Here is a 1153433-nt window from a genome sequence, read left to right as displayed (position 1 = left end):
ATTGCAACAGCTGGAGGGTTGAAGTTTGAAGACCCATGTAATAGAGCAATTTTAAACATATTTAGTGTGGCTTTTTTTTTTAACCACTACACCACAGGAGCGTTTTTTTTTTTAATTCTTTAAAAGCAATAATTAAAAAATAAGTTATATAAGTTACCTATTGTAATTTTACTGACTTGAGGAACATAGTTATCATGTTAGACTCAACACAAGGCAAATAACATAAACACGCCCCTCTATATAGTAATGTCCCCTGCATTGCCCAACACACACAAAAATAAACCATACTCTCCTATTCCTGGCATGGTGCGAGCCCTTCTATCTTCTGGCTCCTCTCTTCTTCAGCCTGTGAGCTGCAGGGACCGATTCTCCAGCAGGTGCGATGATGTCATATCACTCTGCCTACTGAAGAGATCATGTCCAGGCCCTGCTGGGAGAGAAGATGGCTGCCATGCTGATGTCCAGGGGGGTGGCTGGCTGCCTGGGCTGGTAATGGGTGCCCAGCGAAGTGAGGTCCAGGGAAGGGGGGAGTGGCAGCATAGGTGGGTTATAGGTGCCATGCTAAACGGGGTTGGAAGGGGGGGTGCACCAGTGCTCCCTAGTGGTGGCCCGGCTTACCCGCCACCAGAAATGGTCTTGCTTCATTATTTATTTTATTTATTTATTTATATTTTTTCTATGTGACTATACCAGGGGTGTCAAACTCAAACACACAGTGGGCCAAAATAAAAAAATTGGACAAAGTCGCGGGCCAACCTTGATGGTTATTGAACCGCGAATGCGGCGGTCCTGGCACTGTCAGAGTAGCGTGCGGTGTTCCTGGCACTGCCAGTGGTGTGCATGATAAATGACATGATAAATTGCTATGATATGATTGATTAAACCCAAACCCATGTTATAGCCCCCCCATATTGCCCCATGTTCTAGCCAACCCAACCAAAATTGGCCCACATATTAGCCAGCCCTCCCAATAGTCCCTTAATAGTAGCCAGCCCCCCCCCAAGTGTCTCATATAGTAGCCAGCCTTCCCCAATAGTATCATATAGTAGCCAGCCCTCCCCTGTGGTCTCAAATAGTAGCCAGCCCTCCCCATAGTCTCTTATATAATAGCTAGCCCTCCCCAATAGTCTTTTATAGTAGCCAGCCCACCCTGTAGTCTCATATAGTAGCCATCCCTCCCCCAATAGTCTCATATAGTAGCCAGCCCTCCCAATAGTCTCTTATATAGTAGCCAATCACCCCCCCCCCCCCATAGTCTCTTATATAGTAGCCAGCCCTCTCCAGTAGTCTCATATAGTAGATAGGCCTCCCCCATAGTCTCATATAGTAGCCAGCCCTCCCTTATAGTTTCTTATACAGTAGCCATGGTGGGTCAGATGTAATTCCAACTCTGAATTGCCAGGCGGGCCCAAAAAAAAAATGGCACCACGGGCCAGAGTTTGACATGCCTGGACTATACTATGTAATCACTTGGACAGTATACTGCAATACTAACAGACCTCAGATCACAAATGTAATGTAGTATATAGAGATGAGCAAACCGGGTTCGGGTTCGAGTCCATACGAACCTGAACCATCGGCCTTTGATTAGCTGGGGCTGCTGAACTTGGATAAAGCTCTAAGGTTGTCTGGAAAACAAGGATATAGTCAATGACTATATCCATGTTTTCCACATAGCCTTAGGGCTTTATCCAACTTCAGCAGCCACCGCTAATCAAATGCCAAAAGTTTAGGTTTGGATAGACTCGAGCATGCTCGAGGTTCGCTCATCTCTAGTAGTGTACTGTTCTGTTATACTCTGCCTGCCTATGCCAAAGCATAATAAAACTCCTATCATGGAGCCCAGAGAGACCTTCAGAATGGCCCTGGCTGCCATGAACCATTAAGCACCCACTGGCTGTATTCACACACTGTCAAAATGATGGGTATTTTTATTAAAGGGCCGTCATTTAATGGGAAATAACAGCCATGTGTGAACATATACCTCTATAAAGAACTTCTGCAACACAGTTAAGAGTTAAAAGCGGTCAGGTGTGATACCTGGTGGTTAACTTTGCCAATGCCATGATTGCTATTGACTATGGCATATAAGAGGGTAATTGGCCAGCATCAGAGTAATCTCAATTGCTGTCTGCTGAACATGGCAGCTTGCATCCATGGGGTATAGAGAAGCTCTTCTCCTGAGCTCAACCCACATGTCATTATTGCCCACATACATATGCGCAATATTAAAATTAACAGGTTATACATCTCCAAATTTAGCTCAATTAAAAAAAACATAAACATACTTTCAATATTTTGACTAATTGGAATTGGAATTTTTTTTTTATTTTGAATTATGTCTTTTATTCTGCAGGTTTTCACATACAATTCTCTCTACTTTTGAATAAAAAGAGAAAAAGATTATGTCTTCAGAGAAGAAAAAGGTGGATTTAACGTATGAAGAGTTATTTAAAGAGGCATGTTGGCCAACAATGATGATCTGGGAGAGAATCAACCATGCGTATACATCTGATTCTCCCCCGACGGACTGGGGACATCAAAAAGGGGACTATGGCTTTCAATGTTGGAGTTTTAATTCTCACAATGAAAACTATACTGTGGTTTGGGACACTGATCGCTCCTACTGGAAGGTGGAAACACCGCTTGGATTATGTTTGTTCTTTATTGGACCTCTCTTTATTGATAAATCAAAGAAGGGCTTGTCCGTACCTCCGATATTTACGGTTGTTAACTCCGACACAGATGTCTTAAAGCCTGCCCAAGAGTTAAAGGTGGCAGAACAAATGACGAAAATTCTCAAGTTTGTTAATAAACCTAAATAAAAATCGAAATAGGTATTTATGATATCAGGAGCATATTTAGATTCAGACTTAGCAACTTATAGTTAAACCAAGAGCTATTTCTTTAAGCAAGCTGAGATAGTTATTCCCAACTGAGTATTTATTCCGATTCCGATGAGCTTTTGATAATATAATAGGGATATCAACAAGTGTAGGGACATTATTAAATGTTACTAGCTTTCTTTCTTTCCCTGGAGTCTCTTGTGTTATCCTAATTCTTATATTTGCACTGTTTTCAAATGTGGGCCCCAGAGTGTTGGATCTTGGTGTTTACATATAAAAATAGATTTTTTTTACCCATAAGTCACTGCTGACAGAGTATTGAGAATGTGACATCTAATATGTTTGGGTTATATTAAAACGAAGTGTAGTGTATGAAATGAATGACATATGTGAAAAAGCCTTGATTATTTTAAACTACTTAATATCTTTTTTTTTTTCAGTTCGTTTCCCTTTACGCACTTGAAGGTTTTTTCTTTTTGCCGCATTCAGTAATGGATGACAAATATGGATGCTGCTTTATGCCATGGCAGAATTTATATCCTTTTGACTTATATAAAAAAGTGGTGTTGACAATATTTTGGAGTGTGTTATAATGAAGCCCACTGTAACACGTAGTGTGAACTCAGTCTTCCTAACATTTATCAAAACAATTACTTGAACTGCTTAATCTTACCTAGCTTTTGTACTTTTTTTTTTCTTTATTTTGTATGTGGTCCAAAATTTGTATCTCTGTACAAGCAAATAAACTGTTTCCGTGTGTCCTTTGTCTTATTTATTTCACATTGTCCGCAAGAAATGTCAGGTTCCTAGCTGCAGCATGATAGAAGCAGTGCAATAAGGATAACCGTGTGATTGGATTGATTACATGGCGGACATGAAGAGTGTCTAAAAGAGCCTACTATCAATGCATTCTTCTCCAAGCCCAAACCCCTCTGCATTTGACTCCGGATGGCTGAAGAAGTTGGATACTGCCTTAGGGAGTCCTAAAAAAAATGGATATACAAGGGTGTTGCTAGTGTATACACCTTTCACAAAAGCCTGCACTCTAAGTAAAAGTGGTCATGCAGTGGTACCTAAGTTTTGTCACTAGATGTCGCTAGTATGTATATTGTATGCTTAAGTTTTGCACAACTGTAGTACCCAAGGGGTTATTGTTGTTTGTGATCTTTGCACCAATGAGAGCTCTTTCCTCTTTTCTACCTCTTTTCTCCTTCTTTGCTCTGCTCAACCCAGGTAACAAGATCTGGGGCTTGTGTCACCCTCTAGGATGGGTCAACCGACACTGGTGGGCAATAGGTGGTGTAAAGACTAAAGAAGTCAAAACACGGGGACAAGTATTCTCTACTCTAAAGTATTCTACTCGTAAAGTTCAAACATCCATGAAGAGAAAAGATGAGGGCACTCACCATATGTTGTGATCTTCTTCCTTTATTTCGTCTTTATACATGCATAAAAGTTGCTGGCTACATCGCGCTTAGCGTGGACAACAGACACCCACTAGACCAGGTAACAGCTGTTTCACCCGCATGCGCGCTTCTACAGATCTACTCGTAAAGTTCCAGCAGAGCACAGTACTACATTCGGTTGGGACTCTCTCAACATCCTCCTCTCTACTTCTCTGAACTTAATTTACTTCTCAGCACGCAACTCAGCCAGCATGACTATTCCGCCTCTCAAGCTCTCAGCACCAGTCTTGTCAGTCAAGTCCAAAGTATATTGTCAAGTCAGAAGTCCATAGTATATCACTGTATTAAGTATTTCTAAATTAAAAGAGTTTATTTATACTGACAGGACTCAGTGATTATTGTTTAACCCCTTAAGGACAGAGCCTGAAATGGCCTTAAGGACAGAGACATTTTCTGAATATGACCTGTGTCACTTTATTCATTAATAACTTCGGGATGCTTTTACCTATCCGGCTGATTATGAGATTGTTTTCTCGTGACATATGGTACTTTACATTTCTGGTAAATTGGAGTCGATACTTATAACGAATCTTTATGAAAAAACCCAAAATAACTTGAAAATTGTGAAAAAAATGCATTTTTCCAACTTTGAAACTTTTCTGCTTATACAGAAAATGGTTATGCCACATAAATTATATATTAAATAGCATAAGCAACATGTCTACTTTATGATGGCGGCATTTATTAAACTATTTTTCATTTTTTTTAGACAATAGAAAGCTTAAAACATTAGCAGCAATTTTCCAAATTTTCAGTAAAATTTCAAAATCAGATATTTTTAGGGACCTGTTCAGGTTTAAAGTGTATTTGAGGGGACTGTATGTTAGAAAGCCCCACAAAGCACCCCATTTCAGAAAATGCACCCCCCCAAACTCTGCAAAAGCACATCCCAAAGTTTTTTAACCGTTAAACCCTGCAGTTAATAGAAATACCCCATATGTGGCCCTATTGCATTGTTTGACGCAACCACAAGCCTCAGATATAAAGGAGCACCTAGTGAATTTCAACGCCTCCGTTATATTTGGTCATTTTTGACTATACCACTTCAGGTTGGCAGAGGCTCTGGGGTTCCAAAACATAAAAAACACCCCTAAAGGGACACAATTTAGAAAACTGCACCCCTCAAGGAATGTAACAAGGGGTGTGGTGAGCATTTGGACCCCACAGGTGCTTCACAGATTGTCAGAACAATGTGGCGTGAAAAAAGAAAAATGTATTTTTTACACTATAACGTTCTAGTCTTCAATTTTTCATTTTCACAATAGGATAAAAGGGAAAAAAAAACAAAAAGCGTGTAGCGCAGTTTCTCCCGAGTACAGAAATACCCCACATGTGGACATAAAGTGCCAAGCGGGCGCAGGACGAGCCTCCAAAGGGAAGGAGCGCCAATTGGCTTTTGGAAGCTGAATTTCACTGGAATGGATTTCAAGGGCCATGTCGCATTTACAGAGCCCTCGTGCTGCCAAGACACTTGAAACCCCCCACAAGTGACCCCATTCTGGAAACTACACCCCTCAAGGAATCTAACAAGGGGTGCAGTGAGCATATGGACCCCACTGGAGACGGGCACAAATGTAGAACAATGTTACGTGAAAGGGAAATTTTTCATTTTTTCACTTTCACGGCACAAATGTGCCCGTCATCAAGGGGTCCATATCCTCACTGCACCCCTTGTTAGATTCCTTGAGGGGTATAGTTTCCAGAATGGGGTCACTTGTGGGGGGTTTCCAGTGTTTTGGCAGCACGAGGGCTCTGTAAATGCGACATGGCGTTCATCATCCTTTCTGGCCGAATCCAGCCTCCAAAATCCAAATGGCGCTCCTTCCCTTCGGAGGCTTGCCCTGCGTCCACATGGCACTTTATGTCCACATGTGGGGTATTTACGGACTCGGGGGAAATTGCTCTACACATTTTGTGTTTTTTTTTTCACTTTTAACCCCTTGTGAAAATGAAAAATGTAAGGCTAAACCAACACTATAGTGTAAAAAATGTAATATTTCATTTTCACGCCACATTGTTCCACATTTGTGCCCGTCACCAGTGGGGTCCATATGCTCACTACACCCCTTGTTACATTCCCTATGGGGTGTAGTTTCCATAATGGGGTCACTTGTGGGGGGTTTCAACTGACTTGGCAACACAAGGGCCTTTTAAATACAACATGGCCCTCGAAATCCATTCCATTCCAAATCCAGCCTCCAAAAACCAAATGGTGCTCCTTCCCTTTGGAGGCTTACCCTGCACCCGTATGGCGCTTTATGTCCACATGTGGGGTATTTTCGTGCTCAGGGGAAATTGCTCTACACATTTACTCTTTGTATCTTTTAACCCCTTGTGAAAATGAAAAAATCAAGACAAGATCAATGATTTAGTGTAAAAATTAAGCATTTTTTACACTAAATGTTGGTCTAGCCTTGATTTTTCCCATTTCCATAAGAGGTTAAAAAAGAAAATGAACACAAAATGTGTAGAGTAATTTCCCCTGAGTACGAAAATACCCCACATGTGGACATTATGTGCCATATGGGCTCAGGGCAAGCGACCAAAGGGACAGAGCACCATTTAGAGGCTGGAATGGAGGATGGAGGCCATGTCGCAATTACAAAGCTCCTGTGCTGCCAGAACAGTATAAACCCCCCGCAAGTGACCCCTGTCTGGAAACTACACCCCATAAGGAATCTAACAAGGGGTGCAGTGAGCATATGGACCCCACTAGTGACGGGCAAATTTGTCGAACATGTGCAAGGAAAATAAAAAATACAATTTTTTTCATTTCCACGTCCCAAATGTGGCCGTCACCTGGGGACCATATCCCCGCTGCCCCCTTGTTAGATTCCTTATGGGGTGTAGTTTCCAGAATGGGGTCACTTGTGGGGGGTTTCTACTGTTCTGGCCGCACAGAGGCTTTGTAATTGCATCATGGCAAGTCTTTAATGGGATTGGCGGCCATACCTATTTAGCTGGGGAAAAGGGACCATTCTAATTTATTTGGGGGTATTAGGCAAATTATTAGTTTATAAGGTTGAAAATGACAGGTGTCCATCAAATTCAACCTGTGTTGATTCAGAGGAAGGCAAAAACTCCTCGTAAGGCAGACGACAGTAGCCTCATCACAGGGAAAAAATTCGTTCCTGACTCCATAATGGCAATCAGAATAATCCCTGGATCAATGTGACCCCTGAAATAGGAATAAGGGACAGAATTTAGAAAATGTAGAACTCCGATGATGTGTGGTATGCCTTGAAGCGATCCAGTATGCAGAGGCCGGGGTGATCAGGACAGGTGTCACACTGGAAAATGGTGTCCTTCCTGATCCCCCTGTTACGCCACATTCTGCACTTCTTCTGGGGTCTCCTGTTTTCCAGTGTGAGGGACGTCACCTGTAAAATGTTGTCCTGGTGCAATACGGGGTCTTTCATATCCAAAAGCGCTGGGTCCGCTCCATGGCTGCTAAATATAAGGGCTCTTATTACTGGTAAACCATCTTTTTACCCCAAAGCAAATGTTCAGTGTATAATATACACTGGTCAGCCGCTAGGGGGCAGTAGAATGGAGATGGCGGAGATGGCCGAAGATGGGGGTGACTGAAAAGCCCGAAGAGCCGAAGATTCCCGACAAAGACCGAACGAACCCGGAAGTGGAGGCGACGAGGAGAAGAGGACGCGCGGGACCGCGAATCTTTGATCCGGAGGCCAAGATCAGGTGGGTATAGTGCACTACACTATACACACACCTGTTCTGCACCCCTTTAACTGCTAGATCGCCGTGATGGGCCGGCCGGTACTTGGGGGTGGCACCGGCGCCATCTTTGTTGGGGACAGTAATGACGATTGGTGCTGTCCCGGACCCAGCTGTATTAGGCTGCTATCGGCTGATCTGTATTGATCAGCCGATAGCAGCGATCGTCGGCACGGGGGGTTAACCACCCCCCGTGCGGACGAGTAGAGATGGCCTGCTATACATTATAGCAGGCCATCTTCCCCGATCGCTGTGTGTGAACATCGGGCGTTACGTCCATTTGCGCTAAGTAGCTGGGCACAGGGGTGTAAATTTACGCCCGATGTCGTTAAGGGGTTAAACACCTACATATTAATCGCACCCTCCTTGGGTCATCTCCCTTTTCTGTGGGTGGCGGTACCGATAGTCCGGACTACCCTGAGGGACCCTCTCACAGCCCGGCAGGGCATGACCACAGGGGAAAGGGTATAGCCAGCCTCAATAAAATAAAAGCAGGTGTGCCACCATACCTGTGTGCCCAACTGGCACTGGCGTCACAACAACTTAACTTCTGGCTGAGCTATATCCCGACCAACCACTACTGTAGTGGAGTCACACTTCACCATCTAGCAATTGACTGGTCGAGCCTCACACTGAGGCTGCACCAAATATCCATGTGTTTTGTTTTGGTAGTTCTAGGGTGGCATCCAACTTTGCCAGCCACTGGGAGTCAAATGCAGCACGCTCAGGTTTGGAGAACGTCGCTAAACCTGAACAGTTTGAGGCAAAGGGATAAACACAGGCAAGCTGAAGAAGTCCATTGCAGGGTAACTGCAATATTCAGGAATGACTGCTGATTATCAGGCAAGAGTCAGAAGACCCTTTCTTGTTCAAATAGGCCTTCAGAATTTAATTACATGGCTACGCCAAGTGTTCACTTAAGAGGCATAAACATCAGTGACTCATAGGGGTAGAGTGTAAAACATCTAGGACTGTGTGCCAAGACATTTTTATCTAATAACTTTCACAGCATACAATATAAATACAACAAATGTATAAATATACAAACACATAAGCCAATGTAAATATAGAGAGAATTACACATTGGGATTTGGATGTGTTGAAACGTGGCATGTGATCCAATGATTTTAAAATTAAATTAATTTTCATAAACCCACATTTATTATAACCCTGAAGATATTTCGTGCAAAGCGAATAAAGTAAAATCTTGTTTTGTGAGGTGTTGCAATAAATTGAATGTGTGCCTATCACTGAAAATCTGCAAGCATATTAGGTTTGGACTATGACTTAGAAAACAACAGACATCCAATGAATAAACAGCAAGTCAGCATCCAAGGCTTCGTCACATGGCACATTTGGCTTGGTGCTAGTAATGTTCCAAATTTTCAGTAACCAATCAGTTTGGAATTCTTTTGAAGTTTAGGTTCCACCTCACTATAAACTGCTTCAACAGCAAATAAGGTACAACTCAAATGTACCTTGAAATGGGTCATAAAAATGCTGTGAAATGCAAGAAATCTTGAAATTTAACATATTAATAAATGTTATCAGGCCATTGGGCATGGGGCTATTAGTTTAAAAGTTGTTTTTTAGGACAATAACTGCATCACCTGCCGAATGGACCCTAGGACAGATTTTGGATTAAAAGCAGCTATCTGAAGGTACAAGCGGGTTTTTTTTTTGGGGGGGGGGGGGGTTATATTGTAGGTGCAGAGTGGCTTTGAGGTCACTATAGTAACATGGTAAATGAGCAGCAATCGTACGACCAGGGCTGCATTAACAGTTCTGTGCTTTAACCAGCTGCACATCCCCCAGAACACGGCCTAGAACATGGCCAGGGCTGCTTGAATAGTACTGTGCTTTAAAGTGACTCTGTAGCGACAATTTGCCTCCCCTAAACTGCTGTGCAGTCGGATAGCTGCTTTTAATCCAAGATCTGTCCTGGGGTTCCTTCGGCAGGTGATGTAGTTATTGTCCTAAAAACAACGTTTAAACTTGCAGCCCTGTGTCAAATTGGCATGGTATAGAGTGTCTGTGCCCTAGGCCTGCACCGCCTGTCCGTCCCTCCTCCCTGCCCTCCTCATCATTAGGAATTCCCCAGGCAGGATCTCTTCTATTCATCACTCGTGTGAACACTGCAGATGTGTTGGATTGTTAAGGCACCTGTGCAGTGTTCAGACAAGTGATGATTAGGAGAAATCCTGCCTGGGGAATTTCCAATGATGAAGAGGGTAGGGAGGAGGGATGGAGAAATGGTGCTGGCCTAGGGCACAGACACTGTAGGCCATGCAAATTTGACACAGGGCTGTAGATTTAAACGTTGTTTTTAGGACAATAACTGCATCACTTGCTGAATCGACCCCAGGACAGGTCTTTGATTAAAAGCAGCTATCTGACAGTACAAGTGGTTTGGGGGGGCGGGGGGAGGGGCAGATTGTGGATAAGCAGCCGTCAGCTACACTTGGAGAACATATCACCTAGAACAGACTTGATTTAGCTTGATTTCCTACAGCTGGCCCACTGACAGAGCTGAGCTTGTATATAGGCGGGTAGGAGGTGTTATAAAAGTGCAGCGCCTAAGGTGAACTAAGATATGACATGGGGCAAGTTCAGTGGACAGCCCAACCCGTTCATCAGGGGCGCTACATGCAGCAGTGACATAGACTCTTCTCTGACTGTAAAGATGCAGCATGCAAAATTCTATAAATATCAATGTTTGCCCGCGACTTTGTCCAATTTTTTACATTTTGTCTTACTATGTATTTGAGTTTGACACCCCTGCCCTAGAACACAAGGATGTGTGGCAACCACCATGTGGCTGTGTGCTTTTTTGTAACCTTGCAAAGGCAAAAGGCATCATGCCATCACTAATGGGATGCACATATAGTACTTTATACTGTACTTAGCGACTGATACAAAATTGCTACCCTACAAATTCAAGTTTTGTTTAGTTATAGTTTATGAACAAACAGTGAGTGATGGCCCAATAGATAATGAATTTACTTGCTTCAAACCTGAAAATCTGCATTCTGAAGCAGAACCTTTTGTCATGTGTTGTAAAACTCATAGATTTTATGCCAACGATGGTCATATGACAGGTCATGGCTGAATATTGCTGGATTCTGTTGAATGGCATGAAAGACCTGCCCCTACGGTGATGGTAGGAAGGAGATTTACCCTTCAGTCAAACTCTACGTCAAACATTTGTGGGAAATTAACAGAAAACACTCCTCTTTGTCCACCATGACTTGGCTTTGAAAGTGGAATTGATAATGTAGTCATTACGCAGTCTTCAGATTTTTCCAACTTGTGTTTTTTTTCCTTTTTCCTTTTTTTCTATCATTTTCTTTTCTCTAGTATTATATGTATAATATGTATTTGTATTGTATGGTTATACACTTTCCTTTCTAGTATACTTAATGTCAAAGCATATAGTACGTTAAATCCCAGAGTCATTTGGTATGCATCTAAGTTACAGTTATTACAGGCATGTAACTATATTATATTCTCAAGTCACTTGTTTCTATTGTGTTTCACAAGTCACCTGTTAGTCTTTATTGAGTTATCTAATGGAATTAAAAGAGAACATGAACTGTACAGCTGTATAGGTCATAAATAAATAAGGGTCCAACTACTGTAACTTCTTTTGATCATGATAAAAGAGGTCCCTTGTACCTGGAATGAATGGAGTGCTTGGCCATATACTACTTCCTAACTAATTGCAGTGGATAACGGGCAATTTTATATCCAGTTATTGTCAATATACAATGCAAGAACATCTATATAATGCAAGAACAGCAATGTTACAGTACACTTCTATCGAGTTTTGCATGTGCCCTCGAATTTGGACAAAGCTATAATATATCTACCGTAGACCATTATGGGTCCCTACTGTAAGGCAGCATGCCTACAAAGGTTTTTAGGAGACAACATTGAAAGTTATGGTTTGTACTGAGCTTCATAGGAAGACACACATAGTGTCTTAACACATCTGTGTGCATGAGAGCTTACTGTATTATATTCTCTCTTAGGTCACACTTTCTAGTAGACTCGTGGTGGATCCTCTTGAAGGGTTTTCTCAAAGATCTTGAGCTGTTAGATATTCAGATGAATGCTTGTGACACACACATCATTATGATTAAAAAAAGAGGAAAATACTGTATGAACAAAACTGTTAAAAAATAATTTATTTACAAACAAAAACATATTCCAACAATTTTCACAGTAACTAATGAGTCTCCCTGATATATGTGATATGCAGATACTTGCATATATATATATATACAGATAGTGATAGACCTTCTTACAACTTTTTAATTTTTTTTTGCAAGATTGGACCCACAATGGCAACCTCTATAAAGTTAACCTTCCTCGGATATAGAATTTTTAGAAATTAGAGTATTTTTTTTTTTTTAGAAATTAAGAAATTAATGTTTTTTATTCTGAAAGTATTGTAATCATGTGCTTAGCTCTTCTAGCTGAAATTTGCCCATCGTTCTGTCATGTGAGGTGATAAGCCTTATGATCAGCAACCTCAAGCTGGATTGCAAAATGTGCCAGTTTCCAAATTCTTCAACTTTTTTTTAAATCCCTTTCATGAAGCTTTACTGTGGACCGGCTCCAAATCAACACCCATCATCCCCCCTCCGCCATCTACACACCCTCCATATAAGCCAGTAGCAACCCAGAGTTTATTGAGATTACAACATGTGTTTGTGACGGTTCTCCATACAAATTTATAGACAATCTACAAAAATAAAGTAACTTATACAAAACCCCAGACTGCTGTTTAAATAACCTTTCTTTTTTTTCTCTTTAATGCTAGGAGCTTAACCAATACATAACCAAATACACTCAGGTGATAAAGGTTTGTCCTCAGTTCACTTATAATATAGAAAGAAAATATTGACCACATAGAGCATCGCTCATTGTTACGAAAATGTATGAGACCTGACATGTGAACAAAAAACAAAGCCAGGAACTTTAAAGTCAAGTTCAAATACAGTAGCGTAGATACAGTTTTGATTCATGTGTATAGTCAAAGCCAGAGTCGATCCTACATAAGAATTATGCCGTTTCTGGATGGAGATTCCCAACTAACTCCAAGTCCCAGTTTACTAGAGCTGGAAACTGGGCTGTGATTGGTTGCTATGGGCAGTTTACACAAGTTTATATTTTACACACTTTGATAAATCTGGGCTAAGGTAGCTAGAAGAGATGAGCACAACTCAAGCATGCTCAAGTCCAGTCGTTTGATATTCAAATACTGGTGACTGAGAAAGTATGGCTGAATCCATGTTTTCCAGGCAGCCTTAGGGTTGCATTCAACTTCTTCAGCCACTGGTGTTCAAATACTGAACAATTGTGTTCATCTCTAGTATCTAGTTTCTTGTTCAGTGCTACGACTGCAGAAGTGCATGCGACCATAGAGTCCAGTGACTGTCCTGTGCACAGTGTGATCTCACGTCACGAGGCCAAGTCCACCGGAGACTTTGGAAACAACAGGAGGTTGTTTTGCCAATCCTGGAAAGCCCCTTTAATGTCTTAATATTTTTAAACATACAACACTTCCTGGTCTCTTTAGTTTGCCCTTATAATTTTTATTTATTTTTATCTTTGATACATGATTATCCCAATTATATTTAAATTAACCTCTTAAAGGAGAAGTCCGGTGAAAAATTTTATTAAAGTATTTTAATACCACCCAAAAATTATACAAATCTCCAACATACACTTATTACAGGAAATGCACCTAAAGTGTTTTTCTCCCTGCACTTACTACTGTATCAAGGCTTCACTTCCTGGAAAAAATGGAGATGTCACGACCTGACTCCCAGAGCTGTACCGTTGTGGCTGGAGATGGCAGGGGGATGTTCAGTGTCAGCTCTTTCAATTTCCTACTCTCCCGGTGTCCCCACTGCCCCCCCCGGCGGAACCTTCTCAGATGTCCCCTGGGTGGCCGCTGCTGCTGTCTTTCTCTCCTCCACCCAGGACTCCACTACTCACATTCCCCTTGCAGTGGCTGCAGGGACATCTCTCCGCTGGGATGTGAGTAGTGGAGTCCCGAGCAGGGGAGATAAAGACAGCAGCGGTGGCTGCCTGGGGGACATCTGAGGTGGTGTCCCAGGCCGGATGGGCATTGGGCACACAAGGGAGAGTGTGGGGAGTTGGCTTTCTGGGGGGGAGAGTAGGAAGGGGTCCTGGTGGGTAGCAGCAAATTGGGGGAGAGCAGGTGGGGGCTCCTATGTGGTAAACGACACACTGGGGGAGAAAAAGGGGGGTCCCGGTGGAAATCGGTACACTGGGGAAGAGCGGGTTGGGGGTCCCAGTGAGGAGCGGCACACTGGGGGAGAGCAGGGGGGGTCCCGGTGGGAAGTGGCACACAGGGGGAGAACTGCGGCAGGGCGATCAGGAGGGGGACAGAGCTAACACTGACCCTCCTCCTGCCATCTCCAGCAGCCACAGCCTGTGCAGCTCTGGGAGTCAGGTTGTAACATCACCATGTTATCCAGGAAGTGAAGCCTTGATGCAGTAGTAAGTGCAGGAAAAAAAACACTTTATAAGCATTTCCCGTAATAAGTGTATATTGCTGATTTGTATAACTTTTGGGGGGCAATACAATACTTTAATAAAAAGAAAATTAATTTTCATTTTTCAAATTTCGTTTTTTTTCTCCCTGTGTTTAAAAGGCCATAGCACTTATTTTTTACGCCAATAATTGTACTTTGCAATGAAAGACTTAATTCTTGAATAAAATATGCTGCCAAACAAAAAATTTTTTATATGTGTGGTAACATTGAAAATAATAGTATTAATAATGGTAGGCTCTCCAGAAGTTATATATTTTGTTTATATAATGTTAAAAATAAAATAAAAATACAATAAAAATACAAATCCCAATACCAATTATGTAAACAATATATAAAATATAAAAAATGCATGTAAAGTATTAAAAAAAAAAAATACATAAGACTATCTATATCCTATTTGCTGCAATGCAGGGCTCTTGCATGCGGTGTATACAGTCTCTGAGTTCCTGATTTCAAATGTTTATTGAAATTGCCGCTTTTAACATATATATATATATATATATATATATATATATATATAATAAAACAGGGGGTGTCTCTATTATTTGGCAGAAAAAAGGAAGGTTTTTATTGTGTGTACACCGGGGGGAGTATATATATGGTAAGAGCTTGCACCTGTGGGTTGCTGTTGCACTTTCTGTACTTTTGTCTCGATTATTTGGACCAAATCCTATTGGTAAGCAAAATTACTGATAATACATGTCCTCATAATATAGTGTGGTTATAATATGGTGGGTGACCACCACTCACTGCTCCTGTAGTCCCAAAGGACGTGGGTAGTTGTTGACTCTGGAATAAATGCTGGAGCCGGCAACGACTTTGCATCTGTAGATGTTGGCTATGTATGTGTGGCAGGATCACGCGCTGTCAGGTAGCGTTCACCTCGCCCCATTGACCCCTTTGGTCTATGGGGCTATGTCATTTTTTGCTCCATGATCCTTACTTTTCATCAGTACCTTGTTCGCGTGTATGAGACTTTTTGATCACTTTTTATTACAATTTTTCTGGATTTGAGGCAACCAAAAATGCACAATTTTGCACTTTGGAATTTTTTTGCACTTACGCTGTTAACCGTGCGAGATCAGGAATGGGATAATTTAATAGTTCGGGCATTTATGCACGTGGCGATACCAAATATGTTTATTTTTTTTATTTATTTTTATTTATTAAATGGTAAAGGGGATTAAAACTTTTATTAAAGGAGGGGATTTTTTATTAATAAAAACATTTTTTTTTTGTTTTTACACACACATTACAAATCACAAATGGCTGGACCTGTTTGGTGAATTGTGGATTTCCATATATTGTGATGAATGTGAAAAATAATAAATAATAAAATAGTTCAGTTTACAGTATTAGTAAGTGTACTCACTGCCCTAAATCACACACTGAGCCTGTATATGCCTATGGTCACATGCTCCTCCATGTTGGCCAACCTATGGACAGACTAACCACAGAGCAGGGCAGCACAGCCTGGGAGTCTGATTTTAGCTCTATGAGGAGCTAAGTTTGTGATTATAGCTTCTGATAACATACTCCCTAAAGCAGTGTGTAAAGCTAGGGAAATTTTCAAGATATGCTCTCTAGATTGATCTCTTGTTTGCTGTTATAGTACTAGAGACTATGGATTATAAACTGTTTACCCACTGTGTTAGCCATGGCAATAAAACTACAGACAGGTAAAGTGAACTATATTGATTATTACTAGAGATGAGTGAACCTCGAGCATGCTCGAGTCAATCCGAACCCGAACTTTCGGCTTTTGATTAGCGGTGGCTGCTGAAGTTGGATAAAGCCCTAAGGCTATGTGGAAAACATGGTTGACCACATTAGTCTGGTAGCAGTAGCACTGTCAAGGATATGGTGTTTTTACAAAAGAAGCTGGGGTCATCACCAGGAAAACAGACAGGATAAGATTAGTCCATGCATGTGCAGATCAAGCAGCTGAGTGGTGCATGTGCCAACCTTGTTGTTATAGAGTAGCACATGCTCGGTAATGTCAGTGCAACCACTGCAGCCATCATGTTTCAGAGCATTGTCCACCTTGGTTCTATGATGTAAGGAGATACATGGAAAATCTAGTGAAATCCAAAACAGAGGGAGAGTACACCAACTTACTTTTACTGGATTCACAGCTTATACTGCTTAGATCTGCTCTATAATGTCCAACAAGCTACTGCTTCCGAGTGAGTGGTAAAGAGATGTAGTTAAACAGGATTACCTCTAGTGTGCCTGTGCAATTTATGGGAGACATCATGGAGATGATGCTCTATTTACTAGATAGCAGTAACCAAAAATTAACAAAAATTACAAATGATATCTGTAGAAATCTGGGATAAAAATCCATATACAAGGTAAATAATGAACAGAAATAATGCTACTCTTCATGCGTACTCACATACACACACACACACACACACACCAGCTTATCTTGACAAATTACATGAAAAAACAGTTGAACTACAAGATTTCAATTAAGTATATATTAAAGTATGACCACAAGGTGACCACTAGACCAAATATTGGAAACTGGCCAAAATGAAATATCAGCATAGATGGTGGAGTATTACATTTTAGGTATACCCTGGAGTTACCACAGGTAGAATTGAAATACTTTCTGGGCATTTCTGATTGATACTGCCTGCCTGAGTGGGCCCAGGAGCCACAGCCCCCCCCCCCCCCGCCCCCCCTTATTTCGCTACTGGTGTAACTAATCTCTGTTTAGAACACCCACAGGAGATGGGTGGAGTGCAAGCCAACAGAACGTAGCCACCTTCAGAGCAGGAACAAGATTATAGAAGTGAATATCCTCTTAATGTGGACTGGAGACGGTTAACCTCCTAAAATGCCATACAGTGCCATGATCACAGCATCTGACCCAGTGCAGACTCAGGATATAGTGGTAGCCACTTGGTAGAACTAGATTAGAGATTCTCTGGCAGAGCCAGGACAAAGCCAATTTACTGCACAACAGACTGTGCTGGTAGGGAAGCACACTGGACTAGGCTTAGACCTTCTCCTAGTTTGTTAACCACACTTAAAGTTGTAAACAGCAATGGCAGAACTGGCCTTAAAATGAACCTGACACGATTTCCATCTTAATCTATGCTGTTATTATTGTGCACAGAAGTTTTAGCATTAAAAGTAACTCCATAAGAATTGGCCTCACAGCATGGTTGATTTTAACTCAGCTTCAAATGCTACTGTCATCTGTGTGCAGGCTCAGTTAATGATTGACAGCATGATTGTGCAGGACCATCCACTGGCCGGAATAAGAAAATACTGGTTATTTGGAATCATTTACCCCAGCACTATGCATCAGTCTACTTATTCCTGCATAATATAATGTCCACAAATGTGCAATGTTACAGGGTGGAGTGTTGGAGCTGAAGGGCAGGTTTAAGTCTGTTATTTAGCAGGTTTGTTTAAGGAAATAGGTTTCAGAATGATGTGTAGAATTGGTTATTACCAACACACAGGCCTTAGAATTACCAAAATTGTCTTCAAATTTGCTAAATTTACCACAGTGTATTAGACTTAGGGATGGTCCGAACCTGCCAAGGTTGGGGTTCGTACGAACCTGAACTCTCGGCAATGATTCCCGCTGTCTTCCACCTCCGTGAAGAGGGTGGATACAGCCGGAGGACCGCCTGGAAAACTGGGATACAGCCTATGGCTATGGCTGTATCCCAGTTTTCCAGGCAGTCCTTTGGCTGTATCCACCCTCTCCACGGAGCAGGCAGACAGCGGGAATCATTGCCAAGAGTTCAGGTTCGTACGAACCCGAACCTCGGCAGGTTCGGACCATCCCTAATCAGACTGATTGCTCTATTCTAGTCTAGTTTAGTTAAGTTTACATCATCAAAATTGTGGCACATTTCTTGGCTTATTTAGGCCACCTCCCCTTTGCTGAGGCCACACCCCTATTGTTGTGCCTAGCAACAAAGTTGTGAAAAGTGTAAAAAAAAAAAAAAACTCATAATACATGTGGTACAATTCAAGCAAGACAGTTTATTTGACTTCCCCAGTAAACTGCCACATTCACGATTGCAAAGCTGAGGGCCATTGTCTTGAAAACAAAATTATCATCAATGACAAGAATAAAAAATTCTGCAAGATCAGGTTTGTTAGTAAAGGATGATCTATAGTGCTAAGATATTTTGTAGCTAGAAGTTTATTTGCAACTTTATTAGTGTCAGTGGAGTACAAAGCATGGAATCTGGACTGCAAGAAACACATTTGAGAGTACTTAGACATTTAAGCCCCTATTACATGGGGTGATCAGCGCTCGCTTGCTCCTCGTTCCACCCCACCAGTAAGCTGGGAAGGGGTGTGGGCAATCATTAAATTGTCTGGTGTGGCAGTGTTATCCAGTCACAGTATGGCGGTGTTATCAAGTCACAGTGGTATTGGTCAGGTCTGGTGGTGGTAAATGTGACGCCTGGAGCTATTACCTACCAATCTACCCATCCTGGGGTCAGAACTCCTGCAGACAATATGCAGACTGCTCTCATCATTGATTCAATGTGGAATTTTTTTTACGTTTGAAGCAGTTAAAAAACACAAAAACGTGATTCAGACAATGTTTCTACATGTAGAGAAATGCATGTGGCCGAAACCACGCTCCCCAAGATGGGGCGTCTTCAGGTTTAGTGCCTAGGGCAGCAACAGCTGGTAATATGGCCCTGAACATGCCTTGAGGATGGGGAGCATACACCTAAGCTATACAATTTTACAGCTTTATTAGACCATTTCAATAATACCCTGAGACTACAATAAAGCCTTAATGAAGGCAAGCTCCATTAGTTGTAAGGAATCCATGCAATGGCTTATTGGGCCCATATTAGAGCTCTGTGCAGTGATGTTATACTGTAGGTAGCAATGAAAAAATAAAATCATGACATATTTTAAAAGGATAAGTCAACCAGCCTTGTGACCTTTTACGTTTTACATTTAGGACATGAGGCCACCGTTAACATCATACACTGTTAGCTTTAGTCTATTTGACTTTCATGTAACAAAGGCTTTTCTAGGACAGTGCAATAGCTGTTTTTGTGTTCTCTGTTCATTCCCAGTGCAGGCACAGTATATAGCATTGCTGATAAAAGAGAAGGAGAGGTCTTATAAAGTAACGTGTGTTTGAACCTCACTCCAAGAGATAATGTTTGATCAGTGTTGCAACGTCGTCACACACAGACATCTAAAAATCAAGGTATATCCTCAGTACAAAAGAGGGAGGTGGTCAGCCGAAGGAGGAGCTTGGCTCTAATTTATTAAATGTCCACATCACAGCAAATATCAGCAAATGTGACCCAGATTGCTGCCTCTTTCCTTCAAGCCACTCTGCAGCTGCAACATCTACCCCTTCCTGCTCCTCCAGGGCTGAACTGCTCCACAAGGCCCTAAACATGACACGGATTTTGTCTGTTTTTAGGGCGGCCAAGGCAGGGATTCTCAATGCGACTGCCCAGCATCACTGCGGCTTTGCAAAGCCCGGTCTCCGCTTCATGAGTGTTAAGGTATCAATATTTCGTTTTAAACTCCCTTAAAGTTTCCTTTTTTATTGTATGTTACATTGTTTTTAATATTACATAGATAATGTATAAGGCTACAGTTAAACAATTAAACAGAAGAAGCCTTACCTAACTATCATGCTGGGTTATGTAAGTTTTAGTGACATTGTCCATGTGTGAATAAGAGCATCAAAATTGTTATTACTGGCTGGTGAGTGCCGCAATTTCTTTTTCTTTTCTCATTGATTTATTTCTGGGTAGATACAGTAAGGTCTCATCGTCATAGCATTTTTTTCTGTAAAGCTGTCTTGGGAAACTTCTCTCGTTTCCCAGGACTGGATCCAGCTTTTCCCAGTACCCGGGAAGGAGCGGCACAGAATGGCAGAGATAACAAAGCGTTTTGCTTCGTCAATTCTGTAAATTCGCTTATCTCTAATTCTGATTTAGGGAAAGGAAAATACCCCTTGATTTCAGTGCACTCATCCCCACAATGTTTGAAAGCAGATCTGTATGTGGACAGAAAGCTGCAGTAAGACTTGGAAGTATATGGTTCATTTTGCGATCCGGGCTCCATATACTTTAATCCCTTTTTAGAAGTGCACTGTCCATGATTCGTTAAGATCTTTAATGTGGATTTCACAAAACTTGGCAAACTAGAGACAAATGTAGATACATGAGGTTTGGAAAATGCTAATTTGAAGGGGAACAGGGTGCATGGCTCATTTTCACATCTGCAGCATATCTATGATCTTGAGGAATCCGTATGGATTTTGGAGGTAGATTCAGATTTTACAAAAGTCATAAAAGAATCACTATCTAATATCAGATTTTTTTTAATTTTATTTGTATTTTAAGGGTCTCCCTGAACTTATATAAATACTAAACTAAAAATATAATATATATTGGTGCCCAATCTTTAAGCCGTATAATTAATATCAGATCTTGGGGTGCAATTCTTGCTTACATGCCTTCTCACCTTTCATGTGATACAGTGCCATCCTTTCAGTAGTGGCTGTACCTGGTATTGCATCTTGCCCCAGTGATTGGGATAAGCTGCTGTACTAGGGACATGCTATTGTATGGAGATCCCAGCAATCTGATATTCATTTTTAAATATTTAAGTCCTGGATATGGCATCTAAGTAAATATATAGTATAGTATTAGTAGATACTAGCACCAATAAAGATATAGTACTGCATATATATATATATATATATATATATATATATATATATATATATATATATATATATATATTCTGTGGGTTGCTCTTAGGACAGTATTGTTGGGTAATGCCTGTATATTTGCATAGTTGATGTACTATATAGTAAAGATAAAGACTGATTATCCCCTGGTCACAATATCATTCAGCACTGTGTCCTTTCTGTTGGGGTCAAAGTAAGATTGGATGAATTTGAATAAATTTGCTTGACACAGCATTCCTGTAGAAGAAAAGGTCAAGGCCACATTTGGGTGGGGGGAAAGGCGACTATACAGGTTAAAATTTTCCATTGTGCTGACTATACACTCCGAAACATATTCCCTCTCATGCACAGTAAACGTTGTAAATGTTTAACAAGAGAGTTTTATTTATTGGTAACGAAAATTCAAGTATAAATCTTCCTGAGTGTGTTGGGTATAGCACTCATAGACATGGGTGCATTATAAATACATATTCCACAGTGTTGTACAGAGATCCGAATAACCCATAGCACACAATGTAAAGACCGGCAAAAGCCACACTTTACTTTGTCTAAACTGTCAGTGTTGTGTGGCCGCTATTCAATGAAGTGTATGCAGAGTGTGTACACTCCGGACAGGATTCCATCACAATCAATGTAATCAGCAATTTCATTAAATGTCGGCCGTGGCAACTACGGACATTGTTTAATGAAATTATACGTTGTTTGAACATAGCCTTACGTAGTGTATTTTTGGAGTGTGGGGAACTACCTGAAAGGACAATGTAACAATTCAGTCTTTTGGGCTGTTTTTGAGGCATAAATGGGTGAAAAGATGAACAAAAAACAAACCAACTTCAAGATGTGCACAACAAGAGAATGCTTTGTTATGTTTTGAAAAATTTTGAAAAATTCCTAATAAAAACTTATTGAACAGGAAAAATGCCTGAAAAAAAAAAACTAAACAAAGCCTCATGCAAAAAATGTCTAAAAATGTGGATTAAGAAATCAAATGACAATATAGCCTAACACTCCTAAGGAATACTGACTATATGGTGCTAGTATGTGTGTGCCAGAGACAAAGTTACAAATAATGAGAGTCTTTGTACAGCACTGTGGTATATGTTGATGCTATATGAGAAGTAAAATTGTTGCATGCTCTATTAGATGCCATGTTGCTATGATAGTCTTAGCTAGAAGTATTGTTTCTAGTAAGGAAAAGGGTTCTGGAGGGACTCTGTGTGACAGTGTAGGATAAATGCACATATATACATGCACTAATAATCATGTATATATCATATATCTAATTAATGCATTACATATACATCTGTACATATGAATGCAATGCAAACACAATATTAATTCTGCCATCTAACACAAGAATTGAACTCTTTTTATTCAGGCACAGACTGCCAATTTAGTTCTGGAAGATGGAACAAAAATCAGAGGATATTCCTTTGGGCACCCAGCATCAGTAGCTGGAGAAGTCATCTTTAACACTGGACTGGGCGGGTAAGTTGTGGTTGTGTTGTATTTTTTATGATGCTTTTATATGGGCCGATTAACGGCAACAAGTGTTCCTAGAAACGTTCATTCAGCGGATAATCGGCCCAGTGTAAAAGTGACAGCGCTCAGGGGAAACGTCTGCTCAATGGCTGACATGTGGGGAATCCTATAGCCTATTAATAATCAAAAGTGTGTTACCCATTTTTTTAGTCATGGCACAGATTAGAATTTTATTAATATTGTAAGTAAAATAAATAAATTATATATATCTAAATCTATCTATCTATCTATCTATCTATCTATCTATCTTATTTATATCTATCTATCTATCTATCTATCTATCTATCTATCTAATTTATATCTATCTATCTATCTATCTATCTATCTATCTATCTATCTATCTATCTATCTATCTATCTTTTTTTGCATCTAATGACAAACCCAGACCTACTATAGTATTATCCATTACACTTTTAATCTAGAGCTACTCACTCACTATATTATCTTGCCTTGTACCTTCAGATATGTGGAAGCTATAACAGACCCAAGCTACCGTGGACAAATTCTTACTCTTACTAACCCGATCATAGGAAATGGAGGAGCACCTGACACCAAAGCATTGGATTCCTATGGTCTTATGAAATACATTGAGTCAGAGAACATTCAGGTCAGTGCTGCTATGATATTTGCTTTACCTTTCTCCTGTATTCATTTCACCCCTGTGAACCTGTCCTCTATTTCTGTGTATTGACATAGTGCCTAGACTAACACTATCCCATGTGTATCAGTCTGTATGTCCTCCTCCTGATCACATGCACATGTAGTGTAACATTAACAGATATTTCTTTCAGTAATATTCTTAGAATCAGTAGCCGATATGATCAATACACAATCATTTCTTTGTCTTCTAGGTGTCTGGTTTACTGGTCTTGGACTACAGCCATGAATACAATCACTGGGGAGCAGTTAAGTCGCTCTCGGAGTGGCTACATGAAGAAAAGGTTTGTAGTGAATTATTATACTAGGTTCATTGGTAGGACAAACCAAAATGCGCTGCAAAAAGAAGATGACTTCCCTAAGGTCAATTTTATCATAGCTTAAAGAGGTATTCCCATCTAAGAAAGTTGTCCCATAGGCATAGGATAGGGGATAACTTGCTGATCTGTTTGGTCCCCACGATCTTGAAAATGGAGACCCAAGTCTCCTGTAAGAACTTCAGGTGCCTCAGGTTCTGCACGTGCCACTCCATCCATTCTCTATGGGAGCTGGTAGAGACATCTAAATACTGTTCTCCACTGGCTCTGCAGCTAACATAATAAATGAATAGAGTGGAGGCATGATGAAGTTCTTTCTATAAATTCATTATTGGAGTCATGAAGAAAGCTTAGAACAGTGGGCAGATGTTTCTGCCAGTTCCTATAGAGAATGAATTGAGGTTTGGCACACATACACGACCCACCACTCTGTTCTGATGGGAGACTGGGGTCTCTGTTCTTTAGATGAGGATGGGGGGGGGCAGTGGCGTAGCTACCATGGAGACAGATCACACAGCTGCTATGGGGCCGGTGCGATAATGGAGGCCCCAGCAGAGCATGGTTTCATTCCATGGCACTAGCTACTGATTGCAGAGCTGCACGCATAGCGTGCCGCCACCAGCTCTCCATCCTCCAGGCCGCACAGCATGTACCACCACCCCTTCAGTGGCCAGAGGCCCCCCCCCCCGAATACAGTGTTACACAACAGCTGCCTGCCACCAGCACACCCCCTGACCACAGAGCTGCACAGCCCCTGCCATCCACAACTTTCCTTCCCCCACTGTCGGACCATGGAGCCACACAGGGTCCCGAACACCGTGCCACCAGCACCCCCTGGGGGGAGACAGTGGGTCTTAACATTCATGTGTTTAGGACCAACTTCTGATTATGGCTTAAAGTGTTATTGTCACCCCCTTTACTCTATGTGCACTTCTCCGTGCCATTTACAAGCTTAGATGCCACACTATATATATATATATATACACATGTATAAAATGTGTCTGTGTCTTCTTTCTGCTCATTTCATCGGTAGACAGTGTCTCCTAGGCGAGGCTTCACAGCAGCAGGCCATCTCTCTCTCTTGGGGCCCAACAGGCGTGAAGCCCTGCCTAGGTGATATTGTCAACCAGTGCGGAGAACTGCACATAGAGTAAGGGGGGTGACAGGGTCACTTTAAAGATCATAGCTTCAGCCCACACCCTGCCTTATTGCATAAAGTTGTTTGGAATCCTCTAAAATGCATCCCATACACTATAAAATATTTACTTAGTAAAGTATTCTCATAGACTTCCCTTACTACCCAGATTTATTTCCTAAATTTAGTAAATTACTTTATTTTCCTCAAAATGTCAAAAACGCAGCAAAACAAGTATCACGGCTCAGTCTGCCGGGGTACCTTGGGCAATACTTTCCTTTCTCTTAGATGAAAATGAGCAATTTTCAAGCTCACTTGAGAAGTAAACATAAGAAATATCATTTATCATTCCGAAATAAACCGAACAGGTTTATACTGAGATCAGCCATCTGTTTGTACAATATCACCATCTAGTGGACGTGCTGTGCTAGTGCAGTAGGATTTGTAATACCTTGTACCAGACTGGCTCTATAGCAAAGATCTAAATAGGTCTCCTATTAAGGCTCCTTTCTCAGAGGGCCCCATAGCAGCTGGATGGTTTGTCTCTTTGATATGTATCCCCATTGAATACATGTTCCTTTTGACACCTTTCACCTCTATTAGAATGAACAACACACATTTTGTTAGGTACTCGGTTTTTCATTGAGGTAGAAAGGTGGGTAAATATGAATGTATTTTTCACGTGCAGTGATATTATATGCAGTGAATATCATATCCACTATAGTATGACGTGACATATCTTCTCTACTTGTTAGGTTCCTGCGCTTTGTGGAATTGATACCAGAATGTTGGCAAAAAAAATTCGGGACAAGGTGAGTTGAAAGGGTCATCTGCTTGAAACAATTCTCTGAATGATAAACTGAACACGAGGTGTCCTGATGCTGGAACCTCCAGAAATCATTAATAATCTACTGGAGAACAGGCACAAATGCTCAGCTCCTCTGTATTGCGACCACACAGAGAGAATTGAGTACTTAATACCTGCAAATTGTCAAAAAGTTTAAAGAGGAGAAGTTTTCTTTCAAATCAACTGGTTTCAGAAAGTATAGATTAGATATTTATATAGATTTGTAAATCACTTCTATTTTAAAAACCTTCTGTCTGCCAGTACTTATTAGCTGCTGTATGTCCTGCAGGAAGTGGTATTAACCTTTCAGTCTGACACAGTGCTCTCTGCTGCCACCTCTGTCCGATACAGGAACGGTCCAGAGCGGTAGCGAATGCCCATAGAAAAGCTCTCCTTCTGTGGACAATGTCTGTCTCCGACAGAGATGTCAGCAGAGGGCATTATGTCAGACTAAAAAGAATACACCACTTCCTGCAGGGCATACAGCAGATAATAAGTATGGGAAAACGTAAAATATTTAAATAGAAGTAAATTAAAAATCTATATAACTTTCTGACACCAGTTGATTTGAAAGAAAAAGATTTTTGCCGGAGTACCCCTTTAAGCCACATCTCAGTCCCTGGCTTGTATCGTCCATCGTCCATGCAGCTCCAATATTTATAGGATGGTTTTGCGACTATAAACTCTCAGAATTTTTTTCAGCCTACTCTATTCTACTATCTTTTACACAAATTACTCCTGTAATGGTTTTAATGGATCAGAATAAAGGTGACGTTTTATCTAGTCAAATGCACTACACACAGTTTTTCTGCTGAATTCCTGGACACTTCAACAGAGTCTGGGATGAAAAGGAGGTATAGAGCTTAAGAGGATTTTTTCAGCCATTACCCATTCTAATATCCCCCTATGAAACCCCAAATCTCCATCTGTATACTCGATAATAAAGGTAGTGTATATCTCAGCAGTTACCCATATGGTGTTCTGACAAAGTTTATATTATTCCATTCCAATCTGTTATTCAAAGAAGCCCCTGTAGGAGGTTGTGCCACCATTAGCCACTTTGATAACCCTCTGAGGAACCCCAAATAAGCCAAACGGCCCTAGCCAGCCGCGGACAACCACGAAGATGTTCCCTGTACTAGATACATGCACACAGAACAAGACAGACAGACAAACAAACAAACACACAGAAAAGCGGATAGTCAAACAAGCAAGGTCAGAACGGTCAGGTAACAAAGTCAAGCAAGCATAGGGAGTTACAACGGGGATCGCAGGAATAGACAGGGGGAGCTGGGACCAGGGTATAAAACCTAATAGCCAGCCCTGGGAGACTGGCTTTAGTTTCTTTAATGAGGATCAAGAGCCCGGCCTGGATCCCCATTGGACCGGTGCTCTGATCCTCTAGGTACAGACAGGTGGGGAAGAACATCAATCATACAGACTTGCTCAGCTGCGGCAATCGTGGCTGGGAGAGTTTAGTGGTAACTCTTGCATTGTTGGATGCTGAGAAGTAATCGGGTGTGTCACACGGAAGCAAAAAACAGGCCCAGTTCACACCAGGCTACTGCACATTACTGACATTGGTCTTTATCTCAGCCTTTACCTCAGTTATAGCTATATTACCTTGGGGGAAAAAAGTCTCAAAAAGTTATTTGTAAGAACTTCATTTATTACATTTATAGATGTTTATTCCTATGCTAGTAGCGAACTCCCAACACTGGTATGGTAGGATACCAGAATTATAACCAATACCTTTTTCTTCTCAAGGGCACAGTACTGGGTAAAATTGAATTTGAGGGACAGCCAGTGGAACTTGTGGATCCCAACAAGAGGAACCTAATTGCAGAAGTATCAACTAAGGTGAGAAAATGTGAAACTTAACTATTTGTAGAATCATTTTGGGATCTATCTATCTATCTATCTATCTATCTATCTATCTATCTATCTGTCTGTCTGTCTGTCTATATCCCAAGAAGTCGCAGCACATCCAAATAGTGAAAAAACTTGTGATTTTTATTTCATAGTAACGATATCAGCCAGTGCAACGTTTCTGTCTCATCACGAAACCTATCTATCTATTTATCTATCTATCTATATCTATCTATCTATCTATCCATTCTATCCATCTATCTATCTATCTATCTATCTATCTATCTATATCTATCTATCCATTCTATCCGTCTGTCTGTCTATCTATCTATCTATCTATCTATCTATCTATCTCATATCTATCTATCTATCCATTCTATCCGTCTATCTATCTATCTATCTATCTATCTATCTATCTATCTATCTATCTATCTATCTTTTGTATATAACAGGGTACAGTGTGCATTACACGACATAGCTGCAAGTATGATTAAGTAGACCCTGCAACTTCATTCCAGTGATCAGTGAGGGTCTGGGCTTTTGGTCCACCACATCTAAGTTCTGATCTGTTATAATGATAAACCTGAAGATGTTAACAAGTGAAACCGCTCTTTAAATAATGATCCCCATTTGGCATCTGCAATGAAATACAGAAGTATTGAGAACCTTGGATGCTGATTGGGAACATTTCAGTGATTCTGATTGCAATCATTTTACTCACAATATTTGCACCTGTACAGACAATAGAAATGACTTGTCAAGTTTGATTTCATAAATTACTGAAGTTCCTAGATATAACTAATCTGTGTGGTGAATGTAGCAGAGCTGACTTCAATATTAGTTTTTATGTTAGAATTTATGACTTTGTCCAGTGTCCACCATACAGTTACAGTCTGTAGAAGATGTACACGGCTAGTTGGTTTCTCTCCCATTAGGTTAGGTTGTGGTCTCTGATTGTGATGTTGTCTCCTAAAGATTATCACCAGACCATGGTTGGGGCTCAATCAGGACTTTGGACAATACACAGACACTGGTTCCCATGCAATAGTCTTTTATACTCAGTGACACTTTCTGAATATACAACATCCTCACTCAATAGCTCATGGCTTCTGTGCACCAATCAGCCCCGCCAGCCCACCCCTCCTAATGAATCTTTATCTGGCACTCTGCTGTGATGGGCATCGGAGTGACATCCCTGCAGGGTACTGTGCCTATAAGGGAAGTCAGGGCAGATTAGTGCACTGAGGTCTGTAACCAAACCCCCAGTGCACCAAGCCACCTAATGTACATTTGTAAGTTTAGGGCAGGGTGGCGACTGGCTAGCGAGAGCTAGTTGTATAACCAAATTGGTTACGCCTTAGTGATGCTCTCATCAATAGGAACTTAACCCCTTTGGTCCAAAACCTGGACCTCCCAGTGGAGCATGAATGGCCTATAAGCCTCCACACATCTTAAAAGTAGTACTTCAGAAATTTAATTTTTAATTAACTGGTATCAGAAAGTTATAAAGATTTCTAAATTACTTGTATTTTAAAATCTTCAGCTTTCTTTTACTTAACAGCTGCTGTATGTGCTGCAGGAAGAGGTGTTTTCTTTCCAGTCTGACACAGTGCTCTCTGCTGCCACCTCTGTATGTGTCAGGAACTGACCAGAGCAGTAGCAAACTCCCATAGAAAACCACTCCGGCTCTGAACAGTTACTGACACAAACAGAGGTGGCAGCAGAGAGCCCTGTGTCAGACTGGAAAAAAAATGCCACTTCCTGCAGGACATACAGAAGCTGTTAAGGACTGGAAGACAAAATTTTAAATAGAAGTAATTTACAAATCGTTATAACTTTCTGACACCAGTTGATTACATCTTTTTTTTTCCCCTAAAAAGTACCCCTTTAATGAAGCTCCCCTCAAGATCCCAAAGCACATAATTTATATAGTTAAAGGTCAAACAATGAATAGGTAAAAGTTAGCTCATTATGTGCCTAAGCCTTAAGGAAAAAAAAAAAGACAATTCCTCCTAAGTGTATCATCTTCTAATTTCTTCTGATCCTGCAAATTCTTGCATTTTGTTGTGACGGAGTTTCTGAAGGCTGTCCATCCAATTATCTCCATGTTACAATTCCCCTAATGACAGCGCCAGGTCGTGTAATTTAATGGTCTATTAGGGAGTGAAGCTGTCAGGATAAGTTAAGAAGCTGACACATTTCCAGGTGATCTGGGACACAACAGGAGGAATATTTCATAACTCCAATTTGAAGGCTTTAAAAGCCATCTCATCAAATAAAGTTGACAATAATGAAATTTACCATTGGCAACAATTAGTGAACACAGTAATCTGTCTGCTTCAGTGAGAAACAGACGCTTAATATGAGCCAGCATGAGGTACCTTTCTTTTCAGCAAGAGCCAGAAATTGATTTTTTAACATCTGCTTCTGCCTCTTTCATTAACGCTCTGTTCACACCAATAAAATAGTCTCCGGATGTTTTTGTTGATGTTCTCTGTAGGAGCTTATTAGATGTGGATATTCTATATTGAAGAGCTGGAGAACCACATGTAAATTTAACAAGTGATGTGAAGCCTTTAGGTATCGAAAAATAAAACATCCTTCAAAGATCTTGTTAGACTGAATCAAATGAACATTGTTGTTACTAACAATCCAATGAGACAACCGGAGAAATGCTTTCCGTATGTTCGGTTTGGGTGTATGGACATCTTATGTTGGGGAGTCCTCACCCAGATATCTTCTTGTAAACAGAGCATCACTTTAAAGTGTGCTCCTGCTCTGGAGGATTCGGCACTATTATGTACATATAAAGTACCTGTCAACTTTATAGGTAGTGCACCACGTCTTTCCTAAGGTGCTCCACACTATGGTAACTAGTACGGGAGGGAAAGAAGGAGTTCTTACGCCTGTACTTTTTATGGTTCCCTATACTTTCAGCATCAAAGATAGAAGTTATTGCTAAAATTTGCCTAGCAGCCAAGTAATGCATACAGAACTGCTCAAGCATACAGCATTTCACTGGCTCAAGCATACAACATATCAGATGCAGGGACTCCTATCTTTAACAAGCGTCCCTGCTACTGTACATAGTTTCCATAGTTCGTTAGACCAATAGTGTAGAACAGTGTAAGTAACTATGTCTACACATCATCGCTCACATGTAGTTAACACTTAGGGCCCTATTACACGGGACGATTATCGTGCAGAAAATCATTATATCGTTCGGATTAAAATTATATTTCTTCCTGTGTAATTGCAGGCAACGATCGAAAAAAAGTTTGTGTGTAGTTGATCGTTCATTTAGATCAGACTCTAAAATGATTGTTAATCGTTCGTTAACCGTTCACTGTAATTCCACATTCATTTGCTGTAATTCCGCATTTGTTCACTAATCGTGCAGTTAAATTCCAAATGGTTCCTTCTTTTGCTGGGATCAGATGGAGCAAACAATTGTAGTAACGATGTTGTAACGATCATAACTTACGACTGTCGTTCTGTGTAGTATGGTGAACAATTTCAGGTTAACGTTTAAAAATCTTGTTTATGGTTAATTGCTAGTCGTTAAAAATTGCAAGGCCTGCTGCAAGGCCTCGAGAGGTGGTGGCAACATCTGTATTGGTATATGGTGTCATCTGAATAGGTGCTATAGAATTTCATGTTATGTGTTCTGCTCCTGCAGCTTACCCTGGTGATATAATTTGACTGAAAGGGAATTTCAACTGTAGATCACATGGGAGTAAACTAATGAGCAGCCGGTCTGTATTTATAAGACAGGATGTCCAGCTCAAACAACTGCCAATCAAGTTGGCTTGGTGCAAAGTTATAGTAAAGAGGACATATCTGTTGTCGATCATACAACAACCTGTGGCTTCCAATAGCGATAGAGCCACATACAGAATGCTAAAGAAACCATATGCAATACCGAGAATGTCTTTCATTGGGCGTAAAGGGAGATTTTACTACCATATCATAAACCACTTTAGAAATTATGGTTATGCAGCATCAGGTTGAGTGTGCCTACGGTTTGCCAATACCTATACCTGATACTGCCATAGCAGATTTATAGTATAAGAGTTGCCACAATGGTCACTCTTGCACTGTGTCAGCCAAGTTTTTCCCCCATCTATCCTAGTTGGAGATGGCTACTTTTAAAGCATTTAAAGGGTCCTCAAACCTGGTTGCTCACCAACATATGTTTTGAATTAATCACGGACATTGTTGCAATTTGCAACAATGGCCGTGATTAATTCAAAAAAATACTTTCAATGGAAAATGGAATGGGATCCTGGCCGGAGTTTATACACATAGTTTACAATCCGGCTGGGATCCCTAGCGGCTGCAGGGAAAACTGACATGTCAGTTTTGTGCGGCCTCTATTCATTGAATGATCCGGACAGATCACACAAGGGAGAGTGCTGCTCTCTGGTGAATTCAATAGAATTGAACTTTATCCAGGCCGGTACTGCAGTATCGTCTGGAATAAACTTCACTGACACCGGCCGTTTTGCGACCGTTTTCTGCACAATTTTGCCTGATAAAACTACAGTAAAAGGGATAAAACTAATATTCACATAGGGTAGATGCACCTGAAATCCTTACATTGGATTTGGAATGTATACAGGAAATTGGAAAAGACAATCAATGAAGGATAAAATAGGGATTACTTTATAAAGTAATTTTCTTGTATTTCTTTTAAGGCTGTAAAAGTATATGGCAAAGGAAACCCTGTTAAAATTGTGGCTGTGGACTGTGGAGTGAAACACAACATCATCCGACAACTGGTAAAAGTAAGTCGCAATTTGAACTCTACTCAGTGGAAAAATCTGAATAAAATCTAGCATTATTTTTACTATTTGTGAGATTGAGGGGGAATCTGACAGCTCTGTATCATGTCTACAGCTGCAGACATGGGCAGATAGTTGATATGGATAACTAATGATACCTTTTACTTATCCAATGGCTGTTTGCAAAGTTATAAAATCATGTTTTCCTTCTAAGCTCAAGAGTCACAGAGGCTATTCTGAGGTGCAGCATCCCTCCCTGTCTTGCATTATTGATGCTGGAAGCCAAATGCTGTAGACCAATCATGGAGGGAAGGATGGGGGAGGAAAGGGACATGCATGCTGCAGCTCAGTACAGTTGCTATGACAGAAAGAAAATATGACTTTGAAAAATGCCATTTGGTAACATACTACATATATTCTTTATCTCCCCATGAACTATCTGCCCATATCTGCACCTCTGTGCATAATATAGTGCTCACTTTACTAAATGAGGAATTTCCTTTTACAATGTGAATTTAATTTAAAAAGAAAGCAATTTATTAACCTGGTTGTAAATGTTATGTTCTCAATTCAGAGAGGAGCAGAGGTGAACCTGGTTCCCTGGAATCACGACTTCACAAAAATGGAATACGATGGTCTCTTGCTTACAAGTGGACCCGGAAACCCAGAACTGGCCCAGCCTCTAATCCAGAATCTGAAGAAGGTTGGTGATTATTTTGGATGGTTTGCAAACCCTCTATAACAGCTTATTCTAAAACGTATGTGCGATGAATAACTGATTGTCCTTTTCTTGTTTAGGTTTTCAGTAGTGACCGCACTGAACCAGTGTTTGGTATCTGTATGGGGAATGAGATTGCAGCTTTAGCAGCTGGTGCCAAGACCTACAGGTTACCTATGGCTAACAGGTATGCAAATAGGTTAAAGTGCTACTGTCACTTTAAAAAACTTTTGTGATATCACACAGACATGTCAAAAGTTTTGATTGGTAAGGGTATGGGTATTCTGGCCCTCACTGATTGCTAAATGGGGCTAGGAGTGCTTCACTACTGCTCTCCTCTTCTCACTGCAGGTGATGTACTCTATAGATCTACCATACAATCTATATCCTGAGATGGGAAGAGCAGTGAGCTGGACAGCAAAGTGCTTAGTCATCCCCCTTTCCTGCCTTTATCTAGTGGATGATGGGGGTCTGTACCCCCAGACCCCAATCAAAACTTTGGATATGTATGTGTGATGTAAAAAAAAAATTAAAAGTACAACAGCAACCTACAGGTGCAAGTGCTTACCTTGCACACTCCCCCAGCATACACACAATAAAAATCTGCTCTATAGATATTTAAAAAAATTAGGATCTTAGCAAACCATTTGATCAAACATAATGTACCATGTCACCATGTTAAGGTGTCCTCAGAGACATGGTCCTACTCTAGCATTCTCACACTAGCAATTGCCTCTCCTGGGCTAACAATAAGCCTACAACTGGGCAGATAAGATCCAAATAATCTCTTTTATAGCACATACAGGACATGGATGTAGTGCAAGCCAACAGAAGGTAGCCACATTCCCTACATGCAACAGAAAAAAGTCAGCACCACTCCTATGTCTCTGTTCACACTGTAGGTTGCCTGCTGCATGCAGCTAAAGTACAGACAAAAAGTGCAACAGCAACCTACAGGTGCAAGTGCACACTTCCCGGTACTTCAGCCACATGCAGCGTGCAACCTACAGTGTGCTTTTTTCTGATGTATGTGTAACATGTCAGATTCATTTTGGCAAAAAAATGTACAAATAAAGAATGGGAAGTAAGTCCTGATACCCCACCAAAAACTAGATTGTTTCCTCAATGTTTTACTGCAAAGACGTCATACCAAACACATTTGTTTAGCATAGTACATAAATTACATACACTAACTGTATATGGACCATACTTTTCAGGGGGCAGAATCAGCCTGTAATGAACACAATGAATGGACAGGCCTTCATCACCGCTCAGAATCATGCATATGGAGTAGATAGCAAATCTCTACCTGCCGGCTGGAAACCACTCTTTGTAAATATAAATGATCAGAGCAATGAGGTGAGAAATATCTCTGAGCCTAAAAATGCTTATCAGTAAAAATCAGTTTTGGGTTTTTAGAACTAGCTATTGTTTTACAGGGCATCATGCATGAGACCAAACCAATCTTCACTGCCCAGTTCCACCCTGAGGCCAACCCTGGACCTGTTGACACTGAGGTAAAGTATATGATACATGATGGTATACCACTGTATAAAGTAGATAATAATCAATTAGCCAGAACACACTAGACATTTAGAATCATATTTTCTCTTACGTTTCCAGTTCCTGTTTGACGTCTTCCTATCAATGATAAAGAAGGGTAAAGGCACCACCCTGGCCTCCGTCATGCCCAAACCTGCCCTACAATCTAAGAGAATTGATGTAAGAAAAAGCCGAATTTATACTGAGAATATCACTGGCAGAAATAATAAGTTTCAGTAAAATCATTACATGCCTGGATTAGCTTCACTTTTCATTTCTTGTTATTTAAAGTTTTATGAATTGTGAATGGATTGTCATTACGAGAAATCATATTTCAATCCATTCTAAATGAAAGGCTTCTTAATGAACTACCCCGTCTCGATGGGAGCATTACAGTACATTATAATGTCACCCTGTTACTTCTCTGATTTGTAGGTATCTAAAGTCCTCATCTTGGGTTCTGGAGGTCTCTCCATTGGACAAGCTGGAGAATTTGATTATTCTGGATCTCAGGCTGTCAAAGCTATGAAAGTAAGTCAACTACTTCAAGCTTATTCAGCATTGTGGGAAGCTTACAGTATTTATATTCCCTATAGGTATTTTTACTCATTTCACAATATATATCTCATGCAAGGAGGTATATTTCTATCACAAATTCACAAAATAAAAACGTAGACTCATGCCCTGGTGTACAGAACAGATATAACCTCTGTAGTTTATCACATTTAGTTTTTTCATTTAGCTTTTAAGACAAAGCCAGGAATAAGTTTAAAAAGTGGGGAGATTTAATATGGCCAATGATAGCATAGCTCCTACTCCTCACTGCTATGCCATGACATAGTGCTGATAAAAATGCACTGAACATGCTGGCACAGACAAAGGAAGCTGTTAGAAAAGCTGTTTTCAGAAGAAAACAAATAATAGCTTATCCACAGGATAGGCTATCAATAGTTGATTGTCAGGTTGCCAACTCCCAGCTCCCATGCCGATCAGCTGTAAGGAAGTCAGAAGCAGTTGGTCGTGTTCCTTGTGTAGTGGTGTCACCGGGGGTACTCCAGCCTGAGCTCTTATTCACTTCAGTTGGAGCTAAGGCAGCAGTACCCTGTTTTTTCTGGACAACCCCTTTAACTGTTCTTCCCATCATGTAACTCTCTTTATGCGAATAAAAGAAAAAACACTGCTGCATTGCGATTTATTTGTACTGTTCAGATAGATTACTTTTAATACAGTATTGGTGTATCATGTGTTTAACAGGAGGAAAATGTGAAAACTGTCCTCATGAACCCCAACATCGCCTCTGTCCAGACCAATGAGGTGGGCATCAAGCAGGCTGACACAGTCTACTTCCTACCTATCACACCACAATTTGTCACTGAGGTTATTAAAACAGAGAGACCAGATGGCATCATCCTGGGAATGGGTGGGCAGACTGCCCTGAACTGCGGTAAGTATAACATATTAAGACATTTTAAGATATGTAACCTGGGTAGCTAAAAAAAAAGATAAAACAAATGAATAAACTATTAATAAACTAACTAAATCAACCTGTCACCTTTTTAATCTTTCATCTTAAAGCGAATGTACCACTAGGTACATCGTTTTGTGTTTTTTTATATGTACAGACCAGCGCAGTGGTGCCGGTGCCACAGTCCTTTTTTTGAGCCGCCGCCCTGTTCCTGCTCATGGCGCTGGTCTATTCCTGAGCACCAGCCCGGCATTAAGCACTGGAGGCGGGCCAGCTGGACCCCAGTGTGACAAAACCCCCTTCCCTCTATGAGGCGGTTCCATTAGAATCCATTAGCCGGGTCACAGAGGGGAGGGAATATCGCCTCATTGGCGGGCGGCGGGCCCCAGTGCTTCATGCCGGGCTGGTGCTCAGGAATAAACCAGCGCCATGCGGATCTGGAAGGCAGTTCAAAAAAACGGACTGCAGCGCTGAAATTCTTGAACCGGCGCTGTTCTGTTCATGTAAAAAGATCTTGTTACTGATTTTATAGAATTTCGTTTTTTTAATATAATATTATATAATATTTTAATATATATCAGCCACGCCTTCTCTTGTTTTCTGTCAAAAAATGCTTTTATCATTAATGGACAGTGTCATTTCTCTGGCACTGCTGCGGTCCACCACTGTAGTATGTACTGTATAACCTTTTTACATAACATACGATAACACACAGGAACACAGCTCTTATACTAATTTCTTACCATCCCAGGAGTGGAACTCTTCAAACGTGGTGTACTAAAGGAGTATGGAGTTCGAGTATTGGGAACATCAGTGGAATCCATCATGTTTACAGAAGACAGGCAGCTTTTCTCTGACAAACTAAATGAGATTAATGAACCCATCGCCCCAAGCTTTGCTGTAGAATCGGTAAGAGGGCTTCAATCCATCAAAGGATCAATATAAGGGCATTCTTTAAAGGGAAACTATCAGCAGATTAGAAGCATCTAAGCTGCTGATATGTCCTTGTAGTGCACAGGGCGCTGAGGATTAAGGTAATTTTCTTATCTTTTCTTCATCCTCTGTGCCATTCTCAGGACAATAGTAGTTGATTCATATGCTAATTAGGTGTGCACTGATTCTCTCCGGGCAGCTCACACCTCCTAATGAATGTTAGCAGAGCAAAACACCGCCCCAGTATTCAGTAGGAGGTATGGGCAGGCAGGGGTGGATCTGTGCCCTTAAAGGGGTATTCCCCCCAAGAGCTAAAAAAATGAAATGCTCCCAAACCTAGCTGGTCTTCCTCACCAAGTCCCCCTGAGTATTTTGAGTTGTCTCCCATCTTTCTAGCTGCTGCCGTTCCTGAGTTACAACTTTTTTTAAAACATGGTCTATATCCAAGATAGGAAACTACATTTCCCATCATGCAATGCTTCTGCCTGATGATGGTGAAGTAGCAGAGCTGAAACAATGAAGGAGATGATGACAGTGTAGCAGAGCTGAGATGGCTGCGTCGGTGTAGCAAAGCTGAGTTGGAAGTGACGGTGTAGCAGAGCTGAGATGGCTGTGTCGGTGTAGCAAAGCTGAGTTGGAAGTGACGGTGTAGCAAAGCTGAGTTGGAAGTGACAGTGTAGCAGAGCTGAGTTGGCGGGGACGGTGTAGCAGATCTGAGTTGGGGACGCCGGTGTAGCAGAGCTGAGTTGGCGGGGACGCCGGTGTAGCAGAGCTGAGTTGGCGGGGACGCCGGTGTAGCAGAGCTGAGTTGGCGGGGACGCCGGTGTAGCAGAGCTGAGTTGGCGGGGACGGTGTAGCAGATCTGAGTTGGAGGGGACGCCGATGTAGCAGAGCTGAGTTGGCGGGAACGCCGGTGTAGCAGAGCTGAGTTGGCGGGGACGCCGGTGTAGCAGAGCTGAGTTGGCGAGGACGCCGGTGTAGCAGAGCTGAGTTTGCGGGGACGCCGGTGTAGCAGAGCTGAGTTGGGGATGCCGATGTAGCAGGGGATGCCGGTGTAGCAGAGCTGAGTTGGGGACGCCGGTGTAGCAGAGCTGAGTTGGGGACGCCGGTGTAGCAGAGCTGAGTTGGCGGGGACGCCGGTGTAGCAGAGCTGAGTTGGCGGGGACGCCGATGTAGCAGAGCGGAGTTGGCGGGGACGCCGGTGTAGCAGAGCTGAGTTGGCGGGGACGCCGGTGTAGCAGAGCTGAGTTGGCGGGGACGCCGGTGTAGCAGAGCTGAGTTGGCGGGGACGCCGGTGTAGCAGAGCTGAGTTGGCGGGGACGCCGGTGTAGCAGAGCTGAGTTGGCGGGGACGCCAGTGTAGCAGAGCTGATTTGGGGATGCCGGTGTAGCAGAGCTGAGTTGGGGATGCGGGTGTAGCAGAGCTGAGTTGGCGGTGATGCGGGCGATTGCGAGGGACGGAGCTTGTCGCGGGGGGCGGAGCTAGTTGCGGGTGATTGCGGGGGGCGGAGCTAGTCGCGGGCGATTGCGGGGGGCGGGGCTTGCCGTGGGCACTTGCGGGGGGCGGAGCTTGCCGGGGGCGGGTTGCCGCGGGTGAGTGTGGAGGCTATGCCGCAGGTGAGTGAGCGTTGCCACGGGTGATGGGGGGTGATGGGGGGTGATGGGGGGTGATGGGGGGGGCTGTGTGCTGTGGGTGAGTGCTGGACGGTGCGCCCGGGAGGCTCTGGACACGGGGTGAGCTCTGGGCTGGGGGTGACCGGGTGGCTGCTGTTAGAGAGGGATGCAGTCACAGCTGCGCTGATCACTGTCTCCCTCTGTAACAGCAGCCACCACATCAGCGTTCTCAGTCACTTCACTGTGCTGGGACTGAGGACACGTGATGCCGACACCGAGGGTGGGGGCCAGGAGCAGGGAGCGTGTGGGTGTGGACTGAGGTCTGATGATTCTCTGCAATCCATGGAGGTGAATGCAGCTGGATAACAGCAAAACTGTGCAGAATCCATACTAACTTTATATTGGAAAGATGGAAAGCTACAGGTGGGCAGCGTATTAATGCAAAAATAATTTTGGGGGGAATACCCCTTTAAGTGCACCAAAACACTTCATTGGCATATGAAATGAATGGCATAAGAAACACCTTCATCCTCAGCGCCCTGTGCGTTACATATCTGAACATATCTGCAGGTTAGGTGCTGCTAATCTGCTTTAAACTAATAGCATCTATCTAACTAGTTCCTCAATACTGTTCTGATTCATTGTGTCTACCCATAACAGTCACAGAGCAGAAGTAAGGACTGTACAAGAGTATGTAGATTTATTACTGGGCTCAATACTAGCTTTATTAATTTGCCTATAAGTAGCTCCCCTTGGTGGCAGCTGAAATTGAACAGAATTTTATCATTTAAAGAGGCCTGAGGTATTTTCTCCTTCTATATGAAGCCACTGCTCCATGGATTTGGGCACTATCCTTTTCTAAGTCTCCACCACTAGCAATCAGAGTAAATATTTTTAGTGTCCAGTATGTCAGTAACAGCCCAACTATGTCCATAGGCTATCAAGGGGAAGATAACTTTGCTCTCAACGGCACTGTGAACCTGAGGCAGTCCCCATTGTAAACTTATCTGTGGTGACTGCCCAGTTGACAGTCTTACCTGCGGTAAGCTGGCTAGTCTCTTTGATTGTTCGGGCATCACTACCTGCAATAACAGTGAATTGGCTGCATTATTGAGCCAGCACCAGTGGCGTAGCTACCATAGAGGCAGGGTAGGCAGTTGCTATGGGGCACGTGCAGGAGGGGGGCCCAGTGGAGAAGGTAAGAGCGAGTGTCCTTCTGCTTAACCCCTTATGTACTGCTGTATGTAAGTGACCCAGTGTCTACTTACATACTGCAACACAAAAAAATAAGGTTAACAAGCAGAAGACAAAGAGATCTCCTCTGGTAACCTCTGACCTCTGTTCTCCAGCTGCGGCCATCAAGTAGGAAAATGTGCAGAGCTCCGTGCAGAGGTCAGGGGTTATCAGCGCACCAGCAGTAAAGCAGATATAGCCTGGACTTTTGAACATTGGGTCACTTACACATTGCAGTACATAAGGGGTTAAGCAGAAGGTAGTCTGCTCCTGCACCTATGTATTTAACCATAAGGGCTCCTAATGGGCCCTTATAGGTAAAAACAGTGGACTGTCATAGCAAGCAGCCATTGGCTCTCTGTTCTGCCAGTCACTCTTGTAGCTGCCACCAGGATTCTGCCTCTGGCCACAAAAGATTTAATATTTTTGGCCACATCACAGAGCAAATGCTCTCTCTCTCTCTCTCTCTCTCTCTCTATATATATATATATATTGTTTTGTGTTGTACGTAGAGGAGGGGGCCCCTTGTTATGGGACTCCGTCAATCCATGCTTCATGGACATCTGTGTTTCCTGGTTAGTTGATGCATGACTCTTTCTTGAAAATATAGCAACATATAGGTAGCAGTTGATAAAGGACTAGAATAATTAATACAAAATCATATAGTGGTCATGTAAAGTTTACGTAATAATATTTCATCATTCTTTTACATTCTGTTCATTATCTTAATATTAACAATGTCAAAGAAATAACAGAAAAATACTAATATACAAATATTTTTTGCTTTTAGATTAAAGATGCTCTGGATGCAGCTGACAAAATCGGCTATCCTGTCATGATTCGATCGGCTTACGCTTTAGGTGGTCTGGGGTCAGGTCTTTGTCCTGATAAGGAAACACTCACAGACCTGGGAACAAAGGTAAAAGAGTGGGCCCTTGAAGTCAGGGGAAATTAGCCAGAAAGTGTTCCATTCAAATCTATGAAATCTCCAGAGTATCCTGAGTACTCGGTGTACTGGCTTAATGGACCAAGGTGATGGTGCAGACTGCAAATGCTCAGAGACCATATTAGAAGTGAATGGAATAGAAAAGGATAGAGTTTTAGAACGACACAATCAGACATTCTGAAAAGAAGTTTCAAAGAAGTGTAGAAATAAGTTTATCATTGGAAAAAATATCTATATTATATGATTATTGGAGGTAAATCTGTGACTCCGGGCGATGTGCCTTCTATACACATTATGCAATTTATTGAGCAGTATCACATACTGAAAACAATTTGCAGGGTGAGCACAGGGCATATTGTATATGGAAAAGTGACAATAGTGGCAAATTATTGTATTTTATATGTATAGGGTAAGGGGTTAACTTACAGCATTATTCATGTTTGTAATGATTTATTGTGTTTTCAAAGATGGTTCCTTTTATTTTATTTTCAAGGCCTTGGCAATGACAAACCAGATTTTGGTAGAGCGTTCAGTTGTGGGATGGAAGGAGATCGAGTATGAGGTGGTAAGAGATGCAGCAGATAACTGTGTCACCGTCTGCAACATGGAAAATGTGGACGCAATGGGAGTCCACACAGGTAACTGCTATGTTTCACTATACTAGAGAAGTGGCTTATTAAGGTAAAAATATACTGCTTATGAGCTAATGAGGTTTTCCGATGATGAAACCGATTTTCAACTGACTAATAATTTAGTAATTCAGCCAACTCTTATCTTTCTTCAACCATACCTTCTTAACAAAAATCCTGCCCACCACACTTTCCCACACAGTGGGAGGGAGATAGAGCTGGCTGAATTTCAGACTAGAGTGTAAAACAGAAACATGAAGTAAATTACTGAGTGTGCTAGACAAGAAATGTTGCAATAAACACATGACAGAGTTTGACAGTTTGCATTAAGAAAAGCATAAAAGGTAGTAAAATATTTTTATTTAGCAATATATCTTCAGATGTTAGACAGTTGGAAATAGGTTTCATCATTAGAAATCCCCTTTTGAGAGGCAATGGTGATGACCCATTGCTGACACAGTATGCCATTGCTTTTAGATTGATGGAAGTCTGACTGCACAGTACTATTCACTTCAATAAAGCTCCAGAGGGTGGTGGATAGTGCCAGTGGGCAGACAATGGTTGAAGGAGCTACAGTTCTCAAGATTAGTGAGAATATCCCATTACTTCTGAGATGGGAATGCCCTATGAATACTGCAGCTTGCAGTTTTGCTTGGAAATGGCGCCAGAACTGCACTACAGTGACCCATAGAGTGCTTCTGTATTATGCATCACATGCCCTAAAAGTACAATTTGGCTGCTGCATAAATGTACATTTTATTGTTTTCATAATTACTTTCTTGGGTTTTAATGATATTTCTAGATTTCAGCATTTGTATGAAAAGGAAATGTAATTTCACGCTTATAGTAATGACAAAACACATATATGATCATATGGTACTACCTGTACACAGCCTGATAAACTGTATTTAATGGTGTATTTTTTACCTTTCTGTATCTCAAGTTGCATCATCTTAATAGCAGCAGAACCCAAAGAACTAAACGTACAATTAAAGGGAACCTGTCACCAAGACAATGGTATCTAATCTATAGCCATCATGTTATAGAGCAGGAATAGCTGGGCGGATTGATATATATCAATCCATCAATCAAAGAGTCCAGTGGGTGGTGTCTCTCAATGGACTGGACTCTTTAGCTCGGAAAGATCAGAGATTTCAATCAATAAATTACAAGTCATACTGAATATTTTTCCATAAAAATATATACAGTATTAGGCTATGTTCACACTACGCATATTTGAGGCTGTATGTTTGAGGCTGTATAGCAACCAAAACAAGGAGTGGATTGAAAACACAGAAAGGCTCTGTTCACATAATGTTGTAATTGAGTGGATGGCCGTCATTTAATGGCAAATATTTGCTGTTATTTTAAAACAACGGCTGTTGTATTGAAATAATGGCCGTTATTTACTGTTATATGGCGGCCATCCACTCAATTTCAACATTGTGTGAACAGATCCTTTCTGTGTTTTCAATCCACTCTTAGTTTTGGTTGTATGAGGACCTGACATGAGGACCAAATACAGCCTCAAATATACATAGTGGGAACCCAGCCTTAATGTGTTCATCTCCTTCTCCTCTATAACATGATGCTGAAAGCTTAGGTAGCGTTTTCATGGTGACGGGTTCCCTTTAAGGTTCTTATGCACTAATAACTGTTGGCCAAACAATTGTATGGCCGACAGCTATCTTTTCCATTATCCCCGTATCAGGGCCGGCTCCAGCTTTTTGTGGGCCCTTGGGCGACAGAGCCTCGGCGGGCCCCTTTGAGGAGCAAATCATGGAGAGACAGGTGAGAAAAGATTTGCAGCAAAAGAAACATGCGGCTGCTGCATATCTTTCTCCTCCTGTATCTCCTGATCTCTCCTGCATGCAGCTCCTGCTGTGTGTGTGTGTGTGTATGTGTATATATACAAGCGCACACACACAGAGCAGGAGCTGTATACAGGAGAACTAGCAGCACCAGCATGATTATATATATATATATATATATATATATATATATATAAACATGGTGAGACCCCTAGTTCTCCTATATACAGGTCCTGCAGTGATATACAGTGTATATATATATATATATATATATATATATATATATATATACATACACACTGAACATCACTGCAGGACCTGTATATAGGAGAACTAGGGGTCTCACCATGTTTATATGATAGAGACAGAGAGACAGAGAGAGATAGAAGATAGATAGATAGTTAGATAGATAGATAGATAGGAGATAGATAGATAGATAGATAGATAGATAGATAGATAGATAGATACATAGATAGATACAGATATCTAGTTGTTTTGTGTAGAGAGGTCCTGCTGTAACATATATATATCCTGCTGTAATAGATATATATATATATATATATATATATATATATATATATATATTACAGCAGGACCTCTATACACAAAACAACTAGAAACCAGCACATACAGAACACTTAGTTTGCAGAGCCTACCGTGCTGCCCTCTATCAGGTCAGGTGTCCGATCACATGACCCGTGACATCATCAAAGGTCCTACACACTCAAAGGTCCTTTCCTACTCGGCTGTAGGGAAGATTTGTGAAGGAAGACAGGTGCCCGGGGGCCCCAGTATGTATCGGCGTGGCCCCTAACTGTCACATGCGGCCTCTAGGGGCCCAGTCCCCTTTGTTACTACACTTTTTTTTCTTTTTTACTAACAAAAAAATGTAGTAACAAACGGGAGTGGGCCCCTAGAGGAGCTGTGGGCCCCGGCATTGGCCCTAGTTAGCCGGGTGCTGACGCCGGCCCTGCCCCGTATACATTTCCATGCCAAGTGTTCCTGTATTCTCTATGAGAGGGTGTAAGTCACCACCAGACTACTCTGGTGGAGGCTTATCTCTCAATCTCTCAAAGAATCTCCACCAATGTCCTCTGTTGGTGTAGACTTGAGAGGCCCCATACATGTTATACTAGAGAAGTTGGATACCGCCGTAGGGAGTCCTGGAAAACATGGATACAGCCACAGGCTGTATCGATGTTTTCCTGGCAGTCCTAGGGCTGCATCCAACTTCTCCAGCTGCCAGGAGTCAAATTCTAAGTGTTCAGGTTCAGACAAATGCTGCCAAACCCAAACTTTCAACATTCAGATAACTATTTCATTGCCTATATTAAATTATAGTTAATTTTCCTTTTGAATGGTTGTATTTAGGCCATACAATATGCATAAACATATTGGAAATTTGGGAAATTTTTAACTTTGTTAGATATATATATCACTAACAGATTTCTTCTTTATTAAACAGGGGACTCGATTGTTGTAGCTCCTGTTCAGACTCTGTCCAATGAAGAGTGCCAGATGTTGAGGGCCGTTTCTATCAAAGTTGTTCGACACTTGGGCATTGTTGGTGAATGTAATATCCAGTTTGCTTTGCATCCTACTTCACTGGAATACGTCATCATTGAAGTGAATGCCCGCTTGTCCCGTAGCTCTGCTTTAGCTTCTAAAGCCACTGGGTAAGATTTAAGTTAATAAAGATACTGTATATAAATGTAATTTAGACAGTTTTCTCTTACATTATGGGGATATTGAATACCTACTCTTTACAGGTACCCGCTAGCCTTTATTGCTGCTAAAATTGCCTTGGGAATACCTCTGCCAGAGATTAGGAACGTTGTCTCTGGAAAAACCACGGCTTGCTTTGAGCCCAGCCTGGACTACATGGTGACTAAAATACCCCGCTGGGATTTGGATCGCTTCCATGGCGCCTCAGGATTGATTGGCAGCTCAATGAAGAGTGTTGGAGAAGTAAGTTTGTATATGTAATTTTCTCCATCTTATGATCTTGACGTCAATGCTGTCAATTATATACTCTCATGATGTAATGGGATTAATCCTGCTATCATTTGAAAAGTTGTCAAAAGTTTGATCAGTTAGAATCTGGGTGCTCAGACACCATTGATCACTAGAACAAGTGGGGAGAAGCATTTGGTTAGATGCTTCTCCATATTTCTCCTCACCGCAGGAGACAGAATCTATAGAAGGTTTATTGAACCCAGGCCTTAGCACCAAGGCTCCCCATGCACTTAAAGTAGAACACATTCGCTCAGTTGATCACTGGCTGTAGCAATATCCGGTGTCTTGGCCAAAGTAGCCAAATAAGTCCAATTGGGACATGGGGTAAATATACTTTTCAAAGTCCCCAGCAGTACATGAATTTTTGTAAAAAGCCAGATGAACCCTTTAACTTTGGAGATCCAAAGTGAAATTGTAAGGATGCAGGATCTGGCAACCATTATTAAATGGAAAAGGATGGAACATTTATAAAGTACTGTGAAACTTTCATCATGATTGAGAAGGAAGAGCAAAAGCTCACGTTTCATTGACAGATATGTGACCAGGCTGTTTATCAGCTTAACCTTGTCCCAGAAGGGGTAAACAAGGACAGGGTCTGAAGGCGTGGAAACTTGTTCCCTCTTCGAATCCGCACTTTCAGCATGCAGAATCAATGTGAATAATGGAAGTACATAAAGTTTTTTTAGTCCTCTAAACCACAACAGTCCTATCTTACCAGTTAAAATGGTTACCTGTACAGGTCGTAATCATATCCTAATCTGGCCAAGATTTGGACAGTAATAAATTAATTTAATATAATCATAAATAGCGCATGATATAAATATTCATCAACAAAAGATAAAAACATATATACGCATTCCTATAGTTATCAAAAATGAGGATTAATACATGGAACATTAAATAAATGCACATAAAGGTTCAATACACAGATAAATAAATAAATAGAAATAAAAATAAAAAATAAACAATAGAAAAATGAGTCAAAAAAAAAAAAAAAAAAAAAAGTCTCTTTAAAATGAGCGGTACCGCTGGGTACCGGCCGGTTGCGAAGTAATATTGCTTATACCTTTAATTGTAAGCTACTAATTCCACTCTAGTTGCAGTTCAGTTTAGAGGGTGGTCTTGGACTTGTAGTCCTTCCAGGTACATATCAAGACTCGGACTGATAGTCTTTTTTAACGTGTTTTACAGACACCCTTTTTAGACTAATAGTCCTCCCGAGTCATCAAAGTGTGGTCTGCTTTGTTAGATCAGTAATGATATTTTACGCAAACAGTGATATCAGACACAAACTTATGGCGTTTGTAGCGCCTCTCACCCGTCCCGAGGTGGCTGGTGGTATCGCTTCTTCCCTCTCTGCTATCAGCTCGCAACGGCCATATGAGGTTAGCGGCTAGTGTAGCGATCCCGCAGCGCGTCCTCGTGGTTCTGAGGATACCTTCGCGGGCAATGGTACAGCCTCGATCTCGTCACAGATGACTCCATCCGGGACAGGGTTGTAAAGATGGTTGTGGTATTCCAAATGGCAAGTGTCCAGATGGTACAATACAATCGGGGGGCCCCCCAGAGGGACAATGGGTCAAGAGTAGGTCCCAAAAAAAAAAAAAAAAAAAAAAAAAAAAAAAGGAAAAAATAATGTTCGGTTTAAAATCACAATAACTAATCTGATGTAGCATTAGTCTGTATAATTGCCATATGCGTTTCAAGGTTCTCAATGTTTAACCTCTTCGTCAGGTCATGGCTATCGGTCGCACATTTGAAGAAAGTTTCCAGAAGGCACTACGAATGTGTCATCCATCAGTAGATGGCTTCACCCCAAATCTTCCAATGAACAAACAATGGGCAGCAGATGCCAACCTGAGGAAAGAAATGGCAGAACCCACCAGCACCCGTGTGTACAGCATGGCCAAGGTAATAAGGGAGGGTTGTAATAAAGGGAACTAATGACATAATAGAGCATTTCCGAGAAAGAACTGTTATTACCATCGATAGGTAAATGTTGTGTATTGGTTTATACTAGGCACTGGAAACAGGAATTCCCATAGATGAGATCAACAAACTTACAGCCATTGACAAGTGGTTCCTTTACAAGATGCAAGGTATTCTGAACATGGAGAAGACCCTGAAAAACAGCAAGAGGTAGGATCAATGCATCTTTGCTAATCTTTATAACGGGTTCTAAATCCTTAAACTGTATTTCTAAAAATGGGGTCTAAAGAATTTTTTTCACCTGGTGGGGGAAAAAAAAAATCAATGTTCACCACTGCTAGAGGGCTGCCTTTCTTAGGGCATGTTCGCACTGCTTATAAGGGAGAGGCTTTTGGTTTGGAAATTGTATCGATTTCTGCATGAAAAACCATACGGCATTACCTTTAAAAACTTAATCCCAATTGACTTTAATGGGGTCACTGCACTGCCTGCATTTCCTGCAGATTATGAAGTTCTGTCAGCTTGTATCAGCAAGTACTGAGGTCCTATGCTCTTCCAGCTTTACTTCCGCTTCCAGCAACAACTGTACTGTAGGATTCTACCATGGAGAAAATCATGGAAAAAGGAAAAAACAGCATATACCTAATTTACCACATTGGCAGTTTTTAGGGTAAATCCTGCCCCTGGCCAAAGAGGGGTCCCATTGTTCAGACCCCAACTGATCAACTTGTGTGGATAGGGCATAACTTCTACAGATAGTAATATCCCTTACAGACAAAAATATTCTAAAGTAACATTTGGAAGCATTATGATTTGGTGACAGACTATCAGAAATAAAAATAAACTGTCTATAGACGACTCTATGCAAACAAGTCATAATTAGCTTCCTGTGAAGCCAAGTAAGATATTGTCTTTTAAGCCTAAAAATTATATTTTCATACTTCATGGCGGAAAGAAATGATACAGAGCTAGACTATTTCACTGAAACAAGGCTAGAATACGTTACAAGTGAGGCACTCCTCCAACATCCTAATGCTGTTAAAATATGTTTTTCTTGTATTGGGTACTACTGAGAGTACATTCCTGAATCAGCAGATGCAGGAACAGGTGGCAGGCTCTTTACAATTGGTGGTAGTAGACCAAACCGCCTCCACTGATTTACTGCAAAAGCACAAATAATTCACTTAACCTCATCAGCGCTTGGCAGTCGGGAAGATTAATACTGGCCAGTGTGATAAAAAAGCGATAAGCAGGCAGTACGGCAAGTGAGCTGCGGAAAATGGTGAGTGCCCGGTAATATTGGTACCAGCCTGATACATTTCATTACAGCGACAAGAAGAGCTTAGAAAGGAATTGTGTTATAGAGGAAAGCATCGTCCGCTTTCCAGAGATCAGATATGAAAAGCATGTTAACTAACACACACTCACCGCCAATGAAATAAAGATTTTAAAGCAAGTGATTACAGTTTTGCTGCAGGCGATTTCTGGTTGTTATTGCTGATGTTTATGTAACAGAATAAAACATTCCGCTCATATGATTTCAATGGATAGGAAACAGAAATCACATACATTTCTATAATAATTCACCATATCTGAGTGTTAGGTACACAATAATGGGGGGGAGGGGGGGGAGGGGGGGTTCTCATGATCTTAATGGAAACCAGTCAAATTGAAAATGCAGTCTATTCTGCAGGCAGGATGTTATAGAGCAGGAAAAGATTCATATAATGTTTTGCAGGAAAAGATTCAGTATCACTTAGTAGAATTCTAGTTATCTGAATTCCTACTCATTCTGACCTTAGAAGTCCAGTGGGCGGTCCTATGGTAGTCTTTCCTTTTTAGGTTAAATACAAAGAAACTGTCAGTCACTGAGTAGGACCGCCCACTGGACTCTTAAACCCCAAATGAGCAAGGAATTAGATCAATAAATGACTAATTGTTTTGCACAAAACTATATATATATATATATATATATATCTGCTAAGCTTCTCCTGCTCTATAACATGCTGCCTGAATAGATTACATGTCTAATGTGACATGTTCCCTTTAAATAAGGCCAAATAATGTGCATTATTTATCTTGGTATTTTGGAACTCTGAAAGAAAACATGCTTAACCCCTAGAGACATCTTTGTACAGTAGTCACTTTTGGGCCTTATTCCAAACCATATAACATTTTACAGTGAAAAGGTGATATGGTGCAATAAGGGGAGATGGAACTTGTCTGTCAGTTTAACCTGCTCTGGGTAGTTTAACTCATTACATTCCCTGGTTAAATCCTGACCACAGATATAGATCAACTGGTGTCACTTACCACATCGGGAGTGCAGTATGTATCCATGGCAGTCGTGGGCCTTCTGAAGGCATGGCTGTATAGATTGTCTGTCAGCGTTAGGCTACGTCAAAGATAGAGAAAAGGCAGCTGATTTCGCTATTTTAAAAAACGTACGTTTTTGCCACGATTTAATGACTACTATGGCAATGCATTGAAGTCAATGGGAAGACCGACATCCAATGCACACTATGTATATCAAAAAGTTACTTATAATAAAAAAATGGTATTAATAAGTTATTGCATTTTCTTTCATTATCTCTCCAAAAAAAGAGTTAATAAAAGTTAATCAGTTACATGAATCCTTAAATGGCACCACTAAAAAGGAACATTTGTCCCACAAAAAACAAGCCTTCATATGGCTGTCTAAAAAAAAAAGTTATGGCTCTTGGAGGGTGACAATGAAAAAACTAGACATCATTAAAGATTAAAATAGGTTAGTTACTAAGGGGTTAAACACCTGTAGTGAATTTTTGGAAATGTCAATGCATGTAAAAATGCATGCTATTCCAGAAAAAAAAAGTTTCCTTCAAATTACCGGTGTCAGAAAGTGCCAGAGATTTGTAATTTACTTCTACAAAAAAATTCCCAGTTCTCCGTAACTTATCAGCTGCTGTATGTCCTGCAGGAAGTGGTGTCTTCTTTCCAGTCTTACACAGTGCTCTCTGCTTCCACCTGTCAGTGACAGAAACTTTCATCAGTAGCAAATCCCCATAGAAAACCTCTCCTGCTTTCCAGACTGCAAAGAATACACCACTTCCTTCAGGACATACAGTAGAAGTAAATTACAAGTCTCTGACACTTTCTAGCACCAGTTAATTTGAAAGAATCTTTTTTTTTTTTTTTTTTTTGCTGGAGTACCCCTTTAAATATTTGCACCTTGAGTGCAATGGCAGTGTGGCTGTTGCTCAAGTGATCTATAGGAAATTCCTAGGGGAGAAGGAGACAGCTGGTCCAATCCCAATAGCTAAGACAGCACCAAAAAAACAAGATGGGAGTCAAGCACTCCTACAGCTATGTAATACAGAATAGTAACTCACCAGAAGGAAAAATAGTGTTTCAGGTAGTTAATTAAATATAATGCTATTTTAATGGTCCCAAAATTTTGGACCACAATGCTTGGTGACGGGGTACACTGCAAGTGAGGCGCTAAGGGGTATACCATAACCACTTGTTCTTTAGTGCACTGTCTTTTATTATATCAAGGATGAAAAACCAGTATGGTAGCTTGTACTATGTTCTTCCTATATATCTCTTCAGCTCTGCATTTTTCCCCTCTTCCTCCATTTAAGATGACGATAATTTGTTCGTAAATCTGAGGGTGTTTTTTAGTGTCCATATAAAAAGCAGAGGGATAGATAACAGTAAATCTGTGCGCCTGGCTGTATATTATCCTCAGATGTTTGCTGACTCTCTTTGACCTTTCACAGTTTACGAGGTTTCGCCGAGCTTCCCTTGTTGCGTCTGCTATGATCATGAGTTCTTGACTGATTGTTTTGTTTTTTATCTGGCCACAAGGGGGCATTGCAGACTCAGATAAGGAAAAATAATTGGAAATTTGTATTTGGAAAGTAAAAAACAGTGTTGGACTTTATTTTGTATATGATAATCAATTACATGGTTGACTACAATTATTTCTAATATGTCTTTCTTGTGTGCATTCTCTCATCTGTACAGTAGACTTGACAATAGATTATATTCAGAGAAAAATATCTTCCGTAATATACTTTAGAGGATCATTTTAGTGGCCTCTTCCGCATTTAGATGTTTTATTATTAGACTTTTCATAAAAACCATCAGTAAACCTTGTACTTGAAAATCATATTTAGCTTGAAGGCTTGGGAAGCTTCCAAACCTTAAAGAGTGTAGACACGGCTAAGGAGTAATGTGTTTTACCCTACACCAGAATGGAAAAGAGACATCTAGATAACAGAGGAATAGGGATCTCTATTGTGTACAGGGGGTCTTGGTCTCTTTGTTCTCACTGTAGTGCAGGAGCTGAACAGTTGTTGGTACTCCGCTAATCAACTATTGATATCAGTTGTTTTATCCTGAAAAACCTCTATAATCCATATTATGGCGTCTAAAGGGGATATTCTAAGACTAAGGCTATGTTCACACAACGTAAGTTCAGTATTATTCACGGCTGTTTAAACAACGGCCGTGATTAATACTGAATTTACACTGTGCTGCCCTCTATGGAATCCCAGTCAGAGTGTATACACATAGGGGGACATTTATTAAGTCCGACGTTTATGTAGACTGCCTCTACACAAATCCCGTGCGCTCCGGTGCGCACGGGCGAAAACCTATGCCAGCTGAGGACTGGAGTAGGTTTTTAGCGTATCTTTTGGCGGAACGAATGGTGAATCTCGCGGACTCTGAGTCCGCGCCCTCCATTTCGCCCCCTTCACACCCCCTCCCCGCCCTCTGGCGTAGCCGGTGGAAAGTGCCGTTTTGCAAATAATTTATTCAGCCATTTGCGAATAAAATCATGCGCAAATCTGCACTTTCCACCGAAAAAAAAATGTACGCCCGTTGATACATGTCCCTCATAGTATACACTCCGGCCAGGACCCCTAGCGGCGCTGCAAAAAACTGACATGTCATTTTTCTGCGGCTGCTATTCAATGAATACGACTCCAGTTGCATGCTCCATTGAGTGCAGCGGCGAACTTGAGGGCGCGCACGGATCCGAATTCAACTGCTATGAAGATCATCATGATGGTACTGCAGTGCCGGCTGGGATGATCTTCTCTGACACCAGCCATTCCGTGACCAGGCCGGGTCACGGAACGGCCGGTGACATACAACGTGTAAACATGGCCTAAAAGTAGATAAAAAGAGAATATCTAGATGATTGGTGGGGGTCCAACTGCTGGAACCCCTGCTGATCATGAGGACTGAGGTCAAAGGTCCCTCACGTAAATGGAGCATCAGCCACCACTTCATTGACTGTCTATGGGACTTCAAAACATAGCTGAGTTCAGAGCTTGCCAATGGTCAGAACTCCTATAGAAAATGAAGTGGTGGTTAAGTATGGACTCCAACACTTCCTTCACTCAGAGAACACTACAAAGAGAAGAAGCAGAGGCGCCACGTGTAATCCGCAAACTGGCAAAGAGGGGGCACAGGTGGTGAGAGAATCGCACACTCACCTGATCAGGGCCGGCGTCAGCATAGGGCTTACCTGGGCAAGTGCCGGGGCCCCAGTGCCTCCAGGGGCCCAGAGAGGTGAGGGCCTGGTGTTCTGATGTTCAACCCACTCACTGTAGTGTAGGGTGAGTGTTGAACATCAGAAGACAAAGGAGAAAGAGCAGGACCTGCCAGTGTCCTGCAGAGAGAGGGATAAAGGACTTGATTACATGATTGGAAGGTCCTCAACCTAATTATACAGTGTGGAGACCAGCCTGGCAGAGAGGAAGAGGGAGAAGACTTAGCTGTAATTACTGTGTGTGTGTTGATTCTAATGGAGCCGCATCCCAGAGGGGAAGGAAGATCGTCCCACTGGGGGCTGACAGGCCTGCCTTTAGTGCTTCATGCCTGGCCGCTGCTCAGGAATAAACTGGTGCTATGCACAGGAACCATGCCACGGTTCAAGAAAAGGACCGTGCCACCAGCATCCCTGCACCAGTGCCGGTCTATTAATGTAATAGACCGGCACTGGTGGTACATTCGCTTTAACTTGTCACCACAAAATTTCAGTACTTGGGGCCCCACCTAAATTTTTGCCCGGGGCTACACCTAGTCTAAAACTGGCCCTGGGTTTGATTGACAGCGCTGTATAGGCAATGCGTTAAAAATAGTAGTGCCTTCTATTGGGTCAGCGCTCCAATGTCTTCATTACGTTGGACATTTGCAGTACCGAGTTGCCCAATCCGTGTTGTACTGTGCAATGAAGACGTCGGAGAGCTGAGGCGATAGAAAGCTCACCTTGTAGTAACGTATTGCTAATACAGCGCTGGCACGCTTGGTGACTGTGACTACTTGGCCTACAGACAACACCCAAATGACTAGTTGGTTCACATTTACATACAGCGTGGAGATTTTTCAAAGTAAGCTTGTGGGTTATACCGGGCAGGGGCGCTGGCTACTTGTTTATGTTTGGGAAGTGTGCTGGGTGATGTATTAGCATGTTTGCTGTACACTTATTTTTTTTTTGCTGATTGGGTCGCACCATTAGGTCACCTTGTCATCCCCTTATTTTCGGGGTCACTTTTCCAACCATGAATGATTATCCAAAATGGACCAATACAATAGACATTTTATCAAACATACTTTACAAATCTGACCCTCTATATCACATACATGTTCTCCGATCTAATGGTATCCGCTCATGGAATAGCCGTCTACTTGAGCTGTAATTGTGTAGTCTAAACCCAGTCCACACGTATATCACAATATCAAAGTTTGTTTCTTGTAGGCGGCATAGATGTATCTGCATAAGATGTATAATTGATACGTTTCTTAGTATTTAAGGACGGGCAGAAAATGTCTTTAGTGATATTTATTTAAAGCTCAAAAAAACGTCTCGGTTGGATGTTGCCGGGTGTACATTGTACTATGGCCTGTGTAGCCTTTTTGGATGATTAGCCATGTCACAAATCCATGCGATGAAAAGGACAAGGAGGCGTGAGGGGCATAGAATTATGTCTGGGTGATTGGGATGCGTCACGCATCCGTCCGGTGCCTCGCTTCGCTCCCTCTGCTCCTTCTGACAGGTGAAAACTTACTCATTAAGAGGAATTTTATTCATCCTCCTTTTATCATGTATTATTGAACACGGCATGCAAGGAGTGCAGGAACTTTCAAAGAGGAGCAGAGCAAAATCTTAAGCAAACATCAAGCATGCTTGAAATATACGAATAGAGGGGGCCATATTTTATAAAAAAGTGAAAACAACCAATATATATAATATAATAGTCATCAGAATACTATAGCATATAAAAGGACTTCTTTTTGGGCTTATAATTAATCCATAAATTGTTCAAATGATTGTACTTGATGGGATGAGATGTAGTTTAAAAATATGATATATGTTTTTTTAGTGAATCTGTTCCTGAGGAAACATTGCGGCGCGCCAAGCAGATTGGGTTCTCAGACCGATATATTGGGAAGTGTCTGGGCCTGACCGAAGCTCAAACCAGAGAACTCAGGCAGAATAAGAATGTCAAGCCATGGGTCAAGCAGGTATGTACCTTCTGCATTATAAAACATAGGCATGTAACATTGGTTATCAGTAGTATGCAATGTAAATATGGTGCTACACATATCAATGAAGTAGTTTATAATGATCGTATTACAGAATTCCTGTAAGATTTTAAGCATGTGCTCCATTGTACATATGTGCCACTATCTTAGATTGCAAACAGGAAGTGACCCAAAAGTTTTTTTGTACTCCCAAAAGCACACACACATCTATTTCATACACGCACGCATACATACACATTACAGATTCATGTATACATATTACAATCATATACGGTACACACACAGTACACACCAACATACATACATCAATCATAATGGTAAAGGGACTTTGATAAGGGCTGTATAGTGACATATCTGACTGGGCAAGCTTGTCTCCAGAATGACAGGTCTTCTAGCCCAATAGTGTGCCTTGTTATACTGCAAAACATTGGTTTGTGGAACTTCACGAAAAGTTCTAAATCAGGTTTGTTTTGTGGAGGCCCCACCTTACAACCTACAGGACTTGAAGGATCTGCTGCTTACATTTTAGTAATGAGACACTTTTACAAAACTCCATACTCCTCAGGTTAGAGTTCTGTGGCCCAAGGGGGATCTACACAGTATAAGTGCACATACACATTACTCACACAAGCATATGTACACATTACACACATATAGATACATATAGCTCATATTACACACAAGTATACACATGTTTAACACACAGACATACACATTACACACATATAGCTCATATTACACACAAGTATACACACACATTCAACACACAGACATACACATTACACACCTTAATCTTACACAAGTACATGCATTAGACACTTTACACACAAACACACATAAGCGACACCCATATATATATATACATTACACATACAGAGGTAAGGGGGGTAAAATATGCTTTATGACACCAGTTGATTAAAAAAAAAACTCTATGCAGTACCCCTTTAATATTAAGGAATCGAGATGAGCAAACCTTGATCACGCTCAGGTTCGTCCAAACCCGAATATGCGACATTTAATTACTGGGGGCTAAAGAAGTTGGATGCAGCTCTAAGCAATCCTGGAAACCATGGATGCAACCTATGGCCTATGGCTGTCTACATGTTTTCCAGGCATCCACATTCCTCAGCCACTGGTAATCAAATGCCCCAACGCTCTGGTTCTCTAATAAGGATCTATGCTGTACTTTTCTCCTTTGAGATAAAGATTATTAGGATGCCTGCAATAGACATGAGTTATAACAGCTATCGGGATTGAAGGTATGGGATAAATGGCATAAAAACCCCTGATAACATTTGCTGACCAATTCCATCGTCAGCCCTTTGATAAGCACTGTGTATTCTAGTATAATTATAAACATAAAATAATGGGAAAGGTATTGTGCCATTTATACAGACTTAGTTTGGTTTCATGCGGGGTCCTTTGGCAAGGCTAAGGGTCATATGCCCTGAAGGACGTTAAGGACATTGCTAAAAACAATAACTAATGGCTTACATTTACAACCCTGTGAAGACAGATTACATTAACACAATATTTACACACTGGAATTGAATAGGAAAAATTGGACGTGGCCGAGAATTTAAATGATCTCCAAGCCTATATTAAAATGCAAGGGAGGAAGAATTCAGCATAAAACAAGAACCATGACACCACGGTCATACTTTGAAGCTACTGGTTGTCACATCAGGGAAAAAAACGTAAAGATTTCGTATACATTAGTTTTTAATCTCTCTGAACCTGTCAATACAGCTTCTTGACAGTAGTAAAACAGGAGACTTCAGAAACTCAGCGATTAATCTGAGAGAACAGTCATGTCCTTTTATTCCCTAAACATTAGCATTCTATAATGTCTACTGGATAGGGATTTTCTGGGCATTTTACATTGATCTGCCCCTAGGAAAGTCCATCAATGGCTGATTCGAATGGTAACAGTAACCAAGATCCACCACTACACAATAAATGGAACCATCTGCTTCCAGTCGGATTTGTTGTGCATATGCCACAGCTATGGTTCTGATGATTGGCTGTTGGCAGCCCACCGATCAGAAACTTGGTGGATAGGCCATCAATAGAGATGAGTGAACCTGGAGCAAAGACTTTACCCATGTTTTCCAGGACTCCCTAGGGCTGCATCCAACTTCTTCAGCCACTGCTAATCTAATGCCGCACACTCGGGTTTTGACAAACCCAAGTGTACTCAAGGTTTGCTAATCTCTACTAATAAAGAAAAAACTAGAACTCACTTTAACTCATTCCCATGATGATCAACTGGAGCAACTGTCTATCTCTGCTTCTGCAGCCCAGGAGCTCAGCTTAATTGAGATGTGCAGAGACATCATTGGGCTGCCTATGCCGGGCTACAGATGTAGTCAGTGAGCTTTCAGCCGCTTGTACACTGTAGCCCTAAAACAGCATGAGGCTTAAAGGCGTGAATGGGATGTCAATGGCTCCAATCTACAATAAAACCTTAAAATGGATCCATGTCCATGGTGCTTGCCCGGAGATCAGGGATGCTGGTCCAAAAATACAGGACGTGTGCCCCTTAATGCCTGGTGCTAGCAATGCCACTAGCAGGTGTAGACTGAATTTTGGGGCCTCAAGAGTCTCTGCCAGCACAACCCATCTGTCATTTGCCAGATTGACAACCCAACCCCTCTACAGGTCACACCCAAGGAGATAGATAGCAATAAGTATTGTCAGCAGAATTGCTGTGTGACTTAGATGCCCTGACAACTACTGGCCTGAGTTGCAGTGGGCCTTATGTCTACTCCACCTTATACTCTGCTGTATCCTATGATGGCACATGGTTATGAGGCTTGCCAAGTCCAGCACAGTATACAATATTGATAAAGATATCTCTCTCTCTATTTTTTGTATTTCCGATCAGAAGTCATTTCAGATCTATAAGCCTCTCTGCCAGAATCCTCTTATTGTTTAAACCAATCAGATCCCTAAACAAAAGCACAAATGGAGAATTCTGCCTTGGATTATATTACTATTAAAATCTTGATATTTTTATATCATCTGACAGATTAACCTGCTTTTTGTCAGGCAATTTCATTTCCCATTTCCATCATTCCTTATTTCTACCACAAAGCAATTTCCACGCTGTTCTTTGAGAGCTCCCATTGAAACGGTGGCGTTCCGCTGAAGTGGCAATTAAACAGTATATAAAAACCTGTAATCACGAAACATCAGGAGCTGACCTGGTTTAAACATGCAGCATCTGGCTCTAAAAAACTAGCCTCGCAGCCATCTCCCGAGGTGCTAACATTGTTTTATGGGCTAATACTTTATTTTAAGTGCCCCATTATTACCAAAGTGATTCTGCATTCATGGCAGGCTCCTCTATTTTAATGAAGTTATTTGGTATGCGCCGATGTAGCAGGATGCAATGTACGCTTGATCCTGTCATTTGCCATGAGGTAATAGAATTCTAGTTTCAGCTAATTAATGCGACACTCTTTCATTGCTGGACAGCTAGCCACAGACAGGGCGGTGTGGTCTACGGCCGATCCTTCTATTATACAACGTTTTTTTATTTCATGTGTTACAGTGCCATAACTATTAATAAGCTACGTAATAGGTTTATTTTATTGCCACAATATTATTCATTATTCTTACCGTTTTTATTAATTACCTGTTATTTATGTCATACTAACATATTCGCCATTAGAAAAAAGCTATAGACTTGGATTAGATGAATATATAAATCACTGCCTAATATTGTTATATAAACCCCCAAGTATTTCTATTAGAATTGCTGTGAATGTTCCATTATTATTGTGTCTACAATACAGTATATCCATGTTGTAAATGCAGCGACTGCCTTCCCATTGTTGCTAGTTCTCATTAAATAGGTATAAAAAATTGAATTTGTGTACAAGAAAGGAAAGTTTCATATAAATGTAATTTAAAGTGAATTCAGCAGGGTTAAACTGGCATGTATACTGTAGATGGTGTTTGGTGTACTTTAGATATAAAATAAGTGGATGTAATATACTGTGTGCCACCGCATATCATTTTTAATACCCTGTTGTTTTTTTCATCTAAATCCTGCTCTTTCTCTGCATGGTGTTTTTGTCCATGTTGACTTTAATGGAAAAGTTCACCAATGCAGAATAAAGCATTTTATGCATACCATTGCTTACATCATTAAATAGTGGCCAGTCATAGACACGTTTCTTTTTGGGGATTTTTATTTTTTCTTTTTTTATCTAAAATCCCCTATTTAAACCAGAGCTTGCTTAGCTGTTTCTGTAACTCCCAAATGCTAAATTTTCTAAAAGTCATTTGCAAGGAAAACATCAGACAGACCCCATTGAAGCACGGTGGGTCCAGCGAGCAGTGTGTTGTCTGGCATGTGGCTGATCTAGTGTCAGTGATGGGACAGAACAGTGGTACAGTTGGTACAGAGTCCATAATCCAAATGAAGTGGCTTCAACTCCAAAGAGTGTTAAAAAACTTAACTTCATTAAACACGAAAGGCATGCAAAAATGCAATGTGCTTCAAGGGTTGCATGTGATGCCTTGTGGTGCTTTGGCATTGGCAGACATTGGTGTCTTTCTTGTGTGTTTTGTCCAATAAATTTCAAGTTTGAAAGCCCTGTCGAGCTGCAAGTACTTAATTGGACTATTGGACTGTCTACTGCACCTGCAACTTTATTTACAGTAGCATGCTTCAGAGATGTGGCCCGATCCTTATTACGTTATAAGAAGTCAGTGGACTCATTTTCTTTTGTCTTTTAATACAATAGTTAGTGGCATTGTTAGTATTAGTGTCATTGTGTACATCCACAGTCTAAAAAGAAATTGCATCTATTTTCAGATTGATACATTGGCTGCTGAATATCCTGCAATAACAAACTACCTCTACCTCACCTACAATGGACAGGTAACTATGGGCAATCTGGTGCCCTGATTTTCACATCAGTTGACTATTTATTGGGAAAAAAAAAATCAATAATCAATTATATGAAACAGGTTTAGATCTAGTTAGATCTACTAGATCTACAGTAAGGCTACGTTCATACAGAGCAAAAGGGGCGGATTACGCGAGGAAATATTTCCGCCTGAAATCAACTGACGCTGAATTCCCAGCAGAATATAAGCAGAATGTAAGCAGAATCCCTGCGTATTCCGCTTGGAAAGTGTTCAGCTCGTAATCAGCTCTTGACAAATTCAGCGCGGAATACTCAAGGAATCCGCGCTGAATCCGCATGCATTCAGCGCTGAAATTCAGCGAGTATTTGGCGAGTAAACTAGACTATACCAGAATATATACTAGAATCCTCCTCCCCCCCTTTTTTCCCCATTTCCGCGCTAATTCAGCGCGTAATTTCCGCTTGTATTAAGCTTGTATTCCGCGCTGAATACGCGCGTATTCTGCGCTGAAACAGAAAATCAGAGCCCCCTTGGTTTGTATAGGCTTCCGCTAGCGGAAGAATGAACATGTTCATTCTTCTGGCGGAAAGCGGATTAGTTCAGTGCAGAAATTCCACCGTGTGAACTGCAGAGGAGAATTTCCATTCAACACAATGGAAATTAGCTCTGCACCTATTTTAACGTCTGAAATTTCAGCGCTGATTCAGCGCAGAAATTCAGCTGCTTTTGCCCTGTGTGAACGAGCCCTAAATAGGAATACTGGTAATCAATATGAGCCTGGTCAAAGGCCAGCTAGACTGTAACTATAAGTAGTGATGAGCGAACATGTTTGTAAATGTTCGTTTCTTTGTACGAACATGACGCTAATTGTTTGTGTTCTTCGATCACAAACAATTTGTTAGATGGTTGGAATGGTCATAACGAACATTTTCAAACATATTCCAACTTGCGAATGTACGCAACTGCGTAATTTATGCTTTGCATCTGATAATCTGTAATCATGTTCGTAACTCTATACCGAAACGTACGCAATCTCTACGCAGTGCAAATGAAATGCTTATGCACCTGCTTAATTTATGCTTTGCTCATGTGCGTAGAACAAAATGTACGCTTCTACTGAATGTTCGTTTTTTGTGAATGTTCAGCGAACATGAACCGATCACGATAATTTTTTTTTTTATGTTTGTGTTCGGGATCCGAACCGAAAATCGGGATGTTCGCTCATCACTACTATTAAGTATTTCAAACATACAGTATTTTACCTTTTAGCTAAATGGGCTACAGTCATTGAGTCCTTTTACACAGGCTGATTATTGGTAAGCAGCATGGCCAGGAACCCTGATTTAGGGGCCTATTCCATGGAGCGATAATAGGCCGAATCGGCCCAATTCAGCTGATTATCGCTTGGTGGAATAGAGAAAATGATCAGCCAATGATCGTGTCACCGCTGATCGTTTATTTAGGCCCAAACCTAAAATCATCGGTCACCCACCGCGCACTTCGTGAAATAGCAGTGCGCGGCGGGCGATTGACGATTTGAGAAGCACCAAACAATACCTAGCAGGGCTTCTCCTCTGCTCCATCTTCCTCCCTGGTCCCGCAGCACAACATCAGCTTCTGAGCAATCATACCGCTCAGCCAATCACTGGCTGGGACCGCAGCGGCCAGTGATTGGTTGAGCGGTATGATTGCTCAGTCAGGCCGCTCCGGAGTTGATGCTGCGCCGCGGGAACCAGGGGAGGAAGACGGAGCTGAGGAGAAGCCCTGCTAGGTAATGTATGGTGCAAGGGCTGCAAGGACATCGGTAACAATGTCCCTGCAGCCCTCGCTAAATGATCATCGGGCTGAGGAATAGGCCCAGTAAACGAGCACCGATCTAGCAGATCGGCGCTCGTTTACACTGTTGATCGGGCCCTTACCCTAGATTCGGCCTGTAAAAAAGAGTCAATGATTAGCCAATGAACGAGGAAACACCCCTTCATCGGCTGAGTGAATCTTTTGTGCGGCCATAAAAATTATCATTATTTTCTGCCCATCTCACAGTCTAAACAGGGTATGTGCAGCTAATACCAATGCATTTAAATGGCTACGTGAATGATTCAGCAATGGTTTGTTCGGGCCGGCCACACAATTCGAGCGTTGTAAAGTCTCAGCAAAGGTGTGCGGATCTTACTGATCAGCCCTCATTTGCTACCTACCATTGGACCATGTAAAAGGCCCATCCTTGCCCACTCTCATAGGTAACAAATTACATGTTTAAGACTATCTCTAAATGTAATACAATATTGGTTTAAAGAGGTATTCCACTCCAACATAACTTTTCATATGTTACTACCTATGGTGAGACTAACAATTCATTCCATACTTGTTATTGTCTATTCAGTCTCATTCTCTCATTTCTGAGCTACTGCTTTCTGCTAAGTACACAAAAATTTTTTGTGTGAGTTTTTCTCTCCGTCTCCTCCTCCTGCTTCCTTCTCCCTTTTGAGACGGTTTATGTAAACAAATCCCTATCTGCAACTTTGTAGCTTCTTTGTAATGCTGGGACGATTAATCACAATGAGTTCATCAGCAACTTGACTTCAGACTAACCCTCCTAGCATTACAAAGAAGCTACAATGTTGCAGATAAAGCCTGCCAGGGATTTGTTTACATCAGCTGTCTCAGCAAAAAGCAGCAGCTGAGAATTGAGGGAAGGAGACTGGATAGATAATAATAAGTATAGAAGCAATTGTTAGTCTCACCATGGGCAGCAAAATAAAAAGTTATGTTTGAGTGGAATACCCCTTTAATAAAAAACAACAACAAAACAAATAAGAGTTGAACTGAGTAGACTTCAATGTTGCTTTTTATGATCCATATATCTTTGCTATGGTTAATGCTTTTACCCATTTCTACTTCAGGAACATGACATAAAGTTTGATGACCATGGAATGATGGTTCTAGGCTGTGGCCCGTATCATATAGGTACTGTATCAGTCCTTCTATCCTTTCATGTCTATAATAAACAGTTAATAAAAACACAAGTAGAGAAATTGGACTACAAATAAGGCCAACTCAGCTTAAGGCATATGTTTGCTGTTACAGTCAACTAATACACTGATGTGATAATAGACTCTGTAGTGGATTCCCTAGTAATTAGAAATTCATCGGGCATCACTGACTATAGATCAGAGATTTCTTTAATCTGAACCACAACTCTGTTCGATTGCAGCAAACAACTCCTTGTTTTATGTCTAGCAATACTTTTTCCTATATACTTGGGCAACACTGAAATAAAAGCTGCATAATAAGTTCACCATCATAAGTAGCTTAAAAATCTTACAATTATGCGGCCATTAGCCAATACATGTGGGCCCTGTTTAATCCACCTATTGCAGTGGAAACATGGGACTGCACCCTTATATCTAGTAATATGAAAGGGGATAAAGGTTAGGTTAGATTATGGATTACTTCGTGAGATTAAGAGGTGATATAAAACCATGTAAAAACAACCTTGAAATTAAATGTTTTATGATAAAAACTTGATATAGATTTTAGAGTATTTTCCATTCCAAATACTGTAGTTTATTGAATTTTCAAATAAAGAAGGAACATGACATACAATAGAAGTATCAAATAACATTGATACATTATTGTGCGAAATCAGCAAAATTAATAACAATATCAAACAAAATAATAAACAGCATTTGTCCCATATTAGCAGCTGAAATACCTAATGGGGGTAATCATTAGAAATGGATGCATCACATACCACCTATTCAAATTAGTTCCTTAACAGAGTATTCCACACTGGAGAGATACCTGACTTATGACACATGTAACATGGGATATAGCCTAAGATTTAGAATAAAAGAGATTGGCCACATTGAAACCATTCCTCCTACTGCTAAACAATCTCCAAACCACGCGACTTTAGCCACCCTCCCCATTTGGCTGAGAAGGACTTGTTGGACTCGCTCCTACATTTATTTTAAAGGAGGTGTCATCATCACAACCCCTTCTGTAAAGATCAACTGATTACAGCAGTATACTATATAGTATATGTTTATAATATATAATTAAAATGGGAGTCCTTCTTTACATTGGCTCTCCACTTTGGCTAATGGGGTGTTTCACAAAATTGGGCTCTCCTATATGACATCACTGCACTCTAATAGGGTCTATGGAAGGAGACTGTCCTTATGGGACAAATACTTTCATATTTCTACATTTTTTATGTTTACAATAGGCAATTATAGCAATAGAATAGAAAATACCTCTTTATCAGAAGTAGATGTCATCTAGAAACCAACAAAGACATATGTATAGCTGGAGAACTGCAGTGAGGCATTGAACTCCAGACTGCTAGGATGAAAGATGTGTATTAAATGTGGCACCTGTAGAGATGGGAATTGGACCTGCCTAGTCTTAAATTTAATACCTACCTCCAATTTTATAAAGTCTAAATTTCGTGTTGAGTTCTATAATGCAGAGTCAAGTGCTATCTCTATTGTTTCCTTTCTCTGTCTGACTTTTTGTAAGAAAGGTAGACACTCTCTTACAATGCTTATTCATTATGGAGCCGCTTCCTGATAGCCTGACTTGACTTGATACATAATTAATTGTTATTATTATCAGAACTGTTGCTTAGAATATTAAATGGAAACCTAAAACGGGACGTACAGTATCGCGCCACCAGTTCTCTATAAATGCGTCTTATCAAGGTGATCATTAATCATGTACCGCAACCTCCATTGGATGTGCAGAATTACTTATTTATTGCGCAAGTATGTAATGTAAACCTAAACGTACTTCTATTAAAAAAATATAATCCTGACATGGAAATAATGACAGCTGTGAGTCCTATTAAAACTTCCCTCAATGGAACCCCATGTATGCAAGATTTTTACTTTTTTTTTTTTTTTACTGAGTTCCAAATAAAGCAAGGCAGAAGTTTAACTGAATATGCTGGATCAATGTTCTTCTTTCATGAAAGATTTTTAAAAATTTGTACCTGAAAGTGGAAGACCCTTTTTATGAGGTGGAGTCATGTGTGGTTTTCCAAAAATTAGGGATGAGACTTTAGTGAAAGAAGAACATGAAAAGCAGCTCTCTGATGCCATCTTCTAAAAAGTAGGTTTCCCTTCATTTCAATGCTTGACTAAGAACATGACTGGAAATTTCATAAGCCAAGCCAGAAACTTTCTCAGAAGCAGAAGTTACCCATCTGTAGACAGCTGTTTTGGGGTTGGCATAATGCTGTGGGACTAAAGGGGTAATGCCTTTCCTTGAGAAGAGCACTATTAGGCTATGTTCACACAACGTATATTTTCGTAAAACTACGGCTGTTGTTGCCGAGTGCAACAATGGCGGTGGTTATTATGAAAATATACGTAATATTGCCCTCTATGGGGCAATCCGCCCAAAGAATTGACATGTCGTAATCCGTATGGATGGAAATTTCCACCATGTGCACTAATGCGTGGAATGCGTAGAAAACAACGGGAGCCAAGACTGCTCAAATTTTGAGCGGATTCCGCACACATTTTGCTGCAGAATCCAATCGAAATTCTGCGAGAAATTCCACGAGAATTGCTCATTGTGCATATACCCTAAGTCCAACACAATGGTTATGGAGCAGATTGCATTGAGGCCAAGAAGCTTCCAGTTTTACCTCTGTTGGTAATCGGGAGTAGTCCAGAAATTGTGATATGTAGAAAAGAAAGTAATGAGACTGAAGCTAGTTAGGCCAGAACTAGTTAGGTAACACCAAACTTTTCCTAAACCTGCGCATTAAGATAAGGAAGTGTAGAAAATCAATTTAATGGAAAAACAGTGACCTATTTGAGCCTTGGGGTAGACAACATGTCATTGGTACCTAGCAAATTAATATACTATATTCTAATGAATACTATCTCACATAATACAATCTCCTCAGCCTTAGCCGTAGATTCAAAAGAAATACATTATAATGCAAAAGATTATAAGGTTTCCAGGCAAAAAAAACCTAAATGTCATTAACTTTTAATAAGTGAGATAGCTCTCATACTAGACTAATCTCTGCTTGCCGACAAAAGAGTTTTAACCTCAATGATTCATGAACGGCTTCCCTCCTTGGGTTCTATTTCCCATTTATACAGATAATTGTCTAGGGCTCCTCAACCTTTAATGAGACACATTTTCAGCACTGGTGAGATACAGTTATGAACAGACAATAAGCAGACATCTGGCTAAACACACCAGCTCTGCATGCACAGGTGGCTTAAGCATTTGTGCAGGTTAACCCTTTTAGTTAACACAGATAAATCCCAGTTTTTTATGTCAGGAAACAAACATTTCCTACTGCTTTAGGGTACTGCTTCACATGTACTGGATTCGCAGCGCATTTCACGCTGTGAGTTTGCAGCAAAATTCGCTGCGAATCCTGGTACAGTAAAGTTAAATGGGTCACATACCCGCAGTAGAATTTTCATTCCGCTGCCAGTATGTGACCCGGCCCCTATAACCCCCCGCAGCCCATCGCTTGCAGCCGCGCCCAGAGCATACTTTACCTGCTCAGTGCCACGGCTGCATGTGAGGGTCCAGGCTCCCGCCGTTCCGCATCAGCCAATCAGCGTCACATGCAGCCACAGCGCCGAGCAGGTAATGTATGCTCTGGGCGCGGGCTGCGGGGGGGTTAAAGGGGCCAGGTCATATACTGGCAGCAGAATGAAAATTCCACTGCGGGTATGTGACCCATTTAACTTCACAGTACCAGGATTCGCAGCGGATTTTGCTGCAAATTTGAAGCGTTAAATTTGCTGCGAATCCGGTACGTGTGAAGCTACCCTTATGGTGAGAAATTCGCATACTTAAACAATTCTTAATAATTTGATTTGACCAGTCAGCTGTTCAGCTTCCACAGGTGAGTCCATCATGTAACTGATAAACATTTCTGCTGCAGGTTAAGAGGTTGCTTAAAGAGGTTATTGGAGTAGCAGAAAATCATTACCTTTCCTCACTCTCACTTGGACATTCCAAGGTCCATATTACATGGCATGATGCCTAGTGTAAGCGAGCGCCAATCTGCTAGATTGGTGCTTGCTTACTGAGCCTATTACAGGGCTCGACAATGGTGAAGCAAGAGCTATCATTAGCAATGTCCATGCAGCCCTTGTATTTAAAGGGGTATTCCCCCCAAGGGCTAAAAAAATGAAATGCTCCCAAACCTGGCTGGTCTTACTCACCAAGCCCCCCTGAGTATTTGGAGCCGTCTCCCATCTTTCTAGCTGCTTCCTTTCCTGAGTTACAAGTTTTTCTAAAAGACGTTCTATATTCAAGATAGGAAACTACATTTCCCATCATGCAATGCTTCTGCCTGATGAATGGCGATGTAGCAGAGCTGAGATGGCAATGTAGCAGAGCTGAGAGAGAGATGAAGCAGAGCTGAGAGAGAGATGTAGCAGAGCTGAGAGAGAGATGTAGCAGAGCTGAGATAGCAATGTAGCAGAGCTGAGATGGCAATGTAGCAGAGCTGAGAGAGATGTAGCAGAGCTGAGATGGCAATCTAGCAGAGCTGAGAGAGAGATATAGCAGAGCTGAGAGAGAGATGTAGCAGAGCTCAGAGGGGGGGCGGATGTCGGGTGGCCCGGCGCTCTACTTGGGGGGGGGCTACAGTCACCGGGTGAGCTGCATGGGGGGGTTTGAGCCGATTTATAGTGGTCGGGCCGCCGGGAGATCACGCGGGTTAGTTGTGGGCAGGTGGGTGAACGTCGGCTGCGGTGGGCTCTACAATGGGGGGGACGGGGGGACCGCCGGCAGACAGACAAGGGATCGTGCTGGGGGACGGGGGGAACTTCGCTCACCGGGCAGGTGGCGGCTGCAGGGCCGGGCGAAAGATCGTGCACCTGGGGGCTGGATACGGGGCTGCTGGATACCGGGTGAGCTCTGAGCGGGGGGCGGGCGGCACCGGGAGATCGCGCCGGGGGGCTGCGCTCACTGGGTTAGTTGTGGGCAGGTGGGTGAGCGCCGGCTGCCGTGGGCTCTACAATGGGGGGGACGAGGGGACCGCGGGCGGACGGACACGGACAAGAGATTGTGCTGGGGGACGGGGGGAACTTCGCTCACCGGGCAGGTGGCGGCTGCAGGGCCGGGCGGAAGATCGTGCACCTGGGGGCTGGATACGGGGCTGCTGGATACCGGGTGAGCTCTGAGCGGGGGGCGGGCGGCACCGGGAGATCGCGCGGGGGGGGCTGCGCTCACTGGGTTAGTTGTGGGCAGGTGGGTGAGCGCCGGCTGCCGTGGGCCTCTACAATGGGGGGACCGCGGGCGGACGGACACGGACAAGAGATCATGCAGGGGGATGGCGGGAACTTCGCTCACCGGGCGGGTGGCGGCTACAGGGCCGGGCGGAAGATCGTGCACTGGGGGCTGGATACGGGGCTGCTGGATACCGGGTGAGCTCTGAGCGGGTGGGGCGGGCGGCACAGGGAGATCGAACACCGCCACAGGATCGCACTGGGGGAGGGGGGCTGCACTGACCAGGTGAGCTGCGGCCGGGTGGTGATGGGGGTCAGCTGCAGAGCCCAGAGATCGGGAGGTGGTGCGGCTGCACACTCACGGGTGAGCTCCGGGCAGTTGGGGGGGGGGGGGCATGGGGCTGGGCGGACGGCCACCGGAGATCACGGGGGGCTCGCGGTCAGCCACCGGGGCGCAGGGGATACAGGTTGTGGGGCAGATGAGCTCCAGGGATGAAGGGGGGGAGGCACACAGTGGGGTGAGCTTGGGGGGGTACTCTCTGCTGTCAGAGAGGGTGACAGTGCTCAGCAGCAGCAGCTGCTGTCACTGTGTCAGTGTCCTTCCTCTCTTCAGTGTGCTGGGTAGAAGCGCTAACCTGGCCCATTGAAGAGACTGAGGACACGTGATGCCGTCTCGGAGGGTGCGGGCCAGGAGCAGGGAGCGTGTCGGAGTGGACTGAGAGCTGATGATTCTATGCAATCCGTGGGGGTGGATGTACCTAGATAACAGCAAAACTGTGCAGAATCCGTAATAAATTTATATTGGAAAGATGGAAAGCTACGGGTGGGCAACGTATTAATGCAAAAATAATTTTGGGGGGAATACCCCTTTAAGTGTAAAATAATAAACATACATACATACCTGTCCTGTCTCCCCGGTGTTCTCATTGCTTCCGACTGCTGTTGGCAGCCGCAGCTGGGACTTCAGAGCTGGTCTCTGAAGTGACAGACCTCTCAGCTAATCATTGGCCATGGTGCTATCCCGTTTCGGCATTTATCAAGAATGCTGCACCTGTAGTTTGTTGTTACCAGAGTTTTTGCTGAAAACACCCCAATAGTGTGCATCTGTTTAGTGATCACACTTTTATGACATCAGCATGTCCTACACTTTTTTTTTTTTTTTTTTACCAACAACCTTTGAAATAAGTAGGGATCCACTTGCCAGTGCAACTTCAGCAACACTTTTGAACTGTTTCACAATTCTATTCTCACAGTAGATATGTATATTTTCCATTTACACCCACATTCTCCATTGTTTAGGCAGCAGTGTCGAGTTTGATTGGTGTGCAGTTTCCAGCATCCGTACCCTGCGCCAGCTCGGCAAGAAGACTGTGGTGGTGAACTGCAACCCTGAGACTGTCAGCACAGACTTTGATGAATGCGACAAACTTTACTTTGAGGAGCTGTCACAGGAAAGAATTTTGGATGTTTTCCAATTGGAAGTGAGTATTTCAAGTTCCATTATGTTGAAAATTTCCGCTTGAAATTATGGTAAGATGAAAATGTGATGTTATTACCATTAGAGCTTTACTGTTTAAAAAATGTAATACACGCTAAGCAGATTTTTTTTTTTTTTTACATTAAAAGTTTTATTGTTATAACAGCAGAATTAAAAAGTAGGTTGTACATCAGTGGTTATGGGTCACAGCCCAACATGGAACAAGTAATAGTTTTACCGACAGATATGAAATCCAACCAACTTAGACTTACATGTGTAACCATAATTATGTTGTAATATAACAAACAAAATATAAAATATAAAAGAATAAAGAAGAGGAAAAAAAGAAAAGGAAAAGGAGGAGGAGAGGGATAAAACCGGAGGGGGAAGGGTATGGGTAATATATCTCACAATTAAATAGCCCAATTTGTTTATTTATCAGCGAGCCATGAAGAAAAATTGGAACCTAAGCAGATTATTAATGTTTTTACGGACCTACTTTATATAAGGCTAGTCATCATGTAGTTGTATACAGCTCATTGACTAAATAATAATTTTATCAGTTCTCATATAAATGTATGTATATTCAGAAGACAAGATCCCCCAAAGCCTGACAATACAGGACACCTCACCGGGCTAGCTCACCAAATGACTTTCCATGATAATATCTAGGCCGCGTGCGTCCAGCCAACTGTGTTACAGCAACATTGGAATCCCTAACTAAATTCAAGGAAAGAGAAGGACATATCAATAGATTTATATATAGACATTGTCCAATACATGTAATTAAATATGATTTAGTACTGTTGACCAGGCCACATTATATGTGGTGGAGAAAAAGAGAAGATTGATATGACCCATATTTATTTAATTTATCACTAGCAATGTGATGGCTGCATCATCTCAGTAGGAGGGCAGATACCAAACAATTTGGCAGTGCCTCTGTACAAGAACGGAGTGAAGATCATGGGCACCAGCCCACTGCAAATTGATAGAGCTGAAGACCGTTCCATATTCTCCGCAGTCCTGGATGAACTTCAGATTGCCCAAGCACCATGGAAAGCAGTCAACTCTCTGGTAATGCTGATATTTCTATTATTACGTACTCATTGGCTACATGTCCAGTTTCATAGGAGGTAATGTCCGTGTGTGAAGTCGAGCTTGCATTACCCATAATTGAACTCATTATTTTGCCTTTGATAGGATGATGCTCTGCAGTTTACAAAGACTGTTGGCTACCCATGCTTACTACGTCCTTCCTATGTGCTCAGGTAATTCTGGAATTGCTGGATACTATGTAGCTTCCCTGCTATAGTAATACAATCTTCCTAAATACATATATAATCTCTTGTACTTCTAGTGGTTCAGCAATGAACGTGGTGTATGGAGAAGAAGAACTAAAGAACTTCCTATATGAAGCCACACGAGTGTCACAAGTAAAAAAAAATTGTTTAGGCCCAGTTTCACAGAAGAGTTTTACATGTGCATTTTTGCTTCCTTTTTTGTTATATGTAAACATACTTACCTCCCTCTCTCCCTCAATGCTCCTGCTGTAAGATCTTCAGGTCTCAGCTACCCTTCTGTTCTGCTAGCTTCCAATGATGTCAAAGGATGATCACAAATGATCACAAAGGATGTTATTGAAAGCTGCCAGAAAAAGACAAGAATATCTGACAGCAGGAGCAGTGGGTGAGTAAGGAAGGTAAGTATGCACTTGTGTATTTGGTAAATGCATATTAGACTAGATTTCTGGGAAAATAGGCAGCAAATCAGCACAAAATCTGCATGGATTTTACCTTTACCACTGAGATAAATTGACACACAGCATATCCGCACTGCAGGTTAATTTCTGTGTGTAGACGAGATGTTAAAAATCCCATTTACTTTGTGGAATTTACATTTGCTGTGTGAATTTGTGCATCTATCTGCACTAAATCAGTCTAGTGTGTGTTTAACCTAAGGCTCTGTACAGCCTGTGATGTATACTAGACCATGAAACAATGCCCATAGAAGTCATTGGGTCCTGTAAAGGGGTACTTTGGACATTTAAATTTTTTAATATTGTGCTGTTGCTGCATAGAAAACAACAAAAAGCCCACACTGCTATTTCTGACAGATTTGTCTCAACGGTGACAGTCTGCTTAGCCAATCACTGCAATCAGTCAGTCAGTGATTGGGTACTGGGCAGTTCTTGTCTTAGAAGCAGGAAGAAGTGGGGCCTGAGTATGACCTATTAATTTTTACACCAACTCCAGCCATAAACAAACATTTGACAACCCCTTTAGAACTATTATGTCCTAGAGGAGGAGGAAAGTCATATACCTGAAAGTCACAAAAAATGACTGTACAAGTTTAATATAAGTAGTAGCAGCACTGATGTTCAAACCATATTATAAGATAAAATATTACTAGAAAGTAGCTGGAAATACCCAAAATGTGTGAATGGTTTGCATTGGGATATCTTCAATTAAACTGTTATATATAATTCATAATCTATTGGCAGCAAAATGTTCACATCTTGCCAGCTCTTAGGGTAATGTTCCTTGTCTTCATATTATGCCTCCCTTTGGCATGAGTAGGGGGTTTCATGTATTTAAAGAACATCCTGTGAAGTTTTAACGCAGAAGATGAAAGTATCTTTAAACACTCTCAAGGTAGTTAGGAGGAAGAGAAGTATTTATGTGGAAGTAGGTTTGATCTGAGAAAGACTTAGAGTCAGTGATGCAGGCTCTCAGCTATGGGAGATTGACAAGATTAACCATCAGAAGATCTGTGAAAGGAGAAGGCAGCTTTCCCAAGGAACATCTGGGAACTCTATTTTACAGTTATGTAGGCCTTTAAAGCGTAACTGTCATTTCAGGGCCATTTTTCTGAAAACATTAAATATCAACAGTACAAGTGATTTTAAGAAACTCTGTAATAGGTTTTATGTACTAAAAGAGTTTCCTTCTGTAGTGAAAAAAAACATCTCCCAGCCTCCCCCCTCACATCAAATGAAGCAGGATTTCTGTCTCCATTATGTGGCTATGGAGAGGGGAGGGGCTGTTAGGAGTGATTGAGCACGGAGCAGTCCTGCAAAGCACAACACCCTGCAATCTTCTCTCAGTAAGTTCATAGATGAGCACTGACCTTTCTGACACCTGAATTTAGCGTTTTAGGTGCCCAGAGAGTCTACAAACAGCTGACCTTCATGTCACCTCTTCCTGCTCCCTCATCTCCCTCGGCTCCTCCCCCCTTCATAGGCTTACAATGGAGAGAGCAGAGCCCGTCTTCACTGGCTTCTCTGTAATGAAGACGTGTTTGCCTGATAATGCACAGATAAGAAGTCGGGGGGGGAGGGGGAGGCTGGGAGATTGCTTCTTGAGTACAGAAGGAGGCTTTTTTGGCTGATGAAACCTATTACAGAGTTTCTTAAAATCGCTTATACTACTGATTTCTGCAATAAAAAAAAAACATGACAGTTACGCTTTAAATTGTGTTTTTAGCAAGAATCTTTCAGCAAGAATATTTTCATATTTCAGCTGTGTTTTCTAATTTTATCTGAAGATTAAACTTTTTTTGAATATTGTCTTTACAGGAGCACCCAGTGGTGATCACCAAGTTTGTTCAGGGGGCACGAGAGGTGGAGATGGATGCTGTTGCAAAAGAAGGCCGTGTAAGTAGTTATGATTGTCTACTATATATATATATATATATATATATATATATACACATACATATATATTAGAGATGAGCGAGTAGTGAAATATTGGACTTTCCAGAATTCGAATCAAATAGGCACCAATATTCGACTATTCAAATGAGTATTCGATCCCATTATAGTCTATGGGAAAAAAATTTGCACACTTGGAAATCAAAATTCGACCACTTGGAGGTCACCAAGTCCCCCATGAAACCTCCCTAAATGATGCAAACACCACCGGAATGACACTGGGACATTAGGGGGAGCATGCCTGGGTGCACCCAACACCCCAAAATCACAGTATAATGCCACTCTCCGCAGCTGCGAAGGAAAAATATTTGCAAACGCTTTACGAACATTTATAGCAATGTTCACACATTTCGTTCGTATTTCTTGCGCAGTATTACATACATGATTCCAATGTGCGTCCGCAGAGCGTCATGTTATTCGCGCGTAATGCTGTACGAACGTTACTGGAACAGTATGTATGATGTGTCTTTTTCTGGGCTACTGGAGCAATATGTATCACGTGCCTTTTACTGGACTACTGAAACAGTGTATATCAGGTGCCCTTAGTGGGCTACTGGAACAATATGTATAACATGCCCTTAGTGGTGTTAAACAGGGACACTATAAGTCACTTGTAAACACAGGGTACTGGAATGAATACACTTGCTGATACTGCTGCTGCTGCTGTTATCATCTATTTCTTAGCACAGAGAAGTGCTTTGGATTCAGATATGACTTTTTCGCTTGATCTTAGCCCTGAAAAGGACTTTTGGGTTGTGTAGTAAGCCTGCCTAAAGGCCCTATTCCACGGAACGATCATCGTTCGTATTCGGCCGATATCGGCCGCTACGGACGATAATCGTCCAGTGGAATAGAGTGCAACGATCAGCCGACATCGTTCATGTCGGCTGATCGTTGCAGTCGCTTATTTTTCAACATGTTGAAAAACAAGCGACTGATATAGCAGCGATCTGCTGCCGGCGCTCCATTGAATAGGAGCATCGGCAGCAGACGCTGCTATATCCTATGGGCTGCCCGGACGATCAGCGATCCCCCGGGCAGCCCCCCCGAAGCTCCCCGCCGCCCCCTTCCGCACTCACCCGCTCGCTGCAGCCGCGTTGAATAGGGGGGAGCTGAGAGCGCTCGTTTGCTCCTCTAAACGACCTGTGGAATAGGGGCATAAGGGCCCTATTCCACCGGACGATTATCGTTCAGATTATCGTTAAATCGTTCGAATCTAAACGATAATCGTTTGGTTGAAATGCAGTTAATGATTAACGACTGAACGAGAAATCGTTGATCGCTTTATAAGACCTGGACCTATTTTTATCGTTGCTTGTTCGCAAAACGTTCGCACATCGTTCGCATTGAATAAGACATTGTTCAGTCGTTCGCTATAGATACGAACGCAATAGCGAATAAATAGCGAAGAAAAAACGATCGCAATTACGATCATAAGTAACGATTATCGTTCCATGGAAATGAGTGAACGTTTTCAGGTCTTTCGCAATAGCGGTAGTTTGAGATTGTTAATCGTTAACGATTATGCAAACGATAATCGTCCGGTGGAATAGGGCCCTAACCAAAAACGCTACTAAAACCTATCTCTCCCTGCTCCAAGATCTCTCCCTGGCTAGGTTGAAAGCTCATCTGCGGTCAAGAGGCGGGAGCCAAGTATTTAAGATTCAAGGTCATGTGGTTCAGCCATCCAATGAGGGTAGACGCTGTTTTCGCGCTGCTTGCGTACTCCCAGGGTCCCTCACGGCCTCCCTGCATGGTCACTGGATTAAAAAAGCGCCAACTGCAATGGGAGGACTTTTGAATGTTTCCATCTTATTCGCCTCACTCCTCGAGTGAATTCGAATCTTTCGAATACCACAATATTCGATCGAATACTTACTCGATCGAATCGTATTTGCTCATCTCTAATATATATATATATATATATATATATATATATATATATATATATATATATGTATATACATTTTTTATTTATTTATTTAAGTATATATTGAGTATTAGGTATATTGGTAAACTGTTTTGATATTTTTAAGCTTTTAGGACTTCTAATATCCTGTATTTAACCATTTAAATCCCTCTGCCAAAATTGAGAGGATGACCCTAGTGTGGAAAACATTGTGCAGAATTCTTATGGGAAATTGAAGCAACTCTTTAATCATTGTGACTTATATTCCTTGCAACAATTTTTATAACTTATATTTATTAAGTTGATATCAAATGCATTTCATCCATATAGGATAACAGAAAATTTTTCTGTAAAAAAAAAAAAAAAAAAGTCTTACATTTAACCTATGTGTAGTTTTCACCTCTTCTGATATAAGAATCTGGAACATAGGGCATAGTGCATGATTTCAGCTGACACACATTGATGTAGTCCATGTAGTCATAAGCTCTCGTCATTCCAGCTCACTAACTGCTCGCCAGGCGTCGAGTCCTGATAGTTATCCAAATGGAGCTGCTACATTTGCGGTGGTTGTGTAATTACACGGATTCTTACAGTTTTGAAAGCCTGATTAGGGAAAACAGACTGAGAGCCTAAGTGCAGCTTTCGGATTGCCAGGTGGACGCCCATGTAGAGGGGTTGCATAATGAAATGGATAGTCAGTTTTTAATAGGTATTATTTTCATTTGTATAGGTCATTTGTCATGCTATTTCAGAGCATGTGGAAGATGCTGGAGTTCACTCAGGAGATGCTACTCTTATGATTCCCACTCAGACAATCAGCCAGGGGGCAATAGAGAAGGTAAGGTGATATTTATTGTCTTGCAATAGAGCAAATTACAATCTAATGTGTACTACGCAAACTCAGTCTAAATATGCATTGATGCTAGATGCTTAGTGGGTCAACTGAACATCTGGCAGTCACCAGTCGTACACACTTATTCTTATGCTTATCAGGACAGTCTCCCATGGTGTCAAAGCACCTCTATACAACACCTCTTCTCAACCCTGTTTAACATATCCAAGTTAGAAGTATAGAAAGTAGAAAAGTAGTTTCCTGCTACTTTTCTACTATCTGGATTTCTGTTGGACTGTATCACCTTGTGGAATATGGGTTTGTTGACTATGGGGCTGCGGCCTTGGTTGATTGTTACATCATACTTGTATAATGGTTGTAGTTATACACAACCTAACCAGGTGAGCGCACACCTACAGCAATATATGACCTATATGTCACCCAATGAGGCGCTGAGCCTGTTTGTTCTTTTATACCTTGCAAGAAGTAAGACCTTTATAGAGGCAATGGAACCATGGGCATATAGGCATGGCCAAATTATAGTTGGTGGGGGCCACCATAATGTTATACCATATGGCATCTGCAACCCCTGCAATATATGTCAATGACAAGTGATCAAATAAACTATTTTCAATGAATACTGCATCTTTTAGCTGCTGTAGGACTACACACTAGGAGTTGGATCCTGGAATACATACACACTATAGGTGATGGGTAATCTGTAATTCTTGAGCATAAGCTTGAGAACACTGTATGGCCTTCTAGGCATTACTGACCTCAGCCAAAGTTATTAACAATTTAATCTCCAAATTGACCATTTAGGCTGTGGTCACGAACGGGATTCCAACGAATTCCACACTGTAAGCTCCGCAGCGGAATTCCCTGTGGTTCTGTATCCTGTCATTCCGTATGTGTTTACATACGCGCATGTAAAGCCATGCCCCTCTTAACTCACCGCTGCCGGGGAATACTTTACCCATCAGCATTGCGGCCTGCATCTGTGGCTTTCGACTCCCCTGACATCCTGCTCAGCCAATAAGTTGCTGCGGCGGGACAGCGTGTGCTTAGACAATACATGTAAGTCTGCATACTCATGGGGGTAGAGAGTAAGCGATTTTATTGTTATTATCCACCTAATTTTTAGTACTGTAGCACACCAGGCCAAGAAGGATGAGATTATTGAGTTTTCATCTTTAAAATACATGTTTATAATAATTAGATAATACATCTAATATAATATACATTTATTTTCCATTAATATAAATGACAGTAATTGAACACTTTCTCTCAATGTTCATCGCCAAAGCTTTACCTCTAGCGTTAATGTGATCACTAAGCAATCTAAGCACTACAGCTCAATTACTTTCCCACATTGATTGTTTCTCATTCGTGCTGTCATCTACCCCACGTTACGGTCAGCAGAAGACGGCACAATATTATTCTGCTTTTCATTTAACAATCACAGTTTATTTAACGTCCCCCGGCCACACAGAGTGATGGCAGGAATAATGACATTTAAATTATAGACTGAGGGAGCCAACAGATGTATTCTGACTTTAACAGATGTTCTGGACTTTACCCATGACACAGCTACTTGGCACTGATAAACCAACCTCTTAAAAATGTAAGCTGCATGCAATCCTGCCAATATAAATTATAGTTATCATCCGAAACATGATAATCCAGACTCTAGTCAGTTTATCTGGAGAGTAAGTTCCAAAAGACATTAGTGATATATAGGGCATGTTCACATTATGAAATTGCAAACAGATTTCAGCACGTTATCTACTCATATTCCACTCCAAAATCCATATGGTTTTCGCCCATAAGCCATGAACTGTTATTTTTGGCGGAATCCGACTGATAGTTTATATAGCGCATATTTTTCTTTTTTTCTGTAGTAGTAATGGGTGCGGCTCACAAACTTCTCAAGAGGCACGAGGTTAACTACAATTGCTTTACCTTCACCGACCAATACAAATAGATAAAAATAACAAAACTGTATAGTCCTGAAGATACCGCTATAATAATAAGTATGATATATATAATGGGTATACAGGATTGAAGAATTCAGAAGGGCTGATGCGCATACCTACCCCCCCCCCCCTCCCCCGCCTCACAGCATCTCAGGCCATCTCCAGTAGCATTGCCCACCCCCAAAAATATCACTACAGTAACCCAACAGTGCCTGCTGTCCTTATGTTTACCTTGCCTGGTATAGTTCCCTTGGCTTTCACTCTCCTGACTCCCCGGCGCATGAGCTGGGAGAACAAAAGCCGGGGGACTACACCAGGCAGTAACACTCTGAACACTGTCAGCAGCACTCTAAACCTTACATTAAGGGGGCCCCAATAACCCTGTACGACGTAAATGCAGTGTTTAGAGTGCTGCTGACACTCTGAACTTAGCATTTATTGAGCAGCTCAGACGCTCTGATGTGGGCCATTCAGAGCTCTTTAGTAGGCCGGATGAGGCGCGCGAACCATACAATGCCCAGGTCTGCTACAGTATATTAAAGTTGTTATTTTTTATTATGTTCAGAAGTGATGCCTGATTGAATTCGGCTGTTTATCCATTATATATTATTATATTGACCTTTTGAACTTAACATACTTAACATGATACATAACATACTTAACATGATACTTATCGGTATCTTGAGTAGGGTTGAGCAAACCTGTCAAAATGTTTGGGTTTGGCACTGTTAGCCAAACCCGAACACTCTGCGTTTAATTCCCTGTTGCAGCATAAGTCGGATGCCACCCTAGGGCTGCCAGGAGAACATGAATACAGTCTGTGGCTGTATACATTTCTTCCAGGACTCCCTAGGGCGGCATCTAACTTCTACAGCAGCAGGGAATCAAACGCAGAGTGTCCAGGTTTGGCTAACAGTGCCGAACCTAAACATTTTGATGGGTAGCTCAACACTAATCTTAAGTACTATATACTCTGGGATTTGAAAAATGTGCAGAAAAAAAGCTTAATGATAAGTCACATATTGGCGTGTCTATGTAAATTCTGTGAGGAAATCTGTCATTCAAAAATAAATAAATAAAATGTTTGACATGTCATAGAGACATGCCAAAGTTTTGATTGATCTGGGTGCTGAGACCACCAATGATTACTAGGACAAGATGGCAGAAGTCCTCAGCTTAGTGCTTGTCTCCTCCCTGGAGGAGACAGTCTCCATAGATATACTATAGAAGCCATCTCCTATCGCAAGTAAAGACATAGGGAGAAAAGCACTTAGCTCAGGGTCTCAGTGCTTAGGCCCTGATCAAAATTTTTATATCTCTATGACACATTAAGAATTTACACCAGACCATAGACAGTAATCCGAATCTTGCAGAGAAATTCTCTATATCCCCCTATGAAATTGCAGAAATACTGAAAAATCCCATTCTCTATATGACTGGGTACATGGGCCCTAAAGATTATAGTTTGTGTCTCAACCAACACATGCATTAAAATCTGATATAGACAGAGCTATAGTTTTGGTTGAATTACAGTAAAATTGGGTCTTGAAAAGTGGTACTTGAATACATTTCTTTTCTGTAATTTGCAGGTGAAAATTGCAACCAAGAAAATTGCAAATGCTTTTGCCATTTCTGGACCTTTCAATGTGCAGTTCCTTGTCAGAGGAAATGATGTTCTGGTAAGTACATGAAATCGTACATACAGTGACACAATAGGGGGCTGCATGTTAAAATGATATATATTACAAAGTGTTAATGCCAACATGCTGTTACATTCATCCATTTTATAACAAACCCAGTTTGTGTATACATGTCCCATGTAGTGTTGGAACAGAATTCATGCAACACAATTATAATTATTAATGTGAATCTGTCACTGGGTTTATTCCACCTTAAATGAGGGCAGCATAAACTAGTGACAGAAATGCTGAACAGATTACTTACATCATTTTATTCAGCCGTTCTCCTAATATGCAGGAGAATAGGATTCTTGCAGCATCCCTCCCCCGCCCTCCAGCTGCTGAATGACAGTTGACTGCCTATACACCACATGGATCGATAACTGCCAATCAGCAACTAGTGAGGACTACTGGGCTCACACACATAATGGAGAGCACTACTTATTGTCGATGTTATTCAGGAGGATATCTCTGCATCAGCTGCACAGAATAATGTAGGTGATACATCATTCTGCTTAGCTTCTCTGTCACTAGTTTTTGCTACCCTGAGATAGGACAGCCTAAACCAGCTGACACAGTCTCTTTAATGATGTCCATCAAAAATAGTCTGTAAAATATGGTATGCAAACAGACTAATTCTCTATACTGTTCTGTCAAAAACATGACTGACCCATTTGTAAGGCCCCTTTCAGGACTTGCAAATGCAGGCATAATGTGGACCCATTGATTTATATGTATAGGCATACACATATCCATACGGGATCCATGTTGCAAAAGAAATTAGCAAGCCATTGTGCAGCAGAATCACCTATGGTGAATGAAGGGCAAATTTGGACAGCTACGGATGTAGCTGTGTGTCCAAGGCTACGGGTAGAACTATAAATGTTTGAATCAGGCCTAAGTCAATGTGATCTGCCAGGATTACGTCATAACCAGCCATGGCTCCACTAAGAATGGAAATCATGACCGTATTGTAGGTAAAGCCAAAGATAGAAGTGACGCAGTTGGGATATTCAGCAAAGTAAAGATTCACAAAGCAGTACAAGTTCCTGAGCTTCTGTACATTTCAGTATACGCTCGTGCGTATATTATAATAAATCCAGCAGTGTTTAGACCACCCCACACCAAGCCCCAATAACTTTTTTATGCTTTTATATTTAAACCAGCAAAAAGAGATTTTTTTGGCGCAAACAGGAACTCGCACAAAAAAATTTGAAACTTTTCTACACCAAACTGCAGGCTTAGGGGGGGGGTCTATTGAATAAGAAATGGTGGCAAAAAGAACCCAGCACTCACCAAGTAGTTCTGCTAATTTATTACAGTACAGTAGACATCAGGTACAGTAAGGATGCCGATGAAGGGCATACTTTGCCAAAACACGTCCTTAATGTACCTGATGTCTACTGCACTGTAATAAATTTGCAGAACTACTTGGTGAGTGCCAGGTCCTTTCTACTACCTATCTGGATTACCATTACCATGGGCACCACCACTCAAGAGTGTGCCGTCCTCTCACATCTACCTATTGAATTAGAGAAACATGGTTTACAGGATTTGCCATCAACTTTAAAGTTTATAGTAAAATAAAGTAAACACATCAAAACACTGTGTATTCCTAAAGCAGTTCTAAAACAGAGAGTGAGCTAAGATGTGATAGCCCATTAGAGAATGCGATTGTATGCACGTACACATAGGTGATCTTGGTGTTGGATAATGTTGCCCCTTATATGAAGACTAAACATGAAAGCTGTATAATAAATGTGCTCACAAGCCTCCATCCACAATCCTTTATTTAAATATCAGAAACCAGTAACAATTAGTGTGACGGGGGGCCATCTGTACGCAGACGAATGCCTTTCTGCATTACTGTGTATTTATAGAAAATTATTTCATTAGAGGAGGATTTTTTTTTTTGGCAGTTAAATAGTTGTCAATCAGATTGTGACTGGCGTCAAAAAAAAAAAAAAAAAAGATAAAAAGATATTTCCTTTGACGTTTTGGGAGGAATCAGTAAATTGTGGGACAATCTTTACAGGTAGTCAGACATTATTTATTAAGAATAATTACAATACTCATTTATTAAGGCTAGATAGCCAAGTAACATTCAAGTTCTCAAACACTCACTTGTGAGATCTGGAAGTCTTTTAAGATAATCTTAATTTACAAAGCAATCTAGTTCCATGTTGCTTCCTCCTCCTGTGTCTGCAGACAGCTGTATGTGGGCTGCCTGCATAATACCAGCTTCTCGGCGCTCCGACACTACACTATTGATCTGTCAATCAGAATTCTGTGAGGAACTTGACAAGGCATTGATAAGAAAAGAGCCCCTATCAGAATATATAATACAGTAATACCAGGGTGCTGTCACAAAGGGAACGTGTCACCTGTCACTGTGTGCGTTGGTGTTAGATACCGATCAGAATCCTATAGGTGCTTGTTTGTTTTCTGTAAAAGGTTCTGTTTAAAGTGACAGAGTATAAAAAAACATGTTTATGTTATATACATATACACAGTTTGTATATGTATATAAGTCCCACTGGTGGTCTTGCTGCCCCTGGGGTCAGGTGTTATAGGAGAATCTTCTCTTATTTCCTCTATGCAGTGTAACTCAGCTAAGCCAATGACAAGTCTCAAGTGTTTAAAGGGAATCTGACAGCTCTATATCAGAGCTGTAGATAAGGGCAGGATAGCTCATAAGGAAATAAAACAAATGCTACCTATTCCTTTGAGGGCGTTCTGACCTGCAGCATACATGCCTACATACAAGTCTGATTTACACTGTTAGGCTATGTTCACAGAACGTATGTTTTACATAAAACAACAACGAACGTGATTTATGAAAAACAAGTTGTATTTGATTGAATGGAATCCCAGCCGGAGCGTATACACACAGTATACGCTCCGGCCGGGATTCCATCCGACCGAGCAAGAAACTGACATGTCAGTTTTCTGCGGCTGCTATTCATTTAATAAGGGCCACAGAGACATGTCAGTTCACACAATGCAGAGTGCGGTTCCAGCTGCACACCCCATTGTGTGCAGCGGTGAATTGGCCCTAAATGAAGATCATCCGGCCAATACTACAGTACCGGCTGGGATGATCTTCAGTAACACCGGCCATTCTGTGACTCGGCCGGGTTACAGAATGGCTGATGTTATACGTAGTGTGAACCCGACCTTACTGTGCAACAACCGTAGAATGAGAATTAGAAATATAAGCGTAAGGAATCCTATAGATCTATAGATGTTTCCTAGGACTGGTCCTTATGAGGAATATACAATGTAACAGCCAAAACAGTCAATTTGATATTAATAAAGCTTTAGTTTCCAGAAAGTCACAATAACATTTTCAAGAAGGTTCAATTTCTGACATTGTTAGTAGGTTCCATTAGCGGTCTAGAGGGGCTAGGAAATTGCGGACTTTAATTCCTACTCCAGCAGTAGATAAAGGATACATTTTATTTTAGGAAATACATTTACTACCCAGAGAAGTGTAAGCACTGAAGCTCTAAAATTACAGACTCAAATGGTTGTGGTAGCCTCTATGAAACACAAGTATTATATATGAAATAGGTTGGATACTCTAGACGACAGCAAATGGTGCAGATTGATCCAAAGTGATCATATTTTTTTCCGCAGAACCAATCATAGAATCATTATACTCAGAACATGTTGACCCACCAGGAAATTATTAGATTTAAAGGCCGTACTGCTTTTTAAGAAAACTTATTGCTCAAAACCTTTACCAGTACCTTAGTGAGTGACTACACAAGATGAACTGCATTTGTCATCAGTTAATTTGGACTATTTCATTATAGGTAATTGAATGCAACCTTAGAGCCTCCCGTTCCTTCCCGTTTGTGTCCAAGACCCTAGGGCTTGACTTTATTGATGTAGCCACCAAAGTCATGATTGGAGAGAAAATTGATGAGGGCCCTCTCCCAACATTAGAGAGCCCCATCGTCCCAGCCGATTATGTTGGCATCAAGGTAAGCAGCTAAGAGGGGTACTGTACATTTAGAGGGTAATACTGATCTGTGTCCATGCTAATAATCATTCCTCTCAATACAGGCACCAATGTTCTCCTGGCCACGCTTGAGAGGAGCTGATCCAATTCTGCGCTGTGAGATGGCATCCACTGGAGAGGTAAATTTAGTTTCATAGACCAGTGCCAGGATTGTTATTGGATTATTTATCCATTTTAACCCTAATGGGTACAATGTTTAAGCCAAAAATTGAAATTGTCCACTTATAAATGCACTTATCTTCTAAAAACAACAAAAAAAAAACAAAAAAAAAATAAGAAACAAAAAAAAACAAAAAACATTCACATTTACATAAGTGATAGATATTGGAGGAAATAAGGGATAGCTGACAATTTTTTGTAATGGGATAGCTCTTTTAAGCCATAGAAAGGTCCCATCTGAGTTTCCTTTGGGGATGATTTTACTGTATTGGAGAAATTCAGACACATAAAAGTTCAAAGTAGGAAATAAATCTGAACAAATAAGCATTCCGAATGAACGGCAAAGAACTGTAAAGCACTAAGTTCTATCACATATAATCCTAGTAAGTAACTTTAGACTTCTAGACTTAGATAAAGGGAGCAGTGAATATGAAAGCAATATGCAACGAACCAAGGGATGAATGATCCCAACATGGGATGTAGCAGACTCACTGTCTTAAAAGACATAAAAGTGAAGTTTGATTTGGGAGATGTAAGAAGTCAGAGGATGCAGAATAAAAGACAAACAACTAAAACTGCTCTTTCCTCATTATAAAATGAGAAAACATTTTGTAAAAACTTCTCTGATTGTGTTTCTGGAAAAACATATACACTGGTAATAAACTGTGTCAAAATACTGTATACATAGCAATTTACAATAGAGAATGTACATGTAGACATGTAGGGATAAACTCAAACATTACAGAGCAACAAATTAATTGACAACCCTCTTCCCAGGTACTTATGCTTGATCAGCAGCCTGAGCGTTGGAAATTTAATGAAAAGCCCAGCGCTCAGGCTGCTATTGAAGTGTGAGTGGCTGGGAAGAGGGCAGAGGCAGCGTGACTACATGTTGCTGTGCCCTCTGCCCTCATGCCTAGTTACTCCGCACAGGGAGGGATGAAGGATTACATTGTCTGCAATGGTTAACTGGAACGTGGGCACAATTCCAATTGAAAAGAAATGAAGTTCATCTGGCTTATACTGCAGTACCAGCCAGATTGAATTTCACAGACAGTGGCTGTTTTGTGACACGGCCATGTCACAGAATGGCCACTGTCTTACAGCATGTGAATGTGGCCATAAAGTGCATCTGACTGTATGAGGTATCATGTCCCAAAGAACTGGCGCATGAGAGTTGGAGGTTGGGGTTATATAAACTTTTAGATTCATTGTCATTTGCTGTGTGTAACCCCTTTCCATTCTGCACTATTCAGGTGGCTTGCTTTGGACAAAACATCTACTCTGCCTTCCTGAAGGCCATGATCTCTACAGGTTTCAAACTGCCCCAAAAGGGAATTCTTATTGGAATCCAGGTCAGTATTATAAGACTTAATTATTCTGTAATATGTTCATAGTGTAAACAGCAACTAGCAGTGGGAAAAAAACCATGAACCTAGATATATGGAGAGCACCAGTTTTCTATAGATCTGTAGCAGGAGGACCAAAATTAAGAATCTTATATTTGAAGGAGGGAGGGAGAATACCGCCCTGGGACCGCCTAGAAAATGCTTCAAAAACATGGATACAGCTAGGGCTGTACATTAATACTTGTAAATATTTATTTTGTCAGTTTATTTTTAAGAAGTGTTTTAAGAGTAACTGTTAAAGGGTCGTCTGCAAAGTCAGCCTTTCATACACCACACATTCTTATGGCACATAGTTTAGTTATCCATTTAGCCACTTTACATTGTGTTTAGATTTTTTTTATGTCATCCCCATAAAAGGTAATTTTGTTACATTTATAATAAAACCATGTACATGTGACAAGGCTTTTCTTTATAAAATAGTGGCTGGATTAAAATGTTTCATTGTTCTATATGATGTGTGTGCTATATAATCTAAACATAACAGGTAGTATAATTTGTAGACTAATTTTTCTCTCTATTTATTGTAGCATTCTTTCCGTCCCCACTTCCTTGGCACTGCCCAGCAGCTCAAAGAGGAAGGATTCAAGGTAGAGAAGGATTTTCCTTTTCTAGCCTATAAAACATGTGCATCTGTTTAATACGTTCTACCTTCATTGCCTATAGGGCAACATTTCAAGGTTTTTTGTAGAGTATATTCATGTATTGTTTAGCGAGATAGACAGACTGACATACAGGTTTGTATATTATATGTATCTGAGCTAATACACTTATCTCTTGTTTATTGAAATACTAACATATTTAAATTTAATATTTGATATTTGATATTTAATTTATTGTTTTATATTTTATATTCCATCAATTTCCTTTCCTATTTTCAGCTCTACGCTACTGAGGCCACTGCAGATTGGCTCAATGCAAATGATGTTCCTGCTACAGCTGTTGCTTGGCCATCCCAGGAGGGACAGTCCAGCGCTCCCTCAATCAACAAGTATGTCCCTGACACCTAATAATTGCTGATTTCTGATTACATATGTAATATGTAATTAATCTTTTCTAACCCAAATGTCAGACAGACATGTGGAATATTTATATGAATATTTATATGTATATTATACCACAAAATAGTAGTCATACAGTTACCAAATATTACTACTGTGCAAGGAGGAATTAAATTGCCATCGGCAACAACGGCCATACTTTCTGCGGAGTGGAACACTGCCTCTGCCTCAATGGGATCTCGGCCAGAGCGTATACACATCGTATACGCTCCGGCCAGGATCCCGTGCAACGCCACAAAGAACTGACATGTCAGTTTTCTGCGGCCGCAATTCAATGAATTGCTGCCGTAGGAAAACCTGTCAGTTCACACAGTGAAGTGAGTGGCTCCGGCCGGGGTCACGGAACGGCCGGTCTCATACGTAGTGGGAACATAGCCTTAAAGAGGAAAATTATCTGTAGGTTCAGGGACGATTCTAAGAGTCCTATTAGACTTAGCGATTTTTAACGATTAGCTGTTAATGATAATTGATTGCAAGCGAGATAATTTATTGTTACACAGAGCGATAATCGTTAGTTCTGATTATCACTTACTACCAACATTTACGCCATCTGATCCCAGCAAAAGAAGGAATGATTTGGAATTATGCTACGTTTACACGGAACGATAATTCGCCCAATCGTACGATTAACGATGTCGGAGTAATGTTTTTTTTTCATAACGATCAGCATTTAGACGGTACGATATATTATACGGAAATTCGTTTTGCGATCGTTTTGCAATCGCTTAAAGCCTATCTCACACATTGGTTAAATCGGCGAACGAATGTTCACATGGAACGATCTGTGAATTTTTTGCGAACGATCAACGACGATTTGAGAACCTGTTGAAAGATCAATCGTTGATCGTTCGCTGCGTTTACACGTACGATTATCGTTCGAATTCGACCGTTATCATGCGAATTTGCACAATTATCGTTCCGTGTAAATGCAGCATTACAGTAAACAATTAATGAATTTTGATTAGAGATAATGAAAATGATTAGTGAACGATTAACAATGATTTTAGGATCAGATCTAAATCAACAATTAACGACGCACAAACTATTTTTCGATCTTTGCCTGCAATTACACGGGACGATTCTCTATATGGCCCTAAGCTTCCTACTGTCTGATGCAATACCTGAAGTGGTGCCCACACCGTCCCATTAGCACCCCCCAATCCCACCAAACCTATTGAAAATCAAAAATAAGGTGTGTATGCAGAACACCTGCAGCTTATAATAATAGTGCACACACAGTCCAGCTCCACCATAAATTGCCATGTTCCAGCACTACCTTCCATCCTTGGTGAGGAAAAGATTAAAAAAAAGTTTTTAAAGTTTCCAATTTCACGAGTGTGTAACCAATTCTTCAATCTTTATTGTTTCACACTACCATTACACCTTGTGCTCCATATAAAGGGGCAGTGATCACTTGTAGTGTAAGGCTATGTTCACACTACGTATATGTCCGGCCGTAGTTCGTTAGAGATAATGAAAATGATTGAAACTACGGCTGAAACTACGGCCGTGTGAAAAATAGACATGCGGGTAAATTGCGAACATACGCCCGCAGTACAGTTATGCTTCCATAGCTTGTTTCAAAGCACTCTGAAGCAGGTCATTTACTTGGAAATCTTCGCCCAGCCCAGTAAACCACACAGAACCTTTTAATACAAAAATCAAGTTCGATTTGGCTGAAAAAAGTATTCCGTACGGGGCCGCATTGAAATCCACGGCCGTGAGTTGGAACAGTTCCGGCCGCAAACAATGGTCTTGTTCTTTTTTCACGGCACCGTATACGATCCAACCGTAGGCTCATACGTAGTGTGCACTGTGCGGGCGTATATCGTATACTTTCCAGGGTACGCTTCAACCTCATAACTACGGACGTATATTTGTGGTTCGCACTACGGCCGGACATATACGTAGTGTGAACATAGCCTAATGATGTGTGAAGCATATAACAATACCTGCAGAGTGTTTGCAGTCCTGACTTCCTTACATTGTATGTCTGTGTCCAGCTGTCATTTGCAGGTGATGGGGTCAATGAAGTCAGTAGTGTGTAGCAGACAGTATAATTTATGGCCGCTCCAAAAATCATGCCGTACTTACAAATGCCGCAAATGACTCTGTGTAGGTCCCACAATGCAGAATTTTTTTTCTTACACATTATATCAAGAGACATTGCACTGCTAAGGTACTGTATTTAAGCCCTTACTGGTATATTTATTTATTTCAAGGCAAGATTTGTTTTAGATATACAACTGGATCCTGTGCTATTATTTATTTTGTCAATGCTAAATTTTCACTTTTTTTTGCTTATCATACTGTTCTTTTTACAGGTTGATCAAGGAAGGAAACATTGATATGGTCATTAACTTGCCAAACAGCAATACAAAGTATGTGCGCGATAACTTTATGATCAGGAGGACCGCCGTGGACAGTGGAGTTGCTCTACTCACCAACTTCCAGGTGAGTCCCAGTTATTTATACAGACATATAAATGTAAAGCCGCCACACACATAGGATAGCTCTCATCTGAACAATCGCACACTTAACTCCCAGGGTAAGGCCATGTTTACATAGCGTAAGACAGCGGCCATTCTGTGACCCGGCCGAGTCACAGAACGGGCGGTGTCAGAGAAGATCATCCCGGCCTGTACTGCAGTATCGGCCGAATGATCTTCACGTCTGCTGAATTAGGATGCGGGCGCATATCGTATACGCTCCGGCCGGGATCCCATGCGGTGCCGCAAAGAACTGACATGTCACGGGTCACTGAATGGCCCGTCTGTTAAGTAATGTGAACATAGCCTTAAAGTGATTGTACCACCAGGCCCAGGCTGAAGCACTGGAGGCGGGCCGACCCACCCTTAGTGGGAGGAAACCCTAGCCCCTCTATGATAGGGTTCCTTTGATTCTAATGGAGTCACGTCGTGGAAAGGCTGGGGTTTCTTCCTACTGCGGGTGGGTCGGCCCGCCTCCAGTGCTTCAGCCTGGGCCTGGTGGTACAGTCACTTTAAATGACTTGTAAATGGAGTAATGTTTGCTTTAACTATTGATGACCTATTCTCAGTTTAGGCTATCAAATTTAAAAGGTGAATGGGAGTCAGGCTCCTGGCACCCCTGCCAATCATGCTGCAGACTCTTCAGTGTTTACCACCCCTTGTTCTACGATTGCTATACTGTGTGCTGCAGCATTTTCCCATTCAAATGTTAATAGCTCCATTGTGGTATCACACCTTCTGATTGCAACATAACAATGCCCCTTTGTGACATCACAATTCTGCATTGTTATATGCCCCATGGTGACATCATGACTCAAAATTGTAGCATCATAGTGCCCTATTCTGACATTACAGTTTCGTAGCAGTGAAGTACTGCAGCATTCAAGTGTAAAGAGATTGCAAGACAAGCATGAAGATTTTTATCATGTCAGATCAGTAGGGTTTCTATCTCCACCTCTTCATTCCAGCTCTCATTCCTATCGTCATCTCTCATTCCATAGCCTGTGGGAATTATAGAAACATCTGAACCTCCCTGCTTTAGATTATAGATGCTAGAGTAAAGGACAGGTATGGCTAGCTTCTCCATAGTTCACCCCTTGACTAATAGGTGGGGATCCCATAGGCAGGACTCCTTTCATCAAACATGCTATGATATAAATGATTTTCATCATGGTTCCTCTTTAACCTTGTACTGCAGATCACACCAGATGTGTGATCAGTAGAGGTGAGCGGACCATGAACCCAAACACTCTGCATTTGATTACCAGATGCTGAAGAAATTACATGAAATCCATGTTTTGGATATCCATGTTTTCCAGGACTCCCTAGGGCTGCATCCAACTTCTTCAGTACCGGAATTTATATTCAGAGTGTTCGGATTTGCGGTTCGCTCATCTCTAGTGATCGGGCTAGTCCCAGTATCTTGAGTGTAAATTTAGTTTTGGTGCATAAATTACTTATATAACTATATACTTACTTTTATAACCATCTGACTCAGCTGCCATTGAACCACAGGCTTCATGTTAGATCTAATAATTCAATAGCAGCTGCCTTTGATTTACATGAATATACATTTGCTTTTAGTGCATATGACCTGACTATATTTTGTCTGTAAATGAACACTATTACATTGTGGACAGCTATACAAGGGTAAAAGTGCGCTGTACATTTCACCTACTCCTTGTTCTCATTTAATTTGAACATTTACTTCCCCAGACTTTGCTACATCAACCATTCATTTCTCATATTATGGGAACTCTATAAAATGTTTCTCTCACACTCCAGTAAATGAACATTTAATCAATATAACTTACTGTGCCGCTAACAATTCAGATGCAGCGTATTAATGCTGTCAGGTCAGCCAAATAGCACATTCAGAATTCCCAATGGACTACGTAACTTTAAATTATGTTTTTTTTTGGGTCCTGGTAATTTGTTATCATGAACTTTACATATATTTTCTAGGTGGTCAAATTGTTTGCTGAGGCTATGAAATATTCCGGAGACCTGGATGCTAAGAGTCTCTTCCACTACAGACAATTTGGGGGCGGCAAGTCCTCATAAGGAGCCCAATTCTGATGCAGCTTTCCAAACCTGAATGAGATCTTTTGTTGATCATTTGTTTACTTTCAATTGTTTTACCTTGTCTTAAGAAGACACCAAGATGTCACTTAGATTATGTCTTTGAGGTTTTAAACCTATAAAATCTCAACTCTGCTGTTATAAAAATAATTATATATTTGTTTAAAAATTTCTTAACGTTAAACATGATTTGTAATTTAGATTTACCCCTACATTTTCTATGCCACCATGAAATGTAAAATCATATATGTAGGCCATCACATTATACATAGTCACATCTTAATCCTAGCCTTGTTCTAGGGCTATTATAAGGATCAGGCATCACCAAAGTAAAAAATCGACAACATATCCACCACCCATATAGTAAACGGCAGCTCATTAGGAACATCACTGATAAGGCTGTGGAGTATCACGAACACTTTGGATATGATCTTCTCAGACGTTTGGGCATTTTGTCCAGAAAGCTGGAGTTTGAAAGGTGAACAATGAACATCTAAGTTCAAAAATCTAATCTGTGATTGGTTATATACTATTGGCCCAACATGGCCCAATGGAGGAGATTATAAGTATTTTTGATAGGCAACTCGACAAGTTCTAGAAATGTTTTTGAAACTGTAAAGCCTACATATATGATCTAAGGTACAAGTAGACCAAAGGAAAAAGTCAATCCTACACATAAAAAAAAAAAAAAAAAAGAAACTGAACTGTTGGGTTATTCGGCTAGAACCAAAGTCGTCAGTAAGTGGCACTCAGCTTGGACTCTGTAACATACAGTATAAATCACCTACTGTAACAGTGCCAACTGCTTTTTAGGGACACAGGACTATATACTGAACTTATACAGTATATATAAATATATACCTTGTGATGATGAGCCTTTTCAATGTTAAAGACAAACTTTATGAACATGATTGTACCAAAGAAACAAATAGTAAATGACGGAGGATCTTAATAACTAAATATGAAGAAATAAAGCAGCTGAGTCTTTTTCAACACAATGTCTCCTGTTTATTTTATTTATTTATTTTTTTTACAAGAATCGCTATATCAGAAACACTGATCCCTATAACATATAATTTTTAATCATGTGCCATTAAAGTCTATGTCAAAGAATTAGTAACAACAAGTAGAAAAGGATTACAACAAGTAAAGTCCGCTTGTACCCCAATTTTTATGCCTGTATATACAAGAAAGCAACAAGAACAATGGAGCTTGAGCTCAGGATAAAAGTCTGTGTGATGTGATCCTTATCATACTAACATCAAATGATCACAGTTGAGGACTTTGTTATGTCCAGATTAAACACTCCCCCCCCCTGCAAAAAAAAAAAAAAATAGGATCAGTTCTACAGCAATCATGTGCCAGCACATTTCTCCTTAAAATATTGGTTCATCAAGGGGGATTGGTAAGGGACACAAAAGAGAAAAACATACAGTGAACATTGCTGCCTTTTTCCTTTTTTAATTGTTAAAACAGTAGCCCGGCATAAATGACAGATATATTGCCAATGATGTCACCCTGGAGACACGTAGATAGGTATGCGGGCCCAAAGGGGGCCCTGTCAACTTGCAGATCAGATCCAAACACATCCTTACACAGAGCCCGAACTTACATTCAACCGCAAAGGAGCCAATGCGATCAAAAACTTTTGACATGTCTAATGTCACAATAGAACCACTTATACCACCCCTCTCACGTGGTATATTGCAACGGAACTGATACCTCCTCCTCTCCTTTGCTAAATAAACAATACATCGAGTTCCAATTTCCAATGGTCCTCTGTTTTTTCAGTCAGCCACCTTTACCATCTCAGGTCTGTTGGAGTATGGAAATTGTATTATGTATTTATTTCTCATTTACAGATTTGTTTATTCAGCGGGGTTTATATTATCACCGTGTACACATATCACAGGTCCTGCTTGCTTGTTTACTGTGTTAATTCTATATTAATTTATAACTCAAATTTTCTACTGAAATTAATGATATTGGAATTACTGGTGTGCAGCAATGTTATTAGTCATCCTTCAGCTTGACAGTGTGCTCATCAGAATGGAGTGTGAGCATCTTGTATGTGTTTATTTTCCATTGCATATATAGCACCAGCATATTCCAGTGACTGACAACATTCACATCGGTTTTTAAGAAGCTATAGGGATTAAAACAAAAAAACTAAAAACTTTTAAATTTGTGGCCAACCCCATTTAGTGACAGTATCTGCTACGAATATTGTGCATCTGTCCGAGAAAATAAACAACGAATGTGCAATTTAGGCAGGATACTGTGACATCCCTTACAGCTACAATTCTAGTTCTGCCTCTTATTGAACTCAGCACAGCTTCTCCAATTTAATCTCTGTCGTAGTATTCACAGAACAGTGCTACCTAGAAGCAGATATCAACAGAAATTGTATTTTGTTCATTAACATCCAACGCACAATTGAGTTGTCTTGTTGCATTAGCCTCTAAGGCCTCTGATTAATGATTCTTCCAGAAACACTCACTTTCTCCAAACTTTTTCAACACCTTGTGAATTAATGACCATTTACTTCAAAAATATTTAATCTCAAACATCTACTTTTTCACTGTTCTTTTTAATCCCCCGACAAGTTTTCCGGCAGAACCTCCCATACCGTCTCTTATTCTATGCTTTATGCATTACAGTATAATCATTGTATACAATATACGATATTTCTGTAGTGGGTATTCATAGAAATATCTGCAAGGCACCATACAAGAGACAAAAAATAGTGCTGCTGGAATTATGAGCCTCCCAAAACATGTTATGAGGCTCTTTCTGAGCACCAAATGAGAGAGGATGAGATCCTTGTTCCGAGCTCCAAGCAGCTGCTGTCGGCCCTTGAACTGCGCAGTAGTCCTCTCTGATAATGGAAGCTGATATTATACCAAGGACAATCCGAGCTCTGAATAAAGCTAATGTTCTCTAATTACACCCCAAAGTGCTATCGCTCGGCAGACTGTGCCAGATACCCACAGCTGCAGGTGCCAGGCTCTAACACAATCAGCCAGATAAAGCTTCCTAATTACACCCGACATTACGTTGCTGCTAATGGGATGCCATTGACTCAGATCACTTGTTCTGTCTTTCCCTGCTTTGTCTTTCGGCTATATTGCCTACTTGCCTATGAGCGTCGCCAGCCCGTATCCTGCTCTCTTAGACAAAGAGACTTTGTTCTGCAAACCTAGTAGGGCATGAAATGCAGCTGAAGATAAGCTTTGGCCACCTGGAACCAGTTCACCCCTGAAGAATAGCATTTTTTTTAAAAGCTGTGATGACAAGTGCTACCAATGTTTAATCTGTTAATTCCAAAACTTACTGTAGAATGATTTGTTGTGTTATACTGTATTCTAATAATGACAGTGGGTAGCAATAGAGTTCATGAAGGTAGCAATCACAGCCAGGCATACATGTCTTATGGGCCAATGGGCCAATCTCATGCTTTATGGTAATTTGTGAAGGTAAAATAGTATATCACGCTTAATGCATAACAATATGCTAGACTAAATACTAACACCATGTTATATGTACTTCATTTTTAAAGGGAAACTATCAGCAGGTGACATCTCCCTATAGCACACAGTGCACTGAGGATGAAAGTCAGGGCCCTAGTACACAGACAGATTTATCTGACAGATTCTAAAATCCAAAGCCTGGAATGGATTTGACAAGAGGAGAAATCTCAGTCTTTCCTTTATGACCTGTTCTCTGTTTATAGTCTGTTCCTGGCTTTGGCTGCAATGATCTGTCAGATAAATCTGTGTTGGAGTTTATTTCTTATGCTAATAAGTCTTTTTGGTGCAATGGGAGTGGGACTACGATCCCCAGTGCACCAATCCTCCTCTGGTTGGCCCGCCCTCCTAATGAATATCACCAAACTGAGCCAGCCAGGCCAGATCGGTTCACTGAGGGCAGTAGTTGCACCCCCAGTGCATCAAAACGCATAAGGATTTAACTGCGAAAAGCATTAAAAAATGACGCCCAGGTTGAAGTTAAGAAACACACCGTTTTCTGCAGCCGCTATTGAATAGCGGCCTCAGAAAACCTTTCAGTGCACACAATGGAGCATGCAGCTCTGGCCGCACGCTCCATTGTTTGCAGCGGGGAATTCGGATGCGGGCGCACACTGATGCGCCCCCATCCGAATTCAGCGGCAGTGAAGATCATCCAGCTGGGATGATCTTCTCTGACGCCGGACATTCCGTGACCCGGCCGGTGTTTTATTATGTGGGAACATATCCTATAATAATAGTGTGCCTGTGCCTATAATAATAGTGTATCCTATAATAATAAGTGCATACACAATTCAGTTCCACTATAAATCCCCTTGTATAAGCACTACCTTCCATCCTTGGTGAAGACAAGACAGAAAAAGTTTTAAAGTTTCCAATTCTTCAATCATTATTGCCTCACAAAGAATAAAAACACCTGACAGGAAAGAGTCAATGCATTATGACTACCTATTGTGATCTTATTCATGGTCATACTACTATTACACCTTGTGCTCCATATAAAGGGTTGGTGATCACTTGTAGTGTAGGGATGTGTGAAGCATATAACAATACCTGCAAAGTGTTTGTAGTCCTGACTTTCTTTCATTTTATGTCTGTGTCCAGCTATTATTTGCAGGTCATGGGGTCAATGAAGTCAGTGTTGTGTAGCAGATAGTATAATTTATGGCCACTCCATAAAACATGTCACCCCTACAAATCTACCACCTAATTAATAAACTAATTTTGCCTCATGACAGAGATGGCCCTGTACGCTCCTTATGGACTGCTGCAGAAACACCTATTTAAATGAAATAGATACATGGTAGAGTAAAAATATATCAAAAATCTAACTGAAGGGGCAACATAACGGTCAACGACATAGAAGGGGTTAACACCAGTAGTTAGATAGTACACCCTACACCTATCACACTGGAACAAATATAGCTTCCTTGGCATCCTGCCTGTTAGATGTTCTTTGAATAGCGTTGAGAATCACTAAATTAAAGCAAGTGCCTATCAATTTGTTTTCATGGTTTATTTTTACTGCAAACAGCAAAATGCTCACTTCTCTTGTTCCCTACTATATGGAAGTAAGCTTTAGAGTTTTGTAAAACTAGGTGTTTTATTCTCATTAAAGTCTCCTAGCTGGAAGCAAAATAAACTTTCATTGTCAGTTTGATCTGATGAAAATTCTCCTTTCCCATGATTACTAAAATGACCAATGTTCATTCACATAATGGGGTTGCAAAGTCCCAGAGCAAGCATGAAACTTCTCAGGGGTAGGCCCTCCTAAATGGCCATCCATGGCAGGTTTTTGTGGGAATCTTGATGAAAGCTGCATATTTCCACACAGTCCGAGTGGTGACAGGGAGCCCTGGAATACACTCCTGCAAATCTTTGTTCAGATGAGCAAATGGACAGTATTCCGGGAAAAAGTAACTTTTCCCATATGCACAGGATAGGGGAAAAGTAGAAGATCTCTGAATACCCCACCGGCTCTGTTATGAATAGAGCCCTGGGACAGCATGTGACCCCGGCTATATTCATTCCTATGGAGCATCGTAAAGAGCCGAGTACGCCGGAAGAGCATTGTACCAAAACATGCACAGTTTGGTTCTGGTAAACATATCCTATGGCTCAACGCTTGGTTAAGTAGGAGCAAACAACTTTCATGAGACATTAATGTAATTGTTACAAGACAAATAAATCAGTGAGAAACACATGGCAGCCAACCAAACGGCTAAAGGGCTGCTCCCATGTAACTTAAAGGGATATACCCAACTGAAACACTTGCACAGTAAGTGTCCCCTAGAAGTGGATTCGATCTCTGGGACCTGCACCTATGTTCGGATCAAGGACTCCCAGCCACCTCCAGCCTGTAAATGTTCTAGATAGGTATACCCTATTAATGGACTTGAGGCCCTATTACACCAAGTGATTATTGGCCGTATTTGGCTGATTATTGGCTGTGACTGATCATAATCGCTTGATGTAATAGGTAATGATAAAAGGTAACGATCAGCCGGCATGCAAAATGTTGAAAGACAACGATCCCACTAGCGGCGGTCTGCTGGCCATCACTCCGTGCTCTCCCATGGACTACCTGGACGATCTAATATCGTCCTGACAGCTTGTCCCACAACTCCCCACGGCCATCCTGCTTGCTGTCTGTGCATGTAATAGCACCGGCAGCGAGCAGGGAATGAGGAACAAGTTAGACAGGTAGGCTCTTGCACAGGGGCGTAACTAGGATTCATTGGGCCCCATAGCAAGAAATTAGTCCTGGGACACGGGGGAGGGGGGTTGGCTCTGGGACACTAGGGGGGTGGGGGTGTCTCTGGGACACTGTACTGGGGAGGGCAGGTGCTTCTAGGGACACTGCATGGTGGGTGGGTGCTGCAGGGAACGCTGTAGGGAGGTGGGGGCTGCTGTACAGGAGGTGGGGGTGCTGTACACATACCTCCCAACTTTTGCAAAGAGCAAAGAGGGACATGTGCGCCGCGGTCCCCATAGCCACGCCCCCATAGCGGGCCTCCATAGCCACGCCCCCATAGTGACCCTCCATAGCCACGCTTCCATAGCGACCCTCCATAGCCACGCCCCCTAAGCGACCCTCCATAGCCACTCCCCTACAGTCACCACATGCTGCTGACTGAATAGTGCCCCATACAGTATCCAATCCCCCCAAAAATGCCCGATATAGTATCCAATCCCCCATTATAGTGCCCCACATAGTATCCAATCCCCCCAATAGTGCCCCACATAGTATCCAATCCCCCAATAGTGCCACACATAGTATCCAATCCCCATATAGTGCCCACATAGTATCCAATCCCCATATAGTGCCCCACATAGTAGCCAATCCCCATATAGTGCCCCACATAGTAGCCAATCCCCCATAGAGTGCCCCGCATAGTAGCCAATCCCCCATATAGTGCCCACATAGTAGCCAATCCCCCATATAGTGCCCCGCATAGTAGCCAATGCCCCCATATATGCCCTACATAGTAGCCAATGCCCCATATAGTGCCCACATAGTAGCCAATGCCCCCATATATGCCCCACATAGTAGCCAATTCCCCTATATAGTGCCCCACATAGTAGCCAATCCCCCCATATATGCCCCACATAGTAGCCAATGCCCCATATATGCCCCACATAGTAGCCAATCCCCCCATATAGTGCCCCACATAGAATCCAATCCCCCATATAGTAGCCAATCCCCCCATATAGTGCCCCACATAGTAGCCAATCCCCCCATATAGTGCCCCACATAGAATCCAATCCCCCATATAGTAGCCAATCCCCCCATATAGTGCCCCATATAGTAGCCAATCCCCCATATAGTGCCCCACATAGTAGCCAATCCCCCCATATAGTGCCCCACATAGTAGCCAATTCCCCCATATAGTGCCCCACATAGTATCCAATGCCTCATATAGTGCCCCACATAGTATCCAATGCCTCATATAGTGCCCCACATAGTAGCCAATCCCCCCATATAGTGCCCCACATAGTAGCCTTTCCCCCCACATAGTGCCCCACATAGTAGCCAATCCCCCATATAGTGCCCCACATAGTAGCCAATCCCCCCATATAGTGCCCACATAGTAGCCAATTCCCCCATATAGTGCCCCACATAGTATCCAATGCCTCATATAGTGCCCCACATAGTATCCAATGCCTCATATAGTGCCCCACATAGTAGCCAATACCCCCATATAGTGCCCCACATAGAATCCAATCCCCCATATAGTAGCCAATGCCCCCATATAGTGCCCAACATAGTAGCCAATCCCCATATAGTGCCCACATAGTAGCCAATGCCCCTATATAGTGCCCCACATAGTAGCCAATCCCCATATGGTGCCCACATAGTAGCCAATGCCCTATATAGTGCCCCACATAATAGCCAATCCCCCCATATAGTGGCCCACATAGTAGCCAATCCCCCCATATAGTGCCCCACATAGTAGCCAATCCCCCCATATAGTGCCCCACATAGTAGCCAATCCCCATATAGTGCCCCACATAGTAGCCAATCCCCCCATATAGTGCCCCACATAGTAGCCAATCCCCCATATAGTGCCCCATATAGTAGCCAATCCCCCATATAGCGCCCCACATAGTAGCCAATGCCCCCATATAGTGCCCACATAGTAGCCAATCCTCCATATAGCGCCCCATATAGTAGCCAATCCCCCTATATAGTAGCCAATCCCCCATATAGCGCCCCACATAGTAGCCAATCCCCCCATTTGTGTGGCCCAACCAGAAAAACAATAAACCAGTAACTCACCTGTCCGCCGGTCCCAGCAGCTCATCTCCCGGCAGAGCGCGCAGTCCCGTCATCCTCCGGGGCAGGCAGCGGGGTATACAGACACTGACTGTACCGGAAGTGATTCATGATGGAGGCTGCAGGTCACTTCCAGTACAGTCAGTGTCTGTATACCCCGCTGCCCGCCCTGGAGGATGACGGGAGTGCGCGCTCTTCCAGGAGAGGAGCTGCTGGGGCCGGCGGACAGGTGAGTTACTGGTTTATTGTTCTTTTGGTGGGGCCACATATAATGCGGGACACTGGGTGCTATTCCGGGACCGCGGGACAGCACCCCGAAAACGGAACTGTCCCGTGGAATTCGAGACGGTTGGGAGCTATGGCTGTACAGGAGGTGGGGGGCTGCTGGGGGGCTGTACGGGAGGCGCTGTACAGGAGGTGGAGGCTGCAGGAGACACACAGGAGGCGGGGGCGCAGGGGATGCTGTACGGGAGGTAGAGGGATGCACGGGATGCTGTAAGGGGGGCGGGGCCGCAGGGGCTGCTGTACAGGGGCTGCTGGGGACACTGTGTGATTGGCAAGGCCGGAAGACATTGGCTCCTGACCCTGTCAATCACAGCCCTGCATTTAGCTGTGAGCGCTCACCAGGAGCGCTCACAGGTAAAGTCTCTTCGTTCGGATGGGCATTTGAAGCACCCGGGAGGGCCGCTCAGCGGCCGGGTGCTGCAAGTGTCCATTACAGGATCCAGCACCGGGCCCCCTGATGTGGCGGGCCCCATAGCAGCCACTACGGCGGTAGTTCCGCCACTGCTCTTGCATACTCCTCAGCATCGGCCCATGTAATAGGGCTTTTAGACGCCCCTACTGTGGTGGTTGCTCGGAATATAGCTCATATAGTTGTACTGTCGTGATGCCAGTGCCAGAGGGGCACACAGGTATGGGGGCACACCTGCTTTTATTTTAGAGAAGCTGGCTATATCCTTTCTGCTGTGGTCGGTGACCGGCCTGGTTGCAAGGGGGTAAATTGGGCGCTTATCATGGTGGTCGGGAGTGGAATTGTGACCCACCCGGACTATCGGTACTGTCACCCACAGAAAGGGGAGATAACCCATACTGTGTATGTGCCAGAACAATAATCACTAATTCCTGTTACCATATATAAATCTTCTTTACTGATAGAATACTTTGTACAATAGCTGATAGCAGACTTTAGATGTGACAAAACAGAATCTGCGCTGAGACCCTCTAGGGTAAAAGACCTGGTTATGTAAGCTTCTAGCAACTTTGCTCTATCCAGTTCAGTTCCTCTTGTTATTAGGATACTGTCTTGCACTGTTAGAGATGTTCACGGCATGAGTTGGGGTGAGCTCTGTCCTCTCCTTTAGTGGTTAAAAACTGCATAGTGAGTAGATGTGCTGATTTCAAGAAACTGGTGTCTGCATCTCTCATGTGCGTTTATTCACTACCACCGACTAGACTACACTGCACACTAACTAGGTGTCGGGACCTAGCAAAGCCAAGGCCCAGCTGGACTACAGCAGGGACCGTCCTATCTTGTGTCTTTTGTCCACCAAGACTTACCAAGGTAAGACTCACTAAGTGTGGGCGTGTACTTCCTCTTCCCATGTGATAACTTCCTACAGGAGGTGTAATGTCCCTTGTGAGTGGTGGAGAAGAAAGTGCGAAGAAAAAGGAACACAGAGATAGGTGAAGAGAAAAGAGGGCTCTCATTGGTGAGCAAATTATAACAAACAATAACCCCCTAGTTACTACAGCTTTGCAATATACAAGTACATTTACATACAGTAGTGACATCTACTAGCAAAACTTAGGTACTACTTCATTACCACAAGGCAAAAGGTAAAAGCTGGACGGCACCACTACAGATCCACAGCAGAGATGAATCCCGGTGAACCACCAATCACGATCAGTCCAGGTGGTGCTCAATCAGAAAACAGATACACACAAAGTCCAACTGTATAAGCAATACGATGGCACTCACCAGCTACATGGAAAATTCCGGCTTTATTAGGCAGACATGGTGCAGGGGAGCAAAAGATCAGGCGACCGGTTTCACGGCAAGACGCAGCTTTGTCAAGCCCTGACAAATGCATTTTTATCATAAAAAAGCAGTTGGAAGCTCACCCCCCTGTCCCCATGGTTCTCTTATGGAGAGGGGAGGGGTTGGGGGAGGTGAGGCACCAAAACAGGACAGCAAAGAGTTAATTTACAGCTACATTACAGGGCTATCTCCTCTGAAGTCAGCACTGACCTCTCTGACCTCTGAATAGCAGCTTTCACACAGGTCCCGCTGTGTAATCCTTTGTTCTCTGTTCTCTCCTGGCGACTAATCTCCCTCCTATTGATTTCTGCAGGACGGACTTGGATTAAGAGCGTTTTGGTTTAAGAGCTCACAGTTTTTAAAAATTGCGACTTGGTTTAAGAGTATTTCTTTGGTTAAGGAGATCCCTGCTCTGGGTGGGAGGGCGAATGGGGGAGGGGAATGGTCTGCATAGCGGGGACTACAGCACTGTACTCTGACCCAGGATGTCTCCCTCACCTTTCAAATAATAGCAGATCTACTTCAGACTGGGGCTTGCACCAGGGGACAGGACGGTGGAGGTAATCTCTCCATAACTGTAACCCCTCTCTCCCCAGACAGAGAGGGGTTACTGCATGTAAGAAAGCACCCGAAGTGAATCGCAGTGTAATGGCAGGGTGCGCATGACAGGGATAGTCTGACTAGCAGGGTAAGAGTAAGTGGTTGCTGTGGAGACAGAGTAGGGTGAAATGCAGGGCAAGGGGAGGGGACAGAGGTTATAAGAGGCAAATGAAGCATGGGGGTAGTCAGTGTGAGCTGGTTGGTGAAAGTTAACACTTACCACAGCCATGTCGGACTTGGAAGCACTTCTCCAGCAGGTCAGGGAGACGGCTTTGCAGCGAGGGCCCAAATCGCTTACACAGCAACTGCTTGGGGGGATTCACCTGCACCTGAGGCTCCTGCAGGTGCATCTGGGAGGAGGGCCCGGGCTAGGAGGTCCCGGCCGCCGGCTCGGCTGAGCCCAGAAGTTACGCCGTGCGTCCAGTGCAGCAGGAGGAGCCCCGTTAGGGACCCTGCGGCCTCTCCGGCGGCTTCTCCATCCCCTGCCTGTACCGCCAGGAATCCCTGACAGCGAATGGAGGCGGCTGCGCCGGGGGAGCGACCTGCGCTCACCCCCACCCCTGGTCGGCGCGGTCTGAGGAGATCGGAGGTGGCTTCCCCTGCTGCTGAAGTTCCGGGAACAGGGCGGGTTCGGCGCGGATTGAGGAGGGTAAGTGGATCCCCTTCGCCTGCTCATTTGTGGCTCCGTTGATGGATTGCGGCTCCGTTGGTGGATTTGTGTGTTTCCCCCTTGGGCTTGGTCCCCTAGAAGGAAACAGGCAAGTTTAGGCTCATCCATCATTTATCGCACCCAGCGGGTGGGTCGGTCAATGATGGCATTGATCCGACTCTTTGTGCGGTGTCCTACACGTCGTTCGATGCTGCGTTGCGGTGGGTTCAGCTGTATGGCAGAGGTTGCCTGCTGGCGAAAACTGACATCGAGGCGGCGTTCCAGCTATTGCCGGTCCACCTGGACAGTTTTCGCATGCTGGGCTGTAGGTGGCAGGGACAGTACTTTATGGATCTGTGCCTCCCCATGGGATGTGCGATCTCATGCGCATATTTTGAACAGTTTACTACATTTTTGGAGTGGGTGGTGCAGCAGGAGGTGCAGGTGGAGTCTGTACTCCACTACCTTGATGACTTTCTGTTCTTGGGCTCGGCTGGGTCACGGGTGTGCACGATATTGCTCAGGACTATGGAGCGGGTGGCTTTGGCTTTTGGGGTGCCTTTGGCTCCTGAAAAAAACAAGGGCCCGGCTACGGTTATCAAGTTTCTAGGGATCAAAATTGATACCGAGCTCATGGAGTGCAGGCTGCTGGCGGAGAAGCTGTATGAGTTGGTGGGGGCAGTTGAGGACGCCTGTCTGTGGCGGAAACTTCGTCTGTGGGAGGTGCAGTCACTGTCGGGTCGCCTCAACTTTGCATGCCGGATCATGCCCATGGGGCAGGTCTTCTGCATGCGGTTGGCTGCTGCGGGGGTTAAGGGCCCGCACCATTACGTCCGGTTGCCTGGGGAGTTGCGGGAGGACTTGGAGATTTGGAGGTTTTTTTTGACAGCTTACAATAGGAGGTCTGTGATGATGGCGAGTGTGGTTTTGAACAGGGACATGGAGTTGTTTACCGACGCTTTGGGTAGTTTTGGATTTGGAGCATACTTTCAGGGACATTGGTGTGTGGGTAGCTGGCCAGAGGCATGGAAGGAAACAGGGTTAGTGCGTAATTTGACTCTGCTGTAACTTTTTAGTGGTGGCAACAGTGGTGTGGGGGGACATGTTCCGGAACCATAGAGTCCGTTTCTTTTGTGATAATCTGGGGGTGGTTCAGGCCATCAATGCGCAGACGGCGGATTCCCGCTGGTAGTGCGCCTGCTTCGGCAATCGGTGCTTAGGGGTTAGAACTGAATGCTCATATCACTGCTGTGCATGTGCTGTGCATGTGTGTATAATGGGGAAGCGAGCAACGGCCTGTCAGGTCAGCGCTTGCTTGCCTGCCCCTTGTTCCCAGCTCACTGTCTGTGCGTGTAATAGCAGTTGGAGGGGCCGTAGGGAGCAGCAGGAAGGGGTGCCTGGATGATCTTTAGATTTTGATATTTTTAAACATGTTGAAAGACCACGATCAGCCAACATCGTGCATGTCAGCTCATCGAATTTTGTTAACATGCGCTATTACATTGAACGATTATCAGCTGCAATGGCTGATAATTGGTCAAATATGGCCGACAATCGTTTGGTGTAATAGGGCCTTTACCCTCCTTGTTTTTCTTCAGCTCTGGACACTGCCTCACTCCTGTGAAGTTTGCTGGAAGACTCGACCATAGAAGACACCAAAACCTTTATCAGACAAATTCCAGAACATTTTAAGCAAATTTTAAATTTACAATGTGGTGCAATTGTTGTTAAAAAGCAGAACTCCCTGACCAGCGAATCATTGTCCCCTGAGGGTACAAACCCACACACCGTATACGCAGCAGATACGCAACAAATACGCAGCAGATTTGATGGTGAAGATTTGATGCTGTGTTCAGTTATTTAGATCTAATCTGCTGCGTATTTGCTGCGTGTTTGCTGCGTATTTGCTGCGTATCGCAGCAGTAAATACGCTGCTTATACGGTGTGTGGGTTTATACCCTGAAGGTACTTGGTGACTGTATGTGTTGACGATTACATTGTAGAATTGCTGAATGGAAAGTCCATAGTCATAAATCTTTTTGACAACATTTTGACAGAACAAAAGGGTGGTTAAGCTTGTAGACATGGAAATCAATGGCAAATTGCCCTGAACCATAACTTTTTTATGCGACAGAACTTCTGATGTCTATCATTGTTTATCATTAGAACATCTCTCCAAAAGTTGCGGTTTATACTAATGAAGTGTCATTGTTGTTATAAGTTTAAAAATTTAAGTAAACTTAAGTAAATTTAAAGTAGTAAATTTAAGTAGATGTGATATAAAGCATATTTGCAATTTACATTTATTTATTTAGTTAGTTATCATGCTGTAAAACAAAGCTATACTTACCAGAAATCCAGGTCCAGTCTCCTGAAGGCAAATTTTTAGACATGCACTTGTTGAAAGAAGAGACTAAACGCAGGAATTCCTGCCAGTACAGAGAGTCAAAGCTAAATGTGTACGTCAATCGCATTACTGTCCTCTCTCTGAGTGTACAGATGAGCAAGACCTCCTGTGTTTAGTCTCTTTTTTTTTCAAAGGCCTGTGTTTCCCATGATAACTAAAAAAAAAATTTATGTAAATTGGAAACTTACTTTATTTTATATCCCCTGTTGATTTAGATTTTGAAAATAATAACGACTGTGACACTTTAAGATCGAACAATCTATCAGTCATGTCTGTTAATATATTGTTCATCACAAGGCAGTGTTACTGAAATAGTTAGTATTTATGAAGTGGAAAGAACCAAAATTTCTGTTATTGAATAAATGAAAAGAGGTTTTTCATTCAGGACATTTTTTTAAAAGCCCTATTAGAAAAACACATTGTGCTTCATCTGTTAAGACCAAACCAGAGGTAATTACTCTACAAAAACAACTTACTGGAGAGAAAGACTGTAGGAAGGAGGCAGTGAGAGGCGGCGCTGCCTGTGTTCCTTTTTATCTCCACAAGAAGACTGGAAGTGTGCTAAGCTATCTACCATCATGAGAGAAAAAAATCCTATTAACATTAATTGGAGGATTTTAACTCCTCAAAGAAACGGTAATTGAATTGCATTGTCTTCTAAGTGATTAGGATTAATTGCTTCCGCCGTATCACTTTTCTGTTCATTATCTTCTGTAAGTGGGACAATTTTCTTGTTTCGCAGAGTTCATCCATCTAATACAAACCCTCCTGCTGGCCGTGTGCCGTCTGCCAAGGCAACAGTAACAGTGTCTGTCCAAGACCTGCGGAAGACTCACACGTGGCTCCCTGTAATATTGCTATTTACTTACTGGGGAATAGGGTCTTACAAAAGAATTGTTGTTTTGTCTTTGGAGATGCTGTAACATATGTATACTCTACAGTCACTCACAACTGCTCTTCTAAACAAAATAACTTAAACTACAAGGTTAAAGGCGTATTCCCATTAATGTTTGTGACAGGGATGGGGAACCATCGACCCTCCAGTTATTGCAAAACTACAATTTACATTGTGCCTGGAATTGTAGTTTTAAAACAGCTGGATCGCCAAAGGTTCCCCATCCCTGGTTTATGGCATGCCTATTGAAAGTTACCAGAACAGTGTACTAGAATAGATATATAGAGCAGGCTGAGAAGCTATAAGAAGTTGACAGTCCCCACAAATCTGTTACTGGGAGAATGTAGGGACCACAGAGTTTAGGTGGTTATCTAACAGACAATCCCATAGAACTCTGGGGGAGAGTGCTGTCTTAGGGCAATTTCACGCTGCGAATTTGCACCGAAATACGCTGCGGATCCCTTGCCTGTCATTTTCAATGAGAAGACTCAGATTACATACTTACAGTGGGATTGACATCCTGCTGCGAGTATGCAAGTGGCAGCCCCCTAAACCCCTACCAGCCAGAGCATACATTACCTGCTCTACGCTCTGGTTTGCTTCAGGGGTTCCCGGCTCAACGTCCCGCTCAGCCAATCAGTGTGCTACCCCGCCGCAGCTACTGATTGGCTGAGCGGGACATCCAGACGCAGGGAGCCCCCAAAGCAAGCTGGCACGTGGAGCAGATAAAGTATGCTCTGGCCGACGGGGGGTTAAGAGGGCTGCCACTTGCATACTCGCAGCAGGATGTCAATCCCGCTGCAAGTATGTAATCTATTTGAAAATGACAGGCAAGGGATCCTCAGCGGATTTTGCTGCAAATTCGCAGAGTGAAATTCGCTGTGGATCCGGTGTGTGTATCTAGCCTTAGGGCCAGTTCACACTGAGTAAACAGAGCGTAATCCCACGGAATCCCACCGCACTCAGTGTGCTGCTTTGAGCGAATGGGAGAGAGCACGCTCGTCTGATTCCTCTCCTCTCCGCTCAAAGAACTAATATGTTAGCACCATGAGCGGAGAGCGGCGGCAGCGGACAAGAGCGCGCCCTCTCATTCACTCAAAGCAGCACACTGAGCGTGGCGAGATTCCGAGGCGGAGAGCTCCGCAGCGGAATTACGCTGTGTTTTCTCACGGTGAACTGGCCCTTATAGTAAGAATGTTCTTTGTTGCCAATAGCAGCCAATCAGATCATGGCTTTCATTTTACCAGAGAACATTAATATTCAAATGCTGAACTGTGAATGGTTGCTATGAGCAAAAAAAGAACATTATTACAATAAGACTGCTTATTACTTACTATACAATAAGACTGCTTATTACTTACTATTGCAGACTGTACCAGCAGAATACTGATCTTACAGTACGTATAGTACTATGAAGTATAGTACTATAGTATTGCAGTGTACTACATAAGCATTCAAAAGATTTCTTGTACATGTTTTCTCAGAGGAAAATGTATATCACAGACATGTCTAAAGTTTTGTTCAGTCTTGGTCTGAGTATTCTGATAACTACTGATAGCAGCTAGGGGCTGCTCGGTAAAGAAAAGGGTCACATCGTGCCCCCCCTCTATACCCCCTTAACGCCACCACTACGCAAATGTACATTGTGGTGCGGAAAGGGGTTAAGTCAATAAGTGGAATAGGTGGAACGCATGAGCCAAATGAAGGTAGCCACTCACCTCACATGGGACTTGTGAAGTTTTTCTAGTGACAAATAAAAAAACAAAAACACATGACCTGTGCAAAGTATAACACACATATCAATTTTGTCTGAAGTGTCAACTTAGTTATAATTAATAATTCAAACTAATGTTTTTAAACATACACAACCCCTAGCACTTTTTTTTAACACTGTTACATTGATCATATATCATATTGATTGGTGTCTCTTTAAACACAACCTTTTGCAGATTTGTTATGCGCCTGATAAACTGTCCCCCATTTTCCCTCCACCCTCTTCTGGCAGTCGTATGTGTTACACCAGATGTTAGATAATCGAAGCTAATTATCCTTACATCTGGTTTTCTTAGAGATTGATTACCTAACATTTCAACCTCAACCAATTCCTTTTGTTTTCTTCCTGCTTTATTTCTTTTGTCTTCTTATATCCTGCTCATTTCTTTTTATCATTCCATATGAGAAATTTATACAATCTGTTAAAAGAAGCTGGTCCTTTGTTTTTATTAATTTATTGATAACTGGGTGTTTCTAGTTATCGGCATTTCCCTATCTAGACTTTTCAGTTTTCAATAGAAAGGAAACAAGCAGAGAACTATACAAAACAGCAAAGTGCTGGGAAATACAAATATTTAAACTCATCTACTTTAACTGTTTTTGACAAAAACGGCCTTAAAGTGTCCCTTTCACTTGAGAAAATTTTTGACATGTCATAGAGCCGTGACGGCAAACCTATGACACGCGTGTTAGCACCGACATACGCAGCCATAGCCACTGACACGTGGCTGCCATGCGGACGCATACAGAGAGGTATGTGGCCGCATGCAAGCTCCAAAACAGCCCTGCGGCCTTACAGTGCGGCCTGACCCCACCACGTATTCTCTGCCCCATGTACCGCCTGGATGCAGCTACTGTGATGTCACCTGGCACAGTAGCTATGTACGGCCGGCCACAGCAGTGCCGCGCTCCAGCCCTGTCTTGCTCCTGCCATCAGTGTGGTCTTCCGGCGCCACAGCCTGCATTCTGGACTGCAACAGTATTGTAAGTGTTTGTGGGGAGGGATGGGGGTTGGGTGATTGGTGTCAGGGGATGGGTCAGGTGCGGTAGTGTGTGTAGGGATGGGGCAAGGTGGGGTATTGCATCTGTGGGGATGGGGTCAGGTGGGGTAGTGTGTGTGTGTGGGGGGATGGGGTCAGGTGGGGTAGTGTGTGTGTGTATGGGGGGATGTCAGGTGGGGTACTGTGCGTAGGGATGGGGGTCAAGTGGGGTTGTGTGTATGTGTGTGTGGATGAGTCAGGTGGGGTAGTGTATGGGGAGGGATGTGGTCAGGTGGGGTTGTGTGTGTGAAAGGGTCAGGTAGGGTAGTGTATGGGGAGGGATTGGGTCAGGTGGGGTTGTGTGTGTGTGGGAGGATCAGGTAGGGTAGTGTATAGTGTATGCAATCCTTGATGATGTATGCAATCCTTGATCAACCGATCGAGGGTGCATACCATTGTGGGAGATGTGTGCATGTTGCTGGTTTGGAAGCCCAGATCCTGGATCTAAATGAGCAGCTGCGACGTTTGAGATACATTGGCAAACTGGAAAGGAGTCTGCTGCTCACTGAGCAAGCGCTCCAAGGGGTAGATGGGGGAGAGAGTGATAGTATGGAAGTACAGGAGGAAGAGGCAAGTAGTTGGGTCACAGTTAGAAAACGGGGTAGAGGGAAGAGTGTGAGGGAGACCAGTCATGATCTGGCACACCACAACAAGTTTGCCAAATTGGCGGATGAGGGGGATGTTGATTCAGGGGTGGCATTGCTGCAGCAGGACACTGCCTCTGAAAGCCAGGGGGGTGTCTGCTCCAGTAAGGTGGGAAACAGGAGTTCAGGGCAGGCCAGGCAGGTACTGGTAGTGGGGGACTCAATTATTAGGGGGACAGACAGGGCAATCTGTCACAAAGACCGGGATCGTCGAACGGTGTGTTGCCTTCCTGGCGCTCGAGTTCGTCACATCGCGGATTGGGCTGACAGATTACTGGGAGGGGCTGGCGATGACCCAGCAGTCATGGTGCACATTGGCACCAATGATAAAAATGATAATGGGTTAGAACAGTTACTAGTGACAAGAGGAAAGGGAATATGGACAAACATAATAAATGTATGTATACTAATGCTCGAAGCCTCACTAATAAAGCTGAGGAATTAGAACTCATAATGGTTGAAGAGAAATATGATATAGTGGGGATAAGCGAGACATGGCTGGATGAGAGTTATGACTGGGCTGTTAATATCCAGGGTTATAGTCTATTCAGAAATGACCGTAAAAATAGGAAAGGGGGAGGGGTCTGTCTATATGTTAAATCATGCCTTAAGCCCATTCTGCGGGAGGATATAAGTGATGATAATGTGGAATCTCTTTGGGTAGAAATAAGGGGAGGGACGAAGAATAATAAAATTCTTATAGGACTGAGTTATAAACCTCCAAGTATAGTGGAAGAGTCAGAAAATCTTCTTATAAGACAAATAGATGCGGCAGCGAAGCAGGGGGAAGTCATTATTATGGGGGACTTGCAGCTCCAGGAAGGGAAGCGTGTTTTTGGTCATAGTAAAAGATAATTACCTTTCCCAACTAGTACAGGAACCAACAAGAGGGGGGGGGCCCTTCTGGACCTGATCTTATCCAATAGGCCAGACAGAATATCAAAAATAGAGGTGGGGGGTCACCTAGGTAATAGTGACCATAATATAGTAAGTTTTCAATTATCCTTCAATAAAATAATTAGCAGAGGGGCTACAAAAACATAAAATTTCAGGAAAGCTAATTTCCAAAAACTAAGAGAGGACCTTGGGAACATAGACTGGGACAATGCCTTCAGAAATAAAAGTACACAAGAGAAATGGAACATATTTAAGAGCATCCTGGGTAAATCATGTGAACGGCACATACCATATGTGAATAAAAGTAGTAGAAATAAGAGAAATCCAATGTGGTTAACTTCAGCTGTAAGGGGTGCAATAAATGATAAGAAACAAGCATTCAGACTACTAAAACAAGAAGGTAGTGGGGAAGCATTGAGCAACTATAGACAGAAGAATAGAATGTGTAAAAAGCAAATAAAAGAAGCAAAAATAGCAACAGAAAGAAGGATAGCCACAGAAAGTAAAACGAATCCCAAAATGTTCTTAACTTATATAAACAACAAAAGACTTAAAACTGAAAATGTTGGTCCCCTCAAAAATAATCTGGGTGTAATGGTGGAGGGGGAAGAGGAAAAGGCCAATCTACTAAATACATTCCTCTCTACTGTATTCACAGAGGAGAATCCCATAACAGACGACATGACTAGGGATAATATAAATCCTCCCATAAATCTCACCTGCCTAACACAACAATAAGTGGGGAGACGCCTTAAAAACATTAAAATCCATAAGTCACCGGGCCCAGAAGGTATCCATCCTAGAGTTTTGCAAGAATTAAATACTGTGTTAGACAGACCGTTATTCCTAATATTTAAAGATTCTATTACGACAGGGATTGTTCCACAGGACTGGCGCATAGCTAATGTGTTACCAATATTCAAGAAGGGGTCAAGGAGTGATCCTGGAAACTACAGGCCCGTAAGTCTAACATCTATAGTAAGTAAAGTATTTGAGGGGTTTGTAAGAGATGCCATACTGGTGTATCTTAATGAAAACAATCTTATGACGCAGCACCAGCATGGATTTATGAGGGATCGATCCTGTCAGACTAATCTGATCGGCTTCTATGAAGAGGTAAGTTATAGACTGGACCTGGGGGAGGCTGTGGATGTTGTGTATCTGGACTTTTCAAAGGCATTTGATACTGTGCCGCATGAAAGGTTGGTCAACAAAATGAGAATGCTGGGACTCGGGGAAAACGTATGCAAATGGGTAAGTAACTGGTTGTGTGATAGAAAACAGAGGGTGGTCATTGATGGAACATATTCAGATTGGGTTTTAGTTACTAGTGGGGTACCACAGGGGTCAGTGTTGGGTCCACTTCTTTTTAATATTTTTATTAATGATCTTGTTGAGGGGCTACAGAACAGAATCTCCATTTTTGCAGATGATACTAAACTGGGTAACGTAATCAGTAAAGAGGAGGATAATATCATATTACAGAGGGATTTGGAGAAGCTAGAGGCTTGGGCGGTGAAATGGCAAATGAAGTTTAATGTGGATAAATGTAAGGTTATGCACTTGGGCCATAGAAATAATAAGTACAGTTATGTGCTAAATAATAAAACACTGGGTAAAACTACTTCCGAAAAGGACCTGGGGGTATTGGTGGACAGTAAACTCAACTTTAGTGATCAGTGCCAGGCAGCAGCTGCCAAGGCTAATAAAATAATGGGATGCATCAAAAGAGGTATAGATGCTAAAGATGAGAACATAGTTTTGCCTCTTTATAAATCACTGGTCAGACCACATATGGAATACTGTGTACAGTTTTGGGCACCAGTATATAAGAAGGACACAGCTGAACTAGAGCGGGTGCAGAGGAGGGCAACAAAGGTCATTAAGGGAATGGGTGGGTTACAGTACCAGGAGAGGTTATCAAGCTTGGGGTTATTTACGCTAGAAAAAAGACGTCTTAGGGGCGATCTGATCACAATGTACTAGAGGAAAGAAGATTTTATCATCAGCATCGACGCGGGTTCTTTACTGTACGAGCGGTAAGACTGTGGAACTCTCTGCCACATGATGTTGTCATGGCCGATTCATTAAATAAGTTCAAGGGAGGCCTGGATGCTTATCTTGAACAATATAATATTACAAGTTATGGGCATTAGATTTCCGGTGATACGTTGGTCCAGGGATTGTTCTGGTTGCCATTGGAGTCGGGGGGGGGGGGGGGGGAGTTTTCTCCCTGTGGTGGGGTGGTTGTCGTCTGCCTCGTGGGGGTTTTTGCCTTCCCTGGATCAACACAGTAGGGTTTCCCTAGGTTGAACCTGATGGACTCTTGTCTTCTTTCAACCTTATTTACTATGTTACTATAGGGAGGGATGGTGGTCAGGTGGGGTATTGTGTGTGTGTGGAATGGTCAGGTAGGGTAGTGTATGGGGAGGGATGGGGATCAGGTGGTGTAGTGTGTGTGTGGTTTGTAGTTTACTTCACACAATAATTATTTTTTGGTTTATTAAGTACAGTTATATATTACAATCACATACTTTTGTTATTTAAACTATAAATATCGCAAAATTATGGTGTTTTTTCTTGCAGTGACACACCATTTGAATTATACTTTTTTTGCCGAATGCTGACACACCAAGCTCAAAAGGTTGCCCATCACTGTCATCACATGTCAAAAGTTTTGATAAGTCACGGTCTGTGTGGTATCCCATCACGGGTGTTTTTTGTATGACACCTGTGGCAAAACTCCTCTACTCAAAAGTCAGGTGGTGATGAAGGTATTAATTAGTTTCACCACCAGCTGTCAGTGTTTTGTATGAAAAATTGTATATATATTGCACAGCTGTAGTGAACACAGGGTTACTGCTCTGTCTGTATTGTTTAATTTTATTGTCTAATAGAGATACTTGTTTCTCTTCTGCCTATCCCTATTCTTTTCTCTTTGCATACATTCTTCTCCACCACTCACGGGGGCTTTCACATATCCCTGTAGTAAGTAGTCACTTGGTGGAAGGAAGTGTAAGTTAGTTTCCCTCTGATTCTCGTAGGAGGAGGATACACACAGAGTAGGCATCCCTGCTGCAGTTAAGCCAGGGCCTGGCTTTGCCATGACCCCTGTCCGGGCCAGTCCAGCTGTGCTGAAGAGTAAGAGACACACGTGTATGAAGCAACTAGAGACACTCCATTTCTTCAGTCTATCAACTATGTCAACTATGCAGTTTTAGACCTTACAAGGAGTACAAGTCAGGGATCAACCCAGCCCATGCCGAGAAACTCTCTATACAGTGCAGGGCAGTATCCTAGGACAGAGAAACTGACCCGGATAGAGCAAAGCCGTTTACTGTGCGAGTTCAAGAATGTGATCATTTAACCCTTAAGGTCAAAGCGAATTTTCATTTTCACGCTTTTGCTTTTTCCACTTTAGGTTTAAAAGGCCATAGCGCTTGCATTATTATGCGCTGAATCAGTATTGGAAAATACAGTTTTAAAATTTAGTCATGGAGTATGGGGAAAATGTTTTAACTTTGTTTCTTTCTATTGATTCAAGCACATCCACTTCCATCCTCTGGTTGAACTTAATGGACCTATATCTTTGTTTAACTTAGTACTTATGTAACATGTCTATCTATACAACCTAGCACAAGGTTCCAAAAAATCTTCACTGTGACACGGACAGAGTACAGATTTTCTACTTCAAAGAAGTAGAATCTAAATAGTTATCATTTCTTTGCAGTAATTTCCTATAAATTTTGTAAACCTGTTTTCTCTAGGCTAATCATTGTAGTTTCTTAACGCATATGTAGATAAGAAGAATGAGTGGCACAGATAACTTCAATGGTTGTTTAACGTTAAACGGCCATTGAAATTGTTGGCGAGTAGCATTCGTTTTTTGTATCTACATATGTGTTATTTATTTACTACATGGTTGGAGTTAAGGGTCACAAATGTTGCCCAATATATATCCCATTGAACTTGCTGCTCCTGCAATGGTGTTGATCTATTATGAGAGGCAGGACCCCAATGATAGTAGTCCCGGGATTAATTCTATTGCACGATATTGTTTCACAATAAAGAATGCTACAACATATCTTCATGCTGTAGATCATAGGAGTGACTGTAGTAGTGATGAGAGACAATTACATACAGTTACTTACAGGTTGTCATGGCCGCGGCGGCGTCCCGTGCTCCGGGACGCCGCCGCAACCGCCATCCAGCTCAGGCAGCTGCCGGGGTCCTGGTGCAGGGACCCGGCGCTGCGGTCTGTTCGGCCCCAGGGGGCGCCTCACCTCGTCCCGCTCCTCCTTCCATCTGTGCCGGCCGGCGCGCGCGTCCCCGCCGCCTAGGGCGCGCGCGCGCCGGCTGTCTCAGATTTAAAGGGCCAGTCCGCCCCTAATTGGTAGTTGCACCCAATCACTCCCTATAAATCCCAGCATGCCCTATCCCCTGTGTTGGAGCCTCTACATGCTTCCCATAGCGTTTGGCCCAGCTCCCTGTTGTTCCTGATACCTGTCCGCTACCTGGTCCCTAGTCCTTGTTCCTGACTCCTGTCCGCTACCCAGTCCCTACTTCTAGTCCCTGGTTCCTGCTTCCCGTCTCTCTGCTGTTCCTGTGTTCAGCCTGTCATCTGCGGTACGCTTACACGCCACTGTCAGTACCTGCTCCTGTCACGCCTCGCCTGCCGTCACCAGCAACCAAGCCAGGGGTAGCGACCTGGGGGTCGTCTGCCGCAGCAAGTCCATCCCGCTTTGCGGCGGGCTCTGGTGAAAACCAGCGGCCCCTTAGACTCCGCTCCCTGGTGAGGTTTGTGCCATCGCTGGTGCTGGTCCAGTGGATCCACTACTCCAGGCGTTACAGTAGGCTCCAACCATGGATCCCGGCGAGGTGCCTGATCTCCGTGACGTCGCCAGAGTGGTCGCTCAACAGGCTCAACAGATCCAGCAGCAGTCGCAGCAAATCCAGCAATTGACTGCCGCCCTACAGCAGCATACTACAGGCCAGCGCCCACCACCACCTGCAACCACCTCGGGACTTCGATTGGCCCTCCCGAATAAATATGGAGGCGATCCCAAGTTGTGCAGGGGATGCCTGACTCAATGCACAATGCATATTGAACTGTTAAGTAGTCAGTTTCCCACCGAGCGCTCTAAAGTGGCCTTTATCATCAGCCTATTGGAGGGTAGAGCTCTGGCCTGGGCCACGCCACTGTGGGACCGTGATGATCCTGTTGCTGCCAATCTCCGGGCCTTCCTGGCCGAGTTTCGCTCCGTCTTTGAGGAACCTGCCCGTGCCACCTCAGCCGAGACTGCTCTTCTCAACCTCTCTCAAGGGAGCTCCTCTGTCGGTGACTACGCCATCCAGTTCCGCACCCTGGCAGCTGAATTGGACTGGAACGAGGCCGCCCTAATAGCCACCTTCAAGAAGGGTCTATCCAGCCGAGTGAAAGACGTACTCTCCGCCCGCGATCTTCCTCCTACTCTAAACGAGCTTATCTTACTGGCTACCAGAGTCGACAACCGGTTTTCCGAGAGAGAGGAGGAGGTCCGGCAGGAACGACGACTGAGCCTGCCCCGTCGCCTTCCTCGGCTGGCACCGGTGTTCCAGAGTCCCGTTGCTCCCATACTCCAGTCGCCTCCAGAAGTCCCTATGCAGGTGGAACGAGCTCGCCTGACGACTGATGAGAGAGCCCGCCGCATAGAGCTGAATCTCTGTCTCTATTGCGGTGGTGCAGATCACTACCGGCAGAGATGTCCCCAACGTCCTCAGCGTCCGGGAAACGCTCGCACCTAGGTCCGGTGGGAGAGGCCTCCCTAGGTGTGAATGCCACCTCTCCAAGGTTGACTATACCCGTCTCCATCCAGACACCTTCAGGGCAAGTTTTCCAGACTTCTGCCCTCATCGACTCTGGCTCTGCTGGCAGTTTCATCTCTGCTTCTTTGGTCCAAAGATGGCGGCTACCCGTGATCCAGCTAGCCCAACCCCGGTCTATCTCTTCGTTACGGGGGAGATTCTTACCGAAACTGTGCACTGCCAGACGGCACCCCTAGCCCTCCGGGTGGGCGCCTTACATCAGGAGAGGATCTCCTTCTATGTCTTGAGCCATTCCTCCTCTAACATCCTGCTGGGCCTTCCTTGGCTGCAATTTCATACCCCTAAGCTGGACTGGAGAACTGGGGAGGTTCTCAGCTGGGGCCAGGACTGTCATGGCCGGTGTCTGAGATCTCCTCAACCCAAGTGCTCTGCGAGGTCTCCTGCTTGTGTCAAGCCTCTAGCCGGTCTACCAGAGGACTACCAAGATTTCGGTGATGTTTTCTCGGCCAAGGAGGCGGACTCTCTACCACCTCATCGGGCCTATGATTGCCCTATAGACCTTCTTCCCGGGGCATCTCCTCCACGTGGTCGGGTATACCCTCTCTCTGTGCCCGAGACTGAAGCCATGTCCTCCTACATCCGGGAGAACTTACAAAAGGGCTTCATTCGTAAATCCACGTCTCCCGCTGGCGCAGGATTCTTCTTTGTCCAGAAGAAGGACGGTTCCCTTCGCCCATGCATAGACTACCGGGGCTTGAATAAGGTGACTGTTAAGAACCGCTATCCTCTTCCACTTATTCCTGAACTATTCGACCGTCTTCGTGGAGCTAGGATCTTCTCCAAGCTGGATCTCAGGGGAGCGTATAACTTGATCCGTATTCGTAAAGGAGACGAATGGAAGACCGCTTTCAACACCAGAGATGGGCACTACGAATACCTGGTCATGCCATTCGGCCTATGTAATGCCCCAGCGGTCTTCCAGGAATTCGTGAACGACATCTTCCGAGACCTCCTCTATGTCTGCGTCATTGTCTATTTGGACGACATTTTGGTCTTCTCCCCGGATCAGCAGACTCATGTGGCACAAGTGCGTCAGGTCCTCCGAAGACTACGGGCCAACCATTTATACGCCAAGCTTGAGAAGTGTGTTTTCCATCAGCGCAGTCTTCCATTTCTTGGCTATATCGTCTCCGACCAGGGTCTACAAATGGATCCGGCCCAGCTCTCAGCTGTCCTCCAATGGCCACGCCCTGTGGGACTTAGAGCAATCCAGCGTTTCCTTGGATTCGCCAACTATTATCGGCAATTCATCCCTCACTTTTCTACCCTGGTCGCACCCATCGTGGCTCTCACTAAAAAGAAGGCGGACCCCAGACGTTGGCCTCAAGAGGCCGAACAAGCCTTCAATAGCCTCAAGTCTGCCTTTGCTTCTGCTCCTGCCCTAGTCCGCCGGGATGTCTCCAGGCCGTTTTCTCTCGAGGTCGATGCTTCTTCTGTGGGCGCAGGAGCCGTTCTCTCGCAAAGGGACACAGCAGGCAAGACCAGAACCTGCGGGTTCTTTTCTAGGACTTTCTCCCCTGCCGAGAGGAACTATACTATTGGGGACCGTGAACTCCTGGCCATTAAGTTGGCACTGGAGGAGTGGCGTCATCTACTAGAGGGGGCTAAACACCCCGTTAACATCTACACGGACCACAAGAACCTCCTCTACCTCCAGTCGGCTCAACGCCTCAATCCCCGGCAGGCCAGGTGGTCTCTCTTCTTCTCTCGGTTCAACTTTACCATCCATTTTCGTCCAGCCGAGAGGAACCTAAAGGCCGATGCATTATCCCGAGCATCCGATGTCATGGGGCAAGAGGAATCTCCTCGTCACATCATACCTCCCGACCGCCTAGTACCAGTTGCTACTTCTGCTCTGCAGAGACTGCCCCCCGGGAAGACTTATGTGCGCCCCGCGCTCCGTAAACGCATCTTGAAGTGGGGGCATTCCTCTTTGGTGGCCGGGCATCCAGGAACTCAAAAGACTGGGCAATTGATCTCCCGTCACTACTGGTGGCCCAATCTCCTCCAGGATGTCAAGGATTTTGTGGCTTCCTGTGCAGTCTGTGCCAGGAATAAGTCCCCCCGTCAAAGACCTGCCGGCCTACTTTTGCCCTTGCCAGTCCCGGACCATCCCTGGCACCACATTGGGATGGATTTCATCACCGACCTACCACCATCTGCCGGCAATACTGTTATTTGGGTGGTGACGGACCGCTTCTCTAAAATGGCTCACTTCGTGGCTCTTCCTGGCCTACCCTCTGCTCCTCGTCTGGCTCAGTTGTTCTTCCGACACATCTTCCGCCTGCATGGACTTCCTCTTCACATTGTGTCCGACCGAGGCTCTCAATTTGTCTCTAAGTTTTGGCGTGCCCTCTGCTCGCAGCTCCAAGTAAAGCTGGACTTCTCATCAGCCTACCATCCCCAGTCTAACGGGCAAGTGGAGAGAGTCAATCAGATCCTGGGTAACTACCTACGGCATTTTGTGTCCAGCCGCCAAGACAACTGGTCCGACCTCCTTCCATGGGCGGAATTCTCCTATAACCATCTGGACTCGAGTTCCACAGGCAAGTCTCCTTTCTATGTGGTCTACGGGCATCACCCTCGTCCTCCTCTGCCTCTCTCTCCATCCTCTGGGGTCCCAGCCGTGGAGGAGCTGTTATCTGACCTGCAGTCGATCTGGGAACAAACTCGACAGTCCTTACTCAAAGCCTCAGAACGCATGAAGGACCAGGCTGATAAGAAGAGGAGACCTGCCACAAATTTTCGTCCAGGTGACAAAGTCTGGCTCTCGGCCAAATATGTTCGACTCAAGATTCCCAGCTACAAGTTGGGTCCCCGATTCCTTGGTCCTTTTTCGGTGCTGAAACGCATAAACCCTGTCACCTACAAACTCCACCTGCCCCCTACTATGCGGATTCCGAACGCCTTCCATGTCTCCCTCTTGAAGCCTGTGGTCCTCAACCGGTTCTCCGATCAGTCCCCGTTCTCTGTTCCACAAGCCGTCTCAGACGACGTCTACGTTGTTAAAGATATTCTGGCCATGAAAACCGTCAGAGGGAGACATTTCTTCCTGGTGGACTGGAGAGGATTTGGTCCGGAGGAGAGGTCCTGGGAACCCGAGGCTAACATCCTGGATAAAGATCTCATCAAGGGGTTCCTGCAGGCAAGAAAGAGGGGGAGGCCAAAGGGGGGGGGTACTGTCATGGCCGCGGCGGCGTCCCGTGCTCCGGGACGCCGCCGCAACCGCCATCCAGCTCAGGCAGCTGCCGGGGTCCTGGTGCAGGGACCCGGCGCTGCGGTCTGTTCGGCCCCGGGGGGCGCCTCACCTCGTCCCGCTCCTCCTTCCGTCTGTGTCGGCCGGCGCGCGCGTCCCCGCCTCCGAGGGCGCGCGCGCGCCGGCTGTCTCAGATTTAAAGGGCCAGTCCGCCCCTAATTGGTAGTTGCACCCAATCACTCCCTATAAATCCCAGCATGCCCTGTCCCCTGTGTTGGAGCCTCTACATGCTTCCCATAGCGTTTGGCCCAGCTCCCTGTTGTTCCTGATACCTGTCCACTACCTGGTCCCTAGTCCTTGTTCCTGACTCCTGTCCGCTACCCAGTCCCTACTCCTAGTCCCTGGTTCCTGCTTCCCGTCTCTCTGCTGTTCCTGTGTTCAGCCTGTCAAATATGCCATGCAATATGCAACCCAATGCCACCAGTGGTACTGGGAAGAGCCGGGTGCCAGTGGTCCCGGAGCGTCAAAATTGACGCTCCTGGACTGGGCGGCAGCAGGCTGGTAAGATTTAGGCTGGGGAGGGCCTAAACCAATGGCTCTTCCCACCCTGGTGTTACCAGGCTGCTGTCGTTTGGTTTTTAACCCGGCTGGTTATAAAAATAGGGGGGACCCTTTGCGTTTTTTTTTAATTATTTATTTATTTTAAAAAAACGCATAGGGTCCCCCCTATTTTTATAACCAGCCGGGTTAAAAACCAAACGACAGCAGCCTGGTAACACCAGGGTGGGAAGAGCCATTGGTTTAGGCCCTCCCCAGCCTAAATCTTACCAGCCTGCTGCCGCCCGGTCCAGGAGCGCCAATTTTGACGCTCCGGGACCACTGGTGGCATTGGGTACTGGGGTAATAATAGGGGGTTAGGGTTAGCCATTTTATACCGGCTAACACTAGGCCCCAACTTAGTAATGGATTCCGTCTATTAGACGGCTTCCACTACTAAGTCTATAAAATAAAGAAATAAAGACAAGACACAAGTTAAAAAATTTTTTTATTCAAATAAAAACACCCCCACACCCCTCATTGACCATTTTATTAAAAAAAAACATTAAAAAAACGCTGGTCATCGACGTAGTCCACGGAATCCGACGTAATCCACAGGATACCGATATCTGAAAAACAAAAAGGGAGAAACACACAAAAAACACACAAACAGGAGCACAACACCCATCATTGTGAGCGGTGTTGTGCACCTTACAGTATGCAGCATCTTTACAGATCGCTGCTTACAGTCTGGCCCCCAAGGGGTTAAGGGAGGATGTATTGCATCCCCCTTAACCCCTTGGGGGCCAGACTGATGTCAGACTGCACCCATCCCAGCAAGGAAGGGGTTAACTGCCCCCCCCTTCCTTGCTGGGAGGGGTGCAGTGCTGGGGAGGGGGTGGGGAGAGCTCTATACTCACCCCGATGTGTCCGCTTCGCTGGTCCGCAGCACAATAAAGTGACTGTACTGCGGACCGGCTCATTATATGTGCGCTGAGCCGATCAGCCAATCAGCTGAGCGCACATATAATTCTAAATGTTTCTTCTAATAATGCTATTGTGATAACATAATTAGAAGAAAAATTTGATGTTTTCATTAAAGTAAAGTGATGATTAGTACAGAATGCTCTTTTGCCGGCAATATGAATTAACGGCTTATGGAGCTTCCTGTACTAATTAATATTTAATTAATAAAACACATTTTCGATTAAATAAATTCAGTTTCGTTGTTCAATAATTTAATTCTAACGAATCCATCATTGTGCAATTAAATATACTGTCAAAAAATAAATATATATCTAAATATACATTTATTTATATATCTATTTATTTTAACAGTATATTTAATTGCAAAATGATGGATTCGTTAGAATTAAATTATTGACCAACGAAAGGGACTTTATTACAAAGAAAATGTGTTTTATTAATTTAATATATTAACTATTAGAGGCATCGGCATTCGGCATCATTGCCGGCTATTTTTGAAGTACTCCGTACGGACCGCCTGTCAATCCTCGGCCGCATGTCCAGCCGCAAACAATGGTCTTGTTAATTTTTTACGGGTCCGTTTACGATCGGGCCGTAGATTCATACATAGTGTGCACTGTGCAGCCGTATATCCTATACTTTCCAGCGTACGCATGAACCACCAAAAATACCGCCGCACAATTACAGCCGCAAATACAGCCGCACAGTTACATAGTCTGAACCTGGCCATAGGCTGGGTTCACACTACGTATATTTCAGTCAGTATTGTGGTCCTCATATTGCAACCAAAACCAGGAGTGGATTGAATACACAGAACAGCAAATCCCATTTCATAAGGCTGGTATCTCATGCTAGGATGAAATACGCATAATACAGAAGTATTTGTGCCTCAGTATAATAGCTGCATGTCCTGGATCAGCATATTGCTCTAAAATTCTATACTGATGTCTGGCTATCCTGAGCTATTCCTTGGTATACCTGTATGTTTTTCTTCCCATCCTTATTATAACTGCAATAAATGCGTAGCTGACTAGGAACTACATCTTTTGCCAGACTTCCATCTTGAAGAAATTTCATAATATTTTTTATTGTTTCCATTATCGGCTTTTTTGTTGGAGTCACGTAAACTTTCCCTTAGCCAAGTGCCACAGCCCTTAGCCAGGTGCCACAACTCAGTAAGGGCTGTAAGAACTTTCACTTATACCTGAAGAGTAATTTGAACTTTTATATTAGTTTATGTATTTGTTTTTTAAATAAAAATTACATGGTGATTAGGTAATTTTCTCCTCTGGAAAAACACATAATTAAAAATAAAATATTTTTCATTTATTTGATAGAGGTATGTTTCCCAAAGTCAAGAGGTTCATCTACTAAACAAACATTGTTTTAAGTAAATTGTGTGATTTAAAAAAAAATATATAAAGGAGCCTATACCTATCCAATCCCATGCAGCTGCCTTGTCAATGCTTCAGGTCCTCTTAGCTGCTTTCTGGTTCAAGATGATGTATGGTCCCTGCAGTAAGTACCTCACTCAGCCAATTACTAGCCTGTAAGGGGTGGCTCAGGATGTCCAGCAGACTGGACATGGGCATTGGTGGTAGTCAGGGGCGTAGCTAGGGGTTCAGTCTAGGGGGGGCGAGAAAGTCTGAGTGGGCCCCCAACCGATTTAGTTACCCATAGGGAACTTCAGCAGATGACAATGCTTTCCAAATAATAAAGGAAATATTCTACTACATTACTCATAGAGAATAGGGATTAAGAGCAGTGAAAAAGGCTTTCTACTTTTCACATATATGGCCATGTAAAATTAAAAGGGGTTATACAAGATAAGAGATTTATGAAAGGGTGTAAATATACACCTGGTGAAAACTGCCCACAGCAGCCAATCACTGCTCCTCTTATATTCTACCAGAGCCGAAAGCTGAGCTGTGAGTGGTTGCTGTGGGCAGTTTACACCAGATGTATATTTACACACTTTCATAAATCTCCCCCTTTATGTTCAATGAATAATCTCTACTATATAAACAAGATATTACTAATAATACCAGCATATACAGGACAAATAAACTGTTACACCATGACCACTACCCTCACCATACACTGACTGGATAATAGCACTATATTTTTACTGAATAACATCCACAATATAAAGGCCAATATTCTCCCTGACCATATTGAGGTAGATCAAGGTGTATACAGGTTCTGCAGTTCTTATAAGTGATCATACATAGTGCATCTACATCCAGTGACTCACAGGAGGCGGCTTCTCTGCATGAATTGCAGGTGATGTTTTTGATATTCAAAGTTGTTCACATTTTCCTTTGTTCTCCACCTGGCCATCATGAAGATTTCTCCGACTATGACTCTTCTCCATAGGATCTACTAGAGAAACATTTTAGACTCCTTGATCCAGGATCATCCTCATGTTTATACAAACTCCCCATAGTGTAGCCCCTTTTATGCAACCTCTATGCAGTATAGGTCCCTCTGTAGTGTTGCCCCCCTATGTGCAGTACACCACCCCTTTCCCAAATAGGCCTTCTCTGGGCAGTAAAGGGAAAGCATGCACAGGATGTAGAGGATGCTGGAAAAGCTGGGTGACCTCCATCATACTAAGTATTAGATGCTGGGAAAGCTGGGTGACCCCATGATACTGAGTACAAGATGATGGAAATTACCAACATCATAAGAACATAAGAACTGCACCCACCACATGATGTCGTCATGGACTTCTTTATTAATTCACAGAAAGTGACATCAAACACATTGTGGACTCCAGTGGGCAGCTGTCAGGTAGTGGTAGGATACAGTCTGTTTCGTGCTGATTGCACCTCATTAAACCTCAGGGAGTCCATTGAAGCACAATCAGCGGAAAACAGACTGTATCCTACCACTACCTGACAGCTGCCCACTGGAGTCCACAATGTGTTTGATGTCACTTTCTGTGAATTAATAAAGAAGTCCATGACGACATCATGATGCTGGGAAGCTGGCTAACCTCCATCATACATGATGCTGGGAAGCTGTGTAACCTCCATCACACATGATGCTGGGAAGCTGGGTAACCTCCATTATACATGATGCTGGGAAGCTGACTAACCTCCATCATACATGATGCTGGGAAGCTGGCTAACCTCCATTATACATGATGCTGGGAAGCTGGCTAACCTCCATTATACATGATGCTGGGAAGCTGGCTAACCTCCATCATACATGATGCTGGGAAGCTGGCTAACCTCCATCACACATGATGCTGGGAAGCTGGCTAACCTCCATTATACATGATGCTGGGAAGCTGGCTAACCTCCATCATACATGATGCTGGGAAGCTGGCTAACCTCCATCACACATGATGCTGGGAAGCTGGCTAACCTCCATCATACATGATGCTGGGAAGCTGTGTAACCTCCATTATACATGATGCTGGGAAGCTGGCTAACCTCCATCATACATGATGCTGGGAAGCTGGCTAACCTCCATTATACATGATGCTGGGAAGCTGTGTAACCTCCATTATACATGATTCTGGGAAGCTGGCTAACCTCCATTATACATGATGCTGGGAAGCTGGCTAACCTCCATTATACATGATGCTGGGAAGCTGGCTAACCTCCATCACACATGATGCTGGGAAGCTGGGTAACCTCCATTATACATGATGCTGGGAAGCTGACTAACCTCCATCATACATGATGCTGGGAAGCTGGCTAACCTCCATTATACATGATGCTGGGAAGCTGGCTAACCTCCATTATACATGATGCTGGGAAGCTGGCTAACCTCCATCATACATGATGCTGGGAAGCTGGCTAACCTCCATCACACATGATGCTGGGAAGCTGGCTAACCTCCATTATACATGATGCTGGGAAGCTGGCTAACCTCCATCACACATGATGCTGGGAAGCTGGCTAACCTCCATTATACATGATGCTGGGAAGCTGGCTAACCTCCATCATACATGATGCTGGGAAGCTGGCTAACCTCCATCACACATGATGCTGGGAAGCTGGCTAACCTCCATCATACATGATGCTGGGAAGCTGTGTAACCTCCATTATACATGATGCTGGGAAGCTGGCTAACCTCCATCATACATGATGCTGGGAAGCTGGCTAACCTCCATTATACATGATGCTGGGAAGCTGTGTAACCTCCATTATACATGATTCTGGGAAGCTGGCTAACCTCCATTATACATGATGCTGGGAAGCTGGCTAACCTCCATTATACATGATGCTGGGAAGCTGGCTAACCTCCATCATACATGATGCTGGGAAGCTGGCTAACCTCCATTATACATGATGCTGGGAAGCTGGCTAACCTCCATTATACATGATGCTGGGAAGCTGGCTAACCTCCATCATACATGATGCTGGGAAGCTGGCTAACCTCCATCACACATGATGCTGGGAAGCTGGCTAACCTCCATCATACATGATGCTGGGAAGCTGTGTAACCTCCATTATACATGATGCTGGGAAGCTGGCTAACCTCCATCATACATGATGCTGGGAAGCTGGCTAACCTCCATTATACATGATGCTGGGAAGCTGTGTAACCTCCATTATACATGATGCTGGGAAGCTGGCTAACCTCCATTATACATGATGCTGGGAAGCTGGCTAACCTCCATTATACATGATGCTGGGAAGCTGTGTAACCTCCATTATACATGATGCTGGGAAGCTGGCTAACCTCCATTATACATGATGCTGGGAAGCTGGCTAACCTCCATTATACATGATGCTGGGAAGCTGTGTAACCTCCATTATACATGATGCTGGGAAGCTGTGTAACCTCCATTATACATGATGCTGGGAAGCTGGCTAACCTCCATTATACATGATTCTGGGAAGCTGGCTAACCTCCATTATACATGATTCTGGGAAGCTGGCTAACCTCCATCACACATGATGCTGGGAAGATGGGTGACCTCAAAGTGGCAGTGACATCAGATCGCACCTGCTGCTCCTCTCTCCTCCTCAGGCAGTTTATTCTGTCAACAATAGGGTCATTATCTGACCCGCGAGTCGTGCTGGGGGCGGGGCTTATCTTAACCTCTTAAGGACATAGGACGTACCGGTACGTCCCATGTCCTCATTAGCACTTCAAAGCGGGGCCGCGCGGCGGCCCCGCTTTGAAGTGCCGCGATCCCGGGTGCCGCGTGTAGCCCGGGACCGCCGCTATTAGCGGGCACGGTCCGATCGCCGTGCCCGCTAATTAGCTAATCGGAGGCAGCTGTCAAAGTTGACAGCTGCCTCCGATTACCGGAGGCAACGTTTCCCTGGTGTCTAGTGGGGGAGATCGCTCCTCCGGGACCTTGTCCCGGAGGAGCGATCTCCGTTACTGATGCCGGCCGGGGACGCGTCCAAGATGGCGCCGTCCTCGGCTCGGCACTCGTTTGTTTCCGGCTGCAGCAGCCGAAAGCAAACGAGTGCCGATCTCATGGATCTCTGCAGCATATCTATGCTGCAGAGATCTCAATGAGAGATCACAGTGTATATACTAGAAGTCCCCCATGGGGGCTTCTAGTATATGTGTAAAAAAAAAAAAAAACGTGTTGTTAATAGTAAAAATCCCCCTCCCCTAATAAAAGTCTGAATCACCCCCCTTTTCCCAGGTTTTAAATAAAAGTAAACAAATAAATAAATAAATAAACATGTTTGGTATCGCCGCGTGCGTAATCGCCCGAACTATTAACTAATCACATTCCTGATCTCGTACGGTAAACGGCGTCAGCGCAAAAAAATCCCAAAGTGCAAAATTGCGCATTTTTGGTCGCATCAAATCCAGAAAAAATGTAATAAAAAGCGATCAAAAAGTCGTATATGCGGAATCAAGGTACCGATAGAAAGATCACATCATGGCGCAAAAAATGACACCTCACACAGCCCCATAGACCAAAGGATAAAAGCGCTATAAGCCTGGGAATGGAGCGATTTTAAGGAATGTATATTGGTTAACAACGGTTTGAATTTTTTACAGGCCATCCGATACAATATAAGTTATACATGTTATATATCGTTTTAATCGTAACGACTTGAGGAACATGCATAACAAGTCAGTTTTACCCCAGGGCGAATGGCGTAAAAACACATTTCCCCCAAATAAAAGAAATGCGTTTTTTTTTTCAATTTCACCACACTTTGAATTTTTTTCTGGTTTCGCAGTGTACTTTATGCAAAAATTCAGCCTGTAATTGCAAAGTACAATTAGTGACGCAAGAAATAAGGGGTCATGTGGGTTTCTAGGTGGAAAAATGCAAGTGCTATGACCTTTTAAACACAAGGAGGAAAAACCGAAAACGTAAAAACGAAAATGGGCCATGTCCTTAAAGGGTTAAAGGGGCGGAGCCTGTCGGGACCAACCCGAGAGATTAATTTCCCGGTAAAAACTGACTGATGGCAACTCTCCCCGCACTGTGGATAAGGCCCCCTCTGTGCAGTGCAAGATTCCCCTTCCCTTTACACACACGCACACACTCACCCGTTCTCCAGCTCTTCTGTAGCCGAGCCTCCTTTTCAAGCTTCCGGTGTAGGCAGCCAGCCTGACTTGCAGAGGCTGCCTGCACAGGAAGCGATCTCTGCTCCAGCGTGACATTCCCTTTAGCTGTGCGTGCGTCTTAAAGGCGTACGCACAACTAAAGGTCACTCAGGCCCCGGGATCTGGAACCCTTATCCCAGATCCCTTGGCAGGTTCCCGTTAAGTTGAGGGCCCAGTCACAAAAGGTGGCGGCTGTGGCCCTAAGCAGCTACTGAGGGGCAGGCCCTGGAGGCAAATTCACTTCTGTCAGTGGGCCCCCAGCCTTGGTGGGCCCGGGGGCGGCGGCCCCCCTTGCCCCCCACCTATTTTCGCTACTGGTGGTAGTGAATATGGTTATTGGTGGGGGTGGATATGGTGACGGTAGGCATGGCAAGTGGTAGGCTGGTCTCAGCTTATGGTGCTGGACGTAAGAGGGTAGCTGGAAGTGTGTGTGTGTGTGTGTGTGTGTGGGGGGGGGTAACAGCTCCTGCTGCCCTAGGCACTTGGACTGAACACACCATCAGTGTGTGTCTGCCTGGAATTCTGCTTTAGTGTAGCTTTACACTTTATTAACGCTGCGAGTCGTCTAGGTCCTGGCAGATCACTTTCACTACATACACACAGTGGTCAGAATGTCCGCTGCGTGTATGTAATTCTGCCGGCCGCTTAACCCCTTCTGTTGCCGCCCGGCTCCCGCTGAGTGGCTGCGGCAGGGCAACACACTGATTGGCCGGGTGGGAGAGCAGTACGCCGGGACCCTGTGCGGCCGGCAGAATTACATACACACACGCACATACATACACGTCATTCAGACCGCTGTGTGTATGTAGTGAAATTGATCTGCCAGGACCTAGCCGACTCGCAGCGTTATTAATGCTGCGAGTCGGTACATGTGAAGCTACCCTTTATGAGTGTCTGGGGCTGCAAAACTGCTGGTAAATTAGCAGGGGGTGGGATAACAGCTCATGGAAATAGGGGTAGAGGTGGGGGTTACAGCTCATGCTGTCCTAGGAATTTGGACTGAACACACCATCAGGGTGCGTTCACACATAGCAAGGTTGCAGCAGATTTGAGGCCATGAGTTTCACAGCAAATCCGCTGAAATACTCAGTAACTTTACAGTCTGCCACTACTTCATTCTCACAGCAGATTTTCATGCTCACTGACGGCCTGCTCAGTCAATCACTGGCTATGGTGGGACAGCTCAATGATTGACTGAGTGGACAGTGTGCAAGGACCTGGAGACTGAAGCAGGAGCGCTACAAGCGAGTGTGGGCAGGAACGTCATGTCCTAGATTCTTCCTCTAAATAGGAAGTGGCTGGGGATTATTGGACCGGAGCATCGGTAAGCAGGCATCAGCGCCAGGAGGTAAGTGCATGTTATTTTTTCAACCACCCTGGCATTTTTGTAAAAGTGTGTTTGGGGCTGCAAAACTGCTGGTAAATTTTGCACTAGATCTGATCCAGGTGGATGCAAATAAAGAATGAAATAGTTTTTTTTTTTAAACTCATTCACGTTCTGTCTTCATCAACAGTGCAAAGTAGGGGCTAACTTCTACAGTGACTTCTACAATTCCTGTTCCAAACAGCCGGAAAATTCATTCAATCCCCTCGCTCCTCATCAGCCAATCAGTGCACGGCAGCACCGGAGCCGGGAGCCTGACACAGCCTCAGCGCCGAGCAGGAAATGTATGTTTCAGGCCAGGGCTGCAGGTGGCCAGGGTTAAAGGGGCCGGGTCACATATCTGCAGCGGAATAAAAAATCCCAATGCGGGTATTTGACCCCTAGGCCTTCACTATATCAGGATCTGCTGCGGATTTCGCTGCAAACTCACAGCGTGAAATCCGCTGCGCATCCAGCACGTGTGAAGGCACCCTCCAGGTAAGGAGGGAGAGAGGAGGCATTCCAGTTTCCAGCTATCCATGAGCTTAGAAAAGCCCCTTTGACTCTTTGTACTAGAGAATAAAAGCATTTCTTTACATCCTGGAAGCACAGGTGGATAAATGAAAGGTAGCATGGCCTAACAGCATCTTACAGTGTCTGCAGTTTGGAGTGTGAATTACACCAGGCAGATTCCCTTTCAGCAGTTTTCTGTGCAGTAGAGAGTGACCCATCAGAAACCCACAAAGACACGTCGGTTTCGCAGGTTGGTTTTCCAGCTTGTGGTGACTTGGTTGGTATAGGGATGGTCCGAACCCGCCGAGTTTCGGGTTTGGATGAACCCGAACGCTCAGCATCGGAATCCCTCTGTCTGCCCGCTCCGTGCAGCGGGCGGATACAGCGGGAGGACCGCCTGGAAAACTGGGATACAGCCTATGCCTATGGCTGTATCCCAGTTTTCCAGGCGGTCCTCCCGCTGTATCCGCCCGCTGCACGGAGCGGGCAGACAGCGGAAATCATTACCGAGGGTTCGGATTCGTACGAACCCGAACCGAACTCGATTCGTACCCTCCCTAGTTGGTATGCTTACTTGGGGACCAACAGAGCTAGAATATAGGTAAAGAAAGTACAAATATTTGTTGTCCTAAGTTGTGTAGGAGTGTTGCTTATAGCTCAAATGAACTGTGCTGTGAAAGACGGCATTCATCTGGTCAATCACTGTCTACAAGGTCAAGTCAAGTCAGGTTATGGAAGGAGACGCTTTACAGAAAAAAGATGAAAAGCATGTTTAGAGACAAATATTATTGACCTTATATAAGATTGTAGAAGTCAGAGTGCTTTGTGCAGTGCAAACATCTCTTACCGTCTTTACTATGATATTAAAATGTAATTTACTAAACATGTTCAATTTAAATGAGAGATTCTCTACAAAATCACAGTCGACAGCAAATAATGACTATAATGCTGCACCAATTGAATGATTACAATACTGAGAAATACAAAGTGAATGGCAAAAAATAAATGATTATTAACCTAAAATGAATCTATCCTAAGCTTGAGTGGAAATAAACTGGAAAAATAACTCTAGGTTCAAGCTTCTATTATAACGTGTACTATTTGTGACCATAGTGACTGATTGTAAAAGCTTTTTAAGAGATATAAACAATGCTAGCCTTATTGGCTGCCCAATGGTATGGTATTTATCTAGAGGGTTTCTTAATGTTATTTTTAAGCCAAGTACCCCTTACTAAAATACATTACAATAAAGTACCCCCAAGGTGACGGTCAAAGTGCCCATTAAAATCACAGCAGGAGGTCTTCATAAGTACACTGTAGTGAAATAGCCACAGGTTGGGAGCCTAGGATGGGAAGAATAAAGGCAGTTTACAGCTCATAAAGCTATTCTGTGTTTCCTAGCTCAGATCAGACTTGTGTCTTTCCTTTAATGATTCTAAAACTTCATTTTGTAGCATTAACTTTCTAGTCCTCCAATATAAACTAATATGCTGAAATTAATATTTTGAATAAAGAAGATTTCACAAGTAATAGAAAATGTGTCCACTTTGTAAGCATTATACAAGATGCGACGTGGAATATGACGGGAATAACCAAAAAGCTAATCAAGCTTTGCCGACATGGCCAAGGGGAGTTTGCAATGTAGAGTCAAAAAGCTGGCCATAGCTGTATCCATCTTTTCCAGGCACACTTAGGGCTTTATCCAAGTTCAGCAGCCACCGCTAATCAAATGCAGCACACTTGGGTTCGGATTAAGTTAGGGTTCAGGTGAAGTTCGTATGTAATATCCGTAACAGGCCTTTGCCCTCTCTCTTTTTTTTAAATCTATCTCAGGGGTTGCCACATCTGATACACATGGTGACCTACACCAATGACTTTCTCCTCTTTATTTCAAATTCTACTCTCTCTCTCTCTCTCTCTCTCTCTCTCTAATTCATTCATTATCTAATTTTAAAATTAATTTTTCAAAATCACAAACCATGAAAATTACTCTTGCAAACTCTGCTCAGCCTCCTTTCCAATGCTTCTTTATCTTCAAATGGGGCTTCCAATATATCAAAATACCTAGGCATAAGTCTTTTTGCAGATTCCAATAACGTTTACTGAACTGTAAGTTTCTCATGCTGCTTATATGCAGAGAGATCTGTCAATCAGGGCCAGAGGACTGTGCTGAAGACCCGGATCAAAGACCTGATTTTTCCTGACCAAATAAAAATTACAGAACGGTTTCATGCTTGCCATGGTTCAAGTTTTAGGACCCCACCTATCTTGATATAGCTGGGGGAAGCACACGGCTGATTGGTTCTCTCCCTGGCTCCCTATGATCTCAGTCTTGCTGCACAAGCTAAGCTATATGATAAATCTATGAAGCTCATTTAATGCAGTGGGATGGGACCAGGGAAAGAAAGGGTCAGCTGCATGGTTCAAGGCAAGACAAGATTTCAAATGAATGGCTCACACCTTTGGCTCTGGAAAAACTCAAGGGCTTAGGGCCCTATTTCATGGAGTGATAATCAACCGAAACGGGCCGATGTGGCCGATTATCGCTCCGTGTAATAGAGACAACGATCAACCGATGAAACGATCATCGGCTGATAGTTTGTTTAAGTTTGGACCTAAAATTGCCAGGTACCGACCGCACATCACTACGCGTAAAAGTGATGCGCAGCCAACTGCTGACAATTGCCCAAACACCTGATAGCTTACCTCTCCCCGATCCTCTCTTCTGTGCTCCGCAGCTTGTTGGTCCAGGCCTGTGCCTGCTGCTGCCGCTGGGACTGGGAAGCTGTGGAGCACAGGAGAGAAGACTGGGAGCGGGGAGAGGTAAGGTATCAGGTGTTTGGACAAGGGCTGCATGGACATCACTAACAATGTCCATGCAGCCTTTACTGCCCGATTATTGGGCCATCTAATAGGTCCAGTAAACATTTACTAAATTGATCGGGCCGTAGTCGGTCCATGTAATAGTACCCTTAAGGCTCTCCTGGATGATACCAACAGCCCATGTGGTCACTTACAGCAGGTATACAAGCTAGTGTGACTGTACATGACACTACACAAGGTTTGCCGTTGTATCCATTGAGAAACAGAGGTCTGCCTAGTGGCCGAAGACACAAAGCGGTAAGACATTGTTAATTAAGCTTCTAAAGTAGTTGGTCCTTTATATTCATGCTGCAAAAAAAAGCCAAGACTACAATCCATCTTGACAGGGTTACCCTACAGCAACATTTTTGTATGGCTAATAATATGTCTTTCTTCTGGTCCTGAATTCTATGGAAGGGGTTAAAAGTCCCCGAGAACCCCACCTTATCAAGATTTCCATTTATTCAGCTCTTCCTGTAAATTGAAAAGGTGATATTATAACTAGGTACAGATGGGAAAAATGCTCCCTCAGTATATTAATGTGGACTAAAGGCAATTGCCTAATCACTTCTGTCAGAATCTATTCATATGAGCCGTTAGTAATCTATTAGGAGCCAACAGGGCTCTGCAGACCTTCACAATGGAAAGTAATTACTTTGACTTCACAAGGAACAGATTCTTTGTGGCACTTAGTATTTACATCTACTTTACAATGCTGTTCAAAACACTGGGTGTTTGCAAGCACAAAGTCTATTTTTGTATGTCGTATATATATATAATGTACATTTCTATTCAAAATTAGCCAGCCAGCATATATATATATATATCCGAATAGGAAAAACATTGATGGATCTCTTTGTCTGATAGCTGTCCTATAGGTAGAATAGCTGATCAGCGATATTGCTGTGTGTACAGCAAACAATATCAAATATTACTCATCATTCGCTTACTTGAGAGTTCACATCGCAGCAGTGATTTACACCCTGTGCCGTCATTGGCTGCAAGAAAATGTATTGAATTGCAGAGCGCTTTTGTAGACACCGATTGATGTGAATGAGTCATAAAAATAAATGATCATTCTCTTAGGATGTGCTTATTCTCTTAGGATGGGAGCATTACCAAGTCCCTATTTCTTGGCTGCCATTGTTTGTCTCCCATCACTCATTTCTCTTGGCTTGCCACCATGTGTCATGCCATATTTCTTGTGCTCTGCTCATGTAACAAAATTTTGAAGATATTATTTGCTATGTGAAAAAAAAATGATGAAGTGGGTTAAGGTATCCAAAGGTATCCACAACCACGGTAACACCTTCTTAAAAATGTTCACTTTTGTGACTGTATTTACTAATGCATATAGAATAAAAAATATGAGTTCATGTGCAAACTTATGTATCTTGATGGCCACAGTATACTGTACAAAAATGGAAGCAGGTAGAGTATGGTTGGCACCACTATGCTATGGAACAGTGTTGCTATATGGGAAAGACACAGATTCCGCTTGTGGAGGTTCTCCCAGTAAGTGAAACAGTATCTTGCATAAAACAATTTAGACCATAAGCATGGGGCACTCACCAATCTTCAGTCTGAAGATTGGTGAGTGCCCCATGCTTATGGTCTAAATTGTTTTATACTGTACAAAAAACCATGGCTGAGATTTATTAGAGTGTATAAAACAGAAACTGATATAGACTGGCTACAGCAACCAAGTAAAAAAAAAAGTCTTTTGAGCACAGAAAGAGGCTTTTCTGCCTAATAAAACCTTATTACAAAGTTTCTAAAAATCGCTTGTACTACTGATTTATGCAAAAAAACAAACAAAAACATGACAGTTACACTTTAAAGATAACATCTTCATCCACCCACCCACATGTAGACAGCTTTTGGTGACCAATTTTGCTCCTCTTGCAGTCTATGAAAGCCCCCCCCCTTCAGTTAGCAGATCACCCCCTTTTAGCCCAGCTTTTTTTTTTTAGCAAATTTTCAGGAACATCAGGCACATCAGAAAAAAAAGAAATCAGAAGAACAGATCAGAGGGTCATATACAGCAATACAAATATTTGTTTTACAAAAAAATACTCAGTAGGAGGGTTATTCAGAGGGTCAGATTGTAAAAAAAAAATTATGAAAGAAACATTTTAGGCTAAAAGAGGGGCAATAACAAGGTTACATTATACTTCGGAAGGCAATGGCAAACGGCCAACAGTTACCTGGTTGAGAAGGGGAGGAGATGAATCCAAGGGGGAATGGGGGTTCCATGGATTGTAAACTGACAGACACAAGTTATGGGTTTAATACAATAAAATTACAGACATGAACTGGACCAGAGGCAGTGGAAAGTAAAAAAGTAAGAGATGGCGGGGTGGGGCGGTAATCCACCTAAGGCTGCATTCACATGCTCTGTGTTCCGCACGGAACACGGACGTGGAATGCCTGCAACAGACTTCTCCCCTGCCCGGGCAGCATCTGTGATAATTTGTGATGCTGGGAGCGGAAGAACTGTACAGATATGCGCAGCTGTAAAGACAGAGCCGCGTGGCTGATTCATTACAGCGCGGTGCATATCTATACAGTTTCCCCGCTCCCAGCATTTTATCACAGATGCTGCCCGGGCGGGGGAAAAAGTCCGTTACAGGCATTCCACGTCCGTGTTCCGTGCAGAACACGGAACCATTAATGCAGCCTTAGGAAACCAAATTCATTTAAACTTAGGAAGGGTTTCCAGTTCTAGATAACTAGTTTTCTCCAACTGTGATAGTTGGGAAACCTTTTGTACTCACTGAGGAAAAGGCAGGGGTTCAATATTTTTCAAGTAAAGGAATTAAAGGAATTATCCAAAAAGCAGAAAAGGTCCTATCAGTTCTGTTTTCTGGAGGTAACCTTCTTCCCTCCGGCTGTCTCAGATATTAACTTCCAAGGCAATAGTGGGGAGGGCGCATGTTGGAACCCTGCAATATTGGGCAGCTATTGAAGTGGTATTGGGCAGCTATTGAACATCTCATGGAACATTCTCCCACCCACCCCCACTCTTGTCTTAGAAATTATCATCCAAGACAGAAAGAGGCAAGAAGTAGAGTTCCGGGGGAGAACAGGTAGGATCTTTTCTGTTCTCTGATAAACCCCTTTAAAAATGTCACTGCTAAACAAAGTTGTAACCAGAGAAGGGCTTGCAGTGAGATCCAGAGGGTGGAGACATACTTTGTTCTTTAACCATATCTGCTTATATGTTCTGCACTCCACATTTCATGAGATAGAACCATGAATTCTGTGTAAAAAAAAAAAACGTTGCACCAAACCAGGTGAATATCTGTTATCTGTGCCCTCTCTATCCTACACAAAACCCTACTTGTTCTCTCGTTCTGGAGAGACCAACAGGGGAAAGATATCTTTCAATCTATTAGACAAAAGTCTGGCATATAATTATAGCTCTACTTGGCCATGTAAGCAGTTTGGGATATGTTTTCTAGCTGATAGCTCCCCTTTAAAAGGGTACACCAGCAAAAATCTTTTTCTTTCAAATCAACTGGTTTCAAATAGAGGTAAATTACAAATCTGTATAAGGGTGCCTTCACACCTAACGGATCCGCAGCGGATTTTCATGCTGCGAGTTTGCAGCGAAATCAGCTGCGGATCCTGTACTGTGAAGCTCCATGGGTCCCATATACGCAGCGGAATCGCTGCCTGCATGGGACCCGGCCTGCAGCTTACAGCCCCGGCCCCCTTAAACCCCAGCACACCCGACCGCCACCCCGACCCCCGCACACCCGATCGCCGTGGCTGTGTGATGCTCCCGGCTCCCCTGCACGGCAGCACTGATGCTGATGGGCAGCAAGGGAAGTCGGGAGCATCACACAGCCATGGCCTGAGCAGGTGATGTATGTTCTGGGCTGCGAGGCTGCGATCGGGCATGCGCGGGGGGGGGGGGCGGTGCGGGGGTTTAAGGGGGCCGGGGCTGTAAGCTGTGGGCGGGCGGCAGCGGCGCAGGGGTTAAAGGGGCCGGGTCCCATGCAGGCAGCGGATCCGCTGCGTGTATGGGACCCGTTGAGCTTCACAGTACAGGATCCGCAGCTGATTTTGCTGCAAACTCGCAGCATGAAAATCCGCTGCGGATCCTGTAGGTGTGAACGCACCCTAAGGCTAGGTTCACATTACGTAAGTCTCCGGCCGTAGCACGCTCTGTGAATAAGCGGCCGGAGATTTACATAGTTTGCGTACAATGGAAAGTATACGATCTACGGCTGCACAGTTCACACTACGTAAGAACTTACGCCTGCATCATATGCGGCGCCGTAAAAAATGAAACAGACCATTGTTTCGGGACGGAAATGCTGTTACTTACGCCCGTAGCGTAACATTTGGTCCCGTACGGAGTGGTGATTTCTTCTTTTTTACACTATGATTTGCCGATCCAAAAGGTTCTGTGGGGTGTCCGGGGCTAGCCGAAGATATCCAAGTAAAATACCGCTGTCAGATCGCTACGTAGCCGGCCGCAACTTGCATAAATCCTGGCCGGAGTTTTACACGTATATGTCCGGCCGCGAAAAATATGCGGCCGGACATATATGTAGTGTGAACATAGTCTCAGGCTGGGTTCAAACTGCGTTTTTGCAATCCATCTTTTTTCATCCATTTTTTACAAAAAATGGATGAAAAGAACAAATGCATTTGTGTGCATTGTGTGTTAATCCGTTTTTTCAAAACGGATGTGTTGACACTACTTTGTGTCCGTTAAAAAAATGGATCCGTTTTGATCCTTTTTTTTTATAATGGAAGTCAATGGAAAAACGGATCAAAACGGATGCACACAAAAAAACGGATAGCAAAAAAATGCATTGTGAACCCAGACTAACCTTCTAAAATCAGTTGATTTGAAAGAAAAAGATTTTTGCCGGAGTACCCCTTTAAGTCAGGCAACCTCTTTAACCCCTTAACGACATCGGGCGTAAATTTACGCCCTGATGCCGGTAAGGGAGTTCAGAGCGGGGCCGCGCGGCGGCCCCGCTCTGAACCGCGCCGGTCCCGGGTGCCGCGTGTAGCCCGGGACCGTAGGTATTAGCTGGCACGGTCCGATCGCCGTGCCCGCTAATACAGTAATCGGATGCAGCTGTCAAAGTTGACAGCTGCATCCGATTACCGGACGCAGCGTCATCCCTGGTGTCTAGTGGGGAGATCGCTCCTCCGGGATGTTATCCCGGAGGAGCGATCTCCGTAAATGAAGCCGGCCGGGGACTGCTCCAAGATGGCGCCGTCCCCGGCTCGGCACTCGTTTACTTCCGGCTGCAGCAGCCGGAAGTAAACGAGTGCCTATCTCATGGATCTCTGCAGCATATCTATGCTGCAGAGATCTCAATGAGAGATCAAAGCACTTATACTAGAAGTCCCCCAGGGGGGCTTCTAGTATAAGTGTAAAAGTTAAAAAAAAAATGTTGTTAATAGTAAAAATCCCCCTCCCCTAATAAAAGTCTGAATCACCCCCCTTTTCCCAGGTTATAAATAAAAGTAAATAAATAAATAAATAAATAAACATGTTTGCTATCGCCGCGTGCGTAATCGCCCAAACTATTAATTATTCATATTCCTGATCTCGCACGGTAAATAGCGTCAGCGCAAAAAAATCCCAAAGTGCAAAATTGCGCATTTTTGGTCGCATCAAATCCAGAAAAATTGTAATAAAAAGCGATCAAAAAGTCGTATATGCGCAATCAAGGTACCGATAGAAAGAACACATCATGGCGCAAAAAATGACACCTGACACAGCCCCATAGACCAAAGGATAAAAGCGCTATAAGCCTGGGAATGGAGCGGTTTTAAGTGTCGTATATTTGTTGACAATGGTTTAAATTTTTTACAGGCCATCCGATACAATATAAGTTATACATGTTACATATCGTTTTAATCGTAACGACTTGAGGAACATATATAACAAGTCAGTTTTACCCCAGGGCGAATGGCGTAAAAACACATTTCCCCCAAATAAACAAAATGCGTTTTATTTTTCAATTTCATCACACTTTGAATTTTTTTCTGGTTTCGCAGTGTACTTTATGCAAAAATTCAGCCTGTCATTGCAAAGTACAATTAGTGACGCAAAAAATAAGGGGTCATGTGGGTCTCTAGGTGGAAAAATGCAAGTGCTATGGCCTTTTATGCACAAGGAGGAAAAACCGAAAACGCAAAAATCGAAATTTGCTCTGTCCTTAAAGGGTTAAGGGGGTAAAGGAAACCTGTCACCTCTTTCATGCTGCCTGAGCCATGGGGTTTCTCCCTGGTGGCTTCCACCTGCCCTGTCTGGCATTGACTAATAGGTATATCCTGATGCCCAAACAAGAAAGATCTATCAATTAAGGCTGATATGGTGGGGAGAAGCTGCCAGGGACTGCCCTGATGACAGTTGAATGATGAAAGTCGTGCAACTGCCTCAAAGTTAAACTACTAAAAGGACGGACTAGATAGACAATGTGGTCTTTTTCTGTAGACCATTTTCATCTATGATAAGACAGGTTCCCTTTAAACAGTCTGCTCTGTTGACCAGTTTTAAAAATCCTCAAGCTTACATGGGTTAAATTGATAAAAACTGCACTGTGTACAATATGGAAATTAATTTTGCTATGCAAACCTTGATATGCATAAATGATTGCCAAGCACTTATCACCCGAGGAAAGCGATTTGCTGTGTGTGTCTCCAACTTCAGAACATGTCCATGTCCCTTCAACTCACAGCTGGAAAGGAAATATTGAACTTATTAAAAAAGGAGCAAATCTAGCAGAAGTCAAATAAAAGTTTGACATAAACCCTTTCTAACCTTTCGTATTCTATTAGGTTCTGTACAGCTAAAGAATTCATTGCGGCCTTGGATGTTTTAATACCCTGAAAGGATTGCGCACCGCATGGATTTTTCAAGATCAGATGTTCTCTCACTTCCCACACAGGTGACTTAATAACGGAGACGGCGTGAGGAAATATTAACCTCTGCCGAGTGCAGTATATAGTAAAACATTTTTTTTTTTTTTTTTCATTTTAAATTAGATTAGAACAGCACTTATAAGTAGCAAGTAATTGTATTTTACATAAAACACCATCTATTTTGCACTTTTCCTACACATGCTGTACTGTAATTTTCAAAATGTATGAAAACATCTCCGAAGATTCCATTTATTTTAATATACTGGAGGGAAAGTTCGAAGGCAGCTATTTTACTTGAAACTGGGAGTACACGCTACCAAGAAAGTTATGTACATTGAATCTATGATCAGTTATGAGAACAAACCTTTCTCTGTGACCTTTAAGAGGGTACTCCAGCGGGAAAAAAAAAATCTTTCAAATCTGACACAGTGCTCACTGCTGCCATCTCTGTCTGTGACTGGAACTGTCAAGAGCAGCTGCAAATGCCCATAGAAAACCACCTCCTGCAGGACATACAGCAGCTAAAAGGTAATGGAAGACTTGATATTTTTTTTTAATAGAAGAAAATTACAAATTCTAGCACTAGTTGATATGAATTTATTTATTTTTTTTTTTTTTTTGCTGGAGTACCCCTTTATCTATCAGGAGAATAGGGGCATGAGATATCTGCTTGCCTATTTCAAATGGCTGTCAGCAGGCACTTTCCCACCATAGATATTGGGGCTGATTTACTAAGATTGTCTGGATTTCAAGAACCCTACACCTCAGGCTTTTAGTCTTCAGGTACTGGAAGATTTGAATTTTTTAATACAAGTAAATTACAAATCTTTGCCACTTTCTGACATGAGTTGAAATCAGTCTAGTACTAGCTGCAACCCAATTTAAATGATCAAAGGCCTTTTCAGCATCGATTTCCAATAAATGCGGGGGCTTCCAGCTGCCTCCCATAACAAGACTGTTCTCAGGTTGGTGACTGGTGATCTTCCTGCTACGAATCCCACCTGGTGGGAAGCAATGAGGGTGGGCAGTAAGAAGGCCAGTTTATCTACCATAATTTTAGACAGAATCTTGATGTCCTGATTTATCAAAGAGATAGAACGATATGAGGTGGGATTAGGAGGGTCTTTACTGGAGATGAGTGAACCTTTCAAAAGTTCAGTTCGACAGGTTTGCTACACTTTAATTCTAAACCAAACGTTAACAAACCGCATTAACCCTTTGAGGACCAGGCCCAAAATGACCCAGTGGACCGCGCAAATTTTGATCTTTGCGCTTTCGTTTTTTCCTCCTCCCCTTCTAAGAGCTCTAGCACTCTCAGTTTTCTATCTACAGGCCATGTAAGTGCTTGTTTTTTACAGGAATAGTTGTACTGTGTAATGGCGTCTTTCATTTTACCATAACATGTATGATGGAATCCCAAATATATTATTTATGAAAATATAAATAGGTGAAATCGTAAAAAAGAATGCAATATGGTAACTTTTGGGGGGTTCCTATGTCTATGTAATGCACTATATGGTAAAAGTGACATGATACCATTATTCTATAGGTCAGCCCAAACACAACCATATGCAGGTTACACAGATTCTCTAATGTTATATATAATAAAATCCTTTTTTTTTGGCAATTATTAATAAAATGGGCCTATTGTGACACTTATAACAGCTTTATTTTTTCACCTATGGGGCTGTATGGGGTGTCAATTTTTCCACCATGATCTCTAGTTTTTATTAATACCATATTTGGGAAGATCGGATGTTTTGATCACTTTTTATTAATTTTTTTTATATATAATGTAACATAAAATCGGTAATTCGCGCACTTTTTTCCCTCTTTTCGTCTGCGCCGTTCAACGTTTGCAATGATGCTTGTTATATTTTAATAGATCGGACAATTACGCACGCTACGGTATATTATATGTTTATTTATTTTTATATGTTTTATTTATATAATGGGAAAGGGGGGTGATTTAAACTTTTATTGGGGGAGGGGCTTTGGGGTAGTGTGTGTTAGTGATTTTAACTTTTTTTTTAATACATTTTAAGTCCCTTTGGGGGACTTGTACATACATTAGTTTCATTTTCTACCCTGATCATTGTTATGCCATAGGCATTGCATTGATCAGTGTTATTGGCCCTCTGCTCATTGAGCCTGTCTGTGCAGGCTCAGTGAACAGATCGCTACTTAAATTGCTAGTGAAATGATGCTACTTAAAGGCCTCCTATTATTTGGAGCAGGCAGCAGAATATGCCGCAAAAAGCCTGCCGATGGCTGTCCATTCGGGCGCTCGCAGGAGACGGAGTTCTACCAGCTCGGCGTTTGGCTGCATACACTTACAATGCAGACAAATGCCAAGCCAGAAGAAATCTGTCTCCCACACACACCCTAATGTCTGCCAGCAGGATTTTTGTGGTGTATCCTGCCACCTGCTTCAAGTGATAGGCACCCATTAAGTAGCATCATTTTGAGATATGCAATTCTCATCAAATACTGTAAAGGGTTAAACAAAGCTGATGTTTTAATAAGAAACTGAACACAAGAACTAGGGGCCATAATCTGAGGTTATTGAGGAAAGATCAAAAGTAACAGGAGAAAATATTACTTTACAGACAGAGTTATAAATACTTGGAACAAATTTCCAGCAAATGTGGTTGGTAAATCTACAGCAAAAAAAAATGTAAACCTGCCTGGAATAAACACATATCTATCGTAGGATAATAAGGGAAATACTAAAAGAGCAGACTAGATAGACCATTTGGCCTTTTTCTGCCACTATATTTCTAGACTATCTTTCTAAGTTTCCATAGTACAATGAACAAAAAGCAAAAACCCATGCAGTTCACAAGATGACCAGAAGAGGGAAGCATACAATGATTCCTTTCTAACTGTAAAAGTCCCAGAAAACAATCCTTGTCTGGAAAAATTTTAAAATTAGTGAAAAGTTTGCTCATTCCACGTTTTACTGATGGCAAATATGCTATTATGGACTGAGATAAAAAAAAAAAAGGATCCCTATTCCGACATTTTAGCCTCTATAAAAATAAAAATTCTAATTAAAATGATAAAGTATTCTCTTTGGAGTTAAGATTTTCCTAGGGTTTTATAAGTAATTTTTAGAGCAGTAATTAGTATATATATATATATATATATATATATATATATATATATATATATATATATATATGTTTTTATTTTGTCTATAAAGAAAATAATGACTAAGCAAGCATGATGTGTATACCATGTAACAAACACAGATATAGCATCTTAATAGCAAACCATCTAAACTATGGGCGTCAAACTCACGCGCTTCAGCTGTTGCAAAACTACAATTCCCATCATGCCTGGCCAGCCAAAGCTTTATCTGTTCAGGCATGATGGGAATTGTGGTTTTGCAACAGCTGGATGGCCGTGAGTTTTACACTTGTAATCTAAACCATCAGTATCACATTTGAATCCTATAAAAAGGTCTGCACACTAAGGAACTAAAAGCTAATTTATATAGTGCAACTCATTAGATTGCATACAATGATAATTGCTATGCCATAGGCATAGCATTGATCAGTGTTATAGGCGTTCTGCTGATTGAGCCTGCCTGTGGCAGACTCAATTAGCAGAGCACTGATCGGACCGCACAGAGGAAGATAAAAGACCTCCAGTGGTCCGTGGTCTCGATCGGTAAGTGAGAGAAGCTACACCTGTCACTTAAATGTGATCCCTGCAGCCTGTCATTAACAGTGAGGTCCCGTCTACTGACTACAGCCAGGGCCGGATTAAAGGGAGGGCACCCGGGGCCCCAACCATATAGGGGCCCCCACCAGCCTAAACCCGGAAGTAGGGATCCGAGTTCAGGCTGGTGCATCTACAGTGGGGAAACTCCATCCGGCGCCGCTCTGCCTCACAGGAGCTGTCAGGCATGGCGCTCTCCTGTGTCCAGTGGCCGCTAGACACAGGAGAGCACGTTGCCTGACAACTCCTGTGAGACAGAGCGTTGCAAGTCTAGTCTGTTGCAAGCTACATTCTGGGGGTAACCCACATACCTACTCACTTTACTGTTTGGGACTTTATGAGTTGGAAAAAGGGAAGGAAGTTGCTGAAAAAGTGCGGAGCCTAAGCTCTTTGTCTGGCAGGTTCTGAAGAGATGAATTGTAGCTGCAAGAAATTATCCCAGTGGTCTGGGCTGTATGGAGAGGAAATGGAAAGTAATGCCTCAGATCAAAGAAGACGTCACCTGTGATTTGCTGAATGACATTTCTTTTGTATTTTTTAAAAAATTATTCTGTAGGGGGTGCCCCGAGTTTATATATATATATATAATATATAAAAAAAAAAGTTAGGCTATATTGTTTTAAGCCCTAATACCCACACTGCTTCTCCCTCGCAAAATCCCCCCATTAATTGATCAATGTTTTTCCACATGTTCAAAAATCAAAGGCCACTAGTGACCAATGGCTGATACAGCCTCATAATAGGTTCTGTAAGCAAGCGCCAATCTAGCAGAACGGCATTACATACCCAGGATATCAGGCTGTGTAATATGGCCCTTACACAGTGGGTAAGAGCACACAGAAAGTGCTGGGTTCTCACATTGCGTTATTAATACAAACACAATGTGAGAACACACCCTGATACTCAGCCGTCCCCACTCCTGTCTCTAGGGCCTTGCATCTTCCTCTGCACTGCAGCCTCTAGGGACCATCACGTGCATAACAGAGGAGGATGCTGAGCCATACAGCCAGGAAAAAGGAGGGGTCTGTGCTAAGTCGCCTACAGTAAGCTGCCATCTGTATAGATCGCAGTATAGTATATTTTTGGGGGCGGGGCGGGGCGGGGGAGTGGGGGCCTCCAACAAAATTGTTGCCTGGGGCCTCCACCAACCTTAATCCCTGTCTACAGCCGTCCACCACCTGCTTTGAAGTGCGCTCTGCTCCGGATCACTCTTCATGTACATGTGCGTCATAGGTCGTCTAGGGGTTAAAAGAGCTGGTGCTTTCTAAATTCCTAGAAAATGGGAAACACTCTTCTTACATGGTGTTACCAGCTTTTTCAGGATATAATGCATGATATAATGCATGAAAAGTCCACTTGGTAGTTAAGGAGTCATTCCAACATATACGAGAGTATCACTTTGTATATTATAATAAACCAACAAAAATCTTTATTGAAATTTCATAAAATTTCTTTGGCGTCTAACTTGTAATCCAAATCAGACTTACAGTGCAAATTTCTGACTAGTGGCGTGCAGCAAAGGGAAGAGAACGTCTTTTGCAAACATCTGGTGTAGAAATTATACTTTGTAAACAATGTTGGAAAACAATTTAAGGTGTAATACAGGAATATATATATATATATATATATATATATTTTTTATTGGTGCTGGAAATTGTAGTGCCAACCAGAAACAAGGCATTACACAGGCCCTTTACATTAAGGGGCAAGTCAACTGGTTTCAGAAAGTTTTATAGATTTGTAAATTATGTCTATTTAAAATCTTTCCAGTCTTAGGCTATGTTCACACAACGTCATCCCGGCCGGGGTGTATACACGTAGGGGGAGATTTATGAAAGGGTGTAAATATACACCTGGTATAAACTGCCCACAGCAACAAATCACAGCTCCTGTTATATTCTACCAGAGCTGAAAGCTGAGCTGTGATTGGTTGCTCTGGGCAGTTTACACTAGGTGTATATTTACACCCTTTCATAAATCTCCCCCATAGTATACACTCTGGCCGTGATCGCTAGCGGCCCCGCAAAAACTGACATGTCAGTTTTCTGTGGCCGCTATTCATTGATTAGCTGCTGCAGAGAACCTGTCAGCTCACACATGCAGCGCGCGGCTCCGGGCGCATGTTCCATTGTGTGCAGCGAAGAATTCGGATGCGGGCACACAGGGTGCACCCACATCAGAATTCAGCAGAGCATAGAATGTTTTGACACTGGTTGATTTTAAAGAAAAAAACATTTTGCTGGAGTTCCCCTTTAAGAAGAACCATTTAAGCTCTCGTGGTAACTTTATAAAGCATCAATATATCCCAAAAAAAGAACCTTATAGGGAACAATAAAATAAAAATTTTATTGTCAGCTAAAATATATGAAAAAAAACCTATGAAAAATCATATAAATTACTGTAAACAAAGAGAAGTTGAAACTTGATCACAGCAGAGAAGAAAAATAAAAAGATAAAATAAAAAGATAAAGGTTGCCCTTTTTAACCCCTAGGCGACCTAGGACGTACCGGTACGTCCTGGAAGTCTGTCCCCAGACGACCTTGGATGTACCGGTATGTCCTGAGCTATGAAGCGCGCTCCGGAGCGGAGCGCGCTTCATAGCAGGTGGGGGCCGGCTGCAATCAGCAGCTGGCACCTCACCGTTAATGGCACGCTGCAGCGCGATCACCAGGATCCTTAAATCCTTAAACGCCTCCATACAGACAGCTGCTCATGCATCCCTCCATACAGACTGCTGTTCATGCCCCACCACACAGACTACAGCTCATAGCCCCCATACTGTTCTTCATTCCCGGCACCTCACAAACACCTTACGCTACCCTCACTACCCACACTTCTTTCCGTGTTGTGTTCCTTTAAGTAATTTTTAACACTCTTTGTGGCATCACCCAAAACCATATGGCCACTTGCCACCACAAGTGGGCATGGCTTAGTCTGCATGCAGTCATTGCACTAATTATAATCTTTAGTGGGTTGCAGAATACGCTGTCAAAATACTTTCCTGTGTAAGGAGCACGGCACAGGTTTTTTGACAGGGCTAATTGCTAAAGATTATGATTATTACCCTTTAAAAATTGCAGCTTAAAAAAATTGCCTTTTTACTGTTGCTCCCCACTTAGTGCCCCACCCCCACATTATTGCTGCTCTGTGGTGATAAAAGACCCCTGCCTGCTGTCAAGGAGGCTCCTAGGGTTTTTTCTCCAATGTGTATTTCCCATCTCAGGTGACACATGACACAAATCTTTAGAGCAGGGGTAGGGAACTTTGGCTCTCTAGCTGTAGCAAAACTACAACTCCCATCATACCTGGATAGATAAAGCTTTAGCTTTGGCTGTCCAGGCATGATGGGAGTTGTAGTTTTGAAACAGCTGGAGAACCATGGTTCCCTACCCTTGCTTTAGACTGCACACACACTCACACAATTTACTTTTACAATTCCCCCCCCCCCATCTTTGAATCCCATTAAAAACAAATGAGGCATCAGGCTGAAAGCACGCAGTGATATTTCTTTTCTTGTTTCTTTCTGTCGTGGACTGAAGATTCAAGTCCAAAACCACACCGCGCTCTTACTGCAAAGCTTGGTGCGTTACCTTGAACTGCAGTGACTTTGCGTTGTGATTTTTGCAATGCGGTTATAACAGGTGACAGATATGTAAATACATTGGGAGATAGGATCGTAATCTATCTAGTAGTAAATCATAGCAACCAATCAGAGCTTGTTAAGTTTGGCTCTAGTTGGTTGCTATGGGACAAAACCACAGATTTACTAGTAGACAGTTATTATTAATCTTCCCAGTAGTGATGCGTCTTCTCTGTTACATAATGCGATGCAGACCACCACATTGTACACCTGAGGCCGCACACATAAAGAAACACTGGGGGAAAATGATCAAACTGGTGTAAAGTAGAACTTGCTCAGTTGCCCGTAGCAACCAATCAGATTTCACCTTTCATTCCTTACAGACTCTTTGGAAAATGAAAGGTGGAATTTGATTGGTTGCTAGGGGCAACTGAGCCAGTTTCACTTGTACACTATGTTTGATAAATCTCCCCACTGTCACTAATATACCATTATTTCACCATTGTGTCTATTTACATTATATTTCCCATGACCCCCCATAGGACATCATGTGATTACAGCTCTTGTAATAGAGAAAGATTAGTATCATAATTGACCAAAGCAACCAATCAGATCATTGCTTCAGTTGTCAAACCTATAAGCACTTATCCGATTGGCTGCCACAATCATTGAACATAGCAACCAATCAGATCATTGCTTCAAGTGCCAAACCTATAAACACTAATCTGATTGGCTGCCACAATCATTGAACATAGCAACCAATCAGATCATTGCTTCAATTGTAAAACCTATAAGCTCTAATCTGATTGGCTGCCAAAGTAGTAAGAAAAACAAAGTGATGTCACAATGCCTCTTGTTGACATGACAACATCTCAAGGAAACAAAGATCAGATATACAGATCACATACACAGCCTGCTGCCACCAGAGAAACCACACCCCAAAATATACATCATAGGAGCGTCCTCCATCTACTGATACAAAGGCAACTCCACCTGGGACGTGATTGGAACAACATCCTACATGTGAATGCTGGAGTGCCACAGGATGGAGACCACTGAACCATAATACAGGTGGGACTGTGTGCAAGGTGTGGTGGGGATGAATGGTGAAGACAATGGGAAAAGTATAACATCTATTATGTTGTTTTCTAATAAAGGGATTAAATGCTGTTTCTTTGCGTTGTTACTGGATATGACTGTACTCTGAATATACCAGGTATGGTTATGGACACATCCATAATAACCTTCATTCTTGTATCCATGTTACACACACACACATGTATTAGTCATTGACATAAACCAGATTTTTAATTAAAAGGTTCGCTGGAAATAACAATGTTATAAAATGAGAGCTGGGCTCTGATTGGTTGCTATGGGAACGACTGTCGTTCTGTTAAACAGTGTTGATACACTTCCCATATGTTTCTTCTTTTTTTAAAGATGCCGAACACAGGAGAGAGAATGATCCTGGGGCAAAGGCTACAGGTGACGTCTATCTAACATTACTATAGGGGGATTGGGCAATTCTGCTCCAGTGTTGGACTGGGGTATCTGGGGCCCACCAGAGGAAATGATCCTGGGGGCCCACCAATGAAAAAACAGTGAGAAACTACATGTCAGTTAGTGTTAGTGCAGGTTCTAAAGCTAGGGGCCCACCGTAGGATCCTCTGGTGGGCCAGTCCGACACTGCTCTGCTCTGAACACTGGTTGCCTTAAGTTTGTATCAATGTTATTTATTAGAGGAATATGTGGTCAACAAAGCTTATGTGCTGGGGTAGCCATAATATAAGTTTTGCTAAATTTGTTGGGCAAAATAAAAAAAAAAAAAACCTCCTGATAAATACATTATTTGGAAAAAGAATACAGAATACCACAACTAAAGATGGTACACAATCTAGGGTTTCCCTTTGTAACACACTGTATTGCCAGGAATGAAAATCTAATAAAAGTCCTGGGACAAGTTACTATCGCCTAAGGGAAATACTCCAGCTAGGGATAAAGACTATTATACTTCCCATCATAAAAAAGGAAGATCTGGAGCAGATGACTAAAGCCAGCTGAAGCCGAAGACTGTTATCATATCTGTCATTTTTCACAACAGGCTATCTTCCAAATATTGCACATGTGAATGTTGTAAGCTGTGTGATAGTTGTGGATTATGTCTGTGATCATGTGCTAGAAGTAGCTGTAAATTTCATTCTGCATGAAGATGCAGTTGCCAGAAAGAAAGTTGAACAACAAAGAAGACCTGGGATAAATGACTACCGTCCTTGGGTAAGAAGCCATCTGAAGACGAAGACTCACATATCCACTATTTCTCACAACATGCTATCTTCCAAATATTGCACATGTGAATGTTGTATGATGTATGATAGTTGTGGCCTATGTCTGTGATCATGTGCTAGAAGTAGTTGTGGATTTCTTTCTCCTAGAAGATGCAGTGGCCTAAAATAAAATTGAATAAAAATGAAGACCTGGAACAGATGACTACACTCCTTTGGCAAGAAGTCATCTGAAGATGAAGACTGCTATCATTTCCATCATTTCTAACCACAGGCTATCTTCCAAATATTGCACATGTGACTGTTGTATGCTGTATGAAAGTTGTGGCTTATGTCTGTGATCATGTGCTAGAAGTAGCTGTGGATTTCTTTCTGCAAGAAGATGCAGTGGCCAAAAGGAAGACTAAACAAGAAGACCTGAGACAGAGGACTACCCTCCTTCAGCTAAAGATGAAGACTGGTATGCTACCCATCATTTCTCACCACAAGCTATCTTCCAAATATTGCGCATTTGAATGATTTATGCTGTATGAAAGTTGAGCATTATGTTTGTGATCATGTGCTAGAAGTAGCTGTGGATTTCTTTCTGCAAGAAGATGCCGTGGCCAGAAAGAAAGCTGAACAAAACAGAGGGCTTAGGATAGATGGCTACCCTCCTTTGGCAAGAAGACATCTGAAGTTGAAGACTAACATATCCGCTATTTCTAACCACAGGCTATCTTCCAAATTTTGCACATGTGAATGTTGTATGCTGTATGATAGTTGTGGCTTATGTCTGTCATCATGTGCTAGAAGTAGCTGTGGATTTCTTCTGCAAGAAGATTCAGTGGTCAGAAAGAAAACTGGACAACAAAGAAGACCTGGGACAGATGACTACTTCCTTGGGCAGGAAGCTATTTAAAGACGAAGACTGCTATCATATCCTCTATTTCTCACCACAGGCTATCTTCAAAATATTGCGCATGTGAATGTTGTCTGCTGTTTGATAGTTGTGGCTTATGTTTGTGATCATGTGCTAGAAGTAGCTGTGGATTTTTTTCTGCAAGAAGATGCAGTGGCCAGAAGGAAGACTAAACAAGAAGACCTGGGACAGAGGACTACCCTCCTTCATCTAAAGTTGTATGCTACCCATCATTTCTCACCACAGGCTATCTTCCAAATATTGCGCATGTGAATGTTGTATGCTGTATGAAATTGTGGCCTTTGTCTGTTATCATGTGCTAGAAGTAGCTGTGGATTCCTTTCTGAAAAAAGATGCAGTGGCCAGTAAGAAAACTGGATAAAAAAGAAGAAGCCTTCTAAAGACGAAAATTGCTATCTTCCAAATATTGCACATGAGAATGTTGTATGCTGTATGATAGTTGTGGCTTACGTCTGTGATCATGTGCTAGAAGTAGCCGTGGATCTCTTTGTATAAGAAGATGCAGCAGCCAGAAAGAAAATTGAACAACAAAGAAGACCTTGGACATTTGACTACCCGACTAAGACTTCGACTAAGACTGTTACCATCAGCCTCTGTGTGGCTGATGGGTGTGATCTTGTTCTACGGGTAGCTGCTTTTTTTTTTTTTTTTTTTTTTTTAAATCAAATGATGTATTGGAAGGATAAAAATATGTTAACACATTATATTTGTCATTTATGGGCAAGATGTTAGCTACAGGTGAAGGCTGTTATCATGCCTATATTTTCTTACCTGTATCTGCATTTTGTACATATGTATAAATTTTGGGTGTTCTATATAAGTAAAATAAGAGATTATGTCCTATATAAAGCAATACATGTGGTTGTGTAGATTTGGCTGTGTTCTGTTGAAAGATCTCACCATCTTTTAATGCTTCTCTTTCATTGTGAGCTGAAGAGAGAAACTGGGCTCTGGAGGACACATATGACACATGGAAGCTTCTCTGGTGTTCCTGGGACTCCGGACCTTAATGACAAATTGAACACAAGAACAAAGGGACACAGTATGAGGTTAGTTGGGGAAAGATCAGAAGCGATATTATAATATATTACTTTACTGAAAAGTTAGTAGATGCTGGGAACAGCCTCCAAGCAGATGTGGTTAGAAAATGTAATGTAACTGAATGTAAACCTGCCTGGAATTTACATATAGCTATCCTAGGATAATAATGAATTGAATAATAGAAAGACAGACTAGATGGACTAGTTGGCCTTTTTCTGCTGACAATCTTCTATGTTCCACACAGTAAATTCATACAGGAGGATGGTGGAGCAGTATCTGGAGCTTGGATTCCCACGCAGCTATGACTGTCCAGTCAGAAGTGGTTGTTCAGCCAAGTGTGATGGAAGAAGATCTGAAGCTCTTGAGATGCACTCCTACTATCAAGAAAGATGCTGGGTTATTTGTAAATTAAAACTATTGAACGTCTTATTTTTGTAATTTGTTTTATTGAATCTGACTTAAAGGGGTAGTCCACCCAAAAAATTTTTCTTTCAAATCAACTGGTGCCATAAAGTGCCAGAGATTTGTAATTCACTTCTATTAAAAAATCTTAAGTCTTCCAGTACTTATCAGCTGCTGTTTGTCCAGCAGAAAGTGGTGTTTTCTTTCCAGTCTGACACAGCGCTCTCTGCTGCCACCTCTGTCCATGTCAGGAACTGTCCAGAGCAGTAGCAAATCCCCATAGAAAACCTCTCCTGCTCTCTAGACTGTAAATAATACAACTTCCTGTTGGGCATACAACAGCTGATAAGTACTGGAAGGCTTGAGATTTTTTAATAGAAGTAAATTACAAATCTCTGGCACTTCATGGCAGCAGTTGATTTGAAAGAAATTTTTTTGGGGTGGACTACCCCTTTAAGCTGATGAACATGGCAGAATTTTTTGTAATGTTTTCAAAAACTTTCATTTCACTATCTATATTATAAAATAATCCTGAGATCTTCAGTTTTGTTTGCCTGGTTTAACCCTTTGAGGACCAGGCCCAAAATGACCCAGTGGACCGCGCAAATTTTGATCTTAGTGCTTTCGTTTTTCCCTCCTCCCCTTCTAAGAGCTCTAGCACTCTCAGTTTTCTATCTACAGGCCATGTAAGTGCTTTTTTTTTACAGGAATAGTTGTACTGTGTAATGGCGTCTTTCATTTTACCATAACATGTATGATGGAATTCCAAATATATTATTTATGAAGATATAAATAGGTGAAATCGTAAGAAAGAATGCAATATGGTAACGTTTGGGGGGTTCCTGTGTCTACGTAATGCACTATATGGTAACAGCGACATGACACTATTATTCTATAGGTCAGCCCGAACACAACCATATGCAGGTTACACAGATTCTCTAATGTTATATATATTTTTTTTTATGAAATCCTTTTTTTTGGCAATTAAATATTAATAAAATGGGCCTATTGTGACGCTTATAACGGTTTTATTTTTTCACCTATGGGGCTGTATGGGGTGTCATTTTTTCCGCCATGATCTCTAGTTTTTATTAATACCATATTTGTGAAGATCGGACGTTTTGATCACTTTTTATTGATTTTTTTTAATATATAATGTAACATAAAATCGGTAATCTGCGCACTTTTTCCCCTCTTTTCGTGTACGCCGTTTACCGGTCGCAATGACGCTTGTTATATTTTAATAGATCGGACAATTACGCACGCTACGGTATATTATATGTTTATCTATTTATTCATTTTTATATGTTTTATTTATATAATGGGAAAGGGGGGTGATTTAGACTTTTATTGGGGGAGGGGTTTTGGGGTAGTGTAATAGTGTTTTGAACTTTTTTTTTTTTACACTTTTGAAGTCCCTTTGGGGGACTTGTACATACATTAGTTTGATTTCTACACTGATGAATGCTATGCCATAGGCATAGCATTGATCAGTGTTATCGGCGATCTGCTCATTGAGCCTGCCTGTGCAGGCTTAGAGTAGCAGATCGCCGATCGGACCGCACGGAGGCAGGTGAGAGACCTCCAGCAGTCCGTTTTACCGATCGGGACCCCCGCAGTCACACTGCGGGGGTCACGATCGGTAAGTGACAGGGGACTCCCCCTGTCACTTACACTTAAACGCTGCGGTCGCGCCGCGATCGCGGCGTTTAAGGGGTTAATGACACGCGGCAGCGCGATCGCTGCAGCTTGTCATTACCGGTGAGGTCCCGGCTGCTCACTGCAGCCGGCCCCCACCTCCTATGAACCGCGCTCCGCTCCGGAGCGCGCTTCATAGCGGGAATAACACCCATGACGTAAGGTTACGTCATGGGTCGTCTGGGGACAGACTTCCATGACGTAACCCTACGTCCAGGGTCGTCTAGGGGTTAAAGGTCCCAATATACTTTAAACTTCAGTTGGCAGTACCTGCCACCAGTATAAGGTGTATGGGTGTCTCCCAACTGACCATTGAAAGATTATTAACCGTCATCTCCACAAAGAGAACAAAGGATCGTTTGGCCAAATGTTCCTGTGTTTAGGGAGTATGGGAAAGATAACTGCCGGCTGAACATTCGCTCGACCTTCAGTTATTGAAGGTGTATGGCCACCCTGAGATGAAGCTGAGACTTCTTGTTCTGCACAGGTCATTTCTCAGCAGTGCTCTTTTTATCAACACAGATGGGAGAACAGTGATAGGTGTAACAGCAGAAATCACTGACGCTAAATGCATACCTCCCAACTTTTGCTGGAAGGAAAGAGGGACAGTCAAGGCAATGGGCCACGCCCCCTATAGACACGCCCCCATAGCCACACCTCCATAACCGCATCACCTATTACCATTATATAGGAAACAAATTTTACCACCAGATCTTCACCACATAGTGACTTATCCCCCCTTATACCATTACTACATAACATCCACTATACACAGAGCAGTTCTCTCCCTCAGCACTGACCATATAGCGGTAGATGAGGCTGTATACCTGCTGTCCTTATAGGTGATTATATTGCAGTTATTCAGTGACTCACAGGGGACGTCTTCTCTTGTTGATCACTTTTGTGGTTCTTCGCCATCATGCACGGCCATCTTGAAAACCTCTCCGGCCATCTGCGAGACAAACATTTTAGGCTCCTCTCTCCAGTATCATCCTCATCTGCTTCACAGTAACTCTCTGTGCCCATATGGTACAGACCCCTCTGTGCCTCCATATCCCACTGTAGTAACCCCCATCTCCCCATAGGACACACTGTAGTAGCCCCCATCTCCCCCACACACTGTAGCAATCCCCCCTCTCCCTAGTAAATCCCCCGTAGTAATCCCCCATTTGTTAATCCCCCTGTAGTAATCCCCCCTCACTTTGTTAATCCCAGTGTAGTAATCCCCCCTCTCATCATAGGTCCCAGTGTAGTAATCCCCCCTCTCATCATAGGTCCCAGTGTAGTAATCCCCCCTCTCATCATAGGTCCCAGTGTAGTATCCCCCCCCCCCCATCATAGGTCCCAGTGTAGTATCCCCCCCATCATAGGTCCCAGTGTAGTAATCCCCCCCATCATAGGCCCCAGTGTAGTAATCCCCCCCATCATAGGTCCCAGTGTAGGAATCCCCCCCATCATAGGTCCCACTGTAGTATTCCCCCCATCATAGGTCCCAGTGTAGTATCCCCCCCCATCATAGGTCCTAGTGTAGTATCCCCCCATCATAGGTCCCAGTGTAGTATCCCCCCATCATAGGTCCCAGTGTAGTATCCCCCCATCATAGGTCCCAGTGTAGTATTCCCCCCCCCATCATAGGTCCCAGTGTAGTATCCCCCCCATCATAGGTCCCGGGGTAGTAATCCCCCCCCATCATAGGTCCCAGTGTAGTAATCCCCCCTCTCATCATAGGTCCCAGTGTAGTAATCCCCCCTCTCATCATAGGTCCCAGTGTAGTAATCCCCCTCTCATCATAGGTCCCAGTGTAGTAATCCCCCCTCTCATCATAGGTCCCAGTGTAGTAATCCCCCCCCCCATCATAGGTCCCAGTGTAGTAATCCCCCCTCTCATCATAGGTCCCAGTGTAGTAATCCCCCCTCTCATCATAGGTCCCAGTGCAGTATCCCCCCCCATCATAGGTCCCAGTGTAGTATCCCGCCCCCCATCATAGGTCCCAGTGTAGTAATCCCCCCCATCATAGGTCCCAGTGTAGTAATCCCCCCCATCATAGGTCCCAGTGTAGTAATCCCCCCCATCATAGGTCCCACTGTAGTATTCCCCCCCATCATAGGTCCCAGTGTAGTATCCCCCCCCATCATAGGTCCCAGTGTAGTATCCCCCCATCATAGGTCCCAGTGTAGTATCCCCCCATCAAAGGTCCCAGTGTAGTATTCCCCCCCATCAGAGGTCCCAGTGTAGTATCCCCCCCCCATCATAGGTCCCAGTGTAGTAATCCCCCCCTCATCATAGGTCCCACTGTAGTAATCCCCCCCATCATAGGTCCCAGTGTAGTATCCCCCCCATCATAGGTCCCAGTGTAGTATCCCCCCATCATAGGTCCCAGTGTAGTATTCCCCCCCCCATCATAGGTCCCAGTGTAGTAATCCCCCCTCATCATAGGTCCCATTGTAGTAATCCCCCCCATCATAGGTCCCAGTGTAGTAATCCCCCCCCATCATAGGTCCCAGTGTAGTAATCCCCCCCCATCATAGGTCCCAGTGTAGTAATCCCCCCCCCCATCATAGGTCCCAGTGTAGTAATCCCCCCCATCATATGTCCCAGTGTAGTATCCTCCCCATCATAGGTCCCAGTGTAGTATCCCCCCCTCACCATAGGTCCCAGTGTAGTATCCCCCCATCATAGGTCCCAGTGTAGTATCCCCCCCATTATAGGTCCCAGTGTATTATCCCCCCCATCATTGGTCCCAGTGTAGTATCCCCCCATCATAGGTCCCAGTGTAGTATCCCCCCCATCATAGGTCCCAGTGTAGTATCCCCCCCCTCATAGGTCCCAGTGTAGTATCCCCCCATCATAGGTCCCAGTGTAGTATCCCCCCATCATAGGTCCCAGTGTAGTAATCCCCCCTCTCATCATAGGTCCCACTGTAGTATTCCCCCCCATCATAGGTCCCAGTGTAGTATTCCCCCCAATCATAGGTCCCAGTGTAGTATTCCCCCCCCATCATAGGTCCCAGTGTAGTATCCCCCCCCCCATCATAGGTCCCAGTGTAGTATCCCCCCATCATAGGTCCCAGTGTAGTATCCCCCCCATCATAGGTCCCAGTGTAGTATCCCCCCATCATAGGTCCCAGTGTAGTATCCCCCCATCATAGGTCCCAGTGTAGTAATCCCTCCTCTCATCATAGGTGTAGTATCCCCCCATCATAGGTCTCAGTGTAGTATCCCCCCCATCATAGGTCCCAGTGTAGTATCTCCCCCATCATATGTCCCAGTGTAGTATCCCCCCATCATAGGTCCCAGTGTAGTAATCCCCCCTCTCATAATAGGTCCCAGTTTAGTATCCACCCCTCCCCCTTCCAGGCAGACCCATCCCTAATAGAAAATAATTAAAAAAAATAGACTCACCTAGTCAGGGATCAGTCACTGAGCTGTCTGTCTTCTCCCAGCTGCTGCTGTGGTCACAGGTAGTCAGGAACAGAGCAGGAGAGAGGCAGCCTGACACACAGCCCCCTGCCCCCGCAGCTCCAGCCCCGCGGCTCCTGCTTTCTTCTTCTCTCTGACCTTTCACTGACCTGTGACGTCACCAGCAGCCGCGGCAGCAAACAGGAGAGAGGAGGAGAGAAGAGGAATGCAGGTACTGTGCGGGGCTGGAGCAGAGAGCTTCCGGGGCAGCAGCTGACCTGTGTGTGAGGCTGATAAAGGGATTGATTTTGGTTCTGGTATGTCCCTTTGGTCCGCTCCTAGTCTAGTACCTTTGTTTCCTGTATAGGCCGCTTACTCTGTATTATATATAGTATACACACCCACCGGTCCTTCTTCCACTACTGGAGTAACATACAACCCTCGCAGATATATATAAAACAACTTTACTAACAACATAAAGATGACAAGGACATTATACATTATATACAAATACAATACATTACATAGAGATCACAACCACACACAGCTGCCTCCTTTCCTACCCCCCTGGATACCAAGCACCATGTGACCAATAATGTGTATGTATATACAGTATAACATATATCCAGATCCCACACCGTATCCTGGATCTATACTTACTAACAAAGCCACATCCAGCAGCCGACCACTAGTACATGTACATATAGAAACTCATGCATAAACAGCATATATATCTATAGCAACACACACTTATACCTAGAATATCTATATGTACACGTATACAGTCTACTGTGATGCTATTATACTTATATTGCTATATACACACACACAGAAGGCCACATATATTATACCTGTTCCTAAGTGCTTGTTCGTCCAGGGCCGCAGGAAAGAGAGCGAGACCTAGAGTATAACATGGTTTATATCCCCTAGGAATTGTCCCAACCCATCTATGGACTCCACCCTAAGACCACTCATATACCTTACAGTGGGGGCATGAAGAATGGTGACCAACTAGTTAAATTAGCTTCTTCCTGGACTCTGGGCCTTTGAAATGCTAATGTCCAAATGGTCTTTAGATACAGTGAGAGCTCAGTGAATGCCTGCTATCAGTATATACTATATACCTGGCACAGGTATATAGTATATGTGGTCACAGCTCCTGTAACAGAGGCTGTGTGCTCCAGAAGCTCTCTGCATGTGACTGTCTGCTCCCTGAAGCCATCTGACACTGTCAGCAGCCGCAGGGGCCGCCGACACTGTCAGATAGCTTCAGTGACGCCATGAGGGGGGGTGGCGGGACACAGGGGGGCCGTTCCGGGACAGCGGGACATCACCCGAAAATCGGGAGAGTCCCGCTTGATCCGGGACGGTTGGGAGGTATGCTAAATGTAATTGCTGGGGACCTGCTCTGGAATAGCATTGGATCTCCTGCATCAACCTGAACATCTAGGAGCTTTTATGCTATTCTTGCCCTGGCCAAATCACCTGCTGTATGCCCTGCAGAAAGTTCTGCCCTGTGGGAAGTATTTTTTTGGTGTGACACAGTGCTCATTCCTGGGTCAGGAACTGTCCAGAGCAGGACAGGTTTTCTAAGGGTATTTGCTGTATGTACAGGTTGGCAGCAGGGAGCACTGTGAGATAAATCTTGTGCATTCTTAGACTGTCTAGTCTAAATATACACTCTCTGGGGGACATTTACACCTACGCCAGTCTTAGATAAAGCCTATTTCCCATTCACCCTACAGGATTTACAAAGAGGCACCTCTTAGTGAATCTGGGGTGACCCGTGCTTGGTGCAGGAATTATACATAAATTTACATCGGTTTCTAAATATAAACCTTGATAAATGAGCCATGCCTCCTCCCCACCTTTCCACGCCCCCTGCCCACAAATCATGTGAGTAGACAGTTATTATTAATCTTCCCAGTAGTGATGCGTCTTCTCTGTTACATAATGCGATGCAGACCACCACATTGTACACCTGAGGCCGCACACATAAAGAAACACTGGGGAAAATGATCAAACTGGTGTAAAGTAGAACTTGCTTAGTTGTCCCTAGCAACCAATCAGATTTCACCTTTCATTCCTCATAGACTCTTTGGAAAATGAAAGGTGGAATCTGATTGGTTGCTAGGGGCAACTGAGCCAGTTTCACTTGTACACCATGTTTGATAAATCTCCCCACTGTCACTAATATACCATTATTTCACCATTGTGTCTATTTACATTATATTTCCCATGACCCCCCATAGGACATCATGTGATTACAGCTCTTGTAATAGAGAAAGATTAGTATCATAATTGACCAAAGCAACCAATCAGATCATTGCTTCAGTTGTCAAACCTATAAGCACTTATCCGATTGGCTGCCACAATCATTGAACATAGCAACAAATCAGATCATTGCTTCAAGTGCCAAACCTATAAACACTAATCTGATTGGCTGCCACAATCATTGAACATAGCAACCAATCAGATCATTGCTTCAATTGTAAAACCTATAAGCTCTAATCTGATTGGCTGCCAAAGTAGTAAGAAAAACAAAGTGATGTCACAATGCCTCTTGTTGACATGACAACATCTCAAGGAAACAAAGATCAGATATACAGATCACATACACAGCCTGCTGCCACCAGAGAAACCACACCCCAAAATATTCATCATAGGAGCGTCCTCCATCTACTGATACAAAGGCAACTCCACCTGGGACGTGATTGGAACAACATCCTACATGTGAATGCTGGAGTGCCACAGGATGGAGACCACTGAACCATAATACAGGTGGGACTGTGTGCAAGGTGTGGTGGGGATGAATGGTGAAGACAATGGGAAAAGTATAACATCTATTATGTTGTTTTCTAATAAAGGGATTAAATGCTGTTTCTTTGCGTTGTTACTGGATATGACTGTACTCTGAATATACCAGGTATGGTTATGGACACATCCATAATAACCTTCATTCTTGTATCCATGTTACACACACACACATGTATTAGTCATTGACATAAACCAGATTTTTAATTAAAAGGTTCGCTGGAAATAACAATGTTATAAAATGAGAGCTGGGCTCTGATTGGTTGCTATGGGAACGACTGTCGTTCTGTTAAACAGTGTTGATACACTTCCCAAATGTTTCTTCTTTTTTTTAAAGATGCCGAACACAGGAGAGAGAATGATCCTGGGGCAAAGGCTACAGGTGACGTCTATCTAACATTACTATAGGGGGATTGGGCAATTCTGCTCCAGTGTTGGACTGGGGTATCTGGGGCCCACCAGAGGAAATGATCCTGGGGGCCCACCAATGAAAAAACAGTGAGAAACTACATGTCAGTTAGTGTTAGTGCAGGTTCTAAAGCTAGGGGCCCACCGCAGGATCCTCTGGTGGGCAAGTCCGACACTGCTCTGCTCTGAACACTGGTTGCCTTAAGTTTGTATCAATGTTATTTATTAGAGGAATATGTGGTCAACAAAGCGTATGTGCTGGGGTAGCCATAATATAAGTTTTGCTAAATTTGTTGGGCAAAATAAAAAAATAAAAAACCTCCTGATAAATACATTATTTGGAAAAAGAACACAGAATACCACAACTAAAGATGGTACACAATCTAGGGTTTCCCTTTGTAACACACTGTATTGCCAGGAATGAAAATCTAATAAAAGTCCTGGGACAAGTTACTATCGCCTAAGGGAAATACTCCAGCTAGGGATAAAGACTATTATACTTCCCATCATAAAAAAGGAAGATCTGGAGCAGATGACTAAAGCCAGCTGAAGCCGAAGACTGTTATTATATCTGTCATTTTTCACAACATACTATCTTCCAAATATTGCACATGTGAATGTTGTATGATGTATGATAGTTGTGGCCTATGTCTGTGATCATGTGCTAGAAGTAGTTGTGGATTTCTTTCTCCTAGAAGATGCAGTGGCCTAAAATAAAATTGAATAAAAATGAAGACCTGGAACAGATGACTACGCTCCTTTGGCAAGAAGTCATCTGAAGATGAAGACTGCTATCATTTCCATCATTTCTCGCCACAGGATTTCTTCCAAATTTTGCACATGTGAATGTTGTATGCTGTATGATAGTTGTGGCTTATGTCTGTGATCATGTGCTAGAAGTAGCTGTGGATTTCTTCTGCAAGAAGATGCAGTGGCCAGAAGGAAGACTAAACAAGAAGACCTGAGACAGAGGGCTACCCTCCTTTAGCTAAAGATGAAGACTGGTATGCTACTTATCATTTCTCATCACAGGCTATATTCCAAATATTGCACATGTGAATGTTGTATGCTGTATGATAGTTGTGGCTTATGTCTGTCATCATGTGCTAGAAGTAGCTGTGGATTTCTTTCTGCAAGAAGATGCAGTGGCCAAAAAGAAAGCTGAACAAAACAGAGGGCCTAGGATAGATGGCTACCCTCCTTTGGCAAGAAGAAATCTGAAGTTGAAGACTAACATATCCGCTATTTCTAACCACAGGCTATCTTTCAAATTTTGCACATGTGAATGTTGTATGCTGTATGATAGTTGTGGCTTATGTCTGTCATCATGTGCTAGAAGTAGCTGTGGATTTCTTCTGCAAGAAGATTCAGTGGTCAGAAAGAAAATTGGACAACAAAGAAGACCTGGGACAGATGACTACTTCCTTGGGCAGGAATCTATTTGAAGACAAAGACTGCTTTCATATCCGTCATTTCTCACCACAGGCTATCTTCAAAATATTGCACATGTGAATGTTGTATGCTGTTTGATAGTTGTGGATTATGTCTGTGATCATGTGCTAGAAGTAGCTGTGGATTTCTTTCTGCATAAGATGCCATGGCCAGAAAGAAAGCTGAACAAATCAGAGGGCCTAGGATAGATGGCTACCCTCCTTTGGCAAGAAGACATCTGAAGTTGAAGACTAACTTATCCTCTATTTCTAACCACAGGCTATCTTCCAAATATTGCGCATGTGAATGTTGTATGCTGTATGATAGTTGTGGCTTATGTCTGTGATCATGTGCTAGAAGTAGCTGTGGATTTCTTCTGCAAGAAGATGCAGTGGCCAAAAGGAAGACGAAACGAGAAGACCTGGGACAGAGGACTACCCTCCTTCATCTAAAGATGAAGACTGGTATGCTACCTATCATTTCTCACCACAGGCTATCTTCCAAATATTGCGCATGTGAATGTTGTATGCTGTATGACAGTTGTGGCTTATGTCTGTGATCATGTGCTAGAAGTAGCTGTGGATTTCTTTCTGCAAGAAGATGCCGTGGCCAGAAAGAAAGCTGAACAAAACAGAGGGCCTAGGATAGATGGCTACCCTCCTTTGGCAAGAAGAAATCTGAAGTTGAAGACTAACTTATCCTCTATTTCTAACCACAGGCTATCTTCCAAATTTTGCACATGTGAATGTTGTATGCTGTATGATAGTTGTGGCCTATGTCTGTCATCATGTGCTAGAAGTAGCTGTGGATTTCTTCTGCAAGAAGATTCAGTGGTCAGAAAGAAAATTGGACAACAAAGAAGACCTGGGACAGATGACTACTTCCTTGGGCAGGAAGCTATTTGAAGACAAAGACTGCTATCATATCCGTTATTTCTCACCACAGGCTATCTTCAAAATATTGCGCATGTGAATGTTGTATGCTGTTTGATAGTTGTGGCTTATGTCTGTGATCATGTGCTAGAAGTAGCTGTTAATTTCTTCTGCAAGAAGATGCAGTGGCCAGAAGGAAGACTAAACAAGAAGACCTGGGACAAAGGACTACGCTCCTTCAGCTAAAGATGAAGACTGGTATGCTACCCATCATTTCTCACCACAGGCTATCTTCCAAATATTGCGCATGTGAATGTTGTATGCTGTATGAAATTGTGGCCTTTGTCTGTTATCATGTGCTAGAAGTAGCTGTGGATTCCTTTCTGAAAAAAAGATGCAGTGGCCAGTAAGAAAACTGGATAAAAAAGAAGAAGCCTTCTAAAGACGAAAATTGCTATCTTCCAAATATTGCACATGAGAATGTTGTATGCTGTATGATAGTTGTGGCTTACGTCTGTGATCATGTGCTAGAAGTAGCCGTGGATCTCTTTGTACAAGAAGATGCAGCAGCCAGAAAGAAAATTGAACAACAAAGAAGACCTTGGACATTTGACTACCCGACTAAGACTTCGACTAAGACTGTTACCATCAGCCTCTGTGTGGCTGATGGGTGTGATCTTGTTCTACGGGTAGCTGCTTTTTTTTTTTTTTTTTTTTAAATCAAATAATGTATTGGAAGGATAAAAATGTGTTAACACATTATATTTGTCATTTATGGGCAAGATGTTAGCTACAGGTGAAGGCTGTTATCATGCCTATATTTTCTTACCTGTATCTGCATTTTGTACATATGTATAAATTTTGGGTGTTCTATATAAGTAAAATAAGAGATTATGTCCTATATAAAGCAATACATGTGGTTGTGTAGATTTGGCTGTGTTCTGTTGAAAGATCTCACCATCTTTTAATGCTTCTCTTTCATTGTGAGCTGAAGAGAGAAACTGGGCTCTGGAGGACACATATGACACATGGAAGCTTCTCTGGTGTTCCTGGGGCTCTGGACCTTAATGACAAATTGAACTCAAGAACAAAGGGACACAGTATGAGGTTAGTTGGGGAAAGATCAGAAGCGATATTATAATATATTACTTTACTGAAAAGTTAGTAGATGCTGGGAACAGCCTCCAAGCAGATGTGGTTAGAAAATGTAATGTAACTGAATGTAAACCTGCCTGGAATTTACATATAGCTATCCTAGGATAATAATAAATTGAATAATAGAAAGACAGACTAGATGGACTAGTTGGCCTTTTTCTGCTGACAATCTTCTATGTTCCACACAGTAAATTCATACAGGAGGATGGTGGAGCAGTATCTGGAGCTTGGATTCCCACGCAGCTATGACTGTCCAGTCAGAAGTGGTTGTTCAGCCAAGTGTGATGGAAGAAGATCTGAAGCTCTTGAGATGCACTCCTACTATCAAGAAAGATGCTGGGTTATTTGTAAATTAAAACTATTGAACGTCTCATTTTTGTAATTTGTTTTATTGAATCTGACTTAAAGGGGTAGTCCACCCAAAAAAATTTTCTTTCAAATCAACTGGTGCCATAAAGTGCCAGAGATTTGTAATTCACTTCTATTAAAAAATCTTAAGTCTTCCAGTACTTATCAGCTGCTGTTTGTCCAGCAGAAAGTGGTGTTTTCTTTCCAGTCTGACACAGCGCTCTCTGCTGCCACCTCTGTCCATGTCAGGAACTGTCCAGAGCAGTAGCAAATCCCCATAGAAAACCTCTCCTGCTCTCTAGACTGTAAATAATACAACTTCCTGTTGGGCATACAACAGCTGATAAGTACTGGAAGGCTTGAGATTTTTTAATAGAAGTAAATTACAAATCTCTGGCACTTCATGGCAGCAGTTGATTTGAAAGAAATTTTTTTGGGGTGGACTACCCCTTTAAGCTGATGAACATGGCAGAATTTTTTGTAATGTTTTCAAAAACTTTCATTTCACTATCTATATTATAAAATAATCCTGAGATCTTCAGTTTTGTTTGCCTGGTTTAACCCTTTGAGGACCAGGCCCAAAATGACCCAGTGGACCGCGCAAATTTTGATCTTAGTGCTTTCGTTTTTCCCTCCTCCCCTTCTAAGAGCTCTAGCACTCTCAGTTTTCTATCTAAAAGCCATGTAAGTGCTTTTTTTTTACAGGAATAGTTGTACTTTGTAATGGCGTCATTCATTTTACCATAACATGTATGATGGAATTCCAAATATATTATTTATGAAGATATAAATAGGTGAAATCGTAAGAAAGAATGCAATATGGTAACGTTTGGGGGGTTCCTGTGTCTACGTAATGCACTATATGGTAACAGCGACATGACACTATTATTCTATAGGTCAGCCCGAACACAACCATATGCAGGTTACACAGATTCTCTAATGTTATATATATTTTTTTTTATGAAACCTTTTTTTTGGCAATTAAATATTAATAAAATGGGCCTATTGTGACGCTTATAACGGTTTTATTTTTTCACCTATGGGGCTGTATGGGGTGTCATTTTTTCCGCCATGATCTCTAGTTTTTATTAATACCATATTTGTGAAGATCGGACGTTTTGATCACTTTTTATTGATTTTTTTTAATATATAATGTAACATAAAATCGGTAATCTGCGCACTTTTTCCCCTCTTTTCGTGTACGCCGTTTACCGGTCGCAATGACGCTTGTTATATTTTAATAGATCGGACAATTACGCACGCTACGGTATATTATATGTTTATCTATTTATTCATTTTTATATGTTTTATTTATATAATGGGAAAGGGGGGTGATTTAGACTTTTATTGGGGGAGGGGTTTTGGGGTAGTGTAATAGTGTTTTGAACTTTTTTTTTTTTACACTTTTGAAGTCCCTTTGGGGGACTTGTACATACATTAGTTTGATTTCTACACTGATGAATGCTATGCCATAGGCATAGCATTGATCAGTGTTATCGGCGATCTGCTCATTGAGCCTGCCTGTGCAGGCTTAGAGTAGCAGATCGCCGATCGGACCGCACGGAGGCAGGTGAGAGACCTCCAGCAGTCCGTTTTACCGATCGGGACCCCCGCAGTCACACTGCGGGGGTCACGATCGGTAAGTGACAGTGGACTCCCCCTGTCACTTACACTTAAACGCTGCGGTCGCGCCGCGATCGCGGCGTTTAAGGGGTTAATGACACGCGGCAGCGCGATCGCTGCAGCGTGTCATTACCGGTGAGGTCCCGGCTGCTCACTGCAGCAGGCCCCCACCTCCTATGAAGCGCGCTCCGCTCCGGAGCGCGCTTCATAGCGGGAATAACACCCATGACGTAAGGTTACGTCATGGGTCGTCTGGGGACAGACTTCCATGACGTAACCCTACGTCCAGGGTCGTCTAGGGGTTAAAGGTCCCAATATACTTTAAACTTCAGTTGGCAGTACCTGCCACCAGTATAAGGTGTATGGGTGTCTCCCAACTGACCATTGAAAGATTATTAACCGTCGTCTCCGCAAAGAGAACACAGGATCGTTTGGCCAAATGTTCCTGTGTTTAGGGAGTATGGGAAAGATAACTGCCGGCTGAACATTCGCTCGACCTTCAGTTATTGAAGGTGTATGGCCACCCTGAGATGAAGCTGAGACTTCTTGTTCTGCACAGGTCATTTCTCAGCAGTGCTCTTTTTATCAACACAGATGGGAGAACAGTGATAGGTGTAACAGCAGAAATCACTGACGCTAAATGCATACCTCCCAACTTTTGCTGGAAGGAAAGAGGGACAGTCAAGGCAATGGGCCACGCCCCCTATAGACACGCCCCCATAGCCACACCTCCATAACCGCATCACCTATTACCATTATATAGGAAACAAATTTTACCACCAGATCTTCACCACATAGTGACTTATCCCCCCTTATACCATTACTACATAACATCCACTATACACAGAGCAGTTCTCTCCCTCAGCACTGACCATATAGCGGTAGATGAGGCTGTATACCTGCTGTCCTTATAGGTGATTATATTGCAGTTATTCAGTGACTCACAGGGGACGTCTTCTCTTGTTGATCACTTTTGTGGTTCTTCGCCATCATGCACGGCCATCTTGAAAACCTCTCCGGCCATCTGCGAGACAAACATTTTAGGCTCCTCTCTCCAGTATCATCCTCATCTGCTTCACAGTAACTCTCTGTGCCCATATGGTACAGACCCCTCTGTGCCTCCATATCCCACTGTAGTAACCCCCATCTCCCCATAGGACACACTGTAGTAGCCCCCATCTCCCCCACACACTGTAGCAATCCCCCCTCTCCCTAGTAAATCCCCCGTAGTAATCCCCCATTTGTTAATCCCCCTGTAGTAATCCCCCCTCACTTTGTTAATCCCAGTGTAGTAATCCCCCCTCTCATCATAGGTCCCAGTGTAGTAATCCCCCCTCTCATCGTAGGTCCCAGTGTAGTAATCCCCCCTCTCATCATAGGTCCCAGTGTAGTATCCCCCCCATCATAGGTCCCAGTGTAGTATCCCCCCCATCATAGGTCCCAGTGTAGTAATCCCCCCCATCATAGGCCCCAGTGTAGTAATCCCCCCCATCATAGGTCCCAGTGTAGGAATCCCCCCCATCATAGGTCCCACTGTAGTATTCCCCCCATCATAGGTCCCAGTGTAGTATCCCCCCCATCATAGGTCCTAGTGTAGTATCCCCCCATCATAGGTCCCAGTGTAGTATCCCCCCATCATAGGTCCCAGTGTAGTATCCCCCCATCATAGGTCCCAGTGTAGTATTCCCCCCCCCATCATAGGTCCCAGTGTAGTATCCCCCCCATCATAGGTCCCGGGGTAGTAATCCCCCCCCATCATAGGTCCCAGTGTAGTAATCCCCCCTCTCATCATAGGTCCCAGTGTAGTAATCCCCCCTCTCATCATAGGTCCCAGTGTAGTAATCCCCCTCTCATCATAGGTCCCAGTGTAGTAATCCCCCCTCTCATCATAGGTCCCAGTGTAGTAATCCCCCCCCCATCATAGGTCCCAGTGTAGTAATCCCCCCTCTCATCATAGGTCCCAGTGTAGTAATCCCCCTCTCATCATAGGTCCCAGTGTAGTAATCCCCCCTCTCATCATAGGTCCCAGTGCAGTATCCCCCCCCATCATAGGTCCCAGTGTAGTATCCCGCCCCCCATCATAGGTCCCAGTGTAGTAATCCCCCCCATCATAGGTCCCAGTGTAGTAATCCCCCCCATCATAGGTCCCAGTGTAGTAATCCCCCCCATCATAGGTCCCAGTGTAGTATTCCCCCCCATCATAGGTCCCAGTGTAGTATCCCCCCCCATCATAGGTCCCAGTGTAGTATCCCCCCATCATAGGTCCCAGTGTAGTATCCCCCCATCAAAGGTCCCAGTGTAGTATTCCCCCCCATCAGAGGTCCCAGTGTAGTATCCCCCCCCCCATCATAGGTCCCAGTGTAGTAATCCCCCCCTCATCATAGGTCCCACTGTAGTAATCCCCCCCATCATAGGTCCCAGTGTAGTATCCCCCCCATCATAGGTCCCAGTGTAGTATCCCCCCATCATAGGTCCCAGTGTAGTATTCCCCCCCCCATCATAGGTCCCAGTGTAGTAATCCCCCCTCATCATAGGTCCCATTGTAGTAATCCCCCCCATCATAGGTCCCAGTGTAGTAATCCCCCCCATCATAGGTCCCAGTGTAGTAATCCCCCCCCATCATAGGTCCCAGTGTAGTAATCCCCCCCCCATCATAGGTCCCAGTGTAGTAATCCCCCCCATCATATGTCCCAGTGTAGTATCCTCCCCATCATAGGTCCCAGTGTAGTATCCCCCCCTCACCATAGGTCCCAGTGTAGTATCCCCCCATCATAGGTCCCAGTGTAGTATCCCCCCCATTATAGGTCCCAGTGTATTATCCCCCCCATCATTGGTCCCAGTGTAGTATCCCCCCATCATAGGTCCCAGTGTAGTATCCCCCCCATCATAGGTCCCAGTGTAGTATCCCCCCCATCATAGGTCCCAGTGTAGTATCCCCCCATCATAGGTCCCAGTGTAGTATCCCCCCATCATAGGTCCCAGTGTAGTAATCCCCCCTCTCATCATAGGTCCCACTGTAGTATTCCCCCCCATCATAGGTCCCAGTGTAGTATTCCCCCCAATCATAGGTCCCAGTGTAGTATTCCCCCCCCATCATAGGTCCCAGTGTAGTATCCCCCCCCCATCATAGGTCCCAGTGTAGTATCCCCCCCCCCATCATAGGTCCCAGTGTAGTATCCCCCCCATCATAGGTCCCAGTGTAGTATCCCCCCATCATAGGTCCCAGTGTAGTATCCCCCCATCATAGGTCCCAGTGTAGTAATCCCTCCTCTCATCATAGGTGTAGTATCCCCCCATCATAGGTCTCAGTGTAGTATCCCCCCCATCATAGGTCCCAGTGTAGTATCTCCCCCATCATATGTCCCAGTGTAGTATCCCCCCATCATAGGTCCCAGTGTAGTAATCCCCCCTCTCATAATAGGTCCCAGTTTAGTATCCACCCCCCCCCCCCTTCCAGGCAGACCCATCCCTAATAGAAAATAATAAAAAAAAATAGACTCACCTAGTCAGGGATCAGTCACTGAGCTGTCTGTCTTCTCCCAGCTGCTGCTGTGGTCACAGGTAGTCAGGAACAGAGCAGGAGAGAGGCAGCCTGACACACAGCCCCCTGCCCCCGCAGCTCCAGCCCCGCGGCTCCTGCTTTCTTCTTCTCTCTGACCTTTCACTGACCTGTGACGTCACCAGCAGCCGCGGCAGCAAACAGGAGAGAGGAGGAGAGAAGAGGAATGCAGGTACTGTGCGGGGCTGGAGCAGAGAGCTTCCGGGGCAGCAGCTGACCTGTGTGTGAGGCTGATAAAGGGATTGATTTTGGTTCTGGTATGTCCCTTTGGTCCGCTCCTAGTCTAGTACCTTTGTTTCCTGTATAGGCCGCTTACTCTGTATTATATATAGTATACACACCCACCGGTCCTTCTTCCACTACTGGAGTAACATACAACCCTCGCAGATATATATAAAACAACTTTACCAACAACTAACAAAGATGACAAGGACATTATACATTATATACAAATACAATACATTACATAGAGATCACAACCACACACAGCTGCCTCCTTTCCTACCCCCCTGGATACCAAGCACCATGTGACCAATAATGTGTATGTATATACAGTATAACATATATCCAGATCCCACACCGTATCCTGGATCTATACTTACTAACAAAGCCACATCCAGCAGCCGACCACTATTACATGTACATATAGAAACTCATGCATAAACAGCATATATATCTATAGCAACACACACTTATACCTAGAATATCTATATGTACACGTATACAGTCTACTGTGATGCTATTATACTTATATTGCTATATACACACACAGAAGGCCACATATATTATACCTGTTCCTAAGTGCTTGTTCGTCCAGGGCCGCAGGAAAGAGAGCGAGACCTAGAGTATAACATGGTTTATATCCCCTAGGAATTGTCCCAACCCATCTATGGACTCCACCCTAAGACCACTCATATACCTTACAGTGGGGGCATGAAGAATGGTGACCAACTAGTTAAATTAGCTTCTTCCTGGACTCTGGGCCTTTGAAATGCTAATGTCCAAATGGTCTTTAGATACAGTGAGAGCTCAGTGAATGCCTGCTATCAGTATATACTATATACCTGGCACAGGTATATAGTATATGTGGTCACAGCTCCTGTAACAGAGGCTGTGTGCTCCAGAAGCTCTCTGCATGTGACTGTCTGCTCCCTGAAGCCATCTGACACTGTCAGCAGCCGCAGGGGCCGCCGACACTGTCAGATAGCTTCAGTGACGCCATGAGGGGGGGTGGCGGGACACAGGGGGGCCGTTCCGGGACAGCGGGACATCACCCGAAAATCGGGAGAGTCCCGCTTGATCCGGGACGGTTGGGAGGTATGCTAAATGTAATTGCTGGGGACCTGCTCTGGAATAGCATTGGATCTCCTGCATGAACCTGAACATCTAGGAGCTTTTATGCTATTCTTGCCCTGGCCAAATCACCTGCTGTATGCCCTGCAGAAAGTTCTGCCCTGTGGGAAGTATTTTTTTGGTGTGACACAGTGCTCATTCCTGGGTCAGGAACTGTCCAGAGCAGGACAGGTTTTCTAAGGGTATTCGCTGTATGTACAGGTTGGCAGCAGGGAGCCCTGTGAGATAAATCTTGTGCATTCTTAGACTGTCTAGTCTAAATATACACTCTCTGGGGGACATTTACACCTACGCCAGTCTTAGATAAAGCCTATTTCCCATTCACCCTACAGGATTTACAAAGAGGCACCTCTTAGTGAATCTGGGGTGACCCGTGCTTGGTGCAGGAATTATACATAAATTTACATCGGTTTCTAAATATAAACCTTGATAAATGAGCCATGCCTCCTCCCCACCTTTCCACGCCCCCTGCCCACAAATCATGTGAGTAGACAGTTATTATTAATCTTCCCAGTAGTGATGCGTCTTCTCTGTTACATAATGCGATGCAGACCACCACATTGTACACCTGAGGCCGCACACATAAAGAAACACTGGGGAAAATGATCAAACTGGTGTAAAGTAGAACTTGCTTAGTTGTCCCTAGCAACCAATCAGATTTCACCTTTCATTCCTCATAGACTCTTTGGAAAATGAAAGGTGGAATCTGATTGGTTGCTAGGGGCAACTGAGCCAGTTTCACTTGTACACCATGTTTGATAAATCTCCCCACTGTCACTAATATACCATTATTTCACCATTGTGTCTATTTACATTATATTTCCCATGACCCCCCATAGGACATCATGTGATTACAGCTCTTGTAATAGAGAAAGATTAGTATCATAATTGACCAAAGCAACCAATCAGATCATTGCTTCAGTTGTCAAACCTATAAGCACTTATCCGATTGGCTGCCACAATCATTGAACATAGCAACAAATCAGATCATTGCTTCAAGTGCCAAACCTATAAACACTAATCTGATTGGCTGCCACAATCATTGAACATAGCAACCAATCAGATCATTGCTTCAATTGTAAAACCTATAAGCTCTAATCTGATTGGCTGCCAAAGTAGTAAGAAAAACAAAGTGATGTCACAATGCCTCTTGTTGACATGACAACATCTCAAGGAAACAAAGATCAGATATACAGATCACATACACAGCCTGCTGCCACCAGAGAAACCACACCCCAAAATATTCATCATAGGAGCGTCCTCCATCTACTGATACAAAGGCAACTCCACCTGGGACGTGATTGGAACAACATCCTACATGTGAATGCTGGAGTGCCACAGGATGGAGACCACTGAACCATAATACAGGTGGGACTGTGTGCAAGGTGTGGTGGGGATGAATGGTGAAGACAATGGGAAAAGTATAACATCTATTATGTTGTTTTCTAATAAAGGGATTAAATGCTGTTTCTTTGCGTTGTTACTGGATATGACTGTACTCTGAATATACCAGGTATGGTTATGGACACATCCATAATAACCTTCATTCTTGTATCCATGTTACACACACACACATGTATTAGTCATTGACATAAACCAGATTTTTAATTAAAAGGTTCGCTGGAAATAACAATGTTATAAAATGAGAGCTGGGCTCTGATTGGTTGCTATGGGAACGACTGTCGTTCTGTTAAACAGTGTTGATACACTTCCCAAATGTTTCTCCTTTTTTTAAAGATGCCGAACACAGGAGAGAGAATGATCCTGGGGCAAAGGCTACAGGTGACGTCTATCTAACATTACTATAGGGGGATTGGGCAATTCTGCTCCAGTGTTGGACTGGGGTATCTGGGGCCCACCAGAGGAAATGATCCTGGGGGCCCACCAATGAAAAAACAGTGAGAAACTACATGTCAGTTAGTGTTAGTGCAGGTTCTAAAGCTCGGGGCCCACCGCAGGATCCTCTGGTGGGCAAGTCCGACACTGCTCTGCTCTGAACACTGGTTGCCTTAAGTTTGTATCAATGTTATTTATTAGAGGAATATGTGGTCAACAAAGCGTATGTGCTGGGGTAGCCATAATATAAGTTTTGCTAAATTTGTTGGGCAAAATAAAAAAATAAAAAAACCTCCTGATAAATACATTATTTGGAAAAAGAACACAGAATACCACAACTAAAGATGGTACACAATCTAGGGTTTCCCTTTGTAACACACTGTATTGCCAGGAATGAAAATCTAATAAAAGTCCTGGGACAAGTTACTATCGCCTAAGGGAAATACTCCAGCTAGGGATAAAGACTATTATACTTCCCATCATAAAAAAGGAAGATCTGGAGCAGATGACTAAAGCCAGCTGAAGCCGAAGACTGTTATTATATCTGTCATTTTTCACAACATGCTATCTTCCAAATATTGCACATGTGAATGTTGTATGATGTATGATAGTTGTGGCTTATGTCTGTGATCATGTGCTAGAAGTAGTTGTGGATTTCTTTCTCCTAGAAGATGCAGTGGCCTAAAATAAAATTGAATAAAAATGAAGACCTGGAACAGATGACTACGCTCCTTTGGCAAGAAGTCATCTGAAGATGAAGACTGCTATCATTTCCATCATTTCTCGCCACAGGATTTCTTCCAAATTTTGCACATGTGAATGTTGTATGCTGTATGATAGTTGTGGCTTATGTCTGTGATCATGTGCTAGAAGTAGCTGTGGATTTCTTCTGCAAGAAGATGCAGTGGCCAGAAGGAAGACTAAACAAGAAGACCTGAGACAGAGGGCTACCCTCCTTTAGCTAAAGATGAAGACTGGTATGCTACTTATCATTTCTCATCACAGGCTATATTCCAAATATTGCACATGTGAATGTTGTATGCTGTATGATAGTTGTGGCTTATGTCTGTCATCATGTGCTAGAAGTAGCTGTGGATTTCTTTCTGCAAGAAGATGCAGTGGCCAAAAAGAAAGCTGAACAAAACAGAGGGCCTAGGATAGATGGCTACCCTCCTTTGGCAAGAAGAAATCTGAAGTTGAAGACTAACATATCCGCTATTTCTAACCACAGGCTATCTTTCAAATTTTGCACATGTGAATGTTGTATGCTGTATGATAGTTGTGGCTTATGTCTGTCATCATGTGCTAGAAGTAGCTGTGGATTTCTTCTGCAAGAAGATTCAGTGGTCAGAAAGAAAATTGGACAACAAAGAAGACCTGGGACAGATGACTACTTCCTTGGGCAGGAATCTATTTGAAGACAAAGACTGCTTTCATATCCGTCATTTCTCACCACAGGCTATCTTCAAAATATTGCACATGTGAATGTTGTATGCTGTTTGATAGTTGTGGATTATGTCTGTGATCATGTGCTAGAAGTAGCTGTGGATTTCTTTCTGCATAAGATGCCATGGCCAGAAAGAAAGCTGAACAAATCAGAGGGCCTAGGATAGATGGCTACCCTCCTTTGGCAAGAAGACATCTGAAGTTGAAGACTAACATATCCGCTATTTCTAACCACAGGCTATCTTCCAAATATTGCGCATGTGAATGTTGTATGCTGTATGATAGTTGTGGCTTATGTCTGTGATCATGTGCTAGAAGTAGCTGTGGATTTCTTCTGCAAGAAGATGCAGTGGCCAAAAGGAAGACGAAACGAGAAGACCTGGGACAGAGGACTACCCTCCTTCATCTAAAGATGAAGACTGGTATGCTACCTATCATTTCTCACCACAGGCTATCTTCCAAATATTGCGCATGTGAATGTTGTATGCTGTATGACAGTTGTGGCTTATGTCTGTGATCATGTGCTAGAAGTAGCTGTGGATTTCTTTCTGCAAGAAGATGCCGTGGGCAGAAAGAAAGCTGAACAAAACAGAGGGCCTAGGATAGATGGCTACCCTCCTTTGGCAAGAAGAAATCTGAAGTTGAAGACTAACTTATCCTCTATTTCTAACCACAGGCTATCTTCCAAATTTTGCACATGTGAATGTTGTATGCTGTATGATAGTTGTGGCCTATGTCTGTCATCATGTGCTAGAAGTAGCTGTGGATTTCTTCTGCAAGAAGATTCAGTGGTCAGAAAGAAAATTGGACAACAAAGAAGACCTGGGACAGATGACTACTTCCTTGGGCAGGAAGCTATTTGAAGACAAAGACTGCTATCATATCCGTCATTTCTCACCACAGGCTATCTTCAAAATATTGCGCATGTGAATGTTGTATGCTGTTTGATAGTTGTGGCTTATGTCTGTGATCATGTGCTAGAAGTAGCTGTTAATTTCTTCTGCAAGAAGGTGCAGTGGCCAGAAGGAAGACTAAACAAGAAGACCTGGGACAAAGGACTACGCTCCTTCAGCTAAAGATGAAGACTGGTATGCTACCCATCATTTCTCACCACAGGCTATCTTCCAAATATTGCGCATGTGAATGTTGTATGCTGTATGAAATTGTGGCCTTTGTCTGTTATCATGTGCTAGAAGTAGCTGTGGATTCCTTTTTGAAAAAAAGATGCAGTGGCCAGTAAGAAAACTGGATAAAAAAGAAGAAGCCTTCTAAAGACGAAAATTGCTATCTTCCAAATATTGCACATGAGAATGTTGTATGCTGTATGATAGTTGTGGCTTACGTCTGTGATCATGTGCTAGAAGTAGCCGTGGATCTCTTTGTACAAGAAGATGCAGCAGCCAGAAAGAAAATTGAACAACAAAGAAGACCTTGGACATTTGACTACCCGACTAAGACTTCGACTAAGACTGTTACCATCAGCCTCTGTGTGGCTGATGGGTGTGATCTTGTTCTACGGGTAGCTGTTTTTTTTTTTTTTTTTTTTTTTTTTTTTAATCAAATGATGTATTGGAAGGATAAAAATATGTTAACACATTATATTTGTCATTTATGGGCAAGATGTTAGCTACAGGTGAAGGCTGTTATCATGCCTATATTTTCTTACCTGTATCTGCATTTTGTACATATGTATAAATTTTGGGTGTTCTATATAAGTAAAATAAGAGATTATGTCCTATATAAAGCAATACATGTGGTTGTGTAGATTTGGCTGTGTTCTGTTGAAAGATCTCACCATCTTTTAATGCTTCTCTTTCATTGTGAGCTGAAGAGAGAAACTGGGCTCTGGAGGACACATATGACACATGGAAGCTTCTCTGGTGTTCCTGGGGCTCTGGACCTTAATGACAAATTGAACTCAAGAACAAAGGGACACAGTATGAGGTTAGTTGGGGAAAGATCAGAAGCGATATTATAATATATTACTTTACTGAAAAGTTAGTAGATGCTGGGAACAGCCTCCAAGCAGATGTGGTTAGAAAATGTAATGTAACTGAATGTAAACCTGCCTGGAATTTACATATAGCTATCCTAGGATAATAATGAATTGAATAATAGAAAGACAGACTAGATGGACTAGTTGGCCTTTTTCTGCTGACAATCTTCTATGTTCCACACAGTAAATTCATACAGGAGGATAGTGGAGCAGTATCTGGAGCTTGGATTCCCACGCAGCTATGACTGTCCAGTCAGAAGTGGTTGTTCAGCCAAGTGTGATGGAAGAAGATCTGAAGCTCTTGAGATGCACTCCTACTATCAAGAAAGATGCTGGATTATTTGTAAATTAAAAATATTGAATATCTCATTTTTGTAATTTGTCTTATTGAATCTGACTTAAGCTGATGAACATGGCAGAATTTTTGGAAATGTTTTCAAAAATTTTCATTTCACTATCTATATTATAAAATAATTTGTTTGCCTGGTTTAAAGGTCCCAATATACCTTATACTTCAGTTGGCAGTACCTGCCACCAGTATAAGGTGTATGGGTTTCTCCCAACTGACCATTGACAGATTGTTAACCGTCGTCTCCACAAAGAGAACACAGGATCGTTTGGCCAAATGTTCCTGTGTTTAGGGAGTATGGGAAAGATAACTGCCGGCTGAACATTCGCTCGACCTTCAGTTATTGAAGGTGTATGGCCACCCTGAGATGAAGCTGAGACTTCTTGTTCTGCTCAGGTCATTTCTCAGCAGTGCTCTTTTTATCAACACAGATGGGAGGACAGTGATAGGTGTAACAGCAGAAATCACTGACGCTAAATGTAATTGCTGGGGACCTGCTGTGGAATGGCATTGGATCTCCTGCATCAACCTGAACATCTAGGAGCTTTTATGCTATTCTTGCTCTGGTCATATCACCTGCTGTATGCCCTGCAGAAAGTTCTGCCCTGTGGGAAGTATTTTTTCCAGTCTGACACAGTGCTCATTCCTGGGTCAGGGACTGTCCAGAGCAGGACAGGTTTTCTAAGGGTATTTGCTGTATGTACAGGTTGGCAGCAGGGAGCACTGAGAGATAAATCTTGTGCATTCTTAGACTGTCTAGTCTAAATATACACTCTCTGGGGGACATTTACACATACGCTAGTCTTAGATAAAGCCTAGTCCCCATTCACCCTACAGGATTTACAAAGAGGCACCTCTTAGTGAATCTGGGGTGACCCGTGCTTGGTGCAGGAATTATACATACATTTTCATTGGTTTCTAAACATAAACCTTGATAAATGAGCCATGCCTCCTCCCCACCTTTCCACGTCCCCTGCCCACCCACCATCTGAGCTGGGCATACAGCACGGAGAAGGCCAACACCCAGGGTGCATTGTTAATAAATCTTCCCCTCTGAGCATCCCCCCAGCCTCCGTGTCATAATGACTATGGAGGCTTGCCACGGAATTCCGCCAGTTTTACTCCGTGTGAATGGAGCCTAATAGCGGCAGCAGCGAGTGGGGAACAAGGAGCAAACAAGTGCTAACCGGGTAATCATCAGATCATCTGGGCAGCCTATAGGAGACAGCTGCGGTCTGCTGCCGCCGCTCCTATTATGTGGAGCGCTGGCAGCAGATTGTTGCCAGGCTGATCATTGCTGTTTCAGTCTGCTGAAAGACAAGATCATGACTAAGTCTCAGACGATAGTACCAGCTTTCCCACTCCATGCAGCTGTCTCAAAATAGATCATCACTAACCGGTAACCCAACTTTTTCAGAAATAGTCTAAAAAACAATAATCACTGAGCTGTCACCCAGATTCACAGTCTCAGCAGCAGTCTCCGAACACATTACCTAGCTACAATGCAGCTTGGCCGCTCTCAAGCAGCCGTCTCAGAATATAACATCAATGCTATGACCCAACTTTCCCAATTTCCAGACAGGCCAGTCTGGCTGCAGTCTTCTTCTTCAACACCTTCCTGTTTTTACAGCACATTAATGGAAGTAAGGGTTACTCAGTGTTACGTGGTATTAGGCAGCATTGAGCTGTCAACAGAGTACAGTAGATCATTCAAAGGTCAAATAGTGACAAAGATATGTGACAAATATGTATATTCAATAGTCCCCTTTTATCCAGTTAGTTGAAGTGCAATCCTTCTTTTACAAAATATATAAACATGTTATAGTCAAGCGTTAAGTATTTCATACCAAAACTTTTTATTGATTATTAAGTGGAAGAATGGTTGGCCAATCAAAAACCTCTGGTGATTATTAGCTTACAGTGTATTGATGTATAATTATAATGTAAATGTGCACACTGTACTCTATATGTGATATATACAATGGACTTCACAGGGTGAAGCTGGGTTAGTAGAGAGGAAAGCATAGCGTTAGTTTACTCACTGTAGCCCTCCCCCCAGCTCCTAGGAGACATTAGGTAAACACTCAGCCTTTGGTAGCTGCTCTGTCTGTTACAATAGGAAACTCATTGTTTCTCAATTCAGATTTGTCAGTTCTGTAAAACTATGGGGTGTAATGTGGAGGATGAATTTCCAAAGCAAGCAGGATGCTACAGTGAGACTGATCTCAGGTGAGTACATTCCATTCCGGTATAAAGATTTATGTAGATTTCTAAACTGCTCTATTTCCACCAAGCTGTAATATACTTCAGATTTGGCTTCCCTTTAAATGTCATGTAATAATTTACATGTATCTTTGCCAATAATTTGTATTATTAACTTATAAGTAACTTATTTACTTACTGTATATGACTTTAAGGCTATGTATCCACTAGGAACAGGCTGGCCGCCTTTCCCCAATAAAGCCCAGTCATGTGAACTTAGGCTAAAGCTGTATCTATGAATGTAATAGTATAGTATAGTATGTGATTGCAGACTGACCTATCTAGCAGCCTTTTTTATAGTTATGGAATAGCAGACACACAGGCTGTCATAAAATCTAACAGGGAAAATGTGTAGAATCTGCATTATGCTGCGTTTACACAGAGCGATAATTTGCCCAATCGATCACCTAACAATTTTGAAGCAACAATTTGTTTTTTATAACGATCAGCATTTAGACGAATAAATCGTTAGAAAAATCGCTTGAAAAATCGTTATTGCAATAGTTTTTAAGATCGCTTAAGCCCATCTCACACATAGGGTCAATCATTGAAAGACTGTTTACACAAAGCGATCTGCAAATTTTTAGCAATCGACCATGTTGAGAACATGTTGAAAGATCACAATGAACGATTTCTCGCTTATCGATTGATCGTTCACTGTGTTTATCGCTCAAATGTGATCGTTATTGCGAAAATTCGAACGATAATCGTTCTGTGTAAACGCAGCATTAGTTATTGCCTAATTAATAAAAGGTGTGCTGACACATTTCAGTCACAGAGCTGTCTTTCCCATTGGGCGGCCTAGGTTCCTGTACGCACCGAATTGTACGCTGTACGTTTTTAATTTGTTCATGATTATTTGGCGAACACGAACCGAACTGATCATAATATATATATATTTTTTTAGATTCGTGTTTGTGTTCCAAACTGAACATCAGGATATTTGCTCATCACTAGCTAGGAGCAGGGCTCTGAGTCATTGGGGCGGAGTCTACTAGGCTTTAAACAGTATCAGTTTACATTATAAAATATCTCCCCTCTTCCTGTACTATTCAGGGCCTAGTGAATAGTATACAGAGAGGGGGAGGGGATCTTGTATGATATAATTCCCGCCATGTACTCTTCAAGGCCTGACACCCATATATGCAGAGCTGGGGGTGTGGGGGTGGTATTTGTATGGGCACCAGACCTTTAACAGTACATGGAAGGGTGGGGAGTACTGTATTATATAGGAAACCCCTCTGCATACTGTTCACTAGGCCCTAAAGGGTACATGGGGTGGTGTGTGTGTGTGGGGGGGATGCGGTTTTTTAGCAGATTTGCCACTAGTGTAGTGTCAGTATAGTTCCCAACAAATGAATGTCCCGGAAATCCCTGTACTCAATATGATGGTGGTCACCAGCTTTCCCAGCATCTTATACTCAATATGATGGGGTCACCCATCTTTCCCAGTATCTTATACTCAGTATGATGGAGGTGACCCAACTTTCCCAGCATCTTGTAATCAGTATGATGATGGTCACCCAGCTTTCCCAGCATATTCTACTCAGTATGATGGGGTCACCCAGCTTTCCCAGCATCTTGTACTCAATATGATGGAGGTAACCTAGCTTTCCCAGCATCTTGTAGTCAGTATGATTGGGTTACCCAGCTTTCCAGCATCTTGTACTCAGTATGATAAAGGTGACCGAGATTTCCCAGCATCTTGTACTCAGTATGATGAGGGTCAGCCAGCTTTCCAGCATCTAGTACTCAGTGTGATGGGATCACCCAGCTTTCCCAGCATCTTTTACTCAGTATGATGGAGGTTACCCAACTTTCCCAGCATCTTTTACTCAGTATTATGGAGGTTACCCAACTTTCCCAGCATCTTGTAGTCAGTATGATGGAGGTCACCGATCTTTCCTGGCATCTTATACTCAGTATGATGGTGGTCACCCAGCTTTCCCAGCATCTTATACTCAGTATAGTGAGGGTTACCCAGCTTTCCTATCATCTTGTACTTAGTATGATGATGATCATGCAGCTTTCCCAGGGGTAACGGCACCTCAGCATAAGCAGAGTTTGGAGAGCTAAAGGTCAGGAAGGAATATGAAACCTGCGAAAAGCTGGATAACAATCTCTTATACTAAGTTAATATGCCAGGGGTCTGATACCGGTGTCTGTAATAAGCTTATACTGGGGCCTTATACTGGGGTCTGTTATATGCAGGAGGCCCGATACTGGGGTCTGTATTTTGCTGGGGGCCTGATACTGGGGTCTGTAAAATGCTGGGGACCTGATACTGTGGTCTGTATTATGCTGGGGGCCTGATACTGGGGTTTGTTTTATGCTTGGAGCCTTGTACCGAGGTCTTTAATATGCTGAAAGCCTGATACTGGGGTGTGTAATATGCTGGAGGACTTTTACTGAGGTGTGCAATATACTGGGGGCTTGATACTGGGGTCAGTAATGCCACACCCCTAATAGGTCACACACCTCTCAAAATAATTGTGAAGGGGGAGGATTCAAAGTGCCTAGGGCAGCATGAACTCTAAATACATTCCTGGCAATGAGCAATTTGCTCCTCTGTCTGTCAAATTCATTGTCTCTTGTAAGAACGGGGCCACGGATCGCACCGCATGGATGCTTACCTGTCCATGCTCCCTCTGTATACTCTTTAGTATTCCCAGTATCCCTTGCCAGGGTCGGCTCCAGGTTTTTGTGGGCTATTGGGCAACAGAGCCTCAGCAGGCTCCTCAAACATCCACTATGCACAATCACTTGAGACACCACTAACATACCCAAATACACAGTATTGACACTGACAGACTGAAACTTACTGACACTGACACACAGCACTTACAGCTACTGCTCCCTCACTATAAGGTTGAGGACCTTCGGGTCATGTGATCAGGTCCTTCACCCTTTTTTTTCTCTCTAGGTTCTGTCCCTGTGCCTTCTGATGTTCAGCCTCTCACCCAGCTCCACAGTGATAAGGCTGAACATAAGAACACCAAACCCTCTCTCCCCCTCTGGGCCCCTAGAAGTGCTGTGGGCCCTGGCACTTGCCCAGGTAAGCCCTATGCTGATGTCGGCCCTGTCCCCTGAAGCCGCCTCCAGACCATTAAGTTCCATAACCAGTGATTGGCTGAGTTAGCTGTCACTCCAAAAGTGAGAGTGACAGGCTGACGCAGTGAATTAAGGCATGATCCATCTGATGTATAAAGAACTTTTACCAAAGGAATGAAAGAATTGATAAAATAAGTGATCAGGATAGTGTGATATAAAATTTTATTAGAAGGCTTTTCCTAACTATGCTGAGACCATGGATCATTAGTCTCTCTGAGAGACGGAGAAGGGAAGAAAACAGGGAAAAGAACATGTAAAAAGCTAATTAGACTATAAACATTATTTTATGTGGCATATTTCTGACCATCTAATTTGTATGTTTTGCAGCACTTAGAGGCAATAACAAAGTGCAAAGATATGTGATTTAATGATGCAATGTGGCAGCTAACTTACTATGTTACCCCAGAGCAGGGAAAATCTTCTGTAACTATCACTGATATCCTAGAAATTCTGCTCAGCAGCTCATATTTCTCCCCTAATACAAAATGCTAATATATACGTTGAGTATTTGTGAAATGTAATACATCATATGTATGTGCTATATTACTAAACATTGCCTGGGGCAGGTAGTAAAAATGGGTGAACATGACAAATTATTCTCATACTTCCTACATCTGTCATCTAAGTAGGATACTGGTTTAGATAATAACATATATATATATATATATATATATATATATATATATATATATATATATATGTATGTATTTTTTCCCTGCTATATATTGTTAACATAAAGGCAAGACAATGTTTAATAAAATTAAAGTCAATTCAGTACATTGTAATTTCCATAGATTACAAGTTTTACAAGTATCCTGTGAACTTGAGTCTGACAAGAATACAGATGTTATATTTGGTGACTGGTTGTACATAACAGACTTTTAAAGGGGTAGTCCACCCAAAAAATTTTTCTTTCAAATCAATCTCAAAGCCTTCCAGTACTTATCAGCTGCTGTATGCCCAACAGGAAGTTGTATTATTTCCAGTCTGGAGAGCAGGAGGGGTATTCTATGGGGATTTGCTCCTGCTTTGGACAGTTCCTGACATGGACAGAGGAGGCAACAGAGAGCACTGGGTCAGACAGGAAAGAAAACACCACTTCCTGCTGGACATACATCAGCTAATAAGTACTGGAAGACTTAAGATTTTTTAATAGAAGTGAATTACAAATCTCTGGCACTTTATGGCACCAGTTGATTTGAAAGAATTTTTTTTTAGGTGGACTACCCCTTTAAATCAGGCTTGTTAGTAGCTTTTATTGAATAAAAGGAGTTTACAATAAGATTTTTACCCTAAATTGGGATATACTGTACAATTCTTATTCTATTCCGTTGCTCCACTGCAGAGATATAAGATTTAGAAATGACAGTGGTCCTTCAACATACAATATTAAAAGGTTCCAGGACGACCATTGTATGTTGCGACCAAAACTGTATGGATCCCTGGTAATTGGTTCTAAAACACCCAAAATGACAAAAAAAAAAAATATGAAGATTTAAAGGAAATTTAGCAGATAACTAATATGGATAAAGCATGGCCTTATATATAATATAAAGAGCTGGTAAAGAACAGTACAGTATTAGGCTATGTTCACACAACGTAAGTTTTGTATTAACCACGGCCGTGGTTGCAGATGTGCAACAATGGCCGTGATTAAAACACAACTTACATGCACTGCAGTTAGAGGGAATCCCCGACGGAGTGTATACACATACAGGGGATTTATCAACTTAAAATCTTCTATATTTCGACGTAAAATGGGCTGATGCAAATAAATGCAATACGCCTCTACATAAATCTGGGTACTGTCGGCGCTGCGGGAACATTTTTAAGCCCGCCGCAAAAAAACGGCAGACTTGATAAATGTGCCTCATAGTATGTACTCTGGCCGGGATCGATAGCGGCCGTACAAAAAACTGACATTTCAGATTTGTGCTGCCGCTATTCATTGAATAGCAGCCATACAAGCCTCTTAGGTCACACAATGGTGCAACTCTGGCCGCACTATCCATTGTGTGCAATGGTGAATTGGGATGCTGAACGCACAAGAATGCGCCCGCATCCCAATTCAGCACTGCAGTACTCTCCAGGAAGATCTTCACTAACACCGGCCGTTCTGTGACCCGGCCGGTGTTAAACACCGTGACCCAGTGTCATACGCCGTGTGAACATGGCTTTACACTGTACTGTAGAGAGGTGATACTAGACAGCCCATCACTGTATGCAATTCAGTAATACCGGGGTTTTACTAGTAAAATGGCCACTTTTATTGGTTGATCACTTACTTATTCACATGTGCCGCAGATCCTGTCCGTAGAATTGTATGGTGATTCTGGCCTCAAGTTACGATGGTCCAGAAAGGTCCATTGTATGTTGAAAATATTGTATCTTGAGGCCATTGTAAGTTGAGGAACCACTGTATATGCAAATTAGGAGATTAAGCCCACTGGGCATTTCCTAAAACTACAAAAGCCAAGCAATTTCCGTCCCTTTCTCTCCTAACGCCCATATACCCACAAGTACACACTCACTCTGTTACAAGAGAAAACTAAGCACTGAAAAAATAGATTGAAATAACAGTTTTATCTCTTGATTCAGAGTAAGAGGCGCTAGCAAACATGCATTCACTATGTAATATGGAGTGTACTACACAGGAACTCTCATTGACATCATTAAACAGTCACTAGATGGTGTAAATGAAGACAAAGATAGTGTTGAACAATACAACTAGCATTTGCTCTTCATCAAACCTGTCACAGTAATAATCATTGTTCCTGCAGACACATTGTAATGCCGCATTCATTTACAAGTGACATCACCATCTCCCTAAATAGGCAACAATGCTGATCTTCCATATTAGTAAAGCATGTGTTGGATATTCACTGGATGACTTTCCAAACCAACAGTTGTCTGGGGTTTAAAAAAAGTTTTCTTATGCAAATTTATCTTATTTGTTTCATATATTTTAATACATACAAATAATTTTTTTTGTATTTTTTTTCTCAAGGAGGCTGGCAGCTGCACTTGGAGTGAGTATATAGACTTTTTGTATGGTTTGTTTGCCTTTCTATCAACTTCTGTCCTGGATTACTGTTTTGATGCATGCAGTGCAGAGGGCTGTCAAATGTTTCATTGATTTTAACATACAGATAGAGTAGGTAAGAAAATGTCCACCAAGAGAGACTTGTAAAAGTTTTTAGAACATTTTCATGTTTAATGGTCACTGCACTTTCAACAAACTTCAGAAAGAGTATAAGAAATGCTATTCTTCACTTAAAGAAGCACTGTCACAAAAAAACCCTTTTGACATGTCAAAAAGACATCCCTTCGATCGGGCTTTGGCTGTCCAGACATGATGGAAATAGCTGGCAACAGCTGGAGGGCCGAAGTTTTCCCATCCCTGGTTTAGACCGTGACCATTTAGGAAAATAAACTGGAAGAAATCCACATTAAGTGCGGTCCACTTCTTGCTGTGTGTCACGTGATGAGACAAACCCATAATGCAAGTCTATGGGGCACATCTCTTCACACTGACACAGAGCGGAGATAGGGTCGCACCGCAAAACACAATGGTCTCCTTACTCATTTTACTGAGTGGTCAGGGCCTGAACACTCAGACCCTAACTGCTAAAAACTTTTAACATGTTTCTCTCACAGAAGATTTTTTTGGTGACAGGTACACTCTGACATTCCTTCCATTTCCATTTCTTTTAAAACTCATGGTTCACTAACTAAAACTTCATCATGACCTGAATCAGCCTTTCGAATACTAGAAGTTTATAGCAAGTATAGTAGAAGTGGAGGAGTGGCGGATATAAACAATAGCAGGCAGAATCTACAGGGTCCATTAGAAAGTTTTATCTATAACACCAATGCTTTAGTAGGTTGCACTGCTCAGTACTGCTCTATAATGTCTTGCCGCTTCTGAGGTTATGATATAGGAACATAGGTCCCTTTATCAGCTACTCTATACCCACTACCTCATGAACTAAAAGTGAAATTAATTTATTGAGCCTAAAATTTATATCACCAGAAATAACGTTACTCTGTTAAAACGTTAAGTTACCAGTTTAAATATTTAAAATAAGAGCTCTATTTAGTGCTGTCATAACTTGCAAGCCTACATTTGTGAATTCACATAACAGAGTTATTGGTTGAGCATGTCACTCTAAAAGCTATTGCCCCCAATTCCCCATCAAGATGGCTGAGCTTGCCCATTTATGGCATACGTAATAGTCTCTGCCTCATGTAATGTTATTAAAGTGAGCAAAGAGAAGACCATTTCAGTGTCAGCATTTCACAATAATACATTAAAATATATATTTCTAATGTGTATACCTGCTTCGAACAACTTATCCCTTAAAAGGGTTTCCTTCCAAAATAAAGTTGTGTCCTATCCTCAGGATAGGGGATAAACAACAAATTGCAGGGACATTGGGACCCCTGGTATGCCAGGAACGGGGACCCAGGTCTTCCCTAAGAACAGGACACCACTGCTCCAGTTACTCTTTAAGGGAGCTGCTTGAGATAACTGAGTACAGTACACGCCAGTACAGTACATCTCCAGCGGCTCCTGTAGAGAATGAATAGAGTGGTGGTCATCATGCAAACAGCTGCCCCAATCAAGAGTTGGATCCCTGTTCTAGAAATTGTTATCCCCTATCTTGAGAATAGGACACAGCCTGATTTTTGTATGACAACCCCTTTAAATAAATTTTCCCATATAATATGTTGTTACCTCATAATTGTGGGAAATTGCTGCTGTACAGCAACACTTGGGATCAATTTTATGATTTTAAAGCTGAGGAGGAAGTTATGTGTCTTCCCTTCCTCTTTGACGCCGGTCTGGTGCTGTTAGTCGGTGTAATCTTTAGCCAGGAACACTGTTTGGAGCCCTGCCCTGCCCCCATAGCGTCATCCAGCCCACCCACTCCATTGATTATCATTGGAGCAGACGGGCCAGATGATGCTGTGGTGGCGGGGCAGGGCTCCTAACTAGAGATGAGCGGAACTTTTGGACTTTCGATCCGAAAGCCGCTCACTCCAGTGCGATGCCTGCGATCCCGGGTGCATAGTTGCGTTCCCGGGAATCTGCGACCGCGATCTTCCAGGGAATTCAAGTTACATTCCCTGGAAATCCAGGGAATGTATCTTGAATTCCCTGGAAGATCCTGCTCGCAGATTCCTGGGAGCACAAATATGCACCCGGGATCGCAGGCATAGTAATTGAGCGAAGATGCCGTCGGACCAAAAGTCGGATGGTTCGCTCATTCCTACTCCTAACAGTGTTCCTGAGTGAAGATTACACTGACAAACAATGCGGGACCGCGGAGGAAGGTAAGATACATACCTTCCTACTCACCGTCCCTGGTGCTATAGGAGGCTCTCAGCAGGTTGGAATCGTCTAAATTGCCGATAGTTCTCCTTTAAATCCCAATTCTATGTACAGTATAATGTGTGGTATATTTTAGTCAAAGGTGGGGATTTTTGTGACCCTTTTTTGTGGCACTGGGGCAAACATTTCTAATTATAAATCAACACCCCAAAGTGCAACGGTGTGTGTAGTGAGCAATAGGTAGTGAGCCCCAGTAATGTGCAGGTCATCCTCAAGCATGGGGTTTTATTCACATTACATACACTAAACCTTAAAAATTCTTATTGGCCATAATAACCCATTGGGAGGTAGTATTTGCAGTATCACTTTGTTATAGTTTGATACAGTTGTTATCTTTTCTCTATTAAGATATTCTAAATCAAAGATATCTGTTCCGGTGACAGATTCCTCTTAGATATGCATTAGAAAGGGAGTGGAAGCAACATCATTTTAAGAAATAAAAAAGAAAAGGTTCCACAGAGCTCACCGTTCATCGTGAAACCATTTCTTTATTTATTCCAGTACAAATGACTATAATCCAGGAACCTGTATGCAGCATAGAGTTGTTTCACATATTACAAAGCAAAGTAGCATCACTTAGATTTGACAAGCTAAGAATAAATGGGGAGCACATTGTAGAATTCTAAGATCTGCACATATGTAAGTTATGTCCTGAAGAGCCTAAAATGTGTAGGATTATCTCCTATTAATATGGCCCACTAGCTATTACCTGTGGGGTATACTTTCCAGGAGGAGCAGGTAAATAAATTAACTATTTCTTCTGGGATATGGGAAATTGCTTATTGCATTCCTAAATCCCTTTTTAATTTGGTTTCAATGTTCGGTTAGTGTTATTACTAAGTAGGAAATGTATTACTTATATAACAAAAAAGGCACTTTTTCTAAAAAAACAAACAAAAAACAATCTACTTATATAATCTGAGCAATTGATACAACTGTTTTTGTCTATAACTTTAGTTTCCAAGTAATTCGCTGGAGAGTTGTCTACCACCAGGAACACTGCATAAAGGAATTATCACCTCCAAGGTAACTTTCATTAGTGTACAGAATATATATAAGGCACACATTAGCTGTAAGAGCTGTAAATGGAAAAAGAGTCTGCTAAGGATGAATGCTACATGTCACACATATCCCCTAAGAAAAAAAATGACCAGTTCTTTTCTTTGGACAACTTGTAAAAAATAATATATAATATTATTATATAAAATAATATGTTACCTAGAAAATAGTATAATTGTAATGTGATTAATCCAGGGTAGGGGATTAATTCTTAATGCTCAATGCTCTGCACTGTACTGTACATGCATTGGCTCATGAGCAGAAGGGTTGTATGAAATAGGCTAGGCTAAGCTCGTGTCATAGCTGGTGAGTAGCTGGTAATCAATAGTGATAACGTCTTATAAATGGCTCAGAGGTATGGCTGGCTGGTGTTGGCTGATCTGATCAGCACTTCAATTCAACTCTGGGGTGCTGATCGCGTACTACGGCAACCAAAAGACTTTACTCGGTGCCAGGCCCGTCCCTGTTTTGAGCTCGGCACCGCCCTTGGCTGTGTCGGTAGTCATGTTTTGTATTTATATCATATGTTTTTGCATTTGTCTGAATCCTTCTACCTCAGTAATTGATTTTATTACCGCACCCATCTCTCCCCTGCATAGATCCCTCTGGCCAATTAACAGTTAACCTTTGCTTTTTATGGACACTCTGCCATCACTTATTCGTCACGTTGTAAGCCTGGTTTCTAGGTCTATGGTCCAAAGATGTTCTGAACTAGACCCCTAACGTCCTAAAAAATACCCCCAGCTGATTAACCCTTCGCTGTCTATTAGACTAGTTCTATCTAGCATGCTCGGCATTTCCTGTGCTTTCTCTGTGTATCTTTTGGCTTTTCTGGCCCCGGCTTCTGCTCCCTGACTAACCTTGTTATCTGGCTTCCCGGAACTTTGGCAATTGGGATCGGACTATTCTCTGGACTCTTTTTTGGTACCTCTGCTGCTCATTTGGTTTGACTTCAGCTTTCTGACCATCCTCTATTGTTTGTTTGTCTAGTCTTCTGTGTTTCACATATCTCAAGTCAGGGACTGTCGCCCAGTTGCCCACAGTCACTTAGGGCTTTCAAGGGAAGTAGGCAGGGACAATGGGCAGAGACTAGTCCCTTCCCTGACTATTCCTAGTCCCTTCCCTGACTATTCACCTGCAGATTCTTGACACTAGGCCTCTATGCCAGCCACAGTAATTCTGTAAATGCAGACTGCCTCAGGCAGATCTAACTGGTCAGTGCTATGGAATAGATTGCTAATGATAATAATAATAATAATAATAATAATAATAATAATAATAATAATAATAATAATAATATTATTATTGTTATTGTTATTATTATTATTATTATTATTATTATTATTATTATTATTATTATTATGTCGTCTAGGGGAACTTAAAGAGAATCTGTACCCAAACTAGAAAAAGATTAGATGTTACTAACTATGATTAGGCTATGTTCACACATTTTTTTGCTCAGTATTTTGGTCAGTATTTTTCAACAAAAACCAGGACGAGATTGAAATTACAGAAAGACTATGTTCACACACTGTCGAAATTTAGTGGATGTCCATCATTTAATGGCAAAAAAATTGAAATTATTTGTCATTAAATGACGGCCATCCACAAAATTTCAACAGTGTGTAAACATAGCCCTTCTGTGTTTTCAATCCACTCCTGGTTTTGGTTGAAAAATACTCACCAAAAGTACTGTGTGTGAACGTAGCCTTGAATTGGTTAGCATGTTAATACAACCTTCCAAACTGGCAAACGCAAAAAAAAAAAAATAGCATGCCATGCTTCCCAATAAGAAGAAAAATAAAAAAGTTATAGGGAACAGTATAGAACTATTTTAAGCAAATTTTTAACTCTAATAAAATGAAAACTGAGCTGTAATTGATTGCTGTGGGCAGTTTACACCATAGCATACACCGAATACTAAACTCTTTCCCACAGCCACATATACTGTATATATGCCTATTTCTCATAGTGTTGAACAGCACAATTTAGAAACAAAAACAATATACTGTATACTAAAATCACAAAAATATACTGGGTAGACTTTTGTGTTATATAATGGCTGGAAGAGAAAGCAGATGCTTTTTTTGTCTAAATTTAACCTGTAACTCCCAACAGAAACTACACAGACTATTGGATCTTGGTTATTTCACGTCTGCTTTGCATTTCACCTTCAACATGAAAAGCGGCTTGTACAATGTCAAGCTGATCTTAAAGTGCCTTGATCTGTTGGATAGAAGCGCTCTCAGGTATGTTATCCTTGAGGCTGGAGACTCTGTTAGAAGCATTGTTTTTTTGGGAAAAGATCAGATCTAGTAATCATTGTACTCTTCAGAATTTATTGTAATGTTCCCAGAATGTCTAGTAGACTATTAATTGGAGGAGCCATATTGCTTTGAAGACAACATTGTATTGCCTGTGATTTACACCTTTACGGAAGTGACAGGGAGATGTCTAATGGGAGATATGTTACATTTATATAATTATTTCAATGATCCATGCAAAAATATAGTAATAACTGTTTATTTAAGTTATACAGATTGGAGTCCAAACTTTTGCTGGTGGGAATTGTAGTTTTGCCACAGCTGGAGGGCTGCAGCTTGACATCTTATCTGGGGTATAGGTGATTTCTTCATCAGAAATAACATCAACACTTGTATCAATGTACAGTCCCCATACGGGCTCAGGAAGGATTTATCCAGTTTCAACAGAAACTGCTTCCTTTCATTCACATTCACTTTTCAACCAAAGCATTAGAAACCAAAACTTCACTTACACAAAATTGGGGCATGGCCCTGCAGGGGTGATGGAAGAGGTATAAAGCTGGGTGTCATCGGCATAGAGATGGTATTGAGGGCCAAACCTGTTGATTGTCTGTCCGATGGGGGCTGTATAAAGGAAGAAGAGGAGGGGACCCACGACTGATCCCTGGGGAACCCTAACAGAGAGAGGTAAGGAGGAAGAAGTAGAGCCTGGGAACAGGGCCGTCTTAACAGAATTATGGGCCCCTGGGCAGAGGTGCGAATTGCCCCCCCCCCCCCCCCCCCCAGCGTCCGCTGCCATCAAAACCCTCTTATCTGGTAAGGTATATTGCCTATATTAGTGATTGTCATATACTGTATGTTGCACACATACAGTATATCACTATTATAGGCAATATACCTTACCACCTATTTATCTACCATATAGATACAGGTATAAAGGTGGAGCAGTAGGTAGGTGGTTATATAGCCTATAATAGTGATATATGTGTACAACCATATATATATATATATATATATATAAATATATATATATATATGTGGGGTACAGGTATATGTGGGGTATACAGGTGGTGGGTAATAGCCTAATTAATATATATTGGTGCCCCTCTATATATATGAGACATGTTGCTGTCCCTCTGCATATAGGCCATGTTGTCTCCCTGTATACTGTATAATACAGGGAGTCTGTGTATACTGTATTATACAGTATACAGGGAAACAACACGGCTTATATATAGAGAAGGGCAAAACAACATGTCTCATATATACAGAGGGGCAACAACATGACTATTATATGTGAGAACCATGTTGTTTCCCTGTATGTATACTGTATACAGGGAAACAACATGGTTATCATATATAATAGTCATGTTGTTGCCCCTCTGTATATATGAGACATGTTGTTTGGCCCTTCTCTATATATAAGCCGTGTTGTTTCCCTGTATATTGTATTATACAGTATACAGGGAGACAACAATGGAGTGATATATACACACTCAGGAATAAGATAAGTATATAATACACTGCTGTATACACTGAATGGAGATATATACACACTCAGGAGGAGGATAAGTATATAATACACTGCTGTATACACTGAATGGAGATATATATACACACTCAGGAGGAGGATAAGTGTATAATACACTGCTGTATACACTGAATGGAGATATATATACACACTCAGGAGGAGGATAAGTATATAATACACTGCTGTATACACTGAATGGAGATATATATACACACTCAGGAGGAGGATAAGTATATAATACACTGCTGTATACACTGAATGGAGATATATATACACACACTCAGGAGGAGGATAAGTATATAATACACTGCTGTATACACTGAATGGAGATATATATACACACTCAGGAGGAGGATAAGTATATAATACACTGCTGTATACACTGAATGGAGATATATATACACACTCAGGAGGAGGATAAGTATATAATACACTGCTGTATACACTGAATGGAGATATATATACACACTCAGGAGGAGGATAAGTATATAATACACTGCTGTATACACTGAATGGAGATATATATACACACTCAGAGGAGTTACACCCCTGATCCCCCCTCCGTCCCTCCCTGTTTACCAGTTCACCCACGGCCCTGTCTGCATCCCTGCAGAGAGCACTCCCATGATTAACACCTTCCCTGCCAGCTAGCCTCCCCCCTCTGGTATCAGCACATACTCACTCAGGCTTTGTGCTTCAGGCCTCCAGCTTCTCCTTCCTCTCAGGGCTCTGCTGGTGACGTCACTCTCCTGCTCCGCACGGGAATGCAGGGGGTGAGAGAGACCTCTAGTGACCGGAAGCAGAATGCAGCTTCCGGCCACAAGAGCGAGCTGTGCACAGCCCCTATCTACCAGCGCTGATCAGGAGCACTCCCAGTTAAAGGGCCAGGGAATATGACACAGGGCAGGGGCCCCCTAGGACGCATGGGCCCCCGGGCAGCCGCCTACCATGCCCAATGGGTAAGACGGCCCTGCCTGGGAAGGATACACTGAAGGAGCCGTCAGAGAGGTAGGAAGAAAACCAGAAGAGAACAGAGCCCTTAAGTCCAAGAGAGCTAAGCATGGAGAGGAGGAACTGGTGGTCTACGGTGTCAAACACTGCTGAGAGATTAAGGAGAATCAGCAAGGAGTAGTTTCCTTGTGACTTGGCCTTCAGGAGGTCATTTGACACCTTGGTGAGAGCAGTTTCAGTGGAGTGAAGGGATCGGAATCCGAACTGTAGAGGGTCGAGTCATCGGAGACATAGCGGGTTAGGTGAGAATAGACCAGACGTTCCAGGAGTTTACAAATGAAAGGCAGATTAGAGACAGGTCGATAGTTTGCTGCACAGAATGGGTCTAGAGAAGGTTTTTTCAGTAATGGGATATAATAGAGTGTTTGAATGAGGAAGGAAAGATACCAGAGAAGAGGGAGAGGTTGAGTAAGACCTAAGACTAAAGTGACTGGTGCTTGTTTTCCCTTCAACACCCTTATCACCATCTCCGGGGCAGTTCCCCTACATAAGTCTTATCCCTTGATAGCAAAAAAGAATAGAACAGCCTTCTTCTCTTGAGGTAGACGGGTATGTTGTCTACCTTTATAACATCAAAGTTTTACTGTATGTTAGAGGAACACTGAATGCAAAAAGAAAAAAACATTGTTCAGGTATTCATGAATCGCAGCCCTTAATCCTAAAAGTCTACAAATGTTCCTCCAGGACACCTAGGGACTAACACTGGAACATTCTACGCCAAGCTGTGACATGATCTTTTAAGGCCTTTTATTTGGCTTTCCTAAATGTCATAAAAAATGTCGTTTTTTTCAATAGTAATTTAGCCAGGTAAGAATAGCTGAAGTACAATTGGCTAAAGGTCTGCAAGAACTTAGGTGTCACATCACTCCCACTTAAAAAGATGTTTTAGCAGTTCTCTGTGGTGGATGCAAAGGAAAGAACAGGCTCACATGCTGGGGCTCTGCCAAAGGGCAAAGGCATCTTCCTTAACGGTATTGCCGAGATATTTAGCTGTCTGATATGGTATGAATGCCGAGATTTTGTACAAAAAAAATGGATTACTCAATCGTCTGATGTGCCTTTTCTCTAATAGTTTTGCTGATATTCAAGAAGCAAAAGTGGCTTTTTGTGCATATGAGCATCTTGACCAGAAGGGGGTGAAAGCAGAAACTGGGATGCTGCTCAAAGCTATTAAGGTAGGAGGAATGTATGAATGAACCCCAAAATACAAAAACATAGGAAAGAAGCGTTTTGTATTGTTTATAAGTTTGTGTTCCATTTCCGGCTGTTTTAGGTTGTAGCAATGGGACAGAAATAATTTTACTGTTCAGCCGTTCTTCCTTATAGATGGATATAGGCAGCTGAGGTCAGTGTAAGCTTATAACCACTATTTTTTATTTTTCTCAATTTTTTGCACTTCCATTTAATAAAACTGGATGTTACTTGTTATAGGATGCTACTTGGTTAAGGTGTTACCAGACCCATCAGTGGCAGCCAATTTGTCAGAGTAGACTGGTAGTGAAGCTATGGTTAAAGCTTGTATCCTGTGGCGCAGAGATTTATTGAGACACACAGCAGAGACCTACTATATGAATTAAGCACAGAGACAAGAAAGACATTAGTTCAATGGTTAATATAGACCTGCTCTGTGGTGTACAGCTAGTGTATCGACATTAGTAGCATTCTTGTTCCGTGATAAAGTAAGAATGCATGCACCCGGGCACATACCATGTTGTAGCTGGAAAGACATTCATTCAAGTGCCGCTTTGTGAAAAATAAGTCTGTCTCGGCTTATCTGTCTATTTTTATCACACAAGAGTGCTGGTATGGAAAGATTTTCCAACCAAAAACACCCAGCTTGATCACTGCCATGACAACAGGTTAAAGGGAGGGTGAATACTTTTCCTTGGCTACACAAGAGTGATTAAACGCTGGAAAACTGCATGAGACATTTTCTATTCTACATCTATTTTGCACATCAATGAATTTTAAAGTCACAGTATTACAGGAATTTGAATGGTGCACACCAATTCTTTTCTAATGTTTTTACGTTTAAGTTGTTTTCTTTAAATCATCTTTTTTTGTTAAAATGGTTGCCCAAAATTAGAAAAAGGGGTTCTTGTTTGAAGAACAGCTCCACTCTGCAGGCTGCATCTGGTACTGCAGCTTAGCCAAGTTTTATTGAATGCAGTGTTGCTGCAAGATGAAAACCCATAAAAAAGTGTTATAATTAGAAAATAATGTGAAACTGACACATCCTAAGCGGTCAGAAAAACCTTAGGCAACTTCACATAGCTCATTACACATACATTAGCATGTTACCTTTGATCATGCTGCATTCTCAGTTTTTTCTGTTCAGTCACAGTATCAAGAGTCAAAGAGGCGGGGCTGTGACACTAATGATGCCTTTACTCCTGTACCTCTTCTTCTTCCTTACATTACCCCCTTCCTCTATGAGTGACAAGCAGGGCTTTTAAAGATGCTTTCTGTGACAGCCTAAGACCATGTTCACACAACGTAAGTTTTGAATTAAACACTGCCATTGATACCAATTCGCAACAACGGCCGTGATTAATTCAAAACTTACATGCACTGCAGGCTGAGTTAATCCTGGCCGGAGTGTATACATATAGTATACACTCCAGCCGGCATCTCTAGTTTTGTGCGGCCACTATTCATTAAATAGCGGCTGCACAAGCCTGACAAGTCACACAATGGAGTGTGCGGCTCTTGCTGCATGCTTCATTGTCGGCTATGGTGGACTGGGATGCGGGTGCACACTGCTGCTGCAGTGCCGGCTGGGATGATCTGCACAAACATCAGCCGTTCTGTGACCCGGCCTTGTTACAGAATGGTTGTTGTTTTACGCCATGTGAATATGGCCTTAGAGACCCATCACACAATCACTAACTCTTAACAGCTCAACACTAGAGCAAAGTTAGTGCTCACATGATGGCTTCCTGAGGCCACCATTGAAGACAAGTATGGTAGCACTCCCGAGATCTATATATAAAACAGAATTAAGGCACACAAAATGTGGAATGGTTGTTTGAAGCAGCAAATCAGGTGACTTGGTAACCTGGGTTCCAAAAATTTAAGCCGTGTACTTACCTTAGCCTGTGTACACATGCACAGCTGAGTACAACTCAGATAGTAATGAGCAAACTTACCGAGTGTTTGGTTTTGTCCGAACCTGAAAGTGTACCTGTCATTATGCTTTTTAAAATCTAAATCAACAGTAGATGTAAATTAGAGCAAATTTGCAAATTACATAATTTTTTTTTTGTTATCATGCTATAAAACAAAGCTGAACTTACCAGAAATCCAGGTCCAGTCTCCTGAAGGCAGATTTTTAGTCTTGTGCTGGTTGAAAAAAGAGACTAAACACACGAAGTCTGACCTGTACAGAGAGCCATGGCTATATTTGTCCGTCACTCACATGACTGGCTTCTCTGTGAGCCCTCAGATGGCCTGGGAAACATGGGACTTCCTGTGTTTAGACTCTTTGGAGAAAAAATCTAAACACAGGAAGTGCCGTGTTTTCTATGATAACTAAACAAAAAATAATGAAGGTATATTGCAAACTTGCTTTATATCACATCTACAATTGATTTTGATTTTGAAAGTTATAAAGACAATGACACTTGAACACTCGGCATTTGACACCCAGTAGCTGAAGAAGTTGCATGCAATCCTAGAGCTGCATCCAACATTCTCAGCCATTGAGAGTCAAATGCTGAGTGTTCGAATTTGTACAAACCAGAACGTTTGGCAAGTTTGCTCACTAATAGACACTATTAAAAAGCAAAAGGTTTTGCATTGAAGCTATAGGCTGCATTTCACCTATAAATAACACATGGCCAATACTATTGCACGTTTTTTCCTAATAAGTGGACATTTGCTGTGTGACACACCACTATGCATCTGTACTGTAATGGAATCAACTTCACAGTACAGATTTTTCTGCCCAAGATTTGAAAAAAAGCCACATGACCCATAGGCCTTATTCACACGTTTCATAATCTACCGATCTGTAGGAAAGCCCAATAGACAACAATCAGTAGATTACAAGGACACAAACCAATGCCGGAAAAAAAAAGGACATGTCCTAGTGCGGACCTAGATTCTTTTTTTTTTGACAGATCCTCTCGTAAAAATCAATGAGATCCACTATTATTCACGGATTGTAACCTGTTTAGCATCCGTATTTCCATAAAGAAATATGAAGGAGTTAAAATTGACATATTGGGGGGAAAAAAGGACTTACAGAAATAGGGACGCTGTAGGTATGCCCAATCTGTAATTTATACCGGATTGTACGGGTGGATAGCGGGACGGACTTGAAAAAAGTACTGAACATGTGCATAAGGTCTTACTGATGTGTTTCTACATAAAACATACGGCAGTCAGTAAACAGTGATACACACAGTATGTATCAACACAAAATGAACAAATTACTATGTAAATCACTGCTTATGATAGTATTTGCCAGGCGGGGTGAGAGGAACTAGATGTCGCGCCACCTCAATATAGTTGATTGTACAAAATGTACATTGCCTCCATTCTCCCTTTCCAGCAATAAAGTCTAGGTGCAGCAGTTACCTCTGTTACCCCCAAATGGTAAGCCACCAAGTTTCAGTGCTTTTACTTTTGGTAAAGCAGTAAATGAAATTGGGATCAAAATCTCGTCCCAGCAGCCAGAATAGGGTTAAAGCTCATTGATTTCCCCGGCTCACTTCCTTCTCTGACTGTCTGGTTGGATTCTTGATACTGTCTGAAATGCCTGTCACTAAGTTTAACAGCAATCCACGGTCTCTTTCTAACATGTCAAACAAAGCACAGAACAATTACAGAGTTTCTGCATTTGTTGTCTTTCTCTGGCAGAAGCCAGCACTCCGATCACAGCAGGCCTGCAGCTTTTTTTTTTTTTTTTTTTTTTTTTTTTTACAGCTTTCTTTGGAGAAATAAAATATTCATTTGTGAGACATCAAGGGCACCCCCAGAGCAGGGAGCCTTGAAGTTTCCCATGTAGATTTTGCTTGCCGCTGCTTTGAAAAGTAATAGGCTTTTGCTTGTCCACATTCTTTAAAGCTGCAGTTTCCTGCTCCTAGGACTCACAAAGATCACCTTTCCATAAAAAATGTATTTTCTCTGTGGAATAGCTAAAAATGCATAGGGGCTTTGCACAGATCTGTCTTGTTTGTATTATGTACACATATTTAAATATTAAAATGTCTACTGTGTTACCATGTAAAATATATTTATATAGGGATATATACAACATTGCATTAAAAGCTATAAAAGCATAACAGCCTCTTTGTGGTCAGTAGGTGCAATAATCAGGCTATAGTCAGTAGGTTCAATAATCAGGCTATAGTCAGATGGTGCAATAATCATGTTCACACAGCGTCTTTTTTATTCATTTATTTTTGCATAAAGCAGAACATTTTGCCAAAATGACAGCCATCCAAAAATCATCTGCGAAATGACCAAAATAAGACAGATAGTCAGTAGGTGCAATAATCAGGCTATAGTCAGTAGGTGCAATAATCAGGCTATAGTCTGTAGGTGCAATAATCAGGCTATAGTCTGTAGGTGCAATAATCAGGCTATAGTCTGTAGGTGCAATAATCAGGCTATAGTCAGTAGGTGCAATAATCAGGCTATAATCAGTAGGTGCAATAATCAGGCTATAGTCAGTAGGTGCAATAATCAGGCTATAGTCAGTAGGTGAAATAATCAGGCTATAGTCAGATGGTGCAATAATCAGGCTATAGTCTGTAGGTGCAATAATCAGGCTATAGTCTGTAGGTGCAATAATCAGGCTATAGTCAGTAGGTGCAATAATCAGGCTATAGTCAGTAGGTGCAATAATCAGGCTATAGTCAGATGGTGCAATAATCAGGCTATAGTCAGTAGGTGTAATAATCAGGCTATAGTCAGTAGGTGCAATAATCAGGCTATAGTCAGATGGTGCAATAATCAGGCTATAGTCAGATGGTGCAATAATCTGGCTATAGTCTGTAGGTGCAATAATCAGGCTATGGTCAGTAGGTGCAATAATCAGGCTATAGTCAGTAGGTATAATAATCAGGCTATAGTCAGTAGGTGCAATAATCAGGCTATAGTCAGATGGTGCAATAATCAGGCTATAGTCTGTAGGTGTAATAATCAGGCTATAGTCAGTAGGTGCAATAATCAGGCTATAGTCAGTAGGTATAATAATCAGGCTATAGTCAGTAGGTGCAATAATCAGGCTATGGTCAGTTGATGCAATAATCAGGCTATGGTCAGTAGGTGCAATAATCAGGCTATGGTCAGTAGGTGCAATAATCAGGCTATAGTCAGTAGGTGCAATAATCAGGCTATAGTCAGTAGGTGCAATAATCAGGCTATAGTCAGTAGGTGCAATAATCAGGCTATAGTCAGATGGTGAAATAATCAGGCTATAGTCAGTAGGTGTAATAATCAGGCTATAGTCAGATGGTGCAATAATCAGGCTATAGTCAGTAGGTGTAATAATCAGGCTATAGTCAGTAGGTGCAATAATCAGGCTATAGTCAGATGGTGCAATAATCAGGCTATAGTCAGATGGTGCAATAATCTGGCTATAGTCTGTAGGTGCAATAATCAGGCTATGGTCAGTAGGTGCAATAATCAGGCTATAGTCAGTAGGTATAATAATCAGGCTATAGTCAGTAGGTGCAATAATCAGGCTATGGTCAGTAGGTGCAATAATCAGGCTATGGTCAGTAGGTGCAATAATCAGGCTATAGTCAGTAGGTGCAATAATCAGGCTATAGTCAGTAGGTGCAATAATCAGGCTATAGTCAGTAGGTGCAATAATCAGGCTATAGTCAGATGGTGAAATAATCAGGCTATAGTCAGTAGGTGTAATAATCAGGCTATAGTCTGTAGGTGCAATAATCAGGCTATGGTCAGTAGGTGCAATAATCAGGCTATAGTCAGTAGGTATAATAATCAGGCTATAGTCAGTAGGTGCAATAATCAGGCTATGGTCAGTTGATGCAATAATCAGGCTATGGTCAGTAGGTGCAATAATCAGGCTATAGTCAGTAGGTGCAATAATCAGGCTATAGTCAGTAGGTGCAATAATCAGGCTATAGTCAGTAGGTGCAATAATCAGGTTATAGTCAGTAGGTGCAATAATCAGGCTATAGTCAGATGGTGCAATAATCAGGCTATAGTCAGTAGGTGCAATAATCAGGCTATAGTCAATAGGTGTAATAATCAGGCTATAGTCAGTAGGTGCAATAATCAGGCTATAGTCAGATGGTGAAATAATCAGGCTATAGTCAGTAGGTGTAATAATCAGGCTATAGTCAGTAGGTGCAATAATCAGGCTATAGTCAATAGGTTTAATAATCAGGCTATAGTCAGTAGGTGCAATAATCAGGCTATAGTCAGATGGTGAAATAATCAGGCTATAGTCAGTAGGTGTAATAATCAGGCTATAGTCAGTAGGTGCAATAATCAGGCTATAGTCAGATGGTGCAATAATCATGTTCACACAGCGTCTTTTTTATTCATTTATTTTTGCATAAAGCAGAACATTTTGGCAAAATGACAGCCATCCAAAAATCATCTGCGAAATGACCAAAATAAGACGTTATGGCTTTCTTATATCAGTTTGTTTGTGGCTTTCTTACACCTAGCACTATTATGTTGGTTCTTAGAAATGGTGATATTGTCCAGTTGTTGCTCATTATGCTTCTGATTGTTTCCTGTCATTAGGATATTGGGGCCCATCTTATTTTAGGGCAATTAAAAAAAGAGAAATTCCATCAAAATGATATTTTGATGTTTGCATAATGGGTAGAGATGAGCGAATATACAGTAATAATTAAGCAAATGTATTTGTTAGCTTAGCAGTTTGCTTATCAACCAGCTGCCTTTTTAGTGCCGCTCCGTGCCGCTCCGTGCCGCTTAGGTCCTAGGTGCTGGGAAAAGCTGGATCCAGTCCTGGGAAACTAGAAGTTTCTCAGGACTGGATGCAACTTTTCCAGGCACCTGAGGAGTTAAAAGACAGACGTCTGATAAGTCAACTGCTGAGCTAATGAAACTATTTGCTTCATTATTACTATAATTATGAATTATTATATATATCTACTAATATATAAATAACTAAAAAAGCATTAGTCTGAACTCATGACCTTAAATACCTCTGCAAGAGTGGGTGAGTAATCCCATAAGGTGCCATTTTTTTCAGGTCTACAGTCCTGATTTCTATTCATTTAAAATTTTGTTCAGTTTGCACCTACTGCTTTAATAGAGGGTATAAGTTAAAACAAACCTTTTATCACTTTAATTCTGCCTAGAACAATAGTCATCGAGATGGTCTCCTGTGGTGTGGGGGAATAAGCTACCAGTGATTGCCTGATGACCTGGGCTCAGGCAGCATGAAAGTGATGACAGGCTCCTTTTTCTGCATTTTTAACTTTGTACACTATTTTACATTACTGGAAACAGTCAGCAAGTTTGTCAGACTGCTAGAGCTTTGCAGAGCTCTAATACTATACTCTAGGAGGGGGAGTTAGTTTTCCTATATTTAACAACTGTATAGTATCTAGTGTAAACACAGCATGTATGAATGAAGCCTTTAAGCAGGCTTTGTGCAGGCATATAAGTGGCAAGTGTTGCTGGTAGTCTTCAGTTCTGAAGCAGGCAGAATGTTCAGTGCAGCTCCGAGCTATAACACCGGCTTTGATTCAGTATGAGTACAAGATAAGTAATGCAATTTTCTTGAAGAGTTATACCAGTTAGAGAAGGAGATAGCAGGAGATTGCAGGGATATGCCTTTACTTTCTGGTTACTGGGGGACCTGCTAGTTAGGACATCAACCAGTCCTGGGATGGAGGGGCTACATTGGTCGTTTAGCAGAGCATCCCTTTCAAAGTTTTTTGTGATTTCCCTGGTCACACTGGCTGTGGTGGGAGCATTGTGGTCCTATTCTCTTGAATGGAGCTGTGCTACAATAACCACTGTTTGGTCACTTGAATATAATGATCAAAGGGGGTCAAAGAAGTGTAACCCACACCAATCAGAAAGGGATAACATATCTGGAATGCTCCCTTTAATATTTTATAAAGATAGTCATAACTATTATCTTTTTCATTCTGCATGGTTGTTGTATAATGGGGACTGCTGGCATGTTGCAGTGCTTATATTATATAGCCCCCCCCCCCCCCTCATTTGTCCAGAGATTGTAATACAATATGTTACAACCTGAGTTCTTGTTTAAAGCATGCTGGACTTCTTATGAATGTTCATATGTTAATGGCTCTGGAAGGATTATTAGACTCCTACTCAATCTGCTTAGCATTCAAAGCAGACCAAAGCATTGCACTAATCTACACGGTTACAACGTGGTCATATATCCCTGTAGTAAATGATCCTTTTGCATTGTTCAGTGTTCTGACTGTATAGGCATCATTGTTTCCTCAAAGTCTTACAATCGCTATACTTGGAACCTACAGAACAAAATTCTAATTGTAAATCTCAGCTATACAGCAGAATATTTTACCCGATATCTAAGCATGCTGTGTCTCCAAGCCCTAGCAGAGGAAATATATGAGCATAGTGTTCTTGCGTTTCAAAATTTGACTTCAAAGAAGTTGGTGGTTCTCGAGGGAGACCCTCCAATTTTCAGCACAAACATCCGATCTAGCCTGGATTTTACTTGCCTTATTTGCAAACCCATAGACAGTTCACGAAGATTTGAATCTATTAAGGCTTTCATTCTTTTTATGAGATAAAAGCTCAATCAATGGTATGTATCAAAATAGTCCTGCTCCAAACTGTGGGTTATGTTCTGATCTGACATCAGAGGGTCCTAAACCTGTACCTACAGTAATGTATAAAAAGACTAGTCTGTCTGAATATATCTTTCATTAATAAATATTCATACTTTTCTATTTTACTTCCATTTTATGGAAGAGAGTTAAGTTTTAACCCTGCATATTTGCAATAAAATAACCTTAAGGCTATGTTCACATTCTGTATGAGACTGGCTGCTCCCTGACCCGGCCAGGGAACGGCCGGTCTCATTAAAGATCATCCCGGCCGATACTGCAGTACTGGCCGAATGATCTTTAGCGCCGCTTAGTTCTGATGCAGGAGCATCCATGCGCGCCTGCATCAGAACTCTCCACTGCACACTATGGAGTGTGCGGCCGGAGCCGCTCGCTCCACAGTGTGCACCGACAGGGTTTTCTGTGGCCGCTATTCAATGAATAGCAGCCGCAGAAAACTGACATGTAAGTTTCTCACGGCGCCACTAGGGATCCCGGACGGAGTGTATACTATGTGTATACACTCCGGCCAGGATTCCATAGGAGGCAATGTCATGTATATTTTCGCATTAATCACGGCCGTTGTTGCAATCGGCAATCAGGGGCAGATTAACTGTACCATAGGCCCCAGTCTGATTACCAAGCCTGGGCCCCCTTACCCTACTGTACATATGGCAGCACTAGCGTGGTGTTCAAAGTACAGGATAGATAATGTCATGCTGCCCTGACCTGTGCAAAATCATGGTAAAAAAGCATACATTTTTGGCTAATCATTTCAAAATTGTATCCAGAGACCAGGGCCGTATTTACCACTAGACACCCGTGGTCCGGTGCCTAGTGCAGCACCTTGCAGGGGGCAGCACCAGGGAGCAGGGGGGGGGGTCAACTTTTTTTTAGTCTCCCACCTCCAGGTCAGACTTGCCAGTAAATCTGGTGTCTTTTTAAGTGGGGTAGGGGGGGGGAAGGTCAGGTCTGGTGTGGCAGTGTTGTTCAATTCTGGTGTGGCTGTGACGCCTGGAGCTATTACCTACCTTTTTCCTTCAGACAATATGCAGACTGCTCTAATCATTGATTCTATGAGAAAATGTATGTTTAAAGCAGTTAAAAACCATTAAAAACGCAATTCTGACAATGTTTCTACATCTAGATAAAAAGCATGTGGCCGTAAATGCACTCCCCCATGCTCCCTTAGATGGGGCGTCTTCAGGTTTAGTGCCTAGGGCAGCAGCAGCTGGTAATACGGCCCTGCCAAGGACAATACTCCACTGAAAGTATAAGGTTATGTTCACACAGCGTAAATGTACTTTGTGCGCTGTGAGACACTGCCTTATATTCTATGGGATCCTGGCCGGAGCGTATGCACATTGTATACGCTCCGGCCGGGATCCCATGGGGCGTCGCAAAAAACTGACATGTCAGTTTTCTGCGGCCGCAATTCAGTGAATTGTGGCCATAGAAACCCATGTCAGTTCACACAATAAAGCGAGCGGCTCCGGCTGCTTGCTTCATTGTGTCCTATTGGGAGTTCTGATGCGGGCGCACGCTGATGCACCCACATCAGAACACTACGGCTATAAAGATCATCCGGTCGGGTCACGGAAAGGCCGGTCCAATACGTAGTGTGAATATAGCCTAAGTCTGTTTGGTTAACCATGGGCCCCCATTGAGCTCAGGACCCCGGGCTACCACCCAAAAAAAGACCTACTATAATCCACTACTGTCTGCAAAAATGGACGTAGTTTTACAAAAATATACATAGTGTGAACATAGCCTAAAGGTGCAAATTATTCAGTAAAAAAAAATCCAATTAAGGTTTGATAGCAGAGAAGTAGTGTCCAGTATACTGAAAAGCCATAGGTAATTTACTACTAGATCTATCTAATTTGATTTAAAAGGTTGGAAACTATACAATATTTTAAACATGGTATTTATCTTTTACATTGATGTAATTGTTTAGTTGTAGCATTGTAGCACATGTACCCACTACCCTCACTCCACATAGTTCTGCCATGCCTGTGCTGCTTCTCTTGGCTCTGCTGATAGAATAAGTGTGTGCTCTCTTTCTGCCACTTAAAGGGCCAGTACGTGCACCTGAATGCTTCCTCGGCTATCACAATCAGGCAGCATTCCCAGTCCCAACACACCTAAGCAATAGGTTCCTCCTACTATTTTCCAGTGTTCATTTGTTTAGTACGTTATTAGTGTGCATGACCCTGGCTTGTTTTGTAACTCTACCTCTGCTACTGTCCTGAGCCCTGCTGTATACTAGTGTCTGAACCCTGCTCACCCCTGACTAATGAACCTGCCAACAGTGATCTCTTGTCTAGCCTTTAACTACAGGCTCTATTACACCAAGCGTATTTGGCTGACTATCAGCCGTTATGGCCAATAGTCGCTTTGTGTAATAGCTACTGATAAAAGGCAATGACCAGCCGACATGCACAATGTTGACAGATCCTTGTCTTTCAACATGTTAAAATTTTTCGACGATAATGGCGGTCTGCTGGTAGTTGCTTCATTTAGTAGGAGTGTGCCTGCTGCTATCTACTATGGGCTCCCCGGTTAATCTTTAGATCTTTACTCATTCTCTGTCGGTGTGTGCAATAGCGCCAGCAGTGAGCAGGAAATGAGGAGCAAGTGAGCGCTGACCTGAAAGGTTGGGACCTGCTTGCTCCTTACCATAGGCCCATGTAATAGAGCCTTATGAATGAATTTTGAAAGCTCAGACCATGGACATTACCTGGATTCCTCTCTCACATGACTTCTCTGAACTTTGCATGGGTGCCCTTTGGCCTGTTAGGCCTGTTGCCACCAAAACTGGGACCACCTCTAGAGTTAGTGACCTGTTGGTAACCTTAAAGCTATGTCCACATTCTGTATCAGACGGTGTCTGCCTGGATGATCCCGGACGGTACTGCAGTACTAGCCGGATGATTATTCCGGCCGCAGGATTCTGATGCGGGCGCATCAGCGCGCCCGCATCAGAACTTGCCACTGCACACTATGAACTGACATGGGTCCACATGGGATCCCGGCCGATGTGTATACGCTCCGGCCGGGATACCATTGAAGTAGAGGCAGTGTTCACATGCGCGTAAAGTACAGCCGTTGTTGCTGATGGCAACAACGGCCGTACTTTTAGGTAGTGTGAACATAGCCTCAAAGTGAACAGGTTTTGTATTCGGTTTAAAAATAGAAATGAAGGGGCAGCTACATAAGGAGGGGCCCAAAGCCAGTCCAGGTTAAACAATGGGTCCACATCTGCCAGTCATTACACAGTATTGTATTGTGATGTGGCTGATAAATTCTGAGATTCTGCTCGAGTCTAATCGTTCGACATTTGAATACTGATGGCTGCCAACTTTTTCAGCCACCGATATTCAAATGCCGAATGATCAGACTTGAGCATGCTCTAGTTGCACTCATCTCTACTCACAATACTTGTGTTGATTTTGTGTCACTATTGTATGGAATTCTGGAAGACATTGTATGACACTTACAGTATCTACGTATCAGTACACTATATTATATCTTACTATATATATATATATATATATATATATATATCTTATGCGTTAACAGGTGTGGGTTCAGATGTCTGACCTATCATACACTGTTTTATTTACCATCTATCTTCCTTTATGTATGGAAATAGCATAGATTGTGGTTCTATGCCTTTTATGCCACACTCACTAACCTCTATTGGAGCTAAGTTACGTGTCTAAAACAGCTCACTGAGCAACCACCTCCAGCCACCGCAAGATGGAATCCCTGCCCATGTCAAGTTGGGAATACCCCTTCAAGGTCATGACATAAAATATCTGAGGTGGCCTAAAAATTGTATTTAGTTTTTTTTTTCTTAGAAGTTAGATGTAACTTTGTTAAAGCATTGTATTCCAACATGAAATGAGAGACGTGATCAGATAAACTTAATAACATCTCACTGTGATTTTATTTTTGTGCCAAAACTTTCCAGACTTTTCGTTAGTTCTTCATAGGATGAGAGGGTATTGTAACATTGTAGAAACTTTTCACTGCCTTCCCCATGTGGATAATGTCACCACCATTCATTATTATTGACCACCGCTGTCTTGAACCACCGATGCATGGATGAATGATTTGGGTTTTGGTCACATTTGATTTTGTTTCCTTTTGTCTGAAAACCCTGTATGATGGTGCTAGCAGAGTTAAATTATTATCATAGTTTACCTGCTTTGTTTCTCCTTCACAGTATGTCATATACCAATGATTGAATGCCCTGGAGTTCTCCATAAAGTTAATGGAACGGGTTTTAGTAGAAGAGAATTGTTCCAGTACTCAGTTTGGCAGGCCATTCACCGTTTTTTTCTTATTTGGAGAAATCTTTTTTTCATCTTTGAGGTTATTTTTTTTCTGATCTACTGTTCTTTATTTTGTCTTTTCATTAGTCAATAGACAATTAGACAATAGGGGAGACAATCAAAAATTGTCTAGAGGTCTTTCTTGTCTATAGCAACCAGTCACAACTTTGTTATGTGGATACAGTGAGTATTTACTAGAAATAAGTGGACTTTTTGGGGGTTTGTTTGGGCTGCATCCAATTTCTTCAACCATTTGGTAATCAAATGCCAAGAGTTTGGCTTCAATCGAATCCGAATGTGCTCGAAGTCCACTAATCTCTAGTGTATACTCACTGTATCCACATAACAAAGTATTGACTGGTTGCTATAGACAATAAAGACCTCTAGACAGTTTTTGATTGTCTCCCTTTTTGTCCTTAATAAGAAACTGGCTAATATTATACAGTTGCCCCACAACTTACAACGGCCTCAGGTTACAATATTTTTAACATACTGTACAATAATCCTTTCTGGACCATCATAACTTCTAAGACTAGGAGGTTCTATTGCTGCTACTCAGTGTGAGCAAGGTCTACTTTAGGCCCTGTTCACATAGAGCAAGAGCGTTGGAATGCCGTCAGCCGCCGTTTCATAATATAGACAAAAAAGAAGAAGGAGACAGCGCTCCATGGCGAGGATCAACCAGATAAAACGAAGGGGAGGAGAAAACAAGGTAACCCTCACCTGGTAAGGTTGTGCTAGCTAGGAGGTACAACACTCAGAAGCACATGTGAGACAGACCGCAGCCACTCCCGATATCCTCCAGTGATCAATAGAGCAATGATTCCTCCAACCACAAACACACGGGTGTGAGGGCGCAGGTCCAACAAAAAAATATATAATAAAACTAAAATATGTATAAAATATATATATAAAATTTATTAAAAGACTCAACACTTTTCGGAACCGCTCCGGTTCCTTTCTCAAGAGTCAATTTTATCATTGCTGATCCTGCCAGGGCTGTGGAGGCATGCCAGTGATACATACTTACCTGTCCAGCTCCCTTGCAGATAACAGATCTCGGCCCCCTGTTCTCTACCACTATCAGTGTTTTGGAAGTACTTTGGGGCGTGCCACTCTCTCCAAAAATGGCTGCTCAGCATATAGATCCCATACTGTCTGTGCTAAGCTGCCGTTTCCGGAGAGAGCGTCACGTCACCGGATGTTTCAAAAAACACTGACAATGACAGAGAATGGGTATACCGAGATTCGGCAGCTGTGGGGACATGGGAAAGGTAAGTATGACTTTGCAGTCAATTTATCATAGACAACTTTTTTAACTGTGCGAGAATACTTTACAAATCTGAGACCTTTGAATTTCATTGCCTTAATGCAATAAAGGATGGCTGGACAGCAATTACATGAATAATTACCACAATGAAGTGTTGTGGTAACGCAATAAAATGATCATTTACTGCTATTAACTGATGCATTCACACTGCATTTTCATTGTGTTACTTCATGTGTGAACACAGTCATAAGTATGTTATCACAATAATAATTATTATCATCATGACTTTATGGTTATCCTTCCCTAATCTTTGTGGATGCTGTACCAATGACCGTGAAGAAAAGTGACAATCCACTCCCATAGCTTTCACTGTTTACAATAAACCATTCCTAGAATAAAAAAGTTCCTTCATTTATCTAAAACTGAATTTCCTATTGTGCCTTAATTCAAACCTGAAACGAGATCCCATTATAAGTCAACCCTTTAATGCTGACTGAAAGTCCAATATCCTTCCCAACTATTACATCTATGTTTCTATTTGGCTAATGTCTCTATCTGATTCACACCAACTATTGACTTCCTTCAGCCCCATAAAAGCAATATTTGGATTTAAGAATCCCAGTGCAAGAAATGGAAAGAAGCAAAGGGTGGAAAAGCAATAGATCAGCAGACACCTCATTAGAGATATTAGAAGACTTTCATGAGGTTTGTTGTAAGACAATCCCCTTAGAATTTACAGATCTCAGGTTCCTGGTGAAAACAAGGCTGGATCAGTAACAAGACTAATATCTTATAGGAGCTGTGTACAAACTTAATCAGCCACGGTGAACTGCTTAGTGCCAGCAGAGTGTATTGACACAGAATACAATCAAGGAGAAATAGAATTGAATATAGCAACACTCCCTGGCTGTTAACAGCTCTCTGCTCTGGTTATATTGCATGATTAGTATTGATCCGTGGGGAATAAGAAAAACAGCCTCTCTTGTTCCCAGATCAAAAGCAAGATGTACACTTTTATCTGCTGCCTTCACTCTTTATTAAGACGCCAGTGTTGGTGGTGGATTTAACTGCACAGACTGTGTTTATTTATCGCTCTTGTTTATACTCCCAGTGGGAACACAGAGCAAATCCGCAATCCATATAATGACTGATCCCGGCCACGTCATAACCAGTATTGAATAGGTGTGTTCACTATTTATTTGAACTGGGGGTTTGTCTATGAGTAGATTCTGCTGATCAATGCTCAGATGCTGGTATTGTCGTTCTTCTTTGTAAAAGGTAATTAAAGGTATGTTGACTTCTTTAATTGTGTGTGTTATACAGGTCTAGCAAGTCTAGCTAAAGTCGTCATGTTAGACTACATTCAGATGTGTATTTTTTTTAACCATATGTAAGAGTGAGAGATACAATGGAGAGACGTACGGGGGGTCGGGGGAAGGAACAGTGGAGCTGTTGCCCAGAGCCAGATAATAAAACCTTTGACATGTTCTAGGAACATAAACATAAAAAAGTACTGCAGCACACTGCAAATACTAAGATCTATGCATTATATTGATATTTTAATTGCAACAATATAGAAAGAATGAAGTTCTTAGCATACTAATTGATCAAATAGTGTGTACCATCCCACCATGCCAAGGGATGAGATGGACCCTAAAGTATATATCTGCCCCCTCCTGGGCTACCTTTAAACCTTAAATATTCTGGGCATGTAGGATCCAGCTCTTCCATGCTTAAATTTTCCATGAGTGCAAGATTTAAGGTGGAGGCAGCCACTCCCCCCACATATAACACAGAAATAAAAACAAAAACACCAACACATAAATACAAAAAATACAACCATGCATGAACAGGTGAAAAAAGGGCCATTTATTATTTTTATACTCAATTACGGCCATTTTCTAAACTGTGTGTGCACTGACGGTCAATACCCAAAGATTTTAATTTATCACTTTATTACATAAAAAACAGCCATTTTTTCACTTAAAGTGGCACTATAAGCAGGTTCTTCCCCGGAGAACCTGCTGATATGCCGTAGTAGCTGTGTATGTCAGTAATACACAGCCACTACTTTTAGCCCTGTCCGTTCCTGCATTGTTTCTAAAAACGCTAAATGCTCTTATGCAAATTACTAGCAAAAGAGCATTTAGGGCATTGCTTAAGCCGAGAGCATCAGTGAGCACCCCCCAACCCCCCCTCCCATCTCGCCCACTATGCATATTCATACATGCATAGTAGGCTGTATACACAGAGGCTGTGCAGGGAAGCAGGGCCGGGCACCAGACTGTCAGCCGGACCTCCAGCCCCCGGGGCACCCCTCCCCCGCAGATCAAGCAATACACTACCCCATCACCCGCTCCGGGCGCCGCCACCTCCTCCTTCACTGCTGTTATCAGCCGCTGCTTGCGGGTTCTGTGCACTGAGGACCCGCCCCCACTGGGGCTTCTGACAGTCACTCATCCTGGAGTTGTCAGCACGCACACTGCGGCTGGCAGTGCCTGGCACACCAACAGTTACACAGAGCGGCTGTAGTTGTGGCTGCTGCAGTCACCCCCTCCCTGCACCAGGCCATGTGCTCTGCCAGGTCTGGGGGGGGGCTGATCTTCTGTCCGGGCTTCTGTCAGAAGCCCCAGTGGGGGCGGGTCCTCAGTGCACAGAACCTACAAGCATCGGCTGATAACACCAGAGTGGGTGAAGGGGTAGTGTATTGCTTGATCAACGGGGGAAGGGGTACCCCAGGGGCGAGAGGTCCAGCTGCCGCTCCGGCTGCCAGTCCAGAGCCCGGCTGTGCTTCCCTGCACAGCCTCTGTGTATACATCCCACTATGCATGTATGAATATGCATAGTGGGTGGGACGGGAGGGGCAGGCTGGGTGGGGCTCGCCGATGCTCTCCGGCTTAAGCAACGCCCTAAATGCTCTTATGCTAGTAATTTGCATAAGACCATTTAGCGTTTTTAGAAACAATGCAAGGGCGTACAGGGCTAAAAGTAGTGGCTGTGTATTACTGACATACACAGCTACTACGGCATATTAGCAGGTTCTCTGGGAAAAACCTGCTGATAGTGCCGCTTTAAATACAGCCATATTTTAGTACTATTTTACAGTATTTGGCTATGTTCACACAACATTTTTTCAGCTCCGTGACATCCGTCATTTTGAATCTAAAATAACAGACGTCATTTAGCAGCCTGGCCTTCCTTTAGTGCAATGACTGGTGTTTGTACATTATTCTAGTTTGGATTACAAATTAGCCATTGGGTGTGGCTTAATTGAAAAGTCCATTGAATTTTATAGTAAAAACAGAGAAAGAACAGTGAAAAAATAAAAACTGTGTGTGAGCAACTAATAAAAAACGTCCGCTGTTTGCAAAAGACATCCGAAAATAATGATCATGTTCATTATTTTGCCGTCCGTGGTAAAAACAACCATTATTCAATACTTTCCATCGACTTCGATGCATTGCCATTGCTGTCAGTTAAATAACGGACTTTTCTAAAATATCAAAATCGGCCACCTTTTCTCTATTTTTGACATTGTGTGAACATAGCCTTACTGTGCCAGCCATATGCTTTACATACAGAATGTATTCTATTGTAACAACTCCTTTTTGGTGCATTATTATTTTTTGTCAATAAAAGTAGTAAAATTTAATTTTTTAGGGTATCCTACTCAAACATAGCCACAGATTTCATGGGATATGATAGCTTTTTTACTTTCATATGGGGTATGCTTAAAAAAAACTTAGTCCAACACCATGCACAGTGTGGTCATTGAAGATTATATGGATTTGTTTACCGCTATAACAGTGGGGTTGGAATAAATTGCCACTTGTAACTGCAGTAAATGGTTACTGAATAGAAAAGCAGCGGGAACGACTCATTACAAAAACAGGAACAAACTGTGAGAAATACATAACTGAGGTGTTCAAATAAAATTCCAGTAGGAATATTTTACCGTTGCTAGAAACCACTCTGATATAAGGTATACAGTTTACTTCACCCAATATTCATTACATAGATATAAATAATACATACTTTGGGTACCACACACTGCAAGATGTTTCTTAGGAAAAACGTTCTTCACTTTACACCTTCCAGGCAGAAAGTGAACATTGGTAAACCCATATATTGGCAGAGCTTAAATAATATTTTCCCACACTATAAAACTACCCATAGCTAAAAGTCTGTGATTTTTCTTTTGCGTTTTCAATTTGCTTCACTTAGCGCTGTCTTCAGTTCAGCACCAAGGAGAGCAGCCATGGGACATCTAATATCCTAAGCCCTGCTGTCCCTTTTCATGCTGATTGTTCCTGTGATTCCGCCCCTGGCTATATTTTGTGGAACGGCTGTAGATCATCTTGGGCATTATTTTGTTTGTATTACATTATGTGACCATATTTACAGCTTCTTTATTAAAAGTTGTACACATGAGGCACTATCATTGGGTAATAGTTACTGTGTGTAGGAAATATTAGGGTGACTAACCATTCATTGGGGGTCTATTGGAGGCTAGCTATCATGTGGCTTTAAAAGTAGGATACTACATAGTGCTAAAGTACTATACTATAACTATAGTATGGGGGCACAATGAAAATTATATCTACTACGTGCGGAAAGTTTAACAGTCTTGGGGCACAAAGGGATCACTATTACTGGTTTAGAGCTACTATTACTGGTTGAGGGCTTATGTACTGTAACTGACTATACATTTCAATACAGTCATGGCAAGTGTATTCCAGTATATAGTGAAGTATACCTTTTATTTATTAATCCAAAAAATTTCACCAACAGTGTAAAACTGTGTTCCAAATTATTTATCCCAAACTATCTATCCCAAATAAATTGATAATTGATAATTTACACTGCTTATAGAAACCAGCAAAACTCTGTGCCTTTTGCAAGTATTACACAGGATGGCTGTCGGCGCTCCTGACATGCTGCCACTGGCAAGTTTTTTATTTTTGAAGTACACTAACTTGACATATGCCAACAGGCTTACTACCAACATGCTAGATGGATACATTTGATATGTATGCACCTTAAGGCTATGGTGAAACGCTGTATAAGATCGGCTGTTCTGTGACCCATCCGGTCTCAGAAAACATCTTGATCTTTAGCATCGCAGAGTTCGGATGCGGGTGCATCTGTGCACGCCCGCATCTGAACTTCCCAATGCACACTATGGAATGTGTGGCCGGAGCTGCTCGCTCCATAGTGTGCACGGATAGGGTTTTCCGTGGCCGCTATTCAATGAATAGCGGCTGAAGAAAACTGACATGAAGGTCAAAGTCAAATTCTAGTCTATTACTGTCTAATATGGAAAGTATGGGGGTGGGATCACTTTTTCTTTGTTCATTGGCTTCAAGCTTGTGGATTCTTCTTAATCGTCTTAGACAGAGAAATACGCATACATAATCGGAGCTATTTCTTCAACGTCTTGGATGGTTATAACATCTGGCTGTTCCTCAAAGACATGTTGTTCTTCCTCCTGGAAAAATATCTATAAGCATCAAGTTAGTTTCAACCATTGATTTGACAGCCTATGATCCAGTTCCTCATAAAAAGTTGATAGAAGAAGGTAGTGGCTGGTGAATAGTAGATATCCGAGGGTAGTTGGTAATGGGGTGTATTCTGACTGGTTACATAGTTGACATAGTTGATATTCTAGATATCTAGTAAGGAGGTTACCACTTGATGTTCCAACTTTATTAGAAAAGATAAAATATATTATAAAATGGCAAATGTTAATGATTACTTAAACCTATGATTTATTCTAGATAAATTCATGTGTGAAATCACCTAGGTAATATATCCTGTTACTATACTGCACTGCAGTGTAATGCAGCGGGCACTGGTCACAAATGTATTATGTTGCTTTACATCAAATAGTTTTTTACCAATTTAAATCCAGATCACTTTCAAGAAACAGTTGATTTCCTAACAAATGCAATTTCAAAAGGTCAGGACTGGTGAAAGCGGCTTCCGCCTGAGCCCCAGAGGAAAGTACAATATCCAGGCCAAATTACAAGAGCTACCATGGTAGGTTAATGCAGTCAGCCCCATCCTCTAAACATTTACAGAGGATTCACGAGTGAATTGGATTGTCTGCAAGGGGCAACTTCATTTTCTTTTTGCCTTTACGTATCTCATGGCTAAGGATTAGTTGTATTAGGTGTCTCTGTACATTGGTATTTCTGCCTAAGATTTAAAGATACAGAGAACTTAATTTTTTTTTTGCTTTATGTCGAAGGGTTTTTACTTGTTACGTTTCTCTTTTAAATGATAGCAAAATCAACACAAATCAGTGAATATAATGCTATTCATATACAGTATCTGTATTGAAGAGGTCATTGAGAGTATGCAGCACTACATTTCCAGTCAAAACTATTGACACCATTTTAGAAAAGAGGGAGTGGATTAAACCAGGAGTGGATTAAAAACACAGAAAGGCTCTGTTCACACAATGTTGAAATTGAGTGGATGGCCGCCATTTAATGGCAAATATTTGCTGTTATTTTAGAACAAAGGCTGTTATATTGAAATAATGGCAGTTATATACTGTTATATGGCAGCCATCCACTTAATTTCAACATTGTGTGAATAGATCCTTTCTGTGTTTTTAATCCACTCCTGGTTTTGGTTGCAATACTGACTGAAATATACGTAGTGTGAACGCAGCCCCCAACTGCATATGGAATAGAGAGAGCTGCAAGTACTGTTCATAGTCAATCACTTTGAGTTAGTTATAGGCTGTGATAAATTCTAGTTAGTGGAAGATAGGGAACCACAAAAATGTATAACAGATGTAATATAGGAGTACAGCATATAGCCAATGGTTGGTCATGGCAGACATGAACCAATCTTGGCCCCATAGATATAAAGGAGTTTGCAGATCTGGGGTTCATAACATCACTCAGTTTACTTCTAAGGGCAGATTATGTGTTAGAGATGGTCTGAGACCTCAACTTTATTATGTACAGCATTGTTGGTCACTCCATTAATTCTCTTAGTACCTCAGAGGTAAGTCCTTGTCAGAGAAAGAGAAGGCTCCTTACCCTCTATGGTGCCTGAGGATAAATAAATCCTATTTTGCTTCAGACTGTTATTCTAGAAGCATAATTTGTATGCAGTCTAGAAATATTAAGAGAAGACATTATTCTAGCGTAAAGCGAATGTCATTCTACCATTGTCGTAGTCTCTTTACATTTAAATCTTATGATCTTCCTTGTACTTTCGACATAATTCCTGGACTGTCGCAGAAGTGGCTCCTTCCACCTAATAAAAGACAAGTTATTTCTGCTATTCATTCATGTCTATGTCTGTGAAATAGCTACTTGTGGCAAATGAATAGGTTAAATCTGGATCTGCCTAACTCCCATATTGTATTATATAACGACTCCAGTTCTGCATTTATATTTTATCTCTGTGCAAATTAATATATCAAGCTTAAATACCCAGCTAAATGTAAGAGCCACCATATCAAGACCTCAAAGATCTTTGCAGGTGGAATGTGCTCTCAGTATAAAGCTGAATGTGTAAAGGCCATTTTGTATAATGTCGCACACTGTCATTTAGTATTTGTACAAAATTACCACTTGGCAAAAGGCTTTGTCAGCATAATTGCAATGGAAAAAAAATATTCACCCCAATAGAAGGCATAATTATTTTCTTTGTAATTAAAATATTCTTTTATTGTAAATGATATGAATGTTCTTCTCGTCACCGTGGGCCCTTTTTTATGCAAAGCTTATCTATGATTGTCAAGAGGAGACAATGATTTCCATTTTTACATTGCAGTTTGGGTTTCTTTTGTTCTGAGTTTTCGCTTTTTTTCTTCTACTTTTCTCTGGCATCCAGAGAAGGAGGAACCTATTTGGATCATATCTGACAGAGGTGGCTTTATTGTAAAGACAGCTAAACTAGAGGGAATTTTGTTATCATCCAAGTGACACTAAAAGACTGGAAAGGTTTTACCCTTGAATGTCTAGATTCTAAAATTATTTGCCCAGCTGTTCTGCAGCTGATATGAGTCTTGTATTGCTTTCTATAGGATCTAACCATGTACTTACATATTCTGTTACTATAACAGCATATCTGTCGGATTCTAGTTAGAATTGCATTGGGGTTCAGGACACAGAAGTTTTTGGAATGTAGGCAAGTACACCAGGATGAGGCACTGCTAGCGAACATATAGATGTAGCCAACCCCATCCTGATTCCTGGCACGTTAACATTGCATACTGTACTCCCAGGGGTGTAGCTAGGATTCACAGGGCCCTATAGCAAAAAGTTTTAAGGGGCCCCCCCTCCCCTACGCACAACACAAAGCACTATATATATATATATATATATATATATATATATATATATATATATACACAGTGTATGCTCTGTGATGTGGCCAAAAAATAAAATCTCTTGTGGCCAGAGGCAGAATCCTGGCTGCAGCCACGAGAGTGACTGGCAAAGCAGAGAGCCAATGACTGCATGCTATGACAGTCCACTGTTTTTACCTATAGCGGCCCATTAGGAGCCCTTATGGTTAAATAAATACGTGCAGGAGCAGAATACCTTCTGCTTAGCCCCTTATGTACTGCAGTGTGTAAGTGACCCAATGTTCAGAAGATATCTGCTTTACTGCTCATGCATTGATAACCCCTGACCTCTTCACTGAGCTCTGCACATTTTCCTTCTTGATTGCCAGCTGTAGAACAGAGGTCATGGTTTATCAGAGCAGTGAAGCAGAGATCTCTGTCTTCTGCTTGTTAACCCTTTTTGTGTTGCAGCATATAAGTAAACATTGGATCACTTACACACTGCAGTACATAAGGGGTTAAGCAGAAGGACACATGCTCTTACCTTCTCCCCCGGGCCCCCTCCTGCATGGCCCCATAGCAACTACCTATCCTGCCCCTATGGTAGCTACATCACTGTGTACTCCTGAAGTTGAGATAAGTTATACATTTTATACTTATGTTGGCTGAACCCCTGTGGCTCACGGTGAGTCCAGCCATCGGTATAAAATGTATGGAGGTTTCCCAAGACTTCACTGAAAGATCACGTTAATGGAGATAGGGGTAAAAGCTTGGAGAAATAAGTCGCTGACATAGAAGTCTGGCAGTGGCTTATTCCTCTACCCCCATAGAGAACACAGGAACAATTGGTCATGCCAAACATTTCTGCAGCGTGTTCATAAAAATAGAGGAACAGATAGATAAATAACATTGTGGAAGAAGTTCTAGGATAATGTGTCATTTATTAATGTAAATTAACACTTAATCTAGCCTATGTGGTGAATTGGGAGGTCCTATTTAGTTTTGACAGGTATGGGTACTTTCACACTGACTAAAATCGGCGGAATTCTGTGGTGGAGCTCTCTGCCGCAGAATCCCGCCTGCCTCAGTGACCCACAGAATCGCTATGGGAGGGCTCATGCGCCTCCGCGTGCATCGCTCTCCGTTCAAAGAATTGACATGTCAATTATTTGTGTGGAGAGTGCCAGGAGCGGATGCATGCAAATTTTACTCAGTGTGAACATACCCTATCTGTGTATAAGTGTCTGTCTCCCAGCACCCCTGCTCATCATTTAGGCCACGACATACGTGCAAGAGTTTCAGTCTCTTAAGTGTTTACAATTCTTGTATACCGTAATAGAGATGGTTCCACAGTGTTGACTTGTTCAATGGGACAATGCAGTGGTACCTTGCATCACTGGCTACTAATATTGTGATTACTATGGCTCTTTCTGACATTGATTGGCAATTGTGCCGGGGTTCGCTCCCCCTCCCCACCCCCATATTTATATTAATGGCCTATCTGTTTTTACAGCCTTCATACTAAATACACTAATAAAGATAATAGGATTGATACCAGTATCAGTGTATCCGATTCTAGCATCTCTTTCCTGTTCGACATCTATTAGAATATACACATTTATTCTTGTAGTTATTCCAAAGCAATCATTTCTTGCTTGAAATAATGAATGGCTGTAATATAAGATTGAGATCATCTTAATCTAATGTGTATGCTTATAATCTGCAGGGTTTACAATGCTCCTTTCCTTCCCCCACACCATGCATTACTGTACAGATGCTGGAATATGTCAGTGCTTGGTAATCTATTTTGCCATTTATCTGTCAGATATTCTCTTTAAGGAATAGCTGATGTGTCAGTTTATGCTCCCCATGTCTATAATCCTGCCATGATTGATTGGGTGTTTGCAAAGAAAATTATGTTACCCTAGGATGTACGAGTAAGCAATGAGCTGGGGGCTAGTACAGTGACATTGCTCAGACATGTTACAACCTTATCATGATGAGCTACATGGATGCCATCATATCAGTATTGACACACATGACATTAGTCAGTCTGGGTCATGCATTTATGGAAATACAGTGTAGAGTCTATATCCTATTTTAGAAACATAGGGTAGTGTATTTTTTTTTTCAGGAATGGTTTGTAAAGCATGTGCCATATGTTTAATATATTTTCATGTCATGCTAAATATATTGTGGACCATACAACCCAAAGAACAGGTACTGTTAATTGTATTAATAGGATGCAGGATACATAAACTTTGTGTATACAGAAGGCTGATTCCATGCACATTTCTCATCAGAGGTAGGCTGTGGGGATGCATACCAATGACAGATGCCAGAATTAGAAGCATCTTTCATAAATAGGGTCCATGTTAAAAAAAAATCCTTCTTGTACACTGTATTTTTAACTGGATTTAGCACCAGGGATCATTCCTCTGCGACTGGTCCACCTGTAAAGACAGACTAATCACAGTGATCATTGGCCAGGCTAAGTGATGATACATCCTTGGCTGGATACACAACTGTCAATGCATGATTTTGCGCAGTCACAGTTTAAAGTGGTACAGTCTTCCTGTACTTTTCAGCTGCTGTATGTCCTACAGGAAGTGGTACATTCTTTCCAGTCTGACACAGTGCTCTCTGCTGCCACCTCTGTCCCTGTCAGGAACTGTTCAGAGCAGGAGAGGTTTTCTATAGGGATTGGCTACCGCTCTGGACAGTTCCTGACATGGACAGAGGTGGTGGCAGAGAACACTGTGTCAGACTGGAAAGAATGCACCACTTCAAGTACTGGAGTACTAAGAGATTTTTAAATAATAGTAAATTAAAAATCTTAATAACTTTCTGAAACCAGTTGATTTGAAATAAAAAAAGCTTTTCACCAGAGTACCCATTTAACTTCTCCATGTACACGTACAAGGGGTTGTGCTAACAGGCGCCAACCCAAGATGTGCATGGACGTAAACTTGCAGTAAGGGGTTAAATGTGATATATTATGTCTTCAAATTGTAAGAGAGTATATATATATAGAGAGAAGCATATTCCATACAGTAGGACCAAAGAAGATCTTCAAACTTGCACAATTGACACTTGGATATAAGGACTGAAACATGAGAAAACACTATCCCTCCAAAACCATGCACAGAATCTTTACTGCAACTCCTTATGCAATGCAGTATTTATCAATGCTTTAAAGTCAGAGTATAGACAGCATTATACCCATGTAGCATAGGTAGTTTTTATTTTTTATTCAACAGTCATAAAAATAATGCTCATAAAGCAGGAGTCACATTGAGGTAGTAAAGGGTGGAAAATATTTATCCCAACTTTAAACCGACTCTGTACCCACAATCCGCCCCAAAACACCCCCCCCCCCCCCCCCCGATGACCGCTTCTACCTTTGGATAGTTGCTTTTAATTCACGATCTGTCCTGGGGTCCGTACCGCAGATGATGCAGTTATTGTCCTAAAAAAACAGCTTTTAAACTTCCAGCGTTGTGTGAAATTGGCGTGGCCTAGTGTGTCTATGCCCTAGGCTTGCACCGCCCATCCGTCCCTCCTCCCCGCCCTCCTCATCATTAAGAATGCTCCAGGCCGGATTTCTCCTATTCATCACTCGTCTAAACACTGCACATGTGCTGGAACTTTATGTGCAATGTTCAGACAAGTGATGATCAGGAGAAATCCAACGTGGAGCATTCCTAATGATGAGGAGGGCGGGGAGGAGGGACGGAGAGGCGGTGCAAGCCTAGGGCACAGACACTCTAGGCCACGCCAATTTGAAACAGGGCTGCAAGTTTCAAAGTTGTTTTCTAGAACTGCATTACCTTATGGACGGACTCCAGGACAGATCTTAAAATTAAAAGCAGCTATCCGAGGGTACAAGTGGTTTTGGGGGGAAGATTGTGGGTACGGGGTCGCTTAAAGTTTTTCCTGGACAATCTCTTTAATTTTGGGGATTAAAAAACTCTGAAAATGGCCCATAGTCACTAGCTGACTACATTTAGGCCATTAAATTGATTGTGACTGCTGCCAGTATGCACCAATATATGCCATGATCCCTTTTTGACAGGGTGCTGACATATTCCTATGTTATACCAGGTTAACACAGTGTGACGCTGACCTAACTTTGTGTGGCGTTCACATTTATCAACCATGTCAATGTTCCTCTTTACACTTGTCAGCCATGATGAGTGATATCATTATTTATTATTTTTGCAATGTTTTCTTTAAAATGATAACATAACTTCCTCTATACAAGTAAAATATTCGGACACAAGAGTCCTGCAGTGACTTGATGGCCCATTTGCATTGTAACTGCGTCTCTGTGATCAATTAACTGTCTGTTTCAATTAGCAAAGTAAGAAATCACCAAGTGTCCTGGTCTCAAGGTGTCCTTGGGATGCGATGCCACATATTAGAAAGATCTACACAGAATCCACGCCACCGTGTTTCATTATCTGGAGACCAGTGCCATCTAACACAAGGGATGAAACCCTTTATGGGCAGTGATTGCTGGCAGAAGAGAGCACTGTTGGTTCTTCATTAGGAAGTGGTTGTGATGGATGAAGGGTGTAATAGATTGATACCATTCAATGAATGGAATTACTCCTGTTTATGAGGTCCATTAGTAGCAGGTCATTGCTTGCTGAATTCTATTAACCCTTAAAGGTAGCATAGATACCATAGATAGGACAGATCATGCTGCTGCTATAGGTCCATTGAAGAGAAGACCTTTGTTGGTTCTATTTATATTTCATGTTTTTGCCAGAGCATAAAGGGATAAGGGGGTAGACCTAAGGGTAATAGAACGCAAATGGGCAAACAAACAGAAGATTTTCGTATCCTGGAGTGCAAAATCAGATGCCAAAGTAGGGGGTATCTGGGGCTCATTTCCAATGCAAGTACTGTATATGGGACCCCCGGCAATTTCATATGCTGCTCACTATGGGCTATGGAGTTGCTGGGGAGTTTAAATGCATAGTAAGGCCATTGTGACATAAAATATTTTTGCAACTTTTTACACCTGTATGTTCATACAATGTAACAACAACTGCTGTTGTTTGCTGTGTCAAACAATGGCCACTGTTTGACATTTTCACCCAGATGACACAGCATTTTTTTTTTATTATTTATTTATTTAAAAAAAAAAAAAAACCGCATAGGGTCCCCCCTATTTTTATAACCAGCCGGGTTAAAAACCAAACGACAGCAGCCTGGTAACACCAGGGTGGGAAGAGCCATTGGTTTAGGCCCTCCCCAGCCTAAATCTTACCAGCCTGCCGCCGCCCGGTCCAGGAGCGCCAATTTTGACGCTCCGGGACCACTGGCACCCGGCTCTTCCCAGTACCCCTGGTGGCATTGGGTACTGGGGTAATAATGGGGGGTTAGTGTTAGCCATTTTATACCGGCTAACACTAGGCCCCAACTTAGTAATGGATTCCGTCTATTAGACGGCTTCCACTACTAAGTCTATAAAGTAAAGAAATAAAGACAAGACACAAGTTAAAACATTTTTTTATTCAAATAAAAACACCCCCACACCCCTCATTGACCATTTTATTAAAAAAAAAAAAAAAAAACAACCGCTGGTCATCGACGTAGTCCACGGAATACGACGTAATCCACAGGATACCGATAACTGAAAAACAAAAAGGGAGAAACACACAAAAAACACACAAACAGGAGCACAACACCCATCATTGTGAGCGGTGTTGTGCTCCTTACAGTATGCAGCATCTTTACAGATCGCTGCTTACAGTCTGGCCCCCAACGGGTTAAGGGAGGATGTATTGCATCCCCCTTAACCCCTTGGGGGCCAGACTGATGTCAGACTGCACCCATCCCAGCAAGAAAGGGTAAAGTGACCCCCCTTCCTTGCTGGGAGGGGTGCAGTGCTGGGGAGGGGGTGGGGAGAGCTCTATACTCACCCCGATGTGTCCTCTTCGCTGGTCCGCAGCACAATGAAGTCACTGTACTGCGGACCGGATCATTATATGTGCGCTGAGCAGGTCAGCCAATCAGCTGAGCGCACATATAATTCTAAATGTTTCTTCTAATAATGCTATTGTGATAACATAATTAGAAGAAACATTTGATGTTTTAATTAAAGTAAAGTGATGATTAGTACAGAAAGCTCTATTGCCGGCAATATGAATTAACGGCTTACTGGAGCTTCCTGTACTAATTAATATTTAATTAATAAAACACATTTTCGTTGAAATAAAATCAGTTTCGTTGTTCAATAATTTAATTCTAACAAATCCATTATTGTGCAATTAAATATACTGTCAAAAAATAAATATATATATAAATATACATTTATTTATATATATATTTATTTTTTGACAGTATATTTAATTGCACAATGATGGATTCGTTAGAATTAAATTATTGAACAACGAAAGGGACTTTATTACAACGAAAATGTGTTTTATTAATTCAATATATTAACCATGAGAGGCATCGGCATCGGCATACTGCAGAGGATCACAAACCCCGGTAATAGCAATTCATGTAAACTGTTTCCCTGCTTTCCCAGATGCATCCAGAGGTGTTTGCATCACTTTCTTAAGATTTTATTTGTTATTTTTAGTTGAACCAGATTTCCAAGTAAATGACCGTATGTTTTCAGCCGCATGTCTATTTTTTCCCACGGCCGTAGTTTCAGCCGCACATTTCCAGCCGCATAAAAAATACAGCCGCACACATACATAGTGTGAACATAGCCTTAGGCTGTAAGAATACATACATACATTGCGTGAATGGACTGTGAACAACAGCCAAGTGAATTATTTCCATGGCCGTCGGGGAACAGCATCCGTTGTGCGATACATTGTGTGCACAGTGGGCACTGTTCCCCATAGGATTCGACAATAAATGACTAACAGACAGACCATGTTGTGCCCAGTATTTCCAACTATTAGAAAGTTAATTATTTTTTTTTACCTGATTTTGCATAAAAATCAGCCTTTTTTTAACTTCTTACTTTTACTTTTTACTGCTGAAAATAATGGTCAAAAACAGTGTGTAGGTGTGGCCTAGCACTGTCACTCTCATCCATGAGGTTCTGCGGCACTCTTGCTGTGGTGTTGCAGTGATGTTTTGGAAGAAATCACACAACCCTTTTAAAAACCAAACCAATAGTCCATAGTTACATATTACTAATGGTTACCAGTTAGCAATGTTTTCTTGTACATGTTATTACATTAGTCGTCCTCTTAAATTTTCTTTTGTTCAAAGTCATCTGGCACTTGTCAGGTAATACATTTCAGGGATGCGCTTCCCATTCTTATTAGCGGGACAGTTTTGTTAAGTCAAAGACGTTGAGCTAACTTAACCTTCAATCCATAGCTGGCAGCTGCAGGAAATAAGAAGATAAATTAACATTTCTTCCCATAGCTCTTTGGCCTGCCTGTAATCGGGATATTGAGATTGATGTGTGTATTCTAGGTGTACACTGCACCTGTCTTGCCAGCCTTTAATATCGTTTCCTTGAGAGTCCCTGGTACTAAAAGAGTTAATTGGACACCTAATCATTTACATTTTTCATTTCCCAAATAGTCAAAGACCAGCGCTATGGGCAGTACAAGCTAGACTGAAAAAAGCCTATGTTATTTAGCAATCAAGTAAAATTGTCACCATCTAATTGACCTAACCAACTTCATCAATTCCAATTATATGGCAACCAGAGGCATTTAATGTTAGGTAGGGCAAGCTAATTAAATTGCAATAAATATTAGTTTGCATTCTAGTAACAGCTAGCATCTAATGAATTAACAGCTAATAGCTCATTTATTATATGCCAATTACATGCTGGTAGCAGAGAATTTAAAACTAATAGGAAAACTTTGTCCTTTTTTGTTATAAGAAATGTCCTCCAACTTTGTCCATATGTTTATTATGTTTTATTAACCTGTAAAAGATATGAAGTGTGTTGTATTGGCTAGCATGCCGTACGACAGGATTGTAGGATTAGCAAGTATTTTTTTTTTTTTTTTTTTTTTATAAAACAATAGTTTTATGATCCCTTGTGTCTCCTTTGTGATATTCCAAAAATACATTTGAAAATTATAGGATAGGTGATAAATGAACATTGGGTGGTAGCCCACTGGTTTATAGAAGGTAGATCCCCTGTTTTTCCTCATCGCACAAAAAAAAGGGCTATGGCTACCTCTTGTTGGCTTGTACTCCACTCATGTTTTGTAAGTGCTATATATAGAGATTTGGCTCCTATCTTCCCAGTTAAAGCATTGTTTAGCCCAGGAGAGGCCATTGCTAGTGTGAGAATGCTAGAGTAGAGACCATGGGGGAGATTTATCAAACTGGTGTAAAGTAGAATTGTCTTAGTTGCCCCTAGCAACCAGTCAAATTCTACCTTTCATTTTTTCAAAAATCTGAGGAATGAAAGGTGGAATCTGATTGGTTGCTAGGGGCAACTAAGACAATTCTACTTTACATCAGTTTGATAAATCTTCCCCCATGTCTGAGAGGACGCCTTAATGTGGTGACATGGTACACTCTGTTTGATCAAATAATTTGCTAAGATCCTCATTTTCTAATATCTATAGAGCAGGTTTTTATCGTGTGTATGCCAGGAGGAGTATGTACGGTAAGCCCTTGCCCCTGTAGATTGCTGTTGCACTTTCTGTTTTTTTTTTTTGTGTGTCTAAAGAAAAAAAAGATTTTAAAGTGTCACTGTCATCATAGAAAAACTTTTGACATGTTAGACATGGAAAAAGTTTTGATCGGTCCTGGTCTGAGTTTTCTGAGCTTTACTGATTGTGAGAACGAGCCGGAAGAAGACTGCACTCCTGGCGCAGTGTCATGTGATCAGTTGGGCTCTGACTGATAGTCTATGTAAGTCTATGGAACCCGATTTTACTGACATAGAGCAGGGAGGAGACCCCAAGCAGATCAGTCAGGGTCCGAACACTTAGACCCGGATCGCTAAAAACTTTTGACATGTCTCTTTGACATGTCAAAAGTTTTTCATGATGACAGGTACACTTTAAAGAATAAGGTGGTTGGTCATTCATGCTTCCACTTCCATCTTAAAGGCTTATTGGAATGCTAACGTCCTGAAAGGGAATTTGTCAGCAGATAACAAATGACTAAGGTTGTGGAGGGGGTTTCAACTATACCTGGAAATGCTGCAAGATTTAAGAGAGTTCAGGACACCTAATCAAATAATTCACTTACTAGGCAAGCAGCCATGTTCCGCACAGACCAGGAAGTTCCAGAAAGCCCCCTCTGTGATTGGTGCTCTTGGTTTTTATAATCCCCTTTCTCAAACTTTCCAGGAAGAATCTTTACCTCCCGCTTAGATTCAAGCAGACAAAGTTCAGCTTAATGTGGCCCCTCCATATACCATTAGGGATGAGCGAACCGTCGGACTTTTGGTCCGACGGCATCTTCGCTCGATTACTATGCCTGCGATCCCGGGTGCATAGTTGCGCTCCCGGGAATCTGCGGGCAGGATCTTCCAGGGATTTCCAGGGAATGTATCTTGAATTCCCTTGTGATCCGGGCCGCAGATTCCCAGGAGCGCAACTATGCACCCGGGATTGCAGGCATTGCACTGGAGTGAGCGGCTTTTGGACCGAAAGTCCGAAAGTTCCGCTCATCTCTATATACCATCCATGATAATAGTACTAGGTCATTTAATGTGTCAAAAACATACCAGATTACCAAACTATACATGTCCAGACTTCTTTGAGTTAAAGGGGATATCTGAATAAGACAAACATTTCTGTATGCCCTATTAGGATACGTGAAGTGTCAGGGAGCCCTGGGGTCCATTAAGATGGCAATCCCTTCTCTTGCCCCGCAGCCCCTGTCCCTACCTGCTTGCCCCCCTAGGCTAAACCCTAGGGCAGCAACTGGGCGACAGTCCCTAGCCTAACTAGGGATACGGGGAAGTAAACAGAACACACAGACAGGTATATACAAACAGGTCAGGCAGTCCGAGTCGGCAACAGGAGGTAACGTCAAAATCCAAATCGGCAAGCAATGGGTTAACAGAGTCCAGTCCAAGGTCGAGCACAGGAGGTATTACAGTACAAAAGCAAAAGGCAGATGCAAAGTCTAAGTCCGAGTCCAACTCACAAATACAGGCAACACAATAGAACGCTGGTGTAGCTGGAGACCAAACATACACTGGCAACTACAGGGTGTAAATCACCAGCTTAAATGCTACCAGAGCTCCCGCCCCAGCCCCTGATAGGAGCAAGGAGTCTGACAGCAGCAGGGAGATACCAATAGCAGCCAGGGAGCCCTCCCCTGTACTCAGACAGGAGCAAGCCTCAGGAGAATGCAACAACTGAAGGCTTAACCCCACGAGCACCAGAGAGGAGTCAGGAGAAGCATGAAGCCGGATGTCAGCTCCCTGTCAGCATAGTATGAAGTGTGTGAATCAGGTCAAAGGGATCGTGCGTCGGCTGGTTCTTCCAGCCGAATTCACACACAGGGAACCAACTCTAACATGAAGCTTTTAGAATGAAGTCACCTGCTTGTGGCACCCCTCTATAAAGCAGTATCAGTGGATCAGAGGCTGGATCAACAATAGTCACCTAATTTGTCAGCCAGCTTCATTATCTTCAAAAGACAGACCCTTTAACTCAATCCAATGTTGTGCTACAGGATTAAAGGGGTAGTTCACAAAAAAAATTCCTTCGAATCAACTGGTCCCAGCAAGTACCAGAGATTTGTAATTTACTTCTGTTAAAAATTCTCAAATCTTCCAGTACTGCGGTATGTCCTGCAGAAAGTTGTGTATTTTTACCTTTCTGACACAGTGCTCTCTGCTGCCACCTCTGTCCATGTCAGGAACTGTCCATAGCAGTAGCAAATCCCCATAGAAAACCTCTCCTGATCTCCAGACTGGAAAGAATACCGCTTTCTGCAGGACACACAGCAGCTGGAAGACTTGAGATTTTTTAATAGAAATTAATTACAAATCTCTGGCATTTTGGGGGGATTTTTTTTTTGTAAACTACCCCTTTACTATACACAAAATAAAGAAAGGCATACTGGTGGAACCAAAGTCATATAGACAACCATATTTGTTAGGTACAAAAGTCACTCCAGTTTCAAATTTCTCTCTGCAATCCAAGAACATAATAATACTTTGTAGTAAAACTACAGCATCATTGGCTGGTCAGCAAGCTGGATGTGCAGACCACTGGCTACATTGATTAATATGTTAATACATACATACAGGGTTAATGATTTGTAAATAGAAGTCAGTTCCTGTAAACAGATGGATTTCTTCTTTGCATTGACAGCCAGATTATCATTGACCATAACTGACAGACTATTTTTGTGTGATATCCGCTCCCATCACCAGTTCACATGGAAGTTAAGAAAATGAAATGTAACCCTCTTCAGAGAGGAACACTCACAATTTAACATCACTTATAATTAGAAACAATTTAAACCAATTTAGAACCCAGGGCCATGTAGTAACTCCACCTGTTTCTTGTTTATATACTCAGTGATAATATTTTGACTCTCATGAGCAAAATCATGAAAATAAAGTAGGAAAGAATTTGACACAAGCCATTATCTTTTCAGCTAGATTACATTAATTACAATCATTAAGCAAACACAACATCAAAGAAGGCGATAGAAGATTTTACTGAGTGCTCATAGGGCAGTCTAGGCTTTGTATAAGGTCTGGTCACATTTCACAATTTGAAAAAAAAAAAAAAAAAAAACCAAAAAACACAAAAAACACTAGCCAGATAAATATACACAAGTGACTATCACAACGGTGTTTACATGACCAAAATTCCCTCTCAATAGAAAAGTTGAAAACCTTTTATTGGCAGAAAAAGACCACCTGGTCCATCTAGTCTGCCCTTTCTCATAGCATAGATATATGTTCATTCAGTAACTGTGGAGTTGCATCTGCTGGAAGTTTGTTCCAAACCTTCACTACTCTTTCAGTAAAGTAATATTTTCTCATATTGCTTCTGATCTTTTCCCCAATTAACTTCAGATTGTGGCCCCTTATTCTTGTGTTAATTTTTTTTTCTTAATTAAAAACACTTCACTCCTGAACATTATTTAAAGTGACAATGTCATCCCCTATTTTCATTTTGACTGCTCTCCACAAGTGTAAAGGGTAAATGTTACAGCTTTCATTACTTCTTTTATATCACACCTCATGGTGCTTGTTCTGGTAAAAAGTTGTTTTTATCACCTGTGGATTGGTATATGTGGGCGGGGCCTCGCGGCTTATGTGCCACCTCGGCCCACCTCTAGCGCCACTTAGTCTCGCCCCCATCTGTGACATCATCACCACATATGCCCCGCCCCCTCAGCAGCCATTGGAAGGGCCAGCCTAAAGCTATGCGGAGATGACGTCATGGATGGGGCGGGGCTAAGTGGCGCTAGGGGCGGAGCGATGTGGCACATAAGCTGCGAGGCCCCACTCACATATACCAATCCACAGGTGACAAAAACGACTTTTTACCAGAACAAGCACCATGAGGTATAATATAAAATAAATAATGAAAGCTGTAACATTTACCCTTTGCACCTGTGGAGAGCAGTCAAAATGCAAATAGGGGGTGACAGTGTCACTTTAAGCCTTTAACACATTAAAAGATTTCAAACAAGTGCCAAGTGCCCCCTTTGCCTTATTTTCTTTAGACTATACAGATTTAGTTTTGTACAAGGGCATTCTTATCTCAAGAAGAGAAAGACTGGGCATATCAGGAGGAGGCAGGAGTTTTGTTAATTAATGTATTTGCAAAAATATTTACATTGAGCCCTAGTAGTATTACTATATGAATTAAGATGGTAATACCCCTTTAAGTCTTTCCTCATAGGTTTTATGCTTCACACCGTCCACCGCTTTTGGAGTCCATATTTGCATCTTTTCTATTTTATCAATATCTTTTTGAAGGTGATTTCTTTTGAACTGTACACAGTAGTCCCGATGTAGTCTTACTAGAGCTCTATACACTGTGGTAAAAATATCCCTTTTCCTAACTCTAACTAACCAGCCCATCATTAGATTAGCTTTCCCTACCACCTGGTTGCACTGGTGACTCATTAGGAGGTGTCAGAAATCATTGCTACTAAATCCTCCTCTTGTGAAGTCTTTGCTCACATGTATGCAGGACTACTTGTTCCTGTAGGCACAGTAATGTAGGGACTAGAAATGAGTCAGAGTCTGATAGTTTGGCAATTTAAGTTAGATACAGCAATAAGCTGTGTCCATGTTTTCCAGGATTTCCTAGGGCTGCATCCAACTTCTTCAGCCACTAGTAATCAAATACCCAATGATCAGACTAGTGTTACATGTATCTCTAGTAGAGAGAAATGCTGTAAATAGGTGCTAAATATTGTGGAGGTTATACGTATAGGCTGGCAATTACTGCACAATGTAAAAACCATGTACTATATGCCTGTTTTACAGATACTGTAAAGACTATTTTCTCTAGCAACAATTATATTTCTATAACCTAGAATATATTTAGAATGAATACTCTATATACATTCCTAAAGAGCAAGCTGACTATTCTGACACATTGATGTGATTAAGGGGGTCCCCCTCCACTATGAACCAGTATGAAAGCTGCTCTCTGAAAATGGCTCCTATTGTCAGCTTGAGAGACTGCATTTCCTTCCCAGCAACCACTACTCAAAAAGTGGGACATGTCCTGGTGAGAATGTTTTGAAGAGTGCGTCTGAACAAGGTCACCCCTGTCAATATGTTGTTTTGTGCAAATGAGAAACCTAAAGGAAAGTCTCCCATGCTGTAATGGTCTAAGTCCAATAAGGCCCCTTTCCGGTGATACGTTGATCCAGGGATTGTTTTGGTTTCCCTAGGTTGAACCTGATGGACTATGTTACTATGCATCAATACTGTCTTTCTTTCATATTGGTTTCTGTAAGGGGCTTATAGTGTGCAGCAAATTTATCCTGCAATCATAGCTGATTATTATTTAGTATTATCAAGTGAAAATCATAATACTAAAGTATTAGGCTTCTTTCACACCACATTGCTGTATGCATTAAGAAATCTCTCAATGCATATGACAAACAGTTTCATAAACCCCTATCACCCAGTGGAAGCAAAGTAGTTTTTCTAGTCTCCATTTGGGTATATATTAGGGGTCCATTTTTTCTGCTGTATTTGATACAGCAGACCTTTGTGCTATTCCATAAAACAGGATTGTGTAAAAAGTTGTATAATGCGCGCATATATATATATATATATATATATATATATATATATATATGTTACAAGGGTGGGCCAGACAGAGGAAAGAGGTGTGTTTTTCTGGGCACAGGGACACTGTACCGTATTTCATTTTTCCATATCCCGGACGCCTGCAACTTGCTTTGCCCTTCATACGGTCGCTGCATGCAGTGTGAATGTGGCTGTCTTTGTGCTCTCCCCACCATATGCGGCAACCACAGATTCTCCAGTCCAATTCCGAAGATTTTCAGCTACCGCCCTATAAAACAACACCCGGCGTATAAGACAACCTCTGACTTTTGGAGTCTATGTATGTGGCTCAAAAAGAGCACAGGCACTGGCCAAATAAGAAGTAAAACTAAGATAACACAAACCAATATAGTGGTCTACAGGACTGCAATCACTGGTAGCTCACAGGAAGAATGGGTAGGTAGGTAAATCTACAGTAAGGGCCCTATTCCACAGTAACGATAATCGGCCGGATCGGCCCCATTTGGCCCAATTCGGCCGATTATCGTTTGGTGAAATAGAGAGAACGATCAGCCGATGATCGTGTCATCGGCTGATCATTCATTTAGGGCCAGACCTAAAATCATTGTTCCCCCACTGCGCATCGCTACGGTTGAATAGCGGTGCACGGCGGGCGACCGACGATTTGACAGCAGCAGCAGCATACATTACCTGTCAGGTCTTCTTGGCGCTGTCTTCATTCCCAGGTCCTGCGCGCTCTATCTTCAGAATGGCCGGTCAGCTGACAGAGCGCTCAGCTAATCACAGGCCCGGACCGCCGCGGCCTGTGATTGGCTGAGTTTGGCCGGTCAGCTGACCGGCCATTCTGAAGATAGAGCGTGCGAGACCCGGGGAGGAAGACAGCGCGGAGAAGAAGACCTGACAGGTAATGTATGATGCTGCAAGGGCTGCAAGGACATCGGTAACGATGTCCTTGCATTACCGATGTCCTTGCAGCCCTCGCTCAACGATCATCGGGCCGCGGAATAGGCCCAGTAAACGAGCGGTGATCTAGCAGATCGCCGCTCGTTTACAACGTTGATCGGGCCCTCCTCGGCCCGTGGAATACGACCCTAACTGTATGTAAACATGTCTAGGATAAACATACATCTCTCCTACGATAATAACAAATACTAAAAGGGCAGAGTAGATGCACCAAGTTTTCTGCTGACAATCTTCTATGTTTCTATGTAATTGTCTATGGAGAGGATAATTAATCAAGCTAAGTAACCCACAGATTCGCTTGTAAGGCATTTCCACTTCCATAATTAAATCCGGTGACTAAAATCAGCTGGAAATCTCCCGGTAAGCATGTACAGTGTCTACCGAATCCACTCTCTCAGGAAAGCTAGGATACATTTACTGCATGCTTGACAACAAAGGAAATGAAAGACGACATTTCTAGTCTTGCTGTTTATGTCCTGGCTTCAGTATACTGGTTCATCAATAGCTTATGTGTGAAAATACAAGACAAAATGATGGAAATATTACAGTCCATTGTAGCCCAAGCAAGCTTGAAGTTTCAGGCCTCATTCACATGTGGTGATATTTTGTAGTCCGTACATTTCGTTTGCAGAACTCTATTATTTTTTTTTTTTGGTGGACATTACAAATGTCACATCCATAATGTCTGCAAAAAAATCGCAGATCTCATAGACTTCTGATGACTAATCCGATCTGCAGTTATGGTCTGTACTAGGACATGTCCTGTTTTTTTTTTTTTTTTTTTACCATACTGATTGTGAATCTGTAAAACTAAGGATAATGTGAATAGCCCTATAGAAATCAATTAGTGATAATTGTGGATCTGCACAAAACTAAAGAATGTGTGAATAAGGCCTATCTCTTTTTCTGGAAATATTATGTAAACCTGTGTAATACAAATGGTTAAATATAAAAGCCTAATACAACAGTACAATAGGTATAAAACCCAGCATGTTTTTAAGGGAAACTATCAGCAGGTTGAAAACATCTAACGTGCAGATATGTTCTTTTCTTACCTTCCTACATGGCACCATTTTTGGAAAATTTACAGTATATTTAATATCCTAATAGGACATTTCAGTGCACGGGAATGGGACTACGTCCTAACAATTATTCATGAGAGGAGGCGGAGTGGTGCACTGAGGGCAGTAGCCCCGCCTCCACTGCACCAAAACGCCTCATTGACATATTAAATTAAATGCTAACATACCAAAAGTGTCAATGAAGATCAAAGTAATGTACTAAATTAAAGTCTATTGAAAAATGTCAGTCTGCAGACACAATGTAAAACAATATATTCTATCCCCATTGCGGAGTATATCGTAAAAATAAATTAATCAAAATAAAAAACAACTTGTCACTTATGAAAAGTCCAATAATGGGTTAGCACTCCTTTATATGTTGATGAGTAAGTCTCCTTGGGCTGATTGCCAATAATGGAGCACGGAAGACAAGAAAATACCCCGAACCTTGAGGCAGTACACGTACGTATTGAAGTAAAAAGGGGATATCTCCAACTCTCATAAAATCAACAATTACTTTATTTATATATTCATTTAAAAAGCTGACATGTTTCAGGCATACTTGCCCTTAATCATGGCTCTAAATGACAATCAAACATGAAATTGTGTGTTATTTACACACTAGCCACTTACCTGATCCCTGCCAGCCACCACTGCCGTGAAGACTATCCCAGTTCTCTGATCTTGTTGGCTTCCTCCTGGCTCCTTTCGCAATGTGACTTTGCAGGAAATGCCCAATTTAGCTGATCACTAACTATGATGAAATAATTAATGCATAGTCTTGGCTTGTAAAGTATTGGAAACTAGGAAGAAGCTGAGGGCACAAGTGAACTGGGAGAGTTAGAGCAGCAATGATAGGGGAGAAGGAAAGGAGAGTATAGCCTGTTTATTTCTAAAAGAGCCATGGAGAATTTTTGTTGCCCAGAAAACCCATTTAGGCTAAGGTTTGCAACAACGCCTATTATTTAATGGCAGCTGCTGATCGCTTTCATTACTATGAAATCCAGGCCGGAATTTATACACACTGTATAAACTCCGGACGGGATTCCATACCTCCGTAGAAAAAACTGACACAAAAAAAACCTGAAAAGCGACCGCACAAAATTGACTGTGCAGACAATGTAAAGTGCTGCTCCGTCCGCACTTTACATTGTCTGCTATGGTTACTTGTATTGCGGGCACACCCAAATGTGCCCGCATTCCAATTCAGTGAAGTAGTGATGTTCATCCGTCCGGCACTGCAGTACCGGCCGGAGTAAACTCCACAGACAGCAGGCATTCTATAAAAGGGCCATGTCACAAAACGGGCCCTGTCTTACAACGTGGGAACGAGGCCTTAATCTGAACGCAAACTATGAAATGTTTCTTCATTGAATTTGATCATTGATGTTCTGGGGCTTTTTTTTATGTTTTAGTTTATATGGAAACCTGCTTTTTTACTTCTCAAAACCTGTTTGGTAACAGTGTTAAGGCAGTGGCTCCTGTGAGTTGTGGAAAAATAGTGCATTTCTATTTGATTTAATTGATTTGATTGATTTGATCGGGAAAGTCACACAATAAAATTCACAAATTCTTAAAGGATTGTCAAATATATCCATTATGAGCTGGGTGTTACAAGTAACAGATAAAGGTGAAACAGAATGAACAATAATGAGACGTATAGTAGAGGTGACTAATGAAGGCATACGGATGTACTGTAAGTCATAGTATTAGCTACTGTATAAGGTTCATCTTTAAACAATTTCATTAGTCATTATCACTTAGACCTCATAATGATTATCTAAATGGAAATTCATTCCCTGCTTCAGAATTTGATACTTTATGCTTGGACTAAGACTAGGAACTGATACATACAAAGACAGATGAACTCATTTGGATAATACGTCTCAGTCCTTATGATTAATATCCACAATTCCAGAAGGTTTTCTACAAAATGTCGCTCGGAGAATAGTTTGACTCCAATCTCCTGTCACAGCCATGGATCTCCTTATTGACTTCTGTACTCCGCAGGCTTCTACCAATTACATTGTACAAACATTGTCTCCTCTGTACAATTATGCATACCGTTACAACACAATGCAGACAACTGCGCTTTATGCTTAATTCATGCCTGCACAGGGCCGTTTTTGTCATTTTTCACTGTAATAATATAAACATATTTTTAAAGGGGAATAAAACTTATAATGGGAATTACCTAGTGTTTGCGGTAAAGCATGGAGCTTTGTTGAAAAGTATGACTTGTTGCAAAAAATTATTTCTATGGAAGGCAGACTGAGAAAGAAATGGAATGAAAGAAACAGTTATAGCAGGAAAAGTGGCTTAGTGAGGTTTTGTTTTTCTCAGTGGCAATTTTTCGTACATTTAATTTTTTTTATTATGTGTTTTCTGGGATGTGATGTAAGCAAAAATGCTGTTGATTGTGTGGGATTTTTTTTTCTAAATTTTTTGCAGAATTGGAAAAGTTGGTGTGTTTAAAATTTTATTTGGGGAAAAACATTTTTCCTGTGTTTTAACACAGGCTTTATCAATAGATTAGTGATAGAAGCCATGGAGTTCTAGCCAAGGCCTCGGGCTGCCAAGACTGACAACTGACACCCATGATTACGTTGCAGGGGTGCTGATCACACTCCACAGCAGGGCCCCTTCTCTAACTATCAAGAGCAGAGAAACCCTTGACTCTTGTAGTTTAACCCCTTAGATGCTGTGGTCAAATTGTGAATGTGGCATATAAGTGGTTTCTAGGCTTTTGTCAACTTATCAGCTCTAGAATGACACAATTGCTGGAATGCAGATGAATTTCTATAGCAGCAGGGGACCTAATGAAGGCCCCCAGGTATTCTATATATTTGTGCCTACCTATTTTGATGCTGGCAAGGCCTGCTGGGTTGCCCATCAACGCTATACTGACAGGATATTACACCTTACTATACTAGTAGTACAGTGTATTATATTGGTGATCTGAACATTGCATCATTTGAAACTACCCACACAAAAATTGGATACAATAAGCAGAAAAAATGGGCTTAGTTCATGAAAATACAAATAATTTTTATTATATATAATAGGTACCAATACACAAGCTGCACAAGCCGGCTTGTGCGGTGTCTGACATTATGGGTAGGTGCAATATGTTCTAAAAAGTTATAATGGCCATTTGGTCTTTGCAGCCTATGTGTTTATTGGAACGGAGGCAGTATTAGAGCATTGCGAGACTTAAAGCACCTTATATGTATATATTCCCATATAGAAAAAACGTTGTGGTTAATATATTTTACTACAGACACCTGTTTTATACTTAATTTTATTGTGGTCATACTTTTTAACTTCATTTAGTATTGGAAAAAGCTTTTCTATGTATTGGTACCTATTATATATAATAAAAATTATTTGTATTTTCATGAACTAAGCCCATTTTTTCTGCTTATTGTATCCACCATTTCCCTTGTAAAATAATTTTAAAAATGAAAAGAAAATGGCATTGATTTCCTTCCGATATTTCTTCTACTGTCCCCTCCCCATTCCCTAGTTATTAGTGTTATCAGTTTCAATGCCCAATATGGTAATCAGGGTCTAGACTGTAAGCTTAGAGGTCATTCTGACTGTCTTTGGATATTAGAGTGTATGTATCATTAAGAGGACAGTCTACACTGCTCTGATGTCGGGTTTTTCTTTCAGAGTCTGCAAGATCCACAGCAGGCTATGAGTTCCATATAATAAATCTGTACATATCAGATCTGTAATAAAGCAGTGTGCATGAGTATTCAGCATGGAAAATAAAAGTTGTATTAATGTAGAGAAATATATATTGATGGTGGAAGGATAGAACTTTACCCACTACAAAGCTTATCCTCTGGAAGTAAACAGTAGAGGTTTATATTGAACAATGCATTATACAGAATATGACATTTGTACTAAAACTGGAATAAAAAAAAAAAAAGAAAAGGTAAAGTAAAACACAAGATTGATTTTTTTGTGTTCAAATTTGTAACATATTGGTGAAATGAAGACCCTCATATGTTATGTACATGAAAAATTGAGCACTTCTATTGATTTCTTGCTAGACAGAAAAATGTGATTCATTTTAATAAGAATTAATAAAATAAATTGTCATTTCAGGTAGATTATGTAGCTAGGATGTTAATATTATTACAATTTGTGAGACAGCGGAATAAATGTGGCTAATGTGTATAAATGCTAATGGATGATCTGTTTCTTGTAGATGTGTGGCTTTGCAGTGTCCCCGCAGAAGCTGTCCATGTATTTGAGGCAGAAAAGGCCAAGTTTTGTGGAACGTGGAAGAGTTCAGCTTTATGAATTCCTGGATTTGCTTACAATGTAAGTTCTTAGCTGTATTCCCATCTCAGCAAATATATTTATACTTGTAGGGCACATCAAATATCTTAACAAATATATTCCATTCATAGCAAACTTGTCTCCTTCTCCTGATATGCTGTTCTTTCTCTCCTATTGTCTCCCATGGTTTAGGTTACTGACCACCAGGGCCGGCTCCAGCTTTTTGTGGGCCCTTGGGCGACAGAGCCTCGGCGGGCCCCTTTGAGGAGCAAATCATGGAGAGACAGGCGAGGAAAGATTTGCAGCAAAAGAAACATGCGGCTGCTGCATATCTTTCTCCTCCTGTATCTCCTGATCTCTGTGGTAGTCAGGACTCTGGAGGAGTCAGACCCAGTCACAGGATTTATATATATATATATATATATATATATCATGCTGGTGCTGCTAGTTCTCCTGTATACAGCTCCTGCTGTGTGTGTGTGTGTGTGTGTGTGTATGCATACATACGCACACACGCACACACACACACACACACACACACAGCAGGAGCTGTATACAGGAGAGCTAGCAGCACCAGCATGATATATATATATATATATATATATATATATATATATGAACATGGTGAGACTTCTAGTTCTCCTATATATAAGCCCTGCAGTGATATACAGTATATATATATATATATATATATATATATATATATATACACACACACACACACACACACACACACACACACTGAATATCACTGCAGGACCTGTATATAGGAGAACTAGAGGTCTCACCATGTTCATGAGAGAGAGAGAGAGAGAGAGAGAGAGAGAGATACAGATATCTAGTTGTTTTGTGTATAGAGGTCCTGCTGTAATATATGTATATATATATATATATATTTATATATATATATCCTGCTGTAAAAGATATATATGTTACAGCAGGACCTCTATACACAAAACAACTAGAAGCCCAGCACATACAGAACACTTAGTTTGCAGAGCCTACCGTGCTGCCCTCTATCAGGTCATGTGTCCGATCACATGACCCGTGACATCATCAAAGGTCCTTCACACTCAAAGGTCCTTTCCTACTCGGCTGTAGGGAAGATTTGTGAAGGAAGACAGGTGCCCGGGGACCCCAGTATGTATCGGTGGGCCCCTAACTGTCACATGTGGCCTCTAGGGGCCCAGTCCCCTTTGTTACTACACTTTTTTTTCTTTTTTTACTAACAAAAAAATGTAGTAGCAAACGGGACTGGGCCCCTAGAGGAGCTGTGGGCCCCGGCATTTGCCCTAGTCAGCCGGGTGCTGACGCCGGCCCTGCTGACCACCACTCTGCTCTAAAAGTAGTGGTCTGTGGTGTATGCTTATATATTTTTAAGTCCAGAACCCTTAGGATGCCTTCACAGGTAATAGTGAATTGCCCCCCTTAACCAGCAGGGGCCCGATGCATACATTACCTGGTCCATGCCCTGGCCTCCTTCTGTGGCTCCCGACTCCCTGACGTCCTGCAGAACCAATCAGTGGCTGCAGCAGGACAGTGTACTGATTGGCTGAGTGAGACGTCAGGGAGTCGGGAGCCACAGAAGCAAGCCGGAGTGCGGATTTGTAAAGTATTCACCGGGCTGCTGCGGGTTAAGGGGGTGAGCGTTTACATACTCACAGCAGAATGAAAATCCTGCTGCAAGTGTGTAATCCTATTCAAAATGACAGTGCCTGGAATCTCAGCGGATTTTGCTGCGATCTCGCAGCGTGAATTTCGCTGCAATTCACTACATGTGAAGGCACCCTTACAGTGAGTTCTCCATGACAACTTTTTACAGAGAGTTCAATAATTGTACTGCTCTTACTGTGTATGACCCGATTTATGTTGGTTTAGAAACCTTCATTTCTCTAGTTATAAAGAATGTTCCTTTGTTATAGTTACAGGTGTCTTACTTCTAAACCAGTGCTTCTCAATTCCAATCCTCAGGCCTCACCAACAGGTCATGTTTTAAAGATTTCCCATACAAAGAACACATGTGATCATACCTGATGCACTGAGTATAATTATATCACCTGTGAAATACTAAGGAAATCCTCAAAACATGACCTGTTGGTGAGGCCTGAGGACTGGAATTGAGAAGCACTGGTCTAAATAATCAAAATACTTCCGGAGCAGCGAGATTCTTGCTAAGAAATTTAGGTATATATATATTTATACGGGTTTCAAGCACTTACACTTGGTGAGTGGTGATCACCACCATTCACTAAAGCACAACGCCCACCACTTGCTCTCAACAGATTCAGCCGGGATCGCTACACCCTCCGGACACCGCTTACCGCTCCAGCCCGAGTATGTGAAAAGAAGCAACAAAAAGCAAAGAAAAAAGGGGAGCGATCTCCTTTGAGACCTAGCTATATTGCACATAAATGTAGACCATAACGTATCTCCTCACTTCTCGGAGGGGCGATGGACCTACTCTCACCCCCGAATCCCCCCACCCCCCCACCCCGTTGCCCGGAATTCTCGTCTCTTAGATGTGGCCGGACTTCACTGAAAAACAGTTACCTTAAGGGGGGAGTAGGTCCATCTACCTTCCGAGAAGTGAGTAGATACGTTATGATCTACATTTATGTGCAATATAGATGATTCTGAAAGGAGATCACTCCCCATTTTCTTTGCTTTTTGGTGCTTCTTTTCACAGGTGTCTTACTTATAATAGTGGTCTTAAGAGGCAAACAAAACCACTTTATATTTATCTGTAGCAAAGGGAAGGGCTGGTAAAGGTACAGCTAAATAATAGGATGAAGGTCATCAGTGAGTGTCATTTATTGGTGAAACTATATACTAGATTGAATGGTGAATTCTGTGCTGCAGCAGTTTTCGGAGTTTACCGATACTTCTACCAATTACTATAAAGTTAAATTAGAAGGCAAGAACTTAAAATTGTACATCATAAAATAAACATGTTAGACGTGTCACTTTTATAAGGAAATCTGCATTATGTTTCTTTCATCTACATTGACCCTTTCTGTAGTGGGAAATGGCACTGCCTCCTGATCTCCCTGCCGCACACTGTAAATCCTCATCAAGAGTCTAGTCCATCTCCTCTTTTTTCTGTCTTCCTTGTAAGTCCTGACCTTTTACAGTCAAAGCTACCATAAATCAAATAAGCCTTTATAGTGAATACGGAAGTAGAAATAAGTGTTGTTTGGTGGGACAAGAGCAAATGATGGGAACACTTATTAATTTTGTATTCACTCACAGTGCCCATGGGGAATCAAATGTGAAAATGGCTTTGAAGGGAGTTCTCTTAGCTGCTTCATCAGGTTACACATTTAGATTTGTGGATCTGGTCTGTACTCCAGTATCATCACTATGATTCATCAGTGTGCTCCAGCCTCTACTTTGATGTGTACTGTGTTATCTGCACCTTGCCCTCTCATACAATAAATGGTTGAGGTGATGCTTGGGTTGCAGAGTTGGGCCCAGCTAATGATGTAATTAGCAATATGAGGAGAGAAGGGTTATAATGAGAATATATGAATAGACTAGTAGCTGAAAATCCCTGAACTTTCCTGAGCATTAAATATTGTAATTTACAAAGTGCTCTGTAGAAGGATAGGAAATGTGTTAATTGATAGAATTAAAATCTCATTTTACAACAAGTCAAATAGATGTGGATCTGAACAGTGAGAAGCAACGAAAGCGTCTATGTCCTGACACAGAAACACAAACCTATTTTTTCTGAAATAAATTTTTCCCCATGCACACCATGCAACTTAAATCACTCCCCATGTATCCAAAAAATCCTACAAGAATGTAATAAATTCAAAGTAACATTAGTCACTACTCTTCTCTATAGGAATAATACCACCTTAATATAATGCTTTTCATTTGTAAACTAAAGTTACATAGGAGGGAATTGCACAGGAGGGAGCGAACGGCCTGGTTTTCCTCTTTTTCATGTCATTGACTGTTTACACTGATCTGATGCTCCTTGACCAGGGCTTCAGAGGCAGTATTAGAGTTGTGTGATTTAGCAGTTCTGTTTCCAAAAGCTCCAAAGCTCTGACATTTACCATCAGTAATGTTAAAGGACAACTCCCGCGGGACCCCAAAAAAAAAAAAAAAACACAGACACACACAGACACCATACTCACCATCTCTCCGGTGACGATCGCCACTCGATTCGCCCGCCGTCCGCCTCTCCGTCGCCGCCTTCCGCCATCCAGCGATGTCTCCAACTTCCGGGTCCAGGGGATGGAAAAGGCTGCCAGTGCGCTTGCGCACCGGCAGCCTTTTCATTGGCTGGAGCGCATCACATGGCTTCCAGCAAGCTCAGCCAATCAGGGCTGAGCAAGCTGGAAGCCATGTGATGCGCTCCAGCCAATGAAAAGGCTGCTGGTGCGCATGTGCACCAGCAGCCTTTTCATCCCCATTCACTTTGCATGAAGACGCCGAGGAGGAAGAAGACCCGGACCGCCCCTCGGCTCTGACGTCGTCGTCACCAGATGCCGCCCCGGAGAAGAGGACCGTGACGATCGTAATAGGTAATGTATACATTCCTTAACTTCCGGGGTGGGGGGTCGGGGGTCCGAAAGTGGGGGAAGGGGGCCAGGCCGGGTATTTAACCACATTACAAAGTTATATAACTTTGTAATGTGTGTTAAATGAGCAAAAAAAAATTTTTGTGGGAGTTGTCCTTTAAAGGACACTATAGTCGCTTGTAAGAAGGTGAGGTTGCAATTTTCCTTTCTTCTCTACAACCATGTCTTAGTGGAACCACCCAGATTGTTCATCTGGGAACCATAACTGATTCTCTTTGCGATGGAGAAACGGTACATAGTAGAATTCACAACCCTAAAATAGGTCTTACTACTTACTCCAATGAGGATGCAAGGGGACACATAAGATTGGTTCCTAAACTCTTTAACAGTCATGTAGGGAAAAACAAACATTCCAGCATCCTTACGAATCTGCCTTCATTTTATGCAAGCATGGCAAAACTTTGACTGGCGCAAAAATTAGCTGAGTCTTTATCAAGGCTTTAGAAAAGTCTTACGTAATCTACCAACAAGAATCTACTTTCAGGTACGTCCTATATTCTCCTTTCTTAAATCCTGCTGATCAGTGTGTAGTCCATCATTTTGGTGAGCAGACTGCACAGTTAGTGTTAGAAATGTATTACACAGCCTGATATCCCCGATAAGTGAGTACTGATCTACTAGATCGGCCTTACAGAGCCTATTACGCAGCTCGATTTTAGGGTAGCAATGACTGCACAGACATTGTCAGCAATATCCGTGCAGCCCTTGCTTTGGAGTAAAATAATAATATATACTTTACCTGATCATGTTTCCCTGTGTCCTCAGCTGCTGCTTTCACGTGACAGGCCGCTCAGCCAATCAGTGGCCACAATTCTGTCCTGTCTCTGCCAGTGATTGGCTGAGCTGCCTGTCACTTCAGAGACAAGAATGGAAGTGATCAGGGGATCCTAAAGACAAGGCTGGAAGACACTGGGGGAGCGTGGATAGGTAATAGCTTTTTTATTTTATACACACAATTATCAGCCGTCAGCTACGCTACCTATTATATGTAGTGATGTGTGGTCAGCTGCCAATTATTTTAAATTTGCCAATAGACAATCAGTCAATGATTGGCTCTTCGGCTGGTCATTGTCTTTATTACATAGAGTACATAGAGTAATATCAGCCTGATTCGGTCCATTATTGCTCTGTGTAATGGTGCGTTTACACAGACAAATTTATCTGACAGATCTTTGAAGCCAAAACCAGGAACAGACTATAAACAGGGATCAGGTCATAAAGGAAAGACTGGAATCTATCCTCTTTTTAAATCCATTCCTGGCTTTGGCTTCCAAAATCTGTCAGATAAATCTTTCTGTGTAAACGCACAATAAGAGGGACCTTAGTGGAAATATTTTTGCCGTGGAACATCCTGTAAAGTGTCTGGCTTACAACAATGACCAAAAAAGATACTTCACAATATTTTAGAATGATATTTGCTGAGGAAGTATTGGAAATATAACTTGTATTAACTTTTCAAAACCCAATTCGGACTCATTACAGTAAACCCACAAAAACATGAACCACACAAATAAATATATATATATATATATATATATATATATATATATATATATACATATATATGTGTATATATACAAAAATAGAAAATCACTGTGGCACTCTGAATGAAGTGAAAAAAATCTGTGGTTTATTTGCCCACAACCGCGGTGGGCAAATAAACCACAGATTTTTTTCACTTCATTCAGAGTGCCACAGTGATTTTCTATTTTTGTATATTCAAGCACCCATGGTCACAAAGGTGTTTACTGGTTGGCACCAAAAACGTTTTGGATAAAGGAGTGCTGCACTACAAATTACTTTACATATATAAATATATATATATGTATATATATATATATATATATATATATATATATATATATATATATATATAAAAACAGCTGTCCTGCTACTTAAATGATCAAACATGGCTAACTTAAGGGATAAGTTACAGTTTTTACTGCTTTGGTCAAAATCTTTGCTTTTTCAACAAAACCTTCTGGTTAGTGTTCACATATTGGAGTGCAGTTGATACTTTATGATACAACATTCGCTGCTGGAGGTAAAAAAAAAAAAAGTCCCTTAAGTGGCTGCTGGTCTCTGCTAACAGTAGCCTAGTAGCCTAGTAATACTAGACTCCACCACTATGCCTCTCCACCTTTTCCCTATAATACCCTTACTGAATGGTGGCTGCCAAACAGCTGGTAACACCCTGTGCATTTCGTTCCCAACAGGGAACTCCTCAGGGGATACATATTGCCATGGTGATGTAAACAAAGTCTGGCCTCATGGTGGAGATACCCAAACGGTATGGCTGTTGCAGGGGTTACCTTTCTGAAGTGAGTTACATACTAGGGTCTCTAGAGCATGCAATCTTTGCTGTAGCCTACACTGTGTCACTAGACCCTTGCCTCTCTCTTTCCTGAGGTGAATATATGGTTGCCTCCCAGTTAGTCCTAGAAGGTTTTTATTCATGTTTCTAGCTGCAATGTCTACTGCTGGGTACAGGCTTCTTGAAAATTTGTAGCTTGGAACTACTTGGCCATAGGCTTGGTTTGGAAAGTCCAAGGGTGAAGCTAACTGGAACATGTACAAAATTCCCTCTTTCTCCTTACTTTACACTAGTCCCTCATCAGGAAACGACAAGGAGAGAAAAGAGTTCTTCACAGGATCTAGGTTAGTCCCCATGTGACCTAAGAGTTATTCTGCAGACCCTTTCCCAAGGGAAGGCTGTGCTGTGTTTAGAGGGATGCACTAGATTGTACTAAGAGTCTCGTTTGAGGGGGTGGGTTGGCTTTTACAGTCGGTTTCAAATTACAGCCATAAATTCTCCCTATTTTTGAGTTGGCCACATTCATCCCGTGACTTATTTTGGGAGGGGCAATTAATTTTTTTTATTCATTTGAAATATGGCAATTTTTTGAAAATATGCTAAGGCCATCAAAAATAATTTTTTTCTATTTAAAAACAGGTCATAATTAATAAGAATGGACATTAATTTTTATACTTATACTAAATTATGGCCGTTTTACGGGCTGTGTGTATACTGACTGCTAGCTCATCCTAGACTTAAATGGAGCACATTATTAAATAGGGAAAACTTACTTTTTTTTTTTAATGTGTGTGAACATGGCCTTAAAACTGCAATAGTATAAAATATTCCGCCAATATGCCCTGCAGGCTTTCTAGTGGGACATTGCACAGTTTTGCAGGCTTCAGAGCTGAAATTGTCTGGAATTTCTTTTTGACCTCTTTATTGATTTGTAATCTTTATGTGTAACCTTTCATCCAGTTACTGTATAATCATCTGGTATATGAATATCTTGCTGTCTTGCTTTCTTTCTGTGAAGTGTTCAGCTAAGCTGTCAGAGGTTTTGCCCAATAACCAGAGTGTACTCCCCTTCCCTCCCTCTATGCCAGGTTATTATAGGTTCTTGTCACACAGTAAAAATCTCTTCCTATGTGACAAATACCATTCCCTTTCCAAGGGCACATTATACCTCAACATTTGCAGCAGTTCATACAGTATACAACAGCCAATTCCACAATGTTGGCTGCATTCACATGTGCCATTATGCACTGGTAGTGTGCCATATTGGAAACAAAAGCTGTAAACTTATGTTTGTAACCCACATCCCCCATAATTAACATTTGGAGAAAAATACTGTAAAAATTGCTGTAATTTGCTGAAAAAAACCCCCATACATGATGTGTACTGACATGGGGAAAAACACCCTGATACAATCTGTAACAAAGAATCATTCAATGGCAAATAATACAATCCAGTCTGCAACCATCAGAAGCCAGACTCACTCCACTGTGTGGATGGTTATGTGCATAATTCTCTGTACTTATACTATAAAACATAGGTCATACCCATAGTAACAGCTCTTGACTTGCTTGGATGATATCTGGATTTTTATATTTCAGCTGTGAACCAAGAAAGAAGTTTTCAATTCTAGATAAAAGAGTTCAAAGTACTGACAAAACACATAGAGGTTTATACCAGGTAAGACCCCACAATATTTAGTAAGCAGATTACAGTTGTATTAGATCTAATATCCCAGCAGTGCATATGGCAGGCCTACAAACAATAAAAAAAAATAATATATAAATAATAATAATAATAATAATAATAATAATAATAATAATAATAATAATAATAATAATATTTTACTAATAAAATAGTAATTAAGCCAATAATAGTTGCTTACTAAAGGATTACATAGACCTGCTATTAATGGAGAAGTCTGTCCATAACAAAATAAAATACATTACAGGCAATAGGGAATGTGTGTGTAAGGGTGTGTGTGTGTGGATATAATAAAAAATAAATACTTAACCATCCCCATACCCCCACAGCACTGCATCACCACTCACAGACCCCTGGCGGCCTCCTGCAACATCACAACCTGGCTCAGGAGCAGGGACTGACTGCGGTGGGACACCCCACACACCACTGACTGGCTGAGTGGGGCCTTCCCATCAGGTCGTGATGACACTGGAACCTGTGAGAGACTGGAGCCTGGTGGCAAGGGATGTTGGTGATGCGTCGCTGCAGGGGAAGAGATGGGTAAGTATTGATTCTTTAACCCCTTAAGGACGGCGGGCGTACATGTGCGCCCCCACCGCCTGAGACTTCGCGCATCAGGGTGTACATGTACGCCCTGCTGAGGAGCGCGCTCTGAAGCAAGCTCAGGGTGGGCCGCCCCCGATGCCACAGCAGCCTGCCATTAACCCCTTAAATGCTGCGACCGCGGCTTTTAAGTGTAAGTGACCAGAGCATATCCGGTCATTTAGCGATCGTGAACCCTGCAGCGTTTTTAATTTGTATCTGGGTGCATTATTCCATTTGGAGTTCTAATTTAAAGGGAGTTTAAATCTAAAGAGTTTTAATTTAAAGTAAATGTGTCATCAGAAAAAATCCTATTATTTTTTATTAAGTCCTATTTATGGTAAACACATTTTTAAAGTAAATTTGGTGCCACTTAAATTTTTCATATTTCTATCTATAATTTCTATCTATAATATAAAATCCTGAAATCTTGCAATTTTCATTCTCGCCACTGGGGCTTAAACTAAGCTGAGACTTCCTGTTGTGTCTGTGATGATCAGGAGAGGCTGCTGTAAAGTTATCTGTACAGCATTGCAGTGACTTGTGACACCAGTAGATAGAGAAGCTCCCTGTGGAATGACCTCTTCACAGGTCACAGGGCATAATCAGAAATGTTTTACATTCATCTCAAGGGGACACACTCTGTCTATTGTCAACTATGTCCATGAGTCTTGCTGTAAAGCATGTCACTAAACGCTATTAAGCCTAGGCAAGATGGCAGCCCCATAACAATGTACAAAAAGTGAAATAAAAAATGTTACAGTCAGAAAATAGAAACAGATTAGAATAAAAGAACAACTTTTAATATCTGTCTCTAATCAGTAAAAGAAAATGTAGGGGACGCATGTCCTTTAAACAGTAAAAAATACAAATGAAAGTCAATGATCCTATGTGATAATAGGTATTTATTCCAGCCTAATGGATGACGATTAGCTGGATGTGAATTGCATTCTATAAATGACCTTATTCCAGGTATCAGTATTAGTGTCAGACTTATGCCCGATAGTCCCTCTTGTAAATATTACATGCTGTATCCTAACCTGTCATTGTCAATTGATCTGGACACAACATTTTACAGCGCTGTCACTTTGTCCTTTAGTTTAATACCTTAGTGTAACATTAGCCTCAGAAAATTAGATAGTTACCACTTTATTGCATCCAAAACCAAATCCACAGTGGCTTTGACCAGTGAATTTTCTCTTGATTTAATTGTAAGAATCCTGCATTGTCTTTTCTCGACCTGACAATACCTGCAGCCAATCCTTTAATCAATCTTGTTTCTCACGTGGCCTTAGATGGATGATATGAGAACCTGCGCGTTGACCCCTGATGAGAAGCTGGCAAGTCATCTAAACCGGAGGTTCCAGCATGTAGACAGCTGGATGGTGCCCCAAGAGACTGTATCAATAGCACAACCCCCTACCTCCAGAAAATGCCAGCAGGTAAGATGTTCTCTATCTCAGCCATAAAGTGTCTTATGACACAAAAGCACTTTATGTGTTCATTTGTTGCACCAGCACAAAGGTTTAAAACATATGGGGGGAGATTTATCAAACATGGTGCAAAGTGAAACTGTCTCAGTTGCCTCTAGCAACCAATCAGATTCCACCTTTCATCAATATGATGTTTAAATCTTTGCGGGACTGTACCGCTACAGCTGTGTAGCTGTGTCAGTAAAGTTCAGAGAAGATTTAAAAAGTTAAATGCTCTCCTGGCAAAACATTAATACATGAAGGCTGCGCAGTCCACTGCGCAGCTTCGCGCTCCGCATAGTCAATGGATTACAGAGTGTGAGAATAAAGCGTAAGATGTCTCTCATAAGGAAGGCATTTGAGGGGCTCCGTTGTTTTTTTTTTTGCCCCCAGGAAACAACCCCAAACATCCAGCAAATGTCAATAATAAATAAAATAATGGTTAATATTTGTATGTTTACACATATGTTCCATTCAATATCAGCTGACACATGGCTAAAAACTGTGGGGTGACGACCACTGACAGTAGTTAATTTACGTGATAAAATCTTTATGAAATGGTTTTAGGAATGATTTATGTGAAAAGTAATGTTAGATGGAGTTTTGGATTCTGTGTGGACTGTGTATATAATGTTTTGTGCTTGGATAATTCCCTCTGTTCAGGTTTAGTGGATGGACTTGGGACGTTTTGCTGTGATTTCCCAGCTGTGCATTTTGCAGACGTCTGACTACATGTGATTAATCACTCTCCGAGCATTCTCCTGCCTTTGGGCCATTCTCTGCCTTAGGAAGCTAAGCAGAGACATCTTCTGTGCTGTTTTGCTGTTTATTTTTGTGTTTACAAAAATGGCACAGATTGCACCAGGCATGATGCGTCATATTGAGACATGTACAGAGACATGCGGGCCCCTATTACATATCTTGTGCTTTTTGGACATATTATTCAAAAACCACTGGAGTTGACCCTCTTTGGCAACACTAATTTTATCCAATCCTCTGTGGATGTTCTATAAGAATTTGAAGTATTTTCAAGATTGTCTGTAGGAATTTTATGCCTATTCAATCAGAAGAAAATTTATGAGGTCGTGCTTTGCTATTGAACAAGTTTGGCTTGCAGTTAATGTTCCAACTCTTTCCAAGGGATGGATGGAATTAGGTCAGTGTTCAATAATCCCACAGACTCACTCAATAACTGTTGGTCGAAGGATTGTTGAGCCTAAAATTATCTTTCCCGTCCTCCCAATTCCTGTGGGGAGGAATAAGCCTTACCTTACTCTGGTGGAGGTTTATTTGTCACTGAGAACAAAGAGGTCAGACATTGATTTCCGTTTACGTGAGTGGCAGGTTCAGCTGACAGAAATATGAAGTATATGGGGACTTTAAGTTGGGGATTGGGCATCTGATGCCTGTACTGTATGTTATCCTATCCAGCACAGATTACACAAGTACAACAGAAGCAGATCATACATGTTGCAGTTAGCAAGAAAGCACAAGAGAAAGAATGGCACATGTAAGCTATGTATTAGTGTCCCAGAATTCCCACTGGAGCAGAAACGGGCTTTAAGGCTTAAGGCTTTAAGGCTCTACACATCCTTATGGTGGACTGTTCTTAAGAAAAATTAGTATCCCTTTGACCCGCATTGAAAGGTCTCTCACTAGCCAGCCGACATCCTGTTCTGCACCAAAGAGGGTAGTATTTACTTTTGGAGAGATTTTTGGCTTGGTATAATTGAGGAAGGAGGAGCTTATCCTCCGAAACGTCCGCAGGACAACAGGTGGACGCTGGGTGAATGTTACAGCCTTGTGAGCTATTTTTGTACCAGCACCCTGAAAAAAGTACGTCTACATATGGATCTATGATCAGAGTTCGAGGATTCCTTTCTTTAAAGAGTCCGGATACATGAAGGACAGCTATCCGGAGGTGCTAAGATACCGGAGTGCAAACACCAAGTTTTTCTCACTATTATTCTGAATATGGTGTATTAAGTGGGACGCAGTGGAAGTCCTGAAGTGAGAATTTAGTGGATTATACAGTGCGGTTTTGCTGTTTCCTGTACAAGTGGCTTGGAATAATTACCCAGTCAATGTTCTAAGACTTCTAGATGGAGCGAAACACAGAATTGTGAAACCACTTTGCCAAAGTAGTGTGGGAGCTAAATGCAAATCCTTTCTTCCCAGAATTTCCAGTGGAACATAAATGGCCTTTAAGTCTCCACATACTGTATCTTTTTACTGCGGGCTCTCATTAAGGAGAACAAGTATCCTCCTATCTGACCCACAGAGAAAGGAGGAAATTCATTGCAGACCCGAAAATTGGCGAATCATAAACTCCTCAGCATCAAGGTCTGTCGGCACAAGAGAGAAAATAATTCTCTGGGGCTTTAAAAACAGACTAGGCAGCAATATCCTGGACACACTAAGCCCTCATCCAGCATGTATTACTGGGAGGGACTCACCCACATGATAAAAGTCTGAAGATAGGAGCAGGCTACAAGCTGAATATCAAGGTGTCTGAAAAGGGATAAAGATTGCAACTTGATGCTTCATACGTGCTTCCAGCTTTCTATGTTCAATCTTCACTGTTGATATTTACTCCTCAAAGGAACTAACAAATATGTATGTGCCATATAATATTTGTGAAAGAAAAAAAGTGTTCCTAAAAGTACAGTGGGAATTCCCATCATATTTTCTTTGCCTATTGTTTTAAATTACCTTGAAGAAAAAAGGAAATATTAACATTGCACTTTAATAGTATACAGTATTTTTTTATAAAAAGTCTCTATTAGGGGCATAGTATTAAGTCAAACTAATTATTTATGTCTTTTCCGCTACTTTGCGCTGAACCGTGGAGACGAGAGGGTTAAATATAAAAGCCAACATTTCCAATTAAGCTTTTATTCTCTTCCCCTCCCTCCTTTGGTTTCCATGTTTTAAATACCAGGGCACGGACCCCACATGGGTGCTAATTTCCACATTCTTGTTTTTTATTAAACAGAAAGGTCAGATGCATGAAGTGACAGACCTCTGGAGACGAATTATTTCATAAAGCTCAAACACCGAGATGTGATGTGATTATGTAATAAACTTCATTAGGCATATCAAAGGCATGGGGTACGTTCCCTGCTAAAAAGTGAATGTACATGGTTCACACCTCATGAGTTAAAATTACATCCAGGGCATTTCTCCTAAAAGTGTAGATAAATATGAGCCCATACTGACCAAAGCAGTTGCATGTGTTAATAGTGAACATTATCTTTTACCTTTTTACGTCTTCAGAACATTTTTCAAATTCTGTTTTTATAAAAACGCAGTGACAAGTCATAAACAAGGTGGCACATTTTGAATATGAGAAAATATGAACAGGTAAAAAAAAAAAGTACAACATTGGAAATATCACGTACTATACCTATTAAAGGGGTATTCCACTCAATCATGACTTTTCATATGTTGCTGCCCATGGTGAGACTAAATTTATTCCATACTTGTTTTTATCTATTTAGTCTCCTTCAACAAGTTCTGAGCTGCTGCTTTCTGCTGAAGACATGACAAAAAGTGTGTGAGCTATTCTCTCTTCTCCCCACCCCCTTTCTGAGAGGCTGATGTAAATAGGTCCCTATCTGCAACTTTGTAGCTTCTTAGTAATGCTGGGACGATTAATGGCAGTGAGTTAAGCAGCAACTTGACCTCAGAGTAACTCTCCCAGCAAAACAAAGAAGCTACAAAGTTGCAGGAATTTATTTACATCAGCTGTCTTGGGGGAAAAGGGGGGGGAGATGGAAAGAAAAGTTTAAACACAGTTTTTTGTGTCTTTAGCAGAAAGCAGAAGCTCAGAACTGGTAGAAGGAGACTGAATAAATAAGAACAAGTATGGAATTAATTGGGCAGCAACATATGAAAAATTATGTTTGAGTAGAATACCCATGTAAAGACAGTAGTATAGAGACCATACCATCAACTATAGTGGCTGTTAGATAGTTTGATGATCTTCAGTCTCATATATGTTTTCAGGATTTTTATGTGTCCAGAATATTCTTTAAAGGGGCAGACTACATTAACCATCAGCCATGGGCCATATAAAAAAAGTGTGGGCCTCCCTCTCTCCAGCCTCTGATTTTATAGCTTTTTTCCACATGGTATAAATACTGTACATAGGTTTAATACACAGTTACATAATAATCAGTGCTAAGATACACAAACAAATGTAACATAAATATTCTAATTACACAAATATGGCAAAATAAACAAGCTCACTACATAAATATGTAATAATAGAACCAAGCCTCATGGATAAATATGATAACTGGACCATTCTCAGTACATGGTTATGGCAACAGAATAAAGCTCAATGCTCAGATGCAGTAAGAGAACTAAGCACAGATTTTTAATGTATGCTATTAAATAGTAACAGGTTGATGGTCTGGACAACATAACCAAGCTTGTTAAATTGATACAATAATAAAACTAAGCTTATTACATATATAGACACTATATTAGAACCACCAAGAACTAAAATAACATAAGCAAAGGTAGTACATTTATACAGCAACAGAACTATATTCTGACCACAGAACTAAGCCCACTTCATCGATACAATGATATAAGCAAGTCCAGTACATATATTTGGTACCATAGCTCATATATATGGGAACAGATATTAGATAGATAGATAGATAGATAGATAGATAGATAGATAGATAGATAGATAGATAGAAAGATAGATAGTACTTGTACTAAGTTGATGATTACAGCTGATGATTCCAGCTGCTAAGTAGCAGATAAGAATACTCCGGATATAAGTTGACCATGTCATCCTATTCTCACTTCCCTAAGAATGACATTTACAAAGCTGTTTCCTTTCCTTCGTATATATCCTAAATTGTTGACCATCGTAGGTCAGGATAACTGTAAATAGTTAGTACATTGTCCTCTAACAGTCTGACAAATGTGTCCAAGTAGATAGCTCAGTGTGTTACTTCATTCAGATATTCACATAATGCAATCATTTACTTCTAACCACGCTGTGTGAACTATTTTCTTCTTTTGCAGACCGAAATCTGTAATGGAACTAGGCCACAGCCTCCACAAAGCCGTGAGTTAAATTATTTATCTCCAGCAGTTTTCCTGTACTTTCCTTTCATATATGCTCATTTCTTGATAATGTTACTCTCTCCTTGCTGTGGAGCATAATTCAGTGATGACAGCACTTAAGAAGCTGATAGTCGCAAGAAATGGAGAACGTTCAGCATGAGGGTTTTCATTGCTATCAAAAAACTGCTTGTTTTATGGAGAATATCTCAATTCTTGCTGTGATGTGTTTTGTGTTAGGAACAGCAGTAATTATTATTACCTTGGACAAAGGTATACCAAGGGGAGGAGCCTATGCATTTTAGGACTAATAAAAGATCAAGGTTTACGATGCACCTAAAGTCCAAAATAAAGTTTAACAGAATTGTATTGAACAAAACCCTGAAGCTTATAATGTTTCTAGGACCTGGATTAAAAGATGTTTGAGTTTTAGGCTATGTTCACACTACGTGAACGACTGGCTGTTCCGTGTTCTCTGGCAAGATCATCAACTGCAGTACCGCATCAGCGCGCGCCCGCATCAGAACCTCCCACAGCACACAATGAAGCAAGCGTCCAGAGCCACTCGCTTCATTGTGTGAACTGACATGGGTTTCTGCGGCAGCAATTCACTGAATTGTGGCCGCAGAAAACTGACATGTCAGTTATTTGCGGGTCCGCATGGGATCCCGGTCAGAGCGTAAACGATGTGTATACGCTCCGGCGGTGATTCTATAGAAATGTAGACAGTGTTCACAGGCGTACAAAGTACGGCCGTTGTTGCTGATGGCAACAACGGCCGTACTTTTATGTAATGTGAACATAGCCTTACTATTGATGGCCTATCCTCAGAGTATTACAGCCCTTTAGTTAGCTGACTAGTGAGGGTGCTGGAAGTTGGAGCCCACATATCCTAATAATATGCTATCAATTAGGGTCATTGAAAAAAACTACTTTAAAGTGTACCTTTCGTTTAGGGTTTTTTGCAGAAATCACAGAAACTTTGTAATTGGGTTTATTAGGCAAATATAACATTATCTGCATTCAAAAAGACTTTCCCCAGCCCCCCCCCTTTTCTCTCTCATTCACTGTGTGAAGCTGGTATTCAGAGGTCAGAGAGGTCAGTGCTGACATCAGAGAAGATAGCCCAGTGATGTAGCTGTAAATTAACTCTTTGTTGTCCTGTTTTGGTGCCTCATCTCCCTCTCCATAGACAATCATGAAGACAGGGGGTGGAGTTTCAAACTGCTTTTTCATTATAAAAATGCATTTTTCGGCTAATAAACCCAATTACAAAGTTACTTAAAATTGCCTGTACTATTGATTTCTGGGGGGGGAGTGGTACTTAAACGAAAGTGACACTTTAAGTTAGAACTGATTCATTTAAATACCATTATCTAATGGACTTAAAGAGTCACTGTCGTATTTTTTATTTTTTTTTTTGCAAAAATCAATAGTCCAGGCGATTTTAAGAAACTTTGTAATTGGGTTTATTAGCCAAATATGCCATTATCTTCCTTTAAAAAGCCTTTTCCCAGGACCCCCCCCTCCCTCCTCTTTTCCATCCACTGCAAAAAAATCAGGAAATTGTGACTTGTTACATCAGACTTACCCAGTCTGTTCTAGGGAGAGGGGAGGGGGGAAGGAGGGAGGTAGCGACAGCAGAAAGCAGAGAACAAAGAATTAGAGGCACTGAGCTGGGTGACAGCTGTAATCAGAGCTCAGAAAGGTCAGTGGTGACTGTCAGAGGAGATAAAGGGTGAGGTATTTGCAGATTAACTTTTTGTTGTCCTGTTCTGGTCTTTTATTTAGCTCTCTCCATAGGAGAACAATGAAGACAGGGGGGAGAGCTTCAAACTGCTTTTTCATGATAAAAATGCATTTTTCGGCTAATAAACCCAATTACAAAGTTTCTTAAAATCGCCTGGACTATTGATTTCTGCAAAAAAAAAAAAAAAAAAATTCACGACAGTGACACTTTAAATTTAAACAACTCATCTACCACTCATCCTCATCCTATTGTAACACCTCATGGACATTTAGGGTATGTCCATACTACTGAATCCCGGTGGAGCGCATGCCTCGGATTCCGCAGCTCACACTCGCTTGTGGACGCTGCAGGCCATGCACATCTCCGCTCCTCCACTAGGTTTGCCAGATTCTACTGTCTGCCCAAAGAATGAGCGGGTTCATTCTTCGGGCGGGCGGCGGAATCTGGCAAACTATAGAATGAAGTCTATGGGAGCAGCGGAGATTCGCACAGCCGCCAGCAGTCACAAGTGGGTGCGAGCTGCAGAATCTGTAGTGTGCACAAACCTTTAGGCAGAAAAGAATATATCAGCATTATGGCTGACCAAGTTAATCCCTTCATGGCAGCTGTTTACTTTGTGGCAAAAGGACACTGTAAGCAAGACGTGGCACCATGCAACAAAGGTCATATAGTGATAGATTGATTCTAGAAATGTAGCCGTTTTTTTTTTTGCTGGCCTTCACAGTAGCCAGATCTTAATCCTACAGAACATCTTTGAGTTGACGTTCTGGCAGTTTTACAGACTGACTGATCTCCATGATCATTTCCCTTTACTTAATTGAGTGGTTCTTGCCATAATGTTCTTGCTGATAACCAAATGAAACCTTTGAGAAACCTTTTAGTTTCATTATTTTTTTCTTTTCTGTACCAGGCAGTGAGTCCTCAGGGGAAGCAACCACAGATGAATCCTGGACCCTTGTAACTCCTGTACCTCAGGTTAGAAGCATGCTTGGATATTTCAAGTTACAACAAGATTCAAATTTCTAATTCAAAAACAGAAATCTTATATGAGAAGATTTTACCATGACGCGCATATAACTCTAGCATGATGGAACACTATGCCTGCAACTTTAACAGTGATATAGTGGTTTGATTCTAATGGGGCCTCGTCACAGAGGGGAGGTCAGATCATTACACTGAAGGCCAGACGGCCCGCCACCAGTGCGGTGGTTCCGAAAAAGGACCACTGCACTGGCATCCCCACATCGGCACCGGACTATTCATGTAAAGAACAAAAAAGTGATGTACCTATGGTACATTCGTTTTAAACATGTATATACTTTATTGATTTAAAACATACTGCAACAATCTCTTGGAAAAAGGCTTGTCACCAAAAAGCATTAGAGTGGGCACTGCACTTGGTTGCCACACAGCTCATATATTTACAGGTATATCTTATTTACTGTTGTAGGATTTTTTGCCCATTTATGAATGTACTCCCAATGCCCTAGATCAGGGGTACTCAACAACTTTTCGTGAAGGTCCACTTACCGGGGTCTATAGTCAGGTGAAGGTCCAAGCTGAACATCAGTAGGAAACGTGTTTGTTACTTTTCACAAAGGTTCAACTATTTACATACAGAATTACTGCTTATTATCGGGAAAACTGGCATTTTCTCTTTCTCACCACCCCCAGTACAAAGGGGGTGACTGCCCTAGTAGTATATAAACCCCCCCTGTTGCTCCCCTAGTAGTATATAGCCTCCCTGTGAGCCCTCCCCCAGTAGTATATAGCCCCCTGTGCTCTCTCCCCCAGTAGTATATAGCCCCCCTGTGCTCTCTCCCCAGTAGTATATAGCCTCCCTGTGACCTCTCCCCCTGTAGTATATAGCCTCCTGTGAGCTTTCCCCCAGTAGTATGTAGCCCCTCTGTTGCTCCCCCAGTAGTATATAGCCCCCCTGTTGCTCCCCCAGTAGTATATAGCCCCCTGTGAGCTCTCCCCCAATAGTATATAGCCCCCCCTGTTGCTCCCCCAGTAGTATATAGCCTCCCTGTGAGCTCTCCCCCAGTAGTATATAGCCCCCTGTGAGCTCTCCCCCAGTAGTATAAATCCCCCTGTGCTCTCTCCCCCAGTAGTATATAGCCCCCCCTGTGCTCTCTCCCCCTGTAGTATATAGCCCACTGTGCTCACCCCTGTAGTATATAGCCCCCCTGTGACCTCTCACCCTGTAGCATATAGCCCCCTGTGCTCACCCCTGTAGTATATAGCCCCCCTGTGACCTCTCACCCTGTAGCATTCAGCCCCCTGTGCTCACCCCTGTAGCATATAGCCCCCTGTGCTCACCCCCCTGTGTTATATAGCCCCCTGTGCTCTCCCCCTGTAGTATATAGCCCCCTGTGCTCTCCCCATGTAGTATATAGCCCCCTGTGATCTCTCCCCCATAGTATATAGCCCCTTTGTGAGCTTCCCCCAGTAGTATATAGCCCCCTGTGCGCTCTCCCCTTATACATGACCCCGAGACAAGAAAAAAACAAAAACACACAACTCACCTAGCACCTCGATCCCCCGCCGCACCTGTCTTCTTCTTTCCTCCTGGTCCGGCCCCGGCTGATACGCGCTCTCTGGGGATGTCCCGGGGATTCCCCAGCAGTGACCTCAGTGTACGCTGCCGGCCTGAACTTCCGGGAAGTGCCGGCAGCGTACACTGAGGTCACTGATGTGCGCTCTGCTGGGGAATCCCTGGGACATCCCCAGAGAGCGCGCATCAGCCGGGGGCCGGACCGGCACTGCCCCCAGCCCCACAGGCGTACTGCAACCTAAGGACAGTACGCCTATGGGGCGGGAGGCAGTGCGGCGGGAAGCGGGACACATCGGGGCCGGATCCGGGGCGGCTAGGAGGTCTGACCAGGGGTCCGGACAGCTGGCCTCTGCGGTCCGGGTTCGGACTGCGGTCCGCCAGTTGAGGACCCCTGCCCTAGATGTTAGTTGAGAGAAGGGTTGATTGTTTTGGATTTTCACTGCCCAATCCTTTTGTTTTTGAGGGATAAGTGAATGGGCATAATGTACATGTTCTGTATTGCTTTGACTGTGCAAGGATGAGCTGCTTCTTTGAGGACCAGGTGAGGGCAGCTGAATCATTATTATTATTTTTGATATATGAGTCTTATAGACTTTTAGGGGAGGATTCAACAACAGCGGTACGCCTGTCTTAGATTATGCACCTCCCCCTTTTCCTTGCCGGAATCACTAAGAGACGCCACACCAGACACCAGGGCAGCACGGCAGGTAAGCATAGGCTTACATAACATACATACATAACAGCAGCATGCTATTAAAAATTGTCTAACGCTAGATAAGCCCTATAACTCTACGTATAATAGGGTCTGTATATGCAATAAACAGAATGTACAAGACAGAACAGGTGCTCAGGGCAAAACCTGAGCACCAGCAATAAATCTCCTGTACATCTTGTTTAAAAGTTTTTTCCAGTCTTATTCCCATCTTATTTGGATATGCCATCACTTTATGATTAGTGGGATATGACCATTGGGAACTCCACCAATCCTAAAAGTGAAGGGGCCACAGCGTTAGTTTGTTGTGGAGTCACTTCTGGCCATATGCTGGACAAAAACCTACAACACATCTCCATTCTCAAGATGAAATATGCAATCACCTTATAAGACGGAAATATCCCATTGATGGATTGCTTCAAATAACTACCATAATCCCATTCCCTATATGCCTGCTCATATGTAAAGAAAAACAAGTGTGTTCTATAAGGAAATAAAATATCATCCAGAGAAAATAAACCTTTTCCTATAGCTCAGCCAACTATTGGGATTAAGTGATGAAGAAACACATATTTCTCATAATTAAAGACAAGGCTCAGGCTTATCATGGTTTGTAGACTTGGCTAGACAGAGATCAACATGGTCTGGTAAATTATTAAAAGAAACATCATTTGAATACACCTATGTTTATTGATTATTATAAAATGAACATGCAAATAACATTGTCCGGCCGCAACAGTCTCCTGTTCTCCTGATCTAGCTTGACAAATTAGAGCTCCCACAGTGACTGCCAAGTAATCAGACTGTGACAAATGCCTTACTACCAGCAATTTGTTTTCATTTTGCTGAAAATTTCCTGTGCACAACCAACAATGCATGCTTATTATTTAGTTTATCTTTATTTTTAGCAGTCTGGTTGAATCACAGCATGTCTGGTTATTATTGAAATGAATTCCATGTTCATAACTTTACAGTAAAGCGCCTTTAACCCTTAGACGACCCAGGGCGTATAGTTACGCCATGGAAGTCTGCCCCCAGACGACCTAGGGCGTAACTATACGTCCTGGGTATTTCTCCGGCTATGAAGCGCGCTCCGGAGCAGAGCGCTTCATAGCAGGTGGGGGCCGGCTGCAATCAGCAGCCGGGACCTCACCGGTAATGACACGCTGCAGCAATCGCGCGTTTAAGTGTAAGTGACAGGGACTTACCGATCAGGACCCCGGCAGTGTGACTGCGGGGGTCCCGATCTTTAAAATGGACCGCCGGAGGTCTCTCACCTGCCTCTGTGCGGTCCGATTGGCGATCTGCTGCACTGAGCCTGCACAGGCAGGCTCAATCAGCAGAGCGCCGATAACACTGATCAATGCTATGCCTATGGCATAGCAATGATCAGTGTATGAAATCAAAGTATTGAATGTAAAAGTCCCTCAAAGGGACTTCAAATATGTAAAAAAAAAAAGTTAAAAACACTAATACACTACCCCAAAGCCCCTCCCCCAATAAAAGTTGAAATCACCCCCCATCCCATTATATAAATAAAACATATAAAAATAAATAAACAAATAAACATATAATATACCGTAGCGTGCTTGCTTGTTATATTTTAATAGATCGGACAATTGTCATTGCGAACGGTGAACGTTGTAGACGAAAAGAGGGGAAAAAGTGTGCGGAGAACCGATTTTATGTTACATTATATAAAAAAAAATATTAATAAAAAGTGATCAAAACGTCCGATCTTCACAAATATGCTATTAATAAAAACTAAAGATCATGGCGGAAAAAATTACATCTCATACAGCCCCGTACGTGAAAAACTAAAACCGCTATAAGCGTCACAATAGGCCCATTTTATTAATAATTAATTGCCAAAAAAAAGGATTTCATTAAAAAAAATATATATAACTTTAGAGAATCTGTGTAACCTGCATGTGGTTGTGTTCGGGCTGACCTATAGAGTAATAGTATCATGTTGCTTTTACCATATAGTACATTACGTACACACAGGAACCCCCCAAAAGTTACCATATTGCATTCTTTTTTACGATTTCACCAATTTATATCTTCATAAATAATATATTTGGGGTTCCATCACACATGTTATGGTAGAATGAAAGATGCCATTACATAGGACAACTATTCCTGTAAAAAAACAAGCCATTATATGGCTCTGTAGATAGAAAACTGAAAGTGCTAGAGCTCTTAGAAGGGGGGAGGGAAAAACGAAAACACTAAGATCAAAATTTGCGCGGTCCACTGGGTCATTTTGGGCCTGGTCCTCAAAGGGTTAAGTAACAATCAACCATGTAGAAGTGTGAAAAGTGAATTTCTAAATTAGGGTAAATTATGCACAAAATGCGAATGCAAATTTTCTGTTTTTATACTGTAGGGATCTTCCCGGGGGATGGTGTGTTAGGACACAGTTCAGGCAGCAAACTTGGACTTAAAAACAGCTTTGGTGTTTATTTGTAGCATAAACGGTCCAGCAACGTAAATACAGCAACACCGTGCAGTGAGAATAAACAAAACAAAAAGTCCTGCCCGTCTGGGCGCTTACTAATACAACAGGTTACCTCTCTGTCACTTCACTTGGCAGGTAATATTGCAGGGTGTGCATAAGCCCCAGCTCCCAGCGAACACACCATGCAGGCTGTTCACTCCTGTCTGAGAGACTCCCCTGCACACTGAGCTCACCTTTTGCCTTCTCAGGCTGATTGGGATCAGAGCTCACCTGATCCCAAAACCCATACTGGATCGAGGGGGAGGGAATGGCAGATCCCACTACCAACCTATCCACCATTCCAGTAAATCCAGGCCCGGTAAAAATAAATAATAACTCAGCAGCATAGCACTGCTGAGCAACAGATCCCTCCTGGACTTACCATCTCACACTACGCATCAGCCTAGGTGAGATGTACACCCCCTCGAACACATCTCCAGTGACATGTCCACATATCCCCCCCCTCTTCTTCAGACCGGAGGGCTGAGCGTTTTGTCCCCACAGGCAGTGTACCCTTGATAGGGCGTCAGCATTCGCCTGTAATTTCCCTGGCCGGTGTTCCACAGTGAAATTGAAGTTTTGTAGGGACAGAAACCATCTAGTCACCCTTGCGTTTTTTTCTTTGTTAAGCTTCATCCATGTTAGGGGGGCATGGTCTGTCACTAACTTGAATCTCCTGCCTAGCAAGTAGTACTTCAGGGATTCGAGGGCCCACTTCACTGCCAGACACTCTCGCTTAACTATGGCATAGTTTTTCTCGGCCGGGGATAGCTTCCTACTTAAGTACATCACCGGGTGCTCCTCGCCATTTACGACCTGTGAGAGGACGGCACCTAACCCTGTGTTAGAGGCATCTGTCTGTACTAGAAACTCTCGCCTAAAGTCAGGGGTAACTAGCACAGGTTGTTGGCACAGGGCAGACTTAAGGCTTTGAAAAGCCTTCTCGGCCTCTGGAGTCCATGTCACCATTGCGGACTTCGCACCCTTTGTCAGGTCAGTTAGTGGGGCTGCAACTGAAGCAAAATTCGGCACAAACCTTCGGTAATAGCCCGTAATACCCAGGAAAGCTCTGACCTGTTTCTTTGTGAGGGGTTTGGGCCAATTCTGTATTGCCTCAATTTTATTTAGTTGTGGTTTCACTAACCCCCTCCCAATAATGTATCCCAGGTATTTGGCCTCCTCTAAGGCTAGTGCACACTTCTCTGCATTGATGGTTAACCCCGCATCACTTATGGCATCTAACACCGCCTGGACCTTACAGAGGTGACTTTCCCAATCAGGGCTAAAAATGACCACATCATCGAGGTAGGCAGCAGAGTAGTCCCGATGTGGTCGCAGGATCAAGTCCATCAACCTCTGAAAAGTGGCAGGGGCTCCATGTAACCCGAATGGCATTACTACATATTGGAAGAGCCCATCAGGGGTGGAGAATGCAGTCTTCTCTCTAGCCTTAGGAGTGAGTGGGATCTGCCAGTAGCCCTTAGTTAGATCGAGGGTAGTTATGTACCTGGCATTACCCATCCTTTCTATCAACTCATCTACCCTGGGCATGGGGTAGGCATCGAACTTGGAGATCTCATTTAACTTTCTAAAATCATTACAGAACCTCCAAGTTCCATTGGGCTTTGGGATTAACACAATCGGGCTGGACCACTCGCTCTGGGACACCTCAATGACTCCTAGGTCAAGCATACGTTTTACCTCGGATGATACCGCCTCCCTCCGTGCTTCTGGTATCCTATAGGGCTTAAGGTTTACTCTGCTTCTAGGCTCAGTTTCAATATGATGACTAATGAGATGCGTACGCCCTGGGAGGTCAGAAAACTTGTCTTTATTTCTCTGCAGGAACTCCTTAGCTTCCTGCTTCTGGGACACTGATAGAGTATCACCAATCCTGACCGGAGGGATTGGTGGTGACAGATGACCAACAGGATTTGTCGCCACCAAGGATTCCCTGTCTTTCCAGGGCTTGATCAAGTTTATGTGATAAACTTGAAAAGGCTTCCTTCTACCTGGTTGGTGTACCTTGTAGTTGACCTCACTGATCTTCTCTACAATTTCATAGGGACCCTGCCACTTTGCTAAGAATTTGCTTTCTACCGTGGGAACAAGTATGAGTACCCGGTCACCTGGGCTAAATGTCCTGATTCTTGCAGAACGATTGTAAATTCTGCTTTGGCCCTCTTGCGCCCTCTGGAGGTGTTCCCTTACTAGGGGCATTACAGTGGCTATACGGTCCTGCATTTGTGCTACATGCTCTATAACACTCTTGTATGGGGTGGACTCACTTTCCCATGTCTCTTTCGCTATATCCAACAAACCCCTAGGGTGACGACCATAGACTAATTCGAAGGGAGAGAACCCTGTGGACGCTTGGGGTACTTCCCTAATAGAAAACATCAGGTAAGGTAGTAAGTGATCCCAATCACGACCATCCTTTTCCACCACCTTTTTTAACATATGTTTCAGGGTTTTATTAAACCTCTCCACTAACCCGTCCGTCTGTGGGTGATATACAGAGGTTCGTAGGTGTGAGATTTTAAACAGTTTGCATAGCTCTTTCATTACCTTTGACACAAATGGGGTACCTTGGTCGGTCAAGATTTCCTTGGGGATCCCCACCCTGGAAAACATATAAAACAATTCCCGTGCAATGGTTTTAGAGGCAGTGTTTCTTAGGGGTACAGCCTCAGGATAGCGGGTCGCGTAGTCCAACACCACTAGAATGTACTGGTGTCCCCTAGCCGACTTTACAATGGGACCCACCAAGTCCATTGCGATCCGATCAAAAGGTACCTCTATGATGGGGAGTGGGACCAAAGGACTGCGAAAATGCGACACTGGAGCGCTAAGCTGACATGTGGGGCACGACTCACAGTATTTTTTTATGTCAGCATAAATCGCAGGCCAATAAAACCTCTGGAGGACTCTCTCCTGCGTTTTATCTGTCCCCAAGTGGCCCCCAAGGACATGATTATGGGCCATGTCGAGTACCTGACGCCGGTACGACTTAGGCACCAGAAGCTGTTCCACCACCTCATCATTAATCTTAGTGACTCTATATAAGAGATCATTAGTCATAGAAAAATGTGGAAATTTTTTCTCAGCTTCTGGCTCCTGAGGTACCCCATTCATAACAGTGACCTGCTCTCTAGCATTTTTGAGAGTGGGGTCCTGTAATTGTGCAGTACCAAAATTATCCCTAGACACCTCTAAGTCTGGAACATTCTGCGCAGTGGGAGGAGCCTCTTCCTCACCAGCCAGGACCTGCAAAGGAAAAGCATCATTTTCATCCTGTACATTTTTATCATTTACCGTGGGTAATGCAATAGACTTAGGGGTCTCCTCACTCCTTTCAGGGGATTGTTGTTTTCCCCATAGAGCCCAGAACAAAGGAAAATCACGCCCCAATATCACATTATGCATAAGGTTTTTAACCACACCCACTTCATACTGTACAGCGCCTAGTTCAGTCCCGACATTAGCCAGCACTATAGGGTAAACCTTTGTATCGCCATGTATGCATACCACACTCATATGTCTTGCTGGCACAAAGTCCCCAGTCACCAGGCTGGCATGCACCAGGGTGACAAGGCTTCCTGAGTCCAGCAACGCCTTAACAGGGAAGTCATTAACAGTAATGTTGCAGACTTGTGGTTCAGTCTCTAGTCCAGTGACTGCAACAAAAGACTGCTCCGCAAATAGCGACTGACGCCGGCTAGCGTCACACTCCATGGGCTCAGTGGTAAGAGGGCAATGGGCAGACATATGTCCCGTCTCATGGCATCTCCAGCACTGGATAGGGCCTGGTCTCCTTGGCAGGGAGTCCTTTTTAGGGCCACTTAGCCACCGGGGACCACCACCAGTCTTTTGCCCCTGAGACACCTCCTGAGCGCTCTTCCCTCTATCAGCACCCCTCCACACTCCCCCAATAGATGGAAGTCTCTTACCAGCTGAAGGCACAGGTCTGGCACTCCGGGGAGGTGACGGTGCTGCAGGAACATCACGGAGGTAGTCCTCGGTCGCCTGGAACCTCTCCACAAGGCTGACAAGTTCGTCGGCACTCTTAGGGTCGCCTTGTCCCACCAAGCGTTGCAGATCAGCAGGAAGTGCGCGGAGGTAGCGATCCATCACGACCCTCTCTAGGATCTGTGCAGGAGTAGAGGTGTCTGGCTCCAACCACTTTCTTGCCAAATGAATCAGGTCGTACATCTGGGACCTCGCTGACTTGTCCAGACTGTAGCTCCAGTTGCGGACTCTCCGGGCACGGACAGCAGCAGTAACTCCTAGTCGGGCGAGTATCTCTGCTCTTAGCCGAGGATAGTCCTTGACCTCTTGCTCACTGAGGTCATAGTAGGCCTTTTGAGGTTCCCCTGTTAAATAGGGAGCAATGACCTCTGCCCACTCAGGGGAGGGTAACTTTTCTCGCTCAGCCACACGCTCAAAGACAGTTAAATAGGCCTCAACATCGTCATCAGCAGTCATCTTTTGCAGCGCACGCTGCACAGCTCTTCTCACAGACAAAGTCTCTGGCGCGGCTGCTGCCACCAGCTGGGGATTAGCACCTGCAGACGCCTCCTGCTTCGCTATCAGGTGCTCAATAAGTCTCTGTTGTTGAGCCATCGCTTGTTCGTGGCGCAGATTAGCCTGCTCATGGCGCAGATTGGCGTCTGTCAGAGCCTGTTGTTGCTGTCGATTAGCCTGCTGGTGTGCAGCCAATGCCTGTTCATGGCGCAGGTTAGCAGCCTCCTGATCCTGCTTAGCGGCTGCCTGAGCCTGTTGTTGTGCGACCAACGCCTGTTGCTGTTGCAGACTCACTTGCATTAGCTGCTTCATCATTTCCTCCATGTTGCTTGACTGTTTTTGGAGTGAAGCAGCAGCCTTCACCCAGGACATACGCAGCTGTAGCCAAGTTGATGCACACCGTTGCCCCTAGCAACCGCTTTGCCCGCTCCGCAGCACCAATTGTAGGGATCTACCCGGTGGGATGGTGTGTTAGGACACAGTTCAGGCAGCAAACTTGGACTTAAAAACAGCTTTGGTGTTTATTTGTAGCATAAACGGTCCAGCAACGTAAATACAGCAACACCGTGCAGTGAGAATAAACAAAACAAAAAGTCCTGCCCGTCTGGGCGCTTACTAATACAACAGGTTACCTCTCTGTCACTTCACTTGGCAGGTAATATTGCAGGGTGTGCATAAGCCCCAGCTCCCAGCGAACACACCATGCAGGCTGTTCACTCCTGTCTGAGAGACTCCCCTGCACACTGAGCTCACCTTTTGCCTTCTCAGGCTGATTGGGATCAGAGCTCACCTGATCCCAAAACCCATACTGGATCGAGGGGGAGGGAATGGCAGATCCCACTACCAACCTATCCACCATTCCAGTAAATCCAGGCCCGGTAAAAATAAATAATAACTCAGCAGCATAGCACTGCTGAGCAACAGATCCCTCCTGGACTTACCATCTCACACTACGCATCAGCCTAGGTGAGATGTACACCCCCTCGAACACATCTCCAGTGACATGTCCACAATACTTTTAGTGGTAGCCGTGATCTACTATCTTCTCTACTACTTTTAGGAAAAACACATTTCTAGAAAAATGCTTTTGTGCAGTGTGTTTTATTGACCATTTTGGACTGATGGCAAGCTGTATGAATATAAACATTATAAATATGCCAAGTTATTTGATGCTGGAAAGCATACTATTATAATTTCAGATGTGGTATAACAATAGTAGACTAAAGAAGATTAGCCAATGGTCACAGAGGCGGGGGGGATATCGGTGTGCTAGGGGCACCAGGCCTGCCTCCAGTGCATAGAGTGGCCCTATTTTATATGAAGAAACTGGCACAGATGGCGGGAATTGTGCTAAAAAACAAACAAACAAAAAAGTAAAATCACAATAAAAAAGGCTTAAACTTCCTTTCCACATTGTTCTTCTGTTCAGCTTCGATGTCACTGTTACACACCAAAAAGGGAAAAACCCATACAGACAGAGCAAGATATTCAGAAAACAAAGAACAATATAGAAGAACTCTTGTATGAAATGGAAACGTTGGTAAGATTTTATTTTACCTACAGGGTACAGGTTAAGCTCTGTTCAATCTGGTTTTAAGACTCCATTTTCCAGAATCATGTTTTGATCTGTTTTAAAATGATCAAAATGGAAGCTTGATAGGTGCTAAAGGGTCTCATTGAGTTTTAAGGCATGAACACATCACTTATTTTTCCTGTTAAGGCCAAAAGGGTCTTAAAGAAATTCATGCCTATGCTAAAAAAAAAGGAAAAAAAAAAACTATAACAAAAGGAATATGGCCTAACAGATCCATCAAGATAATTAAATCCAGACACAACATTTTTCCCAGATTAGAGATGTGAGGTGTCCTCTTGGCCCAGAATACTATGGACGCTGCTCCTAGTCATGTCTTCTCTTTGCACAGTTTTTTGTCTACACATTGATTCCTTAGTTTCCTTACATTTTCATCAATCTCCCCAATCCTTAATATAAACTTCCCATCCTGGTCCCCTACCAGATATTTTCTGAAAAATACTAGTACAACACATAACCCCCTTCCTACAGTATTTGGTAGCACATATAGTAGGGGATGCACTTAGAAATGTAAGTTAAGAGGGAAGGGGCCCAGAGTCCCTGAGGTTTGGGCAGTTCACTATCTCAGAATGCTTTTGTGTGCAAATGAAAGCACTGCTAACAATTTAGTTATATTAAGCGATAATCTACATCTTTTACTGGCCAGGGTGAGAAGGCTCGCTGGGATCTCAACTGGAAACTGGATTACTATTTGCCAGGTTACAGAGAACGTTCTGCTACTAGACCTATGCCAGGTAGGTGGTCTTCATGAGAATATTTTCCAGTATAAATCACTGGTACTAATGACTAAAGTTTATTTCTACACTAAAAAATATCCACAGCACTCCAAAAAAGTGAATGGCAATAAGATCAGCATTAGGCTATATTCACACAATTAATTTTTTAGGTGAAAAAAAAATGCTGTTAATAATGATCATTAATGTGTTTCCTAACATCTGAAAGTAGAACCTAAGATTTGCATAGATACATAGGATGTATATGTGCATCTCAAAGAAGCACTCTAGTTTGTTTTCCCATATATTTCACACTAACCACCACTATTCCTACAGCGCCATCTGTTTCATGCCACCGCTGCTGGATCCATACATTTTATTACTGTAGATAAAAATCTTCATTTAAAGCCTTAAGGGGAACCTGTCACCCTCGTGCCGGGGTGAAGGCCGCCCAACCCCCCGCTAGAGCCCCGGATATTTACCCCATCTTGCTAAGTCCCGGGAACGGAGACTTAGCGACATGTGGTAAGTATCCGCGGCTCTAGGGGGGAAGTCGGGCGGCCTTCACCCCGGCACGGGGGGTGACAGGTTCCCTTTAAAAGGGTTTTCCGGGCAAAATAGACTGACCAGTCACTGATAATGTATGTGAATGGAAACTGAGCTGAAATTACGGGTTGCCACCGCTACACATTTATTGTGTGGTACAGGCGCTAAATAGCTTATTTGCAGGGGTGCCAGGTGCTGATTACTCTATTTTGCTCAGAAAAGGTCTTAAATTATGACACTGGGTTTAATAACTTTGTCCTCATGGAAACTTTCTTTAAAAATAAATCTTCCCATTCACCCTGCAAATAAAGAGAGAGGAAATAATGGTTCCACTAAAAGTACAGATTTTCTTGCAAAAAAAAAAAAAAAAATTGCATGAACATTAAGACTCAGAATGTTCGCTGGAGAAAGGGATTAAACGAGTGTAACCATTTTATATACGTATACCATGAAATACACACTGCAAACAGTTTTGTTGAAAGTCTTGTAAATACGCTTTAAAAACTTTTTTAATCATTTTAGCTGTTCAACAACCTCCAAAAACTATAAAAAAGAAGAGCTGTAAAGATGATGTTTTTAATAGGCTGTCGGCTCCAAGAAAGAGGTAAGAGACAGCAAATGGTCACATTGTAGCACTGATAGGAATCCAAGTATCATCTTCCTGGATCTTAAAGAGGCTTTATAGTTCTTTACTTCTTTTATTTGCAATTTACTGAACAATTCAATGAACCTGCTTATCCGAAGCCAAGTTTAATTTTTCAAATATGAAAGGTATGAAAACATTCTGTACTAAATATTGAAGGAATACCTTTGCTGTTCGCTCTGGTTTCCATGAGCTGACAGGTAAAAATCAATATGCAGGTACAGTAAGTCCCATAACCAATTTCTGCCAAGAATGGCAATCCTACACATTTTCCCTTCAATAAGCAGTACATTGGGCAGTGTAGGGCATATGTGGCCATATACTTAATGGAAAACTTTCAGCAAGTTGGAAGTATCTATCCTGCTAATATCTCTCTATACCTGGGGGTGGGACTACCACCTTCAGTGCACCGATCCGTCCCAAGCCGGCCCATCCTGCCTAATGAATATCAGCAAAGCAGGCCTGCCATGGGGTGTATTGGTGCACCAGTGAACCAAACGACTTATTAGCACAAGAATTAAACTAATAGCATGAAAACAGTGCTGAGGATGAAGAAACTAACCTTTATCCTCATACCCTGTGTGCTATAGGGAGATATCAGCAGGTTAGAACTATCTAACCTGCTCATAGTTTTCCTTTAAAGAGGTTATAAATATTATACAAAGGACATGATATTTTTACTCCTAAAAACAGCTCTACCTTTGCTTATGATGTGTTCCTGGTATTGCAGTTTGGTTCTTAAATTTTTTATAATTTCAATAACTTCTTTTGTTTAACTTAACACTATTTGTGACCGGCCAGGTCACGGAACGGACGGTCTCTGCTAAGATCCTTTTGCCCACTACTTAAGTACCGGCCGGATGATCTTTCCAGCCACGGTGTTCTAATGGGGGCGCATCAGCGCGTGCCCGCTTCAGAACTTAACACAGCACACAATGAAGCAAGCGGCCGGAGCCGCTCGCTTCACTGTGTGAACTGACACTGAATTGCGGCCGCAGAAATCTGACATGTCAGTTCTTTGCGGCACCGTATGGGATCCCGGCCGAAGCTTATACTATGTGTTTACGTTCCAGACGGGATCCCATAGCAGTAAAGGCAGTGTTCCACACCATACAACATATGGCCGTTGTTGTCGATGGCAACAACGGCCGTACTTTTACGTAGTGTGAACATAGCCTTAAAGGTTAGTAACAGATGCCCATTAATCCTGCTTCTATTCAGTTGCTGATTGACATGGCGCCACAGCTCTCCCAAAAAGCTGATAAGTGGGGGTGCTGGGTTTCAGAAATATATCAGTTGTGAGGATAGGCCACCTATCATTTCAGCCTAAAAATCCATTTAATAACTCCAAAGGTTTGACTGTTCATAGGCTCATGTAACCTAGAACAGTTTTCCCCAAGTCTAGTCCTAAAGGACCACTAACAGGTCATCTACCCCATTAAACGCAGAGAACTATAGTGTAGTTCTGCTCAAGTAAACATGCCTATGTTGTAGTTACCAGCATTGCTGGTGGCCCAGGGGTCAATGGTAAAAGGAACCCAGTGCTAAACCAGTACTGCAACCTTTGCATTTTTAGATTTGTAATGGTCTTGACATTTGGACTTCTATCAACCTGAAAATGATGGGAAAACCCCTTTAAGACACAAGAAACAAGATCCTAAATGAAATAATAAAATCCATACTGGGTAATGTAATACTCAGATGCTTGGTAATGTTTCTGACATGTTCGAGACTAGGGATGAGCGCAACTCGAGCATGTTTATCTCTATTTGATCTGTTCTCATCATTGTGTTTTAGGAGAAAAAAATTCTCATTTTGAGCCAACCCTGGGTAAAATTTTGCCACTCACTAATGTTAAAAGGACTAAGAACACTGAGTATGAGCATACTATAACGCTGTAATCATTTCTACAATAGGGTTTACTATGTATGTTGTTTTGTTTGTTTTAGGATACCATCTCCTTGTCATGCCACGTCTTGTGATGCTTACAAGCTGGGAATCGTTGAGAAGATCCAGAAAGAAAGACTAAAATGCTCAACTGCAAAACTTAATCGAAGTAAAACATCTCATGCATGTTATGCCTTGTCAACTACACTGTCAGCCAAGGTGTAAAAATCTGTGAATGTTATCCACCCATTATAGTGAAAGTGTCTTCATCTAGAAGATAACAAAATAAAGGCTGGTGTTATACAATCTAGAATGTTTGCTAATTTCTAATAATTAAACTGGAGTTAGTTCCTACCAAAATTTATTTCAAGGCTTTTACGAAAAACAGTATAATGAAGTAGCAAACTTTTTGGAAGGTAAGCCAGCAATTGAACATACATTTGTGACAATCTTTCCCCAATATCCACACAAAACTCATTGATAATTCCCCCCGCCCCACAGTTTGTGTTCCTATTTAGCTAAATAAATATTTGTGAATCGCATGCAAACCAATCTCAACAAAACAACCAAATCATTGTTCTGTAGCTACAATAGTGGAACTGTTACAGAGTAATGTTTTGTTTAACTTCTATTGTTGTGACCTATGAGTCATGGGTGAGCTGCCTGCCCTGCCCAATGGGAAAGATTGCTCTGGCATCAGTAGTGAGCTGCAATTCACGGACCACTGCATTGCAGATAGTGATCTGTGCCACAATTGCAGGTGTGCACTAGGACCTGAGCTTTTTTTTTTTTTTTCCCAACATCATCACAGCCCCATACACATGTACAGATATAAGAACAGAGCCACTGAAATGCATAGGTCCTAAGTTTTGGACAGAAATGTGGATGATTAAATAAAGCCTAACACTACTGTGACATCATCGCAATGAAACACAGGCTTAACAAGGATACAGCATTGTAGTGGCAATGTGCAACTGCAGCTCAGCTGCTGTTCACTTGAATGGGACCTGAGCTGTAGTTACACATCGCCACCGTTACAAAATGAATGAAGACAAACTGTACATTGCAACACTGAACAGCTGATGAGCGCAAGTGATGGGTGTGAGCACCCTGCCGATCCTGTGAATGACTCATCAGTAGATTTTGCCTGAAATACCGCTTTAACGGAAGTGGATTTATGTTAGAAGAACAGTCTACGTTTACATCAACAGTATTATGCAAAGTTATTGTATTTTTGTGACATCACCACAACAAAGCAAAGCCGAAGAATAAAGATTAAATCTAAGGTGACATCATATCAGCAGGCACACTATTTTAATGCCGTCACACTGTCACACACAACCTAAAATAAACTCATCAAAGCCAATGGCCCTGGCTTACCTGTATCTGATTTTGTCTCATATATAAATAATAGAGATGAGCAAACCTTGATCATGTTCGAGTCCATCCGAACCCGATCATTCAGCATTTGATTAGCGGTGGCTGCTGAAGTTGGATAAAGTCCTAAGGCTATGTGGAAAACATGGATATAGTCATTGGCTGTATCCATGTTTTCCAGACAACCTTACAGCTTTATCCAAGTTCAGCAGCCACCGCTAATCAAATGCCGAACGATCAGGTGCTCAAGGTTCGCTCATCTCTAATAAATAACAACCAATTGCCGCTCATTTTGAGAAACAAAAGCTGAGCTGTGATTGGTTACTGTCTGATTCAGACAAAAATCACACATCTTGAGAAATCTGTCCCAATCAACACTCTAATGGGGAGGAATTTCCGTTATATTCAATATGGTATGGAATGCCCCAAAAAGAGACCATTGTTTGTAGTTTACATTATTCCCAGTAAATATTGGTGCAAAAATAGTACATGTGTTATGTAAAGTTTCAAATATCAAAATCTGGCAAGTTGCAAAGCTGTTATAGTATGTTTCCTGTCTGTGCTTAACCAGTCCTCAGTGTCTACAAGCAGTACTTTGCATTAAAGGAACTAAGAAGTAAACCTCCACCAAACAGTAGTACTTCACTTGATTATGTGTTCCTGTCTGTCTGCACCACATGGAAATAAAATAAAAATAGTAAAGCATCTCCATCTTTGTGATGCCGTCAAACTGTCAATGATGTAATTATGACCCGGTCCGTCATAGGCTCATTAGTGATATCACTGTAATTCATTCTGTCATAATATCAGTCAGATAATTAAGATTCAGAATGCTGTCAGGTTAATCATTTAGATTGGGGTAGGCAGCCCTGGTGAGGTGGAGGTCTTCTGTAATAAAGCAGACACTTCAATGATTAAAATATTTGTGACCCTTCTTCTTGTAATACAGTGCCGTAAATAAGTCATTTTGTGTGCTCACTTTTTATTGTTTTCTTTTTATTTTATAATTTTCCTTTTTTATGATCTCTCTTTATAATTTTTCCAATTCAAAGCAATGTATCTGACAATAATTTATTTGGGGGTTTGTCCCACATGCAGCACATGAATAATTGCAACACTGTATGCCTAAGAATGCACCAAATTTTTACTACAGGTAACTTACCGATAAAGTTCTGTTACTACATTGATCTGCCTGAATGACTATGCCACATCCTTCTGTACCATGCTATATCCATGCCAACTGCTGCCAATCATGATCATGCTATGGGCTTCAAGAGACTGCAGACGTGTGCACTGCATTTTAGGACTTAAAGGGAAATTAACAACAGGTTAGAAGAATCTAATCTGTTATTTTCCCATAGCACCCAGGAGCTGAGGGTGAAGGTAGTTTTCTTACCTTCATCCTGCAATCTTTTATTATATTAATATGTAAATGAGGGGGTTGGGGCACATGGGGGGAGGCTACAGCCCTTGGTGTACCGTCCGCCCCGCCCTTGCTCATGAATAGTTATCCAGTGGTCTGCAGTGATGAGTGGCCAGAGTAATGTCACTGAAGGGCACTTCCTTTCATGAGGAAGGGTGGGCAGGCAGGGCAGATCTGTCCCCTCCCAGTGCACCAACTTAAAGATTTAACAAAGGCAAAGCTGAAGATGCCTTCATTCTCAGTGTCTCTGGCCTTACGAAAACATAATAGCAGATTAGATTCCCCTAAAAAGGTTGGCTACCTTTGAATAATTTTATAAAAAAGCATACTAATAAGGATAGCATAATGATGCTCCAGGATGGCCCTGGTCACCAACCACCCCATCCATACATGACTGCCTATGGATGCTCCTCAATGGACAGCAGCGCAGCCTGGCCACACAGAGATGGGGGTTGGGGGGGGGGGCAGAGCTACCTCATGGAAAAGCAATGGAGGATCATTTATGAATAAGTACCTCATTGGCCTCTCATTAGTATGCCTTTTTATTGGTTTTATTTTATTAATTGTTTTTTTGGAGGTGGATTAAAGGGGTTATCCAGCACTACAAAAACATGACCACTTTCTTCCAGAGACAGCTCCACTCTTGTCTCCAGATTGGGTGGGGTTTTCCTGCTCAGTTCCATTGACGTGAATGGAGCTTAATTGCAAACCCCACCTGAACAAGACAAGAGTCATGTTGTCTCTGGAAGAAAGTGGCCATGTTTTTGTAGCACTGGATAACCCCCTTTAACGAAATACCAGAATTCTAGCTTTTTTATCACATGCAGGATGAATAATTAATTAATTTTATTCTTTTATTGTATATGTGTTTTTTTTATGTAGAAAAAGGGAAATGAAGGGGGGATCAGGGAGTTGGGTGGTGCAATACCTTATTCTAGGCTCCCAGTGAAAAGGTTACAGCCTAGAATAAGGACCTTTAATGACCACCATAAAAAGACGTATCAATGGGCATTAAGACGCTAATATATATTATATATTTCTGTTTAAACCAAATCAAACCTCATTTGTGGCCAAAAATCCGACCAAAAAATATAGCAACACAAAAAAGCATAATTACTATTACTAATTACTAAAGCCAAAATGTGAGGTCTGTGCATCTCAAGCACATATTCATAAATGTCTAGAGACAAAATGTTCTCTTACTGGAGCACATGTAGGACAGGTCAGACATGGCCCAGAGCTTGTGCCATATAATGTAACAATATTAGAGACATTTATTATGAATTATGAGACATTTTATAGAATAACTTATTTTGTTTATTGCATCATCTAAATGAGAAATTGTCTCTCGTATTGATCCTCATACGATTTTATACCTTAACCTCACCTGTGCTTTCCTTCTTAAAATAAATGTTATCATAAACGGAACAAATTGAAAATAATAAGGAAATGTTTAAAAATGTTTCCGAGTTTTGTAGTGTTTTCCAATTATCATTCGCGCACATCTGATAGCACTCTTTACCTTACTAACAGCATTTTCCAGACATGAATGTCTGTAATATATCAGTATATCAAAATATTATTTGCGCGAGTGTCTGCATCCTTCTTGCAATAGCTGACCATAACACAATAGAGCTGTTATTCGCTAGATAAGAAACGCAGCTAATTAGAGACATAGCCGAAGATTTAAGTAAGGATTTCAGCATGTAGCATACATTATTATTTCCATTATGAAGCCTTAAAAGTGTAATTCCTCATGTGTCTCCTAACGTGATAAGAGTTAAGACTATTCCCCGCACCGATGAGGCGTAGCCGAACATGACTTGTCTGCCCAGCGTTATGATGTCATTTCTGAGAGGAACTGCAGCGCGGTCACAATAATGAAGAAGAATGGAGGCATTTGCATTTAATTGCTGTAATTTCATTAATGAATGTTTGAATAATTGTTAGGTTTCTTTCTATTGCAATTCGGAAGATTTCATTTTATGCTTTTTTAATGTGGGATGCAAGGCTAATTACTTTGTTTTTCTGAGCTGTGCAAAATCTTTAAGAGAAAATGATGGTGATGAGGGAGAGCGGTACAGGACCTTGCAGAAAATACTGGAGGGAGAACAAGAGGGTTTGAGATGGGGAGACATGTTTGTAAGGGGGATGGCTGTTTAGAACTGGTATAGGGCATGTTTACATTATGTATTGATTTTTAAAAGAAAGGCTGCTATTTTCAATTAAAACAGCGGCCATTTTTTTTAAACCTGGGTTAAAAAAAAGAAGAGCATGTCAATTAACAATGGCTGCTGTTCCAGGAACAGCTTTAGGGGAAATTTATTACAGCAAAGTTTGGGATTTTACATTGACTTTTCATATGTCCTAGAGATATGGCAAAAGAGTCCCACCGATCATCAGATACAGGTGGGTTCTTTTACACAGCCCATTAATTAGCCAATGTTAAAGGGCCAGTGATCAGCCAACAAACAAGAAATAAGTAGTCCTCTCCGTTATGTGCATGAGCCCAGTAGTCCTGGATATTCATGAAAAGCATAAAACTCCACCCACAAGCTGCTGATTGGCAGTTATCTATCCATGCTGTGTATAGGCAGTCAGCTGTCAATCAGCTGCTGGAGGTTGGGGGGAGGGGTGTGGAAAGAATCCTATTCTCCTGTATATTAGGGGAATGGCTGACCAGGATAATGTAAGTAATATACAGATCTGTTCAACATTTCTGTCACAAGTTTATGCTGCCCTCATTTGAGGTAGCATAAACCGATTGACAGATTCCCTTTAAGGCCCTATTACACGAAGCAATTATCAGCCTTACTTGGTCGACAACCGACCATTCAGGCTAATAATCGATTAGTGTAATAGGACATGTTGAAAGGTCACAATCTGCCGACATGCACAATGTTGGCTTATCATGATCTGTTAACATGTTGAAAGCTACAGATTTTTGCAGCAACGGTCCGCTGCATGTTGCCCCATGCAATAGGAGTGGTGGCAGCAGACCGCCTCTGACTTTAATAGAAAGCCCCTCCCACTGCTCCCCCTTCACTGTCTGTGCGTGTAGTAGCACAGGCAGCAAGCAGGGAATGAGGGGTAAGCGAGCGCTGACCTGACAGATAGGCGATCACTTCCCCCTTATCATTGTGCTGTGTAATACGGCTTTTATAAATACTTGAACTTTATTAATATTTAAAAAGATTAAATTAAAAAACTTCCAATCAGGGAAATTGTTTGGATAAACAATATTGCTTGGTCTAGAGTTGTTACCGCGCTAAGCCATGGCTTTACATCGACAAGTTCATAATTAACTGGGTTTTCCCGGTCAGGAATGGTATAATTATAAATATCCCTAGCATTTTGCTTTCCAGTCATCTTGCCATCTGCAGTTCATCCTTCCTATGATTTAGCTATACCTCCGCTCCATTATTATCCCAGAAGCCAGTCATTGGCACCTCCCGAGATAATCACACCTTACAGCCCTTCAGAAAGTGTTTGCCTTAGTGTCTTAAATTTTGTGTGGTATTTTTCAGGCATATGCTGTAATTTATATTTATGTAAGTGTTTGTGCCTCTTTTCAAATATATAAAGCTATTTTTGCAGATTCTTCGTCCGCTTGTAGAAATCCCTTTGTGGTACGTGTCTCTAAGTTCTCTCATAAATTGTAAGACATAAAAGGGATTTAGCTTTATATGTGCTCTGTAGCACGGCCCTCGCTCATTAATGGCATTCAATAGAGGATTTACAGGCATCGTAAAAGTTCATTGATACACAATGTGCAGCACTTGCAGGTCTAATTACAGACATTGTATTAATTACATTTGATTCTTTCCATAATGATTATCATGGAGCATGTCAATTCTCACTTCTTACCAAACTGCTGTTATTGTTAAAAAAAAAAAAAAAAAAAACACTGTCTAGCGTTGAAGGATGATTATACACAAAATTTATGAAAGCTTTTGATGAAAGTTAATTGTTAAAGGGGTAGCACCAATAAGATATTGTTTGTTGGTATGCTTTATAATGGCACATTAGTATTATAGAGGGCATCCCATTGAACCCTCTTAACCAGAGTAGTACACGTTGACCCCTGCACTTAAGAACTCAGCACATACATATATTACATGGGTACCTGCTTTTTTTTACTTAACATGTTCTTTTGGATCTAGCTGCCAGCCCTAGATCAGATAATCAGCTCTATCTGCTCTGTTATCTTCATTTCTGTAACGGCTGTGACGGTGTCCCATGCCATGAATCGGGGCCCGGCACTATGGGCGCCTCACCTGGCCACGCTCCTGTCCACTGCACCTCTTGGCGGCATGCACTGGCTGCTTTGGAATTTAAAGGGACAGAACATCACAAATTGGTGTTGCACCTAATGACCTGTCTATAAAGGTGCACTTGACCTGTCATTCCCTGTTGGAGCCTCTTCATGCTTCTTTGTGTGTGGTCTCTGGTCTCCCGTGATTCCTGCCCTTGATTCCTTCCATCTGTCTGTGGTTCCAGCCATGTCTGCTGCCCCAGTACCAGCTGTGAGTCCTGCTGTGTCCCAGCCTTCCTGCCTAAGTGTCTCCAGCTGTGCCTTGCCCGCCGCCGCTTGCAAGCCAAGCCAGGGGGAACCACCTAGGGGTAGCCTGCAGCAGCTGTCCCACCATTCTGTAAAGGACTTCCTATTGCTGCTGTACACTAGGAATTCTGTACACCAAATTATTCTCACTCCTTTAAAAGAAAAGGCAGCAGCATGACAACATTTCAACCCTCAAAATACTCTGACTAGTGTTGAATGAGTACTAAAATCTTCGAGTCGAGTATTTTTCATTGCTCAAGTGCTCGACTTGTGTAAGCAATGGGAGACTCGAGTATTTAACTGACAGAACAAAGGGTACCTGGTTAGCCCGAAAGCGACAGTCTGGCTCCCAGGGACTTAAAGGGGAAGTCCCGTTAAAATTGAAAAAAGAGAGGAAGGCGGGTAGGCACAGGAAAAAAAATAGACAAAGTAATAAACTCACCCATCCCCGTGCCTCCATAGTTCTGCTCCCAGGTCCCGCTGCCGACTGCCAGATATCATTTTCGGCTAGAATGTGGGTGTGTCACGTACCCGGCTCTTTCAGCTGTGATGTCATGGCCTGGCTGAGCAATTGCCCATTCAACCAGTAAGTAATTAGGGTAGTCTCCGACCCGTCACTCTCTCTTGTGGCTTGGCCAGTGCCCACTGAAGTTTCCTAATGCCCTTTCATGGATCAGTCTGATGAAAGGATTATGTGAATCTCTGACTTGTACCCATTTTATTATTAATATCACATATTAGTTTTCCTTTCCTCTTATTTGCACAATTTAGATAAGAACTAATAAGACGAAAGAGAAGCAGTATTCACAGTCTTTGTGTCCAGATGCAAAAACTAGAATAGCCAGAATAAACAGCTAAATGGGGAAAACACCAATAAAATATAACTTTTAATAATAATCTTTAAAATAAATAACACCCCACCCACATACAATACCACAGCCGTGGTCCTTATTATAAATCTTTTGCCAAACACCAATGTCCTGGTACTCTTTGGACTCAATTCACACTGAAACTATTAACAAGTGGATAGGAAGAAAGAATGGTACAATCTCACCCACTCCATGATCAGTCTCAGAGTTCCTTTCATCGGAGTCCAATACGATATGATGCAGGGGTACACAATCCTTCCGGGCAGTCAGGATAACTCACCCTAAAACGCCCCTACTTCGTATGTGTGTAATGTCTACCCCTACTCGCACAGGGCGGATTAGTATCATAGCAAGTGTAGTAGCTGAAGTATCATTTTAGTGGTGTTTTACTGGTTTTGATACAGCACATAGCACTTTAGCTACAGGGTAGTGCAATATTCTTTGCCCACTGGCATAGGTATTATTTATAGCACTTTAAACCTTGCATGATTTTCCTGCATGAGTCACTTTAGGATCGCCACTGTGATCTATAACTAGGAGGTACTCTCTTTGTATTGCATAGTTTGATCTTTACATATACTTACCTTTTGTTGTTTCCAATATATCCCCTGATGATATTTGGTAAGACCAATAGAAACGGGCCACGTCGGGATGTGGATATAGGGTGTATATAGGGATTGTATCCCAAAGGGGTAGCTCGGGGCAGGGGTCGCCCTTATTAGGGCGAGTGCCCCGACAGACCCTGTGCGAGTAGGGGTAGACATTACACACATACGAAGTAGGGGCGTTTTAGGGTGAGTTATCCTGACTGCCCGGAAGGATTGTGTACCCCTGCATCATATCGTATTGGACTCCGATGAAAGGAACTCTGAGACTGATCATGGAGTGGGTGAGATTGTACCATTCTTTCTTCCTATCCACTTGTTAATAGTTTCAGTGTGAATTGAGTCCAAAGAGTACCAGGACATTGGTGTTTGGCAAAAGATTTATAATAAGGACCACGGCTGTGGTATTGTATGTGGGTGGGGTGTTATTTATTTTAAAGATTATTATTAAAAGTTATATTTTATTGGTGTTTTCCCCATTTAGCTGTTTATTCTGGCTATTCTAGTTTTTGTATATGATTTACCGTGAGGGGATTAGTTTGGTCATTTGACTAAAATTGGATTATATTTTTGTGTCCAGATGGCACATGCTGAGGACTAGCTTTCTCACAGTATTGTGTTAAATAAATGCTTTAATTTAGAGGTTGATCTCCATCCATATACTCGAGTGTTACATAAGATGTCCTCTTTATTCTATAAACAGTGTATGTGGGGCATTAATGGCATTATAGAATGGTAATGCATCTCTCTCTTGCTATATAAGATTTTGGCCTTGATACATAAATTGGATCTTTAAAATCTTTGTGAAGCTGGAATACTTAGTCGAAAGTGCCTAGTGTGTGTCATTGTCGCTGCACAGCACTGCAAACACTGCCAGCACCAGACAGTCAGGAGAAATAATTCACAGGTTATTATGTCCCTAAATTGCTGGCTCTGTAAAATGACTTCTATTCTCTCACTTGTTTATTGGGTTATTCCTCTCCTCTTCAGTGAATTTTCAGTGTTGAGAGAAAAATACACCGTCTCCTGTCACCCCTCCCCTTGAATGCTCCCGGATAAATAGAAGGTCAATATATTTTTACGATACAATCCTTCTGCTCACACCAGCTATGTATGAGCCCATAAAAAATGTATAATATCGCCCTGCAAATTTATTTTCCACACCTTACTGGGGCGATGACACTTCTGAAAATGAAAGCTTTAAAGCTCAGAGGAGGGAGTTCTTTCCTTCTCGTCCTTCTGCTCTCTGTTTCTTTTTCACCTTATTCTATCAACCTCTCCACGCTCCCTACTCTTTATGCTTTCTTTGCCTTCTCTCCTTATATACTGATGTTTTTCCCCCTCGCTCTTTAGTACAGTATACTTCTAAGATCACTTTTTTTTCCATTTTATTCTCTGTTATCTCTACCCATCTATTTTCTTCTTTTTCTTCAAAGTATTATGACTGCACCTTTAGGGACCTTGGCGCAGTCCTCGATTTATAAGATACGACTGAGACCGCATTATTAGCCATGATTTGTGTTTGTTCTGTGCCTTATTTTGCGTTTGTCTGAACTCAGTCTGAACTCTGTCCTATACCTTTTACTAGGTTTATTGGTTACTGGTCACAACTCTCTGAGTTCCCACTGGTCATCTCACAGTTACCTTGGTTCTGCTCTAGTGATTGACAGCTGGGTTCTCCAATCACATCCTGGACCTGACCCCTGGTCTCCTATTTAGTGCATGAGTTCCTGCCATACCTTGCTAGCTATTTGACTAGGTTTCCTGCTATACTGTGTTATTTCCCTGGTTTTTCTGACCTTTTACTTCTGTACTCTGACTATCCTGGTTTTCTGCCTGCCCTGACCTTTTTGGCCTTGACTGTTTGGCTTTTTGACTGTTCTCTGGATCTCGTTTTTGCACTGCTGCTGTCCACACGTTGTGACCTCAGCCTGTTGACCATCCCTTCTTGTTGTCTGTCTTGTCCGTGTTATGTGTTGCACTTCACCCAGGTCAGGGACGGTCACCCTGTTGCTCGCAGTCTCTAAGGACTGTCTGAGTCAAGTAGGTAGGGACAGTTGGTAGGGACCAGTTCAGAGTTCACTGTCTGTGTCTCCCTGTCCCTATCCTGACTGATTGACACCAGCAGGTTCCTGATACAAAGTCTTTTCCTTCATAATCTTTTTAACTCTTCTTAGCTAGAGGACTTGTACCGGAACTCCCCATACTCACTGAGCTAGCACAGTGAATGTGGATGTGTCCTGGCTGTGGGTGTGTTGGTGTTCTCAGTGGTAGGTGTGTGCAATGAGAAAAGTCAGACTAGGGTGTAACTTAGAAACAACTCACAGTTCCCTAAATTGGTAGTCAAAAGGAATTATCCAGAAAAAAAGGCACCAATCTTTGACAGGAGTTCAAGCAGGTTTAGCCTTGGCTGGAGCAAGGTTACCCAACATATCTTCTCCTAGAGCTTTTATTCTCTATACCTTTTTCTTCCTGAAGAAAGCGGTAAACTGCATGGTTCACAGTTTTTCTAGTCGTTTTAGCTCTGTAGGAGAGCTCAGAGGTGGAAAAGCTAATTTTATTTTCTCACCAGTACTAGCTTCCAACAGCAGAGTACAGATCTTAAGATTTATCCCTGGAAAGCCATGATGCACTAGCCCTGACCAGAAGTACACATCAGTTCTAGTATGAAGCTATGGTGGCCTTGCTCAACGTATCTCCCCAGGCTAATCTTCTCCTTTTTTCTTTCCTCCAGCTTAACACTATGCTAGGAATGTGTCCTGGACTGACATTTTAGAAGGAGCTTTCCAGATTGTCCTGGACTGCACTCCTCTAAACTCTTCTCACAAACTATCACTTTCCCTTAACAAACTTTTCTCTTAAAGAATTTACCTTGTGTGCATGTGTTTTGGTTAATCCTTGCAATGCTCTTAGCATTCCATAGACAACCCCTACACAAAAGCATAGTTCAATGCACAAAAGGAGAAACCATAAAACATTTTGCAGCCCTCTTTTTGAATGGCCGTCATTTTGACACCAAAAGACGACCGTCTTTTGATAATTGCGGCTCTAAAGAATCTCTTGATTTGGAGGTTGAAAAAAGTTTGCCACCATACCTTTTAGGGGGAAACTAACAGCAGGTTAGAAGCCTCTAACCTAATGTGTCGTTGCCATTGAACTTCATGCTAAGAATGAACATAATTTTCTTACCTTTACGTTCAGTATCATATTTGTTTATATGTAAATTAGGTAGTTTGGGGTACTGGGAGCAGTACTACAGCCCTCAGTGGGCCTTCATATAATAAGGTGATGTCACTGTGACTTCTCATCACTGCAGAACACCAGATGAATATTTATATGGAGGGGTGGGCTAGTGCATTGGTGCATTTAGCAGTCGGGGCTGATCGGTGCTTTTATTATGGCTGCATTTCTGATGAACCAAACTTACAGTTTATTTCTAAGTAGTTTGGTTGTGTGGAACTGTAAGAGGTCCGAGCATTACATCCAGAACACAGACTGTTAACCAAGATAACAAACCTGTGTCTGTACCTCCTCTGCAGACAAATAACTTCAAAAATTAAAGCTGTGTCTTAGGGTGAAGGAACAGATTTCTGTAGGACCATTTGTATGTCACCACTTTTTTTTAGTCCTAAGAACTTTAAGCTTTCGCTCCACGTATCCAAATTAATGTTCGCTCCAAATTAATGTTCAAGATAATTATTGGCAGCTGTTATTTATCGAACAATGGCTGTTATTTTAAGTTATTCACAGAGCCTTGCATCATCTATATAAGTTTATCTAAGGATTTTACTTTGTTTCAAAGCCCTATATATTGGTGTTGGTGCTGTTGTTGTCAGAGGCCAGAGAAGGCAGAATTAAAAGTAACAATTACCGTATTATCCGGCGTTTAAGGCGACTGTAGGTATAAGATGACCCCTGACTTTCAAGAAGATTGTCAGGGGTTTGCCTTATACGCCGAAAAATGTTAACCCTTGCCTGACCACAGCCCTTATGTGGTCAGGCAGGAGTTAACTTCAGCTAACAGTTAACTTACCTGGGGCCCGTTCCCAGGCTCTGTGTGCCTCCTGCCCCGTTCCCGGCACAGGCAGTGTGACATAGCTGACTGCGGTGAGGACCTCCGAAGCTCTTCTGAGCAGCCGAGCATCTCATCAGCGAAGCATGGCTGCCAGGAAAGCTTCGAAAGAATGAAGGAGCCTTCGGGTACTTTCGGAGCCTCTGTCATTCCTCTAAAGCTTTCCTGGCAGCCGAGCATCTCCAAGGGCCGAGGACACTGGGGACTGTGATAAGGTAAGTAAATACTTTAGTATTTGACACTAAACACAAGGGCTGCACAGACATAGCTAACGATGTCTGTACAGCCCTTGCTGTCTGATAATCGGCCCATGTAATCTTAGTAAACGAGTGACGATCTAGCAGAGCGACACTTGTTTACACTTTATGATCGGGCCATATAATAGGACCCTAAAGCCAGCCCTTTTTGTTTATCCCTCTCCTTGCCCATTGTTACACTAGAGGATGCTCACCTTTTTTTTTCTATTGCTCTGAATGAAGTGAGTATCATGAATTGACAAAAAATATTAAGTCAATATATTAAATCAATGATTTCTACTTCTACCCATTCTTCCAGCTAAAAAAGAAAACTTTAGCTACCTTTATACCTAGAGTTAACCAAAAAGTATATCTTAACTCTATGTTTTCAATGTCTACACCATAGGTATGCATTCAGTGCATTTAATCTTCCTATAAGTAAAATATTTGCACCATGCTCGCATTGTATTTATGCCTAGGCCTGATAATCTTTTGTTTGCCTTCCCCGCTATATATCACAATATTGGTCTATTTTGTTCTTCTATTTTTTTTCTTCATTGCGAAATCTTTCTTTTATGACACATCAAGCTAGTTTACCTTTTTTACACTTTTTCCTCTCTTCTGTGAGTCTGTTTATCTCGCTCTTCCCATCTTTCTCCTCTGGTTTGGTTATCTTCTAGAAAACAGAAGCAGGGTCATCTGGTGTTCTGACGGAACGCAAGCAATTATAGAGCCATTGTGAGAGTATAATACTGGGGAATAGGTTCATGAAATATCATGTTGCATGCAGCTTACTGAACTGCTGAAATCACATAGCACTGCAGTAATAAGAGAATGTGATTTATAATGTCAATAGATATAATTACCTCCCTGACTACCAGAATGTGCACATATTTTAGGTGAAGGTGGGGAGGGAGGGAGTGGATCGGTAAATAAATGAATAGCTAAGCAGTCCTCTAGTGTGATGTCTCTGCATCATGGGGAAATTGGATAAAGCAGAACATGCTCTATTCCACTCCCTGTGATCTGTTCATGTGTTTCTTTATAGTGGCTGTATTAACCTCTCATACTATAAAAAACACAACAGGAAAATGCATTTATGCTTTAAGTTGTTGTAAGGGTGCAAAGGACTGTGAGAGTTTTGTTTTTACAGTATCTTTACAATAAATGTGGCATAACTGAATGAATAGCAATGTATGAGGTATGCATGGCCTCTTTAACAGACCTACTGTTCATATACTGAGGTTATTTCAGAACAACACAAATCCTATACTACTGCCTACAATACCTTTTATTTCTTCCCCTTCAAAAATATACACTATTGATTCAGTTACATTGTTAAAACAGCCATTAAAGAGACTCTTCAGCTTCTAGCAACTCTAAAAGGTTGTCCCGACTCAAGGATATACTATTACTCTGCTGTATTCTTATACAATGAAATGAGATTCCAGAACTTGTAGAAGTTTATGTGTGAATGTGGAGAAAAAGTGGTTTAGAATGACTTGTGACTTTTTGTCCTAGGCCTCATTCACATGTTCCATATATATGGCCCCAGACGGTATGCTATGGACCTAACCTCGGAAATCCCAACATTATCATTTATTATGAGGCTATGTTCACAAATCACATTATAAATCTCACTAACAAAGTAGCTAATGTTAAACCACCCTCCCTCCAAGTGTTAAAAAATGAAAAGGGGCATAGCTTGCTCAAACTGCTCAAAAGTAAACACCTTTATAAATAGTGCACACATTTTTACGCCATGGGCAAATACTATGCAATTGCCCATTTTTCTGGAACTGCAATCTTACTCCCTTCTGTCTGCCTCCTCCTTCTTACTAATATACATCTAGTAGGTTTACAAGGTGAAGCATTTATTATAGTGTAAAACACCTCTTCTCCATATGTCTTTTCTTATTTTTGCTTAGATTTTAATCTACAGCCTCTATAGTTTGCTGTGGGAGCTTTATTGTCTCTACACTTGTACACAGCCTATGTAAGGCCTGGTTTACACTTGGCAGCGTTTCCCTTCGACGCAGTAGAAGATCACCGGAAGGAAACTTCTTTGAACTGGGAGAGTTAAAAGCATCCGGCATGCTAATAGTGCTGCCGGAACGCCGTACACGCCATCAGTCAGAATGTGTCTTGCAGCGTTCTGTCGTGTGGCCTGCCCTTTGATGAAAAAAAAATAAAATAAATGAGACGAATGCAATTGATAAATGTAAACCCAGCCTAATTCTCCCCTTCTAACTGCCTTTTGTGTGCCTTTTCCTATATCGACACACTGTGTAAACTGCCCTCCAAGGATTCTCTACCTTCTGTAAACATTTTATTCTAATGTGCATATGATTTGAAAACAGAGGTGTTTCAATCTTTGGCTTTGTTCACACAACGTTTTTTCATCTCCGTTTAAAATGACGTCCGTTATTTTAAGTCTAAAATAACGGACTTCATTTAGCTGCCTGGCCTCCCCTTAGTGCAATGACTGGTGTTTGTAAATTATTTTAGTTTGGGATTACTAATTGCCCTTTGGGTGCGGCTTAATTGAAAGTCCATTGAATTTAATAGTAAAGACGGAGAAAGAACGTTGGAAAAAGAAAAATTGCATGTGAACACATAATAAAAATTGTCCGCTGTTTGCAAAAGACGTCCAAAAATAATGATCATGTTCATTATTTTGACGTCCACGGTAAAAATGTCTGTTATTTAATGCATTGTGTGCATTGGATGTTCGTCTTCCCATTTACTTCAATGCATTGCCATTGCAGTCAGTTAAATTGCGGCGAAAACGGACGTTGCTTTAAATATCAAAATTGCCCGCCTTTTCTTTATTTTTGACGTTGTGGGAACTGTATTTTTTAAATAGTGGGGGGAAAAAAACTTTTTCTCACAGTATTTTCCTTGTGCATAAATGCCATACATTTTGGATAGTGTTGCCAAGTGGTTAACTGGAGGCCTATTCTAAAGATATGCCATCACTTAAAAACAAAAAACAAAAAAAACAAAGGTGTTCAGCACAAATGCTATATTTAATGCAATAATAACAGAAAATAATTGCACTGACAAATTTACCACATTGTCACAAAATATTTTGTAAGCATCTTATTTAGCAGACGGCATTCTGGACGCAGCAAGAGGAATGAAGGTTTTATTTTCATCTCAGTAATGACAGCCACATTTTTCAGTCACTTTGATCACCTATGAGATTTAATCTTGTATAAGATTGCCTGAAGTATGGGCAACCGTACATGACACAAGATGTTATTATGTGTCACTGACTGTCGCTCTCTGATACAACACACCATTATGTAATAATGATTACACTTTTGAGGCAAATAGTAATATTTCATATCATTTAACACAGCGTTGTAAAAGAAAAGAATTTCGTTTTGTAAAAATGCATGGAAAAAAACTGTTCTTCAGAAATAGAGGTACTACAGGCAAGGTTACCTAGAGCGTTCTTTCACAGTCATTTGTTTCCCTTCTTAGAATGCTGGAGGACAATTCATGAGTTGGGGCTGGCTATCTTCAGCACCTTATTCACAGCTATCGGCCTAATATCTACTATTACGTTTCACATTTTAGGCCATTTAGTTGAATCACTACACCTGTCAGGCAGATGATGGGTTTATGGTGTTGATGTTTCTGTGAATTTCTAGTACTGGTCCATTTAACAACCAAATGAAATTGCTAGGTGTATTTATTTTATGTTCCTTAGTTTCTTTAGTTTGAATCAGTTTGATAAAGTGTGAGGTTCTGTGCAAAGTCAAGTTTTACCTAGTAGGAATAGATACAAGAAGTGATAAAACCAGATGTATCCATCTGCAAAGAACTTACAGAGTGTAAGGTGTGTATTCTAACTCAATAACCAGGCTGTAAGTGTGAGGCTTATGAGATAGTCCCTGTATCTGTATTTAACCACTACTTACATCAAGTCACTTATTGTCAGATAGTTCAACTCCACTGCAGTGACATTGTAGGTTGTAAGATTCCAGGTTTATTACAGGCAAAAATCTTGTAGAAATGCTGGTACAATGGTGTGAAAAGAATATAAAATGACCAGGGTCAACAGCCGGATACAGAAAGCTTGTAATGAACTGTAGAATAAAATGGCTGAAAAAAAGGGGGAGAGGGGAGGAGCTATAACATAACCGCTAGGGTACAGGAAGAGGTCAAACTAACAACAGGCAATGCAATATAACATCGATACTTGTCAGTGGATGAAACTAAGTCCTCAGACATGACACTTGCCATCTGAAATCTTTAGATTTCATTATATACCATCATTGGGACAATGTCCCGTACAGTCCAGAAGTTGTTCTTTAAACCTTAAAAACAAAAAAGAAACAATATGCAAACAGTAAACAACACTCAGTACAAAATCTTAAAGCCTAAGACTTGTAGCTTCAAGATGGAGAACTGTAAGAAGAAGTTCAAATAAACCCATCTTTGCATTGGGGAAGCTACAATAGGCCTACACTTCCACACTTTAATCCACAGGTGAGCTGTTCCACTGATGACACAGTTCATGGTTCATGGTAGTTAGCTATCCACCATAGGCTTAATATGGTATCACAGTCATTTATGTGACTTCCTCCTTTGGAAGAAGTACTTGTTCATTTATTTGGCGGAAGAAGGCTCTCACTGGACCACCTCTAGTCACCTTGACCTCCACCTTATGAGTCTTAACATTGTCACTAGGCACAACTTTAGTGATGAGTCCAGGTCAATAATTCTGATGGGATTCTTTATTCTGTAAAAGAATAAGGTTACTTTCTTGGAGATTAGGTTTTGAAGTCTGCTATTTGTGATGGCTTTAAAGCATGTGCATGTGCTGGATGCTCCCTTCCAGCAATGCCGAAACATGTTAGATTGATATTGAACCTGTTTCCAATGGTGTCTGTAAATGTCACTGTCATCAAAGTTGTCTGGAGGGATATAGGGATGACGTTTCTTGAGGTGCTGTCTATTTCCTGACGATACACTTCATGTTGAACACAACGGCTGATAACTTGTTCAGCATGTTAGAGGTCTGCAGCTGCAGGGTGTCCCTTACACATATGCCAACCGTGACACTATGATGTAGTGTCCTTCACAAAGCCGTGATAGATGTGAATTAATCTAGCAATAGCTCGCACAATAGATGTCCAAGTTGAGAAATGATCAAAGGGATGTGACTTCAGCTTGACCCTTAAAGTTACAGAAGTTTAGAGAGTGGAGTTTGTGGGCCTGGTTTCCTTGTCAGATTCAGGATCAACTACTGTAGCTCAAAGATGTCATTAGCAGGAGTCAGACAGGCGTCTTCGCACAAGAACTTTGGAGGAAGTGACCACATGTGATCTAAAAGGAACACAGTTCACGCAGGTCTTGTTCCTCAATCAGCTAGATTAAGTTCTATTGATATATAATGCCATTGTTCAGGAGTACAGAAGCTTCTGATGCATTCTACTCTGTTGCTGACATACATATAAAATTGTTTTGTCTGGTTATGTATATAACCAACTCTGACTTTGCTTTCAGTGTACAATATAAATAAATCAATTGTAATCTCCATTTTGTCTTGTACTTCAGCTAATTCAACTGCTAGCACAGCTGCACAAAGCACAAGTCTTGATATGGATTATGCAGGTTTTTGGGTTAGCTTAGCTATACATAGGACAGTCAAAGTCCTAGGACAGAAATCCACAGTGTGGCTCATTGTTGGCTCCTGAAATTCTGAGATAGTGGCTTCCACTGATGCATCAGAAAATATTTGGACTTCCGTTCTGGCGACAGCTGAAAGGGAGCTAGGAGCATAACAACATGGAACTCAGAGTTGCTCTAATACTTGCAGAGACCTTTTCTATTTTCCCACCTTTGTTGTTGTGGAGGGTCGAAGTCCATATTCTTAGTGGTAAGCTGTCTTAGTAGAATCTTGCTTTGTATGCTAATAAGGGCGATGAACCCAAAAGGAACATGAAACTGTTCACAACAGATAACACCCCTTGCTTGGTGAAAGCTTTGTCACGAGAAGATACTTGGAATGTGAATGTATCTTGTTCGATGTTCCACAACAACCCTAGGCTGCACAAAGGAGGGAGCATCAGAGCTGAGATCAAGATCCTTTAAGTTGTTCGTACGATCATCTGAGGGAAAGGCTTTCATTACCTCTTGACTATTGGAGATGATCTTATGAAGTCTGAGATTCGCTACAGACAGCATCTCTTCTGTCCTAATGAAAAGATTAAATGCTTCTTCATTCATGGGTAAAGATTTAAGTCCATAATTTTCATAGAATTTCTTTTTAACAAACTGACATGCATCAGAACCATACTCCTTTTCACCTTGTTGGTCTGTCCTTCCTAGTCTGTAGATTGGTACAGCAGGAGATGGGCTGTTGCTGAAGACATGCACCTTCATCTGATAATGTATTACTTCATTGTTGATGTCATTGTCTTTGTGCCATATTAACTTAACATAGCGCCTGTTCTCCTCTCTTATGATAAAGCAATGAAACAGCTGTTGGATGTCTGCCATTATTGCAACAGGCTATTGTCTTTAACAGAATAAGCAAAAGAGGAGCCCGTGGAGCTGGCAGTGTTGTCGTTTGGCTGGTCTCCTTGAGTTCAGCAATCTGTTTCTCTTATGGCTCTACTAGGCTTTGCTACCACCTAGCCAGAATCCTGCTCCACACTGATGAGGGGCAACACCCTGAAACAGCTGTATGTGGATGGTTACCTAGCCTTGGTTTATCCCTTGTCATTACATTGACTTATAGGGCCACTTAATATGGTGGTTTTGGTGATTTCCTAACAGGAGCTGCCCCTTGGCTGGGTCCTTCCCGGAGGGATATCTGGCTAGTCCTGTGTTTTGAGCCTCTTCAACGAGGCTCCACAGGCTCCTCTTTTGCATACTCATGTTTCCCAGGGGGCAATGGACCTAGGAATTCACTGCATTGAGCGCTTTCACTAGCAGCCGGCAGTGTTGTCATTTGGCTGGTCTCCCTGAGTTCAGCAATCTGTTTCTCTTAAACAGAGTAAGACACCTAGGAGGATTTTATTTAGTTTAGGGCCAGTTAAAAGCAGATTGTTGAGAGAGCTACCTTTATACCATGCACTTGAATTGAACACCACTCTGATTTGGTCAGGTTTGCTAGGGTGGTACACACCAAAGCATGGAAGGTGCCAACCTTTTTCTCCTTCCAGTAGTGGTCGTGAGAGTTCTGCGTGATCTCTGTCAAACACCTTCTGCATGAAGTGTACAAAGTGTTTTTCCATCTCTGGCTTTCTCTTCAATGTGTGCTTTAAAGAAGAAAATCTTGTAGCTACTTGCTGCAGATTGTTTGGTATGGAAGAGTAAAAGTGCTACCCAGCTGTTGGAATCACCTTAAGTGAATTCCTTATTCAAATTCTCTATCCTCTCTAGTGAATTTCAACTTGTTGTCCTCACTTGTGGTATTGAACACTGTAGTTCCTGGGCTATCATCCCAAAGTAGGCAAGTGTTCATGTTATCTTGCTCGTCATGAGGCCCCATACAGTTACTTATCTTCTCTTTCAACTGGTAATGGTGTGTGCATGCCTGATAATCAGTGCTGCAACCATTAGGCAAGATATGTGTCTTAAATGAGGATGTCTTGGTAGGCCTATTCATCTTGTCAATACATGTATTGCCTATAATAACTAGAGATGAGTGAATAGTGAAATATTGGATTTGATTGAATTTGATTCCAATAGCTCCCGATATTCGACTATTTGATTGAATATCGAATCCCATTATAGTCTATTGGAAAAAAATCCTTGGGACCTGGAAATCAAGATTCGACGAATTGGAGGTCACCAAGTCCAAGACATCTTTAGAAAGTGATGCAAACACCTCCGGAATGCATCTGGGAAAGCAGGGAAGCAGTATTACAGGAATCGGTATTACAGGGGTTAGCGATCCCTGGCAATAATGACGATTCCTGTAATGGTTAATATTTAATTAATAAAACAAAGTTTCGTTCTAAAAAAGTTATTTTCATTGTTCAATAGCTTAATTAAAAAAAATCATGCTTTTGCAATTAAGTATACTTTTAATAAAAAAATAAATATATAAATAAATATGGGGGAACCCTACACTTTTTTAAATTATTAATTTGAAGAAAAAAAAACAAACAAAAAAAAACACGTGTAGGGTTTCCCCTATTTTCATAACAAGCCAGGTTAAAAACCAAGCAAGAGCAGCCTAGTAACATCAGGGTGGGAAAGGCCATTGTTTTTGGCCCTCCCCAGCCGTAATATTACCAGCCTGCTGCCGCCTAGTCCAGGAGTGCCAATTTTGATGCTCCGGGACCACTGGCACCCGGCTCTTCCCAGTACCCCTGGTGGTATTGGGTACTGGGGTGATAATAGGGGGTTAGTGTTAGCCATTTTATACCGGCTACCACTAAGCCCTGTCTTAGTAATGAATTCCGTCTATTAGACGGCTTCCACTACTAAGTCTATATAGTAAAGAAATAAAGACATGAAACAAGTGAAAAATATTTTTTATTCAAATAAAAACAACCCCAGACCCCTTGTTGACCATTTTGTTAAAAAAAAAATCCCAACAAACGCTGGTCATCGACGTAGTCCATCGAATCCGCAGTAATCCACAGGATACCGATATCTGAAAAACAAAAAGGGAAAAACACACAAAAAAAACACTCAAACAGGAGCACAACACCCATCATTCTGAGCGGTGTTGTGCACCTTACAGTATGCAGCATCTTTACAGATTGCTGCTTACAGTGTGGCACCCAAGGGGTTAAAGGAGGTGCCATACTGAACAATCTGGCCCCCAGGGGGTTAAGTAAGGGTCCCCACTAACCCCTTGGGGGCCAGAGTGATGTCAGACAGCACCCATACCAGCAAGGAAGGGGTTAAGTGACCCCCCCCCCTTTCTTGCTGGGATGGGTGTAGTGCAGGGGGGGGAGCTTCTACTCACCCTCCGATGTGTACTATCTCCTCTCTTCTATCTTCTCTCTTCTTTCTCCTATCTTCTCTCTTCGACGATTCCCGACACACTGAGCTTAGTGTGACGGGATCGGCCCTTTATATGTCTGCTCAGCCAATCAGCCAATCAATGAGCGGACATATAAATCTAAATGTTTCTTCTAATGTTGCTATTGTGATAAAAAAAAATAGCATTACTAGAAGAAACATTTGCTGTTTTAATTAAAGTATTAATTATTACATTCAGTTCTATTATCGGCAATATGTTTTGTCAGCAACAGAGCTTCCTGTAGTAGTTTATACTTAATTTATAAAACACATTTTCGTTCTAATTAAGTTATTTTCATGGTTCAATAGCTTAATTAAAAACGAATACATACTTTTGCAATTAAATAAACTGTAAATAAATAAATATACATATTTATTTATATATTTATTTTTTTATTAACAGTATATTTAATTGCAAAAGCATGGATTTGTTTTAATTAAGCTATTGGGCAATGAAAATAACTTTTTTAGAACAAAACTTTGTTTTATTAATTAAATATTAATTATTACAGGAATCAGCATTATGCCGGGGATCGCTAACCCCGGTAATATCGTGCCCTGTAATACTGATTTCCTGCTTTCCCAGGGAGCATAATTTTTTTTAAAACAGCTAAAAAATTGTTTAGCTGTTTTAGTAAAGTTAATTTAGATTCGAATATTCGATCACATATTCTATCGAACTCGAATCTTTCGAATACCGCAGTATTCGATCGAATAGCTATTCTTTCCTTTTTTTTTTTTTTTTTTACTGACACTGAACCTCCGTTTTTTTGTACTCAGAACGTGGGCTATTATATTTAGTAGGTGGTAAACCTGGGCTAAAGGACTCAGCCTAGGAAAAGCTTGGGTCATTCTTGGATTCTAGAATGTTCCTAATAAACTCATAGAAGTAGTCAAACGGAGGAAAGGAGACTTGATTTTCTTTTTTATATCTTGAACCAACTGTAGCCCATTTTTGAATACTGTATGGCAGCTTGGAAACTACTAAGTTTATCCCACAAGCAGTGTCCAGGTAAGGTAGGTAAGCATTAGAGATGAGCGAACAGACTCAGGTCTTTACAGCTCACAGCTGTTTGGGAGAGCAAACGTCAGGCATTAAAGAATTTTCTGTTTAAACAGTTGCAGGGTTTTCCAAAGATATCTAGAAAAGATAACCAGAAATTCCAAGAGCTTAGCAACCTACTCTTGGAGCTCCAACTGGCCAGTTTGCTAGAGATGAGCGAACCGGGTTCGCGATCGAGTCGATCCGAACCTGAACTTTCGGCATTTGATTAGCGGTGGCTGCTGAACTTGGATAAAGCCCTAAGGCTATGTGGAAATCATGGATATAGTCATTGGCTGTATCCATGTTTTCCAGACAACCTTACAGCTTTATCCAAGTTCAGCAGCCACCGCTAATCAAATACCGAACGTTCGGGTTCGGATCTACTTGAACGCGAACCCGGTTCGCTCATCTCTAGTAAGCATCTGTCTTGGCCAGTTGGAGCTCCAAGAGTAGGTTGCTAAGCTCTTGGAATTTCTAGTTATCCTTTCTAGATATCTTTGGAAAACCCTGCAACTGTTTAAACAGAAAATTCTTTAATGTCTGAGGACTGCCATAGGTTTGCTCTCCCAAACAGCTGTGAGCTGTACAGACCTGAGTCTCTTTATACATTCTATGGACTGTGGGCCAGACCACTGGATCAACAGATCTAGCTCTTCTGCAGCTGTAATGCCAGGGTCAATAACTGCGGTTCTGAAAGCACTTTTCCAGCCTCTGAAGTTCTTAGACTGGTCATCAAACCTTGTTACCCTCGGCTTAGGAAGCTCATGGCAGACCATGTATCTTGAAAACTCTGACATGTCTATTCTCTCTGAGTTTGGACAAGGGATGGCTGGCTGAGTAATGCTGGAAACGGGCCGGAATCTTAGTAGCTTCCACTTCTTCCCATGCCTTTATAAGCTGCTCGCTGAACATGGAATATTTTAAAGATTATGAGCTAGAAGTGTGTTTTGAACATCTTTTAGAGATATGTTTTCTGAAGTTGCGCAATTCTTGCCTCTGTTTTAGACTTAATTTCATATATTATGTATTTTCGTTCAAAATTAAGGTGCTGGAAGCTTTGCAATTCTTCTAAACTGTCATGTGTATTGATTCTTTTCAGAATGCTCACGTATTCTTGGCTTTTCACTTTATAATGTTTATGCACTGTACAAAGTTGTTCTAGGGCTCCCTCTAGTGGTAACACAATATATTCAAAGAAATACTGGAAATATGATTCTGTAATTTTTGCTACAGATTTGGATATCTGATAAAAGTTCATGCTGCAGATTTTCAAGATTCTCTCTAACCTTAGTAGGTTTAACAGAGGGTTTATACTTGCCACTTGACTGCATACTAGGATCCATGCTTTGCAACATTTCAGAGTATCCCTCAACCATGATGCAGTGCACACAAGATGAATCTGAATTACACTGAAGAGATATAGCTGGCTGCTAGCAGGTTCTATATAGTGGAAATATGAAATGTAGCTCCCGATTCACACTCACTGGGGATCCCTTGTGACACTGCAGGTACAGTAGCTTGCTATGACTGACTGTAATAATGAAGTAGCTGAGGCTGTGTATACAGCTGTGACTGGAAGTCTGTATTCTTTTAACTATTCTGACTCAATAACCTGGCTGTAAGTGTTGGGTTTATGAGATAGTCCCATTGACTATGTTCACACTATGTTTAAAAAACAGAAAAGGCGGCCACTTTTTCTATTTCTGTTATTACCGCAATTTACTTGATTTCAATACAATGCATTAAAGTCAATGATATGACATGTCCAATGCAAACGGTGTATTAAATAATGGACATTGTCTGCACGGACGTCAAAAGAATGATCATTATTTTTGAATGTCTTTTGCAAACAACGGACATTATCCTTTAGATGTTCACACACAGGTATGGTGTGTGGTTTTCTGACATATACGGGGCCTTTGCTAACTCTGGTTACCCTGGATTTTTAACTTTCTGCCTGGGATCTACCAATCACTGAATCTGCACCCAACATATCATGTAAAATAGCAGAGTTGGGAGCTGTCAGCTACCTACTCTGCTCTTCGCTCATTCACAGGCTGCGAGCACTTCAATCCTGTTGCTTTTGAGCTGCAAGGATTTAATCCCCCGCGCATATGATGCTGGGAGAGCTGAAAGTGTTTAAACACTCACAACTCTCTCTGCATCATATTGATACAGGGGGTATATATGTAACTCAGACACTATCCATCAGATTGGGCTTGGGTGGTTTGGGTGCAGGAGATAGGACCCTCAGTGGTGTGTCTAGGTTTATGTACTGTATGTGGTCCCAGAGCTGTCCTGGGTCACACAACAGCTCCTAGTACAAATACAACATCATACTAGGTAACATTTCTGCAACTTGGTGTCGGTATGTGCAGATTCTTGATACTGCAGACCTTCCCAGCAGGTCGGAGCAGCTCACTCCACAGTGTGCACTGACAGGGTTTCCTACACCCGCTATTCACGGAATAGCGACGGCAGAAAACAGGCATGCCAGTTGTTTGTGGCGCCGATAGGGATCCTGGCCGTAGCGTATACTATGAGGACATGTACCAACGGGCGTACAGGGGTTTTTCAGCGGAAAGTGCTGATTTGCGCATTATTTTATTCGCAAATGGCTGATTTGCGAAAAAAATATGCGCAAATCGGCACTTTCCGCCGGGTACGCCGGGGGGCGGGGAGTGGGTGTGAAGGGGGCGGAACGGAGGGCGCGGACTCAGAGTCTGTGCGATTCACCATCCGTTCCGCCAAAAGATACTCCGAAAACCTACTCCAGTCCTCAGCTGGCGTAGGTTTTCGCCCGTGCACACCACAGCGCACAGGATTTATGTAGAGGCAATCCGCCTCTACATAAATCCCCGTAGCGCCGAAGATGCAGGGACATTTTTAAGTCCAGCGTAAAAAACGTCGGACTTAATAAATGTCCCCCTATGTGTATACGCTCCGGCCGGGATCTAATAAATAGCAATGCAACGTATATTCTCTTAATAATCATGGCCATTGTACAATGGCCGAGATTTTACGAAAATATACGTTGTGTGAACATAGCCTAAAGGAGATGGCTGAAACATTGCATCAGAGCTGAAATTTGCTGTTCTGCATCTAACCAAGAGAAATCCGCGGCACTCAAATCTTTGAGTGCCATGGATTTCTCTTGGTTATATACGCAAGCACCTGTGGTCGCAGGGGTGCTCACCAAGGGCACCAAACCATTTTTGTCTAAGGAGTGCTGCACTATATTCTTATCTTCTGTTTTGCATCTATCTATCTATCTATCTATCTATCTATCTATCTATCTATCTATCTTTCTGTCTACTGTGTCTATCTATCTAGTCCAAGATATGAATGCAGCACTCTAAAAAACAATATGTTGGTGCCAGAAGTCAGTACTGTGACCAAAAAGTTCTCCAATGTACAGTGCACTTCACGAGAAGAGCGCGGCACTCCAAATATAGTGTAAAAAAATGTGTTTGTTTACTCAAAAAATGCTAAGCAGTTTTCTAAGTAAATGAACACATGTTTTACGCTACTTTTGGAGTGCTGTGGTCTTCTCATGAAGAGTATCTATCTATCTATCTATCTATCTATCTATTTATCTATCTATCTTATATCTCCTGTGACATTAAGGAGCATCTCTGAGTCCCATCATTCTAAGCCTATTGGGGCTCATTACACAAAATGTGTACAGATACTGGTTACCTAACTCCATTTAATAGGCTTCTTATAAAACCCAGGGGTTAGGCGGTGGATGGTGCCATCGGCTGCTGCACCGAGGTTCTGTCGCTGGTCTGGGGGGTGGAGTGTGGAGGCGGAGAATGGTGGCAGCAGCAGACACTGTCTATGGTCAGGCTTGGGCAGTGCAGGCGCCACCAGGGTGGGGATGCTGCTCATGAGCTGCCAGTGTCAGAAGATATTATTAATTAAGTTGGCATACCATTGTGTCATTTATTGTCAATAGGAAATTATTAGTGGGGAACAGTTGGGACATTGTAAGTGAGGATATTATTACTATATGATAAACACTTATAGGGGTGCCATAGTTTGGAGAGATGAGTCACATTTGGTCGTCATGACCCTCTGATCAGAGATCTCACTGTGGGTCATAGGTGATGTCTGCATTAGTGTGTATTTCCCATGAAATAATCATGCTAGATTATTTATGACTTTGAATCGTCCGAAATGTCTTAAATTCCCCCTGGAAATAAGGCTAGAGCTATGTGGCGATTGTGGTCATGTGACATGAACATTGCAAGGTTGCACTGTAACATCACATCTAGTGATTGTCAATATGGTTGTGTTGCACATGCAACTTTTCCAGCATTGTCCTCAATACAAGTTGTATGCGACTATGACCTGCTACTCTATGATTACAACCATAATAAAGTCCCATGACAGTAAATCTCACAGATATTTTGGCTGTGTGACTTGCCAAATGCCATTTGCTGTTGTGTTACCAGAGTAGTTGTGTAGCCTATATGACAACTGGGCTCTTTCCAGGAGGAGTAAAAGAGAAACATCATCCCATAGAGTTCTAGGAATTTTTAACTGAAGAATATATTAATAGCCAAAAACTTTTATAGACCCCCTTAAAGTGATAGTCACCCCCCTTTCCAAGTTCTCAGCACCATTTTAAGCTTAAATTCTGAACATTTGATATCTTACTGTGTACGGGATTTATTGGTGGTCTCTCCCTTCAAAAATGCATGTTATTGTTCGTGGATAGTGTTGTAGGGGCGGAGCTTAATGACTGTGGTGCCTCACATCTCCTCCCACATCTAGACCGTAGGTCCTGCCCCTCTGTGACATAATCCCCGTCTTGGGCCCCCCCCCCCCACAGCCATCGGAATGGGCAGATCTAAAGGTGATGCTGTCATGGAGGAAGGGGGCCTACGGCAGCAGTGTGGGTGGGGTAAGACATTAAGAAGCAGTCAGAAATTAAGCCCCGACAGCACTGTCCACTAACAATAACATGCATTTTTGAGGGGAGAGACCACCACAAATCCTTGATACAGTAAAATATGAAATGTCCAGAATATAAGCTTAAGAATGGTGCTGAGAACTCATTATACAGAAAGGGGGTGACAATATCACTTTAAATGAAAAATGATGCTCTGTTACATCTGTTGCTGGGCACCATAGGGGATATGCTTACTCTACTGACAGACTGTCAACCATGATTGACTTAATTTATTTTAATATGTACATAAATAATTATATTGCAATTGCAGAGGATCCCATGTACAAGGTTTATGGTTGAAGGCTGCTCACAGAACTTGAAGGTGTTTCTTACCGTCTGCAGATAAGGAGCCTGTGTGATCTGCAAAATTTATGATTGCACCAAAATGCATCCTACGCTTGTAATGTAAAACTTTATCTGCTCTTCATAAATAAATATAGCGTAATATTCTCTGTTTTTAGTGCCATCAGAACGGGGGGGGGGGGGGGGAATCACCTGATTTCTTATGTGAAAATTGTCTGTGAAACTCAGATGCATATCCTTAAATACATTTGGGTAATAAATGATATTTCATGCAAAGGCTATGCAGAATGGTTAGGAGGATTTGACAGGAAACAAATGAAACCGTTATTGTTTTTGTCGTCTTCATGTGTCTCTGCTATATTTTTGGGAAGAATTGCATGTCACCCTTTTATAATATGATAAGAGGGGTTTTTAACTCAAAGCATTCCTGGAAACGAACGTGAAAAAAGGAGATTTCATTTCCAGGAATTTCATAAGTAAATCTTCTTCTTATCACTTAAGAATGGCCTGTCTATACGCAGGTTCATCACAAGCACAGTTCGACCTTCTGTTCATCGTGAATCCAGGCCGATAACTCTCCAGATCTCGGCAGTGGAACAGCAGGATAAATAACTGCGTGTAATGTGCAACATTTTCACTAATCCAAAAATGGCTACATCTGTAGGATCATCGCTTTGTGGCAGAATGGAAAAGCAGCACATTTTCTATTTCTTTCAGCTCTGTAAAATAATTGGGATATTCTGCTCATGATAGATGCGATGTTATGTCTCCTTGTTATATGTGCACACACAGCAGTGTTGGACGCAGCGGTATTCTCCGAATAATGAAGAAAAATAAAGGTTTTTCATAAAATTAGTCATGGTGTAGATGAGATTGTTACATAATCCATGCACATAAAATATTCTTTAAATTTACATGACCGGGAATCTATCATCATATCTCAGGCCTCCTCTGTAACTGTAAGGTAAGCTATTGTACGGTATGTCATAAACTGTATGTCATTTACAGTAATTAACTTAATAGTAACACTGTAGCTCATGGCAAACCCTGGTACCCATTTCCCAGCTACTGTATACATAAGGTTATCATGTGGCTGAGGAATATTTTACTTTGCACTCTAAACTGTGTTTGAGTATTTTGTATTCTTTGTATGTGCTGCTGTTTTACTTGTCACAATGTTTAACAATATACACAGAAGGATATTGTCAGTGCAAGAGTTAGTACTTCTACTATGTCTTTATCATACCCAGTCACATGTAGGGAAGTACCATGCTTTGGTCACATGATGCTCACCTAGAAGGGGTGGACCTACTTGTCACAATGCTTAACAATATACACAGAAGGATATTGTCAGTGCAAGGGTTAATACTTATACTGTGTCTTTATCATACCCAGTCACATGTAAGGAAGTAAGATGCTTTGGTCATGTGATGCTTACCTAGAAGGGGTGGACCTAAAGCAGTCCAAACCAGTCTACACATGTCTGCTATTTCAGTGCCTGCTAGTCAGACCATTTAGTCGGCTATTAAGCTTTACGCTTTCTCAGTATTCTCTGTAACAGCATATACAGGAAGAGAAAAGCAAATAGGTTGATATTACAGCTGGTTGAAGGTTGAAGTTACAGCTCCTGAAATTACCTGAGCCAAAGGAGAAGATTTTCTTTCCTGCTACAAGCAAGTCACTATTCCAGTCCACACTTCGAGGATACAGTTTATTTTCTTTAACAAACTTCTTCTAGTCATGGGTTGGAGAATCTGTTCAAGGGCCCCCTGGCAGTAACATACTCTATTAGACCTCTGGTTGGTGATGGTACTAAATGGCTTCCACATCGGTGATCATGCTTCTGTATGCATCCCTTTGGTTACTGTGTGACAGTTCTTCTGTTACAAATGTTATGTTCTTAACCAAAGCCAGACAAACTGTGAAGCTCCTCGTAGTGTTTAGGAAACCTTTTAAGTAGATTTTCAACACATAGCAACCCAGCTATAAATGCCCACTAAAGTTCTTTAAGTTAAAGATGATTTTACAGTATGGGCAAAACTACAGTTTACAGACTTCTCGAAGTATTTGTGTAGTTAACACTACTATATGGACACCTCAGTCGTCTGGAATTACAGTCTGGTCAATACCATTGTCAAGTACTAGGCAGTTCACACTGGTGGCACTATTTATAAGCTAGCACAACAGTTTGTTTATGAGTGGCTGCAAGATCCACATGTAAAAACTTGTGTTTCTAGTAGCTGAAACAGCATATTAGTAAAATAACATCCGCACACAGGAAAAGTTTTACCATATTTTATTGAATTTCATTTATATTAAATTAAAAATATATTTCTGACAGATTCATTTAACAAAAATGCAGAACAGGTTTCAAATTGTTCAGCCGAGATGGTATGGGTGGCATGACAATAAAACAAAATGATGTCGGACTACTGTCCGGAGAAAGACTATAGCCTAATGTATGAGAACAGGGTAATGCACGGATGCATAAATTTCTGAGAAACCAATATGCTCACAGCAGTTCTGCTCTTTCACAGATGGTTGAGAGTCTGTTTGAAGTTACAGGGGTCACAGGCCGCTCTGCTAGAGTTTAAACATTATGCTATTAAGTAGCTTCGGCTCATTCAGTAATTGTATCCCATTATTTCACACAAACCCATGACCTAATGTCTTAACCTAAACTGCTTCTTATTAAATTTTTTGTCTGTTCATAGTCTCTAACGATGCACTTGAGGCGATCGCAAGGTTAATCTGGTACAAACCCATGGGATCAGCCATTTTGTAAAAGTGAGATTCTCAAAGGATAACCACCTACAAGAATATACAGATGCAGCAGAGGCAACTTTGTCATTTAACCCTTTGGAGCTGTGAATATAGTACTTGTGCATTGTTATAACCATTCACTTCTATCTTTACCACATATAATGTTACATTGGAATGAATTGTACCAAATGACAAGTTTACTCTTTTACATCTGTCAATCTTAGTGCTGTTACAATGGTGCTTCAATAAACATGGGTCTACTTAATAATATTTACAAGGAATCTATGAAGGAGCAAAAGGATAATGTAAAACTTGAACGTCACGTTTTTGCATACACAACAAACAGGGAACTATTACGGAGGTAAGAGCATAAAAAGAAATAACAGTATTTTTCCCCAGTATTTTGCAACCAAAACCAGGAGTAGATTGAAAAGCTAAGTTCTAGGCTATGTTCACACACTGTTGAAATTGAGTGGATAGCCGTCATTTTCTAGCAAATAATTGGTCATAAAATAATTTGTCATTAAATGATGACCATCCACTCTATTTCAACAGTGTGTGAACATAGCCTTTCTGTGGTTTCAATCCACTGGTTTTGGTTGTAAAATACTGACCAAAATACTGAAGGAAAATACTGTGTGTGAACATAGCCTTAGGGTGGTGAACACTATTATTCTAGAAATATTTTGTGTCCGGACTCTTTTGGTCTGCAAAATTCAAGTGGCCCTGTAACTTAAAACAGATGAAACGCTACTAGGACATAGTCAATGACTTAAAAGTATGCTACCTTTACCCTCTTGTGCTACAGTATATCACACCAACAATGCATTGCTCACATATGATCTTCATGACCATAGTGACTTAAAAGGGCACTGTCACTTTTTCTATATGACAGGTACACTTTAAGGCCATGTATATTTTCATTTAACAACAGCCGTTGTTGCAGGTTTGCCGTTATTTAATGACAGCGGCCAATCGCATTGATCTCTATGGAATTCCGGACAGAGTGTATAGCTGTTGGACATGTTGAAGATTATTGCAGTGATACAGATTTGGTTGTATATAATTTAGGTGTTTAGGGTCTATATTGTGGTTCCTTATATATTCCTCATAGGTTACAAATGTGCAACAGGTTTCAAATATAATAAATTATCTTTTAGGTAATAAGCTATGGATGGTCCTCTTGTGTTATTAGAGGGTTTACCTTGTTCATCTTGACATCTTAATAAATATCATGACTGTAGCATCAGTGAGCATATCTTACTTCACTATGGACAGCATATAGCAATATCCCCTGGGTAAATTTGGATGCAAATTTACACTCAATAATACTCATAGAAACACATTTGTGTCACTTTAGAATATGTCTTCTATTGAATGAAATTTTTTTTGTTAAAAAATATAAAGAGAATTAAATATGGACTCTTTGCAACACTACAGTATATGAAATCCAGTATTCATCCCAATGTATATTTTGTCTCTTATGCAAAGCTGTCTTTCTCACTGCACTACCTATTAAGATGTAAAAGTGAAAATGCATATTGTATTTGTGTGGTCTTGGTCTATCACTGTATTCTAAGAAGAAAAGACTCTCTATGGAAAATTATGCACTTTTACTTAAACATTACTGAATATCTGGCACGCCATTCTCCACCAACAAAATGGCTATTAAAGTCAGTGGAAGTGTGCTTAGAATATTGTTTCAGAAGATCATTTTGACTGGAACCCTTAAGCCAAATTCTGTTTTATTTTCTGCTAAAAAAAAAAAAAAAAAGTGTAAAAAAACAAAGTAATAGAGATTTCACATTGTATGTTAAAAAAAATTATCAGGGGAAGATTAAATCTTTAACTGTTCCTTGCTCCCTGGAGGTTCACCTCTGGCTTTGTCTTGTCCCATAGTTATACAATCCTCCCCACTTGAAAGGAATGGGCTGAGATAGTGGGGCTATATTGTGATCATCACAAACTGGCAAAACCACACTAGAAATAGCCATTGGCTGGCCACTAAATTTAGGCATAGTTTATTCTGCATGCAATAAACGAAACATAGCATTCTTCCCACTGTCTCAGTTCGAACCTTTAAGTGGTCAGAAAATTATAGTGATAGGATGAGATAAAGCTGGATGCGAACCACCGTAAGCATTGTCATACTTTTTATGCACGGATTACTCTTTTAACATGATATTTCCTTAGCCAATACAAAAAGTGTCAAGATGTCTACTTCATTGGCAAGTATCACAACTACACATTTGGCTAAACATGATGACAAATTCTTCAGGTAAGGTGAATGTTGGAGCAATGCATTATTGAGTTCATAGGTAAAGGAGCACTGAGGTTAAAGAGCTGAAGCAGAAATCCCCAAGTAATGGTTCTTAGTTTACCTGATTGAAGGGTCTTATACAGACAGGACACCCACCACAGCCAATGAGCACTCTGTAGCGATGTCTCTAACAGTCATCATTGGTAAGTGATGCTCACAGTACAATATTTGAGCAGGAGATCTGCAGGATATCTAAATAATTGCAGGTTGTGTATATTAATTCCAAGGACCCCCATCACATGTAAATAAAAAAAAAATAGATAATCAGAGCGCAGCACTCAAAGCTGCCTTAAACTGCACTCATACAATACATAGCTATGGATCAAATCACAACAAGTACAACATTAATCAAAACTCCCTTACATAAAACTACAACATAAAGAATAAAAAGATAAGAAATAATACTATATTAAAGTTAAACAGATCCTTCATGTCTCTTCATCTGTCAAGAGGATGCTTTGGGTAATGCATTGCCCCTTGGCAGGAAAGAGGCTTACGTGCGGGGGCAGGGAACAGTCCTTCATTGTAAAAATACACAAACCAAAGGGGATTTCTGAAGCAAAAGAACAGCAGGGTTCACGCATGTGAAGAATAATCAAAGCAAGTGCAAGAATTAAGCAAGCCACGGCAACAGAATCACAAATAATGTCAAAAAGTGATACCGAGTGTGAGCAAAATAAAAGTAAAAATGAATATACAAGAATTTAAACCACCAGCTGTACATAAATATATACAAATTAACTCAAAAGAGAGCAGCTACGTTCCAAAGGAAGATGTCTTGCGGATGAAGAAAGTGCCCACCCTTATGTACAAATTCGACTAGCTGTATCTCGGACAAGCTATAAAAATACTATTCACATTTTCTTAGTAACGTACAATTGTGATTTTAGTTTTTAAGGTTTAGGCAGCTGAATAGGAGAGCAAAAGACACTTTCTAGTCATGGGAAAAAAAAATAGTACAGTTGTAGTAAGCCCCACTTCCAGTAAAGACAGTGGAATGCCGATGGGGGTCACATTGTTTCAATAGTGCAACTAAGTCCAGTAGAGTGGCACACAAATGTCAATGGGGTTGAGTATTATGGGACCATAGGTACTTCTGTGTGTGTGCTCAGTATCTAACATCTGAGTGGCACCATATTGTTCCCTAGAAGCAATGCTTCTAAGTTACAATATACTAGATAAGCCACATTTTTTCTTCTTTTAACATGGAAACCTTTGTAAGGCTGGGTTCACACTATGTATATTTGAGGCTGTATTTGGTCCTCATGTCAGGTCCTCATAGCAACCAAAACCAGGAGTGGATTGAAAACACAGAAAGGCTCTGTCTAAACAATGTTGAAATTGAGTGGATGGCCGCCATATAACGGTAAATAACTTCCATTATTTCAATATAACAGCCGTTGTTTTAAAATAACAGCACATATTTGCCATTAAATGACGTCCATCCAATCAATTACAACATTATGTGAACAGAGCCTTTCTGTGTTTTCAATCCACTCCTTGTTGTCAGGACTGTATCTTTGCGGAGCATTATGCGCCCCTCGGCCCGTGCTGTGCGGCCGAGAAGGCGCTGATTTTCTTGCATTCTGTTTCTGTGTTTTGTTTTGTAGTGTGTGAACACTGGTTATTTGCTCACCTTGAGAGACACACCCGACTTCACCTGCTGAGTTCTGTCTGGCCATGTCTGGGTTAATCTGTGTTTTGGTTCTGCTGTAACTGACAGGTCTTCCTGCCAGTGGATCTGTTTTGTTCTCAGGTGTCTGTGCTTGGAGATCAGGGGGATGGTCCAATGATGTTCTGGATCAGAACCCTGGCCTCCTATATAACTTCCTCAGTCTGGGATATCATTGCTGGTTATTGACTTAGTCTCTGCCTGCTTGAGTTCTGCTATTATCTGTCGTTTCTCAGACCCTTCTGCCTTGTGTTCTGACCATCCTTGCTAGCCACCTGCCCCTGACCATATTGCTTGTTTTTTAACTGTGCTTATTGGATTGTGATTTTGTACTTTTGCTGCCCGATTGTTGTGACCCGGACTGTCGACTATTCTTCATTGTGTTTTGTCTGTCTGTCTTGTCTTTGTGTCCCACCTAGCCAGTGCAGGGACTGCCGCCAAGTTGCTCGCCGCCATCTTAGGGTGGATTGTGGCAAGTAGGTAGAGGACAGTGGGCGGGGCTGAGCTTAGGGCTCACTGTCTTGTCTTGTCCTGCTGTCCGGTTCCTAACACTTGTTTTGGTTGCTATACAGCCTCAAACATACAGCCTCAAATATACGTAGTGTGAACATAGCCTAAGCCTGTAAATTGTACTTTTTAAAGTTCCAGTATAGGCCCATAGATTTCCATATTTGCCAAGTTACAGACAGTAAGTGTGCCTGAATCCTCAATACAAAGTCAATGCCATTTACAACTTTATCTGCCATGATTCTGCTCTGGATCGTGATTTTGGAGGGTACTGGCGCCTATCTGCTTTTCCGCCAAGCAAGTTTTTTGTGCCCCCCTTAGTGAACCCTTGCCAGAGCTTTTAGGAACTTCTGTCCACCCTGTGCAGCTCTGCCAGTCTTTGTAGAGTAAAAACTCTGTAATAGACCACCTCTTTGAGAAGACCATTATCCACATCTACCATACCATACTATGAATGATATCCATAGAAGACCACTTTTCAATGCACTTTTGGGTGGTCTTCTCAAATAGGTATGGACCTTTTTACTTAATATGCTACAGTTTCCCTAATACTTAACAACATTCAAGACACTGAAACTGGGAATAGGATAATATAGTGTATGCATGTAAAATACTTTTATTTTTTTCATCTATAACAGTGTCTTCTGTCATTTTTCATGTTACCAGATGACCCTATCTTTATCTTACTTATATAGGAAGTCTGCACTGAAGGGAGGCGATATAAAAGAATTATTTAGAGTTTTTTTCAGAGGCTCAATAGGGAGGGAACACTAAATAATATATATAGTTACACATTGTTGGTTCACTCTGGAAACATTACATAAAGCTGATGCTTTCAGACGAGGGGCTATCTGAGTCTAACTGAGACCAAGCATGGAAAGGTTAAAGTATAATTCTGCCTTAAGTGAATGGTAATGACCATAAAACTAAGATATTAAAATTATAAATCTTATTAATGAATGGTTAGAGGAAAAACAAGTATGGACATGCTTCTGATATTGAATAGTTAGGAAATTGGAACAAGGGAAACTATAAAACAATGAAGCGTTTAAATTAAGATGATTAAAATCCAAAATCTCATTATGCGCCTCTTAAAAGAGCAATCAAAAGAATAAGTGATGTGTCTGAGTTTATGTATTAATTCTACACAGAAGGAAGAGTTCTGGCAATTTTGACACCAGCAGCTTCTCCTCTGCAATATATTGGCGTCAATGTTATATCTGCGTAAACTCTCGGAAAATCAATTATGTTCTGAAGGCACAGCTGTGTGTCCTTAATTTATGGTCTGTAAGAATAGTTATGATAATTAATCAGACCTTAGAGAAATATATACAAAAAAAAACAAATTGCTCCTCATAATCAGAGTAACGTTTATCAGTGTTCCCTAGTACTGCCATGGCAGAAACATAGCCCTGGGTTCTGACATATGCCATACAAGTAGGCTCTGAAAATAATTTGGGGCATAGCAAGAACATTTAAAACATTTTACCATTAATTTTTTTTTTCTTATAAAGTCGTGAAACTCATTTCTTTCCAATATCAGTACATTAAAGAGAACCTGTCACCACTTTCACTATGGTGGTCCCCGGCAGCCTTGTTTGGGTATTAAGAGAAATCTATTAATCAAGGCCAGCATAGCAGGGTGAAGCCACAAGGGACAGCTCTGATGACTTGTAATTCAGGTGGTATGAAAGTGATCACAGGTTTCCTTCAAAGAATTGTTTTCATGCCAATATAACTTACATAGCAATCAAATGTCCACCACACAAGAAGCCAAAGGTGAACATGCATGAGTTGTAAATCTTCATTGTAAAGGTAGGGAGACGACAGAAAAAAGCTCTGGCTTCTGGGGGGGGGGGGGGGGGGGGCTTACATTGCCAGGACCACAATGCTCTATTGGGAGATGGAGCAGAAGGAGGGTCACATTATGTGGTGCCACCACCCACCCATAAGCCACAGGTGAAGGAGAGGTCTTAGTAGAGTGAGCAAGTTTCAAGGTATTCAACATAGGGGTTCCCTACTTTCAAGAAGCATGAGTAACGTATTCTATCCCTGCCCACAATAATACCCATGACAAGTATCACATCTTTATATTGGGACTTGTATTAATGATACATCTTTTGCTTTCATATTTAGCTGCCATTCCATTAGAGTTGCTGTGTTAGACTCCCATGCAGAAGATATTGCAACAATGCAGAATCTTCTCTCAGTTGTGGGAGACAATAATCGACCCATTTTACAGCAGAATTACTTAATGCTACATAATGTCATTACTTCGGCAATGCAGAGGGTACCTGCACTACATAAACACCTTCTGTTGTTCAGTTGTGTTCACCGGGGTGCACTTGACTGCTCATAGACTGTATTTATGTTGAATACAGTGCACATTTTTTTCGAAAAGTCCATTTAAGTCTGCACCTTAAGAAAGTTACACGATGGCCATGATAAGCACAGAGATTCAGTTCAACCATTCTGAAAAAAACCTTCTGACAAAGTAATTTAGTAGCAGTGAATAAGACCTTCCTTATCATAAATGATAGTAAGCAATTGGCAGTGTTAATGAAGAATATTTTATGCCCAAAAATTCGGCCAAGGTGGAAACCATGTTTTGGCACTATATCGCCTTGTATCTTGTCTTCAGTGTCAAAACTCTGAGATAGTTCACAGTCCCACACAAAGTGCTTTGGCTGGTTCGACCAGGAACTATACAATTCCATTATAAACTGCTATGTTCAGCATATGAGTCCACTAAGCAACCGAGCTGTAGAGTTGAAATTCTGACATTAGTTTCTAGCTTAGGAGCCAAATATAAAGTCCATTTTCAGCCTCCTTTAGATGTACTTTTGTTGTAGTATGGTCATTGCTTTGAATGTATTTAAAATCCATGGGTAATGTAACAAAATGTCCATTATACATGAGATCCATACTTCACTCTACTATGCGTCATTGGTATATAAAATGGATCGATCACACACTATACACAGGCGTTGTCCCATCCCTCTTCACCTGTATCATTTGGCAAATTTTATGTAAGGACCCCTAAAATTTGATATTCACATAGATCAGCTTATACATTTTCAGAATTCCATAGCCTCATCTTTAATACTGTGGTGCTTTTATCTATTCCATGGATATGTGCTCACTTTTCAGAACAACTACTTAGATTCTATATTCAAATAAAGTAGAAAAAAAAGGAAGACACATAAAAAAACAAAACAAAAACATCTGCTTAACAAATATTTCTTCTAAATTAAAGACTACATACAATATATTGCGAGAAGAAATTATAATGTTAAATTCCATCATAGTAGCTTTGTTCTTGTTTACCGGGTTTTCCGTAGCTCCTGTAAGGAATGGGATCATCCTGGAAGCAGCACAGCAACTAAGTGCAGTCTAGCAAACACTGAAGATCACTAAACCCCACAAATTTCACTATCTGACAAGAAAACATGGCGCTGAAACAAGATATGAAGACAAGTACTGACATGTAACATTTACTGACAATGTTCATCTCTGAAAACTCAAGCTGCAGGAAGACCTTAAAGTGCTTTCATGTCTGAGTACTTTCCATCCACAAACAGGAAATAGCATGGCATGAGTCGAAACACCCCCCACAAATAGGTCACTACAATGACTTTATCTTTAACTGCAGTATTTTGTCTACTATTATCCAACACCTGCCACTCATGACCCTAACCCCTTTTCCATTTTCACTAGTATACTGTCTAACCCGTTACATTATATATTATTCTATAGCTTATATTTCTAGTTACTTTCTTTGTTACAAATAATATTAATTTTTTTTCAACATTTTTAGTCTTTGTGTATACATCATTTCATTCTGCTGGTTGCCTCCATATTGCTTCATTCAAAATAAAAAAACAAAAAAGAAACAAAAAACAAAAATTTAAACATACAACAGTCTTTAAAGGACAAAGAGAACATTGTAAGTGCAAAACTGACTTTCTAGACTAAAGTCTGCGATTCCCTGCTGCGTAAAGTTTTCCTTACAGTCCATCTGCTAAGATCCCACCGGCTAGGACACCTCAGTCATCACCGTTGACATCTCTGGCTTGTCATTCGTTTCACCAGTCTAGTGTACCTCAGTTGCTGAAAGTCCTGAACTAAATTATATGGCTCCAAACACTGGTAACATCATCTTTAAAAAAAAGTTACCATATGGAAAGAAATTTTCTTTTTATGTTCTTTTTTATAATGTTTAAGAAAGTTTTTCTTGGTGCTGGTTTTAGAAAAAAAAATGATGTGGTGGCTTTATGGTTTTATAACCATGACTGAGAAAATTCAAGAAAATTATATGAAATGCACTGCTTTTATTTCTCTTTAGCTAAAATGTAGTGTGTCTCGTAAGACTGTCACCAGTAAGAATTTTAGTATAAACTTGACCTCCCAACAAATTAGAAAACTGGGTAAGTTCAATTTTATCTTTTCAGTTGACTTTACAATCAACAAAGACTGTCAAAGATGTCACATTCCATGCTGTCAAGCAACAGATGGTATTATAATCCCCATTTACACCTCGACTAAAATATTCTACTCTAAACCTTTAGCTCAAACCATACCTAAGCAACTCAAATATTCTCACATTTTAATAAAAATACAAGCTCGGTAACATGAAAACCTAACTTTAAAAACAAAACCCAAATTTATTTAGACTTTAATACCTAAATATCCTAGCAAAGTGAACCATGTCCCCTTGTCTTCTAAGCTCGCAAATTTTAATGACACTTTCTAAACAGTCACTGGGGTGTTCTGTAGAGGAAGACACGGTCAGGCTGTCAAGTTTAAGTGACTGGTACAGCAAAAGTTTTTTTGAATTTGGATTACCATAAAAATAAATGAATTACTTAAATTTGGTTCTTCTTGAAAGATGGATTTGAGCTGATATAAATACTGCAAAAAGTAAAAGATGGGTTGATCAATTGCTACAGCTTCATATGTTGTCCAGTGGTTTCTACCAGTGTCTGGTCATTTGATGACAAATTGCCAATAATGAATGAGCTGCCGGTCAAGAAGGAACATCATCAAGTGCTCTCTTTAATAAATAATAATAAAATAACCTAGCGCACTCTTTTACCTTCTTATGGGAGAGATCTGGCATTGAAAGGAAGCACACCTGAAGAAGTAAGGTGGCTATTAGAGTAGGAGGGCTCAAGGACTTTATGGGATTTCATGGGTTCCTCTTCAAATCAATAATACTGAAAGTTCTACACAACAGTGTTCCGGTGCCTGTAAGGAGGAGGGGGAAGGACAGTGCCTGGCTTCAGAGTGAACTCGGTCAGGTACTCTGGATTTTCTGCAACTACAGGCCTGATCCGTCCATTTTGCTTATAAAAGTATTTTGTGCTGTACTCATGCAGATAATCTGGGTGTTGAATGGTGCTTCTGGGAGGCAAGCTATGGTTCCAGTACTCTGGGTTGTCAAATGCCTTCTTGGCTTTTTCTGGTACAGTAAGTCCATTGTTTTTCATAAATTCAGCATTTTCCATAGGCTTGGCATAAGAATTAAAGTAAAGGTGCTCATTGACATATTCATCCTCTGATTTTGGCTGCCCACTGGGTCCATTGTGGTATTCAGGATTATCCAGAGCTTGGAGATCACCATTTTTTCTTCTTGAGACAAAAGGATTTTCTTCCACTGGGCTTAAGTAGTCTAGAAAAAAGTATAGAATTACATTTTTTGTGATAGTTGACACATGATAAAAAAAATATATATATACTTTAGGCTCGATTCACACGTTGTAAGAGTGCGGCTGTATTTGCGGCTGTAATTGTGCGGCGGTATTTTTGGTGGTTCGTGTGTATGCTTGGAAGTATAGGATATGCGGCTGCACAGTGCACACTATGTATGAATCTACGGCCCTATCGTAAACGGACCCGTAAAAAATGAACAAGACCATTGTTTGCGGCTGAATATGCGGCCGTGGATTGACAGGCGGTCCGTACGGAGTACTTCAAAAATAGCCGGCAATGATGCTGAATGCCGATGCCTCTAATAGTTAATATATTAAATTAATCAAACACATTTTCTTTGTAATCAAGACACTTTCGTTGATCAATAATTTATTTCTAACGAATCCATCATTTTGCAATTAAATATACTGTTAAAAAAATAGATATATAAATAAATGTATATTTATCTATATATTTATTTTTTGACAGTATATTGAATTGCACAATGATGGTGTTAGGGTGGTCTTCAGGTAAGACCTTCAGGTATATTGGATGGTAGCCAGATTGGAGGGGCAACTCGCGAGAAGGATGCAGACAACTCGAGATGGTTCTGAGTAGCAGCATGTTTATTGCAACAAAGTCATCATCTTTTATACCCCTTGCGGGGTGTACACCTCATTAAACATTAACCAAGAATCTTTAGGTATTTTCCATAGATGAAGTCATGTGATTATATTCGGTCATGCGCAATGTGATCAATATGAGTAAATATCTTATTTGCAGCGTAAGGGAAATTAATAAGAATAACATCCAATCGTGGTTGGTATCGATCGATTTCCCGCTAATCAGTTTGTTACTATTTATTCAATCAAGTTATCTTCAATTATGATGTCTCTGTAGCTCCCTATCTGTGCTCTGTAAACCAAAACACAGATAAGTGTCCTGAGGATGGGTCAGAGTGACCCACCCTGATAAGCAACATCAGCATTTTGTAAATCATGTGTTATTGAGAATTATATTAACACTATCCTCTCTGTGTCCCAGAATTAAACCAAAGCCCCTCATCCCTGACAATGGATTCGTTAGAAATAAATTATTGACCAACGAAACTGTATTTATTTCAACGAAAATGTGTTTTATTCATTAAATATTAATTAGTACAGGAAGCTCTATAAGCCGGTAATTCATATGCCGGCAATAGAGCATTCTGTACTAATCATCACTTTACTTTAATGAAAACATCAAATGTTTCTTCTAATTATGTTATGACAATAGCATTATTAGAAGAAACATTTAGAATTATATGTGCACTCAGCTGATTGGCTGTTCGGCTGAGCGCACATATAATAAGCCGGTCCGCAGCACAGTGACTTCATTGTGCTGCGGACCAGCGAAGAGGACACATCGGGGTGAGTATAGAGCTCTCCACCCCCTCCCCAGCACTGCACCCATCCCAGCAAGGAAGGGGGGGTCAGTTAACCCCTTCCTTGCTGGGATGGGTGCAGTCTGACATCAGTCTGGCCCCCAGGGGGTTAAGGGGGATGCAATACATCCTCCCTTAACCCCTTGGGGGCCAGACTGTAAGCAGCGATCTGTAAAGATGCTGCATACTGTAAGGTGCACAACACCGCTCACAATGATGGGTGTTGTGCTCCTGTTTGTGTGTTTTTGTGTGTTTCTCCCTTTTTGTTTTTCAGATATCGGTATCCTGGGGATTACGTCGGATTCCATGGACTACGTCGATGACCAGCGTTTTTTTAATGTTTTTTTTAATAAAATGGTCAATGAGGGGTGTGGGGGTGTTTTTATTTGAATAAAAAAATTTGTAAACTTGTGTCTTGTCTTTATTTCTTTACTTTATAGACTTAGTTGTGGAAGCCGTCTAATAGACGGAATCCATTACTAAGTCGGGGCCTAGTGTTAGCCGGTATAAAATGGCTAACACTAACCCCCTATTATTACCCCAGTACCCAATGCCACCAGGGGTACTGGGAAGAGCCGGGTGCCAGTGGTCCTGGAGCGTCAAAATTGGCGCTCCTGGACCGGGCGGCAGCAGGCTGGTAAGATTTAGGCTGGGGAGGGCCTAAACCAATGGCTCTTCCCACCCTGGTGTTACGAGGCTGCTGTCGTTTGGTTTTTAACCCGGCTGGTTATAAAAATAGGGGGGACCCTATGCGTTTTTTTTTAATTATTTATTTATTTAAAAAAAAAAACGCATAGGGTCCCCCCTATTTTTATAACCAGCCGGGTTAAAAACCAAACGACAGCAGCCTGGTAACACCAGGGTGGGAAGAGCCATTGGTTTAGGCCCTCCCCAGCCTAAATCTTACCAGCCTGCTGCCGCCCGGTCCAGGAGCGCCAATTTTGACGCTCCAGGACCACTGGCACCCGGCTCTTCCCAGTACCCCTGGTGGCATTGGGTACTGGGGTAATAATAGGGGGTTAGTGTTAGCCATTTTATACCGGCTAACACTAGGCCCCGACTTAGTAATGGATTCCGTCTATTAGACGGCTTCCACTACTAAGTCTATAAAGTAAAGAAATAAAGACAAGACACAAGTTTACAAATTTTTTTATTCAAATAAAAACACCCCCACACCCCTCATTGACCATTTTATTAAAAAAAAACATTAAAAAAACGCTGGTCATCGACGTAGTCCATGGAATCCGACGTAATCCCCAGGATACCGATATCTGAAAAACAAAAAGGGAGAAACACACAAAAACACACAAACAGGAGCACAACACCCATCATTGTGAGCGGTGTTGTGCACCTTACAGTATGCAGCATCTTTACAGATCGCTGCTTACAGTCTGGCCCCCAAGGGGTTAAGGGAGGATGTATTGCATCCCCCTTAACCCCTTGGGGGCCAGACTGATGTCAGACCGCACCCATCCCAGCAAGGAAGGGGTTAAGTGACCCCCCTTCCTTGTTGGGAGGGGTGCAGTGCTGGGGAGGGGGTGGGGAGAGCTCTATACTCACCCTGATGTGTCCTCTTCGCTGGTCCGCAGCACAATGAAGTCACTGTACTGCGGACCGGCTCATTATATGTGCGCTGAGCCGATCAGCCAATCAGCTGAGCGCACATATAATTCTAAATGTTTCTTCTAATAATGCTATTGTCATAACATAATTAGAAGAAACATTTGATGTTTTCATTAAAGTTAAGTGATGATTAGTACAGAATGCTCTATTGCCGGCATATGAATTAACGGCTTATGGAGTTTCCTGTACTAATTAATATTTAATTAAGAAAACACATTTTCGTTTAAATAAATTCAGTTTCGTTGGTCAATAATTTAATTCTAACGAATCCATCATTGTGCAATTAAATATACTGTCAAAAAATAAATATATATATAAATATACATTTATTTATATATATATTTATTTTAACAGTATATTTAATTGCAAAATGATGGAATCGTTTACATTTAATTATTGAACAATAAAAGGGACTTTATTAGACAGAAAATGTGTTTTATTAATTCAATATATTAACCATGAGAGACATCTGCTATAGTGCAGAGGATCGCAAACCCCGGTAATAGCGATTCATGTAAACTGTGTTCCCTGCTTTCCCAGATGCATCCAGAGGTGTTTCCATCACTTTCTTAACATTTTATTTGATATTTTTAGTTGAACCAGATTTCCAAGTAAATGACCGTATGTTTTGAGCCGCATGTCTATTTTTTCCCACGGCCGGAGTTTCACCCGCACATTTACAGCCGCATAAAAAATACAGCCGCACAGTTACAGCGTGTGAATCCAGCCTTATACTGTATATGCATTATATAAATATATGCTATATTTTAATGGAGTTAGACACTTTACCATTCATTTGTTTTCTATTTTTAATTATCTTACAGATATATCCTCCTTTATGTGCCCATTTTTTACTATAGGAGAAGCCTTGTCACCATGGTGCCCTATCCATATTATAGCTGAGTAAGGTGGAACATGTGTTAATAGGCATACATAGTGATAAAATTTTATACAGACATTTTTATAAAATTGATGATAAAGTGGCCAACCTCTTCCCATGTAATTTATTTGTACATTTCTATGTACTGTATGTCATCAAATCGATGTCATCCGATTAAAATAAATATTTTTGGTGGTTTCATTTATTTATGTGTGGGGAGGTTAATAAAGGACTTCTACTGCCAGTAAAAAATGGCTTCTATAGTAGCTGTAAACATATAGACCCCAAGGACCTATTTGAGAAACCTCAGAGTTGACAATGCTCATAGTTGATAAATTTAAAAGCATAATTGATAAACAAAACTAATAAGTAACATTATCATAATAGGATAAAGAATCCATAACATGAATGCTGTTGACCAACCTGACTTAGGCTTTTCTTTCATGGGAGTCATGTAACCATCTTCTCCGACAACTCCTCGTGCAGTGCGTTCCCGTACAAATGCGGTTGGGTCAGCACTGTATCTTTGCAGACTACTGTCTTCTGGAGCTCGCTCTGTAGCCTGTTTGCGGAGCGTTCCATTGCAGCATGTATCTTCAAAGACTTCAGAAGTTGCACCCTGGACTGCAGGAACTTCCGGTATGGGACAAGCAGGTGCTCTGTATGGCAGGGTCACTGATTCTTGTGTTGTGTAACCTCCATCTCGATACACAAACTGATTCTATTAAAGACACAAAAAGATGCAAAACCAGTTTTAATCTAACTTGCCATGTCACATGCTGGACTGAGTTGAATTGTTTTGTATACAAAATGTAAGTGTACAACAATGTCAAACTGAGGTTCCTTGTCCTCAAAGGAAGTAATCCTTAACACCCCCCCCCCCCCCCCATCTTAACTGCTATTTTTTTTTCTTTTTGTTATCAATAAGCGTATGTCTAATGTCCAATTTAAAAATACTTTTCACATGTTCTAGATACAGTTCAAAACTTTTAATTAATCAGGTTTGGGTGTTCAGATCCCCACCAACCACTAGAAGGGAGAAATATGAGACTGAGAACTTTTATTGGTGTCTCTCCTTAGTGTCGGAATAGACTTATTTTAGAAGTCCATCCACTGCCACTTGGACAGAGCAGGGAGAAAAATCACTTAGTGATTGCTTCTCTCTAACGTTCTACCAAATGGTGAGGTCTGCGTAACCAGCACCCTACCAATCCCAATCAAAAGTTAATGGCTCCAATTTTGATTGTCTTCTACTGGCTTTTAGGAATCCATTGCCGAGTCAAAACCTGGGCTGGGCTACCAGGATGTTCTCTAGATTTCTGTCGGATGTGTATGATTTAAGCAATTGTTTGCCTAATGTAATAGACATATGGCTCATTGACACTATGTATATGTTGGCAACCTGTCAAAGTGGGATGCCAACATATACAAGAACAGACAGGCATGGGTACCATTAACTTCAATGGCCTGAATGCAGTTCATTAACTATGTTTAAGTCATTTTGTGAATGTATGTTTTTTTCTTCAGGCTTAAAAGTGCAGCACGCCACAAGTCTAAGAAAAAAACACATATAAGCTGAGGAAATTACCTTACTATAGTAGTTAGTAACTAACTGTTCCAGTCTATGCTTGTATACTGTATACTGGCATCCAATTTTTACAAGTCGCAGACACATTTCTACCTCGGAAGTTACGTGTACCTAACCTTATCTGCAGTTTCATATGTGGGTTTTCCATTGCCAAAAACGTAGGTTTCTGAAGTTACTGTAGTCAGACTTGGCAGTAAAGGAAAACAAAAGTTTTGCTGTCACAACAGAATCACTTCAGAAAGCTACATTGTCTAGAAATGTCACTGAACAGACTTTGGAACATTTTGTCTGTCTGGCTGAAAAATCTTGGTGTTCTAAAATACCCCTGGGACACAGCCATAGTCATCACACCTGAAAGCACAGCGATGCTTTTAAAATAATTATAAATATATATATACTGTATATATATATATATATATATATATATATATATAGTATATTTTAGCCAGGAAAATGAGCAAAGATGAAGCGAGAGGGTATTACTGCCAAATCTATTTAACTGTTACACAATAACACATATATAAAGTCTGTAGAGCTCCACCATACAAGATACTACCTGTATTTACTCTAATGTATGGGGAATAAATGAAAAATGTAAAGAAAAAACTTCGGGTTCTAGTAGCAAGCTAAAGACCAATAAAGAAACAACTGAACCTCTGAGGTATTACAACATATAAATTTTATTTGTTAAAATTACACATAAATAAATAAAAAAATAATGAATAGATAAATACACAATGAACCATGGCTGACAAAATTGTTAAAAAAATGACAAACATACAATGAGGGGGCTGCTGCAGATGGACACTAGCAACTAAATAAGTAAGTAAATGATTTAAGTAAATAAATAAATAATTTAGATGAGAACAGGTGGACTAGAAGTGCTAAATACGGTGCCCAGAGATCTATGTGTAAATACTATATAATAAATACACCAAAAAGGTGCGATAGATAAATAAATAACACATGTGTCTCAATAGATGCAAAAAATAAATAAATAAATAAATGGATAAACACAATGTCCTACCATAAATAGTGGAGATCAAAAAGTGTCCACCGGCGGAGGGGAGGGGAGGGGAGGGGAGGGGACTGCCCCAATCATATGAATACGGACAAAATGGTAAGAAAAAAACCCAGGAGGTAAAATAAAAGTGATATAGATAAATATAAAAATATAAAAATAAAAATAAATATAAATATAAATATAGATATAAAGATAATAATAATGATAAATAAAAATAAAAATAAAAATAATAAATATAAAGATAAAAATAAATAATAAATAATAATAAGTAATAATAAAAAATAGTAATATATAAATAATAATGAAAAATAAAAAGAAAAAATAATAATAAAAGGAAAAATATTTGAAAAAATAATAATAAGAGAAAAAAAATAAGAAAAAAAGGAGAAAAAATCACAACCAAAAATGCAGACGTCCATAACAAACGGGTTGTAAAAAAGTATATGAGTACTCAAAAAAAGAGTCCATGTTGGAAAGTCACAACAGATGTATCCCAGGGTGTAGATAGGAAGATAAGTGATGGAGCTTTGCGATGAGAAGATCAGGCATGACAGGAAAAAGGGGACTCCCAAATGGCAGGTGTAACCAGTATTATATCTCAAGATCTAAAAGGATAAACCACAAAATTATAAATGATTAAAAATAGAACATACAATAGAGCAATATAATATAACAATACCTATGTGACTATAAAAATAAAAACATGACCCATACCCGGGCGCAGCGGTCAGAGAAAAGGTGCATAACTCAAAATTTCGTTCAGGCCATTTGGAAAGACAGTCCTAAGCCTCCAAATCCATCGGCTCTCACATTGAGCGAGGCGTTTAGCATAATTGCCTCCTCTCAATCCCATCTGTATTCTGTCGATGCCTCTTACTTTGAAACCCGTGGGGTCGCAATCATGGAAGCGCCAAAAATGTTTTGCCACAGGCTTCAAACCCTCTGGACTCTCCATGTCTGATGCTCGTGAAATGTCCCTCACGTGTTCACGAACCCTCGTCTTTAACTCTCTGGTCGTGAGTCCAACGTAGATTTTATTACAGGGGCATGTTGCATAGTACACCACCATCTTGGTTGTGCATGTTATATGTTGTGTAATTTTATAATTACACTCACCCGAGCTATCCAAAAAGTCAGTCGCTCTCTCCATATTAGGACAAGCGATGCAGTTGCCACAGGGAAAAAAACCCCATTGGGGACCCTTGGACCCAAATATCTTACCTGGGGGTTTTGCTTGATGTTCACTCTTCACTAAGATATCCCTGAGGCTCCTAGCTCTGCGTGCAGTGATTGCTGGTTGAGGGGGTAAATAGGCACGAAGCGTAGGATCTGCAAGTAGGACAGGCCAATGTTTAGCCAAACAGTGCCTCATACGCTCCCATTGGCAATGATAATTGGTGAAAAATCTTACCACTGTGTCTGACGGTTGACGATTGGCTGGTGATAGGAGTGTGGGTCGAGGAGTATTCTTAGCCCGTACATATGCTCGTTTTAAAGATCGATGACTATATCCCCGACTCAGAAAACGCTCCCTAAGTTCCTTTGCTTGTCTCTCAAAATCTTCAGTAGAGGAGCAAATTCGTCTAATGCGGAGATATTGCCCCACTGGAATAGCTCTGATCGTGGAGGGGGGATGTGAAGATGAGGCATGTAAGTATGAATTTGCTGCAGTTTGCTTCCGGAACACATCAGTCTGTATATATCCATTAGCGTCTCTGCGGAGAGTAACGTCCAAGAAATCAACGGAATCATGGCTGTACGTGTATGTGATTTTAATGTTACGGTTGTTACTGTTCAGATTTTGGATGAACAAATGCAGTTGATCCATGTTTCCCTGCCAGATCATGAAAATGTCGTCGATGTAGCGCGCCCAAAAAAGGACGCGGTCCATCGACGGCAGTCCATGATCTGACAGGAATAGGTCCCTCTCCCACAGCCCCAGGAACAAATTCGCGTACGAGGGCGCACAAGACGCCCCCATAGCGGTGCCCTGGAGCTGCAGGTAGAGGGACCCCAAAAATGAAAAAAAGTTGTGGGTAAGTGTAAACTGAAGTAGTTGACTTACCAAGTTGCCCATCCATTTTTCAATAGAACTGCTCTCCAGGAAGAACTTCACAGCGGCTATACCGTCTTCGTGCCTTATACTTGTATAGAGAGACTCCACGTCGCATGTGACCATCAGCATATTGTCTTCCAATTGGATCCCCTCTATTTTACAAAGGAAATCAGATGAATCCTTAACGTAAGATGGCAAACACTCCACAATTGGTTTAAGCAAGTGGTCAATGTACTTACTCACATTTTCAGTAAAGCTATTATTCCCCGAAATTATCGGTCTTCCTGGTGGTCTTGTTAAATTCTTGTGCACCTTCGGGAGAAGATAAAGTGTCGGAATGGTGGGGTTCTGAACTGTAAGAGCAGCGTGAAGGTCCTTGGAAATGATACCCTCATCCTCCGCCTGAGAGAGAATCTCTTCCAGGCTGCAGGTATAAGACAGCAGTGGGTTAAAAGTCAATTTACGATAACACGTATTGTCACGTAACTGGCGGAAGGCTTCAGTCTCGTACATATGTTTGGGCCATATGACAGTATTACCGCCCTTATCGGCTGGCTTGAATGTAACATCATCCATTGATCTGAGTTTTCGTATGCTGGTTCGTTGATCATGAGATAAATTGTCATGCTGAATACTGGTTGGAATTTGTGATAATTCCTGTTCAACCAGTCGTACAAAAATGTCTATGGAGGGACATAGATTCAGTGGAGGAAATTTTTGTGATTTCTTTCTTATGCATACAGGGACCTTACCTTCATCCTGAGGTTGTTGTTCTCTTAGAAGAGCATTTAAAGTGCGTAGTGCTTCCTGCTCATTTGCAGAGGGAAACAACTCTTCGCATTCATTGCGGTGATGCCATTTTTTAAACATTAGGGCCCTAGCAAAGAGATGCAGATCTTTGGTCACCGTAAAATTATCAAATTTAGCACAAGGGGAAAAGGTTAGACCCTTCTCCAAAATTGACAGATCTGTAGGAGATAATGTATGTGTAGACAAATTAATTACCTTGGGGTTGCCAGGACCACCTGTTGCTCCTCTTTGCAGGTCAGATCTCTTACGGCTTGAAGTAAATTTCTGGTCCCATTTGCGCTTAAATCTCTGTTGGGGATGATAACCAGTCGCTCCCCCGGCGTCACTCCGATCACTTATGGACGACATCGATGATACTGACATTGATCGATTTCTGGATCTAGTCACCCGTCTGGTCTGCCATTTGTACATTCTCTTTTGTTGGAAATCATTTAGATCTCTCGACAATTTCTTACTCTTTACATCTTGTATATCCTTCTCCCACGTAGCAAATTGGGAATCCATCTGTTTGCGAAACGTTTCTGCCTCTTCCTCATTCATTTTACTAGTGAGCTCTTCCTGGAGGCGTTCTAGCTCAGGATCAAGCTGTTCCAATGATCTTTTGTTAAGACCAATAAGTAATTCCATAAATTTGTGTGAACTATTAGTGCAAACCTCCTCCCATTGGGCTGTAAACATCTCATCATCGACTGGAAATGATGGGAAGACTTGTATACGTAAACCACGAGGAACTAGTTTACGTTGTATATAATTTTCCAAATAGGCTCTATTCCACCATGTTTTAGTACGTTTGTGTAAGAGCTGACTGAATGTTTTTTGTAAACCCTGCACATCTCTCTGACCGCTAGCACCCTCAGCCGTAGATTCATTGTTGAACACCTTTTCCAATTGAGATTGCCAGGACCGTTCCCTGGATTTGTAGTCCATGATACTACTGACTTAAACCACCTGTGGATAAACACAGAAATAATCAATAACACATATATAAAGTCTGTAGAGCTCCACCATACAAGATACTACCTGTATTTACTCTAATGTATGGGGAATAAATGAAAAATGTAAAGAAAAAAAAAAAAAAAAAAAAAAACTTCGGGTTCTAGTAGCAAGCTAAAGACCAATAAAGAAACAACTGAACCTCTGAGGTATTACAACATATAAATTTTATTTGTTAAAATTACACATAAATAAATAAAAAAATAATGAATAGATAAATACACAATGAACCATGGCTGACAAAATTGTTAAAAAAATGACAAACATACAATGAGGGGGCTGCTGCAAATGGACACTAGCAACTAAATAAGTAAGTAAATGATTTAAGTAAATAAATAAATAATTTAGATGAGAACAGGTGGACTAGAAGTGCTAAATACGGTGCCCAGAGATCTATGTGTAAATACTATATAATAAATACACCAAAAAGGTGCGATAGATAAATAAATAACACATGTGTCTCAATAGATGCAAAAAATAAATAAATAAATAAATGGATAAACACAATGTCCTACCATAAATAGTGGAGATCAAAAAGTGTCCACCGGCGGCCCCCACCCCAACGCACGTTTCGGCGTAGCCTTTTTCAAGGGGTACCTATCAACTGGAGGGTCGCACTATAAATACCCAAAGAGCCACTAGGAGAACCAATCACCTGACCGCCCCGCACATGAGGTGCATTACATACAATCAAGCTACCTACTCAATACTACTGCCGCTTCCAGATGCGACCGGCGTCCGCGCCTCAGGCGCAACGTGATGACGCTTGCGGTCGCATGATGGTATGATGCCTCTATGATGCGTGAATGCGCCGGTCACGTGTGCAGCGTGATGACGTGCAAACCCGATAAGTCACGTGATGTATTTGTCACGTGACATACCCGTGTGACGCGGACGCACGTAGGTCACATGTGCGGAAGAACACAGTGTGCCTACGCGCATGCGCCTCACCCGGGCAGAAGAGAGACAAAGACTACTGCCATCTATAGGCCATATGGGGATAATACACTATAATGGATAAATGAATCATAGACCAATCATACACCAATGGGCTATCTGTGAATACAATAAAGATATATATACTAGTGGACAGAATGCATTAAAGGAAGAAATATATATAAAAATAACAATAGATTAATGAAAGTAATAATAAATGAGAACAAAATAGATACAAAATCATGATAAATAAATATGCAATACAAATATAAAGTGTGAACCATACATAACCTCACTGGCCATAATCACTATAATGAATATACATACAACATAATAAATGACTAAATAAAGGGAAAAGAGTATCCCTAATAGGAAGAAAACATAATTATGGATCAAAAAAGACATAATTTAGAAACTAAAAACTATATAAATATACATATATATACACATAAGATAAGTGAGATAGAAGTGAATGAAAATAAAAATATATAAATATATAAGTATATATACGTTTAAAGTGCAGCATTTGAAAAAAACAGTGATAAAGTGCAAGTGCAATAAAGTGCAACACGTGTATAGTGCAAATTATAACACACCTACTGGTACAGCGATGAAAAAACATCACGTATCAGAGGAGTGATGTGAGACCGTGTGTAAAAAATATATATATATCTAAGTGATAATAAATGAAAAAATGGATGAATACATGAATAGAAATATGTGTATACGGATGTCATTCTATATATGGCCAGCGAGGTAAGAGGATACGCATAAAAAAATGTATACACAATATATATAAGATGAAAATGAAAAATAGAAATAGATGTAAATAAATAAATATAAATAATGAATGAAAATGGAATGTATAAAATAATATTAATAAAAATAATAATAAATAAATAAAATAAATAATGAAAGGTGATAAATGATTGATTAAAGAATAACAAAAAAAGGGGAGGGGAGGGGAGGGGAGGGGACTGCCCCAATCATATGAATACGGACAAAATGGTAAGAAAAAAACCCAGGAGGTAAAATAAAAGTGATATAGATAAATATAAAAATATAAAAATAAAAATAAATATAAATATAAATATAGATATAAAGATAATAATAATGATAAATAAAAATAAAAATAAAAATAATAAATATAAAGATAAAAATAAATAATAAATAATAAATAATAAGTAATAATAAAAAATAGTAATATATAAATAATAATGAAAAATAAAAAGAAAAAATAATAATAAAAGGAAAAATATTTGAAAAAATAATAATAAGAGAAAAAAAATAAGAAAAAAAGGAGAAAAAATCACAACCAAAAATGCAGACGTCCATAACAAACGGGTTGTAAAAAAGTATATGAGTACTCAAAAAAAGAGTCCATGTTGGAAAGTCACAACAGATGTATCCCAGGGTGTAGATAGGAAGATAAGTGATGGAGCTTTGCGATGAGAAGATCAGGCATGACAGGAAAAAGGGGACTCCCAAATGGCAGGTGTAACCAGTATTATATCTCAAGATCAATGGGCAACTTGATCTTGAGATATAATACTGGTTACACCTGCCATTTGGGAGTCCCCTTTTTCCTGTCATGCCTGATCTTCTCATCGCAAAGCTCCATCACTTATCTTCCTATCTACACCCTGGGATACATCTGTTGTGACTTTCCAACATGGACTCTTTTTTTGAGTACTCATATACTTTTTTACAACCCGTTTGTTATGGACGTCTGCATTTTTGGTTGTGATTTTTTCTCCTTTTTTTCTTATTTTTTTTCTCTTATTATTATTTTTTCAAATATTTTTCCTTTTATTATTATTTTTTCTTTTTATTTTTCATTATTATTTATATATTACTATTTTTTATTATTACTTATTATTTATTATTTATTATTTATTTTTATCTTTATATTTATTATTTTTATTTTTATTTTTATTTTTATTTATCATTATTATTATCTTTATATCTATATTTATATTTATATTTATTTTTATTTTTATATTTTTATATTTATCTATATCACTTTTATTTTACCTCCTGGGTTTTTTTCTTACCATTTTGTCCGTATTCATATGATTGGGGCAGTCCCCTCCCCACCCCGCCCCTTTTTTTGTTATTCTTTAATCAATCATTTATCACCTTTCATTATTTATTTTATTTATTTATTATTATTTTTATTAATATTATTTTATACATTCCATTTTCATTCATTATTTATATTTATTTATTTACATCTATTTCTATTTTTCATTTTCATCTTATATATATTGTGTATACATTTTTTTATGCGTATCCTCTTACCTCGCTGGCCATATATAGAATGACATCCGTATACACATATTTCTATTCATGTATTCATCCATTTTTTCATTTATTATCACTTAGATATATATATATTTTTTACACACGGTCTCACATCACTCCTCTGATACGTGATGTTTTTTCATCGCTGTACCAGTAGGTGTGTTATAATTTGCACTATACACGTGTTGCACTTTATTGCACTTGCACTTTATCACTGTTTTTTTCAAATGCTGCACTTTAAACGTATATATACTTATATATTTATATATTTTTATTTTCATTCACTTCTATCTCACTTATCTTATGTGTATATATATGTATATTTATATAGTTTTTAGTTTCTAAATTATGTCTTTTTTGATCCATAATTATGTTTTCTTCCTATTAGGGATACTCTTTTCCCTTTATTTAGTCATTTATTATGTTGTATGTATATTCATTATAGTGATTATGGCCAGTGAGGTTATGTATGGTTCACACTTTATATTTGTATTGCATATTTATTTATCATGATTTTGTATCTATTTTGTTCTCATTTATTATTACTTTCATTAATCTATTGTTATTTTTATATATATTTCTTCCTTTAATGCATTCTGTCCACTAGTATATATATCTTTATTGTATTCACAGATAGCCCATTGGTGTATGATTGGTCTATGATTCATTTATCCATTATAGTGTATTATCCCCATATGGCCTATAGATGGCAGTAGTCTTTGTCTCTCTTCTGCCCGGGTGAGGCGCATGCGCGTAGGCACACTGTGTTCTTCCGCACATGTGACCTACGTGCGTCCGCGTCACACGGGTATGTCACGTGACAAATACATCACGTGACTTATCGGGTTTGCACGTCATCACGCTGCACACGTGACCGGCGCATTCACGCATCATAGAGGCATCATACCATCATGCGACCGCAAGCGTCATCACGTTGCGCCTGAGGCGCGGACGCCGGTCGCATCTGGAAGCGGCAGTAGTATTGAGTAGGTAGCTTGATTGTATGTAATGCACCTCATGTGCGGGGCGGTCAGGTGATTGGTTCTCCTAGTGGCTCTTTGGGTATTTATAGTGCGACCCTCCAGTTGATAGGTACCCCTTGAAAAAGGCTACGCCGAAACGTGCGTTGGGGTGGGGGCCGCCGGTGGACACTTTTTGATCTCCACTATTTATGGTAGGACATTGTGTTTATCCATTTATTTATTTATTTATTTTTTGCATCTATTGAGACACATGTGTTATTTATTTATCTATCGCACCTTTTTGGTGTATTTATTATATAGTATTTACACATAGATCTCTGGGCACCGTATTTAGCACTTCTAGTCCACCTGTTCTCATCTAAATTATTTATTTATTTACTTAAATCATTTACTTACTTATTTAGTTGCTAGTGTCCATTTGCAGCAGCCCCCTCATTGTATGTTTGTCATTTTTTTAACAATTTTGTCAGCCATGGTTCATTGTGTATTTATCTATTCATTATTTTTTTATTTATTTATGTGTAATTTTAACAAATAAAATTTATATGTTGTAATACCTCAGAGGTTCAGTTGTTTCTTTATTGGTCTTTAGCTTGCTACTAGAACCCGAAGTTTTTTTTTTTTTTTTTTTTTTTCTTTACATTTTTCATTTATTCCCCATACATTAGAGTAAATACAGGTAGTATCTTGTATGGTGGAGCTCTACAGACTTTATATATGTGTTATTGATTATTTCTGTGTTTATCCACAGGTGGTTTAAGTCAGTAGTATCATGGACTACAAATCCAGGGAACGGTCCTGGCAATCTCAATTGGAAAAGGTGTTCAACAATGAATCTACGGCTGAGGGTGCTAGCGGTCAGAGAGATGTGCAGGGTTTACAAAAAACATTCAGTCAGCTCTTACACAAACGTACTAAAACATGGTGGAATAGAGCCTATTTGGAAAATTATATACAACGTAAACTAGTTCCTCGTGGTTTACGTATACAAGTCTTCCCATCATTTCCAGTCGATGATGAGATGTTTACAGCCCAATGGGAGGAGGTTTGCACTAATAGTTCACACAAATTTATGGAATTACTTATTGGTCTTAACAAAAGATCATTGGAACAGCTTGATCCTGAGCTAGAACGCCTCCAGGAAGAGCTCACTAGTAAAATGAATGAGGAAGAGGCAGAAACGTTTCGCAAACAGATGGATTCCCAATTTGCTACGTGGGAGAAGGATATACAAGATGTAAAGAGTAAGAAATTGTCGAGAGATCTAAATGATTTCCAACAAAAGAGAATGTACAAATGGCAGACCAGACGGGTGACTAGATCCAGAAATCGATCAATGTCAGTATCATCGATGTCGTCCATAAGTGATCGGAGTGACGCCGGGGGAGCGACTGGTTATCATCCCCAACAGAGATTTAAGCGCAAATGGGACCAGAAATTTACTTCAAGCCGTAAGAGATCTGACCTGCAAAGAGGAGCAACAGGTGGTCCTGGCAACCCCAAGGTAATTAATTTGTCTACACATACATTATCTCCTACAGATCTGTCAATTTTGGAGAAGGGTCTAACCTTTTCCCCTTGTGCTAAATTTGATAATTTTACGGTGACCAAAGATCTGCATCTCTTTGCTAGGGCCCTAATGTTTAAAAAATGGCATCACCGCAATGAATGCGAAGAGTTGTTTCCCTCTGCAAATGAGCAGGAAGCACTACGCACTTTAAATGCTCTTCTAAGAGAACAACAACCTCAGGATGAAGGTAAGGTCCCTGTATGCATAAGAAAGAAATCACAAAAATTTCCTCCACTGAATCTATGTCCCTCCATAGACATTTTTGTACGACTGGTTGAACAGGAATTATCACAAATTCCAACCAGTATTCAGCATGACAATTTATCTCATGATCAACGAACCAGCATACGAAAACTCAGATCAATGGATGATGTTACATTCAAGCCAGCCGATAAGGGCGGTAATACTGTCATATGGCCCAAACATATGTACGAGACTGAAGCCTTCCGCCAGTTACGTGACAATACGTGTTATCGTAAATTGACTTTTAACCCACTGCTGTCTTATACCTGCAGCCTGGAAGAGATTCTCTCTCAGGCGGAGGATGAGGGTATCATTTCCAAGGACCTTCACGCTGCTCTTACAGTTCAGAACCCCACCATTCCGACACTTTATCTTCTCCCGAAGGTGCACAAGAATTTAACAAGACCACCAGGAAGACCGATAATTTCGGGGAATAATAGCTTTACTGAAAATGTGAGTAAGTACATTGACCACTTGCTTAAACCAATTGTGGAGTGTTTGCCATCTTACGTTAAGGATTCATCTGATTTCCTTTGTAAAATAGAGGGGATCCAATTGGAAGACAATATGCTGATGGTCACATGCGACGTGGAGTCTCTCTATACAAGTATAAGGCACGAAGACGGTATAGCCGCTGTGAAGTTCTTCCTGGAGAGCAGTTCTATTGAAAAATGGATGGGCAACTTGGTAAGTCAACTACTTCAGTTTACACTTACCCACAACTTTTTTTCATTTTTGGGGTCCCTCTACCTGCAGCTCCAGGGCACCGCTATGGGGGCGTCTTGTGCGCCCTCGTACGCGAATTTGTTCCTGGGGCTGTGGGAGAGGGACCTATTCCTGTCAGATCATGGACTGCCGTCGATGGACCGCGTCCTTTTTTGGGCGCGCTACATCGACGACATTTTCATGATCTGGCAGGGAAACATGGATCAACTGCATTTGTTCATCCAAAATCTGAACAGTAACAACCGTAACATTAAAATCACATACACGTACAGCCATGATTCCGTTGATTTCTTGGACGTTACTCTCCGCAGAGACGCTAATGGATATATACAGACTGATGTGTTCCGGAAGCAAACTGCAGCAAATTCATACTTACATGCCTCATCTTCACATCCCCCCTCCACGATCAGAGCTATTCCAGTGGGGCAATATCTCCGCATTAGACGAATTTGCTCCTCTACTGAAGATTTTGAGAGACAAGCAAAGGAACTTAGGGAGCGTTTTCTGAGTCGGGGATATAGTCATCGATCTTTAAAACGAGCATATGTACGGGCTAAGAATACTCCTCGACCCACACTCCTATCACCAGCCAATCGTCAACCGTCAGACACAGTGGTAAGATTTTTCACCAATTATCATTGCCAATGGGAGCGTATGAGGCACTGTTTGGCTAAACATTGGCCTGTCCTACTTGCAGATCCTACGCTTCGTGCCTATTTACCCCCTCAACCAGCAATCACTGCACGCAGAGCTAGGAGCCTCAGGGATATCTTAGTGAAGAGTGAACATCAAGCAAAACCCCCAGGTAAGATATTTGGGTCCAAGGGTCCCCAATGGGGTTTTTTTCCCTGTGGCAACTGCATCGCTTGTCCTAATATGGAGAGAGCGACTGACTTTTTGGATAGCTCGGGTGAGTGTAATTATAAAATTACACAACATATAACATGCACAACCAAGATGGTGGTGTACTATGCAACATGCCCCTGTAATAAAATCTACGTTGGACTCACGACCAGAGAGTTAAAGACGAGGGTTCGTGAACACGTGAGGGACATTTCACGAGCATCAGACATGGAGAGTCCAGAGGGTTTGAAGCCTGTGGCAAAACATTTTTGGCGCTTCCATGATTGCGACCCCACGGGTTTCAAAGTAAGAGGCATCGACAGAATACAGATGGGATTGAGAGGAGGCAATTATGCTAAACGCCTCGCTCAATGTGAGAGCCGATGGATTTGGAGGCTTAGGACTGTCTTTCCAAATGGCCTGAACGAAATTTTGAGTTATGCACCTTTTCTCTGACCGCTGCGCCCGGGTATGGGTCATGTTTTTATTTTTATAGTCACATAGGTATTGTTATATTATATTGCTCTATTGTATGTTCTATTTTTAATCATTTATAATTTTGTGGTTTATCCTTTTAGATCTTGAGATATAATACTGGTTACACCTGCCATTTGGGAGTCCCCTTTTTCCTGTCATGCCTGATCTTCTCATCGCAAAGCTCCATCACTTATCTTCCTATCTACACCCTGGGATACATCTGTTGTGACTTTCCAACATGGACTCTTTATTTGAGTACTCATATACTTTTTTACAACCCGTTTGTTATGGACGTCTGCATTTTTGGTTGTGATTTTTTCTCCTTTTTTTCTTATTTTTTTTCTCTTATTATTATTTTTTCAAATATTTTTCCTTTTATTATAATTTTTTCTTTTTATTTTTCATTATTATTTATATATTACTATTTTTTATTATTACTTATTATTATTTATTATTTATTTTTATCTTTATATTTATTATTTTTATTTTTATTTTTATTTATCATTATTATTATCTTTATATCTATATTTATATTTATATTTATTTTTATATTTTTATATTTATCTATATCACTTTTATTTTACCTCCTGGGTTTTTTTCTTACCATTTTGTCCGTATTCATATGATTGGGGCAGTCCCCTCCCCTCCCCTCCCCTCCCCTCCCCTTTTTTTGTTATTCTTTAATCAACCATTTATCACCTTTCATTATTTATTTTATTTATTTATTATTATTTTTATTAATATTATTTTATACATTCCATTTTCATTCATTATTTATATTTATTTATTTACATCTATTTCTATTTTTCATTTTCATCTTATATATATATTGTGTATACATTTTTTTATGCGTATCCTCTTACCTCGCTGGCCATATATAGAATGACATCCGTATACACATATTTCTATTCATGTATTCATCCATTTTTTCATTTATTATCACTTAGATATATATATATTTTTTACACACGGTCTCACATCACTCCTCTGATACGTGATGTTTTTTCATCGCTGTACCAGTAGGTGTGTTATAATTTGCACTATACACGTGTTGCACTTTATTGCACTTGCACTTTATCACTGTTTTTTTCAAATGCTGCACTTTTAACGTATATATACTTATATATTTATATATTTTTATTTTCATTCACTTCTATCTCACTTATCTTATGTGTATATATATGTATATTTATATAGTTTTTAGTTTCTAAATTATGTCTTTTTTGATCCATAATTATGTTTTCTTCCTATTAGGGATACTCTTTTCCCTTTATTTAGTCATTTATTATGTTGTATGTATATTCATTATAGTGATTATGGCCAGTGAGGTTATGTATGGTTCACACTTTATATTTGTATTGCATATTTATTTATCATGATTTTGTATCTATTTTGTTCTCATTTATTATTACTTTCATTAATCTATTGTTATTTTTATATATATTTCTTCCTTTAATGCATTCTGTCCACTAGTATATATATCTTTATTGTATTCACAGATAGCCCATTGGTGTATGATTGGTCTATGATTCATTTATCCATTATAGTGTATTATCCCCATATGGCCTATAGATGGCAGTAGTCTTTGTCTCTCTTCTGCCCGGGTGAGGCGCATGCGCGTAGGCACACTGTGTTCTTCCGCACATGTGACCTACGTGCGTCCGCGTCACACGGGTATGTCACGTGACAAATACATCACGTGACTTATCGGGTTTGCACGTCATCACGCTGCACACGTGACCGGCGCATTCACGCATCATAGAGGCATCATACCATCATGCGACCGCAAGCGTCATCACGTTGCGCCTGAGGCGCGGACGCCGGTCGCATCTGGAAGCGGCAGTAGTATTGAGTAGGTAGCTTGATTGTATGTAATGCACCTCATGTGCGGGGCGGTCAGGTGATTGGTTCTCCTAGTGGCTCTTTGGGTATTTATAGTGCGACCCTCCAGTTGATAGGTACCCCTTGAAAAAGGCTACGCCGAAACGTGCGTTGGGGTGGGGGCCGCCGGTGGACACTTTTTGATCTCCACTATTTATGGTAGGACATTGTGTTTATCCATTTATTTATTTATTTATTTTTTGCATCTATTGAGACACATGTGTTATTTATTTATCTATCGCACCTTTTTGGTGTATTTATTATATAGTATTTACACATAGATCTCTGGGCACCGTATTTAGCACTTCTAGTCCACCTGTTCTCATCTAAATTATTTATTTATTTACTTAAATCATTTACTTATTTAGTTGCTAGTGTCCATCTGCAGCAGCCCCCTCATTGTATGTTTGTCATTTTTTTAACAATTTTGTCAGCCATGGTTCATTGTGTATTTATCTATTCATTATTTTTTTATTTATTTATGTGTAATTTTAACAAATAAAATTTATATGTTGTAATACCTCAGAGGTTCAGTTGTTTCTTTATTGGTCTTTAACTGTTACACAGTTAGGCTATGTTCACACAATGTTGTTTTTAAGTAAAGAATGGACGCTGATTGCAATGGAATCAGCATCTTTTCTTTACTGCAGGAGCACATTCAGGGGCAGATTAACTTTGCCATAAGCCCCGGGCTGTTCACCAAGTCTGGGCCCCCCTATCCCACTGTAACTATGGCAGCACTAGTGTGGTGTGCATAGTACAGGATAGATAATGTCATGATGCCCTGAATTGTGCAAAATTGTGGTAAAAAAGCAGCAATTTTTTGCAAATCATGGCAGAACTGTAGCCAGGAGACAGAACACAACTGAAAGTATAAATCTTTTTGAGTGGCCATGGGCCCCCCAGGAGCTCAGGGCCCCCCGCTACTGCCTGAAAAGGACCTATTATAATCTGCTACTGGGCACATTGCATTGAAGTCAATGCCGCCAGCTGTGTTCACACAGTGTTATGTTATCAATTAATTGTTATGGCTAATTAATTTGCTGGTACACCCAACGTTACCCGCAAGTCAATAGTAAAAAAAGGACGTTCCTCTGCAGGAATGTCCTAAATGCAGTTTAACAGTGTCCATTGCTATGCAACAGACACTGTTAAATGTACTGTGAACATAGCCCACCACAATTATTTTTGGACGTCTTTTGCAAACAGCGGACATTATTTTTTAGTTGTTCACACACAGGGTGGGGTTTCAAACTCAGTTTCATTGAAGTAAATGGAGCTTAATTGCAAATCACACCTGAACTGGAGACAAGAGAGGGGAAAAGCCATGTATTTGTAGTGCTGGATAACCCCTTTAAAGGCTATGTTTACACTTGTTTTCAGCTTCCTGTTGTAAACTTATAAACTGACAAAAAAAAAACGTTGTGGGAACATAGCCGAATACATAAATTTCCATACATATTTCACCTCCACTTTAGTACATTAGTGAGTAGCTCCACGGTAAACATGCCATTGTGTACACCATGTCTAGATTGTGCGGCATGATTTTGATTATATAGAATGGCATTCCTATGACATTATGCCATGGGAAGTGAATTAATCCATCACAAAATAGTTTACATGGAAACTGCAAACATACAACACTAAGGCTCATTTGTCTTGTATATAATTTACATGCCAGACCATCACCTTATTATAGCATACCACTGAATGATTTACAGTAAATGTTATATGGTGCATTGCCTTTCATAATTTCAAGTTGCCAAAAAAAATCATCACCAAGGTAACTTTCATTGGGTATAACGAGGGCAAAGATAATCTGAAATACCTTCTTCTACCCAAGCATTGTTTAAATAGAGTGCCTTATGGATCCACAGTATAGCAGCCCATACAGGTCCATAATATAGTGTTAAAGGAAACCTGTGTGGAGCCGTACAGTTTCTGTGCGTGCATAAAATGAAGTAACAAAGCTCAAATGTCTATATATATATATATATATATATATATATATATATATATATATACAAACACAAACACACACACACATTTAGGCTATGTTCACACAATGTGCTCTTTATGAAAGGAATGGCTGTTGTTTTCAGTTTATACAAAGGCTGTTCTTTTGATAATGCAATGATTTGCATTGTGTCAATGCAAACAACGGCCGTTGTATCACACAATGTATTGAACAATGACCGTTGTTTGCCGATGAAATGGCCAATGAAATAATGATCGTGTCAATTATTTCCAAATAACGGCAGGCCGTTTTTTATACGTTGTGTAGAGATGAGCGAACCTGGAGCATGCTCGAGTCCATCCGAACCCGAACTTTCGGCATTTGATTAGAGGTGGCTGCTGAACTTGGATAAAGCCCTAAGGCTATGTGGAAAAAATGGATATAGTCATTGGCTGTATCCATGTTTTCCAGACAACCTTAGAGCTTTATCCAAGTTCAGCAGCCACTGCTAATCAAATGCCGAACGCTCGGGTTAGGATCGACTCGAACCCGAACCCGATTCGCTCATCTCTAACGTTGTGTGAACATAGCTGCATAGTTGCAATTATGAATTTGTACACATTAGCTTTGTAGTGTTAAAACATCTCTAAATAGCTTAACTTTATGCCATATCCAGTACTAAAGATAGAGAGTTTGAGGTCTGGCACTTTATAAAGCTATTTAGAAATACATAGTACCAGAAACAGGCATGTGTGCAATGCAGCCATATCTCTGCTATTCCCTGCTTCCCCTACTGCTAAGTAAGGGCAACAGCAGAAAATAGCAGAGCCTTGCCCATAAATAAAAATAAATGCAGCACATCCCCTTTAAATATTTATCTTGTAAGCAAGTATTACATGTACTGTAGACATCATGATATCCTAATAGTAGCTGGAAAATATGTCAATATAACCTTAGGATTTTTCCTAAAAACTAAATTTAAAATGAAATGCTTGTTAACACTAGAAGGGTTTAAGTGACCATTACCCTTTGAATACCATTGACTATAAAGTCAGAAAATATAGATTTTTAAATAAGGTTTGCTGTATTAAATTTTATCTTCATTTATTTTGCTACTTGAACCATCAACGAGCAGCTTTCCCCAGATCTCTTCTAATTACCGAGTGGTCGAGCACACAGGGGTGTACTGTTGTAAATGAAATGGCAGTATGAATAGTTAACATGAATGTTTATTGGCAATAAATATAGCCCTGTTTACATCATGTTCCATTGCCTTGTCTAAGGTACGTTGGTATTACACAGCCAGTCCTTTCCTATTACAGAGCTGTAATAGACCATTAGGACCTTGGCTAAGACGCCCGCCTTCTCTATTTTAAAAGGTGTCCGTTATTGCAGCGATGCATTGAAGTCAATGGTATGATGGACGTCCAATGCACACAGTGTATAAAATGACGGAGGTTGTCTGCGCGCACGTCCAAATAATAATCATGACAAATTTTTGCGGACATTGGACGTTATTTTTTAGTTGTTTACAGACAGTTTTTCTTATTTCACCATCCTTTCACCGTTATTGCTATAAAGTACAATGGACTTTTCAGTTAAAGACACATCCGAAGGCCAATTAGTCCACCTACACTAGAATAATGTACCAACAGCGAAATCACAGTTGTCGTTTTGAACTCAAAATGACGGACATAATTTTTCCTTTTAAAAATTGGAGAGGAATAAATTTGTGAACATAGCCTTTTACTGTACCCTTCAACAGCTCCAATATCATGTGGGAACATATGGAGGTTTCCATGTCAAAATATGTACACATCGAACAAAAAAATAAAAAGTGGCATGCTTCATCATAAAATTCTATATTTACAGCACACCAATGGCACTTGTATGGCAGCTTGGATAGCAGCTTATATGTCCTGAGGTTACTGAACAGCCATGAGCCATCATTTCCTCCTTATTGTTTGTAAAATAATTACAAAGTATGGTAGCACATACTACCGTACTATGCACCAACATAAAGACTCCATATATACATCACATGCAGGATGAAAAGGCACACTTAAAGGGGTATTTCAGGTTTGGTTGAAAAACTTGTTGTTTTAAAGACCAAATTTAGCTCCCCAAGGAAAGAAGAAGAATGTGGCTTCTGTACCTAGTGGGAAACCATCGTAATAAATAAGCAATTCAGTTATATTACCTGTATGTTTACATGGAGACCTTTACAAACTGGAAAATATATACCTAATATAACATACTTTAAAACTACACTTCCAAGCATGCCTGAAAGGCTAGATAACACATGTTAAGGAACTCTGCTCTATACTGTATCTATGGGATTATTGTGAAGTTTTCTACACAATATTTATGCCTTAGAATACAGGTTGAGAATGTTAAATCCTTGAACGAGGAGGGATTTTTCCCATCAGTCCAGGGAGTGCAGAGTTAAAGACGGCCGTGAGTGAACAGCTTTGTCCTGTAGAGTAGTAATTAGTGTATTTGCCACAGCTTTTGATGACTTGCTGACCTACAGCCTGGGCCCAGCATCAGAAAGCAAATGACTGATTGATTCAATTACTACGCTGTCTTCCTATTCACCATCCCTTCTGTGATGATGCTGGACACTCTATATTAATGATGCTCTAGACTGTTCCTTCTAAGTCTCCTCTCATAATGAACTGTTTGATGTCTACTGTTATTTGTGCTCTGTTTATAAAGATACATAGGTGTCAAGGTGTTACGGTCATAATGCGGAATTCTTTACTAATGAATATTTGTAAAGGCTCTAGAAAGCTTGTGATGTACAAATTGTCTTCTCCATGTTTCTTTTGATAATTAAATATTCATTTGTAAATATGTTTTTTTCTCTTTGAACATTTTCCTATATTCCTCAATGACTATGTCCAATGACCATTTACCATTGTGATTTGTTTCCCTGTATCATAGTACCCATGTATACTAGTAATAGAAATGTGTTATATCTTGCTGTAATCACTAATGGTTTTATTCAGTAATGGCCTTTTTTTCTCAATTGACTTATAGCGACTCTGTACCCACAATCTGCCCCCCCCCCCCCCAAACCGCTTGTACCTTCAGATAGCAGCTTTTAATCCAAGATCTCTCCTGGGGTTCGTTCGACAGGTTATGCAGTTATTGTCCTAAAAAACTACTTTTAAATTTGCAGCCCTGTGTCAAATTGATGTGGCCTAGAGTTTCTGGGCCTTAGTCTCCGTCCCTTATATTGCTCTATCTGAGAGCAGGATATAATAGAAAGAGAGGAGCTGAGCTCTGTGATACATAGATTTATATGGTTAATAGCTGAATCTTTGAGTAAAGAACAGAGAAAATCAATACTGGACTTTTAGGAGAGACCACGGGAGTTCTGCCAACCCTATCCACACAGTCATTGACAGTACATACACAGTCTGACTCTACTTTTAAACTCTCTTTACATTACTCTGTGACACCTGACAACTACTGTATATCTCTCACATTTTAAAGGGAAACAGTCAACTCTAAATCATGTTTAAAATTCAAGGTTCAAGGAGGCAGTTCAAGTCGCAGCATATATATCCCTCAACCACCTCTGAGCCCTAGATGTCAATCAGTTGGAGCAGTGTGGAGGAGGGAGTTGGCATGCATTCTGTGGCTTTGCAACACCTCCTTTACACTTGAGCTCTAAACATAACATAGAAATAACAAATTCTATTTAAGACTTCTACGTCATATTCAGCCATATTTCTAACTGACTGCATAACAAAAAAAATCCTTGTATGGCTAAAGAAGTTGGCAATATATTTTAGGCGGCCAGATGTAAAACTAAAAGTTAATGGCGTAAATACTAAAATCTAGCATTGATACTGGAAAGAGCATGACATTGAGAGGGAGAAGGCTGGTAGATTTAAGGTTGGAGGCATGACTTTTCTATGTACCATAAAATTGTAGGTTATAATTGAATGCACCATTAGCCTCCCAGTGGTTGTTCTGATCCGTAAAAGTCAATGTGGCTATAACAATTGCCATTTTGGATTCCTTACCAAACCTCTCATGCAATGAAATTAAGTATGGAAATCTGAGATAGTAGATGAAACATAAGTCAAATGAAAAGTGAGATATAATATGGTGTCAGTATTGGAGGGATGGAGAAGGGGAATCATAATGTCAGTCATTTTGGCCAGTATAAGAGCTAAGTGTTACTGACAACATGGTGTATGGACATCATATATAAGACTAACCCAATACACCCCTACAAGAAAGAGAAAACAACCAAAGGATAAGTAAAGACATTTACAGATGAAAGGCCAATGTGGAATACTTACTCCTGACATAGGGGTGTAGGCAGGAGGAGGGCTGTGTCCAATTTCACTCTGATAGGAAAGAAAATGGGATGACGGAAATAAGAATGAAAAGAATTCATGAGCTGTATGAGCTAGTAAAAAAAAAAGCATGCAGCAAAGTGATGCCAACTCCTAGATAAGATATGGGTGTGCAAAACACTGTAATTCTAAATACTATTATATGGTCTTTCTCAAATGAAGGTTCCAGGAAACCATGTTGTTTCTTGGAGCCTAGTAAAGGTTTCTTTAGAAGACAGTAAAATCAACATCGCCTTCTTTTACAGTAACAATAGTAAACTGGTAACCAACTAAGCCTGGCATCGAGTAAGGTACAGCAATCGGAAAATCTCAGGAACATTGAGCTCCTCTGAAGTACAAGGTTGGGTTCCCCATAGTAAGAAAGACTGAAAATCACTTTTATTGGGTCCTGACAGACATGTTTTGCTAGCAAATACATCTTTCAAACATATGAATTAAGCCAAAATTTAAAATTTTACAGGTTACCAAACACACATAAAAAAAAATGAGTTCAGACTGGTTATTCTTCATGCTGCCTGAACCAGGAGTAATTAGGACAGTCCCCGCTGGTTTCTGCCTGCGCCATCGGTCTTGATTGATAACTTCCTCCCCATATCCTACAGGAAAAGATCGAGGCTGGTGGAGCAGAGTGAAGCCACCGGGTACTGCCCTGATTACTCAGGCAGCATGAAAGTGAGGACATGTTCCCTCTTAAGGGGTAAAGAGCATAGCTCATTAATTACTGATCGGGGGGTGCCCAGACATGGCATACCCACTGATAAGCTCTTCAGCTCCCACACTACACAAAGAATCGGGCTGGAGGCAATTGGCTCCATTCACAGTGTAGTGATGGCAACGTGTAAGTGTAGCTCAGCTCGCGTTCAAGTAAACAACAACTGGGCTGCAGTAACTAAGCCAGGCCACTGCACAGTGAATGGAGCTAGCTGCTTCTGTATAGTGTGTGGTATGGGCCCTGAACAGCTGATTGGTGGTTGTGCCAGAAGTTGGCACCACAACAATTAATCCAGTGGATAGGCCATCAATCTGTTTTACCTAGAAAACATCTTTAAATCTCTTAAAAACATTGATAAACATCAATTTACAATATTTAAATGTAATAGCACCAGGTGACATGACAGATATAGTATGGTCCATGTCATAATGGGTTCCTAGTAAAGCCCTCACATGTCTCAGACAATACTGCGTTTACAGCACAGTAGCGCATCCTTCCCGGCTACACGCACATCCCTCCTGGCTTCTTACACTTTGCTTATCAAGTTGGCATCATATCATATCTGTCTCATTTTACAAAATAAAGCAGGATGTTGTAGAGCATAACTCTATGTCTACTATGTCCCTGCCTCAATTACTTCTCATCCCCACGGCTCTAGGCTGACCCAATAAATGCATACCCTTATATACCTTACAGAAGAATACACTTTGTGCAATGTATTTGCACTTTCCTTTTAGCAGGTTTCCCCCTTTAAATGCTGCCCTGAAGGAGAAGTCTGGCGGGGGGGGGGGGGGGTAAAAACCAGGGGGTGTAGGGAGAATAAAAAAGACAATCTGCTTACCACTCCCAGTGACCGCGCTGCACTACATCACAGACTAATATAAGTGTAGGGATCCACACGAAACAGCTGTCACGCATTAGCAAGGTGTTGGCGTCGTAGCCCACCGAGGATGTTTGCCATGAATTTTTAAAAAGAAGTTACCAATAAAGTGCAGTTCAAGAATCGGGTGAGTGCCTACTCATTTCCTTTGCAACTACATCACAGAGCTCCCAAATCCCACTGGCTGTCATCTTCTCCCCAGTTCTGGGTACATCACAGCCAGGGTTTAACATCACAGATGGGTTGGATTTAGCCCGCTTATTCAATCAGTGACTGCATTGGTGTCCTGCCCCAGTTACTGACTGGCAGATCAGGGCATTCGTCAGCCGGGTTCTGACGCAGACAGTGGGGAGCTCAGAAGCGGGCTGCGGCTCTGTGGGGGCATGGGGACAGGTGACTATAACTTTTTTTTTATTCCCCACACCCTGCTTGAATGATTTTTTACTCCCCACCCCCAGACATCAGTGGGCAGATACCACTGATGGCATGGGCAGAGGGTAGACGCCACTAATGTCTGCACCATGTCTGTAAACGCAATAAAGCATTCCATGTTTGGCTTAACGGTGAGTGCAGCTGTTTTTTCTCTTGCAATTTCCGCTGCAATTCAGCTAGCACCACCTAGCTCCTCTTGATCCTCGTGCATGTGTTTTAGCTATCGGATTGTTATAGTGCCGGTTAACCTTCTAATTCTTGTGGACAATTTTTATTCCAATCTGTAACATGACAACATCCCCCTTGCACCTTCTTGATAAAGTGTTTAAACTCAATGTTTTTTTCTAGCTTAGCCATTACTTGGAATATACATGTGCTTGAAATGCATTGGGTTTAATTGGTTTGTCATAATTTTTCTGAATCTACAAGTACTGTGCACAGAGAAAACTCAGTGGGACGGGTGAGCATACTGTGCGTATAGGTATATCCACCTCTGGTCACAGGGCAACTACCGTATGGTATGCCTAACATCATCACATAGCCAATGCAAACATTAGGAATCCTCTAGACAGCTAATATCCCATTACAATGTTGCTATGTTATACCTTACTATTGTACACAATAGAATTAGTGATGGATGCAGAATGCCATAAAACATGTGTTGCATTGATTTAAATTTTCAAGCTTCCAAACATTTCCCATGAATGAAAACAATAGTACAGAATTGTATATTCAATATAGGTTTGTAATGCACAATATTACAAAGCTACGCCTGACAGCTTAGAAAAAAAGCTAAACTATGGGGTGATTCCGGCCATCTCCCGATTGCCTGCGCTGACAAGGTTTGAAGGCAGTAACCTATGGAACCTGTATCAACTCATCCTACAACAAACATGACAGTAATAGACATTTCCCTTAGCTTGACATTAAGATCCTGGAATACTAAGTACAGCTCCATTCACATCTAATTTATTGCTATCTCAGCTTGATGTTTTGCATTCCCTTTAATGCTTTCATGTCAAAATACAGGCCGTCCATTCCAGTACTTGGCAAATCAATATGCAGGAAAGACCACTCTTGGAATTAAAATAAGTGCTATATAATAACATGATGCACTGAATACTGCTATGGTAAAGGGATTTTCCGATAGTCATGACAAAAAAAAGAAAAAAAATTAAAGTCATGTAGGCTGGAACCAGGACACAAAAATAAACGGGGAAAAAAAAAAAACTTCACTCATACGTTAAATTTGGCATGGCTCCAGTGTCCTCCGGCTGCAAGGATGTTGTGTACAATGTGAACATGACACTGCAACCAATCACTCTTTATAAATGTAGAGAATGTGACAACTGAGGCCAGTAAAAGTACAGATTGTTTTGTTTTTTTACCTCAATTCTTGGTACAATTTTTTTTTTTAATTTACAATTAAGGCTGAGTTCACACTACGTTTTTGCAATCCGTTGCAAACAGATGAAAAGATGAATATATTTGTGTGCATCTGTTTTGATCCGTTTTTCCATTATAAAGAAATGGATCAAAATGCATACATTTTTTAACACACAGAAAAATAAGGTCAGCTACGTTTTTGTGTACGTTAAAAAAGCGGATGCATTTTGATCCGTTTTTTTTTTTTTTAAAGAATGGAAATCAATAGAAAAGCGGGTCAAAACGGATGCACACAAATGTATCTCTTTTTTCCATCTGTTTTTTGCAGTATGAATCCAGCCTAACTGAAAATATCAGTTAAGGGGTTTACCATGGAAATCCTTTTTATTGCCTATTTCCAGGCCCTGAATAGATGATTGGCAAGTTGCTTACAGCTAGCACCCTTAGGATCAGCTGTTCTGCACTGCAGTGGTGCCAACAGTAAACCCAAAGCTGGAAACCACGGCTCCGCACATTGTGTAGTGGCAGTGCCAGGTTACTGCAGTGCAGTTCCTAGTACAGTGACCCAGCATTACAATGTAAGGAGACTTCTGTACAGAGTCTAAAAAAAAAGACCTCAAGCAGAAAATCCTTTCAAGTGTTTCTTTACTCATCAAATTATTTCCCAGACAGAAGTGAGGTTTGCGCTGTCTGAAGTGTTTCTCATTTCCCTTACCACATATATTTGATAACAGTGGACGCCAAATTAAAGCTCCCCGACACCTCAAGAGCAATGTAACTCCATAATACTGAAGTAAATAGCAGCAGGGCCTTATTGGCTGGGGTTATTGCTAGATCTTTTTTAGAGCAATGGGATTTTTGTTATTGACCTTTAAGAGTTCCTACATTTGATATTTCCCAGCTCTCTTGTTGCTTTGAGTTTCTGGTGCATGGCTGAGCAGCCTCAAGACTTCAGACACTGTGCGAGAGACAATAGCCAATGCAAATAAACATTATATCAGGCTGCGCTGCTGTATAATAAACCTAATCATTTTTACTTTCTCAAGATTAATTTCCAAGTTATAATCTGCCTAAGAACATATCAAGTTGTATGTGAACCGGAAAGACACATTCCGCCATGTACAGTATGATGTTAGTATTAATTGTGGATTTTCAACAATGCAACGTTACTGAAACACAACCATAAGATGTAACTACAGCCTAATAAGAACAATACAGAGCCCATTATGTGGCTGAAATGGCTATAGACAGATTTAGATAGTAGACAGACAGACAGTTTAAAAAATACTCAGCAACACTCCACTTGTTTATCAAACATGAAAACGTGAATTTATTCCATAACACGAAGTGATATACATGACGTTTTGGTGTCTATTAAACTATTTTGGAGTGTGTTAGAGGCAAGATGACGTAGGAGACACCGAAACATCATGTATATCACTTGTAAAGTTTGCTGTACATCGTGTTATGGAATAAATTCATGTTTTCATGTTTGATCAACAAGTGAAGTGCTGCAGAGTTTTTTTTTTTTATATTAGCTAAAGTGATCTGTGGTCTGGGAACTGTCCGCTGGCATCAGAGAATCGTGAAGTGTGCTGCCTATATTGCTTAGTAGATAGATTTTAGTTATTATGTATGGGGATTGGGGGCAGCCAGGAGTGTGGTGGTATGGTTTGCTTATGGGGGGGGGGGCAGGCAAATTTTCTGCACAAGGGCTTTATGCAGTCTGTGTCAACCCCTAGATAGATAGATAGATAGATAGATAGTAGTGATGAGCGAATAGTGAGATATTCGAATATTCGATATTCGTACGAATATCCCGCGAATATTCGAATATTCGATCGAATATTCGAATGTTCGATCGAATATTCGATCCCATTAAAGTCTATGGGAACAAGTATTCGATTAGTAAAAAACATCTATTTGACCATTTGGAGGGTGAAACTGAAAGCTGGGGAATTTGAACGCTTATCGAATATTTGCGGGATATTTGTACGAATATCGAATATTCGAATATCTCACTATTCGATCGAATATCTATTTGATCGAACAGTATGCGCTCATCACTAATAGATAGATATATAGTTAAACGTTAGATAGATGTTAGAGAATAAATACGCTTAGGAATTAGATATTACATAAATAAATCAATAGACTATTAAAGGGATTGAATGTATGGGCATTGATAACTTATAGAAAAACTACACCTATATATGAACAATAGCTATACAAGATACATATTGTATACAGATGAGCAGATAGATATTGAAAAACTTTTCCCCATGCATTTTGCATGCACACGTTTTATATTCTTTGTTATAACATGTACTATAAAGACAGACCCCTCAGATTTTCTTTTTCAGGTTTTGAAGGATGGATTTCAGCGCACTCCACGTCCTGTATTGCAATGTGTGATGTGGTGTTGAGAAGTACGGGATGTCCTTGTGAACTTAATAATGGTTTTCTCACCTCCCTTGTCAGAACATGAGACTTATACAGTGTGTATTTGATTGTATAAACTTCCTGCCAGGGCTGTGACTGTGGTGTTGGATAAAATCATACTGGGGGCATAGAGCAACATGTAGAAAATAAGATGTGTTACTGGGCTTTGCAACATGTTCTCAAATATACAAAACACCATGTACAATGTATGGAGATCTGCCACTGAATGCCATAAAAGTGTCATTTACTGGATGAAAATTATGCTGTTTTACATTAAAAGAAACTAAGACAAAGGGGGGATTTATCAAACTGGTGTAAAGTGACATTTTCTTAGTTGCCCCTAGCAACCAATCAGATTCCACCTTTCATTCCTCCCATATTCTTTGAAAAATGAAAGGTGGAATCTGATTGGTTGCTAGGGGCAACTAAGACAATTCTACTTCACACCAGTTTGATAAATCTCCCCCAAAGTCTTTAAGGGACTAAATAAGGTTCAGGAGGCAAGTGTTTTTAGTAAAAAACTGACTCAAGAACAAGAGACCACTGTGAGAGGCTATTTGGTAGAAATATTAGAAGCAACGTGAGAGCATAGTACTTTACTGAAAGAGTGGTAGGTGCTTGGAACAAACTTCCAGCAGATATGGTAGGTAAATCAACAATAACTGAATTTAAACATGCCTTAAATAAACATCTATCTATCCTAAGATAATAAGAAGGGAAATACTAAAAGGGTAGACTAGATGGACCAAATGGTGTTTTTCTGCGGACATGCTTCTATGTTTCTATGATAATTGTTTTGTGTAAATGCAGCTGAAGCATAATAGGAATTGATTTTTTTTTTTCTTTCAAAAGCTGGGGACCGTAGTGAATTTGACACCTCGGCTCTACACTTTTGTTCTCCACTCTGAGACAAACTACTCAGATTAACATGATGGACACCCAGGTACACAGCTTGTTACAGTACAGTTTTAGAAGCTGTGTCTTCTAACTAGTCATGTCCTTGCACATCCATCACATGTCCAGGATGTAGTTTCTGAGAGTGACCAATTAAAGTTGCCAATGAATGACTAAAAGTGTCAAAGAAATACTAAAAATAGAACCATATCCTATGTAAGAACCTTTGTTACATGAGGACTGTATTCACATAAATGAGAATTGCTAATATCTATCTATCTATCTATCTATCTATCTATCTATCTATCTATCTATCAATGCAGCCAATTGTTTATCACACAACACAATGTATTCAACACTAGGATGAAGATATATTATTCAAATGGTAAGACATGACATCCTGCCAGCTGATAAGTTACCCCCCCCCCCCTCCCCAAGCATGCCACAATTACATTTGGAACAGTTTGTGCTTGGGGCTCCTTTAAGGTGTGCACAGCTGGCTTTGTGTGACCTATGTTATTGAACACGGAGCTGATGTCTTCAGGATAATGACAGCATTCTTTAACAACAAACAAGGATCTGTCTCTAGGGTTGCTCTTTCCAATCTGGTTTTGATCTCTTCTCTGATCAGTTGCAAATAGCAGCCAGTGCCTTTGAAATGGAGCTGGTGTTTGCTCCGGGAGGATGGGATTCGGACTTGTTTGCTTGGCCAAATCACTGGAGGGACATTTTGAGTTGTTCACTTCAAAAATGTATTTAAAAGGCAAGATTTAAGGTGCATTAGAAATACATCTTCAGGTCAGTACATTGATTTCTCTAGGATAGTCATTGGACACCCAGAGTAGTCACTGTTTTGTCACATCCATGACGCTTCCTCATTGAGTAATTTGATCCAAAGGTGGAAAGACGAAAGTGGGATTACATACATTAGTGGCATCTTCTCACAATGAGAGCTTGAATCCTCCTCTCCTACAAGACGTGTACGTTAATTACTATCGCATCACCTAGTTATTACCATAGATACATGAACATCAGAGTTATAATTCTATATGATGTCGACAACCTCCAGCAATTAATGCCAAGGATGTTCTAGACACCCAGCAGTTCAGGGACCTGGTCAAAATATTATCCTGCCTTTCACATCAATCATTACAAGGTATAAAAATCTTTTTATTTCCTGGCTGCTCATGAACTTCATAAAATAATCTGATATCATAATAAGTAGCTGGTTTTATATTCTATTAGAAAATAGTTGTAAAAGCGAAATGCTTTGTTTCGATTCTTTTTCTATGGTAGTGCTTTGTTTCTCGAGAGCTGCTTGGCTAATGATCATAGACAAAAAAAAGCTATGGTTATCCTGGCAGAATGAACTCAAGGGGGTAACTCTTAATTGAAGAAACTTGGTGTATGAAGACTAATTGGGCAATACTTCATGAAAAAAATATGCAAATTAACTTTCCTCTAAAAAGGAAAAAAAAAGTCTTAACAAAGACAAAAGAAAGAGTCATCAACCATTTTATGGCTTGGGGTCCTTTATGGGGTCCTTACTAGAGATGAGCGAACCTCGAGCATGCTCGAGTCGATCCGAACCCTAACTTTCGGCATTTGATTAGCGGTGGCTGCTGAACTTGGATAAAGCCCTAAGGCTATGTGGAAAACATGGATATAGTCATTGGCAGTATCCGTGTTTTCCAGACAACCTTAGAGCTTTATCCAAGTTCAGCTGCCACCGCTAATCAAATACCGAACGTTTGGGTTCGGATCGTCTTGAACCCGGTTCGCTAATCTCTAGTCCTTACTCCTTAAGGGTGCTGGTTGACTAGAGAGATGTCTTGTATACAACTCAGGGAAGAGGAAGGGATTCTCACTAAAGATATCCAGTGGTGCATGGAGGCTTAGAGCCCTATTACAACAACAGATTATCTGACAGATTTTTTTTTTAAAGGGAATCTGTCACACGGTGTGCCTGGGCAGAGTCCAGGACCAGGGTTTGACGGGGGCATGGGCGGGCTTTGCCCCGGAACACCGTGCAACAGGTTCCCTTTAAGCCAAAGCCAGAAGGAAAGGAGGAGAAATCTGAGTTTTTCCTTTATGGCCTGTTCCCCGTTTATAGTCCATTCCTGGCTTTGGCTTTTAGGAAATGCTCTATGGCATTTAGGGGCATATTCTTAGGTACAGATACATTGGTCTTGATAATTCCCCCCCATATGTAGAAATTTGGCAAATAATGTTACATTTTATCTGAGGCTGGTCAGCTTGGCTGGTGGCAGCATGGCCCATGGCTCTGGATCAGAAGATTGCTGTAGGGGATCGAAACGGAAATACATTTTTTCTATTGGAAATAACTATTGTGTTCAACAGGTGGGTATTTATTAACCTTAAAGAGTACCTGTCACAAAACATAACTTTTTACATGTCATTAGACACAGAAAAGGTATTAATTCCACTGGATGTCACTGCTGAGACCCTCTGGGATCAGGAGATATAGCCGGGGCAGTCCATCGATGTCCGTCTAGTTAGTCTCATAGACTATCATTGATATAATCAGCCGTAACAGACATACTGTATGAGCGGGGAGTGAATGGCACGTCTACTGTGTTCTCTCCCTGGCTGTATCTCCTGATTTCAGAGTGATACCCACTATGATTAATAACTTTTAACATGTCTGATGACAAGTCAAAAGTTATTGTTCTTGACAGTTTACTTTATGGGAAGAGACTGGCCTCTGTGTTATAACTCTACTATACAAGAAAGAACTATAAAGGAGTTCTCTATAGAATCCGAAACTAAATACTAACTATAAGCTAGCGTGAAGAAAGGTTATGTCCATATTTAGTTTTAAAAAGTGTTCCATAGGAGAATGGACACAGACTGGACTTCATGTGTTGTTGCCCAATGCTTTGTACAGCAATATAGTAGGAATATATCCCTCTAGAAGCAATCCTGCATCTTCTAGAAAAATGCAATGATTTTTTTTTCTTATTCATACATAGTCAGAAAAACCATTATGTGCATGTATGTGAGGTATATGAAGGTACAATAGGGCCCCAAAAAGCCCCTTTGTGTCCTATTATGATGCAATACAACTCAGGGGTTGCTTTATGGTCAAGGGTTGCACATTGATATCTATGTAACATATGCAACTCCATAGAGCTTTATGAAAGCAACTCTATGAAAGAACATGGTCTATTTAAGATACTGAGAAATTGACTCAATATGAATTCAAAATGACACTGACTGCATTGAACACTAAATGTTAATCCCATAGAACCCTATTAACTTATGAAATAGTTTTACTGTCTTTGACTCAGTGATTCTTAGTGGGATTATTCACACAGTTGAGTTGTGTTGGGAATATGCTATGACAATGAAGATGGAAAGTTACAATTTAGAACCGCAGGTGACGGACTGAGATTTTAAAACGATCTCCTGTTCTTACTAATAATACTGGTTGACTCCCTAACATTGAGGATCATAATACAATACTGTGTTTATATTCTGACCCATTAAAGGAAAATGGCAAGAAATAGTACGTAAAAGGCCAAAGAGTAAACATATAGGGGGTACATGTTTTACATACAATTTTGTTATTTTTTTTGCTGCTCAATGCCACGCTAGCTTGGTGGACATGGCTTGCCATGGAGAGGTGTGGCTTAATGTGTAGGGGGTGTGGCCACCAATGCACTGTATTTACTTTACCAACTTAGAGCTTATGAAGATTTCAGAAGCTAACACATGGTACAGCCTCAGGAGCACCTGGATTTATTATGAGTGTAGGTAATGTAGTCTTGATGTTACAGGGCCATTCTGAGACCGGATGGGTGTGGGAGCATGTTGTGGCATTCTGTGCAGGTGAAAACAACTCAATGTCCATTAGCTGCCCAATGTCACTGTGAAATCAGTAATATCGGGCACCTATTGATCATTGCCAACAACATGCTCTCTCCTCACAAGGAGGAAGTTGAGCCCCAAAAAGCAGAAGAGGAAGGACCTCTTTAATTTAGCCTTGTTAGAACATTACATTAGTACATTGCATGGCTTCAGATCACCATCCACATCATTGTCCACATCCTAATTGCCTTGAGTACTGAGTAACTAATAATGAGGATGGTTATTCAGAGTCATAAAATGTATCTACAGAACTTTCAAATATTATATTAAGGCTATGTTTACACAAGGTAATTTCCTCTCCGCTTTTGAAAAGGAAAAATGACATTTTTCATTTTGCGGTTAAAATTACATCCGTCATTTTGTTGTTTGGCTCCCTGTCAGTGCAATGATGTCTGTTGGACCATTCTCCTAGTGCAGTTGCAGTGATTGCCCTTTGAGTGTGTCTTTAACAGAAAAGTTCATTGAATTTAATAGTAAAAATGGTTAAAGGAAGGTGAAAAAAAAAACCGGTGTGTGAACAACTAAAAAATAACGTCCGCTTTTTGCAAAAGACATTCGAAAATAATTGTCATGATCATTTTTTTTTACTTCTGTGCATACAACGTCCGTCATTTTATACTCTGTGTGCATTGGACCTCCGTCATTCCATTGACTTCAATGCATTGCAATAACAGACGTGTTTTTAAATAGAAGGCGTCTGTCTTTTTTTTTTTTTTTTTTTTTTTTAGGTTTTGTGGACTTAGCCTAAAAGTGGCTTCAAACCGGATTTTCTTTAAATTATTTACAAGTTTCCATAATAGCTTTAAGAAACAGTATACATCTTCAAAGTCTTTCACACAAACAGCAAGGAGCCCAAGGTGACACCCCCCACCTCTCCCAATATGATGGACTAGTGTTTTTCTTGAAATTTCTTTGTGTATGAATCATGTTCCAGCTCAGTGTACATTGAAAGGAAGATCAGTTACGGACTGAAATACATCCAATTTGGCAGCTGTGCAATCTCCTGTCAGAAAGTCTGACCTTACAAACACATTGGAAAAGTGTCACAAATGCAGAAAGAAGCAGAATAAACAGTCTAAAAGAGAGGTAGTGAGCGAGCAAAAAAGGATGGAGTAGAGGCTGATGGGTAGACTCTGTCATGTCAGCTCTTCATCTTCCTGTACAAAGCGGCAATCAAGGCACATTCTGTGAATCCCAAAGAGTATCACTGAGGGTAAAGGAAGGGGTTCCTTCTAGTTCATTCCGTGAATGCAAGACACTGAAAACTAGAAATTCTTTCACTTTTTTACTGCTGAATAGCAAGCTGATGATAATTTCTTTCTCTTTCCTGCTCTATGGTGCTGCCATCTGTAATTGAGCTTCTTGTCTGGGCTTTTTTGAGTTCTGAATGGAGTTGATGAGGAACGGCAATGTAGACCGGGTCTGACTGTGCAGGAAACCTCATAAGTATTCGCCCCCCAACACCCATGCCCAGCTGTGCTGAGATAACATGCATGCCAAGCAATATATCATGTATCAGATAAACTCTTACGGGTATTAATCGTGTCTATTAGGTTGTCTTCTAAACTGTACTTTTAGGTATGTTATTTTCCAGCATTCAGCATGTTTCAGTATAAAGGTATGTGTCTGGATTTGCACTGGACAAACCCACCATAAACTTTGAAGATGTTTTGCAATTGCAATCTACATTTTTGCCGTGAATTGACACGTGGATTCACATATGGATAAGCCCTATTGTAATCCAATGGAGCACAGCCTGTTTTTTCAGTGCAGATGCCATGTGAATAATGAACATGATTTGGATTTTGAGATATGTTCATTCTACCGTGCTTGTGAATTGGGCATAAAATATCCCATCACATGCATTGTTGGCTACTGGATTGCAGACTACATACAGAATCCAAGCCTAAACCCTGACAGATTCCACCTTCTTGGTCTAATTTTTCAGAAGCAACTGTTAACATGTTTTTAAACGTTTCATATGATTTTACGCCATTCAAGAGTCTCCAAGTATTGGGGAGCTAAATGATTAAAAAAAGTATACAAATATGTTTGCAACAACATTAAGGGACAACTTTTGAGTTAGATTTTATATATGACTTTTTTTTTTTTTTTTTTACATTTTTATAAACAGTTTAAAAAACTTTGTTAATAACTTATCTGCACTTACAGAGGTCCTTACACCATAGACATTTATGTCTATGGAAAGCCCCATCTATTGTGAGAGGCATGGCTGTTTCTGCAACTGCTATTGATGTGAATAGAGAAAGCCTACCAGGATTCTGCAGTTGGCAGAAGTAATTGGATTCCATTTTCTCAATAGAGGAGGTTCATAGATAGCGACATTCTCATAAATTTTCTTACCAAGGACCAGAGTGAAAATGTCAGAACTAAGCTGTCCAAACACATGTCTGATAACATAGGCTGGATATGTGACTGATCAATAGTCAACCAGAAGGATTCTGAATAGAAGAAATTTTGGCAAGCAGCTAACTACTGTATATGTATCTATGGAGAAAAAACAACACTAACAACTCAAAAAATCAATACAAATACAGTAAAACTAAATATTATCAATAACACAATATTACCTAGACCTAAACTCATTCACTATTTACACTGCTGTAATGGGTGTTACTTTTTCTGCTGTGAGTTCTCTGGAATTGTACATTACACATGTTCTAATATAAAGTTGACATAACACCTTGTACATCCTATGGATGGTATACAGTCTCATTCTGTATACTGGTAATCAGAAATACAATATATCAGTTTATAACATGTGCTGTCCAACACTGGAGGAACCTGTGGAAAAATAAATCACTTGACTATACAGTTTCAGCACCTTGGTCAGCTCCATTACAGGATGGTTAAAATTCCGCATATAGTGGTACCTTGATTTAAGAGTAACTTGGTTTGAGAGCATTTTGCAAGAAGAGGTCAAAATTTTTCAAAATTGTAACTTGGTTTAAGAGCATTGCTTTGGATTAAGAGCTCCCTGTACTGGGTGGGAGGGCGAGTGGGGGAGGGGCATGGTCTGCATAGTGTGGTCTACAGCACTGTACTCTGACCCAGGAAGTTATTCTCACCTTCCAAATAATCCACTACAGGCTGAGGCTTGCATCAGGGAACAGGACTGTGGAGGTAATCTTTCTATAGCTGTAACCTCTCTCTCCCCAAAGAGTGCTGTATTTATGTGCCCACATTTGTCCTGCTAATTCCTTCATGCTCTCTGCAGTCTTAGTCAGCCCTTGTGTTTCTCATCCTCTCCATTCCTGCTTTAATGTGCCATCAAATACACTCAGATATACACACTGCTGCTATAATAAGCTTGTACTCAAACTCAGCTATACACACTACTGCTATAATGTGCTTGCACTTATAATCAGCTACACACACTGCTGTGTAGTTTCTGTCATTGTCCTCCTGCACAGCTCTGTGATTCTCACTTCCTGATTGGTCCATGCTGAACACACACCCTTCCCCCTTTGCTGACATGTGACAGCAACCCTGCTTCTCTATTTTAGCCTATTGTACTACACTACTGCATTATGGGGATCTGCAGTTCCATTCTGTATTATACACCACATGTTGCTTGGCTCTACTGTACAGTAACTTATACAATGACATATCCAGCTTTCTAAGTGTTTGTTTTACCTGTTATTCAGAATAAAAAAAATATTATTTTGGGGGGGTGGAACCATTTTTATGCATTTCTATGATTTCTTATGGGAAAATTTGCTTTGGTTTAAGAGTGATTTGGATTACAAGCCTGGTTCCGGAACGAATTATGCTCATAATTTAAGGCACCACTGTATAATGCTAGCGGCAGAACTATACTGGCTTTGTTGATTGATCAGTTTATAAATATTTGTCTGTAATAATTCTAGATTTTAGTGTACACTGAGTTTAAAATAACAGGTTACTTTACAGAGTCTTTCAGCTTTATGCAAATAAAGCTTATTCACTGTATAATAAAATGCTATGTTCCAGTCCTTGCCAGTTTCAAGATTTGCATTTAGTCAATAGGTCTAATACCCATCAACATATTGTCCAAAGCACATACGTTGTTAAACTGTGCCTCATATCAGACAAGCTTTTAGCCTCTGGTTGTTTCTATTCACTAACAACAAGAGATCTTAAAAAAAACATGGAGGAGCAAGAAGCTGAAAAGTTTATGACAAAGCTTAACCTTGAGCTCTATTTATAAACATTGTAGTTTGACACTTTAAAGGAGTTGTGTCCTTAAGAATAATAGGTCTATATTGATGCATTACGTGAAGTTAAACATATTTTAAATGTACAAATATTTATTTAACTATACTGTTTGAGAGATATAAACTCTTCAATCCCCCAAGTGGCTGCATTGTTTTGATAACCTATTGTCCTTGGTCACTACTGACTAAGGTGGGCCAGGCATGCTCAGCTCAAATGCAATCTCCCAGAAGTAGTGGCAGTTGATCTCCACGATACATGTAAGTAAGGAGGATTGAGGGAAAGTGTGTCCATGATTGCAACCATAGACACACTTTCCCACAATCCCCTTGCTTACATGCATAGTGGAGACTAACTACCACTACTTCTAGATTGCATTTGAGCTGAGCACCTGGCCCACCTTAGTCGGTCAAGGCCATGGACTACAAAAGGGATCACAATTTAAAGACAAGGGGAGTAATTAAATCCATGGGGGAGAAAAGCAGTACAGGAATATAAATTACTTGACTAAAAACAGCACATTTGTACTCCTTTACATATCAGCATATGGTATACACCTAATTTTACCAAACATTACTTCTTGGCACAACCCCTTTAATTAAACTAAGAACATAATAGTATCACAGATGGCTGTAAAAAGGTTAGGCTGAAAACTATTGAAACAAATTTAACAACTGAAAATTAGAAAGGCTTTCATCTTGTTTAGGCCTTTTAACATGTTGGCATAACATAAATTCCCCAATAAACTTACAGCAGTGAACCCTATCAGCCCCTCAATAACAAAGCATTTATGAGAAAAAGAGGGCCTCCAATCTGGGAAATAGGAGGACAGTTTGCATCTATTAGCCAATTTGATACAACATTACATGTTAAAAGAATCATGTCCATCTTTCTGGATGGTCGCCTATTTAGTGCCAAATAATGGCTGTCTATTGGCAATGACAGATGCAAACAATGATTATTTGTGGCCTTCATTTAGTCAGCGCTAAAGGTGTGTCCGTCTGGAAAGACAGACGCCATTTTTACCTAGTAAGAACATAGCCTACAGGTGAATAGATGCCCTAATCTTATTGTTTGCCATTTAGTAAAATAATATCTTTAAAAAAAAGTTCTTTTTTCTGTATCATATGATTTCCTAAATAACTAGTACTGTTACGTACAATGCTAACCATGCGATCACTTACTCTGTTGGAGTCGATTCGTGTCCTAGATGTATAGATTGGAGGTGGGATATTAAAGGCCTGTGGGACGAGATACTCCTCAGCATCTATCATATCTTCTAAATCTTCATCATCGAGGAGGTTTTGGAAGAATTTGCTGTGATTAGGACTGGGAAGCTTCATACGGTCATCCCCCTAGAGAAGAAAAAAAGGTATCATAGTGACCTATCTATCTCTATATCTATCTACTTAATATAGGAATTAAGAGCTAGACATTTCCACATATTCTTATAAAAGAAAGCTTTCAGTTTATTTCCATCAGAATGCACTGCAGAATACAAATAGTGTGAGTAGCCCCAGGAACACGCATTGCGAGACAGTCCCTCCAACACTGCATAATTTGATTTATTCCAGGGACATATTGACTGGATCAGAAAAGCTATGCATCAAATGCGACTATCCACATTACCGCTTCTCTTTTGCTTTATCTCTGCTTTTCTCCCTGTCTACCCCTCTTAACAGAATCAATTTCTGGACGGCATTTGACAGGGTCTGGTGATTCCTTGTGTGAGTTTTTTGGACTGTTACATTTTGACATAGTATAGAAGGAAGCAGCTGAGTACATTCACCTTCAAACTCTGTACAGCTCTGAGAAGAGAATTTTAGAACCTTATTAGTTTTCGTAGACTCCATGGGATCTTCATAGTTAATAGGGACCATTTTGTATTTTTTTTTTTTAGTAACTATTTTTACATTTCATTTTTACATTCAGAGACAGCCTATGGCAGGGCAGAGTTTTCACTGATTTCTTGTGTTCTAGACCTCAAGATCTCAGCCTGCATTGTATTAACTGCTTATTCAAGGAACAAGGGCAGCGTCTGGTTTTAGTATATGCTCTAAGATACATTAAACTAACATTAGAGAATAAATCATGCTTCTTGCTAAAATAACAAAAAGAAATGCCTATAGCTACAGTATACATCCAGGAGTTATCCCATTAAATGGAAATGAATAAATGAACAGAAAACTCTAATCTAACACTATGCCTCTCTAGTATAATTATCACCCTTACTAGTGTCACCCCCTCTGTTGTTCTGCTCTCTTTATTTTAAATCTTGTGACCATCAAGCTGTTGCATTTTATTAGACAGCATTGCAGTCTCGCTCTTGGTTACTCTACCTGCCTGGTTGCCAGAGCTCAGTATTCCTGTCTTCCTCCATTAACATAAATAGAAAGGAATCCCTTTCACATAGCTCCAGAGATCCCACTTATACTTAGTGTTTATATAATTTTCCCCTGAATTTTATTCTCTACTGCCTCCACCAATTTATCCTTCTTATGTATTTTTTATGCTACATATACTTCCTTTATACACTAATAGGCCATGTTCACACAATGTAAGTTGCACATCGGCAACAACGGCTGTGATTAAATCACAACTTACGTGCACTGCAGTTAGATGGAATAGAGTGTACAAAAAGCGGCCGAGCCGCACAAGCCTGATAGGTCACACAATAGAGAGTGCGGCTCTGGACGCACTCTTCATTGTGTGCAATGGTGAATCAGAATGCGGGCGCACACAGATGCGCCCGCATCCCAATTCAGCACAAATGAAGATCATCTGGTCGGTACTACAGTCCCTGTCGGGATGATCTTCACTGATGCAGGCTGTATTGTGGCACAGCCAGGTCACAGAACGGCCGGTGTCATACTACGTGTGAACATGGCCATAGCCTGTATATGTATAGGAAGAAAGAAAATAGCACTACATACTGTATGGAGTATACTATACATTCTCTTTCTCTCTCATTACATTATATACTTCTATGAATTTAAGTGTAGTACTCGTTCTCCCTTTTAAAAAGGCAGAATCATAGAACCACCTATAGAAAGTATATCATTTTCAAAATTCTACAAAAGTAATAAAGGCATACTCTGGTGAAAAGTTTTTCTTTCTTTTTTTTTTTTTTTTTAAATAGACTGGTATCAGAAAGTTATATAGATTTGGAATTTACTTCTATTTAAAAATCTCAAATCTTCCCATACTTATCAGCTGCTGTATGTCCTGCAGGAAGTAAAGTTTTTTCCCCCAGTCTGACAGAGTGTTCTCTACTGCCACATCTGTCCGTAGAAGTTTCCTATGCGCATTGGCTGCTACTTTGGACAGTGTCTAATGCACTATCAATATTATAATATGATCAATATTATTGTGCATGTCCAGGGTAGGGCATCAGTGTATAATCAGGGCACAGATAACCACAAGGATTTCCAGTATGAGTATGTAGGGACAGCTGCATTCCAGCAAGTGCTTTACGAGTTTATAGAGACCCAGTGGTTTGTATATAGCAGCCTGCCACTGCAGCTAAGTAGTATTCAAGTCACTTTTTTTTTTTTTGGCTGAATGAAAGTCTGTAAGGCTGTGATTTGGCTACTTTTAGTGATTTGGCTACTTTTAGCCTCAGCCAAGTTCAACCAGGTATAATCATTAAACCCCTTAGTCCTTTATATTATAGAGAGCAAAGTGTATACATTCTCAGATAATAGCGAGTTGCATTAATACAGGAATAGAAGATGTTATTGTAAATTTAGCCTTTATATATAAATCCCTCTAGAAAAAAAAGGCACTTTCTTTTTCTGATCCTTTAAAGTAAGAAGAAAATTTACATAATCCCGAAAGACACAGAAATGAATCCTATAATTATGTATCTTTAAGGAAGTCAATTAAATTGGCAGGATCTACTTAAAGACTTGCTCTACGTGCTCCTTTAAGCACAAGGCCACCTGCAAAAGGCTGGGGATGCTATGGCAATTAAGTTTTTAAAGAGTGTGACACTGCAATCCTGTATGATATCCCAGTATTATATTATCTTCCCCAGCGCACAATGGCAGTAACTCAGCATCACTGAGGACAATAGAGATATTCTAGTTCCTAGTAACAGCATGATATCTGCAATAGGAGAACAGATACAAATGTGTTAGACTAAGCACAATGAACCTGGATTATAGCAACATGAGGAGAAGAATGAAATTGTCTGATAGGTATAGGAAATAGTTTGCACATTCATGAGGCTGCAGATCCAGTCACATCCAGGACTTTGGAGGTGGAAGTCATTCCTTTGTGGATGATATCAAATTATGCTAAATTCCTATTATTTATATTTTAGTATTATTATCACAATAGACAATTCTTACACGTTTAGCAAGCTCTTTATGCACTGCTCATAGTACAGGTGCAACAATGAGTAGAAGAACTTGTTATATAATTTGTACAAATTTCTAGGATTTTTCAGGCTTTAATATAATGTTACAAAACTGTATTTTAAAAGAAAACATATCCAGCAGGTCTGACCTCATAATACACTGTACGAGGTACCATGAATTTTAGATGAGACTCCAGCGGAAACTGGAGCATCCCATTGTGATGGATTAATAGGGAGTCCTTCAGTCTCTCTAAGGAATCGTTATTTAGCTCGGATGTTTTCTAAGCAGCAGCCTGAATACTTTGGGATGAAGCTCAGCAATGGAGGCCAAGACACATAGAGTACAAGCCATATACAAATATCCACCATCTTCTATGGTTTTCAATCTACCATATCTATCTAAGCCCAGATTCACTTGCTTGCACGATTACGTCAATGCTGAATTGGGCGCAAGATGATCATTACCGTATATTGCTGCAGGAACGAACGGGTAAAAAAGTTAAATAAACTCATTAAATAAATAAATAGATATCCACCTATGGTATATTATAATGTGCCTGCATTGGTCACTGACAGGGCTATACTGTAATTTAGGGCGATTGCCACGGATGTTAAAAAGAAGTCACCATGTCAAAAAAGTTTATCAGTCATATAGGGTCATGAGGGAAGATGCTACGCATGTACACCTCCTGACCCTTTCTCCTGATCAGTCTCTATGACATATCAAAAGTTTTTTGTTTGTTTTTATGATGTTGCCAATTTAAAATCATTCCATGCACATGAATGTGGTTATTTCTATAGTGCAGAGATTTTATTTTTACAAACCCTATTCAATGCATATGAATGGTATAGTCACAACAAGTCTGCCACGTATGAATATACCCTTTTATATGAAACATTGTAGGAAGAGCCTTACCTTTATTTTTGGATTGTGTTGGACATTACACCTTATAACATCATACAGCTACTTAAAGGGAATCTGTCACTAGGTTTATGCTGCCCTCATTTAAACTAGTGACAGAAATGCTGAACAGATCTTACATCATCTGAACAGACTTAAATCATTCTGTTTATCTGTTCTTCTAATATGCAGGAGAATAGGATTCTTGCCACACCCCTCTCCCCACCCTCCAGCTACTGATTGACAGGTGACTGCCTATACACAGGATAGATAACTGCCAATCAGCAGCTGGTGGTCAGAATTTCCTGCTTCTCATAAATATTGTGGACTACTGGGCTCATGCACATAATAAAGAGGACTGCTTATTATACACGTTATTCAAGAGGATATTGATGGGCTGTCATTGTGGTAAACGTGCAAACTACTACATACTGTATATGGTCTCTTGCTAATATAATATTACACTATACAATAGCACATTATACAAGATAGAACATAGAAGTTACACAATTACATTAACTAATAAAATGGTTGATACTGTCATGGTGTAGTTTTACTGTGTTGTAAGCTTATATGTGTTACAGTATATGGTACCTGTATGACAAGGTATCTCTGAGGGTCCCTTGCCATCCTGGAAAACTCTGCAGCCAGCTCCTTAAATTTTGGTCGACTATCAGCATCAATCATCCAACCTTTAAAAAAGAAAGTCAAGTTGTCATTAATTGTTTGGGTAAATATTGGCCAATAACAATCTTATTATTTTCTAAGGGTACATTCACACTGCGCTTTTGCAGTCGTTTACGTTTTTAACTGGATACTTTTGATGTACAGAAAGATGTGGTGAACCAAGTTTTTGTGTATGCTAAAATTTTAAAAAGAAACAGATCTGTTTTAAACCTTTTTTTTATTAATAATGGAAATTAATATAAAAAATGGATACAAACAGATGCACACAATTGTGTATGTTTTTCCATGTATTTTTCTTTTATTCCCTAACCTTACAGTGTGTTTACATATAGTTATTCATTTAATATCTGATTAGTTTTTAATAATCAAACAATATGTTTTATTTATTTACACATTTAATATTTTTCTCATTACTCCCTCTCTTTAAGGACTGGTGAAATATGGTTTTAATGGGTTGGGGTGGAGATAATAATAATAATAATAATAATAATAATAATAATAATAATAATAATATACCTAGTTGTTATATTGTAATTGCACTGTTATTATATTATATTGTTTGGAATTCAGAATCTTTTATTATGCTAATAAAATAATACAAATTTAATAAAAATAGGTACAGTTACAATCTTAGTTTAATGTTTGTAAGGCTGTGTTCACACTACGTTTAACAGTCAACTGCATAGCAATGGACGCTTTTAAACTGTCGGCCACTTGGCTGCATTAAGTCCGTTCCTAACGATGTGTGAACACAGTGGGCGGCATTGCCTTGGCTTCAAGGCAATGACGCCCCTGCAGTAAAGCATGGACGTTGATTCGATTGCTATCACCGTCCATTCTTTACTAAAATATTAAGTAGTGTAAACATAACCTAAAGGATATGTGTCATCAATGTTTAGGCCGGGTTTCCACACTGTAAAACATTGGCCGGTGTCCGTGAAGATCATCCCGGCCGGTACTGATGAACTTCATTTATGTTTAATTGGGATGCAGGCGCATCCGTGTGCTCCCACATCCCAATTCACCATAGCACACAATGGAGAGTGCAGCCGGAGCTGCACTTTACATATTGTGAACATGAATAGCTGTGTGAACATGAATAGCAGCCGCACAAAACTGACATGTCAGTTTTCTGCGCAGTTGCTTGCAATCTGGAGTATACTATGTGTATACTCTCCAGTCTGCATTCCATTCATTTTCAATGCAAAGTATCTTTTGAATTAATTGAAAAAATACATTGTGTGAACGTAGCCTTAAGCAGTAACCAGAACATTAGCCTAATCCAGGAGAGGTGTGTTTGTTGATATCTGCAGGCAGAGGCATTGCTGAATCTCAGACATTTTCTGTATACTATAAACACTAAATCGATTGTATAGGAAGCCAATAAACCTATCAGTATGTTTTGCAATGTAGGAAACTGAAACTAGAGAATTGGGGGGAAAAAAAGAAAAAAAAGAAATACATTTATTCTAATGAGCACTCAACACACCTCACAACAGTAAGGCAGCATTGTTACCCTTTCCAAAGAAATACATTGTGGTCTTCTATAGCAGGGCAGGGGTAAAATCTTTCTGCCATAGCTTGCCAGGCCTTGTGGCAGAGGAGAAGTTAGTTATTTGTGCCAAGGTGAAAAACGCGTCTCTCTCCAAAACAAAGCATCACAGAAAATCATATATATCATGTACCTGCCTCCCCCCCTCTTTTTCTCCCAAGCCCCCTGTTTACTGGTGCATGTCCTTTCTGTGCTTACACTAAAAAGATAAAGTACAAAGCATTTCAAAGTATTTGCAGTGTAGCTCACAGGGATTTAACTCTTGTGCAAACGGCTTGTCTGCTTATAGATGCTCACTTAGGCCCTGAGTTGAAAACAACATTAAGCAAATGGACTTCTTTTAGTTTATTATTGGGTTGTCTATGATGTATAAGGAAAGGTGTTTTTCCCCCTTTTGTCCAACAACTTCCCTGTATTTATTATTAGACCAGAGAGGCAGAGGGTAAAGGAATTAATCCCAATGTCTTATGTTAAATGATAAACTCTGTTGAGGATGCATCACAAGTTAATCTGTCAGCTACAATTCAGGTTCCAAACTGCTGACACTGTTAGATGCTGTTAGGACAATGGACACGTGTTACTTTTCATATGTCCATCCGTGCTTCTGTAATGTAGAAAAATGCTTTAATTCTCTAGTGCAAAGAATCATAGGGGTGTTTCCAAGCCGCTGAGCACTGTAATGCCTCCTTGCTCCCTACAGCCCTATCCTTACTTGATTGACAGCCAGAAGCTGAGTTCTGCTTCTATAGCTCACCCCTGTGCACAATTTCTATCCACAGGAATAAGATTTGGAAACTCAGCTCAGGTTCCAGCTGGCTGTCAATCAAGCAGGAATAGGGATGGGAAGGGGAGGGATAAGGTATTACAGCCCTCAGCAGTTCAGGGTTCGAGAATCACTCTTCAGATCAGAGACTTAAAGTGATATTGTTAACCCCTTTTTGATCTCAGCACCAAAAGCCTACATGCTGCACATTTCATATATAACTCTATTAAACATGCTTTTCTGCAATAAACAGCTTTTCATTATTGGTTGGCACCTGCTGATGATGTCATGGGGTGGAGACTAATGCGCCCACATAGGTGAGACAATAGGGGCACAATGGCCTGAAGCCCCAACCAGGTGGCATCGCCCACTAAGCAATTTTGAGCCAAAAAAAACCAAAAGAATAAACATGTTTTATAGAGGCAAATATGAAATGTGCAGCATGTAAGCTTTTGAATGGTGCTGAGAACTGCTTATACCAACAAGGGGGTGACAGTATTTTACTTTAAGGCATTTTTGTTATTTCTGGAAGCACAGACAGATATAGTAGCACAGACAGATATGTGTCCAACATGTACAGGTAGGGGAGTTTAGCTTGTGAGCCCTTATGAGGACAGGGACTGATTTAAGTGTTGCAAAATATTCTGGTGCTACATAAATACAGAAATTATTATTATTATTATTATTATTATTATTATTATTATTATTATTATTATTAACACTTTCCCCTTAAGAAACACACAGAGATTATATTTGCCATTCTCCATGTGCCATGTACACTTCTCCATGTCTCCATTCTCCATTACAATCCTTGTAGCACAATTTTATTTTTATTTTTTTAACCTGTTTCATTACCTTTAAATCAAGCTGGTTCTGTAGGTGCTGGAATATGGGAGTATTGTTGTGAGGCTAATTTCTGCAAATATATTACTGACACTAATGCTATCTACATTTTATTGCCATATTCTAAGTTACAGCAAACTTACATAGAAGAAAATAAACCGTGTTTCCTGTAACTTTGTAATAATCTTTATTTCACCGGTGGAGACACAATGCAAGATCAGGCTTCTTTTTTCTATTGACTCCAACTGTTTGCCGTAGTGATAAATAAATCTGCAGCTCCCTGGAATCTGCTGGAGTCAGCAGGGGGCATTACAAGCCTCGGCATTCTTGTCATGAACACACACACAGGGCCCTGAGTCTCCTATTAATAAAAGGCTCATTCATTGTCACAGCCTCCTGGTACTGTCATGCAGTGGCCTTTCAGGATAAACCAGATAGGGAAAAGGGACGTCTCTAAGGGAGCCAGGCGTTAATCGCACTTAAATGAAGCCAGAAACTCGGGGGAGATTTGGCTTATAATGAGATTGAATGGACTGGAGAGACACACTTTAGGAGGGAAGCGACTCGCTCTTCTCTAATTACATTGTGGGAGACATAAGTATTATCCCCAAAATATATGTTTTGGTTGGATTGCTGTAATCCTGTATACTGCTGGAAGAGAATACAGCAGCGAGGGGTCTGATAAACCCAAGAAATCACTATGTTACATGCAATGTATGAGAGAGCCATATCATCTACCTAGTGGGGATCAACTTACTGTACTCTCACATATACTTGTGCTATGTTTATTAGATGTAGCAGTAGTGAATTTGTTATTTGGCTTAACTCCTTGTTGTGCCATAGTAATTTGATACATTATGTGTAATTGTACATAGGACTGCAGGGAAGCCAATACTTGTCTTTTTTTTAAACTTATTTATTATTGCAATTCACAAAATAAAGTAGTCACAGGAACTAAATGACAAATTCAACGCTGCCACAGTTGTATTTCTCCCTGGCCTGATAACATGTAAAGAAGCATAGGATAACATTTAGGGGCTGATTTTGTATTATTACATGTTACCATGTTCTAGGACATTAAAGGGATACTCCAGCGAAAATCTTTCAGAAAGTTATATAGATTTGTGATTTACTTCTATTTAAAAATATCAAGTAATTCCATACTTATCATCAGCTGTATGTCGTGCAGGACATGTTTTTTTTTCAGTCTGACACAGTGCTCTCTACTGCAATCTCTGTCCAAGACAGGAACTGTCCAGAGCAGGAGAGGTTTTCTATGGGGATTTGCTCCTGCTCTGGACAGTTCCAGTCTCGGACAGAGATGGCAGCAGAGAGCACTGTGTCAGACTGAAAAGAAAACATTTCCTGCAGGACATACAGCAGCTGATAAGTATGGGAAGACTGGAGATTTCTGAATAGAAGTAAATGACAAATCTATATAACTTTCTGAAACAATTCATTTAATTAAAAAATATTTTTACTGGACAACCCCTTAACATAACCAGGCTGTCATTAGACAGCTAAGGTTTAGTGTGTCAAAGCTGCCTATATTATTTCTACTTGTTCCTACCTTTTATGCTTACTAACATTTAATTTACAAGTGGCTTTGGGTGCATGTGCATGGAACTGAGGTGTGCTGTTCGCACCTACACCGATGCCATGACTGAAACCAATAGAGATGAGTCCTGGATTCAGCTCCACCAAAGTAAGTGATAGATAGATGATAGGTAGGAGATAGATAGATAGATAGATAGATAGATAGATAGATAGATAGATAGATAAAAACATATTGAGAAAACAGGCAAAATAAATGCAGGCAGCTTTGAGACATTAAATACCAGTTGCATAGAGACATGATGGTGGCTTAATGTCCCAACCTGTAGTGATAGGCTCCCTATATATAAAGATGCAATATAACACACAGTTCAGACACAGCTCATCTGGGCTCAGTGGTGCACAGCCTAAACTCCCATATCCGTCACACAGAAAGAGACATCCAGGGCCCACATTCTGCAGTGTATAGAAATCCTCACCATGAGTATGGTCAGTTTAGTGCCGAAACGTATAGGAAATATATTATATATATATGGGACCAGATGTGTGTATTTTAATAAAGATTATATTGCTGGTCCTGGATAGGTTTATATGTCTCTAGGGGCTAAATATGTTTTAAAATAATAACATCTACCTTGTTATAATTCTTAGAATAGATTCACGTTGCATGTAAGAGCTGGAGACATACAGTAACACAGAGCAAGGACACAGTACATCTACTATTTACAGAATACAGAGGGTAAATGACACCTGAATCCCTTCCTTGCTGTATCTATTTGGGAAATGTCAAATGGACAATTCACCAATTCCCTAATGTGCAAGCATATGTTTTCCAGAGATGGGTCTATGCTTCAAATGTTATCCATTGCTCCATATGTAATCGACTCAATTTCCATTGATTTATTTTCAGTTCATCTACAATTGTGTCAGACTACATGGAGATAACTAGTAATTGGGCTTTACTCTATATGGGCTCTAACTATAGCGGCCATGTTCTCAAACCATCCTTAGTTTCACTAGTAGAAACTTATTTCACTGCAGCATTATTTCACCAAAGGAAGGAAAACCTTGCTATACTTAAAATGAATCTCAAGATCCACAACCCAGCAACAGAATCAGTCCCATAGTCTCACTGCTTTTACAGTAAATAACCCACTTATGTGTTTTTCTTTATTGTAGATTGCAAGCCCTAGCAGGCAGAGGCCTCTATCCCTATATACCAGTCTGCCATTTACCTTATTCATATAACATGTTTCGACTTTCTAATGTTCTGTTTGTCATCCCTTATCGATTGTATAAGGCTCTGGAAAATAAGTAATAATAATGGATGCCGCCGTGTTACAGTTAAAGGTCCTGGGTATACACATAGTACTGTGCACACATTTTTGGCAGGTGTGGAAAAAAAAAATGCTGCACAGTAAGGCTGGGGTCACACTGTCTTTTGATAAAGATGGACGTTTTTCACAGAAAAAAAAAGATGTAGTGAGAACATAGCCTAATAGAAGTGTTAATAGTTTTTTTAAAATCTTTTACAGAATTCTGTTACTGTAGTTATTAGGTCCCCCCTCAGCCATGTCTAAAAAATATTATCCAAAAGTCTTACATATATGCAGATGTAGCCAGGGTTAACTTGATCACAATGACGCATTTAACTCAACTTTCTAATTGACTTAACATAGCTCCTTGACACAATTGTTGTTTCAGGGATCATGTTAACGCTGGCTACATCTGTATAGGGGAGGGGGGAGGAGAGAGATTAGTCGGCAGCAGAGAGCAGAGAACATAGCATTACACAGCGGGACCTGTGTGAAAGCCATATTCAGAGGTCAGAGAGGTCAGTGTTGACTTCAGAGGGTATAGCCCGTTGATGTAGCTGTAAATTAACTCTTTGTTGTCCCCTCCGCTCTCCATAAGAAAACCATGAAGACAGGAAGAGAAGCTTCAAACTGCTTTTTCATTATAAAAATGCATTTTTTGGCTAATAAACCCAATTACAAAGTTTCTTAAAATCACCTGTACTATTGATTTCTGCAAAAAAAAAAAGTAAACGACAGTGACACTAGCCAATACGACTTTTGTGGGTTCTAGATGTCAATTTTATGCTGTGTAGTTGGGGAAACGGCACTTTGTGACGGTGGTCTCAGATATAGCGATAGGAAGAATCCCAGCACTCACCAAGTTAAATTGTACTTGTTTTTTCAGTGCAAAACATCATAGGGTACAGGAGGACATGTTTCTGCACACTGTATATTCTTCATCCAAGGCCTTCATTCAAGGCTATATGCTGAACTGCATCCTCTTGTACCCTATGATGTTTTGCACTGAATAAACAAGCATAATTTAACTTGGTGAGTGCCAGGGTTCTTCCTTTTGTTAATTTTATGCTGTCCTAGTTTACAGAAGGTGACAAGGAAAGAAGAGGATCACACACCCTAATATAATCCTTGCCTTACGTGGTCTACTGATTTTTAATGAATTACGTATGTTCTATACCTTTCATAATATTTCTCTATCATGTAAATATAACACATTGACATATTTCCTACCATTACATAATGACATGTATTTAATGCAGTGAGCTGTCAGATATTCAGATGGGGATGTAGGAAGTGAGGTTTGTTAACACCTCTAGATTTCCCACGCAGACCTAATCCACAGACTGAGAACCAGTAAAACAGATGCTAGTGAACAAAATTATACATTGATAAATATAAAAAATATTTTAAAAAAAGCAGCGCAGAGCATGTGCTTCCTATCAACAACTTGGCTGTAGGAGATAGGATCATGGTCTATTATCCAGATATCCCGTTTTCAAGGATTCATTTAACAGAAGGATAATAAAATCAGCAATGCTAAGAATTAACTTACCCAATTTCACCCTTGACCTGCTCCAGGGCTATAAAATAAACTGGACGTGTCCCTTGTTGCTGCTATGGGCTACATTTTTCTGTACAAAACTGATAAAAATTCAGCATCTTTCTTGAGTTGTGAAATTCAGTCACTGATTCCTAAACCAATGACAGGTGACAGTACAGCCAGTGGGATAAAGGTTTAGCACTGAACTGCTTCCCATCCTTTATTAGACACTGTCATACTTGCTACCTGGAGTCACCACTAGGGGAGCTCACTGCATATAGATTTATACATCTTCCACTAAGTTCAGCTAATTAGCTCTGAATGCAGTCAGCTCCTTCTGGTTGGGTCTATGAAAGCTATATGGATACATATCGATATGTGAAGTATTAAAGTAGTTCACAAAAAAACAAAACACACACAAAAAAAATAAATAATCAAAAATCAACTGGTGCCAGAAAGTGCCAGAGATTTGAAATTTACTTCTACAAAAAAAACAAAAAAAAACAACTTCCAGTACTTATCAGCTGCTGTATGTCCTGCATGAAGTGGTATTTTTCCAGTCTGGAGAGCAAGAGAGGTTTTCTATGGGGATTTGGTACTACTCTGGACAGTTCCTGTTACGGACAGAGGTGGCAGCAGTGAGTACTGTGTCAGACTGGAGAAAATACACTAGTTCATGCAGGACATACAGCAGCTGATAATTACTGGTAGACCCAAGATTTTTTAATGGAAGAAATTATAAATCTCTGGCACCAGCTGATTTGAAAGAAATGTTTTCTTTTGTAAACAACCCCTTTAAAAGCACATTTACTGCAGTTTCATAGTTACAATATATGTGTAGGTATACATTATGTATTAGATGTGTGTGGGCCATTGCACCTGGAAAAAGGGGGATGCCTATGGAAGTGTGTGTGTGTGTGTGTGTGTTTGGGGGGCGGGCTAACTCCTGGGAAGGATTCACCCATGTGGGTGGTGTACGAAATGTGCTGGCTATTTGACCATGGGTGCCTAGTTTGGGGCTACAGTCTACTGGTGTGTGTTCTAATCACCAGGAGGTTTACCAGGGAGATGACTGCTGGGGGAAGGGGTGGCTGCCAGGGGGATGCTTGCATTGGGAATACATGCACTATATATAACTGCACTGTAATCACTTATGGGATATGCAGAACCTGTATAAGGGTGCCTTCACACCTACCGACTCGCAGTGTTAATAACGCTGCAAGTCGGGTAGGTCCTGGCAGATCACTGTCATTACATACCCGCAGTGGTCTGAACGACCGATGCGTGTATGTAAATCTGCCGGCCGCTTGACCCCTTCAGACCGCTGCGTTTATGTAATGACAGTGATCTGCCAGGACCTAGCCTAGTGAAGGCACCCTAAAGCTGGATCTATATGGTCACGGCTTAGGGAGAATATTGGTCTTTATATAGTGTATTTTATTTAGGGACAGTATAGTGGTTTTATCCATTCACTGTATGGTGAGGGTAGTGGTCATGGTGTGAGGGTATTATTTGTCCTGTGTATGTTGCTATTATTGGTAATATTTTGCTTATATAGTGGATTTTATTCAATGACTGTGAAGGTGTTAAACTGCATCCCTCTAGTTGTTGCAAAACTACAATTACCATCATCTTTAGACAGCTAAAGTTTTGTCTATCCAAGGAATTTTTTTGAAACAGCTGAAGGGCCGTGAGTTTGATACCCCTGGTATAGTAGTATTAGTGATATAGGTATGAGTGATTAGGTATATTTGTGATAGATAAGATGAGGTGAATAGATTCAGTATGAAATTGATATCTAGCAGCTTATCATGTATTATAGATTGTACATACTGTATGTGTATGATCCTAACATGAAGACACAACCAGCTGATACCTTGTAATAGCAAAAGCTTATTGCCTGTACCATTGTATATAGACAGAGATAGTCATGTTAAAGGGGTTCTCCAGGATTAAAGAAAACATATTGCTTTCTTCCAAAAACATTGCCATACCTGCCCCTAGGTGGATTGTGGTATTACAACCTGGCTCCATTCACTTTCAGTGGAAGTGAGCTGCACTACCATGCCCTTACTGATGAACAGAGTGGCACTGTTTCTGGAAAAAAAAAAGTCAGCTATGCTTTTCTAATCCTGGATAGCCCCTTTAATTTTTTTACAGTTATATATGTGAAATGTAGAAAGCCTTTTACACTGTTCTCAATCCCTATTGGCTAGGGATGGTCCAAACCCTCCGAGGTTCGAGTTCGTATGAACCCGAATGGCCGACATCAGATTCCCGCTGTCTGCCCGCTCCGTGGAGAGGGTGGATACAGCGGAAGGACCGCCTGGAAAACTGGGATACAGCCTATGGCTATGGCTGTATCCCAGTTTTCCAGGCGGTCCTCCCGCTGTATCCGCCCGCTGCACGGAGAGGGCAGACAGCGGGTTCATTACCGAGAGTTCGGGTTCGTACTAACCCGAAGCGAACTCGATTCGGATCATCCCTACTATTGGCTATTGGTAATGTAGCAGAATATATCCTTTATTATTTGGAAAGCATTGTCATCTGCTGAGGTCCCCTATGGGCAACATAATCGGTTGGGGGCCCACTAAGACTCACTTGCTCCCCCTAGGCTGAACCCTTACTACGCCTCTTCCAGAGGGGTTCTACAGTCCCAGCATCTACCACTTCTTGTTTTATCATGTCAGAAACATAAACCTTTCCTATGCAGATATATTATTACATTTTCGACCTATGAAATGATTGATGTTACCATTAATAAAGATGATAAACATTTGGCGGAGTTCTCTGTTAGTAGTGAAACTCATTCTAGGTTTTGGTCAAAAGATCTTGTAGAAGTTTTCATTAACACATATAAAATAGACCCAGGTACAATGATTATCATTACTTACACTTCACCATAACCATATACACGTCAATGGTGCACACAGGTGGCTGCGGGAGTCTTTCTCCTTTCTCCAGGAGGTCAGGGATTTCCCGGGTTGGAATTCCATCATAGGGCTTCCCACCAAATGTCATTAACTCCCAAATAGTGACACCTGTAAAACATACATGGCTATAACCCACACTGTCTGAAAAAGGGTTTAGCTACCAAGTAACCGCTCTCACAAGTATACATTGTAACTAGATATGAGCGAACCTCATCGGAGTCGATCCGAACCCGAACTTTCGGCATTTGATTAGCGGTGGCTGCTGAAGTTGGATAAAGCCCTAAGGCTATGTGGAAATCATGGATATAGTCATTGGCTGTATCCATGTTTTCCAGACAACCTTAGAACTTTATCCAAGTTCCGCAGCCACCGCTAATCAAATGCCGATCGTTCGGGTTTGGAACTCAAACCCGAACCCGGTTCGCTCATCTCTAATTGTAACGAATAAAGAAATAATGTACGAAGCCGGAGATCTATGAGGGTGTGCTGCGTATAACAAGAAGCAGTCAACTGGTTGGGAGCACAGATATTGCTATCACTCCAATGCTATACATTACCGAATATTAAAGGGGTTATCGAGCCAAAACCTTTTTCTTTCAAATCAACTGATATCAGAAAGTTATATAGATTTGTAATTTACTTCTATTAAAAAGTCTTCCCATAGTTATTAGCTTTTATATGTCATGCAGAAAATGTTTTATTTTCAGTCTGACACAGTGCTCTCTGCTGACATCTCTGGCCAAGAAAGGAACTTTGACTTGGTTTTCTATGAATTCCCATAGAAAACCTTTCCTGCTCTGGACAGTTCCTGTCTCAGCCAGAGATGTCAGCAGAGAGCAATGTGTCTCACTGAAAATAAAACATTTCCTGCATGACATCCAGCAGCTAATAAATATGGGAAGACTTGAGATTTTTAAATAGAAGTAAATTACAAATCTATATAACTTTCTGATATTAGTTGATTTGAAAGAAAAAGATTTCCGCGGACAACCCCTTTAACGTGGACTGGGTTAATAGCCCAATAAAAATAAATGTGCTTTAAGTTGAACCGTGATTACGGATTCACAATTACAGACAACAGGATGTGTGAATAAGACCTAAGGCTGGCATCGCACTGCCTTAAAATCCTGAAAAAACCCCAATAAAAATGCCATGGCTTTGTTTGTCTTTTTTTTGCAAAAACTCCAGTGGCCAGATGTTAGCTGGAAGTTGTTGGAAGTTTATGGTCTGCCTTACACACATAGCGTTTTTTTTTTTTTTGGTGTTGGTTTTTCTCATTTATGGCAATTTTGAGGCTCTGTGTCAGTTTTTTTCAAAACACAGCACTCTGAGGGTGTGTGGGGCTTTTTTCTCCCATAGACTTTAAATGGGATTGTTCTGGTTGCCTCCAAAACACCATTGCTGTGCTTGTTCTCCCCCCCCCCCCGGTGTTTTTGTCACTTTTTTTGGTCCAGCAGCTAGGTCATGTGATGGCAGAGGACAAAAAGTTTAGTGCACAAAAAGACCTAAACCATAAATAAGATCATTCACACATAACGTAAAAGACGCCAGAAAAAAAAGCTAAATCATGAAAAAAAGCCATGTGCCGCATTGAAAAACGCTAGACAAAAAGTGTGTGTGAGGGCACCCTAATGGGGTTATCCAGCGCTTTAAAAAACATGACCACTTTCTTCCAGTTCAGGTGTGGATTACACTGAAGTCACAAAACCCCACCAAAACTGGAGACAAGAGTGGTGCTATCTCTGGAAGAAAGTGGCCATGTTTTTGTAGTGCTGGATATACTGACAGCAGCTCCTTGTGTACCTCATAGAGCTATAATCAGGCTGCCCTCCTCCAGGCTGGGTTTGATCATTTTCTGTGGTGTTTCTGTCCATAAGATGGCCGATATGGAGGAGCATGTGACCATGCCCCACCCCCAGTGTCTTCCATAGGCATATACAGGCTCAGTGGTGGACACTGGGAGGTGGGGCATAGTCACATGCTCCACCATGTCAGCCATCTTATGTACAGAAACACCACAGAGCAGGACAGCACAGCCTGGAGGAGGGAAGCTCTATGAGGTACACAGGAAGCTGTTGTCAGTATATACAGTGAGTACACTTACCAATACTATACTATACATTAAACTATTTTACTATAAACCCCTTTAAAGTGACACTGTAACTACCAACCCACTCCAACAAACCGCTAGTACCATCCATTTAATGAGAGTAAATTATTACTGGTCGTGTCTTTTAAAGTGTTCCCGGTGCCTTGGTTAGAGCAGAAAATAAACTTTTAAACTTGCAGCACTGTGTCATACTTGTGTGACCTAAAGTGTCTGCGGTCTAGGTCTGTGATTCCTCTCCTTTCTTCCACCCCATCCTCCTCATTAGGAATGCCCCCCTATTCATTGCTGGACTAAACAGTGGTATGGTAACAGTGGTATGGTATAGCACGTGTGCACTGTTTAGACAGGAGATCAAAAGATATCCTGTCTGGGGGTGTTCTTCATGATGAGGACGGTGGGTAGGAAGAAAAGAGAGGCGTCACAGACCTGGGGCACAGACGCTCTAGGCCACAACAGTACGACACAGTGCTGCAAGTTTGAAAGTTTATTTTCTGCTCTGACCAAGGCACCGGGAACATTTTAAAAGACACAATTGGTAAGGATTTACTCTCAACAAACAGATGGTACTAGCGGTTCGGTGGGGAGGGTCGGTGGATACAGAGTCGCTTTAACAAAGAGAAGAATGAAGACATAGCTAAAGAAAGAGATGATGGGACTAAGCAAAAACAAGTTCTCTGTTATTAAATTCCAGATTACTTTTCTGCTCTACCCGATGAATAGTACTCTATAAAACCATACTCTATAGGGAGTACAATACTTGCCATAACTCCAGACATCACTTTGATGGGTGAACTTCCTGTAATGAATGCACTCCAGGGCCATCCACTTCACTGGCATCTGTATAGAGAAAATTAGACTAAGCGTATGCTATACCTGTGCACAACCTTTGATTAATGGGAATTAATGACAATCAGCAAGAAACTTTTTGCTCATTAGATTTACATAGACCTGTGTATAATAAATAGGTTATTTCTGGAAATAAATAGAGGATATACAGAAGCTGCACAAACTAATTGTGCTTGCTTTCTTTTCACAGTGATTTATTAAAAGCCTATATTGTGTTCGACTACTAGGGTTGAAGTCTTCACAGCTGAATACGAGGCCTCGTAGTTTAGAGGGCTAATAGGTGCAACAACTTACAACGTGCAAGTCTGAAACATCATTATGTGCTTTGTCTCTACTTGTATTGTAGTATGGGTGAGCCTGGAGATGTGGGCTAACAACCTGCTGAATACCTCCTTTGGGTATGTGCAAACTGAGGAAAAGGCGAGGAATTCAGCTTGAAATTCAGCTCGAAATTCAGCTTGAAATTCCTCCTGTAAAATATGTACAGAGCAAAGTCCTATTGTGTTCAATGGGTTTTCTGCTCTGTTGTTCACACTGCAGAATTTCCGAGCAGAATTTTCTGCTGTAGATCTGCTAGAGGAATCCTATAGAAGTCAATGGGGGGCTTAAATTCTGCTTGAATTCTGCCTGAAAACTTTCAGCTACAATTCCTCGAGAATTGCTCAGTGTGCAAGGGCCCACTGAGAGTAAAAGAATCCAGAGAATTTTTTTTTCTTAAAACAACAAACCTATCAAGGCAATGGAAAGTGTCAAGGAGGCGGGGTCTATTGTTCCCTGAGCCCAAGCATGGCCATGCCTTACTGTGCTGTATGCAAAGGAATGGGCATACAACACATGGAGGTATAGCAGTGCCCAGTAAATGATAGGCCAAACCTCCTTGACACTTGTTAATGACTTATTATGAGGAGGTAATGGGACTACATTTTTGGTTAGTTTCTCTGAAATAAAGTTCAGCATGTACCAAAAATACATTTGGTTTAAAGGGGAACTCCAGCAAAATGGAGGAGTGATGTGATGGAGGTATGGCTGTTTTTTGTTTTTTTTTTACACCACCCATAGACATATAAAAATAATGTATGTCCCCTGGACAAACCCCTCAAGTAATAATAATAATAATAATAATAATAATAATAATAATAATAATAATAATAATAATAATTTCAAACCAACTGCGGTCAGAACGTTATACAGATTTTTAATTTGCTTCTATTTAAACATTTTCAGTCTTCCAGTCCTTATTAGCTGCTGTACGTCCTGCAGGAAGTGGTGTATTCTTTCCAGTCTGAAACAGTGCTCTCTGCTGCCACCTCTGTCTGTGTCAGGAACTGTCCAGAGCAAGAGAAGTTTTCTATGGGTATTTGCTACTACTTCCTGACATGGACAGAGATGGCAGTAAAGACCATTGTTTTAGACTTGAAAGAATGCACCATTTCCCACAGGACCTACAGCAGCTGATAAGTACTGGAATACTGGGGATTTTTAAATAGAAGTAAATTACAAATCTATATAACTTACTGACAGAAGTTAATTTAAAGGGGAAAAAATATTTTACCAGAGTACCTCTTTAATAAATACAGAACTTTCAATAAGACCATTGTACACTTTGTCTTATGGATAATAATCTTAGGCAATAAAAAACAGCTTACTTTGCCGCCGTCTGCATTGTATTCCTTCTCATCTCCTTCTAGTAGACGGGCTAATCCAAAGTCTGTGATCTTCACATGGTTAGGAGACTTCACCAATACATTTCTGGCTGCAAGGTCTCTGTGAACCAAGCGGCGTTCCTCCAGATACATCATGCCCTGTCATACCAGAGAAAACACAAGTGTTACAGCTTGTCCTTTATAGGAATCAGGTTGTACATCTCTACACAGCATTGCTTGTAAACCTAGACAGAAAAAGCCTTGTTAATAAACATCCTTTATTCCTAGGGTTTAATGTAGCAAATATGCAGAAAATGCTAACTCATTATGCTAGGTCCATTTATATAAAATATGATGGCCATTCACTGAGTACTGTATAACGCCAAGGCATAAGTGCTTCAAAGGTGATTGTGCATTTCATTATAACATTGTGTTTAGGAGCGTTTATTTCAACACCGTTTTTTTTTGCAGAATTGGAGATAAAATGTGTCGTCTGCTGATGAGGATGTACAGAAAACAATGAAGAAAAAATATAAAATATAGTCAGAAAGAATTAAGTTGCTCTTAAATAATAATAGTAAAAAAAAGTAGCATGTTGCAAGCAGAAGCAATGTATACGCTGAAGCTTCAGGTCCATAGAGCTAGATCTGTAACTGGTCAAGACAAGAGCCCCAAATCATCTGTCTAGAGATAGATACTTTTTGGAGGAAATTCTACCTTTGTTGGGAACTTCTTGTTATGTTCTAAGACTAATCTTATGGGTTAAACATCATTACTTCCAATAGGTGGCACTAAAGAGCCACCTTTTTTTTTTCTTCTGGAGGAGAACCTGCACATTTCCCCAGGAGCACTACCTGGCCTATAAAGCTTCCCTACCAGTCATAAAGTGAGGGCAAGGTTATGTCATGTGCCATCACCTACAGATGTATTGGCGTAGTTCCTTAAAAAAAAAAAAAAGGGGGGGGGGGAGTATATATATATATATATATATATATATATATATATATATATATATATATAACCAAATGAGATTGGTGGTTATTTGATACTTTGGCATAAAATTACCCACAACAAAACACAATAATATATAAAATGTCAGATAAAAATAGTGTAATCATAAATAGTTGCATTGACAAACACATCTCTGCTGCATTTGTTTGAGCTTGTTCATATCTGGACACTCTGTATAGTATGTGAATACATCTCTAGATTCTGCACTGATAGTTTTCACATTGCATAGGTTACCCAGACATACTACACTGGTCCTTAGGTCCGTGCTGTATGTAGATGTATGTATCTTCATGTAAACCAACCTTAAGTGCCTCTCTTTGGCCATTACTATGCAGCTGCAAACTCCAGTAAGTAAATAATTGTCCCCTTCTTTGCAGTGAGCGTTCATTTAGCATAAACAGCCTCAATGCACAGAGTAAATTAATGGCACAGTCTCCCATGGCAATCCTCCAATTCTTCTCTTCTCCCTATTAATATGGTACACTCGGATGTTAAGACTGTTAGACAAGATCCATGCTCTGTGTCGGTATCCTGAGCACATTCATTTTGTTGTGAGCTGTTTGCTATTAATGAACCATCCAGGTGTCTTGACAGATAAGCCAACAATACCTCAATGCATGTCTTGTGTTCTCCCCAAAGCATTTCTCAGCTCGGCAGATCCCAGACTTGTGCTATCACAGAGTATGAAATGTACACGCTATCTAGTTACAATAACATAGCACTTTGCTTCTGACTTTCATCTCTCAGTCATAACTCTTCCACTTGTCTTATGCTACGGCGTAACGTATCTCAACGCATCCAACATCACTGTTTCCTCTGTAACAGGGTTGTCTGGAATTGTTTTATTGATGTTCAATCCACATCTGTTCTGTGGGGTCCAATACCTGTTAACAGCTTGCTTCAGCTGTAGTGCCCACATACACAAAGAACAGAGCTGGAAGCAGACAGCGCCATACATTGGGTACTGGCCATGCTGGGGTACTGCAGCTCAGCTCTCCTTGAAGTACTGTAAGTAGAAACCAAGCTGCAGTAACTCTGCATGGCCACTACGCAATGAGCAGAGCTGTCTGCTTTCAGATCTATTCTCGGTGTATGTGGCCAGTACAGATGAGTCAAACAGATGATTAACGGGGGTGCTGGGCTTCACACCCCAACTGATCAGATAATGATGACCTATCCTAAGGGCCCTATTCCACCGGACGATTATCGTTAGCATAATCGTTAACGATTAACGATCTCAAACGACCGCTATTGCGAAAGACCTGAAAATGTTCACTCATTTCCATGGAACGATAATCGTTACTTATGATCGTAATTGCGATCGTTTCTTCTTCCGTATTTCTTCGCTATTGCGTTCGTATCTATTGCGAACGACCGAACGATGTCTTATTCAATGCGAACGTTTTGCGAACGAGCAACGATAAAAATAGGTCCAGGTCTTATAAAGCGATCAACGATTTCTCGTTCGGTCGTTAATCGTTACTGCATTTCAACCGAACGATTATCGTTTAGATTCGAACGATTTAACGATAATCTGAACGATAATCGTCCGGTGGAATAGGGCCCTAAGGATAGAAGAGATCACTGTTTTCCCATATGCACACATGTGTACACATTGAATTATTTATTTATCGCAAATTCAGGCAATTGTTAATGTATGAGTTTATTGGTCTTAGTATGCCTACTAATGGTAACTGTTATTGAACAGATGTATACAGTGCATTTGGAAAGTCTTCAGACCCTTCAGTGGCAGATCAGGCTATTTATATTGGGTGTTGTTTAGAGCTCATCCTTCCCTCTCTCTTTATAATGAACTCTGCACAGGTCACAGAGCATGTTTAGAAAATTCTCCCATGGAATTCAGTAGGGTCCACTCTAGTCTATTGTGCCTATATCTATATATTATATGATACTGAATGCCATGCACCACTAGAAGCCTGTTCATATCTATCACTACCTATTTACTGGAATATTCTGTTCTAGAAACATAGAAGAAGCAGGTCAGCAGAAGACCACTGGGTCCATCTAGTCAGCCTTTTTAGTATTTCCCTTCTTATTATCTTAGAATATATGTTTATCCCAGGCAGGTTTAAATTCTGTTATTGTAGATTTACCAACCACATCTGCTGAAAGTTTGTTCTAAGTATCTACTACTCTTTCATTAAAGTAATATTTTCTCATGTTGCTTCTGATCTTTCCCCCAGATAACCTCTCACTGTGTCCTCTTGTTCTTGAGTTCAGTTTTAAAAACACTTCCCTCCTGAACCTTATTAAGTACTTAAAGGTTTCGATAATGTCCCCCTTTCTCTTCTTTCCTCCAAACTATACAGATCCAAATCCTTAAAGCGTAACTGTCATATTTTTTTTTATTGCAGAAATCCGTAGTATAAGCTATTTTAAGAATCTCTGTAATAGGTTTTATCAGCCAAAAAAGCCTCCTTCTGTACTCAAGAAGCAATCTCCCAGCCTCCCCCCCTGACTTCTTATCTGTGCATTATCAGGCAAACACGTCTTCATTACAGAGAAGCCAGTGAAGACGGGTTCTGCTCTCTCCATTCTATCCTTATGGAGGGGGGAGGGGCTGAGAGAGATGAGGGAGCAGGAAGAGGTGACATGAAGGTCAGCTGTTTCTAGACTGTCTGGGCACCTAAACCGCAGGATTCTGGGGTCAGAAAGGTCAGTGCTTATCTATGAACTTACTGAGAGAAGATTGCAGAGTGTTGTGCTTTGCAAGACTGCTCCGTGCTCAGTCACTCCTAACAGCCCCTCCCCTCTCCATAGCCACATAATGGACACAGAAATCCTGCTTCTTCTGAAGTCAGGGGGGAGGCTAGTAGATTGCTTTTTCAGTCCAGAAGGAAACTCTTTTGGTTTATAAAACCTATAACAGAGTTTCTTAAAATCGGTTGTACTGTTGATATTTAATGTTTTTTTAAAAAAAATGACCCTGAAATGACAGTTACGCTTTAAAGGGGTTGTCCAGTGTGGGGGCACTTTTTTGGGGGGAGGAGGTGGCTGAAATAAAAGACGTCCACTCACCTCCCCGGTTCCAGCGGCGGCTCACTCATCGCGTTGCTCCGGTCCCCGGTTCCCGGCTGCTTCCGGGTGTCTGATGCCGTCCGAGACGCTACGTCTCAGGGCCGCTCAGCCACTCAGTGAAGGAGGCCGGATCCGAGCGGACTTCACACGGATCCCACCTCCTTCACTGAGTGGCTGAGCGGCCCTGAGACGTAGCGTCTCGGGCGGCGTCAGACACCCGGAAGTGGCCGGGAACCGGAGACTGGAGCGCCGCGATGAGTGAGCCGCCACTGGAACCGGGGAGGTGAGTGGACGTCTTTTATTTCAGCCACCTCCTTCCCGGTCCCCCCAAAAAGTGCCCCCACACTGGACAACCCCTTTAAGTATTTCCTGATATGTTTTATGCCTCACACCCTCCACCATTTTTGTAGCTCGTCTTTGGACCCGTTCTACAATGTCCTTTCATTTCCTTATCAATATCCTATTTTCAGTGTTTTTGGTTTTGTTTTTTTTTTTAGCCAAAACACATAAAAGGCCATGAAAAAAAATTTGTTTCCATTATTTCCACCAAAAATATACTACTTGGGGCAGCAGAACGGGGTCTATATACAACTGGGGGAGCACACAGGGGGTCTATATACTACTGGGGGAGCACACAGGGGGTCTATATACTACTGGGTAGCACACAGGGGTCTATATACTACTGGTGGGGCACACAGGGGGTCTATATACTACTGGGGGAACACACAGGGGTCTATATACTACTGGTGGGGCACACAGAGGGTCTATATACTACTAGGGGAACACAGGAGTCTGTATACTACTGGTGGGGCACACAGGGGGTCTATATACTGCTGAGGCAGCACACAGGGGGTCTATATATAACTGGGGGGCAAACAGGGGTCTATATATTACTGGGGAAGCACACAGGGGGTCTATATACTACTGGAGGAGCACACAGAGGTCTATATACTACTGGTGGGGCACACAAGCGGTCTATATACTACTGGGGGAACACACAGAGGGTCTATATACTACTGGTGGGGAAGCACACAGGGGGTCTATATATAACGGGGACCACACAGGGGTCTATATATAACTGGGGAGCACACAGGGGGTCTATATATAACTGGGGGCAGCACACAAGGGGTCTATATACTGCTGGAGGAGCACACAGTGGTCTATATACTACTGGGGGAGCACACAGGGCTCTATATAATACTGGTGGAGCACACAGGGGGTCTATATACTACTGGGAGAACAACACAGGGGGTTTATATACTACTGGAGGAGCACACAGGGGTCTATATCCAAGTGGTGGAGCACACAGGAGGTCTATATCCAAGTGGGGGAGCACACAGGGGGGGCTATATACCACTGAGGGAGCACACGGGGGAGCTATATACAAGTGACGGAGCACACAGGGGGTCTATATACTAGTGGGGGAGCACACAGGGGGTATATGTAACTGAGGGCAGCACATGGGGTATATACAACTGGGACAGCACACAGGGGGTCTATATACTTTTGGGGGAGCACACGGGGGCTATATATAACTAGGGGAACACACAGGCGTCTATACACTACTGGGGGAAGCACATAAGGGGTATATACTACTAAGGGGAAGCACACAAGAGGTATATACTACTGGCGGCTGCGCACAAGGGATATATACTACTGGGGGCAGCACACAGCGGTCTATTGTTGTGGAATGCGTGTCGAGGGGGGGGTGCCCAGACATAACTTCACTTGGGGCCCCAGAAATGCCAAGACCGCCCCTGCCCATAAGGTGCATTAAGCATTGCTTGCAACACATATATATATAAATATATATATATATATATATATATATATATTTATTTTTTTTTATTTAGGTCTGGCACAACATCCTTCCTCCCAGCCATCAGGCCATCCATTATTTATCATTGACTACAATGTGATAATAGTGTCAGCTAATAGCATCAGCACATCACTGTGATGGATGTCAAGGATCATATTAATCTTTCTGTATCATGGATTTCATTGCTAAAATGGATAAAAAAAACAATGTCCCGATGACTTCAATGGTGGAAAAATTGCCATTCATTGAATGTATGGGAAGAGAAATTGAAACGCTGATATCACTTATGACAACTTTTTCATCAACAGCATCACTTTTATGGTCATTCTTCATCCTTTCTATCAAACAGGAGCATAACCTCAGCGAGAAAGGCTAAGAATGTGAATAGTGGTGGCTCCCAGTGGCTTGGATTGTGTGCACAATGTAATATCAATTATTGATGGCTGCCTATTCCCAGCCATGCACTGGGAGCTATAGAGGAAAGGTAACTGCCTGTCATATTCATGCCATTAATTATTACTACTTTACTTCCGAGGCATAACGTCACATGAGTTCTACAGTCATTAAAAAGTGTGCCCCGCGGCCGCTTTCTGAGGTGGGGCTATTAAATATTACTTGAAATGTCAGAAAAGGGGAAGTGAATCTATTTTAAAGCACTTAATCCAACAATACTGAATGATGTTGTTCTCCAGGATGCAGGAACTGTAGAAAGTACAAAGAGTACCTGTTGTTACAGTAAGGTTATAGAAGTCTGTAAGGAAGTGTACCCCAATCCGCAGCTGTGATCAATTGTCGCTGCTTCGGAGTGTCTACAACAATGCGCTCTATATGAAGCTACTAATGGAAGTGCATCACCATTTACACTGCGCTATAGACATCCTCATCTAAAAGGTCACCCCAAAAATGATGAATGTCTTCTGACTCAGAATAGCAAATAACACTTTATTACGGCATTAAAGGGGAGAGGTTAATGAGTACTTATGGGTTATAATGTATATTAAGAGGTAAGGGCCAGAAGAGTGGTGTTACTTATCCATATTAGTGATGTCAGGGATAAATCACAAAGACTTACAGCACACTTAGATTTAAAGGAGAATTCCGGGCATAATCCATTTTAAAATATGTTATTGCCCAACAAAAGTTATGAAAATTACTGATAGACACTTATTATGAGAAATGCACATATAGGCGGAGATTTATCAAAGGGTGTAAAATTTAGACAGGTGCAAACTGCCCACAGCAACCAATCACAGCTCCTCTTTCCTTTCACCAGAGCTAGAAGCTGAGCTGTGATTGGTTTCTGTGGCCAGTTTGCACCAGTCATAGTGTTTAGTGTTCAGTTTTCTGTAAAGTTGGTGACATCAGGTCACATAAACTGTCGGCTCCTGCTGCCCCAGTCCGTTTCGCCGCTGCTGCACTCTCTTCGTCCACTAAAGGGATCTAGTGTTAAGAGGATTTGCCAAACTGTTCTGGTGCCGCCCTTGGTCAGATTCAATCTCAGGTCCCAAGCACTTTAAGGTGACCACAAGTGTTGAGTGGACTTGCCAAATTGTACAGGTTCAGCAACGCCCTCCATTGCCGAATGTTTGACATTTGACTCCAAGAGGCTGGACAAGATGAATGACACCCTAGGGAGTCCTGGAAAAGATGGATACAGCCATAGGCTGGGTTCACACTACGTATATTTCAGTCAGTATTGTGGTCCTCATATTGCAACCAAAACCAGGAGTGGATTAAAAACACAGAAAGGATCTGTTCACACAATGTTGAAATTTAGTGGATGGCCGCCATTTAATGGCAAATATTTGCTGTTATTTTAAAACAACGGCTGTTATATTGAAATAATGGCCGTTATTTACTGTTATATGGCTGCTAGCCACTCAATTTCAACATTGTGTGAACAGAGCCTTTCTGTGTTTTTAATCCACTCCTGGTTTTGGTTGCAATATGAGGACCACAATACTGACTGAAATATACGTAGTGTGAACCCAGCCATAGGCTGTATCCATGTTTTCCTGGCATCCCTAGGGCAGCATCCAACTTTTCGAGCTGATGGGAGTCAAATGTCAAACATTCGGCAATGGAGGGCGTTGCTGAACCCGAACAATTTGGCAAGTCCACTCAACACTTGTGGTTGTCTTAAAGTGCTGGGGACCTGGGATTGAATCTGCACCATCTGCATAGATTTTGTATAGTTTCCCTGTGTATCCTTGCAAACTCCAAACAATACTGTTAGAATAATTTGAAATTTAAATTGACAATGTATGTACTATGCCGCAGAATATGTTCAGAGACACTATATAAATAGATTAAAAAAATTATAACTTAGAGGGGTAGCTATGATAAGTCAACCATACTATCACACAGCAAAATCATATAGGCCTTTTCTAGAATGGGCAAAATTTTATTTTTACTATTATTATTTTTATCTATCTATCTATCTATCTATCTATCTATCTATCTATCTATCTATCTATCTATCTATCTATCTATCTATCCCTTTATAATACTAGTCAGGCCTAGTGTATAATCCTCCAGTCTGTCTTATTCTACTGATTTCTCAAGGTCAGCACGCAAAGCTTTTTCATTCTGAAACATGGACTACAGGCAAGTGTAGCAGTTCAGTAGAAGAATGCTGTCAGGACGGCACAAGAAATTGTATCTGACTGATGTCTAACACAATATGGCTGTGCTGGGGGAGAAAAGAAATCATTCCTCCAACTGGTCTTATTCTGTGGTGAACACTGCCGTAATGCTGAACGTACAGAGACAGTGTCCCAAGAGACATATTGGAGCATATGCTCACAGGAGAACACGCCGCTCATCAATAAACCAATTAGGCAATGAATAGATTGACCTGCACATTAACCATCATACCCAAAACAGCTGCCCCACCATTGTGCACTGGGTTATGCCAGTTGTATGTTAATGCCTTCACTGTTAAATCTAATATTATGATGTATGATGTGTGCATTGGGCTGGGCTTACCCCATTCTTCTTTATTCCTATAATTATAGTGCTTCATTTCATACAATGGATAAAACAGTGACCCAAATTTACCAAAACTCTCCAATTCTTATACTGTATGTCATAAATTTAGACTAGACAGTCCAAACTCCTTTATCAGACACATCTCATAATAAATGTGGCCAAGACAATTTTTTTTTAGATTTTTTTTGCAATAGTAAATTTGTTCCATTATGCTTTTATTAGAGATGATTGAACTTACAGTAAGTTTGGGTTTCCGTGAACCTGATCACTCACAATTTGGATTCCTCAGCCTGGAGAAGATGGATGCAGCCCTAACGATCAATCGATCGGATTTGCGCAGACACAAACTTACTGTAAGTTCGCTCATCTCCAGTCTCTATACTGCAACTACATAACTTTTCAGCCGCAGCCTTAAAGTCAACAACATATTTGAATTTCTGACGCATGACTCCATTTATTCACACGTGTAGACTTCATTTCATGCTCGCTTAACAGGTTAGAATAACAAGCAGCATGAACATTGCAGAAGGTCATTGTTGTAAAAAAATCCATGAAAACCATGACATAGATAAAATACACATTAAGAAGAACTGTACTTTAAAAGTATCCTACTGCTATGACTTTGCAAATAAATCAGTTTGGGTGAAGCTGTGCGGAACAGTCTAAAACTATGCCAGGATTTCAAAAGCATAAAAGCCACAAGAAGGCTGCATGCATGGTGTGTTCCAGCTCAAAGCCTTCCTGGTGTCCTGTCTGGAAAAAAGGAGCCGCATTAAATGAGTAGAGGATGGGATGTGACAGGTGAAGTCGTACAGAGGTATCATGACCACACATACGGATGCAGGAAATCAGCAGGATAAACCCTGCAGGTTCCTAAAGACTTTTATCCAAAGAAGATATAATTAGAGCCCAATTATAAGTGGGTCACAATACTTTAATTCAGTCTAGTATTAATTGAGCCTAAAAGTGTATGGAGATCAAAGCATACGTTATATAAGAGGTTTTTTTTCCCTACCAATGAATACCAAATAAGTTTACTCTAGAAACTGCTAACTCTCCAGTGTTTGAAGTTTATGGATAAAAATAGTTATTTTTCTTCTTTTTTTTTTTGGTCTCGGCACGAAACCTCAAGCTCTAGCATGTATACTAATAACGTCCGGAAAGCAAAATATTTTGTGTTTTATAGAATGATGAAGGTGTTTATCTTTTTTTTTTCCTTTTGTTAGATTTTATTACAGAAGGTGGCAGTGCCCTCTGAAAATGTCTTTCCCTATTCGGTTTATGTTTGTGTCTGTGCCTGTTTATGGCTTGCTCAATAGTAATCCGAGTGTTTTATCTTACAATGGAGTTTCCTGTAAGGTTGGGATGATGGATAAATGTCTCTGCTTCCCAGTTTGGCCGTAAAATGAGCCCTGATTCTGATCCTGATACTATGGAGTCTTAAATACGGATATGCCTTAAGGAGCATCTCATTGCAGAAGTGTAAGTAAAGGTTCATGGGCTTTGGAGCAGCAGCTATATCATGATTTGTAGAAGTAATTTGTTTATTTTATGGGTAGCTATTGGTGACCTTTTAGTTAGTTATTACAGAGTTGTTTTGATTGATAGCCTCCACACCTCTACCGTGGTCTTACATGGAGGATATAAGACTCCTAATCAGAAACCTAAATAAGCCTCACAATGTGTTTGGGTCACCACATGTTATCCAGGAACCTACCCCTAACCTATCCCAGAGTCAGAGTGTTTTTTGGGCCAATTTTAATATGTAACTGGAGAAAGGCAATATTTGTAACTAGTCTGCTAAGCTTGCTCCACTAGTATAGAGAGAGCTGTGCTGCTTAATCATGTGATAAAAAGGTTAGGGGCAATTTAAAGTGGACATGTGAGCAGCTTTTGCTTACTAAAGTCAGCATCTTTTTGCTACTTATCCTAAATTAGGAGATAAAACTCTTATTTCAATCCATCGCTCCAGTGCTAAGATATAAGCTTTATATATAAGTTTTATGCAATTTAGGAGATAAAGCCCATTGGGCATTCACTGCACTGCAAAAGCCCAGCAACGTTTAGACTCTTCTTTTCTAACTAACGCTCCCATGCCTGCATGTAAATGCCCACTGTGTTTAGATTAACTGGCTGAATGTTGCTGAGTTTCCGCAGCCCTGGGGAATTTCTTGTGGGCTTTAACTCTAACTTGTATAAAACTTCTAAAGCCTATATCTCAACGCTTGAGAAACGGATTTAAATAACAATTATAGCATATTCTCCTGATTTAGGTTAAGAAGCCCTACTGTAAATTGCTTTTAATATAGTCAGCAAAAAGTTAATGACAAATCCATAAGCTACCTGTCCTTTCTATGTCACTGTATGACAGCTGCAGGGAATATTCCAATAGTACATATGTTACAGCAACTCAACCTTTGATGCCAGACCGACTACTTCAGACAAAGTATACTTAAAAGGAGTTGTCCCATTGACAACATTTACCTCCTATCCACAAGATAGATACTTAATTTATATGGGGACCACTAGATATTATAAGAATAGGGTTCCCAATGCTCCCAGCTAATGCACATTCACTTCCAGTAATGTCGATAGTATGTGTGTGTGTGTGTGAGGGGGGGGGGGGGGGGGGGGCACCGTTTTTATGATTATTGGGGGGTCCTAGCAGTCAGATGCCATTTATAAATATTTAGAAATCTTACTATTGCACTTAATTAAATGCAACTGTAATGATATTTATCTTAAAATTTTCAAGTTTGCATTCATTTTTCACTACCATGCTACAATTATGCTATACAACATACAAAGATAGATAGATAGATAGCACTTGGGTGGAGATTTATAACTGCTGCGACCCGGATGTACAACAGGGAGAAGATTCTTGCCTTCTTCATGGCGTACACCAGCCAAAACTCTTGCTTGCCTGATAGACGGGTAGGGGGGGCACGACAAAGTGGGGAGGAGGCTCGACCTCCTCCTGCGCCATATTTATCGTGATTTGTGCCCACTTGCAAACGTAAATCATAATACAAATTGACACCAGGCATAGATTTGCTGTGCCAGGCGCAAGGCCGGACAGATTTACTAAGAGACATGCACCTCTTAGTAAATCTTTCCAGGAAAAATGGGTTGGGGCTTTTTTTTAAGTACCTCAGTCTTGATAAATTTCTCCCCTAATGTTTTTAACATAAAATCATGAATATGTAATGCAAACATGATTGTTGTTTTAATTTTGTATAGCCATTCATATGTAGTTATGATAACTGGACACCGGTATATGCATTATTGCCCATTTCTTATGCCTGAAAATTTCCGTGAGAGGCGGTTGAAACGTTGCCTTTGATTTTGCTGTGCTGCACTGCTGGATAGAATAAACAACACAAGCTTTTTTGCACACTATTCCATGAGTGCTGTGGATTGTTGGTATATATGTATTAATGGAGACCTGCTTGCACCTTTTACTGGCTTTGTAGTGCTGATCCTATTAATCTATCTATCTATCTTTTTTTTAAAAAAAACGATATTTTATTAGTGGCTTATGTAATATTTGAACAAACATATTGAAAATTCTATACATATTCAAAAAGAAAGTCGCTCACAGGCAACAAAGGATTGTATGTTTACAATATCATACAGATACTATGAGCCTTTGTAATAACGTTAAAAGATATATTATCATATTCAATAAAACAGAGTCTTACCAAAAACATAAGTAGAAAAACAGTAATTTATAATATCACCTTAAAACATGGTATAGATGTCAGATATTCAAATATGCTACTGTCAGGTATGGAGTTAAAGGTATGGCCCTCATAAGAGAAACATTTAAATCTACAATGTATACTAACACGTGATTTTTATTACAATATATAATTCTTAACAAACTGCTTCAGATATATATATATATATATATATATACACTAGTAGCTCGTAACTGCTTCTGCAAGGCAAGCCTTCACATGGAAGATTAATGGTTCCTGTCCTGGACAAAGAATGGTATGCTGGTGGTTTGCAGAGGAAGCTAGAGGAAGTCACGTCCAGAAGATGTGTGAAGATAGAAAACGTTACTACTACAAGAGTCTAACGGCCTAAGCTACGCAGTAGAAAATGCATAAATGAATAGAAATTGGTGTAATCCAATTAGATCAAAGAGGAATGTAATAATGTCATATTGTAACCACCCCTATATTCTACCGTATAAATGTATGGATCAAGGAAGTAATAAAAGAAGTGTATATGGAACTTGGACCAAACTGGTTGTTGGTGTGATTTCCTGACGGCCGACACTTCCCCATTTTCCAATCTGGACATAGGCAGTTAGTTGAAGCGTGGCAGACTAAATTACCCTAATTACCTCATACCTCCCTGCCACGACACTACCAATAGAATGGAGATAATTGTCTTTAACAGAGAAAGGGAAAAGCTTAAGATATTTGGAGTGCTCCCAGAGTTCCCTTTTGGGCGGCCATGCAATACCAATCAGTGTCCTTAAATTGATTAATGACAGAGTCTCTCTCTTCTATATTAAAATCATGAATTAGAAATTGTGTCCATTTGGACATAAATGTTTTTGTTGATTTTTCTTTGGTGCGCAATACATCCAAAAGTTCCCAATGAAAGATCTCCTTCAGAGCGGAGATTACCTCAGAAATGTCTGGTAGAGTATCCAGTATCCAGTGTCTTAATAAACATTTCAGGGAAACTAATAGAGTTAAATGAATTCCTTTAGAAGTAAGTAATTTAGGAGAGGGAGTAGTAGAGTCTATATCAATAAAATGAAAAAGATAACTTAGAGGCAGAAGTGGTATGGCATGGCCCCAAATGGATAAAAGATAGAGCCGCACAGAGTCCCAAAATTCCTGCACTCGCGTGCAGGTCCAGGCACAATGAAACAAGTCTGCTTTAGGAAGTGAACATTTCGGGCAACTGTTTATGTGAGCAGTGTGGGAGTTGGAAAAAGGAATATTAAAGGCATATATAGCCTTGTGTATAAAGCGGAAATGTATTTCACGTAGAACCACATTAGGAGTGGCAGAATGCACTAGTTGAGATCCTCTCAATATTTGTTGGGTCAGATCCTCTGAAAAAATTACGGAGGACCATTTTTAAGAATAAAATTTGTCTAGATAAATTCTTTTGAGAGCGTGATCTAAGTTCTCCATATGTATGTGATAAAGAATTATGAACCGGTGGTGTTGGGAATAGATTATCAAATTCTATATCACTTTCTGCTTCTGCTATGTCCCGTACTCTGGAAGTAAGAAATTCAATTATAGAATCATATTGAGGTAAATTAAATGAAGACAATTTAAATCGTGTTCTGACGATATCCCATGATAAGAAAGTGCTGGAATTAGTATCCAGCAGATCCCCAACAGAAGAAACATGTGCACTCTGCCACTCTGGGTAGTCCAATTTGTCTGAGTCAGGTGGGTAAAGTGGTGAATGCTACAGAGGAAATCTTTTCGATAGGCAAAAGGGTAAACCATATAATTTTCGTATCGCCTTCCATGTGGCAATGGTGTCTTTAAAGATAACACTTTTCTTAATTTCTGGGGGGAGTTCTGGTAATTTAGCATGTAGCAGGGTGGGTAAAGGCCAAAATATTGGAGAAATATGATCTGTCCATAATCCAATCTTTAGCATGGCGAAAGAGAGCTGCTAAATTATATAATCTAATATCTGGGCATTGAGCGCCACCTTTAGAAGTAGGGAGACAGAGAGTGGAATAGGCAATACGAGGTCTCTTTGATTGCCAAATAAATTTAGTGAAATATGATTGGAGTAGGGAAACGTCAGAATGTTTGAGTAAAAGGGGTATTGTTTGCATTGGATGTAACAGTTTTCCAAAACACATCATTTTGATTAAGTGGGTACGGCCTAGAATTGACAATGGTAGAGATTCCCATCTCTGGAGATCTTGTTTTATTCTCTTAATTATAGGGCGATAGTTCAGGGAATATAGTGAGGAGGGAGTTCTGCCAATCTGGATTCCAAGATAAGTAATATAGGATTTAGCAATGGAGACCCCCGCAGGACCCGAAGTAGACCTCTTATGTGGAGTTAGGTAAAGAAGTTTTTATGTATATTGATTTTATGTATATGTAGACTTTTATGTATATTGATTCTATACCCAGAGAAGGAACCAAAAAATTTTAAGGCATCTAATACTGCCGGAACATGTAGATCTGGGTTATCTAAATATATTAAAGTATCATCAGCAAAGCATGTAACTTTGATGACTTGGGAACCAACCCGTATGTCTGAGAAAAAGTCAGAAGAAATAAGATATCTAGCCAGAGGCTCCATTGCCAAATTGAACAATAGAGGGGATAGGGGGCAACCCTGTCTGGTACCTTTTTGTAAGGGAAAGCTATCTGAAAGAAAACCCGGGGTATGAATTCTAGCTTTCGGAGATGTGTATATTGTGGAAATAAAATCTTTGAATTGACCTGTGATACCAAATTTTGTTAAGGTCATGTCCAGCCACTCCCAGCTGATATTATCAAAAGCCTTTTCGGCGTCAATGGCCAACAGACCTGGAGAGTGGCTGGAACGACCCCCAGATTGGACACCTGACTGGGCCGCTAGTACCGTTCTTATATTAGTGACACCAGAACGTCCTTTTATAAAGCAAACTTGATGGCTGCCTATTAGTGATGGTAGGATGTCTGCCAATCTATTGGTCATAATCTTTGCCAACAATTTTAGGTCTACATTTATTAAAGAGATTGGCCTGTAGGAATTAGGAGATGTCGGATCCTTCCCCTGTTTATGTAGTATTTTGATATATGCAGTATCTCCCGAGGGAAGCATGTGATGGTCAGTCAGAATAGTTTGGAAAGTAGAAAGAAGGGTAGGGGAGATGACAGAAGACATAGATTTATAAAATTCCGCACTATAGCTGTCAGGGCCTGGAGCTTTGTTATTTTTAAGTGTAGAGATAGTGGCAGTAATTTCCTCCAATGTGACTGGGGCGTTGAGAGAATCAAGAGAAGGTGTATCAAGAGAAGGTAGAGTTAATGACTCTAGAAAGTTCTTACCAGCAGCTAGATCAAGCCTATCTTTGGAATATAGTGAGCGGTAAAATTGTTGTAAAAGTTGTGATATGACTTTAGGATCTTTTTGTGTATTATCCGCTGTATCTTTGTGAGCAGGGATATGTGTAGTAGGTCTACGTCCTTTAGCAAGGTTAGCTAACATTTTCCCTGATTTATTACCATAGCGGAATAAACGGGATATGTATTGATCTCTATATATAGCATTGAGTTTTTCCTGTGCAATTTTGAAAGCTTGTCTAGCTGCTGTCCATTTAGATTTATTGTCATCTGTAGGGGAAGACAGAAAAAGAGTGTATGTAGAGCGCAGATCTTGGGAAAGTTGAAGATAGTTTTTACGTGCTTCACGTTTCTGGGCAGCCACATAAGAAATTATTTGGCCCCTTAGAACTGCTTTTGCAGTCTCCCAGAAAAGTATTGGGGATTGTGTATGTTGAGCATTGTTAGAATAGAGGTCTGACCACCATTTTTTTAATAGTTTGATAAATGATTCATCATTAGCTAAATGAGAAGGAAATCTCCAAATAATATCGGATCCCTTCTGAAAAATATCTCTTAATTGTAAACTAACAGGGGAGTGATCCAAAATTACTATATCATGAATTTCAGAGTCTTCTACTCTGCCAAGAGAGTCCGGTGACACTAAACAGTAGTCTATTCTTGACCAGGCAGTTTGGGAGTGAGAGTAAAAAGAGTATTCTCTACCATCTGGGTGTAGATGATGTCAAGAATCAGATAGGGAGGTAGAATTAAGGAAGTTGGATAAAATATTATCTGATGAAGTATATACAGTAGGGGTCTTAGTTTCTATCTTCAGTTGTATTAAGAACAGTATTTAGGTCTCCACCAACTATTTTAAGATTATTGTCATCTTGCAGAATGAGACTTTCCAATTTTTTTTAAAAAAATCAGGTCTCTGAGTGTTGGGACCATAAACGTTATATATGCTATATTTGCCCGCTGGAGTGTCAATAAGAAGATGACATATCCTGCCTTCATCATCTTGATATTGAGATAATACCGTACAGGCTAAATTTTTATGTGTAAGAATAACTACCCCGCCTTTACGGTTAATAGCTGGTGAACCATAAACTGCACCCACCCAAAAATGTTTGAATCTGAAATAATCCGATTCAGTTAAATGTGTTTCTTGCAATAATACTATATCGGCCCTAAGTCTCTTAAGGTGTTTCAGTATAGAAGTCCTCTTAGATTATTTTCATACAATATTAATAGAAGAGGAGGTGTTAAGAAGAGACCCTGGAAGCACAATAACATAGTGGGTAACCCTTTCAGGCAGAAAAAGAGGATAGCATGTAGCATTTTCAGACAAACTAAAGGTGATATACCTAAGAATAAAACAGTTAACAATATAAACTAAGCGAATAAAGTGAGATGTGGACTTCACCTTTTTCGTATTGTCCAATGTTCGGAGCATTCGCAAACTCCGCATTATCGAGAAGAAATAAAGAGAAAGAAACAACTGTTGGAGAGGTCACATCAACCTCCGCTCCACTAAATGATTATATATTAAAATTAAAGACATACACATTCCTACCCTCCTGAGAAATGTGTGAGTTGTCACAGGGAAGCAAATAAATAAAATAAAATAAAAGGAAGAGCCAGTATATAATGATTAGTACTTAAAGAAGTTGTACTTAAACCTAAAACCATACAAGGTGGAATTATACATACATATACATGCACACACACACACATATACATATATACATACATAAATACATACTTACACACAGACACACACACCACCACAGACTAAAGAAAATAATAATGTAGTAACAAGGTGCCCCTAATATAGTATTTAGTCAACATATATAGGACTAAATAGAGAAAAATACTCAGTTTTAATGAGCAGCATAGCGTCAAACAGAATAGAGATGGAGTTCATAATCATTCCATTTTTTCTACCGTGTCAGTAGGACTATCCAAACGTCGTCTCTTGTGCTTGTCTTGAATAGGTGGAGTGAGACCCTTTACATCTTTAAGGGAAGAAATGGCTTCCTCAGGAGAACTGTAAAGAGAGGCTGAACCATCCGATTTGAAAACTTTCAGTATGGCAGGATAAAGAAGAGCAAATCGTATTTGATTTTTTACCAATGTCGAGCAAATGTGTGCAAAAGCTTTACGTTTTTGAACCACTGCTGCGGAGTAGTCATTAAACATGAGGATTTTGTGGCCGCGAATTGCAACATCAACTGTAGATTTTTTAAAGCTTTGTAAAATGTTGTTTTTATCATTATAATTCAGATACTTGACAAACACTTGTCTGGGTTTCTGTTCCTTTTGATTTGCATCTTGCTTTTGTTTTGCTGGTGGAGGTCCCACACGGTACGCTCTTTCCACAGTAATGTGACCTGGGATACCCAAGGCTTGGGGAATTTCTAGAGAACATATAGCATGTAATTGCATAGCTGAAATGGATTCAGGTAAACCTATAATACGTAAATTGTTGCGCCTAGAGCGGTTCTCTAGATCATCAGTCTTTGTTTGCAATGAAGCTGTGACATTTATATTCTGTTGTAGTTTTATTTTTGTAGAATGTATTTCATCTTCTAACAGGCTGACTCTCTCCTGAAGTTCAGTAATCTGTGAGGTGTGCGTTGCTATATCTCCCTGTATGGTTGCTAGGGAGGAAACTATAGTGGCCTCAAGAGAGGATTTTATGTCATTTAATATCATCTTGGACACTTGAATTGCCAGTGCCTTGCAAGACATATTTAGTCCTGGTATTATGGTGTCACAGAGGTCCGGCACTGGGGTTTGTGAGGTATGTGTTTCCTCTGTGTGTGCCTCAGCAGCAGCACCTCGTGTCGGCGCCATCTTAGGTGTCCCTGTGACAGAGCTGTGAGGTAAATGAAGGAGGGCTTATGGGGAGGTGTATAACTGGTTCCCCGCTTAATGAAGTGGTGCCTCCGACTCCTCGGCACTTAGAGAAGTCAGAGATGTGGTCCGGCAGGGCCGGTAATGTCAGGAGTCAGAGCGGGGAGCGATATTATGAGCGGAGGGTGGAGGAGCTCACTCACACTGCTGCCATCCCATACGCGCCGGAACCGGAAGTCCTCTTCTATCTATCTATCTATCTATCTATCTATCTATCTATCTATCTATCTATCTATCTATCCAAGGAGAGACTAGATGGCCCAAATGGTTCAATCCTGTATAGTTCTATATCAGTAATACACATATATAATATATTTAATGTATTCAGTTGCTCTACTGTACAGAATGTTCTTAATATGGAAAGAACTATTTTTTTAATGCAAATTGAGAGCTGTATAATAATCAGTGGCTCTACCATCTCTAGTTTACAATACCCGGCTTTTATATTACAGCTGAATACTTTTACGTCCACTTATTATTAAATTATACAAAGATGCTTGAATACAGGTCTGATGGCTTTAACCGTGTAATAAACTGAAATGTATAAATCACAGGATTCCTTTCAGCTAAAACATCCAGCACAGTTGTCTTAAAAGCTCTCCTGGATATTCACTGGTAATGGCCTATCCCTGCCTATTATGTCATGTAATGTGACTATTAATGAGGGAAACGAGCTTTTGTGATTTACTATGAAATCTTTATTTAATTTCTTTCAGTTTATGGGCTCTTTGTGCAAGTATCTAAATCAATCTCACATAAGTCAGTGAAAAGCCCCAAGGGGACTGCTAGAGACCTCGATCACAAGGATAGATGGGCTATAAATACTTATTGGTCTGGGATTTAGTTGGGGTTTAGTTCTGATTGCTTGTATACAGGCTGCTGTACTGTGTTGTTTTCAGATTATTTTTTTAATACTAAGAGTAATTTAGCTCAGTCAACAAACATTTCACCTGTAAAGACAAACTGTTACCAAGCCAAGCAGAAATTTAGTATTTATGGACTAATAAGAAGCAAAAAATCCTTGTTTGATTTGCCACTGTAATGCTATGTTTCCGCAACATTCTTTTTCAGTAAAGAAAGGACGCTAATTGCAATGGAAGCAGCATCCGTTCTTTACTGCAGAGGTGGCATTGCATTAAAGTCAATACAATGCCGCTCGCTGTGTTCACACATTGTTATTTTAACACCCGTTCTTTAGAACGGGCATTAAAATAATGCACATGCCTATTACTTCAGGTTGCTGTTCAGTAAACAGCATCTGGAAATATGGCGATCCGGAAAAATGGCCATCAAAAATAGATGTGCGGTTGTGGCCTGAATGTTTAAAAAGTAGTTAACCTATAAGGATATACATAGTGTATGCCATAGTATTTCTCTTAAAGGGGTACTCCCGTGATAAAAAAGAAAACCCTTGTATATGTCACTGACCTATAAGAAAACATAACACACATTTTATGCTCACCTCTTCACACTGCCCAGGTGTCCTCCTGCAACATCTCAGGTGTCCCTATTGACTGTAGCCCCACCACATCCGAGACAGACTCGTCTTGACAGTGAGAGCCCACTTAGACATTTAGCAACTAAGAGAGTACAGCACCATTGCCAGTGAGTGGCTGAGTGGGCTATCATTGACAAGACGAGACCATCTCGGAAGTGGCGGGGCTCGGAGATGCCGCAACAGGACACCAGAAGAGTGCGGAGAGGTAAACATAAGATGTTTGGTATGTTTATTCTGTATGCAGGAATACCCCTTAAAGGGGTATTCCAAGTAAAATTAATTTTCCCACTATCAACAGGATAGGGGACAAAGTAAGAGAATACGGGGGTCTGACCTCCAAACCACCTGCGATATCCTGTGAATAGGGGACTGCCATTAGCATCATACATGACCCCAAAGATCACTGAGTCAGTCATGTACCATCAACTTGTAAACAAAAACTAAGAGCCCTGCTGGAGCTGGTGGAGAATTTGTGCAATATTTTTATTTTTTAGTTATTTTATATTATTTGCTGCAGTTACTATTGTTTCAGAAGTTCTCTAACCCCTTTTAACTTCAGTTCAATTGTCCATTAATATCTTTTAACCCTTAGACGACCCAGGGCGTATAGTTACGCCATGGAAGTCTGTCCCCAGACGACCTAGGGCATAACTGTACGCCCTGGGTGTTTCTCCCGCTATGAAGCGTGCTCCGGAGCGGAGCGAGTTTCATAGCAGGTGGGGGCCGGCTGCAATCAGCAGCCGAGACCTCACCGGCAATGACACGCTGCAGCGATCGCGCTGCCGCGTGTCATTAACTCCTTAAACGCCGCGATCGCGGCGCGACCGCGGCGTTTAAGTGTGAGTGACAGGGGGAGTCCCCTGTCACTTACTGATCGGGACCCCCGCAGTGTGACTGCGGGGGTCCCGATCGGTAAAACGGACTGCCGGAGGTCTCTCACCTGCCTCCGTGCGGTCCGATCGGCGATCTGCTGCACTGAGCCTGCACAGGCAGGCTCAATGAGCAGATCGCCGATAACACTGATCAATGCTATGCCTATGGCATAGCAATGATCAGTGTAAAAATCAAACTAATCTATGTACAAGTCCCCCAAAGGGACTTCAAATGTGTAAAAAAAAAAAAAGTTAAAAACACTATTACACTACCCCAAAACCCCTCCCCCAATAAAAGTTGAAATCACCCCCCTTTCCCATTATATAAATAAAACATATAAAAATAAATAAACAAATAAACATATAATATACCGTAGCGTGCGTAATTGTCCGATCTATTAAAATATAACAAGCGTCATTGCGAACGGTAAACGGCGTACACGAAAAGAGGGAAAAAAGTGCGCGGATTACCGATTTTATGTTACATTATATATAAAAAAAAATTAATAAAAAGTGATCAAAACGTCCGATCTTCACACATATGGTATTAATAAAAACTAGAGATCATGGCGGAAAAAATGACACCCCATACAGCCCCGTAGGTGAAAAAATAAAACCGTTTGAAGCGTCACAATAGTCCCATTTTATTTATAATTAATTGCCAAAAAAAAGGATTTCATTTAAAAAAAATATATAACATTAGAGAATCTGTGTAACCTGCATGTGGTTGTGTTCGGACTGACCTATAGAATAATAGTATCATGTCGCTGTTACCATATAGTGCATTACGTAGACACAGGAACCCCCCAAACGTTACCATATTGCATTCTTTTTTGCGATTTCACCTATTTATATCTTCATAAATAATATATTTACGAATATATAATAATATATTGTTACCTGTATTATGCCTGATGAAGAGGGGATTGCACCCTCGAAACGCGTTGCATCAAATAAAAGCCTGAATTTGACTTCACACCAGTGCCAGGAGTTCTCCTCATTCAGAGAAGTTACAGGGGAACGTGGCCGGTGTTCCAATAGGGGTGGTTGCGCCAGACAAATCCCACCAACCTCTTCTGTTTACCACTATTGTGACTGACACCGAGGATCCACTTTGGAGAATCGGAAGGTGGAAGGCAGCATCCCCCGTTGATCCAGAGCGCTTATTAGAGTCGTGCCTAATTGTGTACGACCCACTCAGATGAGCGTGCATTTGCACACATATGCATGTTTCTCCAAAGTGTGTTTTGACCTGCACATGCAGCGCCGTTTGTGTGTTTTTTTCTTTGCATGTACATAAATAATATATTTGGGATTCCATCATACATGTTATGGTAAAATGAAAGAAACCATTACAAAGTACAACTATTCCTGTAACAAATAAGCCCTTACATGGCTTGTAGATAAAAAACTGAAAGTGCTGGAGCTCTTAGAAGGGGAGGAGGGAAAAACGGAAACACTAAGATCAAAATTTGCGCGGTCCACTGGGTCATTTTGGGCCTGGTCCTCAAAGGGTTAATGCTAAACATAAGAGTCCTTCATTGAAGAAGTTACTGTAGCTAAACTTGGTGTGGTTTCCTGTATGCTGATACAGTACATTCAAGGACTTCATCTCATAAACACAGCTAAACCAAAAGAATACATACAACTTTAAGTAAAGCGTCTATTTTTAAAGTTGGCAATCATTTCTCGTATTATTTTTCGCGGCCTCTTCTGACCTATCTGTATTAGTAAATACCAGGTAATAAGAATCCTGGAACATCTTCACCTAAAGCTACATGTCATACTGTTCCTGTTATTCTTACTAATTATACACTACTCTATCTGCTGACAGCGTTTAACAGTGTAAGGACAGCCCCTCAACTGGTAACGTGCAGTTGGCTATTAAGGCTGGGTTCACACTGAGTTTTAGCAATCCGTTTTTTTATCCATTTTTTGCAAAAAAAGGATAAAAAAGGGATGAAAAAAACTGATGCATTTGTTTGCATCCGTTTTGCTTTGTTTTTCTATTGACTTCCATTATACAAAAAAGGATAAAAACTTTTTTTTCAACGTACACAAAAACTTAGTCAACCTAATTTTTTTTGTCCGTTAAAAAAATGGATCCGTTTTCTTTTTCTTTTTTTTTTTTAAATAATGGAAGTCAATGGAAAAATGGATCAAAACGGATGCACACAAATGCATGTTTTATTTATTTATGAATGAAAAAAGACGAATTGCAAAAACGGTGCTGTCCCTGGAAAAAAGCGGCCATGTTTTTGTAGCGCTGGATAACACCTTTAAATTTAAACTCTATGAAGATTTGCTACATTGCATCTGAAGAGGCTACTGACTTTGTTTTTCCATTCTCCAGACTCTTCTTACATCCTGAGTTAGCAATAGCAGTGTCTATGGAGTCCACCTCATGCTATAACTTTCACAAATATCCACTGGAGAGGAAATGTCAGTCAAAAGTCATAATTTTATTACTTCATTGATTTATTATTGATCCATCAGACCATCGGGTGTCTGTTTTATATTACATAGAAAACCTTGGTGTGATACGCTATTCTAAACCAGTTTAAGGCTATGTTGAGGCCACATTGGTTCTTCTCTGCAGTTAAGTTGCAAAGCAAGTAATAATGTTTTTCCCCAAAAAATTGTCCAGTCATCAATATATATTTATGCATATCAGCCATCTATCAGCCATGATAACCAGTTGGTTTCCATCACTGCCATCACTCAGTTTACAGTTTCGGGGCAGTTAGAAGGTTAAAACAAAAGTCAATAAGTCTGTCTGAATTATTATGCAAATGCCTGATCTGCATTACCGGTATACTCTTAGAGTCTCCTCTTCCTTTGTCATAACCTCTTCCCGATGCCTTGTAATTACAAAGGACATGTCTGCATTGTCAAGCTCCCGCACTCTTTCAAAGAAGTGTATTTAAAATGGATTACTTCTGCTCCTTAGGCAGGCGATCAATGCGGATGTGGTTCTGAATAAGTAGTGAGACGTCAGTGGACTGAGGCAGCTCTCCTCTGTGCCTTTCGAAAAATTAATTAAAAATCAATGAGGTGTGCTGCCTATTAATAGCGAATCCATGGGATTAAGAGACACGAGAAGGGATTGCTTTACACTGCTACAAGTTAGGTGGATTACACTGGGATAATAGGAATGGATATGCGAAAATATGCAGGAGTAGGAAAGAGTAATCAATCCAAATGTATGGCAAATGGGGGAGATTGGGAGGATCATATGTAATGATATCTAATGATTATGTAGATTTATTAGAGGGAACCACACACAAAATATTCATTCGCATATATATGTATATAGTTACATATTATCCAACAATTCCATCCACAAATGTACCGTACTTGGTATATCCATTTACATTATCCCAGGGTAATCCATCTAATTTGTAGCTCATATTTGCTACTATGGGAATGCCATTCATATTGGCTATGGATGTGACACATTTTGTTGCATGATACATTATAAAAGTCAGTTAAAATTAAGGCTGTTATAAACAGGTACAATTCCCACATTATATCTGACCTGTAATACAATTAAATTCTGGAAAATTTAAGTATGTGTCTCTCATTGACAATTCATAGGCCTATGCATTTTTGCAGTTTCTTAGCAGCAATTGGTAGTAGTCAAAGCCCTACTAATACTATTTGTATAAATACCGTATTTTCCGGCATATAAGAGGACTTTTTACCCCGAAAAATCTTTTCAGAAGCCGGGGGTCGTCTTATACACCGGGTATGGTCACCTCATACGGTGGAGGGGGGGCTCAAAAATGGCCGCATCTCCAGTGTATGGGGCGTCCACTGTAAAAAAAACAAACAAAAAACAGTTGACTCACCTGGGGCCCAATCCCAGCCTCCACGCATCTTCTGTCCCATTCCCGGCGCAAGCAGTGAGACGTACACTAACTGCGTCGAGGTTCCCCAAAGCTGTCCAGAGCAGCTGAGCGTCTCATCGGAAAAGCTCGGAGATGCTCCTCTGCCGGGAGAGCTTCGAAAGAATGACAAAGGCTTCGGGTACTTCCGGAGCCTCCCGAAGCCTCTGTCATTCTTCCAAAGCTCTTCCGGCAGCTGAGCGTCTCAGATGAGATGCTCAGCTGCTTGGGAGAGCTTTGGGGATCCTGGTGCAGTCAGTGTACGTCACACTGCCTGCGCCAGTAACGGGACAGAAGGCACACGGAGGTTGGGAATGGGCCCCAGGTAAGTTAACTTTTTTTTTTCTTCATTTAGCTGCAGTTAACCCCTGCCTGACCGAAACAGGGCTACAGTCAGGCAGGGGTTAACATTTTACGGCATATAAGGCAAACCCCTGACAATCTTCTCGCTGGAAAATATGGTACATGTTCTCCATTTTATATTCATTTTAGTTTTATTAATTTATATCTGCCATTTTGGGAAAACACAGAGTGTCATTCACTCTGAAAAACAGCTCAGTTCTGTATGGTGTTTACAAGTTAAACCTGCAACAGCGTGAGATCAAATTACAGTTTCACTTGCTGGAATAGCGCTTCCAAAAAGTTCCAAAAACTCTGGTGTGATGTCACGAGCAAAAAAATCCTCATACAGCCCGGACATCCTGTTTGGCAACTTAGACCTACTGTATATTTTGAAAAGTTGGTTAGCAGTTACTTCTGTTGGCAAGAATTTGCAATACTGACCTGTACGGCGGGGGTACTATTGTTGGCTATAGGAGTGAGAAAAGACCACCTACTGTTTACCAATTTATATTATTTTAGGGGATTAAGCAGTTGCATATAGTTAGTTTTCTGTATGTTGGCTTTGCATAGATGTGATCCTTGTGTATGCCAATTGCTTTCTGACCCGCCAGGTTCTTTTGTATGTATTTACTGAACACAGCATGTTTTCTTTCCAGTGTTGCTTTTTTTTCATTTCCAACAGCATCGTTGGAATGAAAACATCCTGTGATAAGTAAATATACACAAAAGAAACTGGGGGGGGGGGGGGGACCAAAGACCTATAAGAGGACACTGGGGAGCGCAGACAGGTAGGCATAGGCTTTTAAAAAAAAAAAAAAAAAAAGCATTAAATTGTGTGCCTGCCATCTTTACAAACTTGTTGCTTTACAAGAAAATTGTTTCTGTAACGAACCATATAAAAATATTGCTGTAGAGCCACATTTTATTGTTGAACATTGCTGTAATATTTTATGTAACTATAAAATTGAGCCTTTTAACAGTCATATTTCTAGCATTGTCAATCCAAAGTTCCAGTATAATGAATGGAGAATGATAAAACAGAAAACTCAAAATCACTGTTCTAGGAAAAACAGCTGATGTATATGGATTGGCTATACTGTATACTGTATGCCATAACACACAGGTGAGCAATCCATCCAAATCCGTCTTAAATTAGCGGGTGCTCCAACTTAAATGGTCACTAACTTTCAATAGGCTTTGCTTTAATAAACAGGAGCACAATTAAATCTAGAACACTGTGTAATATTACAGAAAATGGCTTTTTTTCCACTTATATTGCACCCCTCCACCTCCCAAATGTATTTTTCCCTCTGGAAAAAGTACCAAAAGTTCATCTTGAGAGGCCAACCACCACATAATCCAATAACAGTATTTAACTTTAAGGATTATATCATCTTCCAGATAAACCATATTAGGTATAATATTTAGGTTATTAGTGGTTAAGTCCTGCTACATTAATGGATAAGTGCTGCTCCCTTTTATTTATCTTAAGAGCACATGTGAGCATTTGAGCCGGTGGGTAGGACAAGTGGTGCTCTGGGGGGGCTGAGGAACATCCCCAGTGCTCTAAAGGATCTAATTTGTATACTTTTATAGAAACAAATTTCACCAAAACTGTTACAAGACTTACAAGCTTTTCACAAACCTGTAGATTTTTCCTTTTAATGTCTTGGCTGCTAGGTATCTCCCTTCCCTGCCAAAGCTGAAGGGCCTGAGTTTGACACCCTATAAATCATCAGTCTATCAACAGCACAGTGAAGGCCTGTTCAATGCACTTTTGCCAGCACTATGTCATGGTATAACAGAGAGGAGTATGTATGGTGTTGTGCTTTGATTGGCTAGAGAAGTAAGGGAGTAAGTCCTGTGTTTGTTCTATTGGCGCACAGCCTAGTCTTGGTCCTGTCCCCTAATATAGAGTGAATGAGAAATAGAAGCAGTTCACAGGGCTCGGTAACAGCAGCAAAATCATTCTGATAAAACACACAATTTTTTTATTTTATTTTTTTACTTAAACAGTAAGTTGATTTAAATTACTACAGCCACCACTCATATGTTTTTTGTACAGTTTTTGCTTTTGAGAAACATTTCAGGGATGACAGGCCAGTTTTTATATTTGATATTTATAGGCATTATGTGATACAGTGGGGCACAGTTGTAATGCCCTTATGTTTGCCCTAGATGGGAGATGGATTTTTCTCAGTGTAAAAGAACAGCAGTAAAATTACATGATCTGCCTATGGTGCAGTATGTGTGGCATGTCTGAAAAGTAACCCCTATCTAAGTCACGTTCCCCACAGGATTCTGTAGGTCACAATATGGTTAGACTTCCTTACTTTGTACTGTCAAATAGTGTGGCAGCCAAATTGTCTCCAGGGCAATGTGTGCCAAGATGTGGAACACGACCAGCTTGAGTCTGTGTGTAATGAGAGTGAACAGAGCTGCAAGGTAAATCCATCCTCTCCCTATCCACCTGCTCAGGTCTCCTCAAGCAGAATACAGCTGAACATCAAGTAACCAGTCTGTCTCCTAACACGTTTCACCCTGGAGGGGGCTCTTGGGAGTAAGGATGTGTTCTGCTTGTCTCAGCTGAATAGATACAGCTATGAACTGCAAGGCAACTGCTAAACTTAGAATTTTAGGGTCTTGTGATGCCACAGCCAGCTATTTTATCATGAATTTATGTGAAATCTTTCAATGGTAAATGAAACTAGGATCATAGCTACATAGCTAAATATAATCTACAATGGTGAAATGAAATAATAATACTAAAATAATATTTTAATGTGCTGGTAATACAAAGAACAGTGGTGCCGTGTGGTCAACTCTTTCCCTACAGGTTGGTCCTAACAGGAGTTCTTATTCCTATAGTAAGTAAGCAATCACTGATGGACCCCAGAGATGTTCTTTGAGAAAGGCTTTCCTGATCTTACAGGAGAAAATTCAATCCTGTTTGAACCTGCTTGATCCCCGTTTTGCATGGGAGACACATGGCTGAAATTTCCACATGAGCCTTTTAACACTGTGGTTTTTCCTACTGTAGACATTACAAGAAAAAAAGGCCTCCAAAATCTTTTTCCCCATGCATCTGTGATTTTATTCTTTCATTTTAAATTGATATGGGAATGTTCTTTTTTTTGTGGTTTAGGCATTTTTGTGTGCTGTTTTTTTTTTTCTCTACAATCACATGACTTAGTTGCCGGACCACAGAAAACGCCAGGAAAAAAAGGCCATACGCACAGCAATGGTGTTTTTTAGACAACCAGAATAATCCCATTGAAGTCTATAGTATAACAACGCCACAGTTTGCAAAAAAGAAAAAGAAGCCACACCCTCAGCATGCTGCATTTTGGAAAAACCAAAGAGCCTCAAAAACATTAGAGAGGAAAGAAAAACAACAACAAAAAAACTTGTGTGGGTAAGGCATTTCATAAATTTTCATTGACCTTCATCTGACATCTGGCCGAAGACGTTTTTGCAAAAAAAAAAAAAAGGCATGGCATTAAATATTGTCGTTTTCCAGCCCGTGTTATTCCCTTGCAATAAAAACTGTAAAAATCTAAAGCTATGCTAGACATCACCTTTGATGTGGAAGGAAACCAGCAAGAGTTGAAGGAACACATTAAACCCATGCAGATTTTGTCCTGGTCAAATTGAAGTCCAATGGCCCATGATCAAAAAGTAACAGCGCTAACCAATTCACATAAACAAGACATTATTGTGAGGAATTTAATGTAGTCACTTACTAGTATAACTGTATTCTGTGACGCAGGTCACCAACTAAAGAAAGCTTAGAATTGTGGACTGCAGCAATAAATAGAATGACTTCTCTGATCAGGCATTAAACTCCCATCATCATGTGACCTGCCACTCGGTGTGTTTGCAAACAAACCATTTAGAATAATGACCCAGACCTCCCTCTGTCCTGCACGCTCCCATGGGGCTCATTTAACCAAGGACATAATTGTTTTTCCCAACCTGTGTGTTTTATAATTAAGCAGTAATCCCATAGAAATAAACAGGAGCCATCTCCCTCATTAGCGGGACACAGCAGATCGCCGGGAGCCGGCGCGGTCCTAATAAAGGACGGAGTGCACTAATGAGCCCTGGTGACACATTTATTCATAGACTCACAAAGCCACACTGGTGAATTAACTCTTATACAGCTAACTAAGGATCCTTTAGCGTAATTCGGGCTAGTGAAATGTCTACTTTTCCTAGACTTCCTACATGGCGGATTTAAGGTACAGTACTAGTAAATGTCTGTTTTTTTGTAGGGAAATTAAAGCTAATTTCAAATCCACAGCATGAGCATTTTATTTCAGAAATGCTTTCAACTTTTAGCCTTTGCACCACAAAGGGTGAAATCCATCATAAAATCGCTATGTCATTTTCACTGCACCTGGGCTCGGCCTAAGGTTTGGTTCACATACAGTATTTTGAAGAATTTTCCTGATATGGGCCACAATGACAACAATACTATTTTCCATAAGATCCTTCTTGTAGAAAATTGTAAGAATGTAATTACATAATTTCTCTTTCTAGTATTTAAAAAAAATAGTAGCTACAGTATTTATGAGACTATGGGATATACACAAGCGGGCTTACATAAAGGGGTTAAAACACAACTTTATTAACACAAGTCTTGAGACCTCAGTTCCTGCCCCAACCTTTGTATGAAAATAATAACCAAGAAAAATGATTCAAACAAAAACCCCATATAGTTATAGTCTTCCTATGTGCTCTCATATAGTGTCAGGCTCCTCTATGCTCCTATACAGTACAGCATAGGTCCCTCTGTGCCCTCATATAGTGTTAGGTCCCCTCTATGACCACATGTAGTACTAGGCTCTCTTTGGTGCCCCCATAAAGTAGTTAGGCCACCTCTGTGTCATCTCATATTGTTTGGTCTTGCTATACCCCATATAGTATTAGGCCCTCACTAAGGCCTTATATTAGGCCCTCATGCAGTATTAGGCCCCCTCTGTCCCTCTTATATAATGTTAGGTCCCCTCTATGGCCACATGTAGTACTAGGCTCTCTTTGGTACCCTCATATAGTAGTTAGGCCTCCTCTGTGTCATCTCATAGTGTTTGGTCTTGCTATGCAACCATATAATATTAGGTCCACACTAAGCCCTTATATAGTATTAGGTCCTCATGTAGTATTAGGCCCCCTCTGTGCTCCCATTTAGTGGTTAGGCTCCACTATAAATAGTATTAGGCCCTTCTGGGCCTCTTTAGTGTGTTAGGCCCCATATGTATACCTATTTAGTAGTAGGCCTCCTATGTGTCCCCATATAGTGTTAGGCCACCTCTATGTCCACGTGAAAAATAAATAAAACAAAACACTGTCACCCTGCCAAGTCTTCTTGCCTCTCAGCTTTCATGCTAAAAGTGCATACATTTGAAAGCCATGCAAACTCAAAAGTTCCCAGGGGTCCCTGCTGCACAGATATCGTGGCCCACCAAAATTGGCTAAATAGATTCCCCTTCCCTCCCAGGGCCACTGTGTAGCTAAATCAGCTACACTGGCTGACACTGGACATGCCAAAATGGCCAGTGACTAGCCATAAACTAGTATTTTCAGGAGGCCCCTGCCATTAGAAAGTGTGATTGCTCATCTATCCTGCACTAACAGGGAACTGGAGTTACTTGGAGATGTCATAAGCCACAACAATGTGCTGCTTGGACATAGGTATAACCACAAACTACAAATATAAAAATAAACTTTGCTCAGACAAATTGGAAATTGTAGAAATGCTGGAGGCCATCAGAAAACATGGGAAGGTGCAACCAACTGGTTAGAGGCATAACTTGTAGCTTCTGGGTTAAAATGCAAAAGCTATAAAAGGCCCCTATATCTACCCTGTGCCATATATTATAATGCTGGTTGCTTCTTATGAGGCAGTGGTGCTTTAGGGCTCCCTCATGCCCAGGTGCAATTGCTACCTCTGGATTCCCTATACTTGCTTTTCTGCATCTGTCAGAGACACTACCGCAGATAGAACAACGAAAGGGGAAGAAACAATGTGCTTTTATGAAGCTGGTTCTTTTTCATCTGTTTATCTGACTAAGAATGCAGCAGAGGCATAAATTCCATGTATATGTACCCTATGTAGGATGTCCAGAAATTAAAGCATGGGTCTTTCTTTATTAGACAGAAACCAGCACTCTTAGAAAGCAGAGTATTGTGTCCTCCACCAGTTGCCCTCATGATGGATGGAACTAAAAGGTTGGACCATTCCCCAAGGTTTTGCCACTAGACATCACTAATAGCAGCATTCATAGAAACTTGAAGCCTTGTTGACTACATCTTGCTACCTCAACAGATAAACCACACATCAGCTTTGTATGATATCTGGTTCATGCTGGTTTTAAACATGACATCCTTTAGGATCTATGAACCGTGTTTGTACTATTTTCCAATTATACTTCTATGGCTAGAAAACAACATACCCACATAAGTTCTACTTTTACAAAATCTTTATAATTTATAAATATGAAACATACGGCTGCTGTAGGAATGTAGCTTAGTGGCAAAAAATGTGCATGTATAGAGCAATAGCGTCTAATTTATGCACCCAGAGAATACTTGTATTTAAGTACCGTATGCATATTGGCTGATCATGTAAAATCTATGCTAGTTACTATAATGAATAATAATCTGATATACACAAGTTTTCACTCTAGTAGTAAACAAACTATCCCCCCCCCCCTTTTAATGAGGAGCGTTTAGTTTATTTTTTGCATATTCAAAGTAGTTCCATGCTAAGTCATACATTTCCGTGTTCTTTCTTAGCATGTAGGAATACCCGCGGTCTTCACTTAGGGTTAAGTACTGTAATTTCCTTGAAATTCTACTGAAAGCGGACACAATTGAGTCATCACTGTCTTAATATGTAGGGACAGCTCTGCAACAAAGAGTCTAGCACTTTTTCTATAAACACTAGCAATTTGCTGGACCAGAAGGAATCCTTTTCACACCCCCCACAGCGAGAGCTCGGCTCCATGTGTTTAAACATTTCACTTGTTGCAAGCATCTGTGTTAAAATAGCAATTACTCATTGTTATATAACATTGACAGTCTCCGAGCTGCAGAATGAGGAGCGAAGGGACAAGGCAAGTCATTAATCTATTGTCATCTGAGTCAGAAAATATGGTTTGAGACCCAGCAGCAGTGTCTCATGATCATAGCCGGATGATTTCTGCTATTAGAAAATGAGACTGTGAGCTCTACAGGATAAAATCTATATCCCTAGATTTGAAATGTAACAACATTGAACTTACTTGTGCTTGTCATCCATAGAACTTTATTTTAAACATATATCTGTTAATTATAGATTTACATTTTGTTCTCAGTAAGCTGCATAAAGAGCATTGTGCTGGCTTACTTTCCTGCCACCAGTGACATAACTAAAGGTTGTGCTTAGGGCATGCTTTAACCCAGGCATAGGAGTCTAAGGGGGTCCATTTTTAAGATACACCTTTGCCTGCCACTACCTCCTGATGTCCACTGAGTAATCACTGATCACTGCTTCCTATTCCCTATCTCAACATGAAGGAAGTACCTGCCCAGCCAATTCTTGGCCACAGCATTGACCTTCTCCTAATGATTGGAAGGGTGGGTATTTCCTGAATGTTAAGACAGCACAACTACTTACTGTACAGGAGTAGGGACTCCTTTCTGTGACAGGCGTCCCTGCTCCTGTATGTAATTTCTGTTTTGCCCTTCATTAAGACAATTCTGAGGTATAAAGTGTATGTCTCAATGATCAGTGTACAGGAGCAGGGACTCCTCTCCTTGACATTTGTCCCTGCTCCTGTACATTAGGAAATAAATCAGAATAGGATTTTCCCATTTCTAGTGGAAACCCTATAAACAAATACACTGCAGTGGTACCTTGGTTTAAGAGTAACTTGAATTGAGAATGTTTTGCAAGAAGAGCTCACAGTTTTTCAAAATTGTAACTTGGTTTAAGAACATTGCTTTGGTTTAAGAGCTTCCTGTACTGAGTGGAAGGGCGACTGGGGGAACAACATGGTCTCCATAGCTTGGTCTACAGCCCTGTCCTCTGACCCAGGAACGCTCCCTCACCTTCCAAATCATGGCAGATCCATTTCAGGCAGGGGCTTGTATCAGAGGACAGGACTGTGGTGTAATCTCTCCATAGCTGTAACCCCTCTCTCCTCAGACAGATAGTGCTGCTATACTGTACCCACATCTACACTGCTCATTCCTTTATGCTCCCTGCAGTCTCTGTCAGCCCTTGTGTTTCCATTCCTGCTATAATGTGCCTGCACTTACACTCAGCTATACACACTGCTGCTATAATGCCCCTGCACTCACACTCAGCTATACACACTGCTGCTATAATCTGCCTGCACAGCTCTGTGATTCTCACTTCCTAATTGGTCCATGCTGAACACACACACCTTTCCCACTGCTGTCATGTGACCACACAGACCTCTGACAACTCTTCTATTCTAGCCTCTTGAACTATGCTACTGCATTATGGGGATCTGCAGTTTCATCCTGTATAGACAAACTGCTGCTGTTTTTTTCATTCTTATGCACTTACTATACATTATACTCTACAAGCTGATTGCTATACTGTACAGTAACTTATAATGTGACATATCCAGCTTTCTAAATGCTTGTTTCATTTGTTTTACCTGTTATTCAGAATTTAAAAAAAAAATATTATTTTTGGGGCGTGAAACCATTAGTCTGCATTTCAATGATTTCTTATGGGAAAATTTGCTTTAGTTTAAGAGTGGATTTGGATTACAAGCACAGTCCCAGAACGAATTATGCTCGTAATCCAAGGTACCACTGTATAAACAAATACACTTACACAATTGGGATATAGATGAGTACATATATCTGTTTCATGTTGATATATTGACACAGCATAAGCTAATGTAAAAGTGACATTCACCCATGATAAATCTGTATTATGAGTGCAATTTTTCAGGCCTCTTTAATCATCCATAACAAATTATTTGATTGTAATAACAAAGGTAGAACAAGAACTATAACAGACTTTAAATATATATGTAGGGAAAACACAGTGTGAGAAGCCACTGACCTGTCTCTACAGCAAGAACCAATTAACCCAGCACTACAGGTGGTGGGCTGTACAGCGAGGACATGGGGGGCATACCCTTTGGCATCTTGGCAGTTTATCTAAAATAATTACATCTTCCGATAGAAGGACTTCAGCAAAATGGTTTCATCCTGCACAGAGCAAAAACACATCTGTGCACGAGCTAGTTAGTAGTTATAAGCGGCAATTAATTCTGCTGGCAGCTACATATCGGGCAGGATGAAGAGTATACAGGGACATATGCAAAGATTAGCATGTCACACAAAATAGGCAAAGTAACCAACATTTCCTATAATTTAGTCGGGACTTATGATTGCACAATGCATGCTAAAGTAACTGCTACAAAATGTGGAAAAAAATATATATATACTTTCATCTATTAGAAGAATTGTCACCATAGAAGTTACTGTAATAGATTCCTACAATGCACTGAGGAGATATATTCAGATATTCAGAAAGAACTGTGCGGCACTGGCATATGGTGAATACCTAATTTTTTTGTGCAGTGATTAGCATAACTTAAAAAACAGTCACGCATGCTTCAGGTACACTCTAGCAAGGTTTGGCAATGCTTAGCAGCAAAGCTGGATGTACCATACCAGGTTCAATCATGGAGCCTGATCCCCAGATCAGAAAAGAGAAGAACAGGTGTAGCAGAGCTGATGATACTATAATCTGTTATCTAGGTTTTTTCATGGAGCTACAGGTAAACTTAAAGTTACATGTAAACCTAATATTGGCAATGCACAAAGGGAAGGGTTAAATGGGCACTGTCATAAATAAAAATTGACATGCCACAGGGACATTCAGTAGAGAGTAGGGTCCATCAGCACTAGACGGTCCCTTTAGTAGCACGATGTGGGGGTGAACGTTGGGGCCCACTATCTCAGTAAATGGGTGTGAATGCAAGCATGAAATAAATCCAACAGCATCCAATCTTCCAAAGAATCTTTAAATGGATCAAATTTCAGGAAATCCTGGTTTTGATCGAACTCGAAAATTCACGAATCTGCCGCATTTGATTGCTGAAGCCTTCTCGGGCTGTGGAGAAGGGGACTGGCTGGATACTGCCTGGAATTACGGGATTCAGGCTATTACCTAGGCTGAATCACGGAATTCCAGGCAGTACCCGGGCACTCTCCTCCTTCCCCAGGGACCGGGAAGGCTTCAGCAATCAAATGCAGCAGGTTCGTGAATGTTCGAGTTCGATCAAACCTAGGATTTCCCGAGGTTTGATCAACTCTACTCACAAGAAAATACCCATGTATTTGCTTGTGAGCACAATAAATACTTGAAGATTCTTTGGAAGATTTTATTTTAATGGTGGGCATGCTATAAATAACACTACGAGTGAAAGTCCCATTTTTTGGTAGAAGATTGGGTACACATATATGTGGTACTTTGCCCTCATTTTAAAGCTGATTTTGGTCCGTATTTTTAGCTAAAGCCAGAAGTGGAACAACAGTAATGAAAGGATTGGAACCGTTTCTATGTTTTGGGCCCACTCCAGTTGTAGCTAAAAGTATTGCCCAGAATAAGCCCTATAAGAAAACAATTTATATTCTTAAAATAATGAGGAAAAATATTGAGTCAACAGAATAAAAAAACCGTAACAATATTTCCAGTAAGACAGTAAAAAAAAGGACCCTTATCTTTATCTGTCCAAGACCTTAAGGCCTCATGCATGATGCGGAGCTGTGGACAGTGGTAACATGGTAGCCTGACTCCTGACTACTAAGGCTGGTTATATAATGTACATTAGGCAATCATTCACAGATGTCCCTGCTTATGTATCAATATTCTATGGAATGCTATGTCTATAGCATAGGATGCGGCGAGAAAAGAGCTGTGCAACACCATTCACAATATGTTGAGTTTACAGAAAAACATATCTGTAACCTCATACTAAAACTACATGTTTTTAATAATGATGTTTCATTCTTATTATAATGGAACTGAATCGTTTGTAAGAATAGGAAACATTAAAGCGAATGTATTACTTCGCCTAAATAGTTTATTTTTTTTGCATATAACCCATTAAGTCCTGGTGCGTAAATCCATTTTTCCAACCATTGGCTGGGTCTCCTCATCTTCGCCAATTTCTTGATCTGCAATTATTCCCGCTTGGTGTACTGGAGGTCGGCCCAGAACCCCCAGTTTGTATCCCCTTCCCCTGAGTAATGCTCCGCCTTCATCAAGGCCAGGTCTGGCCCCGTCACTGAAGGGATGAGATATTGGTGAACTGGAGTGCTGAGCCCACCTCCAGTACACACTGAGCGGGCCCAGCTGCAGAGGGAGAAACTACCGCAGATGACATTATGCAAAGTTTGCAGAAAAGTTTGAAATCAACCTTAAAGGGGTAGTTAAAAAAAAACAACTTTCAAATCAACTGGTGCCAGAAAATGCTAGGGTTTGCAATTTACTTAAATAAAAAAAAAATGAAATTGAAAACTATTAACTATCTCAAGTCTTCCAGTACTTATCAGTTGCTATATGTCCTGCAGGAAATAGTGTATTCTTTCCAGTCTGATAGTGCTCTCTGCAGCCACCTCTGTCCATGACCGGAACTGTTAAAAACAGTAGCACATCCCCATAGAAAACCCTGCTCTAGAATGGAAAACTTACAAACTTCATATAAGTTAAGTTTTTTTTTATTATTATTGTGGGGGGGGGGGGGGGGGCTTTTCAAACCTCCTTTAATAATTCCAATTGTCAATTAAGTTCCAGTTGTTGACTGGCTGGAATAAGTTGGTAATGTTGCTTGTTATACCAGCTACATAGAGTCAGATTCCTCAGATATGAGTAACTTTTCTTAGTTAAGCATCCTTTTCTAATATAAAATGTGTTTTTCCGATTTGTAGTGCACCTAGTACGTGAACAGTTAACGTGGTTAATTTACCACAAAACAAGAGTCTAAATACTTAGTGTTAAGCACAGCGGAATTAGATTTATTGTGTGTATACTGCAGTTGTTGGATAAGTAGCTTTCAAAAATCAATATTTAATTAGCTCACATACTGTTTTATTACAAGCGCCGCTGAGAATCGCAGAGTATTTTCCCTGCTGCCTTCCCAAGACACAGCTTTGGTTTCTCTGGAAACAGGCTCTAACACACCGGGATTTCACCGCGGGGACTGGACTCCCCGATCCCGGAGAAGACAGAGATGTCACACTGTTTGCATTTGATCTGAACTTGTAAACAAGTCCCAGCTTGTAGATTTTATTGTAACATAATGAGAAAAGGAAATTTTAGACAATCTCCCACCTCAAGGCTCCTTATTCTTCCTTTTGCAGACCTAACACACTCTGCAGAGCTACCACAGCTGTCAAGTTCTACGTGCTCTGTTGTCTGGCAACAGATGGGTCTTTATCTACCATTTATTAAAATGTAATTAAGATAGCAACTATATCATCAATTTTACTTTAATATCTCCAAAAATAATCTTCCTAATCTCAGAAGGGCCTTTTACCAGATCTGCAATTATTGGGCCATCTGAATTTAAACTTACTCATCCCACTGTGCCCAGAAGCTGTGTGCAAACATGGCTATACAGATTTCAATGATTCTTAAGTGTTAACAGATGCTAAACTGTTTCTGGAGATACTTTACAAACAATAGAAGGTTCTTTGTGGATTCTCCGTGGGTCTCTTTTACGCCTTTACATCATTTCGAGAACTATTAGATGGTCTTGAACATTATGGAATCATCATTGCTATCCATTTGATATTCTATTGTGCATGTTCCAGAATATCTCTCAACTGTTTAAACAATGGTGTCCTCTTTTATAGAGGGTAAATATGAAGGGTAAATAAGATGATCGCTACTAATGACCTAACCATTGAGGATTTATATGCTACTCTATGCTATAACGTAAGATGGTGTTTAATCACTTTTATTAATACTCACTTTATTCTTAATTGTGTAAATAAAGTTGCAATGTTGCTATGATACAGATAATGGACGGACATGGAAAAGGACAAGGATGTTCTAAAAAATGTTAAAAGCACCAAAACAGAGGTCCCAAAACTTTATGCAAACTTAGAGAAGACATTTTAAAGGCCCCTTTACAAAGACCTGAACTCTGTGATCGGCACTGACATGATCAATTATGTGGCCCATTCAATGCATTATTGTAACAAACAATTGCATGTAAAAGAGTGCACCAAATTTTATCCCAGTAGCCTATATTGTCTGTTTGATTGTATGCATCTTTGGACATTGCTTGTCCTGGGGTTGGCCTTATTATTTGTGCGTAAATCTTGCAGCAACTTTGGTGGACAATGTTACATTTTAAATTGTGTCATTGCCATGCTATGCCCCTTGACTGTTAGACCAAGCCTCTTTTCCTACCAGTGAGCATAAGCAAAATACTATCATCAGATACATAGGCAAAGAAGAGATGCTGGCTACAAGGGCAGAATTAGGGTCTCCCTTCTACTTTCTTTGAGCAGTTTGCTTACTGTACATTTTTTCTACCTTAAAAATTTTTATTTCTTACCTTTGCTATCTGAACACACCAGTTAAGAAGCAGTTGGGAACCAATGTTATCCTTGTGTTCATGGACGTAATCCAGAAGGCATCCATGAGGCATCAGTTGGGTGACCAGTTGGATAGTAGGACTGAGGGAGACGCCAAGTAAGCGGACCAGGTGGGGATGATCCATGCTAGCCATAATCAGTGCTTCCTAAAAGAAAAAACATGTTGTTTAGTTATTCCTAGTCACTAACACATTCTGTTACCACTGTATATATATGTTAAAGTGCCTTGAAAAGACAACACTGCTGTAAACTATACAATATAATTTTACAAAGCAGAGAAAGAAATATAATTGGATTCAGCAAAGGCATACAGCAAGTTATTTCTTTCGTTTTTTTCTTCCTTGATCTTTGGAGGGGCTAGGTGGCTACTGTATTTACAGACAACTCAACTTTTACCATACCATGAATATTGTAGGACTTTATAAGCCAAAACAATATTGCAACATGTCAGTAAAAGTGCCCCCAAAATGTAAACCACATTACAACCACTGGGTGGCAACATATAGAATAACACATAGAATAAGCTGGTCATTTTACCATACATCAGTGTCCTTCTTGACCTTTCTTTGTGGCTTAATATACCACAAACTCTGTCCCAAGATTAATAGCTTAGAAAAATATTGTGATAGTGTGTCAGGATATGTATAAGTTATATGTATCTAGGTGTGGCCAGCAAGTCGTTGTGATGTGAATTACGTGTTAAAGTGAATGGACCACCTAAAGGGAAATAATAAGATTTACATTAGAGCGGGACCCACTCTGATGATAGCACTCGAGATCAGGGCTCAAAGACAGACCAGGCCTGCTCACTATGGTGTCGATGATTAATACCCCCATAGTGTAGGTAGATATTGGGGGGGGGGGTATATAATACAATGATGATCTCCTGATGGGTGGCAAGGTGCGGAGTTTAATTATATTGGTTGTAATGGAAATCCTATGTCCATAGTCATGTCAATAGTTTGAGCGGAGGCACCCGAGATATTACAGTGAGACAGTGAGGCAGGCAGGATTTCGAGCACAGTCCACGACGTTGGTTCTGCTCAGAATTTCCGGCTGTTTTGCTCAGCGTGAATGGGCTCTTAACATAACGGCTGTTGTTTTCAGTCTTTAATGATTTTCATTAAAGCCCATGGAAACAACAGCCGATGGCTCACACAATGTATAAAATAATGGTGGCTGTACCAATGGCCCTCCTTATTGGAGGAGGGCCATTGGTTGTGGTTCTAAGTGTCAAATAACGTCTGTTTAAAATCATTGTGTGAACGTGGCCTACAATATATTATATAATTAATCAGCACACAAGTGTTGACATAAAATATGAGAACATTCAAAGTTGGGGGCATTTTAGTTTTGTAGGGAAAAAAAGAAAAAAAGAAAGAAAGAAAGAAAGAAAGAACACTCTTATAATTGCTGCATTTTACATTGCCTCCCCTATAAAAAAAAAAAAAAAAGGCAGATGTCTTGGTTCTGCACTTTTATAATAGAAAGGAAAAAAGATAGTTTAGAAAAACTGATATCGCTGAGTTGGTAAAAAGAAATCCAAATATTTGAACAGTTGTTGGGGACATAGTGAGCTCTAGGACGTGTACTGCATTATAAGAATGCCTTCTGCTACAGGGACAAAGTTTTTCTTATTAAGAATGATCTGTAACAAAAATCTCCTTAGACCTGAAGAATGATTCAGAAGTCTTAAACTCTTTATCCCGAGTTCTGCAGAAAGGTTTAATATCACGAAAATTATACACAGAGAGGGCACTGCTATCACTTTATTTATTTGCTGATTAGTTGTGGAGTTATATGTGATTTGAGCTAACATGGAAGGGGGTCCTGAGCAGCTATACATTATCTGGGAATGGAGATATCTGTGGTATAGTCTCACTCTCCAAAGAAAGTAAAGAAAAAAGTCTCTGCTGCCGTTTTTGTAAACAAATATTTATGAATTATTTCCACCTTTTCTTGTCTATTGTTCGGCTGCCATGTCCCCTGTAATAAGTAATCGAATATGTTTATAGGCACCCTACCAAAGTACAAGGGTCTAGTACTATATGGACAGTGAAACTATTTGCATAACATAGCCTCAATGGGTCTGAAGCAGAATATTAATATGTGATTGCAGTATAGCCTTCAGACGAGCAAATCACTCAAAAATTTGTTTCGCGAAGTTTGAGAATATTTGCGCTAATGTGCGAATATTTGCAAATTGCATACAAATGATTGGACGGGGCAAGGGATTAGGGAAAATCCCTTCCTCCTGCCAAAAGATAGTTCTGTAAACTAACATACAGTATGCGGCCGCCATGTTCAGTGAATTTGCAAAGTGAATCCAGCAAATTAGCACATTGCTACAAAGCGAATCAGAATTCCTTAGATTTGCTTCGCTCATCTCTAGCCTTCAGCCTAACTTTGAAGTTTAGCAAAAATATTGCATCGACCTTTTAGAAATTACCTTTTTTTTTTTTTTTTTTTACATAGGTCACTAGTAGCTGATTACCAGTGTGTCCACGACTCCACAACAGCCATGTTGGCCATAGTGAACAATCTATGAAGCCAGAAATCTCTGCACCATACATTGTATTGTGATGGTGCCAGGTACTGAAGTGAACAGGAGTTGCTCTGCAGTAACCCAGTGCAACCACTAAATAATCTAAGGAGCCAAGGATTCTTGCTCTGTCAGCCACTTAGATCTTATGCTGTGGCTGAGTAGAACAGCTGATCGGGCTGTCACTCATGAGGCAAGAGTGACAGCCCGCTCAGCCAATCACAGGCTAATAAGGAAATGGCAACATCCAATCTGTGATTAGCTGAGTGAACTCTGACTTCTGAGACAAAAGTGACAGCCCACTCAGCCAATCACAGGCTGTGGTGCTGCCCCATCCTATTCAGCCTGTGATTGGCTGAGCGGGCCTTCACCAAAGAAGATGAGGACAGGACCAGAGAGCCACCAGGAGACACCGGGGCACTGTGGACAGGGGAGAATATTTTTTTTTTTTTTTTTTTAACATGAACTGCACCATTTTGCCAAACCCCTCTAAACTTTGCAGAAAGTTTTTGTAGTGAACCAACTTTTTTTTTGCAAAGTTTAAAACGAATTTGGGTTCAGCAGGTTTGGTTCGCTCATCTCTTCCTACCACCCAGAGAGTCTTCTTAATTTGGTCAAAAAACTCACTAATACCACTTGAATTAAAGCCAAAAGTCTTTCTTTCCTTACTTTACCTATAATATTACAATGACAATAGGTAAGTTGAGTTCACCCTCCCCATGATACACATGCCTCAACAGAAATGTATTTGTGAATTATGCATAAAACTAATAGTATCACCTAACACAAAGCATATGTTGCAGTCTTTTATCGCACCAAGTTTCTTTTTTTCAAAGGTATCATAAGTTAGTTATATTTTTTATTTTAACCATAGACGCGTAGCCTTTGTTGTTGAGTATCAGGGGGTAGAAATGATTGCTATCAGAGATCCTTTTCCAGCAGCTTCTTGAAGATTGAGAAGACAGAATCACAATAACCGAACACAGAGAAGCGATTAAGCAGACACCCCATGTGGGAAGGCTCTATACACGGTGCATTGTGGACCCACAATACAGAATCATTAGCCAACACCTGGGGGACTCTTTACAGCTTCAAGTTTATGTTTATCTTCCAAGATTTTCATTACCACCTTTTCCTCACAAATAGTCACACCTTAAGTCATCAAACAGCTGGATCTTACGCCCAGCGTCAAATGAAGAGGTGCTTGATACAAGATCCAATTTGCCGAGCACTTGGCCACCTTATTTTATGAGAGCACAACACACATTTACATTTCTTTTGAAATATTGAGTTGCCTGTGTCTGATTTTTAGCACCTAATAACAGGACGGTAAAAAAAAAAAAATAGTGATAGAAAAATGATGAACGTTCATTACAATAAAACAAACTATTTAAAATTTCCCTGAAAAAAATGTGTCAGGCAGATGGTAACCAATCACAGTTCATTCTAAAAAACAAAAGATGAGCTGTGATTGGCTGCTATCTGTCTGGTGACCCATCATTTTTAACTTTTCTGTTGACCTAGCCTTTAGTGGAAGAATTTTGGGGTGTATATATAATGATTTTTAAGGCTTTTTAATTCTTTTTTTTTTTTTTTTTTTTGAGGGAATGAAGTGCAATTATAAGTATATATTAAGTAATGGCTTGTACGAAAACTGTATGACATACTATTATGTCAATTCTGCATAGTTGCTATGATGTCATAGTGCATAATTTGGTGGAAGATGGATAAACAGGTACTATAGGCAAATCTAGCATACTGTGGTATGCCTAAGGCAGTGCCTGAGATAGAGGATACATAACCTCATGCCAGCTCTACTGGAACAGTTGTCTACTGGAGACATGTTTGACTTATGTTAAACACAAAGGATACATTTTTTTTTAAATGAGATTATTCCATAAACCCACGGGAAACCTATTTTTCCATCACTCATGGGTAATATGCAGCACAATCTGCAACACGGCCGTTTTTTTTTTTTTTTTTTTTTGCAGATAATGACATACCCATTGAACTCAATTGGGAAAATCAGCAACAACTCCACAATCATTCCATGTTAGAAACTGATGCATGAAAATTTACACAGAAATGATGTGGTAATGCAGTTTGTTGAAATTTCATCCACGCTAATCCTACTATAGTTTACTATAAATTTTCCAACTATAAATCTGGATGAAAAAACAAATCTTACCAGTGGTAACATACCCTACTGATGGGCAAGTGCTTTGAACATGTCAAAATAGATGGACACATTTTTATAATGAACAAAAATCCAGATTGTATATGAAATACCTATTAAAACCCTAACAACAGTCTGTCATAAACACTTCACAATATATTGGAATGCCATGGCACGTGCTTGAAGGTTTATTAGGAAGTGGAGACATGCAAAGAGCAATCCTAAATAATAGGAAGTTCTTAAGTATAGGCTTTCAATTTCTTATTGTAGAATTCTGGCACTAATTGCTGCACTCAGAAAGCCGCAGCATACTTAGAGTTAGAGGCCTTTGTATGCTCCATTGTGATAAATGTATCAAGAGCTGCGCAGTAATTGTCTACTGTATTATATAGTCCTTTTTTATTATTGCTTTAACAGGCGCCACAAAATAAGGAAGCTTGACAGTCAGTTTTAATTTCTTTTAAGAGAAGTAAATTTTCTTTCATGTGAATATTAATTTGTTTCCTACTAGAATGTATAGGTGATAACTGTTTTCTTTGTAGGGTAGACACTATCCTCTATTACAAATGAATGGGGGAGGGGGGGATGCTAAGTTTCTAATAAGCCCTAGAATCTTGAAAATATAAATAAAAAATTAATTGAATACAGTTGCACTCATTTGGTACAGTAATACCTCGGTTTTCGAACGCTTTGGAACTTGAACTGCTTGGTATTCGAACGAAAATTTACCCAGAAGTAGTGTTTGGAATTCGAACTTTGCTCAGTTTTCGAACGTTTTTGCAAGCGTGGATGGTGGGTTGTACCTGGCGAGTTAGGCAGTGGTGAGGCTTCACATATAGTACAGTGCTGTATAAGACTGCTGGAGTGCATATACAGTGCAGTAGTAGTACAAGCAGTGCACCATCATCTCCCCTACATTACAGTGCTTGGATGGGGGGGACGCTATACAGGAAAGGATGGGTGAGGAGTTGGTGACTACTGTAATATAATTGCTGGTTCTGATGAATATTTCTTATGTTTAATGTCCTGTACAGTAGTGCTGTTCTGTACTGTACTGTAGTGATTATACTGAGCACTTATCAGTGTAATAAATGAGTATTGTAGGTAATTATTGGTGGCTGCTGGAACCAATTAATCACATTTACATTATTTCCTATGGGAAGACACTGCTCGGTTTTCAAACTGCTTGGTTCTCAAACTGCCTTCCGGAACCAATTAAGTTCGAGAACCGAGGTACCACTGTATTTGGATTGATTACTACTAAATTTTTATCAAAAGTCATAATTATAAGCATACATATTCTAAGTATTATAATAATAAATGAACTGTTCTACCTTACATGTATTTTTTTAGCACACTAAGTAAACATTCACAGTGCAGGGAGAAAATGTAACTAAACCCTTCGGCTATATTCACACAGTATATTTTTTAAGACAAGAACGGCCTTTGTTGGCGATTAAAACAATGTCCGTTCTTGCTTTAAAATAAGGTCATAATAACAGCCATTGTTCAGACACTGTATTGGACAATGGCCATTGCTTGGTATGGCCGCAGAAATAATTGGCGTGTTAATTATTTCTGGGCATTAGAGTGTGAACAATGGCCGTTGTTCTGTTTTGTTCACACAATTTACAGCCGATCTGACGGCTGTACATTGCATAGAGTTCAATGGTTAATTGGATTGCCGGTACACTCAAATGTGCCCCCAATCTGAATAAAATAAAATGATGTTCCTGCGGCCGATACTACCATATTGGTCGCAGGAACGTGTCTCTCTATACCACATCTTTAGAGTTTCTCCGTAATTTGTTTGCATTGAAAGATGTTTCTGTTTCCCCCTGACCCCTGTCCTTTTTAGGAGAATAAGTTTGTCAGTAACGAAGTTTTATGAGGCTTTATTTAGTTTAGGCTATGTTCACACATGCATTTACATTGCGATACTGCGTCATTTAATTACGGTAATGAATCATTTCATTGCCGTCCATTCATCCTTTATTGTGTTAACGCCATGGAACTCCAACGTGTGTGAATATACCCTTAGCAAGGCAGGGGTGAAACCCATAAATCTAATCTCATTAATTGAAACACCTTTTTGTCAATTAACTCTTAGAGAACTCATTAATACGAAGATTTACTTACTTCTTCTTGCACTGTCGATGTTTACTTAATGTGTAAAAAAAAAAAAAGACCCAAATGGTTGTATATTCTTAGTATACATTGTTTTTGTCTATAATTGGAATAATATTTGTCCCATATGTTATTCTTCACCAATACAGACCACATAATTCCAAAGGGTTTGATTACTTTTTCTTGCAATTGTATCTCCTCATAAGAGGAAAGGGGTCAATAGATAGGGGGAGAAAAACCCCTGTGATCATCTCATACAGGCAGGAAAGAGGAGGGGTAGATAAGTCAGTCAAGTCAGTCTACAAAGGACACTCATATAAGCCATGTTCTAGTATAGAGACAAAAAAAGAGTTTACTGTATATACTGTAGAACAATGTAGAGGTTGTAAATTCAAAAGTAAGCACATTTTTTAACTAAAATTGGAGGAAATAATGGAGGGAGGAAGGGAGGGAGGGAGGGAGGGAGGGAGGGAGGGAGGGAGGGAGGGAGGGAGGGAGTGGGTATTTAGGGGGTGGAATTTGGGTCAATGTTTTGCCAAACCAAACAGAAGGAATATTCTAGCAAGGAGATTTAGTAGATATGGAATTGATTTTTGTGATATTTATGTGAAATTGAAATATTGTTCCAAAGGTATGTATGTATGTATGTATGTATGTATGGTTTGTGTTGGTGTATTTTTAATGTTATAAACCTAATAAATAAAGATTGAAAATAAAATGGAGGAAATGTTTTTGTACCATAATAAGTAAAACCTTGAAAAAAAAGGCTTTTCAAAGGTGCCTATAGCTTTTTAGTTCCTAAGTGGTATTACCATATAGAACATAAACTGTGTAACATTACTGTATAGGTGTCATCACACCCATGAGTTTTGTTGTGTTCTGTTAATAATGGTGACAGGTGGTGGTCTGGGTGCTTTAGTTTACAACTGCCTGTTTTGTTCTTTTTCTAATCTAGCCCTTGTAACAAATGTTTACAATGGGAGAATCTAAACTGATTTTGTAATAACGTCAGTATTCATGTATTAATATTTTCTAAAAACCTTGTTTTTATATGGACATTTCTCACAATCCTTTTTAGTATGTGTAAAAGATTTTTTTTAAATATAAATATTTTTAGTATAAATTGGATAACATGCTAATTACATGCAGGAAGCAGAAATGTGCTAGAGATCTCTTTGAGAGGAAGCCAGTTCACATTTGGCAAGCCTAACTTGCTGAAAGGAAGAGTTTCTCTTAGGAATTTGCTGGGAGGATGATGTCTTTTTTTGAGTTGTAGGATGCTGGCAGCTGCATAACAAGGGCTCATTCAAGGATTTGCTTGGATATTAGTCGACAGAACGGTGCCATCCAAATCCATAGTCATTTAAATTAGGCAATTTGTGGCTGTCAGAAAGCGACTTCTAATGTGAATTAAACATATCTATGTATATTAAACAATGGGGCTAAAAAGAATCTGTCACTAAGGTATAATTCATTCTATTGGATGTCTGTAACATTCTCTAGATTAGCCAAGCTAGTGTTTACAGTTGCCCCTTCAACCCAAAAGGGCTAATATAATAACCATAACCACCGGGAGCATATTCACGTGAGTGTATATGGGGGTTATTCACTCTTTGCTATCCATCTAGGATAGATTATGTGTTATGCCTCCAATAATACTCTTTCTTCTTTATGGATTTTTTTGTAGGACATATGAGCTCCTGACAAAATAAAGAAACCGAGGCTACCCTATATAGTGTTTAGTAGCACTTTTGTGTAGAATGCTGTAACAGAATCAATTAGACTCTCTTTAGGCAATTTACAATATTAGCGATGTTCATTCAATCCTTTTAGCTATCAAGCCAAATAAAATGAATAAGATCTGTGTTTGCTCTGTGGATATGTTAGAATAAATAGTATAAAACATAAGGCGGCATTTGGTTTTGCTGTGATAAAACATATTTTGTAGATACTGCACATAAAGTGAACATACTAACTTTTATTGTCTCGGCACTTTACTATAAAGTAGGAGACAGGCCTAAATCTATCAAAACACGTCTGTCTTATGTAAAATCAATCCAAGCAGAAGGAGAAAGCATCCGACGATCAAATATTTGAAAAGAAAATAGGTATAGGAGGAGGGAAGCCAGAAGTTCCCTCTGTGCCTATCCAAGCAGTCAAACACAAGACACATGGCAGACAGCAAGCTGGAAGACAAAAAGCTGGAAAAAATTCAAAGGGTTGAATAGAAAAATACTCATGGCCATGAACAATACTCCCACTTTATAATACTGGCACTAGATATCGTACATTAAATGACTATTTCTAGAGACCTTGACTGATTGACTGATATGCTGGTGTTCCCTGTTCATGGGATCGGTGGGGGTCAGACCACCGGCGATCAGTATGCCCAGATGAGAATATCCCTTTAAGTTATGTTAACCATTTTTTGAGGTGAAAATACTGCCATATTTTGGTCTCAAAAAATGTGTGACTATAACCTTAAGAGGCTAGGATCTAGTGCATACAAGCAAACTAAAAGTAGAGTGGGGTTTGAGCTGGCACGTTAGGGTATGCATACTTTGAAGCAAGATTTTTTTCTTGCTTAAAAGGGACTGGAAAACGGAAAAAGGGACTTTTTTTTTAAAGGCTTAATAAGTTAAACTCCAGCTATGTAAAAAGTCTTCACTTTGCTCCCCTATTGGAAGTCTTGTGCTATAAAGATGTATGCATTTAACAATTCAGTACATGCATATAAATAAACTTTGTATTTGGGAAATAGTGGAGGATTAGAGAAGAGCAAAGTGATACAAGATTTGCTATGAATAGCGTTATCATTTTGCTTCGTTCTGTGAAGCAAATTCCTGCTAATTCGTTAAGGAAATTTGCAAAAAAACAAAATGGTGTCCGCACATGCTGTCTGGAACATCACTTGATTAACCATAATCCCTACCTGCAGGCCCCTCTGTGATTTCAGCACCTTCCCCTCACCTTCTATATAAGGCAGTTCGTAAACGGAGGTGGCCAGTTGTCTGTGTGTGGAGGAGAGTGCAGGATCGCAGCAGACAGTTAGAGCAGAGCAGGGAGAGACTAACACAGTGATTTAAGGACAGATAAAAGAGGATAGGAGAGCTATTGTGGATGACATCAGCACCTCCCCCTCACCTTTTATATAAGGAGGTTTGTTAAGGGAGGTGGCCAGTCGTCTGTGAGTGGGGGAGAGAGCACGATGGCAGCAGGCAGTTAGAGCAGATCAGGGAGAGACTAACAGAGTGATATAGGGACAAAGAGGAAAGGAATGGCAGAAATTGGATGATTTGCTGGCTGATTGAGTTTTTTTTAAATTGTGACTTTTCAATCTTTGACACTTTTACAACAACATGCTTTAACAAATTCGCCCTTCTGTAATAGTCCCAGTATTATAGCTACTAAAGTTTTGGCTGTTTTAATTAAATTCGTTAAGATTCGATTCGCAAATCTTAATGAGTTAGACCAGAAATATGTAGAGCTTGCAAAATGAATTTCCATCTGCTTCACTCATCCCTACTGAGGATCCTATTACAATATATTATTGTATTAAACAGTATAAACTAGGGCACTCATTTCTGTGATAAAAAATTATACAAGTGACCCTTTAACAACAAGTTATTGGGCCTAACCTTTTGTGTTATATTTTTAAAGAGCCCAAGGAAGCATTTTGTGATGTATAGTATTCTAAGGCTTATTTCAAAGGACAGCCACACTTCATAGCACATGCCGACATATTCCTAGGAAGTAAGGCGCTCCAGTCTCTGTGATATTCATGTTATACTTTAAATAATTCACTTTTACATTGTGCCAAGGGGATGAAAAGTCTCTTGGTTATAGAAACTTGACATATACTGCTAATGAGGGACATCAACAACTAGCTTCTATTGGTCTAAGCACAGATACAGTAATGTATTCTTCCTCAAGAAACATGAAAGTAGAATTTCTTAAATGCCAGAGATCCCCCTAAGAAAAGAATGTTCCCCATCATAAGGGACTACAAAACCTGTCTGCGAGATCAAATTTTAGCTTAAAAATCCACGTTACAGGACGCTTCTCAGCTGGTCAAGTCACCTGCCTCAGGCAATCCACATTATATGTTTGCTTCTATTTAATCGGAAATGTAAAGAGAATAGATGACATGCCAGGTTCCTATCAACGTCTAATGACGATGAAATGAATTTCTGTACTCCACAATATCTTTTAGTCATAACTTAGCTAGAGGGCTTGGAAAAGCATTGCAGAAGCCTAGTGGGAGTTAGAATGTTCTTACATCCCCCAAAGATGTGATCAGACGTCGAGAATGCATTTAATCTTTTAATCTTAAATTAGTTCAATCAAGTAACGAAATATCAATATTTTCCCGAGTTTTTTTCCCGTTCAGGTTTGAAAAGCAAACCTTGTCAGGGTGTAATCCATCGCTAAACTCATATATACAATCTAAATGTCACCGCCATCATGTTTTTGTAATTTATGCATAAAGTCAACTTTAGAACTAAAACTCAAAAACTTTTGAAAAAATATATGGATTTGTTTTGTTTTTTTAAAGGGAGTGGTAAGAAACAACATTTCCATTCGTTATTATTATTATTTTTTTTTTAAATTCAGACTCCACTTTTTTTTCCTGTGTTAAATTTTCTTAGGTAGCTTTGAAATATGTTCGGAATGTTGCCTAGAAACAGATAAAGAAGGAAGCAGTGACTTTGCTGGAACTCCTTAATACTGTGGAGACCTGCATTTTTACCTGAAGTCTGCGAAAGCTTGGGTGGCGTATATTGATGATGTGTCATCACCAACCCTGATTTCTCCTGGGAAGATGGCTGCCAAATCTCATCTGGATAAAGAAATTGATGGTGAAACTGGATTTTCCTTTTTTTATTGCTAAAGCAACAAAATCTTACAGGTATTTAATTATTAACTACGTGAGTACCTGGGTATTTTATCATGTCCGTTCTTCTGACAACAGATGAATCATGTTGTCTAAATATGGGTTTTACAGTTACAACATTTTTGTTTACTTCTCCAAACATTTGGCACGATAAGTGACTTTATGTGTGATCATGATCTTATATGCATGCACAGTTTATGTTATCAGGGCAGGCACTGGAACTTTGGATTTGGCTGGTGGTTATATAAAAAGAAGATTTAAAAAAATATATATATATATTTACTTCTTTTTTTGACCTGACAAGGGCACTGGACACTGGAAGGGCACTGAGAAATCACATTGAAGACTTTTTTTTTTAAACTTTTTATTTAGTTTTATTTTTCTTCTATAGTACAATAATAAAAAAGGGTATAAGAGCATACCAATATAACACACCAATATACAATTTTTCCTTATTTCCTTACCTCCATTACCCTAACCCCATCATTGGTAATTCGAAATTCCAGGTACATAACATTTATACACGGTTATCTTCCTTCAGAGGGGCGGCCCCTCCGGCACCCGAGCGCCCAAGGCACATTATACTCTATACTAATCCCATACTCCCCTTCCCTATCTACCAAATACTCTGTCTACCCTAACTATCCTAGGCTAGGGTACCGGGCGATCCCCCTAGCAGTGTCGCACAGAGCTTATGTGATTGGAGAGCCCACTAATACACAGCTATATTCTTCTTTTCATCTTTCCTCCCGTTTTCTTTTCCAAGTAGGATCATACCTTATCATAGCATATTTGAGAAAATAGCCAGTTTTACATTACCTTCTTATTTCAATCATCACTCAACCCTCTAGGGCATCTAAGCCAACTAAATGACCTTTTCCGCCCCAGAGGTAAAGTTTTACACAACACACACAATTGTGGTTTGTCCCATATCTATAATATCTTACTCGCCACATCCATTTCCATACATAATCGGTAGTGAATTACTGTTATTCCTTTCTGTAAGGATCTTTACTTTGCCATATTGCGCCATTGGCTGATTACTCAATCAGCCAATTGAAGACTTTGAAGACTTTTAGTATATCACATGAGCTCATTTCGGGCTGATTACTGGCTGAGAGTGCTTAGTGAGGGTACTTAGTAAATTTAATTATGGACAGCAGCACCAAGGAAAAGCAGGGTGGCTCCCGCACTGCTCACTCGACTGTTTCCGATGATACCCAACTCTAAATATCTTTACATATAACCAGAAATTGATGAGTGTGCAGTTCAGGAGCAGCTCTGCTATTCGCTGTTGTTGCCTGTACTATGGACAACAGCAGGGAGCAGAAGAGTGGCTCCTGCACTGCGGACATGGTTGTTTCTGATCCTCTATACCACTAACTAGCTCTTCATGGATAAGGAACCCGATGATGTTTATCTCTGGTATTGAATGAAACATACGGAGGAGATGGAACAGGGAGGCAGAGTGGAGATATGCTACACCCATACAGCTATGTACAGATTCAGCATAGTTATGGGGTAAGGATTGAGTGTATGTGGGGGTGGGGGGTGTTTGTGGGTGGGCTGTTTAGCTGTAATTTTCCATTAGAAGGAATATGAATGGGTTAATAAAGTATATTAAAAAAATGTTATAAACTGCACATTTTTTTTAAATAAGAGAAGAAAAAGAAAAAGAGAAGATAGCTACTTAATAAACCTATCATTCTTTCTTTTCTAGGTGCCCAGGTCATCATAGTCAATAGTGGTCCCTTGATAATCCTCTGGCACAAATATCTCAGAGGGGAAATGCATTGAGATGGTTTTACCTTAGTACTTTTTGGTCATTGCACTTTATTTTTGTGTTGGTGCACTGATTTAGGCAACTCTGTCTTTTTTGTAGACCTTGTGTTGTGGAAGAAGGAAAGAATAAAGCAAGAATAGTTAGTTCATGTTAGGGAGGGTCCGGATTAGATCATGCCCTATTATGATATTTGTATCCATGTTAATGTCAAACATGTGTGTGTTTTATTTGTTGGGCTTACTATTTTAAAGATTATAAATAAAGGTTACGTTTTAGAGTTTGGGTCTAATTGCAGTGACTTTTGATATTTTTTTTCTTTCATATTAACTGGTGTCAGAAAGTTCTATAGATTTTTAATTTACTTCTATTTAAAAACCTTAAAGGGGAACTCCACATAAGAAAAATGTGCTTTCTATTAAAAGTACATTAACAGTTATATAGATGTGTCTATATAATGCATTACCATATCTGTACAGTTCTGCCGCACTGGTAGCTGATAGAAATGCAGAAAGTGAAGAAAAATGGCTTCTGTGCCAATCCACATTGTCTCCTGCTCCCACTGCTCTCCCACCTTAGGAGACAAATATTCCATGTCTCTGTCTCACATTGTGTGTGTTTGCTGAGGACAGGCTGATGATGCAGACAGGGGGCAGGGCATGATGTCACAGGAGGCTGAGTGATTCACAGAGTGATTCACTGAGTTATCTCCTTAGTGATCCCCTGAGTGATTCACGATCTCTGACCGGCCAGAAGCAGCTGCATTGCAGTACTGCAGCGTATTCACAAAAATGATGCAGTACCACAAGTAAATTATGCTAAATGGCAGAGAGGATCAGAGCAAGCACTGCCAATCCCACCTGAATGAAAAATGAGGCATAAACAGTATATCCCATGTGAGATAATAAGGGATAAAATCCTCATTGTGGGGCTCAACTTCAAAGATAAAAGATGCTCGATCATATTATGTGTGTGGAAATGAAAAGAAAAAAAAATTCAAAAAGTTTTTTTACATTATTCCAATATCACCATTACAGGTAGAGAATACAGCGTGCTGTGTGGTGTTACAGGTAGAGAATACAGGGTGCTGTGTGGTGTTAAAGGTAGAGAATACAGCGTGCTGTGTGGTGTTACAGGTAGAGAATACAGCGTGCTGTGTGGTGTTACAGGTAGAGAATACAGCGTGCTGTGTGGTGTTACAGATAGAGAATACAGCATGCTGTGTGGTGTTACAGGTAGAGAATACAACGTGCTGTGTTGTGTTACAGGTAGAGAACACAGCGTGCTGTGTGGTGTTACTGGTAGAGAATACAGTGTGCTGTGTGGTGTTACTGGTAGAGAATACAGTGTGCTGTGTGGTGTTACTGGTAGAGAATACAGTGTGCTGTGTGGTGTTACAGGTAGAGAATACAGTGTGCTGTGTGGTGTTACAGGTAGAGAATACAGTGTGCTGTGTGGTGTTACAGGTAGAGAATACAGAGTGCTGTGTGGTGTTACAGGTAGAGAATACAGCATGCTGTGTGGTGTTACAGGTAGAGAATACAGCGTGTTGTGAGGTGTTACAGGTAGAGAATATAGCGTGCTGTGTGGTGTTACAGGTAGAGAATACAGCATGCTGTGTGGTGTTACAGGTAGAGAATACAGCATGCTGTGTGGTGTTACAGGTAGAGAATACAGTGTGCTGCATGGTGTTACAGGTAGAGAATACAGCGTGCTGTGTGGTGTTACAGGTAGAGAATACAGCATGCTGTGTGGTGTTACAGGTAGAGAATACAGCGTACTGTGTTGTGTTACAAGTAGAGAAAACAGTGCGCTGTGTGGTGTTACAGGTAGAGAATACAATGTGATGTGGTGTTACAGGTAGAGAATACAGCGTGCTGTGTGGTGTTACAGGTAGAGGATACAGCGTGCTGTGTGGTGTTACAGGTAGAGAATACAGCGTGCTGTGTGGTGTTACAGGTAGAGAATACAGCGTACTGTGTGGTGTTACAGGTAGAGAATACAGCATGCTGTGTGGTGTTACAGGTGGAGAATACAGTGTGCTGTGTGGTGTTAAAGGTAGAGAATACAGCGTACTGTGTGGAGTTACAGGTAGAGAATACAGCATGCTGTGTGGTGTTACAGGTAGAGAATACAGTGTGCTGTGTGGTGTTACAGGTAGAGAAAACAGTGCGCTGTGTGGTGTTACAGGTAGAGAATACAATGTGATGTGGTGTTACAGGTAGAGAATACAGTGTGCTGTGAGGTGTTACAGGTAGAGAATACAGCGTGCTGTGTGGTGTTACAGATAGAGAATACAGCATGATGTGTGGTGTTACAGGTAGAGAATACAATGTGATGTGGTGTTACAGGTAGAGAATACAGTGTGCTGTGAGGTGTTACAGGTAGAGAATACAGCGTGCTGTGTGGTGTTACAGATAGAGAATACAGCATGCTGTGTGGTGTTACAGGTAGAGAATACAGCGTGCTGTGTGGTGTTACAGGTAGAGAATACAGTGCGCTGTGTTGTGTTACATGTAGAGAATACAACGTGCTGTGTGGTGTTACAGGTAGAGAATACAGTGTGCTGGGTGGTGTTACAGGTAGAGAATACAGCGTGCTGTGTGGTGTTACAGGTAGAGAATACAGCGTGCTGTGTGGTGTTACAGGTAGAGAATACAGTGTGCTGGGTGGTGTTACAGGTAGAGAATACAGCTTGCTGTGTGGGTGAGACTACAATGAAATGATAAAGTACTGCAAATAATTCAGTAACACAATGAAACTGCAATGTGTGATCACAGCCTAGATGTTCTGCAACAGATTTGGGTGGGGAATGGGCAGGGTGGAGGACTGTGATGAACAGCTGAGGGAAAGCAATGCATTCTGGAACCTGTACTGCATTCTGGGAACTGTTCAACCAGGAAGTACAGAAACACAAAACAGAACAACCCCCCCCCCAAAAAAAAAAAAGAAAAAAAACAACAACACGATTTTTGGTAGTTTCAAAACTGGGATAGATGGGTAAGTAAAGCTATATGCTTCTGTGGAAGTTTATTTTTTTTAACCTCTACCTGGAGTTCCCCTTTAAGTCTTCCATTACTTAGCATCTTCTGTATGCCCTGCAGGAAGTGATGTATTCTTTATAGTCTAGTGCCACATCTGTCTCTAACAGGAACTGTCCAGAATAGTTGCAAATCCCCATAACAAACCTCTACTGCTTTGGACAGTTCCTGTCATATATAGAACAAATTACAATTTTTTTTAGATATATTCAAGACCCACTAAACAGTTTCCTAATCCTTCTATTGGGCCACTTTGAAAAGTTATATACTTGTGACACAACGCTACCGCCTTAGACTTTAATTATGAAAGTAATTAAAGTAAGTCATTTCAAGTATTCTGTTTATATGTCAAACCACCATTAGTTTACAAAAAAAAGGAAAAAATGTTGTTCCATCATAACATGATACACCTCTAAACGTGTCTACCTAAAAGCATGGTCTTACAAGAGTCAGGAAGACATCATGCTGAGGAGTAGAGGGGCACAAGGGAAAGAGCCTGTATAAGCCTTACACTTGTAACTAGTAATTATTTCTCAATGTCTAATGGAACGGGATCAAAAAGGTTACATAAAGTGGTGTATTAATCATAGAGAAAAAATTAGCCAGTAGCAAAACACACTTATGAGATATTTATTACGCACAATGACCTCTTATCTGGTTCACATTGTTTGCGGGTTGAGTAAAGATGATAGTGAGTAGTAGCGGGATATGATAAGAGATCACTTAATTAGCCAAGTACTTATCACCTCCTATTTATTGAACATAATTGTCTTTAGAAAGCATTTTGTGGCTTCCATAAACAGCTGATAATGCTGTCCCTTAGCAGTTAGCTGCCTTATATCTAATGCCAATTCACGTGCAGATTATAATATTATAGATATGGAAAACTTCAGCTCTTATTCTCCCCATCATGGATTTTTCCTTCCCTTCTCCTCCTTTCTGCATTCATTAGTGCATTAGTTTGGGTGGCCTTTATACTAATGAGCAGATGGTCCAACAAATAGTTGGTCACTACTGCTCACTTTTTAAATGGAAAAGCTTGGGTTTTTGCCTGGTTGACTAGTGAACAAAGTGACTGCTTTCCTTACATTCTATGGACACTGTTTTAGGCTATGGACTTTCAAGTGTGCAATCACCTCTGGTCAGTTGTCACCATGGTGTGACCCTATTGAGAACCAAGCTGTGATGTCCACCCAGTTGACATCTCTATGACATGTCAAAAGTTTTCTCTAATGACAGGAACACTTTATTGTGACCATACACCTTTATTAGCCATTAGCCTTTAGAAGCTGTTGGCTTTCCCATTCACCCTTTACACATGAATGATCGGTTCAGCCAAACGTTCATGTGTTGTGAATGAAGAGATGGGAGGTAAGCCACTGCCAGACAGTTCTGGTGGTGGCTTATCTTCCAGAACATAAAAGATTTGAACAGTAGGGATCCAACATGTCTGGTTCTTCTTTCCCTCAACATCATTTGTCGGGGGATAAACAAGAAACCTGCCTGCACCTTAGATGTTTGGGCTGTTCAACTAAAAATGGGATGTTTTCAACTGTTAGCCTGGATTTGCACAACTAAAAGGTGATATGTGCATATAGCATACATTAAAATGGGAGAAAATGTATTTGTATGTGACACCTACATTGGTGCTATACTGGGAAAATGATCTATTATTACCAGCCTGAAGTGTGAACACCATGACATCTTCCCCTGCCTTCTACCAGTGGATGTGCTACATAGTGACAATGTATTGTATATGCACATATATCCAATAAACAATCCACAAAACAAACATTATTATTATTATTATTATTATTATTATTATTATATACAGATACCTGTAATATGACCAATGAATGTTTAAACACACATCTGATTACTATTGACACACTGAAGCAAATGGAAAATTGACTGTAGGGATTTATCCAAACTAGATTTAATCCATACAGAAAAGGAGTCTTGCACACATCCAATAACTTTGCATCACAATAATCATGTTCAATACGTTCGATACATTTATGGGCAACTATTGACTGTAATAGATTTTAAATAAATGGATTGGCTAATTTAATACCAATTAACATTGAATATCGGCTTGTCCATCATTTCTAATTTTCCACCTTTTTTTTCCCTAATGCATTTGAGATGACAGCACTTTACAACAAATTAATAGGAGAATGACAAATAGAATATAGTAGTCTGACACTTTGTGAATCACAGAATTTATACAGAGGGTAGTTACTGAGTGTAGACTCTAGGTTTAGTATAGAGCATTTATAATAGTGGATTCCTAAGATGACAATCAAGAATTTAGATTGTATTTTGAAGTCAAAAAGCCACTTCACTGACTAGTAAACAGTAGCCGCAGTGGCATATATGTCAATTACATTAAAAAGAACAAAAAAAAGAGAGATTTGTTTTAGTTCAATGTCTTAGTAGCTTTTGGGCAGTGAAAGAAGAAGGTGGAAAGCTAAAAGCTATTGACTGTTTTCAAGAGACTTTTAAAGGGAAGAATGATCTATTGGTTATAATCAGGATTGAGATGGTCTTGAAAGCTTAGATGTAAAAATACAAACAGAAATAGGCAATACCAGTCTCATATGTAAGAGAAGTGGTGGTATGAGCTACTGTGTATAATGCATCTCATGAGCCCTGAAAAATGAGTACTAAATACTAAGAACTGAATCAAAAATGAGTTCATTGGATGATTAGGTGTTCCCAAGAATGCAAGTCATTGAAGGGAACCAGACATGTTTAGTATGCTTTTTTTCTGCAAGAAGCATGCTATACAGAAGGAGGAGCTAAGCAGATAATATATAGTGTTAAGGGAAAATATTAAGTATAACTTATTTATTCATTTAAATTTCTCCTTATTCGGGGTTTGGGAGTCCAGTGGGTGGTCCTAATCAGTGACTGATTGCTAGTCAAGCACATAAGTGAAAGGTTTTCACTCTCTAAGAAGGACCACCCATTGGACTCCTAAGCTTTGAATTAGCAGGAAGTTCACACTCTTTGTACAGGGTTTGGGAGTCCAGTGGGTGGTCCTAATCAGTGACTGATTGCTAGTCAAGCACATAAGTGAAAGGTTTTCACTCTCTAAGAAGGACCACCCATTGGACTCCTAAGCTTTGAATTAGCAGGAAGTTCACACTCTTTGTACAGGGTTTGGGAGTCCAGTGGGTGGTCCTAATCAGTGACTGATTGCTAGTCAAGCACATAAGTGAAAGGTTTTCACTCTCTAAGAAGGACCACCCATTGGACTCCTAAGCTTTGAATTATCAGGAAGTTCACACTCTTTATACAGGGTTTGGGAGTCCAGTGAGTGGTCCAAATGAGTGACTGATTGCTAGTGAAACAAAACAAAAAGAAAAAAGGCAGAGCGCCTCAAAGGGTGATAAGCTTTAATACCCCACAAAGGGAATATTACAGGAGACTGCTCATCTGGGTAGGTTTTGTGTAGCCACAACAACCATTAATAGTGTTAATCCGTAGTAACCAGCCGCAGCAGAAGTATGACACCGCATACTACTCGAGGGTCTGGGATAAATAGCCAAAAGGATGGAGAAAGAAAGGCTCCTTCTGCGCAGGCCTTTATTCACACACTTTCTTTCTCCATCCATTTGGCTGATTGCTAGTGAAGCACATTAGTGAAAGGTTTTCACTCTCTAAGAAGGACCACCCATTGGACTCCTAAGCTTAGAATGAGCAGGAAGTTTACACTACGTACAAAAAACAGAAAAGGCGTCTGCTTTTTCTATTTAAGAATATGTGTTATTTTACCATTATTTAATTTACTTTAATGCATTGAAGTCAATGGAATGACAGACGTCCAATGCATATGGTTATGAAATAAAGAACGTTGTCTAAAATGGACGTCTAAATAATAATCATGAAAATTATTTTTAGACATCTTTTGAAAACACCAGACGTTTTTCTTTTTTTTACCATCATTTTTACTATTAAATTAAATGGACTTAATTAAGACACAGTCAAAGGCCAATTAGTCCACCTAAACTAGAATAATGTACCAACTGCTGTCATTGCACTGACAAGCGGCCAAACAACGAAATGACGGACATCATTTTGAACTCAGTAAAAACGGAGAGGAGAAAATGTAGTGGGAACCTAGCCAGCAAGTTACATTGAATCTTTTTTTTACTCAACTCTACTTGGATCGCATTTTCCTCGGCTTTAAAATTGCAACACAAAGAAGGAAAAGTTGTGGAATTTTGGAAATCACAGGTTAGATAGAAATATTACAAGATAAAAATACCGGGAGTGGGACTGATATGAGAGTTCCTCATTCCTTCATGGCATTGCCCTAGTTGTCCCCAGACTAGTCTCTGGCTTTGATTGTTTCAACGACAAAAGCGTGACTCATGGCTGAAAAGTTTAGACCTCCGTTCCAGGCTCCATTGTTTTTTTGCTCTGCATCCTAATCTTTTGGCTTGTCCTACTTGGTGTTGCAATTTCAATTTTGAGAAAGGAACATCATACCAGTTCTTCTCCTGAGAATTTTGGTGACGGATGGCATAATGTCCGATAGCCAGAAGCCACAAGTCTTCATTACAGGTACATTTACAGCTCTGCATTAAATTGACTGTCCTAGGAGCCATTTTTCAACACCATGCTGCTCTTGCTATGGCATCTCCAGACTTGTCTCCCATTCCACACACCTTTGTCAATTTGTCATTTTTTTAAGCATGCATCATCCAGATGATCAGCTGACAAATGGGCACTTCATGTTTGTCAGCTAATCACTGGGTCTGTTAAAAGCAAGTATTTTCAATTATTGACCCATCTAATACAGCCCTTAAATGGAACCTGTCACCAAGACAATGCTATCTAATCAATTCATATCATATTATAGAGCGGGAAGAAATGAACAGATTGAGATAGATAGATAGATAGATAGATAGATACAAAATCCACAACGGAGTGCACTCTAAGTAAATGCAGTCGGAGTGCCAGCAGCTGGAGGCTGAATCTACATCTCCCCACTGTATATTCTCAAGAATTCCGCAGCACTTCCTTTAGTGAAAAATCCAAACTTGTTTATTCCATAACAGTCAAAAGATACATGCAACGTTTCTGCCTCATCACGAGGCCTTTCTCAAGCATCTCATGCCTCGTGATGAGGCAGAAACGTTGCATGTATCTTTTGACCATTATGGAATAAACAAGTTTGGATTTTTCACTAAAGGAAGTGCTGCGGAATTCTTGAGAATAGATATATAGATAGATAGATAGATAGATAGATAGATAGATAGATAGATAGATAGATCTTTGTGGGAAAATATTTTGTATAATTTATAATTTATGGCATTTGTTGAAATCTCTGCTCTTTTCATGCTAAGGAGTCCACTGAGTGATCCTATCATTGAGTGACACTGTTCACTGGACTCAATAACTCAATTTTAATCGACAAGTTACAAGTTATACTAAATCCTGTAAGTTGTTGATTAATTCTGAGATTTCAGTCAATAAGTTATACAATTAAAATATGATGCAGATAGCTTAGGGTGAAGTGTTGGTATAAATACGAGGATATGTCCAAATGAGATGGTGGGTATCTATGTAATAAGGAGCTTGGGAGTAATAATGAAGAATAATTGAATGGTAGAGTGATAATGGGCAAGGAAAAGAACAACTGGACCAAGGTGTTTGAGAAGGCATAATAGGAATCAGAGAAGAACTAAATAGTGTGTAAAATATACTTTTTAATGTTTTGTTCCCGTTTTATTAAAAAGGTAAAAATTATTCTGACTCCTCCTACAGGACAATATATTTAGCCTTGGTCTTTAGTGTCTATAACATTTTCCATTAACTTCGGTTTTCTTATAACCTATAAATTTCATCTCAGTACTCGATCACACATATGTCACCACTCCTAAACTTAATTCCAAGGCTTTCTCATCTGTATTATTCACTCCGCTAACAGCATCCTTGATACGTGCCTAAGATGATAAAACAGAAAGGGATTTGCATCACTACAAGGGATTATCATCATTCTGTGTTCTGCACAGTAAGATGGCAGCCATGTAATGCCAGTGATACCAATCGCGAGAGTCACGTGAAGACTGTAACCTGTTTCACGGAAGGAAGGGGTAATGAATCTCATTATGTGATTATGTCACCTAGCCAGACGTGTTACCTTAGAAACAGCCTCATTGTGAAGAACAGAATAGAAAATTCCGTCTCAAATTAGTCCAGTAGTTTTAGTGTAAATTGCTTGTATTGTGGACCCTGAAGGTTTGTAAAGATTTTTTTCCCCCCTAATGCTGTTCCGTTCATCTCTCTCCTGAATAGGATATCAAGCAATCTATTTACTAACACGCATTATGTCATTACAGTCATTAGGGATCCATTAGTGGGAGGTAAGGGGCGCAAAAAATGACTGCCCCATTGCCAAATTACTTTCCCTTTGCATTTTCCTTAGCGCACAATTTATCACACCATTAACCTATTCTTTGCAGCAGGATCACATCCATCTTCGGCTTTCTCGTTCCCTTTCTGGAAATGATTTTGTAGATATCTTGTAGACTGATAGCATTTAAGTTTCTAACATTTGAGATACGTATAAAGTTTAAAAGGACTTCAAATGCACTTACGGTATATCTCACAATCCTTAGACAAAGTATGTTGAGCAATTCCGAGCTATTACGATTTACCATACACAATATCTAATGTAAAACTAAATTATTTATAATAATAAATAAATAAAAAATTGTTATAATTTTCTTGCTCCACATAAGAAATGTGGCGGTCATGTTTCTGGAAAGTTTTTATTATACTAAGGGTGCCCTAGTTTCTGCTTATGATGCAGTAAACCATCTTGACATAAAACTGTGCATTAGCAGCTATATAAAGTGTCAAATATTTGGATAGATCTTTTAGTTCAAGGTGAAAAGGCAGATTTTCCGCACCCTACTCGCAATCTGATGAATCTGCTGTCACTAAGAGCTCTACATGTCAACCTGTCAATGGAACCTCTCCAGTGACCCCGAATCGCAAGTCATATGGCCTGATGTTCAGATCATAGCCATATGATGGGCAGCTTGATTGTCTTTGCTGCTTGCAGAGCAGATAATGAAAGGGCAGATGAAAGATAATTATGGACCATAAAGGCAGATTTATACAAACTGCTGGAGCAGCTAATAGAAAGAAAGCCAGTGAATGAACAGTGCGTGTTTAATGGTTGCTTGACAGTAAGTATTAAACCAGCATCCGTATCTAAATTTTCATGCACTCTTAAGAAATTGCACTTTCCAACTAAGGTGAACTGAGGATAAGACTTTTTTTTTTCTTACTTTTTATAAGCAAGTAGAGACATCAAATAGCCAACAAACGAGAGTGGATTGGCTTCACCCATCACATATGTGGAGAGGTATGCTTTTGAGAAATGCTTGCCAGCAGAAAAAAATTAGAAAATGGCCTTTAGAAAAAGCAATTCTTTGAAAAAAAAAGTTTTATTTTCTTCCTGCGCTCTATGACATTAAAAGCAGCTTCATTTTTAGCATCAATGGATTTACTAAAAGTTCAACAACTTCAATCAATTGGAGTAGATGCCACAGTATTAGCGGCAGAGAGTTATTTAAGAATTATTCGGCTACTTGGATGTTTAATGGTATTCCTTATGTGTGAACGTCATTGTTTTGTTTCCTTTATTCCTACTTAGAACAAATAAAATGTACCTTATTTTATTTAGATTGGATTTCGGGTTCATTCATATTGTGCAAATTAATAAACTGTGAATTTCGTCTACAGATAGCACTTTCAAATGATTTAATAAAAAAAAAAAAAAAAAAAAGAAAGGAGAAGTCAAGAGATTTTTTAAATCTGCCAGCCGGCAGGGGCAGGGGGATTTTGATAATAAGTATGAAATTACATGTGAGTGGCGGGACTGGCTTCTGGACCCCCCCCAGAGGGTATTTTCCCCTGAGGTGTGATGATGTCATGACTGATGGACTGGCCACTCAGCCAATTAGTGACTGGAGCAGCATCCCGCTCCAGTCACTGACTGGTTGAGTGGTCAGTCCACCATCCAGCACCAGAGATCCCAAAGCCCTGTGGGGTTCTGTCCTGACCTGTGGTCTGTCCTGCATGGGGACAGGTAAGTTCATACTTGTTATGAAATTCCGTCTGCCCCTGCCAGCTACTAAAATTTTAAAGTCCCCCGGGAGCAATAAAAAGTAGGGCAGATATTATTTTTATGACACCCTTACTCTGAATTGGGGCTGGACAACCCCTTTAAGGTCTTGCTTGGCCACCTAATGGACAAGGTCACCATTCACAGTGGAGAGGAGTGCACGGTTCTTATATGTTGGTAATAGGGTAAAGCGGGAGCACATGGCAGTAATATTACTAATTACTTACTAATAAGTTAACATAAAATGCTTGTTACTGATGATCTCTAGAAACACTTACAGGGACATTTACTAAGGAGTCTAATGTGTTCAACTAATGAGAATTGGTGTGTATTTTGTTCCAATATCTTGTGACTGAGTTATTAACATGTAGCTCTGCCATAGTTAATGTATCTAAGTAAAATATGGCAAAAATGTTGCACAAAAAGTCGCAAAAATTGCGCAAGCATATTCACCTGGTGCTGACCAGACGTAAGCCTGCACCTGTTTGTGCGACTTTTTAAAAAGTCGCAAATGATAAATTTGCCGCTAATCCCGGATTATGCGAAATTTTGGGTGAATACTCAAAACAGGCCGATTAAAAAAAGTTGCATCTAAAAAATATTAGCCTGTCGAATACTGGTTCATAAAAACACTGGTTCGAAAAATCCAAATATTCACCTAAAAATAGGCATAAAGCCTTTGATAAATTTTCCCCTTAGTGCCTTTGTTATTAGTTTGTATCCTTTTTTGTGCAAGGATTAATACAAATATATATATAATATATATATTTTTTACCACTGTCACCAAATGTCACAGTCAGCAAAGCCCTAGCCAGTCCCGGTATATCTCAAGCACAACTGATTCAATTAATAAGGTCCTTGATGCTTGAAACAACACCTGATTTGTACATGTGGGCTCTTATGAAGGATTTTTTTCATGGGGGTTGAATAATTTTGAGTCTGCAGGACTTAGTAAAAGTGACATTTAAGAGGGCATTAACATGTCCACATAAAAGTGTGACTGTCCCCTTAAATGAATTTGGATAAACCAGTTGTCAAAACTTCAATTTATATCATAATGTTTTTTTTCAATGCAGAAACCTTCACAATAGGACTATGTTCAAACAACGTCAAAAATAGAGAAAAGGCCTCAGATTTTGAAATTTAAAATAACGTCTGTTATTGCCGTGATTTAACCCATTTAGGACCAGGCTAACGTTTTTGCGTATTCGTTTTTTCCTTCTTGTGCTTAAAAGGGCATAGCAGTTGCATTTTTACACCTACAGATGTATATGAGCCCTTATTTTTTGCGTCACTAATTGTACTTTGCAATGACAGGCTGAATTTTTGCATAAAATATGCTGCAAAACCATTAAAAAATTATATGCGCGGTCCTATGGAAAAACTGACTTGTCACATATGTTCCTCAAGTCGTTACGATTATGTATAACTTTTATTGTATCTGATGGCCTATAAAAAATTCAAACCATTGTTAACAAATATATGTACCTTAAAATCGCTCCATTCCCAGGCCTATAATGCTTTTATCCTTTGGTCTATTTGGTCTTTTACGCCATGATGTGTTCTTTTTATTGGTACCTTGATTGCGCATATGCAACTTTTTGATCACTTTTTATTAAAAAATTTTCTGGATTTGATGCAACCAAAAATGCACAATTTTGCACTTTGGGATTCTTTTTTGCACTTACGCAGTTCTGGAATGTGATAAATTAATATTTTGAGTGATTACGCACGCGGCGATACCAAACAAGTTTATTTATTTATTTATAACATAGGAAAAGGGGGGTGATTCTGACTTTTATTAGGGGAGGGGGCTTTTTATTAAAAACACCACTTTTTTTTTTTTTTACACCTATACTAAAAGCCCCCCTGGGGGACTTCTAGTATAAGCACTCTGATCTCTCATACAGATCTATGCTGCATAGATATGCAGCATAGATCGATGAGATAGGCACTCGATTGCTTCCGACTGCTGCAGCCGGAAGAAACTGAATGCCGAGCCGGGATCAGCGCCTTTACGGCAAAGACCCCTGCCGGCACCAGTCACGGAGATTGGTCTCCCCACTAGACACCAGGGAAAAGCTGCTTTGAAGTCTTCAGATGCAGCTGTCAACTTTGACAGCTGCATCTGAAGACTTAATTAACGGGAATGGCGATCAAACCGTGCCCGCTAATAGCCGGCTACATGCGGCACTCGGGAACGCGGAGGTTCAGAGCGGGGTCGCCGCGCGGCCCCGCTCTGAACGCCCCCGCCGGTGCAAAGACGTACAGTTACGTCCTTGTGCAAGAAAGGGTTAACTGACTGCTATGACAATGCAGTAAAGTCAATGGAAAGACAGACGTCCAATGCACACAATGTAACGGAATAACGGACATTTTTACCACGGACGTCAAAATAAGGAAAACAGCGTAAACTGCCTCACCACGATAAGGTGGACTCATATCGAGGCAGACCCTACACTGTATATACACTATGGCCTCTCCATGGCGTATAATACGCCTATGCTCTGGGCATGCAAGATCCGTCTAATACCTGCAAAAATAATTGCATCACCTGGGTGAGACAGGTGGAGTGCACGACCAAATAGAGGCAGCCACTCCCCCAACTGGAAAACAGAAAAAAAAGGAAAAAATTGGTCAGCTCTCCTAGAACACTGTTCACACTAGGCAGGAGCACGTTGCCATGGCTGAAATTGCAAACACACAAAAATACAGAAAAATGCAACAGCTCACCGCAACAGCAAGATACAGACCCAGCAAGATACAGTCTGTATCTTGCTGTTTCGGTGAGCTGTTGCATTTTTCTGTGTTTTTGTGTGTTTGCAATTTCAGCCATGGCAACGTGCTCCTGCCTAGTGTGAACAGTGTTCTAGGAGAGCTGACCAATTTTTTCCTTTTTTTTCTGTTTTCCAGTTGGGGGAGTGGCTGCCTCTATTTGGTCGTGCACTCCACCTGTCTCACCCAGGTGATGCAATTATTTTTGCAGGTATTAGACAGATCTTGCATGCCCAGAGCATAGGCGTATTATACGCCATGGAGAGGCCATAGTGTGCATACAGTGTAGGGTCTGCCTCGATATGAGTCCACCTTATCGTGGTGAGGCAGTTTACGCTGTTTGCAATTAGTAACCAAGAGACTCATTATTTTTGTGGGAATTTTTTGGGCAGTTGGGGGGGCTGCTTTTAATTATTTTCATGTCTATGGTGGGTCTGTATCTTGCTATTGCGGTGAGCTGTTGCATTTTTCTGTGTTTTTGTGTGTTTGCAATTTCAACCATGGCAACGTGCTCCTGCCTAGTGTGAACAGTGTTCTAGGAGAGCTGACCAATTTTTTCCTTTTTTTTTCTGTTTTCCAGTTGGGGGAGTGGCTGCCTCTATTTGGTCGTGCACTCCACCTGTCTCACCCAGGTGATGCAATTATTTTTGCAGGTATTAGACGGATCTTGCATGCCCAGAGCATAGGCGTATTATACGCCATGGAGAGGCCATAGTGTACATACAGTGTAGGGTCTGCCTCAATATGAGTCCACCTTATCGTGGTGAGGCAGTTTACGCTGTTTGCAAATAGTAACCAAGAGACTCATTATTTTTGTGGGAATTTTTTGGGCAGTTGGGGGGGCTGCTTTTAATTATTTTCATGTCTATGGTGGGTCTGTATCTTGCTGTTGCGGTGAGCTGTTGCATTTTTGTGTGTTTTTGTGTGTTTGCAATTTCAGCCATGGCAACGTGCTCCTGCCTAGTGTAAACAGTGTTCTAGGAGAGCTGACCAATTTTTTCCTTTTTTTTCTGTCAAAATAATGAACATGATCATTATTTTTGGACGTCTTTTGCAAACAGCGGATGTTTTTTGTTAGTTGTTCAACACAGGTTTTCTTTTGTCACCGTTTTTTCTCCGTTTTTACTAATAAATCCAATGGTCTTTTCAGTGAAGCAGCATCCAAAGGCCAATTAGTAACCCCAAACTAGAAAAGGGAAGGCCAGGCTGCTAAACCAGGCAGCTAAATGACGTCCATTATTTTGACTGAAAATAAAGGAGACATCATTTTAAAGAGAGATGAAAAAACGTTGTGTGAACATAGTCTAAGCCCCCCATATCCATGTTTATGCTGCCCGTATCTCCTAGCCACACTGTTTCACTATTGCTGTGTAAAACCATCAAATATTTTTCAAATGTCAGTATTACACATATGGGCGCACCAATAAAAGCTTAATCTAAGCTACTTGAGAATCCCAAGGATGAGTCTCACTCAGTTTTACTGCGAGTTCTATTATGTTATTACGGCTGTAATAGAAGGAGAGATGCGGTTTGACCTTTTGAATATGAAGTTTCCCAAAGCAGTACTTGATGTATATCAATATCCCTGCTTTTCTTTAAGCTAACCTACATGGTAACAAGTGACATTTTTAGTAATGAGCCCTGTAATATGGTTGTAATGAAATCACTGTGTAAACGCTGGGCGCTGGTTGACTGTGTAACCATTTCATTATAATTTTCCAGCAAGTTGGCCGCATTCGATGACTCTTATTAGATATGCAGTAATTTCTTACTCATCCTTGGAATCCATGAAAATTACACTGTCTGGCCAGTTAAAATTACAAACTACAACATATGTTTCAACAATGAGCACAGGGCATAAATAATAATCAGATGGGAGTGTGTCTAGCCATTGTTTATACAGCAAAATGGCTTCTCTCCGCTTTCTGCGAAACACTTGTCTTACAGGCACAATACAGATCTCTGCCAGTAACTCCATCTGGTATTGTTATTCTTTCAGTGATTTGACATCTTATGTGGCTGATATTTAGTGGTCACAGAAATAATCATTTTTCAAGCTTTGGGACATCATGTGAACATCTTTGCCCATAAAAATGATGATAATAATAATAATAATAATAATAATAATAATAATAATAATAATAAAAATAATGATAATAATAATAACAACAATAATTACATAGTTAGAATAGTTACAATAAATACATAACATGCCTCGGCAGTTTGTTCTCTGGAAGTAGCCCCCACCACCACCACCACCACCTGTATGCTTGGATGAGTATGTAAGTATACAGATAGGATAAAGGAAAGATAGCGGTTGTCCAAATTAGGGTTTGTCTGACAGCTGTTTAATGTATGTCACCAGAAATGTAAAGAATCATGAGATCATAATATGTTTATACAATCCTAAAATCTTAACTTTTTCATTCTGGCCACTGGGTCTCATATAATATGCAGCAGTCTCCTCCTTATCATCACAGTCAGGATTACAGTCTATAGATAAGTACATTTACAATAGCTGAAGCTCACAGCTCAGCTTCCCCCTCCCTGTAGAATGACCACTGAAGATGTCACAGATCTTCCATTTTAGTAGACTATGTCTAGACCAAACTTTTGTTCATGGGCCTTGCTATAAAGAACATTACTAAAAACAGCTTAGGCGAGATGGCTGCCCTTATAATAATGAAATTAAAAAATTATAATAAGAAAATAGAACATAATAGTTTCAATATCTGGCTATCAATAGTTAAAAAAAATTCTAGGCAACACAGGTCCTCTAGCTGAGAAAAGTATATTCATATCCTACTTTAGTGATACAAATAGAGAACTGGATTTAGTAACGTCCAGACAATATACAAATATACTTCCTGTTCTTGATTTCACACTTCCTCTCTCTATTCCTATCTTGTACTCCCCTCAATATTTCTCATACTACTTTGCATCTGGGACAGATCACAGATACATCACAGATGATAATACATAATATATTGGTATAATTGGCCCCACCCTATTGGCTATTTAATTCCTAGTAGCAATAACAGATGCATGGAACAAAAAAAAAAAATTACAAGAATGACATGAGTGGTCACAGATTCTCTTAAAGTGACAATCTGCCCCCCCCCCCCCAAAAAAAAGCAAAAAAAAAGCATGTACCTTCAGATAGCTGCTTTTAATCCAAGATCTGTCCTGGGGTCTGTTCAGCAGGTGATGCAGTTATTGTCCTGAAAAACAACTTTTAAACTTGCAGCCTTGTGTCAAACTGCCGTGGTCTAGAGTGACTGTGCATTAGGCTGGCACAACTTCTCTGTCCCTCCTCCCCGCCCTCTTCATCATAAGGAATGCTCCCGGCAGATTTCCTGCTATTCATCACCTGTGTAAGCACGTCAAATGGGCTGGATCGTTAAGGCACCTGTGCAGTGAGGAATAGGAGAATACCTGGCTGGAGCATTCCTAATGATGAAGAGGGCATGAAGGACAGAGAGGTTGTGTCGGCCTAATGCACACCTCTAGGCCATGCCAGTTTGACACAGGGCTGCAAGTTTAAAAGTTGTTTTTAAGGACAATAACTGCATCACCTGCCGAACGGACCCCAGGACAGATCATGGATTAAAAGCAGCTATCCGAAGGTAGAAGCGGTTTGGGGGCTTTAGATTGTGGGTACAGAGTCGCTTTAAAGGACATCTAGAAGTTTTCTTGTGCTAAGTAGTAAGCTACAGCATTATATTAAGCTTAAAGACATCACATCTAGCCTTCTAGGCATATATCCCAATAGCTGTGGAACACTGTGATTCCTCATTAATGTAAAAGACTCGCTGATGGCACACTCATCATTAAAGGTTCCGCATTTTCTGAAGTGATTGATGCTGGTTCATTGTGTGTACGAAAGGGGATGATTATGTTGGAGTCACTTGTCAGATTAAACACTTCAATGCTTACAATGTATTGATTTGCACTGAATTAGAGACCACCCTGACATGAAATTATTATTTCATTATTTCCTGGAAAATAAAGGCGAGTCCATTATGCATAAAAGAAAAAGAAACATCCATGCATGGGTTTAGTGTTTGACAGGCTTTTGCTACTTAAAAGCACAGGCTCTTTATACATAAACCTACTATCTCTATGTATTGCCAGGATGGTGTGAGGTGGAGAAAAAGGCATTTAAAGATCACCTTACATTAAAGCTTAATTAACTGGAAGATGAATGGTGGCGCCAGCATCACAACTTCATAAAAAAAAAAAAAAAAAAAGGATCACAAATTTTTATTGCAAATGATGTTTGGAGTCATTAACTCCATAGTGATCAAGACAGTTGGGGGCTTGCTATCCAAGAATTTTGGATGCTCCACTCAGCCAGTCAGTGACCGGGACAGGACACTGCTGCAGTCACTGATTGGCTCTTCACTGGCGTCGGAGCCGGGTTGTGAGGTACCTCACAGCTGGGAGAAATATATATATATATATATATATATATATATATATATATTTTTTTTTTTTTTTATATATATATATATATATATATATATATGTATATATATATATATATTTATTTATTTTTTTTCCCCTAACCTCTGCCCAATATAAATTTACACCTCCAAGTCTCCTTTAACCAAATAACACAATTCTTACCTTATTTTTTCAGGGTTAATAATGGTATAGTTTTATAGTTCGGGTTTCTATGGACATAGGTAGACCAAATAAATTTCTTTTAATTTTTTTATATTTATGTTTTATTATAAAAAATATATAATCTAATCTAATCTAATATATATATATATATATATATATAGAGAGAGAGAGAGAGAGAGAGAGAGAGAGAGAGAGAGAGAGAGAGAATTCATGCTTGTTTAATTTTTTTAAGTAGGACTGTGTAATTCTTTATTACACAACCCGATCACTGGTGTAAGTAAGCGCAGATCTGCACCTAATCGAGCCTATTACATGACTAAATCGTGTAGCAAGGGCAGCAAGGAAATTGTGAGTGATTAACTGTGCCTTTACGGTGAAATAATAAACGTTCTATTATACCTTTTCACATTACTTGTGTCCTTCAGCTTCCGCCAGCTACCCTCTGAAGTGGGAGGCTGCACGGCCAATCTCTGGCCAAGATAGAAAAGTTCCAAGGAAAGTGATCGGCTCGGAAGTATGAGCGGTGGCTGCAGGTAGCAGAAGCTTTAGGGTAGCTTTACACATACCGGATCCGCAGCGGATTTCCCGCTGCCAGTTTCCACGTGGGATATGTAACCCGGCCCCTTTAACCCCCCCATCGCCCGCAACCCCCGGCCCGGAACATACTTTACCTGCTCGGCGCCGTGTGTGAGTGTCCTGGCTCCTGTTGCTCCCCATCAGCCAATCGGTGCTGCCATGCACTGATTGGCTGATGGGGAGCGAGGGGAGCCGGGAGCCTCACATACAGCCTCGGCACCAAGCAGGAAATGTATGCTCTGGGCTGGGGGCTGCAGGCTGCGGTGTGTTAAAGGGGCCGGGTTACATATCCCCAGTGGAATAAAAATTCCGCTGTGGGTATGTGACCCATTCAACTTCACACTACCAGCATCCACAGCAAATTTCGCTGCAAACTCACAGTGGCAAATCCGCTGCGGATCCGGTACCTGTGAAGCTACCCTTAAGACACTAGGGAAGCCTGGACAATTAAAGCGTAACTGTCATGTTTTTTTTTTATTGCAGAGATCAGTAGTATAAGCGATTTTAAGAAACTCTGTAATAGGTTTCATCAGCCAAAAAAGCCTCCTTCTGTACTCAAGAAGCAATTTCCCAGCCTCCCCCCCTGACTTCTTATCTGTACATTATCAGGCAAACACGTCTTCATTACAGAGAAGCCAGTGAAGACGGGTTCTGCTCTCTCCATTCTATCCTTATGGAGGGGGGAGGGGCCGAGGGAGATGAGGGAGCAGGAAGAGGTGACATGAAGGTCAGCTGTTTGTAGACTCTCTTGGCACCTAAAACGCTAAATTCAGGTGTCAGAAAGGTCAGTGCTTATCTATGAACTTACTGAGAGAAGATTGCAGGGTGTTGTGCTTTGCAGGACTGCTCCGTGCTCAGTCACTCCTAACAGCCCCTCCCCTCTCCATAGCCACATAATGGACACAGAAATCCTGCTTCATTTGATGTGAGGGGGGAGGCTGGGAGATTGCTTTTTCAGTACAGAAGGAAACTCTTTTAGTACATAAAACCTATTACAGAGTTTCTTAAAATCGCTTGTACTGTTGATATTTAATGTTTTCAGAAAAATGACCCTGAAATGAGAGTTACGCTTTAAGAATAAAGTTTATCACTTTTTTTTTTATTTAAATTCCCTCAGTCATCGGTCAGGCATTGCTATTACATGTAGTGATGCACGGCTGGTGTTTGATAATTTTTAATCTTAATATTTTCATCGGGTGACCATTGTCTTTATTAAACGGGGCAATAATCTGCCGAATCAGGCTGATTATAGCTCCATGCAATAGGGCCATCTGACGGCTCATGTAATACACTGCACTACTACTGTAGTGCAGTGTATTATGCTGACAGGCAATGTCAAAAGTTATTTTTAATGACAGTGTCTCTTAAAAGGTCCAGGTTGCTATAATGAAAAAAAAAAAAACCTCCTCCATATTCCCTTGTCCCAATCCCCCACCGCTTCTGCCCTGGTAGGACCCAGTCCAGTTCTAGCAATTTTCTGCTAGCAGTACTTTGCCAGTGTTATTTTGCTGGCCACATATATATATATATATATATATATATATATATATATATATATTTTTTTTTTTTACAGTAAATATATATTGACGCCTTGATCATTTCGGGTCTAGAGTTTGACCATGTTTTCATTTGCAAATAAATGTCGAGTTGATTTAAGAATAGAAGAAGATTGTAAGGATTTTCTAAACAATGACACAAAATTGCCCAGTTCAGAGGTCAGAAAGCATTAATGTAACACACTTACGTCCATGAATTCAGCATTGGCTTTTGGTCCTGTTGTCTCATTTAGGATTTTAATGGCCACAGGGATCTTAACTGTCTCCCCTTCAGGAACCCAGATGCCCTAGATAAGGCAAAATAATGACACCAATGTATATTGTTTTACACCATAGTAGTCAATAAAAAATAACTTCTGTAACATATATTATATAACAAATCACACTTCATTATGATGACAATTTTTACGATTCACCTACAAAAAAAGGAACATGCAGATAGTAGACATAGGCTCCATGTCACTTTTTACTCAAATCCCTCCAATCCCTCTGAAGTATTGGTATCAGTCTATGCTACTAATAAGAATAAAGATAATTTAAGCAAAAAGAAAAAGTAGAGTGTGTGCAGAGGGTGGTGGGAAATAATAAAAGATGTATACTTACTAGTCCCCTTGCACCCACAGCAATGAGTTAACAGGCTCCCAGACCCCAGCCATATATCATTTTCTCACGGCTTCCTGTTATGTCATGACCTAAGGGAAAACACCCGCTCAGCCAATCAGTGACTGCAACGGTGTACCAGCCCAGTCACTGACTGTTTGAGTGGGGAATCCATCGATTATGTGTCATTTCAGGAGGGAAAGCAGAAGGATGCTGGCAGGGGTCTGGGAGTGGAGACGCAGCACTGCAGGGAGTGGTAAGTATACATTCTCTATTATGTTCCTTACACTGTATTTTTCCCACTGGAGTTCTACTTTAATAACATGATAATAATAGACTGAAAAAATAAGTCTTTACAGGGTAAGGGTAAGTTGACACCGAGCAAATTCCCGCTGTGCTCAGTGTCCCGCTGTCAGTAAATAAGAGGGTGTGCTCTCCTCCTGCCGCAGCTCTCCACCAGCTCTCCGCCCCTCTCCTATAGATAGGCTATGGGACACTAAGACAGGCGGGATTCCGTCCGTTTAACTCAATATGAACATACCCTAATATTGTTTAATAAAAAGCTGGAGGAGGGCCATACTTTTCTTTATAAACAGCTGAACCGTCATTTCCATTTTACTTTCTGTAACCTTCACTGCCATTCTATAAACCTTTTCTTTTTATTTGTCATTGTTAAAAAATACCTATGGATGTAAACAACAGTAAATGTGAGCTGGAAGAAGCTAAGACTTAGTTTCCAATGCAATATATGGAAGGTCAGTACCTTTAAAAAAGTCTTTCTTCTCCATTTCTCTTGGGAGATAACATGTGCGATCTGTTTAGTGCTGAGCCTTGCATGAACCGCTAACTTTAAACACTTAAAATAACTGAGGGCATATTTATAACAGGTCTGAGGTTTGATGTTCTGCCATAGAGACCTCAACCTGAACTGCCCAACCTCCTGTCCTTTCTTAAGCTCATAGAGCAACAACTTGAATATCAATGAATGTTGCTACTGTACATTATTCTGAAAGCATTTTCAGCTGGTTCCACTTACTAAAGTGTATTCTGAGCAGTGGAGAAAGAAATGAACAAACCAGTTAGTTACCACTGGGTGTAATATGACTGTAGCAGACATGGAATTTTTTGCATTGATAGAATTTCATAAAATGGAGTTGCCGACTCCTAACTTTAGAAAATGATATATAGCAGCCATCATCTTGTTCTACACGTGTAGATCATGAATTCAATAAGCAAACCACCTGTCTCAATTCTGTATATGGTTAAAAACCTGGACACTTGTCTGAATCGGCATTTGCATACAGAAATATTTTGCTGTGATAAGAGCAATAAACCCCATCATAACAAAAATGCAAGTAGCAAAAGAAGATATGGATTTTGGACATTTATTTTTTTAATAAGAGTAGCTGTCATCTTCTATGTTTCTATATTTAAATAGTATTAGGGGAAAAGATGTGTCCACCCTTACCTTTCCTTTAGTTTAGTTAGCAATTTCCAATTAAACCAATTGATTTGTTTCATGCAGTTATATGTTTTATTTATATAATAGAGAAGCAAATTAAAACCCACTTTTCTTCCTCAAAAAAACAAACAAACAAAAAAAAAAACAACAACACATACTAGCTTAAAACAGACCAAATATAGACACAAATATACTATGTTTGATCTAGTAAAGATTATGGCTATGTCATAGTACGAGATTTAAACCTCTTAATGATTTTGTGGCAACAAATAAACATAATTAAAATGGGACCCTTTTTAAAACTAGCCCCATTGTGAACCCTGTTGCTTCAGTTGTCAAAAGTCCTTGGAATGATGTGTAAAATACTGTAAACTAATTTTGAACAAGATTAACTATATTAAGTACTGAGAAGCAGGAGGACATACAAATATATATTTACAGCAGATCTGTCAGCTATGACTATGCTGCCCTGTGTAAGGACACAAACAATGCATTCCTGGGAATTGTTTGCGCTGTGAAAGGGCAGTATGTTACAGCTACAGGTCCATACTGCGGGCAACCAAAACGGCACCCGAAATGTTGTGACATTTGGCTTCAAGAAGCCCTGAAAGAATGCAGAGGACTCATACTAATGCATCCATTGTATTCCTTCTCTTCCCACCTCCTGATCCTTTAGTGATTGAATGACTGCTGTGGTTATGTACACATGGAAGGTGTGGTGGCCCCCTTTATATTACTGTGGCTTAGTTCACTAATTAACCTTTAGGTGTTGGCCACATTCCTGGATGGGTGTGATTATTTGTGCTTCCTCCATGAGGTGGAACTCAAGTTGAAATGGACAAAGACAGAGGTAATTAGTGACATTTTGAAGCTAAGTGGGCAAGCGGGCACCATTGAAGGATGATTGAGTTGTCATGAGTATAGGGGAAAACCATCACAAACCAGCCAGTGTTGTTGTCCTGCAAGCAAGGGTCACTCTGAGAAAACTACTGGGCAAAGTTCCTGCTGTTTTGGCAGGTGTGGCTAGATAGGACGGTTTGACATTGTTGTTGGGGGGCCTGTGTTCTTTGGTGGCTATTAAGTCCGCTCCTTCTGCCCTTGAGTACAAGAGACTGGTGCTATTGCCTGGGACTTTAGACATCAGATTCAGCTGGTGCCTTTATAGGGTTAGGTACAGCAGTAATTATTTCCAGTAAAGTATATGTTTTCTGCTGGGATTAAAGACAAGTTTTCTTACTCCCATGTGGCCATTCAGTGACTAATACCAATATCTGCAGTACCACAGTGTCCTCCTGTATTGTACCTCTTGTGGTGCCCCCTTAACCCAGACAAAAAGTCTAGTAGTGCAGAGGAGTATAATGCCTTGCCTTCACTCTATACCCCATTACACACACAGTACATGGCAACCTGTCAATCGCTGAACTGAAGAGGGACAAAAACTCATGAATACAATGTAGTAATACTGTGGTTGTGAGTCTGGTATACTGTCTAAGCACTCTAGCCAAATGAAACATTTTTGAGCCACTTTGGCTAGTAGGAGTATGGACCTGTAGCTGTAATATGCTGGCATTAACTGGATCAGCATATCCAGTTGACACATCTATCATAGTAAGAAAAAGTGAGATCTTTTAAATAAAATGGGGATTTGGGTCAATCCAATGGACACTGATGTCTTTGGCAATATACCTGTCAAATACTGCACTCATCATCTGTCTAAAGCAGGGATGGGAAACCTTCGGCCCCCCAGCTGTGGCAAAACTACAATTCCCATTATGGGAATTGGAGTTTAGCAACAGCTGGAGGGCTGAAGGTTCCCCATCCCTGATCTAGAGTGATGTGGCTGCTGACATTTTTTTTTTTAAATATATGTTGTACAGATCACGGTCAGGAATGTGCAGTGAGCCTGGTGTGAACTGGGCCTGTTTTTACTTTTTGTCTTTTACTTTTTTTTGCCAATGCAGAAGTTACACTGCCCACTGCTAGCCTTGATTGCTGCAGCTGAGCAGTGTTTTTGAATGACAGATGCCCCTACCTGTCCGGAACCTTGAGAATCAGAGCGCCGGTCCAATAAGGATCCCGAATGGGCTCTTGATCCTCATAAATGAAAGCAGAGCCAGTTATTCCCTGCTGGCAATTAAGGTTCATACCCTGATCCCTGCTCCCCCTGTCTACTACTGTGATCCTCGTTCCTAATTCCTCTGTTTGCTTGACTCATTACCTGACCTCCTGCTAGACCTTTTTGACCATCTGTTTGATCCCTGATTTTGTACTGCGTTGTCCGTTTGGTTCTGACTTGGCTTGTTGACTTTCCTTTGTTGTGTTTTTCTGTCTGTCTTGTTCAGTGTTATGTTTATTAAGTGTAGGGCACATCTTTGTGGTTGTCTGCAGCCGACTGAGACAAGAAGGTAGGGTCAGTGGGTGGGTTCAGCCTTATGGTCCACTGTCTCGTCTTGTCTCTACCCCCCCAGTCCTGACAATTACTTAGAAGCCTTTAAAAGCATTAGCACCTGTAATACTGTGATTATACTGGCGGACAGACATAATAATCTTTATACAGAAGTGTCACTTGGGTCAATGCAAAATATGTAACAGAATCTCCTGCTTACCATGTGCCATTTATAACACTGGTGTCCTTTTATATGAAAGAGCGGCCTTTGGGTACCTTTAGGCGATAGAATTGGCAAGTGACTTCTACCTCTGTATCCCCCCATAGCTATGCCTCTGGCTTTATACTTCCACCTGAACATCACATGGACATCTCAAATGCTCTTCCAATTCTTTACATTATCCTGTGACTGTCGAAGCATCTAAAATTGCCATTATTCAGCAGAATCTATTATTATTTAGAGCTATATAATAATCTCTACTAAAATCCATCAGCATATTTATCCTGACAACAAATATGAATGTGTGCTATCGATCTGAAATAACTCATTTTGGCAAGTCAGCTGTTAATTAGAGTGGAAATGTTCAGTGTTAGTCTTAGAGAATCCGTACCCTACTGAAACAGGCACGCGGCTGAGAATATGGCTAGCCCTAGGGACACAGAGAGACGCTTGCCAGATGAATTTCAATGCTGGGTGTTTGCAGAAGGCATACAAGCAAAATGCAAACAGCTTCAGGCCAGAACATCCCCGGATAAAAAAAGTCGCTTTGTCATGTAACTAGATTGTATGCCAGGCAAAACAGGCTGGGGAGTTCACTGCCGCTTCTCCACATGCTGGGCTAAGCTGATATGGCTGCTGCTGAAATGATATCACGGATCTTGTGCCATTCAGCCACCATGTGTTCGACCCCTCTGGTTCATTTAATGTCAAATGAAAACATCCTGTGTGTAATCCAGATGACTTGCCAATGTCTGCGTGTTAACAGCATATCATAATGTACTTACTATTCTAAGACGTGAAAACATTGTAGCAGCAGTTGCCAAACAGTTATGATCTCCAACCAAATTTTAGTCTCATTGCTCATTCTAAAGGACTATATTTAATAGGTAATACCATTTTCAATAGTGATGGCATATTGCTAGACAGGACCATCCCTTTATGATGGAGAACCAACCGGCGGGGCCGATTCTGAGAGGGTACTGAATCAGGGCTGGCTGTAGTGTTTTGGACTGTCTTTCCCTACACAGTGCTGTTCTCTGCCATCCAGCTGGGCAGGAGACTAAAGCCAGCCCCATTCATTTTATAATTTGCTATAAGTGTGCAGTGTCCCACCACAGAGTCCTCTAAAGTAAGAGTATTGGTTATAGGATATATAGGATAGGATATTGTTATACTGTATTTATGTCATTTGTGTTTAAATGTATTAAATTGCCATGTACTGTTATATTCCTATGTATACCTGGCTGTGAGAGATAGCCCATACACTTTCACAAACCTACTGGTGTGGTAAGATCCTCCCTGGCTTTCATTTAGAGTTGGAGGAAGGGTAAGGGGCACCTTACCTCCCACCTTCCATTTTTTAGGCCTTGCCAATGCTACATATCCCAAAGTGTCACACTTATTACAACCTGAGGTTTTATCTGAGAGGAGAAAGTGAGTATTATTTAGTGACTATGGGTAGAAGTTGTGCAAGAGCCCTATAACACATCTAAGACCATCCAAGGCTTCAGGTCAGATCTTGAAATGTTGCAGTTGTCTGTATAGACCTGCACCTATAAGAGGACTTTGCAGTTCAGCTATTGTGAGTACATTTATTCTACATGACAACCTCTGGGAGCCAACCAGTAAGCATACCTTAGTGAAGAGACTGAGCAGTAGAATTAAGTCAAGAAAAGTTAGAGGAGATCAGAGCTTGTTTCAAGGATATGCCACTAGACACTACACAAGGTGTGTGCCCAGGGAGACATTACACTATCTGTGGACTGTGATTGCCCCATTACTGAGACTGGAGTAGTGCTCAAGCATCCAGCCATCCTACTGTCTTTGTCCCTAGTAACATTTCCTTTGGGTCCCTGCACATGTACCATACTTGCAGCATCTGGATACGAGCTGCTGACAGCTTCTGTCCTCCAGGTATGGAGAAAATGGTATGGTGCCTTCTTTGAAAGTGGGGGTAATAGCTCTGGGGCGATATGTGATACCTGAGATGAAGAGATATGATTCTGGAGAAGTTTAGACTGTATTCCTACAAACACAAATCATGGTGCTTGAAGGGCCTCTTTGCCACATATAGAACACCAGTACTATAAATGGCTTTTGGTGGGTGGGGGTCTGTAATAAGTTTCACACTGGGGCCCAGCAGCTCCAAGTTACACCTCTGCAAAGTTCTGCATCACAGCACAATATTATGAATAAGAATGCTTGCTTCTCTTTGTTATGTGTGTTATGTATGAAGTCTGAAAAGTAATTTTAATCAGATAGTCAGACCATCTGCTGTGAATTAGCTAGGAACGATAATATGCTGTAGATATGCACAGAAAGGAAATACTAGTAGACCAAGTCTATTGTTTCAAATAGATGCTGAGATTTTTCCAAGATCTTCCAAACATTGTAATACTCCTTTTATTGCTGGAACATTCTTCATTAGCATACAGTATATGGACAGATTTTGTGCTATTATTGGAACAACTTTCCCGCAATAAATCATTTCAATCAATGCACAAATCATTAGAAGCTAAGCTTTGAATAGCTGTGTGTAGGATACAGTCAGGCAATGATTATGATAATCTGCAAAGAGAAATCTCCCAACATGTCCGCTAAAACAGGTTTTCATCAGTCATAATAAAACATTTGGTTAGTATAGGAGTATTTTATTAAGCATTTTCTAAGCATTGTTGGCAGTGACATCCATACAAGAGAGGGTGGCTCAATCCCCCGTTACTGTGTTGGGTTGTGCCTTATGTTTGTTCCCCCTCCATGCACTTTTCGTGACCTTGAGCCAATTCCCCAATTTAAAAAATAAAGACCCTCTGTTGATAAAAAGCTTACACAGGTCCTAGTAACCCAACAATAAGGAGGATAGGAATTGGCATATACCAGAAAAGCAGAGTGTCTGTAGTCGCTGATCTACTCACTAGCAAGCAAAGTGTACCTGGTGTATCAAAGATGAGAAGAACAACCAGCTCCACTTTCTCCACAGCAGAAAAAAAAAAAAAAGTAAAAACATATCTAAAAAACTTCAAAGCAAGCAGTAAATTGCCTTTGATGATCCTAGACCTGGCGATATGTGTGTGCATGCTACAACTGTGTTTTACAAAAAATAAAAAAATTGAGGGAGATTAATGGGGACAAACACAATACAAACTAACTGCTTATTTCAAAATCCTCACCTTGTATACAGTGCCAAAAGCACCAGAACCCAGAATTTTGACCCTCTTAAGCTCTGTTTCCTTAAGGATCCGCAGTTGGGCTTGATTTGGTGCTGTGCCACTTGGTGTCAATGGTTCCACTAACTGAAAGAATAAAATTGCTATTAAATCATTGCATTGGAAATGAGAACAAACCATTTAGAGACGTGTCATTAACCCAGTACCCAAAATACTTCTTTACTTTGGAAACCATTTATGATACACCTCTGCCAGATAATAAAACATAAATTTTATGCACTGCAGGTCAGCAGGGGCTGCTTGAAAGGGGCTACATCCTCTTCATAGAATACATCTGATTTACATTGCTCATGTTTGATCGCACCATACTTTTCATAGCAGCTGTACTAGGTACAGCAACCTTGTCCTACATACTGTATGTCAGGGAATCTAGCAAAGCCACTATGGCAGCACACACACTGTAATACCTGACAATATAGAGGCTGCAGTGCTTGCTGTAGCACAGTGATCTCTTCAGCTGATTGATAGGGGTGTCATGAGTTGAACCCCCACTAATCTAATATTGATGGCCCACAAGGAGAGACCATCAGTTTTAATAGCCCAGATAACCTTCATACATAAACTGAGCAATGGAACAATATACAGAGATGTTTTATACACCCTGCAGCATGCCCCATGGGAGTATAAATCTGCTGGTAATGTTACTGCAATTTTTTTTGCTTAGACTGATCTTATTTATTATATTTGTTGCCCAATGCCTGAGAGCATTTTTTTTTTACCTTTATTACCATTGGTATTGTACTCTTACATTTGTCTCCACCCACCCTAGTTGCTTGGTATACACTTGCACTCTTGCATTGCGTTACCTGAGCGTTTTATCTTGTGTGTCATTTTGTGATAATAAAGATAGTATTTTTTTTTTTTTTTTTGTACATTGTCCAGCATTTTGTTGCATTTATTGCATTGGTCGGTTTTTATTTAATTTACAAATCTGAATAACTTTCTGGCACTAGTTGAATTGAAATTTTTCTCTCCTGATCACCTCTTTAACCCATAGATGAAACTGGGTCAAAGCTGTACCCATGCCATCCCAGCTGTCAATCAAAGCCAGGTACCCATTGCTTCTGTCGGGATCAGAATAGCATTAACCCTACAGATGCTGCAGTCAGTGAAAAATCTCCTCCTGTTCCCCACCAGGGCTTTGTGAAGTGATTGTAGAGTAATAGTGGTAGACATGGGTTATAGAAGCCTCAGTGAGGCCTCCGATGTTCTGGATATGGAAGTTGGTCAAGCTCTGCCCTAAGGCAGAGTCCAAAGTGATACACTGCAGGGCAGTGTATAAAATAAAATAAACACATAATCCCCATGTCTCCAATGAAAATAATTAGAGATGAGCACATTTATCAAAAGTCTGGGTTTGCACAAACCTAAATGATCATTATTTAAATCCAACTACCTGGAGAAGATGGATACAGCCCTGTTTCTAGGCAGTCCTCAGGCTGCATCCACCTTCTCCAGGCAGCGGGATTTAAATGCCAAGAATTCAAACCTGAACTCACAGAAAGTTCGCTTATCTCTAAAAATAATCAATGTAGGGGAAAAAATCCACATATTAAGTATTGCTGCAATATAATTATGACACAATTTAATGCGCACAGAGAACACCATAAATTCAAAATTAGAAAATGCTAAACTTGCCATTAATTAAATGGGGGCATTTTCCACAAGAAAATCATAAGGATATAAGCCAAATTGTACCACTAACCTAAAGAACAATATGTCATGGAAAGTTTATCTCATAATCACTTGGATAAGTTATGGCATCACAGAGCTTTAACCACATAAAGTGAGACGGGTCAGATTTGAAAAATGGGCTCTGATCCTTAAAGAGTCACTGTCATATTTTTTTTTTTTGCAGAAATAAATAGTCCAGGCGATTTTAAGAAACTTTGTAATTGGGTTTATTAGCCAAATCTGCCATTATCTGCATGTAAAAAGCCTTTTCCCAGGTCCCCCCCTCCTTCCTCTTTTTCATCCACTCTGAAAAATCTGAAAATTGTGACTTGTTGCAGGAGACGTACCCTGTCTGTTCTAGGGAGAGGGGAGGGGGGAGGAGGAAGGAGGGAGTTAGCCGGCAGCAGAAAGCAGATAACAGAGGATTACAGGCACGGAGCTGGGTGACAGCTGTAATCTGAGCTCAGACAGGTCACTGGTGATGGTCACAGAGATATCCCGTGAGGGATTTGTAGATTAACTCTTTGTTGTCCTGTTTTGGTCTTTTCTTTAGCTCTCTCCATAGGAGAACAATGAAGACAGGGGGGAGAGCTTCAAACTGCTTTTTCATGATAAAAATGCATTTTTCGGATAATAAACCCAATTACAAAGTTTCTTAAAATCGCCTGGACTATTGATTTCTGCAAAAAAAAAAAATTCACGACAGTGACACTTTAAGGCCAAATTTAACCTGGTCCTGAAGGGGTTAAGGGGCTAGTATGACTGTAAAGTCCATTGGCTGAAAAAATAAGTATCCAAAAATGAGTTTCTAATTTTAATTTTGACTGATGAAATGATCCCTATCTACTACGGTCTGACTAACACCACCCTCAACTCTACTAGAGGAAGGCAGAATATATGGTAATATTTATAACAAATAATCCATCCCTCAGGTTGACATGGAAGGTAATTATAAAGGACTCTGGAAGTTCTAAAGGATTTAATAGCAATGCAGTATTTCACCTTGTCTCCACAAGGTTAGCATCTACAGCCTCATCTGATCCGTATTCTGCATCGGAAGACTGTGTTTCTTCCTTGTCATACATAAACGCCATATAATATAGGCTGAGGTGAGCTCTGATTTTATGGCAGCGTTATGACTCGTATCTAATTTAATTTCATTATTGATTCTTTTATTTATCAATCTATTTATTTATATGGTTTAATTTTGTAATGTATTTGTGTAGAGATTACATGGTATCAGAATGTCCTTCTCCTATCACGCAGGTGACATTGGTTTTATTGTATATGAAGTTGTGATATTTTATATCTATGAAATTTATCCCTCGCCGGAGGGCAGTTTCTAGCTTTTTTATACATGTTATACTTTTTTTTATACTTATATTTTATACATGTTATACTTTTTTTTATCTATATACTTAGCTATCTATCTCTCCCCGTCTTAATATGTATATCTTGCACACAGTTTACCGGTGTCATTTCAGTAAAAAGGTGTGTGACCCAAATGCACCAAAAAATGTGCCAAACATTTTGTACACAGTTCTCAAGTAAGTCAATTCCTAGTTGTGTAACTTTAGACTGACATTCTTCTGATACCTAACTTTTATCAGTCTGCCTAAGCTACTATGATAAATCTAGGGCATGAGGAGCAAAAAGACGGTTTTAAAGGTGTTATCCAGAATTTAAAAAAGCTACTTTCTTGCAAAAACAGCACCGCTCCTGTCCTCAGGTTGTGTGTGGTATTACAATTCAGTTCCATTCACTTCTATGGAAATAAGCTGCACAACCACACCCAAACCGTGGACAGGAGAGGTGCTGTTTCCAAAATAAATCAGCATGAATATGTGTTCTTTTGGCTGGTATAGCATCTCAGAATTAAAATTGTAATTCTGAAATCCAGAAGCACAGGTAAGATTTTACATAAAGTTTGTGATCAATATTTGGCATATAGAACAGGATCATCTCCAACCATATAATTCTTATGTGCCTTAGAGATATGCCAAAACAGTACTCACTAAGCCAAAACTTCACCAGGTCTATATGCACAATATAATAGCATAATAAGAAAGTGAAGTTCTATATAGTTATATACTTGGAGTTACTTAGATCGGAAAAAAAAGACACATGTCAATTAAGGTCAAGCTTTCTCAGATTATGCATCATTCATTAATACATTATTTATAACCCTCAATGTCATTTCTTGTTAGATAAGAATATAGCCTGTTTTGGAATTCTGTCATTGTAGATGTTATCATCCTTGACTCTTTTTCGGATTTCTGCCCGGAAGTGGACCGCCCTTAGTTGATTACTCTGTATTGGCATAAATTGTATTGAAAGAATGCCATTTGAGCATATACATTTGGCTGGTATACACCAATATACTATTGCCTTAACTGTTATAACTGTAATGAATAATATAGTACAGTCACCTATGCTTTTCTATCTTTTCTATACAACTGTGGGGAAAAAAAATCTAAAAATGTGTAAATCTGTGTAAATCATGTGTAAATCTACAAAAGTTAAAAACACTAACACACTACCCCAAAACCCCTCCCCCAATAAAAGTTGAAATCACCCCCCTTTCCCGTTATATAAATAAAACATATAAAAATAAATAAACAAATAAACATATAATATACCGTAGCGTGCGTAATTGTCTGATCTATTAAATATAACAAGTGTCATTGCGAACGGTGAATGGCGTACACGAAAAGAGGGAAAAAATGCGTGGATTACCGATTTAATGTTACATTATATATATTAAAAAAATGTATAAAAAGTGATCAAAACGTCCGATCTTCACACATATGGTATTAATAAAAACTAAAGATCATGGCGGAAAAAATGACACCCCATACAGCCCCGTAGGTGAAAAAATAAAACTGTTATAAGCGTCACAATAGGCCCATTTTATTAATATTTAATTGCCAAAAAAAGGATTTCATTAAAAAAAATATAGAACATTAGAGAAACCGCGTAAACCTGCTTATAGTTGTGTTCGGACTGACCTATAGAATAATGGTATCATGTCGCTTTTACCATATAGTGCCTTACGTAGACACAGGAACCCCCCAAACGTTACCATATTGCATTCTTTTTTACGATTTCACCAATTTATATTTTTATAAGTAATAATTTTGGAATTCCATCGTACATGTTATGGTAAAATGAAAGACACCATTACACAGTACAATTATTCCTGTAAAAAACAAGCCCTTACATGGCCTGTAGATAGAAAACTGAAAGTGCTGGAGCTCTTAGAAGGGGAGGAGGGAAAAACGGAAACACTAAGATCAAAATTTGCGCGGTCCACTGGGTCATTTTGAGCCTGGTCCTCAAAAGGTTAAAAAAGTCCATTATTACTGCGATTTAACTAACTGCTCTGGCAATGTATTGAACTCAATGGAAAAACTAATGTCCAATGCACACAATGTATTGAATAACAGACATTTTTACCACAGGCTTCAAAATAATGAACAAGATCATTATTTTCGGACGTCTTTTACAAACAGCAGACGTTTTTTATTAGTTCTTCACACACAGTTTTTCTTTTGTCACTGTTCTTTCTCCATTTTTACTATTAAATTCAATAGCCTTTTCAATTAAGCCGAACCCAAAGTCCAATCAGTAAACCCAAAGTAGAATAATGTACCAACAGCAGGGAAGGCTAGACAGCTAAATGACGTCCGTTATTTTAGACTAAAAATGGCAGACGTCATTTTAAATGGAGCTGAAAAAACGTTGCATTTATGATTCCATAAAGTCTCCGTGAATAGAATCCATAGATGTGGTATGAACCTGCATTACTATATATTTTTAAAGATGTATTAATGTTTAAAGAGGGTTAAAGGGAAACTATCACCTGGTTAGAAGCATCTAAAGATTGTAAAAAAACTCAATAAAAACTATTGAACCAGAAACATCCAACCTGCTGATATCTCCATATAGCACATGGAGTTTCTTACCTTCATCTTCAGCCTGTTTTTGGTATATTAGTAGTTCATTTTACCTGCTAATGAGGCATTTTGATTAACTGGGGGCTGGTGCTCTGACATCATTCCAGCCCCTGTACACAAAAAAACCCTCATTAACATCTTAAATGAACTAATATCAATCCAAATCAAGGTGCTAAGGATCAAGGTAAGATATTTACCTTCATCCTCATTGCCACATGTGCTATAGGGAGATATCAGCAGGTTAGAAGCTTCTAACTTAATAGTTTCCCTTTAGAAAGAAAAAAAAAAGCTTAAAAATCCTTCAATGTATTGCAATATTAATTGGACGATAAGAATTTATTGTAAAACTTTAGACATTTCCTAAAGATAAAAAAAACTAAAACATTGAGCTGAAAACCTTTTGCAAACAGACAACAAACAAGACAGTAAAAAAAGCCTATGGTATAACATCAAGTACTGTACTTTATAAAACAATGGGTTACAAAAAAAAAAAAAAAAAAAAGCAATGTGACTCTGAGCGGCAATCTTTGATTGTTGCTTGGTGCTTGGTGGCAGGATCTTACCTCTGTCTCTAGAAACCTGCGCAAGGCTCTCTTCTTTTTTATGCTTTTTCTTCTAATGTAGACTGCAAAGGTTAGTCCCATGATGACTATAATAAATAACCCTCCAATAACACTTGCAGCGATCAGGGGAGTTCTAGCATTAAAAACAGAAAACACAGGATTCAGTTACATAGCTGCCAAAGCAGTGAAGACACAAAGATAAATACTATATGCAACAGGAATACTGATAGAAACAATGTATTAGACAAATAAGCCCGCAGAATTATTTTATTTTCTAAGTACTGTTCATGTTAGATAATAATAATGTTAGATAATAAAGTGTTGTCGGATGTCTAGTAGATAACACCTTGTAGTCGACTCTTTTAGGTAAATGTTTAGTTGTTGCATGTGTTTATGAGGAGTAGCTCTACTTTTGGCCATGATATAATTTGTATATGGCATCTTTCACTAGATTTCTGCCCTGAAGGCTCCTTCTCTAATTTTGAGTTGTCCCTAAGCCTGTGGGTGGAAAACAGCCTATATGATATTACCCAAATGCTCCACACATAGAGAAAAGATCATGCTCCCCTATATCTCTATAGTTTACTCTAATTAGCAGCAGCAGTAAATAGGACATTACAGAGCAGTACTGAAAAGTATAAGCCATGAGATTTCATCCCAGCACGGTACTCTTTCTGCAAGCTCTCTGTTTACTTCTGTATTTCTCCAGGTACTTTTTCTTTCCCTCTGCCCTGTTCTGACATCATAGGCTTGTATGGGCAACATGCAACCTGATATCTCAGTGAGTTTTATTGGTTGGGGTCTAAGACCCCACCACCACCAATATTTACTATAAGAATCCAGGAATAATAAGCGCTTCTCCCCATATTTTGCTTCTTGCTGTATAAAACAAGCTCCATAGACTTTCATTAGAATTTAGCTCCTGGAGAAACAGTGAGACTGGGAAATAAGCACTTAGCGGAGCACATCTCCTTATTCAATCTAGCAAACAGTGGAGGTCTCAGCATCCAGACCCCAACCAATGAAAACTTTTGACATGTCTCTGTTACATACATTTTTTTTTTAAGTGACAAGCTTCATGTAGTTAAAGCGACTCTGTACCCACAATCTGAGCCCCCCAAACCACTTGTACCTTTAGATAGCTACTTTTAATCCAAGATCTGTCCTGGGGTCCGTTCGGCAGGTGATGCAGTTATTGTCCTAAAAAACAACTTTTAAACTGGCAGCCCCGTGCTCAACGGGTGTGGCATAGTTTGCATATGCATTAGGCTAGCACAACATCTCTGTCCCTCCACCCCGCCCTCGCCATCATTAGGAATGCTCCAGACAGATTGTCTCCTATTCGTCAGCTGTGTGAATACTGAACATGGGTTGGATCGTTAAGGCACCTGTGCAATTTTCAGACAGGAGAAAATGTTCCAGTGGCATTCCTAATGATAAAGAGGGTGAGGAGGAGGGATGGAGGGGTGGTGCAAAGTTAGGTCACAGATACTTCCGTTGGCCATGGGGCTGCAAATTTAAAAGTTGTTTTTTAGGAAAATAACTGCATCACCTGCCGAACGGACCCCAGGACAGATCTTGGATTAAAAGCAGCTATCTAAAGGTACAAGTGGTTTGTGGGGGGGGGGGTAAGATTGTGGTACAGAGTCGCTTTAAGTTGTAGTAGAGTAGCAATGTGAGTAACCCTTATTACAAAAAGAGACAAGCATTGATGGATCCAAATAGCTACAAGAAATAGAGATGCAGAAGACAAAACCAAACCAAACAAAAACAAAAAAAACAACAGACGGTATTGTCTGGAGCCGGCCAGGTCCCCATCTCACTGGGCAATGTGGCTGGACCCTTGCCGACGGCATCCCTGGCAACCGGCCCAGCTGGATGCAAGAAGGGCGCTCAGTTGCTAGGGGCACGTCGGCTCATTCATTTGATGTTGCCTATATGTTTCAGCCCCCAATCACAGGCTGGGGCTGGGACTCCTGTCTCCATAAATAAACTCCTATCTCAGTCCTTACTTGCCTGCGATAGAGCCTCATACCCCGAGTGTATCTTGACTTAGTGTTCCTTCCTGATTGTTATTCTGGCTTATTCTGGCTTTTTACTTTTGACTACTCTTTGGATTTTTTTTTTTGTACCACACAGACCACTAATTGCCGGAAAAAAAAAACCTGACCTTGCTATTCTTGTGTTTTGTTTGTCTTTCCGTATTCTCTGTCACACCTGAATAGGCTAGGGACTGACGACCAGTTGTCCATTGCCATCTAGGACAGTCCAAGCAATTAGGCAGGGACAGCAGGGCAGGTGTCAGTGCCAGGAGATCACCTGTCTAGTGTCACCCAGTTCCCTAGTCCTAAGAGGTACATTATGATGAAATCATGTGCCAGTTAACTAACTCAACCCTGCTACATCTGCTATCTCGACAACTCACTATTACCAAACACAACCAGTTATTTTAAAACTTCTCACCTCTAATTTATCCTGCCATTCGATGATCAATAGAATTTAGGAGCCGCATTAGCCTGTGCTATTTACACGGATTCTAATTAACGCTTTATCCTTATGATTTTAATTAGATGTCATGGATGATGTTAAGTAGTAAAGCAGTTACATTTTATTGCAAAACCAATGTGCGCCAAAGAGAGAACGAGGGTTTTAAATACACCCACGTCTCGCCTGTGACTCAACAATGAGCAGGGCTGCAGCGGAAGCTACCAACATCAGCAGTTTTATCACTGATAAAGAAGTCTATGAAAAGTCTGCCCCACACAACAACTAATAGAGAGGTGGCTTACTATACATAAAGATAGGCAGTCAATTATCTCTTTAATAAAGCGATGCTCTGATTACAAAGACCCTGCAGTTTGCTTCCCCCGTGCATTAACTGTGCTACAGAAGGAGTACAGGGTTTTCATAGGATTACAAAGCCTTAAGAACCTCAATGGTGTAGTCTTATCTCATTACTGGATGCAGTATTAACTTAGGAAGAATGGCGTGCTAATTCAGCCCGGATACAATGCAACAAGGTGAAGAATTGCAGTCCCGATAACACTAATACTCTCCCAGCATGGGAGCTATGCCTGTGAATTACATAAACACTCAGTCAATAATGTTCATTACTGCAGTATTCTGTGGAAAAATACAAACAGAACAAGTGTTCCCATTCATTCTACATACAGCTGTGATGTCCTTCTCACGATGGACGTTGTGTGGGAGGGATAATGATGGTGTGTACTATGGTTATATAAGTATTACAACGAACAATCAACACAATTTCATCAACCTTTTGGAACAGCCGTTAAAAGAGCTAATATGTCTGCTCATAGCCAGGAAGTGGTGAGGGGCCTCAGAGAAAAAAGTAGGGCCCATTATAAAAACACCAAACCCCTAACCAACAGGAGAACTTGGTTTGTGTTTGCATCTATTTCCATTCTATGATACTTGGTTTATTCCTTTTCTGCGCTGTGACGTACAGTAATATTACAAAATGTTGAACAGATCATTCCTGCATAATAGTATGTCACAGTGAGGGAGCAATGCAAACAATAAGTATTTTTTAACTATTTATGTATTTTTTCGAGCCTGCTGGCATTTGCACCTTCTAGAAGAATCTGCAACCGTTCTGGAGAATATGGCTTCTACTATTCCTTCTACACTATCGCACACCTTTTCATATTCCAATGATGACATAAACAGAATACTGGGCTGAATAAAAGGTGGTGCTTCTTTTCTCAGCGTTCCACTTGTTGGCGATGTACAGAGATCTTATGAAGCAGAGTCTAAACGGTTAACCCGCCTAGAACTGCATACTGGAACACTGGCTCACTACTACAGAAACCACAGGATTCCCACGGACATTCTTCCAGATGAAGCCAAACCCAATCTTCACTCCAAATGCCGAATTTAAGAGGAAATTCGAACAGATTTCTAATAAATACTGCCAGGATCTCATCTTATTAAATATAGAGTTCTTACAAAAAGAGTTAGTGTCGGTCCGCAACAAAGTGCAAGAACTGGATGACACACTGAAACGGATCTGTGCTGCTGAAAGCTATACCACGTTTATGGAAAAACATCTGATCCTTATTAACAAGTTTAAGAAGGATCTGCGGGAAAGTTTCCGCCACAAGTGGTACAGAGATAGAGAGGATTACTCCATAGGCTGGGTCTACACATGGGGCGGGTGGACGCAAACACTAGCAGCACATCTGATGCCCAAGTTCAACAACAAAAAGAAAACCATGATATAGCTGATGTACCCGGGATCAGCAGTGCACACCACAGCACTGCGGACAATGCACTTCTTTATATATTTTTTTGTACATGTGCTTTCATTTTTGACATCACATACATTGAGCCAATGGTTATACTTTAAAGTCTACCCTATCAATGTTGACATCCAGCTTATATACGCGCCATAGGCCAGATCACTTGACATAACGGAAACTGGTTAGCCAGATGGTGACTCTCTGACCGACATCCCTTTCCCTAGTATACAGCTCAAGATATAAGTGCAGCAGGTACCAACTCATAGTCTACGTACCTTGATTTATGATGTAATGTCAGATCCTCCAGGCCATTATTTGAACTGTTATACGTGCTGGTCTATGTTGGCGATGTGTCCCTGTAGATGGGTGGTACACGATGAGACCCCATCTATTCATATCTTTTTATAATCACAGCACTGAACACTGCACATTGAGTTATATATTTGCACTGTAAAAATGTTTTTTTGCTGATCTTGTATCCATACATATATTTTTATCACTTCACACTATTCACACTTGTATATTGCTTTGTATTGTTTCACGTGTGATTTATTACTTTGACCAAAGTATAATGTATAGAAGGTATGTATTTCCTATCATTTATGGCTTCAGAGAGATTGAAACATTGCACTGTAATTTATTTGGCACATGCTGCAATAAAGACACACAAAAAAAGAAGAAAAAGAAGGAAAAAAAAAAAAAAAACATTTTTGTGCTCTTGCACTGATCTAAAAAACTGCCAGAATTGCAAAATCAATCTGCTAAAAAAAAAAAAACTACAAAAAAACAACCCATCACGATGCTATATCAATGAGTAAACAACATTAAAAGAGAAAACATTGTTTTATTAACTTTAATAACTAGAGATGAGCGAACCTCGAGCATGCTCGAGTTCAACCAAACCCTAGTGTTCGGCATTTGATTAGCGGTGGCTGCTGAAATTGGATAAAGCCCCAAGGCTATGTGAAAGACATGAATATAGTCATTGGCTGTATCCATGTTTTCCAGACAACCATAGAGTTTTATCCAACTTCAGCAGCCACCGTTAATCAAACGCTTGGGCATGCTCGAGGTATGTCTTTGTTTTTGTTTTGTTGTTTTTCTTATTGTGACGTTTGTCATGATACCAATTCAATACTGGGCAGTCTATGGAAGACATAATCTCATGAACAAAGAAAAAACTCAGCTCACCATAGGTGGTTTGTTGTGTGATGGTGGACGTTCAGGCAGGAGCAAGTGGAGTAGTAGCGGGCCGCACCCGGTGATAATAGTAAGAAGGAGGAGAAGATCCACAGCGTCCCAAAAAAGTTTTGTTGTCTTTATTATGAGGCATATAAAAAGTTACAAAAGATAAAAACGTAGGCCTACATGTTTCGGGGAAACACACCCCCTTGATCACGGCAGTACAGACTTTCACAGAATCACAGGTATATATGCCAAACATTTAGATGCAGTGGGGAAGGGAACGCCCCGTGGGTGGGTGTGTTTACGTATGTGATTAGACACAATTGCTAAATGCTGGACATAACACATGACTACTAGTGTGCACAATGCATATCAGACAGATGAGAGAAACATGAAAAAAAAAAAAAAAAAAAAAAACACGTTTAAAAAAACAAAAAAAAAAAAACACACACACACACAAAAAAATGTTATGTTGTTTATCTTGCCTGGTGCTCTGATTGCAACATACAATATGTTGGCAGCACAAAAAGGAAACTAAAACAAAGGATTGCTGAGCATATTGCTGATGCATCAGCCGCATCACGTTTTAACTCCCGCAAAGCCATGTCAGGGTTAACTCGACACTTTTTTGATGTCCACCAGGGGGAGTGCTGCTCTCTTCGAGTCATCCCTATAGAACGAGTGTTTAAACCAAAACGAGGAGGAGATTGGGTCCGCCTCCTACGCAAGCGAGAGGCTTTTTGGATTCTCCGCTTAGAAACCAGGACACCTAAAGGTTTAAACTTCAAAACGGACCTATCATATCTATACTGATGATTGATGTTCTGTTTATTTATTTTTTTTTATTTTTTTATTTTTTTTTGTGTGTGTGTTTTTTTTTGTTTTTTTCCCTTTTTTTTTTTTCATGTTTCTCTCATCTGTCTGATATGCATTGTGCACACTAGTAGTCATGTGTTATGTCCAGCATTTAGCAATTGTGTCTAATCACATACGTAAACACACCCACCCACGGGGCGTTCCCTTCCCCACTGCATCTAAATGTTTGGCATATATACCTGTGATTCTGTGAAAGTCTGTACTGCCGTCATCAAGGGGGTGTGTTTCCCCGAAACATGTAGGCCTACATTTTTATCTTTTGTAACTTTTTATATGTCTCATAATAAAGACAACAAAACTTTTTTTGGACGCTGTGGATCTTCTCCTCCTTCTTACTATGGAAGACATGTTGCCAATGAAAAACATCTGTCAGAGGCATCCATCACAGAAAAAGAGAATGAAAATGGATATATCTTCTTAGGCTAGCCATACTTCTGGGACTTTAATGTGCAACACATGACGAGTCAAGTTCCTAAAGAGTACGGACAATCAGATCAAAAACATACCAGACTAAACTGGTATCACTCTTTTACAGAAAAACCTATGAGTTTACACACAGTTTGGCATGATTGGCAAGATCATCTCAAACACTGGGTTCTTCAACCACGGTCAGGTGAAAAAAAATAGCACAGTTGATCAGATTTTTGGCAGTCAAAAATCTGCCTTCTGTTGCATGACTTTCAGAGAATGGTTAGCCCAAACTGTTAATTTCAGTCAACTGTTATCTTAGGTGTATTTTAGGATATGATGTGTTTAGAGACAAGTTAAAGACAACCTGTCACACCAGCCTGCTGTTGTATCAGTGGTAAGTTCTGCTGTTAAACCAGAAGTTTGGCTCTCCTTGGATAACAACCGTAATGTGTGTGGCCCCCATTGGATCCAGTGGAGGTTGCATGCATTTCAGTCTCATTATGTGTTGGTATCAAAGGAGAACTGAACTCCAAGTTTAAGAGATGAATTTGCTGCTGATCTGGTAGTATGCTAGCGTGACAGGTACACTTCAAGGCAGGGCATACAATTTTTATGCTAAAGCGGTGCCATTTAAAAATACCCATCCGACAATTAACAAGTCCTCAGGCGCGAATGCATGTGAAAAAAAAACTTTACTGTGCAGGAGTAGCATTTTTAAAAATTCTTTTTCAGGTATCTCCACTGGGGAGATGGTTTCTCATGCAGTATGAATGCAGGCAAACCTAGTAAACTGAATTGTCATTTTCTATAGAGTTTGGTCTGACACTGATTTCTCCTAGTTATACAAAGGTATGAAGGTATGTCTCTTATCTTCATTCTCTGCGTTGTTTCTGTGCACTCAGTCTTTTAAGTGCAGAGATAAGACCGTTTGGAGCACTAAGGCATCATTAAGAACACTGTCCCGTTCCCATAGTGCCGATCCGCCCCTTTTATTGATTATCAATGGGGATGGCTGGCCAGAGGCGGGTCGCATTGGTGCTGTTGAGGTGGGGCCGTGCTCCTAATGGTCTAAACGGACAGGGGGTTAAATGACTAAGTGCACAGGAAAGGCACCAAGTATAAAGGTAAGAGATGTCCCTTCATCTTCTATGCCTCCTGTGCAATAAGGGGCTATCGGCAGGTTATATGTGCCTTACCTACTTATAGTTCCCCTTTAAATTCCATTGGAAGCCAATCTGCCTATCAAAGTACTCACTCATTATTCATCTGTAATACGTTTTGTATCCAAACATTGCCTTGGTTGGATCCATGGTTTCTGTTACCTAATGGGTATCTGGAAATCCTCTGTATATTGTGTAATGATAGAGAGTATCATAGATTTCATTACATTGTGTGCAAGTGCCTCTAGTCTAGATGTTCCCAATCAAACATAGCATGGAACAATTGTCTCAAGCATCAGAACTGTATAATTAGACATTAAAAAGGAAAGAATACACATTATGTATATAGATCTCTCATATTACGGTCTGTACCATATCCAATGGTCCAGAAAATCTCTGTTGGATATTCTCTTTATGCAGTGAACTTATGAAGCATGTCTCAGTATAACATAGCGACCCCTTTAGGCGATTGCACAGTGCAAAGGTGAACAGTTCATAAGCAGAAAACCACAAACATGTTAAACATAAAGCTAGAGCGAGTTGGCAATTCGGATAACGCTTTGCATCTTAGCAACGATCTCATCAAATGGAAGCCATTTAGCAAGATGGGTGATTTTCTAAGCCTGGAAGCTGCAGCCACTGTCGAAATTCCTCTTAATGCAGTAATTTCTGATAATTGCCAGAGCGCAAATTTAGAACAACAATTTGCTGAAAAGCCACAAAGTACATTTATCTCCCTAGAACAGGTGGCAAATGTGTGCAGAAATTAGCCACAAATTAGCAGGTATTAACCTTTTAGTCACTACACTTCCAAATGTTTTAATTCGCTAAACTGAGGTATATTTCCAGTTTTATGGGTTGGCGTTTTGAGTGAAATATAGGACCATCATGCGGACAATTATTTAATCAGGATGACAAGGACAATAATAGAGCGCATAACATATTCCCAATGCCATTCCAATATGCACTCCCAATTTGGATCTGTAACGTTAAATCATATACCAGTAGGCATCCATTTATCATTTTCATATCTAATAAAAGGGCCCATATGTGCTGCAATTTCAGTGCAAAAAAGTAACCACACATTGCAGAGTTGGTTGGCTCCTTACCAAATAATAGTCATCTCAAAGTCAAATGGAACAATGCAATTGGTTGCGGTCCCAAAGCTATGGTCAAGAACTCCCATTAGATTGTGCCTTTCAACCTGCTATTTCACTATATGAAAGGTTCTTCTAAAAAAAAGGGACTTTATACTTAATTATTAATGTATTACTTTATAATTCGTAAAGCATCTGCTAGCTCTTGACACCAGAAGCAACTTGTACGAAGTTCAATAGCTAAGAAAAGAGGTTTTCTCACCTTGAGAAGAGATTGGAATTGGCAATGTATAGAAACAGTTATAGTGCTAATATATTCCACTGTGTTGAGAGTATCATTATTCATGACAAACTCTGTCACTTGTGGAGCTTACAATCTAATTGTCTCTGTATGAGACATACTACAGCCAGGAGGCCAGTTTAGTTATCAGGATATTTTCTGGAGTGTGAGGCGTGTCCAGCCTCAGTCAGTGATTGGCTAAGCAGGCACTTCCTGATGTCTTGACTTAGTTAGTGATTGGCTGGGGGTTGAGAGGAGATGACAATTTCTGCTGAAGTCTTAAAAGCAGGAAGAAGCAGTAACAAGCAAGGACTGGATGATGTCAGACTGAAAACTGTGACGGATGTATGGCTGTTTTTTTTTTTTTTTACACCACCCATAGACATATAAAAATAATGTATGTCCCCTGGTTAAACCCCTCAAGTAATAATAATAATAATAATAATAATAATAATAATAATAATAATTCAATTAATCCAATTATTTGCTCCAGCGTTATTACCACTCTAGACTGTCTGGTGCAATGGCCCAGGTGACATTCCTGTACATTTAGAATGCAGCAGGCAACCACTAGCCTCCCCAGGCAAATAGCAGAACTAGACTGGGAGCTAATAGAATGGGAGCATTTATTTTTTAACTTTGTTTTGCCCCAGGAAGTTTTTTCATAGGTTTTATTCTTATTATACAATATGTTTAATATAGGTAAAAGCTTATTTTTCAATGTTGTTCACCAACCTGTGGCTCTTGTGCTACTACAAAACTACAACCACTAAAAGTGGTTTCACTTGGGGAGTGGAAACATAAAAGTGTCCCCACTTCTGATTTTGGCTCAAAAACTGCTGTGTGTGAAACCAGCATAAAACATTGGCCTAGATGGACTAATGTGTCTGCACTACACTTCTGGTTTTTGATTCTGGTTTTGTGTCTCACAGACTTTGTGGTGCATTTACTATTCCTTTGCTCCAAGATCTGGCATATTGTGGGGGATTTTATCAAATTAGATAAATTAGGCTCCACCCCCTTCTCCAACACGGGGTAAGTTTACTTTATTATGTAAAAACAGCCATTGCCTGTCCATAATGTAAAAAACACCCCTTGCCTGGAATAGCTCTTTAAGGCTATGTTCACACACTATAAGACACCGGCCGTGCTGTGACCTGGCCAGGTCAAGGGAAAGATCATCCCGGCCAGTACCGCAGTACCGGCCGGATGATCTTTAGGGCCGCAGAGTTCTGATGCATCCGTGCGCACCCGCATGAGAACTCCCCACTGCATAGTATGGGCCGAGCGGCCGGAGCCACTCTTCTGCATAGTGTGCACTGACAAAGTTTTCTGTCCATAGTGTGCACTGACAGGTTATTCAGTGAATAGCGGCCGCAGAAAACTGACATGTCAGTTTTCTATGGCGCTGCGAGAGATCCCGGCCGGAGAGTATACTATTCGCATACGCTCTGGCAGGGATTCCATAGAGGCCAGGTAACGTATATTTTCGTATTAATCACAGCCGCTGTTGCAATCGGCAACAACGGTCATAATTTTACGAAAATATACACTGTGTGAACATAGCCTAAGGATCTAAATCTGTATAGTCTACAGAAAATGAGGGAAGCGTTTTTAATAAAAAAAAAAAAAAGCCATAAACAACATAGTTAGAGGTTAGAAGATCAGAAGCACCATGAAAAATATCATTTCACTGATAGAGCAGCAGATGCTCGGAAAAAAAACTTCCAGCAGATGTGGTAGGTAAATCTAGAGTAAATAAATGTACACCTGCCTGGGATAAATATATTTATTTATAACATAATTACATAACAAGAAAAAAAATACTATAAGGGCAAACTAGATGGACCAAATGGTCTTTTTCTACCAACAGTCTTCTATGTTTCAATGTAATCTGTTTCAATGTAATCACATTCCCAGATTTGGTATTTTTGGTGCAATGTTGGCACAGCTCTCTAAAAACGGTCTTATATGACTTCAGCCACCTTTGCTGTGAGATTTCTACAATTTTGTTAACACTTTTTTGCCAACCAAAAATTGGCTGTGGTCTTGTTAGAAGGGTGTGGCTTCTGATGAAAGGGGCATGGCTTTGTGTTTGCCAAAAATTGGGCTAAATTCTGGTGCCAATGGTTATTCTGAACCTAGATCGTTTTTATGCGCACCAACCATATTTGGTAGTTTCAGTAAACCAGGGCCATTGTGTCAGAAAAGATTTCAATGTTTGGTTCAAATCCCGAACACGAACATTAAAAAAAAAATGATCAGCTTATCTTCGACGAACATTCACAAACAAATAATAAATGTACAGTAGAAGCGTATGTATTTCGGTAAATATGTAACAGCAGAGGAATCTTTTATTTACCTGTGCATATATACACAATGAAGTGCATATATGTATCACGCAATACATGCGAGGAATGCTAGGCTGCAGCGTACAGTCAGCTGAGCAAGTCAAGATGCGAGTCTCTCCTTTTTGGCTTTGGAGAACTCAAATACATTGTGAAGATAATGGACAGGCTGGACTATGATGGATGCCTGGTTACTAAAGGGTTAAGAAATTAATCCTTTTAGTGCTTGAATGCTGCATTCTGTCACCTTCCCTACACTGACAATTTTGCAATGTTCTAAACCCTACTCTGTCATCTCTCCCTCCCTACATTGACAACTACCACTGTGAATATTGCTGGTAAACAAAATTCTGATACTATCCTTGCTCATTTCACTCTCCCAACTGAACGGCACAAGAATCAAGAAAGACAATTCGCCTCAGCGTCACGTTTTTATAGCGTGTATGTAACATACGCAATGACACTAATTGTACAGCCAATCACAGTTATGCCAATAGTGAACATGGCTACTAGACTTAACAAAAAGAATGTTCAGCAGGGCACTCACCATAAAACTTGACTTTATTTTAATCCATTAAAATTCCATTATAATATGATAGATGGCAGACCGCCAGCACCTCGAGGTAGCTTGACAGCTGTTCTGTGTGCGTCAGCACGCTTCTGACTCTTCTGGAGAAGCGTGCTGACGCACACGAAACAGCTGTCACGCTACCTCAAGGTGCTGGCGGTCTGCCGTCCATCATACTCTAATGGAATTTTAATGGATTAAAATAAAGACAAGTTTATGGTGAGTGCCCTGCTGAACATTCTTTTTAGTTTAGTGATGTTTACATGGAACCAGTTTTTCTCAGGAGTGAGCACCCCATTAGTGACATTTTACTGGCAATTATCAGCCCTTACACTGCCATAGGACTATCTTTAGTAATAGTGCCAATCGCTTTTGTTTTTGAATGAGACTTGAACATGGTTACTACATTACCCGATGTGCCCTTCCTTCCCCACACGTTCATTGGCTCTTTCAAATTATTCGAATATGTTAAAAAAAAAAGATTAATATAAACATTCCAATCATCAAACAAATTGTTCTGTTCGCCGATCATGAACAATTAGCTTCATGTTCATGTCCTACATGCTAAGTGGGTGGGGAGGAGGCACAGCATTGCGTGAAGTGAGGGGTGGCTTCCTTATGTGCAGGTATGCATTGCTGTGCCTCTTAACAGAGCAGAGATGGGGGGGAGAACCCCCATAGTATGCAGTATATAGTTGAAAAAAGATGGTATTATGTGATGCATTTTTCATTTTAAAAAATGCAAGCCAACAAAGAAATCAAAGATTTCCAATGTCATTGGGACTTTTATTTAGAAGCTTGTTCCATATTTACATTTTCTTTTACTATGTACATTTCACATATGGATCCTACTATAGAAGGTTTAATGGCTGTATGCCTCTTTCCCAATGTCACAGAGAGAAGTTGTTAAAATGTTCATTACGATATGAGATTTTAACTTTTTTTTTTTTACCAACTGCTGAGTGCAGCACCATGCTGGGATTCATAGACTAACAGCATCAGAAATGCTACAGGTTGACTAAATATACTATGGAGGAGAGAGAGGACACATTAAACCTTGCACAAATAAACTGATACGTGTAAAATTAGCTCATCCTACGGCCAAACAGGGAATCCCAATGTGGAGACGGGAAGGATATTGAGCAGACTATATTGTGTTAATGTGTTTTGTCTTTGGGGTCCAATAAACATGTGATAAAGGAAACTCGCTCATTTAACCAGAATGTCTTCTAAGGGATCCATAATTCCAGTTGATGTTTACGCGGCAGTGAAAGTATACGGCTCACAGCGGGGGACGAGGAAGACTCTCAGTTAATTAAAGCTTCAGGAGTTAAATGAGGTCTGGGTAATGAGGAGCCTAATTCATTGCATGTGCATCACTTTGCTGGGGAAGACTCATTATCGCCTCCTTTTCTAATACTGTCGGCACTCAACTTACAATGGCTACATGTTACAGTACTTTCAACATATTGTGCAATGACCTTCCCAGGGCTATTGTAGCTTGGGAGCACATTAAACAAATAATTTGACAGAAAGTCTGGATCTGTGGCACGCTGGAAAATTCAGCCAACCAGCAACCTCAAGACTTCCAGTACTTATCAGAGGCTGTATGCACTGCACGAAGTGCTCTCGGCTGACACCTCTGTCAATGTCAGGAACTGTCCAGAGCAGAGGCAAATCCCCATGGAAAAAAAAACAACAACAAAAAACTTCTCCTTCTCTAGATGGTTTCTCTCATAGAGGTGAGGTGGAAGCAAAGAGCACTTTGTCAGACTAGAAAAAAATATTCTACTTCTGTCAGAGCATGCATCAGCTAATTAGTACTGGAATAATAAGTCTTTCCAGTCTAACATGGTTCTTACTGTTGCTACCTCTGTCAGTGACAGGTACTGTCTAAAGCAGGAGATATTTTCCATGGGATGTGTTAGTGGTTTGGACAGTTCCCCTGAAAAGAATACATGACTTCCTGCATGAAAGACCTACATTTTTTAAATAGGCATTTACAAATCTGTATAACTATGATTACTATTGAGCTTGATGCTTGGTCAACCATAATGCTAGTGCTTGATCAAGCATCAGGTGATCAATCAAGCTTGATGTTCGAGCAAGCACTTCATGGTGCTAAGGTAAAGGTGGCCATACACTTTCAATTACTGACAGCTGAACTAATTTACAAAAATTTCTAATTTTTGTATATTACGCCTCTTGAAGGGATGTTTAAATGAAATATGTTAAAATTTGACAAAACAAATAAGGTTTATAATAGGTTTTTGAAAGAGATCAGCATACCAAGTTTTAATATGCCTTGCAGAAACCGATTCAATTTTTTTCATTCAAATTTTTGTATTTTTCGTCACTTAAAGGATGTTTTAACAAAATATACATAAATTTGAACGAAAAATTTAGGTTACCCAGGCACCTTCTACCAGGCAGTTTTGAAACTATTTGTATTCTGTCGAGTTATGGTCTGAAATTACAGTCAATCCAAACTGAAAACAACCTTGGCACTACTCACTCAGGCTTGCTCAATACTACTCACACCTATCTAACTCATGGCAGGGAACAAGGCTGCTATACTACGGTTCCGCTTGATTGTTTGTAACTCCATCCCGCAAAATTTGAACTTTGGTGATTGCTGTATCTTTATATCTGAAATGTTTTCAACTTACATTGGTCTTCCTGATATAAATTGGTATTGTAACTTGTGCCAAAGTACAGTGGTCCCTGTACACATTCCCGGACCCAGTTTAATGAGAAAGAGCAATCCCGACTAGCTCATGCTTTTCAGCTCTTTAATGCAAAATGAGCCATTATGCTACTTAGGTTGGCTAGACATAGAACAATTAAGAATATCTACTTGCAACCAGAACCCAACTAATTGATCATGACCCATAAATACTTCTGGATTGGCCAGGATCTTGATCTAGAACAAATGGAAATAGTAATTTTATCACAGTTTGAACTGCAATATGCAAATCTGTGTATGACTAAACTAGCCAAGCAAGTACCTATCTTTGTACGCCAGAAAACTTATAACCCACTTCTGTTATATTGATGACGTATTTATCATCCATGATATGACCATGTATGCGCTAGTTTTCTGCCCTAACTGGGTTTTCAGAAATTTCCTTGGATGGCCTATTTTTAAGAAAGATTGTTAATGTGTTATTGTTAAGCATCTGACTCTTGAGACCTGATGACCACTAGAATGATGAATTGCTTGATCCTCGGAGCATTTTGGTTCCGTCACTATTGTTCTAGACATTTGGTCTTTTTACTCACGAAGCTGTGCCTGTTTATCCAAGTAAAAGGGGATGAACTGAAGCACAAGGTACAAAAAAGAAAGGCATCCATACATATGAAGAAAACGTCGGCCAACCCTGCTGATTTTAGTAGGACATGTCAACCAACTAAAACAGGATGTGTAGGTATCCTATATTGTTCTCAGATGACATTGAGAAACAGAAGGACCTGGCATTTTAAATTTCAACTAGCTGACTCTTGTGTTTTGGGGAGAAATAAGCCCCTTTCCCCACTCAGAACATATTCAGCCAAGATGAATGTTCATGTACATGAAGTAAATGGGAGAGATAACTGTTGGCAGAATGAACGTTAAGCTGACAGCTATTGAAATTGTTTGGGCAACTCTACATGTGTACTTTTGTAAGACATAGTGGAGTTGGGTTTAAGCAAGCATTGTAGCCCAACACCATCTAGCTATTTACCATACATCTGTGTATATGTATATCATACAATAAATCATAATAATTATAATAAACATAATGATAATAATAATACTGAACAATAAAGCACAAAAATAAAGCAGGTACCTGTCTATGATTCCTATACAGTCTTTGATGCGTGGTCCTCTACAGCTGAAATTGAAGAAAAAGAAAAGAAAACATTAAATTAGCAATGAAAATACGAAAAAAAGACGACAGTGAGAAAATAAAGCAAAAAATTAACAAGGAAAAGTTAAAGAATGAAATAAGACCCAACATTACCCACAGCCAATAACCGCAAGGTTCAGCTTAGCTCACAAGTTGGATTTATTTATTTTTTTGCTTTTTCTGCAATTGTCTTTCTTGCAATATTTTTAGGTTACTTGTGTGACCTTAGCTCAGTTTATCAACTACTTCTACATAAACTTTGGATTTCCCAAACTACAAATTTAAAGGAGTAAAAAAAACACTCAGGAGAAAAAAAACTTACTACAGGGAAAAGAAACAAACTGAAAACCAGCTGCAAACAAGCACAGACCATAACACTATTATTTTCTACATTTCAAACAGAGCTTGTCATGCACAACATCTTTCATGACACGAGTCAGACTCTCGTTGAAACAAAGGGTTAACTTTCAAGTCCTTTGTCTCAGCTGTCACCAGTGACAGAAATAATTACAATGATTGGTTTTCAACCAGCAGTAAACAAAGAGAACAGGGCATAGAGGTGGCACCCTGCTCTACAAATTGGCATTAGCAGTACCAAGTAAGCTTCACCTGTGCCCGCAGGAGACCTTTCGGTGCCAAGGTCTTGTTTTTCTGCCCCTCTCTGGTTTTCTGGCTTACACAACACTGAGCCCATGATTACTACCCACAATAAGCAACGCAGATCACAGCTTATCTCCATTCGAATGGCAGCTAAATGGCCAATGCACAATTATTTTCTGTTCCGTTTCTCTATAAACTCCCAGAGCTTGAAATTGGAACTGCAGGATAGGCTGATGTAGACCAGTGCACTCAATAGAAATGAAAAGGCTTTGAAGAAAAGGCTGGAATTTCCAAATTACAAACAACCCGATTGCCTTCTGGGTACAGATCTTGAATAGACAAACACCTGGATTTTGCTTTCCAGCTCATTATAAACATTGACATTAATGAAGCATTTCCATAAAAACATATTTTTGTCTGTTCTGTCACATAGCACTAGAGAGAACATTAAAATGGCTTAAGGAAAGCTCAGAACTGCACTGCCTCGGATCTTCCCTAATGTGTCTTCATATTTCAACTCACTAACTTGATGACTCGTGTTGATGAGGGTATTCTAAGAGTGATTTTCATCCATCCTCAATTTCCTCTCTTTTAAGAAAGCTTCTACCTTGTGTAACTAAGGCTAACAACTTAACGGTCTCCAGCTTAAAGGCTTCTATCAAAGTGACTTCTTATGTGTAATGTACAGTTGGTTGATATAAAATAGATTTTCAAAGAACAACAGACATATATCAAAGCCAGGGCAACTGGAGCGTGTACACTCACCTAAGGGGATCCAATTCTAACTTCTGCTTCTACAAATAAAATTCCTGATACCAACATATTGTCACGAATGTGCAGTAGCCTGGTGTGAACTAGGCCTGTTTTTACTCTTGTGTGACACACCAGCTGGCTTCTCAACTTCCAGCAATGCAGGAGTTACACTGAGCTCTGCTAGACTTGATTGCTGCAGCTGAGCAAGTCTTTTGATTGACATATTTCTCTACCTGTCTGGAACCTTGAAGATCAAAGCGCCGGTCCAATGGGGATCTGGACCGAGCTCTTGATCCTCATAAAAGAAAGCTGAGCCAGTCCTTCTCTGCTGGCTATTAAGGTTCATAACCTGATCCTAGCTCCCCCTGTCTATTCCTGCGATCCCTGTTCCTAATTCCTCTGCTTGCTCGACCTGTTGTCTGACCTCCCGCCTGACCTTTGACTATCTGATTGTTTTTGATTTTGTACTGCACTGTCCGTTTGGTTGGCCGACTTGGCTTGTCGACTCCCCTTTGTTGTGTTTGTTTGTCTCGTTCACTTATACAGTATAGGGAATGTCTTCATGGTTGTCTGTGGCTGCCTAGGGCCGTTTGAGGCAAGTTGGTAGGGACAGTGAGTGGGTTCAGACCTAGGGCTCACTGTCTGGTTTTATTCCTACCTCCCTGTCCTGACACATATACATATTGTTCACTATACTGTGTCCATAATTGCCATGTATGTAAATTAGTTGTATCCCTATAATCATAATGTAGTATCCATTTTTTAGAAGCTGCCACTGCTCACTACTCTTTGGCCGCGAATGTGTGAGCAGCCAGTCAGCAATCACTTTAAAGGGTATTGTAGCCGAAAGCATTTACTATCTATCCACCAGTCTGTGTTCTTCCCAGGCAGGAGAAGTTTAAATGGGGTACCAGTTAAGATACTTTCAAAGTACATTGCACTGTTGGAAACAGAGATCAGTTCTGATCAGATTAAAGGGGCACAACTATTATGACAATTTTGGGACATTGTACATTAATTAGTCATTGGGATGGCATACCATGAGAGGTCTGTAAACTAGAGATGAGCGACCCTCGAGCATGCTTGAATCGATCCGAACCCGAACTTTCGGCATTTGACTAGCGGTGGCTGCTAAACTTGGATAAAGCCCTAAGGCTATGTGGAAAACATGGATATAGTCATTGGCTGTATCCATGTTTTCCAGACAACCTTACAGCTTTATCAAAGTTCAGCAGCCCCCGCTAATCAAATGCCGATCGTTCGGGTTTGGATCGAGTCGAACCCGAACCCGGTTCGCTCATCTCTACTGTAAACCTTATGTGGTTCCTGAATCTCATTTTGGTAATTCAAAATCCACTTTGATTTCCAGCTATTCTTACTTTTCATAGTACAATGTATAAAGGGAGTCTGAGATTGGACTGTGAGGAGTAATTGGCCTTAGACTGTACAATGGTTGATAGAAGACATCTAAAGAGGCTGGCCATTGAGTTGGCAGTAAGCAGAAGGGTGGTGAATGTGAAATGTGTCCTGTGGAGAACCTGTTGTTGTCTAGTATTTTAAGATGTACCTTGGAGGGAAACTGTAATCACATCCAAGCTACCTGAACTACAACTGATTTATTTTCCCCTATACCCAAATGGGAAAAGATCTATAAATCAAGGTCACTACAATGGGAAGAATCAACCTGGGACTGCTCTCATGAGTTGTGGTAAATGCAGCATTAGAGTGATGAAAGGTTTTCACTTAAAGGTTGTCTAGCTTGGAACATGGATTATCACAAGAGTAAATAGTGAGGTTATTGAGTAAAGAATGCTACAGACTTAGCTCCAGGAGGACAAATTGGTGTGTGCTGTCACTGAGTTTGTAAAGGCTGAACTGTTATCCAGCTTTGGGAACAGTCAGTTCTGGAAAAGTATATTGGATTTAAAGAGGAATTGGGCCCAAGGAGTGCTAGGCCCAAACCTGTGAGGAAAGCAATGCCAGGGCATAGATTGTAGTTTAGTGGTGAGTCAAATAAATTGGCCATCCTGAGGTCTGATCATAACTTGGTTTGTTTTGTCTGTGGACATAAGGGACAAATAGTAACAGTAGAAGGGGTAAGTGATATAGGAGTCAGTAGAGAGCTGGCTTGGATTGGGCGGTGACTTCTCTTTTTGTATTGACTATAACTCTGGTGTAAGTTGTACCCAGTTTGATCATTTTTAGGGCCACAAACTGGTAAAAAAAATTAAAAAAAGATTACCGCTCGTCAGTTCTATCTATCTGTGTGTTAAAGTATTTAACTTCATGGAAGACCTAATGGAAATCCACCCAATAGTAAGCCAGTTCTTGTTTGTTTTTTTCAACCTCATATGACAGACATGATCATTATTCTAGCAGTGTTCTTCCTTATATACTAATTATACATAAACGGCACCAGTGTGATTCTCCGAAGCATTTGAGAGCACTCATTTGTTCAGTACTCGGTTCTCATGGGCTAAAACTAAGTCTTCAATGTTCCTTGGCAAACATCTGTGTTCCTTACTTAAAACGACTTCCAAAAAAACACGGCAAAGAATGGCATAAATATAAAGGCATAATACACAAAAGGCCTCACGCTTAAAACGCGTTCTAAGAAAAAATGCTGGTGTTGTGCACTCCCAATTAAATCCCTGAAATCATGTTCAAAGCTGCTTGGGAAATGCATTAACAGTTTAGTCATGCTCTTAAAGGACCACTACATGAAAAACTTTTTTTTCCCATCTTCAATGTTATTTAATTCTTTGATGCAGCAGGTCTTGCAACAGTGCAACAGACTCTCTATAAACAGCATCTGGGAAGGTGGTAATAGTGTTATTATTTTAACTAACTTTAAATGTCATACTCACCTCTAAAACGTCCAATGCTAAAAACACAAGGATGGACTTTATGTAGAACTTCATATTACTTTACAGGTTATTTTTTGAACATTCTACAAGGTGCCTATTTTGTTGTTTGGCATAATTGGCCGGGGAAGCTGGTGGTCATACAACTGCAGTCATGATATCTGGTCATGATGCATGGGTTCGGGTGAGATTAATCGCTTGTTTATAGTGGCTCAGCTCTTCAGTTTACAGCTAGATGGACACCGTACTAGCAATAGACAATAGGTAAACTGAGCGGACAACAAAGAATCCCTACTATTTTTCACCTTTGCCTGCATTATTAATCAGATTTTTGTAATGTTACATTTAGGCCTCGTTCACACACTGAGGGGTAGATTTATTAAACTGGTGTATCGTGAAACTGGCTCAGTTGCCCCCAGCAACCAATCAGATTCCAGTTTTCATTTCTCACAGACTGTTTGGAAAATGAAAGGTGGAATCTGATTGGTTGCTAGGGGCAACTGAGCCAGTTTCACTTTACACCATGTTTGATAAATCTCCCTTTGTATTTTAACATTAAACAATGGCCATTGTTGCAGCCTTCAACATCGGCCATTGTTTAGTGACACTGATTAATCATGTTACAGTATATGGAGCCACGGCTGTAGTGTATATACATTGTATATACTGCAGCCATGGTTCTCTGCGGCCGTACAAAATGCGGGCACACTGAATTTGCCCTCGTTCCAATTCAATTAAAGTGATTTGTTCATTCGTCAGACATCAGCCGTTCATCTCAGGCATCGGCCGTTATTTGATCTGACCGTGTAAAACAACGGCCAATGTTCATACACTGTGTGAACATGGCCTTAGGCAGGAAAACCTCACATAGTACAACATATTGATAATTGATTGTTACTCTTAGATATTTGAGAGGGCCATTGGCCTTGTAGTTTTGACTGCATACAAAATTTTAGACCGCTATCATTGCATTAAATTTCTTGAAAATATCTTTTTATTTAGCTGCTTCTGCCTAGGAATCAGGTATGCACATGCTGTGTTAAGCACATGCTGATTTTAATACCAAGTAAATAGTGCTTGTGTACACAGGGCTTAACTATTTGCTTATTTATATCAGGCTGGCTGACTATTGATTTGCATAGACTTGTAAATTCCTATTTATATGTAATGTGGCTCACTTTCTTTTACAATTACTGCCAATTTACATCTACCGTCAACACAGAATCTGCTGCATGCAAGAATCTGCTAACTGGAAGTATGTAGAGAAGACTTAGGGAATAGGAAGAGGATTAGAGAACCTTCATCCCTACAAGGTCAAGTATCCAAGGACCTCTAGGCCTTCTTTTATTATCGCACTCCATTTTCCTACTCTATGTTTAGTGTAGTATTATCATAAAGTATAATATTTTCATGTATTATATAAATATAATCTGACAACTATGTAAAGTATCTGGTTTAGGAGCCCAGGAAGTGGTCTCTGTCATTAGTTAATACATATTCATGTATCCCTGTGCATACAGAGATGGCTTTCCATCACTGATTAGGACCACCCACTTGACTCCTAAGTGCAGAACAATAAAAATGGTGTGTTTTGGGGACCAGTTAAGCCAAAGAGGTAATATTGAAGTAATAAAAGGAATGGGAGGACAACGGTACCTAGAAAGAATATTACAATATTTCAATTAGGGTTATTTAGCTTAGCAAAAAGAGGGGTGACCTGCCGTATAAAAAAAACTTTGCAGTATAGAGATCTTTCCCGTGTTCTATTTCTACCCAGGACTTTATCAGTAACAAGATGACATCCTCTATGTCTAGACACTAGCACACAAGACAATTCTTTAAAAGCAGGTCATGGTGCACTCACTAAAAGAGTTTAAAATTGACTTAGTTGCATTTCTGTAGTGTAAAAATATTGCAGGGGATTTATTCGAATTGCCAGATTTGGAGTCAGGAAGAATTTATTTCTCCCTAAAATTGGCTTTTACCTCTTTTTTTCCCTCATCTTCCTCTGGATAGATCCCATAAGGGGATTGGGTATGTTCACACAATGTTTTTTTCTGGCCGTTGTTTGATACTTAAAACAATGGATGTTGTTTTGAGTATCAAATAACATCCGTGGTTAAGATGTTTCAGTGGCTGTCAGTGCAATGACGGCCACTGGAACATTATTCTAATTCAGGGGGACTGATTGACCTTTGGATGTGTCTTTAATTGAAAAGTCCATTGAAGTTAATATTAAAGATGATAAAAGGACAGGGAAAACTGTGTGTGAACAGCTAAAAAATACTGCCAGTTGTTTGCAAAAGACGTCTGCAAATAATTGTCATGATCGTTATTTTGACGTCCGCACAAACAATGCCGGTTATTTATTACACAGTGTGCATTCGGTGGCCGTCATTCCATTGATTTCAATGCATTCCATTGAGGTCAAATAAAAGGCGGTAATAATGGAGGTACATTTTGAAAAGAGAAATCAGACTTTTTTCTCTTTTTTAGTGTGGACATAGCCATTGGCTGAACTGGATAAACCTATGGGGTTTTTTTTTTCAGCCTTACAAACTATGTAACTATTTAAGTTGACAGGTTCCCTTTAAGCTAACCAGATGCATAAGAAAGTTATATTATTCAATAAAGGTAGATACAGTAACAACTCCTATGACAATAAAAGAGGAGATGGTGGTAAGATCCACCTACCATAGCCCGATTGCTGCTGATTTACACCATGTAAAAGTCCCATATGGGAATACAACATGATAGTTCGTTGCCATAAAAATAAAATGGAGAAGAACCAAACTTTTCGTAGTATAGTAATATTTTAGTAGTGGTAGAGAAAGTTCAATTTCAGCAAGAGATTATAAAGAGACTAACTTTATTTTATTCTATTTAAAAACATTCTGATCCCTCTATTATACATAATTGATAAATATTTTAGACTGGGGTCCACATGATAGATGTAAATTTATTCTAATTAGCTTCAAAGCAGAAGCATTTATCCAGCACTTTGGACAACTTATTAAAATTTCTGTTTTATGAATGCTTTCTAATGGCAACAAGTGGAGAACGTCAAACCCAGGCAATAGCATGAATAATAGTAAATTAAGAATAAATCCATTGGATCTGACTGTTCATTCAGATGCCTGTTTACTTAAAATATGTTATTAGGTTATATTTTTACATTCTCCATTTCATATTGTAGCTGTGTACAGATAATGTGGCCTACTTTAGGCTAGGCTAATTTCCTTCTCTGCACAGTTTCTTGGCAGCAGACAATATTGTGACAAGCAATAGAGAAACATCTCAGTTGGGTTAATGACCTGTAAGATATGTGTTTGTCATTCAGAGCCTGCTGAGTTTTAATTGACAACTAGGAAGAGTGGTGTGTATGCATGGATTCAGCTCACAATATCTACTGCCATATACCTGTCTTAGGTATCTTTGCATGTCCTTTATTATACCCTCCTGTTGACAGTGACTCAGAAATATCCTCATATCTGGCCCTTATAGGGCAGGTTCTACACTAATGAAGAATTGTCTTCACATACTGTATATCCAGAGATTTCTATTTTTAGATGTGGCAAACAAAAGCCTGAAACAGGTTTCTCTTATTTCCTTGAAAAGTTTCTACAAGAATTGTTTTTAAGGCTTTACTATCAAAAAGCAAAACAAAACATAAGCCTGTTAAAAGTAATTTCAATCAACATAAAACATCTCTAACTAGAGGCAATCAGAAGCCAAGCATGACATTATGGGAATTTTATTCAAGTATTGTATTGCCCCTAAAAGTTATACAAATCCCTAATATATACTTATTATTGGAAATGCTTATAAAGTGATTTTTTTCCCTGCACTTACTACTGCATCAAGGCTTCACTCCCTGGATAAAATGGTGATGTCACGAACCGACTCCCAGAGCTGTGCGGGCTGTGGCTGCTGGAGAGGTTGATGGCAGGGGGACACTGAGTGACACAGGGCACTGGAGGGACACTGAGCATCCCTCTGCCATCATCCTCTCCAGCAGCCACAGCACACACAGCTCTGAGAGTCGGGTCGTGACATCACCCTTTTATCCAGGAAGTGAAGCCTTGATGCAGTAGTAAGTGTAGGGAAAAAAATTTACCGTAATAAGTGTATATTGGTAATTTGTATATCTTTTGGGGGACAATACAATACTTTAATAAAAAAATTTGCCAGACTTCTCCTTTAGAAAACTCTTCAATATTTTTCTTTTCCACTGTTTCAAGATGGTTTCGTATGAAGAGGTCTTTTTAGCGTAATACTTGGATTTTGGATCAATTTGGTACCACCGTTGGTTTCTAAAGATGAGCACAACTCAAGCATGCTCATGGCTTGGGAAGTTGGATGCAGGCCTAGGGAGTCCTGGACAAGTTGGACACAACTAATCGCCTATGGCTGTATGCATGTTGTCCAGGACTCCAAAGGGGTGCAGCTAACTTCGTCAGACAGCAGTACTCAAACGCCAAGCGATCCACTCAAGAATGCTTGAGCCGTGCTCATCTCTACTTTTTTTCTAAGCTACTGACTTCAGTTTGGCCATATGTACAGCACTGTCAAATTGGTATCACAGTAAAATGTGTTTTCTGTAGATTAATTTCAGTATGAATGCAATTCTTAACAAGGCATGGTTATAATAGGTGTTAGTCTAGCTGGAGCCAGTGCTTTAAAGGGGACTTGTCACTCTGGCCGCCGGGGTGAAGCCTGTCCGATCCTCTGGTTGCGCCCCTTATACTTATCCCCCTGTCGAAGTCCCGGTCCCAGACCCCGTCCCGTGGCCGAGAAATCTCTGGTGAGCGCATGCACACAGGGATGAGTCCGACGCCTATTGAGAATGACTGGAGCAGTCGTTCTCATTGGGCGTCGGACTCATCTCTGGTGAGCACGTGCACGGCTTCCGATGGGGATTTCTCGGCCGCGGAATGGGGTCCGGGACTTCGAGTAAGGGGTAATTATAAGGGGTGCCACCTGGTGCTCGGGCGAGCTTCACCCCAGCAGCCGGGTGACAGGTTCCCTTTAAATCTGCCAATCCTATAGAGCATTCTCACGCAACAATGTCAGAATATACCAAGAATGGTGAATCAAAAGGGAATTAAGAATCAAAAATTGTTCTGATGATAACGGACTGCAAGTCAAGTAAACTGCAGCCAAGTACAATGCTGGTGCTCCAAACATGTTGCTCCTTAGTATGGTTGGGCTATAAAAGCACATGACCAGTTCAACTGCCATTGTTGTCTAAGGGAATTGGAAATGCAAGACTCCAGTGGGCAAAGGAGCACAAAAATGTTGATCAGTGGGAAATGGAAAACATGGCCTGGTTAGAGGAATTCAGATTTGGTGCCAGCAGCATAAATTGATCAACCCTTCTGCCAAGTATCGACTATTCAGGCTGGTGGAGGTGGCTTCATGGTTTGGGGAACATTTTTTGGCACACCCTCTGATACCTGTGCATAGACATTTGGTTAATAGGCATTGTGGCCAAGTTCATCCCTTATATGGCAACTGTTTAACCTATGTCAGAAAGACACTTTAAAATGGTTTTCTGGCCTTTAGTTAAGTTTTTCCAGGAACAAACAATGGATTGCTGCAGCCAATCGCTAGCCTTAGTGGTCACATACAAGGATAAGTCCTGCCAGGGACTACCGCACTGCGCAAGAAGTGAGCAAGCACAGGGAAAACTGATATATCTATAACAAATATTCCTATAGATTGATTTCAACACTTACTGGAAATGCTGTGAAAATTTGCTTTTGTTTTAAAGGCCAACGACGAACCATTGGCCGTTATTTTGGTATACCTAAGAAAGTAAACATTTGATGTATAAATAATGAAAAGTAATACATCTGCTTATAAACATGGATATACATAGTCTACTAAGTGAAAATGCCAAATGCATCTGTGTATATTTACTGTCTATTAGATAATGTGATAAAGCACCTCTGGATATGAAGGGAATGAACAGGAGGTTGGTGTTAGTTTTTGCGTCAGGCATGTCCCTTATCTACAAGTGATCAGGAATAAAATATCAATAATATTTTAATATTATAATATAATAATAATAAATATTTTTTAACTTTAACCCCATTTTATGATCCACAGTGCAGAATATATTTGCCTGTATTTTATCTGCACTATAATTCCTGGTTAGTTATTAAAAAGCATTTGGATTCTTCAGGCCAGTGTATGTGATGAGCTGCGCAGACATGAGATCGCCTCGCTGCTGTCTCATGCTTCTATCCCTCATGGCTCTGTTGTAATTAGATTTGTGAAAACGGTAAAAGGTCTCATTGTGAATGGCAACAGCTGTTGACATCAACGTGTTATACTGAATAATTTACTGCATTCATTTTGCTTGGAAGAAAGGCAGCCAGCGATGTCTGGCTTGTGTGGCTCTTACGATATTCCGCTACCATTTTTTTTTGCAGGATTGTGTTCACTCTCTTGCGTCTCCAGTGAAAACAAAGCATTGTTAGGTTATTTTCTGGCCAGAGAAGAGTCTCTGAGCAAGTGGAACAAGTGTATAAATAAGTTTCCTCATGTTGTCCATTTCTGGCTAGAATAGGTATTTTTTATTTTATTTTATTTTTTTATGTTATTGTTAACATTATTATGTTAACATTATAAATGTTGTTTCTACCTGCTTTTCCCAAAAGAAAAGAATATAAGATGTTAAAGTAGCCCAAATCTATTATAATCACTTGATTTATGCAGGTCTTAAACTGTCTGTATCAAAAAGTATAAAATACATTATTTTCTATTTTCCTTATAGAATTGCTTGAGCAGATTTGTAAAATCGTACTCTTTGTAAAAGTGAGATAAAGGTTTTAGAGCCAAGACAAACACTGGGACCTTTTATCTATAGACAGATAATAGGAAAAGTGTTTAGAAAAATGTGCTTATTACAGAATCAAAGATACCATATAATACCGTCGTACATCGCCAAAATAGTACAGACGTAAAACAGTAGTCTAAACTGTCCACAACAAGAACTGGTTTATAGTGATTGACCAAGATTATATTAACTTTGATTGATAAAGATTACACCTATGACCATTCTATATATCAGTTGGGTAGGTGGGACTTGGTGGAGGACCATAACATACAAAAACCACAGAAAACCACAGATTATTGATCCCATATTGCCCTTCCTATAATCCAGCTCTTCCTCAGGCGCTCCCTTAGGCTAGGTTCACACTGCGTTTTCAGCATCCGTTTAACGCATCCGTTTTTGCAAAAAACGCATGAAAAACGGATTGCAAAAAACGGATTCATTTGTGTGCATCCGTTTTTCCATTGACTTCCATTATAAAAAAAAACGGATCCGTTTTTTTTGGCGGACCAAAACGGACAAAAAACGTTGCTGACCCTATTTTTCTGGACGTTAAAAAAAACGGATCCGTTAAACGGATGCTGAAAACGCAGTGTGAACCTAGCCTTAGGAAGACACGAAACGTGCGTTAGGGTTTCTTGCACTTACAATATGGGTAAGGTGCAATACAGAGTATATTCTATAATTGTGAAGATATTTACTCACTGTGTGAGCGGGGTTGGAATAGACATAGAGACAGGACTTGGTAATACACCTTAGGATGTGAGTTACAGGTGTCTCTTCCATTTCTTTGTGAGATATACCCCCCTCTCTGCTGAGACATTGAACATTTTTACATTTGGCTCTTTAGGAGAAATTGTTTACACTATGGATATATGCGATTACAATTTATACCCATAATGCAAGTTATATGATCTTGTGCTGGAGTATTTTCCAGTGTTATGTTTTAAGGATTTTCATGTTTAAATAAAGTGAATTTTTGTATCGGCTATGATCTGGTAATTTATTGGTATACATCATTTGGAGAGTGATGTTGTTTCTGGAGGAAAGAGGGCATGTTTTCCTAAGCATGGCTAATCCTTTTAAGATGCCCCCTTTCATATAATACCATAAAAATAAATACATTTTTATGAGTACTTAAATAAACAATAGCTGCCAAATAACCATTTAAAGGGAACCTGTCACCATGAAAATGCTGTTTAATCCACCAGCATTGAGTTATAGAGGAGGAGGAGCTAAGCAGATTTATATATAGTTTTAAAGGAGTCAAGAGAGTGGTCCTAATCAGTGACCAGCAGCATTTCCCTCATCAATATACATACTGAAATACCTGTCAATCACAGATTAGGATTAGATTTCAAATAATACTTCCACCCACCAATGTATCATCTGCTCTGCTCCTCCTGTTCTATAACAAGATTCTGGTAGATCTAACTGTATTTTTATCCTTAAGGTACATTGTTACAGCAGCTACAATAATCAAAATGAGAAATACTTTGTTACAAACCTATGAGACTATGAGCCACCTACAACACTACACGTGTACTGCATTAGCATCACTGCAAAGCACGTTCAGCACCGATGTCACCTGAAGGACTATCAGCTCTTATTTCTGTCTCTGTTTCCCAGCATCCTCCTTCCATTAATAAAGGGTTTAGCTCCTCTTAACTGTGTTCTCATATGGATGACACATACGTCATGGCCGCTAATAATCAGACTGGTAGCTCTGGCACCTGGATTACTTTCCAAACGCAGCTGTCAGCACCAAGGGGACAATGTGGATATACCTCTAGATTTCCCTGCTCATTTCAAGGCTCCACTGTACAAAATGCTGAGATCATGTAAAGTAGGGCAAGGCTTGGCCTAGGAGACCTCTATTTAATCTTCAGTTGTAACAATAAGGTAAGAACTCAGCTAAACAATGTTTTTATTAGTGCTCCAGTAATTGCTGAACATTATGCCCATGTTTTGCTGTGGGTGCACATTCCAATTTAAATTGCTCAGCCCCTGCGGGACCTGATCTTACATTCCTAGAGATAGTCCTGGGACATTAAATGAGAGAAGGGGGAGAAGAGATCCTCTTGCAAAACATATTGTCTGCCCGCCACACAGTTCTATCACTCAGCTCCCGCTGAAAGGAAAGGATTATCTGAGCAATATTAAAACAAGACAAGAACAGCATATTACAAAGCCTTCACTTGCAAAGGCAGCATATTTGGCCTTGCAAGAAAGCTCTTCAATTTAGCTTATATATAATGGTGTATTCAAATCCAAGTCAACAAGCAGTTTGTATAAAGGGCTCCTGTAGTGATGCAATCAATCTTCTGTATCTGTACAGTGTTAAATTTAAAAAAAACTCGTCCTAGGCTCTTACCCATCAGTGCAGTTAGGATGGCAGGGACGGCATTCTCTGTCCTCATCTGCATATTTAAAGATGAAGCTGTGTGCTCCCTGAAGCCCTTCCGGACATTTCTCTACACAGTTCGGACCATCTTTAAAGTTGGAACATTTTGCACAGTTGTCAGGACCCTAAAAGAACAAATATATAGAAGATTTGTCAATGATGCTATTGCTGACCCAATAGATTCACAAACTGAAATGATAGTATGAATTCAACCCAACAACTATTCAACAGTAGCAGATTCACCAAATTGAATCACTTTATTGGCAGCACTCCCGTGGTTACTTTAGTGAAGATAGCTTCCATCACCCATTTGTGCAAGGTTTTAGGCCTACTCCATGTACCTGCTTTAGAAAAACCCTAAGGGTATATTCACACCAAGTAATTCAGGCGGAATTCTGCGATGGAACTTTCTGCCGCAGAATCCCGTCTGTCTCAGTGTGACACTGCTTCTCTATGGGAGAGGCAGTGACTGGTGGTGCCGTGCACTGATTGGCTGAGTGGGACCGACAGCAGCCAGGAGCCTCACATGCAGCCATGGGGCCGAGCAGGTAATGTATGCTTTTGGCGGCGGGGGGTTAACGGGGCCAGGTTACATGCAACAAAATGAAAATTCCGCTGCGGGTATGTAACCCCATTGAAGTGCCAGTACAAACATTCGCAACGGATATGGCTGCAAACTCGCAGTGTGAAATCCGCTGCGAATCCAGTATGTGTGAAACTACGCTAAGGACTGATGCAGTGCACAGATGAGTGAATAAAGTAACCAGCATTTCTTAATTATATTGCTGCCATATTGATCAAATGAAATCACGTAGTGCCACTAAATACAAGTTGCAGTGGTCGCTGAGATTAGTGGTCATTGCACAATTGTAAAATAGAGCAAATTAGAAAACTAGTAGCATCTTACAAATTCATTAGAGCAGTGCTTCTCAAACTTTTTCTACTGGAGCCTCACCCAACAGACCAAGGCAATGCCTGGGCCTCACCAGACTGACCAAGAGGATGCCTGGGCCTCACTATCTGTGGTGACAGTCCATTTAAAAGCTGAAAATGATGCTAGGGCTACCTTTCACCCATCTCCTAAACTCTATACACTAATAAATAAAGTACAAAATAAATTATTATTGTTTCTAAAATGGTGATTCTTACAAAAAGCAAAAGGACTGAAGATTATAGTTACTTTGTGAAAACTGGCTCCCCAGCTAGGCCTCACCAACAACTAGGGGGCGCCTCACTGGTGAGGCCCACCTCACAGTTTGAGAAGCACTGCATTAGAGGTACCTGGTTATGTCCCTGAAAATCCCTTTTTTTTTTTAACCTTAGAGGTCGATATGGACTGATGATGCATGCTATCATTCAGAATCAATTAGTAGCCTGGATAGGTGGTATATGTCCATTGTCTACTATGTTTAACTATTGATCTCTGCTGGAGGATGGATAACCTAATGTAACATATAGAGTGGTCAAATGCCGGATAGGCTTTACCGTAGACAGTCTAATTAAGAGGTGCACTTAAAAGGTCCTCTAAGCTATAATTAAAACTGAGATAAGGAATGGCTGAACCCTAGCTGTTTATCACTATGAGCTGAGATGCTAGGCCATTTAATACTAGGTTATTTAGTGTGTTACCCAGCACTCTCAAATAGTGAACCAGAGGCGATCTAAGGTTTCTCAGTTTTTTTTTTTATCGAAAGGTGGTGGACATTTCACTAAAAAAACAGGGACTTGTCAAAAAGTTTTTTTTTTTATTCTGGGTGTGACTGTTTAGACCCTGACCAATCAGTAGAACAAGCAAAGAGAGCAATACACTCCTTTCCCTGCTCTGTGTCTATGAGATCTGGAAGGCCATAAAATCATGTTTTGTTTATTCAGGCTAAGTGATATTGACATGGGAAAAAACGCACTGAAGAATGTTCTTTTTTTCTAATGTGATTTAAAAAAAAAAAAAAAATCAACTCATTCTAGGACATTTGTATGGGGAAGGACATCTTGCCTGAGTTGCTTTTAACAATATTTAAAAATATGCTTTACTTCAAGGTCTATGTACATAGGCACGATATATACTGGAGGAGGCTATATACACTTCTATGGGAGAGTTTTCTAGCCATGCTCTGTGACCTGTACAGTTATGCAGGGAGGGTGGTTGACTGAGCATTGGACATCACCTATTGTGTATGGCCTGAACCTTATCTATCTACTGGTGGTAACTTTTACTATAATCCTGCCAGTCATGGTACAGAGGAGACTTCTAAAAAGCAGTCTCTACAGAACAGCAAGTGTCAGCTTATTATTCAGATTAGTGAAAAGAATGAGGCCTGTAATATTTCAGGAATATTTTATAATATCGATAGTAAAATGTAAAATTAGGGGAAAAAACACCAACATTCTTAAAAATATATTTAACTAAAAATGTATGCAAAAATAGGTAATTTTCGGATGACATAGTCACTTTAAACAGATGTACAAATAACTGTATTTACCCTCAAAGACCCCAATCCTTTTTTCCCTTAGCCAGATGACAAATAATATGCTAGGCAATACAATTTTACTTCCTTTACATGATTTTAGGTTAGTAAAATAATTTTTTTTTAAAAGTACTTGAAATTTAGATTGCATTATAAGCATTGTTTAGTTCTAATCCCTTACCTGTCCATAACAAGTTGACATGCCACCATCCATCTTCTCGCATTGACTGTCACATTTGAGACAGACGGTACCATTGGCAAACTCTCGAGACTCTCTGCAGATGGAAAGAAAAGCAAAAAGTTATAACAATTTACATTCAAAGCACTGACTATAACTCTTACAAGATCTACATCAGGGGTATCAAACTATGGCCCTCCAGGTGTTGCATAACAATTTTCATCATGCCTAGACAGGTAAAGCTTTGGCGGTCCAGGCATAATGGGAATTGTAATTTTGCAACAGCTGAAGTGCTACAATTTGACAGCCCTGATCTACATGTACACTATTCATCTAGAAGTTTGAGCAACATGAGTTGTCTGTCAAGACTATAAAACCTTTGTGACCCATCTGCAAATAACGGAGTTCAGGACACGATCTAAAGACCACTTATGCATTGGACTGTTGGAAAACTCTACTAAAATCAAGAGGACCCATTAATATTGATCTAATGTATAAGGCAGGCAGTGCCATAAGACTGCTTTGTGGCCCTATTCCACCGGACGATTATTGTTTGCATAATTGTGAACGATTAACGATCTCAAATGACCGCTATTGCGAAAGACCTGAAAACGTTCACTCATTTCCATGGAACAATAATGGTTACTTATGATCGTATTTGCGATCGTTTTTTCTTCGCTATTTCTTCGCTATTGCGTTCGTATCTGCTGCGAACGACCGAACAACATCTTATTCAATGCAAACGATTTGCGAACGTTTTGTGAACGAGCAACGATAAAAATAGGTCCAGGTCTTATAAAGCGATCGACGATTTCTCGTTCGGTTGTTAATCATTAATTGCATTTCAACCAAACAATTATTGTTTAGATTTGAACGATTTAACGATAATTTGAACGATAATCGTCCGGTGGAATAGGGCCCTTAGAGAGAATGAGTACTAATAGAATGCAATTATCAGATAGGCAATTGTACCCCTTTTTATTTGCGGTTCAAATAATCACATGATCTACGTGATCAGCTGTTCCTCCACAGTGAGAAGGGTCCTTCTCATTACTCTTGCTTATTGAAGGGTATCCCAAGCAGAAGACCCTTGTATATAGTTTAGACATGCAATATGATAACTCATTTGTATGGCACCAAATGAATTTAATATTTTGCAGACACTTGGATTATCCATAGCAATACTTCATTTGGTTTCTGTTCACCAAGCTTTGCAGTAAATAAAGATGATATCAGTGTTTTGTCAGGAGAACGGTATACATGGAGCCGATCTGCATCACAATGAGAAAGGTGCAGAGAGAAGATGAAAATAAAAGGAAAGAGAGAAGAGAAGCAAGAGGCAGGGAGCAGAATCAGTAGGGACAACATGGGAAAAGAGATAAGGTGACAAGTATGATGGTAGAGAGAGGAGGAGAGGCGAGGAAGTGCCTGGGATTTGCTGTAATTAAAATGGATGATCTCTCAGGAACGAAAATTTCATTACTGCGAAAGACTGTTTATTATTATGTTGTGGGAGGAATGAGAAGAAATTGATGGTGTTTTCTTAAAGTTCATTATGGTACAGGCTGGGAAGAAAATGAATAATAAAAGGCGTTATCTGTAAACATAATGTCCATATAACCGTTACCAACAACAAATGGGTTAACTGCAAGTGGCCTTGTTTTGTGTTTAATTCCTGAGATTGCAATGAAACGCACCAAAACAATCTTTGGATAATCGCATGTATCTCGTTTTTGTGTACTCCAGGGACCCAGCTAGTCTCCCATGCAAAGGTTTAGTTCACTGCCCTAGCACTGTACTGGAGCATTCTAGGACTTAGCCCCTGGGTCAACTCCTTCTCTAGCTATATTCATGGTCTTCACATGATGGTAAAGGGAATCTGTCACTAATAGTGATGAGCGAATAGTGAGATATTCGAATATTCGATATTCGTACGAATATCCCGCGAATATTCGAATATTCGATTCCATAAAAGTCTATGGGAACAAGTATTCGATTAGTGAAAAACATCTATTTGATCATTTGGAGGGTAAAACTGGAAGCTGGGGGATTTGACGCTTATCGAATATGTATCGAATATTCGCGTGATATTCGTACGAATATCGAATATTCGAATATCTCACTATTCGATCGAATATCTATTCGATCGAACAGTATTCGCTCATCACTAGTCACTAGGTTTATACTGCCTTAAATGAGGGCAGCATAAACTAGTGACAGAAATGCTGAACATATCAGTCTATTACTTATATCATTCTGTTGAGCCATTCTCCTAATATGCAGGAGAGTAGCATTCTTGCCACGCTGCTCCTCCCACCCTCCAGCTGGTGATTGACAGTTGACAGCTTATACACAGCAAGGATAGATAACTGCCAATCAACAGCTAGTAGGCGGAGTTTTCTGCTTTTCATGAATAATGAGGACTACTGGGCTCACACAAATAATGGAGAGGACTACTTATTGTCCAAATTATTCAGGAGGATATCTCTGAATCAGATGCATAGAATAATGTAAGTTATACGTCATTCTGTTCAGCTTCTCTGTCACTAATTTATGCTACCCTTAGGGCCAGTTCACTGAGCAAATTCGGTGGAAATCGGCCTGCCTCGGTGTCAAACAGTGTGGCTATGTGAGGTCTTGTGTATCTCTGCTCTCCGTGGCCCTCTGCTCAAAGAATTGACATGAATTGAAAGAATTGAATTTGCGCGTGAGCCCTCCCATAGACAAGCTGTTTGACACTGAGGGAGGCGGGATTCCGCCGAATTTGCCCGGTGTGAACTGGCCCCCTAGATAGGACATTGGCTCCCTAGATAAGACATTGTAATTGGCCAAGAATCATCTCATGATCACGTCCTCAGCACCTCTTCATTTACTTCAGTATGTGGAGCAGCAACAACTGTTTTGCTTTTATGTACATTGCAAACACAACTACAAGCTTGGGGATACTGTTACCTATCCTGGGAGATTTTCTGATTAATATGTAAGGTAGGATAAAAACAATCAACTTTAAAAAATACTAATTTGATATAAATCATCTAGCTATGCTTTCCATCTGAGCTGTGATCCGTCAAGAGGAATCAGTACGTTTGAGTACGTTTTGTGTGTATGAAGACCAGGTTTTAGAAAACTATGTGACCTATTTACAGATCGGACCTTTCTTAACGTGTCTGTAAACACTAAATCCTGCAATGTATGGTGAAAGATTACCAGGTTTTTACAATATGATTTGCTGACAGTTACAAGATGTACAGATGTAGTCACCGCCAACGTGATTGGTATAAGGAGCTTCATAATCTACATACAGCTTTAGTGATAATGGCAGTGAATCCACAGTACTGAGTGAGCTACGATGCACATGCATCACTGCTTATTGTACATGCACAGGGAATATGTGCTCACGGATGTAATTTCTGCGGCACCCTATGCTATTGGCATAAGGTGCAATGAATAGTAAGCTGTGATGCATGTGTATACATCGCTGCTTACATAACCTGCCTGTAGCTCCCAGCGACCCTGCATTGACACACAACAGCCATGAGTTTTGCGGTGGCTACATCAGTCTATAATGTGTTTGTCCAATTGGAATCCTTACCAAAATTAGAGGTAAGGTTTGGACACATCTGTATGAATTCCTTATTTAACCCCCTGTCCCCAAAAGTGAAGGAAACATAAAGCCTTATGGTGTGCTTACACAGAGAAATTTATCTGTCAGATTTTTGAAGCCAAAGCCAGGAACAGATTATAAATAGAGAACAGGTCATAAAGAAAAGACTGAGATTTCTCATTTTCTCAAATCCATTCCTGGCTTTGACTTAAAAAAATCTGTCACATAAATCTTTCTGTGTAAACGCATCATTACTGTCATTTATCAAAACCTTTGCATGTCAACAGTTGTGATTGGCAGGTGTCTGGGTCTTCAAACTGGGGAGATCGATGGGGGTCTAAACAGATCAAATCATTTCAAACACCGAAAAGTCAAACAGCACCAAGGAACTAGGTCCAAACAGGCTCACAGGCAGTTATATGTGGATGCATGCTTGTAGGCCCACAATCCCGGTGCAGGCCTAGGATAGACTTGAAGAATGGAAGCCTTACTGGCATTGAACAGTTTCTATGACATGACAAAAAGGTTTGTTCTTGAAGAATGGTAGAGTCCACCAGCATCCGTAGTGAAAACAATCCAGGCTTTATCCTATTGTAGGATCTAGTAGAGGGTTGTGACTTTTCTACCTTATAGGTCTTTATCATGCTTTATAAAGACCTATAGGGTTGAAACGTTGCACCTCTGTACCAGATCTTATGAATAAAGCTTTGATTGTTTGTACTGCAGATGCTATTGGACCATTCTTCAAGATCAAATTTGTTATGTCGTAGAAAATTGTTAAATGCCAGTAACGCTTTTACGCCTATTCCAAAGCTATGTACATAAATAACTGTGTATATATATATTTTATGTTCATTTCTTACCCCAATTTAATGTTGCAGGATCTGACACAGGAATTCCCACGACTGAAGTATTTACAAGACAAGCACTGATCAGGTCCAGGTCCCCAACAACCAGCACTGGAGCAAAGAGGATGGCACACCATTCCCTCAGCAGCTGAAAGACATCAAGATAGACGTCAAAGCAGAAAAGACCAACAAACTCTAGATCTACAATGCATTCTATTGTATAGTCTCTTGTGTAAATATCTGAATGCCTGTTAATTACATGTGGTCTCCAGAAGATACAAACAGTTCATTATATCACTGGTAATTATATCTAAGAATGTATAATGACAATTAGACTGTAATGATGAATTAGCCTAATGGGCTGTAGGAATGTACATACCACGCTACATGTGTTATGTACTCCCTAGATCCCTAACAATAAGGGGAACCATGGTCATTCAGACCCACGCATCTTAACCCTGTGCTTTAGGAGAAGACATGAGAAGATATCAGTGGCAGCTATAAATTGGATCAATGACGGTGGTTGGATGCATTCCAATGGCTCCAATTATTGTTCTCTGTTGCTATTCTAGTGAATGAAGTATTCATCTATCTATTACACCTCATTGCTACCCAAGCTATTAGTAGTACACAGTGTATTCAACCAATAAAATTCATGCTGCAGGTGTAAATGAGACGGCGGAATCCCAGAGGGTATAAGAACATTTTACCGTCTTAACAAGGATCCTTTTTGCACATCACCAGCCATATTAATACATTGGTGCATCCAGTGCAAAGATGTAATAAGCTGTTACACGCCTTCCTAGGCATGATAACATCTTCAACATAAGAAAATGTATAAGCACGAAAGTACTCTCCAGCTCGCTTGATTACTTTTAAACCTTTATTGTATAATGTTTAAAAGGCCGACGCGTTTCGGGCTCTCTTGCCCTTATTCATGGCTCTAAACAACATGGAATACGGTGTGTTAGAACATACATATCTGCATATACAACCATGTAAGTAACAAAACAGATAAAAGAAAAAACCCACATGTAAAGCATATATACATACAGAAATGTGAATGACATGCACAAAAACAAATACATGAAATTAGTAATGTTAATATTAAAACATGCAATGTCACGTATGAATTGAAAAAAGTACTGGGATGAAAGGAAAACTAGAATGAAAATGCTAGGATAGGGAAAAAAAAAAAAAAAAAAACAAACAAAAACACCCTCTTATATGATGTGTCCTGAATGTGCCTATCCGGTTCCTACTTCATAGAAATATGTCTAGGTACTACTTGAATATGGGTTTATCTTATACCTATAGACATGTGTATGTGAAGACTGCCCGAATACACTGGTATGATGAACTTATTATATGTACAAGAGAAAACCTTGTTTGACTATCGGTTCAAATGATACCAAATGTTATTTAAAATAGCATACCTCTGTCAGGAGGTCCCGAGACGACCCATGAATTAAGAAGTCGTCACCCAAAATATAAGGGGGGACTATTCTAGACAAGATAAGATACAAACAAAAAAATATATATATATATATATATGAGAGCCATAATGCAGTTATAAACAAACAATAACATGAATAAAGATGGCAAATGTTTGTTCGATGTGTGATGATAAGATAGACTATTATTAGTTTTTGACATCTCAATTCGGTTTCTCTTCATCTGATATGCCCCACACATCTTTCTTTTCTTTTTTTCTACTGTCTGATGCTGCGTTCTAAATCGGAACGCATCACATGACTTCCCCTTGACCAGCTGCTCTCTAGCATGTGATCATCTGTGTTCCAGTTTGGAGCGCATCACATGACCTCTCTGGAGACCAGCTGCTTTCAGCACGTGATCGTTCATGGGTCCCGCCCTCATCTGCAGCTATTTAAGGATACACAGTGGTGAGCAGGCAGTTCTTGTGGCGGGGCTACTGACGCCACTCTGCTCACCTTTCTCCTTTATAATTGTAGGGCATGGACAGGGGCAAGTCTATCTTATCATCACACATCGAACAAACATTTGCCATCTTTATTCATGTTATTGTTTGTTTATAACTGCATTATGGCTCTCATATATATATATATATATTTTTGTTTGTATCTTATCTTGTCTAGAATAGTCCCCCCTTATATTTTGGGTGACGACTTCTTAATTCATGGGTCGTCTCGGGACCTCCTGACAGAGGTATGCTATTTTAAATAACATTTGGTATCATTTGAACCGATAGTCAAACAAGGTTTTCTCTTGTACATATAATAAGTTCATCATACCAGTGTATTCGGGCAGTCTTCACATACACATGTCTATAGGTATAAGATAAACCCATATTCAAGTAGTACCTAGACATATTTCTATGAAGTAGGAACCGGATAGGCACATTCAGGACACATCATATAAGAGGGTGTTTTTGTTTGTTTTTTTTTTTTTTTTTCCCTATCCTAGCATTTTCATTCTAGTTTTCCTTTCATCCCAGTACTTTTTTCAATTCATACGTGACATTGCATGTTTTAATATTAACATTACTAATTTCATGTATTTGTTTTTGTGCATGTCATTCACATTTCTGTATGTATATATGCTTTACATGTGGGTTTTTTCTTTTATCTGTTTTGTTACTTACATGGTTGTATATGCAGATATGTATGTTCTAACACACCGTATTCCATGTTGTTTAGAGCCATGAATAAGGGCAAGAGAGCCCGAAACGCGTCGGCCTTTTAAACATTATACAATAAAGGTTTAAAGGTAATCAAGCGAGCTGGAGAGTACTTTCGTGCTTATACCTTGTTGGATGCCCTTGGGTCCGGGGTTTTTTTCTCGCGTGCTCGTGGAGAGGCATACAGCCATAATAAGAACACCACATTCCATCTAAAGGGACTTTTATGTTGTGAGTGCTGACCACTCTTTGTTTTTTGCATAAGAAAATGTATAAGTGGTACTGTAGTGAAAATAATATGGCACGCACACTACATGTTGGTACTCATAGCTCTGCATGAGTGATGTACAAGGCTCAGTGCTAGATACTAAACCCTTTATATCTCTCATGCACAGCAAGGAGGGTTGGGGAAGGGAGAAGGCGTGCATGCTGCAGCTCAGCACGATCTCTATAACACTGGAGCTTGGCAGGAAAACATGTTTTCACAACTTTGCAAACAATTGTCAGCAAAGTGGCAGGCATCATTTGTATCTCTCTATAAGCTATCAGCTGTGAATGTGATATTGAGCTGGCAGATTCCCTTTAAACCATGTAATGTCCATTAATACAAAAGTATCCAGCGCTCTCTCATTCTCTGCAGAAAACCTCTTTAAAGTGACTCTGTACCCACAATCTGACCCCCCCCCCCCAAACCACTTGTACCTTTAGATAGCTGCTTTTAATTCAAGATCTGTCTTGGGGTTCGTTCGACAGGTGATGCATATATTGTCCTAAAAAACAACTTCTAAACTTGCAGCCCCCTTGCCCAACGGGCATGGCTTAGAATATCTGTGCCCTAACTTTGCACCACCCCTCCGTCCCCCCTCCCCACCCTCTTCATCATTAGGAATGCCACTGAAACATTTTCTCCTGTCTGAACATTGCACAGGTGCCTTAACAATCCAGCCCATGTGCCGTGCTGACACAGATGGGGAATAGGAAACAATCTGCCTGGAGCATTCCTAATGATGAAGAGGGTGGGGAGGAGGGACAGAGAGGGTGTGCCAGCCTAATGCATACACAATCTAAGCCACGCCCATTGGGCACAGGGCTGCAAGTTTAAAAGTTGTTTTTTAGGACAATAACTGCATCACCTGCCGAACGGACTCCAGGACAGATCTTGGATTAAAAGCAGTGGTTTGGGTGGGTCAGATTGTGGGTACAGAGTTGCTTTAATAAAGCGGATGGGAGAGCTCTGGATAATTTTTAAAGAGACTCTTTCAGCAGGTTTATGCCGTCCTATCTCATGGTAGCATAAACTAGTGACAGAGAAGCTAAATGATGTATCACTTACACTGTTCTGTGCAGCTGATGCAGAAATATACTTCAGAATAACATGGACAATAAGTAGTCTTCTCCATTATGTGCATGAGCCCAGTAGTCCTGAATATTTATGAAAAGAAAAAAACTCCGCCCACCAACTGCTGATTGGCAGATATCCATCCATGCTGTGTATAGGCAGTTATCTGTCAATCAGCAGCTGGAGGGCGGGGGATCCTATTTTTCCCATATTAGGAGAACGACTAAACAAAATGATGTAAGAAATACACCGATCTGTTCAGCATTTCTGTCATTAGTTTATGCTGCCTTCATTTAAGAAGGAATAAACCTAGTGACAGATTCCCTTTAAATACCTTTCTGGATGGTTAATACTCACTGCAATTCTCTGCTTTCCTGTTGTCTCTAATGGTGGATTTCTGGCTGGATGTCCTGAACAGTGAGGTCCAGTTGATGGTATTGTAGTAGCATAGATTGTGGTTATCAGTGATGTAGACATTTCCAGCACTGATTTCTTTAAGGGACTGAAGTTTTAGAGCTGTGAGACTCTGTTGCTTCAGGATGAGCAGTGAGATCCCACTGTGTGCAAAAAATAGATAACATTATGTTATTTATTACGTTAAGATAAAATTGATAATTTGATGCTACTATAATGTGATACGATTAACATTAAATGAACAGTCAACGTCAATATATATATATATATATATATATATATATATATATCACATTTAAAATGTCTGACACTGTTAGATAACTGTAAGGGCAATGAGACACATGCTACCGTTCATATATCATCCAATATCCAATGATTTTACTTTGTGGTGCAAAATGTCAAAGAGGCATTCCCAAGCCCCTGAACTGCTGAGGGCTGTAATGCCTCCTCACTCCCCCTCCTATCCCTATCCCTACTTGATTGACAGCTTCAGGAAGTGGTGCTCAGAACTGGGAGCTAACGGTCAATCAAGTAGGGATAAAGATGGCGGGGGTGGGGGTGGTAGAGAAAGTGTTACAGCCCTCAGCACTCCAGGAGCTTGGAGAAGCCTCTGACGCTTTACACCAGATAATAAAATAATTGGATGGATATATGAAAGGTACCATGTGTCTCGTTGCCCTTAAACCTATCTAACAGTGTCAACACATTGGGTAGATTTATGTTAAGTTCACTAGAATGATCCGACGTGTACACCACCCTGCGATGGAAGAAAACACGACTTGACAGCTGCCAGGTTGCTTTTTCCCATTCTTTGCTGAGAGCAGTTCCATATGTATAAGCCATATGCAGCTATACTTCTGGTTACTAGGGATACATTGCCTAACCACCCTAGTCTTTTGGTGCAGTTGTTAGATGCTAAAAACAAGTCTCAGATTACTGAGATCTTCATTTAAAGTATTCTAATTGAATTTAGTGTCAAAATTTACTGCAAAAATAAAAATACTTCCAGAGAAGCCCTTTAATACTTGTGTATGATCCCTGCACATCATATTTACTTGTTACCAGTCACACATAAGTTGGTCATACATGGTCATCAGCCATAACATAAAACACCTTGAGGCGTAAGAGCATGGATTATCTTGTGACAATGGTGTCTGTGAACAGTCAAGTTAGCAGTCAGAACGTCTTGGGATAGATGCCATAGGACCCATTTACAATGTACTCCACTAGCAATGAAAACTATCTCAAGTAGCTTTTTGCTTTAAGGCCCTATTACACCAAGAGATTATCGGCCATATTCTGCCTTTTATCGGCTGTTATGGCTGATAATCACTTGGTGCAATAGCTTCTGTTAAAAGGCAACAATTCTTTTTGTCAGAACACGAGTCCAATGAAACATATCAAGGCTACATTCACAAGTACTGTGTCTGCTGCAGATGTTATGCAGTGTATAACCAGATATTTTTTGTAGAGTAAGTTTAGATGACAAAGCACTTGCCTATAGCTGAAAATGATTGTCCCATATTATTCATACGTCCTATTAAAGGAGAACTCAGGGCATAAGTAAAAAATCACAAAGGGCAAGGGTTGGTGGGAACATAACAATCAAGGGACACTTACCCACCCCGTCGGTGCCCCTGCAGCAGCGCTACCACTCATGGTCCCCTGCCAGTCTCCTGTATCTCTATGTCCTGTGATATCACAACCTGACTCAGAAATTGTTGCAGTCAATGACTGGATGGGCAAGTAGTTCCTGCCGAGTCTTGACCAAACAGGAAAGGAAAAACAGGAGACTGAGGCTGGCCATGATTGGTGGTTCTACGGCTTCTGGGAAACCAGGGCCCCTGATATCCCTTGATTGATATGTTCCCGCTACCTAGTGCGCTCTTTGATCTTTTAAAATTTGCTAGGTACATACAGTATTATTTTCATTCACCGCTTCTCTGGATTTGAACACTATTGCAATAAGTGTGTAACACTACAGTTCTCCTCACTTTGTACCTACTTCTGTGTTAGGCTGAGTTCACACTGCGTTTTCAGCATCCGTTTAACGGATCCGTTTTTTTTAATGGTCAAAAAAGTAGTGTCCACAGTACTTTATTGTGCATAAAAAAAAAAAACGCATCCGTTTTGATACGCTTTTTTTATAATGGAAGTCAATGGAAAAACGGATCAAAAACGGATGCACACAAATGCATCCGTTTTTTGCAATCGTTAAACGGATGCTAAAAACGCAGTGTGAACCTAGCCTTAGGATTAAGAAAAAAAACTTTAAATCCAGGTACAGTATGAACATAGCCTTACTATTCTTTCTAGAAGTCCTTATGGTTAGTGAGTGTGTATACAGTTTTTTGCTCTTGTACTTTTATTAAGGTTTTTAGGTTTTTTTATCAGCATTTTTAGCCAAAACCAGGATCGGGACCAACACAAATAAAAAAAATATATAATGGGAAGATTTGCCCCTATTCTGTGTTTTGGACCCACTCTTGACCAAAATAATATGTGTCAACCTAGGCTTTAAATGGTCGATTAATCTTCATGCGACATGGTCTGCAGGTCACTGCTCACAGCACAGTCGCTGTATTCCGCACTACCATAATCTTGGTTTTTGTTTTTTAGACTGAAACCAATTATTCTAATTATAAAATGTATGTCAATTCTTCCAGCTACTGTTTTATCTATTTGCTACAAGCCGCAAAGTCCCCATGCAGCTTCTTTTTGGCTCAAAACTAATGTGAGGTGTCGATAATAAGAAGCGTCCGGCAAGTGTCTGATTCACTACCGATACTGCAGTTATTTAATAAGGTAGGTCAATGCTCACAGCCTGGGTTCAGTTTAGATCTATTTGCTTCCTTCCATTACCCTGTAAAGCTGAAACTACTAAAGGGGACACCTGCTATTTCAGAGAGTGCTGCCCCACGGGTGCTTTAAATAAAAAAAAATACTTCTGCCGTCACCACTCCAGACGGGAGGAGGATTGTATGAGCCAGCCTGCCAGCTCGTTGGCTACTGAGGACGTGATGTTTTATAACTTCCCAGCCAAGGCCTTCATTAAATGTGCCCCCTGCCCTTCCTTCTCAGCCTTAGTCCTGCGGAGACAAATAATTATTCTCAGCAATGGTATACAGTGTTCTGTAACCTCTGTGTGGGCACCTGCTTTCTTCTCTCTGCCATGTAGGGAGCAGGAAACTCTATTAGTAATTGCAGCGTCTGGCTAAAACAGGAGTTAATGCTAAATTGCTGAGCTGGATAAAGTGTCATGTTAAGTTACTAAGGCTTCTCCGTCATCTAGAAATACGTACATGTTAACTCCTAAAATCTTGGTGTGGTCAAGAAGGATGATTTGTTTCTAAATGTTTTTGTACCAGTCTCCACTGGCCATGTATGTGATTATACTGACTAGAAAACCAACTATTACTACTCTGCCAGGTAACCATATTCTCTCAATCCTCTTATGACAATGTGGTCACTCTTTTCCAATAATTAAAGGGGTACTCTGGTGAAAATCTTTTTCTTTCAAATCAACTGATTTAAGAAAGTTAGATAGATTTGTAATTTACTTCTATTCAAAAATTTCAAGTCTTCCCATACTTATCAGCTGATGGATGTCCTGCAGGAAGTGCTGGTTTTTTTTCTGTCTGACACAGTGCTCTCTGCTGACATCTCTGTCCAAGACAGGAACTGTCCAAAGCAGGAGAGGGTTTTCTATGGGGATTTGCTACAGCTCTGGAGAGTTCCTGTCTTGGACAGAGGTGGCAGCAGAGAGCACTGTACCAGACTGAAAAGATAACAATATTTCATGCAACACATACAGCAGCTGATAAGTATGGGACGGCTTGAAGTAAGTGACAAATCTATAGAACTTTCTGAAACCAGTTGATTTGAAAGAAAAAGATTTCTGCCGGTCCCCCTTTAAAAGCTCTGTCCTCACCTTCTATTTCATCAGACTCGGTGACATTTTCCAAATCAATAGGATAGAGATGTTAGGAAGTTTAGAAGTAGTAGTTTAGGCCGTGCTAACATGATTTGCTCACACATTCTTTGTGTACATTGGCATCCTAGTAAGGTTACATGCGGATGTATATATAAACGTAGGAGCACGAGTACCATAGATATCAATGATCCAAGCACAGTCCATTATTAACTACATTTCAGTCATTTTCTAAGTACATACTAGCTTTGCTACAGTTAAAGGTCTGAGTCAAAACACAATGGGGGAGATTTATCAAACATGGTGTAAATTGAAACTGGCCCAGTTGCCCCTAGCAACCAATCAGATTCCACTTCTCATTCCCCACAGATTCTTTGGAAAATGGAAGGTGGAATCTGATTGGTTACTAGGGGCAACTGAGCCAGTTTCACTTTACACCATGTTTGATAAATCTCCCCCAATATGTTCTGCATATGGCCTGAATATAGTCACTATTCATTTGGGACATTAAAATCAACAGGGCCTGTACATTTACATATTCATCAGTAACATATTTTAAAAGGAAAAAAAACCCATGTAAGTAAATCTGGCCTTAGCTACAGTATATTGGGTAATATAGCTAGGGCCGCACATCAGATAATTGGGGGTTAACTGCTTTGGTTTAGGCTATATTCCCACAATGTCTTTTTTTGGTGGAAAAAACAGCTGTTGTTTGATAATGGTAATAAAATAATGGATGCTATTTTACCTAAAAAAACGTTGTGGAAACATGGCTTAAAAGTAAAATGTTGTGTTTTTTTCCCTGTTATTTTTCTATGTATTCACACTGTGTTTAGGTAAAAATGGTTAAATATATTGAAAATATCAATAGGCCATCACTGATGCAACTTAGGCCATTTGTGTGCATCCGTTTTACCATTGACTTCCATTGTAAAAAAACGGATCAAACGGATCAGTTTTTTGCTGGACACAAAAAAAAAAATGTAGCTGACAATACTTTTGTGTTGGTTAAAAAAACAGATCCGTTTTGATCTGTTTTTTTTTTTTTTTTTTACAATGGAAGTCAATGGAAAAACAGATCAAAACGGATGCACACAAATGCATCAGTTTTTTTTTTTTTGCAAAAAATGGATGAAAAAAATTAATTGCAAAAATGCAGTGTGAACCTAACCTAACTGTATAGAATCAGTGGCGTAGCTACCACGAAGGCAGGGAAGGCGACTGCTATGGGGCCCTTGCAAGAAGGGGGCCCCAGAAAGCCCTGCTCTGCCTTCATGTTAGGTATGCCACTGACAGCCAACCACCGCTTCCCCCCTCCCGCAGAGGAAGAAGGACCCGCCACTGTACTCTTCAGCCCACTCACTGTAGTGCAGGGTGAGCGGGCTGCACATTAAAAGGAGAGGGACAGAGGAGCAGGACCTGCCAGGTCCTGTACACACCGAAGGAGAGGGATGAAGGACCTTATCACATGACCCAAAGGTCCTCAATACTTCTGTGTATGGATGGGCATGACGACATCAAAGGTCCTTTACACCTGTTTCTGGACACTCCATTCTAGTTAATACCCTGTGAGCTGTAAGTGCTGTGTATGTGTGTCAGTGTCTGTACATATGTGTCTGTGTATATATGTATATGTCAGTGTGTGTACATATGTGTCTGTGTAAATATGTATATGTCAGTGTGTGCACATATGTGTCTGTGTATATATCTATATGTCATAGAGTGTATGTATGTATCTGTGGGTATATGTATATGTCAGTGAATGCATGTATCTGTGGCTATATATGTATACACTGTAGTGTCTGTAACTCTTGTATATATATATATATATATATATATATATGTGTGTGTGTGTGTATGTCAGCAGTGTCTCAAATGATTGACAGGTTTGCTCCCAAAGATGTTCTACAGCAGTTTCTATTAATGCTGGCCTCTAATAAAAGAGCCCACCACTAAAAGAAAATGCTGCAGATAATATTTCTGGTTCTTATTACACTTGGGGGATGATTTCAATGTATATGGTCTATTCAAGGTGTATATGTTATCACTAGTGTAATGAAATTCCAGTGTAAATGTGTGTACCTCAGTGGTGTATTTGTATGTATGTTAATGGTGCCTCTGTGTGTGTATATATCTGCGTCATTGTGTGTGTTTGAGAGTTGGCTATCTATAGGGGGTGGCGAGGTATAGGATTAAGGGGGCCCATACAGTTTTTTGCTATAGGGCCCCATGAACAACAACAACAAAAACAAAAAAGCATGTACTCAATGACAAAAATACCTTCTTCAGATTGTTATGTGTGATTACACATGCACATGTGTATATGGTGTATGTCTTAGAGGAGACACACAGGGAGGGACATGCTTAGCTGAGTGCTATTCTGGTCTCATTTAGAGATCAGTGTGGGACTGAGCAAATAAAAACTTTCCACTTGTCTCTATGACAGTTTTTTTTTTTTTCAATGACAGTACTGCTTTAACCTAACCTTTAATAACCTTTAATAACCTAGAAACCCTTCTTCTAATGTAAATTTGCACACCAGTTTATATGCACTTTTTTCCATGTGCCTAAATGTCGGTATCAAGTTGTGTTAGCAGCTTATATGTGATGTACCTTACCTGTACAAATCTCTGCCCCCGATGCTGACCAGGTTAGAGAAGACACTAAGATCTGTCATGTTCTTTGGCCAGGACTGTATATTAAGATAACCTGAGAGGATTATAGAAGATTATCAAGTATTAAGTAGATAATAGTCATATACTCAAAGCCAAAATATATCATAAAGGCAGTGAACAAAATAACAGAGGATTCTCAATAACAACTTAAAGCATACTGTAATGTGCTATACAGTATTTGACAGATCCTCTTACCTGTTATCTCTCTGACAGTACGGAAGATATTTAGTTTCTCTGGGTTCAGTGGAGCTATATTATGGTAGGCATCACTGGAAGATTATTAAAAAAATACAAGGTTATAAATTCTCATTCTGCTCACAGTATTGTAATAAACTGTAATTCATTGCAGCAAACACAAGAGGGCGCAAGCAGGACCCAGTCTGTAGGACGTTACACAAAATCTTTACACCTGTTGTTTCATGTTAAAAGACTATAAAGCTGACAATTCAAATCATGCTCACTGTGTATTACAGTTCCATGCAAGCTTTAAGTTGCACAGACCTGTATTATTGCACCTATTGAAGCCTTAAATTTCACATGGAAGCCTGTATAGTTTTTTTTTTTGTCATATATATATATATATATATATATATATATATATATATATAATATGACAGAAAGAATTGTGCAATATTTTATCAGATACTATAATATGCAGATTAGAGATGAATGGAGCATTAAAAAATTCAGTTTGCAACAAAATTCATGAATTCAGCCACACACGCTGATGCACTGTCGGTCCTCTTCACAGGGTCACAGAATGGCCGGTGTCAAAGAAGATCCTCCCGGCTGGTACTGCAGTACCGGCCGGATGATCTTCACTTCTGCTGAATTTGAATGCGAATATGAATTCACCGCTGCACAAAATGAAGCGTGCGGCCGGAGGCGCACTCTCCGTTGTGGAAAACTGACATGTCAGTTTTCCGTTCGGCTGAATGGAATCCTGGCCGGAGTGTATACTGTGGGTATACGCTCCGACCGGGATTCCGTTAATTCAAATGGAACATATGTTTTGCATAAATCACGGCTGTTGTTGCAAATTGCAACAATGGCCGCAGTTTATGTAAAACATACATTGTGAGAACATGGCCTTATAAAGTTAGTCTATGAGGCCGTCTCTTTCACTGACACAGACATGTCAATTTTTTTAATGTAATGACAGTGGCAGTTTAATTATGTAGTTTGCTTTTTTGTCCATATATATATATATATATATATATATATATATACTAAATTTTCCCACCTAAGTTGTCCTATATTATCTTGAAATAATTATTTTTTTTTTAAACTGGAAACTATAAGACAAGTTCCATAAGCATCAGTTATCAAATTTATAGTCACCAAAAGGAACCCAAAAGGGTTTTACATTTATCCTCAATGATGATCCTCAATTTTAAAATCAAAGATTTGATTGATGGTGTTGAGAGCCCCAATGATCCTTTAAACAAGTTGTAGCTTGGCCTACTTCTGCCCATGTATTTTAGCGATGGGGGGGTCTCAGCACACGGACCCCTACCGATCTAAATGTCTGACATATCACTTTCATAGGTTATAGGTTACTTTAAATAAAATGTACATGTAATTCTGTTCGATAATGTTTGTAGATCCAACATAGTAAAATTCCACAGCTCCTTGTGGTGGTAAGGAAAACTTTATTGGTACATACAAAAATAAAAACTGATTAAAACCGCGCCGACGCGTTGCGGAGGCAACCCTCCTTAATCATGGCAATGAGTATATAACATAGTCAACCTTTATATAGTTTGTAGGATGTACCTATTCCCACTAGCCCCTCCCCCTAAGAGGTAGGAGAGAGAAAGGAACGCCCCCCTCGAAGCATGGCCGAGGAGCTATATAAAAACATGGCAAATACGTGTATTGTAAATAACAAATAGGTAATAACTGTATAGTAACAAGACGTGTAAATAATGACCAGGCAAATGAAGCAAAGAATAGCAGAGTAAAGTGGATACAGATGGATACATTTATGAAAATCCACATATCCACATATAGGTCTCTCTCATCGGACCCCACCTGTGTAGTGAAAAAGAAGTTGCAGGACATCCTGGATACAGGGCAAGAGGGAGGTTTTTTGACACCCAAACAACGTGAACACATGATGCCTGTTTTTCCTAGAGTCCCTATTTTTCATGCCCTACCCAAAACTCATAAGGGGTTTTTTCCCCCACCCCTTCGCCCGATTGTCTCGGGCATAGGCTCTTTATTAGAGCCTTTATGCATATGGCTAGACATTCTCCTACAGCCTTTGGCTACACGCAGCATAGGGTTCATCCGTGATAGCAAAAGTCTCCTTGCCACGTTGGATGAACTGCCACCCATACAGGATGCCACATGGCTGTCGTGTGATGTGGTGGCACTCTACCCATCACTGCCACATGACCTTTCCATTACTGCTTTATTATACCATCTGCATAAATACAGTAACTACAGTAATGACCTTTGTACTTACATTCTTGAGGTCACACATTTTCTACTGTCTAATAATTATTTTCAGTTTACAGACAAATTTTTTCTCCAGGTTAGGGGCTGCCCCATGGGGGCTGCTTTCTCCCCGTCGCTTGCTAATATTTACATGTCATATTGGGAGGAGGTCGTCCTGCACAATGTACACAATCCGTACCGTGGATTTATCCTCTGGTACGGTAGGTACATCGACGACCTCCTCCTGATGTGGGCGGGCGACGGGGAGAGAGCTAAGGATTTCGTTAAATACATCAATGGCAACACACTGAATTTAAAATTTACGTTTCAGCACGAAATCCATTCAATTTCTTTTCTAGATGTCTCGTTGTCCTTCAATGAGGGTAAGGTCATTAGTACACTATTCAGAAAACCCTCTGCGGGCAATGGAATACTACACGCAGACAGTAGTCACCCCAAACATGTGACCAGAAATTTCCCCATTGGGGAATTCATAAGGGCAATACGCAACTGTACGACTGAACAAGCATACCTGGCCACTGCAACGCAATTATTCAATAGATTGCGTAACAGGGGCTACAGTGTCCACACCATTAACAGAGCACGCAATATTGCTGAAAGTCATGATAGAGCATACCATCTCACAGACAGACGCAAACAAAGAAAGCATACACCTGATCAGAAACATCCACTGACCTTTTCCACACCTTTCAGTCCACAGTTTAAGGATATCCAAACCATTATTACAAAATATATACCTATCCTGTTTCAAGACAAACTGTGTGAACAAGTACTTACAGGAGGAGTTAAATGCGTAGCCAAGAAAGGTCAAACTTTAGGTAATATGTTGTCTCCATCAACACTTAAACTAGACCGCAACTCTGACAATAGGGGAAACTGGCTTAAAATGATCGGCTTCTTTAAATGCGCTGCCCCTAGATTCCCGATGTGCACCTTTACTGCCAAAAATACCTCTTTTGTGTCCCACATCATGGGGACCTCTTTTAAGATCAAGAGCTTCATTAACTGTGCTAGTACATATGTGGTGTACTTGGCGGAATGTTCCTCCTGTCATGTACAATATGTAGGGTCCACCGTGAGGAAACTTAAGGTTCGCTTTGCTGAACACATGCGTGACATTCGCTCCACAATTAGTTTCCCTGGGAACAAATCTATGTCTGGTTTATCCAGACATTTTCACCAATGTCACGAGGGCGACGCTAGTACCCTTAAAATAATAGCCATAGAAAAAGTAAATAAACCCTCAAGGGGAGGGGATTGGGTTAAGCTTCTCAGAAAAAGGGAAGCATATTGGATACTTAATCTGGCCACACGTTTCCCACAGGGCATGAATCTTAAGACAGATTTATTCTACATTTTTTGATTTTCATAAATGTATCCATCTGTATCCACTTTACTCTGCTATTCTTTGCTTCATTTGCCTGGTCATTATTTACACGTCTTGTTACTGTACAGTTATTACCTATTTGTTATTTACAATACACGTATTTGCCATGTTTTTATATAGTTCCTCGGCCATGCTTCGAGGGGGGCGTTCCTTTCTCTCTCCTACCTCTTAGGGGGAGGGGCTAGTGGGAATAGGTACATCCTACAAACTATATAAAGGTTGACTATGTTATATACTCATTGCCATGATTAAGGAGGGTTGCCTCCGCAACGCGTCGGCGCGGTTTTAATCAGTTTTTATTTTTGTATGTACCAATAAAGTTTTCCTTACCACCACAAGGAGCTGTGGAATTTTCCTATGTTGGATCTGCACATACGGGATACGGCCCGCACCTTTATTCACGTGCTCCAGCCTTCCTGAGAACCGTGCTACGTTTGCATCTCTACTCGTGTGGGGTGAGCTGATCCCCAAGTTTCATGTACCTTAATGTTTGTAGATACCTATATTGTAAAACTGGCCAATATAATTGATCATTTAGATCTCATAGAGAAGGTGGCAGTAACGGGGCAGCTCCTAGCCTCCTGTCTGGGTACAGGTTGTTACAATGTCTATGATGACATTCAATATTGTTTTATGTTTTACAATTTTAAGCCCAGCACCTATTACCATCTCTAATCCCCCTCCGGCCGGATTGAACTATTGCCCTGCAGGGGTGCATGCTCAGCTTTAATAGTTCTAAAACAACTGATTGGTGTATTGTGTAGTCAGGAGCCATTCCTCTTATTATTACTTGAGAGTCACATAGTGACAGTGACCTGTAAGGACCTTACTACCTTAGTATTCCTCAGTCATGGTATCCTAAGAGGACCTCATCATTTTGGAGCCCTTCCGCCTTCATCTAGGAGGGGAGACTGTTACAAGTGAATATATATTGTATCTCAAGGTTATTTACAAGTGCAGGCGATCGCTCTCACACACTCATTAACATGATTCATTTTAGAAACCCAACTTTTTTCTATTTGTTAAAAATCACTCAGCAATTCCTGCAAAATGAAATTCCATCTCAAGCAGGGACCCAGCTGGCAATGAGTTTACAAATCCCTAAAGTTTGACTTTTTATTTCTCTGCTAGATTGTATAATCTTTTGTTGTAAATGCCAGCAGGAAAGATGCTTTTCTCCGCCATTATTATGTCTGCATTTCAAAAAGCCGCAATGGTCCATTGTCACTGGGTTCATTATTTTTGCATCGTACGTTGTTAAAGGGGAGCACTATTAGAGATATGCCAAATTAACTTACAAATGTCTTTATCCCTTCAAAAACAGCTTTCCATTTGAAGCGGTGAGTGAGCAAGTCAAAAGACATTTTGGTTCAGGTCATACTGTATGGGCTCTGATATAAAACTTTTGAATACCCCAATAAATATTGCAATCCATATTCATTAAGTTCTTCGGTTTCTATTAGTTTAAATGTCGGTCGGTAAAATTTTTGGTTCACAAAGAATAGAAGGGGTTTGTCAATGATCAATGGAGGGAGTGGGCTGGATGACGCTGCAGTGCTCCTAAGGGTGCTCCGGAGCGGACTTTACCCAAACTAACAGTGCGGGAGGAGGAATGTAACACACATACCTTCCTCCTCTGCATCCCCAGCGCTATAGGGGGCTATCAGCAGCTTACCTGCTATAGTTCCCCTTTAAATCACAATGTCATTTACGCTTCAGTTTATGCATGTAAGTTTCTTTATGATTCCTGCTATTCTCAAATATAGTCGCATAAAGGTGAGGATAATTTATTATGCCTACATGCTTTTATTCGGTCATCATGAATACATACATGATTTGATTTCATAAAATAAATTAGGTCAAAGAGCTGATATGCTGGCAATCTGAATCCCATTATCATAACCACAGCTATACCCTTGCCTATGGATTGCTTCGCTTTGAGTATTCTTTCATATTCTGAAACAATCTAATCAAATTTGACATAATGACAGTTTTCTAACACGCGTCGACATTCATCTCCATACAAATTCATAAAGAAAGGAAGCATGTACGTTTTGGGACATAAAAAGGCATCACTCAGTTCCCGTTCTGCTTTGGCGCGCTCAGGACTCCTGAGAAAATGGACTTTTAATGACATTGCAGCTTTCAAGGTCATAATGTACAGTGCAATGAATATTCTTCCTCTACGTCAGTCTGCTAAATCAAGTCCGCCACCTGCCAGAGATTCGATTTGTTTTAATTGTGGATTTTGTCACTTCTCCGGTGAGTTACGGGCGCGCAGCTCCCGTGCCTGGGGTCCCAATATTCCCAGCAGGATCCGTCTGCTCCCATATACCAGCTTTGCTTGTCACACCTCATTACTTAATTGTAGATCAAAAGCACCTCCCAGCAGAGGCGTGCTAATGACATCCGTCCTTGTGATCCCCTCGCAGGCAGACTCTATGACGAGGTGTGACAGGGGACTCTGAGCAGGAAACAAGCTGAATGAATGTTCTTCCCCTGGGGGATCACTTTAGTAATATGGATAATTTCTTCTCTTACCATCATAGTTAGAATTATAACATAGGCACGTCAAGTAAAAATAAATAATATCATTGAAGCGGTGAGGTTGATTCATTTTATTTCTTGGCAAGTGTAAGAAGTTTTTTTTTTCTTTGCCTAGTATGTAATGATTTCTAAGTACCTGGCTTAGGGAAATAACTACATAATGCTCTCAATCCCTATAAATCTTATAACTAGTACAGTAATTATTATCATTATTACTGATAATTGTATGGTTAAATGTTAAATTCAGTATTCCGGGAGTTTTCATACTGGCCCCTGAGCATGTGGGACTGTATTCATTGTTAAAAAAAGAAAATGAATGAAAATAGTTCACTTCAATGAGCTAAGCTGCAGTAACCCAGCATGGCCACTACACGGTGTATGGAGCAACCTGCTTCTAGCACCATTCATTGTACTATCCTACATGCTACACATTTTTGTCCCCTTGTGCGCCAAAGTTATTTGTTATCAGTGTACACTACTTGGGGGACAGTTTTGCGACATGTTCATGCTTTGAGTTTTTTCTCCTAAAAAGTGAAGTGGCTAGAGTAATTTGTGTATTTCAGGATAAAAAAATAATAAATAAATAATAATAATAATAATAATAATAAATAAATAATAATAATAATAAATAATAAAAAAAAAGGTTCATTTTTGGTAATGGAAGCTACACAATAAAGACAAAGCATAAGTTGTGCCACCTTCTCACATCTTGACAAGGTTTATCATGAAGATAGAGACAAATTTACTAACAAAAGTTGCAGCAAAATAGTAAATGTATAAAAACACAGTGCAACTCAGCAAATGATAGTAAATTCCCCCAGTGCTAAGGCTCTAGTATACAGTGGACTGATGGAGTGCCAAGTATTGGACCCTTTTAACCCCTTAAGGTCAAAGCCAATTTTCGTTTTTGCACTTTTGCTTTTTCCACTTTATGTTTAAAAGGCCATAGCGCTTGCATTTTTTCACCTAGAGACTTATATGAGCCCTTATTTTTTGCTAAACCAATTGTACTTTGCAATGACAGGCATTATTTTTCCATAACATATGCTGCGAAACCGGAAAAAAATCATTTGCGCTCTGAAATTGAAAAAAAAAGGAATTTGTTTTGATTTCGGGGAATTTTGCACTTACGCTGTTCGCCCTATGGTAAAACGGACTTGTTATGTATGTTCCTCAAGCCGTTACAATTACAAAGATATAAAACATGTATAACTTTTATATTATCTGATGGCTTGTAAAAAATTCAAACCATTGTTAACAAATATATGTTCCTTAAAATTGCTCTATTCCCAGGCTTATAGCGCTTTTATCTTTTGGTCTATGGGGCTGTGTAAGGTGTAATTTTTTGCGCCATAATGTGTTCTTTCTATTGGTACCTTGATTGCGCATATGCGACTTTTTGATCACCATTTATTAATTTTTTTCTGGATTTGATGCGACCAAAAATGCGCAATTTTGCACTTTGGAATTTTTTTGCACTTACGCCGTTAACCGTGCAAGATCAGGAATGTGATTAATTAATAGTTCGGGCGATTATGCGCGCAGCTATACTAAATATGTTTATTTGTTTATTTATTTATTTATATTTATAAAATGGGAAAAGGGGGGTGATTTGGACTTTTAAGGGGGATTTTTTATTAATAAAAAACATTTTTACTTTTATTTTTACTTTAACTAGAAGCCCCCCTGGGGGAATTGTATATAGACAGCACTGATCTCTCATAGAGATCAATGCTGTGTATATACACAGCAAAGATCGATCAGATCGGTGATAGATTGCTACAGCCTGCTGCAGGCCACAGCAATCTATTGGCGAGCCAGGATCAGCGTCATTTCGACGCTGAGGCCTGGCACGGGCAGAAGAACGGATCTCCCACTAGACACCAGGGATGTGCAGTACAAAGCCTCTAAGTGCAGCTGTCAGGTTTGACAGCTGCACTTAGAGGCTTAATTAGAGGCACTGCCTGGCTGCACATATTAGCCGGGATCAGCGACGTTCAGAGCGGGGTCCCGGCAGGACCCCGCTCTGAACACCCCCCGCAGCACCATGACGTATCAGATACGTCATGGGTCGCTAAGGGGTTAAAGAAAACCTCTTACTGTTATCTCCATAATTAGACCAGCCCATATATAAAAAAATAACTCATTATTGTAACTTTACAATATCATAGCACTATAAAAAAAAAAGTGCACCCCCCCCCCCAAAAAAAAAAAAAAAAAACACCATTAATCAGTTTCAAAAATATTTTTTGTATAGCGGTTATATACATCACAACCAGAAAAAGTTATATGTACCTCAGAATGGTATGCAAACCATAACTCATTCCACAAAAAAACGAGATTGCATACAATGTCAAGAAAAAGTAAGTGAACCCTTTGATATTTCTTTCTTGCTAACTAATAAAATATGCTTTGATTGATATCTAAGTCATAGTTTTAGATTAATATAATCTAAATAACATTATTGAGCACATTGTGTTAACATCCACAATGCAGGTCAAAAAGTAAGTGGCACTTCTCAAAAAGCTAATAGGCAGAAGAAGAGGAAATTGGAAAATTTCTCTGGTGCTTTGCACACAAAGGTATAGAAGAGCTGGGAACAAATCTATTCTTCTTGAGAAAGATTGGATAGTCTGAACCCCACCTCAATGCAGAGCAGACAACTGTCAGAAGACCTCAGATGATGTGGTGTACAGATACATGAAGCAGGCTAAAAAACAAAACAAAAAAAAAAACTACAAAAGCGTTGGTAAAGATCTCTGGATACATACTGTACATTCTCTGTTAGACAAATTGGGGGAGATTTATCAAAGGGTGTAAAATTTAGTGTGGTGAAAACTGCCCACAGCAACCAATCACAGCTCAGCTTTAGGCAGTGCTGAAAGCAAAGAGGAGCTGTGATTGGTTGCTTTGGGCAGTTTGCACCAGTCTAAATTTGACACCCTTTGATAAATCTCCCCCATTGTCTACAAAGGAAGAAAATTCAGGACTGTTGCTGGAGAGCACAAAAGTCAATCTTAAATCTGGTGGGAAAGATGTTTCTTCAGAAGAACAGATTTGTCAGTCCCCAGGCTTTGTGTGCTTTTGTTTGCAAAACCCCAATGAAATTCACACTCATCTGTTTTAAGGGTAACTATCATTAGAGTCAGGCAGCCGGATGGAATCTCCACCTCTGTTCTCCACTGCTAAAGAAAGTGAAATAGGGAATTGCTGGAAGTCCCATAGACTTACATAAATTTTGCACACTGATCATTTTAGCAGCAGAGAACAGCGTTGCTGGTGTTTTGAAATGCAGTCCTGCTGTGGGGCTCAAATTTTTTGTTGTGGACTACAGTACATTATATTGGTAATACATGCAGAAATCCAGGTAATTTAAAGAGGTTGATCACCTAAAACTAACTTGTCCCCTATCCACATGGTAGGGGAAGGTAAGAGATTGCGATTAAGGGGGGAGGTGGTCTGACCTCTATACCCCTTGCCAATCTCCAGAACGGCCCTCTGGCTCCTTTTTTATGAATGCAGCCACGGGTACGGCATGTGACCCGCCGCTCTATTTATTCCTAAGGAGCCACCAGAAAGAGCAGAGTGCTATACTTATCTCTCTCCAGGGGCTCTATTCATTCTCTATGGAGCCACCGTAGAGATTCATAGGAATGAAGAAGAGCCGCAGGTCAAGTGCCGTACCCGTGGCTATATTTTTAACAAATGAGCCAGGGGGCCATTCTGGAGATTGGCACGGGGGGTCTACGGAGGTCCTGCCCCCCCCCCCCCCCCCCCCCCCACACACACACACGCGATATCTTACTTGTTCCCTATCCAAAGGACAATTAGTTTAAGGCAGACAACCTCTTTATAGCTGTATTACATGGACTGAGCAACAGTGAACTAGTACCTATCTCCTAGAACATTGATTCTTTACACAGCTTGGTGAACACAAGTGCAGCACACACAATCACTAGATTGTAAACATAGTGATACACGGTGAGACGAACTGCAATTAAAAAGTAAATGTAGGATATTTAGGACTTATATGAATTGGGGGCATAAATAGCTAAAAAGAACTGTTCACTATTTGTGGATTTGTCATTCAGTGATGGACCCAAACTCACCCATCAATGCCAGTTACAAGGAACAGAAGATTCCCATTGATCTTGGTGCAGTTTATAAACTTGTCAATGTTGTTTGAATCCACGTTCTGGGATGTCTTCAGGGATCCGGTTCCAATCCCATCACACACTAGAGAAAAGAAAGTCAAGATAGTCCAATATAATAGTCCCAATATAATCAATACCATTTAATAAAAAAAAGCCTATATAGAACTTGTAGTTCCCTTTAAATAACATATTCCCGCCAAGAAACTGCTCTTCAGTGACTTTTCCTTTGTTAGTTTCCATTCTATACAGTATATATCTTACCCCTAGTCTGCCAACCTCAACACAATGTCAGGCTGTAAAGCAGTAAACAGGTAAATTTAGCACTGAGTGGACAATTTTCTCCTAGTTCTCTAACATTATTTCAAGCATGTGATACCTTTTCATGAATTTCAATGTCTAAGCCCCATGTTCTTGTTAAGTAGGTAGCAATTTATATGTCCCGAGGGTATAATTTCTGTCTGAGAAATAGATATTTTATTTCCTGTAAAATTACAAATGCCTGTTTGCCCTCTTATGTTTCTACCAAAATGTGTGTTTTTTTACACCAAAATAGTTTAAAAGATGTATTCAGATCCTGATGGGTTGCAGAAAATGAAAACCCATGCAAATGATAGTCTCTGTACTGGGAGAAGACAGTCATGCCGGATAAAAATTGACCTAATACTTCACTGGTGCTTATATTTTATGCTTTACCGTTACCAGTTTCAGTGTAATGTAGAGACAGTAGGATCATAAAGAAACAGTCAATGCAATCTGATTAATCGAATCATAAGGGTCTTTTACACAAGTCAAATATCGTGCAAAAAAAAAAATCGCTAAAATAGTTTGAACTTGACCCCTTTGGGACCGTGCAAATTTTAGTTTTTGCGCTTTAGTTTTTTCCTCCTCATGTTTAAAAGGCTGTAGCACTTCCTTTTTGTAAAACCTACAGACCCACACAAACCCTTATTTTTTTGCGCCACTAATTGTACTTTGCAATGACATTAAATGCTCCTTAAAATTGCTCTATTCCCAGGCTTATAATGCTTTTATTCTTTGGTCTATGGGGCTGGTTGAGGTGTCATTTTTGCGCCATGATCTATACTTTCTATCAGTACCTTGATTGCGTATATGCATCTTTTTGATCGCTTTTAAAATTTTTCTAGATTTGATGTGACCAAAAATGCGCAATTTTGCACTTTGGCGGGTTTTGCGCCTACCCCATTTACCAAGCGAGATCAGGAATGTGATAATTTAATAGTTTGATAGGCGATTATGAACGCGGCGATACCAAATATGTTTATTTATTTATTTTTATTTATAAAATGGGAAAAAGGGGATGTTAATTAAATTTTTATTAGGGGAGGGTTTTTTTTTATTAATGAAAAAACTTTATTATTTTTATTTCACAGTAATTAGAAGTCCCCTGGGGGACTTCTATATACACAGCATTTATCTCCCATTGAGATCAATGCTGCGTATATAACAGAGCACCGATCCACTAGATCAGTGCTCTGTTGGTCTAGTCTGCTGCAGACCAGATCAGCAGAATACCGAGCCAGGATCAGCGTCATTCCGATGCTGATGCCTGGCCGGTAAATTAAACGGATCGCCCTTCCATGATCACAATGATCACAATGATCACAATGATGGGGACAAATAGCAATTTAGCTGACAGCTGCATCTAAATTGCTCATTAGCGGGCGCGACGATCGGATCACGCCAGCTAATAGCCACGGTCCCAGGCTATTGATAGCACCCAGGATTTCAGCAGTTCAGAGGGTGATCATCGCGCGGCCCAGCTCTGAATTCCCCTACCAACTCGAGGACGTACAGTTACGTCCTTGGTTGTGAAGGGGTTAAGCTATAATCTTCCGATGTAAATGCGGCATTGATCAAATTATGAACGTAAATATGTTTGTATGTCGTTGATGGCATCTTTTAAGCTAACCTCAAAATTATTGTTAATCATTTTCAAGTTTTTAAGTGTAAACACTCGATCACAGTGTATAGATACAAACGCAATTACAAATATTCACAGTATATAGCACATTAACAACTTTTTATAGTGATGTATCCACTCGTCTAAACGAAAAATTGAAAAGAAAAAAATCATCACTTGTCATTCATTAAATGAGCGTTTACACAATTTATCTGTACGTGTTAAAGGACCCTTAGGATGCATATTTGGTCAGAGAACTTTAAGGCTAGTGCTTAAATTTTTTGCAACTGTGAAATTACAGAAGGAGCCACTTACGGGTTGCAATGTAACCCCATTCACTTAAAGAGGACCTGTCACCCCCGTGCCGGGATGACGGGCTCCCAACCCCCCATTAGAGCACCCTATAATCACCTAATCCCGCCGGGTCCCGCTTCTGGAGATGGTCGGGGGACGGAGATATCAGTCGCTGCAGCCCGGCGCACGCGCTCCTCAGATGAGTCCTACACCCATAGAGAATGACAGGCAAGTCCAAAGCTCCATCATTCTCTATGAGCGTTGGACTCATCTGAGGAGCGCGCGCGCCGGGCTGCAGCGGCTGATATCTCCGTCACCCGACCATCTCCAGAAGCGGGACCCGGAGGGATTAGGTGAGTATAGGGGGCTCTAACGGGGGTCGGGAGCCTGTCACCCCGGCACGGGGGTTGACAGGTTCCCTTTAAATGAGAAGCAGAGTCATACAATCAGTAATCACCATGAAGCCCTAGTGTTATTTTCCCCCTTTGTTTAGGAGATCAGTTTACATTGGATAATATTGTGGGGCATTGTGGGAACATGGCCTTTAGCTTATCAGAATTCTCTGCATAACATTGTGATACATTCTTATTTATCCCAAAGTATCAAAGTATTAAGACCAAAGTATCTCTCTCAAAGACTGAGACCAACCTTTGGGACATATTCCAGCACAAGGCTTGCACATCTTAATGCCATTTTCTTCTACTTCCATCTTGTTACTTGGACAGGCACGGACACAAGAACTATCATCAACAACAAAATTATCTACAGAGCAGAATAATAAAAAAAAAAAAAAAAAACACATTTATTTCCACAAAAATACAAATTTTTGCACAATTTTTATTAATTTACTCGGGGGAAAAGGCCTGTCCTGGCTAAAGGATTGGCATCCTGTGCCAGTAAGTGACTGGCTGAGTGGCCATTCCATCAGTCGGGACGGTCCTTCCTCTCACTGCGGGCACAAGGAGAGGTAAGTTGGTACTTGTAATCAATTTCCTTCCTGCCCCTGTCTGCTGCCGGCTTTTATAATCCACCGGACTTCTTCTTTAAAAAACTCAGCAACCACCTCCTTGTTAAGGAGGTTCAAGACTGTAGTACCCATAGGGACTGGGTCAGCCTGAGTTGTCCATTAGTAGGTATTAGTAGATACTACATCTATTATTTTCAAAGACACAATTGAACTCAGAAACTTACGTGGGCATTTGTTTACACAAAAAGCTCCATACGTGTATTTGGCCTTTGGGTTTTGCTCCAGTTGAAAAGCCGTTGGATTATATATGTTGGGTTGAGGGCACTGGGTGACGCAGGAGCCACTGTCATTAAACTTCAGACAGGCCTGAGAAAAGAGAAAAGGTGAAGAATTGGAACAACTCTTTCAACCACCACGATAGTCTGCAAATTCTGCTAAATTCTTGCACAGGGCAAATAAGATAAGAATACTAATAGTTAATTCTTCCCTCCCATAACATATTTAGAACCTGTTTTTGCTCTTGTGCGTCTGCGTCTCAGGATTTAGTCCAGCTACCCCTGAGTTTGGATGACAGTAAGAACATAGAGTCTTTGCATTGAAATGAGAAGGGAGGGTGCACTCCTGCCATGTGCCCTCTGCAAGCAAATGTTCTAAAAAGTTTTATAAAAAGCAACAAGCAAAAATAAATATTTTGTTGACAGTGCTTGACAGGAGCAGGCTGAGGAGTAAAGCTGGTGACAGCAGTTAATAGCGGATGTTGCCTATATTCTCGCTGAACACACTAATGATCTGTACTTCGGAGGGCTGGCCTGCTGCTCTCCTACGCCACCCATTTAAATTCCAGCTGTGGATCGAAACTACCAATTAGGAAGTGGGGCTGCCATTCATTTCTATTGAATCTGCACAGGGGGAGGTTATCATTTTTACAAGAGAGAAACTAAGTCTGAAATCTCCCGGGAGACCAAGCTCTCCCACCATTCTCAAGCTTACACAGCCCCTTCATCTAACAGTCTCGGAAAAGTTCTTTCTCTCATAGCTTTAGTGTAGTTGACGCAATCTGAAGAGATTTTAGTCATGCATGGATACAGTGTGTAACTATTAAGTGTTTGATCCCGACTTTTCTTCTTTCGAGGGAAGCAATAATCTGCTGATTTGAATCCGCTTATTGTCTGGACGTTCTCAACTGACTAACACAGCAATTCTGATTTATTTCCTGTCGTTGCCTGATTGTGAACACATTCAGAACATCTTTGACCTTCAGTATGTAAAATAATCAGAGTATATCTTGTGTGAATGCTAAAATTCACAGAGTGTTTTAAACCCCTTTCATATTTACTAAGTAATAGTTCTGGAACTTACAAGGCTAAATGCAAAGAAAAAGCTGTATAGTACTCTGATTAACCATTCTGATCCTAAACTCTCCTCCACTCATTGCCAGTCAGATTAAGCCACTCTGTTATGGCAAATTGTGGAAACAAGGGGTTGGTTCTCCTGCAGCGGGAGACAGATGACTTCATAGGAAGACAGGAGATAGAGGAGGAGCCATGAGACTTGTGTTCTTACCTGTCTTGGAAGGGTAAGATTGGGGACTACTGCACAGTGCTACTAGTGTAGAAGGTTAGCATGGAGAGAATGTCAGCCTAGGAGAAGTAAGGATGGGGTACATGTTGCTGTAAAGGGGGGAGGGGGGTAAATGTCAATCATGGGAGAAAGGTGAGAAGGACGTGATTGTAGCTGCCACCAGGAGAAGAGATGGTTTGGGGGAAGTTCTGTTGCTAGTAAAAAAAAGGACAGGAAGGAAGCAATACTGCTGCTCTGTGGTGTTTGGTGCTTCTGGAGTGATTTTTTGCTTTACTATTGTAATTGGTTAGCAATTCCCTGCATGTATATTGTGCTTTATTCATATCTAGCAATGCTGGGTGTTTACCCTATGTTCTGGGCAGGTTTTTTGTGTTGCACTGTGATATTCGCTGCTGCTGGAGAGGTATTGTGTGCTGCACTTTCTAATGTGGTGCCTCTGAGGAGGTACACTGATATTTGGTGATTTTAAGGCGATATATTGTGTTATACTGTGCCATTTGGCATTGCAAAAATTAGCAACTTTCCAATGGTGCTGCATAGTGGTAAGTTTAGCACCGTTGAAGACATATGTTGTGCTGCACTGTGATATTTATTTAGCACTTATGCAAGTTATTTTGTGCTGTACTGTTGAATATGTCGGTTCTTCTGGGGATCTATTTCATGCTACTCTCTAGTATTTGTTTTAGAGATGTACTATGATATTTGGTGCGGATGGGGGGTATTGTGTGGCTTACTATGCTTTTTGTTTGGTGCTGCTGGAGAGGAATGTTGTGCTACGCTGTGACTGTGGTATTTAATGATGCTATGGGACATTATATGATCTTTTCTTTCAAATTATAGAGATTTTTTTTATTTCCACCTCGTATATATTTTCTTTGCAATGCATGTATACTTGTTACTTATATCTCTCACCAGTGTCGGACTGGGGTGTTTGGGGCCCACCAGAGGAAATCATCCTGGGGGCCCACCAATGAAGAACCAGTGAGAAACAACATGTCAGTCAGTGTTTCTGCAGGTTCTAAAGCTGTGGACCCATGGGATTATCCTCTGGTCCTCTGGTGGGCCAGTCCAACACTGTCTCTCATCATATACACAGAAAGTGCACCACAAAAATAGAGACAGTAGATTTCATATCCCTTTCAGGGGCAAGGAGAGGATCTAAGTGATTTTCCTATACAGCCCTTTGGGGTCACGTAAACATACAATAAATATGTAATATAAAGTTAAAATTCAGTCTTTAACCTTAAACATTATTTTTTGGAGAGTGTTAAAAAAAAGAAAAAAAGAAGAAAAAAAAAAAAGAAAAACCTGTATAAAGCGTGTGGTTGGGATTGAAGACTGCACAAAATGGTAATTTTTAAATCTGCAAAGTGTTCTTTCAGAAGCCAGAAATCATATGCATTAGCACATAAATACGTTCAACTTCTTATTTGCAAAACATATAAAATCTGCCAGGGCTAATGCATCCTGATGGTTAATACGACTCGAATTGGGAGAAATATATGAAAGAGCTAAATGAACGACTACGTTTGGAGGGAAAAATGGATGAGAAGGGAGAATCACTTGGTGTCAGAATATTAAATCACAGCTAAAAAAGGGTTGTGGTGGGTGGAAAAAAAAATGACAGACAACATACAAAGCAGTCAGTATCTTTAGGTCCTGAGCAGCCTCCAGCACATTCCCGGTGACAGCAATTACTAACATATGGTCCATAGCAGCGGCCATCACACTGCTCAGCACACACGATCTTCGTCACTAGTGGGATAGAAAGATACATGTCAGGACGCTATATAGAAACATTAAAAGACAATATACACCACATGCACTACTTATTTACTTAAAAGGGTTGCTTTAAAGGAGGAAAGACCATAGAATATACCATTAATATTACATTGGCAGGAGACCACAGCGCTTCAAACGTCATAGCCACTTTTATGTTTATCAGCACCAAACTCAACACATCGTGATGCTGCAGGACCACTACTAAAAGTACAGTGATGCCGGTACTGTATAAGTGCTAGTAAACATTGAGGGTTCTAAGGTGCCACAGTCCCTTCAAAAGTGCCACAGTCCCTTCAAACGACTGCGGCTGGAGCCACCCTGTACATTGTCTGCACTGTCAGTTTTGTGTGGCCACTATTCAATGAATAGCAGCCACACAAAACTGACATGTCAGTTTTCTATTTGACCGAATGGAATCCCAGGCCGGAGTGTAAACAGTTTGTATACACTCTGGCTGGGATTCCATAGCACACAATTTTATTTTAATTTCCAATAAATAGTGGCCGATGCAACTGTTGTTATTTATTAAAATTTTACGTTGTGTGAACTTAGCCTTAAAGTGTAGGTTTTCCATTTTTTCATTAAATTCCCTGTGACTGTGTAAGCATTGGACACCTCCATCATGCCAACTTGATGAAGGCCACACAGATGAGTCCCTTAAGAAGAGTCCCTCATGTGGCCCAGAGTGGCACATTGTGGGGGGGGGGGAAATACCATGTATATACCATTAACATACCCTGAATGTTACTTATAGATCTATAAAGTTTTTACAACATCACAACTCAGGACACACAAAAGCAATGTGTTTTGGGCCTCTTGGGCCAGTATGGGTAGAGATGAACGAATCTGACGAAAGTTCGAGTCCACACGAACCCAAATGATCAGCATTTGAATTCTGCTGCCTGGAGAAGGTGGATGCAGCGCTCACGCATTCATCATCTGATCAATGGGACAACTATTTTAGAGAAGAGTCTTCATGTATATGTATTTTGCATTTTGTACCGTTTCCTTTTTCAGGTCTGTATCAGTAATCTTTATTTTATGTTTGTTTTATGATTACCTATAACATTGAACTTTGTAATTTCTTTCTCCTGAAGCAGAATGAAGCATCCATCTATATAACATTCCTTTCCATTTTACAGGCCAAAAATCTAGATTTCTAATGTTAATGGAACTCAAACAAGAATGGTAAATATAGACTAGGCAACTCATCCAGAATAATAATTAGCCTTGAGATGCCCCAGTGCACGATGAAGAATGCAGGCGATTGCACTACAATGAAAATCCCAATTCTGCACTGAGGAGCCGGAGGGAATCAGCCCCATTTTCAGTGAAATGTTTCTGTTAATTTTACATGGTGTCCAGACGCTACAGTGATCTTGCAAACACGAGGCTGGTGGACAAATTAAATCAATATGGGAGACTTATGAACATGCAAAGTTATTAGCACAATACACAGATTTTAATTAAAGATGTTGTGTGCCGTGAAAGTGCCTGGGCGATTCTGATTGATTTGGGATGCTGTTTCAGCTATTTTCTTGCTGTTTGCACCAAAGTCTTGCTAGATGTTCCCTTATTTAATTGGATATTAACGATGCGGCTTGAAATCTCACAAGAGAAGTAACAGGTGCTGCTAACTCAGTATTCTCCGAGTGTCTCCAACACCAGACATCACATTTTATTTACCCCTTATTTACCTAGAACTGGACATTATTCAGACTAAAGAACAGTGCTAGAATAGTTCTAATGGTATAAACTACAAATGAGCAAACTTAACTTCCCGAACCAAGGTTTGTTAGATATATTTTGCAAAGTTGATTAGAAACCGGTCCAAGATGGTAGCCTCACATTTTATTTTACAGGATAGTAAAAGCTCATGTGCAAAATATTCTGCATAATTCCTTGCAGCCGGCCAATCGGCTGCAAGCTACCCCCCCTGCAACCTCACACTTTCTCCTTCACCATATGTGGTAGTGCACAGTAGTCAGCTCCTGTACAGTGAACTAAGCACATACATGTTCACTAGCTAGAGACATAGGAAGAGGTAGGGTAAGAGTGGGTTATAGAAGGTTTATTAGGTATCAGGGACAAATAAAGGATAATGTAAGGGTGAAAGTGTAAGCTGTGTAGCTGTAAAATTGTTTCTGTCCTGTCTCTATGTGTGTCGGTACACAGTGTGCACAGCTTTCCTGGGTGAAGTTAACCCTGTGAAGCACCTGTCAGGTTACATCATGTGGCCTATCCTAAAACCATGTTTGGCAACAGAAGAAGTATCATTGTACATCAGTGATCCACCAAAGTCCACCGCTCTTCTGGGTAAAGTTAACCCTGTGAAGTACCAGTCAGGTTATGTCAAGTGGCCTGACCTAAAACCATGTTTTGCAGCAGTATAAGTGTCATTGTATGCCAGTGATCAACCAACATCCACCCCTCTTCTAGGTGAAATTAGCCCTTTGAAGCACTTGTGAGTATTCCTTATGCTAATGCTTCCACCTGGTTGTTCTAGGCCATACTGGGTCCAAGAGAGTGCTGCTGATTTCACCACCTTCACCTTTCTGTCCTAGGCCCCATAGGGTCACTTATACTGTGGCTAATACAACCAAACCTTTTACAGGGCAATAAAACTTACGCATGTTTGTCTTTGGCCTTGTGAGGTCACTGAGACCACTGCTATGACGCAGTCTGTGCTTGAACTGTGGCTTTCATCTTCTGAGTGGTTTTTTTGGCTCTCTGGGATCACTTAGACGGCTGCTGCATCAACAATGTGACGTGCGTCAGATGTTGTCAAAGTTGATGTCCTGGCTGACATTTTGCAGACGCAGTTGCTTTTAATGCCTGGAATGGCGCCGTTTTTGTGGCAAAATATCCCACTAAAGTCCCACCATGTAGGTGCACGTATTGATCTGTTTTAGTGCGGTTCGTTCAAGATTCAGTTAAGAATTTGTGGCAAAGTTCAGTGAACCTGCCTAACCGAACTTTTGAAAGGTTCGCTCATCTCTAGTAAAAACATTGGTCCAGATTTAATAATAAATATGCACCAGAATTCCTGCACAATTAGCACCAAATTCTGGCTTACGTCTTATACTTATTTCTTTATTACACATATTTGTTTTGTCTTTCTTTTCCATCTCGACCAACTAAAGGAATGGGGCTTTGCTAAAAGGGGGCTTAATTTAGGATGTGACACCGTCCAACTGAACTAGAATTCTAACACGAGGTTCTAGCACAATTTAAAGCCAACTAAAAGACTACAAGGCAATCTTAGGCTATGTTCACACACTGTATCTTTTAAATTTATCATGGCCGTTGTTGCAAATTGCAACAACAGCCGTGATTAATTTAAAAGAAACATTCCATTAAATCAATGGAATCCCGGCTGGAGTATATAAACATAGTATACACTTCAGTCGGGATTGCAAGCAGCCACATGGAAAACTGACATGTCAGTTTTGTGCGCCCACTATTGAATAGTTCACAGAACTGTCAGCTCGCACAATGTAAAGTGCAGCTCCGGCCACACTTTACATTGTGAATGTAGCCAGAGAATGTATTGTTTAAAAACTAGGCAAGTCATATTGCAATAGCATCTTCTTAGCCACCTCTGTACTGCAGGAGCAACAGGAAAACACTTACGTCTCTGACACTGGTTCTCCGATGGACCCCAGCAATGCTCAGGACAAGCTTTTGGGCATTTTCCACCTAAGAGCAGTAGAGAAGAGAATAAAACCAGTTAAAATATAATGTTTTTATAAATTACAAAGCCATGAATTGCAATAACAAAATATTCTATATTTCGGTATAAAAAGAACTGAGTTTGTGTCATACTCGGCAAATGAGCGTGGCTTCAGCATAAAGGGCATTGCTTATTTTAGTGGACTAAAACATGGACATGGGGTAAGGCAAGTGGTAGGGGAATAAAACTTGTTAAATAATTGTCTTTGAACATGAGCATAGAGTTTTTTGCTACTTTAAGCTGATAAAACATACAGTCCTGAGCAGCAGAATATGGGCTGGGACCTCCACCAAACAGAAAAGGAGGGGTACCTTGTCCCCATATTGAAAAGAGCAGCAGTAAGCAGGCTGTCTGTAGCAGCAGCATCGGCAGCAGCAGTTCGATTGTCTCTCCAAATACTTCCTATGGCACTGCTAAAGCCGAGTTCTATACTGTTTCATGGTCTCAAGAAAAGGGGCAAAATATAGAGGCATTGATCAGCTGGATTTGCCAAAAAGTGATTGGTCGATTTATAAATTACACATCCTCATCATCCACTCTCTGCAGAGAGGTGGACAAATATGGAAAGGAAAATGATGTCCTTTTCCTAAGATTAAGAGGCCGTTAATAGCTGGTTGGGGGGGTTCCTTACGTTGTGTGGTGGTGGCACTGGATTACTGTAGGACAGTTCCTATTAAAGCAGATAGTAGCTGCACTGCAGTAACTCAGCACTGCCCCTGTACAGAGTGGAAGCCTCTGGATCCATACATTGTTTACAACTGGGAGGCTGTACAGAAAAGCTGAAGGTCAGGGGCTTGCTGTCTATTGATTGCTTATGCTGTGTTTAGGCCATCAGTGGGTTTTCCATGAAAAAACTCTTTACGAGAACAGCCATGAAAATTGGCGGACAAATCCCTTTAAGCATAAGTTAGTTGTTCTTTAAAGATTTTTTTTTGTACTTTTAATGTCAGAATAAAACACTTCCTAATATGTTATTGATCAACAACAGTTTCCCGCCTAACTTTTAGATGAGGCTGACAACAGGTACCATTCTAGTAATGTGTTGAAGTGATCTTTCGGTTTACAATTCCCTGTCACTGGACCATCTGTTTACTTCTATCATAAACTCATTATGGCAACATAATGCAAAATCATTTCTGTCTAACAGGACACAGTCGAGGGGGGGGGATGGGGTGGAGAGGTGCGGGGGAGTTTCCATCTGGCACAAATAATACAACTTTAATCAGTAATAAGGATAATTATTATTAGGAAGCTACTGGAGCTCGGTGCACAAACTTAATGAGTCTAAATTGATTTATAACAAAGGGGATTAGGAATGACTGCCTAGGAAAACATCAGGTTCACTCATATCTCTGCAGAAGGGCAGTCATATTATTTTGGATAAAGAATGCCAAGGTGTTCCAGAGAGAGAATACCTGTAAGAGCTTCTCTAACAAGCTAAGAGCTGAATGACTGAGAAATACAATATGTCTGAGCATACAACATACAGAAATACTTTATGTTTGTTGTTTTAAGGTAGAAAATATTTTGGAGATGAGAAAGAACGATGGCTACTCATTATGATAAAACCACTGATAGGTAAAGTATATAACATTGACTATTTCATGACAAGGAGGCCTGTTAAAGGGCCAGTTGACACCGGGTAAAGGCGGCGGAATTGACATGTCAATTCTTTGAGTGGAGAGGCGTGGAGACAGGAGGCACCCGAGCCCTCCCGTAGACAGACTATATGACACTGAGACAGGTGGGATTGTGCGGCAGAGAGTTCTGTTGTGGAATTCCGCTGCTTTTACTCTGTGTGAACTGGCCACAAGGTTGGGCTGTCTTTTGGACTGTATGGTAACCAGGAAAATGGGCAACTTTAAGAATCTGACTAACTCTGATATAGGCCAAATTCTGATGGTCAGAAAGCTTGGTCTAAACATCTCCAAATCAGCTTGCAAAGTCTTGCATATACAGTAGTAGTTAGTATTTATCAAAAGTTGTTGGAAGTGGGACAATGGGTGAACTGGAGGCAGTGTCATGGGTTCCCAAGAGTGCCTGGCAAGCAAAGTCTCACCCATCTGGATAGATTGCACAGAAGACTACTGACTACTACAGCACAAAATGCTGAAAAAGGTAATGCTGGCTATGACAGAAAGGCATTAAAAGACGCAGTGCATCATGGCATGCCAAAAAGTGCCAATGTTGACCCATCACTGAAAGCTCAAGGAGAAGATGGCCTGATTGTTTGAACGCTATTTTCTTTTACATTTCTACTTTCATGGTCGGCTTGTGTGTGTGCAATGCCTACCTAGGGAAAAGATGGCTTTAAGATCCAGTTTGTGAAAAAGGCAATATAGTGGAGTAAGTGTGATGTTCAGAGCAATATTGGGTCCTAGAATACACGTGGTTGTTACTTTAACATGTGCCACCTTTGTAAAAAAAAAAAAAAAAAAAAAAAGGTTGCAGACCAACTGTACCCCTTCATGGCAATGTTAGTCTCAAATAGCAGGAAAAAGTGCCTCGACCACACTAAAAAAATGCTATAGAATAGTTTAAGGAACATGACAAAGGGCTCATGGTGTTTACTTTACCTTTAACTTTCACAGATTTTAATCCAATTGATTATCTGCAGAATATGCTAGAAATGCCTGAGTCTGGTTTACAGAGGCACCAACTTATAAGTTAAATAACTTAAAGTGTCCCGGTCATTAGAAAAAAAAAGTTTGACATGTTGCAGAGACATCAAAAATTTCAATTGGTCCCATGATGTGTAGATAAACCAGGAGAAGCACAGAACTCCACTTTCTGCCTCCTTGCTGTCCTGATGCTTGAGATGAGCTCCAATATAACTTTATCAAGCTCATCTCATGTAGCAATATGTACAGTGAGCCGAGGAGAAAAGTACACAGGCATGTGCCTAATTTTTACTGTGTTTCTGCTATGTCCTCAGGACACCCTCCAGAAGTCTTGTGAAGTCCATACCTCGGTAGCTCAAACCTGGGAGGCCCATACTATATTCGGAAGGCAATATTGATTTTAATGTTATGGGTGATGAATGTGTAAAAGTGGTATTCTAAAAGAAAATCAGTTTGGAAGAATAATAGGCTGAATATTAAAAGCAAATACAGAGCGGCAATATAAAAATATCATTTTAGTGATAGAATGGCAGCTAAGTAATACCAAGCTGAGAGCATTGTATGTAAAAGCAGCTACATCTGGGTCTGCAGGCGATGCTCTGCCCGTCCTTGTATTACATTCTCTATTATAATTCTATGGATTCATTGCTTCCTCTTTTGTGCTGAAAGAAAATAAAGAAACGATTCTCTATCTTCCCCTCCTCTGCACTTATCTCCTGATCTCCTGCGCTGTTAGAAGGTTAATTATCAAACTGTGGAACTCACTTCAGCTTTTCTGGCTATATTACCTCATGAGACATCACACAATGCAGTTCTATCAAGTCAACGCAGTCAGCCATGCAACACTGATGTGGAAAATCAGGCAAGATATAGGTTTTTCTCTATGTCATAGAATAGATAGTTTTGTATTTGAATGAAATCAGACAAAAAGAACAAGTAAAGTTTCCAACATTGGTTTTCTAAAATGTTGCTGTAGTTCACATTCATAGACTCAGAGGCAGAAATGTAATTGAATGGAGTCTCTATTATTGCAAACACGGGGTTATCCCATGGATAATTTTCTTATCAAAAGTCAGCAGGCTAAAAGTATCTAATATGCTGATATGACCCTATAGGACACTTCATTCTTGGTGCCATTTTCAGGATATTAACAGTTTATTTAATATGCTAATTAGGTGTTTCTGTGCAACAGTCCCCCCACTCCTGACTAATATTGTTAAACTGCTAATATCTCAAAAATGGGGCAAAGGCTGAAGATAACAAACTTACCTTCATCCTCAGTGCACCGTGCCTTATAACAACATATAAGCAGGTTAGATGCTTCTAACCTGCTAATAGCTTCCCTTAAATATATGTTTATAAGGTGAATTACAGTTTCGAAACAAAATAATTTTTTAAATTTTGTGTTTCCTTGTCTCCCTCTTTGGAGCTGCTGCTTAATTCTGCAGCTGGGGTGGGCTTGGGCCAAATTTAACCTACTCTACTTCCCCCACTGGTGGTTGATAATTAACTAACTGAGAAGGAGTCTTTTCAGATATATCTCCAGTCTGCTGGCCAGTTTCTGGTCCTACACAAGCAAGGCAGAACGCTTATTCTGGTGGTTGTTCTGTTCTATAAAGAGAACTTTCTGTGTAGACAGGGACTGGGCATGTGTGTACACAACACACATGTGCACATTGCGGCACATGTTGAACACCAAGCGCCTCCATACTATATAAGTGAATGTCTTAATCATTGACTGTATCATTGTAGTCTCTTCCCTTTTTCTGGTATTACTAGCTATTGACTGAAGCTGTATACATTTCCTGCTGACCACTAAAGTTGACCAAAAAGAGGACTAGAGGGCTTATGGCCGGTTCAAAAGTCGTCCACGTCCGTTTGGTGGGAAAGGTGGAGAATGCCCAAGTACTGCCTGGAAAACAGGGATACCGCCCGTTTCACCTTCCCCACGGAACGGAAAGGCATCAGGAATCAAATGTGGAAGGTTCGAGAAGGTTCGCGTTCGATCGAGCCTAACATTTCCTGATGTTTGATCATCCCTACTTGTGACAGCAGAAGACCACCTTTGCCTTCAAGGTGCGAACGATCGTTCAGGCGGCCCCTGCCACTGCTTCCCGCTCGCAGTCTGTGTGTAATAGCACAGTGTAGTAAGTGGGTAATGAGGGCAAAGATATCATTGACCTAACAGGTGTAGTAGGGCCCTAACAAAGAACATGTGTCTGTAAAGTCCACATGGTTTGCGTTTCTCTGGCGGTGCACAGCTTAGTTGTAAACAATTAATATCTCACATAACAAGTAGAAGACAATAGAGGCACTCACCCGGTCTTGTAAAACAGATACTTTATCTTGACATTAAAAGCAGGGCATTTTCAAATGTGGCCCACAAACAAGAAACATTGGCTTAGTTTATGTTTGTTAAAAAATATATATTAGTGTATATTAGAAGTATAAAGACAAGACTTTAGCAGGTTTAGTTTTTAGAACAATGATGGAGTAAAGTGGGCGTCTAATGGATAGTTAAAGTTAGAATTCTTGTTTGGTTCCCACGAGCACTGTTAGGATTAATTTGTTTAGTGTCTCAAGGACAGAGCTACAATTTTCCTGCATAACATGCTTAGCTGCTGCATGTGTATGGGACCTAAACAGCTTCCATAGACTTAGATTGAAAGTCTGTTGAGGTGACAGAAAGAGCTGACAGAGCTAATAAAGCTGACAGAACTGAGAGAAAAGGTGCAGGGTACAGACTTTGATGACTTCAGACTGACCACTCAGATCCCGGCCAATCAAAACTTTTGAGATTTTTCTCTTACATGTCGAAAGTTTTTGTAATGGCAGTGCCCATTTAAAGGGCCCTGATTGCGAAAAATTACATAGTAATTGAGTATATAGGTCATCAGCCATAGAAAACAAAACAATCCGTATACTGAAGAAGAATATAGTCATGGTCAATTTTTTTAATTTATGTAAAACAAAAAATTAGATGATCATACTGTGTGGGCATGAAGCAGAAATATAAAGGCAATTTGCAAAGTGGTATCTGCTAACACCAGTAATTTAGCGCCTGTTTCTGACTTCAGACACTATGCTGCTACATCTCTTCAATGTTCCAACTGTCTGTAATAGCTCATTCCTCTGACTCAGCTCTGCTTGCCTTCAGAACAAGCTCCGACAGCTGAACAAATCCTGATTTCAATTCCTCTCCCTTTGTTATGATTTCTTCCCTGCCTCTCACGTTTGACCACTGCTGCCATTCACGAGAACACCAAATTTAATTTGACCAAGATGCAGACAATTTCGGTGCACCTCATGCCTCTGCAAAGGCATGGGGCAAGGCAGTGAAATCTACTGTCGCCAACTCTCACACACTCACGTACAAAAGCACATTACCTTGAAAGGACATAATTAAGTAGAACTGGGTCCAGACTGACCGACAATTCAGCCCTGATTTAATGGGTTCCCCGGCTGTGACAAACGTGTGCGCATTATTGCTGTTACTTTGCAATTTTGCAAGCGGTTGGAGTTTGTACTGCTTCAAAATAAGCTTTCTCCTGATAGTTTAGTTATTCATGGGGTTTAATCTCACACATCACTTTCAACTATTAGCCGTGTGTAATGGCTCCTGCCTCACTACTGAGGTTTTATAAGGCAACATAGCACCTTCTCTTTAGTCTTTAAATATAAACATGATTTCAAAGGAGAGAAGGCTCTCCCTCCATTTTCTCTCCTTTTTCTTTTAAAATAGCAAAAATATAGATGTTTTATCTACATGTACTTCATAATTTCTGCTTATATGAGTGACTTATGCCCCTGACTGACAGTAATAGGAATAACTTATGGGAATGCAATCTCTTGGGAAAGACAGACCCACTTAAGAAGACACACCAAGGCGTTAAGTCAAAAAATAGAGTTTTTATTTTTTTTATTTTTTTTATAAACTTGAAAACTTGCTTATAATGCAAAAAAAAGCACATAAACATACAAAAGAAAATGTTGGGCCATCTGAACTATGGCCAGTGATTGCCTAAACAGTTGTTTTCTATGTGTTGAGAGGAGACCAGACAGCTCTCAGCAGCAGAGACCATCATTTTTTTATCAAGTTTTCTTGAGGATTTTTAATGCACATACAAAAAATAAAAAAAAAACACTAATCAATAGAAAGAGTTGAGAGAAGTGTCTGTGAATTGAGTGCTTCTCCCCACTCATATTGCGAGCACCCAGACCCATTCAATCAAAGCTTAGTGTAGTGCCCCAAAACCGATGTGCACGGTTGCTGAAGTGTGTATATGTATGGTGGCACTACTATTCTCTTTATTGCAGATCTAAATTATCTGTAAACAAAGTATTAAAAATGGTGTTTCTGTGTGTATTGGTTCTATTCAAATACAACACATGCTGAAGGAGCTGAAGAGGTTACTTGTATATGTGATTGTCTAGATGTGCTTGAGAGAAAGATTGCCAGCCATCTACCTGCCTCTGGGCCTATCACAGCCCTTCAAAAGTTTTCCTTCCAGTGGCCAATCCCACGCTGAGCTACCTCAGGCTGCTCTCCATCAATAGGGATCTCCTTCGTAGCCTATACGTAGAAGTGAAATGAGCCATCTGCTCACATTTAGTCTAGCTTAGGTCCAGTTACAGTCATTTGTTGAATAGAAAAGGTTTTTTTTTCCAGGGCCTGGCCCTGTGGCCAGCACCTGAAGTAAGGTGTTCCTCTTTTCTTCTAATTCCTGAAGGGAGGCTGTAACCTTCTAAAGCTCTACCACAGGGGAGAGAACCAGACCAGTCCATATATCATTCACAAGTTTGTCTCAAGTCCTAGCAGTGTGCACAAGGACTTATCCAAAGCCGTTGGGTAAATGTTGCCGTGCCCCACCGTCACTTGCTCGGCTTCCTTGGCATAAGTTGAGAGGCTAGCTCTTCCCAATCATTAAAACCTGTGGCCCATACTACTGGACTTGCCACTCTGTGTACCTAGCCAGCATTGACAAATCAATCATAGACATGAGCATGGGTAATTCTTCTATATTCTAAGTAATCACAAGTGTAGCAAAGGTTGTCAGAATCCCCAAAACAGAGTGCCATGTGTATTGGGCAGGTCCCCTCCAGGTACTCCTCTTGACACAAGTACAAGTCTTCTCACTGCATTTCCCAGAGACTTTCCAAAACCTCAAGTATCTATCTCAGTTCATGTACCCTTGCAGGATACTCAAAACTTCTTAAAGTGAAAGCACTAGCAAAACTTAATCTCATGTGCAAAATCACGTTACCGCAACGCCTAGCTCTTGCATACGACATCTTGCACCCCTGTTTTAGCACGTCAAGATATGTCAAGTGCTTAATTTTACACTTCAAGTGTATTTATCATTTTAAAAGAAAAGTCCTGGATGTATGGACTTTTCTGCAAGAAAATTTCGAATAGGGGGTGGGGTGGGGGTGGACAGTAGCACTGAGACTGTATCAGTGCAGTCATGAATGTAGCCATAGATGATCTACAGGATAGCAGTTAGGATGCATCAGGCCGGTGAAAACCTGGAAGCATGCAAGGTGAGTAACAAAATCTTTTTGCTATTTCGGAACCAGCTGTCACTAGTCATCCTGTCTAACTCTGTGGCTAACTTACAAGCCATGTGTAACTATGCTAATGCAGCATTCTAGGTACACTTTAGGGAATTTCACACTGTTTGTCTCTTTAAATATATCCTACCAGCACTGTACAGTACATTCACATTTAAGTTTTTTATTAGGCTAAAAAGTGTTAATATGAAAGGACATGGGTCTGTGGTTTACAATTTTTCCCCATTGTTTTAAAGCATAGTTTTAATGCATACCATCTTTTTGTAACATTTTAACCCAGTTTTGCAACCCCTTTAATGATTTGGTGCCAGTGGCCAATATGAAAAGCATCCACGATAGTGGACAAATGTTACATGTGGAGTAGAGTGCTGCCCTTTATCCTCTTTTTAAATATAGGTGATCATTTGCACACATCAAACCAGTTATGTTAAATAAAACATAAATAGTATCCCGAGCTAGAACCATGAGGAGGAAAGTGAATGATGTTTTGGATGTTTTCCAAAGACACTGAGGATCTGTGGCACGTGTGAATAGCTAGATAATTGACCAATAAAAGTGGCCATTTTACTGGATGGACAGGATGTCTAGTAGAGTCTCTCTACAATACAGCATGATACTACTGCTTTTTATGTGTTCCAGGACACAGGGCCCTAGGTAAGGGCGGCTTCATTGTTTTGTTATGGGACCCTGTGTGATCTGTACAGGAGCCTGAAAATGCTCCAGCCCTCTACATAGAAAGTAATTTACAGTCTCTTCTGACTGCTGTATGCAAGGATTTGCTTTATCAATATTAGTTATCTGCTTATTTTTTCTTTAAATCTTCTTCTTTTTTAATTCATTTTTGTTAATATTTTGGGGGCTTCAGAACACATTACCAGTTTTCCATAGAGTTTTGGTCTCAAGATACAATATTTTCAACTCATAATGGCCATTCTGCAACCAAATAATATTGTAACTTGAGGGATCACTGTAAATCTCATTACATATAGGGAACAGAAATTTACAAATACTTACTTGTATTAAAGGAGCTTTGGACCTTCTTCAAAAAATAGATAGGAAAGGCAGTATACACTGTGAATGGGAAACTGTAATCTATCACTGACATTAGCAGTCACATGCACCATATGACCAATGAGGCTTGTGAGTGGCTGCAGTGTTTTGTGTAGAGACATATCTAGGGCCACTGACACTAGGCAGTCTCAACTGGTGGCAGCCCTGGATGGGGAGCAAGTGAAGGATGATTATAAGTTCTTCTTTTTCCTGCTCTTTATTGCTACCCAGTCATATTTATAAAATAGTTGTAGAACCCCATTTAAAGGATAGGACATCCATATTGGATTAGAGAGGTTTTGACTCCTGGCACACCCACTGATCAATTCATTGAAGGATCTACAGTGCTCCCATGAGCACCACATCCCCTTTATTATTTACCAGGCTTAGCTCAGGGCCTTTTGTATTCAATCAGCTGATTTGTGGAGGTGCTGGATGTTGGACCCTCACTGATCTGATATTTATCAGCATTTCTATAGAAAATAATGGAATAAAACATAATATAAAAAAAAAAAAAATAGCTATGTCCGTTTCATGCTTATGCTCCTCATTTGGTTCATTTGAGTGTGAAACGGACGTAGCTCTGTTTCTTGTAATGCATTTCATGTATGTCTGCACCCGACCTGAAATAAAGCTAATGTTTACACTGCCGTTGAGTGCCGCTGACATCACTCTGTTGCTTTAGACATATTGATGGCTGAGCACCACCGAGTGGATGACCTGCCGAGATCGCTGTCTTGGACTGGAACCATTTGTGTAAGTGTGTCCTGAGTGCCCAACTGTTTGCTTCTATGGATGAAATGAATAAGTACAAAAATATTGTAAACTCCTCAGCCACCGTGGACATTCAATACAATGTAGGTACAAGTGGCAGGGACCAGATTTATAATGGTTATCAGTAATAAGGCCTTCATAAAAAATTATCCTTTAAAGAGCATATTTTCTGAGCAGAACCATCATTTCTATCGCTGAAGCATTGTCTTTTAGCAATATAGTGCCCAGGCTTGGTAACATGGTTATACAGGCAGGTGCGCTAAATCAATATAAATGGTTTGTCCTGTTGTGTTTTACTTTTTGATATGCCCTTCTCTGGCAATAAACTGATAAGGTTACACATTGCTCTGAACTGCCGCCAGTGATATAACATGGGCTGACACTTTATACATGTACTGTCACAGCACTGCTGTAACTTGGAAAATACTAGGGCTAGAGGTCAGCTTCAGCCTGGAAATAGCCAGCCCGTCGGAAATGGTCACATGAGGAAATCCTGTAGATTTTATTAACTGTCATGTTTTATATTACAGCGTTATAAATGAAAAGATGGAGTTTACGGCAATGCATAGTAGCCTGGGAATTCTAAATATAATAGAACGTATAAGGACGGAAAAAACATAAAATGAGAGGGTGGAGGTTGTTAGAAAAGACAGGGGACCTCTCACATTATTAGACCCTTGTGTCAGACAAATCAGTGGACATTTTCTAGCTGTGAATCACCTATTATCCCCCATACAACATCATCAACCTTCCAAAGACAAGACAAATGTGAAGGTTCTGTTCTCCGCCTGTGATTGCTTTTTCTGTGACTAATTGGATCTGAAAAGCTGTGGGTTCAACTGCAAACAGCCATTTGACAAGTGAACAGTTTGCTGAGAATGTTCCCGCTATAATATGACATGCATTTGCAGATAATAAATTAGTCTGTATATCATGTTTTACTCTTCTTTGTACAGTATGTTTGCCATCTGCATCTCCTAACATATAATCACATGCCATCCTCAGCACCGGCTGATCTTTTACAGAAATGTACATTATGTTAATCTCCAGATAGCTCATTTTATACATTTGCGGCTGTGATATTCAGAAGCTTGATTATTGAAGGTTATTGGCCAGGGTATTTCTGCCTATTAAGTGTCATGAATGCAACTTTGGCGCAGTCCTCGGTGCGTAAGGTACGACCGAGACTGTGCTTTTGGCCATGATTCTGCACTTTTATGTTTGTATTTCATTTATGTCTGAACCTGGTCTGAACACTGTCTTATTCCAGCCCTTGCTGGGTGGTGATTAGCAGGCTTCCACCACACCCGTGTCCACCTGTGTAGCTCTCTGGCAGGTTCGGAGTTAAGCTTTCTTGCTCTGGTTTCTGTGATTGAGGGATCTTATAGCCAGTCAGTTTCCTTGTTGTCAGCTGTGTATGCTCTGCAGTCAGGAGGCTGCTCCAATGGGATTCTGGACCGGGCTCTGATTCACTATAAGTTGTTCTCAGTATCCCAGATCATTGCTGGTTATTCAGTATTGCTTCCCTGTCCTGTATCCCAGCTCTGCCTGCATCTGTGTTACCTCTGGTTTTCTGTCCATTGCCTTGTTTTCTGACTACCCTTGCTTGCTGCCTGCCCCTGACCATATTGCCTGTTATTCGACTACCCATTTGGATCCTGATTTTGTACTTTTGCTGCCAGACTGTTGTGACCCGGATTGCTGACCATTCTTCATTGTGTTTTGTCTGTCTGTCTTGTCTTTGTGTCCCACCTAGCCAGTGCAGGGACTGCCGCCCAGTTGCTCGCCGCCATTTTAGGGCGGAGTGTGGCAAGTAGGTAGAGGACAGTGGGCGGGGCTGAGCTTAGGGCTCACTGTCTTGTCTTGTCCTGCTGTCCGGATCCTAACAGAATAACCAGCCAAATATATACTGCCCCCCTCTGTTATGGCTACAGTCAAAGATCTTGCTACCCAAGTGGAGGGGGTGTCAGGCCTGGTGGTCAAGCTGGCCAACCAGGTTAATCAGCTAATGGACTCGGACCTTGTTACTAAAATGGAGGCTTTGTCAGTCTTGGTAGTGGACCTAGTTAAACAGGTCCAGATTCTTTCTCAAAATCAGGCTGAAGCAGTAGTAGCGCCCCCGGTGGTTGTTAAACCTTCCAAAACCACAATGTTGCTCCCTGACCGCTTTTCTGGCGACCGTGACAAATACGAGACATTCAAAAATTCTTGCCTATTATATTTTCGTCTCAACCACTTCCCTACACAGCAAGAGAAAGTGGGTATTGTTGTCTCACTGTTGCAGGGAGATCCCCAGGCTTGGGCCCTCAGGCTCTCTCCTGAGGCTGAGGAGTGGAGCAATTTAGAGAATTTTTTTCAGTCTCTAGGAGCCATCTATGCCCAACCTGATCATGTGGGCCTAGCTGAGACACATTTACTGACCATTCGTCAGGGCAAGAGACCTGTTGAGGATTATTGTGCTGAGTTTAGGCGCCATAGTATAACAACCGGGTGGTGTGAGGCCGCGCTTAAAGCACTGTTTAAGCAGGGGATATCTGATGGTATTAAGGATGCCTGGACAGGTCATCCAGAGCCACCTACCCTAAAGCAGGCCATGGCTTTGGCAGTACGCATAGACCGCAGGCTCAGGGATAGGCAAAAGGAGAAAGCAGGTCCTGACTTTTCTAAACCTTCTGTCTCTCCATCTCTCTTTTTGAAAAAACCTGTCCCTCCCCATGATTATATCGAGGATGAACCCATGCAGTTGGGAGTTATGGGCTACGAGACCAGAAGGGAACACCGGAGGCGTTATGGACTTTGCTTTTACTGTGGTGACAGTACTCATTTCATCAACTACTGCCTGAAACGTCCCCGGCGACAAGGTCATCAGCGTCCAGGTGACAACCAGGAGAGTCACCTGGGCGCACAGGTACTTCTAGGTGGTATGGATATGCATGGTTCCTCTGCTGAACCTAGTGTGAAATCTATGTGTCCAGCCAAAAATGACACTGTAATTTTGAATAATTGCAACATGGAAGCTGAGTCTGTGTCTGATGCCAGTAGCATAATTGGTGATATCGAGCCTGTCAGTGAACCTTTAGTTAGTCACCTGGATGCTTGCGCTGATGAGTGGGAGACTGACAGTGACATCTCCAGTGACATTGAAACATGTGTTGTAAGAGGTCATTTTCCACCCACTCCTGGTATGTCTAATGAGGGTCCGGTGGCCCCTCATAAAAGGGGGGGTACTGTCATGAATGCAACTTTGGCGCAGTCCTCGGTGCGTAAGGTACGACCGAGACTGTGCTTTTGGCCATGATTCTGCACTTTTATGTTTGTATTTCATTTATGTCTGAACCTGGTCTGAACACTGTCTTATTCCAGCCCTTGCTGGGTGGTGATTAGCAGGCTTCCACCACACCCGTGTCCACCTGTGTAGCTCTCTGGCAGGTTCGGAGTTAAGCTTTCTTGCTCTGGTTTCTGTGATTGAGGGATCTTATAGCCAGTCAGTTTCCTTGTTGTCAGCTGTGTATGCTCTGCAGTCAGGAGGCTGCTCCAATGGGATTCTGGACCGGGCTCTGATTCACTATAAGTTGTTCTCAGTATCCCAGATCATTGCTGGTTATTCAGTATTGCTTCCCTGTCCTGTATCCCAGCTCTGCCTGCATCTGTGTTACCTCTGGTTTTCTGTCCATTGCCTTGTTTTCTGACTACCCTTGCTTGCTGCCTGCCCCTGACCATATTGCCTGTTATTCGACTACCCATTTGGATCCTGATTTTGTACTTTTGCTGCCAGACTGTTGTGACCCGGATTGCTGACCATTCTTCATTGTGTTTTGTCTGTCTGTCTTGTCTTTGTGTCCCACCTAGCCAGTGCAGGGACTGCCGCCCAGTTGCTCGCCGCCATTTTAGGGCGGAGTGTGGCAAGTAGGTAGAGGACAGTGGGCGGGGCTGAGCTTAGGGCTCACTGTCTTGTCTTGTCCTGCTGTCCGGATCCTAACATTAAGTGTGTCTTTAGGTCACCCAGTAGCATGTAGGCACCAAACCTGATATTCCCAATCTAAATATTTATATTTATTGTAAATGTTTATATGTATTCAATAAATATTTGTACATGAGAAAGAATTTTAGGTTGGCTCCATATTTTATCCTATACTGAAAAAGCTGGAAGGGGTTCACTTTGTCATTCCATCTGTTGATGAAATATGCTTGAATATTATTATATTATTAGCAGTTGACAATTTTATCTGATATCAGAAACCACCAATGTATGTAAAGTAAGTAAAGACATTAGGGGAAATTTATTAAGAATTTTGCACCTATTTTTAGGTGAAAAATTTAATTTGTGGTCTAAGTTTTTATTTATTAACTATTTATAATCAGCCTGTTTTGAGTATTCACCAAAAAGTTTGCATAATCTGGGATTAGCAACCAATTTATTATTTGCGAATTTTTAAAAACAGGTGCAGGCCTAAGTCTGGTAAGTCCCAGGTGAATATGCTTGCACAATTTTAGTTTTTTCTGCAAGGTTTTTTGCAAATATTTACTTAGATACATTCACTATGGCAGTGCTACATTTTAATAAATCAGTCACAAGATATTGGAACAAAATATACACCAATCCCCATTAGAAGAGAGACACAAATTAGACTCCTTAGTAAATGTTCCTCAGTGTGTTTATTCCATCTAGTTTTCTAACTTGCACATGGTGAAGGGCTCCAAGTATCATGTGAAATAGTAGAAAAAAAGCACATGTCTAATCTTTCTGTTTGGTGGTTGAGGCTATGTTCACACAACATAAAACTACGGCCGTAGTTCTCGCTCTACTTAAGTACCGGCTGAGATGATTTAGCCAGAGACCGGCCGTTCAGTGACCCGGCCGGGGTCACGGAACGGCCGGTCTCATACGTAGTGTGAACATAGCCTTAACCTGTATGTTCTGGGATTTGGGCTTCATAGGGTTTGTAGTGTTGTAGGTGGGGTAAAGTCTGCATTATAGTCCACCTATTTTTCTTTGTTTTGGCTTTATTAGTAGAGTACAGTATATGCAGTTGTATTGTGGTATCCTAAAGATTTTAACTGTAATGTGCAAAGTCTTTCTGGGCAAGTGAGTGCAAAAAGTCAGTACAGGTTGCTAACTATAGTAGGTAAATATATAGAGATGTTATATCGTATGTGAACACAGGATGGATATGCTGCAGATTTTTCATAGCAGGTCGAACATTTGCATTGTATTTCAACAGAGTTAAAGGGGTACAATAAACTTACTTAGGCATTGTGGAAAAATATGTGTGGAATACATGCTGATAGTGACCTATGGTGGAGGATTTAAAGGAACTTCAGGATGCCAATCGTCAATGGGCTTTACTATAGATCTCCATATTTTTACTCCAATCTACATCTACAGTTGCATGGGAGATTGTACAACCATGGTTCAGGTACCTGAGAGCCAAGTAATAGTTTAAGCCAGAGCAGTTCCAGCATTAGGGGAAATGAGTTTTAAAATACGAGACATTTTGGGTACATCTTTAAAAAAAATTATAAATTAAAAAAAATAATAATAATAATAAAATGGATTTACCTCAATACTATTTTTGGGGGAATTTACAATTGTTCTTCAAAGATCAGAACCTTTCCATCACGTGTTAGTTCTGTTGCAGATAGTGGAAAGTTTTTTGGCAAAAGGTTAAGGTGAAAGAGATGAACTAAAAGGTCTATCAACCAAGGAAGGGAAATCCTGTCCAAGTATATCACATCAATTTGATCAAAGCCCAGGAAGGAGCGTGAGGATCTCTCTGCTATAAACCTGTTATAAATCAAATACCTAGCAATGATTTACCAGCAGCTCAGAAACCTTATCTGCAGTCCAGATTCAAGAGGCTGGAGAGTGTGTGCAAAATAATAGAGTGCTATTCTAAAGGACCAGGTGGAAAACATGATGATTTCACCAAGCCTGACCAAAAAGGAAAAGTAAAACCATATTAAGCGCCAGAAGCCACAATTTCTGATAAAGTAAAAAATGACGTCTTTAGCCGTGATATAAAAGTAAATGGTAAAGACCAATTGTCCTTATCCCCAAACCAGATGGCTTTCCAAAATTATTTCCAAAATTTAAAGTGTACTTGTCACTTTCAAAAATATTTTGACATGTCCTAGTGACATGTGAATTTTTGATTGATAGGGGTATAAGTGTTCAGACCCTAACCAATTGCTGAAACAAGATGGAAGACATGTAAGGCTAAACTTGTCATGTAGCAAAGGGCATGCACAGTGTGTACAATGTAACTGTCTGTAACAGTCATTGTAGTTCACTTCCAGCTTTACTAGAAAAATATACAGTAATATATGGTAAGAAAATGCTTAAAACAACTCATTCATTATAGGAACAATTACTTAACCTACCTGCAATAAGCTAAACAACACAAGTGTCATGACTTGAGTTGAGTTGGGGACAATGAGAGAATCGTGTAACTACAGCCCTGTCATACTTTCATGCTTTACTACTTAGTCCTATCTTGTTGTGCCTGCTTGCTCTGGATGCAATAATTACAATCTCAAAGCTGTTTGATGGAGCATTATGAGGACGCTTGGAGCTTATGTACAATATGTTTCTGGTAGAGTAGATCCCAACAATGCTTTACTGCTTTTCTCAATTCACCTTGATACACTAAATACAGAAATGTTCTGCGGACACTTGCAGAAACATGCCACTCGATACGCCATTAAGCAGCATAAGAGTCATTACACAATATTATTAGCAATAACAACAACAACCTTTGAAAGTCATTGGCGACAAATAGTAACAATAACTACTCCAAGGGACAAGCTAAGAGTTCTTATACTGTAATAAAGAAATTATACCCAATCCTAATGGGGTCATATAAAGAAATAATGAAACAATCTACAATGGGACAAACCTGTCCAGCGAGGAAATGTTTTCTAATTATCCCTGTCATTGTATCTGGAGAAGAGAGACCCACTTCATCTTAACGTACCGTATGATTACAGGCATTACAAGTAGTGTTTTTTCCCCATAATAACTGTTACAGTAAAAAGCAGATTATAAAATGTACTTCTTACTCTAATGAACATCTACATCCCTTGGACCCGATAATGTGTTCCTCTGGATCACCTTGATGGTTAGGCCTTGTGATGGGTAAGAGAGATGTTGCTTGGGCCACAAAGATTAAAGAAGAAGTCCCGCGAAAAATAACGGCCACATTGGAATCCACGGCCGTTGTTGCAGTATTACCGGCCGGAAATAATTGACATGTTCATTTTTCACGGGGCCTTAAAAACAACGGCCGTTATCTGATACGTAGTGTGAATTCAACGGCCGTAGTTACATTGCATGGCAGTCATTATAGGGAACCTCAAAACAACGGCCGTAGTTTTGCGTCGTGGTCAACGGACGTTATTTTACGTAGTGTGAACATAGCCTTAAGGTCAAAGCCAATTTTTATTTTTGCACTTTTGCTTTTTCCACTTTATGTTTAAAAGGCCATAGCGCTTGCACTTTTTCACCTAGAGACCCATATGAGCCCTTATTTTTTGCAAAACCAATTGTAATTTGCAATGAAAGGCATTATTTTTCCATAAAATATGCTGCAAAACCGGAAAAAAATCATTTGCGCTGTCAAATTGAAATAAAAAAGGAATTTGTTTTGATTTCGGGGAGTTTTGCATTTAGACCATTCGCCCTGGGGTAAAACTGACTTGTTATGCATGTTCCTCAAGTCGTTATGATTACAACGATATCTAACATGTATAACTTTTATATGATCTGATGGCCTGTAAAAAATTCAAACCATTGTTAACAAATATATGTTCCTTAAAATCGCTTCATTCCCAGGCTTATAACGCTTTTATCCTTTGGTCTATGGGGCTGTGTGAGGTGTCAGTTTTTGTGCCATGATGTTTACTTTCTATCGGTACCTTGATTACAGATATGAGACTTTTTGATTGCTTTTTATTACATTTTTTCTGGATTTGATGCGACTAAAAAATGCGCAATTTTGCACTTTGGAATTTTTTTGCGCTGACGCCGTTTACCGTGCGAGATCAGGAATGTGATTAATAGTTCGGGCAATTACACATGCGGCGATACTAAATATGTTTATTTATTTGTTTATTTATTTATTTATATTTATAAAATGGGAAAAGGGGGGTGATTTGGACTTTTATTAGGGGAGGGGATTTTTTATTAATAAAAACACTTTTTTACTTTTCTTTTTACTGTAACTGGGAGGCCCTCTGGGGGACTTGTATACACACAGCACTGATCTCTCATAGAGATAAATGCTGTTTATATACACAGCAATGATCCATCATATCGGTGATCCATTGCTCTGGCCTGCTGCAGGCCACAGCAATGTATTGCCGAGCCGGGATCAGCGTCATTGCAACGCTGAGGCCGGCACGGGCAGAAGAACAGATCCGTTCTGCCCGTACCGGGTCTCAGCGTCGCAATGAGAATGGGGGAGATCCGTCCAACTAGACACCAGGGACAGGGAGAGCACAGTATCTAAGTGCAGCTGTCAGGTTTGACAGCTGCATTTAGAGGCTTAATGGGACGGGACCCGCGCCGGCTAATAGAGGCACTCCCCGGCTATACATATCAGCTGGGAGCAGCGCCGTTCAGAGCGGGGTCCCGGCGGGACCCCTCTCTTAACACCCCCCGCGGCACCATGACCTATCAGATACGTCATGGGTCGCTAAGGGGCTAAAGCATTGTATTGCCCCCTAAAAGTTATACAAATCACCAATATACACTTATTACGGGAAATGCTTATAAAGTGCTTTTTTCCCTGCACTTATTACTGCATTAAGGCTTCACTTCCTGGATAAAATGTCACGACTCGACTCCCAGAGCTGTGCGGGCTGTGGCTGCTGGAGAGGATGATGGCAGGGGGACACTGAGGGACACAGGGCACTGGAGGGACACTAAGGATCCCTCTGCCATCATCCTCTCCAGCAGCCACAGCCCGCACAGCTCTGGGAGTCGGGTCGTGACTTCACCATTAGAAATGAGCGGAAGTTTCAGACTTTCAAACCGAAAGTGCGATGCCTGCGATCCCGGGAGCGTAGTTGTGCTCCCGGGAATCTGCGGGCGTGGATCTTCCAGGGAATTTAAGATACATTCCCTGGAAATCCAGGGAATGTATCTTGAATTCCCTGGAAGATCCTGCCCGCAGATTCCCGGGAGCGTAGTTGCATCCCAGGCATTGCAACAGAGCAAAGGTGCCGTCGGACCAAAAGTCCGACGGTTCGCTCATCTCTAATCACCATTTTATCCAGGAAGTGAAGCCTCAATGCAGTAGTAACTGCAGGAAAAAAAAAAATATTTATGTGCATTTCCTGTAATAAGTGTATATTGGGGATTTGTATAACTTTTGAGGGGCAATACAATACTTTAATAAACAATTTTGCCAGGCTAGAAAGGATGAGGGTAAAGTTCTACAATGTAAGAGCCCAAAGTAGCACACCAACAGTTAAAACTTCCTTTAATTCCCACCTACACTCTTGTATTGTGCTATATCTTGGACCTGGGACCAGAACCTCAAGAACCTGCATCCTTATGTGTGATAGATTTTTTCATGTGCTGCTTTCATATTGATTTTTATATGATTGGCATGGCAGGCATTTTCCATGGGACTTTGATATCATAGGAATTGGGAGATATAGGTGACCAACAGGACTTAAGGAGCATGCGGCATTTAATTAACTGTGGCTGAAGAAGTTAGATGCGGCCCTAAGGAGTCCCAGAAAACAATTAAAAACTACATATGAAGTACTACATGGCATGCACCACTAAAGCTATACAACATAGTCTAAAGTGGTCCAAAAGCTGTGCATTTATTAACTACAGGATGTGACCGGGAATTGTGAACTTCCAATTCACCACATCTGTTATATGGTTTGCACATCAAAATGCTTGAGTAGAGAAAATATGACCGAAATCTAAAAGGGACTTTCCAGGTGTCCCCCACAAGTAAGTTCCAGCCTATAATCAGTTTTTAGAAAATCCTAAAAAACAAATCCTAAAAAACTCTCAAGTTGCTGAACCATAGGGAGCATCAAACATTGTAAATGCAAAGCACTATGATGGTCAAGGAGCCGGTTCACAGGTCTCTTCTTCTTTGTGTATATGGAATAACCTTTCGGTAAAGTCCATTGAAGCGGGGAGCACTAATGCAGAGACGGCCTCCTTGACTTTATCTTGACTTTATATTATGTTTACTGCTCATCTTTAAATCTATGATTTTCCTGAAGCGCCTCCGTATGGTGCCCATGGGTTAGGCATGAAACAGTTGACAGATGCCCTAATTTTTAATTGTCTAAAATTGACTACCCATTATTACAAACTGCTACAATTATATGTAAATGGTCCATTGTTATATGCTGTGCACAGTTTTTGTACGCAATAAAAAATTTTATGCTTCTTTCGATTGAATCGATTTCTATTGAATCTCCAAAATGAAGAACATGATGAGACATTTAAAGGGGTTTTCCAGGATTAGATAAACATGGCTGCTTTCTCCCATTGTAATATCACACACAACCTGAGGGCAGGGCTGGCCCTGTTTTTCCAAGAAAATAGCTATATTTTTTCTAATCATGGATATTGCCTTTTAAACACAGTTAATTAATTCCATTATCTCTAAAATCAACGAATCAATTCTGAAATGTAACACCCTATTACACAGAGTGATTATCATTTAAAAATTTGCTATGATGACCAAAAATGAGTGAAAATGATCAAACGCTGATAAAGTTGTTAATCGTTGTCGTTCAACTTTAAAAATCATTGAAAAATTATTGTTGGTAGTTTGCCAGTTGTTTGCATATCTGTTCATCTGAAAAGTGGTTCACAAATAAAACATGCTGCGTGGTTTGTCCTGAGGAACGATTAGTGACCACATATTATGACACAAAAATAATCATTCAAAACAGCAATCAGTGAATGTAATAAACTCAGAATCATTAGCTAGTAAAGTGATAGATTTTACTAGCGATCGCTATATCAATAATCGCTACATATAATAGGGCCTTTAGCCCTGGTGATGCAGTGGTGTAACATCTGTTTCTTTATAAGCCAATAGTATAACATACTGCAGTTGATAATTGGTTGGTAAGGGGTTACCCAGAATTTGGGGGGGGGGGGGGAAATAACATAGCTGCTTTCTTCAAGAAACCGTGCCACTATTGTCTGCAGTTTGTTAGTGGTATTGTAGCTCAGTACAATTGAAATGAATTTACCCGTGTTGTAATCACAACACAATGGATGTTAGGCTTTTATTTATTTATTTTTTGCTTGTTTGTTTTTGTTTAATTCGGGATACCCCCTTTAAGTATGATAGTCCTTTGGCTGGTAAGCAAGTGATTATCATATACGGTAGGTACGTTTTTTTTCCTCCTAAAATGATCTCTAGCCATGCCGAAATACCCAACTAACATGCAAACATTAGCACCAGGATAGTAATTGTAATATTGTGCCCACTTACAATTTGGATTTCTGTTCATGGAGATCACTGTAGCATTAGGATTGCGGACAATGTCCTGCCAGTTAACAGTATCCGCATAACACAGGAAATCATTTCGGTCCAGATACACTCCTCCATTTAGAATCTCTAAAAAGAATAAACAAAAAAAGAAAGAATATGAAATGACAATGACTGTACCATCCTAAAGATCCATTGTGCTAGACGCCCGCAGTTCCGTTGACCTCCATTGTGTGTGGTTCACACTTTACACAGAAAGAAAGGTGAACAATAAATTGTATGTCAGGTCTATTAACCTCTTGCTATGTATCGGTGAACTTGCGGTCTCATCTCATAATCACTCTTTATTCACTTCCATGTGCAACAGACCAATAGCATACTCTTTTCTACTGATACATTCTTTAATAAAGTTTTTTTTTTTTTTACAAAATGAGAGGTAAGAAGTAGGACATTAAATATAATAAAGAACGTCTAACTATCTGCCAAGACAGGACAATGAAGCAAGAGGGATTGTATTGGCGCACAACTCACAATCTTTGTCATGGCTTCATTGAAAGTTGTTAATTAAGACTTAAAAAAAACTGAAATGTGAATTGGGAGGGGAGGAGGCGCTGTGTGCCAGAAATGCTTTTAAAATCACATGAAAGGGGAAAGAAAATATTTGTTGTGTTCTGCATCAATCTTTTGTCTTCCATATGCCATTGACATTAAGTGACATTTCTGAGATACAATTGTCAGTCTTCTTTGCTGTCAGATGTTGATCTGTACCAGAGCCGTACATAGTAGACCACTTAGACAAAACAAAAGATTTTAATTGAGGACTGAATTTAACATTTGATAATAACTTTGTATCAGAAGCCACTAAAAAACAAAAACACTCTGCATCTTGGCTCATCTATCGGCAGTGAATGTAAATAACAAAGCTTCTCATTTAAAAAAAAAAATTATATTTGGTTAAATATGGAAAAACAGTAACTGAATATGAGAAATACAAAAATGTTATTAATTTAGGAACATATAGGGGGACATTTCAGAAGGTCCCGTCTGAGGCGTACACCAGGGAGAAGGTGCAGATTCGCCCCTTCTCCCTGGCGTACGCCTGCCGTATTCCCCGACCGCGCGATGGGCAGGCAGGGGGAGCTCCGGGGGAGGTGTAAATTATGATCAATTTGGAAGCAGTGTAGATTTAGCGTGCGCCTCTTAGTGAATCTTACTGGGGAGCCTAAGTTAAGACCGGCGTACTCATACTTCATAAATCTCCCCATAACCTTGAAAGTATTGTAGCTAGATCAGAAAGCCATTCTAGGTATCAGAGTTTATGGTAGGCAAATTTTAAGGGGAATGGGTGGACAGAATTGTATGTGAGAAAAGGAGAAATATGGTTATTGGGAAGGATTATACAAAGAAGAGAGTTCAATAGGTTGGTTACAATTATATGTACCATTATGTTTTCAAGAGTTTGTATGAAGCAGCTCAGGCCTTGCCTGAGAAGAGCCGCAATCTCCAAGCTGCATAACAAGCCCATTACAAAGAATTATCACACAGCTTGATTGATATTACACAGCTTTGTTATAGAATGGATATGGGCTCTATTACACTGAGCACTGAGTTACACTGAGTTATCTGTCAAATCAGGACGATTAAGGCAGATATAACTCAGTGTAATAAAGACAATGATCAGCCAAAGAGCCGATCATCGGCTGATCGTTGTCTTTCAACATGTTTAAAAGTCATTGTCTGCCAACTACAAATTAATATGTGTAATAGCGATGCATGGCCAACAACAAGGTAAAGTAAAATAATTATTACTTAAAATAGTAATTATTAAGTAAAATAGTTATCACTTACCTGTCCACACTCCCCGGTGTCCTCCTGCCTGTTCCCTGCTCACCACAGCAGCTGCTGAAGCTTCTGAAGCAGTCTTTGGGTCAAAGAGGTATTAACTCTCAATAAGGAGAGCTCGTCATAAAGACATCTAAAGACTTAAGGACCATTGCTGCTCCATTAAGAATTCTGGGAAGAAAGGATATGCCAAATAGCTCTCATACCTCTTGAGCAAAGAGATGTCCTATCAAGTAAAGTCTCTGAACTGACAACCTGTTTAGCCAATCACTGGCTGTGGTGCTGTCCTGTTTAGGCGAGTTATTAGCTGAGCGGCCTGTCACTTCGAAGATACTGCTTAGAAGCTCTAACGGTGGCTGTGGTGAGGCGGGAATAGGCAGGACGACACCAGGGAGGTATATAAAGTAATAAAGTATATACTTACTAGGGATGGTACAAACCGAGTTCGGTTCGGGTTCGTACGAACCCAAACCCTCGGTAATGATTCCCGCTGTCTGCCCGCTCCGTGGAGCGGGCGGATACCAGCGGGAGGACCGCCTGGAAAACTGGGATACAGCCATAGCCATAGGCTGTATCCCAGTTTTCCAGGCATTCCTCCCGCTGGATCCACTCGCTCCACGGAACGGGCAGACAGCGGGAATTTTCTGCTGATCGTTCGGGTTCATACGAACCCGAACCTGGGCAGGTTCGGACCATCCCTAATACTTACCTGTATAAATACAGCTAAGTATATACTTTATTACTTTCTATTTACAGCAAGGACTCCACGAACATCAGTAACAATGCCCATCTAGCTCTTGCTACCCTTGCTGCCTATTGCCTTCTATTATTTTTTAGATGCACATAATCTCTTAGATAGGTTGACTGTGCAGCCAATTTTTGCATGTTTAAACCCTAATCATCATTTGTAATCAGGCACTAAGTCTGTGCTACATGAAGTGTGTGTGTTTTATGATGCTTCTTCCTCTTGTGTGCTAGGATAGGCATGTTGCACAAACTGCGGCACTAAACAATAGAACCCCTTCTCCCTATGTACGTATACCAGTCAATTGGGATTTACTTCTACATTGAGTACTGAGATTATTCAATATTTATATCACGTATTACAAGGAAATTAAGAAATCAAGTTCTTTTCATATTTTCCTTTGCATATCCAGCACCACAATATAGGAAGAAAAATCAGTAGAAGGATTCATATATAACAGAACATTGCTGGGGAAGGAGCCGGGATGAGATTTGCGCAGAGTACTGTAAACATTTTATTAACCTATATAGACTTTATACCCCAGAAGTGGCTCATAAAATATAAAACAGTGACAATGAACACAGAATAACTTCAAACACGTTCTGAATGCTTTTCTAAACATGACATTAATGGCAAATTGCAGTTAATATTTAATATGTCAACTCTGAATCAATTTGTCTGCTAACATCCGCTCTCATCTCTAGCATTATGGAAAGGAGAAAAAAACAAGTGGTTAAAACCCCTCTCCGCTCCAATAAACAGTTTTATATTTAATCAAGCGCATTAATATTCCGATTGCTTCAAAGCCATATTGCTTTCTGCATAAGGTAAATTAAGGCTGCTGTAGCTTAATATTGATAATAAAAAATCAAGTTATACTTTATTACCTACCAGATCATGTATAAGCAGTTTTGCAGTCATATTATATATTAATTTAATCAGGGATCCACATAATTTCTAGGAAACATATGATTGGGAATTCTGATATGTTACCATTGTAAAGAAGCTTACAGCGGAATAAATAACGGAGGGTTATTAGATACTTAATCTGGGACTGAGTTTAGGAAAGATTAAAAGCTTTAGTTTTAAGCATCAATCAGTCCAGAGATGGCCATTATTTCCTGCTTTGTGTGTTCGGTGCTGCCCCCTACTGTAAGGCACAGGTGTAAAAACAGAGGTAACCCTTTGCTGTCAAGGATATTTGGGCATCTAGCTTTGCTACTGTAGAGCCAGGTGGGATACTTTTGTATTTTGAATCTCACTTGGACAGTCATGCAGAATAGCTGTTCTATAACAGAATCAGTCAAGCACCTATTTTACAATTTACAGTATGTTGTCTCTTACAGATACAAATTCACAATTATACAATTATCCATCCTTCTAGAAAGAAGTTGATCAGAATCTAAGCATATAGGATACAGGGACCAATAACAAAGCACATTCGAAGTTCTCTGTGTGCTAACTCATATTAACATGTACCACCATTTGTAGATAGGAAGCCTTAACCAAATATTTGTAGTTAGGATGCCATTCCAACAGTGCCTTATCTTCACTGTGTCCCCATTTCCTGGTCTTCATCTTTACTCAAGGACTTGTTCCTTTAGCTTATCACTAATTCAGTTGGGAAGCTCCTTGTGTGAAGACATCACCAGGAAGTGGTGAGCAGGAAGCAACAGCAGGGAATCATGGATGGAACCTATTTTTAGGCTGGGGCTTCAGGTGTTAAAGTTATGCTGACTGGCGGCTGGCACCACCAGTCATTTTTGGGTTAAGGCTGAAGTCTCGGCCTTAATCACATCCTGGACTTCAGCCTCCATTCGACTACTTCTTTGCCTGCGATAGAGCCTCAGTACCTGAGTGTCCCTTGACCTAGCGTATATTCTGGGGTGGGGTTCACTACATAGGTAAGACAACAAGAAACCTCAATAGGAGAATATACGAACATATCCATTCCTGTAAGCTGAAAAAAGGAGCTACCAGGTTGATTAAGCATGTAAACGAGAAACATGGAGGAAACACTAAGTGTCTCAAGTTCGTAGGCTTAGAACGGGTATTCAATAAAGCCGGACAAGATAAAAATAAAATTTTATTACAAAAAGAAGCCTGACTCATACAAGAGCACAAGCCGATATAGGTCTGAATGATAAAATTGAGCTTAATATGTTTACCTAAGTCACTACTTTGTAATAAGAAATTTCATATGTGTTTGTTTTTATTCAGAGTGTAACGCCTACTGCTGTACGTCATCAGGGGTGGGTTATTAATCCCAGTACGGACAGGAGAAGCGAGGTCTGACGAAGCGCGCAAGCGCGAACCAGCTGTTACCTATCAACTAGGTGCTCGGCGTACCATGGCTAAGCCCTGTATATGTCCCGCAAGTTTTAATCATTATGCTGCAATAAAGAAGTTTACAACATAAGGGTGAGTGCCCTCCCTACGCTTCTTTTCTCGTATTGTGTAGATTATGAACTTTGTTTTTCAAGGGAGTGAGCACCAACCAGTGGTCAGAAACAACCAACGTGTGTTTTTTGTGTCCTGTCCCAAAAGGGAGAGTGGTTATATACGAACAGTGTAATGTCCTCACAGTAGTGCCGGTATTTTGCTTACTTTTTTTCTTTATACAAACACATTTATAAATTACAACTTTTTTAGCCAATTTGGGCTGGAAAACAGCTCAACCTAATCCCTTACATTGTAAGGGTTTAGTGTTAAATGATGACAAATGCAAAATAGCATTGCTGTGTCCAATAGCCCTATAGGTCAATGCCTTGGTTTCTGTCATCTTGTTCTTAAATTTTCTTTTAGCCTTCGGTTGACCCTATCTTTCCTTATATCACTTGGGAAAACTACAGCACAGGACATTGGCCAGGAAAGCCTCAGAGAGAGCTTGGGTTATATTGGAAGCTTTGCACAGAAATAAAGGCACTTCATGCAAAAATAAACATAAAAATCAATGACTTAATTTAACAAGTGACCTTTGCTTGCTACAGTCAATGATCAATACCAATTGGGAGGGATGACCAATACAAGCCAAATGCATAAAATACATGGTGAAACCAATGCAAAATCCTACAGTCCCAAATAGTTTGAAAATGAATTACAAGTAAAAAAAAAAGATAAAACTATAACATAATGTAGAGAATTTAGCATTTGCTTATTTCTGAAAATCTAAGGCCAATATGTGCAATGTGCTTCACCATTAATGATAAAAACTCAATATTAGTGGTTTCAAAATCAATGCTCCTTGCCATATTGTGTACATTAGGTTTATAAAGAGGCAACTAAGTTTTATATTGATGATTAGCTTGATTTGTGTGGTCCTGTTTTGGGTTAAACTCCTCCGTCATTTTAAGCCCCTATTACTGTACATGGGGCAACAAGAGGGAGCAAGCAAGCGCTGACCTGTCAGGTCAGTGCTTGCTTGTTCCTTGTTCCCCGCTTGCCGCTGGCGCTTTTACACATGCCAGCAGCGAGTGTGTAAGAGCTGGAGGGGGGGCCTTGTGGAACTCCAGGGGGGCTGCCTATAGAAGAAAAGTAGCCTATAGAAGAAAGTAGCGGTCTGCTGTGCTGCAGCATATCACTGCTATTGTGATCGTTGATTTTTCAACGCGTTGAAAGACAACAATCAACTGACCTCATGCATGTTGGCTGAATGTTGTCCTCTATCACACAAAATGATTATTGGCTGTAATGGCCAATGTCGGCCAAATACCAGCGATAATCGCTTCATGTAATAGGTAAAAACGTTACTTTTTATTAGTTTTTAGTAAACTTTTTACTGACCACCTTAATCTCCTATGAGTCCATCTTCAGTACAGTACATGGCATTCACAGTATATGGTGCCATAAGAAAGACCAATGCAGGAAAACAAAAAGATGCACACTGAAGTTCAAAGTCCAAAAATGAACTCCTATCAAGGAGAAAAAGGAGCCAGAACATGGAGCTGGACAATCTTTAGAAATATACGACCTGTGCAACCCTTGCTACATGAAGAGGTGCCCCTTGGCCAGTAGAGCTACTATAATTCAAATGCTGAACAATCGTGTTCCAGCATGCTCAAGTTCTGCTCATCCCTAGGCAGCATCTAGGGCCACTATCGCATGAACAATGTGGAAGTGTAGCCACTAAAGAAAATGTAACACATGGGCTTAAACTTCACACAGATAAAACAACTACAGGTAATAATACTTCATAGTTCTTATTCCCATCTTCTAAGTAGAAATGAGGATTGCCGCAGAGTAACAGGGCACTGGTTAACCAGCTGTAACCTCAGGACCCTTGAACACCAGCCTGCCGAGATACAGAGGGCTATTCATAATCATTCAGCCTTTGAAACCCTCCTCATTGCTCTGTACAGTTGATTTCCGAGTAGCTGGGCTGTGCAGATCTGAAATGTCAGGTTTGTATTAGGGGAGGACAGGGAGGGCAGCGTGCTGTAATAATCAAAATGAGGGATTTAACCTTCTATATTTCAGCTCAGTGACCACACTGCAAAGCGCATGGAAGCAGAAGCCGCATTTCAAGGTATAAGGAGCCTGAATCCCCTCTGAAAATCTGAAGCTGGAATTATGTGGGCCATTAGCTGGAAGGCAGTCATAATGGGAAGAATATTTCTGACGACATCTGGGTTTAGTGATATTTACACATTGGCATCCACATCTTGCAAATCATTTGCACATACGGTTATTTCTACACAGCCAACAATTCGGGGACTTGGTATTTACATTCCACAATCGTACAATCAAAAGGAATATTGTGTGTTCAACACCTACTGTACACCTGCCAGAGCACTGCATAAGGTCCCCGGCAATTCAACAGTAACTGTGCAAGTATTTGTAATATTCCTCTAATCAGCTCAATGTCATGCACACCAGTACCTTACAATACAGCTTGTCCTTATGAGAATATTATTAAGAATAATTTGTCTTTTCTTCTGCTACATACAATACTTACTGATTCAGGAGCAACAAAATAAGAAAGTGACTACCTAATGACGAAGATTGCAATTGCACCTGCAAGAGGGCCTAAGGGTTATCGCCCTCCAATATTTCCAGCTCTTGCATCTGATTTCCTAGCCATTCACTTCTCATTTGTTTTTAGTACTCTGATTCCTGTGGAGAGGCGAAACATACAGTAGGTCCAGGATAACAAATAGAGGAAATATTACTATAAGGTTCAGATTGGCCCACAGAGGAATCAGTGAGCCCCTGAGCTACAGAGGACCCTCTCTTGTGGCTTGCTTTAACAGAAACACAGTCATACATTGTGCCTGTGTGGCCGGCTGCCTTGCTGTGCAAGGGGCAAGATGGCAAGTCAACTTGCCACTTGTTTCCTTTGTCAGCACAGCTGTGGGCTCATATTCTCGATCCCTGGGCCCCTCTCCCAAACTCACACTGATGCTAATTCTCCACGGAAGTGTACCACCACAAAAAATATATTGGTTCCACAATATATGATAAAACAAAAGATGCAATTCAAAAGTGCAACTGGTCCTGCAAAAAACAAGCCCCCATATGGCTCTGTAGAGAGTGAAATGAAAGAGCCATGCATTCATACACCTTCTCTTCAGCTATCCCTTATTTTGTATGGTATAAGAAAACTATACTTTTTGTTAAAACATAGTTGCAGAATTCAAAATTCCACAGGAAAGATGCAATGTGTGAACCTGGCTCATGGCCTCCATTTCATTATGAAATGTATTTAAAAACAGAAGAAACCAGTGTCAAGCTGGTCCCATTTAAAGTTTATTAGGCACACTGTTGCCAGAAAATGATAGTGGTAATGGTACCACATTGGATCTGATTTATTGGATACAGAGGTTGGTAAGCATATCACTGTGCTCTAACAATGTTACAAGTTTAGGTAGGTATGTATTGGCTTGCAATCAAGCAACAGATGGAACATAAAATATAAAGTTTGTGCATATGTAACATATGGTACAAACCAAAATGTGACAGGCAGGATCACTTTGTCACAATGTCCCTGAGCAGGCCTATTTGACAAAGGCGCTGAAAACAAAAGTCTGACTTTGAATTGTTCTCCTGCCAGGAGGGAGAAGAACTACATTGAAGTAAACAGCAGTATCTTAATTCATGCCGTGAAGATGGAAATGTTGCTTTTATAATCTTTCTTGAGAAGGAACAGAAAATAATGTACTGCAACAGACCAAGTGTCATCCTAATATAGGGAACTCCATTAATATAGACAGAAAAGGAGACCGGTTATAGAAGTCAGAGCAGAGTCCCCTTAATTTCATATATATATATATATCTGGCTGCACAACCTTCACAGACTGGATATGACTGTATAGTCCAATGTGGTATTTTAGATCTACTATCGCCAGGGCTGGTTTTAGACAAAGTGCAGCACTGGGCATAATTACAGATGGGGCCCTAAATACTCAGCTTTACAGCTTTATTGAATTAAGAAGGTGCTGAACAAGGGTTGTTACCAGGGACTGAGATGAACATCTCCAAGGCATAAACACATGCACAAATATTGTAATGTACATAATTATTAACTATTACTGCTACATGCCAAGACCAGGTACAACTATACATTGACACTTACTTCTAATATGTTACAAAAACACACTCGCGGTGTTCATAGTACAGGACAGATAATGTCATAATGCCCTGACTTTGCACAAAATTTGCATAATTTGCCGTAAAAAAAGCTGTGATTTTTAGCAAATCATGGCAGAATTATAGCCAGGTGACAGTACACCACTTAAAGTATAAGTTTTTTTAGGTGGCCATGGGCCCCCTATGAGCTCAGGGCCCTGGGTTACCGCCCGAAATGGACCTATTATAATGCGCTACTGTGACAGTGACACTTTAATACAGCATATTTTCATTCTAATTTTGTTATTTTTTGTTTACAAGAGCAAAACTGAAACAAAAATATACTACAAATATAAAAAATATATGATGTCATTGATAAATTTACTGGCAATTGGCAATTACTGGCAAAGGTGAATTGCTGGTAAATGTATCAATGATTGCACACAATGCAAAAGTACAGTGCAAAATGTGGAAAAGCAGAAATACAAAAAAAAAAGGGGAACAAGCACACAGGAGGCAGGTGCCATTATCAGAAACACAGAGACCCAGAGGGGTCATGGTAGTAGTGGTGGCGGGAGCTGGATTTCCCGGAAGATGGTGCAGTGTGGGGCTCCTGGGTGTTAGGCCACGGTGGTCATCTTTGTTGCCGAGGGGCTGAGGCTGGAGGAAAACTATGTTTGTAATTTCATTCATAAGGAGATGATGTACTTTTTGGTAATTAATTGAATAAATACTCCATCTACTCAAGAATGAAATTACACGCATATGGCTGGGTTCACACTACGTATATTTCAGTCAGTATTGTGGTCCTCATATTGCAACCAAAACCAAGAGTGGATTAAAAACACAGAAAGGATCTGTTCACACAATGTTGAAATTGAGTGGATGGCCGCCATTTAATGGCAAATATTTGCTGTTATTTTAAAACAACGGCTGTTATATTGAAATAATGGCCGTTATTTACTGTTATATGGCGGCCATCCACTCAATTTCAACATTGTGTGAACAGATCCTTTCTGTGTTTTTAATCCACTCCTGGTTTTGGTTGCAATATGAGGACCACAATACTGACTGAAATATACGTAGTGTGAACCCAGCGGTGCGTTTACACTGAGAGATTTATCTGACAGATTTTTGAAGCCAAAGCCAGGAATGGATGTGAAAGGAGGATAGATCCCATTCTTTCCTATATGACCTGTTCTCTGTTTATAGTCTATTCCTGGCTTTAGCTTGAAAGATCTGTCAGATAAATCTTTCTGTGTGAACGCACCATTAGATTCCCTTCAGCCTATTATCTAATGGAAGTCTAACCAGCAACTGATCGCTCCCTGAATAGATCCATTACAGATTCGCCGTGAATACTGCTTCGCAGGATTCGCTTCACTTATCTCTTCTCTATGTGAATTAGATTTCAGCTTCTCAGGTGCAGAAAAGATACAACACTATTCAGATTGTCCAGATAATATTATGAATACAAATATAGTTCTGGCTCAATAAACAACAAAAACGTGTTAATCTAAAATGGCTATTTAACGGCAGAATTTTATCATTTTATATCTAACATACATACATACATACATGGAACAATGGATGGAGCCCTGTGGAGGAACAATGGATAGAGCCTTGTGGAAAGAACAAGAGTGGTATCTGGGAACTGTTTGCATTGAAGATGTGGTATTTTTATATATATATTGTATATGTGTCCTACCCAATGCTACCCTGGGGTGCTTCTGGTCATCAAGTGCCAAAAGGAAAGCCGGACACAAGTGTAAGCTGAAACCAACTCACTGTTCATTTTGTAAATCATCCAATTAAACCAATAATCACAAATAAACCACAAACCTACCAGCGCCCATAATATACCACACCAAACCAAACCATAATGTCTAAGCATATCACCTGACCCTCTAACTTGGTTTACTGTCCTTCTTCTAAGAGCAGTCTTGGTTGGAGCAGGGTAGCTCAAGGTGTGTGTGTGTGTGTGTGTGTGTCTTTCCCTATGGTCTCAAAAGTTGGCCCTTCTTTAATCTGGCCCATAATCCCTACGCCTATAGCCTTCTCCCTGATGCAGGACATTAGTCCATGTAATAGTTTCTTGATCTCAGAAGTAAATAAGCACATCCACTCACCATCACCATTACTGCAATTCCTAATGTAGAGAAGCCCACTTTTGTCCTAGGGTAAAACAATGGGGCCCTTGTTTAACTTTTTCCCACAGGCCAAACTTCACCTTTGTTGTTACTTACCCATAACTGACATAACTTAGCAGGTTATAGTGGGTATTAATAACTCTAAGAATCAAGTCAGCATTTTTTATGCTAGGAACTAATTTGAATATTTTGTAGAACTTTTCAAAACTGGAAACTCTTCATATACAAATACCTGCCCAGGATTCTTATACAATTGAATTGTGGAAAAAAAACGTCTTGTAGACCATTTATAAAGACCCAGTGAATAAATATATAGGTTGCAAAATCCCCTTGTGTCACCTATAAACATCGCACAGTAGTATACACAGTAGTAGAATATAAAGATAAATTACAATCATTAAGCAGCATTGTGCCACTGGGGCATTGTCCCATTATTATGAAGTTGGTCCTGTCACCTGTGCCATCTGCCAAAACTTGTTCAGTAGCCCCCCAGGGCAGATCTACAGCAGAGCTCCACTGAGTGTGTCAATGGGATGTGGATAGACACAATCCGTCTATGTTCCTACCATCTGGGCTTATACTTCTCAAGGCTTGAAATTGTACACAAGCAATTGTGGCTGATATTTGCTGGGGCAGGGAAAAACTAATTCTTAGCACGTACCGGCCTTTGAAGCAGCTGCTTTGTGGCAGGTACAATCCATTCAACCAGCTCGAAACTAATGCAAGCATGGAAGAGCTTACTATCTATTGCTTGCCTTAGGCACTGAAAGATACAGCGGCATCTCTCAATGTTGGGAACGCTGAGTTCTAAGCACAATGTGTAACATAGTCCATTGCAATGATTGGAAACTCTTGTTACACACCAGTTTTCAGAACTATTTCGAAAGGATTTGGTGTAAATCTACACAGGCCCAGTTGGCGCGTCGACTCTCATTTGGGATCCCCACGAGTGTGACATAGAAAGCTTTATCTAGGGGTAAGCTGGATTTAATTAGAGACGGGTTTGATTTACATTTATTACACAAGGATATTTCCACTCATTTATCATTTGGGCTTAATGCAGATTACTCAGTCCATAACTGGATTTCAGCTGTAAAATGCTAATGGTTATACAAAGCATAATGTATGTCCCCTAGAGTATCGCGGCACTTTCAGCTACAGCTAATCCTCTGTTTATCTATGGGATCCATAGCAGCCTAATATAACCCCTACATTCCTGCCATGTTCCATACCACATTAAGACAAGGGCATCCACCCAATATACTGGATTGAAGAGTGCGTTGTGTGTTTGTGCTGGCTGAGAACGCTGTGTACGGCATCTATCTAGCTTTATCTACCTGGCTTTTTAAATATTTATGGCCCCAATTAGTTTTATTTATTTTAATGTTTTATTACTGTCACTTTGATTTCTTTTAACCAGTTATTTAATCCACGGTAGGTTGCTAATTCCTGGTGGCAACATTGCATCTTCTCTATTACCAAGCAGTGGGTCAGTGGTTAGCACAATACCTTGGAGCACAATAGTTCTTGCAACCTTGAAATCCACTGCTTTGTTTTTAAAGTTTCCCAGTAATTGAATTTTCTGGACTTCTACAAAAACATTAACATATGAATGGGCATTGCATAGAATCGACCCCTCAGTGTATGCATGTCTGGGGATTACAAGCTGATCATGTTTCTGTTTACTATGTTGCTACTATATAATTAAAAGGAAGAAAAAAAGATAAATAATACATTTTTAATGTAGTATATATATCTACATACTGCATTTCTCGGTCATTTACATATAGCATAAGGTAGGCAAAATCACACCTTGTTACTCTATATATTATACCTAAACAATGTGATGGTTAGCACTCAAAACACATGAAAAAACGAAATGGCTCTGTGTTCAACAACATATGGCTCTATAGCTAGTGCCCATGCCTGATGTAGAGATCTATGCAGTCATGAAAGCTTGCAATTTGCTATTAAATTTACACTTAGGGCCCTATTCCACGGGACGATTATCGTTTGGATAATCGTTAAATCGTTCGGTAGGAAGCGATAATCGTTCGTTTGAAAAGCAGTTAACGATTAAACGACGAGCAAGAAAGCGTTGATCGCTTAAATGAGACCTGGACCTATTTTTATCGTTGCTCGTTCGTACATCGTTCGCAAGTCGTTCGGTGTAATAAAACATTGTTCGGTCGTTCCCTGGACGTTAGTGGGTGCAACAGCTTAATAATGAAAATCCAATTAGCTAAACAAATTGATTGACAGGGACCATACTTCCATTTAAAACTTTATTTTGCATTTTCTATTCATTATTCTATTAATTATTCAATTATTTATTTTCATTAATAAGATAGCTGTGGATTGATGGACACCACCAAATAGCTTAAATATGAAATATTAACTCTCTTCTTGCAAACACCCTGTGCATCTGACGCGGTTGAAAGTCCTGCCGCTCGTGTTCTTTTTGTAAATACAAATTTATAAAAATAAATAAATAATAAAGAAAGCATAAAAACCTTTAACATAATGGGATATATTGCATGTGAACATTTATAATATTCATACATTGCGAATGAATATAAAAGGAAAAATACACCCACCTGAGGCAGAGAGAATGAGAAAAATAAAATGACTCGCCCCACCTACTTGAACGATAATCTTTTGTTCATCGTTCCGTGGAATCACTCTAAAGCGAACGATTGTTGAGGTCAGGACGACCGCAAGAACGACTAGAATTAAAGACCATCATTCAGATGGATTGTGTGGACGTTCTACAGAAGCTCGCTAAAGCTGTCGTTTAAGATTGTTTATCGTTAATATTATCCAAATGATAATCATTCCGTGGAATAGGGACCTTATCCTTCCATTCAAAAGTATCAGGGACTGAGGACTCTCAATTACGTTTATTAAAAAAAATTAAATCGTTGATCATCTTGGGAAAATGATATCTATAAAAAAAGTGGGAAATAAAAGTTAGGAAGTGAACAAATATTTCACTTGAAATTGATGGGTAAAAAAGAGGAAATCTGACAAAAGTGAAGATTTGAGTAACTTTGACAAGGGCTGAATTGTGATGGCTAGATGACTAGATGACTGACTCAGAGCATCTCCTAAATGGCAGGTCTAGTGGGTGTTCCCAGTGTGATCTACTAAAAGCGATCCTGTTTTAACTGGGGAATACATGGCACCAGCATGCACAATGGAGAATTTCTGCAAGCCAGTGGAGCCAGTGGAGGCAGTGGAGGCAGTTCTGGGCGATATCTTACAAAGAACCCTGGGACTTGGCATTTAAGTGAATGTGACTTTGACAAGTATCACCTACCTTAACATTATGGCAACAGTGTTCTCCAATGGCAGTGGCCCCTTTTAGCGGAATAATAATAAACAAGAATGGTTAAAACATGACAAACAGTACAAGCTTGAATTGCCCTCCAAAGTCCACGGATCTCAATTGATCAAGTATCTGAGGAATGTGCCCAGAAAGAAAGTCTTGTTTATGGAGGTCCCATCTAACAACTTAAAGGACTTTAAAGATTTAATCCTAACATCTTGGCACCAGATACCACAGGTCACCTTTATGTGCCATAAAGTTAAGCCTCAATGGGTCAGAACTGATTTTGTGACACAGGGGGCACCTACAAAATGATAGATTGTGCCCACATTATCCATATGCAGTCCTGAACAGACTATACAGCTTGGTAAGCATGATCTGTACAATATTGCCCCATTCTGCAGACAGATAAGCCTTAGTGCTGTAGAATAGGTGATAAATGTTCCAACTTTCTGCGTCTAAAATATTTGCAAATCATCATTTACTGGGGAACATGAATTAAATTAAAAAATAATCTTATTTTTTTTTAAGTGTATGATTTACACATATTGATGGCTTGAATCATTGCAGCCAGGAATGTACCTTAGAGGTGGCTGCTTGACAAACAGATGGGGACTATAGCGCAATATATTCTCCACCTAGACTGTATGCCAGTTCTCTATAACAGGCTTCAGAGGCAGCGCTGGGTGCACACATCCACACAAGGACTTGCTCTAATGATAAAACAGTCTGCTTCATTACACATTCTGTTTATTCTCCTCTCCTCGGGTGGAAGAGATTCACCTACAGGGATAATTATCCTTTTAGAGTCAGGAAATGGTTTTCGGCAGAAGAGAATAAACACTGTATTGGCAATGTCTTAAGGGTGAGCAAAAATTAAAAAGCTCTCTTAAGCGCCTGTGTATATCTTAATCTTTTATCTGCAGAGATTATCTGTATCATTTATCTACATAACCTGCATTTACATAGCCAGAATGAGTCCACTATCTATCTAAGCCATGAGCTTGGTATTCGTCCAACATATTAACCCTGCTTCATTGCCATATTGTAATCCCAGTATACCAGCCACCAAGTTCCAAGAAATAAGGGTTAAGTGTAGGTGGGGGGTTGACAGTGAATTATATGTTGCAATATAGCTGAGCTGTGTTTGCAAGCATTTTCCAATTGAAGAAAATAGTTCCTGCAGTTACAAAGGCTGATTTCACATGGGCATAATACAGGTGAATTTCTGCATCCGCACTACAGCCAAATGTCCTGGCATGGTGTCAGGTCTAATGAACTGAAGCAAACAGCATCATAGTATGATTTCCATCGCAAATCTGAAAAATCTGCACCTACCATTGTTAAAAGGGTTATCTAGCACTACAAAAACATGTCCACTTTTCCCCCTCTCTTGTCTCTAGGTTGGGTGGGGTTTTAAACTCAGTTCCATTGAAGTAAATAGAGCTTAATTGCACACCACAACTAAACTGGAGACAAGAGAGGGGGGAAATATGGCCATGTTTTTGTAGCGCTGGATAAAACCCTTTAATTCTGTACTTCTGTGTCAGTAGGGTGGGCTTGGAGTTTGGTGCCAGTATCTTTCTAAGCCATCAGACACAGACTAGCCTGATAGTTTGGGATTGCACAGCATCCTATGTGTCATTGGCTGGGGTATTTTCAGATTCCTCAATGTGTGGTAAGGTTCAGAATGGACCTTTCCAACCACATAAACTTATTTACAATCAATTTCTCGCAATCAGTTTGCAATTGACACTCTGAGGTAACTCTGCAGAAGATCCAGTACTAATATTAAATCCTCCAGTCTGAAGCTGGCCATACACATTAGATGGTGGTTGGCCAAATGTCCAAAGCCTGCCCTGCCAAGTGTGCATGCTTATGTTAATGGGGAGATGGGAATAAGCCCCCACCAGACACCTCTGGCAGCAGTATATCTCCTATGAGAACAAATGATCTTTCCTCCACCATCTGCCATTAAGAACCATTTGTTTGTCAACATTAGTCCACCATTAGGCAGGTTTGGATGACCTTTTTTGTCTTACAGAGAATTTTCATAGATGATCTAATTAGACAATCTTAAAGTCTAAGTTCACATACATGAGTAGGACACATGGGTTTATATTGAATGGCTGACTCAAAAGATCAACATTTTGTAAATGAGAATGGCCAGGTGGCATCATAATTTTATTGGCTGTAACTGTTAAACAATAAAAATAAAAACATCTACCAGAAAAACTCATATAAACCACTGCTTCAACCACTTGGGGAAAGACAAATGTCTATTTTTCTCACTAGAACTGAACAAACTGGTACAAATATAGGAGGCCAAAACTTTTTTCTTTTTCAAACAAGCCACAGTGAGTGCATTTTACCATGAATACTGTTCTGGGATTACAGAAAGGGGCATCTGCTTCTAATGTCAATGTGTTAGCAATTTTTCCTGTTGCTTTTTGTGTATTTGCCCAGTCCTCACTGTAAACATTAATGCCATTTCAGAAAGCATCTGATGCATAGACCTTAATCCCTCTTCCATGTCAGCCCTTCGAATGGCCAACTTCCAACTGTTTATTCATCCACAGAATCAATTTCACTATGCTAACTTTCCAGAGACATAACATCTTCAGCTCCTTAAACCTGCCTTAAAGGGATAGTGCTCTTATCAACCATGGAACAGTATGTATGCATTTTTTAACAGATAGGTTTAAATTTACATCTATCTATCTATCTATCTATCTATCTATCTATCTATCTATCTATCTAGAAACAGGAGAAAGCCGCACATCCAAAGGTTCATGGAGCAGGTGCTGCACGGAGTCAGTCCCTTGGCTCGGGGATCCCCAAAAGTATGTCAAGATATTCCGCAGCACACCAGCATATGTGAAAAAGTGATTTATTAAAAAAAAATACAGGAAAATACAAAGCATGCGACGTTTCGATCTTCTCACAAGATAATTATCAAGCATCAATTTTCCTGTATTTTTTTGGAATAAATCACCTTTTTCACGTATGCTGGTGTGCTGCGGAATATCTTGACATATCTATCTATCTATTTATCTATCTATTTATCTTTAAGGAACAAAGATAAAAAACAAGTAAAACAATGCACATACAATAAGCACATAGATGCTAAGATATGTGGTACCATAGAACAATTGAAAAAACTGATATGACAAATAAGTTTAAAAATAAATTCTAAAAGATTGGCAGATGGAGCATATATGTGAAGACATGGTGCCACAAAGATACCTTCAGCTGGCATGTAACAGCCCTTGAACATATAATCTCTATTCATGGATGAAGGAAAAGCAACTTGCCGTCATGAGGATGTAGATGTAGTTCTGAAGTGGGATCTAGAGTGCCACACAGTAGAAGGCCTTCACATGTGATATTTGTGAGTGTCTCCCTTGTTATTTTTCCCCAGGGCATATTGGAGTACAGTGTCGACTAAGGCTTTGGTTTGCTAAGGGGGCCTTGACAACTGTTAGCCTCTTAGAATAGTAAATTAATTATGGTGTTCCTCTTGAAGGCTGCAGAAGAAAGATGCCCCTCAAAGCAGGGCAAATCAGTAACATAGGGTGTCTATGGAAGGTCCTTGCAAAAACCCAACATGGTCCAATGCTACACCTTGTAGACCCTGGCAACTAACTCTCCAACTACCCTACCCAGACCTATTATAAAACCGCCCATAAAACAGTACTATACTTTTCTTTGTAGGTGAAGTGTTTCCAGACCCTCATTCTTAAAATATATTTTTTAGAAACTTTCAGTAGACTACAAGGTTGTAATTTGCCACTTTTTTCCTGAGGTCAACAGCAATTTGATAATTCTGCTTTAACCAATACCTATATTATGAAACAATGCTCCTACAAGGGCAATCTGGAATGTTCCCACTTTATGTAAGGGCTATACCTCAATGAAAAAAACTATTCAACCACCTCAGTTATATATTTTATGATTTTGTTCCAAATCAGAACAGATTTTAATAGGAAACAAATACAAGTTCTCCATATGGTACCATCTTTTCAGCAGTCTTCAAAATATAATTTACTGTACATCAGGTCTGAGTAATTGGCTACTGCTGCATATGCTTTTCCTTATGCATCCAAATCAACCACACAACAGAATTAGCTGTGAAGTTTTCCTGACAGGATCTCTTCTTTTTTTAACAGATAAAAACGATCCAGGAACACAGATAAATCAGATCAATAAACATTAAAATGTAATAGCTCTGCAATTTCATTGACTGTAAAATGGAATAGTTTAAGAAGATCAGTCTTTACATATTGTGGTGGCAACCATTATTAGGCATGAAACAGAGGAACTGAAGCAGCACTGCTTGCCTTAACCGTAGAAAAAAATCTACCTACAGTAATGTCTTACAGGCCTCCAGCTATTTCACATATATCACAGTTAATGGACTCTAATCCTTTTAAGGCTAAGTTCACACAATGTATGAGTCACAGGATGGCAACTATTTGTGAACTTCAACTCGGACGGTACTGCAGTAATGGCTGTATGAACTTTTTTTTTAATTGGAATGCGGGCACATAACAAGTAGCCATTGCAGACAATGTAGAGTTCGGCCGAAGCCGAACTTTACATTGTCTGCACTGTCTACATTGTCTGCACTGTCTCACTGACTAGAAGAATTTCCTTTTTTCTTTCGGCTGGATTGGTTCACCTAGGCAGTTATATGCACTTTGAAAGGGCTGTAACTAGAGTTGCACAAGCACTAAAATGCTCGAGTGCTTGTTACTCGAGTCAAGCATTTTTCAATGCTCAAGTGTTCAACTCGAGTAAAGGACCCCATTAAAGTTAATAAGAAATCCATTCAACCAGGTTTACCTTGCTTTGCAGAGGGGAAGGGACTTGAAAACTTCAGAAAGTGATGGAAACTTCAAGGAAATGGAACAGCAAAACACATAGAAACATAGAAAACACAAGCTGTGCAGAGTGTGTGGGGAGGATGGGCGACCGTCAGTGTTAGAAGGTGGTCTAGTGGTATAATGGTACTGGTAAAGTGTATGTCAAATGGCTGTTTTTTGTGTCACACAAGGAGATTACTTATCCTAAAAAGGACTTCAGGATTTGTATTGGCTACTGGCCTGCTTAACTATTTAAAGGGGTTATCCAGCGCTACAAAAACATGGGCACTTTTGCCCCACTCTTGTCTCCAGTTCAGGTGTGCTAGGCCTTCCTCACATGTTTATTGGCTAATTAAAGCCACCAAATATGTGAGGAGGAGACTTGCATTTTGACCACAGCACTGCAAGGTACTTGATCGAGCATCGAGCAGTGCCAAGCAGCCCGAAGCTCACTCTAGCTAGCTGTAACTCCAAAAATAGCCAGAGGACTTTAGGCCTAGATAAAGAAGAGGCTGTTGGCTGCTCCTCACCTCCTTACACTCTTTGATAAGCCAGAACGCCAACTTCTATAAATGGGATATCCTTTTTTTTAGACGTAAAAGGTAATAGGGTGGAGCAAAACATCTCCCACCTTCTAGGGCTTTTTCCCATTATAGACCTATAGCTAGTCTATGTACATAGCTCCCTTACGTCAGGTCTACTCTTATCATAAATATACTACTAGGTAATGGCAACATTTTTACAACATGGTGATATTGATCATACACTGTCAATACAGATAACAGATACATTGCAAACACAATGAAGTACATAACACAAAAATGCCCAACATTGGGGGTACCACATATGACAACCGTTAGGCAGAGATAACAGGGAGACAAGAGATAACACGCAGTGGGACACTGCAGGGGATCTTGGCTATCTAGACTACTTTGCAAAATGTTATGTTGCTATACATATCCTTAGATGTGACTTCTAAATGTATTATATACCTGCAGCTAAATAAATGGACTGTTAAATAGGAGTTCTGTTTCCCATTGTTTATTGGTCGATCATCCTTTGGAAGGTGGAATGAAAGAGTTTCCGAGACACAACTCTTTTTTTTTTATCTCTATGTGCCAGCACTTTCCGTCCCTCCTATAAACCAAATAGCTCACTCTTGCCTGTCCACATTCATAAAGCTAAGAATCTGTAAACAAATACAAGAAAAGCCATTAACTGCGAGGGCAGGGAAAAAATCTCATTACACCACATGCAATTGAAATATATTTGCACAGGTCCATTGTTACAATTCAGTGTAAGTGACAGTCAAATTTGTTACCAGGGCAACCACTGTCACAATGGATTCTGCCATTTCCCCAAGCGCAAGTAGGGCTGTCAAAAAATAAACAGGAGCCATTAGCCCCCTACACTGCTTACATGGTTATCATGGCATGACGTTTAATGAACCTCTCAAAACTTTAACCTTTTTGCAGCACACACACAAAAAGTCTCTCCGTACGAATAATACACAATAACAGATGTATGAGATTCATCCAATTCCTGCTTTTAATGCGTGAAGTTTTAAAAAACATTACATTGATTTGTGCCAGTATTCAGGTTCTGATCGTGAACGCACAAAAAATTGAGCTCTGTGCATTTTTATTTTCTTAAAACTTTGAAAACTGGAATTTCCCCAGGGTCTCAGCTACTATATTAGGCAGCATGTACGGGCAAGTGAAGCAAGAGGTAGCAGACACAATGACTCAGGAAGGGCTTGTGCATTGCAGTCTGTAAATGGTAGACTGCACTGTGCAGAATGCGCAAGGTAGCAGGTGGATACCTGGGGGATATTCTGTTTAAATTAATCTTGGAAGCTAAAATGAAGCGCTACATCTGTTATAAGTTATAAGAACTACTAATAAATTCTGCTTTTAGTGTATGCAAAGTCTTAAATGTCTGGATGTTATTTTAAATATAATAGATATATGGTATATATTATGCTAATTGGGCTATGTTCACACTACGTATGAGTCTGGCTGTAGTGAGAATCGCGAATATACGCACGTAGTTTTGAGGTTGATGCGTTCACTTGAAAGTATACGATATACGCCCGCACAATGCACACTACGTATGAATTAACAGGCGGATCGTATACGGCGCCGTGAAAAATGAACATGACCATTGTTTGAGGACGGAAATGTTCCAACTCACGGCCGTGGATTTCCATGCGGTCCCATATGAAGTACTTATTTCAGCCAAAGTGAACTTGATTTTTCGATCCAAAAGGTTCTGTGTGGTTTATTGGGCTGGGCGAAGATTTCCAAGTAAATGACCTGCTTCAGATCGATTCGAAACAAGCTAGGGAAGAATAACTGTACTGCGGGCGTATGTTCGCGGTTCGTACGCATCCGGCCGCATGTCTATTTTTCCCACGGCCGTACTTTCAGCCGCACATGTACGGCTGCGTACGAACTACGGCCGGACTCACACGTAGTGTGTACATAGCCTAAATGTTCTGGGATCAAATCCCATCAAGGATTTCTAAGAAGTTTCTATGTCTTTCCTGTTTCAGTAGGTTTCCTTCAGTTTCCTCCCACACTCCAAAACATACAGATAGGTGACTGTGGAATATAGATTGTGAGCCACAATGGGGACAGGGACTGATTTGAGTGCTGTACAGTGCTGGGGAATATGCTGGTGCTATAAAAATAAAGGAATTATTATCTAGTATTAGATATCTTCCTGCTACCGCTACATTAAGCAGCTTTTTTATTCAGTAAACAGTTAAAGACCAGAGAGATATGCATAGATAATAGAAATGGCCAATAAGCAGATGTTATTGATGTACTTGATCAATGGACACTAGCCTACGCACTAACTGGAAAATACAGAATTCCCAGTTAAATGAAATCTTCTTCTTAGAGATCATACTGGGAACCTCCATTTTTGGTTCTATTTGTTCAAGTGTAAAACTGATCTATTTTATATTTAAACAAATGTTATATTATATTGTTATAGATAAAGTAACCATTGGCTTATGGCTTCCCTCTTCTCTGGATCAATGGGAGCTTTAGATGTTTGCTCAATACTAGTGTTGAGTGGAGAGGCAACGTTCTCTAAACCCAAATGCTCAGCATGTGACCAATGATGATTTTTACATTCACATAACCCAAGAAATTTTAAAAAAAAGTGTATACAGTGCTCTAGTGAAATTTAACATAACAACAGAACACACTAAGCAGTCGGCAAAATTGTATCCTATGTCTTTGTCTCTGCAGTGAATTTGGAGGTAAGCATCAGAGAAAGAAACTGACGTCTCTAAGGCTGGGTTCACACTACATACATGTCAGTCAGTATTGTGGTCCTCATATTGCAACCAAAACCAGGAGTGGATTAAAAACACAGAAAGGCTCTGTCCACACAATGTTGAAATTAAGTGGATGGCCGCCATGGTAAATAACTGCCATTATTTCACTATAACAGCCGTTGTTTTAAAATAACAGCAAATATTTGCCGATAAATGGCGGCCATCCACTCAATTTCAACATTGTGTGAACAGATCCTTTCTGTGTTTTCAATCCACTCCTGGTTTTGGTTGCAATATGAGGACCACAATACTGACTGAAATATACGTAGTGTGAAATATGACGTAGTGACTGAAATATGAGGACCACAATACTGACTGAAATATACGTAGTGTGAACCCAGTAAAGATGTATATTAACAAATGGATAGGCACAAACTTTTGTACCTCTGTATATATTATGAAGCGGACAAGCTGGTGTCGCCTTTTTAGTAAGAACGGTACTTTATGTAGAAGAACCTAGAAGTACATGACATGGAGTTACAGAATAATTTATCCCATCTTATCAAAATGTGCTTATCAAGAACTGCACAAACACAATCTACGGTTATCTATCTAACCCTTGTTTTCTCATGTTCATTGATCCTATCGTATTGACACAATTCTTGCTAGTTACTTGTCTATGTTGGTCTCTGTAGGCTTCTATAGACATAATTGTTAGGTCTGACCTTGCTCTTGACCTTGCCCCTATCCTTCCTCTTACATAGTTCTCCCAGATCTTTTTACTGGAGGCTAAAAGACTGATATGCAGACTGCAATGTCTCCATTGATCACCCTAAGGATCACAATCCAGCTTCTATGAAATGGGAAGCCATGAAGTGTATTCACATTTTGCATGACTGTCAAATTTAATAACTTTTTAATATAGAACATGGCCTGGAAATACTCAATAAGAGACCTCTATTTGACCAAAAATCATTGCTATTAGGAAGATACAGACAACAGTGGTTGATGGCCATCTAATGCTCCAAGACTTCTTACATCATGTCCCCCAATTATCCTGCTGACAGCAAATCTTATTCTAACGCTGATATTGCTAGGGTATTCCATGGCCACAATTTAGATCTATATCATAGCACAAATAGATATCTGAACGCCAAGCCAAGTTTCTGTCTTGTATTTCCTAAGACATAAAGAAAAAAGTTTGAAGTGCATTTCAAAGCCAGGGATGCTTAAGAAACCCATAAAAGATCTCAAAAATGGGAAGAGCCTTGGGTCTGATGGCTTTTCATCTGTCACTGCTGTTACTGCTGTCATATCTCAGTGGACAGCTAGATAGTGAATAGCCACATGGTGGCACGGTTTATTCAGCAACACCCAGTGCAAGGCATTTACTGCTTGCTAACTAATTTATAGCCGCAGAAGCAGACTTCTCTTTATTGGACCTGCATAACCTCTAGTATTCTTATTTCATAACTTTGATCACCCAGCCGGGTAGCATGGCACCATAATGGCCTGGCACTACCATCCATTGCGGTCTTTAAATAATTATTGTGTGTTCAGGTTATGGTTCATATAACATTGCAGCACTTTTGATTATTAGGAAAAACTATGTTGCCCACAGCTATGTGTACCCTACCAAGACTTTTGCCCCTTGAGGACGACACTGACACAAGTTGCAGAAATGCATTAGGAGGGGTATTACATTTTTATCCTGTCCATGGTAATAACGATTTATTGTTAATTAAAGGCATCATGGCTTTTTCTGTATTCTGACTGCATTGTTAATGAGTAGCTGTACTCACTATGTTTGATTCAGACTCCTGAGAGATATAAATGAGCTCAGTTCTATTTTTAGAGTATGGTCCTAGATGTGTTACAGTCCATGCTACAATGTGTATTTTTGGTTATGGGTCCACAAATAGTGAGATTAGAACAAAAATTATATTTTACAATACTTTTTTGCATTGGTTCAATCGCTATCATAGTTAACTATCAATGAGTATTGAGCACTTCACAAACTCTGAACAGGTGATTGGCTTTTCTTTTTTTTTTTTTCAGAAGCATCTATTCTACTTCTCATGGGCATTTTTAACTTCATTTCACTCGATTCTTTCTTTTCCCATAGCCCATCACGCTAACATCACTGTATTACCAGAATGGAGAAATGATTTGAGCTTTTGAAGTAGCTTTCATCCTATCCCTCTGAATAATATTAATCTTAAATCCCATTCCAAACTGATAGCTACCCCTTTAAAAACCACTTCTCCCACCCCTTGTGTACGGTGATCAGATCGGATTATTTCTTGCAGAGAATCCAGGCATAACACCATTATATCACTGTCATTCCAAAAATATTTCTCGTTCATTGATGCTGAAAAAGCTTTTGACAGGGTCCATTGGGGTTCTTTAACAATATGATAGAGGCTCTGGGCATGGCGAGGGTCAAGGTAGACATGTTACCTAGAATTTTATAATTTATCCAAACAGTACCCTTCACCATTACCAGGCAGATTTTTTTTTTAACAGTCTTTGGTCTTACCCACTGACACACACTGTTTTCTTGGTCCAAAATTTTCTCTCACAGATGAATACATAGGGGGAGATTTATTAAAGATGCGCCCCTGGCGAACTCCAGGGAGAATGCGTAGATTTTTGCCTTTTCCCATATGCCAGCCAAAACCTGTAAAGGCGTAAGTCAGGCAAAAATCTACACCGGCTCCAGAGCAGGTGTAGATATTTGTCCAATGTCTGCATCTAGCACAGGGCAGGCCAGCTGTACTAAATGCATGCACCCCTTAGTAAATCCAGCCCGGGAAAAGAGGGCCGGTGTTATTTAAGACTGGCTTACTCGTATGCCTGGACCTATAATACAGGTCAATATTAATCTATTTGGCTCATAACTGTCCTAGTGTCGGACTGGGGTATCTGGGGCCCACCATAGGAAATGATCCTGGGGCCCACCAATGAAGAACCAGTGAGAAACGACATGTCAGTCAGTGTTAGTGCAGGTTCTAAAGCTGTGGGCCCACTGGAGGATAGTCTGGTTCTCTAGTGAGCCAGTCCGACACTGAACTGCCCCATACAATAGGGCCTTCCCCGTTCTGACTTAGGACTCAATAGAGTATTGCTTTCTCCTTTGCATTTTTTTACGCTCTTTTCCATCTCATTCTCTTTTCCTCTTTCCTACTTTCTTTTCTTTCCTTCTAGACCATACAGACACTGGGTTCATGCTCTTTTGGGATCCCTGATAAAAAAAATTGTTAAGTAGGTTTTTTTAATATTTGGCTAATATCTTTGTGTCATTAAACGGCCTGCTTATATGGTGCTTTTCTATTGCTTTATATTCATGAATTCAAAACAGTTAGTGAACATTGATTTAAATTAAAATGCGTTGTATACAGCCCTTTAAATGAAAGTCAGTCAATAACTATCTCATTTGCTAAACTGTCTTGGAAAACATGTTAAAACAGCTAATAAAACAAGAGAACTGTATGAACACAAGTACACTAATGTAAAATGGGTCAACTTACTGTATTGTACTAAAACCTAACAACTTATAATAAAAGTTATAGTTTGTTATACACTACATCTGGACAAGGGAGCCTCATAATCCGTATCACATATTGGTTTACAATCTTCAATTAAAGTCATTGTCACATCATCATGAAAAGATATGTTGTAGCTTTCTAGAAAATTTTCGAGCCTAAAGAGTCTGTAACAGTAACCTGGAATGAACCAAAATGAACCAAAGGTTAATATCTTATTATGGTATTACTGAATTATTTATTGTACGCTTTCCCCTATACATTTTACTATTTATCTTGTATGTGTGCTATTAGCATTATGTGTAATTTATTAATGTCCTTCTGGTTTCAAGTCTCCTCTACTGAACTGGAAGACACCTGATGTCTCTTTATTGGTCTCCGAAGAGTGATAGAATTGACCTTATGGGACATCAGCTCTGAAGATTCGGTTATGAGTGTAAATAATATATAACGGTCTCTAGCGCTTTGCTTAGAGACTCACTTCATCCCTTTATATGGAGGAGGTTACAGGTCATTAGGGATCGAAACTTTAAGTGTTCGTTCTTCAGATATAGGGATTGTAAGTATTAAATTGCCTCCATAAATCATACCAAGGTCTTTGCACTCAACAGGGCTAGGAAAATGAAGTTAGCTGAGGAATGAGTGCAATAGTATGCCAGTCAGCAGCTTTTAGCTTGGTCTGCAACAATTGGACATATCAGAATACGACTGTTGACGTCATCAGAGACATGAGATATAGAGATTATTTAACTTTGTTATTATTCCATTTAAAATATCTATGGCAAGGAAAATTTTTATTTTACATCTTTATTCTCTTTTTAAATGTTTGATAAAGAAAACCCCTTAAGTGACCTTATGTTTATGGAGTGAACCCCACTGCATTGCTCTCCTGGAGTACCAGCCGAATGAACGTCACTTTTTTAAAAAAATTGTAATGCTGGCACATTCGGGTGTTCCCAGATTCCCATTAACCACAGCAGACAATGTATAGTGCAGCTGGAGCTGCACTTTACATTGTCTGCACAGTCAATTTTGTGCAGCTGCTATTCAATGAATAACAGGCGCACAAAATTGACATGTCAGTTTTTCGTGCGGCCACATGGAATCCCAGCTGGAGTATATACTGTGTGTAAACACTCCGCTGCTGTCATTAAACAATGGCCGTTGTTTAAAGATACTTTATGTTTTGTGAACTTAGCCTAAATAGTCTTTATAAAATATTTCCCACCATTTGGCTGCTGTAGAGTCTGTGTAACTCCTTTGCATGGCTGGTTGTGCTGCTGAATCTGACACATATGGGACAGTGCACTGCCCCTTCTGCCCTTCTCTTTCTAGTCTCCCTTAAACTTTTTTTTACCACTGTTATGGCTTTACGAGACAGCCCAAGCAATACTAAAAAGTGCTAATAACTTTTGATGGGTGAAAAAAAAAACCCAATCAGATGACGAAAGAACTTGTTTGATGGTTAATTCCTGGTCCTTTTATACAGGGAAGTAGCTGCCTATTTGGCTATTAATCGCTGTGTGTTATAGAGCCTCATAAAGACTGAAGGTGGTAGGAAGTTGAAATATGGAGAAGAAAGCATTGATGTTTCAGGGAGATGAGATAACACAGGCTGTACTCAATAAAAGTAAGTGCGATCTTATACAGTATATCTGTTGTCAGTCCACTGTCTGAGTCCACATGGAAAGGTAAACGATTCTTTGCTGCTCTTGGTACTATGTCCTCTCTATTGTTGCTGTTGTGCCGTGCAAGTGAGGTGGTGGCGAACTAAGGTGCTGAGCATGACAAAATGGAGCCTTTGTCACCCCCCCCCCATGCCGATGTTCTATTGTAAGATGGATCAGTTTCTGTGCAGTGTCACAACGGTGTAGGTAACTGTGAAGTGACAGGTGGACTTACATAATTTGATCAGAACGTGTGCTAAGAATCTCCTGCTCATTTTAATACATTTTGCTTTGCAGTAATACATCAATGGATAAAAAATAGATGGATAGTGTATGTCTTTAATCTTAATATTTATATTGTATATACTTTCTAATCATTTGAGAAAAATCAGAGGCTCTTATGAACTGGTATTTAGAATAGACAAGTCACCTCCAATGGATGTCCAAATCATTTCTATCAAAGAGCAATTGCACCTCTAACTCCCAGGCCAGTCTGCTGCTCAAGACATGAGGGGGGTAAAGGTCAGATTCAACAAATGGATATGATGGTGCAGAATAGTAAAATAAAGACACTGTGTACAATGATTTCTAGATTCACGCTAAGGCCATGTTCACACAAAGTATCTTTTGCATAAATCATGGCAGTTGTTGCAATTTGCAACAATGGCCATGATTTATGCAGAAGATACATTGTATGTAAATGAATGGAAACCCGGCCGGAGCGTTTACACATAGTATACATGCCAGTTTTGTGCGGACGCTATTCACTGAATAGCGGCCGCACAGACCTGTCAGTTCACACGATGGAGAGTGCCGCACTCTCCATTGTATGCAATGGTGAATTGGGATGCAGGCGCATTCCAATTCAACAGAAATGACGATCATCCGACCGATACTACAGTATCCGGGATTATCCTCACTGACACCGGCCGTTCTGTGACGCGGCCAGGTCACTGAACTACCAGTGTCATACAATGTGTGAACCCGACCTAAGTAAGCAAATAATGACATTTTATTTGAGTGTATAAACAAAGTGGGAAACCAATAAACTGGTTTTAAAATGCAAGCAACAGGGTCACTAGAACAACCCAAAGCCTACAACACAAGGGTCCTAAAGAGGTCAATATCTTATAAATTTTTATTATATGTCAGAATACAGGAATAAAATTAATAGCTATACTGAAACTATGTACTTTACATACTGCAGGATTGTATCAACTATTGGTTAAGAATGTGTGAGATGCTCTCTACTGATCACAGAGTGAAAGGAACGTGTCATCAGAACATTGCCTATTGCTTAAAGTAGACCTGTCAACAGCTTTTTGCTGGCTAGAGTAAAGGCTCTGTACAATAGAGCTTCTTCTACTAAAACCGTCGCTCCAGGGCCGACATATAGGCGTAAGAAAGTTTGTGCAAATTAGGCTGTAAAGCCCATAGGGTGATCCTCTGGGCTGCAAAAGCCCTGCAACATTGAGCTCTTTCTCTCCTAACTAATGCTCATATGTCTGCAAGCAAATGCCCTCTCTATTTAGTTTGACAGGATGAAGCCTATACTTGTTGCTTGGCCCATGCCTGTAATTCGGGAGCAAAGTTATTGATGCATGCCCCATAAGGTGACATTCCGCTGAAAGCCTCAAATTATGATTTGTGCTTGCTCCATGTGGCAAACAGATGGAAGAAAAAGATCACAGGGAGCATTCAGCCTTCTTACCTTGAATATCCATCATTACCTTTAGGCATACCACCAGAGTTGTAATGTGTCTTGCAGAAACCTATTACATTTTTTGGTTTAATTTTTTGAAAATTTCATTTAAACATCCCTTCAAGTGATAAAACATACTAAAATTAGAATTAAAAAATGCAATAGGTGCCTGCGATGGGCAGGGAGATGTAACTGAAGGGCGAACGGTCGGTATGGCCACCCTTACAGTCGTGCATCGAGCTTGAGCATCAAGCACAACACTACCCAGGACCATAAATGTTTGCCACTGGGAATGGAATACAGTAAAATAGGTTATGAGTTCAACTGGTACAACACCATAATGACTAAACAGGTTGTTCTGGAGTTTACAGAGTTGCTCTCATGATTTATTTTCCAGAGTTCTCAAGGAATGCTCTGAACAGCATAAAAAATCTCTAGCATAAAAAATACCCATATCACCTTAGTTTGATTTCATAATCTAAGCACCCGGCATCTGTCTCTAAACAGAATCAGTCTCCTTCCCCTTCTCCCATACCTATTTGCCTGTATGTATATATATATATATATATATATATATATATATATATATATATATATATATATACACACACACTTACTGGCTGTGGTAAATGACCATGTGTGGTCCACCAACACTTAGTTCATTAGGTGGACATGCACATGCTTTAAACATCTGGTGTCACACTGTGTGCATAAATGTTCTAACTCATAATGCTCCTTTTTTGTGACACGTGCAATGAATACTATGGGCCAACACAAGTAGTAGTTACTGGTTACTGGTTAAAACAAAAATAAAGAAATAAATTAGAAAAATCACCTGTCAAATTCCCTGCTACTTCAGTGTCAATGCTCCAGTGGTTGGTACTGTTGACTACTGTGGCAGAATTAGAAATACCTTCTGTATGGTTGTTAATGTATTGCCATAAATATCCCCATTATATATTATGCTTTCTATGCACTTTACTAAGCTCTTAGAATCATCTTAGCAGAAACCACCAGCATGACTTGCTTCACAGTCGGTGGTGACCTCCATATTTGTAGTACGCCATTCCTAGACTTGTTCTTTGTTAACTTCATGCTTTGAGGTTTCATGAACACTGTCAAACTACAAAGTAATGCAGGGCACACTGTAAAATTATGCTTGAAATTATAATGTTTAATCATGTCAGTGTTTGCAGAGATTATAGCAAACATAAGAGAAAGACTTTGTCACACTGATCAGCCAAACAACTTTGGTGCACATTGGGGGTTTATTGTACTCCTGTCATACAGCACGTGCTTACATGTTAGCTTTGGTTACTAGAAGCCTTTGTTACCCGGTGTTTAGATTCTGGCAAGAAAACTATTACAGATCTCTGTCTAATATAAGTTTTTTAAACATATTGTACAATGTAAATAATTCTGTTTAAAAAAAAAAAAACATAACGCATATATATATATACATATATATATATATATATATATATATATATATATTTCCTTAACTGTGGTAAATTTAAAAAATGTTTACTTTGTTAATTACTTTATTTTTTTCTTTATTAATAATAAAATTGAAATTGTACAAATCTCACCAAATATAAAGACAGCACTTCTCAAATGGATTGCTGGAGACTGTAAAAGAGAACTGCATCTTTTTACTTTGTAAACAGCCCAAAAAAGAACAAGCAAACCGAGTAGATGAAAAGGTAATGTTATCACCAGGACGCACATATTCTGCAGTTTTCATACTACTTCAAACCATGTTGCGTATTAAATCTATAAACCAGTAGAGCTGCCAAAGTTCACACCAGCCAAATTTCCTTAGTATTGTGCAATAAGACGTAGTCTTTCTTCCAAGATGAAGATTGTTGCAAAGAAGTTACTTTATTGGAAAATGCTTTTACTGGATAAAAAGGAAAGGCTACTGTTTACTAGACTTGTCTATACAACTTTGAAAGAGATGTAGTAGAGCGAAGTTTGTAATGTCTTTTGAGCAAAGTAATAACTCAGAGAGGTTTTCCTGGTATTTAATGTTTGTTGGCCTAGTCGCAGGACAGGCCATAGATGTCTGATAGATGTCAGCAATTGCAGCGTTTAAGGTAGTCATTGACAGGACAAGGACCTGTCACTGACTGATCGGGATCCCCACAGCTTGGTTTTGGGTGTTTCAATTACTTGTACAGACAGGCGGGGGTAGGCCATTAACCTCTGTCTTGTCAGATCTGCTCTCTGTACATAGAATCTGCTAATTAAAAAAAAATAATATTTTTTCTCTTACACCAATATGATACCAATAAAAACTAGAATTAATGGAGCATAAAAAGACACCCCAACCAGCCCTGAATGGGGAAAAATAAAGCACTATGACTCTTAGAAGACAAGGAGAAACATTGCTTCAACTTGACCTGGCCATCCGTGCATCAATGACTTTTGGTCATGAAGGGGTTTAGCACCTACCAGGTAAGGTTTGTTATTGACAGCTATGCTAGCTCTCCATAGAGGACCCATATTATTTAATTGAACACACCAATGTTAGTTTTTTTTTTTTATAGGTTGCCAAAAAAGTCTATTCCATCCTCCTTCACATTTGTATCTCCTTTAAAAGTGAAAGAAAAGAACAACAACCATTCACAGCCACTTCTTCATTCTTTCTGCCTTGATGCAACAGCCAAAAGGATTGGGTTAGAAGACCCCTTGTCTGAGATAGGTACAGTTACTATAGGCAGGACCTGCATTTAATAAAAAAAAATGTATTACATGTCGTGTGAATATTTTTCTAAATGGCTTAGGTGTGAACCACTTTTTCACATCACATTCACCATCCCAGAGAAGTTTTTATCCATAGGCTTTATCCAAACTGAAGTGGAAATTTGGATACTTTAGCAGCTGTCACCCCTTCTTAAGAATTGACTAATCCATTAATCTTCAGACATTACCCCCCCCCCCCATTACACATATATTTATTTATATATATTCATAAAAGATTCACAGGCAAAACAAAACGCAGTACAGGATCAAAAAAATTTAATCAGGATGCTTAAAATGCAATTACATTCATCGGGGTGTTCTGTTAGGCAGGGTATTAAAGTTGGCTTTATTCAATATCCTCCTTTTATTATAAAGCAATATTTTTCCACTCTGTAAAGCATCTGATCCCTAGGCTAATGCCACCCCCTACAAATATTAAAATAAAAAGATGCAGTAATGAAAAAATGGAGATGGGGGGGGGGGGGGGGCAGCTACTCCGCGCTCTAACACATGGAAAGGTATTTTAACCCTGTGATTTTAGCTTTGCATGGGATTTGCTTTCCTCTGTATTGTATGACATACAGATTTGTATAGTACATTGCATAACTTGTATGATGTGTAATTGTTAGAACTTAATGTTTATTTTACGTAAAAGGATATTCAGTTCTACATGAATGATCGTGGATCACAGACCAGGACACCTCTGTGTATACAGGATGCCGACCATTTTTGTAAATGTACACATGAATGCTCTTAAACGTATAAGAAAGATGACAGAGAAGATAAAAGGAAGAAAAGAGGTGTCATTTCAGTTGTGGAACATATGAGGTTAATCCTCTACAAGCCGATTCACCTCCAGAACAGTAACCGCAATCACATAATGATGAGTGAATGGTTACGCACAACTTGTGTAATTACAGAGGGAAAGTTGTGATTGCTGAAGGAACATTACGGTGACATATTTTGGTAGAAGTGAACAGAAGCTGCTGAGATCTTAAGATCTTGTTAATGTTTAAATGTAAGACTGAAAATGACACCGAGTTAATCTAATGTCACCGAGGTGAAATCTAAGATTAAATCAGTTCCTCCTATTCAAAAACCCAACCTAAGCAGCGAGGAAAATCTTGGCATTTCTTATGGTAAGTGTACAGGATATGCAGCTGAAAAATGACATATATTAACTCTTACCACTCTTTAAAGGATTGAATGAACTATATTTTAAACTAATAAATTAGCATATTTGCTTCCTATGAAAACTATTTGTCCACATTTCCCTAGTTTAGTCTAGTGTACATCCACTGGTGGACTTCCTTTTTCTCATTCTTCCTGTTCTTCTCTCCCTATGCACTAGTCTGTGACTTACTTTTGTTGATGGTATTTTACATCCTGTGAGTGTGTATCCCACATGTTAACTCCTTATCATATGTAGAGCTCTTTAAATTAATACATTAAAAAATAAAAATGTAAATTCTAGGTGTAATAAGAGTATGATAGAGTTGACTTAATTCCAAGCTACGGTGTACAGCAGGAATAGGAAGTTGATTATTATATGTACACCAGACAAGAGAAGACATGTGCCCCATTATTTTAGTGTAATTTGTGCTAAAACACTTGAAGTTAGGTATTAGAAGTCAATATGTATCACCTGTGCTTGAGGGATGTAAAGGTGTGCTGATAAGAACAAGAGACAAGACATGAAACTGGGGTGTGAGGCTGAAGCACTGGGTGCAGTCACTGCCTCAGAAGGAGAGGGGTCTGTTTAACTGAAAGGGTGCAGCAGTAAGAGACCAGTGCAATGTCTGGTCCAAGGTAGATTTGCAAAACTTGGAGAAGAAATTAGTTTCTACCTCTATTGAGTACAATTTAGGTTTGTTGGACCCGTACTCAACTCTTTGCCTCCATTCTGGATATAAAAGAACTCATTGCTGTTTACCAAGTTTGCAAGTAAAGTTCACCCATCAAGTACAGTACCTTGCAGTATGGGTAAATTGTTGTGAAGGAAATGTTTCCTGTTCTCTGTCTTTGGGCCTTTATTGTACTGGGATCTGTCTGGACACAAACCCAGGTGTACTTCTTTGCCTCATCCCTACATTTGCCTCATCCCTACATTTACTAATGTGTATCCGCCAGGATGCTGGCTGAAAAAGTGGGACACAGGACTTTCGCCATATTTATTATGTATTTTAGACACTTTGGGGGAGATTTATCAAACATGATATAAAGTAAAACTGGCTCTGTTGCCCCTAGCAACCAATCAGATTCCACCTTCTAATTTCCATAGAGCCTGTGAGGAATGAAAGGTGGAATCTGATTGGTTGCTAGGGGCAACTGAGCCAGTTTCACTTTGCACCATGTTTGATAAATCTCCCCCAATCACTCCTGGTAAGAAAAAAAGGGTGTGGTTTATTAAAAAGGGGTGGGGTCTACTTTGCACTAAAAAAAAAAAATGCCCCTGAGTCTGGCTGAAAATTCTGGTGGACTTAAGGCCATAGCTGGAGTAGAATTTGCACCAATAAAACGAGACAGTGTGACACATTTATCAAACAGCCTGATAAATTTGGCACATTTAAAGAATTGTGTAGTCTAAATCTTGCATTTTTACAGTTCTAGAAAAGGCGCCCATGTGCATTATGTCCCAGATGTAAAGACTCCCTCTGACCACCTACTAACCCTCAGCAACAACATAATTACATAGTTAATACGGCTGAAAAAAGACACATGTCCATCAAGTTCAGCCAAGGAGGGGATGGAATACAGGGAAGGGGGAGGGGTGATAGGTTCTATACATATGCATTTATATTATTTTGCTCTAAGAACTTGTTTAGGCCGGTTTTGAAGCACTCTACTGTTTTTGCTGTGACCAGATCCTGTGGTAGACTGTTCCACAGATTCACAGTTCTCATGGTAAAGAACATAGTAACTAATGAGCACCTTTTCAGGGCATAAAACAGAGACAAATAAAATGCAGATCCCTTTGAGAAAGTCAATTTGGCATATTAGATTTTTGAAGGCTATTTTTACTAAATGATCCCTAAAAATATCTACATTACTTGTGTATGACCAGCTCTCCTGGAGATACTACTGATCCTGAATAGGAAGAGTATGGTCATCAGCCTCAGCCCTTATGAAGCCAGAAAGGTAGACAGCTAAACCCAGCTATGATATGAGTAATAATAATACTTTCAAAGAAATATTTAACATTTAATGGCATTGAATGTATATATGGTGGGGGAGATGTGAGTCTGTTAGGGTCCTGTCTCATGTGAGGTCAGGCTATATGTCTACCTATCTATCAATCATCTCATATCTATCTATCTATCTATCTATCTATCTATCTTATCATATTTATCTACATCTATCAGCCTATCTATCAATTTATTTATCAATGTGATCTCTGTCTGTCTATCTATTTATCTATCTATCTATTTATCTGTGTGATCTCTGTCTATCTATCTATCTATCTATCTATCTATCTATGTGATCTCTGTCTGTCTATCTATGCTAAAACAATCACTATGCTGCTGTAATTTTTTTTTCATTCGTTCATTTTTGGCACCATTTAATTGACTTTGGATGTGCATACTACCCTTATTTTTGCAATGTACAACCCTTGTAGATCACTGTACTAGAAATAAAAGTGTGTCATTTTTCCTGGATTGTTCCCTTAAAAGAACAATTAACCAGTTAAATATATAACATTTTATAATCTACAGGAAATCTAATTCACAATGATATAAAGAAATTAATATTTTTGTATTGATTTCCATTATTAGTATATTTATACTAACAGAATACAAAATAATTTTGTAGAGGGGATTTACCAAGACTGCTATCTCCTAGGACAGTCTTAAAATTCCCCTCTTCAGTGCGCTCAGAAACTATGCATAAATCCCATGTGCACCGGAGCCTCCAGGTATGCACACAGTAAAATCAACGCCAGCCCAGACCTGGCGCTGGGGAGCCGGTGTGAATTGATGTAAATGTGACACATAAAGAGGCCACACCCTCTCTCCTAATGGCTGTGCCCACTGCCTCATACTTTCCCTACCACTCTGAAGAGATCGGTGCAGAGGGCAAGTATAAATTTTTGTGCACATTGTGCAAGATAGGGAATTCCCCGCTTAGGCCTCATTCACACATTCAGCAATTTTTCAGGACCATATATTATGTAATGTCTGCAATCATCTGCAGTCACTGACTGGCTGAGTGGCCAGCCAATCAGCCAGGTCGTAACATGTACACCCTGAAGTTCCCAGAGCCTGAAGGGGGTCCCGATGCCGATCCCGCTGCACACCGCGTGCAAAGGGAGAGGTAAGTTCATACTTGTTATCAAATTCCAAACCGCCATTGTATTACAGTGTGTGAACACAGTCTTAATCTATAAATATTATTGGCAGTAAGAATCTAAGGTTATGAGTAATGAAAGTTACATTTGCAGTTATAAACAGTGTTTAACCACAGAGCCTTTGGAGAACCCTTCTGTAAATTATAGTGTTCAGCTGAACAGCACTAAGAATTAATAGAAAGTCGAAACTCAGATCAACACAATACTATCCAGCCTGCTTAACACCTGATATACCACAATTATACATGTTACTATTAGTATCCTTGCTGCGTCGATTCACCAGCAGAATATGAGGACAGACCAGACTGTGGCAGTCTGTGACTGATAAAAGCAAGTCTGAGAGGCTGCAGCAATCCATCGAAGGAGTTCTGTATCTGCCCACAGATGTTGCTGTGCACACCATTCCTTCTGCTAGAAATGCTTAATCCAAGGAAAAACAATACCGTAACTATTACACGTATAATAATTGTAAACTAGTGTCTGAATACCAAAAATGACTCTTCAAAATTATTAAACCTCTCAATTCATTGTGGCATTGTGCAATGTGTGTTTCTAATTATTATTATTTTTTCCACTCAAGTAGCTGTATACTTGTCGAGTGATCACTTTGATGGCGCCTCAGTTACTAAGGTCTTTAGGGATCAAACTGTTTTATAACAGGTAATGATGTCCCCTCAACCAATAGACAACCATGTACATGCTTCAAGGTATCACAACAGCTATAGGTTATGTTTGCTCAACGTTTTTTTCAGCTCTGTTTAAAATTATGTCCGTCATTTTGAGTCTAAAATAGCTAATAACGGACGTCATTTAGTGGTCTAGCCTCCCTTAGTGCAATGACGGCTGTTGGTACATTATTCTAGTTTAGACTACTAATTGCCCTTTGGATGCAGCTTAATTAAAAAGTCCATTGAATTTATTAGTAAAACAGAGAAAAAATGGTGAGTAAAGAAAAACTGTGTGAACAACTAATAAAAAAATGTCTGGTGTTTGCAAAAGACGTCTGAAAATATTGATCATGTATATTATTTTGACATCCCCGGTAAAAACGTCTGTTATTCAATGCATTGTGTGCACTGGGCGTCCGTCTTCCCATTGACTTCAATACATTGCATTGCAGTCAGTTAAATCGCAGCAATACTGGACGTTTTTTAAATAGCAAAATCGGCCGCCTTTTCTCAATTTTTAACGTTGTGTGAACATAGCCATAGACAGGGTTGATTTTATGTTGCCTTTATTTGTACCATAAAAGTTATAAAATAGCACCCACTAAAGGGAACTAAAGGGACCCCAAACTACAGGCATTATGTTCTAGAGAAGGAGGAGCGGAACAGACTGATATATAGTTTTGTAGGAAATGTGTGAGTATAACTTGTCATTTATTTATGTAAACCTCTGCTCATTCTTTGCTAAACAGACAAGTAGGCAGTCCTGCTTAGTGATTTACTGTTATCTGCATATAAGCGTGTATACAGAGAGCTGTCAATCACTGAGTAGGACCGCCCACTTAGCTCTGAATGATGTAATTGAATATATGACAAGTTATACTGGAAAATTTTTCACACAATTATATATTTATCTGCTCAGTATATCTTGTTCTATAACATGCCGTCTGCAAATTAGGGTACATTTTAAACATGGCAGGTTCCCTTTAAGGGGTTAAAAGTTACTTACAAAAAATTTAAAACAACACTTTTGGATTCTTAGTGAGAAAAGTTATCTAACAGAAGATAGGGAAGATGCCTATGAGCAGGGAAGATACCCGACAGATCTATCCCCCTCCTTTCCCCAGCATCATCAGTAATTGTAATGTCCCAGTGCTGGAGAACATATCTCAGATTTGACGGCTGCTCCAAGCAGAAGCATGGCACCTGCACAGATGCTCACAGACAGGCTTGTGCCTGCAAAGCATAGAACATATCTTGAAGATCCACACTCATCACGTCTTTCTTTACATCCTCCTTATTATCAAATCACTGCTGGGTCAGCACAGGTTCAGTAAAATGAGGATCTTGTTTGAGATCAACCTGCGGCGCTGACATCTTGTCTAGCTGTGCTATTGTTTTCCAGCATATTACATTCAATTTGTTTCACTTCACTTATGCTAACGCCATATCCGTATCAGTGGTAACGTTGTAAACACCAAGCACACGTTGTCACTGAGATGTTAACATTGCAGTTATTGTTCCTTCTATTCAAACTAAGCGAGAAGTATTTTCTCATCTTCCTCCATAGACGACATCCCTCTGGGGGATTTTGGCAGCGATGTTCCATTAGAACAAAAGGATCTTGGTGTGAAACTGCAGGGGTTAGCTTCTGGGGAATGTATGGAAGTCGAGTTTTGCAAGGAAGGACGCTTGTAATTGTTTTATGAAGGGGAAATAGGTTACTGTAGACATGAGTCAAAGTAGTTTTATATAGAATAGACCTGGAGTACTATTACAAATAATTGCCTCCTTAATAGGACACAGAACAGAAGCTGACGTTGTACAAAGAGGTAAGATCAGGCTACTCAGGATACTAATTCATAAAGGTGTGTATGATTTATAGCACAGGCCAACAAGGTCCATACTGAACCATCATAAACACCTTGTTGTTAACCAAATATTGATGGTACAAACACACACATACAGAACACACACACACACACACACACACACTGACGGAAAAGAGGGTAGAAATTCTTTATTTGACAAATACTGCTTCATGCAGACATCAGCAATAAAAGCTTGATGGAAAACTTATGGAGGGTGTCCTGCTGCTGGGACCCCCAGTGATCAGCGGAAATGAGTGATTGGCTAAGTTTGGCAGTAAGGTTTTTTTTTTTTTTTTTTTTAAATAACCTGACATGCAGTACTACAGGTGCACCGCTCCACCCGTTCCTCCTTATGAATATAAGGCACTCTATAGTGATGAGGAGGTGGTGGGTGGGCAGGGCAGATTGGTGCAGTGTGGACCAGGCCACCTAATTTACATTATAATAAAATGCAGGATTAACCTAAAACAAAGCTGAGGATGAAGGTAACAAAAGTTAGTTTCCCTTTAAAGGACAACTCCGGCCAAAACTATTTTTAAATATGTTATTACTTACGGAAAGTTAGACAAATTTCTAATGTACATTAATTATGGGAAATGCACATATATGGCTATTTCCCTTAATTTAGTAGATCAGGGAGACTTCAGATTCTCTAAAAAGAGATGACGTCACGAACCAGGGGTGTAATTACAATGGATCGCCTGCAGGGGTGCACTATATATATAAAAGTCAATGAATACCATTGACTTCTATATATAGTGCGCCCCTGCTGGACATTCCATTGAAATTACAATGGATGTGTATGTACATGTAATACAGTATACAGTGTTTTTGATTGAATACATTTATGGAATACTTTGGGGAGCAAGTGTCCTTGCTCCCCAAAGTATTCCATAAATGTAATCAATCAGTACATAACAGTAAGCACGCTGCCGCCGCCAACGAACGCCCGCCGAACCGCCACTCTGGACTACGTTCAACTACTACTCTCATCAGAGAGAGTAGTAGCTGGGTTCTATCGCCGCTGCAGCCGCCGCTGATGCTGCTGATGGGTGCAGGGGGAGTCGCTCATCACTCTGCAGCTCTCATCCCCCTCTGTTCCCCCCTCCTCCTCCGGCCAAACTTTACTCTATGTGATCGCTGACTTCCCGCAGGCGCCACTCTCCGATCACGCATGCCGGCTCCCGGTGCTTCCTGTTGTCCCCGGCCGGCATGCGTGATAGGAGAGCAGCGCCGGCGGGGAGTCAGCGATCACATAGAGTAAAGTTTGGTCGGAGGAGGAGGGGGGAGCGGAGGGGGATGAGAGCTGCAATGTGATGAGCGACTCCCCCTGCACCCATCAGCAGCAGCATCAGCGGCAGCGGCGATAGAACCCAGCTACTACTCTCTCTGATGAGAGTAGTAGTTGAGCGTAGTCCAGAGCGGTGGTTCGGCAGGCGTTCGGTGGCCGCGGCGGCGTGCTTACTGTTATTTACTGATTGATTACATTTATGAAATACTTTGGGGAGCAAGGACACTAGCTTCCCAAAGTATTCCATAAATGTATTCAATCAAAAACACTGTATACCGTATTACATGTACATACACATCCATTGTAATTACAATGGAGTGTCCAGCAGGGGCGCACTATATATAGAAGTCAATGGTACTCAATTACAAGGCGATCCATTGTAATTACACCCCCGGTTCGTGACGTCATCTCTTTTAGAGAATCTGAAGTCTCCCTCAACTACTAAATTAAGGAAAATAGCCATATATGTGCATTTCCCATAATTAATGTACATTAGAAATTTGTCTAACTTTTAGTAAGTAATAACATATTAAAAAATAGTTGTGGCCGGACTTCTCCTTTAAATCATTCATTTAGTAGATCTACTGTAGGGAGGACAATAATGTAAAGTCCCCAGTTACATTTTAGACTTTAATAGAAATGTGTTATCAGACAGTACAGTACACCCTTGGTTGGCATTAGTAACATGGTGCAAGCACTATTGTTTCAATAACTATTATTAAATTCCTCTATTTTATGTGTTAGGATTTGTCAAGAGACTAATATATCGGAATTTCAAAACTGTTTATGTGGGCATGCACATGAGTTTGTAAAGGGGTACAAGGGTTGTGTACTATATTCTATGTACTTTTTGTTCTATCCTTTGTATTCTTTATAATTAGAGCTGAGCGAATTTACATTACAAACAAAGCGCTTTGTTTGCATGGCAGTATGCCGGCCGCCTTTGATTTCCGTGCCGCTCCCTGCTGCTCCACCTGGGGTGCCTGGAAAAGCTAGATCCAGTTCTGGTAAACTTCTTCCAGGACTGGATTCAGCTTTTTCTGGCACCTGGGGTGGAGCTTCAGGAAGCAGAATAGAGATCAAAGGTAGCCAGTGTATAAGCCGACTTCCAAGCTGACGAAGTGCTTCGTTTTGTTTGTAATTAGAGATGAGCGAACCTCAAGCATGCTCGAGTCCATCCAAACTCGATCGTTCGGCATTTGATTAGTGGGGCTGCTGAAGTTGGATAAAGCCCTAAGGCTATGTGGAAAACATGGATATAGTCATTGGCTGTATCCATGTTTTCCAGACAACCTTAGAGCTTTATCCAACTTAAGCAGCCACCGCTAATCAAATACCGAACGATCGGGTTCGGATGGATTCGAGCATACTCGAGGTTCGCTCATCTCTATTTGTAATGTAAATTCGCTCATCTCTAATCACAATCTTAATTAAAAATTATGAAAAAAGAGTATACATATTCACATGTTGTGCAAATAACAAATATAAAACTACAAAGTAATTTTTATAGATAAATTAGAAAACCATAAAAAGGCACAGTAACAAAAAAACCTTAGGTTTTCATTACAGACTGCATTTCACCTATACACACAAGAAACGTTTCCTCCAGTTTCAGAGAAAATCAAGAATACATAAAGATACTCATATTTGTATGTACTAGGAATTTATTGGCAGTTGGCCGCCCTGACGCATATATGCTATGTATGTATGACGCTTATATGCTATGACATGCTATGTATAGGAATATTTCCACATATGCACATTGCCACACATATACACACTGTAAGGCTATGTTTTAGTGCCAAGTGACGTTCTTGTATCGGTAATGACGGCGGCAAGTAGGTTCATCATAATTATTTGATGAAAGATGATGAGACATCTTTTTGACTGTAGTCTGGAAAGATGGACGTGAAATCCTATTGGTGGGAACATAGGCTGACACAGACATATACATAGATACACACACACAGGCACATTCACACAACACAGAACATTAGAACACATATACTGTATGCACATATTTATTCACATATAAACACTGTGACACACATACATGTATCTATGCTGCACATACAAAAACTTATACATGTTATAACACGCATACACGCTCACATTTTCTGCTGGACTTCTCTCACCAGGGGGTTGGACACAGCAGGGCAGGCTGATTCAGCCAGCAGTGAAGGGGATGTAACTTTCCTTTCCTTTCCTGCTAGACTGTTGTCTATATGTAATTCAGTCTTTTATCTGCTGGCGACCGATGGCCATCTTCTATGTAATTGACACCTTTCACCAGCAGATGGCAGACAGCATTGCAAACACGTATTAATAGTACAAAGTGTGGAGTAGGAGAGCAGCCTAGAGGAACTAAGAGATATGTGGGCACAAGGGGGTGGTTTTGACCATGTAACCTTCTCTCCTTTGTGTACGCCCCTGCATGTTTAATAATATTGCAAGTATTATTGGATAATTTAATCCATGAACCGGTTGGCCAGTTCTCAAAAAAATATATTAGTGGTGAAATAAAAAGTTGGGCTCTTATAACAGAGGACGTCATCTAAACATGACAGCCATGTTAATAGAGGCAATGGTAACATAATGTCTCATGTGAGCATTGGAGCTGGAGCTTCCCCTCATGTCTTTCTATTTTATCCGGCTAGATTGCACATTGTATTTTAGCTCTTGGTTTTGTTACAGAGGATGAGTAGTGGTTAATTCAGCAGTTCTCAGGCAGCTGATCTGCACTGAATTCTGCAAAATGTTGGCACAGCCTAGAGGACAGCTTGGGTTGCCTGGCACTTGGTCTTCTCGTGGAAGAAACGGCATTGTCTTGTAAGCTGGCATCATTGCCAGAAGCAAACTCCGTCTCACTTAAAGGGCCATTAGAAGGAAATGGAGATATAAATGTCTCAGACAAATCCACATGTGAAGATAATTATCCTCATAAACAATTCTGCCAATTTAATTCAAAGTGAACTGAAAATCAAAGACGATTCAAGAAATTGAGGAATTGCTGAACCATAGATACCATTTGCATGCAACAGAAAGATAATGAATACTTTCTGATAGACACTGTAACTGAGACACTCTAAAAAATGAGGACCGAATATGTTCATCTCACTCCTGCCGCCCAATATGCTGCTCAAATGAGCGCAGAAACAAGCCGGAGATACTACCGCGTAGACTCTCACCAGAGAAGAATCACGTCTTAAGCACCGAACAGTAGCATCTATAAGGCTCAATAGCGCATATGTACAATGTATAAAACATACATTCAAAGCAAAGGATTTCAGCACATTGACTGGTTCCATGTTCGGCCAATCTTCTCAGAGCATTACCACATTTATTATTATCCACATCTGTGAGCTTCAAAGCCAGGAACAAGCCGTCCGCACTACTAACTCCAACCTTTGTGAAGATTTGGTAGATTGACAGCTATCAAATCCAAACATAGTTTCTACAGAGGAACCGAAGGAGAATACAAGATGTGTTGTTAAGAAATGAAGCTGACAGGAAGGGTTTTATCAGAGGATTGGAACATGGGAAAGATGAGCAGATAACCGGCAGGTCTAATCACAGGTATAAACATAATAACACTAAGCCAAAGAGGGGTGATTGACACAAGTACTAACCTGAAATCCTGTAATCCCTTACAAACCTTCTACAACAGTATCCCCAAGGGCCTCTATTTACCAACATACTATGAGATCCGCACTTACAGCTCATGCTGTGCTAGAAGCAAGGACTGAATACTTCTTTGCCCATTTAAAGCCCATCTATATTTGTCACATTTTGTCTTGATTTCCTTCTTGTTATTGAACAACCAAAATGATACGTCATCAAGAAGAAACAATAATGTTACCATTGATTATCAGTGGTATTATACAGGACATACTATGCTATAGCAGAATCTGGGATCTGTATAGAATGATTAGATCTTATCCACATAATCATATATAGTTACTAATACCACCATTAATTTATTAGGACCATCAGACCATGACTAATAACACTTCCATATCCTGACTGGATCACATGACCATTATACCATGACTTGTAACACCCCCATAACTTGACTGGATAATACCACTGAACCGTCTCTTAATAACACTACCATACCATGACTGGATACTGTGATGGGATAGTAATTGGATACCATGATACCACTATCCTATTGAAAAAATAATACCCATCACCCTAATACTAAATAACACTACCATAAAGTAACTGAATAATACAACCATTCAGTTGCTTAGAAATAATTCCATATGGGTAATATCATACAGTAATATCATACATGTACTGAATAAAAAATGCTGTGAACACCAATATTTCCACTATATTAAGACTGAAAAAGGTGATCATATAATAGGTCTTTACCATACTGCAGACTGGACAAATAGATAAAATCCTGACCAAAAACAAAATACAAAAACCACAATTAAAAGCAGAATAGGGGACAAGTAGGACATTGCCGGGGCTCCAACCTCCATTGCCCCTGGGGATCTCTCTATCTGCAACCCAGCTCCTTTGTTGTGACACAAACTTTGGGTTGACGCATGACCTGTGGCTCTATTCATTCTCTATGGAGCCGCCAGAAAGACCCAAGCACAGCACTCAACTCTTTCCATAGAGCAAGAATGGAGTCGCGGGTCAAGTGACGACTTGCGGCTCCATTCATGACAAAGTTTCGGAAAGATCCCCAAAAGGGGAAGGAGGTTAGATCTGATCGGATGCCACAATCTCATACTTGTCCCCTATCCTGTATCCTGTGGATAGGGAACAACTGCTTTTAAATTGAGAAAAACCCTTTACTGTCCCATCCATAGAAAACTGGTACTCAGAACTCGTAATATATTCTTCCAAAAAAGTCAACCAGGCCCATTGATGGATTAACCTTGACAACATTGGGTGGCAGTGAGGTCCATAGTTCTATAGTAGTGATGAGCGAATACTGTTCGATCGAATAGATATTCAATCAAATAGTGAGATATTCAAATATTCGATATTCGTACAAATATCCCGCAAATATTCGACAAATATTCGATAAGCGTTCAAATCCCCCAGCTTCCGGTTTTACCATCCAAATGGTCAAATAGATGTTTTTCACTAATCGAATACTTGTTTCCATAGACTTTAATGGGATTGAATATTCGATCGAATATTTGAATATTCGTGGGATATTCGTACGAATATTGAATATTCGAATATCTCACTATTCTCTCATCACTATTCTATAGTGATCCATATTAGATTGCACCATACAGCTAATGCCCATGTAAGTGGCACATGTTGTACCCCAAATATTGTTCCATATATAGCACCTTTAGTACAGCTACATGTGTAACGCCCGGAGTAGTGGATCCACTGGACCGGCACCAGCGATGGCACAAACCTCACCAGGGAGCGGAGTCTAAGGGGCCGCTGGTTTTCACCAGAGCCCGCCGCAAGGCGGGATGGACTTGCTGCGGCAGGCGACCCCCAGGTCGCTACCCCTGGCTTGGTTGCTGGTGTCGGCAGGCGAGGCGTGGCAGGAGATGGCACAGGCAATAGTCTGCAGATGAGAGAGCACGTGACTGGCTGGACACAGGAACAGGTGGAGTGACAGGGGAACAGGAACCAGGAACAGGGACAAGGGACCAGGTAACGGACAGGACTCAGGAACAGGGACTAGGGACCAGGTAACGGACAGGACACAGGAACAACAGGGAGCTGGGCCAAACGCTATGGGAAGCATGTAGAGGCTCCAACACAGGGGACAGGGCATGCTGGGATTTATAGGGGAGTGATTGGTGCAACTACCAATTAGGAGCGCACTGCCCCTTTAAATCTGAGACAGCCGGCGCGCGCGCGCCCTAGGAGGCGGGGACGCGCGCGCCGGCCGGCACAGCGAGAGACAGGAGCGTGGAGAGGTGAGGCGCCCCCCGGGGCCGAACGTGTAGCAGCGCCGGGTCCCTGCACCGGGACCCCGGCAGCTGCATAAGATGGGAGGAGGTCGCGGCGGCGGCCCGGAGCATGGGACGCCGCCGCGGCCGTGACAGTACCCCCCCCCCCTTTGGCCTCCCCCTCTTTCTAACCTGCAGGAACCTTTTGATGAGATCTTGGTCCAGGATGTTAGCCTCGGGTTCCCAGGACCTCTCCTCAGGACCAAATCCTTTCCAGTCCACCAGGAAGAACCTTCTACCTCTGACAGTCTTCATAGCCAGAATGTCCTTAACAGCGTAGACGTCGTCAGAGACGGCTTGAGGAGCAGAGAACGAAGACCTATCGGAGAACCGGTTCAGGACCACTGGTTTTAAGAGGGAAACATGGAAGGAGTTCGGAATCCGCATAGTGGGGGGTAGGCGGAGTTTGTAGGTGACAGGGTTGATGCGTCTTAGCACCGAGAAAGGACCGAGGAATCGAGGGCCCAACTTGTAGCTGGGGATCTTGAGTCGGACATATTTGGCCGAGAGCCAGACTTTGTCACCTGGGAGAAAATTCGTGGCAGGTCTCCTCTTCTTATCAGCCTGGTCCTTCATGCGTTCCGAGGCTTTGAGTAAGGACTGTCGAGTTTGTTCCCAGATCGATTGCAGGTCAGATAACAACTCCTCCACGGCTGGGACTTCAGAGGATGGAGAGAGAGGCAGAGGAGGACGAGGATGATGCCCGTAGACCACATAGAAAGGGGACTTGCCTGTGGAAGTCGAGTCCAAGTGGTTATAAGAGAATTCTGCCCATGGGAGTAGATCGGACCAGTTGTCTTGGCGGCTTGAAACAAAATGGCGTAGGTAGTTGCCCAGAATCTGATTGACTCTCTCCACTTGCCCGTTGGTTTGAGGATGATAGGCCGATGAGAAGTCCAGCTTCACTTGGAGTTGCGAGCATAGGGCACGCCAAAATTTAGAGACAAATTGAGAGCCTCGGTCGGACACAATGTGAAGAGGAAGTCCATGCAGGCGAAAGATGTGTCGGAAGAACAACTGAGCCAGACGAGGAGCAGAGGGCAGACCAGGAAGGGCCACGAAGTGAGCCATTTTAGAAAAGCGGTCCGTCACCACCCAAATAACTGTATTGCCCGCAGATGGAGGTAGGTCAGTGATGAAATCCATCCCAATGTGGTGCCAGGGATGATCCGGGACTGGCAAGGGCAATAGTAGGCCGGCAGGTCTTAGACGGGGAGATTTATTCCTGGCACAGACTGCACAGGAAGCCACAAAATCCTTGACATCCTGGAGGAGATTGGGCCACCAGTAATGACGGGAGATCAATTGCCCGGTCTTTTGGGCTCCTGGATGCCCGGCTACCAAAGAGGAATGCCCCCACTTCAAGATGCGTTTACGGAGTGCGGGACGCACATAAGTCTTCCCGGGAGGCAGTCTCTGCAGAGCAGAAGTGGCAACTGGTACTAGGCGGTCGGGAGGTATTATGTGACGAGGAGATTCCTCTTGCCCCATGACATCGGATGCTCGGGATAATGCATCGGCCTTTAGATTCTTCTCGGCTGGACGGAAGTGGATGGTATAGTTGAACCGAGAGAAGAAGAGGGACCACCGAGCCTGCCTGGGATTGAGGCGTTGAGCCGATTGGAGGTAGAGGAGGTTCTTGTGGTCCGTGTAGATGTTAACCGGGTGTTTAGCCCCCTCTAATAGATGACGCCACTCCTCCAGTGCCAACTTAATGGCCAGGAGTTCACGGTCCCCAATGGTATAGTTCCTCTCGGCAGGGGAGAAAGTCTTAGAGAAGAACCCACAGGTTCTGGTCTTGCCTGATGTGTCCCTTTGCGAGAGAACGGCTCCTGCGCCCACAGAAGAAGCATCGACCTCGAGAGAAAACGGCCTGGAGACATCCGGGCGGACTAGGGCAGGAGCGGAGGCAAAGGCAGACTTGAGGCTATTGAAGGCTTGTTCGGCCTCTGGAGGCCAACGTCTGGGGTCCGCCTTCTTTTTAGTGAGAGCCACAATGGGTGCGACCAGGGTAGAGAAGTGAGGGATGAATTGCCGGTAATAGTTGGCGAAGCCCAGGAAACGTTGGATAGCTCTAAGTCCCACAGGGCGTGGCCATTGAAGGACAGCTGCGAGCTTGGCTGGATCCATTTGTAGGCCCTGATCGGAGACGATATAGCCAAGAAATGGAAGACTGCGCTGATGGAAAACGCACTTCTCAAGCTTGGCGTATAGATGATTGGCCCGTAGTCTTCGTAGAACCTGACGCACTTGTGCCACATGAGTCTGCTGGTCCGGGGAGAAGACCAAAATGTCGTCCAAATAAACAATGACGCAGACATAGAGGAGGTCTCGGAAGATATCGTTCACGAATTCCTGGAAGACCGCTGGGGCATTGCATAGGCCGAATGGCATGACCAGATATTCGTAGTGCCCATCCCTGGTGTTGAAAGCGGTCTTCCATTCGTCTCCCTTACGAATTCGGACCAAGTTATACGCTCCCCTGAGATCCAGCTTGGAGAAGATCTTTGCTCCACGAAGACGGTCGAATAGTTCCGGAATAAGCGGAAGAGGATAGCGGTTCTTAACGGTCACCTTATTTAAACCCCGATAGTCTATGCATGGGCGGAGGGAACCGTCCTTCTTCTGAACAAAGAAAAATCCGGCGCCAGCTGGAGACGTGGATTTGCGGATGAAGCCCTTTTGTAAGTTCTCCTGGATGTAGGAGGACATGGCTTCAGTCTCGGGCACAGAGAGAGGGTATACTCGACCACGTGGAGGAGAAGACCCAGGAAGGAGGTCTATAGGGCAATCATAGGCCCGATGGGGTGGTAGTGAGTCCGCCTCCTTGGCCGAGAAAACATCGACAAAGTCTTGGTAGTCCTCCGGTAGCCCGGATAGAGGCTTGACACAAGCAGGTGACCTTGTAGAGCACTTGGGTTGAGGAGATCTCAGACACCGGTTATGACAGTCCTGACCCCAGCTGAGAACCTCCCCAGTTCTCCAGTCCAGCTTAGGGGTATGGATTTGCAGCCAAGGAAGCCCCAGCAGGAGGTTGGAAGAGGAATGGCGCAAGACATAGAAGGAGATCTTCTCCTGATGTAAGGCTCCCACCTGGAGGACTAGGGGTGCCGTCTGGCTGTACACCGCTTCGGTAAGAACCTCCCCCGTAACCGAAGAGATAGACCGGGGTTGGGCTAGCTGGATCACGGGTAGCCGCCATCTTTGGACCAACGAAGCAGAGATGAAACTGCCAGCAGAGCCAGAGTCGATGAGGGCAGTAGTCTGGAAAACTTGCCCAGAGGGTGTCTGGATGGAGACGGGCATAGTCAACCTTGGAGAGGTGGCATTCACACCTAGGGAGGCCTCTCCCACCGGACCTAGGTGCGGGCGTTTCCCGGACGCTGAGGGCGTTGGGGACATCTCTGTCGATAGTGATCCGCGCCACCGCAATAGAGGCAGAGATTCTGGTCCAGTCGACGGTTCCTCTCATCAGTCGTCAGGCGAACACGTTCCACCTGCATAGGAACCTCTGGAAGCGACTGGGACATAGGAGCAACAGGATTCTGGAACACCGGTGCCAGCCGAGGATGGCGACGGGGCAGACTCAGACGCCGTCCTTGCCGAACCTCCTCCTCTCTCTCGGAAAACCTGGTGTAGACTCTGGTAGCCAGTAGAATAAGATCGTTCAAGGAGGTAGGCAGATCCCGGGCAGCGAGCACATCCTTCACTTGGCTGGACAGGCCCTTTTTAAAGGTGGCAATCAGAGCGGCCTCATTCCAGTCTAGTTCCGCAGCCAGGGTGCGGAACTGGATGGCGTAATCACCAACGGAGGAAGTCCCTTGGGATAAATTGAGGAGAGCAGTCTCAGCCGAAGACGCACGGGCAGGTTCCTCAAAGACCGAGCGGAACTCGTCCAGGAAGATTCGAAAATTGGCAGCAACCGGATCATTACGGTCCCATAGTGGCGTGGCCCAGGCCAGAGCTCTTCCCTCCAATAGGCTGATAATGAAAGCCACTTTAGAGCGCTCGGTGGCAAACTGACTGCTTAAAAGTTCGAAGTACATGGTGCATTGGGTCAGGAACCCTCTGCACAACTTGGGGTCACCTCCATATTTACTTGGGAGAGCCAGTCGTAGTTTTGAAGAGGCTGCCGGAGGTGATGACTGCTGAGCTGTGGTATGCTGTTGAACGGCTGCAGTCAGTTGTTGAATCAGCTGTGACTGTTGCTGAATCTGTTGAGCCTGTAGGGCGACCACTCGGGCTACCTCGCGGATATCAGGCACCTCGCCGGGATCCATGGTTGGAGCCTACTGTAACGCCCGGAGTAGTGGATCCACTGGACCGGCACCAGCGATGGCACAAACCTCACCAGGGAGCGGAGTCTAAGGGGCCGCTGGTTTTCACCAGAGCCCGCCGCAAGGCGGGATGGACTTGCTGCGGCAGGCGACCCCCAGGTCGCTACCCCTGGCTTGGTTGCTGGTGTCGGCAGGCGAGGCGTGGCAGGAGATGGCACAGGCAATAGTCTGCAGATGAGAGAGCACGTGACTGGCTGGACACAGGAACAGGTGGAGTGACAGGGGAACAGGAACCAGGAACAGGGACAAGGGACCAGGTAACGGACAGGACTCAGGAACAGGGACTAGGGACCAGGTAACGGACAGGACACAGGAACAACAGGGAGCTGGGCCAAACGCTATGGGAAGCATGTAGAGGCTCCAACACAGGGGACAGGGCATGCTGGGATTTATAGGGGAGTGATTGGTGCAACTACCAATTAGGAGCGCACTGCCCCTTTAAATCTGAGACAGCCGGCGCGCGCGCGCCCTAGGAGGCGGGGACGCGCGCGCCGGCCGGCACAGCGAGAGACAGGAGCGTGGAGAGGTGAGGCGCCCCCCGGGGCCGAACGTGTAGCAGCGCCGGGTCCCTGCACCGGGACCCCGGCAGCTGCATAAGATGGGAGGAGGTCGCGGCGGCGGCCCGGAGCATGGGACGCCGCCGCGGCCGTGACAACATGTCATATTTTCACATTTTGAAATCCCATTTTTGATGTACTGAAGAAGCTCCTAGATTTACTAAAAACAAAAGGGCACAGTATAATAAAGCTCTGTTTGTTGTCTCTTCTTACTTGGCATCTAGAAAACACAGCAAATGCTCTGGAGGGTGAGATTTGGGAAATAGATGATGATATTTGAGAAGGTGCTTTATATGTCAAAAGTGAAGCACTTTTCCACATACACGAGGTGGAAATCAGCTTTTCTATGTTTTATCTCTCTCTTTTGCTTAGAAATCAGCCTTCTGAAAAACTGATCAATACAGTACTCAATCCCCCATAGATTTTAAATGGGGGGGGGGGGGGGGTATTGAGACTAAAAAGTCTTGCACTATGCTGGTTAATGTTGCTGTTTTTCATGATAAAGTCACCTCACCTAATTTCAATAATACAGAAAAACCTTAACAACCGCAAGCTTCAACATTAAGAGAAATGAAAGTTAACATTGTAAGGTTCTCGGATTCATTGTTATATCATTGATTAGATTGAAAGACCTGTCTGAATATTGTCTGATCAATTTTCCTTGGCTAATAGGGTCAGGCAAATACTGAAGTTTAACAGTAGAATGAAGACTTTCACAGTCCATTCACAGTATCCAATGGCAGAATCAATGAAACTATTTTTTCTAAATTGCCCAAAAAGAAATCTGAAACTTTATTCCGCTATTCTAATCCAACAGGTGAAGAGGTAAAAGTTGTGCCTCATCCATGTTATGTCATCCATCATGGACATTAAAAGAACAAGACATTAGGCCAAGTAATTTTACGCTACTCACTGAAACCGAACATGCAACGTAATGATTTAATGAATCAATTACATCACGAAGCGCAATTTATACAGAAAGTAATTACAAGAGCTTTTATATATATATATGATTTGTCTTATGTACTTTAATAAAACATGACACGATGCAGATTCTTCTTAATTAGTAAATAAACCTGCTTACTTAAGGAGTTGTCATAATATAGGCATAGCACATAAGAAATGCCGTGTTCCATATATCAGGGATAGCAGACTTGATGTGACTGCTCTTTTATCTGTGTATGCAAATGATACTAAACAAATACCACTGTACGCAGATGTTGTGATTCTCCATCAGAGGAGTAATTACAAAGAAAGCAGTAAATAACAGCTTGTTCTACAAAAATTAGTGTTAAGCGCTCTTTAGAATGGTGATGTGCACTAAATGTTCAACTCCGTCAGGCAAAGCAACCTGGGAGCAATTGTAAATTTTAAAAAAGGCATACTCACTTGTCTGATACCCTACACTGCTGGTGATGCCAGGGACCCCACTGCTGAACACTTCTCATTGACATAGTGACACAACCACGAGGTGGGACAAGTAACTTACTAAGAAGGGATTTCCTGCATTATTCCTCATGATCTGGAAGCAGTATGCAGTGGCCCAAGCACCAATAGAATGTGAGTAGTGAGGGATCAGGCATGTACAGTAAGTATGCACTATGTTATATTTTTTAAGAGAACATGCCATCACTTTTATGCTACCTGAAACAGCATCTGCCTGTACCAGAAGACTAGAAGAAGAGAGCAAACGCAGGGAGAATGGCAGCAATGGGGGAGCTCGTGTGTGTGTGTGGGGGGGGGGGGGGGGGGGGGCATGTACAATAAGGGAACTACACAGGAAGGGGCCATCTACAATAGGAGGACTACACAGGAGAGGGCCATCTGCAGTAGGAGGACTACACAGAAAGGGTCCATCTACAGTAGGAGGACTACACAGGAAGGGGCCATCTACAATAGGAGGACTACACAGAAAGGGTCCATCTACAGTAGGAGGACTACACAGAAAGGGTCCATCTACAGTAGGAGGACTACACAGGAAGGGGCCATCTACAGTAGGAGGACTGCACAGAAAGGGTCCATCTACAGTAGGATGACTACACAGGAAGGGGCAATCTACAACAGGGGAACTACAGTATATAGGAGGGGGGCATTTACAATAGGAGGACTACACAGGAGAGAGCCATCCACAATAGCTGAGCTACACAGGGGGCCATCTACTAAAGGGGGACTACACAGGGATACACAGAGGATGCACTGATGCAAGTGAATTTGTCACTCTTGGGTCCTGCCATAGTGCAAGTGGGCACTGGGGGGGGGTGCAGCTCAGGGTACATTTAATCGGCCACTGTACCTTCCAGACTTGTGGCATGATATGCTGAAAAAAATCCTTCAGGTGCGTGGTCCTCCTCTGTTGTGGATGAAGGAAGGAATTCCCGACGTAGACTGCATTGTAAGTCTGTTACAGTGCAGTCAACAACGCTTCTGGGAGTTGTGTACCCCACTCACTTCATAAGGGGATAGCCCACCTGCAGGATTTCTTCACTGTATCCTGCTGTGGTCCACAAATGATAGTTACCCTTTAATAGTAAAAAATTAACAGGCTTCTGGAGAAGAAAGTTTATACCTGTAGAAAGTATATAGAAAGATCTAATCTACTTTATCAAAATATCTGTACAGATAACTTACATTATACAAGTGAGTTCACACAGATTCAGAGTATAACCTTATAGTAGCTAGTAAAATAAAAATAAAAAAGTTTCTCTAGGCTCCATTTGCCTAGTAATAAGTATTTTCCGCCCAGGCAATGTGCTCTCCAGGATGGGGATACTGCAGGCTGTACAGAACTGTGACATAATGAGGAAGCTGCATGACAATAGGCACAGTGAGGGCTGACAGCTATGCATAACCAGCAGCTCTGGATGAAATCTCATATGTTTGTTACTGGGTGTTGTTTTTCTCTTTTCCGCTACAATCTTTCTGGGCGTTAATAGCAGCTAAATGAAGGCGTTCAAAATAAAAATACATACGTGACTGGTCTCCTTTATTAGACAATGACCCCAGCAAATTGATGTACTACTGAGCCATATGTGTCGTGAGTCACGTTCAACAAAGGTTTTGAAAATGATTATTGTGTTGCCATATTGCTATTTGGTTCGGAGTTCAACCTAAAAGCAAAAGGGCAGTGAAAGGAAGTACAGGAGTACAGTGAAAGGGCTACAGGAGTTGTAAAGGGGCTTTTAGACCTGAGAATAGTAGAGCTGCAATAGAAGTGAGTACCTAGCATGTAGTAGAACTTGCATAGTAGTGTTATACATGGCAGACCTGCAGAAGTAGTGTTCGGATCATAAAAACACTGAGGAAGGTTGTGTGGTATGTAGTGGAGTTGTAGAAGGGTGGTGTGGTATGTAGTGGAGCTGTAGAAGGAGTGGTGTGGTATGTAGTGGTGGAGCTGTAGGAGGAGTGGTGTAGTATGTAGTAGAGCTGTAGAAGGAGTGGTGTGGTATGTAGTAGAGCTGTAGAAGGAGTGGTGTGGTGAGTAGTAGAGCTCTAGAAGGAGTGGTGTGGTGTGTAGTAGAGCTCTAGAAGGAGGGGTGTGGTGTGTAGTAGAGCTCTAGAAGGAGGGGTGTGGTGTGTAGTAGAGCTCTAGAAGGAGTGGTGTGGTGTAGTAGAACTGTAGAAGGAGTGGTATGTATTAGAGTTGTAGAAGGCGTGGTGTGGCTTATAGTATAACTAAAAAAGAATTGGTGCACAATGTAGACCTGTGGGGGAATTGCCTGGCAAACAGTAGAGCTGTAGAGGGAATGTCTGGCACATTGTAGACCAGGGAAAGAAGGGATGTGGTACATAGTAGATTAGAAGAAGGAGTGCTCTGCCACATAGTAGGACAGAAGCAGTGGGGTGGTATGTAGTAGAGCCACAGAGAAAATTAATGACACATAACATAGCTGAGAAATGAGTGGTGTGGAACATAAAACTGTGGAAAGATTGGTGCAGCACATACTAGAGCTGTCAATGAAGTAGCCTGGCACATAGTACAACCATACAAGGGGTGCCTGGCACATAGTAGAGCAGTAAAAGGAGTGCCTGGCACATAGTAGAACCGCATCAGGAGTGCCAGGAGTGGTGTGGTGCATAGAAGAAGATTAGTCAGAAACATGGTAAAGATGGGTAAGAAGTCATCTGGTACACAGAACTTGGAGAAAAACAGTCTGGAACACAATCTTGAAAGGGGACCAATAACCTAGGGGTGACCTGGAACATAGTATAGATGGGGAAGGAGTTGTCCAACACAGAGGAGTCCTGGTAACGGATTGATGCTGCATGTCACAAGAAGGATCGACCATCTACAATCAGAATTCTAACAACTCATTTGGAGAGGTCAAATGATGGAAATATTCACTGCACAAAGCGCTAGAGCCCTTTCAAGTAAACTAATTTGTTTTTCTTGCATCTAAAGGGTCGCAATTTCTCTCATCACTTACAGCCAGCAATATAGCAATGAATAGTTTGGCTAATTTAAGAAGGTCTGAGCACAAGATGCATGGCATATATGTGGGACAAGCATATTTTACCCAATAGATGTAATTATAAATCTTAATCATTTTCACACATTATTCCTTTTGAAGACAGACATACATTTTAATCAGTGTCTCTTTGGAATACTGGTTTATGAATTATTAATTAGCAGACGGCTCCCTCCTAAAAATATCATGAAATGCTGTTCACTCGCACAATGCATGGGGAAAAAAAAATAATAACGATAATTAAAAAATGAAAACAACTGAAAGGGAAAAAAAAAACCTCCACCTCATTAGTGGCGGGCTAAAGACATGTGATGTGAACTCCGAGTAATTAGCAAACAGCTCATTTGTAAAAGAATTTACACTTCAGTAGTCGCAGAGAAAAGAAGGCGTATGGTTTAGCACGTGTTGGAGCCTTGGCCTTGTACACATTTTTCCAAAGAAAGGCAGAACAGGTTGCCGAATGTCAGATGTTACACTTGGGACAGTCCTGTTGGGAACAGCCTTCAGATGACACCTTCAGTTTAGGAAACGAATAAACAAATTAACATGTTTAATGTAAGGTGATGAAAATAGGTCACTCATAGGAACCGGTAATAGCTCTCAGCCCCTTATAAAGAGAGACATCATCTCTATGTAAATTGGTTACTAATGAGATTAGCGATTTTACTTTTATTTTATTTTGTCTGGTCAGTGTCAGATAGAGCTGATACTTCAAAAGTATTTCTCTGCTGTGATACCTTCATTATATAAATAGAAAGGGGCTCCTTATTGTAAAAGTAGTCAAAAATAGACATTTATCTCATAACTATTGCATATCCTTAGTTATGAATGAGCAGGGACTAGACATGAGCAAATTAATGTTTTCCAGACTGATTTAAGCTTGATAATTCATCCGAGCTTTCCAGTATTCATTTCAGGCAAACTGCAATATAATGTACTGTTGCAGGTACTCCTGTCAAAGATAGGAGTACCTGTTCCTGTACACTGAGCAGTGAGTCATACACTGTATGCCTCATTAATTGCAGAGCGGCCAGCCCAGTAAATATGTACTGCTTGGAGGTAAGCAGTGGTGCTCAATGTATTACTACTTACATTCACAGCATTCTCTTCACCCAGCCCAGAGAATATTAACTGAACGGTAAAGCATACACCTGCTCCTGTTCCTGCCTCTGCTTCTGTAAGCAGTTTGTATAGTACCTCTCACAAATAGCATAGGGTGCCATGAAACATAATACAGGAACTCTTGTCCAACATCAGCAGTCCTTGCTCCTAGACACACCTATTGGCAAGACATACATTGTAAACCTTGTTGCTCAGTTCACATTATATGGTCAGATAGCATATGAAACTTAAGCTTTAGAGGTAAGTAGCAATTAAATTCACACTAAAGGTTCTCATACACCTTAGAATTTTGTTGGCTGTACCCACTGCTCACTCTTCAGCCATCAATCTAAGCTGTATGGGACTCTCCCAACCAGCGACAGATGATATAGGTGGTGGTAGGGGTCAGGCATGATGGAAAATTACAGCCCATCCCCTTTGTTTAGGGAAATATAAGCCACAGTGAGAGCTCTCCCACCGCGGCTTACCCATCTCATAGAGAATACAGGAACGCTTGGTTGTGCCCAACGTTCCTGTATATAGGGAGGACAAGCAATGAGTGAGAGAGATAACTGATGGCCAAATGATTGTTCAGCCATCAGATATTGAAGATGTTTGGACACCTTTACTGTGTGTTGGCCCAGGGAAAGTTAACTGAGCACTATGGCACACAGTATATACCTTGCAGTTCGCGCTGTGTGCAACAACAGTGACTATTTAATTTGTACAAGAAAGGTTAAGAGAATATAAAAAATAGTTCTTACTGAGTGCAGCTAAAGATATTACCTGATATTAAACATAATGGACTTAAAGGACAAGTGCCATGAAAAACTTGTTCCCAGTAATTGAAGCACATTACAAAGTTATATAACTCTGTAATATGCTTCAATCATCTATCTGCCTCCCTTCCCTGTCTTTTCCCCCCTCCACCCCCCACCAGGAAGTGTAAGAAACTCAGATACCTAATTACTGTTGTCACCGTCACCAGGCAGCTCTTTGTTGGATGAGTCATCAGCAGGAGGGCTGCCCTAGGTCCTGTTACACCAGCCTCCCCCTCCCCTCCTTGTCAGGTGACTCTGCTTGCTCAGCTTATCTTCTCTAGTGACATGAGTCATTCACTCACTGAGTCCACGGCAGCAGGAGAGAGTATGAGGGGAGGGGGGAGGCTGCCTATGTGCCTCAGTCAGTCAGAGGGAAGATAAGCATGACATGTGACAAGTGATAGCTTGCAGTTGTTCAGCCAATGGGAGCTGAGCAAGCTGAGTCACCTGACAAGGCAGAGGAGGGGGGAAGCTAGTGTAACAGGAGAAGGAGCTGAGATAAGAGCTTGGTGACGGTGATGACAGTAATCAGGTCTCCTGTGTGAGTTAGGACACTTCCTGGTGGGGGGTGGAGGGGGGGAAAGACAGGGAAGGGAGGCAGACAGGTGATTGAAGCACATTACACAGTTATATAACTTTGTAATGTGCTTCAATTACTGGGGAAAAGTTTTTAATGGCACTTGTCCTTTAAATGCACTTTTTATTTACTTATTTTTAAATGAATTTATTAGCTTTTAAGCTAGCTTGAAATTGCCAGTCTGTGTCTATTGGACTAGTTTCTGTCAGCATCCATTTTCATAACAGAACAAATGGAGACTGTCTCATTTTTCTATCCTTAGGGAGCCTTCACATGTACAGGATCTGCAGTGGATTTCATGCAGCAATCCTGTGCCTGTCATTCTGTATGGGTTTGCATACTCACAGCAGATTTTTTTCATTCTACTGTGAGTATGTAAAGCCCAAACCCCGCTGCCCAGTGAATACTTTTACCTGGCCATGTTCCGGCCTGCTTCTGTGGCTCCCAGCTCCCTGGTATCCCCCTCAGCCAATCAGTGGGTGGGGTGGGACAGTGCACTAATTGACTGAGTGGGACTTCAGGGGGCCACAGTAGCAGGCCTGAGTGTACAGGGGTAAAGTATTCACTGGATAGTGGTAGGTAAAGGGGGATGGGGGCTTTACATACTGGCAGCAGAATAAAAAAATCTGTGAAATCTGCTGCGATCCAGTATGTGTGAACCCACCCTTAGGGATAATTTTTGCACGTTGCAGGTCTTTTAAACCTTGACTGCACTATCTTGTTGCCACAGCACATATAATCAGGATTCAAAAACATCATTGCTCCTAGCCTTAGGGGCCTTTTACATGGCCAGATGCAGTGCTGCAAGCAAGTGACGATCCACAAGATCTGCTAGCAGAGCTTTTACAAGTCTGAAACAATTTTGCGGCCAAGCTGCATGAAAAACTGCTGGATTGTTGGTGCAGCCTGATAACTTCATTATAGTCGCTTTTCCACACTTTTTATTGTATAAACTACCAATGATAAGATACAATCAGTCGAAGAACAAGAGATTTTACCACTGGCCAATTATTGGCATTGAGGGTTCTTGCCTGCCAATGATTGTTATTGCTAATGTCAAATAACATACACTTTAAAGTGCCACTGTCGTTATAACTTTTAAAATCTAAACCAAAAGTGGATGTGATATAAACCAAGTTTGCAATTTATTATTATTATTATTATTATTATTATTATTATTATTATTATTATTATTATTTGTTTTTTTTTAGTTATCATGGAGAACAAGTCAGTCATGTGACTGATGGACACATTGAGCTGTGACCCTCTATACTGTCTGGAATTCCTGTGTTTAGTCTGTTTTTTTCACCCAGCACAAGTCTAAAAATCTACCTTCAGGAGACTGGACCTGGATTTCTGGTAAGTTCAGCTTTTACAGCATGATAACAACAAAAAACAATAATAAATGTAAATTGCAAACTTGCTTTATTTCACATCTAATGTTGATTTAGATTTTGAAAGTTATAACGACAGGAACACTTAAACATACAGTACACTATGGTCTTCCTTGTGAACATGAAGGCTGATAAAATGGAGGCCGACTTACAGAAATCAGGAAGTACTGAAAAGACAACTAGCCAACTCAGCACACTAAGAGTTAACTCAACATTCCTTTTTCCATTCTCAAAGGCGTTCCCGCGGGAACTTATTAATGAAATACCACTGAAATCAGCAGGACTGTGGCTGCCGCGACCAAACCAAAACATGCTTTAATGATTAGACTTCTAGTCTAATAGCCGGCTGTGCAATGCATTTGAATCCTGCAAACGTATAATTGAAAACTTTGAAGATGAGGAGGTTTAGTGTTCTAGATTTCTGTGTTCTCTGATTTGGTTTAATTACTTGGAACAATCATTTCAGCAAGCTTTTGTTTTCTGTTTCTTTCTCCATGATTTTAATGGATTATGGGAATATATTCAAAAAAAATTGCTGAACCCATGCACCTAATATTACTAGAGCAACTCTTCTGCAAGTTGCTGAGTGGGCTACAAAAGGTGCCTCTCTATTCTATGAATAATATACAAAGCAGATCTCACTAAACTCAGGTATCTCCATCATTTGTCTGCTGTATTATTTATAGTATCTGATTAGAATGGTAAATTATGCTGTTTATAGGTAGGCAGGTGACTGAGAAGGTGGGCTTCATATACAGTACATACTGTGCTAGATTTACATCTAAGAAGCCTGCGCAATGGTCCATCTAGCATCTTAAGCTTTAAGAAGGCCAAACCTTTAAGGGGTTATTCAGAGACTAAATATAAAATAAATAAATAATGAACCTTTATATATTGCTGGGAGAGGGTGAAAACAAAACAAAAAAGACACATACCTTCCTAACTCAGTCCTCCGAAAAGACATCCACCCTCATGCAGCTCTGGCTACTTCCTACTTCTAAGACAAGCTCTTCATGGTAGTGATGGTGCTCCCTGTGATGTACCACCTGACTCAGTGATTGGCTGTGCAGGCTGTCACTGCAATGAAGAGCTCTTCTCAGAAGTAGGAAATAGCTGAAGCTGTGGGAACCGAGCCAGGTATGTGTTTTATACAGTTTTTAGTCTCTGGATAACACCTTTAAGTCTGACTTTAAAATGTTTTCCTACTTTTACAAAGACATCAGGACAACAGTGCACTTTTCTCAATAAGTAGCATGGTCTGTAACCTACGGAGCAGAGCCTTGAGTGTAAGCGATAACTGGTGCCTTTGAACAACCTGGGATAAAGTATACCTGCTAAAGGTATATTTACATGCAGATGTACTAAAAAGTATGTATTCATATGTAACTAGGCACTTACAGAATATATATATATATATATATATATATATATATATATTACACACAATCTCATGGATCTAGACTTGGACTCCAATAAGAGGCACCATTAAAGATACCATTTTGCTGGACTTATTAGTATTAATCCTTCCAATTCACATAAAGAATTAATTTAAAGTGAGATCGCTAGTGCAGATAGAAGACTTGCCGAGACTAACTTACAACATTGTTTGAATTTATGTGCGCTACCAAACTGCATTAGGGTCCTGAGTTTCAGGACTATGGAGAGAGCGCTTACCAATAATTTGTTTCCTCTTGATATCAGCTACGGTTACATTGATATAAAGATGATGAAAGTCTATTTTACCCCTAGACAATAAGCCTGATGCTATGAAATTTGTCTGAAATAAGCAGAAACACACAGAAATGACTGTACATGCCTACATGTATAATGTATTTAGCCGTGTACAGCTTTGTCCTCTGGCCAGCACATCCTTTATATCGACTATACAGAAACTGCCAATCTGAAACCTCTAAATGAGAACTCCGGTATTGAACATCTCTGTTTGCAGGTCATATAAATAGCAGGAAATGTTATAATATGTAAATCAAAGGACTCTGGGCAAATGCACAGGTAAGTGAATCTCAAAGGACCCTATGTATAATTCAATCATCACAAGGTACTAAATAATTCCCATATTTACTTAATAACCTCCAGAATAGTAAGAAGCATGTTTTGCTTTCCTTATTTATAGCTTATAGTATAGGGATGGTTTTAAATTATTATTATTATTTTTATTTTTTTTGTAGTGAGACCTTTTAGCCTTCAAATTGGATCTCTGCATAGGAGCACAATTTATGTGCATGAAAAGTCTAAGCGATCATTGCCCATATCTGTTAGTCGCCTGATGCAGGAATCAATAAGTATACTCTCACCCACACAAAGGTTCCCAGATATTATTCTGAAATGATTTCTGTAGGTTTTTAATAAAGGACTCACAAAACAGCAGCAAAAAACCCAATCGAAAATGACTGGAAGCGCTTTATTGATTGCTTGAGTTGCAGGCAGACAACAAGAGGAAAAGTATCCATGAGTTTCTACCTGTCAAATGACAAACAATAAGTTTTCTGAGCAACTAATGAAGCTGACAATTCAGACGCCTACCGAATCATCCCAGACACGTGTGAGGGAGAGGGAGACGGGGGATGACTACGGTTTTTGGAAGGTCATTAAAAATACCTATATGTTACCAAGAGTACAAGGGAATTAGACAAAATACTGACCATATAGAAAGTGCTGCCTCAGCAAAAATTTCCAGATACGGAATGTATTAAAAAAACCTATTTATTAAATAAAATAATGCATACATACTAGCCCCTTCATTAGACCAAATAAGTTGCAACTTTTTGGATCTGATGAAGGGGCCAGCCCCGAAACACATTATCCTGCATGCATTCTATTATTTAATAAATTGTTTTTAATACATTCAGTATCTAGAAACATATACTATGGCAGCGACTCCTGTGTGGTCAGTATTTTATTTATTTCCCTTGCACTTTTTGTACTGGCCCCAATTTTTGGGACCATCCCGGTTTTCTGACTGACGGCAAAGCAGCCTGGCACACGGATCTGCAGTATACCACAACCTTGAGTAATATGTACTAAGGGGCTCCAAGGTGAGAGATCATAACTTAATTTCACTTTAACAACTGCCCAAAGGTATCACACGTAGGCACTGGCCTTCGCTTTTCTGCTTTTCTTTCTCTTCTATATGCTACCAAGGAATTGCATGTTAAGTATATAATAATAGTGAGGTCATGCTAATGATGACAGATGAGTATCATATTATTATAGGCTATGTTCACACTACGTATATGCCCGGCCGCATATTTTTCGCGGCCGGACATATGCGTGTAAAACTCCGGCCGGGATTTACGCAAGTTGCGGCCGGCTACGTACGGTCCGCGAACTTACGCCCGTAATGTACGTACGCTTCCCGAGCAGCGTACGTAGCGATCTGACAGCGGTATTTCGCTAGGATATCTTCGGCTAGCCCCGGACACCCCACAGAACCTTTTGGATCGGCAAATCAAAGTGTAAAAAAGATGAAATCACCACTCCGTACGGGACCGCATGTTATGCTACGGGCGTAAGCTACAGCATTTCCGTCCCGAAGCAATGGTCTGGTTAATTTTTTACGGCGCCGCATACGATCCGGGCGTAAGTTCTTACATAGTGTGAACTGTGCAGACATAGATCCTATACTTTCCATTGTACGCAAACTACGTAAATCTTACGTAGTGTGAACCTAGCCATAAAGTGTTTAATAGGGTCTGTCTCTAATCTTTGACAGTAAGTTATGATAGACAGCTGATGCCTGGCCGACATATCCCCCACACCAGTCATGGTAGAAGTAATGTAATATTACATGATGGCCATGTAATACATAGTGGGAGGGCCATTACTCCTATAGTGAAAGATGCCCATGTTAACTGGTATCTTCTCTTGCTCATATGTCCTATTAGTTAGAGCCATGGCATGGTTACCCAGGGGAAAAGTTCATTTTATTGCCCCTACCCTATAGATAGATACCTTGACCAAAGCAAAGTGGATTTTAGACATCCCATCTTGGTATTCAAAAGTAGATAAGTGGATTGATACCCCTTCCCCACGCACCCCCACGTCTACACCTCTCTGTATTAAGAAAAATAGAACTGGGTTAAAAATTATTTTATCATTTAAGTTGTCTCATTGATTATGTATTGCAATGAGTAGGAGTGAGTTGCAGGTCAGGAGACTTAGCACTGGCATCTAGGGGCTTTAAGGTATTTAGCCTTTTTTCTTTGGTCTTGAAATAGTGAGGGTGGTTGAAGCATTTCCCCCCCTTTTGCATTGCCTCTAATCCAGGTAAGGCCGTTAAAGGGGTTGTCCGGCGAAAAAAATTATTCACAGAATAACACACATTACAAAGTTATACAACTTTGTAATGTATGTTATGTCTGTGAATGGCCCCCTTCCCCGTGTCCCACCACCCCCACCCGTGTACCCGGAAGTGTGGTGCGCTATACATTACCTGTCACGTGCCGACCACGGTCTCCGATCCTCAGCAGTGACGTCTTCTTCGGGAGGCCAGCGGATCTTCCCGAGTGCTGGCCGCCCTCTGCAGCGTCATCCGAAGCTCAGCCGCGATTGGCTGAGCATAACTGTGCTCAGCCAATCGCGGCTGAGCAGCTGATGACGTGGCCGCGTCATCAGCCGCTCAGCCGCGATTGGCTGAGCATAACTGTGCTCAGCCAATCGCGGCTGAGCGGCTGATGACGCGGCCACGTCATCAGCTGCTCAGCCGCGATTGGCTGAGCACAGTTATGCTCAGCCAATCGCGGCTGAGCTTCGGATGACGCTGCAGAGGGCGGCCGGCACTCGGGAAGATCCGCCGAACTTACGAAGAAGACGTCACTGCTGACGATCGGAGACCGTGGACGACACGACATGCGGTGAGTATAATGCACCACACTTCCGGGTCTAGCGTGGGTGGGGGGAAACACGGGGAAGGGGGCCATTCACAGACATAACATACATTACAAAGTTGTATAACTTTTTAATGTGTGTTATTCTGTGAATAATTTTTTTCGCCGGACAACCCCTTTAATGTACACTACTCTGTTATATATAGTTATATGAGTAACATTAAAAGTATTTGATAAAATTCTCTAAGGCAACAAATGTACATATTAGATACACACAGTGAAACATGACTGAATCCCATTGACATGAATGAGTTTCCATGTAACAGGAAGCCTCTGCTGCAAAGGACCAGCTTGGAAGGGGTTACCTGGACCATAGGGTATTCCTGAAACTGTTTATAATACCGGACTCTCCAAATATTACTCTTTGCAAAGCCCTGGGATTAAAAAGATTGTAAAATGATTTAAACAAAGCACGAAGTAGCCAAGATTTTAATTAGCGTGTAATCCTGTGTGCAGTGCTAAACACTGAAGGATAAAGAGAGGAAGGACTTCTTATCAGTCTACTGAACTACTGTAGTCAGCTTAACCCTTTACATAGAGTTCTAAATGCTGCATAGCTTTAATCCTCACCTTGCACCGTGTTACACTTTGGATATATTTGAATTGATTTAGTATGGCACTGTTACTTGCTGCCCCTGAACCCACAGTTCTGTGATTTTCTTTCTTCTACCATTCAACCACAGACAATTATTGCAATTTTAACTGTACCATAGCACTGTGACACCTTAGCACATCCTATTAGAAATATATTGTACATCACATGCCTGTGCAACATTCACTTAATGCATCATACATTAAAATTCACAATCTTTTAAATCCTTTTTTTATTGCTGATTTTCCTTTATAGACCAATTTCAAAGTTAAAATCCTGGTTGCCTGAAGTCACCACTAGGGGGAGTTAAGGAGCCTATTGTATACTACTTTAATAAAGCATTGATCAACTTATGCTGCTGGATATATTTGATTGTCAGGTCACATTACTGCTAAGTTACGTTTGTAAAATCAGATACATGTTATATGCATAATGTATGTAATGTATCACTGCCCTTTGAATGTAGAGTTGTGACTATGTGACATTGCACACACTTTCCCACAATTCCCTTTGCTTTCATACTTAGTGGAGGCAAACTGCCAATACTTCCTGGAAAGAAACTAGAAAGCTGCAGCCTAGTGGATTTCATAAGGGAGACATAACCAATGAGAACATTTTATCAAGCCAAAACAGTCACATGGTTAATCCGTAAATATATGTCTCTTACATGCATCCAAATATGTGTGTACATTAGAAACGTGTTTAATTTCACCTAATGCATCTGTTTAGACTTATTTATCTTAAAGGGAAATCCCTTTTAATGAATTCATTGTAAAACGTCCTACTTATCATCTTCTGGCTATGTTCACAGAACATTCTCTACTTAAAATGATGTCTGTCTTTCTCAAAATGATGACTTAAAATGATTTCCGTCTCAGTGCAATGACGGCTGTTGGTACGTTATTCTAGTTTAGGTGGACTAATTGACCTTTGGATGTGTCTTTATTTAAAATGTCCATTGAATTTAATAGTAAAAACAGTGAAAGGATGGCAAGGGGAAAAAAACAAAAAGCAACTGTGTGTAAGCAACTAAAAAAATAACATCCGCTGTTTGCCAAAGACGTCCAAAAAATATTGACATGATCATTTTTTTTAAGTCCCCGCAGACAAATCCCTTTCATTTTATACACTGTGTCCATTGGGCATCCGTCATTCCATTGACTTCAGTGCATTGCATTGGAGTCAATTACATCACGGCAACAAAAGACGTCTTTTCTATTTTTTCAACGTTGTGTGAACATAGTCTCTTTTTTTTTTCTAGAGATGCGCAATTTGATAAAATTATAACTAGTATTTAATGAACGTTGACAATTTTGATACATATCTATAACAATGAATAAATCCCATGATAATTATTTGCTGTTAGCGCACATGGACATATAGCAGGTTTGATCATTTATCGCTGATTCTCTGTTTATTTGCCATCTATAACTGTGCTGGTCCCAAAAATCTAATAACATAGTTTTGTCGTAGCAGAAGCCAATATGGAGAAACCCTGCAGGAAAATCTCTTGCTGTAACTTAGAGCATGCATCATTTCATTGTTTCCAAATGAAACACAGAAGATATTGTGCTGTTACATAATGCACCAGCAGTCATTTCTTTCTCTCTGGCTCATAGCTCATACTTTTATCTTTGATTAGTTTTGCCCATGAAGATCCTTGTACCCAGGCAGACTTTCTGCCTTTACTGAGCGACAATCGATGACATAGGAAGTTGAGCATCGCTCATGTACTTATATTATCACAGAACAATTGTTGGGAGGAGTCCGTACAAAAGACGTTTTTTGCAACCCTTCGTTCTAGGCTGTTCCCTTATAGACATACATTTTTCCCTTATAGACATATATTATTCTCTTATAGACATACATTGTTGTCAGCAAATTCACAGTTCACACATCACATCTTAGGAAAGCTTAGCCTGTATAAAAGGGCCGTCAGTGACTTACCAACAAATACTTTGCTACTGTTAATGATAGGCAGGGACATAGTTAGCTTCTACTTTGCATTTGCATACATAAAATCTATGCCTTTTCTTTTTTTTTTTCTTTTTGCCAAACTGTCTCCTACTTTTTCCCTTTTCAGCCTATAGACAAAATGGTGTCTATCACAAGTCTATCACAAATCACAAGTCAAACAGTATACAGAATAGTATGTACAGTTCAGGATATCAGTGTACAAGAAAAACAGAAAGAGCAGGGCAGGAAAAATTTTAAAAAGGAAAGTAAAAAAAAAAAAAAAATAATAATAAATAGATTCTTTACTGTTAGAGCACTAAGTCCATGCAGGAGAAGGGCACTTCTAAGTGTATGTAAATAATTACATTCTAATCACATATCATATGGGCAACCAGTGCAGTTGCATAGGAGTCCAATAAGTAGGATAAGCCACTTTCATCATAAAAGCAGCATGGTTCCTGTCACCAGACATGTCTGACCGATAAAAACTTTTGACATGTCTCTCTGAGTTTGAGTGTTCAGATCTTGACTGATCAATAGAATTAGCAAGGAGAAGACCATGCTGCCGCATGGTGCGCTCCCCACTCTGTGTTAGTGAGAAAAGATGCAAACCATAGACATTCATTATGAGACCATCTTGTCACATGGCACAGAGGGCTGAGTGCCCATTGATCAGTAAGGGTCTAAAAAGTCAGTCGGGTCCGGACTAATTAAAACTTTTGACATGTCTCTCTGACAATAAAAAAAATTCCAACAGCATCCAGGAATCAGGTCCGTTTGCCAACAAGGAGAGAGAAGGGTGCACACTGAAAAGCCGGTACTCCCAATTTACCAGGAAAGTAACATCAAAATGCAAAGGATCCAACAGCATCCAATAGGAGTAGTAGTCATCAAGAGAACTTTATTGCATATTTCAGACAAGTAGCAGCAATGTTTCGACTATAAGTTGGTCTTTGTCAAGTATACTGCTATGCTGCTTTTTGTTTGGAGTATGCAATAAAGTTCTCTTGAAGCTGAGTTTACACCATGTTTTTGCAATCCATTTTTTTCATGAGGTCAACCACGTTTTGTGTCCATAAAAAAAAAAAATTGGATCCATTTTTTTTTTTTAATAATGGATGTCAGCGGAAATACTGATCAAAACGCATGCACACAGTTTTTTTCATCAGTTTTTCATCCGTTTTTTTTGCAAAAAATGGATTGCAAAAACATAGTGTGAAGCCAGTCGAAGACTACTACTCCTTTTGGATGCTGTTGGATCCTTTGCATTTTTACGTCTCTCTGACATGTAATTTGTTTTTTTTTGTTTTTTTGTGATAGTGCTGTAAAGAATTCACCAGCACGAACCAGCAGCGATCATCTCCACCTTGCTGCAGGAATGGAGACAGGGCAGGTGTTTTGAAACTGCTTGGTTTGCTGATGATGTGGCTGAGCAGCCAGTCCGCAGCCATGAGTGAGTCAGTTAAGCCAGCTCCAGTGATGCTGGGGCCAGTGATCCTATCAGCACTGCATGACTCCTGGCCACCTGACTATTGTGGAGGGACGTTTGAACAGGCAGCTTTCCTCCATATGTCCCAGTCATAGTTTACTTTGTCTGACTTTACCAGCATTTACCCTGGGTTCCTTTATCCTGTGGATGACACCTCTGCAAGTGTATCCTGACTTTGTACTTCACTCCTGACTGTGTCTGACCTCGGCTAGTGCTATAGTATTCCCGTACAGTAGGTTATTCAGATTTTTTGCTGCATTGTCTTCTCTGGCTCTGACTTCTGATGAGTTATTCATTTGGACTCTGATTGCTGGCCTTTATCCTCCCTGACTCAGCGTAGGGAGTGTCACCCAATTGGAGTCTGTCGTCTGGGTTCAGTAAGGCTTACTGTTCCCTTACGGTTGTGGGAAGGGCCTTTTTAAAGGGCACAAATAATTTTGAAAAGCATTTTTATTCTTGAATTGTATTTATTGTGGTAGAAAAACACTCTTTCCTTACACATTTTATTTTTCTTTTCTACAACCTCAACAGTTTGCTCTATGATCTGTATTTGATCCGCATAATTATTACACCAAAACAAAGATCCACAGGGGATCAAAAAAAGTGCAGGACAATCACAAATAAATATAATTGTATTCTTTATTTAGGTAATTTTAATTTAAAATACATACAAAATGAATGAAAAAATGAAAAAAGGTAAGGGGAATGAAACAGAACCAAATACATAAATTGGTGAGGGGACATAGAAAAATGTTTTATGAGGTCATATATTGCACATGCATGAGAATTAATGAAGACTAAAGTAACTGTGGCAATACAGGCACCCTCCACTGGGTATTGAATAATATAAACAGTAGTAAATAGCAGCAAAAGATAAAGTGTAAACAGTAAAAAACCTATTTAAAGCTGCAGTTGCTCAATGAGCAACACACATAGGTGAAATCACCCAAAAGTATATACAAATACAAACTAGGAGGATGCGTGTATTGCAACAAGTCCCACACACCTACTCACCCTACGCACGTTTCGCGTGGCTCGCTTTGTCAAGGGATATCCCTTCATTTATTCATTTATTCATATCCCTTGACAAAGCGAGCCACGCGAAACGTGCGTAGGGTGAGTAGGTTTTTTGGGACTTGTTGCAATACACGCATCCTCCTAGTTTGTATTTGTATATACTTTTTGGTGATTTCACCTATGTGTGTTGCTCATTGAGCAACTGCAGCTTAAAATAGGTTTTTTACTGTTTACACTTTATCTTTTGCTGCTATTTACTACTGTTTATATTATTCAATACCCAGTGGAGGGTGCCTGTATTGCCACAGTTACTTTAGTCTTCATTAATTCTCATGCATGTGCAATATATGACCTCATAAAACATTTTTCTATGTCCCCTCACCAATTTATGTATTTGGTTCTGTTTCATTCCCCTTACCTTTTTTCATTTTTTCATTCATTTTGTATGTATTTTAAATTAAAATTACCTAAATAAAGAATACAATTATATTTATTTGTGATTGTCCTGCACTTATTTTGATCCCCTGTGGATCTTTGTTTTGGTGTAATATATATTTCTATGTGCGTTCAGGACTGAACTATTTGGGCATTTTTTGTTTGGATATTGATCCGCATAATTGTAAACAGCCTATAGAGGAGGAGTTGTCCTCCATGGATTCTCTCCCACACTGAGCTGGTCTGTAACCCCCTTTCCCCCCTGTTATCTCTAAAACTGAGACACTAGAAAGCTCCGTCTGAGGTTTCATAGCTTTTAACCATTCATGTACTGCATAGCTCATAATTACTGTGAATTTTTAGAGACATATATGGGATTATACTATGATAAGCTGTCTGTGTCCACCCCTTATTGCAAAGGCTTCCAGCTTGTTATGGTTATAGCTGACCACCTGCATTCTCTGCTCGTCTCCCATAGGACTGTGTGCATTTGCCCTGATCATATCTATAAACTGAGGTACACTTCTCTCTTACAATGTGTAATTCTCAACCGTCTAGTAAGCCTGTAGGGCAGTTGTGTCTGTGCTCTAGATGTTACACTTTTAAACCTTGCAAATACTTTGCTTCACTCATTTCCGTTTAGGGGTTGCAGTTGAACTCTGTTGGGCTCGCAGAGTAATCTTATTCTGAAAGCATTACTCCTTCCCATGCCACTTCTTGTCAAATACCAGGTGATAAGGATTTAAACTACAATTAAAGTGTCCGACACAAGAGTACATGTCCCGGAGACTCAGTTAATTGAGAAATTATGTTTTCACACACACTAATGAAATTCAGATACTTCCCTAGCCCATCGATTCCCCAACACACAAAAGCTTCACAGCACATCTCCACTCGATATCTCTTTACCAATTAAGTCAAGCTGTTACCAGTCCAGTCACTGGATTATTGTAAGAAAATGTTTCCCCTGCACCACACATCACTGCTCTGAATCCAGGCAGCTCTTTATTTTCTTGGACGGTATTTTGTAGGAATTGCTGAGAATTGGGCACTGTATCAAAAGATTCGGAAACTAATAAAATAAAACTAGTCTTGTCTTGCTTTCTTTTTCCACTTCTAGGAAAGCACTGGGAAATAAAGCAGAGAAGTGGAGTATTTACTAAGATTTAATGAAAAACTGGAGACGACAAAAACCCCCACAGTCTGTAATTTTTGTAGTTTTCCACTTCTACATATACTTCTGGCACATATTTGGTAGAGTAGGTTCACACTGCAGTCCATCTATCAGATCTGTTTTTAAATGGTTTCTTTAAAAGTGCAGAAAAACATGGTCAATCTCGTTTTTGTGTACACTAAAAAAAACGGAAATTTAAAAATGCGTTAAATGGAATTCAAAAATACTGTGTGATCCTTAATTATCACCAGGAAGGGCATGGGGGAGGGGGAGGAGTGGTTGGGCGTTGTACAATACTAAAATGTGCACATGGCAGTGCAACATGATAAAGATAATAAACCAGCTATCTTACCTGTCCATGACACTGTCATTTCAGCTCGGACTGTTGCTGAGTGAACCTATCCTAAGCACTATCACTGTAACACTGCTATAGTTAAGGGGTACCTGTTAGCAGGGGATGTGAAATAAAGTATGTTTGCAGCCAGTACAGAGTGTCACGGCTCTGTGTACGCAGATGACCCAGACTTCCTGCGTTTGATCTCTCTTTTTTTTTTTTTCAACCAACACAAGATTAAAGGGCTGCCTTCAGGAGACTGGACCTGGATTTCTGATAACTATAGCTTTATTTTAGAGTATGATAACTAAAAAGAAAATAATAATTATTGTGAATTGCAAACATGCTTTTTTTATCACATCTACAATTGGTTTAGATTTTAAAAGTTATAAGGACAGTGACACTTTAAATAATTTGATCACCCATCAATAGAAAACAATTTAATGGGAGGTTGTCAACATATTTAGGCCGCCCAAACTACAGACAGCACCAAATCCTGACAAGCACCTTCATCACTGACAGCCAGAGTTTACTTTGTAATGCTGTGAAGTTTCAGAAAATATCATTTGAAACAAAGCCTGGAATGGAGGAAGTGTCCAGAAGGTGGTCCCCCTGGCTTTGCCCCACTCAGATGATCTTGATTGCCAGTTTTATTTCTATATACAAAGCTGAAAGGGGACCATTAATTAACATTAACATGATGGGAGGGGGGGGGGGGAGATCTCCTCCTGGACACTTCCCCAATCTCAAAGTTCAGTTTAAAACTAGGTTTTTCTCTGAACTGCTGCAGTGTTACTGACTGGTGTCCTGCCTCAGCCAGTGATGGTGTGGGTAGGTCCTATGGAGATATCTCATCTTAGAAGGAGCAACAAGCGGTGACCAATGGGGGACCAGAAGGCGCTGAAGGGGGAGCCTCAGGAGTCTGGAGTAGGTATTATTAACTTTTTATTAATTTTTACTGTGCCTACAGCAATATTTAAGCATTTGGGATACCCCAAGACCTAAATAAAAGAAAAAGTAAGGATGGACACATCTTAAGTTGCTTGTTGTCTGGCAGCATGAATCTGCAGACATATTCCCTTGTCAATAAAACAATTTTATATAAAACTTAAAGAACTAGAATTTTTTTTAATATACATTTGCATTGATATAATGTTTTAGGTAGTCTTATATAAAAATATGAAAAGGTTGTCCCAACATCATAGGATTAGCCAGTCCTAACCAGACATTTACCATTACCCAAGTGCCAGAGAAATCGGAGGTCCCATGAGTCTCTTGTTACAGTTCTGCCAGTTACTTAATTGTGACACATCACTTCTAAGAAGGTGAGAAAGAAAATATAAGATTCACAACAATCTGCAAAGGGAAATATTCCTCCCACCTCCAGAAAAGCCGAGAGCCAGAAACACAGGATAAGAGATAAGTGTGGAGCCAACATCTTGGCACACTGGCCGTAGACTCCTTCATATACACCTGGACTTTGTGTAAATTTTCTCTTCAAATGATAAGAAAATGTTGACTTTTTAAAAGAAACACCGGAAATTCAATTTTATTTTCTTGATAGTGTTACTTTAGTACCATATCATTGCCTGTATTTCACAGTTAATAGAGAATAAACTCTCACTTACTGGTCAGCATATTGTTAATACGTTTTAAATTAATATTATAGAGAAATAAAACAGCACCCTTAGATGTATATTGGACACTCTTGTACATGTATACACATTTGAAGTGTCCCTCTCATTTAATAAGACTTGATATGTCCTATAGATGTCAAAAGTTTTAGTCATTCATGGTCTGGGTCTTGAGGCTGCTACAATCTCTGGATATAGCCAGGAGAAGTACCTGAATATGCACTCATCTGGAAAGAGATTGCAGCAAGCCAGAAAGTAAAACACACAGCTATGCGCTTTTCCTCACTTGATGTAAAGATCAATGGCGGCCTCAACACCCAAGCCCAACTGATCAAAACCTTTAACATGTCTATGTGATATACCAAAACAAAAAGGAGCCCAACAGCACTGTACATGCTAGTTGACCAATAGGCTTAATAGGATTGTGGATGCACACTACTTTACCAGCAATCCCAAATGACAGCTTGTAGACATAGAAGGACAATGGAGTCCAACAGCATCCAGAAATGTGTATAAAGTACAAAGCTTTTATTTCATAACCGAGTATACAGCCATGCCATATTTTGGCCTAGGTTGTCTTTATATGTATTGACCAAGGCCAACTAGGTTTAAAATTCTATGCTTCATACTTGGTTATGTAATAAAAGCTTTGGATTTTTGCACATTACTGTATGCTGTTGGATTCCATTGTTCTATTATGTTTACAAGCTGGCATTTGGGGTTGCTGGTAAAATTAGTATGCATCCACACTCTTATTAAACTATTGGTCAACAACCATTTACTGTGCTGTTTGACTAGTATTTGTTTTGATATATCACATAGACACCATTTGCTCCTCTATGTCTACGTGACATGTTAAAGGATTTGTCAAATGACAATGACACTTTAAATTACACAACTAATCCTTGTGGATAATAGGTACAGCACATTTTTGCCTTTTGTTTTTAAATGCCATTTTATCAATCCTACAGTAAATAAGAAAACCAACAACATATTTAAACATATCCCACATGGGCCCATAAGCCATCCCTTTACAAACAGTATAGACCAGCTTAATACATGTAAATGTCTTATGAAATAAACCTCTCTACATACATATTGCATTTTCCTTAATTATCCTTTAATCACATCACAACCTGTTGTCTCATTCACAACCTCATTGTCCGTCTTTCTTTATCCCCAGCCAAATTCACTAGCCTCCATCTTCTCTGACTTTTACGGCAGCCATCTGTCAATAAGATTCAGTTTTCAGTCTGTTTTTGTCCCTGCTCCCGCTATCTCTTTGGCTGCCCTTTCCCACAATGACTGTGCCTTTGCTCTTTCAGTGACCCTCCTAAATCCTCAGTCATTTGTTAGTGGGTCACAGTAATAACCACTGCAGAGAATATTAGACAATGGAAACACTGTTTCAGTAGACATTCTGTTTGTCCTTATTTTCCTAAATTTCTCTATTGACTAAATCAAATAATTAAGTCCTGCCTGTGCAGATCCCCAGAAGTTCACATTGCAGACTGAGTAGTTATATGAGGCTCCCAGTGGCCTCTCCGTCTGCCGCTAGGTTTATTGTAAAACTGGCACAGCTACAGGTATATTTGCAGTACATCCATCTAGTATATTGGTTAATAACAGTGAAATAAAAAGAATATGTTAAATCTTTACAAAGGGCCTGCATTGATGCTTTCTATTTTATGTACTATACAAATTAAGTAAAGCTGAAATTGTCATTTAAAGAGAACCCTGTATTCCCCTGGCCTGCCTGTTTCAGTAAAAACATGTATTTGCAATAAAAAAAATATATATAAAGATTTTTTCCTTATAGCTCTGTGTAGTATCCCACTACTTATTTTCTTTTTTTCTTCTTACACCTTGGTAAAAGTATATCACTCTATTGTAACAGGTTAGGACAGATGACTGCTGTTCCTTACTCCAACCACTAGATGTCACACACACACACACACACACACACACACACACACACTTCCCTTTGTAGTAACTACCTTCTTTTCGTAGTTAGTTAGTGCCTGGCTACAGGCCAGGCAGGACATATATTTACTTGTTCCTACACTCCTAGGGAAACTGGAGACAAGGGAGTCTTCACCCTTGCCAAGTCGAGGAGTTATACAGCTAAAACAAGACAGTCGACCACCTTAGAATAAAGGAATGGATAACTTCAAGACTGGACCTGCAGTAGAGCACAGTGCCAGCAAGCCGCCCTCTACTGACAAGACGCACAGCTTTGTAGGAAGGGTTCTACAAGCCAGTTACACCCAGAGCAGGGACCTGGGACTTTTCTATGTGTCCAGGGGTGCGTGTTACCACTCCTGGCCACTGTGACAAGTAGCCTCCAAAACACCAGAACCCACCAGCATCTACATCACGGAGGAACGGGGCCTATGGTGCCCACTTGGCACAATCTGCAGATGATATAAGATCAGTTTTTACAGGAACAAGCCCCATGTATGATATAAAATAAGGTATGAAAACTGGTAAATTTACCTTTTACACCTGTGTAGGGAAGACAGAATGCAAAAAGGGGGTGACAGTGTCGCTTTAATGTTCAATTAATACTAGCAACAGTGTTTGAAGGTTCGTGCAAACTGACAGCTCACCCTGCATCTCTATTAAGATCAAGTGTGCAAATGTGCTCCTTAGGAGCACTGGGGGTGTTTCTCAGCCCCACAGAGCACCCCTGACCTTTCTGCCGCCTTCTTCAGTGACACCTTCTCTATGAATATTTATATATGCGTAATCATGCCGATCAGGAAGCACGCCAAACACTGGAATAATTATGCATACATAATCCGGTGGGCGGGCTGAAGGGGTGCTCTGAGGGGCCGAGAAATGTCCCCAGTGCTCCAAATGAGTATATTTGCATATTTGATCCTAATCAAACTGAACTAAAACAGTGGGGCCCACAGAGACAAGAAGCACAGAGTTGCGACTGTCAGGTATGGAGCTGCAGGGGGATAGCAGCAGGTTCTTTTACACAAACCTGCTGATTGTTCCTCTTTAAAGTGTAGTATATGGTATATATTGATGGTTTGACTTTTTAATTTTTAGGCTAATAAACGCAAAAAATTTAGCCTGTTACTGTCATCTTTCCCTCTGTATAGCCTTTACTGACTCTACAGTGATACAGGGACGTTTCTTCATGTTATCACCCATCTTACAAACATAAAAGGATATGTTCTTTCTGATTGACTGTCAATATAGGGGGTGTTCTTTTTTTTTGATCAGCAATCTAATCCCCCCTGCACCCAAAGAAAACATTCATTGTCTGAGACTCAAATGTTTATGACATTTAGATTTGAGCTTTTGTGATTTCATAAAGATATATGTAAGCATGAACATACGTAGCATGCTATGTACTAGTTGGGTAAGAAGTTCAGACACAACCATGATTATTTGTGAAAACGCCCAAATTAAAATTGCATGAAGGCGCCCATGAGTATAAAGTGTTGGGTGTCATTTTTACAGTACATCAGTTGTTTACATTTATAAAATATTTATATGAAGGTATAATATGGCTTTTTCCCATTATGATTTTGGTTTATTCAAGTTGCCAATTAGAGTTAAAAAAAAAAAAATCATGAGTGCAATGTCATCCCACATCAATCGCTACGATGTTGTGTTCTACAGGCAAAATAAATGTTCCCCTCTCTCATTTTCAGCAGGCTATTTAGGATTCTAGTCGTGTGATGGTGTCTGTCGATGACCTGTGATGCGCTGTAAACAAACTGACATTGATCCTTAGATCTCCATTAATGTCACCAGAGAAATGCAGGCTTAGGGTTCCCATTCCACGGCCTGTGACAAGCACTGAGATGAACCCCTGTGGCCATCTAGGTTCTCAGATTAACTGCAAGAAAACTTCAAGGTAACCCAGTAATTGGCAAAGCTTCACACCCACTGATTTACTTCATAGGGGATTTCATACACACAAACATAACATGTGTCCCTAACATATCTATTTAATCCTGTCTACTATATAGAGATATGTTTATCTCATAAAAGCAAAATGGTCATCCAGAAATTTTTTTTTTTAACTTTGATAGCTGAGCTTCATGATATCTATCAGAGAAATGAAAGCAAAATAAATGATTATAGTAATTGGTGAACGTTATTCCCCATTGAGTTAAGGAGAAATTACAGACTCAACAAATTATAGAATAAACAAACATGAATAATCAACAAGGTATTCCCCGTTTATTCTTTATTGCACGTTTTCAGGGGTTTTATAATGTGTTGAATTTTTTTTTCAACTTTGTCACCAGAGAAATGCCTGCAAATGGCAAGACTAGTGAAGTATGATGGATAGAACCCATATAATGGCCAATATATATATATATATATATATATATATATATATATATATGCACAAAAATGTAATATTGTAAATAGGTTATGAAATGTGATTGTATTTTTCAGGCCACGGATTTATGTTTGACTAGGGTGGTAAAAGTTTCAGCAGCATCTTCTTGGCCAATGCAGACTAGTAATTCATTGCTGAGTATCACTTTGACCTGAATCTCTACACTCCATGACTGTTTCTCTAGCCCATTGTAATATTGTCTTCTCTTTTGTACACCCAGCTAACTGGGAACAACCAACATCTTTTGCCACACTTAGTGGAAAATTATGCACTTCTTAGTGTGAATCTGTACTGGCTTCTACCTCACCAGATTTAGTAAGGGGAGGGGGGTCATATCTCTTGATATATCAGGCAGTAAAGCGGATGCCTGTTTGCCCTACTGCTGCAATCTAGGCTAGGTTTGTGTTAGTACAGATATTAGCACTAATTTCTACTACCACTGTAGAGTAAATTAGGATAAACCAAGCTTTTCCAAAGTCTAAGTCTCCAGTCATGCCCACTTTATGCCAATCTCCAACCACTCGGTGAACATGACAAAAATTTTGCAACTTTTGACAACTTTCTTATCAAGGCTTTGTTTGTCAAGTCCCACAGCTTGATTAGATCTGTATGCACTTTCTTTCTACTTGCAGACTTTACATTTCTAGATGCTGCAATGTTTTTTTTTTATAATGCAAATTTCAAGATGATTCCATAATTTGTTTCCTGTATTTGATCTGGGAAAATATATGACACCCGTGTCTGAGGAATGTTTCACAAAGCCAGAAATTTTATCTATTAAAATGAATCTGTCAGCCCATGACTGCACTGAGCTAGCAGCCATGCTGGATAGATATTAATAAAGGCATTCAGAACAGACCTTTGTTGCTGGTCTCTGTGTTTTTATATTAAATAAAAAAACAAACTTTTTGGGGGGGGCTGTCAATAGTCTCAAAGAGGTGGAGCTTATTGTTCCCTGGACTCTAGTGCCACTACACCTTATTGTGCTGTATGCCTGCCTCATGCATAATCGGCCACATATACTGTGCATAAAACACAATAAGGCGTAGGGTGCTAGGGCCCAGGGAAAGATAGGCTCTGCCTCTTTGATTTATAGCCCATATAAGGCAAAGTTCACAAATGGCAAGACAGTGGCCATTCTGTGATGTGGCCGTTCTGTGACACGGCTGTGTCGCAAAACGGCCGCTGTCTCACATGTTCAACCCGGCCAGTACTGCATCACTTCTTTTTAATCGTAATGCAGGCACATTCAGGTGTGGCCACACTCTAGCTAGCCATACCAGTTAATATAAAGTACAGCCTGAGCAATTGTCTGCACAAAATAGACATGTGAGTTTTTTGTGCAGCCACATGGAATCTCGGCCGGAGTGTATACAGTTTGTATACACTCCAGCTGGGATTCCATAGTAGTTAATGCGATTGGCCACAATGATTAAACAAAGGTATGTTCTGAATAATTTTATTGATATCTATCCAGCAATGCCTCAAGCTCGGTAGGCTTTCAGAGGTGACAGATTTATTTTAATCCTTTTTTTGTGTCATATTTGTGTTTTTTGTATTTGCCACAAAGTAGAAAAAAAAATAGTACAAACTATTAATAACTTAACGGTTTGGACTCCAGAAAGTTCAGAAACTATAGATGAAACTGCAATTGGTGTCTAGTAGTATTTAGTATTTCTTCAAACTTGTCTGTGCACAGTACTTCACTACTGTTCTTACATTTGTGGCTTATTCTTTTAGAAACGTGAGATATTTCACATACAATGCCTCCAGATTTGTGCTCTTCAGTCTAATCTTCATATATGAGTGCCATGTTTCCTCATTTCTGCCTAATAAATCTATGGTCTTAAGTGTACTTCTTAAATGGTATCATTTAGAAAATGTCAGTGCAGGATATATGCAAGTAATGTAAAGTGTATTGGTATTAGGGGTCCTTGGGCAAATCGAGTCAGCTTAGCAAGCATAAAAGCAATAATAATAAAATGTTTAATTTGTGCTGTGTTAAAGGGGATCCACTGTTTTTTTTTTTGTTTTGCTTGTTGATACCATTTTAGCAGCAGACTACTTTTCACAGGTGTAAGTTGAAGCTTCTGGCCTCCACTGCAAAATCTTGACCAGGGTTGCCCACCTTCCATTTGTCATTTATAATACTGGCAGGGTCGGACTGGGCCACCGGGTGGGCCCCTCCCCCTTTCTCCCCCCTAGTGGGCCCCTGAACAGGAGGCTCCCTGTTCAGCAGCTCCAGGCCCAACATAAGCTGCTGCAGAGTATGGCCCCTAGGACACTCCTGTCACCTCCTAACTATCCTGTCAGGGGCCCCCATGTGTCCCCCCTGTGTCCCCCCTGAACGGCCTTGAAGAGGAGAAGCCCCGGCACTTCCTGCATACAGAGCGTCTATGGGCTTCCTCTGTGCAGGGGGCAGCAGGAAAGCTGTGTGTGCTGTTATCTGTATGGACCAAGATACAGTGCAGAGAGCAGGAAGTGCCGACACAGGACGGCTGTAGGCAGAACAAAGAGAGATGAGAGAATGTGTAATGTTATCAAATGGCCTCCAGCCATCCTGGCATCCAGAGTGCAGGGGCCTGTCCCCTCCACACTGTGCAAATACTCCTTCCCCACAGCACAATAGCAACCCCCTCCCTCCAGCCCTGTATATATGCCCTCCCTCCAGCCCTGTATATATTGTCTTCCTCCAGCCCTGTATATATGCCCTCCCTCCATCCCTGTATATACCCAGGGACGATTTTAGCTTTTCTGCCACCTGAGGCGAGAACTTACATATTCTTGTAAAAGTGTCAAAAATTAGATAATCACAACTTAAAGAAAGAAAAGGCCAATCAGCCAGTCAATCATCCAGTTTCAGCCCTGGACAGTAGTGGACCTTGGTGGAACAGTGGCATAAAATATATAAACTTTCTCACAAACCACGTTCCAATCCCCCTTCAAGTACCCTTTCACCTCCCCTTGTGTGGCACCCTTTGTATTCCCATTTAGTTTAAGTGGCACCAATATTCATTTTATTTTAATGTAGACACAGAGTGACCCATCAGGCCATGTTCTCACAGCCTAAGACACTGGCTGTTCCGTGACTCAGCCGGGTCACGAAATGGCCGGTGTCAGAGAAGATCATCCCAGCCGGTACTGCAGTAGCGACCAGATGATCTTCACTGCTGCTGAATTCGAATGTGGGTGCATCCACACACGCCCACATCCGAATTTCCGGCTGCACAGAATGGAGCATACGGCCGGAGCCGCCCGCTCCATTGTGTGCACTGATCCCAGTAAATTGGTATAACTCAATAGGAGTTTACAGGCGTTTAGAGTGCCAAGTCGATGAATAATATGAACTGTGTCTTCACTGGTCCCAGTGAATTCCTATAGGCACCAAGTTACATGGTAAACTGGACACTTGGTTGACATCTCCAACAAAAAATCACCCACAATCAGCCTTCCTTTCCCGTCCTCTCCTCTTTGACCCTATATGATGCTGTTAGTCTCTCCCTGCTCTGCTCTAACTGCTCTAACTCTCCATAACCCAGTAGCAGCTCCACTAAGGATTCTGGGAACAAGAAATGTGCAGAGAAGCTCTCTTACATTATGTTGGTAAGGTAGCTTTACCTTCAAATCAGTGTTTTACTTCAAATAGGAGTTTTAGAGGAGGAGAAATATCTCCAAAAGGAAAGAATATCCATCTGTAGACAACTGTTTTAGGTTTATCGCCCTTGGTCCAACAAGAGCAGGGTGCGGGCTAGTGAAAGGCCTACTGTCATGGGACCAAGGCGATAGTGACTGTCCCTGAGCAGAAGGTCATAGTAACACAAAGATGTGTGGACAGGAGGTGGACTTTCAACTTCAGATCAGGTAACAGCTGCCCATAAAAGTCTATGCAGAGGAGATGAGGGAAATACTATAGGAGGAGACACTGTACACAGAGACTATTGAAGGCTCCAGTAAGTCTTTTATTGTCTTACTCTAATGTTTTAAGTATCTGTGTCGTTATAACTTTCAAAATCTAAATCAACAGTAGATGTGAAATAAAGCAAGTTTGCAATATACATTCATTATATTTTTTTATGTTTTCATGCTGTAAAACAAGACTGAACTTACCAGAAATCCAGGTCCAGTCTCCTGAAGGCACATTTTCTGACTTGTGCTGATCTCAATGAGAGATCAAAGTATATATACTAGAAGTCCCCCCAGGGGGCTTCTAGTATATGTGTAAAAAAAAAAAAAAGTGTTGTTTATAGTAAAAAGCCCCCTCCCCTAATAAAAGTCTGAATCACCCCCCTTTTCCCAGGTTTTAAATAAAAGTAAACAAATAAATAAATAAACATGTTTGGTATCGCCGCGTGCGTAATCGCCCGAACTATTAATTAATCACATTCCTGATCTCGCACAGTAAACGGCGTCAGCGCAAAAAAATCCCAAAGTGCAAAATTGCGCATTTTTGGTCCCATCAAATCCAGAAAAAATGTAATAAAAAGCGATCAAAAAGTCGTATATGCGCAATCAAGGTACCGATAGAAAGAAAACATCATGGCGCAAAAAATTACACCTCACACAGCCCCATAGACCCAAGAATAAAAGCGTTATAAGCCTGGGAATGGAGCGATTTTAAGGAACGTATATTTGTTAACAATGGTTTGAATTCTTTATAGGCCATCCGATACAATATAAGTTATACATGTTATATATCGTTTTAATCGTAACGTGGAACATGCATAACAAGTCAGTTTTACCCCAGCGCGAATGGCGTAAAAACAGTTCCCCCAAATAAAAGAAATGCGTTTTTTTTTTTCAATTTCACCACACTTTGAATTTTTTTCTGGTTTCGTAGTGTACCAAATGCAAAAATTCTGCCTGTCATTGCAAAGTACAATTAGTGACGCAAAAAATAAGGGCTCATATGGGTTTCTAGGTGGAAAAATGCAAGTGCTATGGCCTTTTAAACACAAGGAGGAAAAACCGAAAAACGCAAAAACGAAAATGGGCCCCGTCCTTAAGGGGTTAAAGTGTCACTGTCGTTATAACTTTCAAAATCTAAATCAACAGTACATGAGAAGTGAAGCAAGTTTGCAATTTACATTCATTATTTTTGTTGTTGTTATCATGCTTTAACCCCTTAAGGACAGAGCCTGAAATGGCCTTAATGACAGAGACAAATTTTATGAATATGACCAGTGTCACTTTAGTCATTAATACCTTCGGGATGCTTTTACCTATCCGGCTGATTCTGAGATTGTTTTCTCGTGACATATTGTACTTTACATTTCTGGTAAATTGGAGTCGATACTCATAACAAATCTTTATGAAAAAAAACCAAATAATGTGAAAAAATGTGAAAAAATGCATTTTTCCAACTTTGAAACTTTTTTGCGTATACAGAAAGTGGTTATACCACATAAATTATATATTAAATAGCATTAGCAACATGTCTACTTTATGTTGGCGGCATTTATTAAACTATCTTTCATTTTTTTTAGACGATAGGAAGCTTAAAACATTAGCAGCAAATTTCCAAATTTTCAGTAAAATTTCAAAATCAGATATTTTTAGGGACCTGTTCAGGTTTACTAACACTACGTATATTTCAGTCAGTATTGTGGTCCTCATATTGCAACCAAAACCAGGAGTGGATTAAAAACACAGAAAGGATCTGTTCACACAATGATGAAATTAAGTGGATGGCCGCCATATAACAGTAAATAACTGCCATTATTTCAATACAACAGCCGTTGTTTTAAAATAACAGCAAATATTTGCCATTAAATGTCGGCCATCCACTCAATTTCAACATTGTGTGAACAGATCCTTTCTGTGTTTTTAATCCACTCCTGGTTTTGGTTGCAATATGAGGACCACAATACTGACTGAAATATACGTAGTGTGAACCCAGCCTCAAAGTGTATTTGAGGGGCCTGTATGTTAGAAAGCCCCACAAAGCACCCCATTTCAGAAACTGCACCCCCCAAACTCTGCAAAAGCACATCCAGAAAGTGTTTTAACCCTTTAGGGGAGTCACAGAAATAAAAGCGAAGTGTGTAAGGAATTTGAAAATTTTAATTTTCTGTGCAGAGATTTTATTGTAATCCAATATTTTTCATAATTATAAACCTATTACCAGAGAAATGCACCCCAATAATTATTGCCCCGTTTCTGCAGTTTATAGAAATACCCCATATGTGACCCTATTGCGCTATTTGACGCAACCACAAGCCTCAGATATAAGGGAGCGCCTAGTGAATTTCAACGCCTCCGTTATATTTGGTCATTTCTGACTGTACCACTTCAGGTTGGCAGAGGCTCTGGGGTGTCAAAACCTAAAAAACACCCCTAAAGGGACATTATTTAGAAAACTACACCCCTCAAGGAATGTAACAAGGGGTGCGGTGAGCATCTGGACCCCACAGGTGCTTCACAGATTTTCCGAACAATATGGCGTGAAAAAAGAAAAATTTATTTTTTACACTAAAACGTTGTTCTAGCCTTCAATTTTTCATTTTCTTAAAGGGATAAGAGGCAAAAAAAGACAAAAAATGTGTAGCGCAGTTTCTCCCGAGTACAGAAATACCCCACATGTGGCGATAAAGTGCCAAGGGGGCGCAGGACGAGCCTCCAAAGGGAAGGAGCGCCAATTGGCTTTTGGAAGCTGAATTTCACTGAAAAGGATTTCAAGGGCCATGTCGCATTTACAGAGCCCTCGTGCTGCCAAGACACTGGAAACCCCCCACAAGTGATTCCATTCTGGAAACTACACCCCTCAAGGAATCTAACAAGGGGTGCAGTGAGCATATGGACCCCACTGGTGACGGGCACAAATGTGGAACAATGTGACGTGAAAGGGAAAAATTTCATTTTTTCACTTTCATGGCACAAATGTGCCCGTCATCAAGGGGTTCATATCCTCACTGCACCCCTTGTTAGATTCCTTGAGGGGAGCAGTTTCCAGAATGGGGTCACTTGTGGGGGGTTTCCAGTGTTTTGGCAGCACGAGGGCTCTGTAAATGCGACATGGCGTTCATCATCCATTCTAGCCAAATCCAACCTCCAAAATCCAAATGGCGCTCCTTCCCTTCGGAGGCTTGCCCTGTGCCCACATGGCGCTTTATGTCTACATGTGGGGTATTTACGGACTCGGGGGAAATTGCTCTACATATATTGTGTGTTTTTTTCTCTTTTAACCCCTTGTGAAAATGATAAATTCAAGGCTAAACCAACATTATAGTGTAAAAAATGTAATATTTCATTTTCACGCCACATTGTTCCACATTTGTGCCCGTCACCAGTGGGGTCCATATGCTCACTACACCCCTTGTTACATTCCTTGAGGGGTGTAGTTTCCATAATGGGGTCACTTGTGGGGGGTTTCAACTGTCTTGGCAACACAGAGGCCTTTTGAATGCAACATGGCCCCTCAAAATCCATTCCATCCAAATCCAGCCTTCAAAAACGAAATGGCGCTCCTTCCCTTCGGAGGCTTGCCCTGCGCCCATATGGCGCTTTATGTCCACATGTGGGGTATTTACGGACTCGGGGGAAATTGCGCTACACATTTTGTTTTTTTTCTCCTCTTTTAACCCCTTGTGAAAATGATATATTCAAGGCTAAACCAACATTATAGTGTAAAAAATGTAATATTTCATTTTCACGCCACATTGTTCCACATTTGTGTCCGTCACCAGTGGGGTCCATATGCTCACTACACCCCTTGTTACATTCTTTGAGGGGTGCAGTTTCCATAATGGGGTCACTTGTGGGGGGTTTCAACTGTCTTGGCAACACAGGGGCCTTTTGAATGCAACATGGCCCCTCGAAATCCATTCCATCCAAATCCAGCCTTCAAAAACCAAATGGCGCTTCTTCCCTTCGGAGGCTTACCCTGCACCCGCATGGCGCTTTATGTCCACATGTGGGGTATTTCCGTACTCAGGGGAAATTGCTCTACACATTAAATGTTTTTTTTTATCTTTTAACCCCTTGTGAAAATGAAAAAACATGACAAGATTAATATTTTAGAGTAAAAATTTTACAAAAATTACACTAAATGTTGGTCTAGCCTTGATTTTTTTCCATTTCCACAAGGGGTTAAAAAAGAAAATGAACACAAAACGTGTAGGGTAGTGTCCCCTGAGTACGAAAATACACCACATGTGGGCATAATGTGCCATATGGGCACAGGGCAAGTCACCAAAGGGACAGAGCGCCATTTAGAGGCTGGAATGGAGGATGGAGGCCATGTCGCAATTACAAAGCTCCTGTGCTGCCAGGACAGTAGAAACCCCCAACAAGTGACCCTATTCTGGAAACTACACCCCATAAGGAATCTAAGAAGGGGTGCAGTGAGCATATGGACCCCACTGGTGACGGGCACTTACGTAGAACATGTGCCGAGAAAATAAAAAATACAATTTTTTTCATTTTCACGTCCCAAATGTGGCCGTCACCAGGGGGCCATATCCCCGCTGCCCCCCTTCTTAGATTCCGTATGGGGTGTAGTTTCCAGAATGGGGTCACTTGTGGGGGGTTTCTACTGTCCTGGCCGCACAGAGGCTTTGTAATTGCATCATGGCATCCTCTAATGGGAATGGCGGCCATACCTATTTAGCTGGGGAAAAGGGACAATTCTAATTTATTTGGGGGTATTAGGCCAATTATTAGTTTATAAGGTTGAAAATGACAGGTGCCCATCAAATTCAACCTGTGTTGATCAAGAGGAAGGCAAAAACCCCTTGTGAGGCAGACGACAGTAGCCTCATCACAGGGGAAAAATTCCTTCCTGACTCCATAATGGCGATCAGAATAATCCCTGGATCAACGTGACCCCTGAAATAGGAATAAGGGACAGAATTTAGATAATGTAGAACCCCAGTGACGTGTGGTACGCCTTGAAGCGATCCAGTATGCAGAGGCCGGGGGGATCAGGACAGGTGTCACACGGGAAAATGTTGTCCTTCCTGATCCCCCTGTTACACCACACTCTGCACTTCTTCTGGGGTCTCCCTTTCTCCAGTGTGGGGGACGTCACCTGGTAAATGTTGTCCTGGTGCGATACGGGGTCCTTCATATCCAGAAGCGCTGGGTCCGCTCCATGGCTGCTAAATATTAGGGCGCTATTACTACTTCTGATATTTTCGGATCGTGCCGCAAGCTACAGGGCAGCGAGGGACTGGAAGAGGGGGTGCTGGTATAAAAGTTATCCCCGTACAGGTGGTGACCTTTATCCAGCAGTGGGAAGATCAGTTCCCGGACGATCTCCCCACTAACTCCAAGGATGGGGGGGAAGGGGGCATCTGGGGGCTGGATTCGGGTGTCCCTTCCTACATACACTCTAAGGGTACGTGCACACTGCGGAATCGCGACAGATAACCCTTCGTGCATTCCACAGCTGGCACCCACCGGCAGACTGATGCAGGCGCACGTCTCCACACGTGTGATAGACTCCATTCTATGCACGGGCGGATTCCGCTCTCTGTCCAACGTGTTCATTCTTTGGATGGACGACGGATTCCGCCCGTGCATAGAATGGAGTCTATGACACGGGTGGAGACATGCGCCCGCATCAGTCCGCCGGTGGGTGCCAGCTGCGGAATGCACAAAGGGTTATCCTTCGCCATTCCGCAGTTTGCACGTACCCGAAATCTGTAAGTGTACCCTGAGGTACTGTCACAGAGTGTGTAGAATTTCACACCATGCCGTCATCTCTTATTGGGACGGTACTGGCGGAAAAGACGTGTCTGGGGGGCAGCGTACGCTACGCTACCCCCAGACACGTCACTGGATGATGAGGATGAATGGAGGAAAGAACGATCCCCCCCATTCATCCTCACTGGCTGTTTTGGTGTCGGAGGCAATAATAACGTATCCCTCTGACGCCGAAAACACCCTGGGGGCCATCTTTATACGGGGACTAGTATATGGGGTATGTAGTGGTGTAGTGTCAAACTTTATTCAATGTAGTGTGGTGTAATGTAGTGTTTTTTACGTGTTTTTTTACAGTAAGTATAAAAAAAAAACCTACGCCAACAAAGGAGTTGCTGATAAATGCCGCAATGTGCGGCACTTATAAGCAGACCGTGGCAGTAGAATATAGAAAAAAAACACCCTACGCCAAAAAGGAGGAGTTGCTGATTAGCAGGGCACTTACGTGCGATGCTGATCAACACTCAGCGGCGATAGGGTGCGGAAAATAGAAAAAAAAAAATTTGGGAAAAAAAAATAATTTTTTTTTATATTCTGAATATCCCTGTAGCTGCTAAGTGTATTACACATATCAGCCGCTAGGGGGCAGCAGAGCGCAAAATCCGGAAAATGACGAGGCTGGAGCCGAAAATAGCCGAAAGAAGACGACGAGGACCGCCGGAAAGACCCGAAGACCGAACGGAATGACGGAGGACGCCGCGAACCCGGAAGACGCCGATCAGGAGCCCGGGACAGGTGAGTAATGTACAAATACCTGCTCTGGAACCCTCCGCTACCTAGCTGAGGGGTCCAGGGCAGGTATTTACTATTTTGTGGGACTCTGATCGCCGTGCCACCGGCCCGATCGCCGTGAACGGCCGGCCGTTCACGGTGATCGGGCCGGTGGCACGGCGATCAACATTACTTTTTACAGTAATGGCGGTCGGTGCCGTCCTCGGACAGCACCGACCGCCATTTTTTTCCGGGTCATCGGGTCACCGATGACCCGGAAAGGTTCCGATCGCCGCTATTGGCTGATCTGAATTGATCAGCCTATAGCAGCGATCGTAAGCACGGGGGGTGTTAACCACCCCCCGTGCCGAGAAGCTATGATGGCCTGCTATGATTTATAGCAGGCCATCTTCCCCGACCGCTGTGTGTGAACACGCAGCGATCGGGGAAACATCGGGCGTAAATTTACGCCCTGATGCGCTAAGTACCATGGCGCCAGGGCGTAAGTTTACGCCCGATGTCGTTAAGGGGTTAAAACAAAGCTGAATTTACCAGAAACCCAGGTCCAGTCTCCTAAAGGCAGATTTTCTGACTTTTACTGGTTGAAAAAAAACAGACTAAACACAGGAATTCCTGCCAGTGCAGAGTGTCATGGCTCAATGTGTCCATCAGTCACATGACTGCCTTCTCTCTATCAGCGCTCAGATAGCCTTGAATACATAGGACTTCCTGTTTTCTGACTGTTTCCTATTTTTTGAGAAAAAAACTGTGAGAAAACAAGAAGTGCTGTGTTTTCCATAAGAACTAAAAAAAATAAATAATAAATGTAAGTTGTAAACTTTTTAACGTTTTATATCACATCTACTGTTGATTTAGATTTTGAAACTTATAACAACAGTGACAATTTAATAGCTGCATCATTGCATAATTGGCAAGATCAGACTCCTCTTTTGTGATGCATGGTTGTATTTTGGGCAGAAGTGCATAGGAATTACAGCATGCTATAGATAAACCACTGAAAACAGTATCTGTCCCTATGTTAAACTGCTCTCAACAAAGGCAACATACCATATATGAAAGAGGATAGGGAAGGGAAAGAAGGAAAGAAGTCTGATAAGTGGAGAAAGAATAATGTTCTATATTAAATATATCAAATAAACCTTTTCTCATTTGTACTATTGATTTATTGAATGTTGTTCAGAATCAGAGGTGCACTTTAATGTAATACTAATACTCCTGACATATTGAGCATTACAGCACATGGTATTGTATCTAAAACAAATGTACCCTTTTCAGAAGTGGTTAACAGCTGAAATGTCTCAGTATAAAATATCCAATAAAAACATTCTGAGCCATCAGATTCTGGCTGCAAAATCCTTCTGCAAAGCCTGCTGAGCGTTATTAAATGAAATGCTTCTTGTATCAGTCAATTTCAGAATATCAAATATCCATCTGAAGTCCATTTTAACCAAGTAACCATCAATGCCAGAATCAAAGGACAAATCTATAGCGCTCAGTGAGTGTTTTTCATCTAGCACTCCTAAATATAAAACAGGCTTGGTCAAGAAATTGTTAATAAATGCATTGGCTGACATTTATCAAAAGAAGTGCCAAAGCCAAAACATTATATTCTAATCTCCTCCACAAATATGGCTTTGGGCAATATTCTTCTGGGTAAGACCGGGACAATGTAACCATGTTTTATTATTAGTACAAATGGACGGCCTTCTCTAGAAGACATCTGTAAAACTTAAAGGCAGTCCAGCAAAAACACCCTTTTCCCTCACTGTACCCCCCTACCTGATTGCTTATTACATTCTGATATATATATATATATATATATATATACATACAGTGGTACAGTGGTTTAAGAGTAACTTGGATTAAGAGCGTTTTGATTTAAGAGCTCACAGTTTTTCAAAATTGTGACTTGGTTTAAGAGCATTGCTTTGGTTTAAGAGCTCCCTGTACTGGGTGGGAGCGGGAGTGAGGGAGGGGCATGGTCTGTATAGCGGGGTCTACAGCCCTGTACTCTGATCCAGGAAGTCTCCCTCACCTTCCAGATCATAGCAGATCCACTACAGGCTGGGGCTTACATCAGGGGACAGGACTGTGGAGGTAATCTCTTTGTAGCTGTAACCCCTCTCTCCCTGTACAGTGAGTGCTGAATTTATGTGCCCACATCTGCCCTGCTCATTCCTTCCTGCTCCCTGCAGTCTCTGTGAGTCCTTGTGTTTCCCATCCTCGCCATTATGGGGATCTGCAGTTCCATCCTGTACCTACAAACTGCTGCTGTTTGTCAGGTTTATGCACTTACTATACATTATACACCACATGCTGATTGCTATACTGTACAGTTACTTATAATATCACATATTCAGCTGTTTCTAAATCTGTGTTTCATTTGTTTTATATGTTATTCAGAGTAAAAAAAAAAAATCATTATTTTTGGGGAACCAATTCATCAGCATTTTAATGATTTCTTATGGGAAGTTTTGCTTTGGTTTAAGAGTGGATATATACATTATCCATCCTCTACTCTGCTTATGATTAGGTGCCATCTTGACTTTTCAATTTCATACTGCTTTCCTCTTGGGGTCTGTGCTTTGCCATTAATCCCATGATGCATCAGCACTACCTCAAATAGTCAGCTATAGCCAATACTATTTCTGCCTGCTGGCAGGATATGGTGATGATTTTTAAAGGGGTTGTGTCATGAAGAAAACTATGTTCATACTTCCATACTGATGTATTATGTTAAATGATATATATTTTAAATGTACTAAAATTTCTTAAAATATATAATTTGAAAGGTATAGACTTACTAAACCCCTATGTGTCTGCTTTATTTGAATAAACTTTTGCCCTTGGTTATGGGTCACACATGTTCAGTTCAGTTACAGTCTCCTGATCTGTCCCATTAGTACTAGAAGTTTGTTTTCACTTCATAGTCAAGAAAGGGGGATTGTGGGAAATTGTTGGCACTGTTGCAAGCTATGTACGTTTCTTATATGTGTATATTATATGTTTTACACATCTAATTTTGCCTTCTTCATGACACCACCCCTTTAACTCTATATTTTTGTAAGTAAGTGACACCACTTACTTACAAATACATACTTACTTATATGTACAGACATGGAGGCTTAACAGTCAACTCCTTCACTTCATCTATTTGACAGGAGCTGTAATGATGACAAGTAACTATGATACTAGTGTCTTTATCTCCCTGGAGAGAAGGGAACTGATGTGGAAAAGTCCATGTAACTTCATCATATAGGAGGTTTTAGTAACTGAGATGGTGACCTCATTGAGAGCACAGAAGCACATGTAATTTCTGAGGGTCACCATGAGATCACATGACCAAATTGGAGAAAATAACTTTTTTGTTAGAAGGCAGAACTGAATAAAATGGTGCACAAATAAGGACATTTAAATTGTTTCATTTTGTTTTCTATATAGTATGACAACATGTTTGGCCATGCTATTATTGGATGGTCGCTTACATGGTTGCATGACATTTTTATGTACAGTAGTTAAGAGACTTACAGAATTAGGAAAAAAAAAATTATTATTTTTAAAAGCAGTGCTGTATGTGTTTCTGTCATCCATTTTTTTTTTTTTTTTTTAATACAGAGGAAGCCCTGATAGGTCATCAGTGTCTGATCAGAGGGGTACCAGAGGAGCACCCCGGCCAATCAGCTTTTTGGAAGAGTGCCCAGAAATACACAATAAATGGAGTATTAACCCTTGGCTCCATAGATTGTGTATTTGTCATGTTAACAAACCAAGTGATGAAGAAAAATATTATTTCTAATCACACCATCTCAACTGTATAGTAAATCTTCAGTAAGTAGAGAGTGAATGCACAGGAATAATTCTGTGTAATAGTCATGTACACTAAATATTGTATTTTTTCCTAAATATATAAGATTAATGAACATTGAATTTTGACAGAAAATTTTTGGATTATCTCACTGCATTGTTTCTATTCAAGAAAGGAAATAATTGAATAACAATTATGTGGGGTGTGTTATACATTCAACAAGCTAGGAAGTTTTATTTATTGGGTAATTTGAAGTCTAGTCGAATTGGATGAGAAATGTCAGCACTGAGTCTGTAGATTTCTGCAGCTAGACATTTTGCCCGCAGAGTACACCTTTAGGCTAAGTTCATACAATGTAAATGTGCCGCTATTTATTGAAAATTAAAATAGCATTGTGTCCTATGGAATCCCAGCCAAAGTGTATACACTCTGAATATGCTCCAGACGGGATTCCATGCGGCCATATAGAAAACTGACAGTGCAGACAATGTAAAGTGCGGCTCCGGACGCACTTTACATTGTAGGCTATCATGCTTTGAAATGTGGGCACACCCGAATGCGCCCCCATTCCAAATCAAAAGAAGTAAAGTTAATCTGGCCGGTGGTACTGCCATACCAGCCAGCATGAACATCACAGACAGTGGCTGTTCTGTGACACAGCCATGTTACAGAACGGCTGCTGTCATACACTGTGTGAACCTGGCCTTATACCTAACCTAATATTTTAACAATGTGTCTTAAAAATTGCAGAATGTGCTAAAGAGATAATGGTGCTATAAGGACATGCTAACAGACATGTTGGGTGGACTTACCAGTAAGATTTCTTAAACCAAGCTCCCGAAGTCCATGTTTCCCATCTTTCAGGTAGTTCAGGAAGATGGCTAAAGCATATCGGTCCTCATACAGCTTGTTTCCACGAACAATGCGCAGGTTCTCAAGTGGGAGGTAGTCAAACTGATTAAGAGCCACGAGGACATATCCTGTCACTTCTCGAATTGACTACAAGAAAAAATTAAAAAAAAACATTAGTACTAAAGAAACCAGGCTTTAACGCTCACTAATAGGTAATAACAGGTGTTGGAATTATAAATAATTATCTTTTAAAAATGTGGCAAGTTTATGAAAATTCAGTTTTCCCCAGAATTAACAGATTGTCCCCCATTTTTTCATTGTATGGTAATTGGTATGAGAATGTAAGCATAACCTTTGCCTTTTGAATGGGAGGACAATTGCTTATGGGTGCATATGCCCTGCTGGCTTAGGATCACAATGTAGGTTAGTAATTTGGAAGAAGAAGGTGGATAAGAAAATACTTGATATAACTACAGCTGAGGATGAGACCTTGAGAATAACTCAGTACAGAGCATTATCCTAACAAAGTGGCTTTTGAAGCCAACAACTTTAAAACTCTAGTACATCTCCAGAATAACCTAGATTACAATTTACAAGGAAGCTGTTGAGAAACCAGAAACCAAGCAAACTTCCAGCAGATATGTTTGGTAAATCCTCAATAACTGAAAACCTGCCTGAGATATGAGGACCATGTGGTGTTTTTTGCAGAAACAGAAGAGCAGTCAACATAAGGCCATCTTTGGTCTCCTGTAATGCTGCAGTCCCTCGCCGATAAAGGTTGATTACTGGAGTTTTTAGGGCTAGACCTGAATCGATCAACTGATCACAGAGCTTACTGTAGTGGGAAGGGAAGGTTAACAGTGAGTTTATTAGCAACTTGATTTCAGAATAGCCCTCCCAGCATTACAAAGAAGCTACAATGTTACAGATAAAGCCTGCCAGGGCTGTCTCAGAGAGGAAGGGGGAGGAAGGGGAGACAAAGAGAAAACCTCATACACAGATTTTTGTGTCTTCAGCAGAAAGCAGAAGCTCAGAACTAGGAGAAAGAGACTAAATAGATAATAACAAGTATGAAATGAATTGTTAGTGTGACCATGGGCAGCAACATATCAAAGCTATGTTTGAGTGGAATACCTCTATAACCTCTTAGATCCTGCAATCTGAAGTGACTGTGGTCATCTGAGAAATACCAATCCTCCATGTTTCTCACAGTCACCTCTGTGGCACAATTGCTGGTGTTGATAGGTTGCAATGACAGCCAGTGCCCTTCTGAAGTCCTCCACGTCTGCCATGTAAAATCTATTATTACAACCTGCCACATTCACACTGTACTAGAGAATAATAGAATTGGCAGTACACCATAACACAAAATCTTTTAATTACAAATTGCCCTATATACTTTATTATTTTATAAATAATGCATTCTATAACAGATATATTTAGGACTTTAGAATAATTTGAAATGATCCAAATAAAACTATGGCAGAAGTAATATACTGTTTTTAACTGGATCATCAATCGGATCAATTCTGAGCTCCCTGCGATATTCTACAAGGCAATATGTCAGGACAGAATATATATACATGTTGTCAGTAATAATTCTTATGGCCCTGCACTACGTGGTTTATTTTTTTTGTCTACTGGGACAATTCCATTTTTCTTGGTATGTCAGGGACAAGCCGCATCCTACTTCAGTTGTCACCTGTAAAGTGGAAATGGGTTATGGAGGCAATTAATCTTCCATTACAGATATTATGCAGAGAAGAAAATCAATGCATTCTCATGAGATTTACAGATTACTTAGCCACTTCATGTTTTATTTTATTTTCATTATCTATAGGTCACATACTACATTAGTTCCTATAATTGAAGATCTACATATGGTATAGTTTGCCCCTGTATGTTTTTCATTGTAATACATTGATAACATACTGTAATAACAATATTCTTAGGTTGAAAATAAAAGTCCTCAATATGTCCATTGGTTTGGTACTTCGAGAGCTTGTACCAAAAACAATACTTATCACCTATGCACAAAGTATATAATAAGAGTATAAGTGCAGAAGGTTTGACCACTGAGATCCCAAAAAAGCACTGGAACCCGAAATTTAACTGTGGTCATGCATGCAGGCTAATGCTCCATTAAGTGTCTATAGAATTGATGGAGATAGTTGATTGGTAGAGGTCCAAGTGGTTGGACTCCCTACAGGCACAAGTTATGAGTCACAATATGGAGATATAAAGGGGTATTTTTATCACAATTATTATCTAAAACAGTGGGTTATTATAAAGTTAAGAAACTATACAATTGGTTCTATTTACCATATTAGCTTTGTCTCCCTGCTAGGCCCAATGAGCTGTCTGTTATGTTTACAGCTAGGTCTGTGTTATCAGCGGTGGCCACTGCTCGCCCGCCTCCTCCGTCCAGCCACCTAATCTGCCGCAATCCATCTTCCCAGCCCTGTGCAGCTGTCAGGACAGGACATGGATACAGCCATAGGCCATGTTCACATAGCGTAAGAAACCGGCAGTATCAGCTTGATGATCTTCACTTCATTGTGTGCACTGACAGGTTTTCTGCAGCCGCTATTCAATGAATAGCGACTGCAGAAAACTGACATGTCCGTTTTTTGCGGGGCTGCTGGTGGTCCCGGCCGTAGTGTATACTATGGGGGAGATTTATCAAACATGGTGTAAAGTGAAACTGGCTCAGTTGCCCCTAGCAACTAATCAGATTCCACCTTTCATTCCTCACAGACTCTTTGGGAAATGAAAGGTGGAATCTGATTGGTTGCTAGGGGCAACTGAGCCAGTTTCACTTTACATCATATTTGATAACTCTCCCCTTATATGTGTATACACTCCGGCCGGGATTTCCTCTTGCTGCAGCACAATGTAAGTTGAGTATTAATCACAGCCATGTTGCAAATCGGCAACAATGGCCATGATTAATACTAGAGATGACCGAATCACTAGGAAATTCGTTTTGCAAAGCTCACGAATATTTGCATGTTCGCAAATGTTCTCATGTTTTTACAAACATGCCGCTAATTGTCCATGTTTACCAATATGAACAATTTGTTCGATAAACGGAATGGTTATAACAATCATTTGCGAATGTTTATCTTGTGATGTACGCAACTGCGTTATATTCTCAACTGCGTAATGTTCACAACTGTGAAAGTGTAAGCTAACATGTGCGTTCGCTATTGCGGCCGCCATGTTTAGCGAATTTGCGAAGCAATTCTGTGGAATTCGCGAATCGCAAAGAGGCTAATTAAACGCCCAATTCGCAGCAAAATGGAATTAGTCAGATTTGCTTCACTCATCTCTAATTAATACTTAACTTTTGTTGTGTGAACATGGCCATAGGCTGCATCCATGTTTTGTAGGCCTCCCTAAGGTGGCCTTCAACTTCTGCATCGGCGGGAAATCAAACTCTGAGTGTTCAAGTTCGGGTAGTGTTTATAAACCTGATCATTTTGACAGCCTCACTCAACACTAGTCGTACATATTCTAATTGGTAATGCTGAGTTCTTATAATTTTGTTATCTGCACTAAAATCCATAGCAAGAGTCCCATGTATTACATGTGGATTTTGTTGTGGTTTTCGGTGCAGATTTAGCCGTGGATTCACCTGCTGCAATGAATACAATATGCAGTAAAAATCTATGACATCATTGCAACACATAGAACTTTGACATGTACAGCCTGTCTATACTTTTAACCCTGTAAATTAATGTGATTTCACTTCATTTACCTCCATTCACCTGTACTTTGATGTAGAATATTCGTGGGGATTCCATAGTCATACTAGAATTATGATTTCTATGGTTTCTCAGAGTTGTAAAGTATTTTTTGATATAACACATGAATGGTGATGAGTGTAGGATGACATTCTGTAATGTTTCAGCTTGTAAATGCAGTTTCAGCTGTCAGCTCATTATAAGGTGTTGCCGCACACGCATTTCAGTCTACTGTTTCAGTTTGATATTTTATCAGGAGAAGTTTTCCATGACAATGATATTTCCATTATCCTACATCTTGTTTTATTTGACACTTAAAAAAGTTTTTTTTTTTTTTTAAATCAAATTTGCAATGTTTTCTCCAAGTGTGTAGGAAACAAATTGATTTTGCCTATGCTCCGCTTAGACATGTAAATATGTAAATGATGGGTGTTGTCAAAAAAAAGTCAGTGACAGAGGAAAGTCAGTCACTTCTCAATTATCTAAAATTTATATTATGGGAGTTACGTCAGCAAATTCACTGGACCTGAGATGCAAAAATTATGAACCAAAGCTCCTATATGCTAAGTTCAGAGAGAAAAAGTAAAAAGATTAAGGGCTGTATTGAAGAGCCTGTCTGTAAATCTCTGTGATGGGGTGCTTGTTTGCAGAGTCTTCACAATGCATGATTAGTGCCAGAGATTTGTAATTTACTTCTATTAAAATTTGTTACTGTACTTATCAGCTGCTGTATGTCCTACAGAAAGTGGTGTATTCTTTCCAATCTGGAAAATAGTTTTTTTTTATGGGGATTTGCTACTGCTCTTGACAATTCCTGTCACCAACATGAATTTGAAATCAGCATCAATTGTTGACATAATGTAAATTCTACATGGTTTGTCCCTTTGATCAATGGAAGATCGAATCTGTATGAAATCCACAGCTAAAGTGCTCCCATGGGCCATATTCGAGTTGTCTGCACATTTGCAGATAAGGGAACGTTTACATCATCTATTTGCCTCTGTGGCACAGGTATGTCAGAGAAAGGTGAGAATGGGGTTCCAACATATCTGTGCACAAAGAGACATGGGTCACATTACTTTCAATGGCCTGAACATAGTCAGTGTTCCCGCCATTAAAATACCAGGCCTGTGCCTCTCTGTGCAGGGATATGTCAGCACCCTATTTTCATTTTTGTATGTGTCTGAGCCAGGATGGACACAAATGTGATGTGGAAGAGCCCTTATTCTGGTTCTTTTCTCCCAGTTCAAGTCTATAGTTTTAAAGACATTGGGGACATTATGTAGACCATTGGTGATCCACAGCAGCCCCAAGTTGGTGCATACTACAGCTTGTACAATACAACTTATGTCTGTTTGTGGGAGTAAATTGTAGTAAATTTGGCGCATGGCCTATTCACTTCATGCTGCACCCAACTGATGAGACACACAGCAAAAATTGCACAAATGCTTTATTTGTACAACATTTTGTGTCTTTTTGCTGGGACTATGCAAGGTGCTCATTTGATAAATGTGTCCCATTAGTTTGTTGCAAATCACACATACAGTATTGTTGCAGTTTTTCATTCATTTTTATAGGAGAAAGGAGTGTATGCTGACAGAAGCTCCCTGTGTACCTCATAGAGCTTAAATCAGACTCCCCTCCCCCAGGCTGTGCTGTCCTACTCTGTGGTGAGTCTGTCCATAAGATGGCCAACATGGAGGAGCATGTGACCATGCCCCGCCCCTAGTTTCTTCCATAGGCATATACAGGCTCAGTGTTGGACACTGGGGGGCGGGGCATGGTCACTTGCTCCTCCATGTCGGCCATCTTATGGACAAACTCAGCACAGCCTGGAAGAAGGGAATCTGATATTAGTTCTATGAGGTACACAGGAAGCTGCTGTCAGTATATACAGTGACTACACTTACTATTACTGTCCACTGTACTATTTTACTATAAAGTGGCCAACTCCTTTAAAGATCTGCACATCAAAAACTGCATGTGTGTATCCAGCCAAATAGGGCAAATATGAAAGGTATGTTTCTCTGTCCTTGCAGATTTCAGCCAGTGTTATTGCTCAATGGAGCATGAGAAAGATGATCATTTAAGAAAAAAAAAAATGAACACTGGAATTTAGAGAAATGAACATGTTTTTGGAATTCCTATGCCTATTATTCATCCTTGTTACCTGAAAGTCAATAATAATCACTACAGCAAGTAGATGACCATCAATTGCACAAGCATTCATTTATATAACACTCTAAATATTTCATGCAAAACCTAAACAAGGTCAAAAAGCTTCAACTATTTTTTTACAGGATGTAAAACTAGATATAGTATAAACAGTAGTATAAAACAATCTGCTCACAGGAGGAGCCACTTCATCATGCTCCTGCTTTTCAAAGAGCTTTCTGAATGTTACATCTCAAGAGGTGCCATAGATCACATGCACGTGCCGGGCTAAGCTGTTTCATGGGATACGCTTGAGAGAAATGTAAGTTCTTGTTGGATCCATTATGCCTGCAGGGATGAGAGGCTGATGCAGGCATCACGGCTATCTGAGGAGCAGCAACATCTGGCTTTATGGTGAAAGACTGTAGATGCTGTTTGAGGCTGTTTTCTCAATCAATCTCACAGATGATCTGGGCTTTGGGGAACCGGTCCCTTGTATTGATCATATATTTTTTTTTTGTTACATTTCTCTTTCATACTGGTGATGCTTAAGACACATACTGAGAGAATCACGACACGGCTTCAATGATAGATGTAAATAAACATCAGGTCCCACAGTCTGAATGGGAATAAAACACATGCCGCCTATAGTAAAATCCCCAGCCGGGTAGGGAAGCCCTCGTGTTTATGGCCGCAAAAAGTTCAGCATGAACATACTGCTGGTTTGTTGCTTCTCATCAGAATGAAGTATCCATTCCCATCTGATGTATTCTTTCCCCTTTATCTGTAGCGTCTATGATACTGACTCTATGCAGTTCGTTTTTGTAGTTTATGATATATTCAGGCTTGGGCACAATAAAGATGACAATCCAAAAGACAGCCTGTAAGGTGGGCCCGGGGCATGTTATGTATAGGGCTACTCTTGTTCTATGTTCATCTTTGATGTTTTGTTTTGAACTGTTTATTTGATGTCGGGTGATTTATATTGCTATGCAATATGATATATTGTCACTGCCGAGGAGTACTGTCCTCTCAGTCAATCTGTTTGATTTAATATTATGAAAGTGACAAATGAAGCTAAAACCAAGAACCGGCTTTAATATGCAAATATATGATGATTTCTTGAATAGTCACCATAGGGCATTAAGATTAAGTTTTAGTCAGATAACCACTTTATCTAAAGCTGGCAATGCAGCTTAAAAAACTGACGGTCTATCTTTTGCCCGTCAGTTATCTCTCCTGTTCTCTCCATACATATGGCATGGCCGAGTGTTACTGTGTTCTCTATCAGGAGAGGTAAGCCACAGACAGAGAGCTCTGACTGTGGCTTATCTCTCCCAGAACAAAGGGGTCAGGCAGTGATTTTCCATCACACCTCATCCCCTTCTGCCCCCAACATCATCTGTTGAGAGAGCCTCATACACCTTATACTGACAGACGATCCCACCACGAGAAGCAGATATGACCGACAAAAGTATAAAGTGCATGAGGCCCTTTAAAGGGGTTTTAGTTCTATCACCATAGACACCTACCTATCTTGACAGGATAACGGATAATGGGGTCCAACAGTGGGAGGTCCTCTGATGTCAAAAACTGTCCTCTAGAATGGAAATAGAATGGCGGTGTGTACTCTCTACTGCTGATCCATTCATTGTCTATGGAACACAGAGAGTCCAGTAGTCAACTATATCAGGGGTAACAGAGATGACGAATGGATAGGTGGCCAAGTCTGTGCACTGCTTCTGTAGTCACAGTCCTATTCTCAAGGTAGTAGGGAGTCTCAGCAGTCATAAACTTGTACCCCATCTACTGAGTAGAGGATGTCTGTCTATGGTAATAGAGCCCCTTTAAGGATAGGCTGGATTCCCTTTCATGGGTCAGAAGGTTACAGGCTCTGTTACAGTTACTCTGCGTTTAGAAAAGAACCATGAAATTCCTTCAGAAAAATATTTGTTTAAAATCCTAGAAGGGCCAGGAGCCAACTCTATCACCATTCTATGTCACTACAAACATGTACAGATCAATTCCCCTCCAAAAAGCTGACATAATCCTCTAGCAGAAAACAAAATGTTTGTAGTGTAAATAGCATTTAAATGATTTCACGGTTGTTGTTTACAAGGTCATAAAATGAGATTAGCACAAAATTTAAATAATTAAAATTAATATCCTGCTCCTTTCAATGTTTTTCTTCTTTCCAATTTAGCTCCACCTGGCATCGGATAATAGATAACCTTCCCTGGCTGTTGTTTGAGAATCTGCCTTCACGAGTCACGTTCTGTGCACACGTCCTATGATAAATAGTGCGAAGCCCCAGGAGCTCCTCCTATTGCAGGATATCTTCCTTCACCTGAACACTGTGCACATTTAATTACAATGCATTTCGGACAGGGTGAGATGTGTTTTGACATTAGTAATAATGTAACAAATTTGTTTCAAAGGATGTTTTTTTTTTTTTTTTCTAGGAAACACACAGAGAAGGATTAAGCATCTGAAAACATCTACAGCTTTATCTAAATTCTTGAAGAAGCACTCCCTGATTTTTTTATTTTGTTTTTTATTATGCATCTAGTCAGCCAATATACAGTATATAATCCAGACAGTATTATATCATTTGGTTGTGATCTCATGTTTAACCCCTGGAAATTACATGTGTGTTTTTGTGCTGTTGAAGCGGTCACCGTTTCAGCCTGCAGAACCTCCTGTATGGTGAAACTACATGGATTGTTCCATACAAACTCTGTTGTTGTTGTTGTTGTTGTTATTTTCTAGCTTCTGCCAATAAGTTATAATGGATTAGATGACACTTCCTATCTTACTATCTTCAAGTCCTGGCTTAAGCTACCTACTGTATGTGATGCTGTGCTGATGCATAGTGGGATTGATAATAAATTTAAAAGTGAGAGAATCCAGTTTGATATCTGAAAGTCAGAGTCACATCACCCTGCAGCAGTAATGAAAGTTAAAGCGACTCTGTACCCACAATGTGCCCCCCCCCCAAAAAAAAAATGCTTGTACCCTTGGATAGCTGCTTTTAATCCATGATCTGCCCTGGGGTCCGTTTGGCAGTTATTGCCCTAAAAACAACTTTTAAACTTGCAGCCCTGTGTCAAATTGGCATGACCTAGAGTGTCTATGCCCTAGGCTTGCACTGCCTCTCCATCCCCCCTCCCCGCCCTCTTTACTATGAGCAATGACCTAGACAGGATTCCTCAATGACCTTCTCCTGAACAGTGCACATGTGTTGGATTGTTAAGGCCCATGTGCAATGTTTACACAGGTGAGGAATAGGAGAAATGCTGCCTGGAATATTCCTAATGGTGAAGAGGGCGAGAAGGAGGGACAGAGAGGCGTGGCAGGCCTAGGGCATAGGCACTCTAGGCCACACCAATTTGACACAGGGCTGCAAGTTTAAAAGTTGTTTTTTAGAGCAATAACTGCCTCAACTGACGATTGGACCCCAGGACAGATCTTGGATTAAAAGCAGCTATCCGAAGGTACAATTAAAAAAGAAAATCATTAGGCATAATGGTACATTCGCTTTAAGGTGACACTACACTTACACTACAGTTGCCCTAGTTAATGCTTCATCATTTGTCATATTAACCCTATTACAAGATATTCTTCGTAAATACAATCTCAATGTGGTGCCCCAGGGAAAGATCACTGCGCAGTACAGCGCACAAGAACAGAGGCACAGGAGCCGGCAGTGTGCACATAGCTTTTTCTTTTATTATTTGTACTGACTTTAGCTAAAGTAAATTAAATCAACAACTGCCCTGTGTGAACCTGACATTAAATGGATGTGCTTTGGGAGGCGGCTACAATACGGTACACAGAAAAAGTATGAAACAGCAAGATTTTTATGATAATGGATTCCACAGATATCTGTATTAGTCAATTCAGGAAAAGTAAATAAAAAATTTGAGCTTGGCTTCTTGTCCGACAGAAGTAGTTGAGAAAAGCAGCAGGTGATGCAGCCTAAAAAGCGTTGTCCAAAAATCTCCAACTCAGATGGGATTTGAAAGCATGACATAAAGCTAATCAGCATCATTTGTGAGCAGGGAGCGTACGGCTGATGCAGCGCTTCATCAGTGCTCTTTATTAGCAAACACAGAGAGGCAAAACAGACAGAGGAGAAGGAGGGGAGCAGGGTAAACCAGGTAAAAAGTACAGGAAAGGAGGTGCTTACATGGCAAAGGATTATAAAAGCAACGAGAGATCAGAAATTGATTGAAATATCTCAATTATTCTTTTTTCTACTAACCACTGCACTAGTTTGCAGGACATATGGCTTTGTTTTGGTCCAAAGTCGTAGTAGGGCTCTCATAGAAGTGCGGCACGCTATCTGGGGCAGCATGAGGGAATACCCAACAAGGTCGGGATCGGCTTTAAACATTGGCCAAAGGCACTGCGACCAGCGATTTTCATTTTGCAACATATCATGAAACAGAGCTATGATTAAGGACAAGAAGGTCTGAAACACGTCGGAATTTTAAGTATGGAAATAAAGCAATAAGAAATTTTATAAACCAGAGCTGGAGAGAATCTTGTCTTCTTTGGCTCTCTTGAAAGTGCATGACCACTCTATTCTACCTTCATAAAGTCTTATTCTACAAAAATAAAGAATTTTTATTTCTGTTGGATTCTGTGCAAATTTAACAGAAAATTAATTGGTATATTCCATTGGACTGTATCAATGGGGATATTCTTCCCTATATACACACAGAGTGTGACAGGCTGTATAGCTTTGTACTAAATGAGTAATAAACACTCAGTGAACTGCCGTAGAGGCTTAATGCTTGTCTGTCTGGGCTCTTAGAGGGGTTGTTCACTTTGGACAATTACATTTTGTTACAATGACAAACCAATCACAATCGCAGTGTTTTCAGTACTGAGCTCCTTTATCTGCAATCAGCCAGGAAGGAGTCAGGAGCCCCTCCCCCCTCAGCAAACACAGTCTGGCCCACAGAGGGTTGCATCTCCACCTAACTCCCTGGGAGACAATCTCTAACTTTTTGGGTCCATAAAATCAGATCCTAATTGATTTCAAGATTCAGTTACAGGTTCAGGTTTAGTCCGGGTACCCAAACAGGATTGTTTTTTTACTGCTTTGGCTGAACCCCTCGAACGTGAATACGCACGGATCTGCTCATGTTGTCTCAAAATTCTTTATTTAAAAAAAAAAATGATTCTCTGAACCAAAAAGCCCCTTTAAAGCAATGCTATTAGTGTATTCTTCATAGTAACTAATGTTTGCAATAAGCCCATAAACATAAAGAGGATTATGGTCTGAATGGTCACTTAATCACATAAATCAATAATACAAGTGAACATAAATAACTTTGTAACATATATTATCAGAGAAAAGTGCATTTTTCTCCCTTTATGCTCCCCCCCCCCCCCCCCCCCAAAAAAAAAACTCATAATTCACTTTTAAAAGCAACTGAAATACATCTTATGAGGTTACATGCTGCTCAAAGAATTGTATTGAGAGGGGAAAGGGAGAGGAGGAGGATTGCAGGAGAGAGACACAACCAAACAGAGGGGCTGCAGAGAGGACACATGGGCTTATAATGAGCATATGGTGAAATCCCATTCCAGAGCTTGATTGACAGGTTAGACTGCTCAGTATTGATTCATAATGTTCACCAGCTCCATGTATCCATTGGAAACTTAAGACCAATCTGTTCGAGACCAAAACTGTCTGTTTTGTCTATAGCAACCAATTACAGCTCAGCTTTTATATCTCATATTGCACTGGTAAACTGAAAGCTGAGCTGTTATTGGTTGCTATGTGCAAATCAGATAGTTTTAATCTCAGACAGATTGATAAATCCACCCGAGTGCTAGAAAAGAACAATCTCAATACCTATCATTCAATTCATGACCCTAGAAACTTCTCTGTCAAGTTTCAGTGCTTAACAGTGACACAGAGGCAGATAAGGATAGGGGGATATCGTGTGAATAATAAAAGTACAGAATCTATTAACTCTTTAGGTACAAATTGCTAATAAAAGCTGAGACCATGGCAGAATGCCTAACATTTCTGTGGGGTACAATGATTATGTCATTACTGTTCTTTAATTATGATCTGTACAGACGGTAAGGAAAGTGCGAGAGAATGGATGGAAAGAGAAAGGAGGGAGTGCGGAAAAAAGAAATGTGATTTTTATGTGTCCAGAGCCAAATAATAAAACATCACGACAAGACAAATTATTTACTTTAATCAATTTATTCCGCCGTATAGAGGGTGGCTTATGATGGACTATGCGGCCTATAGTTGGCTCTGGGTGGATATCTGTCCATGTCGCTCACAGTAACATATTGCTCTCTCAGTGACTGCACAGCCGAGGATGCAGGGAGCTGATAATGTCCCGCTATAGAGGATGAATGTCTGTATCAGACTGTGCAGTGCAGTGACAGGACAGATACTGCGCACGCTGACTGCACCTCATCCACACAGGAGCAACATCCTCAACAAATCCATCCACCCACTCAACAGCGTAATATATCAGTCATTGCTAACCATCTACGCCGGAAAACTTTTTATTCGTGTATAACCTGATAAAGTCATGGTTCAACTTCATTAGTGAACATCAATACAAAGTGACTTTAAAGGGTGTCAGGTGGATCGCATAAACCACTTATATTGACTGCATTGACCTATCACTTTAGAGGACTATCGGCTACTGAGTCAAAGCTTTATTTCTAGAACATAATGTAGCTCTTAAATCTAGAAGGACATTTTGCAGGATTCTATATGGCAAAAGGATAGAAAAGAAAAAGATGATCATTTTTCTTTTTATGAGTAAATGGTCTTTAAAAAAACTGATGAAGGTTGGGGACCATAAAAGGGTTTTCCAATGTAAATAATAACATACAGCACATTCACCTTACCAAGTCAAGCAATGGTGCTTAGGACCACTCAGGGGTTCCTATTTACTATGGCTGATGATGCGATCTCCCTGTTTCGGTGATGATGTTCTGAATATTCTGCAGCCAATACCAAAGACTGTTTTTGGTTGGAGTCATCATCAGGAGAGCAGGGAGAGCGCTTTATAAACCAAAGTAAAATGTTATCCTCTATCATGACCTCAAAATTCATAGCTTCTAAAATGGCATAAGATGCCTTTGGTTAGTGTGACTGATCTTGTCAGAAAACCCTTGAGGAGAACAAGTGGTTCCTTACTTCTTCAAGACTTATGGGTGGTATCAAAGTAAGAGTTCATGGGATATGGAATAACATGTTACTTGATGGAGATCTTACTGCCTGGACCCCCACTGATCCGAAGAACAAGGACAGAATAGTCTCTGGAATGACTGGTGATGCCTCTCTATTCATTCCCTAAGGGGCCACCAAATCGAGGTCATCCATTGGTGACTACCACATACAGAATGAATGAAGCTCTTTGGAGTGATCAGCTGATTGCCCTGGCTTTGCTCCTGGCACTTGTGGTAAATAGCTGATTTTACTATAGGAAGCTTGGCAGCAATTCAGATGGTAGTCTGTCCTAAAAAAACAACAAGAAAAAACAAAATTTGCCAGAGTTGGCTTTGCATTCTCACTCATTAAAGAGGGTCCCCAGTGCAGGGTTTCCTTCTAGACCATCCATATAGCTTTAAAAGTTATATAAACAGGGGTTGTCTTCATTAGCCAACGCCGTTAAGTCTTCCACATTTTATCAGGATGTAACCCATGTTGCAGTTTCGAAACCTCGCTGAAGGTAACTTTTCATGCAGCATGTAAATTAGCTGAAATTGAATATTTTTATCTGATTCCTACAATTCAGTATGCATCAATATTAATATTGCTCAAAAGCACTCTTCATGTTCACTAAATGAATGCAAATCCTTTCTGATTATTCAGAGAGTATAGTCTATGAATTCATTAGAATAGGTCAATAGTAATTGCTGACATCACCTCACCATTCATTTATCATTATTTAACCTAAAGTTCGTCTCTTTCCCACCTCTCATTGATCTATATGCTATAGTGTAATGTCTGGCTATAATAGGTCTTACCGTGTATTACATGCTAAGATGTTAACCACTACTTTCTGCTGTGCAAATATAAGAAGCCCTGTGTTTCTGCGGTATTATTCGATATATCGGTAATCAGCTTATTTTTTGGCCCCAAATTTTTTTAATATTAATTTTGTTATTTTGATAATTAATTTCACTGTTGTTAATTTCCGTTGCAATTTCCCATCTGTTTATTGAATTATTATCTTAGTTCTGATGCATCTGGAATTGTATCTATGTAAACAATAATAATAATTAGGCATTTATATGTAATACGCTCACAGATCAGGATATGTAATCCATGGCGTTTTTTTGTTAAATATTTGTCATCAGTTAAAAAAATGTAGTTAAAAGATTGGATAGATATGCAGTAAGTTTCCTAAACACAGTTGTATGGACACAAGCACATGCCATCCCAGACTTAAAGGGAATGTGTCACAAATGTGTCAGATACTAAAAAAAGATATTCTAATTTATTTATATTTTCTGACTGTAATTTATTTTTATTTTACTTTTTGTACATTGTTATGGGGCTACCATATTGTTTTTAACAGCATTTAATGGCATGCTTTACAGTACGACTCATGGACATAGATGACAATAGACAGATACTGTCCCCTTGAGATGAATGTGAAACATTACTGAAAGTACTCTGTGACCTTTGAAGAGGTCATGCCACAGGGAGCTGTTGTTGTTTCCTTTATCTGCTGGTGTCACATGTCTCTGCAATTCTGTACAGATCGCTTTACAGAAGCTTCTACCCTATGACCACAAACAGAACAGGAAGTCCCAGCTTAGTTTTAGCCCCAGTGGTGAAAATGAAACCTGCGAGATATTAGGATCATTTTCTAACATATAAAGCAACATGAGGAATGAGAAAAAATGTCACCAAAAATTATTTAAAAAATAAAATGTTCAGACATAATTACATTATTTAAATGATTAGTCGTTTTCTGATGACACATTCCCATGCACCTTCAATAACTGGCTGCTGAACGATCGTTCAGCCCTCAATTATGTTTGCAGCACCCAACTGCAGCTTATGTAACCCTGATCAAAGGTTTATATCATGCCTGACCACTATCACCTTTAATCGTACGGGAGATCCCCATTCATATAGATTGACGGCTGAACGGTGGGTACAGCTGTGTGCCGCTTAGGCCAGGTTTATACACTGTAAGACACCAGCCTTTCTGGTGACCCGGCCGTGTCACAGAACGGCCAGTGTCTTTGAAGACCATCCCTTTGATGAACTTCACCAGTCCACCATAGCACAAAATGGAAAGTGGAGCTCCGGCTATTCAATGAATAGCACCCGCACAAAACTGACATTTCAGTTTCCGCTGCAGCCGCTAGGGATCCCGTCCGGAGTGTATACCATGTGTATACACTTCCGCCAGGATCCCATTGACTGCAGTGCAACGTAAATTTTCTATTAATCACGGCCTTTGTTGCAAATGGGCAACAACGGCCGTGATTAACAGAAAGTAAATGTCGTGTGAATTTAGCCTTCAGGTGTATCACCTTTTTGGGTTATAAACTGCGCCCCACAAAAAATTTCAGATTGTTGCTTGAACAACCTTGTTTGCACAAAAATCTGTGCCTTTTCTGTGGCATTAGCCCCGCTCGCCTGATGGGTGGGTGGGCAGAAGGAGGTGTGGCAAGGAAGAGAAGAGGTGTGGCCTCCTCCTGCGCCTAATCATAGTTTACACCTGAAAACGGGGAAATCATGGCACAAATCTACACCTTCTCCAGAGCTGGTATACTGTAGTTTTCTGCACTCACCATGCAGTAGATGCAGATCCTGATGGATTTATTAAGAGGCATGAGATATTTATCTGACCGATTTGTGAAGCCAAAGCCAGGAACAGACTATAAACAGGGAACAGGTCATAAAGGAAAGACTGTGATTTCTCCTCTTTTCAAATCCATTCCTGGCTTTGACTTCAAAAATCTGTCAGATACATTTCTCTGTGTAAATAGACCATTAGTAAATCCAGTGGACTGCATAGTCTTGATACATTCCCTCTTTATGTTCAAATTATATGCCAGGATTATTCCTCAACACATATCTCTCACAGAAGGCTCTGACTTATGCTACTTTATAGCCACAATACTTTTTTGGCCTCCGTTGGATGAATGAAAGAGTATGGCTCAGAGGTCTACTCCTACGTACTGTACCTCAATAGAATGTGAGCGTAGCCTTATTTTACCATAGAATCCTATGATAAGTTTTCATTTATTTCCTATACATGTCAGAGAAATGTATAGCTAAGTGACATGGACTTGCACTTAAAAGTTGTATTGCATATAATACTTTATAAATGTATGTCTGATAATCTCATTGGTGCATGCTGCATTTGTTAGTCTTTTCTGGATTAATATTTTCCCCCTCTGCATGTATAGCTTCAACACACCCTGCAGTGATCAGCAGAGATTGTAACCATTCACATCTGTTCTCAGTAGGGTTCACAATCTAAATTTCATCACTCAGGCGTACATACAGTACTAGGGATAATTTCACAGGAAGCCAATTAACCTATGGGTATGTGTATTTTTTTAACAGCAAAAACTTATGCAAATATGTGGAAAACATAAAAAACTCAATGGAAATGCAATACGAATTGGAACCCTATGGTGCTGTTATGATAGGAGGAGTCCAGTAGGAGCTGTGTGACAGTAGCCATAGAGTGGATTGCTTATGCAGAATGCCCAGAATATTGGGCTGCAGTGTAACAGTTCTGCCTACCATTTTTTGTGGTTGAAATAAATTGGATTATCTGTGTTTTGTTGCAAGGTGAAGCCATGCTTATATTTTCTCCTCTTTACAACAGGAAAAACTTTATAGCTGACCTTCAAACATAATACTAGTTTGCATTAAGTCCTACTCCAGTCAGATCTATGGGGAAACTTTATCTCCCATCAGTTCCCATGACCATCAGGCTATGTTCACACAACGTCAAAAAAAGATAAAAGGCGTCTGCCTTTTCTATTTAAAAAACGTTCATTCTTGCTGTAATTTAATTGACTTCAATGCAATAAATTGAAGTAAATGGAATGACGGACATCCAATGCACACAGTGTATAAAATGATGGACGTTGTCTGTGCGAATATCAAAATAATGTTATTTTTTACATAATTTTTTAGATGTTCACACACAGTTTTTCTTTTTTTCACCATCCTTTCACCATTTTTACTATTAAATTTAATGGACTATTCCGTTAAAGGCTATGTTCACACACTATTTTTGGTCAGTATTTTCGTCAGTATTTTTCAACTAAAACCAGAAGTGGATTAAACAGCAAATAACAGCCATTATTTCAAAACAATGGCCGTTGTTTTGAAATAACAGTCATTATTTGCCATTACATGGTGGCTATCCACTACATTTCAACAAAGTGTAAACATAGCATTTCTGTGTTTTCAATCTACGCCTGGTTTTGGTTAAAAAAAACTGACCAAAATGTTGATCAAAAATATTGTGTGTGAACATAGCCAAAGGCACACCCAAATGCCAATCAGTCCACCTAAACTAGAATAATGTACAAACAGCCGTCATTGTACTAATGGACAACAAAATTGCAAAATAACGGATGTCATTTTTTCTTGAACTCCATGTCTTTTGACAGACAAGTAGAAAACAAGAAACCTGGGGTGGGGTGGTGGGGGTGGTTGTGGAGGGGTTATGAACGTCTTATAGACCACTCTAATTCAAACACCATCAACCCACCCTTCCTTTTTACTAAAATTATTAAAAGACACAAGACACGTCTGTGCAGTTAGCAGTTCCAGATGAGATATTTACGTTTTACTTACTACGTTAGGCTACGTTTACACAACATCAAAAATTTTGAAAAGGCTTTATATTTAAAAAAAAGTCCGTTTTTGCAGCGATTTAACTGACTGCAATGGCAAATCATTGAAGTCAATGAGAAGAAGGACGTCCAATTCACACAGTGTATTAAATAACGGACGTTTTTGCCGCGGACATCAAAATAATGAACACGATCATTATTTTCGGACGTCTTTTGCAAACAACAGACGTTTTTTATTAGTAGTTCACACACAGTTTTTTTTTTTGTCGCTGCTCTTTCTCCGTTTTTACTAAAATTTTTTCAATTAAGCAGAACCCAAAGGCCTATTAGTAACCCCAAACTAAAATAATGTGCAAACAGATGTCATTGCTCTAAGGGAAGGGCAGACAGCTAAATATCGTCCGTTATTTTAGGCCGTCATTAGAAAAACGGAGCTCAAAGGACGTTGTGTAAACATAGCCTAAGAATGATTATATGCATACACAAAGCTTTTCTTTTAGAGTACAAACAATTAAAGATGGTTTTGTTAACTGAATTATTTGCGTACCTACTATTAGAAAAATTTGCCTGAGCCACCAATTACAATGCAACCAACCAACTAGTATTGGTGATTGTGGGAAAATGTTTTAAATGCCTATTTCAATAAAAATAAGGTTCTGTACCAAATTGTGAAAAACTAGAGTAAGCCTGGTTGAATGTCTTGGTATAACCATCTTTAAAAGGGACTGTCTATTTTTTTTTTCTACTGGTAAACGAGTGACACCCCCCTGATAAGTAACATTTAGGGAGACTTATCCTCTGTGATGCACAATTCACTTTAAGGGTACAAACCCACACACCGTATACGCAGCAAATACGCAACAAATACGCAGCAAATACGCAGCAGTTTGATGGTGAAGATTTAATGCTGAGTTCAGTTATTTAGATCTAATCTGCTGCGTTTTTGTTGCGTATTTGTTGCGTTTTTGCTGCGTATTCGATGCGTATCGCAGCAGTAAATACGCTGTGTATACGGTGTGTGGGTTTATACCCTTAAATTTATTTATATTTAAATATATATATAAAAAAAAACACTTTTAGTGTGACGCATGAAACAAAGTTTTCTGGAATATATCAAATGGGGGGGGCGGGGATACTTTTCACAACACTACAAAATCTAACTGTAGCATGGCGGGTATGCTTCCAGTTGTACTATTTTAAGCCTCAGGTCTCTAGGCTACTTGTTGTGCACACTATACGTGCACAATGATTAAGTTGCAGCTTGTGCTCACTGAGGTGGGAGTTTGGAAACAGATCGAGTATGTGTTCTGAATTCCAACGTGGGCACTGCTCTTCCTTCCACTTTGTGACAACTGACTAGTGTTTGAAGATCACATGATCATATTGAGAAAGTGAGAATACTTGGGACTGTGGGAGTCATTGAACTGACACAGGACACTGTGTTCTATTTTGATATTCTGTTGGTTTGATTTGTGTTCAGATAGAATAACTTGTTTTCAACTACAATAATGGTTCAACAAAAGAACCTTTGCATCACATGATCAATAGGTACATGTACCAATTCTTTCATACTAAAAAGACTAAATTTGAGTAAAATATAAATAAAAGGCAAAAAAAATTCTATAAACCAATACTAGTACAAAAACTTAATATTTGTAAAAGCTAAACAAAAGGACCTTTAAGCAGCCACCTTTTTAATAATATATTCATAGAACTAGACTTCTGAAGTGTTCTTGTGCTCATTGACCTATTTATCGAAGTTCATAGGATTCATTATTATTCCACTAGTAGAATGAAAATGATCTATACACTCTAATATCTATTGATTTTGTCATAAAATAATTAATATCGAGTTGGAATAAGAAAATCCATAGAAAGTAATGATTTCCCCTTTAGCGTATGAAGACGACTATTGTGGGAATACTTTGGGGGTTCCACATGCTGAAGCTTAATTTAAAAAAAAAAAAGTAATTTCAAAGTTACTTCCCATTTATAGTGCAAATGAATGTTACTTATTAACTTCCTTCATCATCATATAAATCTCTTTAAGCTATAATATTTAGGCTATGTTCACACAACGTAACTTTCGTAAAAGTACGGCCATTTTTACAATCGGCAACAACGGCCATACTTTTTACGTAAAGCTACGGTGCTAAGCCTTCTATAGGATCCCGGCCGGAGTGTATACACATAGCCGCTTGCTTCATTGTGTGCTGTGGGGAGTTCTAATGCGGACACACTCGGATGTGCCTGCATCAGAACTCTGCAGGCCAAAAGATCATCCGGCTGGTACTGCAATGATCTTTGCAGAGACCAGGCGCTCCGTGACGGCCGGTCTCTTATGCCATGTGAACATGGCCTTAAAGCAGGGGTGTAACGAGAGGGGAGCAGGGGGGGGGGCAGCTGCCCCAGGTGCAGAGACCAGGGGGGGAGCCAGCACAGAGAGCAGGACGGCAGTGGATGAGGAAGTCCTGCCCTCTGTCAGTGTTGTGGGGATGCATGAAGGATGTTTAGCTGATCAGGAGAGGTACTTCTCATACTGTACTGTCTCCTGGCTGCTATTTAGCTATGATTTGCGCAAAATCTGTGACGGCTGTCTCCTGGTTGGCTGTTACTGTAAATGGTGAAGGACCTTGACATGTGACTATGATGTCACTGCAGGTCCTGTATGTACACTGCACTATTGAAGAAAGAAGACAGAGGTGTGTGGGAAGGGGAGGACAATCAGGGGTGACCAATCCGGGGAGGAGGTACAGGGTGCCCAGTCTGGGGAGGAGGTACAGGGTGACCAGTCTGGGGAGGAGGTACAGGGTGCCCAGTCTGGGGAGCAGGGAAAATGGGTGAGCAGTCTGGTGTGGAGAGGGGGCAAGAGTGTAGGAGGTGACCAGTCTAGTGTGGAGAGGGGGCAGGGGGTACAGGGTGACACACAAGAGAGTTGGGGTCCAGTGTCTATTTAGGGGTCCAGTTGTACATTATTCTATACTTAACCCCTCAATTACTGCTCTATCCCAATATATATCACATTTATATAAACCTTACCTACTATCTGCAGGGGAAGAGAACCTTGGCCCTTCAGCTGTCGCAAAACTACAACTCCCATTGTGCCTGGACAGCCAAAGCTTTAGCTTTGGAGAGGGCAGTAATTGAGGGGTAAAGTATAGAATAATGTACAACCAGACCCCTAAATAGACACTGGACCCCACTTCAGGTCTCTCTCCTCAAGTCCTCCCCCATCCCAGATAGCAGTGGTGTGTAGTAGTGACATGAGGAGGTCTCACTAGTTCAGTTAACGCTGCTGTTCAGCCTCTCTGAGGTTCAGTCTATTCTTGTACCTGGACCCCCTGGCCCATCCACCTGCATAGATTGTTTGGCCTCCCCGGCCTGCATAAACCCTACCTGGCATGTAAGCTATCCTTATCCTCCCCATCCTAACCCTAACATAATGTAAAAAAACGAAACACATATGCATGGGTGTAACAATAGCTGTATGACCCATAGCTGTTATGAGGACCAGAGGTTAACCCTTAGGCGACCCTGGACGTACCCGTACATCCAGGGCTGCCTCCCCGCGTTCAGAGCGGGGCCGCGCGGCGGCCAGGCTCTGAACCGCTGCGGTCCCGGGTGCCGCGTGTAGCCTGGGATCGCGGCTATTAGCGGCCACGGTGTGATTGCCTTGCCCGCTAATCAGGTAATCGGAGGCAGCTGTCAAAGATGACAGCTGCCTCCGATTACCGCCTGCAGATGATCGGTGGTGGTATAGTGGGGAGATCGCTCCTCCGGGACGTTGTCACGGAGGAGCGATCTCTGTGCCTGCTGCCGGCCGGGGACTGCTCCAAGATGGCGCCGTCCCCTACTCGGCACTCATTTGTTTTCGGCTGCAGCAGTATTACTATACAGCAAAGATCTCAATGAGAGATCTGAGTGCATATACTAGAAGTCCCCCAGGGGGGCTTCTAGTATATGTGTAAAAGTAAAAATAAAAGTATTGTTATAAGTAAAAAGCCCCCTCCCCTAATTAACCCCTTGCCTCCGCAGCCTGTTTTGGCCTTAATGACCAGGGCCTATTTTGCTAATCTGACCTGTCTCTCTTAATGTAGTTGTAACTCTGCGCTGCTTTTAATTATCATGGTTATTCTGAGATTGTTTTTTTGTGACATATTCCTCTTTATGTTTGTGGTATACTTTGGTTGATACACTCAGTAGTTTTTTGTGAAAAACACAAAATTTGCGCAAAAATTAGAAACATTTACAATCCTTTATATTCAAAATTCTCTTTTTCTGAGAAAAATAGTTATGCCACATGAATTAATTATTACTGCAACATCTACAACATGTCTACTTTATGGTGACGTCATTTGGTGAATGTCCTTTTACTAGTTAGGATGTTAGAGGGCTTCGAAATTTTGCAATGATTTTCACATTTTCAGGAAAATTTCAAATTCAGACTTTTTTAGGGACCAGTTCAGTTCTGAAGTGGAATTGTGGGGCCTGTATGTCAGTTACCCCCATAAATCCCTCCATTGTAAAAACAGCACCCCTCAACGTATTCAGAGTAATGTTTCATAAGTGTATTAACCCTTTAGGTGTTTCGCAGAAATGTAAGCAAGTTGGAGGGGAAATTTTAAATTCTCATTTTTTTGGAAGATATTCCATTTTAATCCATTTTTTTCCTCTAACACAGCAAATACTGACTGAGAAATGGAGCTCACTGTTTATTCCCCTTATTCCAATGTTTCTAGAATTCCCCCATATGTGGCCGCTGTGTGTCACCTGACTCAACCACAGGCCGCAGACCTGACAGAAGCCTTATGTATTTTGGGGGTCTTTTCTTATTTAAGGTTTTTTATAGTCATTATATCATGTCACGAAGGCCTTGGGGTGCCAAAATATTTGTGAAAGACAAGTTTACGTTTCCATCAGTACCATTGGGGGGAACATGTGACACTCTGATCATTATTTATTAAATTTTTTTGTGAGATGGTACGAATAAAAAACACAATTTAGCAGCTGTTTTTCATCTTTTTTTGTACGCCGTTTACTATACGTTGCATATGACATGTTATAGTTATTTGTCAGGTCGGTACGATTACAGTGATATCCATTTTATATAGCTGTTGTTATAGTTTATGGCATTTATACTATAAAAACTGTTTGTGTCTTGCATATTGTAAGAGTGGTAATATTTTAGTTTCTTCGCCAATGGAGTTATGTGAGGGCTTTTTTTGGGGGGGGCATAAGCTGATGCTTTTAGTGGTACACCTTTTGGGTATATGTGACGTTTTTTCTATATTTTTTAGGGTGCGGGATTAACAAAAACTTTAAATTTTTGTTAGTTTTTTATTGATTTTTTTAATGGCGTTAATCGGGTGGAAAAATTAATGTAACAGATTAATAGATGGGGTCATTACGGACGCGGCGATACCACATATGTGTTCTTTATTTATAGGGGATCATTAATAAAGGGAGGATGGGGAATGTGTATATTTATTTATGTTTATTTATTTATTTCAATTATTTTTTTATTTATTATGTATTTATTTATTTAATTTATTTATTGTAATTAAATATTTATTTATGTATGTGTGTGCTTAGTGTTTTTTTTTTTACTTTCACTTTTTCACAAATATAATGCATTACAGCACATGATCAGTGCTGTAATGCATTATATATTGAATGATCTGTCAGTGTTATACTGACAGATCATTCAAATGATCAGGTCCCTGCCTCAGTGCAGGGGCCTGATCATTAGAAATCATAGCACCCCAGACGCACTGGGAAGCGTCTGGGTTGCTATGGTTACCCTCCCGGAGTCGCGCGATTACTCGCGCGGCTCCGGGGAGGGGGGTCTCGGGAGAGGGAGCACGGGGAGGGGGGCGCCTGGAGAGGGAGAGAGCAGGCTGGGGAGGCAGAGCACGGGGAGGAGGGGGTGCGGGGTCGGCTAGGGCAGGGAGCGGGTGCCTGGGAGGAGCACAGCAGCGGCACAGCATGTGCAGCTGCCTCCTCCCAGCATCCGATCTGCAAGAAGCAGCAGATCTCCCCATAGACGCTGCGGTCGCACCGACCGCGGCGTCTATGGGGTTAACTGCCCGGGGGGAGCGCGGCCCCTCTCTGGGCAGTGGCAGCAGAAGGAGGCTTTGTGACACAGCCTCCTTCTGCTGCCCGATCTCAGCCAGGGACAGTGGGGGGAGGCAGGGAGAGCATGACGTCCAGGGACATCATGATGCAGAATGGCACTGCTTTTCATGACGTCCCTGGACGTCATATTGGGGGAAGGGGTTAAAGTCTGAATCACCCCCCTTTTCCCATGTTATAAATAAAAATAAACAAATAAATAAATAAATAAATAAATAAACATGTTTGCTATCGCCGCGTCCGTAATCGCCCGAACTATTAATTAATCACATTCCTCAATAAGAGTAATAATTCTCGGGACTGCCTCTACAGGGTTCTTTAGGAACAATAACAGGTCGTCCGCATATAATGAAATCCTGTCCCCTCCACCCCTCGCCCCAAAGCCTTCTATAAATGCATCAGATCTTATCTTAATGGCTAATGGTTCAATCCCTAGGGCGAAGAGCAGAGGGGCCAACCTGCCGAGTTCCCCTACTAAGCTTAAAGGAACTTGACAAAACACCATTTACACTAACTACTGCTCTTGGATCTTTATATAACAGCTTCACCATATTTATAAACTTATCCCCAATACCAAATCTTCTCATTGTTTCCCATAAATAGTCCCACTCCACCCTGTCAAACGCCTTAACCACGTCAGGATGGAGATAGACCAAGGACAGGATGGAGTGAGACCCCGGTATTAAGAACTGAATGCATGTTCTCATATAGCCGTCTTATGTTGAGCCTGGGGGGGTTGGGGGGTACTCCGGTCTTTCAATTAATTGGAAAAATCTGTGTTGATGCCTTTAAATTATGATTTTGTGATGTCACCGGGCTCGTTACATGTACTTGGAAAAGATTAGAGTTTTCGTTACTTAGGGATACAAATATCTAGAAATATTAAACATTTTAATGATTTAAATATTAAAAAAGGCGATAAACCTTATGGAAAAAAAATTTACATCTGGCAGAGATTGCCTCTATCTAGAGCTGATAGGATTATTTTGCTGAAATCCGTGCTTCTCCCAAGGCTGCTATATCTGTTTGCGGCGGCTCCGATCTGGTTAGAACAGTGATTTTCAACCAGTGTGCCGCGACACATGGTCGGGTGTGCCGCGGGGAAAGTTCCCCAAACTATGGTGCCCCTGTAAAACAGGAGAAAACAATGGGGGAGAGAAACCTGGGGATGGGGGAGAAACAGGGGAGAGAAACATGGGGATGGGGGAGAGAAATAGCGGAGAGAAGCAGGGGGGAGAGAAGTGTGGTGGAGCGAAGCAGGGGGGAGAGAAGTATGGTGGAGAGATGCACAGGAGAGAAGCATGGGGGAGAGAAGCACAGGAGAGAAGCAGGGGGGAGAAGTATGGTGGAGAGAAGCAGGGGAGAGAAGTATGGTGGAGAGAAGCACAGGAAAGAAGTAGGGGGGAGAAGTATGGTGGGGAGAAGAAAACAGGCCCAGGTTTCACACTGAGTATAAATACATTTAGAATCTATATTATTAACTATATGTATAATATGTACTGTTTTAGTGTCATTTTGTGCCATTTTGGTTGGTGGCGTGCCCCGGGATTTTTTAAGTATAAAAAGTGTGCCGCGGCTCAAAAAAGGTTGAAAATCACTGGGTTAGAAGACAAACATGTGAGGAGGATAAGGGTGATTTTTAATGCTCTCATTTGGGGAAGAAGAAGGGTAAGGTTAAAACTAGAGAAACTTTGTCCTCCTTGGGGAAAGGGTGGTATAGGGGTTCCTGATATAAAAAAGTATTTTTTTGGCATCACAGGTCTATTGGCTTATTAGGTCAGAGCATAATCAGCTCTTAAAATGTATAGAAGGGGAAAATTGGTGTGAACAAATGGATATTTTCCAGATATTAGAATCAGGTTGGTTAGAGGAGAGGGTGTCTCAGGAAATGATAATGATAAAGTTTCTTGTTAAAACTTGGGTCGAGCTAAAAAAGTGTTTAAAGTTGGAAGGGGTCTTGGATTTAGCACCTATTTGGGGTAATTATAATCTTCCAGAAGTGATGAAAATAGGGAGGTTAAATTCGTTACAGACAGTAGGGATAAATATAGTGGAGGATATTAGAAGAGGAAAAGGAAAGGAATTTAATCTGGAACAATGGAGTTGGTTTGATTACTATAGATTAAAAGATGCCTTAATGACCACTCTGTGTAAGAAGGGTAAAGTTTTTTCAGGTACTCATATCTTGGTGGAGAAGTTAAGAACAAATCTAATTAAAAAAAGAGAGCTTAAAACGGTATATATGTATTTAATTAATGATGCGGAGGAAGGGTTTAGATATAGGGATAAATGGCATGGAGAAATAGGATTATTAGAAGATTATCAGTGGTTAGATATAATACGTAACACCAAGACAGTATCAAAGTCAGGAGACCATAGAATAATTAAATTCAATTCAATCTTATCAATCGTATATATTACACCCCCTCATTTCTATATAAAATAAAGAGAAGAAGTGATGATAAATGCCTGAGATGTGGAGTAATGGGAGCTAGTTTCATACATATGCTATGGACCTGTGATGCTTTAAGTCAATTCTGTGAGCAAGTAATATCTCAAATTTCAAAGGATGTGAATTATGTTTTGGAGCCGTCGCCGGAGTTGGCAATATTGGGCGATACTACCGGGATTATAAAGGGGAGGAGAGTAAAGAATAAGATTATTAGAAGTTTGTTTTATGCAAGGCTGTTAATAGTTCAAAATTGGATGACATCATTTGTACCATCATTTAGGATGTGGCTTTCTTGTAGCGACAAATATGAGAAATGGCAAAAAATGGGGCAATATTAAGCTAATAATTGTGTGGTTTTTTTTTTGGCAGATTAGGAGGGGGTGGGAAATAGAGAATAAAAAAGAAATCACATTCCTGATCTCGCACGGTAAATGGCGTAAGCGCAAAAAAATCCCAAAGTGCAAAATTGCGCATTTTTAGTTGCTTCAAATTTAGAAAAAATGTAATAAAAAGCGATCAAAAAGTCGTATATGCACAATCAAGGTACTGATAGAAAGTAAACATCATGGCGCAAAAAATGACACCTCACACAGCCCCATAGACCAAAGGATAAAAGCGTTATAAGCCTGGGAATGGAGCGATTTTAAGTGACATATATTTGTTAACAATGGTTTGAATTTTTTACAGGCCATCAGATGCAATAAAAGTTATAGATGTATATCGTTTTAATCGTAACGACTTGAGGAACATATATAACAAGTCAGTTTTACCCCAGGGCGAACAGCGTAAAAACACAAACCCCCCAAATAAAAGAAATGCGTTTTTTTTTTTTTTTTCAATTTCACCACACTTTGAATTTTTTTCTGGTTTCGCAGTGTACTTTATGCATAAATTCAGCCGGTCATTGCAAAGTAAAATTACTGACGCAAAAAATAAGGGCTCATGTGGGTTTCTAGGTGAAAAAGCACAAGTACTATGGCCTTTTAAGCACAAGGAGGAAAAAATGAAAATGCAAAAATTGAAATTGACCAGGTCCTCTAAGGATTAAAGGGTTACTTCAGAGAAGGCTGGTTTTTTTTGTTCTTTCTTGTGAATAGATTGTGTTTATAAAATTATATTACTATAATATAACTTCATTAATATATATATATATATATATATATATATATATATACCAGCGGTAAGGGGCGGTATTGGCCACCCTGTGTTTAGATACTTCCATGGCTAGGACAATTTTGTAGCCATAAACCACTAGGCTTCCAACAACAAATTTCTGACAGCGTTTACTGATAACATTGGGAACATCTCTCTTCCAGCTTACTTTTTCAATATTTTTATATTTTTTCCCCTTTGCATGTATCACTTCAACATACCCTGCAGTGAGATTGCAACCATTCACATCTGTTCTCTGTGGGGTTCACAATCTAAATTCCAGAGCTTATACATGGAGTACTGGGATAAATTCACAGGAAGGCAGTTAATTTCTTAACGACGAATGACGTACATTTATGCCAACTCGTCGTCAGGGGAGTTTAGAGGGGGGCCGCGCCGAGACCCTGCTCTGAACTGCCATGAACCCTGGTGCTTTCTGCAGCCTGGGACCGGGGCTATTAGTGGACGCAGACAATCGCCGCTCACGCAAATTAAGACCGTTAAATGCAGCTGTCAAACATGACAGCTATATTTAAAAGTCTTCTGTGTGGCCTTCCCTGGTGTCTAGTGGGGGGGATCTGCCCTCCATGATGCAATTGCGGAGGGGAGATCCCTTCATCTTACCGCCCCTGGACTCAACCAGCAGACTAAACCAATAGAGCACCGATCTCATTGATGCTGTATAAAGCATACTAGACTAATCCCTATAGCTATATTAGAAGACTCCCAGGGGGACTTCTAATTACTGTACAAGTTTAAAAAAAAATAAAGTGTTTCTATTAATAAAAAAAAAAAACTCCCATAATAAAAGTCTGAATCACCCCCCCCCCCTCTTCCCATTTTATAAAAAAAAAACAAAGAAAGAAACATGTTTGGTATCACCGCATGCATAATCGCCTGATCTGTTACATTTTTTTGGTCGCATTAAATCCAGAAAAATTGTAATAAAAAGCAAACAAAAAGTCACATATACACAATCAAGGTACCAATAGAAAGAACAGATTATGGGGCAAAAAATTACACCTCACATAGCCCCATAGACCAAAGCATAAAAGCATTTTAAGCATGGTCATAGAGCAATTTTAAAAAATGGTTATTTTCTGTAAAAGGTTTTATTTTTTTTTAAAAAACATCAAATAATAAAAAAGTTATATATTGTGACAGAGTGTCTGGAGCAGTGGTAAATGGGGTATATATTTGCCCAAGATTCATCATGTTCAGTATATAATAGCAACCAGGCCATATAGTGACCACAGATCTGTAGTCTTTGAAGTTCAGATTTGGGTTGAAAAAAACAAACAAACAAACAAACAAAAAAAAACAGTTCTCAGGGCCTATGTTGCTGGAGTGGGGGAGAGAAGGGTGGGCTTCACTCCATCCGTACAGTCCGGGTTTTTGGCTGTCCAATTAATTATTCATCAGCTGTGTGAGCCTTATAACAGGCTTGGATTGCAGACACACCTTGGCTCTCACCCTGGGAACAGGTCATCTGCTTTGAGCTTTACCAGTGGTCTGCACAATACTGTTATGTTGGGTGCCTGGTATTAGGCCAACACCTGGTTAGAGAGGTAACCTGTTTATTTAGTGGTGGACAGGCATAGGCTTTTTTTTTTTTGCTTTATTTTATTTATGTACCACAAACTGCCCATAAAACTGGTCAAAATCAGTGGCATGAAACTCTTGCTGTTTGGTGTTTGCGTCTGATAATTTGTGCCTGTCTACCCAGGAGGCAACACACCCGCTACCTAATCCCTTACTGTATATGTGTATATATATATATATATATATATATATATATATAATTTTTTTTTTTTTATTTATATTTTTTTTTTTATTGCTTTGCCTATATTTTAATAATCAGTCCCTTTAAGGTTTTGCAGTTAAAGTGTAACCTTGTAACTTAAATTCTCGCAATGGCCTTAGGAGTATTTATACAATCAACTTCACATTTTCCTCTAGTCTTCCTTGCACTTCAATGTTACTAAGATAGTATTGTCACGTAACATTAGACATTAGACCACATGGGTACGATTAAGTGCATTTTTGCATGGACAAAAGGGTTTTACAATTGCCAATCAAGATGTTAAAATTGTAATATAACTGGGAGTGAAGATGAGGATAATGCATTACTGCATTTCTTTTCTAGCAGCAAACAGGTCTCCTGATGGCTGAAACAGAACTTTATTTCTGTAAGGGACTTTTTCAGGTCAGTTAGATTCCTCCTGAGGACCCCTGATGGCAGGACAATGCAGAGTTTAATGGATGAAAGTGCTACAAACAAGAAGTTGTGAGGGGCCCTCAGGAGTGCGGCCGCCACAATGCCACATGTAAAATATTAAACGTTTATATCTTTAGAAAAAATATATGTCAGACAGGGGAACTCAGTGGGAATGAACGACTCCTATTCACTGCTGTCAGAAGAAGCAGGACATCTCTGCGTAAGCTGAACAACCACACACCGTCTGCTGGGAGTTTGTGTTTCTTAAGCTACACTGCGCTCGTGCAGTCTACCCAGAATGATCAGACATAGACTACTTGGAGACATTCCTTTGCTAACCTTCGCTTTTTCACAGAAGTTTTTTTTAAAAAAAGTTTAGCTTCATCGGAGAAAATAATTAGAAAGGGGGCCTACTAGAGTAAAATGTGTTAAGTGGTCCAATGACAGCAAAAGTCACACTGATAGACAGGGACAGGTACCTGCATCATACTGAGATGGAGCAAGCGGAAAAGGACATGAAAAGAAGGGAGATAGTAAAAGGATCCAAAAGGGACAGTTGTGGGCAGAGACATGGAAATAAGAGGTAGAAAATTATTACTGTCAGCTGTCCATGATTTCCAGCCAAGTAATTGAAGCTCTGTTCTAAGTATGCCTATAAAACTACTCTTGCTTTATTTGCGACCACCATTGATCTGACTTCTTTCAACCTTGCCTAATAAGGTTGGGGTAATAACATAAGGAGGGGGGGGGGGGGGTAGTGTCACAATTTGAAAAGAATAGATAAAAATTATGCATGGACAAATGTTTCCTCTTCTGTGGCTTTCTGCTCTGGCTGGTATTGAGCAAACCTGAATTCTATACCAATGCCACAATAGGTCATATGGCAAGGGGTAATCTTTCTGATAATTCCTTTTTAATCTCCATTTATGGATCATAACTGCTTACTTTATCTTCTTGTAACAGGCCACGTAAATGGTGTTGTCCAATTGGGCCACCTATTTTAAACAACATATAATACAGTTTTTATACTTAAAGTAAAATTCCGTCCATTTTCAAAATCTGGCAAGGGCAGGGGGGAATTTGATGAGGAGTACGAACTTACCTCTCCCTGTGACCATGGTGAGTGACGGAACCAGCCTTGGATGGTTGTGATGACTTCATGACTCGGGGGAAAAGTCTTGTCCCAGATGATGGACTGGCCACTCAGCCAATCAGTGAGGTGTCAGCACCAGAGATCCCGGAGCCCAGCAGGGGTCTATAGGCTGGTCCCGACAATCACCGTGGGAAAGGGCAAAGGTAAGTTCGTACTCCTGATCAAATTCCCTCCGACCCTGCCAAATTTCAATAATGGATGGATTTCTACTTATAGGAAAAAAATTGGCGGAACCTGACCTTCAAAATGAAATATAATGCAATGATGGGTTCGATCTAGTAGAGTGAGAGCTACAGCAATCTGAACGCTACAGCATTTTTTCTGTTTTTGTCTAAACGGGGGACCTGTCATAAATCTACATTTCCTGATAAGATAAATGGAAAAAGGTTAAGCTTGTGAAATGTTAAATTTAACCAAAAATTTTGGATCACAGCTGTTATCCCTATCAATCGTGAAACAGGACCATGTAGACATGTTGCTTAATTTGTTCAAATCATGTAGCTATTCTTTGAGAAATCCTAACAGGGGAGTAGTATATTCATTAAATATGTTATGAACAACATACTAAAGGAAATTCTAACTTGCCCTGCTTCTAAGGTCATGCCATAGGTCAAATACTTTATGGGAGTACAGAACCACAGTTTATATCGATAAATTTTAGCTAACCACATACTTTTCATTATAGAATGCAACGGTTCACTAGGAAACATTCTGTTTTCTAGGTTCGTACACATGGATGGTTGCTCACTGATTTTGAACAGATGATTGCTACATGGCATTGATCTAAAGGAGGACTTTCAATCATACACAAATTACTAAATCACCCTGTCAGAGAGCAGTTCATGTTATCTGGAATAAGACTGTTATTTGTTATCACTCTATTAGTATGAAACAAAGACGCCTGCCCTTCCCGAGGTCAATAAAACAGGCTTCACGCGTTCTGCAGTATGAATAAATAACAAAAATCTCTGTTAATACGACCATTGTTCTTCTGTGGACGGCTGCCACCATCTTTATAACTGTAAAGAGGTTTTGTGTTTGTGTTGTGTTTCTTGTGCCATGTCTGCACTTGATCGCGTTTTATGATAAAAATCTAATAAAAAAGGGATTGAAACTAAAATGGAGAATTGTAAGGGACAGTATAAGATCAAGTATGTATCATTATGTACTACAAAATAGTTATCTCCACAGATAAGGGAGGAAGCCATTAAAATTCCTCAAGAAAATGTCAGACATTACAACAAATATATAGTATACTATAACTAGAGATGAGCGCAACTCAAGCATACTAGAGTCCGATCATTCAGCATTTGAGTACTTGGAACTGAAGAATTTGGATGCAGCCCTAGGGAGTCATGAAAAATATGGATACAGTCTATGGCTATATCTATGTTTTCCATGTTTTCCAGGCAGCCTTAGGGCTGCATCCAACAACTTCTGCCCCTGGTATTGAAGAGCCTAACTATTGGACTTGAGCATCTCTAATTAAAACTTTTTAATTCATTAAGCATTGGTTGACAAAAAGTTCATCAGATCTAAGAAGCCTTAAAGGGGTACTCCGGCGCTGATTTAAAAAAAAAATCAATTTAACATTGTTTTTACATTTACTATCCCTCCGGAGTCCTTCTCCATTTTTCCCGCTGTTTTCAGGTCCCTGAAGCTCCAGTTAATGGCTTAATTTTTTCTTCCTGGTTTAGGCTTTTCCATGATGCACTTTGTCTCCTGTTATGTCTAACTGACTCTGAAAAACTGTTAAATGGCTTACGGCTTTTTTAGCCAATTAGAGCTGAGCAACCTGTGTCATTTGACAAAGAAAGGCTGGCCTAACAGGGCTTAGACCTTCCTACCTCTTGATGATGTCACTGTCACAAAATGGCTACCACTGAAAAGCCTGGGGTCAACAGTCATTAGGAAAGAATGAATTTACTTCACTTCCTGGTGGGGGCTTGAGGGGGGAAAAGATAGGGAAGGGGGGCAGATAGGTGATTGAAGCATATTACAGTTATATAACTTTGTAATGTGTTTCAATTACTGGGAAAAAGCTTTTCGCTGGAGTACCCCTTTAAAACATACTTGTCACCAAAATAAACTTTATTGTTCAGGATCTGAGGATCAGACAGTGAATGATCTGGAGAGGCCGCCCTGCCCATTATAGGAACGGGACCACAGGGGACCAGGACATATATAAATATGGATTCTTTATTCTTCTATTCTCTCCCCTTCCCCTGCTAATTATGTACCTCTAGTTCCAGCTGTGTGCCGAGGACCCACCAGGAATGATGGATCCTGATTGAAGGAGAGCTCAGTAGCGAGAACGGGAGTTGCACTTAAGCTGAAGCAGCTGCTTGGTTTCCCGCAGTCCATTGAAGAATCAGTGTCCCGCCTTCCCACCCTTGGGTTTACAGTGGTTTACTAGTGGGAGTTTTGTTGCCCAGCATGGCTGGGTGAACTTGTTATAGTTTGGCATCCAATTCTGCTTTGATTGGAATCTTCTGTTTATAAACAAATAAATCCTTATATTGTGCCAATTTATGTAACCCTTAATAAACACTGCAGCCTAAGTAACCACAAAATTTTGTTGCTGGTTTTTATTTGGGAAAAGTATAAGATTATGTTTATGTTTTAAGATTATGTTGGGTCTCTGGTTACGTATGCCAAAAGAGATGTGCAGTGCTTCTCTCCCTTCTCTGTGTATACGTGAGTAAAACGACCCCACAGATGGTCACATAGAATTGTGTTGCCATCTCAGTCATGTAACACGCAGGCAAGAGCGGACTCCTCCAGGCTCATACCTCTGATCAGCCGCAGTCTAAACATTCAGATCCCAATCAATAACAACTTTTGACATGTCTATGTGACATACCAAAATTATTGGTATTTCAGCTATCCAATTTGCCTGCAGTACCAGACCTAACCTTTTAACACAAGTGGTGCTATTGCTAAATGAAAGCAGCTTATTTTTTATATTTAGTTGTAACAACAGTTAATTACTTTTTTCCCTTAATGCTCAAGGATGTGATTAATTTTTAAGGACCTTTTACATGGGTCTGTGATTGGTCATGCAAAGATTCTTATGAACATTGGTTCCAGATCATTGCTTGTAATAATCACCCGGCGATCAGTCGTCCAACCAGCAAAAACCCATTTGCTAGCACATAGTATCTATTGGGCTGGCTGAACACTTTAAATAAAATTCTCCCAAAGTCAGCAGTTTTGAATAATTATTTGACAATCATCCAATAAAAGACATATGAAGAACCTTATTTTATGAACATTCATAAGCAGGTCAGGTCAGAGAACACATGAGTGTAGTGTAGACCATTGTCTTACACTTTTCTTGTGCATTGTGGTGTGTTTCATCCTTACCTATTCATTGACTAGCTGTAACCGGTTCAATTCCTTAACTGCATAGTTTATATGAACTTTACCAGTATCTTAAGTGTATGGACAGCCTTTCCCATGTCAATAGGGAATGACGAACAATGTACGTCTATGGGAGGAGGAGGAGCTTAAATGAATGATAGTGAGAATGATTGTTCGTTCAATCCTCTTCTGATAATTGACAGGTGTAAATGAAAGAAAATGAGCACCGATCGACTTCCTATACCATGATTGCCGCTCATTACCAGCAGTTTATCTCTCTGTGTAAAAGAACGTTAAAAGATACTTGTCTGTTTCTTCTTCGAACTACTGACAAGTTTCCTTCTGTGCTATGTTAAACCTGTACTGCGCTGCCCATGTTCTTGGTTGATTGCACATCCCCATCTTAAGGTAACTGCCCTTTTGACCAATAACCCTATCTGTAAATTCTTATTAGATTTTATCTTGAAATCAATTACCCTCTCAAGTCTGTTCGGATGAACATAAGATTTTATACACATTACCTGTATATCACTATAATGGTAAATAATAGAAATTAACCTTTACAAAGCTGGGGCAATGACCCAACTCCTAGAGCTTATCTACACTTCCTATATCTCCACTGCACATAGAATATTATCCATCTACCCAGCAGCACAGTTTGGTAATTCTAATTTAAACTACTACACTTAGCAATATGAGATCAGTAATAACCCTGACCTCCTGACTTTACATGCTGCTTTCTTTTTCAACCCCATAAGCCGATAGTTGCACAAGCCATGCATGAAATTGCACAGAGTAAGGGAAATATAAGTAGTGTTGTGATTACCAGGGCTTTGACCTTTAATGTCATGGACCTCTAAATTGTTATAAATTACATGGAGTCCAAAAGGCCTACTGCTTGTTGTTCTCCCGCTGAGGTGCCTGTGTGTAGGTCGGTCGACTTCTTGTGCCAAGGATAAAACATAATGGGCACAAATTATCATAAAAATCCACATTACTCCACAAATTGGCTAAAATGTGCAAGCTCGCACAGTTGTTCCCTCACCATAATCATCCATGGTAACAATGCGGAAAATAAAACAAGCTGCTTTCAGGATAATATGTGCAATTGTTTTAGGAATAAAAGAAATGAAAGACAAACAAACTTCATGTAATATTACAAAGACTGCAGTCTGAACACATAAGAAGTGGTTTATTAGTTCCAAAACTTTTGGCTGGACGGGAATGCCCAAGGCATTCGCAGTTACCGGCATCCCAACGGAGTTCTAATGTGTCTTGCAGAAACCTTTTACATTCTTATTTTTGTATACTTAGTTTTTAACATCCCTTTAAGGGACAAAATATACAAAAATCTGATTGAAAAAATACAATAGGTTAAAGTCTGCCAAGCAGGGATCACCTGGTTAAATCCTTGGGTCTCCCAATGATTTCAATGGGGTTCCTTACGTGAATCAAGCACTTGAGTATTTTAGCGCTCTCTCAACACAAATGATCACTTATCAATTTGTTGCCGTCTTTTTGGACGACGAAGATGGCCGTCTTTACATAATTACATAAAGAACATTTCAGTACTGTATTTTGCTCTTGTCAGTAAAAAGAAATATAGTGTTAGGCTAGGTTAAAAGAAAAAGTAAGAAGTGCTTGTTCCCTTCTTGCTAACAGGGAATGCACAATTGCTTTCCTAGATGTGTGACTACTATGGCCAGCGGGTGGCTATGTGGGCTATTATTTGAGTGAAAATGAAGCTAGCATCAGGATGGCAGTGGAGAATTAGGCAGATACAGTATGTAGGGTAGGAAGGGTTATTCTTCAAAAGTACTGTATATGAAAGACATACATATACAGTACAACTATTTTGCACTAAAGAGTAATTTAACAATTTCTTAGTGACACAGCATTTAGTAATTTTTTTAGTTTACACTAAAATGAAAAAAAAAACAAAAAAAAAACAAACAAACACGTCATGGTGAATTGATAGATGTGCATATATGCATACATGGCTTGTCAACGTGCTTTGAAGGAAGGGTTGAAGGACTGTTGCAGGTAAGTTTTTGTGTCTAACAGAACAGCTGGTTAGTAAGATGCAACACTTGCTTTGATCCCAGTAGGTGATCATCACTAATCCTGATTTAGCCCTAGGTGATAATTACAGGTACATGACAGTCTTTATAAATGTATCTCATAAGCCGATATCACTGTTTTCTTTTAAGGCCCATCATCTGTCACTTTTAAAGTGGCTTCAACTGCTATGTTTTGTACAAAAATGTTCGTTCAGGGTAAACAAACTCCTTCCTGAGCCCTGTCTGGCATGATGCTGTGAGTCAGAAGACGCTGAGTGGGTGAGTGCTATGGATATGTACTCAGAGAGCTGAAAACATTTAGCATAATAGGCTGTCTGCAAGAAATTGTATCCTAGTGTTTGAAAACAAGCTTGTGTTTACATCCATGACTGCAAACACCAGGAATGAGCAATGATCCCGAACATTACTCATGGAGTTACTTCCGGGAGATAGTGGCTTCATAGTAAATAAAATTGTATACTAGAGAATTAGTCATGTCACAAGTCCTTCTCCACAATTGTATTGGTTTCCACATACGGTATCAGCATTATGCATGTATAGATGTGTCCTCCCTTACCCTTTTCCTTTAATTTATTTAAGAGATTTAATTTTTCATTAAATCAATCCAATACATGCTATCACAACACTTAAAATCACAGATGTATCACAATTATAAGACTACAAATATTATTAAGGGTGCAGAGTTCATTTCATTTCCTTACTAGAATCACGTTTAGAGGGAATCTGTCACTAGGTTTATGCCACCTTAAATTAGGGCAGCATAAACTAGTGACAGAAATGCTGAACAGATCGGTGTATTACTTACAGAATTCTTTTTATCCGTTCTCCTAATATGCAGGAGAATAGGATTCTTGCCACACCCCTCCCCTGCCCTACAGCTGCTGATTGAAAGTTTAGTGTCTATGCTCAGCAAGGTGGGCATGGTTTTCTGCTTCTCATGAATGACGAGGACTACTGGGCTCACACACATAATGGGGAGGACTGCTTTTTATCCATGGGATTCAGAAGGATATCTCTGGATCAGCTGCACAGAACAATGTTAGTGATACATCATTCTGTTCAGTTTTTCTGTCAATAGTTTATGCTACCCTTCGATAGGACAGCATAAACCTGCTGACAGAATCTCTTAAAGGCCAAAGAGGGGGAAAAAGCTACTTCTAGCAAAAGTCATAGTAATGGATGACTTTTTACTACAATTTCTCTACATGGATCACATGAAAGTTATGTTTCAATTCACAGATAAGCAGCAGAGGCACTCACCAATCATAGCAAAACATAGTTACTTTATTCCATATTCGGGAAACACATGTGGAATGGATGAGCTTACAGGCTACAGCTGTTTCCCACATCACAGTGTGCCTTTTCACGTATCTTACTGAACGATTACCCGCTCAGCCAATCAGTGACTGAGGTGGGACACCACTCCAGTCACTGACTGGCTGAGTGGGCAATCAGCTGGACCGTGATGTTGCAGCTGGAGGAGCAAGTTACATGGCATACCTGGCTTCCATCTGTAAGTGACAGCTGGCAGCCGTCAGCAGAACCTGGGACTGGTACATATATTTTGTTTATTAAATTCCGGCACCACCCTGCCTGTCTGTTTTTACTTTCATAGGACTTCTCTTTTAAGATCTAGGTTTGAGTGCCCCATACATAGACACAGGGTTGTAAATTTATTTTGACTTTAATCTTTGTATTTTAAAGATGAAACAGAAAACTTTTAGAGAATTGTGTATCCATAATATTTTCTCAACTTCTACCAGCCAACAGAGCTAATAATCTAAGTTTGGAAGAAGCTTATGAAATACCAAACATGCGAGTATAGTGAAAGTGGTCATTTATTTTTCATAGAGTGTTCCTGGTATTGCAGCTCAATGTGGCTAAGCTGTAATACCTGACACAACTCATAGACAAAAGTGCTGCTTCTGGTAAAAAAAAAAAAAATCTCTTAGAACCCTGTACACATGAAAAGAGAAAACTCATGTCCATGACAACAGTGGAAACCAATGAATGGTGCAAATGAATATATCGTCTGTAATCAATTTACATGCAGGTGCCTGACTGCTTCGTGATTGGCTGGCAGACTGGGTCTGATTTACAATGTCTGATAACAGCGCTGGGGCAGTTCTCACTGTCAGATCCATGTCCTTCAATATTTAGCTTTACTTCTCTTTGTTCTCCCATCTTGAGTCGAACAATACGTTAATTACCCGGTGAAGCGTTATAATTACTCTAACGGCTTTGCTCTTGCTTATAATTACTGCACCAACACTTTCTTTCTCATATGCTCCAATCTATACCTATTATACTGTCACCGTGAAGACACATTAACATTATAATACTGTATAATTAACTGATGAGCAATTAAATTATTCCACCACTCTTGCTTCTCTTCCCCCTAGTAGAAGCATCCAGGCTCTGTTATCTCCGTCTCTCCTCTGATTTCCTTTTAAAGAATATTTCCCTCCCTTGAAAGCAGGAAGCTTCATATAATCTTCCCTTTGTAAATCAACTAAAATGTGTTTAAGTGTTTTCCGCTTATTTGTTTGGTATTTCTTAGAGCTGACTTAAAAGCTCTTTGAAAATAAAGCGCTGCATGTGTGCTGTGGTACTTGGGGCTTATCTGGTGCCTGTATGGTATAGTGCTTTCAACCTCTAAGACTTCAACAGTTCATATAGCAATGCCACATATCCAGGCAACAGGGATGGAAAATAAACTTGCAGAATCGATAAGAAACTCTTTATAAATATGTGTTATCTATCTACTATATGTTCAATATTATGTCTTACAATACTAACATTAAATAAGAATAATAATAACAATAATAATAATAATAATAATAATAATAATAATAATAATAATAATAATATTTTGGCCTTAGATCTGACCATCATAAATTAAAGGGAACCTGTCACCTTTTTCATACTGCCCCCATAGCCTTCTAACTGCCCATTAGCCTTGATAGATGTTTTCCTATACTCAAAGAAGAAGATATCTATCCTCAAGGCTAGATATCTAGCAGAGAGCTGCCAGGGATCACACCAACTGTGGTTCAGCCAATGTGAAAATAAACAATAAAAGAGTTATAAAGACTATATGAAAAACATGTATGGTCAATTGTCTACCTATTAGACTATATAATATATATGTGTGTATATATATATATATATATATATATATATATATATATATATATATATATATAAAGCTGCGGTATCCCAGGAAAGCCCTTTTTCTTCCAGATAAAGTCTTGGTTGTTGTATGGTTGTAGTTCTGTTATTGTGTTTCATTATTTTTCTCTTACACTTTTAGTATTTCCTATGTAAATTGCTATATTCTGGACATATGGGAATACTATAACTACTCCCTACTTTGCAGAAGCCTAGTGAGAGGGGTCCATTTATTTATATAGTACTAGAGTGTATACTGTAGATGAATCTTTCTAAGGCTAGCTTTGAGTGAGGAGGTGTGTGAGGTATTTTTTAAGTCTTCCCAAACAGTTAGAGCTTAATCCTTGCATAGAACTGCCTGGGGATAAGTACCAGACTCTAGGTAGAAAAGTCATCATTCCGGTGATTGCTCTCAGACCTACTTATGGGAATACCAAACATTCTCAAAAGAATCTTCCTTCTGTAATAGGAATGACTTCATAAAGTTAAGAGGATAAGGTGCACAAGGGCCTCCTTGCATTACTGGGACCTGCATGGGCCTCAGACAGGGTCTGGAGCATTATGGCTTCCACATTATGCTTTGTGAGTACTCTCTTTCTACATGTTTAACTCCACTGGGAGCCAAGCAGTGACAATGCCTTAAGTGGAGTATTTCAGGCCTATTTTTCCTTCCATCAGCACAAGATGCAAAAAATGGGGTCAATGGAGCCTCAGTCACGAGTCTCAAAACACAGGAATAGCCAGATATCCCTCCCGGGAAGGAAAACCTGTTGCTAGAGGGTGCCTCCTAATAAGGAGATCACCCTGATATGTAGCTCCAGTCAGTTGTGAGTACTGGGACAAAACATGGAAATATCAGGGTAGCCCATTTTACAGCAAAGTTCAACTCAGTTGCAAGTATTACGACATGACAAGGGAAACACTAAAGCCAGGCATCCATTCACAAACAGCTGTTTCAGGGTATTGCCCCTCATCAGTGAGGAGTAGGATTTTGGCTAATGGGGGCAATGAATAGTAGACCAACAAAACACAACAATCACTGAGCTAAGGGAGATGAGCAAAAAAATCTATGGAGTACTAATTGATACATTGCCCCCTAAAACATTTCAATATGCAAACAAAGGAGTCCATGGAGCCTTAGTCACCAGTCTCAGAACGCGGAAGGAAACTCGAAGATTTTGGTGGGCAAATTTATGCAAAGCTTTACGGCTTCATGCACTTGATGCACTACAATGCTGTAAAAATTAAACAGCGGTGGCCTCATGCCAAGTTTTATATGGATAGGGAAGGAAGAGAGATGCCAGCTATTCACATAGCGTAATGGCACTCTTCAAGCCACATTCACTTGAAAATAGTGCAGACTTGAGTATGCTGTGTACTTAATTCCTTCACCCAAACAAATCATTGTTCTATTGTCTTGATACTGCTTATTATGTCTATTGTATATAACTGATATGATGTACTTGCAAAGTAAGGTTACAGCCATCTCTTTTGGCCTTCACAAAGGAACATGAGCTGGAAAATAAATAATTTTAACCGATATAATCCAACATAATATTTGGATTTAATCCAAGATCCACTAAAACTGTTAAATATTTCACTCCATTGGTACAAGTATCCTTATGATAAGTATGTCATCTCCCCTATTATCTGTACACCACTGAAGATCTAAATATATGTGAAATAAATAAAATGAATTAAACAAGAATACAAAAGACAGATGTGGGCATATGATAAATGACTTTTTAAGGAGGACATGGCAAGGTTCATTATATCTGACACTGGCATCTGTACACTTTGCCTAAATTGTTATTTGTAATATAGTGAATAATTTATGGAATTAACATTGTGAGTGCTATGTGGGTCACAAATTCTAATACTGTAAGCTGGATCCTGCTTGTGGTTCAACATCTGGCAGATTTAATGAGATCCTCAAAATGTAAGGAAAACAGATGTTGACTGTTCTGCCGTGTTAAGGAATTGCCCAAAAGTCTAATTGCTAAGTGGCCTTGTCAAAAGAGATCAGCAGAATCTCCAGTAATGATGACCAATAAACTCGGAACATAGAATAGCCACTATCTAAATATATATAGTTCATCATGTCACCGGTCAAATATTTTGGTTTTATTGAGCTTCCATACAGGGAAGCGGCTTTCGATTTAGCCATTTGTCTTTGAATAGTAATTGGAAAATCATAACTCAAAATGTGGCTTAATATCATTTATATGTGACATATCTTGACAACCTGAGAGCCAAGAGTAGCCATCTGAAGATAAAGCGTGGGAAAACAGATCTGAGTCATTGAATAGCACTTCCTCTGGCAGGTCAGCTATAAATCATTGAGTGATTTCTTAAGTATGAGTATAAGCTTCTATCTGTAGCTGGCTATGCTGTCCATTCTGCTATTTATGGAGTCATTAAGTCATAAACCTATCGGACATGGTGATACTAATCTGAAGTGAGATTCTAGAAGAGGCAATGACAGATTCTTATAACAATATGAGCAAGGAGACATCCCAGGAAACGGTTAATGGGTTCCCCGTCTCACTTTTCTGGAGCTCAGACGAATGGCCAACAATGTTGGTAAATAAATTGAGCAAGTAGCTATATTGCTGACAAGCTCTCTCTCTGTTCATTACCTTAGACGTGCTGGGAGATCAGAAAAACTAGTTTCCATGTTATCTAAGTGATGGAAACACTGCCTGTATCCTATCAATGCTTCACAATTGGCTGCAATCTTCTTAGGGTAATTACCTCTGAGTTACATTAGAAGCAAACCGTAATTACAAATAGCAAACCCGCTGTGAGTTTTCAGTCTTTACGAGGTGGTATGTTCATGTAAGCAAAAAGCCTAGGGACGTCCTATCTCTTCTTTAACTGCTCTCGGAGTGCCCATAAACTAAGTAAGATAGAAAAATAAAATGGTCTTTTGTCTTTTACATATACTTGCGAGGAGTTGCTTGTGGTAGAGTAGATTATAAAGTTTGCTTATTATCTTTCTTATCTACTGAAAACATTAGATTACAGTACGTTACTGCTATAAGTTTGTATATATTTAAAGCTTTTGTGTAGGACTCGTTTCAGATGGCAATGATGAGTCTAAATTGTAGGGTAAAAGGATGGTGTGACACTATAAAGGTCTTGTGTAAGAGCTCAGGTGTGCATAAAAATTATATTATATAATATTTAACCACCCTGATGGCTGAGCAGTGTCTCCGTCTTTTTGTCTTGGCATAGGGGATGTATCTGCTCTATAATGGTGACCCCCCACTACAGTCAGGCAGGACACAGGTCACTCAGCAAGGGATCAGGGCAGTAGAGTATACTCTTTATTTCATTTTTCTCTCTTATTGTTTATAGACTATTAAGGGGGCATCTACTGTATATTGTTTGAAATGTCTGCACAACACTAAGACATATGCTGTATAGCAAAGCCCAAGGACATAGGGAATAATAGACTGAGATTTTCCTATGGGAGAGTTTTCTTAGCATGCTCTGTGACCTACACAGAGGTCATTGTATAAAGAGGGAAAGGTGGAGAGCTCTGAACATTGCCTATTATGGTCCTGTCTTGATTATATACTGGTGTTACCTTTCACTGTAATCCTGTCTGTGATGATAACAAGGAAACTGCTTTAAAGCTTTCACGTTTATTGTTAGGTTTAATGGTCAGATAGAAAACTAAAAAATTTTGGGACTATTTAAAATAAAGGAAGTAAGATTAGGAAATAAAAACACAACAAAAATGATTAAAGAATAAAAGCAATAGCTTATTTTCCGATGACACATTCCTTTTAAATGTAAATTTAAAAAAGCATCAGTTGTTCTAGGAACAGAGGGATTTGAAAGATTATAGTCAGGTGTATAATTAACTAACTATACAAAATAGGCGATAAACCTCATTTTCATATGTAAGTTTAAACTCATTTGTGGAAACAGCTATGTAAGATGCTTAAAACTTGGCAAAGAACAACCAAACTCTGCTGTAAAAGTGAGATTGTGGCATACTATGTAATGTTATGGGACATAGCAAGAAGAATAGCAACAAGACACGAGATAGTTATACTTGGTGAGTCAAAAGTTTTAGGACACCATTTTATTTCAGAAACGAAAGGGAAAATGACATATCTAAATCCCCTAACAAATAATGGGCGAGGTGGCCCATCTTTTAGGCTATGTTGCTGCCATCTTAAAAGATGCCATTTAGGATCAATGGCAAGTTGAGATGATGGTCATGTAGCAAATAAAAGAAGACCAGAACAACAACATTCAGGAATGTTCCCTGTGATGCACAGCTATTTGACATGTTTAATGTCCTGTCCCTGGTGCCAAACCAGAACTAAAGGCTCCTACAAAGCCCTGATCTCAACATCAAGTGGTTCTGGGATTACATGAAAAGGCAGAAGGACTTGAGCAGCCCACATTAAGGAAAATCTATGGTATTTTCCACACCTGCATGAAAGATTTGCCCAGTACTGTAGATTTATTTGAAGAAAAAAAGGAACTAATGTAAGGGTGAACTAGATGGACCATGCAGTATTTTTCTGCTGTCAATCTTTTATGTTACTATGGTTTAATATGGAAATGATATAAATTAATTGCTGTTTGAATACTATGTAATTACTACATGACTCAGAACGGTTTCAGACAAAGCCGCCACTATTTATGTCTTAACAGCGTGATAGATGTTTGACTAATATTTCACAAAACTTGGTAAATTTGTTGTGATTTTGATTTTGATGCTCTAATCACATCCTTTCTACGCCGCTGGATCTGTAACATTGTGATACAAAGTATTCTACATCTGCCGTAAAACCTGTTCTCTGTTGGGGGAATGACATAACCAACTCAAAAACAACCAAATCTTCCACAGACCACGGAAAAGGGAAAAGTTATGTTTTAGTGAGACATCTTTGTAGAGAAAAAAGCAATAAAAAGCCAGAAAAATGGAGAGCGATCTCTTTTTCTTAATACCGACATGTAATTCTGCTAATTTCTCGGAGGGGAGATGGACCTACTCCCCCCGTCGCCTGGAACACTGATATCACTCCTTGATTTGGCTTATCTGGATAACATTTACCTTACTCTGATACTCAGACCAGGGCTCTCTGCTGTGAAGGTGGTACACACCCAGTGCTCAGCGGAAGCCGACTCCCGTGTCAATCTTACTGAAGCCGTCCGTAGCATTCTTGGAATGATTACTGTGAGATATTTAATAATGAAAAAAGCTTAATTCATTATTATATATAATTATTATTATAATATATAACTCACAGTAATCATTAAGTGTGGTACGGGCGGCTTCAGTACGATTGATACGGGAGTCGGCTTCCACTAAGCACTGGTAGTGTACCACCTTCACAGCAGAGAGCCCTGGTCTGAGTATCAGAGTAAGGTAACTGTTCTCCAGAGAAGCCAAACCAAGGAGTGATATCAGTGTTTGCAGCAAAAAGCCCTGGTCTGAGCATCAGAGAATGGAAACTGTTCTCCAGAGAAGCCAAATCAAGGAGTGATATCAGTGTTCCGGGCGACGGGGGTTAGTAGGTCCATCTCCCCTCCGAAAAGTGAGTAGAATTACATGCAATATTACATGTTTTAGAGTCGGTATTAAGAAAAAGAGATCGCTTCCCATTTTTCTGGCTTTTTATTGCTTTTTTTTCTACATATCCACACCAGAGACTTTTCCAAGGATCCAGAAGGTGTAGCGATCCCAGCTGAACTGACTGCGAGCTAATACTGGGCGTTGTACTGTAGTGAGTGGTGGAGTTCTGCCATTCACCAAGTGTAAGTGTCTTAGTTTTGGTTTTTAAGTGTATCAAGATTTTTTTCTAAAAGAGACTTGCCGCTCCCAAAGTATTTTTTCTGTTTTATTATTTAGTAAGACAGCTTTAGAATCTGTTAGCAGTACAAAGGCTTTTCAAAGGGGGCACACAAAATGTGATGACCACATAGAGTGCCACTGCTAGTACCCACAGAATTAAGTAGTGCTATTAGAAACCAATGTATATTACACTGACATGTTGGGTCCTCTAAAGAAATAAAGAGATGGAGGGGAATTTACTAAGGCTGCACCTGAAACAGACATTGCAAATGCTTTGTGCAAAGATTTGAACAGGCCTCTGCACCATGATCGCCATGGGGGACGAAAAGAGGGCCACTTGCCAAAGTCTATTAGTCTTGTGGTTACTTTATTGACAACTCTTCATAAGCACATGGGACGCGGTTGAGTGAATGAACGGGCGACAGCCTGTTTCACGTGATGACGTTCACGCTTCCTCTCGGCCCTGACGTCACTCCGTAACCTCGTCCTTTTAACAGTGTAATCATTACAAACACGTGATAATAAAAATAACGTTAAAATATAAAAAGAACAAGAATACTATCTATACCTAGAATCCAGTAAAAATTTATCTATAAGGCTGGGTTGACACTACGTACATTTCAGTCAGTATTGCGGTCCTCATATTGCAACCAAAACCAGGAGAGGATTAAAAACACAGAAAGGATCTGTTCACACAATTTTGAAATTGAGTGGATGGCTGCCATATAACAGTAAATAACTGCCATTATTTCAATATAACAGCCGTTATTTTAAAATAACAGCAAATATTTGCCAATAAATGGCGGCCATCCACTCAAATTCAACATTGTGTGAACAGAGCCTTTCTGTGTTTTCAATCCACTCCTGGTTTTGGTTGCAATATGAGAACCACAATACTGACTGACATATACGTAGTGTGAACCCAGCCTAACCATGTAGATCAGAGCGATCATTTAACTTCATCGGTCCCATAGCTTCCGTTCTCATAATTAACTCTGTCTACCTCCTCAATAGTCGTTCATGTCCATTACCACCTTCCGCGGAATTTCCTACATGTAACAATCACATGAACCTCAATTCAGATGTGTCATCTCCATGTACTAATTGCATATGCGTTATCACTTTCGGGCACCCTTTTCCAGTCCTTACTGATCGTACATGTTCTGCATACCTTTGAAATAAAGGGTGGATCGTCTTCCCAATATAGTAAAAACCGCAACTACATAACAAGGCATAAACCCCATAGGCGGTGCGGCACGTAATGAAGTCCCGTACGGTCCATTGTATGCTACCCAACCGTACCTGTTTAACATCATTAAGGTATGTACAATGGTTACTACGTCCACACTTATGATTACCTTGCAATCTCATGCTAGTAAGCCAGTTTGTGTCTTTCTATTTCTTTCCTTTATATTTTCCCCGTACCAACTCGTCACGTATCGTCTTGCATTTTCTGAATGCTAGTAATGGTCTCTGAGTTGTAAACTCCTTAAATGCTTCCTCCCCTTCTAGCAACCTCCAATGTTTGTTAATGGCTGTGCGTATTATATCATTCATGGGGCTATGTTTGAAAATTAATGCAAAGCAATCAGATTTTTGTTTTTTAACTTTCCTCTTATTAATGAGGGTTTTACGGTCCAGGTCAGCGGCCCTCTTTCTAGCCTTCTCAATAATTTCTTTAGGGTTACCACGATCCCTCAATCTTTTACTAAGGTCATCAGCTTGTTGGTGAAAGGTACTCTCAGAATTATTAATGCGACAGAGCCGTACGAACTGGCCGTACGAACTGGCCGTACGGCACCGCTCGCTTCACATGGTGTGGGTGGTAGCTACCATAACTCAACAACGTATTAGTAGCAGTGGCTTTGCGATAGCCACTAGTCATCAGCTTACCATCCACTACCTGCAGATGGACATCAAGGAAATCCAACTTGTCACCTCTGAAATTGGCTGTGAAAGACATATTAAACTGATTATGATTCATGTAGGATATGAACAGAAAAAATTCTTCCTCGGTCCCAGACCAGACTAATAGAACATCATCAATGTATCTTAAATACAGGGCTATTTTAGACACGTAGGGATTCTGTACATTAAAGATTACCTCATCCTCCAATTCTGCCAAATACAAATTAGCAAAAGTTTGTGCTACCGGCGTCCCTAACGCCGTACCAGCCCGCTGACCATACCACTGGTCAGAAAACTGGAAGGCGTTGTGCTGGAGAACAAACCCGAGCAATTCACTAATAAAGGAAACAAATTTATCATCACGTCCCACAGCTCAGCAATCCACGCCACACAGCCTGCACACCCGCATTCTGGGGGATGAGGGTGTATAGACTCTCAACGTCGACGCTGGCAAGGGATAAAACCCTCAGTCCAGTTGAATTCATCCAGGATGCTCAACAGATCTTTAGTATCCCGGAGGAACGAAGGTACATTGAGTAATAGGGGGCGCAGGACCCTGTGCAAATATTTAGAAACAGATTCAGTCACTGATTCCCCGTCCTGCCACTATCGGGCATCCGGGAGGACGCTCTAGGGACTTATGGGTCTTGGGGATCCAATACCAGTAAGGTTTGCTAGGAAACTCGACTAGTAATTTCTCAGCAAAAAGCTTGGACATCAACCCTTCCAGTTCCAGCGGGCTGGTACGGCGATAGGGACACCGGTAGCACCAACTTTTGCTAATTTTTATTTGGCAGAATTGGAGGATGAGGTAATCTTTAATGTACAGAATCCCTACGTGTCTAAAATAGCCCTGTATTTAAGATACATTGATGATGTTCTATTAGTCTGGTCTGGGACCGAGGAAGAATTTTTTCTGTTCATATCCTACATGAATCATAATCGGTTTAATATTTCTTTCACAGCCAATTTCGGAGGTGACAAGTTGGATTTCCTTGATGTCCATCTGCAGGTAGTGGATGGTAAGCTGATGACTAGTGGCTATCGCAAAGCCACTGCTACTAATACGTTGTTGAGTTATGGTAGCTACCACCCACACCATGTGAAGCGAGCGGTGCCGTACGGCCAGTTCGTACGGCTCCGTTGCATTAATAATTCTGAGAGTACCTTTCACCAACATGCTGATGACCTTAGTACAAGATTGAGGGATCGTGGTAACCCTAAAGAAATTATTGAGAAGGCTAGAAAGAGGGCCGCTGACCTGGACCGCAAAACCCTCATTAATAAGAGGAAAGTTAAAAAACAAAAATCTGATCGCTTTGCATTAATTTTCAAACATAGCCCCATGAATGATATAATACGCACAGCCATTAACAAACATTGGAGATTGCTAGAAGGGGAGGAAGCATTTAAGGAGTTTACAACTCAGAGACCATTACTAGCATTCAGAAAATGCAAGACGATACGTGACGAGTTGGTACGGGGAAAATATAAAGGAAAGAAACAGAAAGACACAAACTGGCTTACTAGAATGAGATTGCAAGGTAATCATAAGTGTGGACGTTGTAACCATTGTACATACCTTAATGATGTTAAACAGGTACGGTTGGGTAGCATACAATGGACCGTACGGGACTTCATTACGTGCCGCACCGCCTATGTGGTTTATGCCTTGTTATGTAGTTGCGGTTTTTACTATATTGGGAAGACGATCCGCCCTTTATTTCAAAGGTATGCAGAACATGTACGATCAGTAAGGACTGGAAAAGGGTGCCCGAAAGTGATAACGCATATGCGATTAGTACATGGAGGTGACACGTCTGAATTGCATGCGGTTCATGGAATTGTTGATGTAGGAAATTCCCCGGAAGATGGTAATGGACATGAACGACTATTGAGGAGGGAGACGGAGTTAATTATGAGAACGGAAGCTATGGGACCGATGGGGTTAAATGATTGCTCTGATCTACATGTTTATAGATAAATGTTTACTGGATTCTAGGTATCGCAGCAGTATAAGGATAGTATTCTTGTTTTTTTTTATATTTTAACTTTGTTTGTTTTTATTATCACGTGTTTGTAATGATGACACTGTTAAAAGGACAAGGTTACGGAGTGACGTCAGGGCCGAGAGGAACGTCATCACGCGAAACAGACTGTTGCCCGTTCATTCACTGAAGAGTTGTCAATAAAGTAACCATCTGCTTATGGAGGGGTGAGTGCCTCATCTTTAATCCTCTTTACGAAGATATTTTTGCCAAGTATCTGCTGTTATGGATCATTGAGCACCACTGAGCCCATATACTGAGGGGACTAGACGCAGTTCACATATCACGTCCGCTGTCTCCAGTAGTGCCGAGGTGGGGTTTCTTATGAGACTTTTTTGTATTATTCTTGTGCTCGTTGAAAAAAAGGCGAAACACATGAAGTCTGACCTGTACAAAGTGTCACAGCTCAATGTGTCCATCAATCACACGACTGCCTGGTCTGTGTGTTTAGACTCTTTGGGGGGGGGAGGGGAGTCTAAACACAGGAAGTTCTGTGGTTTCCATGATAATAATAAAAAAAAATGAATGTAAATAATGAAAGTAAATTTATCTTTGATAACGAATAAAAGTTGTTTTAAAGGAACGGCTGTATCGATGGTTAACTTCTCGACAGTGTGCAAATTAACCTGGCGAGTTTCTATGCCACATGTTATATCTAGGAGAAGGTTCACATGGATTGATTGGGCATGAATATGGTTGTAGCGTTTTGTTTTTCTCATTTTTTGGATATATTATTGTGTTTTTGCACTTTGGGTTTTTATCTATTGACTGATTGACTTAAATAGGGTCACCCAGCATCATAAAATGAAAACTAAGTCATGTGTTCCTACCCCAGTTTCCCTCAGCTCCTGTTCCAGCTACTTCTGGTCTCTAGTAGGTCTCTGCTCAATCCTACGTCTGAGATGAACCATCTTAGCTAGACCAGCCAATCACTGACTGAGGTGGGATACCTCAGTGGGCAAGTCCCCACCAGCATAATAAAAAATATTTTTATGGTACAGGAAACCCATTGACACCGGGCAATGCCAGGGAGCAGGTAGATTGTCGCAGCCCTGCAAATCTGTCTAGCACCAAGCCCCACCATAAAAACAAGCTTTTATTTAAAAAATTATATCTATCACATTTAGTAACATGGTTACAACATCCTAAAATGTTGAATAAAATGTTTTAATGCTTCCAGATCCAGTGGTAAGCAGCAACACTGTATGCATCACTGTCTCCACTAACTACATTCCCTGACCAGCCATTGTACCCATCCACTGTAAATGATACCAGTCACTCAATGTAATTGACAGAAGCAAACAATTCTTCTATCCACAGGAGTTTCTGCTATTAGGGTTATATATATATATATATATATATATATATATATATATATATATATATATATATATATATATTATATATTATATATATAAACAAATTACCATCCAGCCCTAGCCAAACCTTGATCAATATTTTCAGCTGTAATAAAATGGGACTTTTACATGTGTGGCTGGCAGTTGCAGCTTCATTTCATTCTAACCCTTTAAGCATTATAAATGGGAGTTACCTAGTCCTAGTGTTCTGACATTTACCCTTACTCATTGATAATATCATTACAATGTTACTTCCTTTTCATCTCTAAAGCAAGAGCAGAGGGTCTGTAACACAGTCAGGAAATGAGGACCTGGCCGAATTCCTTTTGACCACTACACAAGAACACGACAGCCCTAGCCTATTCTGCTCCAACCACTCACCCTAATCTGTGAGATGCAAGGGCAGCTTGGCAATGCTGAACACAATAGGCCAATTAATCACGGGCCCCACTGACTGGCTCTGACTGGTACCTTTGTTCCAAGTTTGCTTCGCTTGTAAGACTGTAATCACTTTAAATTCAGCTCATCCATCAGAACAGAGAACCACCTGTGTGCACAAAAGGATGGTGTCGCCATCCGCATCCTGAAGGACTAAACCCCTTCTACTCCAGAGAGAGAGAGAGAGAGAAGACAGCATCTATAGGGACGATCATCTGCCGTGTAATTGACATGGTTATTAAAGTGAACTGAAATCATGTTCCATCAAGCAATGTAATGGCTTCATTTGTTCTTTTATCTTTCTCCACATGGCTCCACCTGTATCATGCCTGCTTACCAATTGCTGCCTATTCTTTGTCAAAAGCTGACGTTAATCTTTAAAGAAACAAAATGTACTCGCTGCAGATCGTTCTTAGTCCATGTTTTAGACCTGTCATAATGAAAGGGTGCTCAGAAATCTGGTGTTTCTACAAGGATGAAAGAAGTTAGAAAACAAAGCAATGATCCGTTTTTTTTTTCTTTGTATTACATTTAACAGCAATGTGCTATCATGGTACAAGAAAAGCTTCATACGCGTTTCAAGTGCTTTGCTATAGATCATTGAACAGCCTTTGACTAACATTGGTGCATATTTAAAACCAATGATCACCGTCATAGCTATTCTAAACTGAAGTTATGCTGCACATTTTGTACTGTAGACTTTTATTTGCCTGAACACTATTCATATGTGCCATGGCCCGCGTCGCAGGGACTGGCGTTGGACCTGCTGGTGGGTTCTGGTGTTTTGGAGGCTGCTTGTCACGATGGTAAGGAGTGGTAACTCCCACCCCCGGTCACGTGGAAACTGGACCTTGGTTAGCACAGAGGTGTGGTGCGGAGTGTAGTTGCAGGTGCGACGGTATAGATAACACTTAAAGAGGTACTCCGGGCTGGGGTCCTTTTCTATGCACGGCCGGGGAGGGGGACTCCGCTATGACAGCTAAATGGCTGAGCTGCCTTGAGACGTCACAAGTAGAGTTGATCGAACCTCGGGAAATCCTAGGTTCGATCGAACTCGAACATTCACGAACCTGCCGTATTTGATTGCTGATGCTTTCCTGGTCCTTGAGGAAAGAGAAGAGTCCTCGGGTACCGCCTGGAATTCAGGGATTCAGCCTAGGTAATAGGCTGAATCCCGGAATTCAAGGGGGTACCCGGGCAGTCTCCTCCTTCTCCATGGACCGGGAAAGCTTCAGCAATCAAATGTTACAGGTCAGTGAATATTCGAGTGCAGCTAGGATTTCCCGAGGTTCGTTCAACTCTAGTCACCAGGAAGCGGTAGCCGGACGGAAGAACAGGGCGGCGCGATCTGGAACCCGGCACTGGAACCGGGGAGGTAAGTGACTGGCGCCTTCTATATCCACCCCCTTCCTGGCCGTGCACAGAAAAGAACCCCAGCCTGGAGTACCCCTTTAAAAAAAGTCAAAGAGTGGTAAATAGATAGCAAGTTGATAGAAGGATAAACAGTAGAAAGTGTCATGGACCGGACAGGAGGCCCCTCACCTAATTTAGTAAGTACTCTGCCGGTAAGTAGTGAAGTGTCTCTATAGTGTTCTGCTCTTCTTGGCCGTGGATCCTCTGGGGGGACAAAATCCAATCCTACACCTTCATCAGGTGTTTGCACTGAAATTAGTAGGATTGGATTTGGTCCCTCCAGAGGATCCACAGCCAAGAAGAGTGACGACAGGAATGTTTCAGTTCACTATGGAACTATTGTGCTGGTGCACGATATTACCGGCCGGAACACTGAACTAGCAGGAAAATTACCAGAAGACTGCACATTAAGAACAGTGAGCCATGGGTTCTCAACATGAATTCCAGCACTACTACTGCTTCGAGGGGAGACAAATAGGGTTCTGATATTTTGGATATGCAGCAAGGTTTTTCTTGGAATTCCCTCGACACGATGTTGTGTGGTCTCTTTTAATGTGGTATTGTTTCAGCAGCTTGTCTCAGCACATACATATATCTATATTGGAACATTTAAGGACTTGTAGTGAATGATGCCTCAGACAAAGGATGACTTGGAATAAATGCAGCAGGTGCTGCAGATTTATTGACTGCAGAGAAATATTATGTAAGTATGTTAAGTGGGAAGGTAGCTATGGAGAACTGGGGGTAATCAGTGCATTTTGGGAATTGTAGTACTAAGAAATAGTGAAAGGACATGGTAGGGGGCGAGTATTACATAGCCACAAAAATTTTAAAGTCAAAAACTGCCAGAGATTTAATCTCTAGTCTTCCAGTCTATCAGCTGCAAGAAGTGGTGTATTCTTTTCAGACTGAGAAAGTGCTCTCTGCTGCCAACTGTCTGTGGCAGGAAATGTCCAGAGCAGCAGCAAATCTCTATAGAAAACCTCTTCTGCTCTCCAGACTGGAAAAAAATACACCACTTCCTGTAAGACATGCAGCAGCTGATAAGTACTGGAAGACTAGAGATTTTTAATAGAAGTAAATTACAAACCTCTGGTACTGGCACCAGTTAATTAGAATTTTTATTTATTTATTTATTCTGGAATACCCCTTTAATAGGTGAACTTGAGAAAGAGTAAAGTATTTCTTCCAAAGATTTAATGAAAAGCAATGACATTTTATTTCTGATGGATGAAACACTAAGGACCGGGGAAACTCAGCTAAGCATGTTTGCCAGAGGCAGCATCTGATCGCTCATGCACAAGTATAACGTAACAGCTACAGACACACAGTGCCACCTCGGATCAAAGTGGCTTTTTGGCAGTGATAGGTGTCTTGGTTTAACACAGGAGTCATTTCCCTGGTAATTTCCAGCTTCGTTTATGTGATCTGTACTGTGATAAATGGGCAGGTGGTTCTCCTTTGTCACACACAGAAGTATTCTTATCTGTAACTTCTTGTGAAGTTACTTTGATGCCGTCAGCAAATAAAAAAAAAAAAAGTGCATTATGAATCACAATGCATGTGCTATTAAATATGGGTATTACTGAGATCTCGATAGACACGTATAGCATTCTGCTCTTCTCCTTTCACTCTGTGTTCCAAAGTTAAAAGGCTTTTAGAGAACTAAAGCTAAGGAACAATCAGTACAATGGGCTTCAAACTGCTTGCGTGTTTCTCAGAACATCGAGCTTATGGCGGCAGAAAGTCAAAATCTCCACAGCAAGCGTGCAACATAATATTAAGTGCTGTTAATTTCTACCGACATGAAGAATGGACCAAAGGCTGTCCGTTGTAGTCGTCGCTCTAAATGTACTACTCTGGCTTCTTTGTAAAGGTGGGGTTGTGAATACCTGAAATAAAAAGTCAATAAATTGGCAATTTATGGTTCTGTTAGGCAAAGGCGATGAAAGGAAGGACACTATTATTTCCTGATGAATGATCCGGGATACAATTAAATGAGCTGCCCCACTACTGTATGTGTACAAAGTGTTTAGCTTCCTATGCAGGTAGCTGCCTGGGGGGGGGGGGGGGAATAAATAATTTATATATATATATATATATATATATATATATATATATATATATATATATATATGTATGTATGTATGGAATGTATTGGAAGTCCATGAAGAATAAATAGTTCAGCTGTTTTGTCACGTGGGACCAGGTTGTTCTACAAGGGACAGTGAGCTAGTAAGACCTTACTATCCTAGGAAAGTTAGGTTGTGCTGGAGGTTGTTGTGTACAGTAGGTCCTGTTTGGGGTCAGAGATGAAATCCTTTGGCCTGGAGAGACCCAAAGATAGTTGTAGCTAGAGGTGGTTGCTCTTTAGGCCTGTTAATGGCCCAGACAATTAAAATTGAAAAATGCCCTTTTTAGAGGAACCTGTATTAAAGGCCTGGTTGGGACAATCCTGATGCTGGTTAGGGTCTGTAGAAACAACATCAACTCCCTTAACAATGCTAAGAAAAGATGTGGAAGCATACTGTACATTGCTGAAGGCTACTGTTACCAGAATAGGTCATTAACTGGATGTTTTTGGAGGGATTTGCTGTACATGATACATTTAAATTAAAGGAGTTGGCCACTTTATAGTAAAATTGTTCAGCACACAGTATTAGTAAGTGTGCTCACTGTATATACTGACAGCAGCTTCCTGTGTACCTCATGGAGCTAAAATAAAGCTCCTCTCCTCCAGGCTGTGCTGTCCTGCTCTGTGGTGAGTCTGTACATAAGATGGCTGGCATGGATGGGCATGTGACCATGCTCCACCCCCTGTGTCCTCCATAGGAATATACAGGCTCAGTGGTGGACACTGGGGAGGCAGGGCAGAGTCACATGCTCCTCCATGTCAGCCATCGTATGGACAGAATCACCACAGAGCAGGACAGCACAGTGTGCAGGAGAGAAGTCTGATTTTCGCTCTATGAGGTACACAGGACCTGTTGTCATTATATACAGTACATACACTTACTAATACTGTGCACTGAACTATTTTACTATAAAGTGGCCAACCCTTTTAAGCTTTGATATGTCAGACAGACATGTCAAAAGTTAAAGGGGTTATCCAGCGCTACATAAACATGGCCAGCGCTACAAAAACAAGCTCCATTTACTTCAATGGAACTGAGTTTCAAAACCCCACCCAAACTGGAGACGACAGTAGGGGGAAGTGGCCATGTTTCTGTAGCGCTGGATAACCCCTTTAAGGTTTGGTCAGGTTCTCAGTGCTGAGAACTTCTCCAATTGTTAATTATACCAAGGTGAATTTCCCCTACTTGACTTTATGCTCTGACCTTTGACACCTTTGCAATTAGAAAGATTGTTTTTTATGTGCAGCAACTCTTTTGCATGAGCCTTTCTGGCTCTTTGAGTTTTATATGTTTTTCAACATGCAAGGGCTATGCACTCTGTGGTATAAAAATGGTGGTGCTGGGTAAACCACGTGGCAGAGCAATTTTCTCCCCTTCTTGGTGCTTACTTCCACTGATTACAGGAAAAGGGCTCCATTATAAAGAACCTGTTGGTGCCTATATATATATATATATATATATATATATATACACTTAGGCCCATAATCGCCAGCGCTGCAGTTCTGTCTCTCTCTGCCTTTGTTGCTGGACATCCACTCAACCATTAACTTGTAGAGGGTGTATATAACATTTGCGTACTTTGCGTATCTTAAAGTGAACTTATTTATACCAAATACATTTCATCCAATTCATACATTGTACAGAAAATTCTGTATATTCTGTAGATTAACTAAATAGATCCCTGACTGCAGCTTTAAATGATATATGTATAAGAAAAGTGCCGTATCAGCAACACATCTGTAACTCAAATTGCTCAATTTGGAGAGTAGGGTTATTCAGGTGGCATAGCTGTTTAGCAGCAAGGAATTTAAAGGTAAATGCTTGCAAAGATTCCGATTGTAAGTATTCATCAGGGAGTCCTTCATACTCCCTAATGAATAATTATAGTCCCTGCTATTTGCAAAGCAGCAGCCTTAAATACTGTATGTTTAGTCTCTTGCTGAAAAACAGAGGTAATTTTTCACAGGTGTCACATTCAGATCTCCATGCTCTGAAGCTGGATCTACACGTAAGCCATGTTTTTCACATGTATTTGCTGTGAAAGCAGAACTATTCACAGTAAATCATATGTGGTTTTACAGTGAGGCTTCCAGAAGCATGGTACACTACTGCCCCACAACTGCAATCAACATTACAGCCGTATTTTCCATTTATCTTAGGGTGCGTTCAGACTACGGAAACCGCATGGAGAGTATATAGTGGATTCTGCTGCTCGCCCCTGCAACCTCCGGCTCGCATCTACGCCCATCTGATAGACTCCATTCTATGGTCAGGTGAATTCCGCCTGACCATAGAATGGAGTCTATGGGACGGTGATGCGAACAGCGGAATTTGTGGGATGTTCTCTGCGCAGATTCCTTAGTGTGAATGCGCCTTTAGGCCATGTTTAGACCTCCTGTGAGAATAGCGTTCCATGACCCGGCCGGATCATAGAACAGCCGTTCTCTGAAAAGATCCCCTTGGCAGTCAGTTTTCTACGGCGCCGCAAGGGATCCCGGACAGAGTGTATACTAGGTGTATACACTCCGTCCGGGATTCCCTCAGAAGGCAGCACAACGTGAGTTCCGTGGGAATCACGGCCGTTGTAACTTACGTTGTGTGAACATAGCCTTACTGTGTGTGAATATAGCTTTAGGCTATGTTTTCACGCAGTATTTTTGCTCAGTATTTTACTTGGTATTTTCCATAAAAACGGAGGAATGAATTGAAAACTTACTTAATGGCAAATAACAGTCCTTATTTCAAAATAATGGCTTTTATTTGTCATGAAATGGCGGCCATCCACTGAATTTCAACAGCGTGGGAACATAGCCTTTCTGTGTTTTCAATCCACTCCAGGATTTGGTTGCAAAATACTGAGCAAAATACTATTTGGGAACATAGCCTTTAAGAGTACCTGTTAAAAAGGTTACTTTTGACAAATCATCAGACATGTCAAAAGTTTTAGATCCCACCTGCTGAGACCCACTGGAATCAGGAAATATAGCTGGGACAAGGCAGCAGCAAAATCCACTTCCCGCCGCATGCTCTGTCCATTTAGTTTCATAGACAACCATAGACGAACTCAACGGTAACATAAATATGGCCAGGGAATAAATGGCATGGCTGCCGCGTTCCCTCCTGATTACAGCGGGTGTCAGCAGTGAAACCTGTTGTGATCAATAACTTGTCTGATGACACGTCAAAAGTTGTTTTTTTTTTTTACAGGTACTAAGCAATTTTATTACTCTAATTTTATTGTGGTTGTATGGTGCATGGTTTCTACAAGGCAGCATAGGCGTGCATCTTCTAGTAGAAAGATTTGTTTAGAACATGGTGTGACACATGGTGCATGTAATAGCGTATCAAAAACTCTAATTGGGGAGAATACCATCATGACAAATAGGAAAAAATGAGCCTGTTTTCTGGAAAATGCGCTTGATATTACTGGCGGCTGCTGCTATAATTCTGTATATTTTATGCTACAAGCAGCGTTTTAACAATACTTCCCCAAGGCCTCACTATCCCATAGTGGCTACAAAACTCTTTCAATTTGCAGCATTTTCATATCTGTAATCAGTGTCAGCAGTTTAGCAGGTTAAAACACACATCACGCAGTAACCCTGAAACCCTCCAAAGACCAGAACTTGACAAATAAGAAAAAAAGAGGAAGATTATTGTTTGCATTTTTTTTTCATTATTTGTTAATAATTCCTGATATTGCCAGTGTAGGCCCCATGATCATCGTTCTGCACCCACTTAAAGGGAATTTATTTTGAACCTAGAAACAAGAATAGTTTTGTTCCTTGTGATTTAAATAAGAAAGGAGAAAACATTCCGGATTCGAGTCCCATTTTATAATTTATTCCTGAAGTGATAAGAACAACTAAATGAATAAATAAAGCAAGGTGACTTTTCCCTGTTCATTTATCCTAGTAAGAATGACTGCATTTTATGCAGGACCACATAGAATGTTTTCTCATTAACCCTTTAATTCACAGCTGCATACGTAAAGTTATGCTTGTTGTGCATTGTGTTCTATTTTACTCCATTGAAGGGGTAACATTTCCACTTAAAGGGGAACTCAAAAGGCTTGTGGAATCTTATAGGCCATGCAAGTCTGCAGTGGAAAAGGAATGCAAAGTAGGAAGGCAAAGCGTGCTCTCTGGCATCACCCCTATCTGCAAGTCAATGCTTAGTTCTTTAATGAAATTTCAATAGTCAAGCAAGAATCAATCCCAGGAGGAAGAGTTACCTATTTATAGATTGCTTGTTTGGGCCATGTTCACACATTGTATTTGACTGTTAAACAACGGCCATTGTTTACCAGCACTGCTTAATTGTATGGCAATGTATGGAACAACGGCAGTGGTTTACACACCCTGTACACACTATGGCCATTGTTCTCTGCGACCGCACAAAATAATTGACAGGTCTATTGATACTGTAGGTCACTGAACAGCGGCCATACTAAATAGCCTGTGCTATTTCACAGTGTAAAGTACGGCTCCTAGCTGTACTGTGCCCACATTCCAGTTAAAATTATGTTTATCCAGCAGATACTGCAGTGTCGACCGGGTGAACATGTCAGACATATGCCGTTGTTTGACATGCCCATGTCAAACAACGGCCAATGTTAATACCCCGTGTGAACATGTTTGCCCAAAAATAAAGGCCTGTCTGCTAGCCAGCCACGACCCTACTCTACGGGGGCAAATTACAATAATGCCAAACAGCTACAGTCTACAGATGGATAAGTCTTCTTTTTGGGCTGAGCATTGACTCTGCTTCGAATAAGTGACACTAGAAAGCAAGCTTCCTCCTAAAGGAGAGCTAGTTCCCCTATTGGATAATTGCATGGCTTATAAGACTCCAAATATCTTTGACACTCTCCTCAGGAATAAAGGGGGAGATTTATCAAATATGGTGTAAAGTGAAACTGGCTCAGTTGCCCCTAGCAACCAATCAGATTCCACCTTTCATTTTCCAAAGAGTCTGTGAGGAATGAAAGGTGGAATCTGATTGGTTGCTAGGGGAAACTGAGCCAGTTTCACTTTACGCCATGTTTGATAAATCTCCCCCACAATATTACCTTTTTAGTCCCACATCTAAGGCCTCTTACACAATGCCCATTAAAGTCAATGGACAAAGAGTCACGCAAAGTTTGTAGAAAAGCCAGCCCAGTCTTTTGGGGCTTCCTAAGCATGTGTAGTGGCCGCAAACATATCCTGTGAATATGCCTCAAACCTTTATTTCTTGCCAAAACTGACTCCTAGAAGCTGAACTGATTGGTCCCAATGGGTAACAGTGTCACTTCATATGTTCCACTTGCGGTAAGCTTTCCCTTACACAGTACAATACTACCATACAATAGGTAGTTGATCTAAATCAACCACTTGTTATTTTTGTTAACACATTTTATTCTGGAGATCATTATGTTGTTTGCTGATTACAATGCAATCAAGCATTGCAACGTTTTACGCAAGGGATTGCTGAGCTGCAGAGAATAGAAGCGCCGTCTCTAGCGACTCAGACATTTAAATGAAAAATGGATTTATTAGGTTGGAACAGTGTGTGTGGGAAAGCTGCTACCTTTTACCTCTGGGAGAACTGGTGTGATTTAGACTCAGCTTAAATGATATGTGTAATGAGTTTTGTAGTTTCATTTCATCCATAATTAGACAGAGATCCCAATGAAAAGGCTGTTCTACCACACTTAATGCTCACGGAGGATCCCGGCCCAGCCTGGCTCACAGTACTTTGGTAACTTCTGTGTATGGTGCCTGTCACTGCTCAAGACACTTGTGCACTATGAGTTAAATTTTGACTTTTTTTAGGCGATAGAATGGAGGTAAAATAGCAGACTTCTTTACATGTGAATGAAGTGTAGCTCACATGTCATTCAAGCTGACAATATCTCCCCCAGTCACCTCTCTCCCCTGGGTCAGAAGCTGCGGGCACATGGCTCATGTCAGCGGGTGACAGGTTCTGCTTGTATCTACCGTATTCGACTTCCACTTTAAACTCTGCTGTTCTTATCAGCTGCCAAAACATCTGCTGGAGGAAGCTATGGAAAGCTGCTCTTTCTTCATACTTCGCAGATCCGTGTGTGCACACTACATGCATTATTTTTTTTTTTTTTTTTTTTTTTTTTTTTTTGCACTTGATTATCTTGAAAATGTAAAATGTGAAATGTTACAAAAATTCAACACAATATGCAGACCGATAGTATATTTTGAGTGTCTGACCATGTTATACATGGCTGGGTCAGGGCTGTCGGAATGGGAAATACATTCGGTTTATATCTGCCTAAAGAAGGGAGCCTACTCAGATAGATAGATACCCTAAAGGGGCATATGGTAAGATGATATAATATAAGAAATAGGCAACTAATGGCATAATATCAGTTCATATCATCCGGGAATAGTATGCAGCAGTTCCCCTTTTGACATTTTTTCATTGCTTCTTGCCAAATGGTAAATTAATATTTACCTTATTCAGTAGTTGGTGGAGCAGATTTACCATGATTAACCATTTACCAAGTGGAGATTTTTTCTTTTTGTACCATAATTCGGCATTTTTTACCTTGGCAAATTTAATGGGTACTTGTGCCATTTTGAGCTCATTTGCACCCTGTTCACTAGTTGTCACATAGGAAATGCCAAGTGCCTAATCACTGACTCAGGCAAGTTACCACTATGGTCAAAAACTGTCTGAGTAGACATTTCTATGGTCTATGGTATCGGCTAAACAATCACTTAGTAGGGACCAGCACCATTTTTTTTCCCAGCAAAGATAAGGGACACATGTACGTGTAACAATGTGTGCCATAAAAATAGTACAGATAAACAGCTTATAATTACAATATTGTAAAAATGTAAATAAAGGTTACCCGGAGGAAGCTAAGATTGCGTCCATGCTCAATGCTGGTGATTTCCAGATTCCCCATTACCACTTCACAGTTCTCATAATACTTGCGTAGGGACTTGTATTGTTGATCCAGATCAGACAAAGAGCTAAGTTTGTTCTCGGTTCCTGAACACACTAAAAGAGAAAAAGGCAAAGTGTAAGGATACATTACTGAAAGTGACAGGAATCCTAATACATAATCTATACATACAAGTCTATACATTATCCTAATAACAATCAGAGAAATTCGACGCTCTAAATTAATTTCTAGTAATAAGAAATAATTATTGCACACTTTAAAAGTCACTGTCTTAAACTTGTAGGTTAAATTCTATGTCTATTTCCATGTGACCTGTTATCAATTGTATGTGAGCCCCCCTGTCTATTTCTACCTATGACTTGACAAGTTTAGATCATGTTTCCCAGAATGCCATGATCTATCCCGGCCCACAGTGCCCCGGCACCTAGCTAGATCTGGCTTGCACTCATGCCAGCCTTAACTAAGATGAAGAAGGAGAACAAGTAATATTTAAGTATTTGTTACGATGTGGTCTTTGGATGCTCGCTTAGGGCCTGAGGCTACAGGAGGTGCAGTGATTGTTGACACACACATTTGTACATAGAGATCTATGAAAACATTCTTCAGGGAATATGTTAGTTGTATATAAATAAAGAAGATACATAAATCAATCATTTTCCTGTTGTATACTTAGAATGTATCTGTGCTTAGTTTACAAAGTCTAGTCTAGTGTGTTGACATATATCAAGATGCCACAGCACCCAAAGTCTGCTCTTTACTCGATTGCATCATCTGTTATTTTCCATCAGTGTCAGGACCCATTTATCTCTATCTGCAGCGATAACATGGCTTTGTTAATCCTGCTGTACTTGTGAGTAAAGGAAATGTTCCATTGACCCAGACGCATGCTGCCAAGTCCAGTACAGCAGACTGGCTAATGTTATTCTTTATCCTCTCTCCTGGGAAAACTTCAAACATTCCTGCCATAAGTCTTCTTCCTGGTAAGAACTGCTCTCTGGGTCACATTCATTAACCTTTTTAGTACTGCAGAGATCACCGGGGTGTCACATATGATTGGGAAGAGGAATAAAACCAGTCACATTTTGGTCTACTCAACCCCTGCATTATGGTGTGCCAAGAACTATAGGTCAATAAGTCATACCGTTTTCCTCCTTGTGATTTATTTTTATTTCAAACTTTTTTTCATCTTTAATAAGTATCAGCCAATGTCACAAACAGAACTGTCGGAGCTGTACTCAGCTTCCCCCACTCCAGCACCATCCTCGTGTTCTCTTGGCAGTCACACCTTATTGGAAGGCAGTCAGTGCACACAGATGACATTATGGTCAACATGGCAGCTAGATGCATGGTAGTCTATATACACAGGCAAAATCCTGTATGTCAGTGTACAGTTTACATTGCAGTTCCTGATTTGGTTTAGTCCAATCTCTGTTCTTGTTGACTGCCTTAATCTAATTTTTTTTTGTTCCTGGCTCCTAGATTTCATGATGCCATATACCACACTTGTGGTACATGTCCTAACCCAGACTTCTGGCTAATCCTGACTATGTTCCTGACCTTACGAAATTTATTACTATGTAACTATGTTCCTACCTAGACCTTTGGATACTATACCTGGTACCCTAGTGTTAATCCTGGATCTGACCTCCAGCTTCCTACTGAGTGAACTCATATTGTGTATTATCCCGACTGCTTACCTATATACAACATTTTTCTCCATTTTTGACCATTACTAGCTCTCATATTCTGCCTTGCCTTAATTCTCCTGGTATCTCCTAGTACCATCCAGGCCTTCTGTATCTCCTGGTTTTGCCTAAGGCCTGGTTGGTGCCCTTGGTGTCTCCTGGTTTTGTCTAAGGGCTGTTCCTGGTTGCTGCTCCTTGTATCTCTTGGTTCTGAACAAGGCCTGTTCCTCATTGCTATCCCTGAGAGCAGGAAGGATCCTACCTTCCACTTCCTTCATCTGCCCTTCTGTGTTAATGCTTTTGAAGAGGAGATGATGTGGGAGCATGTTGTGGGAGATGTGATCATTGCACGAGGGAGAAACCACGTCCACACACAATTTCCAATAGCTGCCAAATGTCCCTGTGACCTTGGTAACATTGGGCACCAATAGATCACTGCCCACAACATGCTCGCGCCCCCTCTCATCTGTGGAAGTATCCTCATGGACAGGCAGACGGAGGAAGTGGAGCGCTAGAGAGCATAAAGGGTAAGACCTTTCCTGCTCTCCCGATATCCCCATTTATTGACTTCCTGGTGTTTCTCATTCCCTGGCTAGTAACTTTTCCTACAGAAACAAATGTGTACATATAACATATATTCCATTCATACAAAATGTTTATTCCATGTTTTCTATTAAACAGCTGTATTTTCTCCCTCAGTATGCATGGTTTAGTATTGAACAATATGTTTTCTAGTATAATGTGTATTTATTTGGCTCTTCCTTTCTATATACAGTATACAGTATGTTTTTTTCCCCTTTGTTTTCACTCTTCTTTTTGGGATGCTCAACTTTCCTATTAGAAATGGACCTGACATGTAATTAAAGGAATTGATTTGCACACTTCAAACCTTGCCAAATACGTGATCTGCCATCTGTGACATCAGCTGTTCTTCCTTGAGGTCTCCCTATGCACCTGAACTTATGTTTGTAAAGGGGGGAGCCCTCCAGCAGGTGACATGCCATGAGCATAGATATGGTACATTAGCAGCACATGCACATCCCTCTGTGCACTAATCCCCAAAGCGTATAATGATTGCAGCCATCTACCTCATCATTTACCCTTGCTGCATTGAACTCTTAACAGGATCATTTGTCTCCAAATGACCTGCCGTATACAAGAGTCTTATCATAGACTGCTATCAGCTGGATTGTAACCAAGGTTGAATTTCTAACCTTTATATTTCTTCCAGTATTCTTAGAAACAGTGAAGATATGAAATGTAACCAACCTCATCTTCGGAATGCTCTTACTGCTTTAGTCATCTTTATGTTTATGTATTTACTGATACTAGTCCGTAAGTCCCTACACAGCTAATAAACTATTTCACAACACACATGGTCTGGAATCAAACATGAGGCCACCTCCCCAGCAATTCCACAAACTACTACAGCATGTCCTTGATTGTTCTGTACATATTCCAAGATTAAAGACATAAATCAACTTCTTCCCAGTGCCGTAGGAATTACACCCACTGGGGTCCTCGCTATAAGCGTCACTTCAAAAAATAGTAAGTTTGCATTTTCTAAAAAGAACACAATGGTGAATAAAAACGGATATTTTCTAAATGACTTTCATTATAACATCTATATTTTCAAAGATTCTGTTACCTATACATAGCTTTCAATCTGATTTCACAAGGCAAAAATTATAGCCCAATAATGGCAAAAAAAAAATAAAAAATGAAAACAACAGAGCTACACAAACACTGAAATAAAGAACAACATGGGAATTTCACTAATACTAAACAACCACAATGGACAGCGGCAGGTTGTAAATTTCCCCCCTGAAATGACTATGGTTTCTTATTTTCTTATTCACCTTTTTTTTTGGACAAAGGAACAAAGGAGGCAAGGACAAGGACAAAAGGGAAAAAGACAAGGAAAATGTAGTGTAAGCACAGGCCACAACTAATACAATTCAGATATTAGACAAATAAGATTGGGTGGTAAATATTCCTACTGATTCACAAAAGAAGGGACTATTGTTCTTCTCAGTGAATGCTATGGATTTGTTTCAGGTCGAATGGGACATGCATAGTTTCATTAAAATACTAATGCCTTCTTATCAAACTGGATAAGGGTATAAAACCGTCAAAGTGATGCTACTGGTCAAGTGGAATTGACACTGGATGCAGTCAGTTTATTCATTCAAAGTGACTCTCAACCTTCACAAAAACCAACATCAACCAACATATATACAAACAAATTTTTTGCAAAGTGTATATATGTATCACTGTATGAGCTCCTAGATGTCCTCAGTTTAGTTAACATATTTCATAATGTTTTCTTAAGATAATACCGTGGTAATATAATAATTTTCTGAGAACAATACAACCTCTTAGAATAAAGTTATCCAAAAAAATGGGACAAGGATTCCAGAATGCCGGCGACTGGAGCTGTCACAAGTTAATTAGCCCACACAGTAATTGCCTACATCATTTTTGACATTGCCTCAAGCCCTTGCAGAAGCTGGTAGCCTTCTGTTATCCAACATGGGAAATATGGCAGTACATGGACTAAACTCTGCTCTGTGCAGCCAGTTTATGGAAGAAACCTGATGTCGGACGGAAATGAACAGAAACATTTTCAACTGGACAGCTAGCAATGAATAAATACATCGCTGCACCCTAAATCAGATACTAATTAACGGATATAAAATGGCTATTACTTTCCATGCATGACAGCAACAGGTTAACTGGAGAAAAAATTTGAGTAAATTTTCATACAACACAGGATCTTATTTATTTTTTATTTTTACCACATGAGACTTAGTGTAAAGCAGTGTTATAAAGGAAATCTCCCCCATACTGCTTGTTTATATTGTAGGCCCGCTACATGTTGAGAGGTTTCCTGGCACCGGCTGTTGTGTGTGATTTGGAAGCTGGTTGTAGTAATTTAGTCATTTGGTGAAGATTTAGAAACATTAGGGTAGCTGAGCACAGACGGCACTCACTGTTCTCAAGGATCACTGGCTGGCACAACTATTTCTACACATGTTAAGATGACAATAACTATTTATATTTTATGTAATTGCCCCCAAAACTTTGGGCTATGTGCCACATTACAACGTCCACAATCAGAGTGTGTTAGACTGAAAGAAAAGGATGGGTGGTATCACACACCTGTTGTAGTTGCAAAATTTTCAACATGCTAAAAGATACGTGTTTGTTAACATCCACAAGCTTAGCCATACTACTGTACCATAATACTTTCTTATTGGCCATTACAGTTACCTGTTCTCAGTGAAACTCACAATATAATTTCCCCATGTCAGATATGCACCCTAAGGCAACCCATTAATATCTGTGTAACAGGTAGGAGGAAACAGGAGCACCCAAAGAGAATATAGAGGTAGCATCCACTCTCAAGACAAAGCTTACCATTGGACCACTTTGTCATAGAGGTAGCTCATGCGGTTGGTTGGTTGGTTGGTTGGTTGTTGGCTTATGGTGAGAGGTTGCAAATAGCAACATGGGTAGACCAGCTGGTTTGGCCTTGGAATTAATTTAGAAGCAGAATTTAAGTGCTGTCTAGGTTTTTACCCATTACGCATGTGTGGGATGTGGAGAAAGGGTTGAGCAATTAAAGCATACCAGGTTGCTTCCTAAGTGTCAGTTGAACTGTTATAGGCAGAGGCTGGCCTAGTGCACTATAAGACACCAGTGTAACGTACCAAGGGATCAGGCATCGGTCATAGGCTGGGGGCAAGGTAGTGTGGCCAGACACAAGAAGAATGGTTGTGGTAAGAAGGCTTGTGGTCAGCTCGGGAGAGGATTAGGTACAGAAGATCAGACTCAGGAAACAGTTTTCAAGGGTAACTAAGGATTCTTTGTTAAGTAAGTGCGGCTCATTTAAATTCGGAATTACCTGTTATTGGCTGGGGCAGGTTTATCTGTGTGCTCTGGCTCTATAAGACATGGCAAGTGAGTGCATACAGACCCTTTCAATAGGACTGGAAAGATATCTGGACTAGGTGGCACAGATTGGAGGTAATCTAGTGGCTGTACATGGTGGGAGAAGTAGTATGCTTGTGCTAGCACACCAGCAGTTTTACAATTAAACTGACCTAATGTTCCAACTGACTTTAGAGGTACGCAAACATCAAGCATGCTAGGGTTAGACCAAACGTGGACCCTCTGCATTCGATTTTCGGTGGCTGAAGAAGTTGGATGCAGCTCTAGGGAGTCCTGGAAAACATGGATACAGCCTATGACATTAATCAAATGCAAAGCATTTGGGTTTGGACAAACCCCAGCAAAGGTTCACTCATCTCTAAAGGCTGTATTAGGCTATAAAAAAGAAGAAACGTTATCCCTTCAGTCCCATAACACTGGCCTCTCTGCAGTCTGCACTTTTAAACAGCTGTCTATAGATGGGTCACTTCTCATTCTTGTCTTTTTCTGTCTTGGCTTCTTAAATCCCCAGTCATGTTCTAAAGTTTCTTTAAGGAAGCAAGCATGGATAAAAGGGATAGCTACCTCCAAAAGGTGGTAACAAAAAGTTGCTTTGCATATCCTTCTTCCCAGAATTCTCAAGGCCTATATGTCTCCACACACCTTTATGGTGCTCAGTAACATCACCCCTTCTAGCTATGTTCATTTATTTATTGTTTGTACAAATAACAGTTTAACTTGACTATATTTGCTCCACATTACTTTACTACCTGTTCCAGCAACAAACAGGTTAAAATTTCTCCATAGGCAATATAAAATATTCCGCAGTATGCGTCAACGGAGAACTATTTGACAATTCCTCATTTCCCTTTATTAAATCTAAGACGATGAGGGGAGATTTCTGTTTCATTAATTCCCTCGTTAAATGCGTTTTTTGTTTAGTGCTTTCAGCTGTGTAAGGCCCATTTATTATTGCTGCATGTTCGGAGTGTTTCACTTATTATATCATCAGATTAAACTATCCTAAATAATGAATGAGTCTAATTACTGGGAAGCTGTTAGACAGCAGAGCCGACTGCAGATAGGGTAATCCCAGGGATTACACGGCTACCTAGTATCAATTTCATAGAAAGTACTAGCTACAGACATGAATACACAGAAGATTTTATACAATTAAAAATTATATATATATATATATATATATATATATATATGTGTGTGTGTGTGTGTGTGTGTGTAAGTAGAATAGGATTTAACAGACTGTAGCAACAAAAGTAGCACTAGCAATAAAAAAGCATTAAAGCATTTACTGGTCACATTTTTCTCTTTCTCAAGGAGGTTGAGCTGTGCGTGGCTTTGCTGAAAATGGCCATGGCTTGCGTGCAACTCTGTGCACCAACAGTGTGTCTGGCATGTGGGGATGCTGGGGAGCTTAATTGATAAAAGTACCTGGGGCTGGGCAGAAAGGCATTCAGGTAGGAAGGATCCGGAGGGGTCCCACCCTCCATTCCTCCCCTTTTTTGGTGTGTTGGCTAGTTGGGGTCATAGCAGAATGGAGGGTTGACAGTGGAGTATAGCAGATATCACTGCAGCCAGGCAGGGGTCCTTAGAGTTGGAGGTCAAATTGGTGGAAGTATGAGGGGATTTTCCTAGGTACCATCCTCCTCCTCCTTTCTGGAAATTAACTAAATGGCGGTCTGGCGCATGTTGGTTTTAATGTAAGGTGCATCACCGGAGGGTCAGTGGTTGGCATGGTAGCCATATTTGGCTTGGTGTATTCGAGTCTGGCAGGGCGGCTGGGGGCAAAAACTATGTAGCTATAAGGACATTCCTCAAGGGTTACTGTTAGTATTCTTAAGAACATTTAGAAATGGTATAATCTGGATAACAATGTTGATAATTTGTATGTTGTTGTTATGTTAATAAACATTGGCTGTTGTTCCTATTATTATCCAAAACGGTGATTGTTGTGTCATTCTTAATTAAAAAAAAAAAAGGGGGGGGTAAAGGGTGGGGTGGGGAGGAAGCTTTTAAGTTACTTAATTTTGGGATTGGGAAGCACTGTATGCTAACCGTACTCTACAATACGAAAGTCATGTTATGTGATGAGACCATCGGGAAGCAAGTAAGCAGTGAAAGGACTGTGTCTTTGGCTGGTCTCAGTGATGTTGGGGACAGTCAGCCTATCAGCGCTGGGCCAATCTTAAGTGGAAGACACTCAAGTCTAACAGCTGGAGGAAGATTTATACGTGTGTCAGCTCACCGCATGAATCCCTGACTGCGTTTTCCTGAACTTTTGCTTGTTTGATGTTGGCCAAACTTTGATTTTGCACTGCAAGTTTGATCTCGAACAAAGACCTCTAGAGATTTTACTCTGGGAGTGTTGCTGTCCATGGAATGTAAGGCGTTTATGTAAATTGCGATAAACATCATCACCACTTATCTCCATGGGTCATGAAGTCAGCAATGTATAGTGCAACACTAGCTGAAAAAGAGCAGAGACTTATTTTAAAATGACAGGAATCCCTACTCTCTACTTACTTTCCAATGAACCCTGGAAAGCACATATTAAGCAGTAGGTATACACTGTACTCATATATATATATATATATATATATATATATATTTATTTTTTTATTTTTTTTCTAATGTATATAATTATATCATACGGAATACATCTAGCTGTTAGATTTGGATAAATTTTTCTCTGCCTAAATTATCTAATATTGCTCAAGGTCACAAAGATTTTATTTGGGCTTACACAGGCTGCAGTGTATATCTGGCATCTAATGGTGTTATTGACCATCCCTGTAAAACAGTATATTCACATCAGTATCTTGTATGTGGAAAATTATTACCTGGGATTTTCTCATTTTTGGTTCTAGCAGTAAGCAAAATATCTAACACTAAAGTAAAAGTGACACAACCCCTGTTTTCTGCTTTCTCCAAAGACTAGTTTCTTCTGCCCATACGTCTTGCAACCGCCTGCACAATCCTGCCTTTTCTATCTCCTTGCATTTATCTGCTCATTTATATCCTTGATTTATGGAGGCACTCTATATATGACGACAGAATCATAAATTCTGCAGGATGTCTGTGCATGGAAAATGAACCCTTTCCCTCACAGAGACACCAAGAGCACAATGGCATGAGTAAACTATCATAGCGGAGGTACAGATTCCAGCGTACAGGGCAGGAAAGAGTGTAACCACTAGTCTAAGATATATAAGGAAATATTGGGGTCACCCTGGCGTAATGATGGTATACTAACTCTATTACCTCTATAAAGCAGAATGCGAGCAGTATTGGCATCATATGATAAAAGATAGACTGTGTAATCATGTGACCTACCTAATCTCTTTTTTTTTTCTTTCTTTTTTTTTTTTAAGTGAGTGTGATATTCTTACTCACTGATCAGCCATAGCATTAATACTACGTCCCTGACATTGTGTAGTTCTGCCTTGTCCCTGTCTTCCCAAGACCCATGAAGGTGTCCTGTGGCATCTGATTTTACCCGTAGATCAGTTAAAAATCAACTAAACCTGCTATTTCTGTGGGGGCGACCAACTGTCAAAAGTATACAGAGCATTCAGTCTCTCCCCAACAGAAGTTGTTATGAGGAGAGGAAGATAGGAATGTTGGATTTGACTGCCCGATCCTGTTCTCCTAGAGATAAGCAATCACCAAAACAGTCTCTCCATTGATAACACATGAATGATTGGTAAAGTCAAATTTTTAGGGATAGGGAGACTGGGAAAGGTGGCCAAACATACATTGGGTTAATAGCTATTGAAGGTGTCCAACTTACTTCCTTTAGATTGCAAGTCAAGGCCTACATGGATTTGATTTATAGGCCTTGACATCAATTTTGGAGGCTATACCAACACCTTGAATTCCTTTCCATATTCCTCAAACTGTTCCTGAACAATGTGTGTAATGTTTCATAGACCATTATCTCGCTAAAAGAGACCGCTACAATTAGGAAATACTATTGCCATGGTCTAATACAGTGAAACAAATGTTCGTATGTCCGTAATGGAGATGAGCAAACTTCTCTAATTGAAGAAGAAATAAGATAAGGGTTTATCATAGGCAGTGTAGAGAAAACGGCATATAGTTCAGGTTCTCACAAACCTGTATGATCAGCATTTGAATCCCGCTGCCTGGAGAAGGTGGATGCAGCCCAAGGACCTCCTGGAAAATATGGATACAGCCACTTTCACGAGGCAATTGGATTTAAATGCAGAATTTTTGAGCTCATGCAAACCTGAATTTTCGGCAACTTTGCTCTTCTCTACTCAGTAATCATCTCCATGTAAGGGTATGTTCATACTACTGAATTCGACAGAACACCCACAGTGGATTCCGCAGCTTGCACCCGCTCATGGATGCTGGCAGCCGCATGTGTCTCCGCTGCTCCCATAGACTTCATTCTATGGTTTGACAGATTCCGCCATCCGCCCGAAAAATGAGCGGAATCTGTCAAACCATAGGACGAAGTCTATGGGAGGAGCAAAGTCACAAGCATCCACAAACGGGTGCGATCTGCAGAATCCGTGGCGGGTGTTCTGTCGGGATTTCGTAGTGTGCACATACCCTAACTGGACATCAAAGAGGGTTAACCAAAGATGTTACAAGCCTCACATTTTTGTCTATTCTACCTTGGGGTATTTTAATGCTGCCCACTTTCATCTGCACAATGATAAAACTATGTCTATGGGCTTTCTCTTTTCTGAAGTAATGAATCTTTGCTATCTTTCGACTCATCTGTGTTTAGCATAACAGCAATAACCAGGGAGTATTGAGATAATAGTACGCTGCTTCATCTACACAGCGTATGTTAAACTCTTATCTTATTCCTTCTTATTTAATTAGAAAAATCGTCTCTACCGTTTCTGATACACAACTAAGACAAATGGTGCAGATTGAGCAAAATATCCCGTTATCTTCTGTTAAATCAAATAATTACATCTCCGATAGACCATTGAGATTTGTGCATAGGGTAAAGCAATACATATTCCTGGTTGTCTCTGAGGATCCCAGAAAACACTCAAAGCTGCCATAAACCAACACAATATGTTTGGAACTCACACATCGCCACAATATTAATCCCACTCATTCTGATCATATTACGTAGGACACACAGGCTGACTGGCCCAGCGTAGCCGCTGAGAGAGCGACCATATATTAAGACGGGAAAATGTGCAATAGATAAGGTAACTTAGATATCTACAGGGACTTGATTTACAACATTTATTTTCAAGACAAGTTAACAGAAACAGTATTTAAATCTACAGCTTCTGGATCCCAGGCCTTAGGAAAACTCATTACACTTATCATTGCCAAAAGCTTATTGGTTCTGTGTAAGAGAGAACCCTTAATCTCTCCCCAGCTCCCGAGGCTGACTGGCCTCTCTTGTTCTCTTGCCCAGTCCAACTTATTGTTGAGTTTCATTCTCCCTGGGTCAGCATAAAACACACATCTAATCGCTCACAGTTATCTATCGCTCTGTGCTACTGTCTGAAAGAAAGCACAATATCAGCGCTGTGTATCTCTTCTCGCTCCCTCTGTGTCTGTCTATTCTTCTGCCAGAGTAAAGAACAAATCTCACCTCCTGATAATATATGTTTCCAGCATATTCCGTTTCTTTAATGCACTTGCTTCTTTCCCCCTTTCTTCTATGCTCAATAGAATTGTTTTAATGGTAAAGGAGACACCCTAAACTATATATAGTAAAGTGGCATGTAAGAGATTATCAGGTGCTCCTTGAAGAAGAATATAAAGGAAACGGACTGAATGGTTGGCTTCAAATCATAGGGGGGAAATACTATTGTGTTGAAACCAAAGGTCTAAGGTTCTGCAATAGCCCACAAGGCTTAATGGGGCAATGCACCTTTCATAGTTGGTTACATGCTTGACAACTCTTCCTCCCAAATCCCCCCTCCCAGTCCACATATACTCACATACAATCTTGCATTCATGTATTCTCAATAGGAAGAGTGGGATTAACTGACTGACTGACACCTTAGGCAGCGACTTATCTCACTTTAGTACATAAGGATGAGACATAGTGAAATCCAGCTGCCTAAACCTTCACTGCCCTAATAATCTGATACTGAAGGAAAGTCAGGAAACCTCATACACATCATATGGCTCGCTGATTCCACAGATTTTAGTAGTTTTCATCAACATTTATCTAAAATGTATAGTCACTTTTCCATTCAACTAGCCTTTGGGTACTGGTCGTATAAGGGATAATAGTGGCAAATGTGTAACTGGAGTGTTAAAGGTATATTATCACTAAATAGCTGGACTTGTCAGCTTCTCATTAAGGGTGCATGCACACTACGGAATCCGCGCTTACGACCCGCCGTGGACTCTATCGCTCATACCCGCCTGCGGCGGCGCGCATCTCCGCCCGTGGCATGAACACCATTTTATGGCTGGGACATTTCCGCCGTTCACCAAAAGAATTGACATGTCAATTCTTTCGATGGACGGCGGAATCCGTCTGTGCCTAGAATGGAGGCTATGGTACAGACGGAGATGCGCGTGCCTGTGAGAAGGGGCCAGCGACGGAATCTGCAGCGGCCTTTCCGCATGCACCCTAAATGTGCATGTGTTCATGCACCTTATAGGAGTACTCCATAAAAAAGAATGTTTTTTAATTTAACTGGTGTCAGAAAGTTATTTAGATTTTTAAATGTTTAAATTAGTTTTATTTAAAATACAGAAGTTTTTAGGTACTTATCAACTGCTGTATGCCCTGCACAAAGTTTCTTTCCTGTGTGACACGGTGCTTTCTGCTGCCACCTCTGACAGGAACTGGAACAGCAGAAAATCACCACTGAGAAAGTCTCCTGCTTTGGACAGTTCCTGACATGCACAGGGGTGGCAGAAGAGAGCACTGTGTCCGACTGAAAAGAGGAAATGTACAAATCTATATAACTTTCTGATACCAATTGATTAAAAAAACATTGAATAAGTAATTTAATAGTAATTGAGAGCAAAAGCTCTTTCCTATTTGACAACTAATAGTGGTGACACACATTATATAATAGTTGGTTAATTGTTGAACAACCGATGTGCAGACAGATACCATAACATTATTATTATTTCCAACTGAACTTTCAACCAACAAAGGTGTTTTTTTGTGGCAGGGAGCAACTTTTCTTTTTAGAAAAAAAATTTGATAATATGAACTAGACAGATTTGTCCTTTCTCCGATTTGCTTTGCTATACATAAGTCTTGCATGAAGAGGGTACGGTTGAGTCGTCCATGTTCCCATAGAGTTATGCTGATGAATTCAAATTTCCATTGCCAATGAAGGGGTTATCAGCACAGATTGTAAGTAGTGAGTACCTATCCTGACACATGGCGTCCTTGAATCTACTGGCGTCTTGCTGCAAGATGACAGGGAAGGTCAACGCATGTAATTTGACAATAATGAGTGCGCAAGAATATTAGACAGACCCTCCCCTGAGCCTTGTGCAGCTTCCAACACAACAGACGGTGAAAAATATGACACAAAGACAGTGGACAGAGCCAGAAGGGACTGTCCAGACGTCACACATATCAGTCAACCCTCTTCTTTGTCAGCCAATATAGACTTCATGCTAGGAAGCAAAAGACTGATCTATTGTTGGCTTGCTTGTGAACCAATGTACAGAAAATATGACATGAGATAATTGTGTCACCCAAAAATTCAATGATCATTTAGATCCGCGTCATTTAGGACATCCCTTTCAGTGGATAATTCACACATGTATTAATCTATGCCTCCCTTTAAAAAAGAAGTACTACAGGAGGGCAAACGCAAGAACAAATGTTTGTGTTCTTTTATTTGCCCATAGATTTATACAGTTGTACATGTTATTATATGTCTTGGTCTGCAGCATTATTACCCCGTAGCTTTTCTACTGTGAATAAATGTACAGTAGCTATTATGCCCTGTGGCAAGATTTGCCCTGGTGGTATAGTGAAAAGTTGGGAAGAAGAGCGATGGAACAGGCATAGCCTCATCGGAAGGTGGCATGACACTGGTAAAATCAGAGAGGCTAGATTGTTTATTGACTCCTTAGAGGATTTATATTCTCACTAATTTGTGGGTTCTGATTTGGACAATTGGATAGCACCACTTGCTAGCTTTCTGGTAATTTAGGAGACTCTCCAGTCTGCAAGTGGCTCTGCAGCCTATGCGAAGATAATAAGGAAAGAAGGAGTGCTGTCTGATGGGTTTTAGAACTTTCTGAGAGGGTTCACCCGATTCAACAGTAACTCATTGTTAAAGGGGAATGCCAGCCAGATCTAAAAATACAGGGCCGGCGAGGAAAGTGGGGAATGTAAAAGAATTTATACTTACTTGTCCCCGTGCCCCCACAGTGCAGCATCAGCAGCTCACTGACCGCTGCCAGGCTTCCGTTTTTCCCAGCTTTTATCATCATTATGTCCCAGCAAGAAGTACCCACTCACCCAGTTACTGACTGAGCAGGCATTTCTCAGCCAAGACATGATGTTGCATTAGTGGAAGCTGCAGGAGGACAATGGGGGTCCGTGAGTGGTTATGCAGCATTTCAGGGGCACAGGTAAGTATATATTCTTTATTATATCCCCCTACTCTCAGTCAGCCTAGCCCAGGAATTTTTGGTGACATTTTTTCTAATTTTCGATTTTTCTATCTATATTATAAAATAATCCTAAAATCTTAATGTTTTCATTTTCACCACTGGGGCTAAAACTAAGCTAAGACTTACTGCTGTGTCTATGGTGATCAAAGAAGCTGCTGTAAAGTGATCTGTACAGTATTGCAGCAACATGTGACACCAGTAGATGGAGAAGACAATAGCAGCTCCCTGTGAAACGACCTCTTCAAAGGTCACAGAGTACAATCAGTAATGTTTTACATTCATCTCAAGGGGACAGACTCAGTCTATTGTCATCAATTTCCATGAGTCTAGGTATAAAGCATGTCACTAAATACTGTTAGAACAGCTTAGGCAATATGGCAGTTCCCATAATAATGTAAAAAAAAAAAGTAAAATAAAACAAATTACAGTCAGAAAATAGAAACAGATTAGAATTAAAAAAAACATATTTTTATTTCCTTCTTAAATTAGTCAAATAAAATTTAGGTTTATAATGGGGGCAGGATTCCCGGAAGTGCAGTGATGGGTGTTCTATCTGATGGGTCTAAAGCCCCTTTTTCGAATATGTAGTAAAGGAGAATGCCGTCTGGACTTCTGTGCGTCACTACCTAATTGATTTCTTGTTTATAGGCTACAGCAGGGATTGGGAACGTTTGACTCTCCAGTTGTTGCAAAATTACAATTCCCATCATGCCTTGACAGACAAAGTTAAATCTTTGGCTGTCCAGACATGATGGAAATTGTAGTTCTGGAACGGCTGGAGGGCCGAAGGTTCCCTACCCCTGGGCTAAAGGTTACCACACCGTATATATATATATATATATATATATATATATATATATATATATATATAATGTACACCAGTATAAAGAAGACCAAACTTAGTCACAAATAGACTATGTTTGGCCTATCGAACCCTAGGGCTAAACTGTGAGTGCGCCATGATATACAGTATGTTGTAAAACCTTTTTGATGGTATCCTAACAGAAACTAAAATGTGGTGTGAACATCTCCTCTACTCATCAAAGAATTATGCAACCAAAAACTGAAATCGGCCTAGCATGCACAGTGGGCCAGGTTATAAATATTCCCAGGGATATTTATAACCTACGTCTGTAAAAGCTCGCAAGCACATGCTTAAAATAAATGAAAATGGCACACTTTAATAAAGAATAATCAAATAATGATTAAAGTGAATTAGATAATATCCGCAATCAGGAAGATCGGCTTACTCTGTATAAATACATGAATCTGTTTGATTAGTCGAGGCTAGGATTCATTATTAAAGTGGAGTTATTGATTCTGTAACAAGATTCTGCAAATTTACAAGATGGAGTTTTCAGTATGACGGTGTCTCTACAGCATGGCATGAAGTGCTGTAATCTCTATCGCACCAGTCTTTGTTAAGTTCTTTGGCAGTAATGGGTTAATTGATAGGTGATTGATGAACAGTCCGGTAAAGCAATGAATGGAGAAGTGACAGATAATAGTATCACCGGGGGCCCCGATTCTCCCAGAATGTCCCAGGTATGTCTGGTGCCTCCGCCTGGCGTTACAGATTTATTTTATCAGTGCTAGGAACTGTAGCATGAAGGGGAATCTCAGACTGCGCCCTGGCAGGAGACTCCAGAATGGGCACACGCTAATGGGAACTCTCTGGCTGGCTGACGCTAGGCTTTAAATGTTCTGTAAAATTACCGCCATGATTTCAATGTCATCGGGATGTGTTTTTATGATTATGAGCCCTGGCTGGCTTTTAATAACGTTTGGTTAAACACCTCGGAAACTGTGCTGCAGAACGATGGGTGCTGCCGAGAGAACAAATACATTTCTTCCATTTAACCCATTTGCTCTTATGAAGCGTTGATATCGGGTTACATAGTAGAGTGATTTTCATTCTAAGCATTATTCAGCCATCTTACACAAATCCCCAGGAGCAGCGACTAGTCCTGTGGTTGCTGCTCAGCAAGCAAATGTCTCATCCAGGCAAGCAAAGCAATGTATTTCTGGTGAAATCTATGATGCATGCACACTTTATACAAAGTATAGTCCTCTCTTCATCAGTCAAAAACTCCTCATCAATCACTGAAGCGAGACCTTTTATATTATGTTATCTTTATACCCTATAGTCACTGAACAAGTGGGTTCAGGCTTATGACAGGTTCCTTCTTATCTTTGCATATTTTAATCTATGGAAAAGGAGGAATTCTGCATATGTGAACATTATGGCATCTATTTGAAGCTTTCATGTTCTTACAAAAAGCATTGAGTCTTGTTCGCTACAAAGGCTTATCATATATATGTTTTAAGATTTATTAAACTGGTGTAAAGCAGAATTATCTTAGTTGTCCCTAGCAACCAATCAGATTCCACTTTTCATTCCTCCCAGATTCTTTAAAAAAATAAAAGGTGGAATCTGATCGGTTGCTAGGGGCAAATATGACAATTGTACTTTACACCAGTTTGATGAATCTCCCCCATGGTGTTGAGTTTGCCCCCCAGGAGTGGAGGGTTTGAGGTTTGTTACCCCCTTTATGCTCTTTTCTTAACCCTTGGGCCCTTGGGACAATTACTCTCACTTTCCTTACAATGCCACCTCCCAATACGAAAGAGGATTTGACCAATAAAGGCTGAGCCCCCTTTCTTTAAGGGCAGCATAATAGTTGCATGGTCTGCCTCAATGGTATGTATACCCATAGATATGGATATGTGCAGCATTTTTATTATAGACTATGTTTGCATTTAAAGGGGTTATTTGCAGGTTATCTTTACCTGTCCACGCTCCCTCACTCCCTTAGTGTCCCCCTCTGGTGTCACTGGTGTCCACCACTGACTGCAGAGCCTCCACTTCCAAGACAAACCCTTCTCGGGAGTGATAGCCCCTTCAGCCAATCACTGGCCGCGTGGCTTTCCCATCTCAGTCATTGACTTCTCAAGTTTGTCTCGGAAGTGGAGGCTCTGCAGTCAGTGGGGGACATCAAGGGAGCCTGGACAGGATAGGATAACATGTACATTGTTTTATATGCACCAGCAGCAATATATTAAACAAAGGCGACCACCAAACAACCCCTTTAATATTACCTGGACTCATCCAGCTAGTAAAGGGACTACTTCAAGATGCCCAGTTATCCCTTAACAACAGTGCTCTCTGTATTCTCTATAGGGGACTTCCAAACATTGCTAACCATTGAGCACTATGCCCCTTTGTTGTTGGGATTGGAGGTGGGGTGTTGTACATAAGATATATGGACCCCCCTTCCCAAACCAACCTCCAGAAGCTCTGAGATGCAGTGCAGTCAGCATGGCTCAAGACACCTATGACCACCTACCCAGGCATTAACTGAATCACTCCCAGTCCAGCTGCTCTCTGTGCTACACGTGGCGGTTACTCTGGATATTATCTAGTGCTCATAATATTGTGAATGTTTAGATCCCTTTAAATGGTGCTTTTACTACTTAACATACTATTTTAGTTTTCTGTCGTGGGGCCCAATTTATTTATTTATTTATTTATTTATTTTTTTTGGGGGGGGGCATAAATTCTAGTTATGCCTGTTCGAAGATAAATAATATAACCTAAACTAGCAACATGGCATCATGATTCTTGAGATATCATTGTAAGATATATTGGTCTGAATATATCCATATGCTCCTGCTTAGTGACAATCTGTGTAGTAATCTACCGGTTAATTACATTGATTAATGATATCATGTAGCAATATCATACACCCTGGTAGTGAAGATGTTAAGATGCAAGAAAGCTTGGTTATGGAGCAAATCCATCTCTTGCTGTCAGATACCAATGAAAAATGATCTCTCCTCCAATTACATTGAATAAATCAAATCTTTATCTCCACTTTCCCTGTGTAACTGTTGCATTCACCGTTCATTTAAGCCGTCAAATTCTGCTTCCGGGGGAATATCAATCCTTAAGTAGTCTGCCATATTTTTTAATAAATCTTCTAATCAAATGTACTGTAACACTTGTATTCCTGGATTGTAACGATTTTGCTTCATCTTACTACAACTGGTTCAAAAGAATCTGAAATTAACTCTTTCGGATGTAATTTTTTTTTTAAATGTTAAAAAACCTAAATACGCAGAATAGTACAATAGTTTCCATAGCAATTCCTTGATATGCTGTTATTTTTAGGATTGGTACCTTGATGTACAGTATTTTAATTCCACAAGATATTCCTTAAAGTGTATTAGTAGGTGGATTTAGGCTTTGTTCCTGTTACATTAAAGGCAAAGGCTATGTTACCACAATGACTTTTTACAGCCACCTTTTTAGACGGCCATCATTTTGGCGTCAAAAGAGATGTCCTGGGAACATAGCCATCCAATGACATATATATTCATGACATAACCATTTATGTTAAGGATAAAATATATGCAGCATGGTATAATTTTTGTAGGATGCCTCTTTGTAGAACCATGCAATATTCTATACAGTTAAAAAGGGTATATCGATGTTCAGAAATGGAATGAAAGCCAACGGGGTGTACATGGGGACCTATGGATTAATCTTATGCATATGTTGATGCAAAGTCCCAAAACCCAGGCGCCATTGCTGTTCTGTATGTATGTAGGTCAGTAAGTATTGTTGGGTATTTTGTGGATGGTAAAGTGTTTATTGTATTTTGACCACTAGGTGTCTCTCTGTATTTCCCTCTAAGGTAAAGCAAAGCTGAAGGTTTACATGTAATGGATTAATAATGTACCTGCCTAAGCACATGTTTTTCTCCTGTCTGTTGCCAGGAGAGTTGGTTAACTGGCTTATCCTTGTTAAGGTTACCTCACAGAAGTCCCTTCTCTCTACATCAGCCTATCAGAGGCCTGACTCACTGTCTCCCTATGTCCTCTCCACCAATAGGAAGCTCCCTATAGTGTGTATGTAGCAGGGAAGCAGGCCATTTCATTTATTTTTTTGGTCTTTAGTTAGTCAGTGTTAGTGAGTACCAGAGAAAGATTGATTCCTGCTGAGACACTTTCCAGGACCAGGCCAGCCAGCCAGCCAGCTAGGGCCTCATGTCGTGCACCACACTGATTCAGATCATTCAGACCATGATCTTGTCAGTTCCTTCTGTTTCTTTATACTAGCTATGGTAGGCTACTAAACCTCCAGTGAGGCTACCAAGGGACCATTCTAATTCATGCTGAGGGATTATACAGAATTTTCTCTCTTCTAAAGTTCTGCAATGTTCACCAGGAACTTCAACTAGTCAGCAGACTGAAAAGTGCAAATAAAGCCAACTTAGTCTGCTACAACTCGCTTGGACCTAAAGAACCCAAATTGCTACCTCACCCTTAAGTGGGCTTGTGTGCCTAGATTGTGTCACTCAGGGCCCTCGAACAACACTAGGCAGATCAGTCCTAGCTGTGGATACAGGTATTTTGTTTTTAGTTTTTTTTTTTAATCACAGACTCTAAAGTGGTTACAGTCCCTCCAGAGTACAATCTTGTATTGGATAGGACTCATTCACCATGGTAGCCTCCCTAACCTACAGATCACACGTCCAGACTTGGATGCCTTGGATTTTTGTTATTTGCATAGTGTATCTTGTAAAGAGCTAAATAATTTATACAGTATAATAAGGTTAACCTTAGGATCTTAGAATATCCCCCTAAGGCATGCCCTCCAACTAATGTACTTCACTCATTTTCAATAAAATATATGGAAATTCATAGAATTTTTTTTATAATAAATATGCCATATGCGAATATGCACTTAGCTCATGCCTTACTGGGTGTCAAGACTACACTTCTCATAAAGTCACTAGATGAAGCTTTCTGCAGACACTGAACAAGCAGGGGGTTCTCGGAGATGCCAACTTTTGTTATTTTACTACGCAATGTAGTTTCTAAATAAATTAGACTCCCTCTTTAAGGCTGCAGAATTGCGATTGCAGCTCTAGTCTCTAATACAGGTTGCAACTCCAACATAAGTCCAACATAAAGTAAGTTTAAAGTAAAGGAATGGGTATGGAATTTACAACTTTTAAGAAAATAAAAAGATATGTGTTTATAATTAAACTGTAAAATGGAGCTAGGAGGTTAATATAGTTTTAATATTATCTAGCTTTATTTTACTATATTACATTTAGAAGTATTCTCTCTTATAAAACTACTTTTTCTGTATGTCAAACTGAACAGCTACTAGTGTCCTCAAGATGAAGTAGACAGTATGTCAAGTCATATATAAACCTATGAAGTGAAGATAACATACACGCTTCACCTTGTCTGACCCATACTGCCAGAAAGCGGAGACCTTGTATGAACTATGGCCTTTTTTATGTAGACATACTGCGCCTTATAAGACTCAAGGTCGCGTTATATCCTTATGAAAGCAGCTCTTAATACTTTTGCTGCTTCAACTGTGTGAGATGGAAAATTAACCTTTCCATTATTCCCCAGGGAAGTTAATAGAGTCTCAGCCAGGGCCAGGAATAATGCTACCGACAATATTATTACATTGAAGAGGTAGGAAAACCTTGCCACTTACACATATAGCTGTATTTACCTGCAGTTTATGCTATGTTGTAAATGCTATAGCAATAGTATAATGATTTAGTAAATGCCTCTTTTTAAAAACAGCCTATAGTGTCATCTCAGAAGAAACCTGGCTATTTAGAACAGCTCATGATCTGTATCCCATTGCATGAATCCCAGAGATTTGAGATTTATGTGTTGCTAGGTAAGCATGTTTCTAATGTATTCATGTAGGTTAACCAAAGTGTTACGAGTGGAGGTCCATTGGCCATCTATGCATGTTGCCTCGTTCTTTCCTATTTACAACATGAGCCTATACAGGGCATGCTCTCTCTCGGAAACTTTTCCAAATGTAACAGTATGTTAACATGGGCAAAAAAGTGCTGTATTTGAGGCAGAAAACACAATAATTTCCATGTCACAAACTAATTTAATAAAAATGGGAGAAATGTGCGCAAAAGATTCTGTGTAGTTCTGGGCTAAAGTTCCAATTAAAGTTAATGGAAAATTTAGGATTGCCCTCCTCCAATCATCACTTTCAGACCTTTGGCCTGTGTGAAGCAACCATATGCAGGCATATGCAGCCATATGTTCATACCTCCTAGAAATAACAGGAGAAGGAGACCACAATGACTTTCTGTCCCCGGATATGTATAGACAGGCAATTACACTCCATGCTTCTGACCACAAGTAATTCCCAAAGGAAAGGCAAAAAAAGAATAGCTATAATTCACGTTTATGGATGTTAGAAATGATCACAAAACATAATTTGCAAAACTTATTACCCTACTTCTTTTAACCCTGTGAAAGCAGAGATCTAAATGCATTGTTCTTAAAGAGGCAATTCCAAAATTAAAATGTATCACCTATCCATGGGGTGAGTGAGAAATAGCTGATCAGCGGTAGTCTGACTACTAGGATCCTCAACGATCATAAGAAGAGGAGTACCTTGTTACCTTGTCAGTTGCCACTACAAGTAAGTAGTCACTTCCAAAGATGACCTAGCACTGTAACTTGGCTATGTCCTAAGTTCTATAGTGAGTAAATGGAGCAACATCCAAGCATACTGTACATGCTGTCGCTCCCTTCACTCGATGACACAGGATCCACATTCTCATGATAAGTCAGGTTTCAGTGGATGAATACCCAACAATCTGTTCTAAAAAAAAAAAAAAAAACACAGTTGGCACAAAAATACCTGATCAGGCCCATCATCCACACAAGCTTTCTGCTGTATGAACACTTTTGTGTTGTAAATATGCCTTAGATAACTGTTTGCAGAGCCTCTTAGTTCTTTAGACACCTCAGTCATGAACACGATCAGCCACAGGTTATCTCCCATAAGAACAAAAGTATTTGCCATGTTTAATTTCAAAATGCCAGACCCTTCTTTCCCCTGGCCTCAGCTGTCACATGAGAGTTGGAATCCCCCTATATATATTGTTTGTGTTAGTCCGAGTTGGGTTTCTCCAATATTTTTGCCTACATTCAGTTGAGATGAATAAGAATCGCTAGTGCCACATCAAATACAGGATATGATACTTGCCTAAAATGTTATTACATTTCTATCAGTTAGACTTTCCTGGTATCGCTAAACAATTTAAGACAAGAGAGCAATTGTTTCAGTGTATTGGAGATGTTCAAGGGGCACAAAGGGTAATAGAAATTCAGAGTTTATTGGTAACAGAGTAATTGTACAGGGCTATGTACTGTACTGGTGCAACTGCTATTTGTTCGCTCCGTAATGAACATTAGTTTATAGACAATGTGGCAGGATGGATGGGGAAATAGCATGATATGACCTCTGCAGTAAAAGCATCATTAACTCCTCCCTCCTTAACACACAGCAACTTTTTTATATGTTGCTTTTATGATATCCTTCACCCCAATGCAGAGATATGCTGCGATAAACATTGATTCCTTATCGTATACAGCAAATTAGTATAGGGTTAAATAAAAACCTTTCTAGAATCATAGTCTATTTCATCATATGGGGCCCCAGGGCGCCAGACGGATGTAAATTCTAATTGGAAATGGAGTGCGTGTGTTTACACGTCCTTCTATGAGGCCCTCCCTCACTTCATTAAATCATTAACTGGATGGAGCAGGTACGCGCTTTGAAGCTTATTAATTGTGACTTGTTTTTCATTATGAGATAATTGTCAGTCAGAAAACATATCAGATGAGAGGAAAAAGTTTTGATATGAAAGCTGGAGGGGTCTATTCTATTCTATGTCTAGCTAGGAACCCTCCCTACGAAGACCGACAAATAGGCAACTTTTCATTTCTATGGAAATTTAAAGGTTCAGGGTACAATACTGCAAAATACGAGCCCTTTATGGAAGATTGGGCTCTCTTTCTAGTTATACCTGCTCCCCTTCTTCCAGAAGCCACTTGTGAACTCCAAGAAACTAAGTTTAGTGAAGAGGATGGGAATTATATGTGTCTTGTTGGTTAAAACTTCTGCTATCATTGTGCACTGTGTTATACTTCTGAAATAAAGTATAGAGTTGTGATATAATTTACAGTACTTTCATTATATGTAATTTCCTAAAACAGCAATGTCCAAAACTCTTGCAAGGGTATCATCTGCTAATTTTGTAGCCACCATGTGCAGTCTGTCTGGGTTTTTTATATTGGGATTCCAGTTGGCATATATATCATTGTGGTAGAATTGTTACATGCAGTAAGTCTTAGTCCATGATCACACAACATGAAATAAAGGTAAAATACAGCCGTATTTTCAATATAATAATGCGCTCCAGTAAAGTCAATTGGAAATTGCCCGGCACTGCACACACCATGTAGAATAACCTACTGTACGTAATTGATTCTAACTGCAAAAAAAATACTAATAATTTACCACTTATAAAATGGACAGATGCACCAGATATATCACAGTGGCACAGGCATGATTTATAAATATGACAAATCTGTAAACTGACTACTCAAAGTTTGCACTGTTTATTCTAGGTTTTAACTTAGCCCAATTTTTGGACAGACTTTTTGCATATTTGTGGTGCACGGCATCGTAATTTAAACCATGTCCTTTTTTTTCCATACCATACCAGTTTAACAGTCAGTAACACATTATTGTTTTTTTTACTAAAGTTTGCTTAGTAAATGTTTCTCATGTGCCCTTAATAAATCTTGGTAATAGTCTACAGAGTTATCTATGTCACCAACAAAGCAGATGGAAACCAGGCAGAACGCTTAGTATATTTCAATGAGATCCATCATAGCTATTTTTCTTTTTCTCTTTGAATTACCATGTTTCTTTAAAAATAAGACGTACCCTGAAAATAAGACCTAGAATTATTTTGTAGGCATTTTGGAGTAGGCTTGAAATATACTATACGCCTTACTCCAAAAATAAGGCCAAGTTAAAGTCAGCTGAACAAATTCCAATCAGCATCAGCCAATCAGTGCCAGACCTGTTATGCTCCGCTGCTCAACACAAGCATCAAGGGAAGCAGGAGTGGTAAGAAAATGCAAAGTAGGGGGCATTGAATATCGGGGACGAAGGGTGCATGGGCCAGCTACAGAGGGGGAGGTATAAAGTTTGGGCACTACCTGTAGAGGGGAATATATACAGTATAGAGGAACAAATACAGAGGGGGAGGGAGGTATTCAGTATGGAGACTAACTACTCTATAGAGTGGGGCTACAGTGTAGGGGCATCTATTTTTCTCCAAAAATTAGAATTACCCCGAAAATAAGTCCTAAGCCTTTTTTGGCAAAAAAAAAAAAATAAATAATGTAATACCACATTAGCAGTTAGATCATGTGTATTAATATATTAAAATGGTGAGTATTTTCTTGTGGTGCAATTTCTCAGACTATAAAGGACTGAGACACATTAGACATTATTCAGGCTATTAGATGGCGACAGAATGTTTCAACCTTTCAGTTTTAGTATCTCAGAGGATAGACATTGCTGGTGCCTCTTTGCTAAATTCCAGATGGTCCGGTGCAGAGTGGCATTGTCTCTTTTCTGGAGCGTGCAGGATAAATCAGAGCTTTGTCAGACATTCAACCTCCAGCCTTTATTCCTGAGACAGGCAGTTACAGGGAACAGCAGCAGCCCTAAGGTGTGTTTATACAGCCACTCTGTTTCCTCCTCGCCTGTGACATATTAACTACTGCAGAAGTTTCACAGTACTTCCACGGGATAAATAATGACATCTGGAGCCCGTATTTAACTTCCATTCACAGCCTGCATACTTAGTAACTGCTGGCACCAAAGTCATATTGTGACGATTGTGCGGCTGCATCATTCACAACTAGGATTTACCTGGTGGATGATGGATCTAACTCTATCTCCAGCCCATTATACCCCTTTACTATGACTCCCACCCATTACACCCACAGGAGCCTCTCATACAGCGATATAGGGTTGGATGAACTCCGAGCTAGGATGTCTAGAGAGTAAAGGAAGTCCATTATAACAGAATATACACTAGGCATAAAGTGGGGCAGTGAAGACAACAGAACAGTCAGTTGTATCACAAGCACAGAGTAGCATGGAAGATAACAGAATAACTTAAAGGGGTTGGCCAATTTATAGTAAAATCACTCTGTGTACAGTATTAGCAACTGTACTCACAGCACTTACTGATAAAAGCTCCCTGTGCACCTCGTAGAGCTAAAATCAGACTCCCCTCCTCCAGGCTGTGCTGTCCTGCTCTGTGGTAAGTCTGTCCATAAGACTCACATGGAGGAGCATGGAGGAGCATGTGACTATGCTTCGCCCCCAGTGTTCACCACTGAGCCTGTATATGCCTATGGTGGACACAGTGGGTGGGGCATGGTCACATGCTTCTCCATGTCAGCCATCATATGTACAGAGTCACCACAGAGCAGGACAGCACAGCCTGAAGGAGGGGAGACTGATTTTAGCTCTATGGGGTACACAGGAAGCTGCTGTCAGTATATACAGTGAGTACACTTACTTATACTACACACAAAACTATTTTACTATAAAGTGGCAAACCCCTTTAATTGACCTACTGTAGATAGGCTCTCTAGTGCAGTGCTTCACCAGTGAGGCGCCCCCTAGTTGTTGGTGAAGCCCAGCTGGGGAGCCAGTTTTCACAAAACTAACTATGATCTGCACAGTCCTCCAAAATCTCAATTTTAGCAACATTATTATTTATTTCATACTTGCTTTATTATTATCTAGCGCGTGGGAGACAGGTGAAAGCTAGTCCTAGCATTATTTTCAGATTTTAAATGGACTTTCACTACAGATGGTGAGGCCTAGCATCTTCTTGGTAAGTGTGGTGAGGCCCAGGCATTGCCTTGGTCTGTTAGGTGAGGCTCCAGTAGAAATAGTTTGAGAAGCACTGCTCTAGTGTATATAGTTTCAGAATCGGAAAACTCCTTGAGGCTATGTTCAGACATGTTTTTTTTTTTTTTTTAGAAACACTGCTTTTTTTATAATAACAGACCCAAATAATTATCAAGATGATCATTTACGGACGTCCTTATAAAATAGCGTCCGTTATTGTTTGTAAACATAACCTTAAGGTGATGTTCCCCAGAAATGTAATGAAACAACTGGACAGATCACACATTTTTTGTATTAAACTTGCAGTTCTAGGAATAAATCTACCTGTGCTTTTATTTAAAATCCTCAAAGAAAGTGACAGATATCCTGTCATGAAGCCAGTAAAATAGGAAGGAATTAATCAGACATGACTTTTAATAAAAAAAAATATGTTGTTTATTTTCTCTGTATGAATTAATGGAGCTTTTGGTGAGCGGACATTAGACACAGAAGAATAAATATAAACCGTCTGATAGCACAACTGTCTGGCTTTCCCACAACAACCAATCACAGCGCTTATTAAGATATGAAAGCTGAGCTCTGATTTGCTGCTGTGGAAAAGTAAGACGGTTTGGCTGTTAGATTTTTTTTTATTGATATATGACAATAACAGAGTATTAAAGATATTAAGTATTGAGACATTGAGTATTGAGACATTGAGCCGGGCTGGCTGGGACAAAGCAAAACTTAAGGCTGGAACTGGGACAGCAGTCATGGGCTGGAACCAGGCATTCAGCAGGAATCATGGGCAGGAGCCACGGGAGAGCTGGGAACACATGATAGGAAGCATGCAGAGGCTCCAAAGGACTAGTAAGGACAGAGCAGGAATTTACAATGCAGGGATGCTGTGCAGCAGCCAATTAGTCTGGCCCTTTAAATTAAAGCAGAGCTGGTGTGCATGCTGCCTAGGAGATGGGGACATGGAAGAAGCAGCGCTGCTGGAGACTGAGGGAGAAGTTGAGAGAGGAGTCACAGCCCGGGACCACGTGTGGGAGAGTGCAGCTGCAGCTGGGGAAGAGAGCATGGCCACGGCTCGTACCTCTCACCGTGGCTGTGCTGTCCTTCTCGGCTGCAGCCGTACTTTCACTCCTAGACGCACTTGGTCGTTATTTTTAAGTTTCACCTTCACTCGTGTGACACACACTGTATTTATAAGTAAATGTAAATTAATATATGTAAACTGGAGGATTGTGCGTAGTATACAATGTTACACGCTGGATAATCTTGTATTATTGACACATGTTATCACCAATCAAAACTGATGTCTAATTAAACATATATGTATTTAAATTAACACTATAATTTATGTAACCACACTGGTGTCATGATAAATGGCGACATGATATCGGTAAAACGTTGTGTAAAGGTTGCTGTGCTGCACTTTTTTGTATTGCATTTGCTGCGATGGAATACATTTCTCACATTTTGCACATAGTTTTTTGAACGCTGTGAATTATCTATTTGCTACTTAAATTGCTCTGTGGTCAAGACTATGTCCACTGGCACCTAACTCGACCTGGTCTGTGTTGTGCTGTCCATAGCCTTCCTCTTTTATTTATTCCACCCATTTTTGATAATAAAAAGAATTCTGCTGCAATTTTTATTTTTTATTTTTTGAAAGTCACACTTCACTGTGAGAGAGAAATCAACATTTGGCTTTTTCTCTGGTCCGCGTTTCCTCCTATGGACCAGTTATATTGGAAAGTTCAGCTGTTTCCCCTTCCATCTCCCATCACTTGGACTACAGAGAGCCAGCAAGGTTTTTAGTTCTCCATTCAGTAATAGAAAATTAGTTCATGGAGTTATGATTTTCATTACAAAACAGATAAAATGGCTACAGGCAACTTAAAGGGCCCCTGTCAGCAGATTCATGTAGCCCTAACCATTGAACAGCATGAAATAAAGACTTTCTCAATACAATTATCATGTCATACATATATATTTTGGAACATGGAAGTCTTGTAACAGGGAAGAGACAATTAGTGTCTGAAGCAGGACACCACTGGGATCAGTAAATGGCTGAGAAGGCCAAAACTTCCTTCCAGTGCTGAGCAGCTAGGACCAGACACAGCTGGAGCAGCAGTATCAGGGGATTACGGCAGGTGAGTACATACCCCAGCATAAGCTCATTTAAATGTAAAAATAATTCCCCATAAATAAATATAATTTTCTAAAACTATCTCTCTCTTTCTCTACCTCTCTCTGTCTCTCAACCAGGAATGTAATTAACAAGATACTCAGCTGTGTATAGGATATTCTAAACTGTTAGCATGACATTGAATTTGTAAATGGCCCAATCACAAACCAATCCAAAAATCAATGGCGAATAAGCCTGCAGGAAGTCCCACGATTTCACTTGTTTTTGATGGGTCAGAGAACTGTTGGTTTTCCATAAATTTAATCAAGCATGCTAAATGTATTCAGAGTGGGCCACACAGAGTCAACATCACTAAACTGCTCTAGATTTTTAATAAAGCAGCAGGTCAGTATTTCCAAAGGAAGGGTTAATCTCAGATATCGACTTTCCTTCATTATAAAAGTCATGCTATTTTTATTGTAAGGCAGCTGAAAGTAATTCACACATACACCTGCACGCACAGACTACTCCTTGTATTTCATTGGATAACGTCATTTTAATACCTCTATTTTACAGCTGAAGGAAGATAACACAAAATCCACTATTCAATATGGGTGATGGTCACATGTGCCTATAAGCAATATGACTATGACTACTTCACAGTGCTCAAACCCTCCACAAAGACACAAAAACACCAGTAAGCATAGGAGAGAAAACGACCCATGGTGGTTATCACCTATTTCACTGCAGCCTGTAAAGGAACCCTGTCATCAGTTTCATGCTGCCTGAACCACAGGAAGTATAAAACTGGGGCAAGCTTCCTTTTGACAACCATCCACCCCATCGAACTTCATTGGTGCATTTTTTACCTATACAAAAAGAAAGATTCATCTATGAAGCTGAACAGCCATAGAAAGAAGCCTGCTGGGAGCGCTTTCTTGACTCAAAGCCCCATTCCTGGACATTTTCAAAACTATAATTTCTCTGCAGTGTTCCAGAGCAAATCATAGACTGTAGTGGCTCAGGTGGCATAACACGGATGACGGTTCGATATTAATGTGTCACTCTCCTCCTAGAGAAATCTTGAAGGTTTTGATCTGTCCGAGTCTGAGTGTTTAGACCTGTACCGATCATTAGAACATGCTGCAGCCCAGTCCGCGCCTAGCTAAGGGTCAGTAAAAGAATTGTGCTAGACTTATATTAGAAGCCTGAGTCATCATTTACCATAGAGCAGTCTTTTCCTAGATAGAGTGGATCGAACCTTAGGAAATCCTAGGTTCGATCGAACTCGAACATTCACGAACCTGCCGCATTTGATTACTGATGCCTTCCCGGTCCGTGCGGAAGGAGGACAGTGCAAGGGTACCGCCTGGAATTCCGGGATTCAGCCTAGGTAATTCTAGGTGGTATCCAAGCAGTCTTCCACCAATCAAATGCGGCAGGTTCGTGAATGTTCGAGTTCGGTCGAACCTAGGATCTCCCAAGGTTCGATAAACTCTAGTCACTATGACGTGAAATTTTTTTTTTTAAACCACAGTAACACTTAAAGTTATAGTAGAAATACTCTCAAGGCTAAAGGAAGTGCTTCCAAAACTGCTGTTTGGTAATGGAACTGTTTTATAAGCCTTTCCCTATTGTATTCTTTTATGTAACTCCGAAGGTGTTGACTGCACTTGTATAGGAATTTATTCAGCCTTCTAGTGTATCACACTGTGAGGAAAATGTTATTCACCATCTTAAATTGCACACAGCATTTTTAATAAATGTCTAGTACAGAAAATTTTCAAATGTAATTTCCCATTAACTGCCTTCAGCCTCTTATATGTTCTCTAAGCATACAGGAAACAGAAATATGGAAATGTTGATTATTTCTCTACAAAGTACAACGCTAAATTCCTACATAGCCATTCTGCTTTTGGAATACTCAGGCATTCTAAGTCAAACAATAAAGAACGAAGCGTACATTTCATTAAACCTCGTAGTGCCCTCTGTCTTTCTGCTGCGTTAACGCCACTAAAATTAAAAACCAACTATTAAAACTTTATATGGCCTATGTGAGCTATAAAGAAAGAAAGAGAGGGCTTTAGGGACAATTGTATGTATTGTAAGACTGTTAACTGTGTGTATTGTAAAGTTGTAAAAAAGAAACAAAAGGTAAAGTTAGTAACTTCTTGTAGGAAAAAACCCCAACATGTCAGGGACTTTATAATAGATAGAAGTTCTATGCAAGGCTCCTAATTACAGTAGCTAGAAACAAGTAGAAGAGGGCTGTTAGTAGCACCCAATACTGTAAGATGAATAGAGATGCAATATATGTAAAACACTTAGACAGATATTATTTTTCAGATACCTGGCTCTCTTTAAAAGGACCCATGATAAACTTACAGCATGAGTCCATGTTCACACAATGTATATTTTACATAAATCATGCATTTGAATGAATAAAATCCCACCCGGAGTGTAAACACATAGTATGTGCTCCGGCCGGGATTCTATTCGTCCCGGATTCCATCCGGCCGCACGACACACTGAATAGAGCCCGCAAAAGACAAGTCAGTTTAAACAATGGAGTGTGTGGCTCCACGTTCGGTGAATTATAATGCGGGCACAAAAGGGTGCGCCTGCATCCGAATTCAGCAGTAATGAAGATCATCCAGCCGATACTGGTACTGGCCAGGATGATCTTCTCTGAAGCCGGACGTTCTGTGACCCGGCCAAGTCAAAGAACGACCATTGTCTTACGCCATGTGAGCATGGCCTAAGTAGGTAGAGATTTACTGCTATGGCAGAAGAGGAGATCCTGTTCCCCTAGCTTTCTATAGCACAACCTTAGAAGCAGCAACATGAGGACATTATAGAGCAGTACGGTATAGTGCAGGCTCTAAATTTTTGCATGTCTATGTCTAACTGTAGAGAACTCTCCCCTTTCCCATCTTGTGTGCCACAATATGTAATTATGAGTTTAGATATAAGGTAGAAAAGAGCATAGTAAGAGGAAAGAGAGGCCTTTTCCTCTGATAAGATATATCACAGATACACATACAGATATATTAACCTGTACTATTGATTTTTGCAAACTCTTTGAAAAGGTTACTGACAATATAAGGTGCCATGGAAATAATTAGAAAAAATCCAATATATATTTAATTTTTCTACATCATATTACAGATAGTTCAAAATGTGAAGCAGAATACTGTCAGTTCTATCCCCATGTGTAATGTATCGCTTCCAGACTGCAATATCATGTGAATATCAAATCAGAGCAATCAAAGTTCCTGTCTAACACATATACTGACAGGTGCTAAAAAAAACTATTATAGTAAAGAAATTATGTTCCGTATGGTAGAAGGATTTGTCAGTAACACCGGTCAATGTTTACCGATCAATATTATTGTTCGATTGTTTAGGGATAGCAGCAGACGGGTTAACATTAACACCGTCTCATTTTTTCTCACCTGACAACAATCCACTTGATGTTAAAGCATCCTGACAATTGTGAGTGTGCTTGTTGATTAGTGTTGTACAATTCACTGGTTGTTACTTAATCCTGCCAACCTATTCACAGAGCAATAATGGACTCTTTGTTTGGGCTGTAATTGGATAAATCTAATTGCTACATGAAGGTAGGAAATTAAAATGGCGTCCTAAGAGACAGCTCACACACATCTCCGAGTAAATTCAATTATGGGCAGGAATGCTGGACCCAGCTCTTCTCATGCCTCTTTGACCGCGGTGGGGGCACTTCAAGGGCACTTTATACAAAAACAGGAAAATGGTTTAACTCCCGCCTAATATTCATATAATGTTATTGGATTCCTATAACATTGTGTAATGTCATTTCGATTTACCCATCCTTTAGTCCTTATTCAATTTAAGTTTCTCCTTAAGACCATACACTGTATACTGAGATAATACATGGTGCAACAATAGACACCTACTGTAATGAGCCACGGGCGTCCCTAACAACATGCCAGGCCGGTTGCTAGAAGCGCATCGGCGGCGTCCATAGTTACTGTGCAGTGGCTGGGTTCTTTCTCCCTCAGCCGGCACAACTGATTCTGTTTTGTACTTGCTGACTGGTGGCCGAAACTGCCAGTCAGCTCCATTTTGTGTACTCGGAGCAGGAGTTTCAGCCCCAATCATGTCCTAGGGCTGGGACTCCGGTCTCAATAAAATCAATACTATCACTTTGCTCTCTGCCTGTGATAGAGCCTCATACCCTTGGTTGATTCTTGACTTAGTACTTGTTCCTGACTTGTGTACCTGGTTTCCTGACTTTTGACTACCCCTTGGATTTCATTTTTTGTACCGCACAGACCGCTAGTTACCACCCAGACCTCTGACCATGACTATTTATATATTTGTGTCTGTTTGTCTTGTATTTCTTCAGTGTCTCACCTGCAAAGGATAATGACTATCTATCAGTTGTCCACTGCCGCCTAGAGCAGCTGAGGCAATTAGGCAGGGACAGCGAGGTGGGTGCCAGTGCCAGGGCATCACCTGTCCAGTGTTGTCCAGTTCCCTAGTCCTCCTAACTAAAGATTTGAAACCAACAGGGGTCTAAAAAGTCAAAAATAGTTATCCTGTTTTTTATTTCCTACTGCAGTATGAATATGGAGAAGATGTGCTATAAACTATATGTAACACTGGCTCGGATACATCAATGTCAATGTATATAAATCGGAGGTGTAGCTTGAAATTCCTAAGGAATACTTCTAAAGCAAGAGCCATATATTGTGTGCTGTAAATGTGAGTGAGTGTTATTATGAACTGTCGTACAGCAGACACTACCGTCTGCCAGGAAATTCAGCATCCAGAAAGACTGTGTCAGGCCCATGGGTCATGCTTCTGACAGTCTTACTTACTTCACACTCAATAGTATCAGTAGATTTTGTAGTCACACTACATAATAGAGAAATGAAACAAATGTAAAAAGTCCAAAAGGAACAGAAGGTAAGCACTGAATTTTTGAATGTATAGTAATAGTTTTGTATATATTAATTTGTTATTTATTTTATATGGATGACCCAGGGAATTGTTTTGTAGAACTACAATATAACCCATTGTGACCAACTGGATGTAAAATGATAATATTGGGAATTTTCTTATTGTATGAGAATCCATTCCTTACAGGGTTAAAGTGAACTTCTCATTCATTTCCTGGTTCTGTGCAGAAAGCCATAAAAAGATATCAAGAAGGGTATCAATCTCTTAATAGCTGACTATGTATTTTCCCAGAACACAGTGCCAATTGTTTACTGTTTTCATAAGGCAAACATTAGACGAATCTTCCATAAAATCATTTTGAATTAGAAAAAACACATCCACATTTTTATTCCTTTTCCGGTTTCTAAGCCCCCCAGCATGACTTGGACCTGTATATGTGGTGATGCACATTCTCTTTTCAGGTGGAACATTCTATGCATAGGATTTCCTGGGAGGGCAGACGGAAAAAGTTGCCAAGGTAACAGTGCTTCGTGCCTAAATGCTTGAACGATCACAGACCTTTCAGGTCTCCTCTGGTTTAACGTTCTCCCACAGGAAACAGGGACAGCAATGGAATTTAATAACAAGGCTTCAAGTGACATGCATAGAATTGCAGAAAATAGAACAACGTGGACATGAGGGATGGGGAGACGTGTTTGGAGATGCACATTTTGCCACAACATCAAAATGAACCTTGTTGGACTCCACTTTTCTGTTTTAATAGAAGTCTACATAGTATCGAGGTATGGGTAATAGGTACCATATTTTCCGGCATATAAGACAAATTTTTAGCTCCAAAAAATCTACTCAAAAGTCAACGGTTCTTTTATACGTCGGGTATTGTTGCCGCATACGGCAAGGGAGCTAAAAAACATCTGCATCCCCGCCGTATGCGGTGACCACTAAGATGCCTGCTCCGCAACCCCCTCCCCCTGCAGGAAACAAAAACAAATAGTCATCTCACCTGTCACCTATTCCTGGCAGCCCCTCCCTCCCGGCAGTCGCAAGTCTTCCCAGCGCAGCGTGGTTGAGAGACACTGCCTGCATCGGAAGTCCCCACAGCCTCTGTCCTTTAAGTCTTCGCTGGTGGCTGCCGGACTAGCAAGCAGCAGCCGACCGGGGCTTGAGAAGCGCAGGATGCAGCCTAAGGCCTTCCCACAGCCTCTGTCATTTAAGTCTCCGCTGGTGGCTGCCGGACTAGCAAGCAGAAGCCGACCGGGGCTTAAGGAGGGCAGGATGCAGCTTAAGGACGTGTCCACATGGTCGGGCTGGACAGCAGAGGTGACCCAGGTGGTAAGGATTGGCAGTGGCAAGGTGAAGCCCCTGCCAGTAGCTGCCAGAAGAGCGAGTGGCGATCGGAAGGAGCTTGAGGTTGGCAAGTGGCGGTCTATTGATGGGTCCCAGGAGGTCGGTTAGTCCAGCAGAGGTGACCCAGGCATCGGGCAATGGCAGTGTTAGCGTCCAGTGAAGTCACCGCTGGCAGCAGCTGGACAAGCGAGCTGTGCCCAGCGAGGGCTTGAGGAGGCTGGGTGGTGGCCTATGGACATCCCGGGGTGGCCGGACAGACAGCCATCACGGAGAGGCAGCTACACTACACTGCAAGCTCTCCTGGACCCCCAGCACCGCCACCTTTTCCAGCGTATAAGACCTCTTTTAAACCCCTGAAAGTCTTCTTAAAAGTCAGGGGTCGTCTTATATGCTGGAAAATACCATATATATGTTATTATATTGTCCATGTTATTATATGTGTCCATATTTTTCCATAAATGTTGTAGAGTTTAAAAAAAAAATAATATATATATATATATATATATATATATATATATATTCACTTTCAAGGGAACCACAATCTAACTATGACTGCACAAAAAATCCTGGAGAGGCCGTAGTTGAAAATTGTAACATACATTCCTTTGATCACTTGTGGCTTTCACTGTCCACAGTAAAGTTCCTTAGTGCTCTGTTCTAAAAGTTCTTCTCTTCTAGGTGCACAGTGTCCATGTAACCACCAGTTGATGTCCGCAGTACCCAACAGCTGATGTCCTGTGTGTGGGACAGAATTGGACATAATTCTGATCCCAGCCATTTAATCTTTAAGGAGTTACTTAGGAGGATGTGGGGTGCCATTGGAACACTGTTGGTGTCTGCCTGTCTACCCAATGTGATAGCATGATACAGATAGGTTCTCTTGGCAGCCAGGGGGCCTTACAAAGTATTGCAGTGTACTATATAAGTAATCAGAGTATTGCAAAGAAAGTCCTGTTCCATAGCGGAAATAAAAAATAAATTGAAGGTCAAAAAAAATAAAGCTTATTAAAAAAAAACATATACTTAAAAAAATATAGAGAAACTGTTTACAGTATGGTGAGTATTAAAAATATTTTAAAAAATTGATGGAAGAATTACAGTTTTTTTCCTTATAAAAAAAAGTAATTATAGTTAGTTAAATAAAACTGAAATATAATCCATCCCACAAAACAATGAAGCTATGCTGTAAGAAAAATTGTAAAATATAATATCGTGATTATTAAAAATATTTTTATAATGCAAAAGTATGAAAAAACATATTTAAAAAAATTATAATAATACTAAGTCCAGAAACTTTATCAGGACTAGTAGTTGTCATAGCTGCTGATTGACAGTTTTCCCAGTATGCATAAATCTCTGCATTGTCCGTAGCCTGACACTGTAGCAGATCTTGTACATTTTATCCCCACTTTCATGCTGGACATTAAATAGTCTGGTTGAGTTCATTGCTCTCCTGCTAATTGTAAAATGTACTTGTAAATTGAAATTTCCATTACTCCAGCCACTTAACTATAAAACACAATACAACAAACCCCGTAATCACCATTCAAATTAAATAATCGCTAATAAAAAAAAGACTTGCCACCTCACACACAAATTAACTATGTTTCCACAATGTTTCTCGTACATTTTTATGCAAGTTGGTTTTAATGAAAAGCTCTATACATAGTTTTCTCGCCTTCGATTTGTTCATAAAATGATAACTAAACCAAGGGTGATCAAGGCATTCATGCCCCAAATGAACCTTTGGAATCAGGTGGGTCAATAAATGCCCCAATTGCCCCATCATAGGATACTATAATGTTCTTTAATTCTTTCTATAGCAGGCATGAAAGGGCTGACATTTTACCTGACACCTGGCCAGGTGTGTGCCTCTGAGTTGCAGATCCAAAAGGAATAAAAAGAATACCGGAAAGTTTGGTGTTTGGTTGAAAAAGAAACATACTGTAGCTGTGTCTGCAATGTAAATATGTCAACTGGAATCAGACATAACTCCAATCCCAGGCAACTAAAGGCCCTATTACACGGGATGATCTTTGAGAGCAAGCAGGCGCCGAGAGCAAATGGGCTCCTCTTTTTCCGCTTGCTACTGGCGCTATTACACACACGCCGACAGCGAGGAGGTAAGAGTGGGAAGGGGAGGGGGGCGCAGGTAGCCCATAGGAAATAGCGGTGGTCTGCTGCAGCTCCTATTACACCAATGAAAGGCAACGATGAGCTGACATCGTTCATAACAGATGATCGTTGCCTTTTATTACACAAAACAAATTGGCCATAAATCGGCCAAATACGGCCGATGATCGCTTCGTGTAATAGGGCCTTAATCACCATGAATGCAATAGTCAATAGTTTTTGCATCATCTAGGTGGTTAGAAAGGAAGTTGCTGACTCCTTTGCATTCTGATTGGTCCCACATGTAATACCCTTGGCATCCAACAACCTAGTAGCGGAACACAGGGTATACTAAGAAACTTGTCCTGCTTATTCAAATCATATAGAAGAACTAAAATCAAAGCAAAAAAAAAAAAGGTCAAACTCAAGCCATATATGCATTTTTGGGTAAAAATTCTGCATTCCATCCTCTATAATAAAAAACAATGTGGCTCTTAGAAGGCAAGGGGAAAAATTCTAATTCCATCACCAAAAATGAGATTTTTTTTCTTTTTAGAAATTAATAGTTTAACCTAACATATGCTTATTTATGTTCAGGAGAACCCTGGCCTCTCGGCTATAGCTTCCAACACACTGTTTTGGTAAATCCTTTCTTTCTTTCTTTTAAGTGAATTGAGAACAAATAAACATAAACTAATTAAGTGCGGTTTTCACTGAAAGAATTTCAGCCGGTGCCATGGGAGGCGGACAGCCAATGCCTCATCCACCTCGAATACTTTATTCATGTCTGATCCCTTACTGAAACACTCATAATTCTTTAATATCCACACTTGAGTTTACTTCATTTGAGTTTAGACTTTTTGTAAACCTCAAGAGTAATAATAAATATAGAGAAGCTAATACTCAGGCCTCTAAGCTATTTTCAATAAGCAGCAAGATCATCTCCCAAGTTCATTGGAATATACAGTAATCCCCTCACTCCAAGGTCACTTACTACTTCTCAAGGTCCTATTTGTACTACTGGGACAGAACATGGAAAGGTCTGGGTCTATAGCCCTAAGCATTAGAATACACTACGCCATCTCCAATAATACATGATACAGCATTAAACATTGCAGGGAATTAGTGAATTAGTGGCAAATGTATTATTACTAATAAAATTATTGATATAAGACTGAAAAACAGGATTTCTTAAAACCCTTCATTAATACACAACATACATAATATAGAACAAGATGGTGATTGTATAGAATACACTTCAGAGTGGTGAACCATGGCAGAAATCTACTTCAGGGAAGGTTTAGAATTAGAGATTTACTAAGGCGCTGCTCCTCTTAGTAAATCCGGTGGGGTGAATGGGGGCAGGGCTTGATTAAAGACCAGAGTATGAATACGCCAGAATGAAAGGAGTAGTTTAGCAAAAAAAAAATAAATTTAAGAAACTTATTTCAAATCAACTGGTGCCAGAAAGTGCCAGAGATTTGTAATTTACTTCTATTAAAAAAAAATCCCAAGCCTTTCAGTCCTTATCAGCTGCTGTATGTCCTGCAGAAAGTGGTGTATTCTTTCCAGTCTTAGGCTATGTTCACACAACGTATATTTTCGTAAAATCACGGCCGTTGTACAACAGCTGTGATTATTACGAGAATATACGTTGCATTGTTGTCTATGGGATTCCGGCCAGAGCGTATTCACATAGTATACACTCTGGCCGGGATCCCTAGCGGAGCCACAACTGACATGTCAGTTTTCTGTGTCCGCTATTCATTGAATTGCGGCTGTAGAAAAACATGCAGTGCACACTATAGAGCGAGCGGCTCCGGCTGCTCGCTCCATAGTGTGCAGTGGGGAGTTCTGATGCGGGCACCCACGGATGCTCCCGCATCAGAACTCTGTGGCCATAAAGATCATCTGGCCGGAACTGCAGTACCGGCCGGGATGATCTTTTTAGAGACCGGCCGCTGGTCTCTTACGACATGTGAACATAGCCTCACATAGTGAGCTCTGCTCACACCTCTGTTCATGTCAGGAACTGTCCTGAGCCGTAGCAAATCTCCAAAGAAAACTTCTTCTGCTGTCTAGACTGGAAATACCACTTCCTGCAGGACATACTGGTATGTATGCTCTCTCTGTGTTTGCGTGGGTTTCCTCCGGGTACTCCGGTTTCCTCCCACACCCAAAAACATACAGATAGGTGAAGCGCTGCGAAATCTGTGTGCGCTATACAAATAATAAATAAATAAAATAAATAAATACATAGATTTTTGCTCCCAAAGATGATGCTCTATATCTTATTTTCAGGGGATGTCTTAGTTTTCCATGAAGATTGGAACTTCTACGGCCCTTTTTCTTTACTTTTTCAGGACTTTGAAACGTATTTTGCCATCATTATATCCATTTAGGTGTTTGTTTATTTACTATTTGTGAGTTATTATATAATTATCATAATTATCTTTGATTTACCCTCTATTATACTGCAGAAGTTTTATGAGGCATGGCATTTTTTGATTCAGATTCATCCTCCTCATCTTTAATAGCTTCACCATTGATGTAAATAACAAATAAAACCAAAATAATGTAAAAAACAGAAATGAACAGAAAATGTACTAGTAGTAGATTAGTTCTATAATGATAGTAGTAGTAGTAGTAGTAGTAGTAGTAGGTATAGTGGCGTAGTATACCTGACCTCTAGGAATTGGGTGTTAAAAGAGGAGTTCAGTGTTTCTATAGACCCACAACAAAGTAACAAGTAAATCTATCTATATACAGAATTTATTTCTCGAATGATGAATACAACAATACAAAAATGTATAAAACAACCCCAAAAAAGCTGTAACCAATCTCTGGCTTTTGACCATTGTGTCATTTCTTTTAAACAGATTTATTAATCCCCTGTGTTGCTTTGCGGATTTTATCCTCTTAGTGATAATAGATGTAATATATCATGAAAACAAATTTTTAAGAGCACATCATTACAATGATGCACGCCGGTAATAAACCCTTTCACACTCGGATGAGCTTAAATCAGTTTCTCTTTATTGATTTTTGGTCATAACATAATTTTAAAGTTCAAGTCAGTTAATAAAAAAGATTTGCTCTGGCGTATGGCTTTTGCTTTGTGCTCGTGTATTTCAGTGTCATGGTCTCATAGCGCTGAACAGGTTTGCAACCTGCAAACATGCTACATTTATGAAGTGCTGGCTGCTGATGACTGTAACGGCAAATCAGAAAACATATATACATGCTAACTATTAATGCGGATGTACCACCGATATCAGTTTTCTGATATTTACATGGAAAGAGCGTCGCCAACGGGGGGATGCTGGTTCCACTGTCCTTTTTTTGCACCCGCATATGGCTCCATTCTAATCCCAGGCAGCTGACGGGGGTGAAGCACTGGAGACAGGCCGGCCGGCCCTCAGTGGGAGGAAACCCCCGCCCCTCTATGACATGGCTCCATTGATTCTAATGGAGCTGCATCATAGAGGGGAGGGTGTTTCCTCCCTTTTGGACTGCCCCGCCTCAAGTGCTTCACCCCAGATGCTGCCTGGGATTAGAACGACGCCGTGGCAACAGCATACCCGCACCGGCAGCGCTCTATCCACATAAATATCAGAAAAGCGATATACCAGTGGTACATTTGCTTTGAAGACCTAAATATGGCCATACTCAATGTACTAGATTAAAGTCTGCTGACATTACTAATCTTAATGGGATGGGCTGACCATAATATGTGTATAGGGGATCCTGGCTGCCCAATTTTTTTGTTCCTAGGAAGACAAGTCACTAACAAAGCATTCTGGGAATGCCTCTCTTCCTACTTCTAATTCAAAAAAACATGCATTTTGGGTCAATTTCTTTGGAATTACCTCAATAGAAGTCTATGGGAGCCTCTGCATTTTATGGAGAACACCTAAGCACTCTGCAAAACCATGCACAATTGCATTCAGCAAATTAGTGACATCAGTTTATGCCACACACACCCTTTTATATTTTGCGGATCCGCTAAATACAAAGCACCATACGGCCGGATATACTGACGTATGAGTGTAGCATTAGTAAGATGTGAAGAGGGTTGCAGCTTATGTATAGGGCTTCACACAAGCATAAATGGTACATTTATCTTATACTAATGTGAATTATTGCCAATAAGGAATCGTTATATATATGTAGAAATAAGGTAAAATAATGTCCATAAATTGGACAACTATTAATTTAATACAGGGTTAAAAAATGCTGAAATAACGATAATAAAAAAAAGTTGTAAAAACAAAGTACGGCTATGTTCACACACTGTCTTCTTTTAGTAAAATAATGTCCACCATTTTAATGCAAAATAACACTGGTTTCAGTCCAACTATTTCTATTGAAATCTATGAGAAACAGCAAACAGTAGCCGTTGCTTTATGTTGCTCACGTAGATTTTTTTTTCACCGTCCTTTCATCGTCTTTTCAACTAAATCTAATGGACTTTTTAAAATTAGCCACACCCAAAAGGGCCATCATATAACTTCAATGTAATTAATGTAACAACATTGATCATTGTAAGGACGGCCGCAAGTATGTTAAACAACAGCCGTTATTTGATCATTGTGTGAACATGGCCAAAACCAGTTGAAAAAAAGTCAGCTGTACAATGCCACAAAATCAGACGATTTCCAAAAAGAAAAAAAAAAAATCAGCTGATTTTGTAAAATTGTTGATAATTTTATATCTACAGAACTGTCCAAAAAACTGCATTTGAAGATAGCCTGCAGGAGTCCCCCCCATAATCAGCACAAATTTTGTCCATAGGACGTGTACTGTATGTCAATAAAGTTTGGCTCTGCTCAAATGAGTGAGGCAGAGCTGCAATACCACAAACATCCTGTGGACAAGCGTAGCGCACGTTAGGAAATTTATATATATTTTTTTTCCTTTAATAAAATAGATAAAGCAATTGACCTTTATCTACTATGAGCATTTTATTTGCTATTACAAATTCTAACATATTCCGCAGTGCTATTTTAAATAATCGACACATGGCAGCGTATAAAAAGGCGAGGGAATAGCAAGTAGAAAGTGGCAGCAGTCGGGCAAAAGCTAAAATTTTAACAGAAAGAGCTTACCATGAAAAATGTAGATTTTATACGGCATTGTGAGCACACAGACAAATAAACCAGTGCCCTCGGGAGCGTACAATCTAGTCTAAAGCTGAAAACACACCGAGGCTGAGTTCAGTGGGTATCAGGTTGAGACCAGCAATACCCACTTCAATGGCCAGGCAATTCTTCCTCCAGCTGCACTGGCAGGCCTTTTAACTGCGGACGATAATAAACCCAAGGTTGTAAGTATAAATAAAAATGAAACTCAATTATCTTCCATTGCCAGCTCAGCAGAAAGAGACAAGGAAGGAGAGATCAGCGCATCAAACTGTTACAAATAAAAAAGGGAAGAGGCAGAGGCAAGAAAAGAGGTGGAATAAAAATAAGAAGCATTAAATCTTGCTGTCCTGCCGGGTCCCTGGTAAATGACTCTAAAGGGACAATTAAACGGCGGGAGTGAGTGGGGAGAGGAGCAGTGACCGTGGCAGGCGGCAGTCTCAGAACACATAATGAAAGATGGCAGTGATGGATCGCCAGGCTCCCGGCCATGCAAATCCATTAATGAGAGTCTCTCTCTGCGATCGCTCTGCCTTCCTATATGGATGTTGCTTGGTAAGCAGCCCCAGGACTCAATGCTCACCTGTAAACACTATAAGCGATGCACTAGGTTTATTTAGGTCACATATTCTTTACTTTAAGCTTCTTTTAGCCAATAGTTTCTTGTTCTTGTGGATACTGTTATTATTGAGGATAATGTTCTTATTTAGCACTAGTCAATGTTTAGATATATTAAAGGGGTATTCGTATCTTAGCTTGTTCTCCACTATCCATAGAATAGAAAAGTTGATCGCTGAGGGTTCGACCACTGAACCCCCCCCCCCCCATTGATCTCAAGAATGAAGACACAATTGTCCCCAGAATGAATAAGTGCCTGCATGGCCACCACAACTCCTGCTCCATTCATTCTCTATGGGCTGAACTCTGAAACACTTGGCGCCCCCATGAAAAATCAATACAGCATAGGCTTTGGTGGCCGTCAAGGCGCGGTGCCTGCCCCATTTAATGTGAGGATGATTTTGTCCGCATTCACAGTATTGGTGGGGGTTATATTGGTTGTATAGAAGATAACAGGATAGAAATACTCCTTTAACATTTACTGCAATTGTATAAATGAATAGTACTTTAGTTATGAAGCCTTACCGTATAAAAAAAGAGGAAGAGATCACTGGAGGCTTGATAATTTTTAAAAGACTCTATTCTCCCTAACGTAAAGAGGACCTGTCACCCCCAGTGACAGGGTGACAGGCTCCTGACCCCCCGTTAGAGCCCCCTATACTCACCTAATCCCGCTTCTGGAGATGGTCGGGTCACGGAGATCTCAGCCGCTGCAGCCCGGCGCGCGCGCTCCTCAGATGACTCTCCTGTCATTCTCTATGAGTGTTGGACTCATCTGAGGAGTGTGCGCGCCGGGCTGCAGCGGCTGAGATCTCCGTGACCCGACCATCTCCAGAAGCGGGAAGAAGAAGTAATGGTCAGTGCAAACAGGATAAGTCATCTGTTTATGGTAAAGTTCGGTGACAACACATACAGTATGGCTACTGTTACAGTTCTCAGAAGAGTTGTTACCCAGCTTTCTCAGGTTCTGAAAAAGTAAATGGACAGTCTTCAAATGCATAAGATTTATCACAGTCAGGCTTTGATAAATCTGGTGTTGCCGTAGACTGTTGAGTCTAAGTTCAGACCAATTATTAGTTGGCTTCCTTTCAATCACATCCATGTACCATTTTTGGCTCCTCTAGGGCATGCCCACTTTTTTGGTTGAAGCTAGACAAGTTAGCCAATGGAGGAGGGGTACACACACAAATTTTTGTGGCAGTTTTCGAAGCAGTTTTTAATTTAATTTTCTGAGCCACAGCCAGAGGCTGATCAGTAGAAAGAAGACCCTTGACATCTCTGTCAGCAGAGAGCACTAAGTCAGACTGAAAAGAAAACAACATTTTCTGCAGGACATACAGCAGCTAATAAGTATGGGAAGACTTTAGATTTTTAAATAGAAGTAAATGACAAATCTATATAACTTTCTGAAACCACTTAATTTGAAAGAATTAGATTTCCGCTGGATAACCTCTTTAAGAGTTAAGACTTCAGGAGTCCCAATAGTCTTTGACATTGTCCAATCAGCGCTCACTGTATCCACCTGTGTAGATTCACCTATTTTATAAGCTGAATGGTGACACCCAGTTGTCAATATAGCCATATGCTTCTAAAATCAACAATAGATAATTTGCACAACACAAGTTCGAAGAAAAAAAACTCCAAAATGATATTTTTATTTTATACCAGTAACAGAATTTACTAACATAGTCATGCCAGGAGAGCTTATGGGTCCTCTTTAAAAGCTCTGAAAGGAAATAGTAACATCTATGGGCAATCATATAAATACAGTTAAAAGGATTCTCTAGAGATATACGAATATCTGTCACAACAAGGAAAAAAACAGAGTGCATGGCAACACAGAAATGAGGGCTACATTTAGACTCTTAGCTATCAAAATGCCGTGTAGACTCGTATTTGCAGTTAAATATTCTAACATTATGCTAAATACTGATTTTTATTCATGACTTTTTCTACATATTGTACATACCAGTCGGGAGAGCAATTCAAAGAAGAAATCAAACGCTCGTAAGGAAAATTTGGAAAGACACAAATGAACTACACTATGTCCACCATGAGGAAATAAGTCAGGAGCTCATGAACATTAAAAGGGTGTTCTCACCATGAACATTGATGACATATAGATCAGATTAAAAGTAATGGGATTAGAAATGAACCCCCACCATTCGGACGGTAAAATCAACCATAAATACTAGTACTTGAGCTGCATTCAAAAGATGGAGAATAGAAACATACACCAAATGTTCTGCACAAAGCAGCACCTGAATGACGCTGAAGAGCAATAAGTAGCCCCCACGGCTACTGGGATTAAATACATGGATACAGCAATATATAGACTGTAGTGTAAGCTTAGAGGCAGAAAGTTGAGTAAATAGAATAGGCCTTATTGAGGAGCAAAATTATTGCTTTTATGATTAAAGGGGATATCCAGCATTAGAAAAATATGGTCACTATCTTTCATAAACAGCATCACTCTTGTCTCCAGTTTGAACCTCAGCTCCATTGAAGTGACTGGAGCTCTATTGCAAAACCCCACCCAAACTGGAGACAAGAGTGATGCTGTTTTTGGAAGATAGGGGCCAAGTTCTTCTAATGCTGGATAACCCCTTTTTAACCCTTAGCCGCACCGAGATGTACAGTAACGTTTAGGTGCCGCACTGCCGCTAAAACCGGAGATCAGAGCCTTAAATTGCATTGCGTAAAAACGAAAGCACTCAAAATTACCAAAAATCCATATTTTTTCAATTCTACCTCACCATGTATTTTATGGTCAAATAAAAGGTGTCATTACAAAGTAAAATTATTTGCACAAAAAATAAGCCATGAGAAATCAGTAGGTAAGTATGTTTTTTTTTTTTTTTAATCTGTTTTCCCCACTATGATTAATAATTAGGGCCATTGTTTTGCAACCACAGCCGATATTTACCCTTATTTTTACATTGTGGGAACATAGCCTAATAGTCCTTTTACACCAAACGATTTATCGTTCGTTCTTGCACGATAATGACGAGCGAGAAATCGTTCATTTTGATCTTTCAACATGTTCTCAAATCGACGTTGATCGTTCACAAAAAATTCACAGATTGTTCCGTGTAAAGAGTCTTTCAAAGATTTCACCTATGTGTGAGATGTGTGTGGCTTAAGCGACCGCAAAACAATCGCATAACGATTTTTCCGTACCATGTATCGTTCCGTCTAAATGCTGATCGTTATAAAAAAAAACATTGTTCATTCAAAATCGTTAATCGTGCGATCGGGCGAATTATCGCTCCGTGTAAAAGTACCATAAGTCTGAGTATTTGATAATGCTGTAGTTTCTAAGACAGAACCTATTGGTGTGGACGGTACAAGTAAGGCTATGTGCACTTCTGAGTCGGAGGCTCTATTATTGGAGACATCTGTGAAAGATTCTGTCTAAAACACTGGGAAAAAAACACAGCATGCAGCAAATCTAACAGCTCAGATGTTTTTTTTCTCTTCTTGATGGAGTAGATGAACAGAAAAAGCAAAACATATTGGAACCTCTGACAGCTATCATCCTGAAATTCGGGGTCCTGATCTTGGGAAGGTACAATAGTAAACCCCTGGATATGAAGAGAATTCTTATCACCCCTGCCTAAACTTCATGAATGATTTTTAGTATTGCTACAATATGTGTGATATGTGTAGTGTGATAATAATGCTGTGTAAAGACCAAACTAGGAAAACTATGTTTATCATACTACCACCTTATGAAAGTAGCTCTAGAGGCCCCTCGCCATCTTGTCTTGTGATGTTTATCAGTATGTCATTTATATCTGTCTTTTTATTCCACAAGTGCACAGCATTATGGAATGAGCAGCCTCTTTCAATGTATGGTTATTAGTCGTCACATCCTATTTATCACCTAATCTACATATGCAATGATGGTACAGCAAATAACCTCCTTGACTCGTAAACCAGTAGGACACAGCATTTCTTGTTCTAGCCTTTGTTTCCTTCCAAGGAAGTGATCTCTTTAACATGATTGTGCAAGCACTAGGAAATCTGCTTAAAGGCCCAATTCTGCGGAACTTTTTCGAACGATTATCGTTCATAAAATCGTTCAAACGACCGCTCATTAACGATATTCGTTCTGTGGAATAGCTGTAAACGAGCGAACGACAACAGCGAAATCGTTGAGTCGTTCACTATTTTTTTTCAACATGTCGAAAAAAAATCGTTGGTCTTTCAACAATAATTCGCTAATCTTTTCGTTGAATAAAAAATCTTTCAGTCGTTCTTGAAATGTCTACCTACATTTCCCCACGTTTTAAACGACCATGTAACGATGTAACGACCACACAAAAAAACGTTACACTACAGATATCGTTCACGTTCCCACACGTATTATGTGTTATCGTTCGCTTAAAAAAATCGTTAAGTGCTCGTTAACGAGCGGTCGTTGGAGCGAGTCTATGAACGATAATAGTTCCGTGAAATAGGGCTATAAGTTTCAATCCTAGATGTCAGAGTTACTTGCTTTGTAAGGTAATAATTAAAAAAAAACAACACTCAGATCACATAGTATTTATAATGGGTATATCATGGTGTACCGCCCAATACATAGTACATACAGTGCATACAGTTTAGCTGCATCAAGTGACTTATTATTATTATTATTATTATTATTATTATTATTATTATTATTATTATTTTTATATTTATGGATTTCATTTTTAACACTAACCAACACAATAAATCAATTTGCATGGATTTTTCATTAAGTTTTCAAACCATAGTAGTTTACAAATCTCTTTGACATAATATATTGTTTAAAACAAGATTATTATTTTTGGATAACGCTTAAGATAAAACCATTACATCAGACCAGTTCATTAATAGCACATAGAGCGGGTCTGACTGGCCCACAAGAGGATTTATCAAGCAAGGCACAATACTATGACCCTGTACCTGCCACAACATGGCACACAAGCTCCTAAACAATGCTACCATCACCTATCCCATCCCACCAAAAATATATGACTATCAAACACAAAGTGAAATGTAGTAAATCAGACCAGTCTTGGAATACTTTGCTTTGCAGATAATCTAAACACAGTAAAGGGAAACAGACAGCATGGATAAGTAAGTGCTGTCAGTTTCCAGTTACCTATTTAGCTATCTTTGTGTAGAAACTTTTATCTTGGTTTTGTGATCCATCATGTTTGTAAAAAAAAATGCTTTTTATTTTGCAGTGTCACAAAGGCATCTCTATGACACTACTGATGCCAGCCCTGCCCTCAGATCACTGCCCAGTCTCCAGGCCACCCCCCACCTCCTCTGAGAATGATTGACTGATTGACAGTCACCTCATCTTTAGCTACGTTGAAATCCTGGTGCTCATGTCTGCGAATATAGAAAGTCTATTGACTTCTTTGGTCACTTTTTAGTCTATCATTTCTCCTTTGGTTTAACTTTAGGTTAACTTAACACTTACTACTAGGGTCTCTACTAGGCCTCCCAGTATCACAGTGGTACACACACAAGTGTGCTCTTACAGGTCTGGACAACCCTTGAGTAGAGATGATCGAACAGCGGAAAATCTTAGGTTCTATAAAACTCAAACCTTTTGATTCCTGGTCCTTGGGAAGGAGGAGACAGCCCGGGTACCGCCTGGAATTCCGGGATTCAGCCTAGGTAATAGGCTTTATCCCAGAATTCCAGGCGGTCCCTGGGATGTCTCCTCCTTCCCCACAGACCGGGAAGGCATCAGGAATCAAATGCGGAAGTTTCAACAAGGTTCGAGTTCTATAGAACTTAAGATTTTCCGCTGTTTGATCATCTCTAACCTCAAGGCCTCTGAACTTGGTTTGCATGAACCTGAACATTCAGCTGTTTGATCATTCAGCTGTTTGATCATCTCTAACCTCAAGGCCTCTGAACTTGGTTTGCATGAACCTGAACATTCAGCATTTCAATCCAGGAGAAGGTAAATTCAGCCCAAAGACGTAATCGAAAACATGGATACAGCCTATTGTACCCATGTTCTCCAGGCAGTCCTCAGGTTGCATTCACCTTATCCAGGCAGCTGAATTCAAATGCTGATCGTTGGGGTTGGTGCAAACCCTAACTTTTATCAAGTTCTAGTTAAGACTACTTAACAGTTCTTCTAGGGCTATCAGAGGTTCAATCACTACTGCAAATGCGATTAGAAAAAGAACATTTTTAGGCTATGTTCACACAACAATCAATTTGCGTCCATCTTTTTGGATGGCAAAAGACGACAGTCAGTATGAAAAGACGGCAGTCTTTTGGCATAAAAATGACAGATGTTCAAAATGATGACCGCAAAACAACTTTGTGTGAACATTGCCTTAAAGTGGTTATCCAGGATTAGGATTACAATTTAGCTCCATTCATTTCAATGGAACTGTGCTGCAAAACCACCCAAACTAAGGGACAGTGCTGTTTCTGGAAGAAAGCGGACATTCTTTTCTAAGCTTGGGTAGCCCTTTTATACATGTAATAGAGTTATACGAAAATGTAATTATTAACGGTATACAATAAAAATATGCTTATTGCACAGATGTTTAGCAAGTGTATTTATACCCTAGCCACAGCTCAGGAAAATCTTGATCCCTTGGTAGGTTTGGAAACACCACTGGGAATAATCCTTTTAGTGTCAGTTTAACTGCAGATCTGCCCAGATAAATAGACTCTTGATATCATATAGTGAGATGTGACAGGTCTGCAATGGTGAATTCTAAAACCTAGAGTTGTGACATGAACAATTGGGTCTATGACAGTGACAGAAAGTGAGCTATGCCATGCCTGCGGCCGCTGCTTTTATGGCATGCCAGGGAACAATGCATTAGATACTGTAATCTTACTATACATGCCATGTAATACCAGCCACAGTATATCTAGCACCACAAATGTATGATGTATTACTTAATAAATCTGACATCAGATGTGACCATGAATGCTCAAAAGTAGCCAATGAACTAGAATAACAAGCAGGAGCTTCACATTGACATTGGCTGGTACATTGATCTCTGATAAACAAAAGAACAGTAGACTGATATTCTGTCTGGACAGCTAGTTGTTTTTAATCTTTTCTTTCCTTAACTATCTCAGATTACCAGTCATACATAAGCTCCATCACAAAAAAATTCTAAGATTGCTTTCTTCTTGATCGGGCCAAATTTCAGCTTTTCAATTATAATTGTATTTCATGTTCCTTCCGCCACTCAACAATCTTAATGTGATTTCCTTCTCCATTTCTGCCAATACCACTCACTTGGCTTTCCACCTCAGCTAATTCAAGATTTCAGTCTATTGAGTGAGAAAATAAATGGTACTTTTTTTCCCATGGATGCCAGACTCTCAAGATTTCTATTGTGTTCTATGTGAATTTAACTGTCATTACATTGTGTAGCTATTATTGCATGTTCCTGGACAGTAAGTGGCAATTTCTAATTATTTATATCTTAAAAAGTATAGAAAATGGGCATTAATCCTGACAAACTTTGATTACACTAGGTAGGTCAATATGAATAGTAATCATAATTTGGAAATTATGTGAATTTCAATGTTTTTTTTTTTTTTTGGTGTGTGTGTGTGTGTGTGTGGGAGGGGGTCTGCCTTTGCACATACTGCATAGTGCACTCACTTAACTAACATGATCTACTTCAACCAGTGACTTTTGCAGGCTGTAACGTACAGGAGCACATGGAGGGAAATAACTAGGATGCATTGGAGACCAGACAGAAATGCCAGATGGGCTGTCCTGCCCTGGAAAATACCACTTACCACAAGGAACACAAATGTTCCTACATGGTGTTATTGTCTTCTTCAGCTATATAGGATGTAGTCCAACTAAGATCCCCCAGAAGTGAACACTGGTTACTATACACCTCCTGTAATTAAAGTGATTGTTCTGGAATGACTCTAAAATGGACACCTGCTCAGAACTTGCAATTGGCAGACTCTTGAAGTCATTTGGCATGCAGGTCTTCACAGCAGCATCAACAAAGGATTACAGACAATATTTTCTTAGAAACAGAAGCACCACTTACTTGCACCATGTTTGTCAAAGTTCTGAAAACCAGTGTAAAGGAACTCAGTCATCACTTTATTGCTACCCGAACCATGAGTCAAGTGGGTGGTGCCAAGCAGCTTCCCCCTGCCCTGCTGGCCATGATGATATCCAATCAATCAAGACCGGTAAGGCAATGTGAAAAGGTGCATGAAATTGATGACAGGTTGCCTTAAAGACACACCTATGTGAAATATCAGGATCTTCCAATAGTCATTATTACTTAGAGATTCAGAGGCATAGCTTTCACTGATGCTAAATCATATTCTTAAGTGTTGTACTAAACAAACAAGACCAAACCACTGGTTTTGCTCCAACCATGTTTAATGCTTGACAAACAAGCTTATTTTTTAATGACTTGTGGACCACTAAAAGGGCTTCAAGTGTCTCAGCAAGGATATTCCTGAATGGCCTTACAAAGCCTCCAGAGCAGAGAGATGGCGGAGATGTTAAAAAAAAAAATAATTTTATATATATATATATATATATATATATATATATATATATATATATATATTTATATATACACACATGTAGCTGGGCTTAACATGAGTTGTAGCCACACTTGATCACAATAACGTGTTTAACATGAAATAACGCGTTTAAGTTGAAATTTTTCTTTTGTTTTACATTTTCCCCCAATATAACAAAATACTTAAATTATTAATATAAAACTGCCCCCCAAAAAAGCCCTATGTTTAATGGGAAAAAATGAATAAAATTAGCAGAAAAATTACTATCAGCAGGTTAGATTCAGGAGACATTGGGCAAGAAGGTATGTCTCTTACCTTCATCTCCGGCGTCGTTCTGGTAAAGTTAGTTGTTTGCTGCACATTAGACCGTTAGGAGCACTTCCCTGCCCCCATATTGATGATGCAGCCCACCCCAGGCCAGCCCACTTCATTCATTATCATTAGAAATGGGCCAGCCTGCGGGGGGCGGGGTGGTGATATGGGGGCGAGGCAGTACTCCTAGCGGTGCCCCAGTGCTCCTAATGGTCTTACCGCATGTGGAGCAAATAACTAATTGCACCAGATTACAAGGATGAAGGTAAGAGACATACCTTCATCCTCTGGGTCTCCTGCACAATAGAGAGATATCAGCAGCTTAGATTTCTCTAACCTGCTGAAAGTTCCCCTTAAAAGATTTTAAAACATTAGTCTGAAAAATAATATGGTCTCAAAATGTATCCAATTAAATTCAAACACGACTATTATTGGTTTCTAATGTTGCACAGCTCATGGGGGAAACTTGTTGGGTGGATGAAAAGTGGCTACAGACTTTTTTTTTTTTATAGCATTGTATGCATATCCCATATCATAGCCTTGCTCAATCATTGAATCATCATGTCTTTTTTTAGAGACCAGTAATGAGCCCTGTTCCCCTAAAATTATTATATTGGGGAACTGACTAAGGCTATGTGCCACCTATTGATTTTACCTATTGAGTGAAAGCTGCAGTCTACAAAGATTCCATACAACTCAATGTAATCCTCTGGACTGCAGCTGTAGATCGATAGTTTAAATCAATTAGTGGCACTACAAAAAGCTATACTGTAGCACTAGGCTTATACACCGATCGTAAAATAACACGGCATTCTAAAGCTTATAGTGCACCTACAGAATTCTCAAAAAAAAATAATAATAATAATAATTGTCTCTCAAAGTGTCAGTCCATCCCTCCACTTGAGAATTAAATAGTATCTTTCAGTATTCCAGCTCTTGCGTGAAGCCTGTTTGGCTGGATAAGCAGTTCAGTGGAACAAGTTGGGAGATGTGTGTATCTATGCCAGGCTGATATTATGACTTGCTGTGACAGAGACACTTAGGTCTCAGCTGGCTGGAACAGCAACAAACTAACGGCAACACTTACCCTGGGCGGGAAACTGTGCGCTGCGTGCTTGTAATTACATCGTATCTGCATGCAGCCCATCTATCTGCATCAGTAAGTGTATCCACTGAGATAATAGGGGAGTTTTTGCATGATGAAGCCACATTAGGGTGATACCCACCCGTCAAAGGGTATGCTCGGCTTTAACCCTTTACCGCTATTACAACAGTACACATTTAGCTCCCTTCCTCCCCTAGGACCTACATTGGATCATATCTGAATTTTTTTTTTTGTTGGCTTTAACTCTCAAGTTATTTTTTATCTACAGTTTTGGTTATATAGACAAAATGTGATCCTATGTGACAGGCCAATGGTGCACATCCTGTTGCCTCACAATGGCTTAAAATTATTTTTTTTTCTTATGTTTTCAGGATTCCTTTAAAGAGGTACTCCAGACGGGAGGCCTTTTTTTTTTTTTTACTATGACAGGCAATAGGGGTGGATGGAAACAACAACATCCACTTATCTTTCTGGTTCAAGCACTGGGGTTTGAACCGTGCTGCTTTAGTCCCTGGCCACTTCCTGGTCTGAGATGGAGCTTGAGACGTGACGCTTCAAGCACGTTCAGCCATTTGGTGGCAGAGGCGGGATCTGTGCCCCAATGCTGAAACAGGGGAGGTAACTGGATGTTGCTAGTTTCATCCAACCCCTTCCTGGCCATAATGATAAAGAGCTTCCCGCCTAGAGTTCCCCCTTAACATTTGAACAATAAATGTAAAAAAAGGCCATTAAAAAATAATAACCTTTTAAATGGACCTTAAATTTATGAAAGAAATTATTGTGAATACAAGAGAATATGTAAGTTTTAAGTGTTACTGTCGTTTCACTTAAAAAAATTAAATCAACAGTAGATGTGATATAAAACAAGTTTGCAATTTACATTCATTTTTTTTTTTTTTTTTTTAGTTATCATGGAAAACACGGCACTTCCTGCTTTCTGACTCTTTTTTTTTCCTTACAAAGTCAGAAAACATGAAGTCCTGTGTTTCCCAGGTCATCTGAGCGCTCACAGAGAGAAGGCAGCCATGGGATTGATAGCCATATTGAGCTGTCACTCTCTGTACTGGCCGGAATTCAACCAGCGCAAGTCAGAAAATCTGCCTTAAGGAGACTGGACCTGGATTTCTGGTAAGTTCAGCTTTGTTTTACAGCATGATAACAACAAAAAATAATGAATGTATATTAGAAACTTCTAATCTACTGTTGATTTAGATTTTAAAAGTTATAATGACAGAGACACTTTAATCACAGTGATATCAGTAATGGTACAGCATACAACCCCCTTTCTGCCCCATTGTGGTGTATTCACTTTCACAAGGCATGCTGTAGCTATACAAAACAAGCAACAATGTGTTCATTTGGAAAAGATTGCAACAGGCAGGGACCATTTATTTGGGTGAATGCTTGTAAAGTGAATCAACTCATCCTCAAAATTGAGTTGCTTTATGGTCAATACACTTCACTGGAGAGCTTCCTTCTAATGTTATTCTAGTCCCTATGACAAAGAAGAACTGAGAATTAAGGGCAACTAACCAGGAAAGGACATATTACCAAGGTAGCTTCACTCAATACTAGATTCTAGAAACTCATAGACTGGCCTATTTTGGGTCGTAAAGAGTAATTGTTAACACTCCTGATCTGTAGAAGAATATTTGCTTACAGTTTATATGTCATATATTATATTAAAAAAAATATAAAAAATAAAGAAAACAATTCAGTACAGTAAAGATCATGGCCTTCTCTCAAATTGTAAAGCTGCAAAAGCCTTTGTGGCCACATTCAGCCCACAGGCGGACTACTAGACAACCCTGAAATACAAGGAGAATTGGACAGAATGATATATATAATAAATATAACCTAATAACAACAGCAGCGTAATATGCCCCGAAGAGGAGATAATATTCCATCAAGGAACATTGAGACTTGAAAGACGGGAAAGCTTTCATTTTATAACAGGTAAGAACTCACAAGCTCGCTCTCTATGCCTCTCAAGACACCTGTAAAATCACATTTGACTGACAGAATGTACCGAAAAGGTCACACTTTCTTTATCACAACAGAACATAACTGGCCGTAGTGTTACATAAGGGTTAACTCCACCGGCAGCCAATAGGGTAGAAGATCACAGCGCTGCAGGACGGCAACAGATGTGAGAGGATGTGGCAGCTCCTCGGATAAGGTCTGATTGTATTAGACAGAGCACAGCCGCAAGAATAAATATTTAGAAGCAGGAGGTGGCATTGAATACATATCAAAGTGTCAGATCCCATATCAGCCAGCTGACAAGCACTCACCCATACGCCACCTCTTCTACCAGCCCCTCCCCACCCGCTGTCTCTCTGCAAATTCCAGGTTCCTATGCTAAGCTACGTCCAACCTCATCTGCTGCTGTTAATCACACATTTCCTAAAAACGCTTGAATGTGTCTAAGAAATCCTTTCTCTATTTTAACAACCCTGATTTCTACATAATACACATTGTAGCTTTAACTGCATTTGCAGTGCCAACCAAATATAGTATCACAGTACGGTTGTTCCAGCACTGTATTTTCTCTGCTATAATTTACTTTTTTTTAGGTAGGGTTCACACCATGATTTGTGCTTTCAAGACACCGATACATCAGGAAACTGTCAAAATGACATGCCTACATATCCCTGCTTGAAGAGGCACGGGCCCATTCATTTTAATGGCCCGAACGTATTCAACAAGTGTCTACATTCAAGTCGTTGTCTGAGTTTTGTTTTGGCTGCAGACATAGAGGACATGAAGTGCATATAGACATTCTAACAGATTGATATGGCCGAAACAATAGACCTGTATGCAATGCAAATAGTAAATAATCCATAGAATAAATAATGATTACCTGTCTATAGATAATGCTGGCTTAAAAGGGATTTTGCAAGACTTTAAAATTGACGTTGGTTCTATACATAGTTTCATCTGACACTCTTATCAATGAGGTTGTGACCTTTCAGCAAGCACCATGTCCTCATTGATGTTTACCAGCACAGAATTAGATTACCCGGCACATTTTGAAGTGGTTGTGCCTACCATGTTTCCTCAAAAATAAGACGCCCTCCTAAAATATACACCCCTACTAGCCTACCCTCTAGCATAAAGTAAGGCATCCTCCTGAAAATAAGGCACCCCCTACCCTAAACTAGGGCACCCCACAAAAGTAAGGCACTCCCCAAAGTAAGGCCATTCACCGCCACCCAGGTCTCACCTAATCCCCTCATGGAACTTCACTGCCAGCGCAGCAGGCAGCTTAGTCCATGGCCCCAACATCCTCCTTGTGTCCCAGCGAACAACGCCGCTGCAGTCTGACGCACAACAACGCTGCATGTCCTGATGCACATCCCGGAAGCACTTCCCTCCGGCACGTCCCACGGCGTGCCGCCACCGATCCCAGAAAGGATGTGAGTATTTCGGGGAGGTCCGGGGGTATGTCTTATTGCTGAGGCTGAGGGGGAAGAAATAAGACATACCCCGAAAATAAGACATAGTGCATGTTTTGGAGTAAAAATTAACATAAGGCACTGTCTTATTTTTGGGGAAACACAGTAGAAGTGCAGCTTAGTCCTGGAAAGCTAACTTTCTAATAAATGCCCCTGTATATTCCCACCTAGAAATAAAAGAAACCCCTTGATTAAGCAAAACTATAGTCTATTCAGTTTGTACTCAATACTTCTGTAAATGCAATTTTTCTACACTACCCTTTAATCCTCATTTTGAAATCTGCTTTTGCAGTCTGACTCTCCACCTTATATTGCACACAGCAGATGCTGCACTCTTATATTATTACTGTATGTTTATCTCAATCTACACATTGTGCTCCCCCTGCTTCCCTTGCTGTACAAGGGACCGTAACCTCATTTAGTTGTTACTGCTTTGGGAACACACATATATAGTTTTCTTTAGATAAAGAACAATCTTAGCTATGGAATAAGACAGCAGAGCTCTTTGTCTTTGGCGGAAAACAAAGCGGCTATTAGACTCCAATTAATTAGCATTGCAGTGAATAACTAATAGAGACAGACTGCAATAGGAGATTATGTTGGAAAGGTACACAATGAATGCCTACGGATGTGCCAAGAAGAGCTATGAGATTAGATGTACCATGAAAAGTGGGAGATATCATCAGTGCTGGACCTGGTCAGTGGGCAGACGCCGCAGAAAACCTAAAAAGCTGATGTTTTATGTACAACATAAGATTTCCCGATAGCCAAGCCTTTTCTAATAGAACATTTACTCCTTGGGGATGCAACAAAATAGAGAGGGAGCTGTCAACAGGACCAAAGAGGACTATCCAATAAAACTAGGTAGAAACTGTATAAGGTGTTTGGTTGATGTAAGGGAGTTTCAACATAGCCAATTCTTCATTCTTAAGAGCCATCACTAACTAGCAGTGACTTATTTATCTTTTCCTATTCAGAAACATACATACAAGACCAAACTGAGCTGCTTGATGTGATATAAAAAAAAGGGTCAGTGGAGCCCCAGTTGTGAGTCTCAAAACACAGAAATAGCCGGATATCCCTCCAGGGAGGGAAAACCTGTCTCCAGTGGGGAGATCATCAAACCAACCTCATACTGGAACATAATACCCTGGTATTGGAACATAAATAGGGAAATACCAGGGTGGCCCCTTTTGCGTCAAAGCTAACTCTGTTGCAAGTATTGCGACATGGCAAGGGTTTACCATAGCCAGGCATCCATCCACAGACAGCTGTTTTGGGGTATTGCTCCTCTTCAGTGTGGAGCAGGATTCTGGCTAACGGGTGCGGTGAAAAGTACACAGCAATAACTGAGCTCAGGGAGATCAGTGAAATCCAATGAAGTACTCACTCAAGAGTCTCCATTGATACATTGCCCCCTATAAATTTAAATATGCAAAAAAAGGGATCCATGGAGCCTCAGTTGCAAGTCTCAAAACATGGGAAAAGCCAGATATCTCTCCAAGGAAGGAAAAGCTGTTGCCTCCCAGTGGGGAGATCACTAAATCACCCTGATAGGTAGCCCCCTAAGTCCCACTCCGTTGTGAGTATTGGAAATAAATAGGGAAATACCAGGGTGGCACCTTTTGCATCAAAGTCTTACTCTGTCTACCTCCCTTGTCGCATACTTACAACAGAGTTAGAATTTTATGCAAAAGGGGCCCACTGGGAGGCACCCCTTGGCAATAGGGTTTCCTTCCCTGGCTGTACCCGTGTTTTGAGACTCACAACTGAGGCTCCACGGGCATCTTTTTTTGCATAATTAAATTTATAAGGGGCAATGTATCAATGGAGACTCTTGAGTGAGTACTTCATTAGATTTTTCTTCACTGATCTCCCTGAACTCAGTAATTGCTGTGTTTTGCCCATTTCATGACTACAACATTGGGTTAAATTTACTAAGCTATCATACTCTTAGGCAGTGCAAACCTAGATGGTCAGATGAAAAATTTGCCAGATTTATCCCTTTCCTTAAGATTGTTTGATAATAAATTGACTACATCCATAGACTGTCTAGTCTGAGCATTCACTGTCTAGTTTCAGTTTACACCAAATATTTACTGGTCTACTATAGGCAAGATTCTCATACTGTAGATTTGCTATAGCTGTTTTTTCACCTTCCTGCAATATTTGATCATATTGTGGATCATCAATGTCTTCTTTTCTACTGTTTTAGTAATGTCAAGAAAGAAATATTACTAGCGCCATTATTCCTTTTAAGTCTTAGGTAGATGCCCAGACAGCTAAAGCCTAGGGACCATAAGTGGTGCTGGTGTTGGTGCAGAAACAAGAGAAGAGCATATTTACTGTATGCCATTCTATCACACCGGCAGCCGCTTAATTTTCTGTTGTAAGCCCGGAAAATCCCTTCAAGATTGTTGAATGATCAACACTTACGCAATATTTGACATAGCGCAGACAAAAGGCTACAATGTGAAAGCTCCCAGACACTGAAATTGCCATAATAGTTACTGTCAAGTTACAAAATTCACATATCTGAACGATCATACAGACATCTGCATGAACATCTCACAGATGAAAAATTGCGAGGCATTACGTTTTCCACAGTGTTTTCTCCTGGGTCCATGGAAACTGACATCACTAATAGAAATATGCATTAGGAGTCTCCCTGTTGAGTTTTAGTGTTCATTAATACGCCCAAGCTCAAGTGGCATCACAGAAGACTCTGACAGCTTCCCGTCAGTTCGGGAGCACAGTAAGTACCTAGCCTCGTACATCAGTTCTATGGATGTTACCAACACGAAAAAGGAGATCCCAGCCTGTTGTGCCTGATTCAACATAAAGGTAACAAAATACGACACAAGCTGCTACCGACCAGAAACACATAAAACACAAAGTAAATGACGTGTTCTACAAAAAGGAAATGAATGCTGAGATTCATCTATCAGTACGGCTGTCACAAGCTGAGACTTTACTTGAGACTTCAGCTGCCGAACCCCAAGGCCTGTGCTGTTCTTGTAACACCGGGTCCCCTTTAGTCCCACAGGCCCTTTGCCCTGACAGATCTGGACACACAGAGTTTTGCAGTCTGTCAATTTTATGTTTGCTGCCCTGGAGTGACTGTCACACAAAGAGAACAATGTTAGCAGTGTGAACACGAAGTATACGCACATATATCAGGAAGAGAAAAGGCATTGTATGATATTGCAGTTGTTCTGTTATGTCATTACTAGCTATATAAAAGTTATGCTTTGCTGACACTGAATGCACCTTGAGAACCTGTAAAGCTGGATTCTCATATTCCACATATATAAGATGGCTCAAACCTGTTATTCAATGCACAAGTCATCTACGACTGTTTATACATGCACTAGTCACGGTAATGTTGCATGCAACTTTTTTCATGCCTAATAACTTGTGATGAGCAAACTTACCGAATGTTTGGGTTTATCTGAAATCCTGGAAAACATGGCTACACTCGTAGGCTGGGAGTAGTACCATCTATTAAAGGAGAAGTCCGGCAAATTTTTTTTATTAAAGTATTGTATTGCCCCCCCCCCAAAAGTTATACAAATCACCAATGTACACTTATTAGGGGAAATACTTATAAAGTGCTTATTTTCCCTGCACTTATTACTACATCAAGGCTTCACTTCCTGGATAAAATGGGATGTCACAACCCGATTCCCAGAGCTGTGTGGACTGTGGCTGCTGGAGAGGATGATAGCAGAGGGATGCTCAGTGTCCCTCCAGTGCCCTGTGTCCCTCAGTGTCCCCCTGCCATCATCCTCTCGAGCAGCCACAGCCCGCACAGCTCTTGGAGTTGGGTCGTGACATCACCATTTTATCTAGGAAGTGAAGCTGTGACGCTGTAGTAAGTGCAGGGGAAAAAATCACTTTATAAGCATTTCCTGTGATAAGTGTATATTGGTGATTTGAATAACTTTTGGGGGGCAATACAATACTTTAATAAAAAATTTCACCGGACTTCTCCTTTAATATAGCCACAGACAAAAAGTATACTCTAAGTGCCATGCAGCCCTTACTGCCTGATTATCAGGCCGTCTAACAGGTCCAGCAAATGAGAGCCAATCTAGCAGATCTAAAGTGATCAGACTGTGTAATAAAAACCTAGGGGGAGACAGCAAATTATCAATTCGTGAAAACCACAGCAATTCGCGTTCGAGGCAGATTGTCATCAAATTTCACATGGATTTCAGTAATGAATCCACTTTGAAATGTTGACCTGTGTGAACATAGCTTTTATGTTATCTATCAAAGACTTTTGATCTACAGAAATAAGAAAAGAGTTGTACAAAAAACCCATTTAGAAGGACATATACATAATGGAAGTCAATGATTTAAATGAATCCCTGTCTGCAGGATATCAAGATAAAACTGCTTTGTCTAATTGCTAGAATTACTTAATTTTGCTTGCAAATGCTGAAGGGAAACATCTAAACTGAGTAAGAGATATTAAATCACAGACAAGGCACACCAGGACCCCATGTGATTCATAGCTCTCCCTATTGTGGATTTCTTTTAGAATTATGAATAGCTTCTGCAATATGATGCCTTATTCCATACTAAATGCTTATTTTATTGCTTTAAAAAAAATAAAATTCCCGTTTCTTTTTTATTATTTGGTATTACAACGGGTTGATCTAAAAATGGCATCAATGCCCTCTAGACTGGACAGTTCTAAAATTGACCATATTTGTCAATCAGCCTGATACATTGTGATAAATCCGGTACATCAGTCTGCACTGAATTACACAATTTTAATAAATTTGGGTGACAGTGTGTTCTTTAGAAAAGTTTCAGAATTTTTTACAAATAGGAAAAGTAGACAAATGGCAAGAGAGTTCTAGCTCTATTAAAACACAAACAAAAAACCAACACCTTTTTATTGATGTCCTTTAAACCTCCAGAATACAGACGCGTTTTGGACACAGCCATTTCCTTATTCATTGCTTATCTTATAGAATGAAACAGATAGCCAATTTATAGGATCTCATCCACTAGCTGCATTTGTAAAATGGTTCAGATTTTACCAGCAAGATAAATCTGCAACATATCAGCCATGTGTGAATTTAGCCTTTAGGCTATGTTCACACATAGTATTTCCATCTGCCTTTTGGTCAGTCTTTTTGTTAACCAAAACCAGGAGTGTATTGAAACACATAAACTGTGCAAATCTTTCCATTCTAATTTTGCCCTGTAAGTTCCATTCCTGGTTTTGGTTGAAAAGACTGACCAAAAGACTGACAGAAATAATAAGTGTGAACATAGCATTAACATAAACTGTCATTTGAAACAACCTTGCAGAAATCAAAAGTACGAGCATTTCTTAGACACTCTCTAATAAGTTTTATTAGGCAAAAGATTTCCCTTCTATACTCAAATGGCTGTTTTCCAGCCCCCCCCCCCTCCCTCCATGTCCATTATAACCTATAAAGGGGGAGGGGCTGAGGGGGATGAATGAACAGGAAGAGGAAGGAACCAGCCCTGTAGTTTGGAGGCTGGGCACTGAAGATGCTGTATTCAGAGGTCAGACTGCTCAGTGCTGTGCTGCAAACTGCACAGGAAGGTTATCTCCTCTCACTGTTTACTCATCCTCCTCACCCCTCCATAGGTTATAATAGACACAGCAAACCTGACTTCACTTTGCTTCTCTGCGACAGAACAGAAGGGAGTGGGGTCTAGATTCCTGAGCTGAGCATAGGTCCCAGCATGCATCTCTAAGTAAATCCATTGGGGGGGGGTCTGACAAACTTCCTAATAAAACCTATTACAGAGTTTCTTAAAATCACTTGTACTGTTTATTCCTTCAAAGTTGTTTTAAATGACGGTTAGACCAGTGGTACATCGTTTTTCTGTTTTTACTATTAATAGACTAGCACCCTCCCCTCTAAGATGCGGCTCCATTGATTGTAATGGAGCTGCGTCATAGAGGGGAGGGTTTTCCTAGCACTGGGGGTGGGCCGGCCTGCCTCCATTGCTTCAGAACAGGCTTGTGCTCATTGACAGACTGGACCGTGATTCGAAAAAAGGACTGCGGCACCAGCCTCCCCATGCTGGCTCCAGCCTCCCCATGCTGGCTCCAGTCTATTCATTAACAGAAAAGCATTCGCTTTAAATGCATTTCCAAGGTGGTCTCAGGACATCTCATTCTATCACTTCTCATACATATTTTGTAGGCTTAAATGTGGGGTGATAAATGTGCAGAATGAAAGTAAAAATATTCTGTTGGGTTGGTCATAAACGGACATATATTCTCAACAAGTATTCAACAATTTTAAGGTTGACCTTATACATCATACCTAGGAGGCAAATGCTCTGTTTCGCTATATCTGTTTCCCTGGCCATTTATCCAGTTGGTACCTCTCTTCCACAATGTTTCCTCCTCTCTCATGTATTCCAGCTATACTCTCTCCTTCCCTTCATGTTTTATTTTTTTTTTATTTTTTTTTTTTTTTTCCTCGCTCATTGCCTATTCTGCTGCCTCTTCTTCTTGTATCCTTTTCTTCTTTCTCCCCAGCTGGGGATTTACAACAATTTGAAGTAAACCCTTCCAGGCAGCAATATTCTGAGCCTAACCTGAGCCTTCTCACTTCCAGGTCTTTCATGAATTCCTCATGTACCGAGAATATTGAGCAAGGTGACAAAAGATGTCAAACGGCCACAGATATTAAACCTCGGCTGTGCCTGCATTCAGCGGCAGCCAGCAGAAAGATCATCACATGGAGAAGAATAACCTACTGACCCACTAAGGTAATTTCTTACAATGTGCCTGAACATAATAATATGGAGAGTCCTTCAATCCATAATAGTAGTGGAGTATTCATTCATCATTATGCAAAAACCTCGGGGTACGGCGCTACCACAATACAACTCACAGAGTGGGAATAGTTTGTCAAAATTAAAGTATATAGTTCACCTGCTCAAGGCAGCAATATATACTTTACAAGAATTCACTGCAGGCAGATATATAAAGGATTCACCAGGGATTAGCTCCCAAAAGGACTGCTTTTATTGTAAGAGACGAGGACATTTAAAGGGGGGATACAATGTTTGTATTTAATAAAAAAAAAAAAAAAGGAAATAAATTACTAAAGAACATTCTGAACCTAAATCACCATTTCAGCTTTAAAGAAATGTTGCTGCCATTACAGAATTAATTTTCTCTCTTTCTTGGAATCTTGAGAAACAAATCGACCTAGTAAAGTGGTGATATGGAAGATGGGACCTGGGAGATCTAGGCAACAACCTCTTTGACATCAGTAATGTTGCACATCTTGGTTTTTGACCAACTTTTGCAGACCGGGTAAAGATCATAGTAAAGTTGGCCTATCAAGAAAAAATAATAACTATTGTAGTTTGTACTTGCATAAAACAATCATAAAAGTAACTATAAGAAAGTTTGTAATACATTGTATTCAAGAACAATAGCTATCTACTTACCCCCTATTGATTATTTACTGTCAGTTTGTTGTAAGCAAGATTGAGACAATGTGGAGTATCTGCTTATTGAGGGATTAGATTACATACTGCCCATAGAAAACTAAGGAGCATGACAAGGAGACAGAGTGAGATTGCACTTTTAAAAGTTACCTTAGCTTAAACTGCTCATTACTGCTTTATAATGCCCTCAATGCTTTTGTTGCTTCTTAAAGAGAGAATTAAGATATACTATATATATAGGGGAACAGAGTACTCTCTGTGTGCTGTGTATGGGAGATTTTATAGCATCTCTACATAAGCTGGATCTGAGCTCAGGGTGAATCTGCTATTTTCTGCAGGGGGGGGGGGGGAACTAGTGAAAAATGTCAAATACAAATCATATAATGTCCAGAAATACTAAAATTACACACAAGCGGCACATTTGTTAACATGTTTGTTAACTTGTTAACAAGCAAAATAAATTAATCGTGTTATGTCTAGTGCATGGCCTGAGGAGGTGGTGCAAGATTTAGGGATTTATAAAGCACTTTAAAAGAATCATTGTGCCCTGTTCTAACCTCTCAGGCCCTGCACCGGGCAACGCATGGGTCAGAAGGTCATAATTGGAAGAAAAAAAAAAAATATAGATATATATATATATATATATATATATATATATATATATATATATATATCTATAGATAGATAGATAGATAGATAGAGAGAGAGCAAATAAAAGGTTGATAGACGGCACTGTGTTGGCTCAAGGCTCAGGTGGGTGCACAAACTCAGGTAGCCAGACCCAGGCTTCCGAATCCACAAAGTTAAACGAGGCGGCACTCTGGTATGAAGTGAAAAAGAATTTCTTCACTTTATACTGGAGTGCCACCTTGTTCAACTACATATATATATATATATATATATATACATACACACACACACACACCTTTCATTGGGAAATACACATATAATTGTGAATAGTATATTGTATATGACAATATCTAAACAATCAGTGGCCTTATTGGCTCCTGTGCGCATCTTATAATAAGGCCAGGTTATTCCATCCTTTGTACAGTGCATTAAGAAATAAAGCATGAGTGGATGATCCTTCAAGACTAGATACTTACTCTGGGGATTTTGCAGCTTCAAAATGACACGTTACTCATTCAAGTTTAGAAAATGACAAGATACAGAATTAAAGTCATGTAAGAGACTGGCTTTACACTTTATTAAACAGGGCTCCCACAGGATATGCAGGAGGCATCTTCTGTTTCAATATTAATATTCTGTCTAAATAGTAAAAGAATTATTGAACAGTTTCTGAACAAACTGAATTTACAGTAATTTCATCCATGTGCAAATATTCTACAATGTTCTTTTATAAATGGCCGGCCTTACCTTATTAATCTGGGAAGAAGCCTGACAGGCCGATGGTTTATAGCAGGGATACATTGTATGTGTGTTCATGCATTTCTCTATTTTACACACAGTTATTCCTCATCTAAGTTTATTGGAAAGGATCTTTTAAGTGGCACTGTCATGAATCCAGGCATCTATAGGAAGTTCTGGGCTTTTCTATAATCCTTGTGAAACATCATTCAGAAGTGTTCCTCCAATCCATGGTACCAAATGGTGCAAAATGTTCATGACATTTTTCCACTAAATTCATTTTTATTTGTTTCCTAAATTGAAAATTAAAGTGGTGTAAGAATATTATACAGATTTGTAATTGACTTCTATTTAAAAATCTCAAACTTTCTAATACAGCTGCTGTATGTCCTGCAGAAAGAGGAGTTTTTTGTTTGTTTTTTCCCCAGCCTGACACAGCACTCTCTGCTACCATCCCTTAAAAAACCTCTCCTGCTCTGGACAGTTCCTGACACAGACACAGAGGTGGCAGCAGAGAGCACTGTGTTAGACTGGAAATAATACACCCACCACTTCCTGCAGGACATACAGCAGCTGATAAGTACCAGAAGACTGGAGATTTTTAAATAGAGGTGATTTGCAAATCTGTATAACTTTCTTACCGCAGTTCATTTGAAAATATATATTTTTTTACTGGAGTAACTATTTAAACAACTTTTAAAATAGTCTGAACTGAAAAATGTCCTACCCTTTTGTTGCTGTGTCACTTAATTATCTGTCTAACTCTGAGAAAAATCAGTAGAATCTGTTACACTATCTTTCTTCTCTCCTCTACCATCCCTCAGTGTTGGCGAAGGCACCATGGAGGGGATGGTAATTATGCCCAGGAGCTCAGAGTGTGAAGAGTTGGGAGAGCATACATGGAGGGCACACAGGATGTACAAAAAACACAGTTTCAATTGTATGGGCTATGTCAGAGCGCCCCCTAGGTAGGCTGTCTATGTGCATAGCTGGTCTGCAAGAGGTTACATGATTCCCTGCCTGACCAAAGAAATTTTCAGGTATACATATGTGTTGTTTAAGAGCCATCACATTCACAAGTTATCATTATGAAAAAAGGGTGATAACAAGTCACTAGTATCAAAAGAATAAAAAGAGAACATAAGTGACTGGTAATCCATATGGTTACATTTTAATATTTTGTTCCAGATTATATATAGTTAAGAGATCTTTGTAAAAAGTTCTGCATTTTATTACTTATTTTGCATTGGTCGTGAATTACAGGGTGCAATATAGCTGTAATAGGAATCAGTGAAAACCTACACCTCTACTCTCTTATCTGGTAGAACAGTCAGTGAACTGAACATCTGTATCCTATATGCTACAATAATAAGAAGTAATATTTTATTTTGAATGCACAAACGTGCAGTGTATTCACCCATTTGTTGCCTGATTTATGTCCTTCTCATGCACAGGTGCCCCTGACGTTTTTTCACCTTGGCAGCAGCTACCTGGCACTAGCTGCTAAAGTTACATTTACTCTCAACCTACATAACCTATCAGTCTCATTCCGTGGAAGTTTTATCCAGTCTTTTAGTGTTTAATACATAGTTCTATTCTCAGCCCAGGTGCATAAAGTTACATTTATCCCCATAAAATATCATTTACCATTTCACCTCCTAATCTTCAAGCTTCTCCAAATCCTTCAGTAATTTTATACAATCCTTCTCTGTGTTAATTACTTTACAGAATTTATTTGCAGATAATGAAATTCTACACTGTAAGGCCGCTACAAGGTCATTACTAGAGATGAGCGAACCGGGTTCGGGTTCCAGTCGATCCGAACCTGAACGTTCGATATTTGATTAGCGGGGGCTGCTGAACTTGGATAAAAGCTCTAAGGTTGTCTGGAAAACATGGATACAGCCAATGACTATATCCATGTTTTCCACATAGCCTTAGGGCTTTATCCAACTTCAGCAGCCACCACTAATAAATGCAGAAAGTTCGGGTTCAGATCAACTCGACCATGCTTGAGGTTCGCTCATCTCTAGTCATTACTAAATATATTAAACAGAATAGTTTACACCTATGGTACCCCATTGGTAACTCTGACACATAGGAGGCTGTTAGAGGGATTTCCCCACAAAACAAATTCATCCCTTATCTGCAGGACATGGGAGAAGTGTCTCAACCCATGTCCTTTGGTTAAATGGAGTGGCAGTCGGTCTGAAATGTGCCACTTTTATGGGCTGCATTAAAGAGGTACTCTGAATATATATATTTTTTTCTTTCAAATCAACTGGTTTTAGAAAATGATATAGATTTTTAAATTATTTCTATTCAAGTCTTCCCATACTTATCAGCTGCTGTACGTTCTGCAGGAAGTGGTGTTTTCTCTCCAGTCTGACACAGTGCTCTCTGCTGCCATCTCTGTCCATGACAGAAAATGTCCAATGCTGGACAGGTTTACTATGAAGATTTGCTACTGCTTTAAACTGTTCCTGACAAGGACAGAGTTAGCAGCAGAAAGCACTGTGTCAGATTGGAAAGAATACACCACTTCCTGCAGGACATACAGCAGCTGGAAGACTTGAGATTTTTAAATAGAAGAAAATTACAAATCTATATAACTTTGAAAGAAATTTTTTTTGCCGGCGTTTATTTCCATGCACACCTTAGAATTGGACCACTGCACCATTCAATAATTCTTTACACAGGACCCTTGTTCTCATGATCAGTAAGGTCCCAGTGATCAAACTCTCAAAAAACACTAGCATGCAGAAAAGAGAAGAATCTGCTTGTGGCTAAACCCCTTTTAGTGAAGAATAGAGCATGGTGACTTATTGGCTAGTGCTGTTGACTTGTAGCACTGGTGTCCTTGTTTTATACCAGACCAAGGACCAGATCTGTTTGGCACTTGTATGCTCTCCCCATGTTCGCATGGGGGTTTCTCCAGTTTACAGTATGTCGACATTGAAAATACATACTAAAATGGTTAACTGAGACTGTGTACCCCATTGTGGACTGTTTCAATGTATGAGTACGGTAATCTCTGTAAAGTGCTGTATATAGTAAATAAATATACCATCCTCTGTTTTCTATTATTGAAGCAGTTGTTAACTCGATTACATCTATTTTCTCAGTGTTCCCATTTTATGTGACAACCTTTCATGCGGCAAGGTATCAGGTGTCTTGGAAAAGTCAAGTTAAACAACATCTGGCTTCAGAAATCATGAAGTATTTACTGTAGAATCTACCAGACTCTGTGTATCAATCATTTGCATTTTTGAAGGTCTCAGCTTGTAGTCAGATAAAATTCCATTTCATCTAGTAAATTCCAGTACAATTTCAGCATTTTGTTAATTTATGCCCTTAAAGTTTTTTTTTTTTTTTTTAATGAAATCAACTGGTACCAGAAATGTACTTATCAGCTGCTATATGTCCTGCAGGAAGTGGTGCGTTCTTTCCAGTCTGACAAAGTGATCTCTGCTGCCACCTCTGTCTGTGCCAGGACAGGAGAGATTTTGCTACTGAGTATTTGCTACTGCTCTGGACAGTTCCTGACATGGACAGAAGTGGCAGCAGAGAGCACTGTATCAGATGGGGAACAATACACCACTTCCTGCAGGACATACAGCAGTTGTTAAATACTGAAAGGCTGGAGATTTTCAGCATTTTTGGAAATCATATTGATTTGGTATATAGCTGTCTGTATTCAATCCTTTGATGCTGCACATTGATCCTGTGTATGGATTGTCAGAATAAAGATAACATGGTTTACAACATTCCCTGTACAGTGAGGGGAAATGAAGCCTTTGAAGGTAAATAAGGAATTTTACTTTCCTAATATAAAGAACAGCAGAAAAATCTGAACAATGTAATAGATCAGTGAGATTCAGCACCATGGACAGTGGTCTGTATCATCTTTCACAGCTTCAAATAAGGAGAAGAACATAAAAACCTCATCGATCTCATTAGAATTCAACTACATGGCTAAATGATTTCAGCACAATATTCCAGGTGTTTTTTCATACAATATGATTGGAAACATTGGAAAAGTTTTTAACATTGGAAAGTTTTTAACATATTGCATTGATTACCCTAAGGCCATGTTCAGACCTTGTAAGAGACCAGCCATTCCGTGACCCGACCGGGTCACGGAACGGCAGATCTCAGAAAAGATTATCCCGGCCGGTTGACCTTTAGCGCCACAGAGTTCTGATGGGGGTGCATCAATGGGCACCCATATCAGAACTCCCCACAGCACACAATGGAGCCGCTCGCTCCATTGTGTGAACTGACAGGGTTTTTTTGCGGACGCTATTCACTGACATGTCAGTTTTCTACGGCACTGTTAGGGATCCTGGCCGGTCAGGTACTGCATGCAATAAAGAGATCATGGAGCTTCAGTCCAAGGGATCCCCACCAGTCATATATTATACTTTCATATTTTACAGAAGCAAGGGGATAGAAAGAGCACTTCATGTGTAGGAGATGCACATTATGGGGGGGGGGGGCAATTGCCCTGTGCCCAGGTAATGTGGTCACCTTAGTTGGTTGTAAGAACCATAAATACTGTTTGGGCCTCAAATATAAACTGATGCTGGTCCTTATGTCATCTACCCTCCAGTGTTGTTGCTGGCATGTATTGCACATTCAGGATCCAAAGTAAGCTGCATACTTCTGCCTCTGGGGGAGTTGGAAAAAACATCTTCTGACTGGCACTGACACTGGCACCTTTGCTTCCCCAAAGTAAACCAGCACTTCAATCAGTTATCCATAAACAATGGATCATGTGAAAAACCCATCATTTTTATTGTGGAATAAATAAAAACAATGGGGGAGATTTATTAAACATGGTGTAAAGTGAAACTAGCTCAGTTGCCCCTAGCAACCAATCAGATTCCACCTTTCATTCCTCACATATTCTTTGGAAAATGAAAGGTGGGACCTCATTGGTTGCTAGGGGCAACTGAGCCAGTTTTAATTTACACCATGTTTGATAAATCTCCCCCAATGTATTTTAAGGATCTACTGCACCTTCCATCACTTCAGGACATCCAGTGCAATATTCATGGAAGCAACCAAATGGGCAGCATGGCGGCTCAGTGGTTGGCGTTGTGATTAGCATTGTCGCCTTGAAGTGCTGTGGTTATGGCTTTGAAGTTGATCAAGGGAAACATTTACATGATGGAGTTTATATTTCCTTCCTGTGTTTGCATGGGGTCCCTGCCATACTCCAACAACCAACTAATATGATGACACTATATAAATGAATAAAAACGAATCGTATGAATAGAAGCAAACATCTAAGTGGCTTCTATATATTGCTAATTATTTAGGAATATATCCTATGTCATTTAATAGATTCAGAATTTTGCTCATTGACTTAATGAAGGTTAGTTATATGGCAGAAACCGAACATAACAAATACCTTCAAACCTCATCTATGCAGAATTTCTCTTTATTTGCAAATTCCGAGCTGTTCTCCAGAGTCACCATTATCTGCAAATTAATTCTTAGAGGAACAATGTTCCTTCCTCTTTTTATGCTTACAGCACTGTCTCTACCTAGGTGGTAGTGACACTTTGAAGAATGGAAAGACTGGGATTGTGCCAGCTGGTGCCCACAGAGGAAAGATCTGAAGAATAACTGTTGCCATGTGCAGGATAGATTATTTAGAATGGTAATTACTTCGAGCATTAATGTATTTATATTCATTACCCTTAGAATTAGATGGAGCATTATGGTTCTAATATCACTAATTCCAGATTAATGTTATTGAGAATACATTTATGAAGGATATATGAATAGCAGATATCCTCATAGTGTTAGGATGGGGAGTCTCTGCGCAAGCAGCTCGCAGTATGTGATGGGATGGGCCCTGTCCTTGGGAGCTTTGTTTACAATAGGGATTAGTGCTGCTATGGCACACTCATATGCTGTATGATCTTCAACAAGGTTTTTCTGCACCTGACAGATACAATCCCTGTCTCCCTCCTTCTCCCTTCATGACCGATTTGCTTTCTTGTTTGGGTTGCAGATAGAGACAGCCAAGCAGGTCATGTCTTCACAGGCAGGGCTTAAGGGAAGCCAATGGTCTTTTTATAATCTCACAAGTATCTAGTTTGCTTTGCCGGTGGGAAGGTGAGCGAGGAGACCTGAGCAGTGAAGAACACTTTTACCTAGTATTCATTGCAATGTCAACTGTAGTGCCATAGGTGATAAGCTGCTTGATTTGAATGTGACTTTGTATATGCATATATCATTGTGTTTTACTGTTTAGGGTAAATAAAGAAAGATACAACAAAGTACATCACACCAAATGTATATTGCAGGACCATAACCCTATAGTAACATGGAACATTTAATTGGTATACCTTTAATTAAAATAAATCAAAGATCATCAAAGTAGCAAAGATTTGCATATAACAAAAACGTGTGTGTTACGATATAAATCTGCGGGGCAAAGGAGATACAGACGTAGGCAAAATTGACAGGTCATCTCTTGAAAATTCCTATTACCTTAAATAACATCCCAATGTGTTTTCCACCACTTAAGGAACAAAAACAGGATAGCTACCACAACAACAAATGCATAACATCAATGACATGGCCCCAATTAAAAATACATCAACAACCATGTGAACATGGATAACCGCCATGGTCCTCACTGCCTCCTTCTACAGGATACCCGAGTGAGTGGTCTATCACTGGAGAAAGGAGGTTATCTTTGTTCACATGGTGGTTGATGTACATATCTTTTATTGGGCTGTGTCATTGGTCCCCATCATTAAGTGGGGGGGGGGAGAGACATACATGGTGGACACAAAGTGGAGAAAAAGATATTTGTTAGTGCAAATAAATTATTTACAAACAAGAAAGAGTTGGGTAGGGTTTTTGTTAGCCGGGGTTGTGACCCTAATGTGCCCAGTATATGTAGTAGCCACTGAGTCAGGCATCCCCTCTACTGGACGGGGTATCCCTAAGTCTAAGAGACAGTCAGATCGTAGGGAGGTTACTGTAGGCCTCAGTACAATTGGTAGAGAGGTAGGGTGCACGGTAGAGCATCATTGAGTCAGATCGCAAGATGGGCGTCTCCTAAAAAGAAGTCATAAGACTAACATAGGTACAGAGTCTACCTCTATGAGTGTGCCTGAGTCTTCTACTTTTCTGACCACATGCACTACTATATCAGTGGCCAGACCGGGGGGATAGAATCTGTACCTTTCTCATATGAAAACTCAGCCTTGCTCTATCCTACACTGACCTCCCTATGATCTCAGGGTCTCCTAGAGTTAGGGCTACCCCGTCTGGTGTAGGGGATGCCTGACCCAGCAGCTACTACATATAATTGGCAGGGCACATTAGGGTCACAACCCCGACTACCAAAAACCCTACTTCGCTATGTAACCCCTTTAAGCATCTTTTTCCAGCTCTTTTTCAAGGGACTCTTGTTTGTAAATAATGTATGTGTTATTAATGGATTTGTCCACCATGTATGTCTTTCTCTGTTTTAGTTTCATGTTGGTTAACAGACTCGTGGGGACCTATAGCATTTGGTCAATATATCTATATACTCATACGCTTTAAAAAAAAAAAAAAAAAAAAAGGACTACAGAGTACTGGTGTGTATTATAGACTAACACAATATCACATATGTCTGTCCCAAAGTGAACACAGCATGTTGTCAGCTGTGAATCAGAAATGCAGATTTGTATATTCCATTTATTGCACAGAAGACATAAACAAAGCGTGACATCCCAGAGATCTCTGCCGAGAGGCTGATGTCTGTAGATCTGGGAGAGTTTATGATATTGATGCATTTCCTGGGGCCAGCACAGGAGACCTGAGTTACTGGACTCTATCCAGTAACTGTCAACCCAATATTGTACTGTGCGCAAGAATTCCCATTTGTGCCGAGGAGTGACTGAGTTATTCCAGTTTGCTTGACCCTAAAGCACCCTGTGTGGTGAAAGTGGCTGCCAGAGTTTTGCTAATCCAGTTAATATCATTAATAATTAATATGTCCCTGTTGAAGTATAATTTAATTTACAAAGATCCTCTTTACATTTTTTTTTCCTGGATACTGTGTCAGAATTTGGAACAGTTAACCCTTTCCTAGCTGTATATTTATACTAACTACTTGTCTGTCTGCCTTGTCTGTCTGACTCCTTGTATCCTAGTTGTTTCGAAATGAAGTGCGCTTTAAACAAGGTTTCTGCTTCATTAATTTTCAGTTTTGCCTGAGCTTATGGGTGGACAGAGCCTCTATGATGGCTCCTATATAGTGTGTACACAGCGGAGGGCTCCTGATCTCTTATGTCTCCAGTAGTAGCAGTAGAGGTCAGTATAGAGCAGTACAGAACAATTTAATCAGGAATTCAGGACTGGGTAAAGGTCCTTTTACATTGAAAGATTTGTTGGCTGTGGGCGGCTGCAAGTTAGCACTGATCAGTAAGACCAGAGCTCATTTGCAGTGCCTTTATACATCCATGTATCATTCGTGCAGTTTATATATGTATATAAAATCTGTGCTGTCAGTTTCCAGGCCACACAACAGTTCATACTTACCTAGTGCGCTGCCAATATAATCTGTTCTCCGACTCTCCCATTCAGCCGCTGTGTTTTCAAGCCCCACCTTCTCTGACTGTCAATCATTCTGGAGGAGGCGATATTTTAAAGATACAGCTGCTGGACGGGAGAGCCAGGGAACAGGATTCCGTACTATAACAGTAGTACACTAAGTAAGTATGCATTGCTGTGTGATCTGGAAAATGACAGCACAGATATAGGCATATTTGTGCTGTCAGTTTGCCTTTGTCATTATCGGCCCCCCATTGCCTGTTTACACAGGAAGATATGTGGCCAATACCAATAAACTTTAAAGCCTGCTCTAATGAGACGATCAGCTGAGGACTGGTGTTTTCCCCATCCTCAGCTGATCAATGTCACTTTTACATGGGCCAATTATCGGCCACAGGAGCGTTTATTACAACTTAAGGTATACCACACACTAAAAGCTGATGTAGCAGCTCTTGTGTCTCCTTCCCTCTCTGTTTGTCCCCAACCAGAGTTGGTTGAAACTGTAAATCAAGTCAAGGCTTAGATTTAACACCTTTAGCCTGTGTAATCTATGTGTCTTTTGATTTGTAAATTACTTCTATTTCAAAATCTTAAGCCTTCCAGTACTTATCAGCTGCTGTATGTCTTGAAGTGGTGAATTCTTTCAAGTCTAACACGGTGCTCTCTGCTGCCATCTCTGTCAATGACAGGAACTGTCTAGAGCGCTAGCAAATCCCTATAGAAAACCTCTCTATTTCTTTGGTCAGTTCTTGTCATGGACAGAGGTGGCAGCAGTGAGCACCATGTTCAACTTGAAAGAATACACCACTTCCTGCAAGACATAGAGTAGTTGAAAAGTACTTGAAGGTTTAAGATTTTAAAATAAAAGTAACTTTGACACCAATTGATTTGAAAACATTTCCCTCCCCACCACCAGAGTTCCCCTTTAAGCTGCACACAAAATCAGACCATGGATGAATCAATGTACAGCCCTGGTTGAGTAATTAACTATTTTTCTCTCCTTGCTCCACATTGAGAACACAATGGGTGAACTCTTTGAGTGCCTTTTAAATCATCTTTTATCAGACGCATGTCTTTTCAGCATTTTTTTTTTTAAAGGGTGAACGGCTGAGCGAGTTCCACACATAGTGCCTGCGTTATTTGTTCATGCTACAGTATGTAAGGTGGCAGAGGAAATGACACAGGAATATTGCCTATTCTAGCATTAAATTAGAGAAACATTTGTAAATACCATTAGCATATTAACACAGCGGCGCACTTAATGCAATGATTGCTTTTTGCTCCACAAAACAGTGACACAATCTTAATTTCCAACATGGCAGGAGCTATTGTTTTATCGGTAAGAAATGTTTGTTTTTTTTTCCTTTTCTTACTCATTTCATTTTACTTGCATAATAAGCGATACAACACAACGTAGTATAAAGCATATTACTCTCGATTTGTCTCGCTCATGTTATTATGCAGTTTTTACCGAGGTAATCAAATAGCGTATTCTTTCTGACATTCTGCCTTTTCAGCATTGCCTGCCAGACTCCCACTAGACTGTGATAGGTAACAAGATGCAATTCACCATAACAGAGAGTCCAGAATCTCAGATGCTGTGTGAGCTGATTTTTTGTGACACCGCCACATAGTACTGTTCTCGCCGACACCCTGCTACTATCACATTTGGTGTGTCGCACGTGATGTCACCATTTAATCTAATATCCTCTAATATAAGTGGCAAATTAATTGTGCTCCCTCATTAAGCATCACCCAGCCATGAAACAGCTGCTTGAGAAAAGCAGTAGTACTGAGCATCACAGGAGCAGCTGCCATTCTGGTAATAATCATATGTAAAGGCATGTACAATACATAGAACAGGTCACCTCATGAGCAATTTACTATGGCCTTGAGTGTCAAATTGAAGATGAAGGAGAATTTTGCTTCGCTAATAGACAAAGACCTTCGTCATTACATTATGTCGCATTATGAGAAGTTATGCATAGGCTTGTTTGCATTGTCTAATTTTGTTCAAAAACTATTAGCATTGACTCCTTACAGAGGTTGGAGCTTTCTGCTTCTATTTGCAAAGCCGAATGATAAAATTCTGGTTGTTTACTGCCACCAATAGGGTAGTTTACTAAAGACAAACTATACAAGAACTCATAAATAAATCTATCTTGAATCAGGGGTACACTTTTGATATACTCTGCATAAATCATTAGTAATACCTAATGTAAGAAATCGGGCATATAGTATATCTTATCAGAGAAAACTGCCTTTTCTGTACTTAGGCTCCTTTTCCCCTCCCTCAAAAATTCAGATCAGCTCACTTATCCCACCCTTTTAATTCTTTATCGAAATACTTCCCCAAGTTCCTAAAATCTCTGTTTCTAAAATCCAATGTTATTGTTTTAGTATGGTATTGCATGCAGGCAGTTTGTATGTCAAACCATAAACACTGGTGGTCACTGGAACCTAAATTTTCTTTCACTCTAACTTCAGACACCCGATCCCCATTAGTAAATACTAAATCTAGAATGTTCTCTCCTCTGGTTGGTGACCTCACAAGCTTTTTTAGAAATGCCCCTGTAAGGATCTCTATTACATTCCTGCTTTTGGCTATGTTCACACTACGTAAAAGTACGGCCGTTGTTGCCATCAGCAGTGTGGAACATTTCCTACATTTCCTACATGCCTACATTTCTATGGGATCCCGGCCGGAGCGTATACACATTGTATACGCTCCGGCCGAGATCCTGTGCGGACCCGCAAATAACTGACATGTCAGTTTTCTGCGGCCGCAATTCAATGAATTGGGCCATAGGAAACCCTGTCAGTTCACACAATGAAGCGAGCGGCTCAGACCGCTTGCTTCATTGTGTGCTGTGGGAGGTTCTGATGCGCCCGCATCAGATACCTGTGGCCGAAAAGATCATCCAGCCGGTACTTAAGTACCGGCCGGGATGATCCGGGCAGAGACCAGAGGCCGGTCTCATACGTAGTGTGAACATGGCCTATAAATGTTAGTGCACAAGGGATATTCCAATCCACATCTGGCATGTTGAATTCACCCATAACTACAATGTCCCCCTTTTAATGACATTTTAGTAATTTCATCAAGACACAGGAGACACAGGAGAGAGTCCAGCAGCTTTTAGAAAACATCAGATCTTACCCTGGTGCTGAACTTACAACTTAAGCCCCTTTTACGCGACGAGAGAGAGCAAGCAAGCACCAACCTTCCCTTCTCACTGACGGCACTATTACTCGAGTCGGCAGCGAGCAGGTGAGAGATGGGGGGGGGGCAATATCGTGTAATAGGGCCTTTACACTACTCAGTACTGCTTTAAGTATAATGTAGACTTCAGAGACATCATAACAGATAATGTCTATCCACAAGCGCACGGACAACTACAAAATAGAGGTGAAGCTTGCAGAGGGGAAAACTGTTAAAAAAAAAACAAAAAAAAAACACATTCCTTCCAAAGACAAACAATACAAACACTTAAAAGGTTAACATATCTTTCTTGGCAAACAATAGTCCATGGGGACAAGCTTAGAGTTGCACAAACCTACTAGGTAAACATAATATTATAAAATGATGGAACTTCATTAACTCAAAGCCAGATAGACAAAGGTGTTGACATGAAGCACCTTTTCTATTTCTCTTTTTGTCTAGACAAGGATTGTGGGAGGCGATATCATTGAGCTCGCTCAGCCCCGCTCATAGCTGTGAACCTCTGTTATATTGCTTGACTATTTCAACAGTAGACTGGGACAATATAGCTATTTGCACTGCATATCAAGAAATTGCTTTTTTGTAGTAACATCTCAGAAGTCTGTAACAATAAGAGATATTAGATCACTGCCGATGTTATAAAGGAAGGCAGACAGTGTTACAAGCCTCTCTGGGACAGCCTGCTTTTGACATAGTCACACTGCATTTGTCTCAGACTGGGATTCACTAAGGAGCTCTGCTGTCGCAACATGCCCGCTATACTAAATTCCTAGGTCTGCCTGTGAAAGAACCTCACAGAGTTAATGTTACTTTCCATAGAGATAACACCTATGACTGTCATTGTATGTGGATACATTACAAATAGTTTAAGGGTACGTTCACACTTACCGGATCCGCAGCTGATTTCATTTAAATAACTGAACACAGCATCAAATCTGCACCATCGAATCTGCTGCGGATCTGCTGCGGATCCTGTAGGTGTGAACGCACCCAAATACAATGTACTGGCAGAATATACTGCAGATGAAGACGGGGGGAAGCTAATAGTTCATGGACCCCAATGTGAACGCATAGTTTTACCCTCTCATCTTTAGTCTTATAGATATGCGGTCTCCCGTAAATACACACAAAAACACACATTAACATCTATCTATCTATCTATCTATCTATCTATTTATCTATCTATCTATCTATCTATCTATCTATCTATCTATCTATCTATCTATTACAAGAGATGAGGCTTAGGCAGAAGCAGTGGGAAGCTGAGTGTGAGTCCGTGTAGACCTACAGTATGTACCTGTGCAGGCTGGAGTTCCAGGAGTTGAACTGTTAGGCTGCATTTACATGCCCTGTAACATCATTGTCCGGATCCGCGACCACGGACAATTTTAGGGACCATTGAAGTCAATGCAGCCATTTACATGATCCGGACATGTCCTAGTGCGGATCGCGGCACAGATCACCCCCCCCACACACACACACACACACACATACACACACACACACCGCGTTCAGCAAAGATGACAGGAGCACATGATGTGCACTCCTGTCATTGCATCTACTACTCACCTACTACCCCATGCTGACTGGCTTCTTGTTCACCAGAAGTGCCTGGACTATGCTGCCTTCCTCTCCCAGCAGCGCAGTCCAGGCCGCTTCCGCTGAGCGCATGTAGCCGGTGAGCACGGGGGAATAGTTAGATGCGATGACAGGATTGCACATCATGCTATCCTGTCATCTCTGCTGCCAGGGGTGGGTGCGGGATTTTTAACCCTTGTTGAACAGCATAGGCAGATGATTAATTGAAAGGAGAGGGTTCACACGCAGTTCTCTTCTCCTCTGCTCCTGTCAGTGCAGCATCTTGTTTTGTGATTTTACTTCTCTGACCTGTAACCTGTGTGTCACCTCTGCCCCCATCAGATATATTTGTAGGAATATGTGCAACTATTTATTTTTTTTTTTGCTTTAGTTTAAATAAATCTCTATATGAAAGTTTTAAGCAATGTCTCCTCTCAGTAAACCACACCCACTTGTCCAGCTTTGGCAAGCATGAACCAATAAGTGAGGGATTAGTACAAGGTTGGCACATGTAATTATTTTTTGGGCCAATTTTTTCGGGACAATGTAAACTCAAAACTGGTGCGCACATGCTTATACATTCATCACACCTTTATATAGTGTATGTTTTATTATTCTGATGGAATTCATCATCATCATAATACAGTGAAACCTCGAATTAAAAGTAACTTTTAAACTTTTTAACAATTTAAAAAAAACTGTAACTTGGTAAACAAGCAAGATTTCTTAATACAAGCCCCCTGTTCCCCGATCCTGATACTGTACTAGGCAAAAGGCCTCTCATTTTAACTCACTGCTACCTGATTTACTCTGCCGGTGATTGGACTCCTTCCGGCAATCCTCTGGTGCCTGCCCACATTCCCTCTGACTAGTGATGAGCGAACATCCCAATGTTCGGTTCGGATCCCGAACACGAACATAAATTTTTTTTATTTTGATTGGTTTGTGTTGGAAGAACATTTATGAGCAAATAGCGAACATACAGTAGAAGTGCACGTTTCCGTCTACGTACATGTGCAAAGTGTAAATTACACAGTTGCATACAGATTGCCTACGTTTCTGTGTAAAATTAATCACATGCGTACAGATTATCAGATGTAAAGCGTAAATTATACAGTTGCGTACATTCACAAGTTCGAATATGTTAGAAAATTATTGTTATAACTTATATTCTTTCTGATCATCGAACAAATTGTTTGTGATTGTCGAACACAAACAATTAGCACCAGGTTCGTACAAACACATGAACATGTTCGCTCATTACAGCCTCTGACCCTGAATTAACCCCTTTACGATATCTGATCCAGGCAAAACCAGCAGGATTTCAGCCACCTGGGGAGTTGTATGTGGAGAGAGAGTTAACTGATTAACCACTTCTTTACTGATACTGTATTCTTTATTGATAGAGAACATCTTACCTACCTTATTTGGGTTGTGGAACAAATCGTCTACAATTATTTCTTATTAGAAAGTTGCTTTGATATATGAGTGATTTGGATTACAAGCACATTCCCAGAATGAATTATGCTCGTAACCCAAGGTTTCACTGTAATAATTATAACAATAATAATAGCGAAAAGTTTGGACATTAGAGGATAAGGGACTAAGTTGGCACTTTCTATGAGCAGATCCTGTTTTATACGTCCCAGTAGAATTTACATAACTAAAATATATTGTTGTTGAGCTAGGTGTACAGACGGGGCGAGGTTAAAGTAATCTGCATTTTTCATTTCCTATTCTGTTCCTTAATTCCCTGACTTTTTCTGCTTTCTATTGTCCGTATGGAATCTGAATGCCGCTGCCAAGCTGGTAAATGCACCTCTCCGCTGACCATTGACAGCATCTTTACACTTCTATATTCAGACAAGGCTGCAATGGCTGAACTTTATCACAAGCCATTTGGTGCCATGCTGATAAGCTGCTCACATAGGAGACCTACTGTCCTCATAACAAAGACTCCATCTCAGTTCCCGAGATGACCAAGCAATGAGAAGAACATAGGGCAGCCGGCATCTTCACTCTTTCATATTAGATGAAGGACGGCTGTTTGTAATAAATGTGGCCTCCGCAGCATGGAAGCAAACCGCAGAGCAAGAAAAGGGACTTGGCATAATAAACAGATGGCCAAGTTGTACAAATTGTGAGTATATGAGTATATGACAAAAGAGTGTCATTACAGTAAAGCTGGACAAATTCAGCCTGTTTTTTAAAGTGCACTTGGCATTTAAAGCAGATGTACCAGTAGTACATTTGATATGGATAGAACAGCCCTGGCACTGGGAAGCCGGTGTCGTGCTCCTTCTTTTGAACTGTGGCCTAGTTCCCGCATATGGCGCCATTCTATTCCCAGGCACCGGCGGGGGTGAAGCACTGGAGGCAGGCTGGCCTGCCCCCAGTTGGCGGAAACACGCTCCCCTGTATGACGCGGCTCCATTGATTCCAATAAGTGCCCGGGAATAGAACGGCACAGTATGTGGGAACAGGGCCGTGATTCAAAAAAAGCCTACTTGCACCAGCGCCGTTCTATCTATGTAAAAATCTTAAACCGAATGTACTGCTGGTACATTCGGTTTAAATAAATTACATGTTCTTGAGACATGTCAAAAATTTTGATCAGGTAGGAACTGTTTTTTTTTTTTATCCCAACTGATCACTAGAACCAGTGGGAGAAGCGCTTGCTCAATGCGTCTATCCCTGCTAATAAATAAGGGTCTGCTCAATTTTTTTTGTTTACTTAGTCATTTAATGGCAAATAATTGCCGTTATTTTTAGAAAATTGACCATTGTTATAAAATAATGGCCATTATTTTTCATAAAATGACGGCCATCCACTAAATTTAAACAGTGTGTGAACATAGCCTTTCTGTGTTTTCAATCCACTTCTGGTTTTGGTTGCAATACGAGGACCAAACTACTGAGCAAAAATACTGTGTGTGAACCCAGCCTAAAGGGGTTAGTGTAGTTGAGGTAGTAGAATCCTCTGAGATTTAAAAAAAAAAAAAAAAAAAAAACTTCTGTAACCTGTGGTTAGAGGAGATGTCTATGGTCGTAAAGCCTCTTTAAAGCGACTCTGTACCCACAATCTGACCCCCCCCCCCAACCACTTGTACCTTTGTATAGCTGCTTTTAATCCAAGATCTGTCCTGTGGTCCGTTCGGCAGGTGATGCAGTTATTGTCCTAAAAAAAAATATTTTTAAATTTAAAGCCCGTGCCAAACGGGAGTATCTGTGCCCAAACTTTGCACCACCCCCTCCGTCCCTCCTCCCCACCCTGTTTGGCATTAGGAATGCCACTAAAACATTTTCTCCATGCTGAACATTGCACAGGGCCTTAATGATCCAGCCCATGTGCCGGGCTGCCACAGGTGGGGAATAAGAGGCAATCTGCCTGGAGCATTCCTAATGATAAAGAGGGCGGGGAGGAGGAACAGAGGTTGTGCAAAGTTTGGGCACAGGTACTCCCGTTTGGCACGGCTTCAAGTTTAAAGGTATTTTTTTAGGACAATAACTGCATTACCTGCCGAACGGACCCCAGGACAGATCTTGGAATAAAAGCAGCTATCCGAAGGTACAAGTGGTTTGGGGGGGTCAGATTGTGGGTACAGAGTCACTTTAACTCTTTCCATTTTAACATTGTGTTTCATAATAACACCAGTGTAATACAGCCACATTTCTGTTTCCATTTCACACAGACAAGTTCTCTATGGTGCTCTCAGTTTAGTCATTTGACCCACAGCCAGGTAAAGATTTGTGTTGGTAATGTGGAAGCAAACAAAGTCTTTGCTTGCACGGTGTTACTCCCAGTCACTTTTTTATTTTTATTTGATTTTACTGTTTTACAATCTTTACTCCTCTTATTTTATGTATGTATGCATTTATTTAGTCACTTCTTCATTTTATTTTATTTCATGCAAAGGTTCTAATATTCTTGACTTTCCCCAGTATATGATGACTTCTTTGATGTATCCTAGCATTTGATGGATGACTGGATTTCTACTTGGCATCATGTAAGGACAAGCGTTTGTTGGATGACTTTACTGTCAAGTAAAGATAACTGAGTGCTGGATGACTTTATCCTATGGTTGGGTGGACAGCTGGATTCCCTCTTATGCTAAGTGGAGATGTGTTGATCTGATGGACGATTGGAACACTTTCCCCATTTCTCTTTTCACAGCTGTCAGCTGGTGTCGATATGGTAAGTTATCAAATGTCATCATGGTTTCTCATGGTTGGATAACGTCCAGTTATTTTATTCCAACAATATATATATATATATATATATATATATATAGAAGATAAAGATTTGCAAGATGGCACTGTGTAGGCTCAAAGGCTCAGGTGGGTGCACGAACTCAGGTAGCCAGACCCAGGCTTCCAAATCCACAGCAAGTCAAGCGAGGCGGCACTCCAGTATAAAGTGAAGAAAATGATTTTATTCACCCATCAATGTGCAACGTTTCGATCTCTCATTGAGATCTTTTTCAAGCAATGCTTGAAAAAGATCTCAATGAGAGATCGAAACGTTGCACATTGGTGGGTGAATAAAATCATTTTCTTCACTTTATACTGGAGTGCCGCCTCGCTTGACTTGCTATATATATATATATATATATATATATATATATATATATATATATATATATATAACCAATCTGTATTTACATTTTATATATAACCAATCTGTATTTACATTTTAGCCTGAGTTAATCTTTGTATGAATTATGTATTAGATGCGTTATATTTGTATTATTATTTATTGCTTCATCCATAGTTTTTGTTTTGCACTTAGCACGTTATATAGGAGTTGACTTGCATTGTACTTGATTTATTGTGGGCTCCCTTTCTGTTCCCTGTTTCCCTCATAGGATGCTAGCTTTGGTGCCCTCAACTGACTAGTCAATTCACACAGCACAAGTTGTGTAACTTTCTCGATATAAGTCAAAGTGATGCTCAATGTTAGATAGGTGGAGGTCTCAAAGGTCAGACCCTAGCTAGTGTTGAGAGGACATTGCTGTTTGTGGTGTTTGGGGTAAAGGTGGCCATACACCTTCAATAACTGATGTCCAAACGATTGTTGGGCCGTCAGTTATATCTCCGGCCCACCACAGTAAAATATTTCAATTTTCGTTCTATTTATTTATTTATTTTTTATATTTCATCCCTTCAAGGAATGTTTAAAATAAATATACAAAAATTAGAATAACAAAATGCAATAGTTTAACTAGACAACCTTTGCTCTGCCGTGTAGGGGGCACCTGTAGAAATACACAAGTCTCTCATTGATTTAAATGTGTGAAAAATGTTTCAATCAAGTAACAAGCATTCAAGCATTTTAGAGCTTGCTTAACACTAACCCTCACCAATCTAATCCTAGGAATATGAAATAGACCATCCAGGGGCGTAGCTAGGATTCACAGGGCCCCATAGCAAAAAAATTTAAGGGGCCCCCCTCCCCTATGCACAACACAAACATATATATATATATATATATATATATATATATATATATATACTTTACTGCTGGTGCACTGATAACCCCTGACCTCTGCATGGAGCTCTGCACAATTTCCTTTCCTACTTGATTGCCAGCTGGAGAACAGAGGTTAGAGGTTATCAATGCAGTGAAGCAAAGATCTCTGTCTTCTGCTTGTTAACCCTTTTTTTGTGTTTCAGCATGTAAGTGAACATTGGGTTACTTGCACACTGCAGTACATAAGGGGTAAAGCAGAAGGACACAGGACAGCTCTTACCTCCTCCCCTGGGCCCCCTCCTGCATGGGCCCCATAGCAACTTCCTACCCTGCCTCTATGGTAGCTACGCCAATGATACCATCACTGTATCAGATGGGAATACCCCTTTAGGGTATGTTCACACTTACCGGATCCGCAGCGTATTTTCTGCTGCGGATCCGCAGCGCATTTCATTTAAATAACTGAACACAGCATCAAATCTGCACCATTAAATCTGCTGCGGATCTGCTGCAGATCCTGTAGGTGTGAACGCACCCTTAAGATATTTTAATCCACAGATAACATTGTTATTTCCAAGCAAATGAAAGAACTCTCCCACTCCAAAGAAAATTACTTTAAATCCTTATAATACACTACACTGTGAGCACCCCTGAAGAAATAACATGTACCACCTTGGGTATATATACCAAATGTATAGGTATCATCTATATAACAATTTATTTGTGACCTGGTTTTTCCTGATATGTGATTAATAAAATATACACTTATATAGTATGTGCTAAAAAAGTTTTGTGTAATAGATGTTTCAAGGCTGAAGATGTGTGCTTGGAGGCTACAACAAATCAGGTCCTCCTCCTAGCACTATACTGAATATCAGTTCCACTTCTATGTATCATCTGTAGAATACAGTATGTTTATATCTTGTTTCAGTGAAAGAGAACGCTCACAGTAAAATGTCACACTTAATTTTTTTTGTGATGTTACATTGTGTAAATTTTTCTAAAGCCATTGAATCCCATTAGCTATATAAAGTGACCTTGTGTATGTAAAGAAGCCTATCTATAGGTGTCATTTTTCCTAAGGTATTCAGACAGCACAGTAATCGCTGTACAATGGGCACTGTGCTAAGGCTTTATGAGTGTGTTAAGGTTAAAATAAAATGAGAAAAGAATGCCGTTTCTGAGATATTACATTTACATAACTTTATTGTATTGGATAATATACATTTCCATCCCTGCGTGTTTTTAAGGTCATGCAGTTTAAAGTACATGCTGTTCATTAACATTTTAATTAAATAGAATAGAATAGAAAAAGTAAGGAAACCCTAATATTGTGCAGTGAAATAGACATAGCTCTATACATTGCACAATGACAAATGGAAACTGCTGGTTCTTTTCTTCAACAAGCACTGCACATGGCAGTCGGCATCTCTGAGTGTTTAATAAAACTTTTCACACAGAGAAATAACAGATGCAACATAAGTGATGGAGTAAAATCTCATACTCTAGGGGACAGTGACAGGTACAGTATTCTTATTGGGTCTATTGGAAGAAAAAGCTCATGTCCAGCTTGTAGAGATGACCAAAACTACAGAAAGTTTGGATTTGCGAAAACCCGAATGCTCGACATTGTACTCCTATGGCTGGAGATGATGAATACAGCCCTAAGGCTGCCTGGTTAACCTAGATACTGCCTATAGTCTATGACTGTATCCATGTTTTCCAGACAGCCCTAGGGCGGCATTCAGCTTCTCCAACCACCAGGAGTCAAATGCAGAGCGTTCAAGGTTTTTCCGACACTGAACTTACTATAATATACTGTAGTTACATACATAGTTACATAGTGGCGTAGTACATAGTTAAAGGGGTAGTGCGGCGTTCAACATTTATTTACTAAATAACACACATTACAAAGTTAGACACTTGATAAAGAGACCGGACCGGTCTCGAAACGCGTTGTATCTCTGGCATAATTCTTTTAATAAATTTTATGATATTTTATATCACTATTATCTCTTGGACCTGCGCCTGTTTTACCTGTCTTGGAGTGGAGGAGGATACTGACTGTATTTAAGTGAATGGCCTCCTTCCCCATGTTCCCCCCACCCGGAAATGTGGTGCATTATACTCACAAAATTACTGTTGACCCCGGCCGCCATCTTTGGACAGTGACATCATCTTCAGGAGGCCGGGCAGCCTTCAGGACCGCTCCAGCCTTCCCTCATGCCGCCCCCCTCTGGTGAGTCATCAGCTGCTCTGCTGCGATTGTATAACTTTGTAATGTGTGTTATTTAGTGAATAAATGTTGAACGCCGCACTACCCCTTTAACATGGTTTGTTAAATCCTTGTTGTTATTGGTGAAATGGTGAGAACTCATGCAGGACTTTTTACTAGGGGGCAACTGCAATATTATCTAACAAGCAGATGGAAAATTGGTCTAAGGGACTTTCTGGGTGTTGAATTTGGACTTCAAAACAGAGGACCAGTTTTCTTTTTTTAAAAGAGAAGACTAGATGAGGAGAAGGGTAGGCACAAATACTGCAGGTTATCTAGTTCCCGTGCTGACTTCTATACTGTTCTTACCTTGCAAGATCAGTGCAAACATGATTTAACAGGACCACCACAGAGGATAAATATGTTTACAATGTGGGAGAGTTAGACATTGGAATAACTACACAGAGATTGGGCTTTTTGTACCAACAGGTACTGTCCTGGACATAGGAACATCAAGTGAGCTCTATGATTGGTTTTGGTCTATTTCAGATTGTTCTTGTGCAGATTCCCTGTTATTCCTGCATTGCTCCTACACAGTCTTATACTGTCCAGTTAGTGCTGACGATGCTAGACTGTGTAGAGGCACACTCTAAGGAAATGGTAATGCAAAGTTATCAAAGTATTTCAACTTTTTTATTAGAAGGAATGACGAACCAGACTTCGAACCAGTGATTAGACCACTAATTTGAACACAACAAGATGATAAGTACAGTATACTCCAGCACTGTTATTTTATAGGGATTGCAAGTACTCACTAAAATAAACAGGAGCTGACTGCTCTGCAAGGTGCTTTCACACATTGTGTATGGTTTGCCTTAACCTGTAAATACCGGTATGTGACCACTTTGGATTGGTGTTAAACGCAACGGATACAGTATGTCACAAATATAAAAGAAAAATCACCAAAATTCCAAATGACTCTAGATTACCGTACATACTTAGTATGACTTATTGGTGCACCTCTTATTCAGCTGAACGGTCCTGACAAAGGACTGTCTGTCGCTTAAAAACCCATGTGTTATGACAAGTTTATAAAGGGGAAATGCTGTGGCTTTCTAGATTTATGTCACAAGCCCATAAAAGAAGACAGCCAATGACCTTACCTTTTATGTCCAGTGAATTATTTGTCATAGAAAAAACATAACAATGGAAAAAAAAGGTATGCTAGATATAGAGACGATGTAAGGTATAGGGCATATAGGGATTTGTTGCACCCACAAAACTTTGAGAACCCTAAGAAGAATAAAAATATGGGAATCTGACAAAATACTGTGAAACAAAGATTGTAAACGTGACATTTCCCATCATGCCAGGGGTTTCTGCTTAAACACCAATCATTTAGGTTCCAGCAGAGCTATCGAATTGATGAACCCAACATCACTGTACCCAGTCAACGAGTTTTGCACACGTCCATACCCTTTTCTCCACCTCCAACAATACAATTGGATTTCTAGGAAAATACAAAGAATTGCTGTCTCCTAGTATCTGATGACTTTGTAAATGCAAAGAGGCCAATGTTGTGGAACAGACAGTCTAATGACATAGTGTTTAGTGTTCCCTAAAGCAGGAGACAGATGAAGGGGAACGGTGAACCGGCAACCTAAGCATAATTAAGACAAGGCTGAGTGCTTGCTGCTCTGCCATTACATTAATCTCACATCAGTGGCACCTGGGTGAAATTTATGAGATATGTAAAAGGGTCTTTCTGACTGACCTTGATAAGACAGCGTTATTTATCACGTGAGTCAGCGGCGGTAGGGTCGGAGGAGAGCCATAAAGGCAGGAGGGCATCATTATTAGGTACATTAATGCAATTATTGTGTTTGTATTTGGTGCTGACAAAGAGTCGAATGAACTATGATATCAATATAAAAGATTATGCAGCTGGTGACTGAACCATGCATATGATGTGGTAGGGATTACAGAACAGGAAAAGCTCAAAGATTTCACCTCAAATGTGCTTATGATGGGAGGGAATCTGTAGGGTACCCCCACCATTCCACAAATGATGCTCCAATGGATAGGGGAGGACTTGCTGAATTGAGAATACCCCTTTGAATTGAGCTTAAACTTTATGGGTATTAATCTATCCTAAAAATAGTCATCTAAATAGTATGGGGATAAGTAGATTTAGGATTGCTCACTTGGGAACCTTTTTCTGACATCTTCTTGTCACATCAAGACAAGCCCTTGTCAGGTGCATTAAAGTAAGGGAGGCTTTTTATTAGTTCCTCATGCTAGAGGTGGCTCCTCTTTAGGATGTTTGGATATTTGGCTAAATAGGAGCTGTCTTCATGAGACTACTCACAACTTTTTCTCCTTTGTCATTCATATGGAGATTACAGAAACCGCTATTTATGTCTATTTAACCTTAAAGGGGTAGTCCACCCAAAAAAAATTTCTTTCAAATCAACTGGTGCCATAAAGTGCCAGAGATTTGTAATTCACTTCTATTAAAAAATCTTAAGTCTTCCAGTACTTATCAGCTGCTGTGTGTCCAGCAGGAAGTGGTGTTTTCTTTCCAGTCTGACACAGTGCTCTCTGCTGCCACCTCTGTCCATGTCAGGAACTGTCCAGAGCAGTAGCAAATCCCCATAGAAAACCTCTCCTGCTCTCTAGACTGGAAATAATACAACTTCCTGTTGGGCATACAGCAGCTGATAAGTACTGGAAGGCTTGAGATTTTTTAATAGAAGTAAATTACAAATCTCTGGCACTTCATGGCAGCAGTTGATTTGAAAGAAAAATTTTTTGGGTGGACTACCCCTTTAAGGATCGATTCACACACAGAGCTCCTGTTGAAGCTCCCTCTAGCCACTTGCTCCTGAGACAAGATATCTCAGCAAGGACTACCTGCTTGGCCAGTCACTGGCCAAGGTGGAGCAACAGTGGTTAGTTGAATGGGAAGATCCTGCTCCAACATCTCATCTTGGGCACTAGAGAAAATTGCAACAGAGGTTGTGGGGACTACAGGGTACTTTATTATTATTATTATTATTATTATTATTATTATTATTATTATTATTATTATTATTCTATGCCTTATCAGAATACCTCTTATATTTCACACCAAAGTCTAGCTCTAAGTTCAGTTCAGACAAATGTTGACTGTTGGCTTATTACATCTTTCCGTATAAAAAACAAGTAGGGGGAACTTTTAAAATTTCTGTTCAACAGGACATGTGGAAAGTTTACAAGAGTTTTGGTGTTTGGAAGGTTCAACCTATTCGGATGAAGACTTAACAGGGAAACTTTTGCTCATACACTGTATGCCTCTCGGTAACGGATGCTTCTTGGTAACAGACTGCATGCTGCCATTGTGTAATTCAAAGTGTGTATGGAGGTTTGCAGCCTGTTGCTAAGTACAGAATAGTAAATGCCATACCGTAAATCTCAGCAGAGGGAACTTTTCTATTAAAAGTCTCTTATGGTCTTCAATCAGTATGTTCTGTCTAGGTATCACAGTGTAGTTTGCAGACTAAATATTGCACCATCTTTCCAGAGACATCTTTAAGCAAATTTACCTCTCTGCAAAAGAAGCCAAAAATCTTTTATAGTTTGATCTTGGCTCCATTATCAGCCCACAGGAAGTAACAAGGCCGTAGGGAGTATTTCTTTTTTGGAAAGTTCCATAGTGAACACCGTGAATAGACTTCTGTGCTCCAGCGTAACCTTACCCGAGGAAAGGGCAGCAAAGCAAAGGCCTGACAGTTAAATGTAGCATACTATGATCTTCACAGCGACGATAGGTTGTGAGGGCTTTTATAGCAAATCCTCTATGTACTAGTTTTTGCCTTTAACAAGGCAGACAGGAAACAATAACAAGCGACTGGGATTTGTGCTTCCAGCCCAGACAAATTCTAGAGGTTTATTTCACAGAGCAGTTTGGAAGCCAAGCCGTGATACACGCAGCTCTCTGCTTGTTACTCCGTAACAGCAGATTCAACAGAGTGAATCAGAGGGTTACTGAGAATTGACCCGGCTTAGTTTCTTGGATCTAAAATGTTAGAAGTAAAGTCTTTCCATTCTCTTGTTGTCCTGTGAACTTCATGGAACAAAGTAAAAGAAAATACATATGTAACGTACAATGTTTACCAGCAGACCAGTATTGTACTGCTACAGTCCCTTTGCTTTGTTGAAAATGGAGAAGAGAAGAACAATGCAACTCATCCTTCCATTATAAAGGGCGTATAATGCATCAGTTTACATCATAAGATTGTGACCTTCATGGATCTTTATCTAAGGCTTACTACTTACATAGCTAACAATTGGCTTTGTTTAAACCGTCTGGCAAATGTGACATTTTTCTGTAAAACAACCAAAGTTCTTGCTGACATCAATAAGCCAAAGAGGAGAAAACATTACGAAAGTTACTGCAAATTACATCATTGATTATGTGAAAAATTTCAATAGTGATATTTAGGAGAAAATCAAGGTAGCATAATGACTGTGACTTCTGACTGAATAATGACTGAATAATGACTGGGGAAAAAAAGCCTGAACTAGATATAAAAACACCAAATAATTGCTGTAAAAATAAATGCAAATTATTTTTTCCATGAAGCCTTGTTTGATGCACAAATAACCCATATCCTAGACCTGTGATGTCTCTCTTATTGTTACCTGCTGTTCTCCTTTTTAGTTACACCCCAGTGCCAGGTAGGGCAGGTAGCAAAAAGAGATAAGCATTGCAGGCCTAGGGCAAGGGTTCTCTAGACCTTGTCTCTTTGACCCTGTGCGCCAGAATAAAAGATTTTTTTTTTTTGGACTACCAGCACCAGTAGGGAAACAAACCAAGCACCAGGCATGGGTTGACTATAGCTAATAAACAGTAATGGATTTGGGAAGTGGGGTTGGGGTGAGTATAAATTCACTGGTCACAATGGTATCTGCCCTGCTCTAGCACTTCCTTGCCTTAACCCTTCATTTATTACTCACATGAAACAAAAATGCAAAACAAGAGTCCGTGGAGCCTCAGTTACGAGTCTCAAAACACGGGATAGCCAGATATCTCTAGCCTGTTGCCAACGGGGTGCCTCCATGATGGGGAGAGCACCACACCACCCTGATAAATAACCCCTTAAGTCCCACTCGGTTGCGAGTATTGGAACATAGACAGGGAAACAACAGGGTGGCCCCTTTTGTCAATGTCTAACTCAAGGTGCGAGTATTGCGATCATGACAAGGGCTTGCAAAGGCAGGCTTCCACCCACAGACAGCCGTTTCGGGGTTTTTGCTCCTCGTCAGTGTGGGGTAGGATTCTGGCTAGTTGGGGCAATGAAAAATCAACCAACAAAACACAGTAATCACTGAACTCAAGGAGAACAGCGAAAAAAATTCCAATGAAGTACTCAATGAAGAGTCTCCACTGATGCCCCCAAAAATTTAAATATGCAAAACAAGAGTCCGCGGAGCCTCAGTTACGAGTCTCAAAACACGGGATAGCCAGATATCTCTAGCCTGTTGCCAACGGGGTGCCTCCATGATGGGGAGAGCACCACACCACCCTGATAAATAACCCCTTAAGTCCCACTCGGTTGCGAGTATTGGAACATAGACAGGGAAACAACAGGGTGGCCCCTTTTGTCAATGTCTAACTCAAGGTGCGAGTATTGCGATCATGACAAGGGCTTGCAAAGGCAGGCTTCCACCCACAGACAGCCGTTTCGGGGTTTTTGCCCCTCGTCAGTGTGGGGTAGGATTCTGGCTAGTTGGGGCAATGAAAAATCAACCAACAAAACACAGTAATCACTGAACTCAAGGAGAACAGCGAAAAAAATTCCAATGAAGTACTCAATGAAGAGTCTCCACTGATGCCCCCAAAAATTTAAATATGCAAAACAAGAGTCCGTGGAGCCTCAGTTACGAGTCTCAAAACACGGGATAGCCAGATATCTCTAGCCTGTTGCCAACGGGGTGCCTCCATGATGGGGAGAGCACCACACCACCCTGATAAATAACCCCTTAAGTCCCACTCGGTTGCGAGTATTGGAACATAGACAGGGAAACAACAGGGTGGCCCCTTTTGTCAATGTCTAACTCAAGGTGCGAGTATTGCGATCATGACAAGGGCTTGCAAAGGCAGGCTTCCACCCACAGACAGCCGTTTCGGGGTTTTTGCCCCTCGTCAGTGTGGGGTGAAACGGCTGTCTGTGGGTGGAAGCCTGCCTTTGCAAGCCCTTGTCATGATCGCAATACTCGCACCTTGAGTTAGACATTGACAAAAGGGGCCACCCTGTTGTTTCCCTGTCTATGTTCCAATACTCGCAACCGAGTGGGACTTAAGGGGTTATTTATCAGGGTGGTGTGGTGCTCTCCCCATCATGGAGGCACCCCGTTGGCAACAGGCTAGAGATATCTGGCTATCCCGTGTTTTGAGACTCGTAACTGAGGCTCCACGGACTCTTGTTTTGCATATTTAAATTTTTGGGGGCATCAGTGGAGACTCTTGATTGAGTACTTCATTGGAATTTTTTTCGCTGTTCTCCTTGAGTTCAGTGATTACTGTGTTTTGTTGGTTGATTTTTCATTGCCCCAACTAGCCAGAATCCTACCCCACACTGACGAGGGGCAAAAACCCCGAAACGGCTGTCTGTGGGTGGAAGCCTGCCTTTGCAAGCCCTTGTCATGATCGCAATACTCGCACCTTGAGTTAGACATTGACAAAAGGGGCCACCCTGTTGTTTCCCTGTCTATGTTCCAATACTCGCAACCGAGTGGGACTTAAGGGGTTATTTATCAGGGTGGTGTGGTGCTCTCCCCATCATGGAGGCACCCCGTTGGCAACAGGCTAGAGATATCTGGCTATCCCGTGTTTTGAGACTCGTAACTGAGGCTCCACGGACTCTTGTTTTGCATATTTAAATTTTTGGGGGCATCAGTGGAGACTCTTCATTGAGTACTTCATTGGAATTTTTTTCGCTGTTCTCCTTGAGTTCAGTGATTACTGTGTTTTGTTGGTTGATTTTTCATTGCCCCAACTAGCCAGAATCCTACCCCACACTGACGAGGGGCAAAAACCCCGAAACGGCTGTCTGTGGGTGGAAGCCTGCCTTTGCAAGCCCTTGTCATGATCGCAATACTCGCACCTTGAGTTAGACATTGACAAAAGGGGCCACCCTGTTGTTTCCCTGTCTATGTTCCAATACTCGCAACCGAGTGGGACTTAAGGGGTTATTTATCAGGGTGGTGTGGTGCTCTCTCCATCATGGAGGCACCCCGTTGGCAACAGGCTAGAGATATCTGGCTATCCCGTGTTTTGAGACTCGTAACTGAGGCTCCACGGACTCTTGTTTTGCATATTTAAATTTTTGGGGGCATCAGTGGAGACTCTTCATTGAGTACTTCATTGGAATTTTTTTCGCTGTTCTCCTTGAGTTCAGTGATTACTGTGTTTTGTTGGTTGATTTTTCATTGCCCCAACTAGCCAGAATCCTACCCCACACTGACGAGGGGCAAAAACCCCGAAACGGCTGTCTGTGGGTGGAAGCCTGCCTTTGCAAGCCCTTGTCATGATCGCAATACTCGCACCTTGAGTTAGACATTGACAAAAGGGGCCACCCTGTTGTTTCCCTGTCTATGTTCCAATACTCGCAACCGAGTGGGACTTAAGGGGTTATTTATCAGGGTGGTGTGGTGCTCTCCCCATCATGGAGGCACCCCGTTGGCAACAGGCTAGAGATATCTGGCTATCCCGTGTTTTGAGACTCGTAACTGAGGCTCCACGGACTCTTGTTTTGCATATTTAAATTTTTGGGGGCATCAGTGGAGACTCTTCATTGAGTACTTCATTGGAATTTTTTTCGCTGTTCTCCTTGAGTTCAGTGATTACTGTGTTTTGTTGGTTCACATGAAACAAAAAATGTGTTTGTTGTTTGGTACTTTAGATATAAAACTGAATTAGAAGATTATTTTGTAGATATATTTTATTAGGACACAAGGGGCAGTACGTTATTTGCAGATGGACAACCATTGTACATAGGAACAGAAAGGGCCTATAAGTGTTGGGGGGGCCAGAACAGTTACAAAGTGCATGGAACTGTCGAAGATAAGGAGTAAAAGTTAAGGGCACTGCAGAAGGGGAGACCAATTTAGGGAATGTCATAAGCTTGCCTTAAAAGATAAGTCATTAGGGAACACTTGAAGCTGGGAGTGTTGGAAATGAGCCTAATGTGTTTGGGTAAAGCATTCCAGAGAACTGGTGCAGCACCAGCAAAGTCTTGGAAGTCTTGTAAGATTATTAGCAGAACATAGAGCAGAGGTAGAATGGTAGGTGAAAATGAGGGAGGGGATGTAGATAGAAAGATATTAAAAGCTTTGAAAATGTTAATGGTGTTTCTTTTTAATGGATGCCTATGACTGATGTCATATAGTGGTGTTCATCCCTTATCTTATAGGTTAATAGAAATATTTTCTTAAAGGATCCCGTCTATGGGAATCACATGATCTACTACAATTTATTTCAACATCTGTCAAGCATTCCCTGGCATAGGCTCCCATGTATCTACATGTTTACCGGATGGTGCATACTGGTGTCTTAACAAATTGTGTACTTTAATGCAATTCAAGAAAAGGATTGGTTTCCATTCCCCCTGACACTTATAACAGAATCCGAAATACCTGCAAATACTTGAATTATCTCCTATGTATGGAAAAATGCCTCACTCTTTGCAACTTTGATATCTTATGCTCCATTGTTTACAATTTGTTATGAGTTTCTATGATTATCCTTAAAGGATGTTATCCTGGACTCATAGACATGAAGGGAATTCCGTGAAATGCAATATTTCTTATGTGTTTTTATATGGGATTTTCACTTCTGTTTATGTGATAGACTTTTGTTTATGTGATGTTCTATTTGTGTCTCCTAATAAAAAACAGTTAAAAAAAAAATAAAAACTTTGGGGGACGTTTATTAAGTCCGGCGTTTTTTACGCCGGACTTATAAATGTCCCCGCATCTCCGGCGCTACAGAGATTTATGTAGAGGCGGGCTGCCTCTACATAAATCCCGTGCGCGTCGGTGTGCACAGCCGAAAACCTACGCGACCTGAAAGGTGGAGTACTGTAGGTTTTCGGCGTATCTTTGAGTAGAAAAAATTATAAGTCGCGCGCCCCCTCCAGACCCCCTCCCCGCCCCCCGGCGTACTCGGCGTGAAGTTCCGATATGCGAATATTTTATTCGCAGACCGGCCATTTGCGAAAAAAATCAAAAGCACTTTACGCCGAAAATCATCAATACGCCTGATGATGCATGTCCCCCTAAGTTATTAATGTATGATCACTGGAGATTTGACAACTGGGTCTCCACCAGTAAAAAGAATGGTGCCCCTTGCAAATCCACCAGTAGTGCACCTTAGTAAGTCACAAGGATTGCCATACTCATTAGAGGTCACACCTCCAGAAGTCATATGGCGCTAATATATTCAGGAACAACAAAAGGGATTTATCAAACCTTGTACAAAAGAAGAGCAGAGGAGCTGACAATAACAATCAATCAGATTTAAGCTTTTATATTTCTTAAATGAAGGGAGCAATATAATTGGTTGCTATTTAAAATTACCCCACTGTTCCTTTGCACAAGGTTTGATAAATCTCCTTCCAAATTGATGTTTCCATTAAATATGAAATAAACAAAGCACTGATGTTTTTACTTTACTTCTTTGGGGGTCATTTTTTTTGCAGTTTGTAACCCATAATAAAGCTTCGGTTTTGCTGTTACTTATAGTTTTACTGTCCTGGAATGCTGCATCAAATAGATTAAAATATAAGAGAAATTAGAAAAATAAACGAGAAAGTTGCTAAACTTTTTGTCTGGTAGTTCATACTCCGGCCTGTCTTGTCATATTAACTGTTGTTAGAAGTGAGCTGCTAAATCAATTTGTGTGTAACGTAATGGAGCGTCAGGAACCTAACACTTCTCTCAAGATTACATGCTTCCCAGTGCGCCAGGACTAGAATTAAGAAACATCCAGTCAGATGAGACAAGAAGAAACAAAAAGTAGAGATGATAAGCTTTTAGTTTTCCTCTTAAATTTACAGACTCTGTTGGTCCATCCAAGAATGCTACTGTACTCCATCGGTAAAAAGTCACTCTGCCTCTCCAGCCAATTAACCCTTTAAGGACAGAGCCAATTTCGATTTTTGCGTTTTAGTTTTTTCCTCCTTGTGCTTAAAAGGCCATAGCACTTGCATTTTTCCACCTAGAAACCCACATGAGCCCTTATTTTTTGCGTCACTAATTGTACTTTGCAATGACATGCTGAATTTTTGCATAAAGTACACTACGAAACCAGAAAAAAATTCAAAGTGTGGTGAAATTGAAAAAAAAAAAAGCATTTTGTTTATTTGGGGGAAATGTGTTTTTACGCCATTCGCCCTGGGGTAAAACTGACTTGTTATATATGTTCCTCAAGTCGTTACGATTAAAACGATATATAACATGTATAACTTATATTGTATCGGATGGCCTGTAAAAAAATTAAACCATTGTCAACAAATATACGTCACTTAAAATCGCTCCATTCCCAGGCTTATAGCGCTTTTATCCTTTGGTCTATGGGGCTGTGTGAGGTGTCATTTTTTGCGCCATGATGTGATCTTTCTATTGGTACCTTGATTGCGCATATACGACTTTTTGATCGCTTTTTATTACAATTTTTCTGGATTTGATGCGACCAAAAATGCGCAATTTTGCACTTTGGGATTTTTTTGCGCTCACGTCGTTTACCGTACGAGATCAGGAATGTGATTAATTAATAGTTCGGGCGATTACGCATGCGGCGATAGCAAACATGTTTGTTTATTTATTTATTTATTTACTTTTATTTATAACCTGGGAAAAGGGGGGTGATTCAGACTTTTATTAGGGGAGGGGGCTTTTTACTGTTAACAACACTTTTTTTTTTACTTTAACACTTATACTAGAAGCCCCCTTAGGGGACTTCTAGTATAAGTGCTTTGATCTCTCATAGAGATCTCTGCAGCATAGATATGCTGCAGAGATCCATGAGATAGGCACTCGTTTACTTCCGGCTGCTGCAGCCGGAAGTAAACGAGTGCCGAGTCGGGGACGGCGCCATCTTGGAGCGGTCCCCGGCCGGCTTCAGAAACGGAGATCGCTCCTCCGGGATAACATCCCGGAGGAGCGATCTCCTCCACTAGACACCAGGGAGACGCTGGATCCGGTAATCGGATGCAGCTGTCATGTTTGACAGCTGCATCTGATTACTGTATTAGCGGGCACGGCGATCGGACCGTGCCCGCTAATACCTGCGGTCCCGGGCTACACGCGGCACCCGGGACCGCCGCGGTTCAGAGCAGGGTCGCCGCGCGGCCCCGCTCTGAACTCCCTTACCGGCATCAGGGCGTAAATTTACGCCCGATGTCGTTAAGGGGTTAAGGAATATTGGTTGGCGGCAGCTCTATGAGAACACAGAGCTCGTCTCCATCCCCCCCGCCTCCTTCCTCTTTCATTCCACTCTTTGTTCTTCTTGTTTACGTCCCGGCCTGTCATGGAACTCTTTGTCTAATTAGCTGTTGATAGATCGGCTGCCCCTGTTTTTACAAACATTTAATTCCTCCGTCATCCGCATTTACGCTACTGCATGTTGAATTGTCTTTTACCAGCCTAATTTGGTTTGAGTGAATGTAAATCCCATTAAGCAGTCAGTGTGTACCTATCAGACTGTGGAGCACAATCTCCAAACTGTCTTAGTTACAATAGAGAACATAAGGGCCAAATGAAAAGAGATTTTGGAAGTATTATCAGTAATAGTTTCCTCCCAAATCGCCAAAAATTTGCAACTCTTTGATGCCGGCAGCTCTACATAATGAGAATGTTTCCTGTAATAAATGGAAAGTATATACAACATGTACCATATTTTTTATAAAACATAAACATTTGCAGATACAAATACTGTAGTTGCTCCTATTCGTCTTACATTCACAGTGATACAAGGTAATGGCCAGGATACTGCATACAGCCATTGTCTGTATGCCATATTAGTAAAGATAGTTGTCATATAACCTCTTACTAGGAACCAGAATGGCCTCTACTTTGGTAGACTAAACTTTCCCATACATTACATCTCCAGGCATTTATTGGAATGGGTAGAATGTTTCATATCTTCTGCTGCAAGGGAAATATATGGTATTTCCATAGGTAATGAAGCTGTCCAGGTGCTGAGACTCACCTAAATTGCTAAAACTATAGGGGAAGTTCCCTACTTAGCACTTTATCGCTGCCCCTTTCTTCTTGGTGCTGCTCAACTTTTCTCTGACAGCCTAGTAAGCATCTTTTAACAAGACTCACAACTATTGGCTGATTGCTTGGACAGTTGCCTGTTCTTGTGAGACACTTTATAGAAGAAGACTAGTGGCTATATTACTTATAAACATTTAAAGACATAGAGAAGCAGAAAGGCAATCAATGGTCCATCTATTGGGCCCTTGTAGAGATGACGACCAGTTCTGGTTCTTCTAGAGAGGACCTGTGCTGGATGTCTCCTCTACTGAGCAATTGCAATAGAGAATGGATCCGAGATAAGGGGCAAATAATTTCTTTTAGCACTATAGATATATCATTGGCGGGGGTTGTAAAAGTGCTATTCTTAACACCTTTATAAATATTCAATCTGAAATGTAGGCTAAAGGCAAACTTGTGGATGGGCTTCTTTTATGTTTCCTTTATGTTGTCTAGAAAAAAAGAGACAGCCTGAAAACCGAGTCCTAGATGTTCTCTCATTTAGCCACTGCATATTGGAGTTATCTCGTGTTTGCCAGATGCCCGCTACACGATAGTTGAAATACTTCATAATGTGGAATAAATCAACCAGAAGTTATGTGAGCCTGAGACAAATAAGGTTCTGTGAAACAAGGTCATTGTAGATTGCCGGTGGGGAATAAACACAGTACAAGCTACTTAGGCAGACAAGAGTATACAAAATGGTCCTACTTCTCTTACCTTGTGCCTTGAGATTGAGCCAAAGTGGTTCAATAGAACCTTTCTCTTTAACCCTGTGTACTGAACAGCTGAATGGCTCAATGATAGGACAGCACGAGGGGAACCAGCTGTCTAAGGATATTACACCATCTGTGCCCATACTATCGCTGCCAATTGGATTGGCCGAGCATGATCAGTGATGCAGATAATCGGACCATAAATCACAAGCAGGTCCTGTGTATTGTCAATTACTGCCTGATGCATTGATTGTTCTAGATGAATTGGGATGTGTTATCTTCTAGAAAATTAACTTCTAGGGGTTAAAGGACAAAATCTCTGACCTTGAATGAACTGGTTACTTTGTAGGTTTGTCAAACTAGGTGACATTAAACTTCATAGAACAGCCCGATTACGAAAACAAATTCATTTCTACTTATAACATAGATTATAAATCATTTCCCAACAACATCTTACGTTTTACGTCTTTTTAATAGTCTTCCATTTTTATTTAAAGGAGTATTGCCAACTCACCCAGGTATCCCCTATTCACATGACCTCAGCACTTAGTAATTTTTTAATGTTCCATAGAGAAAAACTGGAGCTCTGGCCATGCACTCTCAGTGTGCTCGATTTATTTAGGGGCAGTCGGACACCTACTGATCAGCTTGTCATTCTATATATATTTTTATATGTTGGAAATACCTGTTCAACACCTTAGTGCTACAAGATACATGTAAATCACGGATTACTGTGTCTATAGGTTCCATAACATACACTTACAGTAGATCAGAAGATTACATAGGCAAAGAAAGTTGCCAAGGCTAACCACATCTGTGACTGATAACTTTGCTACTGCTGTAATGACTAAGATTATAGAAACCCTCAGTCTCCACCTTTTAACCACCTACATGCTGTTGTCTATTGGGACTGTGGCATCTAAGAAGATTGAAGGATTCAGCTCATGAAATAATGCTTTGGAAAACCAAATAATATTATGACAGCTCCAGGTGTCTCCAGGTGTCCCTTCCATCATACACTCTAAGGGTATGTGCACACTGCGGAATGGCGAAGGATAACCCTTTGTGCATTCCGCAGCTGGCACCCACCGGCGGACTGATGCAGGCATGCGTCTCCGCTCGTGTCATAGACTCCATTCTATGCACGGGGGGATTCCACTCTCTGTCCAAAGAACGTGTTCATTCTTTGGACGGACGACGGAATCCGCCCGTGCATAGAACGGAGTCTGTGACACGGGGGGAGACACGCGCCTACATCAGTCCGCCGGCGGGTGCCAGCTGCGGAATGCACAAAGGGTTATCCTTCGCCATTCCGCAGTGTGCACGTACCCTAAATCTGAAAGTGTACCCTGAGGTACTCTCACAGAGTTTGTAGAATTTCACGCCATACCGTCATCTCTTATTGGGACGGTACTGGCGGAAAAGACGTGTCTGGGGGGCAGCGTACACTACGCTACCCTCAGACACGTCACTGGATGATGAGGATGAATGGAGGGAAAAAGGATCCCCCCATTCATCCTCACTGGCTGTTTCGGTGTCGGAGGCAATAATAGCATATGCGTCCGACGCCAAAAACACCCTGGGAGCCATCTTTATATGGGGACTAGTATACGGGGTATGTAAATGTGTAATGTAGTGTAGTGTAAAACTTTATTTCATGTAGTGTGGTGTAGTGTAGTGTTTTTTTTTACGTTTTTTTGACAGTAAGAAAAAATATCCCTACGCCAAGAAAGGAGCTGCTGATAAATGCTGCATTTATGTGCGGCACTTATCAGCAGACAGTGGCGGTAGGATAAACGGGGGAAAAACGCCCCTAAAGGCAAAAAGGAAGAGTTGCTGATCAGCGGCGCACTAATGTGCGATGCTGATCAGCACTCAGAGGCGTTAGGGCGCATAAAAAGGCCGGCCTAGCACGGCGATCGTGGGGGTGGCATCGGCGCCATCTTTCCCCAGGACACTGATGGCGATTGGTACTGTCTCCGACAGCACCAATCGCCATTGCTTTCCGGGTCACCGGGTCACCGATGACCCGGAAAGCTGAATTTAGCTGCTATATGCTGATCTGTATTGATCAGCATATAGCAGCGATCGTCGGCACCGGAGGGGTTAATTACCCCCCGTGCCGACAAGCTATACATTATAGCAGGCCATCTTCCCCGACCGCTGTGTGTGAACACACAGCGATCGGGGAAACATCGGGCGTAAGTGTACGCCCGCTTGCGTTAAAGCCCACCCTGCGGGGGCGTACACTTACGCCTGATGTCGTTAAGGGGTTAATATCCCTGTTTGTTCACTTACTATTGTCTGTGGCATTAAAATGAAAATATATATCATAAATATATCTCAATTTGTGACTGGGTCAGGACGCTGCTCCAGTCACTGATTGGCTGAGTGGCCAGTCCATCAGGTGGGACAGGCACTTTCCCCCGAGTTGGACATCATCAAAACTCAGGGGAAAATTATTTCTGGTGGGGGTCTCATGGACAGTCCAGCCACCCACCAGGCACTGGAAAAGGTAAGTTCCTACATGTAATCAATTTCCCCCCTGCTGCTGACTCCATTGCTGCTCCTTTAGGCTGGGTTCACACTACGTATATTTCAGTCAGTATTGTGGTCCTCATATTGCAACCAAAACCAGGAGTGGATTAAAAACACGGAAAGGATCTGTTCACACAATGCATGCTGTTATTGACTATGCTGTGTTCATCCGAAACTGTTGTATCTGAACATAAGATGAACAGGCATTCACATCTCAGTAATTGTTCATTTCCAGGAATTTTTCAACTTTTACCTGTCAGACTCGGGGACTAAAATTAAAATAAATGTAAAAAAAAAAAAAAAAAGAATTTCATTATGACCAAAAAAGTAAACTACTGTGACTTACCAGACAAGACCCTATATAATCACTAGCGACAGGTTACAAAAGAAATTCTCTCATTTACCATTATTACATGCTCTGATTTGGATGAATGCATTGAATGTTGAATCTATCTGCACAAACACAGTATCCTCAGGATTGTGAGCGCCCAATGTTAACTATATTCATATCCGCTATTGTAGCCCATCAAAACATTGTCAGTTTCATAGTGAAATAAATTGCTCTAATTGCCCCCAAACTGCATAAACCTTGCATCACCTCCTTATTGTATCCAATATTTATTAGTGTGCGCCGCTGTCTTGCATGTTTAAGAGACGAGCGGCAGATCCTGAATTTATTTCCAAGCTGCCAGCCTGCTCCATCACCTCTGCTCACATCCATTTTATGAAGTTGTGTTTGTGCTGTGCGAGAATCAGCAAATTGAATGAAATGGGATAACACTTGTTTTTCTAACCAGATTTAATATGATGCTGTTTATTTCCCGATTGACGCTGTCTGGATGTGAGGAGGATTCCAGATGCATCAAGTTAAAATTCGCCCTGTGGCTTTGTGTGGAATATACCAGTTCTGGCAAAATGTATTGAGCTGAAACTCAAAAACTTAACTCTTTTACTACCAACGTATTATCCATAGTAACCTAAATGCTACTGAATACAATTGCTGACATAGCATAAGTAAGACTGGTTTAAGCGAATGTACAGTACCATGAGGTACATCATTCTCTTTAAGTATTTCACATGAATAGAACACATTGGTGCCATGGTCCTTTTTTTGAACTGTGGCCCAGTTCCCGCGCATGGCGCCAGTCTTTTACTGAGCATTAGCCCAGACTGAGGCACTGGAGGTGGGCCGACCCGACCCCAGTGGGAGGAAGCCCCCTCCCCTCTGTGATGTGGTTCCATTAGAATGAATGGGCCAGGCCCGCCTCCAGTGCTTCAGCCTGGGCCGGTGCTCAGTAATAGGCCGGTGCCGCGCAGGGGAACCGGGCCTCAGTTAAAAAAAAAAAGACCGGAGCACCCACTTCCCTGCTTTGCATTTATTCATGTAAAACACCTAAAGCTAATATACCTGATGGTGCATTCGCTTTAATTACAAGGGATGAGCGAACCTTAAACACGCTCAGGTTTGTCCAAACCAAGGGCGTGGCATTTGGTTACCGGTGGTGCAGTCCTAAGGCTGCTTGGAAAACATGGATACAGCTATAGGCTGGGTTCACACTATGTATATTTCAGTCAGTATTGTGGTCCTCATATTGCAACCAAAACCAGGAGTGGATTAAAAACACAGAAAGGCTCTGTTCACACAATGTTGAAATTGAGTAGATGGCCGCCATATAACGGTAAATAACTGCCATTATTTCAATACAATGGCCGTTGTTTTAAGATAACAGCAAATATTTGCCATTAAATGACGGCCATCCACTCCTGCTGGTATATAGCTATGTATACATTATATACAATGTTTGTAGACAGATATGTGAGATATGTGTGGAATACATACATTGCTGGTACATAGGAATATGTTTGGTATATACTGCAAGTATATACAGTAGTTTTTCTACCCACTCATGGTTTTGGCTAAAGATATTGGCCAAAGACCAAAATACTATGGTAAGATTTGTACCAGTTTACTGCCTAAAACAAGCACAGTAAATTATACAAGTGATAGAAACCTTTTTGTAGTTGAAGTAGAAACCTTTTATCATCTGCCATACAGAATTGAGATTACCAGTCTTTTGGTTCTTAACATTAGATGGTAATGGGACATTTTTCAATTTAGAAGCTACAGGAAAGAGAGGATCAACAGCCATCCTTCATTTTTGCATTCTTCATTATTACATTGGAATAGATGCAGCCTTGGTGGATTATGTCTTTAATTTGATTATCTGTCTTGAAAACCCTTCATGTTAACCTTAGTACTTCTGATATGGGGCCAGTGACCAGAATCATAATGAAAGTGTGTTCTAACCAGTGACCTATAGAGTAATAAAATTCAATAAGCATCCAGGGCCTTCATGTTTTTTTTAACACAAGACCGTATTTGCTTTTGTAGCAGCTGGCTGACACTGAATGCTGATGTTCAGCTTGTTATTTCCTAGAATATCCCCTATTCTTTACAATATTAATATTCAGTGTTAAGGTCATCAGTATTTCCCATGCTATGATTAATTGACACAGTTTAACTCTATTTATAATTGTCCATCTGAAAATCCCATTCATATGCTTTATTTGGGCACATAGGCCCAAAGCCTCTATTTCACAGACGACTATGAGGAGCAAACAAGCGCTGTTACACACGGCAGCGGATGAGATCCGGGGGGTCCACGGGGAGGTGCGGGGGGCTGCCCGGGTGATCGCTAGATTGTCTGGGCAGCCCATAGCATATAGCAGTGGTCTGCTGCCGCCACTCCCATTCCACGGAGCAACGGCAGCATATTGTTGCTTTATGACTCGTTTCTCTTTCAACAATGTTGAAAGACAAACGACTGCAATGATCAGCCGACATTGTTCATGTCAGATGAGTTGCCTTCTATAACACGGAATGATATCGGCCGTAACGACCGATATTGGCCGAATACGGACGATAATCTTTCGTGTAATAGGTAGTGATGAGCAAGCATGCTCGTGCAAGCTTGGTACTTGATCGAGTATTAGGGTACTCGATGGTACTCGTTACTCGGACGATCATCTCGCGATACTCGAGGAAATCTCATAATCCGTTTCCTGTACGTTTGGGCGCTATTTCTCAGCCAATAAACATGCAGGAGACTCTTTGGTGCATCCTGCGATCACGTGGGACCCATACATGTCGATAGCAGCGATTGGTTGGCCAGATCAGATGACCCTGCCATATAAAATGCGCAGCTGGCAGTGCTCGCTTCAGACGCATGCTGTGAGAGATCAGGGACAGAGCTGCTGCTTCTCAGGGAGAGTGTCAGTGTAGGATTTAGCGTTCCAGTAGGCAGGGAACACTAGCAATACAAACAAACAGCCCTTTTCAGGGCTTCAAATCATTTTTTAATAGTTAAATTACTACAGACTGCTGGCTGGGACTTGCAGTGCTGCTACCACGATTTAACCAGCACACTGTGGTGATCGACTGCTGGCAGAAAGGGGACATTAGGTGTTGCATACAGACCCCTAAGAAGTGCTCAGTGTACTCTTTTTTGATTTTAGGGCTGGTGGTCCTGCTGTGCTACATTGGATTGCTGGGATTTGTAGTAAACCTTTATAAAACTTCACTGCTCATTGGACGGGGGTATCACAACATGTATCTAGGTCCAGCCAGTACCAGATAGTACCGTACAGCCCCCCTAAACTAGTGGGTACTACACTGTATTGCTGGGATTTGTAGTAAACCTTTATAAAACTTCACTGCTCATTGTAAGGGGGACTCTGCTGAGGGCCCTCTGCCGCTTCCTTTAAGCAAGTAGGGTTAGGGTCAGCACTTGGACCCTAACAAGTTTGGTGACATGTCAGAAATTTGGAAATGATGGTTACCCTTCAGTTTAATTTGTTGGGATATATACATATTGTAAGGTTGCACAGTATGAGAGAGAAATCTATCTAGCTGTGCTCATGCTTGTTTGTTAGCACTTAAAGCGTAACTGTCATGTTTTTTTTTATTGCAGAAATCCGTAGTATAAGCGTTTTTAAGAAACTCTGTAATAGGTTTTATCAGCCAAAAAAGCCTCCTTCTGTACTCAAAAAGCAATCTCCCAGCCTCCCCCCCTGACTTCTTATCTGTGCATTATCAGGCAAACACGTCTTCATTACAGAGAAGCCAGTGAAGACGGGTTCTGCTCTCTCCATTGTAAGCCTATGAAGGGGGGAGGGGCCGAGGGAGATGAGGGAGCAGGAAGACGTGACATGAAGGTCAGCTGTTTGTAGACTCTCTGGGCACCTAAGACGCTGGATTCAGGTGTCAGAAAGGTCAGTGCTTATCTATGAACTTACTGAGAAAAGATTAGAGAGTGTTGTGCTTTGCAGAAATCCTCCGTGCTCAGTCACTCCTTACAGCCCCTCCCCTCTCCATAGACACATAATGGACAGAGAAATCCTGCTTCTTTTGCAGTGAGGGTGGGGGCTGGGAGGTTGCTTTTTTAGTCCACAAGTTAACTCTTTCAGTACATAAAACCTATTACAGAGTTTCTTAAAATCGCTTGAACTGTTGATATTTAATGTTTTCAAAAAAATGACCCTGAAATGACGGTTACGCTTTAAACCAGTTAGCACTTGTGACTTGTCACATTAGTCAACTAGGGAATGGGATGTCACTATTGATGGGTTCATAGTTTTCAGTTCCTAGTTCACATAGTAAAAGTTTAAAGTTCTGCATTTATCTCACTTTTCATTGGTTGTTGTTGTTTGATTGCACACTTTGTGTTCACTTTTACCACTTTGATAGTTTAGAAGGATGTGTGCTTTCCCCCTCTCAAACATTTGCACTATGATGTACCACACCACCCCTTACTAAGACTCCATGTATAGATATATTGTACTTTTTTCTTAATTTAATATTTTCTTATTTTTTCTTAAAGGGGAACTCCGGATCAAGGCAAGAAAACATTAAACTTCTGCAGAAGCATATAGCATTATTTATTACATATCTTTCCCAGTTTAGAAACTACCAAAAATCCATTTGTTTTGTGTTTTTTTGTTCTGTTCTGTGTTTCTGTATTTCCTGGTTGAGCAGATGTACTCAGTACTACAGGTTCCAGAATGCATTGCTGTCCCTCTGTTTTAACCAGGCTGTTGCACAGAATTAGGCATAATGGTGGCATTAGGCAGCCTCAGAGGCATGCATACATGCTGCCCCTGCTGTTTCCTGTCCATTTCCGTTGTGTTTCCATCAATTTCTGAGGTTGACAGGATTTCACACGACCTTCCCTCTACCGAACTTGAGTCTCCTGCAAAAATACTCGAGTCTCCCATTGACTTCAATGGGGTTGTTTACTCAAAACGAGCACTCGAGTATCGGGAAATACTCGTCTCGAGTAACGAGCAACTGAGCATTTTAGTACTCACTCATCACTAGTAATAGGGCCTTAAGAGACAGTTCCCATCCAGTAGTTAAAAAAAATCCCTGTGCCACATGCTAATCCATTTATTTGATCTGCTATCAGGTAGTGCTGTATCTCACAGACTTTCAGTTAAAGCTCTATTACACAAAAGATGTCTGATAGATTATTTTACAGATTTTTCCAGCCAAAGCCAGGAATGGATTTGAAAAGAGGAGAAATCTCAGTCTTATCTTTAGGACCTGTTCTATGTTTATAGTCCGTTCCTGACTTTGGCTGAAAAAATCTATCAGAAAATCTGTCCGACATCTTTTGGTGTAATAGGGTCCTTAAATGGTCACAGTCAATTTAAGAAAAAAGTTTTGACATATCCTAGAGACGTTAAAAGTTTTATTCTGGGTTTCGTTGTGGTCGAGGTTTTAATCTGCTGGCTCTATTCAAAGGGATACTCCAGAGTGCTTATTTTTTCCAGTACTTATCAGCTGCTGTATGTCCTGCAGTAAGTGGTGTATTCTTTCCAGTCTGACACATTGTTCTTTACTGCCACCTCTGTCTGTGACAGGAACTGACCAGGAACTGTCTTCAGTTAATTTAAAAACAATATTTTTTTTCCAGATTACCTCTTCAAGAAATGGTGGGGGCGTGAACAACCAGACCCCAACTAATTAAAACTTTTGTCCAGTCTTTAGTGCCAATTTTAATGTGCACTGGCACTGAAACAACAAACTAGTATCTATGTGCTCAGACTGCAACCAATAAGAAAAATCCAGGCATGGGAGAAACTGCTTGTTTGACATCAACACAAAAACATGTGCATTAAAGGGGATTTAATGGTGCATTTATGGAATATATATATCCTATGTTTTGCACAAGAAATCAGATAGAAAAGATAATTGCATATCACTTTATAACTAGAGATGAGCGAACCAGGTTCAGGTTCGAGTCGATCCAAACCCGAACGATCGGCATTTGATTAGCGGTGGCTGCTGAACTTGAATAAAGCTCTAAGGTTGTCTGGAAAACATGGATACAGCCAATGACTATATCCATGTTTTCCACATAGCCTTAGGGCTTTATCCAAGTTCAGCAGCCACCGCTAATCAAATGCCGAGGTTCGGATCGACTCGAGCATGCTCCAGGTTCGCTCATCTCTATTTATAACCCTTTCATGTTAGGGCAAGCTTAGCGGGGAGTGTGGTTACTCACACATGTGCTCTTGTTTGCTTTGTCTTTCATTTAATCCACACGTAGTTGACAGAGTACATCTTTGGACTGTTTTGTGGCACTAATAATAACCATTTAAGAAAAAGTTTTGCACCATGCTGCTTAAACTGAACGTTATAGGACTGCAGACCGGCTGCGGATCTGCTGACTTAATGCAAGAAATCATATCCTTATTGATAAATGAGCTATGTCTCATTTATTAAAGAGAAAAGAAAACAACTTAGGAGGGGAATATCCTTTTAAATGGCTAGTTATAAAAAGAAGGTTTTGACTGCGGTTGTATAGGGTTTGTTCACATGGAGATAAATGGCCACACACACCACCATAACCCACCACAGCCCATGAAGGCCAACATATCTAGAGCACTTACACAGTACCTGTCACAATATGTCAGTAGTTTTGATCTATGGGAGTCCCAATACTGAGACCCCCACAAATTGCATGGTCAGCTAAGCATTGTACCGACTCGGCTCTGTGCTCTATTGACGTCTTCTGAATATCTGTGCATTGTGCCTGCTACACTCAGAGTCAAGCAATACTGGATTAAAATAAATAGGTACATCCTTCTGCTGATTACTACTGACCATTCATTGTGGCAATCAGTAAGACAGCAATTTTTTATCAAACTATATAAAAATTATATGGTGGTATTCCTGGGAGCCTTAGTTAGGCTGCTTTTGCCATTGCATCCATTGCCCCCATTTCAATATGGTCATAGGAGCCACCGCCTAAGCCCTTAGGTACTGCATTTGCTACAGGGGTTAAGCAACTGCAGTTGCTACAGCATCTAAGGGGTTACGCAGTCTGGATCAGTGTTAAGATGTCTGTTACTGACCGTCACCTTAGGATATCAGCTGTTTGTTAGCTATCAGTGACCCAGAAAGTTTTTCCCCTATGCAGTAAAATGGTAATAATGGCTGTTGCACTAGGGGGGTCTTATTGGAGAGACATATACAGCCCCAAGTGAGTTCAAAGGGAATGGGAACCTATGACCCAACCTATTCTTGTATTTTTTCTGCATTTTGATTGGATGTTAATCATTTAGTAGTCAGGAGATACCTACGACAATAATTACTCTTCTCTAGTGCTTGGGTGATTCTGGGACTAACCGTACCTCATCACTAACCCAATGCTTATAGACTTGACCACACAGGTTTTAGGCTGGGTGATATCTGCTTCTTACCAACCTTCCCTTAGAAGACCCCAATTCTTTAGCTGTGCAGGTAATATATAATGCAGAACACTGTGTGCACTAAGCTACAACATTAATCAGAAGATTTCACTCCACCTGGGGGGTAATGGGATCCGCAAAGCTTTCCGAGGAGTCAATAATAATAACTCAGACTTTCCAGAATTCATTAGTATCAATCCACATCTCCTGCTCTAACAAAATGCTGGCAGTCCCTTGCTGGGGAGTAAATGAATCAGTAAAAGTGAGAAAAGAAAAATGTGACAATGTTGATGAGAAAACAGTTACATAGATTATTGTTGTTGTTGTTGTTGTTTCAATAATTTAGGGAATAAAGTCATACCTGTCCATTCTTACCAAATGAGAATAAAATATATTGCAAATTCATAAACATTTCTTTGTATTTATTTCTGTGTAACAGAAAGGGCTAAAAAGTTGTCTTTTTATATGAAAAAAAAAAAGTTCTGCATTCTTGCTTTATTTAATATAGCATTCATTTAGCTATTGATGTTTATGATTTCATTTGAAGTCAATATTTTAATAAAGCTGATAACTTGTAACCAACCATGGAAACTGCTTATCTGTTAATGCATTGACCTGTAAGTGTCATAATAAAAGGTGTGTGTGTGTGTGTGCGTGTGCACGTGTGTAGGGGAGGATCATATATGAATAGTTAAGAGTAAACCTTTTCAATGATTTACAGTATGCACAACTTCGCAAGGGTGACTAATGATTTTAAGTAAAGCCGATATTGCAATTTGCTATTTTTGCTGTTGAAGAAAAGTTTTCAGCAGCCAATTACATCCTAAAACCACCATAAAACATATATCTCAAATTAATCAATTTCTACTAAGCATTAGACCGTCTGGCTGTTGCAGGATGGATATGTGGTACCTGAGATACTACATGTACGAAGTATGAAATCTTCTCACCAGCACCACCTAGTGGTCTCAAGCACAACAGCAGGAAAATCTCAACACTTTCTCTGGCTACAGTAAGTAAATAGGGTGATATAGAGGATAAGTGAAACCTTCATGGCACCATGAATTTGCGAATGGTAGTAATACTAGCAATAAATGATATGCTACTCTTCCTAATATGAGTTTCTGGATGTAGGAGGACCTTATTTTTTTATATTACTATATATACTGTATAAGCTGCAGAAAACATTATGAAAATGGCTCGTAATCAAGAGGAATTAAAGAAGAATCTGGTATGGGGTCCTATTTCACTAGGACCCCCTACAGCAGCAAACATCTTCAAGTCATGGAGAACTTGTGATTTAAATTTTTCAAAAATCGGCATTTAAGAGTAATGTAACTGCAGTAAGGAGAGCGCTTTCAGGCCAACATGGTGTGGATGGCGTCCATGGATGGGGAGTTGCAAAGAAAATAAGAACATATAAGTCTTGCTGTAGAATTAAAGACTGTCTGAACTTCTTCAAGACAGAGAGGATTGGGCATTACAGTTCTTGGCAATTACACATACACGTTAAAAATACAGGCTAACCCTTTTCCTCCACAGACTGCTTCAGTCTCTCTGGCTACAGCTATGCATTGTTGGAAACAAGGAACCCTTGTTCTCCAGACCTAAACCCGCAATGAACACATGCCTTGCCACACTACCTCACCCAGCCACAAAGCACCCCCACAAGGTCTGCAATGACCAATTCTGGTAGTAGGCATTTTCTCCACACTCAATACTTGGCATTTACTTTCTTGCTTTAACACTGATCTGGTTGTAGAACAAAGCAACATGAGGTGCAAGAGTATGGGACTGTGTATCACATGGCTATTTAAGTGCCAGTCCAATCCCTTGGGAAGTGGCAAGCTCCGCCAACTGTCACGGAATAGGGCCTAACTTTCCAGGAAACATGGCCGACTTAATCCGACCCAGGTATACTATACAATAAAAGAGTGAAAACTAGGGATGGTCCGAACGGAGTTCGGTTTGGGTTCGTACAAACCCGAACTCTCGGTAACCCGAACTCTCGGTAATGATTCCCGCTGTCTGCCCGCTCCGTGGAGAGGGTGGATACAACGGGAGGACCGCCTGGAAAACTGGGATACAGCCATAGCCATAGGCTGTATCCCAGTTTCCAGGCGTCCTCCCACTGTATCCACCCGCTCCACGGAGCGGGCAGACAGCGGGAATCTGATACCGAGCGTTCGGGTTCATACGAACCCGAACCTCAGCAGGTTCGGGCCATCCCTAGTTAAAACTTATAAAAACATTGTGGAACAGCGACATTATAACAGTAAACACACAAACAAAAAAAGTGCTTTAAAGTGGTATTCTGGGAAGTATTTTCTTAATAATAATTAAAAAAAAACTGTACTCACCTTCCATGCATCCGATTTGTCTCTGTACTGATGGGGATCGATCATGCTGCATAGCACTTGTTGGTGTCCATGTTGGTAAGAGGAATTGCCCACTCGGTCAATCATTAACTGAGGCTGAACACCACGATGTCCACTATTTGGCTGAGCCGGTAATTCTATGTACCAACATCAGTACTATGCAGCATGATCGAGCTCTGTCAGGTTGGTGGCAGCACTTGGGAGGTGAGTATAGGGCTTTTTTTTTTTTTTTGTAGAAAAAATACTCTCTGGAATACGACCCTTAAACACCCTTGCAAAGCCTTTTCCACACCTTACATGCATTAGGTTTTCCAAAGGCTTCAATATCGGAATGGAATTCAATATCGGAATGGAATTCGACTGTATAAATTGTCATTGTATAGGACCGTATTATCCAGCGTATAAGACGACTTTTAAACCCCGAAAAATCTTTATAGAAGTCGGGGGTCATCTTATACGCCGGGTGCGGTTGCCCCATACAGTGTCTCAAAAATGCCCCCATCACCATCCTTTGGGGTGACCACTATAAAATAAACAAACATTTAACTCACCTGGGGCCCCATCTCCGGCATCTGCACGCCTCCCGTACCGTTCTCAGCGCAGGCAGTGTGACATACACTACCTGCGACGGAGATCTCATCACTGAACCTCTCCAGGGCATCGGAGCATCTCATCAGAGAGGCTTGGAGACGCTCGGCTGCTGGGAGAGCTTCAGGAGAATGAGAGAGGCGCTGGAAGTTCCCAAAGCCTCTCTCATTCTCCCAAAGCTCTCCCAGGCAGCCAAGCGTCTCATCGGAGAGGATCGGAGATGCTCGGCTGCCGGGAGGGCTTCAGAAGAATTAAAAAGGCTTCTGGAACTTCCGGCGCCTCTCTCATTCTCCCGAAGCTCTCCCGGCAGCCGAGCGTCTCCAAGCCTCTCCTATAAGACGCTCCGGCACAGGTAGTGTATGTCACACTGCCTGCGCTGGGAGCGGTACGGGAGGCACGCCGATGCCGGGAATGGGCCCCAGGTGAGTTAAAGGTGTTTTTTTTTTAAATTTAGCTGCAGTTAACCCCTGCTAGGGGTTAACATTTTCTGAACATAAGGCGACCCCTGACAATCTGTGTAAAAGTTAGGGGTCGTCTAATACGCCCAGTCGCCTTGTACACCAGAAAATATGATAAATAAGCTGTAAGGGGAAGAAGCTCTGCTATGGCTCAAATTATAAAACTTGTATCAAGTTGGTAAAGTCAAAAAGCATAAATATCAGCGGTGAAGAGGATTCGCTCACTTTTTATTCCATTCTACATGATTAGCATTCAGCCGGATGCCAGAATCCAACAAATGAAATGCAAATTGAAAAGACATTAGAAGTATGTCAGTATTAATAACCTTAACATCCAAAACTGCTGCACGCTCCCATGATGGGCTGACCATCTGCCTGGTACTGTATACTGCAAATTATGTAAAGGGCAGCCAGTAACCCCCCCCACTGCCAAGCAGACCTTCAAGGTAATGGCGTAAGTACAGAAAGCCGGGCTAAAATGTTTACTCTGCGTCTTGAATCCTCATAAGGGTCAATCTATGGAATCCCTCTGTGCTGAGCAGCCTTAATGTAATATACAGAACAATGGCAAAAGAGACAACAGGGCAATGCTAAATAAACACAAGAGAGGAGTTAGTTGTTGTGGTATGATAATCAGAATACTCTAAGTTAAAGGGGAAGTCCAGAGTCAGACATCTTTTTCAAAAGAGCCAGGGAGGTGGTGGCTGAACATGACAAAATGCACCAACCAATCTGGCTCCAACACAGGCGTCCGCTGTCCCCCGAAACCTTCCTGGTCTGAGTGAGGACCCGGGTCATGACGTATCAGCCCTGCTCAGACCAGGAAGTGGCTGGGAGACTGGGAACAGAGCAGGGGACATTGGACCCCTGCGCTGGAGCTGGGAAGGAAGGTACAAGTTGTTCTGTTCAGCAACTCCTCTCTGGCTCTTTTAAAAAAAATGTCTGACTCCGGACTTCCCCTTTAAGAGGAATAAACTCTAAGAAATGAGCCAGGCTCCCGCAGAAACCACATCTGCTGACTCCCTGCTCAATACAAGTTGCCCATGAAAAGTTTAGAAAAGCCTGCATAATAACATACATTATCATAACAATAAATGATGATGCTGCAGTGTCAGTGCTAGCCCCTGGCTCTCCTGTCCCCCCTCTTGGAAGCCGAGCAGAATTCAGCTGTATCATTGTTAAATATGTTCCCCTTTGTTTGTGAACAGATGCAGCTCGAATGCCTTTGGACAGTGGATTTCTCCAGCGCGGCATCATCTAGACTTGTGCTGAATTAATTAACAGGACGGAGTCTGCGGTGGAAATATGAGCTAATTTGTAATGAGCAGAATAAAACCAAAAGAAGGTTATAGGTGGCTGGAGGCTCCCCCACAGATCCGCCTGTGTCAGGGAGTACAGATACACAGCCTGAAGGAGCACTCACAGTCTGCAAGCTGCCTGCACACCAATTCCGCTCATCTTCTCTATTTGTTTATTCGCTCGTAAAATTCAATATCAAAAATATCAGTGAATTTTAGGAATGCAAAACTGCTATTTTAATACGTCCTTTCAACCAGAGTGCTGGAATCTATCGGAATTTGCCTCATTTAGATGACCATAGGAGACTTTAGAAACTTCTACGGAACTTAAAGGACAACTCCCGCGGGACCCCCCCCCCCAAAAAAAAAAAAACCACAGACACACACAAACACCATACTCACCATCCCTCCGGTGACGATCGCCACTCCATTCGCCCGACGTCTGCCTCACCGTCACCGCCGTCCAGCGATGTCTCTGACTGCCGGGTCCTGGGGATGGAAAAGGCTGCCACTCTCTATGAAGACGCCGAGGAGGAAGAAGACCCGGACCGCCCCCCGGCTCTGACGTCGTCGTCACCAGATGCCGCCCGGGAGAAGAGGACCATGACGATCGTAATAGGTAATGTATATATTCTTTAACTTCCGGGCGGGGGAGTCGGGGGTCCAAAAGTGGGGGAAGGGGGCCAGACCGGGTATTTAACCACATTACAAAGTTATATAACTTTGTAATGTGTGTTAAATAAGCTAAAAAATTTTTTGTGGGAGTTGTCTTTTAAGTTACAACAATGTCTAATCATATGCTGCTCACTGATGCCCTTTCCTGACATAGGACATAACATAGGTGACAATAACAACACAAAGTTCTCTTAGGATGGTGTCACACCTAGCATTTGGAGAAATTACACTTTTTTGTTTGTTTTTATCTGTGTTTTTCTTATATAACATGGCAGATATTTTGCGGCAGTTCCAAGAACAAATTATGTACCAGTTCTGCTGATGGCATAGTGTGTTATTAATGGTAATCCTGTAGACTGTGGATCCAGTTGTTTTCAGGTCATTGACCAGGTCCTCCCATGTAGTTCTGAGCTGATTTGTGACTTTTTTCAGAATCGTCCTTACCCCATGAGGCGAGATCTTCCATGGAGCCCCACACTGAGGAAGATTGACAGATATCTTGTGTTTTTTTCCATTATCTAATAATTGCACCAAAAGTTGTTGCCTTCTCACCAAGCTGCTTACCTATTGTCCTGTAGCCCACCCCAGCCTTGTACAGGTCTACAGTTTTGTCTATGTTGTCCTTACACAGCTCTTTGGTCTTGGCCATGGTGAGGAGTTGAAGTGTGATTAATTGAGTGTTTGGACATTTGGACAGGTGTTTGTTTGTTTGTTTGTTTGTTTTAATAGTAAACAGCCTTCTCTCTCAGCATCCCATGCATTATGGAAACATAACAGCAGGTTAGAGTCTTCCAATCTGCTATTAGTCTCCGGCCAGTTAAGGTCATGCCACATGCAGTACCCGTTTTCTTCTTTACTCGTCATTTTTTTTCCAGAAAGAAGGGAGTCAGTATGGACATATTAAACACTCTACCTACCCTGGTCCACATTTACTAAAACGGTCCGCCCCACTACATCAATCTAGAATTAACCAACTCAAACAAATTTCACCCCTACAAGATTCCATGTCTCAATCGTTCTCTAGCAGACCCGTCATTACTTTCCCATACTACTCACTTTGTGAAATGTGGCACCAGTAGTTTGTAAACTAATCTTGTCTTTAGTTAAATGTCAGAATTGCCCTGAAGAACTGGATGCAGAATCAGACTGAAATAGCTTACTTGTACTTCAGTGATTTCACCTTGAGGTGCTTTACAGTAGCTTACAATAAAGACTAGTCACACAGAACTGACACTGTAAATCACTAAAAGTGAGAAACACTAATCTGATACAATGTGTTCTATGTACTTCTTACTGTACTATGGTTGCAGGTGGATGGTACTGTAATTATTTTATCATTTTCTAAATGAGCATACTATATACTGCTCTAGTGTCTTAAAGGGAATTTGGCATTAGAAAATGACTTTTTGTTTAAATAATGGTTTAATATTAAGCATATTTTTTAAATATTTTTGGGGACAATTTTTCTAATTTTCCATTTTTCTGTCTATAGTATAAAATAATCCGAAGATCTTGTAGTTTTCATTCTCACCACTGGAGCTAAAACTAAGCTGAAACTTCCTCTTGTGTCTGTATTGATAAGAGGAGGCTACTGTAAAGTCTTCGGTATAGCATTGCAGTGAAGTAGGTAGATAGTATCAATACAAGACAATAGCAGCTCCATGTGGAATGACATTTTCGAGGTCACAGAGCACGCTCAATGATGTTTTACAATCATCTCAAGGGGACAGAGTCTGTTTATTGTCATCTATGTCTATGAGCCTTGCTGCAAAGCATGTCACTATATGCTGTTAAATCACCCCAGGCAATATGGCAGCTCCCATAACAATGTATAAAAAGTGACATAAATAAAAATAAGAGTCAGAGAATGGAAACAGATGGGAATAAAAGAACAAGTTTTAGTATCTGATCCTAATCAGTAAAAGAAAATTTAGGTGATACATTCCCTTTAAGAAATTGTCCATATCTAGTCTCACACCCCTTCTGTTTGCTGCAGGGCAAGCTTGTATCTGAGTACTAATACAGCAGAGCTCAACTTTCAAGAGTTTCTGTTCTGTGTGATGGTAACTCACTGATAGGTTTTGTAACAATAATATAGGAAAGCAATGATGCCACTATACTCCATCATGACTTATGGTGCCAAGTGACATTTAGCTGCACCCTGATGTAGAAAATACAGAAATACATTCTGCAAATTACCCAAATGTCACTAGTTGGGGTCTGTGATAGTTAGCTTACGTATACGGCTGCATCCACTTTTACCGGGCTGCCTATCAGTGCAACATATTACAGAATCGAGACGTGAAAGGGAACTTGTTGACCCCCACTCCCACCCCGCCCCATTTAGAAACACTGTTGCCATTACTAACCTGTCTTTATTGCCACAAACCTATATACTATTTGTACTTTAAACTTCTCCAGAAGGTCTATAATGCTGCTAGGATTGATACCATAACACAGCTCTTACCTAGAATTATAGTCACTTGTGATGAGGAATTCTACTGAGAGTTTGATAGGCCTGAAATAATATTTCAGTGTCGTAAGAAGTCTTTGAACATCTGACTTTTAATATAGAGTAGACTGTATATCAATGGCTCTGTCAGATCATGGGTTAAGAGGAGAGATAATTACCAGCCAATACTGTCACAGATGCTGACTGGCAATATCTCTGTTAATGGCACTGCTTGGATTACCGCGTAAAACAAATGTGTCTTGGAAACGGCTGGCTTGGTCATTATGCTAAAATGACCACAGCATGACCTTCTGGCTCCACCGATGTTCACAAATGAATCTGTGCTTGTTGGAGCAATAAAGGATTAGAACAAAGGAGAGGCAGATTCCTAATGACCATCGCTGATCAACACAGGAGCCTGGATGCCGGGGATGAGGTTTATCCAAATACCCTGCTTTCAATAAATAGATTGGGGCGGGGGGTGGAATTATTGGCAAATTTCATCCGGTTTTGGAACATATCCAAAAATATACTGGATTCCTACGATGCAAGCAAAGCTAAAGCAATTGCTATCGGCATCTAGTAATTGTGTAATTTCAGAATAATAGCAAACCGAGCAACTTGAATTATAGAGATACCACAGCCTTCCAGCTTCATATATCAAACGTTTCAGCGTCAACTTTTTTATAGTTTTATGGTGAATATAGGTTGATGTGATTTATCCTACAAGCTGGTTAAGGCTATGTTCACACGTCGTAAGAGACTGGCCGTTCCGTGACCCCGGCCGGGTCACGGAACAGCCGGTCTCTGCCCGGATAATCGTGGCCGGTACTAAAGTACCGGCCGGATGATCTGTCCGGCTGCAGGGCTCTGATGCGGGCGCATCAGCGTGCTCCCGCATTAGAGCTTCCCCCTGCACACTAGGAAGTGAGCAGCCGGGATCCCATTGATACTAAGGCATTGTTCCACCCCGCAAAAACTACGGTCGTTGTTGCCATCGGCAACAACAACCGTAGTTTTATGTAGTGTGAACATAGCCTTAATAAGCATGAAACACTTTGCAAGAGTTAGGGCAGTAAATCTAGAAAGTTTCATGAAAAGTTAAAACTAGGGGATGTAGAACATATCTGTAAGGTTAGCTTCACACCATGCTTGAACTGTATGCTCTCCTCATGTAAACATCTAACCTAAGACTAGAGGAGTCCCCACTGGGACTTAAGGTGCTACGTATCAGGGTGATTTGGTGATCTCCCCACTGGGAGGCCCCCCTTGGCAACAGGTTTTCTTTCCCTGGAGGAATATCTAGCTATTCCTGTGTTTTGAGACTCACAATTGAGGCTCCACGGACCCCTTTTTTGCATATTTAAATTTATAGGGGGCAATGTAGACTCTTGAGTGAGTACTTTGTTGGATTTTTTTTCACTAATCTCCCTGTGCTCATTGATTGCTGTGTTTTCTTAAACATTGTAAGATATTAGGCCACATAAAATATATACAGACATAAATGAGTCTAAGTTAGAATACAAATAGCAAGAATAATCTATTTTACATGTGTAAGCTCCAGGATTTTTAACTAATATAGGTTGTTGGCTGGAAGAGTCATCTCCCTAGACAGGTAAAAACTGTGGTCTTATTTCAGGAGGGTTGTACTTGGGAAGCTACCAATCCGAAAATCAATAACCAAATAGTAATATTACTGAAATTGAAAGACTATTGGGGGACATTTATTATATGGAGTAGATGCCATTTTATGCCGTAAAGGGGGCTATGCGAATAAATTTAGATGCAAATGTCTTGTTTTGCCAGTACTTTATTTGCACCCCGTGCACCAGAGGGGTGACCCGGTACAGGGGTGTCTAAATTACTTAACAGTTAACAAATTGATACAAAAAATATAGTAATTGTTTTATGTAAATTTATAATTGTGTAAAATATATCAAAAAAGGTTTGTCCACATTGGGCAATCCCTTTTTGTTTAAAGGGTTCTTTAAGATTGAAAGGATTGTCTGGACAAACGCAAAATCTGCTCTATAATCACTTCCTCTAATTTTCAGATGATCTCCACTTCTTCTAGGGTTGTGCTTTGCCCCATCCCCTCGGGATCTATCCACTCAGCCAATCGGTTACTAAGGCTGGACACCTCTGTGGCCACTGGTGGATGAACAGGTCGGTCCTGTAGGGTCAGTACAGCATCTACTTAGCAGCTGTGGGGGACTAGGGGAGGTGAGTATAGTAAATATATTATTTTTATACAACACCCAGCCTGGAAATAAATTGTGCTTTTGCCCAGACACCTCCTTTCAAAGTGATCTTAGGGAGTCCAGCTGTTGGACCTCCAGCAATAGGCTGTATGCCACTTTTCTGCTCAGACTTGATTAAGAGGGTTCTGACTTAGTGATCCCCCCATCCCATGTTAACTCAAAATGTCCTATACTCCTAGGGTATTTAAATTAGTTTAGTAATCCAGATGATCCCTTTAAATAAAACTACTTTTTAAGTTTTGTGCTATATCATTAGAATTCCATTCTGATCTGTGTTTAATACTCTGCATATACCATTATGTATAAAATTATGCTTGTTTCTCAAGTCCCTGCGGCAGCAAACAGGTTAACAATTCTTTATCTTTTTTCCGAAGGTAACTAAGAGCTCAGAACCTACCGATTCTCTTTCAGCCTCAGTATTCTGTCATCAGAGAGACGAGCGAGGCTCCGATGCCCTGAGTCTGTGGGGAGCTGAGATATGCCAAGGAGGGAACATTTGGCCAGGGTGCTGGATACACTGATTAAACAACACCTGTCCAATCCGAGCAATCAATGCTGCCATCTCAGCTAGGAGCTAATCATCCCATCATGCCAGCTGGAGGTACGTTCTCATTAGTGGGACTGACATAAGGATGAGTGCAGGAAAAAAGTCTGAACTGTCCATTAGAAAACCCAGAACATCTTTGTTGAGGAAGATGCTGAAGAAACATTGATGACACAAAGCCCTATAAGAAATCAAAACGCTTTGACTGTATATATCCTTCAAGGTAATCTCTTTACTAACTCTTAAAGTTCCAAAATTTGATCAGTAGGAAGAACAAGAATTATCATAAACTAATAAAATGTGTATGTGTACAATACATCATATTGCATTGTAGATTATTCAATATCATACTGTATAAGGGGTAAAGCTGAGTGACATTGAGAGTATTAAGGGATAAATATGTCAGGATCAGGTGTGAGAGAGATGTATGTAAAGAATATGTACATGCTAATGAAGTCAACGGATGGATCACTGAGTAAAATCAATATCTGGACAAAGCTTGGAGCTAACTCCATAATGAATAGATTACACATATTAAGTCAGTGAAAGGAATGATTACATGAATGGTGATAATGAATAGTATGGTCATTGTAATGATGACTGAGAAGGGATGGAGCCCGGAAAAGTTGGTGATTTCATTTATCATTTGTGAAAGGATGGATCATTGACATTACGCTGATGGATAAATTGGCTGAAATCAGCGGCTTGTCTGATCAGTGCAATGAAGCCATTGAAAGGACGGCACATTGGATAGATGTCAGAGAACACTTAATGATTACTGGGATGGAATGAATGAATACACGAAGTTGTGAATAAATAGAATAATGGATTAAAGTCAATGAACAAACTGATGATTGTGAAGAATCAATAGAAAACTACAATGAAATCAGAGAGTAAATGCCACACTCGAAGGAAGTCAATTATCTGGCGTATCATTTTTAGTCAGGGAATGAATGGATTTTTGAATATAAATTTTTAAATACGAGGAGACCTGGAGTTAAGTCAGTGAACTGAAGGATCACTCTAAAGATGGTACCAGAGTCTAAAGAAGTAGAAAATAAATGAGTCTTTTAAATGCAAGAAAAAATATTGGCATGAAAGCAAAATGGATTCCATATTTGAATTCAGATATACAACATCCTTCCTTTCTTTGTTGTTTTTTATGACATGGCAATCTGGATACGACAGAAACTAAGACCTCTCAACTGTATAAATTAAACACATTAAAGAGGTTTTCTAGGTACATTCTTTTCTATATTGTTTTAGATGCATTACCTCCCATACCTACCTACCCTGATCCCCTCCAAAGCTACCACTCCAAAGCTACCAGTCTCGCTTGTCATGGCTACTTTCTGTGGGTTTCTTAATAAGAAGTTGCTGAGATGAAAAGTCACAGGAAGAGGAAATAAACTGTGACATAGCATTGGAGTGGCAGTGGTGATTAAATTAGATGTAAATAATTAAAATGATATATTGTTTATTTTTAATGCACCCCTAACCATGTAGGAAAAAAATCTTAATGGACAACATGCTCAAAGTGTCACTATCATTTCAAGACATGTCATAGAGACATGTCAAAAGTTTTAAAGGTTGGAGTCTGGGCTTCTGAAACCCCTAGTGATCAGAAGTACTTGGCTGAGCGTTCCTATGTCTTTCTAACAGGTTTTATACACTTTCTATGGAGTCCACCTCCTTCAGCATGAATAGAGAAGGGCAGAGAAGCATTCTCCCTGCTTGTTCTAGTTATCTGTAGAAATCTCACCCAACCCATTAAACCTATGAACAAGAGATGAGTGAGCGGATCCTCCCAAACCCAGATTTCTTTAGAACTTTGCAAAGTTCGAACAAGTTCGGGGAGAGTGGCCACACGTGTCAAGAAAAAAAAAAGTTATTCTCATCTGTCTGTGATCCCCCGGTGGCTTCTTGTGGTTCTTGTGATTTGCTGATTTGATCTTGTGAATGGGTTGTCACCCTTTTCTCTTGAAACAAGGGTGACAGCCCACTCAGCCAATCACAGGCTAACTGGGACAGGACAGCACTGCGACCTATGATTAACTGAGCAAGCTGTTATTCTAGAGACAAGAGTGACAGTCTACTCAGCCAATCACAGGCCACAGTGCTGTCCAATCCGAATCAGCCTGTGATTGGCTGAGCAGGTCTTCACTGGAGAAGATGATGGGACAGCGCGGACATGTAAATATAATGATGCCGGCCTGAGTGTATACTATGTGTATACACTCCTGCTGGGATTTCTCAGAAGGAAGCACAATGTACAGTTTGTATAAATCACGGTATGAACTGTACTTTGTGTAAACATGGCCTAAAGCTGTGTTCTTCTCCTGTGAATTCTAATGCAAATTTCACATCAAAATCCATGTTAAAACCATTTGCGCCATAGTTCACTCTGCATGGATCTGAAATCCACTTTGAAGAATAAGTCACCTCTTTGATGTAGCTATTGTGTTGGGTAGTGGATTAGCCTCATTAAAAATAGCTAATCTAAAAACATAGCCAAATCCACAGAATCCAATCTAGGTCAGAAATCTGGTAGCTCATATACATTTCAGCGCAAAGCAAGACAATGGTGTAGAACATGGTCAAGTGCAGACCTTGGAGCATCACAGTCTTTGGTATGGAAAATATTTATTCCCCATACATGTACCTCTCCCAAGTAAATCACTTAACTCAACCCCTACAAAAAGTCTTGTAATACTGTAATATAAAGTTTTATCAGTATTGTATGAGATTAAAAACAAAAGATATATGTATAGTATAAGTACTTTTCTGAGACTGTCCCCTCGGCTAAGTAGCACTTTGTGAGTTGGGCCCAATTAGACGGTTACTCGCTTCATGTCACATCAGACATGCATCGGGGAATTATTATACAATTTCCATTATATTTCATAACTTCTAACTCTAATGATTCAGTTGCCAAACAGAACATAATCCACATGGGAGTTTCTATCAACCAAGAACTTAACTTGAAAATATTAGAAAACTTTGCAAAGCCCCAGAGCTGGGTTTTAAGTGCACACACACACTAATTGTCCGTATGCATATTCAATACAAATTGCCATTTGTAGATAAGACATCAATTATTAACTGTTGGAGGGTCTGGGGGGGAAACAGAGAGGCATCTTTGCTTTGTAAAGTGATCATCAGTTTGAAAGGGAGTAACAAATACTGTCAGAAACACTGGGTAACTCCAATATACTCCAGGGTAGCTTAACGCCTGCCGACATAGTAACTCCCTGATTTTCTATAACCCTGTGTAAAGTGAATTGACTCCTTCAGTGATGTGTGTGGTTATACATGGTGTATAAGGCATGGAGTAAGGGCTAAGAATAAGTGATTAGGGCTAAGCAGTGATTTAAAGCCTGACTACATTCTAACATTTCCTTACTGACTGTAGTTAAACCCAATTTAGGCTCAGGTCACACTTAGAGAGCTCCAGAAAGCTGAAATATTCGTAACTGTTTGGTTCTAATACAAAACACCAAGATTCAGTGAGGATCAGAGAAATGCTGGACAGATAAATACCACAATAATAAAGCCTTTATTAATTCAGATTATTCTAAAAACATACACAATATTCATAAAATTAAAGATGAAAGCAATACAGAACACCAGCTTGGTGAGAGGACAGGTATACAGTTTAGGGCTATGTTCACACTACTTAATTACCGTAGTGATCACGGCCATTGTTGATTACTGATTACTTATTACTGATTACCACGGTACTTATGTAGTGCTGCCGCTGAAGGCTCCCTAGAAACTGACATGTAACTTTTCTGCAGCCGCTATTCACTGAAAAGCGGACACAGAAAACCTTGTCAGTGCACACATTGTGACCAGCTATAATTCGGATGCAGATGCGCAGAGATGCACCCCCATCCGAATTCAGCGGTCGGGATGATCTTCTCTGACAACAGCCGTTCAGTGACCCAACCGGGTCACGGAACGACCGGTGTCTCATGCCATGTGAGTATGGCCTAGTAATGTACCAGCTGTATTTAGCACATGTTGGGTCAACCGGCTCAATAAAAAGCAAAAAAAAAAAAAATTATATAAGGACCAGCAAAGAGGAAAATAAAATAATGGTTAACAAATAAATATGACATGAGCAAAGTGGGTACCGAATCCCTGATAGCTGAATAATCATATATAACAGCTGACCAATATTACTACTCTAAAGAGTGCACTCCATACACAAGCATACTGCATAGGCATACAAATATTACCTTTATATCACAGTCCACCTCATCCTTGGGGTAAACAGAGAAAGTGCAGCCGATATCAATACATTTAAATGGTGCGAGCGATACAGTGATCATTCATGTGGCCCAGATGCGCAATTAAAGATGACTTCTCACAGAACAGTGCACGCTTGTATCCTTGTGAGGTCCCATATTGGGCCATGTAAAAGGCCACTTGGCTTTATAGTGTTATTTCCCATAGAAATGCAGGCAAAACTACTTTACTGAGGTACCGTTAAGGTAGTTTACAACCAAGTTTCTGCCAATGTGATAATCTGCCAATCCTTATGCCCCACACAACACAAATATCCAATGACAAGAGCAATCTGGCTACGTCCTGTACTGCCAAGAAAAACTCTTTGTCTATTACATATACATGCAGTGTGTCGACCAATACAGGAAGTTTGGGTTCAAATATGTCCAGTCCAGTGTGCTCAACTTGTTCTAGATTGTACGCTTGATGCAACAAGCATGTTTTTTTGCATACACTGTCCCATATGTTGCCCTATAGGCTAAAATGAAGCATGGCTTTGGACCTAAGGATTATAATCATCTGGACTTTACATGCAATTTTTCCATCTGGCACCTGCACACTGGATCGTAACTGCTGGATCACATAATAAATTAGAATGAGAATGAGTCGTTATGGTCAAAAAGAAGGCGCCATTGGAACACAACATTAAGAATTTGAATGGAAAGCATAAAAACATAAGCTTGCACGGTATTTTTGTCAGGAAGGGACAGGAAGGCACAAGGACAGGTGAGCCCTGAAGCTGGCACCCGCCCCACTGGTCCTACCTAGTTGCCCCAGATGCCCTAGATGGCAAACGGACAACTGGACGGCAGTCCCTGTACTTTCTAAGGTGCAACACAAAACAAATCAAGACAGACACACACAATAAGAGCGAGGTCAGAATTCCGGGTCAGTAACAGTCGAGCGGCGAGGTACAACACGAGTCCAAAGGATAGTAAAAAATACAAGCCAGAATGTCGGTAATGGGAATAGCAAGGTCAGGAAAGATTGCGAGGTCAAGAAAACACTAGGAGTACTAGGCTCTATCGCAGGCAAGGACTGAGACACAGGGGAAGGAACTTATACAGCCTGGAGTCCCAGCCCCCTAAATACAATTGGAGCTGAGACTCCAGGCTATGTATAGAGAGATGTTTTGACTGGGGCATTTAGCCGTCAGTCACACAACCCTAATGCCGTTCAGCTGGGGGAGAATGAGCCCAACCGCGGCTAACAGTGTGGGCGTCTTTCAGCAGACTGGCTGCCAGGGATGCCGCCGACGCGCCCTAGCAACCAGCCCTGCACTAAGGACGCCGTTGGCGTCTCCTGAGCCTGGCTGCGCGCACCAGCAGAGCGAGAGCCGGGAGTGCGGCCAGCCGTAGTATCATAACAGCGGGCCGGCTGCTAGGGACGCTGGCGGCGCACCCCCAGCAACCAGCCCCGCACATCACCAGGGACGCCGTCGGCTCTGCTCTGAGTCGGCTCGGCTCAGATCCTGACAATTTTATTGTTAAATTCAGAAGTGTTGTTTTGCATGTAGAACTAGACTACAACACAGCATGCAAACATGCAGCCCTTGGGCTGGACACATTGCATATTGGGAAAAAAAAGGATTTACTATTTTTCTTGTAGTATCCCGTTTACCATCAATCTGTGCCTTTAGTCTAGACATCCAATATTCTAATTAATTTTCCTTCCCTGGAGGGATATCTGACCAGTCCTGTGTTTTGAGACTCGTAACTTAAGTCCCTATTACACTGGGAGATTTAGAGGAGCAAACGAGTGTTAGGTCAGCGCTCGCTGGCTCCTTGTTTACTGCTCGCTGCCAGCGCTATTACATGCACCAACAGTAAGCGAGTAAAAGCCAGAGGGCCCGGGTGATCGCTAGATTGTCTGGGCATCCCATAAAAGATAGCGGCATATCGCTGCTATTGGGATTGTTGGACTTTCAACATGTTGAAAGACGATAAGCTGACTTTATGCATGTCAGCTGATCATTGTCTTCTACTACACAAGACGATTATCGCCTGTAAAAGCCGATATTGGACGAATACGGCTCAGCAGACTATTTTTTTGCATGTTCATGTTTTACAGGGCACGGTGCACCTAGGATTTTACTGTGTTGAGCGCTTCAACCGGCAGCCAACAGTGTCTTCTTTGTCTGGTCGCCCTAAGATCAGTGATTTGCTTACCTCATCAGTCTACTAGACATTGCTACCACCTAGCCAGAATCCTACTCCACACTGATGAGTGACAATATCCTGAAACAGCTGTCTGTGGATGGATACCTGGCTTTAGTATTTCCCTTGTCATGTCATCAGACATGACAAGGGAATTGAGTTGAATAATTGAGTTGGATATTGACTGAAAGGGTCACTTAATATGTTGGTTTTGGTGGTTTCCATACAGGAGCCACCTCTATGCTTCTGGAGAGATATCTGGCTAGTCCTGTGTTTTGAGACACATAACTGAGGCTCTTTACTGGATACTCTTATTAGGGCATAGATACAATTTCTCCGCTCTCATCAGGAAGACCACTTATGTTCACACACAAGACCTGGTACATGCACGCTTGATCCATAGGCGTATTTTTTATTGTTCTCTTTAATAGATGTATGACAGATTCAGCTACATATGTCCTTTCTGATTACTGCTACTAGTGAAAACAGGAACAATCAGTAGTAGCTGCAAATGTTTGCTTATCACCACTAATACAATCAGCTAATTATTTCTCCATGAAATGACACCCTGCAGAGCTGGTGTCCGACACTGCCAGCCATCTCTGATTAGTCCTTTAAATGCCCATCTACAATCTTGCAAACTGTATTTCAAGGTTGTGCATTACCAGTGATCTTTTGAGAACTGGAGCAAATCATTTACAACGTGGGAGTAAAACTAGCCGGGAAGTTCAGCATTTGTGTATTCATCTTTATAATGAATGTATCAGTGCTAAATGACATTGCTTTAAACTACATTTATTTTTGTGAGTCTTCTCTTATCCATTTGATGCCTATGCATCTTTGCTTTATAAGCTAGTTGAAAAGTCACATGTGAAGATATTATAGTGTATCACTGGACTGCTACAGTAGACTAGATTGGGTATTTCAAGTGATTTTGTAATTAATGTATTTTACACTGTAAAATGTTTTGAGATTTTTATCTAAATCTGTAGTAAATGGCCGGAAAAAAGTTACCAACCAGAGGTATAACTATAACTATATAATATACGATTCCTGCCCCACACATTGTACAATGTCAGGCGTCAAACAGCTGATTGGCTGCTGACGCTACCCCACCATTCACCCACCGATTTATGGCCCATCTTGTTGATATGATAAATTTTATATATATATATATATATATTTATTTTTTTTTTATTTTTTTTTAAACCTTTAACCCCTTCACGTCAGTAATCTGTATATATACATTCCTACTGCACATATCCCGTGCAGTTGGAATGTATATATACATTCCTGACTGAAGGGGCACACATCGCTTGCTTATACCGATGGGCGGGGGGGTAATCCACTTACCTCCATCCTGTCAGATAGGCCATCTATGGATAGAGTCTGCTCTTAGGCTCCTATCTACTAAAAGATAACATTATTGTTCCCGCATGATGAATAGCGTAAACAGAAAGGAAAAAAAAACAAAACACCAAGATTAATGATTTTTTAAAATTATATCTGAAAAAAAAGTAATAAAAATCTATCAAAATTTTTCTGTTACACTAACATGATATTAATAAAAACTAGAGATCATGGCACAACAAATTTAAACCTCAACCAGCCCTGTAGGTGGAAAATAAAATCACTATGGCTCTTAGAAGGCGTGGGAGGAACATTTTATTAATCTCAAAGTGGACATGTTAAGTTTTGTTTTTTTAATACAAAACTATAGAAGTAAGAATAACTACAAATTTATTGGGCACCTTCTCAACAGCCCCACTCAAAGTGACAACCCCTTTTGGTCCCAGTCTCTAAATGCAACTGGATGGCTTCTTCTACGTTCATACAGCCCTATCTGATCTATCCATTTAGCGTACGCTGTTGATGAGCTGTGAAAAGTCCAGGGGCATAGCCTATGATATAATATGTCAAACCAGAGAGTATAGTGGGCACCACACTATAACCTGAGTGCTAAACCAATGCATATAAGAAACACAGAAGTACTATGAAGAAAAAGCATATGCACAAAAAGGTAGCACATCAAGAAAAAAATATTTAAATAGCCTTACAATACACTAAATATATACAAAACAGGAGCTCCTGTTTTGTATATATTTTATGTATTGTAAGGCTATTTAAATATTTTTTTCTTGATGTGCTACCTTTTTGTGCATATGCTTTTTCTTCATAGTACTTCTATGATATAATATGTGTCATGTGATGAGATGCATTCAATGGCATGAGCGCTAAAAGAAATTAAAAAGTCTTGTAATAAATACAATTTTTATCTAACAAAGTTTTTATATAGCTTTCTCACACCATCCATACACTATGTTAGGAGTCTTCATAGTCATTCGCTTGGGAGGAAACATTTAAATTCAAATACATTTTAACAATTGATCAACTTTAGAGTTTAGATCTAATATTTCACTATAGGGTGTGATAAAAAATTAGGCAAAAATGGAAAAAATAAAAGAAATGCAGAAAAATATTAATTTAATGATTTTTTTTGTATGTGCATGTGTTTTTTGTTTGTTTTTTTGCAGCCACTGTAGTATTATATTGTAGTTGTATAAGGCGTGGGAAGGACACAGCATCAAATGCAACCTTAGTCAACAGATGGCTGGTCATATTCCTGACAGCATTTGTGAACAAGATCCTGGCAGGTAAGAGGGAATTATTATTTCCTAGTATTTCTAGGTTTGAAATGTCTAAATTTAAAGCCTTTCTCACTAACCTTGAGAAAAATCTGAATGACAATGTCGTGCCAACAAACTTTTGTCATTCAACCAAAGTATTTTAAAGCCAAAATGTTGACCTTTATTTCTTAAATTACAACCTACACCCTATGGCGTTTCTAGGTGGCAGCTTATTCTACTTATCCAGTATTCCTTAGTCAAAATTTTGGTGAGAAAATTATGAAAAATATAAAAGTAATATGAAGGTATGTTGTTCACAGTAGATCCTTTTTTTCCTTTAGGGACTTTAGGGAAAAAAATGTTTGGTATCCACGGGATAGCTAATTTTAAAATTAATGTAGTAGTATATGGCATATAATACTAAACTGTATGTATATCATTACAGTATAAACCATGTTATGGGGCAAACTGTTATCTCGGGATATAGCCTGTCAGTGGAGGAACACAGGATAATTGTCCTATCCTAAAATAAAGCTCTGATACCAAGAAGAGTCGGGAAAACGTGGAAGAAATGTTTTCTTATCTATTTATTCAACGTTCCAATTCCAGGCATATTATTGTCAGTCTTGTGTGTTTTGTACTGATTGCTTTCTGATTAAACTACCCTTGAGAAGATGCAGACAGGTAAACACAAGGTCACAGCTAATATTTAATCACTTCTTCTAATCACCGCTGCCCTAGTTAATGAAATACAAGCATGCCTGAGAGTTAAAAGAGGGTGCGGTGTACCCAATATGCTAAATTATTGTCATTATTCATTGCTCTTTTCTAATCTTGACAGTTTATTTAGACAAGTACAGTATGTCACATGGGACCTGTTCTACAAGTATAGTACACACTACAGTAGAGTATCACACTACAATACAACCAGTAATAGAAGATGGTGTGAGATGGGCTAAAACATTTATTAATTTCTCATTGCTTATATAATGCCAACAAAGTTTTAAAGAGATCATCACCAAACCCCATCCTTAATGGGTCTCATCTAGTTTTCCAATCTAAAACACAACACTAAAGCCAATTAAATGTACTTTCTAGGAATAAAAAACAAAGCTGCCTCCTTCTAAAAACAGTGCCACACCTGTCCTCACACCTGTGTGGGGCATAAGATTTTGGCTCCATTTTCTTCAAAGGAGTGGCACTGTTTTTGGAAAGAGACAGCTATATTTTTCTTATCCACTGAGACATAAAAGAAGGTATAGAGGGAGCTCAGGAGCCATCCCTATAACTGGTGGTTGTTGTCTGCCTTCAGCAAATGATGGATACGTTCAATAACCAGTATTGCTGTGAGCTCCAATGTCAGTTATAGCACCATTATTTCTGACAGCAGAACCTAGACCTACACCTACAAGCTAAATCACCGTAGTCTATAGTACCCCCCACCCACAACCCAATGACATAATAATCAGGGCAATGATACGCAGGCTGTACTAGAAGATGGACAATCTGATAGTTTACTGCAATGTATTGCAGTGAACCATAGAAGTGATCAAGCATACAGCAGTAATGTCACCATAGAGGACAAAAAAGTCATAGAAAGCTGTGTTAAAGTTTTTCCTTTCTTTTTTTTTCTCCATTTTAAATAAACTTGAGTATAGTATTGCCCTGTGTGGAAATGTCCAAATAATTAATAATCATATTGCTTCTTTGCAGTGAAGGCGGTATATGAAAAAAATACCCAACACCAGAACATCACATCTTCAAGCAAGGAGTCAAAAATGATGAAAATGTCCAATGCATCCCAAAATGCTACAGATAAAAAGCACAAAAAGCAAGCAAAAAACCCAGTAATTAGTAAGTGCCTTTTTTTCTTCTTATGGTTAAATGAAGGGTGTTATTGCAAACCACAATGAATCAGTCCATTACAGGTGTACCTCGGCACTACCATTGCAGGGCTTCAGAGCTGAAAATAATTGGAGTTGGAATCCCGTCCCTGAGATCTGATGCTACAGGTGGTGCACTCCCATACAAGGAAAGTGTATACAAAGTGATCCAACTTCAAAGAAGATAGTGGAGGCACTCACCAGATTGTAGAAATGCCATGTAAAGGAATAAAGTTTATTCACTATTTGCTACAATCTGGTGAGTGCCTCCACTATCTTCTTTGAAGTTGGATCGCTTTGTACAAACCATAATGATACTACTGAACTACTAATCATACACAGATCTGATCATTATTAGAAATCAGCAAATTTACAGTAAATCGCTTTGTTAGCTTGGCAGTCAATTCACCCGCAAGCAACCTTTGGAGTCTGTGCCTCTTCTCCCCAGGTGCCTGAAAAAGCTGGGTTCAGTCCTGAGAAACTTCTCCCAATTTCCCAGGACTGGATTCAGCTTTTCCCAGCACCCGTAGCGGACCAACACAGAGTGACACAGACTTCAAAGGCAGACGGCTGTTGAACTGATTGCCAAGCTAACAAAGCGATTTACTTTGTTTTACTGTAAATTCGCTCATCTCTTATCGTCATCCAACCTGCATAAAATTCTTCTGGTCTACGGACCTTTACTGCTTTGTTAAATAATATCTGTCTGGAAGAAGCACTGTTTATGTAATGGCAGGACCATGTTTTTTAATTTTTTTTTTAATGGATGGCTTAAAATGTACATGGGTCTCTATCAAACATATTACATTTACAAAAACATTTTAAAAATTACTTGGTTTTGATAAAACCCACCATACATAGATTCTTCACTGTCAGGCTATGTTCATACACCATAAAATGCAGCTGTAATTTTGAGCTTAAATACAGCCGTATTTTCAATGTAATAAGGTGTTTCATTGAAGTCAATGAAAAATTGACCTGAAAGGTGACCCTGCACTTTAAAAATGCTTCTCCAGATAATTCTTCCCTATTAAATTGTTACAACTATTATCCGCAGAGAACTGGATCCGGGGAACATTTGTCCAATGGTGACCTTTGCTACAATAGTAGTAATTTTTCATTGTAACAAAGAATCTAGTAAAACAATTGTTATAATGAAAGCGTATTATTATCAGAGCAGGTACACATGTCTTGTCTCTGGTTGGCTAAAGGTAGAATAATTTTAAAGAGCTGTAAAAATGTTAAATCAACCTTTATAGAGCCTTTTATTTTCTGGAAAGAGACCACCTCTTTCATATTGCTACAAAAAGGCAGACGTTATAAGTAAAATCTATCAATGACTTCCATTACATTAATGTAAATATTATCTACTCTCAGTCATAAATCTGTCAATCAGCCCTTGATTTCATCTCACTTGTATTCCCATTTCTAACCTCTCAACTTTAAAAACTCATTAGATAACAAAAAAAATGAAAAGGAATGTGATTAAAAACTGATTACAATGATAACTACTTGTCTTTAAAAGGATCTTGGAAGAGTTAAGCCTTATCCGTCTCATCACGCGTCTTAGCACGTACATTACAAATCTCATATCACATTCTTGGCATGCAGTGTAACCACAGGCGAAGGTTTTATTAGATGAAAATAAGTCTGTTGTAAAAGATTTCCCTACAATTACCAAGCTGCCATTACACTGGACGCAAGGAGAGGCAGCTTTTCACATGAATGTACATGGCCTTGTGGAGGAGCTCGATACAGATATCTCGAGAAAATCATCACTTGTTTTCCTGTAAATGAATTTGACTAGAAACATGTGTTAAAATCTCGGAAAGCTCTATGGAGTTTTTCAGTAAAACTATTTTACACAATATATAAAAAAATAAATAAATAAACTTACTGTGAATTATTTTTGGGGGGATTTTTTTTTATTTTGCCCACATTATGCACTCTAACCATCATTAGTCCAACAGTGCATTTTAATTCCAGCACAGCTGCATCTATACATTTCGTTACTCTAATTGGGTCACATGATCACCGGCCTGACCCACAGGAAATCACAGTGTATAATGTGTTAGAGGAAGTAGTCTGGCTTCTGGGTCAGCTGACATCCTGTGAACGCTACTATTAGATTCCTTCTGGCTGCTCCCATACCCCCCTCCTTCCCTACACACACTTAGATCTGTGTGCTATGTTATACAGTTATACATCTCTCCTGAGGCTGCGTTCACATGTATTTGCAGTGTTTTCTCTGCAACTTTGTTGCTATTTGCTCAGATTACAGTAAAAAGCTAGGTTCACACTATGCAATGAATGTTATTTATACGGCCGTTATTATGAAAGACGGACGTCATTTTTACATAGCCAAAACACGTGATTTGTACCACAATTTTGGAAAATACCAGCAAACTGCAGAAAACAACAAAAGTACATTTTTCTATAATAATAGCCTATACTGCCATATATAAGAAAAAATAATTTTATTTAATAATAATTAGGTCCAGTGCTGTTGAGTTCTTTATTCATAGACACTGTTTTGATTGCTTGGCTCCCCACTTGGTACAGTGACCCATATCTATACGGGGCCATAATATAAAATTCTATAGTTACCACAAGGGTTTTTTTAACTGCATTCAGTGTTTTATTAATTATTGTTACATTTTATTTATTAATAAAATGAAGTATGGCTTCCCCCAGTAGTGGTTGTGCTTCACTTCCTTGCTGTCAGTCTCCATCTAGCGGCCCCATAAAGGGATTGTCTGGACAGAGATGTGATTTAAATGTGTACCATGCCAGTTACATAGGGAAACATCTAATATTTTGCTCACCGCTCCACTACTGCTGTCAAGGTGTCAGTTCCTGCTGCAAAGCACTTACTTGCGTTGGTGTCAGCACAAGGACTTGCCTACTCAGCAGCCTTGTCGCATCTCAGTCACTATTTGGACACCGTGACAGTGGCGGTGGTGGGGAAGTAAGGAAGCTAAGAGATTTTTTTTTTTTATCTATTTAAATGCCTTACTGCAGTAAGATAAAAAACAAAATGTCTTTCGACTCCCCATTTAAGCTAATCCAACATGCTATCTGGGGTTTTAACTTCCAACTTTAACTTCTTGACTATATCCTACATTGTCCCATGTATGCAATGTCTGCCACTTATCTCTGCCAAAGAATTTGATCCTGTCCACTGGTATCAAAAATTTTGCAAAGAAATTACATCTTGCATTAATACTCTATTGCTTCAATCCTCAATCTCTTCTCATATTTCACAGGTTCTTCAAGAGGTTTTTTTTTTTTTTTTAGATTTTCTCGTCTCCTACAAACCCTTCGAATATAGCTCCTGGGACCACACATTAAATTTAAAATGATCTATAGAAGCACTGATGATCAGGGTAACCAAAGAGAGAGTTGGCCCGATTAAATCTTTATTTCTTTTGATCTTCAAATTTCAGTCTGCCGACCCCTGAAATATTTACTTTTCATACACTAATGGCCTACGCTAAGGAAAACCATCAATGCCTATTACTCCAAACCCATTTGATAGCAATAGATAGAGAAAAAAAAACTATAAGGGGAGATTTATGAAACTGGTGTAAAGTAGAACTGGCTCAGTTGCCCCTAGCAACCAATCAGATTCCACTTTTCATTCCTCACAGACTCTTGGGAAAATGAAAGATGGAATCTGATTGGTTGTTAGTGGCAACTGAGCCAATTCTACCTTACACCATGTTTGAGAAATCTCCCCCTTGGTCTTTGCAAAGGCAGCAGTCCCTTACATCTAGTTGTTAAACAGGTACATACATTTGGTCGAAGAAAATGAATATTGACATTTCCCAGAACAATATCTGCACCACAGTAACATTTTTCCATTTATTTTAAAATAGCCCATTTGTTACCGTATCGAGAAATTGCCCTAGCGAAATCAGTAGTCCACATCAAACACTTAACTTGCCCATGACTGACTTTCAAAAAGCAATGAAAATGAAGAGCACATGGGCTAGATTTCTCCCTGTGCTTTATGTGTGGTGAAATTTATAAAGCTTCTGACCATTATAGGAGAGTCAGATTTTTCAGCATCCTTGTTTATGTCCCTTGCACAATCCCTTACTAAAAATTAACTCAGCTCCTGTAATAGGTTATGTTCACACATTTTTTCAGCTCCGTTTGAAATGACGTCCGTCATTTTGAGTCTAAAATAACAGACGTTATTTAGTTGCCTGACCTCCCCTTAGTGCACTGATGGGTATTTGCACATTATTCTAGTTTGGTTACTAATCGGTCTTGGATGGGGTTTAATTGAAAAGTCCATTGAATTTATTAGCAAAAACGGAGACAGAACGACGACAAATGGAAAACTGTGTATGAACTACAAATAAAAAACGTCCGCTGTTTGCAAAAGACGTCCGAAAATAATGTTCATGTTCATTATTTTGACGTCCGCAGCAAAAAACGTCCGTTTTTCAATGCATTAATTTCATTGGACGTCCGTCTTTGCATTGACTACAATGCATTGCCAATGCAGTCAGTTAACTCTCGGCAAAAACATACTTTTTTTAAAATATGAAAATCAGACGCCTTTTCAATATTTTTGACGTTGTGTGAACATAGCCATACAGTCAGTATGTTTACATTCTTTGCTATGGTTAATTGGAGTGCGGGCACGGAAGAATGTTCCCACATTCCACTTAACATGAGGTGATGTTCTTCCCGATGGTACTGCAGTACCAGCCCGATGAACATCACAGACAGCCACGTGTCACAGAACGGATGCTGTTTTTACAGTGTGTGAATTCAGCCATATACTGTATAAAAACTTTAAGGATAGTATCAAACAGGAGACCAAAAGCAGATGCAAGCGCCAATCACATAGTTATGAACTTGTTTAAAGAGATCATCGTTCAGTCATCGTTCTGGCAAAACTATGTAAGCAATTGCTGGATTGCTTGGCATCATTAACATCCATCATTGTCAGGCGCACATCCCTATTACATGGGGAAATGTGTAGCCAACCAATGAGGATTTTTCAATTTTCTCAGAAGATGTGTTCAACCACCAGATAAACACTAGCTGTTAAACAGGCTGTTAACTGCCTTGTGTAATAGGACCTTAAAGGGGTTGTTCCATGAACCAAAGTTGGTAGTCCCACCCCCAGTGTACCAAACTGCCTTATTTGCATAAGGAATAAACTACGAGTTTCAAGAAAATTGCGCTGATGATCAAGGCAAAGAAACTACCTTCATTCTCAGTCCCCACCTTTTAGTAGGATCCCGTAGATGTGGTATTTGGTTATCAGAGGGACAGGGAAGATCATGACACTTCTCTAGGAAGATATAAAAGTTGCTGTGATATGGCAGACAGAGCTCCTGAAGATCCGGTTTACACGTATATCACAATGTGTGAGGTGCGAGATCGTCTCTAGCTCAACACGCATGGATTCTCAGGTTTCTGGCATCTTATTGAAATGTGTTCGGTCCCTTCAGTCCCAACATTTTCAGTGCAGATTTTCAGAATGTCCCTGGCATATGGAAGGATTTACAAAGAATTTAATGTCTTCTGTTCTATTTCCCCTTTTCATTGACTAATTGGAAATAATTAACCAAGGAACGCGTCATTCCCAGCCTTCAGAGCCACAGAACTAGGAAGTCCCTGCGCTCCCAGCTTTCTTGCACTTTGATAAAAAAATGGAATTTAATTAAAATTTCGCTCAACTGAAATTGGATAAAAGATAATCTAACACCCAGAAGACACAATGAAAATAATATTTAAAAAGGGATTTCTTATCAAATGAACGTAACTCACATAATCACTCAGGTGAAGGTCGAGAGAACAGAATATTTTTGGAAGTAAAATGGAATACACATACATAAAACATAAAATTATACAATAACGAGAGAACATTTTGGAAAGCTATAAATAACATAATTACATGGTGTGTCAATCAGTATCAAGGTTTCTTAAATGTAGTTACGTTATCCACAAGGACACATTTTACCTTTAATAAAGTGTACCTGTCATGACAAATAAAAAACAAAATCACCCAGCAAATGCACAGTATACTATAATTAACCCCTTCAAGCCAAAGGTCAGTGATGCACGAATGTCCAGGTCAAATTAAAGCAATGTTCCTCCTCACCTTCTTTGAGCCATAACACTTTTATTTTTCCACCTATAGGGCTGGTTGGGGCGTAATTTTTTGCACCATGATCTTTAGTTTTTATTAGTATCGTATTAGTGTAAAAAAATAAAAATTTGATTGCTTTTTATTTATTTTTATTTTTTTTGCTGAAATATAATTAAAAAGTTTTTTTTCTTCTCTTTTAGTTAACACTGTTTACCATGTGGGAACAGTATTGTTAAATAATAGATCAGACAGTTGCTATCACATATAATTAAAAAAAAAAGATTTTTATTTGTATAATGGGAAAGGAAGTAATGTAAATGTTTATTGCACCTTTGTTTCATTTTGAGTTTTTTTTTTTAAATGTTTTAAACGGTTTTTTTTACACATTTTATATTGCATATATAAGTCACTTAGGGGGCTTATATATGCAATGCTCAGATTGCATATACTGATGAGTGCTAAGCCATAGCATAGCAGTGATCAGTACTATCATCAATCTGTGCATAGAGTACGCCTGAGAGTAGACTCCATGCACAGATCGCTGATCTGACAGGAGGGAGGTAAGTGTTTTATCCCCACCTCTCAGTGTAAGTGATCAGGGCCCCCACAGCCTCCTGTCATTGACTACCTTAAATGCAGAGATCGCTATGCATTGAGGAGTTTAAGGGATTAATGACAGGCAGCTGCGTGACCATGTGACCACTGCAAAAGAACAGCGCTGAGTGCAGGAACCAGGCTGCATTTTAAAGAAAGGACTGCGGCACTAGGATCCCTGCACCAGTATCAATCACCTAATGTAAAAAAAAAAAATTCTGTACCTAATGTTATATTAACTTAAAGATCTCTGCTCGGGCAGTCCATTTAGTGCCCCATTGTGCTGCTCATGCTTCTGCATTTTACTCGGTGGGTGGGCCTTGTTTATAGATGGCATATAGAGTGCTATACAATTATCGCAGTTGAGTCTAAGCCTGCTGTTCTGTTCGGTCAAAAAAATTGTGGTTCATTGACTTTTCCTCATTTGAGGGGTCCTTACTAATGGCAGTTTTTATTTATTTATTTTTTGTTTACTTTTTGCTCAACGTCTTTTTTTACACTTGTACTGTTCGGTCAAAAATGACCGATAGCCTTTTATAGTAATCCCCAGCCATTGTTTGAAAAAAATAAAGCAGTTATAATCTCATTTTGGTCTATATAGTTCATCTAGCACTGTTTATCAGTTTATCTAGGTCCTTTTGGTCCATGCAGAGTTAGGCTATGTTCACACATTTTTTTAAGTAAAGAACGGACGCTGATTGCAATTTCCTCAGCGTCCGTTCTTTACTGCAGGGGCGGCATTGCATTGAAGTCAATGCAATGCCGCCCGCTGTGTTCTCACATTGTTGTCCTAACGCCAGATCTTTAGAACGGGCGTTAGAATAATGTGCCTGTCAATTATTTCCGGACGCTGTTCACTAAACAGCGTCCAGAAACATCAGCTGTTCACACAATGTAATCCTTTTGTAAACCTAGCCTTACACATACATACATTTTATATAATGCTGGTAAAAATGTGACTGTAGATAAACAACTGGTGTCATTTAAAGGTAGGTGCCCATTCAGACAGTATATTCCAAGTAAGCCTGCAAACTATGGCATAAAAAAAATGAACTCTGTGCGACAGCAAATCTTCATACACTGTAAACGCTCAGGTATACATAGGAAAAAACCCTGGGGAAAGAGCTGAAAAAAATCAAAGTATGCGAGTAGTTTTGGATTTGACACTTGGGCTCAAAGGAGGAAATGTTACATGTGACAATTTTTTCCCATCACACCAACTGGGGCAGATGTTGCTGAAAAGAAAAATGACCATGCTGAGTACTGTTAGAAAAAATGAGCCAGAACTGCTGTAAGGTATCTTCAGTAAGAGAGACGTTTATAGTTCTACGTTTTATTCTACAACAGTAGTTTCTTACGTTCCCAAAAAAAACAAACACGTCATTCTGATGAGCACAGTGCACCATGTAACCGAGACGACAGAAAGCCAGACATGATTTTACATTACAATGCCACAAAAGGGGTAGTTGATACTCTATATCAACTCATAGGCACTTACACCTGTAAACGCAAAACTAATCGGTGCCAATGGTTGTTTTTTTATAACATTCTTGATGTGTTTGTGTACAATGCATTTGTGTTATCCAATATGCATGAATAATGCAATATGCATGAATAATGCAATAAGGCCATGTAACATTTTTTGACACAAAAAAATAAAAATTAAGTTTTTTTATTTCATTTTTAATTTGTTTATGAACAACCATGTTCACACACAGTATAATAATGCAAAGGAAATTCAAATAAAACACTTATATTACTTAAAAATCCAGACTTTAATAGACCCGGTCAAAAATGACCGGGACATTATATGTGTATAGTAGAACAGAACAGCCGGGTTAAATTCTTTTAATCTCCTCTGTAAGCTTTCTACTGTGTTGTAACCAAACTTTTAAACTTTGTAGTTTATTGATGTTGATGTAGATCCTACACATCTGCACCTTTTTGTTGTAACGTGGTACGATGGAGCACGGTTCTGTCAACAAAACTTCTATACCAAAGTCTACTTGTCCATCAAAGATCCTTAATCCGTTTATGCACTCATTTGCATATCTTTACCCAGCATTCCTGGTTGCTGTAGAAACGCACTATCCTGGGAGTTTCTGTAGTCAAAGCAGGATTCTGTCTCTGCCATTTCAAACATAGTTGTACTCATAAGTGTTCTTTATCTTAGCTATACTTTGTACACTGGAGGATTTTATCACTTTTTATCTGACTTGAATGTCTGGCATGTAGACATGCTTTTGACTTGCTTTATAAAGCATGTGAAGCTGGGGCCCATCCCGATGCGACTGGCAGAAGCATCTTTATGTAAATTTCTACTTTAAAATCTTTTAAAATATCATGCGATTTGCCACAAGACTTAAGTATCATGAAAGCTTATTTGTTTTCCTTTATAGCTGTGATTCCTTTACATATAAAACACCAAGTGCACTGCATAGCAATACTACACCATCCCCACTCTAAAACACGCTAAGATCAACTGACTGCAACTTGGGTCTTTTTCAGGGTATCACAATATTCATTTGTGGAGACCTAGAGGCTGCAGGTGTTATAAGCAGGAGCTTGTCAGGGGGCTTGGAGTGGTAGTCTCTAGGGTCCAACGCATGTCCATGCCATGCCCAGATTGCAGAACCTAGAACTTGAACAGTCTCTTAAAGACACAGTACAATCAAAATACAAAGACTTTCTTCACAAAGTGCAGTTATAGCTAGAGAATAGGTCAGTAAGTGATTTCCATCTAGGCCAGATTCACACTATATTATGAAATACGGCCTTTGTTTTTACACAGTGTGAACCTGGACTTATAGATTACTTGAAATACTGAGATCACAACTAGAGATGAGCGAACCGGGTTCGAGTTGATCCGAACCCGAACGTTCGGCATTTGATTAGCGGGGGCTGCAGAACTTGGATAAAGCTCTAAGGTTGTCTGGAAAACATAGATACAGCCAATGACTATATCCATGTTTTCCACATAGCCTTAGGGCTTTATCCAAGTTCAGCAGCCACCGCTAATCAAATGCCAAACGTTCGGGTTTGGATGGACTCGAGCATGGTCGAGGTTCGCTCATCTCTAATCACTACGATAGCAGGTAAACTGAAATTTTGAAGAGTTTAGACAGGTTACTTGGAAAGTCTCCTTAGTGGGTGGGTTTAGTATATAACAGTCTCTGAGATTGGTAACTTAGGGGGAATTGACTTGTGACAGGATGGGCTACCTAAAGTGGACCTGTCCAATATGCATGGCACTGCAGGGGGTCCTGAATACCTTGGATTTAGCTGTGATTTCTGAGGTACTTTGGAAAAAAGTCTGTACTCAGAATTAGAAGAAATCTGCCAATGTGTGATTAGAACACCAAGTGGTACATCCAGTAGAATGGTCCCAGGCAGAAAACTGGGAAAGCCAGCCCTCGGTTTTAACCCTAAAGTCCTGGAGAGTTGCAGGGGGGCACGTGGACAAAAAGACCACGTTTCTCCAATCCCTGGCTAGAGACTAAAACACGCTATAGTTTGCAGGTCTCAGAAAACTTTGAGAATAACCCCCTCAGACTGGACATGCCTGGATCCCTCATCAGTGGCAGTGGCAGGCATTTTAGCCAGTCTCAGCTGTACAGACAGGAACTCCACTAGTATTAGCAGTCTATGGAATTAAGCTCTCTGTAGCAGAGATGAAGAGGCAGAGCACACAGCAGCCCCTTCGTTCTAGATATCGGCAGGAATCTCAGCAGCCGGACCCCAACCGATACACACTTCTGGCATGTCGCTATAGCGCCACTCTTGCCCTAAGTTTGCGTTTGGTATTGTAGTTCGGTTAAATTTAAGTGAATAGAGCTGATCTGTAATACCACACACAACCTGAGGACAAGGGTGGTGCTGTTTGTACAAGAACATAGCTGCATTTTTACTAATCCTGCATAACCTCCTTAAATTGAACTAAACTGTTAACCCTATGGCTATATTCACACATAGTATTCTATTATTTTCATCCAAAAAAAATTGAACACATAGAGAAAAGCTATTATGCATCTTGTGTGTCTTCAACTCACTCCTATTTTGGTTAAAAATACTGGCCAAAAATACTGAATGAAACTCAATGGGGGGGATTTAAGATTTAATGTGTGCACATATACATGCTCGGTGCAGCATTTTACAGTATATCTATCAAGGGGCTGCAGTTCAATTTTTGTATCAAGCTCCAAACTTTCTGCTTCTCTTTGTACTGTTTTACTACTGAGCTAGAAATATGCATCATATTTCATAAGCTCATCGGTTTCCCTGAATGGTCTCAGCCAGCAAGGATTTTATCACTTAACTTTGTAACAATTCAATCATTTCTATTTTGCATAAAAAAAAAACCGAGCTCTGGTCCATTTAACAGTAATAAAAAATAAAAAATAGAACAAATAATTAGAAATTAATAGCTACATTGTGGAAATACAGTACGATTCTTCCAACCGAGTCCTACACTTCTATGATTTCTATGAATTGCTGTAAATAAAAAAAAATGTATTGCAATGGGAATTCTTTGGCACAGTTTTTACATTTTTATAAAACTTGGGGTTAAACTTACTCTTTGTAAAATGTTTATTTTGGGTACAAAACCAAAAGTTACTGTGAACCTGTACTTTCAGGAATTTTTTCAGGATAACCTATAATGTGGGTGTACAGTACTACAAACCCGGGGTCCACTATATCCACTATATCTTGTGTGTCCTGTATACTGTAATATACAGTAATTTGCATTTAACATATATAATTTTTCCTCTCTAACGGCTTCATCTCTAAGTTCAATTGTTCCCTAGGTAGACAGTAAAGACTAGCCCTGGTGTCTCCCATACACTGCACACACAAAAGAGGGACCCTGTTTCCTTATAAAACCATAATACAAACTCAGAAGAAGCAACAACATGGACATTATAGAGCAGTAGTGAGCAGTGTATCATGGGGTGTGTAATATAACACATACTTAAAGCTTTTGTAGCCTATGTGTCTCTCTGCTTCTGTCTCACTTAGTAAATGTACGACTAACTTTATATAATTTTTCATTTTCTGTGTGTGTGTGTGTGTGTCATTCTCCACCTCTCTCTCAATCTGCGACTAACTCTTTTTTCCCTTTTTTCTTTCCTCTATGGGCAGCAGGTAACCTGATCCGTCAGTCAGGTGATAGTCTATTTTGTCTTTCCAGAAAGAACAACAAGTTTTGGAAAGGAGAGTAAATTCTAATAAGATGCATTACCAGGTCTCTTCTACTTGCTTGTACTATTGACTTATGCAAAGTTTGCTGAAAGACAAGTGAGCATTTATTGGATCATTTTCGCCAGACTTCACTTAATGATTTGTGGTTCAGCAAAACCTGAACAAAACCACAACCCTTTTCTTATTTGGTTCTAGTGAAAGAAACCGAGCATTTAGCATAAGTTCATTGCATTGAATTTCTCTGTTCATTGGTACTGGTATCAGAGTATTAGTTATTTGCTTGTATTATTATATCAAAACATTTAAGGTTCTGTTAACTTGGTAACAGCTTTTTCATGTGTAACACAACTGCAAAAAAATAACAAAAATTCTGTCTGATGAAAGAGATCTTTCACTTGATGTATAGAGTTTTATGTGACTTGAACAGATAATTATAAAGGGGTTATCTAGCAAAAAAAAATTTTTTATTTTAGATCAACTGGTACCAGAAAGTTATATAGAATTGTAATTTACTTCTATTTAAAAATTAAAAATGTTCTTTACTTTTCAGTCTGACACAGTGCTCTCTGCTGACATCTCTGGCCGAGACAGGAACTGGACAGTCCCTGTCTTATACAGTGGTGGCAGCAGAGAGCACTGTGTCAGACTGAAAAAAAAAAAAAAAAACATTTCCTGCAGGACATACAGCAGTTGATAAGTATTCAAATACTTTGGATTTTTAAATAGAAGTAAATTACAAATCTGTATAACTTCTGACACCAGTTGATTTGAAAGAAAAAGATTTTTGATGGATTACCCCTTTAAGCTTTGCAATTACAAAGGATGTCAATAATTTCAGGAATGGGTAAGCAGTAGCCAAGTGACACCCTTACACTAATGTCTACACTTACTTCGAGCTTTCAAAGGGGTATAGTATACTGGTGTTATTTTTCTCATATGACTGAATAAATACATTCCACCTGTTGGTCTTCTTAAAACATTTTTCCACTTTCAACTGAGGTTACAAGCCTTAAATGAACTGCATGAGGAGCCAGATGGCAATCCTTGCAAAGACTAATGTGACATCATGTATTTATGAGTGCGAGGTATACCTTCTGCCAAAGGAATATTTGCACAGGGAGTGCTGCAGTGTATGTCTTTCTACACGCCTGCCACACTGGCTCAGTGTCACAGCTGGTGAAGGATTCATCGAAGGCTGCAATCAAATCTTATTTATGCAAATTGTCCAATCCTTGTTGGGTTCTTGGTGATGGGCTTTGGCCACAATGAATATACAATTAACATATGAAAGTTATTGGGAAAAGCCTTGTGTGCATAAAATTCCTGTTTGTGTGAGATGAAAAGCGTTTTACTTTGAGGTAGAAGAAAAGCCATTGCATTTACTATGCCAATTCATGTAAATCAACATAGATCTACAAAGACCATAGGCGCCGATACACAAGACAGTAGCTAAAGATTTTGTAACAAATTCAATACACATTATTGGCAAGGCATAAAGTTAAAGGGGTAGTTCGCTTTGGACAATCCCTTTCTTTGTAAGGGTCCCTTGATAATAAGCTATTTACAGACTTTCCTGCTTCAAGGACCATTCAGCGACCTGATGTAAATTGGAGAAATCAAAAAAATTGATGAATTTCCACCATAAAAAAAAGTGAAACATTGCAGAATTCTGGCAGAGATCTGTATGCTGTCTGTTTACGGACATAAACTCAGTATTTCAAGTAAGAAATGCTATTAAAGGGGTATTCCCACCTGAGAATGTTATCATATATCGGCTATGTTACAGCTTCGAGAACATATCGGGCAAACATGGCCATCTTGTTAAATAGACGGTCCCCAATAACGACCATTATCAACTGTTATCTATGTTATGAGACGGCCACCTTACCCCAATATGTTCCCACTTCAGTGGGAACATAACCCAACACAGCATAGGAAATATCATGATGATTGGTGGCGGTCCACCTGCTGCTTCATTCATTCTCTATGGGGGCCAATAAACTCAAATCTTAATTATCCGCATAAAGAATAAAGCTCTGTTCACTCGTGTGGTATGCATCATTTATTATGGGGACAAGTTTTTCTGTTTTCTGGTGATCATTGGGGGTTACACTGACCCAACCAATCAGCACGTTATCCTATTAGATGGTAATACTTCATTAAACATTGATGGCCTAGCCTTTGGATCACAATGGGTGTTCGGAAGTGGTCCTGTGAGTACTATGTTCTCTTTATTGTTTACATGGTCATAGCAATGAATGGAAACCGTGCAGTAATGGTGTAGAAATACCCTAAGGGGCTTCGTTCATACTGACGTCATGATTTTTGTTATTACAAGAGTGTAGGCGGTTATTAAAAAAAATATACTGGTGCGCCATTATTAATGAGTACCTGGGGTTCTCTAGGACTTTTATAGCCTTTCTGAGAACTCAGTGATCATCAGATGAAGGGGTTACAGTTTTCCATCATTGTTAATACAGGCATAGTGGCTTATCAGCTATATGTGGATAAACAATGGGAAGCATTTGCAAGAACACCAAGGACCCTGAATCTGCTGATCGGATATAATACAGTAACGTCACTAAACCTTTATGGCCTTTCTACAGTATAGTGTATGTACTACTACTGTAGGCTTGGCAGCTGCCACATGGTGCTTTTACCTCCCTCTAATTCAAGCGATAGCATTATTCTATGTGCTCTCATAGTCTTATTAGAGAAGGATGAGCTTGTTAATATATGTATTACCTGCTGTGATTTGGAAGTTCCTTAAAAATTCCATCAGAACATGGAATGATAATTATAAGGAAGTCCCCTTTTCATGGAGGATTAGTTATCAATGATGTGCTACAATGACAGCACATGAGTCAACGTCTTATTTCATGTTCTGTTCTGGGATTTTGCAAAGCAAACCTCACCTTCTGTGCTGTATCATTCAGCAGCTGAGACGCAGCACAGCAGGACCGCTCACAGTCCAGCCCAGTTGGAAAGATGTATTTTGGAGTATAAAAGACACACTGTGCTGGTCCTGAGCCGGACATAATGTACACAGTGACACATCTCGCCAAGCAAACACACCTTCAAAGACAACGCAAGAGCTGTTTACAAAATAATTAACAAGCGCTCCTTCTGTGGTGCTGCCAAGTGTCTGTCTTTTGAAATGACATGGCGTTTTGAGCCCCCAAAAATAATAATTGGATTTCTTTGTAGACTGACTTATAAAAGGAACACTGGCAAGTGCGGATGCTACTTAAGAATAAATTAGTTTACTGACTAATGTTTAACTCTTTCAACACTCAATACCAAATTTCTGTTTAAAAGGGAACCCAAAATTGGGTTGTGTAAGGTAAACAGAGGAAAGTTTAAAACGGTAAAAACCTAATTCAATGAAACTTTATTGGCAGGATCAAATAAGGGGATGAGGGATGGGGCCACATGTCTCAGGTCATAGAGGTTCATGCTTCCTGCTCAGCCAATTACATGGTGAGGTGGGTGACTTCTGCCATCAATGACCAGCAGGAATAAGGACCCGGCAGAGTTAGAACAGCAGTGGCAGGAACAAGTAAGGCTTGAATAATTTTTTCAACCAGAGTACTCCTTTTAATTAAAAGATACCCACCATCCTATAAAGTAGTCCAACTATTTTCATACAGTGAGGGGAAAAAAATCATCTATGAAATCTTCATACACCTTACATACACCTTATTTTAAATTGTTCTCTAAATAGAATGGTGCTCCTTAAATAGAAAACGAACACTATTTTAATAGATATGACTCTTAGATTCCAAATGACTGACAAACAAAATGGATGGTTTCTATGCAAATCTACACCAGAGTTCCAAATACTTCCTTCCTTGGATTATCATCTATAAAAGGTTGGATTATGGCAGCCACCACTCTGCCTAGGTCACTTCATAGGCACACAGCATACTATAAATGAACACAGAGTCAATAAAGTCCACTAAAATCTGTATCATAAACTGTAAAGGGACATTTGGCCCCTTTGTCTCCTTTTCACTGCAGAGACCCTGAGTACGGGTCCTATTGGAAGGGCAAATGAATACTGTAAATGAGCACCAATCAGCGTTTGTTTACTGGGCCGATTACACAAGCCCAATAAATGTTTAGCAAGGGCTGCACAGACTTTGTTAGTAATGTCCGTGCAGCCCTTGCCCAAACAGTAAGTACCTTTACTTTGCCTGTCCATGCTCCCGGTCTTCTCCTGTGCTCTGTTTGCATCCCGGCACTGGGTGCTGCAGCTTTGGAGCTACCTTTCTGAGCTGACACGTTGCTCAGCCAATCACTGGCTGCGGCGGTCCCGGACAGTGATTGGCAGAGTGTCCTGTCAGCTCAGACAGGCTGCTCTGAAGCCACAGAATGCGGTGTTGGGGAGAAAGCAGAGCACAGGAGAAGACCAGGAGCAAGGAGAGGTGAAGTATTAACTGGGCAATCATTAGCTATCAGCCGCGCATCACTATTACACGTCAATGATTTTAGGTCTGGGCCTAAAGAAGCAATCAGTCGATGATGGTTTCATCAGCTGATTGTTGTCTCTATTACAAGGAGCGATAATTGGACGAATTTAACCGATTATCGCTCTGCGTAATAGGGTCCTCACAGTTAGCTGCTTAACCGGGGGGAGGGGGGATGTGGGTAACAGAGTTGTTATCTTTCCTGCTAGATAAACCCTTGTACTCTTGTCCCATATCCATGCATTATTTATCTCCATATTAACGTACAGTGTAATTATATTCCACAATATCTCTTCCGCATATGGGGCACAATGACAAACTGCATTGGAAATGAAGTAGGAGTAATATCAGCCAAGCCTTTCTTTGGAATTACTGTAGAAGAGCCTTTGTTTTCAAAGTGGTAGCTCATCCGCTAATCGCAGCATCTATCTCATCTTTCTGCACAAAATGTGACTGGCAGCGGAAGGGCAGAAGAGGCCAGCAAATTAAAATGAGCAGATATAAAAAGATGATTGACTAAACTAATTCCAAAACAAATGGCTTTCAAGGCATGCAGACGGTAGCTTATAACTGTATTACTGAATCGAAAAAAAGTTCATTATTACTGTCAAGTCCACTTCATGTTAATTGGAACCTCATCGAAATAAGATCAGGTTTTCTTAGGGAATTCTGTTGTGACAGTGTAGTGATATGCAGCAAATAATGTGAACCAGCCAGCAGCATGGACGGCACATAGCTGACAATTTACTTGTGTATCTATTAACTCTACAAGTCTCATTAAATAAAACAGGAGGAAATCACCAGTTTCTTTTCATCAGGCCTGCCCAGCAATGATGTCCTCAGATGCACGCAGATCAATCAAAAGTATTCAATTTGGTCGCACCATTTATGCATCGTGATAACGCTTAACCCTTAAACGGGTTGGCCACTCTTTATAGTAAAATAGTTCAGTGTACAGTATTAGTAGGTGTACTCTCTGTGTATACTGACAGCAGCAAATATCATATATCACTCCTCCAGGCTGTACTGTCCTGCTCTGTGGTGAGTCTGTCCGTAAGGTGGCCGACATGGAGGAGCATGTGACCATTCCCAGGTTCAGTGGTGGAGCCTGGGGGGGGGGGGGCATGATCACATGCTCCTCCATGTCAGCCATCTTAAGGACAGACTCACCACAAAGCCAGACAGCACCGCCTGGAGTAGGGGAGTCTGATTTGATCTTAATGAGGTACACAGGCTGCTGATGTCAGTAAGTGCTGTAAGTACACTTACTAATTCTGTACACTGCACAATTTTACTATAAAGTGGCCAATACCTTTAAGGACCAGGTTACTATTACACTCTTGATTATTTTGAATTGAATCGGTCAGCTGCAATTCACAAATTGCTGACAATATTAAATAGCTGTTAGGACAAGGAGACACATGATACCTTTCATATGTCTGTCTGTTCTTCCACAACGTAGAAAAAAATCCTTTTATTTTTCTGTGTAGAGTGTCAGAGAGTCTTTCCCAAGCTCCTGAAGGGCTGCAAGCTGGAACACCCCATTATCAGTCCTATCAATGAAGCAGAAATAGGATGGGAGGGGGAATAAACAGGCATTGCAGTATGTAACGGTTCAGGATCCCAGGAATGTCAGTTTGACACTTTGCACTGGACAATAAAAGCTCTTTTCTATAGTGATAATATGGACAACAGATTGTAAAGTAAAATAGGGCTGATACCATTGTGAATTCTATTCCAACACATGACTGTAGAATATATCAGCATTGCATAAATGTCATATAATGAACATGAATAAATCAGTTCACACTCACTGGTTAGCACTGTTGCTCTGGGTTTGAATCTGACCAAGGGCAATGTCTGCAAGGAACCTGTATGTTTGCTCCAAGTTCTCCAGTTTCCTTCCACACTTCAAAAGCATACTGATAGGTTAATTGACTTCCTAAGAAACTGACCCATGTATGTGTGGTTGAGATAAGGAAATTAGATTGTGAGCCCATTGGGAACAGAGACTGATGCGAATGGCGACAATTTCTATACAAAGCTGCTGAATAAATTAAATAACATAAAGTAAGATAATATAAATTTATGTATAACGCTAAGGAACATACTAGCTGATACCTGATTTTCTGGAATGTTAAGAGAAAATGTCCCCATTTCTAAGAAAACAATGCAGCCTGACTTCCTGCTGCTGATAAAATCCCATGACAAAAACATCTGTAATTAAATAAGAAAAATAATAATAATTATGCTACAAGCCTCACACTAATCTCCAGGAAATACTGAGTCTAGGAAGGCTGAATAAACATGAATAGAGAGCAGTGTCTTAATCCCTCTTAGGGCAAATAATTCATTACAAGACAGAATGCCTGAGCCCTCTTTCTTAACCTTGCCGGTTGCTCTTCTAACCTCAATCTACTTTTCCTGATTTCTCAGTGTTATCAGTGGTACATGTGGAATGGTTTCCTAAGTATAGTTTATATATACAATGCACATAGACAAACATCTTTATCTTATCACTACTATATAGTAGCTTTATATTCTGTGATCACAAGAGGCATGCTATCCTATACAGTCATACATACAGTATGAAGCTGATTGATTTAGGCTATACACACCATTTTTTAAATTAAAAAATTGCCCTAAAAATTGTGGCTGTTATTTGAGGACGTCCCTAAGGATAATTTTTACTGCTGTTCTTTCACTTTAAAAAAACTTTGTGTGAACATAGTCTAGCTGTGTATCCAAGGATACAAGAACATCATTACAGTAAGGCAGATAATCCCAATTGCCTGCACCAAAAATCTGGTAAAAAACAAACAAACTGACTTTTATGATTTGCACTACATTTTCAATGTGTTTTAGATGCTTTTTGGCCAAATTTGCACCTTGCTTGAGAAGAGTATGTGTCTTAAATGGGAAATCCCCTCTCCATATGTTATCCTCTATCCATAGTATAACTGATTCTGAAAACAAGGACCTGAGTGTTCCTTCAGGATAGAACAGCAGGACAAGTATGCCTGAAAAAATCTCCATTCATTCTCTATGAGTGTTGCAGAGCATACAGTGTTCATCTATCTCCGTAGCTTTCATAGAGAGTAAATCGAGTAACAGCACACATCACATTCACATCCCACAGCTCTATTCTGATGGGAGATATGGTCCCTGTTCTCGAGATCAGTGGCCAGCCCCCACAAAACATCTTGTTATCCTATGGATATGGGTAAAAATTTCCTTAAATGCACCAAAAACATGTAACTTTTTTTTTAAGCCAACTAAAAGATCCAAGCTTAAGGTCCAAGGTCTAAGCTTAAAGGGAACCAATCACTGGAAAAAAGCATATAGAGCTTTTGAAATGTGCTGTTAGAGCACACAGCACACTTGTCACACGTGTTTCCATAGCCTCCGTGCCTTCCCCGTGTAAGCCGCAAAGAAACTTTATAAAACTGGCGCCCTGTATGCTAATTACCTGAGGTAGTCACCTGGGCGGTGTTCGGCTAGCAGGTAGTCACGGTCCCCTGGGCGTTCTTCCGCTGTAATCATGCCCCTCTGGGCGTGATTCAAATGGCAGAGTGGCTGTGGCGTCACTCGGGAGTGCGCTGTGCCCAACGTCGGCGCGCTTACGTACTGATGCCGGACGCCGCCGCACATGCGCAGTGCAGCCGCTTCCATTCCGGTTGGACTGCACCTGTGCAGAATAGCCTCGAACTCCGGGTAACAGGCTATTCGAGGCTATTCTGCACAGGCGCAGTACCGCCGGAATGGAAGCGGCTGCACTGCGCATATGCGGCGGCGTCCGGCATCAGAATGTCACAGCTACTCGGCCATTTGAATCACGCCCAGAGGGGCGTGATTACAGCGGTAGAACGCCCAGGGGACCGTGACTACCTGCTAGCCGAACACCGCCCAGGTGACTACCTCAGGTAATTAGCATACAGGGCGCCAGTTTTATAAAGTTACTTTGCGGCTTACACGGGGAAGGCACGGAGGCTATGGAAACACGTGTGGCAAGTGTGCTGTGTGCTCTAACAGCACATTTCAAAAGCTCTATATGCGTTTTTCCGGTGATTGGTTCCCTTTAAGCTACAAAGTTCAAAGAGACACTAGATTTTCATACAGCAGTAGTGCTAGAAATCTAGCACAATCTTAAACTGATCTAAAAGTCTAATATTTTAAATTTCCACTTAAAGAGCTATAATAAACATAATACAATAAAATATGACTAGATCAGTTAACGGAATAAATCACCAGTAGGATACTAAAATACTAAGAGCTTTAGAGCGTGTTTTCTGCCTTGTATTAGGACCTAAATTAAAATACAATTCTAAAAAAAAACAAATGTTGATCAAGTCCAACCTATAGTCCTTCCATGTTGATCCAGAGGAAGTCATAACCGTTATTAGGCAGATGCGATTTGCCCCACATTAGTGGGAAAATTTATTTTTAGTTTCCATCTCCAGAAAACTGGTACTTTTAACTTATGTGACAATTATGGGGGGGGGGGGGGGGGTGGTGAAGGGGTTAGTTTATATTACTTACATTTATCTTAACACCGAGTTAAAAAAAATCAATGGTCAATTTTATAATATAAAATCTTTTATATATGTGTCTTGCCTTTATTCTTAGTTTTCCCTATCATGAAACCCCTCTTAGCGAAACCTGCCCTATGGAGACATTACAAAGTAAACTACTGTAAATGTCAAGCAAAAATAATTTTAACTAGTGTTGAGTGAGCACTTAAATGCTGGAGTGCTCATTAATCGAGTAGAGCCTTTACAATGCTCGAGTGCTTGATTAAGGAACCCCATTGAAATCAATGGGATACTCGAGGGTTTAACCAGGTGCCCCCGCACAGAAGAGTGCAGGGTACCTGGTTAACCTAAAACATTCTATCCTTCTACTTTTTGTATATTTTGGCCCTTGAAGGGATGAAATATACAAAAATAGGAATAAAAAAATTTAATCGGTTAATTCAAGATAGCCAGCATACCGTTAGAGTTCTAATGTGTCTTGCAGAAACCTATAACAATTTTTTGGCCTAATTTTCACTTAAATTTCATTTAAAAATCCTTTAAAGAGGCAAAAAATTTTTTATCTAAAACATGTAGGTCTAACTGACGGCCATGTAATAGGTATAACTGACTGACAGAACAGGGATATCCTTGTGGCCTTCCGTCAGCCTAGGGTTTCGCTTTCCTTGCCTGCAGGTTGACTATAAATTTTCAACACTTTTCAAACACTTCAAGCAATGCAGTCAAGTTTATAGGATAAGGAAAAGGGGGATGCAGCTGCAATTTTTCTGTGTCCATAATCATTATGGAAGGGAAGGTAGGGGCCAATACAAAGGCATGGCTTGTAGCTCCTGGCCCCAATGTAAATCGGTAACAGGGCTCCATGTCTACCATGTGCTATTCATATTACAGGTGGTGAGCGCTTTATGTACACCTGCTATAGTTACGCCCCTGAGCAGAAGGTTAGTAACATCTGCTTCAGCAGAGGAGGGAGAAGAGGCGGGAGAAAAACTTTCAATAGAAACACAGAGGCATATAAAAAGACTAAAAACCAAGCTGTATATAGAAATGTAACATAAACGTTGAATCACACAATGTTTATTCCGTTATTGATAAAGATGAGTGAACCGGGTTCGGGTTCGAGTCGATCCGATCCCAAACGTTCGGCATTTGATTAGCTGGGGCTGCTGAACTTGGATAAAGCTCTAAGGTTGTCTGGAAAACAGGGATATAGCCAATGACTATATCCATGTTTTCCACATAGCCTTAGGGCTTTATCCAAGTTCAGCAGCCACCGCTAATCAAATGCCGAAAGTTCGGGTTCGGATCTACTCGAGCATGCTCGGGGTTCGCTCATCTCTAGTTGTTGACCATTAGCAGTTTAAAATGATGTTCTAAAGAATAAATACATAACAAACAATACAAAAAAACTGAGTTTTTCAGTTCATCTCTATTTTTTCCCTGTAAGACACTGGAGGTTCTCAGTCTACTCAGCTCTGCATGATCTCATATTACACCTCTGTACTCCAAGAAGTGACAGCAATTTAGCAAACAGCTGTTCAGGATCACGTCAGCACCAGCACTGAGATCAGATAGAGAAGATGAATATGAGGCGGCCGATGTCAGACCTTTTGCAACTACTGTTAGTGAGAAGGTGTCAGGCAAGGTCCCCTTGCTGGATAGTGAAACCCTCCTGTTTATCACAGATTTAACCACGTGATGTTTTTTTACAAGCAAGGTGCAAAGTGGACAAGCCACCTAAGGTATCACTGTGCTTTATGCTCTGCAAAATACATAATTGTGACACGACTGAATTAGAATCATTTTCTCTAAAAGGTAAACTATTAGCTTGTAACTACTGTATATACTCATAAAGTAGTATATCTGTAAGATACAGACTTATCATTGTCATATATATTTACATGCAGCATTAATCATAAGCCTGGAAAATTTCATCTCTCGGGTGGTGATAACCCCTTCTCTTCTATCCCTTTATCCATTCTCTTCTATCTTTTTAATCTTGACAATGTATTTTTTATGCACTTTTCTCAGTTTTTCATCCAGATCATAAATTCATTATAAGTGGAGATGAGTGAATCTTTTAGAATTTTATTCTCCATTGACTCTGCGATATGTAGATTACTGAACTGCTTGCGAATCTTGAGCCTGGTGAATCAACTATTTTTAGATAGAAGCTTTACACTTTTTAGGCTAAGTTCACACTACGGGATGTTATGGCGGTCATTGCCGGCGGCCATCAAGAAGATAGTTGCCGATGATGGCCTTCTATAATAATCACGATTATTATTAGCAAATATTGGACGTCTCTTTGACAGCTGTAGGCAATGAAAAATGAAAAATCAAAAATCAAAAAATCTTGTAGTGTGAACAGAGCCTTTGGGTGAGTGGGAAATATGGTATATTGTAAATGTGTAGCTGATGGTTGATGGGCAAGTTTCAGATTTCATTTCTTAGGTGACCCTTATGTTACGTCAATGGTGGGGAAGAATATACCTACAATACAAATATGTTATAGTAAGTTTCTTCTTATAGAACTCAAAACAAAAACCTATGTATGTAGGAAATATGATAAATCTGTACACTGTTGCTTAAAAGCACAGACACCTGTGAACACATAAAGCACCTGTATTTCTCTAGAAGGTGAAGCTATCTGCTTATCAGTGATATGTCAGGCTATGAGTAATGTGTAATAGCCATCTTCTCATTCCTTGTCATCTATAGAAAAAAAAAAAACTTCAAGTGCTGCCACTCTATCAGCAAAGAAGAAAAAGGAGAGTTTGTACTGGAAGACAGGTCAACATCCGTCTGCTGTTTATTAGGAAATGACAATGACCTTAGCAGTGACTACTTCACACTCGCACAATGATTGACAGGCAAATTACTTGTGCAGCTCGGATTTTGTCACTCAAGGTTTATGTTTTGTGTGAGTATTTAGACAGTGATTCATGAGAACAAAGATGATTTGGTGATATGTGAGGTGCTGCTTTGTTTCTCAAATAATTACCTATAAAACATAATGTTAAAGATTCTCTGGATTTTACTATAAAGTTAAAAGAAATGTTTGGTTACGATTGCATTGAGCTCCAAAGTCAAACACGATATTCCTTAGACTCCAATGCTATACGGAGGGTTCACCATCCCAGGCCTCTGAGAATCCAGATAGGGCATAGGGATGGAAGATGACAACAGTGGGATGCCAGGGACTGGCTAAAGGTCAGGCAGTTTTTTGTTTTTTTTCTACAGCCAGCAACTGGTTGTCTGGAGGTAAAACACTGGCTTTAAGAGGAATTGGCATGGATTATTTTTCAAGTCCGTAGACTCCTCCTGCTATCGACCCATACAATCCGCTAAAAACTATTACTTGGACATAATGGAAATGTTTTGGAGTGAGGTAAACCATAGTTTATCCAAACATAGACTAGACAGTCTAAAGATGCATCAGGTTTAACAAACAACATAAGCCACTGTGATACATCTGGCACATTTTTAGACTGTCTAGTCTAAGTTTACACTGTCTAAGAATTAAATAGTATTAGTAAATCTATCCAAGGTTTGTGGACTGTCCCCTAGCCAAACCTCTCTATATTCCAAGAAGTGGTTGGCAAACAGTGACCTGAAAAGTCTTGTCTTCTTTTTTGGAAATGCTTACTATTCCTGTATACACATACCAGGTTTCAGAGGTCCAACTGGGCTGAAAGTTCTAGGTACTTACGGAGTAAAAGTCTATTCCGCACTTTACCGTATAGCGAACTTTATCAATGAGTTTAGAGTGTTGTAAGCACCACCTACAAAGCTGAGGGAACATTGTCAATTATTTTAAAGTTGTTTAATTAAAGGCGTTATCCAGGCTAAGGAAAACATGGGCGCTTTCTTCCAGAAACAACACCTCATCCGGCCTTAGTCTAGGTGTGAATTTTCAGTTCCATCAAAGTAAATGGAGTTGAATTGTAATACCACACACACACACCTGAGGACAGGAGTGATGCTGTTCTCGAAAGAAAGTAACTCTGTTTTTTCCCCATTCCCAAATAACCCTTTTAAAGTGAATGTACCACAAGGTATATCACTTTGGGTTTTTTACATTAAGAGACTGGCACAGTGCGGGGATGCAAGAGGAGCAGTACTTTTTTTGAACCACCACCAGGTTCCCACATGGTGTGGGTCTATTCCTGGCCATCAGCCCAGTCCAAAGCACTAGGGGCAGGCCCGCTCTCTGTGACGCAGCTCTATTGATTCTAATGGAGCTGCATCACGGAGAAGAGGGGGTTTCGTCAAACTGGGAGCCATCGGGCAGGCCCCCAGTGCTTTGCGGCGGGCTAGGGAACAGACCGGCGTGAATCCATTAAGGTATAAAACCCAAAGCAATGTACCTGATGGTACAAGCACTTTAAGGGTATGTTCCCACATAGTCAAAATGACAGCCGTTTTTATCGTACAGACGTCATTTAATTGCAAATGACAACCGTTGTTTTAAAACAACTTTTGGTGGAACATAGCCTAAATCCAAAGCTGACTCATGTAACCCCACACATATGAAGCTCTTATATGGGTAAAGCTTTTCCCATTACCCATAACTGCCAGTATAATATGCCAGCCTTGGGATAACTTTTACAGTGTGTTAGTAAATCACTCCATTTAACACAGCTCTGTCTGCTGCAAGGTCATTCAGAATCCAGAGCAACTAAAGGCTCTCATGAATTTTGGATACTGCCTTGCATCTATCATGAGCCTTGCATACTCTGTAATGTGTCAGACAGAGCAGGGGAAGATGCAGGGGAAATGGTCCAAGGAAATGCATTGAAAATGCTCAGGAATGCTAATTCAGAAAACTGCTATCGTGTTCATCCAAGGTAATGTGATATTGGGTAACATATTAATGTTGCTTCGCTTTGTACTTTAAAGAAATATGTGCTGTAGGATAAGGGAAAACCAACAGCCTGCCAGCATGCTAAACTGTGCGCAGGATCCAAATATGAGCTGGCTGACTATATTTCTTTATTTTAAAGTGACACTGTCACCTCCTTTTTGCATTCTGATGTCTCTACTCAGGTGTAATGGGTAATTTTAGTGGTTTTCATACCTTATTTTATATCATACGTCATGCTGCTTGTTCAAGTAAAAAGTGATCTTTTTTCAACAGCAGATTGTGTTAAGTGGGCGGGGCTTAGCGGCATTAGCACCACTTAGCCCCGCCCACATCGTTACCATTGGTCCTCGCCGGCCATTGGAACAGGCTGGCCTAAAGGTCTAGGCGCCACCCCCTCTAGCTCGACCCACAATGGGTGTCAATGGGGCAGGGCCTGTGTACCGATGCCGTCACGGAGGGGTGGGGCCAATGGTGTCGCTGTGGGCGGGGCTAATTGGCGCTAATGCGGCAAAGCCTAGCCCATTTAGCACAATCTGCAGTTGATAAAAGATCACTTTTTTCTTGAACAAGCAGCATGACGTATGATATAAAATAAGGTATGAAAACTGCTAAATTTACCCTTTACACCTGTGTAGAGAAGTCAGAATGCAAAAAAAGTTATACAAATCACCAATATACACTTATTACAGGAAATGTTTACAAAGTGCTTTTTTCCCTGCACTTACTACTGCATCAAGGCTTCACTTCCTGGATAACATGGTGATGTCACGACCCGACTCCCAGAGCTGTGCGAGCTGTGGCTGCTGGAGAGGATGATGGCCTCATCCCAGATATACATTTAATAAATTCATTATGGAAGTACTACAAGTCTCAGAATAGCCACTTGAGGAAGTACCACAAGTCCCAGGATATCCTGTAAATAACTACAATGGGGGAGATTTATCAACAGGGGATTTTTCTAGATGTGGTCTATTTCTGCTATGGCAAGAATAGACTGGTCTATTTAAAGTGCACTTTACTATCAGGGATAGGCCTGATCTATTTTCTGTGGTGCTGATTTGTTTGGCTCAGAATTGTCTCTAAATGGTCTCAGAATTGTCTCTAAATAGTCTCATTGGCCCTGGTTTGTCTTCTAGGTAATCAGCATTTTCTTCTCACTTTTTCAGATGTATGCAGAGGATTACGTTGGTTTCGTTTGGACCACGTCGATGACCGGCGGACTTTACTGTTAAATAAAATGGTCAAGCGAGGGATGTGGGGGTGTTTTTATTTGAATAAAAAAAAATTCTAGGTGTGTTGTGTTTCCTTTCATTACTCTACAGACTTAGTAGTTGGAGCTGTCTGATAGTAGGAATCCATTACGAAGTCAGGGCTTAGTGTTAGCCGGTATAAAATGGCTAACAATAACCCCCCCATTATTTCCCCAGCACCCAATGCCACCAGGGGTACTGGGAAGAGCCCGGTGCTTAGCGTCGTGGGGGGGAGTGCTTACCGGGATATTCCGGGACTGCTGGCAACTGCGGAGGAAGACTCAGCAGGTAACCCCAGCCCTAGCATAACCCCCCCCCCTTCCCCATGGAGATCGCACTGCATCTGCCCCAGCAAGGAAGGGGGCACTTAACCCCCTTCCTTGCTGGTGCAGATTCAGTGCCAGAACAGTCTGGTTCCTAGGGGCTTAAGCCCTTAGGAGCCAGACTGTAACTTCTGTTCCAGGCTTTCAAATTTCCCGCTCAGAAGCAGAATCCTTTCTGCTTCTGAGTGGGAAACCCTGTAGGCAGGGAATCCCAGCTTAATTAGGGGATTCCCTGCTCCTGCACTGTACGGAGGGGTGCGCTAAGCACCCCTTCTTACTGTACAGCCCAGGGGGGTTAGTAGTGATGCTGCTGCATCACAATTTAACCCCTTACACTCCGTGGACCGGGTGCGCTGCACCCGACCCAAAGAGCATACCGGCTCCACATTAAAGGTGGTGAAATACACCACCTCTAGTGTGTAGTGAGTTTGCAACACATGTGCGACTATTTTAGATAGTCGCACATGATAAATCATGCCTACTTTCAGCTTAAACTGAAGTAGGCATGATCAGTGTATGTCTGGGAAAAGTCGCAAAATTTTGAGCAGCTATCCGGCTGCTCAAAATTTTGCTAATTTTCTATGCCAAAAAAATGGCTTAAGGGTACGTTCACACTTACCGGATGCACAGCGTATCAGATTTCATTCAAATAACTGAACACAGCATCAAATCTGCACCATCAAATCTGCTGCAGATCTGCTGCGGATCCTGTAGGCGTGAACGCACCCTAAATTAATAAATCTCCCCCAACGTGTAACATTCAGCTACTAAAATCCCAACATAGTAAACAGGTAAATTACAGTGCAGTGCAGCCCAGAGGTACTACAGGTACAATGTTGGTATATGTATATATATATATATACTGTGTATATATATTATATATATTATATATATATTTAATTTATTTTTTTTATTTTTTTTCCACACACACATATATTATATATTTATTTATATATACACAACATTGCACCTGTAGTACCTCTGCTACTTGTTGACTATGTTGGGATTTTAGAAGCTGAAAGTTACACATTGTATTTACAGGGTATCCTGGGACTTGTGGTACTTTTTCATGCAGGCTATTCTGGGACTTGCAGTACTTTCATAATGCATTTATTAAATTGACATCTGGGATTTTTCTTCTTCTCCCAGGCACAGTGCCATAGAATGGGTAGTGGCTGTACCTGGTATTGCAGCTCCCCTCACTCACTTCAATTGTATAAGCTACAATGTCAGGTGCAGCTGCTAATACTATATACTGGGAAACAACTGTAACCTGTGCCCAGGCTTGTTGTATATTACTGGTGCAGTGTATATTCATTTATTTCAAGGAAAGACTGGGACTTGTAGTGTCCCATTACACCAGTATGGCCTGTATTCACATGCTGTGCTGGAAATGTAATCCATTTCACAACTCTATAGACAAATAAAACCAGTTAGAGGAAGATACTGTACATAGATAGATAGATAGATAGATAGATAGATAGATAGATAGATAGATAGGTGCAAAGTATTTTTTTTTTGTTTCTTTTCTTTAAGCAGCATAACATGGAACCTATGTATATTGAGTGTCCTTTTTTTTTTGTTGTTAAATCGAAGGTTGTGATTATGAACTACAGCAGAGAACATGTCCCTAGTATGACTGTGCGATGTTATGTTGCAGTGTTAGTAACATTGTATATGTTGCATTTAATACTTAAAAAGAAAAGATATTTAAAAAATCCATCATACTGCTCAGTAGATGGAAAAACAATCTCCTTCCCTACATACATTGCTCATCCTTCCCTCCATGTTACTGTGACAACACTGATACAACTTCATAGTACAGATCAGGTGACTGATGACATCACAATGCTATGAGAAAGCATTGTGATGTCATCATAGAACCTATGTGAGAGGATGCATTGGAGTCACTCTAGTTTGCAGTCGATGAAGAGAGGATAGGACTACAGACTTCTGGTGCATTTATCGCTATATAGCTGGTGCTTGGGAAAAGAGATGGCAGAGTCTTCAGGTAATGGCTTCATATTGAGGGAGCTTTATCTTTCTTAATGGACATTGTATTTCTGTAGCTGGGAAATGTATTTAATATTTGTATTTTCCTTTCTTGACAGTGATCAGGGATTTGGGGTTGGAGATTCCTATGAAATATGATGGAGGCCATAACAGTGAGTAGTTACTATCACAATGACATTCATCCTATACAAATATATATTCCTAATAGTAATAAATAACATATAATACCTGTCTTTGCTTATTTCCAGGCGGCGGTCTCATCGGTGGGATTATTGGGCTGATTGCGGCCGTTGTGGTCATCATTTTCTGGTAAGTTCCTGCTGGTTACCTTCTGTTATAGTTATAGGGGGCTCTGGGATTATGGGGTCTCTACTACAAAGCCGTACATGAAGCCTTGAGGGGAATGGGAAAGGAAAGATTTAGGAATTTTGACAATTCCAGCGTAATATAGTTATAATATAGATGATCTTGCTCTATATTCTGGGAAACACAGCTGACATGTAGTTTGCTATCAGAACTCTAGGGGGCGCAGCAACTATTGCAGCCAGGCCCAGGCTATATACAGATAATAGGGGGAGGGGTGATATATGAATAGGTAAATTAATTGTAATGTCTATATAAGTTATTCTAAGGATTTTACTTTGTCTCACAGTGCTATATATTGGTATCGGCGCAGACGTCGCCGCCAACAGCCAGAACTGGCTGATCTAGAGGAAGTGGTTGTCCTTATACCAGGTAATAATTACTATATCATAAAGGGGGAGGGGGGTCTAGGATCTAGATTCTAAATGGTGGCCATACACTTGTGTTATAGAGAGGTGTATAGCTGTCATTTACCTCATATACTGTTATGTTTGGAATTGGACAATGGAGGGGCCCTACTTTCACCCTTTATATCTGTAACTAGAATACTGGGTGCTGTGTATGGCGGTCTGTATTCTGTCTATGGAGCAGCAGGTATAGCTTATCATAACAAATGCGGATTCTCATGTCTTTCCTTTTACATTGCAGATGTTCCAGAGATTATTAATATTCCAAAGGACAAACCACATGAGGAGGAGGAGGAGGAGACCATGGGCAAGGGAGAAATCCCTCAGCATATTGACATCATAACCGTCCTGAAAAAGACGACCGAGCACTTCACAAAAAAAAAGTAAAATCGTTGATGCTCATGGAAGAATTCGAGACCCTGTGCCCATTACCCTCAAGGAGAAAAAGGAAGAAATATTAAGAAAAAAACCACTCTGGAGGTTCCGCTACTGGCTAAAAACAAGGAGAGAAAAGTCAAGGACCAGAAGTAAAATAAAAAGAGAACGGGAGGAAAAAACGAAGAATGTCAGTCTGTGGCTTAACAGGAGGCGAGAGCGGATCAGGAAAACCCAGGCGAAAAGCCTCAAGATGCGTAGGAGGAGGTCCTTGCTGTGCTGCTAATAAGACCAGTACACCAGCCATGGTCTTATCCTATGCATGATACATGTATATACCATCAAATAAACCTAAAACATGTAAATCCTGATGACTTCTTGCCACTTTTTTTCCTATCACACCCTTTAGGTTAGATTACTGACATACCTACATTTATTACTGTTGTACTATTCTTGCTCTCCTAATGAGCTTGTACAGTTTCTCCTGGGCCAACACTGAGACTGACACAGCAAGAAGTAGGTACCATTGGATCCCTACTGTGTCAATCATTCTTGTGGCTGGAGGCTGCATTATGCCTCCGACCACAAGAGGCTGCACTTTGTATCGGCACACATCATGCATGAGTAACATGCCGACATCACTCAGACGTTGGCCTTGCAGAACAGGAAGGAAGAGGCTGGTGAAATGCCACAGTCTGGTCCAGGTGAGCATTGTTTTTCTTTCCTATTTTTACTTACAGATGGGGATAATTGCCTCTGCAGTGTGACTCATAGCCATTTTTTGAGAGGTGGGGGGTGCTGCTAAGTACTGGAGGGGAGCTACATTTCAGGGTGTAGGGTAAATACTAACAACCTACATGGGTGATACTACCAACTAGGGAGGGTTACTACCGATGGGGGTTACCTACAGGAAATGGCTACATGAGGGATACTACATATTGGGAGGCCACAGAGATGTCTAAGTACTATATGGATGCTCAGAGGGGGGCTAACTAATATATGGGCACAGGGAAGGCCTATTAAATATATAGAGGGGCCTGACTACAATATGGGGGTGCAAAGAAGGCCAACTACTATATAGAGGCACAGAAGAGCCGGATCACTATATGCGGGAATGTAGTGGATGGGGGGACGTGTCAATTCTTTGAGCGGAGAGAGGAGGAAGGGGAGTTGCATGCGCCCTCCTATTCAGACCTTGTAAGACACTGAGCACGTTGGGAATCCCAACGTTTTTGCTCAGTGTAAACTGTGCCTACAGGAAATATGTCAGCTGTAATTCATGTTCCAAACTGCTGACACTGTTAGATAATGTTTAGTCAAGAAGACACATGGTACCTTAAATATATTTGTCTGTGCTTCCATAGCTTAGAAAATGCTTTTATTCTCTGATACACAGAATCAAAGAGGCTTCTCTTAACTCCTGAATAGCTACAACTGGAATATCTCCTCCCTCCCTGCTTAATTGAAACTTGGAAGCTAAGGTTTAGATATGGGAGGGGGTGTTATAAATGAGGTGTACATACATATTATATATAAAACATCTGTATATCATACACGTATATAAAGAATGCACATTACCTATATGCATGCATAGTACACACACATACACAATGCGTCATTACACACATCGTATACAGATATAAAGAAATGCAGATTACATATATGCATAGATAATGTATACACACAGACTCACATACATACTTCATGTATACACAGATTCACCACTGGTACAGCTCACATACAGCTCCAGGAGAGGCTTCAAGGCCACACTGTGCAGGGTACAGCCCCTCTCGCTTCCCTCCTCCTGTCTCCCGACTGCCAGCAGCAGCACATAGAGCAGATGGAGGCAGCCTGAGAGGAAGAGGTAGGGGATGTTTCCAGGGGAGAGGAGAGGGGCTGCGCTGATTCCTTACACTACATGCTGCTGCCTGTCACCCTGGTCACTCTCTGGCTCTATATAGTAACCAGGAGTTTCATCTTATTATATAGAGACAGTGAGTGACCAGGTCACAGACTTGTCTAGCTGTGTTAGGAGATTATATGTTGCCCTGGAACTGCTAAACATGGAGGCTCACCTCCTGCTCAGGGGCCCACCGGGGATTTCCCTGCTCCCCAGTGGGCCAGTCCAAGCCTGGTTGTAGCTGAGTGAATATGACGGTGATAGTATGTGGGCAGTGTTCTCAGCACTACATCTGTCCTATGTAATTTTAGAGTCAGTTGATTTCAGGACTTCACCCCAGAGAAAACCGCAGACAGCTGAGTAACCTGAACCAATGAAGTCAGGATCAGGGCACAGAAATAAATAGAAACCCAAAAGTGACGAGCAAAACAAAGCTAAATTATCTAATAATGAGCGATGAAAACGCTGAATTAGTTTTTCTGAAATTCTAGTGCTGGCGACAGCAGCCCCCTTTACGCACCCAACAGAGGAGAACAAGAGCCGCAAAACAAGGCCTTAATTACCCCCATCAGTCTCTGAGACAAGACGCTTAAGAGTTTTAGCTGCAGTAAACAGTCCCCTGATAGCAGATAAGGAATGTGCTGAACGCAGGTTTTGTATGGGGAAACCTTAGGGGTAGAACAGTTAATCATAAGTGCAAGGTGATGGTATAGAGTCTTTTTTCTGAGTACACACAGTGTGGAATAAAAGACATAACAACCATGCAACTAACATGGGGTGATTCAGTTCAAACTGTAAGTCAGTCCTTACAAACAACTTCCTTAAATGCTAAATTTACACGTCCAGATGATACTAACAGCACATTCATGGACATGTAACAGCTATATTTAGCTTTGGCCCTTGTAAACAATGCTATATGAGGTGAAATATATATTTTTCTGTTTCCAATAATGGATATTTAAAGGGGATTTTTTTTTTTAAAGAACCATGTCCAAATATGTGGAAAATAGAAAAATAACATACATATACCCCCCATGCCCCACTGTTGCTGCTGCTGTCAAAAAGCACTTCTAGGATCTTGGGCAGCACATTTAGTTGCCTACCCATCCCCGGCGATGTCCCACCTCAGCCATTGATGGGTAAAGCTAGCTACTGCACATGCCAACCCTAAACCTAGGAAGTGCTGCACAGCAGTATCGGGGTGGCTGTGCATGTGCATGTGCATGTATAATATCAGCTTTAGTCTGGCCTACTTAGCAGGGTCCATGGTATTGGACTCAGTAACACATTCCCATATATGTTTACATATATTGTGTCTTAATAGGTGGCTACATTGGAACCAAGTGACATTTCCATTTAGATATATACACTTTTATCAGGGGCTCTTGTCTTCTTTTTCACTTTTATACACTGCTGTGATAGCTTAGTCTAGTAAGGACTACTTAACAAGGTACAGCACTAAAAAAGTCATCTGAAAGGCCGCTCCATCTTTCAATGCAGTAGTGGGACAGGATGGTGGTTTCTCTTTTACCCTCCCTAAAAATCAATTTATACAAATATGAATTAACATATAATTTATATGGCATTATTGAAGAGAAACTATTAGAAGGTTAAAAGTGATTTTCTTACCTTCATCCATAGTGCCATTTTTGTGAACTTTGTAGTTTAATTCATATGTTAATAAGGTGGTTTAGTGCACCGAGGGCATGACTACCACCCCAGTGCACCAATCCACCCCATACAGCCCACCCGCCCCTCCTACTGAATATTCATCCGGAGCTTTGCTGTGATGAGCACTGGAGTGACGTCACTGCAGAGTGCCACCCCAATATTCATTATAAGGGGTAGACAGGGGCGTAGCTAATGTCTCCTGGGCCCTGGTGCGAGAGGCCAACTTGGGCCCCCCCCCCCTCCTTTCACGACCAAGTGATGCTATTGTTGTGTGTGTATATATATATATATATATATATATATATATATACACACACAGTGGTGCCTTGGATTATGAGCATAATTCGTTCCAGGACCGTGCTTGTAATCCAAATCCACTCTTAAACCAAAGCAAATTTTCCTATAAGAAATCATGTAAATGCAGACAATTGGTTCCACACCCCAAATATATTTATTATTCTGTACTGTACAGTAATGGAGAGGATGGGAAACACAAGGGCTGACAGAGACTGCAGGGAGCATGAAGGAATGAGCAGTACAGATGTGGGCACATACATGCAGCACTCTCTGCCCGGGGAGAGAGGGGTTACAGCTATGGAGAGATTACCCCCCCCCCCACAGTCCTGTCCCCTGATGTAAGCCCCAGCCTGAAGGGGATCTGCTATGATTTGGAAGGTGTTTAGAGTACAGTGCTGTAGACCCCGCTATGCAGGCCATGCCCCTTCTCCACTCGCGCTCCCACCCGATACAGGAAGTTCTTAAACCAAAGCAATGTTCTTAAACCAAGTCACAATTTTGAAAAACTGTGAGCTCTTAAACCAAAACGCTCTTAAACGAAGTTACTCTTAAACCAAGGTACCACTGTATGTATATATATATATATATATATATATACACACACACACACCAAGACAGATATTACCTATTACCGCCATACTGTTACCGACCAAATCCTGTATACTGAGACCAATATTACCAGTAATACCAGTATATAGGAAGGAAACATTACCGCCACACCACAACCACTACCATCACCACCATATTGTTACTGACCAAATCCAGTATACTAAATCACCTCATCCAGTCATATAGAGGTGGCCCCAGCTCTACACAGGCTCTATACACCATATACATTACAGTGCAGTTATATCAGGTGACTCACAGGGGATGTCTTCTCTGATCGGAGTTCTTTCCTTTCCATCATCTTCTCCATCCATCCTGGGCCGTTATGAGAACTTCTCCGAGCCACGAATCCACAGAATCTGCCAGACAGACATATTAGGCTCCACACTCTGACACCATCTCCATCTCTCTACACACTGCACATCTGTACTGTCCCCTTTACACCCTCATTTAGTGGGTAGCCCTGACTCTATGTGACCTCCTAATAATATATGCCCCCCTCTGTGTATTCCCTCTCCCCCTATGTTGCCCCCCTCCCTTATAGATGGCCCCCTCTACCCCCTCCCTTATAGATGGCCCCCTCTACCCCCTCCCTTATAGATGGCCCCCTATACCCCCTCCCTTATAGATGGCCCCCTCTCTCCTCACCCTCCCTTATGGATGGTCCCCTCTCCCCCCACCCTCCCTTATAGATGGTCCCCTCTCCCCCCACCCTCCCTTATAGATGGTCCCCTTCCCCCCCCCCTCCCTTATAGATGGTCCCCCCCCCCTCCCTTATAGATGGTCCCCTTCCCCCCCCCTCCCTTATAGATGGTCCCCTTCCCCCCCCCCTCCCTTATAGATGGTCCCCTTCCCCCCCCTCCCTTATAGATGGTCCCCTTCCCCCCCCCCTCCCTTATAGATGGTCCCCTTCCCCCCCTCCCTTATAGATGGTCCCCTTTCCCCCCCTTTATAGATGGTCCCCTTCCTCCCTCCCTTATAGATGGTCCCCTTTCCCCCCCTTTATAGATGGTCCCCTTCCTCCCTCCCTTATAGATGGTCCCCTTCCCCCCCCACCCTCATAGATGCCCCCCTCTTTCCCCCCACCCTCATAGATGGCCCCTCTTTCCCCCCACCCTCATAGATGGCCCCTCTTTCCCCCCACCCTCATAGATGGCCCCTCCTTCCCCCCACTCTCATAGATGGCCCCCTCCTTCCCCCCACCCTCATAGATGGCCCCCTCCTTCCCCCCACCCTCATAGATGGCCCCCTCCTTCCCCCCACCCTCATAGATGGCCCCCCTCTTTCCCCCCACCCTCATAAATGGCCCCCTCTTCCCCCCACCCTCATAGATGCCCCCTCCTTCTCCCCCACCCTCATAGATGCCCCCCTCCTTCCCCCCCACCCTCATAGATGGCCCCCTCTTTCCCCCCACCCTCATAGATGGCCCCCTCTTTCCCCCCACCCTCATAGATGGCCCCCTCCTTCCCCCCCACCCTCATAGATGCCCCCCTCCTTCCCCCCACCCTCATAGATGCCCCCCTCCTTCTCCCCCACCCTCATAGATGCCCCCCTCCTTCCCCCCCACCCTCATAGATGGCCCCCTCCTTTCCCCCCACCCTCATAGATGGCCCCCTCCTTTCCCCCCACCCTCATAGATGCCCCCCTCCTTCCCCCCCACCCTCATAGATGCCCCCCTCCTCCCCCCCACCCTCATAGATGGCCCCCTCCTTCCCCCCACCCTCATAGATGGCCCCCTCCTTCCCCCCCACCCTCATAGATGGCCCCCTCTTTCCCCCCACCCTCATAGATGGCCCCCTCCTTTCCCCCCACCCTCATAGATGGCCCCCTCCTTTCCCCCCACCCTCATAGATGGCCCCCTCCTTTCCCCCCACCCTCATAGATGGCCCCCTCTTTCCCCCCACCCTCATAGATGCCCCCCTCCTTTCCCCCCACCCGTACAGGCTGATAAAAAAAACAAAACTTAACTCACCTGACATCTCGCTCCCACGTTGATTCTCACTCCTCCTGGTCTGTCCCCGGCTGCTGCGCGGCTGCCGGGGGTGTCGCGTCTTATCCCCGGCAGCGCGCGCATCCCAGAACTCCCTGCGCGCCGGAACCGGAAGTCAGGGCCCAAGGCGCGCAGGGAGTTCTGGGATGCGCGCGCTGCCGGGGGTAAGACGCGACACCCCCGGCAGCCGCGCAGCAGCCGGGGGAAGACGGAGCCCGACTCTTGTGACCGCAAGCAAAACAATGCTTGCGGTCACAAGAGTGATTGATCGGGGGGCCCCGCGGGCCCCCCTTGTGGCGGGCCCGGTCGCGGCGGCGACCCCCGCGACCACGGTGGCTACGCCACTGGGGGTAGATCAGTGCGCTGGGAGTGGTAGTCCTGCCTCCAGTGCACCAAACTGCCTCATTAGCATATGAACTGCAAAGTTTGTAAAAAGGATGCAGAAGATCAATGTAAAATAGTAACTCTGATTCTCAGTATATATTGGCTATAGGGACATATCAGCATATTCTTAAGCTACTTGCAGATACCATACATTACAGAAGCTATGTTAGTGGTTATGATGTAAAGGTTTTTCAGTAGATTTATTATCTTCCAAATTTAGGACAGTTAACTTATTCAGAGGTTGGGTGCAAAGCCATGTAAGAAGTACATGAGGATTTAGACAAAGTCATAAACATGAATGCAAAATCACTTGAAGTTACTAGTCGTGAAATTACTATTTAGCAAAAGGAAGATGGATATTTCAAGCAGAGGGTAGAAGCGCCTCAGGCTGATGCACAGTCCAGTTTAACTTGCTTGTTTCTATAATTTGTTGGAATGAAGACAAGTTAAGAAAACAGCAAACAGTTGAAGACGTATAAGAAACTGAGTAATTATGACTGGTTCACCACACTGAGAAAGCCCCAAGACCTGCTGGCTAAAAAGACCAAATTGCTTGGACCTTACTACTAGCAGACGATCACATTAGCCTCCCACTTACTTTGGGATATAGATGGGGGAGTTTCAGTTTTGTTGCAGCAGAGCAGAGCACAATGCACACTATGTATGAGCTTACGGCCGGATCGTATGCCGCGCCGAGAAAAATGAACACGACCATTGTTTAAGGACGGAAATGTTCCAACTCACGGCCCTGGATTACCATGCGGTCCCATACGGAGTAATTATTTCAGCCAAATTGAACTTGATTTTTCTATCCAAAAGGTTTTGTGTGGTTTACGGGGCTAGGCGAAGATTTCCAAGTAAATGACCTGTTTCAGATCGCTTCGAAACAAGCTAGGGAAGCATAACTGTATTACGGGCGTATGTTCGCGGTTCGTACGCATCCGGCCGCATGTCGATTTTTCCCACGCCCGTAGTTTCAGCCGCACATGTACGGCGGCGTATGAAATGCGTCCGGACTCGTACGCAGTGTGAACATAGCCTAAAGGTACATATAATAGTTATGTCAGTCATTCATAAGTATGAGATACGTGAGGACCCATGCACTGTGGGAAATACATCCCACATGGTAAGTTGTTTTCCCAAGCTTGCAAGAATGGAAATGCACTGCATCCATAAGAGTAGCTTTATCTTTGGTCTATGTAGCTAAGTGCTTAATAATAGTTACTACAGTTAACTCTATTAATAGAAAGCTGTGTTATTTACAAAATAATAATAATATTAAGAAGAAGAACAAGAAGAAGAAGAAGAAAAAGAAGAAGAAGTAAAAGAAGAAGAATTTTTAGAGACTGCTATCTTTTAGAGACTGCTAACTTTCCATAGCAGTTGGTAATTCCACTAACATTCAGGCTATGTTCACACTACGTATATGTCCGGCCACATATTTTCGCGGCCGGATATATACGTGTTAAACTCCGGCCGGGAATTTACGCAAGTTGCGGCCGGCTACATACGGACCGCAAACTTATGCCCGTAGTCTACTTACGCTTCCCGAACGCCCTACGTAGCGATCTGACAGCGGTCTTTTACTTGGAAATCTTCGCCTAGCCCCGGACACCCCACAGAACCTTTTGGATCGGCAAAGAAAAGTGGAAAAATGAAGAAATCGCCACTACGTACAGGACCGCATGTTACGCTACGGGCGTAAGTTACGGCATTTTCATCCTCAAACAATGGTCTGGTTCATTTTTTAAGGCGCCGCGTACGATCCGGGCGTAAGTTCGTACGTACAGTAGTGTGAACTGTGCAGCCGTACATCGTATACTTTCTATTGTACGCAAACTACGTAAATCTCCGGGCGCTTATTCACGGAACGCGATACGTCCGGAGACTTACGTAGTGTGAACATAGCCTAAATCTTCATACCCAGTACGTAGGAGTACATAAGGGAGGTAGAGCAACTGGTTTTAGGGAATCCAGTTAATCTGTTAACATGTTACAGAGCAGGAAGAACTGAGCAGATTGATAAATATCTTTATTGGAAACTTTTAGTAAAACTTTTTAGTTGAAATCTCAGCTCATTCTGGGTTACGGAGTCCAGTGAAGTGAAGTGACAGGCTGCTCAGCCAATCACTAGCTGTGGCGTTCCCTTCCCGGCCAAGTGATTGGCTGAGCAGCCTGTCACTTCAGAGACTGGTTCTGAAGTGAAGCCAGGAAGACACCGGGGAACATGGCAAGGTAAGGTATATACTTTATTATTTTCTTTACACAGACATCAGCTGTCAGGACCAAAAGACACGATTAGGCAATGATCATTGTCATTAGTTGATCATTGTATTTATTACACGGAGTGATAGTTTTTAACAGAGGATCACTCCGTGTAATTGGGCCATAAGTCTATACGGCTCAGTAGAGAGGGGATTGGGAGAATGGTAGTGCAGCTTTCTGTAGCATATTAAGCTAATGATATAGGAGCCCTGTTAAACTGTGTACCCCTTTCCACTGAACTGCATTTACATAGACTTAAGAAGTTTCTGCTTGATCTACTTCCCTATATGTCATCTTGTGGTCCCTGCATGGGGCCTAAATGTAGGTGGAAGTAACTGCCCAATTACTAGTTATTGGTGATGAAGATTCCAAGTGTGAGAAGCAAAATCAGCCACACACAGTATACTGGTAGGAAGGACGCAGGGACACATTTATGATGCATTTAATTAGAGCTCCATCTAAAGATAGCTATTATGCTAACTGCCAAGCCCTAAGCAGTGAGGCATACAATGTATCCCTCCCCACTCAGTACAGGAACTCCTTTTTTTGACAGAAGTCCCTGCTGCTGTACAGAAGACTCTGTACAATTTCTGTTAAAATAAAGACATCACAATGAAATACATAAGAAAAATCTCAGAATGCAACAAGTGATATATATCCCAAAGTCATAAAAAACGCAAGCAAAATATTTATTTTTGCGTTGTACTGGAACCATAATAAAATGTGCCGATCCCACACCTCAAGGCACGTACCTGTTTATATCGGACTGTTTGCAAGGTTATAACAAAACTTCTCGATGAGTATTATTATTAGAGATGGTTTGTTTAGAGACAAGTAGAAACAAGACCTCAAACAATGACATTAAGCCAAATACACAAGCAGTCTCACAATCATGATGAATGGCACTAAGTGTACCCTGTGGTATGGTTAATAAGGCTAGAAATGCCATTTAGCAGACATGGTGACATCATAAAGCACCAGGCAGAAGGTCAATTGGTTGTAGAATGTCATCGGCTTCCTACAATTGCTATTGTAGCCTTAATTGTGCACATTTCTTGGGAGAGTTTTATTGTTTTATATTTCTAGAAGCCATTTAAATGGTGAAGGTGAGTGAGTGAGGCGGTAAAACTACTGCACTGGATAAAAGGGAGGGGAGCTTTAGAGAATGGCATTGTTAAATCTTGTTAACAAATCCCCAAATGGTTCATATTCTGGAAGTAATGACATTGGAGGTAGTCGCAACATTTGAGTTAGTATGGCTGCAGGTCTTGACTCCTTCGCTGGTGACCGCTTGTGATAAAGACCATGTCGACTTCTCTAGTCATCATTCAAAATAAACAGAAATTTACTTTGCTTTATTGAGCTTCTCCTTCAGCAAATGTCATGTTGTGTTCTATAGCCCACAGATCAAGGGAGTTCTTTTTCTCTCTCTATCTCTCCCCCTCTTGCTATCTCCCTGAACTGAATAACCTGCCTTCCTGACTTGCTTCTTTTATATGAATTTAGTTCCATATTAATGTCAAAAGCACACACTATATATATATATATATATATATATATATATATATATATATACTAATATTTTGCCCTATATGAGACATTTCTATCATAGCCAACAGTAACTTTTTAGCAGTTTATGCTTGTGAGTTTGGGGCAGATGAGCTACAGTGTCACGGCCGCGGCGGCTTCCCGCGTTCCGGGTCGCCGCCGCGACCGCCTCCTGTCCCATGCAGCCGCCGGGGTCCTTGTGTAGGGACCCGGCGCTGCTGCTAGTTTGGCCCCTGGGGCGCCTCACCTCTCCTCCGTTCCTGTCTCGGTCTGTGCCGGCCGGCGCGCGCGTCCCCGCCTCCTAGGGCGCGCGCGCGCCGGCTGTCTCAGATTTAAAGGACCAGTCCGCCCTTAATTGGTTAGTTGCACCAATCACTCCCCTATAAATCCCAGCATGCCCTGTCCTTTGTGTTGGAGCCTCTACATGCTTCCCATAGCATTTGGCCCAGCTCCCTGTTGTTCCTGACCTTAGTCCTTGTCCCTGGTTCCTGTCCTTAGTCCTTGTCCCTATCCTTGCCCGCTGCCTTCCCATTGTTCCTGAGTCCTGTCCGCCACCTGCGAGCACGCCTTCTGTCCTCTGCCTGCGCGATCTCCTGCCTACTGCTCCTGCCACGCCTCGCCTGCCGTCACCAGCAACCAAGCCAGGGGTAGCGACCTGGGGGTCGCCTGCCGCAGCAAGTCCATCCCGCCTTGCGGCGGGCTCTGGTGAAAACCAGCGGCCCCTTAGACTCCGCTCCCTGGTGAGGTTAGTGCCATCGCTGGTGACGGTCCAGTGGATCCACTACTCCAGGCGATACATACAGTAGCAGCACAGGCACATCGCTAAGCTTTGTGCACCTAAAGGCTATGCTCACATGAAGTAAAAAATAAAAAAAGAGAGAGAAAAGTCGTCCACCATTTCTTTTTCAAATAATGTCCGTTATTGACGCATTTTTATTGATAAAAAACAGAAGGTGCAACAGCAACCCACAGGTGCAAGGGCATACCGTATATACTCCTCCCAGTGCACACACGGTAAACACCTGCTCTGTACCTGTCTGTACTTAAGCCAAAAGCAGCGTGCAACCTGCAGTGTGAACAGAGTCATAGATGTGCTACCAAAATTTCCCACATTTTGATTGATGTTAATGAAACGCATTGAAGTCTATGGAATGACAGCTGCCCAACGCACACAGTGTATTAAATAAGGGACGTTGTTTGCGCAGACATCAAAATATCGATCACAACAATTATTTTCGGACGTCTTTTGCAAACAGTAGACGTTATTTTTTAGTTGTGCACACATATTTTTCCACCATCCCTTCATCGTCCTTACTAATAAATTCAATGGACTTTTCAATTAAAGACATACTCAAAGGGCAATCAGTCCACCTAAACTAGGATAATGTTCCATTCACTAATGTTCATTGCTCTGATGGACGCTTAAATATGCTAAACCATGGACGTTATTTGATTATAAAACAGCAATCGTAAAAAAAAATGTGAACATAGCCCTAACCTGTCACTAGCTCACTGGTTATCCTTGTTTGGCCCACTTTCGGTATGTACATAGAACTATATGACTGGTTTGTTTTTTTGGGGGGGGGGGCAGCTGTTATTTCAGGAATTAATAACAGGCATTATTTTAAAATAATAACTGTTATGTGACCGCAAAAGAACTGCCATCCAAAAAAGGGTGTAAACGGTCAAAAAAAGACATTGCGTGGTTATGGCCCTTAACTGTTTCCATCAGCTATAAGGAGCTGGATGACCCCCTTTTAGGTGAAAAACTGATTTTTTTATTTTTTTTTATAATGACAGATAATCATAATTTTTGAAAACAGACATGCTTATTTTAAAGAAGGGCCATTTCTTCACCTAAAAAGAAGTTGTGAGAACATACAGGTGGAAGATTTATTAAACATGGTGTAAAGTGAAACTGGCTCAGTTGCCCCTAGCAACCAATGAGATGCCACCTTTCATTCCTCACAGACTCTATGGAAAATGAAAGGTGGAATCTGATTGGTTGCTAGGGGCAACTGAGCCAGGTTCACTTTACACCATGTTTGATAAATCTCCCCCACAATATGTAATCACACACCTATTTGCTTACTTTATACCAGAAATCTAACGTTAAAAGCAAACAAGGCAACAACCTCCTTCAGAAACCCCAGAAAAAATTGTATGGCTATTTACTTTCCGTTTTCTATGTATTCTACATTACATCAACATCAATTAAAATGAAGCAATAACAGACGTTATGTTAAAAAGAAAAAGCAGACGTCTTTTCTCTTCATTTTTTTTTCTTTTTTGGTTACATAGCCCAATGCTGAAATTGGGCCTAATGCAATTGTTTCTTATGGGTTAGGTTCATAATGAAACGATGAATAAAACTCATTGGGCTTTTTGCAGGCTATATACTGTATGTATTCACTGACATAGTCACTTGCACAAATTTCCATTCAGTTGTGAAAACTTTTCTTTTATTTTACAGAAAGCTGTCACAAAAAATGAGACGTGCAAACTTAGTGATTCAAGACAATGATGTCAATATGTCTATGTCTAAACAAAGACACCATAAAGCAGACTATAATAAAGCTTCATAGGCTCATAATGGATGAGAGACAAATGAATAGCTCATAAAAAGTTACATAGATAACATGCAGAGAATACCCGACATTTGATTTGCTTGCTATATTCTTTTATACAGAAAGAAGCTTTGTGGGTGGAAGCAGAAACTGCTGACTCCATAGTAACATTTACCATTAGGCTCACAAACTAAGCTTTTTAAAAAAGAGAGTTCTACTAAATGAACTGTGAGATTTCGCAACCATGGTGCCGGATTGAAAACAAATGCTAAATATCGATTTCGGCAGAGCTGTGTTTGTGAAGGAAGGTTTGTACACAACTAATTATAATATCACAGGATCTGAGCTTTTTTTATTCAAAGTGGTTATCCAGCGAAAAACTTTTTTCTTTCAAATCAACTGGTTTCAGAAAGTTATATAGGTTTGTAATTTACTACTATTGAAAAATCTCAAGTCTTCCCATACTTATCAGCTGCTCTATGTCATGCAGGAAATGTTTTATTTTCAGTCTCACACAGTGCTCTCTGCTGACATCTCTGGCCGAGACAGGAACTGTCCAGAGCAAGAAAGGTTTTCTATGGGGATTCATAGAAAACCGAGACAAAGTTCCTGTCTTGACCAGAGATGTCAGCAGAGAGCACTGTGTCAGACTGAAAATAAAACAACACTTCCTGCATGACATACAGTAGCTAATAAGTAAGGGAAGACTTGAGATTTTTTAATAGAAGTACATTACAAATCTATATAACTTATCTAATATAATTATACTTATATAATATTGTTTTTTAAACAGGCCCATGAGGCTTCTGTAAGGGGTAAAAGTGTCAGTTTGTGTCCACTTAACAAGTTTTAGTCAGGATCTGATTCAGTTTGTTTTTTTTTTGTTCTTTTTCAACAGAACAAACACAGTCTCACAGTCATGTCTCTTTTTTCTGTCCTGGATGATTTTATTGCATATTGCAAGTCTACAGAATATACATCTCAGTGATTCACACCCTGTTTGACATCCATTTTTTCATAATAAAACCTGCAAATGACTATGGCTGGGTTCCCATTTGTTCAGGGTCTCTGATGCAGAAGAAAAAAACTGCACAAAAAACAGCCAGTAGTAATTTTTTGTCTGGTTAAAATCCAGTAAAATGTCTAAAACCAGCCAGATGTGAATCAAGCCTAACACCTATAAAAAGGGCAAAAAATTGATGTAAACTGATAGCAAGTGATTTGTCAAAAAAATGTACAATTTCCCGATGCTTCCTGTGAAAAAAAGCAGACAATTATTTTTTTAAAATAAAAGGACGAACACAGCTCTGCTACATATATACATACAGAACAGAATATGCTTATTATGTTGGAAATGTGTCAGACATCATATTAGTAAAATCTGTTTGGAATCTTTTCCCCGTACCACCAACAATGAATCTCTTGGGCAGGGAGCGGCTAGAAGAAAGAAAGACAGCATTCATTTTCATTGCACCGGCACACACCTCTGTGCAATGACCGCATGGCTGATCCCATTGAAATTGACACTGTTTTATACACTAAATCAATTTCCAGAGCACATCACTGCAGAACACAGCAGGGTGAATAGAACATTTGCTTTTGTGCCTGCTCTGCTATGAAAGCGTCTCCCTTTGACACTGTCGGACGCAGATTAATGGAAAACGTAGCATCCCATTAGTGTTTTGTTGGGTCACTATACAAATTAATATGAAACCATATCAGAAGGATACCCTGATCAAAGAGCCCAGCGAGCTCAGATGACAAGCATGTGTATTTAATGTGTGTAGAGGAGAGGGCACTTTGCAGAACAAGACTTTGCAGTACAAAGTACAGTCTGTAGACACCAAAGCAAGGTTAAGATTTCGTCGAGATGTGATAACATTAAAGATAACACGCTGAGCTATATGACCTCAATATTTCCAAAAAACTTTTACTAGAAGCTATAGGAATGAGCTGCAAGAAGGGACTCTAGTGGAAGTCAGGAAGTTCAGTGTAATACTCCCATTGAACTCCCATCAAGCTTCTCTTCCTTTTTTTTTTTTTTTTTTTTTTTTTTTTATACACTAATGCAATGAACTGAGAATATAGAGAGAAGGCATCTGTTTCATACTAAGGTGCACAAGAAAATTTGGCCATAAAAGTCTATGAGGATACTGGCCTATGTGTTGGGAGTTCTTTATATTGTAAACATAAGACTTGCAGCAATAGCATTATATCTATACACCTCTAGAAAGTGGTACTGTGTTTTCCATAATAAAAAAAAAAAAAAACATGCTTCTTGTCTTTGGGGACAGCGTGTGTACTGCTGGCCAAGCCAATCAGCAGCCTCGGTGATGTTCTGCTACAGCCCTTGATTGGCTGAGCAGGCAGTGCACAAGCCAACCCCAAACAGAGCAAGTGCTGGGCAACAGAAGTTACAGCTGGTAATACCCCTTTAAAATCTGGTTGGGGATCATATGCCGAAGCCAGAAACTTTCCCCAGAAGGAAAAATTATCTATTTGTAGACATCTGCTTTGAGGTTCTTGCCCCTTGTCAGTACAGGGCAGTGTGCTAGCAGACTGGGAACAAGATTTTACCATGGGAGTTACCACTGAGGGATAGAGTGATTTATGGCAAAAAGGATGCAAAATAGTTCTCCAAAAAGAACTTGTTCTACATTGTCGCCTTGTTACACCTGATGGCTAACTTTCCATTCTAGGAGAGATTCTGGCTTGGCATATAACCTTCAATTGTGTACTAAAGTTCTTTCAGGGTAGAACATTGTGAGGGGAAACTACCTCCACTAGGTGGCAATGCAGAGCAAGTTCTTTCAGAAGGAAAGCTACTTTGCAATTTTTTTTTAACAAAGAGTATTTTTTATTTAATCTATTATTTTATTCCAGATGCTGTATGTTTTCTTATTGAGCCATATCCTTTACTGTGGCTCATGTGGTCCCAGTTTACAGTATGTACAACACCAAATAATCTTTATCTCACTAGTGGTTTAATTGCTTGCAGTTTTTAATAATTCTCCCATTGCTAATAAGGAAATTATCTCAGCACATACTAGTATCCTATTGAGTTGATGTTCATGCACAGAAGCCAACCTCAGCACACAGAGCTGCAGTGTTATAACCTATGGAGGGGGAAAGAGGCAGACTGAGCTCCAAATGAGACAGGAGGAGGACTGACTACCACAGCTCATCATCATAGGACCCTTCAAACAAGCAGAGATTTTTTGTAATAAATGGATTGCTTTATTAACATCAGTCCTGGTTATATCACACTTATAATGTGTTTGTATGGCATGTTCACACTGTCACAGTCTTTATGGCATGCTTACACTGCACTGATTTAGATATGTAATCAAAATGGACACAATTTTACCTAAAGGGAACCATCAGCATGTTAGATAAATCTAACCTGTTAATAGCTTCCATATTGTTCATGGGGCACTAAGGATGAAGGTATGTCTCTTACCCTCATCCTCACCTTTCTCATGCAGTTTGAATGTAATTATAAGGCCAATTGGAGCATTGTCCCACCCCAAGAGGACTGATCTTGTTGGACCGCTCCACTGATATTCATTAGAAGGGGCAGGTCATTTAAGCGCTCTGGGGGCGGGGCAGTGCTCCAAATGGTCTTGCCAGGCACAGGATTACATTAAAACTTCCAGGGAACGACGCTGAGGATGAAGGTAAGAGATATATCTTCACCCTCAGTACCCCATGCGCAATAGAGAGCTATCAGCAGGTTAGATTTGTTCCCCCTTAAAAAAAAAAAAAAAAAAAAAGTTCCATTGACTTTGATAAGAAACATTAAAAAAAAGTTTTGTTTAGTTTTTTTGCAGGAAAAAAATTAAGAGGTATTTTTTAAGTGGGAGCTTCCACGTGAAAGATCTCACATTGAAAGTCCTACTAAGAGAGAGATTAAAAATTCACATAAAAATATGCATCAAAATCCACAAAGACTATTCCACAATAGTACGGCGTACTCGTACAGTGGTTTTACATTAGGCCCCGCCCCCTTTTCCACATCTGGATAAAGGACTAAACAGAAAAATCCAAACAGAATCTAAAATGACAGGATCGCCCTCTATACTTTTCTTGGTATAGAAAGTCCCTGATGAAAATAAATGTTTACGTGAAAGCAGACTGAGCAATGAAACTACCAAAAAGAAATATGGAGCCATTGTAGATATAGAATGTTCAAGGTGATCCTACTATGAAAAAAAAAAACCTAATACATTTTTCAAGGGCGGGAATGGATACGGCAAACTTCATAAATCCCTGTAAAATGCCTCATACGCTTTAAAAAAAACTAAAGCCGGTTCCCAGGCAGCAAATAATTACAATATTTGGGGAAGATTCATCCATTTTTGAAAGCTTGTAAGGAAGATGGCCCAGAGCTATGGAAGGAAGTGTTGTACTTACAGATGGACTTATTAAACATTGCAACTCCCGCTCTTGCAATACTTTGCTTTTTACACCATTTGCTCATCTTTCTAGAATATTTTAAAGTCGGCTTTTAAATATTTTATTACAGCAACTGCCTGGACTGGATTTGTTATTCAGAATTCCAAATGAATAGGTTAATCTGAGAGAACCTCACGGGCTGAAGCTTTTCTAACATTCACTGTCACTTCTCAATGATCAAAGGCACTTACTTGATTTACTTATTTAAAGCCTGGAAATAAACTCAGTATGAGCCGCTCGGTGACTCCAGGGGAAGAAATGGCTATTAGGGGATAAATATCCTAATGCTTGTTATATCTCAGAGGTACAATGAGAAGGAGAGAGGGGAAATGTTCAGATTTTCCGCACGTCTTTTATCAAATTATTATCAGCCTTCCATTAACTTGTTCAGTGCTGAGGGCAATGACTTGAAAACCTTACTGCAGTTAATAATACACTGTAGTCAGTGCTAATGCCTTATTACTGCTGGTAATGTGCTCGGTTTTGTATGATTTGGGGCTTTATGGTCCTAGCCTCTATACTCTATAATATACTATAGAATATTGAACGTTTGACTCTTTTGTTCAATGTTTTTGAATGGCAAGACAAAATATTACTGTCTGGATTGAACAATGGAACCATTCTGATTGATTTTAAAGAGCACTTTGTAGGATTTTACATGTAGTTTCCTTTAGTTCATACTCTAGCTGAATCTGTCCGACTGTACTGTAAACTGCAATATTGAATGATACAACCAGTATAGAGTCATATTCTTAGGACCCTATTTTCCGTGTTTTTTACATGTGTAAATGTCTTTTTTTGTCAGCCACCAATTTCCTAATAAGGGTCACACACCCCCTACTACAATAACAATCCAACAATCATTCCCGACAGCACTAGAGTTAACATTGAGACTTCACCAGGAAGAACAACAGGCAGAAAAAGCAAAAAAAAACCCGTTAGGAATAAGGCTATGTTCATACAATGTTTTTTCCAGGTCCGTTTAAAATGACGGATGTCGTTTAGCTGTCTGACAATGCAATGATGGCTATTGGTACATTATTCTAGTTTAGGTGGACTGATTGACCTTTGGATGTGTCTTTAATGAAAAAGTCCATTGAATTTAATAGTAAAAATAGTAAAAAAAGGAAGAAAAAAAAAGACAATGAAAAAAGAAAAAGTGTGTGTGAACAACAAAAAAAAATAAATGTCCGCTCTTTGTAATAGACATCCAAAAATAATTGATATGATCATTATTTTGATGTCCACACACACAAGGTCTGTTATTTAATACACTGTGTGCATTGGACGTCCGCCATCCCATTGACTTCAATGCATTGCATTGAAGTCAATAAAATTGCTGCAAAAACAGACATCTTTTTAAATTAAAAAAGGCGGAAGCCTTCTCTCTTTTTTTGACGTTGTGTGAACATAGCCTAACAGTAAAAAAATATATCTGCCATTCAGGGTTAGTGGAAGCTGAAAATTGTGGGCACTACAATGGCTGCCAACAGTTCTTATCCAGCATCTTCTCCCTAACAATAACCCTATTACAGGAGCTCAACAGCTGCATAATTTCAAGTGTTGACCAATGAGATTACTGCTCATTTTCATGAGACTTCACATGGCTTAACGGCATATCACTCAATCATCTGTGTGACCTTTTGATCACCTTATTGGCTACACATTCCCTGATTATTTTGGGTAGTGTGCGGCCAACAACGATGATTTACATGTCCACACAAAAAAAAATGATCAACCTATGAACCTGCACTCTCTTGTTCATCAGCTGATTGCTGTTCTTTTGCACAGGCTGATTGTCGGCAATGAGTCTTGCTTGGAAAGTCATAGACATAGACATAAATGATTAAAATAAGAAGCTCCCTAAATAAAAGTATAGAAATATGCCAATGCACCATAACATCTAAAATCCTAATATTATGCAGGTCCTGCCAGTTCTGCCTATTGGAGGTGTAAACTCCAGAAGACATCTGTAGGTACCCAGTTGTATTTAACAACAAGATATTAGCAGCAGATCCTTTAACCCTTACACGACCCAGGGCGTATAGTTACGCCATGGAAGTCTGTCCCCAGACGACCTAGGGCGTAACTGTACGCCCTGGGTGTTTCTCCCGCTATGAAGCGTGCTCCGGAGCGGAGCGCGCTTCATAGCAGGTGGGGGCCGGCTGCAATCAGCAGCCGGGACCTCACCGGTAATGACACGCTGCAGCGATCGCGCTGCCGCGTGTCATTAACTCCTTAAACGCCGCGATCGCGGCGCGACCACGGCGTTTAAGTGTAAGTGACAGGGGGAGTCCCCTGTCACTTACCGATCGGGACCCCCGCAGTGTGACTGCGGGGGTCCCGATCGGTAAAACGGACTGCCGGAGGTCTCTCACCTGCCTCCGTGTGGTCCGATCGGCGATCTGCTACACTGAGCCTGCACAGGCAGGCTCAATGAGCAGATCGCCGATAACACTGAACAATGCTATGCCTCTGGCATAGCATTCATCAGTGTAGAAATCAAACTAATGTATGTAAAAGTCCCCCAAAGGGACTTCAAATGTGTAAAAAAAGAAAAGTTAAAAACACTATTACACTACCCCAAAACCCCTCCCCCAATAAAAGTTGAAATCTCCCCCCTTTCCCATTATATAAATAAAACATATAAAAATAAATAAACAAATAAACATATAATATACCGTAGCGTGCGTAATTGTCCGATCTATTAAAATATAACAAGCGTCATTGCAAACGGTAAACGGCGTACACGAAAAGAGGGAAAAAAGTGTGCGGATTACCGATTTTATGTTACATTATATATAAAAAAAAATTAATAAAAAGTGATCAAAACGTCCGATCTTCACAAATATGGTATTAATAAAAACTAGAGATCATGGCGGAAAAAATGACACCCCATACAGCCCCGTAGGTGAGAAAATAAAACCGTTATAAGCGTCACAATAGGCCCATTTTATTTATAATTAATTGCCAAAAAAAAGGATTTCATTAAAAAAAAATTATATAACATTAGAGAATCTGTGTAACCTGCATATGGTTGTGTTCGGACTGACCTATAGAGTAATTGTATAATGTCGCTTTTACCATATAGTGCATTACGTAGACACAGGAACCCCCCAAACGTTACCATATTGCATTCTTTTTTACGATTTCACCAATTTATATCTTCATAAATAATATATTTGGAATTCCATCATACATGTTATGGTAAAATGAAAGACGCCATTACAAAGTACAACTATTCCTGTAAAAAACAAGCACTTACATGGCCTGTAGATAGAAAACTGAGAGTGCTAGAGCTCTTAGAAGGGGAGGAGGGAAAAACGAAAACACTAAGATAAAAATTTGCGCGGTCCACTGGGTCATTTTAGGCCTGGTCCTCAAAGGGTTAACTCCTTTAAGTTGAGTTGAGGCTTTCATTAATCGGACTTGTTTTTACAGCACATACTAGAGATGCGGATTGAAATCTGGAGAATTTGGTGGCTAAATCTATACTGTAGCTTGAATTCTTTGGAATTCTGTGGCAGGGCACATTATCTTGACCAAAGAGGCCCATTCTATTAAGGAATACTGTTATCATAAAATGGTCTTCTTGGTCTGCAGAAATGATGGGGTAGGTGGCGTGTGTCAAAGTAACAACCACATAAAGGCCATGACCTCAGGTTTTCGAACAGAAGCAGCACATTGAGTTGGCTCTTCACATATTGCACCCTGGTGCCATCTCTTACCCAAATAAACAATGCACATGCCCTTCCATTGTTCCACATCCATTTCTGATGCTTACATGCTGCCCAAGGCTAGGTTCACCTTCTGCTTCATTGAGAGAGCTTTGTTGGAAGTTCCTTTTATTTTGCAGAATCTTTGTGGACAAAAAATCTGTAATCTTTTCTCCACTCAGATCCTGCAAAATAAATGGAAACCAGTCGGACCCCATTAAAGTCCATGGGATATCTTGGGCCGAACTTTCCAACAGAGGCTCTGAATGGAGACCCGATTGAAATGAGAACTAATATATATATATATATATATATATATATATATATATATATATAATTCCGAATGTCAAGTGTCTTTGTGTGCTGTGTTTCAGGTCACCTGTTTGTGGTTTTAAAGTTATGGCTAATTGGTGTATATTTAACCATATTTTTCACCAAAGCAAGTCTGAAAATCTCTGTTGTAGAAATCTATGAATTTCTCGGCTGCCCCACTCACATGCACTCTTTACCTCCATCAGCAAGATACATTGGTTTGCAGATCAGGTACCCGGCAAACTGATTGATTTTTTTGAAGTGCCCTGAGACTTTATCAATTGCTGTTATATCTCGCAGATGTAAAGATAATTGAGATCAGAGACTTACCTGCCCTGGATCACTGGGATGGAGGAGGACATCTGACATTTGAAAATACCTCACCATTCACATATATCTAGTCTTAATGTACCTTTTAACCCCTTTACTCTTCATAGACCTTAATCATAAACCAGTAAATACAGCTAGATGAATGTTCTGCTGATTCCAGCAAAACTAGGAACATCTCCGAGCCTGACCTCCCGGATATATATTACATTGTGGTTTCAATGGGACCCTTAAAGGTATACAAACATATAATGTAGAGCGGAGAGGTAATTCTTTATTATTTTGCTCTATGGCATTTATCAGATTAGTAAAACGTGTAGTCACACGTGTGGGTAAATTATGTTTTATGTCGCTGTCTGGAATTGGGATCTCTACAGAATAAACCTATTATACAATATAACCTATTATACAGGTAATTATAGGATTCTCATGCTAGATATTTACTCTTATTAAGTGTCATAGATTTTGCCAAGCACAGATTAACTACATACAATACATTCTCAGAATGTCCAAATCATGCGACAAGCTGGTGGTCGAACATGCTCAATTCCATCACCATCAGATTTAGTGTCCACCATTGCAACATCATCATTGCAATATCATGGGGGAGATTTATCAAAGGGTGTAAAATTTAGACTGGTGCAAACTACACACAGCAACCAATCACAGCTCAGCTTTAGGCAGTGCTGAAAGGAAAGCTGGGCTGTGATTGGTTGCTGTGGGCAGTTTGCACCAGTCTAAATTTTACACCCTTTGATAAATCTCCCCCCATGTGTACAGATTGTCAGGTAAGTATAAATTGCGCAGTTGCATACATCACGAGATAAACTTTTGCATGTTCGAATATATTTGAAAAATTATTGTTATAACCATTCCGATCATCAAATTGTGAAAATCTGTGTCGTGTTTATGTGAAAATAAGAACATTTACGAACATGTTCGCTTATCACTAACCATCACAGTGCACAATGAAAACAGAGTAGCGCACCACCAATCATGTTGCCGACTCCTACATCTGTATGTAACATCACTATCTAGACGCGGAAGCATTTTTTTTTAAAGATTCCAACTGAAAAATTATGTTTCTCCTGATCTAACAGAATAAATTAAGTTTTAATCATGGGACAATTCCTTTAATGCAGTTGATGTAAGAAAGTCCTTTCATATCTTTGACAGATTTATATAGCATGGTACATTGAATGAATACTATTATTATTACTAGTATCACTCAGACATTGCAGTTTGTGTCTAGGCTCTGACTTTCTACAACAGTAAAAAAAAAAATATGATGACAGTAAATTGGCTCACATAGGCCTTTTGGGACCCTTCTATACTTCCATATGAAACTGGAGAAACGGAGCTCACTCTGTATTGCAGAGTATGCTCCCCTAAAAGCAATAAAATGAGACCACCTTTTTGAGGAAAACACTATCTTTTTGGGAGCAGATTTAGGGTATGTTTACACAATGTAAAAATGAGGGCCGTAAATAATGATCATGCTCTTTATTTAATACCTTAGGCTAAGCTCACACTATGTATAATTTCTTTAAACAACGGCTGTAGTTGCAGTTTGCAACCGCTGTCATTAATAAATGAAATAGCCGATTACATTGATTGTAATGGAATCCCGCCACAGTGTATACACTCTGTATACACTCCGGCCGGAATTCCTTGCGGCCGCAGAAAAAACTGACATGTCAGTTTTGTGCGGCCGCTATTCATTGAATAGCGGCTGCACAAGACTGACGAAGCAGACAAGGTAAAGTGCGGCTCTGGCCGCACTTTACCTTGTGAACTAAGAGAATGTGAACTGAGAGAATATAGGGACACAGGAATGTGCCCGTATCCCAATTCTAAAGAAATGACGTTCATCTGGCCGGTACTGCAGTACAGGCCGGAATGAACTTCACTGACATCGGCCGGTGTCATACTGTGAGTGAACCTGGCCTTTATTATTAAAATTCCGCCATATATTCGCCTCATTTTACGGTACGTGAGCATAGTCTTACCCAACGTAACTCAAATCTGTAAATGAAGGTAAACCACAATGCAACAAGAGACTGTAAAAGTCTACATCTATTTTCCTTTAAAAGACTAGATACTACTGTAAATAGTCCAGCTCCCTGTAATCCCCAAGGACTCCAGGGTAAGTCATGGGACTCAAAAGTGTAATGTAAGGGAATTAGGCTTGAGGGCCCAGTGTGAGGGTTACCTACTACTTAAGATGAAGTCTATAAAGCCATATTGTTTACTGCCTGATATCAACACATCAAGTATACTTTATCATAGTATCATATTAAAATAATATTTATCAAAAAATATATATTTAACAATGGAGATCACAGACAAATATATCCATGGATGCAGGCTAGAGATGAGCGAACCTCGAGCATGATCGAGTTGATCCGAACCCGAACTTTCGGCATTTGATTAGCGGTGGCTGCTGAACTTGGATAAAGCCCTAAGGCTATGTGGAAAACATGGATATAGTCATTGGCTGTATCCATGTTTTCCAGACAACCTTAGAGCTTTATCCAAGTTCAGCAGCCCCAGTTAATCAAATACCGAACGTTCGGGTTTGGATCGACTCGAACCTGAACCTGGTTCGCTCATCTCTAATGCAGGCACATAGACATTAGCCATGGTGCTTAACACTAACAAAGACATAACTGGGATGGGAAATGATATGTAAATTATGTTTTAATTGTAGTTTGTGTTAATTGAGGGTCAAGTGCCGTAGACTATAAAGTGCTTTCCTTCGGCAGTCAAACATCATGCTGCTAGGCTAAGAGGCTTCTCAGAAAATGTCTTTGTGCGATTATGATAGAAACAATCAATTGTATTTTGTATCAGCCCGCATCACAGCCATTCCTTATAAAAGTAAAAGGTGATCTGTACATTACAGAGCCTTAACTCTACAGGAAATAACAGCACGGCTGCATGTTGCTGAGTTTTTGGCTTTGCACCTTGCTTTGTATTGTCCCCACACACATTATACAAAAGTCAGCTGAACCTGCTGCTGGTGGCTGGTCCGACCATCAGTATATGGAAACTGTAAGTTATGAAAGTTTTCCTTTACCCCATTTCTGAAATCCACCCTATATCCATGTCATATAATAGTCAGAAGCAATTGAGGCACCTAAGTGGTTAGAAAAATGGATTACTAGAGTATTAAAACCTAAAATACTAGAGAAATATATGATCATCAAAATCAGGCTTACCCATGCAATAAAGGTAAAATGTAAAAATTCTGCTGCAAAGAGAACACTATAGGATACAAAAAGGAAGAAAACAAAGAAAAAGACCAATAAAAACTAATGCTAGTCTCACAAAAAAAAAACCCACAAGGCAAAAAAAAGAAGGAATATGACTCAAATAATATGACAATAATAATAATAAAAAAAAAACATTTACTGGGAGAGATTTATCAAACATGGTGTAAAGTGAAACTGGCTCAGTTGCCCCTAGCAACCAATCAGATTCCACCTTTCATTCCTTACAGACTCTTTGGAAAATGAAAGATGGAATCTGATTGGTTGCTAGGGGCAACTGAGCCAGTTTCACTTTACACCATGTTTGATAAATGTGTTTTAATGTGTGTATCACAACTTTGTGGTGTTTAGAAAGGGGATGACACACGTGATCAAACCCCCCCCACACACACACACACACACACAAGGTTTTGTTTAATGCTACCTGCTTTCCCTCTGCAGGTGGACTCTGCAGGTGGACTCTTCTGGAAGTCCCCCTTTTCCAAGATTCTGATCGGTGGTGGTGTGCTGCGGTGGGAAATGACTCCCACATATATGTTCGGTATCATCACGGTGTTGACTGTATGTGTGTGTGGGGGGGAGGGGGAGTTACCATATCAATTCAGTACCTAAGTATCAATCCAATAAGATACATATACAAGGGTCTAATTATCACATGACCAAAGATCAGGCATATATAAGCAAAAATAAAAACAAAGAATTGTGGATTGTATTAAAGGACTTCACTTTGTCTTTGACCTTTTAAATTTTATTCATTGAGCTGTATATTTATACTTCCAGAGGGCCCCTTTAAGCGTTTATTTTATAGAGAATACATTTTCACTCCGAACCTACACTTTTCTCCTTTCTGCAAAACCGTCCTTTGTATCACACACGCCAATCTAATTTTCAGCTTCTTTTTTTTTCTATACGCATTTCAAATGCAATTATTTGTATTTCCTTTCTTAAATGAGCCCTGTATGCTGTTACTAAAGAATCGCCAAGGTTTATTTCATGCAGGACGGCTTGGAGCAATCGTGGTCTCACATTCTCTGAGGCAGAGCTATCTATCAGACCTAGTCATCCATGGCCGAGAGCTGTCTTACCATGTCCATAAAATCCACAGGAAAGGAACCATCGCTCGGTTGCTCATCAAACGCGATATGGAAGGCTCGCTTCTCATTCTTCATGTGACACATGATAACGTGTTATTGAACACCTATATCCCACCCACAACCAAACCTTGACTAATGTCACTCATGTGCTTGAAGGATGGTTCACCGGCAGCTTCTCAAGGCAGAAACTCCCTCTCAAACTCTAGCCATTTATATCTGTAGCAGGTGCCCGGAAAGTGACCTTGTGCTGTCATGTTTGACCAGTATGGATTTCATTATCTAGAATACGGATCAACCCTTTGTACAAAACATGTCATCTCGTATTATTATTTAATTAATGGATAAACTGGCAATGGAAGGCTGTGCAAAAAATCAATATATCTATGGACAGGAATTTCATACAATATAAAAATTAATGCTAGTAGGAGATGTTGTAAAGGAACAGCGTAAAACCTTATGTAAAGGAATCCTTTATCATTTCTAAACAATCTTTGACTGCATTTTTTGTCCGACATCAGTAAAGATCAGATTTAGGCTATGTTCACACAACGTTATTTTTGAGTACAAGACGGACGCTGATTGCAATGGAATCAGCATCTGTTTTTTTACTGCAGCGGCGGCATTGCATTAAAGGACAACTCCGGCGAAAATTTTTTTTGGCTTATTTAACACACATTACAAAGTTATATAACTTTGTAATGTGGTTAAATACCCGGTCTGGCCCCCTTCCCCCACTTTCCGACCCCCGACCCCCCACCCCGGAAGTTAAAGAATGTATACATTACCTATTACGGTCGTCACGGTCCTCTTCTCCCGGGCGGCATCTGGTGACGGGTGACGTCAGAGCCGGGGGCCGGTCCGGGTCTTCTTCCTCTTTGGCGTCTTCATTGAGAGTGAATGGGAGAGAAAAGGCTGCTGGTGCACATGCGCACCAGCAGCCTTTTCTTTGGCTGGAGCGCATCACATGGCTTCCAGCTTGCTCAGCCCTGATTGGCTGAGCTTGCTGGAAGCCATGTGATGCGCCCCAGCCAATGAAAAGGCTGCCGGTGCGCAAGCGCACTGGCAGCCTTTTCTTTTTCATGGACCCGGAAGCAAGAGACATCGCTGGACGGCGGGCGAATGGAGTGGCGATCGTTACCGGAGGGATGGTGAGTATGGTGTCTGTGTGTGTCTGTGTTTTTTTTTTGGGGGGGGGGGTTCCCGCCGGAGTTGTCCTTTAAAGTCACACATCGTTATGTTAACACCCGTTCTTTAGAACAGGCGTTAAAATAATGTACATGCCTATTACTTCTGGATGCTGTCCATTGAACAGCGTCTGGAAATAATAGCTGTTCATACAATGTAATGTCCGTTGGTGGTCACACATTACCTTGAAGTAAATGGTTACACCCGATGGTTCCCGCAAGTCAATGTTAAAAAAGGTACGTTCCTGCAGCTGATACAGAGGTATCGGCTTCAGGAACTTCCTTAGTGCAGCCCGTTGGCCGTCAGTTTAATAGCTGGTTGGCAGTTATACACTGTGTGAACATATCCTTAGTCTTTTTTTATTTTGGTCCTTTATACTTAACAAAATAATATAAAACCATATTACCAATCAGCATCTTAGTGCCATGAGAAATAGTGGCAACATGTTTGCACCCCCAACCTATATAATACATAGTACTTCTCCATATCCCTCATCTCTGCCTGATAAATACAGTTCGCAAAAATATAAATTCTTATTAAACTGGTATAATAAAAACGGCAGCCTTCAGCATCAGGTGCACGCCGACATGATTCTCTATTCGTACAGGAACATTAAATATGCATGGATACTAAATTGTCACAGGTTTAGTAGATATTTCATATTCACCGAGACCTTGGCGTACCTTAGGGATTTCTTTTATCATGATTTGAGATCTGTCTAGGCATATATATATAGACCTCCATGTATCCATAATTCAATAAATATTGTCACCATCATTCTATACAATAAGCAATCTATGGATACACTCAGTCAGACTCAGACATCAGTTTTGCAGTTTGGAGATTGTAACAATAGTATACAGTAAAGTGTAGACAATAATGGAAAGATTCTCCTCAATAAATAAAACTGTGCACAATGTATGTCTATAGATTGCAATTTATTGAAGAGCTGTACCCAGCGCAAATTTTATGAATATCACCTCAGAATCTTTCCATTATTTCGTAATGTTCCGGGCAGTTACTGTCATGGACAGAGGTGGCAGCAGAGAGCATTGTATCATACTTCCTGCAGGACATACAGCAGCTGGAAGTACTGGTTACAGTCGGGGCGTACCCCAGGAAGAAGATGCATATTCACCCCTTCTCCCTGGCGTGTACGTGCTGTATCCCCCGCTTGAACGGTGGAAAAAGAAAAACTGCGTGTGAACAACTAATAAAAAACATCCATTGTTTGCAAAAGACGTCCGAAAATAATGATCATGTTCATTGTTTTGACGTCCACGGTAAAAACGTCCGTTATTTAATGCATTGTGTGCATTGGACGTCTGTCTTCCCATTGACTTCAATGCATTGCCATTGCAGTCAGTTAAATCGCAAAAAAAAACTGACTTTTTTTTTATATCAAAATTGGGCGCCTTTTCTCAATTCTTGACCTTGTGTACAAGGTACAGTGTACAAGGCATTGCAATGTGCATGAGTATTAATGGGAGCAACTGGTTATGGGACCATAAGATATCATGCTAATAAACCAGTAACACCTAAGTTACAGTTATGATGCAACAAACACTTCCAGTCTCTTTGGAGTACATATATATATATATATATATATATATATATATATATATAATTTTATTTCCTCCTGTCATTTTCCTTTCTAGATTCCAGCCATACCAAACGGGAGAAACCGGGGATTTTATGAAAGCATAACATTATAAAAGTAAATTTCCTCCCATAACTTAACAAGCGTTCAGGCTCTTTTCCTCTATTCCTTCCTATGACACAGCAGCGGCAGCAGAGGTGTGTGGTTACTCAGAGATCCGTCTCTTCCTGTAGACTTGCTGCCCACCCATATTTCTTGTCGGGATTAGAACAGAGGTCTGTGTGTTTACTCGTGGTATTTGTGTAACTGCCAGTTTCTGAAAGTGAATGTGTCCCCTGGATATTGCCCTGATTTTCCCTTGGAAAGCTATGTGCAGTTTTTAATAATGAAAACATCTATTTCCACAGTGCCGCCATGGCTCCTATTTTTTTTTTAAAGCAATGCTCCCAATCTGTTCCTGGCACTTAGGCCTGGTGAAAATGGATGGTTAGTGCTGCCTAGTGGCCAATTCTCTAGGAATCTGAAAGGCATTCTTAGGCACTAAAGAGTTTGATAAATGAGATCTTGAAAACATATGTTCCAGCGCAGACAGTGCCAGCAGCGAGCCTATTGACGATATATCAATCCCTTTGCTCTTTGAAGAATTATATTTGCTACCAAAAGGCTTACAGCTATATTAATATCATACCTGCCTTCGAAAAATCCACTTTTCAGTGTAGACCAGAACAAAATGTAATGTCTGACGGCTGCTTCTTTGCATTGGAGAATTAAAGGGATAACCTACAGTATAGTCTTAGGCTCAGAATATAGGGGGTAATTTACTAAGAACAGCACAAGTAAGATCCAGCTGACTTTGATTTTACCTTTTTTTTTAAAGAAGCACACGCCTCTTAAAAGGGCACTTCAACATCAGGCAAAAAAAAAATATATATATATATATATATATATATATATATATATATATTATATGCTACAGAAGCAAATAGCATTACTTACCTATATGCCCCAGTTCTCAAACCCCCAAAAAATCATATTTTTGAAAGAGTCTTAGTTCTGAATGTCAAGGCTGCACCTCCTGGTAGAGCAGTTTCTCAGTACTACAATCCCCAAATGCATTGCTTTCCCTCGGCTCATTATCCGTAATGGATGGTCCAAGCACAAGGAGGTGGATCCAATGGATCACCGAGGAGTGTTGGCGTTCCTTCCCCAAGGAGTGGAGTCTAAAGTTTTAACCAGCGCCTGCCACAAGGCTGGTTGGACTTCGTTGTGGGAAACTCTCAGGTCGCTACACTTAGGAAAGGACCTCGGCAACCACTAACTGATGAAGTAAAAGAGTCCTGGAGTCTGGGACATAGTGTGTAAGCTCATGCATGTGAGCAGGGCCCTCACTCCTCATGTATGGATAACTATATGTATATCTCTGTAATGTCTGATTTCTGTCTATGTATGTACCCCCAGAATTGTAAAGTGCTTCGGAATCTGTTGGCGGTATATAAATAAAATTATTACTAGATGCTCTTCATCTGTGGTAGAAGTGCAGGATGCAACGTTAGGGGATAGTTCAGACTGGAGCTGAGCTGGAACTAGGAATGGATGAAGATCCAAGTAGTAAGAAGATCGCTAGGAAGTGGCAGAAAGCCAGGAAGCACAGACATGGTTGCTGACTGACCTGAGTAAAGAGGTGAGGAGGTGGAGACTATATATATCCACAGGAGAACATGCCAGAAGACTCCAGAGCCTGTAGGCTGAGCTATAAATGCAGGTGGACAGGCGCATGTCTACCACTAGAAGGAGCCCAAACCTTCAATAGGGCAGATCAGAGCAAAAGAAGCTGCCAGAGAACAATCAGGCTGAGAGAAAGTAAGATGATGACAGCGCAGAGCGACCAAGAGCAGGTAGGGGTAACTGACATGCACACGTGCCATTACATTAACACAGTTCTCTCACCTTGCCTTCTCTACTCCCTCAGCACTCCTGCCAGTTACCTGCCCAAAGATTCAAAAACTAAGCAAAAAGCACTAAACTTATTTTTTGCACAAAAACATGGTAAATGGTTCTGTTTTTTGCTGCAATTTTGCTGAAATTGTGGTAAAATGTCAGCAGAAATGCATCAGTAATGTAATGTGAACACAGCCTTTGTTCACAGATACTCTGCTGCACTTATCATGCCGTGGATTTCATGTTGCAGGATTTATTATGCAGAATAATATATAAAGAAGCAGCTGAAATCAGCATCATAAAATCTGGAACATGAAATCCACAGTGGATTAAGTACACGTGAATGCAAGCTTATGCAGAAAATGTGGTATTTATAAAAATATCCAAAAAAGGAGACAAAGAAGCTTGCACTCACCAAAAAACGTTGCGGTATAAGTCCGTTTTATTTCGTCTTGATAGACACGAGTGGGGAGGGGAAGTGAAGGCAGGGGCGTCCAGTGGCTACAGCCGTTTCACGTTTCAAGCTTCTTTGTCTCCTTTTTTGGATTACCCGTATACTTTGTTATAGCTTTGCACCCCTATGCTGCACACCGTAGGCCTATTATCCTCACCCTATATATCCTAGCTCGTGGGTACACATGACATGACACTGGACTCTGGTGCTAACTCAGATCTTCTTCCTCAGTTTGATTTATAAAAATATACTGTATGTTTGGATAGATTTGGACTGAACTAAGGGCCCCTATTAACAAGTGCAAAAAAGATTCAAAGAGTCTCTCTCAATCTAAAGTGCCAAATACATCTGTAAATCATGCTGAAATAATAGAGATTATGTAATACTTTATTTCAACTGCGGGGGTGCTGCAGGGGAATCAAACACTTTCTGCCTGTTTAAACAAAAAGTCTAGTACAGACAAACCCTTTAAAATTCTTCTTGGTCTCTACTAGTTTTAAGTGTATTATCTGAACATTTCCTAGGGCACAGCATATTTTATATTTGAATGATTTTTACTACTTTAGATCAATTGTGTAATCTGCATATCAATCTGCTCATAACTTTTCATTTAGGTGCTTTATAGACATTTGTCTGATCATTTGGTCTATGGCCAGAATTACCATTTTATAACAAAGGATTTTATCATTGTTTTATCACAGAAACTATGTAAAATGATTAATCAATGTTACAAAAGCTTAAATGTATACATCATATTAATTAACAATAAATTACAAAGAATGCTTGTGCTTTTTATAGGTTGGATGTACCTGCCAACATATAATACACCTATGAACTGCTACCAAGACTATTGTGGGATTTTAAACTACTATACAAATCCTGGTTAGTGCCACCAACACCAAGTAACTGCTGACTCAGCAGAGATTTCCAGCAGATATATCGGAAACAGAATACAGAAATGTTAAAATGCTTACCATAAACAGAGCTATCTCAATAATGAATTGAGGCCTAGAAATAACCTTGGAGAAGAAAAGATAAATGGGCTGGCTCGATGGGCCAATTGGTCTTTATCTGCTATCAAAAAGTCTATGTTTCCGAGTATTTATTTGTGTTCTGTATCTGGTATGAAGCATTCCTCTTGAAATTCAATGTAAAACCGCTAGTCAGTGGGTTTCTGCAGGGGCATTATTTCTGCACGTATTAATTAAACATCCTTTGATTGGTGATCTAGAAGGCAGTAAAAATGATGTATGCCGCCAGATCTGCTGGAACTTAATGTGGCTTGAAATTGCATAATGGATCTGCTTAAATGATTTGCTTGAAAATGTACACATCATAAAAAAGATGCATCAGCATGCTGGCTTTAATACTAAAGATAATTAAACAGAAATCTATCTATCTATCTATCTATCTATCTATCTATCTGTAAGGTCTTGTCTACAGCATACAGAATAAATTTAAAATAAAACTTGAAAAATTCTATATGAATTTTTATGATTTTTTATTTTTTTTTATTTTTTTTATAACTTATAAAGTTATATAATTTACAAACCACAGAAAATGTTAATATATCTGAATTCGTAAAAGGACAGTAAAATTGATGAACAAGTAACTTACATCAAACCACCAAATCACAGTGTATGAGTAGTAAATGAACCAGGGAGAAGGTGCAGATTCGCCTCTTCTCCCTGGCGTACGCATCCTGTGCGCCCCTCTCGCCCAATGGGCAGGCTGGCAGAGCTTGCGGGGGCGTGATGAGGCAGGAAGGAGGTGTGGCCTCCTCCTGCGCCTCATTTATCATGATTTACGCCGAAGAAGGTGTACAAGCAGGAAGCAGGTGTAATTTGGTACGCCGGGCGCATGATTTATGCGCAGGTACAAATCATCCGCTTGAAAAATGTTGACATATGCCGAAATGTTGCGCGCTGGTGTGATATTAAGCCACCCACTATTTTTTGAATGTGCTGTCTCCTCCTTTATTTCTAGGCCTTGGAGGAGGCCACATCTCCTACCCACCTTGCTGCGCCCCCATCAGGAAAGTGGGGGATGCGGCAGGTGTACGCCAGGATAAAGGTCCGAATATGCGCCTTCCCCTGGCATAGGCGAGAGGCGTAGCAATAGTAAATGTCCCCTATTGTTTTGCAGTCTGCAGAACTTTCTGCAAGTTTCTTAAACAGTCTACTAGAAAACACAGGTATTAATCTTCTGCTGATCTTTGCCATATCTGGCTATGTTGCATTTCAAACAAGGTTCTTGAAACTAAACTTAAACTTACTGTAATTAGAAAAAAAAAATTATATCACACAAACAAGTTAAAAGTTTTGATCAGTCAGCGTCTTAGTACTGAGACCCCATTCATTCATAAAGCAATGCTGCAACTGATTGAGCTGCATGAAGGTTCAATAAATGAGCGCAGTCTAAACAGGGCCCTAAATGAGCATAGCCTGAACAGGGGCCTAAATGAGTGTAGCCTAAACAGGGGCCTAAATGAGCGTAGCGTAAACAGGTGCATGAGCATAGCCTAAACAGGGCCCTAAATGAGCATAGCCTAAACAGGTGCTTAAATGAGCATAGCCTAAACAGGGCCCTAAATGAGCATAGCCTATACAGGGCCCTAAATGAGCATAGCCTAAACAGGTGCTTAAATGAGCATAGCCTAAACAGGGGTCTAAATGAGTGTAGCCTAAACAGTGGCCTAAATGAGCGTAGTATAAACAGGACCCTAAATGAGCGCAGTCTAAACAGGACCCTTAATGAGCGCTGTCTAAACAGGACCCTAAATGAGCGCAGTCTAAACAGGACCCTGAATGAGCGCAGTCTAAACAGGACCCTAAATGAGCATAGCCTAAATAGGGCTCTAAGTGAGAATTGTCTAAATAGAGCCCTAAATGATATAAGTGTATGTATAACATTTCAATATTTTTTTATTCTTCCAACGCATTTAGAATGAAATATGAAGAACCTATGCAAATGGTATTCCACTATAAATCTTTCCACTTTTTTTTTTTTTATCTCTAACTACCATGTAGACCTACAGTATAATATGTCTCCATGGTAACAGAAAACAAACAAACCCTGTGCTTACTGATCCTGCAGTCATACTCCTGTCTGCCTCCCTACCTACTTTAAATACTAAATATATTAGGGACAAATATGGAACAAGTCGAATTTTGTAGGACTGTAAGATCAGACTACACAGTCTGTTTGTTGTCTGTTGCCATGGAGACAGTAGAAGTCAGCAAAGCTGCTGTACATATAAAACAATAGGAAATTTTTGTTAAATACTATTTGCAAGGCTGCTTCCTTTTTCATTGTAGATGCATTAAAGCAAGGATAAATGGTACACACTGTCACCTTAGGCTCTGACCTTCAGTGGCCTTACTGCCTTTATAGCACTTTTCACAGATGACATATCTTTATACAAATGACAACACCATGTCATGCTGTTTTTAATAAAGTACAGCTTAGAACATTGAGAATATTTAGAGTGTATATTTAAAGGGTAGCATTAGTATTTGAACTCTAATAACAGATTACATCATTTATGGAGGGACATGGGAGATCCGTGCATGGTTTAGTTGTAATTGAAGTTCTAATCCCTTGTAACCTAAAGCCCTTCCCTGGAGTTAAAACCAAAATATCGCCAGGTACATTCTCTCATTTGTTAAGATTGCTTTGCCGTATGGAAAGGAGTCCTCATTTATTTCTGAATTGTCCTTAAATTGCTTTCTTGCTTGCCCCCTCCCTTCTCCAGATCCTTCTCTTTCAAGTGACATTTGCTGCGTTACTGGAGTCTGATTTAAGGCCTTTTATCCGAACCATTGCTTTCTTACTTAACTATATTGCTTCCAACCCCGTTGGGAAGCTGCTGTGTTACTCATTAACATTCAGACTGGAGCTGGCTAGAGGCAGCCAGAGCAGCAGCTCCTGCAAGCAGCTCCGTGGCCCCGAGTTAAGACGATAGGAACACTTTGCACTATTAATGAACTTGTAAAATTGACTCGGGCATTTGGACCAGTATACAGCGTCAATCTTCCCTTTTTTTTAACCTGTTTAAACTGGGGTCAAGTGACAATTGGGTGACTGTAAACTTACATTTTCTTCTACTCTTTTCATTCTGCTGTGACTATATCATTTCCCACCTTCTGCCATGGGCTGTGAGAGAATGCTTGTGTTATATTGTGAATGATTCGCCATGTTCATCATAAGCATCTGTCTCTGTCACTAGAGAGCTAATCCCTAAAGCTAGTGAACGTTTCTTTTTAGTCACTTTGTCTTAAACGCTTGTGTAAGGTCTCCTAGCACACTGAACACTGAATAGCTGATGTGCTGACAAGGAGGCACAACTCTCAGAATGGCATGAAAAGTGTAAACCTGCCAACCGCAGCCACTCCTGAACTCCACCAAGGGAATGAGGAAAACCCCACCAAACTCCTGTAATGTTACGGTACGGTTCCGAAACGCGTTGGGTCTTTTTAATAAACTTTTATAGTTTTACATTATTCATCTGTTCACCATTAGTCGGACCTGCGCCTGGATGCAGTTGCAGTTGCAGTGCAGCAGATGATTGACAGTCATCCCTGCTGGCTCAGCTACATCACTTGCAGCAGTTCTTACACATACAGCTTTCCCAAATGTAATGTCTATTCTAATGCTAATGTGCATTAGTATAGACTTTAGGGGAAGCCCAGTATTACTGGCGCTGTATGCAGCAGCGCTAGTGATGTGTAAGTATGCTTGACCAGTCCTTCATTTCCCATTACAGCCATTGGTGGCATGTGTTGCCCCTTATTGCAGCTACTAAATAGAACTCTCTCTCTATTTTTTTAATAGTTCCCCTTTAAAGACAAAAACTTATCTGCTGATAGCTCCCTAGTGAGCACAGGGCACTGAGGATGTAGGTATATCTCTTATCTTCATCCTTGGCACTGTTCCTTTGCTGTTCATTCTAAAAATCCTCTACCTAGTAAGCCCTTAGAAGCACTGAGGGCGTGGCTACCAGCCCTGGGCACCGTTTTGGACTGCCCCTGGTCGGCCCTCCTTTTTATTGATCATCATTGGAAGGGGTGGGCCAGATTAGGGTTTGGGGCGTGGTAGCCATGCCTCCAGTGCTCCTAACAGCTTACCAGGCAGAGGATTTCACAGCTAACAGCATGGTAACAGCACCGAGGATGAAGGTAAGAGACATACCTTCATCCCCAGTGCCCCGTGCTCAATAGTCAGCTACCAGCAGGTTAGATTCGTCTAACTTGCTGATAGTTGCCCTTTAATAAAGTTACATTACAAGGGTATATAGCCTTATTACAAAAAATGCAAAACAGAATATTCACCTGAATAACCCTTTAATTTGTACACTGCAGAATCTTTTGTTGAAAACCATCAGCAAGCAGGCCTGGGTTTATTATTATTATTATTATTATTATATTATTATAAACTGACGCAAATATTAGTTTGCTATATACTAATGATGTTATTTCAATTAGTGTTAATAAACTTCCGGATACTAATGGCTAGGCTTATCTGCTTTGGAACTCCACAGGTTAAACACTATACATAGAAAATTTACAAACGTTAAAAAAAAATTTGAAAACAATTTCTCCTTCATTTCCCCTCTTCTTTAAAGAGTGCCTGTCACTGCGGCTACTACCATATCAGCAGTGAATTCAACTTTGAACCCAGAAGTTCAGGTATCTATAGCAATGAACATGCTGTGACAAAAATGCGTACAGCCCCCATAGGATCTGTATAGGTGTCCTGCACACTTCCATCACGGCATGTATGTTGCTATGGATACCTGAACTTCCAGATTCATAGTTGAATTCAGCACTGATCTGGCAGTAGCCGCAGTGACAGGTACTCTTTAAAGTGATACTATCACCCCCTTATTCTATGCGCGGTTCTCCGTCCACAAGCTTAGACAAGCACATTTGATATACACCTGTATAAAACTTGTCTGTGTCTTCTTTCTGCTCTAGAATCACTTTATTTCATTGGTAGACACTGTCACCTAGTCTTGTCCCATATGACAATTCTGCCTTGAAAATTGATTAAAGGAGAAATCCAGCGAAAAGTTTTATTAAAGTATTGAATTGCCCCCCAAAAGTTATACAAATCACCAATATACACATATTACGGGAAATGCTTATAAAGTGCTTTTTTCCCTTCACTTACTACTGCATCAAGGCTTCACTTCCTGGATAAAATGGTGATGTCACGACTCGACTCACAGAGCTGTGCGGGCTGTGGCTGCTGGAGAGGATGATGGCAGAGGGATGCTTAGTGTCCCTCCAATGCCCTGTGTCCCTCAGTGTCTCCTGCCATCATCCTCATCCAGCTCTAGGAGTCGAGTCGTGACATCACCATTTTATCCAGGAAGTGAAGCTTTGATGCAGTAGTAAGTGCAGGGAAAAGAGCTCTTTCCAAGCATTTCCCGTAATAAGTGTTTATTGGTGATTTGTATAACTTTTGGGGGACAATACAATACTTTACAAAAAAATTTCGCTGGGCTTCTCCTATAAGTGTTTGACTCTAAAAGACTTGTCAGCCGAACCTGCAGCTTGTGGTGAATTCTGCTGTCAATCTAAGGTGTATGGGGATCTTTTGTTTGAGAACACTAACACTTGGCCGTAACGAACGTTCCTGTGTATGGGGAGGAGAGGCGATGGGTGGGAGATATAACTGAAGGCCGAACAATTGTTTGGCCGTAAGTTATTGAAAGTGTATGGGGACCTTTAAACAAATGGCAGGAGCCTTACACAAACCGCATAAAACAACTTGTTCAGCTGTGTTTGTCTCCCCAACCGCCTTTGGCCTCCACAACAAGGTTGAGAGGGGCCAGGTGGCCCCTTAATCTTGAGAACCTGGTACTAGTGAGCACCCTGTACATACAGTAGGTCGTTAACTGTGTAGATGGGAATACCCCTATAACAGCAGCCTCCTCATTGACGGTGTTAGGTACCAAAGTAAATACTAACAGTGAATACTCTGGAGCTATAAAAGTTGCTAAAGATTCTGTACATTTTCACTATAAAGACATAGTTAATTACAGGCAGAGTTTTCTTGTTACATGGCCAAATAATCTTAGCATGCAAATAGCTGAGTTCCCTGTATACACATACCATTACACAAATGTCTCCATCTGCCGTCTTTATATCAATACACACAGGCACATATGGTTGTATCTAGTAGCAGACAATTGCTGCCGGTGGACATCTGTGGAACATGTATGCTTTGCATCACAACCTATCACTGGACTCAATCACATTGAGGTTCACATGTATTTCATTACATTGGGGAAAACAAATGAATTTTCTTGCCGCTGCACTTATCTTTGCAGAATTTCTATTTACAGATTGGAATTAAGCGCTCAGCAAGGTACCCTAATCTATCTGCATGATAATAAGACAGTGCTAGGTATGACATGAGATTCCTGACAAACTGCAAGCAAGCACAGTGTCCGTGTCCTTGTAGCTGATGCATTTAGAAGACATTACTGCTGAGCTCTTTCGAAACAACTCAGACTGCTATACCATATGCATACAAGCCAAATATTAAATATAAATCTGGGTGGAGATGTAGCAGAGCTGGGAGTGTTGTTTATCTGTATCCAAACTGGAGTTATATAGGGATTACGAATAAGAAATGTTCTTTAACCAGTGATAAAAACATAAGATGAAACAACTGTTTCATTATGGAGCAGTTTGGAAGAAATCACACTGGCAGACTGGACACATAAGGAATTTCTGGATCCGTCTGACTATATTAGACATGACAGCCGGGGTCTTTCAGGTGCACAGCCCATAGTCTCAATGCCTTCCTTACTGCTGAGCTGGTAGGAAGATGTTTTTATTTGTTATTTATATATTATTTCATGGGGGGGGGGGGGGCATTTAATTTATAGCGACTCCTATATGGATCTGTTTTCCTGTTACAGCTGACTCAGTCTGTTTTTGGAACTCAGCAAAATGTAGGTAATGAATTTTTTAAAAAGTAGAAAATGATTGACAAGACGTTATTTGTCTTTTATAAGATGCAAACCACTCTCAGTGTATTTAATGTGATGAATGGGGAAATAGCAACAGGCCTAAGGCAACAGAATAACAAGCAAAGCCATTTCCCTGGGGAAAGTGCAGATGATTCTGAGATATGTGTCCCCTACTGGTAATATGTTTCTCAATCTATTATAATATTTTTTATAAGTGTACAAAATAAGCCACTAAGAATTATCCCATCATATCCGTGTTGTGATATGTTTATAGTGCATAAGTGGTCATAATAGTACAAGTATAATGTTGTCACTGTATAATGTAGCTGTGTTATCCTCACCATTAGTGTCAGACTGGGGTTTCTTGGGCTTGATGGGGGGAGATGATAATAAAGACCCCCCCTTCATCTATCCAAAGCGGTCTGGATACACAGAACAGATGAATAAATAAATACTGCATACATGTCTATCATTGAAACATTTAGGATGCAGCAATTACTAAGTCCAAGTACCCAAGATCAAACCAAACATATTCACAAACAAGAAAGTAGCAACGTTTAACAGTGTGTAAGAAATGCACCCTTTTTTCAACCATGCAGTTTGTGGAATTGGCTTCCAGGAGGAGCAGGGAGGAAAACTGTAGGAGCAGGGAGAAGAGCAGGAGGAGCAGGGAGAAGAGCAGGAAAAGGAACAGGAGGAGCAGAGAGGGAAAGAAGAGGTGCAGAGAGAATAAGTGGAGGAGGAGTAGGAAGGAGAACAGGAGGAACGGGAGAAAAACAGGTGGAGCAGGGAGGTGAACAGGAGTAGCAAGGGAAGAACAGACCAAGCAGGAAGGTGAAAAGAAGGAGCAGGAGCAGAACAGGTGGAGCAGGCAGGTGAACAGGAGGAGCAGGGAGGAAAACTGTAGGAGCAGGGAGAACAGCAGGAGGAGCAGGTGAAAGAAGAGGAGGAGCAGAGATAAGAACAGGCAGAGCAGGAAGGAAAACAGGAGGATCAGAGAGAATAAAAGGAGGAGTATGGAAGAGAATAAGAGTAGCACAGAGAATAAAAGGAGGAGTAGGGAGGAGAACAGGAGGAGCAGGGAAGTGAAAAGAAGGAGCAGGAAATGAACAGGTGGAGCAGTGAAGTGAACAGGAAGAGCAGAGAGAAGAACAGGAAGAGTAGGGAGAAAAACAGGAGGAGCAGAGAGAAGAACAGGAAGAGAAGAGAGAGAACAGGAGAAGGGAAGAAAACAGGAGCATCAGAGAGAAGAAAGGGAGGAGGAGGGAAGAAAATGGGAGGAGCAGAAGAAGAAAAGAGGAAGCTGGGAGGTGAAAAGAAGGAGCAGGAGAAGAACAGGCAGAGTACAGGGGCAGAAGAAAAACAGAAGGGGCAGGAGAAAAACAGAAGTACATGCAGAGGAATAAAAAGGAGCAAGAGAAGAACAGGAGGAGCAAGAAGAAAACAAAAGGAATGGGGGAAGAAAAAGGACAGCAGGGGTTTTAGAAGGACATAGGCACAATGTTGTTGCAGAAGTCAGAGATGGAAGAGAAGAGTGACCTCCATTTAATACAGTGACTGCTGTTACCCGCAGACTAAGCATCATGTGATATAACTGCCAAAAGTAGGAGAGGTGAAAAAGGCAGGAGTAAAAGAGTTACAAAAGAGTTTTTACACCATTGGAACATTGATGATGAGTTTAATTCATGGCAAAAAAAAAGATTGCTTCTTTAATCATGGAATGGACACTTCTACTGCTGCTTGCTAAATGCAGCTCTGGACTGGAGCTTTTGAAGTCCTGAAAAGACCGCTGTTTATTTTTCATGCTGAAAGGGTTTTTACTTTGCCTGCTGCTAAAGAGCTACATTGTATGTGTTTGTTGTTGCTGTAATAAGCAGAATAAAAGACTGCCCTCGCTTGCCCCAGAACCTCAGCCATAACTTTCGAGCAGACTACAATACAGTCATATGAATTGAAGAAATTTTCTGAAGCCAAAATATGCAGAAATAGTTATTCTGGCTCTTACCTACCTAGTATGAAATTTTCTTTTAATCTCCAGTACAGGACAGAATTTCAATTAAAGGAGATTTAGATAAAGAGTTGGGGATGATATGGTGTAAATTATGTCAGAGCTGTCTGGTGAGTTCTATTATGTTTTTTAAAAATAATGCCCAAATTTTGTAGGCACCTTCATCGGAGTATGGCATGAACAGCTATTTAGGACTATCATGATATAGTTTCAAATATTCTCTTCTCTGTTTTTTTTTCTAGAAATGATGAATCTATTACATGTTTTCCATAACATGTTTAATGATACCCCCATATCTACATTCTATTGACAGGCAATTGGGTTTTGCTCATGGTTATATTACAGCTTTGCAATGAGCCCTTATAGAGGTTGCATAGCACCATAGCTCTGTATGTCTCATGTAGAGGCACACAAAGTTTTTGTTGTTTTTTCCTGTCAAGTTGAGTAGGTATCTAACAGAAAAAAATGTGTAATGGTAATGTTCCATCAGAATGTGTATTGGACAAATGTTTTCCTCTTCCTAAATAGGTGTACATCTCTATACATATGATGTCTGTATGGCCTTTAAGAATGACCAAACATGCAGGATGTGTCCAACATTACCTTTCCTTTAGTTTAGTTTAGGATTCCGATTTCTCATGAAACCCATTCAACACAATATCAGGACATGTTATAGGAGCACTCAAAGGCTTCATGTTCAGAACAGTCATTGGGTGTCACACATAGACTAGTGGCCCAGAATGACAAAAACTGTCTAATTTTTAGATATTAGAAAGTCTACAAATGTACCATAATGGCTCAGGCTATCTAATAAATCTGTTTAAGACTACCTACTCTTAACTTACACCAACTCTTAGTTGGCTTAAACCATGTCAGCATTTTTGGCGCATGGTGTTGGATTGTAACCCTAACCGCTTATAACCAAAGTCCCTTGCTGTAGGCTAACGATGGGCAAAAAGTGTCATGAAGAAAGGCTAACAGTCACAGCCTAAAACACATAAAAAACATAAGTTGCAGAAAGAGCCCCTTTCAAATGTAAAGAATGGATAAAATCAGCCTCGTGTATATATGTACTTAGGCAACAGTATCCAGTGGTCTGCAATAACAAAGTAACTAGTGATGATGGGGACCCATAACACATATTTGAATGAGGCCCCCTTGCAGACTTATCTGAACTCAGATGGTTAATGTTCTTGGAATTGATTGAGCTTCATAAGACATGGTCTTCCCAGCAAGTACACTGGATTGGGCCCATCAGTCTGTTAGGAATTTGATAGTATCTAAATTTGGAGAGACAGCAGGTCTGAAATGCCACAGATTTAATTACCGGCCTATCAAAATTCCTTGCAGGAAGCAGCCGTCTCAAGTCAGGGAGGTTTGCCGCGCATTTAGATATTAATTGTCTTCTCAGGTGCTAAAGGAGATCAGCTTCAAAATGAACCTTCTTCCTGTCTTTATGCCTAAAGTCAAGATAACTGACCATTAACCCAGTATATTAAGATTTACTAAATTCTCCCCGTACAGAATGGATTGTAACTTAAAAGGCAGTGCCCCAAACCATAAAAACCTAGCAGTGAATTCCTTATGGACAATAACAAGGTCGTTGAACAAGGTGACATGTTTCATATGCAATCATCAGTGCATAGCACAGCAGCTACAATGTTTCTCAATGCTGGTAAGTGAACAAGATCTAATTGGTGGCGCAGCCAAGCTGAATGCTCAGGCTGAAATATAAATAGACAAGCCGAAATGCTGCGGTCCCTCAGGTTACAATAATAATTCGTTCTGGGACAACTATTGGAAGGTGAAAATGTTGAAACTTAAGTTCATAACTTGACGGAAAACTTGGAACTGATTGTAAAGTTGTCAAAATGTGATCCTAAACAACCCAATAGACTTGAGTGATACTGTTTCAATATAAATACATATATGAATAAAAAGCATAAATTATCTCTTTTTATTAAGTATAAAAATAGGGATGAGCGAATTTACGGTACTAGCGAAGAGCTGCGTAGGCTAGGCCATCGGCTTGTCCGCAGGCTGACTTTGCTCCGAATGCCTGGAAAAGCTAAATCCAGTCCTGGGAAACTTCTCCCAGTTTCCTAGGGCTTGAACCAGCTTTCCAGGCACTCAGGGAGACGCGGCACAAAGTTCAAAGGCAGCCGGCAGCCAAGCCAACAGCCAAGCCTAGCGAAACGCTTTGCTAGTACTGTAAATTTACTTATCCCTAACATATATATATATATATATATATTTATTGTCAACATTCTCAATTGTGCTCGAGAGGATCTTGTACTCAGGCAAGGAAAAGTCTATTCCCTGTCCTGTGAGGACAAACAACTTTAACACTCGATGTTTGTAGGATACGAACTTTCCTTTTCTAATTGAAGAAACTACACAAAACATGAACAATTTAAAAAATGCATCAATACAAGCACAATTTCTAAGAAGGCATTCCTATTTTATTGATAGCCCTGTACTTGCAGAAAAACATTGCTCTGCCAGTAGCAATAAACAGTCTTGTATTATCATTAAGACTGTAGAATACAACCTGCAGCTTGGGGATCTACTGAGTGTTCTGCAGCCTGGATTTTTTTAACACAAAAAAATCGAACACCTAAATGTTCCCTTTAATATTAATTAGATTTTACTGCATGTCTGAGCTAAGTCAATGGTGGGACTGCAGGCTATGCCATTGACTTTCAGCTCATGATAACATTTTGCTTGTATATAATCTGATTTAATTACCCAACTGCCTCGGACTCAATTGATTCAGTGAAGGGAGACCCCAATCATAACATATGTAATAAAAACACCAATTATTTTGTTCTTTGCCTGCTGGGCCCAAAATAGCAGGGGGAGTTTGGTGTTGATGTGATATTAGTTACACAGCTACTTAATAACGCTATCAAAAGCTTTATTTGTGCTGTTAAATATGATAGCGCCTCTGCCATCAAATAGTCTTTACAGCACAAATATTTACACGACTTTCAACAAACAAGAAAAAAGTTATTTGGCACAGGAATGACTGATCAAGCGATGGAGAGATAAGAAAATGCTCAGGGCTTTGGAAAAACAGGTACAATATTCTTTTACTGAGCCTTTGACTTCAATTCCATAAGTGGCCACATACCTTCGATAGCTCTTTTCTGAACGTTCATTCGGCCACCAGCTTCTCTCCTGATTTCCTTTTAACATGGCAAAATCGTTGCATTGTTTATACGGCCATTAACATTCATTCTTAGTGGCCATGCGTTTCTTGTTTACAGAGAAAGATGTGCCGTCAATGGCGATGAATTTTACGATTACAAAAAAGATGCGATCAGCCATTGAGCAGGCGTTTCCCCACTCTTCAGCTGATGGCTGACACTTTGACATGGGCCAGTTATTGGCCGAATAAACGTTTATAGGAACACTCTAAAGTCTGTCTGTCTGTCCTTCTGTCTGTCTGTCTGTCCTCTATAGACTTCAAAATGCCTGAACCGTTTGATCCCAAATTTGGCACACAGAATACATTGGGTGCCCGGGAAGGTTATTGCGAAGGTCCCGTCCCCGCCAGATGTACAGGAGGGGAGGGGGAGGGGAAAGAGAGAAGCCCCATAGAGATTAATGGGAAAATCTCCTCACTGCAAACACAGGTGATATAATTAGCTGCAGCAGACACGGCAGTTGGAGCCTTAGCAACCAATAGGATTACTGCTTTCATTTTCACAGGGAGCAATGGTTGCTAGGGAAGCTGCCTCACAACATCCACAGTAATAACTGGTAGACCCCCTACTCCATCTATACAGTACATGTATACAGGACCCCCTACTCCATCTATACAGTACATGTATAGAGGACCCCCTACTCCATCTATACAGTACATGTATACAGGGCCCCCTACTCCATCTATACAGTACATGTATATACAGGGCCCCCTACTCCATCTATACAGTACATGTATATACAGGATCCCCTACTCCATCCATACAGTACATGTATATACAGGGCACAACAGGTATACCAAACTGTGACTGGGTAACACTGCTACACCAGACCTGACCAATACCACCATACTGTGACTGGATAACACCATTATATCAGACCTGACCAATACTGCCATACTGTGACTGGATAACACCGCTATACCAGACCTGACCAATACCACCATACCGTGACTGGATAACACCGCCACACCAGACCTGACCAATACCGCCATACTGTGACTGGATAACACCCCCATACCAGACATGACCAATACCGACACACTGTGACTGAATAACACTGCCATACGGGTAAATACAACCCTGCAGGTATACAGGACACTACAGGTATACAGGACCCCAAAACTATACACTACAAGTGCACGGGACCTCCACAAAACTATATACTACAGGTATACAGGAGCCCAAACTTTACACTACAGGTATACAGGACCCCAAAACTATATACTACAGGTATACAGGACCTCCACCAACTATATACTTCAGGTATACAGGACCTCCACCAACTATATACTACAGGTATACAGGACCCCAAACTATACACTACAGGTATACAGGACCCCAAAACTATACACTACAGGTATACAGGAACTCCACCAACTATATACTACAGGTATATAGGACCCCAAACTATACACTATAGGTATACAGGACCTCAAAACCATACACTACAGGTATACAGGACCTACACCAACTCTATAATACAGGTATACAGCACCTTCACCAACTCTACTACAAGTATACAGAACCACAAATATACTACAGGTATACAGGAACTCCACCAGCTATATACAACAGGTATATAGGACCCCAAACTATACACTACAGGTATACAGCACCTTCACCAACTCTACTACAAGTATACAGGACCCCAAATATACTACAGGTATACAGGAACTCCACCAGCTATATACAACAGGTATATAGGACCCTCAAACTATTTACTACAGGTATACAGGACCCCGAACTATATACTACAGGTATACAAGACCTCCACCAATTATACACTACAGGTATCCAGGACCCTCAAACTATAAACTACAGGTATACAAGACCTCCACCAACTATACATTACAGGTATACAGCACCAACTATATAATACAGGTATACAGGACCCCCAAACTATACAGTACAGGTATACAGGACCTTCACTAACTGTACACTGCAGGTATACAGGACCTCCCTCAACTATACACTATAGGTATACAGCCCCCCCAACTATGCACTACAGATATGCGAGACCCCTAAAAACTATACATTGTGGGTATACAGAACCCCTCCAACTATGCACTACAGGTATACACTAATTCCACTGATTAACTCAGATGAAACAATACCTTTAGCTTGGCCTCCTGGGCACCTTAGACCAAATCTAATTAACACACTGACACTTTATACCCGGGCAGCGTCGGGTACATTTTCTAGTATATATATATATATATATATATATATAGAGAGAGAGAGAGAGAGAGAGACTTATGTAACTCTAATTTAAAGAGGAAGTACCATCAGAGCTGTAATATGGAGATATACACTATTCTTTTGGTGCTGACTTGAACAATCAGCTGGTGTGGAGCATTTTTCAATTCGCCGCTTGGTTTCCATTGTTTTCGCCACAGAACGGATATGCAAATGAGTCGGGGTGAAGTACTGGAGGCAGGCCTGGCGTGTGCTATCACACCTCTTGTATTCGGCCCGGCTGCCCTGTCATCACGGCGGGATCACTGTAGGACCTGCCAGATTAGCAAAAGAGGTGTTACAATATTAGAATAGTAGGTGTGCATGATGCCAGGAAGCTGCGCACGTCACGGGCTGGGGAGGAGATTAATTTGAATATCATGCGCCCTGGCTTTTTTGCATATTCGTTTGGCAGCTTATAACGGTGAACGAGCAGTGAATTAAAAAATGCTCCACACTAGCTTACTGTACAAGTCAACGGCGACAGAATGGTATGTATACCTCCGTATTACAGCTCTGATGGTACATCCTCTTTAAAGCAGGATAGAGCAAGAGGATGGGAAACACAGGAGTTCACACTGCAAGTTTCTTAGTTATATTGATTTATATTAAAGTCCATGGCACTCCATTCTCGCAGTGGATTTTCATTAATTTCGCTCGATAATCTATTGTGCCATAGACTTTTAAAAGTAAACTACTTTGCTTTTGACACCAAGCTTACCTGTCCGTGGGGCACCCCCACATGCTTCTCCGGGTCCCTGCACACCAACAACCCTCTCAGCCAATCACTGTGTTGTTCCGTTGTAGCCAGTGATTGGCTGAGCATGCCGTCACTGAGAAGTGACCCAGAGAAGCATGCAAGAGCGTGCTAAGGGTATGCGTACAGATAAGCTTGGTGTTGGGAGCTAAGTAGTTAAATTTTACAAATCTATGGCCCAGTACATTCTCGCAGCAGAATGAAAATCCACTGCGAGAATGGAGTGCCATAGACTTTATTATAAATCAGTATTGAAGCAGATATCACTGCGAAACTCACAGCGGATACAGTACACATGAATCCACCCTACAAATTGTGAGCACGTGTTTGCCTCTAGCCTTAAAGCCATCTGCAAGGTTCCCAGACAGCCAGGAAAAGATTATTTAGGCTAGAACGCTGCAAAGTACATATCTGAAAAGTAAAAGATATTTTTGGACCAAGTAGGTGAGAATTCTGTTTTTAGAGCTAAATAATTGTTTTGCCATTTTCACCTGATTCTTTTTTGCCGGAGGCTTTATGCTGAAGATGATCAATGAGCTTAAATGGCAGCAGTGTTAAAACGTGAAGTCAGAATTTTCAGAAAATGCAAACATCAGCCAGAAACTGCCTGTGACTACTACCAATATATTTTTACACAATGGAACAATGCCAAACTAAAATTATTCTTGCTAGAGTGAACTCCCTATGGAAACAGCCACATTTTAAGTTCAAATCCCAGCAGAGCCAAGACGGTTAAAAACATCTACATAATGTTTAGTTGCCTCGGGGGCCGTTCTCGGGCTCTGTAGCACGTCACAAGGAGAATTGAGTGCTCACCTGCCCTTCCATTATAGTCTAATGTCCTGAAGGGATGCTATTCAATTAAAATGTTGAGGACTGTGATTTGATTTTCCATGAATAAAAAAAATGCATGATCGGAGGCCAGGGGGTTGGTCAGTACTTGCAAGAAACTTGAAGTTCATATTTCTTTTTTTTTATTACAGACGACTCTGTTCAGACTATCAAGCAATAGTAGAATTAAGGGCAATGCAAGGGTAATTATTCCTCATTAAGGGATGAGTTCCTTTCTTTGGCCCTGTTCCCACAACGTAAGTTGAGTATCACGGCCGTTGTTGCAGATTTGCAATAATGGACGTGATTAATACAAAATATATGTTGCATAGAAGTCTGAGAAAATCCCGGACGGAGTGTATACAGATAGTATACACGCCGACCTGGATCCCTAGCGGCCACACAAAAAACTGACATGTCAGTTTTGTGTGGCCGCTATTCATTGAAAAGCGGCCGCACAAGCCTGACAGGTCACACAATGGTGAGTGCAGCTCAGGCCACACTCTCCATTCAGCACAAATGCAGTACCAGCCAGGATGTTTTTCACTTACATCGGCCTTCTGTGACCCGGCCAAGTCACAGAAAGGCTGGTGTTTCATGTAGTGTGAACCTTGCCTTTGCCAGTATTATAATATTTTGAGGAGATGCATTTATTTTGTCTGTCTTCTATTCATGTTTGGAATATGATGGCCGAAATGCAGAACTGATTTCAGAAAACTGACACATAACAGTAATAGGTAGGACAACTATGCTTCTTTAAATGGACCCAACTGCACAGTTGTTTGCTGTTATGTGATATTCTATATGTTATGTTGTACTGCCCTGTGTATACAACCCCTTCCGGGACCTTAGTGGGGGTGAAAGGGCTGATACTCAGCATTGACATTACTCTGCTCCACATTGGCCGACAGTAAAGGCAATTCATCATTCAACAGTTAGCGGCATGATGGAGGTTGTTATTGACATAGTGCGGCCAATAGATGCCTAACATCGGTAGGGAGGCACATCTTGTCATGCTGATATGCCATGTCAACACGCAGGGAAGAAAAGACTCTGAGAAGGGATAAAATACTGTGTGCTTGATATAACATATGTGATGTACTTGTAAATCATGTCTAAAGTGACTGCTACTGACCTTCTCATTTTGAGGAGGCATTGTGGAAGACAAGGTTAGTATAAGACATGGAGGCTTGGGAAGAGAAGCTGGATTGCTGTGGCAGACCCAGTGTTAGAGACATAGTATAAAGTGTGTCATAGTGAGATCTGATCAGGTGTGTGGGCTCTTCTTGGATTGGGCTATAGAGTCTAAGGCTGCATTCACGCGTTTTGTGTACCGCACGGAACACGGACGTGGAATACCTGTAACAGACTCTCGCATGCCAAGGCAGAATCTCTAATTAGATGCTGGGAGCGGGGGAACTGTACTGATATGCGCCGCGCTGTAATGAATGAGCCGATTACAGCGCGACGCATATCTGTACAGTTCCCCCGCTCCCGGCATCTTATCACAGATGCTGCCCGGGCGGGGGAGAGTCTGTTACAGGCATTCCACGTCTGTGTTCCATGCGGAACACGGAACGTGTGAATGCAGTCTTAGGGTCCCATTAGACAAAGCAATATATTTTATTTCCACTGATCAACGATAAACAATTGCAATTTAGCGCTTTTGGGAACGATCTGAAATTCACGGAACGATAGTTCTTAGTTACAATCGCAATTGTTCATATACACTAGCCTTTGAATGTTGAGTGTAATTACGTATGAACAATGTTTACATACACCAATAGATTAGCGAATGATTAACCCTTTGAGGACCAAGGCCAAAATGACCCAGTGGACCGCGCCAATTTTCATTTTTGCGTTTTCATTTTTCCCTCCTCCCCTTCTAAGAGCTCTAACACTTTCAGTTTTCTATCGACAGGGCCATGTAAGGGCTTGTTTTTTTTTTTCAAGTTTACACAGATTTTCTTATGTTATATATTTCTTTTTATGAAATCCTTTTTTTTTTTGCAATTAATTATTAATAAAATGTCCCTATTGTGTCTCTTTAGTTTTTCACCTAGGAGGCTGTTTGGGGTGTCATTTTTTGCGCCATGATCTCTACTTTTTATTATTACCATATTTGTGTAGATCAGATGTTTTAATCACTTTTTATTTTATTTTTTATATATAATGTAACAAATCCTGGCACTTTTTTCCTTTGTTTCGTTTACGCCACTCGCCGTACAGGATGACAATTGTTAGATTTTAATAGATAGGACAACTACGCAAGCTACGGTATATAATATGTTCATTTGTTTGTTTATTTTTGTATGTTTTATTGATATAATGGAAAATGGCGGTGATTTTTACTTTAATTAGGGGAAGGGCTTTGGGGTATTTAAAAAAACATTTTTTTTTTTTTTTTTTTTTTTTTACACATTTTAAGTCCCCCTGGGGGACTTTTACATGCAATTATTTGATTACATACATTGATCATTGCTATGCCATAGGTTCGTGTTATAGGCGCTTCATAACCCAGGACGTACCTGTACGCCCAGGGTTGTCTGGGTACAGGCATCCAAGGCGTACAGGTACATCCATGGTCATCTAGGGGTTAACAATGATTTTATGGTCAGCTTAAAAGATGCGAACAGCATACGAACAAATTTTCATTAGTCGTTGGATCCTTGCCTGCATACACTCGGAAATAGATTATCGCTTATATTCGAACGATATAACAATTTCTCACACAATTAGGGTTTTCAGCCTGTTGAAAGCTTGGGTTGTGCAGGGAATGGGCAGGCTACAGACAGATTATCAAGCTTGGGGTTATTTATTTTTTAAAAAAATGTCTAGACATTTAACCACCAGCACAGAGATTTTTGTAATGTAAAAGCAGTGAGACTATGGAACTCTCTGCCACATGATGTTGTCATGGCTGACTCACTAAACAAGCTCAAGGGAGGCCTGGATGCTTTTCTTGAAAACATTACAAGTTATGGACACTACAGTAGGTTACATGCGATAGGACATTGATCTAGGGATTTATTCTGATTACCATACTGGAGTTGGGAAAGATTTTTTTCCCCTGTAATGGGACAGTTGGTATCTATCTCGTGTGGGTTTTTCCTTCCTCTGGATCAGCACAATAGGGTATAGGTTGAACTTGAAGAACTTTTTTTAACCTTATTAACTATGTAAGGCATAAGCGAAATTTGGGGGGTGCAGGGGGGGAGTGGCTCCTGGGCCCCCACTGGCAGGGGCCCACTGAGGTCTCAGAGGCTTAATGCTGCCTGCAAAAGCTATTTCTTTTGCAGACAGCCTGCAGAGCGATGAGGAAGGACCTGTGGTGACGTCATAAGGGGGCGGGGCTGAGAACTGGAGAGAATTCTTGTGGATGAAGGACCTGTGGTGATGTCATGAGGGGGCGGGGCTGAGAAGATGCTGGTGCATGAAGGACATGTGATCATTGTCCTCTTCTATCTCCTCCTGTAATGTGATAGATAGATAGATAGATAGATAGATAGGAGATAGATAGATAGATAGATAGATAGATAGATAGATAGGAAATGGATATCTAGCAGCCCATCACATATCTTGGATTGTACATGTATGATCTCAACCAGCTCACCCCTTTGAGGCTATGTTCACACTGCGTATGTTTCTGCACGTAGTTTTGAGGTTGATGCGTTCGCTTGAAAGTATACGATATACGGCCACACAATGCACAATACGTATGAGCTTACGGCCGGATCGTATGCGGCGCCGTGAAAAATGAACAAGAACATTGTTTGAGTACGGAAATGTTCCAACTCACGGCCGTGGATTTCCATGCGGTCCCGTACGAAGTACTTATTTCAGCCAAATTGAACTTGATTTTTCGATCCAAAAGGTTCTGTGAGTTTTATTGGGCTGGGCGAAGATTTCCAAGCAAATGACCTGTTTCAGATTGCTTTGAATCAAGCTAGGGAAGCATAACTGTACTACGGGTGTATGTTCGCGGTTCGTACGCATCCGGGCGCATGTCGATTTTTCCCACGCCCATAGTTTCAGCCGCACATGTACGCAGGCGTACGAAATGCGGCTGGACTCATACGCAGTGTGAACATAGCCTTAATGTCTAAAAACTTATTACCTATACCATTATTATTTTTAGGAAAAGATAATCTGGTTAAAAGGGTTCTCCAGAATTAAGAAAAAAAAACATAGTTGCTTTCTTCCAAAACAGCGCCACCCCTGCTCTTAGGTTGTGTGTGGTATCACAGCTTGGCACTATTCACTTCAGTCGAATACCACACACAAACTGAGGACAAGAGTGATGCTGTCTGTGGAAGAAGGCAGCTATATTTTTCTAATCTTAAACACTTTAAATTTTTTTGTGGTTCTATATGTGAAATGTACAGAAACCTCTTACACTGCTCTTTATCCTTATCCACTATGAGTAATGTAGAAGAATATTCCCTTTATTATTCAGAAAGCCTTGTCACCTGCTGAGGTTTCCGATGGGTAAGGTTGGTTGGGGGCCCACTCAGACTCACTCGCCCCCCCTAGGCTGAACCCCTAGCTACGCCCCTGATGTAAGGGCACCAAGTTTGGCTGTTGGGAACTTTGGTAAAATCTGGTTGCTGGATGTGGATTTCTGAAAACCTGTGTGTACTTGAATGGTTGACTAGTGTCCCCAAGTGGAGTCAGAGCAGGGTGCAGAGTAGAAGGGGGGAAGACGTTTTGTTTGGTAAATCTGAATTTGGTTGCTGCTTGTGTTCTGTTCAGTTGGATGCAGTTGGAGCTCACTGTTGAAGCAGTAAACACAAGTACAATTTTGTAAAGTGCACAAATGATTGCAAATTAATGTCATTATGTATAACACATTGTTCTGGCACAATACTATATGCCACATAATAGACTCAGCTTAGCTGTATAACATATATATATATATATATATATATATATATATATATATATATGTATATATATATATATATATATATATATATAGTGGGTGTGTGTATGTATATATATATATATATATATATATATATATATATACCGATTATGCTGACATTTCCCTTTAACTTGGTTTTGTACAGGCACTTTGGATTTGTACAGGGCAATGTCTGCCCTTGTCAATTGTAGGCAGAAAATTCTCCAATAAATCGCCCACCATTATCCAGCAGGGAAAAAACTTTAATAGATCCCTAATTGCAGGCATGCAGGGCAATCAGAGGCCTGGAGCAGGAGCCGTCCCATTGGGAGCACATTACATGTGTTTGCTGAATGTATCACACACAGCATTCCAGGCATTTCACAGTACAGTCAAATACAACACTGTGTAATAGGAGTGGGTGTGCTTAATTCCATTACTATGTATAGTTCATGAGGTCATATTGTAGCGGAACGAAGGGCTATTTTCATTACACTGCATTTTAAACCCTGTTCCCCTGACCCATATCTGTCTCAGAGATAGCGGTCGGCATTCACTGGAGATTACTACTTACTCTAAACTTTACATACAGGATATATATTATTAATATAGATGGCCTTATTAATGTTTGTTCTGTAAAACGTTACTTAGAAGTGGTAAAACAAAGCATAATAGGATGAATGACTTACCCAAGGAAAAGTGAAAAATTGGGTTCTTTTGCTCAGAAGAAAATAATGTATCCAACAGCCAGCATCATGCGTAAAAAAAAATATTAAGAAACTGGATAAAGAAGTTGGATGTTTTCCTGGCAGCCCTAGGGCTACATCCAACTTCTCCAGCCTCGGGAGTCAAATGCTGAGCGTTCTGTAAGTTCACTCATCACTAATTATAATCAGTGTATAAGGCTTTGGAGTATGCTGGTGCTATAAAAGCTATATTGGTCTATGTTCACTTCTGAGTCTAGAGCTCCATTTGTCATGTATTTTATTCTTTTTGACAGCAATTTTGAGAAATAAGCAGAAAAGGTGTAACATCTCACCAGTGTTATCCTTCATAAAAATGGGATCTGATGAGGCGACGCACTCTGGTTCCTAAAACTGATGTCTGCGGGACTCACCCACTTCATGTCTGTTTGAACACTGTTCGGAATTAAGTGATGTTTTTATGAAAGATATCGTTGGTGAGTTGCCACTTCTTTTTTACTTATTTCTTAATTGCATTTGGCTCTTTATTCCTGGAGTGTTTTATTCCTAATGCAATCCAGTCCTGCTATGTGGGGGATATTGTGCTAAGACCTGTAGTGCTAACTTGCTGTTTCTATTTAAAGCGACTCTGTACCCACAATCTGCCACCCCCAAACAGCTTGCATCGAAAAGCTGCTTTTAATCCAAGATCTGTCCTGGGGTCGGTTAGGCAGGTGATGCAGGTATTGTCCTAAAAAACAACTTTTAAACTTATAGCGCTGTGTCAAATTGGTGTGGCCTAGAGAACCCATGCCTAAGACACCCCTTTGTCCCTCTTCCCCACCCTCTTCATCAGTAGGATCTCTCCTGATCATCACTTGTCTGGACACTGCACATGGGCCTTAATGATCCAGCACATTTGCAGTGTTCAGACAAGTGATGAATCGGAGAAACCCTGCCGGAGGAATTCCTAATGATGAAGATGGCAGGGAGGAGGGATAGAGGGGCGGTGCAGTCCTAGGGCACGAAAACTCTAGGCCACGCTAATTTGACACAGGGATGCAAGTTTAAAAGTTGTTTTTTTTAGGACAATAACTCACCTGTCGAACGGACCCCATGACAGATCTTGTATTCGGGGGGGGGGGGGGGGGGGGGGGGGGGGGGGGTATTTGTGCCATCTCTCCAGTCAAGTTGACACCTACCTTGGTGGAAGCCAACGGCCCACTTTGTGGTGCCACCTAATGCCAATGGCATCCTTCATATGACAGATGCACCACTGCATTCTGGTTTCTGTTCATAACAGTTAGTGGCAGTGAAACAAATAGTGCAAATGTTAGACCATGAATGCCTTCAAACAGTCTTTGGACTAGAGGCTATTATAGCACAACCTAAGATAAATTCAAATATTAATGGAAATGTTAAAACCCTCTTGTCACTCCTGTGTATTATTGCCCTTCCCCAGAGGCAGTTCTAAGGCATTTATTACATTCCTTTCCCCTCCATAACATCCTAAAATTAGCGGATGTGTGAATGTAGCCTAATTATTTTTATTTCTCTATTATAAACATATCCTCTCTCTCTCTCTCTCTCTCTCTCTCTATATATATATATATATATATATATATATATTTATCCCCCCCCCTCTTTCTTTGTTTTGGGGGGTTGTTAACCTTTGCCATCAGATCCTGAACAGCCAAATCTCACAATACCAGCAAATCTTTGACAAGTGACCTTGTCTTGTACACTTTGGACAAGTCTTGTACAGAGACCGGACCATTGTTCCCCAGGTCCAGTAACTTCTCTGTTTCCTCCTGTATGTTCTCTGCGTGAAACTGCAATGGCAGACGCAGCTTTGTGCGGTCACAGATAGGCATCGGCGCATTAGCATTTGCAGCCACGCTGAACCTGAGCAGAGTTGATAAGCCAGATTTGTTTCACTTTCTCTCTGCCCAAAAGATGCTCAGGACAGAGAAGATAAGATTTAATCACAGATTGCTCCATAGTCAGCACAGAAAGTCTATAGGGGTATTATAAAACTGTTTGTACTCAGAGCAAAATTAGCCAGCTTGTAATCCTGTGCAGATAATAGGAGTTAGACAGGTTTAATCCCAGATAGAGTGCAAAAATGGCAAGACGCGTGTTATATTAGATCTCCACGGGGCGAACTTTGAAGGAAACATGCATGGTATTAAGGAAACATTACTATTTGGGAGGTTCAACAGCAGCTTAGGATGGATCTGTGTTTTCAGATTACTGTTTCTCTATATAAATGAGAATGATTACAATCATAATATGACATGAAAGGATATTCCCTTGTTTATCGCTTCCTGTCTCCTTATATCATTAAGGAGCTTCTCCAAGAGTTCATGAATTCAGATTAAGTTAACAAAGCAATGTGACCTCTGAGCACTTGTTTCAGTGATATTGGCAGTGTTATGGGGTTGGCTCCATGTTTGCTTACATCTTGTCAATGGATTTGAGATGTATATCTGGAGACATTAGTGTTGAGCGAGTACTTAAATGCTTGAGTGCTTGTTACTCGAGTTGAGCAGTTTTCAATGCTTGAGTGCTCGACTCAAGTAATGAACGCCATTGAAATTAATGTAAGACCAGGTTCCCCCTTGCTCAGCAGAGTGGAGGGTGCCTTGTTCACCTTCAGGCCTGATTCACACCATGTAGGACACCGGCCGTTCTGTGACAAGGCCGTGTCACAGGACGACTGGTGTCAGTGAAGTACGGGCAGGACCGGCCGGAGGAACTACATTTCTTCTTTAATCGGACTATAGCTGACAATAACCATGGATGACAATGTAAAGTGCGTCTGGAGCAGCACTTTAAATTGTCTGCTCTGTCAGTTTTCGGTGCAGTCGCAAAGAATCACAGCCAGAATGTATACAGAGTGTATACACTACGGCCTCGATTCCATAGGAATGAATGTTATAGGTAAATTCATTAAATAACGTCCGTGGTTGCAAACCTGCAACTACATGTCATGAATGCAACTTTGGCGCAGTCCTCGGTGCGTAAGGTACGACCGAGACTGCGATTTTGGCCATAATCTTCTGTGTTTTGTTTGCCTTGTTTTTGCCCTGTCTGAACTGTGTCTTATTCCTTCTGGTCTGCTAATTGTTTTCCCTGCCCCACCCGTGTCTGTGCTGCTAGTTTCTTCTGGTCTTGTAACAGTTAACCTGCCTTTGCCTCAGTGATTGACAGCTGGTCTCTCCTATCACTTTCTGGACATGGTTTCTGGTCTCCTATTTAAGATTTCAGCTTCTGCCTGTGCCTTGCCGGTTATTGACTTAGTCTCTGCCTGCTTGTGGTTCTGTTTCTGTGCTTCTCCTGAATTCTGCTTAGTATCTTTTGACCATTCTTGTTTGCTGCCTGCCCCTGACCATACTGCCTGTATATTGACTTTGCCTTCGGATTGTGATTTTGTACTTTTGCTGCCCGTTTGTTGTGACCCGGACTGTTGACCATTCGTTATTGTGTTTTGTCTGTCTGTCTTGTCTTTGTGTCCCACCTAGCCAGCGCAGGAACTGCCGCCCAGTTGCTCGCCGCCATTTTAGGGCGGATTGTGGCAAATAGGTAGAGGACAGTGGGCGGGGCTGAGCTTAGGGCTCACTGTTTGTCTTGTCCTGCTGTCCGGTTCCTGACACTACAGCTGTTGTTTAATGAATTTATATGTATTGTGAGCCTCAATGTCTATTGCAAAAAGGCATTGCATTTTTTTTGTTTTAGTTTTTGTATATTTCATCCCTTGAAGGAGTGTGTAAACATAATAATATAAAAATTAGAAAGACATATTAAAACGCTGACTATGGCTATGTTGTCAATTGGGTTTTAATGTTTCCTGCAGTAACCCAAGCACCAGGAGGCCTGATCGAGCATGCTCACTCCACACTACTAGGCATATATTATCATGAGTAAATACATAGTGCTCCTGTTTTGTAATGTAACAGAGATCATAAGCAATTAAACACTATTCAAATCATGCTGCAGTATTTCTGTGTCCTTCTCTGGTGTCCCCCACTGACTGCAGACCCTCCAGTTATGAGATGAACTCATCTTGGGAGAGACAGCCCGCTTACTAGCAATGGGGCTGTCCCATCTCAGTGATTGGTTAGACCGGCGGTCACTCCCAAGATAAGTTTGAGGATAATGAAGTACTGCACATCCAAAAATATATATAAACATGATTTTATTGTACAACAGATAAGAGAAAACACACAGAAAAAAACAAGAAAGGCTGTATACAGCAATAAAAACCCAACTCTAAGGGGGGAGAATACAATCAATCACCCCACCAACCGGGATCCCCCACATGAAAGAATATCACATGCCTAAATAGCAGGCATCCCTCCCATAAATCCCTACGGTAAACGGTACAACATGCACAAAAAAGAACATCAATACAATATATCAAAATATAAAAAATATATATATATACATGTATGGTATATGTGCAAAAAATGTACAAACCGAATAAAAGACAGGAGGAGATGAGAGTGACCCCGGTACTAACCCTACCCCACGCGTTCCGTCAGCACACTGCTGACTTCATCAGGGGACTGTGTTGCAACTCTCAAAGTAGATTATTTTATACCCCACATAAAATGGATGAACCAATAATCAGCCAGCCATAGCAGTACTCACAGGTGGAACATCATCACCGCCAACCCGGCATCCAACATGGCCCCCACGACGGACTAAATGAGGAACTACTTTTCTCTGGGTTTTATAAGAAGTAATTATCTATTTTGCATCTTTTGTACATGGTCCCAGTCTACTTTGTAGGTTTTATTACTTATCATCCATGTTTTTATAGTCTCATTATCCACACAGTTAGGTATATACTATATATTAAGGTTTCTCCCTTTTTTTTTTTTTTTTTTTTTTTTTTTTTGATGTGGGGGGTACACATCTATACACATATATATATTTTTTTTTTGCTGTGTGGTGGTGGTGGTGGGGGGGGGGTGTTGTGTGTGTGTGTGTGTGTGTGTGTGTGTGTGAGTGGGGGGGGGGGGTTGGTGTGGGGGGGGGGGGGGTTGGTGTGGGGGGGGGGGGGGGTGTTGAGTGACCAGGGTAGTGGGTATAATTTTCATACAGGATGGGGATGAGCATATATTAGGCATCGGGGTTTTTGGGCACTTTCACATAGGATGGGGATGAGTATACATTAGGCACATATAACACACTTGTGTTTTGAGTTTTTTAACACAGTTTTCACGGACATATACAGATCTTTTAATAGGTGCTTCACATTTATAAAACATTTCTTTATTTTCTGTATACGGGAGAATTAAATTAATTTTTAGTGTACTCAAAAAGAAATTTTTTTTTTTTTTTTTTTTTTTTTTTTCAGTATACTTATATTGCCCTTAATTGTTTTTACATTATACCTTGGTTTATGGATTTTTACTAAGGAGATGGACATGTGCACATACCTTGGGTAGACATGTGAATTATGTTATGCTAAAAGGGTGCTGCTAAAAAGGTTTCTCTATCCTTGTGTCATTCTTGGTAGAATATTGGTGGATACATTTAAGGCATACTTTGGCATAGAATATTAAATATTAAGTATTAATTGTTACATTATTTCATATTTAATTATGTGGAGATTTGGAGATGTATGGTGACCCCGGTCCTGAGGTTTGACCTTGGTCATAATATTTATTATTATTTTTTGTCCTTGGTCGAGCCTCATGCCCCCTTGATGAGAGTGATCCCGTTTGTGTGCATGAGCTTCTTGGTTTAGCTCATGATACACTGGTTAGGTTATATTCATATACTTAGGATTTTAATATATACATATGGTTATGTGTTTGATATATTTATATGGTGGTGGTCATGTATTATTCACTTTATAATAAATTATCATGTATTTGGATATATTTTCTATGATAAATTTGGTGGGTGATCAGGAGGTTAGGATCAATATGAGTTTTTTATTTTTTATTTTTTTATATAAACATATTTTTTTTCCCTTATGTGTTTTGGATTTTATATGTAGGGGTTTAATGTGTGTCATTTGTATTATTTATATTTTATACATTACATATTTAGAATATTGGTATCAGCGTTTTGGTTATGGTTATATGTATGAATGTGGGGTATGACTGAATATAGGGGCATTGTTTAAGTATTTTCTGAATAATTCATTCTTTTGGATTATTAATTATTACGTTTTAATGATTATGGGGTAGTTATAAGTTATATTTTATTGATTATCGTTATTGTGATATGATTTAAATATATATCTCTTGTTTCTCATTTATTTTCTGAGGTAACACTAATCATTGTATATTATTTGTGTGCCCATTAAATGATATTAATACTTTTATACATTGTTACACTAATATCCTGTTCTGCATTCATATCCACCATGCGTATTTGATAGTCATTCTTTCTGTGCCGGATTCGCCTGGATGAAGTAAACTATACAAAGTAAACTATACAAATTATACAAATAGTTTGATATACTTTGGTCATGTGACGGGGGAACATCATTGAGTCATGTGATCATTGGGTCATGTGATGATTGGGATGTACTATGGACTGGCGAGCGTTCACGTCTGATGCATTAGGCATGACGCATGACGTGGGACGTAAAAACGTATGACGTAGGACGCTAGGCGTGTGACGTAGGACGCTAAACACATGACGTACATGACATCACGTGACAGTGACGCATCACGTGACAGGTTCCCGGTTTACGCGCGCCATCGATTCCCATTGCCGTCGTGGGGGCCATGTTGGATGCCGGGTTGGCGGTGATGATGTTCCACCTGTGAGTACTGCTATGGCTGGCTGATTATTGGTTCATCCATTTTATGTGGGGTATAAAATAATCTACTTTGAGAGTTGCAACACAGTCCCCTGATGAAGTCAGCAGTGTGCTGACGGAACGCGTGGGGTAGGGTTAGTACCGGGGTCACTCTCATCTCCTCCTGTCTTTTATTCGGTTTGTACATTTTTTGCACATATACCATACATGTGTATATATATATATTTTTTATATTTTGATATATTGTATTGATGTTCTTTTTTGTGCATGTTGTACCGTTTACCGTAGGGATTTATGGGAGGGATGCCTGCTATTTAGGCATGTGATATTCTTTCATGTGGGGGATCCCGGTTGGTGGGGTGATTGATTGTATTCTCCCCCCTTAGAGTTGGGTTTTTATTGCTGTATACAGCCTTTCTTGTTTTTTTCTGTGTGTTTTCTCTTATCTGTTGTACAATAAAATCATGTTTATATATATTTTTGGATGTGCAGTACTTCATTATCCTCAGATTCTTTTTCTTGTTTTGTGTCTTTAACTTTTTTGCTGAGGTTGTCTGCACTCCATAGAATAGTTTATTATTTAGTGTGCGCTCACACCCCAAAAATTTTTTTGAGTCCCAAGATAAGTTTGTCTCGGAAGTGGGGGCTCTGTAGTCAGCAGGGAACGTGAGCAACACCGCTACAGGACAATGGGGGAGTGTGGAGAGGTACGCATAGGATTTTTATTCTCTAATATGCACCAGCAGCAATATGTTAAAAAAAAGGCCTAATCACCCTTTAGGGTCGATTCACACTACAGAATCCGCGCGGATAAGTTCCGGCAGATTCCGTCGCTTGTACCCGCTCACAGCGGTGCGCATATACGCCTGTGCCATAGACACCATTCTATGGCCGGGCGGATTCCAATGTCCGCTGAAAGAATTGAAATGTCAATTCTTTCGGTGGACGGCGGAATTCGCCCACTCATAGAATTGATTCTATGGACGGGCATGACGGAATCCGCTGGAACTTCTCCATGCGGATTCTGTAGTGTGAACCCACCCTTAAGAGTAAGGCAGGTTTTGTAAATCTGGGCTACTTGTTCAAATATCTAAGTTTTTTTGATGTTCAAAAGATTGATGTAGAAAAAAAAATCAAATTATAGCAGACCTCAAAAGCAAAAAAAGATGATATATTAACTAATTCTAATAAAAGCGCACAGCAGTGTTCAAACACAAGGAACACATTCATTTCTACTGTATATTCACAACTTAATCTAGGCAGAACGACTGACCTTTGCTATGCACGTCTCTAGCAAAACTATAAAGTTATTTGGGCCGTAAGTGTTTTTGTGAGAACATCATCTCCTACAATTACCATTATAATCAACAGCTGATGTCTATTCTGTGCGCCTTGTTTCATCGAAGGCAAATGTGAACCGAGAACAGGATCTCCATTCTCTTTCCAACAAGAAGGTAATAACACTGTTCCTGTTCAGATTCACTGAATATACAATTCAGACCATCCTCAGCTTCTTTGGACATCGCCTTGATTTTATTTGCAAGTGAGCACTTGAGATGTACAGAGGAAAACAAAAGAATAATAATAATGATCATAAAAAGAGTTTTCTAAAACAGAAAAAAAAAATAGAAAAGTAAAACCTATCTGCAGGAAACATAAAGAAGAAAATCATAACAGAGAGAAATCCTATTATTTGATGTGCTGGTATTTTTCTCTTTTTCTTTCTTTTTTTTTACAGCTTTGCATGTATTATTGATATGGAAATTACTGTAATTATCTGCGCAAATGATCTGTTATTTATGATGCAAGTTAGGAGGGTAAATCACTTGCGGGTGACTCTTATTATTATGCAAATGAGAGGGAGTGGTTAATGGGGCATACATTTCAGGATGGGTCGCTGGCGGCTCATTTGGGAATGAAAAGTGTTGTGTATTTAACCTCTGCAGAGAAAGAGTGGGCTGGAGATAGGAATTTGTGAGAAATGTTTTGTCATGAGCTGAAAAACACTTAACATGCTAATATTATACTTCTACATTATTTTCCCTTTGATGATCAACATTTATATCTTATAAATCATTTTTTTTTATTTGCATCAAGATTTATTATATATTCTTTTTCTATAGATAATATAGCACCAACATATTCCAAAGTGCCATCCAGAGATCACTGGTATTAATGAACGTTCTCTCCAATTGGATCACGTGTGTGTGTGTGTGTGTGTGTGTGTCTGTAAACATTGTTATCATTATTATTTACTTATTTAAAATGTCAGCTGATCTTTCTGTTTTTCTTCTCTTGGATGTTTTTTTTTTTTTTTACACTTTTTTGGGATAAACCATGTAAAAAAAAAAAAAAAAATTTTAAGCCTTGAACAGAAGTAAAAAAAAAACTGCAGTACATTTATACTGAAAGGGAATTACCAACTGCTTTTCCATTGAGTTCCATAAAGCTCAATAATCAAACACAGCCTGTGTTTTCTGGAAATCCAAGCCACCAGGTCAGTTTGAAGCCTAGACCTACTGTATGTGTACAAATGATTTTTGATCCTTATTTATAGCCATTTTTCTGTTCTTTTTAAAAAACAAATTAAATTTTTCAGTAGCCTACGCCTACAAATGTTCCCCTTACTTATTACCCATAAGGTGGCAAACTACTTAATTCTTTATATATATAATATTATATAGCCAGTACTATAGTATGGTATTATTAAAGTTGCACACAATCGAGTATAATGTAAGTACCTTCATAAATCTAGCTATATACTGATACATAGATGTCAATGTATAGCAAAAATTAATATATCCAATCGTGGATTGCGGTATAATGATGGCACGTTGGATATCTAGAACCTGATGAAAGAAGTTGAACTAGGATAAATCCTTTTATCTTCTAATGCTAATAAGTTCATTTATATTGAATGTTCATACCCTGACTAAAAGTTTGCATTTAAATCCATTGCCTTCGAGTGATCGAGAATAAATCTACTATTCTTGGAGTATTGCCAAAATGCACTGAGAAACTGAGCTCCAGGACACAGATGCAGCCTTGATCCAGTTCTCTCTCTAGCTGCTTTGTTTCACATTCCATACTTACATTTAGGTCACGAATTCTGCGGGGCACATGCACCTGATTTGTCCTCAATGACACAAAGTCAGGTGCTAGCATTATGGCTTCTTGTCCATGAGTCAGGTGTTTAAGTATCAGCATCACCATTGAGTTAATGGTCTGTAAGAACTGCAAAGTCAAAGTCTGGAAATTGGTGTGAGGAGAAGAACAGTGGCTTCAGAAATATTCTTGTATATATATATATATATATATATATATATATATATGTATATATACAGTATATACAGAACCACTGTATAATTAGGGTAAGAGGTTTACTAATATAAACCTTCTTCCCTTCCTTGTCAGTTCTTGAAGAATCTCTAAAACAACTCTAAAGTCTTAACAGCCTATACACCAGTCTACCTGACCCTCTGAGCCTTATCAGAGATTATCTAGATAGTTTTCTAGATATTTAGATTTCCATACTGTTGCCTAAAAACATTAACAAAATCGGATTATTTTTGGTCTATTGTGTAAACCATTCCAATATGCCAATGCAGAAAAAGGCGTCCTGTAAGACTATTAACTTGTGTATGAATAGCTAGGTCTGATTCCAGATTCTTTGGCCAACGCAGGAGCTCATTTTTACAGCATAGATACATGCGTAGTATGTTTCCTAAAGGAGAAAACAGAGCTGCTCTCTGGTGCCACCTGTTGGAGAAAGCTTCCATAAAAGTCAGATCTTCCACCCTTTATTTCAAGGCTTGTTAAAATAAATCTTCACATTTCTTCACATAATGTAACTGACCACAGTACCAGGTAGAGGTTATAAGCATCATCACAGACTTTCCTTTAAAGTTGCAATTTCTGCTTGTGAGCAAGTGCCAACAGGGAGGAGTCAGTCACCTCAAGTGCCCAGCATTGTCAGCCCCCAGCTCAGAGGGAGTCAAACTAATGCCAGAGAAGGAGAAGAAAAGTGATGACTAGAAATTTAAATGGTAGGCAATGGTCTGTGGGCATTTGCTGCTTATCACACCAGCAGGTTGGAGAAGGGAATGGAAATTTAAAGGCAGCCTTCTTACAGATTGAGCCATAAGGATTTTGGGTGGTCCCTGTTGTTTTCTACCCTCCCTGTCAACTTTGATTTTCTCCCCTCCCTTACTATAACCAAACATGGAGAGATCTATCAATCAAGGCTTGTGGGGTGGGGAGAATCAGCCAGGGCATGCCCCCAACACTTATGGTTCAAGCAGCATAAAAACAATGACAGGGTCCCTTTAAGGAGTAAAGCTAACTGAAATAGGTGGTAATAGACACATACTGATTTTCCTTACTGAAGATAACTACTTTGCATACTTTTTCCAGGAGGCATTGCATTGTCTATAATCACCCCCTTAAAACTGGGGAAAACAAAATCTTTTTTTTTTTTTTTTGTTCTTGTATGTGCTAAACAGGAATTGTTATAATATAAAGCAATTCATTCACAGTAAATACCATCAGGCTTTAACCCCCTGAGGTAGAGAACCCTTTAAATTATGAAATTATTTTAGTAAAATTATGTTCTACCATTCTCTCATCCACCTAAGAAATGACCTGTATGAGTAACTGTGACCTAACATGGGGACCATTTCCAGCCCAGCAATCTGAAAATCCCCTCGTCTAAGAGTCAAATTCAATAAAGCCGAATGAAGAAAAGGAAACTAATTTGTATCTGTATAAACAATAAGTGCAGGATTATCAGTGTTGTCATTTGGACTCTGCAGGTGTTCTGCTTAATCTGGCTGATAATAGCAGACATGGTGCAAACATGGAAGGGAATCAGAGTGCTTGGTTAAAGGTACACAAAACACATTTCGTGACAAAGTGCTTTTTTAAAATGAAAAGATGTTTGAGTATTTGTAGTCTATTTTCAAAGCAGCTAGATGAAGGAGGCAATCTATTTGTAACACTTCAGCCGGCTTTTATCCATAAAGCTTAACTAAGTCTGTTAAACCAAGTCGAAATACTTGTTTACTAGATAGGAATGTCAAAATGGTGCAGGTTACAATAGCTGCAAAAGAGCTCAGGCAATACTGTCTTGGCTAAGGGCAGCCACCTCCTGTGATTCAGATTGGTTTAGTCCATAGACACTTTGAGGCCGGATTCACATGCTGTATGACACTGGCCGTTCTGTGACCCGGCTGAGTCACAGAACAGCCGGTGTCAGTGAAGATCATCCCAGCTGGTACTGCAGTACCGGCCGGATGAACATAATTTGTGCTGAATTGGGATGTGGGCACATCCGTGTGCACCCACATCTCAATTCACCATAGCACACAATGGAAAGTGCGACCTGAGCCGCACTTTCCATTGTGTGAATTGACAGGTTAGTGCAGCCGCTATTAAATGAATAGCGGCACAAAAAAAATGACATGTCAGTTTATCGTGCGGCCCCCTAGGACTTCCGGCTGGAGTGAATACTATGATTTATCAAACATGATGTAAAGTGAAACTAGCTCAGTTGCCCCTAGCAACCAATCAGATTCCTCCTTTCATTCCTCACAGACTCTTTGGAAAATGAAAAGTGGAATCTGATTGGCTGCTAGGAGCAACTGAGCCAGTTTCAGTTTGCACCTTTGGTCTTCAAACTGCAGCCCTCCAGCTGTTAAAAAACCACAATTCTCATCATGTCCGGACAGCTAAAGCTTTGGATTTAGCTGTTTAGGCATAATGAGAAATGTAGTAATGCAACAGCTGGAGGGACACAGTTTTGAGACCCTTACTTTACACCATGTTTGATAAATTTCCCCTTTTGTGCAAAAACAGCACCAGCCCTGTCTTCAGGTTCCGTGTGGCATTACAATTCCGCTCCATTCACTTCAATGGAACTGAGCAGCAAAACCACACCCAAACTAAATGCAGCCATGTTTCTCTAAGCCTGGAATACCCCTTTAATACACATGCCAAGCTTGTCTGGTGTGATGTGATGGGACACATCTCACAATCTTTTGGTCTGGTGCAATCTATATAAGTGCATGTTAGTGGTGATGCATACAGTAGTGTATGCATCACTGCTCGCTCACTACACTTGCTATACCTGGAAATGAGCAGTGATGCTTTATGCATTAGCTGTGCTAAGTGCTCTTGCACATGTTAAGGGAGAGGCAATGCATCATGTCCTATATGCTTCACTACTGAATGTATAGGAGCACCCACTCTGGCTTTTGACAGGAGTAACTGCTCCAGTACATGTATAACAAACGCACAATATGTCTGTAGTCACCGCTATACAGAGTAAGCAGGAAAAGGAATAATCATGTTTACAATATACTGACTATTAATATATCTTTCATATCAAATCCCAAGCTACCCATCAAGCATGACCTGACATGCATAAGAAATCCTTAGATTTACTGTCCAACTGGTGTCCCAGTATTTCTATCCGTGAATAAGGGTGTCACAATTATAATGCACAGCTAATATGTTTCACTGCACACATCAGCTGTCAGTCAAATCCAAGTGCCATATCAAGATGTGTAATGTTATGTTAGGAGGCGAAAGGTATTGACTTCATCTGTAACTGTAGATACTAAGCAGCAGGTGCGAGTAAGCTCCGCAAAGTCCAGCATCCAAGAAATACATTAATATCATGCTGGAAAGAGTGTAAAGATTGTTGTGGTACCAGAATAGATACAGCGAGAAAGCTTAACTGCTTAACACACAGTAGACTACTCAAGATGTGCGTAACAACATATATTATACAACTTACATAGAGAGATATAGATAGAGATATACCTCACCTTTTTAGGACTTTTTGCTTGGTAAAGAGCCTCTACCTTACGATACATGAAAGCTCCTTAATGGAGATGAGGAAATCTTCAAAGACTTCGCTCTCCATTGATTCTCCAAAATGCAAATCACTGCGGTTCACAGACAGATGCCAAATTAGGATTTATTCAAGTATATTTTGTTGATCTGCAGAAGAGTACCTACAATCTATTTGTGGAGTTGTTCCTGAAAAGGGTTGGGGGTCAAAATGGCTTAAAATTAATAAGGGATACTCAGCTGCCCTTCCTGCACCACTGCTCTTCCGACCACATGCGAGCCCCCACTTATGGATACCTTCTGGTCTAATTTCCGCATTCAGAAAATGTCCATTTAGCCAAACTCTATTTGTAGCAGAGACCTACCTTAGCCACTCTTTGGTTGAATAGGCTTTATCTTGTATGAAGACCAATCAGAGCCAAGTAGCAGCGATCAGCGGGGACCCCAACACGTCCCCAATAAAGTAGGTGAATATCCCTTACTTTTTATTTTCAAGCAAGCCTGAACCATTTAAAAGAAAAATTATATCATTAGGGACCCCCTTAAAGACTAGAATTTTATACTTTGAAACAATGAGATTCCAAAACGTTAATCGAAATGTAAACAAAAAAAAAAAAAGGAAACAAGAGAAAGTCGTGTTACCAAATCTATGGCATGTCACTGGGGTTAAATGCCCTTTTTAGAAGAATATTGACTCTTGAACTGTGTTATTATACAATGGGAACATGACAGTATATGTCCTTCAGTTGTAAGGTTAAGTGTATATAGATTTTATGTTGCCTGTGATAATACCACATGTTCCGTTGACCTTTCAGAACCGTCTAATAACCACCATCTTTCATTCTTTAAAGATACATTTGTTATTTATGAGCCAAATGAAAGAACGTAGAAAGACAGCAGGTGGCAGCGCTATTGTGTTTATGTGTCTTAGTATGTACCTCAGTATATTAACTCATCACCTGGTTTCCTATTTTATAGGGTCTAAAATGATATTAGTTTCCATATTAAAAATGCGAAGGTTCTAGAAATGCAATTATAAATTGCTTACTTTATTTCATAAATATTTTCTATGTTTAATAGAACCTTTGTGTTTTATCTAGTAAAAATATTATCACCCTTAAAGGAGGAGCTTATATTCCTAGGAGCAATACAGCATCAGGCGCCGCAAACAACTGACATGTCAGTTTTCTGTGGCCACTATTCAGTGAATAGTGGCCGTAGAAAACCATGTCAGTGCACACTATGTGTGCGAGTGGCTTCATAGCTTGCAGTGGGAAGTTCTGATGCGGGCACGCATGGAAGCGCCCGCATCAGAACTCTGTGGGCCGAAAGATCATCTGGCCGTTACTGGAGCAGAGATCGGCTGCTCCATGACCTGGTCGGGTCACAGAACGGCCGGTCTCTTATTCCATGTGAACATGGCCTCATGCAGCACTCTTCCTGCTAGAGAGATTTTGAAGAAACTCATTGTTTATGCTAGTGTTAACATTGCTTTACAATGCTGCCCAGCGGGATGTTCACTTCCTTGTTCTGAGGTTAGTGTGGATGGGACTCAGTGGTGCCGAGCTTAATCAGCTCTTCATCGTTGTGTCTCCCATTGAGGTGGAGATGGGTGTAAGCTCAGGGGGAGACATAGAGGGAGTGAAAACAAATATTCTCTGCTCCCAAGAATCTAGGCTACCAAAGTGCATCACAACCCGATTACCGCTCTCAGGTGGAGAGTGGTGGTTGGGAACCTAGGCAACAAGCTGACAATGATACAGGAAGAGAAAGGGGCCAAACTTCAGAAGAAAATTATTTTGCTTATGAAAAGCATTTGCAAATTTGTTTTCTTTTGCATTTCCTATCACCTATCCTATCACAAATCCTAATGCCTCCTGTAAGTAAGTGCCAACCTGCTGGACTACACAACTCACAATACGATTACACAACTCAATAATTGTTTAGCAAGGAATGCACAGACATCATTAGCGATGTCCATGCAGCTTTGCCCTTAAACTTTAATTAGTGATATATGTGGACAGTGATTGGCTGAGTGGCTGATCAGGTCAAAGACCCACTCTGAAGCTACAGTGGCGGCTCCGGAAAGCGATCGAAGGGCAGAAGAGTGGGGGGCGTGGAGAGGTATATATAATAATTATACAGTGGTGCCTTGGATTACGAGCATAACCCGTTCCGGGACAGCGCTTGTAATCCAAATCAACTCTTATACCAAAGCAAATTTTCTTATAAGAAATCACTGATAAGCAGACAATTGGTTTCACACTCCCCAAAAATAATGATTTTTTTATTCTGAACACCATGTAAAACAGATGAAACAAACATTTGGAAACAGCAGAATATGTGATATTATAAGTTACTGTACAGTATAGTAATCAGCATGTGGAGTATAGCAACTGCATAAACCTGAAAAAAAAAAAAACCAGTTTGTAGATACAGGATGGAGCTGCAGATCCCCATAATGCTGTAGCGTAGTACAACAGGCTACAATAGAGAAGCAGGGCTGCTTTCAGAGGTCTGTGTGGTCACATGACAGCAATGGGGAAGGGGCGTGTGTTCAACATGGACCAATCAGGATGTGGGAATCACAGAGCTGTGCAGGAGGACAGTAACAGAAACATTTCTATACAGCAGTGTGTATGGCTGAGTGTGAGTGCAGGCACATTATAGCAGCAGTGTGTATAGCTGAGTGTAAGTGCAGGTACATTATTGAAGCAGTGTGTGTAACTGAGTGTGAGGGCAAGCACATTATAGCAGGAATGGAGAGGATGGGAAACACAAGGGATGACAGAGACTGCAGGAAGAAATAAGCAGGGTATAGGGTGAGCACAGTATAGCAGCAGGGAGAGAGGGGTTAAAGCAATGAAGAGATTACCCCCACAGTCCTGTCCCCTGATGTAAGCCCCAGCCGGAAGTGGATCTGCTATGATGTGAAAGGTGAGGGAGACTTCCTGGGTCAGATTACAGTGCTGTAGACCCCGCTATGCAGACCATGCCCCTCCTCCACTTGCGCTCCCAAACAGTACAGGGAACTCTTACACCAAAGCAATGCTCTCAAACCAAGTCACAATTTTGAAAAACTGTGAGCTTTTCTTGCAAAATGCTCTCAATCCAAGTTACTCTTAAATCAAGGTACCACTGTATATATATACCTCTCCAGGCCCCCCACTCTTTCGCCCTTCGTTTGCTTAATGGAGCCGCCACTGTAGCTTCAGAGTGGGTCTTTGACCTGAACAGCCACTCAGCCAATTACTGTCCACATATAGCACTGTCCACATTGTGCTATTACACTGAGCGATTATAGGGCCCCCAACAAGAGTTTAGGTATAACCCTCTTAAAGTGCACCTATCATTTAAAAGATCTTTTGACTTGCTAGAGTGATGTCAGAAGTTTGTATTGGTAAGGGTATGGGTGCTAAGAACCCCTGCTGATGGCTAGTATAAAAGGGCAGAAGGATGGGGGTACACACTGTGCCCCTTCTTCTCCACCACTCTAAACAGCAGTAGCTAGTTGTACTTATTTATAATGGAAGTCTTCCTGTATAAGAAATTGCTTAAGTCCCAGAGATTCCCATTATAATTCCATTGTTGTAGGTATACAGCAATGTGAGTCAGCTCCTATAGGCAGAATTGCAGACAGATGCCATACTAATAACATGCAAAGTAATTTCTTATTTAAAAGTCAAATAATGTAATGGGGACATTTAAAAAAGCCAAACTGCAGATAATCATTGTGTAGTTTAGTAAAAGTAGCCCTCTGTGTAATCCCCTTAAATTCTAGCCTCCATTAAACTCCCATGATTCACACTTGTTGGGATGTTTCTTTGTGTTTTATTATCTACGGCTAATTAAATAATTTATTCAGAGCTGTTGTTTTATATACAATTCATTGTCTGGATCCTTGCTATTGAGTACGCTTTAACTTTGTACGGACATTGGCAGAGTGACAACATTCAGGTTTCTCTGTCTGCAGTTATACATTGCCAGCCAGCAGAAAGTTCTTACGTTTTTGTTTCAGTATTGTGTACAGAAAGTACAGACTATAAAAAAATCTATGCTTAAGACTTAAAGGATTCTAATTAGAACCAGATATGACAATAACAAAAATATTTTAAGGACAATTAAACGCTGAAGTAAAGTAATTCAAACTCCTTGTAAGAGATAAAGGTGAGATACTTAGTATAATTGTACCCCCTGTTTGGCATTTATGTATTGTTTGGTGTGGGGAACGTACAGTAGCTTCAGATGGAACATCTCCCTGTCATAGGGATGCTGGGAGCTTTCAGTGCTTAGGTAGTATTGTTAGTTGCGATGAATTGTTATTTTCTCCCTTCTGAATTTCCATATTAGATGTGGCAGGCTACTGTATGTGTGAGGAAGATTATAGCTCAATGTTAACCACCCTCAAAGTGTCTAGAAAAGAAAGATGTGGGAAATTTATTTCTAATCAGCTTTACTTACATTGCGCTACTGCATGTGTGAACCCAACGTCACTGCTGGCAATAACCTTAATGGTTCTTAATAATTACCTATGGTCAATATTAAAAAAGAATAATGATAAGAAATGGAATTTTTGTAGTCTCTGTTGTCTAGATTACGATGCTGTTTGTAAAGATCTTTTCTATTCAGTTGAATATCTGCAATTTTCTAAAATATTAAGGTGACAAGAACATTTTTCTACAAGGGGTGTGAATGTGGGGCATGAATCAGCACGATTCCTGCCTCCCTAGCCTCATAGTCATACCCCCCCCAAGCCTGATTCACATCACCTAAGGGCCCTATTACACGGGACAATTATTGTGCGAAAAATCGTTAAATTGTTCGAATTTAAACGATAATCGTTCTGTGTCATTGCAGGCAACGAGCGAAATTGTTCATATGTCGTTGATTGTTTATTTAGATCTGAACCTAAAATTATCATTAATAGTTCGCTAATCGTTTGCTCAAGTTCGGCATTTTTTCACTAATCGTTCAGTGTAATTGCACATTGTTCATTGTTTTTGTGGCATCAGAAGGAATAAACGATCATAGTAACGATCTCAATAACGAACATAATAACAATTGTAACTAACGATTATCATTCTGTGTAATATGGTGAACGATTTCAGGTTAACGATAAACAATCTCGTTTGCAATCGTTTAATGTTAGTCGTTAATCGATAAAAATTGCTCAGTGTAATAGGACCCTTAGTCTCATATTTACACCACCTGAGTCTGATTCATGCCTCCTTTTTCATGCCAAGTACACATTGTCAACAAAATAGTAAGATGTCTTAGGGATGGAGGGGGGCAAAGCAACAAGGTAAAACAGCATTGGAATTAGGGCACCTGAGGCTACAAAAAGGTACTGTCCACACATTCTCTGAGATGAGGCACAGGCTCTTATAGCTCAAACAGACTGCTCACAAGTATTTAGTAAAGCTTTGCCCATCTTGATGTTTTCTGTTTCTCTCAGATGTATACCCCTCTCCAGCTAAAGAAATGCGGGGAGCTCTCCTCAAACCCATTCTCTGTATGCTCACGATGTCCACCTTGTGCATGTGTCATCCCAGCAGTTCTGACCTCCCACCCTCAGCTCCAAGCATCTAACAACTGGGTCGAGCAACATTGGTTCTGCCTCAGACCTCCTTCTTTGTGGCAGTTTTCTCTACTTAGCTTACAGGGCCCAACAGTTGTTTGGACAGTGGCCCAAAACTAACACAACCATCCCTGAAGCTATACGGTCTACACACACAAGCCCCATTCATGTGTACATGCAGAATGGCAAGCAAAACAGGAATTGCCTGTCACCGTGATGTCTAGGCTCAACCAATCACTACATTGTCAAACGACTAAACAACAAGACAATGCACAATAATGTACAACATCATGTATACAAGGTGACCCAGGTCAGAGAGCAGATTAAGTACAACATAGAGAATGAAGCCTCTGGCACGCCGTACGCCTCCACATTCATTCCCAAGACTAGAGAACAGAGAATCCTCAGTCAGAGATCCCCTCTAGGTAGTGTCATAAGATGAAACGTTCTAATATGCCATGTCATGATATGATAGTCACGTTTGGCTTCTATACAAGTCCAAGATTCATTTGTCAAGATAAACATTTTGTTTTAAGTATTTTTTGAATTGTACAAATGGGCAGCCAGCATGTATGAAGTATGACAATACTTTTGGTTTACTAAAATTTTCTAACTGTATACTCAGACTACTCAACTCTAAAGAAAAAAAGTGGTTGTAGGACCAGATCAGCACAATGCAACGACAATTTTTTTCCCCCTTTCTGGCAGGGGCCCTATAGAAAAGATTAGAGTCCTCTTTACACCACCACACTTCAAATCATCCTGGACAAGAGAGCCCTGGAGCTTGTTTGCCTCTACCTTTTTACTAGCGTTTATTTGATTCTTCCCTCTCTAGTGGCAATGCCTGTGGAGTGGAACGTCATGCACAGGTTCTCACACTGATTGGAACATAGGACTGTGCCAACCTAGGCGAGGGCAGACACATTTGTTTGATTCTGTATTATGAATGCCCTTGCTGATTTGCAATGTATTTGAAAGCGTAAACTCTTGGCTCGGGATATGAGTTGGCATATGTGAGTCATAGATACAGATTTATTTCAAAGTGACAGGCATGAGGTTGTGAAACTGAACAGTGAAATTCAGGCCTACGAGGCAGGTCATGGCCTACGATCACAATGAGAGAGTAAAAGTACAATGTACAAAGCAGATTACTTAGAATACTCTCTGTTCTGTAGGTGGGAAGGTGCATTTCAGTAATGACATCTGTCAGTGTACTTAAAAGATGACTATATACAACTATATATTACTATAAGAGAAAATCGGTTAATAAAGTTTGGTGTAAATACTCGCCCTTATGATATGCTGTTGGTGTTTTTAGTCTGCTGCTAGTTCCAGCCAAACTAAATATTTCCAAACTTTTTTAAAACTATATAAATCCGTCTTTATACAAACCATGATAAATTTTGATAATGCATTTCTAGCGGGTCATGGTTCTTTTACTTACTTGGCATATAAGAGCAAGCCTTCAACCAAGAACCAAGAAAGGACTATAGAGTTGAAACATCATTGCTTGGATACATTGAATACAAGTTTTGTGATTTCCACTTCAGGAGTGCTGATATTCTAGTTTCCGGATCTTGTCATATGTATTTATACACTAAGATTATATTCACACACTAGATTTTGCGTCATGGGAAATGCGTTAATAAGTGACATGTAATTTTCATATTTTTCAAATTTATAATGGTAAAATCGGTGAACCATAGCTTAATTTCCCATTAAAAACAATGGGACATGTAATATACTCACGTTTGTTCATGTATTATGACATGGATCCACATGGATATGCATGAAAAATTTATTGTGTGAACAGAGACGAAAGTTGACTTTACAATTTAGAGAGATGTTGGCTGAATACTCATTTGGTCCTCAGTTTTTTCCTCCAACCTTCCCCCTATACACATACTGTATAGGCTTGGTTATAGGTGGCCATACACTTTCAATAACTGATGGCCAAACAATCTCCCACCCATTGCCTGTCCTCCCCATACACAAGAGCGTTCAGCACTGCCGAGCACTTCTATGTCATCTATGGGGAAGAAAACAGGGCCATATTAACAGCTGCTGCTGCCCTAGGCACTAAACCTAAAGACGCCCCCTCTTCACTCACCAATTAGCATCATGATTTTCTAGTTTCTGAACAACATATTGATATCTGATCAGTCTTAGGTCGTGTTCCCACATTTACTCTACGTCATGTCAGCCAAAAAAATTCTCACCACAGGATTGGTAGGTAATGGCTCCAGGCGTCACATCTAACCCAGCTACACCAGAGCTGAATAATACTGTGGCTGGATAACCCTGTCACATCAGACCTCACAAATACCACCATGCACCCCCACCCCCATTGAAAAGACTCCAGATTTACTGGCAAGTCTGAAAGGATGGTGGGAGAGTAAAAAAAAAAATTAATACAAAAACACGGGTGCATAGTGGTAAATACGGCCCTGGAAGGAAGGGGTAAGTGCTTATCTCTTTCGCAACAAGGGGGACAGCCCTAATTTTCTGTCACAGGCAACCCCTATCACCACCGACACCATCTGTCAGTGGTGGTTCATGATGGACCCATACATGCTAGATATAACCTATGGTCGAATTAGCTACAGGTTCGACTTACAATAGTCTAAAGTGTATGGGGACCTTTAGCTGTACCAAATAAGAAGAGGGAAGTAAGACACTTTCATTCTTTCAGCAACTTCGAAACAATCCTCATTTACATAAGATGGTTGCCTTGCCAGGTTCAGGGCATATTAATCTATGGTGTATGGCCACCAACAGTTGGATTTATAAGAAAGCGTCCCTCTGCTCAGAGAACCCACAAAAGTAACAAGCGATGCATCCCGCCACAGTCCACCATAAGCTTTCAGGACGGAAATAGTTTCCTCTTTCATTCTTAGTAGAATTTGCACAGACTCCATTTTTATTCTTCATCTGTAGAACCCCTTTAAAGAAGACACTTATAATTCACCATCCGTCTCACTTCCTAAGATGATTACCTACCATTAAAATAAATAACAAAGACAAACATATCATGAGATAATTAAATGTAGAAGTACATAGCAGGAATATAAGGCAGGATTTGCCTTCTACATGGGCAATTTACTTATGAGCCTTGTGTAAGTGTTCTCTGTCTCCTATCACCCAGGATACAATGCCAGTAATGTGTCAGCAGGGCAATGTCTTCCAATGCCTATTATGAGCAGTGAAGCAGTTAACGCTCATGTTTTTGGCTCGGATCTACAGAAAAATTAAATATTCATATATAGAGGCCTCCACTTGTGTTTATATGCTAACTAGCGAGTGTTTGCAAATCAGCCTGTGCAAGCCAGAGGGAGGCGAAAATAGTGTGTTCCAGTGTCTTGCTGTGGATATAATTTGTTACAATTGAAAGCATTATTGGAACGTCTGGAGTCATTTCCAATAGGCCAGACCGGACAAGTAAGCAGAGCAGAGAGGGGCAGATAATAGGAGCCAGGAGAAGGGAAACTGAAAGAATCTCATTTTCATCCCGCACCTATCTAGGAGTGAGGAAAATGCAAGGGTAGCAATTTCACAGCTCTTCCTGGGGAAGATGTCTTTTTTTAATTGTCTTTATCACCAATTATATTTTCAGACTGTAAGTTCTTGGGACACAGTCGTACAAGACTTTTCCCATGCTTTTATCCATGAATAAGTATCCAGGTATTCTAATCTTCTTATATATCAATTGGTTGATTGATTCTGTACTATTGGGAGGAAACTGATATGACTATACAATATTGTAAGGTATATCAAGTATATGTAAGGTAACTAGAGAATAGACCTTAGACCACCTTACTGACCTTTAGGCAGTCACTTTTAGGTTGCCATAAAGAAGCCTTTTACACAGGTTACAGTTAGTGATGAGCGAACATGTTCGTAAATGTTCGTATCCCTTTGCACCTGATAATCTGGACGCATGTGCGTAGAGCAAAACGTATGCTACTAATGTATGTTCATTATTTGCTCATGAATGTTCAGCGGACACGAACCGATCACAATAAAAAAATTATATGTTTGTTTTTGGGATCTGAACCGAACATTGGGATGTTCGCTCATCACTAGTCACAGTCACAGCTGCAGGCTATCCACAGTAGAAAAATCACTTTGTGGTGTTGTGCACAGGGCAATGTTTTGCACAGAAGTCATTACCACGAGATGCTGCCCGATGTCCTCCTGAGCGAGTCACGGGAATCACCAGTTGTACAATAAACCAAAGGATATGTCCACAATCTCACAATAAAATAATGAAACTTGATACCAGCTCAACCTACAAGCAGGAGAGATTACATGAATTGGTTCAAGTGCATTTTTTGTAAAATATAGCAACATGATAAACAATACTGTAGTTTCAGATCCATTAAATGGGTTACCCAGTACTTAAATAACACAGCCACAGCCACAGCCAGAGACAGCATCATTCTTGTCTCCAGTTTGAGTGCAGGTTTTGCAACTAAGGGAACATTCACACGTCTGCAAACTTGCGGACATTACGGGCGGTGAAAGAATGTCATGGATTCGTTCCCCGCCCAGCATGAAGTGTCAGTATCGTGACGGCAGCGGGGAAACTCTTTGAATTGCTGAGACTTTCCTTCCCTGTCCGTAACATCTGAAAATTTGCGGACGTGAATGCCCCCTTAGTTCCTCTGAAGTGAATGCAACTTAATTGCAAAGCACACCTGAACTGGAGACAAGAGTGGTGTTTTCTCTGGAAGAAAGTGGCCATTTTTTGCCACTCTGGATAACCCCTTTAGGGACCCTTTATCCGGTTACACACTAACCTGACAAAGTGTCCTTTTTATTACATGAAACGCTGTTTTTTTGTGCTATATTTTATATTAAATAAACTGGCAAGGATTCATATGATCTGCTTGTGGGTTGCACTGGTTGCATGCATCCTTTGCTATCTATCTATCTATCTATCTATCTATCTATCTATCTATCTATCTATCTATCAATCATTTTACATAACCACACAGAACTGTAACACACAGCTTTATGGAGATATAGTCGGCAGTTCAAACTGCAGCATGGTGAACTTACCTTTAGCATGGTGGATCTTGGCCAAGTATGAACTAATCAATCAGAAAAGCAGTGTAGGGAAACTGAAGAATGAACTTGGTATTTGCATTCATACAGTGGTGACTACAGATGACCAAATCTCAAGCGCGATCGACTTTGTCTGCACCGGACCACCCTACATTTTATTACCATTGGCCAAAGAAGGGTGTCCTGAAAAACATGCATACTTAGGGCTGCATCCAACTTCTTTAGCCACCTGAGCATGCTTGAGGTTCGCTCCTCTCTAGTGGTGACATCTCAGCAGAGCCCTGTACAAATCACAATGAGTGTATACAGAGCTGTCTGCAAACTACAGATATTTGTGTCAAATATCAAGAAATGATGTGACTATGTATGGGAAACTTACGACAACTACGTAACAAGCGTTTAAGAAAAGCAATTATATTACCGTCATATAAAACCATGTTCTGGCGTGCATGGGAATAGGGGGTAGCTGTATAACCAATAACTGCATCTCCTCTGGATATTACTTTTATATTGAACAGATGGGAAAGACTGGAAGGATTTATCTCAGCAAAGGGCAAGCCACAACCTACACCAATATTGTTTCAAAATGCCATTTACCTTCTGCAGGAAATGATGAGAATGAATAAATCCAAATGCTAACTATAGATTTATTAACAATGTACTGTCAGCAGTGAAAAATGGAACCCGGGATCCTTTTTCTTGCCCAAAGTGCAATAGACGATATCAGATTTTGAATTTTCATTTGGATTTGTAAATGCCAAGATAGTATGAGACACAAAGGGGGGAAATTCATTATTACTGTCTTAAATTTAGACTGTATAAAACTAGACAAGACAGGCAGAAGATGCGCCAAATTTATCCCAGTAATGCACACTATGATTGGTCGCACCTCACTGAATAAGTTTTAATAGATCTGTTATGTCACCTCTTGGGTGGTTTACTTTACTTACTTCAATATACTGTGCTAAAACAATGGTGCATGGCATAACCCTTTCTGGCATCCACTAATGTAAAGGCCCTATTACAAGAAGTGATTATCGGCCGTATTAAGCCGCTACCGACTGCTACGTTTTGTGTAATAGAAGACAACAATCAGCTGACATGCACGAGGTTGGCTGATCGCTGTCTTTCAACAGGCTGAAACAGCAATGATCAGCCTGTTAACTTTGCCCCTGGCTCCTATGGGCTGCCCAGACTATACAAACACCACCCCCGCCGCCGCCCCCCCCAGCTTTTACCAACTCCTCCTCGCTCGCTGGCAGCTGGCAGGGAAACAAGAAGTTAGAGAGCGCTGAGAGGTTGGAGTTCACTTGCTCTCCACTTCACCCTGTGTAATAGGGGCTTAAGGGGTGGGCTCATATTGTGCAGTCATTGTCCACCATAGGTTGGTATGTTCTTGTCCACAGGCACTGTGATATAACCCAGCCTCAGGGCTTTATCAGAGGACTGGCTGGGTGTTGCCCTGATAATACTTGGCTGAAAACAAGAAATCCAAGATAGTGAAAATATCCAGCTCTGCCTAATTTGCTTGTTAGATGAGACCATGTGGAACAGTTGAAAACAATCTGCTGTGTTTAACACTGTTGCTAACAGTGCGGATTATGATGAGTACAATTATATAAAGATATTTGCAGTCTGCCATATCAAAAGTACAACTCTGCCCAATTATATACAGACAAGTCTGTAAAAGCATGGGAGGAAGGTGGGGATATACACCAATCTACCTAGAAGAAAGGAGCAGGAATCCTCGTATGAGCCAGTACAAACTCTGTGATAAATCAGCATACATTTACCTGCTCTATCATACGTTGTTTTACAGAGCACTTCTCAAGACAGACAGATAGATAGATGCACTTCTCAAGACAGACAGATAGATGCACTTCTCATGGCAGATAGATAGATGTAGGTCACTTTCACCCAAGCATAATAAGGGCACGCTTCTATGTATGTATTACAGCCGTAAATATCAGCTGATGACCTGATCTGCCAGCATGGTAGGGATCTATGACACTATCAGCTTTGGCCATCGGTCCTGCATTTGAGCTGTGAGAAGGAGGCAGAATTTCGCCCTTGTAAGAGGGGACAAACCTGAGTGATGGCTTTGTAGTTAATATACAGCAATATGAAGCAGTAAGGTATCTGTCTTACTAATGAACATGAAACAACTACATGGTAATATATTTAGATCAGGCATGGGTATCCTGTGGCCCTAGTTGCAAAACTACAAGTTCCATCAAAGCTTTGGCTGTCCAAGGATGATCGAAATTGTAATATCAAGAGGGCCATATGTTCTCTATACCTGCTTTAAAGGTGAACTATCAGCAGCTTAGACTAATCTATGATAATCAATGGAGGGGGCGGGCTGGATCATCCGGTAGTGCTCCTATAGGTGCTCTGGAGTGGAGTTTTCCCCGACTAAAAAATACGTTCCTCCTCAGTGTCTACGGCCCTATAGGGGGCTATTAACAGGTTACATTTGTCTAACCTGCTGATAGTTCCCCTTCAATATGTGACCAAGGTTTGTTTGTTTCTTGCGATAATTTCTTTTTTTATTATGTCTTTTGCATATTGTTGTGAGGGCAGCCATATTGCATGATTTTGTGCTCTGATCTGGGATGCTTTACAAGAACCACAAGGATCATAGAAAACAGTAGGCTGACCTATTGACTACTGCGGGAGAGTTTTCTAGGCATGCTCTGTGCACTGTGTGGGGAAGGGAAGGAGGTGAGCTATCACCAGATTATTTTCTGATATTCTCCCTTTAACAACACTAGTGAGTACCACATAAATAAGTTTGCCTATAAAAATAAATTGCTACTGGTATACAGGTGCATTTATCCTGTACACTATGTATCTATGTAGCTATATGGCCTTAGCCGAATCATTACATACAGTAATTATGAAGGTTTTCTATTGAGACTACTGGTTGCAAGCTACACTGGTTCTCTACAAGTGGGCATTTTATGTTTTAAATGTAAGTGTGTATGGGACTTTTCATCAACATAAGTATGGTCCTGGGGGGCCTTCTGAGACTTGTTGCATTGAGATATGAGTCATTGCCTTTAATTTTTCTCTCTGATTGTTATGTGCAGGGTTAAGGGTAAAGCAACTACATTCCAATTCCCTATAGTAGTTTAAAGTCTCCTGTTGGCTTGGTCGCCCCCTTCTCTATGCACATCACCCTGAAATGTGGGTCACAAGCAGAGTCTTTCATTGACTCTCTTTCCCATACGTCAGGACACAAAGGGTTCCTGGATGTAGTGAATAGAATTGATTGATGGTCTCCCCTGGAATTTGCTGCTTTGACAGACCCTTGAAACAAGGAAAGCAGATCTAGTGTGCAATGGAATTACATGTCCCTTCTCGTGCATTCTGGGGGTTATTCCCATGTTATTTACAAAAAGCCTGAAAAAATGTGCAATAAAAGTAATGAAGATAAAGGCATTGGGAAGGAGCACAAGCATCAAGGCACCTATTCCTAACTAGCCTGGGGAAAGCAAGAAGGACCCTTTATAAATTACAGGCCGCCCTTAAATGAATAAGACGGCAGGTGCAGGCAGGCATGTAACTATGGAGCTTACTGTCATCCCTTCACTGAAAAAGTCTCAAGTAATCTCGAATAATGTTCAATGGGACAGCTGCAAATTAACCCCTTAGCCACCTTTGGAAGCAGCAGACATACAGAACACTGCTGTGATTTTTTTTTTGCTTTTGAACTTCAAACCCAGTAAACAAATCCCAGAACAGAGGCGTCCACCAGTCTTCGTGGCTGTAGAACTGAGTTTTTTTCTTTTTTTCCTTAAAAAATCTACCAGATCAATCAAAGAAGGGAAAACTCCATCAAAAGAGTTATTTCTTTTCAAAATCTTTGCTTCACTTTTTTTTTAAGGCAGTCTCTTTTTTTTTTCTTCTTCTCCCAAGCAACCGAGGACAACGTGAGTCCGCACACTATTAAGGTCTGCTACTATGTTAAACTCTGTTGATATGGTAAAAAAAAGACATCAATGGTATGGGTGGCTCAGGGGTGAAATCTGCCCAAGATTGCAACCCAGATAGAACACAGTCAGCCTAACAAGTAAAGGACTCGGCTGCTAACAAGCCTATTTGCACATCTGAGTGTGTGCGTGTGTACTTTAGGAACCTATATGCAAATCCATCTCCCTTGTGTGTGCATGGGCAGCGGTGTGCACTACACAGGCTCCCTGTCTTATACAAAAGGTGCAGAAGGTGTTTGTACATATATAACAAGCGTGTACATTCTGTGCCGTGTCCTAGGTGAAGCCTAGAGGAAGCGTAATGAGGCTGGAAATCACACAAGCACAGGAATTTACTGTTTCTAAAGCAACACGGCCAGATAACTACTCTTAGAAGCCTTTCAATGCGCTGACTAATGTTGCTGTGCAGGAACTATTTTTGCCGTGTCTGAGGGACTAATTAAATTCTCTGTAAAGTGTTATGTATAAAAATATAGATACCAATAAGAGGCTAGATCAGAGATTTTGATCATAGTCACAGAGCGTGGAGAGGAATAACACATCACACGCTTTTGTTGTGGAATTTCGGAATTCTGAAACAAGGTACAGTACACTGTTAGTGAATGGAGTTTTAACAAGCCCTATTCACTCACAGCGGTCTACCTGCTATGGAAATGGTGTGGATTTTCTCTGCATATTTCATTCACTCCAATGCAATAAGCAGCATCAGTGATGAAAAAGGTGTCAGATTCAAAGGGTAGAGTAAAAATATTGGAAGAAACTTTATCTTTGGTAGAATAAAGCGTAGTGCGTAGCGTAATTTGTAAAAGATGTACCACTTTGAGTCCAGTATTACAAAGCATACAGTATGAAATTGGCCATAATAGAGTTCATTTCTTGAGTACTTGAGTACATGTGCTTTTGTGCCCATTTAGTACACCAGACCAAATTGTACATTTTTACATTTGTACATATTTGTAGGAACATACAGCAAAAATGGATGAACAATTGCAAACACAGAAAGAAGTTTTCAAGGGTGGGATCACACATAACAGAATTGCAGCAGATTCTACGCTGCCAGTTCACAGCTCAATCTGCTGTGATTCCTGTACTGTCAGTTTAAAAAGCATTACATACTCGCAGTGATACTTTCATCCCGCTGTGAGTATGTAAACGCCACTCCCCTTAACCTGTGGAGGCCCTGTGAATACATTACCAGTCCATGCTCCAGTTTGCTCCCTGATTGGCTGATCGGGACGTCAGGGAGCTGGGAGCCACAGAAGCAGGCCGGAGCGTGGCCAGGTAAAGTACTCACGGAAGCGTGGCAGGTTAAGGGAAATGGCGATTTACATACTCGCATCGGGATGAAAATTCAACTGTGAGTATATAATCCAATTCAAACTCACAGAACCGGAAATCGCAGCAGATTTTGCTAGGAACTCACAGCGTGAAATCCACTGTGATTCCTGTACTGTCAGTTTGAAAAGCCTTACATACTTGCAGCGCAATTTTCATCACGCTGCGAGTGTGTAAACGCCGGCCCGCTTAACCTGCAGCGGCCCAGTGAATATATTACTGGTCCATGCTTAGGTTCGCTCCCTGATTGTCAGGATGCTGGGAGCCACAGAAAGTAAAGTATTCACCGGGCAGCGGCGGTTTAAGGGGGGATGACGCTTTACATACTCGCAGCAGGATGAAAATTCTGCAAATATCTAATCCTATTCAAACTGACAGAAACGGGAATCACAGCGGATTTTGCTGCAAACTCGCAGCATGAAATCCGCTGCAATTCCGCTATGTGTGACCCATCCTAAAAGTTTTGTCTCTATGTGTTCAATACAACTATATCAGCATTAAAATGTTCAATGCACAGTCCGCAGTTACGGACAATGTGCTACGAAATGGACTTTGAAGCTCCTAAAATCATCATCAGCTCTTTCGGAGCTTGAAGCGATGAGTTCTGAATTCCAGTCCTTAGCACATCATCCGTGCACGGACCATAATTGTGGAACATGTAAATGCTCCCTTATTCTTAAAAACATGCACACAGCGTATATATTTTTATGGGAGTCAATGGCAGGTGTACAAACAAAATGTTTAAATCAGTCACATTGAACATAGTGCACAAATACTCTATATGTGCTTTTCTTTTGTCTAGTTGTGATTGAGGGTAAGCTTTATTGGATGCTGAATGGCACCCCCAAGCTGATATTAGGTAAAGGCCCCTGCTACTTGGATTAGCAAAAACAGTAACATTTGCTTCCTTTAGTGTTCATTCCAATTTGTTAAAATTTTTTCTATGATCATGACAATTATTACCATCCGTTTTAATTGCGATTACTATCTTTAACTGTTATTATTTAGTTTTTATAGACTCAGATTTTTCATGTACTGTAGCATATGTTCCACTTCCAATACAGGGAATGTTTTGAATTATTATACCCATATGTCTTTAATTTGGGGTTAAGAAGATTATTTAAAAGACATAAGGCTAGAATACTTAAACTAGAAGATGAAGAGGACTTTTATATAGTAAAACCATCATTATAACATATTGAATGTGGGTGGAAGTGCTAAGCTGGTGCTAGATCTCGTGTGTGATTCTGCTACTACAAGGGGCAACTCCGTGAACACAGGCCCTCTGAAGCAAAGGAAAGAGATACCTTTCTATCAGTGTGCTTCTCGTAATTACTGTACAGATTATGGCTTCCCATCTGTTCGATGATATGTTAGTGCTTTATCCGATAAAGAGGTGTATAAAATCGTAAATATTGGAGCTCAACAATTCCTCCATCTTAAACTAGACGAAAATTCACTTCACATCCATTGCTTAAGGCTCCACTTGATTTGAAATTTAGTTAAAAGTTTAAATACAAAGCACAGTCTTCAACCCAGCAATAAAAAATATATACACATATATCTCATTTTCTGCTCATTGCACTCCTGCTTTTGACCTAGAGAGGCAAAACATTAAATATTAACCATTTTAATTCCAATATTGGAATAATAAGCACACCATTGCTTGACCCTCTGGCGCAAGACAGGCAACTTTCATTTTTCGCAAGGTGTTTTTAATAACTTGTGTGCACTGTGCAAAAAATAACTTCCTCGAAAGAATTGTTACCCTAGAATTTTTTCATTGGTTAGGCATGTTTCATTAGGGATTACAAGCTTATTATGGAGGGATTTGAAAAATACTTATTTACTACTATATATTGTATCTTAATATGCTTATAGAGTGGTGTGAGATTCAAATTAATAATTAGATAAGATAATAAGATTTATAATATATATATATAATAAATAAGATTTAAAAGAAAAAGGGTATTTTTTTTTTTCCCCCAAAACAGTAGCACCATCTCCGCACTTCACATCAAGCAAATGTAGCTGAATGGCTGTATCAGTCATAACGCATGTACAGGGGTTGTTTTGTTACTGCAAAGAAAAAAAACAGCTGTAGTTTGGTAATGTAAGGTAATAAAAAAAATTATATATATAATTAATACTACTTGATTAGTTGTACCATGTAAAGGCACTGAAAATGAGTCTCAATTTCACTGATCGCTGCTCATTTGTTTGTGTAGATGGCCGCAAATTTTGTTGTCTAAAAGGACCTTTAGAGCTAGATGTGCCATAAGGGTCTGTATATCTTGATCTTTTTAAATGGAATGTGTCAGAAGTTTTTAGCCATTAATAATGTTGACAGCCACAAAAGAAAGGGGAGTCCAACCAAAGCCTAGTCCTCAGTCAAGCAGGTGAGCTCTTGTTGCTAGGTACATAGGGCTCCTTGTATTGACAGCTTTCAGGCTGCTCCCCTCCACTAGGATTGACAGATGTAGTGGTAGCAGTCTTCTGGTTGGATGCTATAGTTGTCAAACATAATAGAGAGCAGGAGCTAAGAAAGCTAACAAAAAGAGCTGACCTCCTGGGCACCTCCCAAGGCAGCAACTGGGGCATTAAAAGTGTATTCCACAGGATAGCTTATTAGTAAGTGATTGGCATCGCACTACATAGTAAACAGAGTTTGTCTCCATTCAACATGCAGTGGTTGCAATGCGCAACTGCAGCTTGGCTCTAGTTCAAGTGAATGAGAGCTGAGCTGAGCTGCATACTTGTTCTTCGATGCAACCAGTTGGGCATCTGACTTCACATGACATCACTATGCTTCTTAAAGTGACATCATTAATCTATACCTGGTAACCTAGAGTATAGATTATGGCGGGGAGGAGTTTAAAATTGTGCTTATTTCTAATCTGCTTATATTAGAAAAATAATATTAGTTAGAAAACCATCAAACTAAACCAACCCAAAAATGTGTTCAGCTATGTTACAGATACTTCCTGCTGCAGCGACAAACTCAGCCCCAAACCGAACACTTAACTGCATTAAGTAGAACAAGATTACTGCTCTATAAATTAGAGTCAACACACATTTTATTAACTGGCAAGACAAAAATTAGATTTGTCTCTTCCGATTAGAAATAGAAGCTGGAGGTGAAGATGATGCCAGCTGAAGTGACATCCAAGTGGATGGTGAAATCTCTAGGCGGCCCGGGGCACACACTGGAATGTGCTAATTTCCCTTTCTGGCCGCATCCTTCCAAACACTTCTGAGTGTTGAGCTGACAAAAGGCAGTGTTAGGAGAATACATAAGATTCGGGGAGGGAGGGTGGTCCCACCAGGATGTCGGGTAGGCTTGCTGAATCCAAATTTTGTCAGTGTAATCATTTTTAAGCTATTCATCAATGGTTTCTGTTCATGTCTAACTCACAAGGTATTTTTGTATTCTTTTAGAAAAAAAATATGCATATTGGACAGCATATAAATGTTTTATAGTACAGTACAGCCAACAAGTCACTAAGGTGTTACCAGACAACCATTCAGCCTTAGCTGAACTTATTCGTAACATGTCTAGAATTTCCACTAGGAAGTCAGAGATGCCAATATTATAGAGGAAAATAAATGGAAATGATAAAACCCAGTAAGTTTATTTAAGTGTTAAAATAACATTCTATCAGTTTAAATACAAGTAAGTGGACCAAGAGTGACAGCCCACTCAGCCAATCACTGGCCGTGGCACTGTCCCATCTTATAAGTACTTGGCTGAATGGGTAGAAGGTGGCTTAAGATACCGGAGACAGCTAGGGAGCATGGACAGATCACCTGATGCTCGGCTCAGTTGCTGGCATTTAGCTGACAGGGAGAGACAATGGAGCAGGGACAGAACAAGTGTAGGGAATAGGTTTAGTAGTTAGGCAGGCCAGTAGCTGTTAAAGACCCAAAAGTACTTTTCAGGACTAAAAAATTTCACAGTGTGACAGAATTATTTTTTTATCTTATACCAATATACCAGTATTATTTGGAATACTAACACTGGTATACAGCTAGTATGGGCAGTTGTATACTGTGCTACAGATTGTGTGGTTGGAGTAAGCAGTAGGAGTACTGCAAGTAATCAACAACTACCCAAAAGTCCTTTTCAGGAATAGTAGTATGCCTTTGTGACAATGTAAAAAGCATCTGACATACAGTACACCAGTATTATACAGTCTACTTAGTCCAATAGTGGTATAGTTTAGTGGTGGACAGTGAGTATACGCAGTTGCATGTTGCAAAATTAAGAAGAAAGATACAGGGGCACTCACCGATATTCCAAACTAAATGTCCTTTATTGCATAAGACTCCAATCCATTAGGCGAGGGAGGATTGGTGGACTTGCAGGTGCATACAACCCCGGAATTTTTACGCCCACTCTGCGCTTCTTTCTGCCAGGAAGTTGTATACTGTGCTACAGTTTGTGTGAGTCTTTAATGCATCCATACTTGCTCCCCCTGGTGTGCCAGTTCCATTTATTTGGTGTTTCCATCACTTTCTGAGATTTTCAGAGTCTCCCAAGTCTCCCATTGACTTTAATGGGGTTAGTTACTCGAGTCAAGGACTCAAGTTTAAAAATACTCAACTCAAGTAACAAGCACTTGAGCATTTAAGTACTCGCTCAACTCTAACAATTCTTTTCCCTGATTGTTCTCTGCATCTAATTTTATAGATTCTTACATTATTGTTCTGCCTGAACAATGTGTCTCTGAATTATTGCTAGAGTCTTAAGAACCATAAGTATCAGCAAAAGTTTAAGACAAGCAAATGTCACTGAGGTATTTTTCATAGAAAAAAAATTATAATTTTTTCCCTGTTTAAAAAAGCCCTCAATATGTTCTTGCAAAACCAGTATAAGAGAACAACATGCTGTGGACTCAATAATATTAATAATAATGCAGAGAGTATAATAAGTCTTGTGCAGAGAGTATAATAAGCTCTTACTATTTCATTTACCCTATGAGGAAGTGAATTGTATCCCTGGTTTATGAGCGGAGTTGATGATACTTAAGATATATGATGGTGGGTCAGACATTTAAAGGGGTTGTTTAGTAATATAGATTTTAAAAAAAAGGGAAAAAATCTGAGCATATTGCAAAAAAAAAACAACTCCTCCTCACCTTACAGGCCCCAGTTTTTGCTGTTTCATCATTTAATGTGTCCTGTTACAGACTCTATTTCCTGCTTTCACTTGACACAAGGCATAAGACCAGTATAGGAAATCAATGGCAAAAATAAGACACTAGAGGAAAGGAAGCAGGAAGTAGAGACTGGCACTGTACATGTCAAATGATGGAATGGAAGCAGATAGAACCAGTAAGGTAAGTACAACTTTATTTTCTTACAATGGGCCAGGCCTTTCCTAAAAATCTATATCACTAGGATTTCTTCTCTTTTTATGAGTTTCACCGTCAAAGAATTATAAATAATTGGGCATCCCCTTGAAGGGGTGTCTGGACTGAATAGAATAGATAGAACATCTATTGTTCAATAACAATACACTAAAGTAATCCTAAGACTGTATTGACTGTTCCATCTAGTAGTGAGAAGAGGGAAATAGTAGTGTGAGACTATTAGCATCTATAATAGACATCATACTGTCCAAGTGAAAGGTAAGCCTGGCTGACCCTGCCAAGTGATATCATCAGCTGCACCCACCCATTGTAAGTAACTGGTGGTTAGATAATATTTTGTAGATTGTAAGCCCTTGTGTCCTCTATCCCTATGTGCCAGTCTGCAATTTACCTTATTCATGTTACATGTTTTGATTTTGTAATGTTCCTGTTTGTCACCCCTTATCACTTGGCTGGGTCCTTCCCGAAGGGATATCTGGCTAGTCCTGTGTTTCGTGACTCTTAAATGAGGCTCCACAGGTTCTTCTTTTGCATTTTCATGTTTCCCAGGGAGCAATGCACCTAGGATTTTACTGCATTGAGCGCTTTAACCAGCAGCTGGCAGTGTTATCTTTGAATGGTCTCCCCGAGATCAGTGATCTTTTTCTCTTACCCCTTATCGCTTGTATAGCCCTCTATAATCAAGGGTACTTGAAAAATAAATTATTATTATTAATATTTTATTGGGGGGGGGGCAACTCAAACGGTCACTTTAAGCACCCATAAAGCTTAAAGGGTTAAACCAAAGCTTCACTGACGTTGAACACATTAAATAAATAGATTGTATTTTTTAGCGTGCGCAGAAACTCTGTGATTTATCCTACTGTAATATGGAATATTATTTTAAATAGCGACAATATGAATGTCCATAACATATATATCTAGGCCTAAAATAATATAAAAGAAGTAGATTTTAATGGAGTAAGAATTTTCGTTGTGTATCTTCTTTATATAAACAAGAAAAAAAAACCTGACTATTGTCAAACATGCGCTCCCCTCAATGCGCCAAAGTTAATGCATAACGGCAAATGAGATTGTTAAAATACCTCTTTTTGTAATGAAAATATATTCTGTGCACCAAAGCAAGACCCATTCTCTGCAAGAGATGAATATATTAAATTGATTATTGCTGAGTGAATAAAAATGTTAAACGACACCCATTTAATGGTTTGAAAATGTATTGTTCTAGCCAGAAAATCTGAGCTCCATTGCTGGAAATGTTTTCTGCCAGCCTCACAGCTGTCAACAATGGCATGTAAGCACTGTATATAAAGGTTATGCAAAATCGGTCAATTTGACTCCTGTGTTAACAATTCTTGGATTTAAGAGGCTCTAAATGCAAGTGACAGAATACATTACTTACACAATACTTAATTTATCATTTATTTATATGGGAGAGTTATGTTTATACACATGTATCTGGCAGCATTACTGCTAACTTGGCTAATTCTGAATGCAGTGGTTTTACAAAGGCCGGTATTAGAAATTAGCCTCAGGGCCCATGTAGAGGATCACTGTCATATTTGGATGCTTTGTGCAATACGGATGAGAATAAGCAGCCTGGCTTTGGGTCTGGTGGCAAAATCACTGCTTGTGCAAAGCACAACATGCAATCTGAACGTGACCTTATATACAGGCTGATGGGGGCCTAAAGGCATTTTCCACTAGGCTTCACTTTGATGAGACTATAAAGGGATCTGGGATTTTACTGCATGTCCACATGCTTTGGAATATCATGCATTTACAGTGAAACATCTTTAAGAAGAGCACTTAAAGGTTTTATTTAAAAGTGGTCTTCTATGGGGGGGGGGGGTCTCCTCACAGACAATGGCCCCTATGCATATTACAGTTTATGATAAAACAAAAAATCACCCACAAAAATCTGGTATGCATAAGGCTATGTTCCCACACAGTATTTTTGCTCTGTATTTTGGTCATTATTTTGCAGCTGAAACCAGAAGTGTATTGAAAACACAGAAAGACTATTGGGGCGATTTATCAAACATGGTGTAAAGTGAAACTGGCTCAGTTACCCCTAGCAACCAATCAGATTCCACCTTTCATTCCCCACAGACTCTTTGGAAAATGAAAGGTGGAATCTGATTGGTTGCTAGGGGCAACTGAGCCAGTTTCACTTTACACCATGTTTGATAAATCTCCCCCTATGTTCACGCACTTGAAATGGATGGCAGTCATTTATTGGCAAATAATTGAACATTCTGTGTTTTCAATCCACTCCTGGTTTTGATTGCAAAATACTGACCAAAAACTGAGCAAAAATACTGTGTGAGAGCATAGCCTTAGAGATTTTTCAAATGAGTTCCTATATAGATTGTCCCAACATAAGATGCATTTTTGGCATATCCTGTGGTATACTGTAAACTATTCTGGATTTATTTTTTCTGTATGGGGTCCACACCAAGAATAAACATAGTTTGTAGGACCATAAAAAGCCAGTTCAGCCTATTATCCCTGAAGAATGATCCAATGACGGCAAAAAAAAAAAAAAAAAAACACAAAAACATGAAATACAGACAATTTTCTGTACTTTAGAAAAATCGTAATTCCTGACTTTAAATCTACAGGGACAGAGGGTACTGAGTGGAAATAGGATACCACTGGCCATGACAGCAAGACTAAATGATGATAATTAATAATGGGAATTTGTACTATTTTGGGAACAGGCTCCCTTTACATAGTGAAGGCAGGGAAGGAAGGACTGACAGTCATTAGGAGTGTCAATTTACTGTTGTGGGTATAGGGTAAGGATGGGTAAGATATGTCTTTGGCTTCCCAGGTATGATGGGAATTGTAGTTTTGTAACACCTGAAGATTCACCATCACTGGTGGTAGGGTATGCTCATATACTTCTGATCCAATTCAGGTCTGCTCTTAGTTTCTGAACCAATCAAAAGCAAAAAGCAAAATAACTAAACAAAAACTATGGGACTGATTTATCGAGCCCACAGCAACCAATCACAGCTCAGCTTTCATTTTACGAGAGCTGATTTATGTTTGAAAACTGAGCTGTGACTGGTTGCTATGGGCTGGGGGACATACTGTATATTTATAGGGTTCCTGTTGCTATGCGCAGTAATGAGAGTTGTCACTTCTCCCCAGGGGGATATAAAAGGCTGGGCTCTCTGCCATAAACAATCCCTAACCTCCTCTCCTCAGCTTTTGAGTAACAGCTCTAGCATCCATCCAGGAGCCCTTGAGAGCAAAGGGGCAAGGCAAAAATTCAAGTTTGTAAATACCCTGTAAACTAGTTATTTTACCCTTATTATAGACAGGAGTCCTGGTCTGACCACGGGTGTAAGTTCAGATCCCTAGGAACGTGATTGGGCCGGGCTTTTCTTTTTGCCCTTGTGATATTGGGCCATTGTTGCTTTTATTAAATTGATTGTCAGCTTTTGTTTTTACAGTTATTCTTTTTTATTGTGACATTATTGTTTCTCCAGCATCTTACATAGTTACGTATACTATGTGCATACACTCCAGACGGGATTCCTTAGAAGGTACCACTACATAACTTCCTTAGTAATTACTGCCGTTGTTACAATGGCCGTGATTACTACGTAACTTACGTAGTGGGAACATGGCTTAAGGGTGTGTTTACATGGACAGGATCCGCAGCAGATTTGATAGCCCAGATTTGATTTGCTTTGAATCTGCAATTTCAAATTTGCTGCAGATCCTGTACGTGTGAACATATTCTAAATTTATATATAAGTACTGTATATTAGCGATTTATTGAGTGCTGAGTCTTTCTTCTATATTAATAATCAGTACTGCATGATGATTGGGCGACTGAACTACAAATCAATTTTAAAATTATAGATTGGGCATCTGTAGTGCATCCGTATTTCCCTAAATCCGTTTTTTAGAAACAGAACCTTTTAACATGTGACTAATGACGGTTTCCTATTTTTTTACGTAAATACGGATGCCAAAGGTTACAATCCATAGGAAATAGCTAACTCAGATACAGAAATACGGATCCGTAGATTACAGGATGTGTTAATATGGCCTTACTATGGTTAAAAGAAAGTTAGCTTCATGACTACTGTATGTGCACAATTAATATCCATGAATGAACATAAGCAAACACTGCAAAAACTATGATCCGCAAAATCAATCTGCAGCCAAAATGACATTATGTCTAAAGCTCAGTTATTTACATGCTATTTATATACAAGAACTATGCACTTACATTGTGATTGGCATTTTGTGCTTTTTTAAACTACAACCCACAGCATGCTCTGTCCCTTCAAGAACAGATGAGAAATGACAGCTTTCCTGGGCCTAGAATAACATTCTGCAGGCAGTCTATATTAAAAAACTGCTATCCTGAGATTCCTGGCCCCGGCACACCAGTGAGTTTTCATACAAACAAACATTTACTGAGAACCATACTGTGTAGGAATAAGACTCAAAACAGGGAAATAAATCTTGTGACAAAGTAGAAACAAGCTGCCAACATTGCCTCCGAGTATTAAGGCTTACTCCCTGTACTCCAGATACTGTACATTAGCAGGTGGTGGGTTGAGCTACATCACAGTGCCAGCTTTTCTACTGAACTTTTTCTGACTTCATTAGAATACCATATATAAAATATATAAAGTAAAGTTCCAAAAAGTTGGCATGTTGGTGCCTAAAAATGGCAGATTGTTAACCACTAAATAATAGACATGGGTAAGATACATTGAAATAAAGATATAGGGGAACATTTATGAAAGTTACGACAGGGGCGTAAACCAGGAAGAAAGCGTAAATCCGCATCTCATTTATCATTATTTACACCTGCTCACAGGTGTAAATCATGATCCAAATCCACTCCTGCTAGAAGCAGAAGTAGATTCACTAGGAGGTGTGAATTCGGCTAGGGAAAAGGGAGGGGGGCCTAATTTAAGACTGGTGTACGAGTATGCCAGTCTTGATTAATCCCTCCATGGTATACTAGCCCAACATATACTTCCTATGGTATTTAGCATCTAAAAGCATTTGTTTGCTAAATACAATTTGTGTATGAGACAAGCTCTCTTGACACCCTTTGGCCTCTTTTTGTAGGCTCAGGTACCATGATTTTTTGTCTGCTATGCCCCATAACCTCCCCCAATAAATTCCTAGAGAGTTTAGTATTTCGTTGAATATCTGCACTTTTCCTTAATTAGTCACTGGAGCGAGAGGCTAATTTAATAAAGTTTGAATGCTAGATTTGGAAGTGGAAGAGTTACCCTTGAATCACACTCCCTCAGCCTCATAATCACGATCCCTAGGTTCATTACTGCCTCATATTAACACCCCCGGGGTTTGATTTACGTACCCTCAGCCACAGATTCACACCCCTCTAAGGGTACTATTACAAGGAACGATAATCGGTTGAATCAGCCCGATTCGGCCGATTATCGTTCCGTGTACTAAAGACAACGATCAGCCGATGATCGTTGTCATCGGCTGATCGTTAATATAAGTTCAGACCTATAATCATCGGGCGCCGACCGTGCACCGCTACGTGTAATAGCGGTGCACGGCCGACACTGACGATTAGCAAAGAAGAATACATACCTAATCCATGGTCCAGGGTTCCTCTTCCTCAGAGCTTCTTACCGGGTCCTGTGCGTTCCGGCTTCTCAGCTGTGTCAGCTGACAGGCCCCTTGGCCAATCACAGGCCGGAACCGCCGCAGCCAGTGATTGGCCTAGCGGCCTATCAGCAGAGACAAGCCGCTGTGAAGCTGAAGTGCGCGGACCCGGGGAGAAGTTAAGAAGAAGAGGAACCCTGGACCATGGATTAGGTATGTATACAGTTTAAACAAAGGCTGCAAGGACATCGGTAACGATGTCCCTGCAGCCCTTGTTTAACGTTTATCGGGCCGTGTAATAGGCCAAGTAAACGAGCAACGATCTAGCAGATCGCTGCTCGTTTACAGGTATTATCGGGCCCCCATCGGCTCGTGTAATACCACCCTAAGTCTTTTTCATATCCCATCAGCCTCATAATTACTCCGAGCCTTATTCATACCCCCTCAGCCTTAAATTTATACTGTAAAGCTAATTCACCCCTCCTGCCTCAAATTCATGACCCCAATCCTTATTCACACCCCTTCAGCCTCATATTTAAATCCCCCCAAGCTTGATCCGCACCCCTCACCCTTATATTAACTGTCCTTGAGCCTGATTCAAAAGCCTTTTTCTAATAATGTTTGCATCCACTTGACTATTTAGGAAAAAGTTCAGTTAGCAAAATCCCTGTAAATTAGAAGTGGAAGGGGCAATGAAAAAAAAATGCATGCATTAAAAAAAAAAAAAAAAAAAAAAAGATATTATTGTTCTTGTAATTGTAATTTCTGTTGCAAATATATATATATATATATATATATATATATATATATATATATATATGTGTGTGTGTGTGTTTTAATCAAAAACTTTACTCAAAATACCTTTTAATGTTTTTTTGTTCATAATGTACCACAAAAGCTTAAAACAGTTTAAAAAAAATCAAGAGGTAAGGGTTAATTCAGAAGCCATGTCATTAGTTTATTAATCGAATCAGCTCCCTGCCATTTACATCACATCACATTACATCACGCGGCAAAAAAAATGCCGTGAAGAAAATTAGAAGCAGCCAGTTCCTGTCAATCGCTGACACGCAGTCTAATTCTCTGCATTTCTGAGGAAGCTTCTTTCAATTAGCTCCGAGATTTAGTTCAAAAGGTGCTTTGGTAGGTCCCATCCTCGACTGTGTGGGATTGCTGCTCTAGGTGACTGAAATCTAAACTCCATTGCCTTGACTAAATGCTACAGGAAAAAAGAGGTAGAAGAGAAGGGCAATTGGCATGCAAACTCTGTCGGCGCTAAAACAATTAATTCCCCACTCTGAAATGACCCAATGGTGTTCAATGCACATAAATACTTGTCTATCAGCATTCGACACCTAAGGCAGTGGAATATTAAAACGACTCCTTGGTTTAACTAGCTGAAGAGATGCTCCGTGGATTAGTTATGCATGAAGCGCCATCACTAACCTCTGGAAATTTCAAAATAATAACCTCTCCATTCCTGCTGAAGGATTCGCCTCTTCTAAGAAATACTCGGCTATGTTTAATTATCACTTCCAGGCACATAAAGCAGAACACTTACTTTCTCTCTTCCATTATCTCTTTTTCACCCCCCTTTATCGGAGCAACAAGGTGAGAAGTCTCTACAGAGCAGTCACGGGGAGATACAGTATTCTCGCCACAAAGTGATAACAAATAAAAACCCTTCTCTGGCTCATGTGGTTGCTCCCGATAGACTACCGCCAGTGGTATGAGAACAAGTAATGAAAAAGAAAATAATGTAAATCAGCTGAGGTGGAAATTAATATTGTCATCCAAACTAAGTAAAAGGGAAATTCAAAGTGTTCTAAAGTTTATTTTATTATGTAGGTTAAAAGAGAACAATATACTGTACACTGTATTCCTGAGTGATACCCTGTATTATGGCCTGGAGCTGCATTCACACATCTGTAGACTTCAGAGCTGAAATCTCAATACTCCCTCTTTGTTTACAGAGTGTTCACTCAGAACCCCCTCCCCTATTAGCCTCAACAGAATGCTGATAGAAAGAGTTGTTTTCATTCTGGTGGACATGTTTAGACTACATTATGTTTTACTTAGTTATCAATTCCTTCAAATATTGTCAGGTAAGTGGGGTGCAGAAAAGCAACCGCTTGTTATAATGGTTATTACTGGTTACTACCGCATCTAATATTGATAGCCCCAATTGCTCACTGTATGCAAGAACCATGGTGGTTAGGAAGATGATAGAGTAGAGGTAACTCTCTGTACCCCAGCCAACTGCTCTATGTACTGTACAGGAGCATGGATTCCGGAATTTTCTCTTGTACATATAGTACTGTGAGTGGGGAATCACAATGCAAGGGTGCTTACAAATGTAAATTGGGATCCAAACCCAAAATAAAATTTGCCAAAATAAATCTCTACTGAAAGGGAATCTATTACTGGGTTTATTCCGCCTTAAATATAAACAGCATAAACTAGTGACAGAAATGGTGAATGGATTAGTGTACTACTTCCATCATTCTGTTCAGCCGTTCTCCTAATATGCAGGAAAATAGGATTCTTTCCCACACCACTTCTTCCCTCCGTGGGTGGAGTTTTCTGTTTCTCATAATAATGAGGACTACTGAGCTCATGCACGTAATGGAGAGGACTACTTATTGTCAATGTTATTCAAGAGGATATCTCAGCACAGAACAATGTAAGTGATACATCATTCTGTTCAGCTTCTCTGTCACTAGATAGGATAGCATAAACCTACTGACGGAGTCTCTTTAAGATGTACTAAATTCGCTATATATTCTACAGAGCAAAAAGCTCTGGAAATGGAAATTAGCTAATCGTTATATCTGCTACTGCATATTTTCTGATGTTATTGAGCCTTTTAGGATAGCTCATCAAAACTTCATAAGAGGGGTCCAACTCTGACTTATAATACAGTAGGACAAGGGCTATGCACCATTTAAACATTGGTTTGGCTGTTGTGCTATGACTCTGCAACCGCACCGATCTAATATCTATGGCCTACCCCAATGATGAAGGGATAACCCATTTAAAAGCAACAAAAATATAGAGTGACCATAGTCAATAGTTTAGGCCAGGGCAGAATCCCAGTTTAGAATTGCAGGGGCACTCCCAGCGTTCTCTCCAAGTCCAATCACGACAAATCTATCAGTTTTAAGTTGCACTGCATGCAAAACAGCTTCTTTAATCATGGCAGCTCTCGCTTCCACTGTAGAGTTCAGTGATTAACGAATTTGGCAGCGTGCAGGGTGTCTGCTCCATCTAGGGAAACAATCACCATTTGCACAAACAATTTAACCCTTTATTGCCTTGAGGCAATCCAACAGAGTGCGAAAACCACAAACCAGCCCGACTGTAAAAAGATCTTCAAAAGAACATTAGCCTAACACCGAAGGAAACAGGTCATTTGAAAAGAAAGATTACTTTGCCCTGATTATTCAGGTGAATGAACAACTTGATTTAGAGGAAAACAAGAGATTATCGGGCTGGGAGAAAAAAACAAAGAATTCTGCGAGCTGGCTGCTGTTTAACGGAAAGTTATTCCACCCTGATGCACCATAAGCAATGCTTGATTTTAGCTATTTAACCAAATTGGCTCGCACTTATCCCACATGCCACTGAGCCGCTATCCTACGTCAGTTCCCCTAATGAGGTTTTACTTGCTTATCCATCACATCTATGCTGCTGAGATTCTTTAATTGCTCAGGCAGAAAGTATTTCATATAATAACAGAAATTCCCTCTTCTGTTTTCACACTACTGGAGCTTAAAGAGCGCTGGGAAAGGCTAGTTATCAGCGAGGTGGAACTGCCACAGTTTTTCTACACATTTACCATATTTATTATCCGGCTAACTTCATCATATCCTCAAACAGTTGCCAACTCTTCTAAAAGGGTCTTTAACTATTGCATAGTAAATATAAACAGCTTGTAATTAATCCATTTAGCCATTAATTATACTGAGTATCTAAGTATTTTAATATATGTACATTTAAAATTTGGTCCCTAAGCTCCTGGGAAGCGTGACAAGTGGGCATGCCAAATGTAACCAATACACATGTGTAAGTATCTTTGATGTCTAGCATACTACAATGTGCCCAGGATTCTAAGGTAGTGAGTTTATTTTCATAGTAATTTATAGAATATTATTTATAGTTGTTTTTTTTTTGTCCTGTTTATAATGATCATAGTCACTTTGTTCTCTCAATAAAAATTGGTACAATTTGGTTTAAAAAGAGAAATAAACAATTGTGTAAACACTAGCCCCCCCTAGTGGTGGCAACTGGAAGCTTTTTTTTAAGAAATAAATATGGTGGAAGGGCAACTATAACAAAGATAATGACATGGTGACATGGTGGTGCTGGTTGTGGTGAGACCCTCAGAGAGGGATCCAATTTTTGTTAGTCCCATCATTATTTGATCACTGACATGCCAATATTGTCACTTTCCCCAAGATCTCAGATTAGGATTTAGGAACCTTTAGTCAACATCATTATCAGCAGTTCACTGTTAAGACCAGGGCTACTTTTGTACTGTGCTGTGATCCTTCTTCTGTTTTATCCACGCCAAAAGTGTGGAAAGTGTTTTGATCTTCGCGGGTTTGTAATGAAGAGTCCAGTGGAGTGGAGAGTCCACTATAGGGTGTCCCTGTCCATATGTTCTGTGGTATACGGAACATGGGAATAAACCCTTAGGGGCTTAATAACAGCAGTGAAAGCACTAAAATCACCTTGTCAAACCATCATTTGGCGGGAAAACATGTCCCGGTATAAACAGGGAATGTGCAGCAAACAACAATGGTAGTGAATGGCAGCATGAGCAATTGAATGATTGTTCCTGCAGTCGTGTACCCCTGACATATGGGCTGGGTAATGATCCTTTCAACAACCGCCAATCAACTTGCTATATAGCCAATTGTTGCAGAAGAGTGAGTGGGGAGAAGGACTAAGGGTCGTAGAAGTGGGTGGGATAAAATAAAAACTGGCCTATTTTGCTGTGGTTAGCAAAACCTGACACTATAATGTTATATTATAAAGAAAAACTTACGTATCATAATTAGTCAGTATTTTTAATGAAAAGGAGCTGTATTCAACATACAGTAGTTGACAGGGTTACTGTTAAAAGAAAGTAAAAGGGATTCCAAAATAACTTTTTTCAAAGATATGTTCAAATGTATATGTGCAAAACTCATTATGCAGAAAATGCCTCAGCTAAAAGATTTTATAAAACTTTCTTCTAAAAAGTAATTATTGTTGCCCAAGTTAAGTAACATATTACCACTTCTAATGTTAAATTCCTTTCTAGTTCTTAAGGGAATACATTTTAATTATAATGCGTGTCTTATTTCTCATGGCTGTCTAATGTTCCCTAAATCCCTCAGAATTATACTTTATCGTTGCCGGGAAAATATGCATGGATATTTTTATTTACTAGCGAAGTTTTAGCACAACATGGATCAAAGTATATGGTATATTAGAGTCGTAGGGCTCACAGTGGACAGTGCAGTGGAGGAAATGATCATAGGGGGCCACCAATGAAGAACCAGTAAAAAACAACATGTCAGTCGGTGTTTGTGCAGGTTCTAAAGCTGGGGGCCCTCCAGTCTTCTGGTGGGCCAGTTCATGTGAGTATATCATGAATAAGGAATTGATGGACCATAATACTCAAGGGCTGTAGGTACAGTTAAGGGTCTTCCACATGATAGCCAAAGAAATTTGCTAGTGAAAAGCGACAAAATATGATGAGATAAAATTTGGCTACTCTGGGGAATAATTATCATTTGAGACTTTTTTTTAAGCTTGCACTTTCTCCTTTATGCCAATTTGGGTTGGACAAGATTTATCATATTGCTGTCACGAATCTTATCCTATGTCCTTTTTTTTTTTGTCAAGTGGTTTTTATGTCACCTATTGAGTGGAGCACTGTTCATAAATATTTTGCCACTTTTGCAAAAGGTTGCATGTAATAAATTAGTCCCAAAAACCAATGACGCTTCAATCCAACCCCTTTTTCAGGCCAAAAACCTAAAATGACAAACATGGTGAAAAGTTGCAAAAATGGTAAATGTGGCTAAAGAGCCAAAATGTATGGACAAAATGAGCAAAATTCACCAGAAACAGGTGCAAACTGTTAATTGCTTTTGCTTAGGTTTTAGCGGTGGGGAATCCAGTAATTAACTTATCATTGAGGAAGTTATTCACATCAGTAACATCATTTTGGACATATTCGGCATTGTACAGAAGTTTGGGATAATACCCCCATTCACGTAACATTTTGAGCTTGGAATACCTTCACAAAGATACTCTGACATCTACCATGACATACCAACGGACATAGACTTGAATTCTAACATATTCACATATTAGACCATTTTGATTTTATTCTGATGTCTACAAGCGGCATAGCTCTAAAAAAAAGGACAATATAGGGAAAATGTAATGGAAAATCAATTGTTATAACACATTGTAATTTGCGGTTTATTTTGGGCATTTATCTTTTGTGTAAATATAAGGTCAATAATAAATTCTCCTTGGCCCAATTATTTTTCACTTTTTCAGATCGAGAATTCATTACTCATCACTGTTCCAATGTTTTTCCCATGACAAGGATTGTAAGCAAAGTTTTCACAGCTGAGTAAGTTGCAGCCTATTGAAGAAATACCTACTGCATTTTAACTGCATTACCTGATGTTATTTCCAGTTTTTTTTTTCTTAATATGCAAAAAAAATTATATAGCACGTCATACTAATTTTAAAACAGACAGTAATAAAAAGACCCCCCAAAAAACAAAAAGTTCCAATAAAGGGAATGCTGCCTGAATCATAGGTCTCTGATTGGTTTCTGAAGGCGTCTCCCCATACAAAGAGTCTTGACTGACAGATATCTTCCTATTTTGGGTCTGGTTTGGGATCTATCAGTCAAGGCTGGTGGAGCAGGCAGAAGCTATCGAGCACCACCACGATGACCCATGGTTCAGCCAACAGGTTCCTTTAATTCAGCACATACAGCGTCAAATTGGCTTCTTTTTCAAATGAAGTTTTTTTTAATTTTTTTTTTTACTTAAGTAAACCCACTCCAAAAGACTCCCAAAACTCCCAAAAGTGATCTTCTAGAGGTGTGGGCTCCTCAAATATTGATCACTTTGCATAATTTATGGTGTGATTGTCTAGATAAGGGTGTTTTCTTTTAAAAAAGGTGGAAAGGTTTCACTGCAACAGAATAATCCACCCCACTCTGTAAAAAGTCTTCCAATGCCTTAAACCTTTTTTTCTCCATTCATAAGACTTTTCCTCACCCTTTGCTGCACTTGAACTTCCAAGCTTCCGATTATTCCAGATAATAAGAATAAAACGACCTTCGCAGATCACAGATGATTGGGTTTCCCAGACCATAGGGGTGCCAGACCCAAGGATTTGTGTTATAGTTAATGAACTGCCATTTTCATGATGATGGAACCAGATGCCAAGAAATCAGTTCTCAGTTGTCTAGAAATATGCTGTTTTTCATTTATTCCTTCTATGGCAGGAAGGGCAAACTGCTATTTCCCTCACACATCCACAGGAGTTTAAAAGAAAATATGTCTCTCACTGTGCATGTCTATGGAGAGGAAAATTTCCCTCATATTAAGATAGCAAGTTTTACGTGTAGTCAGGCAGGACAATTCAGGAAGACTTTACAAGGCACAAATTGCACAGTAAATTTCCGGCAAAGCAGAAGTTAACAATTTCTTTAAACAGCCCAAGATCAAACCAGATTATAAAGTGGAGTGCCATTTTTATTTCAGCAGAGATGAAGGTAATTTACTTCTTTCTGCATCTGTTCTCCCACCAGCACAGTAAGGACCGGCTAATTAAGGGAGGAAAACCATATGGTCTTATGGATAGGCCAGATTGCTTGTCAATCAAGCACTCAAGACGCTTCTAGTGCATAGCGGACATGGCAGAACAGACGATTGCTGTAGCCGGCTTACATTTGACTTAAAAAAAAAGCTTAAAAAAAATCCTAATTATTGCAAAATATTTATTCCACCGCTCCACCATTAACCTGAACTCTGTTATGTCTTTGGGCTTTTTCTTCTGGGAGTTTATTATTAACCAGCTGTTGTGCCTGTAATAATAATTAACAGTCATTTGGCATGGGCAGCTATTCATAATGAAGCTGCCGCACATCTTGCCCTGATTTTCGGCTGTTTTACTATAAGGGGGGCTATATGGGAATATTGCGGAGCAAAGTAATGAATAGAGAGCTTAGTGACTCCTGCTGTTTGTCAAAAACATAGCAACTGGTAAGTCTTTCCAATGGCCAATATGCCCTGCCCTGACCAGCCATATAACCCCCCAGTAATATGGTACGACAGACCTGTCAGGATGGGTATAGACTCATTGCATCTGGGGAATTTGTCTTTCTTCTATTGTTAAATATTGTATTACGTGTAGCCGAGCCTTTCCAATTAGCAGGCGAGGACACTGTGTGAATCTACGGGAGCACAGTGTAATTATACACTCATGCATTTGTTTTTCCTCCTCATCTGGAAACACTCGGAATAATAATATCCTGCCAGAGGCTCGCACTTCTGGGAAAATTAAAGAGCAGAATAGGAACAGGTTAAAATGCTCCACTTTCAAGTGCAGCTTCTCAACGAGGGACGCAACTCAGCTAAAATCTGTACCTTGTTCAACAAACTCCCAGCAACACAATGACATAACCTGGGGGATGAAGGCATGTAAATAGCACAGTGATACCTCACTCCGTTTTCTGTTTGTAAATTTCCGACAAGGACAAAACCATGTCCTCTAAGCCCTGGCTGATGTGTTCCATTTCGTAATGGGCGACAACTTCATCTGCTATACAAATCCAATATAAACCCTTGTGACATTGATATTCCAAACAAGGAAAACTGAAGAACTTTCAATACACTTGAACTGAAAATGTAAACTTTAAATAAGCGTTCAGTTTGATTTTTTTTTTTTTGAAACTCATTAACAGTAAAGCTACTAAAATTAGACTGTAGAGGGCAGAGCAGAATCTATTATACCATCCCTTCTTGATTTGTGTTTCTGTAACATTGATTAAATAAATTCATGATTTTTGTTTGCTGTCACAGTATTGTGATTGCTAAGCACTGGAGCACGACATCATTATATGTTTTTTTTTTTAATAAATATCCAGAATAATATATACGGTTTAAACTACTATTCAAACTTAGTGCAAAAAAAGTGTAAGCCCCTGCTATAAATAGAGCTCTTCCTCTTCCAAAGGTACCCATACAGCTTGACTACCTACTGGCAAAATGTTCATTGAGATGACAATTATTTCCCCAAACTCCTATATACATGCACATTTAGTTGGCTTAAGTTCAGGGAAAATTCTAAATAGTATTGAAATTGACAATGTTTGATCCCTCTATCCCCTGACATCACCTGTCAGGAGCCGCCTATTAGATAGTTGACCAAGTTTTTTTCTAATGTGTATGAGGGCCTTTAAGGGGTTATTCTGGGAATTAACTTGTTTAAGCTTGTGCTCAAGTAGATGGTAAAAATAAGGAAGGCATGCATAAGATTTCTTTGTTTTTACCACCTACCTGAACATTAACTTTAAAAAAAAGTTTAATTCTAAAATACCCTCTTATGTTTCACTGAACTGTCAAGTTCTGTCTAACTGAGAGAGATATAGTTGCTACCTAAGTATATATTTAGGAATCAGGCTGACACAGCCTCAGCTTTATGGAAACCAATGCCAAATTTAGAGAAGAGTGATTCCCCTCAATGTGCTTGGCTTTGGTCAAGTGTTAGGAGGCATAGTGCTTGATCTCTGTCTTCTTTTCATTGTTTTTTTTATAAAATAATAACAGAAAGTCATGCAGATGTGAGATGAGAAGTTGGTGGGTTAGGTGACCCCCTAGGTCACACATGTCTTAGGGAATAAAGTTCAGTGGCCCAGAGGTACTTTGGTGTTGTCAGCTAGGGCTGATTGCAGTACCGTTGTGGTACTTATCACAGGAGTGGTGAAAGCCCTCCCTGGGTCCAAGACACATGCCCCATAAACAGATTGTCCCTGATTGTGTGGTGTGATTAAGTGAAGACAGAGTCCCAGATAACCACTTAAACAACTTTATTTGAAATACTTGTTAAAGTGGCATACATTTGCATACAATAGTGATTCTGCACTTGGAGGTGTATGTCAGTGATAATAGGATACTGGTCACAGTTGTATTTAGGTGACTTGAATAGGATAGGTAACTTGACTTGTATAGTACTAGGGGGCTACCAAGGGGGCCTGTCCATGTAGTACCGGGTGAAGCTAATCCCTTGAGGTTTCACAATGTGATTGAGCAATCATCAGTGGGGCGACTCGGCTACTTACTGCTTTTCCAACCACCGGGGACAATCCTTCGAAGCCAGGCCAGGCCCTAAGGTAACTTTCTCTCTCTAACTCAGCAGTACTGGTCCTGCTTCAGATACACTCACTAGACTACAACCCCCCTCAACTGACCACCACCCCTATATAAGAGATAAGTGTGGGCCACTTTCCCATTGGTTGGAACTCTCTAGAGCTTACTAGGGATAGGTTAGAGGGTTAGGTTAGTGAAGACTCTGGCAATCACTCCTTCTGTCAACAATATAACAAAATATAAGACTTTTGCATTAACCCCCATTCACTTCAAGTGCTGGCATTGAAGAGCAATACTCAGTGGTGGCATCTTGTGGTCAAAAATTAAAATAGCAATCAGACAAGTTTACAGAGAAAACATAGGTGCAAGAGTGTCATGGGATACAAGGAACCTTTTGGACAACACCTTCAGTGCCAACTGAAGGAGAATAAAATACAATAGTGGCACACACGTGGGACACTACAAATGTCTAAGAGAGGGATGGAGCTGGAAGAGGAGTTGCTGGAGCTGGAAACCTACTTCAGATACTTGTGGGCTGCACATGAGAAGAGGGGAGCTGCAAAATTTACTAGTGTACCAATGCTTGTAAGGGAGGAGAAATGTTTTATCCTGCCTCGGAAAAGGGTCCGCCTGAGCTCTATTCCCTTTTGCCCTCACTCCATGGCCTTCATTTTGCCCAAAACAGTGCACTGTTTAATCATCTGCCAATTCTAAGACAATTATATTTGTTGATGACATTTACCCATGTAATGTAAGACGCTATTTCAGACCTCTGTGTTACCATTCCTTCTCACAAATCCTATTCCCGTTTGCAGCCGCAGAGGTATAATTTCATGACGCAATAATTTCCACAAATCTATTGAACAGCTACAATTATGAGAACAATGGAGACTTTTACAACCCAGCACGAAATCAGGAAAATGTAATTTGAACTTCGGAAAGATATCTATGTATACTTTATACTTTACATTTCTCCTACATCTCTATTACAAGTCCTGCATACAGAATTAAGGGGAAATATCAGGGAATGCCGACTAGCGTGGTACCTGTATAATTGGAATACATCCAGCGAGTCATGTACAGTATGTAATAAAACTAGGATATTATTCCCTATTACGTATATAAAAGTTTACCTACTTCCATTGTGACTGTCAGAATGTCGGTTCACTTTTACAGTTTCTATAGCTGTCCATTCCTCAATCAAAAGAGTAGATAATTTCAATTATCATTGAACATTTGCAGACATACCCAATAGCAATTAATTTAGAAAGTCTTTTCTTTTTGGCAGTACTTTTATTTTCAGGTCTTCAGTATCATATGAGTTTTCCATGATTACTATGATGCTACAATCTGTATAAAGCATTAAGCTATAACTCTGGTTGACCTAGGTCAATTGTGATGGTCTCCTCTAAGTTCCCAGGCCCATCTTATCTGAATCCATATATAGAACAAAGTGCCAGCAAAAACCTGTCACTGCGCAGAGGCACATTCCTCCTCTTCCAGTCTTATGTGTCTCTCTGACATGTCACTACATGCTGTCACACGACTTTCTGTATGTGCAGATACCTGCATATTAAAATTAACATGGAGTCTAGAGAAGCTTGATTAAACGCACCATTTTATTCTAGCGTGCACAAAGGCAAGGCCATCAATACAGCATCGATTGTATATCAGCATCTGGGAGATGTGAGGAACGGCTTACAAATGCTAGCTGTATTAATTGCAGTCAGCATTACTTTGGTATTTCAAGTTGTTTGGCCCCCTGACCCCTGAGCTTGTAATAGCAACGGACAACGAAGAGTGGCAGCAGAATCAGGAAATATATTGATAGAGTAAGTATTGAATGAGCATGGCACGTAGGACGCTTATGCCTTAAAACATGTCCTGGTCGCAAAAAAAACTCTGATCCACAATAATCATTATATGTAACTAGACTGGACCTTGCAGGTAACAACATAGGAGATAAAATAGAGCCTAGCCATGCGTCCCTTTTTGGAAAATTCTACAAAGTGAGTGCAAAAGTCATGTCTCCCTTTTTTTCACTCTGTAGTGCTATGACATACAATTCCCCATATTCTTCCCAACACATTAGTCATTGCACCTGTAAAGTGACATTATAGCAACTAAGCCCCATCTGTTTGGGATCCACAGACTATGGTATAAAACTGGTAATAAGATTTTCATAATAGGCAATAATGCAATAAGGTTACACAGATTACATTTAATCTATATAATGTAATGTAGATTCTATAGAATATATCATCATTACATGGTGTACTGTATGTTGGTATATGGCAGGGATTGGAAATCTTCAGCCCTCCAGATGTTGCAAAAATACAATTCCTATCATGCCTGGACAGCCAAAGCTAAAGGGTGTCAAGGCATGATGGGAATTGTAGTTTTGCAGCAGCTGATTGGCCTCAGTTTGACACCTGTGGTTTACATAGACCTTCTTCTCCTGCATAGGGTATAAGTGGAAGCTTCTGAATCTGAATATATAATCTGCCCCAGGGCTGCCCAACCATCAGGTTCACTTGATAGCCCTGGTCTTATTATGTATTAGTGGGTCCACTGGGCCTCTAATAGTTGGGTGCAATTATTTAATAGCTGTAGGCTGATCAGTTCTCTTCTGATCTCTCCATATGTGCAGAACATATATGTATTCTTTATAGAGAGAGAAGAATAAAACTGCTGCCAAACAGCTCTGGCAGTGGCTTATCTCTCCTACATGACTAGTCCTACATGACCAACCTTTTTCTCCACCAAGAAGATTAAAGAGGTTGTACTTTTTGACGTTGGTGGGGTCAGCTGACTTCAGTCTAAAGTGGGTTAGTTCCATGTTTTGAGACTCTTTATTGAGGCTCCACAAACTCTTTTGCATATTTAAATTTCCCAGGGGGCAATGCACCTACGTTTTCACTGTGTTAAGCCCTTTAACCAGCAGCCTACAGTATTTTCTGTAGCTGGTCTTCCTGAGATCAGTGATCATTTTACCGTGATGGTCTACCAGGCATTGCTCCCACCTAGCCAGAATCCTGCTCCACACAAGGGGGGAATACCCCAAAACAGCTGTCTGTCGATGGATGCCTGGCTTTGGTATTTCCTTTGTCGTATTCTTAGACTTGTAGTTGAGTTGGATAATCACTGAAGGGGCCACTTAATATAGTGGTTTTGGTGGTCTCCTTACTGCAGTGACTCCTCTTCTAGGTCATTTTCTGGAAGGATATCTGGCTAGTCCTGTGTTTTTGAGACTCTTAGTTGAGGCTCCAAAGACTATTTTGCATATTCTGTCTAAAGTGTATGGGGACCTTTACTGAACAAAACTCCCTATTGTTTTATATATAGAGGAAAGAGTTCCATGTTCACCCCGATCCTTTAGTTACTTGTTACTCTTTTCACCCTTGCGTATTATTATGCTACAGACTATAGAGAAAGGACAAAAAGGGTAAGTAAATAAAAGTGACTACAGGATCTAACTTTAGTCAAGACTTACAGTATATATAGCACAGCAACAAAAAATTATTGCAAAGGTGGACACAGCCTTTAATTTTCCCTATAGACATGTCCTTTAAGAATTATCAAACATCAGTACTAGAATTCTTTGGAGTGATTCTTTTTTTATCCAACAAGCATGAATGAAAGGAGTCACTAAAATCCAAGATAAAGTTTTTGGATGTTTATTCTACTTTGCCTGAAGAATTAAAATGACAAATTGAAAAAAGGTTGTTGTACACGCTGCTAATTCTCGCTTTTACGGTCAGTCCTCAGCTGGGATCCAAAGCTCTGCTTCAAGGTATTTCTCTGGATGGATTTGTTTTGAAATGCAACAAGTCAAGCATCCATTACTTCTTGTCTCCCATCGTGCCATTCGCCTAGGTCTATTTTTTATATATCCTTCCCCTAAGGAAAGCGCTCCATCAACCTACTGCATGCGGCTGACCCTGTGTGTTCATACAGTATTCAAGTAATAATGGAGAACATAAAAAGTGTATATGTCAGCATTGTATCATTTTCACTGGTCATTTCAGAGACATTATCTCTGCAATGTTCTTTCTTTCTGGCTATTAAACTGTTATTTTCCTTATTTATAAACTTTCCAAGTTTGTTGTTTTTGTTTGTATGGAAAATTTTAATTCTGTTTCCTCCTATAAAATAACAGAAGCTTTGAGGCAATGTGAAAAGAAGAGGCAAAGAAGGGGGGTGATAAACAGAGATCCTAAGCTTAATAGCCTCCACACCTGTACCTGTAATGTCCATCAAGTGCACATGCTGTAGACGAGATGCTTTGTTTAGCAATTCTTGGGATTCTCCTAGACTGCACAAAATATTATTTAACGTCATATTCTCAAGCTTTGGTAATACATGAAGGGCATACAGTTTATGATTATGAACAAGGGCTTTGTACACAGGAAAAAAAATCTCTGTTTCAGTATGGTACTTTAATAAGAGGTAAAAGCTATAGCTGATCATATATTTTCCCTGCACCAGTCATGTCAACTCTCCATTCTATTTTCTATAGACATTTACTATTACATACCTTATTATATTTATGAATGGTCATTTAAAGATATTAAATATGGAAATATGTTGATGCCTAAATCATTGTCTTAAAGTGGTTGTCCAGGGATAGATAATAATATTAATAATAATAATAATAATGTATGTGAGGTATCAGGAAACAATGGTAAGTGGTAATATGACTGTAGATAAGAGGGATCAGGGTAAATGAGTATGGCTTCTTTTTTATATTTGAAGTGAAAGTACCAGCGGTACATAGCATTTTTTGTTTTTTACCATGAATAGACTGCCGGTGGCACAGTCCTTTTTTTGAACCACAACCGTTTACCAAGCACAGCGCCATAGCCACTACCGAGCACCGGTCCAGCCTGAAGCACTGGAGGTGGGCTGCCCGTCCGAGGGGGAGGAAACCCCTCCCCTCTATGACCTGGCTCCATTAGAATCAAGGACCGCAGCACCTGCAGCCCCTGCCACCGTCGTACTCTATTCATGGTAAAAAAAAGAAAAGTGATCTACCGCTGGTACCTTTACTTTAATGCACACACAATCAAAGAATTTTCTGTCCCTGGTAAACCCCTAACACTACACTAGAATTTTGGTCAATAGAATAGTGATTAGGTTTAGTAACCCTTGGGTCATGTATTCAAAATGTTGGCAACTTCTCCAAGGCATTTGTTGTGTCTTTCAGTCCGCAGGAAAGTTTCCTATTGGTGCGTTCACACCTACAGGATCTGCAGCTGATTTTCTGCAGCAGATTTGATTTAAATAACTGAACACAGCATCAAATCTGCTGCAGATCTGCTGCAGATCCTGTAGGTGTGAACGCACCCTATAGGTGTTTCTGTCCTCTCGCTCACCCCATAAGCACACAGATGGTTTAAATGGCATCCTGTGAAACTGGGCTTTGTGTGCTTGTATGCCTGAGATTGGGGAATTAGTTTGTTATCTCTACAGGGAACAGGGACAGATGTGAGTGAATATGCTGTATGCACAAAGCCAAAGAATATAATGGAGTCATATAAATAGACTGTCTATTGCTTCAATGAAACGGCAACCGTTGATTCTAGCGTGGTAGAAGCTATAAACCTCCTGTAGACATGTCACCCTGGCAGGAACATGCCCTTTCCCACCCATCAGTAGTGTAAATCCAATAATTAGCTTTTCAATTGCAATAAGTGGTTGTCAAAAATATCATGAAACCCCACTCTACCGCAACACAAAATACCGCTTTAAGTCATGTTTTTTTACCTTCACATTTCATCATGCTGGACAGTTAACATGCTCAGTGGTTACATATTTAGATTTGACGCTTTCATTTGATAGTAAACGTCTATGTACCCCCCACCAAAACTCGCCCCCTCCAGCGTCATCTCTGCTGATCGGCAGCTTCAGCCAAGCATTACAGATTGGCCGAGTCTCTCCTGCACGATGGAGGAAGGCGAAACCAACATCAGCAAATTGAATATAAAAATAAATAAATAAACAACAGGCTGCTTTTGTTTTCAACCAAGCGAAGTAAATAAACTAATTGAAACTGTTGTGACATTATTGGTGGCATTTTCTAAGCGTCCTGATTTCGTGCTCAGCCTGTGAATTGAGCCTTTGGTAAGTGCTGCTGCAGTCACTCAGCTGTGCTGCCTTGTGCCAGAAACCTGCTGCGCTCTCTCTATACACATCTCCAGGACCCCAGACTGGAGCAGTCAGCGTGACTGGGATTAATGGACCAATCCTACCTTGGACCAACTCATAGCAATGAACCTTAACTCTTTGCTTCTACAATCTCAAAATATTTTCAGGTACTTTTCCATACAGAGAACATAGAAGGGAATAGTTAAGCTCAAGGATTGAAGATTGAGATTGATCATTTCAAACAAATCTAGAAAGGATTATAAACGAATTCATCGGAAAACAGTTCTCCCGTCCTGCCCATTAGTCTGTGGGGAGCGGCAGTAATTTGTTCAGGCTGTAATGTATAAAGTGTACAAAGAGGAATTCCCCAATATAGCATGAAAATCACAATTGGTCTTATACACTGTTAATACACTACTAACTTGTCATGTTAAAGGGGTATTAAGGACAAGAAAAAAAAACTACTTTTTTTTTTGTGTGTGTGGGGGGGGGGGGGGGGCGCGGCAGCACCATTTCTGTTCTCAGGTTGTGTGTGGTATTACAATTTAGCTCCATTCACTGAACCGCAAAACCACATCCAAACTGGGAACATGTGTGGTCCTGTTTCTAAGCCTGGATAACCCTGACAGCTTATACTGTGCAAATGAAACATCTGCTGCCCACTATCAAAGAGCAATCTGCGTACAAAATGACAGGGCACTCCCTAAGCTACCCACAGTGGTCTATAGAGGCACTAGCACTAATAACAGGAAGATTTCATCACCTGAACTTTTATTCACTTTCTACGTCAAAATCATAGTTACATTTCAAAAGTTGTGACTGGTGGGGGTCTGGCTGCTGAGTGGCAATGCAAAGAGCTCAGCTGAGCACTTCTGTCCTTTCTAGGCATTGGGCTTAGGCTGGGTTCACACAGCGTAAGACACTGGCCGTTTTGTGACCCGGCAGTGTAACAGAGCGACCAGTGTCATTGATGTTCATCCCAGCTGGATGGACTTAATCTCTGTGGAATTGGGATGCGGGCGCATCCGTTTGTGCCCATATCCCAATTCACCATAGCACACAATGGAAAGTGCATCCTGAGCCGCATTTTCTATTGCATGAACTGTCAGTTCTGTGTGGCTGCTATTCAATAAATAGTGGCTGCACAAAACTGACATGTCAGTTTTTTGTGCGACCGCTAGGAATCCCGGCAGGGGTGTGTGCTATGTGTATACACTCCGGACGGGATTCCCTCTGACTTCAGTGCTCCAATTTGCAAGAACGGCCGTGACTGATAGAAAAGATACTTTGTGTGAGCCTTAGGACCCTATTCCACCGAACGATTATCGTTCAGATCGCAATTACGATCATAAGTAACGATTATCGTTCCATGGAAATGAGTGAACGTTTTCAGGTCTTTTGCAATAGCGGTCGTTTGAGATCATTAATCGTTAACGATTATGCAAACGTACCCCTGAGGATACGTTCACACTTACCGGATCCGCAGCGGATTTTCTGCAGCGGATCCGCAGCAGATCCGCAGCAGATTTCATTTAATTAACTGAACACAGCATCAAATCTGCACCATCAAATCTGCTGCAAATCTGCTGCGGATCCTGTAGGTGTGAACGCACCCTTAAGGGGATTTTCCCACCAATATCACTGATCATGTATCTGCAGGATATATAATTAATGGAGGCTCTGTGTCCCCCTTGTTGAATTGAGTTGTGGTTGAACAGGCTCCATTCTACTCTGGAATCTGGATGAATGTAGAGTGATGTACTAGGCTATATTCACCAGGACTTGGAAATCCTGTTTTTCATGACTGTGTAGGGGGCTCCAGTAATAAATAACCACAAAGAGCAGACACTTATCACCTATACTGTGGCAAAGGAAAATTGTTTGAGTTGTCTTGAGCAGATAACGTTTGTCTATGTGCCCTCTCAAGACATATTGATGATGTTACAATAAAGGAGCCCCTTCTTTATTTTAGAGCCCGTAACCATGTAAATGCTGCCCTAGGGAGTCCTGGAAAACATGGATACAGCCATAGGCGGCATCAAACTTCTGCAGCCACGGGGAATTGAACGCCAATCGTTTGGGTTTGGATAACATTGCTAAACCTTAATATTTTGACAGATTCACTCAACTCTAACCATGACTCTTTTGATGTGTAAGAACAGAAAGTGTCAAGCATGACATACAGTGTGCTACAACTTTGGTGCATGTGGTGTCAAATTTTCAAATTTCTGGTACAGCAGCCATAGTACATGTGGGTTATTGTGTTGTTGTCATGTAGTACACAGTCTCTTATTACTTTGGCTACTGCTATTCAAGTAATTCCCTGATATGCTCATAGAAAGTTTTCAAATATAAACCTATAGTTTAAAAGTTTGATAGCTTTACATGGCTATAGCTTTAACACCTTTCACACAGTGATAACCCATTTCATGTTGGAAGGGTTTGTATGTCAAGTATGGTACGGCTGACTTTATCAACGCTCAGCGGCACAATCATTGTCTTCGATCACTTCATGCTGCAAGTTAATAATCGGTCATATAATGTTCCGGTGATTAATCGCTTCCACCCGTTGTAATGGTAGGTAATTTATTACTAATTCAAGGGCTTTTTCAAGCAGTTTTAGACAGGAAATTAGTGTTTCGGGCGATTTGTGAGAGATTGCTAAAATATTAAAAAGATAGCTGAGAGATTAATATCAAGGGATTAATTTGTGTAAAATCACACACGGAGCACAAAAGTAGCACAGATTGCTGCAAGTGATCAATCTTAAGAAATGTAATCGCCGAGAATCAATATTGACTATGCAATGTAGCACAAAAGGCTCATAAGCAGCAAGACTCATCATATTAGATCGTAATATATCAGTCTTCTCATTTGGCAATTCCTAAATTAAAGCATTTGTCCAGACATACTATTAAGACTGATGTGACATAGCTGGGCAGTTAGGTTGCCGAGGCAGATGGGGAAAACCCAGTGAGTATTGTGCAATAGGAACAAGTTATGATACGCATTCCTATTGCTACCCAGAATGCCTCCACTAAAAAAAAGGCAGCCACAAGAAAAAATAATAGTGGTGCATAAGATCACCCAAAAATTTGACTTTGGGAGTCTGGGGATGGTGGCATAATTTAGTTTCTGGGGTGAAACAGCTGTCCTTGGGTAGCCTGTGCCCCCGGGTCTCCACCTGTTCTCCCTTTCCACTGTGAACTGTGTCTGAATAAAGTTATCAGTTTGCCGGTGAGTGCCCGTACCTTTTTCTACATTTTCCTAGAATTTATTTTCTGCTCCTGGGTCCTTATACGTATTGGGGGAAGATGACTGTGTGTACACCACTAGCTTGGATTGTAAACTGTTGACATTTAAATAGACAAACTCCTTCTGTCCCCAGACCACTGCCTTTACTATTCCACTAAAGGATACAGTCTCCATTGTAAGTGTATGGGAGTTAAAGGAGAAGTCTGGCGATATTTAAAAATTTCCATGAGGCAGCGGCAGGGAGGAACATAATAAACAAGCCTAACTTACATCTTCCAGTACCTCTGAAGCACTGTCTCATGGCTCCGGTACTCCCAACAGGTTCTGGGATCCCCGACTCCAGTGACGTTACAACCCGGCTGATGTACTGCCAACTGAGCCAATCAGTGACTGGGGTGGGACATGTCTGGGATCCTGAAGCCTGTGATGCAGCACACTGGAGGCATGGGGAGAGGTAAGTAACACATGCTTATTATGTTACCCCCTGCCCCTGCTTGCTGCCAGATTTTAAACCACCAGACTTCTCCTTTAAGCTCGCAACTGAGACTTTCTCTTGGCTCTATAAAACAATAAATGAGGGTCTGAAGACAGATGCTGGCCGATCAATATCCTTGAATTGTGTCTAGGACATTTTTTTTAATTGACACCTCCAAAGCTTTCAAAGTTTCATGGTGTCCCCCTAAAGTAGCCCAATCTAACAATTTTGCCCTTGGACCAAAAGAGCTTGGGCACCCCTTATATATGTGCATAATAGTTACCTAGATAACATGTACAAAATATAGATAGATAGATAGATAGATAGATAGATAGATAGATAGATAGACGGACAGACAGACTATATACATTTATTCATAAATATAGGAGGGCTTTATCAAACATGGTGTAAAGTGAAACTGGCTCCGTTGCCCCTAGCAACCAATCAGATTCCACCTTTCATTCCTCACAGACTCTTTGGAAAATGAAAGGTGGAATCTTATTGGTTGCTAGGGGCAACTGAGCCAGTTTCACTTTACACCATGTTTGATAAATCTCCCCCTTTATAGTGCTTATTATATTTCAGAAGATAGTTTTCAGAAAACAACTTGCCAAACATGATTTATTGTAATCATAAGAATGAATAATCTTTCTATACGGCTCAGTAATCCTGCGAAGGTCCACTGCCAGCTGTTTTGTAAACACATAAAAAAAAATTTAACAAAACAATCTCACGTGCAAACAAAATCAACGACAGTAATACATAAATCAGCCGAATAACGCAAGGGTGCACAACCTTCTTTTGATGTTGGGGTCAATTTGTCACACTATATATCTAATGGATTAAAACTTTCTGTGGAAATGATCTCCTGATACTTCATACATACACGGGAAAAGACATTCAGCACTGCTTTCAATTTAGTGGTTTAAAGAACGACCTTATTGGCCTGGTTTCACCCTAGTGTAATTCGGAAGCATTCTTGTGTTACAGCAACAATCCAGGTCCAACCTTACGTCTGATAACCTAAACTGACAGCTGCCCGGCCAGGGCTTGTGGCTATAATACGCTTGCCACAATAAGCACAAATGTGTCCATAATACTCCGGTATAAAACCTACCTAAGGCTGTATTCACATTACCTTCAGAGCCTTTACCCGTAGCCCTGTCAGATTTGATAGAAATAATAGTAAAGCATGCAGTGTAAAACAACAGATAGTGTAGTACAACTCAATGGACCCTAATATAACTGGATGAAGGTCCAAGGTCTGTCGTTTCCTGCTTCCAGGAGGAAACTGAGCCTAAGAATCAATGATCTTCTTATACTATCAGGGTTAATGCTGTGACAAAACCTTGTGCATAAGACTGAACGAATGGTTAAAATGCTACCATCAACAGCAAAAAGGGTATTTTTCTTATAATTGAATGTACAGTAACCTTTAAAATACAGCCCTGGAAACGGGAAAACACTTGAAAAGGCAGCAGAATAATATTGGTTTGCTCAGTGAGCAAAACTGCCCCCCAGTGCTTGTAAGAGATCAAATCCTTCAAAAATAGCAATTACATTGAGATGCTAGACTGTATTCCACGCTGGCACATTAATATATATGAAATGGACCCCTCACCACTGTGCAGCCTTCAGTCTCTGTGATTTCACCGCCCTTTTAAGTATTGTTCAACTATACGGAAAAACCCACTGTGTAAACATAGCTGCGATGTGCGACCGAAACGGCGACTTGTTACTAATCAGGAGAGAGATCTGAACCTTTCTTAGAGAGTGTCATTAGCAGGTCCCTATCTATGACACATTGAGAAACGTTACTTTTGAGATGGTAACATTAACCATTTCATTTACTGTTCAATTTAGTTTTGCCTAATATGCAAAATCTCATGTATGGTGTGGATGGAAGAATTCATATCATGTTGACCAGCTTTAAGAACCGCTTCACTATAAGGCTGAGTTCACACTACGTATATTTCAGTCAGTATTGTGGTCCTCATATTGCAACCAAAACCAGGAGTGGATTGAAAACACAGAGAGGATCTGTTCACACAATGGTGAAATTGAGTGGATGGCCACCATATAACAGATCCTTTCTGTGTTTTTAATCCACTCCTGGTTTTGGTTGCAATATGAGGACCACAATACTGACTGAAATATACGTAGTGTGAACCCAGCCTTAAAAGTTAATATGGCCATTTTGGGCTCCGCCGTCACATGGCTAACATTAATGTGGAATAACATATCAGAAAATTATCAGCACTTTTACTTCGGGATGAAGAAAAACAATGAAAATGAACCTTCTGGTCAGGGAAGTGGCAAAAGGGTGTGCAGAAGTAGTAGTCACACCCAGGCCTTGGTGCCTGGGAAGGCCTTTCTGCCATTATTGTAGATGTCGAAAGCTCTGTTAGAGATTGTACAGTCACTTACCAGTTGTATATTTACTTATATCCCATCATATAACCATGTTATATTGTTGCCACAAACTAAGGCAGGGTGTGCTGACGTGGTCCCATGTGGTCCCATGATCTTTTTAATGCTGGGTTTTTTTTTTACTTCCATGCCCTCCTACCTTACCCCGTTTTTTCAATCTCCTTCTTCAATATTCAACTTTGCTCAACTTTGCAACTTAGCTCTCTTTTTCATCTCTTTACTAACAAACTAATCTTTAAATGATTTCAAAGACTATTCTAGGCTATTCTTTCCATAAAAATGGCAGCCACCTCATCAGAGCCTGATGGAGTTCATTACCAGGCACAGTTACAGTCTATCATTAGTAGTGTGTCATATGTTTATTAGTGTGAATCCTCAAACAGGCACTATCAGAAGCTTAGACAAATCTAACCTGCTCATAGTTCCCAATTGCGCATGAGGCGCTGAGGTTCAAGGTATGTCTTTTACCTTCATCCTCAACACCATTCCCGTGCAGTTTTAATGTAGTCCTCTGTCCGGTTGGAGCATTGCCTCACCCCCAAAGGCCTGATGAGACTTTCTTGGACTGAAATTTATATGTACATTTTCTCTTGCCTGTTAGTAACAACAGTTTGACTACACTTCCCCATAGGGACATAAAAACAAACCACTTTAAAGAAGTAATGTACAGTATGACGCAACTCAAGACAATCTAGGTGATTCTAGCAAACTGTATATAATATGTAAATGTTGAACGCTATGTTCAAATTTACTTTTTGTCCTGCGTCACTATGACTGTCAGTCTGTTGCTGCCCTCTAACTTTAACTTTTTGCTAATACAAACTGATTAAGCATAATGTTGGCTAAACCACTGGTGGTTTTCCTATTGACCCACCACTGACCTGATGCAGTATAAGGCTATGTTTTCGTATACGTAAATATACATAATATTGCCCCCTATGGGATCCCCGCCGGTGTGTTTACACATGGTATACACTCCGGCCGGGATCGCTCATGGCAAAGCGAGAAACTCGCATGTCAGTTTTCTGTGGCCGCAGAAAACCCTGTCAGTGCAAACAGTGGAGCAAGCAGCTCTGGCCGCACGCTCCATAGTGTGCAGTTGGGAGTTCTGATGCGGGTGCACACTGATGCGCCCGCGTCAGAACTCTGCGGCTGCAAAGATCATCCGGCCGGTATTGAAGTACCGGCCGGGATGATCTTTTCAGAGACCGGCCGTTCCGTGACCAGGTCGAGTCAAGGAACGGACGGTCTCATACGAAGTCTGAACATAGCCTTACATAGTGAAAAGCAGCAGGTAAAGAAAGCTGTAGCTGATAAAAACTTATGGGGCAACAAATTCCATCTTCTGTCAGACTTGAGTACCACTGAGGACTATTCATTGAAGACTAACCCATGTTGAATAAGATGGGGCTTGTTACAATGAAAATATTCTCCTATTTACATCCCATTTCTTGGAATGCATAGACCGGGCCTGCATCTATAAAAAGCAGAAAATAAGCAGTGAATAGAAAATCCGCTGCTTTGTTCTACAAAATGTCACCTTATGTTTAACACAATGCTGTAAAGGTGTAGAGGAATTTAAAAATTCATTCCTATCCTCTTTATATTCCAACACACATGAATATACTTAGAAATACAGAGCGATAAAACATTTGCAAATAAATGCTAGGTTTGATGTTCTTCAGCGTCTCGGTGGCTGTGAGCAACAAATCAAATTTACAATGTCCCTTCAATCACTAAAGGTTCCCCGAAGAACATATGAAACTATCATCTCCTAAAATCCGCGCCAGCACGGCATCCATATTACAGTCGCCATCCTCCATTCATATTACTTCTTCCTGCTCCCGCCACCAGAAGGCCAGGTGTTTTATTCCGATTACATGTCCTTAGCAGAAGCAATTAGGATTAATTATGCTCTTTCATTCCCAGCGTTGCTAAAGTGGCGATGGATCTGGAAGACTTCATGACATGGCATTAATATGGAGGTCCCTGCGGAAGAGCGACCTTTTCAATGGCTAATTCAATGAGACACATCCCTCAGTCTGTCTCTCCAGCTGTGATTGAGAAATGGCTGCTCGCTCTGGAAGGGAGCAAGAGACACTAAAATGTAGATCAGAGGAGAGGGATGTAGAGATAGCGGATGCTAGAAAATACATGGCCTGAAAATATTTAAAGGACTATTCCTGTCTCAACTTACACAGTTATACCTGTAGGACGATGTAAATATTATTGCAAATAAATTTAATTTCTCCTGATATGCTGCTCTTTTCCTCCCCTAGTTGACAGCTCGTTGTATAGGTTACTGACCACAGCTCTGCCCTAAAAGCAGTGGTCTGTGTGTACAGTGGAACAGTGGAGTTTACTGTTTACAAGTAACGTGCTCTACGAGCATTTTACAAGACGAACTAGCGACTTTTTAAAAAATTGTAACTTAGTAAAGAAGAAAGCTTTTGTAATATGAGGTTCCCTGTGTGTACACCTGATATTGTCACGCCATATTCCCCAAACCAGACCCAGAAATGGTGCACCTTGATACAGCAAGTCCCCATCATGTTCCAGGGACACCACTGATTCACTTCTGCTCATCGGCAATAAGCGGGGAGAGACGCAGAGTGAACTGCATGGCTTCTGCCTGTGTCAGAGGCCTGGTCAGTGGACAGAGGAGGCAAACATACCGGGTGCGATTGCTTTACAAAGGGGCAGAGAGGTACGAAAGGAGACAGCATGGAGGGGAGAAGAAGACTGCAGGACCCCTGCAGCACCCTGGACGCCACAGTGTACATGCAGTATGGAAGCAGCAGGCTGTGATCGCTACACAGCTGCGGTCCACCTTCTCTGCTCCCAAACAGAGTGTGCTCCTGGAGGGCCTTATTACAGTGAACAATCTTCATCCTAATAACAGCTAGTAGGCAGCCATGAGAATCATCAGCATTCCTATTGTTTTCTATGAGAAAATGTGCCTTGCTATACAAGTGACTTGGATTACGACCACAGTACTGGAACAAATTATGCATCTCTTTAGACATCTACTATATATATATATATATATATATATATATATATATATATATATATATATATCCCACAATGATGGTAGGCGCCTGTCCCCTCCATTTCTCGTATTGGCTTACTTTCAATACGTGAAAAATCTAGACATGAGCTCTTGTTGCGATAACCAAAATCGCTAGTTTATAGTCAATAAATTAAAACATTGCATCCAAAAGCCTGGTATATATTCCCATCTAAAAGGTACACCCTGGAAGACCTAATACTCAGCGAAGGTGTAATAGAGCGGATTGGTAGAGCATGAATGGAATCCTAGTAATATGACATTTGTCACAATGTACAGCATCGCTCTCTATAATGTCACAACAATAGCTGAACACACATCTCACCATGTCATTCATTTATACTCCATTACAAAGTCCTGTCATGTTCATACTGAAACTTCAAAGTATTAACAGCTGTCTATAAAAACAAAGAAAAAAAAACCTCAAGAGGTCTGAAGACGACACAGCTGTAGAAATGTGGCTGACATTATCCACTAGACAGCAGGTGCCTGTGCTTCAGCCAGGGCTGCACCTTACCAGGCTCGGCGTCTACAGTCAGCATTGTGTATTTATAGAGCCCATGCAATACGCTGAATAATTTAACAGAACAGTAACAGTATTTACAGTAACAAATCCCACTTAATATGTCTGCTGTTCCTTGTTGTTTCCATGTTTCACATAATAAGTGGTTACCAAGAGCCGGAGAAAGCAAAGCTCCATACAATATATTTCACATAAATGCCTCTTCAAGGCTTCCCTCATACATGTTTTAGCTGATTTTGGGAAAAGGCTTGCCTTTAAGCTGCGATTAGGATGCAACAAGAAGCGAAGAAGCGTTACAGTCCTAAAGGGACTCTGTCACCTCCAAAACATCCACTAAACTTAAAGGAGAAGTCCGGCAACATTTTTATTAAAGTATTGTAATGCCCCCCAAAAGTAACGCAAATCACCAATATACACTTATTACGGGAAATGCTTATAAAGTGCCTTTTCCCTGAACTTACTACTGCATCAAGGCTTCACTTCCTGGATAAAATGGTGATGTCACGACCCGACTCCCAGAGCTGTGCGGGCTGTGGCTGCTGGAGAGGATGATGGCAGAGGGATGCTCAGTGTCCCTCCAGTGCCCTGTCTCCCTCAGTGTCTCCCTGCCATCATCCTCTCCAGCAGCCACAGCCCGCACAGCTCTGGGAGTCGGGTCCAACAGTATCTCTATGGGAAAACTTGTGCACCTCCAATCCCGCGCTCACCGATCAAAGAATTGACATGTCAATTCTTTGAACGGAGAATGACACACATTGAGGTGTGCAAGCCCTTCCATAGAGATACTGTTGGACATTGAGGCAAGCGGGTTTCCACGGTGGGAAGCTCAGCCAATTCTGCCAAATTTTCTTAGTGTGAACATACCCTAAGAAACAAACATTCCTATAGGAGAGGATTATAGATTATAGCTAACATAATGAGACTCCATAGGGAGATGATTATAAAGACAGATTCATAGAACATCTATATAACATCTATGGAGACATCTATATAACATATTAGAGGAACAGCAGAAGGACCTGTGCTCCAATGCAATATCAGTAAGAGCCACTGCGTCTGCGGTGTGTCTTCTATAATGCTGGTTTCTTTTTATCTTCCAGAGAGGCTGTTCTCCCCATTCAGGCACCAGCTACAACTGCTACCTCTGCATTAACCATAGCTACCACCACTGTAATTATTGGCAAATGGAATTGCACAGAATTGCAGCCTGTGGTCCTTCCAGTGTCAGTGACTGGTTGGTTGTCATTCATATTGCATACAGACCTCTCCCCAGTTGTCATAACTTGCACATTAGGATCTGTGTTTCGGATGACTAAATAAAAAGACCAATCGGTGTCTGCAATCCTGGAGAATGGAAGCGAGCTCCCAGATGCTGACTAATTGAGTGCACCAGGCTGGGAAAAAGCGTGCTGCCCTGGCCGACAATGTCAGAGTGCAGATGCGACTGGCAATGAGATACTGCTACAACATGTCCAGCCTTCCTCAGTAGCTGGCTGAATTCATAATTCAGAAAAAAAAATGAGAAAAAAATACAAAAAATAGATAAGCAATTAGAGATGGGCGAACCGGGTTCGATCCGAACCCGAACGTTCGGTATTTGATTAGCGGTGGCTGCTGAAGTTGGATAAAGCTCTAAGGTTGTCTGGAAAACATGGATACAGCCAATGACTATATCCATGTTTTCCACATAGCCTTAGGGCTTTATCCAACTTCAGCAGCCACCGCTAATCAAATGCCGAACGTTCGGGTTCTGATGGACTCGAGCATGCTCCAGGTTCGTTCATCTCTATAAGCAATAAATAAATCAATGCTATTAAGTAACATAACATGGTGCTTCAGCCTGTATGGATAAAAGTTACTATTATTCTATATGGAATACAAGCACTTCATAAATGTCTATTTATATGCAAATATGTGGGCATTTACTGTAAATCCCAGAAACGATTCATGTAATTACATGGTCGCTCTATGGAACTGCACAGTTCTATTCTGGTCTTTTTTATATGACCATGACAAAGGCCTTTGCAGCTGGGAGTATATAAGGATGAATGATGATTATGATAGGCCTCGCTTTGTGACCTCTTCTGTCTCTTTTCCAGTACTCACCACTCCCTGACATGGTCACACCAACAAATATTATTCCTCTTCGTGAAGCTGTCACCTATTAATCAGGTGAGGTGGGCGGCTTTGGGAAGGCAGAGAACTAACAACTGAATGGTGCGTTGAAAGCACCTTATATAAATGCGTATGGTTAAAGCAATACATGAGTGCATTCACTCATAGCACAAAGATGGTCGCTCCATCACAATGCAGAGAAACAGGAAAAGAGGTGGAGAAAATTGACTGAAAACTGACACACTGTCAACAGGAAGATAATTGAGTATTCAGTATAAATGTGGATAATTGCTAATAGAGGAAAACAGCATATTCATGTAATTTTAAAGAGAGCCTGTCACAATAAAAATGCAGTCTAATCTGCAACCAGCATGCTATAAAGCAGAAGGAGCTGAGCAGATTGATATATGGAAAAAGTTTCAGGATAATTTATTCATGTAAATCTCTGCTCATTCTGGGCTAATTAGTCAAGTGGGTGGATCTACTTAGTAAATGACAGCTGTATGTGTATAAGGTAGTTATTGTAGTTACCAGGATACAATTTAAGCTTAAAGCCAATGTACCACTAGGTACATTGCTTTTGTGGTTTTTTAAATAAACAGACCACTGCTGGTGCAGGGATGCCGAAGTCCCTTTTATGAACCACTGCCCGGTTCCCGTGAACAGCGATGGTCTATTAGCAAGAACTGGCCATTAAGCACCGGAGGTGGGCCCCCAATTTGATGATCTCACCTCCCGTCTGTGACGTGGCTCTATTGTTTCTAATGGAGCTGCTTCTTAGAGGGGAGGGATTTTCATCACACTGGGGCCAGTGGGCCCGTCCCCATAGCTTCATGCTCAGCCGGTGCTCAGTAATAGACCAGCGCCATGCATGGAAACAGGGCGGAGGTTCAAAAAAAGGACTTCGGCATCCCTGCGCATCGGTGGTCTGTTCATGTGAAAAACACCAAGCGATGTACCTACAGTAGTGGTGCATTCTGGTTGGAGTGAACAATTTGTTTTACTGACCTCAAAAGCAATGCAGGTAGTAGTATCTCTGCGGCTTTCATGCAGTACAGCACAAGCAATAGAGAGCTGTCAGTTACTGAGGAGGACCTCCCACTTGACTATTTAGCACAGAATTAACTGAGGTTTACATGAATAAACGACAAGTTATCCTGGAAATTTTCCCATAAAACTATATATATCAATCTACCCAGCTCCTCCTGCTCTCTAACATACTGTCTGTGGATTGGAGTATATTTTCAATGTGGCAATTTCCCTTTAAGTAAAGTAATTTTTTAGACATACAATAGTACATGGGGCATTCTGCTGACATTGTTGCATTGCTGTATGTTGGGTCATTGATATGTACAGTGTCGGACTGGGCCACCGGAGGACCGGAGGATCCTCCGGTAGGCCCCGGCTGACACACAGTTGGCACACTGACTGTCGGGCGGCAGGGCCCCCCCCCCCCCCGACAGACACAGTGCGGCCCCTTTAACAATGCTGTCACCTGACTGGGCCCTCGCCCAGTCAGGTGACAACATCAGTGTTCAGGCGCTCCGCTTCACCCTGCCCCACTCCCTGGGTGGTTCCATGGGGGTCTTCCGACACAGCGAGCGCCTGTTAGAGACGCTGCCTGTGCCAGAAGTACTTCCCCGGCACACACTGAGATGAGCTGACTTATGCAAGCGCCGGCTGGGGATAAGACGATACAGAGCCAGAGGAGAAGACCGCCGCGTTGGTGGAGCATGTTATAAGTTAAGTTGTGTGTTTGGTTTTTTTTGTGTTTTTTTTGCTTTGCACAGGGGGGCATCTATAAGGGCGAATCATATGTAAGGGGGAGCCATCTTTAGGGGGGAATATAAGGGGGGGAATCTATAAGTGGGAATATAAGAGGGGCATCTATAAGGGGGAGCCATCTATAGGGGGAATATACAGGGGGCATCTATAAGGGGGATAATATGGGGGACATCTATAAGGGGGATAACACAGGGGGACATCTATAAAAGGGATCACAAAGAGTCAGCCTACCCACTAAATGAGGGTGTAAAGAGGCCAATACAGATGTGCAGTGTGTAGAGAGATGGTGCCAGAGTGAGGAGCCTAATATGTCTGTCTGGCAGATTCTGTGGATTCGTCGCTCGGAGAAGCTCTCATAATGGCCCTGGGCAGATGGAGAAGATGAAAAGGGAAGAACTCCGATCAGAGAAGACGTCCCCTGTGAGTCACCTGTTATAACTACATTTTAATGTATATGGTGTATAGAGCCTGTGTAGAGATGGGTACCTCTATATGACTGTATGAGGTGATAGTGATCTGTGTACAGTGGATGTTAGGCAGTAGTGGTCAGTAAACAGGATTTAGTTAGTAATGTCGGTCTTGGCATATATATATATATCTTGGTCAAGGTCCAAGTTAACAGTCTGCAGCCCTCAGGATATGCTGGGAGTTGTAGTACAGAAGTACAATCCTCTGAAAACAGCAACTGTAGACAGATGTATTGCTGGACCTTCAGGGCTGATGGTTGTCACCCACAGATTGCAGCCACCAGGAGACTCTGCACACAGTGATTTATTAAAAGGTTTTCCACTCAGAAACTACAACTCCCAGCATACCCTGAGAGCTGTATACATGGAGGGTATTCTGAGAGTTTCAGTTCGACTGAAAATGTTATTCAGAAAGGATTTGTCACAGATACAGATGAATCCAGGAAGGGACCAGGTCAGCATGTCGTGTCTCACTGGTTCTATATTGGTGGGCCCCAAGGATCATTTCCTCTGGTGGGCCCCAGGTACCCCAGTCCGACACTGGATATGTATTATGATTTATAATACTTTCAGATATAATAAATATTATTTATAATACTTTTAGTAGTTTGTTAGTTTTCCTATTGTATTGCTTCAGTGATCTTGAAGCCCAGAGATACTTATACTTGTAAATGATTAGGTCCTTATTTAAAACCCGTGATAAGGCCCCCGACCTACAAGCTGGTAATCAAAGCAAAACAGTTTGCTGCATTGTTTTTTTCCAGCGCTAATTCCCCTACTTTCCAGTGTGATTCAGGCCTAATAATGGTTGTTATAAACTGCTCAATAGCGACACATCTGAAGAATTATACAACAGATGTTCAATAATCTTCTACTACAACAAATTATCTGCTGCGGAAATTCATACAGATAATGCTGGCTATAAAGCCCGCAATCCAAGTATTATGAAGTCATTGTGTGCCTGCTTTATTCCATCTCAATGGGAATTTCACAGAAGCGACTGCATACTGTTAAAACAAAATGGCCTCTATTTTTCGACTGTGGCAATGGAGCAATCATAGAACGCTGTTGTGACTAGTTGTAGAGTCTGATGGGGAAGCTTGAACTTGAACCTTAGTCTCACTTTATAAGGTCAGTTATTCATATACCAAAACAAACCATTTTCATTTCCAAGTATCCCTCCAGGGCTCAGCCAATCAGCGACTACTACTAGAATATCCTGCAATGTACTCCACCCCATGCACAGTAGCTTAGAATTTACATTACCACCCTCTAAGGTTTTTTTTTTTTTGTACGTTATTACTTTACGCAGCATTTGACATTTAAAAAAAAAAAAAAAACTACTGGTAGTTACTTTCTCCTTGACTCTTGACTTTTCCTTAACTTTATATTCTTATTTGAGACAATGAACGACTTGAGTTATCTGGTTTTAAACTTGTTTTCATATACAATCCATGTTACTGAAGGAATTAACGTGACCATACTGTATATCACAGATACACATACGACCCATTGATTTCAGTAAGCACTATATACAGTAATGCTGTAGTTTACCCCTTAAGGACACAGTGGATTTTAACCTTAAAGGGGAACTCCAGGTAGAAAAAAAAATGAAACTTCTGCAGAAGCATATAGCATTACTTACCTGTCTATCCCAGTTTTGAAACTACCAAAAATCCATTTGTTTGGGTTTTTTTGTTCCGTATTGTGTTTCTGTCATTCCTGGTTGAGCAGTTCCCAGAATGCAATGCTTTCCCTCAGCTGATCATCACAGTCCCCCACCCATCACAATCAGTAAAATAATGCTGCATCTGCTTCTGGCTATTCAGAGATGGTGAATCACTTAGGGGATTGGGGGATCCAGCCAAGCCTCCTGTGAGATCATGCCCTGTCCCCTGTCTGCATCATCAGCCTGTCCTCAGCAAACACACACAATGTGAGACAGAGGCATGGAAGATTTGTCTCCTAAGGTGGGAGAGCAGGAAACAATGTGAATTGGCACAGGGGCCATTTTTTTTCACTTCCTGGATTTCCCCTTTAAAGACCAGGCCGATTTTTAGTTTTGCATTTTTACTTTTTCCTCCTTGCCTTCTAAGAGCCATAACGCTTTGATTTTATCACATACAGGGCTGGTTAGGGGGGTGTTATTTTTTTCACTGTCCTCCTGCACAGCTCTGTGATCTTCACTTCCTGATTGGTCCAGGCTGAACACACACACCCCCATTGCTGTCATGTGACCACAAAGACCTCTGACAGCAGCCCTGCTTCTCTATTCTAGCCTGTTGTACTACACTACTGCATTATGGGGATCTTCAGTTCCATCCTGTATCTGCAAACTGCTGCTGTTTTTCAGGTTTATGCACTTACTATACATTATACTCCCCATGCTGATTGCTATACTGTACAGTAACTTATAATATGACATATTAAGCTGTTTCTAAATGTTTGTTTAATTTGTTTTGCCTGTTATTCAGAACAAAAAAGCATTATTTTAAGGGATGTTGAACCAATTGTCTGCATTTCAATGATTTCTTATGGGAAAATTAGCTTTGAGTGGATTTGGATTACAAGCATGGACCCAAAACGAATTATGCGCGTAATCCTAGGCACCACTGTATTTTTATGTGTTTTACATATAAAATAGTAAAGGGGGTAATTTTAATTTTTATTGGGGAAGGGGCTATGTCATATTTAAGAAAAAAAAAATGATTTCACACTTTTTAAGTCCCCCAGGGCAATATTCCATGCAATCACTAGATTACATACACCGTTCAATGCTATGCAGGAACCACACTCTCCATTGTGGGCACTGTCAGGGTTGTGCCCACCCACAAAACTGACATGTCAGTTTTCGCTCCTGCAGCTAGTTATCCCGACTGAATGTATACCATTGCAATGTAAATTTTCTATTAATCATGGGCGTTGATGCAAATTGTTGAAAATTTACATTGTGTGAACGTGGCCTTATTATTTAAGAGATTGAGTTAAAGGGGTTATCCAACGAAAAAAATTCTCTTTCAAATCAACTGGTGTCAGAACTTTATGTAGATTTGTAATTTACTTCTATATAAAAATCTCAAGTCTTATCAGCTGCTGTATGTCCTGCAGGAAATGTTGTATACTTTCCAGTCTGACACAGTGCTTTTTGCTGCCATCTCTGTCCATGACAGGAACTGTCCAGAACAGTAGCAAATTCCTATAGAAATCCTCTCCTGCTCTGAACAGTTCCTGTCTCAGCCAGAGATGTCAGCAGAGAGCACCGTGTCAGACTGAAAAGAAAACAACATTTCTTGCAGGACATACAGCAGCTGGTAAGTATGGAAGACAAGCTATTCAAATAGAAGTAAAGTTCTGAAACCAGTTGATTTGAAAGAAAAAACATTTTCGCTGGATAACCCCTTAATTCCGCTAGGATTACTGGTGCCATTAGCTCTTTGATTAGATCAGACATGTCAAACTCTGGCCCGCGGTGCCATTATTTTTGGCCCGCCACACTATTTTACTCTTTTATTAATTCTGGCCCACCGACATCACAGATTATAATATGGGAGGTCTGAACGGCCGATCAGACCTCCCATATTATAATCTTGTAGGCCGCAGTATGTAAGAAGCGTCCGGTGCCGGAAACGCGATGACGCCGTTGTGCGCGTCCGGCGCCGGAAACGGGATGACGTTGTCGCGTGCGTCCGGTGCCGGAAACGCAATGACGTCGTCGCACGCGTCCGGCACCTCCGGCACCGGCTGGGGTCGGAGGAAGGGTGAGTCTATGGGGGAGGGCGGGCTGCTCCATAGGAGGCTATGGGGGAGGGCTGGTTGCTCCATAAGAGGCTATTGGGGAGGGCTGGCTACTATAAACGAGACTTGGGGAGGGCCAGCTACTATATGAGACTACTGGGAAGGGCTTGCTACTATATAAGAGACTATGGGGGAGGGCTGGCTACTATATAAGAGGCTATGGGGGAGAGCTGACTACTATATAAGAGGCTATGGGGAGGCCTGGCTACTATATAAGAGCCTATGGGGGATGGCTGGCTACTATATAAGAGACTATGGGGGAGGGCTGGCTACTATATAAGAGACTATGGGGGAGGGCTGGCTACTATATGAGACTATTGGGGAGGGCTGGCTACTATATAAGAGACTATTGGGAGGGCTGGCTACTATATAAGACTATGGGGAAGGCTGGCTACTATATGAGAGACTATGGGGAGGGCTGGCTACTATATAAGAGACTATGGGGAGGGCTGGCTACTATATAAGAGACTATGGGGAAGGCTGGCTACTATATGAGAGACTATGGGGAGGGCTGGCTACTATATAAAAGACTATGGGGGAGGTCTGGCTACTATATAAGAGTCTATGGGGGAGGGCTGGTTACTATATAAGAGACTATGAGGGAGGGCCGGCTACTATATGAGACTATGGGGGAGGGCTGGCTACTATATAAGAGACTATTGGGGAGGGCTGGCTACTCCATAACAGACTATGGGGGAGGGCTGGCTACTCCATAACAGACTATGGGGGAGGGCTGGCTACTATATGAGACTATGGGGGAGGGCTGGCTACTATATAAGAGACTATTGGGGAGGGCTGGCTACTCCATAACAGACTATGGGGGAGGGCTGGCTACTCCATAACAGACTATGGGGGAGGGCTGGCTACTCCATAACAGACTATGGGGAAGGGCTGGTTACTATATGAGACTATGGGGAGGGCTGGCTACTATAGGAGACTATGGGGGAGGGCTGGCTACTATATAAGAGACTATGGGGGAGTTGGGGAGGGCTGGCTACTATATAACAGGCTATTGGAGAGGACTGGTTTCTATATAAGACTATTCAGGAGACTGGCCTCTATAAAAAAAAACACTATTGGGGAGGGCTGGCTTCTATGTAAGATACTATTGAGGGCTGGCTACTATATCAGGCACTACTGGGAGGGCTGGCTAATATATGGGACATTTGGGGAGGGGGGTGACTATTATATGGTCCACCATTGGGAGGGCTGGCTACTATATGGCTACCATGTGGGGCACCAATAGTAGGGCTAGCTACTATGTGGGGAAATATTGGGAGGGCTGGTTACTATATGGGACACTTTTGGAGGGGTTGGCTACTGCATAGGGCAAAGTTATAGGATTACCTACTGCTTGGGGGAAAATACTGGGTAACCATTGGGGTTTTAACCATATCATAGCAATTTATCTTATCATTTATCATAGTGCACAGTGCTGGGGGATGCACACCACTGACAGTGCCAGGAACACAGCACGTTAATCTGACAGTGCCAGGAGCGCCGCATGCCCTCTTCAATAAATATCAAGGTCGGCCCGCGACTTTGTCTAATTTTTTAATTTTGGCCCACCGTGTATTTGAGTTTGACACCCCTGGATTACATAGATGGGATCAAGGAGCCAATATACTGTTTTGGCACCTAAGCCCTTTACTGTCTTTCCATCTTTGTCAGCTCCTTGCCACAGACAAAGGTAACACCTTACTGTGGAGGTGATACTGTTAATGCTAATATATATATATATATATATATATATATATATATATATATATGTGTGTGTGTGTATATACATATATATATATATGTATATATATATATATATATATATGTATGCAGAACTTCATAAATCATAATTTACTTAGCTTTTACATAATTTACTTAGCTTGCAAAACAGGATGAACTCCAGGAACATAGATGTCAAGAAGCGGCCATGTGCTGTCAATCCATCATACACTAGAAATTTCACAGAAACTGAATCTTCTCAGCAACTCAAGGTTTTAAGATTTTTACACTGAGAACTCCTAAGGGATTTCTACTTTCACAGTGATAGATCACAAATATCCAGATGTAGCTCCCAAATATCCTCATGGACAGCAGAAAAGATGTAGGGACCTCAAAGAAATATCTGTGAACATCAGTAATAACCCACTACAGTATGGGTGGCACGGTGGCTGGACCCCCAGCAGAAGCAAACAGCAGCTGGGCTTGTGATATTCCATCATTTTAAAAGTCACATAAGATAAAGTGACAGCTACACAATGCTACATTCCCTTTTGTCATTTGGTGTCAATTTTGAGTAGCGCATGAGAAGCTCACCAGCCCCTTCACCGCAGGAACTTAAGATCACAGCCTGATGTTAAATAATTTCTAACCTGCTGTCGTTCATGTCTTATCTGACACCGAGATTGCAAGATCGCTGTTTGATACCATCTCACAGGGAGTATGCAGCAATATATATATATATATATATATATATATATATATATATATATATATATATGAAGGTCTTTCTAATATTTATAACATCCACTGATAAAAGTGAATGTAATGAGTGTAGTTACAACTGGGCCTCTTTGCCAGTAGGACCCACACACCACCTTGCATTATAGGATAACAGTTATATTATATATGGACAATATAGACGCCCAATGTACGATAACATTCTAGCATTATACTGTGCAGTATAGAGAAATCCTATAAACTATAAGGGAGATTTATCAAACATGGTGTAAAGTAAAAACTGTCTCAGTTGCCCCTAGCAACCAATCAGATTCCACTTCTCATTCCTCACAGATTGAAAAATGAAAGGTGGAATCTGATTGGTTGCTAGGGGCAACTGCGCAAGTTTCACTTTACACCATCATTGATAAATCTCCCTCGAGCATGTGGCATTTGAATACTGGTAGATAAAGAATTTGGATGCAGCCTTAAAGGGAACCTGTCCCCCCTCGTGCCGGGGTGACAGGCTCCCGACCCCCCCTACAGCCCCATATACTCACCTGATCCCGCCGGGTCCCGCTTCTGGATCTGGTCGGGTCACGGAGATATCAGCCGCTGCAGCTGAGAGATGAGTCCAACGCTCATAGAGAATGACGGAGCGCTGGACTCTCATCTCTCTGCAGTGGCTGATATCTCCGTGACCCGACCGGATCCAGAAGCGGGACCTGGCGGGATCAGGTGAGTATAGGGGGCTGTAGCGAGGGGTCGGGAGCCTGTCACCCCGGCACGGGGGGTGACAGGTTCCCTTTAAGGCTGCTTGGAAAACATGGGTTCAGTCATAGGCTATGTTCACACACAGTATTTTTGCTTAGTATTTGGTCAGTATTTGTCAACCAAAAGCGGGAGTGGATTGAAAACAAGTAAAGGCTATGTTCACACTCTGTTGAGTGGATGACGGCCATGCACTCAACTTCAACAGCGTGTAAACATAGCATTTCTGTATTTTCAATCCACTCCCGGTTTTGGTTGCAAAATACTGATGTAAATACTGAGCAAAAATACAGTATTGTGTGTGACCCTAGCCATAGGCTGTCTCCTTGTTTTCCAGGACTCCCTGGGGCTGCATCCAACTTCTTCAGCCACCACTATTCTAATGCATGCTCAAATTCACATCAAGTCATATTTTCACAAGCATTTTCACTTTTATAGTTATTTTTGCTGCATTGTTTTGCCTGTGTTCACACACAATATATTCTGGTTTTGATCAAGTATATATTAGGTCTTCTAAGTAATATGCAGGGATGTGTGTAAGGGGCCATAGAAATGAATTGGTACACAGATTTAGCAGATGTCTGAAAAGAACCTGAAGCAGAAAACTTTTGACACCCTTCTTCCCGCTCATTCTAATGATTGGTGGGGGGTCTCAGTTTGACCAATAAAAACTTTTGATGTGTCCCTGTCCCTGGTACTCTTTATAATAACTTAAGAAGTGTATGTGAAGGAGCCTTTAATGTATTTGTGTGTAGATGTGATGTGTGTCTATGCAAAGCATGTGTTTGGAGTGCCTGTATGAGTGTATGTGTGGGGAAAAGCTAAAAGAAGAAGAGAGAAAAGGAATGAGCAGGATTTGCTATCCACAAACACATTTGAGCTTTGTGGAAGACCTCTGCTGGCAGCATGTATTATTGCAGCAATTACTTATTTCTGTACATGTGTCACCACAACTGCTGGTCACAAAGGGTTAGATCCAAACATACAATACAAAATCTGGTGTTCAAGTACAGCATAGTGTGCACTATATTTCCAAACATCTATTAAGGAATATGGGACAAAATACTGCTCTGGTTTACTTGCTGTAGTCCATCTCCAAACAGAATAGAGGAAGTAGCACCCTCTTTTTGGACACTTTGAACAATAGTGCCATATTGTCAATGTTATTGTTGAGGGAGAACTTATAAATGCAGGGTTCATGCTGAGCTTTATTTAAATGTGATTGCCTTCCTGAAAGACATACTGTACAGTGGCTGATAAGTACAGGAGATTTTTTTTTAATAAAGGTCAATCACACATCTCTGGCACTTTCTGGCACCAGTTGATTTGATAGGAAAAAAAATGTGAACTACCCCTTTAAGTACTTTAAACACTTAACTTGGCTTGCACAAAATGGGATGTGTACTCCAGGCAAAGGGGAAAAAAACAGGGAAGGTGTGGGGTTGGCATCTTAATAAAGAAGATACTTACCCATCCTGGTGTCCCTGCAGCTGCAGCGCCACTGCTCAGTGACGCCCTCTAGTCTCCTGTATCTCCTGAGTTCCTGTGTCATCACGACTATCAGCTGAGCCAGTCAGTGACTGCAGAAGTGCAGTGGGAATTCCTGAGCAGGGCTGTGATGTCAGAGGATCACAGATACAGGTAAGTATAACATCATCATGTTCCCACCACCACCTTCCCTCCCTGTTTTTTATTCCTTGCCTGGGGTAACCCTTTAAATAGAAATAAACATGACTTCATGGGAAGGAGAAAATGATCCAAAAAGTACAAAGTAAGCCAACCCACACCCGGTAGAAAAAAGTGAAGGTCACTCTAGACATATGCCGATAAGTCACTTTAAAAATATAAAGTGTAAGTCACTTTGAAAAATTTTGCACATCTAAATAGTTAACCAGCATGGATAACAATAAAGACTTTACACCCCTAGTTACTATAGATTCTCTGTGAGGTCTCCTAATCATCCATGGATGACTGATCAATAGCTGACCACTGAAGAAGAGGGAGGCAGCTCTGCGTGAAGGACACCACGTGACCGCAATCCTCAACACTTGCTTTGGTTTCCATTAGCAACGTGGCAAAATGTCAGAGACTGATCACATATAATTACATTCATCACTGGGTTCAATGTAAATCACAGTGACTTCTTTGCATCGTCTATATCTCCCAGTGGCAGGAGGCGTCTGCTGTAATAGCAGCTCGCCATATATATTATTATTATCCTCTCCCGATGGTAAGATTGTGACAAATAGTCAGATAGGCAGGTATGTGACAGGTGACACGTCTGCTGTACAACTGAGCGTTGCAGGATCACAATAAAATTTCTATCCGTCTTATGAGCTGAAAGGCACCTTGACCAATTAGTTTAAGCTGCAGCCAATTTGAAATCATCACTGCGACCGTATTTTCTGCTCGGACGGGCATTACTGCAGAAATAAAAACCCGTTGGTAATTCCTTTAGAGAGAGAGAAAAAAAAAGTTAATTCCTTTCTTCTAAATGTCACAGCACTTCCAGAATTTCTGGTCTCAAGGTAGGGGCTGTGCTTTTCTTCATTAAATCAGAAGGACCACTTAGAAAGGTATACCGCAGTCATAACGTAGTGAAAGCGCTCACCCATGGAACATCGCATCAAACATTTTTACTGCACGTTTCATAAATCCTCCTATTGTGGGGAGCTCGCTAATACAAGGTTTTGCAATAAGAAAATAATAATAATAAAAAAAAAAGTAAAATTTGGGAAAAGGGTCTAGTTTTTAAAAGCCAGATCGGTGGAGATGAAATACTCATTTATTCTCCCTGGCTGCACTCTAGTCACCGGCCAGCAAATAAAAATCAAAGGGCTTTTCTAAATGTGGTTTATTTTTTATTATAATACACTATGCAAGAAAGCCATTACTTTCTAATAGAGGGAATGAACACGGTGATGATAAGTTCTCGTTTTGTTCTCTTTCTCAGGGACGTTCTGCTCAGATGTTTTATCAGAAAAGAAAAAAAAAAAAAAAAGATTCTAATGGTAAGTAGCACTGCGGAGACTATAAAATATTTCTTCATTGTTTTACTTTAGCAGATAGAATGGAAATCTCAAGTACCAACGCAGGGAAATGCATATTGTACCATCTGTTATGTATGAGTATAGAAAGCATAGATAGGGACTGCCACTTTTCTCCATTCACACAGTGTTCTATGAAGCTAGATAGTGGGCAGAAGCCTGGACATAAAACCGGCCAAGGGTCACATCTGCATAGAAGTAATATGTTCTCCACATAGTTATATGAGTTCTCTCTAAGTACTGTACTACAGTTCCCTCCCACACTCTGAAAACATACTGCAGGTTATTGGCTTCCTATGAACTTTGTCCCAATTGGTATGAGATATTTAAAGGGATTTTCTAGGAGGAACCCATTGATGGCCTATTCACAGGAAATGTCATCAATATCTAATTGGCATCTGGCACTCCTGCCGATCAGCTGTTCTGCACAGGTATAAATACTGTAAAGAGCTGGAAGTCTTGGCTCCATACATTATATGGTGGTTGTGCCAGGTTACTACAGTGGGAGATGCACTGCAGTAAAGGCCCTATTACATGAAGAGATTACAGGCCGTATTTGGGCGATTATCAGCCATTACGGCCGATAATAGTTTTGTGTAATAAAAGGCAGCGCTCAGCCGACATGCAGGATGCCAGCTGATTGTTGTCTTTCAATGTCTTTCAACATGTCTAAAGCATTGGTTGTCAATGCTTGAATAGTAGTTTTGCAACAGCTGAGGGGCAAAGGTTCCCCATCCCTGTGCTAGAGGGAGCACGGGATATCAGTGGTGCACTGGGGTCTTGAGTTCTCATGAGACCAATGCCAATAGTTGCATGCAGGTGTATGTTCTTCCTGTAATAATATAAGAACTTTCCTGGCACTACAAACAGAGCGTACTAAAAGTTCCAGCCACACTCATCAGGTCACTGTGAACAGACCTGTTACTTGTCCATGTTACTTGTCCTGTTACTTGACCATGTGTTTGCATGGTTTTCCTAAAAAAGTAATACTGTTGGAATTTAGATTGTGAGTCCCTGTGGGGACAGAGACCAGTGAGGCTGATTACAGAAAATACAGCTCTACAGCATATATATATATATATATATATATATATATATATATATATATATATACAGTATATATATATATATATATATATATATATATATATATATATATATATAATCACATAGGAAAATCACATAGTTTTGTGAAGTTTTCGACTTTTGCTGGTGCTCACATAGTCTGTCCTCTAGCAGGGTATTTCTGGTCACCACAATGCAGCGTTATTATCAGCTTTCTGTGATAGGACGGCTAAACAGAGTGAGAAGACGTATAATCAGACCTAAGTGCTCCCAACATTTAAGATCTTGTAAAGAGAAGTCAGTGCCCCTCTCGGTCCACAATTAGTAGAGCTGCAGTCTAGAAGTGCTCTAAAAATAGTCTCACCCCCACCACCGCTAGGTCACCTGATGCCAAGTACGTGTGATAGCCTATGATTGTCATACTCCCTTCTATAACAGGGCACTGCCAGACACTGGGGTTGTGCCAAGCAGCAGCTGTAAAGGAAGGGAACAAATAAATAGAAACTGCATGAATTACACAAGTCCTCTGAAAGTGATCGGGATTCTATGGGCTTGTGTGCACATTCTTACGACTGCCTTTATTTATTACAATGTATAATATACTGACATCCCCCATTGCGTTGCAGAACATTTCCATTTTCCAAGTGCTGAAAGGAAACTCAATATATAAAACATATAAAAAGGCACTAATATAATTTAATTAGGTTTCCTAATTCTTTCCTTTAGGAGATCTATTTTTGCTATAGAGCCCATGTTACACACACTGTGCGGCAGCAATGCCCTGTCAGGAAGCACAGGGGAGCGTGACGCTGTTGTGCTGCAGGTTAACTTTCCTATTGACTTTGTGGCAGCAACATATTGGGGAAATTTCATTCAAGTACGACAAGTCCACAGTCCCACTGTCACAATATATATGTGACTATATGTCATGCTCACAGTGTTAGTGAATGTGCTGCAGCAATGAAACAACGCCTCCCTGGAGCTGCCTTGTCAGGCTTGGATGGGATGTAGGAGTTTAAGGAACTCCAAAGTAAAATATTGGAACAATACAATTATCCATTTTTTACAAGGTAAATGTTACAATGTCCTTACTTTTACAGCAAACAAGCCGAAAATTTACTTTTGCTGTTCTTTAATATATGTCAGAAATTGTAGATGTGGTTTTATCTAAAACGTTTTGCCAATTTCCACAAAGGGGATAAGGAAGACACTGCCCCAGATTAATCCATTTGCCCGAAACCCAAACTGATGCAATGCGGATAAAGCAGCCAATCACAGCTCAGCTTTCATATTTTAAAGGGGTACTCCAGCAAAAAGTTTTTTCCCAGTAATTAAAACACATTTGTATTATGCAATCAGCTATCTGCCCCCCTTTCCTATCTTTTCCCCCCTTAATCCCCCACCAGGAAGTGAAGTAAACTCATTGTTAACTAATGAATATTGTCCCCAGGCTGCTCTGTGGAAGCCATTTTGTGACAATGACATCATGAAGAGGGAGGCGGGTCTGAGCCCTGTTAGGCCAGCCTCTCTTTGTCAGATGACTCAGATTGCTAAGCTCTGATTGGCTAAGCAAAATGTAAGCCATCTAACAGTTTTACAGAGTCAGTTAGACATCACAGGAGACAAAGTGCAACATGGGAAAGCCCAAACCAGGAAGTGAAGAAAAAATGAAGACACCAACTGGAGCTTCAGGGACCTGCAAACAGCGGGAAATTCAAACGGAGACAGACTCAGAAGGGATGGGAAGTTTAAAAACTATGTTTATGATTAATTGTTGTTGTTAATGTTGTTTTTTTTCAATCAGCGCCGGAGTACCCCTTTAAGCTCTGATGACATGTAAGCTGAGCTGTGGTTGGTTGTTACATGAAAGTTACACCAGTTTTGGTTTTAGACAGATTAATAAATCGGGTGCCAATCTCTTTGCAAAAGAAGGCATTGAAGTGTTTTCCTGAAGACACCAATGAAAAGAAAAATGGTCTTTTGTGGGGTTTAAAGAGGTTATCCTACCTTCTCTGCTCCCCAGTGCTCCACTTCCTCCCCCTGATAATCTCTGCTGATAACTTCCAATAGCTGCCTGATGTCCCCACAACATCAGTAACATGTGTCTAATACGCTATGTGAACATAGCCGAAGGCTGCATTCCATTTACCAGGAACCAGTGAACTTCATATTCTTCCTTTGTGTTGCTATAAAGCCAATGGACAAACAAATATTCCTATACAGTCTGCAGTCTGTCATCCAAGGTATACATCGGGAGTAGAGATGAACGCAACTTGAGCATGCCATAGGCTGTATCTGTGTTTTTCAGGACTCCCTAGGTCTGCATCCAACTTCTTCAGCCACCAGTGTTTGAATGCCAACATACTGAGTCGAGCATGCTTAAGTTGCGCTCATCTCTACTAGTAACCAATAGATCCATAGAACTCTCCAATTCTGTAGCATTAAAAATCAAGCTCACCATCACTATGAACACATTTGTGCTGTTAATGCAAATCCAACCTTCGACTACTATACAGTTTTAAGCTATGTTCCCACTAAGTAAGACACCGGCCGGTGTCAGAGAAGTTCACACCTTGGGGGAGATTTATCAAAGGGTGTAAAATTTAGACTGGTGCAAACTGCCCACAGCAACCAATCACAGCTCAGCTTCAGGTAGTGCTGAAAGGAAAGCTAAGCTGTGATTGGTTGCTGTGGGCAGTTTGCACCAGTCTAAATTTTATACCCTTTGATAAATTTCCCCCATTGTGTGCACTAACAGGTTTACTTTTTTGTCGAGCCACTAGGGATCCCGGCCGGAGTGTATACTATGTGCCAGGATTCCCTCAGCTGCAGCACTACGTAAGTTCAGTAGTAATCATGGCTGTTGTTGCAAATCGGCTACAGAATTTACATAGTGTGAACATAGCCTTACAATACAATAGCCACAATCATGCATTAGCTTTATCATATACTGTATAATGCAAACACAGTTCTAACATAGACAGAAAAATGTATGTAATGGTTAAAGTGATAAAGTTCAATATGGATCTATGCTTAAGCTTTAAAGCTAGAAATAAGAAAGATGTCACAGAGAATACTGTAGGCTGTACTGTGCTAAAGTTCACAGTGGCTGATTGTTCATTGAAATGGGCTGGTCCGCAGAGCACAGTCAACAAAGTAAACATAGAAAGACTGGAGCCCGGCACACAGGCCAGGCCACGCTATGTCATTTCAGGACAATGCATTTCCTTAAAATATCATCATCTGTTACGAGATCTATAATTACCAATTCAACTATATTAATACTTATTCAACATATATTGCAAGAGCACAATGGTTATGGACTGGCCAGAAAAGTCAATCCCTGTTAGCTTCCAGTGCCTATTTAACTATTCTATTTTTTCATTCTATTCAAGCAGATTGATGTGACAGCTGGAATGGACATTTAAGGGTAGTCTGAAGGCACCCATACACCCTATACCATGGGTCTCCAGCTGTTACAAAACCACAATTCCCATCAACTTGAGCATGCTTGAGTCTGATCGTTCCGCATGTGAATACCGGTGGCTGAAGACGTTGGAGGCAGTCCTAGGGAGTTCGGGAAACATGGGTACAGCCTATGGGAGTCCAGGCCAACATGGATACAGCCTATGCCGAACGATCAGACTTGTGCATGCTCGCATTGCGTTCATCTCTACTTAGGGTCTATTACTTTGGTTTATCCCTACTTAGGGTCACATCATGTTTTCGTAACTGCCTCAATGGAGTACATATTTGTCCACAGTGAGGTGCACAATATGGAATTATGCAATCAGCAGTGCACTATATAGGTGCTGTAAAACAATATTATTATTAAGACATCTATTGGAATATGTTTAAAAAAAAAAAATTGTATGTATATATATATATATATATATATATATATATATATATATATATATAAGAAAAGCATGCAAAGGGCTCAATAGAGGCATAATGTGCAGCCAAAATACAAAGGTGTGAAGAAGGCTTTAAAGCAAAAGTAATTTACATGTGTCTAAACTTTGCTGTGAAAAAGCTCCAGTTTGCAGGCATTCACATGTGGTGCCAAGTGAGTTTCAGCAACGCCACAGCCTGAAATTCAACTTTACCATATAATAGGATAATTACAGAATATTCACAAGTCAGTATCTAATACAATCCTCTCATGACCTTTCTCTCCTCTGAGCAGGATATCTAAGAGCCAAGATAAACAGGGCCACCTGATAGCAATATACAGGACTACAATGAAAATAAAAATAAATATACATTGTGCATACATATGAGTTTCTTTGTGTAAAGTGTGGTCTTAGGAAATCTGATAATTACCAGCCTTTCAGAGGTCACTGACACATTTTTAGCCTTCTTCAGGTCAATGAAGAGTAAGGATATGTTCTGTGTTGGGGGGGTGGGGGAGTAAAAATGAACGAACCAAATCTTAGGAGTCGAGATTCATTCCAAAATTTGCAAAATGGTCAGTTTGGTTCAGTAACAAAGCAAACTGTTTAAAAAGTTTGAACCAGTTTGTAAAGATGGAGCTGCACAATTTAATACACCTAAAAAAACAAAATAAAAAGGTATGCTCACCTGTCTGCACTCCCCCTAGTGTCCTCCTACGGTTCTCCACAGCTGCCTCCGGCCAGCTGATTACTAAGGCAGGATAACATTTCAGTCAGATTAGCAGCCCACTCAGCCAATCACTGGCCACAGTGCTGTCATTGATTGTGATAGTTTGCGATATGACTATGAGTTGTACCAAATGTAAGTCTCAGCTCTGCTATATCGGGAAAAGCTCAGCTCAAGATGAGAGTGACAGCCAATTATTGACTGACTGAGAACTGACAGCGCCACAGACAGTGATTGGCTAAGCGGGCTGTCAATCTCATCTCTTTGAGAAAGTGGAGGCGGCTGCGATCAGCATAGGACACCGGGGGACCACGGAAAGGTAAGTATGATGAGCAAACTTGCTGAAACGCATCAAAACGCCTGCAATCATTTAGCTGTTTTATTGCAGATCGGACAAACCTGAACTTAGGTTCAACGTTCGGCGAACTTACTGAACCGAACTTTTGGAAAGTCTCTAGTTGGCAGCATTCCTAAAGCATGTGCTAAATGTGTTCACATGAAGAAAATGTAAAGACAACCTAAGGGTTTGTTATTTTCACTTCAAATACATTGTGTGAAAATACCCTAAGGCTTTAAAAGCCATAAAGGTTTATCATTAGGATAAAGTATTTTAAAGACTAGGGGAAAAGTGAATATATAACAGATCAGGGATGATCTATTGTGCTTAATAACTGGTATCTCTAGAGGTCTAATGAGCTAAACAGGTTCATTTTGCAGGGTGAATGCAGCTCAGCTCCCACTAAAGGTAATGGGAGCTGAGGTGCACTAACATAGCACAGTCACTACACAGTAATAAGGGACGATGTCTCAAGCTCTGTACATTTTTTTTACATCTTGGTCTTGGCGCTTGAACAGCTTATCAGTGGAGGTGCCAAGTGATGTCTCGACACCAATCAGCTAGTGATGACTTATTCTGAGGATAGACCATACATTTTTTTCTGGAAACCCCCTTAAAAAGGGACAGACACATATATATTTCTTTTAATTTAAAGTGTTCGAGTGGAGTTAGAGTCCATCCGAACCCGAACGATCGGCATTTGATTAGCGGGGGCTGCTGAACTTGGATAAAGCTCTAAGGTTGTCTGGAAAACATGGATACAGCCAATGACTATATCCATGTTTTCCACATAGCCTTAGGGCTTTATACAACTTTAGCAGCCACCGCTAATCAAATGCCAAGTTAGGGTTCGGATGGACTCGAGCATGCTCCAGGTTCGCTCATCTCTAGTCCTGACACTTTAAACTTTTGATATGGCACAGACATATGTCAAATGTTTTGATCATTAGATATGGATGGGGGAAATGCTTGGCTAAGGACTTCACTTCTCGGCTTGCTGCTTTTTCCATCTTGCTGAAGGAGATGGTCTACATTGTGAGTCCATAAAGACCTCTTCTATGGTGAGACTGAAATTCCAGCTAACTTAGGTGTGAAGGCTTAAGCCCTTATTATACTCGCTATTACATGTATCAGCAGTGAGTGAGTGAGAGACGGGAGGCCGCGGGGAGCTGTGGGGTGGGGGGGACTGATCGCTAGATCATCTGGGCAGCATAGATCATACAGAGCAATGGCAGCATATCGCTGCTATCCTGATCGTTGAGCTTTTAACATGTTTAAAGACAATGATCAGCTGATATCGTGCATGTTGGCTGATCGCTGCATCTTATTACACGAGACGATTATTGTCCATAAAGACTGATTTCGGCTGAATATGGCTGGTAATCGTTGTGTAATAGGGCCTTTAGCTAAGCACTTCTCCCAACTCTATCTAACAATCACTGGAAGTCTGAAAACCCCAACAGTTCACCTATCTCGGTGACATCAAAACTGACAGGGACACTTGGGGTGCTAGGGCTGCAATTGACATAAAGCAGATCCTCTTATAGACATTTTCTACCATAAATGTATTGCCCTGGTCTATTATTCCCAGATCTATATACTACCCTGTAATGTATGCCTACCTGTACCCTGAGCACCTCTGCATTGGCCATGTATTCTTTTTACTTGCTATGCTCCACTCCAAACGAATTTCAAAGCTTTGCAAGAGAAGCTTTTATAGACCGCACCTCCCGTGTGACGCTGTTCTATCCTCCAGAACCGAGTAATAAATTGATGATAAATCAATTTCCTGTGCAGGGCAGCCTAATCTCTCTCTGTCTTTATGGTACACAGAGATGCCCGAATACAGAACAATTGCTTCCCCTCCCGTTCTTCCTCTCTTGGTTGGACTGTAATGAATTCACCACACAGGAACAGGCATAATCTCCTTTGCACTATCACACTTTGCTCCTCAGGTCAGAAATCCATGAATGTGAAAAAGGAAGGTTTGGGCTATCAATTTATTGTACAAATGTGAAAATGGTCTGTGCAAAATGAAGTTTATTTAGCAAAGAGAGTTCTAACTTGCAGAGGAGGAAGATGGCTTGCTGTGAATTGTAGCCTAGAATTAACTTAATGCTGCAGGAAGAACTTTGCTTAAAAGGTTACGGAGCCAAAGCGGTGGAATAACACTTCCTAGATAATGCAAGTCTATGTAATATATCCTGGTTATGTAAAAAGACAGATTATCCACAAACTTCCTTCTAGGGTTACACCTCGTTTTGTACACAAGACTTCATTTCTGCCCAGAAGTAGTAAATTTTAGCTATGAATAATCTGTGCGACGAGCAGGTTCGGCTTTAACCTTCTCGTGCATACAGATATTGCATGTGGTTGTATTACAGCAACAGGGTGTATGGAGATGTAATAGTAAATGAATGTAATAAAAAAGATGCATGAAAGGGATTATCCAGTGGAAATCTTTTTCTTTCAAATCAACTGATGTCAGAAAGTATATAGATTTGTAATTTACTTCTATTAAAAAAAATCTCAAGACTTCTCATACTTATTAGCTGCTGTATGTCCTGAAGGAAAAGTGGTTTTGTTTTCAGTCTGACTTAGTGCTCTCTGCTGACATCTCTGGCCGAGACAGGAACTGTCTAGAGCAGGAAAGGTTTTCTATGAGGATTCCCATAGAAAGCCTCTCCTACACTGGAGAGCTCTCGACCAGAGATGTCAGCAGAGAGCACTGAAAATAAAATGACACTTCCCGCAAGACATACAGCAGCTAATAAGTATGAGAAGACTTAAAATTTTGTAATTGAAGTAAATTACAAATCTATATAACTTTCTGACAACAGTTGATCTGAAAGAAAAATATTTTCGCTGGACAACACCTTTAAATGTATCCACTGCTATAAGGCTATGGCTAGATGCTAGCTCTGGTATGTGCCATGCGGACAGGTGATAGTCATGTGACAAAAACACAAAATAGGTAACCCATACTTCAAGATACTAGTTGCATTCAATCACAGCTAGGTTTATTATACATCAAGCCAGTTTCCTGATGCCACAGGTTGGTTATTGGCAGATAATAACAGACAAATATGCACCACATAGGTGGATGGTACATCTCTCTACACCTATTATATAAAAAAGATTTAGATTGAAGCCAATCATTTGCCTAAACCCCATCTCCCAGGACAGCACACCAACTTTTTGTCTGCAAACTACTCGACTGAATAGTCAAAAGAAAACCAAGGAACAGATCATGCTCTTAAAAAAAAACACAAGAAAATTCTATAGTAAAAAAGAATCATGGTAGAGAGTCAACTTTTTGTACGGGTACAATATACACAGTCTTTTCTTCTTCTAGAAATGCTTCTTCATTAGGTTAGAGCCTGGCAGACAATAGACGAGGGAGTTCTTCTAGCGCATACTGCAGCTGAGCACATATTCATGTTCTTCTAAATGATATTTGCATCTCGTTTACGTGCACAGTTCAAACATGAACACCTCTCACCAGTTCTTCATCTAGGAGCGTATAGTTTCCCCTTTGTCTTTAACTTGTTCATCACTGAAGCTGGTATACAATACACCTCCATTTACAAGACCATTGTTATGGTTCTGGGTGCAATATGTAGTTTTTATGTCCTTATGCTCATACAGGCTGCATTAGACTGTGTTCACACAACATTTTTTCCTCTCCGTTTATGGGAAAAAAATTATGTCCAACATTTTGAGTTTACAATGACATTCGTCATTTCGCTGTTTGGCCACACATCAGTGCAATGACGGCTGATGGTATGTTATACTAGCTTAGTTGGACTGATTGGCCTTTGGCTGTGTCTTTAATTGAAAAGTCCATTAAATTCAATAGTAAAAAAGGTGAAAGGACAGTGGGGAAAAAAACTGTGTGTGAATAACAAAACAATTGCATCTGCTGTTTGCAAAAGACGTCTGAAAATAATTGCCATGATCATTAATTTGATGTCCACAAAGACAAAGATAGTTATTTTATACACTGTGTGCATTGGACTTCCATTATTCCATTGACCTTAGTGCATTTCATTGAAGTCAATTAAATCACAGCAATAACGGACGTCTTTTTAAATAGAAAAGCGGACCCCTTTTCTCTTTTTTTGATGTTGTGTGAACATAGCCATAGGCTGTGTTCATACCATATTACAGCTACCATTAGATATCTATGTGGTCCTACTGAACCTAACTATAGCTCCAATATTATACAGAAGCACAGAGATTTTAGCAGCCCCAAAGACCAAATCAAAAAATAGATTATACCAGGAACAAGAAGGGATTGTACCCATCTGTTTACTCCAATTACAAATTTCTTATACGAAAGCGCCTATGGATAGTGTGTAGACTATCATGAAGATGCAGACCCTATTTCTCTATGGAACCTATATCAAGTACAATTACTAACTCTATGCTATTTGTGACCTAAAACAGAAACTTTTTCTATGGGGATTTGCTGCTGCTCTGGACAGTTCCTGACATGGACAGAGGTGGCAGCAGAGAGCACTGTGTCAGATTTTAGAGAATACACCACTTCCCGCAGGACATACAGCAGCAGATAAGTACTGGAAGACAAGATTTTTAAAAGACGTAAATTACACATCTCTGCCACTTTCTGGCACCAGTTGGTTTGAAAGAAAAATGGTGAACAACCCCTTTAAGCAAACATGCAGTAAGCTATCACAAATGTTACCTTTATATTTCGTACAAACTAATGCAGTGTATATATTGATTTAAATAATAGGCTCTTTAGCATTAACCCCCACAAGTCAATCTCTATGATCTAGAACAATGTGACAAATGGGTTCTTCATTTGCTGCCAAAGCACGAAACAAGATATTCTATAACTCCCTCCCTCTATATCCTTGAGACATCTGTTACGCATAGTTATGATCTTCTCCTCTATACAAATGAAAGTTTTTCCATTTGTGTACAAGATGTAAAGTTGCTGAATCAGCACAGAGACAGACCATGAAATAGCAGGTATCAAGCTTCCAGTTTGCAGTACAGAATTAGCTGCGTGCCTCGCTGTGTGCAGTCGCCTCCTCTGCTCTCAGCATGCTAATTTAAGCAGCAATCAAAACAGTTTGTGCAGGAGGCATAAGATATGTCAGCCTCCTGTTACAGGACAACACTCCATACACTGCTCTGCTAGCACTACAATGCACCTTTAACTCCTGCAGTGCCGGGGACAGCTGACCATCATCATTTACCGTATCATTATTTTCATCAGCACAAGTAGCATTGGATCACAGGGAGGAAGCATTACAATAGATGTTTAACCTCTTAAGCACACATAGTATTAATATTCAAGGATATTTGCTTCAAAGTTGACATAAATAATATATATCCTAATCACTTTAGTGGAGCAGCTAGAACCAGGTCTTGCAGTGAAACTGCATCTAGGTGTTCCAGGTAGGCCCCCTCATGGTTGGATGATGCAAATTCATGACTGTAATGTAAGGTTTAACTGTTGATTTGTATGGTCATATAAAGAGCCAAAAAGTTATAGGGTATATTTTGATGTAATAAATAAATAAATAAGTATAAAAAAATATTTATATATGTAAATATATACAGTGATCCCTCCACTGACAATGGCCTCAAGATACAATATTTTCAACATACAATGGTCCTTCCTGAACCATCGTAACCTGAGACCAGACTCAATATACAGTGCTATGGACAGTCCAGATCTGTGGAACATGAAAATAACTAGATAATCAACCAATGAAACTGGCCATTTTACTGGTAAAATCCAAGTATTAGTGAAATGCCTGCACTGGTTGGCTGTCTAGTAGTGATTCTCTGAGTATAGTGTGATACTACATGTCATGTACTGCTCTTTACCTGGGCCAGGATGAGTTGCCCCTTTGGGCACCAGGTGAGGGCGGCTCCATTATATTTTTCTGGGACCCGGTGTGTTCTGTGCAGGACTCTGAAAATACTCCTATCTTCTACTTAGGAGGTAATTTACAGTCTCTAGTAGCTCCTTCTGACTGTTGTATGTAAGGATTTGCTTTATCCATTTTAGTTATCTGATTATTTTTCTTTAAATCTAATTTTTTTTCTCATTTTGGGGTGACATTTAAGGGGAATTTAAAACCAATTACCAGTTTTCCATAGAGTTTTGATCTCAACATACAATATTTTTAACATACAATTGTCGTCCTGGAACCAATTAATATCGTTTGTTGAGGGACCACTGTATATATAGAGAGTACATGTTACAGAATACATATCCTGTACAGACGTACAGTGACTTTTTAGGGTTTTTAAACAGGATAAAGGAAAAAGTTTCAAAAGTCTAAAGCATGATAGCTCTACTCAGAACGGATGCTGGTTTATTCATTTAATATGTGAAATTGATGGGAGGGGTCTCAGGGTGGTAATGCATTTAGGAGGGGCACCATACATCCAATCAAAATATCTGTTTGCACCAGTGGAAATTTATATAAATCCTAAATGATGAATGCCACTACTCTCTATCTTACATCTTAGGCCTCATTCACGCGCACATGATGCGAGCAATAATTGCGGAACAAACTACAAATGTTTCTTAGCAGTGGTCCACAATTCAAAGACCACTGCATTAAAGATAGTGATCCATACAGGAACTGCGGGTCCGCACTTTTTTTTTCTTTTTTTTGCGTCATGAATCACGGACCCATACGTATACACATGGGTGTGAATGGGGCCATAAAGATGCATTGGTTTTAATTTCTGTCGACTAGAAAAAAGCCAAATGGTCCATAAGTCTTGCACTTGCCCATTTCACCTTATGATGTAAGAGATGGAATGTTGGATGCTAAAAATACCCATCTATTTCCATCTGAGATAGAACCGGATTGCCAGTCATATGTGAACCCTTATTTAGATTTATAGCATATGTGGACTTTCCACAGCACCACCTTAGAGTTTAAACTGCACCATAGAAGGCAAAGGAACATCCCACTAAGGAGCAGTGCCATGTTTCTTTGGTGGACTAATTTTTAAGGTAACCACTGATTGCCAAAGTTTTATCTGCAGACTAGTTTAGTTTAGGCATCAATACTGTGCTGGTTTTGCATCTAATGGTCAAAAGAATCGTTTATAAATCCCTGTACTCAAGGATGATGTGAAACAGGCTTTATGAAATAACATTATATATAGAGATGAGCGAACCTTGTGCACAGTCGGGTTCATCTGAACCTGAACTCTCGGCATTTGATTACCGGTGGCTGAAGAAGTTGGATGCAACCCTAGGGAGTGCTGGAAACATGGAAACAGCCATAGACTGTATGCATGTTTTCCAGGCAGCCTTAGGGCTGCATCCAGCTTCTTCAGTCACCGGTATTAAATGCCAAGAGTTCAGGTTCAGATGAACCAGACTGTGCACAAGGTTCACTCATCTCTAGTTACTTTCCATAAGCTTGCAGCCACTGTAGCACCAAGATTTCCAATGCCCCATCATAAGCATAGCAAACCTATAAGTTAATTGTAGCATGCCAGGACATATTATAGCTAGAGAGGAGCGAATCTTTCAGACTTTTGGTCCGAAAGCAGTTCGCTCTATCCCGGCTGTGGTTTGAGAAACGTGTTTTTGAATCTCTATCGGTACTTCAAGTATCTATAGTCCCCATAGGTACAGTATTGCAAGGGAGGCTATAATTAGTGATGAGCGGACCATCAGACTTTTGGTCTGACGGCATCTGCGCTCTATCGGCATGCCTGTGATCCCGGCCGCATAGTTGCGCTCCCGGAAATATGCGGTCAGGATATTCCAGGGAATTCCAGATCGATCACTAATTATAGCCTCCCTTGAAATACTGTACCTATGGGGACTATAGATACTTGAAGTACCGATAGAGATTCAAAAACACATTTCTCTAACCACATATTTTAGAAATCAATGTGCAAGATTGTGTCAGCCTTTGATGGTTGCATTACTAGGTCCCACCAGTTACTGAAGAGATGAATGGGGACCTTTAACAATAAATTATAGTTTGGAAATGAGGGTAAATCCATCCTGTTATATGGGGTCCTGCTGTTTTTGTAATTCAGATCGAAAATCAACATTGGAACCCATTGGAACCATGATATGGTTTAGATAAGTGTATGCTTTTCTGGGCCTACTAGATAATGAACCTTATATATTAAAATAATTCAAGCCTTTTCTTTCTTACTGACAGTGCGGAGAAGCAGCTTTTGTAGATATTTTCCTAGTTCTGCTTTTGAATGAGCGCTTGCAAACATCTGCACTCATATAATAAACAATATGTTCTGAGCTGCATCTTCAGGAGAAAATCGCGAGCTGCTGTGCTCTTAATGAAGGAAGCATTTAACGCTATCAGGGGACCTTAGGCACCAGAAAACACCTGCATAATCACCTAACATTGTTGTTTCAATGAACAACCTTAAGACATCTTGAAATCCTTGGAGGTGTTTTCTCCAATAGCTATGTTAAATTGTGTACCCACTGCAGAAACAAAATGCAGAATAAAATACAATTCCTTTCTTCTCTAAAGAGTGTAAGCAACAGAGCATCTCACCTAAGGGTATTACAGATTCTACTAAAGAGAGATTTGGCCTTGGGAGACAGTGATCCTATTCTGGATCAATGCATTTTATTCTGAGTTTGAAATAAATCTAAGGGACGGGTATTTGCCCACTCAGTCAACCATGAAGAAGGTAGAAAACTATACAGCAAAGGAGGAGAGTGATCTCGGCTTATGTGGGCAATGAATTGACTTAAAGAAAAGATAGAAAATTGGGTTCAACCATAAGGATGCATAATATGCAATTCAGGGAAATGGTTGGAACAGAAAAGAAGAAATATGAAGAAAAAGTTTCTGAAATGTAAATAGAACACAAAACAATACATTGGCAGAAAAACATTTTACAATGAGTTTTTATTTAATTATTTTAGATGGGGAAAAAACTGTTATAGTGTTACAATAATAAAAGGCTACATATAACTTGGCAGAATATAAACAAAAAAAACGAGGAAAAGACGCAGAAGGAAGGTAAAAAACATAGTATGGTATATTGTTATTAGAAGATCTAGAACAGAAGGAAGGGAGAGAGCGAGGGGGGGTATAAAGGAAGGAAGGAAAGAAGGAAGGAGGGAAATGGAAAGGAAGGCAGAAAGAAAAGAAATGAACAGAGGAATGGGAGATGGTAAGGAGACAAAGGATGAAAGGAGGGAGGAAGGAAGGAAGGAAGGAAGGAAGAAAGGAAGGAAGGAAGGAAGGAAGGAAGGAAGGAAGGAAGGAAGAAGGAAGGAAGGAAGGAAGGAAGGAAGAAGAGATGAAAGGATAGAAGGTAAGAAAACATGAAAATCTGGAGAAGGAAAAGGGAAAGGAGAAGGAAGGAAGGAAGGGAGGGAGGGAGGGAGGAATTAAGGAAGGAAGGAAAGATAAAAGAAATAGTATTTTAAAACTAAATCAGAAGGAGGAAAGAAGTGAGGAAAGAGGGGAGAGAAAGGAATCAAAGGAAGAAAGGAAGGAGGAAAGGGGGTAAAATGGAAGTGTAGGTGGGAAAGAATGAAGGAGAATGAAGGTAAGAGAGAGGGAAAGCAAAGAAGAAAGGAAGAAAGACAAGAGGGAGAAAATAAAACCAATGTAAAAGCAATAATATTTTCAAATTAAATCAGATTTTGCATTATTAGGCAACACCATCTCAGAGTTTACCCATAATGGTTCATTTTATGTAGTGGAGATACCAATGAACTATATGTCATGCAACAAATATGCTACAATCCAATTAATATCAATTTAACTACAGTATTTTCCCTTAAAGGGAATGTGTCATCAGAAAATGACTTATTGCTCAAATTCTGCTACTATGTTAAAAATATTTTTATAAATTTTTGGTGCCTTTTTTCCCCCTGATATCTTGCAATTTTCATTCTCACCACTGGGGCTAAAAGTCAGCTGAGACTTCCTGTTCTGTCTGTAGTGACATAAGGAGGATGCTGTAAATTGATATGTAGAGCATTGCAGCGACATGTGACACCAGAAGGTAGAGGAGACTAAAACAGCTCCCATGGAATGACCTCTTCAAAGGTCACAGAGTACGCTCAGTAATGTTTCACATTCATCTCAAGGAAACAGAGTCTTTCTATTGTTGTCTATGTCCATGAGTTATGCTGTAAAGCATGTCACTAAATACTGTTAAAAACAGCCCAGGCAGGTGGCATAACAATGTACGAAAAGTGAAATAAAAAATATTACATTCAGAAAAAAGAAAACAGACTAGAATAAAAGAACACATTTTATATCTCACTCTAATCAGTAAAATAAAATTAAGACCACCCATTCCCTGTAAACATTGTAGGCCAGGCAGTTTTGTAGCTAAAACTGTTGTCTATCTGTGAAACTGTAAGGGCCCTATTCCACAGGAACGATAATCGGACGAATCGGACCCATTCGGCCCGATTCGGCCGATTATCGCTCGGTGGAATAGAGAGAACGATCAGCAGATGATCGTGTCATCGGCTGATCGTTCATTTAGGGCCAGACCTAAAATCATTGTTCCCCCACCGCGCATCGCTACGTTGGAATAGCGGTGCGCGGCGGGCGACCGACGATTTGAGAAGCACAGCATACATTACCTGCAGGACTTCTCCTCGGCTCTGTCTTCCTCCCCGGGTCCCGCATGCTCTAGCTTCAGAATGGCCTGTCAGCTGACGGAGCTCTCAGCCAATCACAGGCCGGGACCGCCGCGGCCTGTGATTGGCTGAGTGGCCTGTCAGCTGACAGGCCATTCTGAAGCTAGAGCGCCCGGGACCCGGGGAGGAAGACAGAGGGGAGGAGAAGACCTGACAGGTAATGTATGCTGCAAGGGCTGCAAGGACATCGGTAACGATTTCCCTGCAGCCCTCGCTCAACGATCATCCTGGGCCTTGGAATAGGCCCAGTAAACAAGCGGCGATCTAGCAGATCGGCGCTCGTTTACATCGATGATCGGGCCCTGCTCGGCCCGTGGAATAGGACCCTAACTCTGTTAACAATTATCAAAGCTGCATTGACTTGGGGAACACTTCGGCCTCATCTTGACCACTTGTTTGGCTTGCCGCTACCCTAAGCATCCAAAATACTACAAATTACAGTGTGTTCCGTTACTGCTGTAACCATAATCATGCTACGGAGGAATGAAAAGGAGTACTAGGGCTTACAGGATTGACCAGTTGCAAAATGTGAGGAAAATCTTACAAAGAAAAAGGTGTTCAAGCTCTTAGATCCTGTAACAAATAATGCTGGAATTTTTACTGGATCTTGACGCTGGAACACCTTTTTCTTTTTACTACAAATTATACATGTAATTTCAGCTACTGAAGTTTATTATATACATGGTCAGTAAATGACCACATTTGACTACCGTACTAACTAGCAGTACCAGCATTCAGCATCTGAAAAAGTAAAAAAAAAATTAGATTGTCCCAGTTGATGTATGCCCTAAAATTGTGGGTCTAGCTGGTGAAAGAGCCCCGGAAAGTTTCCCTTAGTGTCCAATCCATATCTCATACAAATTTGTACGACAAGCACTATTTGTTTACTGATATCAGTCCTAATTTATTGATACTAGATTACGTTCAACTTTTTGAGCAAAAATTCTTTAACTTCTTTCTGATGAAAAATCTAATGTCATCCTCTTTAAACGAAGGACTCCAGCCTTAAATGATGTATGTTTATCTTTACGACGAATCCCATTTCCCAACCGTATTAAACGGAAAGTCGTAAAATATACAATTTCAGTTGTTAATGGACCTGTGATTTCCACTTCTAATAAACCTTATGATGGGTATCAATGCCAGAAACTGTATATCTTTTATGTCTCTTTTACAGTGTACAGTTCCGCTTTTTTTTTAAAAAAAACTCTCCCTTTAATCCTATACTGAACAAGCCTCTTGTTACATATACAGCTACCTCCTCTCCTCATCTCTGCATTTAAGGATTTCCCACTGAAGATTTGCCAGGCAAAATCCTTTAAATCAAGTTGCAGCTGAAGATTCACCTCCTACTACACAACCCTGTAGCAATGAATGATCACTAATGTTCATTTCTCTTTAGAATTGCCCTTAGGAACCAGTCCTTGCTTGCTTGAATGTGTTCCATTACACCAAATAGATTGTAAGGTCTAGGGAATACAAATGTAGCTTTTTATGCCAAGAAATGGGTGACAATTGGAATCGATAAAAAATGTTTTGCTGCTTAAACACTCATCAGTAATCCTGCTATAGATTTCATAGACAGATTTTTTTTGTTTGTGAAAAAAAAAAGTTGCTGCGCCTAACAAAATAAATTATCCTAAAATGTCAGAAATATAGAATGCAGATACAATACAATACAGACTACAACCATCCTCTATAATAAACTTTCCAAAGTCGCACCTATTTGGACTTTCTAGAAGAATATAAATCTTCAATACTCACTTACATTGATCTATTATTGACAGAGGTGTTCCCCCCCTGTAGATAGGGGACCACCCTGTCCACTTTTTTATTTTTTATTTTTTAATAAAAATTAGCATCTCAAAAATGTGTCACTTCCCTTCTGAACACCGAACGTGTCTATTAATGCAAGAAGCAGATTGTCTTCTCTCGTTCCTTAATTTGTTTCATCTAAAAGCAATTCACTCAACATCTTGTCGCCCTCTGGCAGCATGGTTTGCCTATCTGCACTTAATTTCTCATTTGGACCAAAACAAACTCTTTATAGCAGTCTGCTAAATGGAAGGGAGGGGGCAGCCTTTGTGAGAGTCGGGGTGATACCAAAACAAAGGCAATTACAAGACAATGAATTGCTTCCTCTCCAGTGAATAAGGTGTTAATACCAATAAACCGGAGTGGGGCCACTGGTGAATATTTGTTCAAAGCTTTTCCAAAAATGTTGCTCTTAAAAATTTTAATTTTAACTCTAATTTACGGGATCTATATAAATATTAGTCAACAAATCACAAAGTATTTAAATTTTTAACAAATTCAGATTTAACCTCTAATATTTATAATTAAACATAAAGGACGGGACATGTAATGGAAATTTATATGGAATCATTTATTCAAACTTGAATCAAATTTCCCATTTATTACCAGTAGCAATAGTCACTGTATCATGTAAAAAAAAAAATCTCAGGTTGGGAATTCTCAGGTGAATTATCCTCCTTCTAAATATTTTGGATGATATTTCTACTGCATGTAATCTTATTTGTTTCCAGAAAAAGAGACATTTGTGAAGCTGCCTCTGAAGTATGAAGGATTGTGCATTCAATGTTGCTGCACAATGCCAGCCACAAAAGCCTGCCTTGTACAATAACAAAAGTGTATTATTTGCCTGGTGTTATCTGTCACAGGCTAATAATGAGCCAACATCAAATCTCTGGATATTTATAGAAGGAAATTTTCCAGTTTTCTTTAGTGTTTGTGAAATGCAAAGCTAAATATAATTATAGGTAAATGTATATTGTCAAAGAGCGATCGGGTACATATGAAATAGGTTTTATGTAACGTTTATGCTTGTTCTGCCATAAAGATGTATAAAAAGGAAGAAAAATACAACTGACTCAATGTAATATTCAATACATGGTTTACATAATGTACTGTTATATTTGTGACCATATGGATATTCGAATGTACATCAGCAGTTAATGTACTAGAGTGGGCAGATAAGTACAGATATGGATAGATAGATAGATAGATAGATAGATAGATAGATAGATAGATAGATAGATAGATAGATAGGAGATAGATAGATAGGAGATAGATAGTAGATAGATAGGAGATAGATAGATAGATAGATAGATAGATAGATAGATAGATAGATAGATAGGAGATGGATAGATAGATAGATAGATAGATAGATAGATAGATAGGAGATAGATAGATAGATAGATAGATGAGAGAAGAAAATAAATGATAGATAGATAGACTGACTTTCCGTTGTGCTTTGGTAAGTCTATCGAGTGTGTATATGTGTATAATATATATATATTATATATATATATATATATATATATATATATATATATATATATATTAACCCAGCCCCTACAACAGCTATTGGGTGTATACTAGATGAAAGTGTTGCTGAATAAATCAAACTTTGCTGCAGCCAAATTAAAGGCTTCAGAGCTAAACTCTAAATCCTTGTAAGACCAAGGGAACAAACACATCTCCCCAGGCTGGGCCTCATGTATATTCCTATCAGCCACACAGGGATGTCAGGATTCAACTGCCACAGAGTCAACAAGAATATATTTTGCTTTCTGACTTAATTACACGGTTTAACCCTCTAGCTGCTGCGCCCGTTTGGTCATCGCCAGCGTTACAGATGGGGAAACGGTAGTGAAGCATCTAAGACGTCTGGGAGTAGTTGATGTGATGCAAGCTGTGCCGTAGACGACTCATCATAATATTTGTAAAACAAAGAGCGATTAGCGAGGAAGCGCACATACCGTATAACATTAGTATATTTCTGCCTGAACGATTCATTGGCTATGAAAAGTGCCAAACTTACAGTCGTCTTCCAGGAATCAGAATCATTTCACCTGCTCAAGCAACTACCAACAATAGATCAACCAACATAATGACGCTCGACGTTCTGCTGCCAATCTGCCCTGCTAAATGGAAATTATATTGGGTATTTTTGGGACAGGCAAAGGCCATTGGGCTAATTTATTTTCACACTATGGCCTTAACAAGACAAAAAGAGGCCTACAAAAGAAAAGGGCTCTTGAGATGACAAATAAAGAAGCTATGAGGTCATGTGTCAAGAGGCAGCATACTGAGCCACAACACAATGATAGACCTCCGGGGTCAGAAGATTCAGCCACAGCGAAGGGGATGCATGTACAATGCCGAATCCATTAAGTCACGGTGTCTGGCGGCCTGGAAAAGAAAGGGTTAAAAGAGCATTCCTCCAAGTAGGGTTTACCATACAATGTCGTCTTGACTAAGTCATTCTTCTGCGAGTCTTTCCTTTAACTTATTCATTCCCAAAGACGTCACATGCCTTAGAGGGTTGAACACTGTCACCATGAAATGTGACGTGGCCTCCGCAGGACATCAAAAGCAGGTTAAGAAACATCCTAAAGACTGAAATTATCCTTAGGAATATATAAAACTAAACCCTTTAAGGAAAACAAAAAAAGCTCCAGGTAGCATATTTATGCAGTGATTTGTGAACCAACAAGGCTGCAAGTGCTCTGCAAGTGTAATACTGTGTGTACACATTACACATCCTATAAAAAGAAAATAAACTAGTAAGAGTTAGCACGCCAGCCCCTGTGCAAATAAACAGAGGAGGCAGAAGGGAAGGAGGCCAATGGCAGTTGGATATGGGATCCTGGCATGAAAAGTGTAACTTGGCTGCTGCAGGAGGGAAGGAGCCTGCTCATAAATACACCTGTCCCTTGCTGAACTCCTTGACATGGTATTTCAGTGTGAAGTCCAGTCCCATAACCATGCATGCAATGTATAATGATATATTGTATGGAACATATAGCAGATGTAATTTACCGAGCCCATTATCAGCAGTATAGATTTTGCAATGAATATAATGCACATGTAAATTTACTCCATAGTACCCCACTAAAGGGGTGCTAAGTATACTGCACTTTACTTGTGACGGATATACGTGAATAAACAAATCACATGAAGTAATGAAAAGCTTCTATTATATATAGAGAGTGTAAAACAGATTTATATACTGTATACATTGGGCTGTGTGTGCTGTACACATGTGTCACTATGCATCTTAGATAAAAGAAACTTGACCTGGAGTTCTGCTGGCACTAAAGAGTGACATAGTGCTGCCCAGTAACAATGATCCGCATTCTTTCATTGCATGAACTTTCTATAAAAGACCACAATGCCCACCAGTCGCCGCAGTCTGCTGTACCTGCCAGCACATTCACATAGGTAGACACAAGTGAGAAGACTTGGGAGCCAGTCAAACAGGCATGACCAGAAGTGAGAATATACACAACAAACAGAGGAGGAAGAGAAAGGAAGAGCAGTCCATACACATGACCGCCTGTCATTAGCCTCCGATATGCCAGGTTAAACTGTGCACCTGTACGCCAAGGTATATATTGCCACCTGTTACCAATCTCCCTTCCGAAAAGGTCTGTGTGCCCCCTCTATGTGCTCATTTCTGACATCTATGTATATAAGAAATATACATTTATACTTAAGAAGGGGTAAGGTCTTGTCAAATAATCTAGACAGGTTATTGCTCACCCTGGTGCACATGTGTCTCCACGTCATGTCACCACCCTGGCATGTAACCACTACCTGGCACCTTCATAGTAAACAATGAGCTCTTTGTGTGTACGGGCAATGATGGAGCAGGTAAAGAGGACCTGCAGATAGAAATAATGCTGTGGATACCAGGGACAGGGCTTTATGATATCATAGGGGGGATAAGTAATACAATTTAATAGTAATAGTCCAATTTTGGGTCCATAATATAAGTGGCATGGAGTTTAATGAAGCTACTATAGACGTTTCGCAATGGAAGCCCCCAAAACTCATTAACCCCTTCTCTGCTACCTTCTTCAGTAGCCCAAGCAGCGTAATAAATAAATGAAGCGATAAGTCATCTAGACTTGTGTGCAGGGATCTCACAGTCCAGTCTGTGCACAGAGGGGCTGCTCTTTGGGGGTCGCTTCATTACATACGTCTTAAAGGGACGTGATGTTTTTGCACCTGGGAGATGACACAAGTTACTGTCCAATGCATGCTCTATAGGCAGATGTGTGCCACTTACCTGCCTGGCTGCATGCCCCCTGGAGTGCTCCAAGTGCCCACAACACGACCAGCCATCCAAAGCAGAGATGCTGCCTAGCTCCACACATCCTTATGATGTAGGTCATCTTAAATCCTTTCCAAAATTACATGTCCCAGGGGCATATCCTTCTCTCCCAAATTCTCAGAGTGTGTCTAAGTGTCAGACAGAGAGTCTCCTTGGTTCCTCTTAGAGTAGCAGGAAAGTTATTTCCAAGCAGCCGGGTATCCTCTGTACACTATATTCTTCCTCTCGTATATTCTGTTCACTTTACGTCAAGTCGTGGTGTCGTCAGAGCCTTGGAAAGTGTGTGCCTGTGTAGTGCACAGTGTAAGCTGCCTAGCTTCATACAATCATATGGGAAGCTGTACGGACAGCAGAGAGCTGCCACATAGGACCTCCCCACCTCGGACAACAAGAACGCCTACTCCGAGAAGCTGGAGAAGCTGATTGGATCCAGCACTCCCACTGAACTTGAAATCCACATGCAGGTTGCACCTGTCACTGCTGCCTGTTACAGTCAGGACGGCACATGCCAGGAGGAGGGGGAGAAGAACAGTTGGACCTGATAGTGGGCAGCAAAGGGGGCACAACTGGACTGAGCGGCTCTAGCCTATGACTCATGAACGACGTCTCATTAGGAGAAGGTCATTGTTATTTCTTCGCAAGCAGACGAGCCTGCCAATACTCATACACAAGTTCACCTTTCTTTTACTCTATGCATCATCATCATCTTTATTTGTATACTGTAAACAGATTAACTTTTATTTAGAATCGTAGTTATTTTTTGCTTTTTTTTTCTACACAACTTTCTATTATCCCTAAAACTTGTTTGGGCATACATTTTTTTTTTGGTTAACCCCTGAGTTATATCTAGGTTTTCCTTCACCCAGTTTACTAACCTATCCCTGCATCTAATGGGTGAATTAGAGTGGCTTGTTGCCCCCCTTCCCTGCCTGCCATGCCCCCTCCTTTAGCTACACAGCTGATCAGGACAAGTAGCTATTGAGCATAAGCACATTATTATTGATTTGATGCAAATCACGTCCCCTTTCATCTTGTCCAGTGTTTTACTGCAGATAATGTCCAGGGAAAATAGACATTAAATCTCAAAAGAAGAATTGACATGAGCTTCAAGACTCTATAGGGTTAAATGATAGCATCATAGATCGTCTGCATCTTTGAGGTTAATTAGGGTGGGGGCTGTGTACTTGGGAATACTGGGTCTGATACAGTCCGGCATTGTATTGTGTCTGGGGGGGGTTGAGCAGGCTGGACTTATTCGGAGCTGTTTACACTGATCTTAGCACACTCCTTTGAGAACACTCTTCTTTATGTTTTGGTATTTCTCAGAGGCTAGCCCCCTCTAGTGACCGTTTGGAGCAATTTTCTCTAACTCTTTAATTACAGAAGGAAAGGCAACCTTCATTACATGAATATATTAATACACTATGTGCAGAATGTAGATTCAGATAATAACCAGTCTTTGAATCAATCTAAGAAGTTCTTAATCTTGGACGATAGATGAAAGAGATGATTATTTATTATTAAGGAGTTCTTATACCTAAACATGTGAGGGTATATTGCTAGAATATGCTGTTATTTGCTTATCATGGAGTTCAACACCTTAAGCCTCAGTTGTCACCATTCATTTATCCTTGCAGAGTGCCTTTGCTGTCCAGGTGCCGTGCAGGTACCACAACCAACCCCCATTCACATCGATAGGGCTGGCCTAAAACTCCTAATCTAAGTGTGGTGACCAGGGGTGCTAGGTGGTATGTAGTGGGGCTTAATGGTGGTGCTCCTGAGGCACTTCTCACGGTAGCCAGGAGTGGTAGGCACCCACCCCTGGGTACACCAACAAAACATTTAAAAACCAAAAATGGATGTAGGTGTGCAGATAAATCACCAGTCAGTTTTAAGTTGAACAAGAAAACAGTCTTTACTATAATCCTTTGCTCGCAATACAGAGTAGACAATCTCTTTTCTTTAAATAGAAGTACAATGCAGAAGATACCTATGACCATGGCTAGTATTCTTCCACCTATCTCTGTCTATGGGCACCTAGTGACATAGCACAGGAGCGTAGGCCCCACCTAGTGGGTAGAGCTAGCCGTCGTGGCGACCCCTAAGGAACCTAGCAGAGTGCAGTGAAGTTTTCAGCTTATCGCTTTTACCTACTCACTGTCGTATACTCCTGTCTTAGTTATCAAGAGAGAAGATGGCCGCCCAGTGTAGGTAGGGTATCCCTTCAGTCCTGATTCACCTCAGCCTTCTTTAGATGTTGTTAGCCAGACATGGATGGACTGAAGTAATTGTAGAAAATATAAAATAAAATAATCCTTGTTTGCATAGCCCTGCACATGGCACCTGGCCTAAGCCCGGCCCTGAATGAAAACCTCAGCAGGAGCTGTCTGTAGTGTAGTCCTTTCCCATAGGGAATAATAACTGAACTCAACTGATTTCCCTCAGGGGAATAATCTAAGTTCCTCAGGGGAATAAACTAATCCCTGATTCGCTGAACACAGACTGGAATGACCTAATACAGTGCAGGGATTGGCCAGATCGCCTGAGGCACCTAGCTCAGGGATTGGCCAGATCGCCTGAGGCACCTAGCTCAGGGATTGGACAGTAACTGTCACCTCATACACAACTGCCAGTTGGGCAGTTAACCCCTTCCTCACAGCTGTGCATACAATTTACCTGACACAGTGACATCTAGTGGAAATAAATAAATAGTGCAGGCAAAAGTATGAAAATACAGTTATGAATAGGGAATATGTTTGAGAGTGTAGAGAATTACAGGTGGGCAGGAAACACCAAGTACCACACCACTCTGGGACACTGCATAAGCACCAGATTTATAACCTTATTGTTCTTTGATAAGTTTGTTTGGAGAAGTTGAGAGTGAAAAATTATCTTCTCTTTCATAGATCTTCATGAGAAAACCATATTGCTGAAGTCTGTGATCTTGGACTTCTAAAGATTTCAAGGATAAAACATATAGTAAAAAATAATCCAATCTATAGAGCGTTTAAACCCCAGAGATTTCTTTTTCTAAAATCCTGGCAAAATTTTCTAAGCAATCTGCACTATCATCGATTTACATGGACCCTTGCTTAGAGTATTGTGTCAGACATTCAATAGCAGAAATCCATGAGCAGTGCTAAAGGGGCTGAAATAATCTATATTGAGCTCTTTCATTTTGGAAATGACTGGTGTTCCAGTATCATATGCTTCACCAAAGTGATTATCTAACTCATATCTATGATATATATATATATATATATATATATATATATATATATATATATATATATATATATATATGATAACTTTTCTATTTCAAGCCTCTTGCTTCTGTAACCTGTTAGTCTCTTCATTCCTCCATGTTTACATGCTGTGATCAAATATTGTCTAAAAACCTACCAACTAAAGCGACTCTGTACCCACAATCTGCCCACCCCAAATCACTTGTACCTTCGGATAGCTGCTTTTAATCAAAGATCTGTCCTGGGGTCCGTTTGGCAGGTGATGCAGTTATTGTCCTAAAACAACTTTTAAACTTGCAGCCCTGTGTCAAACTGGCGTGTCCTAGAGTGTCCATGCATTACGGTGACACAACCTCTCTGTCCCTCCTCTGCGCCCTCTTCATCATTAGCAATGCCCCAGGCAGGTGTTCTCCTATTCATCAGCTGTGTGAACACTGCACATGGGCTGGATCGTTAAGTCACCTGTGCAGTGTTCACTGAAGAGGAATAGGAAAAATCCTGCCAGTGGCATTCCTAATGATGAAGAGGGTGGGGAGGAGGGACAGGGGGGTGGTGCAAGGTTAGGGCACAGACACTCTAGGCCACGGCAGTTTGACACAGGGCTGCAAGTTTAAAAGTAGTTTTTCAGGACAACAACTGCATCACCTGCCGAACAGACCCCAGGACATATCTTGGATTAAAAGCATCTATCCAAAGGTACAAGTGGTTTAGGGGGGGGGGGCAGATTGTGGGTACAGAGTCGCATTAAAGGGGGACTATCAGCAGGTTAGACAATTATAACCTGCATACAGCTCCTTAGTGTGCACAGGGTGCTGGGGATGAGGGAAAGTCTCTTTGCAGTTTGTAGGGTAATCCTGTACCAGTTAAGGCTGTTTTGAGCACTGGGGGTGGGGCTACCATCCCCCAAAGCACTGATCCAGCCTGGCCCAGGCGGGTGCTGTTCACTGATACCTATTAGAAGGGACAGATCAGTGCTCTGGGGGTAGTAGCCCTGCCCCCATTGCTCCAATTATAACGGTGTGATGTCAAATGCCTTGGCTTCAGTGCGAAATTTGCAACAAGGCCCTTAAATGTACATGCAATTTATAGTATATTTATATAGTATAGTATGGACATAAACTCATCGTTATCTCGTGATAATGATCATGAGATGGTTTGCTCAATATAATCTTGAAGTGTGAATATAGCACATGAGTGTATTGTACCCAGAAAATTACCAGAACAATGATAAAAGAGCAAGATCACAGAGCAAGGCTATGATACCTTGTGAGGTCACAGCTAATGCCTAACAACGCCAGTGATCTAACAGGAGTAGTAAACATGGCTTCATAAGAAAAGGATACTGCACACAGTGATGTCACAGTACAGAGGTCATTCCTAAATCATCATACAAAGAGGACTGAGCTCGTGCATTTGTGGGCCCCAATACAACCAATACAGAAGGTCTGTAAGGGCACACTCAGGGGCTAGTGATGGTCTCCCTCTCCCCGATGGATGATGCAGACAACTATAATATAAGGACTTTGTAGAGTTATTTCACTTCAAAGGACCCCAGGTTAGGGACATAAGACTACTCATCATTGTAATGATCTTGATCTTCTAGCTATATGTTCCATCACTATGTGGCTGAGGTCATGGTGTGATGGGATTATTTAAGGTGGTAATATGTGGTACTGATATAAAGGTATTATTTCATCACTTAAAGGCGGTAATATGTGGTCCCAGTATAGAGGTATTATTTAATTACTTGGTAAGTTGGAAAAACACGACAATTTTTTTTTTTACATTACCTGGCTGGTGCTGGCACAGGGATCCCAGTAGTAGTGTTCTATTTTCAAAATGCTGCCGTTTCCCGCATTGTGCGGCATTTCGTCCTTGTGCACCGACCCAGGTCTATGCACTGGAGGCGAACCAAGCACCCCCAGTGTGAAGATATCCCCTCCCCTCAGTGAAGGGGAGAGGATATCATCAGACTGGGGGTGCCAGTTCCACCAGTCCAGTCCAAAGAGCCTGGACAGTGCACAAGGACAAAACAGAGCAGAGCACAGGAACCGTGTGGCATTTTGAAAAAAGGGCTGCACCACCAGGATGACCTCGCCAGCACTGACCGGGTATTGTAAAAAAAAATTGCTACCACTAATGGGTCCTAACAATGCCTATGGAGGTGCTAGAGGATAACCATAGAGAGTTCTAGATGCCATCTTCTGAATTGACTGAATATACAGTAAATGGGATGATCTTGCCTAAAAACGGTCAGCTGTAATACTAGACACAATGACATGGACTTATGTGTTGTGGCACTGTCCTTTCTCTTTGCTTATCACTGAAGACAGTAAGTGTGACTACTTTAGCAGTAATTCGTTGATTCCTTGGGGGACTGAACATATCTGCTTATCCACATGGAAAAATTACTTTTGCATTTACTAGTTTTGGGTGGGTTTAGGGTCCTAATGGACATGATTCATATGCACGAGCACTGCAATATAAGGTACAACCATACAACATGGTTTTGTCGTATAATGATAATAGAACGTGAACGTGGTTTTGTCGTGATAATAGAACGCTAGCTAAGTGAACTCAACCTTAAAGGAGAAGTCCGGGGGCCAACATTTTTTTTTAACAGCTAGCAAGAAGGTGGCTCAACATAACAACAGGCACTTACCTCTCCGGCTGCAGAGCTGGGGTACACTGTCCCCCCTCTGTTCTCCGGCCCCCGTCCCCTGGCTGTCTTCAGGTCTCAGCCAGTCAGCGGCCACATTGATGTCCCACCTCAGCCACTGACTAGCTGAGTGGGCCTTACACTTCCCCACTTAGATCAGGAAGCGGCAGTGGCAGCAGGAACTGGAGCAGAGGACAGCGGACCCCCGCTCTGAAGCTGTTGAGGTAAGTGCCTGTTCTTATATTCAACCACCACCTCCTTGATTGTTTTAAAAGAGAAATGTCGGACCCCGGACGTCTCCTTTAAATTGTGACTTGTTTGCACTTCACTTGCATTGTCATGACCATGCTGGGCAGTGTGATAACATTCATGTATAAAGTTATTATTGCATTATCTAGAGTAAGCTCTTAGGCGTCTTCTAGCTCATTTACCCAGTTCTTATCTGCATTTTCATATTTGTGAAATAAAGTCATCGCGTTCTGCGTCGAGTATCTATTCATGATCACACAATGGGCTCGGTAGGCCTCTAATATATGCATGTTCATTCAAAAATTAGACGTTCCTCTTAAATGTTTCTGAATGTAAGATAATTATCAGAAGCGAACTATGGAGGTGAATATACAGCTCTGTCAGACAATAAGCATGCCAACTTCATGGAAAGAGGTAACATACACATATCTATTCCTTCTGTAGTTTTACATGACATATTACATGACCACATCTGCTATCTGCCATGCCTGCTTCCTTTTTTCATGGATGGGTTAACTTGTATTTTTTTTATGTATAGTTTGTATATAGTTAGAAAATTGCTGTTCGGTGTGTTAGCCATCAATCACTGCTCTTATTCATGTCACAGGTAATTTACAAAGGGGCCTCCATTGTCATTGCATAATAGGAAATGGCTGCGGTGTAGAAGAATGCTTAATTTGGCAGAGGGAGACGTGGCTCTTGAATGTGCATTTTTGCTCAAGGGGTGTAATTAATAAAATATCCAACCACAGCGATTTACCTAGAGATTGACTGCATAAAATGCCATGCATAATGGTATTCCAGTATGTGCAATGCAGTCTGTGATCTCATACCCTATTATTAGTAGACTGATTTTGACTGGGTAGAACCTAATTTCTTTGGCTTATACTGCTAAAATTCACATTAAGGCTATGTTCACACACTGTTATACAAAGGTAAAATATGGCCATAATTTTGAGGTAATGTATATTTTGGATATAATAATGTGCCCATTGAAGTCAATAGAAAATTGGCCAGTAGTACACACCCCATATAGAATAATGGACGTAACTGATTACGACCATCCAAATAATGAACATGCTGATTATTTATGACCTGCTTTTCCAAAATACAGCCATTTTTTGTTTGTTTGTTTTCATCTGTTTATCCGTTCTTTTATTTTCATTAAAAATTATGGTCATTTTTAGATTTTTTTTGTATGTTAACCTTGCCTTCCTCTTATGCACGGTTTTATTTCAGTCAAACTTTAGTAAAGGACCGCAGTCTCTACAGTGTTGTGGGCTCTAATTCATGCCTAGCGACGCCACTGCTGTTGTGCCAACTTCCTGCTTGGCAACGCCATATTACTATTATTATTATCTGCATTATACTGTAGTAATACTGGTTGAATTGTAATTCTGATCTAATCCTATAATTGTATGTATATGTATATTAAAAGGCTCCTTACATCATCTTACACGTGCTCCACTTTTTCAAGGCTAGAATTCTATCCTTTATACTTGCCATATCCCTATACTGTTGTGCCCTTGCTACTGATAATTTTAATTTCTGTGAAATTACTAAATAGCAAGGACCACATACTCTAAGGGAAAAAAAACAGGCAATTCCTGGGTTAAAAAATGCTATAGGTTAGCAATGTTCATACACGGGAAAGACATAAGATAGACATTTCCGTGTTTTACCATCAATCTTTATTAGAGTGCAGTACGTCTTTATAGAAAACTGCATTTCCTTCAACAACTAAAGTGATGACACAAACCCAGACCCTGTTTTCCAATCAAGAGGGTTTTTTTTTTAAAGTGTTTTTAGGAGCCATCTTTGCGAAACATTGTATGTGTCTGCATTATACATACAATACCTCATAAAATGTACATACGGGCATGTTTTATTTGTAGCAAGCTCTCTGAACAAGCGAACACATTGAACCTGGAAGAACATAAATACATTTACTATCAGAAAACAGGGAGAACCTGAATGAAATATGTACCACACTCTGATTACCCTCCTGGAAACATGACATGAAGCTGCATTTAACTTATTCTCTGTGTGTTACCGGAGCGGCACGTGAGCTTGTGTTCAGAGTGTCCTGCATTAAGTGGAGATACAAAAACAACAGATATAGAGGGAAGAATAGGCTTTTCTTATTAAAGAACCAGTTCAGTAAACATGGGGGTTTCAGGCCATCCAGTGGGTACAAAACTTAGCTTAAGACCAAAAATGGTTACAAAACATCACTCAATGACTACTACTTACCAAAACTCCAAGCTGCAACCAACTGAACTGAGCACAAGAGGCAACTAAATTCAGATAAATGCAAGAGAATATAGGTTACTACTAGAGATGAGCGAACCGGGTTCGGGTTCGAGTCTATCCGAACCTGAACTTTCAGTATTTGATTAGCTGGGGCTGCTGAACTTGGATAAAGCTCTAAGGTTGTCTGGAAAACATGCAAATGACTATATCCATGTTTTCTACATAGCCTTAAGGCCCTATTCCACCAACAGATCTGGCAACAGATTATCTGCCAAAGATTTGAAGCCAAACCCAGGAGTGGATTTGAAAAGAGGAGAAATCTCAGTCTTTCCTTTATGACCTGTTCTCTGTTTATAGTCTGTTCCTGGGTTTGGCTTCAAATCTTTGGCAGATAATCTGTCGTCAGATCTGTTGGTGGAATAGGGCCTTTAGAGCTTTATCCAAATTCATCAGCCACCGCTAATCAAATGCCGAAAGTTCGGGTTCGGATGGACTTGAGCATGCTCGAGGTTCGCTCATCTCTAGTTACTACTAGTGATGAGCGAATAGTGTTCGATCAAATAGCTATTCGATTGAATACTACCCTATTTGATTGAATACTACGCTATTTCAGCTGTACGTTTTTGTTTGAATATGCAAACAATAATGCAGTAAAAATTCGATTTGCCATCCCACCCCCTGCCGCTTTTTTTCAGCCAATAAACATGTAGGGGAGGAGGGACAGGCTCTAGGAATAGACAGCTTTAACTGTGATTGGCTAGCTAAACTTTGTCACCTTCTGAGGATATGAATAGGTGATTTCAGATTTGTTTCACTTACTGCTTGGAGCTAGAGAGGGAGAGACTGTAAACCAAGGAGAGAAAGCTTTTATGTAAAGTTAGGTAGGAAGGGACCCCCAAAAGCCCTTGTTAGGGCTAAAAGTATAAAAAGCAAAGATTTAGAAGGTATTTTGAGCAATTTTTAACATTTACCGACAAAGGATAAACGATTGCAAACAAGATTGTTTATCGTTATCCTGAAATTGTTCACCATATTACACAGATCTATAGTCGTTAGTTCCGATCGTTATTGCGAACATTACTACGATCGTTTACTCCATCTGATCCCAGCAAAACAATGAACAATGTGCAATTACACTGAACGAGTAGTGAACAAATGCGGAACTGGAACGAACAGATGTGGAATTACAGCGAACGATTACCCCTTGGGTAGGAGGGGACCCCCAAAAGTTGGATGTACCCAGGAATGCTTCCCCTGGTGTCCCAGATGCATTCCAGAGGTTTTGGCATAATTTCTTGAGGTGTCATTTTGGACTTGGTGACCTCCAAGTGGTCGAATATTGATTTCAAAGTCCTGAGTATTTTTCTCCCATAGACTATAATGGAATTCGATATTTGATCGAATACACGAATATCGGGGGTTATTCTAATCAAATTTCGAATTTTCAAATATTTCACTATTCGCTCATCTCTAGTTATTACTCAACATGGGTCTACACAGCTTCTATATCCATACAGTTTCCCCACCACCACACACCAACTTTTCCCACATTCAGAGCCCTTAAAAATGGGCTGGTCTTTCCCTGATACAAATGCTCATTTAGGAGCCTACAGGTATGTACCTCAGCTACCATAGGTAGGACCAAATGAAAAATTCTTGTGAACCTTCACTTTTATTATTGTTGACTTGGGATCGTGTGTTTACACAGGATGATGTGCGGCTGAGCAGAATAATTTTTAGTCCTGCAAAAACAATGTGATCAGCCATTTACTGAGGCATTGCTCATTCGGTGGCTGATGGCTGGGTCTATTACACAGGGCAGTATTGGCCTTTTCAGCCAATAATTACGCTGTGTGATTAAGCCCTTAAACAGGTTAACCTACTAGGTTACCTAAATCCTTAAGCCCCTATTACACAGGGCGACTAGAGGAGCAAACAAGCTGTCAGGACAGGGGAGGCAGGGACCAGACACAACAGTGAGCCCTGATGCTGAACCCACCAACTGTCCCTACCTGCTTGCCTCAATCGGCCCTAGGCGGCCGTGGACAACCACGAAGACGTTCCCTATACTGAGTACGTGCAACACAGAACAAGACAGACATACAAACACAATATAGAATAGTCGAACAGGTAAAGTCAAAAAACCAAGCAGGCAGCGCAGTACAAAACAAGTAGCAGTCGGATAGTCAAAAGTCAAAGCCAGAGGTCAGGTAACACAGACGAGCAAGCAGAGGGAGTTAGGATGGGGAGCGCAGGAATAGACAAGGGTAGCTGGGATCCGGATGTAACTCAAAATAGCCAGCGCTGGGACTGAGTCCCAGCTTTGATTTTATGCTGACCAAGAGCCCGGTCTGGATCCCTATTGGACCAGCGCTCTGATCTTCCAGGTTACAGACAGGCAGAGAGACCCATCAATCACAGAGACCAGACAGGTGCAAAATCAAGTCCAGAAGCTTCTCAACTTAACTCCTGCATTGCTGGAAGCTGAGAAGCAATTGGGTGTGGCACACAAAAGCAAAACACCAGGCCCTGTTCAGACCAGGCTACTGCATATTCCTGACACAAGCGATGTCACCGCTCGTTTGCTCCTCGTTCCCCACTCGCTGCCGTCACTAGTACACGCGGCGGCACCGAGCTGATAAGTGATGGGGAGGCCACAGGGGGGCTGCCCGGGTGATCACTAGATTATCCGGGCAGCCCATAGAGGATAGTGACGGTCTGCTGCCGCCGCACCTGTTCCACGGCGCGATGGCGAAAAACAAATGACTGCAACGATCAGCCGACATCATTCATGTCAGCTGATCGTTGCCTTTTATTACACGGGACAATTATCGGCCGAAATGAATTTTTTGGAACTGTCAGCCATTGTGATGGAGTCTGTTGACACTTTTGAAAACTGTGGTCTGTCAGCCCTACAAAGATCCTGAAACAGAAATGGCCAGTTGCTCACTACATAAATGTATAGATTTAAAAGAACACAAGGTACACGTGTGGATAATATTCTAATATACTTCAGACCTTCAGCCAAGTTTTCGTAATTGGACTAACCCAAATTGGCATCTCATTTTTAGTGTACTGAACACAACATTATTCCAGCATGATTTATGAACTGCAACTTACATCATAAACAGAGCAAGATTGGTATAATGAAAATGCAGCCTTGCTATTGGCTGGGTGACCTGGTGTTAATCTCCCAGGAGTCCCCTGTTCTTTCTGCAGTTCAGGCTAGAACAGGAGCCAAGCCAAAGTGAGAATTTATAAGGAACAGAAAATAAAATAAATAAGGAAAAGCACAGAAGGGTATTGAAATCATGGTAAAACACAACAGTACAACACTGTGAAATAACTAAACAGTTCAGGGCAGAGTAGAGTTTTACTATTCCCTGGGTAACATTTATAACAGTGATCTTTAGAACATCAGTAATCTGCAAGAAGGGACTCCCCAACTTTAGTGAAACTACAATTTCACAGCATGCCCTCAGAACTGGGGGTTGTGGTTTTACACACTTTACATTGCTGAAATATATAGTAAAGCTTCAGTCCAACCATATTCTTAGTAAATGCTATAGATAGAATTTCAGACGCTATCTGTAGTATATACTGTATGTGCAGCAAGGCATTGCGAGAAAATGCTTTCTATTCTCCCACACAATGACTAGTCTGGACTGTGACCCTGCTCCCCACTGAGTTTTACATAACTTCACACTGTGATCATGAAGCTGTATTGGAGAGACAGAGATTGTTTGTCTGGGCAGGAGTATACCGTGTATCGTATAGCTGGCTTAGTAAGCTCAGCTTTCTTGCCTCATTTTTTCCGTTGTGTGCCCAAACATGTAAGAGATGCCCCTCCAGATCTTGGGATGAAGAGATGAATTCATTTCTGAGGTGGGAATTGAATTTTAGCAGCACCTTGAGATGAGTTTTATGCTATTGACTAATGAGGATTGTCACTGCGATTGATGCCTGTTGTATTTTATCTATAAGATACCATGTCTGGTAGGTGTATATAGGGATAAAGTTTTTTTATTTTAAAATGGTTAACTTCTCATTACACCCCACCCACCGGGTGAATGTGGACCCTGACATAATCTCAAAGAGGGGGTTGATGATGATGGTGAATAGATTTGAGCAAAGCAAATCTAGGGAATCCAGATTTGCTGCAAATCACATTGTCAATTCACTTTGTTTTATAACTCGAATTCCACACAATTTGTTCCAAAATTTGCCAAACATGGCGACTGCACATGTTAGCTTGCAGTACTGTCCCTTGACGAGAGCTAGGAATTATCCATAATCACTTGCGGCCATCCAGTCATCTGCAAACCCCTCTGTGATGTCAGTACTTCACCCTCCATATAGGTTAAGCTACTTCCTGGAGGCGGGCAGTTGGCTGTATGTGTAGTGGAGAGCAGGATTGCTGCAGGCATTTAAAGCAGAGCAAGGAGAGAAATAGAGATGGGGAAAGAGAGGAGAGGATAGAAGGGTATATTGTGAATGATTGTCTGTGGGAGCTGTGAAGTCAGTGTCAAGTATACCAAGGTACTGGATGCTGGGTGTGCATTATACCAAGTCACTGGGTGCTTGGTGTGCGTTATGTCAAGTCACTGGTTGCTGAGTGTGCATTATACCAAGTCACTGGGTGCTGTGAAGACAGTGTGCATTATGCCAATTTACTGGGTGCTGGGTTTGCAATATACCAAGTCACTGGGTGTGCATTATACCAAGTCACTGGGTGCTGAGTTTGCATTATACCAAGTCAATGGGTGCTGTGAAGACAGTGTGCATTATACCAAGTCACTGGGTGCTGTGTGTGCATTATACCAAGTCACTGGGTGCTGTGAAGACAGTGTGCATTATACCAAGTCCCTGAGTGAGTATTAGACCAGTCACTGGGTGCTGTGAAGACAGTGTGCATTATACCAAGTCACTGGGTGCTGGGTAGGCATTATACAGTCACTGGGTGCTGTGAAGGCAGTGTGCATTATACCAAGTCACTGGGTGCTGTATAGACAATCTGCATTATACCATTTCACTGGGTGGTGCGTGTGCATTATACCAAGTCACTAGGTGCTGAGTGGGCATTATACCAGTCACTGCGTGCTGTGAAGACAGTGTGCATTATAAAAAGTAACTGGGTGCTGGGTGTTTACTATACCAAGTCACTGGGTGCTGTGAAGACAGTGTGCATTATAAAAAGTTACTGGGTGCTGGTTGTGCACTATACCAAATCACTGGGTGCTGGGTATGCATTATACCAAGTCACTTGGTACTGTAAAGACAGTGCAGTATACCAAGTCACTGGGTGTTGTGAAAACATTTCCTATTAACATATTCCTATTAATCATAGTAATTCGAAAAAATTATAAATATATTATAAATCAGTGGGTGTTGTGAAAACAGTTTCTATTATCAGTCAGTGTTTGCTGTGAATTCAGTGTCCATTCATACCAATGGCAGAAGAAAAAAAAAAAAAAAAAATGGGTACTTATATTTACCAGCGCTATCCCCAAAGACTCTTCACAGAGAAGTGGCTTCAAAATACATAAATTTATTGCATATGTAAGCCACTTCTCTGTGGAGAGTCTTTGGGGGTAGCGCTGATAAATTCATGTACCCATTTTTTTAAATATTTTTTTTCTGCCATTACTACTACGGGCTCCTGTTGGGTGCATCCCGTTTGTAATACTTCTTTTGGTCTATCAGATGCCCCTTTGAGCTCCCAGAGCTACACTGGACCAAGTGATCGTATGATCGTATGAACCCATGTACCCCTGCGGACCAGCTAGGGGTGATATGTATTAAGTCAGAGGGGCAAATAGGTGAGCAAATATACACCTTTTCCTTTTTATCTCTCTCCCAAGGTAATAGACGAGGTGCCTGGGCCTGTCTCTCTTTTTTCTCTCTCCTCCTACATTCCATTCATACCAGTCTGTGGGTGCTGTGGTTGACGTTAACCCAGTGTTCCTGCTCAGTGGAGTTCAAGGCAAACTAAGAACCATCTTGACCATTACAACAGAGTGTAGGTTGCAAGCAAAAGCTAATGTCTAAGGTTCTGTCTGGGAATATATAAATTAAAAATTAACAATTTAACTGATAGTTGGATTTTCCCACAAAGAAACCAGAATCCTTCCCTTTATGAACAACAAAAGACAACTTCAGAAGTGTGTTGTCTGTAGGTATGTCTCTGGTCTGGCTGATCATGTTTTAAGATTCTCTTTGGTGTCACACCTTGACTTACATGTTAGCTGTCTCTAGGTGGCACTAAAAAGACAGCTTTCATCTATCTTGGAGACATTTTCTGCCTGTTTATGATTCATCAACATGAGATATATTACAGTATATCCATAGGGATCTGTGTGTATATAGTATCCATATGGATTATATGGAGGCAAATAGTGCCCTCTAACTTCAACCAGGGTTCGCGAAGATTTGTGAATTATAGCACAAGTTGTCTCTAAACTATTTATGTATATATCCAAGGAGATCCTTTCTTTTACGTTAAAAGACCTGCCCGGGCACAGGGATGCAAGTGCCACGGTCCCTTTTTTTGAACCGCTGCCTGCTTCCCACACACGGCACTGGTCTATTAAAGAGCATCGGCCCAGCATGAAGCACTAGAGGCAGGTCCATCAGCCCCCAGTCTGACTATCGGCCCTCCCCTACAGCATGTGACGCGACTCCATTGATTCTAAAGGAACCGCGTCACAGAGGGGAGGGGAGATTATCACACTGGGGGCTGATGACCTGGCTCCACTTCTTCATCCCCAGCCAGTGTGCCCGCACTCCAATTTGCCATAGAACACAGTAAAAAGTACGGCCAGGAGCTGTGCAGCCGTAGCCCTGTGGCCGCAGGAAACCGCGCCCGTAGTGTATACAGGGTGTACACACTGTAATGGTAAAGAGGGCATTGCTGGAAAGTAATCTGTACAGAACAGGAAGTATCTGCTTATTATTAGGCCTAGTGGCCACAATGAAAACTGCAAGATTTTAGGATTATTTTACACTATAGATGTTAAAATGAGAAAAATCCATTATATGGAGGTACATTCCCTTAAAGCACTTCCTTTAGTAGCAGAGACACTCTGTTAATATCCCCTCTTGTTATTGCCCTTAAAATCTGATAGCAGATGATGGATACAACCCTTCCCTTACAAGCTGATAGATGGCCACCGGGTGTCCTACTATATTATTGTTACCAATGTAAGAAATAATTCTGACAGTAAGAAATTGCTATCTAGGTAATTCTATAAACTTTTAAGAGTCTATTATTACTGAATATAACAAGACAGACAAGTCTGTCCACATTCATTCAGTAACAGATGGTTGACAGAAAAGCAGTGAATGCAAACCAGTTCATTTCTGTATATGTGATGCAACGCTATGACTTGGCCATGGCCGTCATATAACACATTTAATACACACATGGGTGACGTTTCCTGATCTACATTATGGAAGTCATTAAAGCCAGCTGTATAGCGCATCCATTGAGCTTGAGTGAACGTATTGATTACAGCAGTTTAATTAAGACCAGCTCAGGTCGCGGACTTATTTTGCATTCCCAATAGAAACATGCCAAAACTAATATTGCTGACTCCCACTGAATGTGCTATTTCCGCGCCAATATCTTGCACAACTAATGGACCAAAACCAGCGACTCAAATGTTTGTATGTAAATGCTAAATCATTAATAGTATTTCATTGAGATTGAGCTGTAGAAAACTATTCTTTATTTTATCTCTTCAAACTAGTCAAAATAAGACACCCATATAAGTTTGGGCCCTTACCATACGCCTACAATTTTAGCTTCCATACAATTCTAATAAGCTGCATTTTTATTTTATTACATTTTCAAAATAGAAGGGAAAAGTAATAGAAGGGAATAGGAGAGCTGGAAACATGAATAACGATCCAAATCTAATCACAAAGGCAACATGTTCGGAAAAATAAAGGTCGCCCAACATCAACCATACATATAATATATGAAATGGCACCTTATGGAAATAATACTGTAACCTACTACCAAACCTGTCAAATGAAATCACAAAGGTGTGAGCAAAGTGACCCAGTCATAAAGTATTGAGAAGGGTTGAATTTAAATCTAGGTTACAGGAATTATTCAAAATGAAAAGGCTCAAAAAAAATGCAGAGTGGTAAGGAGCACTATATAAGAGATTACAAAACTGAGGGGCCATTGTATACAATAGTCTTTTCACCTGTGCGGGGAAAGTCTTAAATCCGACTCTATCGTCAAAGGATAAGCTATATTTCGTAAATGAAAAAAATGACGATCTTTCTGGTGGTATACACCCAATATACCCATGGCATTTTTTTAAATCTGGAGAGTAGTTACAAGGAACATCGTTCTAACTCTGGAGGACCTGTCCTGCTGTACACAGATAAGCTAATGGCTATGTTCCTACTAGGTAAAAATAAGAGCAAATAACAACCATTGTTTGAAAACAAAGACCGTTTGTAATGATTGTGACAGTTCTTGATCATTAACCCCTTCACGTCAGCAATACTTATATTTACGTTCTTATTGCCAATGTCCCTTGTGATAAGAATATATATATATATATATATATATATATGTATTCTTGCTGTGAATAGGATTTTGATGTGTGCAGGGTGGCTTCAAATGTGATTGGTCCCACACTTTCCCTGGATACGTAGATACTGACAGGCAGCCGTGTGTTCATTCTGTGGGATCGGCAACCTTCTTATACAGTCTGCCCTCAAGCAAACGCTATGTGCAGGTATTGTCGCTGATAATATCGATAAATGCCATGCAATGGCATAGCCTTGATCAGTATATGCAATCTAATAAATGAATGTAATGGTTCCCTAGGGGGACTTATAAAGTGTAAAAAAAATATCTTTACGGTGAATAGTATAAACGAAATGAGGAGAATAAACAAGGATTGCAGATTTTTTTTAATTATATGTCAGAAAAACATTAATAAAAAGTCATAAAAATTTCTTTTACACCAATATGTTTCAGATAAAAAAAAAAAAAACTATAGCTTTTGGAACAAAATATTAGCCCCAACCAGCCCTGTAGGTGGAAAATCAAATACATTATGAGGAAGAACATTGCTTCAATGTGAAATAGTCTTCTGTGCTTCAATGACCTTTGGTAATGAAGCTGGTAATAACTAACGGTTTTTGCTCTTATTTTTACCTGGGAACATATTGACTTAAAAACTTTGTAAGGCTATGCTTACACTATGTAAAACAACCATATTTCATAAAAACGGCTGAAGTTGTGCAAATAACATCGGTTGTTATGAAAAACGGCTATTGTTTTTATATAGTGTGAACAGAGCCAAATGCAAAACTTCACCTGTGGTTGTGCTGCAGGGAAAATAAACACTTACACAGCCCAATGTGCGTCTGAAGGTTTGTAGTCATCTTATTGGCAAGGAAAACCTTTTAGACAACTAACAATTTTCCTAACAAATAAACTCCTTAGAGCAGAAAGTCTAGAATTTTTTTAAAAAATGTTTGGGAAAATCATGGTTAATCCTGCAAGCACTTTTTATTGGCAAATAGTCACATGGTACCTAATACATTATGTCAAGTGCACGGTACAATTTGTCTCTTTATCTAATTCATTGATATATCCTACAATGGTATTGATGAATCTTCCCTATAGTTTTAGATAGAGTACTGTTGATTTGCAGTCCCGGCACTAAATTACACTTTAATAAAGCACTTAATCTGGGTAGCATTAATACAATTGCTTACTGCGTGCTATCATTCAGAGTACATTGTGTTCATTACCAGCTGGCCGAAAACAGAAAATCTCATAAAATGCTACTTTACGTGATTTGTATACCTCAGCTTCCCAACAGCCTGTGATCCTGTTTGAATAGGAGGTGCCATAAAAATGCAAATTGTAATTATTATGCAACTGTTGAAAGCCGCAGAAAATAAAGGTAAACTTTGCAAATGGTCTTGAAAACTGTAACGGGCCTAATTAAGTGAGTCTTATTTATCTGTCACTGTTGCTCATCAAAAGAAAGCGTGGCTGATTAATTTGAAGATCTGCTTTGTCTCATTGAAATCATTGTAATTTTTTTATTCAAGCTATGCTAACAGCTTAAATGCCATTAAAATAATTATACATTAAAAAAGAGTCACCATAGTGTCCTTGTACTGTGCTATGTTTTTTTCTTTTGTATTATATAACCCACCCTTGTAAAGCAAGATAATATCTAGAGCCAATGGATTGAGAAACAGGACCTAAACAAGAGAAGGCACTAAGCCCTCATTTTCGAGTGACCATGCATTGAACCCAGGTGAGACTATAGTGGAAGCTCATTGGCCATATTTATTAATAATAGAGTTCTGCCGGCACAATTACTGAAAACTAGTGCAATTGCATTCATAAATATTCATCATTTGGCTAAGCCAGACGAACTACTATGAATGGACAGAATATAACATATTGACACAATGTATACTTAACCTATGCATCTTGACAGGTGCCCAGAAGATAGCCCCCATTGTGTTTTCACATTATCCTTTCTCTTAAGTAGAAAAATGGTTGGTCCTTTTTCTCTCTTTGAGTAGGTGTCATGAATGCAACTTTGGCGCTGTCCTCGGTGCGTAAGGTACGACCGAGATTGTGATTTTGGCCATAATCTTCCATTTATTCTGTGTTTTGTTTGCCTTTGTTTTTGCCAGTCTGAACTGTGTCTTTTTCCTTCTGGTCTGCTAATTGTTTTCCCTGCCCCACCCGTGTCTGTTCTTCTAAATTTCCACTGGTCATGTAACAGTTAACCTGCCTTGCCTCAGTGATTGACAGCTGGTCCCTCCTATCATCTTCTGTACTTGGATCCTGGTCTCCTATTTAAGTTAGTTGTTTCTGCCTGTGCCTCGCCGGTTATTGACTTGGTCTCTGCCTGCTTGTGTGTTCTGTTTTCTGGTTTCTCCTGACTCCTGCTTAGTATCTTTGACCGACCTTGCTTGCCGCCTGCCCCTGACCTTATTGCCTGTTTTCTGACTACGCTTTTGGATCCGATTTTGTACTTTTGCTGCCAGACTGTTGTGATCCGGATTGCTGACCATTCTTATTGTGTTTGTTCGTTTTGTCTTGTCTATTGTTTCACGTATCCAGTCCAGGGATCGCCGCCAAGTTGTCCGCTGCCATTTTAGGGCAGATTGCGGCAATTAGGTAGGGACAGTGGGATGGGCTGAGCTCAGGGCTCTCTGTCTCTGTGTATTTGGTGTGACTGGTCCTGACAGTAGGTGCCCTTAAAAACTATGGTAACCTTTTGCACTCAATTTTTTTAGTCTATATTAATAATTTCCTACCATATAGCTGCTACTTAGAGATAACACAAGATAACACAAGTCTGACAGACTTTCTGCTCTCTCAGTTTGGATAGTGGACAGGGAAGGGGTTCATGGAAGGCATCTCACATAGGGAAGAGAAAAACAGGGGAGAGAAGATACCAGGCAGTCTGTAGAGGACAATCATATAGCCTTCCTGCCCCCCCCCCCCCCCCCCCCACACACACATCTTATTGTGTGCCTGAAGATCTCAAACGTCTGTCCAAAATATTTTCAAGCTGCTTTGCTTTGAAACTTCCTGGTTGTAAATTCAGTCTTCTTGTACATGCGGGATCCTCTGCTTTCTTTGTTTACCTTGTTTATAATGTGCAATATTGTACCGTATAGCTATTTGACATCATGTATGGGTGTAATTTCGTCTGTATGCAGCTGTGACTGAATAAATAATAAAAAATATAGAATGAATTGTTAGTCTCACCATGGGCAGCAACATATGAAAAGTTATGTTTGATGGGAATACCCCTTTAATTTTTCACGAATGGTACAGGTCTAAACACTAAGGCCTTCGACATGTCTCAATGCAACTAACAAAATAAAGCACCTGAAGTAACTACATAATCTAAATATAGTACCAGGACCAAGCCCATAACATGTATAGGACTGAAAACAAACTTACAGCATATACATAGGACCGAAAACAACCTCATAACATAAATATAGCAACAGAACTAATGTCACAACATAGATAAATAACCAATGTCGTGTCCCACCACTGGTGCTGTCTAGTAAGTCACTCTCTCAAGTTCACAAGCGGGAGATGTAGTATTGTATTTTCCCCAAAAAGATGTCACCACTGTTTGGTCTCACGTGTTACACAGCTGAAGTCACCAGGGGTTAATTGTTTTATGCCATGTGTTGTATTGCTGACCAATCTCAGGAGCTTACTTTCTCTTATACTAATATATCTTCTCTCTCCCTCTCTCTCTCTCTCTCTCTCTCTCACACACACACACACACAGCCCCTTTAATCACAGGAGGGTTTAGATTTAGGCCTCTGTAGGAGGAGATGGTTCCTGGTGGAAGGAAGCTAGGGATTTGGTTGTTGGAAGTCCAAGCGGATGGATGTATGCGACACTACCTTCTTACAAGGTTCTCCTGCTGAATACTAAAACCAGTATGCAGTGCTAAGCTCACCTGAGGGGAAATATGCCACCTAGAAATAACCCTTTCCCATGCTAGGAACCTCTTTAATATGTGCAAGGCAGTATCCTAAAACAAGAGGAACTGGCCCCAGTAGGATAAAGGTACCATGCAAGGTCTACGTATCCTACTATGCAGTGCAGAACGACTGGGAAGCCTCGTAACTCTGCTCAACCCAGATAACCGATGACTGGAGCTCTTATTACCCACCTGGGACGGGTATCTCAAAACTAGTAGGCATAAGGCGGTTCAGAGCCACTACTGTTATCCATGAGTATGAGTCTTACCACTTCTTACCTCTCTACCTATACACCTGTGCCGGCAGAGCACATTCACAACATTGGAAAGGGTTCCTCTGGCCACTCCTCTCCTTTTCTTCTCTCTCTGGAAAGCACCTTTTACTTCCATAAGCACTGGTTACCTCTGTGTCAGTGCTAACGTTGTGTGTCAAGACTTGCACTACTGTATCACGTGTACTGTTAAACTTGAATCTTACTTCAGTAAAGTGTTATATTTTTGACTAAACACATGGGACTCTGTCATCACCTGCACCCACACACCATGGTAAACCATGGTTATTTCTCCTTTCTGTGAGGGACGGTACAAACTACCCTGGTAGGTCTGCGACCACTCCAGGCTACCGACACTCCCGGAGGTTACCGACCATTGGGGTAAAAAGCGGGCATAACCATAGCCTCAACACAAAGATTTCCCGCTCAGCAGCGCGCATCACACCAAACTTTCCCAGAACCAAGTTCATAACTTATCCACAGCTCCTGAATCAAACTCAGAACATAAAAACAGCACCAGAACCACGTTTTGGACAGGGATTAACCCAGGTTAACCCACTGCCAAATTTGTACCACCTGAAACTATACTTTCCAGTGACAAGTGACCCAGCATTCTTAGTTCAGGTATGCTTGAGTCAATGTTTTACAAGCAAGAACAGCATCATCCATCATAACTCTGCAGACTGTACAATCATTAGGGTATGTTCACACTGAGGAATAGGCAAGGAATTGCAGAATTTGTGCAGTTCATGCGAAATTTGCATTTGTGCAGAGTTCATTTAAAAATAGGTGCCATCTTTGTGCTCTTTCACAGTGCATGTGCTCTCTTTTTGACACTTACGACATAGTTGCCTATTTTATGCCCCAATTAGTACCAATAAAATTATAAATTTCATACTCACTATTTAGCCACCCAGTCCACTTGCTGGCACTGAGCCTCAGGGAACAGGTTGATTGATGGAGCAGGGAGCTGATGGCTTTTAGCTCCAACATACTCTTTAACTGTGTTCAACTTTATTGAAAGAGTTTATGGAGAGTTCACCTCTGGGTGCTGGTCCTTTCTTTTACTGGTTTACTGCCACAAAGACATGAGAGAGAGAGAGAGAGAGAGAGAGAGATGTGTTGATGTTTAAAAAAAAAAAAAAAGAACTGTCAATAGCCAACATTACACTCAATGCTAGGGTAGGGTAAACAAAAGGTTAAGATAATAAAAGTGTTAGGGTCCTATTACACAGAGCGATTTTGAATGATTAATGACTAACGGTAAACGATCGCAAGCAAGATTGTTAATCATTAACCTGAAATCGTTCACCATATTACACAGAACGATGGTCGTTAGTTACGATCGTTAATACGATCATTATTGCAATCGTTACTATAATCATTTATTCCATCTAATCCCGGCAAAACAATGGGCAATGTGCAATTACACTGAACGATATGATTTTTCGCACAATAATCGTCCTGTGCAATAGGACCCTTAGTAGGGACAAATCTCCAGGGCGTTCCTATAATACGAGTAGGACACTAATGGATTCAGATTGTTTTGTTACACTTTAAGGCTGGGTTCACACACAGTATATTTCAGGCAGTATTTGGTCCTCATGTCAGGTCCTCATAGCAACCAAAACCAGGAGTGGATTGAAAGCACAGAAAGGTTATGTCCATGTAATGTTGTAATTGAGTGGATGGCCATCATTTAATGGTAAATATTTGCTGTTATCTTAAAACAACGGCTGTTGTATTGAAATAATGGCAGTTATTTACCGTTATATGACGGCCATCCACTAAATTTCAACATTGTGTGAACATAACCTTTCTGTGTTTTCAATCCACTCCTGGTTTTGGTTGCTATAAGGACCTGACACGAGGACCAAATACTGCCTGAAATATACTGTGTGTGAACCCAGCCTAAAGGGGTTGTCCAGCAAAAATCTTTTTCTTTCAGACCAACTGATATCAGAAAGTAATATAGATTTGTAATTTACTTCTAATAAAAATCTCAAGTCTTCCCATACTTATTAGCTACTAAATGTCAAGCAGCAAATGTTATTTTATTTTCAGTCTGACACAGTGCTTTTTGCTGGCATCTTTGGCCGAGACAGGAACTCTGTCTCAATTTTATATGAATCACCATAGAAAACCTCTCCTGCTCTGGACAGTTCCTGTGTCGGCCAGAGATGTCAGCAGAGAGCACTGTGTCAGACTGAAAATAAAACAACATTTCCTGCATGACATTTAGTAGCTAATAAGTATGGGAAGACTTGAGATTTTTTTTATTAAAAGTAAATTACAAATCTATATACCTTTCTGACACCAGTTGATTTGAAAGAAAAAGATTTTCGTTGGATAACCCCTTTGAAGTGATGATTCTAATGAAATTATAGCCATTCCAGGCATCAGCATATGAAATAGTATGTACATATTTCTTTCTCAGGAAGTTACTGGCAGAATTATACATGCACATGTTCTGCATACAATCTGAAGAGCTATTAGAAGTAATTGTTCTAGTGAGACTAGAATTCATTATGATTGTTGTTTTGTATTTTCTTGTATTTCCATAATTTTATACTTATTCAGATTTTACCAATAAGGCTAAAGATAAAGCTATAGTTAGGTAACATTTTTATTAAAGACAAAATGTATAAAAATTGTTAAAGGGACATAGAAAAAAAATTATATATATATATATATACCTCGTCCCAGGCTTCCAGGCTGAGACACCTCTGTCGTGGACCAGATGTAGGTATGCCTTTTTTTTTTAATCTCCCTGCCCCAGCAGATTTTTTTTTTCTTTTGCTAAAAAGAAGCACCACCTGGTCACCACTGAGCTGGAGACATCTGCCCAGGTCTTAAGGCCCCATTACACTAAAAGATTCTTGGCCTTACTTGGCCGATTACCGACTGTTCAGGCCAATAATATTCAGTGTAATAGCACATGCTGAAAGGCAATGATCAGCTGATCATGATCTTTTAACATGTTGAAAGACCAGTAATGATCTCACGTGTCACATCATGCAATAGGAGCTGCGGCAACATGGTGCTGTAGCAAAAGGCCCCCTTATAGTCACTATAAAAGTTGTAGTGGCAGGTGATAGGCGATTAAGGTAAAGATTGCCCAGTTCCTCAGACATAGTAATATATAATAAATTAGATGGTGCCATTCTTTGGTTCCTGTTTAGATTTGACCATGAACATTTACTTTCTTATTTCAAAAAATATATGGAGAGAATTTCATCCATCTCCATAATTTATTCAATGGAGCCCATTAAAACTATGTATTTACTTATGAATATTCATATCTTTTGTTGAACAAGAAATATCTGTTTTTATATAGACAAAAACGCTGCCTGAAGTAAAGCAAAAGCTACTTATTTAGACTTAAATGGGCATCAAAGAATGAAAAAGAAGCAAAGAAAATAATAGATACTAAAAATAAGAGAGCTGAGCACCTGTCAGCACGACTCTAAAAACTCTAAAAATCAGCGAAACGTGACAGGATTGTCTGTGCAAATTTCTTTTTGTGGCATTTGAGTCTATCTAAAAATCAGGGTTAGCTTGAAAGCTATGCCCATGGAGCAGCAATAAATCTCACTTAGACACAACATTACATTGCTTCCTTTGTTGTGCATTATACTTTGGCCATGAAACCAAATGTTAACCCATTTCACATTCTCCCCAACTTCGCTGTAAATATTTCAGTCTAGACTTGCATGAGGGCCTCCCAATATGACATAGACATTTTAGGTGGACAGGTAGTTCTAATGTACAATGGCACAACTTTTCCGGCACACTACGGAATATGTGTGGAACTTTCAAGCAGAGTCTGTGCAGCGGCTGTCAATTCTTTGGGCAAATGGCAGAATTCGCCATCCAATATTATTGTATGGAACGGGCGGAACTTCCGGGCGGTGGCTGCGCAGTGGAATCCGCTTGAAGTCTCTGCGTGTATTGCGTAGTGTGCACAGACCCTAACAGAGACCTCAAAGTCTGCAACAGGTCAGGTTGTGGCAAAATGACAGCTCGCAGTTACACCCTAAAGGACCTCCACCCACCACAAATCCAGGCTGAAGCTTCGGGATTCAACAGTCAGGACTGCCCTACCGAACCACCACACTTCACATGGGGTAACTCTTTCAGTGCCATTGACCACCTGTCATCATCTGTTAAGGTACTGTTATTACAGCCATTCAAGACTTGTGCCCGAATGATATAGAAGATGTTCAGTAAAAGTTACTTGTCATGCTGCAACCCCCTTTGAATCCTGGTGTCTTGCACAACATCAAGAGTACCCACATACCACCAGATAGGGCATCGTAACAGGAGAGTGCCCTGCGGTCCAAGACTTTCTGCCTTGTGCAAATGTTACTGGGCCTACAGGGGTGCTGTGTAAAATTCTGAGGCCGAATGGATATACAGTAGCTGCTCTGTAGTTTTGGGAATCAGCAGATAAACTGCAGTGTAGCTTACAGACTTTAAAACCACTGTGTGTGAAAACTTTCATTTTGGGTGGATTTGGCATTAAGGAAGTTGCTTTTATAGTGAACAAATGATTCTTAGAAAGCATAGTAGTAAAATTACAGTAAGAATTCCCAACCGTCTAATATTAGAAAAATGTCAGCAATACTTAAAGGGTGTTGGCAGAACAATATTACACCCATCAGTGAAATAAAAGCATTATAGAGTTGAAGGTAAAGGTTGACAGAAATAGTACACGAAAAATTGTAATCATTCTTCCGTTCATGACAAAGGAAATAAATATGTGTATAGCATAGTAAAGTGCCCAGCAACATCTAAAAGTTTTCCAAGCCTGATATCTAAAAATCACCATCATTTTAGGGCAATTTAACTGTTTGTGAGAAATGCAAATTATTACCCACTGTGGCATTGGGACATCTATGGGTCAAAGCAACGTGCCACTGACAAATCTGATGATTTATGTGAATCTATCTGTGAATTACATGGGTGATTATTCATAACCACATCTGTAATGTCATTGAGCAGTTCTGGCCATGTCATTCAACTTTGATGGTGCTGGTCTCTGTATCCTCTCTCTGCTTGCTGCCATGTTCTACCATCATGTGGCAGCTGGTGGGGTGCTGCTCTCTCCTCTGCTACTGGCTCTGCAATGCCCTGCAATACTGGCCACCACTGTTTCCTTGCATCTCACTTCCAGTTTTAACCAATGGGGCAGCACACAGCCTCTTTTATCATCTAAAAAGTCAGTGCAATTTATGCTAAGCTTTTGCCTTCTCGTCTGGCACCCCTACTTCCGACTCTGATTAAGTCCGACCAGGTAGGGTTCATGCAGAGTAGACAGGCCTGTGATAATTCCTGACACATACTAAACATTACATCCCATGTGAATCCACTTCAGTCCACGCACTTGCGGTCTCACTCGACACCAAGAAGGAGCTTGACCGCATGAATTGGTCCTACGCCTTCTTGGTCCTCAGACAATTTGGTTTTGAAGGCCCCATCCTATTGGCCATCACGGCGCTTTATTCCTTCCCCTCTGCCAAGGTATAAACAAATGGCTCATTATCAATGCAATTTAGCACAACCAATGGAACCCGCCAGGGTTGCCCCCTATCACCTTTGATTTTTATCTTATCTTTAGAACCCTTGGCTCAAGCCCTCCACTCCGACCAAGAGATAGCAGGTGTCACCATAGGTAATACTTCCTATATTATATTTCTCTATGCGGATATTGTTGTCCTTACGCTTAAAAAAACTCCAATCCCTCTCTAAAGCTATGGAAATTATTTATCAATTCAGCTTCCTGTCTTACTATCACCTCAATGCACAAAAGTCACAAATTCTCCCTTTTAACCTCCCAACAATGTAGTAGTTCAACCAAAATCCAAATTCACCTTTACCTGGAGTCCGCAGTAAGTAATATGTAGCCCCTACTTCATCAAATGACGAAAGAGTCCCAGTCCCTCCTACAACACACAATTTCCTGGGTGGGTAGAATGGCTGCATTTAAAATATTCCTTCTACCTAAACTACGATACCTTTCTAGGACTCTTTTCGCATCTCCCTTCCCAACACACGCATGCAGGAAGTGATTCATAAGTTTGTATGGGCGAACAAAAGGTCAAGAATTGCACTTAGCATCTTACAGAGACACAGGACAGTTGGGGGTTTAGGTATACCCAACAATGAAAAAAACTACTATATAACTACATTGGTCTCCATGCTACATAGATGGTGGACAAACTCTACGGAGATCCCCTGGGTCAACATTGAGGCCCACTACATGCGCCCTATTTCACTGATGGCTCTTTTACTGACTCCCTTTTGGACCATAAATTCTCCATCGCCCACACATCCTTTATTCAAAGCTTATCTCAATGCCGGGCTGCTATTTCACAAAGTCAGCGTGCCCTCCTCATCTGTGTCTGAAATATCCTACCTTTCCAATACGTTGACTCTCTAATTCCGAACATGGATATACACCACTGGATAGATAAAGGTGTTACCCAAGTGGCGCAATCTGTGTTTTTCCAAAACACTGCCATCTTTGTCCATGGCATTTGTTTGGTATTACAACTTCCACTGATGTGAACCAGCAATTATTTCCCTTAAAGGGGTACTCCAACTAAATGTTTTTTTTCTTTCAAATCAACTCGTGCCAGAAAGTGCTAGAGACTTGTATTTTACTTCTTTTTAAAAATCTACAGTCAATCTTCCAGTACTTCCAATACTTACCAGCTGCTGTATGTTCTGCCGGAGTTGGCACAATCTTTCTGGACTGAAGAGCAGGAGAGGTTTTCTATGGGGATTTGCTACTGCTCTGCACAGTCCTTGTGATGGGCAGAGGTGGCAGCAGAGAGCACTGTGTCAGACTGGAAAGAATACACCACTTCCTGTAGTACATACAGCAGCTGATACGGTTCAGGGAAGAAAAAGAGCGCTGCACCTCACACCTATGGCTGACACTAGTACCTCTCGGCTGCATAAAAAACATCAGAATTTTGTGTATGAATTGATCAAGCCACACTGCCCCATGTACCACGTGCAGGTATCTGATACACATGGGTCCCTACACTAAGTCCACACTGTTCCGGTCAGTGACCACCACCCCCGCAGGCATGCATGGGCAGGGAAGGGGAGCCATGGAATGGCCCTGCAACCCCCATGCCACAGGACCAGACCCAAAATGCCCCCAAAAAAACTCCCAGCCAGCACCACCGGCGGAGGAAGCTGCCCCCAAACAGCACAAGTCTGGATAAGGTATTGCGCTCACCATTGCTACTGCAGATAGAATGGGACAAAAAGGAGGGATAAAAGCACATGCACTCAGGTGTCTCCTGCTAATTGTGGTCATGTGGGTCTTCCAGGAAGAGTGCAAAAACACTGAGAAAAGAGAGAAACAAAATACGGTTCAGGGAAGAAAAAGAGCGCTGCACCTCACACCTATGGCTGACACTAGTGCCTCTCGGCTGCATAAAAAACATCAGAATTTTGTGTATGAATTGATCAAGCCACACTGCCCCATGTACCGAGTGGAGGTATCTGATACACATGGATCCCTACACTAAGTCCACACTTTTTGGCTTGTGCATATTTTATGTATTCTGTCCCTTTTTTCATTGTGGCTAGCACTCGTGTTTTGTAAGACCCATGTGATCCAAATTAGCAGGAAGCACCTGTGTACATAAGGGGAGGATCTCCTAGTATTCTCCCATTCTACCTGCAGAGGAATGGAGAGAGAGGTAAGAGCTTGTTCACACTTGTGTTGCTTGGTGTCCACTTTTTCCGCCAGTGGCGCCTGCGGGGTCTGGGGGGGCCTATTAGGGTCTGGTCCTGTGACAATGGGGTTGCAGGACCATTCCGAGGTCCTCCTTCTCTGCTTGCGCACGTTTTGCGGGGATTGTGGTCGCTGACCGGCACAGTGATGTTTTTTGGTTAGGGACTCGTGTATCAGAAGACCTGCACGTGGTACATGAGGCAATATGGTTTGGCCAAATTATATACTAACTTCTGATGTTGGTTTTAAATGTAGCTGAATAAGCTTTCATGTCAGTCATGGGTGCGATGTGCAGCCATTTCTGTCTTTTTGGCTACAGCAGCTGATACTGTAGATACTGGAAGACTTGAGATTTTTAGAGAGAAGTAAATTACAAATCTCTGGGACTTTCTGAGCCAGTGGATTTGTAAGAAAAAAATATCACTGAAGTACCCCTTTAACCTCTTAAGGACGGAGCCAATTTTCGTTTTTTGCGTTTTCGTTTATTCCTCCTTGTGTTTAAAAGGCCATAGCACTTGCATTTTTTCACCTACAAACCCACGAGCCCTTATTTTTTGCATTACTAATTGTACTTTGCAATGGGCGACTTAATTGATTCCCATAGAGATCAGTGTATTTGTATTACACAGCACCGATCCATGAGATTGGTATTCTATTGCATTGGTCTGCAGCTCTATTGCTTTGGCCTGCTGCAGACCAATGCAATAGAATACCGAGCCGGGATCCGCTGAGGCCCGGTCCAGTAACATGAAGGGATCCCCCTCTGCGATCGCATCACAGGGGGGGGGGAGGTGTATCCCGCCACTAGACACCAGGGAAGGCTCCATATAAGACAGTAAGATGCAGCTGTCATGTTTGACAGCTGCATCTAACGGTCTCAATTAGTCCTTGTGGACGTATGATGTACCCTTACGGCATACGTCCTCAAGAGGTTAACCACTAAAGTTACCAAAAGAAGCAATGGAGGTTTTTGAGTGCTGATAACCTACAATAAATGCAGCTTTGGATTTACCTAGATAGAATTTAACAAAATGTCACCTTTACAAGCATGCATTTGGTTCTTCTGTTTATGGCGCTCGGCTGACATTTCATTTTTATGATAACATTAACTTCCTGTGAACATCCACTCAAGTGCTATCCATAACTTTGACTTCACAAGGCTAGTTTTCTCTGTCTCACTAAAGTTTTTATTTCTGGCACTTTGCAATATTGTTATGTTGTTCATTGTAGGAATGGTCTGTTCCATTGGCAAGTCTTATAGTCTAGTATATTACTGACCACACTGACAATTTGCTGTTGTGACTGGTCAATGACAGTGATGTTTTTTTTATTTTTTTATTAAAGCTTGAACCAATCGCCACAATATCTGAAGCATTCATAGTCATGTTCTACCACTACTAACACTGGCTAATAATGATGAGCGAATACTGTTTGATCGAATAGATATTCGATCGAATAGTGAGATATTCGAATATTCGATATTCGTACGAATATCCCTCGAATATTCGATAAATATTCGATAAGCGTTCAAATCCCCCAGCTTCCGGTTTCACTCTCCAAATGGTCAAATAGATGTTTTTCACTTATCGAACACTTGTTCCCATAGACTTTAATAGGATCGAATATTCGATCGAATATTCGAATATTCGCGGGATATTCGTACGAATATTGAATATTCGAATATCTCACTATTCGCTCATCACTACTGGCTAAGTTATCTTCTAATGCAGGGGTAAGGAACCTTGGCTCTCCAGCTGTTGCCAAACTACACCTCCCATCATGCCTGGACAACCAAAGCAAAAGCTTTTGCTGTCCAGGCATTACAGGAGTTGTAGTTTTGCAACACCTGGAGAGCCAAGGTTCCTTACCCCTGTTCTAATGTCATTAAAACAGGTTAGAAAATACCTTGACTTGGCATTTCTATGGCCTACAAAGCACTGCTGACTTGCTCTTGTTCACCATTGCCATTTATACAAAAATAGGAAAAAATCTTAACCAAGATTATACAGTAGAACAATGGAACCAGCTCGTTTTCTCTTCCTCATGCACTGTCCAAATGTGTCAATCACTTAGAAGCCTCTAGGAAGCTGACATATAGATGGTATTTTACGCCGTATAGATTATCTAGAATCTTCCCTGGCACTTCACCTACTGTATGTGCTGGAGATGTCAGTCACACACAGGAAACAAATGTTCCGCTAGACCCAGCAGAAGCAATAGTCTCCCCTTTAGGATTGTGCAGGTGACCAACAAGTTGTTGGTCAACAGTGCCATCCTGAAGGGGAGATCGTGGCTTCTGCTGGGTCTAGTGGAGCATTTGTTTCCTATCAATTATCTACTTACAACGGCTGGTTGCTGAGGTTCCCTGATGTGCTGCGGTGAATTTATGCTAATACTAGAGTTGTTCCTACCTGTACAACCCTAAAAGGTTAGTACCTGGGATCAACAAATCAGTGATTTCACTCTGTACCCATTGGTACCTGTCATTATTGCACCAAAAAGCGCACTTCTCTTCTTTTTTTTCTTTTAGTCACACACACTAACACTTTTGCACATTTGGTGGTCGTGTCACAAGGTTTCCCACTTTTGGATTTCCATCAGGCTCCTGATTAAACAGGTTATCTGCCATGGACACCAGGTCAATGCTGCTATCATTGTGTTTGGCAGACCTAACCAATAGAAGATAGGTCAATAATTTTCCATATCTTGGTGTCTACTAGGAATAAAATAGCTCAACACTGGAAATCAACTGACCTTACTATAATAACCGAAATTAAGCAGACTGTGTGCCACAACTGTGTGATGGAACATATGGTGAGTGAGACTAATGTTATTGGCTAGAGTTCCAAAACCTAACAGTACCCTGAGCCTAGAGTAGATCGTCCGACTCCAAAGCTTCTCTGATTTGCTATCATCGCCGTGTGCTGATAATGACTATATGATTTCTATAATCCCCCCTTTAAAGCTTTACCCCGTGGTATGACCATTGAGTTATACGTCATCTAAACATATACTATATTCTGTTAGACATGCTGATTTGTTTTGTTGTGTTTCAAGTGTTCTATTCTGCTCTGTATGGAGCAATGTTTTGTGGTATCAATGATTGATGATAATGTTTGTATTGCTATAAAATTCCATAAAAAATTTGAACAAGAAAATATCTAGACTTGAGATTTCCTACTGATTCTGGAATCTATGATGACAGAAAAAGATTATAGAGAGGGCACATGTGTCAATGCTATAGGGTCTCCAAGGTCAGGACCAAATTGTCATGTATTAAAACATGCCTGGACTCACACAACGGACAGGAAATGACCGTTCTATAAAATCATCAAGTGCAGACCTGGAGATGGAAAAGATACAAATATGAGCAGGTAAACTAAAAAGGGGGATCTTAGTTCTAGGTTAAAGCTAAGGGGGGGATATATGAAACTTCCTTAGGCTATGTTCACACTGCGTTTTTGCAGTCAGTTTACCATTTCCGTTCAATGGGGGGAAAAAAGGTATGAAAAAAACAGATGCAAAGATCAAATTTTTTAACTGTATAATTGGCCTGTGTCCTAAATAAAAAAAAAAAAAAAAAAAAAAACAAGTAGACGCAATGCATAAAACAGCCTTCGGCCCAGGGAATACCCACTACCATGGGCGTAATTATAGTGGTGGCAGCCCAGAGAATGAGGGGCACTCAGATACTTTCTTGTAGGATATGATAAGTTGGGGGCTTTATACCACTAGGCACTACAATCTGTTTTATCTTATATACGGTGTTAATATTCATACCTTTTATCATTGCTGCTTCTGTCGTAGGCCATGCTCGCCTCCCAGTCCCCAGCCACAGCTACACTCCTGCCCCCAGCTGCGTCCCTATCCCTAGCCCTGCAGGTACCTGTTCCTTTGCTCTACACATCTCTCTCTCTCTGTCCGAAGCAGCGCATGCAACCCTACCTACCCTAAATACTCTGCTATAATTTTAAGGGCCAGTTCCCTGCTAATAGTCCCCACCTTTATATTTCCTGACCCTTCTTTATCTCAGTGATAGATCTTTAGTGGTCTAAGCCTATAGAGAAATAGTTCCTTGCCAGTCATTTCATTACAGTGTGACAGTTTTCTTGCCTATGTCCTTTCACTCCGTTCACGTCTGCCCGCCTGCCCTGACCTGCCTGATTGTCCCCGACCACGCTTCTACCTCACATTCCTGTACCTAGCCTCACCTCCCCACCTACACAAGCAGCAAGCCCATCCTGCCTTGCGGCGAGCTATGGTGAAGACTAGTGATGAGCGAATACTGTTCGATCGAATAGATATTCGATCGAATAGTGAGATATTCGAATATTCGATATTCGTACGAATATCCCGCGAATATTCGATAAATATTCGATAAGCGTTCAAATCCCCCCAGCTTCCAGTTTCACCCTCAAAATGGCCAAATAGATGTTTTCACTAATCGAATACTTGTTCCCATAGACTTTAATGGGATCGAATATTCGATCGAATATTCGAATATTCGCGGGATATTCATACAAATATCAAATATTCAAATATCTCACTATTCGCTCATCACTAGTGAAGACCAGCGTTCCCTTACACTCCGCTCCCTGGTGCAGCTTACCTCCATCGCTTGTGGAGGTGTAGTGGATCCACTATACTCCAGCTGCTATGCTATACAATTGCTATGTATGCTGCTGCTCCAGTTTCCTGCCAATATCTCGTGGGTGCCTTTAGCTAAGGGGTCCTATGAATTCCATATACACTTGTGATAACTACACTTTTCCATCTTTCTGATAGCTAGAGTACATCATTATATCAATTTTCTTATTGCTGGGTGCTATAGTTCTAGGCAGAGTGCTTATGTATGTTCTGCCCAGAGGGCCCCATTTGTCTCACTACAATAAATGTTTTAGCAAACGTTCTATTATAGGTTTCCCATCCAGGATTACCCCGTCTAGAATCCCCTGTCTGGAGTGAGGTCTTTGTTTGCAGATTCAACTAATACTTTAAAAAACATACAGTACAATTAGGGTGCCCTCTATAGACAGGGTGCGGTATTGATAACCAGTAATCCTCTCGTAATCAACTTGTATTTTTACAGCAAGTATTAATTAGCTGCATCTATTACGTGAAATAAGAACGTGCTAGGAACTCTGCTGGAGGACGGGCGGTCTGCAACTTGAGTACAAAAAGATATATTTTATCTGCCAAGTATAGTATACATCACAACAAGAGGCAGTAAAAGCATCTTAAAGAGTTTCTATTGTATGCTAAAACTCTGCAATTAACAGGAATTATAATAACTGGATGCATTGCATCTTGGGTATGGCTTTTTCTGGAAATTCAGCCTGCTTAGTCACCGCATTAATTACAGGAGATTAACCACTGAAGGCTTGTTCAGATTGTAAAATAAAATAATGACAATATTGCTGCTCCCTTTGTCCTCTTAGTGAACTTAGTGAGCAATATTATTGCTGTGATATTGTACTTACACCAAATCAATGCCTTGTGCTGTATACTAATAAATGACAATGTATTCATTTCCTTGTTCTTTGTAACTGTATTAGGGTCAGGGTAAAGGCTATAAGAATATAGTAACCAAACTTAGCAAACTTTGCTGAGATTACTGAGAGTAGTGAGAGAAAGGGATGCACAGGAAATCAATCCTGTGAATGTGTCATACACGTCTAAGATAGGTGTAGGATATCTCCAAGAAGAAGAATTCTGAGTACAGTGTTTAAAGGTAACCGGTCAGATCTTCTACGCTACATAAGCCCTCCCCAGTACCTTATAGAGGTCTTTGGATGCTATGCTATAAGCAGGGCCGTTTCTAGTGGCGGGCGGGCCGGGCAAATGCACGGGGCGCCGACAGCCAGGGGGCACTGGTGGCACTTCCACCCCCCCTGGACCTCACCTAACTGCACGCTCCCCCGCCCGGCCGCCCGCCCCATCACCTGCGTGCGCCCCGGGCCGATCCCTCCAGGGGCGTCGGATCTCTGGCAAGTACAGTGAGTTGCCAGCCCAGGCAGCCTGCCACACGCCGGCCTGGAAGCCCACCGCTGTAGCCCCGCGGCGCCCGGACTTCTTTTCCCTCATGCTTGGCAGTGGACATGTGACGTGATCACATGACCGCCGCCAAGGTGAGGAGAGAAGTACGGGCGCCGCGGGGCTACATCGGTGGGCTTCCGGGACAGGGGGATACAAAGGGGCCAATACTGTGGAAGGCTACATGGGGGGAGGGCTATACTATGGGGGGGGGCTAGGCTATACTTTGGGGGTCTACATGGGGGGGGCTAGGCTATACTTTGGGGGTCTACAAGGAGAGGGCTATACTATGGGGGCTAGGCTGTACTTTGGGGTCTACACGGGGGAGGGCTATACTATGGGGGCTAGGCTGTACTTTAGGGTCTACACGGGGGGAGGGCATTACTATGGGGGGGCTACACAGGGGGTCTATACTATGGGGGGCTACATGGGGGAGGGCTATCCTATACTGGGCTATTACTATCTGGACTAATACTATGGGGGGGGAAGCACAGGGCGATTATTACTATTGGGACTGCACGTTGGATTATAACTATGGAGGGGAGCAAAGGGGGATTATTACTGTGGGGACAGAGCACAGGGGAATTATTACTATGGGGGGAGCACAGGGGGATTATTACTATGGGGGAGCACTGGGGGATTATTATTATAGAGTGGAGTACAGGGGGATTATTACTATGGGAGGGAGCACAGGGGGGATATTACTATGGGGGAGCACAGGGGGGATTACTACTATGGGAATGAGCACAGGGGGATTATTACTATGGGGGGAGCACAGGGGGATTATTACTATAGAGTGGAGTACAGGCGGAATATTACTATGGGAGGGAGCACAGGGGGGATATTACTATGGGGACGAGCACAGGGGGATTATTACTATATGGGGGCACAGCAGGGGATCCTATGCAATGGGGGTAACCCACAAACCTACTGACTTCACTGCATATGACTCAAAAAAGTGGAAGTTGTTGTAAAAGTGCGGAGCCTAAGATGTTTGTCTGGCAGGTTCTGAGGAGATGAATTTTTTTTTTTTTTTTTTTTTTGGGGGGGGGGGGGGGGGGGGGGGCGCTTTTAGCAAGATTCGCCCTGTAGTCCAAATCACCTAGAAACGGCCCTGGCTATAAGTATGCTGTGAGGCGGCATAAAGGTTGAGCCCCACCGGCATGTAGTCATTAGCATACAATTCACGGCATTCAGTGTCAAGCTAGGGGGCGAGGGAGAGGGTGGAGACAGTGTGATCCCGCCCCCAGGTGCCAGGAGCAGGAATTAAAGGAGAAGTTCGGTGAGGGGACTTTTTTTTTTTTATTTAAAAAAAGGCAAGGGCAGAGAGGAACATAAAAAACAATCTTAACTCATCTCTCCCCATGCCTCTTCTGCAGGGCTCTGGGGTGTTTTCTCAGCCAACGTCATGACCTGGTTGATTGACTGCCTGATCAGTGACTGAGGTGGGACACTGCTGCAGTCACTGATTGGCTGAGTGTGCAATCCATCAACTGGGAAGGCATTTTCACCCTTGCCATGACATCATGAGGACATGGGGCAAAATGCATTCTAGCTGGGGTCCCGGAGCCGGTGTAGTTGCACGGGGTGGGCACATAGAGAGGTAAGTTAGGATTTTGTATTATGTTTCTCCCTGCCCCTTTCAGCAGCATCTTACAGCAGACTTATGGGAACAGCATCCAAATGCAGTGCTAAGCAGCTATACAGTACAGGGGAGGGTTTACATAGCAGAACAGTGATGGCTGGCTCCCTTTAAAGGAGCTATAATGTGGGTTAATGGCTGCACTTTAATGAGCGCTGATTAATGAGATCAGTGCTCATTTAGTGAGTCTTCATCAACTGAGATCAGTGCTCATTTAGTGAGTCTTCATCAACTGAGATCAGTGCTCATTTAGTGAGTCTTCATCAACTGAGATCAGTGCTCATTTAGTGAGCCTCCATCAACTGCAGCCCTTCATGTCATCATTGGTCGCACAACCCCCTTTTACACAGGCCGATAACTACAATTTAAATGCCTGCATAAATAACGGTATCAGCCTACAAAGAACTGTTTTCTCGGTTATCAGCTGATTGCTGGAAACAGAACCTCCAATATTTCCATGTGCTGTTTACAACATAATGGCCGGCATTCTTTACATATTCAGCACTTTTACCAGCTTGATCTTGCTACAACTTAAAGCTTCTTTTGTCATCCTTTGAGTGGGTCAGCTTGTTTGTCTACTTTCTTCTAACCTTATGGGTGTCCAACTTGCAGTTCTCCAATATTCCCAATATGTCGCCGATTACCATGCAAAATTCGAAAAGTGATAATTTAATAGTTCAGGGAAATGGGGGTGACGTTTTGGGATGAGATTTTTATTCATATAAATATGAATGCTACTTTACATCAATACAGCATGTGCATTTCTATACATTTAACTATATATCACTGTATACATTTTGCACACCTTTTGGTTTATTTACTGTCATTATGATTAATATAATTGATTAAATGTAATTAGCATTAGATCTTTTTTTTTTAATCCTTTATTTAAACCACAATTTGGGAAGAAAGCTTTACGTAGACATAAACAGGGATGCAGCTCCGCTGTAATTGTCAGAAAGCCCTTGAACACATGCAGTGAACATTTGGTGTTAAGAATATGGTCATTGATTATCGTTAACAAAAGGACTTCTCATCATTTTCCATTTACTAAGAAAGAATAAATCAACCCCTTAGTGACGAACCAATTCTTTTTTAAAGGTAGGTTTTATTTTTTACTTGTACCAATTTGGGGTAGATTTAGGTATATATACAATGAAAACACAAACAATACATTTCTAAAGACCACTTTGGGGTTCATATGACTTCTATTGCACAATTCCATAATGGCTTTTATTCATTAGATAAACCTATCTCTGCAGTGACAGCCCACTCAGCAACTCACTGGCCATGACACTGTCTTATCTCGGTCATTGATTAGTTGAGCGTGCTGCCACTGCAGAGATGGGTTTGTCTTCAGTCAGTGGGGGACCCAGAGATATGGCAGGAAGAAACCGGGGGAGAAGAGAATGGTAAGCCTAAATTCTTTTAACCCCTTAAAGGGGTTGTCCGGCGATAAAAAATTATTCACATAATAACACACATTACAAAGTTATACAACTTTGTAATGTATGTTATGTCTGTGAATGGTCCCCTTCCTCGTGTTTCCCCCCACCCACGCTAGACCCGGAAGTGTGGTGCATTATACTCACCGCATCTCGTGTCGTCCACGGTCTCCGATCGTCAGCAGTGACGTCTTCTTCGGGAGGCCGGCGGATCTTCCCGAGTGCCGGCCACCCTCTGCAGTGTCATCCGAAGCTCAGCCGCGATTGGCTGAGCATAACTGTGCTCAGCCAATCGCGGCTGAGCGGCTGATGACGCGGCCACGTCATCAGCTGCTCAGCCGCGATTGGCTGAGCACAGTTATGCTCAGCCAATCGCGGCTGAGCTTCGGATGACGCTGCAGAGGGCGGCCGGCACTCGGGAAGATCCGCTGGCCTCCCGAAGAAGACGTCACTGCTGAGGATCGGAGACCGTGGTCGGCACGTGACAGGTAATGTATAGCGCACCACACTTCCGGGTACACGGGTGGGGGTGGTGGGACACGGGGAAGGGGGCCATTGACAGACATAACATACATTACAAAGTTGTATAACTTTGTAATGTGTGTTATTCTGTGAATAATTTTTTATCGCCGGACAACCCCTTTAAGGACAGAGCCTGAAATGGCCTTAAGGACAGAGACAAATTTTATGAATATGACCAGTGTCACTTTATTCATTAATAACTTCGGGATGCTTTTACCTATCCGGACGATTCTGAGATTGTTTTCTCGTGACATATTGTACTTTACATTTCTGGTAAAATGGAGTCGATACTCATAACGAATCTTTATGGAAAACACCAAAATAACGTGAAAAATTGTGAAAAAATGCATTTTTCAAACTTTGAAACCTTTCTGCTTATACAGAAAATGGTTATGCCACATAAATTATATATTAAATAGCATTAGCAACATGTCTACTTTATGTTGGCGGCATTTATTAAACTATATTTCATTTTTTTTAGACAATAGGAAGCTTAAAACATTAGCAGCAATTTTCCAAATTTTCTGTAAAATTTCAAAATTAGATATTTTTAGGGACTGTGTGTTAGAAAGCCCCACAAAGCACCCCATTTCAGAAACTGCACCCCCCCCCCCCCCCCCAAACTCTGCAAAGGCACATCCAGAAAGTTTTTTAACCCTTTAGGGGAGTCACAGAAATAAAAGGGAAGTGTGTAAGAAATTTGAAAATTTTTATTTTCTGTGCAGAGATTTTATTGTAATCCAATATCTTTCATAATGATAAACCTATTACCAGAGAAATGCACCCCAATATTGATTGCCCCGTTTCTGCAGTTTATAGAAATACCCCATATATGGCCCTATTGCGCTATTTGACACAACCACAAGCCTCAGATACAAAGGAGCGCCTAGTGAATTTCAATGGCTCCGTTATATTTGATCATTTCTGACTGTACCACTTCAGGTTGGCAGAGGCTCTGGGGTGCCAAAACCTAAAAAACACCCCTAAAGGGACACCATTTAGAAAACTGCACCCCTAAAGGAATGTAACAAGGGGTGCGGTGAGCATTTGGACCCCACAGGTGCTTCACAGATTTTCAGAACAATGTGGTGTAAAAAAGGAAAAATTCTATTTTTTATACTAAAATGTTGTTCTAGCCTTCATTTTTCATTTTTACAAGGGTATAAAAGAAAAAAAAAACACCAAACATGTAGCGCAGTTTCTCCCGAGTACGGAAATACCCCACATGTGGACATAAAGTGCCAAGCGGGCGCAGGACGAGCCTCCAAAGGGAAGGAGCGCCAATTGGCCTTTGCAAGCTGGATTTTACTCGAATGGATTTCAAGGGCCACGTCGCATTCACAGAGCCCTCGTGCTGCCAAAACACTGGAAACCCTCCACAAGTGACCCCATTCTGGAAACTACACCCCTCAAGGAATCTAACAAAGGGTTCAGTGAGCATATGGACCCCACTGGTGACGGGCACAAATGTGGAACAATGTGACGTGAAAGGGAAAATTTTCATTTTTTCACTTTCACGGCACAAATGTGGCCGTCATCAAGGGGTCCATATCCTCAATGCACCCCTTGTTAGATCCCTTGAGGGGTGTAGTTTCCAGAATGGGGTCACTTGTGGGGGGTTTCCAGTGTTTTGGCAGCACTAGGGCTCTGTAAATGCGACATGGCGTTCATCATCCATTCTGGCCAAATCCAGCCTTCAAAATCCAAATGGCGCTCCTTCCCTTCGGAGGCTTGCCCTGCACCCACATGGCGCTTTATGTCCACATGTGGGGTATTTACGGAGTCAGGGGGAATTGCTCTACACATTTTGTGTGTTTTTTTCTGTTTTAACCCCTTGTGAAAATGAAAAATTTAAGGCTAAACCAACATTATAGTGTAAAAAATTTAATATTTCATTTTCACGCCATATTGTTCCACATTTGTGCCCGTCACCAGTGGGGTCCATATGCTCACTACACCCCTTGTTACATTCCCTGAGGGGTGTAGTTTCCATAATGGGGTCAATTGTGGGGGGGTTCAACTTTCTTGGCAACACAGGGGCCTTTTAAATGCAACATGGCCCCTCGAAATCCATTCCAGCCAAATCCAGCCTCAAAAAGCCAAATGGTGCTCCTTCCCTTTGGAGGCTTACCCTGCACCCGCATGGCGCTTTATGTCCACATGTCGGGTATTTCCATACTCAGGGGAAATTTCTCTACACATTTAGTGTTTTTTTTATCTTTTAACCCCTTGTGAAAATGAAAAAATCAAGACAAGATGAATGATTTAGTGTAAAAATTTAACATTTTTTACACTAAATGTTGGTCTAGCCTTGATATTTTCCTTTTCCACAAGGGGTTAAAAAAGAAAGTGAACACAAAACGTGTAGGGTAATTTCCCCTGAGTACGAAAATACCCAACATGTGGATATAATGTGCCATATGGGCACAGGGCAAGCGACCAAAAGGACAGCGTGCCATTTAGAGGCTGGAATGGAGGATAGAGGCCATGTCGCAATTACAAAGCTCCTGTGCTGCCAGGACAGTAGAAACCCCCCACAAGTGACCCCATTCTGGAAACTACACCCCATAAGGAAACCAACAAGGGGTACAGTGAGCATATGGACCCCACTGGTGACAGGCACATAAGTAGAACATGTGCCATGAAAATAAAAAATACAATTTTTTCATTTTCACGTCCCAAATGTGGCCGTCACTTGGGGTCCATATACCCGCTGCCCCCCTCGTTAGATTCCTTATGGGGTGTAGTTTCCAGAATGGGGTCACTTGTGGGGGGTTTCTACAGTCCTGGCCGCACAGAGGCTTTGTAATTGCATCATGGCATCCTCTAATGGGAATGGCGGCCATACCTATTTAGCTGGGGAAAAGGGACCATTCTAATTTATTTGGGGGTATTGGGCCAATTATTAGTTTATAAGGTTAAAAAGGACAGGTGTCCATCAAATTCAACCTGTGTTGATCCAGAGGAAGGCAAAAAAACCCTCGTGAGGCAGACGACAGTAGCCTCATCACAGGGGAAAAATTCCTTCCCGACTCCATAATGGCGATCAGAATAATCCCTGGATCAACGTGACCCCTGAAATAGGAATAAGGGAAAGAATTTAGATAATGTAGAACCCCAATGACGTGTGGTACGCCTTAAAGCGATCCAGTATGCAGAGGCCGGGGTGATCAGGACAGGTGTCACACTGGAAAATGGTGTCCTTCCTGATCCCCCTGTTACGCCACACTCTGCACTTCTTCTGGGGTCTCCCTTTCTCCAGTGTGGGGGACGTCACCTGGAAAATGTTGTCCTGGTGCGATACGGGGTCCTTCATATCCAGAAGCGCTGGGTCCGCTCCATGGCTGCTAAATATTAGGGCTCTATTACGGCTTCTGATATTTACGGATCGTGCCGCAAGCTACAGTAGCTCAGGCAGCGAGGGACCGAAAGACCGCTGGTATAAAAGTTACAGGTGGTAACCTTTAGAAGTGGGAAGATCAGTTCCCGAACGATCTTCCCACTAACTCGGAGGATTGGGGGGGGGGGGCATCTGGGGGTGAATTTGGGTGTCCTTTCCTTCATACACTCTAAGGTTACGTGCACATTGCGGAATGGCGAAGGGTAACCCTTTGTGCATTCCGCAGCTGGCACCCACCGGCGGACTGATGGAGTCTCCGCTCTTGTCACACTCCATTCTATGCACGGGTGGATTCTGCCCTCTGTCCAATGTGTTCATTCTTTGGACGGACGACGGAATCCGCCCGTGCATAGAATGGAGTCTATGACACGGGTGGAGACGCGTGCCCACATCAGTCCGCCAGCGGGTGCCAGTTGCGGAATGCACAAAGGGTTATCCTTTGCCATTCCACAGTGTGCACGTACCCTGGATCTGTAAGTGTACCCTAAGGTACGCTCACAGAGTTTGTAGAATTTCACGCCGTCCGTATTGGGACGGTACTGGCGGAAAAGACGTGTCTGGGGGGCAGCGTACGCTACGCTACCCCCAGACACGTCACTGGATGATGAGGATGAATGGAGGAAAGAAGGATCCCCCCATTCATCCTCACTGGCTGTTTCGGTGTCGGAGGCAATAATAACGTATACGTCCGACACCGAAAACACCTTGGGGGATTTGTATATGGGGTATGTAAATGTGTAGTGGTGTAGTGTAAAACTTTATTCCATGTAGTGTGGTGTAGTGTAGTGTTTTTTACGTGTTTTTTTGACAGTAAGAAAAAATATCCCTTCGCCACGAAAGGAGCTGCTGATAAATGCCGCACTTATGTGCGGCACTTAACAGCAGCCAGTGGCGGTAGGATATAGGGGGGGAAAACGCCCCTATGCCATAAGGGGGAGTTGCTGATCAGCGGCGCACTTGCGTGCGATGCTGATCAGCACTCAGCGGCGTTAGGGCGCAAAAAAAATAAATAAATAAATAAAAATAAAAAAATCTTTTTAACCCAAAGCAACTGATCAGTGAATGATATTCACTGATCAGCCGCTAGGGGGCAGTAGAGCGACGCTGCCGGAGATTGCCGAGACTCGCCGAACCCGAGGACCCGAGCGTTTCCGAAGATTTCCGACGCTGGACGACCGAACCCGGAAGTGAAGCAAAGAAGACGCGAGGACGGCGCGGACCGCAGATCGTCGCTCCGGACGCCCAGATCAGGTGAGTATGGTACACCTGCACCACACACACCTGTTCTGCACCCCTTAGCTACCTAGCTGAGGGGTGCAGAACGCGACAAAACTGTTTTTTTACAGTTAGATCGCCATGATGGGCCGGCCGGTACTGGCCGGCCTATCGCGGCGATCGTGGGGGTGGCATCGGCGCCATCTTTGATGGGGACACTAATGGTGATTGGTGCTGTCTCGGACTGCACCAATCGCCATTGCTTTCCGGGTCACCGGGTCACCGATGACCCGGAAAGCTGTTTTCAGCTGCTATATGCTGATCTGTATAGATCAGCATATAGCAGCGATCGTCGGCACGGGAGGGGTTAATCACCCCCCGTGCCGACGAGCAGAGATGGCCTGCTATACATTATAGCAGGCCATCTTCCCCGACCGCTGTGTGTGAACACACAGCGATCGGGGAAACATCGGGCGTAAGTATACACCCGTTTGCGTTAAAGCCCACCCTGCGGGGGCGTATACTTACGCCCGATGTCGTTAAGGGGTTAAACATGTTGAAAGGCAATGATCCTCAGCTGAGCCATGTCTTTATTACATGGGATGAAATCTGCCAGTTTAATAGGGCCTTAGAGCGGTATTCTCAGGCTTCTGAAATAAGTATGTCTTTGTGCATGGCATTCTTTATTTTCCCCTCTTTGGCTCTGTCACACTCTGTCCCTTTTAGTCAGTCTCGTGCCCATTACTTTACAACGCATGTTGCATCATTTTCTGTCAATACTCCAAAGCTGTGTAGAAAATTTGCACATTCTCTAGTCTCCACCCCTCTAGACCGGACTGCAATCAGCACAACATCAGACTAACATAATGATCGTACCACTGCGCTTGCTCTTGTATCCCCAGTGTAGTGCAGCCCACAGTGAGCGCAATGTCAGGAGCTGACAGGAAGCGGGCTGTTTAATGAACACAACATCATTGTAACTTTGGAAATTGCTGATGCTGCTGCGGATGACGTGACTAGTGGTGCAATGAGGAAATGCAGCATATATTAGTTATGTGAACATATGCCACAGCAGTGCTTTTTACTATTTGGTATAACAATTTGTCCTGAAATACCCCTTTAACTTTACTCTCTGGGTCAACACAAGACTAGTGTGAGGGTTTGTTTTTTTTTTTACAGGATGACATTTTAAGGTCCATTTGACTGATTAGTTTCTCTTAGTTTTTTGGAGGCTGACGATTAAAAAAAAACAACTTGGGGGCGTGGCTTGAGCATGGCAGAGTGAGGACGCATCTGACCGCAGCTCCGGGCCTTACGATTCATTACCAGGACTCCACACACCGCTACCCCTTCACCGTTATGCCCACTGGGGGCAGGAAGACACCCGCTATCAGGTCGGTCAATCCCCGTAACTCCCTGGACCGATTTGTCCGGTCTGCAGCGAGTGAATCCCCGTCCTCCCCACAGCACACCAAGATGGCCGCCACACCTGCCACCCGGCGCGCCACGCAGAAGACAGCTCCTGCATTCCCGGAGCTAAGCCAGACCCTGCCGCAGATCCTGCGTACCCCGCAGGGAGATGGACTGTCGCCCTCAGCCACCACCTCACAAGACACCCAGGTCCCGGCGCCTCCTGACGCGCTGCTCGCCGAGGTGAGAGCCCTGCTTCAGGCCCTCCCCACCAGAGAAGAGCTTACCGCCCAACTGACACGCATGGAAGAGTGTCGGGCCGGGGACATGGCGGAAATCAAGGCCTCGATGTCCTCCATCACTACTGCTGTGTCTGGGCTGGAAGCGAGACAAGACGTCACAGAGCAGGCTCTCGCTTCCATTACCCCCCGCGTGGAATCCCAAGATGTAATCCTGCGGGACTTGATCGCACACGTGGACGACCTCGAGAACCGGGGTCGTCGCAATAATGTGAAGATCCGTGGTCTGCCTGAAGATATCGGGCCAGATCGTCTTGCCCGTGCTGTTAAACACATCTTCAATTGTTACTTGGGAGACCCCTCAGACACCCCCATTGAAATGGACCGTACTCACAGGGTGGCTGGCCAACGTCCGGCCGATAGAAATCGCCCCCGGGATGTCTTGTGCCGAGTACATTATTATCAGCAGAAGGAGGCGATAATGCAACGCGCATGGGAGCGCGGCCCGATGCAGTTTGAGGGGTCAGAGATCACCCTCCTCCCGGACCTTTCCCGGCGCACCCTGGCTATGCGCCGCTTGCTCCGTCCTCTCCTGGATGCCATCAGAGACCTGGGAGCCTCCTATAGATGGGGTTATCCATTCCACCTCATCATCAGACATGCCGGGACCACTTACCTGCTTCGTGCGCCGCAAGATCTGCCTGGGGCTCTGGATTTTCTGGGTATATCGTCGCTTCACCTGCCGGACTGGACGACCCCGGACCTCCCACCCCTGCCGGCTGGTGTTGTTGCAGGGAGTCGTTCACCACGTCCGGAAACGAGAAGATCACGCTCTCCTCTTCGTGGGGGCCCCCGTTCCCCCCGTCATGGAGGGGATCGCTTACCTCTGAACCGCCAGTCTGAGCCCCGCTGAGATGAGATGCAGCCTCTCCACTGAAGTCGGTTCCATGTTCGGGCGATCGCCGTTGCGATCCAGTTGGCCGGTTTCACTTCCTGCTAGTTGCAGCACGCAGAAACGCCAGGTCGACTCTGAGGAACCTGCCAGCCAAGTAAGACTATTGACAGCAGCAAGTTGGCCGCGTTATGGGATCTGCCGCGGTTGCTGCCCATCACCTGCAGTTGGAGGATGGACCCGACTCTCCCTAGTCCTCCCCCCCCCCAGTTGACTTGCGGTCATACCCCCCCCCCCCTCCCCCGAGTCCCGGGACACTGAACGCCTCCCCCCCCCCCCCCCCCCCGATATCCATGGGTACAGACTCAACGACCATCTACAGTCCCCACCCATGCGATTATCTGACATTCCCCCCCCTCCCCCCTCTCTCCCCAGTCACCCATCCCCTGGACCAGGGACGGATCGAGACCTTAGCCGCATTGGCAATAATGGACCTATAATCTGCCGCAGGTGGGCCTGCCACGACATCACTGTTTGCCCCGCCAAAGTTCCCCTCCCCTCCTTGCCTCTCTCCCCTCCACCCCCCCTCCCTTTTTCCCCCCTCTCTCACCTCTAATACTGTTCGTTTACCAGTGTTTCCGTCGTCTTCCCTGTCCCTTCCGTCTCCATAATGGAGTCCCTACACAGGATTACCACTGACTTTGGGGCCCGGACGCGGTCCTCTGACCTGTTCTTCCGCGTTTTTCCCATAGTCCTCAGCACAGGGACTTTTTCTTGCGGACGGTAGTCCCTTGGGCTCCCATCCTCCCTAGTGCTTGAAAGGTTTTTGCCTCCCCATCCCCTTTCAGTCTACCCCCCCCCCCCCCATTTCTGGTTTTCTCTCCCTCCAACTTCCCCCTCTCCTTCCCATCCTTTTTCCTCTTTCCCTCCTGTCACCTAGGCTTGCTCCTCACTTGGTCATGTCAACAGTGCTCTGTGTATCGCTGAACGCACAAGGCCTCAACGTCCCGGAGAAGCGCTCCTCTCTGCTGCGTCTTCTATGGGCTAAAAAGGCTGCTGTGGCCTTTATCCAGGAGACCCATTTCCGCAGTGACCAAATACAACGACTGTCCAACCGTCACTTTCCGGATGCTTACCACAGTTGCTCTCCAGACTCTAAAACAAAAGGGGTTACGATATTGTTTGCCCATACGGCCCCCTGGGAATTTATAGATCAGAGGGCGGATGCAGAGGGACGGTTCCTTTTTGTGAAGGGGAAAATGGCGGGTATCCTTTGCACCTTCGGCACGGTGTATCTTCCCAATGTGGGGCAGGCTGCCTCCCTGCAGAGATACCTAGCGGAGATCGAGGATTTCCTAGAGGGGGTGATTGTTCTTGGAGGTGATCTCAACATGGCTCTTGACCCTCGCCTAGACTCTTCTTCTGGCCACTCTGCCCTCTCTTTCTCTTCTTTGAGACAGGCAAAACAATCCCTTCACTCCTTCCAGCTTATGGACACCTGGCGGCTGCTCCATCCCCGCGACAAAGACTACACCTTTTTCTCGCATCCGCATAACGTATACTCCCGTATTGACTATTTTTTCATTTCCCATGCAAACTTGGACTGTGTAACGGCGGCCTCCATTGATCCCATCTCTTTTTCTGATCATGCTCTGATCTCACTCTCTCTCTCCTTCTCTCCTCCCCAACCGCGAAGCTGGTCCTGGCGTCTCAACGAGACCCTGCTAAGGGACCCAGGGGTCCTGGCCGAAGTCCGGTCCGACCTCTCTACCTATTTCTCTGTTAATACTTCTCCCGAATCTTCTCCGTTAGTGGTGTGGGAGGCCCACAAATGCTTCATAAGGGGGACATTTATTAAGCTCGCCACTCGCCTTAAAAAGGAGCGGCTGGCCAAAATAAAGTCTCTGATAACGCGTATTGCGGACTTGGACAAACGTCATAAGGCGAGTCTGGATCCTGCCACAGGGTCGGAACTAGCGGATTTGCGCGGAAAGCTGAGAGATCTCACCTTTGCAAACGCCAAGGCCTCCCTAGCGCGATGCCGCCGTCATTATTTTGAATTTGGCAATAAACCGGGTAAGACCCTAGCCCGGGCACTGCGCCAACAGAGAGCCCGCTCTTTCATCCCTCAGATTACTTCCTCCTCCGGAACAAAACAGTCCTTAACTTCCCAGATAGCCGAATCCTTCAAGGATTATTATACCTCCCTCTATGGCCTGCCAACCCCTTCGCCCTCACTGGATTCTCCACCCTTTCATTCGGCAGTGGCCTCGTACCTGGCAGAATCGGGACTGCCGACGTTGTCAGAGACGGAAGCCGCTGCGCTCGAATCCCCCATTACAACCTCAGAATGGGATTGGGCTCTTAAGACGTCCCCTTCGGGCAAATCCCCAGGCCCCGACGGGTTCACCTTGCCCTATTACAAAACCTTTGGGCCACTCCTCCGGGACCACTTCCTGTCTGCCTTTAACTCTGTACCCACTGGCTCCCCCCTCCCCCTGGATGCCCTCCGCGCCCATATCTCCGTCATCCCCAAAGACGCCAAAGACCCCTCATTGTGCCAAAATTACCGTCCCATTTCCCTCTTGAACCTGGACCTCAAATTCTTTTCTAAAATTCTGGCGGCTCGTCTTACCCCATTTCTCCAAGCCATAATACACCCTGACCAAGTAGGGTTCATGCCCATGCGAGAGGCCCGCGATAATACCATTAGAGCCATAAACATCGCCCATCTAGCCCGCTCCTCTTCCCTCCCCGTCATGTTTCTGTCCACAGACGCGGAGAAGGCCTTTGACCGTGTAGCCTGGCCCTTCCTCTTTGCCACACTGCGGCATATTGGTCTCGGGCCTCACATGCTGGAGTGGATAGGCTCTTTATATTCCCACCCCTCGGCCCGGGTTTCGGTCAATGGCCTTCTCTCAGCTTCCTTCCCTATCACGAATGGTACACGTCAGGGCTGCCCCCTCTCCCCACTGATCTTTATCCTGACCCTGGAACCCTTCCTCAGGCATGTGAGGCGTAATCCGGACATCTCGGGGGTACGGGTGGGGCCGGTGGAACACAGAGTTGCGGCTTACGCGGATGACCTCCTGTTCTTCCTTACCCGGCCCTTAATCTCACTTCCTAACCTGCTGTCAGAACTCTCCCGCTACCAGGCCCTCTCTAACTATAAAATCAATCTCCAGAAGTCGGAGGCTCTCAACATATCCCTCCCTCCCGAGGTAGCTTCCTCTCTCGAGGCGTCCTTCCCCTTCCGTTGGGCACGCTCTTCCCTCAAATATTTGGGGGTACAGCTCACCCCTTCCACATCTGACCTGTACAAAACAAACTTCCCGCCTATGCTCCAGACGATCGAAGGGGACTTGCTTCGCTGGCACAGAGGCACCTTCTCCTGGTTTGGCCGTTGTGCAATTTTTAAAATGAATGTCCTACCTCGCTTATTATACCTCTTTCAGGCCCTCCCGGTTACGGTGCCTCTGTCATACTTCAGGCAACTCTCCTCACTTCTTTCTAAATTCATATGGGCTCACAAACAACCACGCATAGCAAAGACAGTTTTATATCGCCCCAAATCAAAGGGAGGTCTGGGACTGCCCAACACCTATCATTACTATGTCGCCTCCCACCTGTCCAGAGTGCTGGACTGGCACCGTCACTCCTCCTCGAAGCTATGGGTGGATTTGGAAAAGGCAGTTGCTCCAGTGTCTTTGCTGGCAGCTCCCTGGCTCCCGGCCTCCGCCAATCTTGTGAGCTCCCATCCCACTATTGCCCCGACACTCCGGGTCTGCCATAAGCATCTCTCCGCTAGCTTCATGGCCCCTCACCCTTCTCCCCTGTTCCCAATTCTGGATAACCCCTCGTTCCGCCCGGGGATGGAAGACCCTGCCTTCCGCACTTGGTCCCGGGAGGGTCGCTTTCGTGCCCAATCCTTTCTCAGGGGCACAGCTTGGCCCTCGCTCTCTGACCTTCATGCCCTTCACGATCCCACCCCCTTTGGGTTCTGGAGATCACTTCAGCTTCATCACTTCTTACGTACCCTGCCCATGCCCTCCTGCTTTGCCCGTCCACACACACCTTTTGAATCCCTGTGCCTGGGCTCCGGCCCTCTCCGACACTCTCTTTCCACCCTCTATGCCATGTTGGGCTCACCCTCCGATCAACCATCTCCCCCCTTTCTCGGGGCCTGGGAGGAAGACTTGAACACCTCCTTCACCGCTGTACAGGTGGACAGAGTGCTCCAGTGCACGCACTCCTCCTCGATCTCCTCCCGCATACAGGAAGCGGGCTACAAGCTCCTCTCCCGTTGGTACCGGGTGCCTGTTCGATTGCACAGGATCTTCCCTGAGGTGTCCCCACAATGCTGGAGGGAATGCGGCGAGGAGGGCTCCCTCCTCCATACGTTCTGGAGTTGCCCCAGGTTGGAGTCTTTCTGGAAAGAGGTTTGGCGTATTGCCTCCACTTTTACTGACTACCCCCTCCCTTTCTCGCCTGCTCTTTTCCTCCTGCATGTGTCTGACATCCCTCTCAAAAGTTACCGTACTTCGATTCTCCGCCATCTGATCAATGCCGCCCGGGCCTGTATACCCGCTCTGTGGCGCCAGCCTGACCCCCCTAGCCTTGCACTGTGGATACGGAAAGTGGAGGACATCAAACATATGGAGGACCTGACTGCTCAACTTCATGCCCGAAACTCTAGGTTCTTTAAGACCTGGTATTACTGGGAAAGGTTCACCGAGTCTCCTGAATATAGGTCTCTGCTGGCTAAGTGAGGAGCAGCCTGCCTCCTTCTACCACCCCTCTCTGCACTTCCCCTCTACCTACCCGCCCCCCCTTCACTTTCCCCCCCTTTCTTCTGCTCTCTGTTGGTCTCCTGACCTTTCCAAGGTCGAGCGCTAGCTCACTCCCTATCCTTCATGTAGCTTTGTTACGCCAAATGAGTGTACTTTTTGGGAGCCGTGGTTAGGTCTGTCTGCATTATGTGTCTGTACATGATTTTTCAGCGCCCTGCGAGACGCCAATTATACCCCCCGATGTATAAAAATTTAAAAATGTAATAAAATTTAGAATTTAAAAAAAAAAAAAAAAAAAAAAAAACAACTTAAATTCTGGCATTATTACTATAAAAATGTTTTAACCCTGATCACTGTTATAGTTTAGAGAAGATGCAAACTTCAAGCCATTTCAAAGTTCAGCCCCCAACTGGGCAATTGGTCCTTTCAATGAGGGCATGAATGAAAGAATGAATGTGCCCCATGCGTAAGCTGTTAACTCAGACTTGAATTCTGGGTCTCAGTGAAGTAAGGTGAGGAAGAATCTCAACCAACTGGATCTGTTACTATGTGGAAAAGCAGGGAGCACCAGAGTCATGGGGATAGCCCACCCAGTGATGGTTCAAAAGTCTCCATAGATCGATGGATCGATCTATCTATCTATCTATCTATCTTATACATTTAGACGTTGTTGTTTTAGTTGAACAACAGTGCCATCTATGGATTGGAGAACAATATGAGAAAAAAAACTACACAACATGTTAAACACCGCTATAATAACTAAATAAGCATGATTCAAATCTACAATACATCATACAAATGTGCAGTATGGATACTGCCTGCTACTGTTGTTTATCCATTTAAAATATTTTGCCTTTTGATAAATGGATCAATTTGTTTTTGTATGGTAATAATAAATATTTTCTTTGTTCGGTTTTCAGGAATTCCTCCTATAGGATGCCGCTGTATTTTCAGAAGCATGGCAGGGTTCTGCAGTGGTGGTCCATGTTTTATTAAATGTGATTATTGCTGCTACTTTTTGAAGGTAAAATGAATGTCTTGTTATGGAACATTTACCCTGCGGAGAACCAATCTTTGCTGTAAGACTTGCAATCTCAGCTTTTATTCAGTTTCGGCTCATTGTAATTGAGGATCACTATTTAGATGCAGATAGGATGCTGTTTTGTCTGTTTAAAACAATTAACACTGTTGATTTAAAGATACATTGTACACTTATTTTATTTATTTATTTATTTTTTAGAAAAGTCAAGTCTCGCTAAACACCACTATAGAACCCAGCTGTGTTTTCAGAAGAAAAGCTGAATTTTTCAGTGATGGCCCAAGTTTTATTAATATGGTTTTTGCAGCGCCTTTTAGAAGGTAATATGAATGCCATGTTATGGAACATTTACCCTGCACAGAACCAATCTTTGCTGTAAGATTTGCAATCTCAGCTTTTATTCTCTTTCTCCTCATTGTAAATGAGGTTCGCTGGGTATGCAGATCGTATGCAGTTTTGTCTCCTGCAGTTTGAGTTGATTACATGAAATTGTATAAATGTGGAACAACAGCTGCTACCACTCCACACATGCAAAACGTTTGATTCTATAAGGTGATTTGTCACCGACCTAAGTTTCTAGATTAGCAAGTATTAGAGGCTCTGAAAACACTACCACCGAGAAGTCCCCTGAAGTCTTGATTTGAGTCGGGAGTACACACTGCATACTAAGATGTCCTAGATACTCAGATAATAGTCATCCTCTATTTCCTTGAGTTGACTACTTTGGCCTAAGTTGTATAATGTGTGGTCTTAGAGGCATTGCTATATGGTCTCCTAAGTTGGGATGGTACACAGAACACCCCCATCAGTACAATAATGCTTACTCTCCCCTTAATGATTGGGCATAGTGCTCCTAAATCCCTCTGTCTGATCATAAAGAGAACTGTGTAGCTGTAGGGCTGGGTTCACACTGCGTTTTTGCAGTCCTTTTAACAAATCTGTTTAATGGAAAAAACAAATGTAAAAATGGATGCATTTGGGTGCATCCATTTTGATCCGTTTTTACATTAACTTACATCATAAAAAAAGGGATCAGAAAACGCAACCCAGCCCTCCTCTGAGCGCTGCTAATCCTGGTCCAGAGCTGAGAACAGAGAAGTACATCAACTCTGTGCAGCACCGAACCAGGATGTGAAAATATGGAGCGGGACACATGGGGACAATGCCGGGGCAGCAGGACATCACCCCAAAATCATGAATGTCCCACAGGAGCCAGGACACTTGGGAGCTATGGATACAGACATGTGAAGAGGAAGGAAAAAGGGAAAGGGTAGGGGGTTGGAAATAAGTATATAGTGAGGCAGTATATCGGGAGATAGGGAGCATTATATGTGAGACAGGGGGCCATAGGGAACTCTATATTAGTGAGTGGTAAATAAGAACTATATACGCGTGTGTGTAAATAAATATATATATATATATATATATCTATATTATACAAAATACAAAACTAGAGAAAAAGGAGCTGCTACCCTTTGCGCCCATGGCTGACACCAATGCCTGTCAATTACATTTAAAAACCAACGCTAGAATGTTGGTATATCATTTGATCAAACCATATTGCCTCATGTCCCACGTTCTGGCCCACATGAGTCCCTACACTAAACCAACACTGTGTCAGTCAGCGACGAAAAACCCCGCAAGGCAGGTAACATTAGGGGAGGGGGCCCTCAGAATAGCCCTGCAACCCCAATGTCACAGGACCAAACACACTGGGCCCCCCTAAACCCCGCAGTCGCTGGCAGCGAAGGCAGCCACCAAGCAATTAGGTGTGAACAAGTTGTGTCTGCTCACCAAACAACCAGCAGGTAGAATGGGAGAAAAGAGGAGATACTTAACATATGTGTTCAGGTGCTTCCTGCTAATTGAGGTCACATGGGTCTTACAAGGAGGAGTGCTAGCCACTCAGAAAGGGGTTGGCGGTTAGTGACCGACACAGTGTTGGTTTAGTGTAGGGACTCGTGTGAGCCAGGGGACCTGCACGTGATACATGAGGAAATATGGTTTGATCAAAGTATATAACAACATTCTGGCATTGGTTTTTAAATGTAGCCAAGAGGCATTAGTGTCAGCCATGGGTGTGATGTGCAGCAGCTCCTTCATCTCTAGTTTTGTATAGATATTATACAGATGTCAGTGAGGGGAGTAGAACATATGCATAATAGCGGAAAACAATGTGAAGTGCTTTGGCTGTTACCAGTGAGAGTGCCCAGGAGGCAGACTGTTTGATATATGAAGCTGTATTGAAATCTTTCCTGGCCCCTCCTTTGCTATGATTGACAGTTCTGGCAGTTTTCTAATTCAATGTTACAGTTGGTAATCATTGCTGAGATGAAGTTCTGGGGAAACTCAATACTGGGAGCGCTATGCACTAAACAATTAGAGCCCGCCTCCTGTGCACTTTACGTAGTTTATGACTGAGACTACAGGTATAGCTTCAATACCCTCAGCAATGTCTGTATAGTGCTGTAAGAATGCTGACAGACTCTTTTTAATAGACAAGGGACCCCAATGAGCAACCTCATCTGTTAGTCACAACTCAAAATTGCCAACAAACTCCTTTCAACTCAAAATTCCCTTACTGGAATTTCATAATAACATTTATAAATCAGACATCCCTTTTAAGTATTTACCGATTTCGAGATGCATTATGTTGGTTCTTTATGAGCCCTATAAAAACAACCTCTAATGTCCTAGCACAACCTTCACGTAACACCGGTCATTCTCAACCAGTGCATCTATTTCTACCAATACTCAAAAACAGCTATAGGAAACAATTTTCAAGGATAAAAAGGTAAAAGCAAAGAAAGATATATAAAAAAAAGCTGTTCTGTCCTAGTATTTTGCAAATTACTGTTCCCAATAACTGCACAACAATCGGTAAATGTTTCTGTGTCCAAGGTTTACAACAGTATCTCTGTAACAAATAAGACAATTGTACTGCAGTGACAACGGTGCACTAAAAATAATGACCTCTTTTTGCTGCGGCTGCTGTTATTGCTGAAATGTACAATTTACACATTTATGGAATGGGGCCGTAAAACACAAGTACATTGTCACAGATCCTTTTAAAGTTCATTCTTCAATGCAGAAATCGTGTGCACAAGATCTTGAAATTGCATTAGCCTCTTGTATATTTGCCTGTTAAATATCTGCCATTGCATTTCCATAACCCCTGACAGATTATCTTTTATTCTGATTTACAATTACTTTTTTTTTTTTTTTGCAGTCACTCCCCCACTCCATTCCTTTTCTTCTCAGATTCTTGATTGTTTATGTCTGGAAAGTGGAATCAAATATTCACGGTATCAGAAAATGGAGGACACAGTATAACTTGCTGTCTTTCCCAATATACATGATAAATCTGAATAATCTAAATTTTTATTGCAGTAATATTTTTTCGTAAAAAGAGGACCACAATTCTCTTTCTTTCCCTTTTCCTTTTTTTTTAATAAAACCCCAAATTCTTAATAAACAGTTCAATCTCCAGCATAGTAAAAGGAGCTCTTTTACAGCGCTGACAGATTGTGGAAAATGATTACATGCCGATTCCAGTTTAGCTTAGCCATAAATCTTCCCCCCCCCCCCCCCCCCCCCCCTCCGTTTCTACTCCTTTTATTAATGTTATAGTTCTGGCTGTTTTATGACACACACAAGAAAAAAAAAAAAACCTTCAAAGTTTTTTTTTTCCCAACAGCAAAAGAGATCAGAAAATTCTAAAGTTAGTCAAGTAAAACAAAAGATATTACCCTAATTTCCATTTGGTTTTAACTATTCCTCTGCTTAATTTTTCTGCATTGTCATAAAAAGATCAACTATTTTCTAGTATCATCTATGGCAGGGATAGGGAACTTTCAGCCCTACAACTGTTGCAAAACTAAAATTCACATCATGCCTGGACAGTCAAAGCTTGGCTTTCGTTATCCAGACATGATGGGGATTTTAGATTTGGAACAGCTAGAGGGCTAAGGGTCCTATTAGACAAAGCGATTTTTAACGATTAGCGATTAACAATAAATTATCACAAATGACCTTGTTTATCGTTAACCTGAAATCGTTCTCCATATTACACAGAACGATAGTCGTTAGTTACGATCATTACATTACTACAATCATTTACTCCATCTGATCCCAGCAAAAGAAGGAACAAATTGGAATTACACTGAAAGGTTAGTGAGCCAATGTGGAATTACAGCAAACGATTAGCGAACAATGATAGGTCTGAAAGGAATGATAGGTAACAATGATTTTAGGGTCAGATCTAATAAAACGATCAATGGCACACAACTCCATACCCCCTCCCTTGTTACTTCTTCCCATTACCCTAGCTAGGATAGGAGGTACTGCCTACATCCCCTACTCTTAAAGGAGAAGTCGGGACAAAATTTTTATTAAAGTATTGTATTGCCCCCTCCCCCCCCCCAAAAAAAAAAAAAAAAAAAGTTATACAAATCACCAATATACACTTATTACAGGAAATACTTATAAAGTGCTTTTTCCCTGCACTTACTACTGCATCAAGGTTTCACTTCCTGGATAAAATGGTGATGTCACGACCCGACTCCCAGAGCTGTGGCTGCTGGAGAGGATAATGGCAGGGGGACAATGAGGGACATAGGGCACTGGAGGGACACTGAGCATCCCTCTGCCATTATCCTTTCCAGCAGCCACAGCCGCACAGCTCTTGGAGTAGCTTCGTGACATCACTATTTTATCCTGGAAGTGACATCACCATTTTATTCAGGAAGTGAAGCCTTCACCGGACTTCTCCCTTAAGCCCCTGGCCCCGGCTCTGGCCCTCCTTTTCTTGCAGGCTTGTTGTTCACACAAAGGTTGTGCACTGAGGCTGTATTCTCATTCAGTTTTTTCATCAGTTTTTTCGCCGTAAACAAAAAATTTATTTATTTTATTTTTTTGTTTTATTTTTTTGTTTATGGGCTATGTTATTATTTCAGACATTTCAGCTGAAAATCAAGAACATTTTTATTAATTTTGCAGCTGTTAAAATAAAGGCTATTTTTTTCCCCGTCATGTGCACTTAGGCTTCCCTCAGACACAACTTTTGCTCAGTGTTGTTTGGAGTGAAAAAACGCCACAAAAAACTGCCAGCAGTTTTTCCTTCTTTCTTGGCGATTCTTTATTATGTGATTTTTTTTTTATTATGTGGTTCCTGAATTTCAACTGAAAAAGTCCAGAAAAGCCAATATACATATAGACATAACTTTTTTTTTTTTCTTTTTGCTGACAGCTATGGGGGAAAACATCAATGTTTCCATGGAAAAACACCAAACTGCATTTGAAAAACGCCATAGCAGAAAATGCCAAGTGGGTATTGTGTTTTATATTTCCCAACTGACTCTCAGCTAACATCTCGCCATGCGCCAAATACACTTGAGACATACCAAACTGCCCTGAAAAGATGCTACAGCAAATAACATGGGTATTGCATTTCATTTTTCCCAACTGACTCTCAGCTAACATCTAGCTGCAATGTTTTTGACCCAAAATGCTATGTGCCAAATATGACATTTTAAGTTGCATGGCATCCAGCCGTATCATTTTTCTAATCTGCTGTTAGCGAACATATGGGGATGAGGTCTCAACCTCGTACATTTTTTTAGCATGTGGCAATGCAGCCTTTTCAACCACATAGGTACAGATGAAGCTGTTCATCAAACATGCAAGTCAGGTATGGTGGGACCCCCATAGCATGCATTCCCAATTTTAGGTTATACTATATTTTCATACTTGTTTTGTATATAATGCATATTTCTTTACATGCTATCTGTGACTAGTAACCCTGCTTTAATCTAGACCGAAGTCTTCATTCGGGTGGACATGCGCAGTACAGCAGCATTGTATCCATGCTGTACATCTGTGCTGTACTGCGCATATTCACCCAAATGAGGACCTCGGAGCTCCGATGCTAGGGAAGGCCCGCCTTTCAATGACATACTTGGGATAACAATGCTTTGAATCACACCTAGAGGGGCATGATTACATCACTGGCGCTGCCCTTGACTACTTGGAAGAATGAAAACGCCCAGATAACCAGTTGGGGTCTCATTTACATACAGTGCAGGTCTTTACTAAAGCAAGTTTGCGGATTATTGCAGGCAGGGACGGAGGCTATAAGCATATGTTATGGAATTGAGCTGGGTGATATACAGTATCAGCATGTTTACTTAGCTTTATATGCATTTTTTTTTTTTTTACTGATCGGTTCTTTTTAACTCCCATTTTATGTTTGGTCCCATTTTCATGTTTGGTTTAATGCATAGATATTTTTTGTATTTATGAATTTTGGGGCCTCTACTTATCTCGCTCCAGTAGCTTGCAGCACATGTTCAGCTCTTTCCAGTCTCCCTATCTTTTTCTGCTTCTGTGACAAGATTTAGTGCAGTACCTGCTGTGTCAGGGCTGAATTTACCATAAGGCACTTGTGGTCCTGTGCTCAAGGCAGCAATGTTGAGGGGGGTGTATAGATAGATAGATAGATAGATAGATAGATAGATAGATGGTTTTTGTTGTGTATTTATGACAAATCTGCATGAGAGAAAATTAAAAATCCCTCTAATGGGGTGTATTCAACCTGAGTACCTAGGCTAGCACAAGCTGTAAATAAGACACTATAGGTTAGTATGGGTTTTTAGTATAATTTTGCGTGGTTCTAGCAACATATTACATTTTCTAAAGTGCCAGAATGCCCCTTTAAGACTGTGTGAATGAGCTGGACTTGGCAATTCCAATTACCAGTTTTCTTTTAAATGATGAATATGACATTGAACACATATAAATTAGCGACTATCTTCACTCTACATCTTTTCTTGTCAAGCGTGTAATAATAAAACTCTGGGGCCTGTGACAATATCAGTACAGCAAAGCACTAATTACATCTTTATGAATCTGACACAGTCGCCTGAACTATAGCAAGTGGAATGAATCAATATGCAGGAAGACTATAGAGGTCTGGTGATTTATGTGTTTCTGACTCCCTCTTTCTGTGCTGTGTCTCCATATAGTAGTGACTTGGGTTTTCTATGTCGCTCTGACTCATCAGTTATACTCAGGATAGACAAAGACAGCAAAGGGCCTTTATACAGTGTCTTGTGAACATATTTATCCCCTTTGGTGTTTTTCCTGTTTTGTTCCATTAAAACTGACATTAAAATAAATTGAAATATCCTGTTTTAAAAAAGTGTATATATATATATATATATATATATATATATATATATATATATATATATATATGGAAAAACTCTGGTGTAAGAACTTTACCTCTAGTGCAGTTATGGAATGGGTGTATAGTGAGTGCACTACTTGGCTGGCACCAAATGACCTAATTAGTATGTATAATTAGTAGGTTCTCTAGCAATACCCCTAAAATATTATCTCGAAGTATAATTAAATAACAAATAACAAGTAAATATGTATATATAACACTTTATCTAAATCAAAATTAAAATTCATAAAAACATATAAACAAATGAACATGTAACTACACGCTTACAAAAAAATCTCTGTATATAAATCTCATGCGGTTGCAAATGGTATAATACAGGATATAGACTTGATTATTTGTAGGTTAAAATACATATAATGCGATTAAAATTAATATAGTACGGTTAAGTCCGCATGTAGTTGTTGCATCTGGTGCGGTTAAAACCGCATGCGACTAGTGCAGGGCCCTTGCAAGTCGCCGTGGTTTATTACTACTATATTTGATCAAGTCAGTTGTCACTGTTCTGTTTCAGTTCAATATAAATTGCAACAGTTAGTGGAGCTTATTAGCGTTTTCACAGAAATATGTTAAAATAGATTCGGTGGGAATCCACCTCTCACCGGTCTGAAGACTCTGATTCTATGAGGTCTGCGGCCGCAGACTGGTGGGAGCAGACAGAGGGTTATTTACTTGAAGATGTCGTCAGGAGCTCTCCTCATGTTCAGTGTTCCTCGTGTCGTGTGCACGGGGTCTTGTTTAGAGTACTGTCCGGTTTGGAGCTGAATGCTCAGTGCTCGGTTGTCTCTCCTGACATCAGATGGGTGTTTACTCTTAAGAGCTGCTCCCGTGTTCTCTGTCAGCATAGGAGAATTTGTATGCATTCACTATGCTGTGAGCTAATAAATGGTGGGACTGGTGGTAGGTGGTTATGGCAGTATATTTCTGCAATATATTCAATAGTAGTAGCAACTCTTTATACGCGTTTCAGAGCACTGCTCAGCTCTTTCCTCTTTGCAACTCATTACTCATTACTCATTTCCTCCCATCGCAGTTAGCGCTTTTTTAATCCAATTACCATGCAGGGAGGCCATGAGGGACCCTGGGAGTCTACCCCCATTGGATTGCTGAACCACATGACCTTGAATCTTAAATATTTGGCTCCCGCTTCTCAACCGCAGATGGGCTTTCAACCTAGCCAGGGAAAGATCTTGGAGCAGGGAGAGAGAGGTTTTAGTAGCTCTTTGGTTAGGCAGGCTTACTACACAACCCAAAAGTCCTTTTAAATCCAGCAAAAAAGTCATCACTGAATCCAAAGCACTTCTCAGTGCTAAGAAATAGATGATGATAACAGCAGCAGGTGTATTCACTCCAGTACCCTGTGTGTACAGTTGACTCATAGTGTCCCTGGTGTAGCCCACTAAGGGCACATTATACATACAGTTCCAGTAGCCCACTAAGGGCACATTATACATACTGTTCCAGTAGCCCAGTAAGGGAACTTTATACATACTGTTCCAATAGCCCAGTAAGGGAACTTTATACATACAGTTCCAGTAGCCCACTAAGGGCACGTTATACATACTGTTCCAGTAGCCCACTAAGAGCACATTATAAATTTTCTTTCTATAGCCCACTGAGGGCACCTTAACAACTCTAAAAAGAGTAGTGCAAAGGGACGGGGCCATGGACGCGGAAGAGGCGGTTTAGGCACAAGCCGCATGCAAGCACCCGGACAATCAACGGCTGCTGCTGGGGGGCAGGCAGGTTTACGTTCTTTTAACATCCCTCAGTTCCTTAACCGGCTAGGCATCCCATGATCCCACGATCAGGCTTACAGCATTTTACTCACCGTGCTGTATCTCTTCAAGTTTCCGGGGACTTTTATATTTCAGGTCCGACCATTTCTTTCGGATTTGGACAGGGGTCCTTCTCTTGTTGAGATCATGCTGGAGGGCCCGTATCACCTTCCTTACTATACGCCTTTTATGTGTGTTGGGGTTAGTGACAGGGACATGTTCTAGGCCATAATCCATTTGATCCATGATTTTCACCATGAACCTAGCGTTCATACAGCTAATGTGTTATATGCGCGAATAAGATGACACTCTACAGATGCACATTGGAATCATGTATGTAACGCTGCGCAAGAAATATGAACAAAATGTGTGAACATTGTCGTTAGCGTTCACAAATATTTTTCCTTCACAACTAGGGAGAGTGGCATTATACTGCAATTTTGGGGTGTTGGGTGCACCCAGGCATGCTCCCCCTAATGTCCCAGTGTCATTCCAGAGGTGTTGGCATTGTCTAGGGAGGTTTTATGGGGGACTTAGTTTCCCATAGACTGTAATGGGATTGAATATTCATTCGAATAGTCGAATCTCTGTCCCTATTGGATCTGAATTCTCGAAAGTCTAATATTTCACTTCTTGCTCATCTCTACTTAGGACTATAGGAATTTATAGAACAGTAGCCTGAAAAAAAAGTTGTAGATAAAAGAAAACCATATAAAAATATATTTAACAAACAACATATGGCAAATTGCAAGAAGCTTTTCTTGTCACATGAGAATAAAATGTAATATTTTGACTATTATTTGCCTCAGACTCAATACTCCCAGACACACTAAGAACACCATTACTACAACAAAGCTTGATAGTGGCAGAATTATTCTGTGAAATGTTTTATATTTGCAGAGATTGGACAACTGTTCAGGGTCAAAGAAAGTATGGATGGCAGTAAATACAGGGAAATTCTTAGGTCCTCTAGACCCTTGGGACTAGGGCAGGTTTTGCCTTCCAGCAAGGCATAACCTGAAGCATACAGGTAATGCTACACTGGGTTGAATTAAAGGAAAATTGTCACCAGTTGAGTGCTACCAAACCAGTGACAGCATGACAAAGAGCCTACGTGAATATAATTTTCTTTATTTATATAGCACCAACATATTCCACAGCACTGTACAGCACTTGAATCGTTTTCCGTCCTTATTGGGAATGGCTTTGTTTTTACAGTAAATTAGTTCATCTCTTCTCATAGTCTCCATGGAAGTATGGAAGAAAACTCGAATATTTGAAAGGAAACCCACGAAAGTACAGGGAGGACATACAAACTGTTTAGAAATGTTGTTCCAGGACCCCGGAAGTGTACTGCCACAGAACTAACCAATGAGCCACTGTAATGCTAATATACTTTATGCTTGAATGCTGTAAATAAATTTATTTTGATTGCATTTATTACACATAGAGGTTACCGTATGTGTAGGGGTCACCATACACATACACTGCACCATATGTGTAGTAGCTTCCGACAAGGGTATAAATTTTATTACATTACTTTGTGTGGCATTATAATTCCCTGAGGAGTTCCCCGCAGCATTGGGTGTTGATTCAAGCCAAGTTAGCAGCCACAGTGTGTATGTTTTAGGGTATAGCAGGGTTAGAGAGGGTGAGAGTGGCGGAGTTGACCTTTTTAGGGCAGGAGCTCTGTCTGAAGTTTTAATACTTTCTTGGAGACAGTGGCGTAGCTACCATAGAGGCAGGATAGGCACCTGCTATGAGGCCCGTGCAACAGGGGGGGGGGGGGGGGCGGGGGAGACATTAAGAGCGATGCTGTGTCCTTCTGTTTAACCCCCTATGTACTGCAGTGTGCAAGTGACCCAATGTTCACTTACATGCTGCAACACAAAAAAGGGTTAAAAAGCAGAAGAAAGGAGATCTCTGCTTCACTGCACTGATAATTCCTGACCTCTGTTCTCCACTGCTGCAATCAAGTAGGAAAATGTGCCCAAGCAGAGGTCAGGGGTTATCAGTGCAGGAGCAGTGAAACAAAAACCAGATACTTTCTAGAGCAACATAAAAAGTTTATTAATGCAAATCTAATTCCTAGGTCAAAAAGGGGACATGTAAGGGGAAAAGAGGGACAGAAGGACTTTGCTCAAAAGTAGGGACTATCCCTCCAAAAGAGGGACACTTGAGAGGTGTATGCTGATGTGGTAACCCAAGGCAGCCAGGTGCAACTTTACTTGTAAATTTCTCAAAGGCACAGTACAATAAATCACAATGCTTTTCAATAAGGTGCAGAATATACAGTTTGATTATACTAACTGAGATCCCTTGAAGTGAGCTGGGTGCTTGGAACATTTTTGTTAAATTACTGCTCAACACAGATGTACTGAAGAATGCTGGAGACTTGAATAAATCCCTGATTATTGCAGGTATCCTTAAGAATAATACCGTAGTACCTGAAAACACTGACACAGTCTCTGAATACTTGAGGTTAGTTGACTTCACTTAGGTGACAGTGGGCTACCTGCGAGAGGGGTAAGCTATCCAGACCCTTGGAGGGGCAAAACGCTTTTAAACCAAGTTACTCTTAAACCAAGGTACCACTGTGTGTGTATATATATATATATATATATATATATATATATATATATATATATACTGGGTGAGGTGGCCAAAAAATAAAATCTTTTAGCGACTGGCAGAGCAGAGAGCCAATGGTGGCTTGTCTGACAGTTCACTGTATTTATAAAATACATAAATACACAATGAATTTAAATACATTGGTGCATAAGCAGACTACCTTCTGCTTAACTTCTTATATACTGCAGTGTGTAAGTGGCCCAAAGTTCACTAAAAGGGTTAAAAAGCAGAAGACAAAGAGTTCTCTGCTTCACTGCTCCTGCACTTATAATCCCTAACCTCTGCACGGGCACATTTTTCTACTTGATTGCAGCAGCGGAGAACAGAGGTCAGAGGTTATCAGTGCAGTGAAGCAGAGATCTTCTTGCAGTATATAGGAAGTTAAGCAGAAGGTAGTCTACTCCTGCACCAATGTATTTAACCATAAGAGCTCCTAATGGGCCCTTATAAATACAGTGGACTGTCAGAGCAAGCAGCCATTGGCTCTCTGCTCTGCCAGTCACTCTTGTGGCTGCAGGCAGTATTCTGCCTCTGGCCACAAGAGATTTTATTTTTTGGCCATCCCACCCAGCCTATATATAAATGTGTTTGTGTGTGTGTGTGTGTGTGTGTGTGTGTATATATATATATATATATATATATATATATATATTTATATATACACATGCACAGTGCTATGTGTTGTGCATAGGGAAGAGGCGGGGCGTACAGCTTTTTGTTATGGGGCCCCATGAATCCTAGCTACGCCCCTGCTTGGAGAATTGCTTTTCACAGTATTGGAGTATTGTATATTTAATAAAAGTATTGTATATTTAATAAAAATTAATCTCCCAGTGGGGAGACCCGTCACCGACGCGTTTCACGCAGTATGCGCTTAATCATGGTATGTACGGGAAATGCAAACCACACAATATAAAACCATAAAAATTACCAAGTTGTGCATCACCTGCGCTCCGGGGGGGCTCCTCTGCTGGAAAGCGTCATGAGGTCATGTCATACAAAACCAAAACCATACACAAAGAAGGTCAACATGTATATCTCAAACTACTGATATATCATAAGTAGGATAAGTTCACTATATATAATGATAAAGCAAGTCATTTTTAAAGTTTAAACCTAGCAGTCATCTACTGTTAAGCTTAAAAATGCTTTCCATCTCGGCTTGCAGCAATTTGCTGCGCCAATCTCCGCCTCTGGTGGGTCTTGGAATCTTCTTGATGCCATAGTAGGAAAACGTAGACACGACACCACCATGGATTTCGAGAAAATGTTTTGCTGCTCCCGATCCAGTCCCCCCAGGTTTCTTTGCATCCATTATGTGTTCTTTAATCCGTGTTCTCAGTTTTCTTTTTGTGCATCCTACGTATAACAATTGGCATGCTGTACATTCCACCACATATGCTACATATTGGCTATTGCAATTTATGAAATCCATTATTTTGTAAGTTTGAGCTTTAGCACTATTCATGTAGTATTGTGTTTTTATAGCATATTTGCACATGCTACACCTTGGATGGCCGCATTTGAAATTTCCCACTAGATTTTCTTTATTTTCTGTTCCAATAGCTTTCTGTGAGTCTACTGTTTTGTTGCCACTCCCTCGAGGAAGTTAAAGCCCCTGAACATTGGGTGACTTACACACTGCAGTACATAAGGGGTTAAACATAAGAACACAGTCCCCCCCCCCCCCCCCCCGCTGAACGGGCCCCATAGCAGCTGCCTGTCCTGCCTCTACGGTAGCTATACCACTGCTAATATTGGTTTAGGTATACTGGATTTTAGTAATTTTATGGTGTTATTAGTGACTATGTGGTGAAGGTGCAGTGGTGATATTTGTTTCTTATATACAGGTATTGGTTTTGGTTTACTGGGTTTGGTCAGTAATAGTGCAGCATTATATTATGAATACAGTTCTGGCTTTTGCCACAATTTCTGCTGCAAAAAAATCTGCAGTGTGTGTCACTACCCTATGATTGTGTGGACAGCAATGGGAAAAGTGTATGGGTGTAGCTATGGGGCATGGCACGCTTTGTCTAATGTCCCTCTTTGCTCTAAACAAAAGTTGTGAGGTACAGTATGCATGAGGACCAGGGCCAGAGCACCCTTCTCCGGGCTGTCTTTTTCATATAGTGTATCTTATTCACCCTTCTAAATAATGCACATGTATGGATGGCTCGTCCATGAAAAGTAAATAAAATAGTGATTCTTAAGACCAGGCCTTCTTTTACCACTACCCCATTGTCTATTTTTGACACTCATGTGCACACTATTGACATTTAACAAGGGTCAGGATTGAGGAAATGTGTCGCAACGTGCGTCCCAACTCTACTACCCCAAGAGGCATTTTTTTCTACAGATTGTTGGACTGTTGGACATTTCTACTTTATTGAACAGGGGTCATCATAGGCGCTGTGACTGGTCCACGCAGTAATGCTAGAGAAGCTCTTCTATTAAATTAGACCAGTAAAGCAAGCCTTTGCGTCTTACATGCATTTATAAGCTTTGGCACTAACCCTGTTGCCATTTTGACAATTGCCCTTCCCTAAATTACTTTGGGTAGGTACTAACCACTGCTTATCAGAACATATCATAGGACCAGATTTTTTGGAATGCTCTACCCCAGCCTTTTAGCTATTACAATTTGACCCTTGTCAAAGCCATTCAGATGCTTTAGCTTGCCCATCTTTGCTGCTTCCAACAAATCAACCTCAAGAATGTCAATGTTATTCATTTACCTACTAGTGCTTTTAAAGTTATGGCTGCTTGGTGTAAATACTGCCTAGCACTCCCCCAATGCATCTCTCAATAACTATAGCATATGTATTTTATCTGTAATGGGTAAGATATTCCCCGTAATCACCAACATCTTTGTTTTTCTCATTCCTCACTAACACTATAAACCGTATCTGTCATTGGAACATCTATTATTTCCGCCCTGTATTCTACAGTCACTTACACTTGAAATGCTAATACTTTGCTCCTGTATACAGTGGGAGGTGGGGGTTGAATTTGTAGCAGGCTGTTTTCACTGAAGATCAAAGGAGCAACACAAACTGTAAGGTCCCTGGAGCTGAATGCAGTCTGTTTCTAAACAGGATCTGTGTGGGCCAGAGAGAATTAGCAAGAACAAGAGTTGTCCTGTTCCATCATTGCCTCTCTCCCACAGGGAACAAAAGTGCATTACAAAGTGCTGCGCATGGTACTGGAGTGGTCCATGTGTCCTTAATGAAACACAGGGGAAAGCCACAAGGACATGCAAAAGACTGCACAGATATCCTGAAGGTGAATTAATATATGTTTAGTATGCATAATGAAAATATGATCGCTTTCAGTTTTATCTACTATGCTAGTAAGGATCTTGTACACCAAATTAGTTCTAAAAAGTTTTTTTAAAGAAAGATTTAACCCTGTTCAATTCCCATCCATAAGAATATTTTTAATAGGTTTCTATTACATGAATTGGGCCGTTTGTGTGCAGCACATCCTGAAGTTGCAGAAAATCCTTACTTCCTGGTCCACTTTGTCTCCACTCCTCTGTCCTCCGCCTCCCTTCTGAGACCCATGTCACATGATCTCTGTCTCTTCTATTGCCATGCAAGCTGCAACACCTCCTCTGTAACCTCGCCCACCACTGACAATACACCAATCAGTAAGCACCTGGTCAAGGGGCAAGGAAACAACAGAACAGTGACAGCCTCCCAGGCAGTACAGGGGAAACAGTTGTTTAATTTCTTTCTCTCTCCTTTACAGCAGAAGCAGATTGAACCAGTAATGGACAGATACTACAAGATGAGGCGGATAACCTGGATCAACACAGTAGGGTTTCTCTAGGTTGTGGGGAGTGCACAGGGGGCTATATACTACTGGAGGAGTGCACATGGGTCTATAAACTACTGGGGAGCGCACAGTGAGGCTATATACTACTGGGGAAGCGCACAGGGGGGCGATATACTACTGGAGGAGCGCATAGGGGGCGATATAAAGGCTGGTGACAGAGAAAAATGCCAGTTTTCGCACTAATAAGCATCAATTCTGTATGTAAATAGTTTAACAACGCTTGCGAAAAGATAACAAAACAACACGTTTACTACTGATGTTCAGCTTGGACCTTCACCTGACAATAGACCCCGGTAAGTGGACCTTCACTAAAAGTTGTTGAGTAACCCTGGTCTAGTGTGGTGTACGCTAGTGGACAAATGGTCACTTGCCAGATGGTGTTGTGTGACGCCACTACTGTAGTGGTTGGTCGGAATATAGCTCAGCCAGATGGTAGGTTGTTGTGACGCCAGTGTCGGTTGGGCACACAGGTGTGAGGGCACACCTGATTTTATTTTAAGTTGGCTGGCTATACCTGCTGGGCTGTGACCTGCTGGGCTGTGAGAGGGTCCCTTGGGTCCTTATCACGGTGGTCTGCAGTGGAGTTATGACCCACCCAGACTATCGGTACCATGACCCACAGAAAGGGGAGATGACCCAAAGATGGTGTGATGGCTGTGTAGGTGCCCAAAATGGCCTTAAGGACCGGAGCAAATTTCAGGAATATGACCTGTGTCACTTTATCCATTAATAACTTCGGTATGCTTTTACCTACAGTATCTGGCTGATTCTGAGATTGTTGTCTCGTGACATGTTATACTTTATATTTCTTGTAAAATTGAGTCGATACTTACAGCCTATCTTTATGAAAAAACCCAAAATAAGGTGAAAAATTGCATTTTTCTAACTTTGAAATTTTGTACTTGTAGGGTACAAACCCACACACCGTATACGCAGCAAATACGCAACAAATACGCAGCAAATACGCAGCAGTTTGATGGTGAAGATTTAATGCTGAGTTCAGTTATTTAGATCTAATCTGCTGCGTTTTTGTTGCGTATTTGTTGCGTTTTTGCTGCGTATTCGCTGCGTATCGCAGCAGTAAATACGCTGTGTATACGGTGTGTGGGTTTATACCCGTAAGGAAAATGGTTATGCCACATAAATTATATATGAAATAGCATTAGCAACATGTCTACTTTATGTTGGTGGCATTTATTAAACTTTCGTTCAATTGTTTAAGACAATAGAAAGCTTCAAAGTTTAGCAGCATTTTTTCAGATTTTCCCAAGAATTTCAAAATCAGATTTTTCAAGGGACCAGTTCACGTTTAGGCTAGGTTCACACTATGTAACTGTGCGGCTGTATTTTTTATGCGGCTGTAAATGTGCGGATGAAACTCCGGCCGTGGGAAAAAATAGACATGCGGCTCAAAACATACGGTCATTTACTTGGAAATCTGGTTCAACTAAAAATAACAAATAAAATCTTAAGAAAGTGATGCAAACACCTCTGGATGCATCTGGGAAAGCAGGGAACACAGTTTACATGAATTACTATTACCGGGGTTTGCGATCCTCTGCACTAATGCCGATGTCTCTCATGGTTAATCTATTAAAATAATAAAACACATTTTCGTTGTAATAAAGTGCCTTTCGTTGTTCAATAATTAAATTTAAACTAATCCATCATTTTGCAATTAAATATACTGTTAAAATAAATAGATATATAAATAAATGTATATTTATATATATATTTATTTTTTGACAGTATATTTAATTGCAAAATGATGGATTCGTTAGAATTAAATTATTGAACAACGAAACTGAATTTATTTAATCGAAAATGTGTTTTATTCATTAAATATTAATTAGTACAGGAAGCTCCATAAGCCGTTAATTCATATTGCCGGCAAAAGAGCATTCTGTACTAATCATCACTTTACTTTAATGAAAACATCAAATGTTTCTTCTAATTATGTTATCACAATAGCATTATTAGAAGAAACATTTAGAATTATATGTGCGCTCAGCTGATTGGCTGATCGGCTCAGCGCACATATAAAGAGCCGGTCCGCAGCACAGTGACTTCATTGTGCTGCGGACCAGCGAAGAGGACACATCGGAGTGAGTATAGAGCTCTCCCCACCCCCTCCCCAGCACTGCACCCCTCCCAGCAAGGAAGGGGGGTCAGTTAACCCCTTCCTTGCTGGGATGGGTGCAGTCTGACATCAGTCTGGCCCCCAAGGGGTTGAGGGGGATGCAATACATCCTCCCTTAACCCCTTGGGGGCCAGACTGTAAGCAGCGATCTGTAAAGATGCTGCATACTGTAAGGTGCACAACACTGCTCACAATGATGGGTGTTGTGCTCCTGTTTGTGTGTTTTTTGTGTGTTTCTCCCTTTTTGTTTTTCAGATATCGGTATCCTGGGGATTACGTCGGATTCCGTGGACTACGTCGATGACCAGCTTTTTTTTTTTTTTTTTTTTTTTTTTTAATAAAATGGTCAATGAGGGGTGTGGGGGTGTTTTTATTTGAATAAAAAAATTTTTTAACTTGTGTCTTGTCTTTATTTTTTTACTTTATAGACTTAGTAGTGGAAGCCGTCTAATAGACGGAATCCATTACTAAGTCAGGGCCTAGTGTTAGCCGGTATAAAATGGCTAACACTAACCCCCCATTATTACCCCAGTACCCAATGCCACCAGGGGTACTGGGAAGAGCCGGGTGCCAGTGGTCCCGGAGCGTCAAAATTGGCGCTCCTGGACCGGGCGGCAGCAGGCTGGTAAGATTTAGGCTGGGGAGGGCCTAAAACAATGGCTCTTCCCACCCTGGTGTTACCAGGCTGCTGTCGTTTGGTTTTTAACCCGGCTGGTTATAAAAATAGGGGGGACCCTATGCGTTTTTTTTTTAAATAAATAAATAATTTAAAAAAAACCGCATAGGGTCCCCCCTATATTTATAACCAGCCGGGTTAAAAACTAAACGACAGCAGCCTGGTAACACCAGGGTGGGAAGAGCCATTGGTTTAGGCCCTCCCCAGCCTAAATCTTACCAGCCTGCTGCCGCCCGGTCCGGGAGCGCCAATTTTCACGCTCCGGGACCACTGGCACCCCGCTCTTCCCAGTACCCCTGGTGGCATTGGGTACTGGGGTAATAATAGGGGGTTAGTGTTAGCCATTTTATACCGGCTAACACTAGGCCCCAACTCAGTAATGGATTCCGTCTATTAGACGGCTTCCACTACTAAGTCTATAAAGTAAAGAAATAAAGACAAGACACAAGTTAAAAAAAAATTTTTATTCAAATAAAAACACCCCCACACCCCTCATTGACCATTTTATTAAAAAAAAAAAAAAAAACGCTGGTCATCGACATAGTCCACGGAATCCGACGTAATCCCCAGGATACCGATATCTGAAAAACAAAAAGGGAGAAACACACAAAAAACACACAAACAGGAGCACAACACCCATCATTGTGAGCGGTGTTGTGCACCTTACAGTATGCAGCATCTTTACAGATCGCTGCTTACAGTCTGGCCCCCAAGGGGTTAAGGGAGGATGTATTGCATCCCCCTTAACCCCTTGGGGGCCAGACTGATGTCAGACTGCACCCATCCCTGCAAGGAAGGGGTTAACTGACCCCCCCTTCCTTGCTGGGAGGGGTGCAGTGCTGGGGAGGGGGTGGGGAGAGCTGTATACTCACCCCGATGTGTCCTCTTCGCTGGTCCGCAGCACAATGAAGTCACTGTGCTGCGGACCCGCTAATTATATGTGCGCTCAGCCGATCAGCCAATCAGCTGAGCGCACATATAATTCTAAATGTTTCTTCTAATAATGCTATTGTGATAACATAATTAGAAGAAACATTTGATGTTTTCATTAAAGTAAAGTGATGATTAGTACAGAATGCTCTTTTGCCGGCAATATGAATTAACGGCTTATGGAGCTTCCTGTACTAATTAATATTTAATGAATAAAACACATTTTCGATGAAATAAATTCAGTTTCGTTGTTCAATAATTTAATTCTAACGAATCCATCATTGTGCAATTAAATATACTGTCAAAAAATAAATATATATATAAATATACATTTATTTATATATATATTTATTTTAACAGTATATTTAATTGCAAAATGATGGATTCGTTAGAATTACATTATTGACCAACGAAACGCACTTTATTCGGCATCATTGCCGGCTATTTTTGAAGTACTCCGTACGGACCGCCTGTCAATCCACGGCCGCGTTTCCAGCCGCAAACAATGGTCTTGTTCATTTTTTACGGGTCCGTTTACGATCGGGCCGTAGATTCAAACATAGTGTGCACTGTGCAGCCGTATATCCTATACTTTCCAGCGTACGCATGAACCACCAAAAATACCGCCGCACAATTACAGCCGCAAATACAGCCGCACAGTTACATAGTCTGAACCTGGCCTTAAGGTGTATTTGAAGGGGCTGTATATTATGAAGCCCCACAAAGCACCCCATTTCAGAAACTGCACCCCTCAAACTGTTCAAAATTAATTCCAGAAAGTTTTTTAACCCTTTAGGCGAGTCACAGAAATAAAAGCTAAGAGTGTGAGAAAATTGAAAATTTCAATTTTCTTTATAGAAATTTTATTGTGATCCAATATCTCTCATAATAGAAAACCTATTTCCAGAGAAAAGCAACCCAATTTTTATTGCCCCATTTCTGCAGTTTATAGAAATATATGATATGTGGCCATATTGCGCTACTTGACGCAACCACAAGCCTCAGATGTAAAGGAGCGCCTAGTGAATTTTGAAGCCTCCTTACAATTGGCCAATTTTCGAAGTACCACTTCTGGTTGGCAGAGGCTCTGGGGTGCCAAAACCTAACTAACACCCCTAAAGGGACACCATTTAGGAAACTACACCCCTTGAGGAATGTAACAAGGGGTATAGTGAGCACATGGACCCCACTGGTGACGACACAATGTGCCGTGAAATTAAAAACATTTATTTTTTTACACAAAAACTTTGTCTTGCCTTAAATTTTTCAAGTTGACAAGATGTTAAAAGGAAAAAAAAACATAAAACTTGTAAAGAAATTTCCCCCGAGTACAAACAGACCCCACATGGGGACATAATGTATTATGCAGGTGCAGGACACACCTCCAAAAGGAAGGAGCACCATTTGACTTTTGGAAGCTGAATTTGGCCAGAAAGGAGGACGGAGGCCATGTCGGGTTTACAATGCCTCCGTGCTGCCAAAGCAGTGGAAACCCCCTACAAGTGACCCCATTATGGAAACTACACCCCTCAAGGAATTTAATAAGAAGTATATTGGGCATATGGACCCCACTGGTGACCGACACAAATGTGGAACAATGTGCCATGAAAATGAAAAATTTTATTTTTTACACTAAAACGTTGGAGTAACTTTGAATTTTTCATGTTCACAAGGTGTTTAAAAGAAAAAATAAACCACTAATCATGTAGAGCAATTTCCCCCGATAACAGGAGTACCCCACATGTGGACACAAAGTGCAAAGCGGGTGCACGGAAAGCCTCCAAAGGGAAGGAGTGCAATTTGGATTTTGGAATCTGGATTTGGCCAGAATGGAGGACGAAGGCCATGTCGGGTTCGCAGAGCCCCCGTACTGCCAAAACATTGGAAACCCCCTACAAGTGACCCCATTATGGAAAATACACCCCTCAAGGAATTTAACAAGGGGTATGGTGGGCATATGGACCCCACTGGTGACAGGCACAATGTGCTGTAAAAATGACAAATTAAACTTTTTACACTAAAATGTTGGGGTAACTTTGAATTTTTCATGTTCACAAGGGGTTAAAAGAAAAAATGAACCCCTAATCATGTAGAGCAATTCCCCCCGATTACAGGGGTACCCCACATGTGGACACAAAGTGCAACACCAGCGCACGGAAAGCCTCCAAAGGGAAGGAGCGCAATTTGGATTTTGGAAGCTGGATTTGGCCAGAATGGAGGACGAAGGGCTCTCAGAGCCCCCGAGCTGCCATAACATTGGAAACCCCCCATAAGTGACCCCACCAAACTCAGGAATCTACAGCTCGTACGGGGAGGGGTCACTTGAGGGGGCTTGTGGTGCTTCCTGGGGCGGCGCATTGGGGGCTTATCACTAAATGATGAGGAGGAGGAGGAGGAAGAAGAGGAAGGAAGAGGGAACAAGGGATCTTCCTCTTCTCCCTCACTGGTTGTCTCAGTATCGGAGGCAATCCAGGCGAATTCCTCTTCAGCCGAAAACAACCTGTGGGCCATTTTATTGTTTTTTTTTTCCTTTAGGGTGCCTTCACACACACCGGATCCGCACACTGCGGATCCAGCGTCAGTGCATCCCTATGATTGACATCCCGCTGCGTATATGTAAGTTAATATGTAATGAGCGTCTGGTCATCCCGCGCAGCCAATCAGTGTGCTGCCCCGCCGCAGCCACTGATTGGCTGAGCGGGTCGTCCTGCCAAGAACCCCTGAAGCAAGCCAGAGCGGGGAGGAGGTGATGTATTCTTCCGGCCAGCGGGGGGTTAACTTACATACACGCAGCAGGATGTAATTCCCACTGCATATATGTAATCTCATAGGGATGCACTGACACTGGATCCGCTGCGGATTTCACTGCAAATCCGCTGCAGATCGGGTGTGTGTGAAGGCACTATTAGAGGGGTGTGTAAGTGTTATGCTTTTACACATGTTAGTGTTAGTGTTTTTTGTACTGTTTTTACATTTTATTTGTGTGTGTTTTTGACTTTTTTTTCAGTTGGGGGAAACGCCAAAATTAAAGGGGAGGGGAGACGGTGGCAGGAAAGAGGAGAGGGTGGCAGGACGGAGGGGAGAGGGTAAGAGGAGAGGGGAGGGGAGAGGGTCAGTGGATATAGGAGAGGGTTGCAGGACAGAGTAGGCAGGGGAGGGGACAGGGTGGCAGGGGAGGGGACAGGGTGGCAGGAAAGAAAAGAGGGTGGAGGAGGAGAGAGGGTAAGAGGACCAAGGGTGGCAGTAAGGAGAGGGTGTGTGGGTGTCCAGGAGAGGGTGATTGTCCAGGAGAGGGTGGGTGTCGAGGAGAGGGTGGTGGGTTGTCCAGGTGAAGGTGAACGGGTGGGTGTCCAGGGGAGGGAGGGAGGGTGGTTGTCCAAGGGAGGGAGGGAGGGTGGGTGGGTAGGTAGGTAGATGGGTGTCCAGGGGGGGAGGGAGGGAGGGTGCGGGTGTCCAGGGGGGGAGGGAGGGAGGGTGCGGGTGTCCAGGGGGGGAGGGAGGGAGGGTGCGGGTGTCCAGGGGGGGAGGGTGGGCGCGGGTGTCCAGGGGGGAAGGGTGGGTTGCGGGTGTGTGTGTCTGTCTAGGGGTAGGTGGTTGGGTGTCCAGGGGAGGGTGGTAGAGGGGGTGTGGTAGGCAGAGTGAGGGTGGTGGGAAGCAGAGGGTGGCAGAGGGGGGGTAGGCAGAGGGAGGGTGGTGGGAAGCAGAGGGTGGCAGGGGGGGTGGTAGGCATAGGTAGTGTGGTGGGAAGCAGAGGGTGGCAGAGGGGGGTGGTAGGCAGAGTGAGGGTGGTGGGAAGCAGAGGGTGGAAGAGGGAGGGTGGTGGGAAGCAGAGGGTGGCAGGCAGAGGGAGGGTGGTGGGAAGCAAAGGGTGGCAGGTGGGGTGGTAGGCAGAGGGAGGGTGGTGCGAAGCAGAGGGTGGCAGAGGGGGGTGGTAGGCAGAGTGAGGGTGGTGGGAAGCAGAGGGGGGTGGTAGGCAGAGTGAGGGTGGTGGGAAGCAGAGGGGGGGTGGTAGGCAGAGTGAGGGTGGTGGGAAGCAGAGGGTGGCAGAGGGAGGGTGGTGGGAAGCAGAGGTTGGCAGGCAGAGGGAGGGTGGTGGTAAGCAGAGGGTGGCAGGCAGAGGGAGGGTGGTGGGAACCAGTGGGTGGCAGGCAGAGGGAGGGTGGTGGGAAGCAGAGGGTGGCAAGAAGATGGGGAAGAAGAGGGTGGCAGCATTGGGGACACACAGACCGGGGGCTAAGCAGAAGGGGGCGGTGTAAGGGGCAGCAGGAGGCAGCGGTGGCAAGCAGGGAACAGCAGGAGGCAGCGGTGGCGAGCAGGGGGCAGCAGGGGGCATTGGTGGCGAGCAGGGGGCATCAGTGGCGAGCAGGGGGCAGCAGGGGGCATCGGTGGCGAGCAGGGGGCAGTGGCGTGCAGGAGATAGCGGCGGCCGCATGGAAGGAGTCAGCGGCTGCCGCGTGACAATGAGGAGGCGGAGGGAGGCCGCGGTAGGCCTCAAGAGGTTAATACAGTAGCTGACAATAGACTTCTGACTTGACTAGACACAATCTGCGTTAAAAGCTTTTCAAGTAGAAGAGCTGTGCTGCCTTGGTTGCATGCTTAGAGTTCAGAGTAGTAGGGAGGAGTTTGTGCTGAGAGCTCAGAGTAGTAGAGAGGAGTTTGTGCTGAGAGTCCCAACCTAGGGTAGAAGTTTGCTCTACTGGAACTTTAGAAGAAAAAGAAGTAGAATACTGAAAAGTATTCGAGAATAGAAGACTACTTGTGCCCGTGTTTCGACCTTTGTTGTCCACCTGTTGCCCTACAGTGTCGGGTGACCCATCCTTCTAGGGTGACACAAGCCCCAGACCTTGTTAACTGAGTTGAGCAAGGTGGCCAAGTTTACCTGGTTACACCTGTGCTGTGAGATGGGCTTGTAGCAACTTTGCTCTATTCGGATCAGTTGCTCTTGTTTCAGGATATTGTCCTGCACTGTTAGAAATGTTCACGGCGTGGGTTGGGGTGATCTCAGACTTGTCCTTTCCTAAGTAGTTAAGCACTGCATAGTCTCTGTGTATCCCATGTGTGTCCGTCCACTACCACACTTGTTCTTCTGTCCCTAACAAGGAACCTGGGAGCCAGGGCCCAGCTAAACTAAAGCAGGGACCGTCTTGTTGTGTGTCCTCTGTCTACCAAGACGTAACTAAGACTCACTAACCCTTCCTTTACCCATGTGACATCTTCCTAGAGGGTGTGTAATACCTCCTGTGAGTGGTGGAGAAGAAAGTGCAGAGAAAGAAAGGAGAATAGAGATAGATGGAAACAGAAAAGAGCAAAAAACCCCTGTGCAATATAGAAGTACATTGTAAGTTGTACCTAAGTTTTGCCACTAGATGTCGCTACTATTTGTATAGTAGCGACATCTAGTGGCAAAACTTAGCTACAGCTTTACTACCACTTTTACTTGGAGTACAGTAACACCCAGGTCACCAGTTATAAATAGGCCATCCCTGGCTGGCAAACAGATATAGGAGGGGTAAGTACACAGGCAGACACACTATACAGACACATAAAAGGGTAGAAGACTCCCTCTACTATCTTTTACAGGTCCCCTTTGTCTGACAGGGCTATTAGATAAAAATAAAGAGAGGACAGTTTTTATTTTCAGCTGAAGTTTAACTTGAAAACTCACTTGTTGAGTAGTTGATGTATGATAAAGTTAAGATTTAAATAGGGTTAAAAAATTATTTTTCAGTATTTTCTGAGCGTTAACCATAATAAAACCAATTTTTCATTCCATTTTGCCTTTTTCTTGCAATGTGAGTTCTTGCAGAATCATTGAAGTTTGCAAAGATAAAATATTGATCAATTATTTCAGACGCCTATTGCAAACAGCGGATGTTATTTTTTTTTAATTGTTCAAACACAGTTTTTCTTTTTTTTCCGTCCTTTCCCCATTTTTACAATTAATTTCAATGGACTTTTCAGTTAAAGACACACCCAATGGTTAATTAGTCCGCCTGAACTAGAATAATGTACTAGCAGCTGTTATTGCACTGACAGGCGGCCAAACAATAAAAGATGTGATTTTAACCTGAAATTGACAGACGTCATTTTGTCTTTTCAAAAACTTAGAGGAAAAACGTGTGAACAAAGTCTGTGACATGTATAAATATTAAGATAACATACTTTTCTGTGATGGTTGCTATAAGAAGAGCTGCACACAGATGCAGTGAAGGTTAAGTAACCCGTGAAGCCTCGTACCGCAGTACAGTGCTGACACTGAGTGGTAGAGGAATGAAGCTGCACCAGCATGGTAATTGATGGACTCTCTAGTGATGTCTAATTCATGGAAATAGCAATAGAAAAGCAACAGCTCTGGTAAAGCAGAGAGTTATGAATTATTAGCAATAAAGTATGTTCTGTACAAACACCATCATAAATATAATAATTTACTCAATATCACAGATTAGGATGGTAGATGAATTTATAATCCACATTTCCTGTGTTAAATAAAATTTAACAAATGCAGACTTAAGAAGAAATGAGGAGATACAAAAATTTCAAATGCAACATAAAACCTACATTTCTCTCCCAACAGTCCTGGACCCTCCTTCCAGCACTCACCTGAGGTGTCATATACTCCAGCATTTCTCTGTATGCCCTAGTCATGGTGGAATTTCTATCCCAATTGGTAGAAAGTCCAAAAGCTTCTACTTTAGGTTGGCCATTGTCAGGGTTTAGATCCCTGTGGAAAATTGTCAGGATATATGAGACCAGCAAGACAAAAGACAGGTGCAGCCCTAACACTGGTACCCGCCCTGCTGTCCTTGCCTACTTGCCCCAACAGCCCTAAATGGCATCGGACAACCGTTCCCTATCTTATATAGTGTGAACATGTAACAAGACAAACAAAACACAATAAATTCAAAGTTCAGAGTTCAGAAACCCAAAAGTCAGAAATACCAGATATAACCAAAATTCAGGAATCTCTAGGTGAAGATACACTGGTAAACTAGGCTCTATCGCAAGCCAAGGTATGGTAGGCAGAGGAGGATACTTATGGGTCCTGGATTCCCAGCCCCAGGCATGATTGGGTGGCGAGCTATACCCTTTCCCCTGTGGCCAGTGACCTGTCGGGCTGTGAGGGGGTCCCTTGGGCACTTATCATGGTGGCTCCAGAGTGGAGTTGTGAACCACCCTGACTATTGAACTGCCAGCCACGGAAAGGGGAGATGACCCAAGGATAGAGTAGTGACTGTGTAGGTGCCAGAACAATGATCACTGTCCTGTTCTAATGAATAAAATCTTCTTTACTGTGAAAATACATTGTACAGTAACAGACCATAGACAGTAGACGTGACAGAGCAGATTCTTCGCTAAGAGCCTTTACAGTAGAAGAGCTGAGTTGATTTGGTTGTGTGCTGAGGAGTGAGCTGTAGTAGAGTGAGAAGTAGAATACTGAAGAATACTTGAAAGTAGAAATATACTTGTGCCCGTTTTTCGACCTTTACTGTCGTGATATCACCTGTTGCCCTACAGTGTCAGGTGACCTGTCCTATTAGGGTGACACAAGCCCCAGACCTTGTTACCTGAATTGAGCAAGGTGGCCATGTTTACCTGGTTACACCTGCGCTGCGAGATAGAGTACATAGGCTTCTAGCTAAGTCTGTAAGGTAAAGAAAAAAACACAATACACATTTGAAAAATATCTTTTATTTAAAGAAAAACACCCCCATTCCCCTTGTTGACCAATTTATTTAAAAAAAAATCCGCTAGTCATTGACATAGTCCACTCAATCCGACAAAATCAGGATACCGATATCTTAAAAACACGCAATGTGACATTTTGCATTATTATAGAAGATTGCAAAGCTAAAATGTGAGTAATCCTTAAATAAGCATTTTACTTATGAGCGTGAACATTTTGTGCCAAGTACCAAGTCTGTGACACTTCGTAAAATATTAAGAAAGTATAATTAATTTTCTTTGATGATTGCTGTAAGCAGAGCTGCACACAGATGCCGTGTAGGCTGAGTAACCTGTAAAGCCCGGTACACAGTACAGTGCTGACACTGAGTGGTAGAGAGTAAAAGCTGCACCTGCATTATAATCGATGGACTCTCTAGAGGCGTCTAATTCATAGAAATAGCAATAGGAAACCAACAGCTCTGGTAAAGCAACGAGTTAAAGAAAACTTCACTCATCCTGAAATTGGTATCAAGGGATAAGCAGATGGTGAAGGATTTTATACCTCATATGTAGTTTGTTAAAGACTTTCAATTTCCAGTTCCTAGAGGCAAATTATCAATTTGCTGAGAACTACAGAATTTATATAAAGAGTTTAAAAAAAATGTAGGTTTGTTAATCCCAAATGTTCATAAAATAAATAATATGTACATTTTAATCAGTGTGATTTATTCCTCTCTATGGCTTGGGCTTGCTGTGTATAGCCATAGGGGCAGTGTTGTCTCAACATTTGTGCCTTGGGATGGTGATGGACTGAACAGGACATCCATTGTTCTCTGTAAACCTTGGCTTATTCTGTGTATAACTGTTGGAGGAGAATACGGGATGCCTATGCATTGGATAGATGATAATGGCTAGATTAATAAGGGACCAACCAAAGGGATCCCTGTCACGAGACAGGATAGTGGACACCCATTCCAATACCCAAGATAGGAAGAATGCTGCTGCTTCATTGATGACACTGATGAAAATGATAGTGATCTTGCATAGGGATCCCCCTGTTGTGACAATTAATGTGAGTGCCAAGTATGTCAATTACTTTGGTCATCATGGTGTAGCTTAACACCTTTGCTCATTAACTCAGTTAATGTGTTGGTGTCTACAGTTCAGATGTCCATGATTTAGTCACTGTTGGCCCAATTCCTAACATTCCTTAATAATAAAAAAATATTCCTTAATTCCTGATATTCCTTAATTAAAAATAATTTTATATTATAAATTGGGCCAAACAGTCTTGTTTCTAGGTATATACAACAAAAAACATCAGCTTTATACAGTACTGCACATACCGAAAGCACTATACAAGGACCAAATAATAGTTCCACACCATGATCACATGTACTTTATCTCTGAAGCCTGTACTGTACATATACCTATGTACTGCATTGATCCATTATCTTGGCACTTGATTACCTCAGCAGGTTGAATCAATTGCAGAGTAAGGCGGCCCTTGGAGGCCTAGAAGAGGCCTTGGGCTCCACTGAAAATGGATTGGCCCCTGTAAACTTATCACAGGGAGCTGCAACACTGCACCACCAGGGACGCATTGCTGGTGCATCTAAAAATCTATGTAAAATTTGACAGCGGCATCTAAATGGTTAAGTATCCTGCACGGATGATCAGTCAGAGTCACCATGTATGTACCAGCTGTGTGTCTTGAGCCCACTCCACCTACTGTTGACGGCACCAAGTCACAAGTCAAGTATTTCCGTCCTACTGTATGTTAATAGGTTGACTGTACCTTACACATTAGCCCTTTAACCAAGGAAACAGCTACATAATTGTATTTTTTAAAACATTATTACCTCACATTTTCAAGGTTTTACATTTTTTTTTCTTTTATTACTGAAGGAACAAGAGATTCCTCCCAATGACAGGTGGTGGTGCTAGAGCGTAATGATGTCGATGTCATGTCAGTAAGTGAAAACCGCAAGTTATAGTCAAAAGCAGCAGACTTGTTGCAGACATAACTAAGGCTGTCTTAAAGGGCTTGTACAAATCAATATTCTTGCCATCAAAACCACCTTTTTGTATGCCTACATAGAACTTATCTTCAGTTGTGGAGTTTTTTTGGAACTAATCTGCTGTTTATTTCAGAGACACAACACTGCTTAAAGTGACTCTGTACCCACAATCTGACTCCCCCCCCCCCCCCCCCCCCAAAAAAAAAGGCTCATACTGTCCGCTGCTTTTACTCCAAAATATGTCCTGGGGTCCTTTCAGCAGGTGATGCAGGTATTGTCCTAAAAAAACAACTTGTAAACTTGCAGCCCTGTGTCAAATTGCAGCGGCCTAGAGTACCTATGCCCTAGGATTACAACGCCCCTCCGACTTTCCTCCCAGTCCTCATCATTAGGAATGCCCCAGGCAGGATTTTTCCTATTCCTCATTCCTCCTCATTCCTCCTCTGAACACTGCACAGGTGCCTTAACGATTCAGCACATGTGCAGTGTTCACACATTTGATGAATAGGAAAAATCCGGCCTGGGGCATTCCTAATGATGAAGACAGCGGGGAGGAGGGATGAAAAGCGGTCACAATCCTAGGGCACGGGTACTCAAGGCCACGCCAATTTGACCCAGGGCTGCAAGTTTAAACGTTTTTTAGGACAATAACTGCATCACCTGCTGAACGGACCCAAGGACAGATCTTGAATTAAAAGCAGCTATCCGAAGGTACAAGTGGTTTGGGGGAGGGGTCAGATTGTGGGTACAGAGTTGCTTCTGTCCCCCCCAAACCACTTGTACCTTTGGGTAGCTGCTTTTAATCCAAGATCTGTCCTGGGGTCCGTTCAGCAGGGGATGCAGTTATTTCCTAAAAACAACTTTTAATCTTGCAGTGCTGTGTCTAATGGTCGGGGCTTACATTTGTATATGCATTAGGGTGGCACCACGTCTCCGTCCTTCCTCCCCACCTTCCTCATCATTAGGAATGATCCAGGAACATTTACTGCTTTTTGAGCTTTGCACAGGTGTATTACCGATCCAGCCCATTTTCATTATAGAGTCAGTAGAGTAAAGATATCGGGGTCGGCACTATCTCGTGTCCATAGTATTGATTAGCCAGTCATATATGCCATGCTCTAGTAAAATTACCAAGCCTTCGGGGGGCAAATATACAGATGAGACTAGGAGCAGTACTTGTGAACAATCATATATAGAGAGAGATTCTGTATGCACTCACCACTTTTAGGCAGATTAAAAGTCCTTTATTTGCACGTTGGACTCACAGCATATTGCAGGCGGGTGAAGGACGCCAAGCCTTCCACTTCAGTATATTTCGGCCTAGGCCAATTCATACCCCCTCAGGCCATTTATACCCCCCTCCCCATGAAATCAGTAGCATTGAGTGATATAAACAAGAATTACTTAATTTTTGTTACATTTTATTGGGGATTTGGCTTTGTCTGCTGAGTTAAAGCGCAACTATAAAATATTTTTACAATTTAGTTTTAGTTAGTTTAGGCCATTGTAAGAATTTTTGCAATTTAGATTAATTGCCTAAATTGAACCGTTTTTTAAATATATGAAGCAGAATGTCCCCTGTCAGCTGTGTGTTTGCCTCTCTGCTACTTGTGCAAAACTGTCCAGTCCTGCTGAAAATCCATACAGTGCCTGAGCAGCAGTTAGGTACGGATTGTCAGCAAGTCACATGACAGGCAGTGAGGAGGTGGGAGGCCGCTCTGCCTGCTATGTGCTCTGGGGATGATTCAGACACAGGGCACATAGCAAGAAGTCATTCAGTGCCTGACAGGATCTTATTGGACTGGACCGAACCGGACCCCTCCCCCCTCCAACCCCCGGTGGCATCATCCCTCTCCTGTATCCTGATCATGCTGCTGTCCCTGCTGGAGCTGGGTGATTGTTACCAGGCTGTGGTAAGGAGCAGACCCCAGCTCTCCTTCCTGACATGTGCTCCGGTGTCTGGTGACAGGTCAAACACCGGAGCACACACAAGTAGGAGAGCTCCAGTCCCCTCCCGCCCCTCCCCTGCTTCCTCTCACCCTGCACTGGACGGCAGCCCCCTCCTCCGCAGCTCAGGCTCCTCTCCGGTATCTGTGATTGTTAAGAGGAGCGCTCAGGTCCCCTCCGTCCTCCTCCTCTGTTCGGTCTGACACCCTTTCAGTGCTGGTGCTCTTCTGTAGTAAGCAGGAGATCAGTGCTGTCCTCCTGTTATGTGCTCCTGTCAGGCATCAGAGCACAGAGGGAAGAGTGCTGTGCTCCCCCAGACCCCACTCCCCTGCATGGTGCCCCACACCTTACTGTAATGCAGCCCTGTATCTAATCCCACTGTGTGAGATACCACCTACAGGGGTGCTGTATCTAATCCCACTGTCCAGTGTGTGTGATACCACCTACAGGGGTGCTGTATTTAATCCCATTGTCCAGTGTGTGCGATACCATCTGCTATGACGGTGTATCTAATCCCACCGTCCAGTGTATGTGATACCATCTGCTGATAGTGTATCTAATCCCACCGTCCAGTGTGTGTGCAATACCATCTGCTATGATAGTGTATCTAATCACACCGTCCAGTGTGTGCGATACCATCTGCTATGATAGTGTATCTAATCCTACCGTCCAGTGTGTGCGATACCATCTGCTATGATGCTGTATCTAATCCCACCGTCCAGTGTGTGATACCATCTGCTATAATGATGTATCTAATCCGATTGTCCATTGTGTGTGATGCCATCTGCTATGACAGTGTATCTATTCCCACTGTCCAGTGTGCGTGATATCATCTGCTATGATAGTGTATCTAATCCCACCGTCCAGTTTGTGCGATTCCATCTGCTATGATGCTGTATCTAATCCCACCGTCCAGTGTGCGTGATACCATCTGCTATGATAGTGTATCTAATCCTACCGTCCAGTGTGTGTGATACCATCTGCTATGATGCTGTATCTAATCCCACCGTCCAATGTGTGCGATACCATCTGCTATGATAGTGTATCTAATCCTACCGTCGTGTGTGTGTGATACCATCTGCTATGATGCTGTATCTAATCCTACCGTCCAGTGTGTGCGATACCAACTGCTATGATGCTGTATCTATTCCCACCGTCCAGTGTGTGCGATACCATCTGCTATGATAGTGTATCTAATCCTACCGTCCAGTGTGTGTGATACCATCTGCTATGATGCTGTATCTAATCCTACCGTCCAGTGTGTGCGATACCAACTGCTATGATGCTGTATCTATTCCCACCGTCCAGTGTGTGCGATACCATCTGCTATGATAGTGTATCTAATCCCACCGTCCAGTGTGTGTGATACCAACTGCTATGGTGCTGCTCAGCAGCCAGTGGATGGAGGGAGCCAGCAAGATGAGAGAGATAGGGAGGCCACGCCCACTTTCAGACAGGAGGAGACCACGCCCACTATCTCTCAGCCAGGAGAAAAATTCATTTATTCCTCTGAGCCAAACAACTGGGAATATCTCAGCAACCGCACAAGATAGGAACTCAGTTTAGGGCTCTTTTTAAAGGGTAACACATACATTGTGTGAACTTACCCTAAACAGACTGTCCAGTATTTGGGTATGTTCTAGTCAGAAGAGAAGAAATCAAAAGAAAAGAGAGGTCCCATAAGCTTCATGTGCTGCATACAGACTGTTTGCAGCAGGAGTTCCTCTGTATACATGGCACTTTATGGTGAATGCGCATATTTATTTCTGTGAGATATGTACTGACAAAACAAAAAGAATTCTGATGTATATGGAGCTACTTGGAGGTCCTATGTATGTAAATACATATACCTTATTACTGTGCATACAAGCTGTGTGCAGGAGGGCCAAACACTTGTCTATTCCATGGTCTATTATTTTAGCATTATGCTGCTAGTGACACAACCCTCTAAGGACACTTATGTGTTATTACATTACAATGCAGTTTGTTAGAGGTTCTGCACTTGAGTGATTCTGAGCTCTCGATCCTCCTCTATGTTCCCACATATTGGCTAATTACAATGGGCTTACTTCATGTACAGACATAAGTACACCTTACATCCTGACATTCAGCCCAGGTTGGCACAGATGGGAAATAAGTGTGAATGATACAGTATGAATGAACTTCCATTATATTAGACCTTACTCTGAGCTATTCCTGTATGTGTTGCTATATAAATAAACTCTTTAAAGTCATGTGTTGGACGATCATCCTTTCTATATTTGTGAGACATGAAAGAGTCATTTATTTTATGCCTGTGGCACGAGAAGGCCCCTTCTTGTTCATCCACAAGCCGGCCTTTGCTATCTATCCTGCGTAACCGCCTTCCTCTGTGACATTTATGTATACACGTTTACTTTCTGCTTTAGTTATTTGTGTTCAATATGTACGATTATGGCTCCCTGCACAAATACATTACATGTGTCCCCGGCATACCTAGAGCATACTGGGGACAATAAAATAAATAAATACATTTAAAAAAAATCCCAAAATGACACCACATGTAAAGAAAAACTCAGTAAAAGTTGCTTGTGGTATGTTAGTGACTATCTGACTGCAGCATTTTTTATCCTGAAAAAAAAAAAAAACTAGGGGCATACCTAAAGTCTTATCAGTCTTTGTGTAAAAGTTGAACTTGCCCTCCCCCCCCCCAAATTAAATTTCTCTTCATGGCTGTGGCTCCATCTGTAATATTAAGCTCCCTCCCATGGACTCTAAAGGCCCTGTTATAGAGGCCCCCATATCGCCCTGTGTAATAGAGCCAGCGATCAGCCATTAAACAAACACGTGCTCAATTCTGACATGTTTAAACATCAACAACTTATGGCCGCAGGTCTCTCACATAGCATGGGATGTGCTGCTAACAGAAGATTAATGCAAAGGGCTGCACCACTGATCTACCAATTGTTCATGCAGCCCTGGCCACAGGATCATCAAGATATCTAACAGGCTCTCTGAAGAAGCGCCAATCTAGGAGATCGGTGCTCGGGCTGTGTGATAGGGCCTTCAACCTCTTAACAACCTCTTAACGACCTCGTCCTTCGGCCGTTAAGGGTAAACAGAGAGGGTTCAAAGCACAAGCCCTCTCAGCAGCGTGCAGTCCCCGGTTGCTATGTGCAGCTGGGGATGGCATGTATTAGTTAATGCCGCCGATCACCGCTCCCAGCTAATTAACAATTTAAATGCAGCTGTCAAAGCTGATAGCTGCATTTAAATAGCCTATGTCCCCCTGTCCCCGGTGTCCAGTAGATTCCTTCTACTGAGCCTGCTGGGGGCTCAGCGTCGGAATTATGCTGATCCCGACTCGGTAATCAGTGTATCTGGTCTGCTGCAGACCAGAGTAATAGATCTGATGGATCAGTGCTCTATTGTATACACAGCATTGATCTCAATGAGAGATTGGTGCTGTGTATATAGAAGTCCCCCAGGGAGACTTAAGGAGAAGTCCCCAAGAAGTTATACTAATCACCAATATACACTTGTTACGAGAAATGCACATAAAGTGCTTTTTTTCCCTGCACTTACTACTGCATCAAGGCTTCACTTCCTAGATAAAATGGTAATGTCACAACCTAACTCCCAGAGCTGCTGGAGAGGATAAGGGCAGAGGGATGCTCAGTGTCCCTCCAGTGCCCTGTGTCCCTCAGTGCCCCTCTTCCATCATCCTCTCCAGCAGCCACAGCCCACACAGCTCTGGGAGTCGGGTCGTGACATCACCATTTTATCCAGGAAGTGAAGCCTTGATGCAGTAGTAAGTGCAGGGAAAAAAGCACTTTATAAACATTTCCCGTTATAAGTGTATATTGGTGATTTGTATAACTTTTGGGGGGCAATACAATACTTTAATAAAAAAAAAATTCACTTCTCCTTTAATGTATGGGGGGGGAAATAAAGTTTTTTATTAATAAAATCCCCTCCCCTAATAAAAGTTTAAATCACCCCCCTTTTCCTATTTTATAAATAAAAATAAATTAATATATTTGGTATCGTCGCGCATGTAATCGTCTAAACTATTAAATTATCACATTCCTGATCTCGCACAGCAAACTTAGTAAGCGCAAAAACCCACAAAATTGCGCATTTTTGTCTACATTAAATCCAGACAAAAAATATAATAAAAACTGATCAAAAAGTCGCATATACGCAAACAAGATACCAAAAGAAAGAACAGATTATGGTGTTGTAAGGATGGGAATAGAGATATTTTAAACACATTTAGTTTTTTTTTAAAGGTTTTAATTTTTTTTAAAAGCCATCAAATAAAATAAAAGTTATCCAAGTTACATAGTGTTGTAATTGGACTGACTTGAGAAACATATATAACATGTCAGTTTTACCATAGGGTTAAGAGCGTAAACACGAAACCCCTCAAAATAAAAAGAATTGCACCTTTTTTCCAATTTCACTGCACATATAATTTTTTTTTATGAATTGTTTTAATGTCACTCTGGGGTGAGATGGAGGGGTGGCGAGGGAGTGTCTAGAATGAGCGTAACAAGTGCTCATAGTTACCGTGCAGGAGCAGGACTGACAGAGAGGGAGTCATCGACTCCCTCCCTGTCAGTCACTCTTGTGACCGCAGCGGTCACAAGAGGCCGCCCTGTCCTGTCTCTGGTTTTGGTGCTCGAGTGACGTCACTGGAGCGCCGGCACCAGGACAAGGGGAGAGCAGCCTCTTGTGACCGCTGCAGTGCGGCCACAAGAGGGGAAGAGACCCAGGTGAGTATACGTGTTTGTTTTTTTAATGTTATATACTATATGGGAGGGGGAGCAAAGGGGGGCTATATAACTGGGAGAGCACACAGCAGGGTTACTATATACTACTGGGGGAGCACAGGGGGACTAAATACCACTGGGGAGCACAAAGTGGGGGTTTATATACTACTGGGGGAGCACACAGGGGGTCTATATACTACTGGGAAGCACAAAGCAGAGGTCTATATCCTACTGGGGGAGCACACAGCGGGGGCTATATACTACTTGAGAGCACAAAGTGGGGGCTATATACTACTTGGGGAGCGCACAGGGGGGGGCTATAGGGAAGGGAGAGCACACAGAGGATCTATATACTACTGGGGAGCACAAAGCGGGGGTCTATATACTATTGGGGGAGCGCACAGGGGGGATATGTACTACTGGGGGAGCACACAGGGGGACTATATAATTACTGGGGGAGCACACAGGGTGACTATATACTACTAAGGGGGCACACAGGGGGCTATTTACTACTGGGGGAGCTTACAGGGGGGCTATATGCTACTGGGGGAGCAAAATGTGTCTATGTATTACTGTGGGGAAAGCACAGGGGTCTATATACTACTTGGGGAGCAACAGGGGGGCTATATACCACACGTTTACTAATGATGTTCAGCTCGGACCTTCAACTGACAATAGACCCCGGTAAGTGGACTTTCACTAAAAGTTGTTGGGTACCCCTGGACTAGAGGTAGAATCCTGAAAGTCTCTGCCTTACCTAAATAAGTAAGATCACCCTTTATCATGTGTATAAATACTGGCTGTAAATATATGAATTTATTTATGAATTTAAAAAAAATTCCCCTCCCCTAAGAAAAGTTCGAATCACCCCTTTTTTCCTATTTTATAAATAAAATTAAATAAAAAAAATAAATAAATAAACAAACATGTTTGATACCGATAGAAAGTACACATCATGGCGCAAAAAATGACTTCTCATACAGCCTCGTAGACCAAGGGATAAAAGCATTATAAGGCTGGGAATAGAGCAATTTTAAACATCCTTAGTTTTTTTTTTTTAAGGTTTTAATTTTTAAAAGGAGTCAGATAAAATAAAAGTCATATAAATTACATATCGTAGTAATCGTACCGACTTGAGGAACATATATAACATGTCAGTTTTACTACTACTGCACTGATTTTTTTTTCTGGTTATGCAGCGCTATGGCCTTTTACACACGAGGAGGCAAAAGCGAAAACGCAAAAAAGAAAATTAGCCTGGTTATAAAAGGGTTAAAGCCGAACTCTCATTTGTGGAGGTTCATGGCATTTCCTGTATATTTGCCATGTCTGTCTATAAACCTTTTGCACAATACTGTAAGTAGGTCCAAGGATCTAAGCACTGTCTTCTGCAGGTGCTTCTACAATATTCACTTAGACTTTTGTTGATGTGAGCACATCCATGTTGGATGTTATATGCTCAACCTTTTCATGATTAAAATGGTTCAGTAAAAAAACAAAACTGTGTAACACTGCCATCTTGTGTTCAAAATGTGTCACCACAATGTTCCTGCACAATTTATTGATGTCAACAGGGAGAACCAGAAGATTCGAGCTATGGTGTCATTCATTGTGTAGGGATTTAAATTTCTGTTTCCCATTAGAGACACATGGATATGGTTACATATCCATACACTAAACTATACTATAATAGTATGGCTGTATTACTACTCTATATAGCCTTTCTTAGGGTGCCATTCTGTACCCCTGTCTGCCTCTGATCTCATTGTGACATGTCCCATCAGATACTGTATTACAGAGGTACTCTTCTGAATGCATTGTCACTAGGAGGTAACATCACCATAGTGTGGTGACATTCAGGGGCACCGTAGAGAAGCCAAGAAATTGCTTGCCGCTCAGCAACACAGAGACATATGGATATATTGAGCCACCTAAGGCTCTGAGTTTTTCATCCCTTTAAAAAGGTATTTTATTATTCTTGTTTTGTACTTGTTACTGTGCAAAACATATTTTCTTTTTTGAAAATAAGGGCTTACTTTTGCTTGTATGGCCTCCAAAATGTGCTGTGTAAGCTCAGTTTACTTTCTTTGTTTTTATATAGCCTATATGATTCTCCCCAGGAGATTCTCTCTGTTTGCATGCATAAACCTATTCCAGTCGATTGAGAACAGGCACATGGTCATGTTAAGGCTTTTTTTTTTTTCAAAAGCAGGTGTAATTTGTAATAACATCTTTTAATCTGCCATAAAATCAATGACGGAACCCCCAAAATATAATTTATGTGGTGAACTTGGGTCAAAAAATGCGATTCCGCAAATTTTGGGGGGCCTCCATGTTTACGTAATCCACTTTGCGGTAAAACTGGCATTTTTCCTTTATTCTATGGGTCGTCTGAACACAGCGATATGCATGGTTACTGGGTTTTCTTATGTTTTACTATTTTTATTAGCAGTAAAACTTTTTTTTTACTAATAGGTATATTTAAAATGGCCCTATTGTAACTCTTATAGCGCTTTTAATTTTTCACCTACGGGGTCATATTGGGTGTCATTTTTTGCGTCATGATCTCTAGTTTTAATTAGTAACATTTTTTTCTAGATCAAACTTATTCATCGCTTTTTATTAATTTTTTTATACATAAAATGTCATTTAAAAAGCATTCTCTGCGTATTTTTACCGCCTTTTTTTTCACGCCGTTCACAGTACAGGAATAATATTGTTTTTTTTAATAGATCGGGCGATTACGCACGCTATGGTATATTCTATGTAATAAACTTTATTATTTTTATGTGTTTTATGACTAAAATGGGAAGGGGGGGTGAGTTTCACTTTTCTTGGGGGAGGGGCTTTGGGGCATTTTGTAAAACATTTATTTATTTAATTATTTTCACTTGTATAGTTCCCTTAGGGAACTATCACTTACATATATTGGATCAGTAACACTCATCACTGCTATGCTATGCCTAATGGCATCATTATGCCTAATTCTGTGCAACAGCCTAGTTAAAACAGAGGGACAGCAATGCATTCTGGAACCTGTAGTACTGAGTACATCTGCTCAACCAGGAAATACAGAAACCCAAAACAGAACAAAAAACCACAAAACAAATGGATTTTTGGTAGTTTCAAAACTGGGATAGATAGGTAATAAATAATGCTATATGCTTTTGCAGTAGTTTAATTTTTTCTTGCCTCGATCCGGAGTTCCCCTTTAAGAAAAAATAATAAAATATTAAATTAAGAAAAAAGTACAATATATCTATACATGGTGCCTTAGTACGGGGTGGTGTTGTAATACAATTGCCTATGGCAAAAAATCTTGAAATGCAACTAAAAGGGGGAAATCAAAATTAAATCCTTTATAAACTGTGATTCTACATGTGTAATATGTCTCTTAGAACATAAATGGGGCCTTCAGTATATATAAGTCACACCATACAAGCTTTACAGAACAGGATAAACATGGAACCAATAGTACCAAGTGTTTCCCACTACCCTGTGTTTGTAGGCTCGCTACAGTATGTAATTAATGTGATTTTACGCCTTTTTTGGTCAACTCCATCAAAAATATTCCAAAAGATGGAAACCAACACTTATAGATGTTGAGAAAACAAGAGAGTTATTGGATTTAAAAATTAAAGACTATGAGGGACTTTACTAAGGAGTCTAATAAATGCAACTTTTCTAATGGGGATTGGTGTGTATTTTGCTCCAATATCTTGTGACTGATTCATTAAAATAAAAGGCGCAATTATGAAACAATTGCGCAGTTTTATTCACCTGGTTCTGACCAGACGTAAGCTTGCGCCTGTTTATGCGACTTTTTAAAAAGTCGCAAATGATAAATTGGATCCCGGATTATACCAATTTTGGGGTGAATACTTAAAACGGTGCAAACCCCTTGATAAATGTCCCCCTATGACCTCCAGTTTCTGAATGATTATATTGAGAATGTAATGTGAATAAGCTACTCTATTTAACCCCTTAGCGACCCATGACGTATCTGATACGTCATGGTGCCGCGCAGGGTGTTCAGAGAACGGCGCTGTTCCCGGCTGACATGTGCAGCCGGGCAGTGCCTCTATTAGCCGGCGCGGGTCCCGTTGCCGCACCGGCTAATTAAGCCTCTAAGTGCAGCTGTCAAACCTGACAGCTGCACTTAGAGGCTTTCCTCCGTGCATCCCTGGTGTCTAGTGGGACGGATCTCCCCCCCGCGATGCGATCGCGGGGGGGAGATCCGTTCTTCTACCCGTGCCGGGCCTCAGCGTCGAATAGATTGCTATGGCCTGGAGCAGGCTATAGCAATCTATGGCCGATCTAATCGAACTTTGCTGTGTATATATACACCATTGATCTCTATGAGAGATCAGTGCTGTGTATATACAAGTACCCCAGGGGGACTTCTAGTTACAGTAAAAATAAAAGTAAAAAAAGTTTTTTTATAAATAAAAATTCCCCTCCCCTATTAAAAATCCAAATCACCCCCCTTTTCCCATTTTATAAATATAAATAAATAAACAAATAAATAAACATATTTAGTATCGCCGCGCGCGTAATCACCCGAACTATTAATTTATCACATTCCTGATCTCGCACGGTAAACGGCGTAAGCGCAAGAAAATTCCAAAGTGCAAAATTGCGCATTTTTGGTCGCATCAAATCCAGAAAAAATGTAATAAAAAGTGATCAAAAAGTCGTATATGCACAATCAAGGTACCGATAGAAAGAACGCATCATGGCGCAAAAACAGCCCCATAGACCAAAGGATAAAAGCGCTATAAGCCTGGGAATGGAGCGATTTTAAGGAACATATATCTGTTAATAATGGTTTGAATTTTTTACAAGCCATCAGATAATATAAAAGTTATACATGTTATATATCGTTGTAATCGTAACGACTTGAGGAACATGCATAACCAGTCAGTTTTACCATAGGGTGAACGGCGTAAATGCAAAACTCCCCGAAATCAAAACAAATTCCTTTTTTTTCAATTTGAAAGCGCAAATAATTTTTTTTCCGGTTTCTCAGCATATGTTATGGAAAAATAATGCCTGTCATTGCAAATTACAATTGGTTTCACAAAAAATAAGTGCTCATGTACGTCTCTAAGTGAAAAAATGCAAGCGCTATAAACTTTTAAACATAAAGTGGAAAAAGCAAAAGTGCAAGAACGAAAATTAGCTTTGACCTTAAGGGGTTAAAGGGGTTGGTCCTTTAATAGTAAAATAGTTCAGGGTACAGTATTAGTAAATGTTGCACTGACAGCAGCTCCCTGTGTGTCTCCCAGCACTGATATCAGGCAACCCTAATCCAAGCTGTGCCATCCTGATCTGTATGCTGGTGATTCTGTCCATAATATGGCTGAGCATGGAGAAGCATGTGACCATGCCCCTGCCTCCAGTGTCCACCTATGTATATGCCTATGAAAGATACAGATGGAAGACCATGGTCACATTCTCCTCCATGCTTGGCCATTGTATGGACAGGATTTCTCTTGGAGGCTGGAGGAGGAGAGATTGAGTTTAGCTCTATGGGGTGCACAGGGAGCTGCTGTCAGTAAATGTTGTCAGCACACTTACTAATACTGCACACTGAATTATTTTACTTACTTATTATATAACCAGTATGAGGCAGGAAAAATTCCTGACTTTCCGACTCCATATCTCAATCAGAATAAATCACTGGATCAACGTCTTCTCACATACAAATCTTGTAATATTATATTTATTGAGGAAAGTATACACTGTGTTTTTGTTGCTTTCCAGGTAACAGGGTAGGATACCATCCCACATATATATAATATTCCCTTGTGCATCTTCTAATACAGATGTTATTTGCATATCTTATCCACAAATAGGAGGATTACTATACATTTCTATTATTCATATTTTTTTATTGTTCTTTTCTTTTTCCTTTTTTTTTTACAGTCATCCTCTCTGTATGCCATGCAGACGATGTTATCCACCTTACCCACTATATCTACTTTCCTCATCTGCTCCTCCTGCAGTCCTCCTTACTGTCCCAGTCCTATCCTATCTTCATGTTCGGCACCCAGTCCCTCTTTTTTTACTCTTAACAAAATCCACCTATATTTCCCAAGTTGCCATTTGCATTCATTTTTTATAGTCATGCTTCCTGTATGGTCATTACCTATAATTTACACCACATATATTTACCTCACCCATTCCTCCTGGGGTCCTCTCTGTTCTCCTAGCCTGCCCCCCAGGCCATATATGTCAATTCACTGTACTGTTTTCATCTGAGGAAGAAGTTTTTAGAACATTAGTCATGCCTTCAAGTGGCGGGACTGGCGCCATTTTTAACAGTACTTATATCATGTATGTATAAAAAGGATGTATGCATTTCTGAATATGATTAATGGGGTAGTATCTCCCGAAACGCGTCATCAATTGGATATTTCTGGCAGCGCCACCACCAAGGATCTTTTTTGCCTCATCTTGCTATGTTTGTGTGACAGAAAGCAACCACATCCATCCACACATATGGAACACAAATACATCATCAAAAAGAAAGTACATATCAGGGCATATTCATAATAAAAAATCTGGTCCTTATCATTATACGTCTATACAACACATAAATTATGGGGTACATGTTAAGAATTTGTCAAAATGTATACAAATATAAGATGCAGTTAGTATACATAGAAAATAGACAGAATGGGGGAGATTTATCAAACATGGTGTAAAGTGAAACTGTCTCAGTTGCCCCTAGCAACCAATCAGATTCCACCTTTCATTTTCCAAAGAGTCTGTGAGGAATGAAAGGAGGAATCTGATTGGTTGCTAGGGGCAACTGAGCCAGTTTCACTTTACACCATGTTTGATAAATCTCCCCCAATGTCTCCGCTAGATTGTATCATTTTCTAGGCCTGCCCAGTCACCAGAACACCCACTTCAGTATCCCATACCTCCCAACTTTGACTGAGTGCAAAGAGTACCTAGACTAGCCCCAATCAAACAAAAATAAAACAAAAAACAACACGCCCCTAACCACACCCATGCCCCTAGACATGCCCGTAACGACGTCCAAACAGTTCTCCCACAATCACAGGTAGCGCATCACTGATTTTTCTTATGCCACCGCTCCACTGTACAAGGATCAATATCACCTTATACAGTCATATAGGGGTAGAGCCAGCCCTATACAGGTTCTGTACACTATATACATTATGGTGCAGTTATATCCAGTGACTCACAGGGGACATCTTTTCTGATTAGAGTTGTTCCCCTTTAATTTTCTTCTCTCCTTCTTTCTTCTTCTGCCCTGAGCCATCATGAGAACTTCTTCGAGCCACAAATCCACAGAATCTACCAGACAAACATATTAGGCTCCTCACTCTGGCACCATCCTTATCTCTTTACAAACTGCACATCTGTATTGGCCCCTTTACGCCCTTATTTAGTGGGTAGGCTGACTCTATGTGATCCCCCTTATAGTATATGCCACCCCTGTGTTATCCCCCCCCCCATGTTGTCCATCACCCTTATCGATGGCCCCCTTATAGATTGCCCCTTTACACATGTCCCGCTTATACATGTTGTCCTTATACATTTCCCCCTTATACATGTCCCCCTTATAGATGCCCCCTTGTACATGTCCCCCTTATAGATTGCCCCTTTATACATGTCCCCCTTATAGACACCCCTTGTACATGTCCCCCTAATAGATTGCCCCGAATACATATCCGCTTAAAGATGCCCATTTGTACATGTCCCCCTTATAGATGCCCCCCTAATACATGTCCTCCCTATAGATTGCCCCTTGTACATGTCCCCCTTATAGATTGCCCCCTTGTACATGTTGCCCTTATAGATGCCCCCTTGTACATGTCCCCCTTATAGATTGCCCCCTAATACATGCCCCCCTTATAGACTGCCCCCTTATACATGCCCCTTGTACATGTCCCCCTTATAGATTGCCCCCCCTAATAGACATCCCCCTTATAGATTGCCCCCTTATACCTGTCCCTCTTATAGATTGCCCCCTTATACATGTTCCCTATATAGATTACCCCCTTATACATGCTCCCTATATAGATTGCCCCCTAATACATGCCCCCCTTATAGACTGCCCCCTTATACATGCCCCTTGTACATGTCCCCCTTATAGATTGCCCCCCCTAATAGACATCCCCCTTATAGATTGCCCCCTTATACCTGTCCCTCTTATAGATTGCCCCCTTATACATGTTCCCTATATAGATTACCCCCTTATACATGTTCCCTATATAGATTGCCCCCGAATACATGTCCCCCTTTTGTTGTTCCCCAGACAAAAAGAAAAAAAAAACACAACTCACATGGGGGGATTATAACTACTTGGGGCACAGGATGGGAGGATTATGACTACATGGGGGCACAGGATGGGGGGGTTATGAATACATGTAGTCATAATCCCCCCCATTCTGTGTCCCCATGTATTCATAACCCCCATCCTGTGCCCCCATGTAGTCATAATTCCCCCATCCTGTGTCCCATGGGGGCACAGGATGGGGGGGATTATGACTACATGGGGACACAGGATGGGGGGGATTATGACTACGGGGGGGGGGGGGGATGGGACTACATGAGGAGACATGAGACTCCTTTGCTGCATATTTTTACTGGCAAAAAAATCTTAGAGGGGAAAGAATGAATAATAAAAAATGCATGTGCAGACTGTTTTAAAATAAGACTGACCCCACACTTTATTAGACCATACCTGCATTGTTTTCACATGTAGCTCTCAAAGTATTGTATTAGTAATACTTGGACCTGTTTGTCCCCCTTTCATACTGCTGGACCGTAGATGTTATCAAATTAGTTTGGAGGGAAAAAAAAGACTTACAGGACCTACATCTTGTATCCAAGTATACTAAAGATTGAAACGCAGACACCAAATCCAAACTAGTTTGGTTGCTTTTCCAAATTCCTCTGGAGATACCTGCAGGAATCCTGTAGCGATTTACAGTCTGTGGGTTGAGTGAGTATTGGCCCTATTCCACCAACAGGTCTGACGACAGATTATCTGCCAAAGATTTGAAGCCAAACCCAGGAACAGACTATAAACAGAGAACAGGTCATAAAGGAAAGAGTGGACTTCTCCTCTTTTCAAATCCACTCCTGGGTTTAGCTTCAAATCTTTGGCAGATAATCTGTCGTCAGATCTGTTGGAGGAATAGGGCCTAACTTATAATAAATAAGAGAATAATAAGAGAAAAAATAAAAACACATGAACATATGTGATTTGAATGCAATTTTTATGTTCTTTTTATAATGTATTTATTATGTAATATCAGATGCATTCTTCAGCATCTCAAATGGATTGTATGTGATTTCACAGTAGTATAAATACTTGGTGGTTTTCTTGTTAGGTTTTGTCGGAGCTCATTTCTGGTAATCTGGTAGTCCTGTTTAGGAAACACTAAGAAGTTTGTCCCCATCTGTATGGTTGATGTACGTGAGGTTTTATCTATAACTTGACTGTGGAAAACTTAACAAAGTTGAGTTTTGTATAAATATTTTAGATGGCAAATGTCCTATGTTAGGTATGATGGTAATACGGGAAACAGATAACTGATCTCAGAGAGACCAGCCAAAGATAACGCTGTTGGCTGCTGGTTAAAGCGCTCAATACAGTGAAATCTCAGGTGTAATGATGAGCGAATAGTGAGATATTCAAATATTCGATATCCGTACGATTATCCTGCGAATATTTGAATATTCGATCCCATTAAAGTCTATGGGAACAAGTATTCGATTAGTGAAAAACATCTATTTGACCATTTGGAGGGTGAAACCGGAAGCTGGGGGATTCGAGCGCTTATCGAATATTTGTCGAATATTCGCGGGATATTCGTACGAATATTGAATATTCGAATATCTTACTATTCGATCGAATATCTATTAGATCGAACAGTATTCGCTCATCACTACTCAGGTGCATTGCTCCCTGGGAAATACAAATATGCAGCCTGTGGAGCCTTATTTACGAGTATCAAGACGCAGCAATAGCCAGATATCCCTCCGTAAAGGACCCAGCCAAGGGGTGGCTACTGTAGGGAAACCACCAAAACCACCATATTAATTATGATGGTCAGTCAGTTGGCTTCTAGTACAGCAAGTTGATGGGATTAAACTGAATAAAATTTTAGTCACAAATGACACCTATCAGGGGACAGTTCGGTACTCTAAATCATGTGGCTGGACAAGCTGTGGTCCATTGTGTTCTAAATATAAGCAAATCTCCAGGACCTGTTGGATCACACCCCAGAGTTATTGGGGAACTCAGTTCTGTAATTCCTCTACCCTTGTATGAAATATTCAGTGATTGTTTGGTGACTGGTACTGTGCCAAGGACTGGCGGAAGGCAAATGTAGTGGCAATCTTCAAAAAGGGCTTTAGGATTTCCCCAGGTGACTATAGACCGGTAAGCTTAACATCCACTGTGGGGAAACTATTTGAGGGGCTTATAAGGGACTACATGCAAGAATATATAGAGGGTAATAGTATTATCAGTGATACTCAGCATGGTTTTACTAAGGATAGAAGCTGTCAAACCAACCTAAGGCCCCGTGCACACAGAGCAAGAGTGGCAGAATTCCGCGGCGGACAATGCCGCCAGCCTCCGTGTCATAATGACACTTTATGGAAGGCTCGCGCGCTGCATCTCTCGGCGCTGAAGAATCAAGGAGGAGCCGCGCAATGTTACAGGCTGACACATTTAGTGTTTAGTGTCTACTTGGCAACTACAGTTCAATGTGGATAAATGTAAAGTTATGCACCTGGGTACAAATGACCCACATGCATCATATGTCCCAGGGGGAGTTACAATGGGAGACTCACTGGTAGAGAAGGATCTGGGTGTACTTGTACATAATAGACTACAGAACGGCACACAATGTCAATCAGCTGCTTCTAAGGCCAGCAGGATATTGTCATGTAATAAAACAGGCATGGACTCTCAGGACAGGGATATAATGTTACCACTTTATAAAGCTCTGGTGCGGCTTCATCTGAAATATGCTGTCCAGTTTTGGAAACCAATTCATAGAACAATGTCCTAGAGCTGGAAAATGTACAAAGACGGGCAACTAAACTCATAAGGGGAATGGAGCATCTTCGTTATGAGAAGAGATTAAGAGAGTTAAAATTGTTTAGTCCTAAGAAGAGACATTTAAGGGGAGATATAATTAACTTTTATAAGTATAAAAATGGCCCCTACAAGAAATATGGGGGAAAGATGTTCCAGGTAAAATCCGCCTGGAGAACAAAAAAGGTTAAATTTCCAGAGGCGACAAGCCTTTTTTTACCATGAGAACAGTGAATCTGTGGAATAGTCTACCCCAGGATCTGGTCAAAGCAAAAACAGTAGAGGGCTTCAAAACAGGCTCAGACAAGTTCTTATATGAAAATAACATAAATCCATATGTATAGAACCTACCCACCATCCCTCCACATCCCCTTATCCATCCCCTCCTTTCATAAACTTGATAGACGTGTCTTTTTTCATCCGTACTTTGTAACTATGTTTTTACCATTCCCTTTTTCTGCAAGTTGTGTTACAGAAACTGCTTTGTGGGACTGGACCAGGCGGACCAACATAGTTTATTGACAGTAATGCAATCAGTGACATATGATGACAGAATAACATGCATTGTAGTATAGAAGAATTATGTCAGCAATTACCAGCAACAAAATGTCACTACAAAGAAAGATCACTCTGCTACCATATTCAGATTAACAGCCTTTCATCTTAATTTTACTCCCTGAAATATACTTGTCACGTCAGGAGAGGGATAAAGGGTGCGTGCAACCCTAAAACGTAAACCTCTCATTGTTCCTGCCTACTTGGCAATCCACCTTAAACAGCAGCCCCAAACTGGGCAATAGTCCATTCCTAAAATAGTATGAGGGACACAACAAGAAAATGGAAACAAACAATTCCAGGCTATCCAGGTCAATCAGGAAGTTTCATAATGGATGAAATCATAAAGGAAAAAATGGTCAGAATATCAAAGTCAGATGCCCTGAAGAGACAGAGTAGAACCAAATCCCAAGGCAGAAGAGGAATCCAAGAAGCCAAAAGAGACGTGTGTGATAAGACTAATCACATGCTTTTCTTACAGCACCTTATATGACTGATCCTGTGTTCCAGTTTTCTGACGCTGCTTCACCCCTGCATAGCATGCAGTTGGGTAGAAATGTGTCTCCTTAAGCCCATTGCTCTGGCGTCCTAGTGAAGCATTCTGAGAAATGGCCAGAGGACAGAACTGGCACAGGCATAGGTAAGTATATTAATATTATAATACTTAGCTGGCTGCATTGCCAGTATAGATGTAGCATTCACGACTCATAGTCACCTGTGATGTTGTGCTCCTGGCTCTTTTGGCATACCTATCAGCCTTGCTGCTAGCAGGGTTTGTAAGTAGGGTTGAGTAATGTTACCAAACTGTTGACTCCCGGCAGCTAGAGAAATTTGACGCTGCCCTTGGGAGTTCTGGGAAACATGGAAACAGCCAAAGGCTGTACTGTCCTAATGGCTCTAGGGCAGCATCCAACTTCTCCAGCTGCCAGGAGTCAAATGCGCTTTGTCCATGACTCAGAGAACATTGTCAAACCTAAACAGTTTGTCCAGTTTACTTGGAGTTTCCATGGTTCGGAGAATGTTGCAGACCCAGAACAATTTACCAAGTCCGCTTAACACTACTCGTAAGTCAATCATAGACGCCAGGCCAATAAAAATCTGTCCTGGCATCCCGTGCTCCTTTACCAAGGGCTATTTAGACAAGGACACTTACTGGCCACAGGTGCCCATGATTGCTTCTGGTGTCTCTAGTGTTCCTTCTGTCTGTGCTGATCTTCTGCATGCTTGGCTCAGTGCTCTGTTCTTTTTTTTTATTCTTTTTTTAAATGTCATAACAACACATTTGAACAAAATTGTTGAAATTAGAATAATAATACATCAACTGTTCTCTTAGCTGCTGCATACATAAAGTAAAATGCAAGGTAAGTCACAGATTTACTAGTTGCAGGTATTTAGAACATACAAGAGAAGTCACATGGTTACAGACTGCAAGTTTCAGATTGGGGGGAGGAAGCACATATCATTACCACATATCGCACATGCTATTTAGTGTCAATCTTTATAGACCCAATTAGCACTCATAATCCTCTGATAGAAGAGAGTCCTTGGTAGGGCAACCATTCTTACTATTTATTGGAGAATGTTTTATCTGCAGAGCTATTCGCCCTGCTGGTCATGTGTTCCATTGTGCAATTAAATTGGACTGTCTGCATAATTTCTTGTACGGTGGGAAGCTCGACAGATTTCAACTTTTGGGCTATTTTCATTCTAGTTACCACTAGGATATGGAACACTATAGATCTATCAGAAACTGGTAGATCTCCTATGCCCAAAGACAGGAGAGCTAACCCTGCTCCCCACATAGGAGAGTAACCTATAACTTGGTCTATTAGTTTCTTAATGATTTGCCAAAGTTTGGCCACCAAGGGACAACTCCACCATACATGCATTAGGGAGCCAATACTTTTGTGGCATCTCTAATATATGGATGACGCCCCAGGGAAGATTTTAGATATCCTATACAGGGTAAAGTACCACTGGTACATGATTTTTCTCAAAGCCTCTAAATGTTTACACATCTCGAAAGCGCATGGGGAATTTTGTAGGATTGAGCCCATTGCTCACTTTCCCATTTGGATATAAACGACAGAAGGGGAGGTGCGCAATTTATCAGTTCTTTATAGGCCATAGAGATACCCCAAGCCCCCCCCCCCCCCGACATTGGTATGTATAGACTGTTAGACTTTACTCTTGCTTTTTGGCCTTTCGATGTAAAGCCATTTATAATTTTCTGCAATCTGGAAATTATATGTTATATGTGGAAGGTTCCTAAAGAAATATAGTATTTTCGGCAACACCATCATCCTTTCTGCTGCAATGCAGCCTGCCCATGGTAGTTTAGTATATGACTCCACTTCTTTCGTTATTGGTTACTGTTAGTTGGTACCAAGGCTTTGAGGGGATAAATCAGTGTAATGCCCAAGTAAGGGACTTGTCCATTCGTCCACTTATAAGGGTAAGTAGCCTCTGAAATGGTGACCCTACCAAATTCTTTTAATATGGGGTTCAAAGCCTTGAGTGACTCCTCTGGGGACGATATGCACTGAATGACTTCATCCGCGAATAGTCCAATCTTGTGATCTGTGGATTCTATTCCTATAGCTTTTATGTCATGTTATGTCTTATCCTTTGAGCCAGTGGCTCCATGACCATAGTAAAAATCATTGGGTACAATGGGCTCCTTTGACATGGTCCCAGACAAATAAACCTGCGCTGAGGGAGTTGTATAAAGGGCCATTATTGCCTTTAGAAAGGATCCTCTTAGTCCAAATTTTTCCAGGACTTGGCATAGATATCCCCAATGAACCCGGTCGAACGCCTTCTCCGCATCCAAAGTGAGGAGCAGAGAAGGTGTTCGCAGGGCCTCAACTATCGCTATGATGTCAATAATCCATCTTGTGCCATCTAACATCGTTGGTGAACCCTACCTGGTCCTTGTGTATAATATGGGGTAATACATCCATAAGTCTCAAGGCTAAAATTTTGGAATATATTTTCAAGTTTGCATTTAGCAGAGAGATCGGCCTAAAGTTGGCAGGGGTGTCAGGGGCAAGGTCACTAATAATGCCTGCAGCATATCTTTTGTCCAATCTCGTACATAAAAGCAAATATATCTGCCCTTATAATAAAATTTGTTTTTCTCTATTAATTGCATAGATGCAAGGTTGGCAGAGCAGTGTGGGTGATGGCCAATTTTCTTCATCTTGGCCCTTTAGGTATTAACCTGGCTAGATAGACTATTCTTCCCCACTTTTAGGTTGGATTTCCCATGCATTTAGGAAGGAGCTTTTGGGGTTACTCTTGTCAGGTTGAGTGCTTCAAGTAGGAAGGGACAGGAGTGCATTTGGAGATACCCCCCCCCTGCCATCCCTGTCATTATGCTCCCCATATGCAACAGTCAGCCAACAGTCAGGAGATCAGTGGTCCTCTCACACCTAAGTGACTTTTTAGAGATACCAACCACTGCTTACACGGAACACTCCAAGTTTTGACTCTAACCATCCTAAATTGGCCCTTTGAAAGTTGCTCACATCTTTATGTTTGCTTATTTCTCCTGCCTCTGATACCACAACTTCAAGAATTGACTGTGCACTTGTTCTCTAACATATCCTACACTCTGACAAATACCACTACCACCAGTTCAATGGTTTGAATGATAAAACTAATTGGTCAAGCTTACATATGCTGTAATGCTACATGTCACTGAACAAATGTGGCCAAAAACCACTTCCCCATGTGTTCACCATTGACCATAAAGTCACTGCACGGTCATTGGTAAATCATTGGGGTAGTTTTGGTCACATGCATGGTGAGACGTACAGTAGCCTTATGCTTTAACCAACTATCTTCTTCCTATTGAAGTCAACTAAGACATAATTCCATGCTTTAAAACTACAAATCATGTCATTATAAGTGGTAAGGACAAATCAGAAAGTCATCCTAATGGAAACATAAGGCAGTCTAAGGGCTCATGTACACCACTACATTACAGCACCAATAGAAGTCTATGCAAGTCTTCTCATTGCCTCTTAAAAGAACAATTCTGTAATTCTATGCTACAGGAAAGATATTATATATTTATAGCACAGGTTCCACACCACATCCTTAATCATGTTTAGCTATTTCTTCCAATTCGTCCCTGTACAAGCATTTAGGATAAGCATGCTATATTGCCCTACAGACTTAAATGTGCTTCATTGGAAATCTCCACATAGAATAATTGAAGATACTGTGGTGATGAGCATATGCTTACTCTGACAACTACTGTGGATGATCAGATACATCAATGCTTTATAGGCTTGTAAACCCAAATGTTTCATTTCTCTATCAACCCACATCATTTTCTTCACTGCAACAATCCTTTATATTACTATACTGGAGACATGTTTCTTTACACTTAAAAGACTGTAATAGATGGCACTGCCATTGCCGCCCTGTAAATATTACAGCAAGAAATTACAATAGTTTGCTTTTTATATAAGAGGAGTCTATGAGTGCACATCCGGAAAAAACATTTCCCTCTGAACTGACAATAAATAATCTAAATTGTACTTGATGTTCTACCATCTGTGTGAAGATAAAATACCATAGGGAGCTTGCAATAAGAGATACTACGCGCTTACCTGTATCTCAGTCTAAGGCCTTCTAGTTGTCGCAAATCTTCAAGCCCCGCTTGTCCAACAGATTTAGGACTCCACAAAATTTGTATGAGGGTTATCAGAATTAAACATCTCTAAACCAGAAAGCTCTGGAGGAGACTCTTCTGATTGGACAATGAGCCTTTCACATCATATGCTCACCATTTATTTCATAAATTGTACAAAAAGTCAAGGATAGGTGACACTGTAGCAGTAACAGTATTTTTTGGGGCTAAATGGAGGCTTTCCATATGCATAGGATCAACTATTATTTTCCAAAAGCACAGCCTCCTCACGCACTCAATTGTCCATCCTGTGTACCCCCAGCAATCTCCAGATCAGTCCCCAGCTCCTTTATTATGAATACAGGCTCTGTTCTGTAATCAGCTCTCTCCAGCGGCTTATTCATACACTGTGGAGCCGCCGAAGAAAGCCAAGCACAGCACTAGGCTCTTTCCGGTGGCTCCATAGTAATGAATCAAGCTGTGGGTCACATGCTGTACCCACAGCTGTACTCATAACGAAGGAGTTGGGGGCCAATCTGGATATCGCCGGGGTGTACGGAGGGCAGACACCCCTGCGATCTCTTACTCTCCAGTGGATGGGGACAAGTTAGTTTAAAGCGACTCTGTACCCACAATCTGACCCCCCCAAACCACTTGTACCTTTGGATAGCGGCTTTTAATCCAAGCTCTGTCTGGTCTGTTTGGCAGGTAATACAGTTATTGTCCTAAAAACTACTTTTAAACTTGCAGTCCTGTGCCCAACGGGCGTGGCTTAGAATATCCGTGCCCTAACTTTGCACCACCCCTCCGTACCTCCTCCCCACTCTCTTCATCATTAGGAATGCCACTGAAACATTTTCTCCTGTCTGAACATTGCACAGGTGCCTTAACGATCCAGTGCATGTGCCGGGCTGACACAGGTGAGGAAAAGGAGACAATCTGCCTGGAGCATTCCTAATAAAAAGGGTGGGGAGGAGTACGGAGAGGTTGTGCCAGCCTAATGCATACACAATCTAGGCCACGCCCGTTGGGCATGGGGCTGCAAGTTTAAAAGTTGTTTTTTAGGACAATAACTGCATCATCTGCCGAATGGACACCAGAACAGATCTTGGATTAAAAGCAGCTATCTGGAGGTACAAGTGGTTTGGAGGGGGGGTCTAATTGTGGGTACAGAGTTGTTTTAAGATGAACATCCTCTTTAACACTAACGCACTGTTCAAGCATGGAAAACATGGCTTCAATTTGAGAAGCGGAATTCAAGGTGAAGTTTGCACAAAATTTACTTTGTTGGCAAAGTGAATTTTTGCAAGCTTTATTTAACAAAATTTGTTAAAAAAAAGTTTGCTTACCCATCTGCGCTCCCTCGGTGTCCTCTTCTGGTAAGCATTGACTGAGGGACAGCACTGTGGCCAGTGATTGGCTGAGTGGGCTGTCACTCTAGAGACACAAGAGTGACAGCCTGCTCAGCCAATCACTCACTGACTGACAAGGGTCAGTTATTTGCTTAGTATGCTGTTACTCTTGTGTCTCGAAAATGATAACACTCTAAGCCAATAACTGGCCATAGCGCTGTCCCTTTTCAGTCAATGATTGGCTGAGCGAAAAGTGACAGCCCACTCAGCCTATCAGTGTGTGTGTATATATATATATATATATATATATATATATATATATATATATATATATATATTGTGGCATGGTGTGGCTGTAAGAGGCAGTACTGTGCCTCTGGAGTGGGAATTGGAGTTCCTGGTGGGAGGTGGAGGTGGGAGGTGGAGCTCCTGGTCCGTATACTCGACTACAACTTTAGAGCTGATAAGGCTTTGAAACCCACCTGGTGGAGCTCTATTAGAGTCTTCAGAGCTTCCTAGGTAATGGCTCCCAGGTGAAGACTCCCAGGGTGGAAGAACACAGGCAGTGCTAGGCCTGTAGGAGCTGCAGCCAAAAAGGGCTTGGTGAGACCAGTTGAACTGGAAGTATTGAGCAGTAGGCTCAGAAAGTCAGCTAGGGAAGCTGTAATGTGTTAGTCAGTGGCTAGACGGCCTAGGTTTTATTTTATTTGCAAAATGTTGCTTTTGTCTTATGTTTTGAATGGATAAATAAAGCTGACTGTGGTCAGTATAAAGCATACAGCACTGTCTGGACTGCAATTTGTGATGTGCCAACCGTCTCAAACCAGGAGATGGCAATCCCAGCGAGTGAGTAACCCCCAGATTGTCATTATTTTTATATATATATATATATATATATATATATATATATATATATATCATAACAAAACATATACACTGTGATTTCTAGAGCCGTGGAGCAGTATATGTGACAAGGACTAAATTCCTGCCCCCAGGAACTTTCCAATTGATCTGTATTCCGTGACCAGTAATGACACATGGCCTTGAGCTTCAATATTTTCTCATAAGCAGTAACACCTTCAATCTCCTGATTCTGTGCATATTCTGGGCTGGGCAGAATGTGCAATTACTTCAAACCACTCCTCAGGCATGAGAGCAGAAAAGTGAGGATTGTGGGGCGAGGCTTCTCCATAATATTGAAATATGTGCCTTTTATTCTCATCTCCCGCCTTCCCCTCACGGTTTTCACATTCCAATAACTCTGGGGCAGGGTTGGAGCCTGACAAACACCTGCTTTTCCTGCAGGGTAACCTAACTGGTTTGGCTTCCAAGCTAATTTTATCCCAACAGTCTTAGCAGAAACTGCTCAGGTGGATAAAGGTGTGATTTTTTTTTTTTTTAGCTTAATCTGTAATATTTACTCAGGGAGGTCCCCGAGAAATGCTCTTGCACAATAATGTCATAATGGCATCTAATGGGGATGACAGCAAGTTTTGGAATCTCATTCCATTTGAAACTAATTAAAATTGATTGACGTCCCTTGATCACAAGCGTGTGCTTGTGCTGAAATTTAGGGATTATGGAATATTTAGACTGGGAGTAAAAAAAGGTCTGTGATGTTTAAATGAAACTTCACATTAAAAGAAATGGCCCTGTAAATAGCAGGTTTAAGCTATTGAGAAGGTAATCGTATAGCAAAAAACATTGCACAAGCCATGCATGCTGAATATTAGTGTATCGTTTAATATCTACATTCTATAGATTCTGAAAGGGATGCCTTCTCACATTCATGCACGGAAGTAATTGTGTAATGATTTACATTCTCTTTGCTGTCACCTCTGGTGGATTGTATTTAAACATACGAGAGGGAGGCCATATGACCTTCCCATATAGGTTTCTCATAGAAGTTGCCAGAATTATCTGTGGCGGGAACTCCAAGTCCAATCAGCTCTCCTCACAGGGCTGGAATAAACCAGTCTAGTATAAGTAGTCCTGCCTTAAAGGGAACCTGTCAGGCTCTACCTGAGGTGCTGACAGTGTGCTGTAACTGGCTGGCCCTTAGTGAGCATGTTTCCTTTTGGTAATTTGTCAGTGGAGTGGATTATGCACAATGTACGTCTCCTAATGTGCCTCAATCTAGCACACCTTACCACTGCTTCCTGCTCACTCAGCTGCAATCAGATATAGTTGAAACTCCTGGCCTGTGTACAAGCTGTGATCTAGGGGTAACTCACCTGTCTAGAGATCAGCACCAGTTTGTTTTCTTCTTTCTTGGTTCGAATCCCCTGATAGAAATAAAATATACAGTAGTTAGTTTTTTTATTTTATTTATCTCATCATTGTATTGAAAAAGTAAAGTAAAAAGTAAAGTAATTTGGACCTGATTGGAAATTCTTTGCACTTTTAAAAATGATACAACAATGAGGAAAAATAATAAATAACTATATTTCATTTCCATCAGGGGATTCGAACCAAAGAAGGCATACTGGTGCTGGTCTCTAGATAGGTGATTTAACCCTAGACCACAGCTCCTACACAGGCTAGGAGGTTCAAATATAACTAATTGCAAATCAGCCCTCTGTTGGCAGATAGCGACTGACAACTGAGCAAGCAGGAAAACGTGAGATTGTGTCTATTCCACTCCATGGACAAATTACCAAAAGGCAACATGCTCACTATGGGCCAGCTAACCACAGCATACTGTCAGCACCTCAGGTAAGGCCTGGGTACTGACAGATTCCCTTTAAGCCAGTGAAGCAGCCCTTTGAGCTTCCTTCTGCTAGTGTGCCTGCTGTTCAGAAATGTACCTAGTCCTGACACTGACACTGTTACTGTTGTGTCATTCAAATTGAATTTCATAGCATTTAGTAAAGTATGAATTAGGCTTGGTTTGCACTGCGTCTTCGCAGTACATTTAACTTATCCATTTAATGGGAAAAACCTATACAAAAACTGATGCATTTGTGTGCATCCATTTGGATCCCATTTTCCATTAAAGGGGTGCTCCAGCGTGGGGGCACTTTTTTGGGGGGACCGGGGAGGAGGTGGCTGAAATAAAAGACGTCCACTTACCTCCCCGGTTCCAGCGGTGAGTCCCGCATCACGGCGCTCCGGTCCCCGGTTCCCGGCCGCTTCCGGGTGTCTGACGCCGCCCGAGCCGCTACGTCTCAGGGCCGCTCAGCCACTCAGTGAAGGAGGCGGGATCCAAGCGGACTTCAAACGGATCCCGCCTCCTTCACTGAGTGGCTGAGCGGACCTGAGACGTCACGTCTCAGGCCCGCGTCAGACACCCGGAATCGGCCGGGAACCGGGCACCGGAGCGCCGTGATGCGGGACCCGCCGCTGGAACCGGGGAGGTAAGTGGACGTCTTTTATTTCAGCCACCTCCTCCCCGGTCCCCCCCAAAAAGTGCCCTCCCCCCGCCGGAGCACCCCTTTAACTACCATTGTATTCTTTTTTCTTCTTTTTTTTGGGGGGGGGGGGTAGGTACACAAAAACGGTTCTTGTGTACGTTAAAGGTACTCCTATCAAAAACTGATTCGATAAATGGACAGTAAAAAAGCAGTGTGAACTATTAGTCTACGCTGAAGAAACATCTTTTACAATCCCTTTTCTGTGTCCAAAGGGGAAAAAAATATTTGTCAGAATAGATAAGAAAATAACAAGTGCTCCTCTGCAACTCCTGTACTCTTGGTAGGCCTCTGGATGGAGCCAGTGCTATGTGATTTCCATGCAGGGCTGGACTGTGACTGAAATTCAGCCCTGGCATTGGAGGGTACAGAAGGCTGCTTGCTTTCTGGTTTATGTTAACAATATTTCATGGGGTTATCTGGTACTTTTAAACTTTTGATATTGAGTTGTCCATATATAAAACATAATAAACATCTTATTCTTTTTTCTCCATGCTCCCCCAGTGTTCTCCTATGGTGTCTTTAGGTACCCTGCTGAGCGCTGCCACTGCCACTTCCAAAACAAACTCATTTCAGTGCTGCGGCTACACGTGAGCAACCCAGGGAGGCTAAGGTTGGGAGCACCACAGGGGCACTTTTCACAGCGGCCAGGAGTAGGACCCCTGGAGACACTGACTTTGCACCGCCACGTCTTAGGAGTTGCAGTTACTTAGAGTAGTGAGTGTTGTACGTTGTGCAGGTGTCGTGCAGAGGGGATAAGACTAGTCTAGGTACAAAAATGGTGTGTGGCTAATCCATAAATGTTAGCGCTGCCCAAAAGACTCCAAATAGAGGCTGAATAAAGTAAAAATATTTATGAAAAGTGCACAATATTTACGCGTTTCGAGGAACAGAGGCCCTCTTCATCAGAATAGCAGTGCATCTGCTCTGCTATTCTGATGAAGAGGACCTCTGTTCCTCGAAACGCGTAAATATTGTGCACTTTTCATAAATATTTTTACTTTATTCAGCCTCTATTTGGAGTCTTTTGGGCAGCGCTAACATTTATGGATTAGCCACGCACCATTTTTGTACCTAGACTAGTCTTATTCCCACGGGCCCCCACTTGGGAGCATCCCGTTTGGGCTATCCTAGTTGGCCTGCAGCCCTGCACTCTCCATCGAAGCACCATATCCTGGCATCTTCTGAAGACCTGGTACCCATTTGGGTGATATGCATAAAGCCCAAGGGGCTTGAAGGTGAGCACCCCATCAGCACCTTGCATTTTTAACTGACTTGTTTGTACGGTATCACACGAGGCGCTGCTGCCTGGCTTTTTTCTCTCTCCCTTGTGCAGGGGGGATGACAGAGTCACTGATAACACTTAGGGTACAAACACACTGGGCGTATCCGCAGCTGATTTCCGCAGCTGACCCCTAGACCCGCTGCAGATTCTGGCCCTGTACAGAATCCACAAAGAAAGCACAGCAATTTCACAGGTAGATAAGATAAACGCTTCACACACTTAGAATACAGTAGTTGCTTGAGATATACTAGAATGCCCTTGAATATACTCCAGTCAGTACGGTTCAGTTTGAACCTAAACCCAGTGGCGTAGCTACCATAGAGGCAGGGTAGGCACTTACTATGGGGCCCATGTAGGAGGGGGGCCCGGGGATGCACAGGAAAGATAAGAGTCCTTCTGCTTAATCCCTTATGTATTGCTGTGTGTAAGTGACCCAGTGTTTACTTACATTCTGCAACACCAAAAAAGTGGGTAAAAAGCAGAAGATAAAAACATCTTTGCCTCACTCCTCTGATAACCCCTGACCTCTGTTCTCCGGCTGCTGCAATCAAGTAGGAAAATGTGCCAGAGGTCAGGGGTTATCAGTGCATGAGCAGTGAAGCAAGAGATCTCTTTGTCTTCCTTTTTAACTCTTTTTTGTGTTGCAGCATATAAGTGAACTTTAGGTCTCTTACACACTACAGTACATAAGGGGTTAAGCAGAAGGTAGTCTACTACTGCACCTATGTATTTAACCATGAGGGCTCCTAATGGGCCCTTGTAGTTAAATACAGTGGACTGACAGAGCAAGCAGCCACTGTCTCTCTGCTTTACCAGTCACTTTTGTAGCTACTCCCTCTAGTCACAAGAGATTTTAGTTTTTTGCCTCATCACCATACTGTATATATATATATATATATATATATATATATATATATATAGTACTTTCTGTTGTGCGTAGGGGAGGGGGCCCCATACAGTTTTTTGCTATGGGGCCCCATGAATCCTAGGTACGGCCCTGCCTAAGCCAACTTCAAACCTTGCGGTTAAAGTTCGAACAAAAGTTTTAAAAAGTTCGCTCATCTATAATCACTGGGAAATATATACAGTGCTCAAAAAAATAAAGGGAACACTTAAACAACACAATATAACTCCAAGTAGATCAAACTTCTATGAAATCAAACGGTCACTTATAGTCTTTTTACACGGAGCGATAATTCAGCCAATCGATCGTTTAACGATTTTGAGGCAACAAATTTATTTTTATAACCATCAGCATTTCGAAGAAAAGATAAATCGTTTGAAAAAAACATTATTGCGATCAGTTTAAGATCGCTTAAGCCCATCTCACACACAGGATGAATATGTGAAAGACTGTTTACACAAAGCGATCTGAGAATTTTCAGCAAACAACCAACGATGATTTGAGAACATGTTGAAAGACCAAGATTAATTGTTTCTCGATGGCTTGATCATTCGCTGTGTTTACACGAGCCGATTATCGCTCAAATGTGATCTTTATTATGAAAATTTGAATGATAATTGCTACATGTAAAAGGACCATTAGGAAGCAACACTGATTGGCAATCAATTTCTCATGCTGTTGTGCAAATGGAATAGGGGTCACTACCAGGAGATAGGCAAGTACACCAGGAGACATGGAGGAGGCCGTAGAAGGGCAACAACTCAGCAGGACCGCTACCTCCACCTTTGTGCAAGGAGGAACAGAAGGAGCACTGCCAGGACCCTGCAAAATATGCACTGAGGAGCCCTGACAGAGCCCTGAAAAATGTGCTGTGGGTCATGCCACTTGCCCTAGTAAGCCTGGTGCTGACACCAGCCGTAGACTTGCAGTTTATCTGTTGTGTCTGGAGGAGAATGTGGTGTGTTTCATTCCTAGATCCAAGACTGACTGGGTAGGAGAGGTTCGTATGGTCTTATACTTAAATACAGTTCTAAGGGTCCATTTACATTGGTCAACATATACATATGTCAGTTGTTTGCGCCGCCACTAGGGATCCCGGCCGGAGCGTATACTATGTGCATACGCTCCAGCCAGGATCCCATAGACAGAGAGGTAACATATATTTTCATAATAATCATGGCCGTTGTACAACAGCCGTGATTTTACGAAAAAATACGTTGTGTGAACGTAGCCTAAAAGAGGCCCAATCCTATTGTTAAAGATGTCATAATTATATGTTGTAAACTTATTAAAGCCATTACAATATGGTGCTGACCTTCTAAAAACTTAGAGATGTTTATGTTCCTTAAAATGTTTATGTTCCTTAGTACTGACACACACCCAGGAAATATATATATACTGGCTGCAATCTTTGAATAAACGAGATCCACTTTGACCAGAAACCTTGTCAGGGTGTTTGATTCTTCTCCATTTGCATAAGAAAATACTTTTAACTTGTAATTCAGAGCAGACAGTCAATACAAAAGCACTTTGGGGTGCATCTATATGATCCAGATCAGCACTTCTTTAAATTTCCTGGCTCTGGATCTGGCTCTATTGCAGCCTTTTTACTTCCATTATTAGTCACCTGTACATCCCCTCTTACACAGAATGGTTTATGACCAATAAACAAGGATTTTTAACCTGTCAAAATGATAATTTTTAGGGCCACACCCCAGAGTTTAATCTACAAATGAATATTTGCTTGTTAGTTGACTGATTGACCTGTCCTGCTAATAATCTCCCTATGTAGTAGGAGCCCTCAGGCTATATCTAGTCACAGTTGTTTGCTCTTGCTTGACCTTTAGAAGATTAAAAACATTCATCTATATGAAGTATTGGTCACATCTCTGAACGTACAAAGATGTTTTCCCCATTCTAACTTTTATTTGTCTGTCTACTCTATTTGTTGTATGCCATCAAAATGAGTAAAGACAACACTATTGGTAGGAAATGTATTGTAAAGAAGACAAATAACCTATAATTAAAATATACAAAATATACTTCAGGCTGATGCTTCAAAATCGCTATCTTCAGTGGATTATCATGAATAGACAACCCTCTTCAGTTGTTTGCAGGGCTGTATTGAGCTCTCACTGTCCTTGGCATTGAGGACTTTTTGCAGCACTAATAATTTACTTTTCCTATGAAAGTAACAGCTGCAATTCAAAGCAATACATTGGGTTGTATGGAATGTTATGGAGTAATACTTAATAGTTAAAATCAATCAAGTAATGCTACAAAAAAGTTGCAGTGTAGCCCTAGCCTAAGACTGAATATGTAACATCAAAGACCCAATTACAAAGCCCAGTTATTGTCATGATTTGCTCATTTTTGGAGGTCCTGATCCTGTTCATACCCCTAAATCTGTCACTAGTAGTATTATTAAGCCCAGTGGTGTACCAGTGTTACTTTCCATTGTTCTCAATAAGGCTGGGTTCACTCTGCATTTTTAACATACGTTTAACGGATGCGGTTTTTTTAACAGACAAAAAAAATTGTGTCAGCAATGTTTTTGTGTCCGTCAAAAAAAACGGATCCGTTTTTTTTTTTATAACGGAAGTCAATAGAAAAACGGATCAAAACAGATCACACAAATGCATCCGTTTTTGCAATCCGTTTTTCATCCGTTTTTTTTTTTTTTTTTTTTTTTAAAGGATGAAAAAAACGGACTGCAAAAATGCAGTGTGAACCCAGCTTTACTTTACTGCAGAGAAAAATAACAACATTGCCTTGCTTCCTTACTCCAGTGTTCTGCATTAGCTTAAAGGGGTTATCCAGCATAAGAAAATCTATATAATAGAATGGTAGAATGTTCTGGAGATCAGATTTTACCTCACAAAGATGATATCAGTGTCTGACCAACCCTCTCCTCTCTCTCTCTCATACACACACACACACACACACACACACACACACACACACACACACTATTGCTAGTTGGGAAGATATACTGAGGCCTAAGCAACCTGCATTATGGACTATGGTGTCTATGCACCTGGCAAAAAAACTGATATTGTTGTTTATAAACAGGCCGATAAAGGAGTACTGATCTGCTAGATCGGCGATCAGTTACTGAACCAACTACACAGCCCAATAATCATTCAGCAAGGGCTGCACAGACATCGTTATCGATGTCTGTGCAGACCTTGCCCAAACAGTTAATACTTCACCTGTCTATGCTCCTGGTCTTCTCCTGAGCTCTGTTTGCATCCCAGCATCGCATGCTGTGGCTGCAGAGCCGCTCAGCCAATCTCTGGTTGCAGCGATCCCAGGCAGTGATTGTCTGAGCAGCCTGTCAGCCACAGTACACGGTGCAGAACGCATACAGAGCGTAGGAGAAAATCAGGAGCGTGGACAGGTAAAGTATAAATTGTTCTGTCATCAGCCATCGGCTGTGCATCGCTATAACACGCTCCAATTATCTCTTTGTGTAATAGGGCCCTAACAGCCCAGGCTTCAGTGGCTTTTGTGTAATTCACAACTGACATGAAATGGAAAACAGCAGGAGTATTGTCTACAGTTCCCTGGCTCCTCCCTCTCTTCATAAACAACAAATCATAAAGTCCCAACATGTATTGCTTTCCCTCAGCTATTCATTACAGTCCTCCCACCTCGCCTACTCCCCTCCCCCAGCACTTCTGCCAGCTCCCTGCCCAAAGCTGTTGCAGAATATCTCATTCTACTGCAGACTAGTGCACAGGAAGGTCTTAGGACCTGCTGGTTCATTCAGTACAACAAGGCAGCATGTTGTAATCACACCTCACCACTGCCCCACTAGGTGTTATGGTGCGTTTACACAGAGAGTATTATCAGACAGATTTTTTAAGCCAAAGCCAGGAATTGATTAGAAAAGAGGATAGATCCCAGTCTTTCCTTTATGACCTGTTCCCTGTTTAGAGTCTGTTCCTGGCTTTGGCTTCAAAGATATGTCAGATAAATCTCTCTGTGTAAATGCACCATTACTCTAAGCACCAGCATACAGGCCTGGATGCTTGTAGTGAAACCTCAACAGCTCATTTCAGGTGGAGTCTGGAAATAACTCCTTTCATTTATGCAGTACACTTAGCACTAATTAGTCATGTAACTTTATGAATAAATTGCTAGTTAATTAATTTAATCACCAGTTTACCTACAATCAATACAGATTTATGTTAATCTTACAATACGCCCTCATGAATAGCTGCAGCTACAAAGACTGACATTTTACCTGCAGTCCATAGTAATACATTGAGAATCCTGAGAAAAGTCTGTGCTGGCAGCTTGTATTCTTGCTGCTGTCATACAAGATATTTACAACAAGATGTTGTACACAACTCACAGTATTTTCCAGCAGTCCAGGAATCAATGTATGACTATATGACCATTGTGGTATTCTGCATTGCCCTTCTAAAATTATAATTTAGATATAGGGTAAATATTATAACTTTTACGAGAAATCTTGTCTCATGCATCAATCCTTCATATGGCCAGGCTGCATAATTGAGCCTTGTGGAGACTTTGCAAATTTTGCTGATCTGCACTTTTTTGTGGACCTACATTGGACTATGTAAAAGGCCTTGGGATACCAATGGCATTTCAACTGGTTGTCAGCAGGTGCACCAGCAAAGCATTTTACTGGACTGCTCTGACTGTTTGTCAGACCAGTGCAGAATGGTGGCTCAGTGGTCAGCACTATAACTTTGCAGTACTGGGGCCCTGGGTTCAAATTCCACCAAGGGCAACATCTGCAAAGAGTTTGTGTGTTCTCTCTATGTGTGGATTTCCTCCCAAAACATACAGATAGGCAAGTGTAGATTGTGGAATCAGTTTGTGCTATTAAATATTATTAAAAATAAAAGCATTATAAAAAATTATTCTTGTCATCTTCCACGGGATCCATTTTCAATGTTATTTTGCAATACCTAAGACCATTGCACCCCTTGCATTCCAAGTTGCTTAAACTGATTCACTAAAAACTTTCATGATGCACCGTGGAGTCTCATGTTTAGTTTTCATACGTCCATCAAGGTTAACCTATTGTGTTGATCCAGAGGAAGACAAACCCTAAGGGTGCCTTTATACAGAGAGATTTATCTGACAGATTTTTGAAGCCAAAGCCAGGAACAGATTATAAACAGAGAACAGGTCATAAGAGAATGACTGAGATTTCTCCTTTCAAATCCATTCCTGGCTTTGGCTTCAAAGATCTGTCAGATAAATCTCTCTGTGTAAAGGCACCCTTACAGGTGAGACCAGCTCCTATCCAGAATAACCACTGTGTGCAGCACAGACAGTGGCTGTTAGAGCTCAGAGTGGCTGGTAGTAAAATCCTGGTAGGTTGTCACAAGTAACCAGAGCTGTAGACTGCAGTGCATCCCATGGATGATCAATGTGGTCTCACAGATGCTCAATTTAGTCTGGGGAATTAGAAGACCAAGGCCAGTGATATTTGGAAGTCCTGGTCATGACATTCCTAGCCATCTCATGTGTTGCATTGTCTTTCTGGAAGATCCTATCTGCCCCAGGGAGGACAATCAACATGTATGGCTTTATGTGATAGGCAAGGATTAAATTATCAAACACACAAAAACACAGAAAAATGCAACAGCTCACCGCAATGACAAGATACAGACCCACCACAGACATGAAAATAGTTAAAAGCAGCCTCCCCTCCAAACTACACAAAAAAAAAATTCCCAAAAAAATAATGAGGCTCTTGGTCACCTTTTGCAAACGGTATAAACTTCCCCACCACGATAAGGTAGCCTCATACCGGGGCAGATCCTACACTGTACTATGGCCTCTCCATGGCGTGATAGGTGGGGTAGTTTACACCGTTTGCAAATGGTAACCAAGAGCCTCATTATTTTTGTGGGAATTTTTTTTAGCAGTTGGGGGGGGGGGGGGGGCTGCTTTTAACTATTTTCATGTCTATGGTGGGTCTGTATCTTGTCATTGCAGTGAGCTGTTGCATTTTTCTGTGTTTTTGTGTGTTTGCCATTTCAGCCATAGCAACGTGCTCCTTCCTAGTGTGAATGGTGTTTTAGGAGAGCTGACCAAACTTGTCTTTTTTTTCTGTTTTTCAGAAAGGATTTAATTATACCCAAATTGGTATAGAGCGCCTTTCACATGGATGAGTGGGCCCAGGAAAAAATATTCCCCACAGACCATAAGACTATAATGACTAGAAATGATTGCATGGTGTTTGTTTTCTGATATTTTTTGCCTGCCACACCAACATCTTTTTGCTCAATGGACCGCCAGTGAAAATGTAACTCTTTTGTGCCAATAGAAGTTTGGAAGCCGGAGGGGAGTGACTATCTGTCTGCTTTAGAGATGCAAAATGATTTTCAGAACTATTCTTTTAGACACATCTAGTAGTTCCCGGGTTAGTCTTGGCAGTCACTGTAGTGTTTCAGTCTACCCTTTGGCACCTTCGTAGCTGACCCTCACCTCTCACATCAATTCTTTGTGGCGCTCTGCAGTTTCCACTGTCGTTTATTCACATTGGTGACTGTTGTCCCCTCACATCACATCAATATTTGTTGTAACTGCCCTTCCTGTACCAGATCTGTGGATGTAGCTGCTGAACTCCTCCCTCTTCATGTGTCATCCCAGATAGACATGATGATGTTGAGATCAGGGCTCTGTGAGGACCATATTATCATTTCCAGGACTCCTTGTTCTTCATTACCTTGACTATAGTCCTTAAAGTGTAACTATCATGCTGGTTTCATCTTTTTGGAAAACTGCCACTGCAATTTTTGTTCCAAAGCCAGAAGTCGGTTAAAATGGGATGGAAAATATTAAAGGAGGTCTTGTACTACTCTTTTCTGTTGCATCCACTTCTGGCATTGGCACAAAAATTGCACTGGCTGTTTTCCAAAAAACTGGCATGTGTGAAACCAGCATCATTCTTCATTGGCAGCAGGATACGCTGTCAAAATCCATTCTTTTGGGGAAAACAATTCATTCTTCTAGCAGCAACGTTGACTGCATTGTATACATTGAACAGGGATTTCGACAACAGATCTTGCCACCAGCGAAAAATGATAGTTACACTTTAATGACATTGGCTGGATGTTTGGGCTTGTTCTCCTGCTGTAATACAAAAACTTGGAACCAATCAGATACCATCCTGATAGAAGGCACCATTGTAGAATATTCTTCATCTGACTGAAAACTTTTGCACAGTGCTGTAGCTGCTGTATAATCAACCATGTCACTTCCTGTAACAGAAACTGTTCTATGATGTTATAGTTGCAGCCACTTTGTATGTCAGAAAATAAACACTTTATATTTAATGAGCACCTTGGATTACCACTAGGAGGGTGAATTGGGCACATCCCATATAGATTGATGTCATAATTGAGATATACACACACAGGCATGAACATGGCCCGCAGAAGTCACCCAAAGTTCAATTAGCAAGTAATTAGGCAGGTGATTAGAATTACAAGCCTGTACAGTAACAGGTTCTATTATAACCTATGAGGCTCCAGGCAAGGTCCTCAGTGCCAAAACTACAAAGGGCCACACTCCTACAAGTATAGGTAAAAACAAGTCTGATTTACTGTCCACAAACCATCTCGTAACACCTCAAAGTTGGCTCCTGCTGGTATACATTATATTGTAATAACAGCACGATGTTGAAACAGTAAAAGAAACATTGTCCCAACTTAATTCACAGGTTTCTGTTTTTATTTTAAAGATTGTGCTTCTTCATAATGAGATTGCAAGAGAGAGATCAGTAGTGTGCGGTGCTGGCAAAGCGACTGCCTGAGGTGGTCATTATACTCAAGGATACCAATCATAAAATAGATTGTCTGAAAATCTGTTCTGGAGACTTGCACACTAAGGTCATCGTCATTGATATCCAAGAAGAACTGTCTGGTAGTTTTACTATATATTTTACTTCTGTCAGTGCTGAAGCTAAGTAATGCGCTACTGCAAGGAGACTAACCACTCATGTGTAACCAATGCTTAACCTTCAAAGACTGGCATTTTAGCCTTAAAGTGGCTATCCTGTCATAGACAATTTTTTATATAATGCTGCCATATTAGAAAACATAATAAACATGTTATCCTTCTCCCTTTGCACTCCCCCGATGTACTGCTGCGGTATCTCCAGTGTCCCCTGCTGACTGCAGCCACCACCACTTCTAAAATGAACTCATCTTGGCACTGACAGCCTGCTCAGGCAATCACTGAGACAGGACTTAATCGCAGCCAGTGATTGGCTCAGCAGGCTGTCACTCTCATGACAATCCTACCCATTCGGGACGCCCCCTCCAACTAGTATTCATTAGGAGGGACAGGCTGGACAAGGTAGATCCATGCACTGAGGGTGGTAGCCCCGGCCCCAGTGCACCACAGTGCCCAATTAGCATATTAAATAAATAATCTTACCTTCATCCTCAGCACCCCATTAACTTCTAACCTGCTGATAGTTTCCCTTTAAGGGTATGTTCACATGAAGCAATAGCAGTAGAATGCTGCGGAATCCCGCCTGCCTAAGTGTCTCACATAGTCTCTATTGAAGGGCTCCTTTGCTTCCATCACTTCCATCAGTCTCTGCTCAAAGAATTGACGTGTCAATTGCATGGAGAGCATTGATTTTGCTCCGTATGAACATACTCTAATGGTAATAGATGTTTGTTTTAGTTTGGTTTGCTTTTCTTTACTTTTCTATAAAAATATTTTTATTTATACTATTTTTATTTTCTACACAATACCCCATTTTAGTGTCAGTTATCTTCTGAGCGATCCCATAGAGTGACAAACATTGCGAAGCACCATAGGACCTCACTGTGCTACAGGATCTTACTGCTTACATGTGATTGCTAATAATGAATTTTGGATGTAGAGTATGTTCACAGTGTCCTATCCTTACATTTTGTAACCACTAGAGATGAGAGAACCTTGAGCACATTCAGATTCATCTGAACCTGAGCATGCGGCACTCGATTACCGGCGGCTGAAGAAGTTGGATGCAGCCCTAGGGAGTCCTGGAAAACTCCCAACATCTTCAGCCACCGGTAATCAAAAGCCGCACACTCGTGTTTGAATGAACCTGAAAGTGCTTGAGATGCGCTCATCTCTAGTAACCGCGTGTGTTAGATTCTACAATGACTTTTCAGCATTATTGTTGAAGCATTAGAATTATTATTAATATTACGCCAGAACATTATCTTTCCAGGGAAATTAGTAAAACCAAATAGCAAAAATACAGGTTATGCTGGCGTAAGCACATTTGGCCTAGTTGTGTTGCTGGTTATAGTTTGCAAGCAAGACTTAACAATGGTTCTGGACATTAGAGTCAATAAGTTCAATAAAGGTTGGCTAAACAAGAGTAAGGGGCCTATTCCACGGAGCGATAATAGGCCAAATCAGCCCGATTCGGCCAATTATCATTCAGTGGAATAGAGACAACGATCAGCTGATTATCGTGTCATCAACTGATCGTTTATTTAGGTTCAAACCTAAAATCATCAGGCCCGATGATTTCAAAAGCGCCATACTTTACCTAGCATGTTGCAGGGCTTCTCCTGTGCTCCTTTTTCCTCCCTGTCCCGTGCGAAGCAGTAGCTTCGGAGCGGCCTGTCTTAGCTGACAGACTGCTCAGCCAATCACTGGCCGAAGCTGCTGCTGCGCGTGGGAGCGGGAGGAAGAAGGAGCGCAGGAGAAGCCCTGCAACATTTTTAGGTAAGTATGGTGTTTAAAACAAGGGCTGCAAGGACATTGGTAACGATGTCCCTGCAGCCCTCGCTAAACGATTATCAGGCCGTGGAATAGGCCCAGTAAACGAGCGCTGATATAGCAGATCGGTGCTCGTTTACATTATTGACCGGGCCCCCATTGTCCCGTGGAATAAGACCCTAAGAAAGGAAGAAAGTTATTGGCTGGTAAGACTAGACAGTTGTTCTTTGTATAGGATATCCTTAAAGGGGTTATCCAGGCTTAGAAAACATGTCTGCTTTGTTCCAGAAACAGCACTACTCTTGTCTCCAGATTGGGGTTTTGCAAATCAGTTTTGCTAATTCCTAAACCCCACCAAAATTGGAGACATGGGTCATGTTGTTTCTGGAAGAAAGCAGCCATGTTTTTCTAATCCTGGATTACCTCTTTAAATTTTGACCTGTTGGGGATTCTAAAGCACTGGAGTTGAGAAACATTGGTCTAGATGGTGCAATAATGAAAAGGAGAAATATTTGCAGACCAGAGGATCTCCTTCCGCCTTCCCCTGTATTTGACTTTTTTTTTATTCTATAATTGATTTTTCTTTTGTGTTTAATGGATTTTCGTCTGTCTGAAGCATTAAGATGTCTTTATGGAGAATTTCAATCAATATTGCTGCTGATGCTCACGAAAACTATTGCAGTTGTTATTTAGATAAGGTTAGAGGCTATTTGTAGTGTGACCAGAGTTGACACAGCCCTGTCCGCAAACTTCTGCCAATTGTTTAAAATTCCAGGTCTTTTTTTTTTGTCTAAGAAATACACACATGGCTTATTTTACCATAATAAACACAATGCAAGGTGTGTCCCTTAATGTGTCATTTCTGACGTGATTATACTCCAAATAAAATTCCTCACACCTGCATCACATGAAAGCTGTCACCGCGTGTGAAATGTGAAATTCCTAAATTTAGATTGTACGTTAGTGTGTAATGGTGCGTTTATCTGACAGATTTTTGAAGCCAATAGGTTTCTGCAGTGGGCGGTAGATAAAGCCGAGGGCCGAAAGACTGTTCTGTCGTCAGTCATTAAAGGTTTATGGCCTCCTTTACCATGAAGTCCTCGGTTGAGCATGCTCGTTCAGCACTACTGGAAAGGAGACTATACAAAAGTTTAGGTACAAAATATAGCATAAAGTTTATTGGCATGATTTAAAATCAACACTCAAAATTTACATATAGTGCAAGGAAAATCCAATAGAAAAAAGCAACCCACTGCCATAGTACTTGGAAAATCAAATGAACGTACATAAATAGCGGCAAGCATGAAAATCACTATAGACATCTATGCAGTATACCCACATAGCCTCCCAGGTTTCCTAGGTATAAGTATACCTGACCTATAATAGGTTGACAGCCTGACTCAAGACATATGCTTACCCATGGCAATGATGTCTCTACCCCGACGCACGTTTCGCGTACTTCCGCTTTCTCAAGGGGCGCCCCTTGAGAAAGCGGAAGTACGCGAAACGTGCGTCGGGGTAGCGACATCATTGCCATGGGTAAGCATATGTCTTGAGTCAGGCTGTCAACCTATTATAGGTCAGGTATACTTATACCTAGGAAACCTGGGAGGCTATGTGGGTATACTGCATAGATGTCTATAGTGATTTTCATGCTTGCCGCTATTTATGTACGTTCATTTGATTTTCCAAGTACTATGGCAGTGGGTTGCTTTTTTCTATTGGATTTTCCTTGCACTATATGTAAATTTTGAGTGTTGATTTTAAATCATGCCAATAAACTTTATGCTATATTTTGTATCATAGCCTTTTTTTTGTTTGTGTAAATGATAGTATTTATGGGCTATTAGTGACAATATTTATGGACCATTAATAAATTAAGGGTTATTAATTCCGTTGTTGGAAACCGCATAATACTATATTGGTGTCCATTGGAACTATTGTGTATAAAAAGTTTAGGTACGCACAACACCTAAAAGATTACCTATAAAAAAGAAGCAGTACTGTAAGTTCTTGTAAAGTTTGTTTACTGCACACATTTCAAACTTTAGATAAAGGAGCTTTACTCTATTTTGACCAGTTCATACTTTTATTAGCTAAGTTGTTGTATGAGGTGGTGCTGGTCTATTTGCCTTCACTGTCTCAGAAGCCCTTCATGTGAGCTTTTGCTGAAAGTTACCCATAGTATAAATACGGTAATATGCATTTAAAGAACTGTGTTATATATAGAATGTTTCCACTGTGTGCTGCCTGTAATTAGAAGCCACGTACTGGGGGATGTATTATGGACCACCTTTCAATCCCAGTCTAAATGCACATGAGCTTTATAGCTATCCCAATCTGTGCTACCTCAAACTAATTCCGTGCACCTCTATACTATATTTGGATACTAAAAGGGAATGTTTGCTGTAACGCTACTAATGGATACAAAAAGGGAAATGCACTGGAATGCTACTAACCTGGGGAGATGCAGAGCCGGTGTATTCCCGAAAAGGTGTTCAACAGGAGAATCTTGAGGTCCTTATTTAGGTTCCACTTTGGTAGCGCATGCAACCGTTTGCCTTGTGAATCCTGGTTTGGGCTAGATTGTGTCGTCACAGGTGGGTAGGAAAACATACAGCCTCAACATGTTTAGGAAGGCTATGGCGTCTCTTGGAGTCTCTTGACAAAGTAAGCCATGTCACGTTCTAGCGCAAACAGGGATTCAGAGTGCAAGCGGTTGCACGCGCTACCAACTGGAGTGTTTTACTTGCAAGAAGATCTAAGAACAGTGTTTTAGAACCTGAAACACAGTACAGTTCATAGCAAACACCTGGAGGATACTTTAATATCACTAGGACGTGGAATCTATGCAAGAACCCCAGGATTCTCCTGTTGTTCACTTCTTCAGGATCTCCGCAGGTTAGTAGCTTTACAGCACACCTCCCCTTTTTGTACCCACATAGAGTATAGACATGCCATATATGTGTTTATAACTATAACATTAGCAGCTAGATACAGTTGGTAGTAGCATGGATTGGTATAGCTATAAATTCTAATGGAGCCGCGTCATAGAGGGGCAGGGGTTACCTCCGACTGAGGACGGGATGGCCCGCTTCTAGTGCTTCACCGCTGGGCCGGTGCCCAGGAATACAACAGCGCCGTGCATGGGAACGGGGCCGTGGTTCAAAAACAGCTTCCCCGCGCTGACGCAGTTCTATCTATGGGTAATACTTAAAGTGAATGTACCTGATGGTACATCCACTTTAAAGAAGTTGTCTACTTTTGACATCTCTTGACCATATAGTCTATGGAGACCTAAAATGTGATTAAAAGGATCCCTGCCCAGGCTTTCATTATTAACATCAGAGAGCCTCTTCACAAAACAGCTCTTTTCCTCCAGAGAACCTGGTTCTGATGGATGTTATGCCTGATTTATTTATTTTTTTGCCATGATGTCTGCGAAAGAAAATAGAACATTAAATTAAATGTACTGTATGCAGCAGACCCTTAGTGGTCAGCTTCTTGGGGGGCTTTCACATGGCTATATGTTGTGCAAACCTAACAGTTCCTTCAAGGATTTTTAATTAACAGTTTAACATAAAACCCAATGTAATGACTGGAGTCGCGGATCCTCTGTACCGTCACCAGCGATGGCATAAACCGCACCAGGGAGCAGAGTCTAAGGGGCTGCTGGCTTTCACCAGAACCCGCGGGATGGGCTTGCTGCGGCAGGCGACCCCAGGTCGCTACCCCTGGCTTGGTTTGCTAGTGACAGCGGGAAAGGTGAAGCAGGAGCTGCAGGCAGGAGAACGTGCGGATAGTGGTTTAGGCGTAATCGCAGGTGGCAGAGGCAATGGACAGGAACTACAGACAAGGGCAGCGGACAGGAACAACAGACAAGGGCAGCGGACAGGAACAATGGGGAGCTGGGCCAAAACGCTATGGGAAGCATATAGAGGCTCCAACACGAGAGACAGGGCATGCTGGGATTTATAGGGAGTGATTATGTGCAACCACCAATTAGGGGCGGACTGGCCCTTTAAATCTGTGACAGCCAGCCAGCGCGTGCGCCCTAGGTGGCGGGGACGCGCGCGCCGGCCGGGACAGAGGGAGACAGGAGCGGGGCGAGGTAAGATGCCCCCGGGGGCTGAACTAGTCGCAGCGCTGGGTCCCTGAACCTGGACACTGGCGGCTGCGGGACACGAGGAGGGGGTGCGGCGGTGGCCCGGAGCACGGGCCGCCGCCGCAGCCCTGACAACCAAGTTAAAATGTAACTGTCATTCAGGTAATTTGTCATCATAAATTTGCTACGTATAGCCATTATACGTATATGACATTTTTTTCATCTGTTTTTTTTTTTGTTTGTTTTTTTCAAATTTTCAGTTGTCCTGAGCTAATGGTTGGAAACTACAATTTATATGATATGGAGTTAATAGTTTACTGTGTTTATTGTTGATACAAAAAATATTCCACATGACCTTCTTCTATGCCTCCTCTGGATTATCCAGATCATCATTGGCAAACTTTAAATGGGCCTGGGCATGTGCTGAGCAGGGGAACCTTGCGTGCCCTGCAGGATTTTAGTGTGTTAGTGTGTTACTTACAGTAATCTGTGAGACTGTGGTCCTAACTCTCTTTAGGTCACTGACCAGGTCCTTTCATATAGTTCTGGGCTGATTCCTGGCCTTCTTCAGAATCATCCTTTCCCCACAAAGAAATATCTTGAATAGAGCCCCAGACTAAGGAAGATTTACAGCCATCTTGTGTTTTTTCCATGTTCTAATAATTGTGCCAGCAGTTTTTGCCTTCTCACCAAGCTTCTTTCCTACTGTCCTGTAGCCCATTCCAGCTTTGTGTAGGTCTACAATTTTGTCCTTCATGTCCTTAGACAGCTCTTTGGTCTTGGCCATGGTGGAGAGTTTGGAGTGTGATTGATTGAGTGTGTGGAGAGGTGTTGTGTTATGCAGGTAATGAGTTCAAGCAGGTGCAATTAATACAGGTAATGAGTGCAGAATAGGAGGGCTCCCTAAAGAAAAGCTAACAGGACTGAAAGAACCAGGATTCTTGCTGTTTGTTTGGTGATCAAATACTTATTTCAAGCAACAAAATGCACATTAATTATTTAAAAATCATTTAATGTGATTTTCTGGGATTCCTTTAAATAGATTCTGTCTCTCACAGGTGAAGTATACCTACAATAAAAATTGCAGATCCCTCCATTCTTTGTATATATGAAAACAAAATCAGAAGTGTATCAAATATTTTTTTCCCCACTGTACATGTTCATGTTAACCTTTTTGCTCCCAGTGTTAACATGTTAAAAAAAGATAGAAAAATATTATATAATGAGGTATTGGCTGGCCAAAACCCAACCACAAGGTCCAGCAGGCCTCCCAGTGGGACACTGCATTTATATAGGTAGCATGTAACTGGTCCCTCAGTGATCTGCTTGTCAATCTAGCTTCTCAGAATGGATTTGAGCTGTTTTTCAGAGTGAATAATACAATGAGCAGGAAAAGAACCCTGATAAGAGGTGCTAGCTACCTGAGACATGCATTTTGTAATAATAATGTGTGGTTTCAAATGATATAAAAGGGTCTTCTATTATCGCCTCTTTATTGAGGATTACTTATTATTCTCACCATCGCTTAGTAATTTCAAGTATCAGATTGTTAGATTGAGATCATGCAATCTACAAGTAGATAGGTAACTACTGTATATGCATATCATTATTCTTGGATGAAAACAAGAATTACACACAACAGGTGTCATAAAAAGTTCAAATGAAAGTCATCATGTAATTTAGCCTCATTGTACTTTAACATAACAAGTAGAACATCCTTTTGCCCCAGGGCTAGACAAGTCTAGCAAAACTAACACCAACGCAATACACATAATAAAAAGGACTCACCCAAAACAAGATTTTCTGCACTCCTGAAGGAATGGGGAGTGCCCTCTTGGCAAAGGTGCCTTACATAGGGAATTCCAGAAGGGTAAATGCGTAAATAGAATTAGAGTAATATCTGTTACTGTTTATTGTACTTCTAGAATAAATACTGAAATAATATAGTATAATAACATATAGCTAAGTAACATGTACAACAACAAAAAAAACTCAAATGTTTAAAATATAATGGTGGCTACAGAATCAGAAATGGTACCTGATTTGATCAATATGCACATCCATGGGTAGAAGGCAATGGAATCCATGACCAATAAGAAGCTAATGTACAGTTCAGAAGGAAATAATAATAATTTCAAGTTGTTCATGGTCGATACATATTATGACAAATCATATAAATATTACATTACCATTAATTTATACTACACGCTATGGAAAAATCACTCTGATACTAGCAAAGAGTATTTGCATGAGGATAAGGGGCCTGTATAGCACTGCAGTGTTAAATCTGTATGGGTCTTCGGCTTCTAAAACAGTGTTCACTTTTACCGACACCAAATAGAGATCTTTAATTAACAGAAAAAGAAAATTAAAAAAAGATATTAGAAAGCAGCATCACTGTCCATTACACATAATCATACCCAGTATTAAACTATTCTGTTAAGCGTAATCCCATCTTTATAAAGCAGTTTGCAAGGAGTAGACATAGTGCCCTCTAGTGGCTTCAAGGAAAATGATATTCAGCAGAGTTCATTTTTTTTTTTTCAGCTACTTTTTGCTTATGTGTTTTTAATTTGTTTTGTACAGTAATGTCAGCATAAAAAGTATGCTGATGGAAATACAGAGAATCATATCTATCAAATAAGTAAGCTGCATGATAGCGGAATGGTTTGTGGCTCTCTTTGTTGTCAATAGATGCAATGTTGAACATATATTATGAAATTGCCTAATTGATGATTATTTTTGTTCAAAATTTTCATTTTCCTTCAGTCCCAACAACATATTAAAAGCTGCACCTGTGGTTGTCCATACACCCCAAACTGATATATATGCAAGGTCTTTTCTAATGTAAATTATTGTAAATGTGTCAGGCCACAGGGGCACAACCCTCCTGATAAGTCCAGCCCAGTTTTGGAAATGTATTGAGGGTACAAGTCCCAGTTCTGATAACAGAAACTGACAGATATCAGTCCAGGTCTTCAGACCTACTGTATGGTCAGGTCAGGACTTACAGCTCTAATACAAATGCAAAAAGGTGGCCAAAGACAAGGAGATACTCAGCATCATTGAGCATGTTACTGTATAGGAGTACATGTTTTCCTTATGATGCACCGTTTTGGAATGAGATTGATTAATATTCTGATTCAGCAGTATATAATGTCATAGCGAGTTTCATATATTACTGCTTATTCATCTCGGCATAACCAGTAATTCTAATACTAGTCATAATAAACCAAGAGAGATACCCAATTTGAACTACAATATGTGGGTGTTTTGAGGGAGATCTGAGTCACATGAAAAAAATAAAGCTTATACACTGTATATTATGAAAGGTAACAATAGCAACAGTACATCTAGGTTGTACCCTCCATTAAATAGGACTTACACTTCTAAAATGAATTAATATTCTAATTCTGAATAAAATAGTACTTGAATTTCTGAAGTGACTTAATATCCTAAAGTGGAGTGACCAGGGGCGGACCTACCGCCGTAGCAGCCGTAGCGGCCGCTACGGGGCCCCTGGCACCAGGGGGCCCGTGGCCTGGGCCCCCCAGAGCTGACTGTCTGAAGCACCCGGGGGCCGAGCGGGCCTCCCGGGTGTTAAGTGTCGTGATTGACAGCGCGAGAAACCATAGGCTTCCCGCGCTGTCAATCACTCTTGTGACCGCAAGCAGCGTTTTGCTTGCGTTCACAAGAGTTTCCGCCTGATGAGCAGCTCCCTGCCGAAGTCCCGGGCAGCGCCATCATTGAGCGCCGCGGCGGCTGGGACTTCCGGTTTGCGTTCCCTGTACAGGAAGTCCCAGCCACTGGGGCGCAGCCTGAGCTCAGTGATGGCGCTGCCTGGGACTTCAGCATGGAGCGGCTTATTGGTCGGAGGAAGAGAGAAGAGGAGACCGGCGACCGACGGGGGAGCGTGTATTTAGGTGAGTTGTATTTTGTTTATTTTTATCAGAGGGGAACACTGGGGGCTATATGGGGGCTGAGGATGCACAACACTGGGGGCTATATGGGGGCTGAGGATGCACAATACTGGGGGCTATATGGGGGCTGGGGATGCACAATACTGGGGGCTATATGGGGGCTGGGGATGCACAATACTGGGGGCTAAATAGGGGGATGCACAATACTGGGGGCTATATGGGGGCTGAGGATGCACAACACTGGGGGCTATATGGGGGCTGGGGATGCACAATACTGGGGGCTAAATAGGGGGATGCACAATACTGGGGGCTATGTGGGGGCTGAGGATGCACAACACTGGGGGCTATGTGGGGAAGGGGATGCACAATACTGGGGGCTATGTGGGGGCTGGGGATGCACAATACTGGGGGCTATGTGGGGGCTGGGGATGCACAATACTGGGGGCTATGTGGGGGCTGGGGATGCACAATACTGGGGGCTATATGGGGGCTGGGAATGGACAATACTGGGGGCTATGTGGGGGCTGGGGATGCACAATACTGGGGGCTATGTGGGGGCTGGGGATGCACAATACTGGGGGCTATGTGGGGGCTGGGGATGCACAATACTGGGGGCTATGTGGGGGCTGGGGATGGACAATACTGGGGGCTATGTGGGGGATGAGGATGCACAATACTGGGGGCTATGTGGGGGCTGGGGATGCACAATACTGGGGGCTATGTGGGGGCTGGGGATGCACAATACTGGGGGCTATGTGGGGGCTGGGGATGCACAATACTGGGGGCTATGTGGGGGCTGGGGATGCACAATACTGGGGGCTATATGGGGGCTGGGGATGGACAATACTGGGGGCTATGTGGGGGATGGGGATGCACAATACTGGGGGCTATGTGGGGGGATGCACAATACTAGGGGCTATATGGGGGATGGGGATGCACAATACTGGGGGCTATGTGGGGGCTGGGGATGCATAATACTGGGGGCTATGTGGGATGGGGATGGACAACACTGGAAGCTATACGGGGGGGGGCTGGACATCATAAGGGGGCTTTATGGGGGCTGGACAACATAAGGG

The 1153433-nt window shown here is 41.0% G+C and overlaps 3 protein-coding genes and 3 long non-coding RNA genes across 7 annotated transcripts; 5 read left to right on the top strand and 1 right to left on the bottom strand.

Moving 5' to 3' along the window:
- Window positions 1-19949: 19949 nt before the first annotated feature.
- Window positions 19950-91796, top strand: CPS1 (carbamoyl-phosphate synthase 1). Its single transcript, XM_069983213.1, has 38 exons — window positions 19950-20159; window positions 22737-22846; window positions 23363-23507; window positions 23752-23841; window positions 25765-25821; window positions 27624-27716; window positions 32423-32512; window positions 33084-33212; window positions 33308-33414; window positions 34445-34586; window positions 34667-34744; window positions 34851-34949; window positions 35205-35300; window positions 36024-36213; window positions 36986-37143; window positions 40804-40932; window positions 41453-41597; window positions 44865-45075; window positions 45169-45367; window positions 47150-47326; window positions 47436-47554; window positions 54724-54865; window positions 59715-59780; window positions 62674-62737; window positions 69289-69470; window positions 70349-70543; window positions 70670-70737; window positions 70827-70902; window positions 73044-73121; window positions 75818-75925; window positions 79485-79574; window positions 83393-83563; window positions 83646-83720; window positions 85017-85115; window positions 85697-85756; window positions 86048-86157; window positions 88552-88681; window positions 90682-91796. Exons 1-38 carry the CDS (start codon window positions 20049-20051, stop codon window positions 90778-90780), a joined length of 4488 nt encoding a protein of 1495 aa, XP_069839314.1. The 5' UTR covers window positions 19950-20048; the 3' UTR covers window positions 90781-91796.
- Window positions 91797-146967: 55171 nt separating this feature from the next.
- On the top strand, window positions 146968-150789 carry LOC138802079 (uncharacterized). The gene is made up of 3 exons (XR_011364681.1): window positions 146968-147195; window positions 147565-150377; window positions 150614-150789. It is a non-coding gene; the product is annotated as an uncharacterized lncRNA (long non-coding RNA).
- Window positions 150790-158394: 7605 nt separating this feature from the next.
- Window positions 158395-162943, top strand: LOC138802078 (uncharacterized). Its single transcript, XR_011364680.1, has 3 exons — window positions 158395-158648; window positions 159019-162499; window positions 162736-162943. It is a non-coding gene; the product is annotated as an uncharacterized lncRNA (long non-coding RNA).
- Window positions 162944-170544: 7601 nt separating this feature from the next.
- LOC138802076 (uncharacterized) lies at window positions 170545-175038 on the top strand. The gene is made up of 3 exons (XR_011364679.1): window positions 170545-170798; window positions 171168-174656; window positions 174893-175038. It is a non-coding gene; the product is annotated as an uncharacterized lncRNA (long non-coding RNA).
- Window positions 175039-177221: 2183 nt separating this feature from the next.
- On the top strand, window positions 177222-269390 carry LOC138801768 (uncharacterized). The gene is made up of 14 exons (XM_069984864.1): window positions 177222-177286; window positions 183438-183459; window positions 186783-186851; window positions 189003-189133; window positions 192763-192865; window positions 235858-235973; window positions 244436-244514; window positions 246416-246562; window positions 251639-251681; window positions 254338-254402; window positions 265150-265260; window positions 265958-266045; window positions 267093-267174; window positions 269163-269390. The coding sequence occupies exons 1-14, from the start codon at window positions 177222-177224 to the stop codon at window positions 269323-269325; spliced, it is 1284 nt and encodes a 427-aa protein (XP_069840965.1). The 3' UTR covers window positions 269326-269390.
- A 39409-nt stretch (window positions 269391-308799) lies between these two features.
- ERBB4 (erb-b2 receptor tyrosine kinase 4) lies at window positions 308800-1024535 on the bottom strand. 2 transcript variants are annotated; one of them, XM_069983214.1, is made up of 28 exons: window positions 1024126-1024535; window positions 704723-704874; window positions 643231-643417; window positions 550470-550595; window positions 528871-528936; window positions 525092-525210; window positions 522099-522240; window positions 521556-521669; window positions 518648-518774; window positions 508337-508410; window positions 508085-508175; window positions 501479-501678; window positions 497139-497271; window positions 492675-492768; window positions 489999-490153; window positions 476507-476551; window positions 460490-460622; window positions 454240-454362; window positions 446590-446688; window positions 412117-412302; window positions 373098-373253; window positions 371367-371442; window positions 368457-368603; window positions 357902-357999; window positions 353231-353401; window positions 337138-337185; window positions 314851-315148; window positions 308800-310481 (listed from the first exon to the last, which is right to left on the bottom strand). In XM_069983214.1, exons 1-28 carry the CDS (start codon window positions 1024229-1024231, stop codon window positions 310036-310038), a joined length of 3912 nt encoding a protein of 1303 aa, XP_069839315.1. In that variant the 5' UTR covers window positions 1024232-1024535; the 3' UTR covers window positions 308800-310035. The 2 variants fall into 2 exon arrangements, with proteins under 2 accessions (XP_069839315.1, XP_069839316.1); XM_069983215.1 differs by lacking the exon at window positions 337138-337185.
- Between the last annotated feature and the right edge of the window lie 128898 nt (window positions 1024536-1153433).

Source organism: Dendropsophus ebraccatus, chromosome 9, assembly GCF_027789765.1.
Source record: "Dendropsophus ebraccatus isolate aDenEbr1 chromosome 9, aDenEbr1.pat, whole genome shotgun sequence".
Classification (NCBI taxonomy): domain Eukaryota; kingdom Metazoa; phylum Chordata; class Amphibia; order Anura; family Hylidae; genus Dendropsophus; species Dendropsophus ebraccatus.
This window is presented reverse-complemented; position numbering and strand designations above follow the sequence as displayed.

Coding starts and splice junctions, on each gene's coding strand:
- CPS1 (XM_069983213.1), top strand. CDS start 20,049: ATGACACGGATTTTGTCTGTTTTTAGGGCGGCCAAGGCAGGGATTCTC. Junction 23,508..23,751: donor TTGAGTCAGAGAACATTCAG/GTCAGTGCTGCT, acceptor TTTGTCTTCTAG/GTGTCTGGTTTACTGGTCTT. Junction 41,598..44,864: donor CGCAATGGGAGTCCACACAG/GTAACTGCTATG, acceptor TTTATTAAACAG/GGGACTCGATTGTTGTAGCT.
- ERBB4 (XM_069983214.1), bottom strand. CDS start 1,024,231: ATGACCTACATCATAAGGATGTGTGGAGCTAGGCAGCATCTCTGCTTT. Junction 497,272..501,478: donor CAGGAAAGCAGAGAATTGCA/GTGAGTATTAAC, acceptor GATGTCTTTCAG/CTGCTGAGGGAATGGTGTGC. Junction 310,482..314,850: donor GAAAGAAAAGCCTAAGTCAG/GTTGGTCAACAG, acceptor ACTTTTTTCTAG/ACTACTTAAGCCCAGTGGAA.
- LOC138801768 (XM_069984864.1), top strand. CDS start 177,222: ATGGGGTGTAATGTGGAGGATGAATTTCCAAAGCAAGCAGGATGCTAC. Junction 189,134..192,762: donor TTGGATAGAAGCGCTCTCAG/GTATGTTATCCT, acceptor TTTCTCTAATAG/TTTTGCTGATATTCAAGAAG. Junction 251,682..254,337: donor GCCACAGCCTCCACAAAGCC/GTGAGTTAAATT, acceptor TTTCTGTACCAG/GCAGTGAGTCCTCAGGGGAA.